Source organism: Homo sapiens, chromosome X (genome assembly GCF_000001405.40).
Source record: "Homo sapiens chromosome X, GRCh38.p14 Primary Assembly".
Lineage (NCBI taxonomy): Eukaryota > Metazoa > Chordata > Mammalia > Primates > Hominidae > Homo > Homo sapiens.
The window spans coordinates 19,343,384-20,496,816 of NC_000023.11; the positions used below are offsets into that span (position 1 = coordinate 19,343,384).

At 42.1% G+C, this 1,153,433-nt stretch overlaps 7 protein-coding genes, 4 long non-coding RNA genes, 2 other non-coding genes and 2 pseudogenes across 123 annotated transcripts, besides 42 other annotated features; 4 read left to right on the forward strand and 11 right to left on the reverse strand.

Annotated features, from left to right (window-relative positions):
* On the forward strand, positions 544-18,335 carry PDHA1 (pyruvate dehydrogenase E1 subunit alpha 1). 5 transcript variants are annotated; one of them, NM_001173454.2, is made up of 12 exons: positions 544-711; positions 3,127-3,240; positions 5,929-5,988; positions 6,554-6,727; positions 7,898-8,024; positions 9,699-9,790; positions 11,108-11,200; positions 11,966-12,121; positions 12,303-12,374; positions 14,269-14,336; positions 15,533-15,641; positions 16,106-18,302. In NM_001173454.2, exons 1-12 carry the CDS (start codon positions 655-657, stop codon positions 16,268-16,270), a joined length of 1,287 nt encoding a protein of 428 aa, NP_001166925.1. In that variant the 5' UTR covers positions 544-654; the 3' UTR covers positions 16,271-18,302. The 5 variants fall into 5 exon arrangements, with proteins under 5 accessions (NP_001166925.1, XP_016885063.1, NP_000275.1 ...); XM_017029574.3 differs by lacking the exon at positions 11,108-11,200 and having other exon boundaries at positions 16,106-18,335; NM_000284.4 differs by lacking the exon at positions 3,127-3,240 and having other exon boundaries at positions 16,106-18,335.
* MAP3K15 (mitogen-activated protein kinase kinase kinase 15) lies at positions 16,676-172,125 on the reverse strand. Of its 7 annotated transcripts, none has more exons than XM_011545508.4 (30): positions 171,518-172,125; positions 145,445-145,584; positions 143,099-143,122; positions 123,283-123,315; positions 120,830-121,023; positions 116,602-116,770; positions 113,530-113,636; positions 88,055-88,225; positions 82,848-82,960; positions 82,148-82,307; positions 71,724-71,874; positions 69,974-70,081; positions 66,541-66,590; positions 63,805-63,900; positions 57,193-57,280; positions 54,843-54,976; positions 51,698-51,825; positions 48,960-49,090; positions 48,619-48,724; positions 36,737-36,894; positions 31,094-31,277; positions 30,153-30,225; positions 29,270-29,444; positions 27,962-28,147; positions 27,576-27,681; positions 25,671-25,836; positions 19,355-19,467; positions 18,110-18,210; positions 17,956-18,032; positions 16,676-17,450 (listed from the first exon to the last, which is right to left on the reverse strand). In XM_011545508.4, exons 1-30 carry the CDS (start codon positions 171,876-171,878, stop codon positions 17,366-17,368), a joined length of 3,888 nt encoding a protein of 1,295 aa, XP_011543810.4. In that variant the 5' UTR covers positions 171,879-172,125; the 3' UTR covers positions 16,676-17,365. The 7 variants fall into 7 exon arrangements, 6 of the variants coding, with proteins under 6 accessions (XP_011543810.4, XP_011543809.4, NP_001001671.3 ...); XM_011545507.4 differs by having other exon boundaries at positions 30,153-30,312; NM_001001671.4 differs by lacking the exon at positions 123,283-123,315 and having other exon boundaries at positions 30,153-30,312.
* Positions 29,788-30,728: an enhancer, noted in NCBI's record as "H3K4me1 hESC enhancer chrX:19391289-19392229 (GRCh37/hg19 assembly coordinates)". NCBI's record gives its function as "activates a minimal SCP1, AML or CMV promoter by ChIP-STARR-seq in naive H9 embryonic stem cells {active_cell/tissue: H9 hESC(naive)}" and the evidence as "EXISTENCE:reporter gene assay evidence [ECO:0000049][PMID:30033119]".
* Positions 39,635-39,694: an enhancer, noted in NCBI's record as "active region_29463". NCBI's record gives its function as "activates an Ori minimal core promoter by ATAC-STARR-seq in GM12878 lymphoblastoid cells {active_cell/tissue: GM12878}" and the evidence as "EXISTENCE:reporter gene assay evidence [ECO:0000049][PMID:35858748]".
* EIF5P2 (eukaryotic translation initiation factor 5 pseudogene 2) lies at positions 152,983-153,787 on the reverse strand (annotated as a pseudogene).
* SH3KBP1 (SH3 domain containing kinase binding protein 1) lies at positions 190,594-544,217 on the reverse strand. Of its 32 annotated transcripts, NM_001410756.1 has the most exons (20): positions 543,924-544,217; positions 492,742-492,899; positions 402,935-403,058; positions 363,498-363,601; positions 352,229-352,358; positions 351,612-351,668; positions 344,234-344,308; positions 340,440-340,645; positions 302,017-302,092; positions 288,481-288,575; positions 264,555-264,662; positions 251,566-251,617; positions 248,684-248,764; positions 245,260-245,419; positions 225,720-225,805; positions 206,591-206,700; positions 202,539-202,667; positions 198,542-198,810; positions 194,334-194,397; positions 190,594-193,075 (listed from the first exon to the last, which is right to left on the reverse strand). In NM_001410756.1, exons 1-20 carry the CDS (start codon positions 543,925-543,927, stop codon positions 193,034-193,036), a joined length of 2,130 nt encoding a protein of 709 aa, NP_001397685.1. In that variant the 5' UTR covers positions 543,928-544,217; the 3' UTR covers positions 190,594-193,033. The 32 variants fall into 32 exon arrangements, with proteins under 32 accessions (NP_001397685.1, NP_001340820.1, NP_001397686.1 ...); NM_001353891.2 differs by lacking the exon at positions 351,612-351,668; NM_001410757.1 differs by lacking the exon at positions 202,539-202,667.
* Positions 281,773-282,972: an enhancer, noted in NCBI's record as "MED14-independent group 3 enhancer chrX:19643274-19644473 (GRCh37/hg19 assembly coordinates)". NCBI's record gives its function as "activates an origin of replication core promoter dependent on BRD2, BRD4, P300/CBP and CDK7 cofactors, and independent of MED14, by STARR-seq in HCT116 cells {active_cell/tissue: HCT116}" and the evidence as "EXISTENCE:reporter gene assay evidence [ECO:0000049][PMID:35650434]".
* LOC124905255 (uncharacterized) lies at positions 288,147-301,377 on the forward strand. The gene is made up of 2 exons (XR_007068406.1): positions 288,147-288,458; positions 297,742-301,377. It is a non-coding gene; the product is annotated as an uncharacterized LOC124905255 (long non-coding RNA).
* Positions 379,094-379,594: an enhancer, noted in NCBI's record as "H3K4me1 hESC enhancer chrX:19740595-19741095 (GRCh37/hg19 assembly coordinates)". NCBI's record gives its function as "activates a minimal SCP1, AML or CMV promoter by ChIP-STARR-seq in naive H9 embryonic stem cells {active_cell/tissue: H9 hESC(naive)}" and the evidence as "EXISTENCE:reporter gene assay evidence [ECO:0000049][PMID:30033119]".
* Positions 385,838-385,937: an enhancer, noted in NCBI's record as "active region_29464". NCBI's record gives its function as "activates an Ori minimal core promoter by ATAC-STARR-seq in GM12878 lymphoblastoid cells {active_cell/tissue: GM12878}" and the evidence as "EXISTENCE:reporter gene assay evidence [ECO:0000049][PMID:35858748]".
* Positions 392,986-393,075: an enhancer, noted in NCBI's record as "active region_29465". NCBI's record gives its function as "activates an Ori minimal core promoter by ATAC-STARR-seq in GM12878 lymphoblastoid cells {active_cell/tissue: GM12878}" and the evidence as "EXISTENCE:reporter gene assay evidence [ECO:0000049][PMID:35858748]".
* Positions 399,966-400,115: an enhancer, noted in NCBI's record as "active region_29466". NCBI's record gives its function as "activates an Ori minimal core promoter by ATAC-STARR-seq in GM12878 lymphoblastoid cells {active_cell/tissue: GM12878}" and the evidence as "EXISTENCE:reporter gene assay evidence [ECO:0000049][PMID:35858748]".
* Positions 404,679-404,728: an enhancer, noted in NCBI's record as "active region_29467". NCBI's record gives its function as "activates an Ori minimal core promoter by ATAC-STARR-seq in GM12878 lymphoblastoid cells {active_cell/tissue: GM12878}" and the evidence as "EXISTENCE:reporter gene assay evidence [ECO:0000049][PMID:35858748]".
* Positions 430,459-430,508: a silencer, noted in NCBI's record as "silent region_20687". NCBI's record gives its function as "represses an Ori minimal core promoter by ATAC-STARR-seq in GM12878 lymphoblastoid cells {active_cell/tissue: GM12878}" and the evidence as "EXISTENCE:reporter gene assay evidence [ECO:0000049][PMID:35858748]".
* Positions 433,580-433,629: a silencer, noted in NCBI's record as "silent region_20688". NCBI's record gives its function as "represses an Ori minimal core promoter by ATAC-STARR-seq in GM12878 lymphoblastoid cells {active_cell/tissue: GM12878}" and the evidence as "EXISTENCE:reporter gene assay evidence [ECO:0000049][PMID:35858748]".
* Positions 459,179-460,099: an enhancer, noted in NCBI's record as "H3K4me1 hESC enhancer chrX:19820680-19821600 (GRCh37/hg19 assembly coordinates)". NCBI's record gives its function as "activates a minimal SCP1, AML or CMV promoter by ChIP-STARR-seq in naive H9 embryonic stem cells {active_cell/tissue: H9 hESC(naive)}" and the evidence as "EXISTENCE:reporter gene assay evidence [ECO:0000049][PMID:30033119]".
* Positions 468,750-468,799: an enhancer, noted in NCBI's record as "active region_29468". NCBI's record gives its function as "activates an Ori minimal core promoter by ATAC-STARR-seq in GM12878 lymphoblastoid cells {active_cell/tissue: GM12878}" and the evidence as "EXISTENCE:reporter gene assay evidence [ECO:0000049][PMID:35858748]".
* Positions 493,137-493,196: a silencer, noted in NCBI's record as "silent region_20689". NCBI's record gives its function as "represses an Ori minimal core promoter by ATAC-STARR-seq in GM12878 lymphoblastoid cells {active_cell/tissue: GM12878}" and the evidence as "EXISTENCE:reporter gene assay evidence [ECO:0000049][PMID:35858748]".
* Positions 496,784-496,833: an enhancer, noted in NCBI's record as "active region_29469". NCBI's record gives its function as "activates an Ori minimal core promoter by ATAC-STARR-seq in GM12878 lymphoblastoid cells {active_cell/tissue: GM12878}" and the evidence as "EXISTENCE:reporter gene assay evidence [ECO:0000049][PMID:35858748]".
* Positions 513,040-513,219: an enhancer, noted in NCBI's record as "active region_29470". NCBI's record gives its function as "activates an Ori minimal core promoter by ATAC-STARR-seq in GM12878 lymphoblastoid cells {active_cell/tissue: GM12878}" and the evidence as "EXISTENCE:reporter gene assay evidence [ECO:0000049][PMID:35858748]".
* Positions 519,173-519,779: an enhancer, noted in NCBI's record as "OCT4-NANOG hESC enhancer chrX:19880674-19881280 (GRCh37/hg19 assembly coordinates)". NCBI's record gives its function as "activates a minimal SCP1, AML or CMV promoter by ChIP-STARR-seq in primed H9 embryonic stem cells {active_cell/tissue: H9 hESC(primed)}" and the evidence as "EXISTENCE:reporter gene assay evidence [ECO:0000049][PMID:30033119]".
* Positions 520,024-520,323: an enhancer, noted in NCBI's record as "active region_29471". NCBI's record gives its function as "activates an Ori minimal core promoter by ATAC-STARR-seq in GM12878 lymphoblastoid cells {active_cell/tissue: GM12878}" and the evidence as "EXISTENCE:reporter gene assay evidence [ECO:0000049][PMID:35858748]".
* Positions 520,694-520,743: an enhancer, noted in NCBI's record as "active region_29472". NCBI's record gives its function as "activates an Ori minimal core promoter by ATAC-STARR-seq in GM12878 lymphoblastoid cells {active_cell/tissue: GM12878}" and the evidence as "EXISTENCE:reporter gene assay evidence [ECO:0000049][PMID:35858748]".
* Positions 532,103-532,152: an enhancer, noted in NCBI's record as "active region_29473". NCBI's record gives its function as "activates an Ori minimal core promoter by ATAC-STARR-seq in GM12878 lymphoblastoid cells {active_cell/tissue: GM12878}" and the evidence as "EXISTENCE:reporter gene assay evidence [ECO:0000049][PMID:35858748]".
* Positions 536,368-536,417: an enhancer, noted in NCBI's record as "active region_29474". NCBI's record gives its function as "activates an Ori minimal core promoter by ATAC-STARR-seq in GM12878 lymphoblastoid cells {active_cell/tissue: GM12878}" and the evidence as "EXISTENCE:reporter gene assay evidence [ECO:0000049][PMID:35858748]".
* Positions 536,588-536,647: an enhancer, noted in NCBI's record as "active region_29475". NCBI's record gives its function as "activates an Ori minimal core promoter by ATAC-STARR-seq in GM12878 lymphoblastoid cells {active_cell/tissue: GM12878}" and the evidence as "EXISTENCE:reporter gene assay evidence [ECO:0000049][PMID:35858748]".
* Positions 543,619-543,758: a silencer, noted in NCBI's record as "silent region_20690". NCBI's record gives its function as "represses an Ori minimal core promoter by ATAC-STARR-seq in GM12878 lymphoblastoid cells {active_cell/tissue: GM12878}" and the evidence as "EXISTENCE:reporter gene assay evidence [ECO:0000049][PMID:35858748]".
* Positions 544,239-544,308: a silencer, noted in NCBI's record as "silent region_20691". NCBI's record gives its function as "represses an Ori minimal core promoter by ATAC-STARR-seq in GM12878 lymphoblastoid cells {active_cell/tissue: GM12878}" and the evidence as "EXISTENCE:reporter gene assay evidence [ECO:0000049][PMID:35858748]".
* Positions 544,369-544,668: a silencer, noted in NCBI's record as "silent region_20692". NCBI's record gives its function as "represses an Ori minimal core promoter by ATAC-STARR-seq in GM12878 lymphoblastoid cells {active_cell/tissue: GM12878}" and the evidence as "EXISTENCE:reporter gene assay evidence [ECO:0000049][PMID:35858748]".
* Positions 546,834-546,883: an enhancer, noted in NCBI's record as "active region_29476". NCBI's record gives its function as "activates an Ori minimal core promoter by ATAC-STARR-seq in GM12878 lymphoblastoid cells {active_cell/tissue: GM12878}" and the evidence as "EXISTENCE:reporter gene assay evidence [ECO:0000049][PMID:35858748]".
* BCLAF3 (BCLAF1 and THRAP3 family member 3) lies at positions 569,477-647,678 on the reverse strand. Of its 32 annotated transcripts, none has more exons than XM_047441970.1 (13): positions 647,067-647,444; positions 644,582-644,765; positions 626,841-626,915; positions 622,697-623,266; positions 621,661-622,323; positions 612,008-612,183; positions 610,395-610,509; positions 609,605-609,668; positions 607,370-607,485; positions 594,122-594,149; positions 592,426-592,515; positions 586,402-586,557; positions 569,477-573,951 (listed from the first exon to the last, which is right to left on the reverse strand). In XM_047441970.1, the coding sequence occupies exons 3-13, from the start codon at positions 626,879-626,881 to the stop codon at positions 573,922-573,924; spliced, it is 2,049 nt and encodes a 682-aa protein (XP_047297926.1). In that variant the 5' UTR covers positions 626,882-626,915; positions 644,582-644,765; positions 647,067-647,444; the 3' UTR covers positions 569,477-573,921. The 32 variants fall into 32 exon arrangements, with proteins under 32 accessions (XP_047297926.1, XP_047297929.1, XP_011543779.1 ...); XM_047441973.1 differs by having other exon boundaries at positions 612,008-612,123; positions 647,067-647,420; XM_011545477.3 differs by having other exon boundaries at positions 644,596-644,765; positions 646,873-647,420.
* Positions 580,402-583,611, reverse strand: LOC124905256 (uncharacterized). The gene is made up of 2 exons (XR_007068407.1): positions 582,603-583,611; positions 580,402-581,524 (listed from the first exon to the last, which is right to left on the reverse strand). It is a non-coding gene; the product is annotated as an uncharacterized LOC124905256 (long non-coding RNA).
* Positions 639,534-639,725: a silencer, noted in NCBI's record as "fragment chrX:20001035-20001226 (GRCh37/hg19 assembly coordinates)". NCBI's record gives its function as "represses an EF-1alpha promoter that drives an FKBP-Casp9 reporter gene in an ReSE screen in K562 erythroleukemia cells {active_cell/tissue: K562}" and the evidence as "EXISTENCE:reporter gene assay evidence [ECO:0000049][PMID:32094911]".
* LOC729609 (uncharacterized) lies at positions 643,434-646,396 on the reverse strand. Its single transcript, NR_024440.1, has 2 exons — positions 646,303-646,396; positions 643,434-643,967 (listed from the first exon to the last, which is right to left on the reverse strand). It is a non-coding gene; the product is annotated as an uncharacterized LOC729609 (long non-coding RNA).
* Positions 647,061-647,430: a silencer, noted in NCBI's record as "silent region_20693". NCBI's record gives its function as "represses an Ori minimal core promoter by ATAC-STARR-seq in GM12878 lymphoblastoid cells {active_cell/tissue: GM12878}" and the evidence as "EXISTENCE:reporter gene assay evidence [ECO:0000049][PMID:35858748]".
* Positions 647,501-647,550: a silencer, noted in NCBI's record as "silent region_20694". NCBI's record gives its function as "represses an Ori minimal core promoter by ATAC-STARR-seq in GM12878 lymphoblastoid cells {active_cell/tissue: GM12878}" and the evidence as "EXISTENCE:reporter gene assay evidence [ECO:0000049][PMID:35858748]".
* Positions 647,591-648,020: a silencer, noted in NCBI's record as "silent region_20695". NCBI's record gives its function as "represses an Ori minimal core promoter by ATAC-STARR-seq in GM12878 lymphoblastoid cells {active_cell/tissue: GM12878}" and the evidence as "EXISTENCE:reporter gene assay evidence [ECO:0000049][PMID:35858748]".
* Positions 663,330-773,524, reverse strand: MAP7D2 (MAP7 domain containing 2). 23 transcript variants are annotated; one of them, XM_011545483.2, is made up of 18 exons: positions 773,367-773,524; positions 721,345-721,422; positions 720,031-720,194; positions 713,297-713,408; positions 712,351-712,416; positions 709,495-709,605; positions 707,441-707,563; positions 700,981-701,141; positions 699,119-699,246; positions 682,298-682,569; positions 681,568-681,700; positions 672,711-672,942; positions 671,840-671,944; positions 670,186-670,242; positions 669,671-669,749; positions 668,966-669,152; positions 667,394-667,669; positions 663,330-665,015 (listed from the first exon to the last, which is right to left on the reverse strand). In XM_011545483.2, exons 1-17 carry the CDS (start codon positions 773,494-773,496, stop codon positions 667,420-667,422), a joined length of 2,388 nt encoding a protein of 795 aa, XP_011543785.1. In that variant the 5' UTR covers positions 773,497-773,524; the 3' UTR covers positions 663,330-665,015; positions 667,394-667,419. The 23 variants fall into 23 exon arrangements, with proteins under 23 accessions (XP_011543785.1, XP_006724544.1, XP_011543787.1 ...); XM_006724481.3 differs by having other exon boundaries at positions 712,351-712,449; XM_011545485.2 differs by lacking the exon at positions 773,367-773,524 and adding an exon at positions 773,148-773,257.
* MIR23C (microRNA 23c) lies at positions 673,705-673,804 on the reverse strand. The gene has a single exon (NR_037414.1). It is a non-coding gene; the product is annotated as a microRNA 23c (primary transcript).
* Positions 718,330-718,379: an enhancer, noted in NCBI's record as "active region_29477". NCBI's record gives its function as "activates an Ori minimal core promoter by ATAC-STARR-seq in GM12878 lymphoblastoid cells {active_cell/tissue: GM12878}" and the evidence as "EXISTENCE:reporter gene assay evidence [ECO:0000049][PMID:35858748]".
* EIF1AX (eukaryotic translation initiation factor 1A X-linked) lies at positions 781,142-798,455 on the reverse strand. The gene is made up of 7 exons (NM_001412.4): positions 798,242-798,455; positions 795,156-795,239; positions 792,355-792,458; positions 790,574-790,624; positions 788,799-788,880; positions 787,133-787,224; positions 781,142-784,928 (listed from the first exon to the last, which is right to left on the reverse strand). The coding sequence occupies exons 1-7, from the start codon at positions 798,255-798,257 to the stop codon at positions 784,923-784,925; spliced, it is 435 nt and encodes a 144-aa protein (NP_001403.1). The 5' UTR covers positions 798,258-798,455; the 3' UTR covers positions 781,142-784,922.
* Positions 792,683-793,030, reverse strand: SCARNA9L (small Cajal body-specific RNA 9 like). The gene has a single exon (NR_023358.1).
* Positions 796,585-797,061, forward strand: EIF1AX-AS1 (EIF1AX antisense RNA 1). The gene is made up of 2 exons (NR_046592.2): positions 796,585-796,852; positions 796,952-797,061. It is a non-coding gene; the product is annotated as an EIF1AX antisense RNA 1 (long non-coding RNA).
* Positions 797,697-797,856: an enhancer, noted in NCBI's record as "active region_29478". NCBI's record gives its function as "activates an Ori minimal core promoter by ATAC-STARR-seq in GM12878 lymphoblastoid cells {active_cell/tissue: GM12878}" and the evidence as "EXISTENCE:reporter gene assay evidence [ECO:0000049][PMID:35858748]".
* Positions 798,187-798,456: an enhancer, noted in NCBI's record as "active region_29479". NCBI's record gives its function as "activates an Ori minimal core promoter by ATAC-STARR-seq in GM12878 lymphoblastoid cells {active_cell/tissue: GM12878}" and the evidence as "EXISTENCE:reporter gene assay evidence [ECO:0000049][PMID:35858748]".
* Positions 798,517-798,566: an enhancer, noted in NCBI's record as "active region_29480". NCBI's record gives its function as "activates an Ori minimal core promoter by ATAC-STARR-seq in GM12878 lymphoblastoid cells {active_cell/tissue: GM12878}" and the evidence as "EXISTENCE:reporter gene assay evidence [ECO:0000049][PMID:35858748]".
* On the reverse strand, positions 806,528-923,714 carry RPS6KA3 (ribosomal protein S6 kinase A3). Of its 17 annotated transcripts, XM_011545557.3 has the most exons (24): positions 923,181-923,526; positions 898,210-898,303; positions 897,186-897,222; positions 891,375-891,431; positions 865,905-866,021; positions 860,639-860,720; positions 851,682-851,762; positions 850,806-850,885; positions 850,104-850,210; positions 845,114-845,151; positions 844,445-844,587; positions 842,913-842,983; positions 833,613-833,701; positions 833,051-833,133; positions 832,867-832,969; positions 831,781-831,905; positions 829,363-829,488; positions 826,019-826,108; positions 824,206-824,364; positions 821,516-821,677; positions 819,581-819,657; positions 818,261-818,378; positions 812,726-812,866; positions 806,528-812,137 (listed from the first exon to the last, which is right to left on the reverse strand). In XM_011545557.3, exons 4-24 carry the CDS (start codon positions 891,414-891,416, stop codon positions 812,015-812,017), a joined length of 2,157 nt encoding a protein of 718 aa, XP_011543859.1. In that variant the 5' UTR covers positions 891,417-891,431; positions 897,186-897,222; positions 898,210-898,303; positions 923,181-923,526; the 3' UTR covers positions 806,528-812,014. The 17 variants fall into 17 exon arrangements, with proteins under 17 accessions (XP_011543859.1, XP_047298291.1, XP_047298289.1 ...); XM_047442335.1 differs by lacking the exons at positions 897,186-897,222; positions 898,210-898,303; positions 923,181-923,526 and adding an exon at positions 923,656-923,711 and having other exon boundaries at positions 806,528-807,985; positions 812,047-812,137; positions 833,051-833,115; XM_047442333.1 differs by lacking the exons at positions 897,186-897,222; positions 898,210-898,303 and having other exon boundaries at positions 806,528-807,985; positions 812,047-812,137; positions 829,363-829,485; positions 833,051-833,115.
* Positions 909,568-909,862: an enhancer, noted in NCBI's record as "tiled region #15471; HepG2 Activating non-DNase unmatched - State 14:Gen5', and K562 Activating DNase unmatched - State 12:CtcfO". NCBI's record gives its function as "activates a minimal TATA promoter and a strong SV40 promoter by Sharpr-MPRA in HepG2 and K562 cells {active_cell/tissue: HepG2 | K562}" and the evidence as "EXISTENCE:reporter gene assay evidence [ECO:0000049][PMID:27701403]".
* Positions 921,757-921,806: an enhancer, noted in NCBI's record as "active region_29481". NCBI's record gives its function as "activates an Ori minimal core promoter by ATAC-STARR-seq in GM12878 lymphoblastoid cells {active_cell/tissue: GM12878}" and the evidence as "EXISTENCE:reporter gene assay evidence [ECO:0000049][PMID:35858748]".
* Positions 922,987-923,246: a silencer, noted in NCBI's record as "silent region_20696". NCBI's record gives its function as "represses an Ori minimal core promoter by ATAC-STARR-seq in GM12878 lymphoblastoid cells {active_cell/tissue: GM12878}" and the evidence as "EXISTENCE:reporter gene assay evidence [ECO:0000049][PMID:35858748]".
* Positions 923,367-923,586: a silencer, noted in NCBI's record as "silent region_20697". NCBI's record gives its function as "represses an Ori minimal core promoter by ATAC-STARR-seq in GM12878 lymphoblastoid cells {active_cell/tissue: GM12878}" and the evidence as "EXISTENCE:reporter gene assay evidence [ECO:0000049][PMID:35858748]".
* Positions 924,008-924,302: a silencer, noted in NCBI's record as "tiled region #100; K562 Repressive non-DNase unmatched - State 2:TssF". NCBI's record gives its function as "represses a minimal TATA promoter and a strong SV40 promoter by Sharpr-MPRA in K562 cells {active_cell/tissue: K562}" and the evidence as "EXISTENCE:reporter gene assay evidence [ECO:0000049][PMID:27701403]".
* Positions 1,034,987-1,035,156: an enhancer, noted in NCBI's record as "active region_29482". NCBI's record gives its function as "activates an Ori minimal core promoter by ATAC-STARR-seq in GM12878 lymphoblastoid cells {active_cell/tissue: GM12878}" and the evidence as "EXISTENCE:reporter gene assay evidence [ECO:0000049][PMID:35858748]".
* Positions 1,075,338-1,075,447: an enhancer, noted in NCBI's record as "active region_29483". NCBI's record gives its function as "activates an Ori minimal core promoter by ATAC-STARR-seq in GM12878 lymphoblastoid cells {active_cell/tissue: GM12878}" and the evidence as "EXISTENCE:reporter gene assay evidence [ECO:0000049][PMID:35858748]".
* Positions 1,075,478-1,075,667: an enhancer, noted in NCBI's record as "active region_29484". NCBI's record gives its function as "activates an Ori minimal core promoter by ATAC-STARR-seq in GM12878 lymphoblastoid cells {active_cell/tissue: GM12878}" and the evidence as "EXISTENCE:reporter gene assay evidence [ECO:0000049][PMID:35858748]".
* On the forward strand, positions 1,108,725-1,109,048 carry RN7SKP183 (RN7SK pseudogene 183; annotated as a pseudogene).
* Positions 1,143,064-1,144,263: an enhancer, noted in NCBI's record as "CDK7 strongly-dependent group 2 enhancer chrX:20504565-20505764 (GRCh37/hg19 assembly coordinates)". NCBI's record gives its function as "activates an origin of replication core promoter dependent on BRD2, BRD4, P300/CBP, MED14 and CDK7 cofactors, with strong dependence on CDK7, by STARR-seq in HCT116 cells {active_cell/tissue: HCT116}" and the evidence as "EXISTENCE:reporter gene assay evidence [ECO:0000049][PMID:35650434]".

Here is a 1,153,433-nt window from a genome sequence, read left to right on the forward strand (position 1 = left end):
CCCATTGTCCTCTCGACATATATTGGGAAACAAATTTTTTGATCCGCGTTCAAGTAGACAGGGCAGAACTGTCCAACTGCTACGTGATCTTTTAAAGACAAAGTTAGTGGCAGACCATTTACAGAAACCAGATGTTCTGTCTTTTGGCTCTGAGCATGCTGCTAATCTTCATCATCTAGTGTACTGAACGAGATGTACTGAACGAGGGCTGCAGAGCTGCAGCACCGGCAGGAGTAGGCGCTCGGTAGGACGGGGCCTGCACAACCTCCCCGGTAGTCAGCAGAGCGGAATCTAGGAAGGCTCCTTTCCCGCGGCGCCCTGGAGGCGGGGGCCCCACCTTCCCACGCAGGCGCTATCAAGCCCCGCCTCCTCACCCGCCCGCGGCGTGGCGTCGGAAAGAGCCCTCAGCCCCTCCCTCTCTGGCGCTGATACCCAATGGGCAGCCTCAGGCCTTTAGCGGGGGCGGGGCACCCCCTGGACGCCGTTCTGGTTGGCCCGCGGCCCGGCGCAGCGCATGACGTTATTACGACTCTGTCACGCCGCGGTGCGACTGAGGCGTGGCGTCTGCTGGGGCACCTGAAGGAGACTTGGGGGCACCCGCGTCGTGCCTCCTGGGTTGTGAGGAGTCGCCGCTGCCGCCACTGCCTGTGCTTCATGAGGAAGATGCTCGCCGCCGTCTCCCGCGTGCTGTCTGGCGCTTCTCAGAAGCCGGTGAGACCTCCCGGGCGGGCCGGGATGGGGCGCGAGTGGGGCTGAGGCGGGGCCGGAGGGCAGGGCGGGCCAGGCCGGGCCACCCAGAGCGGGGTGGAAGGCGCCAGGGGAGCCGGGGAGCCTTTACTTCGCCTCCGCGCCCTGCATTCCGTTCCTGGCCTCGGGAGAAGCGGCACGGACCGGGATCACGCCAAGGTCCGTGTGAACTTCCCCCTTCTCGACACCCACCTCCCGCCCCCGGGCCCAGCTGTGCGCCAGGCGAAGTCGGTGTGCTCAAGAGGTGCCTGTTGGGTTACAGGACACGGAAAGGGTGGCCTCGGCCTCCTTCGAGTCTCCAATTGACCCCACTCATTTCGGATCTTCTAACTTAATTTCTCTTGACCGAGAGGCTTTGTAATAGCGTAGAATCTGGAGACAGGGTGGCTTCGTTCAAACAGCACCCTCACCATTGACTAGCCCTGTGACCTTGAGCAAGTTTTTAAACGTCCCGGGGACCCGGTTTCCTAAAATGTTTGCTCGAAGTGGAGTTAATCTCTAAATGGAGATAAGAGTTATCTCTGAAATGTTATCAGTTAACTCTAAAATGGAGATAATAAGAGTCCCCACCTCTTGGGGTTGTCTTGAGGATTCAACGAGTGACACGTGTGGAAACGATTCCAAATAGCACCTGGCACATAATCGATAACATGTGTGTTGAATAGTGTTATTTATTGAGTCTCCAGTTCGGTATACATTTCTTGAACACCTGTGCTCAGTTCTGAGGCGGGTTCACAGAAGGTCAGCCTCTTCAGAAACAAACTTCCTCCTCTTCCCTCTCCCTCAACATCTGAGCTTTTCTTGGCAGTGAGTTCAGGAGCGCCGAAGCAGAACTCAGAGGACGCTGCCCTCCCCTCCCCTTACCTACACATTCTTAGGGTACAAGTAGCTAAAGCAAAGAGCAACGATGCTTGAGGGGTGGGGGGTAGAGTTTAGCACTATTTCATGGCCTCAGCATTTAGAGGTGCCTAACACCTGAGCTAGCATTCTGACCCCCCTAGGCACAGTGAGGTCGTGTTAATTGGTGTAACTGCAGGCCTCGGGATTCTGGTATTTCCCCCAGGACTTGATACCGCTCTACTTAGTACAGGCAGAGATTGTCAAAAGGTAAGAGGTATGCCCCTCTAGGAATCCTGTTGCCTAAAATAATGACAAAACTGCCGGGTGCGGTGGCTCAGGCCTGTAATCCCAGCATTTTGGGAGGCTGAGGCAGGTGGATCACCTGAGGTCAGAAGTTCGAGATCAGCCTGGCCAACATGGTGAAACCCCGTCTCTACTAAAAATACAAAATTAGCCGGTCGTGGTGGCGGGCTCCTGTAATCCCAGCTACTCGGGAGGCTGAGGCGGGAGAATAGCCTGAACCCGGGAGGCGGAGTTTGCAGTGAGCGGAGATCGTGCCATTGCACTACGGCCTGGGCGACAAGAGCAAGACTCCGTATTTTAAAAAAAAAAAAAAAAAAAAAAAAAAAAAAGCGTTCCCTTTAGGGATATCTGTGGGTAGAGGGCTGTACCGGTAGTTACGGGCTCAGAAACATCCTTCCTTTAGGCACCTGATGTAGGTTTTCTTCTTCTTCTGCAAGTCAGGTTCATTGTTTCCTGTATCAGTTTGCAGGGTCCCCCCCCCCCCGCCACCTTACAGTAGGAAGAAAATTGAGTTCCAGATATGAAGTCACCTTTGAAAGTGCCCAGGTATCTTTCCACTTGGTGGTGTAAACTCTTCAGATAATTAGAAGTTTTCTGTGTCACTCAACTTGTCATGGACTAATTAGGAACCATTCCTGAAGCTTTTAAGGATAGAACTAAAAGTTTCACTTTTATTTTTTTAAAGGGTGGAATAATAAACTAACGTGTTGACTCTTTGTATTTTGTAATTCTTCATACTTATGGATGTCTTTTTACTTAACTATAAGTAACAAAATAGATCAACGTTTTAGTTTTTTATATTATACATGTAAAAAGACATTTTGCATATAAGCCTTTCACAAAAATCTTGACAGTAAACAATAAGCAGTGGCTCACCCAAATTAGGCAGACTTACTGCACTAGACTCCTACCATCTGTGTGATACTCCATGAAGGGAGGGAGAAGGGGAGGGAGAAGGGTAGGCAGCTGGTCTGATGGCTGTGACACAAGATAATCCCCTTAACCTCCCAAGACGCTGTGTGTTTTTTCCTTTTTTATTCTCCCTGGTTTACTTTCGTTTTGTTTGAGACAGGGTCTCTGTGTCACCCAGGCTGGAGTGCAGTAGCAGGACAGCTCACTGCAGCCTTAGCCTGCTGGGCTCAAGCGATCCTCCTGCCTTAGCCTCCTGAGTAGCTGGGAACACAGGCATGTGCCACCACCACACCCAGCCAATTAAAAAAATTTTTTTTTTACTAGAGACATGGTCTTGCTACGTTGCCCAGTCTGGTCTCCATCTCCAGGCTCAAGCAGTCCTCCCACCTCGGCCTCCCAAAGTGCTGGGATTACTCTCACTCTCTTAAAACCAGGCAGGTAGGGAGATTTATCTCAGGCTTAAAGATTGCCATTGTCTCATCAAAGAGTGTTTGGTGTGAAACTTTGAAATGAATATCAAGATTGTGTTTTTATTTTTGAATAAGGTTTATAGTTTTCATAGTTCTTATTTCATGGAAGAAGATTGAATGCATTTAAAATGTTATTTTATTGTTTGCATTTCTGTATGGCTCCTTTTGTGAGATCTTTACTAGCAATGTTTTGGCTTTATAAGTGGTAGGTAAGAGTTTTAATTTACACTGTTAGAATCTGGAATTTTTGAAACGTTTTTCCTCTTTCACATGAATGGTTCCTATGTATTTAGGAAGTTAAAGTTTTACTTTTTTTTAATTAATTTTTTTTTTTAGGCTGGAATGCAGTGGCACAGTCATAGCTCACTGTAGCCTCAGGTGTGTGCCACCATACCTGACTAATTTTTTAATATTTATTTTTGTAGAGATGAGAGTCTCATGTTGCCCAGGCTGGCTTTGAACTCCTGGCTTCAAGTGGTCCTCCCACCCTGGCCTCCCAAAGTGCTGGGGATTATAGGTGTGAGCCATCATGCCCGGCCTAGTTTTTATTTTTTAAAATTTGAGTGGGTTGTTCGTGGTCTCTGTCAGAGAGGAATCCCATTTAACAGAGAATCTTTTTATGGCTCTCCAGAGAAAATGAATGGTAAACTTATCTTTTCAACAAGCTCTCACTCAGAAATGATACACACACACTTCTGATAGGACTTTTAGCTTCTTTAACTTTGTTCCTTTCACTCATATCAGTGGTTCTTATTTTTGAGATACACAGTAATGAAGCCATGGGAGAAAGTATCTAAGTAGCTTTCTGGCAGTCCTAATCTTTGCAGGCGCAAGATTACAGGCGCATGCCACAGCACTGGGCCCCTTCTTGCTCTTTATTGTATAGCATTATCCTGCCTCATTGTTTCAACTCTAGGATTGAGAAAGAAGTTACCTTTTCTCTGTTACTGTCGCCTGGCTGGTTTGGACTCCTGCCTTCCAAAAACTGCAGTTTCTGTAGTTGTATTTGGAAATTTATTTCACAATACAATAAATTTCTGGCCCCACAAAATATTTATTAACTGCCAAGAATAACACATCTGTTTGATTGCTAAATATAACCATTGATTTGCTGTTTCACCTTCTCTCAGCTTTACTTCTTCCCAAATTCCTAAATTTCCTTCACTTTTTCTGAGATACATTAGTGGACTGTCTCTGCCTGTAAGTTAACTGAAACACTGATTCCTAGTATTTCAGTTGTTTTCCTCCAGCACTGTCATTGTCTGTGTTTGTTGGCTTTGTCCAATAATGGTCTATTGAGGGGTGAAGATATACGTAATTAGCTTTCTGCCTATTGGCTTGTACACTCCAGGGTATACTTGGCAGATCAGTCTTAACTCTTCTCACCAAGATCAGTCCAGTGCTGGATTAGGTAAGGTATGAACACATCAGATGTGCTTTTTATGGAGAAATCATGTTGGTTTACACGTCAGTGTGTGAGAATGTGGCAGAAGGGAGCTAAAATAGTATGATAATACTACTGGATAAATTTTGTGGTCTAACCTAAACCTTAGCCATTACATAGAATACTTTTGCTGTGAGCAGGTTTGCTCAGTTGTAAAACTGGAAAGGAATCATTTCTCACCCCCCGCCTCCAAGCTTTTTACCTCCAAACAGTGACAGCCACCCAAACATCAAGAGAACAGTGTTTCAGAGAACATTTCTACTGGGGCTTCAGGAGGAGCCTGTCCAAGATTTAGGCTGTTCAAATTATAAATTATAAAACAGCTGGCTCAAGCCCATTGTGTTTAAGTCAGAGAGTGCTAAGTATCTTTTCTTTTGTCTTGTCTCCCTAAAGTATTTATCTCATACTTCAATCAATTTAAAATATTTTTTCTTACAGATCCAATTTGATAGAAGAGTCAAGTTTGCCTAGAGTGGAGATTAAATCATAGTTTTATTTGAAGTATAATTTTGGCTTGCTCAAAATGAACAGTATCTGGTTATGACTAAGAATGGCATGAAAAGGCCAGACGCAGTGGCTCATGCCTGCAATCCCAGTACTTTGGGAGGCCAAGGCAGGTGGATCACCTGAGGTCAGGAGTTGGAGACCAGCCTGGCCAACATGGTGAAACCCCATCTCTACTAAAAATATAAAAATTAGCCGGGCGTGGTGGTGGGCACCTGTAATCCCAGCTACTCGGGAGACTGAGACAGGAGAAATCACTTGAACCCGGGAAGCGGAGGTTGCAGTGAGCCGAGATCGCACCACTGCACTCCAGCCTGGGTGATAAAAGCAAAACTCCGTCTCAAAACAAACAAACAAAAGAATGGCATAAACAGACACAGCTCACAGATGATCTAGTCTCTTTAGCCACTAATTTCATTATATTCTCACTATAATTTCTTTGAAAACAAAGGATGGGTTTGTTTTTTGCCCCTCTTTGCGCTGCTTGCCTTCAGATGCGGGATAATCCTGTTTCATTGGCCAAAGCATGGATTCATTTTGGAGGCCAAGGAAGATGCAAACACAGTGCACAGGGTGGAAGAGAAGCCTATGAATATGTTGGGGCTTATTAAATTTCCATAACTTCATTCTGATAACTGATTATTATACTTTCCAAAATAGCTGACAATTAAAAAGTACTGATTTGTTTGTATATTTTTGTCTTTTAAGGCAAGCAGAGTGCTGGTAGCATCCCGTAATTTTGCAAATGATGCTACATTTGAAATTAAGGTAAGAGGTGTTTTACTTTGTTAATAATTTTTTCACAGGTACACTCTGATATACAGTTTTACCTTTAGAATAGAACATTTTGATGTTCATGCTTAGTCATCATTTTCTTCTAAATGTTCCAGGATCAGAAGTTCAGAGAAGCTTCACGAAAACTAGAATTTATTATTAGCAGCTTGCTGTTGTTCTGTGGGGGGAAGGGGGAGGAGCTAGAAAATGAAAATAAAAATAAAAGCTTATTCAAAAGTTTGGAATGTAATTCAGTGAAATATTTGAATAAGAAGAGTCTTAGTTGTTTCTTTGAAGGTTCTTTCAACCTATAACTCAGTTGGCTTCTAGGGGCTTTCAGTGAAAATCATCTTAGAAAGATTTCCTTCCCCCAAGCCCCATCTCATTGCACAGTGAGGTTTATGGATTTAAGGAACAGAGGCGATATGAAGCATTACTGATGTGCTCCTTTGCAGTTTTTCAAGTTCAATATTATTTGCAATGGAGTTAGATCTTAGAGTGGTCAACAGTGTTTGCAATGTAGTATGTGGAGGATAATAACTACCTTATTCCATTTCAGAAATGTGACCTTCACCGGCTGGAAGAAGGCCCTCCTGTCACAACAGTGCTCACCAGGGAGGATGGGCTCAAATACTACAGGATGATGCAGACTGTACGCCGAATGGAGTTGAAAGCAGATCAGCTGTATAAACAGAAAATTATTCGTGGTTTCTGTCACTTGTGTGATGGTCAGGTGAGTGGTAGGTTTGTGGTGGAACTGTGTTATTTAGGTACTGAAGTATGGCTTGTACTTATTGGGCTTTACCCTGCCATATGTATCAGAAGAGTTTGAGGCTGGTAATGTAATTTTCTTTTATTTATTTATTTTTTTGAGACAGTCTCTCTCTGTCGCCCAGGTTAGAGTACAGTGGTGATCTTGGCTCACTGCAGCCTCTGGTTAGAGTACAGTGTGATCTTGGCTCACTGCAGCCTCTGTCCACTGGGCTCAAGCAATCCTCCCACCTCAGCCTCCCGAGTATGTGGGACCACAGGTGCACACCAACACACCCAGCTAATTTTTGTATTTTTTGGAGATACGGGGTTTCACTATGTTGCCCAGGCTAGTCTCAAACTTCTGGGCTCAAGTGGTCCGCCCACCTTGGCCTCCCAAGGTGCTAGGATTACAGGCGTGAGCCACTGTGCCTGGCTGAAGCCAGTATTTTAGAATTAAAAAGTAGAATGCCAAAACCTGCTATGAAGCTTAGGCTAAAGAATTCATTCACACATAACATTGCCAGTTTTCTGTACCTGTTCTTAGAGTTTTACTATTTTAAAACTTTCTGGCACTATGATCGCCTGTACTGTATATAATTTGGAGAGAAAGGATTAGTTTGTTTTTTGTTTTGTGGGCTTAGGTCAAGGGTTAGAGTCAAATACCTACAAGGGCCAGCCAGGTAGAATAAATGAGTGAAGAAGGCTAGGTATACAAAACAGAAAATGGTGACAGGGACTCATGCTGAACTGGCACCAGCATGCCCTACCCAGAGGAATGCCATGACTTGGTTCCAGCCAGTTGGTGCCATGTGGAAATCAGGGGTAATGTTTCCTGTTTTCCATGTCTAAGAGAAGGCGGAAGTCTGGATTTTCATGTGAAATTCCCCAGTGTTTTAATGTTGACATCTGATGTAGGCTTTTCTTTTAGGTCATCATACAGGAGAAAGGAAGGAAGTGGCACATGTGTGGGTTGCCAGTTTATTGCTTCTGGTTTGGGCCTTCCACTCTGTATTTTGGTGGAAAATAGCTACTTTCTCTGGTTATTAATGACAGGTTCTACTAGCCCACATATTTCACTGTGGTCTAGGAAACGTTTTTATTTAGAAACATGTATCATATTGCCTCATAGTTTCTCCTTCCTCTAACACAGGAAGCTTGCTGTGTGGGCCTGGAGGCCGGCATCAACCCCACAGACCATCTCATCACAGCCTACCGGGCTCACGGCTTTACTTTCACCCGGGGCCTTTCCGTCCGAGAAATTCTCGCAGAGCTTACAGGTTTGCTGTTGATTTACAGAAAGGGGAAATGAGTGGATTAAGTTTTTAAATATCTGTCATTAAGATGCTATTATGAGTTAATATTTGTTAAAAATTTTAAGTTTCTTTTTTTAACCCTCTCTCCTTTGGTGCTCTGGTACTTCTGTTGTGCTCTTGAGTTAACTGACCATTTGTGAAGTTCTCTGGCCCCTCAGGTAAAAGTTTAAAACAGGTTGGTGCTATAAAATCACAGTAGGTTTGGTTATCATTCAAGCATGCCAGAAGAAGTCTAGCAGTCATAGAAAGTAAGTTCGGTTGAAGCACTCCATGGTATGCAATGTAAATTCTAGAAATCTTCTTAATATTCCCCTTTTCTTTGTCCCCCGTGACTATTTGTTTGTTTTGGTGGTTTTTTTTTTTTTTTTTTTTTGAGACTGTGTCTCACTCCGTTGTCCAGGCTGGTGTGCAGTGGTGTGATCACGGCTCACTGCAACCTCCACCTCCCGGGTTCAAGTGATTCTCATGCCTCCACCTCCTGAGTAGCTGGGACTACAGGCATGCACCACCACACCTGGCTAATTTTTGTATTTTTAGTAGAGATGGGGTTTCAACATGTTGGCCAGGCTGGTCTCCAACTCCTGACCTCAGGTGATCCACCTGCCTTGGCCTCCCAAAGTGTGCTGGGGTTACAGGCGTGAGCCACCGCACCTGGCCTGTTTTGTTTTTTTGAGACAGAGTCTCGCTTTGTTGCCCAGGCTGGAGTGCAGTGGCCTGCCTCAGCCTCCCAAAATGCTAGGATTACAGGCGTGAGCCACTGTGCCCGGTCCTCCTCCTCCTCCTTTTTTTTTTTTTTTTTTGAGACAGAGTTTCACTCTTTCACCCAGGCTGGAGTGGCTGGAGTGAAGTGGTATGATTTTGGCTCACTGCAGCCTCCGCCCCCCGGGTTCAAGCAATTCTCCTGCCTCAGCCTCCTGAGTAGCTAGGATTATAGGTGCCCAACCACCACACCTGGCTAATTTCTGTATTTTTAGTAGAGACCAGGTTTCACCATGTTGGCCAGGCTGGTCTTGAACTCTTGACCTCAGGTGATCCACCCTCTTCGGCCTCCCAAAATGTTAGGATTACAGGCGTGAGCCGCCGTGCCCGGCCCTCCTTGACTCTTGAACTATGGTTGTCCCTCTATATATCCAGGGGATTGGTTCTAGGACCCTCGAGTATACAAAAATCCTCAAATACTCAAGTCCCAAAGTCAGCCTTCCATATCTTCGGGTTTGCATCCTGAGAATATTCTATTTTCAATACATGTGTGGCTGAAAAAAAATCTGTGTATAAGTGTACCTGTGCAGTTCAAACCCTGTTCAAGGATTGAATATATTTAGTGTACTAGTATAGGAGAGGTCCTAAGATGTTTGTAACTGGCCAGAAAACCCAGAAAAGTCCAGGGTATCATCTGGATGGAACATCTGAAGGAAACTAAGTGACTAGAGAGTAGGAAAAGCTGGAAAGGTTGAAGCACATGGAACTAGTGAAAGGACAAGGAGAAACATGTGTTTGCCTGGAGGGACAGGTACTTAGACGACTGAACTGGCCTCTGTGTTCTAATGGTTGAGCCTCAGAGTACATATTTGGGGTGCGGTTTGGTTTGCTTTGTAGAGTTGGTTTGTTCTGCACATGTGTATGTTCTGCCATTTCCAGGACGAAAAGGAGGTTGTGCTAAAGGGAAAGGAGGATCGATGCACATGTATGCCAAGAACTTCTACGGGGGCAATGGCATCGTGGGAGCGCAGGTAGTCAAGGACGAGGATTGTGTGCTGCTTTAGATTTGGCCCTGGACTTTGTCTTCAAAAACTTTCACAGCCCCAGACAACTTTTCCTGAAGTAGTACAGCCATGTGCTGCACAGTGACGCTTTGGTCAATGTCGCATATATGATGTTGGACCCATAAGATTATAATGGAGCTGAAAAATTCCTGTCGCCTAGTGATGTTGTAGTGGCACAACACATTACCTTTTCTACGTTTAGGTACACAAATATTTTGCCTACAGGATTCAGTAGAGTCACATGCTGTGCAGGGTTGTAGCCTAGGAGCAGTAGGCTCTACTATACAGCCTAGGTGTGCAGTGGGCTGTACCATCTAGGTTCGTGCATTACAGTATGGTGTTCACATGACAAAATCGCCTAGTGATGCAATTCTGAGAATATATCCCTGTTGTTAAGTGACGCGTGACTATTTTGGGGGCTTGGTTTGCTTTTAAAGACCTAGTGCTTCATATCCTACCGTTTGAGAGATGAGTAGATTTGGATGGTGATTTATAATGTTTCCTTTTAGGTGTCTGCTGTTTTATAAGTAAGCAGGAACCTCTAGCAGTGGAGCCATACCTTCCCCTTCCTATTTATATTTCAGTACATTAATTGCTTTATCTTGTCAACTTCATTTTGGGGTCCTTGTTCTCATCAGTTAGTGAATGATGAAGAATTAACAGCACAAAATTATATCCGGACTGTTTCTTTTCCTTTCTAATATATTAAGATTCTATTATGTGTTGTTTTTTTTTAAACCTAGGTTTTATTTTTCCTTTTGAAATGGAGTCTTGCTCAGCCGCCCAGGCTGGAGCAGTGGTGTAATCTCAGCTCACTGCAACCTCCACCCCCGGGTTCAAGCAATTCTCCTGCCTCAGCCTCCCGAGTAGCTGGGAATATAGTTACGTGCCACCATGCCCAACCATTTTTTGTATTTTTAGTAGAGACGGGGTTTCACCATCTTGTCCAGGATGGTCTCGATCTGTGGACCTCGTGATCTGCCCAAAGTGCTGGGATTACAGGCGTGAGCCACCACGCCCGGCCAGGTTTTATTTTTTAACTCTTGAATGCAGAAATGTTAGTGCTTACTGGTTAAAATAGAACATAGTATTTATATATTACTTTAGTGCTTTATTGAAAATATCGGAGGTGGGATAAACAGAGAGATAGGGTTGGAAGGAGAGTTTGTAGCAGCAGTGTAATTTCTGTGTCAGATTCTGGCCAGGAGTGAAAATGCAGGGCATTAATTAGTATCTCCCCTCATGGATTTCTGTGGTTCCTTTCTCGGTTGTCCTTAATGTTAGGTGCCCCTGGGCGCTGGGATTGCTCTAGCCTGTAAGTATAATGGAAAAGATGAGGTCTGCCTGACTTTATATGGCGATGGTGCTGCTAACCAGGTAATTATGTCTCTTAACTTCCCAAAAACAGTCTTATTTTCAAAGTCTTTAATATTTACAGTTGAATTTCTAAAGAAGTAGCATATTGCTTATTAGGTGAAATAGCAAGTCCTATGGCTAGCTCAAATTTGGTTGACTTATGGCCAGATTAGAGATTGACCTCTTAGCGTTGTTTCACAAGAGACTTACGGGGGCACATTCCTGTGAAGGAGCTCACCTTTGCTCTACATCAGTGCTTGGCAAAGGCCCTGTGGTAAAGGACCTCCCCACAACCTATTGCAAAACAATACAGACCCATTCTCTTGGATGTCCGGGCTGGCAGTGTCAAATTCGGATAATAGCGTCTGAGTCCTAACTCAGTTTCTATGCTTCTCTTGTTACCGAGTAATCCCCAGTCTGTGGCCAGCACTCTGTGAAGCCCTGTTCTAGAGGCTGATTCTTAGGTGCTGGTTCACTCTGGCTATCCAGTGGGCCTGATAGATTTCATATTGATCTTTTTTCCAGTGTGTTCCTTACTGCTAGCATGGCCCCAAAGAAACAAGTAGTAGTTGGTTTGTCACCTTCCTTAGTTGCAAGAGTATGATGCCTGCTACTTCTCCTCCACCACCCACCCCGCTTTCCCTCACCACCCAAAGCTCGGTTTTAGAAGAGGAGGCTTTCTGTGCTTTATGAAAGCTTTCTGTGCCAGGCAGAGCAGCAGCTGTTAGAGATGATGAAGCCTGGAGAAAGAAGCCAAATGAAACCCCTTTTCGTAACTACTTCCAGGGCCAGATATTCGAAGCTTACAACATGGCAGCTTTGTGGAAATTACCTTGTATTTTCATCTGTGAGAATAATCGCTATGGAATGGGAACGTCTGTTGAGAGAGCGGCAGCCAGCACTGATTACTACAAGAGAGGCGATTTCATTCCTGGGCTGAGAGTAAGGACACCTGTGGTGGGGCCGGGGCCAAGGCCAAGGCCAAGGGTATGTCCTTGTGCAGACCCTTGACGATCTTAGAAACATTGGAGAGTTTCATTCTCATACAGGAGCAGGTCATGTGAAAGTAAAATGGTTTGGGGCAGTTGGATTCATGCTTCGCCCCTCCCCTGTTTATTACCAGGTGGATGGAATGGATATCCTGTGCGTCCGAGAGGCAACAAGGTTTGCTGCTGCCTATTGTAGATCTGGGAAGGTAAGGCTCTAAAGCCCTCTGGGCTAGTGACATTTATCTCTGGAAGTTCAAAGACTGCCTCCCATGTGCCTGCTGAAGCTGTTAGTGGGTACCTGCTAATTGAGGTGCATGAGATGGAAGCAGAGTGAAGGGAGCAGGGCTCCTTTGGGTAGCTTGGTCTTGGTAGCTCACCTGCTGGGAAGCCTACGTTTCTCTCATTTGGGGGAAGTCCGTTCTGGTGCTTCCTCTGCTTTGGCCTGTCTTCATGACAACTGATTTGCCTTTTCCTTAGGTTAATTCTGTCCCTCCTCCCCACCCCCCATTAATCATGAGTCCCTTGAAGGAACAGATTGGGGATCCCCACAGTGTCCAGCATAGAATGTCATGTATACAATAGGCATTTAATATGTGTGTCTTATACAAATTAAACAGTATGGTAGAAGCTCGTAATCTTAGTCTTGCTCAGTCCTAAGGATCTTTCCCTTTTCAGTGTATGGCAGTGAGGGAGATGGTAAGAGGGAGACTGGCCTAAAGAGGTTTCACTTCCTTTGGCACTAGTATAGGCTTAGGAGGTTTGGGTGTTCTCCCTAAATCAGTGTTCTACAGCCCAGAAACAAGGTTTCTGAAGTTGGCACTTCAGCGCCATACCATGTACGTTTAGGCAGTGATGTGAATCAGATGTGGCCAGCAATGATGGAAATGTCACAAAGTGGAGAGACAGGGAAGTGAGGGTGGGAATGTAGTAACATTAAATAAGAGCTAATGAGTAGAATGAACTAGAGCAGGACCAAGACTACAGCTTGGGTACAATGGGCTGAGCAGTCTATGTCAGGACCCTAAGGCTGGGAGTGCCAGGCCCTGAGTGATGGGTATTGACGCCACCTCTCCCAATTCCTGAAAAGAATACATGGGGGCCAGCCCTGGCTGGAGACAAGGGGAGTTGTAGAATGTAGTTGTAGAATGTGTGACTTTCCCAAACAGATAACCTTCACAATTCTGAGTTAGGTGTTATTGTTTTGCCCATTTTGCAGACAAGGAAACTGAGCCATAGAGCAGTTAAAGGTACACAGCTACTCTGTCTTGGAGCCAGCTCCCCACTCGCCCATTTTAACTGCTGCACCAAACCAACCAAGGATCCTCAATGTTTCTCCACCCCAGTGTTCAGAGCCGTCTCCTGGAAGTGGGCTAGTGTAGAATGAGCGAGCCCAACTGTCCAGACTCCCAGCAGAGCCTTGGGGTTTGGGTAGCAGAGGTTGTTGGTGCCTGCCAACTTTGTTACACACTAGCAAGGTCTGTGAAGTAGGAGTGGCTGCCAGCCCCACAACACACCATGAGAAAGGAGCATGAGATGGAAATCTGTCTAGCCAATAGCAGGAGGCTCTAGAACATGCTCAGAGCCTTTTTCTTTTTTCACAGGGTCTCGCGCAGTGGCACACTCACAGCTCACTGCACCCTTGACCTTCCAGAATCAGGTGATCCTCCCAAGTAGCTGGGACTACAGGCGCACGCCACCATGCCTGGCTAATTTTTGTATTTTTTGATAGAGATGGGGTTTTGCCATGTTGTCCAGGCTAGTCTCGAACTCCTGGGCGCAAGTGCTCTGCCCACCTCAGCTTCCCAAAGTGCTGGGATTACAGGCATGAGCCACCATGCCTGGCCTTCAAAGCCTTTTTGATTCAAAACAAGCTGTTGGCAGATTGCCTTATTAAAAATGAGAAAGATGAAATATGCAATCAATACTTGCTAGAAATGAGAACAGATCAGTCAACCAATAAGAAATTCGTGACAACTCAGAAGATCTGATAAGACTACACTGGACGCTTAATAAAGGGCCTGCGTTTGAGGCCGTGGATTGCCGGCCTGTTCTTCCAGTCATCGTTCCTAACTAACTAACTGCCTACCGGTTCTGTTTTAGGGGCCCATCCTGATGGAGCTGCAGACTTACCGTTACCACGGACACAGTATGAGTGACCCTGGAGTCAGGTACGCTCATGGGCAGTGTGGTTTCCATAGGGGTGGGCTTTGAATGGTGTTACATGGCAAAAGCAACACATTTCAGTATTTGCTTTTGGAGCTAGATACCAGTTCACTTCATGTACGCAGTTGTGTTGGGCATCAAGTTATCTGAAAGCAGTGCCTCCTAATAAGAAAGCTTTCTGAAAATGCCTACAGTGTATAGTGTGTGTGAGCACAAGCAGCAATTTTTAAAGAAAGAGTGTTATATACCTTAATTGTAGAGGGAAATTGTTACATAAAACAGGGCTGATGGTAGTGTAGTATCTTGGGGGCATTTAGCTTTTGTAGGCATTACCCCAAGTCTACACCTGGCATACTCTACCTGAAGAGGATCAGAATTTGGAGATGTTCCTCTGTCTGGTATAGAGCTAAGGGTAACTGGGTGTTCAATCCGTTGAAATACATCAATCAAAAAAGCTAGGTTCCACTAGGAAGGCATGAATTTTACTTTTTTGCTTAGTAGCTCTGGCCTGTGATTCTGGAATCCCAGTTTTGACACAGTTGAATAAATAAGCCTTTGTAGAGTGGACTTCTAAGGAAAAATCATGTAGAGAGCACAGTATATGGAAAAATGCACTTTGTGTAAATCTATTGTTGAAAATGGTAGAATCCTTTTAGTGTTACTTCAGATGATATAGGCATAAGATACATTGGTTTTGCTGGCTGTGCTTCTTTAGGGGGACTTAAGGGAGAAAGGCAAGGCACATGGATTTCCTGCTTGGCGCTCTGATGTCTCAAAGTCTAATTATCACCACACACACCATCTCTGCTGTCCCCACCCATGTAGTATACAGGAGCCCAAATGGGTGGGACAAGTGACACTTCTTTAGAACCTTACATCTAAATCAAAGCAGCAAGCAAAAACTTGGCCCCTGTTGTCGGAATGCCAGGGAAGCCATGTGACTCACCAGTGTACGGTTTTCTAGAAAAGACAGAAGCAGTTATTACAGAATGTTAGGCTGCGTTCTGGTATTTTGAAAGTATAACAACAACTCTGCCACGCCTATAGTGACATAAGCATTGGTATGCCCCTTTGTTTCAGAAACACACTTCTGTATTTCACCTCATTGGGACAATCCAACCCCATATCATGTTTCATCACGCCGTCCTTGCTCTACTGGAACTGCTCTTACTGATCGATTACTACTTTTCCCTCCCCATAGTTACCGTACACGAGAAGAAATTCAGGAAGTAAGAAGTAAGAGTGACCCTATTATGCTTCTCAAGGACAGGATGGTGAACAGCAATCTTGCCAGTGTGGAAGAACTAAAGGTACAGTCACTTGTTCATGGTGGTTTGAAGGTTGGCTTTAAAAGTTGCCACCCCTGGGTGGCCACAGAGTTTGTGTGGGTTCCTCCAAGCCCAGAAAGTGATGTCCTGGGACATAAATAGTTCCATAGTTCCAAAGTCCCTTGGGGTGGGGGCTTTTCCTTTAGTTTCCTCTATTCAAAATTGTATTACTCTTCAGATTTCAGATTTTGGTGGACTGTGAACCACCATCACAGTGGCAAAGCCCCCACAGTAGTATGGTTCTTTTTTCCTAAAAGTATACTGTGGATTTTTAATTCATAAAATAGATACACCCTAGAAATCTGTATTCCAAAATCTTCTGAATTAGCAACTGTTCGTACTTGTAGTTAAAGAGTTACACCAGCAACAGGTCCTCAGCAGAACTCTAGTTGGTACCTAAGCTGCTGTTCATTCTAAAACCTTTTACACTGTTACCTAATTTTTAGGAAATTGATGTGGAAGTGAGGAAGGAGATTGAGGATGCTGCCCAGTTTGCCACGGCCGATCCTGAGCCACCTTTGGAAGAGCTGGGCTACCACATCTACTCCAGCGACCCACCTTTTGAAGTTCGTGGTGCCAATCAGTGGATCAAGTTTAAGTCAGTCAGTTAAGGGGAGGAGAAGGAGAGGTTATACCTTCAGGGGGCTACCAGACAGTGTTCTCAACTTGGTTAAGGAGGAAGAAAACCCAGTCAATGAAATTCAATGAAATTCTTGGAAACTTCCATTAAGTGTGTAGATTGAGCAGGTAGTAATTGCATGCAGTTTGTACATTAGTGCATTAAAAGATGAATTATTGAGTGCTTAAAGATTATTTTTGACTTAAAATAGTATACTTTGAACAAATACTCTAATTATGAAAAGGAAGAACAATTCCTTGTATGCCTGTTTCCCCTGCCCCCAGCCACCTTTTTGGGAGGAGACCATTATGGCGGGGCCCCTCACAGCATTCTACCAACCATAGCACCCACCCCGAGCAGCGCTGGTGCTGCAGCCTGTTCGCGCTGACCATTTCTCTACAAGATACAATATTTATTATCAGGCAAGAGGACAGTTCCATTTTAAAATAAGACTTTTGTAATCATTCCAATTTTGTAATCATTTCAAAGGCCACATAACTTAGTTTTCTCTACTTACACATTCAGTATAAATATGAAGCTATTTTCTGTTCATATCAAACATTAACTACAAGGCACATTCGTATCAGTTTTGTGTTTCTCAAATTGAAGTACCATACCAGTTCTGAGGCAGTGTCCCAGCTTCCATGTTTGTTAAATACCCCTTGTTTGTTTCACCATTCCAGCAAGTGCTGAAGGGTGTACTTTTTTTGAGACAGGGTCGGGCTCTGTTGCCCAGGCTGGAGTGCAGTGGTGTGATCATGGCTCACTGCAGCCTCCACACCTCCTGGGCTCAAGCAATCCTCCCACCTCAGCCTCCTGCATAGCTGGGACTACAAGTGAATTTCCTAATATTCCGGGAGGTCAAAACCAAGGCTCACTGTTTTCACAATACACACAGTTCTATGTTTATAAATAACAGGTTTCAAAAGAAACTCAGGACAGTATTTAAAACAAGTTCTTAAACTATTAATTGAACAATGGCATTTTTAAATATGTAAACACAGCGGAATTCGTGTATACACTAACAGAAGCTTTAACAAAACATGTAGCGTGGTGGGACACTCTGCCACAGCTTAGCTGATTGGTATCAAGCCTTGTCTTTGGTTTCTGAGGCCTCCTGAGCCCTTCTGTACTGGGAGACCGCACTCCAGAGTCTGCAGAGGAGACCACCCCTGGGAAACAAACACAGCTGTCTTCAGAGTCAGTGCTTCAAGCCAACAGAGCTTAAAACTGCAGTCCCTAATTTAAAAACCTAATGAAAATAAAAACATTCTCCTCACATATGGAGGTGACGCTCGTGTCCCAGCAGTAGTAGGACATGGCCTTAGAGGTACGTACCTGCAGAGAGCTGGCTATTTCAAATGACTCGGGAACAAGAAGGCAGGCTGCAGTTTAAAGAAGGGGGTGGGTCCAGCGTGCAGGCACGCTTGCCATGTGCCTCCACCCACTCCCAGCCAGGCATTAATGGCAGGAGATTGGCCAGCTCTTCTCTGTCACATTCCTATTTCTGACTTCTGCCTGGCTTTCAGTTTCTGCCCCACCTTGGCTTTTTCCCAGCTTGAACCTAATAGAACTCCAGAGTTTGGGGGGAGGCCCAGCCCTTTGTTTTCTGCTCTTGAAGCATATTCACACATAAAAAGTTGTATTCTCTTATACAAACTGTTTTGAGGCTCTTACCGTAGTCGAAGGTATCTTAGATCTTCCTTAGTGATCTCATTAAGAATATCCGAAAGTGTATAACCCTCTTCAACAATCTGAAACAAAGATCAGATCCTTAAGAGCTGAGCAGCTGTGTAACAACAGCATAAGAATTTCTTTGTTGTAAATTTACCTTTTCAATTGTCTTTGCATCAGCTCCTTGCAGCCGCAACCAGTCTATAAGCTCTTTATCTGTTCTCTGCCCGTAGGGGCCTGCTGGGTTCTCTGTAATACCTGTAACGATTGGCAATTTGTTATATATTAGTCTAACCATAAAACTCTTCAAAAGTAACCAGTTGGATTAATAAATGATTCCAGAATGTAAATGTGATGTGAAAAAGAGATGAATTAACCCTGTATCACTGAACCACGCTAATACGTATTACACAATTCATAATTCTGAGATTCACTTTCTAGAAAGCCTCCTCATCTAGGATACCTTCAGTTAGTTTGGAATTTGACATGTTAGGTCTACCACTTTAAATGCTTATCCCCACATCTTTCAAATGCCTTTCCTTAGGAATCACATCCCTAACTGCACTGGAAATCCTACAAGGAAATAGGTTTTAGTGTTGAGGTCAGAGCTTATCTAGTCCACATTCCAAGAGGTAGCTCTGGAGCTCGTTTCTAAGTGGCCCAAAACGAATGTCAGGTTGATGGAGGCATATTTATTTACTTATGCAGTAAACTACCCTTTTTAGGTGTCCAATGTGCTATGAAGGTGGCAGCACAGATACAGAAATGACTGTCACTCCCAAAAGTCCTCATGTGCCCTTTACAATCAGTCCCGTCACCTCCCCATTCTGATTCTGTCCCTGTAGTTTTGCCTTTTCTGGAGGAAAAGGAATCATGGTATGTGGCCTTTTGAATCTTTTTTTTTTTTTTTTTTTTTGAGACAGGGTTTCACTGTCACTCAGGCCAGAGTGCAGTGGCATGACCTCGGCTCACTGCAGCCTCAACCTCCTGGGCTCAGGTGATCCTCCCATGTCAGCCTCCTAAGTAGCTAGGACTACAGGCATGCATCCACCAAGCCCAGCTGGTTTTTTTCTATTTTTTGTACGGATGGGGTTTTGCCATGTTGACCAGGCTGGTCCTGAACTCCTGGGTTCAATTGATCTGCTAGCCTCAGCCTCCCAGAGTGCTGGGATTACAGGCACGAGCTACGGTGCTGGCTGTGAATCTAGCTCTTTCACTTAGCATACTGCATTTACAATGCAGCCATGTTGTTGAATCTATCAGTAGTCCCTTTTTATGATTGAGAAGTAGTCTAGAATCTACTGGAGTCCTGGATTAACAGAAGATAACCTCAAATGTTTCTTCAAAGCTAACTAGAATATTAGCTAGATGTTAAAGTCTGTCTCATTGGAAAATGACTTACAATTCGATTTTAATTTTAACTGAAGGTGATACAATTCTTGAGTTTTCTGTTCTAGAGTTTGCCGCAGAAGATTCTGGTACTCTCTCTCTTTTTCAACTAGGTGTTCCAAAAGTCTGGTTTAAAAAAAAAAAAAAAAAGCCATTATCCAGAGAGCATTCAACACCATTCAATTTAACTCAAGCATCTGTTGTGCATACATTAGAGATGGAAAAAAAATGGAAAATGGGACAAGTCTAAGAGTCAGCCTAGAGAGGGAAGCACATGTGTTTCTTCAGGTTCTGTGACTCAGACTTCAGTCTGCAGAGGGGAACCTTCCTTGTGTTTTCCTCCCCTTGACAACAAAGGCCAGTGCTCACAGCTTGGATATATTTTTGCAATGGACTCAATGTGTGCCCCTCACCCGGCCCAAGTTCATATGTTGAAATCCTAACCCACAAGGTGATGGTGTTAGGAGACGGAGCTTTGAGAGGTGAGGTGAGAGGAGTGTCCTTGTGAAAGGAGACCCCAGAGGCTCCCTCATCCCTTCCACCATGTGAGGACACACCGCGAGAAGATGGCCATCTGTGAATGGGGAAGCAGGCCCTCACTGGCCACGGAATCTGCTGGCACCTCGATCTTGGACTTCGAGTCTCCAGAACTGTGAGAAACACATTTCTGTTGTTTATAAGCTGCCTGGTCTCTGGTTATTTTGTTACAGTAGCCTGAACGCACTCAGGCAGTTTTGTCTCAAAAACGTATCGTGAACCAAAAGATGCCGATGTTAATCAGAACTCAGCCAGAAGGACGATGTGATTATTTAAACCTGGCTCCCTAAGTCAGATAAGGCAGCTGAAACTAGAATAGAATGGTAAGTTTCTTTCCTCCTCACACAGGGACTAAACGAAGGGGACAGAAGCCCCTGCTTCTTATTTTGTTTTTGTTTTTTTTTTTTTGGAGACAGAGTCTCACTCTGTGGCCCAGGCTGGAGTGCAGTGGCACAATCTCGGCTCACTGCAACCTCCGCCTCCTGGGTTCAGGCAATTCTCCTGCCTCAGCCTCCCGAGTATCTGGGACTACAGGCATGCGCCACCATGCATGGGTAATTTTTGTATTTTTAGTAGAGACAGGGTTACACCATATTGGCCAGGCTGGTCTCGAACTCCTGACCTCAAGTGATCCACCTGCCTCGGCCTCCCAAAGTGCTGGGATTACAGGTGTGAGCCACCGCACCCAGCTGGAAGCCCCTGCTTGTAATGGGGCAGAGCAGGGACAGTGAGTGAGACATGCTGCTCTGCCGGTGGGGAGGATGGCTCCTGCCAACATCCACCAAGCACTTCCTACCCAGAATCCAGGACTGTGCCAAACACTGCATGAATTCAGTCACTGAAGCCCTGCGGCACTTCTAGGAAGCACTGGTTGTTCTAAACCCCTGTTTTGAAGCTGAGGTAACTGAGGCAGAGGAGTTAAGTAACGCCCAGAGTCCACAGGCTGGGCTCTTCCCAAGGGACCGCCTCCTGAAACCCAGTCTTGCTCATGGGCTCTCTGGGATCAGATATGACTTGGCACAACTGTGCCTCAAACTTCCCCCACATGCCAGCTCAGGCATAGCATGCCTTGGGGGAAAGGGCTGACAGATTGGAACCACGTCTAGCTTTTGTTGGGGCTCAGAAAACAGTGCCCCCAAATGGCCTCAGCAGCAGCCTCAGAAGAAAAAGTTTTCCTCTGACCTTCTCCTGCCTCCCTCTCTCAGTCCATTCTCCTGGAGGCACCATAGAATCCCTCTTCCCCAAAGCGGGGCACAGAAACCAGAACTCCTCCCCAAAGCCAGCCACAAAACCTAAAAATACGACTCTAACTTTCCCTCCGCCTTTCTGTGTAAAAATTGGTTATAAAGAAATTCTTGGCCGGGTGCGGCAGCTCAAGCCTGTAATCCCAGCACTTTGGGAGGCTGAGGTAGGCAGATCACCTGAGGTCAGAAGTTTGAGACCAGCCTAACATGGAGAAGCCTCTCTACTAAAAATACAAAATTAGCCAGGCGTGGTGGCACATGCCTGTAATCCGAGTTACTTGGGAGGCTGAGGCAGGAGAATCGCTTTAACCTGGGAGGCAGAGGTTGCGGTGAGCCAAGATGGCACCATTGTACTCCAGCCTGGGCAACAAGAGCGAAACTCTGTCTCAAAAAAAAAAAAAAAAAAAAATTCTTTGGGCTGGGCGCAGTGGCTCAAGCCTATAATCCCAGCACTTTGGGAGGTCAAGGCGGGAGGATCACCTGAGGTCAGGAGTTCAAGACCAGCCTGGCCAATATGGTGAAACCCCGTCTCTACTAAAAATACAAAAATCAGCCAGTTGTGGTGGCGTGCGCCTGTAATCCCAGCTACTCGGGAGGGGAGACTGAGGCAGAAGAATAGTTCGAACCCAGGAGGCAGAGGTTGCAGTGAGCAGAGATTGCACCACTGCACTCTAGCCTGGGCAACAGAGTCAAACTCCATCTCAAAAAAAAAAAAAAAAAGTTCTTCGACCTACTTTGTTTGACTGTAGTTCATAAGACCCCCGATTCCAGAGGGTCCTGCCCCACACCCAGGAGAAAGGAATGCTACTCAGAGAGGCCAAGAAGGATCTAGACAGACAGGCCTTGCTGGGTTTCCCCACTCAGTCTATCAGCATTCGATCAGGCCCTTTTTATCCCTGTTTCTCCACAGCTCTCCATACTTTGTTAAGCCTAAGCATAAAAATGGACAATTTCCCCTGGATCTTTGGGTCTTCATGCTGAAGTTAAATACATGTTAAATACATTTGCATGCCTTTTCTCTCATTAATCAGCCTCATGCAGGTGATTTTCAGCAAACCTCCAGGGGCCAAGGGCCTTGGCCCCCACACTTTTATTGTTTGCTTACATACCTAGTACATGGGATTTGTTTCTTAACTGTGTGTTCCTTTAATTCATTTATATGATCCATGCTGGTGAACTTGGGAATACAGAACTAAGCTTTATTGAAATTACTGAAGGCTGCTGGGGGTGGTGGCTCACACCTGTCATCCCAGAACTTTGGGAGGCCAAGGCAGGTGGATCACCTGAGGTCAGGAGTTTGAGACCGGCCTGGCCAATATGGTGAAACCCCATCTCTACTAAAAATACAAAAATTAGCTGGGTGTGGTGGTGTGCACCTGTGGTCCCAGGTACTCGGGAGGCTGAGGCAGGAGAATCGCTTGAACCCGGGAGGTGAAGGTTGCAGTGAGCCAAGAATGTGCCACTGCACTCCAGCCTGGATGATAGAGCGAGCCTCCATCTCAAAAAAAAAAAAAAAAAAAAAAAAAGACTGAAGGTAATTATTGAAGTTGCCATGAGAAGTCACTGCAACAGTAGAGAGATGAGAACACAGGAACTCCTGGATTATTTGGTGGCAAAGTGGGGTGGGGAGAGGAGAACACTTCTGCCCCAGCACAACAGCAGAGGAAATATTGGCACTCAGCAAATTAGAAGTCCTCTCCCAGCCCTGCCCAACTGCCTGCCTTCATCCTGGTCTCTCTAGTAGTCCTCCTTTTACGTTAGTGAAGGAGACAACTCAAGCTTGTGCCTGTATCCAGTGGGAAGGACTCTCAGGACTTCATCAGGACAGACACATCATCCTGTCTAAGAGGTGTCATCTTCCTTTGGCTCTGCCCAACTGCCACATAGCCAAGGCACTTCATACTACAGTGATATGGTTTGGCTGTGTCCCCACCCAAATCTCATCTTGAACTGTAGCTCCCATAATTCCCTTGTGTTGTGGGAGGGACCCAGTGGGAGATAATTGAATCATGGGGGTGGTTTCCCCCATACTGTTCTCATGGTACTGAATAAGTCTCATGAGATCTGATGGCTTTATAAGGGAAAACCCCTTCCGCCTGGTTCTTTCATTCTTTCTTGTCTGCTGCCATGTAAGACGTGCCTTTTACCTTCTGCCATGATTGTGAGGCCTCCCCAGCCTCGTGGAACTGTAAGTCCATTAAACCTCTTACTCTTATAAATTGCCCAGTTTCTGGTATGTATCAGCAGCGTGAAAATGGACTAATACACACAAGGACAAGCACCTTATGCAGGAATGTACAGTTTACGTCAATGCCATTCACAGACTGGCTGCTGCCTAACCAATTCCTCATTCCACTGAGACTGGAAAATAACACAATGACTATCGACAGTGGAGAGAAATAACCTTCAAACCCATATATAATCATTTTATGAATTTGGTGATTATAAATCTTATTGGGTGACCCAGCAACCTCATTACTGGGTATATGCCCAGAGGAATATAAATGGTTCTATTATAAAGATACATGCACATATATGTTCATTGCAGCACTATTCACAATAGCAAAGACATGGAATCATCCTAAATGTCCATTGATGATAGACTAAAGAAAATGTGGTACATATACACCATGGAATATTATGCAGCCATAAAAAAAGAACGAGATCATGTCCTTTGCAGGGACATGAATGGAGCCGGAGGCCATTATCCTTAGCAAACAAATGCAGGAACAAAAAACCAAATACCACGTGCCGTGGGAGCTAAATGATGAGAACATATGGACACATAGAGGGGAACAACACACACTGGGGCCTACCAGAGGGTGGAGGCTGGGAGGAGGATCAGGAAAAGCAACTAATGGATACTAGGCTTAATGCCTGGGTGATGAAACAATCTGTACAATAAACCCCCATGACACAAGTTTACCTGTGTAAAAAACCTGCACTTGTACTCTTGAACTTAAAAAAAAAAAAAAACTTTCAAAATGTTGCCACCACTACCATTTAACTAAAGCTCTGGGTCTTTTAAAAAAAGAAATGATTAGATGATCTAAGATTGAACTTGAGAGATCCCTGACAGCATACACAACCTTTCATCCAAAATACGTAACTGGCCCCTTGTCTCCCGGTTAAATAGTCATTAGCATTCCTCAGCAATGATCCCACAGCAACAAAGTGTCATTTGGAATGAGTACCAACTCATTTGCTATAACTATGGATTTTTTTTTTTTTTTTTTTTTTTTTTTTTTTTTTTTTTTTTTTGAGACAGAGTCTCATGCTGTCGCCCAGGCTGGAGTGCAGTGGCACGATCTCGGCTCACTGCAACCTCCGCCTCCCGGGTTCAAGCAATTCTTCTGCCTCAGCCTCCTGAGTAGCTGGGATTACAGGCAAGTTCCACCACGCCCAGCTAATTTTTGTATTTTTAGTAGAGACGGGGTTTCACCATATTGGCCAGGCTGGTCTCGAACCCCTAACCTTATGATCCACCCATCTTGGCCTCCCAAAGTGCTGGGATTACAGGTGTGAGCCACTGTGCCCGGTCAACTATGGATTACTTTTAAAAACCAAATCACGCAGCTGATAATGTGACTTCCCAGAGCAAACAGGAATAATTTTATTCATTTCACAAATATTTCTTCCCCTTTTTTTCTTTTTTTCAGATGGAGTTTCTCTCATTGCCCAGGCTAGAGTGCAATGGCACGATCTCAGCTCACTGCAACCCCCACCTCCCGGATTCAATCGATTCTCCTGCCTCAGCTTCCCAAGCAGCTAAGATTACAGGCGTGCGCCACCATACCTGGCTAATTTTGTAGTTTTAGAAGAGATGGGGTTTCACCATGTTGGCCAGGCTGTCTCAAACTCTTGACCTTAAGTGATCCACTCACCTCGGCCTCTCAAAGTGTTGGGATTACAGGCGTGAGCCACCACGCCCATCCACTTCACAAATATTAAGCACCTACTATGTGCCAGGAAGTGAACAAAACAGACCAGTGCATTGGAGGAATATGATGGTGATGCCAGGGTTCCCTGGTTGGGAAGCTAGTCCACTAATGCCCGTCTAGGGATCATGACAAATCACATGGAAGAAATGACAACAGGACAAACTTCCTCGGGGTCGGGATTATGGGATGTACATCCACTGATGAAGTGCTAACCAACCCCCAAACCCTGCTACTTCTGCAGGGGCAGGCTGCTGAGCCTGCGAGACCCACACACCATGCCAGGGGCCCCGTCTTGGTGAAAAGAGAGAAAGAATTCACAGATGCTGCTGCCTTTAGTATGAGTAATTTCTGTGTGGTCTGGGGCAAGGTACTATATATACCTCTCTGATTCTGAGTTTTTTTTTTTTTTTTTTTAAAGGAAGGCATTCCTCTAGTCCCTCAATTGAGGCTGAGAATATGCGCCCTTGCCTAGTTCGTGGATGATGAAGCTGCTTTTTCCTAAGACCTGGGTGAGATGGTCAACAATAAAGCCAATTAATCAGCATCTTGGTGGCTCAGGCCACTGTCCCAGCGCCTGCTCCCAGAGGAGGGCCCAGAAGCTCCTCACCTGTTGGTCTCCTGTCTGAGCTCACCCAGCTGGAGGCTCAGGTGCTGCTGGTGGGGCTGGGCCTCCTGGCCAGGTCCGGTGGCTGGGGGATAGCCCTCTTCCGCTTCATCCATGTCCTTATCTACCCCTTCAGTCTCACAGGTAGGCTCAAAGTGGGCTCGGAGCTCTGCAAATCACACAAGACATGACAATGGTGAGCAAACCAGGCCAGTGGGGCCTGGGGTCGCAGACACCCAGGTCAGCAAACCGGGCTGTTCAGAAGCTGGCCCAGCCCGTGCCATGCTCCATTAGGGGACTGCTGACTTTACAAATGGAGAAGAGACTGTTCCATTTGGTTCTCTGCAGCGTAAAGTTGATCACGCCAGTTTCCACAGGAAGAAATTGAGGCTTAAGGATATGAAGTGAACCAAGGCCAGCGTTCAAAAGGTACAACCAGGCCAGGAGCAATGGCTTACACCTGTAATCCAAGCACTTTGGGAGGCTGAGGCAGGCAGATCACTTGAGGTCAGGAGTTTGAAACCAGCCCGGCCAACATGGTGAAACCCCATCTCTACTAAAAAATATATACAAAAATTAGCCAGGTCCAGGCGCAGTGGCTCACGCCTGTAATCCCATCACTTTGGGAGGCTGAGGCGGGCAGATCACAAGGTCAAGAGATCAAGACCATCCTGGCCAACATGGTGAAACCCCGTCTCTACTAAAAAAAATTAGCTGGGTGTGGTGGCGCGCACCTGTAGCCCCAGCTACTCCGGAGGCTGAGGCAGGAGAATTGCTTGAACCTGGGAGATGGAGGTTGCAGTGAGGCGAGATCGCATCATTGCACTCCAGCCTGGGTGACAGAGCAAGACTCTGTCTCAGAAAAAAAAAAAAAGAAAAGAAAGAAATAAGTAGAGCCAGGCTGCCACCCAAGCCTGTGCCGTTTTACTACAGAAGGTGTCTGCTTGGAGTGGGAGAGGAATTAAGCACTGGGGTTTCCCAAGCCTCTCCTGCAGCTGAGCCTGGGCTACACAGTGCATTCGGGAGGGTGGGCTGGAGCCAAACAGCAAGGAGCTGAAGGAAAGGGGGAAACCATGATGGCGACAGAATGGGCTGTAAAGCCTCCCTTAGCAGGAAGAAGTCACCAGAGAAGGAGAATCAACTTTGGTAACATTTCAAAAAGGAAATTGACAAAAACCAAAAACTTCTGTAACTACTACATGATGATTCAGAGAGAGGAATCTGAGCCACTGTATTGTCAGTTACCCAAGAAACATTCCTGAGTGCACGATGAAGGGGATACCAGAGGACTGGAGGATCCTTCCCCTCTGGCCCCATGCTCCCTTTTAATTTAATATTATTTATGTATTTGTTTATTTTTATTGAGACGGAATCTCACTCTGTTGCCCAGGCTGGAGTGCAGTGGCGTGATCTCGGCTCACTGCAACCTCCACCACCCGGGTTCAAGCGATTTTCCTGCCTCAGCCTCCCGAGTAGCTGGGATTACAGGCACGTGCCACCAAGCCTGGCTAATTTTTTGTATTTTTAGTAGAGACGGGGTTTCACTATGTTGGCCAGCCTGGTCTTGAACTCCTGACCTCAGCTGATCTGCCCACCTCGTCCTCCCAAAGTGCTGGGATTACAGGCATGAGCCACCGCGTCCGGCCCCATGCTCCCTTTTGAGATTGTGAGTTATAGTTTATGTGTAGTCACCTTCATCATGCTTCAGGGACACGTAAATACAGCACCACGAGATGCTCTCAGAACTACAGAATCAGCCCCGGAAGAAGTCTATGACAACATGCATTTAATTCCAAGGAAGTAGATAACCAAGATGGAAAAGAGAAAAGCAACAACTGTTGAATGAAGAGGATATTTCTTATCTTTTCACGGCCTAAAGCTGACCTTGACCACAAAGGGGGCGCTCACCTGGGATGAGAATGGTGACCGCGGCCTGCACCGCTCGGCGGATGATGTTGTCCATCGCGAACATCCAGTGGGGCCTAATTAAGTGGTTCCTCAAAATTTTATTTACCTAAAAAAAAAAAAAATAATAAAATAAACTAAAATCACAAAAATCCAGATTTCCAGTGCATTGCACGGAGAATCACGGCAACCTACACTCATCCTCTTGGGGGCCGCATGCAATCAGCCAGTTCACCCAGATGCCATTTCCTGGACTTCATTGTTTAGGAGGAGCTGCTGAAGCTTGGGATTCAGGTGTATACAGTTAAGAAGAGATGGGGGCTATGGGAGGAGGTGGTAACTGAATTCCAAGATCTGGTGTGTTCCCTAGGGCCAGATGGAGCACTTACGGCATCCTGAAATCCGAACAGCACCAGGTGAATCTGACTGATGGACGAGCTGTCAAAGTCCAGGTCCACCTTGAGCTTTGATATTGTGGTCGCCATCACCCGGTGCTCTGGGGAGCGGATGAAGTCCCTCAGGATCCCAATGATTTGCTTGATGTGTCCAACTGAGAGATGCAACTCTTCGGAACTCTGAAAACACACACAAATCATTTTCATTGAGTCAGATTGAGAGAGCGAGAGTTCAGAACACACTGGGGGAAACAAGATGGTCCATTTGCTAAGAAACTTGTGGAACTCCCAGGTGAGAAGGGGTCTCTGTTTGTTCCCTCCATAACCTTCCTGTCAGGGTCCTGGCCCCTTCTCCCTGGTGGGTGTACAGCTAAGCCCCTCTGTGAATGGCTTCCTGTTTAACCCCTTGTAAGAGCCCCCATCAAGGCCATAGACATAGTTCAGAGCGGAGCAGCGGCCTCTTCCTAAAAGGCCCTTTTCCATCTGAAATAAGGGAGGGGGGCCGGGCACGGTGGCTCACACCTGTAATCCCAGCACTTTGGGAAGCCTAGGCAGGCAGATCACCTGAGGTCAGGAGTTCAAGACCAGCCTGGCCAACAAGGCGAAACCCCATCTCTACTAAAAATACAGAAATTAGCTGGGTGTGGTGGCAGGCGCTGTGTAATCCCAGCTACTGGAAAGGCTGAGGCGGGAGAATCACTTGAACCTAGGAGGCGGAGGTTGCAGTGAGCCAAGATCACACCGCTGCACTCCAGCCTGGGCGACAGAGTGAGACTGTCTAAAAAAAAAAAAAAAAAAGATTAAAAAACAATAATAAATAAACTGAAATAATGGAGGGGAATCGGTTTGCCAGTCCTGTGCCCTAGTTCAAAATCAGTTATTTTCACCCATAACCACCCTCCCCAAGGTGGCTGTTCTCCCAGCTTCTGAGGGCAGCTCTAGCGTGTCCTACAGCTGGGGATTAACTCCAGGACTCAAAACCGGATCATGAGAGGCCAGAGAAGGTGCTTCGGGCTTTCTGCTACAATCTGGCTGGTTTTCACCAGGGGGCAGCACCGCCCCACCAGTGCCTGGAATCACTGCGGTATCTGCAAATTCATGTTTCGGCAGAGCTTTTTTTCTTTGTATTTTCTTTTGTTTTGTTGGGGAAGGGAAGGACGTTAGGGAAACATTTACAGTGATCACCGTAACTATGCAGATGTTCCAGGGCGGCAGGAACTGAGGTCCTGATTGGACCTGTCTGGGGACTGGGACCTGGGCAGAGGGAGCGGGAAGAGTCGGTGCCCTCCCTCGGGCAAATACCTGGGCCACACACTCCTGCAGGTTGGAAGCCACCTGGTTCTGCTCCTCCCAGAGGATTTTGTACAGGATGGCACGGCGCTCACTGTCCTTGCGTAGCAGGAAGAGGCCCTGGTCCCTGTCCTCCGGGGACGAGGCCAAGCCCCGGTCTTCCAAGGCTGAGCTCTCGTCTGGAACACTGTGGACAAACACGTGTGACAATCTCTGTGCGTGCCGGGGCACTGTCCCTGGGAGTGTGTCATGTTAGGACGCCCTGGAGAAGGGCTGAGAGGTAACTGCGATGCAGTCCCTGTGCTCAAGAAGATGAAATTGCCGGAGGAAGGACAGACATGCAGTGTTCTGTCAACCCCCACAGCAGGAGGGAGAGCAGAAGGAGGGGGAGGCGGGGTAAAGGAGCCTCCCAGGAGACAGGGAGGAGGGAGGGAGGGAGGGAAGGGGGCAAGCACAGAAGGAGAGGTGAGGGAGGGAAGGTGAGGGGGACAGGGGAAGGAGGAAGAGAGAGGAAGGAAAAGGAGGAAGGGAGGAGGAGGGGCCAGGAGGAGGAGGGGGCCGGAAGATGCAGGGACAGAGGGGGCAAGGGTGAGGGGGAGAGAGAGGGGGAAGAGGAGAGAGGGGAAGTGTCGAAGGAGAGGGGAGAGAGAAGGGAAGAGGAGAGGTGGGGGAGGGCACATGTGGGGAATGAAAGGACAGGGAGGGAGGGGAAGGGACAGCAAGTGAACGAAGCACCCTCCTTGCCGGGATGGGGCGGCTCAGCTGCCCTACTGCCCTGCAGAAGGGAAGTAAAACCCCTCAGTGGCCATCTGGTTGGGACCAGGGAGGTGCCCTGTGGCGGAGGACTACCAGCACCCTTTCGGGCCCGCGGCAGACAGACAGAATACGGGTGTACCTGAGGAGGTGGCCAAGGTGGTGCCTGGGCGCCCGGGTCCTCTCAAAGAGTGCGTCAGGCTGGGCGTCGGAGTCTGGGGAGACAGAGCCGTGCTCGCTGCTGCTGGTGGCCATGGGCTCTCCCTGTGTGGGCAGGGCCAGGACGACACCGCGGGGACCTTCTGTAGGGGGACAGCCAGACACCGAATGGGGAGACTCAGAGAGGGACGGGGTGGAGCTGAGTCCCTGGCAGCCCCTCAAGCCCAGGTGAACCGCCCAGGCACCCAGGATCCTGTAGAAATGTGGGTTGGGCGGGGGACGGGCCACAGGTGCTGTATTTCTACTCAGATGCATGCAGTTGGGGGTCCCTCATGGAGCAAGTTGCTGAGCCACTCACTCTGGCAGCTTCTGACCCCGATCGGTACCAGGGAAAAGAGGACAAACTGCTTCCTTTTCAGGGGCCACTCTTACATCATTGCCAGTTAGGACTTACTGCCCCAGAAGGTGTCACTGGACTTCGGTGGCCTGCAGGACAGCCACATCAGGCAAACCTCCCTGACAAATCCTTTAATCAAGGTCAGGGTTGGCACACGATGACAAGCCAGGCTCCAAAACTGAAGCCCCAGGCTCTGGCACATGGTGAAGACGCAGAACCCCAGCTGGGGTACCTCTTGCCTCCCCACTCTCTTCCCAATCCCGAAGGAACAACTTCCAGCAGACGGCAGCCCAGTCACCCAGAGACTCCCTGGGCCTCTGTCAGGAGATCGAGGTGCATGTATTAGTTGGATTTTGACAACCTCCAAACCTACTGCACAGGCCCCGTCACTCTTCACAAAAATGGGAATGACGTGAGCAGCCCAGGGCTCTGGATAGCCAGAACTCTCCCTCCTGAGCAGCAGAGAAGCCCAGCGCCCAGCATTCTTGTGGCCAGGGTGCTGCCCCAGCTGTCCAGGGAGGCCTCACCTGAGGGCTTGAAGGCAATTCGGTTCTTCTTGCCCTTGTTCACCTGCCTTAAGAAACCCTCTCTCAGTAGCTCAGCAGTGGTGGCACGTTTGTGGGGGTCAGGCTCGAAACAGGATAAAATGAAGGCTCGGGCTTCAGCTGAAAGGGCTTCTGGAATCTCAGGGTGGATCTTAAACATGCCCACCTGCATTTAAGGGAGAGGTAACCGATGTGTCAGTGAGGCCTTGGGTGAATTCAGGTATCCATGTCTCAGTCCAAAGCTCCTGTACACCTGACATCCCAGGACAGGCATAATCCATGCCCCCTTGCAACGTCACGTTCTTGTTCCTCCCACCCCAAGGTGGAGTCCATTTCCCCCTCACTGGCATCTTGTGACTTGACTTTGACCAACAGATAGTGACAGAAGTGACATGGTGAGAGTTTCAGGGCCCGGGCCTTAAGAGGTCTTGTGGCTCCGCTAGTCACCCTTAAAGCCCCGAGACCACCATGCAGAGAGGAAGCCCAGGAGGTACGACCCCGTGGAGAGGACGCCCCAGCCATCCCAGCTGGAACTGCCATGAGGGAGGGGCCTCTCAGGCCACCCTGCTCCCCCAAACCACCACTTGGCTGCAACCATGTGAGTGAGCCCAGGCAAAACCCACAGAAGAGCCAACAGTCAGCTCAAAGAGGCATGAGAAAAAGTCATCGTTTTAAGCTTCTGAAATTTTGGGGTGGTTTGGTACATAGCAGTAGAGAACTGAGATGGGACTTGGGCCACAGCCTAGGGCGGCATGTCCTCTAAGGATACTCAAAGGCATCTGTTACCTGTTCCCTGACGCACAGGGTCCCCAAGAGATGCCTTTAACACCTCTCAATCCCTCTGCATCCACAGCCCAGATTCCCAGCCTCCAGCTCAAAACCACAAGCAGACAAAACCTTGAGGCTGCCAATGTATAGACAGGTAACTAATGGCTCTCTGTCCCTGTGACCTGTAGGGAAGTAAGAGTTGGTTCTGAGCTGCCACATCTCGCTGTGACACGGACATGCTTCCGTGACATGTTATATAGCCCCCTCCTTCATAACTGTTCCCAGTAGGGTGGCCCTCTCATCTTTTTAGGAGTTGTCACCTTCAGTTTCACAGTCCACCCTGTGTCTTTTCCAAGCCCACCCAACAATCCAGGCGTGGAAGCTGTTCTGTCCTCCAGACCCATGCCCATTCCCAGCTCCTCAGAGCTCCTGGGGGCTGGCTCAGCCTCCACAATCCCCGCCGAGTGAGCTCAGGGTGCTGCAGAGTGTAGAGGGCCAGGCCTCCCCACTTCCTGTCCCCAAGGCCCTTGACCTGGCAGTCACGGCCATGTGCTGTTTCCAACACAGCGCTCCTCCTGGCCAGGCTGCCCAGCTCAGGAGTTACGGATTCGAAGAACACTAAATGCTGGGTGAAATCCCACCCACCGCCAGGTCTGCAATGCAGGGTGCCTCACAGGTGGCTCCTCTCACCTGAGCGGTAGGGAGGTTAAGCTGGCACTGTTCACAGGCACTAGGGGTACAAAGACCAACATTCAGGCAAGAACATGAAAAGGAAAGGGTGGCCTCTGCCCGGCTCTCTGAAAACAGCAAATGTGGGCAGCACAATGACACCCGGCTGGGATGTCCTCTTTAAGGGTGCTTTGCCGTGACCCAAAAGCTCCTTGTATTGGTCTCCTAGGGCCACTGTAACAAAATACCACAAACTGGGTGGCTGAAACAACAGGTGCTTATTGTCTCACAGTCCTGGAGGCTGGAAGTCCAAGATCCAAGCGTTGGTAGGGCCAGGGACTCCTGAAACATGCAGGGAATCCCCGCCTTTGCCTCTTCTAGCTTCTCGTGGTCTGCGGGCGGTCTCTGGCGCTCCTTGGCTCCTAGATGCACCCCCCTCTCTCCTCTGCCTCCCCGAGGCATTCCCCTGGGAATCGTACTTTGTCTTCTGAGCATGTGTGTCCAAATCTCCACCCCCACCCCCCAACTTTTTGAGACAGGGTCTCACTTGGTCACCCAGGCTGGAATACAGTAGCATGATCATAGCTCACTGCAGCCTCCAACTCCTGGGCCCAAGGGATCCTCCTGCTTCAGGTTCCTGAGTAGCTGGGACCACAGGTGTGCACCACCACATGGGCTAATTTTTTCATCTTTTGTAGACACGGGGTCTTGCTATGTTGCCCCGGGGGATCTTGAACTCCTGGCCTCAAGTGATCCTCCTGCGTCGGCCTCCCAAAGTGCTGGGATTATAGGGGTGAGCCAATGCACCTGGCTCAAATATCCCCCCTTTTTAAAAGACACCAGGCTGGTCCGAGTGCAGTGGTGTTTGCAGCTAGTTGATGACAACCAGTTAGAGATTTCTTTGTTCCTTCCCCACTCCCACTGTTTCACTTGACTAGTTAAAAAAAATAAAAAGAAAGATTTAAAAAAGAAAAAAAAAAAGTCCAAAACACCAGTCATACTGGATTAGGGCCCACATTCCAGAACCCATTTTCATTTGATTTTCTTTGTAAAGACCCTATTTCCAAAGAAGGTCACATTCTGAGGTACTGGGGGTTAGGACTTCCATATATCATTTTTGGGTGACACAGTTAAATCTGTAACAGTCCCTTCAGGGGAAAGAGAGTGTCCTTTGTTTCAGACACTGCCCAGAAGTTTCTTGAAAGTTTTCTAAAGGAATGAAGGATCCCAGAAATAACACAGGGGCCATTACTTATTTAATAATAACTTTCTCATTGGCAATGAAAAGTGACTTCATATGCCATCCAAAAAAGTCAGTACATTTTCAAACCCTTCATACAGGCGGGGCACGGTGGCTCTCGCCTGTTATCCCAGCACTTTGGGACGCGGAGGCAGGTGGATCACTGGAGTTTGAGACCAGTCTGGCCAACATGGTGAAACCCCATCTCTACTAAAAATACAAAATAGCCAGGCATGGTGGCCCATGCCTACAATCCCAGCTACTTGGGAGGCTGAGGCAGGAGAATCGCTTGAACCCGGGAGGCAGAGGCTGCAGTGAGCCAAGATTGTGCCACTGTACTCCAGTCTGGGCGACAGAGTGAGACTCTGTCAAAAAAAAAAAGAGAGACTTTGTACAGTGAATTCGCTAAACAAAAACAAGAGGAGGCGGGGAGCCAGGCATGCCCTGCGGAGGAATCGAGCCAGTCACAGCCTTCAGCTCTCTCCCTGGTTTCCCGGAAGTCAGCAGCAGGTCAAAAAGCAGCCAGCCATGGCTCTCAGGTGGGCCTCATGTTTTCCTCGTCACCAGCTGCTGTTTATTCCAACGCTGCCATGGAAGCTGCAGGTTAGATCTACAACGGCCCCAACAGGGTCCACCGCACACGGTCAAAGTGCTGAGGACGGTCATTGCTGTCTTCCAGCCCAGGAGCTGAGGGTCCTCTTGGGATTGCAGGTATCAGAAGACTCTTGTCGACTTGAGGTCTTGGCCTGGGCTCTGAACCCAAGCAGCTGATAGGAGGTGAGAAGCTCTGAGACCCTTCTGCAGGGGCCTCGCCGGGCTGGAGAGAGCAGCCAAGGCACCCAAGCAGGCAGCACTCGGGACCCATTGAACATGCTGCCCTCACCTCAACCGGCAGAAACCTGCACTCACACCTCCAAGTTCCTTCTGCCCAAGAGGGAAGCAGAGAGCCTGGCACAGACACAGGCCATGAAGGCACCGTGTTTGGCAGAGAAGCCAGGAAGACGCCTCTGGAATCGCGTTCTATCAGGGCCGTGTCCACACACTGCGGCCTCATCATCCATAAGCAATGGCCATTTGGCCTTTTGTGACCCTGCTGTCTCAAGGCAGTGCCCCATGGAAGGTCAGTGCTGGTAATGGCATCCTAGGGCTAGAGCTCTGCATTAGTCTGTTCTCATGCTGCTATGAAGAAATACCTGAGACTGGGTAATTTATAAAGAGGTTTAATTGATTCACAGTTCCACGCGGCTGGGGAGGCCTCAGGACATTTACATCCATGGCAGAAGGCACCTCTTCACAGGGCGGCAGGAGAGAGAATGAGAACCAGCAAAGGCGGAAGCCCCTTATAAAACCATCAGATCTCGTGAGAACTCACTATCAGAAGAACTGGATGGGGGAAATCACCCCCATGATTCAATTATCCCCACCGGGTCCCTCCCACAACACGTGGGGATTATGGGAACTACAATTCAAGATGAGATTTGGGTGGGGACATGGCCAAACCACATCAAGCCCCTTACATGTTTCTAAGCATACATGAGGCCAGAAGCTGCACACCCAACCTTGGGTACACCGGGGTGTCCTGGCATCAGCTTCCCGTGAGGTCACAAGGAAGGACATCCCTTTCCACAATCTTGGCTGCTCGGCGGTAAAACCCCCACCCGCAATGCTCAATCTGCACTATGTTGGCCCCAGTACATGGGCTGCCCTTCCTGTTAGCTCGGGGAGGGTTGTTGGAATGATAAGGGATATATTTACCTGATAGCCCAACTCCCACCTCTCCAGAAGCCAGTCAGAAACCTGTCCCCCAAAGGCACAGATCCCACATGGCCTTTGAGCCTTACCCACTGTAAGAGCAAACATGAAGGGAAACTAAGGGGCTGGATTCTCCCTGTTGAAAATAAAGGGAAAGGACCCTCCCCCACCCTGCCCAGCTTTCTTAGAGCCTTGACTTGAGAGAACTTATAACTTTAAGGTTCTTTCTCTGTCTCTGAGATATACGTGAATCTTTTAAACGGCTAAATAAGACTCTTGCCAGAAATGTCTTTTGCAAGGACCTGGAAGCCATCTCTCTGAAATGTAATCATCAAAGAAGATAGGGCCTCTATCTCCTAGTTTCCTTTTTCTTTTTTTTTTTTAAACCTGTCATCTTTTATTAATGTTTTCATAACTCTGCTCTCCCAGAAATAGGAAGGTAGGTTTCTAACTTTGATGGTGGCTTCACTCCAAAACTACCTACTGTCTTAAAGATATGAGAAGTTTAGTGTTTTTCCTTTTTTTTTTTTTTTTTTTTTTTTTTGAGGTAGTGTCTTGCTGTCACCCAGGCGGGACTGCAGTGGTGCAATCTCGGCTCACTGCAACCTCTGCCTCCTGGATTCAAGCGATTCTCCTGTTTCAGTCTCCCGAGTAGCTGGGATTACAGGCATGCGCCACCACGTCCAGCTGATTTTTGTATCAGAGACGAGGTTTTGCCATGTTGCCCAGGATGGTGTCTAACTCCTGACCTCAGGTGATCCACCCATCTCGGCCTCCCAAATTGCTGGGATTACAGGCGTGAGCCACCGCGCCCGGCCTATATTTTCCTTTGGATGAAGCCAAACAGTGAACACCAATGGTCCCCCCAATCACCAGGTGAATCTAAGATGAGCTCCTTGTGACAAATGGCACCACCAAGTTGTCTTACTTGAGGACTAGTTACGGTTTCTCTTGAGAACACAGATGTCACGGGTTGTGTCTGCTCGGCTCTATGAAACAGTGAGATTGCTTTCCATCTTTGCAGTCTCAGTGGATTGCCTGTGATGCACCTCGCATTCTGGTTTAATGCTTATCCAATAATAAAACTGTTTCCTTCTCTCCTACCTTTGTGGAGAGGTTTTCTGGATTGGGAGGAGACTTTGTTTTTAATTCTACTTCCCAACCACGCCCAACCTCAATCACGAAGCATGACTTACTTTGAACATGGCTGCCTGCGGCTCACCAAGCTCATGGAACGGAGGCTTGCTGGTGGCCATCTCAATGATGGTGCAGCCCAGGGACCAGATATCGGCTGGGGCACCATATCCGCGAGGCCCTTGGTCAATTATCTCAGGTGCCATGTACTGCAGGGTGCCTATTTGGAAAACAAACAAACAGGCTGTGGGTACCATATTGCTCAGAAACTAAGTGGCCTGTAGTCCCAGCTACTCGGGAGGCTGAGGCAGGAGGATCACCTGAGCCCAGGTGTTGGAGACCAGCCTGGACAATGTAACAAGACCTTGTCTCAAAAACAAAACAAAACAAAAAACCCACCACTAACTGTGAAATGAATGGCTTCACAAATGGCAGATGGAGTCTTGTCCCATGCATAAATAATATGGTTGCTTCTTTTTTTTTTTTGAGACAGAGTCTTGCTCTGTCGCCCAGGCTGGAGTGCAGTGGCGTGATCTCGGCTCACCGCGAACTCCGCCTCCCGGGTTCAAGCGATTCTCACGCCATAGCCACCCAAGTAGTTGGGATTAGAGGCACACACCACCATGCCCGGCTAATTTTTGTATTTTTAGTAGAGACGAGGTTTTACCATGTGGGCCAGGCTGGTCTCTCTGACCTCAGGTGATGTGCCTGCCTCAGCTTCCCAAAGTGCTGGGATTATAGGCGTGAGCCACTGCTCCTGGCCTGACTGCATATTTCTTTGAGCAGAGGCATGCAACATGCCTTCCTTTAATACTAACCACGTGGAGAGAGGACTGCCTGGCCCATCAAAGGACAAATGGCGCAATTCAGTCAGCACATATTAGTACATGCCAAATACAGGGAAGCCAGAACGTGAGAAACACAGCCTGATGGTAGGGAGGTGCCTAGTGGAGGAGACAAAGACAGAATGCTGGCAGCGGTGGCAGTAATGGCAAAATGTGGTAGGTGCTAGGACAGAGAAATACACAGAAGGCTGCAAGAGCATTAATAAAATAGGGTTTGACTCTCTGCCTGGTTCGGGTCAGGAAACACTATGGCTGTGTCCATTTGGGCCTCTGAGGAGTAAAATGCCAAGACGAGATGAGACATATGAGAGATTTATTGGGGAGAAGGTCTCTGAAGGACAAAGCGGGAGGGAGCAGGGTGGGCAGGGCCGGCTGCGGACCACATGGCAGGTGCAACACCTGGGAGCGGAGAGGAAGGCAGAATCAGGAAGAATCTGGGATGGGAGAGCAGCCCGGAGAGGGCTTCAGCCAGGCTGCTGGGGAGTCTGCAGCCCCAAGTCATCCACTGGAGGAGTCCCACCTGGGTTCTAGCACCCCTGCCAGGCTCAGGCCTTGGTGGGGAGCAGCCTGGGTAAAGTGTAACTTTGCTGGGTTGGTAGCCGGGGCTGTCAGGGAAGCAGGGTCCTGCTGCGAAGGCTGGAGGGCTGGACAAAGGGGATCATGGGTGTGAGATAGACAGCGGTCCGGGGAACAAGCGATGTCTGACACGGGGCAGGGTGTGGGAATAGTTAAGGAGGCAATGGCAAGGGCACAGGCCCAGTGGCAAGCAGGGTGGGCCCAGGGCTCTGGCTTTGGACGTGCTCTTGTGGGAGACAGCACACGGGGAGGTCAGTCAAGGGCTCTGCGAATAACATCCTTCGTTTTCCTTGAAACTCAGCCTGTGCAAAGGGGACGTGTGTGAAAGTGACAGCAGCTCCTGGGGGCTGGCAAAGAAATTTAGAAAAAGACAGCAAAGTCAGAGCTCTGACCTTGGCCACGCATGAATAGAACACTGAAACCCAGAGAAATTCAAAGGCCTATCTGAGGATTACACAACTAAAGGTTTAATCAATGAAAGCAGGGCCGGGCATGGTGGCTAACGCCTGTAATCCCAGCACTTTGGGAGGCCGAGGCAGGCGGATCACCTGAGGTCAGAAGTTCGAGACCAGCCTGGCCAACATGGCGAAACCCCGTCTCTACTAAAAATATAAAAATGCAAAAATTAGCCAGACATGGTGGTGGGTGCCTGTAATCCCAGCTACTCGGGAGGCTGAGGCAGGAGAATCCCTTGAACCTGGCTCGCAGTGAGCTGAGATCGCATTACTGCACTCCAGCCTTGGCGACAGAGCGAGACTCAGTCTCCAAAAAAAAAAAAAAAAAAAAAAAGGAAAGCAAAGGGCGCACTGGCTATAAAGAAAGTTTGGAGAAACTACCTCCTGTGTCCCCCTCTGGAAGATCCTATGTCTTATTAGCATTCTTTAAATACTCTAGGGGCAGCTGTGACGGATGGAATGTCCTGCGCTGATGGCAACGTTCTATCCTGTGTGGTTAAATATGGTAGTCACTAGCCTCATATATTTGACTGTTGGGCCCTTGAAATGTAGCTAGTGAGACTGAAGAAATGCATTTTTAAGTTTTAATTGTATTCAATTACAAGTGACTTAAATATAAACTTAAATATGAATTGGGTTGTATCAGTGAGCACAACAGATCGATGAGGAACAAATGATGGCTTTGGTCTCCAGAGCTGATGCCCTGGCGGGGAAATGTTCAGTGAGTTGCAGAGTTGGGCAACATGGCAGCGCATTACACTTGATGCCCTGTTAGGAAATCCCAGAGCCCCAAGAAGGGAACATCCGATGACACAATATCCCCTATGGGCTCTTGCTGCTGTAACAGAGGGAGAGGTCTTGGCAGGGAATGTGCCTTCTAACGAATCCCTAATTGAGGAAGGATCCGATACTGTGCTGCTTATGAAGCTACCCTCTCTCAGCTCTGCTCTGTGATGCTGAGTCTGGGACTCTGCTTCGCCTGCAGCTCCCCATTAGGCTCCGCAACCAGGTGGCGCTAAAGAGAGACCCTGGAAGGATGCGGGAGGAAGCGGAGACCTGCTGTGTGCTTGCTGTGGCCCTAAGCTTGGCGTTGGACCCTCAGTCGGCCCCAGTCTCCCGCTGTGTGTCACCCCGTACTTCCAGAACCAGCCTCATCTTGCCCCTCAGAGGTACCTGCTCCAGCCTGGTGACACTCCCTCCGAACAAGTTCTAATCTCACCCTCCCATTTGACCCCCAAGCCCCAGGGGTACAGGCTTCCTGATACCTCAGGGCCTCCCTTTCTGCCTTTCTGGTTTTTGGTAACCAGCAAACAGTTATTTCTATTAAATTCTCTCCATGGAAATAACTGGGGTTATTTTTGTTTTTCTGCCTGGACCCTGACTAATATAATCACTAAATTTATTTCTTCAAAGAGCAAGAGAATACATTTATAGATGTATCCAGCAGTAGAAAAGAAACGCTAAACCAAACATCAATGGCTAATTGGCTCTGGTCAAATAACTGTCCATCCTGGTACAATTATTTCCTAATTGAAGCCTATTTAGTCTGCTTAATTCTAAATTTGGAGATTTTGCACAGCAAAGGCAACAGTCAGCAAAGTGAAGAGACAACCCACAGAATGGGAGAAAATATTTGCAAAATACCCCTCTGCCAGGAGATTAGTCACCAGAATATATAAGGAGCTCACACAACTCTATAAGAAAACATCTAATAATTAGATTTTTAAAAATGGGCAAAACATCTGAATAGACATTTCTCAAAAGAAGACATTTGTAAATGGCCAACAGGCATATGAAAGGGTGCTCAACATCCCTAATCATCAGAAAAATGCAAATCAAAACCACAGTGAGATAGCATCTCACTGCAGTTAAAATGGCTGATATCCAAAAGACAGGCAATAACAAATGCGGGCGAGGATGTGGAGAAAAGGGAACCCTCATACACTGTTGGTGGGAGTGTAAATTAGTACAACCACTATGGAGAACAGTTTGGAGGTTCCTCAAAAACCTAAAAATAGAGTTATCATAGGATCCGGCAACCCCATTCCTAGGTATATACCCAAAAGAAAGGAAATCAGTATATCAAAGAGATATCTGCACCCGCATGTTTGTTGAAGCACAGTTCACAATAGCCAAGATTTGGAGGCAACCTAAGTGTCCATCAACAGATGAATGGATAAAGAAAATGTGGTACATATACACAATGGAGTACCATTCAGCCATTAAAAGAATGAGATCCTGTCATCTGCAACAACATGGATGGAACTGGAGATCATTATATAAAGCGAAATAAGTCAGGCATAGAAAGAGAAACATTGCATGCTCTCACTTATTTGTGAGAGCTAAAAATCAAAACAATTGAACTCAGGGACATGGAGAGTAGAAGGATGGTTACCAGAGGCTGGGAAGGGCAGTGGGGACTGGGGGAAGGTGGGGATGGTTAGTGGGTACAAAAAAAAATAGAAAGAATGAATAAGATCTAGTATTTGATAGCACAACAGGGTGACCATAGTCAATACATTTTGGCTGGGCATGGTGGCTCATGCCTGCAATCCCAGCACTTTGGGAGGCCGAGGTGGGTGGATCACTTGAGCCCAGGAGTTTGAGACCAGCCTGGGCAACACAGCGAAACCCCATCTCTACTAAAAAAGTACAAAAAATTAGTCAGGGTTGGTGGTGTGCACATGTAGTCTCAGCTACTTGGAAGGCTGAGGTGGGAGGATCACCTGAGCCCATGAAGTTGGGGCTGCAGTGAACTGAGATCACGCCACTGCCCTCCAGCCTGGGCAGATGGGAGTGAGACCTTGTCTCAGGGGAAAAAAAAAAAAAAAAAAAAAAAAAAAAAAACTGTACATTTTAAAAAACTGAAAAGAGCATAACTGGATTGTTTGTAACACAAAGGATAAATGCCTGAGGTAATAAATACCTTATTTACCCTGATGTGATTATTACACATTGTGTGCCTGTATCAAAATAGTCTATATACCCCATAAATATATATACCTGCTATATACCCACAAAAGTTAAAAATAAATTTGCAGATTTTTAAAAATATGGAGCCATGGTGAACAGCACTCTTTCTAAAGGCAAGGATTTAATAATGACATTCATATTAGTTATTTACTGCTGTTTAAGAAATGATCCCCCAAATCTATCAACTCAAACAACAAATAGTTAGGTCTTACAGCGTTTCTAAGGGTTGAAATCCAGCAGCAACTAACTAGCTGGGTGGACCTGGCTCAGGGTCTCCCAGGAAGTTGCAGTCCAGATGTCAGCTGGGGCTACAGTCATCTGAAGGCTGGACTGGGGCTGGAGGATCAGTTTCCAAGCTCACTAAGGATAGAGCTAGTGGGGGGCTTCAGTTTTTCATTACATGGGATCCTCCATAGGACTGGTTTGAGACATGGCTTCCCTCAGAGAGACTGATCCGAGAGAAAGAGGAATGGCACACTGCCTTTTATGACCTAGTGTCCAGGTCACACACCATCACTCCCACTTCTTCCTATTCATCAGAAGCAAGTTGCTAAGTCCAGTCCACATTCAACGGGAGGGAACTACGCAAGGGTGTGACTATCAGGAGGTAGGGATCATTGGGGGTCATTTTGGAGGCTGCCTGCCACAAATCTGACTCCTGGTGAGCACTTGATGGCTTACCAATTGTCTCCACATAGCCTTGTCCATCTGACTCAAACGACTCTGGAAGGTTAGGCAGAGGAAGCACTATCTACCATTATTCCTACTTTACACAGGAGGCAACTGAGGTTCAGAGAGGCTAAAGGATTCGCTTAGGCTAGAACCCATATCTTCTACCTTCAAGTTCAGAACTACACACCATGACATCACTCATCCATACACTACATCAAGAAGAAGCGCTGCTGGAAAAAAAAAGCTGCCTGAATAAGAGTAGCACGTGTAAGGATTTCCAAAGCCATATTGGAGCATCTTTCCATGTAACTGGAAGGTACAGGGCACTAATGGAAAACTGGGTGCTCCATTTTATTCACTACTGTATTCACAAGGTAACCATCCACTCTCAGAACAGCTAACAGAGAGAGATAAATGCACACAACTATTTCAGATACTCAAGGGAACACTCCCTGGCAGGATGCATGTTGGGTGTGTACATCAGCTAACCCAAAGGCTGGATTCTGTCAAGAAAACCAAGTGAAGATGGCATTGTGGGGCATCTGAATCACGCACAAATCCTGGAAAATTGGGTTTCCTTCAATCTGGCTCTCATAGGCCAGGCACGGTGGCTCACACCTGAATCTCAGCACTTTGGGAGGCCGAAGCAGGTGGATGGCTTGAGGTCAGGAGTTCAAGACCAGCCTGGCCAACATGGTGAAACCCCGTCTCTACTAAAAATACAAAAATTAGCCGGGCATGGTGGCGTGTGCCTGTGGTCCCAGCTACTTGGGAGGCTGAGGCAGGAGAATCGTTTGAACCCGGGTGGTGGAGGTTGTACTGAGCCATGAACGCGCCACTGCACTCCAGCCTGGGCGACAGAGTAAGACTCCATTTCAACAAAACAAACAAACAAACAAAAATCTGGCTCTCTTGGGGCCCCATATGCTCCCTAACCTATATTTCCTCCAAGGTATGCCCTACCACACTGGTCACTGGTCACAGCCCACTACGGCTCTTAGGTACCTACACCAGTGCAGTGGTGCAGAGTTCAGAACAAGGTGACCAAGAGACCCACAGGCACTGACTCAGCCCCCCTAGGGCACAAAATCCACTGGGGACTCCTGGAGAATTGTCCAATAGGATTTTCAGATTACCAGCAAAGAAGACACACAGCAGAAGACACAAGTTTATAACCGAGGCCCAGGGACCTTCTAATCTGATCAAGGGGCTGAGAGAGTTGACAGAGTAGTTTAGGGGGGTGGTGCTGAGACAGCTTCTTTAGAGAGAGCTATGCTGGGCTGCCTACCCTCTCCCAAGTTACAGGATTTGGGGCAGGACTGTCCCCAAAAGGGCGTGGGCCCAGGGCAACTCAAGCCACTCAATACCAACTTATGATCATCACATCTTCCACAGGCCCTTGGAGATACCGTTAGAGCCTAAATTTCAAGATTTCATATTAATCAAGTACAGAAAAGAAAAGTAAGGTACGATTTTCCCATAGTCCAGGGGACTACCCTAGTTGACCTGACCAAGGGATAAGCCTGGTGGAAAGGTGGCGCCACTTGTTCCTAACCCAAAGCCTTTGAAGGGGGCTTCACTGAGCGACTCAGCTCCATGTGTATGTGTTCCTGTAGGTAAATTACACAGTGGACTGGCACCCAAGTGAGCAAAGGTTAACTTCCAGCAGCAGACAGGGGGCTGTAAGGTGTGGGGATACTGCCACACCCTCTCAACAGTGGGCTGAAGCTGCTTGAACTCTGGACACCAGATGGGGGACCCTATTACAGAAATACTGCCTTAGGGTTTATCTTTTATTTGTATTATTTATTTGATTGATTGACTGATTGACAGGGTCTCATTCTGTCGCCCAGGCTGGAGTGCAGTGGCACAATTATGACTCACTGCAGCCTCATTCTCCTGGGCTCAAGTGATTCTCTCACCTCAGCCTCCCGAGTAGCTGAGACTACAAGTGCGCACCACCACACCCAGCTGATTTTTATATTTTTGGTAAAGACGGGGCCTCACTATGTTGGCCAGGCTGGTCTCAAACTCCTGGGCTCAAGCGATCCTCCCACCTCAGCCTCCCAGAGAGCTGGGATTACAGGCGTGCCCAGCATATGGTCTTCTTAAAAGGAATCCTGGGAGTCTCTCTCAGAACCTATTCTGGTTCCAGGGGCTGCCCAATAAAAAAATAAAGAAAAAAGAAAAGGAATTCCTGCTCAAACGCAGTCCTCCACGATCTGAATCCCTCAACAGAAAGAGATGGAAGGAGGAGGTGATGTAAGGGGTAAATAACTGGGAGGAGGGGGCTGTCAGCCAAAGGACAGGCCCCTGCCCACGACACAGGAGTTACATCCAGAGGGAGCCAGCGAGGGAAGATAACTAAACATCAGCCAGGCCCACAGCACGCAAAGCCAGCTTCCAACAGTGCTAGTCAAGTAACAACTTTCCCTGCCCCTGTCCTCTCCTTCCTGCAGCTGGTGATTAGGGAGAAAAAGACAACACCCAGCTCCTGACCACAGGTCGCTGCCTGCAGGGAGACGGGAGAGGGGTCTGACTTTTGAATGAGGACCAGAGCGTTGATCAGTATCAGCCTGAATCTTTTTTTTTGAGACAGGGTCTTGCTCTGTCACCCAGGCTGGAGTGCAGTGGCACAATCGGCTCATGCAACCTCCGCCTCCCGGCTTCAAGCGATGAGTCCTTTTTAATTCCTGAATTCAGACTGTGTGCGCTCCTTCAAGTGTCATTATGACTTTCTCTGTTATGTAAGGGTGGCTGGAAAAGTCAAAGGAAAGAACTCCCGCCCCAGGCAGGATGAAAAGTGGGAGAGAAAAATCCAGTGGCTTTTGTGATTACACCCTTTGAGTCCAATGGGTTCAACACGTTAGTTACACACACAAACTCAGTTCTCTCAAAGGCTCCTTCCAGCTCTAATAACCCATGACTTCTAAGTACAAGCGAGTATTTAATTAGCAAACACTTCAATTGCACTTGCTATGTGCCAGGGACCAGTCAAAGCACTTCATCAGTAACTCACTTTACCCTCATAAAAACCCTATGAGTAGGTACAACGAGCATTTCTATTTTACTTACGAAGAAACTGAGGCACATGGAGGTTAAGTAATATGCCCAAGGTCACACAGCTAGCAAGTGGTTGGGCCAGGATTTGAACCAACGATGTTTGCAGCCAGACGAGAACAGACTTCCTGTCCCGAGTTCTCCCTCTAGGTATCTACCCAAGAAGGCTGAAAACACATGTTCACACACGCTTTGTATGTGAATGTTCACAGCATCATTATTCGCAGTGGCCAAAAAGTAGAAACAATCCCAAATGACTGTTAACTGGTAAACGGATGAACAAAATGTGGTTCTCCACACAATGGAATGCCATTCAGCCATGAACAACAACGAAGTACCCATACACACCACTGCATGGAGGAACTGCAAAAACAGGACTCAACGTGCAAGAAGCTACATGCAAAACCCCACATATTGTATTCATTCCAAGCATATGAATATCCACAACGGGCAAAGCCACACAAACACAACAAAGCAGATGAGTGATGAGCTGGGGCTGGAGTGGGAATGGGGATGAGTACCAAGGGGCACGGGGTCTGCTAGGTCCAGACACTGGATCGTGGTGATGGCTGAGCAACTCAGTAAATTTACTGAAAACCAAAGAATTGAGTACTTCTAATGGGTGCTTTGATGATATGTCAGCTATACCTCGATAAGGCTGCTAAAAAAAAAAAAAAAAAAAAGGCAGGGCTGACCCTGGCTATAACAGCCCTTCCTCCTGTTCTCGCAGGTTCCTATGTGTGGGGCAAACCCTTCAGAGGAACACAGGGAGGGAGGGCTCCAGGCCAGGAAGTTGACTGAAACCCTCTGGCTCTCCTGCCAGGCTGAGCAACCACAGACCCAGAGTTCTGCACCAACCAGCTGAGATTTCCTTACAGAACTGCTCTGTTTTGCAAAGAGCAATTATATGCGGGGGAATTTCCTAACCAAAATGAGACCCCTTCCTTATTATCCCCCAAACACCCCTGCATTCTTTTGCAATGCAAAATCCGTGCCTCCCCAAGCCAATTACTTGGGAAGTGTGATATGCAAGGATGAATTATACATGTGTTTCTTTGTGAGTTTGTTTCCTCCTCAGGGAAGCTAATTATGAGATAAATTGTTGGGGGTTTTATGTCTTCAAATAACTCCTTGTCATATCAGAGCCCCTCTTGCTATGTATTGCCAAGCTAATTGGTGGCTTCCAAAGAGGAGGATACAAGTCATTTTCAATTAGGGTAGTAAAATGCTAAAAGAAAATGAAGTGCTAGTCATACACACATATTCATATACACACATTGACAGATGTATACGTATATTTATACCAGAAACAATGAATGAAAATTCAATGCACTCTTTCTTTGGGAGATTCTGATAGTGTCCCTGGTATAGTATTTTCCCATTTTCAGGCACATGTACCTCCCCTTGTGTTACAAGTGAGAAGTCATTTTGTGATGTATTAAAATTCTCTTTAGATGGTGAATGTGTCTCCACTGTGGGTGTCCAGTGGCTGACACGCGACAACTCTCTCATTGACAAAAAGTCTTTCAAAGCTGACACATTATTTACCAAAAATAAGACCCAAGCTGTCCACCCTACAGCTTTGGTGACTGCAGAGATAGAGAACAGTCACCTGTCTTTTATAGCTTATTTCAGAGCTATATTATTTTAAGAGCTAATTTTTTCTTTTTTTTTTTTTTTTTTTTTTGAGACAGAGTCTCACTCTGCCACCCAGGCTGGAGTGCAGTGGCACAATCACAGCTCACTGCAGCCTCAACCTCCTGGGCTCAAGCGATCCTCCCACCTCAGCCTCACTAGTAGCTGGGACCATAGGCGCACACCACCACACCCAGCTAATAATTACTATATAATATATGTTATATACATATATTATATATAATCATTATGTATTATATTATATATAACATATAATATATAAATATAATATGTAATAATAATAATTATTTATTTTTTGTAGAGATGGGGTTCTCCCTATGTTGCGCAGGCTGGTCTTGAACTCCTGAGCTCAAGTGAGATCCTCCTGCCTCAATCTCCCAAAGTGCCCAGCCTATGAAAGCTGTTTTTTTTTTTTTCTTTTAAGAAATGGGGTCTCACTATGTTGACCACGCTGGTCTTGCACTGCTGGCCTCAAGTGATCCTCCCATCTTGGCCTTTTAAAGTGCTGGGATTACAGGTGTCAGCCACTATACCAGGCCCCAGCTGTTTCATAATTCCATCAAGCAAGATCTTTGTGATCTTTACGTTACTCCTTGGGGGACTATAAACCTTTACTTATTCAAAAATCAGTACTTCTTTCCAAGGATCAAAGTTCTTGTTATTAGTCAGGTTTAAGCAGGAATTTCCAATAGCCACAAGTAGCTTTTGACCATCATTCTACTTATTGATCTTACAACTGTGAAACTAGCTGGTAATTGTATACCACCCTTTGAACCCAGTCCCTCTCAATGCTCAAGTTATTCCATTACTGACACATGGACAAGAAAATCCAATTCCTCAAAATCACTTAGAATACCATATTCCCCAGGAAGAATTAGCCTCTCTTGGAAACACAATCATATCAAAACACAAGGTACCAGAATTCACTACAGTAACAGGCTATTTTTATGACAGACCAATAAAATGTCTTAATCAGTTGTCTGAGGAATACTGTTATTCAGCATTACCCACGATTTCAGATAATGTGCTATTAACTTTAAAGAGATGTGCTGCCATCTTGCTGATTGGTTGAGTGACCTTCAGAAAGCCTCAGCAGAGGCCAGGCGCGGTGGCTCACATCTGTAATCTATCCCAGCACTTTGGGAGGCTGAGGTGGGCGAATCACTTGAGGTCAGGAGTTCGAGACCAGCCTGGTCAACATGGTGAAACCTCGTCTCTACTGAAAATAGAAAATTAGGTGTGGTAGGGGGCGCGCCTATAATCCAAGCTACTTGGGAGGCTGAGAGACGAGAATCATTTGAACCCAGGAGGTGGAGGTAGCAGTGAGCCGAGATCGTGCCACTGCACTCCAGCCTAGGCGACAGAGTGAGACCCCGTCTCAAAAAAAAAAAAAAAAAAAAAAGAAAGAAAAAAAGAAAAAAAAGAAAAGAAAACCTCAGAACCTCAGCAGAGCACTCCATCTACCCAACTTTTGGATGACAAAGAAGAAAGTAGGGCAATCTTGTTGCCACAAGTAGCTGGCTAGGTGCATCACTATGACAAAGTTAAAACAATTTGAAGTTGGGGACAATCCACTGTCTACTTCAAGTATCAATTGCTCACTCTGCTCAGAAAAGGTGCTCACTAAGTAACGGCTGAACAACCGCAGCTTGTGCAGAAAGCGTAACTCTGGGATGGGCACCCTGTGCCAAGCTTTGGTCCACTTACCAGTAAAAGTCTCTGTGCAGGGGTTCACACCCGCAAGACGTTTCGAGGTTCCAAAATCGGAGATTTTCACCACTCCGCTGTAGGTGTTCACCAGAACATTATCGCCCTTCGGAAAATAACATCATCAAGTGCTTAAAAGACAGGCTGAAACGAACTCATATGAAACAGATCTGGACCTTGGGAAACCGTCACAAGTCTCTAGGAAAACTAGACTTTGCATTTTGGGGACGGTTGTGCTAAATCATACCCCTCTGTCAGCCAGTCACTCAGCAGACACCATCGACAGCTCTCATGATCTGATACGAGCAAAGGCAACCTCGTCAGCTTAAAAAAGCAAGTACCTTTATGTCTCTGTGCACGATCTGGTTTTCATGAAGATACTTAAGGCCCTCCAGGATCTGTTTGGTGTAAAACTTGATTGTCGGTTCCTTCATCGGCCCCCATTTGGATCGCAGAAGAGCAGAAAGGCTTCCTAGAGACAGTCACAGCAAAAAACTTATCAGGAAGAGAAAGTTTCAATAAAAGTTCAGGGAAATAAAGTGAGGTGAGGTTTCTAACCTAACCTAAGTGCTTACACCAACACCATCGGATCTGGGCTAAATGCAACATGTTTCCTCCCCTCTGTAGCTACAGCCAGGGAATGGACTGGAAGCAATTGAGCACATGAACCTAACCAGAGGCACAGGGTGAACATGAACCCCTTGTGCCCCCTGAAATTCAGTGGGGCCAATTGTGGGTTTAGCTCTGTTCAGCTACATGAAGTTAGGAGGAGAGCGAAATAATGCTCTCTCAACTTGAGGGGCATGGCCTGCTGGCGTAGATAACTCAGGTCCCATGACACTTGTTTACAGCAGGTCTGTCTCAGTCATTCTGCTTGGGTTAAAGCCACGTTTTATACCTTGTCTGTAATCAGAGGTGGACAGGTCCACAGTGAGGGGCCCTTTAGGGTGACAAGGACTAGGACTGGAGGAAGTTGGGTCTCTCTGTCCTCAATGTGAGAAAGCCACAGTGGCAAGTCTCAGGGCAGGACTGTCTTGATCAACAACCACTTCCCCCAATTACGCTATTAAACACTGAACATTTGGGCCAAAAGAAAAGCTCCCTTAAGGACACTGTGACCACGTCTCGAAGGACATCATGTGAACTGCGGGATGTCCTGTCCATTGGCAGGAACGGGCCCTCAGACATCGGCTGGTCTCAGATTCCCACTTACACAGTGTTATGGGACCTTGATCTACCTTGGTTTCCCCATCTATAAAAGGGGATGAACACATCTGTCTCTATTTCTGTTGATACCCTTAAACCTAACGCCGGGGATGGGGTTATCAACTAACGTGAAGAGTAAGGGGCCGGGCACGGTGGCTCACGCCTGTAATCCCAGCACTTTGGGAGGCCGAGGCGGGCAGATCACCTGAGGTCAGGAGTTCAAGACCAGCCTGGTCAACGTGGCAAAACCCCATCTCTACTAAAAATACAAAAATTAGCCAGGCGTGGTGGCACGCACTTGTAATCCTAGCTACTTGAGAGGCTGAGGCAGAGAGAATTGCTTGAACCCAGGAGGCAGAGGTTGCCATCAGTGAGCCAATATCGTACCACTGCACTCCAGCCTGGGCAACAGACAGAGAGACTCCATCTCAAAAAAAAAAAGAAAAAGCAGCAATGGACGAGTTTTCTGATAGACTATGACCAACTTAAGGGAAAGACAAACTACTTTATTTATTCTAACATAACCCTGAAAATCTAGCCCACTGCCTGGCTCTTTTTTTTTTTTTTTTTTTTTTTTTTTTTGAAGACGGAGTCTCACTGTGTAACCTAGAATGGAGTGGAGTGGTATGATCTTGGCTCACTGCAACCTCCTCCTCCTGGTTTTAAGCGATTCTTGTGCCTCAGCCTCCGGAGTAGCTGGGACTACAGGCGCACGCCACCACACCTGGCTAATTTTTTGTATTTTTAGTAGAGAGGGGGTTTCTCCATGTTGGCCAGGCTGGTCTCGAATTCCTGGCCTCAAGTGATCCACCTGCCTTGGCCTCCCAAAGTGCTGGGATTACAGGCGTGACCACTGTGCCTGGCTGACTGCCTGGCTCTTAATAAATATACTTAAGACTCTTCCTGTAATAGCAGACTCTTAATAACTGTCAGTTGAATGAATGAATGAAGATTTCTAACTGAAGTTTTAACATCTGTATTCAGATAACTATTATTTAATTAAAGAGTTTGATTCATTATTTCAATGAGCACTTACTGAGCTCTTGTTCTCTGCCAGACAGAATCCACCCAACAGCCCACTGAGACAGCGTTAATTGTTACTCCAATAATTATTACTCCAATTATCAGAGTCATTATTACTCCAATTTTACAGTTCATTTATTCAATCAGAAAACTGAGGGCACAGAGAGGTATAACAATTTGCCTGAAGTCACACAGCTTGTGGATGGAGGAACGGACTCAGACTAGATGGTCTGGGTCCAGATCCCAGGAACTCCCCTCCTGTGCCCTATCTCTTGCATTCAGGGATTTTTGTGGATAAAACACTGATGCTTGATTTCATTATCAAAATGCTATTTTGCACTGTCACTTTTAACATCTATGTTCCCTCTTCTGCACCCTTGTCCAAACCCACCTTTAAACTCCTAGACTGTGAAGGCCTCAAGGCCAAAGACTATGTTTTCTCCATAGACAGTCAATGAATATTTGTGGGTTGAACAAACTGCATCAACAAACCAGAAATAGACTGCTTATATGACATTTGGAAAGTATCCAACTTTCCAACATCTAAAGGGTCTGTTGCTTTTTTTTTTTTTTTTTTTTTTTTTTTTTTTTTTTTTTTTTTTTTTAAAAAGAGTGATGGGTTTTGCTCTGTCGCCCAGGCTGGAGTGCAGTGCTGTGATCATGGCTCACTGCAGCCTTGACCTCATGGGCTCAAGTGATCTTCCCATCTCGGCCTCCCAAGTAACTGGGACTACAGGCGCCCTACAGGCCTGGCTTAGGGGTCTGTCATTTTGTAAATGGCAGGACAACAAATGACATCCACGTCGTAGTGATTTTCAGAATGTGAGACCAGAAGACAGCGACTACTCACCTCCAGGCACCTGCTCCATAAATATCTTAATGTAGCCGTTCTCTGAAACAGAGCCCAGGTACTGAACGATATTGCGGTGCTTAAGGTACTTGTGCAGGGCTATCTCCTCGTGCAGAGGCTGAGAATACCTATTGGGAAAAACAGAGCCAGGGTCACCTGCCAAATCCCAGGGACTCTAGAACCACATCTCACCTCACCAGGACCTGCCCCACTGCTGCCCATCCCTTCTTTCTGGAAACTTTCTTTTCTCTGGCTTCCATGAAACTATTCAACTTCCCATCTGTACAATAGAGGATAAGCCTACAGCCATGCAGGGCTGCCAGGGGCCAAGGCATGTCCATTTCATTAAGCACTTAGTGGAGTAGCTGGTGTGTGGTGAGTATTCAATGAATGACTGCTATTGTTACTACTGTTATTTTTCGGGCCTGAACCCACCAACCATTCTTTACCTCTCTCAACAGCCCCTCTTCCTCTGCCTCCCATGAAGAGTGGTGTTCTGGAAGGTTCTGCCCTCAGCTGCCCTCTCGTCTTATTCTACAGAGTCGCCCCAGACCACAACAGCAGCCACCTAATGGGCCACCCAGCCCCAGCCTCTGGCCTTTTTAATCCATTCCCCAACCTTGGCCATTATACTACCTCTTCTTAAAACACACACTTCACCACATCCCTTCCCCACATAAATTCCACATAGAGACCATGCTATTTAATGTCACATACAAGGACTTTCAAAGATCAGTTCAGGCTAAGCCTTAAAAAATTTTTTTTTGGCCTCATTTCAAGAGCATCTCACTGCCCTGCATCCTACATTCAAGTCATATCAGACAATCTGTTGTTCTCTGAATATACTTTGTGTTTTAACAGCTCTGTTTTTCCATCAGCATAGGCCTCCTTTTCCGCTAAACAAATTCTTACTCATCCCTCAAAGTGCAGCTCAAAGTTGATCTATTTTTTCAAACTTGCCACAACTCACTAAGGAGAGTAATTCATTCCTCTTCTGCGTTCTAAAAACACTCTGTGTACTCCTCTATCATGGCACTTGGCACTTTCACTCAGAGGCAAAGCATCTGCATTTGCCACCGAACCAGCAGAACCCTGGGAAAAGGACACTATCCTAATCACCTTTCGGTCCCCAGTGCCAGCCCAGAGTCTGACACAGAGAAAGTACCTATCATCATAAGTTCAGCCTATAAATTTAGGGAGTTGAACAAAACAGTCTCTAAAGGTCCCTTCTAGCTCTTAAAATCCCAGGAACTACTGATCAGCAACAAAAAGCTAGAACAGCTATTGCTACCAAATGAAGGAGATGGGACATGCCAGAAATTTCCCCAAATAGATACAACTGCAACACCTTATCCATCATGAGAAAAGAGACTGGATGCTGGATGAGGAACTCAAGAGACTCGGATCCTAGTCTTGTTTCTAAGCATCCTTGGGAAAGTCATTTAATCTTCCTCAGTCTTGATTTTCTTATTGGTGAAATGAAGAAATGGAAATAGTTCATTTCAGGTCCTGTCTCATAATTCACGTATCATAACATGCTATCCCACTGAAAATCAACAAATACATGAATGGATGAATGAAGGGTCTTACAGCTGGCAGAAATCCCTTAAAACTCATCCCCAATATATCAGCAATCACCCAGATACATGGGTGTTTACACATTATTCTTCAGCACTCGACACTGAAGGCAATCCTACAGCTGTGGTCTGACACACCTGTGGATCCCGGAATGATTAATTCCAACTGTGTATGTAGCTTCTCTACAGAAACACTTTGCAGTCAACATTGCAATGCTCATTTTGTTGGGGTATAAATTTAAACTTTTTTTTTTTTTTTTGAGACAGGGTCTCACTCTGTCACCCAGGCTGGAGTGCAGTGGCACAGTCTCGGCTCACTGTAGCCTCTGCCTCCGGGGTTCAAGCGATTCTCGTGCCTCAGCCTCCAGAGTAGCTGGGACTACAGGTGTGCGCCACCATGCCCACCCACCTAAGTTTTGTATTTTTAACAGAGACGAGGTTTCACCATGTTCCCCAGGCTGGTCTTGAACTCTTGACCTCAAGTGAGCTGCCCGCCTCAGCCTCCCAAAGTGCTGGGATTACAGGCTTGAGCTACAATGCCCGGCTAGAAACAAACATTTCTTAAAATTAAAAAAAGTCAAAGAAATGAATAAGCAGTACTCATGGTAGAAAAACAGTCCAAAATCCATGTGTGAGGGTGAAGGGTAGGATGTTAAAAAAAATTCTGTACTGCAAAAATCTGATTTTTTTTATCTGCATGTAATTTTCCACAATGATGCATCTGAACAAATCATAGCCATTTTCAACTGCTACAATGTAAATTTAAAATAACCCAGTAATATTTAAAAATTATATTTGCACTCAAAAATTAGACAGGCATGGTGACGTGTGTCTGTAGTCCCAGCTCCTCAGGCGGCTGAAGTGGGAAGATCACTTGAGCCCAGGAGGTGGAGACTGCAGTGAGCCGAGATCTGCCACTGCACTCCTGCCTGAGTGACAGAGTGAGACTTCATCTCAAAAATGTATATATATTTGCAAACAACTACGCAAAAAATGTAAAACTTTAGACCTAGCCAATGGGTGGAAACACAACAAAAGTTTTCTTTTAAAATATGATCCTCTGCAATCCACGTGCCTCTGAAGTGTAGTTCTTCCATTTTCTCAATCTATAATACACAAAACAAAAGCACATCACCCTGGCCGGGCGCGGTGGCTCATGCCTGTAATCCCAGCACTTTGGGAGGCCAAGGCGGGCAGATCACTTGAGGTCAGGAGTTCGAGACCAACCTGACCAACATGGTGAAACCCCGTCTCTACTAAAAATACAAAAAAATCAGCTGGGCATGGTGTAATCCCAGCTACAGGTTGAGCCATGAGAATTGCTTGAACCTGGGAGGCAGAGGTTGCAGTGAGCCAAGATCATGCCACTGCACTCCAGCCTGGGCAATAGAGCGAGACTCCGTTTCAAAAAAAAAAAAAAAAAAAAGATCACCCCTATTACAAGAGAATGACAGGTTTTGTGGTAACACAATGCTTTTGCCCTTAACTCCTCCACACCATGAGCGGTGGGTATGGGATCTGGGGTGTGGAGACGGCACCCGAAATGCGGAAGGCCCGCCTGGACTTGCCTGCTATCTCTCTCCGGGATTTCTTTGATGGCTATTCGCACTTGATTGCTCAGATCTCGGCCAGCATACACAATCCCATACGTGCCTTTCCCCAAGACAACTCTCTCACCATTTGCATCATGGTCATACTCATACTGAAGAAGGAAAAACAAAAGGACAAAAAAGCATACAACTTGTAGCGGAGAAGCCCTCTAAGGCCCCCAGAGTTGTCTAGCAACTAAAAAAAATATAAATAACATTATTTGACTGTCAGGCAAGTCACAGTGCTTAGCTTAGGCCCTTTTCATTAAATGACTTTAAAGGGGCAGAATTCTCCATTGTTCACCTGTTCATAGTATGACTTTATGAAATGGAATCCAAGAAAATTAAAAATATGGTTTGCATATAATTGGCTCACCTTTTGGAAATTCTTCCCCATTTTAACGCTGCAATTTAAAACTGCTTCTAAGCATGTTGAATAACCCAACTAGGTGTCTTCCTGCATAATCCCTTATCAAGTTGTCAGGAAACAAATATCTTTCAATAACCCAGAAAGGAATTGAAGGTCAATATAATTAACATTATCTTAATACAAAAAGTAAATATGCTGGGGCTTCCCCACTCTTTCAGGCATACGGATCTAGTAGTAAACACCTAGTACAAAAACTTGATTTACAATTAGCATTACTATTTTGTTCCCCCATCTTCCCATCAAAAGCTGTCACATACAGATGCATTTGATTCTTCTCGATGATTAAAACAAATGTGACTGTACGCTGAGCAACACTTATTTAAAGCAGAGAGGCAGCAATCAATTTTTTCTGTTATTTTGCATGCTCCACTGCTTCTACTTACAGAAGTGCAGCTTATACACGGAATAGTCGGCGGGTATGTGGGTGTCCTTTCCCATCTACTTCTAGGGATGTTCATGACAATTAAGATTACTAAAGGGTTGGCTGGACACTGTGGCTCATGCTTGTAATCCTAGCACTTTGGGAGGCCCAGGCAGGAGGACCACCTGAGACCAGCATGGCCAACATAGCGAAACCCCATCTCTACTAAAAATACAAAAATTAGGCCAGGCGTGGTGGCTCATGCCTGTAATCCCAGCACTTTGGGAGGCCGAGGCGAGTAGACCACCTGAGGTCAGGAATTCGAGACCAGCCTGGCCAACATGGTGAAATCCCGTTTCTACTAAAAATACAAAAAATTAGCCAGGCGTGGTGGCACGTGCCTGTGGTCCCAGCTACTCAGGATGCTGAGGCAGGAGAATCGCTTAAACCTGGTAGGTGGAGGTTGCAGTGAGCCAAGATCACGCCACTGCACTCCAGCCTGGGTAACAGAGGAAGACTCCATCTCTAAATAAATAAAATACAAAAATTAGCCAGGCGTGGTGGCGGGTGCCTGTAGTCCCAGCTACATGGGAGGCTGAGGCAGGAGAATCGCTTGAACCCAGGAGGCAGAGGTTGCAGTAAGGCGAGATTGCGCCACTGCACTCCACTCCAGCCTCAGCAACAGCGTGAGACTCTGTTTCCAAAAAAAAAAAAAAAAAAAAAAAAAAACATGGTTAGTAAAGGATCTCCATCAGTGTCTGATGTAACTGGCAATCAGCCTGCTCCATAGAAGACTTTTACCTCACACCTCCCTCCGATTCCCACACCTGCTGCCCTCAAAGCACCATTGCTCAGTTCATTTCTACAACAAACTCTGGTCCTGACCTAAGAATTCTAGTAGTTAACTCAATTATTAAAATGAATCCCTTTGATATTTTCTGAAAGAAACATTAAGGAATTCCTTTCAGTCTAACCTGAAAGTACAGTAAAATCTCATTAAATTGTAATCACTGGAAGAACCTGAGTGAGTGGCAAATCTGAATAACTGGGCAAGATTTAAACACCTGTACAATGGTTTAGCAACTGTGGACTATAACTGTGCTGTTAAAAAGAGCTGATGAGCCTACTTTTTAAAATGATTTTAAAGTTGTTATATTTCATATAGTATATGCACATAGCTATAACTAAAGTCATTTTAAGCATAAAACGTCTGCTCTCAGTTGGCCAACTAATTCTCTTGTAGTCTCACAGACATTACTAATTAGCCTAGAGAAAACTTTCATAGGTTGTTCACAAAAGGAAATTTTAGTCTAGTCCATGGCCAAATTTTTCTTAAGCATTCTAACTGAGAGAATCCCAAAGAAATGAGATTCTTCTCTGGAGACACATTCAACATTATCTCTGGGAACCATGCAGTGATGGCTGGCAGGTTCATAAAACATACTCAACAGAGGATTTTTATAGAAAGATGGGACATTTTCTTGAAGCATCGAACACACAATCAATGTTTTCCATATTCTAGATCGTCCATGACTCACCTCCAAGGTGTCTCCATCGGTCTCTCCCTCCAGCTCCACCGTACTGCCTGCTGTATTGGTTATCATCTCTTTGACCAAAGAGAAAAATCTAGAACAGCAAGTGTCACAAATACGTTGCCAACTCAGAACTGCTCTCATTCCTTGTTTTTAACTTAGCTTTATTAAACTGTACTTAAATATAAACCAAACTTTTACAAGTCATGGAACAATCGATCCCCTCCTTGATTTGACGTGGTACTTTAGTGGTTATCAAATCTAGGGCAACTACCAATGTGATACCTGAATCCCCTCTGTATAGTATCTCCACCAACTGGTTGACCAATTGATGCTTGAGTACCTCCAGCAACAGAGAACTCATTACCTCCCAAAGACAGCTCATTCTTGGAAGATCTTAATGAGAAATATTTCCCTTTTACTGAACCAAAGACTTCTTTCATGTGGGTTCCATCCACAGTTTGCTTAGAATTAACCATTTTTCTACTTAACACCCCATTAGAAGTGCACATAATTTTACCATGTCCCTATAAGTCTTTCCTTTCTGTCCCATCACTGTTTTCCCCAGGACGTGTGAGTTACTCTACTAGCAGGTAATTCTTCAGATGACGTCCCTGTGTTACTCTTTTTCTTTTTTTTTTTAAAGACAGGGTCTCGCTCTGTCGCCCAGGCTGGAGTGCAGTGATGTGATCACAGCTCAATGCAGCCTCAGCCAGCCTCCTGAGCTCAAGCAATCCTCCCACCTCAGCCTCTCAAGCAGCTGAGACTACAGGCACCCATCACCAAGCCCGGCTAATTTTTGTATTTTTTGTAGACGGGGTCTCACTATGTTGCCCAGCTTGGTCTCAAACTCCTGGACTCAAATGATTCTCCCACCACGGCCTCCGAAAGTGTTGGGAGGCATGAGCCCCCGCACCCAGCCTCTTGTATTATTCTTGAAGTCTGGCCCCAAGACCAGTGTTCAGAGGGGATCTAATCAATGCTAAGGATAGGGGGACTATTGCCTCTCAAAGTACAGACAATCTAGTTCTCAGTAAGATACAGGGTGTTGTATAAGGGGAATGGTGAGGAGGAAACGCATAAGGTGGCCACATCATTCTGCTGACACAGAACAAGCTTAATATTGACCCATAAATCTTTCTCACAAATTCTACTGGGCCACGTGGGCCACTTCCTAGACTTGTGCAGTTTTTATTTGGATACAAGTCATCTTGACTCATTAGAACATTTTTACTCACAATTCTCTCTTAAGATGTCAAGGAGGAATACTGTACATTTCAGGATAATTTCCATAAACCATTAAAATGCTCTTTTTTCTAACTAACCCATCTTACCTTTTCTTCTAATCTTTGAAAGCTGGATAACCCAATCGTCAGGCTTCTTAAGAGACATATGGTATGCACTCACAGAACAACTAAGATTTAAAAGACGGTATCAGCCAGGTGTAGTGGCTCATGCCTGTAATCTTAGCACTTTGGGAGACTGAAGCGGGAAGACTGCTTGAGGCCAGGAGTTCGAGACCAACCTGGGCAACGTGGCCGAAACCCCGTTTCTACAATTTTTTTTTTTTTTTAAATTAGCCAGGTGTGGTGGCACACACCTGTAGTCCCAGCTACTCAGGAGACTGAGGTAGGAAGATTGCTTGAGACCGGGAGGCAGAGGTTGCAGTGAGCCAAGACTGCGCCACTGCACTCCAGCTGGGCAAAAGAGCAAGACTCTGTCTCAACAGAAAAAAAATAAAAGATGATATCAACTGTTCTTAAGAATACGGAACAACTGGGACTCTCATACATTGCTAGTGGGAGTGTAAATTGACATGACCACTTTGGAAAACTCTTGGCAGTATCAACAACCAAAGCTGAAGATAAACCTACCCTATAATCCAGTAATCCACTCCTAGATATATACTCAATAGAAATCAATATATATGTTCACCAAAAGGCATATATAAGAATGTTCATAGTCATTTTCTTCATAATAACCCCCAAACAGAAACAATCCAAGTCTTCATTAATAGAAGAACAGATAAATTGGAACACAACGGAATGCTACACAGAGAAAGAATGAACTGATATATACTTCACAGTTGGATTTCATTTTGTTTCTTGTTTTTGAGATGGGGTATCACTCTGTCACCTAGCCTGGAGTGCAGTGGCGTGATCATGGTTCACTGCAGTCTCGACCTCACAGGCTCAAGCAATCCTCCCACCTCATCCTCCCAAGTAGCTGGGACTGGAGGCGCACACCACCACGCCCAGCTAATTTTTTTATTTTTTGTAGAGACGAGGGTCTCCCTGTGTTGCCCAGGCTGGTCTTGAACTCCTGGGATCAACCGATCCTCCTGCCTTGGCCTCCCAAAGTGCTGGGATTACAGGTGTGGGCCACCGTGCCCAGCTATGAATATTATTTTAAGGGAAAGAGGTGAGAAACAAGGGTACAAACTACATGATTCTGTTTATTTGTAGGTCAAGAACAGGTGAAACTAACCATTGGTGGTAAAAATCAAAACAGTTATCACTGGAGGGAGTTTAATGACTGTGAAGGGGCACAAAGCAACTTCTGGGGTGCTGATCTGGGAGGCAGGTACAAGAATGTATATATGTATCAAAATTTATCAAGCTGTACACTTAAGTGCACATTACAAACTTGTTTATACGTTACACATCAATAAAAAAATTATTAAAATGTATTTTTAAAAAAAGGCACTGAGTACTGAATGAGGGTCAAAAGGGCACATTTTGTAGTAGTAAAAGGATGTTCTGCTTAATATTAGGTTTTTAATGGCAAAAACTGCAATTACTTTTACACCAATTTATATTTGGCAGCATTTTTTCTACTGTAAATTGAAGGTTATGATCCAATGATTCCCTAGTCTGCTATTTATTCTATTCTTTTTTTTTTTTTTTTTTGACAGGATCTTGCTCTGTCGCCCAGGCTGGAGTGCAGTGGCATGATCACCACTCACCACAGCCTCAACCTCCCAGGCTCAGGTGATCCTCCCACTTCTGCCTCCTGAGTAGCTGGGACTACAGGTGTATGTCACCATGCTGAGCTAATTTTTTTTTTTTTTGTACTTTTTGCAGAGACGGGGTTTTACCATGTCGCCCAGGCTGGTCTCGAACTGCCCACTCAAGCAATCCTCCTTCCTCAGCCTCCCAAAGTGCTAGGATTACAGGCATCAGCCACCACACCCAGCCTAGCCTAATCTTTAAATATGTTGTGACAATGATTGTCTGAGACACAATGAATTAAGACTTTCTCAAATTACATGATACAAATGAACTATGAATAAAGGGAACTTCCTCAATCTGATAAAGGTTATCTATGAAAAATCTGCTGCTAACATCATACTTAATGATGAAAGACTAACTTCTTTCTTCTTAAAAACAGGAACAAAATAAAGATGTCTACTCTCCCTATTTCTATTCCACATTGTGCTGGAGAGTCTAGCTAGGATAATTAGGCAAGGAAAATAAAGGCATCTAGGTTGGAAAGGAAAAACTAAAACTGTATCTGCAGATGACATGATATTGCACATAGAAAACCCTAAGGAATTCAATAAAACCCATTAGAGCTAATACATGAGTTCAGCAAGGTTGTAAGTTACAAAATCAACATTTACAACTCAAGTGTATTTCTAATACATTATCAGTGAACATCCAAAAGTGAAATTAAAAAAACTCCAGTATCAAAATAATAAAATCCTTAGGTATGTACTTAATAAAAGAAGTACAAAATTTGTACACTGAAACTACAAAACTATCATTGAAAGAAATTCAAGAAAACCTAAGTAAATAGAAATCCATCTTGTGTTCATGGATTGGAAGCCAGGATGGTTAATATGGCAATGCTCTCCAAATTGATCTAGATATCCAACGTATTCCCTGTCAAAGTCCTAGCTGCCATTTTTCTACAGAAATTGATAAGCTGATCCTAATATTTACGTGGAAATGCAAGCATCCACAATAACCAAAACAATCTTGAAAAACAAGAACGAAGTTGGAGGGCTCACATTTCCTGATTTTACAACTTACTACAAAGCTACAGTAATAGAGAAAGCATGGTGCTTGCATTAAGAATAGACATACAAAACAATGGAACGGAATTGAGAGTCCAGAAATAAACTCCTACATTTGTGGTCAACTGATTTCCAAAAAGAGTACCAAGACCACTCAATCAGGGAAAGAATAGTCTTTTCAAGAATAGTCTTTTCAACAAATGGTGCTAGGACAACCACATATCCACGTTAAAGAATAAAGTTGGAACCCCTACCTTACACCACATCCAAAAATGAATTCAAAATGGGTCAAAAACCTAAACATATAAAAGTTAAAACTATAAAACTCTTGGAAGAAAACATAAAAACCATAGAACACCTCAGGCTAGACAAAGCTTCTAAGACAAGAGCCAAAGGCACAAATGACAAAAGAAATAAATAGGTAAGTTGTACTTCATCCAAATTAAAAACTTTCGTGCTGCAAGTGATACCATCGAGAGAGTGAAAAGACAACCTACAGGATGGGAAAAAGCATTTGCAAATCATATCTGATAAAGAACTTACATAGAGAAAAAATATATCACATATATATGTATATATCACTCTTAAAATCAATAATAAAATGATAAATAACCCAATTATAAGTGGGCAAAGTTTGGAGATAGCTGGCAAACACCACTTTCACCAGATGATCCACGTTAACATCACCAATGATGACACAGAAATATTGTGTCCCTTGTTATGAGGCACTGAGAAGGACACAACATCATTTCTGTGATATTCCTGCCAAATACATAACATCAGTGTACTCATGAGGAAACGATAAACAAATCCAAGTCAAAGGACTACCCAAAATAAACTGTCTGTACTCTTGGAAAGTATTAAGTCAAAAAAGACAAAGACTGATGATGAACTCTTTCAGGTGAAAGGAGACTATGCAGACGTGACAACTCAATGCAACATGTGATCCTGGATTGGAACGTGGACCAGAGGAAAAACCTTTTGTTTTGCTATAAAAGACATCATTGGGACACTAAGTAAAATTTGGATAAATGTTGTAGATTATAGTACTATATCTATCTTAATTTCCTCATTAGATAACTGTACTGTAATTACACAAGTCAGTATCCTTGTTTTTACGAAATACACTCAAGTATTTACAGGTAATGGAGCATTGTCTACAACTTACTTTTAAACAGTTCAGAAAAAATAACCATATGCATAGAGCGAGAATGTAAAACCAATGTGGTAAGGGGTAAACCCTGAGAAATTCTGTGTGAAACGTATATGGAAATTCTTTGTATTGTATTTTGAAACTTTCCTATGGCTGTAAATATTTTCAAAAATAAAAAGTTTAATTTTTTTAATTGGACTAAGAATTTGAATAGACATTTCTCCAGAGGTATATAAATGGCCAATAAGCACATGAAATGATGCTCAGTATCATTAGTCGTCAGGAAAATGCGAATCAAAACCACAATGAGATCCCACCTCACATCCACTAGGATTACAATACTCAAAAGACAGATAATAACTAGTGTTGGCAAGGACGTGGAGAAATTGGAAGCCACATACATTGCTAATGGGAATATAAAATGGGAAAATGGTCTGGCAGTTCCTCAAAAGGTTAAACGTAGAGTTACCATAAGACCCAGCAATTTGACTCCAAGAGAAATAAAAACATGTCCTCACAAATACTTGCACGTGAATGTTCAGGGAAGTACAATTCATAATTGTCAAAAAGTGCAAACAATCCAAATGCCTATTGGCTGAAAAACAGATAAACTGTGGTATAGCCATACAAAAGAATATCATTCAGCCACAAAAAGAAATGAAGTACTGATACGTGTTACACATGGATAAACCTTAAAAAAATTACGCTAAGTGAAAGAAGCCAGTCACAAGAGACCACATACTGTATGATTCCACTTATATGAAATGGCCAGAATAGGCAGAGCCATAGAGACACAAAGATTAATGGTTACCTAGGGCTGGGGCCAAGATGGGGCGAGGTTGAGGGAATGAGGAATGACTCTATGGATAGTGTGTTTCTTGTGGGGGTGACGAAAATATTCTAAAACTAGATTATGGTGTTGGTTGGAAAACTATGACTATACTAAAAAATGCTGAATGTTATGTTATTTATTTTTTTGAAGTGGAGTTTCGCTCTTGTTCCCCAGGCTGGGGTGCAATGGCACAATCTCAGCTCACTGCAACCTCCACTTCCCGGGTTCAAGTGATTCTCCTGCCTCAGCCTCTCAAGTAGCTGGGATTACAGGCATGCGCCACCACACCCGGCTAATTTTGTATTTTTAGTAGAGGCAGGGTTTCTCCATGTTGGTCAGGCTGGTCTCAAACTCCTAACCTCAGGTGATCCACCCTCCTCAGCCTCCCAAAGTGCTGAGATTACAGGCGTGAGCTACTGCACCTGGCCAAGTTGTGTATTTTAAATGGCTGAATTACCTGCTATGTGAATTACAGAAATTTTAGAGCTTTTTTGAGATGTAAGTTAACATTTCAAGAAAGACAGTAATAGCAAGTAAATATCTTTCAGAACAAAGGCCCTTTAAAAATGATTCGCCATAATTACATTGCAAATACCTGAATTGGCTGTAACTCACCTACTGCACTGCTCTTCGGTGGAAAAGTAGATTTGAAAGTCATCAGAATTATCATGGACATAAAGAAAACAACACCTTTCATCAAACTTTGATAGGCTGTAAAATTTCAAAGCATAATGTTTATACATAAGTTATGATACCCACTCTAAATCTGCAAGACAATCTTTTCTTCTATTTTATCAATTCCTGAAAGATTCATTAATGTTTTAAACAAACACCCCCCGAGTCTGCCTTTTATTTCTCTATGAAATTTAAATACCAGAGACATTTATCTTGCTTATATTTGAGTTTGTATTTATCAACTGACCTTAATATGAACTTACTCTTAATATAATTCAGTGCTAAGCAAAGCATACGGGCAACAGAAAGGGGAATAAAATATGGTTCTCTGTCCTCAAGGGGCTTATAATCTCATGAAAAAGAAAGGCAAGGTATTTGTGAAATAATTTATTGTGGTATTAAGGGAATTTCTAGATTCGGAAAGTATCAGGACACAGTATTTGTGGCCACACAAGGGAAATGGAAATAAACATGGCACTGTAGCTCAAGAAAGGCCTTTAAATGTTTGTTATCTGGTCCATCTCCACCCAGGGTCTGTACCTGATTCTACAGCTCATCCAACAAGCAATATTCAGCTTGCCTGGACATAGCCAGTGACAGGAAATCTGCTAGTAGATTGTATGTCAGAGAGCAGTGGCCCTCATGCCAGGAGGTATTATGGAGAGGAAGGCTAGATTCTCTTCTATCATTGTCCCTTCAAACAACTGAAGCCACTTTATCTCATCCTTTCTAAGTTATCTCTTGCTGAGATCCAAACTGTCCTAGACCATTCTTTATGTTATAGATTGCATGACAAACACTGGGTTGGAACACCAAGAGTACAGAGGAGATTCAAAAAGAATTAGAACTAGATTATAAGTGAGCAGGTTTTGAAAATCAATCTGTAAAGCAACCACCACAGTTAGTTGGAGAGCCTCTGGAACGCTCAAAGTATACTCTTCAGGTCACATGGGTCCCGGGGAGGGGTGGGGCGAGGATGATACGCCCTCAGGCCCTTTGTAAATCCCCACTGATGGCTGAAATGGCACCTAGAGGTATCTCTATGAGGAGGCACAAACAGAAGGATCTTGACTACCTGCTCTAACACAACTTAATTACTAAGTAACACATTTTTGAAAATCTTCACAAGGCACAGTGGCTCATGCCTGTAATCCTAGCATTTTGGGAGGCTGACGCGGGCGGATCACTTGAGGTCAGGAGTTCGAGACCAGCCTGACCAACATGGCAAAACCCTGACTCTACAAAAAATACAAAAATCAGCCAGGCATTGTGCCACACACCTGTAGTCCCAGCTACTCTGGAGGCTGAGGCAGGAGAATCGCTTGAACCTGGGAGGCAGAGGTTGCAGTGAGCCGAGATCGTGCCACTGTACTCCAGCCTGGGTGACAGAGCAAGACAAAAAAATAAAATAAAATAAAATAATTTAAAAAATAAAAATACATATTTTACTAGCAGATTTTCTGTCACTAGCTATGCTCAGGCAAGCTGAATATTGCTTGCTGGATGAGCTGTAGAGTCAGGTACACACACTGGGTGGAGATGGACCAGATAACATTTAAAGAAAGGCCTTTCTTGAGCTACAGTGCCGTGTTTATTTCCATTTCCCTCGTGTGGCCACAAATACTGTGTCCTGATATTTTCCGAGTCTAGAAATTCTTGTAATACCACAATAAATTATTTCTCAAATACCTTACCTTTCCTTTTCATGAGACTATAAACTCCTTGAGGACAGAGACCATATTTTATTCCCTTTTCTGCTGCTTTGTGTATGCTTTGCTGAGTGTATTTCAAATTGCCTTGTATTTCCTGGGCAGTATCATCCCAATGCACTACTTTGTACTTAAATTATTTCCCTCCTTTTAAGTGATGTTGATGGTATCCTAATTTCAATACTGATGTTTCCAGGACAGGATCACACTATGTCTAGAAGTAACTGGGGATTCATTCAGTGGCTGAGGTAGCCTCAGAGTCAGAGAAAGGAATGTTCTAGTACAAGCCCTTTATTTGAAGAAAATAGGGAAGAAACTGAGACTTAGAGAAGCTGAGTGACTTTCCTAACATCACCCAGCAAAGAGAGATTAGAACTCACATCTACTTCACAGCCAGTCTCACCCTCGAATGAGCTGCCAGGGTGACAAGTGCAGCTGAGATGTTTAGCCCTGCTTGGGTAAGGCCACACAGCTCAGGCTCAAACTGTCATCACTCCTGAACCAAAATGCAAGAGCTACTCCTCTCCCGAGAATACACCACCTCATGCCCTCCCTGAAAAAAATCTCCCAGCTCCATTACTCTGTTCACAAGACCCCAACCCGAGTGTTGCCACTAATCATCTCCTGGCTTCAGTTCTCAGAGTCACTGAGCACTTGAACATCTTTGGCTCAAAAAAGATACATCTTCTCTTCCTACCGATCACTTCTTTAAAAAAAATGGCACAAGTGAGTTTAGTCTGCTGAATATGAGCAAAGCTACTCTATTATAATAACCCAAGAAGTTCTCACTAGGAGTACACTAGTATTAATAACTAGCTCAGGAAGGACAACATAATAGAGAGTCCACTTTGGATTCCATTAAAAATAAGAACATTCCATATTATGAGTAAGTGGAAACATTAAAGTGCATAAAACATTATCATCATTTGCATTAAAATAGTAACTCCATTTTCTCCTATGTTCTTACCTTATTCCCTTTATGGAAGAGGCTGTAAAATTCCATTCGTGCATCTGTTTCTGCAAGTTATCAAAGACAGAAGTCAATAGTTTGAGTTTTTTAAAGCAAATGATTTTTTTTGTTTCATTCTATGGTCAATCATTTCTGCTATTTTACCTGCAGTGGTGATTTTTTTACGGGTTACAGCAATACACCTTGTATAACATGGAACACCAGAAACATTTTCTTATGTATTATAAAAATTCATTTGTATCTCTAATCCAGTTTAAATGATGTAAATTTGAAATAATCTAAGTTTCAGATAGAAATAATAAGCATAGAATAAACACACAGTGAGTGGCTTTTCATCTTCTGTCAACATAGTAGGCAAACTCTAAAACAAGCATGGGACTAGCCCACCTAAGTTGAGTGACTTGCAAAAATGTTGGGAGAGGCAAGACTGCGACAGACACCTTTCAGCATTCATCAGTCTTCCTTTTCTCCCTGAACATAGAGCTGAACTACAATTCCCAGCCTCCCTTGCAGCTAGAGAGATATACAGTGGAGTTTTGGCCAATGGGATGTGAGCAGGAATGCTGTGCATCACCTGCAGGCCTGACTCAAAAACTCCACAGCAACCCTCTATTTCCTCTTTCCCCATCCACTGCAAGATGGAATGCCCCCCACCGCCACCCTCTGCAACCTGGATATGACATGAGGCATAGATAAACTTTTATCATGTTAAGATATTGAGATTTGGGGGCTGTTTGTTTTAGAAGCTAGCCTACCATGACTAATAAAAAAACTAACTGGGATTTCAAACAGCACCCAAGTTGCACTTACAAACAAAAACTAACTCGGTCCCCTCCCTTCACTACCACTACACTTTGCACAAAGCTAAGCCTGAGAAGGAACATCTGAAACTCCAGTTTTGGAAAATCCATAGGCAATAACATCAATACATCACAATTGCAGAAAATAATTTTAAGTAGGAAAATCCATTTGGGCCAGGCGTGGTGGCTTACACCTGTAATCCCAGCGCTCTGGGAGGCCGAGGTGTGGGGGCGATCACTTGAGGTCAGGAGTTCGAGATCAGCCTGGCCAACATGCTGAAACCCCGTCTCTACTAAAAATACAAAAATGAGCTGAGCATGGTAGCACACGCCTGTAGTCCCAGCAACTCAGGAGGCTGAGATGGGACAATCAGTTGAACCTGGGAGGCAGAGGTTCCAGTGAGCCAAAATCACTCCACTGCACTCCAGCCTAGGTGACAGAATGAGACCCTGCCTCAAAAAAAAAAAAAAATTCCATTTGGTTGGCCTGAGGAATGTCACAAGTGACCAACTAAGCCACCCAGGGAAGAAAAGTATGAGAACCATGTGACTGAGCATTTGGCTCAAGAGAACTGCCATGAATAGGCACATGACTAGTTTCTTGCCATCCTGGAGCAATGACAACAGGAACAGACTGGGAAGATGGTTTCCGATGGGAGAAGTTTTAGTCATACGTGTTGATCAAGCACCTACTATGTATGTGCTAGGCAAAGTACTAATACTGAAGACACAGCAGAGAACCACAAAGTTCCTGCCCTCATGGGCCTTGCATGTGAGTGAAGAGAGATGGACAATAGATTAAATAGTAAAATCATACCATGGGGGGCGGTGAAAAGTGTTATGAAGACAAATAAAGTAGGGAAGGGCATTAAGATAGGGCAGGGGGTCACGTTGTTCAACAGGATGTTCAGGGTAGGCGTCGCTGATGACTTCTGAACAGAAAGCTAAAGTGGGGGAAGAAGGAAGCCACGTGGATGCCTGGGGGAAGAGTTCCAGGCAGAGGGAACAGCAAGTGCAAAGGCCCTGAGGAGGGGTGTGCCTGGCACGTTCGGGGACCAACAAAGAGGCAAATATGGCTACAGTGGAGTGAGCGGGATGGGAGTAGAAGAGGAGGTTGGAGAGCTCATGGGCAAATCATGCAGGACTTCTAGGCCACCCTCGGGATGTCAGCTTTGACTCTGCGTGAGACAGGAAGCCACTGGAGGCTTCTCATAAGAGGGTAGGAGAATATGAAAGCCAGCAAATCACATCCAACTGCATAGAAAGGCTAAGTGTACTTCAGAGGAGACATGAGTCCAAAGTCATGCAGAGAGGATAGTGGCAGACAGCAGGAGTCGGCCTTTGGATTCAGGCACAGAAATGGGAGCCAGGGCAGACTCAAGAGTCTTGTCTAACCCACAGCCACCTGCAGGAGGCTGCACATATACAGAAAGCTTAGCCACATGAGTTTCCAAAGACTTCCCCAATGGCAGGTCTATTCCACGGTGGCTTTAGAGAACTTCTTGATTTGGGAGGAACATTTACTAGTTAAGTAAACAACACATTTTATGTAATAATCAACAGGCATTTGTTCAGGAGTGGGTAACTGTTCCATAGCTCCTACAGCTACAAACATACAAGTCATGTATGGGCATTCTTAGGATGTTCTTCTGTGCATGATACAGGCAATTGGTAGCCTACAGACACTCAGCGGAAGGAATGAAGGAGTGGTTAAAGATGACTTTGCAAAAGCTAGGACTTGGATAATCGGAAGAAGGAAATCCCAAAAGGAACAAGGATGGAAATGAAAGGGTAGACAGGAGCTCCCGCAGGGACAGCTCAGGGGCGAGTAAGAGGACAGCCTGACTGGCACTGAGGGCTGAAGAGAAAGAGGAAGGGAGGGGGCAGGATTATATAGGGAGGGACTTGAACACTTAGTAAAAGAGTCTGAGTTTTATCTGGAAAGCCACAGGATCCAGTAATAGTTGAGGAATATCAAGAAAGCCAGTATAAGTGCTTCTAAAAATATATTACTATTTTATTTTTCTAGAGACAGGGTCTCACTGTTGCCCAGGCTCGAGTGCAGTGGTGCAATGATAGCTCACTGTGGCCTCGACCTCCCAGGTTCAAGCGATCCTCCCACTTCAGCCTCCCAAGTAGTTGGGACTACAGGTGTGCACCACCACACCCGGCTAATTTTTTAAATTTATTTTTTATAGAGACGGGGTTTTGATGTGTCACCCAGGCTGGTCTTGAACTCCTGGGCTCAAGCAACCCGCCTGCCTTGGCCTCCAAAAGTGTTGGGACTACAGCTGTGAAACAACACACCAGCCTGTATCCTCTACCCACTTCCCTAAGGTTTAACTATAAAAAAACAAACCAACCTGTATTTGTTTTAATGTTTTTATACACACACACACACACACACACACACACACTCCCCCACCCCCACACCTCACCACATGCCCACACACACACATGCCCACACACACACAAAATGGAAAAACCTACTGTCTCTCATCTGTGATGATACTCTCTCATATATTCTCATAATTCAGAAGTTAAACATGGGTGCCTTTTCCTTCAAATACTACCATCTAGACTCTCCTATTTGAAAACTGATTAAATTGCTTGTGATTTTTCCTCCTTACCATTTCTGTGGGTGAGACATGCCATAAAGAAACTGTTCTCTCCTCGGCTTCATTGTTTATGGAAACATAAGAAGGCTGGTACACTTTGGTTGGCTCTATGACCAGAACCTGAAACAAGAACAGATGCCTGTTAACGTACATGGGTAGAAAACATAGCGCACCCTGCCCAGCGAGGAGGCGGGGAGGTCCGTACTCAATATATCCTCACTGAGGGCCAGGCACAGTGGCTCACGCCTGTAATCCCAGCACTTTGGGAGGTTGAGGTCGGAGGATCACTTGAGCCCAGGAGTTCAAGGACAACATATTGAGATGCCATCTCTTGGGGGGGGGGGTGGGGAAGATGAAAGGAGATAAAAAAAGAGGTGATAGCCCATCAGTAAGGTGTTACTTTGTTAAAAGAGAGGAGGGGAGGGGAGAGAGGGAGAAGAGGGTGAGGAGGAGGAGAGTGGGGAGAGAAAAGGTGGGGAGAAAGAACAGAAGGGGACGAAAAAGAGAAAAGGGGAAAAGGAGAGAAGAAGGAGGCCAAAGGAAGAAAATCGGGAGAGAAGGAGGAGGGCACTTTGGGAGGCCAAAGCAGGCGGATCACTTGAGGTCAGGAGTTCGAGACCAGCCTGGCCAACGTGGTGAAGCCCTGTCTCTACTAAAAATACAAAAATTAGATGGGTGTGGTGGTATACACCTGTAATCCCAGCTACTCAGGAGGCTGAGGCAGGAGAATCACTTGAACCCAGGAGGCGGAGGTTGCAGTGAGCCGAGGTTGCACCACTGCACGAGACTCCGTCTCAAAAAAAGAAAAAAAAAAAAAAAAGAGGAGGGGAAGAGAAAGAGGAGGGGTGAGATGAGGAGGGAGAGAGGGAATAAATCTCCAAAACAAATAAAACAACATGTTTAAGATCACTAAACCTGGTTAGAGATTACGCGGTTGTCTGCTCCATTATTTTTTTGTACCTTTCAGTAGGTTTGAAATATTTCATAACTAAAAAAAGATTTTAAAATGTATTATTAACCGGCAACAAAATAATTATCATAATCATTTCAAACAATATTTTATTAGATGCTTAATGAAATTCTTGGAAATGGCATGTTCACAAATTCTCAACGCATAAATATGGAACACAATTATCTGAAGTTCAATTTCCAAGACATTCACATATTTCACTCATGACTCTAAGACGGTCATAACATTAAAACAAAAACTCAAGGAAAAGCTAAAAGCAATTTTGCCTTTTTGGTAACTTTTAAATATCAATTAGTGGCCTTAGAGGCAAACCAAAGCTTAACAGGAAACCACGCTGAATTCCAAGTTTCCACTCGTGGTGCTACATTGTTTTAGAGGAAAGTTTGTCCACTTTGGCACTAGTGACATTTTGGGCTGGATAATTCTTTATTGGAGGGGGCTGTCCTGTGCATTGTGGGATGTTCAACAGCATCCCTGGTCTCTATCCAGCAGATGCCAGTAGTGCCACCTTCTCCCCAAGTCATGACCACCAAAAATGTCTCCGGACATTACCAGATGTACCTTAGGGGGACAAAGTTGCTTCCAATTGAGAATGACTACTATAGAGGATATGGCCAATGATCTATGAGTGAGCTGATCTATCACTTACTGATTTCACATAAGATTGATGTTTATCCCAACATTTAAAATTACTCTACAGTTTTCTTCAGTTCAGAGTATTCAATAGTTAAATAGCACCAATCCCTAGTTTTTTTCCTAATCTTAAAAAAAAATGGATTTAGCATATCTTACTGGAAATCTGAGTCCATTAGTGACTTCATTTGTTGCCTCAAAAATTATATCTAACCAGAAGTTCAGCCGCTCTTGCCTGGGCGAGTGTTCAATAATGGTTTTCTTGAAGCGCCGAATTAGTAACAAGTTCTGAACTAATGATCGCAGGTACCTGGAAAAATCACAAACAGCAATATATTGGATTCCTAAAGAAACTGAATTCAATTCAAGTCCCTTTAAAAGAAGCTTTCCAAAAGCTTTTATTCACTTAAATTCATATTATGTCATGAGTGCTTCATAAACGACTGCTCAGCAGCCACAAAACTAATTAAGAAAACACGAGCAGTAGGCAAAGTAAGTCCATCCAACAAAATAACACAACGTGGCTTTTTACCAACATTGTGCTAACCCCAATTTTAGTACCTACTGCCTAAAATGTGGAGATTGGAAAGCATGTGGTAACTGTTTTAAATAACAAGGGCAGGCACAGCTGACTCTTGAACAACACAGGTATGAACTGCGCAGCTCCACTTATACATGGATTTTTTTTCCCAATAGATACATTGGAAAATGTTCTGGAGACGTGCGACAATTTGAAAAACTTTGCAGATAAACTGTGAAGCCTAGAAATATAAAAAAAAAAATTAGAAAAAGCTAGGTATGCCATGAACACATAAAATATATGTAGGTACTGGTCCATTTTATCATTTACTACCCAACATATATACAAATCTCTTACAAAAAGTTAAAATGTACCAAAACTTACACACACACTTACAGACTGTATATGGCACCATTCCCAGTCAAGAAAAATATAAACAAATGTAAAGATGTGGTATTATATCAAAACTGCATAAAATTAACTGTAGTGCATACTGCACTACTGTAAGAATTTCATAGCCACCTCCTGTTGCTATTGTGGTGAGCTCCTGTTGTAAGTATCTGCTTAAAACTCCACCATGTGGCCAGGTGCGGTGGCTCACACCTGTAATCCCAGCACTTTGGGAGGCCTAGGTGGGCAGATGACCTGAGGTCAGGAGTCCAAGACCAGCCTGGCCAACATGGTGAAATCCTGTCTCTACTAAAAATACAAAAATTAGCAGGATGCGGTGGCAGGCGTCTATAGTCCCAACTACTTGGGAGGCTGAGGCAGAAGGAATGCTTGAAGCTGAGAGACGGAGGTTGCAGTGAGCTGAGATTGTGCCACTGCACTCCAGCCTGGGCAACAGAGCGAGACTCTGTCTCAAAAACAAACAACCAAAAAAAAAAAACTTCCACCGTGTGAGACTGATCATTTTTGCATGAGAAGTTCGTCTCTCCAGTAAATTGCAGATCATAGTAAAAAGTGATCACTCACGGTTCTCGTGCATTCTTCATTGTATTTAGTGTGACACCATAAACAATGAATAACACCATGGGACCCATAGAGAGTGCCACTAGTGATACTGGAAATGCTCCCAAGAAGCCGAGAAAAGTCATGACATTACCAGAAAAAGTTGAATTGCTTGATATGTATTGCAGATTGAGTTCTGCAGTTACGGCTGCTGCCATTTCAAGATAAATGAAGCCAGCCTAAAAATCGTAGGAGAAACAGAAAAGGAAATTCATGAAGCCGTCACTGCAGTTGTCAGTGGTTGCGAAAATCCTGCACTTTTTGCAAAATATAAAATACAAAATATTGTTTATGTTATTGGTAAGGCTTCCAGTCAACAGTAGGCTATTCGTAGTTAAGTTTTTGGTGAATTTTCAACTGAGCCCCTAACTCCCACATTGTTCAAGGGTCAGCTGTAGTTCAAAGTTCAAAGCAATTACAAAATGACAAAATTTCAAACTCATTTTCTTTTTAATTAAACATGTTATTTTGAGGTAATTTTAGATTTACATGAAGTGCTAAGAACCAATACAGAGAGAACCCATATATCTTTGACCAGGTTTACTCCAATGGTAGCATCTTACAAAACTATAGTACAGTTTTTGGTAGAGCCAAGATGGCTGAATACGAACAACTCCAGTCGACAGCCCCCAGCATGAGCGATGCAGAAGACGGGTGATTTCTGCATTTCCAACTGAGGTACCAGGTACATCTCACTGGGGAGTGTTGGAAAGTGGGTGCAGGACAGGGGGTGCAGCGCACCAAGCGTGAGCTAAAGCAGGGCGAGGCACTGCCTCACCCGGGAAGCACAAGGGGTCAGGGAATTCCCTTTCCTAGTCAAAGCAAGGGGTGACAGACGGCACCTGGAAAATCGGGTCGCTCCCACCCTAATACTGCGCTTTTCCAATGGTCTTAGCAAATGGCACACCAGGAGATTATATCCCGCGCCTGGCTCAGAGGGTCCTACGCCCAGAGCCTCACTCATTGCTAGCACAGCAGTCTGAGATCAAACTGCAAGGCGGCAGTGAGGCTGGGGGAGGGGCGCCCACCACTGCCGAGGCTTGAGTAGGTAAACAAAGCCTCCGGGAAGCTCGAACTGGGTGGAGCCCACCTCAGCTCAAGGAGGCCTGCCTGCCTCTCTAGACTCCACCTCTGGGGGCAGGGCACAGCCAGACAAAAGGCATCAGAATCCTCTGCAGACTTAAATGTCCCGGTCTGACAGCTTTGAAGAGAGTAGTGGTTCTCCCAGCACGCAGCTCGAGATCTGAGAATGGACAGACTGCCTCCTCAAGTGGGTCCCTGACCCCCAAGTAGCCTAACTGGGAGGCACCCCCCAGTAGGGGCAGACTGACACCTCACACGGCTGGGTACTCCTCTGAGACAAAACTTCCAGAGGAATGATCAGGCAACAACATCTGCTGTTCACCAATATCCGCTGTTCTGCAGCCTCTGCTGCTGATACCCAGGCAAACAGGGTCTGGAGTGGACCTCCAGCAAACTCCAACAGACCTGCAGCTGAGGGTCCTGAGTGTTAGAAGGAAAACTAACAAACAGAAAGGACATCCACACCAAAACCCCATCTGTACGTCACCTTCATCAAAGACCAAAGGTAGATAAAACCACAAAGATGGGGAAGAAACAGAGCAGAAAAACTGGAAACTCTAAAAATCAGAGCACCTCTCCTCCTCCAAAGGAACGCAGCTCCTCACCAGCAATGGAACAAAGCTGGACGGAGAATGACTTTGACGAGTTAAGAGAAGAAGACTTCAGACAATCAAACTACTCCGAGCTAAAGGAGGAAGTTCGAACCCATGGCAAAGAAGTTAAAAACCTTGAAAAAAAATTAGACAAACGGCTAACTAGAATAACCAATGCAGAGAAGTCCTTAAAGGACCTGATGGAGCTGAAAACCAAGGCACAAGAACTATGTGATGAATGCACAAGCCTCGGTAGCCGATTCGATCAACTGGAAGAAAGGGTATCAGTGATGGAAGATCAAATGAATGAAATGAAGTGAGAAGTTTAGAGAAAAAAAGAATAAAAATAAACGAACAAAGCCACCAAGAAATATGGGACTATGTGAAAAGACCAAATCTACATCTGATTGGTGTACCTGAAAGTGACAGAGAGAATGGAACCAAGCTGGAAAACACTCTGCAGGACAGTATCTAGGAGAACTTCCCCAAACTAGCAAGGCAGGCCAACATTCAAATTCAGGAAATACAGAGAACACCACAAAGATACTCCTCGAGAAGAGCAACTCCAAGACACATAATTGTCAGATTCACCAAAGTTGAAATGAAGGAAAAAATGTTAAGGGAAGCCAGAGAGAGAGGTCAGGTTACCCACAAAGGGAAGCCCATCAGACTAACAGCTGATCTCTCTGCAGAAACTCTACAAGCCAGAAGAGAGTGGGGGCCAATATTCAACATTCTTAAAGAAAAGAATTTTCAACCCAGAATTTCATATCCAGCCAAACTAAGCTTCATAAGTGAAGGAGAAATAAAATCCTTTACAGACAAGCAAATGCTGAGACATTTTCTCACCACCAGGCCTGCCCTAAAAGAGCTCCTGAAGGAAGCACTAAACATGGAAAGGAACAACCAGTACCAGCCACTGCAAAAACATGCCAAATTGTAAAGACCATCAAGGCTAGGAAGAAACTGCATCAACTAATGAGCAAAATAACCAGCTAACATCATAATGACAGAATCAAATTCACACATAACAATTTTAACCTTAAATATAAATGGGCTAAATGCCCCAATTAAAAGACACAGACTGGCAAATTGGATAAAGAGTCAAGACCCATCAGTGTGCTGTATTCAGGAAACCCATCTCACGTGCAGAGACACACATAGGCTCAAAATAAACGGATGGAGGAAGATCTACCAAGCAAATGGAAAACAAAAAAAGGCAGGGGTTGCAATCCTAGTCTCTGATAAAACAGACTTTAAACCAACAAAGATCAAAAGAGACAAAGAAGGCCATTACATAATGGTAAAGGGATCAATTCAACAAGAAGAGCTAACTATCCTAAATATATATGCACCCAATACAGGAACACCCACATTCATAAAGCAAGTCCTTAGAGACCTACAAAGAGACTTAGACTCCCACACAATAATAATGGGAGACTTTAACACCCCACTGTCAACATTAGACAGATCCACGAGACAGAAAGTTAACAAGGATATCCAGGAATTGAACTCAGCTCTGCACCAAGCAGACCTAATAGACATCTACAGAACTCTCCACCCCAAATCAACAGAATATACATTCTTCTCAGCACCACACTGCACTTATTTCAAAATTGACCACATAGTTGGAAGTAAAGCACTCCTTAGCAAATGTGAAAGAACAGAAATTATAACAAACTCTCTCTCAGACCACAGTGCAATCAAACTAGTACTCATGATTAAGAAACTCACTCAAAACCGCTCAACTACATGGAAACTGAACAACCTACTCCTGAATGACTACTGGGTACATAACGAAATGAAGGCAGAAATAAAGATGTTCTTTGAAACCAATGAGAAAAAAGACACAACATACCAGAATCTCTGGGACACATTCAAAGTAGTGTGTAGAGGGAAATTTATAGCACTAAATGCCCACAAGAGAAAGCAGGAAGATCCAAAATTGACACCCTAACATCACAATTACAAGAACTAGAGAAGCAAGAGCAAACACATTCAAAAGCTAGCAGAAGGCAAGAAATAACTAAGATCAGAGCAGAACTGAAGGAAATAGAGACACAAAAAACCCTTCAAAAAAATCAATGAATCCAGGAGCTGGTTTTTTGAAAAGATCAACAAAATTGATAGACTGCTAGCAAGACTAATAAAGAAAAGAGAGAAGAATCAAACAGATGCAATAAAAAATGATAAAGGGGATATCACCACTGATCCCACAGAAATACAAACTACCATCAGAGAATACTACAAACACCTCTACGCAAATAAACTAGAAAATCTAGAAGAAATGGATAAATTCCTCGACACATACACCCTCCCAAGACTAAACCAGGAAGAAGTTGAATCTCTGAATAGACCAATAACAGGCTCTGAAATTGAGGCAATAATAGCTTACCAACCAAAAAAAGTCCAGGACCAGATGAATTCACAGCCGAATTCTACCAGAGGTACAATGAGGAGCTGGTACCATTCCTTCTGAAACTATTCCAATCAATAGAAAAAGAGGGAATCCTCCCTAACTCATTTTATGAGGCCAGCATCATCCTGATACCAAAGCCTGGCAGAGACACAACCAAAAAAGAGAATTTTAGACCAATATCCTTGATGAACATCAATGCAAAAATCCTCAATAAAGTACTGGCAAACGGAATCCAGCAGCATATCAAAAGCTTATCCACCATGATCAAGTGGGCTTCATCCCTGGGATGCAAGGCTGGTTCAACACATGCAAATCAATAAATGTAATCCAGCATATAAACAGAACCAAAGAGAAAAACCACATGATTATCTCAATAGATGCAGAAAAGGCCTTTGACAAAATTCAACAACGCTTCATGCTAAAAACTCTCAATACATTAGGTATTGATGGGACGTATCTCAAAATAATAAGAGGTATCTATGACAAACCCACAGCCAATATCATACTGAATGGGCAAAAACTGGAAGCATTCCCTTTGAAAACTGGCACAAGACAGGGATGCCCTCTCTCACCGCTCCTATTCAACATAGTGTTGGAAGTTCTGGCCAGGGTAATCAGGCAGGAGAAGGAAATAAAGGGTATTCAATTAGGAAAAGAGGAAGTCAAATTGTCCCTGTTTGCAGATGACATGATTGGATATCTAGAAAACCCCATCGTCTCGCCCAAAATCTCAAGCTGATAAGCAACTTCAGCAAAGTCTCAGGATACAAAATCAATGTGCAAAAATCACAAGCATTCTTATACACCACTAACAGACAAACAGAGAGCCAAATCATGAGTGAACTCCCATTCACAATTGCTTCAAAGAGAATAAAATACCTAGGAATCCAACTTACAAGGGATGTGAAGGACCTCTTCAAGGAGAACTACAAACCACTGCTCAACGAAATAAAAGAGGATACAAGGAAACGGAAGAACTTTCCATGCTCCTGGGTAGGAAGAATCAATATCGTGAAAATGGCCATACTGCCCAAGGTAATTTATAGATTCAATGCCATCCCCATCAAGCTACCAATGACTTTCTTCATGGAATTGGAAAAAACTACTTTAAAGTTCATATGGAACCAAAAAAGAGCCTGCATTGCCAAGACAATCCTAAGCCAAAAGAACAAAGCTGGAGGCATCACACTACCTGACTTCAAACTATACTACAAGGCTACGGTAACCAAAACAGCATGCTACTGGTACCAAAACAGAGATATAGACCAATGGAACAGAACAGAGCCCTCAGAAATAATGCCGCATAGCTACAACTATCTGATCTGTGACAAACCTGACAAAAACAAGCAATGGGGAAAGGAGTCCCTATTTAATAAATGGTGCTGGGAAAACTGGCTAGCCATATGGAGAAAGCTGAAACTGGATCCCTTCCTTACACCTTATGCAAAAATTAATTCAAGATGGATTAAAGACTTACATGTTAGACCTAAAACCATAAAAACCCTAGAAGAAAACCTAGGCAATACCATTCAGGACATAGGCATGGGCAAGGACTTCATGTCTAAAACACCAAAAGCAATGGCAACAAAAGCCAAAATTGACAAATGGGATCTAATTAAACTAAAGAGCTTCTGCACAGCAAAAGAAACTACCATCAGAGTGAACATGCAACCTACAGAATGGGAGAAAATTTTTGCAATCTACTCATCTGACAAATGGCTAATATCCAGAATCTACAATAAACTCCAACAAATTTACAAGAAAAAAACAAACAATCCCATCAAAAAGTGGGCAAAGAATATGAACAGACACTTCTCAAAAAAAGACATTTATGCAGCCAAAAGACACATGAAAAAATGATCATCACTGGCCATCAGAAAAATGCAAACCAAAACTACAATGAGATACCATCTCACACCAGTTAGAATGGCGATCATTAAAAAGTCAGGAAACAACAGGTGCTGGAGAGGATGTGGAGAAATAGGAACACTTTTACACTGTTGGTGGGACTGTAAACTAATTCAACCATTGTAGAAGTCAGTGTGGCAATTCCTCAGACATCTAGAACTAGTAATACCATTTGACCCAGCCATCCCATTACTGGGTATATACCCAAAGGATTATAAATCATGCTGCTATAAAGACTCATGCACAGGTATGTTTATAGTGGCACTATTCACAATAGCAAACACTTGGAACCAAGCCAAATGTCCAACAACGATAGACTGAATTAAGAAAATGTGGCACATATACACCATGGAATACTATACAGCCATAAAAAAGGACGAGTTCATGTCCTTTGTAGGGACATGGATGAAGCTGGAAACCATCATTCTCAGCAAACTATCACAAGGACAAAAAACCAAACACCACATGTTCTCACTCATAGGTGGGAATTGAACAATGAGAACACATGGACACAGGAAGGGGAACACCACACACCGGGGCCTGTTATGGGGTGGGGGCGGGGGAGGGTTAGCATTAGGAGATATATCTAATGTTAAATGATGAGTTAATGGGTGCAGCACACCAACATGGCACATGTATAGATATGTAAGTAACCTGCACGTTGTGCACATGTACCCTAAAACTTAAAGTATAATAAGAAAAAAAGAAAAAAAAGAAAAAAAAAGAACTATAGTACTGTATCACAACCGGGATGTTGTCACTGATACAAGGCAAGTTAGAGAAATTTCCATCCCCACAGGGACCCCTTGTGTTGCCTTCCCACCATCACGCCTACCTCCCTCCCATCCCACCCCCTCCCTTACTTCTGGCAATCACTAGTCAAACTCACTGTCTTTTATTTTTTGAAATATTAGAATCTGACTAGGTAGATTTTGATGTTATGACATCTTGACTCTGACCACACCTTTGCTCTTTTCAGGCAAACTGAACTTTTTGGAATATAGTTGCCAGGCAGTGGTGGTCACAACCTCTTTGGTACTAAACGGAATGGTTCAACTGAAAGCATCATAGTATTATTTTGCTCTTTAAGGATAAAAGCTGGAGCTATCCTGGGAAGATAGGCCAGCTAGACTCCAACCGACTTGCTTGGGCACTCAGCAGGCCTGTGTTGTCCCAACTCCACACATTCAAAAGAAAGATCTGGCCCTGGACTGGCTATTGGGAGATCACCTCTAAGCCCTTGGGATATACTGCCAGCTAAGAGCATCTCTGTTTATCTGGGACCTTGGGCCATCCCAGATAGTCTATGCTAACGATATGATTCATCTTCGGGGCCCTGGGCCACACTGTATCAGTTCGACCTCTAGAGAGGTTGGAGCTGAGGTATTAATATCAGCTGCATGAAGACTCCATGCCCACATGACCCATCCCCAATAAAAACCCTGGACATTAAGGCTCAATGAGCTTTACTGGTTGGCAAGATTTCATGCATGTTGTCACACATTTTTGCTGGGAGAATTAAGCACTATTCACATGACTCCACTGGGAAAGGACAACTGGAAGCTTGCACGTGGTCTCTCCTGGACTCTACCCTATGTACCTTTCTGCCTTTGCTGATTTTAATCTGTATCCTTTCATTGTAATAAACCATAACTAAGAGTGTAACAGCTTTTCTGAGTTCTGTGAGTCCTTCCAGCAAATCATGTATATATACACACACACACACACATATATACACACATATATGTACACACATATATATACATATATATACACATATATATACACACATATATACACACATATATATACACATATATATACACACATATATATACATATATATATATATTTTTTTATGCTTTAAGTTCTAGGGTAAATGTGTGCAACATGCAGGTTTGTTACCACAATTCTAACGGAGCTTCATGTCTATGGGGAAATCCAATACTGTCCACCCCTCCTGGGCCTTTCCCTACAAGTCACATGCCAAACACATATTTTTAATTAAAACAAGATCATATAGAACAGTGGTTCTCAAAGTGTGGTCACCAGAGCAGCAGCAGCAGCTTGTAATTTGTAAGTGCAAATTCTCAGGCGTCCACCCCAGACCTACTGGGCCAGAAATTCTGAGAGTGGGCCCAGCAATCTGTGTTTTCTTTCTTTATTTTACCTATTTATTTTTGAGACAGGGTCTCACTCTGTCACCCAGGCTGGATTGCAGTTGTGCAATCACAGCTCGCTGCAGCCTTGACCTCCCAGGCTCAAGCGATCCTTCTACCTCTGCCTTCCCGAGTAGCTGGGACCACAGGCGTGCACCACCATGCCTGGCTATTTTTTTTTTTTTTTGTAGACACTGGGTCTCACTCTATTACCCAGTCTGGTCTCAAGCTACTGGGCTCAAGCAATCCTCCCACCTCGGCCTCCGAGAGTGCCAGGATTACAGGTATAAGTCACTACACCCAGTCTGTGTTTTAATCAACATAGGTTGATTCTGACACACAACAGAATTTGAGAACCACTGATACAGAAAAACTTACCCGGGGACTGGCTTTTCTTACTCTACAACAAACCACGAACACACTTCCACATCTCCAAACATTCTTTCCTGCACATTTAAATGGCCGTGTAAGGCTGTTGCTGTGCCACCGTTTTATTTACCATACCCTATTATTGTTCTTTTAGTTCCAGTTTTCATTTGTGATAAACATTTTCTTGGTGTGCTTTTTTCATTTTATTATATGCTTTCTCACAAATGCATAATACATACTAGTAGCCAAGAGTGTTTTTCTCTTGAGGACCTAGACAACCTGCAGAAATTAATAGAATAGAAGGCCTAATCTCAGGGGTGGAGCAGGCAGGGATATATTCTGTGTGGATCTGTCTTTCCCTCCCTTCACATAAAAGCAAGGGAATTCTCAGAGCAGTTGTGTCTGTGCTAACTTTGCTTTAATGAAAAGTCAGAAGGAGAAACATAGTGATTATAAGGAAGACATTTCAGAACAAGATCATGTATTGAGATGGGTGATGACAACACACAGACACAACTCACCAGACTGGAGGTTTCAGTTTGAACAACCTCTCTGCTGCCTGGACGGCTTTCCCGACATCATGGGCCAGCATGCTGACGCTGAAGAACTGACCCACATCCCAGTAATTGTTCATTTTCTCCAAGCTCCCTTTTCTTCCCAACAAACTGTTCAGCCGGACACCTTAAGAATTTGAATTTTTGATAGTCAGAATAATCTTTTTTAGTTTCTGTCATACTGAGGATAAGCAGGTATTTTATTTTGGCTGCTGTCTCAGGTGTGCTATAGGAAAAGTAACTGATTGTTCCTTTTGAAATATAATTCTAGTAGTACGGGCACGGTGGCTCACGCCTGTAATCCCAGCACTTTGGGAGGCTGAGGTAGGCGGATCACTTGAGGTCAAGAGTTCGAGACCAGCCTGTCCACCATGGTGAAACCCCATCTCTACTAAAAATACAAAAAAAATTAGCTGGGCGTGGTGGTGGGCACCTGTAATCCCAGCTACTCAGGAGGCTGAGGCAGGAGAATTGCTTGAACTCGGGAGGCGGAGGTTGCAGTGAGCCAAGATCACACCACTACACTCCAGCCTGGGCAACCGAGCAAGACTCTGTCTCAAAAAAAGAATAGAAATATAATGATATAATGCTAGTTATTTCAACATAACTTTTAATGCCAAACTTGTATAATCAAAGCAACAACATCTGCAATAATAAGCAGCTTTACCTATTTTCCTTAGTTCCAAGGAAGTTTCAAATTGTTGTCCAGCAACAATCAGCAAAACTGCAAGATTAATTCCCGAATAGAGGGATGACTGGAGTTCAAACCCTTTGCGATACCTATAATTACAGAACCACCAAAGTATTATTATATTACAACAAAAAATGTTTAAATAATGGTATAAACCAACTTTCTCATGAAAAGTTTTCTTTCTCTAAATTTGTTGTTGCCCATTCCCCTCGCCTCCCACCACCACCTTTACCAACAGCCACATGCAGCTCTCTAGTAACTTTAAAAATGTCTTAATAGGCCAGGCACCGTGGCTCATGCCTGTAATCCCAGCACTTTGGGAGGCCGAGGCACGTGGACCACTTGAGGCCAGGAGTTTAAGGCCAGCCTGGCCAAAACGGTGAAACCCCATCTCTGCAAAAAAACTACAAAAATTAGCTGGGTGTGGTGGTGTGTGCCTGTAATCCCAGCTACTCGGGAGGCTGAGGCAGGAGAATTAGCTTGAACCCGGGAGGTGGAACCTGCAGTGAGCCAAGATCGTGCCACTGCACTCCAGCCTGGGTGACAGAGCGAGAATCTGTCTCCAAAAAAAAAAAAAAAAAAAAAAAAAGTCATAATAGCAACACAGTAACTTACACTAGGGAGTTTTAATTTTTTTTTGCTCATAGGATTTTTATTATAAAAGCCTCAGGGACTATATAAAATAGGGAAATCATCATGAAGTACACAAAAGAAATTTAAAATCAATTCTAATCCTACTCCCAAAAGATCACCACGATTTGATGTCTGGAGTACAGTGGTGTAATCATAGTTCACTGCAGCCTGAAACTCCTGCATCTAAGCAATCCTTCCACCTCAGCCTCCCAAGCAGCTAGGACCACAGGTTTGTGCCATCATGCACACACCTATGCATTTTTTTTTTCATTTTTTAAAACACAGGGTCTCACTCTGTCACCCAGGCTGGAGTGCAATGGCACAATCATAGCTGCAGCCTTGAACCCCTGGGCTCAAGCGATCCTCCCACCTCAGCCTCCCAAGTAGCTGGGATTACAGACATGAGCCACCCTGCCCACCTAAACCTTGTTTCTAAAGTTGGATTCCAATTATGCATTGAGTATTTTTTATTACATCGAAATGGCATCAATGGTAGGCCATTTCTCTGCAAGCTGTTTGTTTGCTTTTAACAATATGGAGTTGTTTTTTCATGCAGGAAGCCGTATTGCCAAAATCCTGGATCCCAAATAACTATAGGAGCAGTGGCAAAGTGAGGCCAGGGACAGGGATCTACTATATCAGGATAAGCAACAGGATACAAAATTGGGAATCCTATTTTTACACCAAAGGTTAACAGTGACATTTTCACTCTCATCTTTTTCTATACATGAAAAGTTCATTTCTGTTCTATGAACGAGTATGAAAATTATAGGCAGGAAAAAAAGAACTCAATGAAGTAATGACACAAATGTCTTTAAGTGGCACCATTTATACCAAAGACTTGCTAGTAGTAATTTTGTCACTTATGTGATGGCAAGAGAATTCAACAACAAAATATTAATTCTTGAAAGGAGAAGTTATCATTGAAGTCAGTTAAAATATGGCATTATCAATTCTGAGGCATAATACAAATACCCTCAGATCAGAGGACACCGAGAAAGTCCTTCCTACCTTAGTCAACAAAATTCAACCCTTTTTTTCCTGTGTGTTTTGGGAATTTTAAATTCTACATCCTTCTAGATGTGACTGTTTTATTTTCTTCTACTATGAAAAGTCATACTGAGAAGAGGGCAGAAAGGGTTGCTCCTCCAGAAGTCAAGCAGGCCCAACTTAGGGGCAGAGAAGATCTGAACTCCAGGCAGGACCATAGTTCCAGATTCACCACTAACCAGCCCTGTGGTCTTGGACCAGCTCCCTACCTCCCTGAGCCATATGCTCCGTGTCTGCACTGGAGAGTGTGGGTTAGATGATATCCAAGATAGATCTTATCCACAGCCACCACGCCCTGAGCAGAAGACGAAGCTTCATTTGCTTCTGCACCTACCGCCACCACCTTCTGAAGCCGCTGGAGAAAAACTCCTAGGACTTTCTTGAAGGAACCAAAGGCAGTGATTTTCTGACCTGGGGACTGAATTCCCCACCACCATAGTGGGAACACAGTTTTCTGTTTTGGCTTTACCAAACATTAACTTCCCTTCGATACCCTGAGTGACTCCTCTCCACCACATGGTGCATTAGGAACTACTGGAAATTTAAAAAAAGAAAATGAGGTCATTATGTTCCAAGGACTTACACTATGGTGGAAGGGAATAAGATCTACACATAATTAGTGACAATGTAAGCAAGAATATGGTATCTTAAAATCACACAAATTCAAGTCTGGAGGAACTCACAGAAGACATATAGGGCTATCTCACCTAGATACTTGAGATATGGCATAAAAATAAAGAGAAATGAGGCCGGGTGTGGTGGCTCACGCCTGTAATACCAGCACTTCGAGAGGCCGAGGTAGGTGGATTGCCTGAGGTCAGGAGTTTGAGACCAGTCTGGCCAACATGGTGAAACCCCATCTCTATTAAAAATACAAAAAAATTAGCCGGGCATGGTGGCATGTGCCTGTAATCCCAGCTATTCAGGAGGCTGAGGCAGGGGAATTGCTTGAACCAGGGAGGTGGAGGTTGCAGTGAGCCGAGATCACACCACTGCACTCCAGCCTGGGTGACAGAGTGAGACTCAGTCTCAAAAAAAGAAAAAAAAAGGGCAAGAGAAATGAAACAGCAGTGATTTGGAAAGGGAGCCCTCAGCATAGAAAACAGGAACAGAGACAGGAGTTTGGAAAACTCCTTAGGAACTACAGTTTAGTTGGACACACACCAGGTAGTGGGAAACAAGGCTAGAGGTAGGTTGGAGAAAGTGTTCAGGACACCTAGAATGGTGATCTGAGAGTCTGAATTTTTATATAGCAGGGAGCAGGGAGCCATGGTGGGTTCTTGAGCTTTAGGAAGAATAAGCTATAAATCTGTGAAGGATAGACTGAGCAGACAGCAAGCAGGGAGTCTACTTGGGTACTGTTAGAACATTCCTGGCAAGAAAGTTAAAAAGAAAATGGCAGTGACTGGGGGCAGTGGTGATGGGAAAGGACTGGCAAGCAGTGAAAGAAGGCTCGCAGAAGGGCTGCAAATGGGGCCTGACTGGACGGGGAGGTAAGTGAGCAAAATGAATCCAACACTGACTGAAAGTTTAGACCTAGGAGGGTAGAGAATAGTAGTAAGAAAGTAAGACATTGGAAGCCATACCTTGTGGAGAAGAGTAAATGACTTCAGCCTTCAAAATGTTGAGTCTGAAATATCAACATCATCTTGAGGTAGAACAGGTGGACAAAGGGGGGGAGGTGTAAGGCCATCACTTAGGATGTTGGGTTGGAGAGCTCCAGCTAAGGGTCCCTAGGTGTGAGAGTGGCTGGGATTGTCAGAGAAGTAAGTGTGGATGGAGAGAAGGTGGGGAGGACAGAGCCTCCTGTGTGTATGAAAGGAAGAGAGAGAGAGAGAGAGAGAGAGAGAGAGAGAGAGAGAGAGAGAGAGAGAGAGAGAGAGAGGAAGCAGTTAGAATTGAATGAAAGCAGAACAGCAATGTCAAGAGCTCTTATGATGGAAATGAATGATGTGGGCCTGTTGGTTCCACCTTCGGAATATATCCTGCATCCAACTTTCTCAACATTTTTGTCCCCACCACCCTGGCTCAAGCCACCACCAGCTCTCCCCTGAATTACTGCTATATTCTCCTGTTCCCTGCTTCTGTCCTTGTCCCTGTGATAGACTGTTTAATGGCCACAAATTCCTCCCATCGCAATATGCATGCACCTTTGCAATGCAACTTTGCTATTCCTCCTAGCCAGAGGTGGAGCACATTCCTCCACCCTTTTGAATGTGGGCGGACCTTGTGATTTGCTTTGACCAATAGCATGTGGCAGAAGTAACCACGTGTGAGTTCCCGAACCTAAGCCTCTAGAGGCTTTGCTGCTCCCTTGTTCACTCTCTTAGAGTTCTGCATACCAGGTAAGAAAGCTGGTCTACCAGGATTAGAACCACATGGTGGAGAGCTAAGGTACAGTATCAGTAGCCAACACCAGCTGCCAAATGTGTACGGGGTCATTTGGATCTTCCAGCCACACCTGACCCTACAGCTGACTTCAGTTTTAGAAGCCAGCCCAGGTGAAGCCAGCAGAAGAAGTGCCTGGCAAAGCCACAGAATCATGAAAAATCATAATCATTGCTGTTCGAAGCTGCTAAGTTTTGGGGTTGTTACGCAGCAAGTGATAGCTGATACACTCCCTAAAATATATTCTTTGCATAACAGTGAGTACTCTTGTTAAAATGCATGTCCAATCTTGTCACTCCTCTGCTCAAACCCTCCATTTGATGTTCCTTCTCACTCAGAGCAAGAAGGTCTTACCCTCTTCCTGTTTCATGTTGCTCTCCACTCACCCCTTGCTTAGTGCTGACCATCCTGGAGTGTGCCTGCCATGCTTCATCCTCAGAGTCTCTGCCCTTGCTGTTTCCTCCACCAAGAACACTTTCTCCAGTTATCTGTGAAGTTCACTCCCTTATCACTTTTCTATCTTTAGGCACCTTCACTGACTACCCTATTTAAAATTGCAGACCACCCCTCCGAGCCCTCCTTTATCCCCTTCCCTGCTTAACCTTTCCCCATAGCCCTCAGATGACATCCTAATGTGTCACTTTCTTTAACTTCCCTCACCAGCAATGCAAGGCCCCCAAGGGCAGGATTCACGTCCGTTGTGTCTGTATCCCCACCACCTAGAAAAGTTTCTGGCACACAGTAAGCCATCACTGAACATTGTTAAATAAATGAATGAATAAGTGAATGAATGAACAGATCACTGGGAAGATGATGCCCTGGTGGTGGTGGACAAGGCTCTGGAAGTGGGAGCTCGGAAGGAGTGTGCTGGGCCTCCTTCTTGGCCCATAAACAAGTGTACCTGTGGGAAGAGTGTGACCAGTAGAAAACCCTGTTTCTCATGGTTTTCTCTCAAAAAGGGAATCTGAAAATTCCCAGACCACATTTACTACAAATGTTTGCTCCCTGCCAACAGACAGACATATACATAAGGAAGAGATGCACATCCTTAGCCTATGCGATTCTGTTCCTTGAAGAGATGCAAGTGCTCATAACTCGGGCTGAGGGTTTACCACTCAATGGCGCTGTCGCGGCTGGTGTCATCTTTGCAGTCTGAATCCAAGAAGATGTCCTTGTAGATCCTCCCACACAGGCAGAACATGTCGGGGCCCGGGTGATCACAGCTCTGCAGAACCTGGAGCATGATCTGCAGAGCCTTCTCACGGTCACCTGTGCTGTTTCTCCTGAAAGATAGATGTTATAAGGTCACAAATGAATCAATCAAGACAATGGAGTAGAGGCCAGGTGCAGTGGCTCCCACCTGTAATCCCAGCACTTTGGGAGGCCGAAGCGGGTAGATCATTTGAGGTCAGGAGTTCAACACCAGCCTGGCCAACATGGTGAAAACCTGTCTCTACTAAAAATACAAGTAGCCGGGTGGTAGTGGCCCACGCCTGTAATCCCAGCTACTTGGGAGTATGAGGCAGGAGAATCACTTGAAACTGGGAGGCAGAGGTTGCAGTGAACCAAGATCATGCCACTGTACTCCAGTCTGGGCGACAGAGTGAGACCCTGCTTTTTTTTTTTTTTTTTTTTTTAAAAAGACAGTGAAATACATATACGCATTCATCATGCTGAAAGACAGGTGCAAGGATGCTGTACTTTAACAGAAAAATTATTTCTAAATAATAGTTTTCATTTTCCAATGTAGCCACTGCTTAAGATCCACACCAGTAAACCTTATACAATTACACTCAGTCCCTACTTGATTCTATCTCAACAAGTAAATCATAAGGAAATGAAAAAATAAGTGAAGAGGAAACCTATATAATAAAAAAGACTTAAGAGTCATATCAACTAAATGCAACATACATAGTCTGGACTGTGATTCAAACAAATCCACTATAAAACATATGAGGCTGGGTACAGTGGCTCACACCTGTAATCCCAGCACTTTGGGAGGCCAAGGCGGGTGGATCACTTAAGGTCAGGAATTCGAGACCAGCCTGGCTAACATGGTGAAACCCTGCCTCTACAAAAATTAGCCAGGTGTGGTGGCAGGCACCTGTAGTCCCAGCTACTTGGGAGGCTGAGGCAGGAGAATCACTTGAACCCAGGAGGCAGAGGTGGCAGTGAGCCGAGATTGTGCCACTGCACTCCAGCCTGGGTGACAGAGTGAGACTCTGTCTCAACAAAAAAAAAAAAAAGAAAGAAAAGAAAAGGAAAGACAATTGGGAAAATTTGAGCACTGACAGAAAAACTGTTAATTTTTAGGTATGATAATATAAAACCTAAAAACTGTTCATTTTTAGGTATGATAATGTAATCATGACTATGTTTTGTAAGTGCCCTTAACCTTTTTTTTTTTTTTGAGACAGTCTCGCTTTGTCGCCCAGGCTGGAGTGCAGTGGCATGATCTCAACTCATTGCAACCTCCACCTCCTGAGTTCAAGCAATTCTTGTGCCTCAGCCTTCCAACGTAGCTGGGATTACAGGCATGCACCACCACGCCCAACTAATTTTTGTAATGTTAATAGAGGTTTCACCATGTTGGCCAGGCTAGTCTTGAACTCCTGACTTCAGGTGATCCACCCGCCTTGGCCTCCCAAAGTTCTGGGATTACAGGCGTGAGACACCGTGCCCAGCCAAGTGTCCTTAGCTTTTAAAGATACACACTTAAATATCTGGGGATAAAATGGTATGTCTTTGCTTTGTAATAAATCCAGCATTGGGGTATAAAAGAGTGGGTGGGGGCAAAGGGGAACAAAATTGGCCATGCAATGATAATTATCAAAGTGGATATGGGGTAGATGGGGGTTTATTATTGTGATGGTTAATTTTATGTGTCAGCTTGACTGGGCTAAGGAAGACCAGAAAGCTAGTAAAACGTTATTTCTGGGTATGTCTATGAGGGTGTTTCTGGATAAGATTAGCATCTGAATCAAGAGTCTGAGTAAAGAAGACCACCCTCACCAATGCAGGTGGCATCACGCAATCCATTGAGGGTACCAAGAGAACAAAAAGGCCAAGGAAGAGTGAATTTTCTTTTTTTGAACTGGGAAATTCATCATCTCCTGCCCTTAGACATCAGAGTTCCTGGATCTTGGACCTTCTGGCTTCAGGACTTACCCCAACAGCATCCCTGGTTCTCAGGCCTTTGGACTCAGACCAAATCACACCACAAGCATTCCTGGTTCTCCAGCTTGCATGGGACTTGCCAGCCTCTAGAATCACCTGAGGCAATTCTCATAATCCATCTCTTCCTCTAGATCTCTATACATCCTATTGGTTTGTTCCTCTGGAGAACCCTGCCTAAGATAATTACACTATTCCCTACTTTTAAATATATTTGTGATTTTACATGATAAAAACAAAAACAAAAACAAAACAGGTACCCATCCTGACCCAACGATTCCACTTCTAGAATCTGTAATATGTACATCTTTTTTCAAGAATTTTTTGAACAAAGATGTTTGTTATGGCACTGCTTGTAATAGTAATGAACTGGAGATGACTCAGATGTCCATTAACGGAAGAACAGCAAAATATATTTTGCAACAACCAGACTACAGAATAACGTAATCATTATAAAGGGACAGATCCACGTGTAATTACCCAGAGGAACATCCGTAACAGTAACATCTCATGGAAAAAACCTGAACTAAATGAAAAGCATGACCCCATTCTTTGAAATAAACACATTCACATGTTAATGTACATAGACAAAAGTCTGTAAGGATACATATTAAAATGTTCAGAAAATCATTGCTGGGATTTATACAAGGTGGTCCTGGGTATATTTTATTAATAACCATTCTAATAAGTGAATAAATTATTCTTTTTAATTTCTTGGTAATAGGTTTTTTTTGTTTTTTTTTTGAGATGGAGTCTCACTCTGTCACCCAGCCTGGAGTGTGGTGGCACAATCTCAGCTCACTGCAACTCTGCCTCTCAGGTTCAAGCGATTCTTCCACCTCAGCCTCCCAAGTAGCTAGGATTACAGGTGTGCACCACCACACCCAGCTAATTTTTTAATTTTTTTTTTTTTTTTTAAGGAGAAATGGGGTTTAACCATGTTGGCCAGGCTGGTCTTGAACTCATGATCTCAGGTGATCCACCCGCCTCGGCCTCCCAAAGTGCTGGGATTACAGGCGTGAGCCACTGCGCCCGGCCACAATAGGCTCTTTTATGTTTTCTTTCCTGAGGACATGCACCTCAAAAACTACTGCATCATCCCAGATGTCAAATTAGTATCTAAAATGGCCAGACTTTCTCAACCGGGGTTCCATGACAGAATTAATCCCTGGAAAAAATTATTTGATTATTTGAGTGACTATTTTTTCAGTGCTCCCAAGGATGGTACGTAGCCAGCCTCATTCCGGATGCAGAAGAGAAATTCAATCACTTCATACAATAGATGCCAGCGGGCATTAGGACTTAATTCTCTTGTGGAACCCAACCTGGGTTGGAAAGGGCTAATCTAGACACTTGGCGACCTTCTGGAAACCTGTAATAATTAAGCCTGTATTTTGACTCGGACTTTTTCCATTTTCTACCTTGATCCTGTTCTAACATATTTTATCTTTCCTCTTTTTGTCATATAGAATCTAATTGAACTAACCTGCAAACTGGATCTCTTGTTGCACAGCCATTGTATAATATTCTTTAATTTTTAAGAGCCAACAGATACCAACTCAAATTTACTAGAGCATTTAAATAATTTCTAATGTCTGTGGCAAGAATATGAAAAAGATTGAAACTTTTATGAGGCACAACATTTCTACATCTGTAATTAGCCAACTTTTGAGGTGTGAAATATTCATGATTCTGAAAAGAATGTACTAAACTCAATAAACTCACTTGAATGCTTTTTTTTTTTTTTTCTCTTTGAGACAGGGTCGCCCAGGCTGGAGTGCAGTGGTACGATCTCGGTTCACTACAGCCTCAACCTCCCAGGCTCAAGCGATCCACCCACCCCAGCCTCCCAAGTAGCTGTGACTACAGGCACGTACTACCACACCTGGCTAATTTGTGTAGTTTTTGTAGAGACGGGGTTTCACCATGTTGCCCAAGCTAATGCCTAATTAGTGATATGAGCTCAGGTTTGTTTGGATTTTAGTTTTTTGGACCAGTTACATCAAGATTTCCCTTGAATTTTCTCATTAACTTGAAATTTACCCTTGTTACTCAAAACAAAAAGTCTTTTGAGTATAAACAAAACAAAAATCAAACATTTGAAAAAATTAAAAGCAAAGAGATTTTCAGCTTAAAAGCCACTTTAAGACAGGTGTTAAATAGCTAATCCCTTTAGTGGTTAATAATCAGCTTTTGGATCTGCTTATCATTTCCAGATCCCAAGGTATCCAAGAACAAGCCTACAGATAAAAACTCCTATGTTGAATCAGCCAGCAACATCTGTTTCTGGCAATTAAGGCCATTTCACAATTAAGAGAAGGAAACTTTGACAGTGGGTCTGAATCTTGGCTGCATATTAGAATCACCTGGGAGGCTGGGCGTGGTGGCTCACGCCTGTAATCCCAGCACTTTGGGAGGCCAAGGCGGGCAGATTACCTGAGGTCAGGAGTTCGAGACCAGCCTGGCCAACATGGTGAAACCCTGTCTCCACTAAAAATACAAAAATTAGCAGGGCATGGTGGCAGGTGCCTGCAGTCCCAGCTACTCGGGAGGCTGAGATAGGAGAATCACTTGAACCCAGGAGGCGGAGGTTGCAGTGAACCGAGATCGCACCATTGTCCTCCAGTCTGGGCAACAAGAGGGAAACGCCATGTCAAAAAAAAAAAAAAGAAAGAAAGAAAAAAAAAATTCAATCACCTAGGAGCTTAAATCTGAATCTCTGGAGACCCAGACATCAGTGCTTCTCATGCTGGACTTTCTGCGTCAGTGGGTTGGCATCATTGCTGAATCCACCACTCCCTTCTCACTCCTTGTCCTATTTCACATACATGTGCATTTGACAACCGTGCACCCCTTCCTCCTTGGACTACTTTTATCATCTGATTTGCAGGACACCACACTCGCCCGATTTTCTCCTACTTTAGTCCATCTCTCTGATCTTTTCACATTGGAGTGTCCCTTGGCAGTACCCTTGGACATTTCATCTTTCTTGGTAACTACCCTAGATCCCTTGATCATCCATTGCCATGACTTTTCAAACCATCCATATTTTGATGACTTCCAAATTTCTATCTCCAGCCTAGGCCTCTCCCCTAAAATCCAGACTCACATATCCAACTGCCCTCTCAGCAACTCATTTGCATGTTGATACCTCAAACTTAACGTGTCCCAAATCAAACTTTTTTTTGTCCCCCTCAGACAGAGTCTCAACTCTGTCATCCAGGCTGGAATGGTGTGATGCATTCTCAGCTCACTGCAACCTCTAACTCACAGGCTGAAGCGACTCTCATGCCTCAGCCTCCCAAGTAGCTGGGATTACAGGCGTGCACCACCAGGCCCAGCTAATTTTTGCATTTTTAGTAGAAACAGCGTTTAGCCATGATGACCAGGGTGGTCTTGAACTCCTGGCCTCAAGTGATCTGCCCACCTTGGCCTCCTCAAGTGCTGGGATTACAAGTGTGCACCACCATGGCTGGCCCCAAATCAAACTCTTGATTGTCCCATCAAACCTGTTCTTCTACAGTCTTCCTCTTCTTGTTAAATGGCCAATCCATTCTTCCTCTTACTCAGGCCAAAAACTTTGCAGTCATGTTTGGTTCCTCTAACACCATTTATTGGACCAGGAGATTCCACTGGCTTTTATTTCAAACTACATCTGAAATTGACCCACTCCTCATAAAGCCCACCCTTACCACTCTGGTCCAAGCCATGTCATTTCCTGCTTCCACACTTACCTCTCTACTATCTAGTCTCAACACAGAAGTCATAGTGATCCTCTGCGCTGTAAGGCAGGTCATGTCATCCTTCGACTCAAAACTCACCAGTGGCTCCCATCTTAGAGCAAACACCAATTTTCTTCCAATGGCCTGTAAGGATCTACAAGATGTGGTCCTAGTTATTTCTCCAACCTCATCTCTTACCACTCCTGTGCCCCGATCACCTACTATGCTCCAGCTACACAAGCTTCCTTGCTGTTCCACATGCTGATCCCTCTACCTGAAATGATCTTCCCCCACATACCACATGGTATGTTCCCTTGCCTCTTTCTGATCTTTGCTCCATGTCACTTTCTAATAGGTGTGGTCTTCTCTGAGCACTCAACTTAAAATTACAATCTTCCCATCCTACTTACTGGCTACCCTATCACCCTAAACTGTTTTAATACATTTAGGTTTTTTTTATTCTATCTCCCCATTTTAGAATGCAAGCTCCGAGAGGGTGGAGACTTTTTGGGTCTGATTTGTTAACTACTGTACTTAGAACTGGATCTGGCACAAAGTAGGTGATCAATAAGTGTCTGTTAAATGAATGACTAACTGAGCAGTTATTGTAGTGACATGGAGAGATCTCTAAGCATCGATTACTATGTGAAAAAAACAACAGTATACCTCCTGTGTGGTCCTATAGTTTAAAAACTCTGCAGTATGACATATTTTCACAGTATGTAAAGTACATAGAAAATTGTCTCCAAGGATATTACACCAAACTGACAAGACAGGTTACTTCCGGAATATGGACGGGACAAGAGATTAGAGTTTAGAGGGATAACTGCTTTAAATGGATTGTTTTTCAGTTTTTCACAGTAATATACAAACATATTCATCTATTATCACTTTTGTTTTTTTGAGGCAGGGTCTTGCTCTGTTGCCCAAGTGGAATGCACTGAGTGGTGTGATCACGGCTCACTGTAGGCTCAAGCTCCTGGGCTCAAGTGAAACTCCTGCCTCAGAGTGCTGGGAATACAGGCACGCATGACCACACCTAGCTTTTATTTTTATTTATTTATTTGGTAGAGATGGGGTCTCACTATGTGGCCCAGGCTGATCTCAAACTCCTAGGCTCAAGTGATCCTCTCGCCTTGGCCTCCCAAAGTGCTGAGACTGCAGGCATGAGCCAACACATCTATTACTTATGTAAAAAATGCACAGAATAAAAACACAACACTGGATTGGGAATCATATAGAGCTAGATCCTGGCTATTTTCACACCATTTATTACCCAATTGAATTTTGAGGAGGGCACTTAGCCCTTCTGTGCCTCAGTCCTTCACCTGAAGTGTCTGACTTTGCTTACCTCAAAGCATTGCCATGAGCTATGGGTGTGCCAGAGCACTGACTTGCCATCAACCATCCTGTCTCCCTGGCCCTCTTTTCTATACTGTGTGTCTGTAAGAGGAAATTCATAGGGCAAGAGACAAATAGAATCCCAATAAATCCTCCTTCTAAGCCAGCCCTGAGCTTTAACACACAAAAGGTCTCATTAGACCAGTGTCCTTTCTAGAATAAACTTTGTGTTGGGTCACCTGTCAAAAACCTTACAAGAGACTTCTGCTTCCAATTAAGATGTAGAAGAATGTGAAAGGTCTTCACTCCTGTAGTGACAATAAAAACCCCAACAAATGTAAAAATCACACTGAGTCCGGGCACAGTGGCTCATGCCTGTAATCCCAGCACTTTGGGAGGCCGAGACGGGCAGATCACTTGAGGTCAGGAGTTTGAGACCAGTCTGGCCAACATGGTGAAACCCTGTCTCTACAAAAATACAAAAATTAGCCAGGTGTGGTGGTAGGTGCCTGTAATCCTAGCCAGTCGGGAGTCTGAGGCAGGAGAATTGCTCAAACCCAGAAGGTGAAGGTTGCAGTGAGTAGAGGTCGTGCCACCGGCCCTCACTCTCCCTCTCACCATATGAGCTGCCTGCTCCGCCTTCACCTTCTGCCATGAATAAAACCTGCCTGAGACCTCCCCAGAAGCTGAGCAGACACCAATGCCATGCTTGTACAGTCTGCAGAACTGTGAGCCAATTAAACCTGTTTTCTTTATAAATCACCCAGTCTCTGGTATTTCTTTATAGCAATATGAGAACGGCCTAACACAGGGATATAATATTCTATATCTTGATTGTGGTGGTAGTTTCATGGGTGTGTTTATTTGGCCAAACTCATCAAATCGTGCACTTAAAATTTTAGTTTATTGTATGGTGGTTTTTTGAGACAGGATCTCACTGTCACCCAGGTTGGAATACTGTGGCATGGTCATAGCTCAACCACAGCCTTCAACTCCCAGCCTCAAGCAATCCTCCCATCTCAGCCTCCTGAGTAGCTGGGACTATAGGCGTACACCACCAAGGCAAGATAATTTTTTCATTTTTATTTTATAGACAGAGTCTCACTGTGTTGTCCAGGCTGGTCTCAAACTCCTGGCCTCAAGTGATCCTCCCACCTCGGCCTGCCAAAGTACTAGGATTACAGGCATGAGTCACAGTGCCCGGCCTATGGTATGTAAGTTACACCTTATTAAAGCTGACTTTAAAAATACTAGAAACTGAGCAGTAATTCTGAATAGTGTCCTACTGGGGCAATCACTGGGGTCTGCCCTCAAATGCATTCTTGGCCTTTCTGCAGCCCTGCTTTGTGTTACAGGGGAGCTGACTCCTCTAGGCTGCTGTGCTCAGCTGACAGCAACCGGTGGGAGGCACTGGGGGCAGAGGGTGAGGCCCTGGAGGATGGGATGGAAGAAGCCAGCGCAGTTTCTTCTCCCACTTTTTCTTGGTGTGCATGGCCACTCCAGCAATAGCCACATCTCTTTGTTAGACCCAGCTCCCACCAGGCTGGCTCACGATTGTTCCAGGTGATCCTGGCACCTGGGCTCTGGTAACATCACCTCTTCCCTGGGTCCCTCCAGCCAAGCGGGTGACAGCAGCTTCCTGCTGATGCTAACTTCAGGGCTGCCTCATCATTTCCGATTGGTTTGTCAGCTCTTCTATCACCTGTGTAACCAATTTCCTACATTAAGTTTCTTCTATTTTAAATACTTAGAGTGGTCTTTGTTTCCCGATTGGACCCTGACAAATACACACCTACCACAAGAAAGCAGGTGCCCTGCTCTGGCCAGATGCCTCGTATTTACATACATGGAAGGGAACAACTAGAAGCGACCTGTGTCTTAGTGTGAACAATGTTCAGAGTCAAATAAACGTACAGATCCGAATAGTTGTTTTTCTACTCTACAAATAGGACCCAGTTATGTATCAGGCACAATCACCATGAAATCATCCACCCTAGCTGCCATCATCCCAACCTTTCCCAGTCTCCTGGGATGGCAAAGCACCACCTGTGAAGGCCAGGGTCTACAGTGGGCTGATAGGCCCTCTGATGGGGCTGGGCATTTCCCAGGCTGGCTTTCCCATTCACACAAAGGCAGCAGGAGCTGAAGAGTGGCCTTGCCTGAACTCTCTGTCCTGCTCTGTGACATGTCACCAGGAATCTCCACGCTGATAGATCCAGTTAAACTCTACTCCTTATTTGCAAGTTGTAGCAGCATCACCAAGCCCCATTTCTTTTTTTCCTGGGCACTCAGCCAGACCACATTTCCCAAGTTCCCTTGAAGTGAGATTAGGACACGAGACTGACTTGTGGCCGATGAAACATGGAAAGAAGTAATGAACATCACTTCCTGAGCAGGCTCCTACAACCCTCTCTAGTACAGTCAAAAGTGCAAACAACTCAAATGCCCATCAACTGATGAATTAATAAAGTGTGGCCTATCTGTACAATGGAATATTAAGCCAAAAAAAGGAATGAAGTCCTGACACATGATACCACATGGATGAACCTTGAAGACAGTATGCTAAGGAAGCCAGACACACACAAAACACATATTGTATGATTCCATTTATATGAAATGGCCAGAACAGGCAAAGCCATAGAGACAGAAAAGAGACTAGTGTTTTCCTCAGGCTAGAGAGTGAGGCGGAAGAAGAGGGGGTACCCATTAACAGGTTGCCAAAATGGATCAGTGATTGCTTAGGAATAGGGGGGGAAGAATTGAGGGAAGCTGGGAAGTGGGGTTAAGTGGTAATGGGTATGGGCTTTTGGTGGCGGGGGGAGGATGATGAAAACATTCTAAAACTGATCGTAGTGATGGTTGTACAACTCCGAATATGCTAAAAAAACCCACCGACTTGTACACTTTAAATGGGTTGTTTTTTGGGTCTTTGAGACAGGGTTTGGGTCCGTCGTCCAGGCTGGAGTGCAGTGGCACGATCTCACTGCATCCTCCGACTCCAGGGCTCAAGCCATCCCGAGTAGCTGGGAATATAGGCATGCACCATAATGCCTGGTTAATTTTTTTGTATTTTTTTGTAAAGACAGGGTTTTGCCATGTTGCCCAAGCTAGTCTCGAACTCCTGAACTCAAGCCATCCGCCTGCCTTGGCCCCGCAAAGTGCTGGGATTACAGGTGTGAGCCAATGCATCCAGCCAAAATGGGTTAATTGTATGGTATGAGAATTACATCTCAGCAAAGCTGTTCCAAACACAGATACAAAACCTCTCTAACAAGTCACCATGCTCTTTTCCTATCATCTGGCTGAAAGGAGATCTGAGGATCCAGGAGAGGGCAGAGCCTCAAGATGTAAGGAGACTGAGTTCACCAAGAAATCACCTGAAGAAGAGACTGCCCAGCCAGGATACATCCACATTGGAATAGTGCATGAGTGAAAAGAAACTTCCATCATGTGAAGTCACTGAAATTGTGGGGCTGTCTGTTACAACAGTTACACTAGCCTAATACACAAGTCAACACCACCGAGGCGGCAGGGGTTCCCTCGGTCAGGAAGATCTGTTCCCCTCTGAGTTTTTATCAAATCCCTTTTTTAGCAGACACCAGGGATTCTCACGCTAGGAAGACTTCCATCACCACTGACCCTGACCTAGCCCATGTGGACTCCTCTACTTTTCTGCATTCCCTGCTTTGGGCCACACCCTACTTCAATGGTTATCTTTGGGTAGTGGTATCAACGGTAATTATGTTTTTATATTTTTCTGTATACAATGAGTATGTCTGACTTGGATGTTTTTGTTTTTAAGCACAGACTCACATATAAATAAAGAAAATACAATACGTTTACTTTCTACTACCAAACTTTAAATTAACTGTAGCACCCAGACACTCATTATGTGGCTCTCTTCTAATACTATACCACAGTTGATCATTAGTCACTTCTTCATTCACTTACCCATTCAACAATTTTTTTTTTTTTTTTTGAGGCAGAGTCTCACTCTGTCGCCCAGATTGGAGTACAGTGGTGCGATCTCGACTCACTGCAACCTCTGCCTCCTGGGTTCAAGTGATTCTCCTGCCTCAGCCTCCCAAGTAGCTGGGACTACAGGCATGTATTACCATGCCTGGCTTTTATTTTATTATTATTATTATTATTATCATTATTATTATTATTATTATTTTGAGATGGACTCTGACTCTGTTGCCCAGGCTGGAGTGCAGTGACACAATCTCGGCTCACTGCAATCTCCACTTCCCGGGTTCAGTTGATTCTCCTGCCTCAGCCTCCCGAGTACCTGGGATTACAGGTGCGCACCACCACACCTGGGTAATTTTTTATATTTTTAGTAGAGACGGGGTTTCACCATGTTGGCCAGGCTGGTCTCAAACTCCTGACCTCAAGTGATCCACCTGCCTCGACCTCCCAAAGTGCTGGGATGACAGGCATGAGCCACCATGCCCGGCTTTTTTTTTTTTTTTTTTTTTTTTTTTTGAGATGGAGTCTCGCTCTGTCGCCCAGACTGGACTGCAGTGGCACAATCTCAGCTCACTGCAACTTCCGCCTCCCGGGTTCAAGTGATTCTCATGCCTCAGCCTTCTGAGTAGCTGGGATTACAGGTATGTGCCACCATGCCTGGCTCATTTTTGTATTTTTAGTAGAAACGGGGTTTTACCATGTAGACCAGGCTGGTCTCAAACTCCTGACCTCAAGTGATCTGCCTGCCTCGACCTCCCAAAGTGCTGGGATGACAGGCATGAGCCACTGCGCCCAACCCCATTCAACAAATCTTTACTGAGTGCCTACTCTGTGGGTGGCACAATGTTACTAGGCACTGGCTATATCACGGCCTAGTATACACCATGGCCCCTGCCCCCTCAGGCTTATAGTACAGCAGGAGGGATGATAGGTATTAAGCAAGTAAACACAGAAATGGAGTGCTATAAAGGGAAATAGCAAGCGCTATGAGAATGAGTAACAATAGGAACATCCTTTCCAGACTTGGTATTCTTTGCAACATCAGCTTTTCTCAGAAAGAGACACTGAAACTAGACCCTGAAGGATCATCAGCTTCAGTCAGGTAAGCAATGAGGGAACGAGTATTCTGGGCGGGGGCACAGCATATGCTAACATCCACAGCTGAGAACAGCCTGCTGCCCTAAGACTGAAGGCGGATGAGGGCAGCTAGAGAGGAGCAAACCGGGAGGGACGGGCCAGGCCACATGGAGTCATTTCTATTCCTCTTATGCCAAGTTTCTCAAAGGCTCTGCCTAATCAAGGAACTTCCTACTCCAAAGGACTCAGGAGCTATTCTCCAGGTTTCATATGTCACTCCAAATGGCTTTCCAGATTCTAGCTCCTCCCAAGAAGCCTTCCCCCAAATACCCAAGTAATAGCCATTTTTCCATAAATGTGCTCCACTTACCGGGCCATCCTCACACCCCCAGCTGCACAGGAAAACTAGCACATGGATAGTTCCTTCATGTCTCCTGAATCCTTTTCTGCACATTCCTGCCATCCATGAATAATCCCCCAAGGGCTGGCTGCTGGTGAGAACTTCCTTTCATCTGACTTGCTGAGCAACTATTCTTTAAAACCTCAAGAAAAGTGGCATTGTTGTTAAAATAATATTTAGTGCATGTCACCTAAGATCACCACGAGACCTATTCTAGTGTGCTGCTAAGAGTAAGCGTCTAGGTCATTTTTCATAGGAATTTTCTCATCTCATACAGGTCCTCTGATGGTTATCACTGATGTTTCCTTTGGCTTGATGGCAGAGCCAAGATCGCCATCTGTTCTTAAAGGGAGGGATCACAGGAGAGTTTTCTCTCTACAGTGATTCTCCTGAGCTGCTGTGAGGAGAAGCCAAATCTACGTGTGCAAAATCCAGAGATACGCCACTAAAACTTTTCTACCTGCTCAGAACGATATTCGTTGGCCGCTCAATCACGCATTAAAAAAATAGAACCACTTTTGAATAAAGAAATATCTCAAGGAAAAATCTTCAATACAGTAGCCAGGCAACTATGGCATCAATACCTCTGGTAACAGATCTCGAAGTGTACATATTTTAGATCATTCCTGGCATCTTCTGCAGAGCAGAACAAACTACAAGAAACTAAAATTAAATTCTCCCCAGAATTCTGTACAAAACAGAACACAGGAAGACTCAGAAGCTCCTCAGAAATTGATATTTCAAGAAAAACAGTTGATCAGAAAAAGAAGGCATTAGAGATTTAAAACAACATCAACTCCCACAAGGGCAGTAGGTGCGAAAGACACACAATGGCCTGATAGCATCCCACTGCCACTCACCTGTAGGCTTGATGGGTCCCAGTGCCACTGCCATTCTCCCTCTCCCCACTACCCCTGGGAGTGTCCCACCCCCAGGGCAGCCCTCAACCAGTGATGGCTGAGAGTTAGTGGATAGGTCCCCAGCTTCCTCGTCCACTGGATGAGACAACTCTATATGTTGTTCTATAGAGAATGTTCTATAAAGCCTCCCCAAACTCCTCAACACTATACAGCCTCAGTTTCCCACACAGTGGTCATCTGCTCATTAATATACCCTCTACTGCCTTTCTTCTTTTCCCTATCTCATTTCCCTGTCTCCCTTCTGAAACTTCCTAGGCTCATCTCCCAAATAAACTATCTGCCCCCAAATTCGTATCTCAGGGGCTGTTTTGGGGTGGGGGGAGACCTAGATTATGACTCTAGACATGTATTAAAAGTTTTTATTAAGAAAAATTAGGGGCCAGGCATGGTGGCTCATGCCTGTAATCCCAGCACTTTGGGAGGCTGAGGTGGGTGGATCACTTGAAGCCAGGAGTTCAAGACCAGCCTGGCCAACATAGTGAAACCTCGTCACTACTAAAAGTAGAAAAATTAGCCAGTGTGGTGACGGACGTCTGTAATTTCAGCTACTCGGGGGGCTGAGGCAGGAGAATCGCTTGAACCGAGGAGGCAGAGGTTGCAGTGAGCTGAGATCACACCACTGCACTCCAACCTGGGCGACAGAGTGAGACTCTGTCTCAAAAAAAAAAAAAAAAAAAATTAGTGATGGAAATATCAAACTAAAATTGCTTTTAAAATTAATCAGCCAAAGGCCAGGTGTAGCGGCTCACGCCTGTAATCCAAGCACTTTGGGAGGCTGAGGCGGGTGGATCACCCTCATGAGGTCAGGAGTTCGAGACCAGCCCGGCCAACATAGCGAAAGCCAATATCTACTAAAAATACAAAAATTAGCCAGGCGTGGTGTCAGGTGCCTGTAGTCCCAGCTACTCGGGAGGCTGAAGCAGGAGAACTGCTCGAACCCGGGAGGCAGAGATTGCAGTGAGCTGAGATCATGCCATTGTACTGCAGCCTGGGCGACAAGAGCGAAACTCCATCTCAAAAATCAATAAATAAATAAATAAATAAATAAATAAATATTAATCAGCCAGCAACAGCAACAAAACTAGACAGAGACTAGCTGAGGTAGTGGGCAAATAATTTGAGGAAAATTTGGCATTTGGCCGTGAAATAAACTGTATGTGTGCCTTTTAGTTCACTTAACCTGCGTTCTAACAAAATCTTTTATTGTTTAAGGAAAAACTCCGTTATTATAACGTGTTACTAGGAAGCAAAGTGAGAAAGCACACAGAGTAGGTTTTCCTCTCCCTGGGAACGGTGACGTAATTGAGTTTACAACAACAAATAGGACTGAGATAGATCGCTGATAGGATAAAGAATCCATCATAAAGCAAGGTCTTAAAGGATCTGTCTCTAATCATTCAACTAATAAAATGATGCTTCAAGTTATAGACTCAGAACTTTTGAAAGGAGAGCAATATTCAAAATCATCTGGTCCAAATCACTCTCTCTCTCTCTCTTTAAAAAAGATGACTATAAGGTCTAGGTCTAGGAAAGTTTGGTGACCTGCCTAAGGCCATGCAGATAGTGGTGGAGTCGTAACCTGGCTCATGTCAGTCCAGTTTACAAAACCTTCAGTAATTACTCCCTAGGGACTACAGAACAAAATTCAAATTCCTTAGCTTATCAGTCAAGGTCCTTAACCCCTGGGGCCAACCTCCCTCCTCAGCCATCTATTTCTCCCTATCACCTAAATAAACCCTTCAGTCAGGCTAAACTGGACTGTTCACTGTAGTCAGAGCCCATCTTAACCTCCGGTCTTATCAAACATCAACCACTGAAATACACGGGGTGGCATCGGGTGAACTTGTAATCTGGCACCTGGAGTACAACTAAAGAGACAACCTCAACTGGAACTGGTACCCAGCCTACAGCCTTCCCTTCCTTTTTTTAAAAAAATTATTTATTTATATATTTTAAAAATTAATTAGGTAATTTATTTTTTAAACTTAATGATTTATTGATTGAGACAGGGCCTGGCTCTGTGGCCCAGGCTGGAACGCAGTGGTACAATCATAGCTCACTGCAGCCTTGACCTCCTGGGCTCATGCGCTACTCCTGCCTCAGTCTCCTGAGTAGCTGGGACTATAGTTGTACACCACCACACCGGCTAATTTTTAAATTTTGTTTTGTAGAGACGGGGTCTTGCTATGTTGCTCAGGCTGGTCTCAGACTCCTGACCTCAGGAGTTGCTGGGATTACAGGTGCAAGCCACTGTGCTTGGCCCTTTTTATTTCTTGTCTTCTGTATGTCCACTTCTACTAATTCCTGGGAAGTAAAGTGACTTGCCCACAGATACCCAGCTAGTTAGGAGGAGAACTGGGATAGAATACAGGCTGCCTAAATCTCAAACCAACACTTTTCCTACAACACAAAGTCCTTTCTTTACAAGTCCTTCAACACAGGCATAAACGTATCCTCCCTACATTGCTGAAATAAGAGCTGTGATATACTACAAAGTGTTCAAACACACTGAAACACAACTGTTCTGAATCTTAAGTGAAGCATTATCCAAACTCACTTACTGATAATATTTCATCTAAAGTAAAATGTGAATTGCCATCCTGAATTTAGAAGGGGGTTATACAGGGTTGATTTAGTGGCCCTTCTGTCTCTTTAGAAACTCACCCACGAGGCCGGGCGCGGTGGCTCACGCCTGTAATCCCAGCACTTTGGGAGGCCGAGGCAGGCAGATCACGAGGTCAGGAGATGGAGACCATCCCGGCTAAAAGCGGTGAAACCCCGTCTCTACTAAAAATACAAAAAATTAGCCGGGCGTAGTGGCGGGCGCCTGTAGTCCCAGCTACTTGGGAGGCTGAGGCAGGAGAATGGCGTGAACCCGGGAGGCGGAGCTTGCAGTGAGCCGAGATCCCGCCACTGCACTCCAGCCTGGGCGACAGAGCGAGACTCCGTCTCAAAAAAAAAAAAAAAAAAAAAAGAAACCCACGAAAATCTGAAAGGATGTCTCCCACCTTCTCTTTATCAATGTCCTTATCTCAAGGACAACAGCGACAGGGATGAACGCATGTGAAGTCTCTCAACACCCGCTCTAAGGTGTAGGAGGCTGAATCTACAGGAAAGTCAATGTTTCCTAAGTGGAACTGTGGCTTTTCTCATTTGTTTGAAATCCTCAGGCAGCGGGCGAGAAGGCAGCTTTTCCAGGGTTAGTGTCTCCTGAACTTCCAGTTTGGTCTTCCTGACTCAACGTGGCAACGAGGACTTCACAATGCAGCTAACAGGGAATGTCCACATGCGATTGATTCAGAGTGCCAAGCGGAGGCCCTGGTAGCAACTTACATGGGTCAGGATTTTCCTCAGGAATGGTTAATAATTAACGGTTTACCCTGCATGTCAAAATGTATTACAAATAAATTCCCAGTCCTTATGTCCTCAACTGATATCTGAGGCTGGTAACTGCAATACATGCTACCATGAGCCTCAAAACAATCAAGTGAGCAATTGGCAGGGCTGTTAACAGTGTTAACCAATTTTCTGGATGCCCAGTCACAAAGATATGTTAAAACAATGTCTCCTGTATTTGACTTTACTGTTATGGGGGAAAAAATACCTTAAACCACTGGAGGAAGGTCCCCCCCTGTCCCCGAAAAAAAATTATACATGAGAAAAACATAAGGAACTGTGTTCTTAAATCTCATTGATGAAAAAATTTGATGTCAGGTATGGAAAAATTTTATTTTAAAGTCCTTTACGCATTGTATTCATTAGTCTTAGCTCTCTCAGTGTTGCATTTTCTTAGGCTGATAGAAAACTTGGTCATAACATTGTTTTCAGTTCAGACTATCATTGGAGATGACCTAACACTGGTGGTTGGAATTCTCTGGTGGGAAATAGAAGGGCAATTAACATTCATCCAACATTATCTAGGCACCAGACACTATGCTAATATTTTACTTATGATATTATTTAATTTTTAAAGCCTCAAATTAATTCCCACCATTCTACTTTTTTTTCCCAGCAGTCCAGTCCACAGTTTTGTGGGTTGTAAACAGTAGAGCAGTTTTGGAGTATTTCTCAAACCATTCCCCAAGTTGAATGCTCTCTGGGTGACCAACAGCCAGTTAAGAGCTCTGGGCCACTTTTTGGCCACATTACAAGCAGTTTTTCTTGTCTACTTTAAGCAACCATAATTCCTACAGACTAAGCCACTTGGCACTCGCCCTGTTGACTCTGTAATCTTTTTATGTAACACTAGGTTATCTCCCGATTAGAATTAAGAAGTGTAAATGAGGGATAAATGGAGGAGCTATCAAACTTTTATGAACTGCCTTCTAGCTGCCAGGGGCCGTGCAGTCATTTGCATATGGCATATCTTATTTAGGCATCACCATCCTGGTTTACAGATGAACAAATTCAGGCTGAAGGAGTTTAATTAGCTTGACAACATCATATTGTTGGTGATGCAAATGTCAAAGCGTGCACTTTTTCTATACCTCAAATGCCTCCCTGTAAATCAGTGGTCTCAACCAGAAGGGATTTTTGTCCCCTATGGGACATTTATCAATGTCTAGAGACATTTTTGGTTGTTACATTGGGTGAGGTGCGGGGGGAGTGGTATTGGCATCTAGTGGGTAAAGACGAGGGATGTTGCTAAACATCTTACTATACATAGGACAGCCCCCATGACAGAGAGTTATCCAGCTCCAAATATCAATAGTGCCAAGGTGAAGAAACCCACTCTAAATCAATAAACTTTGAATTTACCAAACGATCGCTTTTTTCTGCAAATACCTATATTCAGATCAACCCTGTCCCACGCAAAATAGTCATCTCAGAGGGCCAGAGACTTATTAGAACGATGTTCTGGTGCTAAAAGCACTTCTATAAATTTCTCTTAAGAATTTTTTTTCAGAGCCAAAGGTATGTTATTTTAAATATTGTCTGTGGTGGCAATCTCTGTATTTTGCTAGTAGTTTTGGTATTTGGAAATGGTCAAAAGTTATCCCTCAAACCTGGTAGAAAAAATATGGGTGATCAAGCTACACAGTAATAGTAAGAGCAATAGCCAAGCACCTGCTTCGTGCCAGGAGTACTCCAAGTGATACTACATGGTAGATGTCAGTATCACATTTTATAAATGGGGACACCAACGTTTGAGGAGGTTAAATTACTTGACCACGGCCATAACAATAAAGTACAGAAGCAGGAACTGGAACCCAAATCTGTCTTCAGAACCCATTGGAATGATATTGATTTCCTATGTGCCTTGAAAGCTAGCAATTCCAAATTAGCTGGGCATGGTGGCATGTGCCTACTTAGGAGGCTGAGGTGGGAGGATCACTTGAGCCCAGAAAGTCAAGGTTGCAATGAGCCATCATCACACCACTGCACTCTAGCCTGGACAACAGAGGAGAGGAGGAGAAGAGGACAGGAGAAAAGGGAGAGGAGACGAAAAAAATAAAGAAAGCTGGCAATTCCAAAGAAAAAAATTCCTCTCTGACTGATGCCATAATATTCTGAATAAAGGCAGCATTGCCAAAATCAATGCAGAACACTGCAGTGAAATTCATTTGAATCAAACAAATTCACTTGTTTGTATAAGTTCAGGTGTGTGTGAGAGAGAAATATACACGTGTAATTTTTTATTTTTATTTTACCTTTAAGCTCTGTTGGACTTGAAAACGTGATTTTTTAAAAAATCACCTGTTAACTTCAGTCACCCCTCATGAACCCTCTTCCTTTACACACAGCCCTTCTACTGACACATAAATAAGTTAGTAAATAAAGGAGGAAGGACAAAAAGGAGGGAACTGAAGAAGGAAACAGAAAAGGAAGATATCACGGGCTCAAGGAGGCCAGTGAGGAGCAATGAAGACAGAGCCCTTTAAGCAAATATTTTTTTAAAAGATAACATGTATTATTGGCAAGGCCACTGCTCAGAAGATAAGATGGTTCATTTATCAAAAAAAAAAAATACAACTGGCTTTTTGTTATAAAAAGTATACATGTGGCAAGGATTTCATGGGTATGACATTGAAAGCACAGGCAACAAAGCAGGATTAGATAAATGAGACATCCGGCCGGGTGCAGTGGCTCACGCCTGTAACCCTGGCACTTTGGGAAGCCGAGGCAGGTGGATTACTTGAGGTCAGGAGTTCGAGACCAGCCTTGCCAACAGGGCGAAACCCCATCTCTACTAAAAATACAAAAATTAGCTGGCGTGGTGGTGGGTGCCGGTAATCCCAGCTACTCGGGAGGCTGAGGCAGGAGAATTGCTTGAACCCGGGAGGTGGAGGCTGCCTTGAGCGGAAGTCACACCACTGCACTCCAGCCTGGGCAACAGAGTCAGTTTCCAAAAAAAAAAAAAAAAGAAGAAGATCAGATAAATGAGACATCAAACTTAAAAACTTTTGGGCATCAAAGGATACAATCAACAGAGTGAAAAGTCAACCTATACAATATAGGAAAACAGTTACAAATTGTATATTTGATCGGGAGTCAATAGCCAGAATATATATATATAAAAAAAAAAACCCTCCTACAACTCAACAACAACAAAAATCAAATAACCTTTTAAAAAATTGGGCAAAGAACTTGAATAGACATTTCTCCAAAGATAATATACAAATGGCCAACAAGCAGATGAAAAGATGCTCAGTGTCACTAATCAGAGAAACGTCCATTGAAACTACAATAGGCTATCATCTTATACGCATTAGGGCAGCTAATAAAAAAAAAAAGGAAAACAGAAAATAAGTGTTGGCAAGGATTGGAGAAACTGTACACCGCTGGTGAGATGTAAATGGGGCAGGCACGATGGAAAACAATTTACAGATTCCTCAAAAAATTAAAAATATGCCAGGCATGGTGGTTCATGCCTGTAATCTCAGCACTTTGGGAGGTTGAGATAGGTGGATCACTTGAGGTCAGGGGTTCTAGACCAGCCTAGGAAACATGGCAAAATCCCATCTCTACCAAAAAACATTCGCCAGGTGTGGTGGTGTGCACCTGTAGTCCCAGCTACTCAGGTGGCTGAAGCAGGAGAATCACTTGAACCTGGGAGGTGGAGGTTGCAGTGAGCCAAGATCATGCCACTGCACTCCAGCCTGGGTGACAGAGCAGGATTCTGTCAGAGAAGAGAAGAGAAGAGAAGAGAAGAGAAGAGAAGAGAAGAGAAGAGAAGAGAAGAGAAGAGAAGAGAAGAGAAGAGAAGAGAAGAGAAGAGAAGAGAAGAGAAGAGAAGAGAAGAGAAGAGAAGAGAAGAGAAGAGAAGAGAAGAGAAGAGAAGAGAAGAGAAGAGAAGAGAAGAGAAGAGAAGAGAAGAGAAGAGAAGAGAAGAGAAGAGAAGAGAAGAGAAGAGAAGAGAAGAGAAGAGAAGAGAAGAGAAGAGAAGAGAAGAGAAGAGAAGAGAAGAGAAGAGAAGAGAAAGAGAAGAGAAGAGAAGAGAAGAGAGAAAAGAAAAGAGAAAAGAAAAGAAAAGAAAAGAAAAGAAAAGAAGAAAGAAAAAGAAAAAGAAAAAAATTAAAAATAGGACTACCATATGATCCAACAATTTTACTTCTGGGCATATATCCAAAAGAATTGGAAGCAGGGTCTAGAAGAAATATTTGCACACTATGTTAATAGTAGCACTATCCACAATACTCAAGAGGTAACCTAAATGTCCATCGACAGATGAATGGATAAACAAAATGTGGTCTGTACATACAATGGATTATTCACCCTTGAAAAGGAAGTTCTGACACATGCTACAACCATGAATGAACCTTGAGGACATTACACTAAGTGAAATAAAGCAGTCAGAGAAAGACAAACCCTGTACAAGGTTGTTCAACCAGCGGCCCATATGGTCCATGATGGCTTTGAATGCAGCCCAATACCAATGCGTAAACTTTCTTAAAACATTATGAGGTTTTCTTGCAATTTTTTTTTTTTTAGCTCATCAGCAATGGTTAGTGTATTTTATGTATGGTCCAAGACAATTCTTCTTCCAATGTGGCCCAGGGAAGCCAAAAGATTGGACAGTAGTGCTGTACGATTTCACTTATATGAGGTACCTGGGATAGTCACAGTCACAGAAACAGAAGAATGGTGGTTGCTAGGGACTGGGGAAGGGAGCAACGGGCAGCTGTTTAATGAATGTGTGCATAGTTTCAGATTTACAAAATGAAAACTTCTAGAGCCCCGTTTCACCATATGTGAACATATTTAACAGTACTGAACTATATGCTTAAAAGTGGTTAAGATGGTAAATTTTATATGTATTTTTTTGCTACAATAAACACCAAACCAAGGCCGGGCACAGTGGCTCATGTCTGTAATCCCAGCACTTTGGGAGGCTGAGGCGGGTGGATTACTTGAGGTCAGGAGTTTGAGACCAGCCTGGCCAACACGGTGAAACCTCGTCTCTACTAAAATACAAATATTAGCCAGGCGTGGTGATGCGCACCTGTAATCCCAGCTACTCAGGGGGCTAAGGCAGCAGAATCGCTTGAACCCGGGAGGCGAAGGTTGCAGTGAGCCAAGATTACGCCATTGCACTCCAGCCTGGGCGACAGAGTGAGCGTCTCAGGCCAAAAAAAAAAAAAAAAGTAGTATATGCAGTGTGCTGTGGTAACATTAGGGAGGGAGTTCTGGTTCCAGATCTCTTATTGACCAAGTGTTACATTTTGGGCCCTTGCCTTTTTCTTTGTTTGTTTCTTTCTCCTCTCCAAAACAAAGGATTTGGACTAAATGATTCCTTTTAAGTTGGCAGATTTTGTGGTTCTCTTCACTAGAAAAGCAACAAGTATGTATCCTTCTTTCACAAGATGCTTTTAGGAGCCTGGAGACAATGCATTAGAAAAGTGGGAAGATGTCATCATTTTTCTACATTTGACAAACATGTCATAAAGAATGCTACTTATATCCACATGGAAATTAAGACAGCGAAATCAAACAGCGAACATCAACAGAAGAGACAAAAGGAGGCTCGTGGCTACTGTAGAGATGACGAGCTCACTCTGCCCTCTCGGCTGGGAAGCTCAGAGACTAAGGCTCAGGTGAATACAGTAGGTTCTGGAACAAGCATGCAGCCCCTCTGGTGTGGGCTGGATTCAGTCACGTTCATCTCATGTCCCCTGCACACATTTCTAGGGTCTGCAGAGCATTCTCATCTAGCACTCCCCTTATTTACAGAACGACATATTAGACATTCCAGTCAGTGCGTCACACATCCAACTGCCCTGCCACTTGCTGAGTAATTCAAAGAGGTAAATTTTGCCAGAGTTGGTAGTCTCGATCCAAAGATGCTGGAAGTAGAATATGAGCACATGCCTTCTATTTTGCGACTGGCAAGTTCTATTTTGTTTTGAACCTGGGACTTTGATTCTGATTTTCTTCTTCTAGACCATCCAGCTCACTGGCTGGATCCCTGGTCAGAATATTCTGACTACATTCATATATCTAATAAAGCCCCATTTGTAAAAGCAACAGCAAATACAAATCACTCATAAAATATTCCATGCCATCAAGCAGCAAGCAGTTTAACTGCTCAGTGGAAACTTGAAGTAGCTTTGAATGGGCTTCTGAACGCAGTGGAGTGGAAGGTATCAGGGAAAGCTGACCGGCTCGAGCCAGCTTTCCCACTAACAGGGAGCCCTTGACATCTGAGGGTCGAAAGTCATCCATTACTGCCAACCTTCAGTAACTCATTTCTGGCCATGATTTGCTCCACTTCCTGAGAGCTAAAGGTCAACCTTCATGCAGGAAAACTCATTTCTTGTCCATCACTATTTTCCCCTTTACAGATACAAAGTAATGCCATAAACTCGCTCAAAACTATATATACCAGTTAGGTATCTCTTATCCAAAATGCTCGGGACCAGAAGTGCTTTGGATTTGCAGTATTTCAGATTTTGGAATGTTTACATTATACTTACGAGTTAAGCATCCCTAATTTGAAATACAAAATGCTCCAATGAGCATTTCCTTTGAGCATCATGTTGGCGCTCAAAAAGTTTTGGATTTAGGAGCACTTTTCAATTCAGATTTTCAGATTAGAGATGCTCAATGTGTAATGCAAACTCCTACTATGTTGACGGCTGGCCAACTTAAGCCTAAAGCAAAAATGTGAAATTCAGGATCAGATTACATGTGTAAATGAAGCAAGTATTGCAATCCCATAGAAAATCCTTAGTTTGTTGGAGAAAATGAGGTTCTCAGTGTTGGAGACCCCGTCTGGCCCTATTAAACAGAGCCACTGTCTAACAGGAGATAATCAGACTAGAAGGAAAAGACCCATCAAAGAGAAAGGTGGCTATCTGGTGTGCAATCCCAGCCATTCTGCTTCCAAACGGGAAACGTATTCATCTCAGGATCACCTCATCCTGCTATACCTGTTTCTCCTAAATACCAATTTTCTATGTCTTTTTTTCTTTTTTCTTTTTTTTTTTTTTGAAACAGGGTCTCCATTCTGCCACCCAGGCTGGAGTGCAATGGTGCAATCATGGCTCACTACAGCATCAACTTCCCAGGATCAAGCAAGCCGCCTACCTTAGCCTCCTGAGTAGCTGAGAGACTACAAGCACAAGCCATCATGCCTGGCTAATTTTTTTTTTTTTTTTTTTTTTTTTTTGTAGAGACGGGGTTTTGCCATGTTGCCCAGGCTGGTCTTGAACTCCTGAGCTCAAGTGATCTGCCCGCCTCGGCCTCCCAAAGTGCTGGGATTACAAGCATGAGCCACTGCGGCCGGCCCCAATTTTCCATTTCAAATCTTGTTTTACTCTTTTGTTATTTTGAGAAAATGGCAATCTATTATTTCATTCTCTGTCTGACAACGGTTACCTCTACTATGTCTGGGAAAAAGACTTAGTGATGAGTAACTTAAAAGGCCCTTATAGTTTTTATTTAACAAACCAATTTTTTACAGCACTTACAGTGTGCCAGGCACTCTCCCAAGAACCTCAGGCGTGATGGCTCATTTAATGGTTATTAATCAAGCACAGGTAAATATAAATAAGAATGGAGCTTACTATGTCGGGGGAACAAAGTTACAAGACTTTATCAGGCTTAATGAAGACTGGCCGTCATTCACAACAATGCATCCTTGGGATGCTGGGTTTAAAGGCTGCTGGGGAGAGAGCAGGTGCATTTCCACAGAGACCATGAAGCTTTCTCCCAAAAAGGAATCAGAATCCTACCACTGTTTGCCGATGTCTACTACAAGCACATGCTATATACCCGAGAAATGTATCCATATGTGTAGAAAAAGCATGTACAGCAATGTCCATAGCAGCGCTGTTCTCAGTATCCCCAAACCGCAAACAACCTAGAGGCCCATCAGCAGTAAAACAGATGATTGTGGCATACCTATACCAAGGACTACGCGACGGCAATGAGAACGAACAAACCACTAATACACACAACCGCATAGATGAATCTCGCGAACACGACGATGAATGACACAAAAGAGTACACACTGTGTGATTCCGTTTATGTGAAGTCAAGGACAAGCCAAACTCATCTATGGAGACAGAGGCTGTAACAGTGGTCACCTATGGAGGGGTTAAGGATTGCCTGCAAAGGAGCACAAGGGAACTTCTGGGGTGATGGAAATGTTTTCTTTTTTGATGGGAGTGTTGTTTCCATGTGTATAGCCAATTATCAAACACAAATCATATACTTAAGATCTGTGCATTTCACTGACTGCAAATTTTACCGATTTAAAAAAGAGATGTGACCTCGTATGTGTTACAAGATATGTGAAGCCGGGGGTGCCTGTTTTGATGCCGTCATAAGCTATTAGGATGGATTGATGTGTTCAATCTCACAGCTAGAATGTGTATGCCAAATACAAAGTCCCTGAGGACAAAGACTGGACCTTGTCCATCTTCATAACCTTGGCATTTAGCACGTGACCTGGCTCATACCCGATGTTGAATGAAAGAAGGAAGCACAATTCAATGGGTGGCATGTTTCAAAACCTGTACGTACATTATCGTTCTTACCTATTCAGTGCAAACGCATAGTGGAATTTAATGTTATGCTGATCGGCCAAATCACACGTAGGCAGCATCTCCAGTGTTTCCACCAGCTTCACCATCGCATCATAGTCCTGTTGGCAAGAGGTCCCAAAGTGAGCAAGAGAGGAAACACAGCTCTTCACTGATTTTTCTGAATTGTTATAAACAGGAGACAGCCTCCGCACTTAAAGACAGGCCCTTCCTTACAAAGGGCATTTAGTGAAGTTACTTGTAGCCTTTAATAGGAGGGAAAAAGACCAGAAAATAAGATGGATGAGAGAGAGAAGAACAGAGAAGGAATCCCTGCTATCAAAGGGCATGAAGCATCCAAAGGCAACAAAAGTAAATGAGGCCAGCAGCCAGGAAACAGCTGAGTGTAGGAGAGTTAACAACATCAGCAGAGGCTGGGCGTGGTGGCTCACACCTGTAATCTCAGCACTTTGAGAGGCGGAGGTGGGTGGATCACTTGAAGTCAGGAGTTCGAGACTAGCCTGGCCAACATGGTGAAACCCTGTCTCTACTAAAAATACAAAATATAGCTGGGCATGGTGGCGGGCGCCTGGAATCCCAGCTACTCGAGAGGCTGAGGCAGGAGAATTGATTGAACCTGAGAGGCGGAGGTTGCAGTGAGCCAAGATTGTGCCACTGCATTCCAGGCTGGGCAACAGAGCAAGACTCCGTCTGTCTCAAAATCAAAAACAAAATAAAAAAACAGTATCAGCAGAGATGTGTGTTAAAGTGAGCTGGACAAATACACACAAGCAAACTTCCAGTCAAAGCACATAGATTCCAGTCTTTCCTATTTTGCCAGAATCAAATACATTAATCTAAACTAGTGTTTCTCAACCTTGGGACTAGTGACGTTTCTGGACCATAATTCTCTGTTGTGGGAGCTGTCCTGGGCACTGTAGGATGCTGGCCTTGACCCACTGGAAGCCACAGCACACCACCCACCTCATGCCCCACACACGCACTTAGTTTTTACAACTGAAAATGTCTCCAGACACTGCCAAAAAAGTCCTTGGGTTGAGAACCACTGCTCTAAACTCTGCATAATTACCTGGAGAAAAATTGCGACCATGCTTGTCTCAGCCAAGTCCCCTCTTAGCAGTGCCGCCTGTTACTCTTTCAGCCAGGCTTAGAATCGTTGGAACTGGCCAACTTGCTGACAGCCAGCCATGGTCAGCAGAACAGGGCTTCCCACTGAAATGCCATGCCTGTCCTGTGGCTCTGCGCCTTGATGCTGCTGCCCCAGGAGGGAGAAGGCAGGGTATTCCAAGAACCTCTTGGCCCACCTTTGAGCATGAATGGAAGGTTATGAAAAGAAGGGATACATGAAGGGAAGGACAAAAAGCAGCAGCTCGAGGGAAGAAAGGCTTCAAGAAAAGTCATTCCCATGTTCTTGTCCTGGGAGACAAGACCTAATCATTATCATCCCTAGTAGCAACTGCTATTAAAATCAGCTAGCTGGCCAGGCACGGTGGCTCACGCCTGTAATCCCAGCACTCTGGGAGGCCAAGGCAGATGGATCACCTGAGGTCAGGAGTTTGAGATCAGCCTGCCCAACATGGTGAAACCCCATCCCTACTAAAAATTAAAAAAGTTAGCCAGGCAAGGTGGCAGGCACCTGTAATTCCAGCTACTGGGAAGGCTGAGGCAGGAGAACTGCTTGAACCTGGGAGTCGGAGGTTGCAGTGAGCTGAGATCACACCACTGCACTCCAGCCTGGGTAACAGAGCAAGACTGTGTCTCAATAAATAAATAAATAAATAAAAATTTGAAAAACAGAAATAAAATCAGCTAGCTGCATCTGTTTATCACCAGGGGCAGGAGTTCCTTACTGGTTGACTCTGTTTTGGTCCAGGTCATAAGTGGACGCCTCCATCACTTCAATTTAAAGACTTCTAGCCAACAACTCTCAACATGGCTTTGTGGAATTCTATGAGTAAGGTACGTGATCCTGTGTTCCTCCAAAGGAAAGGAAGCCAAGACATCCTTAGAGATGGCTCAATGGCATTCAACTTGGAGAGAGGAAACGCTCAATTTCCTTCACGGAACCACAGACCAAAAGACCAGTCTCAGAACTCTCCAGTAGCTTCTGATGCTTGTCTCAGAATAAACATCTACATTCCCTGGGTCCTGAATGTGTTTCTGCTACTCCTGTTCTCCCTGTCACTGATGTATGGTGGTAAACAAAGGAGGAAGTGACAAAAGCCTAAAGGAAGTTGCACAGCAGAGGGGTTAGGAACAAGGACAACGGAGCATCAGTCTCAGTCTGAATCCTGACCTAACCAACTGCTGTGTGACCTCGGGCAAGTTACTTAACCGCTCTGTGCCTCAGTTTCCTCATGTGTAAAATGTGGATAATCAGAGTACACATATCCCACATAGGGTTGTTAAGAGGATTAAATGAATTCAGGTTTGTCAAAGGGCTTGGTACAATGCCTAGTGTAAAGTTCATATAAACTTAAATTCTTGGCTCCTTCTGCCAAACAGTCCTGTTTATGACATCTCTTCTTGTCGGAGTGGTCACACCAGCCCCGATGTGACAAAACCTTCTCCAAAATTTCCACCACAACAGATAAGCTGGATGACCTATGACCTAGCCACATACCATTTGTCTATAAAACGGCCACCTCTGGCCGGGCACAGTGGCTCATGCCTGCAATCCCAGCACTTTGGGAGGCCGAGGCGGGTGGATCACCTGAGGTCAGGAGTTTAAGACCAGCCTGACCAACATGGTGAAAACCCTGTCTCTACTAAAAATATAAAGTTATCTGGGCATGGTGGCGCATGCCTGTAATCACAGCTACTCAGGAGGCTGAGGCAGGAGAACAGCTTGAACCCGGGAGGCTGAGGTTGCAGTGAGCCGAGATCGCACCATTGCACTCCAGCCTGGGCAACAAGAGCAAAACTCCATCTCAAAAAAGAAAACAAAAAAGAAGAACAAAACCCAGCCACTTCACCACATACTGAGTATACAAATACTTCACAAGACGTTCCTCAAGCCAAGGAAGAACGTAGCATACGTGAGCCTCGGCTAGGTGGATTTCATACCTGGATATCACGGTAGGACAGGAGTAAGTTAATGATGATGTCTGAGGTCAGAACCTCAGTATTATCCATGCGGAGCTTGATCCGAGCTAGCTCCTTCGCCAGTTCCTCACCTTGGTATTTCTCTCTGGCTTTCCGGATGTCATTTAACAAGGTTTCTTTGTAATAAACACTATAGAAAGAAAAACACAAAATCCTCCAGTCACATCTGCACGCACCCAGGACTGTCTTGCGCCCAAAATGGTTCTCATTGACCTGACTTAGGCTAACACATAGGGACCTCGGCCCAGACCTGAGCCTCCCTGCACCAGCAAACAGAAGATGCTTTCTACTTATTCACATTTTATAGACCAATGAATGACAAGTAAAAATCAGTTCATTCAACCTTGAAGATACTTTCAAAGGTGACTCCCATCTGTACTTGGACAACACACAGAACTTGCAGCCAACCAAACCCACTGTCTCCGGCATTTTCAAACATATAGAGGGTGAGAAGTTACCTTCCTTGTGTATTTATTTTCGCCACTAGTAACAAAGCCAAACGGAGCTCCAAAACCCATGAAACATACATGAGAATGACTTGAAAATGAATTTCTCTATCAGGTGTCTCTCATTAGTAGTCATGAAGCTTTCCCCAATTGAGGTGAGGGCTGGAAACTGGTGTTGAGTCCCTGAGCAATACAAGATGGGACACACAGAGGTCATGCCTGGAAACTTACAGACAGCCTTGCTCTCCTCACCATATTGAATGGCCAGATGTTCTGTTTTTTTGTTTTTTTGTTTTTTTTTTTTTATTTTTATTTATTTTTTTGAGACGGAGTCTCCCTCTGTTGCCCAGGCTGGAGTGCAGTGGTGCAATCTCAGCTCACTGCAACCTCCGCCTCCCTGGTTCAAGCGATTCTCCTGCCTCAGCCTCCCAAGTAGCTGGGACTATAGGCATGTGCCACTACACCTGGCTAATTTTTGTATTGCTATTAGAGACAGGGTTTCTTTCCTTTTTTTTTTTTCTTTTTCTTAAGACAGAGTCTCGCACTTTCGCCCAGGCTGGAGTGCAGTGGCACAATCTCGGCTCACTGCAAGCTCCGCCTCCTGGGTTCATGCCATTCTCTTGCCTCAGCCTCCTGAGTAGCTGGGACCATAGGCGCCCGCCACCATGCCCAGTTAAATTTTTGTATTTTTAGTAGAGATGAGGTTTCACCATGTTAGCCAGGATGGTCTCGATCTCCTGACCTCGTGATCCACCCGCCTCGGCCTCCCAAAGTGCTGGGATTACAGGCGTGAGCCACTGCACCCAGCCAGAACGGGGTTTCACCATGTTGGCCAGGCTGGTCTCAAACTCCTGGACTCAAGTGATCCACCTGCCTCAGCCTTCCAAAGTGCTGGGATTACAGGCGTGAGCCACCATGCCTGGACCCAAGAATAGTTTTCTAATGGAAAACACAAAACTTCCCTCAGGTGAGCAGCTAGATAAGCACGAGGAAGCTTAAAAACACTTAAAGCAGTTAAATTCACGCTGGAATATCACCATAGTCTCTTGAAGAGCCAATGCTATTATCTGGTATTTGGTTTAAAACCTTGAAAAATGACCTAACTTGGTATACATAAGTTGAGTTACAACAACCATAGATTGATTTAAAATATCTTGTCTATTTTCCATAGGAATTTTTAAGTGGAGGTAGGACACTGCCAAGCAGTAATACTGTCGTCCCATTAAGAAGCTGAAATGGGGCCAGGCATAGTGGCTCAGGCCTATAATCTCAGCACTTTTGGAGGCCAAGGCAAGAGGATCACCCGAGCTTAGGAGTTCAAGACCAGCCTGGCCAACGTGGTGAAACCCCGTCTCTACTAAAAATACAAAAACTAACTGGGCTTGGTGGTGGGTGCCTGTAATCCCAGCTACTTCGGAGGTCGAGGCAGGAGAATCGCTCGAACCCGGGAGGCAGAGGTTGCAGTGAACTGAGATCGCACGACTGCACTCCAGCCTGGGCGACAGAGTGAGACTTGGTCTAAAACACACACACACACACACACACACACACACACACACACACACACACAAAACAAAGCTGAAATGGACTAACTGCAGAGTGTAAAATTAGGCTGTTCATTAAAAAGAGAGTAAGCTAAATTTAATAATAGTCTTCAAAGAGAGAAAAACAACATGAGATACGATAAGAACAAATGGTGCCTACTTTCAATAATTACAAAACAATGCCAAATATGTGTACATACAGTACATAACCTGGTCCAATGCTCACAAGAGGACCTCCATTAACATTTAAAGAATGAAGTGACGCACACAGCAGGGGTTCTGATAGAAAAATATCAATGCATTGCTTTAGTTTTCTATTTCCTTTTTTGTTAATTGCCATCATCCCAATAATGAACAAAATTAGCAGATTCTGCCAGTGTTTAAAATTCTGTCACTAATTGAATGAGTCATTAAGTTGGATGCCAGCCATTGCACATTTGGTGGACTATAAAGGCACTGAAGCTATTAAAGTGTTATTAGGTTAGCCCGATAAGTAAAAAGTTATACTTCAGCCTTATTTTTCAAGGGTAATTCTGAAAAATAATTTTAATAAACTAAGAAACCTAAGAAGAACAGTACCTTTTAGGTAAATTAAACACTGGTTTGAGTATGGCTTGGGGACATCAGATATGTAATAAGCATGCAGCCATTTCTGCCCCTGTAACCAAGGAAGATGTTGCTGATCAATGAGCACTTGGAAATGGCTTCCAAGCCATTCCAGCACAGGACTCAAAATAGACTTTATAAATCTATCAGAGCTGGCGCTTGAGCTCAAAACTTCCTTTCCATCTGTGTTATAGATGTTTTAAACTATAAGCACCACTTCCCCTCCTACTAACTGTTGTCAGACACTGCCAGTTCAGAGGGTGGAATCCACCAATAGGTATTTCAAGCCCTTTGAAACTAAATGAAATCACAAGAGTTGTTTGCCTACTGATACATACACACACTGAGTGAGAAACAAACTTGAATCCATGTCTTGCAAAGACCTAAATCATCTGGCAGATCTAGCCAGTCTACCTCCTTGTCAGACTTGAAAATATGGTATTGGGAGAGCTTTCTATAAAACTTCACTCAAGTGTTTGTTTTGCAATCAGACAACAGTTAGCAAGGCATGACTGCATGAGGTTTTCCAGGAATGTGCCACAAAATGTCCCCCATTTGCTCTCTGTGTTGGCATGTGGTCACACATGTTTAGGTTTCTAATCTCCTTTTCCATTAAAGTCTGTAGAAGAAGGTCTGTATCCAGGGAAGAGGTGACGGGATAGAAAAGGAGACCATTAATAAGTGTCTCCCTTGTACCAACACTACAATAGAACACTCCGCAGTTCAGGGTGCCACTATTTGAGCCACAGTGTGACAGGAGGTCCTCTACATTTCATTTCAGGTCAGCTCTGCCAGTGTTTGGGATTTTCATTTGTTTTGGAAGGACAAATCCTTCTCCTTGTGACACAACTTACAGGAATAAATCCTTTAAATTGGCTGCAAGCAAAATAACTGGATCCTTTGGTTAAGAAGAATAATTTTTCTTTTACTTTCACAATAATAACATCTGAAGGTATGGTTTCTTGAGCACTGAGGCTCCAATAGGTGAGCTGACTATTTCAGTGCTACACAGGTAGGAATCATCTAAGCCAAGATTCCAATCTAAACCTATTCACTTCTGCATATTTCACCTCACCTAACCTAAATCTAAAGAGAACACAGCACAGTACATCCTGAGGATAGCTGCAGCTCCACTCAACGCACGAAGGCTTTTAAAGCACGAGAGCGTAAGGTCAGAATGACCTTGCTGAGATATATGAAGAGCCCCAACAGCCACGCGAGTGTAAAGCCATGCTCAGAAATCATCTTGAAACACAGGATCTCAGAGCTGAAAGAGATCGTTAAAAAAAAAAAAATCACTGACAACTTCCTATAAGTTGTCTTATCTAGAAGAGACAGAACAATCAGAGAGAAGAGAAGTTACATGTCAAGATCAAACAGGGAGTCAGGGCCAGACACGGGCTCAATCCCGACTTCTTAACTCCAGTTCTATTCTCTTTTGGTTTCATTTCAGTGGCCCAGCTAAGTGAGCCAGTAAGGGACAATAGTGGGTTCTCCAGCAACTCTGTTCATTTGAAGGTGTACCGCTTCCCTGAAAGAAATGGGGACATCTTGGTGAGTCTCCAGGGGTTACTGGTGGCAGATGGGAATTACCATGAGGTCACGTGGATGTCCTTAAGGAGGCTAATGAACCTGTCCACCAAAGGCATGCACAGCGGGCCCAGGATGTTGTCCCAGTTGGGCTGCATGTACTCGGAGGCTCGTCTCTGGGCATCACTCTCGCAGCAAAAATAATCAGCGCACGGTGTCACGATGTATGGGATGAAATAATAATTTCCACTGGATGCCTGGAAAAAAGAAACAAAGATGTTCCAGAAAGTAACTTATGTGGAAGTGTAGGCTCTGGGCAGGTGGCGCCTGGTGGGACAGGCATGGAGAAAATACTTGAGGATGAAAACAATTCGTTCAATACGACTATGGATCTATTAGGCACAAAACAGGAAACCGCTCGATTTCAAAAGCTCTACCACGTAGATATATGACAAAAATTTGGTTTCAAATACTGAACTGATCTGTATGTATCTCTGAACTTCACTGGCAGAAATTTTAGGGTTTTAAATCTCAGAAATCACATTGTTTCATTATATGTGCCCAAAACCAGAGGGAACATGAACCTCCTGATAAGCAAGGATTGCAACATGGCATATTGTTTTTTCTTTCAGCATAGATGAAAAAGGCATATTATTTGATCATTTAACTATAGGTGAGCTATTATAAACTTTGTGGAATAAAAATTGTTTTGTAGGAAGCATATATTAATATAATGAGTCTCAGATCTCTTCTGCTTTTTGAGACAGGGTCTTGCTCTGTCACCTAGACTGAAGTGCAGTGGCGCGAACATGGCTCACTGCAGCCTCAACCTCCCAGGCTCAAACAACCCTCCCACCTCAGCCTCCCTAGTAGCTGGGACTAAAGGTGCGTGCCACCATGCTCAGCTAATATTTCTATTATTTTGTAGAGATTGGGGTTTTGCCATGTTGCCCAGGCTGGTCTCAAACTTCAGGGCTCAAACAATCCGCCCACCTCAACCTCCCAAAGTGCTGGGACTACAGGCTTGAGCCACCATATCTGGCCTAAATTTCGTATTTTTACGTGTCCTGAAATCATCATCTTACTTTGTTATTTTCCAACCATTAATAAGTGTAAGAACCATTCTTAGCTCCCAGGACATACAGAAACAGGTGACGAGTCAATGTTGTCTTAGACAAAGCTTCTGATATTCTATTATCCCTGAAAATAGGGTTGGTTTTCTGAGAATACTTACATCCTGCTGCAAAGCAGCAGCTGGAGACCATCCTTGTGGGTACCAGCTATTGGTATTAAGTCTGTCAAAACACAAATACTGGCCAGGCGCGGTGGCTCACGCCTGTAATCCCAGCACTTTGGAAGGCAGAGGCGAGTGGATTATTTGAGGTCAGGAGTTTGAGACCAGCCTGGCCAACATGGTGAAACCCCATCTCTACTTAAAAAAAAAAAAAAAAAAAATTAACCGGGTGTGGTAGCACATGCCTGTAGTCCCAGCTACTCAGGAGGCTGAGGCAGGAGAATCACTTGAACCCAGGAGGCGGAGGTTGCATTGAGCCTAGATCGCACCACTGCCCTCCAGCCTGGGCAACAGAGCGAGACTACATCAAAAACAAAACAAAACAAAACCAAAACCCACAAATACCAGTGTTGTAAGTAGAAAGGGTAAAAATTCAGGTGTGTAGGGGTGTGTGTGTGTGTGTGTGTGTGTGTGTGTGTGTGATAAGTGGGGTAGCAGGCTCCTATCTACTTCTTCACAGCCACTAGGAATTGCCTACCCCACAGGAACAAAGACTCTCTGTTCCCTGTGGCACTTTTTTCTTTTTTTGAGACAAGGTCTTGCTCTGTCACCCAGGCTGCAGTGCGGTGGCACAATCACAGCTTACTGCAGTCTCAAACTCCTGGGCTCAAGCGATCCTCCTGCCTTGGCCTCCCAAAGGGTTGGGATTACAGGTGTGAGCCACTGCACCTGGCCTTGTAATACTTTCAAGTTCTTAAAGAGACTCAAATCATTCAGCATTAAGGTTTTGGTAAGTTAGAGGTAAATTTCTCCCTCATCCATGCCAAGAAAGCCATGTTCCTAGACTAAATTAAATGCCATTTACATATTCAAAAGTTAAACTTTCTTTCTTCCACCTTGATATGGTTAGGCTTTGTGTCCCTACCCAAATCTCATCTTGAATTGTAATCCCCGTAATCCCCATGTGTCAAGGTAGAGACCAGGTGGAGGTAACTTGATCATCAGGGGCGGTTTCTCCCATGCTGTTCTCCTGATAGTGAGTGAGTTCTCATGAGACCCGATGGTTTTATAAGGGGCTCTTCCCCCTTCGCTAGGCACTTCTCCTTCCTGCCGCCTTGTGAAGAAGGTATCTTGCCTGCGGCTCCCCCTTCCACCATGATTGTAAGTTTCCTGAGGCCTCCCCAGCCATGCTGAACTGTGAGTGAATTAAACCTGTTTCCTTTACAAATTACCCAGTCTTGGACAGTTCTTTATAGCAGTATGAAAATGGACTAATACACACCTGAAATTGGTTGATGTTATGGTCAAAGACTTCCTAGTTCAGACAGAGGGAGAAAAGGACTGTGTAGATCAGTGAGGTCTAGAAGGAAAAATACCTTTGAAGAAACATCATTTGTTATTTTCAAAAAGTTAAAGTTGGACTGGAAGTGTAAGGAGCTTCCCAGATCCTATCCCCAGAAAGACAACCATAACTGATGAAAATTCTTTTTAAACAGCCATTTAAAGCAAGCTTGTCCAACCGGGGCCCATGGACCACATATGGCCCAGGATGGCTTTGAATGTGGCCCAACACAAATTTGTAAACTTTCTTAAAACATTATGAGATTTACACACAAACTTTTTTTTTAATAGCTCATCAGCTATTGTTAGTGTATTTTACATGTGGCCCAAACAATTCTTCTTCCTCCAATGTGGCCCAGCAAAGCCAAAAGACTGAACACCCCTGATTTAAAGTCTCTATAAGTTGTCCTGAGGGCATGTAGCAAATGGAAAAACATTTTATTCAAGAAAATCTAAATCTTGTTAGTAAGATTCTGCAGCATTTGGGCCATAAACTGCTCCCCCGCCCCCACACCCAGCCCAGACTGACTGAAGTTCTACTCTAAGTAGGTGTGGCCAAGACAAAAGGGCTCCCTCTTGTCCCTGGTCCAGAGTCACTGTTTCTCCTTAGAAGACCAGGCCACCAACATTCTTATTCCTCGCAGCCTGATATTGTAGAAGCTCTATTCCAGGCAAGTGTGGTCAAGATGACCAGGGCTCCCTTGCTCTACCCAGCCTACACCTGTAGGGTAGAAGCTCTACCCTAGGCAAAACAGGCTAAGAGACTGGGCGCAGTGGCTCACACCTGTAATCCCAGCACTTTGGGAGGCCGAGGTGGATGGATCACAAGGACAGGAGTTAGAGACCAGCCTGGCCAACATGGTGAAACCCCCTCTCTACTAAAAATACAAAAATTAGCCAGGTGTGGTGGCAGGCGCCTGTAATCCCAGCTACTTGGGAGGCTGAGGCAGGAGAATTGCTTAAACCCGGGAGGCAGAGGTTGCAGTGAAACCTACGTGGGAGGTTGAGGCAGGAGAATTGCTTAAACCCGGAAGGCAGAGGTTGCAGTGAACCGAGATCGTACCACTGCACTCCAACATGGGCAACAGAGCAAGACTCCGTCTCAAAACAAAACAAAAACAAAGAAACAAACAAAAAACAGGCCAAGAATGCTGAAACTTGATTGTCCCTGCCCCAGCTCCCTCACAGAATGAAGGTTCTATGCCAAGAGAGGCAAGCTGAGAAGACTAGAGGCTGTTGCCCCCAGCCAGCACCCCACTCACAGAGCAGAGTGTCACCCCAAGAGAAACAGACTGCTGTTTCCACTGCCATCTCCACAGCAGTGGTACAGAGCTCTGACCAGGAGAAAGGCAGGCTGTAAGAACTGCAGCTCTTCACAAGGAGAGTGACTTCATGCAGAATGTGCCATGGGGAAGTTTAAGCTCATGAGTGCTGTACAAAACATTATGGAGATTTTGGTGGCTGGCAATTAAGAGAAGGCTGGTAGCTCTGTGATAGGAATATGTAAAGGGTAGACCAGCTAGAAGTTTAACAGAGAGAAATGGGAAAGAGACAGCTAGGAGGAACCTTCCTGAGGTCAGACCAAGCCTTAGGGATTAGTTTTAAGGACTATTCCTGCAAAACTTTAATTGTATCAAACTGTGGAACAATTATGCCTCAAGGTATTGTCAAAAGCAATAGAACAATCAGCTAAGGAGGGAGACTAACAACTCAGTGTAGTACCAGTTGTGTAAGACCAATACAGAAGATTAGTCAGAAACTTAACAGGGAGATCAGGGAAACAGACAGTCAAAGAGAGCCTAGCTGCAACTACTGTCATTCCTGGGTGAGGATACAAGAGTCAGAATAACTGTGCGCATGCCCAAGAGTGTGCCCTTTAAGAAGTGACATCATATGAACTTTAAAGTAGTTTTTTCCAATTCTGTGAAGAAAGTCATTGGTAGCTTGATGGGGATGGCATTGAATCTATAAATTACCTTGGGCAGTATGGCCATTTTCACGATATTGATTCTTCCTACCCATGAGCATGGAATGTTCTTCCATTTGTTTGTATCCTCTTTTATTTCACTGAGCAGTGGTTTGTAGATCTCCTTGAAGAGGCCTTTCACATCCCTTGTAAGTTGGATTCCTAGGTATTTTATTCTCTTTGAAGCAATTGTGAATGGGAGTTCACTCATGATTTGGCTCTCTGTCTGTTATTGGCGTATAAGAATGCTTGTGATTTTTGCACAATGATTTTGTATCCTGAGACTTTGCTGAAGTTGCTTATCAGCTTAAGGAGATTTTGGGCTGAGATGATGGGGTTTTGTAGATATACAATCATGTCATCTGCAAACAGGGATAATTTGACTTCCTTTTTTCCTAATTGAATGCCCTAAGCCAAAAGAACAAAGCTGGAGGCATCACGCTACCTGACTTCAAACTATACTACAAGGCTACGGTAACCAAAACAGCATGGTACTGGTACCAAAACAGAGATATAGACCAATGGAACAGAACAGAGCCCTCAGAAATAATGCCGCATAGCTACAACTATCTGATCTTTGACAAACCTGACAAAAACAAGCAATGGGGAAAGGAGTCCCTATTTAATAAATGGTGCTGGGAAAACTGGCTAGCCATATGGAGAAAGCTGAAACTGGATCCCTTCCTTACACCTTATACACAAATTAATTCAAGATGGATTAGAGACTTACATGTTAGACCTAAAACCATAAAAACCCTAGAAGAAAACCTAGGCAATACCTTTCAGGACATAGGCATGGGCAAGGACTTCATGTCTAAAACACCAAAAGCAATGGCAACAAAAGCCAAAATTGACAAATGGGATCTAATTAAACTAAAGAGCTTCTGCACAGCAAAAGAAACTACCATCAGAGTGAACAGGCAACCTACAGAATGGGAGAAAATTTTTGCAATCTACTCATCTGACAAATGGCTAATATCCAGAATCTACAATGAACTCAAACAAATTTACAAGAAAAAAACAAACAACCCCATCAACAAGTGGGCGAAGGATATGAACAGACACTTCTCAAAAGAAGACATTTATGCAGCCAAAAGACACATGAAAAAACGCTCATCATCACTGGCCATCAGAGAAATGCAAATCAAAACCACAATGAGATACCATCTCACACCAGTTAGAATGGCAATCATTAAAAAGTCAGGAAACAACAGGTGCTGGAGAGGATGTGGAGAAATAGGAACACTTTTACACTGGTGGTGGGACTGTAAACTAGTTCAACCATTGTGGAAGTCAGTGTGGCGATTCCTCAGGGATCTAGAACTAGAAATACCATTTGACCCAGCCATCCCATTACTGGGTATATACCTAAAGGATTATAAACCATGCTGCTATAAAGACACATGCACATGTATGTTTATTGCGGCACTATTCACAATAGCAAAGACTTGGAACCAAGCCAAATGTCCAACAACGATAGACTGGACTAAGAAAATGTGGCACATATACACCATGGAATACTATGCAGCCATAAAAAAGGATGAGTTCATGTCCTTTGTAGGGACATGGATGAAGCTGGAAACCATCATTCTCAGCAAACTATCACAAGGACAAAAAATCAAACACCACATGTTCTCACTCTTAGGTGGGAAATGAACAATGAGAACACATGGACACAGGAAGGGGAACATCACACACCGGAGAATGTTGTGGGGTGGGGGGAGCAGGGAGGGATAGCATTAGGTGCTATACCTAATGCTAAATGACGAGTTAATAGGTGCAGCACACCAACATGGCAAATGTATACATATGTAACAAACCTGCACGTTGTGCACATGTACCCTAAAACTTAAATTAAAAAAAAAAAAAGAAGTGACATCAGAGGCTGCCCATTGCAGAAAAATAGACTTCACTGAACTAGTCAAGTCATGAAACAAATAAACAAGTAAACAACAAAAACAACATGCCCCGGAGGCAGAAGGGAGAAAGATCAGTATCTGGAGTTTCTACAATATATTATCTGAAATGTCCAGTTGTCAACAAAAAATACAAAACATGCAAATACAGGACAGTGTGATCCACATATGGGAAAAACAGTAGGCAATGCTAACTGCCTTTGAAAGGACCCAGATATTAAATGTAGCAGACAATGACTTGAAAGCAGATATTACAAATACGTTCAAAGAACTAAGGGAAACCATACTTAAAGAATTAAAGGAAGGTATTATAACAGTATCTCAAACACAGAAGATAAAGAAAAATTACCAAAAAAAAGGAGGGGGGGTAGGAATTCTGAAGTTGAAAAGTACAACAGCCAAAATGAAAAATTCACTCAGGAGGCTCAACAGGCAATTTGAGTGGCAGAAGAAATAATCAGCAAACTTGAAGATAGAAAAATAGAGATATGCAATCTGAAGAACAAGACAGAAAAAGAAAAAATGAACAAAGTCTTAAAGGAACATGGGACAGCATTAAGTGCACCAACATATGTGACACCTAATATGAGTCCCAGAAGAAGAGGAGAGAAAGGAGCAGAAAAATACTCAAAGAAATAATTGCTGAAAACTTCCTAAATATGATTTTTTTTTTTTGAGATGGAGTTTCACTCTTGTTGCCCAGGTTGGAGTGCAATGGCACGATCTTGGATCACCACAACCTCCGTCTACCAGGTTAAAGTAATTCTCCTGCCTCAGCCTCCTGTGTAGCTGGGATTAAGGCATGCACCACCACACCAGCTAATTTTGTATTTTTAGTAGAGACAGGGTTTCTCCATGTTGGTCAGGCTGGTCTTGAACTCCCAACCTCAGGTGATCCACCCACCTCGGTCTCCCAAAGTGCTGGGATTACAGGCATGAGCCACCGTGCCCGGCCCCAGATATCATTTTTTAAAAAATTAAATCTACATATCCAAGAAGCCAAATGAACTCCAAGTGGGATAAAGGCAAAGAGGTCCACACCCAGATGTGTCAGTTAACTTTGAAAGATAAAGAGTGAAAATCCTGAAAGCAGCAAGAGAAAAATGTTTTGTCATATACAAGAGAATTCCAGTAAGATTAATGTCTGACTTTTCATTAGAAACAACGAAGGCCACGGGATGACATATTCAAAGTGCTGAAAGAAAAAAAAAGTCAGCCAAGAATTTTATATCCACTAAAACTATCTTTCAAAAATGAAGATGAAATATGAACACTTTCAGATCAACAAAAGCTGAGATAATGCTAGCAGACCCATCTTACAAAAATACTAAAGGGGCCGGGCGCGGTGGCTCACGCCTGTAATCCCAGCACTTTGGGAGGCCAAGGTGGGTGGATCACGAGGCCAGGAGATTGAGACCATCCTGGCTAACACAGTGAAACCCCATCTCTACTAAAAAAATACAAAACATTAGCCGGGCGTAGTGGCAGGCTCCTGTAGTCCCAGCTACTCCGGAGGCTGAGGGAGAAGAATGGCATGAACCTGGGAGGTGGAGCTTGCAGTGAGCTGAGATCGCGCCACAGCACTCCAGCCTGGGCCATAGAGCGAGACTCTGTCTCAAAAATAATAATAATAATAATAATAATAATAATAATAATAATAATAAAGAAATTTCTTCAGGCTGAAAGCAAATGACACCAGATAGTAATTTGAATTCACGTGATAAAAAACAAAGAATACCAGTAAAGGTAGTTATGCATGCAATTATAAAAGATAGTATAATTGCAAATTTCCTCTTTTCTTCTCTTAACTGGTTTAAAAAGCAGTTGCAGAAAATGATGTTTATAATCATGTGTTGCGGCTTATACAGAAATGTAATACATTTGAAAATAACAGCAAAAGGATATTGGTAGGAACAAGGCTATATTGGAATAAGGAAATGACACCAAATGGTAACTTGAATCCACAGGAACAAATGAAAAGTATCAGAAATGGTAAATAAAAAGGTTAATATAACTCTCTCTCTCCCCCTACCTACATTCTCTTTTATTCTGTTTCTTTAAAAGACATAATACAAAAATACTTATTACAATTAAATAACCCTGAGCTTCTGTAACAGGTAGGTAAATTGAAGATACAAGAATCTAACCTATTTGTAAAGAATTGTTATATGTCTTACAACTGTCTCCAAAACAAACATTTCTGCTGAAATTTTGACGTTATTCCTTTAGCAAACCTAGTCCTCCCAAATATTACAAGAGTCAACTTTGCCCCAGAGTTCTGATCAAATCCTAAATAATGAGGTGTGAAAAACTGGATTTTGACAAACATGGTAAATGCCATCACAAGTTCTTTGGTGAAAAAGAAATACTGTTCAAGAAGGCAGAGCACTAGCAGCAGAAACTGATGAAGTCTACCCCCCAGTCAGCAGAGGATCTGATCCACGGAGCAAACGTTTAGCCATAGTTAGAGAAAAATAAGGAGAAAGAAAAGAAATGCATGAACTCTGAAACCAGTTGAGTGAGTTTAATGAACAGGACTGAGGAGACAGCAGGAATCCGGAGACTTTGGGAAGGTAAAAATACTTCCTTTGGGAAAGTCTTCCAGAAAGTTTAAGAAATTTGGCAGAAATTGGGACTAACAACTACATTTTAAAAAGGAATTAATAGACTTCCAAGTGAAAGCACAAGCTCTTAAGTACAGTACTTTTGTTCTTACAAAGAGGAAGAATAAACCTAAACATCTTCAAGTGATGGAACACATTCAGACTCTTGTTGGTCAAGAGACCAGAAATTAAAAATAAAAACAATGATTACCATAACACATGTTCAATAGCAAACTAGGATCAGCTATTTGTAGTTGTTACATTTATAAGTGGAAACATCTCAAGAATCCAGCTCATTAAAACAAATTTAACAAACGCAGTTTAGTTTCCTACATAAAGAGGTATTTGAACCAGTATGCTAACCACATTAAAATGTAAAGTCCTATTCTAAACACTCTCCAAATATTTCCAAAACGGTGATTCTGATATAGTAAGTGAAGTCAGAGGCCCAAGGAAAAGCCACTAGTCTCTGACAGCGTGGGGATAGGAAGCGGAGGAATTTTTCCTCTAAAGGTTTTAGTTCCTGACCTAGCAATTGCCATTTCCAGAACTACTACCATCTACAAATATCACCACCATGAAAAGACTGTCCTATGTCATCACTCAATTAAATAATAGGTGCTTTTAATAAGGACTCATTACAAAAGCTTAATTATATAGTCTTAAGTGCCATAATTTTAAATGCCTGCCTAATACACCATCTGGTAAATATATATAGGATACTTAACCATTCTTCTATTGCCTAACTTTGTTTGTTTTGAAATTTCCTTACTGTAAGTGTCACTGAGATGAACATCTTTGCATATGGCATCTTTGTACTGTGATCTTTTCCTAAGGATATCTTCCCAGGAGTAAAATTACTAGAACAAATTTAAGGTTCTTAATATATGTTGACCAAACTGCTGTCATAAAGGATGGAGCAATTTACACTCCCACCCACAGTGTATAAGGGCATGCTAATTTATTCGTCCTCTCAGCTGAACTGGATAGTATTGTTTTTCACATTTGTGAAGTGTGGTGAACAAGAAATACTTTATCAATATAGAAACAAAGTATCATCTCAACTCAAGCATAGCAATGTAGTAAAGAATTCAGAGGGCCAAGGATTGAATTCCAGCTCCATCCCATCCTAAATGGATGACCCTGAAAAATGTACTCATCTATCTAAACCTCAGTTTTCTCATCTTTAAGAGGGAGATGATAATAGTGTCAGCCTCATTAGATGATAGAGGCTTAATCATGGCCATTTTTTTTTGCACAAATATTCTCTATGTGCAATAGTTCTAGAAGGGACTAGGAGTTCTAAACCTGAGATCCAGTCATTCTTGGAGGTTGGGGGGGGGGGTCTGTGAACTTGAAAGAGAAAAAAATTACATCATTGCCATCATTTGCCCTCAACTGAAACATAACATTTCCCTCACTTAGGGAATGTAGGTAACATACCCTAGTAGTAGACTTGAGACTTGAGACTTTGTTGGTAACAGGAGTCACAGACTTTTTCATATCACATTACAGTTCCTGCGGAGATCTCAGAATAACTTTTATGCCCATCACTACTCCAAATATTATGACAGTTTTTAAGATCTGCTGTTTGATCTCATTATTTAAGACATTAGTAAAGAAGCACATAATTATATATAACTTTAAAATATTTTGATAACTGTATTTTGATATGAAGGGTCTCCTTTGTAATTCTTTGTATTTAAACACTTTAAAACAGTGGTCCCCAACCTTTTTGGCACCAGGGACTGGTTTCATGGAAAAAAATTTTTCCACGGACCAGGTGGGCAGGGGCAGGGAGGATGGTTTCAGGATGATTCAAGTGCATTACATTTATTGTGCACTTTATTTCTATTATTATTACATTATAATATATAATGAAATAATTATACAACTCACTGTGATGTAGAATCAACAGGACCCCTGAGATTGTTTTCCTACAACTAGACGGTCCCATCTGGGAATGATGGGACACAGTGAGAGATCATCAGGCATGAGTTTCTCATAAGGAGCACACAAACTAGATCCCTCACATGCATAGTTCACAATAGGGTTTATGCTCCTATGAGAATCTAATGCCGCTGCTGATCTGACAGGAGGCAGCGTTCGGGCGGTAATGCGAGCAATGGGGGAGCAGCTATAAATACAGATGAAGCTTTCCTCGCTCGCTGCTCACCTCCTGCTGTGCGGCCCGGTCGGGTGGCCCAGGGGTTGAGGACCCTTGCTTTAAAACATATTCTGGGAAGGGCCCATAGGCTCCTCCAGACTGGCAAAGGGGTCCCGTGACCCCTAAAAGGCTAAAAACCCCCAATCGTGACTCTTAGATGCTTCACGTAGAACATCCTAACTGCAGGCCTAAAATGTCGGACTTCCTTCAGTGGGCTGCACATATAAAGCTCTCCACGAATAAACAGTGCAAGGCCCATCTGCAAACAGCTTCCTAGATTCTTCAGGACAGCCCAGGAGCAGAGCATGTCAGAGCCTCCACTCAATTGTCCATTGGCTTCAATCATGGCCACTAACTAAGGACACCTAGGATTTGCTCCTCAGCTGGCTCCTCCACAGCTGGAATATTAAAACAAATGAAGCTACGCAATACCTGTGGACTATGTACGCTAATGGCAAACTACTAAAAAATTCCAAGGTTTAATAGATAAAGTAGCCTTGGGGTTGGCTATATTTTCCTTCTTTTCCGCAGGCACCCCATGCAAGGCATCCAAAGGTCCAAGAAGGCCAAGAAAGATATACAAGCCAAGGTCCCTCATTACACCAGCACTTATTTTTATTTATGGCTCACAGCAGGTGGCAAAGCTGGTCAACAGCAGCACAGGGTTTATAAATTAATTCTTTGCAGCAAATATGATATGTCTGAGTTTGTACCAGCGAACTTCATAATGAGACTTGTGGCTTGGCCTTCCAGAAAACATCTTTTATAATGATACAAACATTTAATCAGTCAACAAATGGCCAAGTGAGAAGAGGGAAATAAAGTATCTAAGGCAGATAGAAAGCCACTTAACACTACTCAAGATGAACTGATTTCTGAGCACTTTCAGAAGAATGCACATCTCAACTGGTGGCACAATGTGATACTTTGGAGCTTATATCTTTTAACACAAGTGGGTCACAAATACTTAGTGAAAACCGCAACTGAAAAAACACAGAAGATTGTTCCCAGGAAAATTTAGGGAGCAAATGAACAAATACGGGGCAATGGATTTTTTATATTATTTCATGTGACCAGGTATGACAAAGTTAATTTATTGTAGAAGAAAATCCAAGTTGACACAACTCCAAAAAAGATAAGCTTTAGGCTCAACAGATATAATTATTTGTCTAGCCAGCTAGATACATACATATATACATTGTCCAGAAAAATGCAGTGGTTTTCTTTTTAGAGCAACGCAAATAGCATTCTACACTACTCCTTTTCTCTAATTATCTGGTCATAGGAGGAAAAAAATATTCAGAAACTGTATAACAATTTCAACAGGATAATCAGGATACGGTGCCACTTAAAAGTAAACGAAGATATCCCTGCTGGAAACGTGCCATGGAGTGCTAATTAACCTGTTGTGACAGTTGATTTACTTTGTTTACACAACTGAATGGCCATCACAAAGTCACAGGATTATTTCAGAGCTGGCACAAATCTCAAAAGTCACCTCATTAAAATCATCTCATTTAACAGAGGAAGAAACCAAGACCCAGCAGGTTAACCAACTGGCCTACAGATGACCACGGAGCCAGATAATCTCAGGCCCTACCCCTGTCCTCCCAGGATTCTAGTCATTAACTGCCACTTCTGCTTAATTCTGAAATATCCTTAAATAAAGCTGTACAAAGAACTCAACATAAGCAGATGAGTGAATGGCAAATTCTATGGTCTGTGAATTATGTCTCGATTTAAAGAAAATAGATGGGTGCCATGGATATGAAAGACATATCCAGTTGGCAGGTAGAATTAAATATGAATAATTTGGTTCTGACATTGGCCCTGTGAAATCTGACATTACCCCTCTGATATTCAAGAGGTGCAGAGAAAAGTTTTATGGTTCACAGACCCAGAGTACTCCAATTGAAGAGAACACACAGGACCAAGACCACAGGCAGGAACAACAACAACAACAACAACAAAAAGACAAAAAGACTAACAACCTAAGATGAGGCAGAAATAACAGAACATACAAAAATAAAATAAATATGCAAAGGGGCTGGGCATGGTGGCTCATGCCTGTAACCCCGGCACTTTGGGAGGCCAAGGCCAAGGCAGGCAGATCATCTGAGCTCAGGAGTTCAAGACCAGCCTGGCCAACAGGGTTAAACCCCATCTCTACTAAAAACACAAAAATTAGCCGGGCATGGTGGTGGGCACCTATAATCCCAGCTACTCAGGAGGCTGAGGCAGGAGAATCGCTTGAACCTGGGAGGTGGAGGTTGCAATGAGCCAAGATCATGCCACTGCACTCCTGCCTGGGCAACAGAGCAAGAGTGTTAGAAAAAAAAAAAAAAAGAAGAAAAGAAGGGGAAAAGAAAAGAGAAAAGAAAAGAAAAAGGAATGAAGGAAGAAAAGAAGGAGAGGGAGAAGAAAGAGGGAGGGAGGGACGGGGGGAGAGAGGGAGAGGGAGGGAGGGATGGGGAGAGAGGGAGAGAGAGAGAGGGAAGGACAGGGAGAGAGAGAGAGAGAGAGAGAGGGAAGGACAGGGAGACAGAGAGAGAGAGGGAAGGACAGGGAGAGAGAGAGAGGGAAGGACAGGGAGAGAGAGGGGAGAGGGGGGAGAGAGGGGGGAGAGGGGGGGGAGAGGGGGGAGAGAGGGGGAGAGGGGGGAGAGGGGGGAGAGAGGGGGAGAGGGGGGAGAGAGGGGGAGAGGGGGGAGAGAGGGGGGAGAGAGGGGGAGAGGGGGGAGAGGGGGAGAGGGGGAGAGAGGGGGAGAGAGGGGGGAAGGGGGGGAGGGTAAGGGGGAGAGAGAGAGAGAGGGAAGGAGGGGGAGAGAGAAAGAGGGAGGGAGAGAGAAAGAACCAACTGAGATTTTTACATAATTCATGTTCTGTGAGTAAAATAAAATTCTCCCTATTATGAGATGTAGCTTTCTTGTTTGAAATTGAGTCTTTGCTAATAAAAGTACTAGAAATCTTTTGAACTCAGAAAATCCAAAGGATACAGAAAAGAGAAAAGAAACTTAATTGTCTTTCTACCAAAGCGTCCCTAAGCAATCCATATCATCTTTGATCATTTTGAGTCCTAAGCCATAGGAAACTGAAGGCCTGAGAATGGCAAGAGGAAAAAAACAGGAGAAATTGTTACCCTGACCGAGACCTACACATGTTCCTAAGCCAGAGGAGAGACTTCGAGTATTGAAGACACTGTCTCCAATATTGCCAGTGTCTGTTTTTCAAAGAATTTCTAATTTATTTGGATTATAAAGATAACCATTTTAATGGCAACAATGAGTTTCTCTTAAATCTCACTGGCTTTCCAGAAAAAAAAAATCACCTAAACCAGAGGTCAAGAACCAGATTAGTTTTTTAATAACGTGTTTTTTAATAAGGTTTTTTTTTTTTTTAATAATGTGATCTTAGCTTGGAAATTTAACTCTGCTTTTTAAAAAAACAACTGTGAACTCTGGCTTTAGGACATGACAAATGAAAATAAAGTCCAATGTACTTTTAACAATTCCTTCTGCAAGTGTTGGGTAGAACACCTTGTTTTCTCCCAGTAATTCTCCTGGGGGACAGAGAAGGTGCTTGTCTCCATGGTGCCTCTCTAGCAAGGCTATGCACAGCTTTCAGGTAATTTACCCACCAATTCAGTGGAAAAAAATTATAGCAGTACCTCTAAGCCTTGGAAATGTATTTCTTAGTCTTGGGGTATATATGACACACATACATACACACATTTCTCAAATGAAATAATTATAATGTGGTGGATATGCAGGTATACTACCCAGAACCCCCCAACCCAACCTCAAGGAAGGATGTGTTGCCCCAGTTTCTGGGAGCTCGTTAGGAAGCAGCCCCTTACTGTTAGTCCCTTCTGAACTGTGTCAGTTCCAGAGAGTATCTCATCCAAGCTACATTCCTAGTGATGAAGGACAAATGGAGGAACATAGAGGCCTGGCCATTTCATCCCAACCCAAGACAACTCAGAAAGGCCATTTCAGCTCCAGACCTCCCTCCCAATGTGGTCAGCCAAAGCTGTCATTGAGCCTGCATCTCAGCTGCATGTCTCCCTCTGGCCAGTCCCGCTTCATTTACTCCCCTTCCCCAGCAGCCATCCCAAAGGCATCCCTTAATAAACCTCCTGTACCCTAAACTCAGCCTCAGAGTCTGAGTCTAGAGGAAATCAACCTGCAAAATAAGCTGTAAGTATAAAGGTATGATTATCCTTGCTAAGGAAAATTAAAACAAATGAAGCTACGCAATGCCTATGGACTATGTACACTAGTGGCAAAGTACTAGGAAGTTCCAAGGTTAAACAGATAAAGTAGCCTTGGGGTTGGCTGTATTTTCACTCTTTTACTTTCATAAAGACAGCCTTGATCTGTCACCATATAAACATGTTTTCTCTAAAGTGATAAACTGCAGAAAGTGGCTATCTCTGTCATCTCCAAAGCAGTATAAAATAGTGTAAGAATTAAAATGGATGAAAATACAGGAAAAACCAGAAGCCATTTGTATAGAACTCTGACCAAAAAGTCAATTACATTTTCAACTCAATCAAATACTGAAATATGAAGTGAAATGTAGTGTTGAAGATTTTTGTGACAGGTGTTTTTTTAAAGTCAACCTTGAAAAAGAAATTAAGAAAACAATTCCATTCGCAAGAGTATCCAAAAGAATAAAATACACAGGAGTAAGTGTAACCAAGAAAGTGAAAGACCTGTACATGGAAAACTACAAAATATTGCTGAAATAAATTAAAGAAGACCTAAATAAATGGAAAGACATCCCACATTCACAGATTAGTAGACTTAAAACTATTAAGATGTCAATACCAGCCAAGCAATCTACAGATACGATGCAATCCTTATCAATATTCAATGGCTTTTTTTTTCTCCAGAAATGGAAAAGCTGATCCTCAAATTCATATGGAACTTTGAGAGGCCCCAAATGGCCAAAACAATGTTGAAAAAGAACAAAGTTAGAGGATTCGCACTTCCAAATTTCAAAAATTACTACAAAGCTATAGTAATCAAAATAGTGCAGACTGCAGTGAGCTGTGATTGCACTACTGCACCACAGCTGCGGTGACAGAGTAAGACCCTGTCTCAAAACAAAACAAAAAACAAAGAAAAATAAATTTTTTAAAAAGGGCCGGGTGCGGGCCAGGCACGGTGGCTTGTGCCTGTAATTCCAGCACTTTTGGAGGCCAAGGCAGGTGGATCACCTGAGGTCAGGAGTTCGAGATCAGCCTGGCCAACACTGCAAAACCCGGTCTCTACTTAAAAAAAAAAAAAAAAAAAAAAATTAGCCGTGCGTGGTAGCGGGCACCTGTGATCCCAGCTACTCAGGAGGCTGAGGCAGGAGAATTGCTTGAACCCGGGAGGCAGAGGTTGCAGTGAGCGGAGCCTGTGCACTCCAGCCTGGGCTGGAGTGAAACTCTGTCTCAAAAAAAAAAAAAAGGGCTGGGTATGGTGGCTCATGCCTGTAATCCCAGCACTTTGGGAGGCTGAGGTGGGCAGACTGCTCGAGCCCAGGAGTTTGAGACCAGCCTGGGCAACATGGCAAAACCCCATCTCTACAAAAAATAAAAAAATTAGCTGGGCGTGGTGGTGCACACCTATAATTCCAGGCACTCGGGAGGTTGAGGTGGAAGGAGTACCTGAACCAGGGGAAGTCAAGGCTGTAGTGAGCCATGATCGCACCACTGCACTCCAGCCTGGGTGACAGAGCGAGAACTTGTCTCAAAAAAAAAAAAAAAAAAAAGTTTTAAACCAGTGTGGTATTAGCATAAGAGTAGACACATATGTCAATGGAGTATAATTGAGAGTCCAAAAATAAACCCTTACGTATACAGTCAATTGATTTTGACGAGGGTGGAAAGATGATTCAAAGATGACAAGACAGTTTTTTTTTTTCTTTTTTTTAAGAAACAGTGCTGGGACAACTAGGGATCCAAATGAGAAAGAATGAAGTTGGACATCTACCTCACACCAGACAAAAAAATTAACTCAAAATGGATCAGAGACCTAAATGTAAGAGCTAAAACTATAAAACTTCTAAAAGAAAACATAGGAGTCATACTTCATGACCTTGGTTTGGGCTAAGAGTTCACAGATATACCAAAAGCACGATCCATAAAAGAAATAATTGATAAAACCTCTAATAAGGGCCTTGCTTCCAAAATGTATAGAGAACTCTTACACAGCTTCGTAATAAGAACACAGCCCAATTTTAAACGGGCAAAAGATTTGAACAGACATTTCACCAAAGAAGACTATGAATGACCAATCAGCACATGAAAAGATGCTCAACATTATTAGCCACTAGGGAAATGCAAACTAAAAGTACACTCAGGTATCAGTTCATACTCACTAGAATGGCTATAATAAAAAGACAGATGATATCAAGTATTGGCAAGGATGTGAAGATACTGGACCTCTCACTGCTGGTGGAAATGTAAAATGGTACAGCCACTTTGGAATTGTTTTGACAGTTTCTTAAGAAATTAAAGGTATATTTACCAGCCAGGCACGGTGGCTCACACCTGTAATCCCAGCACTTTGGGAGGCTGAGGCAGGTGGATCACTTGAGGTCAGGAGTTCGAGATCAGCCTGTCCAATATGATGAAATCGCATCTCTACTAAAAATACAAAAAAAATTAGCCAGGCGTGGTGGTGGGCGCCTATAATCCCAGCTACTCAGGAGGCTGAGGCAGGAGAATCACTTGAACCCGGGAGACAGAAGTTGCCGTGAGCCGAAATCGCGCCATTGCACTCCAGCCTGGGCGACAGAGTGAGATTCCAGCTCAAAAAAAAAAAAAAAAAGCCTATATTTACCATATGACTTGGCAATTCCATTCCTAGGTATGTATCCAAGAGGAAAAAAAAAATGTGCCCACACAAAGATTTGCACTCGAATATTCACAGTGGTATTATTCATAATAGCCAGAAAGTAGAAACGATCCAAAAATCCATCTACTAGGGAATGGATAAAATGTGGAATATCTATACAGTAGAATACCATTCAGTAATAAAAAGGAAAGAACTACTGATCCATGCATCCATGATCCTAGTGCATTAAGGATGATCTTCGAAAACATCATCCTAAGTGATAGAAGCCAGATGCAAAAGATCACATATTGTATGGTTCCTTTCACATGAGAAGTCTTGAAAAGGCAAGTCTATAAGACAAAAAGCAGATTAGTTCTTGCCTGGGGCTGGGTGTGGGAAGAGAGATTGTCTGCAAATAAGCATTTTGGGGTCAGGGAAATGCTCTAAAACTAGACTGTGGTACACAACCCACAACTGGCTGCACAATTATGTCATTTATTAAAAATCATTGAATTGTGTGTGCTTAAACTAGGTACATTTTGTGGTATGTAAATTATACCTACATAAAGCATTTCAAAAAAACAAAACAAAACCAGAACACAAGAATATGAGCATCATCTGAAAAAGAGGTGAACACAAAAGGTGATACCATGTTTCCAAAGAGCAAAGAAACCCAGAAGAGCTGCAGGTGGTCCACCCTGAAGTCTGGAGTTTGGCTTCCTGGCCTCGGCATCCCTGCAAAGCAACTGCTCCTAGAAATGGAGACAAATGGCCAGGCAACGTGATCTGTAATCCCAGCTCTTTGGGAGGCCAACGCGGGCGGATCATCTGAGGCCAGGAGTTTGAGACCAGCCTGGCCAACATGGTGAAACCCTGTCTCTACTAAAAAAAAAAAAAATACAAAAATTAGCCGGTCATGGTGGCACATGCCTGTATTCCCAGGTACTCGGGAGGCTGAGGCAGAAGAATCACTCAAACCTGGGAGGCAGAGGTTGCAGTGAGCCAAGATCATGCCACTGCACTCCAGCCTGGGCTACAGGGCAAGACTCCATCTCAAAAAAAAAAAAAAAAAAGAAATGGAGATAAATGTGCCCACTTCGCTGCCACATAAAGCTGAATTCAATACATCATCAAGCACAATTTTATCTTTGTTATTATTATTTTATTACTTTTTATTTTTCCATCTCCCTTTCTGGGTAAAAGTACAATTTTAGAAATATCAAATGACTCCTTGAAAAGAGATCTCAATGCATCTTGGTTTTCACATATTCAGAAATCATTTCAAACACCTGGCTACATGTTCAGGGTGTGGCATCTAATTCGTACCCCTTATTTATAAGACTTCACTGTTCACTAACTATGAGTGTGTGTGTGTGTGTGTGTGTTAATCAAAATCTTTCCAAAATGATCATAAACCCACAATTCCATCAGATTCTGTCTTGGAATCTCTGGGGTCGTATGATCCAGGTGTCTGATTCCAGGGTCACCCCAATCCACATGGAGGGGACAATTGAGCAAATTCTCCTTAGAAGCCACCCAAGTTACTTTGACATTCTATTTTAATGTTTAACCACCATTAGTTGCAAGATGTCCATTCTGCTGATCCAAACCATTTTTCTGTTTACCCTACTTCCATCCCATCTGGAGTGGAAAAAGTAAACGTCTCTTTTCTTTCAGAAAGAGGATAGCATTTGAAGATGACTACTAATGGTACCCCTCAAGGCTTAGTTCCCTTTAGCTTTTCCTCTTAGTGCAATTTTCCACTCATCCCATCACCTGGGATCCTTTTAGTCTTCTGAGTGCTCTAAATTTTCACATCTTGCCAAGCATGACAACCAATACTGGGCACCAAATTCTAACATAATGCCAAATATAGCAAAGAGATTAGCTGCCAAATCCTTTAGAGCAGGGGTCCCCAACCCCCGGGGCCATGGACCAGTACCGGTCAGTGGCCTGTTAGGAACCAGGCCACATAGCAGGAGGTGAGTGGTGGGTGAGCAAGCATTATTGTCTGAACTCCACCTCCTGTCAGATCATTGGTGACATTAGATTCTTACAGGAGTGCAAACCCTATTGTGAACTGCACATGTGAGCGATCTAGGCTGCGTGCTCCTTACGAGAATCTAATGCCTGATAATCTGAGGTCAAGCAGTTTCATCCTGAAACCATCCCCCACCTCTGGTCTGTGGAAAAATTGTCTTCCATGAAACCAGTCCCTGGTGATGAAAAGGTTGGGGACCGCTGCTTTAGAGTAAGTTTATTCCTAAAAAGCAAACAGATACCTAGGAAGAATAGTGCCAAGGTATACTTGGAATTACTAAGAATGTTAAGGAATTCCTGGATGTTTTGGAAGAGGGAGAATGCACCAGGAGGGAGGTATGTAGTGGAATTGTAACAGCGTGACACCAAGTCTCCGGGACGAGAGACTATTTCTGAGTACTGATGCATCCAACAGTGAGGAATGGAGAAAGAAAACGAGTTGTCTTCCTTGCTCCTTGCCTCAACGTAACTCTTGCTGTTTTAAGGAATCAGCATTTCATAGCCATTTCTTGCATTAAATCCAGGTTACATCTTTTTGCTTGTATAACAAATATGGAACTACAGATGTTGAGGGCTAGAAGGTATCAATGAGCAAAACAGCACAGTTCAACATTTCTCATTTTATTGCTGAGGATCCTGAGGCCTAGGCAGGGGTGGAACAACTGACTGCCCAGTGTTACTTAGAGACAGGGCTGCGGCTACAACTGCACCTCCTGGGCCTCAGGCCCAATCTCCTTCGACTTCTTCCCCATTTCTCCACAAATTAGGTAATTTTAAAAATCAAGGCTGGGTGAGGTGGCTCACGCCTGTAATCTCAGCACTTTAGGAGGCCAAGGCAGGCAGATCACTTGAGGTCAGGAGTTCAAGACCAGCCTGGCCAACATTGGGAAACCATGTCTCTACTAAAAGTACAAAAATTAGCCAGGCGTGGTGGTAGGCGCCTATAATCCCAGCTACTCAGGAGGCTGAGACAGGAGAATCGCTTGAACCCTGGAGGCAGAGGTTGCAGTGAGCCAAGATCACACCACTGCACTTCAGCCTGGCTGACAGAGCGAGACTCTGTCTCAAAAAAAAAAAAAAAAAAAAAAAAAAAAAAAGTCAAGCTCTAGGAAGAACAGGAAAGACTCTTACAAGTGGACAACATCAGCATGTAAATGGGACCAAAAAAAGTCACACCTGATCCCATTTCTTTTCCAAAAGGAATCTAAAACCACCGGATGCCTTATCTTACAGGCCTGCTTGTAAAATTCATGCTCCAATAGTAATCACGTGCACTATACCACGTGCTCTGTTTCTGAAACTTATGTCTCAGGTGGGGAGCTCTGTCAGGGTCCTGGGGAAGCCTGGGCCCCCAAGCTGCAGGTTGGGGACTTCTGCAGAGGGCGCCCAGGGGAAAGCTTTGCCTCCTGGGCCCTTTTCTCCCTCTCCTAGGAACTCCAACTGGAATAGGAAGAGAGTCTGTAGGCCTGTTCCTTCTAGAAGAGCTAGCAGGAAGGAGACTAAGGCTGTAAGGTGGGGGACCAAGGGCCTGTCCTGAGTCTAGGTCACGGTTTCTCAAACCACAATGCCATAGGTCTGGAGGGATGGGCAGCTTGGAGTGCACTCAAGGGTACAGGATAACCTTGGCAACATTTCCAAGGCCAAGATCCTTTTAAAACATTTTTAGGGTGGTGATTTCATTATACTATTCAAACCAACGTGGCAATAAAACTATGTAATTTCAGGAACTTTTAAGCCAAATCAGGAGACTTCAGTACATAAATGGGACAGAAGGAAGTAGAATTCCATCCCACTTCTTTTCCGTTTGTGGCAAGAAACTTTTGCCCCATATTAACTGGCATACAACTTCACGTTCCTCCATCATTAGGGAAACTCTGCTTGGGAAGTATGGGAGGTATTGACTCCAGCAAAACGATTACTGGTGGTCCATGGAACATCGACCCAGATCAGAAGGAGTCACCCAGAAGGTTACAGCTCAAAGTCCCAGCAGGTAATGAAGAACATACACTTTCTTGCCTGGCCTTGCCTTGCCTTCTGGCCCACTGCCTCAATGGCTGAGTGGGGCCTGGGGCCGGCCGGTTGAGGCATAGGGAGATTTCTAGCTGTCCTCCTTAGAAACACAACCCACAGGCGTGATTAGAAGTCATCTTGCTACCTGGGCGATTTTCAGGCAAGCATTTTACAAATTGACATTTACATTTAATTTCAGAATTAAAATTCTGAAAATGTTAATACTTACTGTGTTTTTTTGAGTTACCATGTCCTGAAAAGAAAAAGAAAAGATGAATATAGCTTTTTGTAAAACAGCTAATTTCCATAAGCATTAGCCAGCACTCCCCTCTATAAAAGAAATTAATCATGTAAGAATTAATCACATAAAAGCACCCACCTTAGAGCAAGAATTAATCATGTGAAACCTCCCTCTCCAAAAGCTTCAAACACAATGAACCTCTGAATTGCAACATTGATATTCCAAAGAAAATTGATCACCACTGGTTAGTCTCTGGAACTATTAGGGGGCATTTATAAGGATTTCCCCAGAACAGGGCCAATGCTTTTGCCCAAAAGATATTTTGAGCTTCAAGTTTGGGGTGCTGAGTGCCCTGCATCTTGCCTTCCCAGAAAAGAATGTCGGCGATAGCAAGAAAGGGCCCAGAAGGCACCGTGCTATCCCCGGATCTGGAACCACTTCCTGAATCAATCAATGTGAAGGCCACACCACAGTCAGCCTTCCTACAGAAGGGGTGTTGGTAGTAGAATTCCTGACACCCTGCTACAACTGTCTAGGAATGTTCAAATTCAATGACAACAATTCTAGTCAGTAAATTTAGTATGATAATTAGGCAGCCTTTGACTGTCTCATTTACGCACCAACATTTCTGGGGGTGGGGGGGGGGAAGGGCGGAGAAAACACCATAACTAAACAGCTGCCCTGTAAAACATGTTTTATATATTCTCAGATTTTTATTTCCTGATAACAAGTGCAAACTGCTTCTTCTGGTGTTAAATATAACTGACTACCCATTTCCATTTTAGGAAATATTTTTCTGTATTATTAAAAATTAAAACATCTAGTCCATTGAACTTTCCAGAGGGCTTTGCTAAGGCACAGTTGAAGAAACTGTCCTAAATTGAAAAAAAAATTCTAATTTCATGTTTTTCATCAAAATATAGGTTAATAATCTATATCTTTCATACTTGCTAAGTTCTAAATATTCCTAAGCATAGCTACCTTGGTGAAAATCAGTAAAAGAAAAGGTCAATATCTAACTATCTAATGTAATTCACATTGGTTTATAGCCCTGGGGAAACTATTCTACAATGTAAAGTACACTAATAAAAGTTTCTTCTTTCACTGTCATACAAATGACTTATTAAAATACAGTATTTTGCCATAATTACTGAGTACATATCTATGTAAAGTATATATGATGTTTAGCACATACAAGTTACACATCTCAAGCAGGTGGTATTTCTACCAGGAAATAATCTCAAATCCTTACACAACCCAGAAAATCTAGTTAATATTAAATCTCAAGAAACACAATGAAAATGTCCAACTTTGGCATAAAATTGTACTACTATCTACCAGTGATTTTTAATACTGAGGGAACTGAACCTTTAGAAATGATGTCTGTGAAGGCTGACTCTCCAAACCATTGGTTCTCACCCATGGTTGCACATTTGGGAGGTTAAAAAAATCTCCGTGCCTTGGTCCCAACCCCCATCCCCGAGACTGTGATGTAATTGGTCTGGGGTGGGGCCTAGGCATGGGGATATTTACAAGCTCTCCCAGTAATTCTGAAGTGCACTCAAGGCCGAGAAGCACTGCTATAAACAAACTAATTCATTATTCCTAAAATGATTTAACATAGGCCAGGATTTTCTGACTAAAATATTCAACAATATCAATATCCACTGAATTTTGGAATAACTCATGTTAAACATTTCCACTATACAAATGCAAGCATTTTTTAAAAAAATACTATGTTACCCAAAAAAGCTTGTCTCAAACTTGCAAAAATACATTTTAGAAATTCTCAACCATGATTGAGTTGTGCAGGAACACACACGTTTTCAGTTTTGCTTTGCTTTCAGACTGGGGGAAAATAACATCAAAGACTAATTGTGTCTATACTAAAATATTCTGTCCATTTCGGTAACTGTTCAATGTCTTCATATTATTATCCAAGTTGAGAACTGATTTTTATGTGTAGGTTTGGATCCAATTGCTCATGAAGGAATTCAGAACTGATTTTTATGTGTAGGTTTGGATCCAATTGCTCATGAAGGAATTCGGGACAGTGTGTTTGCTTCAATGGAAACTAATAGGAGTGTTTGCCTCCACTTCCCTAACGAGCCCGGAAATGCCCAAGTTGCCTGCAAACGTACGACTGTAGCACAGATGCTCACGAAGTAGCCAGGAAGTCATCTGTGTGAACTAGAATCTGTGGTGGGAAGGAAAGAATTGCACAAGCAAGTCTTTGTTTTTCTCCAACTTCCTGTGCTACTGTGGCATTTCAGCTAGACATATAATTCTGCTTTCCCAAAACAAAGTACTCAGGAGAAGGTGAATACACTGTACCTTCAAAGAGAGAGCAGTGTCGGCATCGGTGTCATGGTACAAGATCACATTATTGGCCATGTCAAAGCTTTCTCGGACTCCAAGATGGTAGAAGAGGGAAGGCTGTCTGGAGACATCGCTCATGTCTACCACAGCAACATCTGCAATGAACAAGGAGAGGACAGGATTAGGGGAGATGATCTGTCTACTTCATCTACTCACTGGTGATCACCAGTGAGGAGCTATAGCAATGTGTATTTCTGTCATCAGCCTGTTAGGTAAAGTAAGGAATGATTTGATTAAAATTACCCTATGAACTGTGGAAGAAATGCAGTAAGAATTTTTTTTAATCCTCTTTCTTCTTCAAAGTGCTGGGAATGTAACCTCACTTAGAACTTGCTGATGGATTTTTAATGTTATTTTTGTTATGACATATCACACATCTGAAGAATATATTTAGCTTATATATGAGGCATAAAGTATAATGCAACGAAAAACCATGTACCTTCTGTGCAGCCCAAGTCAGAGGGTTACCTGCACTCAGGGTCCCATGTGCCCCTCCCTGATCACATCTCCTCCCTCCTGCCCAGAGAGCATTTCTGTCCGGATCTATGTATTTGTCAGTTCCACGCACGTGTGTGTGCGCTATAGAATGAACGTTTGTGTCCCCTCAAGGTTCATGTGTTGAAACCTATCCCCCAATATGATGGTACCTGAAGATGAGGCCTTTGGGAGGTGATTAGGTCATGAGGATGGAGGCCTCATAAATTGGATTAGTGCACTTATAAAAGAGACTCCGGGGAGCTGCTTTCCCCCTTTCATCATTCCAGGACACAGGGAGAAGGTCCTGTCTGTGAACTAGAAAGCAGGTCCTCACCAGACAATGAGTCTGCCGCCACCTTGATGTTGGACTTCCTAGTCTCCATAATTATGAGAAATAAATTTCTGGCTGGGTGCAGTGGCTCATGCCTGTAGTCCTAGCACCTTGGGAGGCCAAGGCAGGTGGACCACCTGAGGTCAGGAGTTCGAGACCAGCCTGTCCAACATAGTGAAACCCCGTCTCTACTAAAAATACAAAAATTAGTTGGGCGTGGTGGCAGGTGCCTGTAATCCCAGCTACTCGGGAGGCTAAGGCAGGAGAATCGCTTGTACCTGGGAGGCAGAGGTTGCAGTGAACTCAGATCGTGCCACTGCACTCCAGCCTGGGCAACAGAGTGAGACTCTGTCTCTAAATAAATAAATAAATTTCTGTTGTTTAGAAGCCATGCCCAGGCATTATGTTACAGCAGTCCAAACAGACTAAGACAATACGTACAGGCATGTATAGGCATTATACACACACACACACACACACACACACACACACACACACACACACATACATACAAAAATTCCTTAACAGTATATTGCTCAGTTTTGCATGTCTTTGAACTTCATATAAATGGTATTGCATTGTATGTATTCTTCAGCTTGCTATTTTTTGGTGGCATTCAACCAATTTGTGCGTTTAGCTCCAGTTCATACGTTTTCGCTTCTGTATAGAATTCTGTTGTGACAGATTTTTATTCATTTCCTATTTCACACTGCTGCAATAAACAGTCCTGTCATAGCTCCTGGCTCACATGTCTACCATCAACTTAACAACATATAACGTGCCCTGGCTGGGCGCAGTGGCTCATGCCTGTAATCCCAACACTTTAGTTGGCCGAGGTGGGCAGAATGCTTGAGCTCAGCAGTTCAAGACCAGCCTGGACAACATGGCGAAACCCCATCTCTATAAAAAATACAAAAAATTAGCCGGGTGTGGTGGTGCGTGCCTGTAGTCCCAGTTATTCAGGAGGCTAAGGTGGGTGGATGGCTGGAGACTGGGAGGTCGAGGTTGCAGTGAGCTGTGATCATGCCACTGCTCTCCAGCCTAAGTGACAGAGTAAGACCTTGTCTCATAAACTAAAAAAAAAAAAAAAATAAAATGCACCCTGGAGTTGCACCCTGTAATAGAGACCTATTCAAAACAGAGGAGCAACTTATTACATGAATAATGAGCATGTTTAAATTACGCTTAGTAGTATGGGGCACCGTTTTAAAACTCAAAACATTCTAGAGGATGTAAGAGTTCCAAGTTTGATGGGAGCTTCCTTACCATGTGCAGTGGAGATATAGGAATGTAGTGTCCAAACTCATGCTCGCACTGCTGTGACTTCTAGAAAGTCACTCAAAATCCCGATGGGACACAACAGAGGCCAGTTGAACAAGGGCGTGAAGAAACATGAAGGCAGGCAGGCAGCATATCAGCACCAGACACCGCTAGCTCTGTAGAGAGGCGCTGGGAACCTGAGGCCAAGTGCCACTAAGCCCCAGAGTGGGCCCTTTATTCTCTTATTTATGGATTGCCTGCTGTATGGCAGGATTCTGATGGGTGCCAGGGATAGAAGTGTCAACAGGGCATAATCACTTTCCTCAAAAGAAAAAACCAACTACAATACAATGTGGGTAACCAGAAGGAAGGGGATGGTTAGGATCACCATGAGGGCAGCCAAAATAAGGGAAACAGTGAACAGAGCACCCCCAGGAGGGCACATAATCCACACCTGAGCGGAGGGCAATCACAGAATGCCTGGAGGAAGGGATACTGTCCATGACCTGAGGCTCTGTAAGAGTCAGGCAGGCAAATGGGATGAGGATATGGGGGATCAAAGGGAAGGAAAGAGCGGTGCATTAACAGAAGCCAGCTAGTGCAAGGGGCCAGCAGCAAGCCAGGGTGTAAGTGTGAAGGCCACCCACATATCACTTCCTGGGGCCACAATACCCCAGAAAACGAGCCTGGAGGTGGAGGGCTGGACCTTCCTTGAGGCAATGGGAAACCTATGGTTGGGTTTTTTAACTTTTTATTTTTACTTACTTATTTATTTTTGAGACAGAGTCTCAAAAATGCATGGGTACGATCTCGGCTCACTGCAACCTCCACCTCCCAGGCTCAAGCTATTCTTGTGCCTTGGCCTCCAGAGTAGCTGGGACTACAGGCATGTGCCACCATGCCCGGCTAATTTTGTCGTATTTTTAGCAGAGATGGGGTTTCACCACGTTGGCCAGGCTGGTCTCAAACTCCTGACCTCAAGCGATCCGCCCACCTCAGCCTCCCAAAGTGCTGGGATTACAGGCGTTAGCCACTGCACCTGGCTACTTTTTTTTTTTTTTTTAAACAGAGATGGGGTCTCACTCTGTTGCCCAGGGTGGTCTTGAACTCCTGGGCTCAGGCAATCCTCCCACCTCGGCCTCTTAGAGTGCTAGGATTACAGCTGTGAGCCACTGCTCCTGGCCTCTTTAAAACTTTTTATTATGCAGAACTACAAATATACATAAAAAGTAGACAGAATAGTATAATGAAATCTCCATACCTCCCACCTCAACAACGATCAACTCAAGGCCGGCTTTGTTTCATCTTTACTACCATCCGCAACATCCACCCCTCCCTCCCTGTGTTATTTTAAAATAAATCCCACCAGACACCACGTTGTTTTATCCCCCAATATTTCAGGATATATCACTAAAAGATGAGAACTCAAAGAAAAAAATAACCATAGTATCAATGTCTCACCTAAAAATATTTTTAAATAATCAAGAGAGTTTTTTAGCAGGAGACTCTCAGAGTCAAATTTACCCTTTAGAGGTCATCTACTAATGAAAGGATGCACGTCTATACTGAGGAAACACTCTACAACCCAGCCTCATCAATTTCTCTCAAATGGGTAATTCCACTCCCCAAAGACATTTGCTTAGAGTCAAGATAATGCGCCACTGCAGCTGAGTAAATTAGACATTCTGCCTATAGGATTGCTTCCTGGACTCTTACTTATCTACATTAAAAATTATATGTTTCAGGCCGGGCGCGGTGGCTCACGCCTGTAATCCCAGCACTTTGGGAGGCGGAGGTGGGTGGATCACCTCAGGTCAGTAGTTTGAGACCAGCCTACCCAACGTGGTGAAATCCCGTCTCTACTAAAAATACAAAAAATTAGCTGGGTGTGGGGTGGGCGCCTGTAATCCCAGCTACTCGGGAGGCTGAGGCAGGAGAATCACTTGAACCTGGGAGGAGGCGGTTGCAGTGAGCCAAGGTTGCACCACTGTACCCCAGCCTGGATGACAAGAGCGAAACTCTGTCTCAAAAGATTTTTTTTAAAATTACATGTTTCATAGTGATGTTATGAAAAAGTAGCAACATAGATATTAATTCCAAGGCCATGGTGACTGTTATAATTAGTTAATAAAGGCAAGGAAGCAAATAGAAACAGACAAAGGGGAATAGCGGAACGGGGCAGAAGGGAGGATAGGGACAGTAGTCCCGAAGTCACACAGCCCATTTTCACAGGCAACCTTGAACGTGGCAGAGGAACTTGTTGCCAAGATTCCATTTTGATCAAGTGACATGAAGTCCTCCCTTCTTTGCCTTCTCAACATTCTGTGCTGGGACCCACCGGCCTACCAAGGATTGGGAGAGACTTTTCACTGTCAATGAAAACAGGACATATTAATACTGCTACTCAAAAAAAAAAAAAAAAAAAATTCTGAGCAATTCATGTTCAATAGGAAAACTGCCTCGAATCTAAAGTTGGAATTTTTGCCTGACATTTGTCACTCAGGCCAGTAGACTAAGTTCACTTTGAGGATTTATACCAAAATAGTATGCAACTGGCTTATTTTCAGAATTCCTAAAACACGAATTTAGCATCTGATTTATAAATTGTTAATTGTAATAAAACACCAGATTGGAACTTTTATTCTATACAAAGAAAAAAGGGCTTTATCCCTAAAGAGAGCACCAGTTACCTAAAACCTTTCATCATCACCGTGGTCACATGCTTTGCCATTTACAAAACACTTCCACAGACTTCTCAGTTGAATTTCAGAACCCCAGCAGGCAGGCAGGGCAAGCACTGGCTTCACTAAGCAGGTAGAAAAATGAAGTGCAAAGAGGTTAACAGACTCGCCCAAGGTCGCTCAAGTACAGCATGAACAAGTCAGGGCTCAAAATCAGCTTTTCCAACCCCAAGTCCTGTGTTCCCCGATGCCCTCATGAGGCTTAGTACATTCCTGACACACTGTGTAAAACTGAGCTACCTGGGGGCAAAACAAATTTATATATCAGGCTAAATCTTAAGCAAAAAGATCACAGATAAAAAGGAAGAGATAAAATTCAGATTTTCATTCCCAAATACACCCTGTGCTCCTAGCAACCATTACCTTTCAGTTCCTACTGACGCAGGCCAGCTTCAGGGAAAAAAAAAACACATATCATATAAACCATCTTTTCTGACCCTGAGGCAGGCACACACACCCACCCTACCTATCTTGGTTTAGCAAACTTTAAGAAGTGATACCAGGCATGGTGGCGTGTGCCTGAAGTCCCAGCTACTCTGGAGGCTGAGGCAAGAGGAGCACTTGAACCTAGAAGTTCAAGTCCAGTCTGGGCAACATAATGAGACTCTGTCTTTTTAAGAGAGAGAGAGAGGAGGAGGGAGAGAGATACTACATCAAGGATTTGCAAAAAGCCAAGGTTCCAGTTGAAATCTATGCTTAGCAGGAAAGTGTAATTTAAAAACCAGTTACAATGACCTCAAGCAGGAGGTCAATTACAAGGACCTTGAAACACGCTAGTGTTAAATAAGAAAGATGATGCATAGGACTTTAGTTCGTTGAAAACTTTTGAACACTATCTTGAATACTATTTTTGCTAAATGTTTTATGGGTAATACATAAAACTATAATTTTCTAGTGTGGTTTAAAAGTATCTGATTTCTGAAGCAAAGCATTAGTCAACAAAGTGATATGATGGCAAATGATTTACCATATAGTAATTCTGTGACTGTACTGGCTCATACCAGTCTTTAAATATATACCAGGTTATCCTTAAGTCTATCTAACTCCCTGCAGAAAAAAAAGAAATTATGAAAGTAAGTAAGACTGGCTTTGTCAAAATGAAAAGCGCTAGACTTCAGAATAAGTTTTTGGCCAAAGACTTCAAAACAAAAATTGGATTGGACATATGACAACACTAGCTACCTAAAAGCTACCTTTAAAAAAAAAAAAAGCCCAGATATACTGGACAGAAGGCACCTCTCCTAACTCCTACCATAATTTAGATCTTACTTATCCACTGCTGCTTATTTCCAACATACTCAGGTCAAGTCAGTGAAGAAAGTTGTGAAGTGTTTTGTTTGTTTGTTTTGAGATGGAGTCTTGCTCTGTCGCCCAGGCTGGAGTGCAGTGGTGCAATCTTGGCTCACTGCAACCTCCACCTCCTGGGTTCAAGTGATTCTCCTGCCTCAGCCTCCTGAGTAGCTGGGATTATAGGCATGCACCACCATGCCTGGCTAATTTTTGTATTTTTAGTAGACACGGGGTTTCCCCATGTTGGCCAGGCTGGTCTTCAGCTCCTGACCTCAAGTGATCTGCCCACCTCGGCCTCCCAAAGTGCTGGGATTACAGGCATGAGCCACCGCACCCAGCTTGAAGTGTCACTTAAATCTTATTTTCCAATCTCATAAGAAGGAGCCAATATACCAATTCAGTGTTAGGACATCAGCAAGTCCTTACCAAGTGTCATAGTGAGTGGTACTCGTTGCCTGGGGGATCGAGTTTTAACTAGGAGGAAGGAGGGGAGGCGTGAGGACATCAGGAAACTACCTGGCCTATCTTTTGCTTCCCAGTATCAAATTTTTTTGTAAGAATGACTGAAAGTAAATCTTTTGTTTTTTTTTCAACTATGTAAGTGTGATTGAGATGTGTCTACTACCAGTTTTTCCAAAAGAAATGCAGCACATATATGCCAACTACGTTTTACTCACTGAGGTGAATGGGCTCAATGGGCTTAATTTGAGACCACTCAAAGTGAAATATTTGCAATATACATTATAGCATGAGTTAAGCCACTTCATCTTTTGCAAATACATATTGTTCTTCCATCTGACAATACAGAAAAATATGCAGCATGATACTGCAAGCTAGACTGCATTCATCACTTTAAATGCTATCAATATTGTTACTTAGGAGGCTGAGGCAAGAGGATCGCTTGAGCCCAGGACTTTGAAACTGCAGTGAGCTATGATTGTGCCACTGCACTCCAGCTTAGGTGACAGAGTGAGACCCCATCTCTAAAAAAATAAAAATACATGGGTATTGATATCATTGTCATCATCCTTGCTGTCACACCCTTCACAGCTCCAACTCTGGGTTCCCTGGCAGCCAGTGAACACATCACCCCAATTTTTTTTTTTTTTTTTTGAGATGGAGTCTTGCTCTGTTGCCCAGGCTGGAGTGCAGTGGCATGATCTCAGCTCACTGCAACCTCCATCTCCCAGGTTCAAGCGATTCTTGTGCCTTAGCTTCCTGAGTAGCTGGGACTACAGGTGTGCACCACCACGCCAGGCTAATTTTTGTATTTTTAGTAGAGACAGGGTTTCGCCATGTTGGCCAGACTGGTCTTGAACTCCTGACCTCAAGTGATCCACCTGCCTCGGCCCCCCAAAGTGCTGGGATTACAGGCTTGAGCCACCACGCCTGGCCACCATCCCATTATTTTCATCTTCGTCATCTGAAGATTCCTCTTCAGCTTTCCTCAACCCTTTTCTAAAGGGAACGCTTTAACATGACTCTCTGTAGCAAAATTTTTGGAGACACATTCTGAGAAGCCTTTTCTGACCAGCAGATAGCAACCTCTTCTTTCAAAAGGTCTGTGTCACACATCACCTTCAAACTGTGCGCAATTCTAGAGTGGTGCAGAGTTTGATGTACTCCAGCCACACGCTGCAGACCCTGACAAGGGCACCGCTGAGCTTTCCTGTTACTGTGACAAAAATCACAGTAAGTAGCCCCTGCATTTCTTAATTAGGTCTTGTTAAAATGAATGTCAGCCGGCTCGAGGGAACCATCGCTTTTACATATACTCCTCCCACAATAATACACTCTTTCCTTAACAAAATCAACAGCTCCTTAAAGATCATCACTAAGCATCCGGACTTCTGCCTGGCTGCTGATTTCACCCATTCTGTGCTCTACGTTTCCTCAGCAGTATCTGTCCCCTACGCTTCCTCAGCAGTATCTGTCCCCATAGCCTGTGGGAGTGGTGACTCATTGCTAGATACAGGGGCCATGTTGCTTGGAACTTGCCCCTTCTAATTTCCTTTTTTTCATGTACCAATTTCCTTTTTCGTAGGTGGTCCTTTGAGAAGGGATGTGCAGAGTTTATGATCTGCATCAAGCACTCCATAGCCAGACAGTGCTTTACAAAAACTTATCTATTTGCTTCTTAGCAATGATAAGCACATTGGATGCAGTATTCTCATTCTCAGGATAGATAATACTTTTTTTTTTTTTTTTGAGATGGAATCTCACTCTGTTGCCCAGGCTGGAGTGCAGTGGCATGATCTCGGCTCACTGCAACCTCTGCCTCCCACGTTCAAGCGATTCTCCTGCCTCAGCCTCCCGAGCAGCTGGTATCACAGGCATGCGCCACCACGCCTGGCTAATTTTTGTATTTTTAGTAGAGATGGGGTTTCATCATGGCGGTTAGGCTGGTCTCAAACTCATGACCTCAAGTGATCCGCCTGCCTCAGCCTCCCAAAGGGCTGGGATTACAGGCATGAGCCACCACACCTGGCCCAGATAACACATTTTTAAAATAAACTCATCTAACAAGTCTTAAAACTTTAGCCTTGTGAGAGCCAATGACAATCATTGTGAACATCAAAATGGTCTTTGCTTCCAGCTCAACCAAAATATTTGGTGGGATTTACTGGAGACCAATGAAGCACTTTTACAATATCAACAATTTTCATTTCCTTTTTGTCCCATTTATTCTACATTTCTTTTACTCTCAATATTAATGGCCATACAAGGTATCTTGTATGGCTAGAACTGGGCTGATGCAACATGGCTGGCATTAGGATATCCTGGTGCATTAGTAAGCATTGTCGATAAGATGCAGAGATATTTTATTATATTCTGATTACTACTACTACATGACAAAACACCTCAAAATCAAGTGGCACAAGTTTGCGTTCCTCTGCACAGGACAAGGAATGGGGTTAGGATGCAATCTTCAACCTCAGAATTTTGAAAACTTTCCTTACAACCTGCAGGCATATAAAGCAACCCCACTACATGATAACTGCCCAAGGGATCTGAGCCCTGCATTTTTTATTTAACTAAATAACTTTGCTGCTTTTAAATAATGTATAAAAAGAATATATACTAACAAGTGAAATGTGATAAATGGAAATGTATACTGATCGATACCATTAATTTAAACATAAAAGCAAGCTTTGGCATGTATCATATATTTCCTAATGTAGTTATTCCAATAAACTAGTTTAAATTATGGAAACATTAACTTAATACTTTGTGAAAAAGTTCACACACCGGGTTTCAGCAATTTATTATTTCACAAAGCACATTTCATTCTACACTGGGGTTCTGGTATGTTTATTGATGGGGGTCAAGGGGAGTGGTGCAGGTGGGGGAGGGTGCTGACATTTACTGAACACTTACTAAGTTCAAGGCACAGACTTTGAATCTCTACACAGGGGTCTTTTTAAATGAGGCTCAGAGATATTAAGTAAGTTATCCAGGCTCACACAGCCAATAAACGAGAAGATAGAAATCCAAACTCAGACCTATAAAGCAAATGGTCTTTCTCCGTCACCACCTGTATCACCAGGGCCAGTGTGACACAATGATAGAAGACATGTTTAGAAGGTTTCATTATAGGTCTCTGGTGGGAGTTTTTGCTCCGGAAGGCAGAAAGGCCACTGCATCAAGGATAACCTGCACTTCCTGTACTTTCCTGGATAATGAGACGAAAAGGAGGCAGTAGTGGTCCTGCCTTCTGGACTCAAAGTGCCTGGGGGCACTCATCGTGGGGCAAGACTGGCATCCCACGTGTTCAAGGCATCAGGCTCGGTTTGTCAAGAGGAACTGTGTCAAACTTCATTTGAGATGAATCACAGATCTAAATGTAAAAGCCGAAACAAAGTTTTTGGAAGAACACATAAAAGAGTTCCTGCACAACTGCAACCTGGAAGGTTCCTTAGGCAAGATAGAGCAGGCAACCATAAAAGAATAATATTCTAGATTAGACTTCTTCAAAACGAAGAGCTTCTGCTCATCAAAAGCCACCATTATGTACATGGAGAAGCTAGCCACAGTCTGGGAGCAAATATTCACAAAATATATGACAAAGCACTTAAATCCAAAACATAAAAACCTCTCATAATTCAATAATAAGATGACAGACAACCCAATTAAATGGGTCAATGGCTAGAATGGACACCTCACAAAGGAAGATATCTGCATGTCCAAAAAGCACATGGAGAAGTACTCAACATCATTAATCATGAGGGAAAGGCAAATTAAAACCATGAGGAGAAACCACCACAACCCTTATGAGAAGAACCACAATTGACACGATTGGTAATACAGTGTTGGTGACGATGTGAAGCCACTGAAACTGTCACACATTGGTGCTAAGAATATAAAATGGTACAACCACTTCAGAAAAAGGGTTGGAAGTTTCTGATATACTTCAACACACACTTAACCCTTTGATCCAGCCATTCTACTCATAGGTATTTACTCAAGAGGAATAAAAACACTGGTCGACAAAAAGTCACAAAGACTTGCAAATTGCAAATGTTCAGAGCTGCTTTGGTTGTTAACAACTCCAAACTAGAAGCAACCCAAACGTTCATCAATAGGAGAATGCCTAAACTAACCGGTATATTCTTACAATAAAATTGTATAATATTAGAAAGGAACAAACTACAAATACATATAACTGTATGGACGAATCTCAAAATCATCATGCTGAGTGAACAAAGCCAGACACCAAAGAATACATATTGTATGAGACCATTTAGATGAAGCTCTAGGAAAGGCAGATCTAATCTACAGAGATGACAGCAGATCAGTCATAGCCTTATAGGGGTAAAGGTAGGATTGAGGGAGAGGGGACATGATGGAACTTTCTGGAAAAACAGAAATGTTCTCTATATTGCGATGGGGGTTGCATTAGACAGGTTTAGTCATTTTTTAAAGTTGTACAGCTGAGATTTGTATATCACAATGCCTATACATTTTACATTTAATATGTTTAAAAAGAATAATTGGCCGGGTGCAGTGGCCCACGCCTGAAATCCAAGCACTTTGGGAGGCCAAGGCGGGTGGATCACCTGAGGTCAGGAGTTCGAGACCATCCTGGCCAACATGGCGAAACCCAATCTCTACTAAAAATACAAAAATTAGCTGGGTGTGGTGGCGTATGCCTGTAATCCCAGCTACTCAGGAAGCTGAGGGAAGAGAATCGCTTGAACTTGGGAGATGGAGGTTTCAGTGAGCCGAGATCGCGCCACTGCACTCCAGCCTGGGTGACAGAGTGAGACTCCATCTCTAAATAAATATAAAAATAATGAAATAAAAAGAATAATCAAGTATGAGGTAGGGAATGGATAGAGGTAAAGAAGAAATGAGAACAGCAGGATGTTAATAATTGTCAGAGCTGGGTAATGTACATGCTTGAAATTTTCCATGATAAAATAATTTAAGAGGGAAAGTTATCTACATCGAATGCTCCTGTCTCTCTCTACCTTCTCTTTCCCCTCCCTATCTGTGTCCAGTTCTGCCTGGCCCCTGGGATGGCCTGCCACAAACCCCAATTCCTGAATGAGCTCTACTTCCTGCCAGGACTCACCCACTACTCAACTCCCTTCTGCTCCCCAACCACTCTCCCTCCCCAAACCAAGCCCCAACAACCGCCAGGCATTTCTGCCAGTCCCATCACATGCAATTGCCAAAACCTGTGCAAGTTACTGGGAAACAAGAATTTTGCCAGCCTGCTTTACAGAAAGTTCAGTCCTATTCCAACCATGTTATTTGGCCGGGATTGAAACAGCACCTATTTCAAAGCCAGATACATAGAAGACTTTTAAAACAGTTTATGGCTCGTATTCCAAAACTACGTTTGGAAGTTCACTGCAGGGAACTGAAAATACATTTTGTCCTAGTAACAGATAATAACACAGCCAGTAAGGTAGCAGACCAGCCCACGGATATCTACTCTAAAATGCACTCAAGGCTCAAACAGCAATGTCTCCATTAAATGCTGCAGGTGAAATGCTTCTTTCAAAGTTGGCCCACATAACTAACGTGAGGAAAGTTCCAGGCTCAATTCTGAGTCAGTAGCACTAACAGCAGCATGGAAACGAAGGAAGCTCAGGGAAGGGCCCCTATGGACAAGCCAACAGCCAAATCCAACAGAAGACAGCTGAGGTCCAGCCATGGACTTCTGCAGCCGGGGGTCCCTGGGAGCACTCATGGTTGTCTAGCCTGAGCACGCCTGGCCACTCTCTCCAGCAGGGAGGGAGAAAGGGAGAAGGCTTCTGAGTTACAACGCCATCTTTAATCGCCTACTGTACTTAAAGTAAAAATCGTACTTATATTCTAGAAAATAACATACAGTATAGAAAATATGGACAAACCAGAAGAAAAAGAACCGGTATTCCATTCCCAGCAATAACTGAAACCACTACTTCCATCCCAGCATGTCCAGTTTGAGTTCTTCTAGTCTCTTCTGTCAGATATGCACCACTGAAGAGAAAGGTTCAGACCTAGAAATCTGTCATTAGGATGGATGTTACTTCTTAATAAAATCGTAAGTGCACTCTATCTATGGCCTGACTACCATTTTCAACATGCCACTGGAAACTGCATTCTAAATTTCTTTTGAGGGCACCACATAAGATCTGCTTTATCTCAACAGGAGAAGCCAGCTGTCATCTGTGCCCACTGATGATTATTTTTAACAGGAGCTGGGTAGATATTCGTAGCAATCACTCAAACAGTGGCAAAGAAAACTATACCTGGCTCCCGGCCATTGAAGAGTTCGCTGTCTGGCAGAAGATCAATCATTAAATCAATAATTATTTAAGGGCTGGGTGCGGTGCCTTATGCCTGCAATCCTAGCACTTTGGGAGGCTGAGGCAAGCAGATCACCTGAGGTCAGGAGTTCTAGACCAGCCTGGCCAACATGGTGAAACCCCATCTCTACTAAAAATACAAAAATTAGCCGGGCAAGGTGGCATATGCCTGTAATCCCAACTACTTGGGAGGCTGAGGCAGGTGAATCGTTTGAACCTGGGAGGTGGAGGTTTCAGTGAGCCAAGACCGTGCCACTGCACTCTAGCCTGGGCGACAGAGACTCAGTCTCAAAAAGTAATAATTATTATTTAATCACAATTGTTTTGCCTGTGAGGAAAGAAAACCTCAGCATACAAAAGCCAACAGGGAGAAGGAGGGGAGTCCATGCAGGCTCCCTTGAAGAACTTGGATATGAAAGCTGAACAGGTATTGATCAGAGGAAGACTACAGGTGGGGGTGGGGACTGATATGGTTTGGCTGTGTCCCCCACACCTCATCTCGAGTTATAATCCCTACGTGTGGAGGGAGGGACTTGGTGGGAGGTGACTGGATTATGGGGGCGGTTCCCCCATGCTGTTCTCATGACAGTGAGGAAGTTCTCATGAGATCTGATGGTTTAAAAGTGGCAGTTTCCCCTGTGCTCTCTCTCTCTCCTGCCACCATGTAAGACGTGCCTTGCCTCCCCTTCCCCTTCTGCCATAATTTTAAGTTTCCTAAGCCCTCCCCAGCCATGCTAAACTGTGATTCAATTAAACCTCTTTTGGGGCCAGGCACAGTGGCTCACACCTGTAATCCCAACACTTTGGGGGGCCATGGCAGGTGGATCACTTGAGCTCAGGAGTTCAAGACCAACCTGGCCAACATGGCAAAAGCCCATCTCTACAAAAAAATACAAAAATTAGCCAGACATTGGTGGCTCATGCCTGTAATGCCAGCTACTCTGGAGGCTGTGACTGGAGAATCACTTGAGCCCGGGAAAGTGGAGGTTGCGGCGAGCCAAGGTTGTGCCACTGCACTCCAGCCTGGACAACAGGGTGAGACCCTGTCTCAAAACAAAACAAAATTACCACTTTTGTATATAAATTACCCAGTCTCAGTTACTATCTTGTAGCACTGTGAAAATAGACTAATATGGGGACGGAAACCAGGATACAGTAGCCTCTAGGCAGATACATAAATTTGAACGCAGCAAGACCGGCCCAACTTTGAGAGACCAGTTACAAAGCTACTGACAGTAACCTGGATGAGACAAGATGGTGCTTAGACCAAGACAGTAGCAGGGCATATAGAGAGAAGCGGGCAAATCTGAGAAACATTTTGGAAGTAACTACCTGGATTTGACAATGAGGGAGAGAGTGGGATCACTGACTCCTAGCTTTCTGACATGAACTGCTAGGTGGGGGATTTTACTCATCCATGTTTACTTACCCTTATAGATGGCAATGTCTAAATTAACTATCGCTCCTATGCTCTGCTAGAAATAAATGTGGCCAGTCTCCTGACCATGTGTAGATGGCATGCAAAACGTATGTGCTGTATCAGAGGGCTGCCTGTTTCATCACTGCACAGCCATCAAACCAACATCTCCCACAGGTCCATCTTCCTCTGAACTTTAAGCATTCTCCAGAATGATGAGGAAGGAATATTCAGCAAGTTATCTTCTTGTTCTTTGAGACAGAGTCTCACTCTGTTGCTCAGGCTGGAATGCAGTGGCGCAATCTCAGCTCACTGCAACCTCCACCTCCTGGGTTCAAGTGATTCTCCTACCTCAGCCTCCCAAGAAGCTGGGACTATAGGCATGGGCCACCATGCCTGGCTAATTTTTGTATTTTTTGGGAAAGACAGGGTTTCACCGTGTTGGCCAGGATGGTCTCAAACTCCTGGCCTCAGGTGATCTGCCTGCCTCGGCCTCCCAAAGTGCTGGGATTACAGGTGTGAGCCATCACACCCGGCCATAGGATATAAGAAGTCTTAAGGCATTTTTCAGGCTCCTTCTTGCAGGAGCAAATGCACATGTGGGCTGAGCCCACTAAAATAAGTTGAAACAAGACGTACATTTAGGCCAGGCATGGTGGGTCACACCTGTAATCCCGGCACTTTGGAAGGCTGAGGCAGGAGGATCACTTGAGCCCAGGAGTTCGAGACCAGCCTGGGCAATATAGTGAGATCCCCATCTCTACAAAAAAAAGTAAAAATAGCTGGACATAGTGGCGTGCACCTGTAGTCCCAGCTACACAAACAGGAGGCTGAGGTAGGAAGATTGCTTGAGTCCAGGAAGGTGAGGTTACAGTGAGCCCTGTTTGTGTCACTGCACTCCAGCTAGGTGACAGAGCAAGACCCTGTGGGAGGGGAGGTGAGGGGAGGGGAGGGGGAAAGAAAGAGAAAAGAGATGTATTTAGGTATTTTTAGCAGAATGCATGACAAGCTCTATTAGTCAGGATAAGCTAGGCTATGCTGCCACAACAGACGAATCCCCAAGGCTTCAGTGGCTTAATTGCTATCTTTAATCCCCGATCTTCAAGTCTGCCACAACAGAGGCAGAGAGATGGAGGAGTGCGTCACCTAACTGCTTTAAGCCCAAAGTGATGCTTGCTGCTGCTGCTCACATCGCACTGGCCAGTACTAGTCACGAGGGCCCAAGGGATATGAAGAAATGTGGAAGAACATATGGATGTTTGGCGAACACTGTCTTTGCCACACAATGCATCAAGCTAATAAAGAATCCAGAGATACCACCACAGAGGGAGAAGCCAGACATAACTCACGTGAAAGGTGGCAAGGAAAACTAAAGCTAGCCTTATTTTAAACCATTTCATATCTTTTGTTTAAAAAAAAGCCCAATATCACTGTCAGATAAAAACTAACAATCACTACAGTATCATTTAATGCCAAAGGAAAAAGTTACCTAAGGCTGGGCACGGTGGGTCATGCCTGTAATCCCAGCACTTTGGGAGGCCAAGGTAGGTGGATCGCTTGAGCCCAGGAGTTCAAGACCAGCCTGGGCAACAAGGCAAAACCTTGTCTGTACAAAAAACTAGCCAGATGTGGTGGCATGTGCCTGTAGTCCCAGCTACCTGGGAGGCTGAGGTGGGAGGATCACCTGAGCTAGGGAGGTAGAGTCTGCAGTGAGCTGTGATCGTGCCACTGCACTCTAGCCTGAGCAACAGAGCGAGACCTCCTCTCAAAAAAAAAAAAAAAAAAGCCCAGAAACAAAAGCTTGCCAAACAGGTATAGGGTTCCTACAGCACCAAACCTCTTATTTTTTGAAAGATTTTATGTAAAAAATAATAATAAAAATAAAACATTTGAAAAAGTTACCTAGCCTCCAAAACTGATGAAACCATGAAGGAAGATAAAATGTCTCCACCCACCCCCACGCCAAGCCAGTATTAACCTGATGGCTGATGGTCCAAGCATCTCATTTCTATTTTCTTAGCCCACAGCAGCATAGAGGGGGGCTCCATGATTGGCATGTACTATGAACAGTAATGATTCGTGACATGAGATGACCCACAGCCTGACTCTTTCTTGGTAAGGCCTACCCCAGGAGATAATTTTCTAGCAGTTGGACTAGATTTTCAAAACCTAAGTTGCAACTCTCTTATTACTATAACAAACGATGCCAAAATCTCAGTAACCAGACCAAATAAAAGCTTCTCTCTTGCACATGCAAAATCCAAAGTGGATATTCCTCCTCTGCCAGCTGTCCTCCAAACAGTAACTCAGGGAGTCAGGTACCTTCCATCAAGTGCCACCATCATCGTCTATATGGGGACTCCAAGGTTCCCATGGGGACCATGGAAAGGGATGAGAAGGTATGGGAAGGCCTAGTGGATTCACCAAAAACTTGGCCCAGAAGTGGCAGACATCACTCTCACCTATATGGTAGTAAGGATGAGTCTACATAGACTCAAAGGATGCTGGGAAATGCAGTCCTTGGTTCTCAGCAATAACTACGAGCATAAATCTCTTTTCTTTTTTTTTTTTTTTTGAGATGGAGTCTCACTCTTGTCACCCGGGCTTGAGTGCACTGGCATGATCTTGGCTCACTGCAATCTCTGCCTCCTGGGTTCAAGCAATTCTCCTGCCTCAGCCTCCCAGGTAGCTGGGATTACAAGTGCACGCCACCACGCAAGGCTAATTTTTGGGGTTTTTTGTTTGTTTTGTTTTTAATTTTGAGACGGAGTTTCACTCTCGTTGCTCAGGCTGTAGTGCAATGGCACAATCTCGGCTCACTGCAACTTCCACCTCCCGAGTTCAAGCGATTCTCCTGCCTCAGTCTCCCGAGTAGCTGGGATTACAGGTGCCTGCCACAACGCCCAGCTAATTTTTTATATTTTTAGTAGAGACAGGGTTTCACCATGTTAGCCAAGCTGGTCTCCAACTCCTGACCTCAGGTGATCCACCCACCTTGGCCTCCCAAAGTGCTGGAGTTACAGGCATGAACCACGGCGTCCGGCCTGATTTTTGTATTATTAGTAGAGACGGGGTTTTGCTATGTTGACCAGGCTGCTCTCGAACTCCTGACCTCAAGTGATCCACCCACCTTGGCCTCCCAAAGAGCTGGGATTAGAGGCGTGAGCCACCACACCTGGCAACAGCACAAATCTTTAGCAGCCACCTCACTATCTCCACCACACTTTATACCCCACAATGACTCTTGTATAAGCCAGCCAGAAAAGGAGTATCATCAGACTAGAGCAAAACCAAATAACGAATCTGGAGACTGAAGCCCTAGTCTTAGTTTTTATTTATTTATTTTTCTTGAGACGGAGTCTTGCTCTGCCGCCCAGGCTGGAGTGCAGTAGCGCGATCTTGGCCCACTGCAAAACCTCCACCTCACGGGTTCAAGCGATTCTCCTGCCTCAGCCTCCCAAGTAGCTGGGATTACAGGTGTGTGCCATCATGCCCAGCTAATTTTTTGTATTTTTAGTAGAGACAGGGTTTCACTATGTTGGCCAGGCTGCTCTCTAACTCCTGACCTCCAATGATCCGCCTGCCTTGGCCTCCCAAAGCCCTGGTATTACAGACGTGAGCCACCGCACCCGGCCTAGTCTTATAGTTTTCCTATCGATGTTCAGGAAATATGAAAACATCCTAGTATGGGTTGCAATACTTCACAACTTTTAAGATCACTGTGCACGTAACAGAAGGAAAAAACAAAAATCAGAAGCAGGACCCCTGGGTCAGGAAAGTAACATTTAAATGAGGTTCAGAGAAGAGTGAAGTTATGCAAAGCCAGACACAACAGGTATGGGAAGATCACTTGTGCCTCAGAAGCTGTTCTTGCCATTTAAGCAGTTAATAGCTAACTCAAGAATGCTGCTAATTAGCATCTAGGTAGAGGCTCTCACTTACACAACTAACCACCTAACTATTCTAAGAGTAAACAAAACGGTGTACTCCATGAAGACAAAAGCATTGTATTCTATCAGTCCCAATGTCATTTTAAGACTTCCTACTACAATAAGTGTATTCAATTACAGCATCCCAGGAGGATAGTTTCCACAGTCAAAACATTTGAGAAAGTATGAGACGAAGTCACACAGGTCTCTTTGCTTCCTGCAACTTGCCTCAAGTCTTTAAGATGTTCACAAACACTGAGAACCTCTAGGAGGGAGACACAGGATGCAGCTGACAAAAGCCTACCAAAATTAGCCGGGCACTGTGGTGCATGCCTGTAAGTCCCAGCGACTCGGGAGGCTGAGGTGGAAGGATCACTTGAGCCCAGGGAGGTCAAGGCTGCGGTGAGCCGTGATCGCGCTACTGCACTCCAGCCTGGGTGAGAGTGACACCTTGTCTCAAAAAAAAAAAAAAAAAAAAAAAAAAAAAAAAAAAGAACAACTAATATAAACTCAACCCTAATGTAAACTAAAGATTTCAAGTGAGTATGATGTGTCAACATATGTGTAAGTTCATCAATTGTCACAAGTGCCGTAGTCTGGTGGAAGAAGCTCATGATAGGGGAGTTTGTGGGAGAGGGCAGAGGGGTTGATGGGAACACTCTGCACTTTTCTTCTCAAGTTTGCTGTGAACCTACAACTGCTCTAAAAAACTATTTTAAAAAAAGTTCTGGAGATGCATATTGGTTTCTAGGGTTTTGTTTTGTTTGAGATGGGGTCTCGCTGTTGTCTGCCTGGGCTGGAGTGCAATGGCACGATCTCAGCTCACTGCAACCTCTGCCTTCTGGGTTCCAGCAATTCTCCTGGCTCAGCCTCCCGAGTAGCTGAGATTACAGGTGCCCGCCACCATGCCTGGCTAATTTTTGTATTTTTAGTAGAGACAGGGTTTCACCATGTGGGCCAGGCTGGTCTCAAATTCCTGACCTCAGGTGATCCACCCGCCTCGGCCTCCCAAAGTGCTGGGATCACAGGCATGAGCCGCCACGCCCAGCCAGGATATTGGTTTTTGTTTTTCGAAATGGAGTCTTGCTCTGTTGGCCAGCCTGGAGTGCAGTGGTGCAATCTTGGCTCACTGCAACCTCTGCCTCCTGGGCTCAAGCGATTCTCCTGCCTCAGTCTCCTGAGTAGCTGAGACTACAGGTACACGCCACCACGCCTGGCTAATTTTTATATTTTTAGTAGAACCAGGGTTTCGCCATGTTGGCCAGGCTGGTCTCAAACTCTTGAGCTCAGGTGATCCACCTACCTCAGTCTCCCGAAGTGCTGGTATTACAGGCGTGAGCCACCGTGCCCGGCCTGGAGATGGATATTGTTGATGGTCACGTAACAGTGTGAATATATGTAATGACACTGAAATGAACACTAAAAATGGCCAAAATAGTAAATTTTGTTATACATATTTTATCACAATTTTAAAAACCACAAGGACCGGGGGTGGTGGTTCACGCCTGTAATCCTAGTAATTTGGGAGGCTGAGGTGGGAGGATCACTTGAGCCCAGGAATTCGAGTCCATAAGATCTCACAGAGTGAGAGTTCACCTCTACACAAAATAAACAAAATGCGCCAGGGGTGGTGACTCACACCTGTAATCCCAGAATTTTGGGAGGCTGAGGCAGGAGGATTGCTCAAGTGTGGGAGGTTGAGGCTGCAGTGTGCCAAGATCGTGCCACTGCACTCTAGACTGGGCAACAGAGTGAGACCCTGTCTCAAAAAAAAATCTATATATATGTACAAAAATTTAAAAATAAATATTTAAAAATAATTTAGAAAACACAAATGGGACATGCCCTGCCCCTCTCAGCCCACGGTACTTTCCTTTTCCAACAGCATCCACTTGCTCTTGCTTACGTCCAAGGCCTGCCTGCCATTTTCCTGCAGCTCATCCAATCCACTATATGTGCTAGTGACACAGCCCCAAGATTTAGACCCACACAGGACCCCATGAAACACTACAAGGAGATGGAAAACCACAGTCAAACCTGACTTTGACTTGCTGTGAGAACAGGACACAGGAAGTGCTTAAATTTCCCATAGATGATGGCCCCTAAAACATACTTGGGCCGAAGCAGACCTGATAGATATCTACAGAACTCTCCACCCCAAGTCAACAGAATACACATTCTTCTTAGCGCCACATAGCACTTATTCTAAAATCGACCACATAAATGGAAGTAACACACTCCTCAGCAAATGCAAAAGAACAGAAATCATAACAGCCTCTCAGACCACAGTGCAATTAAATTAGAACTCAGGATTAAGAAACTCACTCAAAACCGCACAACTACGTGGAAACTGAACAATCTGCTCCTGAATGACTACTGGGTAAATAACGAAATTAAAGCAGAAATAATGATGTTCTTTGAAATCAATGAGAACAAAGATACAATGTACCAGAATCTCTGGGACACAGCTAAAGTAGTGTTTAGAGGGAAATGTATAGCACTAAATGCCCACAAGAGAAAGCAGGAAAGATCTAAAATCGACACCCTAACATCACAATTAAAAGGACTAGAGAAGCAAGAGCAAACACATTCAAAAGCTAGCAGAAGACAAGAAATAACTAAGATTGGAGCAGAACTGAAGGAAATAGAGACATGAAAAAACCTTCAAAAAAATCAATGAATTCAGGGGCTGGTTTTTTGAAAAGATCAACAAAATTGATAGACCACTACCTAGACTAATAAAGAAGAAAAGAGAGAAGAATCAAATAGACACAATAGAAAATGATAAAGGGGCAATCACCACTGATCCCATGGAAATACAAACTACCATCAGAGAACACTATAAACACATCTACACAAATAAACTAGAAAATCTAGAAGAAATGGATAAATTTCTGGACACATACACCCTCCCAAGACAAAACCAGGAAGAAGTCAAATCCCTGAAAAGACCAATAACAAGTTCTGAAATTGAGGCAGTAATAGCCTACCAACTAAAAAAATCCTAGACGGACTCACAGCCGAATTCTACCAGAGGTACAAAGAGGAGCTGGTACCATTCCTTCTGAAACTATTCCAAACAACAGAAAAGGAGGCCAGCATTATCCTGATTCCAAAACCTGGCAGAGACACAACAAAAAAAGAAAATTTCAGGATGAACATCGATGTGAAAATCCTCAATAAAATACTGGCAAACCGAATCCAGCAGCACATCAAAAAGCTTATCCACCATGATCAAGTCGGCTTCATCCCTGAATGCAAGGCTGGTTCAACATACGCAAATCAACAAACATAATCGATCACATAAACAGAACCAATGACAAAAACCACAATTATCTCAATAGATGCAGAAAAGGCCTTCGATAAAATTCAACACCGCTTCATGCTAAAAACTCTCAACAAACTAGGTATTGATGGAACATATCTCAAAATAATAAGAGCTATTTAAAATAAACCCATAGCCAATATCATACTGAATGGGCAAAAGCTGGAAGCATTCCCTTTGAAAACTGGCACAAGCCAGGGATGCCCTCTCTCACCACTCCTATTCAACATAGTGTTGGAAGTTCTGGCCAGGGCAATCAGGCAGGAGAAGGAAATAAAGGGTATTCAATTAGGAAGAGAGGAAGTCAAATCGTCTGTTTGTAGACAACATGATTGTATATTTAGAAAACCCCACGGTCTCAGCCCAAAAACTCCTTAAGCTGATAAACAACTTCAGCAAAGTCTCAGGATACAAAATCAATGTGCAAAAATCACAAGCATTCCTATGCACCAATAAAAGACAAACACAGAGCCAAATCATGAGTGAACTCCCATTCACAATTGCCACTAAGAGAATAAAATACCAAGGAATATAGACCAGTGGAACAGAACAGAGGCCTCAGAAATAACGCCACACATCTACAACCATCTGATCTTTGACAAACCTGACAAAAACAAGCAATGGGGAAAGGATTCCCTATTTAATAAATGGTGCTGGGAAAACTGGCTAGCCATATGCAGAAAACTGAAACTGGACCCCTTTCTTACACCTTATACAAAAATTAACTCAAGATGGATTAAAGACTTAAACGTAAGACCTAAAACCATAAAAACCCTAGAAGAAAACCTAGGCAATACCATTCAGGACATAGGCATGGGCAAGGACTTCATGGCTTAAACACCAAAAGCAACGGCAACAAAAGCCAAAATAGACAAAGGAAATCTAATTAAACTAAAGAGCTTCTGCACAGCAGAAGAAACTATCATCAGAGTGAACAGGCAACCTACAGAATGGGAGAACGTTTTTGGAATCTATCAATCTGACAAAGGTCTAATATCCAGAATCTACAAGGAACTTAAACAAATGTACAAGAAAAAAACAACCCCATCAAAAAGTGAGCAAAGGATATGAACAGACACTTTTCAAAAGAAGACATTTATGTGGCAAACAAACATATGAAAAAAAAACCCATCAATACTAGTCATTAGAGAAATGCAAATCAAAATCACAATGAGATACCATCTCACGCCAGTTAGAATGGCGATCATTAAAAAGTCAGGAAACAACAGATGCTGGAGAGGATGTGGAGAAATAGGAATGCTTTTACACTGTTGGTGGGAGTGTGAATTAGTTCAACCATTGTGAAAGACAGTGTGGCAATTCCTCAAGGATCTAGAACCAGAAATACCATTTGACCCAGCAATCCCATTGCTGGGTATATACCCAAAGGATTATAAATCATTCTACTCTAAAGACACAGGCAAATGTATGTTTACTGCAGCACTATTTACAATAGCAAAGACTTGGAACCAACCCAAATGCCCATCAATGATAGACTGGATAAAGAAAATGTTGCACATATACACAATGGAATACTATGCAGCCATGAAAAAGGATGAGTTCATGTCCTTTGCAGGGACATGGATGAAGCTGGAAACCATCATCCTCAGCAAACTAACACAGGAACAGAAAACCAAACACTACATGTTCTCACTCATAAGTGGGAGTTGAACAATGAGAACCCATGGACACAGGGAGGGGAACATCACACACACACCCCAGGGCCTGTGGGGAGTGGGAGGGGAGGGAGAGCATTAGGACAAATACCTAATGCATGCTTAAAACCTAGATGACAGGTTGATTGGTGCAGCAAACCACCATGGCACATGTATACCTATGTAACAAACCTGCACGTTCAGCACATGTATCCCAGAACTTAAAGTTAAAAATAAATACTTGGGCCGTTCAACAGTTCCCCTCCCCCACAAGCCTTTTTCCAGAACAGCATTGTTCAATAGGACCTTCTGAGATGAGGAAAGAGTTCTGTAACTTCACTGTCCCACCTGGGAGTTACTTGTGCCTACGGAGCATGCATTTATTCGTTTATTTAGAGACAGGGTCTCGATCTGTCACCCAGGCTGGAGTGCAGTGGCATAAACACAGGTCACCGCAGCATCGACCTCCCGGGCTTAAGTGATCCTCCTGCCTCCACCTCCCAGGTAGCTGGGACCACAGGCACATGGGTGCCACCACATCCTGCTTTTTTTTTTTTTTTTTTTTTGCTCAGGTTGGTCTTGAACTCCTGTACTCAAGCAATCCTCCCGCCTTGGCCTTCCAAAGGGCTGGGATTACAGGCGTGAGCCACTGCACCTGGCCTATCAAGCGCCTTAAATGCCACTAGTGCAACTAAGGATCTTACCATTTTTACCGTATTCTAATCAGTTTAACTGTCAAGAGCCACCTGTGGCTAGTGGCTACCAAATTGGACAGAGTGGTTTTAGAATTTTTACAAAGAAGCCAAAGTGAGAGCTCTGTATCTTTTTTGGTGGAAACATCAAAAAGCAGTGAGTGATGGAGGACGAATCCAGGAGACAGTGGAGGTGCTCATCTGTTTAGCCCAGGAACCCACTTACTGTGTATGTACTTTCTCAAACCTCTGAAAGCAATTCTAATGCACTGAGAAATGATTTACTCAAGACCAGGACAAGGTTAACCAAAGGGAGCTCGTGGTACAGCCCAACATTCTAGGCCACCCAGGCCAGAGTGAGCCAAGGTGACGTGTCTGTTGTGTGGCTCCAGAATTGAAAGCCTGAGATTTGACGTCTGCATCTTCACAGTCGACCTGTTAGAAGGGCCCCCCGTACACACACACTCCGCCCCAGGGAAAGCAAAAGCCACCGCACACAAATCTTTCAGAGGTGGCACCAGCAGGAAGGAGAGTGTTGTGCCTCATGGCAAAAGGAACATTTAACCGTTCAGAGAAGAGTCTGTTCAAACTCCAATTTTGGAGCAGAATGAATACAAGTTGAGAAAACGGAGTGGTTCTAGGTGAAGTGGACTCCTGAACGACTTTTCTAAAAAGATGTTGTGCTGAAGAGTATACTCAGTGTGGTCAGAAATGTCAGGAGAGTGCTTTCAATGGGTCCAGCTGCCACTTGTTTAAACAAGCCTGACTCCCCCCCTACCCCGCCCTTCCAGCTGGGGAGAATTTGCTCTGCAAGAAAAACAGATCTGCGCTGCCTCCAGCAGAGGCTGAATCCTAATCATCCTAGCTTACTATTACAGCAAAGCAACTTCCCATATCCTATCTCATCAGCTTTTAGGTTTAGGGTAGGCACTGTTAACTCCCTTTGACCAGAAACTGAGGCACAAGGACTCCCAGGTAATTACTGTCTCACATATAATGCTTCTGAACGTCACCCAGGTGACAGAGGTTTGTCACCAAAGGTGCTGTAAGGGAAAAAACGTCAAGCAACAATTCATTCCACACCGAGAGAAACTCTTGCCAATCCAAAGTACGCTTCTTAAGGCTGGATTCTCAGGCACATTTATTATAGTGAGTTTAGAGACCTAGAGTCCCACTCCAGCAAAGGTGCCCCCTAACCCGTGAATGCTGTGCATTATGGGATAAAATATACGTCACAGGGTGGTGGCTCACACTCCACCGTCAGTGTTTTGGGGACGAGAATTGAAGTGTGCAAAAGAACACTGGGTATTTCTAAGTAGAGGCAACACACACACACGTAAGACACCGATTTCCACTCCTGGCTGCAAAATGGAATCGCCTGGGAAGCATGACACTTCTAAGGCCTCGGGTGCTTATGTCATTGGTCTGGGGTCCGATCTGGGCACCCAGAGTTTTAAAAGCTCCCCAGGTGATTCTAATATGTAGCCTGCGTTGGGACCCACGGCCGTAAGAGACCTTCCAGGAATGAGAAAGCAAAAGTTGGATAACTTGGGAGAAGGGGGGCTTGGTAGGGTCTGGGTTACAGGCTGTTTCTTGGGTTATCTGATGTTTAAGATGCCTGAAGAATCAAAGAGTCTAAATGCCCGTGGCCTCTATTTTCTTATCTGTAAAAGGGCACAATGTTAAAGACTCTACCCTCCCCCAAAGGCAGGACGGTCCTGTTGGACGGATCAGGGGGTGAGAGGATAGGAGGGGGGCTAAGGGGAGGGGGATGAGAGGAAGGGGACTAGGGGAAGGGGAGGTGGACTAAGGGGAGGGAGACTAAGGGGAGAGGGGACTAAGGGGAGGGGGGCCTGCGGGAGGGGGGACTGGGGGAGGGGGATAAGGGGAGGGGGATAAGGGGAGGGGGACTAGAGACGAGGGGGACTGGGGGAGGGGAGGGGGACTAGGGGGAGGGGAGGGGGACGAGGGGGAGGGGAGGGGGACGAGGGGGAGGGGAGGGGGACGAGGGGGAGGGGGACGGGGGAGAAGGGCGAGGGGGCGGGGCGGGTGCCCTGGCTCGTGTGAGGGTAGGTGAACTGGGACTGAGGTGGGGACGAAGCCGCTCTCACCTGCGTCGTAGAAGGCGTCGAGCACGGCCGTCTCCCCGAAGTCCAGCTCCCCGAAGGGCACGGAGGTGAGGTGAGCGCCCTCGGCCTCGCAGGCCCGCAGCAGGCACTGCCGCGCCCCAGCCTCCGGGCCGCCGGCCGCGCCGCCCTGGGAGCTCTCACTGCGCACGTATACTGCCCGCAGAGCCCGCCGCGGCCCGCCCCCACTCTCGCCCTCGCCGCTGCCGCCTGCCGCGCCCTCCGCCGCCCCGTCGGGCTCCGCCGGCCCGGCCGCGCCCTCCACCCCCGGCGGCGGCGGGCACTGAGGGGACTCGCTCGCCGCCCCGAGGGCCCCGGCCGGAGCATTCCCACCGCCGCTCTCCATGTGCCCGCCTGCGCGCCCTTCCCCTGGGCGAGTGGCCAGCGGCTGCGATCCGCTAGGAGGCACAAGTTACAGCAGCCGCGCAGGCGGTCCCGGCACCTGCTCCTGAAGCGCGGGACGCTACGGGAATCGAGGGAACGGAGCGCACCGGGGACCCCGCGGCGGGCCGAAGACGGCAGTACCCCTAGGCTGCAGCCTGACGCTCAGGCCCCAAGGCCCCCAGCGCCCTTTGAAGGCCGGAGAGAAAGAGGCGGGGGCTGGGGACGTCAGGGCGAGCGAGGGGCGGGGAGGGGGCCGGGGAGGGCGGCGGGGCAGGAGCGGGGAGGGTGCCCCCTGCTGCCCCCTCCAGGCAGCGCCCGCCCGCAGCCGGGAGACGCCGAACACGGGAACAGGAATTGGGGTTGTTTTTTTTTTTGTTTTGTTTTTTGTTTTTTGTTTTGGCCATCCCTCTAGCCTGACCACCATTAGGAGCTCCAATTTCTTTTTTCTCAAAACAACTTGAAGCATTCGAGCAGGGTAAAAACTCTTTCAAAGCATCGGTTGGATGGAAATGTTCTATTCCCAACTCAATACAGACGTATTAATAGTTTTCACCCGGCATTGGGATGAACGGATGCTTCATCCCTGGTTGCCAAGCGCACGGCCCCCCGTGAGCCCTGTGCCGGAGGCGAGCTCGTCCTGGCTTTCGCCGTGACCTTGACAAGGCACAGGGAGGCACCAGCAACAAATTTTGTCTGGAAGATAGACTCCAAGTACGCTGCCTGCCTGACCTTTGAAAATGCCGTGAACTCAAAGGGGCCCTCACTCGGATCTTAGGCACTTCACGAATTTGGACACAAATATTAAAAGAAAATAGTGTTACCACTGAGGGTAATACCATTATTCTTATTTTTTATCTTTTTTGAGACAAAGTCTGTCGCTATCGCCCAGGCTGGAGTGCAGTGGCGCGATCTCTGCTCTAGGCTCACTACAACCTCTGCTTCTCGGGGCTCAAGCGATCCTCCCACCTCAGCCTTCAGAGTAGCTGGGATTACAGGCACGCACCTCACCATGTCCGGCTAATTTTTTTTTTTTTTTTTTTTTTTTTGTATTTTTAGTAGAGACGGGGTTTCACTATGTTGGCCAGGCTGCTGTCGAATTCCCGAGTTCAAGCGACCCGCCCGCCTCAGCCTCTCCAAGTGCTAGGATTACAGGCGTGAGCCACCGCACCTGGGTCATTGTTTTCTAAAAGATAGAATGCACCGGACGCTGTCACAGACTTGGAGGTTTTTCTTTTTTCAATTGCAATATTATTTTTAAACTTTATTTTTAATTGACAAATAATTGTATATATTTATGGAATACAATCTGTTGTTTTTCATTTAAGTTCAGGGGTATATGTGCAGGTTTGTTACACAGGTAAACTTGTGTCATTGGGGTGTGTTGTATAGATTATTTCATCACCCAGGCATTAAGGCTAGTACCCATTAGTTATTTTTCCTGATCCTCTCCTTCCTCCCACCCTTCACCCTCTGATAGGCCACAGTGTGTGTTGTTCCCCTCCATGTGTCCATGTGTTCTCATCATTTAGCTCCCACTTATGAGTAAGAACATGGGGCATTTGGTTTTCTGTTTCTGCATTTGTTTGCTAAGAATAATGGCCTCCAGCTCCATCCATGTTCCTGCAAAGGACATGATCTCATTCTTTTTTATGGCTGCATAGTATTCCATGGTGTGTATGTACCACATTTTCTTTATTCAATCTACCATTGATGAGCATTTAGATTGATTTCATGTCTTGGCTATTGTGAATAGTGCTGCAATGAACATACACATGTATGTGTCAACAGAGTGAACAAACAACCTACAGAATGGGAGAAAATTTTTGCAAACTATGCATCTGACAAAGGTCTAATATCCAGCATCTATAAATAACTTAAATTTACAAGAAAACAACAAACAGCCCCATTAAAAAGTGGGCAAAGGACATGAACAGACACTCTTCAAAAGAAGACATACATGTGGCCAACAATCATATGAAAGAAAAGCCTCAACATCACTGATCATTAGAGAAATGCAAATCAAAACCACAACTAGATACCATCTCACACCAGTCAGAATGGCTATTATTAAAAAGTCAAAAAATAACAGATGGTGGCGAGGCTGTGGAGGAAAAGAAACATTTATACACTGTTAGTGGGAGTGGAAATTAGTTCAACCATTGTGGAAGACAGTGTGGCAATTCCTCAAAGACCTTATAATGGAAATAACATTCCACCCAGCAATCCCGTTACTGGGCTTATACCCAAAGGTTTTCTCTTTTTTAATAACAGCTTTATTGAGCTATCATTCACATACCATACAATTCACCCATTTAGAGGGTACGATTCAATGAAAGTTTTTAGTATATCCACAGCGTTGTGCAGCTATGGCCATAATGAGTTATACAACATTTTCATCACCCCACGCCCCAGTGCAAAAATCAATCAGTACCCATTAGAAACCACTCTCCCTCCTTCCCAACATCCCCAGCTCTAGGTAACCATAAGTCTACCATCTCTGTAGATTTGCCTATTCTGGACATTTCATACAAATGGAATCATGCAATGTGTGGACATAGGTTTTTGAGCATATACCGGAGCAGGATTTCTGGGTCACATGCTAACTCTACAGTTTTTTTTAGAAAACGTTTTTATAGAGATGGGGTCTCACTATCTTGTTCAAGCTGGTCTCGAACTCCTGGCTCCTACCTCGGCCTCCCAAAGCACTGGGATTACAAGTGTGAGCCACCACACCAGGCTTACCTCTGTGTTTAACCTTTGGAGAAATTTCCACGGTTTTCCAAAGTGGCTGCACCGTTTTCCATTCTCACCAACCAGCAGTGTTCCAATTTCCCTGCATCTTCACCAACACTTGTTATTGTTTTTGGATTATGACCATCCTAGCAGGTGTGAAATTGTACTTCATGATGGTTTTGATTTCTATTTCCCTGATGGATAATGACACTGGGCATCTTGTCATGTGTTAATTATTGGCCATTTGTATAACAACTTCTGAGTGATGTCTATTCAAATCCTTTGCCCATTTTTTAATTGAGTATTTGTCTTTTTATTATTGAGTTGTAAGAATCCTCTACATATTGTGGATAGAAGTTCCTTATCAGATATGTGATTTGCAAATATCTTCTTCCATTCTGTGAGCTGTCTTTTTACTTTCTTGAGGGTGTCCTTGGCAGCACATCACAAGCCATTTTGACACGTGCAGGATAGGACTTATAAAACATTTCAGCTTCTTTGCATGCTTCAGTACTAATACAGTCCACCTCCCACCCCCAAAGAAAGCAGAAACTATCTGTATAAATCCATGAAGAAATCCTGCCCTCGTTCCAGCCCTGGCGGAAATCACAAGCAGCTTCCATGTGCATCCTCGTCTGTGGTCAACGAATGGAAAATGGGTTCTGAGGAAATCTGTGAGAACACACAGACCAGGCTGGGAAGCAGGAAAGCTCAGAAAAACTCTCCACACCTTGTTCTAAGACATTTTTTGTATGATGCTATAAAAGGACACATGTATTCTTTGTAACGTTGTAATGCATAATAATAGTAATTTTCCTAATATGCCTGTTCATCTGGAATTATTCCAGGGACTGCCACAGCCTTCAGAAGGGCAAAGATGCCCACTTAAAATCCCTTGCCAGCATCTTGCTGTTGTCCCCATCACAATCTTCCCGAATTCCTCTCAGCTCTCACTGGGGCCCTGCTGATGGAGTGAGACCCACGGGAGCTGTGAATTCTGGCTTGAATAAGAGCTTCCTCTAAATACAAACCCTGCTGAGTAAATGCTGAGAGCGCAGCATTTACCCAGCTAACGAGCACCTTCCCTGAAGTTGGGACACACAGCCCACCTTCTCATTGTGTGTAGCAATTTGCACACCTGAAGCATGCCCTGGCCCCTTCCCCCAATGTCCTTCCTACCTCCCCCCAGCCCCACTGAGAAGAAAATTGCAAAATGCTGGATTCGTTTCTTCTGTTTAATTGAACAACTGTCTTGTTCTTACCTTTGCCTTGCCCCTTATTAAGTACATGCCCTGGAAACAACTTTGTCCTAATGTAGAGGTATCATGGAAAGTTCTTCCATATATTTAATTTTTTTTTTTTTTTTTTTTTTTTGAGGCAGGGTCTTGCTTTGTCACCCAGGCAGGAGTGCAGTGGCGCGATCACAGCTCATTGCAGCCTCAACCTCCTGTGCTCAAACAATCCTCCTACCACATTTTTTTATTTTTTTTGTAGAGATGATGTCTCACTATGTTGCACAGACTGGTCTCCAAATCCTGGGCTCAAGCAATCCTCCTGCCTTGGCCTCTCAAAGTGTTGGGATTACAGACATGAGCCACCATGCCTGACCTCTTCCATATATTTAGAGGAAATCCCTTTGTGAGTGCTACCCACTATTTTTTTTTTTTTTTTCAGACAGGGCCTTGCTCTGTTGCCCAGGCTGGAGTGCAGTGGTGTGATCATGGCTTACTGCAGCCTTGACCTTCTGGTCTGGGCTCAAGCAATCCTCCCGCCTCAGCCTCCCAAGTACCTGGGGTCACAGGTGTATGCCACCATACCTGGCTAATTGTTTCTGTAGAGATGGGTTCTTGCCATGTTGGCCAGGCTGGTCTCAAACTCTCGGGCTCAAGCAATCCTCCCACCTCCGCCTCCCATAGTGCCGGGATTACAGTTGTGAGGTACTGTGCCTGGCCACACCCACTGGTTCCAATTTAATTATTCTTCCACATGGCAACTGTCCAAGAATTCTCCTTAAGTCTTCTCTTTTGCAGGTGATACCCCACCTCCCAGGCCCTTCGATCATTTCTCCATGGCATCATTTCCAGACTACTCTCCACCCTGATGACCCTCTCCTAGAGGATTCCATATTTGTCTCTATTGTTGTTTTGTGTATGTAAAAAACTTTTTTAATTAAAATGTTTTCTTTTGAGATAATTGTAGATTCACATGCAATTATAAGAAATAAAACAGAGACATCTAGTGTACCCTTGATCCAGTTTGTCCCAATGTTAACATCTTGTTGTATACTACCATAACCGAGACATTGACCTTGATACAATCAAAATACAAAAGAGGGCCGGGCACAGTGGCTCACACCTGTAATCCTAGCACTTTGGGAGGCTGAGATGGGCGCATCACCTGAGGTCAGGAGTTCAAGACCAGCCCGGCCAACATGGTGAAACCCCATCTCTACTAAAAGTATAAAAATTAGCCAGGCGTGGTGGCACGTGCCTGTAGTCCCAGCTACTCAAGGGGCTGAGGCATGAGAATTGCTTGAACCCGGAAGACAGAGGTTGCAGTGAGCTGAGATCATGCCACTGCACTCCAGTCTGGGTGATGGAGTGAGACTGTGTCTCAAAAAAAAAAATATATATATATATATATGTGTGTGTGTGTGTGTGTGTGTGTGTGTGTGTGTGTACACACAAGGATTGGTTCTGTCACCCTTTGATAGCCACACCCATCACCCTTCTCAACCCCCATCCCTAACTGCTGGCAAGCACTCATCTCTTCTTCCCCACTTGCCCCCTGCGACGGAGTCTTGCTCTGTCGCCCAGGCTGGAGTGTACTGGCGCGATCTCGGCTCACTGCAAGCTCCACCTCCCGGGTTCTAGCAATTCTCCTGCCTCAGCCTCCCGAGTAGCTAGGATTACAGGTGCCTGCTACCACATCTGGCTAATTTTTGTATTTTTAGTAGAGATGGAGTTTCACCATGTTGGCCAGGCTGGTCTCAAACTCCTGATCTCAAGTGATCCGCCCGCCTTGACCTCCCAAAGTGCTGGGATTACAGGCGCCCAGCCACATAACATTTTTGAAGTGACAAAATTATAGAAATGAAAAAAAGGGCCGGGGGCATTGGCTCATGCCTGTAAGCCCAGCACTTTGGGAGGCCGAGGTGGGCGAATCACTAGGTCAGGAGTTCAAGACCAGCCTGGCCAACATGGTGAAACCCTGTCTCTACTAAAAATACAAAAATTAGCTGGGTGTGGTGGCACACACCTGTAGTCCCAGCTACTTGGGGGGCTGAGGCAGAAGAATTGCTTGAACCCGGGAGGTGGAGGTTGCAGTGAGCTGAGATCGTGCCACTGCACTCCAGCCTGGGCAACAGAGCAAGACTCCATCTCAAACAAACAAAAAGTTATGTAAATGGAATCATACAATATGTAACATTTTGAAATTCTTTTTTCATTCAGCATCATTCCTTGGGATTCATCCAAGTTGTTGCATGTATCCATAGTCCATTCCATTTATCGCTGAGTACTATTCCATGGCATGGATATACCACAGTTTCTTTAACCATTCACCATTTGAAGGACATCTTGGTTGTTTCCAGTTTTTGCCTATTATAAATAAAGCTGCTATAAACTTTCATGTACCAGTTTTTGTTGTTGTTGTTGTTTCTTTGAAATGGAGTCTCACTCTGTCACCCAGCCTGGAGTGCAGTGGTGCAATCTCAGCTCACTGCAACCTCCACCTCCCAGGTTCAAGCAATTCTCCTGCCTCAGCCTCCCGAGTAGCTGGGACTACAGGCACGTGCCACCACACCTGGCTAATTTTTGTATTTTTAGTAGACATGGGGTTTCACCATGTTGGCCAGGCTGGTCTCAAACTCCTGGCCTCAAGTGACCTGCCCACGTGGCCTCCCAAAGTGCTGGGATTACAGGCGTGAGCCACCATGCCTGCCCCCACTCGTTTTTGTTTTTTTTTTTTTTTTTTTTTTTTTTTTTTTACAGAGTCTCACTCTGTCACCCAGGCTGGAGTACAATCTCAGTTCACTGCAACCTCCACCTCCCAGGTTCAAGTGATTCTCATGCCTCAGCCACTGTGTAGCTGGGACTACAGGCGCCCACCACCACACCCTGCTAATTTTTGTATTTTTAGTAGAGACCGGGTTTCGCCATGTTGCCAGGCTGGTCTTGAACTCCTGGCCTCAAGTGATCTGCCAGCCTCAACCTCCCAAAGTGTTGAGATTGCAGGTGTGAGCCACTGTGCCCAGCCATTTTCTAGTTGGATTTTTTTTTTTAACTCTTTAGTTTGTGTGTTCTTTGTGTACTCTAGATACCAATCCTTTGGTGGATATGTGGTTTGCAAATATTTTCTCCCAGTCTGTAGCTTGTCTTCTCATCCTCTTAACAAGAACTGTCACAGACAGAACAAAAGTTTTTAATCTTGATGAGGTTCAATTTATCAATTTTTTTCCATTTATGGATTGCGCTTTTGGTTCCAAATTTAAAAACTTTTTGTGTAGCACTAGGGCCTGAAGATTTTTGCCTATGTTTTGTTCTAAAAAATTTTATAGTTTCACTTTTACATGCAAGTCCATGATCCATTTTGGGGTAATTTTTGTATAAGATGTGAGATATAGGTTGAGGTTTACGTTTTTGCCTGTGGATGTTCAAGTGCTTCAGCACCATTTGATGAAAAGCTTGTCCTTCCTTCACTGAATTGCCTCTTTGTCAAAAATCAGTTGTGCATGTGTATGAGTCTATTTCTGGGTTCTATATTGCATTGACCTGTCTATCCCACCACCATTAACCACACTCTCTTCATTAGTGAAGCTATATAGTAGCTCTTAATACTGGGTAGAAGGATTCCTCCTTTACTTTTTTTCCAGGATTGTTTTAGCTATACTTGCATCCAGGTTCATGAGAAATATCGATCTGTAATTTTGTTTTAATTTTTTTGGTACTGCCTTTGCCTTGTTTGGATATCAGGGTAACACTAGCCTCATAAAATAGCTTGGAAACTATTCTGTTATCTTCTATCTTCTGGAAAAGATTGTGTAAAATTGGTGTCACTTCTTCCAATGTTTGGTAGAATTCTCCAGTGAGGTCATTGAGACTTGGAGATTTGCTTTTCAGGGTGTTTTAGTTACAAGTTCAATTTTTTCTAATGGTTATATAACTATTCAGATTGTCTATTCTATCTTGGTTGAGTTTTGGCCTATATTTTTCCATATACATTTCAGAATAGGCTTGCCTATGTCTACAAAAGAAGTTTCTAGGATTTTGATAGGAAGTATATCAAACCCAATAGATCAGTTCAGAGAGAATAAACATCTTTATTATGTTGAATCTTCCAAATTATGAGCATTGTATGACTCTCCATTTAGATGTTATTCGATTTCTTTCATTAGAATTTTTTAATTTTCAGCATACAGATCCTATACACATTTTGTCAAATTTATACCCAAGAATTAAATTTTCTTTAGCGTGATTGTAGATGGTATGATGTTTAATTTCAGGCTTCACATGTTCATTGTTAGTATGTGGAAATGCAACTTTTTGTGTGAATTTGTATTACACAACCTTGCTGAGCTCACTTATTAGTTCAAGAGATTTTTGTTTTCTTGAAATTTACTATGTAGACAATCATGTAATCTGCAAGGGAGAGTTTTCTCTCTCTCTCTCTTTTTTTCTTTTTTTGTTGCCTTATTACTGTGGCTAGAACTTGCAGTACTATGTTGAAAAAGAGCAGTGAGAGTGGGCATCCTTGCCTGATCTTAGGGGAAAAACATTCAGGTCTTTCACCCTAAGGATGATGTTAGCTGTAAGTTTTTTGTAGGTGCTGTTCCCTCTGTTCCTAATTTGCTGAGAGTCTTTATTGTGCATGGGTATTGCATTTTTTTGCAAATGCTTTTTATGTATCAATTGATAGGACCATATGATTTTTTCTCTTTAGCCTGTTGATATGGTGGATTACACTGACTTTCAAACGTTGAGCCAACCTTGCATTCTTGGAATAAATCCCACTTCGTTGTGGCATGTCATTTTTGTTACGCATTGCTGAAGGTGATATGCTAATATTTTATTGAAGATATTTGCATCCAGGTTCATGAGAAATATTGATCTGTAGTTTTGTTTTCATTTTTTTTCGTATTGCCTTTGCCTTGTTTGTATATCGGGGTAATACTAGCCTCATAAAATAGCTTGGGAACTATTCTGTTGTCTTCTCTCTTCTGGAATAGACTGGGTAAAATTGGTGTCACTTCTTCAAATGTTTGGTAGAATTCTCCAGTGAAGTCATTGAGACTTGGAGATTTCTTTTTCAGGGTGTGTTAATTACAAGTTCAATTTTTTCTAATGGTTATATAACTATTCAGATTGTCCATTCTATCTTGGTTAAGTTTTGATAATTTGTGGTTTTCAAGGAATTGGTCCATTTGTTCTAAGATGTTGATGTCATAAAGATGCCCAAGATGTCATAAAGTTGTTCTTATTTACTATACTTTTAATGGCTGCCTTCTCTCTTTTTATCTTTTTCAGTTTTGCTATCTATCCAAGTAAATGTAAATATTCAAGTCTACTGATGAGCCCATCAATGATAGTCTTCATTTCAGTTGCTGTGTTTTTTATTTCTAGCCATTTGATTCTTATAGTTCCCATCTCTGCTGAAATTACCTATCCGATTTTGCATGATGTCTACTTAGGTTGTGAGAGACTTTAACATAGTAATCGGGCTGGTCACGGTGACTCACACCTGTAATCACAGCACTTTGGGAGGCTGAGGCAGGCAGATCGCTTGAGCTCAGGAGTTCGAGACCAGCCTGGGCAGCATGGGAAAACCCCATCTCTACAAAAAAATACAAAAAATTAGCTGGCTGTGGTGATGCATGCCTGTAGTCCCAGCTACTTGGGAGGCTGAGGCAGGAGGATCACTTGAGTCCAGGAGGTTGAGGCTGCAGTCAGCCGTGATCACACCACTGCACTCCAGCATGGGCTACAGAGTGAGACTATATCAAAAAAAAAAAAAAAAAAACTAAAACTAAAACCATAGTGATCATAATTATTTAAAATTCCTGCCTGTAATCCCAGCACTTTGAGAGGCTGAGGCAGGCAAATCACCTGCAGTCAGCAGTTCGAGACTAGCCTGGCCAAAATGGTGAAACCCTGTCTGTACTAAAAATACAAACGAAAAATTAGCCAGGCATGATGGCATGCACCTTTAGTCCCAGCTACTCGGGTGGCTGAGGCAGGAGAATTGCTTGAACCTGGGAGGCAGAGATTGCAGTGAGCCGAGATCACATCATTGCACTCCAGCCTGGGTGACACAGCAAGACTTCATCTAAAATAAATAAAATAAAATAAAATTCTCTCTCTGATACTTTAATAGCAATGCCATATCTAAGTCTGAATCTGATCACTTGTCTCTTCAGAATGCTTTTTCTTTTCTTTTGGCATGCCTTGTAATTTTTTGTTGAAAGGTGGACATTGTATATAGGGCAGCAGATACTAAGATAATAAACCTTTAGTGTGGGACTTTATGTTGATCCAGCCAGGAGTTGGGCTGTGTTGAGATTTGTTTTCCTATGAACATTACAAACTTCAGATTCCTCTAGTGATCTTTTTTTGTCCCCCACCTCTCTTGGCTTTGGGGCTTCCCTTTGTGCTGCTCCCCAACGTCTGTCTCTTGCAGTCTTCCCTGCTATTGTTATTCCTGGAGGCTTGTTAGCATGCTGTTGGGAGATGGATTCTCTAATATTCTAAACTTCAGTCTTTGGAGTGCACAGTGGGCTTGTGTCTCGGGTGTAACTTTCACAGTTGTTTCTGTTTCTCCTCCAGGGACAGAGCTCCCTCCCATTCCCTTCTCCCAGCTGCAGTGGGTATCTACAAGTGTTTTCAGTCTATAGACTTGAAGCCCTTTTCTCTGAAGGTTGAATTGTTTTTAGTTGAGATGAAGAGCTAGAGTTGAGTGCAGTTCCCTCCCCTAGTTGCAATGGTAATTCACCAGGGCCCTCGGACCATGTCTTTCCCCATGCAGAATAGCCTTTTGTTCCTTAAGGGAGAAGGGTCTGAGTAGATTTCTCAGTGGTTCCTGAGCCAGCACCATGAGTTTTCTCTGGATTTCCCCTGATCTTCCCTGTGAGAACCAGGTGGGGTTCCTGGAGGAAAAGCCTGCAGAAGGATGACAGTCTTTCTTAGGAGCTGCACACTCTCAAGCTAGCCCACAGTTGGCTTCCAGAAATTGGTCAAATTTTCTAGCCTGACCTTTCTACCTAGTTCTATGGCATCTGGTGGTTTCTGCCCTTGGTAACCAAATGCTCAGATCCTGTGTCTTGCAGGAAGTGCCTAGCCTCTTTTTTTTTTTTTTTTTTTTTTTTTTTTTGAGACAGGGTCATGCTCTGTCACCCAGGCTGAAATGCAGTGGTGTGATCACGGCTCACTGCAGCCTCAAGGCTCAAGTGATCCTCCTGCATCAGTCTCTCAAGTAGCTGGGACCACAGGCAGGCGACACTACACCTGGCTATTTTTTGTCCCTTTTGTAGAGACGGGGCCTTGACATGTTGCCTAGGCTGATCTTGAACTCATGGGCTGAAGCAATCCTCCCGCCTCGGCCTCCCAAACTGCTGGGATTACAGGTGTGAGCCACCACACCTGGCCCAGATTTTCAAATGGCCATTTGCTCTTTGAACTTAGTTCTCTATTAATTTCCAGTCTGTCCAGACTTTTTCTTGTTGTTAGCACAGGAAGGGATTTCATGCAGCTCTTCCATATCTCTGAGCTGAAACTGGAAGTCCTATCTATTCAACCATATTTGATCTAAAAAAAATGTTAGTTTCACATGTTTCAACCAAATAGACTACGGCATTATTTCTGAGTAGTGCACCTTGTTTTGCTTCAGCCAAGGACAACTAGAGATTTCTGGAAAAGATTGCTGTCAGCTACTCTACACACAACTCACTGGGAATGAGTTGATCCCCCCATGATGGTGGTCTTCAAACTTATGCGTGCATCAGAATTACTGAGAGGACTTGTTAAAACACAGATTGTTGGGTTGCTTTCCAGAATTTCTGATTCAGGAAGTCTGGGACAGGGCGCAAGAATTTTCATTTCTACCAGGTTCCCCAGTGGTGATACTAATGCTGTTCTTTTGGGGATCACATTCTAAGAACCACTGCTCTATGGCTCTTCCTAGAAGCTCAGCGCTTATCTACCTTTCCCACTTACTCATCACTTTGAGGGCAGATGGTTTGCCCTGAGAGGGAGCAATTAGGTTCTCAGCTGACCTCAGAGAAGAATCAAGAGTCAGCAAAGAATTCCCTTTTTTTTTTTGAGACAGAGTCTTGCCGTCACCCAGGCTGGAGTGCAGCCTGCAAGTCACCCAGGCTGGAGTGCGGTGGCATGATCTCAGCTCACTGCAACATCCACCTCCCAAGTTCAGGTGATTCTCATGCCTCAGCCTCCTGAGTAGCTGGAATTACAGGTGTGTGCCACCATGCTGGGCTAATTTTTGTATTTTTTAGTAGAGACAGGACTTGTTGGCCAGGCTGGTCTCAAACTCCTGTCCTCAAGCAATCCACTCGCCTCAGCCTCTCAAAGAGCTGGGATTACAGGCATGTGCCACCATGCCCAGCTAATTTTTCTATTTTTAGGAAAGATGGGGTTTCACCACATTGGCCAGGCTGGTCTCGAACTCCTAGCCTCAAGTGATCCACCTGCCTCGGCCTCCCAAATTGCTGTGATTACAGGCTTGAGCCACCATTTTCAGCCCAGAATTCATTTCTTTTTTTTCCTCCAGAATGAGTATAGGAAAAAAAAAAAAAAAACTTTACTTTCTAAAACAGAGGTAGCCACAGGTTTCTAAGTAGTGACTGGACGTCTTAGAGAAAATGGTGTTCAGATGACATGAACTTGGTTTTGAGAACCATCGTAATGCAAGAAGCACTCTCCTTAGGGTCCGGGTGTTGGCTGAGACTCATATAGAAGTAAAGTGCTCTGAAGGCTTTCTTTGTATCTGTTTCTTTTGCTGTGGAGCTTCCCTACTGCCCCAGTTTTGTACTAAAGTTTTAGTAAAGGTCAAACCGGGCTGCTCAAATGTATAGAATAAATTGCATTTGACATCAGTCACAATTACCAATTCATCTATTCAGTCAACTACATATCAAGTGATTACTATTAATATATATCTGTCAATGTTTTAGGTGCTGGGGATAGAGCAGTGACAGAAAAGTCACTATCCTCAGAGTGGTTTCATTCTAAGGGAGGGGAGATTGAAAACAGAAACAAAGCAAGCAAGGGAAAACAAATGAAGGAGGTGTTGATATGGGGACTCTGGGGGTGGGTCAAGGCTAAAGTTGCTCTTTTATTTAGAGGGGTAGGGAGGGCCTCTCTGATGAGGTGACATTGGAGCAGTGACCAATCAGGGAAAAAGAGATCCAGACCTGACCCCCATCAGGATTTAGGCAAATGCAACTTTAAGGAAAGATGGGTGGTTAGTCACTTGTATATGCTAATGTTAATAATTAACTAAGTTTATAATTGGCCAAAAATGATTTTTGCTAAAAATATCAGGCAACTTATACTCACGTTCCACATTTTGGAATTATCTTAAGGATAGGTCAGAAATGTGGACATAGGCCAGGCATGGTGGCCCACGCCTGTAATCCCAGCACTTTGGGAGGCCAAGGTGGGTGGATTGCTTGAGCTCAGGAGTTCAAGAGCAGCCTGGGCAACACGGTGAAACCCTGTCTCTACCAAAAATACACACACACACACACACACACAAATGTAGCCAGGTGTGGTGGCGTGCATCTGTGGTCTCAGCTACTTAGGACGCTGAGGAGAGAGGATCCCTTGAGCTCGGGGGATGGAGGTTGCAGTGAGCCGAGATGGCACCACTGCATGCACTCCAGCCTGGGTGACAGAGTGAGACCCCATCTCAAAAATAAATAAATAAATAAAAAGAAAAGAAAAAAGAAAAAAGAAATGTGGACATAGATTGATGCGTAAAGATGTCCATGACAACTTTATTTTAAAAAGAAAAAAATTAAGTTCGTGAGAAATGTGCTTCTTTCCCTGACCTTCCCTCCCCTCAAGGCTCCAGTGGGCGTGTCTCCTCTGTCACGCCAAAGCTCTGGGGGCTTTTCTATGTGGTTGTGTTTTGTATTGAGGAAGACTTGCCTGTTTACCTGCCTACTTCTGCCCATTTGACACCGAGCTCCTTCAGGGCAGGGACTCTGTCGCATTCAGCGCCTCTCATGGCATCTGGCACATCACCATAAGCACCCTATATATGTTAGATAAGATATTGGTCAAATGCTTTCTGGAATATTTACAGATGGAATACTATGCAGCCATTACAAATTGTTTTCACAAAAAAAAGACAAAAAATGATATTAAGTATAAAAAGCAGGCTATAAAACTATAAATACAGAATGACCTTCTTATCAGAGACCAAAATTAAAGGCTGTTTCTGAGAATGTCTGTCTTCTCTTTATATTTTGTATTTTCTACTTTGGGCATAAATATTCGCTTCATATTCAGAAAAAAAGTTATCTAAAAATTCTCAAGGTGACTTTGTTCTACATTTGAGCCTACAGTCACCACTCTGGTGCTCTAAACATTTGTTTTTTTTGGCGGCGGTGGGGACACGGTCTCAACTCTCTCACCTACGCTGGAGTGCAGTGATGCAAACACAGCTCACTGCAGCCTCAACCTCCTGGGCTTAAGTGATCCTCCCGCTTCAGCCTCCTGAGTAGCTGGGACTTCAGGCACGCACCACCAAGCCTGGCAAATTTTTGTATTTTTTTTTGTTTGTTTTTGTAGAGATGGGGTCTCCGTATGTTGCCCAGACTGGTACTGAACTCCTGAGCTCAAGCAATCCACCTCCCTTGGCCTCCCAAAATTCTAGGATTACAGGTGTGAGCCACCGTGCCCGGCCTAAACTTTTTTTTTTTTTTTTTTTTTTGAGAGAGAGTCCCACTCTGTTGCCCAGGCTGGAGTGCAGTGGCACTATCTCAGCTCACCGCAACCTCTGCCTCCCACGTTCAAGCGATTCTCCTGACTCAGCCTCCCAAGTAGCTGGGATTACAGGCACCCACCACCACGCCTGGCTAATTTTTGTATTTTTAGTAGAGACAGAGTTTCACCATGTTGACCAGGCTGGTCTCGAACTCCTGACCTCAGGTAATCTGCCCGCCTCGGCCTCCCAAAGTGCTGGGATTACAGGCGTGAGCCACCGTACCCAGCTTGGCCTAAACATTTTTAAGACATGGAAGATTCATTGGTGACACTTTCATCGACAGGCCCATCCTCAGCATGTGAAGTGTCCTCAATTACCCTGAAAGTTGTCACCCTCAGCTGTACCGTTTTGTCTTCCTCATCACCCCTCCCAGATTCTCAGCACCACATGCGTCCCTATCAAAGCAGATTAGTTCTACCTTCAGGCCTGAAGCTTCCTCTGATAATTCCTCTTTCAATTCATGTCCTTCTCCTCTTTCCAGATTCACTTCCTCCAAGAAGACTGCCCTGATTGAGAACAAAGAACATTTTCTGAGAGCTGCCTTGGGATGACAGCAGGGAAATGAGCAGGCATTTCATACAGGCATCCGTTTACTCCCTATTCATCTATTTCCCTTCGGCATTCAAGGGCAGAGCTTCAGCCCCAGCCAAATTCTTGGTTTTCTCAGATTGACTCTAAGAAATATTCATGAAGCTTGAAAAGAATCTGCTGTATGTCTCCTAAGACATCGCTGTTTGTTTTTTTTTTTTTTTTTTTTTTGAGACAGGGTTTCACTCCAGTCACCCAGGCTGAGGTGCATTGGCACAATCTCGGCTCACCGCAACCTCCACCTCCCAGATTCAAGCAATTCTCGTGCTTCAGCCTCCCACATAGCTGGGATTATAGGCGTGCACCACCATATCCGGCTAATTTTTTGTATTTTAGTAGAGACAGGGTTTTACCATGTTGGCCAGGCTGGTTTCGAACTCCTGAGCTCAGGCAATCCACCCACCTTGGCCTCCCAAAGTGCTGAGATTATAGGCATGAGTCACCTCGCCTGGCCAGACATCTCTGTTTTTCTTTGGGGGAAATAACCTTGGAAATGTTATTGATTTCTTCATGTTTTTTCGTTTGGTTTCAGGATGGCTTTTACCAGCTGGGTTAGTTTAAAATTTGGTTTGTAAATCCCTTAAAACTTTCGTTTTTATTTGTTTTTTTGAGACAGAGTATCAGTCTGTCACCAGGCTGCAGTGCAGTGGCGTGATCTTGGCTCACTGCAACCTCCCCCTCCCAAGTTTAAGTGATTCTCCTGCCTCAGCCTCCCGAGTAGCTGGGACTACAGGCGTGTGCCACCATGCCCAGCTAATTTTTTTTTTTTTTTTTGTATTTTTAGTAGAGACATAGAGTTTCACCATGTTGGTCAGGATGGTCTCGATCTCTTTGACCTCATGATCCGCCCACCTCAGTCTCCCAAAGTGCTGGGATTACAGGCGTCAGCCACCATGCCCGGCCCTTTTTTTTTTTTTTTTTTTTTTTTTTTTGAGATGGAGCTTCGCTCTTGTTGCTCAGGCTGGAGTGCAATGGCGTGATCTTGGCTCACTGCAACCTCTGCCTCCTGGGTTCGAGCGATTCTCCTGTCTCAGCCTCCTGAGTAGCTACGATTACAGGCGCCCGCCACCACACCCAGCTAATTTTTGGTATTTTTAGTAGAGACTGGGTTTCACTATGTTGGCCAGGCTGGACTTGAACTCCTGACCTCAGGTGATCCGCCCTCCTCGGCCTCCCAAAGTGCTGGGATTACAGGCGTGAACCACCGCGCCTGGCCTTTTTTTTTTTTTTTTTTTTTTAATAGAAGCTATAATGAAAATTTGCATTTCCAGGGCACCTTCCCATCAAAGAGCTCAAAGCTTGCAAACAAATCTTAGCTTTCTGGAGAACTGGTAATATTCTATGGGGTGGGTGGGAACAGGGAGCATTCAAGACTAAAATGACATTGTTACATAATTATCTGCATAATTTAATTAAACTTGTTGCCACTTAAAGAGAACAGCTCCATGAAGCTGGTTTGCCAGGAATTCAGTTTTTTTATTTTTGTTTTTGTTTTCTTTTTCCTCAGAAAATTCTAGCTACAACCTACTACATCACCTTGTTCTGTTGTTTGGTTGAAATAAGTTATCACCTATTGCTCCAACAAGAAAAAAGGAAGAGCCCATTTTATTGTGAATTCCAAATTCACAAACACAATGAGCACCCCGTCATTTGTGGGAAGGGGCTGCCCCCACAGCCACTTCAATTTGGGATCAATTCAAAAGACATGAAATAGGCCGGGTGCGGTGGCTCACGCCTGTAATCCCAGCACTTTGGGAGGTCGAGGCGGGCGGATTACCTGAGGTCAGGAGTTCGAGACCAGCCTGGCCAACATGGTGAAACCCCATCTCTACTAAAAATACAAAAATTAGCTGGGCATGGTGGTGGGCGCCTGTAGTCCCAGCTACTCAGGAGGCTGAGGTGGGAGAATCACTTGAACCCGGGAGGTGGAGATTGCAGTGAGCCAAGATTGCACCACTGTACTCCAGCCTGGGTGACAGAGTGAGACTCCACTTCAAAAAAGAAAAAGGGCATAAAGTAAAACCACCATGTGGGAACCTGTACTGACTTCATGGATTCTTGTCAGTTGCACAGGCTGCCTCTGCTCCACATGTTGGGAACCAAGCCTTGGTGACCCTAGGAATAGGACTAGGAGTGACAGGAAAAGTTCATCCCCTTAAGAGACCTGGTCCCTGCCTGTCCTTACACCACTGATATTTATTTCTGGCTTGGCCATTGTGCTCCTTCACTCGTGCTAATTTTGGGCACAGCATCTTCTTCCCTGGGCTTAGGTCCTAAGTGCCAAGGCTTCCCTCTGTCGGATGCCACAATCAGTCACGCTGAATGCCGGTCACCCACGCATGCGTGCTTTGTTACGGTTCTTGTTTGTACAAAATCAAAGAGGGAAGCTTTCACCAAGCCCCCTTGGTGCCAAAACATCTCGATGTTAATTTGTGCTAAAATAACTAGAGGACTAAAACCTAATCTCATACCACAAAAAGGAGACCAGGATGACCTCGCGTTACAATACAAAGGCCTTTGTGGGACCTGGGGATTATTTTTATACAGACAGTGGCAAATTTGAGCAATAAATTATACATCCTGCAGTTTTCCCATCAAGGAGCGGGTTATGAAAGGAAAGAAAACCCTGCCACTAATAAGCAAAGACACGTGTGAGGATACATACAGGATGTCCTTATGGAAGAAAACAAATCATGTACTTGAGTGTGCCACCTAGAGGACTGTGTGTGAATAAAAGTGGCTTGGCCAGGTGCGGTGGCTCATGCCTGTAATCCCAGCACTTTGGGAGGCCGAGGTGGGCAGATCACCTGAGGTCAGGAGTTCGAGACCAGCCTGGCCAACATGGCGAAACCTTGTCTCTCCTAAAAATACAAAAATTAGTTAGGCGCGGTGGCGGGCACCTGTAATCCCAGCTACTGGGGAGGCTGAGGCAGGAGAATCACTTGAGCCCGGGAGGCGGAGGTTGCAGTGAGCAGAGATCACATCATCACACTCCAGCCTGGGTGACAGAGTGAGACTCTGTCTCCAAAAAAAAAAAAAAAAAAAGTGGCTTTACACAGTTATTTGAATAATGATGACTTAAAATTTTTTACACTAAAAAAGAATTTATACCTAACTGGCATTTTCTGATTAGATATGAGTATAAAACTGAACAATTTAAAAAACAGAATTCACAGGCACAGATTTCACAGATTATTTCTGTTCACTTGGGAAAGATGGGGGAGAGGCACTATATTCCATGTCTTCTAAAGATATTTCTATAAGAGAAATCAAATTGTATAAAGTGGAGAAAAATGGTATTCCAAAAAAAAAAAAAAATCATTCCTCTTGGACCATGACAACTTTGAACAAAACTATTCTCACAAAATTTCATTTTAATCATCTTCTTTACAAAGCACAATACTTAAGACTTTTCTAAATACAACTTTATAAAATGAAGCAAAAAAATAATCTCCATAGATGCCTGGTCGAGTCCATGCTGAATGCAAAATAATTTTTTTTTTTTTCAAAAGTGATACTTCCAAGCTTTTCAACATTCTCGATGGGTCCATTTTGTAAAGAGTAAAGATGGTGGCAGTTTGGGTAGCGGCTCGTCCAGTTCCTTGATGCAGAATCCTCTTGCTGGGTAGCCCGAGGGGCCGCAATGAAGCTAGACATACCAACTTCTCCTTCCAGAATCACTTCTCCCTCTCCTTATACAAAGGAAGCCAATGGCCTCTATGAGGGGGAAGACATCAGCTCTCTACATTCCATGTTGCCAGTGTTCCATGAGGGTGTTCCAACCGCTCAATTTCATCAACAATCCTACTCTGTATACACATTATATAAAACTATATAATTAGGGATTTTCATAAGTAAATGAGAAATTTGAACATCAAAGAATCCAATCTGCATTCTTAGATCATTAGGTCGTGGGGAATCTCTGGAATCTTCAAGTTTAACGCAGAAATGCTTATAACTGTCAAGGGGTACAGGGATGTTTTACGCTGCTCTTGGGAACCTGGCACTCCTGACCCCAAGCACACTGAACCCGAGGCTGCTGAAAAGGCAATATATCCAGGGATGGGAATGGAGGGTATGAGGTTTCCTTCCTTATACACTCCCTTCCCTTAATTATGCCCCCACCCAGGAAGACCAAGGTGTTTGGGCTCCTTAAATACTCGGAGGGAAATAACAGCCTCAAGTAGCAAGGATGAGCACATAGGTTAAGAGGAAGGCAGGGGGAGGAAGGGAGGAAGAGAAAGGAAGAGACATTTATTTGTAATACTATCAATGATCAGTAATGTGATTTTTTGTTTTTGCATCACTTCTTCGGTATTATCAACTCTCATTCTTTGTGGCTGTGCAAATCTATTAATGTTTAGTAGTTTCACTATTAAACTCAGGAAAGAGACAAAGCAGCTTTTGAGAAACACATCCAACATCTTCAGGGGCCATTAAGGGACCACCCCCTCCACCCCTACCCCTGAACAGTCTCGCAATACAGTAGGCCCCTCATTTTCAGCTAAGGATGAGAAAACAGTTACATAGTCTAAGGCTGAACTGTTCATGTACTACAAAGATAAAGCGGACAGGCAAACATCAGTTTCCTTGGGAAAGAAAAAGCAACTCCATAAATGCAAGAAAGTTCCAGTGGCTACACTTCAACATGACCCTCCTCCCATTCTCTTGGACCTGAGGAAGGGGTTACAAGTGAGCAAGGCAAATGACATTATGTGAATACAGTTTAAACGATAACACACACGGGTAACCCAGTGCAGGAAATAATACAACTTTCCCTCCCTTGTTTTCATTTGCATTTTACTTTTATTTATTTTTGCTTTAATAATGCATATTCTGTTCACGCAAAAGGTGCAAAGGACAGAAAGCAGGGGTTTAACTTGGCTGATGAAAAATCAAGCAGGATGACATTTCTAGTTTCATGAACAACCTAAAACTAGGAGAAATAGAAAAGTCACAGCTGGTACCACAGAGCACGCCCAACTTCACAGCTGTCTCCTCTTAGGACCTTTGGCTAGGGTGAGAGAAGCTTTGAAGACAGTGGCCTCTAGTGGACTTGGATAAGTGGCAGATTTTTTTTTTTTAATTTTTAATTTTTTTGAATCATGGTAGCTGCATCACAAAAGCTCCAATCAAGAGGGTGGTAAAAAGAAGGCACAGATCATTGCAAATACCAGATTTTCTCTTTCTCTTTTTGTAAATATACCGTCATATATAAGCTAAAATTTCTCTTAGGGTGGTGGGGTTTGCTGGCAGGGAAAGGGACAGGTTGAACCTACAATTGCATATGTAATAGAATCCTAATGGGGGGACAAAGAGCGAGGCAGCTCTTAGCCTGAAGCAAAAGAAAAGGACACTCGCTTCTGACTACGTGTAGTACAAACACTAGGGAAGTCTGTGACAAAACACGATTAAAAAATCATAAAATTATAAAGCTTGTAAACGAATAATCTGAAATTACATTTTATTAATGGAAAATATCATCAAAATAGTACCACTATGGACTAAACTGCCTGAGTTTTCATTTCGCATTGAGATCTCAGAGTAGAAAAGCCTTTAGCACAATTTTGCTCTGTGTAAGTCACAACGAGTGCCAGCCCCAGGACTAAACCCTGGGGAAGATTCTCCTCTTGGATGGAATTTGTGTTGTGCTATCAAGACTTTTGTGCTAATCTTTCAAACAGGGACATTTTGAGGCAAACCTTTAATCTTTTGGCACAAGATTATTTTGGCTGGGGCAGAAAATTTGAGTCTCGGACTCAGGATGAATAATGTGACATTTCATTGATCAAGTATTCATTTTGATTGTAGAGCTTTCTTTATGTCGTTCACTTCCATCTAGAAAGAGAAAAATAAGAATGGAACAAAGTCATAATGAATCGGCTGGTTTTATAGAAGCTGAAAGATTATCAACCCGGTCGACTGAAAGAAAACAATCAATCTGACAATTTTAAAGGTGACATGACATCTGAATAGACAATCAACAGCAATGCCAGAAGTGACATCAACACAGAACAGGCACACAGACACGAGGCACTAGGAAATGGTGCACATTTTGATTCTCAGGCTGCCAGGCTGCAAAGTTTGTCAAAAGCAGCAATAATTCCAGTTTCTTAGCCAGAGGGTAGAGCAGGCGGTCCTAACAGGCGGGGCCATCTGGCAGTGTTGGAAGGCAGCTGTGGTTGGCTCAAGGGGGTGTCTGTCAGCACCCCCAAAATGATGGCAAGCAGCTACCTATCCTTTGTTAAGCAGCATGGGTCCCCATCACCACAAGGGCGCCAACTGGATGAAAGCTGAAAGTCTACCTTCGGTCAATCAGAACTCCCACGCATTCTCTGCCATTTGGTAACAGCAGTGTTGAATCAGAGGCTACAGGGGACAGAGCTCTAACGCCCTGGCAGGACAGAAATGGCCATCACTGAGAAATCAAGAGCAAATGCCCCCGAACATGGACAGCTGTGGCCCCTGGAGCCATAGTGACCACATATAATGAGGCCTCTTGGAAATGGAGGTGGGAGAGGGGCTTTTCGCAGAGATGTTTAAGATAAATTCCAGGCTGGGTGCCGTGGCTCACACCTGTAATCCCAGCACTTTGGGAGGCTGAGGCAGGAGGATCACCTGAGGTCAGGAGATCGAGACCATCCTGGCTAACACAGTGAAACCCCGTCTCTACTAAAAATACAAAAAATTAGCCAGGTGTGGTGGCACATGCCTGTAGTCCCAGCTAATCGGGAGTCTGAGGCAGGAGAATCGCTTGAACCCGGGAGGCGGAGGTTGCAGTGAGCCAAGATGGCGCCAGTGCACTCCAGCCTGGGTCACAGAGCGAGACTCCGTCTCAAAAAGAAAAAAAAAAAAAAAAAGATAAATTCCAAATGAGAAACCCAATTTGGGGCACATTTCCTAATGTTTCCCTTCCCCAAGACTTCCTGGGGAAACGATATGTAGTAAGCCCATACGATTCTAAGAAGATGGTCACAGGAAATGTATCCAGATCTGCAGAGAGGTGACAATCATTTATTTTTGAAATAAAAGCCCTCACAATGTCCTGCCCCACTGAGCCTAGGACTCACGGGCAGCAGAACCCAAAGGGACGCACCTGCAACCGAAGCCGGATTTTCTTCTCTTCATCCAACTCAGACAATAACTGTTTAATCTCTCGTCTGAAAAGCAAATGGCAATGAAATTAACCAAAATCCCAGACTTCCTTCATCAGAGATCAGAAATCTCTTATTATGACTACAAAATCCATCTGATCCTTTTTTACAAAGAAACTGTGGACAACACATCATTATTTTCTTTGCATTGTTACTGCTTAAAATTTGTTTCAGACAGTAAGGCTCACCATTATTCTGGGGCCCCTAAAATATGTAGCCAGCAACTGGTGGGTGCGGAAGTGACCTCTGAAATCCCTTAGTCCAAACTTCTCTCAAAAGGATAAGATGGGGAAACAGAGGCCCAGCGTGGTGGCCTGACTTGCCCAATTACTAGACTTCACGTAACCTGTCAGAATATGACAGGTTCATATTCTGTCATCTTCCCCATAACCATTCCTTTATTACAAAATCACTGGGCTTTAAATGTACTTATTACAATTTTCTTTTTGAGACAAGGGCTTGCTCTATTGTTCAGGCTGAAGTGCAGTGGCACGATCATGGGTCACTGCAGCCTCAACCTCCCAAACTCAAGCGATCCTCCTGCCTCAGCCTCCTGAGTAGCTAGGACTACAAGCGCACACCACCATGCCAGGCCAATTTTTAAAATTATTTTTGTAGAGATGGGGGTCTCACTATGTTGCCCAGGCTGGTCTTGAACTCCTGGGCTCTAGCAATCCTCCTGCCTTGGCCTCCCAAAGTGCTAGGATTACAGACATGAACCACTAAGCCTGGCTCTTCTTGTAATTTTTATTGCAGATGTTTTTACCACTCCATATATATTTCCTTTATTTTATTTATTTATTTATTTATTTTTATTATTATTATTTTTTGAGATGGAGTCCCACTCTGTTGCCCAGGCTGGAGTTCAGTGGGGTGATCTCGGTTCACTGCAACCTCCGCCTCCTGGGTTCAAGCGATTCTCCTGCCTCAGCCTCCCGAGGAGCTGGGATTACAGGCACACACCACCATGCCTGGCTAATTTTTGTATTTTTAGTAGAGACGGGGTTTCACCATGTTGGCCAGGCTGGTCCCGAACCCCTCACCTCAGGTGATCAGCCCACCTCAGCCTCCCAAAGTGCTAGGATTACAGGCGTAAGCCACCGCACCTGGCCTATTTCCTTTATTTTCAATAGGGTTTTTAATTGCTGAAAGGTTACTGGTACGTTTTCATGGATTCTCATAAAATCCTACACAGTAAGTCCCAAAAACTTGGGGGTAAAATAATTGGAGTAATGGTATGGCAATCATGTCTTAGAGAAACTGGCATGACTTAGGATCCACGGCCTAATGCCCTTTCCAACATTAAAAATAATGAAGTGCACAGCACTAACCATCCCACAAAGTTAGGGCTCTATACTTAGGACACTGCAAGCATCCAAACACTGGGCAGAGAGCTGTCCTCCATTTTCAGGTATCCAACACTCCATTTTACATGCATATTTTTACAGACTGGATTGGAAAATCAAGAAACAAAGATGCCTGAGACACCACAGTAAAATAAGGTGGAAGTTATATTGCATTTTCTCACTTCGGATGAGCACGATGATGGTCCCTATTCTCTGGGGCAGTGTCCCAGCTCTGCTGTCAACATACTGGGTTTATATCACAACGAATATGAACCAGTTGTGATTCATTACTGTATTTATTTAAGCGCACATCATGCACCCATATCTCAGTGGGTACTACTTAGGGATTAGGAAGGAAGAAGGTGAGACTCCAAGCAAATGCTCCAACCCCAGGAGACTGGCAGGCAAAGCCTCAAGCAGTCCAGCTGTGGGGAGTTAATTGGGGAAAGCAGTCCAAAGAAAGTCACTAAGTCTTGAACTAGTGAAATGAAAATGAGCGTAAGTCTATGAGGAGGAAGAAACACAGGGGAATTGACAGAGAAAAGCCAGAGAAAAGCAGGGAGGTGAGAACCAGCTTATTTGGGGATAAGGAGAGCTGGTGTGGACTTGAGTTGAAGGCTAACAGGAAACTGACATGAAGGACTAATACAAGAGACTAGTAGGGACCCACTGACCCTGGGCACGAAGGCCAGACTGACGTAGGCAGCAAAAGGCAGGCCTTGGAAGAGAGGCCACTGTGGGGTGTTGACTCAAGAGATGTTGGCCGGGGAAAGACAATTCCCACCAACTATTTGCAGGCTTCACAGTGGGGGAGAAACATGGTGTGGCAGCCCGGAAGCACAGGGCATTTCAGATGTTGCAGGCACCTCTCATAGGGTCCAAACAGCTAAAGCCCTGAATTCAAGCCAGTCTGATGCCATGATGGTCCTGTTCAGAAGGCAAGAACCAATGCTCTGGGGTATCCTGGGGCCTCTGTGATGTCCTGTCTAGGAAAGGGACACAGGTCACCTGGACGTGGATGGGGCCTTTGGGTACCTAAATGAGTAACCTCCAGAGCCAGATAGGAGCTGGGGACTTTAAGGGGTTAGAGGTAGCCTGGCTGGCCCCAGGATTCCTTCTCAAGTACCATCTGTCAGTCCTGTATATTAATCTGATGGATCTCTTCCAGGCTGGGGTAAGTCCAAGAGGCTTCAATTCCCTCCCAGCCTGAGTGGAACAGAACCCGCTTAGAGCCACATTACTCAAAGCGAATTCCATGGAACCCTCATCCTAGGATGCTCTGGAAAAAAAAGGTTCTGTGATTAAGCAGGTGTGGGACACCTTGCATATGCTATCCTCTCCATCCTCCCAATGCAAAGCGAAGGCTCTGAAGAGCCCTTCAGAAAAGAACTTAAGTTTGCTTAACCGAGTTATCCCCCAAAAGTGACCACAAAACACATTAGGGCCCTCAAGCCACGTAGAGGGAGGCAGGTGACAGGGCTTCTGCTGACCCCAGACTGGCAGAGGGCTTCATCGCTGTAAGTCTCTGGCTGCATCTCCTGTCACCACCCCAGGCACCTCCAATCCAAGGAGGCCAGTCACCTGGGGATGTGTTGACCTCACCAGGCTGCCCCGTGTGGCCAGGAATCAACATGATGTTTTCGCTGCTGGAGTAGTGTGCTCTTGGCAATCCTAAATCATCGTTCAAAATCCTACCCGGGAAATAACTCTTTGAGATGCCTCCCTTGATTCTCTCAAGAAACAGCTAACTGATCCCTAAACTCCTCGAGCCTCAGTTTACTCAGAGCAGTGCCTCCCTACTTTTTTTTTTTTTAGACGGAGTCTCGCTCTGTCACTCATGCTGGAGTGCAGTGGCACAATCTTGGCTCACTGCAACCTCCTCCTCCTGGGTTCAAGCAATTCTCCTGCCTCAGCCTCCCAAGTGGCTGGGATTACAGGTGCACGCCACCACGCCCAACTAATTTTTTTGTATTTTTAGTAGAGACAGGGTTTCGCCATGTTGGCCAGGCTAGTCTCAAACTCCTGACCTCAGGTGATTCACCTGCCTTGGCCTCCCAAAGTGCTGAGATTACAGGCATGAGCCACCATGCCCATTCTCTACTTCTAATCCTCCTATGGGCTTTGTCATTGCAAACCACATCCTGGATGATAATGATGTATGATACTTATTTTTGTGTCCAGGTCTTTCTCCTCAACAAAGTGCTCCCTGAGGATTAGAGATGTGGCGAGAGTGTGTGTGCAGCCATGCAGGAAGAAAGACCCCCACTGCCCCGCCCCGCCCACTGCAGTCTCATGGTGAGAACATCTTACTGAGTGTAAAATCTTGGGCTTCAAGATTCCCTACATCTTCTTCATACATTACTGGTACCTCAATGCAGGCCAACTGCTTCATCTGGCAGCTAAGTGAAGAAATTGCCATTTTTCTGTTGCAAGAGGAAAAGCTAGCTGTTGAGCTTATTTAAGAAGTGGTTCATGTACATACTGTATTTTATGGGGGATTTAAATGCTTTTCTTCTTAGCAGCCTGCTGAGAGCATCAGTCCCTGCAATGGACTCATCCCTCTATGCCCCATGGCCAGCCTGTGCCCTTCCTGCACACAGTAAGTCCAGCAAAAACATGCAGCATAATTTAGGTATAAATTAAGACTCTCGGGGTCTACACGCACTCCCACCATTGCTGCCACCATCAACGGGGAGACCAGGCCCGCCCTCCAAGGCAGGCTGGGATCCATGCTTTCAGAACTAGGTGCTGGCCTGGCAGAGAGCAACCTGGGTGACGGCCCCCAAGAGTCCCCAGGCACTCACTTCTGCTGGTCCTTCATGGTCTCGATGATGCTCCTCAGCTCGCGGACCTGTGTCCTTAGCTCCTCCACGGCCGCCTGGCTGCTGGCCGCAGGCTCCATCTTTGGTTTTCCTTCCGTGCCGAACAGAGACGGGGAGTTGGCTCTGTGTCCAGCTGTTCCCAAAGAGGATGACAGGGGGGAGGGCGCCGCTGAGGACAGAGGGGCTGGCCCACCGCCACCTGCTGCCATGGTCCCCGGCTTGGGCGGCAGGGATGCTTTGTTGTCAGACACCTGTGACGAGGGAAGGCAGGGAGGGTTCAGGGCCGGGGATTTGTGTGCTGCGTCTTTGTCCTGGTTAGTCAAACTCTCCGTTAACACCACTGTCCCCGCCTCTCTCCACACACTCCATTCACTTGTTCCTTCATCCACAAGCCACCAAGGGCCTGCTTGGTACAGGCATTTCCCCCTTACTCACACGCCGCCTTCTATGTATTTTAAATGTGACCTTCTTTCTGGACAGAGAGTTTCCGACTGGTTCAATATACACATTGAGATGCCCAACTACTTGCCAGGCACCACAAACTCTGAAGTGAACAAGACATGCCTTAATAGGCATTCTCCTGGTCTCCAGGGAGCTCAGAACCCAGTGGGGCGCAGACAGACAGACAGACCAACGCACTGAGATGGGGGGACAACTGCACAGAGGGAGGTGAGCATACAGAGCCCCAGAAACACAGAAAAGGGGCCAGCCATCCAGACGGGCAGGCATCGCAAGCAGGTGCTGACAGTCCCGTCTTGGAGGAGGACCAAGAAGTAGCCAGAGGAAAGGAGGGGCACTTAGAGAAAGAAGCTGCAGCGGGAGGGAACACGCCAGGCAAAGGTCTAGAGACCGCAGAGCAAAATGCATTGGTGGGAAGTACTGCTAGACCGTCAGAGGGGGCAAGAGAGGGCCTTGGGGGCAGAGCTAAGGCTGGGAAGTACAAGCGGCTAGGCGAAAGGGTGAGAGGAGGGCACACGGTGCTGAGGACCATGCTGGCTGCAGAAAGGCTAAAGGGTTGGCAGATCTGGAGCTGGAGAGAACTGCTGGGAGAGTCTTACACAACGTAAGCTAGAAGCGGTCAGGGTTGGACCCAGGCAGTGGCTAGGAGGATAGACACAAGACAACTTTGAGTGATGTGGCGAAGGCAAGCACAGCCGACATAGAGCACCAGGCATTGTTCCCAGTGCTGGGGGCAGGAGTGGGCCAGGAGGATGGAGACCCTGCCCTCATGGAACAGACGCCTTGTGAGCAGGGAGATGTGGTCCTGGACAGGATGCAGAGGGTGGAGGAGGAAGGACAGATCAGGGACCACGGGTGTGGTGCACACACCAGGCATCGAGATTGTACCTTTCATGGGAGAAACAGCAGACTGAAGAATCAGATAATGATTTCCGTTTTTGACACATTGGATTTTAGGAGCCCTTAGTGACTGGGAAAGAGGGGAGGAAGAGGGGATGAAGCAGAAGACAGGCCTGGAGGAGAGTCCAGAAGGAACGAAGTGGTTGCATGCGTGGGTGAAGGGTGCTGAGAGGAAAACTGGGTGGAGTCCACTTGGTGGAGCCAGGGAGACAGAAAGCTGCTCCTGGCAGATGACCACCTGGATGGGAGGTGAAGGTGTGGCCTGAAAGTTTAGGACTCTCTTTCCAGAAACTTGGTTGAGGCAGGAAGACAGGAGAGAGGGAGCATGCTCATGCGGAAGCCTCAGGGGGAGGTGGGATCAGGGAAGGGTTCTGTTCACTTTCCAGGACTGGGGAGACCCTAAGCTGCATGATACGCTGAGAGAAAGAGCCAGTGAAGGGCCAGGCTGAAGGTGGAGGAGACTGGCGGGGGAGGCCTGATGGAGAAGTGTCCTGAGGAGGCCAGGAGGGCCGAGGAAGAAGGACAGTCATGGGCGAGAGAGAAGAGGGGTGCCCAGTAGGCCCCTGGGGGAGAAGGCACCAACAAGGGAGCTGGGAGGCAGGTGGCGAGGAGGGAAAAGAGTGGGACAGGATGTTGGGAGGCGGGGGCGATGAGCAGCAGGGCAGAAGTAGAGGCTGGTGGTGAAGCTTGGCAACGCGGCCGTGAGGCTCCCTCCAGCAGCAGGTACCCAGCAGGCTACCCCAGCGCAGGAGCCAAAAGGGGCTTGGCTGGCATGGCGAGGAGGCAGAGTCTGGATTCAGGCTGTGCTAGAGGGAGAGACTGGGCAGAGAAAGCCAAAAGCAGATGGGCCATCATTCCCAGCCTCTCTGCTCGCCTTTTTTCTGCCAAGTTACCATTGAGGAAAAGTGCTCTCTGCTGCCAGGAATAGCGCTCCGCCAGCCTGTGCTTTATCATTAGTAGGAGTCAGAGTAAGAGGGAAGAGGAACTGACATTTCTGGAGCAATGATCACATGCCGGACACCGGCTAGACAATTTGAGCAACGATCGGTTGGCACAAGCATTTTACCAAGCAGAAAACTGAGGCTTAGAGAAGTGGCTGAGTAGTTCCCCAAGACTCATAGGTAATAACTGGCAGAACAGGGGATCAATTCCCTATCAACTGGATCCCTCAAGTCCAGCACTGTGACTGTGGCTGCCTGAGTCTGAAGATTCGCACTCTCCTGTCCTCTCCTTTGCTTGTCATCTATTCCTGGGCTTATGCCTTTTCCTGTTGCCCATCCTGCATCCTTGCGGACCTCCCATACTCCTGTGACCCACCAGTGCCTTTGCACTGACTGACTTCCAGACACTTCTTGAATCAATGCTTCTCTTGGCATTTCCTATATGACACGCTCTCCCGGCCCATTTCGGCTACTGAGCAATTTTAAAGCCCTCACAGAGTATAGGCCACCACCCTCCCTGATCAAATTAGTTCAAGTGGAATTTCTAGAAGCACTGAAGAGCACAACATGACAACTCCGGGGAAGAGAAATAGGCTAATGGGATACAACTGTGTACATCAGAACCACGAAAACCCACTGTCCACCAGTAGATGTCACTGTAGAGACACCCCAGGGATGTCAAATGAAACTATACCTATGGTCACCAGAAAAAACGGGTCTAAATCCAACTTCTGCAGATGGAATCCTTTTATAAAGAAAGAATGCTTTGGTTTTGTGAATAATTACAACTGATCTGTTGTATAGGATCACGTTTTGCTTACTGTATCAGATTTTTAAGAAAATCTATACATGTAAATTCTTAAATCTATGGAGAAGGAAAATTCCACGGTAACCTTTGATTTCTTTGTGCTATTCCTGCTTCAAGTGACTATAGTTTTCTGCTTTTAGACAGAAAGAAGTTGCTAATATTCAGAGAAAATAATTCCAATTGACTTGGTTTTCTTAGTGGGAGAAAATGGAATTTTAAAATCTTGGTTCGTATTCACAGGGAGAGAATTTGTACAAGATGCTCCTCAAAAGTTACATGCAGTAGCTAAAAGTTAAATGTCTTCCTTGTTTCTCATAAACTAATAAAGTATCTATACTACTCTCTGGGCATGGAATAAAATTAAAGTGTTTTTAGACTATAAATTTATCATAGAATGTGACTCCAAATCAATTTTCTTTAAGAGACCACATTAGTTATTTATATTTATGATCTTCCAACTATAATTTGTGACCAGCTTTGAACATAAAAGACAAGATCTGTGGGCAGAGGGCACAGCATTTAATATATTTAATGTCTTCTCTCTAGACGTCTCACGGCTTTTTAAATTGTTCTGGTTGTGGTGATGGTGGTAGTGTGTGAAGGTATTTGTGAACGTGTGTGTGATGGTATGAAGAGGAGATCAAACCACAAGAGAACAACATGGGAAATAAACAACTGAACTTGTATCTCAGGGATTCTGCCTAGTTTCGGAGACTGCAACATGCCTTGGGGATTTTGATGAGTAACAGAATCGCTGTCACTGAAGAATGACAAACACCTGCACTGTTTGTGTATCTTTGTTTGGTTTATAACCCATCATTAGCACATGCATGAAATGACAGGGACACCCTCGCCATGGCTGGTGACTCACTTGGGATATGGTAACAGTCTTGGAAGTTTTCTTTGACGCGTCCACTCCTCTGTGCGCAAGTGAAATGTGTTCCTCCTTATCCTCTTCGGGACTTGGGGAGTCGAAGATATCAGGGCTTGAAAGGGATGACTGATAAAGCCAAAAGAAAATGCTTTTGTCAGAATTACACCTTAGCTGACACCACTTTCGTTAATATAATGCTGTATGCTTTAAAAGCACTCGACACTGCTATTTTGTCTTCTCACGATAACCCTGTGAGGCAAAAAAGTGTGCTGTTATGCACGCGCTCAAGTCACATAGCTGATTAGTGGCAGAACTGCGACTAAGAAGCAAGGTTTCCTAAACCAGGGATCTTGCCACTGATGTCCATCAATCACTTCATCCTTGCAAGCATCCATCGTCCATCCTTTCCTGCTCCTTCCTCTAAACATTTGCTACCATGTGCAAAAGCTGCAGTGAGCTTGTACTGCAGACTTAGTGACATGCCACACAGGATGCCTGCCCTCACAGGGCTGACAGTCTACCAGGGAAGAACACACAGGTCAACAAGAGGCTGCTCTAATCTGCCTCTCCTCCATTCCCTCCTCTTCCTTTTCCTTGACCTTTTCCATGATCACTAAATCTGCTGCATACGGAAGTGCCCTAAAGGATGTGTCTGAGAGAAAACCATTTCCAGGGATAAGGGCTCACCAGGCTTGTGGTCCAGTGACCAGTGTTTCCTCAGCTTGAGAGCACAGCCCTGCTCGCTAGTGCAACAAGCTCATATCTCCTTTGGTACCTGCTGCTAAATCTCTGCCCTCATTATTGCTGACAGTCAACATTCATTTTGGAGTCTGTATGGCTATAGTATATTTACAGAATGGCAGCATCTTTTGGTAAAATATAGGACGACACCCCTGTTCTTTCTGCCTCACTGTGAAGATCACTATAAAGATAAAAAAGCCAGATGAGGCCAGACACAGTGGCTCACGACCGTAATCCCAACACGGGGATTATGAGGCGGGAGGATCTCTTGAGCCCAGGAATTTGGGACCAGCCTGGGCAACATGGCGAAACTCTATCTCTACGAAAAATACAAAAATTGGCCAGGCATGGTGGTGTGCACCTGGAGTCCCAGCTACTCGGGAGGCTGAGGTGGAAGGATCACTTGAGCCCCGGAGGTCGAGGGTGCAGTGAGCCATTGACATTGCACCACTGCACTCCAGCCTGGACAAAAGAGTGGGACCCTGTCTGGAAAAAAAAAAAAAATTCTGGACCAATTCACTGGAATTCACTTGGTCATAGATGATCACTGGGCTAGAATTTCCCTATTTTAGAACAAAGCAAATTAAAATAAGAGTTCCTATAGCAAGGAATCCTTTATAATGAAGAATCTTCCACAGATCTCTTTGAGCAAGCTCATCTTCAGCTTCATCTCTATGCTTTCTACCCTGGTGGTAGAAAAACAGTCCCATTTAAAATCACCACTTGGCGTCATTATAGAAAAATTATACCCAAAAATATCGTATGTTTTCTTCTGTTTACTTAAGGCAGAAACCTAATGCATTTTAGGGAATTTTTAAGCAAATTTTTCAATTTAACAGGTTTTATTTGTTAATCTTCATTTAATCTGAAAATCCAATTACCTAGAATAACGTTTCCCCCACCACCAAGCCTTCTTATTAATCTAGGCTTAACGCTTAGCCACCATACCATGCCTGAATCCTTTCATTTTGAGATTTTATTCAAAAAGCCAGTTCCCTCCATTACAACCTAGGGTTCATGAGCTGCCAATCAAAGCTTGCTCTTTGAGTCCTATAAACATAAAGAACTTCAGCTAGGGTCAGAGGCCCCAGGCTGGGGAATCATGACTGGTGCATTTCCTCCATCATTTCCCCCAGTGGCCTTTGAGGAATACGCCCATATCCACTAAGCCTCCACTTGCCTATGAAAAATCCACAGGTGCTAACTGAAGAAGAGTAAATAGGAATTCAATGTACACATCCAAGTAGGGATGAATGGGAATGAAGAGAATATAATATTTATACTTTAAAGCACAAATATATCCTTTTGTTTTAAGTCTGCAAATGAAATCACTTCATATAAAATGCCAAACTTCAAGTCATTGTGCCGTAAGCTTCCTGCAGGCAGTGACCATGTGCTTTTCATTCCAGTTGTATCTTTGGTACCTGGCACAGTGCCGAGCCCATAGGGGATAGATGTCTATAAAGAGTTGTTGAATGAATGAACAACTGTGTAGTCTGAAGGCAGTGAAGATGATATATCCTCACCACATCCCCCAAATACATACGAACTCTCAGGCATGGGATGTATGGACCAAAGGTGGGACAAGAGATGGTAATTTAAACCTTTCTGTAATTCTGGAAGTCACAAGGCTCTCTAGACCTTGAAAAGTTGGGAAGAATTTGGAAGGAAGACAAAAATGATGAAGGATTTACAGAGAAGATAGAGGAGGTAGGATTGAAAAACAAAATATAGAGATACTAAGAGCCAACTAAACAGGTCGTGGGTATAAGAGGGGTGTTGGGGTGGGGTGTGAAGAGGTGAGAGGGAGAAGGGAAAGAAGGTGGTGTTGACAGAGACGTCTGTATAACAATAAAAAAAGTCAGCTACTTTTAAAAGTGTTTCACCCAAAAAGGTGTCAATGCAGTTAGGTTTTTCATACTAAGAGGAAAAATAGGATGACTCAAACCATACTTCCAGACTCTAGATATGAGAGAAGAGGTTCCAAGGAAGTGACATTCTTTTTCTTCTAAATGATGACACCTTAGGTGGGATCAGTGATGACATGAAAATAGGAAGTGTCCTGGGAAACCTGCAAAAGGTTAATTCCTTGGTTTATCTGGGTAGAGGTTATAAGGACTTAGACTCACTGGAACAAGGCAATGTGCTATATGGAAATAAAGAGAGAGAGAGAGAGAGAGAAATCGAACTTATACACAAACACAACTTGTGGAAGGTGAGCTTGGAGGGGACAGAACAACCTGTGGCAAAAGCAAACCATACATTTCCTTTTGACCCACTTCCAGAAAATTTTTACCCAAGTCAATAATTTTAGAGCAGCATCAAGATTTTTCTGCAGTGGCATTCATTTGAGTGTTGTTTATAATGAGGAACTGGAAACAACATAAATGCCCAATAACGATACATTGGCTAAACGCTCACATACTCATAGGTTAGAAAAATGGGCAGCCATGAAATGTGATGTCAGGGAAGAATGTGTCATGACTGGGGAGAAAGGCACACAACAGAAGAGGAGAAAAGCAAGTTTCACAACGATGCGTACTACGTAATCCTATTGGTGAAGAAATAATTTTATATATACAAATAATTTTTTTTTAAAAAGCTAAGGCTGTATAACAAAAAGTTAACGGTTCTTTGCACTGGGGAGCAGGATTACAGATAACTTTCTTCTTTATACATTTTGTAGTTCAAATTTGGTACAATAAACGTGTAATAGGTTTGCAATAAAAAGTCATTCAAAACAACCCAAACAAAAATCTTCTATGGGTTATCCTGAGTGTTCCAATCAGTCTCTCCTTCATCACCAGGTGCCTCATATGTTTGAAAACAATCTCCTGAAGGTCTGCGTGGTATTCTGTGGAGGGGTACAGGCAACGGGGATTTGAGAGAGAAAGGTTCGGCTGCTGCCTGGCGCTATATAGGAGCAGATCTTTATTTAGTAAAGTTTTGTTTTGTTTACACACCAAACCAGCCTCATTCTCCTCTCCCCACCCATAAAACGTGATTTTTTTTCTTACCCATTTCATTTCAGGTTAAAATAAGAATCAGTCTGGAAGGAAAGAAAAGGAAAGTGGGAATACAGAGCACCTACCTTGCTGGCAGAAACACAAAGAACAAATAGAAAGAAATGCCGCTCAAGTCAAGAAGACTGAAATCACTTTTGGTTGGCAGTGTATCTCATGGCCTCCCTCTCCCAGGGTGTCCTCAAATCGGCTGCTTGCAGAAGAGTCCTTAGCTAGAGTTTCTAATCTGTCCTGCTTTTCCGCTGTAGAGAAGTAAGGGAACATACAGTTTGAGGAGACACTTACAGATGTGAGGGACTGGGACGGAGGCCGCCTCCCTGTAGCTTTTGGTCTGCTTGTGGTCGGATGACTGAGTTTCTCAGTAGATGATACCACGGAGTCAAAACCTTCTAAGTCTAAAACAAAAGTAAAACAGTTTTAAGAGCCAAAATAGGAGCAAAGACTCTTATGATATGTCATAAGCACCTCTCTTCCTCAATAATAATCCTTTCTGTCTGGATTACACTTCATCTTTTACAAAGGCTGTTTACGTCCTTTGGTCATTCAATAAACAGGATTCAAACTGAATAGAATAATCATGTCCTTCTTAGTTTAACAAGCTATTGCATGGAAGAGAGAGAAACAGGATTTTTCTTTTTCCCTTCTACAGCTATATCCATAAATCTTTAAAAAGCTACATAAAGAGGATTAGAGGAAGAATCCTCTTTTTTCCACAAATCCAAGTCCATTTTAGTAGACAGAACACTCTGGCAGTCTCGACACAAAAGGCAGTTATTACAAGGTACAACAGCCACAAGCGAGTGGATGCCGGTCATTGATTCCAAAAGACAAGAAGAGATGGCAGTCCTGCTCCTCTGCACTTGTGACTGGTCTAGAGGCAGCTATGTAGTCCAATTTGAGTTACTGAGCAATATAGGGCAGTATACTGACAGCCTGTGGGAAACACATATCTCTCTCTGTCCAGAGAGAGGCAAGTGAGAAGGCCTTTTGTGTTGCTGTTCCTCTTCTTTCCTGCTTGGGATGCTACTGTGTAAGGACAGGATGACTGGAGCTGTGGCAGCCATCTGGTGACCATGTGGCCATCTAGTCACAGGATGGCAAGGCAGAAAAATGGAAAATGTTAACTGACAACCCCGATGGGCTGCAACCCTGGGATGATCTAGTGCCCAGACTTCTTGCCATGTGAAATTAACAAACCCCTGTTATTTCAGCCAGTTTTAATCAGATATTCTTTATTTGCAGCTAAAAACATCCTAACTGCCATAACTGCAGCTATACTGGTCCAGGACAGAGAAGTTAAAAAAAATGATGTGCATTTCCCCTCACTTTATTTTGGGGAGAATTCTTTTGCTGATGGTTATAATAAGTGGTCTGGCTGTATGACAGCTTTATTCTATTAATGAACAGGCAGGTGTTATCTGCAAACTATTTTCTTTAGTAGAATATGCAAAATCAAGCACAAGTCACTGGTCAGGAGAAGCCATTAAATTACACCTGGGATTACATTAAGTGACATTATCCTAGCACCTGATGATAACTCCTCTTATCAGGGCAAGGCAGGTATAACGAAAGGTTAACCATCCGCAGAGATGGCACAAAGGAAAACATCAGTGGCGCTCTGAAGCCAAGAGGGAGCCCATCAGCATCCAGTACCTGAATGAGGCTCATAAAGGCACCCATCTCTCTAGCTGGGCTCAGCAGGGTGCCAGGAGGACCCTGGCCAGGGGGAGGGCAAAGATTCCCCCTGCTAGAATGTGCTTCTCCAGTCCTGGCTCACTAAGCTGACCCCTCTCAGGGGCCTTCCCTTTAAGAGAACCTTATTATTATTATTATTTTCTTTCTTTTCTTTCCCTCCCTCCCTCTTTTTTTTTTTTTTGACAGGGTCTTGCTCTGTCTCCCAGGCTGGAGGGCAGTGGCACAATCTTGGCTCACTGTAGCCTCAACCTCCTGGACTCAGGTGATTCTTCCATCTCAGCCTCCCTACAGGCACGCAACACCACACCTGGCTAATTTTTGTAGAAACGGGGTTTTGACATGTTGCCCAGGCTGGAGAAACTTATTTTCTTAAAAGGTTCTCCTCCAGACTCTACCCTGGGACTCTCCTCTACTGAGTCCATGTTGTCTAAAATGAAAATTCCCCATTACACACTTGGATGGATGCAAAAAGCCACCATCTGACATGAACACCCCCCCAATTCATCTTTTTAAATCACTTTCCCCTGATGATAAATGTAATACATGATCAGCGTATAATTTTTAAAAAACAAAACACGAAATTGTAACAACGAAAAGAAAGTCAGCTATAATCTTACCACATCAAGACAAGCACTGTTAGTATTTTGGTACATTCTCCTCCAGGCTTCTTTTCCTGTAGATAGTATAGCTCATACTATATGTAATACTGCATTCTGCTTATTTCCCTTAACCGGATATGCCATGTCTCTAACAATTCTTTGTAAATATTTTAATTGTTGTTGCACTGCAATTAATCAATCCCATTTGTTGGATAGCTAGTTTCCAAATCATTTCCCCCTCCTATGTTTTACTGTTTTGGAAGAGCGCCGCACAAATATCCTTGCATGTACTCTACATATAATGAGTTCAGCAGCTTATCCGTGCAGATCTCCAACTGTTCTGGAAGAAGGAAATAAGGCCCAGGACAGGGAGGTTTGTTGGGGGCCGGGCGGGGTGCTGGTTGGGGAGGACAGAGGCATAACGAGGGGCAGAGGAAGGCTCGGGAAGAGGAGAGAGGACAAAAACCCAAGGAGCAGATGCTGACTGGCAGCCAGTGAAGGAGATGGAAGAGGGGGCTGTTAAAGTTTCCAGCAAACAGACAGCTGCCAACGGCCTTGGCTGGTAGCTACCAGGGGCAGAGCTGGACAAACCTATATTATGGCTCTGTCCAGGAAACTAAAACAAGCTCAGGAGCAAAAACTGAACAGGATGAAGTGACTAAAGAACAACGAAAGGCTAATTAACACTGCTTCTCCAACTCAGCTGCACGGAGGAATCACCTGGACAATTTAAAAAAACAAAACACCACTGCATCCCAGGAACTGACTCACCCCATCTAGGGTGCATCCTGGGCACAAGCAGATGTCAATCTCCCCAGGGGATGTGAACATGCGGCAAAAGCTGAGAAGCACTGCTCTAGAGGAGGCTGGGGGCTGAGGGGAGGGAAGGGAGTGAGGATTTGGCCAAGCGGAGGAGTGGAGAGGCCACCAAGTGACTGAAGGGTGTTCCAGGGCCCAGTGAATAGAGAGCCTGCCTGGGCTCTCTAACAGTGGGTCCTCCCATGCTGGGCTGAGGAGTGCTGGCCCGATTTGGAGGGCCACAGAGGTGCTGGAGCACTTGACGAAAATGGTGGCCAAAGGCTCGAATGATTGGTGACAGGTCAGACACACTGCAGCTGGAGCCAGGAAGAGGCCCGAGATGTGACCCAGCATAACAGTGGGGTGGGAGAGGAATGCAGAGAGCCAGGGGAGGGGATGGGACAGCTTTGGGCCCCTCTTAGGATGGACTTGGTAAGTCCACTTGTGTGCAGGGGTGGACAAGTTAACACCAGGAAACTTCTGCCAGGACTCCAGGGAGGATTCCATCTTTGCCATCCCCCGACCCTCCTGGGCCCACTGAATTAAGTCCACCTGGCAGTTTAGGATTTCAGAATGTGTGAGGTGGCAGTCTGTAATGAGTTATACTTTTAAAACAACCCAGAAGTGTGATGTCTGTCTCCCGCACTTAGGCTGTGAGCCCCAGGAGGGCAGGAACTCATCCTTGTGTTCTCAAAGTCTAGAATGTTCCTAGGGAAAACATGCTGGTTCCTCTGTCAATAAAGGAACAAGCGAACAAATGAACAAACTATCTCAAGAAAAAAACCAGGAATGTAGCTTATAGAAGTGGCTCCTAGCGGGATGTGAGTAGCTTCGAGGCTGAAGAAGCATTCTCTGCTATGGATGCAGAGAAGGCAGAATGGCCCATTCTGTTTTACTGGTTGAGGTTTGCACTAAGAAGACCTATGCACAGTGAAGCCTGGCCACGCTTAGCAAGAGTCTCCAGGACATATGGCAGAGAAGACTGCTCTATTTCTGTCACTCATGAGTAAGAGGAAGGTCCGAATACCTCAGGGGAAGCCACTCTTAACCTCTTAATGCATATATATATATTATATATATTAAAATATATGTTAATATATAATATATATTATATATTATATATATAAAATATTATATATAATATTAAAATATATAATATATAATATATATTAAAATATAATATATAATATATATTAAAATATAATATATAATATATATTAAAATATAATATATAATATATATTAAAATATAATATATAATATATATTAAAATATATTATATATATTAAAATACATTATATATATTAAAATATAATATTATATATCATATTAAAATATAATATTATATATCATATTAAAATATATTATATATCATATTAAAATATAATATATATCATATTAAAATATAATATTATATATCATATTAAAATATAATATTATATATCATATTAAAATATATTATATATATTAAAATATATTATATATATTAAAATATATATCATATTAAAATATATTATATATCATATTAAAATATACATCATATTAAAATATAATATTATATATCATATTAATATATTATATATCATATTAAAATATAATATATATCATATTAAAATATGATATATATTATATATTTTTTTGAGACAGAGTCTTGCTCTGTCCCTCAGTCTGCAGTGCAGTGGTACAATCGCGGCTCACTGCAACCTCTGCCTCCCGGGTTCAAGCAATTCTCCTGCCTCAGCCTCCCGAGGAGCTTGGATTACAGGCACGCGCCACCACACCTGGCTAATTTTTGTATTTTTAGTAGAGACGGGGTTTCACCATGTTGGCCGGGCTGGTCTCGAACTCCTGACCTCAGGTGATCCACCCACCTCGGCCTCCCAAAGTGCTGGGATTACAGGCGTGAGCCACTACACCCAGCTTAATGCACATTTCTGCTAAGTTTAACTTTCCATAGTTTTAGTTTGGAAAGAGCACTTTTTGGAAACAGCTACCAAACCAAACTGCCATACAGAAAAAAAATGTATCAAATATGAGATTGCTTGCTGAAAAGGGAACCTCAGGTTACCCTGGCATTTTTCCATAGACCATGAACTGTAATGCATTTCTGCTTTCTGACAGTGAAGGGGAGAAATTCTCCAATACTGTCACATCACTTTTCAGAGGCACAGAGCGCATGCTTCATGGCTGTGGCCATGGTAGCTGCGATTAAGGCAGAATTTCCATGACTAACCCATTGTGGTGTGGAGAAAATGTCCCAGTTTTCATGGTGGTTTTGAAATGAATCAAGCTGAAACTTGATATGAGCTTTCTCGGCCTGGCTGGGAATTTTTCCTCTTAAGAGAAAAAGGTTTTAATGCCCATAAGTCAGTCCAAAACTATTGAACTGGCAAATGCTGGGGTATTTTTAAGAAGTTAGTTTCATAAGGACGAGAGGCCCTTTGCTTTTGTGATACTTGGACAACAAACTCTCTGCAGACATACGGGGATAATTCATGTTGGGCACGATGGAGTTGGCTTGGAAAGGGCCTTTGACTCTTCATGGCACATGAAGTTGCTCATTTTCCATGAACTTCAGTCACACTCTATTTGGTTCAATTAGAAAATGTAGCCTCATTTTCCATGGATAGGAGCAATGGTACCAGTGACCGCAGGTGACGTAAAGCACATCCACTGAAAGCACAGAGGAGAAACAGTCAAAAGGCTAAGTCAGGCTAGCTGTCACCAGCAGAGTTCTTTGGGAGCTCCTAAATTGTTCTCTGCATTCATTATAGCATGTTGCTGTGCACTTTAAACAGAGCTTTAGGATATAAGTTTGCTTACAGCTAAAACCTGGCAATGTCGCTACCTCCCAATATCTCTGGAAGCCATCTCTTCTCCTCCACACCCTGTCTCAGATTATTAAGGCCGCTGAATTTCTTGCCTGGAACCACTGTTAATAGATTTCTCACTTCAAGCCCCTTACCACTCACATGCTGCCACCAGAGAGGTGTACAGCCCCCATCTGAGTATGTCCCTTCAGGGCTTCCTCTCCTGACTAATTCCTTCAGTGCCACAACTGAGGCGTCTTCCAAGAAGCCAGACTGCACCCTAAGACCTGGGTTGGGTGCATCCCTACTCACCCATCATCGTGATCTCGGCATTTAGTGCCCTGTACTGACATTTCCTGTTGACTTCTCTGCCTCCCCCACCAGCCAGGGAAGAAGCTATGGCTTTTCTCTCTGTTTCCCTGGACTTAAGATCACTCCTGGCTTGCAGCGAGTGTTCAAAAAATGATTATTAAATACATTAACAAACAACCTTTCTAGGCTTCAGATTTTCCAGCAGGAAAAAAATGAGAGAATTATCTGAGCCATCAGCTTCATAAGATTATTCTTTCGTAAATGAGAGACTATGTGAAAACCCTTTCAAATCATGCAGATAGAATTCTGTTTTCATACACCATTAACGGAGCTGTGGGATTTGGAAACAAGAATCTAAGAGCAAGGCTAGAAATCCCCCCTCCCCTACCTTTTTTTTTTTTTCCAAGGTCTAAGATGAGAAAACTCTAAACCCACAGGGCCGCAGGTACTTTCTCCGCATTGCAGAAACACCATGAGGTAGTCTGAATGGGAGGAGGAAGTCTCGCTCCATGCCTCAGTCATTTGACTAGTGTGGAAAATCTGTGCAGACTATCAAGATGGGCCCAATATTAGGGAGGGGTCAAATGAGCACCTGTGTTAGCTGACTCACTAACTGAAATGATTAGCAATGATTAGATTCTGCAGGAAAATAAGCCCTCCAAAATGTGTAAGGATATAGGAGATCAGCTGTTGTGTTTTCATTTATAATCCAGGTGTGAAGTTTGCAGGACGCAAGCTGCTGAGAATAAATAAGTTTTAGGGGGTTTTGGTTTTTCTTTTTTTTAGAGACAGGGTCTCGTTCTGTCACCCAGTCTGGAGTGCATGCAGTGGTGTGATCATAGCTCATGGTATTATAGCTTCAAGCTCCTGGGCTCAAGCAACCCTCCTGCCTCAGCCTCCCAATTAGCTAGCTACCACACCCAGTTATTTTTTGTTTTGTCTTATTTTTTGGTAGAGATGAGATCTTGCTATGTTGCCCAGGCTGATCTCATACTCCTGGCCTCAAGCAATCCTCCTGCCTCAGCTTCCCAAAGTGCTAGGACTACAGACATGAGCCACCATGCCTTGCTATAAACAAGTTTTGAGCTACTGTTTTGAACTCCATGTGCCAGCCATGCCATTACTAGATGCTTCGCATGCACACACCCTCATTTCATGTACACAAAACCCCATGCTGTGTGGGCATTACTATAATCCACAAAGAAAGAGATGGAGGGCCAGAGGTTAGAAAACATGCCCAAGGTCACTGCCAACAAGTAACAGGGCCCACACACAGATTCACATCCAAGGGATTCTTTCCACTACAGAACGTTGCTTGTTTTTTTTCTATTTTATTCAAATGTGTTTTCAAATGGGCAGGAAAAGGGGCTGGCTTCTTCAAGGCACTCTGTGGCAAGAAATGTAATGTGTTAGGCAAGTTAAGAGAATGTTTGGCTATTTGGTACAAGCAACTTCTACATCAAAACGTGTAGCTCAAGAATAAGAGAGGGAGATACAGTGTTTATTTGCTCATTAATTCAATCAAACATTTCTTAAGTATTTACTTTGTGCCAAGCATAGGGATAGTTTTGAAAATGAATGTACAATCATCCTATATCAGCACTGTCCAGTAGAACTTGCTGTGATGATCTTCTATAATCTATACTATTCAAATCGTAGCCACCAGCCCCACGTGGCTACAGAGTGCATAGATTATGGGTAAGTATAGCTATTTAATTAAATTTTAATAGTCACACATGGCTAGTGGCAATGAAGATTGTGTATTATGATCCTGCATCTTGATATTTCCCCTCACTTAAACGCTCAGCCCATTCATTCAGTGGCTATTTTTCTGAGCATACACTATGAGCTAGGCACTGGGCTAGGCAAAGGGGGATACAGGGGTGGAAAATAGCCACATTCCCTGCCCACATGGAGCTAAGAACCCACTGAGGGAGACAGGCTTTTGTATGGATAATTACAAATTCTCTTAGTTACTATGAAAGAATGATAAAAGGTGAAATTAGCAATGATAGCATGGGGACCCAATTTAGATCAGAGAAAGGGGGGACACGTCTTACTGTAGTCTTGCTTCGAGGAGAGGTAGTGATTCACTTGGATTGATGACAAGCAATGCTAAGTGGGGAAAAGTAGCTCTCCACATTTGCATTCCTTTAAAAATTGCTCACTACAGGCCCAAATTTGCTATGCAAAGTGATCTGATAAATAATGTAATTCTCTATTGGAAACAGTAGTTACACTATTATCCACAGGAACATAAATTGGCACAACCTTTCTGTATGCCATTTGGCAATACCTATTACAAAATGTAAATGTGTACACCTTCAGATATATCAGTGTCACTTCTAGAAATTAATCCATAGAAATGTTTGTGTAAGTATAAAATGATATATTTATGAAGCCAGTGTACTTGCTAAAATAATTTTGGAAACCCTTGTATATCCTCCTCACACATATCAAGTTGAAATCTAAACTTTTATGTAAGTTTTACTCACAAAGGATGTAATTTCTGTTATATTCTAAACATTGAGATTTTAAAATATAACTTACATAGATTTCTTAAATATATCCAATATATATTTGAATACTGCAGCAATTTAACCACCACCATCATCCATTTTAAAATATCATAAGATTTTAACAGTTGGAAATTTTACATCCTTCCTTTTCCTCCTTAAATTCATATTTCCAACCCCTACTGCTGAATTTTATCCTAATCCATTTTCAAGTCTGTTGTTAACTATTTTATCATCTTTCTATTGTAAAAACATGTATAGAAATTGAAGTTTAAGATTTTTTCTTTCCTGAAATCTTAAGACTCTAAGTGTAAAAATTATTTTTCTTTTGGATTGAGTTCTCATTACATTATTATTAGTATACAAATGATCAGAACACATTTTGATAAATAATTTTTAAGCATGACAAAACAGAATTTTATTGGGCTTTTCCCTCAAACACTTCATGTGTGTATGATTATCACTCAATACCAGGAAGAGATGGTTTGGTATCAACTCTCTATTTTTCATTTTAGAGACGTAAGTGCCAAGAAAATTTGTTCACTTAAATAGAAGTAGATGGAATGGAGGCTGGGTGTGGTGGCTCATGCCTGTAATCCCAGCACATTGGGAGGTCGAGGCGGGTGGATCACTTGAGGTCAGGAGCTCAAGATCAGCCTGGCCAACATGGTGAAACCCCGTCTCTACTAAAAATACAAAAAACATTTAGCTGGGTGTGGTGGCCCATGCCTGTAATCCCAGCTACTCTGGAGGCTGAGACAGGAGAATCGCTTGAACCCGGGAGGTGGAGGTTGCAGTGAGCTGAGATGGCGTCACTGCACTCCAGTCTGGGTGACAGAGTGAGACTCTGTCTCACCAAAAAAAAAAAAAAAAAAAAAAAAAGTAGATTAAATGGAAACAATTTTTTTTTTTCTTTTTGAGATGGAGTCTCACTCTTTCACCCAGGCTGGAGTGCAGTGGCACCAGTGGCACGATCTTGGCTCACTGCAACCTCCGCCTCCCGGGTTCAAGCGATTCTCCTGTCTCAGCCTCCAGAGTAGCTGGGATTACAGGCATGGGCCACCACACCCACCTAAAAGTTTTTTGTATCTTTAGTAGAGACGGGATTTCACCATATTGGCCAGGCTAGTCTCAAACTCCTGACCTCGTGATCCACCTGCCTCGGCCTCCCAAAATGCTGGGATTACAGGTGTGAGCCACTGCGCCCGGCCAGAACGGAAATAATTTTGTTATCAATGTCACTCAATTCTCTGAACTCCTTGCAAATTATATACCAAAAACCAGACCGTAGTCTAGCATCACCAGGAATTATTATTTTTAATGGTCTACCACCAAACAACTTAGTGGGTACCTCCTTCAATGTCACTGGAAGCAAAGAATTACTAACCAACTGATTTGAAAATAGAACTTGCAACCTGGAACTTGCATCTATGTCAGGGTTTTCTCTAGGATCTCAAACTTATTTAGGAGGGCAAACATCCTACTCTTTTACATTTCCCCGTAATAACTTGGGTTAAAAAAATCAAAATAATTCTTTTAAAAGATGAATGAGTACTTTTTAAAACTTTACAAAAAGGTATGCTCATGAGCCAGGTGCAGTAGCATGCCTATAAGTCGCAGCTACTCAGGAGGCTAAGGTGGGAGAATCACTTGAGCCCAGGAGTTCAAGTCTAGCCTGGGCAACATAGCAACACCCCATCACTAAAAATAAAAAAAAAAATAGTTATGTTCATAACCCCTTAACAATTTCTTAAATCTCCATATAGCCAGCAAATCATTTAAAAGCAAAAAATCATTAAGCCAAAAAAAAAACCCCTAGATTAGATCTTATAAAGGGCCAAATTATCAATTCTAGATTAAAAGAACTGACAGAACTAAAGAAAATGAAGTAAAGAGACAAAGGAAAGAATAAGCTGCTTCATTTCAAAGAGGATTCAGAGGCTACCAAAACAGCAGTTTTCTCAATGTCTAGAAAACTCAGCTAAAAGAAATGGACAGGGTTAGAGAAACATAGACTGTGACACTGCGCTGGGTCCTTTCTTTTTAATATTTTTTGTAGAGACAGAGTATTTCCCTATATTGCCCAGGCTGGTCTCGAACTGCTGGCCTCAAGTGATCCCTCCTGCCTCCCAAAGTGCTGGGATTACAGGAATGAGACCCCATGCACTGCCTGAATTGGGTTATTTATGATCATGTCATCCAAGCCCCTGGATTAATGATGAAAAACCAAGATCCAAGGAGGTACAATGGTGTGCTTGATGGTCAGCTTCAGTGGGATGAGCAGCCAGAGCAGAGTGCACATTTCTTTTTGGAGAGCAAGATGTATGGGTCATTTCATCTTCTTTAACAGCACTTTATTTAGATATAAGAGGAGCAGGGCCAGGTGCAATGACTCATGCCTGTAATCCCAGCACTTTGGGAAGCGAGGTGGGAGGATTGCTTGAGCCTAGCAGTTTGTGACCAGCCTGTGCAACACAGTGAGATGCATTTTTACAAAAAATAAAAAATTAGCTGGGCATGGTGGTGCACACCTGTGGTCCCTGCTACTTGGGAGGCTGAGGTAGGAGGACTGCTTGAGCCTGGGAGGTTGAGCATGCAGTGAGCTGTGACTGTGCCACTGCACTCCAGCCTGGGCAACAGAGCAAGACCCTGTCTAAAAAAAAAAAAAAAAAAAAAAGAGCAGTCTGATACTCATAATATAGAATTTTAATGCATATGTGAGACAATAATATTCTAATGTCCAGAATTACATGGAAGCCAAAATTACACTTACTACAAAATTTGAGGAGGAAAAACCTTCTGTCTCAAAGCCTAGTATGCTTTTTACTACCCTAGGAGAGACAAGAGTCCCCCAAAACTGCTAGAAAGGGCTGGCAGGCTCTCATTCACCAGCCTGGGTAACTTGATGAGCTATTTCTCATTTGTAAACATCAGGAGAAGGTAAAAAGGATTTAAAGTGCTCTGAAAAATCTGACACTCCATGACTTTTTCTTAGGAAAAAAATTACAAGTAATCCTATCTCTATCAAAAAAAAAAGTTAATCTGCTAATTGTACATTTCTGGACACTTAAGTTTTTACCTGAGCCACTGCTTCAACGCCTGACTCTCTCTAGGGCCTTTTCCTTGCCCCCAACATTTCTCTTTCCCGCCACCTTCCATCTTTGCAGATGTGAGCTGGACCTATGGTTTTCAAAAGAACTGGCACGTGTCTGCGCCAAGGTTATCACCAGTCATAATGCACTGAGAAAAAGGTCAACATTGTGAGTTTCCCATTAAGCTAAATTTGTTCAATTTTACACTTGGAGATTATACCCTTTCCAGTAGGAGATGGCATTTGTTTATTTTGAATGTGCATCATTAATAAAAGAAAAATCAAGCCGTCTCCCAAATTGAAAGCCTTTTTTTTTTTTTTTTGATAAATGAGCCTGTGAAATTCCAAACAGTATGAACCTCAGGGAGACATGGCTAAGGCGTGGGGAGATGAAGAGAGTGTCACTATAGGTTATGCAAAGGTAAGCTTGGTTCTAAATCAGGGCATCCTGCTGACCTCCAACTCCAACCTTCGCTTGCCACCACCACATCCAATGACCTTTTAATGGGGCCCATCAATGTCACTCTCCAACTGCTAATCACTTTTCTCTTGCAATGAATCAAACTTTACAGGCTCCTAACCTTGGCCAAGGTTTCCAGAACATGCTTTAATGAGAGTCCATGGCTAAATAAGGATTTTGATAATTTACTTAATAAAGTGATACCAGAACAAAATACTTAATAAAATGTCGTGTGTCCATAATGCTTTTAATGTGACAAAGGGATGCCTGAGCACAATTTTCTGGTAGACTGTACATTCCTCTGGATATTTGCAAGTAAAACGGAAGCCATAACTGGGCTCTGCCAATCCATGAGCCCACAGCCAGGGGACAGGGGGAGGGGGGCACCTCAAGCCAAATAAATGCCATGTGAGATCTGAGAGCTGAACATCACCTGTTCCCTTGCTTCCACATTCATTTTCAGTTCAGAGACCTCTGTGGTGTATACTGTGGATGCAGCAAAGGTCACTATATAAGTCTCTTTGTTCTATGAGACTACTTTGAATCCACTGGGTGTACCTCCAGATTTGCATTCTTAAATCTGTAGGTACACCCAGTACCTCCAGAATACGGCACTAGAATACGGTCTCAGCATGTAGCAAACATAGAGGCACTCAAGCCATCAGACTGAATGATGAACGAGAGCGCTGGCCACAGAGATGCAGGCGACCACATTACCAGGGGAGGCAGGACATGCTGACTCTGCACATAGGTGAGCATTTGGGGCTGCCTGCAAGTCCACACAGCTACTAGCCTCTGTGACCCTCTCCAAGCCAACAGCCATCTGAATTGATGCTCCCTAAATGTCCCTCCACCTCTCTCAGGTCAGCTATTTTGCAGGCTGGTGGGTATAGAGCACTTGGGTAGGACAGTACTAATTTGCTCTCTGTATATTGGAATAATTCATACCACCAAATGCACTGCTGCAGTGAGGTTCTGCAACATTTGCCATCATGTCCCCACTTTGACGTAATCTCCCCCTGTTTCTATAGCATTTGTGAGGCTTTTCCTACAGGCACTTTCAATGTTTACTGAGTTTGCGCTTATGGGATGTTATGGGGTAAAAGATGTTCGTGAAGACCCTCATAACTAAGCACAAACCCAGCCACCGTGATGGACCACCAAAGGCCAGCAGGACCGCCCTGTGCAAGGTGCACAGGCAGAGGTGAGCACCTCGGTTCTGGTGAGGATCAACATCTTTGACTGAGAAAGTCTAAGTGGAGATGCTCATTTTACACCCAAGATCAGGCCCTTCAAAGGGCCCTGAAGGACCATCTCCTGTAGGACTGGAGGATGCCTTTCGAAATGAGTGCTGGTTGCCAACTTGACCTTGTTTCCTCAGCAGCACACCTCCACTGTGAGCCTGAGAGGCTGGGAACCAGGGGAGGGCTCAAGGGCGATGCAGGGAGAAGGCCATCCACAGAAGCTGTTCTGAATTAGCTACGCCTCTGTAAGTTCGAGGAAGGAACCCAAAATGCTCAGAGGATTGCCTGGGTTAAAAACCCATCAATCAGAAGCGCAACCTGTTTCACTTCCTTTGTATAAAGCGTTTGACCCTCAGCACAATCTCTTTTGCTTTCTGTCATCACACTTGAGAAATGTATAGTGCTTTTCAGCTACTCCTGACAAAAATTTAAGTTTGATCACGATTTGTGTCCCTAGATAGGGACCGGAGCTGCACACGTCCACACATGGGCACCGCAGCCCGTCATATGCAGACTTGACTGTAGACCAGTAGCAACCGTATCTCCTGTTCTTCAGCACAGGTAACATCAACCATGTCCTTGGTCCCAAAGGCTGTGTCTGAAGGTTGCCAGTAAGGAGACAGTGTCTGTAGGAGCCAGCCGTGGCTCTTCAGTGAAAGTTCTCATGTCTGAGCAACTAATCCCGAGAGAGCTGGAAGGCGCGGCTGTTGTTCACACACACGCTCAGCCAGTAGTCAATCTGGAACACTCCAAGTGTCATTCATGGGTTTTTGTTTTTTTTTAATGGCAGGCAGGACACAGTATATCTTGTTTTATTGAACCTGAGCAATTGCTCAATGATCTGACATGCTGCAAGGACCAATAACTGGCTCTCTGGCTCCAAAAGGGGAAGTTTAAAATATGTATTTTAAAAACAGGACAGAAAAACCAATAGCCCCAAGTCAGGAGATCTGAATTTTTCCTCAAAATTTGTATGAGAAACCCTTAGAAGTGATTTATTATCATGAAAGGTAGAAATTGCAAAATAAGGTAAGAATGTAATCACTTGTTTGTAGACATTTGGTGTCACATTCACAAAAATGTTGTGTTAATGGTCGCTATTACAATTGCTCTCTCTTGCTCTCCTGTATAACTTTACCATACAGAGTACAGATTTAGAACTTAGTATTGATCAAATTTGTTATTGTCCTTTTATGTAATACCCGTTTAAACACTGGGTAGTTGATCTTTGGCAAATATCTAATCACAAATCCAATACTCTTTCTATTTGAAATCAGACTCAAATGGTATCATTTCACTTGCTGCAAGCCTTAAGATGGCCCCTCTCCCCTCTCTTCTCTCGCCTCTCTCTCTCTCTCCCCCCCCTTCCTCTTTCTCTCTCACAAAGGTCACAGTCATGTCCTTGGTTGATGTTTAATTACTTCAAATATAATTACTTTTTTGTATATGAAATATTTTCAAACTAGGTTTTATAGAGATTCTCAGGAAATGAGACAGGCCACTCCAGGGAACACAAGTTGCACTTGCAGGGGAAGCCTGTCCTCTTCCTGTTCCTAACACAGACTGGGCTCTCTGGGCCTCGGTGCTATTGACATTTGGGGCTGGGTCATTCTTTGTTGTCTGTGGGGGCTATCCTACACACTGGTGGATGGTTAGCAGCATCCTTGGCCTCTATCCACTAGATGCCAGTAGCATCTCCACCCCCACCCCTATGATGTGACAGTCAAAAATGTCTCCAGACATTGCCAAATGTCCCCTTGGGGAGAGCAGTTGAGAAATGCTGATGTGGACCTAGAAGGTTTGGGCTCATGGGTCAGAGAGACCTGGCTTCAACTCCAATTTTTTTTTTTTTTTTTTTTTTTTTTTGAGGCGAAGTCTCGCTCTTGTCCCCCAGGCTGGAGTGCAGTGGTGCAATCTTGGCTCACTGCAACCTCCGCCTCCCGGGTTCAAGCGATTCTCCTGCCTCAGCCTCCCAAGTAGCTGGGATTACAGGCGCCTACCACCACACCCAGCTAATTTCTGTATTTTTAGTAGAGACAGGGTTTCACCATGTTGGCCAGGCTGGTCTCGAACTCCTGACCTCAGGTGATCTGCCCGCCTTGGCCTCCCAAAGCGCTGGGATTACAGGTGTAAGCCACCGCGCCTGGCCTTCAACTCCAATTTCTTACTAGCCAGATAATCTTGCTCAGTTTCCCCAGCTTGCTTTCTTCCCTGTTCCTTCACTGTAAAAACATGAGTCATTACACATCCTTCATAGGGCTATGGACGGTGAGAAAAAAATAGACAAAACATTTAGTGGGCACCCAGTGAATATTAGTTCTTTCTTTCCTTACTCTTGCTTGCTCTCACTGCTCTTATTTCAACACTAGAACCTCAGGACGATGGAAGAGGGGAGATGAAGGGGGAGGGTTTGTTCTCCACTATATTAGCAGAATGATTCTAACACAAGGATATTCCACACACAGCTCCTGTACTCACACTGTACCTCAACGAGGATTAAAAGTTATAAAGGCATGTTCTACCCCAAACATGCTTACAAAACACTCTTAATCCTTTCTAACGCTTTGGGATTATTGTTTCACCAGGGTTGTAATCAGCTACAGATCAAAGTCCAGGTGGACCTTGATTTTTTAAAATGGTGTACAACAATACACACATTTAACACCCTAAGGGGACGTTTTACATTACAAAATGATTACTAGGTTTTGGAGACCTTTTTTTTTTTTTTTAAGATGGAGTTTTGCTCTTGTTCCCCAGGCTGGAGTACAGTGGTGTGATCTCGGCTCACTGCAACCTTTGTCTCCCGGGTTCAAGCGATTCTCCTGGGCTGAGGTGGGAGGATTGCATGAGCCCAGGAGTTAGAGGCTGCAGTGAGCAATGATTGCACTGTTGCACTCCAGCCTGGGTGACAGAGCAAGACTATCTCAAAACAAAAATACCATTAACTTGAGAAGATATAGCCTTCTAGGATTAATGTCTCTGTGGCAAAGAGAGAGAGAAAACCAAACCTCAGTACTCTATTTCTGGGCTCCCAAATATATGCAACTGTGCTTAGTTTCCACAGCATGAAAAGCTTCTATAGGTGAACCCGCCCCCCCATCAATACCCCCAATATTTCCACACTAGCTCATCAGACTGAAAAACATGTGATTCATATTTTCATGATAGCGATCATAGACATCTCCAGACCCAAAGAATGCAAAGGTCAAAGGTGAATGCTCTTAGCAAGCAAGACAGATTATCCTGTATATTCTGGAGGAGGGAGAATACCTCCCTTCCTATTGACATGAGGGAGGTGACAAGACAGCCTCCTGAGGTCGCACATGACCTTCACCAACCAGCCACCCTGGCTTAAAACAGGGCCCAAATACGAAACTGCGGTGGTAGAACCGGAACTTAGGCTCATTCTGACAATCCCCTTTCATTCACAGCCAATTACTGCTCTGCTCTGCTCTGCCTGCACTTTAAGCAGAACAAAAGCTACAGCAGGCCAGAGTTTCTGTTATTGCATCAGCCCAAGCTATCAGGTTATGCTTCCTGACTGGGCTTCTCAAGGGCTGAGGATGTAAACGAGCTTGTGGAAACAGGGGAAGTACTTTTGGCATTAACAGTCACAGTCACACATCCTAGCCCCAAGCCTGCATGAGATCAGACCAGAGACTGCAGGTCAGCAGTTGCAAAGATGCAACTCTATCAGCAGATTCAGAGGAAAACAGCACCCAAACAGAGGGACAGCAGCAGGAGAGCAGAATGCTCATGTTGAGAGCTCTAGTGCTCTTACAAGGCCTGCCAACCATCGCACATCTGTTTCTAAAGTGAGTGGCCCAAGCAGATGATGCTGGAAAGCTATCTTCCATGTCAAATCAATCCCTGATAGTGCTTGCCAGAGGTTAGGGAAGGGGGTGGGCTGGAGAAAGGTGGGTGTGGCTTAACAAGAGTAACACAAGGGATCTAGTGGTGATGGAAATGTTCTATGTCTTGACTGGTGGTAGATACACAAACCTACATGTATGATAAAATTGCAGGCTGGGTGCGGTAGCTCACAGCTGTAATCCCGGAACTTTGGGAGGCTAAGGTGGGAGGATCGCTTGAGCCTAGGAGTTCGAGACTAGCCTGGGCAACATAGTGCAACCCCACCTTTACAAAAAATACAAAAATTAGTCAGGCATGGTGGCATGTACCTGTGGTCCCAGCTACTCAGGACGCTGGGGTGGGAGGATCGCTTGAACCTGGGAGGCAGAGGTTGCAGTGAGCCGAGATCGTACCACTGCACTCCAGCCTGGGTGACAGAGCAAGACTCCATCTCAAAAAAAAAAAAAAAAAAAAAAAAAAAAAAAAAAAAAAAATATATATATATATATTGCATAGAGCGAAATACACACAGAAGTACTAGTAAAACTGTGAAAATCTGAGTAAGATTGGTGGATCATATCAATGTCAATATCTTAGTCATGACAGTGTACTATAGTTCTGTAAGATGTTACTATTGGGGAGAAACTGAGTAAAGGGTACACAGATTTCTATTACTTCTTACGACTGCATGTGAATCTACAATGACTTCAAAATAAAAAGTTCAATTAAAACAAAGTAAATTTTAAAATTCAGCCTTCTATATTATGTAGAATACGAGAGAATGCTAACTTATGACCTTGATAGGTACAAACAGAAGATGTAAAGCTAAAAAAAATTTATACTATTTGGCCATAAAAACGAGATCCTATCATTTGCAACAACATGGATGGAACTGAAGATCATTATGTTAAGTGAAATAAACCAGGTGCAGAAAGAGAAACATTGCATGTTCTCACTTATTTGTGGGATCTAAAAATCAAAGCAATTGAACTCATGGCGGTAGAGAGCAGAAGGATGATTACCAGAGGCTGGGAAGGGTAGTACAGGGCTGGGGTGGGGAGGCGGTGGGGATGGTTAATAGGTACAAAAAATATAGTTAGAAAGAATGAATAAGACCTACTATTTGATAGCACAATAGCATCTCTATAGTCAATAATAATTTAATTGTATATTTTAAAATAGTGTAATTGGACTGTTTATAACTCAAAGGATAAATGCTTAAGTGGATGGGGAAAAATATGTTGAAATGAAGACTTGCACATGGTTGCAAGTTTTTCTTAAAGCAGGTCATTTTCCTCTTCCCAAGAAATGTGATAGCCTGTTGCTAAACAATATGATTATTTTTATATATTTCTATCATTAAATGGCCTTTATGTCAAAAAATAAAATAAAATAATAAGAAAAAATTAGTCCCTGAATCTGGACTTCTTAAAAGGGTTGTCACCCAGGTCAGACCACTAGTGGCCTTAACAGCACACCGGTGGCCTCACACCCACTCACGTACACCTCCAAAAGGACCTCTGACTTTTATTTACCCAGAGAGACTGTAGCTCCCTCCCATTTATCACATGGTGGTATCCTGACCTTGGGAAAACTCACTCATGTTCTGAACTAAGTGGCAATTACCATACCAAAGCTCATTTGAAACTCAGTCAAAAGTGCTGTATCAACAATGAACCCTGCCATCTCACATTTGCATCCATCCACCTTTTTACACAAAATACACAAATCACTGGAAACTGTGAACATAAGGGCTAATGCCCACTTTTTACAAAAAGGCTTATTCATCATTTCTTTTCATTAGATCTTGTAAGGAATTTCTCCTAGGGAGGGGAAAGGTCCCAGGCATTGTGTTTTAATGTGGAAAGCACCATCATTTCCCTTCTTTACAAAACTGTAACACCTAAAGCCAAGCAAGGGTGCCAGCCTGGCATTTCAATGGCTTTATTACTTCTCATCATGCTGGTTGAAGGCAAGCCAGGCTCTGAGGTTCTTTACTAACTCTGCAAAGAGAAGCGAGAACACTGTCCTTACTCACCAATGTCATTGCTGCGGTCCGAGAGATCTTTGTCCAGGATGCCAGATAGCGAACTGCCGGCCAAGTCAATCTTTGGACTGTCACCCCTACATTAAAAACACAAGCCCAGACATTTAATAATTGGTGTGTGTCCTTGTCATTCTGTCAGTTTTCTTGCTGCACACGTTAAGGAGTGTGCTGGTGTGGAGTGGATGGCACTGTTGCCTGTGAGGGAGCCAGAGAACCAACGAGCTGTCTAGCCACATGAGATGGGGTGCAGACCAGCTGACAGGCTGGATGCGTCCCTCTCCAGCACACGTTTTCAAAAATGGCTATTTTAATAATGACTGTTCGCCCATGTACTTCCAGCCACAAACCCTCCTGCTGGGTACACAGGGTGCAGTATAGGGCCTGCTCCTGCCCTGCGGCCAAATAAACACTGGCTAATGATAACTGGGAGCTTTCCTTTTAAGGAACAAGGAATTTAGCCAATGCTGCTTGTCAAAGGTCAGCTACTTTCAACCTTGAGAAAAAGGTTTTCTGGCCTGGGGTTGTGGCATCAGCCAGGCTGTTGAAAGGCACAAGGTGTCGAGTTGAGATCTGGCGGCCTGAATGCTGGTGCTGGGGCTCAGGCCTGTAACATTAGACGGCTCCTGGATGGGTGCCCCATGCTCATCAGGACACGAATGACTTCCCTCTGTATCTGGGCTAGGAGCAGCTCTATGGGATGGGAACAGGCCTCCAAGATGACGAGAGAAACCTAGCCTTCTCATGCACAAACAGAAGGTTCCTCCAAATTACTCCACAAGACAGCTCTTTGCACCCTTTTGGGGGGATGAGTCACAAACGAGTTTATCCAAGGGCTATGAGAGCGGTGAAATAGGAAAAGATCCTTGCCCATAAAATGAGAGAGAGAAGCTGAGCAGTTGTTCCCAGCAAAGTAACAGAAATAGTCCATCTCACCGCCCCGAAGGCCACCATGGCCTGAAGTTACACCTCACAATGAGTAGTACCAGATTTAGTCAACAAGCACTTGTCATGTGCCACTTGTGCTGTGGGTATTCAGAGGTGTGCCTACTCTGGAATGGCTTGTGGTCTAAATGGGAGAGACAGCCAGCCAGCCACAGGTACACATGGCCTAGGCTATAAGACGCAGGTGTCACAGTCCTATTAGAAGAAAGGAGTGGGTCAGTGCAGGAGATCTGTGAGGCAGAGGGTAGTGGGCAAGGAGGTGGTGTTACACTTGAGCCTTGGAGGAAAAGGGAGAGAGGACATATTCCTAAGAGGTGTGACTGAGCAATGACTCCAGTGTAGGTGAGAGTGCCAGTGTGGCCAAGTCCCCCGGGACCAAAGCCTGAAGTCCTCAGAGAGAAGTGACAGGACAAAGGCTGGCAAGGTTGGTGAACACCTGACTGCTGGGCCGGATACTACAGGGCTTGTTTTGTCTGGGAGGCAATGAGGGGCCGAGGGACGGTTGTAGCAGGAGACCTGTATACCTGGAGGTCAGGTCAGGGCAGGTGCTGTGGGTAAACTCCAAACCAGGGAGCTGACAGGACAGACTGCTGCGTTTTTCACTCAAAGAATGGGTGGTGAGCAGGGCACGGTGGCTCACATCTATAATCCCAACACTTTGGGAGGCAGAGATGGGAGCATTACTTGGGCCCAGGAGTTTGGGACCAGCCTGGGCAATGTGGTGAAAACCCATCTCTACAAAAAATACTAAAATTAGCCAGGTGTGGTGGTGCACGCCTGTGGTCCCAGCTACTTGGGAGGCTGAGGCAGGAAGATCACCTGAGCCCAGGGAAGTTGAGGCTTCAGTGAGCCGTGATCGTGCCACTGCACTCCAGCCTGTGTGACAGAGTGAGATCCTGTTTCAAAAAAGGGAGTGTTTGTGGGCGCATTTGGCACAACATGCATATTTTTGTGATGGGAGAAAAGGACCAATGGAAGGAGGTGAGTCCTCCTCAACTCCCAAGCAAAAAACACTGCCTCTTAACCTCAAGCATCCTCCACCGCAGGAGGGGCAGGGGTAAGAATACCAGGGACCAGGCCTAGGCCTAATGGCTTGGCCTCCACTAAGAGAAAATACAGCTCCAAGACTGTCCTGGGAGTGTGTGCTATGATGCTGGCTGGGCCCTTCCAAGCTAGGCTGAAATAGAAGTTCAGGTAGAGCATGAACTCCTGTACTTGGAAAGGAGAAGCAGCTTAGGCTTCAGAGAAGGACCTTTATTTCCTGCCTCACCCTAACTTCCTAAGGCTGTGGGCTCCCCTAGGCTAGGTTTCCACAGCAGACTCCCTCTCCGTCCCCTGGCTACCCAAGCTTGGGCCCCACCAGGGCCATTGCCTCAGACTGATCCCGAGCCAACAGAAAGGGCAGGATGGAGGACATTTATTTCAAAACATTTCACTGTCAGGGCCCCAGCACCCACTAATTTGAAGGTAACCTGAATGAAATGTTTCAGAAATGCAGAATTATTAGCAGAAATGCATTTTCATTTTTAAGAGTTTTCCCCAGATATAAAGAAATACATTCCTGGGGACCCTTAAACATCATTACCTGGGATCCACAGATCCCAGAAGGATTGGGTGCTGCCATCCTTCAAAATAACAGACTAAACACAAATTATACTCACAACCAGACAGCTCTGTCCTTTTTGAAACACACCAAAGATCAAAACTTATAAGACCACATGTCCTGCCCAGGAGAAAGAGAGCACTCAGGCAGTGAGTTTAGTGAACTCTACTTGGCTTTTTTTTTTTTTTCCAGTCAAGAGGGAAAGATGGTTTGAGGTGATACCCTGTGGGCAGCTGGGGTTAAGTCAGAGGGGCTGCTGGCAGAAAGATGAAGTTTTGCTCATGAGTTAATCACATGTATCTCAGAACAGCTCAGCAGTTTCTGAACATGTGGCTTATTTGTGTATTATGGTAACTGTCAATCTGGGAGCTGCTGTTTCCCTCTGCGATTTGACAGCTGGAAGCTTCCAATCAAATGTGAGCCCGTCTCCAGAAACTTTAGAGGACCCTATTGTGCATTACTATGCTTTATTACTTTACTGCTCTTATTTTCCTTTTATTGTCATTCTCAACTATTCTTTTATATATATAAAGTACATATATATGTTATATATAGTACATATGTTATATATAGTACATATATATGTTATATAGAGTACATATATGTTATATAGAGTATATGTTATATATAGTCATATATGTTATATATAGTACATATGTTATATAGTACATATATATGTTATATATAGTACATATATATGTATATATAGTACATATATGTTATATATAGTACATACATATGTTATATATAGTACATACATGTTATATAGTACATATATGTTATATAGTACATGTTATATATAGTACATATATACTATATATAGTACATATATGTTATATATAGTACATATATATGTCACATATATGTACTCTCTCTCTCTCTCTGTCTATATATAAAAGAGTAAAATGTTTTTGTTTTTTTAAGACATGGTCTCATTCTGTCGCCCAGGCTGGAGTGCAGTGGCGTGATCTCGGCTCACTGCAACCTCCACCTCCCAAATGGATTTTATGCATCAGTGTGTTTTTCACAGTGTTATTTGTAATGAAGAAAAACTGAAAAGAACTAGAATCTTTCATAAATAGGAAAACACTTGAATAAACTATGATATTTGATGGACTTTTATATAGCCATCTGAACGATGTTTATAAATGGCTTATACTAACAAGAATGAATGCTTACGTTGCAATGTTAAGGGACAAAGGCAGGTTAAAAACAACACACACAGCAGCACACATATACCCACGTGCCCTCCTGACATATTAGGAAGAGCGATTTTAAGACTGGAAGAAAATTTACAGTGGTTATTCCTGGGTAGTCTGATGGGTGATTTCCACCACCCAGTTCAGTAGCTGGAACATGGCAGGGACTCAAAAAACATCTGTGGAACTAGTGAACATTTGCCAGATTTTCTGAAATGAGAATGCATTATGTATTTGTACAATAAATGCACTTTTCCCTCAATATCTGAAGTTGTATGCTGTTCAGTATGATCACATCTACGGAAAACTGGTGAAAAACAAACAAAATCATATATATAGGAAAAAGACAAGAAAGAAATAGTCCAAAATGTTAATAGTAGTAATCTCTGGGATAAGATTATAGGTAGATTTTTCCTTCCTTTTAAAGTTTACTTTTATTTTATTTTCTTGAGATGGAGTCTCACTCTGTCACCCAGGCTGGAGTGCAGTGGCGTAATCTTGGCTCACTGCAACCTCTGCCTCCTGGGTTTCAGCAACTCTCCTGTCTCAGCCTCCTGAGTAAGTGGGATTACAGGTGCGTGCCACCACATCAGGCTAATTTTTGTATTTTTAGTAGAGACAGGGTTTCACCATGTTGGCCAGGATGGTCTTGAATTCCTGACCGCAAGTGATCTGGCCACCTTGGCCTCCCAAAGTGCTAGGATTACAGGCGTGAGCCACCATGCCCGGCCTAAAGTTTACTCTTAATAATAGCAACTAGAGGCTTATCTAATTCAGGCAGCTCATGTTCTCTCTCCTTTCTCTCCAATAGTATTACCAAGGTAAAAGCTGAGATTGCCTGGATCCTGCCTCACAAACTCTCCTTTAAGAACCACCCAGGCAGTAGGTGGCCCACGAGGTCATCTCTCCCGGGAACTGGTTTGCAGGCCAGGGGTGGAGTTATGAACCCTAGACTTAAAAATCCAGGCCAGGTGTGCTACATCTAAACCTGCTGTTCATCACCCGTGTGACCTTGGCCGGGTTACTTAACCTCTCTGGAACTTGAGTGCTTCATCAACAAAATGACTGGTGGGCTAGCTTCAACAGGATCACCTCCGAGAGGCGTTCTATCTAGAGCTCCTGTTCCATAATTTCAACATCAGAGAAATGTTGGAGTCTGGGGTGGGCTTGGAGTGGAGATGGTCCTGTGAGTTGTGGCAAATTCTGGGACATTTCATCATCTCCTTTGACTCCAAATTTCATGTCTCTGGCCAATGTTGTGAATTCCTTCCCTTCCCACTTGACTTGAGCAAATGTAACTCACCCTTTTAGCACTCAGAGATCCATCTCTCTTCCTCGTGTTTCCTGCAACACACCCCTGTATCGCAACCCTTATCACAGCACTTCATATTTATATATGTACCCAGTAATCTTCCCCACTTATTCTTCAGAATGGGATTTTGTCACTTTTGTTTCCTCCTAGTACAATGCTTTATACATTTATGTATGCCAAAAAGTGTTTAACTAAATGAATAAGCAAACATTGTGATTTTTCTGGGCCTTGTACACGTTAGGAAATAACCTGTGGATAAGTTATATTCTTGATATAGTGTGGATGACTTATAAACAACAGAAATTTATTTCTTACAGTTCTGGAGGCTGGGAAGTCCAAGGTCAAGATGTCAGCAGATTCTGTCTGGTGAGGACCCAGCTTCCTTCTCGCTGTGCCCTCACGTGGTGGAAGGGAGAGGGGTTTCTTTTATAAAGGCATTAATCCCATTCATGAGGGCTTTGCCCCAATGACCTAATCACTTCTCAAAGGCCCCACCTCTTATTCTGTCACCTTGGGAGTGAGGATTTCGACACATCAATTTGTGGGAGGGGGAGGTATAAACATTCAGACCACAGACTTGAGTATAGTGTCAACGCTTTTTAAACAAAAAAATTCTTGCAGATCCCCATGTATATGTCTGTTATGGACTAAATTGTGTCCTCTCAAAATTTATATGTTGAAGTTGAAACCCCTCAATACCTCAAAATGTGACTGTATTTAGAGATGGGCCTTTTAAAGAGGTGATTAAGTTAAAATGAGGCTGTTAGAAGAGGCCTCAGAAGAAACAAACCCTGCAGCTACCTTGATCTTAGACTTCTAACCTCTACAACTGTGAGGAAATAAATTCTGTTGGTTAAGCCACTCAGACTAATACAACATCCCTGTTTGAGAAACCATAAGAAACAAAAAACAGCCAACGACAACGGCTATCAGTGGAAAACTGTTGCCACAAGGGCATTTTGTCTTTGCAACTGTTAAAATTATAAAGAATACCACACAAATGAAAAACAAAGGTGCAAATTGCTTGTAGCTACTAGACGCTCTATCCCCAGTTTTAGGAGCATTGTTCTAATGGCACTGGATAAAAGGAAAAAACTATTATGCTCCAAAGTTGGCCAAGGTAGCTGTCCCTCAAGTGGCATTTAGTGTGACCTGGGGTGAACCCTTGTCAGGGAGGGGCTTCTGACTCAGGAGAGTGTTTTACATCTCTGGGATTTGCCTGCAGGCCCCTTACAGATGGTCGGATAGCCTGAACCACAAGGGACCATCCTGAAGAAATAGGAACTAATCATCCCTGAGCCACTCCTCCCCAGATTCTAAAGCACCAGCCACATGTTGATAGGAAGGAGAGTGGGATCTCTCCAGTCTCTCCAACTGAGCCCTGATCCCTCATGCCAAGCACCAGACACAGGCTTAAGTTGAAATGATCTTCGACACAGGACCAGAAGCAAACCTATTTTGAAAACACAGTAGGTGAAGTTTAAAAAAGGTTCTGATCCTTCCAAGTAGGGAAGCTGCAGCTGGTGTTTTGACAGTGTTCAGACTGTGGGTGTGCAAGCATTTTACAATGTCTATTTGGAAATGCCTTTCACTGTATTTATAGACTCTTAGAACAATGCTAATGAATTTCAGTTCTGAAAAATACCAAAATTTCTGAAATTCTGTGAAGCATGTGTCTGGAGTGGCTGACACCCAATGAGGATGCAGCCCCTCAGTGGTCCCTGTTCTCCCCAGTCTGCCCAGCATGTGGGTACCATTTGGCAAAAGGGATGTTATTAAATTCAGAGAAAAAGGAAAAAGCCCATCCTTTTGTAATTTGCAAGCTCCTGCAAGTGTTTCTGTCTGGTGAGTTTCTATGCCTACAGCTGTTAACTAAAAGGAGAACATAAGAGAAGTCAGGAGATACTACCATATATCCAAAGACATCAGAAGAAAGTTGCCCTTACTTGTTTCTGATTTTTAAATCAAAGTAATGCAATGTTCTTATATTTTACCTAGCAGTTTTCGTTATGGACACTTAGGACACATGACTTGGATAGGCAAGTACTGGCTAAAAGTCTCCTTGTTTTACTAAAGCAGGAACCTAAATCACAGAGAAGAGACTGACGAGCCCAAGCACCACACCAGGTATAAGTAGAACCTATGATCCCATAGAAATAACAGCAGCTCACCCCCTTTGAGAATGAAAAAAGAAAAAGAAAAAAGAAACAACAGCAACAGCTACTGTTTACTGAATGCCTACCATGTGCCAGGCACTAGAATAAGCACTTAAAAAAAAAAGAAAAGAAAAGAAAGAAAGTCTCACTCTGTTGCCCAGGCTGGAGTGCAGTGGCATGATCACAGCTCACTGTAGCCTCGAATTCCTGGACTCGAGTGATCCTCCTGCCTCAGTCTCCTGTGTAGCTGGGATTACAGGTACATGCTACCATGCATGGCTAATTTAAAAAAAATTTTTGTAGAGATGGGGCTCTCACTATATTGCCCAGACTGGTTTTAAACTCCTGGCCTCCAGCAGTCCTCCAGCCTCAGCCTCCCAAGTCACTGGGATTACAGGCATGCTTTAAATACTCAATCCTCACAACCACCCCTTGAGGTACCTACTATGCGCAGCCCCTTGAGTGAAGGGCTCATTGCCCCTACTGCCTGCTGGGAGTGCTGTCAGCAGGCAGCTGCCAGTTGTCAGCTATTCCAGGGACCATCTCAGCTGCAGAGAGCCTCCTCAGCCAAGGCACTCCCTCCCCTCCAGGGCAGCCCACACCCCATGGTATCAAAGTCTCAGCCATCTCAGCCCAACATGGGATGACTCAGATGGGCCATTTTGGCTCCAAAACTTTCCACGAATTTGGCCAAGGCTTTTTGAGCCAGTATCACATCATGACTTCTCCCTCTGCCCAATCCTTCTTCCTTTTTGCTTCATAGGTATTGAACTCTAAAACATATCTTCATGTTAAATGCTGGCTCAGGGTATGCCTTCTAGAGAACCCCACCTGTGACAACCTTGTTTTCATTACGTAGATAAGGAAACTGGGGCTCAGTGAAATTAAGTCACTTGCTGATTAAGGGTCATAAAAGCAGTAAAGTGGCAGGGTCTAGAATTGGGCCTATTAAGTCCAACTCCAGAGCCCAAGCTCTTGACTCCTTCTCGAAGCTGCTTTAGTCAGCCTTCTGGTCTTCCAGGCTGGGGATCTGGCCTTGGAGACAGTGAGTTATCAAGGACGCCAGGCAGCCTGTGTCACCCCGGCTCACTGCCAGCTAAGTAAATTACCTTTGCCTCTCTCAGTTTAAAAGTACTACTAATAAACAAAAATCATGCACTCGACCTATCCAGAGGGGCCTGTTCTTCCCACTCAGACTCAAGATATAAGATGGGGCTCGTGCACAGACGGCAATGTGGAAGATGCACCATGTGCATCTCTCGAGACCATGAACTCAGCCAGTGGCATGGCCCAATTTAGCCTGCGTTGGGACAGTTAAGCCAAGACATGTGGTACAGACAAGGTGTTGAAGTGCACAGGAAGCCAAGGCAAGCAAACAAACAAGTAAATTAGCAGTAGCACTAACAGCAGCCACAAAAAAAAAAATACCAAAAAGAACCCACAAACCTTTTGGAGGTGAGCAAGGATGAAAGAAGAAAGAGCAAATCTACCGATTGCTACTGAACCAGAGTCCAAGTCCATATGGTGACTCTTTTTGGCAGCAACACACCCCTCTCCGCCGCCACCCCGTGCCCCAGAAAGGAGGTACGAGTGTTTGGGCTTCAACTGCCTACAAAATTTGACAAGGAGGAAAGAAAGCTGGGAAGAAAAGGAAAGGAAAAGAAATAGAAACGCCCCATTGCCTGTGCTTAGGAAACCACTGAGGCACACACCACACATCCTCTATTGTTCATCACTTTTCATTGCATTGGGAACAGATGATAATGGATGTCAAATGTGCAGATCCTAGAGAAACCACTCGAATTATCCTATCTTCTTTTTTTATGACAACTTTTTACTTTATTTCAATAGCTTTTGGGGTACACGTGATTTTTGGTTACGTGGATGAATTGTACAGCAGTGAAGTCTGGGATTTTGGAGCACCTGTCACCTGAGAACCTATCTTCTTTCTTTCTCCAACTCTGCAACCTTGCTTATCACTCCCTCCTAGTGTAAAACTACTGCATCTCATTGTTTACCTCTGTGGCCCTGTCCAGTCGGGTGCCTGAGGATACAAGGCCAACGCAAGTAAGCGCTCCCTTCCTGCTCTCCTGGCTGCCTACTTATAACATCTCAGACTTCAGCTCTGATTGTTAAAGGTGAGTAGAGACTACCCAGCTGAAGCCCCCATTTTATTACAGACAGAGGTCCTGTGCTCTGAGAGTGGGGAGTGATATACCCAAGGCCACCTAGTTGATTGGTGGCAGAGCTGGAACCAGATGGAAAGTTCCTCATGCCAAGCCAGTCCAATCTTTTCCTACCACATTTGGGATGGCAATAATGTAAGTGAGCATCCGTGTGCACAGGTTTTATGCTCCAAGAGATGTTTTTCTCTCAAATGAACAGCAACAAGAGGGCCCTGCCCATCTGTGAAGATAGCAGATGCAAAGCCAGTCCTTCAGAAGCATTCTGCCCCAGGAGGGATGTTACTGCTCATGGAACTTGGATCCTTCCATCAGGAAAGGACAAAATGGGAGTATCAGTAATCCCAGTTTCCTTTGCTCCTCAGATGGAGGGCAGGAGGAGCCTCCCTCCCTTTCCCAGAAATCCAAATCCAAAGGTTCTGCTGTTATCTGCTATGAGTCCCCACATACTCACCTGGTAGCCAAAAATGTCCCAGGAATCACAGGAACTTTTGGACTGAAAAAGTGGTACCATTTAAATGTGGGACAAGCAGAGGGAGGCCAGGGGCACAAGAAGCAGAAACCAGAGTGGTTTTCCTGGCAGCTCTCCCTTTGCATCGTGCGTCCTTGTCTGGATAAGCACAAACAAGCTGGGCTATTTATAGATGGTGAAGACACGCTGGAAGGTGATGGGAAAGTGCTCACTCAATTCCCCTCCAAATTCCTGTTCATTGTGCAGACTCTGCAAATATATCTGGAAGCAGGCCTCTCTCCAGAGCCCATCCAGGGCCTGACAAGCCCTGCAATCCACTATGGCACAAGGATGATGACATCCATAGACGTCGCCTGCAAACCCACAGCTTGACATCTCAAAGAGGCGCAAGGGGCTTTAAGGATGCTGAGCCCCCATCTTGGGCAGTGTCTGGAGGAACGAGAATTCATCATCATGTGACTGTGAGAAAAGTTTGCAGGGTGCCGTGTGGAGGAACCGTACTACTCAAAGACATAGCCCATGGAAAACACATTCTAGAAACCAATTAGTACAAAGCATGCGTGAGGTGTTAACATTTCCTACTGTTTCACTGCCTGATTCTGGCCATCAGTGGCAGGAAAATCCATGTGACTCAGCCTGGGCTGAGGCTAAATCCCATCACTATGGTTGATTCACTTTATGTGTGGGAGGAAGGAAAGAGAGTGAGAGAAGATAATATGTACAAGTGGAATGAGGTCAGCAAATCATGCAGATGTCCCTAAAGTATGACAAGGTACTTCCCCCCATGCCTGTGACCTATGGGACTACCTTCCATCAGTTGCTGGCCTTCCCTGGGTCCTGGCTCTTGCTGCAGCTGGGGGAGGCCACTCATGCTTCCACCCGGAGGATGTTCACTTTTCCACTCCCTTGGGGCCCCAGAGCCTGATGCAGGAACCCCTCCCCCATGGAGGTCACAGATTTAGTAAGTGCCTCTCAAGTTGCCAGGCAATGAGCTAGGCCCCTGAGGTGGAGCAGTTTGTTTAAACTCTCCACACCTGAGCAAGGTAGGCCTTGTGGTGTCATTTTGCAGGGGAGGGAACTGAGTGAGACTCAAGGTGGTGAGCACCTTGCACGAAGTCACAGGGTATCTAAGAAGAGGGTTGGGGTTTCAACCCCAGTGTGCCTGGCCCCAAAGCCCAAGCAAGCAGTGGGTGGGCCTGGTTACCATAGTTAACTACTACCTAGAAGAGGGCCAGGGCAAAGGTAGGCACTTAACGAGTATTTGAAACAAACAAATGAATCATACATACACATACACACATATACACACACACAAATTTTCTTTCCTTCCTGAATCTATATCTAGCACCCATTCTCCATCTTTTTTCCATAGCCAATTTCTCACAAGACAAGTCTACCCACGCTTGGCCGCTTGCCCATTCTCTCTTCAACTCACCCCAAATCTGTCTCCTGCCCACAACTGTTGCATGGAAATTGCTCGACTGGGATCACCAAGGGCCAACTAATGAGCAAAGCCTGGGTGTCCCTGGCTCTCGAGATGGCAGTGGTTCTCACAATGTGGTCCCCTGACCAGTAGCAGCAGCAGCAGCAGCACTGGGAGCTTGGGAGAAATGCAAATTCTCAGGCCTTAATTCAGACCTACTGAGTTAGAAACCTGGGGTGCCAGCAATCTGTGTTTCAACAAGCACCCCTAAACACCCGTGATTCGGATGCACGCCCAGGTGTGAGCACTGCTGATCAGTAGTTGCTCCACACTTCCTCCTTCTAGCTTCCATGACATCACACTCCTCCTACCCTTTTGGATGGCTCCTAGGCCTTCCTCCACCCTGTACGCAGTGATTTTCCCTGCTGCTGTCTCTACTCTTTCCTCCTCCTGTTCTCCGTAATCTCCTGCAGTGGTCATATCTATTCCATGCTTGTAACTACCATCTATAAGCCAATGGCATCCACCTCTGTAATTGCTTTTTTTTCTCTTTTTAATTATTTAGAGACAGGGCTTCACTCTGTCACCCAGGATGGACGGTGTGTAGTGGTGCAATCATTGCTCACTATGGCCTTGAACTCCCAGGCTCAAGTGATCCTCCCACCTCAACCTCTCAAGTAGCTGGGACTACAGACATGCAACACCATGCATGGCTAATTTTAAAACTTTGTAGAGATCTCTATGTTGCCTAGGCTAGTCTAGAACTCCTGGCCTTAAGTGATCCTCCTGCCTCTGCCTCTCAAAGCACCGGGATTACACATGTGAGCCACTGCACCAAGCCAACCTCTGTAATTTCTAGCCAAGACTTCTCTCCTGAATTCTCCAAAGATAAGTCTTCATCCTGATTTGTATTAAAGGAGGGAAACACACAAAAATCACACAAGGAATCACTAGGAATCTTTAGAAAGAAATTCACAACACCTGAGTAATCCCAATTCAAAATGATGGGCTAAGCATCCAAGTATTCAGTTTACCTGCTGACTTAGGGAACATTGCACACACTCACTAGCTTTCTCGTCCTCTTTTTTGATTAATGGATTGATTAGTTTATGCCTAATAAAAGCAAAGAGGTCTTTTCTAATGCTTTCTTTTGGTGGGCATGGGAGTTGGACACCTCACGGAGTGATCAGTACCTGGAAGCTTATTTCCTGCTACATCATAACCCCAAGGTCTTAAGCCAAGATGCCTTGGTAAATTTAAAGAAAAAATTAACTTCCATGCTCTTAAGTTGGTCCCAAGAGAGACATCTGCCCTTCCCTATGCACTTAGTTGATGTTTGGCATATAAATGTTTACTTAATCTTTGCCTCAAGCTAAAATGCTTCAGAACTCATCAGTCACTTAACTCCCAGTGTTTCTCTGAAATCCAGTGCTCCAGCATCACTACAGGTTTAAAAAAAAAAAAAAAAAAAAGCGATTCCACTGCGTGCTGCCCCTCCCCTTATCCTATGCTCCAATTCTCTCAGTATAGCCTCCAGCTCTTCACAAGAAGTCCACATGGTATGTTTAACATTTAAAGCAATAGGTCATCTCCAAGTGGCATAGGTCTGGAAAGTCACTGGGCCTCCTACCCACATCCTGGTGTCCATCATCCAACTGCCTATCTTCGAAAGCAATTCCTGGGCACATGTTTCCACATGTAAAGTCAATGGACAGTGACCTCTGGGATGTCTGATTCATAGCAACCAACTCCCCCATATCTGGACCCTTCTCATTGAATGGTCCGCTTCCATCCTGACATTCTCAGCCACCGGCCAAAGCAAAAGCTGTTAATTCTGCTCTGCCCGACAGAGGATAGAGCCAGCAGGCTCACACCACCTGCTACCACACTGTCAAACCCTCTTGTCACTATCATCAACTCCCAGAACACACCAGCACCCATGGGAGGACACTGGCTTGTAGAACACTGGCCTCCCTGACTCCAGCTCTTGCCATCTTCCTGAGCCTATGGTGGCCGCGTGGGTGATCCATCCCCAACTCCGGCCCCTCCTTCCTCGGTATCTTCAGTTCTATGACCTTCATTCATTCATCTTCAGTCACCCACATTTGTGGCCACAACCATTGCGAATGTTTTCATCTTCCAAACAAACCCACCTCCAAGGTTGTAAGCACCAACCTCCCCTTTCTGATCACCATCTCCTGTGCTTCCTTCCAGCCATCAACTTTGCCCTGCTCCCACTCCATCCTTGCTGGCCTCACTTCCTCTCCTTCATCCCAGACCTTCTCCCCACATCTCTAACTCAAGGCTCCCTGACACCTGCCCCTGGCCACTCAGAGAGCATGTGCTACAGCGGGAGACAGGCAAAGCTCCCCAACTCACAGTGAAGGTCCTGCTCTAGCTTCTCTATTCTTTGGGAAGAAAATGACTAATCCTTATGCCTTGGGATGTCTGAGTTTGGGAGGATTAACAAGCCTGCTTTGGACTGGTCAGGCTGCTTCTATCTCTTGCCCTATCAGAATTATTTCCTTTTGAGGGTACACACCTGCCCTGCCCCTCAGGTTTCTTGCTTGCTGCCTTCCACTGCATGCAATTACTAGAGCTAAGGGCAGCCTGCCTCTCTCCAGCATTTCCTTGGGTTTTTCTTTTTCTTCTTTTGGACTCTTCTCCCAAGTCTCAGGAACTCTTTTCACAGAGGAACCCATTTTTATTCAATTGCTAATACACATTATTATTATTATTATTATTATTATTATTATTATTATTATTTTTGAGACGCAGTTTCACTCTTGTTGCCCAGGCTGGAGAGCAATGGTGCAATCTTGGCTCGCTGCAACCTCTGCCTCCCGGGTTCAAGCGATTCTCCCGCCTCAGCCTCCTGAGTAGCTGGGATTACAGGCACCCGCCACCAAGCCTGGCTAATTTTTTGTATTTTTAGTAGAGACAGGGTTTCACCATGTTGGCCAGGCTGGTCTCAAACTCCTGACCTCAGGTGATCCACTTGCCTAGGCCTCCCAAAGTGCTGGGATTACAGGCATGAGCCAGCGTGCCCAGCCCACCATTGAATTTTTAAATCAATGCTGGTATTACATTTTTGAAAGTCTTTTCTTCCTGTTGAAATTCCACATGAACTTACTTTCTAGAAGTGGGGAGAACATTCTTACTAAAGGTCAAGTATATTACTATCTGAGGAAGGGAGCGATCACTGTAAGAGCCTTCATGTGCGTTTCCACTTGCTCAGGCTGAACACAGACTGCTGACTGATGTCACTGTGGTTTTCCTAGATATAATTCCTAAAAACTGTGAACTGGAACACCTGGGTCTGACCAGGACTAATATAATTACTAATTATAGTATTATTATAATTATTAATAATTATGGTGCTATTAATAATATATATTATTTATGTATACTTATAACTATATTAATATACTAATATATTTATTAACACATATGTATATATTTGTTAACATATATTTATATATCAATGGTATATGTTTATATATTTCTAAATATATAAATATATATCATTTATATTTATATTTATAAATATATATTGTTAATATATATTAATGATATATTTCTAAATATTTATATTAACAATATATAAAATATATATTACAAATATATGAATATATATTTGTAATATTCTTTTCTATATTTCAAAATAGATAAATATATATTAATTGTATATACAAAATATACAATGTCCAACTGATTTTATGTTACCATATTAATAATATATATTTATATATAATATATTTATATATATTTATATATAATATATTTATATTTATAAATATATGTCAATATATATTTATATTTATAAATATATATAAATATATGTATATAAATATACAAAATACATATTTATATATATATAAATATATTTATATTTATATTTATAAATATGTATTTATAAATATAAATACACATATATATATTTATGGAGGAAAGGTCTCACTCTGTTGCCCAGGCTGGAGTGCAGTGGCACCATCACAGTTCACTGCAGACTCAACCTCCTGGGTTTAAGCAATCCTCCCACTTTAGCATCCTGAGTAGCTGAGACTACAGATGTGTACCACCATGCCTGCATAATTTTTAAAAATTTTTTTGTAGAGATGTGGTCTCACTATATTGCCCAGGTTGGTCTCGAGCTCCTGGCCTCAAGTTATCCTTCCACCTTGGTCTCCTAAAGTGCTGGGATTACAGACAGGAGCCACTGTACCTGGCCCTGTAATACGTTTTTTGTTAAGTGAATATATCTGAAAGTGATGATGCTTTTCCTAAACTTATGTACAGTATTCCTTTTTTCTGAAAGATGTTAGCTCCTGTTTAAAGAGAAAGAAATTACTCTCCTCTGAAAGCCGCACTTGGCAGCAAGATTACTGGCTGGTGAGAAGCAGCGTGAGCCCGGACGCTGCAGCTGGAGTGGCAATGCCTGGCTTCCAATGAGAGCTGCTTACAGTGACTACATGTCCATGCATGCAATCGTCCATCTATCCATCCATTCACCTGGTCAGGTAAATCCTGGCGAAGATCTGGGTTCACACAGAACACAATACCCTTTCTCCAGAGGACCACTGACACAAGACTATTTGAATTAACATTCCTACCTCCACTAACTTGGCAGAAGAAAACAAGTGCATAAACCAATATACAGGTTGGTTGTTCAATGTAATCGCTTAGCAAAAAAATATAAAGTGCATTAAGTACCAAGGAACAATAAGCCTTTCTCTGACTTTTAAAAGTGTTTTTGTGTGGCAATCCATGGCATAATAGGTTACTTAGAATGTAAGACACGCATACTAAATGTACTAAATGTACTAAATGTACTAAATGTACGGAGGCTGGGAAGGACGACAGGAGAGGCAAAATTGAACAAAATATAAGCACTGGCACCTCCCCCTCTTTTAAGGAACCATGGCATTCAACAAGTGTTTGTTAAATGAGCCACTACCATATGCTCGACACCGTAAGGCATGTGGAGATGACAAAACACACTCTTGATCTGCTTTAAATCTGGTAAAGAAGTCCGGGGGTGTTTGCATCCCAAGTAGCACAGCATGGGGCCCAGCACTAGGCTAAACACGGGTGGCAGGCATTTGGAGGAGAGAGCAATCATGAGATCTAAGGGAAGGCTTCCAGAGGAGGGCATGCTAACAGGGGCTCTCAAATCTGAAGCACGAGCAGGCGCTTGAGAGGCAGCCAGGCAAGGAGGGGCGAGCACCGTCAACAACTTGGAAGAATCTAGAGCAATGGGTGTCACGGTGTGGATTCCACCACCACTACCAGCAGCAGCAGCAGCAGCAGCAGCAGCAGCTTTTAAAAATGTAAATTCTCAGGCCCACCCAAGACCTACTGAGTCAGCAACTGTGGGGATAGCACCCAGCCATCTGCTTTGAACAAGTTCTCCAGGTGATTCGGAGGCATGCTGAAGTTTGAGAACCACTGAGTTAGAGCAGGCACTGCCCTCCCTTAAACCGGCTAAGCAGGAATCTCAGGGCTTTCCTCCCCCACACCCTCCTGCAAACCAGTGTCTAGGGAGCTAGGCAGCCATGGAGTGTGTGGAGGGCTGGGGGCTGACCACCCTCTCCCAGGCTGCTCAGATGGCACGCACTGTTAAGAACAATTACATCTTCCACTGGCTTCACGAACCTCTCTCATGCATCTCCCTTCATGGCCTGGACTTCTAACTAACCACTGGATACTGGGAGACGCAGAGGCAGAGAAGAGATAAGCAGAGGAAGGAGGCAAATGGGACCTCTGTGAGCCCAGAAGTTTGGTGGTGATGCCACATTTCCCCCAGGCTTGCAAAGCCTGTACCTATCCTATAACCAGAGAGTTGCAAGCAACTCTAGAAGGCAAAGCAGCAGTTGGAATTCCACTTCTCTTCAATCAGATTGTTAGAAAGAGCAGCAGGAATATTTTGGAAATTGTTATAGAGCTAACGGAAATGTTTGTAGCCCCTGGAGACTAATAGAATTTGCCAGGGTGTGGCTTCAGTGATGTGCAACCTTTGCTGCTCCACATCTTCCCCATTTGTATAGCTCGTATTCTTTTCGGAAGCACTTTGGTTTAAATAAGTTTTTTCTTCTGATATACTAGCTTCTGGGCTGACCACACCACTGAAATGATCCTTGCTAAGGTCATCAAGGCTGTCAAGTGGCCCCAATATGTGCATGTGCAAAGAACCTTCTATTGCCAGTTCATAGTAGAGGGTGGAACATGGAGAGGCCTCACCAACTCAACAGGGGGTGTCACATGGAGGCAATTGTTGGACTGGACCTTGGGAGATGCCTGTAGAATGACACAGGTGAACCAGCTGCTACTTGAATGGGCTCACACGCACCTGAGATGACCACAGCTCTGTATCGACTGGGCAGCCAGCCCACGTTGCGACTTGCCTCTACATTTGAGCCTGGGAGTTGTGTTTTTGTTGTTGTCATTGTTATGAAAAGCAAATGAGCCATACTACAATACAGATGAATGTTGAAGACATCATGCTAAGTGAAATAAGCCAGTCATAAAAGGATGAATCCACCGGGCACGGTGGCTCACACCTGTAATCCCAGCACTTTGGGAGGCCCGAGGCGGGTGAATCACCCGAGGTCGGGAGTTTGAGACCAGCCTGACCAACATGGAGAAACCCAGTCTCTACTAAAAATACAAAATTAGCCAGGCGTGGTGGCACATGCCTGTAGTCCCAGCTACTCGGGAGGCTGGGGCAGGTGAATCCCTTGAACCCAGGAGGAGGAGGTTGCGGTGAGCCGAGATTGCGCCATTGCACTCCAGCCAGGGCAACAAGAGCGAAACTCTGCCTCAAAAAAAAAAAAAAAAAAAAGATGAATCCTGTATGATTCCACTTACTGAGGTACCTGGAGTAGTCAAATCCATAGAGACAGAAAGTAGAATGGCGGCTGCCAGGGGCTGGGAGAGGGGGTAAATGGGGAGTCACTGTTTAAAGGGTGCAGAATTTCAGATTTACAAGATGAAAAGAGTTCTGGAAATGGTTGTACAACAATGTGAACGTACTTAATGCCACTGAACAGTGCACTTAAAATGGTTAGGATGGTAAATTTTTACATTGTGTGTATTTTACCACTAATTAAAACTTGTCTTTAAGAGAGTAAATGAGCTCTTTTTGTCTTACTGCAGCGTGCCCAATTCAATAGGCAATAATCAAAATAACAATGAAAATAATGTTGATTTGCATACTTGGGAATTATTTAGGTGCATTCCATTATCATCCTCTATTTACAGATGAAAAAAGTGAGGTGAGAGGATAGAGTAGCCAAGCTCCTACTCCTCCCATGAATGAGGTGGGCTGAGATTCCAGCCCTGAGGTCTGTCTGACTCCAACGCAAGAGCTGTGAAGCCCATGCAACTTTCACCAGGCCAACTTAGCTCATAAGAACAAAAATTCAGTGACTGTGTGTTGACATGTATACCTAAAGACCTCTGAGTCACTGACCTGCCCTGGTGTGTTACACCAACACATATAATACATATATATTTTCATATTATGGTAGAAAGTTCTGGCAATGAACTTATGGAGAGAATTCAACAGTTCCTTGCTCTGTGGTAGGTATCTCAGGTCTGGAACACACAATGTCCAACTCTGATTTCATGGAACACATGCATCCAGCCAGCTGGCGAATGAATTTGCATTCTGTCAAGCACATCTCAGAACACATGCCTGCATAAAGCATGTCCCCAGCCGTTGAGGGTCTTAGAGTTAGAGACGTTCCTGGCTCGGGGTTCCATAACAGGCTGTACAGTGAAGAGCAGAGGGAGCCTGGGCTATGGAAAGAAGCCCTGCAGAGCAGTGAGGGTCAGGGGTCGTAGCCACACATGAGATATACATACTTGAGGCCGGCACAACATCCAGGGGGACAAAGAGGGACACGCCACCTGCATTTCCAGGCTGAAGGGCAGTTGGCCTTGCTTCTAATAAGGCCCAGGAAAAACCCCTGTGTGTGAGCAGGGCCTAAATGCTGGGTACCCAGTCCTCATGAAACCCACACCGCACCCCTCAACCTCACACTCACTCCTGCCTGAGTGCAGGAGCAAGGACAGAAGTGGCCGGTGTCTTCAGATAATTTTGCTGGAGGATGTAAGAGGGAAGCTTGAGCACCCCCTTCTCCTCTCCCTTCCTCCCAAGGTCTGTGGCAGTCAGTTCCCCTCCTGTGTTCCTTCCATAGCCACCCCACACCCGCCCCGGAGGTGAGAGCACAGCAGTACCTGGTGTGTGTCAGCGGACCCACCGGTCTCTCCGGCCTTCTCGGGGGCAGTGCGCCAGGTCTGCTGAGAGAATTGGTCTTAGGTGGCCGAGGCTTTTTTGGCGGTATGGCAGGAACGGAGGGCTTCTGTAAATCCAGTTTTGGCTCTCTCTCTGGTCTTTCTTTAAATCATTGTTTAAAGAAAACAGATAGATCGAGTGTAAGTGACAGTACTTAGATGCAGATCACTCATTTCCTGCTAAAAAAAAAAAAAATTACTGATGCTATTTCTGAAGGTGATCATGGAAGGCCAAGAGCACCACTTATTCTTTGTCAGGTTAGAAGAAGTCCCACAGAGCTCACTGTTCCCTCCCTTGCACACCTTCACTCATGCTGGTCCTTCTGCCTGAAGCGCCCTTCTGGCCACCGCCCACCTTCAGCATACTCCAGCTCTTCCTTCGAAGCCTGGCTGAAACGTGACACTGCCATGTTCCCTTCCCAACAGCTCAAAGGCAGACTTCCTTCCTTCCTCACCTGAGCATTACAGGGCAGCGCTTTACAAACACGCTCAGACACTTTCTGGGTGTTTGCATGTTTGGCACAGCCTGTAGGCCGACAGCCCCTGAGGGCAGGGCCCAAGTCTGGTCATCTCCTCAGAGCTGTATGTGGTGCTGGCATGGAGTCAGGGCTCAGCAGAGGGCTGAGGGGTTTGGTCAATGGCCCACGGGACCTGCTGGGTATGGGAAGGAAAGAGGCCTGACACGTCTCAGGCTGGCCTCTGAAAAGGGCCATGAGCAAATAAAAGGGAGAGCATTTCAGGGAACAATGAGTTCTGGATTCTTCTTGCGCACAAGAAGTTTGAACTTGGAAGGCAAACTAGGACTTCACAGGTATAAGGTTTCCAAGGCTTTTTGGAGTCACAGATATTAGAATGAAGTTGAAGCCAGATCTGTTGGCCGAACGGGGGCAGTGTTCAGTGACAACCTCATATTTTCTGTTCCCAACTAGCCTTGCTCCGTGTGTGGCATAAAAAGCATACATCCACATTCTTCTTGATAAAGATGGAACTTGAGAGAGTTGCCCAACGGACTATAGGCAGGCTCCCTATGCTTACTTGTAAGATGGTACTCAGGACACCTTCTACTTGCAAACACAGACTCATGTTGTTTGGGTGCCCAGATGGTTGGCAAAAGGTTAAAAAAAAAAAAACCCATCAGGGCTGGGCGCGGTGGCTCACATCTGTAATCTCAGAGCTTTGGGAGGGCAAGGCGGAAGGATCACTTGAGGCCAGGAGTTCAAGACCAGCCTGGGCAACACAGTAAAACCCCGTCTCTACAAAAACTAGCCGGGCATGGTGGCATACACCTGTAGTCCCAGCTATTCGGGAGGCTGAGGCGGGAGGATCTTGAACCCAGGAGTTCGAGTCTGCAGTGAGCTACAATCGCACCACTGCACCCCAGGCTGGGTGACAGAGCAAGACCCTGTCTCTAAAAAAATAAAATAAAAATAAACCCATCAGGTACTATTATGCTCATCCCCACAATGTGGGGAAATATGCTCCAATCAGGAATGCTGGCAACTCATTTTATGGCACACAGGGGCCAGAGGAGGAAGGGCTCTGTTGAAATGCAAAGCAGGGGACATTTCTCCTATTGCAGCAGGACAGGGACAGGAACTCCAGCAGCCTGCTGGATGAATGGAAAAGGGAGTTTGTGCTGACCCAACAGGGAAACCAAGTATCCGGGTAGGGCTGATTCCCTGGCTTCCCTATTGCATCTGACCAGGGATTCTACGTCCCTCACCCGCTGTGGCATATAACAAGGGATCATGGGAGAGGAAGGAACCAGAGATGTGGGGCCACTTGGTCAGCCAACTAGGGTGGTTGTTCACATGTAAGCCTAGTCCATATGTCAGCATGGACTAGTGCAGGAAGTGTCCCCATCACGGAGCCTGGCTATTACCCAGAAACTAGCCATGTGTCCTCCATGAGGACAGAGGGTGGTGTCTGGTTATTTCACATCACACACTTTTTTTTTTTTTTTAGACAGGGTCTCACTCTGTTGCTCAGGCTGGAGTACAGTGGCATGGTCACAGCTCACAGCAGTCTTGATTTCCAGACTCAAGCGATCCTTCCACCTCAGCCTCCCAAAGTAGCTGGGACTATGGACACAGGCCACCAGGCCTGGCTATTTTTTTTTTTTTTTTTTTTTTTTTTTTTTTTGGTAGAGACAGGGTCTTGTTATGTTGCCCAGGCTGGTCTTGAACTCCTGGGCTCAAGTGATCCTCCCGCCTCAGCCTCCCAAAGTACTGGGATTACAGGTGTGAGCCACTGTGCCTGGCCATACCAATGCTTTTATACAAAGAGTTATTCATATAGTATATACTCAATGGCTGGTTTTTTTCTTCAATCCGTGACACAGACCTGGCCTTCACAATGAGGTTCCACAAGTCAAGTTCTAACTGCTCACTGTGAAAGAAAGAGGTATAGCTTCTTAAGAGCTGGCAATGTTGGTAAAATTTTTGGCAGGCTGATATCAAATATCAAATTTCACAATAAAATTTCATGAGGCCACCAAGGAGCACCTCCAAATAATTACATTCATTAATTCAGCATTTCTCTTGTGACTTAAAAATAACTGCTTTTTAAAATGGGATTTGCTCAGCCTCCTGTTCGTAATAACATAGCACTTTTCCCATAAAAATGTGTGATCAATCAAATCCTAGACACCTAATAAAATGAGTCCTTCTACAGTATGCAGAATTCTTTGGGAGAGACTCTCAAAATGGTAGGAGTCAAACGCGTTCATAAACCTGATTGCAGGACACACATTAACCTACTTTCCTGCCAATGACACTCCTGACCACCTTCAGGAGACGCTGGGGACCAAGCTGCTTTCCCAGTATTACCATGCCACCCTCCCCTCCTCCAACATCCTTGACCAAGGACTTCTGTCTGTAATAACGTTACCCAGAGTCAAGGGTCCATGAGTGACCAAAGAAAAGAGCTTTCATTTGTTTATTTATCTGGACGTGAATTTCACTATGCCAAATCCATCCATCAACAGTGAATGAGCACCTTGGGACACTAGGCATGAAGGACAGGCTAAGTGGAAACTGACAGATATATACCAGGCCCTAAAGGAACTTACATCCGACTTCAGGGTGCAGAGAGGGTGGCCATGGTAGAGACATCAGGAAACAGCAGCAATGTGTTAATTGACTAGACTGGTTATTTTTCATCTGATGAGAAATTGTGGTCCCACGAAGTACCACATAACCCTCTCCTACTTCCTTAGCAATAGGATTTGTAAAAGCAATCAAAACAAAACCATGATCACCATATTCCAAAGGAAAAGCAAATTCTGTGGGTATTCTGGACTAGCCGTGTAACAGACAGCTTCAGCTCCTGCTGTTCTGGAAGTGCCAATGAAGAATTGATTTCATACCTTTTTCTTCTGTTCTGTTTGGAAGCATTTCTGGTCTTTCAGGAGGTATCTTTTTAATTTCATGTTTTCTCTCAGTGGTGCCTAGGAGGGAAAGGGTAATAGTGATCACAAAATGTTTTCTGTACTCAATTATTACACCCACCAGCATTTAAATCTTTATCAGGTAGAGCAAAGTCAGTAAGATTTTTTCCCCTGAGTTGGGCGTTAGCATTATCTGGCAAGCACGAGCTGTTTAGAAACAGAGCAGAAGACATTTCTGGCCTATGTCATTAAGTTCACCTGCCTATGTATCCTTAATTTACAAGAATACCACTAATAATATTTTCTGATATTTAAGCCTGATTTCCTTAGGCATCAATATAGTCACAGGAAATCACCGGGTGGGGGTGGAGAATGTGTATAAATAAATGTCAATTATCAAACTTTACAAATAAGGGGCCACTGAATGTTGTGTTCTACCAAAAAAAGGGGGTTTCATAGGAATCTGGATCCCATTTTGTAGCCATTTTAAAACAGGGCCTGGAATTACCTGATACTCCTCCCAGTAAGAGGTGAGGTCTACATCCCCTTGCCAGGAATGTGGGTGGGCCTGTGACTGCTTCAATCAGTGGCAGGAATGATACCACATAACTTCCAAAGCTGAGTCATAAAAGTCCCTGTAGTTTATGCTTTATTTGCTGGAATACTGAACTTCCATGTAAGAAGTCAACTACCCTGGAGAGGCCACATACAGATGCTCCAGCCTATAGCCCCAGCTGAGCCCAGCCTTCCAGGCACCCTTGCCAAGGGGAGCCAGACACGTGAGGGAAACATTCATCTTCAAAGTGGATCCTCCAGCTTCAGCTAGTTCAGTATTCCCAGCTGAGGTCCCAGATATGACGGAGCAGAGACAAGCCAGCCCAGCCATGGTCTGTTCTTGACCCACAGAATCCATGAACATAAGAAGGCTGTTGTTTTATGCCACCAAATTTGGGGTCCTTCAAGTATTACATTTTTTCAAATGTACCACTTAGCACTTAGCCTTTACCCACATGGACTGCAGCTGCTCCCTTACCTGGGGTTTCCTCATTGGTGCCAGTGGCCTCAGGCATGTAAGAGCACTTGAGAAATAGCTAAAGCACAAACCAGTCAAAAGTACTCCTCTTATGTATGGACTGGGCTGAGTTCTTAACAAACTCTTTACATGACCAGTTCCAAAGATGGGTGCTTGGTACTAGAAATCTCAATTACACAACCTCAGAGAACAAAAGAAGTTAAAAAAAATATCCACCAAACACATCCTTTACTTAATTCCTCTTAATGACTCACTACAAATTAATCACCACATCTCATTTCTGTCAATTTCATATCTGATTTTTTTTTGGTAAAATAATCAAACGCAAGGAAAGTTGACGAGGGAGAAAATATGAATATCTATCTCCCCATTACAAAGCAGTTCCCACGATCATTCAGGCAGGATAAATGAGCAGTAATCTATAAACATTAAATGCCATCCTGCTTTGCCCCACAGAGACCCATCATAAACTTTGGTAAAATTGTTTTAAAAGGGTAAGAATTTGCCTACCATGCTACAATCTACTCACCTAACAATAATGAAGTCGGTATCATTCCTAGAGACACAGAAAGAACTGACAATCCTATTATACTGAAGAATCCAATCTTAGCTACATTCTAGACTGCCTGAGCCTTGGACTCCTCAACTAATCTCCACGGTCTCTGATCAATTACCAAGGCCTACAGGGAAAGGGGTCTTCAGAGAAAAGTAAATAAATAGCTTGCTTCAATTTCAGCACAATAAAATATATGGGCAGAACCACTAGGTGGCAAAATGAAACTGCTCAATGCAAACAAGGATGGGGGCGGAGCAAAAGATGTAATTAACATCCCATTTCAGGACTTAATCTCTAATAATTCTCAACTATGCCAAAGGGAATGGGAAAGGAATTTGGGGTCAAGTTTTTCCTCTTAACTTGGTGGGCCAAAAGAACTTAAAAATCACTTCTTAATAAGTTTATAAATAAACCAATCTTGAAATTTATTCATAATTTAACTGTTATAGAAATATAATTGTGAATGTGTAGAACTAAAAATACCCTTTCTCTTCTATTTTAGTTGTTAATTTTTTAAAATGCTACTTAACTAATAACTCATGGAGGAATTTTTCCCTATAATTAATTTTAACTATTATAAAGAGGAGTTCTACCGGGAAATATGAAATATCTTTTTATATATGAGAATCCAGTGTGAAACAAGCTACCAAATGTTCAACATCAATTCTTCCTATATTATTCAACCTGAATATCTGAACTACACAGAAAAAAAGTGAATTAGACTCTTCAAAATTAAACAAGAATCATAAGGAAAAGTATTTATTGCTAGAAAAACATCTTTTTGTTGAGGGGTAAGTGAAGTCAGTACAAATTTTGGTTAACCACATGGGACAGATATCGAAAATTCAGCAACACTATATACGCACAACAATGCTATGACCTGTGGGAAACAATCTTCCCTAAGCTGACCTTCAACTGGGCACATGAGAAACAGGGCAATTCAGTTCTTTTCTCCTCAAAAGCTGTTTACTTAAAAAAACCCAAACTTGTTTTTTTTGTTTGTTTGTTTGTTTGTTTTAATTCTTTCTGATCATTCTCATTGGGAGCCTAGATTTTTACACTATATCAGGGTCACATTTTAATGGTATGTTTATCTTTTAGGAAAAACAGAAGTATCTTTAAAACCTGCCTGCTGAGACCAAATCGTAACTTCCCAAGTAGTCAATCTATGGCACTTGAACCAGGAATCCCGAACTCTACACTGAGGATGATTTGAATATATGCAAAAAGAAAGACGCATATTTTATTTGATGGAACTGAAAGGTACATTACCTGCCCCTTGTTTGATGACAGGAGCGGATGGAGGCGGTGGCTTCTTGGGTCTCTGAAAAATTAATAAAAATTATACCACATGAGATTGTTGGCAAGCCTGTCCTCTCACAGAAGGACCACAGACATTGTTTTCTATGTGCAGTTTGGACAATTTAGAGAACCTCTCCAAAAAAATTGAGCAATTCTCTCTCCAGGGACGTCAGTTTTTGGCACCTCTAAACAAACACTAAAATAAATCCAGTCGGCAAAACAAAACTCCAATCGACAAATGAAACGCCATTTCCCCCTTTCTAAATTTGTAACAGCCTTCTGGAAAAGCACGGCTCAGCAAAAATGGCCTGAAACCAGCAAGCACAATGGTACTCCTACGCTGAAGCTGCATTTGCAATTAAGATTTAATCTGCTGAATAACCATGCATTCGAAAAGAGTCACTGTAAAGATTCAAAATTGAATCTGCTCTGGATGTAGGACTCTCAACAAAATGCAGGCTGAGGGCCCACTGCAGCCACATCAGGTTGCAAGCCTTCTGCCCCTTTCTACACCGAGGCTGGCAGGCCATTTGTTAGACACCCCACAGACTCATTGTACATGTGATAAACTGGAACAGAGAGGGATTTTTTTTGTTGTTGTTTTTTGGTTTGTTTTTTTTTTTTTTGCATATCAGCCGTGATTTGTTTTTCTCACATGCTGTCACTCTGTAGGTGATGGAGGTAGCAGTGCAATCAATGGCATTCATCCCTGAACTGGTTCCAGAGTAGCCAGCATTTTCTTGCCACCTAGGATTGACTGTGGGAGAGAGATGATCAGGCTGGACTTGGAAAATTATTCCATGGCCAAAAAATCCAGCCAGGGCACTGTTCTCAGACAGCTGTGTTAGGGGGAAGCAGTGATCTCTGATTCTGGGTGCATATGTGTGCGCACACGTGTGTGTGTCATTCTTAATGTTTTTCTGTATTGTCTCTATGAGTGCAGAGAAATATACTTTATTAAAATAAAGAAAGCTGCTCTAAGGGCCACCTGCCCTTACACACAGGTCCTCCATGGGATGGATGTGTTTCTGCCTCATGATCTCACATTATTCTTTCCCCTTTTGCCAGCCCCTTCTAGCTCTCTACTAACTCTTTTTCTTCCTCCCTTCTCTGTCGTTGTGTTAATTATCCTGGGGACAGATGTGTGTTTACCTAACAAAAGTATCAGTGAAGTTCTGCCAGTTAACCTTCCTTTACCTCGGAATCAGAGTACAGGCATACCTCAGAGATAACGCAAACTCGGTTTTAGACCACTGCAATAAAGCGAGTCACAGGAATTTTTTTGGTTTCCTGGTGCACATAAAAGTTATGTTTATGCTCTACTGTAGCTTATTCAGTGTGTGATAGCATGTCTAAAAAAGCAATGTACGTACCTTAATTTAAAAATACTTCACTGCTAGAAAAAACTAATGATATCTGAGCCTTCAGCGAGTTGTAAACTTTTTGCTGGGGGAGGGTCTTGCCTCAATGTTGACAGCAGCTGACTGATCAGGGTGGTGGTGGCTGAAGGTTGGGGTGACTGTAGCAATTCCTTAAAATAGGACAACAATGAAGTTTGCCATATTGATTGACTTTCTTTCGTGAAAAATTTTTCTGTATCATGCGATGCTGTTTGATAGCATTTTACCCAGAGTAGAACATCTTTCAATACTGGAGTCAATCCTCTCAAATCCCGCCACTGCTTTATCACTAAGCATATGTAATACTCTAAACCCGTTGTTGTCATTTCAACAATGTTCACAGCATCTTCACCAGGAGTAGATTCCATCTCAAGAAATCACTGTCTTCGCTCATCCATAAGAAGTAACTCTTCATTCATTCAAGGTTGATCATGAGATTGCAGCAATTCAGTCATATCTTCAGGCTCCACTTCAAATTCTAGTCCTCTTGCTATTTCCGCCACATCTGCAGTTACTTCCTCCACTGAAGTCTTGAACCCCTGAAAGTCATCCCTGAGGGTTGGAATCAACTTCTTCCAAACCCCTGTTAATGTTGATATTTTGACCTCCTCCCATGAATCAAAAATATTCTTACTGGTATCTAGAATGGTGAGCCCTTTCCAGAATTATTTCAATTGACTTTCCCCAGATCCATCAGAGGAATCACTATCTACGGCAGCTATAGACTTATAAAATGTATTTCTTAAATAACAAGACTTGAAAGTTGAAACGACTCTGATCCATGGGCTGCAGAACGGATGTTGTAGTAGCAGGCATGAAAACGGCATTCATCTTCTTATACATCTCCATCTGGGCTCTTGGGTGACCAGATGCATTGTCAATAAGCAGTAATATTTTGAAAGGAATCTTTTTTTCTAAGCAGTAGGTCTCAACAGTGGGCTTAAAATATTTAGTAAACCATGCTGTAAACAGATGTGCTATCATCTAGGCCTTGTTTTTCCATCTATAGAACAGAGGCAGAGTAGATTTAGCATAATTCTTTTTTTGTTGTTTTTGTTTTTGAGACAGGATCTCACTCTGTCGCCCAGGCTGGAGTGCAATGGTGCGATCATGGCTCACTGCAGCCTTGACCTCCCAGGCTCAAGAGATCCTCTCACTTCAGCTTCCCAAATAGCTGAGGCCACAGGTGCACACCACCACAACTGGCCAGTTTTATTATTTGTAGAGATGGAGTCTTGCTATGTTGCCCAGGCTGGTCTCAAACTCCTAGGCTCAAGTGATCCTCCTGCCTTGGCCTCCCAAAGTGCTGGGATTATAGGCATGAGCTGCCGTGTCTGGCAGCATAATTCTTAAGTGCCCCAGGATTTTCAGAATGGTAAATGAGCACCAGCTTCAACTTAAAGTCACCAGATGCATTAGCCCCTACTAAGAGAGTCAGCCTGCCCTTTGAAGCTTTGAGGCCAGATATCAACTTCTCTAGCTATGAAAGTCCTAGATTATCTCTTCTTTCAATCAAAGGCTGTTTCATCAATGGAAAATCTGTTGTTTAGTGTAGCCACCTTCATCAAAGCTAGATCTTCTGGATAACTTGCTGCAGCTTCTCCATCAGCACTTGCTGCTTCACCTTGTACTTTTATGTTATAGAGATGGTGTCTTTCCTTAAACCTCAATAACCAACCTCTGCTGGCTTCCAACTTTTCTTGTGCAGCTTCTTCACTTCTCTCAGCCTTCATAGACTTGAATAGTTAGGGCCTTGCTCTGAATTAGACCTTGGCTTAAAGAAGTGTTGTGGCTGGTTTGATCTTCTATTCAGACCACTCAAACTTTCTCCATATCATCAGCAAGTCTGTTTTTATTTATTTATTTATTTATTTATTTATTTATTTATTTATTTATAGAGATGGAGTCTCACTATGTTGCCCAGGCTGGTCTCGAGCTCCTGGGCTCAAGTGATCCTCCCATCTTGGCCTTCCAAAGTGCTGAGATAACAGGCGTGAGCCACCATGCCTGGCAATAAGGCTGTTTTACTTTCTTATCATTCATGTGTTTACTGGAGCAGCACTTTTAATTTCCTTCACAAATTTTTCCTTTGCATTCACAGCTTGTCTAACTGTTTAGTGCAAGAGGCCTAGCTTTTGGCCTGTCTCAGCTTTCAACATGCCTTCTTCACTAAGCTCGATCATTTCTAGCTTTTGATTTAAAGTGACAGATATGTGGCTTTTCCTTTCACTTGAACACTTACAGGCTATCACAGGGCTGTTAGTTTGCCTCATTTCAACATTGTTACATACCAGGAAATAGTGAAGCCCAAGGAGAGGGAGAGATGGGGAATCGTAGGTCAATGGAGTAGTCAGAACACACACAACATCGATCAATTAAGTTTGCCATCTTATATGGGCACAGTTTATGGTGCCTCAAAACAATTACAATAGTAATGTCAAAGATCACTGATCACAGATTACCCATAACAGGTATAATAATAATAAAAAAGTTTGAAATGTTGTGAGAATTACCAAAATGTAACACAAAGACATGAAGTGAGCACATGCTATTGGGAAAATAGCGCCAGTAGGTTTGCTCCACATAGGGTTACCACAACCATTGAATTTGTAAAAAACGCAATATCTGAAACACAATGAAGGAATGCACAGAAGAATGAAGTATGCCTGTCATTCCTTATTTACAAAACTGCCAACACCCCGTGGCCTTATTCTTCCCAGCCAAGTCCCAAGGACACCTACCCCTGGACATCTTCCTCACTCCTTGCTGGTCTGAATTTTTCTATAGCCAATTTCACATGAGCCTCCTTTCGCTGAGGCCATTACCCCAGCGACCTTGCCTCAAACCACAGGGCCCCAAATTTAAAAACGACAATTACAAGTCATCATATTTTCCAAGATTACTGGTCAAAGAAAAAAAAAATCCCTTTAATGTTGTGTCACATTTAGCATGTAGCAGACACATGAAATGTGACAGAGCAGAGCAGAGGGGCACCAGGGGAGGGAGAGAGGAAAATGTTGCACTAACAGACAGTGTATGAAGAGTGTGGTCACAGCAAGCATGTGTGTGAATGTGGCAAAGGACAGAGACAGAAGTGTGAAGTTTTGTTCGGAAACCCGGCAGTTGCAGAGGCAGTTGGGAGCACAGTTTTGAAAGGAAGGAACAGTTTGTGAGCTGTCTGTCTTGCATCTACCACTCTTGATCAATGCTGGCCAGGTGCCTGCTTTGCTTACTAGCAGAGGGGGTTCACAAGTTTTCCTCTTTTTTAATCCTTTACTGACTTCACTTTCTCTGGTTCCATCAAACTTAGCCTTCATGCTTTTTCAAAGGAGAAAAGATGCCATATTTTCAAACAGGATGTCTTTAAGGTAATTCTAAATAAAAATCAGGACCAGGGTTCTATGCGGCTGTAGACTGTCCCCCTCCCCAAAATGATTCATAAAGTATTGCACATGGGCCTACAATGTTTTTTAAAAAATGCAACAGGCGCCAGGCGCGGTGGCTCACGCCTGTAATCCCAGCACTTTGGGAGGCAGAGGCGGGCAGATCACGAGGTCAGGAGATCGAAACCACGGTGAAACGCCGTCTCTACTAAAAATACAAAAAATTAGCCGGGCGCGGTGGCAGACACCTGTAGTCCCAGCTACTCAGGAGGCTGAGGCAGGAGAATGGCGTGAACCCGGGAGGCGGAGCTTGCAGTGGGCGAGACTCCGTCTCAAAAAAAAAAAAAAAAAAAAAAAAATGCAACAGGCCCAGCACTTTGGGAGACCAAGGCAGGGAGATTGCCTGCACTCAGGAGTTTGAGAGCAGCCTGGGCAACACAGTGAAAACCCATCTCTACAAAAAATGCAAAAAGTCAGTCCGGCGTGGTGGCGCATGCCTGTGGTCCCATCTACTCGGGAGGCTGAGGCAGGAGGGTTGCTTGAGCCCGGGAGGCAGAGGCTGCAGTGAGCTGAGATCGTGCCACTGCACTCTAGCCTGGGCAACAGAGGGAAACCCTGTCTCAGTAAAAAAAAAAATGAAACAAATTAAAAATTTCTTTTTAAATGCAACAGGAAGACAAGGCAGTGTGAACTGAGAAGGCAAAACAGGTGATTCTCCAGCAAAATGTGACAGTAGAAAATTCATCACAGGAGTTCACTATTCTCAAATAAAAAGACATGAAGAGATCATTTAGTTGATTTCCCTCCAAACATCCCATTGTGACTGGATAAAGAAAATGGGGCTGGGGTCCTCCGGGCTAAGTAGTAGGTCAAGGTTTCCTGTGTGGAGTTTAACAGTAATAAGATATTAACCAGCTCCTATAGGTGCACACCCAAAAACATCCTTTCAACTCAGGCAAGTATTTAAGTCCTGAGTTTCTAGAGGCACTTGTTCTGTTTATTCTCTTTATCCCTCCCTCCATGGTGAAGGTAAAATGCTCCAGCTCCAACCTCAGGTGGCTTCAGCCTGCTCAATTTGCAGGTAAGTGCTAAAAAAAAACAGTGGATATTAAGAGCTGCAAGTCATCACAGGAGTCCCCCCTGCAGCTGAGATCACTGAGGCCCAGAAAGGCTGTTTCAACAGCTAGTTGGTAGCCAGAGGGCCCAGAACTCTACGTTTCTCAATGTCCAGACTACGGGAATTCATTTCACAAGAACCAACATGAATATAATGGTAACAAAGTCAATGAACCCACATTTTCTGATTTCTGGGAGAGCCGAATGCCTTCCATAGTCTTCATATATGGAGGGAGCACAGGCCTAAGTGCACATGCGTCTGTGTCTGCTTGTGTGCGGGGTTGTTGGCTGGCACCAAGACATGCAGACACCATCCTTCAAAGGATATATTAGCTAGATTTGATTTTTACCTTTACATTACCAGGAAGGAAATAGATATAAACGTTCTGGAATGAGAATGGCAGGAAGACAAGCTTTGTTTCCTGTGAAGGATTTCAGAACTGACTCTGCCCTTTGCTTGGCAAGACTGGCCCTTCCCAAGCAAAAGGCTCATTGGCTGGCTCAACTGTTCCCCTGGCAGGAATCTGGTTTGCTACTTTGCCTCTTGAGCTGGTTTGCCTTCAGAGCTCTGGCCCCAGAGATGTGATTTGGTAAAAACAAACAAACACAAACAGAAGTGTACCCTGATGGCTGGGTAACCTTTAAAGGGCTTCGTTAGAGGAATATGGTGAGGTTCTGGAAGTAAGTCTCAGCTTGATTTTCAGCAATTCTGGACTTTGGGAGACCTCCTCCACACATCCCACTAAGTTCTCTGGCGGTGTCTGTGGGTGAGGCTGGAGAGGGGACACAAATGGACAGCTCCTGATTAGGGCACCCCTTTGCAGCTCTAGAAACACATGGGGATCTCCACTCTGCCCTTTTCTCCCCTGCCCCTAGAGGAACAGCCACACCTTTGAAATGTGCAGCTAAAGCTATGCTCTAGGTGATGACAGTGTCTTAAACTGCACCTCTGTACCCTATAGAGTCCCCAGCAACTGCCTGCCCTGTCACCCGCACTGGAGATCCCCAGGGACCTAGGGAATCTGCTCTTGGAAGAGTCTTTCTCTAGTTTCCTTCCTCAGCCTCTGGCCTAGTGGTCTACATCCATCATCTCCCATTCAGACTGATGGCCTATTGGGTGGTCAGCCAGGCCTTGGCATTTGGTTTCTCCCTAAGATGCTCTCACAGTTCACCCCTTGGCTCACCCCTTCATTCCATCTGCCCCACCCTGAAAGTGATGCCTTGATTCCATGCCCAGACCCCATGATCAGATGGAAGGATCTGGGCCTCTCTTGGTCTAGGAAGGACAATCTGACAGGAGGCCAGCTTCCCCCTGCCCCTCCCTTCCACTCTTCCTCCTCTTTTGTACAAGAGAAAGCAGCAAGCAGGAGAGGAGAGGCAGGAGGAAGAGAAGATACACTCTGGCACCAACCAACTAAAGGACCATGGGTTCTTCACCAGCAACCATGTACCATGCATGCTGTAAGGCCCCATGAAGGAGAAGCTTGGGACATGGGCTCTGCCTTCAAAGACTACAGGCTGTAAGTACAGCTGGAGAAGGGAGAGGGAATACCATCTGGGTGGCTTTGAGAAAGTCCACTGGGGCTGAGTCAATAGGCCATACTCAGATGACATTAACTCCTTGACAAACCCCATTTCTTTGCATGTGAAACCACCCATGAAACTAAATGTTCAAGACAGATAATGTTTAGGTAAATTTTTTTCATAAGGCTGCTTATTAGAAGCACATATTTCTTTCTTTTGGAAGGCTAAAAAATAGGGAAATTATCGGGCATCTTCAGAAACTAGAAAAACAACAGTTCTTGTTATAGATGCCACGTTTTCAAACAAGATGTCTTTTAAGATGATTCTAAATAAAAATTAGGGCCAGGGCTAAAGGCTAAAGGACATGATGAATAATAAAGAAAATGTTGACTAAGAACAGATTTTACGGACTGAGTTGTCAGAAGATGGAGGCTAAGTAAGGTGAGGGGCCTCCTACGAATTTGGTATAGGGAAGGTAGAGTTAAACCAGCAAAATTCGGCCATTGTGGGAATCGAGCAAGAGACTTCCTTTCTTGCAAAAGTTTGGAACCTGCAAAACTTGTGCTAAAAAAAATCGTAAGAGGGTGGGTTGGCACATGATTATAATGGAGAAAGTGGGAAATCTAACTGATTGCATCACAATGTGTCTGGAGATTGATGTGAACAGGAAGGGTCCAGTCAGTCATGAAAACAAAGACAAATGGAGGCCGAAGGCAGTGGTGCAGTGCTCTTAGAAGTATCATCAAGGCTTAGTTGACTTCAACACATGGTTCCCTTGGCAGATCTTTCCCTTTGGTGCATGAAGGAGCCTCAAGTGATACCTGCCAGACCCTTGGTAAGAACAACAAACTCCTCTTGTTTTGATTCCTTGCCCTCCCGGAAAGCACCGGATAAACGTGGCTTCTGGTGGAACCCGGCTTCTAAGGAATCAGACCCATAGGGGACAAAATGACCGGGGCAGGCAGACCTCTGCGTTCCAGACTGGCTGACATCTGAGTTCTTGTTGTGATGAGTAAGCTGGCTGCCTGCTACCTGATTAAGTCTCTGTGACTCAGCAAAGGCGAGCCTGCATCATACTCACAGGGACATCTTCGAGGGCAGGTTTCTGAGTCCCTGAGGCTGAGCTCCCACTGGGGAGCATTCATTAGGGAAACGCCTATGGGAATCTTAGCAATGCCATCATTCTTGACTTGCACTAACACTGAAGAGCCCTCCAAATAAATGCATGGTAGATCAGTAATATCTTCTGGTGATTTGAACAGTTTCTCTTAAAAGAACTGGAGCCTGAGATTTACTTTTTTTTTGAGACAGGGTCTCGCTCTGTTGCCCAGGCTGGAGTGCACTGGCATGATCACAGCACACTGCAGCCTCAAACTTCTGGGCCCAAGCGATCCCCCAAACTCAGCCTCCTGAATAGCTGGGACTCCAGGCATGTACCACCATGTCCAGCTAATTTTTCTTATTTTTGTAGAGATTGGGTCTTGCTATGTTGCCCAGGTTGGTCTCAAACTCCTAGGCTCAAGCAATCCTCCCACCTTGGCCTCCTAAAGCGCTGGGATTACAGGCATGAACCACCACACTGGCCACTTTCTTAAATAACACTATCTTTCAAAATACCTATTCTAATTTTGTTCTTTTTTTAATGACAGTGAGCAGTTGTTTCTGCTGTTTTTGAGAGTCTAAGTTCCCCGTTAGCCTTCTGTAACAATGACACAGCACACACACTGCTTCATTAGAGTTCTCAGAATATTTAATCTTTCCGTTCTGGTATTCAATTTTACTGTCAAGGCCAAAAATAAACAGACAGCCATTGAATCTAGGTTCTCTTATAAATAGCTTACATAATTGCTCTAAAATATGCACCAAGAGATCAACGGATGCTCTTCTGGAATATCTTGAGGAAAAACCCCAAAGCATTTGTTACCCTGGTGAGGGAGAATCCACTAAGCACTCTCCGAAAGAAAGATGGCCAGGAATTCCAAAAGGCCTTGTAGTAACTACCTGAATTCACACCCCAGCAGAAAATATGTCAGCCTTATCAGAATGCTCTGCGGATGCCTACGGAGTCAAGAGGCCTGCTGTTGAATAAATGCCGTTTGCTTCTGTCTACCCTAATCATCACAGATCGTCCTCTTTTCTGGGTGAATGATTGTAACCCCAGTCACTGGCAAGACAAGATGACATCTGCTGACACCAGTGGCAGAACGTTTCAGACTCTAGCATTCACATAGTGCCTTCGTGTTAATGATTCTAATCATCTTCACACCCTCAGCGCAGCAAATGACAGCCCTATCTCCAGTCGCATTGTCACCAACTCACCAATACTCTGGGTGCAGCAATAAAGGCTGGTATAACAACCAATGTGAAGATGGTTGGCTGGTTTTTATAGACCAGAGGAGATGGAATGGGATGTTATACTTTGAATTTTCTGGAAGTTAAATGTTAGGTTATACAATCACTTTTCAGCTATAGGTATTACTTTGTCTGACGGGTATGACTATTGTTTCCCTTAAATTGGGTTTTCTGCTTCATAAGGACAAGGTTAAAAGACTTATCAAAGAGATGGCGGCTGCTTGTGGGGGATTAGAGAGATGCCCATGGGGCCCCAGAGAGCGTGCATGTCCCAAAGAGCGTGCCATGCCCAGTCCACTCATCACTGACAACTTCACTCTCCTGGTGGAAGTGCTTCCCTTAATAGCTTATGTAACACAGAGCTTCTAGAAAAGTACTGTATGGAGTAGCTCTCACCTGAGTGAATTTACTGCCCCCCCCCAAGACATGACTGGGAATTAGAAGGCATGCTTTACCCATTTGTTAAAAGAATGATCTAGATTTTACCCTAGTCTTCAAAACCCTACTGCCCATCACCACACAAATAACGACGTGAGGTAATGCATATGGTAATTAGCTAGATTCAGTCATTCCACAATGTATATATACTTAAAAGCATCACGTTGTAAACATTAAATACAATTTTATCTGTCAATTAAAAAAACATACTGCCTCAATCAGAACCAATAAGGTGGCAAATGTCTAGTAAGATGGTATGCTTGCTAAGATTCCTTGGTCGAAGGGAGAGGAGTCACCATGAAGGTCTTGGCGCCCAAATGCTTCAGGATGTGCCTAGCTTTTACCAGCCTCACAAAGATAGGGGAGAAGCGGGGTATGGGCAGACTGAACAGCCCCCTTGCCTCCACTCACTTGGAGAGGCCTATATCAAGTGTCCTTTCAGAAGAGTCTGGCAGGTCTCCATGGCCCTAAACGCCAGACCTAACTGCCTAACTCTAAGCTCACAAGGACAGTACCCATGTGCACGCTTCACTTTCAATCAACCAGCACAGTGGCCAGCCCAGAGAAAGGACTCAATAAATACTGAATGAGTGAATGAAAATAAAACATTTATCAGGCAGCAGATCCAGAAAAAAAAACCATGACAAATAACATAAAGATTATGCCATTCTGTGCTCACGTGTCTCTACCAATACATTTTCTAAGTTGCTAGATTTATTTCTAATGGCTATTTATCAAAGTTTTTAGATGCATTTGGATTCCTAGGGAAGCTCGCCAAGATACCAAGATAACTGTGTTGATTTGATGAGCTGGAGCAAAAAGAACTAGAGTCAGCCTTCTATCATTACTTCACAGTTTTAGCTAGAGTCTTCCTACCCTCGTGGTAAATAGTAATTATAAAGACTGGAATAGTTAATCTGTGTGAGGCATTTACCAACTACTAGGCACCATGTTTAAGAATTTATGTGCATCATCCCAGTAAATCTTCTCTCAACACTTCGACAAGGTAGGTACAATTATTCTCATGATTTTATGGATGAGAATGCAGAGGCTTAGAGACATTCAGTGACTCGGGTTTGGCTATAGAACAAGTAAGTGACAGAACCAGGATTCAAACCCAGATCTATCTGATGCCACAGCCTAGGGTCACAACCACTGTACTCTTTGTAATGTTTGCCATCCTTACTCCTGCGTCCTACTATTTCAAAACATTTCCTATGCAGTCACTACTAAGTGTTTAGTATCTTTTCTTCTCAGTGACTGATTTTGTCAAATGACAATCCACTATTGCTACAGTCATCAGTAAAAACATTTCAAGTGATTTTGCTTGGTGGAAAATTTCCTTATTGAATGATGAGCTCTTCTCTGTTGTGTGAATTTATTTCCCTCCTAAAATATGGGGGATGGGGGAGGAAACCAGAAGGTGGGTTGTCATCACTTAGATACCTGCTTCTACACTAGTGCTTCCTATACTGTAATATGCAAGCAAATCACCAGAGAACGCTGTTAAAATGCAGATTCTGATGCACCATGTCTGGGGTGGGGTCTGAGCATTTCTAACAAGCTCTCAGGTGATGCTGCTATTGCCGGTCCATGGATCTCACTTTAAGCATCAAGAATCTAGGAAACATTAAGAACCAGAATCCAGATTCTCTAGAACCCAAACTCAGACTCCAAGAGAGAACAACAGGTGTGGAACAGAACATCCTTCACCTAAACAATACAAGAAAGCAAGCAATCAAAAAGCTTACAAAGTGTGGCTAACTTAGCCTTTAAACCAACCTAATGGTCTATGGGCCGTAATCTTGGCAGGCGCCAACACCATCTAGCTTCTTAAACAATTACATCCATTCATCAAAGCAGCACAAATTCCATTAAATGCTACTTTAGTATCCTTGGCAACGAAGCCACCAGCACTGTAGCTATCCTTCCCACACCTCAGCCCTACTGGAATCGTGCCATGGCAAGATCTGGCTCAGCACCGTCCAGTAACAGAGTCCCCATGGACATGAAGTGGGTTGAGGCTGGGAAAGGTGGGCAGAGGCCACGCAAAAGCCTGGGCAAAGAACCTAAATATGGGATTGCTCCTCCCTTATACTGGAAAGTGCTTCTAACTTCCCAATATTTCTTATTACATCGTCAGCAGGGAAAGAATACACCTGGAGTGAGGCAAACACAGATGGAGTGGCTGATTTAAACAGTGGCATGGTCAAATGGGCTCCCACAACAAAAGAGAAACCGTGGATGAGAGATGTGTATATACTAATATACGGATATGTGCGGGTGTACTCACACATGTAAGCATATAGTGTAGAAAGATTAACAGGCCTCGCCCTGCATCCTCAGCCTTACAATGTGCTTTTCAACCACTTCCACAACACTGGCTACTTTCCCACCCCCAAGGACCATGCTATGTGGGATGCTGGCAGTCCACTTACCAAAAAGAGCACCCAAGGTTCTCACAGTTTATTTGGGTGCTGAAATGTGCCAGTGCTGCACCGAGTGCTTTACACACACTATCTTGTTTATGTATGCAACAACCGCAGAGTAGAGATCACTGTTGCCAGCTAACAGATGCATCCTATGATGAAACTTGTTACAGAGTATATGGCAGCCGAGGGCTCAGAATCTGGGTCTGTTGAATGTTCAAATGCCAGTGCTCTTCAACATTACACCAAACTTCCCCCATCCCAAGTCCCAACATGGGAGCCACAACTCCGCTGAAATCAAAGTGAAGGAGACTTACATTCCCTTCCTTTTCAAAGTCCGGTGGAAGTAACTTCACGAAGTTATCGGGGAACACGCCTCGTCTGCCGTTCAGCTCTCCTTCCCACCAGCCTACGTCGATGCAGTCCTAGAAAACAGGAGAACAGAGAGTGAGAGATGGGGGCAAGCAGCCTCCAGAGGGGTGTAACCCCCCTCTTCAAGAGAATGGAGGCCCTTTCCTGGAGGTCCGTGTTAATGAGGCAATGGTTACCAAGTCAGCACAAACCCCAATGTCAGAGGGGAAAACAAAAGCTTAAGTCCGCTTAACAATGTCGGCTGGTACTCAAAACCCAGTGCTGCTTTTAGATGCCCTGAATCAATAAGGTCTTCTTTTACCTTTCTTTCTTTCTTTTTTTTTTTTTTTTTTTTGAGACAGGGTCTCACTCTGTCGCCCAGGCTGGAGTGCAGTGGTGCAATCTCGGCTCACTGCAACCTCCGCCTCCTGGGTTGAAGCGATTCCTCCATCTCAGCCTCCCAGCAGCTGGGATTACAGGCACGTGCCACAATGCCTGGCTAATTTTTGTATTTTTTAGTAGAGACGGGGTTTCACCATGTTGGCCGGACTGGTCTCAAACTCCTGACCTCAGGTGATCCGCCCGCCTTGGCCTCCCAAAGTGCTGAGATTACAGGCATGGGCCACTGCGCCCAGCCTTTCTTTTTTCTTTAAGGATGGGAGAATATGTGTTTTCTTCATTTTAATTTTACTGAAATAAAAGTATTTCATTAACTGCAAATATGGCTTAGAAAATATCACATGCACAAATGTGATTAGCCTGTCACAAAGCTTGTCAATATTGAAAAAAGGTTTTGTGACAGTCAGCCAACCAGAAGAAAAATCATACTTTACACAAGCTCATTAATGCACTGCTCTCCTTCACCTTCTCCTTTAGATGTTGATGGCGCACAGTTGCCATCATGAAAATCCCTTCCTCCACTTTACAGGATGCAATGTTGGCATCCTAAATGAATGAATAAGGCTCTCCATTCTTCCAGAGTGAACTTGCTTCCCTTTGGATAATCTCTATTTTGTTCATTCATTCATCAAACATTTATCAAGCATCTACTTTGTTCTGGACACTGAGCCAGGTGCTAGAGAAAGGACAACGAGCAAAAATGGCAAGAGCCTGGCCTTTCTCATGAGCCTAATGGCCTCGTGGTTCTCCTGGGCACATAATCTCATGCCACAAAACCACTTCTAGTTTTTCCCATTTTCAACTGGTTGGAAGTCCCATTTGCTGGAGTTTTATCATATGTCTCACATTTGTCCTCCGAGTCCAATTCCACTTCTACCGCCTGACCCAGGGCTCATCCAGCCTACTGTAAACCTCCTCACTTGGGCAACGCTTCCTGCCCAGTATATATATAATATACACACCACTGTCAAATATAAAATTCCTTGAATAAAATCCCTGTAATCAGTTAATCTCCATCCCACTTCAGGCATCCTGACCCTGAGCCTGCTTTTTGTCCTATAGCAGACTCCCAAGTCTCGTGATCAACAACTTCCAGCTGAAGCCCAAAATGAGAAAAGGCTTTCCAAAAAACAAACAAACAAAAAAACCTGCTGATAACACATAAGGGAAAGCAAGAAGGTGACAGAGAAAGAGAGGAGATCATGTTCAGGGCCCATGGAGAACCCATGGTCTCCACGACACCAGTGGGATTAGAAAAGGGCTCAAGTACCAGATGTGCAGCTGGCCTAAGGCCTTGCTGTAGGGCCCTGGGAGAGCCATGGCTTGTATGGCTCATTTGTACCTTGTTAGATCATACATTCCAGCAAGGTGAGGAGCACATCTGACTTTTCACCATTATACCCCCAGCCATGTACACAATGCCTCATATAATAAGTATTTGTAGAATCAATGCAGACTCTTTCTAGCCCTGAGAGTTCTGCGATCTCCTCCAGTCCAATACTTGAATTACTGTAGAACAGGATGGCCTCTATCTGCCTAAACTCGTGGGAATTCTCTATAAGTTAGCATAAGGCCCACCTCAGGTAGCAAGTAATTCATCACCACCTTCCACTGCCCCAGTGGTATCTGTTACAAAGATAAGCTGACCCCTTAGGGTCTTCCTTAGGGAAGAGAGTGCAGATTTTGGAAATCAGTCCTTAGTCACAGACTATAAATTCTAGCCCCAACTAACAACAAAAAAAACCAAAGACCCTTGAAGTATCAAGTTCAGATTTACCCAGAACAAAACAAGGGTCCAAAAGTCTTTCAACATGAAAGGATGCTTATCTTTCTGGAAAAATGACATTGAGAAGTCCAAGTAGATAGTCTGGTCCTGCCCATGTCACATCACCCCCTGAATACTAGCATCAGTCTTCAAAGAAGGGATTTATGAACAGGAGTGGTGGCAGGATTTGGTGGCTCCTGAGGTTCTTCTGACCCTAGGATGTTACAAACATTATCAATGATAACAGAAAAACTTATGAAGGAAGCTGGGAGTAGAATTTCTTTGACCCTAACTCTTGGAATTAGGTTTCTTCAAAACTCAACTTGAAACTCACCTTTAAGAAACTGACTATGATGAATGCCTTATCTTTTCTCTAATGCTCAGTACAGTGTTAATTTGCAATTAATGATATTCAATTCAATAAACATCTATTAAATGCAAAATATATTTAAGCTCTGTAAGCACCAAACCTTAAACATGCAGATGCAGAGAACATGATCTCTAACCCCAGGGAGCTTAGAGATGTATGGGAAAGACAGACATACAATATTACGCAAGGTCCTTTGGGTAACAGGGATCAAATGAGTGCTCTAGTACCAAAAGAGGAGAGAACCATTAACAGTTTTTGCAATAATCTGAAATCTTTACATGTGTGAATGGTTTGCTTAGCTGAGGACTGGTCTTCCTTCCACATTCATTTCAGGTCATCTGATACAGAACTATGCCCACAAAAGGCATTCAAAAAAAAACTATCTTTTTTTGCAGGGAGACAGAGTCACACTCTCATTGTCTAGGCTGGAGTGCAGTGGCATGATCTCGGCTCACTGCAGCCTTGACTTCTTGGGTTCAAGAGATCCTCCCACATCAGCCTCCTGAGTAGCTTGGACTACAGGCACATGCCACCATGCCTGGCTAATTTTTCATATTTTTAGTAGAGATGGGGTTTCGCCGTGCTGCCCAGGCTGGTCTTGAACTCCTGGGCTCAAGGGATCCATCTGCCTCGGCCTCCCAAAGTGCTGGGATTACAGGTGCGAGCTACCACACCTGGGCTCAAACTTTCTAAACAGTGTAAATCCATGCTTCATCTTAGTCTTATGCAAATAATAACCCAAGAACCTTTTTTGCTTCACATGTGAGAAAAACAATATAGAAAATGTTAATGAGCAAAAGCCCATCCAGAATAACTTTGGTTTTTTTTGTGGTTTTTTTGTTTGTTTTTGTTTTTGCTTTTGTTTTGAGACGCAGTCTCACTCTGTCGCCCAGGCTGGAGTGCAGTGGCGTGATCTCGGCTCACTGCAACCTCCGCCTCCCTGGTTCAAGCAATTCTCCTGCCTCAGCCTCCCAAGTAGCTGGGATTACAGGCATGTACTGCCACACCCGGCTAATTTTTATATTTTTAGTAGAGACAGGGTTTCACCATGTTGGCCAGGCTGGTCTCGAATTCCTGGACTCAGGTGATTCGCCCACCTTGGCCTCCCAAAGTGCTGGGATTATAGGTGTGAGCCACCGAGCCCGGCCCAGAATAACTTTAGATCCCATACACCCCTACGGGAGAAAATGGTACATAATGACATTGTATGTCTCATATTTCCCCTTGGTGATGACTGGCTTGGATGGCCCATCTATATTCTGCTTCTTAAGGAAAACACTAACAGTGCTACTCATTGCATAATTCAAAGAAGAGAAGGGAAGCATGAAGGGAGAACACAATATGTCTAATTGTTCTGATTGGTACAAGAATAAACACAAGGTCCATGGATGAGATAAGTACAGTCAAAAGAGAAAACTGCCAGTGTGATTTAGTGCTACTAGCAGAAGTAGAAAAAAAAAAAAAAAAAAAAAACAAGAAAAATAGCCAAAGAAAAGAGTCTGCTATAAGACAGAAAGTGGGCACAGGGTCAGGATGCCTGGAGTGGGATAGAGATTTACAGAGAAGCAAGGCATTTTTTTCCCCCAGCAATACAAGCTAATTTAAGGGAAATAGGAATAATTTTAACAGCAAAATGAGAAGTGAAAATAAGTCCTCTTCAACAAACCAGACAAAAGAACTAGTCTTTTGATGGCAGAGATGAAGAGACTTGTATGAGGGCTGTGCTTTCGAAAGTATAAAATAGCAGCAAATTCTATTTATTTGTTTGTTTATTTGAGACAGAGGCTGGCTCTGTTGCCCAGGCTGGAGTGCAATGGCATGATCTCGGCTCACTGCAACCTCTGTCTCCCAGGTTCAAGCGATTCTCCTGCGCCAGCCTCCCCAAGTAGCTGGGATTACAGGCACCTGCCACCACGCCTGGTTAATTTTTTTGTATTTTTAGTAGAGATGAGGTTTCATCATGTTGGCCAGGCTGGTCTTGAACTCCTGAACTCAGGTGATCTGCCTGCCTCGGCCTCCCAAAGTGCTGGAATTACAGGCGTGAGCCACAGCGCCTGGCCTCAGTTTATTTACTGAGAACCTAAAATGGCTCTCAAACCTGGCTGCACACTTAGAATCACCTGGGAATTTTAAAAAAAAATGCCAATGGCTGGGCTAGACTTCTAAAATGTGCAGGACAGGAGATGAATCCAGGGGAGAAAAGAAAACCATCATGTCCTTGTGGGGCTCCCAAGCTCAGAGTCTAGTGGGAGAGGCAGACACAGTGAATCAGAATGGCACAGAAACACTGGCAGAAGTGCTAGAATGGATTTACAAACAAGTGGGACCAAGACAAGCTGGGCAGCCTGGAAGCAGAGAACAAGGACAAGAACTGAGGCAATGAGAATGGTCAAGGGCAGACTTGCTGAGCGTAAAGGAAGAGAAGAGGGAGAGAGGAAAGCTGTGCTCATGGAAGAGAATATACAGGAATTAGAGCTTGGAACAAACCCTGCCCCTCCAACATCTACTGAACAGTGATATGAGGTGTGAGGCAAGACAGCACCCACTGAGTGACAGGGGCAGAAAGGAGGGGCAGGTGATCAACCGCTTGTGAGGCCCGACTGCCATCAGGGCGGAAGTGGATGTCCCCAAGGAAGACGGTAGAAGTTGAGTGAAGGCAGGATGGTGAGGCAGTAGCTGACCACTGAGGAGAGAGGTAACGTGGCCCAAGTACTACAATTTGTTTCCAAATCTGGGGCGCTATTAATAAATTACACCAGGACCCCAGGCATAACTCCAGACGACAGTCACCTTCATGGAGTTTTAGACTCTAATACAAATGAGAAAGAGCATTGTAGGCAGGTGAGGGGATGAACTCTGAATGAGGTGGGAGGTAGAAATGAGAAAAGGAGCAGCATGTAGATGACGCTTCCAGAAAGCTGCTGTTTAGACATAAGCTCTATTGGCATGAACTCAGGGGAAAGTAGACCTAAACCCTTAGCAAGAATATGGAAAGAAATCATATTTCTGACATATCATTTTTACTCTTTCAAACTCAAGTCCTTAAAATGGCCAAAATGGTTTCTCTATGCCTCAACACCAGGGAGATATTAGGGTAACATATACTTTTCCCTATAAAATGCAAATGATGTTTTTCCTTTTAAGGAATGAATGAATTGAGCATTAGGCGTTGTGTAGTCCAGCCTCTGCGTTCTGCTACATCTCAGGTTATCTACTCCCTCCTAGCATACTGCTTATAACAGGGAACTCACTTTGTCACAAGGGAGCCATTCCTTATTTTGCCTGACATGTTCAAGTGGAACTCAGAGAGAGGTGGAACAGAGCAAGCATGGGCCATGTGACACTTAAGCTGTTCCCTAGTGACGAAAGCTCCCTGGATCTCGGTTTCCTGACACATGTGAAAATCTTTGCAAAGTATAAAGAGTGACACAAGAGCTGGTTGTTGTTATTGTCATCATCGTGATTATATGGCCTGGTCCGAATCCCTGAGGGACAATGTGACCAGGAGAGCTGCTTAATTACACTCATGTGCATTTGTCATGCGACCCAGCGCCATCCTCGAGTGCCAAGGAGCCACTCCTAGTCCCTGCTGCCTCAGGTGAAACCCCCTGGCAGCAGCTCACACACTTGGAGGGGGTCCAAGGGGAGGGATGCCAAGGCCCCGGGGTGTGTCTGAGGAAGGAGGCCTTGCCCAGACTTCAGTATCGGGCCTCAGTCTGTTCAATCTTGCCAGCATGGCCCCGTGTAACCTGGCCGAAGTGCTCCACACAGCTGAGAGCGACTCCCTGACATACAACCTGTGGGCACAGAGAGGGCACGTGAGACCTGGTGTGCCTACCTCTAGTCTAGGCACTTCAAATCTGTAGAAAAGACAAACTTGCCACCTAGCTTGTACATTGGTTAACAGAATGAGCTACAATCTCATCTTGGGCTGTTTTGTCAAGAGTACAAAGCCATGTACTAGATGAGTGGCTCTCACACCTGTCTGCACATTTAGAATCACCTGGGAATTTAAAAGAAAATGCCGATGTCTGGGCCAGACTCCATACCCATTAAATCACAATTTGGGGGTGGGGAATGGGCACAGGAAATCAGTGCTTTTACAATGTCCCTAGGTTTTTCCAGTGTGTAGGCTGAGAATCAGTGATTTAAGAGGAACGCTTCTCAAGCTTTAATGTGCATGCTTCTCACTTAGGGATTTTGTGAAAATGCCAATTCAAATTCAGTAGGTCTGGGGCAAGTCTGAGATTCTACACTTCTAAGAGGTTCCCAGGTGATGCCAATGCCGCTACTCCGTGGACCATACTTTGAGTCACAAGGTTCCTGAAAACGATAAGCTCCTTGAAAATGAGGATTCTTATCTTCACACCTCTGTCTCCATCTAATTCCTGCCGTAGTGCCCGGAACATGTCAATTCTGAATAAATGTTGACTGAATAGATGAATGACCCAATCTTCCTCCAGACTGTTGTTCCACTTCTCTCCACTTTCAAACATCAGAAGTGAGGTCAAACTGAACAAGGGGGAAGCAGGTATAGAATTCCTACACAAAGGAAGCTTCATCTATATGATCAGGCTTTACCTGCTGATCTGTTCTGAATTTATTATTTATTCAAAATTGTGGCAAAAACTTTAAAATTACCCCAAAAAGGAAGGCTACATTTTCTCAGGCATTGTAAGTGTCTTCTTTGAGTTCAAATGGGAACATGCAGCTTAGAAACAGACATTTCAAACCAAAAACTGAAAACATAAAAATGGGTACACCACTTGATGCAAACGAAAAAGAAATGTATTCTGCTCAGTCACTTCTGGTGGTCAGCTGCCCCCAGGCTCCCCAGTCCCAATTTCCCAGAAGTTATCCAGCATGGCTGTTCTTCATGACCTTCCCTGATATCATTTGAGGAGAAAATGAGTGTTGGACAATTTGGGTGAGGCTGTTAAGTGAGCCTCAGCATGCCCCCAGAGGGCCTCACACCCTCAGCATCCACCAGCAGTATGGAAACAGGCATTTAATATTTGCTAATGAACGCCTTCTGCATAGAGCTTAGGGGTGGGGGCTATTGAGCGAAAGTTCCATGGAAGCCGGGGCCCAGAAGCACTCATCTCTGCCTCTGCTTGTTAACACCTCCCCAAGAGATGCAATTATTCTGCATGGCTGGGATTTCTCTCAGAATTTTCTACATCCCCATAAATCAGTTACTAAAGGAGGCTCAGCCACATATCATGGTTTATAAGGTAAGAAGAAAAAACGAGGACTACACTGACTACTATTCAGTGTCAGAAGCAATGCCTGGCAGGCCAAAAGTAAAGAAAGAAGCCTGAGGAGACAGTCCTAGGGACGAGCTTACTCAAGAAAACACTACATTCCAAATGCCAACATCACAGGATAACTAAGGCTTAGGCAGTCATTCACTTTTTTTTTTTTTTTTTAGACGGGGCCTCACTCTGTTGCCCAGGCTGGAGTGCAGTGGCATTCCAAAGTAGAGCCATTGTTGAACGTCTTTATACAGAAGGATAAATACATCATGGCTCACTGCAGCCTTGACCTCTCAGGCTCAAGCAATCCTTCCACTCAGTCTCTCGAGCAGCCAAGACTACAGGCATACTCCATCATGCATGGCTAATTTTTTAATTTTTTGTAGAGTCAGGGTCTTGCCATGTTACCCAGGCTAGTCTCAAATTCCTAAACTCAAGTGATCTGCCCGCCTCGGCCCTCCAAAGTGCTGGGATTACAGGTGTGAGCCACCACGCCTGACTGGCAGTCACTCACTCTTTTGTAATACAACGAAGTCATGACCCAGAGTGGAACTACTTACAAAAAATCCTGGCTTCTTAGCAGGCAACAATTTACAGGCTTTGCTATACTAACTTTTGCTTTTTTCTTTTTACATACTATATAACTAGCAACAAGAAACTGGGTGGATAACACACAAAAAAACAGTAAACACATTTCCTCTTGGGGATGCCAATATTAACTGAAGCAGGTATCAATGCCTGAAAACTGTACTCAGAAACACCCCTATGTCTTCTTCAAGCCACCTCACATTTTCCTGCTTCTTCACAGATCTAGTCATTTGCGATTATATTATCTCAACAGTTGCTGAGCAACTGTGCATGCTGTTGTTCAAAGACTGGATTTTGTTGTCTTCCCTGAAAGAGTGTTGAGTTCTGCTATGGTAGGCAGGTTACTTGCAGGTCAGCTTGACTGGTCAAGGCTTGGGTTTTTAGGCTTTGTTACAATGGGTCTAGGGTAGTGCTGTTCCTGTGGCTGGCTTTTCTGGGTTCTCAACTGGATGCCAGAAGTTCTCAACACGAGGATAGCACCTCGTGTTTTTCTACTCTGCTTAGCTAGAACTCTAACATCTCCCATTACTGGTGATCTCTGGGATATCCACTCAGCTCACAGCCCCTCCAAGTTCTTATTTTCTGCCAGGCCTCGTAGAGTCTTGCCCTACTGATGCCTGGCTTAGTATTTGGCCAAATCATCTAGATCTATACATTTCTGACACTCTTTCCTTGTGTAGCTCATTCTTTTGCAGTTCCCTGCCCTGAAAATTTGAGCCACCCCAGCAGTCCTGAATTACAGCTTGTTTCCTCTATCCAATAAATGAGTCTGCTACTCTTTGTTTGGGCTCCACTGCCCTGTGCTGCAATTTAGAAAGTGCCTCTAGGCAAAAAGCCAGGGTTGATGTAAAACTCACTTTTATGCTTCCCTTGTCTCCAGGATCACATTCTTGTGATATGTATTGTCCAATGCCTAAAAACAGCCACTTTGTATGTTTTGGCCAATGTTAGAGTTGTCTATGACAGGAAGGCAAGTCTAATTACCCTTTACTCTATAATAGCCGCAACCCCAAGTTATATATTCCCTCAAAAAGATTGTTTCTTCATTTAGACTGGACTTTTTCATTCTAGATATAATAGAACTTTCAGCTCTATCTTTAAAAGTCTGAGCTATTTCAAGGTCTAATTCCCAAAAGAAGTCCTAGAGAAAGAATGTGTGAAATGAAGACACATACAAGGGTTTTTAATTATCCTGGAGTTTCCTTTGCCAGTCATATGTTCCTTTCTCTAACAAGGAAGGTGAAGTATTCCCTAAAGTAGAGCCATTGTTGAACATCTTTATACAGAAGGATAAATACATGCAGTAAGTTAGTGCCACCTAGCTTTTTTCAGATAATGGCGCACACATAAAATAGTAGTTATTTTTATGACATACTGCTGGAGGCCAAAGGTTGTTGAAGGCCATCAGCCCAGAGGGGTGATTCCGGCCAGCTAAGGCCCTTCCCATCCACCCTGGAGAGCTGAAGAAATCACCACCCTACCCTCACAGCACATAGGTGAGGAAATGCTACAGAAGTAACCTTTGAGTTCAGATGTCATTAAGAAATGAGGGGAAAAAACAAAAACAAAAACAAAAAAACCTTAAACCAAATCTCAGTCCCTAGTAAGAGAACAGGACTTCCACAGGTGTTCAGTGTCACGAAGGCAGGAATCAGGAAGGCCCATGGGGATTTTCATAGAAGACAACCAAGGGCAGAAGCCCTAAAGGCCTCTGTGTGCTCAGCCTGTTTTCCTCTTAGAAAAAGATGTTTCTAGGGCTAGGCGCAGTGGCTCACGTCTGTAATCTAAGCACTTTGGGAGGCCAAGGTGGGTGGATCACAAGGTCAGGAGTTCATGACCAGCCTGACCAACATGGTGAATCCCCGTCTCTACTAAAAATACAAAAATTAGCCGGGCGTGGTGGCACACACATGTAATCCCAGCTACTCAGAAGGCTGAGGTAGGAGAATCGCTTGAACCCAGGAGGTGGAGGTTGCAGTGAGCCGAGATTTTGCCACTGTACTCCAGCCTGGGTGACAGACTGCGAGACTCTGTCTCAAAAAAAAAAAAAAAAAAAAAAAAACAGTTTCTATCTGGAGCCTCTTCAGAGAACAGCACCCAACAGATGCTGCCATGCTGGCCCAACTCCAGGGTGACCATTCATATTTGGTACTTCCTAGAGTTGTGGAACATGGCTATATAGTTTGTATACAAAAAAATACCAGAATTATTTATTGATTTCATAATTTCCTTTGCAACATATGCAATCTAAAGTCTTCTAAAAAATGTTTATGCTTTAGCCTTTTTTCTAATTGTGGAATGAAAGAATTTCTACTCCCATAAGTCCACTTCAAGGGTCAGTAATTGGCCGGGTGCAGTGGTTCACGCCTGTAATCCCAGCACTTTGGGAGGCTGAGGTGAGCGGATCACTTGAGTCTAGGAGTTTGAGACCAACCTGGACAACATGGCAAAACCCCATCTCTACAAAAAATTAGCCAGATGTGGTGGTATGCCTGTAGTCCCACCTACTTGGGAAGCTGAGGTAGGAGGATCACCTGAGCCCAGAAGGTCAAGGCTGCAGTGAGCTGCGATCACACCACCACACTCCAGCCTGGGTGACAAGAGTGAGACCCTGTCTTAAAAAACGAACAAAAAAAAAAAAAATCGGGCAGGAGCGGTGACTCACGCCTGTAATCCCAGCACTTTGGGAGGCCGAGGAGGGCAGATCACCTGAGGTCAGGAGTTTGAGACCAGCCTGGCCAACATGGCAAAACCCCATCCCTACTAAAAATACAAAAATTATCTGGATGTGGTAGCGGGCACCTGTAATCCCAGCTACTCGGGAGGCCGAGGCAGGAGAATTGCTTGAACCCAGGAGGCGGAGATTGCAGTAAGCCAAGATCGTGCCACTGCACTCCAGCCTGGGCAACAGAGCCAGACTCTGTCTCAAAACAAAACAAAACGAAACAAAACAAAAACCAAAAAACAGTAATCATGTGAAAAGGAGATCCTTATATAGACAGGACCTTCCCAATGTCCTCGTAAGATGGCTTTAAGTATTCCAAGAGACGTTAACTATATATAAGGGCATGTGAACAAGTCATACACAAAATCCAAATTATTAAGCTAGCACTTTTACATTTTTTTCCTGTCCATTTAAATATAATCAAGTATGTGGTTGGGTGCAGTGGCTCACACCTGAAATCCCAACACCTTGGGAGGCCAAGGTGGGCAGATCACTTGAGCTCAGGAGTTTGAGACTAGCCTGGCCAACATAAACCCCAGCTCCACTAAAAATACAAAAATTAGCCGGGTGTGGTGGCGCATGCCTATAATCCCAGCTATTTGAAAAGCTGAGGCATGAGAATCACTTGAACCCAGGAGGCAGAAGTTGCAGTGAGCCGAGATGGTGCCACTGTACTCCAGCCTGGGCGACAGAGTGAGACTTTGTCTCAAAAAAAATAAATAAATACAATTAAAAAAATATAAATAGATATAATCAAGAATGTAAACTTATGTAACAACATTTTCACAGAAACTTCTCATTTTGTGGGAAAGTTGCTAGGGACCTTGCTAGGTCATTTACATTGAGATGACCGCTTAATCGGAAATCTTAAAAGCTGTTTCTAATGGCACCTTCAGCTCATCCATAGCACATTGCTGAATATATAGTCTACTCCTCCAGGATGAGCATCCTATAGCTGAGTTTTTACCTTCATTTATGGTTTAGAGAACTGCATTGACTCTGCATCCAAATACATGCTTTTCTTCCATTAAAAGGATGGTAGCTATGAGAGAAAATCATTTTGCTTCACAGGTAGACAGTAGCGTTCATAAAGCATTTTTTATTATTATGTTTTAAGAGATTTTCTTAGCTCCTGCACCAATTCTAAGAGATACAAAGAAAGCTTTAAAAAAGGAGAAGGTGGTATTCTTCATTCCACAGATAAGGACTGGGAAGGAACAGGAGGTGAAGGGCATAGACATGATCATTTTGAAGGTCAAGAACATTGAAGCCAGCTGCAGCGACTATTAGTAAATTCCTATCTTCCACTTCCATTCTTCACCAGACAAATCCACACTTCTTTTAAGAAATTCTTCTACTAGGAAAACATATTTCTTAGCCTGAAAACTTGTTTGGTGGCTTTTAATCTATACTTAGCTGATTTAGCTTCTAGGCCTGTGCAGCGAGTAAAAAATACAATTCCAAAGTCAAATCCAGGCCCTCGGGCTGCTCAGCTGAGTCCAGAACAGACCACTGGAGTATGGCTCTGTCTGTCTGCCACCACAGGGGAGAAAGGGCACGGGGCAAGGAAAGGCTCCAATGTGAAAGATCCATGAATTACAAGAGGTATTCCCAGGAAGACTCAGAATGAAACCAAGGTCCTTCAAATCCACGCAATTACGTAGCAGGCAATTACTTACTGAACACTGGGGCTTAGATGGCCTTGTAGGAAAAATAGACTAGCCAATAACATTCTCTCAAGAGTGTCTTTGCAGAGCAAAAGTTTTTAATTTTGCTGAAGTTCAATTTGGCAAGTTTTTTCTTTTATGGATTGTGTTTTTGGTATCATGTCTAACAACTCTTTTCTCCAGTGTTTCATACATAACTTTTGATGTTTTATGTTTTACATGTAGATCTATGGTCCATTTTGAGTTAAATTTGTATAATAGGTTCAGGTTGGTTTTTTTTTTTTTTTTCTGCCTATGGGTGTCCAATTGTGCCAATACCATTTCTTTTCTTTCTTTTTTTTTTTTTTTTTTTGAGACGGAATCTTGCTCTGTTGCCCAGGCTGGAGTGCAGTGGCGCGATCTTGGCTCACTGCAAGCTCCGCCTTCTGGGTTCACGCCATTCTCCTGCCTCAGCCTTCCTAGTAGCTGGGACTACAGGTGCCCGCCACCACACCTGGCTAATTTTTTTTTTTTTTTTTTTTTGTATTTTTAGTGGAGACGGGGTTTCACCATGTTAGCCAGGATGGTCTCGATCTCCTGACCTCGTGATCCGCCCGTCTTGGCTTCCCAAAGTGCTGGGATTACAGGCGTGAGCCACCATGCCCGGTCGCCAACACCATTTCTTGAAAAGATTATCCTCTCTTAAACTGTCTTTGTATCTTTGTTGAAAATTAATCGGCTGGATTTTTTTATGAGTCTATTTCCAGATATTCTATTTCAAGGGCCAGCAAACTACAGCCCATGGGCCAGGTCTAGCCTGCCACCTATTTCTCTATGGTCCACAAACTAAGAATAGTTTTTACATTTTTGAATGGTTTTTAAAAATCAAAAGAAGAAGAATATTTCAAGAAATGTGAAAATTATATGACATTCAAATCTAAGTATCCATAAATAAAGTTTCATTGGAACTCTGCTACACCCATTCATTTACCTCTATGGCTGCTTTTGCTCTAAAATGGCAGAGTTGAGTAATTGTGACACAGACTGCATGACCCACAAAGCCTGAAATATTTACTCCCTGGCCCTCTGCAGAAGTTTGCCAAACCCTGTTCTAGGATATGAGGATCCTTATACGCATCCATGCAGAACCTCAGGGACTCTCTCAATGCCACTATAAAAAAAATACTGTAAAGACAGAAGCTTTAAATAAAAACACTGAAAGCCCTGAGGAAGGCAGAAAAAGAATGCATTTAATAGTTGGCTACCATTTCCAGCTAGAAATAAAATATAAAAACCTTAATCAAAACTATTTTTAAAAGGACACATTTTACTGCACTATACAGTTAACTATAAAATGAGGAAATTTTAAGCCTAAAAGGCACTTATTTTAATGACTTTTTTTCTTAAAGATCTCCATGAGTCATAAACTAAGAAAAAATATTTGTAATATGAAGATGACAGGTTAATGTCATGAATATAAGGTATTTTTATAAAAATCAATTGGAAATGATGCATAAAATGTTCAAGCTCGGTAATCATTTTTTAAAATGCAGAATTAGCAGAGCCCAAATCACATTAGCAGAGATTAAAAAGAATGATAATATCCAGGGATGACAAGAATAGGGAAATATATTTGCATGCACTCCTGTGAGGAGACTAAATTGGCACAATCTTTCAGGATGTATCCTCAATATGCCCTCAAAATGCATCAATACAGTATTACACTGAGCAATTTATCATCAGGAAATAGTAACTGCTAACATTTATGTAGCAGCTATTAGGACCCAGGCTTTCTAAATGCTTTACCTACTTCATCTCATTTAATCTTCACAACACCAGGATGTAGGTACTATTATTACTCTCATTTCACAGATGTGAAAACTGATGCACACAGAGATGAGTAACCTGCCAAGGTATCACAGCTAGAAGGAAGTGGCAGAAATGCACACAAAGACTGTTGAACAGGGTGACGACTATGTGCAACATGGTCTAACACAAAGAAAAACTGGAAACAAGCTAAGCATAAAAGAGGATTGTCGAGGGCCAGGCCGAGTGGCTCACGCCTGTAATCCCAGCACTTTGGGAGGCCAAGGCAGGCGGATCACTTGAGGTCAGGAGTTCAAGACCAGCCTGGCCAACATGGCGAAACCCCATCTCTACTAAAAATACAAAAATTAGCTGGGTGTGGTGGCACAGGCCTGTAGTCCCAGCTCATCAGTAGGCTGAGGCACGAGAATCGCTTGAACCCAGGAGGCAGAGGTGGCAGTGAGCCGAGATCATGCCACTGCACTCAAGCCTGGGCAAAAGAGTGACACTCTGACTCAAAAAAAAAAAAAAAAAAAAAAAAAGAGGATTTTGGTACTCTCTCCATACATTAGGATTCAGGATGCTAAGGAATCATTTACCCATGCTGCCAAGGATAATCATGATGTATTTTGGACAAAGAGGGTTATTATAAAATAGTGTATGTAATATGATCCTATTTTTATTTTAAACTGTAATTATGTGCACATATGGAAAAAGTCTGAAAGAATAATTGCGAAAATATTAAGAGGTATGTGAAGGTGGTAAGGTCACCGGTAATTTTGATTTTTCTTTGTATTTATTTGTCTGTTTTTCTCATTTTTTTTCCAAGAGTAAGTGTTATTTATACAATTTTAAAGTATGACTTAAAAGTGTATCCCCGCCAGGCGTGGTGGCTGATGCCTGTAATCCCAGCACTTTGGGAGGCCCAGGCGGGCGGATCACCCGAGGTCAGGAGTTCAAGACCAGCCTGGCCAACATGGTGAAACCCCGTCTCTACAAAAATACAAAAATTAGCCAGGCATGATGGCAGTTGCCTGTAATCCCAGCTACTCGGAGGCTGAGGCGGGAGAATCACTTGAACCCGGCAGGCGGAGGTTGCAGTGAGCCAAGATCACGCCATTGCACTCCAGCCTGGGTGACAGAGCGAGACTCCATCTCAAAAAACAAACAAACAAAAAAGTATATCCCATGCCACTTTCATCTCAGAAACCGTGTATTTTAATAAAATGCAAATATGAATGCAAAGCACTCTGAGATACTGAACAAGACAGGTTACACAACTGTAATACATTACTTTCATCCTAAGAAAAGCTAAAATAAATAATGAAAAGGAACTTCAGGGGAAGTACTGACCTTAATTTCAGGACAGTTCAATATACCAGGAAAGAACATTCAGTTACCAGGCATTTGTCTTTTCATCTTCTTCTAATAACTTATCATAGCAATAACTATGATTTAACCTTTAAAGAAAATATTGTGTGTGTAAAGACAGAGTCTCTCGCTATGTTGCCCAAGCTGGTCTCAAACTCCTTGGCTCAAGCAATCCTTCTACCTCAGCCTCCCCAAAGTGTTGGGATTACAGGTGTGAGCCACTACACCCAGCCCTGTGATTTAACCTTTATGTTTCCAAAGCACTTTTGAATACAACATGTCATTTAAGCCTCAGAACACCCCTAACAGAGTAATACAAATAGAAAGGGTGGAGATAGAAACAGAAAAAAAAGGGGAGTTTCTCTAATTCCTTAAGATACCTACAGATTTTTTTTTTCTGTGTGTTGCAGAGGGGAAAAAAAAGTATTCCAAGATGGGGGATTACTGATGTCCTGCCACTTTAGCACAACATTCTGCAGAGATATGACAATTAGGTTGAACAAACACAGGATCTCTTTAGACAGTTTTATATAATTTGTGTAGGCATATGCACCTGGGAATTTACATCAGCTGCAAGCTCATCTGTCCATGATACAAAGGAAAAATCTATAATAACGACCATCAAAATGTTGGGGTGGCCTTTCAACAACTGTCTACTGGTGAACTAAAACGATATTTTCTCCCACCCCAAGCCCTATGTTTACCATCCTCATGTAATTTAAAACTATGTCTGTGTGATGGTAATGATTCTTCTCACTGGTCCCAGTGTCCTGGCTACTTATAAAAGGAAGACAAAACAGCAACAAATTATACTCCTTTGGGTTTTAAATGCTCTGAGGAGGAGATATATTGTGACTTTTGTCTAGAATAAGGACATAAGCAGTCTAACAAGATAGGCCATGCTGCAAGAAATACATTCTATGACATCAATGACTCATTTGCTCAACACTGACATTTTCCAAATGTCTGTAAACCCAGATGATCCCAGACCTATGCTTAACTTCTTCATTCACTCATAAAACATGTCTGTCTAATGGGTCTGTCAGCATGTCATCATCTTCAGGGTGACACGTGCTAATTTACTCCTCACCCTTGGAACCACATTTAATCCTACCATTTGAGCTCTGCTAAAAGCTTCAGCAGTTCAGAGAGAAAGGGTCAGGGCCAGCAATCGATTTAGCTGATCGGCTTTCTTCCTGCCAAGCTAAGGATCTTGCTTGAGATTCCTGAGGCTGCTTCTCTTTGTGAAGGCAACCTTATTTTCCTGTGGGGTGGGAAGCAAGGAAGTCTGAAAACATTTTTCTCATGAATACATGTTTTAGTTCATTAATGAATTAATGGGAGGGAGGCAGGAAGGGGAAATAAACATTAGAACAAAAAAAATAACAGAGTTGATCACAGAATGTCTTAGGAAGGGCCTCAGGACTCCCGCCTGCATTTTTTTTTGCCCCCCGACAGCGAGTGGAAAGCTAAGTGGCAACCAGGCTAGGAAGAAAAGAGGAAGGCAAAATACTCTGGGCATGGGAAGAAACTGGAAGAAAGCAGTTGGGGAGGCAGGCCTCAGGCACAAAAAGAACCAATGTCAACCCTGAGCTGAACTCATCATTCCCTCTGCATGGACCATCATTTCACTCTTTTAGAGGTGGCAGTGGACTCCTACAGTCATGGATGATCCAGAAACCACCACAGTGATGTCCTGACCCTAACAGATCGGAAACATAGATTTCAAAACGCGAGCATCAGCAACAAAGGATGGGGTGATGGCATGGTAATACTGTTTTTCTGCTAAGTAACAATGATAATGTCATTACCTTACAAAGGAAACTCCACAGACACTTGCCCTGGATATCCAGTAACAATGAGGACTCTCAATGAGTAGACAAGAGTCACCTCTGGAAGTGACTCAGCCCCACAGGAAACACGAACTCCACCCGCAGTTACCACCTTGCCCAGCCCCCAAGTTCCAAGAGCACTTGGCCCAGGGTCAGCAGATGCCTCTGACCTGGCTCTGCCACTGACTTGCTGGGAGTCCCTCGGGAAAGCTGCTTCAGCACTCTGGGCCTCTGCTCCTCCTTTGTAATCTGCAGAGAACACGCATGGTCCCACCTAATTCCCGGGGTTGCTGTGAAGATGAGGGGAAATGCTGAGCTCCGGGGAGACTCCTGAGGAAAGGGGAATGGTGATGATGGTCCCGGGCTCTTGCTGCCAGTGGTTCAGAATCCTGTGCTGGGAAGCTGTGGTCCTGGAGAAAGATCTAGCTATCATTAAGTTAATTAAATGTTCAACTGTTGTCTGGGACAGGAGGGAGGAAAACATATTGAGGTAGAGATGAAAAGGAGCGGTTCTAACTGTGCCCTCACAGCATGTCTAGCTCCAAATACTTGGGGTCCCTACAAAGAAGCAAAATTCCTGGTTTGAATTTTTGGCTTACCATTGTATTCCAGCATTTTGCACAGCTCCTGGCACACCATAAATATTCTTCGATGTATGAATGAATGAATGAATGAATGAATGAATGAGTGAACGAACATTGTGAGGGGAAGAGGACAGGGTGCAAATTAAAATTGTTGTCAATAATCTTCAGTGGATAATCCTCATGGTCCAAGGAAAGATGACTGTACTACTGTGTTGGGGATGCCACTAACCGTCTTTAGCTAATATTCTGGGTCCCCTCTTTTTTGTGGTTTGGGGGACAGGGTCTCACTCTGTCCCCTAGGCCTGAGTGCAGTGGCACAATTATGGCTCACTGCAGCCTCAACCTCCTGGGCTCAGGCAACCCTCCCGCCTCAGCCTCCCAAGTAGCTGGAACTATAGGAACACAACACCACACCTGGCTAATTTTTGTATTTTTTGGTGAAGATGGGGTTTCACCATGTTGTTCAGGCTGGTCTCAAACTCCCAGGCTCAAGTGATCCTCCCGTCTCAGCCACTCAAACTGCTAGGATTAGAGACGGGAGCCACTGAGCCCGGCCTGGGTCCCCTCTTTCTCTAGGGTGTGTCTATCAGTTTCCTTCCATGAACATTAATGCTAGCTAATATTGCTTCCGTTCCCTTCCCTCCATCTCTACGACTCCACGATTTTGACCAATAACGTTAGCTTTCTAAGCGTTCATCTTGATGTCATCAAATAGGCTTAAAACAATGAAGACAGGGAGGTTGGGTATGCTTAAGGGTCAAAGACACAACTACCCAAGGAAGCCTGTTTGATAAGAAACACCTAAAGGTCCTTGTTTACAATAGGGTCACAGAGGAAGCCTTTCCTCCTAGGTTAGTGGGAGCTGTGAGGAATGGCTGTTGCTCTGAGGCCAGGAGGCTGTTGGCCAAGAGTGGGAACATGGCCACTCTCCACAGCTGGGCTCATTCTGCCCCAAGCGGCAGCGGCCACAGCGTGGGACACCTTCCAATGGCCATCTCACCCTTGCAGCTGAGCCCTGGCATAGCTCCTGCCAAGCTGCCCTCAGCCCTTCTCCAGGAAGCTTCTCCAGTTGGGATGAGACCCAGAAGCTTCGGAACCTTTTCAAACACACTCTGAGCACAAATCAGGAAGGCAGGGATGGGGGTGGCAGGAACACAGACACGGGAGTTATTTTTGAGTGACTGGAAATAAAAGCTAAACACAGGTGTGTTCTGCACGAGTGGAAATGTTCCTAAATTCACAAGAATTCTTTATAAATAAACTAGAAAACAAACCATTCAGGTTGCCACATTTCCTCCTGGCTTCCAGGGACATACAGAAATAGTTTGGGTCTTTGCACATTATTTCAGGAACTGCAGAGGGCTTATACACACCCACTAAAGGTGTCTGACTCATTTTCTAGAAAGCCACATGAACTGACAATCTGGGGCTAAAAATGAGGGCAAAGCCTGCTCTGTGACTCCTGCTACAGCACAGAAAAGCAGGGCAAAGGGAAACCACCTTCAATGATACCAAAGTAAATGTCAGAGGAATTCGGGGTCTATCAGGAACCTCTACGGCGAACACAGAATTTAGAGAACAGCAGTTCAGGTCTTTCACCTCAACTCCTACATCCAATAAATATGCGTATCAGAATGCATATTAAACAGATCATGGTGAAACCATTCATTTTATAATAGCAATAGTATACAATCATCTCAATGAACTTCTGGGCGATTCCTAACTTAGAGGAAGAGTAACAATCTTCTATAATGTCAGCAGGGTTTTACAGGCTCCGACTCCATTCTTCCCACTTTCAGCAAGCAAAATATTTATGGCATGTTTTCTTTCCAAATTCTTGCTAAAATCTCCTCCACTGTGAACACTTAACTATTTTAGGTGGATTTTTCACCATTTTAACCTACTTAACGTCATGGCATTCCAGCCTCAGCAGCAAACTGGGCTCAGACACAACAGCCCTTCCATTCCCACTTCCAGGGCCCAAGAAAGAGCAGCCAGGGTTGGGTGACAATTCCTAGAATTATGGGTGCCACTGACAGACTCCTCCCTGCCAGAGTAAATCCTCGCAGCAGCCCTGTGAGGTCAGCTTTATGGCCCTTGCTTTATGGCTGAGGAAACTCAGACTCAGAGGGGGTAAGCAACATGCCCGAAAAGACACAGCCAGGAACAGTGGAGCTGGGATTCAAACCCTGGTTCTGGGAGCTGGTAGCCTACATGGCACTTGTCATCTGAACACACCGCTTCCGGCAAACTGGAATGCTAGGTTAAGGCTGGCAGGCATTTTATGGAAATAAAAGTAAAAATCTGCACAAGCACAGGATAGCAAGAGATTTGATTTCCCAGCAGGTTGTATAAAAAAATAATAAAAGCAAAATGATAGAGCACAAAGGATTTTCTTAAGCAGCAAGCTCTAAAATGGGCCCAAGCAGCATGAGTTAAGACTGGCTGTGTGATTAGCTATCCAAAAAAACCCAGCAAACTGGAAGCCGGGTGCAGTGGCTAGGCCGGCTGCAGTGGCTCACGCCTGTAATCACAGCACTTTGGGAGGCTGAGGCGCGTGGATCACTTGAGGTCAGGAGTTCAAGACCAGCCTGAGCAACATGGTAAAACCCCGTCTCTACTAGAAATACAAAAATTAGCCAGGCATGATTTACTGTACAGGCACACACCTGTAATCCCAGCTACTCAGGAGGCTGAGGTGGGAGAATCGCACGAACCTGGGAGGTGGAAGTTGCAGTGAGCCGAGATCACACGATTGCACTCCAGCCTGGGCGACAGAGTGAGACCCTGTCTCAAAAACAAAATAAAGCAAAACAAACAAAAAATAGCAATGTGGGTAGGCAGAGGGCATCTCGGGCATCAGGAACATGGTCTGAGTCAAGTTAGTGAGGACACATAAGCAGGAGGGGGATATACGGGGGGTACCTGCAGAACAGCCACATGGACCAAGGCCACCAAGACAGACTGAGGTCAGGACGGGTGAAGGAGTGCTAGGATCATCTATCTGGATTTTACAATAAAGAAAAAGAAAGTTACTAAAGATTTTGATTGGTGCAGAAGGGTAAGTGAGCACAGCAGTGTTAGAGAATGACAAAAAGAAGGGGCTGAGGTGCTAGGGATGAAGTGGGTAGGGGACACTGGAGTGGGGGGAAACATCCCTCCATCCTTCACTACCCCAGGGCTCTCCTCCAGACCGGGTGCTATGGTGGGTGATAGAGAAAGAAGGATGGAGGAAGCCTGGTCCTTGCTCACCTGGCCTGGACAGATACAGAACAACTCAAGCCTGTGCTTAGCTCTGCAGGGCAGGAAGTGGCAGGGATAGAGAAAGGCTTGTGGGTGGGAGCAGGGTGGGACTAGGAGGACCAAGTGTCAAAATGGTGATATGAGAACTCTAGGCCTGAGGAGTTGGATCAATGTGAAAGTCAGGTCAACAGACCAAGTGTACAGCAGAGATGACAACGTCATGTTTTGCAAATATAATATTAATAGCAGTGCGCTGCTTCAGTTTCTAAATTGCTTTCAAATACGTTAATCTATGAAACCAGAGAAATGGGATGTAACCTTCACAACACTCTTGAAAGCAGCTTGCCACATCTACCTGTTCATTTATCTGTACCATGTGGATGGGACCGATAGATACTCCCTTTCTGACTAAGGTCATTAGAAAAATCACATTAATTTTTATCAGACTGGATCTCAGGCTGGGAGGTTAGGAACAAAATCATCAAGATGAATGTGTTCTCATTATGATATGTATTCAAATGGAAGGACTGGAGTATAATATGTCAAAATAGAAACAGATGTGTGTCTTTTCTCAGACCTCATTAAATATTATTGACATACCAGGTTTTCAACTAAAAAGAGGCTCCCTCTCTTCCAAAGACAAAACAAAAACAGGCTAGTGAGTCCCCCGCTCCCTCCCACTGCAAAGAATAGCAGTTATTTAATTCTCTGGTTGCTTTATCATCAAGGGGGAAAAAAGCACTCTAGCCCTTTCCCAGTATTTCTAAAACCAAATTATCTGTGCTAATTATTACAGCATTCGTATTGTGCTTCACACCCATTTAACAACTTCCTTATTCCGCTTGTTTGGTTACAGGTCTGATTAAAAATAGGAAATGCACTGTGTGTCAGAAAGCAATCTGAAAGAGACAGAAAAGAATCACTTCTGCCTCATTTGCAGAAAACAACAAGGGAAGCATTCTTCCCCTCATTTCCTCCTGCCATGTTCAACACCTACAGAGACATACTGAAATAACTTCAGGGGAGAATACTTTACAGGTAAAAAGATGGACGAGTTCTTGGGTGATCTGCAAAACAGGGAATGATTTGCTGTTCCAGAAAGCATTATATACTCCATACCACTGTTATATGGAGTCCATGAGAGGACCAGCTTTCTCCCTAAAACTCCTGACCTGTGGCAAGCTAGTTAACTTCTTGGGTCATTAGTTCCCTGACATGTTTGGATTTGGCTCTTAAAACACACAATCTCTAAAGCCATGTCTTAGAGGTAACCTCTTGATAACAAAGGCAAATCTTACTGATCACCTTATGGACAAGCCCTGGGGGAGGGGTAGGGCCAGGTGACACCACAGTCTCCACCCTCTCAGTAATGGCCACAGTCGGCGGGACCCTGGGCCTACTCCCACTCTATGCACCTGCAATCTCTTCCCCTTCCCTGCATCCTCCACCCTGCCAAGGCTTCCCAGCCCTGCGAGAGCGAGCGCAGGCAGCCACGATGATCTCCCAAGTCACACTTGTGCTAAGGGAACTGTGCTAAGTTCCCTGTCACTCCCCTGAATACAAGAATAAAACCACCATACACATCTTCAAGACCATTCAGCTTCTTACCATATTTGACCATCACAAAAATGCTGTTCTTCAGAGAAAAAGTCATATATTCTGGGTATTGCTTAAATAATATATCTTTCAACCACCTACTTGGTGAGTACCATTGTGTGAAAGCACACAAAGTACACAGCCAAGGCCCTTGTTCAATTGCATCACTTCACACAGATTTTATAGCTCTCTGTTTATTTACAGGGCTCTGGCTCTAATAATAATAAAATCATTCAATCTTCTTAGCCCAAACGAGACAGGAAAAATTCTCTCAGGCACTCTACCTGTCTTTGATCTGAACAGCAAACATTCTTTAAGCGTTTTCTGCCTGTGAGGCATGACCAGCGTTTTAAAAAAAAACTCCTCCTCGGATACCTCAGGACACAGAGCTCTGCAGCCTGGCTGCTGTGGAGGGCAGGATCTCCAGCCGAGCAGGCTGCCTTTTGGGTTATTCCTTCTGGAACAGACTTTTCTGAAGGACCATGCAAATCTGCAGCTGGTCCTAAGGCAAACAAATCTATTCTCGTCTCAACGAATGCATTCACTTGGATGCTGGGCTTAGCTTGATCAAAAGGAAAGATACAAGATTCTTCCTCACAAGTTCAGGACTGAGAAAACCAAGCTTTCAAGCGCTGAAGCAAAAGCTTATACTGTCCAGTCAACACCCCAAAGCAGTTCGCGATTTAGAAGGTAGGAGACAACCTTTGTTTACCTTATTGATGAGAGTGACTATATCTCCTTCTTTGATTGTCAATTCATCATCATTCTGTGCCTCATATGGAAATATTACTTTGCAGTAATCCTTGCCTATAAGAAAAACAGAAAACATAACCTTTAAAATGCTTTATCTAATGAGCTGGCCCAGGAGAAAATGATCTCTATCACATTAAGTTCAGGGAAAGGCACACTTAACAGGTAGCATATTACTGCTGCATGAAGAAAGGGTGACCCTCAGAAAATGACCCGAGAGTGCTCATTTTTGGCTCATGTATATTTATTGGCTTCCACTTTTTTTCCCCTTACAAATCATGTGACATCATGAGATGCCCCTGACTGCTTTGCTTTTCTCTGGCAGAAAGGTAAAAAGGTTTCCTTACTCAGGAAAACAGACATATACCATTTTATATACTCTTCAGGTGCATGCATAAACATATATAGTCTACAGAGGGCAAAAAAACCTTAAGTTTTGCCTCACTGCCTTTTCCCACACATTACTAAATTAGAAACAAGGTATTTATACATGTTACAAAGCTACCCAGGATACATAAAACAATGAAAAGTTACCCCATTATGGTACGTCTTAAGAGACAAATGTCAATGTATTTCTATGTAAGCACATGCCAACCATAAACAGCCAACAAGTATTGACTGAACATTCTTTACACACATATGTGTGGGGGTAAGCTTGTTCAAATATGTCCCATGGCCTTTCTGTGGGAACCTCCCTATGCATAGATGGCTGTTCCTCAGCAAAGAGATGCAATAGCCCTCACCAAAGAGGGAAAAATACTAAGGCCACTAAAAATCGATTTAAGTATGTCCTGAATTACATGCTTTTGAAAGTCCATGTGCTGTTAAATCATCTCTATTTATCTGAAAGCACAAGTTACGAAGATAGTGAAAACATTTGTATTTCGGAAATGGAGACTTGGAAAACTAGGCCTTGATGATTCAGGACAGAAGGTGGACAGAAAAATTCAAGAGAATTAGTATCTACTGGGACAGGCATCGATTATTCTGCATCAAAGTCAACAAACCTAATGGCTGTGAATGGCCTTAGATATTTCCCAAGCATCAGGCCCGTTCCTGCAGACGGATCACAACCTAGAGCTATGTCTTAGAGGTAACCTCTTGATGACAATTATACTGTCCCTAGTGTAATTTATATTACTGAAATGTGTTTATTTATTTTGGTTAACATCCCAACAACCAGAGATTGTGACATATAAAATAAAAGCAATTAAGAAATCCATAATACAGATACACTATGGTCTAGGGTTGGGATAGGACAGAGAAGAGAGGGAGGAAGGGGAAGGGGAAGGAGTGAAGGGAGGAGAGGCGGTATTCACTTTGCTTTTGTGCAGATGTTTTCATATTCTGTTACAATAGCTTGAAAATATTAGTTACATTCCCTGTCCTAGTGTTGGAAATCTTCCATCTTGGGTATTCTGGGCCTCTGATGGCTTTTGCCCCTTAACCTGTGCTGAGGGGCAATAGTTCTAAATTCCATCAATACCATATTCCTAAACCCATATAGTTACCAACGTTCTATCTCTCTTTACTTAGTAATAGCAAACCTCCCCAAATCTGAATTGGTCAAATGTTCTACAGAGACAGAAAAAGTTAAAACATGTTTAAATTGGATAATGACAGCTCCTCACCAATTTTCCTATTGACTGTGCTAGTGAAATATGACTGCCAATCTCAAAACTTACAACAACACAAACACAGTATCACTGAAGAACTGCACTACAGAGTCCTGGCTTTAAGAATAATTATTTGGATGGAAATCATGAAACAATTTTTACAAAGAATACAGAAACCCACAGCCAACAAAGAAAGAACAGGTCATGTTTCTGTTCCCTTCAGTCAAAAAAAGTTAATTAAGTGTAATAGAGACTGTTGGTTAACATCCCAGCAGACATTCCCCACCCTCTTCCTAGTTCACAGAATCCTAATTTGTTCAGGCATTACATTCAGGAACATGGAACCCTCTCACAGCCCTGGGGATAAAGCAAAATATGTCCAGGCAAATAATGTTAATCTCACTCTCTTTTGTTGGTGACTGGTTTAGGGATGGGCAGGTGCTCTATTTGCAGCCAATGAGATGTGAGAGGAAATCTGCTGGGGGTGGGAGAGGCTGTTAGATTTTGTTCCCTGGTGTGTGTGTGTGTGTGTGTGTGTGTGTGTGTGTGTGTGTGTGTGTGTGTGTGTGTGTGTGTGTGACAGAGGGAAAGAAAGAGAGAGAGACGGAGAGACCGAGAGACACAGAGAGACACAGAGAGAGAGAGACATGGAGAGACAGAGAGAGAGAGACAGACAGACACAGAGAGACAGACAGGCAGACTTGAGGAAGACAGTTGCCCCTGCCATTCTCCTTTTAACAGTTTTATCTTTGTTGGACGTCAGTACAGTGTTTGGTGCTCTTGAAATCATATTTCAACTGCAAGAGGAATGCCAAGAAAATCAGTGATAATTTGATGAGTTTTAATAAATTTATACAGTTGTGTAACCATCACCATAATCCAGCTTTAGAACACTTCGACTGTGCAGCTATGCTGTTTTATGTGTAAGGCATTAGACACAGAATTATCTGGAAAGCACCACTGTTAGAGAAAAAGAGGAGATCCTGGTGCCAGGGCTTGCTGCAGCATATCTCAGCCCTCTTTGCACCCCCCAAAACCGGACACAGAGCTCCCACTCAATGTTTCTTGATGATCTCCAAGTGACCCCTATAAAGTGGAGGAACACTTGGAGGGGCCACAAGGAGGAGGAGGAGAGGACGGTGGGCCAGAAGGCAGGATACTTGGGACTAGGTTGGGTTCCCAGCTGGGCTTTCGCAAGCACATGACCTGAGACAATCACACTACAACTCTGGATGACCTCAGTGTCCTCAGGTGTAAAATCAGGGACCAGCTAAGGAGGGGAGAGAGGAGAGTCTGGTTAACTTCAGCAGGACACTTAGCAAATTTCAAGGTATTCCAGAGCTCAAATATAAAGGAACTGAAAAAGAGCTGTTCTGGTTGGGGAGTAGGGCTGTCCCATCTCCCACCCAGGTCCCCAAAGACATGTCAGTGAAGCTCTGAGGGCTCCAAGGGGCACACTGGGCTAGACCTGAGTTCCTGGGAGCTCTGACTTTGAGCTGTGACTTTTCATGACTCTAGTCACAGGCACTATCACCCAGAACTCCTGACCAAACCCGGCAACCATTAGCTTCACACACTTTAATTTATTATGACATATTTTAAAACAGGAATGTATTTTTATTGATGAGGCATTTGAGCCTGAATTCAGTAGTATTAGAAAATAAAAATATTTCTGGATAAAGAAAATGTGGTACATATACACCATGGAATACTATGCAGCCATAAAAAGGAATGAGATCATGTCCTTTGCAGGGACATGGATGAAGCTGGAAGCCATCATCCTCAGCAGACTGACACAGGGACAGAAAACCAAGCACCGCATGTTCTCACTCATAAGTGGGAGTTGAACATTGAGAATACATGGACACAGAGAGGGGAACAACACATACCAGGGCCTGTTGGGGGGTGGGGGATGAGGGGAGGGAACTTAGAGGATGGGTCAACAGGTGCAGCAAACCACCATGGCACACATATACCTGTGTAACAAACCTGCACATTCTGCACGTGTATCCCGTTTTTTTTTTTTTAGAAGAAAGAAAAAAAATACTACGTTGCATTGGATGTATCAGTGGCTTTAAGACACTCAAAATTGTTATCTGCAAAAAAATTATTAACTCTGAGTTTGTGGTTTTAATGTTAAAGTATATGGAACAAAGATGTTCCTGACTTCCACTTAAATATTTATTGGACCACCACCATGAAAAAGACATTGCCAATTTGGGGGACTGTAATATACAAGTAAGCCCAACCACCCCCTCCTGTCCCTGCATGGAAGTGACAGTCTAATTCTTGGAGAAAAGCAAGGGGAGGAGAATGGCAGAAAGAAAAGACAAAGCCATGCATACACATAAACTCACTATGATGGAATATTGTTGTGTTTCAGAGAAAGGCAAGATTACATTCAGGAGAAAGTTCTCAAAAGAGGAGGCATTTGATATGTCTTAAAAGAAGGGTATAATTCCACATCCTTTGGATGTGGGAAGATTATAAATTTTAAATGAGTATCGGACAGAGTTGGAGAAGAAGGGAATTAAATTAATTTTGAGAGGCAGGCATTTTCCATCTATTCATCAATTGGATGGATTTAATTAGAGATCAAATAGGAATGAATAGACACACACACATAGAGAGAGAGAGAGAGAGAAAAAATAAAGCATAATTTATCCAGCAATTTGAGATGATTTTGTCTTTTTTCTTTAGAAAGGTTAAAAATGACTAATGAATTAGCATAAGACTGAAATCCTAAATCAGTTCATAAGCCTTTTTTTGTCTTAGAGTCCTTTAAGAATCTGATAAAAAGCAATGACTCTTTCCAGAAAAAAAAAAACACAACACAACAAACCATACACACACACACTCAAATGTGCAGAGAAAATGTATACAATATCAGAAGGTTTGAGGACCCCAAAGCTGTTAGTTACCTAGTTCCCACATCAAGAGCCCCAGTACTAATTATTGGCTTTCAAATTTTAAGAAGCTTGCTCTATTAAAATCACCAAAATGTCCAGTCATGATTTACACCCTCCCCAAAAAACATTATTTCAATCTCTAAACTTTTAGAAATTTACATAATATTAAAAACAGACTGTTAAAGGAATTGAACTCACATGCCCACATCACATGACTGCCTGCAGCTAGTTTTATAATCTATTCAATAAAAACAAACCAACTTCAAACAAACAAGCAAAAACCCTCTCAGCTTAAAAAAAAATAAAAGCAGAACCAACAGAATAAATATATCAGCAAGCTGAACATATACACAGAAGGAAATAACATTAAATCCAGGACAACTCTCTGAGTTCAGTTTTAGGGTATAAAGATCAAAACCCCATGTGTCATAGGCAGATTCTGCTAGGAAGACTTTCAGAGCTTTAAGCAGCATTTGGAAAGTACCAGGTCACACCTAAAACTGGAGTTTTCCTTTCCCTTGGGACAGTACAACAAAAGTATCAAGCTCAGGGATAATCTAGTTTCACGCACATCATAATCAGAAATTCTCTCGTTCAACTGACAAATATTATCTCAGACACTACTGGTTGGTAATCCCTCACTCAGAAGCCCTGGGGACAGGATTATTCAGATTTTAGAAAGGAAATATACTGCATATACCATATAATACGTAACATCCTCAGCTGGGGGCTGGGGCTGCACCCAACCATTAAAATTCTGCAGTAAATGGATGACTGGTCACTCCAAGTGGGAAAAATAAAGACTATGAGTAGGCATATGTCAGTCCAGAACAAGTTTTATCACCCAATGAGTAATAAAACATTTTAGTTTTCAGAGCTTTTTGTATTTTAGAATGGCACATAAGGGTGTGGACTTCTATCATGTTCTAGGAAAGAGAAATTAAGGTAAATAAGACACTATCTGCTCGAGGAGCTCAAGTAGCAGAAAAGGGTTTGCAAACATACAGTGTTGACCAGACAACAGTGAAGATAGGATGAGAGCCATGCATTCGGCTTAAAGTGTCAGAGTATCTGAAACGGGACAATCACTTCCCAAACAAGAGACTCAGGATCTTGTCAGAGAGGAAGAAAATGACAGTGGGCTTTGTACAATGTTCTAGGACACTGACCAGAGGAGTAGGATTGGGGTATGTTTCCCAATCAATCATCCCTGATAAGAATTTTGTGGGGCACCTGTTCATTCTATTATCTTCCCAGACCTCTTCCCTGCAGATGTGAATCTTCAGATCTGAGGTGGGACCGGGAATCCATTTACTAAACACATACTCTGGTGATTCTCATCATCAGAGAAGCTTTAAAAACCTTAGTCTGGCCGGGCGCGGTGGCTCACGTCTGTAATCCCAGCACTTTGGGAGGCCGAGGCAGGCAGATCACGAGGTCAGGAGCTCGAGACCAGCTTGGTCAACATAGTGAAACCCCATCTCTACTAAAAATACAAAAATTAGCCAGGCTTGGTGGTGAGTGCCTATAGTCCCAGCTACTCTGGAGGCTAAGGCAGGAGAATTGCTTAAACCAGGGAGGCAGAGGTTGCAATGAGCCGAGATTGCACCACTGCACTCCAGCCTAGGCGACACAGCAAAATTCCATCTCCAAAACAAAACAAAACAAAAAAAAACAAACAAACAAACAAAAAAAAACAAAAGGCCGGGTGCGGTGGCTCACACCTGTAATCCCAGCACTTTGGGAGGCCGAGGCAGGCGGATCATGAGGTCAGGAGATCGAGACCATCCTGGCTAACACGGTGAAACCCCGTCTCCACTAAAAATACAAAAAATTAGCCGGGCACGGTGGCGGGCGTCTGTAGTCCCAGCTACTAGGGAGGCTGAGGCAGGAGAATGGTGTGAACCCAGGAGGCGGAGCTTGCAGTGAGCCAAGATCGCGCCACTGCAGTCCAGCCTGGGCGAAAGAGCAGACTCCGTCTCAAAAAAAAAAAAAAAAAAAAGGCCTTAGTCTAGGTCAGTGGTTCTCAGGCTTGAGTGGGCATTGGCATCAGGTGGAGAGCTTGTAAAAATAGATCAACTGGGCCCCACCCCCAGGGGTTCTGATTCTGTAGGGCTGGTATTTGCATTTCTAACAAGTTCCTAGGTGATGCTCCTGCTGCTGCTAGTTCTGGGACCACGCTGTGAGAACCACTGGTCTAGTAATGGGTATTAGCAAATGTTTAATTCCAGGAAGGAGCAAAACAGTTGTGGGGACCTGGAGGGTGGACAAGTATGGTGGTAGCACTGGGGGTGGGTGTGCCATATGCTAGATTTAGACAGGAACTCCAGTTCTGGGTCAGATTCTGAGGATCTGGGGCTAGTGAGGAGTAGTGAAATACATACTAGGCTTGTCATCTATTCAGTAAATAATAACTGAGCGTCCACTGCATGCCAGGCAGCAGGGATGCCACAATGCCCTCGTGGGGCTTACTACAGTCTATACCAGCAGTTTGAAACTAGGGCTTCCCAGGAAATACTGGCAATACCTGGAGACAATTCTACTTATTAGAACTTGGCAGGGAATGGGGGTTGAGTGCTACTGGCATCTAGTGGGCAGAGGCCAGGGATGCTGCCAAACATTCTACAATGCACACAGAGGACAACGCCCACCAACAGACAATGATCCAGCCCAAATGTCAATACTGCTGAGGTGAAGAAGCCATGGTCTACATTTAAATTGAGACGGAGAAATGAAACACGATGTGTCCGTCAGTATGTCTGTCAACGCCAACCCAGTGTCTTCCTTTATGAAGAAGCTGACCATAACTCCAAACAACCACCTTCGGTCTCGGATGCTGTTGGGAATTTGACTTTCAAATTATTTCACAAGTATGAATTATGACACCATTTAACCTCCTCTAAAAAGAGAAGTATATTTTAAAAAGAAGAAATGAAAATCTGACAAGCAAAGCCCTTCTTGTCTCTACAATGCAGCAGAGGCTGGATCACTGCTCCTCTCGATGGTACTTTCAGATGAGAAGCTCAGATGAGAAGCTCCTTGGAGAGTCTTTGGGAGAAAGAAAACCTACCAGGAAAACACAAAGGGAGTTAACCTTTTTCTCAAGAGGACTGTATTTGAAATGCAGATCTTAAGCCACACGGGTAGGCTGGGCACCCTCCTGGGAAGGCTCCCACTCTGAATCCAGACAGCAATGTCTGTATTGGGGAGCAAGTGATGAAAGGTGCTTCTTAGGAAGAGGTGGGTACCCCTGGGACATCAAGCATGAGGGGCTTCAGTACATGACAGGCATGGGAGGCACTAAAGGGGTGAATATGAGACATGCTGCAGCAAATTGGATGTGCCCAAATCCCCAGGCCCAAGAATGAGTGAGTTTGGGGGAGGATATGTGAGCAAAACCACTGAGTCTGAAAAAATAGGATCAGAGTTCCTGGGTATATATTATGAAGCTGAGGAAAACCCAACACAAGAGAGTTGACTCTTTTTTTTTTTTTTTTTTTTCCTATTTAAACATGTGGTGAGAAAGCAAAAATGAGCTGCACTGAGTAAGTAGCAATCTGCCCAGCCATTCTTGAGGCTGGGGCAACAGACACAGATAAGGCCACCTGCAAAGTGATCAGGAAACAGTGTTTCTCTCCCAAGCATATGCAGTAGTTGCAAAGTGTCCTTAACAACCCTCTTCTTGGAGTGCTCCTACTTTCTCACTCCCTGACAAAGTATGTGATTTTAGAGACAAACTACCAGAAACTTGGTTTTTAAAAAAATTATATCAGGAAGAATGAAACAGTCCACTCTGGCCTGAAGGCGCTAAGCCACTTGACCCAGAGAAGCAGTCTTCATTTCCAGCCCAAGTGCAGCGCCTCATGTAACGGGTTTCTGGACACAGCACTACACATCTATCTTCACTTGGTAGCTGCCAAAGAAACAGGACCTGAGTCCACCTCACAGTCAAGACCTGATGCTGACCCCTTGCCGTGCAGCCCTGCTTTGCCTTGAGCCTATCAAAACATAATTTCATTTACATTTCACTAAATTCCACCCCTTCTCAAAATCTGCAACGACTTTTTTTTTTTTTTTAATTTTGCTTTTGCTTGGTGTAACATCCACACGTCCCCCGGTGTGCAGTCTCCCTGGTCACAACGAGCCAATAAACCTGAATTCGTCAGACTACAGCCTTGTCCCTGGTGGTCTTGAGGCAGAATAGGGTCTGGAGGCAGAGAACCTAAGGCCGATTCACGCTGACTTCCTAGAACTAAATCAAAAGGAAAATCCCAACTTTCCACACCTAAGTAACAAAAGGACCATAGGCTACTCCCTTTGCAAATCCCGCTCCTTTTCTGCGGGGCAGATGGAAAATTGAAAGTATCTCTGATTAGTTGCTTTCTGCAACCAATCAGATGTTTGCATAGAAGTGTAACTTTGTAGCTTCACTTCAGCCTCTGATTGGTTGCTTTCCACAACCAATCAGACTGACTGTGGGCCACCATATTATTTACATAGGGTGTGTACCAAGTAACCAATGGGAAACCTCTAGAGGGTATTTAAACCCCAGAAAATTCTGTAATTTGGCTGTTGAGCCCCTATGCTGCTGTCCGCTCTGACCCTGTGGAGTGTACTTTCATTTTCAATAATCTCTGCTTTTGTTGCTTTACTCTTTCCTTGCTTTGTTTGTGCGTTTTGTCCAATTATTTGTTCAAGACGCCAAGAACCTGGACACCCTCCACTGGTAACAGTCTTAGGCCGATTGGGAGAGCAGTGGCTGGTAAGAAGAGAGGGTCTGGCAAGCCCCAAGGAACACCGGCAAGCCAAGGAACACCAGCAACCACTGCTAACCACTCAGACTCCAGAACATGCTCAAGTGTCTTACAGGAACAAATGTATTTTGTTTTGATTTTTTGTTTTGTTTTGTTTTTTCCCCTAGCAGAGAGCTCTGTAAGCTGGTGTTCTGAACATACTTTTGAAGGATGTTCCTTACCATTGTATTTCAAGTTTCATTATATGTGGTTTCCATATACAACTTTAAAAGCTAAATCTACTTGCTTCTGTAGAGATGCATTATGTGCTGTTTTCATATAGCGAATGGAACTGTTTTCCAAGCATAAAATTTCGTAAGCAAGTGTTTCAAACATGTTTTTGGGAGATGTTTCTAGCATTGCATCTCATCGTGCATGAGGGCTTTATACATAAATGTTTTAGAGCTAAATCTAAGCATACTTTTTAAGAGATACATTATGTGCTGTTTTCCTACAGTGAATGGAACTGTTTTCCATGCAGAGGGCTCTTAAAGTAGGTGTTTGGAACATACTTTCGAAAGATGTTTCTTACCATTGTGTTTAAGGTCTCATTGTGAGGGGCTTACATATACAGGTATATGTACACTTGGCAAAGGGGACCAATGGCTAATAGCTTTTTAATTTTTATATATATTTTTGAGATAAGGTCTCACTCTGTCACCCAGACTGGAGTGCAGTGGCACGGTCGTGGCTCACCACAGCCTTGGACCTCCTGGGCTCAAGTGATCCTCCTGCCTCAGCCTCCCAAGGAGCTGGGACCACAGGCATGTGCCACCATGCACAACTAATTTTTTCTATTTTTTGTAGAGACAGGGTCTCACTGTGTTGTCCAGGCTGGCCTCAAGCTCCTGGGCTCAAGAGATCCTCCCGCCTCGGCCCCCACGAAGTGCTAGGATTACAGGCATGAGCCACCGTGCATGGTGCTAACGGCTTTTAAAAAACTGTGCAATCTACAGCCTGATAAATCATAAATCATTTATACTTCTCCATTTGCTCAACCACCACTTTTTATGTGCCCACTGAATCCATGGCACTTTTCTAGGCTGCATGGTGGGGATATCAAGTAGAAGATACAGCCTCAACCTAGAGGGACCAATGATCTAATGATAGCAACAAGGTTCCATTTGTTGCCATCACAGATGAGAACTCCTAAGAAGCAAGTCAATGAACAAAGGGATTGCAAAGGCGGTATGAGTGTCCAGTTAGGAAGTGAGATGAGGTTCAGCAGGGAAAACAGCCTTTGTCCTGCAGTCATAATTTATGCAGAAGCCTGATCTGCCCTTGTACAAATTCTGTCAAGGATTTTTCCCCCCAACCCACCTGTTCAGCTGGTCTTCTGAATCTGTAAGACTGAACTATTTTTCAGAAAAATATTCAATAGCCCTTTGGGCTATTTTTCTATCCCACAGAGGCCACAAATCTGTATCAATTATAATAAGAAAGAGGGAAACTCCAGATGTGGTGAGCTGGAGGAACCTCAGGGCACTTCATTATGAATATTTAGACAGTTTTCCTCTTGTTATGAAAATTATGTCAATCTGTTCCCCAGCATGAGTTTCTGATGAATTTCAATATCATAAAAGCTTTTTTTTTTGAGAGGGTGGGGATGATAATGTTGTTTAACTAAATCCTGATCAGCTGAGTTTCACTTTCACTCAGAAAATACCAACTCATATCAACATTTTTAAAATCATCACAACTCTTAACCCTGATGTGAGCTAGTATTTTAGCATGCTAAGGAGACAGACATCTACGCAGGAAGGAGCTGCCCTCTTCTGCACTGCTGGGCAATTTTTGTTATAGTTTGTCTTCTGGCCAGAAGGAAGAGGGAAGGAGGTTGCTCAGATCCCAAGCTCAGGGTCATTTCTAATATGTAGTTGTTCAGTTACTCTGTGGCCTGTTACCTAAACATAGGTGTCGTATCAAAATCCCGAAGCAGGGAAATGGTCCAAATGAAAGGGGCTTTTTAGGGGGCTTCTTAGGGGTCTGGGGTGGCACTAAATGGAAATCATGGAAGAACAATTACCCCAGAATTTGCTCTTGACAACTGGAGACAGTGTGTGTGGGCTGAAACTGAAGAATTTTTTATTTTTTTTTTTTTTATTTTTTTTTTTTTTTGAGACAGGGTCTCACTCTGCCACCCTGCTGGAGTGCAATGGTATGACCTTGGCTCAATCACTGCTGCTTCAACCTCCTGGGGTAATCCTCCCATGTCAGCCTTCCAAGAAGCTGGTCTCAAACTCCTGGGCTCAAGTGATCCACTTGCCTCACTCAGCCTCCTAAAGTGCTAGGACGACAGCTGTGAACCACTGTGCCCAGCCCAACTGTAGAAATTCTTATCCTGGTGTCTATGAAAAATGTCTGTCAATAAACATCCCTCAAGCCTTTGATGACAGTAATAATTCCCTTTCCTGACCTGCTACCATTTACAGGCATATTAACATCTATACCCAAAGACACCTTTCTCATATTCCTACTGAATTGTTCACATCTTCCTTTTGGCTCTTCCATCAGCTGTTTAATTTTTGAATGCAGAAACCTTCCCCTCTGAATTGTAAAGCTTTTAGAACTGAATGAGAGGATGAAGATGCTGGGATAAACCCTGGGGTTTATCTCTAGTATAACCCTCTGACTTCACAGACAATGCAGATGATGAAGAGGAAGGCCAAAGGAATAAAATGACTTGCCCAAGTTCACATGGCTAGCTAATAACAGAGCTGGTCCTAGAATATGGGCTTCCTATAAACCCACTCTTTTGAGTAACCCATCCCCCACCATGCTGTTCCTAGAGGGCCAGGTATGTGGATGTAGTTAATAGACGCTTTTAGGACTGAACAAGGCTTGGGCTGGAGCCAGGATTCTCCCACATGCTTAGGCAAGCTGAGCATTTGGAACTGTGTTCATTTTCAAGCCCAGGAAGCCCCTCTTGGACCCCAGAATTACTCTAAAACTATACTGTCCACAGGGAGTAGGCAGACAGTTACCAGAGGCTGGGAAGGGTAGTTGGGGGCTGGGGGGTAGGAGGGATGGTTAATGGGTACAAAAAATAGTAAGAATGAATGAGACCTAGTATTTGATAGCACAAGAGAGTGACTATGGTCAATAATAACTTAATTGTACATTTTAAAATAAAGAGTGTAACTGGATTGTTTGTAACTCAATGGATAAATGCTTGAGGGGATAGATACCCCATTCTCCATGATGTGCTTATTTCACATTGCATGCCTGTATCAAAACATCTCATGTACCCCATAAATATATACACTTACTATGTACCCACAACATTGTTTTAAAAAGAAAATATTTTAAAAAATAAAACTACACTTTCCAATATGGTTGCCACTAGGCACACATGACTATTGAGTGCTTGAAATGTAGCTACTCCAAATTGAGGTATACTATGCCTATGAAATACATATGGGATTGTGAAGACTTCACATGAAGAGAGCAATGAAAGTATCTCATTTAATAATTTTACGTAGATAACATGTGGCGATAATATTTGGATATATTGAGTTAAATAAAAATACATTAAAATTAAGTCCAATTGTTTTTCCTTTTTTTTTAAACATGGCTACTAGAAAATTTAGAATTACATATGTGGCTCACACATGATATTTCTATTGGCTAGCACTGTTCTAAAACACAGTTAACCCCTCCCATTCATTAGCCTAATCCTTCCAAAAAGACTTGAGCCTCCTGCCTGCAGACATGCAGTGGTATCTGGAGATATTCAAGCAGAGATGTGTTGAAGATACCAGTGGGAAGTCAAGGGTAAGTAAAATTGGTCAAGTTCAAGTGGTTAGGCCTCTCCGACCTGAGGGCTCGTGAATCCCTAAAGCGCTTAATTTGCCACTCTCTAAAATCTTTCAGCCACCTTAACTGTGCAAAGTGCTTGTTATATATGGATAAACCCTAGCTCTTCATACGAGTGAGATACATATAGCAGGAGAGAACCACGTTCTGTAATAAGGGGAAAGAAAAAAACAAAAACAGGAGTTCTGAATCTAACCTGTGCCCACCCTAATGGTGGGGAATTGAATGAAATACAATTGTGTACATTTTTCTGATGCGTTTGCAAAAGCTATCAAGGTTATATAGGGATTTCTAAAAAACATTTCTGTTATTGGGAAATCCTTAAATGCTTTTAAATGTGAAACAGATAACTAAGGAAACTCACTCTTTGTCCTGCTGTCCATTTCTGTTTTTGATGAGTCTGGAGTTGCTGTAGTTGCAGGTAACTTCTTCCCAATAGTCTGAGGGGAAAAACAGATGATTTTACTTATCAAGATGATTGTCTCCATTAAGCAAAGGAATAAGATCCAGATCATAATGACAAAATGCTCGAAATTGGTTTAAAAAGCCACATTCTTTGGTTTATGCCCTGCTCTGTATACTGGCTGCCCCCCTTTAATAGGTTTCATCCTCAATGACAAACAAGGGAGAAAAATAGGTAAAAAGGGCTTTATCCTTGTAGGCACTTAGTAGCGTTTATTCTCTTTCTTCCTTTATACTCTTATAAAAGGTTGACTATTTTTAGCAAAGAAAACAGGCATAGTTCCCCTCAGTTTATGAGAAGCTGACTCAGTCTATGGAGGTACAATAGCTGGCCCAACGGAGATGCTCAAAAGTCACTGCAGGCTGGAAAAATGGAAGTAGGAGGGAAGAAATCAAAAGGAAGGGATACAGGAATGGAGGCCCAGGAGGGCAGGACGGGCAGGCAGGTGGATGGGCAGGCAGAAGTCAGGATGTCCAGGACAGTGTACCCTATTGCATCTCTGTCTAGCCATCTAGAATTCCACCTGCCTCCCAGAGAAAGGGGAGATACTCTCATGTCCTCTAAACAGATCTACCTGCCTGCCACAAAGGCAAAAATGAGTCCACCAAGCAGCTCTTTTCCTTATAGTCTTTTAAGCCTCCAAGGGCTTAGAAAAAATCCAGCGCCTCAGACCCTATGCTTCCACTGACTAGTTCAAAAAAAGAAAGATTATGAGTTTGTTTTGAGTTCATTTCCTTTCCTTCATTTGCGGCTAATTCTATTAACATTATTTATGAACTGTCCATAGAGAAGACTGGATCTTATCTCTGCCTAAAGATGTTCCTAAAAACACAGGCAACTCAGCAGCTCAAAAATAGAAAGAAATATACAGATCCATTGGTTCCCAAGGCGAGGTCTGTTCCCACTCTTCCCCTTTGCTACCACACGTGTGTGATCATGATTGATGCCTGAGGGAAAATGTCTATTGATACCAGGGCAACAGCTGTCACGACCACGTAGCTGGGGAAATCAACCTCTCCTGCAACAATGAAGGGTTTTGCCAGTGAGAATTCCAGCCACTGGGAAAATCAAACATCTCTGGCCCTTGAACACATGAAGAGGAATGAACTGCATAATTCAAAAACTGGCATGGTAGAATTTTTCTTCAAAAAAAACTGATTCACCACAGTTTTTAATTTGAAAAAGTTATTCATGCTTCAAACGTTGAACCCAACATTAAATATGAATAAATCACAGAAAGAGGATAAGATAAATCAAATCCTCAGCCCTTCATGAATTTTTAAAAACATTTGTGACAGAAAGCCTTTACGTCTTACACGGTGACATTTTTATTTAGTGCCGCAGGGCCTTCTGTATTGGATAAAAAATGGAAACCAAAATAATATGCCACCTCTAAACTGCCGCTAAGTACTCAAACTAATAACATTTGATGATTCCAGGGGAACATCAGGGATGAAAAAAGCTTGATGTTATTCTGGCATCAGGTCAAATTTGATGAAAAACTGTTCTTAGAATTATTTTGAAAAATCAGGTACCGATAGTAAAAATAGCAGCTCTCAAAGTGTTCATTTCATTCACATTCCTGTTCACACTTCTAGCAGCATCCCTGCCAACATATTTGTTTTTCCCTTTGTGGGGCTGGAATAAAGCATCACCATTGTTAACACATTAGGAAGAGGAAAACAAAAACAACCAGTGCTTCTGGTATCACTGAACAAAGAATTCAGGAAAGGCAATAGTAAACACTGTCCCTACTCCTGACTTTGTTTGCTTCCCTGAAAAAAAAAAAAAAGGACACATGTAACGGTTTGGGCATTAAACCAACAGGTTTAGAGAGACCTTCAACAGGTTGCACATTTTTACAACTTCCCCTTCTTTAGTAACAGAAGAAAGTATTGCCCATCATCTTTGATATCCTGGCTTACCAAAACTTCCAAGCTACCAGACATCAAGCAAGGCCACCAATTCAATGCACTTACTTTGGTACAGAAGGACACAAAAAAGTAAGGCTCACTGTGGTTTGTTTCCTTCCTATTTCAGAAAACACAGCACACTGGCCTCTGCATGGATCCCAGCGACAGGGGTGATGGTGAAGCTGGTATTATCCTCATCTTCTGGGAAGTGCTGGCCTTAAATCTTCCCTTCTCCTTCATGGGCCATAGTTAAAAGTCTAGAATATGGCAAAGTTTCTCCCCATCTCAGCCTGTTCCTGCCAGTGCTCCGGAGATGGGAATTGGCCTAGTGTTTCTCTTGTCTCTAGGACCCAGACCTAGAGAAGTGTGGTCCCTGCACCAGCAGCACCTGAGAACTTGTTAGTAAAGCAAATTCCCAGGCCCCACCCCAGGCTTTCTCAATCAGAAACTCTGGGGATGGTTCCCAGCAGTCTCTAGGAACACACCCTCCGTGGGATTCTGATGCATGCTCACATTTGAGAACCACTGACCTAGATGTGGGAGGGAGTCCATTAGTATTAATCAAATGCCTTTTCTTGGATTAAAACTTCAGGGGCCTATTCTCATACCTAGATAAATTATGAAACATCTTTTTAACTCTTCTCCCTCTCTTCTCTCTCTCCTTTCCCACCAAACACATCTGCCTTCTCTATTCTCACTGGCCTAAGAACTTGTCATTGCTACTAAATGACTCAGTTCAGAGAGGAACTTGAGTACAGTAGATCAGACAATGTGACAACATTGCTGAGGGAAACATGGGGGAGGATAGTTGGCCACTGAAGGGATGGGTAGGTGGAAGGAAGGAGGAGGACAGAAAGAAAGAGAAAGAGGGAAGGAAAGAAGGAGAAGGAGGGAAGGAAGGAGAAGAAGAAAGGAAGGGAAGAAGAAAAGAGAAGGAGGGAAGGAAGGAAGGAAGGAGGGAAGGAGGGCAAGAGGGAGGAGGGAAGGAAGAAAGTTAGAAAGATGAAGGAAGGAAGGAGGGAAGGAAGGAAGGAGGGAAGGAGGGAGGGAAGGAGGGAGGGAAGGAAGGAAAGAAAGGAAGAAAGAAAGGTGGCTTTGAACCAAAACTGGAAGGCTGTATCTAGCCTCTCTGGGGACAGACTGCCCAGAAGGCTAAGCAGGCAGACTCTCATGACTGTATGAGCCTTCATAGAGGCCCAAATCCTGTTTCTCCTTCTCAGTGTTACCCTTTACTGGCATTTTAGGTGAGGTGTTTCTTCAGGTAGAAGACTGGCTCACACATTAAAGGACATTTAGCAACCCTTGCCACTACCCACTCAAAGTCTATAGTGTCCCCCAGTCATTGCATGTACCCTGAACACCACACACCTTTCCAAACATCCCTAGTTGAGAACCTCTAGCCCCCGCCCTTCCCTACATACAGGAGCAAAGAAAAACGGTGGTGAATTATTGCTTTCCCGTCAGCCTTCCAGCTTCCCTCTACCTCTGAAAACATCTTTGGCTAATTGGGCTTAAAATGAATAGAATCCCAAATTTCAAAGGGCATGCCTCATGAACGCAATGTCTAGCTCCAGTACACAGATATCTCATGGATAACTGAAGGTCAGCTACACTGCAGGGCTAAGTGGACAGAACAATCAGGAATCGCATCCATACATCTCTCCTCCAACTAGAAGGCAACAAAGAGGGATGTTAGGCTTGCAGTGGCTGGGGAAGAGGATACAGGATCTCCCCTTTGGCTTCCTCCACAGTGTTCTTGCTCCCCTGAGTGCCTTAAGGAAGGTGGCTTATCCACGACAAACACCAGCCATGCACTAAGGGGCTGTGTTGACATGCTCAGGACACAGCCCATTCACCTCCCGGGGGATCTGGAAACAGACCCATTTTGCCATATGACTTTATAGAACAGACTCTCAGGTTCTTCTCCCTAACTTGGCCCATTATTTCCTCTTCCTTCTGTGAGGCAGCTGAAGACTTCCCAGTACACACACCCACATTAGTCAGATCTGCTTGGTCTGGGAAAGGATGTGCATGTGGTTGGATGGATAGAGCTGTATCTGTATCACTGTGGATCTTCTTCTACACATGGTAATTACCAGGCTGCTGTCAACTTTTGTCTTTCTTGCCACATACCTATCTCCATTTAAAACCTGACTTTTAAAAATCAATAATTCAGAAAGTTCATTCCTTTGAACATTTAATAATGTAACTACCTCTCCAATTTGCTGTCTTGCCAAAAGCACTAAATAAACGTTTCAGGATTTTCGTGTACAGTGGGAGTATCATATGTACTCCTAGCGCTACAAGATCCAGTGGTACAGCATCAAGACAGATAACCACCATATGATTTCAGTTAGTGGAGCAACTAATTTGTTTTCTCTGCCAAAATGAAGAAACTAATGCTTACGGGAAAGGCAATCGCTGGATTGGAGTCCAGGGGAATCTAGTTCCCAAATGACTAATGTATTTGTTTCTTTGTGACTGCAGAACGTGAGACCAAGATCCTGCTCAAATCAAGAGTATAAAATTCCTTCTCCTACTTTATTCCAATTCACATGCAAACTCCAAGCTTCCAATTATAGGACAATGCTAAGGAGAAGAAAATCTCTGAAAATCTCCTCTCCAAGAATACCACATACAACTCTCATATCACAAAGGCAGCCAGGTTCAATGGGTAGTGGGAGCAGAGAGAGAGAGAGCTCCTTGCATTCTAGCAGCTGATAAAGCTCCCCTGTCCAGAGGCCTGGCTTTCTGGCAGCTATTATAAGAAGAAGATGGTGGTCTGAGAAGCTATCCATAGATAGTACTCAAACACTCACCTTATTAGTCCTTTCTCACGCTGCTAGTAAAGTTATGCCTGAGACTGGGTAATTAATAAAGGAAAGAGGTTTAATTGACTCACAGTTCAGCATGGCTGGGGAGGCCTCAGCAAACTTACAATCATGGCAGAAAGGGAAGCAAATATGTCCTTCTTCACATGGCCACAGGAAGGAGAAGAAAGAGTGACGTGGGGAAAAGCCCCTAATAAAACCATCAGATCTCATGAGAACTCACTCACTATCACGAGAACAGCATGGGGGGACCGCCCCCATAATCTAATCACCTCCCACAAGGTCCCTCCCCCAACACATGGGGATTACAATTCAAGATGAGATTTGGGTGGGGACACAGAGCCAGACCATATCACTCACACAAAGTCAAACACAAGAGATCACTTTTCAAACAGCTGCTAAGACACAAGATAAAGATGACTCTTTGATGGCATTCCTTTTACAACACTGGTATCTGAGAGGATTCCTTCCCTTTCTGTTCAGTACAGATTTATCAAGTGCCCATTCAGTGTGAGGCAGGAAAGTGGGGAAAAAAGGCAGGAGGATGGTGAACATCAAAGCAAACACTGAAACTGCAGTTGTGGGGTTGGTTCTCCAGAATGGTGTGCTGAGGGGTGCCCAACCATTCCACACAGTTATCCTGAATCCTGCTCATATATGGGATACAGAGAGCTACAGGACACAGTGACAGGAGGAGGGTCAAAACAGTTATCTATATATGACCATATCTGTAACTTTTCAGTTTTTGTTTACCATAATTCAGAAAGATCCCTAAACTGCTATTAAAACTCACTGTAAACTTTTTATATTTATTTTTACATGTCCCCTTCATGAACACCTATGACAGATGGCATTATGAAAAGTCTTCTTGGCTCTCGGTGAGGAGTGGTAGGCACAGAGCAGAAGCCCTGTGAGCCAGCTCAAGTCAAAGCCAGAAAAGAACTAGCACAAAGGAGTGTCCTTACAATGGGGTGCCTTGTGTGCTTCCCCGGAAGCTTTTCTGCTCCCTTAGAAATTTACATTAGAAACTGTCATCTCATCTACATTTGGTGGGCCCAGCTTAAACTATTTGATATCAATAGAAGATACACCAGAGTAAAATACAACGCAAAATTCTAAAAATAAAGCGTATGGTCCGGTAAAAGAAAAAAAACTACACTTGTAATTCCATTCCAGGACCAGGGTTTACCTTTGTAACACCTCACATACTGTTAGGCCAATTCCAACTTCTCCAAAGGGGTGTGCTTCCCAGTCTATTTTTAAACTTGGTTATAAGGAAAAATAAAATTTAAAAAGTAATTTTCTGATTACGAAATTGGGCTTAAGACTTAGAGCTATTCATATGATGTTTATTTCCTTGGTTGCCTCAAAAAGTTAGAGAATTCAAATATATTAAACCTCTTTGCCCACAGTTAAAGACCTTGTCAGATTCACAGCTGCTGTAGAAGCAGTTGTCAAGTATATCACACTTGCTGGGGGCATTGGCTCACACCTGTAATCCCAACACTTTGGGAAACTGAGGTGAGAGGATCACTTGAGCCAGGAAGTTCAAGACCAGCGTGGGCAACATAGCAAGACCTCATCTCTACAGTCAGTCAGTCAGTCAGTCAGTCAATCAATCAATCCATCAAATATGTCACAGTTAGCAGTTTAACTACCTTTCTTGCCCTTTTCCTTCAGAAATAGTGCCCACCTCGAGAGTAGGACCTAAATGCTCATTATTCTCTTATCCTTACAAAATGAGAGGTCGGTGAAGTGTCTGTTGAGTGGAGCAGGGAGTAGTGGGATACCATTCACTCACCCTTTGCCCTAGCATTAGCACCTACCACAACAGGCAGAAAGAGAGGAGACGTCCTCCTTGACAAACCAGAGAGCCTCTACGCCTCTTAGATTAGAGCCCTACTGTTTCAATCACTGCCATGTACCAGCTCTTTCCAACCTGGTTACTGGTGACAGCACATTTGTCTGGGATGTCTTCCGGGGCCTCGGTTGCCCTTGCCTTGCTTCCTCTTGTCCACCCCACCTCAACCCCCAACACACATCACCTATCCTCCTATTAATTATTGGTTGCTATAGAGAAGAATCTAATCTCAGCTATGTTTCCAGTGAACATCTCTCTGCCTGACTTCCAAATACTCCTCATATTAGCCTGCTCTCTCACATTCTCTCAAGTTCCATATCTATTATGATCAAAAGACTCTCACTTTGATGGGTGATTATCACCCACGTATGCGTACACACACACACGCCCCATTCTCTTGTTCTGAAATCATTTTCCAAAGTGTACCCTCCCTCCCTGACACAATCTCCAAAACACTTAACCCCATAATCTGATAAATTTGGCAAAGACTGAATACTCGGTCTAATCAATTCATCACAGCATATTAAAGGCTATGAAAAGTCCTTCAGTTACTGTTTAACTTTATCCTTAACTTTATCTCAGTATATTCCAAACTTACCTGACTACAGAATTCCTACTTCTTGTGACACCCATGAACACATCACAAGAATGAGTAGTCTATGGAATAGTTGAGTGAACATCATCACCTCCTCTTCCTAAAATTCTCTTGCCTATCCTGTCACCTAGGCTCATGACTTGAAATTCACCTCTTATTGCACCTTCTCATATCCAACCCATCACCAAGGCTGTGCTTTCAGATTTATCTCCTTCCTCTTTGATGCCAGTCTAGAGCCTTGTTACCATCATGGGGACTACTTCAATAATTTTCTTTTTGTTGTTGTTGGTTTTTTTTTGTTTGTTTTTGAGACAGGGTCTTGCTCTGATTCAGGCTGGAGTGCAGTGGCACAATCACTGCTCACTATAGTAGCCTTGGACTCTTGGACTCAAGCGATCCTCCCACCTCAGCCTCCCAAGTGGCTGGGACCACAGGTGTGTACCACCCTGCCTGGCTAATTTTATTTTTCAGTAGAGACAAAGTCACTATGTTGCCCAGGCTGGTCTCAAATTCCTGGGCTCAAGCGATCCTCCTGCCTTGGCCTCCCAAAGTGCCGGGATTACAGGCATGAGCCATCACACCAGCCTTTTCAATAATTTTATAGACAAAGATCCTATCCCCAGATTCCATCTTCTTCATTTGATCTCCCACAAGACTCAATTTTTAATCATCTTCTGCCATCATCTCTTACACACCCCTACACCAATGCACTCAGAATATATAATGCTTCTTGGCCAGGCACGGTGGCTTACGCCTGTAATCCCAGCACTTTGGGAGGCCGAGGCAGGCGGATCATGAGGTCAGGAGGTCGAGACTGGCCTGACCAACATGGTGAAACCCCGTCTCTACTAAAAATACAAAAATTAGCTGGGCGTGGTGTTGTGCACCTGTAATCCGAGCTACTCAGGAGGCTGAGGCAGGAGAATCACTTCAACCCGGGAGGCGGAGGTTGCAGTGAGCCAAGATCACACCACTGCACTCCAGCCTGGGTGACAGAGTAAGACTACGTCTGAATATATATATACACACACATATATATACATACACATATATATATGTCTAAATACACACACACACACACACACACACACACACACACACACACACACACACACAGCTTCTTAACAGCTGTTCATATAAATTCCCAAAGTTCAGAAGAAACTCCAGGGTTTACTTCTGATTGCTGCTGCAACTTGCCATGTCTCCTAACAGCTATCTTTCTCTTCAACTCTCAAGACTAATGGGAAACTTTCTCTGAATACAAAACACCTGGTCCCATCTTAGATTCTTCAATATTTATTTGTCTTTTAGGGTTTACTCTTTCAATCTGTCCAATAAAAACTTTAGTATCTATCATTCTACTGAACATATAGAGATGAAGTCTGTTTTATATTTGTATATTAGACATACACACACAGAGGGACATGTGTGTCTGTGTGTATACCAGTAGAATTTGAGCCAAATTCTATCATTTATCATGTAGTTTAACTTCTGCCAAAATCTGATCATTTGCTTCATTTGCTTGCTTTTTGAACACCTCTAGAGACCATGTTCTAAAAAACTGGAAAGAAGCATATGACAGTAACAGGAGGGGTGAGACTGTCTCTTCGTTGAAGCAAAATGACTTTCTAAGATTTAGTAGGGCCTTCTCATGATGGGGAAATGCAGTGTCGAAGATGGGATCAAAACCTACTCATGTGCTAAATGAAGTGGAGAAGGTACAGTCAGACAATATTAAAATCATGGAAGGCAGCCCTCTAAACGTCTGACAGTATATGAAAACACTGTTTATATTTTACCCCCACTGTTCCCGAGAGAGGAGCCTGCATGCTATTTTGTTGTAGGATCATCTTATTCACAGAGGATGAACGAGCCAGAGTAAATTTCCATTTCATATACCACATTGGCAAAACATAATTTGCCATCATGCTTTAAAATGTTTAAAATGCTATTTTCTGTTGTTATGACAGATAAAAGGAAATCATAAACATTCCTCCTACTAGAGGATTAGTTTTTTATCTTTTGATTAACAATGCCTTCCTTTTAGATATATTTTGAAAGTTTAAGATGGTGGGTAAGGGAGAGAGAAAGATGATATGGCTGGAATGAGTATCACGGGGCCAGTTGGGGTTTTATTTGTCCAGTGCTTTATCATGAAACATGCTGTACACATGTGGACTAAATCTTAATTTTCCCATGAAGTAGCTGTATGAATTCAACTAGCATACAAAGATCTTTTCAGATCCAAAATATTTTACGTATTCAATCATGACATAATCCAGGCCTTTACCTGGAGATGGCACCTCCTCCCCCAATATATTTGAATCCCATCTCACCTTTAAGAGTCAACTAAGGTCCAGTTGGCTAAAAGTAGCAGCTTTCAGGAATGTGTGGGACACACAGACTGACATGTATCCCACACTTGCTCATGACATTTCTATGTGTAAGAGATACCTGAGGTCAAAGCCATATTTTCTTCAGTTTTTCTTTATACCTCTAAAATGAAGGTTGGATTCAATTACCTTAATTCATTCATTCCTCATTCATTCATTCATTCATTCATTCATTCAGCATTCTTTTCTAGAACTACCATGAGCCTCAATCTAAGCCAGATGCTGTATCTACAAAGGTGAGATGGGCAGAGTCCTAGATCTTTAAAGGGTTCAAAATTTGGCAGCAGAAGCACTATTCACAATAGCAAAGTCATGGAATCAACCCAAGTGCTTATCAACAGTGGATTGGATAAAGAAAGGAGGTGCATATAGATCGTGAAATACTACACAGCCATAAAAAAGAATGAAATCATGTCCTTTGCAGCAACATGGATGCAGCTGGAGGCCATGATCCTAAGCAAATTAACATGGAAACAGAAAACCAAGTACTACATATTCTTATTTATTAGAGGGAGCTAAACAGTGGGTGCAGATGGACATAAAAATGGAAACAATAGACACTTGGGACTCCAAAAGTGGGGAGGAAGGGAGGGGGGCAAGGATTGAAAAACTATCTATTGGGTACTATGTTCACTATTTGGGCGATGGGTTCGATAGAAGCCCAAACTCCAGTATTATGCAATATACCCATGTAACAAACCTGCACATGTACCCCCGACCCTAAAATTAAAAAGAGAATATAGCAGCAGAGACAAAATCATTAACAGAGCATCACAATACAAAGGGATAAGCACTACGATAAAGGCACCTATAGAACAAGAAAACAAAGAGCTATTAACAAACGTTCATGGGAAAATATGCCTCACAGCAATGATGCAACTTGCATTAAATTCTAAAGGATGGGTAAAATTTTGCCAAGTAGAGACTGGTGGGAAGGGTATTCTAGCTGAAGAAAAGCAGGAGGCAAGGCAGGTATGTGTGCAGGGAATGGGGACTTCCCAGCACAGGATCGAGGGTGGCAGGGATTCGCAGTGGGAGTTGAAGGGAGGTGACTGGAGAGCTGCTTGGGCTCAAAAGGCCAGCAAGGTAAGTTAGGGCCAATGTTACAGTTTTTGCTTTTGCTTTGTCTTAAAAGCAACCAGTAGTGATGAAAAATAAGTAGAGGCATGGCCCAATCAAATTTGTGAATTTAAGACAGATGATCTGGTGGTATTGGGAGGAATGAAGAAGAAAAGCAAGGACATGCAAAAGCCAAGAAGACAATGGGGAGGTTGACACAATAATCCACCTAAGGCAGTAAAATTAAAGATGAAATTAAGGTTTGAGAGATACTTAGGCTGCCTATCTAAAGGCAGTTCATAGTTTACAGTCACTACAGGGATAAATCAGTTTTGGTGAATTGGTTTGACTATGATGGAAAAATTTCCAATTCTATTATGCCCTTAAGTCCACATATATGCATGCCACATAGTTACTGGGTGTCAATCAAGTGCAAACAACAATACTAAGTTCAGACTCCGATTTAGAGAGTTAGAGAGTCAGAGAGACAGATATGGTGGCTCAAGGAGGCATCGTGGAGAATATACCCTAATGGGAAGCATCACAGTGCAGGTGTCTCTCAGTGCTCTGATGCTAGTGTCGAAACGTTTAGTGGAAAAATAATGGGCCTGTAATCATTTTGAACAGTTAGCTTCCTGTTAAAACACCAATCAATCTACCATTTGAAAACTAAAACATTTTAAAAAACATAGACATGTGAGAAACTCCTGACACATATGAAAAAGCATCTTTCTAATCTGACAAATTTAAAGTAAACAGTTTAGTCAAATGTCTCCAAAAATGTCTTGAGCTGAAGACAAAAATGGGAAATTTCTTTCCCCAGCAGAAATTTCCAGAGCTTTTCTGTCTTTCAGAGTAGAGAAGGGAAACAAAATAGTTTCAATCAGAAAAGAGGTAAATGCCTGCAACAGTGTTTTGTTGTTTTGTTTTCAACCAAAAAACTGCTACTTAAAAGGCTTATTATGCCTGTAATCCCAACACTTTGGGAGGCTGAGGCAGGAGGATTGCTTAAGCTCAGGAGTTGGAGGCCAGCCTGGGCAACACAGTAAGACCTTATCTCTACTAAAAAATTCCAAAAAATTTAGCTGGATGTGGTGGTGCACACCTGTAGTCCCAGCTACTTGGAGGGCTGAGGCGGGAAGATCGCTTGAGCCAGGAAGTTGAGGTTGCAGTGAGCCCCGATCGTGCCACTGCACTCCAGCCTGGGTGACAGAGCAAGATCCTGCCTCGAAAAAAAAAAAAAAAAGACTTAGGGCATACAATCGAATATTATTCAGCCTTAAAAAGGAAGGAAATTGGCCGGGCATGGTGGCTCACGCCTGTAATCCCAGCACTTTGGGAGGCCGAGGTGGGTGGATCATGAGGTCAAGAGATCAAGACCAACCTGGCCAACATGGTGAAACCCTGTCTCTACAAAAAATACAAAATTTAGCTGGGCATGGTGGCATGCACCTGTAATCCCATCTACGCGGGAGGCTGAGGCAGGAGAATCGCTTGAACCCGGGAGGCGGAGGTTGCAGTGAGTCGACATCACACCACTGCACTCCAGCCTGGCAACAGAGCGAGACTCCATCTAAAATAATAATAATAATAATAATAATAATAGAAATTCTGACACATGCTGCAACATGAACCTAGAAGACATTAAAGTAAAAATAAGCCACTTACAAAAAAGACAAATACTGTATGATTTCACTTTTATATAAGGTACCTAGAGTAGTCAAAATTAGAGGCAGAAAGTAGACTGGTGGTTGCCAGGGGCTGGGGGTGGGGGCGGGTAGCTCAATGGGTATAGAGTTTCAATTTTGCAAGATAAAAAAAGTTCTGGAGATGGATGGTGGTGATGGTTGCACAGCAGTGTGAATGTCCTTAAAGCCACTGAACTACACACTTAAAAACGGCTAAGCTGCTTATGTTATGTATATTTTACCACATATTCTTCTTTTCCTGTAAGCCTCTCTCTGGCCAGGAATGTCGATTAGAATGGGTGGAAAAAAAAGTTGCTCATGAGGCTGTGATATCCTGATACTTAAGATTCGACCACAAAATAATCAGGGGTGTAGTCAGTATCTAATGAGGTGAGTCAGAGAACAAACCCATCTTTTTCCAGAAGCTTTCCATCTCAGGGATGCCTGCTGTGTTCATTCACCTCGGTCTTATCTGAAACACTCCTTCTACGGCTCTGAAAGATAACCTACTGCTTCCATAAAGACTACCTCTAAATCTCGCTAACACTAAATAGCTCTGACTTTAGTATCTTAGGACTCATTCTTTACTTTCATCATCTGCTCCACAGATTCCCAAAGAATAACATTTATTCCTTTTTTTCCCCATTTTCTGGGCTCCTCTATTTTATAGAAAAAAGGCAGAGAACATTACATCAGGTTACTTAAAAAGGCTCAATGATATCTTTCTTTCTTTCTTTCTTTTTTGAGATGGTGTCTTGCATTGTCACCCGGGATGGAGTGCAGTGGCGCGATCTCAGCTCACTGCAACCTCTGCCTCCTGGGTTCAAGTGATTCCCGTACCTCAGCCTCCCGAGTAGCTGCAGGCATCCACCACCACGCCCGGCTAATTTTTGTATTTTTAGTAGAGATGGGGTTTCACCATAATGGTCAGGCTGCTCTCGAACTCCTGACCTCGTGATCCACCTGCCTCGGCCTCCTAAAGCGCTGGGATTACAGGCGTGAGCCACCACACCCGGCCAATGATATCATTTTTATATTTTGTTTTTATTAGAAATAATGAGTTCAAGCCACATACTTATTCAAAAAAGGAGCTTCCTAAATACAGCCAGAGGTAAGGTACACTTTTTTTTTTTAGGAGACAGGATCTTGCTCTGTCACCCAGGCTGGAGTGCGGTGGTGCCATCATAGCTCACCGCAGCCTTGACCTCCTGGGCTCAAGCGAGCCTCTCAAGTAGCTGAGACTACAGATACACACCATCATGCCCAGCTAATTTTTTTTTTTTTTTTTTTTTTGAGACGGAGTTTCACTCTCATCGCCCAGGCTGGAGTGCAATGGCACAATCTCAGCTCACTGCAACCTCTGCCTCTCGGGTTCAGGTGATTCTCCTGTCACAGCCTCCTGAGTAGCTGGGAATACAGGTGCCCGCCACCACGCCTGGCTAATTTCTGTATTTTTAGTAGAGACAGGGTTTCACCGTGTTGGTCAGGCTGGTCTCGAACTCCTGACCTCAGGTGATCCGCCCGCCTTGGTCTCCCAAAGTGCTAGGATTACAAGCATGAGCCACTGTGCCCGGCCACATGCCCAGCTAATTTTTAATTTTTTTTTCTAGAGACAGGGTCTCACTATGTTGCCCAGGCTGGTCACCAACTCCTGGGCTTAAACAAGAGACCTTCCCACCTCGGCCTCCCAAAGTGCTGGGATTACAGGCATGAGCCGCTGCACCCAGCCAAGGTCCACATTTGATACGTCTTCTAGATGTATAGCAAAACATTTAGAAAGATGATTCAAAGGTGCTTCAAGAATGGAGATCCCAAAACAGATTAAATTAAACTCAGGACACTCCAGTTACCACTTAGTAAGACATATTCAACAATGAGGGGTAAACCCATATTGTATGCCTTTCACGAAAATATCCTAGATGTCAACTGTTGGAATTCTCTCTCACCTCCCCCATGTTCCTACTGAACTCACTTTGAATCTCTAAAACAGCATTCACTGTCCTCTGTCTTATATTTACGGCTGCTTCTCTATGTGCCTGTTGAATCAACTGGACTATAAATGCTGGAGGAGGAGGACTGGGTTCTGGTAATCTTTGTATCTACCCATGTGCCTTGCACAGGAGATGCTAAATATTCTTAATTTACTTCAGTCAACAGGAAACTCAACATCTATCACAAAATATTTAGATTTATGGAGCAAGGCCTGAGTGCAATGAGTTATCTAGGCACTAGGGACCTAAGAATGGAATGAATAAACCCGTGCCACTTTCAGCACCTAGTGGTAAGACTGAATTAGTATTAAGAAGACTTACAGTTATGCAATCTTGTGGAAGCTACTTAACCTCTCTGTGCCTCAGTTTTCACTTCTGAAATGGACATAACAATATACATCTCATAGGTTTTCTAGGTAGGTAACGTGCTTAGCTATTATTACTGTTATTGAATTTTACTGAATTAAAAACTCCATCTTCATAATGCTTCTTTATGAATTCTAGTTACAGAGAATGATGGTTTCGATTACAACTTTTTGAAACAGCAGGTTAACTGCTCCATTCCTCCGCTTGGGGACTTATGAGCAAGAAGCAACTTTTACAAGAGAATTACACAGCACAGACATGCTGGGAGGAAAGCGATAACTGAAAAATGGAAAGAGAAGGAAAGCAACAGCCATCACCACAGAAGTCATTGCTGAGGAGGAAAAAGCTAATGGAACAAAGAGCTTTCAGGTCAAGAAGGCATCAGTTAAGGTGGTGCCTACAGTGAGTGGCTGGAAGACCATCCCAGGAGCCCCTCAAGTGCGGGTCCATGCCAACCGCTTTTGGCTGCATCCAAACTTATCTACTGTCAATGATGGAAAAACAACAAGGCATGTGTCTGGGAAAAATGGGCTGTTGTCAGAGAACAGAAAGCCTTTTATTGAAACTTTTGATACTCAGGAGCAAACACACCACCATAGAAAATTACCCCAAGCCATCTTTTACAAAGCTTGGCATCCATTCAATAAGGGATGAAGAAATCCTAAATTGCCAGGCCAGATACTCCTCCCGATGCAGTTAAGAAACAGGGGCCAGATGAGACCATCAACTCATGTAGTACAGATTTCTAAAGCCACTAGTGGAAATAGCTGCCAGAATCTTAGACATGAAAAGTTGAATTCATAGTCCTTTACCTGGAATTGGCCAGGCCTCCTGCCAAAGGCTTCTCTTAAAGGCTTCTTTCAAGATTAGTAAGGAAGGGAGAACTGGAATCCTGTTCAGATCCTATAGGGAGTACATTAATTCAACAAGCCTTTGCAGAATGCAGCCCACAAGCCCAAACTGCTTTCCCACGGTATTTTTATGTTTATATTGTAAAGAAAATGTTGCGTTCTCAGCTATAACATGGTAGATTTAAACATAATATTGATGGGAATCTACACAACCACCAAATTCCAGTTCTCCCAGATCTGGTCCTCTATGTATCTAGAGCCTTAAAACTGAGCATTACACACAGCCTTTCAAAGAGATGTTTACAAAAAGTTTGTAATGACATGGGAAATTCTATATAATGCGAAGTGGAAAAGATACAAAGTTATGTGTGTGGAAAAAATTATGTGTGTGGTATGATCTCAACCAGTTAAAAATGTATGGCAAAAGGACTGAAAGTAAATATTTTAAAAAGTTAACAGTGATTGCCCCAGGGTGATTAAATTATCAGTTCTTTTTAGCTTTTTACTTTTTTTTTTTTTTTTTACTTTTAATGTTTCTACAAACTAGTTATTACTTTTAAAATCAGAAAAAATAAAGGTTGTTTTTTTTTTTTTTTTTGAGATGGAGTTTCGCTCTGTTGCCCAGGCTGGAGTGCAGTGGCGCAATCTCGGCTCACTGCAACCTCCGCCTCCCGGGTTCAAACAATTCTCCTGCCTCAGCCTCCTGAGTAGCTGGGATTACAGGCATGCGCCACCACGCCCAGCTAATTTTTGTATTTTTAGTAGAGACAGGGTTTCACCATGTTGGCCAGGCTGGTCTTGAGCTCCTGACCTCAGGTGATCGACCTGCCTTGGCCTCCCAAAGTGCTGGGATTACAGGTGTGAGCCACTGCGCCTGGCCAGAAAAAATAAAGTTCTAAGAAAATAGCATACACTGAGGTAGCGAAAAATGATGTTCTACCCCTCCACGTTATTGATGTCTTTCCATAAGGTCTGATTTGGTTTGCAACATCTCCCAACTAGAAATCATATGCAACTTTCGCTTGTGTGTCATTATATTTCCTTCTCCAAGTTATTAGTAAGGATGTTAAGAACATCAGATGTAAAATGAGTCATGACGGTAATTCGAAAGACACCACCCATATAGAATATTCCCTGCCATTTATCATCACCCTTTACTACTTATAGTTTTTCACAGTTAATATCTTCAGTGACTAGTAGATGACGTAATTTCCAATTCATGCTGTTCCAAATAAAGTATTGAGACATTGTATCAAAGGTTTTCAACCTCAAAAACATATTTCCTGCTCTTCTAATTAAACCCATGGATTCCTTATTCATACATCTGTAAGGGACTGAAAAAAAGAGTTAACTTCACTTTGTAACGTTTTTCATATATGCTCAAGGATAATGCTTATAGATTCCTTATCTCCCAGTATTTGAAGAAGTATTGATTTAAAGGCTGTGATCTATTTGCAGAGGATCCATAGCTTAATTGTTCAGTTTTCTAGCAGTTCTCTAGTTCTTCATGAGTAAAAATTCTTTTGAAACACAAATCAAAGTAATTACAGTTTCTCAAATGGGAGAAAAAACAAGTGTGATAAAAACCAGGCTCCCCAACTTTTGAGGTTCCACTTTTTTTCTCTATTACTCTTAGAACTATTTACTTCAGTATATCATAATTTTAAAATTATACAGATTTCACAGATACTTTCATTTCTCAGCTATTTGACAAGCATCTCCACTTAACATGAACATACTTTGATTTTGCTGACTTCAAAAACCAGGACTGACTTTTTTTTTTTTTTTTTAATGGGATTCAAGTTTGAGGTGGGGACAGATTCAGTAAATGTAGTTAAGATGAACCTTTTTGTAGAGTAAATTCTGGTCTGGTGAAGCAAAAGGTCAATAAAGTCTATACTTGGCTGTCATTCATATTCATTCATTCTTCCATTCATTTTAACTTCAGTTTAACAGCAAGTCTTGGGAGGAACAGGAGTCTTAAGGTTGTAAGTTATCTTTTAAGATGCCTGAGTTTTAGGCAAATTAAATCCTCATTATCTGAATAAATGGTAAGTCTTTCATTATTCATTTTGCATGTTCTCATCTTCCTGTACTAAAATATTTCCCCATTATTTTCTGCTTTCTCTGTAACACACACAAAGGCACCAAGCCACACAAAATGCAAAAGAAAACCCTCATTTAAAAAAACAAAACATGAAATCACCTATTTTAATCACGTGCTTCTTAAATGGTGCTTTTCGTGGTTGTTATTTTTTAAGAGGGATATTTTGTTTTTTCAGGAAGAGTAGGGGAGACAATGTGCACAGTAAAATATCCCAATTGATACATTTTTCTGGTCTTGAGAAATTCCTTGTCCTTTTCTATTACAATGGAGAATGTTCATTTCAATGTTCTCCACTTATAAGTTCCGGAGAGCAGCAGTCCTTCTTTGTGCCTTCCACAAAGACCTGCTATAGGCTCCGCACAGAGAAAACACAATAGAGATTCACGGAACATGGTGACAAAGGAAGATAAAGACCAGGAATGGTACTGTTGGAACTGACAACACATTCCCTACTCCTGAGATATTACATTTTATCTATTTCAGACATATAGGTTTCGGTTGGTTATCTACCCAAATTTATAGGGACTTTCAGTAAAAGATTTCCACATACTCCCCCCATAGGACAACGAAGAGTTTATCGACTCTCATTATTGGCTACTTCTCCATTATTTGCAATCTGATCACTATGCTTCAAGTTAAATGGGGCTCCCTGCTGGGCACAGTGGCTCACGCCTGTAATCCTAGCATTTTGGGAAGCCAAGGCAAGAGGACCACCTGACGCCAGGAGTTCAAGACCAGCTTGAACAATGTGGCAAAAACTCATCTCCACAAAAAATTTAAAAATTAGCTGGGCATGGTGGTGCACACACACCTGTAGTCCCAGCTATACAGGAGGCTGAGGCAGAAGATGGCTTAAGCCTGGGAGGTCGAGGAGGCTGCAATGAGCCATGATCATGTCAGTGCCCTCTAACCTGGGCAACAAAGCAAGACCCTCTCTCAATCAATCAATCAATGGGACGCCTCTTTCTCAGTCACCAGAGAGACCACAGAACAGTCAACTGTCAAATCCTACATAATATATCTCCTCATGGACTCCGTTTACTTGTCTCTCTCTACTGCAACGACCACTGTTTCTCTACCACTCCTGATTTCTAATTTCTTAACCATCTTCACTGCCTTATATCATCATGCCCTAGGATACCCTTACTTCTTTCTAGCCACTCAATTTCATGCCAAGATGATCAACTGCCAGTCTTCAACTGATATGGAAAAGTCAGGGTTGGGCTACACACAAACACACTGCTGCTCTATGGCCCCATAGAATGAATTTTATTACTTGGAAACTTAGTGATCACTCCCTGACCCAGCTGTATCTCTTTCAGCCTCTCATTAATTTTCTCAAGACCCCTTTTCATCTCTTATCCAGACCACTTTTCTCTTCTCCTGCCAGATGACCTATGACTAAAGGTCATAGAAACCTAGAGTTGTTTGAAATTTTGGGCACTGCGTACGAAAATAATACCAAAATGTCACAGATCCTATAACCCTTCACTGGAAAGTACAGCAAGGTTGTCCATGAATTACATTCTGCTCACCTCTACTGCATGTTGATATTGTGACAGGTATTGCTCAGGCAGATTACTTCCATGTGTGGGCATAGAGTTACCAGCTTCATAATGTTTTAGCCTCTTCTGAATTGAAAAAACAACAGTATTGTATGTCTACTTTCTCAGCTTCTAACAATGCCTGAATGTAAAGGGAGTAAAGGGGTTTGAGGCAAGATGAATATATGATTAGACACGTAAAATATACAAGGCATCTTGTTCTTCCAATGTAGTAACTAGACAATGCTAAGCACTGCATCAAGAGGACAGTTTTGCACGACTCTAGGATCTAAAAATATTGACACTTTTTACATCACTACTCCTCTTGTTATCGACTTTGTGAATAATCTAGAAAAGTTACCCAAGAAGTTCCAGAAAAGCTGCTTCTAATAGAGAGAGACAATGAGAACCCAACTAAGAATTCAAAATAAAAAGAACAGACTGAGCAGACGTTACCAAAACAAATGGAGCAAAACATATTAAAGTCACTGGTGGGTGAAAATTCTTAGCAAGTAAAAGAAGAAAAAGAAAATGAGGCAGTAAATCCATCTTTAGCATTTCTACCTTCCTCATTTTAAATGACAAAACAGAAATACAACTTCTGAGTGATACAGACCTCAACTTTCTGCCTTCACTTTGCCAAACCATGCCTATTTGATTCCTAAGAGTTCAAGGATAACTTTAATTGAGGTGACACTTCTGAGTCACAGGGCATTCGTAAAATGGCTTGAGGATGGCCTTTTGATAAAGAAGTGTCTTTTAGAGGCAATTCCAGCACACTTTTATTTTGTGAATTGCTCATTTTATAGCCCGGGTTTAGAGAGAGAGAAAAATATCTATTAGAGGTGTAAGTATAGCTTATTGTGATGTTTCCATTTGTTTCTAGAGCATTTATGGCTATACATTTATTTGGGATCTAGCCTCCAACATTAAGAGCCTGAGCTGGGAATAAGGCTGTCATCCTGTAGCTTTTAAATGGCCTCCAATGCCACAGAGAAGTACAAAACAGGCTGCTGACTGACTGATCTCTGTGATCTAAATGCTTTAAGTGTAAGAAAAGACACACCACCATGCAGTCAAAGTAAGCTGGATAGCTTCTTTTAAAGTTGCCAGTTTTTACATAGCATTAAACTCATTCCATCCCACTGAAAGCCAGTTGGCTAGAATATCATTTTACAACTAGTGAGAATATCAGAGAGAAAAAGACAGCTACGTACAAAGACATGATAGTTTTAATGGCCAAATTTTTAAAACTGGATTTCAGGAACCAAATGCATCTGCATACTTCAGGATATAAATATTATGAAAACAATTATTAATACAAGTAAAGAACAAAAGAGGGTCACAATTAAATACTTAGACTTTAGTACACTCCACTAAAGGCTACCAACTGAATCATTAAATAAACGATTCAGCAAATAATTTGTAAAAAAAAAAAAAAGGACTTTCATTTTCTACCCCTAAGGAATTCCAGAGTAGAAGGTGAAGAGGAAAAAAAAAATCAATCACAAAACTAGCTTTATCCACTACGTAAGATGAATAAGATACCATCGCTTAGAATTATTAATAACAGTTGCACAAAAGATAAATTCATCTTTTTTCGAGAGAACTGTTTTAAATCTACTCTCCAACAAACCTTTGACTATAGATTCAGGTAAGCGGATGGGGCAACATGAAAAGCCAGTCCTGGTCACCATTAAACCTCTGAAACCAAGTAACTACCTGGGCACTCCACTCATTTTTTTCTTTGGGGCTATGGGAACAGTGGGGCTGTGTTCTTCCTTTAAGCGATTTGTAGTCTCTTCAGATTACATGACTGATCAGCTAGTTAATGGTGATTCTAAGACTATTTCCCAACTCATCATTTCAAGATGAGAATAATAATAATTTCCTTCCCCCTCAGTGACAGGCAACATGAACACCAACTCTAATTGCAATGAGATACCACTTCACACCCATTAGGATGGCTACAAGAAGAAAAAAAAGCAAACAGAAAATAACAAGTGAGGACATGGAGAAATTGGAACTCTCATGCATTGCTGAGACTTCCACCGAGTGAAACAATGCAGCCACTGTAGAAAACAGTAGGGCAGTTCCCCCAAAAATTTAAATCGGAGTTGCCCTATGATCCAGCAATTCTACTTCTGGAGATATATCTAAAAAATTGAAAGCAAGGACTCAAACAAGTATTGGTATGCCAATGTACATTGTAGCATTATTCACAACAGCCAAAAGATAGAAAAAACCCAAATGTCCATCAACAGATGAATAGATAAACAAAATGCATTATATCCATAGAATGAAATAATACTCAGCCTTAAAAACGAAAGAAATTCTGATATGTGCCACAACATGAAGGAACTTTGAAGACATCATGGTAAGTGAAATAAGTCAGTCATAAGAGGACAATAAATATCCCCACGAATCCACATATGTGAAGTACCTAGTCAAATTCATAGAGACAGAAAGTAGAACAGTAGCTGCCGGGGTCAGGGGTAGGAGGCATGGGAGGTTATTGTTTAATGGGTATGGAGTTTCATTTTTGCAAGATGAAAAAGTTCTGGAGATGGATAGTGATGACGGTTGCACAAATATATGAATGTACTTAATATCACTGAACTACACACTTAAAAATGGTTAAGGTGGCTAGGCACAGTGGCTCATGCCTGTAATCCCAGCACTTTGGAAGGCTGAGGTGAGAGAATTCTTTGAGGCTAGGAGTTCAAAACCTGTCTGGGGGCAACATAGTAAGACCCTGTCTCTACAAAAGGAATAAAAAAAGTCAGCTAGGCATGGTGGCTCATGTCTGCACTCCCAGCTACTTGGGAGGCTGAGGCAGGAGGATCACTTGAGCCCAGGAGGTCAAGACTGCAGTGAGCTGTGATCACACCACTGCACTCCAGCCTGGGTGACAGAGTGAGACTCTGTCTCAAAAAACAAAGCAAAGCATAAAATGGCAAAGGCAGTAAAATTTATGATGTTAAATATATTTTACAACAATAAAAAACCAATTCCACATATCTGCAAGAGTGCATATAACTTTTATGGTGATTTCCACCAGGAAGTAAAGTTAAGTGTATAGGATTCAGAAAGTCTTACTTTTGTTCTGTTGGGATTTTTTTTTTTTTTTTTTTTTTTTTTTACCGTATACTTGAATTATTTTCATTAAAAACAAAACTAGCCAGAATTAAGTCGACCTTTAACCTAGAAATTCCTCTTTTAAAAATTCAGCCTAAGGAAATAATCAGGGAAGAAACAACGATGGATTTACAAGAATGTTGTTTGTAATGTTAAAAATGGGGGAGCAACTTAAATAGTTATCCTTGGGAGATTGTTTCAACAAATGGTGCTGCATCTCTACAACGGACAGAGACCCTAGGGATATCATGAGGCTATCTGACAGAAGAAGGGGTCCCATAGTACATTAAGTTTTTAAAAACAGGCAACATTTGATATAACTTCATCATTTAATGAAGAGTGATGTGTGTACTGCATGCATATTCAGGCTCAAAAAAAAGTCTGGAAGAGGCTGGGTGCGGTGGCTCATGCCTGTAATCCCAGCACTTTGGGAGGCCAAGGCGGGTGGATCAACTGAGGTCAGGAGTTCGAGACCAGCCTGGCCAACATGGTGAAATCCCATCCCTACTAAAAATACAAAAATTAGCCAGGTGTGGTGGCGGGCGCCTATAGTCCCAGCTACTCAGGAGGCTGAGGCAGGAGAATCGAGGGAAATCATGAGGCTACCTGATAGAAAAAGGGGTCTCATAGAAAGTTTTTAAAAACAGGCAACATTTGATATGACTTCATTATTTAGTGAAGAGTGATGTGTGTACTGCATGCATATTCAGGCTCAAAAAAAAGTCTGGAAGAGGTCAGGTGTGGTGGCTTATGCCTGTAATCCCAGCACTTTGGGAGGCCAAGGTAGGTGGATCATCTGAGGTCACGAGTTTGAGACCAGCCTGGCCAACATGGTGAAACCCCATCCCTACTAAAAATACAAAAATTAGCCGGGCATGGTGGTGGGCGCCTGTAGTCCCAGCTACTCAGGAGGCTGAGGCAGGAGAATCGCTTGAACCTGGGAGGCAGAGGTTGCAGTGAGCCAAGATTACGTCACTGCACTCCAGCCAGCCTGGGCGACAGGGTGAGACTGTGTCTCAAAAAAAAAAAAAAAAAAAAGTCTGGAAGGATACATATAAAATGTTAACTATGGTTGTTCCTGAATGATAGGATTGAGGGTAATATATATATATATATATATATATATATATATATATATATTTTTTGAGACAGGCTGTCACTCTGTCACCCAGGCTGGAGTGCAGTGACACGATCTCAGCTCACTGCAGCCTCAACCTCCCGGGCTCAGGCGATCCTCCCACCTCAGCCTCCCGAGTAGCTGGGGACTACAGGTGTGCATGCCACCACACCCAGCTAATTTTTGTATTTTTCGTAGAGTTGGGGTTTTGCCATGTTGCCGAGGCTAGTCTCAAACTCCTGACCTCAAGTGATCCAACTGCCTCAGCCTCCCAAAGTGCTGGGATTACAAGCATTAGCCACTGCACTCAGCTGAGGATGATTTCTATTTATTTCTTTGTATTCTTCAACTTTGAATAATAATAATAATAATAATTATTATTATTATTACAAAGAGCTCTTGTAATGAGAGAAGTAACAGAGCTACCTCCATTTTGAGAAACAAACAAGCAAAGGGTTCAGGGAGCACTTACCAGTGCAACAAGTAGCTCAGACATCACAGGACCAAGGCAAAACCTGTCAGGCCCCCCAGGGGCTACCATTCCTCTCCCATCTCCAGGCCCTAGCTGCTGAGACTTTCCCACGTTTTTCACACCTTACAATCAATCATGCTTTCACTCATTTCCCCAAGGAAGAAGATTCACCATCTTTATTTTGCATATAAATACCTCATTCAGATTTCTACTCATCAGAACTCAGAACAAAGACATCCAGCATAAGATCAGCAAACATAAGCTATCTTTCCCTAGGAAAATCCTCTCAAGCCATTGCCGATGAATATATTTTTATCCTAGCCAACCCCTAACGGCACTCTCCTCATATATCTGCCTCTGTCCTCCTTTCTAGGCAAGCAACAGATGCCATTTAAAAACCTTTCAAGAAGTTCCCCTACTCTTAAAATGATATGTTAAAACAATGTGTTTCCTTTTGGCCACGCTATTTTTTTTTTTTTGTAATTTTGAAAATAGTATAAGTTAAAGCCAACAGAAAAAGACATAAAGGGACATATTTTACAGACCTCATCAATTCTCCCCTTAAAATTTTTTTTTCAATGAGAGACAGGGATATGGAAGACATATGACACACTGTAAGCCTTACTTATCCTGTGGTTTATTTAGGGAATTTTGTGTTTGGAAAATGACAGACTTCTGCTTTTAGGTAGACAAATATGAACAACTCACAGAGAAAAACAAGACCACTTATTTCTAGCAAACTTTTATAAAATCAAAATAATTTAGTGTCTTAATTTTTCTCCATACATGAGTACATACCTATAAATGCCCCGCACTACAAAACTAGCCAAATATCTTTACCCCATCATAAAAAAAGCAGTTCAATAGCACCCAGAAGTCACTACTCACAGCTGCTCCACTCACAAAGAAAACTCCAAATGTCGGTGACCCTCAAGAGTGAAACGCCCCACAGCTGGCTTGCTCTGCATGGACATACCCTTCTCTCTAAGCTAACCTGAAAAGCAAGCTGGATTTGTTTACTGCACAAACATCTGTAATTGCTAAACATCTCTGTGACATGGTGTAACAGTTACCGCTTGTGCAAACTGCCCATCTAAATTTCTCTCTGCAATATGAGCACATGAAAACCCAAGACACAGAGAGATTGGAAACATCTGTAAAAATTAATGGCCAAATTGACCAAAGTGGGAGGGATTAAAACGGCTAAATAGCTCCAGAGTGACATTCAGCTTTAGCAAATAATCCGTATACTTGATAGGTTCCTCCTCAGCTTATCCATAGCTCCCCTCTGTGGGATCCTAGCTGGCACACACATTGTTTCAACCCACTAATGCAAACCCATTACCCAGTCTTGCTACAAAATGTTATATACAGATAAGATACAGGTTAACTGGATTTATTACAACTCTAAAAGCAAAAAAAAAAAAAAAGAAATACCTCTTCTCCCATGATGCAGCCAGCCTCCTCTCTTCAGTTTGAAAAGGTCCCAGAACTCCCCTGGAATCCTCCCACTTCCTTCCAACAGCACGGAGCCTGAGGACCCAGCCTAACCCTGAGTCATACTTGGGACCAAATGAGGAATGGGGAGAACAAAGCTCGCATTTGTTTATGGTTCAGGAAGCCAGGGCCAATTCATGGCTTGGGTGGCTTCGAGAGAAGTCCTCCTCCCTCGCCTATGTTGCTGCTGCAATCTGGGCTCCCTCCTGGGGCCCCCAGGTGTGACCATTCGGACAAGGAACACACTGAGGGAGTGTTTATTTGGCAAGACCTAGTGATCACGTCTGTTTAAAAATGCCAGAGAAGAAATAAAAAGCCCACTATCTTTCAACAGATCACATGGCTAGAGAGTGAGGGATATCTAGAATATAGTCTGTATATGACATATCAATCATGAACATGCCTGTATTTTAAATGCAATTAGTTGCACTACACAAAAATTACTCATAAACACACACACACACACACACACACATACACACACACACACACAGAAGAAGGAAAAACAGCCGTGGCTTTATGGAAATACTCCCCCTAGGAAAAATACAGCAACATTGCTGCCATGTCATCAGGAGCATCCTAACAGGTTGAAATGAAATATTTAAATCACAATTTTGTTCTTTCCCCCAAAAGAGATACCATTTTAATCACCACTTCAATGAATCTAGAGCGCAGTGGTTAAGTGTTCAAAACTCTGGAGCCGGAGTGTTTGAGATCAAAATCCCAGTTGAGCTACTTCCTGGCTTTGTGATCCTGAACAACTTATTCAACCTTTGTTCATCTCAGTTTCCTTATCTATAAAATGGGGATAATGGCACCAACCTACAGGGCTGTCTGGAAAATTAAATAATATATGTAAAGTACTTACAAAAGTGCTTGGCACACAGTAAATATCATATTAGCCACAATTACAAGTTCAGGACAATTTCACAAATCAGGATGCCAAGTAAACAGTATCCTTATCTTACCACATTTCTCATATGCTTAGACTTTGATGACCTGTTTCAGTTAACTATGGTTAATATTTAAATTTTTAATTAAACTAATTTAAAAACCATTTGCTTACTATTTATTAACTGCCTGCACTGTATCTAACTCTGTAAGGGGCTTTAAATAAGATGCTGTCCCAGTCCTCAAGAAATTTACAATCTCCTTGGGTAAATAAGACATAAATCTGTTTACTTATCACACACACACACAAATGTAGGTGATGTCACTAGGTAGTAAATGACAAATATAATACAAGTGCTACAGAATTAGCATTTGGAATTCAGAGAACAGATAAAAAAAATTCCCTTATCAAAACCCAACTAGGACGGAGGAGAATAAACAAATCTCCTGTGTAGAAGGATTCCAAATCATTTCTTTAGATACTCCTCCCTCAAGGAGGTAGAATGAAACTCCCCACTCTTTAAGTGGGAGGGGCACAGAGTACCCTTTTTCCAAAGAGTCAAGTATGGAAAGAGGGAAAAAACCAGAACTTTCGAGCGGAGAAACCTGACTAACACCTACGTCAGCCAAGGTGACTAAGGTTAACATCTATAGCGATAAGTATGGAATTAATATGATGTAATGAGAGCACTTCACCTCTGTGGCCTTCCTCCCAAAAACCCACGACTCCAATCTACTCATGAGAATAACTTCAGACAAATGCTTATTTAAGGACATTCTACAAAACTGAAAATTGCCATGGTCATCAAAAATAAAGAAAGTCTGGGAAACTGTTAAAGCCTAACAAGATGAGAAAACTAAATGTGGTATTCTGGATGGGATCCTGCAACAGAAAAAGGACACTGGATAAAAACTGAGGACATCTGAATAAAGCATGGATGTTAGTCAATAATGATAATATGGGCCAGGCATGGTGGCTCACGCCTGTAATCCTAGCACTTTGGGAGGCCAAGGTGTGCGGATTACTTGAGGTCAGGAGTTCAAGACCAGCCTGGCCAACATGGTGAAACCTCGTCTCTACTAAAAATACAAAAATTAGCCAGGCCTGGTGGCAGGTGCCTGTAATCCCAGCTACTCAGGAGGCTGAGGCAGAAGAATTGCTTGAATCGGGTGGGGGTGGGGGGCGGAGGTTGCAGTGAGCCGAGATGGCGCCACTGCACTCCAGCCTGGGCAACAGAGCAAGATTCTGTCTCAAAAAAAAAAAAAAAAAAAAAGATAATATGAAACGTACCACGTTAATGCAAGACGTTAACAAGAGAGGAAGCCGGGTGTGAGGTATGTGGGAACTCTATTATCTTCACAACTTTTCCATAAATCTAAAACTACTCTAAAATTAAAAGTTGATTAAAAAACTAATTAGAAAGATAAACCTGCTGAATGCAAAGGTATATATAAATAAACACATATCTGTGATTTATAGCTATACATGTTTATGCCCATGTGTATATCTATGTAAATCTATTTAACAAGGCCCTCTCAACTTCAAATTTAAAAATTGTCTCTATCTTCTTAGCCTATCTATTAATGAAGATAGTAGAATGCTGACTCCTGGCTTTTTCATTCCCAAAATACACAAAAGAATTTTCTTTGAAAGGAAACTTGGCTCTTTTGTCAGTGTTGCTGCCAACCCAGGCAACGGCGATCCAGCTTAAAGAGTGTGCATGAGGTGGGCCCATCTGCCCCTTTCCAAGAGCTACTAGAAGTTCCTGGTGCCTGGCCAATTAGTCATCGACCATGGAGCCCCGGGGCTGGCAAGTCTCCCAGCTACTTCCTCTCCCATCTCCAGTCCACATTCCTCAGCACCTCCCCAGTTATCTCTCTAAAGTATAAATCTGATCATGCTGCTGCCCAACTGAACTCCTTCACCAACTTGCCCACCCACCCAGAAGAAGGGCAGCTTGTGAGTGGGCTGGCAGAGCCCTGCAGGAAGAGGCACCACCTCCCCTTCAGCTGCCCACTTCCTCCACTACCACCACCACAGCCCCTGCACCCCAGCCCAACCCACCTCTTCCTTCAACATACTCATGCTCACTCCTTGTCCACATGCACACTGCTAGTACCATGAATTCCCAACGTCTTTTAACACCTTGCTCAAATACCACATTCCTTAAAAAGAGACCAAGGATATCCCATCCCTTCCTTCTTGACCTGGAGGAAAGTTAGTAGTTTCTTCCTTTCTATTCTCATTGATGCTTTGGACATGCGTCTGCTAGTCTTTCCCCTTACATTATAATGACTTTTATACATACCCCCTTTCTCTCCAATGTAGGGACAATCCAAAGCATTAAATGAGAAACCTGTATATGACAGCTGATCCAAGGTGTGACTTAGGGTAGGAGGTGTTAACTCCATTCCGATGAACCACACCAGATCTGCTCCACCCCAAATAAATAACCTGTCAGGTTAAAAAAAAACCGCACTTACTATGCAAATACAACATCTAGACATGCCATTTAGCCAATCCCTTTCCAAATGGATTGCCACCCCTTTGTTCATTTACATACAAATCCCAGAGATACCACTGCTAATCCATAAAAGGCATTCAATAAAGCTTCACACTGCTGATCCATAAAAGGCATTCAATAAAGCTTCAGTGAATGAATGAATGAGTGAATTAATGAACAAATGGAAGAGTGAATCTTAGCTAGACCACAAGCAGATCCCAACCAGAATTGGATTAGCACAAAACAGTATCTTCATTCATCCAGTCCACAAATATTTACTGAGGGCCAACTATCATTTGACAACTATTTTCATAAACTGTAAATGGTGACTAACACAGACAAGGTCCCAAATTATGGCACTTACTTTCTAGTGGCTGACATTTAAGACTTGGTGATATGAAACAAACAGCTAACACAGATATAGCAAAATTCAATTGTACTTCTTGCAGTTTGAAATTTGCCATAATAAAAAATTAAAGAGGCCAGGCATGGTGGCTCATGCCTGTAATCCCAGCACTTTGGAAGGCTGAGGGAGGTGGATCACCGGAGGTCAGGAGTTCAAGACCAGCCTGGCCAACATGGTGAAACCCCGTCTCTACTAAAAATACAAAAATCAGCCGGGCGTGGTGGCCCACACCTATAATCCCAGCTACTCGGGAGGCTGAGGCAGAAGAATTGCTTGAACCCGGGAGGCAGAGGTTGCAGTGAGCCAAGATCATGCCACTGCACTCCAGCCTGGGTGACAGAGCAAGACCCTGCCTCAAATAAATAAATAAATAAATAAATAAATAAATAGAAATAACCCTGGAAAATGTACTGTCATTTATAGGTACTCTTTCTACTCTAATAACAATAAGGACAACAATAATAATAACTAACGTTAATCAAGTGATTACTATGTGCCAGGCACTTCTCTAACCATTACATGTTACTTAATCCTCACAACAACCCTCTGGGGTAGATTCTCTTGTTACTCTAATTTTACAGATGAGGAATCAAAAGCACTGAGTGGTTAAGTAACTTGTCCCAGGAAGAGGCAGAGTTGAAGTCTGAACCTGGGCTATCTGTCCTCCATGTTTAATAACCACTATACTTTTTTTTTTTTTTTTCCAGAGTCTCGCTCTGTCGCCCAGGCTGGAGTACAGTGGCGCAATCTCAGCTCATTGCAACCTCCACCTCCCGGGTTCAAGCGATTCTCCTGCCTCAGGCTTCCAAGTAGCTGGGACTACAGGCGCATGCTACCATGCCCAGCTAATTTTTTGAATTTTTAGTAGAGACTGGGTTTCACAGTGTTAGCCAGGATGGTCTCCATTTCCTGAACTCATGATCCACCTGCCTTGGCTGGGATTATAGGCGTGAGCCACCACACCCGGCCAACCACTATACTCTTAACACAATTTGAAAACCTTCTGGGAATATGATTCTTGGTGACAATCTGGCTGCAACTAAATATTTCTTAGAAAATACGCTAGGCTGAGTGTTTTAGAAAGTTCACATCAAACATATATAAAACAGAAAGCAGCACCCAACATGACAAAGAATAATCCTGTAATACTGGTTCACTGTTTCTGTTTCCCTTTCCCTACCAACTCCCCTCCTCCTTCCTTACTTTTTCCAGATCAGGAAACAAAACTGAGACACTCTGAGGAGAGAGAAGCCAAAGTCTGAAAATCCCAAACACTTCATTCAACCCAGGCAACCAGTGGGCATCTTAATACCATCTGCTCATTAAAAACCACAGGTTTTCCAACAACTCAAGAGACACAATCTTATTTTTCAACCAAAACGAGGGACAGCCAATACTCTAGGTCTCAGATAATCACAACAAGGTTTTGACCCTTGTGTTTAATTAGTCAAAGAGTATATATCTCATTAGCTTCTGGAGTTCTCTAGAGCTTATTTCTAGTCTTCAAAGGATTAGGACATAGATCTCTCATTTTTAAGGAACTAAGATCATCACCTTATTGACATGTTTTAATTTTATATGATTATGCAGCTTAATAAATTTTTACTAGAATGGATAAAAAGACTACCTGGGTGGGGGCTGGGTGGGAGGCGGGGATGGTTAATGCGTACATAAAAAATAGAAAGAATGAATAAGACCTACTGTTTGGTAGCACAACAGGATTACTATAGTCAATAATAATTGCACATTTTAAAATAACTTAAAGAGTATAATTTTATTGTTTATAACTCAACGGATAAATGCTTGAGGGGATGGATACCCCATTCTCCATGATGTGCTTATTTCACAGTGCATGCCTGTATCAAAACATCTCATGTGCCACATAAATACACCTATTATGTACCCACAAAAATTAAATACAAAAAAAAAGACTACCTGAGATACGTATGAAAATACTTAAATTCTCTTACTGTAATTTGGCTAATTAAAAACTTGATTAGTCACTCTCATTTATACACAATTTTAATTCTAATTATCTGTCCCAAGTAAAAGCTACAATGTGGATACCATAAAGGCATTAATTTGGGTGACTATAATTCTATAAATGAGATTCAAGATGACAAGAGTTGAAAAAGAGGCTGTTACAAACACAACGCCTTGTAGAAAGTGTAGACAGAATTCAAGAGAGAGATGTCAGAAGTCACTAACGGAAATCAGCTAAGACAGGAAGACCATGGGAAAGAAGCTTCTTGAAAGATTTCTCCGCAGGGAATCCAGTAAACAACCAACCTGGCAAACCATTCAGTTTAGAAATCTTTCCAGTAAGGCAAAAAAGACTACTTTTTCCAATAATTAAGTGGGCCAAGACTGGTAGTGCCTAAAGAGCTAGGACACGGAATGAGCTGGCACCAAAAACCCAGCATTATTCTATATAAAGCCATGTCAGGTTAGGTCCTGAGACTCACTCGAGTATCTGTAACTTACCTATCCATGTGTAATACCTGACACTCCTTTCCCTAAGTGGTTGGTCAGAAGTGATCATCTAAGTGACTCATAAAAAGGGAAGGAGTTTAGAAACAGAGAGTAGGGCCAGACTGGGGTCACAGGAAAATAGCCTGATGAAGAAATTCCCTCTCAGGTCCACAGGTGGGAGACAGAGGTACCACCTGTATTCATGAGAATACAGTCTCGTCTGGGCTTGCCTTCTTGCTCAGAGTCTTCCAGCCCAATCTCTAGGCTGATGACTCTGAAACCTACATTTACAGTTCTCTCCCAATCACCAGACTTATGTATCCATCTGCCTGCTGGATGTCTCTACTTGATACAGTCCCACAAGAACTTCCAAATCCAGCTAGTCTAACCCATGTCCTTCCTCCCCAAATATCTTCTCTCTCCACTGTTTTCTAATCAGAAAATAGTACTCAGCTGCTTAAGCCAGTTGCCGAAGGCACAATCTTCAAGTCCTCCCTCTTCTTTATCCCCCACATACTATCAAACTTGATTCTATCTTCAAAATATTTCCCCAAACCATCCATTTCTCTCCATGACAATAGTTCAAGCTGTTAATACATCCCTTACCTTGATGTCCCCTTCTATGTAAAGAAATTCAAATGGACACTCTCTGGACACAATTAGACACTCCTGCCGTTCTCTTCCCCTTTATGTTTCCTTCCCTGGGAGAGTGAAATTACTTATCTGATAGGTGAATTTAAGAAAAATATACTGGGCGTGCTCAGCTTAGCTCTTCTCTTTCCTCCTCTTGGAAGTCAGCCTTCTCTGCTGTTCCTCAAGGGGCAGGTCTTTCTATCTCACATTGGCCTGAGTTAGTCCAATGTTGCTGAGATTGTGTGGGCAAATCTGTCTAATTCTGGGAATCAGCTGGCAGGCCCATTTGCCTCTCACACTAATCTATACCTTCCAACTTTGCCTTCATCAGTAATGACACTGAAATAAAACGTATGCACAGAGAGATCACAAATCATAAGTGTTCAGCTTGAGAACATTTCACAAAATAAAACATAATCTATACAAATAGAGGGATATACCATGTTCATGAATTAGAAAGGTACCAATTGTCATCAAAAGTGTCTATAGATTCAATGCAATCTCAATCAAAATTCCAGGAGGTTTTTTTTTTTTTTTATGATGATGGGGGATTGACAAACTGATTCTAAAATTTAAATTAAAATGCAAAGGGCCAAGAACAGCTTAGGTAATCTTGAAGAGGAATACATAGGCAGCATAGAATGGGCACAAGGAAAAAAAGACCAACAGAACAGAGTCCAGAAATAGGCCCACTTATATATAGCCACTTAGGTTATGACTAAGGTGATAGGGCTGTGCAGTGTAGAAAGGATAATCTTTTCAATAAACAGTGCTGGGTCAACTGGATATCTATAATGAAAAAAAAATCAGCAAAATATTTTGATTATCCATTCACTCACTCATCTAATTAATTAACTGGTTTAGAACCTAGATTTGGAGTGGGGGGCTATTTATCAGGAAAGCCAGTATGTTTCTGTTACCTCTCTTCTGAATTTTACTCACCCTGTCTTCTGTAATCCACTCCCCACACTGCAGTTGGAATACTTTCGCTAAACCACCTATCTGATCGTGTCACTCTCTTGCTTAAAACACTTTGATAGTTTCCCATTGCTCTCAAGATCAAGTCCAACTCCCTAACGAGTCTCACAAGACTCTTCATGATCTGGGCCCTGCTTCTTTCCCCGCTTCCTGCTGGAGCCTCTACACATCATCTGTGCTATCTCTTTCCCTCTTCAGGGCATTTATAGATATTGCTCTCCCTACCTTAATAACTCTACGCCTACTGGACCCATGGTTTTCAGCCTAAACATCACTTCCTGTAGGAAGCTGGTACACACACACATGAACGGACACACACCTTCCAGCCTCCCTAACAACTTACCACTTCCTGCCATGCCTGAGGGCTCCTACAGCACAACACTGTGTTCTCAGCCTGATTATGGCATTTCCTATACTCTATTATTATTGTTTATTTACTTTTCTGTAGCTCCCTGAGGGCAGTGACCTGGTCTCCCTCACGACTGTATCCTCAGTACTGAGCATATTTAGTGAGCACTCAATACATGCTAGTTGAAATGAGTCATATTTAGAAAGTATTTTCAGGTATATATTTTTTAAGTCCTGTGAGGTAAGATAGGTAAAAAAAAGTATTCCCATTTTACAGATGGCCCAGCTGAGGCCAACTTCATCGAGGTCAATCAGCTAGGATGAAGGTACTATGGCCCTATGATTTTCTAAGGTGTAACCTGGTTCATCTATAGCCATATAGCATTTTCCATTATTTTGATACAGCACATACTTACATCTGAGCTTGGTTTAAATGGTACATGTTTCTCCAAGGTTCTTCCCCACCCCCCTTTAACCTTTTATCAAGGGAAATTTCCAACATACACAAAAATAGAGTGTGATGAACCCCCATGTATACACCATCCAGTTTCAACAAATACCAACTCATGATCAATGTCTCCTCTATGCCCCACTCTTTCATCTTCTGGACTATAGGAAGCAAGTCCCAGACATTAAATCAACTCAGCTGTAAATATTTCAGTTAAATGGTACATTCAGCAAATCATTCGGAGACATATCCACTTGGTGGTATTTAAAAGATTCATAAACGGAATCCTTCCTTATAGCCTGATAAGAGAAACAAGAATACCTACATGAACTATTTATCTATTCACAGTTGGTGGAGGGATGTTATACAATATCTCTCCTGGTGTATAATCTAATCATTAACTCTGGGTAGGGTAATATAGATTAAAATATAAGATAAGCACAAGATTATCTACTGACTCAGACAAGTGGATCTTAATATTTCACAAACTTGGCCAGGTATGGTGGCTCAAACCTGTAATCCCAGCACTTTGGGAGGCCAAGGTGGGCGGATCACTTGAGGTCAGGAGTTCAAGACCAGCCTGGTCAACGTGGTGAAACCCCGTCTCTACTAAAAATACAAAAAAAAATTAAGCTGGGTGTGGTGGTGTGCACCTGTAATCCCAGCTACTTAGGAGACTGAGGCATGAGAATCACTTGAACCTGGGAGGCAGAGGTTGCTGTGAGCCAAGATTGTGCCACTGCACTCCAGCCTAGGCAACAGAGCAAGACTCTTGTTTCAAAAAAAAAAAAAAAAAAAAAACTTCACAAACCTGAACGAAAAGTATAATATGATGCTCACAGCTGTTAATAATGGTCAGATTCCCTTTTTCCCTCATCCAAGTTATCAAGCCAGACATTTCAGAAGGCCAACTGTCGCAGCCTGAGCAGACCTACTTGAGCCTCACCTACTGAATGCTATCACGCAAGATCCAATTTACACTTCTAAAAATGAAAACAGTGAGCTCAATTCTCAAAGGAAGCTTTCTTCCTTAGACATAAATCTTAGACACATAACCATCTCAAAAGTGATGAAAACCAGGTTGTATGCTAATAAAACAGAATCACACTTATCGGCTTTTGTGCCAGGTTGTACAATAACATGATAGATCCATAAATCTATGCAACTATCCATGGCGCCAACAACATGGGGTGGAGATAGTTTCAAATCCTCTTAGATGTTGTAAAAATTGTCCACACCCAGAAAGCAGGCTAGGAAGTTTATGTTTTCCCCAGAGGCTCCACATGAGAAATGGGTTTAGGGAGCTTCCAGCACATGGTTTCATTCTGCAGACAAATCAGGAATCAAGATGCATACACGAATGCGTACACACACACAAATGTCAAATATCCCTATCTGAAATGCTTGGGACCAGAAGTGTTTTGGATTTCAGATTTTTTTTTTTCTTTTTGCATTGTGGAGTATCAGCAGAATGCATCCAGGTTGAGCATCCCTAATCCAAAAATCCGAAATCCAAAATGCTCCGATGAACATTTACTTTGAGAATCATATTGGTGCCCAATAAGTTTCGATTTTGTAGCATTTTGGATTTTGGATTAGGGATGTTCAACGCACTTGCGCACACACATATATGTGTCTGATGAAGTTAACACTTCATGGCACCAATATCAATGCAATAAATGAACTATCTGCTTCACAGAGGTGCAGTGAACTATACAATTGATATATTTTCAACTACACAAGTGCTATATTATCTCACCCAATACTCTCATTCTAGAGATGTCTGTAATCTCTAAAGTGCAGCATTTATATTTTAATATTATTCATTCAACAATATTTATTGAGCACCTACAATGTGCCATGCACTGTTCTAAGCACATAGAATAGATTAGCAAACAAAATAAGTGACATATATAACAAAAATAAATCTGTTAGAAGATGGTATGTGCCACAGAGAACAAAATATTTAGTACCAGGAAGGGGGATGGGGTGAGGTTTCTGCTAAGATAGCAGGGAGGAAAGGGAGGCAGCCAAGTGGGCAGGTAGATGCAGAGTGGCCCAGGCTGAGGAGACCATTGCAGCAAATGCCCCCTGTAGGAGTGTGCATGGCATGTCTGAGGAAGAGCAAGGACCCAGAACGAAGAAAGTGAAGGGAGAGCAGTGGGGGAGGAAGTCCCAGCAGTAACGAGGGTCGGGTCTCACTTTTTTTCTCAGGAAAGCCTTGGTAGGGGTGTGAGCAGATGAGTAGCATGATGTGACTTGGGTTTTCAAAGGTTCTCCCTGGCTTCGCTCTTAAGACTAAACTCCAGGGGGATGGGGAGAGGCAGAAATCCCTATTAAGGAGCAGTGGAAGTGATGAGACCTAGGTGGATGATGGACATATTTAGGAGGCAGAGCTGAGAGAAAGAGCCAGGGACAACCTGAGGGTTTCTGTCCTGAGCGATAGGAGTGGGAGATGGCGCTGCCTTCAACTGAGATGGGGAAAGCTGTGGGTAGAGCAGTTGGAGGAGGACGATGAGTTCAGGTTTAGGCAAACGGATATGAATTTAAGATCTTCAAGTGGAGATACTGAAGTAAGCAGGCAGTTGGACATACAGCTCTGAGGTTCAGGAAAGAAATGTGCTGAGATAAAAACTTTCAAGTATTATATTTGACATTGACATTGCTATCAACAGTAACTCAATTTATTATTGGCAGCTAAAACTAATATTAATAGCAATAATAAGAGTCATACACACACACACACACACACACACACACACACACACACACACACAGTCCTCCTACACAAAGAAGATAAAGGCCAGGAATCATAAAACAAACAAAAGGAATGAACTGTTTGCTGACTGAGTCAATGGTCGTTTTCACTTCAACCACTTGAATAAAAGAAGAAAAACTGCATCCAGTGTTCCTTTCCAAGATGGGGACTTGCTCTTTTGTAAATGTTCACAGGAATCTGAATGTGACCATATGCAACAGAAGTGAGCTCAAGAGCTGGGACACTAGTTTTCAGATCTTGAAAAATATCATATATTGATTGCTGAAAGGAACAATGCTGACTCAAAGAAACTTCAACATTGAAAAAAAAAGTTTAAATGAAACGGTTTTTAATTTCTAGGTATCTGCCCTTTCTGCCTGACTCATCTCTAGAGGGATTCAGTGTTCGAAAAGTTTCCTTTTCAGATTCTGCTTCTAATGCATGATGACACTGGGCAAGGTTGCTGAGGGCGGGTGGAGGGGTGGATGTCCTACAGCTGCAGAAGATGATGCAACCTTTAAAATGTTATCCCACCAAAAAAAAAAAAAAAGAAAGAAAAAAAAACAACAACACTTAAAAGCCACCCATAAACCTGAATTAGAGAGGTTGCCAATACCCCGTCCCCCAAATCTGCTGGCACAAATGTCAAAGCAAAAATTTCAGCACTAAATCGAATTAACAAACATGCCTTAAGCACAGCACGAGAGTAGCTTATTATAATTTGGAAAATTCCACAGTATTTATCAACTCCTAAGCAAGGCTACAATGCTCAGAAGTATACCACAGTAGACGTCATCGGCAGCCACAAGCGCGAGGGCTCTGGGTGTGTTGCTGTGGTAACCGCGTACTCAGCAGCAACATGCTGCCTGCCTCTCACTAGCCCAGAACCAGAGGCAGAAGGAAACAGCCAGCTTCCTGAAGGGAACAACCCAGGGAGTCACAGCACAGGCCATCTCCATCATTCACACCTGCGGGAGACTTCCTTTCAACAGTCTGAAATTATCTCCAACTAACTCTTAGAGAAAAGGTGCACAATTCCTTCACTCTAGTGCAGAACCACAGTCAGCACACCCAAGCACAAAGCACTAGAGAAATGTACAAGGAGCGGAGAGAGATTGGCCAGTGTCTGAAAAGTGTCAGGGTCATGCACTTAGGCGGGTCCAGGAATGAGGGGTTTTTCTGGGAAGCAGATAGAGAAGTACTGGTCCATTTCCAAAGTCATCCTGAGAAGCATTCCCTAGAGAGATCAGCAAGAAAGAAAGCAGCAAACTAGAGCATGAGCCTTTTGAGGGAAGTCGTTCCCACACAGAGGGAGAGCTAAAAAAGAAGACAGGACAAACAACTAGTACATGAGGACATGGAAACCCTAAAAGAGGAATTGGAAGCCTCCAGCACCAAACCCCACAACGTACTTTTGGATATTCCACATTAAGTTGAAATCAAATAGAAACTGTCGAACATACCTTTTCTACCGGCAGAAAGTCATTTTCTACTTCAATTGACCTTGGTCTTAGTTTGATTGGCTTGTCTTTGAAAATGTCTCCAAAGCCCACTCCCTTAACTTTCTTGGGCTGGATTGCTGCAGTTGCCACTGTCCCGTTGGCACCTTCAGACTTGGTGCTGCTTGAGTCACCCCCATCACTCTCGGAGCCTGTGGTTTCCCTTAAACCTGTCAAGAGTGGGGATGGGGAGAGAAAGAGCTCAGAAATCAGCCAGAGCCCTGAAGAAGAACTTCACAACCAGCCAGGAACCACCTCTAAAAGTGTGACTGGGCACAGGATAACTTGCACTAGGCTTTTGTATTCAGTATGTTGAGTAGTTTGACTGGCTCTGAGTTTTGTTTGATCTCCCCACCCCTTACTTTTAATTTTAAGATGTGAATCAAAACAACTTTTCAGAAAATCTAATTCCAAAGCAGATATCTTTGTACATGTGAAATTCACCCCTCTTTAGCCGGGAGCCTGGTTTTGATCCAAATTTGTTTTCCCATAGCCTGTGCAATAGCAACCCTTCCCACCCACCTTGTTGCCTCCCCACCCAGTCAGTACCACATACTGTACCTCCAATCTCTATGACTCATGTCAATTAGCAATTAGCAATGAAAGTAACATTTCCTAAAGGGAAACTGTAAAGCTAAAAGCCATTTAAACAAATGAGCAATTAAAGAAACCACACAAAATTATAACTGCCAAAGAATTCAATCTTTTTGGATGGCTTCACAAGGAATAAATGCATGCAGACATGTTTCTCTAGGAAAGCATTAAACCAAACTTGACATTAAGACGGTTTCACTAGCAAGACGATCATGTTTGTTAAAGAGGGAAAGGAAGCCGTCCTCCCAGAGGCCAGAATCCCCCAAACCTACAGCCCTTCTTCTCTCCTTTAAACACCAGTGTTTTCCCAAAGCTGAATCCCTTTCCAAAGAAGAACACTGGGGACATGACACTCTTCCTTTGATCTTCTGTGGCATGTGTTTGGAAGTCATAAAATAGTTATTAGCAAGACAACATGGACACTTACCTCCCCAGATTCTTTTTTCCCAAGGCTCTGCCCACAATCATGTTCCTAAAAGGAAGAGCCTATTTGTGTCTAGTTAATTTCTGGGTGTATTCTTCCTTTGATGGTCAGTATATCAATTATGCCATCAAAGGGCAGGATTCAAAGAATATTTTATGGAATACTAAACTCTGTCATTAACCTGTCTCTGAAAGCCTCTAGATGTGTAGAATAGCTCCTGAACATTTACTACATAACTCCTGATCATAACCATGCCCTTGAAATGAAAGTACGCCATCAAATGTTGTTCTCTATTAGCCAATTGTGCATTATCTTCCTACAGGTAAGGTGGCCTCCTAGTCCATAAGAATGATACACCAAATACTTGCTCACATAAAATCTCATAAAATGTGGAAGTCATTCAAATAAGGAAGTCTCAGTGCAGGAAGAAACTGTTAAATGAAAACAGACAAAATATAGAAAGGTCATTATAAACTGCTAACACGTTTCAGAATCAAATCCTTAAAACAATGGTTTTGTTTGTTGTTGTTGTCATTTTCCATAAAATGGTATTTTTAAGCCAAAAGGGTGGGGGAGGAGGAAGGTCCCCAGTGTACATTTTAATTAACTGAAAACCAGCATTTGTGAGCAAAAACACAGGACCGAATGGGGAACAGCCCACAACAAGGGGGTCGGCTGCAATTCACAGGAAGGATTAGAGTGTGTAAACATCAAGAACCCTCCCCCATTAGCTATCCATCTATCCATTTGTGTGTTTATCTGTTCATTGTTTTTGCAAATATCCCTGCTGGAGATATAATTTTGGAGTCTAAATATTGTGTCATTTCCCCCTTAACATGTTCTCATTTTGCCGTATGGATTCTTTCTATGTGATAAATGACTTGTATATTCCTTTCTGGCTTGGAAAGAGCCATTCAAGGGTGAAATAAAGAAACCATTAGTGGAAAGAAACCATCACCACTCCCCTCCCTCAGCACGCTCCCCTCATCACCACCAGAAGGCAGCAGGGCAAACAGATTAGGGCAAGTCTATTTTAGTTTTTCAAAGAGAAGAATTTCAAGGGTTCTTCTATCATTCACCATTAGCTAGAACCATAATATTTTCAGCCACTGCCATCCTCATTTCACTGAGCTTCTGGTTTTTGGGATTTACTGTCTTCTGGGCTCATCTTAATATGTTTATACTAATCACCGTGAGAAATACTCTACGTTACACAGAGAGAGGTTGCACAGTCATTCAACCACACAAGCATGGCCCGGGAAGGAAACACACAGCAGATTTTTCTTCCAGAACTTCTGGCAGGCTGGTTCTATCACTTTTAAGTGTATAAATTAAATATCTAACTATCTGTGTTGGTAAAATAATTCAAAATCTAGTTCCTTCCCTTTAGAGGGAAAGAAAGGTGACTTTTCATTTTCATGTTCATTTAGTGATATATCTTTTAGTGACTCGTGCCCATCATGCACATTATCCCATAAAATGTCCCCATGTCAGGCCCAGAATGCCAGGTTACACTCTTGGGTGGTGCAACCCAGAGTGTGGACTGTGGACGGGGGCTGGTTCATGAAGGGCTCATTACAGGTAGGCAGTGGTGAGAGAACTACAGAAAGTGTGGTGTCTGGGGCGATGCTTTAGTGTTTTAACAGTGTGCACTGGTGTAACTTCCAGACATGTGGCTGGTGGTGGAGTCATCTAAATGACCAGGGCACAGAGCAATCTAGGTGCTGTCAAAACTCCCACGGTGAGGCACAGGCGGCACCCTGCATGTGTAGTGAGGTCATGTGCAGTAGGGCCATGCATCTTCCCATGGTGGAGTGGCAAGGAAAAAAAACTTGACCCCAGTTTGTGAAGCATGGCTCTGGTGTTCATGTTTCAACGTTCTCTCTCATCATATCCATACACGTAGGTATGTATGCATATGTGTATATGCACACAAAGGTGGATGCTTTTCCTTCAAGGTGAAAAAAAAGAACAAAGCCTCCTCAGTTTTGTTTCTGAGAGTCCTTTAACTGTCCAATTTTGTGGAATGTACCCAGTCTTCCAGCATTGATCAGTTGAGATCCATGAGATATTTTTATCTATTTTTAATTTAACACTCACATGGATGGAGCTCACTGTGTGGCAAGAACTGTTCTAAGGGCATCTCATTCATCTCCTTCCCCTCAACTTTTGGCAGCCTTATTTCACAACACAAAAGGCTACACATTGGTCCTGCCAAAAAAAGTCTGCCATGTGGTGATTGGCTGAGTGAGCAAAGCAAAATGCCATTTCTGGCATGGACTTTCATGCCAAATTCTTACTTCTTTGAACCACACAATGACAAAATGGTTTATTGGTTTCCAGTGACCCACTCAGAGAAAGCAATAACCATGAGAGGTTGACATCTCTGCAGGAAGCCATCTTACACCACCCCAGAAGCCCAGAGAAACTGGTACAAATACATATGCCACGACAAATGCTACTGCTCCTTTGTTTGCACGTATGGCTCATGCACGCATATCACATACATGATAGAGGCAGAAAGCAAACAAAAGCGCCAGGGGCTGGTGCTGGGAATGCTTCTTAGCACACACCAAGGAGATGGCACTTACTTAGACAAATAAGTCCATGTCCTTGGATCAGAAATTCACACAGACACTTGGCATAAGCATGAGCAGCTCAGGAAAGGGCAGCTGCATCAAAAAACACAAGTACCCAGATCTTATCTTTACAATTGCCTTCTGCTGTTAAGGTCACTCACTGTAATAGCGTCTGTGGCCCTCCGTCTTTCCCGGTGCAGCTCGGTACAGAATTGTCCCTTCAAAGGTAGTCTTTCCTGACAGTGAATGAGAGAAGAGAAGGGGAGAGAAAAACAAGAGAGGGGGGAGGAGGGAGCAAATGATGGCAAAAGAAGGAAGAGGAAGAGTCTTTAACTGAACTTGCCTTCAATGAATCTGCTGCAAGAGCTTCATCCACAAAATTAAGTAGAGACCATTAGGCAGGATTTAAGAATGTTACAGAATGAGCCCAAAGTCCCCATGCAACCAGTATGGCATAAGCACCCAGAAATTGGGGCTTGCCTCTGCAAATGACTGGCATGTACATTATGCCCAGTTTAAACCTGGAAGCCCTTTCAACATTGTAACTTAAAGAATAGGAAAACTTCAATTAACCAGAGGGAATCCAATCAATTGGACTCCTTAATTAACTCAATTGTACAGCACAAGCTTCTCTTTGGAGAATACGACCTATGCATAATACAGATTTAGACACATTATCCTTTATCTTCTACCCCTAGAGACCTACATGATAAAAACGAATATTCATGTCCCCAAGATTCTAAACAAGACACAGAATTCTCTTTAAAAGATCTGTCACCCTCAGTACCTTTAAGCAAGAAAATGTATTAATATACTGGTGAGGGGGGTTTCACCACTGAGGTTTGAAACCAACAGTGGCATCCACATAAACATACGGGGTTTTCTGCTTAGAACCAAGGACACCAGAAAACCCTATTTCTCAAAACATCTTAATTGGGATTCTGCTGTGTCAGTCATGAAACTGTACTTAAGCATGAGGACACAGGACTCACCCAGTGTCAAATGTCAAATTATCTTTTTTTGCTGTTACAGGTAGAGATTGTCAATAGCATAAGGCTGAACACTTGGCTAAAGCCCAAATATCTCTGGAACCATGAGCAACTATACAGAATACACACATACTGCCCTGGTTTGAGTGTACTCCAACCCATCCTCCCACCCTCCCACACCCACCCACACACACACCCACATACACGCACACACACAAATGCCCTACAGAGAGTACCACCGACAGGCAAAATGATTTGCTAAAGGCAAACTCAATTAATAAACATATTACTTTAAATTATCTGAGAAATAAATTTTATTATGGCTTGTTAATTAAATATTCAAACTGGAGGCCAGTCATACAGCTTCCTAATAAGTCTGGAGGATGAAAAAGCTAGGCTACATTTACAGAGAAGCAGGGAGTAGAACTAAGTGAAGGGAGAGAGCAACTTGTCTCACTTCTTAGAAACACTCCATGTTAAAATGGGAAACCCAAGAGAAACCACACTGTCAGCTTCTGGGCCTTGGCACTCCCCATATAGGAAAGGAATTGTGAATCATCAGAAGACCAACAACTTAAATGGGATCAGGTATTTCCAATTTCCGTGTCCTACAGCCATGGTGGTATACCCTCCTTTTGAAATGTGCCCTTTTTGACCGATGCATTCTATCCAATTAAAGCAAAAACTTAGGCATTCAAATCACTGGCTGTGTAAGAATAATCTGAAGACTAACAAAGTTTCAAATGTTCTTGCTAGATTTGAAGCTCTTGAGGACTTTGATGACAAAAGTGCAGCAAGTAATAGTGGCTAGTTTTTATTCGGGCAATTCTGCTTAACTTCAGTCATTAAGTCACCATTACTCCTCAGAACACAGCTGTTTTGTGAGCTAGGCCCTCCAAAAGTTAACAACAGCAGTCCTCTCAAGTGTCAGAAAAAAAGGAAGTGTAAGATTTTTTTTAAAGGCAGTATTTCGATAATGTTCCTTTAAGTACACTAAAACTTCCATGTGTTCTTCCCTAACACCAAGCCTGAGAGTCACTGAGGTAGACCATGGCTCTGATGTCTCTGAATGGTTAAGCCTTCCTGCAAAGTCTCTCTGTGCATTGGCAGCAAGGCAATTTGAGATGTAGTCTGGGCTGGGGCTGGGTGAGGACACATAGGTGTCCTGTGTGAAGAGCAAAAGAGGCAGCCAACTGGAAAGGTTATGAATATGAGTGACGTTGATCTTACTGGGGGAAATAGTATACTGTCACTGTTAAATATTAGTACTTGAAGGCAGCAAACACTATAAAAGGGAAGAGTTTTAAAATTTACACACAAAACTATACACTTATGCTAGCATCTAATTTTGCCTGAAACTATCACATCAATTTGCTCATCGTTCTTCATTGCTAATAGACCATCATACTCCAAACAAATATCATCTAATATTAAAAAGAAAAAAAGTCTAATGATGCCACAGAGTGGGATTTGTCAGACTGGCTCTCATTTTTATATGCAAGGGACGCTGAGCAATCCATTTCTTACAGCTAATGAAACACAATTATTTCTGCATCATGGCAGTGGTTTGCTATACATTTTTAAAAACCATCTTTCTCTCTCTCTCTCTCTCTCTCTTTTTTTTTTTTTTTTTGAGACAGGGTCTTGCTCTGTCGCCCAGGCTCGAGTGCAATGGCACAATCATAGTTCACTGCAGCCTCGACCTCCTGGGTTCAAGCAATCCTCCTTCCTCAGCCTCCTGAGTATCTGGGACCACAGGCAGATGCCACCATAGCTAGCTAATTTCTATTTTTTGTAGAGATGGGGTTTCACCATGTTGCCTAGGCCGGTCTCAAACTCCTGGGTTCAAGTGATCCTCCCACCTCAGCCTCCCAAAGTGCTGGGGTTACAGGTGTGAGCCACCACACCTGGCCTCCATCTTCATCTTTGTCTTAGCCTGACAAGTCACTAAATTATCAGAACCTCAACTTTTTAAATAAGGAATTAGGAAAATGAGAAATTCAATAACAACAGAAAACTCATGGTTATTAATGGTTACAGAAAGAAAATGCAAACTTTCTCCCTCTGAAGATTGTGAGAAATAACTGAAAATGTTTCTGTAGCTATAGAATTAAAAAACAGGGACACTTTTAGTTTTACAACTATTATTTGAAAGCAAATAATATCAAAGGATGTGAAAGAAAAGACATATTTATGTCTTAAATGTAAGGCAAAATATGTATGAAATTGAAATTGGACAACAGTCGTATCTGGATTTCTTTGCCACTGCACATTATTTAGTCAACAGTAGCATGTGCAAAACTGTAACTGAAAAGGCAATTAACTAATCATGATCCGTGACAATAAGAAGAAATAAGCTAAACTGTACTCAGGCTTGAAATTTGTCAGATGACCTGTGGAAAGGTAAACTATTTGTGTAATGGAGGCAGCACCAGAATGTGTATGGAAGGCTTGCATGTCATTTTCTCCCCATCACTCAGAAGCCTGGGAGTTAATTTCACTGGGCTTCAGTGTTCTCATCTGACACTGAGTTAAACAATATCTAAATTCCTTTCCACCTTAACATCATAAGATTCTGCCTACACTATTAGCACAACCACTTGGCTGTTTTGATTTTTAAAAACCTAATTTACTAAACACTTTTTTGGACTATTGATCTGTTACATGGGAGCCCATTTTATTATTATTTTTAAATTTCTGGTTGAAACCTCTTTGCAAGTCCTAATGAGTAACTAGGTTTGGGAGACAATTATCAATGGCTGCTAACATTCAAAAAGTAGGACGGCCAGACATTATGAGCCTCCAAGTGGATTATCCATCACCACCTAGGTGGCAGGTTTACTCTCGCACGCACGCACGCATGCGCACTCAATCTCTGTCGCTCTCTCTCTCTCTCTCTCTCTCTCTCTCTCTATATATATATATATCTTTTGAGATTATATATATATATATATATTTTCAGGTTTTATATATATATTCAGGTTTATATATATATATATATATTTTCAGGCTTTATATTTATATCTAATCTAATCAAGACCCCAGATCTAATGATCAATTTATAGGAATACAGATTTAATGACACAGCAGAGATGAAATCGGCAAAAGCCACGCTGTGAGAAATTAATAGACAAAGGGGCTCAGTTGCTTTAGCAAAAAAATTACAAGAAAAAAAGGAGATATGAAGGAGAAATCTATAGATTCAAACAGATTTGAGACATACTGACTAACTGCAACGTATGTACTTTATTTGGATACAGACTCAAATGAATTGCAATAAAGAAGACTTTAGGGGAAAGTGAACAGTGACCATGTGTTTAATTATTCTAAGGACTTGCCATAATTTTATGTGTGTGAGATAAATGGTATTTAAAGACACTCTTTTACTGATGCATGTTAAAATATTTATGAATGAAATTATATAATATCTGGGGTTTGCCTTCAAGATAATATGGACAAAGCGTGCAGAGGGCTATAATTTTAACAAATTGGCCAAAGGTTGATAATTGCTGAAGCTGAGTGATAGGTACACAGAGGTTCATTATACTATTATTATTTTTGTTGATGTTAGAAATTTTCAATAATAAAAAAGTTTATAAGAATCTTTTTTGAAAAACTACCTTTAAGGTTTCATAAGTTCTGAAAATGGTAAAGATGTTTTCAAATTTAAATATGCAGTGAAAAGTTTCTGCTACTACATAACTATAAATTTTCCTCTCTGAGATAAAATGGATAAAATATCCACCAATACAATCGTTGCAATTCTTTCCTTGATAGACTAGATTACCCTAAACAAAGATCTAAGAAAGTTTAGAGACTTTCATAACCAACCACGATATGGAAAAATACATCAGAATAAGAGAAAAGCAAGTTCAAAAGATTTTCACCTGTCATTCAAAAATAAAAATGCCTCCTTATAGTAAAAGGGGATTCAACAAGCATTTATTAAACACCTACCATGTGTCAAGCAGTCTTGGCATACTCCCTTATAAATATAATGCCAATGTTTCTTCTATCATATTCATCCATTGGTACACAAAATTCAACTCAGTAACTACTTCAAATACTTTCTGGAAGCAGAAATGTGAAGAATGCAAATACCAAATAAACATATATATACACATATATATACACACACATATATATACACACACATATACATATACACATATATACATACGTGTGTGTGTGTGTGTGTGTGTGTGTGTGTGTGTGTGTGTGTGTGTATGTATATATATATATATATTTTTTTTTTTTTTTAATAGTCTCTTTCTGTAGCCCAGGCTGGAATGCAGTCATGTGATCATGGCTCACTGCAACATCTGCCTCCCGGGTTCAAGCACTTCTCATGCCTCAGCCTCCTGTGTAGCTGGGATTACAGGTATGTGCCAGCACGCCCAGCTAATTTTTGTTTTTTTGTTTTTAGTAGAGACAGGGTTTCACCATGATGGCCAGGCTGGTCTCGAACTCCTGGGCTCAAGCTATCCACCTGTCTTGGCCTCCCAAAGTGCTGGGATTATAGGCATAAGCCACCATGCCTGGCCTGCTACTGGAAATTCTGTCAGAACACTGAGAGATACTATTTCTCTCTTTCAGGGAATTACTTCAATTTAGCAAGCTATTCATTATTCTCACATCTGCTCTTCTATGAAGCCCCACATCCCCATGGGACTGGCCTCTTTGTGCCCCACTCTTCTTCAGATGCTTACTTTGCAGAGCACCTGGACACTTTGCTGAACTCGGGTTTGCATGTCCCCTTTCTGCAGTGTGAGCTTACTGAAAGCAGGGACCCTGTCTGATTTGTCTCTGTATATCGTCAGTGCCTTGGACAGTGTTTTAGTAACAATGGGGTGCCAATAAAGACAGAATGAATGAAGAATAGAAGGAAGAAAGAAGGAAGGAGAGAAAGAAGGATGGATAGATAGATGGATATGAACCAACCGATGGAGAGATGGGCCCTCTTTTCCTTAACTGTACATGCAGGAAGATTACAAAAGCCATGTATCCTTTATCAGAAGCAGCCATCCTTGTTAGGGGACCATGCCTCTCCAGGGGATTCAAAATCCCCTCAAAAATGGCAACTAAACATGGCTGCTGAAACCACTGGGCTCTCCTGGTCTTGAAATGGAAGGCTTTTAATTCAGTAAGTGTGTTGGGGGGAACAGTCTCCAGAAGAGAAAATGCCCCTTCTGAGCAGGTGATGACATAATGCTAAATGGGAAGACCATTCCGCCCAACCTCCTAATCCTCTGTACCAGGAATTGCAGCACCATATGCCTTTAGCTGAGGGGTCAGACAGGGTGAACTGTCCATATTACTGACTTGGAATGAGAGAAGTCAATTTGTTTCAATAGTTCTAAAGATACAAGAGGCATTACTCCTCTGATCTTCCAGCTCTGAGAGCATAGCTAAAATGGCAGGACACCAATATGTCAAGACTTTTCCAAAGAGGTTGTCTAATACTTCCCCAGATCTCCTCCTCTGCATCAGTAGAGGAACTCCAAAGTAATTTCCAAATGCAGTCACAATGCCTCAGCCAACATGCTATCGCTCAGTATGCAAGCAACCTCCAAGCAACTGATACTAACTGGTTATGTCTCAACAGTTATCTTGACTAACAGTGAGAGCTACCATTTATTATGGGTCTGCTATGGAGCAAGGTGGTTTATGCACATTATTGCTACTGGAACTTGTAATGAATTTATTCATGGAAATAATGTTATAATGACCCAATTTGGTCCTCTCTCCAAAAAATCCCATTTAATCCACAATGTCCCTGACATAGAGTATTGTTATTATGGGATCTAATTACCAGGTACAATAGTTATTCCAGAGTACAGGAGAAGACACCAGGGCAGCTAGAATTCTAACACGGATTTTGAAAGCAATAGTAATTTCCACTAATGGGAGATCAAGGACACCTTCTCCCCTCCCAGTAGTACTCATCAGCTGGGCCATGTTAATAGAGAATCCCCCTGCCCTGAGCCAGAGAAGGCAACAGGAGCTCCAAGACACCTCGTTTCCCCCCCCAACCCCTTCCAGTGCTTCCTACCATAGACTCTAGGATGGAATGGGGTTCAGGGGTAGTAGGGTCCCAGGCTTTGGCACTGGAGGGAAGGAGCACTGCTGAAGCCACTGGATAACCAGCAAGTGCTGCTGTTTCTCGGTATGTCAGGCTACATCATCCAGAGCTGCTGAGACACCAAGTGAAGGAAGTCGCTTGAGCACTTCTCTGCAAATGGCGTTACCTCCAAATCAGACACTTGTCTAATCATACTACTGGTTAAATAAATGAGACACAAACTAACACGAGAACACCACTCAAGTCAGGTTTTTCCAAATGAAAAAGGAAGACATTTAAGAATGATTTGGGCAGGACTAAGCTGCCCTCCTCTTGTCAGAAAGGAAATTCTGCAACCCCAGGTAGTGCTGCACAGTCGAGCCTCCTACAACATTCATGCCCATGACCTTGGCTCAAGACAGCACAAGAGATACACAGACGCCCACAGTTGGGTTAGTGACTGGGAGAACGAAGTTTCCCGGTCCTGACCTTTTGCTCCGTGAGCTGGAAAGGGCAGCAGAGAAGCTGGAGGGAGACCTTCAGGCCCTGGAGAAAGAAAGACCTGAAGTTCGTTGTCACCATCGTAGAAGGACACACATGCTCACCACCCAAGGTGGGACCTGGACTCTCAGTTGTCTTGACCTACTTTTAAGGGGATTGGCATGCACTCATCTTGTCATAGCACTTCACTTCTCACCACCAGTAATTTTTTTTTCTTTGGTAATTTTTCTCCAAGTCCCTCAAGGGATGCTGAGAAATACTGACAATCCCATTTGGTTCATTTTTTAAATAATTATGAACTTACAGTAAGCAACACTCTAGAAGTATATGGAGGCACAGCAACATGGGCCACCCATGAGACAGTATTACCAGGGCATGAAGGCTGGCAGTTACCTATCCAGAGACATACAGAATGTGTGGCTACGGGTCACACCTTTATAGGGATCAACTTCCTAAACCACAGTGGGTTAAGGCAGTATAACCAAAAAAATACTCGTAAGCGTTTACTATAGCCTCTCGGCATAGGATACAGAACAGAAGGGAGGCTGGAGCACAGCCTGCCGGTCCCCCGCCCCTCTCCTGCTTGGTAGGGTAGACTTCCTTACTTGACTTGGATAGCTGCTCATCCTGGGAAATGCCAAGCTCATCCGACTCCCCTGACAGCTCCTTGATGAAGTTGGAAGGAAACATTCCAGTCTTCCCGTTGAGAACACCTTCCCACCATCCTTCCTCTACCTGCAGAGATACAAACAAAAGAGCAGAGATACATGGGTCAGGTTAGACATGGTGGTTTCCAATTTTGCCTCCCATATGTATAGTGTAGCATGCAGAGCCCACACAGGGAGACTGAATGGCTTTAAAGTTAACAGGGAACAAGAAAAAAAGACCACATAGAGCCTTGAGATTCAGGCTAAAGAAGGGGGTGTTTACCTGGGATCCACAAATGCAAACAGACAAAATTAATACTTCATTTTCATTAGCCTCTAACTGAAATTTGGCATCTGCTTTGGTTATGAACGTAGGGTAGGTAACACACCAATATTAGAAGGACCTGTGACTCATCACCAAACAAACCACAGATATTTTCATATCACATCATAGATGCTATGGGTATCTCAAAATATCGTATGTGCTCATTGCTGCTTTGAAATGGTGATAGTTATTACACCTACTGGGAGACCTTTGCTATTTAGTCTATTAATAAGGATACCCATAGATTACTATATCAAAATTTGGTCTTAAAATAATTTGATAACTAGTTCAATATAAATCATTCCCTTTATAATCTTATGCGTTTTATTTTATGCATTTAAAAGCATTATCTAAAAACTGAGAATGGTTTCCCCAGACTACCAAACTAACTAAACAGCCTAAAAAAATATAGTTAAGAATTTATCTGTAGGCTAAGAACTCAATCAGAAAGTGTAAGAGCTTCCTGTACATTTCTGAAGGGTTCTAAGTTACCCTAAGATGAACCGAAAGGGGGTAGGTAGGTAGGAAGGGCAGCGAGACTATGATATCTGGATAAGGAGGGAAGGCTGAGTCGGGGGAGCAGTGAGAATGGATGAGGCAGATTTGGATTCGAGGCCCTTTGAGGTCTGAGCTGGCCTTGAGTGATCAACTAGCAGGGATGGGTGACAGAAGCGTAAAAAAATTGGCCCTGGATTTTGTAATAGAGCCACTAGTAGTACAGCAGAAGTCAGAATAGCAAACTGGCTTCTTGGAGGAAAATAAGGGCAGTTTGAAAACAAGCAAGTATTAAGTTACAAGCTGTATGGTGTGGTATAATACAACCTTTGGAATTGTTTTACCATGTGCACGTACAGACAGTCTCCAATTTACAATAGGTCGACTTAGGATTTTTGACTTTATGATGATGCAAAAGTGATATGCATTCAGTAGGAACCATACGTCAAATTTTGAATTTTGATCTTTTTCTGGACTAGCAATAGGTAGTATGATACTTCTATAATGCTGGGCAGCAGAAGTAAACCTCAGCTCCCAGTCAGCCATGTGATCATGAGGGTAAACAACCGACACTCTTCAGTATACTGTTTTGCCAAATGACTTTGCCCAACTATAGGCTAATGGAAGTGTTGTCAACACATTTAAGGTAGGCTAGGCTGAGCTATGCTGTTTGGTAGGTTAGGTGTATTAAATACATTTTCAACTTATGATATTTTCAACTTATGATGGGTTTATTGGGACATAATCCCATTTTAAGTTGAGGAAAGTCTGTATTACCAATCCAAATTAATAAATACAATGTAAAAGCTAAAATAATTTAAACAAAAAAGAAAAAGAAAATTTGAGTCAAAAGTCCAGTTCGAATTTTTTCTATCCTGAAACTTAGTAGTTGTGTGACGTTATGCAAATTTGTCCTACCAAAATGAACCCCGTTTTATTCCTATCTGCATGATGGGAATAATTAACACACTTCACAGTTGTCGTCTTTAGGGCAGCATCTCAATCTGTGTTAGAAGTATATATGCATTACAAATCTTCACTAGGGGCTGCGGGACATAGAACTGTATAGGACAAGTCCTTAGTTCTCCTCAAGAAGTGAATACTCTACCAAGATAGAAAGGTATGACTAAACATTAGCAATGCAATGTAAACAGATGAGAAAAGACCATGACTTAGCACACATCAAACTTGTTACACAAAGTTGAGCTCACTGAGATCTGGGGTGCTAAAGGAAGGCTTTGAGAAAAAAGAAATCAAAATTAAGGTAGGCTTTTAGAAGAAGAAATGGCAGCCATACTTAGGGGACAGGTGTGTATGAGAAAGGGGGTTGCTGATGGAGCCTGTGGAATGGAGATAACCAGAACGATAAGTTTAGAGCATTTATAAGGAAACTTGTAGGATACAGACTTACAGAGTGGCAATTACATTTGCACAATCACAAAATCTTCGGGAGAGAATCCAGATGACGGCATTCATGCACAACTGTCCCAACGACTATTTGATACCAAATCGTGGCATTTCGCAGCATTTCCACTGAAATCATTCCATGTTTCTATGCCAACTCAACTGACACATATTATTTTTTCAAGGAGCTTTTTATAGGCTTAGATGGTTAGGAAGATTCACCATGAGTCTCAGTATCAATAGTCACAGGATTTGTGGAGTGGAGTCCTTTGTGCTGGTACTGAATAAGAAACCAGAAAATGTCCTTCTCTCTCCCAGGAGTCACATAGCAGGAGGAGAAAATCAAGGGCATGAACCACAAATGAGCAGTCCCTGGCATAATCCCCAACAGCACGGGGCAGCTGGGCCAATTCCAACCCACTTAGTTTGAAGATGTCTGGAACATTCCTATTCCTAGTAATAAGTGGCTCCTGCCCAAGATCCCTGAGGGAAGCCTTCCTGATGTGTAGGAAAAGCAGGCTGTCTGCTGGGAAAACAGACGTATCTTCACCTCACCACACCCTCAGATGCCAGTATCACTGTCACAGCACAGTCTGAGAAGAGTGGCCTATGGGAAAATGGCAGAGGCCTATCATTAACCACGCAGTAAGTGGAGGGGCAGACAATAAAACCACTGCTCATCGCCTGGGGACACACTTCCCATCACAGGTGCACCATGGGCACGATGCTCATTTTTCTGTGAGCTGGAGCCCTTCATGGGGGTGGTGGGGGTGGCCCCAGTACCAGTGAGAGTCGTTCAGTACTATTTCCTTCTATAGCCAGGCCAGCTGTTTTGGTCTCGAGACTGAGGCTGGAGATAAGAGAAAAATGATACCTCACACTATCCCTCTTCAGAGATATTCTAGTTCAACTTCCTGTGTAAAGACGAGGACACGGACACTGCCATGTGATTTCATTCATTCATTCATTCACTCATTCTAAGAGTAAAGCACAGTGCCTCACACATTGAATGAATGAATGAATGAATGAATGAATGAATGGCAGAGACATTATTGGGAAAAATCCTCCATGGGGGCCTAAAGAGCCCTGATTTCCCCCACAGAAAAAGGTTTCCTTCCTGTGAGGAGCAAAAGGAACTGAGAGATCCTAACTATATTTGCCACTGTTCTTAACTAGGTACTGCCACACCCAGGACTGTGTGGTCCTCCCAATTCCACCAATATTTAGTAAGCACCTATCTTGCACTGCCCCAGTACCTGGGGACAGATTCACTGCTGAACAAAACAGATAAAGACTCCATCCTTGAGAAGTTTCCAACAAGAGAGAGGCAGTTACAGAGCCTGAACAGCCCCTGCTTGGAAATCAAGCTTGCTTATGTTTGCATTTCTATAGTTAAGAAAAGAAAGAAATGCGTCTCTTTGTAACAAAGTAGGGATTACGAATACCACACCAAGGGCTTATAACTTCCACCCCAAGGAAAGGACAATAATAAAAGGGGGCAGATGCCGTTCCCCACTCATAAACAGTCTTCTGCAGGCCTTGGCTCTAGGCTGAGAACAAATCCCACCTGTGTCCCTCTACGACCAACCCAGTCAGCTCTGGAGCCCTTTGATTAGTTTTGCCTCTTCTAGAACTTCACATAAATGTGCTAAGATACAATTTCACCGTGCCCCAAGAGTGAATCTCACCTTTGGCCCAGAGCTGGGAGCAGAGCAGCTTACACCTGGTAGCGTTTGAGAACGATGGAATAAAACCACTTCAACAGTTTCTATCTGAGGGCCTTGCAATTTTCATGTCTTTACAATCAACAGCATCTAAGTGGGTTCAGGGTCCAAGGAAGTAGTTTTTAAATCTTAACCCTGTTGGAGATTGGGCAAACACCTGGGTGAACTTCAATACTCCCATCCCCACCCCTTCTTGCACCCCATTTGTAAGGCACTAAAGAGGAAGTCTGTGACTGAAAAGATGGCGTGCTCCCTGTGAGTGCTTGGCTATTCAGGCCAGTTCCTATTTATCACCCCTGAAGTTTTACCTGTCAACTGGACTGAGAAGGGGTATGGAGGCTTTATCAGGTCTACAGTCTACCCAAGGGCACAAGTAGCAAGACAGAAAAAGTTCATCTAAGGATGACTATAGCTTTTTTTCATCCAGTGAATACTTTGATACCCAAACCCCAGTCAGAAGCACACTGGAGGGGTGGGTTTGAGGGAAGCCTGGGGTTAGGGGGATGCACCCAGACAAACGAAGTCAGCTTCATTGTTTCAAGAGTTGTTTTACCATTCTTCCCATAAAAGAAAAGTGACACATCAAAGTCTAAGGAAAGGCCCACACCTTAAAGCTGCTAAAATTTTCCTCAAATTTTTTTTTCAGGAGTAACTAAATGAAAATTGTAATACTGTTCCTTTCTCTTACTTGGGAAAGGTGTTTTGAGAATTTTTAAAACGCTAAAAAAATGTTAAGACAGCTTTTAAAGCTTTTTTAAAATTGAAGTATAATTTACATAAATGCAGAACTTAACAATACAAGCTGATTAGTTTTGACAAACGCCCATTGTAGCCAACACCTCTATTAACATAAAAAGCATTTCCATCACTCCAGAAAGTTCCCTGTGCCCCTTCCTAGTCAATCCACCTCCAAGCAATCATTAATCTGATTTCTATCACCTTTGATTCATTTTACTTCTTCTAGAACTTCATATAAATGTGCTGAGACATAATTTAACTTTTTAAATATCGCTGAAAATAATACAAATTATTTCTGGTAAACATGTTTTTCTATCAGTAGAACTGGTGAAAAAAAAATATATCTTTAAGGGGGGCATTTCCTGAAGGCATAAACACCTACACTATTTTCAATCTCAGAGGATGTGGGAAAGCTGGCTATGCCAAATATAAACAAGCATTATCTAGGTCCTAAATGGCTGGACCAATATTTTCCCCTAATTCTTGTGTAGTTCATTGTATGATTACCTCTTTCTGGCTGGGCCAGAACATTCCATTCACATAGGGAAGCTGATTTTCATTCCCTCCCCTCACTCTTCTGAGAACAAGGCTATTCTACATGAGAGGCGGCCCTCGAAGAGAAATCTGTAGAGTAATTGGAAGGGAAGTCATTTAAGAAAACATATACAATTTCTATTTAAGACTTAGGCCAACTGCCCAACAAGACAGAGCAACATCCATGATTTTTCATCAGAGTGGAAAGGGTTTCTGGTAGAGCTTTCGGAAACTTCCTTCAGCAGTGCTTGATAATCCTGTCCTTCAAAAACAGCCACAGGTCCCCAAATTCCTAAGTGAGTCCAATACTAAGGTCTTTCTATCATTCCAATTAAAAAATATGAACAAATGGTAACACAAGCCAGCAAGATAACCTTTCTGATGAATCAAGATCCTCAAGTTTTCTCCCATTGCTATTTCCAGGTGAGAAAATGGTTATGGGGATATGTTCACCTGGGAAACCTCCAGATTAGGAATCTTTAAACAGGCGCTCCTTTGAAAGTTCAGTGTGGCCAGCACTATAACTTTGATCTCAACCCCATTTCATTGCATCCACCAGCACCTGCTTTCTATACTCTACACCTAAAGTATTAGGGGAGGTCTGCATTAGGGGAGGTCCCAAAGTTTCACAGGTCCTCCCCTAATGCAGAGCAAGGCTCTACTAACACCATGTCCTCCTTCCTCCAGCACCTAACACAAATACCACTCACCATCTGCATCTTCAGTTGAAACCTCACCTATTCTACAAAGCATCTTCTTCACCCTCTGTGACTACTCCTATTTTTAAATTCCTCTCTCGTTCGTCAATGCCATCATTTGCCACTCTGGTAACATCTTGGGTTGATAGTTACCTTAGCTGTGTATATCTTGCCCTCCCTCACTAGACTGAGCATGTTTCAAGGGACAGGTTCTGTTCAATCAATCCCCAAATCTCAATAAACACAGTTTCTCTCAGAGTGTAAGCACTGAAATATTTGATAAATCCCACAGCTATGCAAATCTATTATAAATACCTTTAAACTTGCAAATATGCTACTTTTATATGATTGCAGCCTGTTTTGCATGCTGATGATTCAAATCTAATCAACTTTCTCTTCTAAACACGGCTTCCTTCTCCTTAATATGAATGTTTTACCATCTCTGCACATTAGGAAATCAGAGGTTTTCACCTCAAAGTTATTTGGAGAAATAATTGTAGAACAGCCCAAGCTCTTTGGATTATCAAATTCCAATAAGCAGATATTTTATATTAATGTTATCTTCTTTTTGCAAAGAGATACACACCCTTCTAAAGCAAGGCGATTATCTTAACAGGTCAGAACTTCAGTATGCTTCGATCACCTATTAACTGATCAGCCTTTGAATAAACTTGACTTCTCATGGGCAAAAAATGACATGAGGATGTGGGCCTATCCACACCCACAAAAGTTGTCTGACTGATTTAAAGTTTTGATGACGTTCAAGGGCCTATTTAACTCTAGCTGAGTGGACCAAATATTCCATGGGCACAAGAAGGAAGATGCAAAAGTACTTTGAAAGTGGAAGTTATCATCTTTGCAAGCCACAAAACCAGGTTAGGCTTTAAGCCAGCCTGACTGGGGGCCACTGAGAAACACCCCAAAAAGTAACCATAAAGAACACATAAAAGCAAGAATCTTTGAACATCCCTTGGGCCACGACTGAGAGACTGGCTAAGACCAAGCTAATCCAACACAAGAGGAAAAGTGGCTCCTTTCCCAGGCTCTAGATAACATAGAAAAACAAAGTGGCTTCAATGCACTTTAAAAAAAAAACAAAAAACAAAACGAAACAACAACAATGACAAAAACACATCATAAGCCAAAAAGCCTGCATAAAAATTCCAGGGGCCTTCAAATGCCATTTCTCCTGTAAATCTCATTCACACGCCATCTCTGTTCTTCCTATAATTAGAACTTTGCCTGTATTTATTTGTCTTCTCCACTCAGGATAAAAATGACCCAGTGTGTATTCACAATGATTTCTTTAAAAATATCAATCCAGGAATTCACAGCCTGCTACTTTCCTTTTGAATTGGCAGTCTGGTTCCTTTAGGTTCACAATGATGATTTCTTTTCACAGCACAACCACCACTCTCCAGCCAGGAGCCAGAAGCATGGCAGGTGCTTTCTTGGCAGGTGCTTTGCTTTGCCAACTCCACTATGCCCACACTGCCCTGAGCACTCCCTTCCTTCCCTAAACCACGCTTTGGAGGCTGGCTCAGGCTGAGCATTCAGGGCTGGTAGACTCGCTCCTGCCAGGTGAGCAAGCTGTTCACCCGACTAAGGGTCAAGGTTGTTTCTACCTAAACCTGCTTAAGCCTTTTGCTCATTAATGGTAGCACACATTTGGTTAAATTGCACAAAAATATACAGGTGTGAAGAGAAAGAGTTGGTGGTGAGGAGGGATAAAGGTAATGATCTGAATGTTTAAAAAAAAAAAACTGTTGCCAAATTTGGTGTGAAGGCAACAACTAAAGAAGATAAGGGGTTGGAGGCGGGTGGGGGGCTGTAGAACTTGAGAAGGAAACCAATGGGAATCATAGAGGATGCACTATGGATGCAGAGATAGATGGAACTCAAACCAGCAAACCCATATTTAGGGAAGTGGCCTTGGCCCCATGTCATAAGATTGTATTGATAAATGATGAATGAATATTCATTTTGATATTTTAAGCTAAAATTAGATATTAAGGCAGATGTTTTAGGACTTTAGGATTCTCTACTTGATTCAACTCTTTCAAAAAAACTAGTCCATACATTCAAAATCCTCCTAAGGCTTATCTGTCAGGGCAAAAAGAGAAACTGTGTGTGTGTGTGTGTGTGTGTGTGTGTGTGTGTGTGTGTGTGTGTGTGTGTGTGTGTGTGTACAGCTTTGCAAAATTAGAGAAATCCATCTATTAATCAATAAAAATATAATATATACATACACAATACATGTTATATTTTATTAATAGATTAATCCTACAGTATTGCAAAACTATTATGTTCTTGCTTTGATCTCTCTGTGATTTAGGGGTTTTTGTTTATTGCTTTTTTCTGTTTATTTTTAATCATCAGTGGAATTAGAGAGGAGCTACATTTAGCATTTATATAACATTCACTATAAGAGAAAAGGACAGATTTTATATTATACAGTGACAAGGGCCCAGTCTCTGCAATATAACAAGTAAACTGGAACAATGGGGAGTTTTTGATCGTATTTTAAAACTTTGGATTAAAAGGCCAGCCTTTACGTTTTGTTTTATGTAAATATCATAGACTATATGGTTATTTTTTCCTTTTTCCTATTTGAAGCAAGTCCAGAATGACGAACAGGATTTAGCTGGCAGCGAATAATAGAAAGGAGGCTGGTATTGTAGATGATGGCAAAGGCCTATCAGCCTCTAGGCAAATCCAGTAACAGCTCTGCGAGTGCTCCTCTTTCTCCTTTAAGCAATCAACGTTCAGTTTCTCTGCAGCCAATAGGCAGGCAAAAGTGGGCAATATTTCTGAGAAATGTATTAATCATTTTCCTTGTCTTGACTTGTGGTTTTTCTTAATGCATTATTACAATATTAAAAGAAAAGTTATCTTCTATGACAGAAGCATTTTCAATTCTTGTTCCCTTTCAGTCTTTGATCACAAGCATATAGATATATTTTACATGGTTTTATCCTAGTGTATGCAATTTTGTGTTCTGATTTGTTCAATTTGCAAAAAACTCTTTTTGTATTTCCATTGATTCATTTACTTATTCAGCAAGCATTTATTAAAGTGCAGATTAGGTTTCAGGCACTATTCTAGGTACCACAAATATAAAAATAGATAAAAATCAGGTCCCTGCCATTGAAAAGCTCTCAGCTTAGAATATAACAGATCATTACAATGCAAAGTATCATAACAAATACATATCTAAAAACCTCTGTGTTTACCATCTTAATGGCTTCACAACGTTCTACTTGGAAAATACAACTTAATTCTCCTTCTTATTTTTCATTATCACAAATACTGCTGTAATTAACACGTTTCACATGTTTCTTCTTTCATTAATCAGTTTCTGTGGATAAATTCTCAGGAATGAGATCACTGAGTCAAAAAGTGTTATTCAGATATTGATAGCTTTTGACATACCTTGCCAAATAGCTTCATAATACAGACATACAAATTCACCAGTTCTTCTATGCCTTGCCAACAGCTTAACCACTAAATATTTTCTTAGGATTTTCATAAGTAAAAACCCATTATTGTCTTAATTTGTATTTATTTAATTAACAGTCGAGTGGAACATTTTCTTGTGGTTAAGACTTTTTTCTCCGTCTGGGATCTGTGTTTATGGCAAATTTATCTACTATTTATCATTGTTATAATAGCTTCCTAATATTTTCACATACTACATATATAATAACTTCTGTCATAATTTATTGCAAATGTTTTCCTATTTATTGTTCTCTTTCCTTAGCTGGACTAGCTTCAAATCGTACCAAAATCTTAACCATTTTTCTTATTAGTCACATCTGTTTATTTTTTCTTCTGGAATTTCTTTCCATGGTTACAGCCTTAAGAAATTTGTCATTCTACCACCGAAATAAATGTTCTCTGTTGTCCATTCATTTTTTCACTCATTCAACTTTCAATAAATGTCTCCTATGTGCCCTGCTTGCCACCAGGGGTAAAAAAGGATGAATGACATGTTAATTATCCAAAATTCGGAAGTAGGTAAAAGGGGTTCCTGCATGCCCTCCCAGTGCCACACTGGGGACCCCATTAATTGCTTCTGGAGGGACATGTATCTCTGCTTGGCACACTATGTACTATTTATGAGGCTAGTTTACAACTCTGTTACTGTGGATGTCAACTGGTGAAAACTGAGAGCACTGCAAATGATTCTTGCCAGGTAGTAACAAAAATAAATTTTGACGAGCAGAAATGCAAAGGATTTGTCCCCTAGAAAAGATAACCTCAAAGGTTACAGTTTTATTGCACTGTAGGGCACTATGTAGTTTTGCATGTAACTTAGCAATCTTAAATTTTTTCAGTCATTATCTTTGCTCTTTCACAATTCTCTTCAGGCCAGCCTTACCATCTTACAGATCCCTTCATTAATGAGTTAAATAAAACTCTGACACATGTTCACATTAGGTTATGTATGAGAGCTAGGAAATCTGGCTTCTAGCATCACCCCTGCCACTTCCACTCACATGACAGCTCCCTTAAAGTCATCCTCAACTTCTAGCTTCCTTTTCTATGAATTGTGGGTTTCTGTAAGGTCAGAGGGTATCAGCAAGCAATAAGCAAATGGAAAACTGTGTTTCTAGATATAGATACAACTGTTGAATCAGAATGAATGATAAGGTTCTAAGCCTGAAACCCAGGATCCCCTAGGCCTGAGGGAATCTGGAGGGACATTTCACTAGCAGGAATAAGAGAATGTGGTACAGCAGGAAGAGTGAGGGTCTCCAGTCACAGGGACCAGGCTTGGCCATCAGCCCTGCGTCTTCTAGGGTCTCTTGATCCTCCTTCCTCATCCCGCACAATAAACCGTGTGGGCTGAGGAAATGGGCTAATGCTTAAAGAATCTTGTCACATCTGCCACATACTAGGTCTTCTAAGAAATGTCACTCCTTTTTTTGCCCTCTAAATCCACAGCGTCCCCCACAATGAATACTAAATCCATGCTCTAAAGATGGATCTGGGTCACTCTGGATGCCCAGAGTCTATGCTCAATTCAAGTAGAAGAGAAACTTGGTGGCACTGCGTTGGAAATTCGGAGGTATTTAGTAAGCTGTGTTAGAGACAATGCTTTCCAATGGCCCCAGGTATGAACTCAGCTGGCTTGGGGGCATTCCTCTGGGGAAAGCCATTTTCTCAGACAGGAGACTCAACTAGAGGATCCCTAACTTCAAGGCCAAACAGCCTGTGAGTCTGTAGCAAGGCGTCTTCATGGGTGGGTAAGCAGTGACTATGACAGCCCATTCGAGGCCATTGCACTGCCCGGCCAGGTCGCTTACCTCTCCTACCACCTCTATGATGTCGCCAACTTTCAGCTCAAGTTCATCGTCATTCTGGGGCAGGTAGCTGAATGCCACCTGGCACCGGCGCCTCCGTCGCTCGCCTGGATGGGAAAAGCAAAATATTTAGAGACAGCTCTTCTCCCCAAATCAGATTTTAAAGAGAGGCTTCCTAGGCATGCAGGCAAATTAAGCTGACTTGTCTCAAATATGCTCTCTGGGACATGGCTTGAGGCACGGCAGCCCTGGTCTCTTAGAGAGAGGCAGTAGAAAGCAGAGCAATGCTTCTTGGTCTTTTAAAAGCTGCTGGGTCAGAAAGGCATGGATATGAGAAACCGATCCATTGGTGCAGAAGGCAAATACCCCACCCCTGAAGCACTGGAGCACAGTGTTGCCTTAAACGGTTTTCCATAGATGGGGCTTTGTATTTGCTGCTGTTGATTTTTAATGGAAGCTGATGTGATGTGGTAGAGAAAAAAGAATGGTCTGCTTCTAATGCTAGCAAGGCAGAGGGGATTTTTCTAAATGTGCAAAGGAAAGATAAAGTATCCTGGCCTTTTTCTTACTAATCGTCACCCTTTCAACATACGGGAACTCAAGCCTGATAAGTGAAGGCTGATTAGATTTCAGCCTGCTCTTGGTACCATTTCAAACACCCCCACAGGATTCAACAAATCTACTTCTGTCCTCTTCCCTCTGTCCCAGGGGATCCATTAACAGGATCCCCAGCTACTTACGCAGAACCAAGCCAGACAAATCAAGATAAGAGCCAGGGCCACACTTCACTCAACCAGAGGACACTCAGGGTTACAACATCTCACTCACCCAGCATGTCCTATCTGGGAGACCCTGGCTTAGAGCTGGTTCAAGTACAGACACAACTGTCCACAGCATATCCACACCACAGATGTGCACTATGTGGAGAAAGAACGTGTATGGGGGTGAGGGTGAGACAGACAGACAGACAGACAGACAGACAGACAGACAGACAGCAGTGGAGGCCCAAGCCAGGGAGGTGGATGGGAGGTAGGAAGTGAGACCGACATTGCTCAGAAGTTTGTCGTTCATGGCTGACCGCCTCACACCATTCCTTCATGCCACTGCATGGCCTAGAAAACCAAAGGGATCAATGACTTCAAAGAAACACATTTAGAAATGCTTAAATTATTTTTTAGCACTGCCTACAGGGATTCTTTTTCTTCTCTAATCTTTTCTCTGAGAAAGGAAGTCCATGCAGAGGTGATCACAGGGCACATTAAGGCCCCAATGCAGGATGACATCATATAAAGGGGAAGGTCTCTGTGCTACATCGGATGTGTGCCCTGATCAATATGTTTCAAAAGCCGGCAGCCTAGTTCTCTCTGTTCCATTTTTCTTGCCTGTACCTCACTAAGCAAGAACAGAGTTGAATAGAAGGAAGAGGGCAGAAGTTCAGAATCGATATCTTGTCTAATCACATCTTTGGTGACTCCACAAATACTCTCCACCCCTTTGTGCAAAATTACAAGCCTCTGGGTCTTAGGAACAAACACAGCATTTCCAGGGCAATTCCTAGATGCTGATGGCACTGTCAGCAGGCTGAGTAGTGCAACCCCAAGGAGGGCTTGGCTCTCCCTAGGACAGAGGGCCCACTCCAACTTGCTTTTCCAAGGAGGAAAGTCAGGAGGAATGGGTATTCCGATGCAAAGAACGCCACCACTATACCATGGCTTCCCATACAATGGAAGGCAAATCAAGTACCCTGTACCATAAAGGATATGGATTTCTCATTCTAGCAAAGAAAGTCTAGATTACAAGGCAATCTTGGCATCCCACTCCTGACCCCTGCGACTCCACTGGCCCCATAGATGCTTCTTAAAATGAAGTTCTACTACCAATCTTTAAAGGGCTTTCATTTGCTGGATGTTATGTTAAAAGCAAACTCTGCAGACACAAATCTGAACATGAAACAAGTGAAATGACAAACGTCTGAAAACCAACACTCACAACCACAGAAGTCAAAGTCCTGACCAAAGTGACTTAAAATAACACCATCTGAAGATCTAGTGTTAGCTGAAGCCATAAAACTTACAGTTGTATGTAAGTTCATATGTTCAAAAAACCCTCTGTAAAAAGTAGCATCTAATCCAACACTGCACAAATGGCAAAGGAGAGAGTGATCTATTCTTAGAGAAAAGACTAACCCAATGGATGTAGGACCTGAAACAGAATAATGAGACTGCTCTTAAACCAAATCCCCGCATCGGACTTCCATAAAGGCCTGCCTGGTGTCAGAAGAATGATGTCTTCGCTACTTTCTCTCTGCCAGGCTAGTCCAGCCTCATGACTGTTACTGTTTTGGTAGCATAAAGTCCTACAAAGCTCACTGCCAACATGCCAAAGAGTAAGCCCTACAGAGGGCACAGGGGAGGGACCCAGAGGTGGCTGGTGGTAAAGATCACGTGACCTGATGCCAAGCACAATCATTCGCCCTCGCACTGGGATAGCTCACAAACCCTTCTGATATCCATCACCCTCTCCTCCTGCCAACCACATGAGTTAAAAAATAAAAGCCAGAATGGGCAATCATTTTGCAAATGAGGAATCCAGGACTCAATGACTTACCCCAGGTCACCAAGCTAGTAAGTGGCAGCATTTCCTTAGCCTAAGTTCATAGTTCTCTCTCTAGTGCTGGATAAACTAATTCAATTCACATTTTGTGCCAAACTCTCTGCAATCTGTACTCAACTTCTTCCTGCAACACTGTACCACGTCACTTAGGTCTCTGCCATGGACCTCTCATTACAGAGAACACCAAACTCCTGGAATGCTGCTTTTCGAGGCCTCAACTATAGCCTGTCACTGATTTGAATTTGTTTGCCAGTACCACCTGACCTACAACCCAGTTCAAGGGGGATGCTTGAAGTTGGGAGAAATTGTATTTCAGTTGCATCCATCCATCTTAAACTTAAGGAAGTCTAAGAAAGTCATTTGTCATTTTTTTCCTCTCCTGGAATTTCACTGGTGTTTACTAGTGAGTCTTGACCTTCCTTAAAGAGGTAAGGAGATGACAATGCCACCTCATTTCAATAGCTCACATAAACTAAAGGAAAAAAACTTATGACTTGCCTATGCCTGAGGTTTGGAATTCCTTAGTTTGAGCCACCACCTTCATGTCCAAATGAACTGGGAGTGGAATTTTTACAGTAGTCCCCCCTTATCAACAGTTCCACTTTCTGCAGTTTCAGTTACCTGTGGCCACCTAAGGTCCAAAAATATTAAATGGAATATTCCAGAAATAAACAATTCATAACTTTTCAATTGCATGTCATTCTCAGTAGTGTGATGAAACCTCATGCCATCCTGCTCCATCCTGTCCGGGATGTGAATCATCCATTTGTCCAGCGTCTCCACGCTACGGATGTTCCCTGCCCCTGAGTCACTGACACTGTCTGCTCCTCACATCTAACCACAGACAGCGTTGTGACTCCACGATCCAGGATCACTCAAAACAGATGATCCTCATTCTCATAGATCATCAGAAGGTCAATAGTAGCCAAACGCTACGTCACAATGCCCACATCATTCACCTCGCTGCATTACATCATGTAGGCATTTTATCATCTCACACCATCATAAGAAGGCTAAGTACAGTACAATAAGATATTTTGAGAAAGAGAAAGAGAACACATTCCCATAACTTTTATTATAGTATATTGTTAGTGTTGTATTTTATTATTAGTGTTTTATTATTATTTATTGGTGTTAATCTCTTCCTGCGCTTAATTTATAAATTAATCTTTCTCATAGATATGTACGTATAGGGAAAGACATAGTATATATAGGACTTGGCACTATTCATGGTTTCAGGCATCCACTAGGGGTCTTGAAATGTAGCACCCACGGGTAAGGGGGAACAACTGTATTAAGTGAAATAAGGGTTCGTTGATCACAAGCACTATGATACCACAATAGCCGATCTAATGATAACTGAGACAGCACACCCTCAACTCTCTCACTAGACCCCACGGCCCCCTTCCATTTGTGACCATTTACTGTTTAATAAAATAGTAACATTTATTGAGCACCTACTATGTGCCATAGACTGCTAAGCACTTTACATATGCCACCCCATTTAATCCTCACACTGAACCTCTGGGGTAGATTACTAACCCCCTTTTTACAGACAAGAAGACCTCGGAGGCACATAGAGATCATGTATTTTACCAGAGGATTTCAAACCAGGCAACGCAACTCCAGAAGCACTATCTCCCTCCCACATCTGACTGTTCTTAAGCATTCTCAGTCCTGGGTCTTGAGATCACAGAAGGGACTAGCTGCACTAACATGGTATTTGTTTGAAAGGTGGAACCAGGAAGGGAAAAACCACAAATCAGGAGCTTTTCCTTACAGCTGCTGGGCACTTGGGCCCTACAGGCCCCAGATTTAATAAAATAAAGCTGGTTGGATGGGGAGGCAATGCAATTAATTGCCTTCTCAGAAAAGGAAATAGCAGAAACTGACTACGGTGTCATGACCCAGTCCCCAAAACAGCACACACAACTATATTTTAGAGCCTACATCCTAGGATCTTACAGCATGTGAAAACTTTACTAGGCCAATTCATTCAGTGTCCGTGAAAATAAACTAATAACAACAAATAATGTATTGGATGAAAAAAGTCTTTGGGTCAACTGAAAACTTCCAACACTTATAAAGCTTCCCACCCCACCCCCACCCCACCACCTCTTTTTTTCACATCCCCAATTCCCCATGATGGAACAAGAGTAAAGCTACAAGGGTTTAAATCATCTGATATTTTCAAAGAATCCATCAAATTAATCAATTAGATCCTTACCACATACCTGGGGAACGTGGCAGTATTCTGAAATCATATTGCAAGGTAGAAACCACTGATAAAAAGCAAAAGAGGAAAATCAAAAGAAACCCCTAATTCCCAGTTTCCAGGGTTACTTCTGGCATTTTCTACAGGTATGGCCTGGGGACCACCTGCACCAGACTGTTAAAATGCAAGGCAGAACTACTGAACTCACTCTTTGGGGTTGGGGCCAGGGACCTGCATTTAAAGCTATCTCTTGAGTAACACACATGAAAATCTAAATCTCAGCAACAAATCAGCACCACAAATAACAGGTGATTAAAAGAAAAGAAACACCTTGTGGGAACAGGTGGTCTCCCCTTGGAAGACTCTAATCTATGTCTCTTATTCTTTGCTGCATATTGAAATCGACTAGGGAGCTTTCACAAAACTACTGATGCCTTCCTAAATAGCAGCTCCAGAGGAACTAGGTCTCCATAGAAAAATGGCTTCTTCTAAGCCTACGGCAAAGAAGATACAAAGTGAGACTAAAATATCTGGTTGTGCTAAAATTCATGAAGTACTCAAACATTTAAGGGATAATTTCAAAAGGACACAGGAGTCAGCTAGACAGGGCTTCCACTGACCAAAGTTGGGACAATACGGTATGTACTGAGGGAATTTATTACAATACATTCATTAAAAAATTCATGAGTCCATATTAATATGTTTAACAGGTAGCTAGACAGCTAGCTAAAGAAGATCAGATAGATAGTTATGGGGTGAGAAGTGAAAGCTCCTTTTTTCTCTTTTTTTTAACAAAAGAACATTGACAAATACAGAAATGATAGAAATATCCAGACAATAGCCATTTTATAACCATCATAGTAATAATTGATTCTGGGAAGAATCAACGGTTGCTAAAACCACTGGGCGAAAGCTTGTTGGGGATTAAGATATTTACCAAATCTCAAAGTATCTCCCCACAGTTACAAAAGGAAAATGGTCCCCTTGGAATGAAGAGAGCTGGCAGATACAGCCTTACCCAAGTGATCCAAGTTAACATTGCTAATCATAGGACAAATTGACATCACGTGCCTCCTGATAGGCTGCACTGAGAAGGACCTATAGAATATCGTCACCTATAGAATACTTCTATAACATCACCTATAGAATACTTCTGCCACAACATTTACCTAAATCCAACCACGAGGAAACAATCATGCAAATTTAAAATGAGGAGCCGTTTACAAAAACTGATCTGGTCAGGCATGGTCGCTCAAGCCTGTAATCCCAGCACTTTGGGAGGCTGAGGCAGGAGGATCACCTGAGGCCAGGAGTTTGAGACCATCTGGCCAATGTGGTGAAACCCTGTCTCTACTAAAAATACAAAAATTAGCCAGGCATGGTGGCGCACTCCTGTAGTCTCAGCTACTCGGGAGGCTGAGGCAGGAGAAACACTTGAACCCAGGAGACTGCAGTGAGCCAAGATTGTCCCACTGCACTCCAATCTGGATAACAGAGCGAGACTCTGTCTCAAAAAAAACAAAACAAACAAACAAAAAACTCATCTGATTTTTTTCTTAAAAACTTTTTTTTTTTGAGACAGGGTCTCACTCTGTTGCCCAGGCTGGAGTACAGTGGTGTGATCTTGGCTCACTGCAGCCTTGACCTCCCAGGCTCAAGTGATCCTCCCACCTCAGCCTCCTGGGTAGCTGGGACTACCGATGTGAGCTACCACACTGGCTAATTTTTGTATTTTTTGTAAAGATGGGGTCTCGCTATGTTGCTTAGGCTGGTCTCGAACTCCTGGGCTCAAGTGATCCTCCTGCCTCAGCCTCCCAAAGTGCTGGGATTACAAGAGTGAGTCATCACACCTAGCCAAAAAAAAAAAATTCTTATTCATATATAATAGTTGTACATTTTTAGGGGGTACATGTGATATTTTGTTCCATGCATAGAATGTGTAGTGAACAAGGCAGGGTATTTGAGTGTCCATCACCTTGAGCATTTATCATTTCTGTGTATTTGGAGCATTTCAATTCCTCTTTTCTAGCTATTTTGAAATATACGACACATTGTTGTCAACTATAGTCACCCTACTCTGCTACTGAATACTAGAACTTATTCTTTCAATCTAACTGTATGTTTGTATCCAGTAACCAACCTCTCTACTCTCTACCTCCACGAGATCAACCTTTTTAGCTCTTCATGTTTACCTCAGCACTATTCACAGTAGCAAAGATATGCAATCAACTTAAGTGTCCATCAACAGAAAAGTGGATAAGGAAACTGTGGTACATATACCCAATGGAATGCTACTCAGCCATAGAAAGAATGAGATCCTGTCATCTGCAACAACATGGATGGAACTGGAGATCATTATGTTAAGTGAAATAAGCCAGGCACCGAAAGACAAACATCGCACGTTCTCACTTTGTAAGATCTAAAACTCCAAACAATTGAACCCAATGGACATAGAGAATAGAAGGATGGTTATCAGAGGCTAGGAAGGGTAGTGGGAGCAGGTCGGGGGTGAGATGGGGATGGTTAATGGGTACAAAAAACATAGTTAGAAAGAATGAATAAGACCTACTATTTGATAGCACAACAGGATGATATAGTCAATAACAACTTAATCATACATTTTCAAATTACTAAAAGACTATAATTGGATTGTTAGTAACACAAAGGATAAATGCTTGAGGGGATGGATACCCCATTCTCCATGATGTGATTATTACACACTGCATTCCCGTATCAAAATATCTCATGTATCCCATAAATATATACACCTATGTACCTACAAAAATTAAAAATAAAATTTATTTAAAAAAAAGAAAATAAAATGTGGTATAGATACCTAATAGACTACTACTCAGCCATAAAAAAGAACGAGATCCTGTCTTTGGCAGCAACATGGATGGAACTGGAGGTCATTATGTTAAGTGAAATAAGCTAGGCACAGAAATATTTTTTTCTTAAGTCAATATCACAAAAGATATTTAAAAGGCTAGAGAATTATTCTAGATTTAAAAAGAGTAAAGACATATGACAACTAAATATAATGTATGATCTCTAATTGAATTCTGCATTTTTAAAAGGCTATAAAAACATTGAGAAAACTGGGGAAATTTGAATATGAACTAATTCTAGATAATAGCATGTTAATGTTACATTTCCGGAGTTGTTAATTCTATCGCAGTTACCTAGCAGAATGTCCTCATACTTAGGAGATACATTCTGAAGTATTTAGGGATGAAGTGTCCTGATGTTTGTAATTTATTTTCAAACCGTTTAAGGAAAAAAATCAGGCCAGGCTCAGTGACTCACACCTGTAATCCCAGCACTTTGGGAGGCCAAGGCAGGAAGATCACTTGAGCCCAGGAGTTCAAGACCAGCCTGGGCAACATGGCAAAACTTCGTCTCTATAAAAAATGAAAAATTAGCTTGGCATGGCAGCATGTGCTTGTGGTCCCAGCTAGTACAGAGGCCAAGGTGGGAGGATTGTCCGAGCTTGGGGAGGTCAAGTCTGCAGTGAGCTGTGATCACACCACTGCACTCCAGCCTGGGCGACAGAGTGAGACCTTGTCTCCAAAAAAAAAAAAAAAACGCCAAAAATCCCAATGATTAAAAAAAGTAATCAAAAAGAGTATGTGTGGAGATTGGATAGAGGATAGAGATAGAAAGCAAATGTGACAAAATGCTAATAATTGGTAAATCTAGGTGGGTGTTCACTGTACTATTGTTTCAAATTTTCTGTGCATTAAAATATTTTCTGATTAAAAATTTTAAGGGGAAATACCAATGCCTGGACCCACCTCTAGAGATTCAAATGTCAATATTGGTCTGAGGTGCAGCCTGGGCATCTGGATTTTAAAAGATCCCCATGTGATTCTAATGTGCAGCCAAGGTCCAGAGACACCTAGTCAGATCTGTTGCCCAAAGAAGAGCATCAGGCCAAAAACGAATGGGACTCTTCCAGGATCAGGTTATTTTAGGTCCTACATTCGGTGTCTTTTCCCACAAGGGAGAGAACTCAGACTTCTAAATATCTGACAATAGTATTTAATACATAGCACAGGTGAATGCTGCTGTGCTGTGATGTTTATTTCACAGACCTTTGGAACAGTTGCAGTAAGTAGTTTCTAGCTCTGGAAATGTGTTCCTGGGTTGGGGCAGGAGAGTGGAGAAGATGGACGTCTCTGCTATGATTCATTAACAAACACTGCTAGGTGCCAGGGGCTCAGGGGGTGGGGGGAAGGCAGCAACTCCCCAGTTACTGAGCAGCATGCCAGCTTCTTTAAAGGCTGTTCTTGAGTTGGAAACTTCAATTTATGCAAGAAGCCATGTTTTCTATCTCAGGATGGAGAAAACAATACAAACTTAACTAAATGTATAGATTCACACATTTTTTACTTGGGACGTCCAGTAGATTCCGAGTACAAGGGAAGAGAAGGTAGATTTACCGATCTTGCAGAACCCCTGCATCATACTCTTTACTGGAAACATTTCCACTCGTCATCCTGTTTCAACATAATGCAACTCACAGGAAGAGGAGGACACTTCAGAAGCCAATGGCACTCCAAATAAAAGGACCCTGTGGGTGTTTCTTTACAAACCCCTCTTGGCTGTACCTGGACTGTTGCAGTGGAAATGTATAATATTTAATTAACCAGCATTGTGTGGTCCCTGGAGATGAGCCTGCTTGATTTTCACAGGGATGTGTATAATCAACATCTCTGCACCGCAGAACACAGGAAATCCATTTGCCTGCTACTTCAAAGGCAGAGGGCATCTGACAAGTGGGTATAGCTATGCCAGTGCTCATTTTCTCCCAAGTCTTGGCAGGATATAAGAGAAAATGTAGAACTAGTAGGGAACCATTTATTAGAGCCTTTGAGCCATGGAGGGTAGGAAGGGAGGCAGATAACATCAAAAGTCACAGAAGAAAAATCACCTTCATCTTGGAAAAGAAAGAAATGAACATTGAGTGCCTGCTACATGCCAGGAACCACGCTTGGCATGTAACTGGCCTTCCCTCATGTCCTGAGGCCAACTCTAGGAGGTTCAGCATGCTGGCCCCATCTTTATGATGAGCACAGGAAGCCTCAATAACTTGTCCAGGGTACATGGGTTAAATAAGTTGTGGTCTTCAGCCCTCTTCTTCCACCAACGCAAGATGATACCAGGAAGGCAGATTGGGAGTGAGTTTCTAGTGGACTCTGGATGCCAAGCTAAAGATGAGGACTTTATTTTGTGGGCAATAAGAAACCAGAGGAGGCTTCTGGATAGAGAAGCGTAGAACAAGATGTGATGAGGACAGGGATCCAGGGAGAAGGGCTCGGTGTCAGGGATATGCAGAATGGCAATGGGGAGGGGTCCCAGAAGCAGGAGATGGCCCAGCAGAAGAATGAAAGACACAGCTGGAAAAACACAGTGGAAAGAATTACACACCCAGAGAAGGAGAGGCCACAAAGCAGACATGGACACAGACATACGCCAAACAATTGTCAGCTGACATGCCTGTTGCCTCCTTTGGGGGCCAATGACCTTCTCTTACTTGTCCTTCATACCTGCACCTAGCTCAGTGTCTGTTTGAGTAGACACTCAATCCATTCTCGACAAATGAATGAACTAATGAATTCCACATCCTGAAAGGTGGAGGGAAAGGGAGTTAAAGCTTCAACATGGTATTAAACAGGGCAGCAAGACCCAGTCTCTACACAAAATTAAAAAATTAGCCAGGCATGGTGGCACACACCTGCAGTGCCAGTTACTTGAAAGGTTGAGGCAGGAAGACTGCTTGAGCCCAGGAGGTCAAGGCTGCAGTGAGCCATGATTGTGCCACTGCACTTCAGCCTGGGCAACGGAGTGAGACTCTGTCTCAAAACAAAAATATATATATACCAAACAAACAAAAGTCAATGCCATCTGGAATTGTTGATGCTATAGGGATGGAAAGATGGTAGACCCTGCAGTCTTGTTGGTGTGTCGAAGTTGGTCAATTAATTGACCAACTCATTCTCCATCAACTTTGTAGTCTGAAGCATCTGTAATACTAAATAATGCTAATCTATGCCTCTAACTGCTTTCCTCTTACAAACGTATGGCCCCCTGTGAATTAACTTTACTAAACCGTAGAGCAGGGCTATATATGAACAAGAAATGACGTATGTTTGATTTTATATTCGGTCCCCTTAAAAGACAGAAAACATTTGGTTTAAGTAGGCAAAGATATATGTATAAGAAGGTTCAGGGCAGCATTGTTTCTAATAGCAAATGCATATATGCACAGAGATCTACATGTGAAACCTGGATGTCTACTGGGAGGGGAAGGTATATCCAGCAGCCATTAAATATAACAAGTAGCTCTACGTGTATCAGTGTGAAAAGGTGTCCATAGTACACTAAAAGACTAAATCACGTAATATGTATACTATGATCCCAATTTTATAAATACACACACACACACACACACACACACACACACACACACACTCATAACTCTAAGCAGCATGTAGCATTTTAGTTACTCCTGATAACTCGGAACCTAGCACAGAGTATACATTCAACAAATGTTCATTAATAAATAAATGAATCCATTCAACATTCAACTAATTTATGAAGGTCTAATACAATTAAATGAATGAGGGCAACAGAGTAAGAGACTGTCTCAAAAAAAGATACAAATGAATGAGAGAAAGGGGGTATATGTACACGGACACACTTGTGTAAGCACAGAAAATGGTATGGAAGGCTATACCCCAAAGTAACAGTGATACTTCAGGGGAGGCAGATTGGGGGAAGGGTAGAAACTCATTTAAATGCTTCTACAATATCAATTTGTCTTCACAAAGAGCACGTAATATACTGTAATCACTTTTTAAAAACATCACAGTCACCTATTAAAATAATTACCTTGCATTATGAAACTTACCTTTCTGATCACACTTTGATTACATTAATGGTAAAGTGAGTTGGTGTTTTGAAAGAAATAAATATCAATTCAATCAGCAAGAAAGGTGCTTTTCATGGGGCTGAATGACAAGGGGCCTCGGACCTCCCAATGACAACTGGTTGTGGCTGGTCTACGAACACAGCAGGAGGTGTGAGCTCAGAGACAGGGCTCCACATCTGTAGCCCACATTAGTCATTATTCTGATCAGATGCTGTTACAGAACCCTGAGGAGGCCCATACTATTCCATCAGTGACCAAGCCAAGGTTATCTTCCCTGGCCAGACACCACCAGCCTACACAGCCCAGACAGCCATCTCTCACTAGGTGGAGGGGCCCTGTGGTGTCCATCTTCCGAGCTCGCCCCTCACTCATGGGAACACATACATACACACACACATACATACTCATTCATTCAGCCGTGGGGGCCCCTTCTCTGGGTTCTCCTAACAACCATTGCTTTTCTCTAGCACTGTCCTCCTTCCATTGTGTTTTTGTTATCTGTGAGTGTCGGTTGCTGTCTGTCTCCATCTTTTCAACCCTGACACCTCTCAGCTCTTTCACGCACATCTGTATCAACCAATTCGACTCACTCACATCTGCCTCATGATGGTTAGGGCGATGCCACTGCACCACTCTAGATCCCTATGTGGACCCCAGGTGCCATATATCTAGAAAATCCCCGATCCAGGCCCTCCTCAGCCCTATGAACTTCAGAGTCTAATGCCTCATTTAAAGAAGTCACTGAAAACTGTCTTAAATTTGGGCAATTAACATCTGACCCCCCCAAATCAAGTTTCTACTTCCAACGTAATAGTCAAAGGGGCCATCCATTGAATAAACTGAGTTTCTGCAAAGAGGAGCTGTATATGTATATTTTAACATTAACATTGTCATCTGATATTTCTTTAGAAGCCACATCTGTAATTTTGGTGCCATGAGCATGAAGAACTCAACATCCTCCACCTCAACTATATCTTATAAAAATGATATGTGAATTAGCCATGTGAAAGGGTGCAGGGGCTCTGATTTCACTGCTCATGGATACGTGGTCTTCACTTAAAGCATTAAAGCACATAAAAGAGAACCCTGGGGCCAGGCATGGTGGCTCACACCTGTAATCCTAGCACTTTGGGAGGCTGAGGCAGGAGGATCACTTGAGCCCAGGAGTTCAAGACCAGCTTGGGCAACATAGTGAGACCCCACCTCTAACTAATAATAATAATAATAATAATAATAATAACAATAATAATAATAATAATAGAGAACCCTGAGTTAACAATACAGAAGAGACAAACGGCCCAACTCACCCAGCATTGCAACCCCTGCGTGGCTCTCTGCCTCGGTTTTCTCACGTATAAAATTGGGATGATGGAGACAGACCTACTTTCCAAGGGGCTTACTTCCACCTGACTCTCTCCCTTTTTTCCATTTGGCTTTACATTCAGGAATCTGTTAAAAGACAGCTCTGTTAATGTTTTTTTCACCAGCCTTCCCTTCCAATCAGAGTGAGATAAAGGAATCACGTCATAACATAAAATCAGTGACGTCTCTAAACGTCCCTCTGCTTTTCATCTTTCTTCAGGCTGGTCCCAGGCATTGGTTTTGGCCTTTCAGCACAACCCTCAATCCAAATAACCCAACCTCAGCAGGCCATACCAGGGACACTTCCCTAATGTGTCCCTGGCTTGACTTTCCCCCAGCCCTGGCAGCTAGCTCTCCAGAGGAGAGGGAGTCTGGATTTTCAGAGGAGAAAATCCAATACGTAAAGCACACTGCTTTTCCCTGCAAGGCTAATTTTGGCAAAATGCCCAAAAGAACTCAACATATTTATAGGGTTTTGTTTGATCTACTTTTAAACGCTCCATGCAGAGTCATTCAAGTGAAATGAGAATACAGAATTTCAAAGGAAAAATTGAAGGAAGGTTCTAAATGTAAGTTATTTATTGAGCATAAACAAGATTTCTCCTTTCTATCCAACATACTCCCTCTAACATATCTATTTTTAAAGGCATTCTCAAACTTTGCTGCTGACAAATGAATATATCAGACACCTAACTTTTACAGTTAAAGGTAGAATGGGCAGGGAGGGGGAAAAGATGAGGGAATGAGGGGTAGGAGAGGAGAAAAAAAGACACAAACATTTGAAGAACTGTAACAAAGGTCTAGAAAATCCTAAAGACCTTCATCTGGGATACTTCTGTCTTGCCTAATCTTAGAGAATTACTGGGAGGTATGTGTGTGTGGGTTGTGGGGGTGGGAGATACACACCATAAACAAATCTAGGGTTTCCCAGTTTTTAAAATCAGTACCAAAAATGGCCACTGTGCTCGGAGATTTAGAAAGTGTCAAAGAATTCCACATGTACCCTCTCTTTTGGGGGTAGGGGGAGATCTTCATTGCAGGTAGTCATAATATTTTTAAATTTTGACTCATTTTTAATATAGTTTCCCTTCTCATCCCCATCAGAATAAAGAGGGGAGGAAGCCTAGGTATTTCTGAATTTTCTTGATGCAAATGGGAGTTTATATCCCTGCAATTCATTCCTCATAATCTGAAAGGCTAAACCCCTTAAGCAGAGGTCCTTAACTGGGGTGTGTGGATAGAATTCAGGGGGTCTAAACTTACATGGGAAGAAAAATACATCTTTTACTATCTTCTGAAATTTGGCCTTTATTCTCACCGTGAATCTAAGCAACAAACCACAATGGTACTAGCAGCATCTATGAAATTTATTTATTTCCCACTACATGAATAGATATTTTCATTTCATTTCACAGTTGCAGTTATCTTGAACTATCATTTACACTCACCCCTGCTTCAAAATTATGATCACCTCCTGACCCACTGCTGGATGTTGCTATAATAAAGCATATGTCTTGCTTGTATTTTTGTACTATTTTGACAACTATTTTAACATAATTGGTTTCCTTTGTAATTCTTTGGTTCCCTTTTTATTCATTTACCAACATTATTCTGAAAAGGGGTCCACAGGCTTCACCAGACTGGCAAACAGGTTCCATGGAAATTTTTTAAATAAAAAGAACCCCCAATCCCTGCTTTCAAGATTGTAATTTCCAGGCTGGGTGCAGCGGCTCACACCTATAATTCCAGCACTATGGGAGGTCAAGGTGGAAGGATCCCTTGAGGGCAGAATTTCAAGGCCTGAGCAACGTGGCGAGAACCTGTCTCTACAAAAAATAAAAATAAAAAAATTTAACAGAGCATGGTGATGTGTGCCTGTAGTCTCAGCTACCCGGGAAGCTGAGATGGGAGGACCACTTGAGCCCATGAGTTCTAGGTTGCAGTGAGCCATGACTGCACCACTGCACTCCAGCCTGGGCAACAGAGCAAGAACCTATCTTTAAAAAAATTACAGTTTCCAAGGAAACCCAAAGGTACAAGGGTAAACTATTTATATTTAACAAAGCAGTAAACATAACATTTGGACTCTGTTCATTGGAATGCTTCATAAGCTTTGGAGTAACACATCATAACAAAAGAGCCACTTTGGGCAACTTCGCAAGTCCTGAACCACAAATGGCCACGTGGCACGGTGCTCATGAAGCTGCTTGCCAAGTGCCCTCTTATTACTTGGGTCAGTGGCTGGCGAGAGCCCCACTCTGTCATCTGGTGCCCTGGCTTGGCTGAGCTCAATGCCCATGATTTCTTCCAGGGAGGCCAGCACAGCTAATTTGCAGGCTGACACCTGCCACAGCCTCATTACCCTCCCCCAACTCAGCCCTACTTTTCTCTCCCTTTTCTGACTACTTAAATTCTGGAAAGCACTACAAGTTTCCCCCTATCCTTCGGGTATAAAGAGGTCACTAGGGCTTCCATGTACCCACACGGCTTCATACACACCCCTTGCTCCCAGCCCTACTCAGCTGCACTGGTGTGTGTGTGTGTGTGTGTGTGTGCGCGTGCGCACTGGTGTGTGTGTGTGTGTGTGTGTGTGTGTGTGTGTGTGTGTGTGTGTCCGTCCCCAGTGCCTGCCGGGCTGCAAGCACAGAAATATTCCATAGAAGGAGGGAAGTTGATGCTAATGTTTATAATTGCACAGGATCTGCCTGGAGGGATTGCCTGACTTCCACTGAGGTCCATTTCTGTGGTATCACTAGAGGATGAAGGACCCTATGGTCAGCATGGCCAGCTGGGACCAGAGGCATCTGACCAGTTCTTCAAAAAAAAAAAAGAAGTCTAAAAAAAATGTCTCAACCAGGCATGCTGGCTCATGCCTGTAATCCCAGCACTTTGGGAGGCCAAGGCAGGCAGATCTCTTGAGCTCAGGAGTTCGAGACTAGCCTGGGCAACATGGCAAAACCCCATCTCCACAAAAAACAAAACAAAACAAAACAAAATTAGCCAGGCGTAGTGACACACGCCTGTAATCCCAGTTACCTGGGAGGCTGAGGTGGATTACCTGAGCTTGGGAAGTTGAGGCTGCAGTGAGCCAAGATCACGCCACTGCACTTCAGCCTGAGTGACAGAATGAGACTCCGTCTCAAAAAAAAAAAAAAAAAAAAAAGTGTTAAAAGTAAAAGAGTCAAGAAAACACCAATTCCACTTTCAGGAAGTTATACTCCAGATAACTCACATGAAATGTACAAAGATATATGCATAATGTCCACTGCTACATTAGTCAGAATAGTGAAAAACCAGAATTATCCTAAACGTCCTTCAATCAGGGAACTGGTTAATTAAGCCATAGGTGTATCTCCACACAAACTAGCAAAGAGAAGCATAGCTCTAAATGAACTGATACGGCAAGATTTCCAAGATTCTCGTCAACTTAATACAAAAATTGCAATATAGCCTGAACAGTATGATCCCATCTGTGTTTTTAAAAAATGCCAAGATGTATGTACCACTATGTGTTTGAAATTGACATCTTTATGATCAAATGACTATCTGCATCTGCTTATGGTTCCTCCTAATATCTACACAGAGATCTGTAGGGATGACCATGAACCAAGTCTCTTCCAGGAAGTATGACTCAGGGAAGGGATTTGATGTGACTCTTTACACCATGACTTGACTCTGTTAATTTTTTACACTAAACATGTATTATTTTTATAGTAAGTCTAAGAAAAGTTAGGATGAGTCTAAAAGAAAAGGTCAAACTAGAAAATGTTTTAAAAGAGCAGAGAGGTGTAAACAACCCAATAGCACAAAAGCTGCCCTACTGAGCAGATGATTGTGTGGGGATCAGAAAAACAACAAATCAGTCCCCTCTTGGTGGGGTGGGGAATAAGCATCATCCAGAAAAGGGCAGATTATTAAGCAGATGTCCCCCGCCGACCCCACCAAACAAACAGGTTAGTAATGCACGTCCTATCTATTTATTCGAAGCAGATAAAGACTTTTCTCTTTATTTAAACAAATCCCACTTTCCTTGTAAATACAGGAAAGGTGCAAAGGTGTATTTTTTTAAAAGAGGGGGTTATATCTCACCCAGACTTCATTTTCCAAACTGATCCATACCTTTCCTCCCCCTCTCAGAGGGCAGAAAGTGAGTGTCATGAAAAGTGTAAACTTAGAAGTTATAAATCTAGAAAGTGTCAGTCTAAAAATCCTGAGGCGAAAAAAAATGAATGAAGATTCATTTGCAGAATAGAGAAAGAGCAGAGAAAAATAGAGAAAGTAGGGAAAAATAAATCCACATTAATCTCCCCAACAATAATTTTTGTCAGCATTTAAATATTGTATTCAGCACTTAATTGTCTTTACCTCAAAGGGCTTTATTATAAAATTTTCTATATATTACGTATATCTCTTTTTGCAAGACGAAACTTCCCGGCAGGCAGGAATTCGGTTTTTCTAATGGTCTGCCGCAGAGATCAGCAAACTATTACTGTAAAGGGCCAGAGAGTCAATGTTTCAGGCTTTGTGAGCCATATGGCCTCTGTAGCAACTACTCAACTCTGCCATTGTAGTGGTGAAAACAACCATAGACCACACATAAATGAATGGGTGTGCCTGTGTGCCAATAAAACTTGACTTACAAAAACAGCCAGTGCCAGGTTTGGCCCATGGGCCATCGTTTGCTGACTTCTGGTTTATAGGAAGAAGTGTTAAGAGTCCAAATCAGAAACCAGGGAATATTTTTTTAAAAAGGAAGAACAAGAGACATGGCTAAGGTTGAATCATCAGCTTACATGTGACCCCCTCCCAGACACCTTCCCTGACTGCTTTTGAGGCAGGGTTATGGTCCCCTGCAACCACCACCACCAATAACAACCATGAGAGAGCACAGCACCCAGTGTATAATGTTCTCTTTACCCTGCCCACGCTGCCTGGGGATTGTTTGATTCTCAAATCCTAGACTCTGTGAACAGGAACTCAGCTGGCCTCCTTGGGGATTACTACAGGCTAGCCCAGAACAGACCTTTAACAACCATCTCATAAACAAAGTTAGAACAAAACATGTAAGTAAATAAGGGGATGAAGAAGAAAGAAGAATTAAAAATGACCCCAAAGTGTCGATGGGAGGAAGTGAAGGTTGGTAATGCCACCAACTAAAATGCAGAACACAGCTGAGCACGGTGGCTTACACCTGTAATCCCAGCACTTTGGGAGGTTGAGGCAGGCAGATTGCTTGAGACCAGGAGTTTGAACCCAGCCTGGGCAACATAGCAAGACCCTGTCTCTACTCTAAAAAAAAAAAAAAAAAAAATAGATAAATTAGCCAGGTATGGTGGCACACACCTGTAGTCCCAGCTACTCGGGTAGGCTGAGGTAGAAGGATTGCTTGAGCCCTGGAGGTGGAGGCTGCAGTGAGCCATGATTCCGCTACTGCACTCCAACCTCAGTGACAGAGTGAGACCCTGTCTCAAAAAAATAAATAAAAACAAATAAAATGCAGAATACAGAAGCAACAGGAGTCTGACAGGAGAGAGAATCTGCTGCTCAACCACATAGGGACAGTTGGGGACACAGTGACTGTCTCCCATCTGCCACTCCACCACAGACCACCAGACGTGGGTCAGCTCCCACCAGAAATAGGTTCAGGGATGGGCAGGCAGTCCTAGGTCAGGGTGGTACAGTGAGAGACAAAGGTGGGTCTGCCCAGAGCATCTAAATGAAGAGAGGTCCCCTGCACTTCCCCACTGGATGTAAACTGGGAAGTCCACTGTTGCTCCACTTGCTGGTCACAGCACAAAGCCAACTCCAGGAGAGGCAGGGCACAGAAAAGAAACCTGGGCCCTGACAAGCCTGCCCTGTGTGTGTACAACTTCCTGTTACACAAGACAGGTATTTCCTCATGACCTACGCCAGATGGAACCACGTTGCCTATGACTTGCAGCCCAGAAACCAGTAGCCAGCACAGAGTGTCTGAGAGTGGACATGAAGGCAGCAAGGAGGGAGGGCCAGCCTAGAGGTTGGGCTTAGGGAATCGTATGCTTCATGGCATTAGCTGAACCCAGGAAGATGCCAAAGACAGGACTATAGAAACAGCTTACACTTCAGAAGTTGGAGAAGAGGACTCAATCAAATATAATAGAGAAAGGAGTAGAGCGGGAGTGGGAGGGGCAAATAGAAGCACAAAAGGCAAAACAGAATGTTTCCATAGGTGGTAATCCAAGGTGCTGCATGGAGTTTGGCAGAGGCGGCATGGAGGAAGGCGTCTGACAGACCCAGGTTCAAACCCAAACTACACCACTCACTAACAGTGTGGCCTTGGATAGGTCTTATAACCTCTCTGAGCCTTGCTTTTTCCAACTGCAAAATGAGGCCAATGCCACCTACTTCTCAGGGTTGTTTAAAGGACTGCATAGATGTCTCCACTACAACATTTGCATAGGTAACTAGGGCGTACTGATTGCATTAAGGTCCTAATTCTTTTTTTTTTTAACTTTTATTTTAGGTTCAGGGGTACATTGTGCAGGTTATATAGGTAAACTCATGTCATAGGGGTTTGTTGTACACATAATGCAAGCAAGATACACAGAGCAGCTTAATGTTGTATGCTGCTGGGGTTTTGTAGTAATTTGTTATGCAGCAATATTGTAGCAATAGATAACTGATACGACAACACTTGACACAGCGCAAGTCCTCAAAAAAACGTTTAACACAACATTCAGGGAGGAAGGAGGTTGCAAATATTTTATCTTATTCTTCCATCCTGGTGAGTTAAGTGTTCTCTCTCTTTTCTCCACATTCATCAGAGCCCAAAGGGTAAACAGAAGTTTCTAGAAACATTGCTTTTTAGAGTTAGGAACACTAATTTTAAAGGACAGAGAAAGGTTATTAATTTTTTACTTATTGTACTATGTTTATCTTTAACTAACAAATAAAAATGAAAAGAAAACAGGAGAAGGAATGCTCTCTTGACCCAGAATTCTCTTACCCAAGTCATCCATCACGCTTCTCAAGAAACACACACAATGCAACTGAGACAAGGTAACATACATGACAGATCAACTGTAATTGCTAATTGATAGAATTTCTTAGCTGGTAGTGGGTAGAAGGGTGTTGGGTATTTGTCATGTTATTCTTGATCCTTTTTTATTGTGGTAAAGCATTCATAACATAAAATTTACCATCTTAACCATTTTAAGTGTACAGTTCAGTGGCATTAAGTACACTCACATTGTTGTGCAACTATCGCCAACATCCATCTCCAGAAGTCTTTTCATTTTGCAAAACTGAAATTATATACCTATGAAACAATAACTGCCCATTATCCCTCCCTCAGCCCCTGCAAACCACCATCCTACTTTCTGTCTCTATACATTTGACTACTCTAGGTACCTCACATAAGTGGAATCATATAGTATTTGTCTGTTTGTGTCTGGTTTATTTCACTTAGCATAATGTCCTCAAAGTTCATCCATGTTACAGCATGTGTCATAATTTCTTTCCTTTTTAAGGCTGGATAATATTTGTTTATCAATTCATCCTCAATGAACACTTGGGTTGCTTCCACCTTTTGCCTATTGCGAATAATGCTGCTCTGAATGTGGGTGTGCAAATATTTGTTCAAGTCCCTTGTTGATCCCTTTCTATGTGTCTCTGTTAAAACCTCATTTTGAAATATTAAACATGCTTTAAAAAATATCACTTAGGCCGGGCGTGGTGGCTCATGCCTGTAATCCCAGCATTTTGGGAGGCCGAGGCAGGCAGATCACAAGGTCAAGAGATTGAGACTATCTTGGCCAACATGGTGAAACCCAGTATCTACTAAAAATACAAAAACGTGCTGGGCGCGGTGGAACGTGACTGTAAGTCCCAGCTACTCAGGAGGCTGAAGCAGGAGAATCACTTGAACCCGGTTGCAGTGAGCCGAGATCACACCACTGCACTCCAGCCTGGAAACAGAGCGAGACACCATCTCAAATAAAAAAGTATCACTTAGCTAGCAATCTTTAGCTATCATCTAACAGGTTGAGGAGAAGGAACTGGCAGCTAGAATTTGTGATTCTATCCCACACCCACTGAAATAAATATGGAGATGATATGCAAAAGCCTTTGGAAGAGGCAGTTCAGGTTGAATATCCCTCATCAGAAAAGCTTGGGACCAGAAGTGTCTTGGATTTCAGATTTTTTTTTCATGTTTTGGAATATTTGCATTATACTTGCCAGTTGAGTATCTGTAATCTGATATCCAAAATGCTCCAATGAGCATTTTCTTTAAACGTCACGTCAGCACATAAAAAGTTTCAGATTTTGGAGCATTTCAGATTTTGGATTTTCACATTTGGGATGCTAAACCTGTATTCTGAAGCATGCTGAGCTGAAGGCAAAGTGAATACACATCTCACCACCTGCCCAACCTTGTGCAATCAAGCTGAGTAAAGACTGGCAGAAACCCATGCTGCCATGCAGTAGGTGAGAATGGGTGGTTTACCAAAGACAGAAACATTATTTTAACTTCATTACTCAACAAAATCACCATGGGGCATTCTCAGCAAAGAATTCTTTGAAGCTCTCCAGAGGCTTCTGACTGGTCATGTGGGAACTTGATTTGTTCAACAAATGTTTGTCAGCTGTAGGAGCTAGAATGGGCTGATGGTACACAGACTGGACCCCAATATTTCTTCCTGGGAACGTTGGGGAGGGTTTGCAAAGAGAGAAGTGGGATGCTTAAGCTTTTCAACATTTCCAAAAGCTTAATAACCAAATGAGGGCTCACAGGTTAAAATGCTTTGAGGACTCTATATAAACAGTACCATGACCCTGAACTGGAGAACTAGTTATGTTCTGATGAAGATAGGAACAAAAGCTTTTAGAAACCATGCCCAGCTGAAGACATACTAGAAACTTCTCAACCTTTCAACTTGCAGATGAAGAAATCGATGCTTAAAAAGGTGAAATAACCTTCCCAACATTGATAATGGCTGATAGAGCTGAGAATTATTCAGATGAAGATAATTCCAGTGAGGGTGTCTGAATCATCCTGGGCAGAAGTCATGGGGAGATAAAGGCACAGAAATGCTTTTCCAGCCTCAAGGAGATAACAGTCTGATTCCAAGCCACTGAAAACAGGCAGGATATTTGTAAACTGTTACTAAGTCTTGCTGGTTACCCCCAGGCCCACTTGCCTCTGGCCACAGAATCTTAGGGTTGAAGGGGAGGCCGTCCAGGCCTGTGTGGTTTCGTTTTCTTTGTTTCAGTACAAAGCTGACACTCATCAGCTCTAATAAATGATCACTTTCCATTTTCCACTTCAACTTGGGCTTTTGGCAGAATGAGTTCATACATCAATGTGAATGGATCGATACAGTTCATAATTTATGAACATGTGGAAGGAGAGAGACTGATCCTACAAAATCCCCAGCTGATGCTTACCTCTCTTCCTTCTTGCTGCCTAGGTTTGGTCATTTTTAAATTTATGATCACCTCCACCTGAGAGGATCAGCAGGAAGTGAGAAAAGTGAAATCACATCCTATATAAGCCTTTCTAATAAAAAGGTTTAGAGTTAAACTGCAAAAGCATTTCTGTGGGTCATTCCTGGATTTCAATGGTCCATTTTATTCCCATCAACTCTGTGAAAAGGTAACTAAGAGCTAATGACACACACTTAAATATACCCACACCCTAAGGGCCCACTCCAGAATGGGATGGTCCTTAGAAAGTATGGAAGAGAAGGATGGAGAGAGAGTCAGAGGAAGAAAGGAACAGAGGAAAGAAGGAAGAAGGGAGAGAAGGAGGGAGGAAAGGAGTCTCTTCAACATTAATGTGAATTGCACATGAGTTCTGTGCAAGAAGGGCAAGAGCTACAGGGCCAAAGCTTAGGAGGGAACATGTAAAGTTTTTAAAGTATATGTATACGTATGAAATAGAAACAGGATTTTCATTTCTAGTGTATGCTGGTTTTCCCATCCCTAACCACACAGTGCCAGACCCATCAGTAACTGAGCGATTTTTTTTTTCCTTTTTGTACATAGTTTCAACTGCCTTACCTTTTATCTCAATGATGTAGTCAAAAGTAAATTACAAAGGAAGCTAATTTCTTCAAAAAGAAATAAACTACTTCTAGTGATATTATCAAAGAGCTGCTTTAAAGCTTTTTTTTAAAAAAGGTCAAATATAAAACAACTGGTATCATTTTTTCCCTAAACAATATTTAAAAAAAATAACTATTAAGCACTTTGAGCAGCCAAGTTGGGAGAATCACTAGAGGCTAGGAGTTTAAGACCAGCCTGGGCAACATAGCAGAACTCTATTTCCATAAAAGAAATAACTATTAAGCAGCACGCTGTGTTCATTTGTTTGCTTTAATCTCTCAAATAATGTGGGCTAGCAAAGGGGTAAAATAATTAAAGGGAAAACTCAGTGGCAAACTATCTGGGAATTTTTATTTTCCTTTGTAAGGAATGACAATACCAAAGAATCCATCCAAGTGGGCCCTAGGGAGAAAAGAAGGGGGCAGAGAGGAAAAAGAAGCAAGAAGAGACTAAGGGTGGGAGGGGAGAAAAGAGCTTCTCAGGCCACCCCCACAGGGATTGTCACCTCCCTGCTCTAGTGTTACAGAATCTTCAACAAGCAAGCTGCAGGTGGTTAGAGAGATAAATTTTACCTAAATTGAAATCTTAGAACAATACTAATCATTAATCATTCATAATACTAGGTTCCTGACAGGCAAAACTGATGCATAATCACATAGTCCAAAATTAACTTTCCCTCCCTGGTCCTGATGAAAGTGATGAGGAATCAAATATCAGAGAAGGAAAAGCCCAGAAATGAAGGAAAAGCTAGGTCTGGCCCATGTACTCCAACAAAAAGGGAAGAGTACACATCTATATAGAAAATAAACTGAACTCTATACACTTTCATTTATTTTATTTTATTTTATTTATTTGTTTATTTTTTTGGTGAGACGGAGATTTACTCTGGTTGCCCAGGCTGGAGTGCAATGGCGCAATCTCAGCTCACTGCACCCTCCGCCTCCCAGGTTCAAGCGATTCTCCTGCCTCAGCCTCCCGAGTAGCTGGGATTACAGGCATGTGTCACCACGCCCGGCTAATTTTGTATTTCTAGTAGAGACGGGGTTTCACCATGTTGCCCAGGCTGATCTCGAACTCCTGACCTCAGGTAATCCGCCCGCCTCGGCCTCCCAAAGTGCTGGGATTACAGGCGTGAGCCACTGCGCCCGGCCTACACTTTCATTTATAAAACCTTGGGCAAAAGGGTAAAATCAAATATAGATTAAAATGTTCACATGAAATTGAAACCTTCCCTTGTCTTGTATACATTCTCGCACTCGCCATCGCATGTTACACAAGTGAATGTGAAAATTTTAGGACCCTTCTCTTTGAGCACAGTGTTACCCTTCTAACTTAGCTCCACCTTCAATCTCATTACTCAAGATCTAGTTGCAATTTCCTCCTCTGAAACTATTTCACCTTCTCTCTCTCTAGTAAACTGCCTGTGGTCAGGCCAAGACCTAGGTTTAGTACTTATTCTAGGATCCACTCTTAAAACAGATGTTTAATAAGTCTCCTCTCTCCCTCGGTACTCAGAAACCAAAGACAATTTCTCTGAATCACAGAATTTCAACAGCTTCCCCTTAACCATGTAACTTAATAAGTTAGTTCTCCCTCTGGTAGTTTGCCTTGAAGTAACTTGTTTTTCAAAAGGATTAGGGTATATGAGTACAAGCATATACTTCATTCAACAATTAAAGTGAGCTCCAAGATGAATAAGATGTGGTTTCTTTCCTTCAAGCGCCTTATAATCTAGTAAAGAAAATAAAAACCTAAACATGCACAACACTTGCGGAAGAATAAAAATGCATTAATAGAATGAAATGCAGCCCCAAATATATAAAAAAATTCATTTAAGATCAGATCACTAAGATCAGATTACAAATCATTAAGATCAGATGACTAAGGTTTTCCTTTTTTCATTTAATATACTGTCATAGTTGAAAAACCAAACAAAAACAGTTGTTTTCATAATATGAACTAATGAAAGTTAGCTTTTGATTTTTTTTGAGGTTTGCACATGTCCACTTTTTTAAGTTTTCTTTTCAATTGACGCATAATAATTGTACATATTTATGGGGTAGAGTGTGATGTTATGATCCATGTATACATTGTATAATGATCATGTAAGGGTATTTAGCTTATCCATCGCCTCAAATATTTATCATTTCTTTGTAGTGAAAACTTCAAAATCTTCTGTTTATTTTGAAATATACAATATAACACTGTTAACAGCTGCATATATATACATATATAATCATCCCTCAGTATTCCCGGCAGATTGGTTCCAGGACCCTTAGCGCATCCCAAAATCCACACATCCTTAAGTCTCGCAATTGGCTCTGTGGAACTCAAGCACGGGAAAAATCGGCCCTCTGTATACACAGGTTTGGCATCCCACAAATGCTGTATTATCTATCTGCATTTGGCTGAAAAAAATCTACATATAAGTGGACCTGTGCAGTTCAAAGCTGTGTTGTTCAAGGGTCAACTGTATATATAAAATTCCTTAATTTGGATAAAAATCCCTACACACACACACACACACACACACACACACACACACACACAGCGTTCTATCCAAGCCAAGGAATTTTTGTTTCTAAAATATCATTTGTTCAAATACAGCATTTTATAATTTCCACTTATCCACCTTCTGAAAACTAGTGACTGATAGGTACTAATAATTTTCTAAATATAAAAGAGGAACTTTTTTTAATTAGCAAGAGTGTTCCACAAGGGCTATTGTAAAGAAATCTTCAAAAGTTAAATTCCTCTACGTACCAGCAATACAAAAAATATGAGGGGAAAGATCCTATTTACAAAAGCCAACAATAACCACTATCTATCTGGGAATAACGTCATCAACAAGCAAGACTGCACAAATAAAACTGTAACACTTGACTCAACAGAGTGACATCCCATGTCACTGGCTGACTAGAATAAGCTGTTTAGAATTCAGAAGGGGATAGATGTTTTAATTTACAAGAATTAGCCTACTGTGATGTTTGGGGAGGAGAGGTGGGGGAGAAAAGGTTTTCACTTATATACTTGTATATAAAGTTGGTTTATGCAACAATGCAAAGCTTTAAACAAAAATGTTAGAAAAATGTTAATTCTTCTAAAAGTGACTTATAATTTGAATGAAATTAAAATTTTAACTTGATGACATGATTTTAAAATAAATGAGAGTAACTAAATCCTTTTTGAAAATGAAGGGTGATAGGAAGGCTGAAAGCTTGCCATACAATATATTAAAATATATTATAAAGCCATAATAGTTAACCATATTAAGAATGGTAAAACAAATTAATGGTATAGAATTGAAAGCCCAAAGACTTTCATATATATAATAATATTATATGATAAATGAGGTATCATACAATCACTGGAAAGGGCTATTCAATAAATGGTCCTGGAAAAGTGGCTATTTCAAAATAAAAATCAATTTGTATACTAACCTCATACTACACATCAAAATTCTATACAGATTAAAATTTTGAAGTAAAAAATGAAGCCAGTATAAAAAAAGGAGATAAGCTAGGTGATAATTTATTCAGAGAAATCACAAAAGAAAGCATCAATATACCAATCTACATAAAAATTTACTATTTCTGTGCATCAAAATCAATCGTAAACAAAATGAAAAGCAAACAAATTGGGAAGCAAAATTTGCCATGAATGACAAAGGAATAGTACACCAACCAGTAAAAAAAAAAATAAGGACCTCAATATAAAGTGCAAAGATTATTAACAAATGACGGAAGAAAAAATGTTCAAGCACTCGATTAATCTGAGAAATTCAAGCTTAGAACACTAAGCAGCACTCTCCCCACTTCAGTAGTGAGACAGATCAGTGCAAGCTTTCAGGAAGTCAATTTGATAATGAATCCAAGTACCATAAAATATACACACACTTTTGTCCAGTAATTCCACATCTGAGAAATCTTTCCTAAAGAAATCATCAGAGCTGTGGATAAAGATTTATGAGCAAAAATAGCCAACGCAGTTACTGACAACGGCAAGAAAAACTGGAAACATAAATGGATTCTTTCCTTTCTAGCAGAGGCTCTTTCTACGAAGCACAGAATTTAGAATATAAGAGGTTTGGCTTTTGATTTACAGAGAATCTCATTTTTTTCTCAAGAAATGAACAATAGGATGCCACAGCCAGTTCTCTACCCTTCTCAAATCGATTATCTAATATTTGGGTCACCCTTAGCAAAACAGTGTCTTTTTGATCCCTCAGACCTACTATCTCCTAGGCAACTGATTGAATAAAGAAAAATATAAAGCTTTGCTGAGAAATATATAATTTTAAAGACTTGAATAAATGGAATGACACATCTTGTCCCTCAGCTGTGGGAAGGAGGTTAGTGGTAGGGGACATAAAAGAGAAAGAGGCAGACAGACAGACATAGCATTTTAACCCCAATTTGTGTTGTATTTTTTAATAGCTTTATTGAGATATAATTTACATACCATAAAATTTACCCATTTCAAGTGTACAATTAAATGGATTTATGTATCTGCAGGATTGTACAGCCATGACAGCAGTGTAATTTTAGAACATTTCTATCACCCCAAAAAGAAACTTCACGCCCACCAAAAATCACTTTCCATTCCCACCTTCAGCTTTAGGCAAACACTAATCTACTTTCTATCTCTAGGGATTTGCTTATTCCGCACGTTCATATCAATGGAATCATACAATATGCGGTCTTTTGTGACTGGCTTCTTTCACTTAGCATAATGTTTTCAAGGTTCATCCATATATGAGGACTTCATTCCTTCTTACGATACTCCATTTTGTGTATAGACCACATTTTGTTCAGCCATTCATCCACTGGTGGACATTTGGGTTGTTGCCACTGTTTGGCTATTATGAATAATGCTGCTATGAACATTCATGTACAGTTATGTGTGGACATATATGTTTTCATTTTTCTAGAGTCTGGAATACTGGGTCATATGGGTGACTGTTCTCCAAAGTGGCTGTACCATTTTACATTTCCACCAGCAGTGGGTGAGTTGTTCATACTATTCCCTTACAATCCTTTTAATTTCTCTTAAGATTGGTAGTGATGTTCGCGCTTTAACTCCTCATATAGTAACTGAAATCTTCTCTCCTTTTTTCTTGATCAGTGTAGATAAGGTTTATCAAGTTTGTTGATCATTTCTAAGGATCAACTATTTGTTTCATTGATTTTCTATAGTTTTTCGATTCTCTATTTCATTTATTTCCACTGTAACCTTTATCATTTCCTTCTTTCTGCTTGCTTTGAGTTTAGCTTGCTTTTCTTTTCTAGTTTCTTAAAGTAGAAAGTAGAAAGGCTATTAATTTGAGATCTGTCTTCTTTTTGTACATAGGCATTTGCAGCTGTCAGTTTCACTTGAAACACTGCTTTAGCCACAGGCAGTACATTTTTGTATGTCATGTTTTCATTTTCATTAATTTCAAAGTATTTTAAAATTTCCCTTGTGAATTCTTCTTTGGCTCATTGGTTATTTAGGAGCATACTGCTTAATTTCTATGTAATTGTGAATTTCCCCAATTTCCTTCTATTGTTGATTTCTAATTTAATTCCATTGTGATTGGAGAATATACTTCGTATGATTTTAATCCTTCTAAATTTACTGAGACTCCTTTTTTTTGGCGGGGGGGGGGGGTGGGGGGGACGGATTCTTGCTCAGTTGCCCAGGCTGGAGTGCAGCGGCGCGATCTCGGCTCACTGCAAGCTCCGCCTCCCGGGTTCACGCCATTCTCCTGCCTCAGACTTTCAAGTAGCTGGGACTACGGGAGCCCGCCACCATGACCGGCTAATTTTTTTGTGTTTTTAATAAAGACGGGGTTTCACTGTGTTAGCCAGGATGGTCTCAATCTCCTGACCTTGTGATCCACCCGCCTCGGCCTCCCAAAGTGCTGGAATTATAGGCGTGAGCCACCGCACCTGGCCACTGAGACTTCTTTTACAGCCTAGCATATGGTCCATCCTGGAGAAGGTGCCATGTGCATGTGATCACAGGTTGTTTCATGAAAACACGTTTTATTATTTTCCATAAATCTCTAATTCCTTCCCAATGCTCTGGGGTCTTACTAGCAGTTTACTACTTTTAATAGCAATTACTACTGTATTCAGTGAGTGACACCCTACCCCACTTCACTCTATTGCCTCCCTATCCCAAAACCTATTTTCTTTACTCATTTTTAATCTTCACAATTGCCCTGAAGGAATTAACAAGAGCATTTCCTTGTTTTACAAATGGGAAACCTGGAAACACAGGGGGAATCTGCAACTTGTCTAAAGTGCTGCAGAAGCTGTGGAGGTGCAGCAGGAGTGGTCTGGGTCCTCCCAACAGCCATCCTCCCTGCAATAAGGTCCTGCTGCCACTGAACCTATTCAGGTCTCCAGAGAAACACAAATGCGACAAGCAGGCTAGTCCTCCTCAAATGCTCTTTTTCATGCACAGGCACATGCAGAGGAAGCTTCTGGCTGGTCTCTCTTTCCCTTCCTGGTTGAAACAATGAGGGCAGCCCACCTGGCACTGCAGCTGGGCCCGCTGTTGGCCTAATCATGAGTTAGGGAGGTGGGCCATGAAATGTCCTCATTGTTTGGGTACAACAGTCTTAAGGCTTCAGAAGCACAAAAAGCCAAGAATCCAAAGACTAAGCTGAGGCTGCACATGGCATCAGAGAGACCAGGCTGTGATGACAGATCAACAGATATAATTAGAAGAAAATGCCCCTTTTCCAGAGCTTACTGCAAGTGAATATAGCTGCTGTCCCCATATAATGCAACAAATGCAACCAGCACCTAAATATCATCTACCTCTAATTACTTTTTTTTTTTTTTTTTTGAGACGGGTTCTCGCTCTGTCACCCAGGCTGGAGTGCAGTGGTGCGATTTCAGCTCACTGCAACCTTCACTTCCGAGGCTCAGACAATCCTCCCACCTCAGCCTCCCAAGTGGCTGGGACTACATGCACACGCTGCCATGCCCGGCTAATTTTTGTATTTTTTATAGAGACTATAAAACATCTCACCATGTTGCCCCGGCTGGTCTTGAACTCCTGGGCTTAAGAGATCCTCCAGCTTTGCCCTCCCAAAGTGTTGGGATTACAGGTGTAAGTCATCACACCTGGCCTGATTACCTTTCATTAATCTAGCAGTTCCCTACCCAGAAAAACTTCCCTTTGGAAAGGAGGCTCCCACGTGGGGCTTAGCCAAGGCCAGAGCCAAGGAGTGTCCTTTTCAATTCCCTGGGCAGAGGCTCCATGTTCGTTCGCCTGGGATGTCAATAAGTGGGTCCCTCTGTAACCTCTGTAACTCTGTGATTCCAGAATTCTAAAAAGGCAGGCTATGTGGTTTTTCCTCACAACCCCACATGTGGATTTATTACTTGAACTCAAATGCCAGCCTGTTTCACTAGTAGGGAGAGAAGAAGGCTCTTCTTTATAAACGTTCAGTGTTTTAATGGCATCGGGAAAAGCTAAGACTTCTGTCTTTCAGTCAAAGCAAGTAGAGAAGGCAATGAGACTATGTTGACTATGTAGAGACTGTCATCATAATAAAAACCACCTCTGGAATCGCAGGTTCCATCGTGATCCAAGTCCCAGGTAGACCTGAACACCCTGGCCTCACCAGTTGCTAGGTTGGGTCCCCTCAGCCTGCTTTTCATGCCAAAGCCCAGACTAGGACTTCCACTCATGTGTCTAAGCCTCATTCTTAGATACAAGGACCCAAGAAATGATCAGAGGGAAAATTCCCTTTCAGCTTGTCACTTGAAAAACTACCAAGAGGACTGGCTTTCAAGTTTCAGATTCAAAGAATGTTCTCCTAGCATCATCTAACTCATGTTTTTTGACAGCGCAGGCTTAAGAAGCCTCGCCAGTCATTTCTCTGAGTGCCAGCACCACCATCTCCACTCACTTACTCAAACATTTCCCATGAGAGGTGGAACCTGAAGATTATCTTGGGGATGCTTACAGAGCTCCTTGTCCTGTATCTTAAAGCCCAACATATCCCAAAGTGGAGTCTTAACTAGTATCCAATAACATGCAGTTCCATGATCAAAGATAAGCAGGTCTCCTTACCATAGGCCATCTGAGAGCCTGTACTATGCTAATGTGCTTGTCAGTCTCCAAGATGGTGTTAGTGCTGCAGCTGAAATTTGACGAGAGAGGCAATTTTCTCTCCCCGCTTGTCTGCCTGTCTCTCCCCGCATCCCTCCTTTGTGGAATAGTCAGAAGGGCTATAATTCCATACAACACACACTGAGAAATGCTGGGCTGGTTTCTATCTGAGCATGTCACGCTTGGTGCAAGGTCTCGTCACTAGTAGATGGAAATATACAATAGGACCCACTTTCACGACATGCCTCATACAAACGTGGGCACACTAAGATCCAACTCAGGCCTTGTGAAAATAAGCACCATATACAATGGTGCAATGTGATTGAACCCAAAGCTATCCTCAGAGCCTAGTGTACTGTGTGGAGCTTGCACAGTTCCAGCATTCTATACTGTGTGAATTATAAACTCCTCTGCAACATGAGCAAACTTCAGTGGGCACCGATTATACGGACTCTGACTTTTACAAAGGTACTTAAGGATTCATGTCAGCAATGCAAAAAAAAAAAAAAAAAAAAAAGAAGTCAGACTTGGCCAGGCACAGTGGCTCACGCCTGTAATCCCAGCACTTTGGGAGGCCGAGGCTGGGGGATGACTTGAGGTCAGGAGTTCAAGACCAGCCTGACCAACATGGCGAAATCCCGTCTCTACTAAAAATACAAAAATTGGCCGGGCATGGTGGCAGGTGCCTGTAGTCCCAGCTACTCAGGAGGCTGAGGCAGGAGAATGGCTTGAACCCGGGAGGCGAAAGTTGCAGTGAGCCGAGATCATGCCACTGTACTCCAGCCTAGGGGATAGAGCGAGACTCTGCCTCCAAGAAAAAAAAAAAAAAAAAAAAAAAAAGACTTATATGTGCCTTATGCAGAGAGTTTGGAACTCTGAATGCATTATTCCCATAGAAGCAAAGTTATAAATGGTGATTAAGTTCCCAGACTGACCCACAATGCAGCTAAAATAAGTCATATCTGCAATATTATCAACAACTAAAAACTGAAAAATAATGAGAATAAAAGACATTTTTATTTATCAAAAATACTTATGCTCAGTGACATACCAAGCGGGGGCAGTCTGTGCCCAGGCAAGAAGGGGGCTGCCTGTAGAGAATTCACAAACAATAATGAAACAACAATGAAGCCAAAAAGTTAGTTGGCTTTTTACTTTCGCCACCTGCTGACAATTGAAAACAACATTGGTAATAAAATATTGCTCCTTTGAGGAAAAATGGGTTCAACAAAAAGTGAAGAAGAAGTAGATAAGGGTACTTGGAGCTATTAGGCAGGAGATTTTGGCATACATACCTACAGGGATTTCAGTGTGATTCTTTATTTTGTCCAAATTAATATCTATATCTAGAGTCATGCCTATGGGAGTCCTTTTTTTTTTTTAATCCTCATTAACAATAATCCTGGTCCATAGGGGTATCACAGATAGAACAAGGATCAGGACACAGATTATATGAGTTCAAAGAGCAATTCTTAGGCGAAAAAGCAAAAGGGCTAAAAAAATCCATAAGTAATGTGAGAAGCCGTGGGTCTGGGATGGAACTGCACAAATAGTGAACACTGAGTCAGAGGAATCAAAGGCATCCTCCATCAAGATTCTCCCAAGGAGAAGGAAAAGGTGGGCAGAAAGAGGAGTTTCCTAGGAGAGCCACCAGGTGGAGCCACCACCACAAACCCACTTCATGGCTTGTCCTCTGGGTGGATTTGGGCGGACACCAGCAGGAGTATGGCGGGAGTCTTAAACCCATGACTAACCCATGGGAGACTCATTAGTGTTAATGCCTTGAAATCAGAAGACACAGAGATAGAAAGGAGATTAAACATAACAGAAAAAAAAATCTAAAAACCGATTTTATCAATGACCCACACATAATCGCAACATGATGGCTATACCCTCCTATGTAGTTCTTACCATGCATTTCACCACCCCTCACTCTAGGCTCAATAGGTTCAGAAAATAACATGAAAAAGGGTAACACACACTCCAACATCAATTGCTGGTGCTAACAACGCAGTGTCCCAATAAAACTTGCCAGAAATGCAGTCAGGGATCAGTTAGTTTAAAAGACTTCTTTAAAGGCTCTTGACTCCAGAGCTTTTGAGAATGAAGGCCCACTGGAAAATAAGACTATAGATGCGTATACAGATACATTCACACAGACGTATATATTACTGAATGACTATGTATCATATCTATCCCCATTCACTGCCAGATCGCCAGATTTTCATTTCCCCTGGGAAAGACCAGCTCAGGTGATAGCCAAGAGCTTCTACACAACAGTAATGTCTTCTGTTAACTCTTATTCTATCTGTCCATAAACACCAGCTCCTTAAGTCAAATAAACAGGCAATCTTGAAACTCAAAGAAAAGTCTGACCCCAAATGGCACATTTTCAGATTCCCAGTTAACTGGCAAGAATTCACATTTATTTCTCCAATAGAAAATTTGAAAGAAACAAAGTCTCATCTCTACAAACAAACCCCCAGATCTCACATTTACCTTAAACAACAAACCACTGGCAAACCAAAGAGGTTGACATTTTCTTTACTAAGGACATACTTCTTTCCATCCTTTGTTAACAGTTTCATTTCTGCCAAAGAGCTCACGGCCTATCAAGATCCACGCCACCGCCTTGGCGCCATGAGAAGCATTCCAGGCCCTCACACTAAAAGCTAGAAAAAACGTTTCCCCTTCAGGGGAAGTGGGGAAAGGACGGGCAGTCACTTAGATCTGTTTAGGGCTTGGAATGACCAGTGCTGAAACTATGAGAAGAAAGGTAAACATTAAGCAACATTCTTCTGACAGCTACAGGTAGCAGACCAAACTGGAGAGCCCTTCCATGTGGCAAACACGAGGTCCATATTAATGTGGAAGAACTTCTGCACTAACTTTTAAAGCAACAGTGTGTCACCAGAGGAAGAGCAGCCGTTGATCCCTCTGTTAAGGAAAACTTTTGAATGGAACCCGTCTGAAGGATTAAACACACCAGAAATGAACCCACAGAGCAATGTTCTACAATCAGTCATACCCACATATCAATTCAGAGAGCAACCCTCCCCCATCTTAACTTGAATCTCATGAGACAGACGATCTCACCTCGTAGCATCAGAGCTAGACCTGTTACAAATAACATCTTTTAAACCGTCAGATCTTTCAGCATTAATCTCTGGAAGGGGCAGTAAAATGCAAATGCATAAAAAACCTTAAATAAAGATGGTAAAAGCAGTTTATCTTTGGGAAGGCAGATGCCAAAGTAGCAGAGCGACTTAAAAAGGTAACTATAAAATACATTTTGTATCAGGAGAGCATAATAATATAGCAAAAAATAGTAAATGTGCAAAATACAATAGAGACTTACCAAACACTGAATTCATGATAAACTGGAAATAGAAACAAGGACATATAAAGCCAACCAGAAACCCACGGAGTGGCTTCACATTCAGAATGACAGAAGTAAATACAAGACACATCCCCACCTTGCCATCAAAATGATATAAGAAACGTGCAGCACTTTCTCAACGTTTCCCAAGGGATACAACAGACTGAGTTACTTGCAGGCAGGACTGGCTGGTGTTTTTCCAGTCTTTATCTGCCCCATCACCAAGCACAAGGGCAGATGCATAGTGGGCATGCACTAAACATGTACTATTGAATGTTCATGGGTGTCTACCAAAAAGTGAGGAAGGAACAATGTCCAAAATTCCAGGCAACAGGAGAGGTTCAGAGAGAGGCAGAGATACATCTTCTCTGCATGCACTGTTAACAGTGCAAACGAGAACCCTGAGATGGAACCTGGTCCTCACACGGGCCAGCAGGGTATTGATGACAGCCTGGATACTTAACTGATCACATGAATAAAGTTAGCCAGGAAATCCTTCTAAGGATCAAATAATTTTTTCTTTTTTTTGTTTTTTGTTTTGAGATAGGGTCTCACTCTGGCACCCAGGCTGGAGTGCAGTGGCGCTATCACAGCTCACTGCAGCCCCGACCTTCTGGGCTTAAGTGATTCTCCCACCTCAGCCTCTTGAGTAGCTAAGACTACAGGTGCATGCCACCACACCCAGCTAATTGTTTTATTTTTTTTAGAGATGGGGTCTTGCTATGTTGCCCAGGCTGGTCTTGAGCTCCTGGACTCAAGCAATCCTCTCACCTCAGCCTTCCAGAGTGCTGGGATTACAGGAATGAGTCACTGTGTCCAGCTTGATTTTTTTATTTCATTTTTAATTCAAGTAGGTAAGAGTCTATATTCAAATGGACAAAAATCCACTGTTCATTTTCAAGAACCTATTTAGGATATATGCTAACTGTTCAAACTTCCGTTTTATTCAATTTTTCTTCTAAACTCAACATTTGAATGCGTTTTTTTTGTTTGTTTGTTTGTTTGTTTTTTGAGATGGAGTTTCACTCTTGTTGCCCAGGCTGGAGTGGCACAATCTCGGCATTTGAATGCTTTTTTAAAAAAGTCTCTATATATCAATGCTCCAATTTAGGAGGGCCCATCATTCTCTTTTATGGGTTTAATGATAGAAGAAACAAAAGAATCAATCATTCTTTGAAGAAAACATACAACTCTTTTCTGTCTGGTTCATCAAGAGAATGACATTTGGCTCCAAGTAAAGTTTTCACATTTTCTGGCTTAACTCATCGATATACTGGAGTCTGGGATAACTTCAGAACATACAACATCCATGCTGCAAGTTTAAATGAAAAACGACTTCTTATTCCTCAGGAAAGGCTTGTTTTAAACAGGAAGCTCTTTCACTGTGACTCAGGTAAGGACCACAGAAATGGCCAGAAGTGAGTGCAGACACAAGTGCCCCTAAGGTTCTAATGCCAGAATGTGTAGCCAGTGGCTGCCAAGTCAGCTGGGAGGATGTACTTTCTCTCTCTCAATTCCAGTCACATCATCTTCTCAAATGAAAAGCCAGCCAGTCACAGTGGCTTATACCTGTAATCCCAGTGCTCTGGGAGGCTGGGGTAGGAGGCTTGCTTGAGCCCAGGCGTTCAAGACTAGCTAGGCAACATGGCAAAACCCCAGCTCTACGAAAAATCAGTAAATTAGCCAGGTGTGGTAGCTCGTACCTTGTAGTCCCAGCTACTCAGGAGGCTGAGGTGGGAGGATCACCTGAGCCTGGGGAGGTCGAGGCTGCAGTGAGCCATGATCGCGCCACTGCACTCCAGCCTGGATGTCAGAGTGAGAGCCTGGGTGTCAGAGTGAGACCCTGTTTCCAAAAAATAAAAAAGAAAGAAAGAAAGAAAGAAAAAAAAAGCCCATGGAGTCATTCCAGTACCCCCTAAATCAACTCTGCAGACGTTTACAAACGTTAAAGCTGAAAAGTGAAACTAATCAGTCCCCAAACTAAGGTTTCCATAGCCCTGGCTTTTTCTCAAGGCTATGAATAGCTTCCTTCAAACCCAAGATGTCTTCTGACCTTATGCAGGTGTCTGGGGAGGGTGAGCTCATCCCACAACGTGAGGGACTACTACCTGTTTGCAGTTGCTGCAAAGTGAGGCATGTCACAAGACGCAAAAACAGCTGGACACAATTGGGCAAACTTCTTCAGCTAGGACTATCTCAAGTTCAGGACCCAATGAAGTGGTTCAGTTTCAGACTCATGATAGAAATAGATGTCAATCTTTCATTATTAATCCAACTTCAAGCATGTATCAAATGATAAGGTCCATATACAGAAAACAGTCATCTCATCTTTGATCAAGTTCAAGGAAGAGAACTTGTGTTCATTCTATTAAATTCTTACAAGGGTCCAAGACTGAATCACAAGGTGGACTCAACTCATATCCTCTAAGATCCCATGTTAGCCAATCAAAGCAGGCTGTTAATAAATCCTGAAAGCAACTTCCTTCCCTAATAGCCACAACAACAGTAATAGACCAAAACATCCGAAAGGTTGCTGGAGACAAAGCTCGATGATGGAAACAAAGGGGAAGGAGGCCCCTTCAGTCACTTATGGTAACTCATAAAACTTTAAAAATTAGTTGGACCGAAGTGTTTACAAGTAACTAGAATCATCCCACAGATTTAGCCTCTGATCCTTGTTTTAAGGGGGGAAAAAAGTGTTTTTTTCATTGATTTTGGGTGGGAAAAAAATGTAGCTTTTGAGCTCAGTACAATGAACTATTTATCTGGCCTGACAAGGCCAATCAATCTACCCCCGCTGTTTATTATAAGGGGTAGCAGAATACTGGTAGTCTTGACTGGTGGGGGAGGGCCAGAGGCAGCCCTGGGCCTGGTACACAATGCTTCCCTTCAGCTGGAAATTTATGTTACGCCCAGGTGACCCAGGAGGTCAGGGTGAAGCCTCGGACAGAATGAAGATGATTTGTTATAGACTTCATATTTACAGAATGCCTCCATGTACTCAGGTCCCACAACCACCGGCAGATTCCACATATAAAATGCCTCAGAATGAAAGGTTGGCCATAACCAGGCTGCAGGTCCAAGGCAGAAAGCTTTCAAAATGGAATGTAAGGCAGTAAGCCATCCCTCTGCATTCCAATTTTTGGTGAATGAAAAATTCCATAGGGGAACTCAGAGGCCAGATTTTCAGTGGTGAAGAGATAATCATCTGAAAAATTCTATTCCTTCGTTGATTTAAAGTTCTCAGGTAATTTTACTAAACTCATCCAAATAGTTACCTCAATTCCTTACCTTAATTAATTCCTTATCTTGTTAAATTAATTAATTACTTTAAATCTCTTACTGACTTGACAAAAACCATGGCTGGCCAAAGAGGCCTTGCCGCTGGTCAACATGCGTGCAATTGCCGTGCCCGCGGACCCAAGAGGCAGGTGGAGGAATGGGAGGGCTCCTTCTCATTGGTTTGAAAGTGCAGAAAGAACACACACTGAACTCTACCTCACCAAATCCAATGAATGCAGGTCTCAGGAGTTTGAGAGCTTACTTGCAAGAATGCAGGAGGCACTTTTGGGCAAGACTGTAGTTTTACAGCAAAGGGCACTTAATTCTTAAAATGGGAAATCCCCTGCTTTGGTAGGATGAATTTAACAAAACGAGAAAAGAAAGAAAATCCTATAGCTGCTAACCAACATGGGCCTCCAGCCAATATTTGATCTGAATAATTCAAAAAGGGAAATGTAACCCAGGGCAGCTGGAGGCAGTAGAGGAAGAGACAGAAAGGAAGAGAGGCACAAAGCTATGATCAATGGGCAGTTTACTGGACAAATTCTTATCCTGTCTAAATTTTATGAAAGATTAGCTGTTCTTCCTCCCCATGGTTATATAAACTTGCCTTCTTTTTTTCTGGTTAATGGAACCCTTTGCTAATCTAGTTCCTGTGCCTGCTTTCAAACAGCTCTCTATTTCTCTTTAAGGAAGTAATAAGCCCACTAAAAGCTGGCAGCCAAGCGCTAACCTACAGGCATGCTCAGCATGTGCCCTGGCTGGTCCAAGGTCAGGAAAAACGGAGGGACCCTAGTGTGCTCACAGTATAAAATTGAGTGGGGTCGTCTCTGCAGTCTTCTATTCTCTCTCACATTATTTCAAACAATTATCACCAAGAGGGGATGGGAGAAAAAACAAAACTCCAACAAGCTGATACCTGAAAATCTGCCTTGAGGTCTCAAAAGAGAGAAAACAAGATTGTTAAAGGTCTTCTGGTCAGACAGATGTGTTAGCTATATCTTTGCACATTCTGCCTCACAAACTCAGAGAGGCAGGGTCTGCGCTAGGGAGCCTAGCAGTTGGAGAGAGAAATAACTTGATAAGGTTTGCCTTAAATTAAAGGGAGAGTGCGGTCAGACACACGGCTCAGGCCTGCACCACAGCATTCTCTAAATTCACCTTTCATCCATAAAAATAGATATGAAAGTGAAATCTACAGCTCCAGAAAAATCATCATTTACAAATGTAGTCTACTTTCCCACTGTCAAAAAATATTTTTATTAGTTCCCTTTATTACAGTTACTATACATATAGTCACTTGCCAAGTATGTATGTGTGTATCCAAAATATATACCAAAAACCAAAAGGACAAACTCTATTCAATTTTTCAGCAATATAAAGTTTGACACAGTTCACCAGAAGTTTCCAGCTTTTGTTTGTGTGCAGGGAGGGAACCTCTTTTTCCTTTTCCATACCTCTCTTATTGGTTCTTAAAATCGTTTCAGAAGACAGCAAAGAGTTTCCACTGGGCACTTCGTGCAGGGGCTTTTCTGGAGCTTTGTTGGTGAGAGGGTCTTTCTTCATCTCTTTCTTTATTTCCTGTGAGGACAGATAAAAGGAAAACAAGATTATAGTTTGAAACTTTAGAATGCCTCTTGGACTATCTTAAGCTCCATCTTTCTGGAAATGAACTATAGCAATGCCAACTTAGCATAACATCATGTTTTAAAAACACCATTTTCTGTATCTTTGTAGTTTTCTTACATTTATTAGAAAAGCACCTGGTCCTATAAAGTGGAATAAGCCCCAGTATGGTGAGGCGACCTTATGTAACTATGGCCATTCCATGTGACTATAAAGAGAATGAGTGAAACATAAAAGCCACCATACAGCTCTAAGTGACAGCCTGTTCTTGTTAAACAATGACAAGCTTTGGCCAAGCAGACTCACCCCCTTAAAAAGCCTTCTGATTTATCTTCTTCTCAACAGAGATTTAAAGAAGCATATTCCCAAATTACCATTGTGCTCACAAGGATACTAAACCCAAAAGAAGATGATTCTAATGCATTTACAGTCATCAAGTTCCTCTGGCTTTTCAACTCTTGACAAAGAAAAAAAATAAGGATGGCTTATCACTCTAGATCAGGGGTCAGCAAATGAAAGCTCACCACTCACTTTTGTAAAGAAAGTCTCATTAGAACACAACTATACTCATGCATTTAAGTATTTTGTACAGCTGCTTTCATGCTACACCAGCGGAACTGAGTAGCTGCAACAGAGATCAAAGTCTAAAATATCTGGCCCTTTACAGAAAAAGTTCGCTGACCCCTGCTCTAGGTAGACTCTTAATCAAAGCTCCATTAAGATCTAGATTTCTGAAATCTGATGGCTAATATAATTATTTCAAATTGCTTTAATAATTTACATAATTGTTTTAAAAAGCATTATTAGACCAAGATAATAGTGACTCACAAAGTATAAGTCTGTATACAGGAATTCCCCCCAAAGGAGTAAGGATTTTCTAGGCTTGTCTGAATCCATAATCACAGTAACTTGGGGAAAAGTGAAAGCTTAGGGGCTGACCCAAAGCATGGCTGAATGGCAGGAAGAGCTCAAAGATGAGGAATGCGCTCCTTAAAAAGAGCCCATGAGGTAAGAAATGGGGATGGGCTCCCCGCTGGAAGGAACAGAGATGCTAAATTGGGTAGAGGGCCATGACTAGGCCCGAGCAGAGGGCAGAGGCAGAAAGAAAGCAACAAAAGTTTGTCAAAACAATGCCACTCCCCGCAGCTTCCTGCACACTCAAGAGTGTGTTAGTTACCATATCCAATTCCCCAGTTGCTGCCTCTGTTCACAGCAGCCTCACCCTCTCTTCCTCCCTCACCAGGGCCCCACCGGAAACCAACAACTGGGGCTGGCGCTTTGCTAGGTTGAGTGTTTCAACTGGCGTCCCAGAGGCCTAACTAGGCGAAGCTCAGCCCTAGCCCAACACCGGTACCTCTGCACACCACACAAAGCTGTGTGTGCTTGAATATATGTACACGGACACCTACCTCAGCAGCCCCAGCACCTGCTAGAGCAGCAGTTGCTGGGGGTTCCTGTAGCCTCACAGGCAGATGGCATCAGGGGACAATCTGCAAACATTGCCCGCCTGAGCCACATGACAGGATGCTAACTTGGTGATGGCTGCCAGCCTGCTCTGGCTCTGAAAGTAAAGACAACAAGCCACCAAGTGGGCTCATTTCCTCACCGGTTGCTTCTTTGGGGGAAGAACAGTTGCTCAAACCTCATTTTCCATCGCAGTGTGGGTATGACTGTGCACGTGCAAATTCCCCACCTAGACACAACGTGATGCAGTAACACAACAGAGCACAACACCCAACTTTGCCAAGGAGTAACTCAGAGAAAGTCAGTGGGTTGAGGACGACATAGCAAGTGTCTACTTAGCAATAACTGCTAATGGCATGCAGCCGGGGAAGGGTGGGAGAAGCAGCGCCAGCATTGTGAGGCTGGGGTGGTCCCTGGAGAAAGCCTCAGAAGCCATGGTTCTCAAGAAGGCTCACCCCTACTCCCCAATGCTTCAGAGCAGCACGTGGGGAGCAGCTGGCTAGGAAGGACTGGGTCTGATCAAGAGCAGGTGCTGAAGGGCTGAGAAACTGGCACCAGGAGAGAGGCTGGCCCATAAATTCCAGACTCCATTGTTCCCCCAGTAATTGTTCACATTTGCCAAATAGAGAAGCTGAATGATGAGTGAATTGCTTAAGTTGCTTCTTTAGGTGGAAGCAGGGAGGAGACAAAACCTAAAATATGTCTTGCATTTTTTTCAGAGAAACCAATCGGACACATGGCCGTGGCAGTTAATTCTATAGGCTCCCCACCTGGATAACACCCAAGCTCAATGCAGCCCCACCCAAAGCCAATACCTTTTCTCCAACCTGCCCCTTCTCCCAGGAAAGGGCAGCCTGTCTTCTTTGGTACCCCATCATCCACCCAATTACCCAGAGTAGAAAATTCAGTATTATCCCCCTATCTAAGCAGTCGCCCAGTCTGGCTGCATCTACTTTCTCAATCTGTTTCTTTTTTGTCCTCCTGTAGTATCTTAAAAACATAAAGGGAAAAAAATATAAATGCCAAGCAAAGGACTTGAATAGACGTTTCTCCAAAGAAAACATACAAGTGGCTAATGAGCATGTGACACGATGTTCAACATCATTAGTCATTAGGGAAATGCAAATGAAAACCACAATGAAATACCCTTTCGTACCTACTAGGATGGCTAGAATTTTAAAAGAAAACAAGTGTTGATGAGGATGTGGAGAAACTGGAATCTTTGTATATTGCTAATGGGAATGTAAAATAGGGCAGCTCCTGTGGAAAACAGTATGGCAGCTCCTTAGAAAGTTAAATATAGAATTACCATCTGATCCAGCAATTCCACTTCTAGGTATATACTCAAAAGCATTGAAAGCAGGGACCCCAGCAGAATTGAAAGCTTTGCCCCCAAGGCAAACTTGTATGCCAGTGTTTACTGCAACTTTATACATAATAGCCAAAAGAAGGAAATAACCCAAGTGTCCATTAAGAGATGAATGGATAAACAAGATATGGTATATCCACAAAATGGAATATTATACAGCCTCGAAAAGGAATAAAGTTCTGATACATGCTACAACATGGATGAACCTGGAAAACATTATGCTAAGTGAAATAAAACACACAAAGGGATAAACATTGTATGAGTCCACCTATGTGAAATATCTAGAATAGGCAAATTCATAGAGATAGAAAGTAGATTAGAGGTTACCTGAAAGGTTGGGAGAGGCAGAATGGGAAGTTACTGTTTGATAGTTAAAGGGTTCTCTCAGGAGTAGTGAAAATGTTTTGGACATAGATAGTACGGATAGTTGCACAACATTCTAATGTAATTAATGCTACTGACTGTACACTTAAAATAACTAAAATGGTAAATTTTATGTTACATATATTACCACAATAAAATGAATAGAAGACTCCCACATGAATAGCAGCTAACATCTGAGTGCTTACCATGTGCCAAACCCCGCTCTAAGAGCTTCACCTGGACTGCAACTTTTAATCTACACTATGGCCCTACTCAGACACCCACACAAGACCCAGGGGGCTAAGCAAACTTGCTCAAGGTCAGACAAGTAGGAGCCAGGATTGGAACTCAACCTGTCTAGCTTCAGAGCTCATCTCTCTCATTTTTTTTTTCTTTTGAGACAGTCTCACTCTGTTGCCCAGGCTGGAGTACAATGGCGTGATCTCAGTTCACTGCAACCTCCACTTCCGGGTTCAGGCAATGGTCATGTCTCAGCCTCCCGAATAGCTGGGATTACAGGCACGTGCCACCTCACCCGGCTAATTTTTGTGTTTTTTAGTAGAGGCAGAGTTTCGCCATGTTGGCCAGACTGGTCTCAAGCTCCTGACCTCAAGTAATCCGCCCACCTTGGCCTCCCAAAATGCTGGGATTACAGGCGAGAGCTCATCTCTTAACCACTGTTTCCTGGAGTACTGCCTGGATTATAATCATGTCTTCCTGCCTACAATCTCTCCCCTCCCAGTTTAGCCTCTGCAAAATGGACACTCAAACGTCTGTTGTTCTTGTCAGTCCCTACAGAAATCTCCAGTTACTTCCAAAAGACCACAGGACAAGCTTTCATTCAAACACTTTTCAAATTGAACAGCAAACCACAAGTCTCTGTGTACTTGCTTCTGACTAAAAATATGTGACATGCATGCTGACCCCACAGAACCAATTACCATGCAAATATAAGTTGGGGGATGGTGCACTGCTTGGACAACACCTTATGTTCACAGAATCCTGACGTCATGGATTCCTATCCACAGGCTCTAAAAATAGGTGATGATGCTAGCAATGATACAACTGTACACTGGCAAAGGCTTATAAATTAAAGTGCTTTAGCAGCTATTTTTTCACTTGTTCCTAACAACAACACTGTCAGGAAAAAAAAAAACAACTGATTTTGCCAAACATATATTTTTATACATAAGAATAGTGAGACCCAGTCAGAGAAGATGCAAGATCAGATGAAGGCCACAAAGCTAGCAAGGGGCAGAGCTGGCCATGAAACCAAACTCTGAGCCTTCTAGGCAGAGCTCTCCTAGTACATCTCACCTCCTAAGAAGAACCAGTGGCATGACTATAGGAGGGAGACTCAAAACCACTCAGCCTGTGGCTCCAGTGGAAACCTTAGCTTCCCTCCACAGTTAAGTGATGTAACAGATCACCTTACCTATAAAGCCCAAGACTATTGAGGCCCAAATCTTTGAAGTCCCTTATTATCCATCCACATAGAAGAGCTCCTTCCTGCAGAGGAGGGTTGGCTTGGAACTAGAGCAACTCCTGCCTCTGTATATCTGCCAACAGCCAAGTACCTGGAGCTCTCCGAGGTTCTGATCCAGGTCATGGGACTCTGGATTTCCTGGGACTGGGGGTTCCTAGACCCCCGTCTTTAATTGCAACTTTCTGACCATCAGGCCCGTGTTTTTTTGCCATTTGTTAAGAACCTGGGTCCTATAATCTCAGTAGTAGAGGCCACACCCTGGACCAGAATTACAGGCCATGAGGGCTCATGGAAATGCATACATAACTGCCCACATATATAAATCAGCAATGATTTTGCTTGCTTAAAGACAATATAGAACAGACAGGGTATCAGCAAACCTCTTCAGAAAGCAAAGGAAACCCAGCTTCTCTTTATCTCAGATCTGATCTCTTTACAATGGAAACTCAGCATGTACAATAAAACCGAGGCCATCAATAAGGTATCAATGCTGCAAAGGACGCTTCAGCTGTGTCACAAGGACCACTTGAGAAAAGGAAGAGAACTCACACCATTCCCTTCCCAAAAGCACTGTACCAAACAGAGCCTGGGATGGCTCACCCACATTCAGAGACCAAAAAGCCAGAATAATGCCACTCTGGCAAAAATTCACGACACATTCAGCGGCCTGCAAACAGCAGCCTCACCGGGCAAACAGATGATGTGCATGCAACTGCGAGCTATGCTAGGATGGTCTGCTTTCTGATAAGCTGCGTTGCCTGGATCTGGCTGGCTGCTGAGCCAAGTTGGCTACCTCTTTTCTCTTCTCCCTCACCATCCGTTTCATACTTTACAGGTACTGGTGAGTTGGCTGGGTTCAGTGTTAACTCCTTTAAATTAACTGGTCAGTCTGTAACCAAAATACTACACAGTAAAATACCAAAATATGATCAGTTTGGGGGCCCCTCCCTCCTTTCATCCTTTACTTCTTTCACCATTCATAACACAGTTTAAGGCACAGGCTTCACGATGAATGGAGAATGATGCTGTGCATCAGAAAACCAGAACTAGTACTGACGTCATCATTTATCTGAGGTGTGACCTTGGGGGCAACACTTAAAGTCTCTATGCAGCCCTTCTGTCATCTGTAAAAGAGGTCTAACAACAAACACACCATCCGAGAGGTGTCTTCAGGATCAAAGAGTGAATTAGAGAGTAGTATACAAATTGATTATCTACTCTCATTATTAAATAGCAAATACTATTTTAAAAAGAACTATACATAACACAGATGAAATTCACAGTCATAATGTTGAATGACAGAAGCCAGACATAAAAGATGATGTACTGTATGATTCCAATTATGTGAAACCCAACAACAGGCAAAATTAATCATTGGTGAGAGATCTCAGAACAGCAGTTACACTTGGGGAGGTGTACCAGGGAGTCTCCTGGGAGGATGAAAATGTCCTATAACGAGGTCTGGGTGGTGGTTACACAGGTGTACATAGACCAAAATATTCATTGAACTGTACTTCTAAGACCTCTGCACTTCACTGCATGCAATTTCAATTTAAAAGAACAGCACAAATGCTTAAACTGAAAGAAGACAGATTCTTTTAAATTGAAATGTGCTGATATTTTCTCCTAGGAGGTCAGACATACACAAAGCTAGTGCTTGGGTATTTTAATGTTCATCTCAGGTGGTGAGATGTTTTCTGGGATCAACATCAATGGGGCAGGTGGTCGGAATGTGCCAGATGCACCCTATGGAGTAGGTGAGCCATGCGTGTCTCATCTCACCTACCCAATCAGATGAATGGATCTGTTCCCAAGAGGGCATCCTTGTTCTCCACCTCAGCTGTTTTCCCCCTATCTTGCCAGATTTCTCTCTCTCCTGTCACCAACAGTATTGGCACACAGAGCAGGCTGGTGCCACGGACACCAGGGAAAGCTGGGCACCACCCTGATCTGCCCAGAATGCTGGTCCTGGTACTTCTCTCTGCATTTGAAGAGCTGAGTGAGGTTGGGCAGAGCCCCCTTGGCTTAGGGTGGAAGCAGGGCAGGGGAAACAGACATCATTCATCAGCCTGCCCTCAGTCCTGCTCTATTGCTTTCTGCAGGAAAGGCTTCCTTTAGACCCAGACGTGGCTGCAGGATCACAGCTGTGCCCCCTGCACTAGTTCATAGAAAACCATTTTGCAAAATTACCACTGGCAGGAGATTTTTAAAAATCACTAAAAACAAACACTTTTACCAAGTCTACTGATCAAGACAGCTTTGAATAGACACAGAAACCTAGAATAGCACATTGTTCCCCAACATGCATATCTCTCCCCTGACCCCACCCCACCCCACGCAAAAGGCAAGTCTGAGGAACAGCTGCCCCGTGAGTATGTTCCCTTCGTGCAGAGACTGTGCCTTCCCAGTATTTGGCTCTCTTCACAAAAGGCTGGTCTGTCTCAGAACACCTGGGAAGACACAGCAAGTATTCTGAGAATATGGCAGACTACCAAGGGGAGCTTCAGCTGTAGCTTTAAGATTCTGTTTCTTTAAAAAATATATCTGATTACCACAATAAAAGAAAATACCCATGCTATCAAACCACCAAGTGCACCAACTTCATTAGAACTGTAAAGAAGAAAAAAAACATAAAGTAAATATGGCAAAATATGAGGATTTAATAAAGCAAGGGTGATGGGCACATAGGTATTTGTTATATGCTTTACATATTTCATAATTTGCCCTAAAATTACATAGCAGAACCACGTTGATGTCTCACACCACAATGGCTTTCTCATACTTACAAAATATGCTGATGCTCAGAAAAGTGCTTTGATATATACTCATAAATATTCTGATGGTATTTTCAGCTCAAAGCTAACAAGGAAATTTCAAGAAATGTAACAGGTCTATTACCATGTTCTATGTCAATCTTTAACTGCATATTTGCAATATCATATACTTGCAGTATTATCTCCCAAGAATCACTCATAACACGAATAAGAAAATAACAAGAACATGAGAACAAGGGCAAGAAGCTCTTGACCTTCAGGAAAGGGATGAACACTATAAAGACCACAACAAGTAACAGATACTGGACAAAAATGAGAACGACTACCTTTGTGTCCCAAAGAGATAATGTTGCTTCCCGATGTACAGTGTAATTACTTGCATGACAGTTGGTGCCTTTATGTTTGCCCACACCCCGCTAAACATCTAGATTATTACCACTGGATCAAAGGGTGTCAATATCAACCAGTTGTTTGGATACTTAAAAATATCTATCAGATGAATGACCAATTTAGTAGAGTGTTATGGGCAAGATGGCTGTCTACAGATGAAGTAGAGTATTTTCTTTCTTTTGGTGGGGCGTAGGGAGGAGTCTTGCTCTGTCATAACCTCTGCCTCTTGGGTTCAAGCGATTCTCCTGTCTCAGTCTGCCTAGTAGCTGGGATTACAGGCACCCACCACCAACATCCAGCTAATTTTTGTATTTTTAGTAAAGACCCAGTTTCACCATGTTGACCAGGCTGGTCTCGAATTCCTGACCTCAAGTGATCAGAGGCAGAATATTCTCAATTGAGCCCAAAGCTGCAACAACATGGAGATCTGTATCATCCCTATAAAGATACGGCTGGATCACCATCAACTTCTCACCTTAAAAGATGCAGATCAGGCTTAGGAGCAGAGGGGAGAAGATGATACAGTAAGAAAATTCATGTAGTCCCTAACTTTTTTAAAAAAACAAGTAATACTTATTTCTTTATTTAACTGGGAATATTAGACATTCAAAATGAATTTACTCATTTAAAAACTAAACCTTTAAAGCACTAGAAGAAAATAAAGAATGTTTCTACAATCTCAGAAAGGCAAAGATAATTTAACACTCTGACACAGAATTTAGAAGCTAGAAAAGAAAGGGTCAATAAATTACAGAATGGCAGGCACGGTGGCTCACGTCTGTAATCCCAGCACTTTGGGAGGCCAGGCAGGCGGATCACGAGGTCAGGAGTTTGAGACCAGCCTGGCCAACATGGTGAAACCCTGCCTCTACTAAAGATACAAAAAATTATCAGGGTGTGGTGGCGTGTGCCTGTAATCCCAGCTACTTAGGAGGCAGAGGCAGGAGCATCGCTTGAACCCAGGAGGCGGAGGTTGCAATGAGCCAAGATTGCGCCATCGGACTCCAGCCTGGGCGACAGGGCGAGACTCTGTCTCAAAATAAATAAATAAATAAAAATAAATTACAGAAAACTAAGAATATAACATAGCAAACAACAACAACGACAAAATTCATCAACGAAGACAAAAGACAAACTGGGGGAATGTTGCCTCTTCTATAAAGAGAGCTCCTTCTACAAAGTATCAGCAAAAGATCAATAACCCAACAAAAAAATAGCAAAGGACAGGTCACATAAAAAAGAAAAAAATGACTCAAACATGCAACAAGATGCTTAACTGCATTCACGATGAGAGAAGAGAGACAGAACGTCTCATATTGTTTTATACTGTTTTATACTCAGAAAAAGAAAGAGAAGCGAAACTAAAGGCAGGTAGCCTGGCGCCTAGGAACCAGACCTGAAACTAGGCCTGGGCCTGCCTGACCTAAGCCTGGTAGTTAAAGATCAACCCCTGACCTAACCGGTTATGTTATCTATAGATTCCAGACATTGTATAAAAAGGCATTGTAAAAATCCCTGTCCTGTTCTGTTTCGTTCTGATTACCGCTGCATGCAGTCCCCAGTCACGTACCCCCTGCTTGCTCAAATCGATCATGACCCTCTCACGCAGACCCCCTTAGAGTTGTGAGCCCTTAAAAGGGACAGAAATTGCTCACTCAGGGAGCTCGGCTCTTGAGACAGGAGTCTTGCCGATGCTCCTGGCCGAATAAACCACTTCCTTCTTTAACTCGGTGTCTGAGGAGTTTTGTCTGCGGCTTGTCCTGGTACAACAAGAGAAATGAAAATTACAGTGGTATTCCTGTACAACAGTGCCTGACAGTGCTCAGTACACAGAAGGACCCTGTATCATTCCGGCTATTTTCTCATACCTAGAATTGTAGCATTTACATACTATATTATACTATAGTATATATTACATACTATATTATAATAATGTTTACATGTGTCCTCGCACTAGAATCTGGCTCTCTCAGAATACTGTTTGTTTTCACAGCATGTGACGTAGTGCCTGGCACACAGCTGGTCCTCTCAAAGAATGGGGGCTATGAGGACCCCAAGAACAAATCTCTCCAGAATTTGACAGTTTAGGGAGGGATGTACCTAATTTTTAAATTACAATGAGATATTTTTATCTGTCAGATTGTCAACAATTAAAAAAATTGATAATGTCAGCAAGGGTGTAGGGAAAGAGAGCCTCACATACTTTCTAAGTAGAGTATAAATTGATAAATAAATTTGTACAGCCTCTGTGGGAAGCAACTTGACAACTGTCTATCAAAAATTTAAATGTCTGTGCCTTTTGACTCAGTATTTCTACTCCTAGGAATTTAAACTACAAATATACACGTGCAAAACAGCATATGTACAAGATTAATCGTTATGCCATTGCTTAAATTAGCAAAAGACTGAAAGAACATAAATGTGTATCAGTAGAGAGCAGCTGATGAATGGCCATAAATCAATCCCATGCAACTCTCTCCAAGACTGAAGTCAGTCTGTATGTACCAAGAAAGACAATCACCAAGACATGTTGCTAGGTTAAAAAAAAAAAAAAAAAGCCTAACGTATGCTAGCATTTGTGTACATTTGTATGTACGCCTCTGTGTGTAATACAGAAGCCACACACAATAAACTGATAACTGAGGCTGCCTCCAGGGAGGGGAACCAGGTGGCCGAGGGACAGAGAAAGCATATATTTTGTCCCTTTTAGCTGGCACCATATGCCTGTGTTAGCTATTCAAAATTTTAATTAACTTAAACATTGAGTAATTGAAATATGTTTACTATTTCCTGATCGTTAAATTATTGACTGCTTTTTTTTTTTTTTTTTTTTGCAAACAAGTGTGAACGGAAAATAAATCCTGGGGTCCCAAAATCACTAAGCTAAAGGAAAAAGTCAAGCTGGGAACTGGGTCACGCAAACCTGCCTCCCCTTTTGGTTCCTGAATACAATGGCTACAAGATGAAAAACTACATGCCTACCCCATATTTTACCCACAAGGAAATTCCTAGTGAGCTCCAAGGTCTTTACCCTAAGGTGTTTCTCTTAAGATTTCACCATGGCAATGTAAATTGATAGCTTATCTTTACAGGTGCAGTTGTCCCCTGCTCACCAGACACAAATGCATATCTGACTGTTCTCCTGCCCCATTTTGTCTATGTTATCTTATGTAAAAACACAGATTCCCTGCATTTTTCCTCTGCCCCATTTGTCTATATTATCTTATGTCAAAAAAAAAAAAAAAAGCAGATTCACCGAGCCAGACAAAGACATGAATAACTATTTTTCCCTACCCGCCTCTTATGTGAAAATTGTATACTTCTCAATATCCCACCCTTTCGCCTTTAAATTTGGAGCCCTCAAAATCATCTTCAGAGAAAGGCATAGCACCTGTCTCCCGGGCGTGCGTCCTTAACTTTGGCAAATAAACTTCCTAAAATGATTGAGACTTGTCTCATCATTTTTCTTGATTGACACAAGGAAGAAGTTGACACTGCCCCCCAATAAGAGTTTAGCTATATAATTTCCACTACTGATTTTAAAGATCCAACAGTGTATGCTAACATACACAAAAGATTTACAGAAAGCTCTCCAGTCCATACGTTTCATTAAGCAGGGGAGACAGGAAAGCTAAGATGTGGGGAAAATCAGGCAAAACCCAATAATCAATGTTTTTTTTTCAGTCATGTGATATAAAGTTCAAGATTCAAGGCCGGGGGCAGTGGCTCACACCTGTAATCCCAGCACTCTGAGAGGCCAAGGTGGGCGGATCACCTGAGGGCAGGAGTTCGAGACCAGCCTGGCCAACATGGTGAAACTCCGCCTCTACTAAAAATACAAAAAAAGTAGCCAGGTGTGGTGGCACGTGCCTGTAATCCCAGCTACTCGGGAGGCTGAGGCAGGAGAATCGCTTGAACCCTGGAAGCGGAGGTTGCAGTGAACTGATATCGCACCACTGAACTCCGGCCTGGGCCACAGAGTGAGACTTCGTTTCAAAAAAAAAAAAAAAAAAAAAAAAAGATTCTTGAAATGCAAGAATAACTAAGGGCATGACAATCAAGAAAAATAAAATGCATATAAAGAGGCAACATTAAATCTTATTGATGATAGTTTTATCATGGGTAGGATCCAGCTTTCTTTGGTGCCCAGAGTACAAGTAAAAAGAGCTAAACAGTTTGGCTAATTATGCTCCAAAAGGTTAATTACACGATCTCAAATTGAGTCCCCTGAGGGATGGGCATTTTTCCCATCAAAGTCTCCTCTGGAAAAATTTTAAAATGTTTCTCACTACATCATACCTAGTCCATGAAACAGTACCCCCAACACAGGAACTGTTAAATCACGTGCTAGATAAAAAGCTTGCTCTTGGAGGAGAAAAAAAGAGGAAGCAACATCCAAGGTCCAAGGGCCGTTTCTGCTGTCTTTTTAACAGCTTTGATGATGAGTAAGAGCCTGTCACACACCCCTGGGCTATAAGCATGGGTCCTTATGTCTAGCCCCAAGAGTCAGGAATAGGCCTCATTCAGTCTTTCACTCCCAGGCATTCAATGAATGTTAGCCATTATCATTAGTTCTATCATTCTTTTAACGGTGTGCCAACATAAATGAAAGCATTTATAGTCACAATTGCTTCCAAGACTAATAGTCTAACAGAAAAAAATTTAAGTGCACTAGGATATTTTAAATAGAAAAAGAAACAGAATTGCATCTTCATTTCCCTATGTCTTATGGAATTAGCTCGCCATTATGAAGAATATACCATGAACAAGGTACTTTTCTAAGGCTTTACATGGGATAACACATTTAATGCTCACAACCACATTAAGAGATAGGGGCCATTATTATTTGTATTTGACAGATAGGGGAAAGTAGGTCCCAAGAGGGGATGAAAACACAGGCAAGAAGGGGCTGGGTGAGGAATGACCCCGTGTGGTCCTATGGCCATGTCCCCATTCCTTCACTCCCTAAGACCGTTCTTGCTCTGAAAGGCCAGCCTCCAGAAACTGCCATTTAAAACAGGAGGGACAAGGAAAATGACTTTAGTATAAACTTTTGGCAGTGACCAGCACGAGGGCCAACGATTTCAAAGCCAAGCCCAAGTCAAGAAAATCTTGACTTTTTAACGAACAAAAAAGCACCTGTTTACTGGTTGTTGAAAGAATGTTTATACACATTTATATCCAGGATAACTCGATTGTCAAGAATAAATTATTCCAAGCCCGTGACAAAACAATGCCATTTCATGCTCATTTCCTGATTAAAGCTTTTAGACAGCTGGGCATTTTCATTTCTTAGAGCTGTAGGGAGCTATGCAAATTTCCACGCAGCAACTCCAAGATCATTAATCTACGGAAGGCATGTGCTAATAGAATATTGGATTTTACATTGTTTCAGTGGAGAAGAGGAGGGGTGGGTTAATCTAATTACCCTATGTGTGGTCACCTGACTGTGGTTAACAAAAAGATCAAATGCTAAACTGTACAATCAGCAGCAAATTCCTAAGTAATGAAGCATTTCACATCACAAAAGGAATGGGAGGAGGGGGGTGACATTCTTACATTGCTTAAAACCAAATACTGTAGCAATAAAAATAATCACACCAAGTTTACACAAATCATAGGCAGGGCATTTTAATTACCATAAGGAGCTAGGACCATAACTATAAATCAGTCTCGGTCTCTCTCTCTCTCCTCTCTCTCTCTCTCTCCCTCTCTCTCTCTCTCTCTCTCTCTCTCTCTCTCTCTCTCTCTCGACACACACACACACACACTTGGCTGGGCGCGGTGGCTCACATCTGTAATCCCAGCACTTTGGGAGGCCGAGGCAGGTGGATCACAAGGTCAGGAGATTGAGACTATCCTGGCTAACACAGTGAAACCTTGTCTCTACTAAAAATACAAAAAATAAGCCAGGCGCGGTGGCAGGCGCCTGTAGTTCCAGCTACTCGGGAGGCTGAGGCAGAAGAATGGCATGAACACGGGAGACAGAGCTTGCAGTGAGCTGAGATCGCACCACTGCACTCCAGCCTGGGCAACAGAGTGAGATTCTGTCTCAAAATAAATAAATACATACATACATACATACATACATACATACATACATACATACATACATACTGGAAGGTACTTCTAGAGAGAAGGATGGCTATCTAGAGCTGAAGTTGTCAGGAACCAGACACAAGTGGGCACCGAGAATTGGACTCACCCTGTAACCATGGTTACATGCATCTGGCATGTGTCACTTGGGGCATGGTACTGTTATTCCTTCTTCCAGTAAGGAGCAGCTAGATTAGGAAAGGCATCAGCCTGGCCCAAGCAGCTGACACTTCAATTCCTGGTTCTGATACCACTGAGAGCGTAACCTTGGTGCCTCAGTTTTGTTAGTTTATCAAACCATTCTGAAGATTAAATAAGATCTTGTGAATAATGGCACAGCCTCTGGGTCCCAGGATTCTCTGGCTCCATCAGTAGGAGGGAGAACCCCACCTGCCAACAGACATGGGCCAGGGGCTAAGAAGGGATGGTTGAATGCTAAAAGGAAAAACTTTTTAGTATGCAACTCCTAGTGTGGTTGGTTTTGAAGAAGTTTCAAAAAATTTACTTGAAGCCGTGCACTGGCTCCCTCAGAAGGCTACTGGAGGGTGCATTCCATCAAGTCAAATGAGTAAAACAAGAAAGAGAAGGACGCAAGATCCAGGACAGTCAATGAGAGAGAGGAGGCGGCGGAGGTGTGATGGGAATTTCCTGGCTGACAGCTGGGCAGCAGAGTGGAACAGGAGGTTGGAAGGCTCTGGTGTTTTTCCAGGAGAGGGAGAAGGAGAGAGGTAGAGAGGGGGGAGGGGAGGGGGGAGAAGAAAACAAGGAGGAGGGAGGGGGGGAAGAGAGAGAGGGAGGGAGAGGGAGATGGTGGTGAGAGAGGGAGGGAGAGAGAGAGAGAAGAGAGGAAGTAGGGGAGAGAGAAAGAGAGAGAGGGAGGGACGAAGAGGAAGGAAGGACAGAGAGAGAGAGGGATAGAGAGAGAAGGGAGAGAGTGGGGAGGGAGGGGGGAGAGAGAGGGAGAGAGGGAGATGGGGAGAGAGGGAGGAAAGGAGGGAGAGAGAGAAATAAAGCTATATACGTAAGTTAATTATAGTATATTCTTGCTTCAATATTCAATATCAACATTGCTACATTAATGAAAACATTAAGTATAGATTAAAGCAAAACCTGAGATATGTGCATATAGAGAAAAGCTGAAGTCCTCAACTACCATGATAGTTAAGAGATCATATCTAGAATCGACAAACCAAGAGAGCAGCAATGAATATTATTCAGAAGCACAGCAGCAAATAGTAGAAGCAACAGCTAGAACTGAAGAACGACTGCCTCCTAGAATATAAGGACACAAAGAGAAGGGACAAGAGGCTGCTGGGTACTCACACATCTTTTAGCAGCATATGACTTTCAAAACTGTGTGTGGGTAACCACTCAAAAATTAATAATTAAAGGTATACATGTTCATTCCAAAAAATACATAACAAGAGGACACAAATGGACTCTTACTATGTGTGCTATACTGCAACTTGCTTTCTTCAACTTAACAATGCATCTTAGACAACTTCTCCATCAGAGCTTTGCCCCTCTTCCTCATAGCTGCACAGAATCCAACTGTAGGATAGACCAGTATCAAAAGGGACAGTCTGGTTGTGTCTGAAAGTAGATTTTGGAACACGGAAGTGAAACTGCCTTTGCGAAAATTAAAACTGAGGAAATTATGACAATGAAAGAGATCAGACCTAACCGACTCCATCTTGCTTCTAACCTTTAAGCTGTCCCTGTTCGTTCCTGGGCGTAGGCCGAACTAACCTTGGAAAAGAATTTAGTTTACGGTTTGACTGTAAAACAAAATTGATAATAGCCCTTTCCAGAAAAGACCCTCTTCTTGCCTGGGGACCAGTATGCCTTTGGAGGGCTAAGAAATTAGCTGCAAGATTAGAAATTACAGTTTAGGGGTCATGCAGCTCCTGGCAAGAGTCTGAACCTCCCCAAATTGCTCCTGGGGATAACATCACTACTGTAAAACCTAAGATCAGTGCTTGAGGTATTTTGCAGACCCTCTACTAGATCAGCTGACACCATCCAGACTGGTAAACTGGCTCAACCAGTTGTGCGATCCCACCCAGGAACATAAGATAGCAAGGAAACCTAACTTTGACCCCCACTATGATTCCATCTCCAACCTGACCTGAATCAGCACTACCCACTTCCCAAGCCCTACCTGCCAAATTATCTTTAAAAATTCCAATTCCTTGAGTAATAATAAAACTCTGGTCTCCCACACAGCCAGCTCTGCAGGAATTACTCTTTCTCCACTGCAATTCCCCTGTCTTGATAAATCGGCTCTGTCTAGGCAGCAGGCAAGGTGAATCAGGTGAGCTGCGTTATTTGTCACCATACCACAGATGAAGGCACAACAGTTGTCCTCATTGGCTCTTCTGAAATGCTCATGGAAAAAAGATTTGTGGCACAGCAAACTTTGGCTGTTTCTGAGATCTGGCAAAATCTCCCTTGCCATTTAGACCACTGGAAACCTGCGAGTGGAGATTGGTATCTGGGATATACCTTTTATATATACCTCATACGCTCCTGCCTGAGGCAATCTCCTTTCTAAATTTCTGTATCCTTGGCTGGTTAAACGGGTAACTTATTTGAATCTTGCTGGGTAGGAGATAGTTCTCTTCTCACAGAACTATAACCCACATGAAACCACCCAGTTGTCTCAAGTCCTCTGCGATTACAAACAACACTACATTGAGCATCACTGTGCCCATAACTCTGCACATATACCACAAAGGCAACTGAGGGACAAATTCCCTAGAGTGAAATTTCTGGGTCAACAACTTGGTGCATCCTTACTTTTAGCAGATAATAAAAAACTGGCCTCCAAAAAATTTATCAATTACACTCCCACCAATAGCATGGAAGAGAGCTGATTTCCCCATACTATTTTTAAATGTCTTCATTTTTGCCAATCTGATAACAGGAGATGATATTTAATTTGCATTTCTTTAATTAGTAAAAAATAAGGTTGAACAGCTTTCCATATGCTTACCGTTATCCACTTGTCTTTTTCTGTGATGAGCTTACTCATGTCTTTTGTCAATTCTCCTACATAGCATCCTGCTTTTCCCTCTCATTTCTAATAGCTCTCTGTATATAAAAGAAGTGCCCCTGGGGCTGTCATATGTGTTGCAGAATTTACCTGTTTGTCATTTGTCTGTTTATTCTATTAATTCTATCTCTGTCCATACAGAAGTCTCTAATTTCTATGTAGTAAAATCAATCAATCTTTTCCCTTAGGTCTTTCAGATTTGTGACATGATTGCAAAGGCCTTCCCACTCAAAGATTATTTTAAAAGTACAAAGTAGGCCGGGCACGGTGGCTCATGCCTGTAATCCCAGCACTTTGGGAGGCCAAGGTGGGCAGATCTCTTGAGGTACGGAGTTCGAGACCAGCCTGGGTAACATGGTGAAACCCCGTCTACACAAAAAACACAAAAACTAGCTGGACACAGTGGCATGCACCTGTAGTCCTAGCTACTCAGGAGGCAGGAGGACCACCTGAGCCCAGGAGGTGGAGGTTGCAGTGAACTACAATTGCCCACTGCATTCCAGCCTGGGTGACAGAGCAAGACTCTGTCTCAAAAAAAAAAAAAAAAAAAAAGTACAAAATACCCATTTTTTCTAATAATTTTATGGCAAAAGTTAATGCACATTATTAGAAGGCCTCTCATTTCCCACCTGCTCCCCACTTCAAAAAAAGAAACACCCAGAAGCCCAATTTAGAATAACTCACATGGGGAATTACAAGGCCCTGATTTTAGGAGCCTGGTTTCCAAAGCTTAGGTTTGGGGGTGAGGAAGCATTTCAGAGTGGGAAATGCCCACTGATCAGAGCTAACACAGAAATTTCTTCATTTGTGCTTAGAAATATCTGCGTTTATTTAGCTTAAAGAGAAATAATGTTAATAAACAGGTTAACAGGTCATGACTAAATTTGGTCATTTCTTCTCAAAACAGACTGCCCATCTACCAAGAACAGGATCCAAATTTCCCCTGACTCTGACCCCTGTCTGGATTCTATAAGCACTCCTGACTCTACTCCATCATGGGACCTGGCAACAAATACCCAGAGGCCCCCAGAAGTGACACTAAAACCTTGAGGACACTATTCCTTAGCAGCCCCACAATGACAGGGAAGGGAAACGTTTTCTAAAAAGCCTTTTCCTAGGTTTAACCCTATGGCTTCTAGGACACAGCATCAGGGGAACAGAATAAAAGGCGATGGTGCATTATCATTAAATCTTTTAGCCACAATTACTAAGTGCCTTAATATATATCAAGTCCTATGTCGGGGGTAGTGTTAAAGATGGCCACTGCTACCTAGGGTCTCACCATCTAGGAAGGCTGGAACTCTGAGTGGAGTGGACATGCGCTCCAACTCTTTTTTTTTTTTTTAGACTGAGTCTTGCTCTGTTGCCAGGCTGGAGTGCAGTGGTGCGATCTTGGCTCACAGCAACCTCTGCCTCCCGGGTTCAAGCGATTCTTCTGCCTCAGCCTCCTGAATAGCTGGAACTACAGGCTGTGCCACCATGCCCAGCTAATTTTTGCAGTTCTTTTTTTTTTTTTTTTTTTTTTTTTTTTAAGTAGAGACGGGGTTTCACCATGTTGGCCAGGCTGGTCTCCAACTCCTGACCTCAAGTGATCCGCCCACCTTGGCCTTCCAAAGTGCTGGGATTACAGGTGTGAGCCATCCTGCCTGGCCAGCTCCAGCTCTTAATCAGAGTTCCAGTCACTTCGTGACCATGCACAAGGTCCTAACCTCTCTGAACTGAATAGTCCTTAGTAATAGTTTCTTACCACTGCTCTAACAGATTACCAAAAACTTGGCGACTTAACCCAAAGTTAGTATCTCACAGTTCTGGAGGTTAGAAATCCAGAAACTGTCTTACTGGGCTAAAATGGAGGTGTTGGCAGGCTGCATTCATTCAGGGGCTGTAGGAGAGGAGGTTCTCCCACCCTTTCCAGCCTCTAGGGGTTACCTGCATTCCTTAGCTTGTATTCCCTTCCTCCATCTTCGAGGCCAGCAGTATAGCATCTTCAATGCTCGCTCTCTCTCTGACCTCTGCTTCTATCATCACTAACTCTGATCTTACTGCCTCCCTTTTTAAAAAAAATTTTTTTTAATTGTGGTAAATACACGTTACATAAAATTTAACATCTTAACAGGTTTAAACTACACAGTTCAGTAGTGTTAAGTACAGTCACATTGTGCAAAAGATCATCAGATTTCTTTTCCTCTTGCAAAACTGAAAAAGAAGCTCTGTACCCATTAAACAACTCCTTTCTCCCCTCCCACCAGCTCCTGGCAACCAGCAGTCCATTTTCTGTCTCTGTAAAGTTGACTTTAGATACCTCATATAGGTTAAGTCATACAGTATTTGTCCTTTTGTGACTGGCTTCTGTCACTTAGCATAATGTATCAAGGTTCAACCGCATTGTAGCATGTGTCAGAATTTCCTTCTTTTGAGGCAGAATGATATTCTGTTGTATAGACACTTGGGTTGCTTCCACCTTTTGCCTTCTGTGAATACTACTGTGCACATGGGTGTATAATATCTCTGAGACCCTGCTTTCAATTCTTTTGGATATATACCCAGAAGTAAAATTGCTAGATCATATGGTAATTCTATTTTTAATTGTTCAAGGAACTGCCACATTGTTTTTTATGGTAGCTACACCATTTTACATCCCCACCGACAGTATATAAAGGTTTCAATTGTTCCACATCCTCACCAACACTTGTTGTTTTTTCTTTTTTTATAGCAGCCATCCTAATGGGTATGAGGTGCAATCTCACTGTGATTTTGATTTGCATTTCCCTGATGGTCAGTGATGTTGAGCATCTTTTCATCTGCTTGTTGGTCATTGGTATGTCTTCTTTGGAAAACTGTCTATTCAAGTCCCTTGCCCATTTTGAATTGGGTTATTTGTTTTGTTGTTGAGTTGTAGGAGTTCTTTATAGATTCTGGATATTAACCCCTTATCAGATATATGATTTGAAAATATTTTCTCCATTGTTCAGATTGCACTTTGAGTCTGTTGATTGCATCTTTTTTTTTTTTTTTTTTTTTTTTTTTTTTTTTTTTTTTGAGACAGAGTCTTGCTCCGTCGCCCAGGCTGGAGTGCAGTGGCACAATCTCGGCTCACCGCAAGCTCCGCCTCCCAGTTTACACCATTCTCCTGCCTCAGCCTCCCGAGTAGCTGGGACTACAGGTGCCCGCCACCAGGCCTGGCTAATTTTTTGTATTTTTAGTAGAGATGGGGTTTCACCATGGTCTCGACCTCCTTACCTCGTGATCCACCCGCCTCGGCCTCCCAAAGTGCTGGGATTACAGGCATGAGCCACCACGCCTGGTCCGATTGTATCTTTTGATGTACGGAAGTTTTACATTTTGATGTTGTCTAATTTATGTATTTTTGCTTTTGTTGCCCATGTGCTTCCCTCTTATAAGGACCCTTGTGATTCTAATCCAAAATCCTTAACCATATCTGCATCGTAAGGTAAACACTCACAGGTTCTGAAGATTAGAACGTGGACACCTTTGAGGGGCCATTATTCTGCCTACCATAGTCCTTATCCTTAAAATGAGAATAGTAGTATCTAATTCAAAGAGTTATGACAACAAAATAAAATAGCACATGAACTGAGCTTAGAACAGTGCCTGGCATACAGTAAATATTAGCAATTGTCATTAACATAAAACAAAGTGTTATAGGAAAAGAGACAGGTGTGGCTAAGGGTACTGGTAAGAACAGAAGCTAAGGCCATTCATTCTGCCTGGGAAAACTCTTTCCAAAAGGGACAAGACACCAACTTGATCATAAGAAATGAGTAGAATTTAGAAGGTCTGAAAAGAGCAAGCCAGGAGGGAAAATTCCAAATTTTCTCCCACATTCTGACATTGGCATTAACATCCCAGAAATCTTGTTTCTTTCCTAAGAAGCCACATCTGCTTTTTGACAGTAGCTGTGAGGTGATTTTCTTTATTTATAAGGAAACATGCTCAGCTGAATTTCTGAGTCTTAATAAACAATTCACAAACTTTTTCCCAGCAAACTATTTTTAGAGTAGAAAGGGATTTTTTTTTAAAGAAGCAGCTCGTATTTATAAAATTTGTCCTGAAAGCTTAAAAATAGATCCAAAAGTTTAGCACCAGCCCTGTCCCACCCTCATCACTCAGTACCAGAAAGGCAGACACAGCATGCCTTTGTGAGTCCTCTGGGACTCTGATTTTTTAAAGTTAACCCCTGCTAATCTCCCTTCCCCTGGAACGTGCACAGTAAATGGCAGGTGAACAGAATAATGAAAGAAAATAATCACTTATTGATGTTCTTCTCATTTCTCCTTGCAGACATGCTGGGAAGCTGCGATAATTAACTGGCTGAAATATAGAACAATTTCTCAACTTGCCCTTGTCCTCTAATGATCAACATCCTCCCTCCCCCCACACCAGTAGAGTAGCTTAGCTTTAGTTCAAGCAGAACTTCGGTGGTTCTGTTGACTTGGAAGTTAATTTGCTCTGAACCCAGAGCACACGGGAAAACCTGACAAATGAAAATGCAGAATGGTTTTAGGTCACACACAGGAAACCTGTCAATACCAAGGCACCACATGGGTATCAGTTTTCTAATGGACTGCAAACACAATGCACAGACACACAAAATACACACACTGGCTGCAACTTAATGAGAATTTTACCCAGACACAAACGCAGATGAACAGAATGGCAGGATCTATTACCCTCCTCAGCTATCTTGTTGCTGTCTGTCCATTTAAGCCAGTCAGCTATTACCACCCTGGCTCAGCAATAAGACAGCACCTCCAAAAGGTTAAATATGGAAAGGGCGTGTGGGTGACTGTTTTAAGCCTCCATGACATGTTGAAGGGGGAAAAAAAGCACACAGCAATATCTGGGGTTCAGCCCAAGTTAATCGGATCATTCTACAATTCACACCTCGCCTTATAAATGAGAGATTTGAATTCAATACATTCCATCCACAACCCTAATAACCACTCAGGGGGAGGCTAAACTCCACCTAACGCCACTGACTCAGCCACACAACCAAATGGCACATACCATGGGCATCCTAGATACACCAAACAATTTCAGCTGGCATTTAATTTATCTTGGAGCTAGATAATACAGGCAAAGAACTGTGATCTTTTTGAAGGAAAAGAAATAGATACAAACTATTTATTGTGGTGTCTATGTTTAGGAGAAACAGGAAATGCTGAGTTTTCAACATGAAATAGATGTTCACAATAGGAAGATTAAAATTCAGTCAAAATTTTCCAAGACTGACCCCCAAGTTTGCATCCTTTCATCAGTAATCCCATGGTCTGATTTATGGGTGAACATATGAGTACACATTAATTATTTCAGAAATTTCTAAAATGTAGCTGTTGGAGGCATTCAGGTTGAAAAGACAGAACTGACATTTTAATCTTGTTTTCCTGTCTGGCCAAATTCAGTGTACACACACACACACATTTGGGTTTTTTTTTTTAAATTAGTAAGATCTTTGTTCTTATTCCATGTAAAGTGTCCTGTCCTGAAATAGAGACACCTCCTGTTAAGCAGAAGGAGGTTTTCACTTTATAATAGCATATTGAGCAATATTATTATACAGCTGCGTTATAATTTTTTTTTTTTTTTTTTTTTTGAGACAGGGTCTAGCTCTGTCACTCAGGCTAGAGTACAGAGCAGTGGCTCGATCTCAGCTCACTGCAACCTCCACCTCCCAGGCTCAAGCAGTCCTCCCATCTCAGCCTTCTGAGTAGCTGGGACTACAGGCATGCACCACCATGCCCGGCTAATTTTTGTCTTTTTCTTCTTTTTCTTTTTTTTTCGTAGAGACAGGGTCTCGCCAAGTTGCCCAGGCTGGTCTTGAACTCCTGGACTCAAGCAATCCACCCAGTTTGGCCTCCCAAAGTGCTGGGATTACAGGTGTGAGCCACCACACCAGGCCTTATAATTTATTTTCATTGCAAATAGTCATGGCATAATTTTGCTCCTTTTCAAAGCAATATTATTGTTGATTTAGCATCACTTGCCAAACAAACAAAAAGAAATTCTGTCTTAACTACCTTCCAGCCATGACTTTACTCATGATATAACATACTCAAAATGCACATGGGGCACTTCATGTTTTTCTCAAGTAGAAGATGTTTAATACAATGTGTGGTTGTAATAAGCCACAAGATTGAACTCTCACGTTGCAGTTTGAGTACTGGAGCAGTAAAGATTAATCAGACTGCTAAAAAAAATCTAACTTAATGCAGCCATTGGTTTTAACTCCGGATTTTCTCTCTAGTCAATATGACAGAACCTTCCTAAATGGCAGATAAGTCATCTAGTATCACAGAATCATAAAATCAGAGATCAAAGTCCAGAAGTTTATTCTTTCCAAGTTCTCATGCTAAACTCTGACTGTAAGACTTTTGGCCCACAATCCCCCACTCCTTTTGTGTCACAGCTGATTCTTGAAAATATCGCTTAAAATGTCTACACACAGTATAACCAAGGGTTCTCACTCTCGGATTCATGGACAAACATCTGAATCTAAAAATGGGCAAAGGTTATGAATAAATAGTTCAAAGAAGAACCATATATGGCCAACAGACATACGAAAATAATGTCACTAAGTGCAGGTTTGTTATATAGGTAAACTAGTGTCATGAGGGTTTGTTGTACAGATTATTTCGTCATCCAGGTACCAAGCCTAGTACTCAATAGTTATTTTTTCTGCTCTTCTCCCTCCTTCCACCCTCTACCCTTAAGTAGGCCCCCATGTCTGTTCCCTTGTGTCCATGTGTTCTCATCCTTTAGCTCCCACTTATAAGTGAGAACATGCGGTATTTGGTTTTCTGTTCCTGTGTTAGTCTGCTAAGGATAATGGCCTCCAGCTCCATCCGTGTTCCCACAAAAGACATGATCTCATTCTTTTTTATGGCTGCATAGTATTCCATGGTGTATATATACCATATTTTCTTTATCCAATCTATCACTAATGGGCATTTAGGCTGATTTCATGTTTTTGCTATTGTGAAGAGTGTGGCAATGAACATACTTGTGCGTGTGTCTTTATGGTAGAATGACTTATATTCCTTCGGGTATATACCCAGTAATGGGACTGCTGGGTCGAATGGTAGTTCTGTTTTTAGCTCTTTGAGGAATTGCCACACTGCTTTCCACAGTGGTTGAACTAATTTACATTCCCACCAAGAGTGTATAAGTGTTCCCTTTTCTCTGTAACCTTACCAGCATGTTATTTTTTTTTTTTTTACTTTTTAATAATAGCCATTCTGACTGGTGTGAGATGGTACCTCACTGTGGTTTTGATATGCATTTCCCTAATGATCAACGATATTGAGCTTTTTTTCATATTCTTGTTGGTCACATGCAGGTCTTCTTTTAAAAAGTGTCTGTTCATGTCCTTTGCCCACTTTTTAATGGCTTTTCTTGTAAATTTAAGTTCCTTACACGTGCTGAATATTAGACCTTTGTCAGGTGAATAGTTTGCAAATATTTTCTCTCATTCTGTAGGTTGTCTGTTTACCCTGTTGATAATTTCTTTTGCTAACATACTGAATTTTTAAGGTTTATTTTACCCAGGGAATGGGGGGTTGAGCCTTCTCCTACATTACTGTGAGAGTCTGATGTGGCACACTTTGGTGAAGACCAGTTGGCAATATGGATTATAGGCCAAAAAGAAAAAAACAACAACACCGCTCATATTCTAAACCCAGTAACTCTACTTATAAGGACTTATCTAGGGAAGTAATCACAGATGTGCTTCAAAGAGGATTTAAAGTATGTCCAAAATTTTTTCTTTATAAGAAAATTAGAGCAATCTAAGCTATTAACAATTGGGGCAGTATAAGGTAGGTCTATGTGCTTTCAAAGTTGGCTACTGAGTGTGACCAGGATCCCTAGGAGGCCTCAAAGCTATGGGGAGGGTAACCGTAAACTGCAACATTGACAAGATATAGCCTGGGCTCCCCACTCCTGCCTCAATGGTGGTGCAGCTCTGCTTGAAGCTCTCTGGTCTTTGAGGAAAGGGTTCTGCAACTTTAAAAAACTTGAAAAACATTACTGATGTTGTAGAAAATTAAGTAACTTAGTATTACACTTAAAAATTGGTTACAGCTGGGCACGGTGGCTCATGCCTGTAATTCCAGCACTTTGGGGGGCCAAAGCGGGCAGATCGCCTGAGGCCAGGAGTTCAAGATCAGCCTGGCCAACATGGTGAAATCCCATCTCTACTAAAACTACAGAAATTAGCCAGGCATGGTGGTGCGCACCAGTAATCCCAGCTACTCAGGAGGCTGAGGCAGGAGAATTGCTTGAACCCAGGAGGCAAAGGTTGCAGTGAGCTGAGATTCTGCCATGGCACTCCTGCCTGGGCGACAAAAGCGAAACTCCGTCTCAAAAAAAAAAAAAAAAAATTGGTTACAATTTTCTGTTGTGTATTTCACCACAATTAAAACAAAAAAAAAAACTTCTTATAAAACACCACCTACCATATGATTCCATTTTTGTAGAAAAATAACAAACACATATCAGGCTTACAACAAACGACTGGCTAGAAAATGAATTATCTTTCTGGTTCCTGCCTGCATTTTACAAATTTTAAGTATACACATTATTTAAGAAAAAAAATACTTGTGTTGGTGGTTTAAAAAAAAGGAAATTCATGACATTTGCTCAAGTGGAAGAGGAAAAAGAGAAAAACAGTTGGGAAAATACCTTAGAAAAGTCATTTAAATTATTGCCAATGATGGTGTCCTCTTTAAAAACTCAGTTATTACCAACAATAAGAGAGTCTGTTCATCTTCTGGGAGCGCTGTTAGGGGAAATCCACTGGTACAGCTGAAGAGTAATCTTTCAGTAAAGGGAGTTAGCACCACCTTTAACAGCTTTGGGAAGCTTTGTGACCTTCAAAGCAGAACCAAAGAGAGAAAGAAATGGAAGGAGGGAGGTCAAATGAAAGCTAGCAATCAGAAAAAAATAAGGCCCAAACAGCCTGGGGCCAGTTTTTGTTTTTTGTTTTTTTTTAGAAGAAAATTCGAGGCCTAATAAGGGCGATTTCCTCAGCTTCCTGAGTCACCACCCATGCTCCCCCCATTTCCTCTCCGTTCCAACATTGAACATGAAAATTAACTGGAGCTGTAAAAATCATTCCCAGGGAGAAGAGTTTCTGCAGTAGAGAAAGTCAAAGGAAGCATTCAGAATTCTAGGAATATCCCATGGAGATGGGCGAGGACAAATGTAATGCAAAGTGAAAAGTGTGTGGGTGGTTTGTCAGGGAAAAGGGTCGGGAGGAGGATGTAAACCACAAATTAAACACGATTCTAAAACTTCCAGCTGGCTCTTCCTCCTCATCTTCCCCCACTCTTGTGACAGGTGTGACAAGATCATGAGAAAACCTGTTCACTGTGTGGGGCTTTGGGGCACACCCATTTTTGCTAAGTGTAACCTTTCTGCAACTTGTAAGAAACCATATGTGGCATTGACCCAGGCCAGTGTGCTCCATCTGGCAAGTGTTTCTGGGGTAGCCCGTTTACAGCGAGTGGGAGAGGCAGACCCATAGACACAGAAAAACAGAACCCCCATACACAGAGACACTGATGCACAAGCATAGAGACTCACATAGAGAATACAGATAGGCACACAGACACAAATAGGAGAGAAACCCATAAGAAGAGATCTCCCAGCCTCCAGGGTGGCCCATGACACAGGTAGCCTTAGTAGCTGTGTTTCATTCCTCCTTCCACCTCTGGCTCTCCGAGCTGTCACTCATCCCAGAGGTTCCTTTGTCCTAGATCACAACTTGCTCTTTGGAATTGTACCTCACTTCAAATTATTCAAATTTAGCACAATGTATATTTGTATTTTCTAAAACCGTAAATCCACAGGTTTGTGTGCATATCTGAGTCATCTGCATTCACTAGTCTCTTACCTACTGCTTTCACAGATGTGGGCTCATACTTCTGAACTCAAATGCAAATTTTCTCAAGCAATTCAGTCTCTGTCTCTCTCTCTCTCTCACACACACAAACACACACACACACACACACACACACACGTGCATGCACACACAGACACACACACACCCCCCTATAAGAATCATCATTTTCAGCCAGGCGCAGCGGCTCACGCCTGTCATCCCAACACTTTGGGAGGCTGAGACAGGCGGATCACAAGGTCAGGAGACTGAGATCATCCTGGCTAACACAGTGAAACCCCATCTCTACTAAAAATACAAAAAATTAGCCAGGCGTGATGGTGGGCGCCTGTAGTCCCAGCTACTTGGGAGGCTGAGGCAGGAGAATGGCGTGAACCCGGGAGGCGGAGCTTGCAGTGAGCCAAGATCTCACCACTGCACCCCAGCCTGGGCGACAGAGCGAGACTCCGGCTCGAAAAAAAAAAAAAAAAAAAAAAAAAAAAAAGAATCATCATTTTTCTGGACTGGTGTCTCCTTCCCAGGTCCTCACTGATGGTGCCACTGTCACTGTGTGAAAGGCATGTGGCTCTGGGGAGAAGAAGCTCATGTCCTGAGAACACCCTGTCACCCTTTCATAGAAAACGGAATTAGCAGCTGTTTGTCAGCATTTGCAAATGTTACATGGCTTGAAAAGGCAGAATTCTGGGAACTCAGTAGCTGCCCTGTCACCAAGGTCAAATGGTCCTCATGGCTCAAAAACTCTCCCAGCCCTCCTATAGGGTCTTTTTTGACTGTCTTTTTTTTAGGGCTTCACCCTGATTTTATCCTTTTCCTCCTATTTCTGGTATGAAATAAAAGTACTTGATTTCCTACTCTGTAATGTGTGCTTTGGTTTTCATCTTACCTTTTATAAACAACTGTTTGAGCAAAATAAAAATACATCTTTGCATAGATCCTTTGGTTAATCTTCAGTGATGCTCACTTGGTTAACTTTTAAGAAACCTAAGCCGCCGGGCGCGGTGGCTCACACCTTTAATCCCAGCACTTTGGGAGGCTGAGGCGGGCGGATCACGAGGTCAGGAGATCGAGACCATCCTGGCTAACACGGTGAAACCCCGTCTCTACTAAAAATACAAAAAATTAGCCAGGCGTGGTGGCAGGCGCCAGGAGTCCCAGCTACTCAGGAGGCTGAGGCAGGAGAATGGCGTGAACCCAGGAGGCGGAGCTTACAGTGAGCCGAGTTCACGCCACTGCACTCCCCTGTCTCAAAAAAAAAGAAAGAAAGAAAGAAAGAAAGAAAGAAAGAAAGAAAGAAAGAAAGAAAGAAAGAAGAAACCTAAGGAAATTCTAGTTTATACTGCCTTCCCCAATAAATATGGGGGGTTTATTAACTTTATTAACACATAGAAAAATGAATCCTCAGCTTTACATTTTAAAAATTATATTCTTTAAATTACAGAGAAATCCAAAAAGGTTTAACTAGACAAAAAAAGTAATCATCAAAGGGGTCTTCCTACTTTACAAAGCTAGACCCCCACACCTGGCCAGACCTTCTATGAGAGCATCAAGGCTTCTGAGGGGAGCGCATTGGTCCCCTCATTCTCCTCCCCCAAGCCCTCTCTGTTTAGTAGTGTCACACAGACTTTTCACAAAGGATTTGTCACCAGTCCACAGATCACAGTCTCTGGAAATTCCACCTGTGGTTTGACATCAGGGGACTTTATCAGACTGGAGGGCAGAAACCATCCAAACTGACTTGAGGCAAAATCTCTCCACAGGTCTTCACGAGTACACAACAAGAATTCTGAAATTGAGGCCCTGTAACATCCACTCTGTTCCATCAGCCTCACTGAGGTAAAGTACCACACCAATGTCAAAAGCTCCAAACACACCAGGAAAGCCGACGACATCACAGAACTAGAGAAATGTTTCTCATCTCAAATGTTCACTTGGTTTCTAAACAAATCTAAATATTGGGTGGGCTTGGTTTGCTTTCAATTAACTGCTCTTATTTAGCCTGTAAGCCTTTTCTGGAAAGTCTTCCCCCACATTTTCAACTATTGATTTAAACATCAAGCCTCGTTCAATGTTTCTCACAAAATATTAGCACTGTATCTTACACTCACGTGCCTGCTTACTCTAACTCACTCATTACCAGGGAAAATTGAGTGCCAACATTAACTCTAAATGGAAGAATTAGTTGTATTAGTCCAGGATTGACTCCAGTCCATTAATAAACCACACAACTAATTAGTCCTTGGTCTATTTGGAGTACGCAGGCCCTGGACACCATCATCCTGCATCATGGACACCACCGCTCCTCTGCTCTGTGTCTAATTCATCTTTTTCAGAGACTTACCCCTATTCATGCTTCTTAATGAGCCAAAGGCACTAAAGATCTGCTTTAAATGGCCTTTCAGGAAAATTACCTTCTCGATTACAGCTAGGAAAGTATCTTAGCAGCTGTGTTTTCACTGAAACAGCCATAATATCAGAAGATTTGCAAGCTACTTCACATTTATTATCCCCCATTGATATTTAATAATTCTACTTGCAAGTACCACAGCCTAATTTGTCCCTTGCAAATTGCCAAGAATAAGATGTTGTCCTCATCCCATGGTGTCCGCAGGGAGCTCGCCTGATATTTAGCACAAATGTGACTAGCCCAAAGGACAACAGAGTGTGCCAAGAATTCATTCCCCCATCCCCCAAAAGGAATTGGCTACTACAGCTAGCTTACAGGAAAGAAAGACCTCAGAAGATACTTTCCTCAAAATGCTCTAAAGTCAGAAGTCTCAAAATAACATGTCAATGTCCACGCTTCCACATGTGAGCCATAAGCGCCCTGTGCTGTTGGAGGAAATCTGATGTGGAAATGTTTTATGGCCTGAGATTCTTGCTCAAGTGGCCTAGCAGGGCCTAAGAGAAGATGCTGGGGGAGAAATGAAAGCAGGAGGGAAAGACTGCCTCACAGATTCAACTCCCTGGAGAAAACCCTCAAAAAGAGTGGGAGTGGATGAGGTATCCACTGGGCAGTGATGTCCCTGGGCCAACAGACAACAGAATTAAGTCTATATCAAGCAGAATCCCATGGAAAAAATAAAAGAATTTTTTTTAAAAAAAGAATTCTAAATCTAGCTTGACAACCTGGTTTTTTTTTTTTTTTTTTTTTTTTTTTTAGAGAGAGACAGGGTCTCACTCTGTCACCAAAGCTGGAATTCAGTGGCATGATCATAACTCATTGTAATCTCAAACTCCTGGGCTCAAGTGATCCTCCCACCTCAGCCTACTGAGTAACTGGGACCACAAGCGCACACCACCATGTCCAGCTAATTTTTTCTTTTTAATTTTTTGTAGAGACAAGGTCTTGCTACGTTTCCCAGGATGGTCTCAAACTCCTGGCCTCAAGTGATCCTCCTGCCTCAGCCTCCCAAAGCACCAGGATGACAGGTGTGAGCCACTGCACCCAGCTGACAGCCTAGCTCTTTAAGCCACTTCCTCTCTTAGTTTTCACAGACACCCTCACCATCCTGAATATTTTAACATACCTCTGATTTAAACCAAACCACCAACCGCCTGCCACCTGAATCTGTACTGAAAGACCACACAACCACCCCAAGACTGGAAAGACACATTAAAAGATCACTGAGCAAGACAAACTTGAATGAAGATTTCCTCCATCTCCCTTAACCCTCTCCAGCTGCCATCAGTTGTCTTTAAGCCTTTGAGGATAAAAAAGGTATGCCCTTGAGCCTCCAAATGACAATGCAATTTGAGGAACCACAGTCCACTCCCCATTTCACTAAGGACTGCAGCTTCCACCAGCAACTGGCCAGGGCTGTGTGCTACAGGGTCAAGTGGGAGGGTTAGACACAGAGCCTGGAGCCAAAGGGATCCTTCCAGAAGAAACTGCCCTGCCCTAAATACAGGGGAAAATCCCACCAAGAGGAGAGGAGAGGAAGTCAACAGAAAGGGCCAGGGCTGAAAGGTTATAATGTTCAGTACAGCCTTGGGCCAGCTGAAACACAAAGGCATGTGGCAGGCTGAGGCCCCAGCCTGCCCATACCTGCTGGCTTTCTGGATGAGTTCCTGTGAAGCCTTAAGGACCTGGGGCTCTGTTTTTAACCCCCTAGTTCTCACCCCCACTACTTGAAGGAATTTGAATGAGCCACTGCTTCTTATACTCTGAAGGGCCTGTCTAAAGCTGCATTCATTGGTGGAACAGGCACACACCACTGCTAGGCGCTACCCCTAGAAGTCTGGACGGGCTCCCTAGATGCAAGGGTCTCAAACACACCAGTCCTCCAGCGCCTTATTCTGCCTACTTGGAAGCAATTGCAGGGGAAGAGGGGCAATGAGGGGTGGGCCAGAGCAGTAGTTCTCAAAGTGGAGTTCCACACCAGCAGCATCACCAGAGAACCTGTTAGAAATGCAGACTCTCTGGCCCCAGCCCAGACTATTGAACTAGAAGGCATGGGGTGGGGTCCAGCAGTCGGTGTTTGAGCAAGCCCTCCAGGAGGTTCTAACGTATGCTCTGGTGTGAGAGTCACCACCCAGAGAAACAAAAAAGGTTGAGGCTACAGGAGGGGCCGAGATCCTCTGGAGCAGCTGGCTGGATCCCACCCCGTGTGGGGGCAGGGATTCCTTCATATCCTACTCCTCCAGGAAGAAAAAAAAGCTGGAGGAAACACTTCCTTCTCATCAGGAAACACTATAGCAGTGGAAAGCTCAGAGAACACAGCAGTGCAGAAAATGAAAGGGGAAAATTCGGCCGGGTGCGGTGGCTCACACCTGTAATCCCAGCACTTTGGGAGGCCAAGGCGGGTGGATCACGAGGTCAGGAGTTCGAGACCAGCCTGGCCAAGATGGTGAAACCCTGTCTCTACTAAAAATACAAAAATTAGCTGGACACGATGGCGGGCGCCTGTAATCCCAGCTACTTGGGAGGCTGAGGCAGGAGAATTGCTTGAACCCAGGAGGCTGAGGTTACAGTGAGCCGAAATTGTGCAACTGCACTCTAGCCTGGGAGACAGAGCAAGACTCCATCTCAAAAAAAAAAAAAAAAAGAAAAGAAAAAAAGGGGAAAATTCAGACTTACCCTCTCCTTGGAACTCACTCAATTCCTCCTTGACCTAAGGAGCCTGGCAATCGGGCAGATACGAAGTGAATACACAAGTCCCGACCTCTTCACATACTTCCCAAGGATCTGAGAACTAGGAAGGCCAGTAAATATTCAAGAGACTACAATCCTTGTGAAAAGTGGGAAAACGGAATCGAAAGGCCAGTAGGTGTGATCTGAGGAAGGTATCGTCACTCCCATGACTGACTTTCCACCTATGAGGAGTAGTGTGCTACAGATAGTTGAAGCAGCAGGGGCTTCCAGGAGTGACACATTGGGCTGCTTTACAAGGGCAGAACCGACTAGTGGAGGTTGGAAATTGAGTAAGGATAAAATTACAACAGATAAGAAAGTGATTACATGTGGGTCCAGCATTTTGTTCCTTTCTATTTCACCGCTGCTCAGTAACAACCTACACTTCACTTTTTGATGCCATTGTCATTCACTCATTCATTCATTATTTGCTCATTCATTTTGTTCAACAATGAAACCAATGCTCAAGCAGATGGAGGTGGCTGGGTGCAGTGGCTCACACCTGTAATCCCAACCTTTTGGGAGGGCGAGGTGGGCAGATCACTTGAGCCCAGGAGTTTGAGACCAGACTGGACAATATGACAAAACCCTGTCTCTATAAAGAAAAGAAATTAAGGTAGCCAGGTGTGATAGTGTGCACCTGTAGTCCCAGCTACTTGGGAAGCTGAGGTGGGAGGATTGCTTGACCCCAGGAGGTCAAGGCTGCAGTGAGCCATGATTATACCTCTGCACTCCAGCCTGGGTGAGACAGCAAGACCCTGTCTCAAAAAAAAAAAAAAAAGGAGGAGGAGAAGGAGGTGAGAGTTAGCAAGATGTGCTAACATCATGTATTGGGGGTTCACATTTCCTATTATCTGCTTGGCTTTAGGTCTAGTTTCCAGGAAAACAGCACTTTATTTTTTTTTTATTATACTTTAAGTTTTAGGGTACATGTGCACATTGTGCAGGCTAGTTACATATGTATACATGTGCCATGCTGGTGCGCTGCACCCACTAACTCGTCATCTAGCATTAGGTATATCTCCCAATGCTATCCCTCCCCCCTCCCCCCACCCCACAACAGGCCCCAGAGTGTGATATTCCCCTTCCTGTGTCCATGTGATCTCATTGTTCAATTCCCACCTATGAGTGAGAATATGCAGTGTTTGGTTTTTTGTTCTTACAATAGTTGACTGAGAATGATGATTTCCAATTTCATCCATGTCCCTACAAAGGACATGAACTCATCATTTTTTATGGCTGCATAGTATTCCATGGTGTATATGTGCCACATTTTCTTAATCCAGTCTATCATTGTTGGACATTTGGGTTGGTTCCAAGTCTTTGCTATTGTGAATAATGCCGCAATAAACATACGTGTGCATGTGTCTTTATAGCAGCATGATTTATAGTCCTTTGGGTATATACCCAGTAATGGGATGGCTGGGTATATACCCAGTAATGGGATGGTATTTCCAGTTCTAGATCCCTGAGGAATCGCCACACTGACTTCCACAATAGTTGAACTAGTTTACAGTCCCACCAACAGTGTAAAAGTGTTCCTATTTCTCCACATCTTCTCCAGCACCTGTTGTTTCCTGACTTTTTAATGATTGCCATTCTAACTGGTGTGAGATGGTATCTCATTGTGGTTTTGATTTGCATTTCTCTGATGGCCAGTAATGATGAGCATTTTTTCATGTGTCTTTTGGCTGCATAAATGTCTTCTTTTGAGAAGTGTCTGTTCATGTCCTTCGCCCACTTTTTGATGGGGTTGTTTGTTTTTTTCTTGTAAATTTGTTTGAGTTCATTGTAGATTCTGGATATTAGCCCTTTGTCAGATGAGTAGGTTGCGAAAATTTTCTCCCATTTTGTAGGTTGCCTGTTCACTCTGATGGTAGTTTCTTTTGCTGTGCAGAAGCTCTTTAGTTTAATTAGATCCCATTTGTCAATTTTGGCTTTTGTTGCCATTGCTTTTGGTGTTTTAGACATGAAGTCCTTGCCCATGCCTATGTCCTGAATGGTATTGCCTAGGTTTTCTTCTAGGGTTTTTATGGTTTTAGGTCTAACGTTTTAAGTCTTTAATCCATCTTGAATTGATTTTTGTATAAGGTGTAAGGAAGGGATCCGGTTTCAGCTTTCCACATATGGCTAGCCAGTTTTCCCAGCACCATTTATTAAATAGGGAATCCTTTCCCCATTGCTTGTTTTTCTCAGGTTTGTCAAAGATCAGATAGTTGTAGACATGCGGCGTTATTTCTGAGGGCTCTGTTCTGTTCCATTGATCTATATCTCTGTTTTGGTACCAGTACCATGCTGGAAAACAGCACTTTAAATGACTGACTCCACTGATCAGTATTTACATATGCACTTTCTAAATTTTAGCAGTCTGTCTATAATTATTGTCTTATAATCAATTCCTAGAAATGGAATTACTGATACAGTAGATATAAAACTATACACAAATATTTCTATACAAAGATAATTATTGCAGCTTTATTTTCAAGGGCAAAAAAAGATGGGAAACAATGTCTGCCATGAAGTGGCTAGTTAAATAGATTGTGGTATATTCTTACAATGAGATTTAAAATGTTCTCAGAAGAGATATAATACTTTTGGGGAAGTGCTCATAATATATTAAGTGGACAAGGGATCAATATAGCAGATACAATGTACCAGTATGTCTAAGTCTAATATAGAGAATGCCTTGGGGATCTTGCTAAACTGCAGATTCTGCATTTCTAACAGGCTCCAGGTGATGGGATTGTCCTTCTCCATATTTTACAATCAGAAATGTTTTCTTAAGTTTTAAATAAAACTTTAGGCCAAGCATGGTGGCTCATGTCTGCAATCTCAGCACTTTGGGAGGCCAAGGTGGGAGGATCGCTTAAGTACAAGAGTTCTAGACCAGCCTAGGCAACATAGTGAAACCCGTCTAAACAACAACAACAACAAATTAGCCAAGCATAGTGGCATGCACCTGTGGTCCCAGCTGCTCAGAAGGCTGAGGTGGGAGGATCACTTGAGCCCAGGAGGTCGAGACTGCAGTGAGCCATGATTGTACCACTGTACTCTAGTCTGGGTGACAGAGTGGGACTCGGTCACAAAAAAAAAAAAACAACTCATATGAAACATCCAGAAAAGGCAGATCTAGAGAGACAGCAGACAGCAGGCAGTGAAGCTGGGAGTGGGAATGGGAATTAACAATAAATGGGCATGAAGGATGTGGATGTTATTGGGGTGATGAAAATGTTCTAAAGCATTTTATGATGATGGTTGCATAACTGGGTATGTTTACTAAAAACCATTGAGCTATATTCTTGAAATGGGTGAATTACATGATATTTAAAATGTGCCTCAATAAAGTTACTTTCTGAAGGATTTTTTTAAATGACCAGGCAGATTTTTTAAACTATCACATTATGAAGGCTTCTGTTTCTTCTGCTTCCTTTTCAAGGCCCCATCCTGAATTGCTACTCCTACTGTGGTAAATTGAATGGCAACCCCCTAAAAAGATATGTCAACATTCTAATTCCCAGAATCAGGATCTTATTTGGGGAAAGGGTCCTTGCTGATGTAGTTAAGGATCCTGAGATGAAGAGATCATTCTGGATTATCCTGGGGGTCCCTAAATCCAATGACAAGTGTTGTCCTCATATGAGACACACAGAGGAGAAGATGGACAGAGGAGAAGGCAATGTGAAGAGGAAGGCAGAGAGAGGAGTGATGCGGCTGGAAGCAAAGGAAAGCCAGGAGCCACCAGAAGCTGGGAGAGGCAAGAAATGGCTTCTCCCCTAGAACACCGTTGGAGGGCACATTGATTCTGGACTTCTGGCTTCCAGAAATCAGAGAGAATAAATTTCTGTTGTTTTAAGCCACCCAGTTTGTGGTCATTTGTTGTGGTAGCCAAGGAAAACTAACCTGTCCACCAATGAGGCCTCTGGGTCTGGTTCCACCAGGAGCTCCACTCAGATCCCAAGACAGCCAGAGACTGGCTAGCCATGGTGGCGTGAGCAGAGGAGAGGAAAGGAAGGCTTTGTACGCACACACCAAAACAGAGAGCCCAGGACAGACACGTTTCGCAAGATGGGATTCTGCTGGAAACACCTAGTGACATTCTGAGAATACCAACTAAAAGAGCACTTGAAAGGAGTACCTCTCCATAGCACAGCTGCTCTGTCACCGCTCTGACAGTTCATGAGGCTTTTCAGACAGACCTCAGCTCTCTCTTTCACTGTTTCCAGCAATACAACCTGCGGCTCACTAGCACCCCCAAAACAGTTGCTGATGCCTTTCTCCAGTTCAAATAACAGGTCAGGTGCGGTGGCTCATGCCTGTAATCCCAGCACTTCGAGAGGACAAGGTGGGAGGATCTCTTGAGCCCAGAGTGCAAGACCAGCCTGGGCAACATGGCGAAACCCTGTCTACCAAGAGAAAAAAAACAACAACAAAAATCAGCCAGCGTGGTGGCGCGTGCACAGGCACTGTGCAGCTACTCAGGTGGTTGGGGTGGGAGAATCACTTGAGCCCAAGAGGTCGAGGTTGCAGTGACCTGTGATCATGCCACTGCACTCTCCAGCCTAGGTGACAGAGCGAGACCCTGTCTCAAAAACAATAACAAAATGACCATTGAGTCTCACTGACTCTGGAGGCAGCTCACAACCCTTTTTCTCGTTGCAAACCACACTTTAAGGAGTTTTTCTTTCTTTGAAAAGCATTTAGTAAGACTTTAGAATAGCAAACCCCAGTGTTTTGTTTAATTGACACATAATAATTGTACATATTTATGGGGTACATGTGCTATTTCAATACATATATACAATGTATAATGATCAAATCAGAATTAGCATATCCATCACCTCAAACACTGAGCATTTGTTCGTGCTTGAAACATTTGAAATCCTCTCTTCTAGCTGTTTGAAAATATACAATAAACTGTTGTTTATAGTCAGCCTATGATGCCACAGAATACTAGAACTTATTCCTCCCATCTAGCTGTAATTCTGTATCCCTTAATCAACCTCTCCCTACCCTCCTCTCTCTGTACCCTTCCCAACCTCTTATAACCATAATTCTACTCTGTTTCTGAGCTCAGACTTTTTAGCTCCCAGATGTAAGTAAAAACGTGCACAGACCCTAGAGTTTGAACGGATCTCTGAAAATGGGAAATATCAGATTAGTGTATTCGAAATGTCTATTCATATTCATTAACTCAAGCCTCAGAAAACAAATAAAAAAAAACTTAAACACACACACAAAAATCCTCACCTAATTTTACAAATTTAACCACTTCTAAGGGTGGACGTTTTAGCCAAAATAAACCATATCCTTAACTTTTTATTCCAAGTACATCATGCAATCAATTCACTGGTTCCTATTTTCCAAGAGTTACTTCCAAGACATTAGGGAACTCAATTTCCAAAAAACCCTGTTGGCATTCAAAGACCAGCAGAATTACTAAACCCTGCTACTGGAAAATTCAGGCCATTATGTTCCTCAAATGGGCTTAAAATGAACCCGTATCAATTATTTGACGACCATCTGGTTGCTAACAAGAGACTTTTGGAAACCAGGCTTAAAATAAAAATGTACAAATGAGCATAAAGTTCAGAAAATCAACAAGATTCAGTACTCAGATCACATCTGTCCTTTCTTATCAGCATTTTTTTCTCTAATTCCAGAATTTTCATTTTCCTCAGTTGCTCATTGCTTTGACTTCTTCTCATGGTAAGATTACCATTAAGACTTCCGATGAGATTCATTATAAAGATGATTATGTCAAGAGGAGGTTTGTTTTCTATCCGTGTATATCTAGGAAATGTGGTACACGATTAAGCTAAACTTAAAATCACTTTTTAGATGGTAGCTTTTTTATTATTCAAAGAATGGCACCCACTGCACAAAGAGGAAGTCCCAAATCCAGAATGTTATTTTAAGAAACACTATATCCTGACATGGGTTTACTTGTAGGTGACCACCTCTGGGTATCATTTGAGGGGCAGTGAAAATATGTCTATCCAAAAATTTCACTACCTCCCCCAAATCTCCAGTATTCCAGAGAGTCTGAAATTTTCATCATCAGATTTATTTTTTATTTTATTTTATTTTACTTTTTTAGACAGAGTCTCACTCTGTCGCCCAGGCTGCAGTGCAGTGGCGCGATCTCAGCTCACTGCAACCTCTACCTCCTGGGTTCAAGTGATTCTCCTGCCTCAGCCTCCCAAGTAGCTGGGATTACAGGCATACCACACCTGACTAATTTTTATATTTTTAGTAGAGATGGATGGGGTTTCACCACGTGGGCCAGGCTGGTCTCAAACTCCTGACCTCAAGCGATCTGCTCACCTCGGCCTCCCAAAGTGCTGGGATTACAGGTGTGAGCCACCGCGCCCAGCCTGGGATTTTCAGGTTTAATGATGGACCCAAACAATGTTAGAACCAAAAGGGGTCTTAGAATTCATCTGGTTCAACTTCCTAATTATAAAGGTATAGGTACATGCCTTGCCCAAAGTAACACTCCTCCTCCAACAAATACATACACAGTATCCACCCAGTGCCAAGCACAGTGCCAGGTACTGGGCAAATGAAGATATCACCCCACCCCCTGCCCTAGTCTCTCTAAATTCATAATCTAGTCTGGTGAGAGACAAAATTCAATGTAAGAGCTTTGAGAGAAAATGCTGCCCTTGGTCACAAAAGCAGAAAGGAAAATTTGCTGGTTTTTCAAGTCAAAGTATTTGGTATAAGAATTCTCAAGCACTTTTGGAGGATGAGGTGAGCGGACTGCTTGAGCCCAGGAGTTGGAGACCAACCTAGGCAACATGGTGAAACCCGGTCTCTACAAAAAATACAAAAAAAAAAAAAAATTAGCTAGGCGTGGTGGTACGTACCTGTGGTCCCAGCTACTTGGGAGGCTGAGGTGGGAGCATCACTTGAGCCAGAGAGGCGGAGATTGCAGTGAGCCAAGATTGCGCCACTGCACTCCAACCTGGGCTACAGAGTGAGACCCTGTCTCAAAAATACATATATTCTCAAACTGCTCAGAATTATTCTCTTAACTGGAGGGTAATAGTGTGCTGAGGCATTCTGATGTGCTACAGCATGAAATTATTATGAGCCATAAAACCTTATATTCTAAGAGGGGGCAAAAAGTAAAGTTAGCCCAAGTATCTATCAATGACTGAATGGAAAAACAAAATGTGGTATATCCATACAAGAGGATATGATTCAGCCTTACAAAGGAAGGAAATCCTGTCACATGCTACCACACGGATGAACCTTGAGGACATTATGCTAAGTAGAATAAGCCAGTCACAAAAAGACAAATCATATATGATTCCACTTACATGAACTACTTGGAGGAGTCAAATTCAGACACAGAACACAGAATGGTGGTTGCCAGGGGCTGGGGGGAAGGGGAAATGGGGAGCTGGTGTGTCATGGGTGCAGAGTTTCAGTTTTGCAAGATAAAAAAGTTCTGAAGATTAGTGGCACAACAATGTGCATGTACTTAGTGCTATTTGAACCATACACTTCAAATGACTAAGATGGTACATTTTATGTTACCTGTATTGCACAATAATTTTTTACATTTTTTTAAGTAAAATCAAATGAGTTTAATGTGATGAGCCAAATTCCATTAAAGACAGCTTTTCCCACCTAAGCATCTAATGTACTCTGCATGTCTGGGGCCATGGTGGGACTCAGGAGGTCAGAGTAATAATTCTAAATTATTCCATCAGAATGGCATTGCCTTCAAAATAATCAAGGCCAGGGAAGAAGGGAAGAATGAGGAGGAGAGAGAACAAACAAAGCAGCATTGGCCAGCAGATGATAACGCTGAAGCTAGACGATGGGTAAAAAGGGGTTCATTAGACCAGCCCCTCTATTGAGTGCTATGCTTCAAACCTTTCTTGTGGCGGCCAACAAAAGTGAAAGCTGGTCAAGGGAATTTCATTCTCTGGGCAAATGCAAAAGTTTATCTCTAAGATATCTGGTGTCACTAATTATCTTCGTTTATTATGTCCCAGCAAGGCAAAGCACTAAGTCAATTTAAGGGTAGCAACAGTGTGACCAAATACTATTGTCTTCACACCTAACTTTTTGAATAGGATACATTTACATCATTCAAATCACACACATACACACAAACATCCCCACACAGAATCTAGCTCCCATTCTCCCAGTCTACCACTACCACACATAGGTTATTAGTTTCTTAGGCAACTTCTAGTTTCTTTAAGAAAATATCATACATTAGCATATCATACCCACTGTCCTGCACCTTGCTTTTCTCACTGAACAATAATATATTTGGAAGGTCCACAGCGGTAAAAAGCATCCTCATTCTTTTTTCTGACTGTAGAGTATTCTACTATATGGATGTACTATAACTTATATATCCCAAGTTGATGGACATTTAGGATGTATACAATATTTTTCTGTTACAAATCATTTCATATCTATCTTGTGAAGAAAATTTTTATTAAAACCTGGTAGTTCAATATATACTGTGACTATTATACAGCTTAATGATATTATGTTAATATTGTCTTGAGCTGGTATTCTCCCTCCTCTCCTGGGATCTCTAACTCTTTAAGGCACAGCCCAAGCCTAACTAAGTTCCTCAGCAAAGCCTGCCTTGATCTTTCTGGTCCACAACAAGCACTTCTTCTTAATTTCTGTACTACACCTTCTCACACCACTTTGCATGTATTATCTATTTTTTGGCTGTTTGATGTGAATTGTGTGTTCCTGGAGGCCACAGCTATTGCCTATTCTATTTCGGTATTCTGCACAGCCCCTAGCAGTTTCAGCAAGGAGAACATATTTAACAAACACTGATAATTAACTAGCATTAGTAAATGTTTCCCTTATTCATGATTCACAGGTTTTCTGGACCCAAGATGTCCTTCAGAGAAGGGGTCTAGCCAGTTTGATTCTGTGAATTGTTGTAAAATCATAATCAAATAGTGACTCATTGCAAAAAAAGATCCAAATTCAACAAATTGAATCCTCTTGGCATGCTCTGCACACAGAATAGGAAACATCATGACATTCAGAAGGTGCCCGACATCTCAATTCACAGGCACAAAATGATATTTAAATAGCATCTGTGATGGGGACACAGCCAACATATACAAAAAAGTTACAAGTAACATTGATGTGGGGTGGAGAGGAGTTCTCTCACACTTTTAAGGGTAAATTATGCTCAGCATAATTCTCAATCACATTTTAATTTTACTCTGCAATCTATTTCACTCATTCAATCACTCTATATTGAGGGTGGCCAGGGAAGGCCTCTCCAGCAGGTGACTTCTTCGCTGAAATCTGCATGGCAAACAAGAATGGCAGACCAGGCAGAGGGACTTCTCCTGAGAAGCTGCCGGACGCAGGCAGAGGTGCACAGATGGCAAATAGGGTTCCAATATAATTGGTGTTATGAGTTGAATTGTATCTCCCCAAAAGATATGGAAGTCCTTATCCCCAGTATCCATGAATATGACGTTATTTAGACATAGGGTCTTTGCAGATGATCAAGTTAAAATTAGGTCATTTGAGTGGCGCTAATCCAATATGAGTGGTATCCTTATAAAAAGGAGAACTTTGGGATGGGAGCTGTGGCTCACGCCTGTAATCTCAGCGCTTTGGGAGGCCAAGGTGGGAGGATCACTTGAGCCCAGAAGATGGAGGCTGCAGTGAGCCATAATCGTGCCAGTGCACTCCAGCCTGAGCAACAGAGCAAGATTCTATCTCCAAAAAAAAAAAAAAAACAAAAAAAAAAAACACAAAAATGAAGAACTTTGGACACAGAGATATGCACACAGGGAGAATGCCATGTGAAGATGAAGACAGAGACTGGGGTGATGTGTCTACAACCCAAAGATCGCCAGCAAACCACCAGAAGCAAGGGGAGGAGCAGACTCTCCCTCACGACCCTCAGAAGGAACCAACCCTGCCCACACCTTGATCTCTGAATTCCAGCCTCCAGAACTGCCAGACAATAAATTTCCACTGGTTAAGCCACTCACAGCATGTGGTACTTTGTCACAGCAGCACAAGCAAACTAATACAATGGGTGTCAGGTACAGTAAATATTCACACCACGCTGAAAGTCACTTTGAATCTATTTTGGCAGCAGAATCCTTGTCCTAAATACAATTTTACCTGGACCTCCAATATGTTAACAGATGAAAAGGATGAAAAGGGTTACTCAAAAGAAAATACTTCACTCAACCTATAAAGTACCAATCTCTGATCACATGAGTTCTTTGCAACCCTCTTTGAAAAGGACTTAAAAGGAAAGTTAAAAAAATAAAAAAATAAAAAGAGGCCAGGCACGGTGGCTCACGCCTGTAATCCCAGCACTTTGGGAGGCCTAGGCGGGCGGATCACGAGGTCAGGAGTTTGAGGCCATCCTGGCCAACATGGCAAAATCAGGTCTCTACTGAAAGTACAAAAATTAGCCGGGCATGGTGGCGCATGCCTGTAGTCCCAGCTACTCAGGAGGCTGAGGCAGGAGAATTGCTTGAACCTGAGAGGCAGAGGTTGTGGTGAGCTGAGATTGCGCCACTGCACTCTAGCCTGGGTGATACAGCAAGGCTCCATCTCAAAAAAATATATAAAAATAAAAATAAAGAAAGAAAAAGAAAAACCTCAAACCAGACGGGGTCAGAAAACTTGGGTGAGGGAAGGGGGTGGTGATTTCTATTATCATATTATTAAATGATTATGGTGACCACCACCACTGCCATTTGAAAGTACCTCCTAGAAGCCAGGCACTGTGTCCACTCTTCTTGTCAACTCAGGGTGTTGTGGTCCCTCTTTAGGAAAGCAAAATCAGGGGACCTGACTTGCTAAAAGCCCCCATCTTAGTCAGCCTAGGTTGCCATAACAAAATACCACAGACTAGGGGGGCTTAAATAATAGAAATTCATTACCTCACAGCTCTGAAGGCTGGAATCAAGGTACATTGGGTTTCTCCTGGGGCCCCTCTCCTTGGCTTGCAGATAGCCACCTGCTTGCTGTGTCCTCACATGGTCTTTCCTCTGTGCGTCTGCGTCCCTGGTATCTCTCGGTGAGCCCTAATCTCCTCTTCTTATGAGGACACCAGTCAGATTGGATTAAGGCCTACCCTAATGGCCTCATTTTAACTTAATCACCTCTTTAAAGGACCTATCTCCAAAGACAGTCACATTATGAGGTACAGGGGGGTTAGGGACAAAATTTGGCCCATAATAGCCCCTTAGGGAAAAAGCCACAGAGCCCACATTCCAACCCAGAACTATTTGACCCCAGAGGCCATTTTCCTCAGATCACACTGCCTGCCCCCTAAAAGCCCTCTTCATTTGCTATAAAGGAAAATATATTATCTGAACAATAAGAAAAATAAATAACAGCTTTTTGGTTTGTTCCCTTTTTAAGACTCTCTCGAGGTCATCCCCTGGGAAAGGCCAGGGAGAGTCCCCAGGGCACAGTGTCAGCCCTCGGGGCTCAAGGAGAAAGGAAATGAAAGCTGCCCCACCTCCTCTAAGAGGCCCAGCCTGAGGCCAAACCTACATGGATTTTAGCTTCCACCTTCCAGGACACTTCAGGCCGACTCAAAAAAAAAAAAAAAAATCCTGGCCAAGAATACCCTAAAAAGTGCCCATCAGAAAGCCCTGACTTTTCAGAAAATATGAGCCCTTCACATGGTTACCTGGGCTCTGGCAGCTGCCGTACCCACCAGGGTTCACAGAATCATCTTCAAACATCTACCATCCTCTGCTCCTTCAGATACCAAATCATATAAAAGATGGCACCCTGCTGTGCCCTTCCCTAGGCAGGAAAGCAGTGCTCTGAAGACTGAGATGACAGAGTCCTTTATGAGCACCGTTCTGGGGGCCTACAAGGGGGAGATGTCCAGGAGAGAGCCCTCCTTTACCAAGCACAGGGACCCCATGAAATCAGAAGAATTCTAGAGTGGACAACCAATCAAAATACTTACGTTCCAAACACCCAGCCAGAGTGAAGAGGACCAGAAACCAAGTGTTGGTTAAAATTTGATTAGGGATACATATCTGATCCAAGATAATAAAACAATTTAAAGCCCTAAATGCAGTACCAGCTATATTTTTTTTAAGGACAGTGTGAAAAAAAGTCATCTTGGAGTGGGAGAAGATGGGGAATGAAGAAACATCAGAAAAGACGTCATGGAAGAGATAAGAGGGGTAGTAATGACTGTAACATGATTATAACATGTTACATTTACATTTATTATATTATGTTCCATTTGATACAGTGTACCAAATGCCAAATGACCTATGCTTCTATTTCAGAGACCCACTGATATTTACATGTCACAACCTCTTTAGTAATAAGGGTCCATTTCTAACCACCTCAATTCTAATTGAGGCATGTCATCGAATACTCCCAGAAAGTTGTCTATCTGGGTATTGTCTCCCAACTTTATATGCATATTCTAACTCTGTGGTTGAAAAAAGTAAAAGCCAGTTTCAGGCCAACCCCAGGAGGAAACCAGTAAATACACATCCCCCTGAGTATGCTCAAGGCTGAAAACCAATACTCATAATGGTCATTAGGGAAGACATGGTCTCCTAACCAACTATGCTCCTTCCTATAGATGAGATTCTACCTTTGTGTTCCCAGCTTATTAATCAATAATTTATGCCAGGCATGAAAAAAATGCCTGATAGAAACAAGTCAAGCTATATATTGCTGGTAGAAGGGCAATTTAGCAATATCTATCAAAACCATAAGGACATAAACTCTTAACCCAACAACTCCACTGCTAAGCATGTATCCTATGGATAGACTCATAATAGAAGGTGACTTGTTGCAGGAGAAGCTGAAAACAACCCCAAATAGGGCACCAATTAAACAGAATAAGGTGCTGATATAGAAAGATGCATTAAGTAGAAAAAAGCTACTTGGCTCACACATTGCATTCTGTTGCCCAATTTGTGGGTTTTAAATTTTTTTGTATTTCAATATTTGTACAAGCATACAAAAATCCTAGAGAATGAAAAAAAAAAAAAAACCAAGAGGGAGGGGAGTAAAGTAGGAAACTTTATGCTCTTCTCTACCATCTGAATGTCTTTTCCGTGAGTTTATAATTTAAAACACATAGAAGAAAAATCCATGAGCAATGAGAATTCACGAGCATATAGCCTTGAATTTCTTTCAGTAGTGAACAGAATCTTAAAGGACGGTTAAGCAACCTTCACTGGGCTGATTCCTACTCAGGAAGTAGCCTGACACAGTTAAGACTGGGCTTCATGAACAAGGCACGAAACCCAAATGGTTTCTTATTAGTCATCGTTCAATCAGAAAACCAAAGAACTTTCCACACCCCATTCTGCAAGTCTAGCACATAAACACATTTTTAATCAATACATTTCCGTAATTTTGAGGGGTAAAGGTATGTGACATAATTAAAATACAATCCAGAACACTATGAATTCAATATCTTACTCAATGGATACTAAAAATTACAGTGATGGTAACTTCTAGAAGGAAAAAAAATAAGCTGGAAAGGGTGTAAGTATGCACATGGATACTCACCACGGTTTTGCATGTTAACAGCAAAAACAAAATTAGAAGCAAACCAAACGTACACAACAGGAGACTAAGTGAATAAACTATATGCTAGCCATACAACAAAATACTACAAACCTTAGTAACTCTGTATCATAGATATGGAAAGGTATTTGTGGCACATTTAAATTAAAAAGCTGTTTATAACAGCTTTTGGTATGGCTCTATTTGGAAAATTATTTTTTTAATATATACTTGTATACGCATGCTGGAAAAGGTTAGAAGGAAATAGACCAAAATATGAACCATGGTTATCTCGGCAGTAGGATTACAGGAGATTCTGCATATGTATATTTTGGCTGATCTCTATTCTAACTTTTCTATCAAAACATTTTTAACTGTGTGATTTTTAACTTAAAAAAATGTTGGCTATCTTATCCTTTGGCAGACACAATGCTCTTCCACGGAAGAGAATTCAACATGAAACATGTTGCTTGTTCTCTATTTTGCCCCTTTGCAGGTCTTTCAACAGTTTTTCTGATGCTTTAGAAACTAGAGAAAGGGGAAGAAGACAGGTCTAACATTTTCAAGGTCGTCTTTCCCTCTTTTAAATGTGGCTATTATGTTAGGCCAGTGGTTCCTAACCAGAGGCAATTGTGCCCCAGCAAGGGACATTTGGTAATGTCTGGAGACGCTTTCCTTTGTTGTCACGACTTGGAGGGATCTGGCGGGGGCGGGGGGTGGGGGCAGGGGCGGGACGGGCGATTGTGCTATTGGCATCTAGCGAGTAGACCCCAGAGATGCTCCTAAACATCCTACAACACACAGGACAGCCCCCACAACAGGCTTAACTGGCTCAAAATATCAACAGTGCCAAGGCTAAGAAACTCTGGGTAAATGAGTCTTCAAGTGACTCCCTAACCCTTCATAAACAGCACCCTCAAATGGCTATATAAGAGCATCTGGGCCAGGCATGGGTGGCTCACACCTGTAATCTCAGCACTTTGGGAGGCCGAGGTGGGAGGATTACTTTAGCCCAGGAATTCCAGACCAGCCTGAGCAATATAGTGGGACCCCATCTCTTAAAAAAATTTTAAAATTAGTCAGGCATGGTGGTTGCACACCTGTAATCCCAGCTATTTGGGAGGCTGAGGTGGGAGGATTGTTTGAGCCTGGGAGGTTGAGGCTACAGTGAGTTGTGATCACACCACTGCACTCTGGCCTAGGTGACAGAGCAAGCAAGACATTGTCTCAAGGAAAAAAAAATATATATATATATATATATATATCTGGCTAAGAGGCACCCGTGCTAAAGTGGGAATGCACTGATCGCTGAGGCGGAATACCTGGGTTGAATCCTGGATCTGCCTCTTTTCTAGCCGTGAAGCCTCAGGCAGGCAACTGTACTATCCTGCTGATTACCCCATCCTCCTCTATAAACTGGAAATCCCACCACTGGCCATCCACCTCCCACCTCTGAGTGCACAAGAAGCTTCAACACAATAATATGGGAGAAGAGGTTTTGTAAACTATAAAGCACCATGCACATGTGAATGCTATTATCATTCTAGGGTAGTAGTTGGCCAAGTTTACTAATGAACACACACTTAGGGTTTCAATGAGTCTTTACCTAGCACATTCCCACTGCCCTGAGTCACATTAACCTACTTCAGATGCTAACTTGGCAGTGATTTTTACTAAATACTGAAGCTGAAAAACATAAAGAGTGGTTTTCCTATATTATCTCTCCCTTGGCTTAAACTGTGAAGCACCAGAACTTAGTGATCAGACAACATGACCTGGAATCAGACTCCCAGGAAAGAATCCCACCTTTACATCTTACTAGCTTGGTGACCATGGAAAGTGATGTGGCTTCTCTGTGTCTCAGTTTCCTCATCTGTCTATCCAAACCAGAACATTTCAGAGTGAAATGGTTTATCATCTGACCAGGACATCTGAGAATGAAAGCAGGTGATGTCAATGTTAATGCGAGGACAACAGGCATACACCAGAACGGTCCCCAGGCAAGTAGAGGAAATAAGGTGGCTCTAAAAGAAGGGATAATGCTGGGCATGGTGGCTCACACCTATAATCCCAACACTTTGGGAGGCCCAGGCAGGCAGATCACTGAGCCCAGGAGTTCAAGACCAGCCTGGGCAACATGGTGAAACCCTGTCTCTACAAAAAAAAAAAAAAAAAAAAAATCAGCCAGGCATGGTGGTGTGCAACTATAGTCCCAGCTACTCAGGAGGCTGAGAGGTGGGAGGCTCACTTGAGCCCAGGAGGTCGAGGCTGCAGTGAGCTGTGATTGCACCATTGCACTCCAGCCTGGGTGAGAGTGAGATCCCGTCTCAATAAATAGATAAATAAATAGGCCGGACATGGTGGCTCACGCCTGTAATCCCAGCACTTTGGGAGGCTGAGGCGGGCGGATCACGAGGTCAGGAGATCGAGACCATCCTGGCTAACATGGTGAAACCCCGTCTCTACTAAAAATACAAAGAATTAGCTGGGCTTGGTGGCAGGCGCCTGGAGTCCCAGCATCTCGGGAGGCTGAGGCAGGAGAATGGCATGAACTCGGGAGGCAGAGCTTGCAGTGAGCCGAGATAGCGCCACTGCACTCCAGCCTGGGCGACAGAGCAAGACTCTATCTCAAAAAATAAATAAAATAAAATAAAATAAAGAAGAAAATGATAACAGTGCCTGCCTCACAGCCTTGTAGTGATGACTAAATCAGATAAAAGAGGCAAAGCACACAGTACACACTCATTAAATGCTAGCTACGATTTTTTTTGTCCTTACTCCTTCCATTCATTCAGCAAATCCTTAGTGCCCAGGCATGACTCTGGGTGCCAAGAAAGTAACAGGAAGTCAGTGAATAAGAGCTTATCTGATCAACAAAGACAAAAGGATTTATTATTATCCCAAAGTCCCTGATTCAGGAAAGCTATTTCAGTTTGACTAAAAGTGAGCTATAAATGAATCCCATTAAGTTGTATTAATTAATGCCCTTTGTAACTTAGCACTCAATGCTTCAAGGCATGTTACGATATTCGCTCCCTTTCATTTCTATGCACACCCCATTATGATGAATTACATATGGCATGTCCACCAAGACAGCTTTACAGAACCCATACATTATGAAAGCAAAGTTGCTTTAGCTTGCTTTTGCATGGAGATGCATCTGTATCTTTTGCCAAGAATTAAGCATTTTAGTTCAGTATACTAGAACAATTTTCTCTAAAAGTCAACACTCACCATGAGAGGTAGATATTCCTTATTTTACAGAGACGTTCTTTAACCTCTAGGGGCTTGGTGCTGTAATCACAAATTCCTTTTCCTTCCTCCTTTTGCCGCCCTCCATTTCAGTAAAATTGGTCTCAATTACTATGACCACAAATTCTCACACCCTAATGTTTCTGTACTCAACTACGGGGCCTTGCCCTTTCCTCCTCCTCCTCCTCCATGTTCACATTTTACGAGGCACATTCTCAGTCAGCCCTCCTTTTGTGCTAATTTCTGAGGCCATTACAGAGGCCATATTCCACTCCTTCGGCAATTCTTAGATCTCAAACAAATACCAGCCAGACCCCATCACTGGAAAGGCAAGCTACGGACCTCCAAAAAGAGTCTGCCTATGGAGTAAGCTGTTTGTGCGTAATTCACAACAAACTGAGGGGCTATCAGTTTCTGTTGTACTTCATGCCTCTGTCTTGATTCAAAGAAGCTTAAATCAATGGTGTGTGTTTTGATCTCGTGCTAATTATGCAGATGTGTTTAGTTTGTAAAAATTCAACAGCCGTACCCTCATGCGCATTTTATGTATGTCTATTATATTGCCATAAAAATTCTTTTTAATAGCTTACACCATGTAAACCTCTATATAAACTAAGCATAGTTTACACCTCACCTACACTAATGTCCCTCAAACTGTTTTCAAATGGACTGCCACCAATCGGTGGGCCACGTAATCAGTTTAGAAGGTCCTGACAAGCATCTGTTGAATGGAATGGAGAATACAAGAGGGCATCACACACAGTGAAGGCAGCTACTGTTTCAGGAAACTTACCTCAGTTACATGGGATGTGTACCGTAGACCAGGTTGCCAGATGTTTTTTTAACTGCAGAACTTGGTTGATATAGCCCTGGGAGACACTGAGTACATCAACAAATAAAAGATGAATTTGGGAGTCAGACAAGCCTGGTTTCTGATCTTGGCTGGTTGCAACCTATGTGCTTAGGAACAAGTCACCTAACCTCAGTGAGCCTCCATTTTGCTATCTCTAAAATGGTGGTAAAAACTGTCAACTCCCTGGAATTGGTGTAAGGTGTCAGTGAGCTGGCAAACAGTCTGCCACAGAGTGCTACTTAGACATGGTCCCTACCCCCACTGCCATTTAGGTGGTGCCTTGGGCTAGCTTCTTTACCTGTAGGAAGGAAGTTTCAAGGAAATATACAAAGAAAGGAAGTGCCAAGGTCGAGACCTCACTAACATCTGAGAGCATCAGGGCAGGGGAAAGCTATTATCCCAGCACATTTGGTGGTAAGTCATCTGGCTTTGTATTCCAACCAGAGGGAAAACCACTTTCCAAGATAATGGGGTTTTTCACATTATTCTTGGCAGGAGGTGGAGAAAGGCAGAAAGGGAAGAAGGTCTCAGTAAAGAAATAAAGCATTTATTTTAAGCAAATCACGTTGAAGACAGGTGGTTTTCATTTTGAGAACAAAAATGATGCTTAAAACAGAGGGTTATCCCAGACACCAGCCAGGGGCTGGCCAAGACAGAGAAATAGTGCCCTGGGGTCTGAAATGCTCCCAAAGTGCCAGAGCAGTGATGGATGCAGATGGGGAGGGGGCCAGCCACATAAAACATGGGACTGGCTCTATCAGCTTGCAGTCACAAACTACTTAAAAGTAATTCACCGTGTTAATTATCCAAAGCAACTATTCATTCAACAAATATCTGTTGAGCATTTACTATGCATCTAGAATTGAGTTAAGAGCTGGGGATATGGTAGGGATAAGACAGACAAGGCCCCTGCCCTCATGGAGCTAAAATTCTGGTGGGAGAGACATCAAATACCAAGTCCATCAATGAGTTAACAAAATATTTACAGGCTGTGATATAAGGACTGCAAAGGAAATAAATGTGGTGATGTGATGGGAATGGAGAAAGGAAACTCAAGATGGAGGCTGGCCCTTGAGACAAGATGGCCCTGGAGGGCTGCTCAGAGTGGTACCTGAAAGAAGAGAAAGGGCCAGCCAAGCAAGGAGCCAAAAAGAAAAAAAGGGGCATTCCCAGCAGTGAGAATTGCAAGTGACCAGACGCAGAGACAGTGCTGGGACAGGCGAGAACTCAATATGGCAGAAGGCAGTGGCCGAGTGGGAAGATGACCCCGATGAGGCTGAAAAGGTAGGCAAAGCCAGACCATACGAGGCCCAGTAGACCATAGAAAAGAAAGTGGATTTCAATGAAAAGCAAAAGAAAAGTACCGAAGGTTGGCACTCTGATATATTACTTTGATGTTGGTTAAGAGGTGCTCTTAAATCATCATACGCAAAACAAACTGTCCTGATGATTTATACAATGTCTCTCCGTAATCAGTGATAAAAGTTAGCACTGTGTCAGAGATCACTGATACACGATTATTGAGGAGTCTTGCCAGTCAAAGACAAACAACTTGAGCCTATGGATGAGATGAAATATGAGGAATTCAATGGGGGAAAGGGGTGAGAGAACTTGTGACTGGCAAGGGAACACTATCATCGGTAATTAACTCACAGCAAATATAAAGCACATAGTACAGTTAATTAACAAAGCAGGCTCTAGAAAGTGCCCTAAACACACACACACACACACACACACACACACACACGAAAGGCAACTGGGGCTTGACCGACGTGCATGGTGGCTGCCTAAATTCATAAACACATTAAATGAAACAACACAATGGAAAAGTACCATGACGGTGTCCTACATGTACTTCTGAATCAGAATTCAGATGACTGCTCGGCAGTTTTCAATCAAGGTTTATTTTTATTTTTATTTTTTTGACACAGGGTCTCACTCCTATCACCCAGGCTGGAGTGCAGTAGCGTGATCATGGCTCACTGCAGCCTCGACCTCCCAGGCTCAGTCAATCCTCCAGCCTCAGCCTCCTGAGTAGCTGGGACTACAGGCGTGTGTCACCATTCCTGGCTAATTTTTTTTTATTTTTGGTAGAGACAGGGTCTCACCATGTTGCCCAGGCTGGTCTCGAACTCCTGGGCTCAAGCGATCCTCCTGCCTCGGCCTCCCAAAGTGCTGGAATTACAGGCATAAACCATTGTGCCTGGCCGAGGTTTACCTTTTGTTTTCCTTCTCCCTCCCTCTGGCTGAATATAGGTTTTAATAAGTTGGAAACTCAAAGCTGGACGGGAAAGGGGTCTTTTGAATTATCACTCTCCCCAAGGACCTGTAACACAGCCTCCTAACTTGGGTCCTCAGTTCCCATCATCTTTAACTTAAACGTTAGCTATGAGACATAACCATGACTCACTCATACCCTTTCCCCAGGACCTTGTTTTGGGAGGCGGGTCACCTGGCCATGACTAAAAGGGCAACCTGGGGCTACATACTTAAGCAAGGCCAACTGGCCAACCCCAAGATCAAACCTATGACACTGACCATGAGAACTTGGTGGCCACAAAAGATGGCCTGAAACAAGCCAGGACAGCAACACTGGTGGCATCTCACAGAGCCCAGCACACTGCTTGCATTTATGGCATAGAGTGCCATGGAAAAGGAGAAGGATGGCAACCAAGCACCAGGTGCCTTCACATTCATTACTTTAAACAATCCAGTAGTCCTGCGAGGTGGTAGGATGCAGATTTTCAGATGAGAAAAGTAAGACTTGGAGAGATCTTGGTTAGCAGCCCATGGCTGCACAGTTAGCTGAGTGGGGAACTGAACCTCTCCCGACACCTCAGTTGGCATCTGGCAACAGGACAGTGCTCTTGACAGACCCCAAGCTGACTTTCTCTCCTGTCTCCCATCTCATTCTTACCCCCACCCCCTTTATTTCTTCACACTACAGGAAAGCTAAATTCCACACCTGGCTTCCCCCCTAGATTCCCAGATCTGCCAGCTGCATCAGAAATGTTACCTGCTCCCAACCCCTGAGAGGGGTACCTCACTGCAGAAATGGATGCCTGCAGGGGGTTTGGTTGAATGCAGCTATCTGTGTGCCGTGTCCCCTGGAGAAAACTCACCTGGCTGTCGATAGTGATCAGAGAGGGAAAGAGCCACCAAACCAGATGACAGAGCTATTCAAAATCTTTATAAATGCCACTACAAAAGGAACTCAGCCAAAGAATCCACTTCTATCACAGACAAGGGCTTAGTGAAAGAAATACCCTTCGGCTATAAACCAGAAAACTGAGACCTGGGGCCAAGTGGAAAACAGTGTTGGTCACCATCTTGGAAGGACTGGCCTGAGACCAAATTCCCCATCATGCCTCCCTCCTGGCCTACAAAGTAGTCGGGCAACAGGCTACAAAAGATGCAGACATCGCAACAATCAAAACAGATGTATGGCCTACTTACAATCTCAGACAAGTCTGCGGCACTTGGGGCTTTGGCTGCTGAAACCTCCATTCTGTGAAGTATGAAATGGTAATTTCTGGCTGTGTCTGAACTCTGGGCAGGAATAAGTTCCGTGCTCTCCGAGAACTGCAAGTCTCTCTGATTCACTTGGCAGCAAAATTATTCTAAGCATCCTGTCCCGTACCCAACCCGCCTGCCCCTCCCACTACACACTCACACTGGTGGTTTTTTTGTAATTCTTTGCACTTATTTCTGTCGCAAATCAAGTGAAAAGTAATCCAATCTCTGGCACTTGAGAGTGTGGAACCTGTATGACTGAGGAGGAGGAAGAGCCACCTAATTAGGAAGAAGTTATAATTAACATCAGAGAGGAGAGAGCTGGAGAACCGCAGAGTCTGCAGTAACAGCAAAATGGAGATTATTTGAGACAGCTGAAACACTCCACCCAGGCCTCCAGAAGAGGACATGCACGGGAAACAAAGGGCATATGGTGTTTGCTTTCTTCAACATCCGTTCTCACCATTACGAGCTGCACCAGCAAACGTTCATTACTTACATGTGGACAAACCTCGCCCTGAAATGCACTCTAAAATACAGCTCCTAATCAAATAAATGACTTCGCAAAGCAGAGGCTTACCTTGATTTTTTATTACATATAAGTAATAAAGTAAAATTTAATAAAGTCCAAATAACTGGCAGAATGTCTATTTGGCTCAGTGAAGCATGAATTATACTTGAAAGTCCATTTTTGTTAATTTCAGGTTCATACAGTAATTCAAATACTGACATAGTCAGAGCAGGATTTTATTTTTTCCCCAAGGAGAGATTCCAAGGGACTAAGTTAATAACTAGATAGGAATGATTTTCTACTATTTACTTCTAGTCGTATATTTAGATATTTCTATCCTAAAGCAAACAGGTTTTTCGAATGTTACTCAAATCATTTATTTCCCACATATGTTAGTGTTACCACCATCACCAATATTACCCTCACTATAAAACTGTTCAAAGGTAAACTTCAGCGAACTTCTTGACCAAATTATCAGAACCTCCTGAATTAGTGAGATCTGAATTGATACTTTTCAGAGATGTAAAGTTAGGGTCAGCTTCAAAAATACTCACATATTATTACTCTCAAGCCTATTGAGATCAACGATCAAATCCGCTGTCACTCAGCCAGGATGAACTGGGATTGGTCTGCCTTCCCCCAGATAACAAGTTCAAAATCAGAGGATCACCTTGCTTGCATTTAACATAAAAAAGGCCCCCAAGTGAAAGGAAACAAACAATCCAATGCAGTTGGTCAGGAACCCTCAGTGAGCACTGCTGGTTGCCTACCCAGTAGAGCTGGCTCCCTTCCTCCTTCCCCAGCAGAGCCCACTCCTGGTCACAGGTGCCATCCATTCCCCCATGGAGCCCATTTCCAGCTCTAGGAAGGACAGCCTAATTAATTCTAAGCCAATCATTGCTTCAGGGTGGGCAGGGGGAACAAAGCTCACCCAATCAGACTGCAAGAAATAACTCCTCCTACATACGGGCTGTGAGCAAGGAAGCAAAGGGCCCCACTGCAGATGGACACCATTCTACAACCATCTGATGACCACAGGGAAGCCAGCCCTTGGGTGAAGCTACTGCCAGAACAACACGGTGGGGGAAGAGACAGCAAGAACACAGGTTTCTGATGTCACACTGAGCAGCTGATCACACTGCCCCTGGGGTCCACCCTACCTCTAGCCTCCCAATTATGCAAAATAACAAATGTCTGTGTTTAAGGCAGTCCCAGACAGGTTTCTGTTCCATGCAATCTCAAGTGTGCTGGGAGGAACAGGCTAAGCAGTAACTAACCGGGTAGCCAAGAGTAAGAGTTTATAATTTGGGAGACTCCTTAAAGTAAATAATACATTTGCAGAAAACATTCTCCTTAAAGAAAAAGGAGAAATTACAAAGGTGAGTGGTTGCCTAGGGCTGAGCGTGGAAATGGAGAGTGACTGCAAATGGGCACAGGTTTCTTTTGGGGGTGATGGAAATGTTCAAGAATTAGATTGTGAAGATGGTCACACAACTCTGTAAATATATTAAAAAGCACTGACTGGGATACTCATTAGGTCAATATCATGGCATGTAAATTAGACCTCAAAGCTGTTTCTAAAACCTTGCCTGGGCCAGGTGCAGTGTCTCACGCCTGTAATTCTAACACTTTGGGAGGCTGAGGTGGGCGGATCCCTTGAGGTCAGGAGTTTGAAACCAGCCTGGCCAACATGGAGAAACCCTGTCTCTACTAAGAATACAGAAAAATTAGCTGGGCATGATGGCAGGTGCCTGTAATCCCAGCTACTTGGGAGACTGAGACAGAAGGATCACTTGAACCCAGGAGGCAGAGGTTGCAGTGATCCAAGATCACACCACTGCACTCCAGCCTGAGCGACAGAGCAAGGCTCTGTCTCGGGGAGGGGTGGCCAGTGGGGAACATGCCTGGAGGCTCAGTGCGGTGGCTCATGCCTGTAATCCCAGCACTTTGGGAGACCCAGGTGGGCGGATCACTTGAGGCCAGGAGTTCGAGACCAGCCTGGCCAACACAAGGAAACCCGGTCTCTACCAAGAAAACACAAAAATTAGCCAGTTGTGGTGGCGCATGTCTGTAGTCCCAGCTACTCGAGAGGCTGAGGCACAAGAATCACTGGAACCTGGGAGGCGCAGGTTGCAGTGAGCCAAGATTGCACCACTGCACTCCAAAATATTAAAATAAAATAAAAATAAATAAAAACCTTGCCTGGGAGCAGGTGCTCATTCAGGAGAGGTCACAGATTGAAGGAACTTTCCTCCATCCACATGTGACGGTGCGGCATACCCCTGCTTAGAATCCTGCCTCAGTGGTTCCCAATTACCCCAAAAGTCCAAGTTCCTTTCAAGGGCGTGCAAGATCCCTCTCACCTTCTGGCCTTGCTTCCCATTTTACTCTGGCAAGGCTTATTTCTAGGTACTCATCAAGCTGTAGGCCTCTGTTCACACTCACACTATACCCTCATTCTCACTCGCTCTGGGCTCTGGCCCGTCCTCTTCACCTGATCAAATTCCTTCCTCTTCTGCCCCAGGCTCTTAGGTCCCCCTCCCTTTGTGCTCCCTTAGCGTACTGGGCACGCACCACAACGGGTTGGAAAAGTGTGCTTCCAGGTCAGTCTCTCCCCTCATGCTCTCCCCCGGGGCCCAGAACAGCTCTCAAGACATAGCAGACACTCAACAGATGCCCACTGGACTGGGCTAATCTTTCTCTTTCGGGAAGGGCACCAATCTCTCCCACAGGGCACTGTGTCATTGAGGTTGGGGGCGTGAGAGCCAGAGGCAGGTTCCAGGAGTCCTTGCTCTCATCCACACCCACCTTCCTCCAGCGACTTCAGACTCAGTACAGGACACAGGGGGCAGCTTGCACTGGCAGCTTCCACAACGTGCAGGAAATCCCTTATCCAGATCACACTTAGCGCTCTGCTTCTCGGCTCCAACCCTCCCTGACACAGAAGTTCATGGTGACAATGCACAACATCTCTCACCGTAGAAGCTTCAGAAAAGGAAGACAGGGAATGTCCAACTTTTTTTATTTTTCTGATTGTGAGGTTTCCCTTATTTATTTTAGAGACATTGTCTCACTATGTTGTCCAGGCTGGTCTCTAACTCCTGGGCTCAGGCAATCCTCCCACACCCCAGCCTCCCAAGTGCCAAGCCAGGCACACACCACCATGCCTGGCTAATTTTTAAATTTAGTGTAGAGACAAGGTCTCGCTATGTTGGCCAGGTTGGTCTCAAACCCCTGGTCTCAAGTGATCCTCCTGCCTTGACCTCCCAAAGCACTGGAATTACAGGCATAGGCCACCACACCCAGCCCCTTATTTTTTTAATCCTTAGATAATGTAAGGAGTTAAGAAAAGTCACACACGCAACACTGGGAAACACTTGGTTTTAAAGAAAGACTCCAAGTTAAAAGAGAGACACAATAGCTTGAGGAGGGCGAAAGCTAAGTCTCTACCTGGTGTCTTATCTTCCTGCTTGACCTCAGGGGAAAAGATTAATAGTAAGATTTACGAAATGTTAAGAAGACACTTGCTGGGGTGTCTCAGTTATCAAAAAAAATAAAATAAAATAAAATCATACCGTGAAAGTGGCAAAACTCCATGGTGGTATCTGCTTTATCACAACAAAGACATCCCCTGGCCCTTCTTTCTAACCTGTCCTGGCTCCCCACACACTGCTAGAAATGAAACCCCAGGCTGGGCACAGTGGCTCACGCCTGTAATCCCAACACTTTGGGAGGCCGAGGCAGGCGGATCACGAGGTCAGGAGATCGAGACCATCCTGACTAACACGGTGAAACCTCATCTCTACTAAAAATACAAAAAATTAGCCAGGCATGGTGGCGGGTGCCTGTAATCCCAGTTACTCGGGAGGCTGAGGCAGGAGAATCAGTTGAACTCGGGAGGCAGAGGTTGCAGTAGGCTAAGATCGCGCCACCGCACTCCAGCCTGGGCGACAGAGTGAGAATCCATATTAAAAAAAAAGGAAAAAGAAATGAAACCCCAAACCCAGGAGCGTAGGAAAGAGCTGAAATAACACTTTAAATATTCACGATGGTAATTGCAACTCCTACCTCATAATCATGACTTCTCTTTTCCATATTTGGGCCCCGGCTTCCCTGGAGGCACTCCAGGGGCCTTCACAGACATTATCTAATGCTAGGCAGGTCAGCAAGCTAACCATTAAGTACTCTTTTTTTCCTCCACTCTCTCTGATCTAAGCCAGTTTGGACATACTCATAAAGAACTAGTGAGTTCCCTTCCAAGATGGGTGGCTGCTAAGATAGCTCATGTAGTTTTGGAGTGGAAGCCCTTAGGATGTCAAAAAGCTTAACTTTAAACATCTCAATCTGATTCCAACAGTGAAGTTTTCAAAGCTGTCATTACTCCCCCATCCCCAATAAACAAAGCTGGCAGATGTATTATCAAATGATTTCTATAGCTTTTTTTTTTTTCCCCAAATACCTGCTGGTTTCACCCCTGCAGAGATCTGATTCAATAGGTCTGGTGTGGCTGTGAGAAACTGTGTTGTTTAAACTCCCCCAGGTGATCCACACAGCCAGAAGATAGAGAGCTAGGTCTAAAGTGTCAGAAATTATTGCTACTAAAAGGAGGATCGACTGGGAGCTTCTTAGAACTGCAGAATCTCAGCTTCCCCAAACCTACCCGCCCCCAGCCCAAACCCTACCCCCCCCCCCCCACCCGCTGCCATCACAATCTGCCTTTTAACAAGATCCTAGGAAGAAGGGCACATCTGAGTTTAGGCAGCCTAAGGCTACACTGTCGTCTGGCCTCAGAATCTTCTAGGGTTTTTGTTTTTTGTTTGTTTCCCCTTTACAAATGGGAGGGCACAATCAAAATTCACATTCCAGTTTTTTCCAGGATCTTTATTGATGAACAACAGAGTCAAATCCTGCTCTCACCCTCACCATCCTCCTAGAAAACATGACTAGTCAGATTAAATGTAAAGGGAGTCAAAAATGAGACAAAGCCTGTTTTTTAAATTAAAGCAATACATTGTTCCATTTGTGCTGGCAGCATCGGCACTTGCATTACTGCGCATGTTTAAAGCTGCCAGTCGAAATCAGCTCTAGATAGTCAAAGCAGCAGAACCTGCAAAATCTTTTAGCGTTAAAGGGCTTTATGTGGAACCAAAGCATTCCACGGTAAATAATTTGTGGAGCTAATGAGAACTACTAATTGCATCCATTCTTAAAAATCAACATACTTGAAACTTTTTAAAGATTCATGTGCTTATTTCCCTTGTTCAAATAACATCATAAGGCATCCACAGGAAGTTGTGGTTTCAATTAAGACATGGCTGCATATTAAAAAAAAAAAAAAAAAAACACCTCACAGTACCCTATCACAGAGCTCAGCCAAGACTCCCAGAAGTTCTCCGAACCTGACAGATTTGGGTGCCCCTCATGCTAATTACCGTCTGGTTTGAGGTTTGTGAACATAGCCAAGGCCACCCAGACAATGCTATACCATAGTACAATTAGGGGTGAGAGAACACAGACTCTGGAGTTAAGCCACCCACCAGCCCACGTCGAGACCTGCCATTTACAATCTGTGCTCCCTTGGGCAACTTACTTAATGTCTCTGGTCCCTGGGAAGTGCTATATAAAAATTTGCTGTTTGCTGTTTTCCTCATCTAACATGCAGTCCCATGAATGGTACAGATAAAGGAACTATGCACACAGTGGGTGCTCAGTTATTGCTAATGGTTGAAGAACTCTCCATTCACCTGGTATTTCCCTCAATGAATATATCATTACCAAATACCAGCAACCTTTTGGTGTATCAAGAAAGGTACTCTTGGGAAGGTGTTTTTCTTCCCCTAATGGTGAAAAACAAAAACCAATGGATACAAGCATCTTCTTAATCCAATGTAACAGTCTCCCTCTCCAGTCATGTACTTAATATGGTTCATTTATTTTATGTCTCATATCTTCTCAAAAAATAAACACTACTATAGAAAAAGTATGAAAAGCATTTGAGCAGGTGAAAAATGCAGTCTACAAAACAGTAGACTGGGCCAGGCACAGTAGTTTATGCCCGTAATCCCAGCACTTTGGGAGGCTGAGGCAGGTGGATCACTTGAGGTCAGGAGTTCGAGACCAGCCTGGCCAACATGGTGAAACCCTGTCTCTACTAAAATACAAAAATTAGCTGGGCATGGTGGTGTGCACCTGTAATCCCAGCTACTTGGGAGGCTGAGGCAGGAGAATCGCTTGAACCAGGGAAGCGGAGGTTGCACTGAGCCGAGTTCGCGCCACTGCACTCCAGCCTGGGCGACACAGCGAGACTCCATCTCAAAAACAAAACAACCCACTAGACTGGTACCAATTACTTAACAGTTATTGAGATCACAAAAAGTGATTTCCAGAATGTTCCAGGTAGGGAAGTGTCAGACAACATTGCCCTCACGGTATTAATACTATACAATAACACTGTATAGTATTCTGCTGTGTAGTAAGACACAGCAGAAATTGGGACGTTGCAACTATTTACCCATTTTCATCTATTTTAAGCACTCATGACAAATGAACAAGTGATAGATAGTTCAACATGCATTTACTAAATCCATTTCCTTAGGCAGTTTCAGCAGCCAATGTTTTCACATAAACTTAGTACGTGAATTTTACAACTATGTTTGGTTTTCGGTTTTCTTTTTCATCAGAGGCTCCACTTTTAAGAATACCTGTCCTTCTAATTAGTTCTCACAACACAATCCTGGGAAGTCAGGCTGCCAGAGTTCAAATAACTGGGTTGACCCTTAATAGATCTGCAATCTTCAAGTCAGGCAACCTCTCTGAGCTTCAGTTTTCCCATCTATAACATAGGAATAATCACTACTTGGGGCAAGGGATGGAGGGTAAGGAGTAGCTGAGTTAATACAAAGAACAATACAGTTGCACTGGATAAATGATGCAGTATCTACTCACAATTGCAAATTCACATTCCTTTTCACCCTGTACCAGGTCCTGAAGTGGTTACAAACAAGATCTAACAGATTCTCCTTGTCCCTCAAAATGGAGGAAGACAGGTAATTCTTACACATGTTTAAAGAAAACTCACCCACCACTTTATCCCTAGAGGTTGGCCATGACAGCAACACAATTGTAAAGCTTGCTGTAATCAGCACCATGCCCATAGCGTTTTTACCTTCCAAGGCAACAGTGCAGACCGAGGGAGGATCCAACCTTGTTCACGCCTCTGGGCAATTATGCTTCTTGTTCTCTGCTTGGATGGCTCTTAGCAATGGCAGGAGCCTCTTCCTCATCATTCACGTGTGGGCTCCAACTTCTCCTCACCTGAAACAGCCCACACACTCCACCAGCCACTCTAGCCACTCTAGCCTTTTCCTCTCCTGTGTTTCTTCATGGCTGCATGTTTCACTATCTATAATTATCTTTTCACTTGTCTGTGGTTAAGCTCTCTGTACTCTGTTGGAGTGTAAGCTCTCTAAAAGCTCAGACCTTGTTAAGCTCATTCTGAAATGGCTCCTAAAATGGCACCTGTCACAGAAAGGGCACTCAGTGGACAGAGCTAGGTAAGATACATGTGTGTTTTGATCGTTGCAGCAGCTATATCGCATTTGCATCTGGTTCTACTGAGTGTTTTGTCTCTTCAGACTGCTTTTACCTGCCTTTTGGCATGCCTTGTAATTTTTGGTTGAAAGCCAGACATTTCATAGAAGGTAGCAGATACTAAGGTAAATGAGCCCTTAGTGTGGAACTGATATTAATCTAGTCAGGAGTTGAGCTGCGTTGAGGTTTGTTGTTCCTATGAACATCAAAAACTTCAAATTCCTCTAGTGACCTTTTTTGTCCCCTCTCTTGGCTTTGGGGCTTTCCTTTATGCTGTTCCCAGTGTGAGCCTGTCTCTTGCAGCTCTCCCTGCTGTAACCCACTGTTATTCCTGGGGGCTTGCTAGCCTGCAGGTGGGGTGAGGGAAGAAGGGCAGTTCTCTAATATTTCAAGTCTCAGTCTCTAAAATATACACAGCGGGCCTGTGTCTTGAAGGTGTAGGCTTCACAACGTATTTGCCCTAGGGATACAGCTCCTCCCACCCCAAACCCCCAGCTGTAGCAGGTATCACCAATGTTCTCAGTCTACCACCCGCTTAAAGACCTTTTTTTTTAGGTGAGATGGAGTGGGGAAGGGGCTGAAGGGGAGCTCCATCCCCCATCTGCAATGGTTAATTCACCAGGGCCCTCAGACCATAGCCTTCCTCTGCAGAATAAGCCTTTTGCTCCTTAAAGGAGAAGGGTCTAAGTAGATTGCTCAGTGGTTCCTGAGCCAGCACCATGAGTTTTCTCTGAATTTTCCCTCACCCTCCCAGTTAGAGCCAAATGGGGTTCCTGGAAGAAAAGCCTGCAAAGGGATAGGACCCCCTCCCCCACAACTGCTGCCCTCAAGACTTCACACTCTCAAGTTAGCCCACACTCAGCCTCCAGCAATTTGTCAAATTTTCTAGCTTAATCTTCCTACCTACTTCTATGGGGTCTGGTGGCTTCTGCTCCTGTAAACAAATGCTCAGGTCCTGTCCTGTGTCTCAGAAGGCACCTCTTTCCAGATTTTGAAATGGTCGTTTGCTCTGCAAACTCAGTTCTCTGTTAATTTCCAATCTGTCCAGATTTTTTCTTGGAAGCGTGGGAGGGACATCTTTGCAGCTCTCTACATCTCTGAGCTGAAATCAGAAGTCTACTTATTTATTTTTTTAAGGATCAGAAGTAAGTATGACAAAATGGCAACATTTGATAGAACTAGGTAGTGGGTAGCTAGATGTTGGTTATATGCTCTTTTATATTTTCATGGTTCAGTAACATTTCAAATTATAAAATTAAGTTGTAGGTGGCCATGGTAGAAAAGAGTACTATAATATAAATAGACTGAGGTATGTGTACAGCACTTGGTTCTTGTTCAATAACTTACAGAAATCACCTGAATTTTAAAATACAACCAGCATTTTTGGCAACGCTTCAGAAATTGTCCTGAAAAAATATAAATCACTCCAATACACCATTAAATGTCAGTATCAGCCAGGCACGGTAGCTCACGCCTGTAATCCCCACACTTTGGGAGGCCGAGGCAGGCAGATCACGAGGTCAGGAGATCAAGACCATCCTGGCCAACATGGTGAAACCCTGTCTCTACTAAAATACAAAAAATTAGCTGGGTGTGGTGGCGTGCACCTGTAATCCCAGCTACTCGGGAGGCTGAGGCAGGAGAATCACTTGAACCCGGGAGGCGGAGGTTGCAGTGAGCCGAGATCGCACCACTGCACTCCAGCCTGGCGACAGAGCAAGACTTGTCTCAAAAAAAGAAAGAAAGAAAAAAAAAGTCAGTATCAAGGGAAAGGAGAAACTGAAATGGAAAAATTAATGTTCTAAAAGAAAACAAATGTATCTTAAAATGTGCATGTTTATAAATCAAAGTATATGAAAATTACATGTTAATTGATTCACTATTCTTTAAACTGATATCCAACCATCATTAATATTCATGGAAAACGATAATTAATAATGCATGTGCCAGCAGACCATAGGTCAACCAGCAAGTGCCAGATCCCAGATTGCAGTACATTATGCAACACCTAGTAACCAAACATCTTAAACCTTCAGACGGCCATGCTTCCTTTTACCCACATTCCTAATTTAATATAATTGGTAATCGCCTGTAAATGAAAGCAGCAGCAGCTTGGTAAGATCCACCTCATGGAAAGAACATTCCCTTTTTACTTAAATAATTCACTATCTCAGATAATAGCAAATAAATGATATGCTACTAAAAAGTGAGCCATTTAATAACTCCAGAAGTGCAGATTAATCTTAAGGATTGTGTATTAAATTCAATTAAACCAGATGAATATTTAACATGTCCTTCTATGTCCGTAAGACCATTCTAGCCACTCTGGGAAGAGATGGGCCAACATAAGTTATCTACCAATCCCTGCCATCAGGACAGACACAGGGATGGGTCACAGGGCTGAGTCCAGGAAAGGCAAACATGCACCACATTTGCATACATTCTCATTAGCAAAGCGAGTGACTTGCAAGTACTTTTATACTTTAACATTCACTTGTACGTTCCATTTAAAAGGGAAAAAGAATATAGTTTATAGTAAAGTGAATCTTCGTGTGACTTTCATTATAATGAATGAAGACAGGACTAAATTTGTCTGTAATGAGACTAAAATGGGCTGAATCTACCAATGATGAATCTGTGGCTTTAATTATCCTGTGTGGCTCTGTGAGATGAACCCCAGGTGGAACTGCAATCAGGGTGATCACTCAGACAGCTAGATAACACACTTCACCCTGCCTGAGAACCATCACTTGTCAACTGTATTACGTTGTCACAAGGGCTGTTTACAAATCAGCTACATCTCTGCATTGCAACATGCCCTAAATTAGATCTCACATCCAGCTTGAGGGCTAGGGACTGTGTTCAGCTTCAAGCTGGCAGCGCCCTAGACTTGATTGTCACCTTAAAATATCTGTTAATGGAACCCATTCAAATTCAAGTTTTAAAATAAAAGGATGAGTTAAATTGAATTAAAAAAAATCAGAGGCTAAAAAAGGAGTGAGGTATATGGATTTTTAACCACCACTGACAGCAGAAGCTCACACTATAATTGCATGGATTATATGCACCAAAGAGATCAGCTGTCATGTGACATTTTAAGCCAAATAACAGAGCAGTCCTTGGAAAAATGTCAATAAGCACAAAGAAGTGATTTCTCAACATCTGAAACCACACTAACCTCCATATTCAAGCGTTTCAGCATTAGTATTACGTGCCACCAGAGCCCAATGTCATAATCACTCATTTAACACAGAGTAGCTGAAACTACTTTCATAGGGCAGATGTATTTTTTTAATAAGCAGATTGGCAATTATTCCAGTTTCAAGACCGGGGGAGAAAAAAACTTGTGCGCACACTCACGATTTTGCAGCTTACAGAAATAAGGATTGAATTGTGGAAGCAAGAAAAAAACAAAAAAAGATTGAATCATGAATATAAGCCAGGCTGTTAAACAGCAATTACAGAACGACAGCTACCATCCTGATTCCTTTCATATCTGTGCCCATGAGGGTCCCGATATTACAATATGACTACAGGCTTAGCAGTTAGAACTTGATAGCGTTTATGGTTTTAAACAGCTGTAATGTATCTTTTACCAATAATCTGTCAGCCTATTGATTTTGGATGTTGTCTCTTAGATAAAATCTTATCTGGTCAGAAAGCAAATCCCACTGGACCGAAGCCTTCGGCAGCAGGCATCACACTCTTGACAAGGTACTCTCCAAACATGTCCAGCTTTGCTAAGAATATGTTCACATGTTAATACTTCATCAATTCCAATTATGTTGTAGTATAATCACAACTAAAATGTACATCTAATAAATATTTTAAACATGGTTTTAATGTTAATTTACTTTTTCTTCCATGATACGCAAAAACAGTCCCTCTTTGGTTTTGACTTGGCCCCCACTGCGCCGATACTACCTACCTGCACTAGCTATCTCAGACCTTGACCATGGCTTCGTTTGACAGCCAGGAAAAGTACAACCCCAAGAGCTTCAGCATGGCCACCAGTGGCACAGCTGGTTCACAGCACAGCCACAACTGGAACTGGAACCAACTTCACAACCTTTACTGGCAACCAGTGAGTTGTGGCCTCCCTAGAAGAAAACTTCAGTGTAAAGAGGACATAGTCACCAGGGCCTCCCCCACACCTCCTGGGAACTGAGCATGGCTCTTAGGAAAGCATTGGCACAGTTCCTCCCGCTCTGGGTCTCCATCTGGGACCACCTGCCTCTAGAAACCCAGGGCAGGATGTGGTTTGACTCGGACAACTTCTCAGCTTACAAACTCAGGCAAGCCCACTTTGTTTTTCACCCTGACTCCCAGACACATGATATCATCTCTTTGTTAGTCTTCATGAGAAAATCCTGGTGGTCCCAGAGGAAGTATGACAATAATGAAAAGCTCTCCTTCATGACGAGCAAAATAGACAGCTAAGAGCAAAAACGGGCTGACTTCATACACCTCATTCCACAAATAACTGTGTGTTTGTGTGACTTTTGTGCTAGTACATGTTGTGACTACACATTAAAGAGACTTTCACATCTTCACCTTCACTCTCCCTGAACTCTCCTCAAGAATTTATCTCATCTCCCTCAGTGGCATAAAGATGATGAAATTTACCCCTTAGCCTGCGAGTGGGGCAATATACTATTTCATATCCCTTTGTGAGTTAAGAAGCTAAAGTGAAACAAAATGTCTTCTGGGTAGCCCTAAAGATGTACTGCCCATATGTTCCTTCAAGAAAGAACTTGGCCAGCATAGTGGCTCACACCTGTAATCCCAGCACATTGGGAGGCTGAGGCAGGAGGATTGCTTGAGCCCAGGAGTTTGAGACCAGCCTGGGCAACATAGTGAGACCCCGTCTCTACAAAAAAAAAAAAAAAAAAAATAGCTGGGGCTGGGCATGGTGGCTCATACCTGTAATCCCAGCACATTGGGAAGACAAGGTGGGCGGATCACCTGAGCTCAGGAATTCAAGACCAGCTTGGGCAACATGGTGAAACCTTGTCTCTACAAACAATACAAAAATTAGCCAGGTGTGTTAGTGCACGCCTGTAGTCCCAGATACTCAGGAGGCTGAGGAAGGAGAATCGCTTGAGCCCGGGAGGCGGAGGTTGCTGTGAGCCAAAATCGCACCACTGCACTCCAGCCTGGGTGAAAGAGAGAGACTCTGTCTCAAAAGACAACAACAAAAAATTAGCTAGATGTGGTGGTACGCGCCTGTAGTCCCAACTACTCAGGAGGCTGAGGTGGGAGGATCACTTGAGCCTTGGAGGTCGAGGCTGCAGTGAGCCATGATCGCGCCACTGCACTCCAGCCTGGGCAACAGAGTGAGACCCTGTCTCCAAAAACAAACAAAAAAAAAGAAGAAGAAGAAGAAGAAGAAGAAGAAGGAAAGAACTAACTTGCACCTTTGGAATCTGCCTCAGCTTTCTTTCTAGCAGAGGCCATGCTCTCGCTGAGGAGCCAACAGCTGGTCACTAATCTGGGGAGTGCAGTCCTAGAGCCTGGCCATTTCTGCCCATTTCTTTTTTTTTTTTTCCAGCCTTACTGAGGTATGATTGACAAAGAAAAATTGTATTAATATAAGGTGTACAACATGATGATCTGACATATATATACACCGTGAAATGACGATCACAATCAAGCTAATTAAGAGACTCATCACCTCACAGAGTTCCCTTTTTGTAATAAGAACACGCAAGAGTTACTCTCAAATTTTAAGTATGTAATGCATGATTATTAACTCTAGTTACCGTGCTGCACAGCAGGTCTCCAGAACTCGTCTTGTAATTGCAAGTTTGTGCCCTTTGGCTAGCATCTCCCCTTTGCTTTCATGGAGCAATTTTTGTCCAGAAGCCCCCTGTTAGGCTGGCCAGGACAGACTGGCATCACCACCTGAGGCTCTCCCTGCCCTGCTCCTCTGCTCTCTCATCCTTCAAGGGTGTTATCCCCCCAGCCCCCAAACAAACCTCCTCTACTCCTAACTCCATCTCAGCATCCGAATCCTACAGTACCAAACTGCTAAACACCATCTAAGTATTTCTCCAGTGTCTTGGAGTGGCTTAATACTGATATTAATAGCTAATATTTGTTGACAAATTAATATTTACCAAGTTGCTCTAAATGCATGATTTCACATCACAGGGTGACAGGTAAGAAAAGCAGCCATCCTTGCATCAAACAGGAATTGTAGTGCCAGAGGTGGTTCTGTGGTGGGCCTGGGCTGACAGCCGGGCAGCTGTGCAAATTCCTATCTCTAGCCTGGACCTGGCCCCCACACTCCAGACCCACATCCCTACCATGCTTCCCAATGCACAGGACAAAAACCTTAGAGTCATCTCTCCCTCCTTCCTCTCCTGCCACACCCCCAGTCTTACCAGCAAATCCCGTTGGCTGTACTTACAGAAATATCCAGAATCTGACCACTTCTCACCCTCCCACTGCCACCCCCTGGTCTCCCCTGTATTCCTGCAAAGGGCCTCCAAACTGCTCTCCTCGCTTCCACCCTTCCCCCTTGCAGTCTTTTCTCAACACGGCAGCCAGAGGGAACCTGTTAAAACATCTCTGGTCGCATCAGCCTCCCCAGTTACTTCCCATCTCACTCAGAGTCACAAGTCACAAGGCCCTCCCTGATCTGGAGCCCTGTAACCTATGTCCTCTAACCCCTTCTCCTATTGCTCTCCCCTGCCCTCTTCCCTCCGGCAGTGGTGGTGCACTGGTCTCTCTGTTGTTCCTCCAACAAGCCAGGGACACCCTCCTCCATAGGGCCTTTGCACGTGCCGTTCCCACTGCCCGAAGGGCTCTTTCCCCCAGATCCCCACAAAGTTCTTCCTCACATCCTCAAGTCTTGACTTAAATCACCTTTTTCATGAGGCCTTTCCTGGCCTCCCTATCATAAATTGCAATCCCATCCCCAACATTCATCTTCCCCTCCCCTTCTTTCTCCTCCTCAAACATGCTTGCTCCAAGAGACTAGGCCCAGGGTGAGGCTCAACAGGGTCTCTGAGGCCCACATCCTCTCACACTCCACCCCCACTTCTCTCTTCCTCCATCCTTCTTTTCTCCTCCCAACTCTACTTCTGTCATTGGCCCTCCAGTCTCCAGGCCAACCACAGACAGGCCAAGTGATAATGCCTCCTTGGACCTGCTCAAAGCTGGGGGTGGGGCTTCCCCAAATCCCAGCCTCAGACATGACAACAGGATGACAGAGTCTGACCTCCTGAGAAAGAACTGAAACACCTGTAATCTGTCACCCATCACCCATCACCCACAAAGAGCTGGAGAACTGCAGTGTATGGGAAAGTGGTATGGTCCTGGTGGTGGTTATTATTTTTTTAATTTAATGGAAAACAACAAGGACAAGAGTTAGAAATCCTAAAAAATACTAATGCTGAGACTCACAATCAGAGATAAAGATGAGACTAAGATGCAGCCTGGGCATCGGGATTTTTAAAGCTCCTTGGGCGATACTTGTGTGCTGCCAAGGTTGAGACCCATTGGAGATTTTTTTTAATTTTTATTTTGAAGTAATTATCTACTCACAAGAACTTACAAAAACGGTGCATGGAGTCCCATAAACCCTTCACTTAGCTTCCCTCAGTGATGATATATGACTATAGTACAATATCAAAACAAAAAAATTGACATTGGTACAATACTGTTCACTACAGACCTTATTCCGTTTTCATCAGTCATTCCATACACTGATTTGTGTGTAACTCTTTGCAACTTGATCCAATGTGTAGATTTGCACAAATCTACACACTGGATCACAATCAATATACAGTCAAGATACAGAACTATTCCATCTTCAAAAGGAACTCCCTCATGCTACCCCTTTATTGTGGTACCAGTCTTCCCCACACCCTGTCATTGTCCCTTGGCATCCAGTAATCTGCTCTCCAAGTCTATAGCTTTGTCATTTTGAGAATGTAATATAAATGAAATCATACAGTGTGTAACATCTTAGGTTGGCTTTGTTCACACAGCACGATGCCCCTGAGATCTATCTAAGTTGTTGTGTGTATCCGAGTTCATTCTGTTTTATTGCTGAGTAGTATTCCATGGTATGGTTGGACCGGAACTTGTTTAACCATTCATCCACTCAAAGACAATTCAAGATATTTCCAATTTGCAATTATTACAAATAAAGCTGCTATGAACATCTGTGTACAGGTTTTTCTGTGAACTTAAGTTTTTATTTCTCTGGGATGAGTGTCCAAAAGTATAACTGCTGCATCCTATGGGAAGCACATAGTTCTATAACAAACTGCCAAACTATTTTCCAAACTGACTGAACCACTTTTCATTCCCACCATCAATATATGAGAGAACCAGTTTCTCTGCAACCTTGCCAGCATTTGGTGTTATCACCATTTTTAATTTAGCCATCCTAATGGCCATTCTAATAGATACATAGTAATTTCTTGTTGTGGTTTTAATTTGCATTCCTCTAATGACTAATGATGTTGGACATCTTTTCATGTGCTTATTTTACATCTGCATACTCTCTTCAGTGAATGTCTGTTCGTGTATTTCACCCATTTTCATTAGATTGTTTTGGTTTCTTACTGTTGCATTTTGAGAGCTCTACACATTCTAGATACAAGTCCTTTGTCAGACATGTGGTTTGCAAATATTTCCTCCCAGTCTGTAACCTATCTTTTCATCCTCTTCACATTTTGATGAAGTCTAATTGATCTTTTTTTATTTAATAGATTGTGTTGGCCAGGTGTGGTGGCTCACACTTGTAATCCCAGTACTTTGGGAGGCCAAGGCAGTGGATTACTTGAGTCTAGGAGTTTGAGACCAGCCTGGGCAACATAGGGAGACTCCATCTCTACAAAAAATACAAAAAATTAGCCAGGCGTGGTGGCTCACACCTGTAGTTCCAGCTACTTGGGAGGCTGAGGCACAAGGAGCACTTGAGCCTGGGAGGTCGAGGCTGCAGTGAGCTGAGACTGTGCCACTGCACTCTAGCCTGGGCAACGGAGCAAAAACAAAAAAGATTTTGTTTTTGGTATGATATCTAAGAACTCTTCACCTAGGCCTAGGTCCCCAAAATGTTTGCCTATGTTTAATTCTAACACTTTTATAGTTTTATGTTTTACATTTAAATCCATGATCCGTTTTGAGTTAATTTTTTAATAAGATGTTAGATTTAGGCCGAGTTTCACTTTTTTTGTCTATGGATGTCCAAATACTCCAGTATCATTTGTTGAAAAGGCTATCCTTCCTCCATTGAATTGCTTTTGCCCTTTTGTCAAAAAGTCACTTGGGCATATTTGTGTAGGTTTATTTCTGGGTTCTCTAGTCCGTTCCTTTATCTATATGTGTATTCCTGTGTCAATACTAGACTGTCTTGATTACTATAACTATTAAAGTTAACTCATAAAATTGGGTAGATTCCTATTTTGCTCTTCTTTTTCAAAATTGTTTTCAAAATGTTTTGACTATTGTAGTTCTCCTGATTTCTTTTATAAATCTTAAAATAAACTAGTCTATAGCTACAAAAAAAAATCTTGCTGGAATTTTGATAGAAATTGCATTAGATCTACAGGTTAATTTGGGGGAATCAACATCTTAACCACACTGACTCCAGTCCATGAATATGGTATGTCTCTCCATTTATTTAGATCTTCTTTGAATACTATTAACAACATTTTGTTGTTTTCAGCATGCACATCCTGTACATGTTAAGTTTATACCTAAGTATAGTCATATGCTACATAACATTGTTTTTGTCAATAATAGACAACATATACGTCAATGGTCCCCATAAGATTATAATACCATACTTCTATTGTATTAAGTACATTTTTTATATTTATATATGGTTTTGTTTTTGTTTTTTTGAGACAGTATTGCTCTGTTGCCCAGGCTGGAGTACAGTGGTGAGATCTCAGCTCACTGCAACCTCCGTCTCCCAGGTTCAAGCGATTATCGTGCCTCAGCCTCCTGAGTTGCTGGGATTACAGGCACAGGCAACCATGCCCAGCTCATTTTTGTATTTTTAGTAGAGACAGGGTTTCACCATGTTGGCCAGGCTGGTCTCGAACTCCTCACCTCAAGTGATCCACCCACCTTGGCCTCCCAAAATGCTGGGATTACAGGTGTGAGCCACAGTGCCCAGCCAATATTTAGATATGTTTAGATATGCAACTACTTACCATTGTGTCGTAACTGCCTACAGTAACATGCTGTGCAGGTTTGTAGCCTAGGAGTGATAGGCCATACAATATGGCTAGGTGTGTAGTAGGCTATATCACCTACGTTTGTATAAGTATACTACTCTATGATGTTCACACAACAACAAAATCACCTTACAATGCATTTCTGAGAACATATCCCTGTTGTTCAGCAATGCATAACTGTATTTCAATTCTTTTGGGAGAGACTGTACATGGCATTGTGTTTTTAATTTCAGTTTCCATATGTTCATTGCTAGTATCTAGAAATATTAAATTGTGTGTTTGATCTTATATCCTGTGACCTTACTGCACTCACTTATTCTAGGAGTTACTTGGTAAATTCTTGGGATGTTCTACTGGAGAATCACGTCATCTGCAAATAAGATGTTATTCTTCCTTTCCAATTCATATGTCTTTTATTTTTTTCTCAACTAGTTGCTCTAGCTAGGACTTCCAGTATTACGTTGAATGAGACTGGTAAGAGCAGACATTCTTACCTTATTTCCCCATTCTCAGGGGGAGAGTATACAGTCTTTCACCATTAAATATGGTGCTAACTGCAGCATTTTTGTAGATGCTCTTTATCAAGTTGGGGGAATTCCTCTCTATTCCTAGTTTGCTGAGAGTTTTTATCATGAATGGCGTTGAATTTTGTCAATTTTTTTCATCAATTGATCTGATTATGCGATTTGATTTTTTCTCCCATAGCGTGTTGATATCATGGATTACACTGATTGATTTCCAAACACTGAAGTGGCCTTGCACATCTGGAATAAACCCCACTTGGTCATAGTATATAATTTTTTTTATAAGTTGCTGGATTGTTTTGCTAATACTTTGCTGAGGACTTTTGTGTCTATGTTCTTGAGGGACACTGGCCTGCAGTTTTCTTTGTTGCACTATCTGGTTTTGGTATTAAGGTAATACTGGCCTCATAAAATGAATTGGGACACATTCCCTCCTCTTCTATTTTCTCGAAAAGATTATGCAGAATTGGTGCTAATTCTTTAAATGTTTGGTGGAAATTATGACGAAAAACCTCTAGGCCTGGAGATTTCTTTTTTGGAAGCTTTTACATGACAAATTCAATTTCTTTAACAGTTAGTTATAGGACTATTGACATTATTTCACTTTGGGTAAGTTTTGGTAGTTTGTAGTTTTCAGGGAATTGGTTCATTTCATCTAAGTTGTCAAATGTATGTACATATAATTTAGTATTCGCTTATTGTCCCTTTAATAGCTGCAGAATCTGTAATGATATCACCTGTTTTATTCCTACTATGCTAATTTGTGTCTTTTTCATCTTTGCCTGTCTTCTTAGAGGTTTACCCATTTTATTGATCTTTTTATTTATTTATTTTGAAATAGGATCATATTCTGTCACCCAGGCTGGAGTGCAGTGGCACAATCACAGCTCACTGCAGCCTCAACCTCCCAGGCTTAAGTAATCCTCCCACCTCAGCCTTTTGAGTAGCTGGGACCACAGGCATGCACCACCACGTCCAGCTAATTTTTTGATTATTATTATTATTTTTTGATTGGCGAGATAGTGTCTTGCTATGCTGCCCAGGCTGGTCTCAAAGTCCTGGGCTCAAGTGATCCTCCCACTCCCGCTTCCCAAAATGCTGGGATTTCAAACATGAGCCACTGTACCCAGCCTATTGGTCTTTAAAGAACTGGCTTTTTCATTGATATTCTCTGTTGTTTTTCTGTTTTCACCTTCAATGATTACTGCTCTTATCTTCATTATTTCCTTCTTCTGGTTGTTTTCGGTTTATTTCACTTTTTCTAGTTTCTTGAGGTAGGACCTTAGATTATTGATCTGAGAACATTCCTCCATTCTAATGTAAACTTTAGTGCTATAAATTTTCCTCTCAGTACTGCTTTAGCTGGGTCCCACACATTTTAATATGTTGTATGTTCATTTTCATTCAGTTCTATGTGTTTGTTTAATCTTTTTGAGACTTCTTCTTTGACCTGTGGATTATTTAGAAGTGTGTGATTTGATTTCCAAGTGTTTGGAGATTTTCTGATCTTTCCATTACTGACTTCTAGCTTAATTACTTATGGTCAAAGAACACCTTTTTTATTATCTCAATTCCCTTAAATATATTGAGGTTAGTTTTATGACCCAGGATATGGTTTAACTTGGCAGATATTTCATGGGTACTTGAAAAAAATGTGTTTTGTGCTGTTTCTGTGTAGGATATTCTGTAAACATCAATTACAACTTCTTGGTTGATTATGTTGTTCAGGCCTTCTATACCCTTGCTGATTTTCTGTTTAGTAATTCTGTCAAGTGCTGAGAAAGAGATGCTAAGTTGCCAACTATAACTGTGTACTTGTCTATTTTCTAGTTCTATCAGTTTTTGCTCCATATATGTTGCAGCTCTGTTGCTTGGCCCATACACATTTAGGACTGCTACGTCTTCTTGGTGGAATGACACTTTTATCATTGTGTAATGTCCTTCTTTGTCCCTGGTAATTTTCTTTGCTCTCTGGTCTACCCTATCTGATATTATATGTAGCCACTCCTGCTTTTTTAAAATTAATACTTGCATAGTATGTATTTTCCAACTTTTACTTCCAACGTGCCTATATCAATATATTTGAAGTGAGTTTCTTACAAACAGCATATAGTTGAGTCAAGTTTTTTTTTTTATCTATCATCTCTGTTTTTTAATTGGTATATTTAAAACACATATTGACATGTTAGGACTTACACCTGCCATTGTATTATTTGTTTTCTGTTTGTTCACTCTGTTTTTCATTGTTTCCTTTTTCTTGTCTTCCTGTGGGTTACTTGTACATTCTTTAGAATTTCCTTTTATATATAGGCAGTTTTAGTATATCTCTTTGTACAGTTATACTTTTAGTGATTTTTAGAGTATTTTAGTTATTACAATATACATATGTAACTTGTCACAGACTACTTCGATCAACATTTTCCTATTTCAGTGAAGTGTAAAAACCTTACTTCCAGTTAGGTTCTTTTACATCCTCCCCACCTCTTAAATATAATTTTCTTGCATATTACCTCAATATATATTGGATACCACACCAGATGATCTAATTTTTGCTTCAACCATCAAACATGTTTTTAAAAATTAATGATACAAGCCGGGCACAGTGGCTCACACCTGTAATCCCAGCACTTTGGGAGGCCAAGGCGGGTGGATTACCTGATGCCAGGAGTTTGACACCAGCCTGGCCATCATGGTGAAACCCCGTCTCTACTAAAAATACAAAAATTAGCCAGGCATGGTGGTGCACATCTGTAATCCCAGCTACTCAGGAGACTGAGGCAAGATAATCACTTGAACCTGAGAGGCAGAGATTGCAGTGAGCCAAGAATGTGCCACTACACTCCAGCCTGGACAACAGAGCAAGATTCCGTCTCAACAACAACAACAGAAAAAAATTAATGACACATACCCTATACTTGGCCTACTATACATACTCCCTATTTTTACCCATTTGCTATTTTCTCCTTTCTGAAATTCCAAAGTTTCTTCTGTTACCATTTCTTTTATGTTTAAAAAACTTTTTTTTTTCTGAGATGGAGTCTCACTCTGTCGCCCAGGCTGGAGTGCAGTGGCATGATCTCGGATCACTGCAAGCTCCCCCTCCCAGGTTCACGCCATTCTCCTGCCTCAGCCTCCCGAGTAGCTGGGACTACAGGCGGCCGCCACTATGCCTGGCTAATTTTTTTGTATTTTTAGTAGAGATGGGGTTTCACCGTGTTAGCCAGGATGGTCTCCATCTCCTGACCTTGTGATCCGCCCATCTCAACCTCCCAAAGTGCTGGGATTACCGGCGTGAGCCACCGTGCCCAGCCTAAAAAACTTTCTTTAGGCATTATTTAAGGATAGGTCTGCTATTGATAAATTCTCTTAGTGTTCCTTCATCTGAGAATGTTTTCATTTTCTCTTCATTCCTTAAGGATATTTTCACCAGACAAAGAATTCAGAGTTAATCTTTCTTTTCTTTCAGCCCATGAAAATGTTGTACACTTCCTTCTGGACTCCATTATTTTACAGGAGAAATTCATTGTCATTCAAATCATTCTTCCTTGTAAGTATATGTCATGTCTCTCTTGCTGCATTTTCTTTGCCTTTCATTTTTAGAAGCTTGATTAGTATGTATCTTGGCATAGATTTCTCTAGGTTTATCCTGTTTAGGTTTTGCTCAGCTTCTGAATTCTGAAGATTTATGCTTTTTGCCAAATGTGGTGAGTTTTCAGTCATCATTTCGTTCAATATTGTTTATTATCATAACCTTCTTTTCTCCTTCTGGAATTCTGATGACCCAAATGTTAGATCTGATGTTATTATCCCATAGGCCTCTAAGGCTCTGTTCATTTTTTACAGACTATTTTCTATCTGTTGTTCAGACTAAGTAAGTTTCATTGATCTATTTTCAAGTTCACTGATTCTTTCCTCTGTCATCTATTATTGAGCTCATCTGGTGAGCTTTTTAACTTGTTTATTTTTTGGTTCAATAACTTCCATTTTTAAAAAACCTATTGATTTGCTGAGATTTTCTAATTTTTCATTTGTTTCAAGAGTGTTTGGAATTGCTTATTAAGGCAATTTTATGACAGATGCTTTAAAACCTTTGTCAGATAATTCCAACATCTGAGTCTTCTCAGTATTAATATCTGTTGATTGGCTTTTCTCATTCGAGTTGTGATTTTCCTGGTTCTTGGTATGACAAGTGATTGTTTAAATTGTACCTTGGGCACTTGGGTTATTATCTTACAAGACTCTAGATACTATTTAAATTTTAGCTGGCATTAACCCTATTGAGGCTAAGTACGCACATCCTGGGCTATTTTCGTTGGCTGCAGTTTTAACGATAGTTTGATTTCAGAGCCCTTGCAGTACTATTCTGGTCTGCTTCATCTCTGTTACTTAGAGGTCATTCTGAAAACCTGGGTGATATTCTGTGTTAAAGTTTCTATTGCTAAACTTTTTGGCATGTTTGTTCTAGTCAGATTCACATGCAGGTGGGTTAGGAGTTGTTTGCCCAGGACTTCCAATGCAGGCAGGGAATATTCCTTTAATTAATTCCTTTCTTCAGCTCCCTCCTCTCCAAGATTTTCCCCATTCTCTAGTGGGGAGGGGGAGCTGCCTACCACTGCTGAGTGGGAGGATGGGGATGGAAGTCCAGAATCCCCAGTCAGTCTCCACTGACGACATTCCAGCAGAGGAGGGAATGCTGCCATGGGTTATCTAAAACGACACCCATTTTTTATCTCACAGTTCTGTAGGTCAAAAGTCCCGATAGGCTCAACTGGATTCTTTGTTCACTCAAGGTCTCACAGGCCAATATCAAGATGTGAATAGGCTAGACTTTTATCTGGCGGCTTGGAAGAATAACCCACTTCCAAATTCACTCAGGTTGTTGGCACAATCCAGCACCTTGCGGCCGTAGGTCTGAGGTCTCCATTTCTTTCCTGGCTGCCAGCCAAGGTCTACTCTCTGCTCCTATAGGCTGCCCATTTCCTTCTTACATGACCCCTCCCTCTTCAAAGCAGCAAGTCCTCCTCTGACTTTCTCTTCTGCCACTAGACAGGAGAAAGTTCTCTGCTCTTAAGGACTCATGTTAGGCCCACCTGGATCACCTCCCTGTTTAAAGATCAATTGTGCCATATAACATAACAAAATCACTGGAGTGATAGCTCATCACATGTAGAAGTTGTGGGGACTTAAGAGTAGAATCTTGAGGACCATTGCTAGAAATTGTGCCTATCTCACTACCACCAGGTATAGAGTGGGATGGAGAATCACTGAGTACAGAAGTTCCGCAATTAGAATGTATTAATTCTCTTTGGTTTTTTTTGTTTTTTGAGATAGTCTCACTCTGTTGCCCAGGCTGGAGTGCAGTGCCACAATCTCGGCTCACTGCAACCTCTGCCTCCCAGGTTCAAGCGATTTTTGTGCCTCAGCCTCTGAGTAGCTGGGACTACAGGCATGGACCACCACGCCTGGCTACTTTTTGTATTTTTAGTAGAGACAGGTTTCATCATGTTGGCCAGTCTGGTCTCGAACTTCTGACCTCAAGTGATTCGCCCGCCTTGGCCTCCCAAAGTCCTGGGATTACAGGTGTTAGCCACCACACCCAGCCAGAATGTATTAATTCTAATGGACTTAAATCAAGCACTGTTTACATAGCACTATGTTCTTTGTGTATTTGTAGTAAACTTTTACAATAATTTCCAGCATGATTGTGTTTACTTACATATTCACTAATATAGCTATTAATACTTTATCCATAAAGCTACTTTAGAAATAAGATGAAAATATTTTCTAATTGAAGTCACCAGCTACCAATTCATGTTCTTGAGAAAAGAAACTAGAATTAAAAACATGGTACTGCCCTATCGGTACCATTGTGCAAAATGAATGCCCAAGCTTTAGATCAAGCAGCAGAATCACCTGAACTTTTTAAAAGATTCTAAGGCTTCTATCCCTACTCCTGCCCCCAAAACAAAATTCTGATGACGTAGTGCACCTGGAGCAGGACCAGGTTAGAGACACACTGACATGGAGTCGCTGTGGGAGCCCCAAGCTTAACAAGTTTAAATATCCAGTAATGATCACGGTGATATCTCAGATGGTTTAGATTTTGATCTGGTAGAAAGCTAAGGGTTAAAACACATGATCTTAAAGTCCCTTTCCAAGCTAAGATTCGATAATCTTGCCATTAAGAAAATAAGATTCCATTATGCATAATCACCACGATCAACTCAGTCAGGCGATTAAAACTCACTGAGGTCACAGCTCTCCCTGAGTCACAAGACCGCCCCCCTCCACCACATTTTCTGCACTACAACAGTTACAAAGCCTGAAGAAACCACCAAATGATGTGGGTTCTTATTGGTAACACACTTGTACTTAATTACTCCAGACCCTACTTGGAATAACATTTCTCACAACAGAATCTAACAGGTTCCAGTTGTTAGTTTTAGAAATTGTTTTTCTGAAAGAAAACTGTATGTTTAAAGTTTCAAGAATAATTTGAGCTGGAATTGGTTGGTTTTGAGGGCCCCGTGGATGGGGAACAATTGGATAGTCACACATCTTGATTATTTACCACTGATAGAAAAGACAGTCAAACTCCTAGAAAGCATAGCCTGCTGAACACTGCAAAACAACGTGTGCTTACAAATTAATAATAACGAAATATTTTCCCTAATTGCCTTAATTTCAGAATTTGTAGGAAAAAACAACACAAGCCCATAAATCCAGGCAAAGGTTGTTCTTTTGAGTTGAAAGGGCCAACTTTTGAAGAGAATTATTTAAAATGCAGACAGAAATAAGTTAAATACCATGATTCCACCTGAATGGACACTTGGGGAAGGCATAATACAGCAGACAATAATGGTGAGGAGCACAGTCCTGTCAGGACAATTCAGACACCCAGATAATGCTGCCCGCTTGAGCTCAGGTTGCAGAGCTGGTTGGCCTAGATTCTAATGCTCTCTTTGCTCCTCACTAGTTTGTGTGACTGTGAGTATGGCTTTTAACACTGATATGCCTCAGTTACCTGTCATAGAGTGGTAGAAGAATTTGATGAGATAAAAAAGCATGGAAAGGGGCTGGGCACGGTGGTTCATGCCTGTAGTCCCGGCACTTTGGGAGGCTGAGGCAGGTGGATTGCTTGAGACCAGGAATTTGAGACCAGACTGGCCAAGATGGCAAAACCCTATCTCTACTAAAAATACAAATATCAGCCAGGCGTGGTGGTGCACGCCTGTAATCCCAGCTACTCCAGAGGCTGAGGCACGAGAGCTGTTTGAACCTGGGAGGTGGAGGTTGCAATGAGCCCAGATTGCACCACTGCATTCCAGCCTGGGTGACAGAGTGAGACTCAATCTCAAAAAACAAACAAACAAAAAAACATGGAAAGGGCTTGGCCTCCTTCCTACCTGGCATACAGTAAGGGCTCAACAAATTTTAGTCACTGTACACAGACAGACATGGGTAGATTATACATACAATGCCAGGCAGCCAGTAAGCCTTGAATAGAATGCAGCCATTATTACTCCATAAAGTAACACAGCCATCAGGGCCAAAAAGCTAACTGTAGGTTCATTTAGCACATTCTAACAGTTGCTGGATGAATTCAGCCAGAAACTTCTCAAGTGGCATTTTAATCCAGAACATCTTTACAGAATATCTTTGTAGAACAATGTTTAAAGCACAGAATTCCCAAAGGCAGGTCATAGGAGCTAAAACTATCATCCTCTAGAAGTTACATTTGTGACAATATTCCATTCAGTCCATCTCATTTGAGTTTATATCCTCTGGTGCCTAACACACAGCAGATGCCCACATGCCCAAGGACACCAGGACTAAATGTTGTGAGCAAGATGAGGCTCTGCACATTATAATACATACCTGGACAGGGCACGGTGGCTCCTGCCTATAACCCTGGCATTTTGGGAGGCCAAAGCGAAAGGATCACTTGAGCCCAGGAGGGCAACCAGCGTGGGCAACATAGTGATACCCCCATCTCTACAAAAAATTTAAAAAAAAAAAACAGGTTAGGTGGTTACATGTGTATAGTCCCAGTTACTCGGGAGGCTGAGGTGGTAGAATCACCTGAGCCTGGGAGGTTGAGGCTGCAGTGAGCCATGATCATACCACTACACTCCAGCCTAGGCTATGGAAGGAGACACTGTCTCTAAATAACATAACATAACATAACATAACATAACATAACATAACATAACATAACATAACATAACATAACACACCCAGAAAAATTACTGCTACCTTGTGAAGAGAGACAAACATCTTGAAAACAATCATCCATATAATTCACAAAATTAATGGCCCTTGAGTTTAAAGTTTAAAGAAAAGTGAAATATGATTAAAGAGGTCCATGTCAGGGTCTTTGAATGTAGAACAGTAACCTGAAAATCTCTACTTTATGACACTTGTTGAAGTAGATTTGTGATCCCTTCATAAATCAAGAAGAACAAAGTAACTGTGAGCTTTATCTTGGAGTGGTACAATTAGGCAAAATACTGGCCTTTCGCCTCATGGATCAAAAAAGAACAGCCACATTCACCAACCACTTTAAACAAATATCAAAATGGGCTCTAAATGTGCCAAAGAGAGATCTAAAACACCTAGCAAATGAAAGCTGAGGCCACGGCAAGTGAGCTGAGAATGGTTATGCTCAGCACACATAGGACATGCAAGCTGCAAGTGTACACACTTCACCCATCAACAATTGGGCAGGCAGAGGGGAAAATGTACTTTTGCCGAACACATACAAAAACAGGCAGAGAAAACAGCTTACTTCCTCACAGACAGAGTCAGATAAATTTAAAGATCAACAAGCATATTCTTTTAACCCCTATCATAGCTTCCTGCCTTCCACATGTCTATCTGTGAGCTACAAAATGTTGAGGGCCTGTGTCCTGTTGAACTTTATCAAATGTCCCCTAACAGACAAATGTCCCCTAAAAGAGCAGGCAGACACATGCACATCAGCCCGAGCTATAGTTTCAAGGCTTTTTTTCTTTTAAAATTCATTTGAAAATGAATAGCTGTGGGTCCCTTCCAGGAGAACTCAGAAGAAAAGGCTGCTTATACATGCTTTGCTTGACTAAAGAACAATGTTGTCTGGATCTGAGGGTAAGGTTTTAAAAGGAAGATACTGGTAGTTAAATCCAACATGGGAAAATTAACCCCTGTGAAAGAGTCCACATCTACCTGAAATAGGTGACTGGCTTTCTGTTTTAGGTAGCAGTCTGAGGTCCCAGAAGTGCAGTCTTTTTTTTTTTTTTTTTTTTTTTTTTCATTAAATGACTTTAAGATATCATCCTAGTTTTTCCTATTATTGTACCCCATATTATGGTCTGTCATGGTCTGTTAAACAAAAAAACAAACAAACAAACAAACAAACAAACAAACAAAAAACCCAAAACTTAGAAACTAGGCAAAAAAGATGATCATGTGACCTTTTAATGTCATGCTATTGCATTTTTAATAAACACTCCCCCCCATCCCCCGCCAGGAGGGTCACCTGACTCTGAAAATGTAACTTGATTTAACTAACACTACTAGGATATTTTACAATCCTATAAAAGTCAGAAGATAATGTAGAAAAATGATAAGGTATGCTGTTTTCTCTTTTTTCTTTTCTGGTAGAGATGATAACCCCAAAGGTAAAGATTTTATTGTTCTCTAAGACATGAACCAGTTTTGAACCTAACTTAGCAATCTTATTTGAACATTCCTTTTTCCACTGAGGTTTTTTTTTTTTCCACTGAGTTCCTCATATCCTCACTGAGCTTGTTTTGTTATTCTGCTAGTTCCCTCATTAAATAAGTTCAACGAAACTTTGACACATGTTCTTTGTATGTTTTTAACAATATAATAGGCCTGGCATAGTGGCTCATACTTGTAATCCCAACACTTGGGCAGGCCAAGGCGGGAGGATCACTTGAGCCCAGGAGTTCAAGACCAGCTGAACAACATAGCAAGACCCGCCCAGGCACGGTGGCCCACGCCTGTAATCCCAGCACTTTGGGAGGCTGAGGCGGGCGGATCACTTGAGCGCAGGAGTTGGAGACCAGCCTGGGCAATATGGTGAAACCCCGTCTATACAAAAAATACAAAATAATTACCCAGGTGAGGTGGCATATACCTGTGGTCCTAGCTACTTGGGAGGCTGTGGCAAGAGGATCACTTGAGCCCAGGAGTTTGAAGCTACAGTGAGCTATGATCCCACCCCTGCACTCCAGCCTGGGTGGCAGAGCAAGACTGTCTAAAAAAAATAAAAAAATAAATTAAAAATCAGTCTTTGTCAGTTCCTGGGGCCCAATAATCAAATCATCACTGGGAGATTGGGTTCTGTGCATCAGGACGCCTCACCAGTTATATTCATAGGTGGCTACATTATGACAAGATTCAGGCTGATTAGCTAAATTGACTAGTGTGGCGCAAATGAGGCTTCAGGCACAGGTATGGCACCTCCTCCCCTCACCCAATGGAAGCCACAACTTTACACAGAGAAAAATCTACAGGTTGAAAGTCAGTGACAGCAGCAATTCCACTCTTACATGTGTGCATATGCAAGAGCAATTAGTGCTAATGTCCATAAGACAACATACAAGAATGTTCAGAGCCTCTATCAATAAAATCCTCAAACTGGAAACAACCCAAATATCCATCAACAAAATATTAAACAAATTATGGGATATTCATCATAATGGGATACTACACAGCAAGAACAAAGTACCGATGTACGCAAAAACATTTTGTTGTGCACCAGTCATATATAAAAGAACATATATTGTATGACTCCATTTATACAAAATTCTAGTACAGGCAAAACTAATGTATGATGATCAATTTCCTAGGGGGAGAGGAATCATTGGGAAAAGGCTTGGTGGAACTGTCTGTTCTTTTTTTTTTTTTCTTTAATGAAAGCAAATTTATTAAGAAAGTAAAGGGGCTGGGCGCAGTGGCTCATGCCTGTAATCCCAGCAATTTGGGAGGCCGAGGCAGGCGGATCACAAGGTCAAGAGATTGAGATCGTCCTGGCCAACATGTGAAACCCTGTCTCTACTAAAAATACAAAAATTAGCTGGGCATGGTGGCACGCACCTGTAGTCCCAGCTACTCGGGAGGCTGAAGCAAGAGAATCCCTTGAACCCGGGAGGCAGAGGTCGTAGTGAGCCGAGATCTCCCCACTGCACTCCGTCTCAAAAAAAAAAAAAAAAGAAGAAGAAGAAAGTAAAGGAATAAAAGAATGGCTACTCCACAGGCAGAGCAGCCCCGAGAGCTGCCTGGAGCTGCTGGTTGCCCATTTTTATGGTTATTTCTGGATTATATGCCAAACAAGGGGTGGATTATTCATGAGCTTTCCAAGAAAGGGGTGGGCAATTCCCGGAACTGCGAGTTCCTCCCCTTTTTAGACAGTATAGGGTAACTTCCTGTCATTACCATGGCATCTGTCAACTGTCATGGCACCGTTGGGAGTGTAGCAGTGAGGATGACCAGAGGTCACTCTCATCACCATCTTGTTTTTGGTGGGTTTTAGCCGGCTTCTTTACTGCAACCTGTTTTATCAGCAAGGTCTTTATGATCTGTATCTCGTGCTGACCTCCTATCTCGTCCTGTGACTTAGAATGCCTAACTGTCTAGGAATGCAGCCCAGTAGGTCTCAGCCTTATTTTACCTAACCCCTATTCAAGATGCAGTTGCTCTGGTTCCAACGACTCTGACATTTCCCCCTTCCTTTTTATAGGCATGCTGGAACTTTCTAGAGGGATAGAAATAGCATTGATCTGGGTGGTGGTTATAGAGGTACGCACTTACGTAGAAACAAAAAAAAAAAAATCATCAAGCCATAGACATATGACTTATGCATTTTACTCTACATAAATTTCACCTTAAAAATGAATACTTTTGTAAAGGGGAGGGATAAAGAAAAATGTATTCCAAAATAAGTGGGTGGGGGCCAGGCATAGTGGCTCATGCCTATAATCCCAACACTTTAGGAGGCCAAAGTGAGAGGACTGCTTGAGCCCAGGAGTTCAAGACCAGCCTAGGCAACATAGTGAGACCCTGTCTCTACATAATTTTTTTTTTTTTAATTAGCCAGGTGTGGTGGCTCACACCTGTGGTCTCAACTACTCAGGAGGCTGAGGTGGGAGAATTGCTTGAGCCCAGGAGTTTGAGGCTACAGTAAGCCGTGATCACGCCACTGCACTCCAGCCTACGTGACAGAATGAGACCCTGTCTCAAAAAAAGACATGGGTGGGGAGAGAGAGAAAGAAAAGAAAGAGAAGGGAGATTTTAAAAGATTCTTCTTCCATATTTACAATAAATAAATAAGGACAAACTAAATAAAAGAGAGACAAACCTAAAAAGGCATGTGGCCTAGCTGGGTACATTTCTGCATAATGAAAAATAGCCCAAGAGCTGACAAAGCACAGGTATCTTCTTAACAATGGGATGGCCTGCTACTCAGTATACCAGGGGAATGGCTGGTATTTTTCTCTTGAGAGACTGAGACAGCACTGAGATGAAGGTGGATACGAATCCCAACACTCTGGAGGACCACGCTCAAATGGGATACTGAATAAGGATCTGCTAAATGAATCAAGAAAATGTTTGGCAGGGCATGGTGGCTCACGCCTGTAATCCCAGTATTCTGGGAGGCCGAGGCGGGAGGATCACTTGAGGCCAGAAGTTCAAGACCAGCCTGGGCAATATAGCAAAACCCCATCTCCACTAAAAATACAAAAATTAGCCATGTGTGGTGGTGTGCACCTATAGTCCCAGCTAGTCAGGAGGCTGAGGTGGGAGGATCACTTGAGCCTAGATCGACACTACAGTAAGCTGTGAACATGCCACTGCACTCCAGCCTGGGCAACAGAGTGCAACCCATCTCAAAAAAAAAAAAAAAAAGAAAAGAAAATGCTTAAGGTAGGCTCTCTGACAGTGGTAACATGGACAGAAAGGCATGTGGGTATAAAAATGGGATTCCTGACCGGGTGTGGTGGCTCACACCTGTAATCCCAGCACTTTGGGAGGCCGAGGCAGACGGATCACCTGAGGTAGGGAGTTCGAGACCAGCCTGACCAACATGGAGAAACCCCGTCTCTACTAAAAATACAAAATCAGCCAGGCGTGGTGGCACATGCCTGTAATCACAGCTACTCGGGAGGCTGAGGCAGGAAAATCACTTGAACCCAGGAGGTGGAGGTTGCGGTGAGCCGAGATCACACCATTGCACTCCAGCCTCAACAACAAGGGTAAAACTCCATCCCAAAAAAAAAAAAAGAAAGACATTCCACAAAACTACCCAATTCCATCTGGGGACACATTATTCTTACACTACATAGGACATGCATAAAGCCACTTTCAAAAGTGCACACCTATGCCAATATGATTACTATTACTTAAAGATGCATTTTCAGCTTTTAGAATTCTCTACAGAGTCCTGGTTATTGTTTAACTCCACTGCAACCACCTACTGAATTTTCAATAATAGGCCTAAAACATTTCCAGTGGGTGAAGACTTGAAAATAGACTCAGCCATCTGAAAGAATAGAAGTTTCTTTTTCTGCCAAATGTGACAGCTACAAGTAGCGCAGCCCCAGCCACTCCTGCTACATCCTTTCTGCCCTAGGTAGAGCAAGCATCTCTCAAGAGCATGTCTTCCCCTCCCTGGAAGTGCTCCGGCTGAAACTAGAGGACACCTGAGCAGGTGAGCGCAGGGCAATTCAGGCCCAGAGGAGAGGACCCATTCCCTCACCCAGTGACCAGCACTGTGGCACACTCACTGAGGGGCTGGCCACTGTGCTAAACAATTTCCAGCATTCTCTGGTTTAATCCTCTGAACAGGCCGATGAGGTAGTCGGGTTCTCAAAAGGAAACAGATGGCCCACTCGAATTAGGGTAATCTCAAGTGGGATTAATACTCTTTCACAGGGTGGGTGAGGTATAAAGAAAGCCCAAGGTGGTAGCCAGGGACTCGAAACAAGGAAGCCCCCAGACCTGAAGGAATGAGGAGAGAGGGGTAAGGAGGAAGGTGAGCCTGACTGGAGCAGCCACCCATCCCATGAGAGACACGGCCAGCCCAAAATCCACATGAGCAGGGAGTTGGTGGGATAACCGCCTCCCCCCGCCCCCCAATCTCACTCGCATCCCTCCCTGCCATCTCCCACCAGGGCTTCCCTTGAGCCAAAGCCCATGGGAAGCCACAGGACAGGAGCCTGCTGCCATGCCCACACTGGCCTAGCCCAAAGCAGAGCAGGTGGGGCAATGCGGAGACCTTCTGGTCAAGACATCACCTCCATTTCACAGCAAGGAGTCCTCTCCGAGCAGGGGGAGGGTCAGGTTCCAGCTCTCGCGTGGGCAGTTCCTACACTGCATTTCCCTGCCCTGGTTCCCTCCACAGTCACTGACAGCGCGCCAGCCCTATGCTATGAGCAAATTCCATAGGCTTTCTCAGTGCCTTCCAACTCAGTTCTCTGAATCTGTAGATTTGTGGTTTAAAATCAGGTGACACTAGGCCAACAAGACACATTAAAGGTGTTCAAAATACGACCTACCCTCAAAACTGGAGCTGATGCTGCAGTCCCTTCTCCTTCCCAGGCTCCTCCTCTCTCTTTCCCATGGTCCTCCTCTCCTTCCCACGGTCCTCCTCTCCTTCCCACAGTCCTCCCTCCTTCCCAGGGCCCTCCTCCCTCTTTCCCACAGTCCTTCTTGCCTTCCCACATTCTTCCTTCCTTCCCAGGGTCCCCCTACCTCTTTCCCATGGTCTTTCTCCCCTTCCCACAGTCCTCCTTGCCTTCCCACATTCTTCCTTCCTTCCCAGGGTCCCCCTACCTCTTTCCCATGGTCTTTCTCCCCTTCCCACAGTCCTCCTTCCTTCCCAGGGTCCTCCTCTGTCTTTCCCACAGTCTTCCGCCCCTTCCCACAGTCCTCCTTCCTTCCCAGGGTCCTCCTCCCTCTTTCCCACAGTCCTCCTCACCTTCCCAAAGTACTCCTTCCTTCCCAGGGTCCTCCTCTCTCTTTCCCATGATCCTTCTCCCCTTCCCACAGTCCTCCTTCCTAGGGTCCTCCTCCCTCTTTCCCACCATCCACCTCGCCTTTCCACAGTCCTCCTTCCTTCCCAGGGCCCTCCTCTCTCTTCCCCACAGTCCTGCTCACTTTCCCACAATCTTGCTATCCTTCCCCACAGTCTTCCCTCCTTCCCAGGGTCTTCTCTCTTTCCCACAGTCCCCTTCTGTCATTCCTTCTTCCTTCATCTTCACTCTAACCACTGCCCCTTTTATCTGGAAAAACCCTCTTTCCACACTAGAATGCAGCTCAACTTCAGGGATGCTCCTTTCCTAAAACTGGGGTCTTTGTTGGGATATGCAAAAGAACTCCCATTCACACCTCAACAGAGTCTGTGGTGGCCCAGATGCAGCACTTTCCCACTCTTAAAATGGGAGCGAGCGGCTGGATTCAAGTGTAGTACAGTGGGGGGAAAGCCTATATTCCTACAACTCCAGAAAGCAATGTTTAGCAGCATGTTCCCTACAAAACTCTCCCCAGCCTTCTCACACCAAAGAGAAAAGAAAACAGAAATGCTAGCAGGATCACCCTGAGACAAGATCCTAAAGAAAGATTTAAATAGGTTCCTATTCATTTTCGACTCTGAAAGGGTAGTGACTGGAAGTCCAGTGTCCATCACACATTTTTCATCAACAACTCCTTGTCATAAAAAACCCCTCCCACCCAGCCCTCAGGGCTCCTTTGGCGGGGGTCACCTGCTTCTCTGGGCCCAAGGTTCCCCATACTACCTGCCTCCCTGTATCCAAGGCACAGTCCTCTTAAGTATTATCTGGTAACACGGAGACTACAGCAGGGGACCTGGGGACTTCTGCATGCAGGTCTTCCCACTGAGGACAACCCATTCTTCTGAGAACAATCCATTCTTCTCCAGTATGAGATAGAAAGTTTATGGCAAGGGGACTTCTAGACCTAGTTAATATTTCCCATGAGGAATAGCCTCCAGGTGATCTTTTTCTACCCAACAATTCAAAGTACTACTTACAACTGTGTGGTAATTTATTAATATGAATGAGTTACATTTTTATAATTAACCTGTAGATGACTTCTCCAAAAGGCATAATTTTCAAAACATTACTGAAGAAGTAAGTCTTGTTTAATGCTTCATGGACATAAAGGGGTAAAGGAAAATAATATTGCTCCTATCAAAAAGGCAATATGAGCTGGGCATGGTGGCTCACACCTGTAATCCCAGCACTTTGGGAGGCTGAGGTGGGCGGATCACTTGAGGTCAGGAGTTTGAGACCAGCCTGGCCAATATGGTGAAACCCCATCTCTACTTAAAAAAAAATACAAAAATTAGTCGGGCGTGGTGGCACATGCCTGTAATCCCAGCTACTCGGGAGGCTGAGGCATGAGAATCATTTGAACCTGGGAGGTGGAGGTTGCAGTGAGCTGAGAACAAGATCATGCCACTGCACTCCAACCTGGGCAACAGAGCAAGACTGTCTCAAAAAAAAAAAAAAAAAGGCAATATGAATACAAAGGTGGAAAACATTGCATAATTTGAATTCTATATTCATTCATTCGTTCAAAGCATTCCATAATTTGGATTCTACCTTTACTTATTTGTTTGTTTATTTATTTAGAGACAGGGAGTGCTCTGGCATGATCACGGCTCATTGCAGTCTCAACCTCCTGGGCTCAAGTGATCTTCCCACCACAGCCTCCCAAGTAGCTGAGAATACAGGTGCACACCACCATGCCTGGCTAATTATTTTATTTTATTTTTGTAGAGACAGGGATCTCCCTATATTGCCCAGGCTGGTCTCAAACTCCTGGGCTCAAGTGACTCTCCTGCCTCAACCTCCCAAAGTGCTGGGATTATAGGCATGAGCCACCATGTCTGGCTGAATTCTACATTTAATTTAATTGTTATTTAAGTGGTCAAAACTGAGTTTTACCTCCATTTTGCAAGGAATAGAAAAAAATAAAATTCTTTTAAACTTCCAAAGCAAATAAACAAGTACATACAACAATTTAACAGCCTTTACTATTTTTTTTTTTTTTTTGAGACAGTCTCGCTCTCTTGCCCAGGCTGGAGTGCAGTGGCGCAATCTCAGCTCACTGCAACCTCTGCCTCCCAAGTTCAAACGATTCTCCTGCCTCAGCCTCCCGAGTAGCTGGGACTACAGGCACATGCCACCACACCTGGCTAATTTTTGTATTTTTTTTTTAGTAGAGATGGGGTTTCACCATATTGGCCAGGCTGGTCTCAAACTTCCGACCTCAAGTGATCCGCCCACCTCAGTCTCCCAGAATGCTGGGATTTACAGGCATGAGCCACTGCACCCAGCCTTAGCATATCCTAAGAAGTGATACACAGTGGAAAGAGATCATCCTGAGCCTCAAAAAAGCAATTTCAAAACAAGTATCCCAGATACCAAGGGCAAAACTATACATGCTTCTCTTGATATCACAGAGGAGGGCAAGCCATTCCCTAAGAGAGTTCATGCAATTCATCCTCAAGCGCCCCCATAGACTTTGGTCAGCAGAGCCCACACAGGAGACAGGAAAAGGGTTTTGCTTTGTACTCACTCTTACAAAGTTGTCAGGGAACAAACCTCTCCTGCCGTTGATCTGTCCCTCCCACCAGCCTCCATCCTCCTTCCTGATGTTGGTGATGATTTCACCCACGCTGATCGTCAGCTCATCATCGTGCTGGGCCTGGTAGTCAAACTCCACTATGGCCTCCACTGGAAGGAACAGGGAAAACAGAGTAATTTAGGTCAGATGTTGGAGAAGGCTGAGGTCCAGTATCCCTTGAAGGCCAGTAAAGTAACATTAAAGGGACTTCCCCTCTACAAATATTCAAAATAACAGGGCCACACACAGTAACCCAATTTTGGTTAACCTGAAGCCTATAGCACAGAAACCACAAAGTGCTGGTCCGTGGTCAGGCACAGGCAGGGTGGCCTACAGGTCTTGGGGCCAGCAGGCGCTTCAGAGGGGAAGCTGCATGATGACAGCCAGATAACAACATTTGCCCCACCCAGAGGGTGTCCAGCATTGTCTCCCCGAGCTCAGAGTACAGACAACAGATGTCGGTTTGACTTCTGGGTCTCCCATCCCCCGCCAATACTATGTGATGCTAACCTCTCTGGGTCTCAGTTGTACAAAATGTCAAAGCTAATAATCCCCATCTGATATGGTTTGGCTGTGTCCCCACCCAAATCTCACCTTGAATTGTAGTTCCCATAATCCCCAAGTGTTGTAGGAGGGACCCAGTGGGAGGTAATTGAACTATGAGGGCAGTTACTCTCATGCTTTTCTTGTGATAGTGAGTGAGTTCTCATGAGATCTGATGGTTTTATAAGGGACTTTTCCCCCTTTTGTTTGGCATTTCTCCTTCCTGCCACCATGTGAAGAAGGATGTGTTTGCTTTCCCTTCTGTCATGATTGTTAAGTTTCCTGAGGCCTCCCCAGCCATACTGAACTGAGTCAATTAAACCTCTTTCCTTTATAAATTACCCAATCTTGGGTATGTCTTTATTAGCAGCACAAGAACAGACTAATACACCATCCGACAGAGGTAACACCCATCTTGCAGCAACAACACGTGTAAAGACAGGTGGCATAGAGGGCCTGGCTGGCCAAGCCAATGTCTCAGACCGCCTACATCAGAACCACAACTGCCCTCTCAACAGATGAGCTCTTACGCATCAATTCCATGTTACATTGTTTTCCTGATCTATGAAAATCTCTCATACTTGGTAATGAGCAAAGGCAACAGGTAAGAAAGGTGGGTCTTCTCACTGACAAAGTGCCAATGCAAATTAGCAGCATTAACCAATCCAAAAATTAGTTAACTTATGCAATTCATTTAGACTGGACTTCTCCTCATGACCACCTCAATATGAACCAATTTCATAACACTTTTTTTTTTTTTTTTTTTTTTTTGAGATGGAGTCTCACTCTGTCACCCAGGCTGGACTGCAGTGGCGCAATCTCAGCTTACTGCAACCTCCACCTCCCACGTTCAAGCGATTCTCCTTGAATGCATGCCACCCCACCCAGCTAATTTTTGTATTTTTAGTAGAGACGGGGTTTCACCATGTTGGCCAGGCTGGTCTTGAACTCCTGACCTCAGATGATCTGCCCGCCTCGGCTTCCCAAAGTGCTGGAATTACAGGCATGAGCCACCGTGCCCAGCCACCTTTTCCTTTTTTATTTGCAGATCCGTATGAATGAATGAATGAATGGCAAATGAATGAATACAAGGATAGCAAAAATTAGATAAATCCCCAGTGGTAAATTAGCAATTCAGAAATTATGATAAAATAATGGAAGAGGAAAAGTTAAATGAGCTCTGTAAAGCATGCATATGCTAAAATTAACTCAAAATAGTTCACAGACCTAAGTGTAAGAGCTAAAATTGTAAAACTTTTTATAAGAATGGATAGGAGAAAATCTTAATGACCTTAGGTTTGGCAAAGATTTCTTAAATAGGAGACAAAAAGCACAAATGAGTAAAACAACAACAACAACAACAACAACAACAACAACAACAACAAACCAACTTCAATACACTGAGATAGGTTTTAAGCATCCATTGAGATGATGGGAGAAAAAAATTACAATGTCTATTCATTTTGTTTTAACTTTAAAAAAGTAATAATTCAACTTCTCTATTGTTCCATTGACAGAATGACACAGGTTCCTTCACCCAGTCTCCAGGACACACAGTCAGGGATCCTTTAAGGGGCAGGAAGCAGCCAGAGGGACAGTGGAATCAAGGAGTACCACCAGAGCAAGCACCAGCATTCCATGTGATGCTAACTTCTCTAGGTCTCAGTTGTATGTCAAAGCTAATAATTCCCATCTGATATGGTTTGACTGTGTCCCCACCATGGGGTGCCCTGCAGTTCTCTGGTGCCTCCTGGTACAGCCTCCTTATGGCTATGACCCCTTCTTGCTGAAATCACCCTCACAAAGTGGGTCAGCTGCTTGAAAAGATCTGTGTAAAGAAAGTAGGAGCTGTAGACAACACGAGGCCAAGTGCCAAGAAAATGGGAGAGCTGGCCGGGCACGGTGGCTCATGCCTGTAATCCCAGCACTTTGGGAGGCCAAGGCCGGCGGATCACAAGGTCAGGAGTTTGAGACCTACCTAGCCAACATGATGAAGCCCTGTCTCTACTAAAAATACAAAAATTAGCTGGGCTTGGTGGTGGGTGCTTGTAATCCCAGCTACTCTGGAGGCTGAGGCAGGAGAATCGCTTGAAACCGGAAGGCGGAGGTTGCGGTGAGCCAAGATCATGCCGCTGTACTCCAGCCTGGGGAAAAGAGCGAAACTTTGTCTCAAAAAAAAAAAAAAAAAAAAGAAAAAAAGAAAAGGAAAAAAAGAAAGAAAGAAAATGATAGAGTTGCCACTTCAGCTTCTGCTGGGAGCTCTTTGCCCACCACATGGGGAAGACACATCAGATCTTACGGGGAGATGGCCCCCAAACACTCAGTTATCAAGATCATTCATAATATGGGTTTCTTTCCACCCCTGACATTGGTGTAAGTGTGGAACCATCAGGATTAGCAAGATATTTTAAAACTATGTACCTGAACCATGAAGAAAATGTCTTCATTTTTCCACCAATGTCTAAAGTCATACAATACTCAATTTTATGTGTTTCAAAAGTTTGTTAAGCCTAATAATAACAGCGTAGGAGCTTCTCTGGGGTTTTCTTGATCTTCAATTAGTACAGGAATATATGTACACAATCTATACATAATTAAGAAGATACTAAAAAAAAAAAACAAAATTTTTTTTTTTTTTTTAGACAGGGTCTGGCTCTGTTGCCCAGGCTGGAGTGCAGTGGCACCATCTCAGCTCACTGCAACCTCTGTCTCCCAGGCTCAAGTGTTCCTCCCACCTCAGCCTCCCAAGTAGCTGGGACTACAGGTGCACACCACCATGCCCAGCTAATTTTTGTATTGTTTGTAGAGACAGGATTTCACCGTGTTGGTCAGGCTGACTTCAAATGTTCTGCCTGCCTTGGCCTCCCAAAGTGCTGGGATTACAGGCGTGAGCGACCACCCTGGCCATTGCCCTTTCTTTAAACTTAAGTAATCATGCACAGCCTCCTTGCCTTCTGGCCACAGCTAGGTCCTGACTGCCTCCACATCACCTTCCAAGCTCTTCTAGACCCAAGGCCTCTCTGGCCCCTGCCACTGAGGCAATCCCAAGCTGTGTCTTGTCTTCCCTGTGAGCCCCTGAATGCCTTCTGGGTATGGATCACCCTTAGTTCTGCTGGGGCCCCTATAAGCATCCATGACATGCAGTAGGTGCTCAATAAAGACTTGATCAACTGACCACTCAGCTTGCATTTTATGATGATAGACCGTTCCCAGCCCAACAAAGGTGCTACTAAAATGTCAAGTGTCAATCACATTTTGCAAATTGAGTCATATTCTTCCGTGCACTAAGGGAGCTTGCTATTTAAAAGATCCTGTGGTTAATTCTTTTGTAACATGAATAATTACTTCCTGCTTTACCTTTCCTGTCAAGATGAATTTTTTTTACATATCAGGTTTCTCTAAGAAGAGGAAACCTGTGGCTTTGTTAAGAGCTCATAAATCATGAGGATATGTCTCTCCTACCCACTCTAAGGGCTCTTTCCAGTGCCCTCTGCAAGCCTTTGAAAGGTTTAGAACTTTGATGTCCAATACAGTGTCACTGCAAATGTGGCTAATGACTACTTGGAATGTGGCTAGTCTGAACTGACGTGTGCCATAAGATACATCCCAAGTTCCAAAGACTTGTTTAGAAAAAAATAATGTGAAATAGCTCATTATTTTCACATCAATTGCATGTTGAAGTGATGTTTTAGATCTGTTGGGTTAAATAAATATATTATACAAATTAATTTTACCTTTTTAAAATTTTATTAATGTGACTACTAGAACATTTAAAATGACATGTGGCTTGTATCACGTCTCTATAGAACAGAATGGTTTAGGATAATACTTGGCAAACAGGTGGTGAAGATCTTGGATGATACAAACACAGCCAAAATTATATCACAAGAGCCCAGAAGAAAGTCTATGCCCCCAAAACCCATTTCCTTGCCTTCGAGAGGCTGCAGGTAACTGCAGGAAGGATGAAACATTACCTATGATTTTTTTAAAGTGGTACCCTTTGAGAAATTACCTCTGGGTATGAGCAGAAAATTAAAACATTAAGCTAAATAAAATACATCAGAGGTGTAATTAGGATAACAGTAAACAAAATCCCATATTTAAAGACACCATAAATTACAAAACTTAAGAACATCTCCCTGTCAGAAAAATACCACCCTCCAGCTGTGTGCTGTGCCAAAAGGCCAGCCTCCACAAGTTTGCTACATCTACAGTCACTGCAAAAACCAATGCTACAGTTAACCCCATGTTACAAAAAGATAGAGCCAGGGGAGATAAGAGATCTGCTTAGAAATGCAAAACACTTCACCCTCCCCTATCTCTACCTTCAAACTTGCTGGAATGTCTCCTCCCCCAAAGACGAAATGGGTGGTTTTTAACTGTGGGTTGGCTAAGCCAGCTGCCTAGCAGCTTCTCAGGGCCAGCTTCTCACTATGGCGGTGGTGGTGGCGGTGGTATATCCGTGGCCCTGCTCTGTGACCCAGTCCTTCCCTACCTCCCTCTGCTCACTGTCCTTCCTGTCTCCTAGGACCAGTTCACCTCACTATAATTTCACACTGACTTACCCCAACTAGACTGCAACCTTCATCTGGGAAAAGCCCTTATCTTTGCCAGGATTCTAAATCCTTCACCTAGCATCCTGTCTGCTTCAATAAATATTTGAATAAACCAGAAAGCATGAAGGAGAATGAAAGTTTCCAATTAATTTCCTCCGCTGTATACACATATACACAATGTCACAGAGGTCTCAGTGCAGTAAGCTTTAATCATTTCAGAAGTAGAAATGTTACACACTTACTGCTTTTGCACTTATTGTGTTCTGTGAATTCTGAAGAATAAATTTTTAATTTTAGTGTTTTGTTTCAGTCCTCTGAAGGGCATAGAAAATCAAGAAGTAATTTTTTGCCAAAACAGACTTCACCAAAAAAGATCATGAGTACTGATCATTAGAGATGGAAAGAACATCAGATATCATCTAGTCTATTTTTTTTTCCTGAATTTTACAAATGAGGAACTGAGGCCTAGAAGGTTCCATGACTTAGGCTTAGAGACATTGAGAGGTAAATAATGGCAGCATCAAGCCCAGGGCTACGTTCTCCTAAATTATGGTCCACTGGAGAGAAGGAAGGATTTAAAAGAGAAAGCAGAGAAACCTGAGACCAGCGAGATACAGACTTTCACACCATTGATGCGGGCGGGGGGGTGGGGGGGGGCTCTTTTTTTCTTTCATGTATAACATAGTTTCCAGAATACCCAGAAAAAGTTACACCAGTCAGGAACATATTTAAAAAAAAACTATGTTCAAATCTAAAAAGACAGAAAACCAATCAGTGGCTGCCTAGGGCCGGGGATGGGAATGGGGATGGACTGCAGATGGGTATGAAGAATCTTTTTGGGGTGACGGAAATATTCTCAAATTAAATTGTGGTGAGAGTTACAGGATGCTGTAAATTTACTTGAAAAGTATTAAACTGTACACTTAAAATGGGTGAAATTTTATACCTCAGTACAGCTTTTACAAATAAAAATTGGCCGGGCGCAGTGGCTCACGCCTGTAATCCCAACACTTTGGGAGGCCGAGGCGGGCAGATCACAAGGTCAGGAGTTCAAGACCAGTCTGACCAACATGGTGAAACCCTGTCTCTACTAAAAATACAAAAATTAGCTGGGTGTGGTGGCACGTGCCTGTAATCCCAGCTACTCAGGAGGCTGAGGCAGGAGAATAGCTTGAACCCCAGAGGCAGAGGTTGCAGTGAGCTGAGATCATGCCACTGCACTCCAGCCTGGGTGACAGAGCAAGAATCCATCTCAAAAAAATAATAATATTAAAATTAAAAGTCTAAACAATATATATTTAAGAATTTATTATTGTAGATTGTCGGTCATTGAGGTGGTAGACTGTGTTTGTGCCCTAGCAGGAGAACACTCCCCATGCAGGGAGGGGAACTGTTTGGGGGAACTTCCCCTCCACCATGAGATAGTTTGATGGGACTGTCCATCAACATGCCCTGCCCTCTGCCAGCCAATGTATGACATAGGACCCAACTGTGATCAAAGCAATGTGACAAACACTGGAGACGGCTGGAGCAGATTCCCCCACCAGGGCTCTCAGAAGTGAGATCCCTGAAGCTGCCCAGTTGCCATCTTTCTCAGACCTGATCCTCTAGCTTCTCCTTCCACCCTATAAACTACCCCAATGCCTTCTGATAAATCCTTTTTGCTACCTTAGTTAAGGAAGAGTTGGTTTCTTTTACTTAAAACCAGAGAACCGTAACAGATACTCGTGCATCAACTTTTTTTTTTTTTTTTTTTTTTTTTTTGAGACGGAGTCTTGCTCTTGTCCCCTGGGCTGGAGTGCAATGGCGTGATCTCGGCTCACTGCAACCTCCACCTCCCAGGTTCAAGCAATTCTCTTGCCTCAGCCTCCCGAGTAGCTGGGATTACAGGCACCTGCCACAACGCCCAGCTAATTTTTGTATTTTTTAGTAGAGAAGGGGTTTCACCATGTTGGTCAGGCTGGTCTCGAACTCCTGACCTCAGGTGATCTACCCACCTCGGCCTCCCAAAGTGCTGGGATTGCAAGCGTGAGCCACCATGCCTGGCCATACATCAACTTTACATACACACAGACTCTTCTCTATGCAAGTCTGCACAAGGCCAAGTTCTTACCATCCAGTGCCCTCCCATTAGTGTCAGGGCTGAAGGGTTTGGGGGTCTGAATTTCCCAGGTCAAGGCCACAGATACTGTGGGGATCTCCGCGTACAATAAAGCTGACCTACATACCAGCCACGTTTTCCTTTTGGTGTCTTCACAAACACACCACTAAGGGACATCAACCCAACAAGCAGGTAATTCCCAAGACCTGCATCTTAAAAACTGAACATCAGCTTCCCCAACAAAGACAGGCTCAGAACACGGACCCCAGTGACAGACAGTCCCTGGGCCTGAACTCTCTCCCTGGGCAGGAGGCAGCACACCTGTGGCTGGATGGCCTCTGGCAGGATTCAACAATGTCTGTAGCAGGCCCAGTAGCAGCTCAAAGAATTGGGGAGCAGCAGGGAAAGCAGAAAAGAGATGAATCAAGAAAGAAGAGAAAAAACAAACCCGGCTGTGTGAGAGGAAAGAAAGGCCCACCATTGCCTGCCTCAGACACCATTAAGGATACTCTTGTCACTTGCTGCTTTCCACGAAGGCCCAAGGAACCTGAGCCTCCCAGCCCATCTCTCCTCTCTTGTCACCTCTAAGCATGAGGTGTAGGAGAAAGCCCAGCAGGCCTGGGAGCAAATTCCAGCTTAGACATTCACTGGCTGTGTGACATGGGGTGAGATTCCTAGCTCGAGCCCACTTTCTTTGTGTTTAAAATCAGAAGGTGATCTGTGGCAAGGGTGAGACGTGATATCTGTAAACTGTATACAGAAGCTGCTCCATTAATGCCAGATGCTAGTCTTGCAGGTCATTATCATGCTATGCTGTGAGGGCTTCCCCGACATGCCCTCCCTACACACACCCTGGAATGGGAGCTCTTAAAGGGCAGATCTGAGCACCCTCTCCTCCTCGTCTGGTGTCTGGCACAAAGTAGGTGCTCAATAAATGTTGGTGACTGAGTGCACCATACGACACCAGGAGTGTCCTTACAAAGTACTGACCTCGAACTATACCTTACCATTCAACTCAAAGAAATGCAGTTACAAATGTGAGCCTTGTTATTTAACTTGAAGGCTAGAGAAAGCTGATGATCAACATGACCAGTTGGCCACAAAACAAGTATACGCCACTAGTCCAGGCCTCTCAAGTTACTGTGATCAGTCTTGATTTCACTCTTACCTTCACCACAACCAATGCCTATATAGCAGAGGGGCATTCAATCAAAGATCAGAATGAAATGCAGGGCCTGGATGGGAAAGCATTCACAAGACCTGTGGGCCTTGAGTCCCCTACCACTTGCCTTCTGAAGCCTCTGCCTCACCAGGGGCTGTCCCTGGAACAAAACCTCAAGGAGCAAAAACAAAGGGTTATCAAACGCTTCCTGAAATTAACCCCTGCAAACCTAACACACAGCTCTTTTAAGAATATGCATTAGAGGCCGGGCGCAGTGGCTCATGCCTGTAATCCCAGCACTTTGGGAGGCCAAGATGGGCAGATCACAAGGTCAGCAGTTCAAGACCAGCCTGGCCAAGATGGTGAAACGCCGTCTCTACTAAAAATACAAAAAAATTAGCCGGGCGTGGTGGCGGGAGCCTGTAATCCCAGCTACTCGGGAGGCTAAGGCAGAGAATTGCTTCAACCCGGGAGGCAGAGGTTGCAGTGAGCCAAGACGGCACCACTGCACTCCAGCCTGGGCAACAGAGTGAGACTCCGTCTCAAAAAATAGAATATCCATTAGATAGACTGGATAAAAATAACTTGACCAGAAGAAGGCTTTTTAAGTGAAAAAGAAAGAATGGAGAAAGTGGGCAGGTGACTTTGCAGGTTAAAAAACAGGCCGGGCACGGTGGCTCAAGCCTGTAATCCCAGCACCTTGGGAGGCCGAGGTGGGCAGATCACGAGGTCAGGAGATTGAGACCATCCTGGCTAACACGGTGAATCCCTGTCTCTACTAAAAATACAAAAAAATAGCCGGGCGTGGTGGTGGGCACCTGTAGTCCCCGCTACTCGGGAGGCTGAGGCAGGAGAATGGCGTGAACCCAGGAGGCAGAGCTTGCAGTGAGCCGAGATCATGCCACTGCACTCCAGCCTGGGCGACACAGCAAGACTCCATCTCAAAAACAAACAGGCAGACAACAACAACAAAACCTAGTAAAAAATAAAGACAACAGGTTAAAGCTGGATAAGCCTGTGTAGAGAATGGTTCTATACAACAATCACGGAGGGGAAAAATCAGTGGAATCTTAGAAAACCATTTTTTTTTTCTTGAGATGGAGTCTTGCTCTGTTGCCCAGGCTGGAGTGCAGCGGTGCCATCTCAGCTCACTGCAACCTCCGCCTCCCAAGTTCAAGTGATTCTCCTACCTTGGCCTCCTGAGTAGCTGGGATTACAGGCATGTGCCACCATGCCCAGCTAATTTTTGTATTTTTAGTAGAACGGGGTTTCGCCATGTTGGCCAGGCTGGTCTAGAACTCCTGGCATCAAGTAATCCACCCACTTCAGCCTCCTAAAGTGCTGGAATTACAGGGGTGAGTCACCATGCCTGGCCCGATATTCTTATTTAGTTTTTAGAGCCTCCAATTAATTCCCATCATTCTACTTTTTTTCAGGTAGTGTTACATGGAATCTCAGAAAAACACATTTTTTAAATGGACTTAATTGTAGTCTCCTGAGCTACTAGGCACAACTGTTTATGAAGCAATATTCTTTTCTTGTTTTGAGTCAGTGTCTTGCTCTGTCGCCCAGGCTGGAGTGCAGTGGCACGATCTAGGCTCCCTGCAACCTCCACCTCCTGGGTTCAAACAATTCTCCTGCCTTGGCCTCCAGAGTACAGGCATGCACCACCACACCCAGCTAAATTTTTTTTTAAGTAGAGATGGGGTTTCATCATGTTGGCCAGGCTGGTCTCAAACTCCTAACCTCAAGTGATTGGCCAGCCTCAGCTTCCCAAAGTGCTGGGATTACGGGCATGAGCCACCACATCTGGCCAGAAAACCAATTTAATAAAAAGTCTGTTTAGTCAAAAAAGTTTAGCCACTTAAAGACATAACCTTTTTTTGTGCATGGAGAAGAAAGTATGCTGCTTTATATAAATATTTGACAGTGTTACATAATAAAATGGCTTGAGGATGAGTAGAGATTTTCCTGACTTTATAATGATAGCCTAGTTCTCAGATTCAAAAAAGACCCAAAGACAAGTGCCTGATTAGAAAGAGATCCCCTGTTTTTCTCAGTGAGAAGATCCAAAAGGTTGTGGGCTAACCTGAATATGTAAACCTCAAAACAGAAGAAGAAACAGTCAAGTGTCTGCTTATACTATGTATTAATGTAATTACAGATTATGTGAAATAAAATAATTAGAAAACATCGCTCCCCACCCCCCAACACCCTCTCATTTCATGAAACAATTTTATTATGGATAAGGTATCTGAAGGATTTGCTCCAACTATTTTATTCAAAATAAATTCATAGAGCCTTTATGGTACAGGATACTTTGTAAGGACTATCATGGAAAGCAACTCTTGCTTGTCTTGAGGATAGGATAGTAAGGGGGCAGGTTGGCTTTATATTTGGACATGTTGTATGAAAGAAGAAAAGCAAAAGCCTTCCTGTTGATTTCAGTGTGGCTAAGCTGAATCAGCTGTAAGAGGCAGGGACCAAGTCAAAAGGAGGGAAGAACGATTCCACAGAAAAATGTGGTTGGTCAGCATGGTTGGGGGTGGGCAAGGGCTGAGTCACTCACTGCATGGCCTTCTGTTAAGAAACATACTTTCTCATAAGAGAGATAGCAGACAGTGAGGTAACGTGAGAGGAAACCACAGTGAATCCTCACTGCTTTCTCCCCGGCAGATTTAATGTCCCATCTCAGGCTTCATTTATACTCCCAGGTGTAGTAATCCTGCTACCGCGAGCCCCTAGAAGGCAAAAGGGACATGTAAAACAGAAGCTGATGGGCCTCCTGAAAGAAAAGTCATATTGCCCAATGCATCTTCCTCCCTCAAGTGCTTGGCTGAGTGCTTGGCCCCGTCAGGCACTCAAGAAATGCTTGTTGTCGAGGGGCAAGAAACTTGCAAGGATGATTTTGACAAGAAGCTGAGAATCTGAGATGAGATCTGAGACAAATGTACAGGGATAAAAGCAGAAGATAACAGCAAAATAACAGCTCTTCAAAGCAGTCTAGAATTTCAAACTGTCATAAGTATAACTACTTTAGGCTCCCAGACATCTAATCTGGAGATACCATCTAGCATATCTGCAACACCATAATGTGCAGGTTATTAGGGAGGGTGCATTTCACGGTTTCATCCTAAGTTTCACCAATGATGTCACATAGTAATTGGGAGTCTATCAAGACAGTAACTACCAACGTTTGTAAGTCATTTGAGTTGGTACTTTTTAATATTGAACAATAATTTGAACTAAAAAGTTGCTAGTCAAGTATCTACTTCACAAATGTTTTCTTAATCAACTACATTGTAAATACTTTATTGCAGCATCAGGAAGCCACTGAGTAAGTATGTGTCTATATAGAGTAACACAAAAAAGAAGTGAAGTTAAAACCCAACATTTGCTTTCCTTTGAAGGTTATAGCTTAAAGTTCGAAAAAGAGAATAAAACCTAAATAAACTGGATTGGGTTTAAAATTTTTGAAACCTTTCCCAAAATTGAAATATGAGTTAGTGAAAATAAGTAAATAAAATTAAAAAGATCAACAGCCTCACACCAAAAGACTCCTAAGAATAATGATCTATGAAGAGCAATGTATACATTTTTTTCTGAAATAATCACATTCAGTCTCCAAATACCGTTTTTCACAAAAAGAAAGCCAGCTACCCTTAGATAAATGGCTGATTTCATTTCTGGGGCAGGAAAGGTGATAAGCCTGGGCCATCTTGTCACACCAAGAAAGCAAGGAGGCCAGCAAACACTACTAGGGTCATGTCAAAACAACTCAGAAGTGAACCTGAAGAGGCTCCCACTGGCCACAAATGGGGCAACATGAGCATGATTAACAATAACTGCCTTGAAACAGCATTGAAAGTGCACTGAAATAATAACTGCATTAGTAACAATAACTGGATTGAAAGACATCAAATTAATTTGATGTCTCATATGTTATGTGATATATCTTTCACAGTGATACTTTTAAAACATCATTGGCCACCTTTGGAAGATGCTAGGGAGCCAACTCATTGTTTTGAAACTGGTAAATTTAAAAAAAGAATCAAACATTTGTCCTGCCTTTCCTATATGAATTCAAGATAACCAAATGGTTGATGAGAAATTTCTCTGTATAGGAATATTCTGGCTAATAAAATGAAGAAGGAATGAGAGAATTGGACAATCAACGTTTTGCAACCTCTAATGCAATCAAGAACCTGAGCAATGGTCACTAGCAGCTGTGGATATTGATTGATTGATTGATTGATTGAGACAGGGTCTCACTCTGTCACCTGGGCTGGAGTGCAGTGCCATTGTCATGGCTCACTAGAGCCTGGAACTCCTGGGCTCAAATGATCCTCCTGCCTCATCCTCTCAAATAGATGGGATTACAGGTGCGAGCCACTGTATCCAGCTTTTTTTTTTAATTTCTTTTAAATTTCATGGCTTATTTTTTAAAGTTTTTGTTCAGAGATGAGAGTCTCACTATGTTGCTCAGGCTGGTCTCGAACTCTTGGGCTCAAATGATCCTCTGGCATCAGTGTCCCAAACTGGTGGGATTACAGGCATGAGCCACCGTGCCTGGCCAGCTGTGGACATTACAAAAAGAGAGACAACCAGGCATCTGGAGCCTCATGATGGAAGTGTGTGTCACCGCTGGCAAAATATTCTTGCCAACAAACGGAACCTGAATCAGATCAAGCCTCTGGATTTACCACCAGTTTACAGGGGATACAGAACGTCCGAAAATATGTTAAATGGCACTCTAAGGAGGCAATCTGCAAAATCCAGGCTGTAGGACTGTAGGCAAATGACTTAGTTTCTTCAACAACAACAAAAGCAAGGAAAAAGAGATGGCAGAACCTAGATTACAACAGACTCAGAGGCCAGGTGCGGTAGCTCACACCTGTAATCCCAGCACTTCGGGAGGCTGAGGTGGACGGATCACTTGAGGTCAGGAGTTCAAGACCAGCCTGGCCAACATGGTAAAACCCCGTCTCCGCAAAAAATACAAAAATTAGCTAGGCGTGGTGGCACGTGCCTGTAATCCCAGCTACTTAGGCGGCTGAGGCAGGAGAGTCACTTGAACCCAGAAAGTGGAAGTTGCAGCAGTTGCAGTGAGCTGAGACTGCCACTGCACTCCAGCCTGGGTAGCAGAGTGAAAAAAAAAAAAAAAAAAACAGACTCAGAGACAACCAACCAGTTAGAAAGTACAGACCTTCCAAATCGTGATTCAAACAAACACCTTTTAAAATATTTAAACTACATGTAAAAATTGGATATTTGAACTTAAATGTCTGATGATAAGGAAACACTGTTAGTTGCTGTATGTGTAAAAATGATTGTGATTATGGTTTTGAAAAGAGTCCTTATCTTTACAAAATATATGCTGAAACACTTCCGGATTGTTAAAATGCTCTACATGTGCAAGTAGAAGAATAATGTCCTACACTGAACTGAAAACATGCAAATCTTTATGCTGGCGTAACTCTAGCTGGTGTAATCACTATTTCACAAATGATTCAGCTGACCATGCTGGGCATAGCAATGCACCTGGAAAGGAAGATGGGGGTTTTAAAGGCAACAAAATATTAAATGTGTGTATTGTATACATATGTATGTTTCAATATTTGAATTTGTTATAAAGGGTACTGGGCATCTATAATTTTTTTTTCTTTTAGAGACAGAGTCTTGCTCTGTCTCCCAGGCTGGAGTGCAGAGGTGCGATCTCAGCTCACTGCAACCTCTGCCCCTGGGTTCAAGTGATTCTCATGTCTCAGCCTACTGCATAGCTAGGATTACAGGCACGCGCCACCATGCCTGGCTAATTTTTGTATTTTTAGTAGAGACGGGGTTTTACCATGTTGGCCAGGCTGGTCCCGAACTCCTGAACTCAAGTGATCTGCCCGCCTCGACCTCCCAAAGTGCTGGGATATATAAGCTACTTAAAAAATACATATAAGCTACTTAAAAATGAGTAAGTAGCACAATCAAAAGTGTGTTCTACACCAGATCTATGAGTGTGGACAAGGCCACCTCTGCCAACATTCTGAATTTGAGTTTCTTGAGATGTGTTTTACATAAGGAAGGCTGTTGTTTGCGTTGTTTAGGTGTAAAAGTGATATTGTGATTATGGTTTTTAGCAGAGTAATTATCTGTAAGAATTGCGTGCTGAAACATGACAGAAATCTGGTAGCTCACCTGGCTAGCCCTCAGCACCCTAACTCTCTGAGAACTGGCCCTTTCGTCAGGGTGCAGCAAACTTCCACAGGCATCTCTATCTGTACCCGCCTGGTACTCCACATACCCTCACTACTCAGAGGCATCCCCCAGCCTCCCCGAGACCTACTGAATCTGAGGCTGCATCATAAGATCCCCAGGACACTCACATGCATGGGATGGTTTGGGAAGCGCTGGCCCATCTCACACTGGGTTCCTCACCCAGAGATGTTAGAATCCCCTGTGAAACTTTCTCATGCCTGTCTCCTCCACACCCTGGTTCCCATCAGAATGGGGCGGGGGGCAGGGTGGGTCATGTCTAGGCTGAAGATGATCTCCCAGGTGACTCTATGTACCCCTACTACTCTCCTAAATCCCTTTTGCAGAAAGAGAAACATAAGTCTGAAGCTGAACAAAAGGGTCAGGGGGTGCTTGCAGACCTCAAGCCTGACAAGGCACCTTTCAGTGCTATGAGCCTCCAGATCTGTAGAAGTATCAAAACAAAACAAACAGCAGCAAGAGGTTCCACATTAACAATGGGCAGATCCCCTTCCTCATCATTCACTGGGGAAAAAAAAGAAAAACACTTAAAATGCAACACACGAATCCAGATGTTTCACCAGCCCCTGTCCAGAAAAGGAGGAGGAATTTCCAGATCTAATTACATGTGATTACTGCCTGTGTCCGCCACTAGACTGAAAGCTACAGGAGGACAGACAGCATGTCTGCTTTGTTTGCCTCTGTAGACCCAGGACCGGCCTGATATATAGTAGGAACTTCATAAATGTTTACCAAATGAAAATATACTCTTTTGAGACAGGGTCTCACTCTGTCACCGAGGATGGAGTGCAGTGGCACGATCATGGCTCACTACAGCCTCAACCTCCTGGCCTCAAGAGATCCTCCCACCTCAGCCTCCTGAGTAGCTGGGACTACTGGCACCTGCCACCATGCCCAGATAATTATTTTATTTTTTGTAGAGAAGGGGTCTCACTATGTTGCCCAGGCTGATCTAGAGCTCCTGGCCTCTACTGATCCTCCTGCCTCGACGCCCTGAGTAGCTGGGATTACAGGCATGAGCCACCATGCCCGGCAGAAAATATACTCTTAAAATCTTGTGTCAGGTGCCTTTATCCTCCTCACTGTATCATTTAACTGTAACGATCACTCTGTGGCCAATTGTGTTTTCCAAGATGGCTACAGCAACATCTCCTGTCCCTTGAGCTCTTCTAGAATGTGATCCAGCTGTCAACAGGAGAAATCTAATCTTCCTCCCCGGGCTTTGGAACCTGGGCAGGCTGGTGACCACTTTGACCAACAGAGTGGAGGAAAGTGATGCTGTGTGACTTCTAGGCCATATTATGCAGTTTCCAACTCACTTGCTGGAATACCCCAAGACAGCCATGCTGTAAGGAAGCCAATTTGCACTGAGACACACCAGCTGGCATGCCTAGTTACTGAGTCATCCCAGCCTGGCCCAACATGTGAGGGACCCAGCCTTCAGATCGTTCCAGCCCCCAGCTGTCATGTCCACTCCAAACCTCAGGCCTTTCCAGCCGAGGCCCCAGACACTGTAGAGCTGAAACAAGCCCTCCCTACCACGCCCTGTACAAATGCTTGACCCACAAAACTGGTAAGCATAAAATGGCTTTTTGAAGGTGCTAAATTTTGGAGTAATTTGTCACACAGCAACAGGAACTGGAATACGCTCTACAAGGTGCCTATTATTGTTCCTGGTTTAGGAAAGAATCCAACTCCCAGAGAGATCAGATAATATTCCAGCCGCCAGCCAGTCTGGACTCAAAGTCCGTCTTCTTGCCCCTGTTCCTGCTCATATTTTTTTCAATCAATAAAGATTTTCTGAGACATATGTTCCAGATACTGTAGCTGCACAGAAAAAAAAAAAAAAAAAAAAATCCACGAACATACCCAATTGCACACATGAATATAGGCAGTAGGTTCAAATATGAAACCAGGCCAAATTAGGCCTGCTGCCCTTCTACATTCTTAGCTGACATTTTCTCAGACAGAATGGCTCTTTGATCCAGTAAGTACTTACTGACGGTCTGCGGGGACAGGGTCACCATGCTGGACAACAGGCAGATGAGTCAGGAATGCATGATCGGAGAGAAGTCAGAGAACAATAAAAAAAAGAAGGAAGGGTATCTTTCTCTGGCATTGGATAAAAGTGGATCAACATTACAACAGTGATATAAAGCCATGAAGATGAGAGTACACAAGCGAGTTGACGCCTTCTCTTAAACAGGAATCAAGGTCATCTCTTGGTTAGGGTCAGGTGAGAAGAGAATTTGAGGAGCTTGAGGAGAGAAAGTCTGGAATAAACTCACTGCAAAATGCACTACAGAATTTTCTTTTATCTCTGTCTCTGTGTATGTGTGTGTATGTGCGTGTGCACGTGTGTGTGTGTGTTTTAATTTACAAAAGAAAAAAGAGTGAGAGAGAAGTAAATGGAAGCATTAATGGGTGACAATGAGGACCACTGCAGGGCCAGAGACAAGCAGGGCCCAGGTGCCCCAGGGCTGTGTCCAGGTAGGAGAGAAAGGATTTTGAGGTGAGCTCAGTGGCCTGTGGCAGGACTGATCTAGGGAAAGTGGGGAAGCTCAGTGCCTAACAGATGCCAAGACAGCAGGATACAGGCTTGGAGGGGGTGGTCAGGGAGTAGGGGAGATGGTGGCATGTGGAAACATTATGATGTCTCACCAACTGCATAGGGCTGGGTACCTAAAGGGTGGAAGCACACCCTGCGAGGATATGTGCAGGGAGCTTTGCAGACCCAGAAAAAAAATGGTAGACAGCACAGAAGCCCTAAAAGGAAGGAAGGACAATACAGTGTCTAAGGATGGGTGGGGGTTCTCCTCCTCCCTTCCCCCTGGCACATCTCTCACCTACACAACATTCCTTTTCAGAAGTCCCTTCTCGCCCAGATGCAGTGGCTCACGCCTGTAATCCCAGCACTTTGGGAGGCCAAGGCGGGCAGCTCACCTGAGGTCAGGAGTTCGAGACCAGCCTGGCCAACATAGTGAAATCCCATCTTTACTAAAAATACAAAATTAGCCGGGCGTGGTGGTGGGCGCCTGTAGTCCCAGCTACTTGGGAGGCTGAGGCAGAAGAATCGCTTGAATCCGGGAGGCAGACGTTGCAGTGAGCCAAGATCGCACCACTGCACTCCAGCCTGGGCAAGAGAGAACGAAACTCCATCTAAAAAAAAAAACAACAGCCAGAAGTCCCTTCTCAAAGACTCTCTCTAGAACACTGTCCTCACAGAATGGGAGACTACCTGTCCATACAAGTCTCCTGGTATTAGCAGCCTTTGGAGGGTCTTGAGGTTAAACCTCTCTTCTAAATGACAATTTTTCTTTCTTTCTTTTTTTGAGATGGAGTCTTGCTCTATTGCCCAGGCTGGAGTGCAGTGGTATGATCTCGGCTCACTGCAACCTCTGCCTCCTGGGTTCAAGCAATTCTCCTGCCTCAGCCTCCTGAGTAGCTGGGACTACAGGCATGTGCCATCACGCCCGGTTAATTTTTAGTATTTTTAGTAGAGACGGAGTTTCACCATGTTGGCCAATCTAGTCTCAAACTCCTGACCTCCAGCAATCTGCCCGCCTCACCTCCCAAAGTGCTGGGATTACTGGTGTGAGCCACCACGCCCAGCCGGCAGCTATTTCTTTAAACATACCTAGAACTAGCACTGAGTCAAACAAGCTGGACTCACCAGTCTACGAGAGCGATGTGCCTACATGTATGTTAACATCCCCTTGGAGTCAACCACATAATAGGTCTGGAATGAATATTGATTGTGTAAATGAGTGTTGCCTTTGAAAGATATTATGGGTTTGAGGAAGTTCCCAGTCTTGATCCTGGAACTCAAAGGCCGCTTCAATATGGTACAGGTTTGACATTAACAACGTCACCTGCATTTATACCTGGCTCTAAGTCCAGCTGGATAGTCCTGGTCCCCATCTCCCCACACGATCTTCCCCCAAGAGCCCCATGGATGCTCCCATCCATGAAATCTCCTTCCCAACTCTTTACATCACAAAGTGCCCTCCAATCTCTTGGTCTGAGGTCACCTTCAAAACCCTTTTTCAAGCCACCTGTCATTCCATCATTCTCAGACTTACTAACTATAGCGTTCACTAAATCACTTTTACTCCTCATACACTGCTTTGTAACATCTTTTGAATTATTATCCCAGACAAGGAGTTGGTAAGCTTTTTCTTTTTCTTTTTTTCAGATGAAATGTCACTCTGTCACCCAGGCTGGAGTGCAGTGGTGCGATGTCGGCTCACTGCAACCTCTGCCTCCTGGGTTCAAGCAATTAGCGATTCTTCTGCCTCGGCCTCCTGAGTAGCTGGGATTACAGGTGCGCACCACCATGCCCAGCTAACTTTTTGTATTTTTAGTAGAGAGGGGGTTTCACCATGTTGGCCAGGCTGGTCTCGAACTCCTGACCTCAGGTGATCCACCCACCTCAGCCTCCCAAAGTGCTGGGATTACAGGCATAAGCTACCATGCCCCGCCGGTAAGCTTTTTCTTAAAGAGTCAGATAGTAAGTATTTCAGCTTTGGTGGGACCAATGTTCCACTCTAACACCTCAAATCTGCCTTTACAGCACTAAAGCAGCCACAGACAACAAACATAAATGAGTGAGGCTGTGTTCCATAAAGCTTTATTTACAAAAATAATCAGAAGGCCAGATTTTAGCTGTAGGCTATAGTTTGCTGATCCCTGTCTCAGACTGTTATTTTAACCCTTTCATTATCTTTTACATTCTATGTCTTGCTACCTCCAAACAGATTTAAGCTCCTTAAGAGAAAGGACCAGGTATTATATATTTTCATTTACTCTTAGCCTCTACCTGGCTCAGTGCTACACATAGCCTCTACCTGGCTCAGTGCTACACATAGCCTCTACCTGGCTCAGTGCTACACATACAAGAAATACAGATCTATACTTTTTAAATAAACATCTGAGTATATGTTTAATGATGTGCCACATACTGCAACTGAGTTTCTTTTTTGTCGTTTAAGTGTGCTCACTGACACCGCAAACATTAATTTCTAACAACTCATACTAATCTAATTGAACTGCGTGCCAGAAAGGATTTTTTTTTTAAACTTTCCTGGTCTGCTCCTTTGCCAGATTTTTTTCTTCTAATTGTTTCCACAGATGACCTAATACATTCATTCCACTGGCTACTTAACAGACTAACACATTCCACAAGCTATTTAACACCAGTAGAAGGAACTTAGGGTTTCTGCAGATAGAAATGCCCATTTGGGTGTTCAGTGTCTCCCCCATCGCATCATGGGAGCATGGGGAGACTGAGAGGTTTGCACAGGTAAAAGGAAAGCTTTTAAAAAAAAAAAGGAGAGGAAATCTATCACTGCTGTTCCCCACAGAAGTAGACATGAAACTATTACCTGTAACCAAAACAAAATTAACTTCAGAGTGGGTTACTGACAGTTTCTGTCATATGCTCCTAGCTTGCTTCTAAATCAATAACTGCAACAGAGAGAAGAAAGTAGATATCTTCTGAAGAATTACAAAAATGCAATAAACTACACTACCCTCCCCCAAAAAGCCCTGCTTTGGAGTATCTTAAAGTAGATCTCATATAAGGAGCTAAAAAGTAACTATTGGGTTATTTTAGAATGAAATGATAAACGGGCCTCAGAAAGCCCAAGACTTCACTTCTTGTCAGTAGCGACCTTTAAGGCCGATAACATCCCCACTTCCTTTTCTCACCTCGAATGAAGGCAAGAGCAGCTCGGTGCAGGCGGCACAGGCTATGCTGACCCAGGTCACCCAAGTCACCCTCACACTCAGTTAAAGTTTCAAATAGCTGTAAAGGTCTCTTATGGAAAAAAAGCATTCTTCATTCTCCCCAACTTCCCCTCCCCAGAGGCAACTACAGCCTTCGAAAGGAACCTCATGGCCCTCAAAAGGAACCAACCCCACCAACACCTTGATCACAGACTTCCAGCCTCCCGGACCGTGAGACAACACATTTCTGTTGTTGAAGGTGCCCAATCCATGGTACTTTGTTCTGGCAGCCCTACAAAACTAACACAAGTATTTACATCCTTATGACTACACAAACATTACTAAAAGCCTAGCCACATGGTACACTAAGATTATGTTTCTTTCCTATCACTAGTTTCTTTTCCCCTAGAGCTAATACTAGTCTTTTTTTTTTTTTTTTTTTTTTTTTTTTTTTTTTTGCTTAGTGGAGAGTTCACTTAAAAATGGATTCAACTCCAAACTCATCCTCCCTGGTCTAAATCATCTCTCAAGAGGTCCATATGCATCAGATGGTCTGTCCATTTCATCCTCTCTCAGAGCTTTCCAACCTAAGGACTGGAGGCGGGGAGGGCAGGGTGAAAGCTGGGGTGCTCTAATCAATTGGCAAGATGGGCTCTGTCCTTGATACAAGCTCAAAAGACTGCATTATCCGCAAGTCTGGGGAGTAACTGGAGGTTTGGGAGCAGAGAGGAAGTATAACTATAAATATGTGTTCTCTGATGACACCTGCGGCAGAAGGACTCATGGGCAGAGGCTGCAGGTGGCAGGAACACACTAGTTAGACAGCAAACATGGTAAATCAAGTAGGGGAATGGGAACTTGAGATGAGGCAGGGGAATAGAAGCAAGGAGCTTGATTAAGAGACATTCCTGTGGCTGGGCCCAGTGGCTCACACCTGTAATCTCAGCACTTTGGGAGGCCAAGATGGGTGGATCGCTTGAGGTCAGGAGTTTGAGACCAGCGTGGCCAAGATGGTGAAACCCCATCTCTTTAAAAATACACAAATTAGCCAGGTATGGTGGCATGCGCCTATAATCCCAGATACTCGGGAGGCTGAAGCAGGAGAATCGCTTGAACCTGGGAGGCGGAGGTTGCAGTGAACTGAGATTGTGTCACTGCATTCCAGCCTGGACGACAGAGCAAGATTCTGTTAAAAAAACAAACAAACAAACAAAAACACCTGCGTAAACAGAATTCTATGCAATGTGAGTACAAGTAAAAACGGCCTTAATTAAAGATGAAATGACACCTTCCCTCCACACTAATTCCAAACTTCCTTGAATTCTACCTTTGCCACTATGATAAATTCCTTTTTTTAAAAAGGAAAGGGGCTGGGCACAGTGGCTCACACCTGTAATCCTACCATTTCAGGAGGCCGAGGCGGGTGGATCACTTGAGGTCAGGAGTTCGAGACCAGCCTGGCCAACATGGCGAAACCCTGTCTCTACTAAAAACACAAAAATTAGCTGGGTGTGGTGGTGCACGCCTGTAATCCCAGCTACTCAGGAAACTGAGACAGGAGAATCACTTGAACCCAGGAGGCAGAGGTTGCAGTGAGCCAAGATTGTGCCGCTACACTCCAGGATAGTTGACAGAGCAAGACTCCATCTTAAAAAATAAAATAAAAATAAAATAAATAAAATTAAATTAAAAAGGAAGAGGTTGCTTTCTAGGTAATCTGAAACAAAAGCCAGAAAAGTAAACCGGAGAATCATAAAGCTAAAAGAAAATCATATCGCCCAGACCGTGCTTCACAAAAAAAATAAAATCTCACCAGGTGCAGTGGCTTACACCTGTAATACCAGCACTTTGGGAGGACAAGGCAGGAGGATCACTTGAGGTCAGGAGTTCAAGACCAGCCTGGCCAACATAGTGAGATCCCATCTCTACAAAAAGAAAAACTGTTTTTAATTGGCTAGGTGTGGTGGTACACACCTGTAGTCCCAACTACTCCAAAGGCTGAGGCAGGAGGATGGCTTGAACCCAGGAGTTCGAGGCTGCAGTGAGCCATGATCATGCCACTATACTCCGGCCTGGGCAACACAGCAAAGCCCTGTCTCAAAAACAAAATCTCTAAAGATGCAGACTTTACTCAACAATTTATCTCAGTCAAGATCAAAAGTTCTCCATGATTTGTTATATATTCCATCATCACACTCCATATAGATTTGTGGCAGCTCCCAAGAATTCAACAAAACAAAAATATATGACCAATTAGAATCAGGAAAAATATAGCTAGAAGGTCAAGAGCTAGGAAAAGTTAAGGCATCAGTATGTACAGTATATGACCGCCATATAGAAACCTATCGCTTGGTCAAGCCAAGGTTTGTGTTGCCTCATAGCCAAAACAAAAAGAGAAACGTGATCAATTACATGGTTTACATTTTCCAACTGGAAAGGGACAAAAACTTGATAGAGAAAGAAAAGTAACTGGCAGAAAGAACTTCGCATATGAGGCTTTGTGTAGTACAGTGTTTTCAAGATGAAGGCAACCCAGGAACCCAGGTCACAAGAAGCATTTTTTAATGAAACAGAACTGCATAGAAAATATGAGAGCACATCAAATGTTTGTTGTGAAATTACTATTTTTTTTTTTTTTGAGACAGAGTCTTGCTCTGTTGCCCAGGCTGGAGTACAATGGTGCAATCTCGGCTCACTGCAACCTCTGCCTCCTGGGTTCAAGCTATTCTCCTGCCTCAGCCTCCTGAGTAGCTGGGATTACAGGCACCTGCCATCATGCCCAGCTAATTTTTGTATTTTTGTAGCAACGGGGTTTCACCATGTTGGCCAGACTGGTCTTGAACTCCTGACCTCAGGTGATCCACCCGCCTCAGCCTCCCAAAGTTCTGGGACTACAGGCATGAGCCACCATGCCCAGCCTGAAATTACTATTTCAATCATAACTAAAGACAGGTGTGTTTACAAGGCTGCAAGGTAAGATATATTTCTTACTGGAAGATAGTCCCCCAAATTTGAAAAACATCAAGAAGAAATATTAAGTGGACTTAATTTTCAACCCAACCCATGCCTATACCATCCTGCCTGGCTCTGGGTGGTGTGGAGCAAACTGTGCTTTCTGCAGCAAATCGTGGTCTTAACCCATTCTCCTACTGGTTCCTAGGCCTTTGACCCTGTCCAGTGGGCTTGTTTGCACCTTCTGGGCATTCCCCTAGTGGCAGCACCTTTGGACAAGTATAATAGGTTGGGCTCCCTGTCCCCTCCTGGCCTCTCAACCATCTGGCACCTGTCTCTGAGTCCACTTGCCATCTCCCTGCCCCACTGCATCTCAATCTCCCTTGCTTCTGTGAAAGCCTCAGTCAGGGATGGGAAACACAAAATAGTGCCTTTTTCTGCCTGCTCCAAACTGTCTCTTCTCCAGTTTCTCCAAGTTCCTTTTAAAATGTGAACCAAGTATTCATACATCCATTTTCATGGCAGCATAAATGACACTAGCCAAAAGGTAGAAACAACCCAAGTGTCCAAGAGATGAATGGCTAAACAAAATGTACTCTATCCATACTATGGAATATTATTCCCAGCCTTAAAAAGGAACAGGCCAGGCACAGTGGCACACACCTGTAGCCCCGGCAACTCGGGAAGCTGGGGCAGGAGGATCACTTGAGCCCAGGAGTTCAAGACTGTAATGCACTATGATCCCACCTGTGAACAGTGACTGCACTCCAGCCTAGGCAACACAGTGAGATCCCACCTCTAAAAAAAAAAAAAAAAAAAAAAAGAAGTACTGATACATGCTACAACATGGATGAGCCTCAAAAGCTAAGTCAAAGAAGCCAGACACAAAAGGATAAATATTGTATAATTCTACTTATATGAGGTACCCATAACAGCAAAATCATAGAGACAGAAAGTACAAGTGTGATTACCAGGGACTGGGGGGAGGGGGAATGAAAAGTAACTGCTTCATGGGTACAGAGTTTCTGTTTAAGATGATGAAAAAGTTCTGGAAACAGATAATGGTTACACAACCTTGAGAATGTACGTGATGCCACTGAATTGTACACTTAAAACGGTTAAAATCGTACATTTTATGTTATGTATATTTTACCATGATTTTTAAAAGGCATAACCCCAGTCCAATCCAATTTGAGGGATACTCAACAAAATAACTCTTCAAAAGCATCAAGGTCATGAAAATCAAGAAAGACTGGGGAACTGTTACAGACTGCAGGAGACTAGGAGAAATAACTAAATGCAACACGGATTCTGAAGAGGAACCTAGAACAACCACAAAAAAAGGACCTTAGTGGAAACCCTGATGAAATTAAGCAAGATCTATAGTACAGTATTAGATATAGTATAGCATAGTATAGTATTTAGCATATAGCATTTAGATATATAGTATGATAGCAATGTTGATTTCCTGATTCTAATAATAGTACTATGATTATATAATATGTTAACATTATGGGACGCTGGGAAAGGGATATATGGAAACTATACCATTTTTGCATCTTTTCCATAAGTCTAAAGTTTGTTCAAAATAAAAAGTTAAAAATAAAAACAGCAGGCCAGGCGCGGTGGCTCACGCCTGTAATCCCAGCACTTTGAGAGGCCAAGGCGGGTAGATCACGAGGTCAGGAGATCGAGACCATCCTGGTTAACACGGTGAAACCCCGTCTCTACTAAAAAATACAAAAAATTAGCCAGGCGTGGTGGCAGGCACCTGTAGTCCCAGCTACTCGGGAGGCTGAGGCAGAAGAATGGCATGAACCCAGGAGGCAGAACTTGCAGTGAGCCGAGATCCCGCCACTGCACTCCAGCCTGGGCGACAGAGCAAGACTCTGTCTCAAAAAAATAAATAAAAAATAAATAAAAATAAATAATAAAAAAAATAGCAATCCACACTAAAAAAGAAACAGTGTACTATATGAGGACTTCAAAAAGTTCATGGAAAATAGAATTAAAAGATAAAATTATAAATTTTATTTCTCAACATAATCTCCATCAAGGTTAAGGCACTTTTGCAAGTGATGACACCAGCCACTTAGTTCATCCCTAAAGAACTGAGGGTCTTGGGAATTTAACCATGTCAATGCAGTCTTTTTCACATTATTAACTGAAGGAAAATAGGTGATCTTTACAGATTTTTTTTAAAGATTAGGACAAAAAAGGAGTCAGAGCCAAATACAGACTGTGAAGTGGATGCCTAATGATTTCCCCTCAAAATTCTCACAAGATTGCCCTTGTTTGATACGAGGAATGAGAATGAGCAGGAGCATTGTCATGGTGAAGAACTCTCTGGTGAACTGTTCCTGGATGTTCTTCTGCTCATGCTCTGACTTTCTCAAAACACTGTCATAATAAACAGATTTTATTGTTCTTTGGCCCTCCAAGAAGTCAACAAGCAACATGCCTGGAGCATCCCCAAAAACTGTTGCCCTGACCTTTGCTCTTGACCGCTTTTGCTTTGACTGGACCACTTCCGCCTCTTGGTAGCCACTGCTCTGATTGTGCTTTGTCTTCAGGATGGCACTGGGAAAGCCGTGTTTCATCTCCTGTTACAGTTCTTCCAATAAATTCTTCATGATCTTGATCTCACCTGTTTAGAATTTCCACTGGAAGCTCCGCTCTTGTTTGCACCTGATCTGGGAGCAATGGTTTTGCCACCCATTGAATTTGCTCGGTTTTAATTTTTCAGTCAGAATTGTGTGAGCTGAACCAATTGAGATGTCTGTGGTGTTGGCTATTGTTTCTGTTGTTAATTGTCAGTCCTCTTCTATTAGGGCATAAACAAGATAAATTTTTTCCTCGAAAATTGATATGGATAGTCTGCCGCTGCAGACCTTATCTTCAACATTGTTTTGTCCTTTCTTAAAATGAGCTATCTATTTGTAAACTGCTAATTTCTTTGGAATATTGTCCCCATAAATTTTGTGTAAAGCATCAGTTATTTCACCATTCTTCCACTCAAGCTTCACTATAAGTTTGGTGTTTGTTCTTGCTTCAATTTTAGCAGAATTCATGTTGCTCTGATAGGGGCTCTTTCCAAACTGGTGTCTTATCTTTCTTAGTGCCTCAAACTAGATACTATTCAGACATGTTACAGCCAAGTTAGTGTGAGTTTATTTTGGTGCAAAAAAAAAAAAATTTAAATCCATGAATAGTTTTTTCATAATACCCATTTTCCATGAACTTGTTGAAGTCTCCTCATATAGCTCTGTATTACTTGGCTTTGATCCTTATCCTAAAAGAGGTCAGCTCACAATTGAAGTATCCAAATGAAAAACAAGCACTCCAGGGATGGTGGATCAGCATTTGAAAGACTAATCAGAGTCCATTTGCACCAGAGTTGGTTAATTAGCATGATGAAAACAAGCAGTGGCCCTCTGCTCTAGGAATTGGGTGAAAATATTGTGCCACCATCTCCATCCTCAGAAGAACCGCACAAAAGAATCTAGAAATAACAGCAGTCTGCCCCCTTCAGAGAAGAGGCCCAGGACTGTCAGGGGCCATTGTCAACCACTAAAGGAGGACCCTGTCCCCTCCCTGGGGGTTAGCTGAATCCCGGCACTGGAATACAGTGGCATCTGCCTTGAATGTCTCTTTCCCAAAAGGGGCCCGGCCAGAGGGCTCAAGCTTTGCTGAGCTTACAAAACAGACTGCAGTGTGCTCTCTTTTTTTTTTAAAGAGACAGGGTCTTGCTCTGTTGCCCAGGCTGGAGTACAGTGACAGGATCATAGCTCACTACAGCCTTGAACTCCTGAGCTCAAGTAATCCTTCCACCTCAGCCTCCCAAGTAACAGGGACTATAGGTATGTGCCACCACGCCCAGCTAAAGCAGGGCTCTCTTCATGCCTGCTTACTAACAAGTGTCTGAATGAGTGGCCAAAACGTGTCTGAGACTTGCTTTCACTGTAACATACCTCCCAGTCATGGGACCGTGGGAAAGGATGCACAAAGCTCCCACGTACTATTTCTCAAAAGAACTTGTCAGTTCTTCAAAGTCCAAACCAGTTTAAGTTCACAACAGATTATTTGTTAGAATTCTTGAGAACACATTTAAGGCTCTGTGAGCCTGTACCAGACCGGTTTACATTCTCCAGAGCAGAGCCCTCCTGGGACGGGGTCCCCAGCTGGGCTGCTGCTCTCTCCAGAGAGAGTTGTTTGGACAGTGACACCCAACACCCCCCAACCTCCCTCGGGACACCAAGTGGCCACAATGAACCCCTGAGGCTTTTAGTGGCAAGAGTGCACTGGATGTCCAAAAAGTAAGCAAATAAATTTGTTTAGCCCAGCGTCTAAGTTGACTCAACAGTAGAATCAATCACAAAGCCTACAAACAAAAAAGCCCATGCTTTTATTTTCTTTGGGGCCAGATGTAATCAACCCCATCTTCTATTTTCTCTCTCCCAAGGGGCAGACTCGTCTATCATTTCCTGTCCTCATCCCCCTGCTTCCTCATTCCTCGCTCGCTGGCCAGCCCAGCTGCTACCAGTCATCCTAACTCCCTGCTCCCCTTCACAGCCATCCATCCCCAGGCTCTAGCAGCCCCTGGTAAGAGTCTCAGCTGGGATCATCAAAACTCCAGGACCACCCTACAGAGAAACAAGGTATCTGACAAACTTCACAGTCTAGTGGTCTAAGAGAAACCCTCTCAACTTCCTGAAACTCTGCAAATATAGAAGCCATCTTCCACGTAGGCTGCCACCAAAATGATTGCCCCTTTGGCCCTACCCGACATGGAGATTTAGGAAAACAAAGTCCCTGGTGTGGATTGGCAGAACAACACCCCCCCACCCCCTGCAAAGATTTCCACATCCCAATCCCAAGCAAAAGGGAATGAAAGTTGCAGATGGAATTAAGGTTGCTCATCAGCTGGCCTTACAAAAGGAAGAGTCGCCTGGATTATCCAGGTGGACCCAATGTACCCACAAGGGTTCTTAAAAAGAGAGCGGGGGCACAGGAGAGAAGATCAAGTGACACAACCTGAAAAGGACCTGGGTCACTGTTGGTGGCTTTGAAGATGGAGGAAGGGGTCATGAGCCAAGGAATACGGGCTGCCTCTAGAAGATGGGAAATGGAAGGGAACGGGATTTTCCTTAGAGTTTCCAAAAAGGAATGCAGCCCAGTCAGCACTTTGATTTTAGCCCAGTGAGACCCACATCAAACTTCTGACCACAGAACTGTAAGACAGTAAAATCTGTGTTGTTTTAAGCCACTCATTTTATGGTAATTTGTTAGGGCAACAATAGGAAACGAATATACCTGGTTACCAGTACCACCGCTGCGTCTTTTGGACCTGACGGATAAGCGACTGTTAATGAAGTAAAACTCTCTATGCGGAGCCCACAGCACTTTCAAGTCACTTCCCCCGGAAGGCCGGCACCATGCCCCTAGCACTTATGTCCAAAGAAACCAGTGCCCAAGGACTGAAAACACACTGTGGTTTTGTGTCACAGGGCAACTTCTAAATAGAACACTTTGCCTGTGCCATTTTTGTGAGATATCTGCTTGACACAGATCTTTAAAAAGCAAACCCACTCAGAGTTATTTCTGTAACTGAAGGTGGGCAAGAATGGGGATAGTAAAATGAGACTATTACTTATGAAATGAGCAATGGAAGTTAGGCCTATTCTTATTTATCATTTAATGCATTAATCTGCACCTAAGTATGGTGATGACAATTTCCATTTCAGACCACCCAAAACCCACAGTGCATGGGTCTCGGCCTTGGTGGTGTTCTTTAATGGCCTCAAAGCTGTTTTATGCCAGTCTGTTCTTCTGGTTGTTTGGCTGGTGCCATAAACTCACAGCCAGAATTCATTCTTTGCAACGTATTTTTCTTGTGGTAAGTACCCTAAACCCACAGTGAAACAGAATCCTGCTTAATAGAGGGTGGAGGTGGAGGAGGGGAGCCATGTGAAGGTCAGCACTCCCTATTTCAATAGATTTGGATTCTCCTTCCAACTAGCTGGGAGTGGAGGTTCAAACCTTAACAGTGTTCAACTGACAAAGGTCTTGCTCAGTGATTCTTATTGCCCAAGCTTGAAAGTAGCTACGGATCACACAAGCTGGCCTAAAAATAAAAAGCAACGATTTCCAATGCCAGAACAGTGGGGCCATTTAAGCTCTATTTTTAGCAAGTCTCGGTTACCTGGGAAGCAGCATATGGCTCCTATAATTCTTCAAAGAGTGAGAGCATTAAAAGATTGAAGTGCCTGCGATGAATGGGCTGGTCCCCAAATGACTGTACACACACTGACCAAAGGAGACAGCCAACACCCCAGTTGACCCAACAGGCTTCCAAAGGGACCCACCTTCATGCTGCAATCTCTTAGCCATTAGCAACAGTTCAAATATTAAGCCAGATGACGGAGGAGTTTCCACTACCAATTTATGACATTGAAGACTTTGTGTTTTTGACAGGAGGGCATTTTCTAAGCAATTACTCCCTAGGGAGGAAGAAAAGAATCCTGAAGCAAAACACCAGGGACTGGTTCAAGCTAACATAAAGCAAGAGGAAAAAAGAAGAAAAACATCCCGCATTGCAGGGGGCCAGAGACACTTCCCTAAAATGCAGGATGAGAGCCCTGCTGCAGAAATGAGCACTCTGGCTCCCTTACCTCAAATCTACTGTGCCCAACCCAGGGCACCCAAATGTGCCTCTTTACTCACCCAGGAGGAAGTGTGGCAAGCCTGAAAGCTGACCACAACTAAGGAAGATAAAGGAGAAGATTTCTTCTATGGTAGAACCATGGCAGGGAAACTTTGGAGGGGACAGTAAAACAAGCTAGCCCCTCAGCTACCCTGAAGACAGGGCACGCGCTTTACAAGGGGCTGATCATATAAATGGGTCTTTTCTTGGCAAGTTCAATGCAAAAGAAACTTCTGAGGGCTGGATGCGGTGGCTCATGCCTGTAATTGCAGCACTTTGGGAGGCCGAGATGCCAGGAGTTTGAGACCAGCCTGGGCAACATAACGAGACCTCCATCCCTACAAAAAAATTAAAATATTAGGCAGGTATGGTGGTGCACACCTGTGGTCCCAGCTACTCGGGAGGCTGAGGCAGGAAGATCGCTTGAGCCCAGGAGTTTGAGGGTACAATGAGCCATGATCACACCACTGCACTCTAGCCTGCGCAACAGAGCGAGACCCTGTCTCTTTAAAAAAAAAAAAAGAAAAGAAAAAAAAGAAATTTCTGTTAACGGCTAATCAAAGGCCACAGGAAGATTCTCATACATACAGCAGAAGTGGTCTAGGCACAAATGCTGTTGTGTTGCCAAAATTCTCCCATGGATGGCGTCACTGATGATTTTACCTATATTTTAGGCCTCTTGAGAGAAATACTATCCAAACGTAAACAGACCTTACAACACGACAAGGCCAAGAGCAGGGAAAACTGAGTAGTGCTGGCTTTCTCGGTCGCCTCAACCATAGCCAACATGCACTCGAGCAGAAGTCAATATGCGATCCCATTAAATTTCTGAACTGGTTGGGGAAAATGAGGCTCTGGCTTTAAAGTCACATGTTGTTTTCACTCTTTCAACAAAATTTTTCTTTCGCTGCCTGTTGGTGAGACACTGTGCCAGGCATAGTGATACCGGCATAGACAAGAAGACCTGAGAAGGCTGTGGTCTTGGCCTGGGCGCCAGGGAAACTAGTGCTCACAGAGCATAATTTTTGGAGTCCTTGCAGGAACCCACTGGGGCTTCCTGAACCAGCATGTGCCTTCTCCTCAAGTGGTGACCCTTCTCCTGTGCTTCAGGAAGCAGCCAAGTTAGGGGTGGGGAGGGAGGAAAGGGAAGAGGGAATTATGTCTGGCTACAACAAATCGGATTTCCTTGCATTTTCCAGCAGACCAAGTAAAACAAAGATAAATAAGATGTCTCACGAACCCCCCTCAAAAATAAATAACTCATCCCCAATTGGTGGTGTCTTCCTGTTTATAAACCCCAGGAAAGTGAAATTGCAACTGCAGTGTGTATGAATTATTTTAGTCAGACATGCGATTCTCTTCCACCTCCTAAGCAAGAATTTGTCAGCTCCAGGCTAAGAGCCAAGATTTCTCAAGACAGGGCCTAGGACAACATGGAGGGAAGGAAGGAAGGGTCCAAGCACAGTCTTAGTGAAGCCCAGGGAGGCAATGAAAAGGGGCCGAGGATGGTGCTGCTGGATCCAGGAAAGGACAAATGAGTCTTGCTGGCCCCTGCAGACTCCTAAGTTATCACCACAGAAAGTTTGTCCTATCTTATATACAAAAATGAGTGCACATAAATTTGACAAATTAGCGACTTAACCTCCCCCATTATCAGAAGAAAGTGACTGATGAAAGAAAAAAAAATTGATGAAAGAAAAAAGAAAAAGACTTCTAAATCGAGCTGCCTAAAGGAGTAGGGACCTGTAATGACTTCCCAAAGACCCCATCTCCAAATAACACAACATGAGGGATTAGGGCTGCAACACAGGAATGAATAGGAGGGGGATGCAAACGTCCAGTCCACAGCAAGCTGGAGGGCCAGAGGGTATTAGGAAAGGAGGGTTTGATTTGTCTACCTACTATGTGCATGCAATGTATGATGAGGTGATTATTGCACACAAGGCGGCTCTGGCCACGATGTGCTAGTGTGGGCTTTTGTTATTGTTTATTTGTAACACATCTGGGCCCCTACTGTGCGCCGGGATCTTAATACGCACCTTGTCATTTAATCCTAGGGATGCTAGCTGCTCTGTTAGCTTCGCTGAGGAAGCTACAAGTACAACAGTGGATGGGAATGCCCTCCGCAAAAGGACTGTGGCAAACAGAAGACTGATGGATGAAATTGTCACTCATGAGAAAGACCTCAAAAATATGCTTTGTTTTTTAGGATTACTTCAACATTTGAATCCCGACAATCACAAAGTATCAGAAAACAAAGTCCTCTCTTCAGCAAATTCACCAGTTCTGACAACTTAACACTTAAAATATATCCACAGCCATGTGATTGGCAAAAATGCGATGGTATGATATGGCAGAAACTGATCATTCTCTCTAGTACCCATTATCCCCTTCCTCTTTTAAAAAATACAGATGCTTCTCAACTAACCACAGGGCTACATCTGCATAAACCCATCGTGAGTTGAAAATATCCTAAGTTGTAAATGCACTTTTGACTTAGGATATTTTCAACTCACGATGGGTTTATGGGGACATGATGAGGAATGTGCTGAATGCATGTCATTTTTCCACCACTGTAAAATCAGAAAACCATTCAATCAACCCATTATAAGTCAGGGACTGTCTGTAGAACCCATCCCTTCCCCTACGGTAGACAGAATAATGCTCCCCAATCCCCACAAAGTATGTCCATGCCCTAATTCCCCGAACCTGTGAATATGCCACCTAAAGTGGCTAAAGGGACTTCACAGATTTGATTAAGGATCTTGACATGAGGACAGTATCCTGGATTAACTGGCTGATCCCAGTGTAATCACACGGATCTTTAAAAGATGGAAGAGCCGGAAAAGGAAATGAGATGAAGGGAGGAGGGGTCAGGGTGATGTGAGGAAGAGGCCAGAAGCCAAGGCATGCAGTTGACCTCTAGAAGCTGCAAAAGGTAAGGAAAGGAATCCTCCCCTAGAGCCTCCAGAAGGCACTCAGCCCTGCCCACCCATTCTGGACTTCTGATTTCACAAACTAGAATACAATAAATTATGCTGTTTGCAGCCATTACATTTGTGGTAATTTATTACAGCAGGAATAGGAAATTAATACTCCTCTGCCTTCAGATTTTGCTGGGCACATGGTTACACAGCTGGAGCCTGTTTCCTCAGACTCACCTGCAGCTGGGTGTGAGACTGTAGCTAAGTTCTTTGCAATGGGGTGTGGGTGGAAGTGATGTAAGCAGTTTCCATGTCATGTCCTTAACGAAGAGAAGCTACTCCCCGTCTACTTCCCTCTGCCATGGGCTGAAAGGTGGACACAGTGCTGGTGAGCCAGCTCCGACCATGTCCACAAGAGAGAAGGAATCTGAGCAAAGCAATTCACTCACCCTGACCAGTCCAGTGGTCAGGAGGCAGTAGCCTGAGAAGGAAACAGCTATGCTGTCTTGGGGTCTCTGTGATGGCAGTTTAGCCTATATCCCAATATATCTGGGATACCAAATATTGGCGAGAACAGGGAGTAGCAGAGATGTTTACACTCTAGGAACACATATTTTGAAAATCAATTAGGCATTCTCTTCTAAAGCTGAATATTCATATACTCTCTCCTTCCATGAATATGTTATCTTCTTCATTCATTAGTTTGTTCATTCACTCAGTTCTTGAGAACATATACTGGCACAACACTTTGGAAATCCAGCAACTTAAAACCCAGCAAAACCACTCCTTGCTATGCACATTTAAAAAAATACACTTCACACATACACCAGAGACATTCATTCAAATGGTGATGGGAAGTCTGTACATAGCAGCAAAAAACTGGAAGCAAAGCAAAAGTCCATCGGGGAGAAAGGGTAAGTATACAGTGGCATGTTCAAACAATGGAATACCAGACAGGAAAAACACATGAACTGCAAAATCAGAGACAACAAGCAAATCACAAGTCTCTGCAGTTTCGGTCCCAGTTTTATAAAACTAAAAACAAGCAAAACCAGACAATATGTTTGTTTTTAAGAGATACATATGGAAATGATAAAATTATTTCTTAAAAAAGAAGAAAGATGATTTTAAAAAGACTTAGGGTGGTTGCTTCCTCTAGGGAAAGAGGAGGGAGGGGACAGAGCTGGAGCAGTGTTTTAGTTCTTACATCAAGAGATGAGTCCACAACTACACATTTCTTTTTTTTTTTTTCTGAGCTGGGGTCTCACTCTGTTGCCCAGGCTGGAGTGCAGTGGCACGATCATGGCTCACTGCAGCCTCAACCTGCCAGGCTCAGGTGATCCTCCCACCTCAGTGTCCTGGGTGGCTAGGACTACAGGCATATGCCGCCATGCCTGGCTAATTTTCTGTATTTTTTAAATAGAGACAGGGTATCGCCATGTTGCCCAGGCTGGTCTCGAACTCCTGGGCTCACGTGATCCGCTGACCTTGTCCTACCAAAGTGCTGGGATTAGAAGCGTGAGCCACCATGCCCAGCCCACTACTATACATTTTATAATGATGTTTGATGTCATAGACATGACATCAACTATCATATCAGCTTCCAGAACTGATTTTATTGTGTAGCACCACATGAGAAGGCCTCAGAGAGAACTGTGTGAAGGGATTCTCACAGTGGTTTGAAGAGAGAAAAGAGATGGGATAAGCAAGTGAACACAAAAGACCGCACCAGAGCAAGCAGTATGTGCCTGTCACATCACCAAGCAACAACCTCACGGCCGAAGCACACCGCCGTGTCTCCTGTTACTGCTGATCTTCATGGTAGTGGGTTTAAGGCAAAGCAGGAATTATTGGGAAATGTTTTCCTTGTGAGGGGAACTTTAGCACTCATTTGAGAAACCCCATTCTGTTTTGTTTCTCTCTAAACTACCAGTGAGGAGGGAGTTTCAGAGACTGACTAGACATTTTTCTATCTCACAAAGCTGTCTTCTAATTTGATGTGTTTTGCTAAAATTTATATCTTTCCTTCTTTCTGGATAAATAGAACTTTCTCAAACAAACACCCTTTGGTTTAACTGCTTATTTTGTTGGGCGATTCATAAAATGACCACATCACAATCTTCACCCAATTAGGGAAATGAAAGTTAAGAAAAATGAACAATTGAGGGAAACTCTAGATATGTTTGAGGAGTTCCCCTGGTTATCAGATCTTATGCTTAACAGGCACTCAATAAACACTTCTAGAATTTAATTGAATTCCAATACACAGCAGTATTGAGTCAACTGTTTTGTTTGTCCTACAAATTCAAGTCAGGTTATGTTCACAATTTGAAAAGGTAACAAAGGGATAAAGTATATGGTACATATTAGCACCAATGCTTTCTAACATTTATTATCATGAACTTTAGAACTTTCACTGAAACTTGCCCCTGAGATGGCATCATAAATATTCAACTTATTTTTTTAACAGGTACATGAGCTGACATTTGACGTACACTTGGTGGCTGAAGAATGAATACTTTCCACAATCCTGTCCATTACTGAAAGTGATGAATTAAAAAGGCCAAGGCGTTGAGATGGTTCATCCAGCCTGGCTCCTGGGGGTTCTAGCCACCCTTACGTGGTGCCCTTTAAAGCTAAGAGCACAATTTTTTCAGAGGAGTGCATGATGACACAAAGCTAAGCTAGAAACCACAAGGGGATTATTACAGCCACGACCTTTCCCTTGCCAGCAAGGGACTTGGACCCCTATCTCAGCCAAACATGAAGTCACATGGATGGCTCAGGGCCTTCAGGACACAGTTTTCCCTATGGTTCTGGGAAACAAAATTCCCTTAAATATCAGTCAGGTAAAAGAATGGTGGCCGGGCACGGTGGCTCACGCCTGTAATCCCAGCACTTTGGGAGGCTGAGGTGGGTGGATCCCCTGAGGTCAGGAGTTCGAGACCATCCTGGCCAATATGGTGAAACCCTGTCTCTACTAAAAATACAATAATTAGCCGGGCATGGTGACGCATGGCTGTAATCCCAGCTACTTAGGAGGCTGAGGCGGGAGAATCGCTTGAACCCAGGAGGTGGAGGTTGCAGTGAGCTGAGATCGCGCCATTGCACTCCAGCCTGGACAACAAGAGTGAAACTTCATCTCAAAAAAAAAAAAAAAAAAAAAGAAAGAAAGAAAGAAAGAAAGAAAAAGAATGGCAAAAAGCGGGAGAGAAAACAAAGGAACCAAACCCCCAAGGATTTCACCTTTCACTGTGTATCCTCTAATCTTACACCTGAACTCGAGACCAGGATTAATTGCCCCACAGTGGTGCAGTGAAATAGGGACAGTGCTGTGGAACATAAAAGCCCACATGCAGTTGCTTTTAGAAGTATCAGTTGGGGCCGGGTGCGGTAGCTCACGCCTGTAATCCCAGTACTTTGGGAGGCCGAGGCGGGCGGATCACGAGGTCAGGAGATAGAGACCATCCTGGCTAACACGGTGAAACCTCATCTCTGCTAAAAAAAAAATACAAAAAATTAGCTGGACATGGTGGCGGGCGCCTGTAGTCCCAGCTACTCGGGAGGCTGAGGCAGGAGAATGGCGTGAACCCGGGAGGCGGAGCTTGCAGTGAGCCGAGATCGCACCACTGCACTCCAGCCTGGGCGACAGAGCAAGACTGTCTCAAAAAAAAGAAGTATCAGTTGATCTGTCTCCATCTCTCTTCTCTCTCTCTCTCTCTCTCTCACACACACACACACACACACACACACACACAGAGCACATATAAAAGGGATGATAAGCCATATGAACACAGAGTTTCTAGAACTAAAACTGAAAGCAAACACATGGAGGACAAGTACCCTGCCAATTCCCATGTGCCAATTCCCTTGGACTGAACTCTTCTTCCTTCTCATCATCAGGGGCCAGTCCAGTCATTTGGGCATCTATGGAGATAAAGAATGGATATAAAATGCCACACTGCCTACAGTGTGATTTCCTTACAGGATAGAAAGGGGACATATGTCCATCACATCCTCGTCTATATAATATCAAGATCATAGAAGCTACCTAAATGCTCAAATGACAGGGAAATAGTTACATAAATTAAGATGCATGAACTCAAATATTCAGCTACTAAAAACACTGGCTTCAAAGATGACTATGAAGTGGAAAAAACAAGGACATATATATATATATATGTATATATATATATATATATATACATATACATATATATACATGTATATATAAAATACATGTACATATAGCAACAAGTATATATTAATAGTAAAAACCCTGGCTGGGCATGGTAGCTCACACCTGTAATCTCAGCACTTTGGGAGGCCAAGGTGGGTGGATCACCCGAGGTCAGGAGTTTGAGACCAGCCTGGCTAACATGGTGAGACCCTGTCTCTACTAAAAATGCAAAAAATTAGCCGGGCGAGGTGGCAGGCACCTGTAATCCCAGCTACTCGAGAGGCTAAGGCAGGAGAATCGTTTGAACCCAGGAGGCAGAGGTTGCAGTGAGCCGAGATCATGCCACTGCACTCCAGCCTGGGGGATAGAGCAAGACTCTATCAAAAAAAATAAAAATAAAAATAAAGAAAACCTAAAAAGAAATACACCAAAATATTTGGGAATGATAGTAAGAGGAGTTCATAAGAAAAAAGAAATAGTGCCAGGCACAGTGGCTCACACCTGTAATCCCAGCACTTTGGGAGGCTGAGGTGGGTGGATCACTTGAGGCCAGGAGTTCGAGACCAGCCTGGATAACACAATGAAACCCTGTCCCTGCTAAAAATACAAAAATTAGCCAGGCATGGTGGTGTGCGCCTGTAATCCCAGCTACTCGGGAGGCTGAGGCGGGGGGATCCCTTGAACTGGGGAGGTAGAGGTTGCAGTGAGCCAAGATCATGCCATTGCACTCCAGCCGGGGCAACAGAGTGAGAGTCCATCTCAAAAAAAAAAAAAAAAAAAAATATATATATATATATATAAAACTCTAAAAGAAGTACACTAAAATAAAAATCACAGTTATTCTAGAGTAGGGACCCATGGCTGGCTGTGGGATGGAGAAGGCCAGTAACCCTGTCCCTGGCTCTTCCTGCCCTGTGGGATTGAAAATCTGAGGCACGCAGCAATACTGGGTTTGAAGGAAGAAATGGGAGAATGTGGGAAGGAGGAGGAAGTGCAAGAGAGAAGAGGGGTTGAGGGAGAGTGGGCACTGGGGCCAGAGTGGGGTTCCGGGGAGAGAACTGGGGTCGGGGGAGAAAGAAGTGGGCAGAGAGACAGAAAAGGGGGCTTGGGGGCAGATGAGAGGATGGGAGAGAGGAGAGGAAGAGTTGGGGGGGCAAAGTGGGGGGGTGTGGAGGTGTTGAGGGGTGAGAGAAGAGAGGCAGGAGGGGGAAGAAGAAAGGAAGAAGGGCTTAGTAAGAACAGGAGAGGAAGTGTGGAGAAGGGGGCAGTGGAGAAGGGATGTGGGCAATGAGAAGGGTAAGACACAGGGGCCAGGAGAGGAGGGGTGAGGAAGAGAGAAAATAAGAGGAACGGGCTGGGAAGAAAGGGGCAAAACACAGAGGGGCTGAGAGGAAGGGAGAGCAGAAGTGGGGAGGGTCAGGAGGCTGGGGGTGGACAGTGAGGATGCGGGGAGAGAGACTAAGAGGGAAAGAGAAGGTGTGGGGAGAAGGGGTGTGGAAAAGAGGGTGGAAGGGGAGAGGGGGTGCAGGGGAATGGGAGAGAGATGCGGGGACAAAGAGCGTAGGGGAGATGGATCTGGATGAGAGAAAGTGAGGGAGACAGGGTGAAGAGGAGTGAGGGATGAGAGAAAGGGTGAGGGGATGAAGAAAGAGCAGAGAGAGAAAAGGTAGGGGGAGAGAGAGGAGAAAAAGAGGGGGAGAAGGCAGGAGGGAGGAGATAGGCATTAGGGCGAGAGCCCCCTGCCCGCTTTCTGGAGCGCATCTCTACCTCAGGGGTTAACTCGTCAGGCGGTGGCTGTTTTTTACAATGTCTACATCTCTTCCTCCATTTAAAAACCCACAGGTTCCCTAAAAGCGCCAGACGATGTCACAACTGTACCCTTCCCCCATGGCATGCTATCACCAACCCATCCAAGGGCCCCCAGAGGCACAGACACACTTTTTAACGGCCGCCAACTCAATAGGTGACATGGAGCTTAGTCACACAGTTCAGGAGCTCAAAGGATTAAAATAGCCCCATTACTCTGAAGCACAACTGTTCTCGGCTCCGACAAGGGCCCTTCCTCAGGGAGCCTCATAGAAGGGACTCTGTGAGGATGGAATGAACATCCTGGATGGCTAGAGCACAGAAGAGGCCACACGGCCTCACATCAGTCACTCCTTTGTCAAGAGGAGGGCAGGGAAAATGAATGCCAACACTGGCAGGCGGTCTAGCATCCTCACTGAGAGTGCCTGGCCCGAGGGCAGCCCCGTAGCACCCACTCCTCCACAGGGCAGGGCTTCATTTGGGTCCTCCATGCGCCCTCCTTCAACATTTACACCAGGACTGGAACTGAGCACCTCCCGCCCACCATGGATGTGGGCATGGAGCAGCCACCTGTGTATATGGAGGGTGGAGGTGGGAGGAGACAGAAGCTCCGGTGGGCTCAGTCTCACTAACAAAAATGTGGAACTGGGACCAAATCAAGTCACACTTAACAGGCATTTGGAACTGTGGCATGTGCCCCATGAACAAGTCACACAGAAGAAAGGGGACAGGGAGGAAGCATGGCCAGAGGGCACACTGGGCAGCTGGCCCACACCTAGCTCCAGCTGCTGCTTCTTGGGGTCCGGCTCCTCCAGCAGGCACCCTTGGGTTGCATGAGAGGTCCCTGTGGCCCCAGAATAAGCATCCCTTTTGCTCAGGTTAGCGGGCCCTGCTTGGCTTCTATCATTTGAAGAAAGTCCTTACTATATATACAACATGAAAGTGGGAAGACTGTTCCTGAGTTCAAAACCCAGATGGGTTAAGGCCGGGCGTGGTGGCTCACGCCTGTAATCCTAGCGCTTTGGGAGGCTGAGGTAGACAGATCACCTGAGGTCGGGAGTTCCAGACCAGCCTGGCCAACATGGTGAAACCCCATCTCCACTAAAAATACAAAAAAATTAGCTGGGCATAGTGGCAGATGCCTGTAATCCCAGCTACTCGGGAGGCCGAGGCAGGAGAATCGCTTGAACCCGGGAGACACAGGTTGCAGTGAGCGGAGATCACACCACTGCACTCCAGGCTGGGCAACAGAGTGAGACTCTGTCAAGAAAACAAAAACAAACAAACAAAAAAAACACCTAGATGGGTTAAGATCCAGGACAAAGTTTCTGTCAATTAATAACCCAGATCAGCTGAGCCTCAGGACAATAGAGCAGTCTCCTGGAGAACTTTTCCGAAGTCCACCTATCCCTCCATCAAAACTAGATGGAAGGACTAGGCATAGCGTTCCAATGCACATCTCCGGGGGGGAGAAAATCCCCAGCTAGACAGAAGTTCACCCATCATCAATTAATCAGGACGTTAAAAAAGGAGGGGAAAATAACAGAAATGCCTCTGTGTTGGTATACATATGAAAGCTCCCTGGAAGAAAACTTGAGAAACAAAATAGCAGCAGCCTATGGGGAGGGTCACTGCATAGCTGAAGGACAGAGATGGGAGGGAGACTTTTTCCCGTAAACACTTTTTCACCTTTTGAATTTCGAATCCTGGGGATATATAACCTATTCCAAAAACTAACTTTAAAAATGTCTCAAGCAAGCAGCTGTAGTCATTATGCCCCAGAAAACAGATGAAGACAGTGTGAACTGCTTCCCCCTTTCCAATTTTTTCTTCAATTGGTGAAATCTTCCACCTCACTTTTCCCCCCACAATCCACCCTCCGCAAGCCAATTACTTTCATTTGTTTCCTGACAGCCAAAAGCAGCAATTAAGCTTTAAAAAAATCACCATCAATTAACAAACACTTACTCTGTCCATCCTGCTTCATGGATCACAGATGAGCTCATTGACCTACTGTATTTGAGTTGACACCTCTCTTTGCCATCTAATAGTTTGTTGAGAACAAAGGGGTAATTAGAAATCACTGGCTAAGTGGTTTAAAACTGTCCCATTTCGGTCAAGTTGTGAAGAGATGTTTTTGCTGGTTTTGTTTTGATGATCAAAACAGGAGAAAGGCAAAGTTCATTTACGAAGTCACTTCTGTCAAGTGAATTTGAGAAGCTATTATGTAAAATGCTCATCAAAAGACAGCACCCAGAACACCCTGGTGAAGAAAATTGAGGTCCATGAAGATGCTGGCTAAGAGGAGGGGGCAGCAGAGCAAGAATGGCCTTTCCCAGTCTTCATCCAAAATGAGGGCCAAGCGTCTCCGTCTAGCTCCAGGCACAAACCTAAGAACTAGCTGGAATAATTAGACAGGACACTAAGCTAATTAAAGACTTTTCACATGGGGAGGTAACATGTGATGGCTAAAACTGGTGCAGCCCCAGAGGACCAGACCTAGAACATGGCCCCAAGTCTTCTAAGTCTAGAACAGTCCAGAAAAATCTGGCAAAAACACAAGGGCTGGTGTTTGCATACTGGCTGGTAAGAAGCTCAAGTGTAAGGAGATGGTTGTTTAAACTGTCTATACATGCTGTACTTGGGTGCTCAAGGACTTAAATTTATTATGCCAAATGAGTCATTAATAAGCATTGAAATGTTTATAGTATTTTATCCAAGATAGAAATAACAGTATGAACTGAACTGCACTTCATCTTGCCACTCTGTCACCCACACCTGGAGATGGACCAGCCTCCAGCAGTGCCCCCACCACTTCCGTGGCCACAGAAAGGAAGTAAGCAGAGGCCTTTTCTGGTCTTTTCTTGCCAACTGGATAGTATTCCGTTAGGACAAGTATCACAGGATTTTTGTTATTAGTGTTTTTTCTTTGTAAGGCTAAATATAAGCACAGTTGACCACAGAGTTAAGACCCATGAGCTACCTTTTGCCTTAAGCATCCCCTAATGAAAACTACAGAACTGCCTGCAAGATATTTATCCATAAGATAATGATCAAGTTGAAAACCAAGTGCTCATGATCACAGGTTGCTGGTGGACCTTTGCCAGCTGAAGGAATTTAAGTGAAGAAACGTGGAATGATATCAACCATGTGTGTGAATTCGAGGGATCTGTTTGGCACTGCAGTGTTTTCTCCCATGATGTAGACCTTTTTTTTTTTTTTTTCCTTGAGACACGGTCTCACTCTGTTGCCCAGACTGGAGTGCAGTGGTGCGATGTCGGCTCACTGTAGCCTCCTGCTCCCAGGTTCAAGTGATTCTCCTGCCCCAGCCTCCTGAGTAGCTAGGACTACAGGTATGTGCCACCACGCCTGGCTAATTTGTGTGTGTGTGTGTGTGTGTGTGTGTGTGTGTGAGAGAGAGAGAGAGAGAGAGAGAGAGAAAATAAAGGGCCTCCCAAGGAAATATCAACCAAAAACACACACACACACAAAAAGCCACGCTTTCCCTTTTCCTATCTTCCTTTGGAATCTCAACTGGGATCCTTGGGCTTCCAAGTGTTCTCCAAATTGGCTGGCTGGTCCAGGAACCCCCAGGGGACATGGATTCTGACCTTCAAGTTAGAAACTTACTAGGGAGGGGTGATTTTAAAAAAAGAAAGTTTTGGAACTAGATAGTGGTGATGGTTGCAAAGCATTGTGAATATACCCAGTATAACTATACACTTAAAAGTGGTGAAAATTGCAAATTTTGTTACATGTTTTAGCATAAAATTAATAATGTACCAAAACCCATTGAATTGCACACCTTAAATGGATAAATTGTATGGTATGCAAATTATACATCAATAAATCTGTTTAAAAAAAACTTACACCCTGGTGTGATGGCTCATGCCTAATCCCAATGCTTTGGGAAGCCAAGGCAGGTGGATCACTTGAGCCCAGGAGTTCGAGACCAGCCTGGGCAACATGGCGAAGCCCCATCTCTACAAAAAAATACAAAAATTAGCTGGGCGTGGTGGCACGCACATGTAGTCCCACCTACTTGGGTGGCTGAGGTGGGAGGATCGCTTGAGCCTGGGAGGTCGAGGCTGCAGTGAGCCTTGATTGCGCCACTGCACTCCAGCCTGAGCAACAGAGTGAGACCCTGTCTCAAAAAATAAAAAATAAAAAACTTACTACGGAAAGAGACTGTAGCAAGAGCCTCACGAGGGGAAGCAGGAGCCTGACATTTTCTGAGCACCTACAGAAATTGGGCGGGGCTGGTTCTTCCATACTGGAAGGCAGTTGGGTTCTACCACTAGGGGACCATTGTCACTCTGCCTCTCTGAGGCTCAGTCTCATCATCTGATGTCATGGGCCATGACTGCCAAGGCTCCTTCCAGCACTTCAATGCCAGGGACCAATATGTGAGTAGCAGAGGACCCATCGCCTGTCCCCCCACATAAAAGCACATCCCAATAGAAAGACAAAACATTACAGGGGCCAAACACTACCAGAAGCAAGTTTAACAACTTCGTGCCCCAAAGCCCTTGCCTCTCCCCAGCTTAACTACCTAGGTATCAACGGAAGAGAGGCAAGAGTTGTGTTAAGACACTCTCCATTCAAAGAACAAAATGGTGAAAGTCCCAAAGAGTCCTGTTCTCTAGTGACTTGTAGGTTCGTGCATAAAACGAAGACTGTGGTTACATACAAAGCCTTATGTTCCAGAAGGACTGATAATGAAGTAAGGAAATGGTGCTCCAGCCATCTGTGTTAATAAGCCCCCGGGGTTCCCCCAGAGCAGGCTTCCTTAACCTCAGCATGACTGACATTTGGGGTCAGATAACTCTTTGTTGTGGTGGTGCGGGGGGCGGCTGGCCTGTGCATCGTAGGATGTTTAGCAGCACCCCTGACCTCCACCTAGTAGATGCCAGTAGAATGACTCTCCACTCCCCTGACCCCCGCCACCAGCTGTGACAACCAAAAGTGTCTCCAGATAGTGCTGTGTCCCCCTGGTGGGGAGAATTGCCCCCAGTTCAGAACCACTGCCAGAGAGAATTTTCTATCTTAAAATGTGCAGTTCTTTGTTAAAGCCATGTAATACATGTGGCATCACCCTTCTCACCCACTACAGTGTGGGCCACCAGGAACTGTCAGCAAACAGACCTTGTCAACATGCTCTGCCCAGGGGACTTTACAGAATTGCACACTCACTCCTGGTGGTCCATAGTCGTGGAGAATTGCAAGTTGTAACCGTATTTGGGTGAAAGGGTTACATGTTCATTCATTAACATATGGCACTTACTGTATGCCAGGCAATGTGCCAGGGCAATGGAGCTGAGCAGATCCAGTTGGAGATGGAGACTTAATACAAGAGGAAATGTTGTATCACTTTACATTGCATGCCTGTATCAAAACATCTCATGTACCCCACAACTTTATACACCTGCTATGGACCCACAAAAATTAAAAATAAAAAATGTTTTAAACAAAGTATGGTACAGCACACCTTTGGAGCAGGCTCCCACAGATGCACAAGCGGTGTGGGAGGCTGAACAATGACTTCCCAAAGATGGCCATATCCTAATCCCCAGAACCTGTGACTATGTTCCCTTCCATGGCAACAGGAACTTTGCAGGTGTGATTCACCAGGCATCCTGAGAAGGGGAGGGGATCCTGGATTATCCAGGTGGGCCCAGTGTCAAACAATGGTCCTCATAAAAGGCAGGCAGGTGGCTCGGTGAAAGATAGGAGATGCCAGGACTGAAGCAGAGGTTGGAGGGCTGGGGTACGAGTGAAGGAGGTAAAGGCACTGCAGGCAGCCTCTAGAAGCCGGGCAAGGCAGGGAAATGAATTCCTCCAGAAAGAACGCAACCCTGCTGACACCTTGATATCGACCCGGTAAGATCCATTTTGAACTTCCGACCTCTAGAACTATAAGATTACACATTTGTGCTGTTTCAAGCCACTAGGTTCACAGTGATTTGTTACTGCAGCAATAGGAAACTGATACAGGGAGTCTACAAGGCAGAGGAGAGAGTGACATCTGTTCCCCATGAAGGGAAATACGTGGGCAAAGTCTCAGAGACCTGAATGAGCTTAGAATAAGCGAAAGCATTGGTGGCTGCCGAGCTTCACGAAGGCTTCACTAAGGCATTCAGGATCTAAAGCATTTGCAGAAGGGTAGACACATAGGGTCAATTCCAGAGCCACTTAGGGCTTGACTGTACATCAGAAGGGGCAGGGAAAGGGGAAGGAACAAGAGGCAAGGAACAATAGCAGCGTCCCTGTGGAAGTGACAGGAAAGATGGTGATACCCTCAATGAAATGGGAAGTAAAAAGAGGCAGGGCAGGCATTACAGAGGAGAAATGCTGTGCTTAGTTTGCAACATGCTCAGTCTGAGGCGTCTAAGACACACCTGGGTGAAGTTAGCTAGGAGAGGATACCAATGATAATCAGCTCAACCAATGTTAATCTTAGGCTTACAGTGTACCAGGCACAGGAACACAATGACCAAACTGACGAGGTTCCTGCCCTTGTGGTGCTTATAGTGGGTGGGTCCTGAGCTCAGAACAGAGACCAAGACTGGGGACAGATGTGGGCATCGTCAATAGGCGACACCTGAATTGGCAAAGTGGCTGCAATCACTCAAGGACACACTAAACATAAGGGGACCAGAGATGACAGCATTCCACAGGTGGACAGGGGTGGAAGAAAAGAAGGGAGGACTGTAGGAGAAATCAGGAAAAAATAGGGTGTTCTAGAAGACAAAGACTTCCAGTCTTCAATCTCAAGCTTCAGTGAAGTCAAACATGGTGAGGCCTGAGACCATGTACTTCGTGATTGGAGAAGGATCATTCAGGATAACCTCAGCATGATCAGTTTCTAGAACACAATCAAGGCAGTGCCAGAGTCCTGGTAGGTGTAGGGCAGGCTATGTGAGGAAAGGGGAAGAGTGGGACAAGCTGTCTCAAAAAAACAGCAGTGAAGAGGAAAGGTGAATGCAAGATGTAACTTTAAGGCGGCTTTATTAATAAACTGTAAAAATCTAAATAGAACCAAAGATGGAATCTTCCCAAGGAGGGACAGGGCAGTTGACTATGAACACACAGTTATCCAAGAGAAACCAGGAAACGTCAGGTCCACCACAGGGCAGTGTAGTGGTCAGAATAACATTCCCTCCCCGCCCCCAGATGCCCACATCCTAAAGCCCAGGATGTGTGAATATTAGGTTACAAGGCAAAGGGGAGTTAAACTTACTGATCAGCTGACCTGGAGATGAGGAGATGAGCCTGGAATATCCAGGTGGACCCAATGTCATCACAGGAGTCCATACACATGGAAAAGAGGGGCAGAAGAGTCAGTAACAATGATGTGATGGGAGAGAGAGCTGCCCAGCCGTTGCTGGCTTTGGAGAGAGGAAGAGGCCACAAGCAAAGGAATGCCAATTCTGGAAGCTGGAAAAGGCAAGGAAAGGGATTCCCTCCTACAGCCTCCAGAAGGAATGCAGCTCTGCTGACTTCGTGATTGTCGCCCAGTGACGGATGATAAACATGTGATGTCTCCAGGCACTAAGTCTGTGGTAGGTACAGCAGCAATCAGAAACGAATACAGGTACCAGGTATAGAAAATCATGAACAAATATTACACCCTGGAATAATGCAAACAGTGTAACTTAAAGTCCCCTTTAAAGAGGATGGAGGGTAAAGGATGCTGGGAAGTGCCTGTGTGATACTCTGGTAAAAGTCTCAGAGACTAACACTGAGATCGGCTGCCTAGTGTCACTAATGCCTAGGTGTTGGAGGTCTGGGTTGGACTGGATTCGTGGAAGAATCCACACTGTACTGTCTTAACACAAGAAGTGTGTTTTGAAGTAGGAGTATGTCTTTCTCCTCTAAGGTAATGAGTCACTTATAACAGTACTTATAACATAAGACTTATAATAGTCTTATGAACAGAGTGCCTTGTGTACCCCAGTGAACCACGAGCTCCGGATGTCAGCTTTCTCAACTGTAAGGCAAGGAGGGGTTCTACACTGGACTATGATCAGAACCACCTGGAGGACTCATGAAAATGCAGATTGCTGGGCCCCATCCCCAGCATTCCTGATTCAGGAGGTCTGCTGGAATGAAGCCAGAGAATCTGTATCTCTAACGGGTTGCAGGGGAGGCTGTGCTACTGGCCTGGGGCCACCCTCTGAGAAGCGCTGCATTAGAGGCTCTCCTTCTCTAACACTAAGTATTTGGGCTATTTTCCTGTTCTGCGTCTTTCCCATTAGCACTGACTTCATGGTTCTCAGCAGCTTGCTCTTTCTCTGTCACTCTCTCTTCCCTTAGTATAGCATTTCAGATGTCCATCGTGCTTAGCATTGAACAACAGTCCAGGCTATACCTGGTTGATATGAAGTAGCCACAGATATACCTAGAAAGCCATTTTCCTCCCCCACTGCCTCCGATTCCCTGCCCCTGCCTGTCACATAGTTAACTCGGAGAAAGAGCAGTTCTTCTGGCTGGGAGCTGGCCAGGCACCCACAGCTGGGCCAGGGTGTCCTGTTGAACAGAAACAATTCCCTAGAAAACCAACATCAGACAAGGCCACTCTGCGACCAGGATGGAATAAGATGAAAACAAGACCACACATTAATCATGTCTGAACACGGACAAAACATGCACCTTGTCCAAACCACACACATGACCAAATATCCCCCAATCCTGGATAATGCAAATGACTGCTGCTGCTTTACCAACCATAGCTGTGGCCTGCCTCCAATGTTCCCTGCTCCTAGAGAACATTTGTTAAAATACCCAATCACAAATTCCCCCTGGTAGCATCCAATCCAAAGTAATGCCCAGCTTCCTTAAACACGCCCTCAAGCCACCTGACACAGGTGCAAGCCCTCTAAGTCATCCTTCCTTGTACCATCTTACTGAGATGCCCCGCGGTTCCCACGGTGCTCGTTTTCAGTCTCTGCCACAAGAACCAGGTGTGGCTGGAGGGCAGTGATGACTCATACTCAACCAGATTTCTGCTCAAACACAATCTCCTCTAAGACACTGTCCTGGGCACTCTCCAGGCTAAGTCAGATTGGCCTTCTCCACTCATCTTTCATGCGCTCTACTATGGCTTTCAGCTACATACTGCCATGAGAATTGCATTCAAGTCAGCCTTCATTAGACTGAGAAGCCCAAAGTGTCATGTCTCTGTTCTGCACCTGTTCTTAGCACAGTGCCTATGCAAAGAAGATCAACAAACATTGGATGGATGGATGGATGGATAGATGAACAAATACTGCTGTATGCAAAATACATTAAAAACAACTACAAACTCAAGAGTTGATGAGAGAATGTCAGTAACGCCAAAAGAACTGAAGTAGTAAGAGAAGAAACCACCAAGGTTTGTGTAACCAGAGCCACAGCAAGCTTTTGCTCGTGCCAAGATGGATAGAAGTGGGTAAAGCTTATGTACAATTAAGGTGGGAGCCTTTTCTTCCATTTCTAACTCAAGACATTTGTACAGACCAACACATTATGTTCATTTTAGCTTTAGTTTAGCATACAGCAGTCTACCGCCAATACAATAAATACATTGCCAAAGGCTATCCAAACTTTGTTGTTACTCTGGAATTAAACAGAAATCATTTGTGGGCTTGCAAACCCTTCACTACTCACAGATTTGGGTCACCATAATATCTGTTTAATTGTAATTATAAGAGGCTTTCTCTGTGTCTGGCACTGTAGGCATGCATCTCCTAGCAAGTTCAGAGGGCACATTCTGATGGGCTTTTATAAGAGGCCATGTTGCAACTAACCAGCTTCACTTCAGGGTTAGGGATTTGGTTCTTTTCTGTTATTTTTCAGAAAACGAAATATAAGATACAGTTTTACTATGTTATCCATCAAGAGAAAACTCATTATCAGGCCAGGTAAGAATATAAGTGTATCAGAATCAGGCACAGTGGTGTGAGCGTGCAGTCCCAGCTACTTGGGAAGATCTGGAGTCCAGGAGTTCAAATCCATCCTGGGCAACACAGCGAGACCCTCCCTCTTAAAAAAGAATAAAATTGCATCAAATTGATAAACTGGATAAATCTGAAAACCAGAGACTTGGGGGAAAGGGTGGGCCTCTGTCTGCATACACACAACCTCAGCCCATTAGATCACTCCATTGGAAGACATACAGAATGAACCGTTAAATAACTGCACTTCATTACAAATATACTGCTGGAGATGCTTTCAAAAGAGCAGGTGATTTTTAGCCACAAACTACTATAAGCACCTTAAATCCCACTATAAACATGAATTAAATTACATTCGTTTTGACATTATCACCTCTAAGTATTAACTCCTGAAATAAATGAAAATCGATGCCCCCTCCCCCTGCAATAATGGTTGCAGTAAAGATTAAGTACAAAAGGACTAAAAACTACAGGAGCACTCTATTTTTCGTAGGAAGTTCTGAAGAATGAAAACAGTTCAAATCTGAAAAATAGGTCTGATTCTTCTTAAATGAGACTCAGTCCCCTTCTCATTGAGATACAGAAAGCACAGTCTGGCCATGGGAGAAGACATTTGGATTAACTTCTTTTTGTGCATAACCCTCTCGGTGACCCACCCAAAATGAAAGGTGATCAAAACAGAATTTTTGGTTACCTCGGGAGAAATTAACCCATTACTAAAGTGGCCTGTAAGGTTTAAAGTATATACTTCTGCCAATGAACTAAATCATCTTATGGGCCAAAGCAAAACAAGAGTGAGCTAAGTGTTCTGTCCCCAGCAGAGGAGGAGGATTTCATGCCCCTCATTCATTCATTCAACAAATATTTAGGTCCTGCTCTGTGCCACACACCAAAAGTGCTGAGCAAACTATGCAACACTGTGCTGTCCCTATGGTCACAGAGCTTACAGTAGAGGAGATAACTGTTACGCACAAATATGTAATACTGCTACGAAAAAAAAAGGTGTTGTATGAGAAAATGGAACAGGAACCAATTTAGACTACAGGTGGGAGAGAAGGGCACTGTGAAAAAAGTGACATTTAAGCCAAGGGGACAACAGATCACCACTACTTAGAAAAGGAAAACCTTTTTTGGCAAATGACCACAAATGGGATTTTAACTTTGCCTGTCAACAACGGACTGGGTTAAACCTCCTCTTTTCCAATCCTTCAGGCTTTCTGAACATCCTGACTAGTGTACTGGAATCCTATTACCTGAACACAGAAAGGTCTCACTTTATTATGATTTATTATTATCTGCAGCCTTCCTATGCCTGGCCTAGGAACATCCAAAAATAATCTGCCAGAGGCTGAAAAACAGAAGCTGGCTGTCAGCAAGAACATTACCTGGGTAGACCAAACATTTAATAGCCCAAGTAATCATAAGTGCCTTGCCAATAAAGTGGCAGCTTCTCTGGGCAGCAAGGTGGTTCCAATGCTCCGGGGTCTAAATCAAATGGGACCCAGGGGGTTCAAAGGTTAGTTGGCTACTTCGAACTGATGTTTACTCAGTAAATCAAAGACCGGATCACCATTTCCAGGTCCCAGACCCTGAAGACTTAAAGGACAGTATGGGAAGTGGCCTTTTAGCATCACGGAGCAGAGAGCTCGCCAGGCTGGAGGAAGGCAGCAGCGAAAGGGTCGGGGCCGGGAGGAAGGGGGGCGCAAGGAGAGGAGCGTCAGGTGCTCTGGACCCCGGGACTGCGAGCCAGACCAGGAACTGGGGCGTTTCCCGCCCCACCCCCCAACCCCTGTCAACCCCCAGCAAAGGCAACCCAGCCCCCTCCAAGACCCCGAGGTTCCAGCTTCCCCCGAGACAGGACCAGGAAGACACCAGCAGCCCCGCGCAGGGCCGGAGCCCACCAGGTCCGGGTGCCCGTGTCCGCAGCGCAGAGGAGGGCGCGCTCGGGTGCAAAAATGGCCAAGACAAAACTCTCCCCGCCCACCCGAAAAACCAACCACACCCCCTGCATCCCTCAGCCCGAGCCGCCCGGGGCCAGCCCCCGTGATCGTCTGCTCAGGCCCCCGCGGGTTCCCGTCGGCGCCGCGCGCGGGCTCGGCGGGCACACGGGCGCAAGTGGGAGTGAATGGGGGTGCGCGAGGCAGGCGAGGGCGCCCACCGCGGTGTCCCCCGTCCGGACCCTGCCCCCGGGGCGCCCTCCCGGGCTCCGCGGTTCTGGGACTGGCGCGCCGCCCTCAAGGCTGAAGTGGACGCCCGGACGCGGGCGGCCCCCACTCACCCATTGGCGTCGAGCCGGGCCGGGCCGCCGAGGCAGCGTGAAAGTTGGCGGAGGCGGGCGTGGGGGTTGGGGCGCCGGGATCGGGGCGCTGGGATCCAGGCGCGAGGGTCCGGACGCGGCGGCGGCTGGGCCGGCTTCTTCCTCAGTGGCGGCGGCGGCGGCTCAGCGCCGCCCGCTGCTGCCTCTGCTGCTGCTGCCGCTGCTGCCCCGGGGCGACTCCTGCTGCTGCTGTTGCATCGCGGCCCAATGCGCCCGGCTGCGCCGGGTTTCCTGCTCCCCGCGAGTGGAAATTGCGAAAAAAAAAAAAAAAAAAAAAAAAAAAAAAAAAAAAAAAAAAAAAAAAACAGCGCCGCCCAGCCCAGCGCCCGGCAGCCGCGGCCGCGCCGCCCGCTCTCCCCTCCTCCTCAGCGCTGCCGCGAGGCTCCTGCAGCTCCGCCTGCCGGGGACGCGCGGCCGCCGGGCGGGGGCGGGGCCGGAGAGGGGCGGGGCCGGGGCCGGGGCCGCGTCGGGGCAGGCGCCGGGGGCGTCCCTGCGGCTGAGGGGCTTGGGCGCCCTCCTCACCGCCCGCGCCAGAGGCACCCCTCTCCGCGCGGCTGCCACCCACCCGCAGCGGCTGGGCTGACGCCCCGGGAAGTGCCGCGAGACTCCTCGAGACCGGAGGAGAGGGGCTTCTTGGGGGAGGGGCGTGGGAGTGCAGGGGCACGTGGAGAAGGAGGAGAAGGGGGCTGAGCGGGAGGGGGCGACAAGAGGTGGAGGACGGGCTGGGGATGGAGACCAGGGCAGGCCCGGGGCCAAACGCCTGACCAGGGTGATGGCAGGTGGCCCTGGGGCATCGAGGCAATCTGGAATGAGTTTTCCCGGGGGGCTGTTGGAGGGGAAGGAAAAGGGTCCCTTGGAAGGGAGAGAAACGCGGCGTCCCTTCGGTGGGGCGTGGGAACGCAGGCAGGCCAGGTGCGAGTTCCGCACAGAGGAGGCGGTGGCACTGACGTGGGGAAAAACGGGCGAAGGACGCAGCGGGGCCGAGGGGACGCATCGCCTCGCTGGGACCCGCCTAAGCCCCGCCCCAGTGCCTGGGCCAGGTGCGGTTCGGGTGTTCAGGAATGTTCCCGAGCTCTGACGTTCCCAGGAATCCGCTGAGATGAGGGCTGGCTCCCTCCCTAGCAGGCATTATTGTGCCTTACTGACTCCCAGACCTGGACGGCCGACCCTTGAGTGGGCGCTAAAATGTTAACAGGGAATCCGTGGGCATTCGTGGGCAATTCAGAAGCTCCGTTTTGGGTCCATTCACCACCACACCTTTCGCCATAGATACTCTGCCTGCCACCACATTCCTCTACCGGCCCGTTATTTCCTTTTCCCTTTCCACCATCTGGTGGTAGGAAGCGATAGTGAACTACATGGGAGACATTTAGGCAAAGAGCACGTAAGACAATAGAGAAATTACATCAGTGGCCCCTGGAAATGGAGGAGGCTGAGGGCTAGTGGACTCAAAAGGGACAAATGAAAGCCGACCCCCTACCCAAGAGAGGGGCTGTCTCCATACCTCACCTGTGTTGGCGGGGCAACTCTTGTAAATTGGTTACCGTCCTGGGATTTCTGTAGAAAATTGTTCTTATAACTGTTTCATGAGTTTTTCAAAAAACCTCAAAGTCAGGGTCTTACAAACAAGAGATCAGTAGCATCATCTTTCTAAATACCGTTCATGTGTGTCAAACCGATCGAAATAGGAGACTAATCAAGGGACAAGAGGCCCATCCACACAGAGGCTGCAATTGAAGTCCTAGTGTCATCAATATCAGACTCCTAAAAAAGGGATCAGAGAACACGGAGATTAAGAATGTGAAGGCCGGGCGCGGTGGCTCACGCCTGTAATCCCAGCACTTTGGGAGGCCGAGGCGGGCGGATCACGAGGTCAGGAGATCGAGACCATCCTGGCTAACATGGTGAAACCCGGTCTCTACTAAAAAATACAAAAAATTAGCTGGGTGTTGTGACGGGCGCCTGTAGTCCCAGCTACTCCGGAGGCTGAGGCAAGAGAATGGTGTGAACCCGGGAGGTGGAGCTTGCAGTGAGCCAAGATCGTGCCACTGCACTCCAGACTGGGCGACAGAGCGAGACTCCGTCTCAGAAAAAAAGAAAAGAAAAGAATGTGAAGTGGGCCAGGCACGGTGGCTCACGCCTGTAAACCCAGCACCTTGAGAGGCCGAGGTGGGCGGATCACCTGAGGTCAGGAGTTCAAGACCAGGCTGACCAACATGGCGAGCCCCTCTCTCTACTAAAAATACAAAAATTAGCCAGGCGTGGTGGTGCATGCCTTAGTCCTAACTCCGTGGGAGGCTGAGGCACAAGAATTGTTTGAACCTGGGAGGTGGAGGTTGCAGTGAGCCTAGATGGCGCCACTATACTCCAGCCTGGACGACAGAGCGAAAAACTCCGTCTCAAAAAAAAAAAAAAAAAAAAAGAATGTGAAATGTTGAAGGCAGGGATGATGAATACTCAAATATTCCTCCTCCAGGCACCCTGGTGCCTCACTCATTACATGTCTTGTTATATCATGTTCTAATCAGGGCAATCAAGCCTTCTGATACCATCTTAGAGTTGACAAACACTGAAACTCACAGAGCCTGGATAAACCCTCTGCTACTGGGACATTTTTTTTCCCCCAACCCCAGAAGAACTGGTATGGGGGTCTGCTCAATTCCAGAGGTGGTTCTCTTTGGTAAGGCCGTATCAGTGGGTCATCCTAACCCTCTCTCAAAGAGCCTCAGACCCCTGAAAGTGATGGGGTACATTTCAACATGGCAACAGTTGTGCTGGCCTTGCAGTGGACTGTTATCTGGAGTGCTGAAGATTCTTGGCTGGTTGCCCAGTGCATTCTCACAATGATGAGTCAAAAGTCTTTGAACATTGTTGATGATACCTTCCCATAGCTAAACTTACCCAGGCATCACAGAGGCCACTACACCTAAACCAGCAGATGGGGTGCGGGAACCCTGTCGGCTCAAAGAAAAAGAAAAAATCAGCAGTTTGTCTTATGTCCTGCTTGGTCTCTCTGTCCTATGTGGAGAAGACAGTCTTCTCATGGAATTTTATTTCCAACTTCACACAGGTGAACACAGATCACTTGAAATTTGGGGGGTTTGTTTCGTTTTGTTGTCTTTTTTTTTTTTTTTTCTGAGACAGGGTCTCACGGTCACTCAGGCTGGAGGGTAGTGGCGTGATCATGGCTCACTGCAGCCTCAACCTCCTGGGCTCAAGTGATCCTCCCACCTCAGCCTCCCAAATAGCTGGGACTACAGGCACGTGCCATCTCACCCGGCTAATTTTTGTAGTTTTTGTAGAGATGAGGTCTCACTATGTTGCCCACGCTGGTCTTAAACTCCTGGGCTCAAATGATCCTCCCCCGCCTCGGTGTCCCAAAGTGTTGGGATTACAGGCTGAGCCACTGCGCCCGACTTGCTTGAAGTTTTGAGTCTTGTTTATTCTCTGGTCTATTTCAAGGCATATCTTTTCCTTCTTGGACAGGAATGCGGTGTCGCTCCTCCTTGATCTGCTTCCTGCGTGGTCAAATTTGCGTTACCACAAAAGAAAGACTGATGGCAAGACAATATTTTTGAAAATCCCTGAGCTATGTCCTAATTTTATTTTTTATTTTTTTGTTTTTGAGATGGACTTTCACTCTTGTTGCCCAGGCTGGAGTGCAATGGTGGGATCTTGGCTCACTGCAACCTCCACCTCCCGGGTTTAAGCGATTCTCCTGCCTCAGACTCCCGCGTATCTGGGATTACAGGCATGCGCTACCACGCCCAGCTAATTTTGTATTTTTAGTAGAGATGGGGTTTCACCTTGTTGGCCAGGCTGGTCTTGAACTCCTGACCTCAGGTGATCCACCCGCCTTGGCCTCCCAAAGTGCTGGGATTACAGACGTGAGCCATCGCACCGGGACATGTGCCCTAATTTTAATGCCTTAACTAAACAAAGTTGTGGTGATTCTATCCAAAACACTATAGTTTATTTTTCATTTTAAGTTTCTCTGACTTATGAAAATGAACCTTCCATTTTTTCACTTATTGTTTAGTTCTTCTGAATTGTTCCTATTGTCCTTTCATTTTTCCTTGGAGAAACTTTTGCTGACCAGCACAAGGGAAGTTAATATCAAGATTCAGATCCAGCTGCTGACATGAATAGATGCATAATTTCTCATCCTGCCTCCCTCTTACAAGAGTATCTTTTAACAAAATGGTTATTGCAATATTTCAAATGATGTAAATTCATCTCATGAATATTTCTAGAGAAATAGGATTTTATTTAATACATCTTTGTCCCACTGAACTCCCATTTCCACCAGAGGAGATTATGCAGTTTGGAAATAGAAAGTATCGGAGCTGTTACACTTAAAATGATATCGTATGACTTAAAAGGCACCGCTATGTTGCTCAGTAGTAGTAACATATTTTTGGATAGAAACTGAAGGTGTGGCCGGCCATGGTGGCTCATGCCTGTAATCTCAGCACTTTGGGAGGCCGACGTGGGTAGATCACTTGAACCCAGGAGTTTCAGACCAGCCTGGACAACATAGTGAGATCCTGTCTCTACAAAAAATACAAAAATTAGTCGGATGAGGTGGCGCACACCTGTAGTCCCAGCTACTCAGAAGGTTGAAATGGGAGGATCACTTGAGCCTGGGAGGTTGAGGCTGCAGTGAGCCGTGACTGCACCACTGCATTCCAGCCTGGGTGACAGAGCAAGACCCTGTCTCAAAAAAAAAGAAAAAATTGAAGGTGGGTGAGCTTCTGTCTTTCATACTTGCTATCTCTGAGTACTCGGACTTAACATCTGTAATTTGCCTTTAATGAACAATACTTTGATAACCTTTAATATTGTCTTTACATTAATATAAATTACGTGCTGAGTGCTGTACAAAAGACACTCATTGTATAGTGCTTCTGATGAACTTTATGGAGAAATGTAAAAATCTCACAGTGCCAGAAAGTAAAGATGTACTCAACAAAGGTGACAGGGCACAGCAGAAGGGCACAGGAGCCAACCCCAAAGGGCTCCCAAAGGCCAAAGCTGGAGCAATTCAAGCAACAAAATAATTAATGATTGTATTGGAAGAAAATTAATATCTTTGAGTCTATAGAAATACAACTAAATAACTGACTAGGGGAAAATATCAAGGAGAAGGGACAAGTCTTCCTTACAGAGGAATTCCAATTAAAGTGTAGGAGAAATGAGAGAAAGGGAAAAGCATCATTAGAACATCACAGTAACTGCTAATATAGGCATGATCCAACTACCGTTCACAAATGAGTGGGTGAAACTTTAAGGAGAAACAGAATATTTGCATAGCCTCAAAGTATTTTCCCTGAAATAAATATGTCTTCATATTTAAAATGGGGGAAATAGTAACTTTACTTGGAGAACTCTGGCAAACAGCACTTTTTTTTTTCTTTCTTTCTCTTTTATTATACTTTAAGTTGTGGGATACATGTGCAAAATGTGCAGGTTTGTTACATAGGTATACACGTGCCATGGTGGTTTGCTGCACCCATCAACCCGTCATCTATATTAGGTATTTCTCCTAAGGCTATCCCTCCCCTAGCGCCCCACTACCCAAGAGGCCCTGGTGTGTGATGTTCCCCTCCCTGTGTCCATGTGTTCTCATTGTTCAGCTCCCACTTGTGAGTGAGAACATGCAATGTTTGGTTTTCTGTTCCTATGTTAGTTTGCTGAGAATGATGGTTTCCAGCTTCATCCATGTCCCTGCAAAGACATGAACTCATCCTTTTTATGGCTGCATAGTATTCCATGGTGTATATGTGCCACATTTTCTTTATTCTATCATTGATGGGCATTTGGGTTGGTTCCAAGTCTCTGCTATTGTGAATAGTGCTTCTTTTGAGGAGTGTCTGTTCACTTTAAGCAAGCAGTCATGGCTCTGTGCTGATGGCTTTTTTTTTTTCTTTTTTTAGACAGGGTCTGACTCTGTCGCCCAAGCTGGAGTGAAATGATGTGATCTCCGCTCACTGTAACCTCTGCCTCCTGAGCTCAAGCTCAAGAGATTCATGTACCTCAGGTGTGCACCACCACACCCAGCTGATTTTTGTATTTTTAATAGAGATGGGGTTTTGCCATGTTGACCAGGCTGGTCTCGAACCCCTAGCTGAAGTGATCCACTTGCCTCAGCCTCCCAAAGTGCTGGGATTACAGGTGTGAGCCTGATGGTTTTGAGGCAGGCTTTTCCATTCCTCCTTTGCTTCATGCACACCAGGTTAAAGGTAACTGATGTCTAGATCAAAAGCCACAGAAATATTAATGACAAATGTCTTGCTCTATTATGTTTACCTGGCTTGATAGCCTCTCTTAGAATGACCCACTCCCTTCCCTCTTTTTCCTTTTCAGTAAATCTTTTTCAGCAAATCTAACAGGACTGGGTTCACCTGCTCTATAAAGATGAACAAACGAATCAAATCAGAGAAGTAGATCACTTATGAAACAGCTAAACCATGACCTTCTTTACAAGGTTTGTGGGAACGCCTCGCTTTGTAAACAAAGGAAAACACAAAGGAAGCAACTAGAAGGTGAGACGTGCATGTCCACAATGCTACAAAAATAGGATGTCCTCGTTTAAAAATCCAAAGAATGCCTGAGTAATCAACTCCCAAGCTGACTGGTCACACAAGCTTGTATCCAAAGTGCGCAAAAAGAGCCCTGGTGCACAGATGAACTTGCCAAGAACATTTTTCCATCCTTTTCCACAGCACTGCTTTGTCTAAGAAAATAGTAAATTGGGAGAATGGTCCCAGGAGATTAACAAAAAACATGGTTTCTACTGTTTTCTACCCATCCTGCTGGTTTCCTCCCCCACCAAAATCACAAGGGGTCATGTGTAAGGAACTACATTTTCACAATTAAAAGGCAAATCAAATGATAATCAAAAAAGTTCCCAAAGCACCAGACATTAAGATCATATGTGTGATATATATATTGTAATAAATGTTAACATTAAGCCAGGCATGGTGGCTCACGCCTGGAATCTCAGCACTTTGGGAGGCCTACCCAGGCAGATCACTTGAGGCCAGGAGTTCAAGACCAGCCTGGCCAACATGGTGAAACCCCGTCTTTACTAAAAATATGAAAATTAGCCGGATGTGGTGGTGCACGCACGTTAATTCCAGCTGCTGGGGAGGCTGAGGCAGAAGACTCGTTTGAACCCGGGAGGTACAGGTTGCAGTGAGCCGAGATTGTGCCACTGCACTCCAACCTGGGCAACAGAGCAAGACTCCGTCTAAATAAATAAATGTTAACATTAAATAGAACAATGGCATTTAACATAGGAATAAACTGTATCAACAGGCCAATTTTTAAAAATGGAAACTGATAAATTACTATGGGAGGCTTTTGATCTCATCGGTAATGAAAATTTAAAAGTAGGAATTGACTTGCAAACATAGTTTCTCTTTTTGTCCCAGAACCTTCGGGAGAAGCTAAGCTCAGGGGCTCCTTCACAGGCTGGGTTCCTTTGGAGCTCAGCCTCCAGGCTGCACAGACATTGGCCCGTGTTCCTGACAGAGGGAAGAACAAGTGAGGATGTGCAGAGTCTGCAGAACAGATGGCATTTTCAAGGGGTCTCCTGTGGAAGGGGCAGGAGTGTAGTGAAATGTCTGATTCTAAATGGTTTCTATGTCAGGGCCAGATCAAACAAGACCCTGCAGGCAATGGGTAGGAGCACAGGTTTCTTTTTTCTTTTCTTTTCTTTTCTTTTTTTTTTTTTTTTTGAGACAGAGTCTCACTCTGTTGTCCAGGCTGGAGTGAAGTGGCACAATCTCGGTTCACTGCAACCTCTGCCTCCTGGGTTGAAGCAATTCTCCTGCCTCAACCTCCCGAGTAGCTGGGATTACAGGTGTGCACCACCACACCTGGCTAATTTTCGTATTTTTAGTAGAGATGGGGTTTCACCATGTTGGCCAAGTTGGTCTCAAACTCCTGGCCTCAAGTGATCCACACACCTCGGCCTCACAAATGCTGGGATTACCAGTATGAGCCGCCGTGCCTGGCCTGGAGCACAGATTTCTAAGCAGGCTGTTTTTAGGGAGGTAACTGGTGAGCTCTGTGGAGAAAGGACTGGAGGAAGAGCTTGCAGGTGGGAGGCCAGCAACAGGCCAGAGGTGGTAAAGGCAAGAAATATGATGGCAATGATACTAACAAAGAGGAGAGGTTACATTCTAGAGCCATTTTTGAAATACATTTGACAGGCTCTGATGAGGCAGTGGATTTGACGAGAGGATAGGGAGCAAAGATGGAGGATTCAATAGAGATATTTTGTTAGTTGGCTTGGAAGTTGGATAGATAATGGAGTTTCAACTAAGTGGAGAAATCCACTAAGTGGAGAAGGAAGTTTTTGTTGGGGTAGGGATGTGGAGGAGATAATGAATTCAAATTTGAATGTTATTAAGAGCGAATACAGCCAGGCTCGGTAGCTCATGCCTGTAATCTCAACACTTTGGGAGGGCAAGGTGGGTGGATCGCTTGAGTCCAGGAATTCAAGACCAGCCTGGGCAACACAGCGAAACCCTGTCTCTACAAAAACAAAAACAAAAAAATGCAAAAATTAGCCAGGCATGCTGGCGTGTGCCTGTAGTCCCAGCTACATGGGAGGCTGAGGTGGGAGGATCACTTGAGCCTGGGAGTTTGAGGCTGCAGTGAGCCAAGATTGCACCACTGCACTCCAGCCTGGGTGACCGAGCAAGACTTTGTCTCAAAAAAAAAAAAAAAAATGAATACAAAAGGGAATGAAGTACTGATTTATGCCACAACATGGTTGACCCTTGAAAATATGATGCTAAGTGACAGAAGCCAGTTGTCGAAAGCCACCTATTATATGGTTCCATGTATATGAGATTTCTGGAACAGGCAAATCCATAGAGACAGAAAGTAGGCTAGTGGTTGTCAGGGGCTGGGGGAATTGAGGAGTGACAGCTAATGGGTACAGGGTTTCATTTTGCGGTGACAAAACGTTCTAAAATTGATTGTGTTGATGGTTCCACAACTCTGTGAATATACTAAAAACTGTTGAATTATACATTTTAAAATGGGTGAATTGCCAGGCACAGTGGCTCACACCTATAATCCTAGCACTTTGGGAGGCCGAGACGGGTGGATTGCCTGAGGTCAGGAGTTTGAGACCAGTCTGGCCAACATGGTGAAACCCTGTCTCTACCAAAAATACAAAAATTAGCTGGGCATGGTGGTGTGCGCCTGTAGTCCCAGCTACTCGGGAGGCTGAGGCAGAAGAATCACTTGAACCCAGGAGGCAGAGGTTGCAGCAAGCCGAGATTGCACCACTGCACTCCAGCCAGGCAAAAGAGCGAGACTCCGTCTCAAAAAAAAAAAAAAAAAAAGTTAATTATGTGATATGCAAATTATATCTCAATAAAAGCTGTTAAAGATTTTAAAAGAGTGATCATGGTTACAGCATTTCAGTATGGGAAGATGCAAATGTTCTGGAGATGGATGGTTGTGATGGTCGCACAACAATGTGAATGTATTTAATGCCACTGAACTGTACATTAATAAATGGTTAAAATGGCAAATTTTGTTATGTATATTTTAGTACCAAAAGAGAATGAATACATATGTGATTGGTGGGTTATATGGGGCTGGGTGGGGACGATATTCCCTGTGTTTTAACTCCTCCAATAATACCCCCACACTGCTTCCCAAACAGGAAATCAGAATTACAATAACCACCACCCCATCACCTCGGGGTTCAGAGAAACCAAGACCAGTGGCCTGAGCTGACGGTGAAACGCCACAGCCATCCCCTAGATTGTGAAGGCCCCAAAGCAGACAGCCAACCTCAGATGCATCCTCAAGCCCGAGGCTATGGGACTTAATTGAAAAGTCTCTGAACCAGGCGGTCACTTAATAAGAGATGGCACAACCCTTTTCTAGCACGACTTCTTATTAAATAGAGTCAGTCAAATCAAGTTCCTCTTCTCAAAAATAATTACAGACCAGCCAGAGGCAAAAGTGGGAAGTAAGTCAAGTTCATCTTCTTTGTTTTGCTTGCCAGCCCTGGGTTAAGGATTCTATTCCCCAGCTGAAGTTTTCTTTTCTGGACCACAGAAGCTCTCAAAGTGTGGTCCCCAGCCCAGCAGCAGCAGCATGTGGGAACCTGTTAGAGATGCACGCTGGGGACCCCGCCCCAGGCCTTCCGGGTCAGGAACTCTGGGGCTGGGACCCAGTAACCTGTGTTTTGATCAGCAGCTCAAGTGTGAGAATCCCCGCTGTACCTCAACTCCTCAGAGCCAAGGTGAACGCTCTGTCATCTGATGAACTGCTTGGTCCTTGGCAATGAAAACGGGCTCAAGGGAGCTACCAGTGAGGCATAGCCCTGAACTGGTAAAACTGACTTGATGTTTTGCGATATATATTCATATCATTATCATTAGAAAAGTAATCTCTGCTCAGTATTTTAAAAAATAAAACAGGCCAGGCACAGTGGCTCATGCCTGCAATCCAAGCACTTTGGGAGACTGAGGCAGGAGGATTGCTTAAGCCTAGGAGTTTAAGACCAGCCAGGACAACATAGTGAGATCCCATCTCTACAAAAATAAAATAATAAAAAATCAGCCAAGCATGGTGGCACGCACCTGCAGTCCCAGCTACTCGGGAGGCTGAGGTGGGAGGACTGCTTGCGCCTAGGAGGTCGAGGCTGCAGTGAACCATGATCACATCACTGTCCTCCAGCTTGAGTGACAGAACAAGACCCTGTCCCAAAAATAAACTAAACTAAAATAAAATATTAAGGATACAGTGTATAAGGTGAAAATCTTCCATCATCTCACAATTACCAATTACTGCAGAGATAATTGATAATCACTGTTAACTCTTGAAGGAATATTCTTCCAGACATTTTTTAAAGTGTGTAATGATACTAAGATATATGATGATTTCCACCTATTATCACTGTAATTTTTTGGAGCTAGTAATTCCTCTTTAGTGCTCTAATGATGGAAATTGAGAACACTGAAGAGGGGGTACTATTTTCCCTGGAGGACTCTCAAATCACCTTTTTCTTTTTTCCTAAATTTGAATGCATTTCATAATCTTCTTCTGGGAAGAAATTAGAATTCCTGAAAAAATGCTAAAGCAATTCTCTGATACTCTTTAATGAGATTAAGCCCTTGTCGGGGAGACTGCTCCCTCCACCCCCTGCCCCCGTCTCAGCTGACCTAAGGTCAGAAGTCTAGTGATGTTTAGCCAGACATTCTTTCACCTTGTGTCCAGTCTGACAATGATCATCTAACCATTCACTTCCCAGAAAATGTCCCAACCAAGGGGGAATAAGAGGGAATCTTGGGGCTGGGTGCGGTAGCTCATGCCTGTAACCTCAGCACTTTGGGAGGCCAAGGCGGGTAGATCCCCTGAGGTCAGGGGTTCAAGACCAACCTGGCCAACACGGCGAATCCCTGTATCTACTAAAAATACAAAAAAACTAGCCAGGCATGGTGGTGGGCACCTGTAATCCCAGCTACTTGGGAGGCTGAGGCAGGAGAATTGCTTGAACCCGGGAGGCGGAGGTTGCAGTGAGCTGAGATCGTGCTACTGCACTCCAGCCTGGGCGATAGAGACTCTGTCTCAAGAAAAGAAAAAAAAAAAAAGGGGGGGAATCTTGAAACAAAACTTTGACTTTGACATGTGTTCATAATTAAATTTTCTGAAAAGTTTTATATACGCCTCAGTCTTTCATAACTATAAACAACACACACAAAAACTATCAGATATGGACTAGACCTTTTCTCAGTGCCTGAATAAAGGAATGAAAAGGTTTGACCTGCCACAAAATAGTGTTATGGGTCTTTTGAAAGTCTCTCTGGGCAAAAAGGATAATCTTAAGATAACAATCGCTACCATTTATGGAGGAGGGGGCTGCGATACTCTTATCTGCTTTTAAATTCTCACAACAGTGTCAGTTATATGTTAGTATTAACATTGTACAAGGGAAGGAACTCAGGTTCCGAGAGGCTAAATGTCATGCCCAATCAATGTTCTTTAGCAGGAGAGAGCAGGCTTGGGAATGTAAAGTCAGCTGTGTCTGATTCCATTAGAAATGATGACATCGTCTGAAATTGGACAAAACAGCTCATTTGTTTTCATGGTTTAGAACTCTATTCAATGGTCTTAATATAAAATGTCAATGGATCTTCGTGAGTGTTTTGCTTGGTATGAAATCTGTATACACATAAAATGCTCATGGTATAACACTAAGTGATAAAACGGCTACACACACATCCCCAGTTGCTTTTTTTTGTTTGTTTGTTTGAGACAAGGTCTCACTCTGTCACCCAGACTGGAGTACAGTGGTATGATCTTGGCTCACTGCAACCTCTGCCTCCCGATTTCAAGCAATTCTCCCGCCTCAGCCTGCCAAGTAGCTGGGATTATAGGCGCATGCCACTACCGCCCGGCTAATTTTTGTGTTTTTAGTAGAGACAGGGTTTCACCATGTTGGCCAGGTTGGTCTTGAACTCCTGACCTCAAATGATCCACCTGCCTTAGCCGCCCAAAGTGCTGGGATTACAGGCATGAGCCGCCCGCCCCCCAGTTGCCTTTTTTTTTTTTTTTTGAGACGGAGTCTCACTCTGTCGCCCAGGTTGGAGTGCAATGGCGTGATCTCGGCTCACTACAACCTCCTCCTCTCAGGTTCACGCCATTCTCCTGCCTCAGCCTCCCCAGTAGCTGGGACTACAGGTGCCCGCCACCAGGCCTGGCTAATTTTTTTATTTTTACTTTTAGTAGAGACGGGGTTTCACTGTGTTACCCAGAATGGTCTCGATCTCCTGACCTCATAATCGGCCCACCTCAGCCTCCCACAATGCTGGGATGACAGGTGTGAGCCACCGCGCCCAGCTCCCAGTTGCCTTTTAACTTAAAAAATACATTAAAAGCTTTGCAAGCAAATACTCCAAAAGGTTAAAAGGTCATCCTAAAGCCATGCGGCTGTTGTTGATCCGTTTTCCTTCTATTTTCTGAGCCAGCAGAGCATAGAGGTGTCTATGCCACCAGCCTGGGCATGATGAGTTTAGGCTTCACCTGGTACTAGCTGCTGTGCAACCTTGGTAGGTTTCTTTTTTTTATTGCTGTTGTTGTTATTGAGATAGGGCCTCACTCTGTCACCCAGGCTGGAGTGCAGTGGTGCAATCATGGCTCACTGCAGCCTCCACCTCCTGGGCTTAAGCAATCCTCCCACTTCAGCCTCCCAAGTAGCTGGGACTACAGGCACCCGCCACCATGCCTGGCTAATTTTCATATTTCTTTGTAGAGACGGAGATCTTACTATGTTGCCCAGGCTGGTCTCGAACTCCTAGGCTCAAGCGATCCTCCTACCTGGACCTCCCAAAGTGTTGGGATTACAGGTGTGAGCCACTGCATCTGGCCAGGAGGTTTCTTAACCTGTGACTCAGGTTCCCCATCTGTAAAATGGGGAGAATAGTGCCTACTTCATAGGGTTGTCTTGAGGCAATAATGTGCTAATGCTTGTAAAGTGCCCAGGATAGTGACCGGCACTGTTCCAGGTTTTCTTTAAAGAGCATAATTTTAATAATGGGAAAGGTTGCTTTCAAAGGTTATTGTACCTTTACTAATTTATGACTTTCCTTTTTTGAATACCTTAGAATAAGTAATGAATATAATTGAACAAATAAACACTTAAAAATTATCGCAGGACTTTGAAGTGAGCATCTAATTTGACAATTCATAGCAAAGTCTTAAAAAATACACACTTCTGCTCAATCCTAGCACATTGATCACTTGTGTTTATCATCTCTTCCTCTCAAATCCTGGTAAAGTGATAGTAAATAAAAGGGAGGCCAGGCACGGTGGCTCACGCTTATAATCCTAGCACTTTTGGGAGGCCGAGGCAGGCAGATCACTTGAGGTCAGGAGTTTGAGACCAGTCCGGACAACATGGTGAAACCCCATGTCTACTAAAATAAAACTACAGAAGTTAGCCAGGCGTGGTGGTGGGCGCCTGTAATTCCAGCTACTGGGGAGGCTGAGGCAGCAGAATCGCTGGAACCTGGGAGGCGGAGGTTGCAGTGAGCCAAGATTGCACCACTGCACTCCAGCCTGGCGACAGAGCAAGACTCCGTCTCCAAAAATAATAATAATAATAAATTAATTAATTAAAGGGAAATCCTCCAACCAGGACAAGGAGAACAGGAGAGGAAGCATCAAAGTGCTCGGCATCTCAAGGTACTGTTGGGGTTCAAACGGCAGCCCGGGAGGGTAACAGGCTTAGTAGGAAACCACCAAAGTGGGCTCTTCAACCTAGAAGTCTATACTCAGCCAAACCATCAATCAAATATAAACATGGAATAATGACATTTTCAGACATGTAAGGACTCCAAATACATACCTCCCATGTCCTCGTTTTACAGAACGTCAGAAGTATGTGCTCCAGCCAAAAAAAAAAAAAAAAAAGGAGTATGTTAAGACAGCAGAAACATGAGACTTACGAAACGAGGGATCCCATACACAAATGCAGTGAGAGAGAAATCCCTGGATGGCACTGTCTGGCAGGTCAGTTCAGCTTGAACTGAATGGAGTCTCTAGGAGGGAAGTCTGGTTTAACTGAGTGTTTGGAACATGCTATTGATAAGCCTCGGGCAGATTTAATGGAGGATCTAGATGTTGGGTGGAATAATGGGCCTCCCAAACATGTTCACACCCTAATCTGTGGAGCCTGTGAATATGTTGTTACATGAAAAAAACTAAGGTTGCAATTGAAATTAAGGTTGCCAATTAGCTGCTCTTGGGATGGGAAATTTATCCTGGGTTGCGCAGGTAGACTCAATGTAATCACAAGGACCTTTCAATATAGAACAGGGAAGAAGAGAGTGTGGGAGTCATGACGCAGCATGAGGAAGACTTGACTGGCCATGGCCGGCTTTGAAGATGGAAGGTGGCCACCAGCCAAGGAATGCAGAAGCCTCTCGAAGCTGGAAAAAGCAAGAGATTGAATTCTCCTCTAGAGCTTCCAGAAGGAATGCAGCCCTGTCAACACTTTGATTTTAGCCCAGTCAGACCCACTTTGAACTTCTGGCCTAGTTATAGCAGCCATAGGGAACTAACACAGAGGATTTGAATGAGTGTCCAAAACCAAGCAAGTAAGAAAATGCAAGGCAGTTATTGACATTGGGAAAAACTAAGTTGTAAAAAAGGAAACAATCTGTATAATCCACCTGGTTCAGCAAAATAAATAAAAAGAAAGAAAGAAAGAAAAAAAAACACAGCAAAAAAAAAAGAGAGAGAGAAACCAATATTTATGTGGCTGTATAATGTCAAGCAATTAATATTAACCAAAAAATATGATAATAATAAATTGGCAGACTTTGGGGTTGGAAGGCAGGGGAGTAAGAAAGCAAAATCCTTATCTATTACTGGAGAAACTCAATAGATAGTGCCTAAAATTCATAAATCAAGACAGCAGGCCAGGCATGGTGGCTCACGCCTGTAATCCCAGCACTTTGGGAGGCCAAGGTGGGCAGATCACTTGAGGTCAGGAGTTTGAGACCAGCCTGGCCAACATGGCAAAACCCCGTCTCTACTAAAAATACAAAAATTAGCCGGGCATGGTGGCACACACCTGTAATCCCAGCTACTTGGGAGGCTGAGGCAGGAGAATCGGTTGAACCTGGGAGGCGGAGGTTGCAGTAAGCTGAAATCGCACCACTGCACTCCAGCCTGGGTGACAGAGCGAGACTCTGTCTCAAAATAAATAAATAAGTAAATAAAATAACAAAATAAAATAAAAGATTACTATGTAACAAACGTTTTGCTATAGAGCTTTTCTTGAGACAGGGTCTGGCTCTGTCATCCAGGCTGGAGTGCAGTGGTGTGATCTCGGCTCACTGCAGCCTCAGCCTCCCAGGTTCAAGCAATTCTCATGCTTCAGCCTCCCGAGTAGCTGGAATTACAGGCGTGAGCCACTACACCCGGATAATTTTTAAATTTTTATTAGAGATGCGGTTTTGCCATATTGGCCAGGCTGGTCTCCAAATCCTGGCCTCAAGTGATCCTCCCCACTCGGCCTCCCAAAGTGATGGGATTACAGGTGCGAGTTACTGTGCATGGCCATAGGGCTTTTTAATGAATGGAAAAAGTGACAACAGCAAATTACAAAATGGTATGTTAACAACCATTCAATTTTTTTTTTTTTTTGACAGGGTCTGGCTCTGTCACCAGGCTGGAGTGCAGTGGCGCAATCTTGGCTCACTGCAAGCTCCACCTCCCAGGCTCAAGCGATTCTCCCACCTCAGCCTCCCAAGTAGCTGGGACTACAGGCGCACATCACCACATCCAACTAATTTTTTTGTATTTTTGGTAGAGACAGGGTTTTGCCATGTCACCCAGGCTGGTCTCAAACTCCTGGGCTCAAGTGATCCACCTGCCTCAGCCTCCCAAAGTGCTGGGATTAGAGGCATGGGCCACTGCACCTGGCCAACAACTATTCAATTTTTGTTTACAAAGTGTGCATGTATAATGTGTAGGAAAATGAGTTTTTTGTTTTTTGTTTCTGAGACAGGGTCTTGCTCTGTCGCCCAGGCTGGAGTGCAGTGGCATGATCATGGTTCACTGCAACCTCAACCTCCTTACCAGGCTCAAGCAATCCTCCCATCTCAGGCTCCAGAGTAGGTGGGACTACAGGTGTGCCACCACACCCGGATGAAAAATGAGCATTTTTGTATATGTAGGTATGTACACCTATATGTGTATATATACATATATAGAGACAGAAACAGAGTAGAAAAGTGTATGTGTGTGCATGCAAAGTGGGTATATATGTGCCAAAAGTACACAAGGATTTTTTTCTCCAGAGACAGGGTCTCACTGTGTCGCCCAAGCTGGAGTGGTATGATCACGGTTCACTGCAGCCTTGACCTCCTGGGTTCAAGTGATCCTCCCACCTCAGCCTTCTGAATAGCTGGGACCACAGGTGCGCACCACCATGCCCAGCTAATTTTTTTTTCTAATGTTTTGTAGAGACAGGGTCTCACTATGTTGCCCAGGCTGGTCTCAAACTCCTGGACTCAAATGATCCTCCCCCTCCTCAGCCTCCCAAAGTGCTGGGATTACAGGCGTGAGCCACTGTGCCTGAACACAAGGACTAAGACCAAACTGTTAACCATGCTTACCACTGAGTAGTAGGCATACAGGTCATTTTAATGTTCTTCTTTATACTTTCCCATATTTTCTAGGATTTCTTTCCCGTATCAAGCATGCATTACTCATAACCAGAAAATAATTACTTCCATTTCGTGTAAAGAAGTAACTTTTTAAAATGAGCATCTGAGACCTTAGGGGCTAACTGCAGCAAGCAGCTGTCACCAAAATTTACACATGTAGGAGTTAGAACGGCTAAGAAAAAATATGTCAACTATCTTTATTAACTAACGCTCTCCAGAATGTGGTTTAGGTATACATGTTCTAGAAGTATGTTGGAGCCATTGCTATAAATCTACATATCGTGTTCTCTTTAGATTCTTGTTTTGAACTAAGGTCTATGAGGCCAGAACATCTTGGCGGGCGCTGCATGTCATCTGGTTTCTAGGCAGTATTTTAGAAAGGCAGCTCAATTCCCCTTCTTGCCCAATAGGTGGGGCAAGAAAGCTTTAGAAGAGTCCCCACCTGCTAAAACATGAACAGGAAGAGACCAAATTGCAGAAAAACCAGTTAGAGCGGTTCAGAAGTCATCCCCATCCAGTTGGGTGGGATGTATGCTAAAATTTTCCTAGGGTGAAAACTGTTTCCAGAGAGTTTTCTAGAGAATACCAAGTTGAGAGTCTATAAAATCTGTTTCAATACCTGACAATCACACTGTAACCAGGACTTTTTTCTAGCGTTTGAAATTAAAATAGCTCAGGTTGAAATGCTGAGATATCATTTTTCATGGGTCAGATTGGCAAAATTCAAAAGCTTGTCAATACACTGCTGGCCAGACTGTGGGGTAAGTGGCACTCTCATCCACTGCTGGGGGAAATGCACCCTGGTCCAACTCCCATGGAGAAGGGCTGGCAATATCTAACAACATTCCATATACATTTTACCCTTCGGCCCAGCAATCTCACTTTTTTTTTTTTTTTTTTGGAATTTACTCTGAAGATTCACTTCCAACAATATGAAAATAAATATGCACAAGGTTATTGATTACAGCATGATTTGTAATTGCAAAATGTCAAACTACCTAAATGTCCAAATATAAGAGTGTGGTTGAATAAGTTATGATAACAGCTACACAGTGGAGTACTATGCAGCTATAAGGAAGAATGAGGCCAGGCATGGTGGCTCACGCCCATAATCCCAGCACTTTGGAAGGCCAAGGCAGGCAGATCACCTGAGGTCAAGAGTTTGAGACCAGCCTGGCTAACATGGTGAAACCCTCTCTCTACTAAAAATACAAAATTAGCTGGGTGTGGTGGCAGGCGCCTGTAATCCTAGCTACTTGGGAGGCCCAGGCAGGAGAATCGCTTGAACCCAGGAGGTGGAGGTTGCAGTGAGCCAAGATTGTGCCACTGCACTCCAGCCTGGGCGACAGAGCAAGACTCCGTGTCAAAAAAAAAAGACAATCGCACAAACTGGTATGGAACAATTTCCAAGATTTCTTAAGTGAAAAAAGCAAAGTGCAAAAGAGAATATAGAAGATGCTGCTTTCTGTATATGGAAAAAAACGGGGAGGGGGGGCGGAATAAGAAAACATACATATATCTGCTTGTCTATACCAAAAAATACACAGGAATGAGAAACCCGAAGTTGGTCACCTACAAGGAGTGGGAAGGAATAGTATTGAAGGAATACAGGAGGAAGTGACACTTCCCTGAGCATACCTTTTGGTATAGTTTGATTTGAGGAAGTATGTTAATGTTCTACATATTGAAAAAAATCAAATCAAATAAACATGGATGGTGGGGAGAGCTACCACTGAAAACAAGTTGGAAAAAACAACTGTATTTCTAATGAAGAACATGACCATATCACAGGGGTAGGAGTGGAGGAGACTAATGCAAGTAATTTATGTACACAGTATTTGTCCATATACCTTCTGTCTTTGGGGCATGGCACTGAAGAACCGCAAACAAATCCTGAACTATTTTTAGTAGGTTTGTTTCCTGCTGTGGTATAAGTGAAGCAATTCCGAAACTACTTTAGATGTATTATGGGATTGAGCAAATGATTAAATCGTTTGATGTTGGGAGCCAGGGTTCTCACTGTGGAGGAAGGGACATACAAATATCAAACAGGAGAAGGCAAGGAAGAATCCTATGGAGATGGATGGTAGGTGCCAGTGTGACCTCATCATTTCTAAAATATGTATATATATGCATGTATGTGTGTGTGTGTGTTTCCTAGATATGGCTGCTGAAAATGCTTATAAGCAAAGACACTCCAGTAGCAATGGGCACTAGGGCCCAAGTCTTGGACTCTAATACCATCCCCCACTAAAAGGAACCAGGACTCCTTAGAAAAATGAATGATTTCAAGCCTGGGGCAGGGAATGTCCAAGATAAAGACCAAAACATTTTGTTATGCATCAGAGCAAAGAAGTGCTAAAAAGAAATGATAGGTGCATATCACAATTTGCAATTGCAAAAATATGGAACCAGCTCAAATGCCCATCAGTCAACGAGTGGATGAAGAAAATGTGGTACACACACACACACACACACACACACACACACACACACAATGGAATACTACTGAGTCATAAAAAGGAATGAAATAACGAAAAAGGAATGAAATAATGGCATTCGTAGCAACCTGGATGGAATTGGAGACTTTTTTTTTTTGAGACAGAGTCTCACTCTGTCACCCAGGCTGGAGTGCAGTGGTGTGATCTCACCTCACTGCAACCTCCACCTTCTGGGTTCCAGTGATCCTCCTGCCTCAGCTTCCCAAGTAGCTGGGATTACAGGCATGAGCCACCACGCCCAGCTAATTTTTTTTTTTTTTTTTTGTATTTTTAGTAGAGACGGTGTTTCTCCATGTTGTCCAGGATGGTCTCGAACTCCTGGCCTCAGGTGATCCACCCACCTCAGCCTCCCAAAGTGCTGGGATTACAGGCATGAGCCACTGCACCTGGCTGGAGACTATTACTCTAAGTGAAGTAACTCAGGAATGGAAAACCAATATTGTATGTTCTTACTCATGCGTGGGAGCTAAGCTATGAGGATGCAAAGGCATAAGAATGATACAATGGACTTTGGGGACTTGAGGCAAAGGGTGGGGGGTGGCAAGGGATACTGTAGATTGGTTACAGTGTACACTGCTTGGTGATGGGTGCGCCAAAATCTCAGAAATCACCACTAAAGAACTTATTCACGTAACCAAACACCACCTGTTTCCCAAAAACCTACTGAAATAAAAAAGATAAAGTCAAAAAAGGAATGATAGGTCCATATCAAGAGGACACAGCAATCAGCTTAAAGGGGCTCCCACTGGCCAAAGCTAGGATCATTTGAGCTCCCAAATAATCAAGGACAATAATGAATTATAAGCCACTGAAAAAGTAGAAATGAATCCATATCAATAATAAATAGACAAATAAGCAGGGAAGAAGGGAGGAGTCTTGCTTACAGCAGAATGCCAATGCCAGCTGGTAAGTGTAGAGGGAGCACTGGAGTTAGAAAATCATCATTTTGCCACCATAGCCATGAAGATTGGTTTGGACCAAAATCATCAACATGCCTGGGCATGATGGCTCGCACCTGTAATCTCAGCACTTTGGGAGGCCAAGGTAGGAGGATTGCTTGAGGTCAGGAGTTCAAGACCAGCCTGGACAACATAAGGAGACCCCCCCACCGCCCCCCACCATCTCTTAAAAAAAAAAAAAGCCAGGTGCAGTGGCATGCACCTGTGGTCCCAACTACTCGGGAGGCTGATGTGGGAAGATCGTTTGAGCCCAGGAGGTTGAGATTGCAGTCAGCCATGATTGTGCCACTGCACTCCAGCCTGGGCAACAGACGGAGACTCTGTCTCAAAAAAAAAAAAAAAAAAGAAAAGAAAAGAAAAGAAAAGAAAGAAAGAATGGAGGCCCTCTTTAAAAACCAGAATGGTCTTCATTTTGGGTTTGTCTGATGATTCTTTATGATTATATTCAAGTGCTGCATTCCCAGCCAACATACCATATTAGTGATGCTGTGTTATCTATTGTTAGCAGTGGAGAATCCATATCCGTGTCACACGGCACCAAAATATCTTCCGGCAATGAACCTGTACGGGTCTGCAGCAACCTCAATTACTGCCTCCTCAGAAGAAAAAATTGGACTGAGAGGCATAAGGCAGAAGGAGAGATGGAGGCAAGTTTTAGAGCAGGAATGAAAGTTTATTTAAAAAGTTTAGAGCAGGAATGAAATGAAGTATACTTGGAAGAAAGCCAAGCAGTCGACCTGAAAAGCAAGTGCACGGTTTGACCTTTTGACTTGGGGTTTTATAGGTTGGCATACTTCTGGGGTCTTGCGTTACTCCTCCCAACTCCTGAGATCTTATCGGGAAGCTGCTGATCACCATTATTTTAGAGAGACAGTTAACCACCGCCTGACTATCACCTGATGGTTGCCTGACACTCCTGGTATGTGGGTCGGGGGAGCCCTCTCCTGCCCTGCTCATACCAGACTAGCTACCCACTGTAACAGTATCACACTGATGTCCATCTGCTCCTCCTTGGTGATGTTAATTTCCATCCCCTAGTCAAGGAGTTGTCTGTTCTTTCCACTGTATAATTGCTGTTTTTCCTTCCTGCCTTGCAATAAATAAGCGATCTGTGAGAAGACACTTTTACACATTGAAATGTCCTGCTCATCAAAATTGCCTCATATATTTAGTATCTATTGATGACTCTATTTTTTTTTTTTTTTTTTTGCCTTAAGTGATCTTCCTGCCTCAGCTTTCCTAAGTGCTGGGATTACAGGCATGAGCCACCATGCCTGGCCAAAATATATATATATTTAATTATCATGGATACATAATAGTTGTATATATTTGTAGGCAACATGTGATATTTTGATATAAGCATACAATGTGTAATGATCACATCAGGGTAATTGGGATATGCATCACCTTAAGCATTTATTATTTGTGTTAGAAACATTCCAGTTCCAGCTGGGTGCCGTGGCTCACGCCTGTAATCCCAGCACTTTGGGAGGCCAAGGCGGGTGGATCACTTGAGGTCAGGAGTTTGAGACCAGCCTGGCTAATATGGTGAAACTCCATCTCTACTAAAAATACAAAAATTAGCTGGGCATGGTGGTGCATGCCTGTAATCCCAGCTACTCCAACAGCTGAGGCAGGAGAATCACTGGAACCTGGAAGGCGGAGGTTGCAGTGAGCCAAGATTGCCACTGCACTCTAGCCTGGGCGACAAGGGGAGACTCCGTCTCAAAAAAAAAAAGAAAAGAAAAAAAAAAGAAACATTCCAGTTCCACTCTTTCCTTTTGAATGGATAAAGGAAACATGGTGCATATACACAATGGACTATTATTCAGCCATAAAAATAATGAAATCCTGTCATTTGCAACAACATGGATAGAAACTGGAGGACTTATGTGAAGTCAAATAAGCCAGGCACAGAAAGACAAATATCACATGGTCTCACTCATATGTGAGAGCTAAAAAAAAAACACACACACACAAAACCTGAATTCATGGAGCTAGAGTAGCATGGTTACGAGGCTGGGAAGGGTGGTGGGGAGGGGCGGGTAAGGAGGAGATGATTAATGGGTACAAAAATAGGTTGATACATGGAGTAAGACCTAGTGTTCCATAGCATAATAGGGTGACTATAATTCACCTCCAAGCCTCTTAGTGAAAAGGAAAATTACAAGACCTCTGTTCTCGAAATGCTAAGAATTTGAAGTGGAAAAAGGTGAACTAAAGTATTGGTAGAAATGCCCATACGGAAAAATAGGTAGAATGTGGATCAATGGCAGGGAGGGAAGAGGCTGGGGAGGTGAATGAATACGCCAAGGCTTGGGGTCAGAAGGAAGCCCACCGAGGGTGGCCAATGACACGTCTTCTCACATAGCACCTGGCCCAGAGCAGATGCACAGAGCCTGATGGTTCATCCCTGCATCTTCAGGAAACCATGAAACAAAGGTCTCCTGGGAGAGCTGCTGGGAGACAAGGTTGGGTAGTAGAAAACCTGAAGGGCAGCCCACCTCCCCACCTTTCTCTTCAAGCAGTTCATAAGCCAGGTGCTAGAATTTGAACTTTTTTTTTTTTTTTTTCTGTGGGTACCAGGAAGCCACTATAAGATTTTGCTTAAGAAGGTGGCTTTTGGTAGCCACAGTGGCTCAGGCCGGTTGTCTTGGCGCACACGGAGGTGAGGCTACACATTCGAGGCCAACCTGGTCAACGTTGACCAAAAAAAAAAAAAAAAAAAAAAAAAAAAGAAGCTGGCCCTTTAGCCATTCAGCAAGTATCTTTCTTTCTTAGTTCTGAGTCAGGCACTGATCTAGATAGAGGGGGAGAGATAGACAGGTCCTTATTTGACGTGCTTAATCTTAAGCAGGGGTGTGTTTGGGTATTCTGGGAACCCAGAGGAGGGGCAGCTAACTCAGCGAGGCTAGGTTGGGAAGGCCACCAATCTGAGTCTTGTTTATCCAGATGGTCACCTGAGTTGTTGACACCTTTTGGCTATTGTGAATAATGCTGCAATTAAAGTTGCCATACAAGTGTCTGAGTCCCTGTCTTCGATTCTTTGGGGGAACACACCCATGAGAGGAATCGCTGGGCCACATGGTAATCCTATGTTTAGCTTTTTGAACATTATTTTGGGAACTTTTTTTCACCATAGTTGTTAAGAGACTATTAAGTTAGTGGCATTGTGTTCCCTGCAATCACTTGCAGAAACTGTCATCAGGGAGAACTCAACATTAAAGTCTATTTCTTCTTTACTAAATATTATAATGAGTATCATTAGAAGGGATTAGAATTTGGGATGAGAATTTACATTAGAAAATTATTTGTAAAGTTCTATCTACTTTTTAACATCTTAAATGATGTGTACATCAAAACAAACAAAACCCTTAAATTTTATTTATTTATTTGAGACAGAGTCTCACTCTGTTGTCTAGGCTGGAGTGCAGTGGTGCGATCTGGGCTCACTGCAACCTCCACCTCCCTGGTTGAAGCAATTCTCCTGCCTCAGCCTCCTGAGTGGCTGGGATTACAGGCACGCACCACCACACCCAGCTAATTTTTGTATTTTTAGTAGAGACGGGGTTTCACCATGTTGGCCAGCCTGGTCTCAAACTCCTGACCTCAGGTGATCCGCCCACCTCTGCCTCCCAAAGTGCTGGGATTATAGGCATGAGCCACTGTGCCCAGCCAAAACCCCTAAATTTTAATATAATTCAGGATTTCATAAAACATTTTTAAGGCCGGACAAGGTGGCCTTAAAAATGTAATAAAGTATAATCTCAACTACCAAAACAATAAAGCCCAGAAAAAAGACTAATGAGAAAATACCAAAATGTTAGTCTGCACTAAATATTTATGAGCAGTGGGATTATAGACAAATTTTTCTCCCTTTTACATACTATTCTATCTACTTTGTCAAGGACAAAAATTCAACAAACTGAGTTTCAAAGATCTGATTGGCTTTTATTAGTGATTCATGAACCAGGCAGCATCCAATCTACAAATTAGAAAGGAGCTCCAATGAGCTAAACAAAGTGGGTGAGTTTTATAGGCAGAAAAAAGTGGAGGAAAGCAGGAACAAGGAACAAATAGAGAACTGGCCATTTCAAGGTTACTTTCCTCACAGGGATATAAGTGAAATCTTGCTGGCTTAATGGAATTTGGCTACTGTCTCTTCTGATTTGTTGGAAGGTCACATCTTCCAAATAAACAACTTAGGTTTCTGTTTGGTGATATGGAACCTTAGCATGAGTGACACCATTTTGGGCCTGTTGTCTTTTAACAACTTTTGATCAGGAAAAAAAAGTTGTTTTTCTTTTTAAAAAGAAAAGCAGTAAGATGAATTTTTTTTTTTTTTTTTGAGATAGGGTCTCACTCTGTCACCCAGGCTGTCACAGCTCACTGCAGCCTTGATCTCCCAGGCTCAAGAGATCCTCCCACCTCAGCCTCCCAAATAGGTGGGACTACAGGTGCACGCCCCTACACCCAGCTAATATTTGTATTTTTTGTAGAGATGGAGTTTCACCATGTTGCCCAGGCTGGTCTCAAACTCCTGAGCTCAAACAATCTACCCACCTCAGCCTCCTTAAGTGTTGGCATTACACCGTGCCTGGCCAAATTTAATTTTTTATATATTATTGTTAAATATTACAAATCAATAATTTGTACTTAAAACTCAACACAATACATACTTAAAATAAGCCTACCTACTTTTTATGATGTGGGAGGAATGGCCGGGAATAAAACCCCAATGGACTATAGTGAAGTAGCCAGCCTATAACGTAAAAGCTTGTTTACCTGGATTTTGGTAGCAGATATATAATGGATAGGATGAAATGTTCTTACCACTGTTTTAAAAAAGAAAGACTTTATTTTATAAAAATGATACAACATTCATTATATTTGATAGATACAGAAGAGTACAGTCACTCATAATCCCACCATTTAAAAAAATCAACAGTGTTAACAGTGGGTGGGTATGTTTCCAGACCTCTCAATTCACTCATATGTACAGACAGGATTGACGGGGGGAATCCCTAAACTTTTTATTCTAACAAGTTTTATTTATTTATTTTCTTTTTTGACATGGAGTCTCGCTCTGTCGCCCAGGCTGGAGTGCAATGGCGTGGCCTCGGTTCACTGCAACCTTCGCCTCCCGGGTTTAAGCAATTCTCCTGCCTCAGCCTCCCAGGTAGCTGGGATTACAGGTGCATGCTACTGCGCCCGGCTAATTTATGTATTTTTATTAGAGATGGGGTTTCACCATATTGGCCAGGCTGGTCTCAAACTCCTGACCTCAAGTGATCCACTCGCCTCGGCCTCCCAAAGTGCTGGGATTACAGGCGTGACTCACTGTGCCCGGCCAGCAAACAAGTTTTAGATTTAACTTTATTTGAATGCAATAGAAAAAAAATTAGGCATTAAATTGAAGGGGCTGCTGAACTTCAGATAAATGTTTCTTCATTGGTTCCTAAAAGGGATAAATAAGCCAGTTATTCTCAAACTCAAGTATGTGCCAGAATCCCCTGGAGGACTTGTTAAATCACAGATTGCTTGGCCCCACCCCCAGGGTTTCTGATTCAGGAGGTCTGGGGTGGGGCCAAGAATCTGCATTTTTAACAAGTTCTCAGGTGATGCTGATGTTGCTGGTCTGGGACCACACTTTGAGAACCACTGTATTAAGGTCAAGGAAAAAAAAGATTGTGGAAAAACTTAAGGTTGGTCACTAGCGTTTTTCCCCATATTATAATTTTAAGACATGACGTGACATGACACCTGGCCATGAATGATGAGACGGTTAGTTCTTAAGTCTTTATCCCACTTTACCTCCTCCATGTCTGAATTTGTCAATGTACATTAATTTTTCTTTGTCAAGATTTATAACATTTACATACTATTCTACATCTATGATTCCTCAGTTCTTAAATGTTCATTCTGTATTTTAATGGACTCAGAGCTCATAATCATCCTATTTGACGGAACTTTGTTGGGGAACCTGGTATCCCCTCTCTTCTAGGTTCCCATTAAATGTCCAGAACCAGAACTCACTAGACACAGTCAAAGGTGTCTCTGACTTCTGCAGGATTTGGCTTTCCCAGGCTGCTCTGAGACCTGGGAAATGCCTAGTCCTGGTGAATCTTACCCCTTCTGCTGAGGTCCTGAGATGGAAGCAAAGACTTCGTTGTCCCAAGAGTTTTCCTTGACTCTCCTCCACGTGGCCTGGTCACCTCGTCAGTGCCTTTGTCCATACTGGGGCCCACTGTTACCAATATTTTTGTCATCTCCATTGTTTTACTCAGTGCTACTTCTGGGGATGGGCGAGGGATGAAGTCATACCACACCTTGTTGCATCAGCTTCTTCTTCCTTCCTTGCTTGGTTGTTCCTGGTGAATTTGTGCCTGGTGGTTACTGAATTTGCTGGGTAATAAAGACAATAAGAGTTTCTCATCCAGCTTTACTTTTCTTGCTTCTGCCTGGAAGTATCCCCGTCTTTTTTTTAAAAAAAAAACTATTCAAAAATGTAGGATTTATTAGGTAAAATGTGGTACATAGTATACATCTACATAAATTGTTACACATAAATGTAGCGAGTTTTTTTCCAATAGAAAAAAATGAAAATGTATCATCTAAAATATTTATAATAGTGTTCTCTGTGATAAGACTATGGGCAATTCTTCAAATTGAAATTTATGTTGAAGTAACTCTAGATTCACATGCAGCTATAAAAGAAATAATACAGAGAGATCCCGCGTACAATTTACCCAGTTTCCCCCAATGCATCAATTTTTAAAACCAGTAAAACCACCAACAGAATAGTGCCTTCTGAGGTTGGTGAAACCAATAGGAAAGAAACATGACGAGGGGATGCTGAATCAGAAATGTCAACTTTCCTCTCAACCTTTTGTATATATGTCCACTAAAGTACTTACTCTACATTGTGATTCTTTGTTTTTGTGAATCTCTTCTTCAGCAGTGCATGAGCTTCCTCACAGCAGGGACTGTGTCTTATTATCTTTGTCTTCCCAGTACCAGCGAAGGGCCTAGCACGTAGTGGAGGAAGGTGAGGAGGCAATGGTAGGGGACTTATCAAAAAAAAGAAAAAAAAAAAAAACTTCTCTTCTCAAGTCTTATGCATTCAAGAAGTCAAATTCTTTCCAGTCAATAAAAAATGCTATGGATAACCTTTTGTTCAATCTCCATATGAAAATTACACATGTAGTTCCTAATAAACATATTCTATTATTCCCTATTTATTCATTCATTATTCAACTAATATTTAATGAACTCTTACCACACGTCAAATAGGAAGCTGGGTGCTGGGGATACTATGGTGGACAAGACAGACACGGTCCCTGTCCTTATTTTATACTCTAAATTATAAAGTTGGTTTTTCCTTTTAGGCTTTAGATCTTATACACACAATGTTTTCTGCACAGGTATTTTGCAGATAACACGCTTTGCATATTGAGACAGTGCCAAAAGAATATCCAAATAGGGAATCAGTTGTGGAATGAATAATAGTAAATCAGCCATCTTACCTTTATGTGTTACAATAAATAAAAAGCGAGCTATAAAGGCGATTTACCAAGTTATATTTCTGTTTAATGTCCATTTTTCCTATTAGACTCTTCGTACCATAAAGGCAGGGTCCATGTGTCTTGTCTTCTTGTTCATTGCTGTAATTTTAGTACAGTATCTGTGCAATACATAGTTGTCAATCAAATGATTAAATATTCAAAGCTCATTACTGTCCCCTAGAATATGGGAGTAAATGAAATCAATTATTTTAAAATTTAAGACAGATTTTATAAGTACCTAACACAATATAAAGTTGCCATACTACCTGTGTGCATGCATTTCTTTCTTACCATAAGTGGAATGCTAAATATGTTTGGAAAACCTGACCTATAGAGATTGTACACAGTACAAGACAGGCCATCTACCCAAATTTATTACCTGCTTAGCAATGAATCAAGTGCACTTGCCCCCCTTATCATGAACTCACTTAAGGAAAAGGCTGCCCTCTCTTTTAAAGATATGGACAAGAAAACTGAATGTACTAAGATTTTTCACATCCAGTCATGAAAAACCAAGTTCTTATCAACCTTCACATTTTAATTTTGAAAGCTCTGTCTTTGTAAGCACAGAACAGTGCTTTAAACACTGTTTAAACAGAGGTGCTATCCAAGGCTATAAGTCTCAAACAAAATTAAAATAATGCTCTCACAAACTGGCAAGTAACTTATTTAAGCAGAAAGAGCAACAACATTTTATTTTATTACAAATAAACATTTCACAAAAATGTAATTGGGAATGTATATGTACTGTTAAGCAGAACACAGAAAACATAAAGAAATAAGGTATTGGGGCCTAAAAATTTCATTTAAAAATCCCATCCATTTGCTCTTACACATAGTAGGTATGCAATACATATCAACTGAACTAAAAGTAAACACTCTATAAGATGTGCTTGCAAAATGTGTAATGCTGTAGTAGTAAAGTACAATTTTCAAATATGAGATTTTGTTTGTCAGATTTTTAAAAAGCCTTTAAAAATATGATATGCACAAGCTTGCCCTGAGGGAAAAATAAGATGGACTATAGATTACAAAATCTTTACATATTTTCCACAATAGCATTTTGAAATTGGAAAAGAGCAAATAGTTGTGGAAAAAAACTGAATGAACATATTACTAAAAATTCAGTGCACTCACAACTACCTGATGGAATATTTGAAGCACCTTGTCTCTTGCCTTCTTATAATATGAAATGTATGAATTATATAGGCCTTGATCTTCAGAAACTTAAGAAAACTTCGAGTTATAAGCCAAAATGTCATCAGAAAAAGAAAAATCTGGTATAAAATTTTCTACCATAAGGCCACTGTTTAAAGTTCTTTCATGTAAAGACACTATACAATTCAGACACTTGTTTTTGTTTTTATTATGTAAGCAAAACTTTCAACATATAAACGTCTGAATATTACTTGGTGAAGTTCTCTCTATGAAACCATGCTCAGAGAAAAATGCATCAACAAATAATGCCCTTCAAGTGATTCTTTTGAGACTTTTTGCAAAGGAAACTGTAGTTAATACAACTTTTAAATTGAATACTGTAATTTAAAAGCAATTGTTAGGTGTAAAAAAGTTGCAGCATTCCACTACTAAAAAATAAAGTTATTTTATCAAGAAGTTACAGTATTAGTGCCTTAGTGTCACTTCTAACTCCTGACAAAAAGAGAGAGATGCTCCCAAACATCCTCCTGTAGCGTCATTTCCATTTGTACGATTTCAGATTAGATTCCTGTGGCAACATCTGTATATTCCTATTGAGAGAAAACAAGAGAAATAAAGACTTCAAACAAAGTGTCAAACATCTGAGCTAGTTTTGTTTACACTGCAATTTTCAAAGTATTTTCGTTTATACAGTGTTACTTGCACCCCGAGATTCCCACGAAGGCATGTGGAACCCCAAAGGCGCAAAGTAACAACAGAACACATCAAAGCAATATCGCATGATAAATCAATAGGACAAAGAAAACATGTGGTGCTAGATAACATTGATATTAGTAAATTGATGAAAACAGTCTTCTGCTATTTGGGTGAGTTTCAGTGAAGGCATCCCTGGCATAAAATCAAGACTCTTAAACCTTTGGCTCTCAAGTACGGAGCCTGACACTACACACGCACACCTCAAATTAGTATTTTATCTTTTCCACCCTATATCTCTAATTCTAAAACTACATGGGCTCTTTTAACTGACTGATAACTGCAGAGAAAGTTATTAGAGGGGGAAATGCCTTCTTACTTTTGGATGGTTGACTACAGTATAAAAAGGTGTAAGGCTTCAATAAATACAGGAAGAAGAATTTACAAGAACAATGAGACTATGATTAGAGAATAATGAACGTGGATTCTATACTGTGATACTATGCACAATATTCAATTACTAACCACAAACTGGACATAAGACCATGCAAGTAATAACGGAGCAAACATGGTAAAATGGCACATTTTTTAGGGACATTAAAAAATAAAAATTTATTAATATACATATCCTTACCTTTCACTAGGATCTTACACTATTAAAACTGAAAGAAATGTAAAAGTTGATTTATTTTTTGGCATTTATATTAGTATGGAAATGTTTAATTCCAAACAAAAACAGTGCTGATAGAAAATTCTTATTCTTCTATTTTGGTTAATGAAATCTTCAAAATACATGCACGTATATATTTGTCAACATCATTCCTTTAAATAGAGGTAGACTTCATTGTATCCTAGTTCTTTACTCATTATACAATATAAAAATCATATAAATTTATCTTCAAATAAAATGTTACCTACTTACAACTTTAAAAGGAAATTCTAACTACAATAATTCTAAAATAAGATTCAGTTGAAGTATCTTGTTAAATGTGTGATTATTTTGAGTTACATTCACCCTTGACATAGCTTCTTTCATAACCTATCTCCACTTGATCCCTCCACCCTTCCAATGATTTAAAAGCCCCCCCAACCCGGCCTTTTTTTTTTTTTTTTTTTTTTTTTTTTGAGATGGAGTCTCCGTTGCCCAGGCTGGAGTGCAGTGGTGCGATCTTGGCTCACTGCAACCTCTGCCTCCTGGGTTCAAGCAATTCTCCTGCCTCAGCCTTCTGAGTAGCTGGGACTACAGGCACATGCTACCACGCTCAGCTGATTTTTGTATTTTTTGTAGAGACAAGGTTTTACCATGTTGCCCAGGCTGGTCTTGAATCCTGGCCTCAAGTGATCCACCCACCACAGCCTCCCAAAATGCTGGGATTACAGGTGTGAGCCACTGCACCTGGCCATAAAAGCCCATTTTAAGCAGAATGCTGAACTAGATATATGAGCACTTCTTATCTAGGTTTTCATAACATGTCATCTGGGTCACCACACGTTCCCTTGTTGGTCTTCCTGCACCTCATTTCTTCTCCCCAGAACCTCCCCACCCACTGCTAACTACATAGCCATCCTAAAGTACCACTTTCTCCTCAGTCTAGGAAGATGTTCTAGTGCCACCACATCAAACCCTAAATATCCTCCTGCCCAGCTTTTGGGGCCATCTATAATTTGCACACCTCCATTTCTCCCCAACCTCACATCCTCCTGCCAAACATGGGTCTTTGGCTTTAGCCCTTTCTATGTCTTGCTCTTCTCCAGGCCTCAGCTTATAATCTACCTCCTGTAAGAAGAGTGTATCAATGGAAGTACTTAGCATGTATCTCCTGACCATTCCTACCATATTGATTTTCTCTTCCCTTTAGGCATTAACCATCTGTGAAGTTAAGCTCTTAAAAAATATGATTGTTTGCAACCAGCCTGGCCAACATGGTGAAACCCCGCCTCTACTAAAAATACAAAAAAATTAGCTGAGCGTCATAGTGGGTGTCTGTAATCCCAGCTACTTGGGAGGCTGAGGCAGGAGAATCACTTGAACCTGGGAGGCGGAGGTTGCAGTGAGCTGAGATCGTGCCATTGCACTCCAGCCTGGGCAATAACAGTGAAACTCCATTCAAAAACAAAACAAAAATATGGTTGCGTTGGCCAGGTGTGGTGGCTCACACCTGTAATCCCAGCACTTTGGGAGGCTGAGGTGGGCGGATCACTTGAGGCCAGGAGTTTGAGACCAGCCCGGACAACATGGTGAAACCGTATTTCTACCAAAAATACAAAAATTAGCTGGGTGTAGTGGTGCATACCTGTAATCCCAGCTACTCAGGAGGCTAAGACAGGAGAATCGCTTGAGCCTGGGAGGCGGAGGTTGCAGTGAGCTGAGATGGCGCCACTGCACTCCAGCCTGGATGACAGAGTGAGACTTCGTCTCAAAAAAAAAAAAAAAAAAAAAAAGGTTGTACAGAAAAGGGTTAACACAGCAGATCTGACTGCTGTCCTTGGAAAGGCCTGCTTACAAAATGGCCCTTGGCCAGCATCTGGGAACTTAGATTTCAAGAGGGTCCCCACCATTAACTGATGGGTGCTGAAACTGTTTGTGTAAATAAGATGGTTTACGCTGAGCACTCCCTTTCCTCCTGGCAGTCTGGAATTTGGGTATGTGCTTGGCAGGGGACGCCTACATGATCAGCCCCCAGTAGAAACTCTTGGTACTGAGACTCTAGCAAACTTCCCAGGGTGGTAATGTATCGCATGTGTTGTCACAACTCATTGATGAGGAAATTAAGTATGTTCTGTGAGACTCCACTGGGAGAGAACCCTTGGAAACTTGCACCTGGTTTCCTCTGGACTTCGCCCTATATGCCTTTTCCTTTTGCTGATTTTGCTCTCTATTCTTTTATGAGAAAGACTATATGCTAAGTCGTCTGAGTCCTAGCAAAACCTGGGGATGGTCTTAGGGACCCCTGACACAATGGCTTTTGTTCACTAACATTTTAGAGCATATGGATGGATGTGTGTGTGTGTGTGCATGAATAAATTCAACTCCATTCAATAAGCATTTTCTGAAGACTGACTATATGAAAGGTAATAAGGTAAGATAAAAGACTAACGAGGCCAGGTGCAGTGGCTCACACCTGTAGTCCCAGCACTTTGGGAGGCCGAGGTGGGTGGATCGCTTGAGCCCAGGAGTTCGAGACCAGCCTGGCCAACATGGCGAGACCCCGTACCTACAAGAAAATACAAAAATTAGCCGGATGTGGTGGCACACATCTGTAGTCCCAGCTACTTGGGAGGCTGAGGTGGGAGGATCACTTAAGCCCGGGAGGTGGAGGCTGCAGTGAGCTGTGATCACACCATTGCATTCCAGCCTGGGCGACAGAGTGAGACCCTGTCTAAAAAAAAAAAAAAAAAATGCTTAGCGAGGCACCCTCAAGAATTTGATAATCTATTTGGGGAAATACAAAGGCAAATGACAATAATTAGAGACTAAATGAAACACAAGTTATAGTGGGGGCTTTGATATGATTTACAGTGGGTCCTAAAAGGAAAGTAGGGTTTAATAAGAAAAGAATGGGGCTCAGGAGGCTATTTCTAGCTAAGAGAACAGTAGGAACAAAGGTACAAATACATGAAAATACAGTATGCTCCAAAAAGCAGAGAGTCTATGGGGAAATGCAGCTAGTAAGATAGCTTAGGGTTAGACCTGGCTAACAAGTTTGGTCTCTTTTCTTGTAGGCAATAAAATACTTGGAAGGTGTTTGTGCAAGAGGGGTATGATATGATCTGTGTTTCAGGACAATGACTGTGATCAAAGAGACTAAATTAGAATATCACAAGAAGCAATGAAACAAGCGAGAAGACTCCAAAGCTTCCAAAAACAGATCAGGGATACATAAGAATGCAGAATATAGTAAAAGCAGCATTTTCAATTAGCAGGGAAAGGACAAATTTTCAATAAACAGTGTTAAAAAACTATTTATTGGGGAAAAAAGTTAGATCCTGACTTTACACTATATCATAAAAATAAAATAAATTCTAGAGGCCAAGGCAGGCAGATCACTTGATGTCAGGAGTTCAAGACCAGCCTGGCCAACATGGTGAAACCCTGTCTCCACCAAAAATACAAAAATTAGCCAGGAGGGTGGCGCATGCCTGTAGTCCCAGCTACTCGGGAGGCTGAGATAGGAGGATCGCTTGAACTCGGGAGGCGGAGGCTGCAGTGAGCTGAGGTCATGCCACTGCACTCCAGCCTGGACGCCAGAGTGAGACTCCACCTCAAAAAAATAAAAAATTGGCCAGGCGTGGTAGCTCATGCCTAATAAATCCCAGAACTTTGGGAGGTCAAGACAGGCAGATCACCTGAGGTCAGGAGTTCGAGACCAGCCTGGCCAACATGGTGAAATCCCACCTCTACTAAAAACAAAAAAATTAGCTGGGCATGGTAGTGGGTGCCTGTAATCCCAGCTACTCAGGAGGCTGAAGCAGGAGAATCACTTGAATCTGGGAGGTGGAGGTTGCAGTGAGCCGAGATCATGCCATTACACTCCAGCCTGGGCAACAGAGCAAAACTCCGTCTCAGAATAAATAAATAAATAATAAAAATAATAAAATGAATAATAAAATAAATTCTAAATGGATTAAATATTAATATGTTTAAAAGTTAACCATAGGCCGGGAATGGTGGCTCACACCTGTAATCCTAGCCCTTTGGAGGCTGAGGTGGGCGAATCACCTGAGGTCAGGAGTTCGAGACCTGGACAAAATCAAGCTATCAGTGATAGAACATTCAAAATACTTTTTGATAATAGATTAGTACATGATTTGTTTGGCCTAAAATTCAGAGTGAGTCCAGAGAACTGAGTGGCATTCCTATAAATAGAAGTCCCTTCATTCCCATCTATGTAATCATATAAATAGGGTTTCTCAGCACTTATATCTATAAAAAGAAAAAAAATAGAATACTTGAATACTATATTATTCTACTAGCAACAGTATATATGAATACATAAACTAATTAAAAAAATGCATTTGCAGTAAGACTTCTTTTGTTTCATCAATACTTCAACTGTAATATTAACTCAATCCAGAGGAAATATTTAACACTTAATAGTCACAGAAATCTAATAACATTATGCACCAAATAGATTTGGTGATCAACAAAATACTTTTAAAGATAAAATTCTATGGAGGGGCCAGGTGCAGTGGCTCATGCCTGTAATCCCAGCACTTTGGGAGGCTGAGGTGGGCAGATCACTTGAGGTCAGGGGTTCAAGACCAGCCTGGCCAACATGGTGAAACCCCATCTCTACCAAAAAATATAAAAACTTAGCCGGGCATTGTGGCATGCGCCTGTTGTACCAGCTACTTGGGAGGCTGAAGCAGGAGAATTGCTTGAACCCAGGAGGTGGAGGTTGCAGTAAGCCGAGATCGCGCCACTGCACTCCAGCCTGGGTGACAGAGACTCCATCTCAAAAAAAAAAAATTATATGGAGAAAGTGGAATGAAGTCCAAATTCAAGGCAAAAAAAGGAACAATGCAAAATTTCTCACTGTTAAAAGAATTTGTGTATTAAAAAAAATTGATGGTATTAGTTATCGAGTTCCTGTGGTATGTAGGTTCCTCCAAAGAGATTTAAAAATATAATGCAACAGTTTTAAGACTGTCAGTGTTTATAATATGCCAGAAATTGTATCCTATACAATAATTTACGATAAAAATATTAGATAACCTACCAATGTGCAAGAAGGTAGATAACTTTTCAAAACTTTACAGTATGGAGCAAAAAGGTTGAAGACCACTGAAATAATTCATATATCCACAGAGTGGAATAATATGCAGCCATTAAAATGGATGAAACAAATGTAGTAATGAATGAGTGATGGAAATGAGAAGACTTGAAACCATTAAAGTTGGAAAGAGAACTGGGAGAATTAGTAGGACACGTTTCCAGCTTGGCTTGTCTAGCTTTGAGAGCTAGGGGACCTGAGGGAAAACAAGTGGTTGGGGGAGGACAGCAAGTCTGACATAATTTTTAACAGCTTTACTGAGATGTAATCCATAGACTATACAGTTCACCCATTTCAAGTGTATAATTCAGTAGCTTTTTAGTATATTCACAGAGTTGTGCAACCATCAATCACCACAATCAGCTTTAGAATATTTTTCTTCCCCTAAAAAGAAATCCCATACCCATTAGCAATAACCCATACCTGCTCTCAATTTTCCCCTCATCCCCGAGTCACTGGCAACCACTAATTTACTTTATGTCCCTACAGATTTGCCCATTTTGGACGTTTCATATAAACTGAATCATACAATATGTGGTCTTTTGTGTCTGGCTTCTGTCACTTAGCATCATATTTTTAAGGGTCTTTCATGCTGTAGCATGTTTCAATGCAAGTTTGATTATTTATTTATTTATTTTTTTTTTTTTTGAGACAGAATCTCACTCTGTCACCCAGGCTGGAGTCCTGTGATGTGATCTCGTCTCACTGCTACCTCCACCTCCTGGGTTCAAGCAAATCTCATGCCTCAGCCTCCTGAGAAGCTGGGATTGTAGAGATAGGGTTTCACCATGTTGGCCAGGCTGGTCTCGAACTCCTGAGCTCAGGTGATCCGCCTGCCTCGGCCTCCCAAAGCGCTGGGATTACAGGCGTGAGCCACCGCACCCAGCTGCAAGTTTGATTTTAAACATGCTAAATTTGAGGTGCTTTTAGGACATCCATGTGAGGGCATCTGGGAGGCAGCTGACAATCTGGAGGTCTGGAGAGTAGTCAGGGTTGAAGACATCAACAGAGGTGATGGCTGAAATCTTGGGAGGAGGTAAGGGCAATCAAGACAAGAAGGAGGACTGAAAAAAGAGAATAATATCACATCACACTAGGAAATGCTTACATTTTAAAAGAATGCATGGAGGAAGAGAAAACCAAATAAGACAGAGAAGGCAGAGAGGTAGGTAGTGAAACTGGAGCCTCCAGATCCTAAGTGCTTGAAAGTGATGATGCCCTTATGCAACACTTCCTTTGCACCCTGGCACACTTCAGCTCAAGGGACCTGGCAAGTGTATACTAGATTTCTGTTGATTCAGCTAATCTTGGTTCCTGTTCTATTTTCGTACTCCATGACTTTCAAGGTTTCTTTCAACCCCCAAAACCACGAATCCCAGTCTCTAACTTCCTTTCTGCACTGTCATTATGCCCTCTTCTCTCTTCCTTTCCTATCCCTGGACAGAGCTCTGGTAAGCACCACAGCACCTGAGGACTGCTGGAGAATGCTCCTCAGATCTCCGCTGCCTTGGAATTCCTTGCCTTCCTGGCCAAATGCGCAATTACTTACAGTTTTTCAGAGGCAATGTTCCCAGAGGTGACTTCATTAATTCTTACTAGCTTCTTTGTTCCAATCTAGTATATAATCAGACTCTCAGGAGTTTCTGAAAACTTTCTATGGTGAGCAGAGGATGCTTCCTGGGGGTACTTCTGAATGCTAGTGGATTAAAGACAAGCCTTATTCCAGGTAGTAACAGACATTCCTCCCACCCCTTTATCTTCCAGCCCAAGCACAGAATCCAAGAGAAAATAAACACAGTAAAAGGGACTTAGGGTGCCACAATGGAATATGACAAGTACATGATGAATGAGGAAGAATTTCCGTTCTGTACTTTTCTACTACTGCTTGGGAATCTGACTACTTTGTAGGCAGCTGGAGAGCCAATGCAGTTTTAGGGAAGCCACTATCATTCTGGTAAGTGGAAGCAGAGGATGTATTAGGAGCACATCTAGGATCCCCACCACCGCCACCACTCCCCAAAGCTGTTTTTTGTTGGAGGCAGGAAGTGCATGGCATAGGATAGCATAATCACCAGACTGTACTACAGATGAGGAAATGCAAGACCTCCCAGCCATGAGTGATCACTCCAGCATTTCAATATGGCAGGGGAGTGAGGAGTCCAGATAAGATCTGTCTAAATATTCTTGGTGGACTTTAAGGCATATGGGAATAAATAGGTTCATATTCAATTTCAGGCTCAAGAAGGTTCCAGGGCATTTAGATTAATGATGCATCCTTAATGAGTCTAGGTGGTGGTCTAATAACTGCCAAAAGAACGAATTCTCCAGGAGGGCAAAAAGCCAAAGCAGTGCAGGGATGCTGTTCAGACTAAGATTTCTCTCTAAGGAAGAACCTTCAAAGTTCCCTCTGATGCTAAAGCTTGGGATGAAGAGTCATATAAATGGTACCTCACCCAGGAACCCTACTTGAGCAAAAATGTCCCTCATTTAAGGGAAACGGAAAGCAACACTGGAAGAAACCAGAGTCTCCAGGCCTTCACTCTTTTTTTGAAGGCACGAAGGCCTGAGATAAAATGGACTAATAGGTCTAAGCCATCAGTTTATACACATGGAATGGGATTTGTTATGACTGGGACAGCTGAAAGGCCAAGTTAGTCTCAGGTATCTTACTTCAGACCCTGGCACAAACAGAACAGCTTCAATGCCTCATTCCTTTCTCTAAAGGTTAGGAGAGTGGAGCCCAGCTGTTCAGTAGGGTGCTAGTAGTAAGGTACCTGAGTTGATGCTGTACTTGTAGAGCTGGGCTTTGTTCAAACACAAATCTATAAAAATTGTGGCTCTGGCTTGCTTGCAGGCACTGACAGTAGCCAGATTGGAAAACTCCATGTCAAAGTGGCTGCAATAGAAAGATATATGAAGCAGCATCCAGAAGGGTGGGCCTAAGAAAAACAGGTAGTAGACACTGCAAGAATAGTAGACACTAATTTAAAAAAAAATCCAGTGTGTTGAGACACTGCTAATGCAGCCAGATGGCAGTGAAGGGCAACAGGAAGGTGAGGTGGTGACCAGCACTGAAACCTAACTATAACTGCTACACTTTAGATGATGCAAAAAGCCTAGGCCTAAAGATTGGAGACCCGTAGCAGGCTGTAGCTTCTTCTAGGATATACTTCTTATGTCCTATGATGAAGGCCTGATTTCTGATTTCTATTTGCTGTGAAGCGGGGCTGGTGAGCAATGTAGTCTGGAAGAATAGGGTGGTCAGCAGGAATTGGGCAAACTGAGGCAAACAAAAGAATAAAAAAATGGAGCAAGATCCAAGATATATAGAAACTATAAGCTGAAGCAGACAGTCAGGTAAGCATTCAGCAGCCCCAAGTCACTGGAAAAGATGGAGCAAAAATAGAGTTAAGCTAAAACTCCAAGTTTAGCACAGAGCTAACAGAAGACAAACAGAAGACACCATGTACCAGAAACCCAACCTTGCGAATGAAGAGAAGGCCTGCCTCAGCCATTTTCCTTGAGTGAAAATCAATGACTAGCTTCCCTGAAAACAGTCAGGCTGCCATCTGTGACTGGGAACAAATATCTGAAAGGTCTGCTGCAAAGAAACTTGCCACACAAGGCAGGAAGAGAAGCAGCATCTCTACCTAAGTCCTGGCACAGCCTGATGGTGGGGAGATATACGAGACGGGAAAATGATTCCATTGACACTTTTTAAAAAAAGAGATGCGGCCGGGTGCGGTGGCTTACACCTGTAATGCCAGCACTTTGGGAGGCCGAGGCAGGTGGATCACATGAGGTCAGGAGTTCGAGACCAACCTGGCCAACATGGTGAAACCTCACCTCTACTAAAAATACAAAAATTAGCTGGGCGTGGTGGCAGGTGCCTATAATCCCAGCTACTCAGGAGACTGAGGCAGGAGAATCACTGGAACCCGGGAGGCGGAGGTTGCAGTGAGCCGAGATGGTGCCATTGTACTCCAGCCTGGGCAACAAGAATGAAACTCCATCTCAAAAATAAATAAATAAATAAAGAGATGGCTTTCCTAAAACCATGAGTGACACACATGGTGAAATTAGAAATCTTCTAAGGTACTCAGTTAAAACTGGGGTTGTATGTGTGACATAAGATATTCTATTTAACTCTAAAACATAAAAAAAATAAGTTGCCAACTTCATTCTACTCATCCGTCTTTTGAAAAGTGTTAAGATTTACTAAAATCATTAAGCAAGCTCAGTGTAAAGGCTTCATAAGTGTAAGTATTTAAGAAAACATTTATGATTATAAAAGTTATAAAACCACAGTTGGGCTATTCAATAGCAATACCAGAGATACACACATTTCTCAGAAGAAAATATTAGCCTAAAATCATGAACTAAAATGAGCCTACGAATTGACAAACATGCCTCACTTACTGATATAATGCTACTGTTCTCATTTCGTTTTTTTCTCTTCCTGTTCTTTTTTTTTTTAATAGTTGGGGGTCTTGCTATGTTGCCCAGGCTGGCATTGAACTCCTGGGCTCAAGCAATCCTCCCATCTCAGCCTCCCAAGTAGCTGGGACTACAGGCATGTACCACTATGCCCAGCAATTCTCATTTAAAATATAATTATTTTGTAGAAGTTAATTTTATGGCATATTTATGCTGCATTTTCTCTTTCTTTCTTTCTTTTTTTTTTTAATAGGTCTCACTCTGTCACCCAGGCTGGAGTGCAGTTGCATGATCATGGCTCACTGCAGCCCTGACCTCCTAGGCTCAAGTGGTCCTTCCACCTCAGCCTTCCAAGTAGCTGGGACTACAGGCACATACCACCATGCCCAGTTTATTATTTTTAAAAAACTTTTTTGTAGAGGTGGGGTCTTGCTATGTTGCCCAGGCTGGTCTCGAACTCCTGGGCTCAAGCGATCCTCTCTCCTCAGCCTCCCAAAGTGCTGGGACTACAGGCATGAGCCACCACTCCTGGCCTTATGCTGAATTTTCAAATACTAACATGGTTAATTCAAACAAAATCAATCTACAACTAAAAGAGTATGCAATTCCAATTACCAAGTAAAGAAACTTTTTATTAACATTAAGAGTTATCGGCCAGGCGTGGTAGCTCACGCCTGTATTCCCAGCACTTTGGGAGGCCGAGGAGGGTGGATCATCTGAGGTCAGGAGCTCGAGACCAGCCTGGCCTACATGGACAAACCCCGTCTCTACTAAAAATACAAAAATTAGCCAGGCGTAGTGGCAGGCGCCTGTAATACCAGCTACTTGGCAGGCTGAGGCAGGAGAATCACTTGAACCCAGGAGGCGGAGGTTGCACTGAGCTGAGATCGTGCCATTGTACTCCAGCCTGGGGAATAAGAGCAAAACTCTGTCTCAAAAAATTAAAAACTTAAAAAATTTAAAAAAGAGTTATTAACAAGTTTGGGGAGTTAGGAATAAAAACATTAAGCATTAGCATAATGGAATCAACCTCAGTATCAACGGCTGAATGGATAAAGAAAATGCATATATATACAATGGAATACCATTCAGCCTTAAAAAGAAGGAAATCCTGTCATTTATGACAACATGGATTAATCTGAAGGATATTATGTTAAGTGAAATAAGCCAGGTACACAAAGACAAATACCACATAATCTCACCTACACGTGGCATCTAAAAAAAAAGTCAAACTTACAGAAACAGAGTAAAATGGTGGTTACCAGAGGCTGGAGGGATTGAGAAGAAGTTGGTCAAAGCATCAACACAAAATTTCAGTCACACAGGAGGAATACGTTCAAAAGATGTATTATACATCATGGTGACTACAGTTAATTACAATATATTGTACACCTGAAAATTGCTAACAGAGTAGATTTTAAGTGTTCTCAATACAAAAAAATAAGTATGTGAGGTAATGGGTATTTTAAATAGCTTGATTTAGCCATTCCACAATGTATACATACATCAAAACATCATGTTGAACACCATAAATATATATAATTTTTACTTGTCAATTAAAAACATAAATTGCAAAAGAACATATAATGGTGATGATTGCATAGCACTGTGAATGAAATTAGTGTCGCTGAACTGTATGTACTTGATGCTACTTAAAAATGGTTAAAATGGCAAATTTTATATTATACATATTTTACCACAACAAAAAAATATATGAATGGGGAAAAGAGTTAGTGTATTTTGCAATTATGCACCCTTTGTATATATTCAATATATTTTTGGCATTCAGATAATTCACTTTGTATAAGATTAAAATACATCAATTAAAAGCCTTTACCTGAGTTTCCATTTCAAAGATTAACCATACAACAGAAATTCTAAAGTCAAAAGTTCAAACAGCTAACATATGCAAAGTATTCAAGGCATAATGCCTAAAAGCATTTTAAGGTTACACAGCCTCACAACTGTATTACCATTACTCCCTGAAGATCTTATTCAACTATCATGCAACAAGAACATTTAAAAACCCAGGTTGTTTCTTAAAATTAAATGAGAAACCAATTTATCTAATGAACATAGATAATCTAGGAGTTTAAAAGTCACTAAACATTTTTAAATCATTTTAATTCAACTAACCTTCTTTTTTCTCATTAATCTTTCTCTGAACTTATGAGTGATAAATCCCCTTGGGCCAGTGAACCGTAAACGCTGATACTTAGCCTGAATGTACAAGCTCTTCTGTACCAGGCCTGATTTATAATTGGGCTGGCATCTGCCACCTCTAAAGTTGCTCTGTGAAGGAAAAAAAAGGAATTAAATGCTAAAACTACACCTTCCAAGTCTACTTTATTAGTAAACAGATGAGTGGGTGGTTGGGTGCAGTAGCTCACGCCTGTAATCCCAGCACTTTGGGAGACTGAGGCAGAACTCCTCAAGCTGATCGCTTGAGGTCAGGAGTTCGAGACCAGCCTGGCCAACATGGTGAAACCCCGTCTCTACTAAAAATACAAAAATTAGCCAGGCGTGGTGGCAGGCGCCTGTAATCCCAGCTACTCAGGAGGCTAAGGCAGGAGAATTGCTTGAACCTGGGAGGCGGACGTTGCAGCGAGTCACTGTTCTCTATGCTTGAAAAGTACAAAAGAGTGCCACTGCGCTCCAGCCTGGGTGACAGAGTGAGACCCTGTCTCAAACAAAACAAAACAAAAAAACAGATGAAAAACTGTCTGGTACTTGGAGCTGTCCTGGATTCTAGGCCTTATAGATGTTAAAACAGAAAGAGTCAATGATGGTGAGAAAGTAGGTTTCTCTCAAGCTGGCTTCCTAGCTCATTTTATATATCAATATATATATTTTTAATTTTTATTCTTAGCTGGGCATGGTGGCTCATGCCTGTAGTCCCAGCTACTCAGGAGGCTGAGGTGGGAGATAGCTTGAGTCTTGGAGGTAGAGGCTGCAGTAAGCTGTGATTGTGACACCACACTCCAGTCTGGGTGACAGAGCGAGACCCTGTCTCAAAAAAACAAAACAAAACTACATCAAACCAAATTTTTAAAACTGTTAAGTTAAAAGAATTTGAGGGCGGGCACAGTGGCTCACACCTAAATCCCAGCACTTTGGGAGACTGAGGTGGGAGGACTGCTTGAGGCCAGGAGTTCAAGACCAGCCTGGGCAACAGAGTGAGACCCTGTCTCTACAAAAAATAAAAAAAGAAAAGAATTTGAAATTAATTATTGAAATTCATCATGCTAACAAAATAAAATGTTCAGAACCTCTAATGAACTAAAATTATTCTTCTGATTCATAGTGAAATGTATCAAACCCCAATGAGGGGGAAAGATATTAAGTATCAATATCTATTTAAGAATCAAAAACTCTTTTAACTTTATTCCTGTTAATACCTTCAAACAAATCTTTCTTTACCACAAAAGATCCATTACTTAAAAAGAACACTTCCTAGGCTGCATATACTGTCCAGCATTACATTAGACATAAGAGGACAACGAATATTTGTGTGTTTCCCATGTGGTTGATAAGAGAAATGGTCCCTTGTTAATCTACTGCTGGAGGTGGAAGAGGAAAACAGTCCTCAGTTTTGTCAGTCGTGAACCAATCCTCTCCAAATCTTCCCAAACAATTCTCCAAGTCTCCCTCCCTCACTCCCCCATATCACACACTGCTTGTGTCTGCCTGCATTTCCAAGCATCCTCCTAGAATAATCTAAAACAGATGGGAGCAGTGGTGCAAAGGTTCATAGATGGAGTCTATCTCTGCCCTGATAAATCTTAAAAACTTAGCTACTTGCCAACTTACTGGAAGAAGCTGCATTAAGCTCTTGACTATGAAAAGGATTTCTCCCCCAAAATCATTCAATTAAATTCTCCTATAGAAAATAAACATGAAGCCATATGAAGAAAAACCCTGGGCTGAACGAAACTTTTAACAAGACCAGTTCAGCATAACTTGAATATTGGAAGATCTAATTCCAAGAAGTAGAGAGAGATATGGTAGAGAAGGAAAGACTTTGGTGACCCAGCGTCCTCTCTCAGGCATAGTAAACTATAAAACTGTTCTGAACTTATTTAACAAAATTCATACCTAACATTATATGCAAGGTACAAAGACTAAACAGATCCACCTCTTTTCCTTTAGGGGCTGACAATTAGTAGAGATGCTGCGTCTGAGCACTGGAGACATAGCTACTCCTGATTTTGCCAATAGGAGTCTACCAAGATCCAGGAAAAAGGCTCTCCACGCTTGAAAAGCACAAAAGAGCATTTAGTTTGAATGGCACAAGCAGGAAGTCTTATTCTTCCATTTGCCTTACCACTCAAGAGCTAAGAACTCAACCAGTGTTCATTTATCAGGCAGGTACAAGGGTCAGAATGAAAGCTATGAATTCTATACCTTTAAAATAGCAGCCAGTGCATACTAAATTTATTCCCAAATGTGTGTTCTTTTTTTTAATAAAATGAGAATTTTACTCAGAAGATTGATATATAAACTTTATTATCTGCAAATTTGTTCTCATCTTCTCAATTTTCTCAAGTAAAAAGGAAAAGACAACCTAGTTACATGTAAATGTTTCATCACAAAGTTACATGGGAAGAGTTTTGTCTTTAAATCAAATTCTTTCTTTGCTTTTCATAAAAAACATCCCTGAGTCACATTCCAACTACTACATGACCGGGGTCCAATCAAATGGGATGAAACTAATAGTGGCCCCTTTTAGAATGTTTCAGGGAAAGAGTTTACTATTTGTAAATGATTAAGGCTGAAAACAGAAGCTAAAATTACAAAAGCAAACAAAAGCACATTTCGTTTATAGAAAGTTAGGATCTGAATAAATATTTATACATCTTTACAGATACAAGTCAAGATTTTTTTTTTTTTTTTTTTTTTTTGAGATAGAGTTCCACTCTGTCACCCAGGCTGAAGTACAGTAGTGCAATCTGGGCTCACTGCAATCTCCGCCTCCTGAGTTCAAGCGATTCTCCTGCCTCAGCCTCCAGAGTAGCTGGGACTACAGGTACATGCCATCACGCCCAGCTAATTTTTGTATTTTTAGTAGAGACAGGGTTTCACTATGTTGGCCAGGCTGGTCTCGAACTCCTGACCTCAAGTGATCTGCCCGCCTCAGCCTCCCAAAGTGTTGGGATTACAGGCGTGAGCCACCATGCCTGGCCGGATATGAGTCAAGATTTTCTCAACATGAAGAGCTAAACAATAATAACTCCTAAATAAACTATTATAAGGTTGAATACACTATTAACCTCTAAAGAAGTCAATAAAATTGTTTACAAACACTACAATGGCTGCATTAAATAACAACCCTCTTTAAACACTATTTGTTTCCTCTTTGATAATAAAGTTCAGATTAACCAGCAACTAAAGCAATGCCAGGAGGAAAAGAGATTGAGTCTTAGACAGGTAGGGTGTTGCTGGAGCTGCTGTTGCTTTTTAACAAGAAGACAGTTATGAAGTTGTGAAAGGGAAGAACTGGCTGTAGCAAGACCCATAACATCAAAAATATTAAGCTACTAATTTAGTGAAAGCCGAAATGTATGCTAGACAGAACTATGGCTTTAAAAGTATGTCCTAATATATAGACATCTAAATAGAACAAGTACAATGTTTAGGTTCTGTAATAATTGTCAAAGACTTGCCCACAGAAATAGATTTTATTCTTTTTGAAATTTAGTGTTTGGTTGACTTAAGTTCCATCCTCAGAGTACTTAATAACAGGAAACAGATCATGAGCCATATTGGGAAAACAAATGCGCAAATGATGTATTACAACGGAATAGTTAACAAAACTAAGCAGATTCTTCTTTTCACAATTATTTCAGAAGTGGATATGTCAGACATAATGAAGCACATAATTTTACAAAAAAAATTTATGCCAGGCCTATTTTTCAATTATTTTCTTAAGGCTACAGAAAATTTCAGGTAAAACAGAATTATAATGAGACACTAATGTTAAGACTATCTGCACAAACTTGATACATCAGAGCTAATCTTGAGACTGATGTGTTCCATTTCTACATGTCCTCTAAGGTTATTACTATGTCGCTTTGAACTAGTCCAATTCATGTAAAAAGTAAATTTTAGCAAAATATTTCCTTTTTTTTTCTTCTTTTGGGACAGGGTCTCTTCACTGTGTCGCCCAGGCTTGAGGGCCGTGGCACAATCTTGGCTCACTGCAACCTCTGCCTCCCAGGCTGAAGCGATCTTCCCACCTCAGCCTCCTGAGTAGCTGGGACTACAGTACAGGTGCACGCCACCATGCCCAGCTAATTTTTGTATTTTTTGTAGAGACGGGGTTTTGCCATGTTGCCCAGGCTCTTCTCGAACTCCTGACCTCAAGTGATCCACCCGTCTCAGCAACCCAAAGTGTTAGGATTACAGGCGTGAGCTACAGTACCCAGCCAAAAGATTTCCTTTTCTTAGGAAGGATTATTTCTGCCCACTATTTTACTACAAAGAATTGTACACTTCTAAGCATTCATGTAATATTATATAACTTTAAATGATTGGTCAAGAGGTAAAGTTATTACATATATCTTGAAAACATTTTTCTATGAATTTATGTTAAAGTATCTTCCCTTAAGGAAAAAAGGTAACAGAAAATAAATCTTATGATGCTGTTAGAAAAATACTATAATCAACTATATCTGACCAATGAGAACAACATGTAGGAAGCACTTAAATCTGAAAGCCCATCTATGTTGTCTGTAAGTTATGCAGACATCACATTTTCAGTTGATGTGATGCCCCATTACTCAAGAGATCAAAAGATGGTATAAAACATGTATATATTCTACGGCCGTAATTATTTTTAAAAACTTCGTGTCACACATGTAATTTTAGGTACATAAACCATTGGCTAAAAATGTAATCTATTCAATGCCTACAAATTATGTTACTCTCATTGAATAAAATCTTTCGACATCTATAAATTCTGACTCTCAAGAAGCCAATATTAATAGATCACTCAATTAACCTTCTAGTCCATAATTTTAGATAGTTTCTACTACTTTTCTGTTCATACTAACTTCCTCCTAATGAGCTAACTACTCTAACAAGCCTGCCTGCCACTTTTACACAAAAAGCTCACATTCTTTCCTTTATTTAGGGGAGGGAGACAATATGAGTGAAAAATATTAATAAAGTATCTATTACAGGCAAGAAACTGTCAAAATTGATTTTAAAAACACCTCAACTTTTGTGAGCAAGGAGACAGAAATATAATACCTTGGGCCAGGTGCAGTGGCTCAAGCCTGTAATCCCAGCACTTTGGAAGGCCAACGTGGGTGATCCTTGAGGTCAGGCATTTGAGACCAGCCTGGCCAACATGATGAAACCCTGTCTCTACTAAAAATACAAAAATTAGCTGGGCATGGTGGCACACGCCTGTAATCCCAGCTACTTGGGAGGCTGAGGCAGGAGAATAGCTTGAACCTGGGAGGCGGAGGTTACAGTGAGCCAGGATGGCACCACTGCACTCCAGCCTGGGCGACAGAGGGAGACTCCATCTCAAAAAAAAAAAAAAATGAAATATAATACCTTGTACTATAATTCTTACTCCATATATTTGGGGGATGAGGTGTTCTGGATAATCAAACATATTGGTTGATTAAAAATTATCATTCATATCAGATATAGATGTACCAATAATTAGAGTGTGATAAAATATGCTTTAACAAAGCTACCTGGACCAGAATCTTCCTGTGATGATCCAGAACGCCTCTAAGGGTTGTGTGTCCATGGCAGGGTTTTTCAATCTGTGAATCTTGGAGAAAGCTCTACAGCTCTGCACGTGTATCTTAGAGGTAAAGGTGCTGGCTTAAAGGGAGGGTCTGCAGCCTTGCCTGTCTCCCCACCTAGAGTCACTCCACCTGCATCTGTTTTATGTATTTGTGTTTCCATGTAATATTTGGAAAAGGAATCTACTGGTAAAAAAAAAAAAATTGAAAATCAAGTCCTAAGGAAAGGGGTCATCAACAAATTGGTTACAGTTAACTATAAATGTCCAGAAATACTAGTTTATAGCTACCATTTGAAAGCATATTACAAAACAGCTCTTGATTTACTAACACTTAAAACATTGTGTCCAAAGCATAAAACCAAAGCTGGAATTAAATGGAAAACAACACTCAATACCTTAAAAGGTCTTACTCTTGTGTTTCGGTGGTTTCCCTCAACCTCAAATGGTTTGTGAGTAATTATGTCTTTTCTCTGCGTAGTATAATTCTGCACGAAAAAAAGTAGTAGTGTGGGTTAACAGACTTTAAAGTTTACTTTAAAAGCTTGTTTTACCATTAGAAAACACATTTTAAATGTACAGGATTAAGAACACAAAGCAGGGAGCAGGGAGCTTAGCTGTAGAGCACATACACATCTCCTCCTTGACCCATGCTAACTTGACCCTCGACTTTGACTAACATGATCCATGCTAGTTTGTGAGGAGCCAGGATCATTTACGCCTGTAACAAGTATAAAACATACTCGTGTATAACATAATGGGTGAATCTGAGAAAATGGATGATACATCTAGCATTTATTCAGGCAGCTAGGAGAGAAATAAACCCATTACTATCAGGAGTTGCTGAAGGGTTCCTACTGCCTAAGAAGAATACAAATCCTCAACATTGCAGGAGGCAGGTTTTCCTGACTCAGGTAACTGATCTGAGGTGATGCTCTTGCCATGGCTAGAAAAGTACCAGAAATAAAAGAAAGAACTACATTAGTAAGTCTGTAACTATGAAGAACCTAAATCCTCTGGTGGAGACAGAAAAGATGGGGCCCATTCTCAAGATGGTTTCCTTTTTCTAAAATCAACAGTCTTATCACCTTCTATTATTTCCACTTTCTGCAGAGTCTGGCCAGAGGGAGGACTGTACTAGGCAACTGCTGACATGGCTCCCAGTGATCCGACCAATTATTCCTCCCTTCGAGTGTCGGCAGGGCCTAGGAACTTGCTTCTTGCAAAAAGAATATGGTAAAGGATGAGATTTTACTTGTGAAATTAGGTTACCGACTCTGGCTTCCATCTTTCTCGCCATTACTTGCCTGTTCTTATGGAACTAGCTGCCATTTTGTGAGCTGCCCTATAAAAAGGCAAATCTTTAAGACAGAAAGTAGATTAGTGTTGGTTGGGGGTGGCAAAGGGGAGTAACGAAACAGGCATGAGGGTTCATATTGGGTAATGAAAATATTCTAAAACTGGACTGTGGTGATGGTTGCACACTTTGGTTAATTTACTAAAAATCATTAAATTGTACACCTAAAATGGGTGAATTTTATGGTATGTGAATTATGCCTTAATAAATATGTTCCAAGAGATCTTAAGTGTTGTTCCCAAAAAATCTTTTTTGAATTTTTTTCTTTTATTATTATTATATTTTTTTGTAGAGATGAGGTCTAGCCACGTTGCCCAGGCAGGTCTTGAACTCCTGGGCTCAAGCAATCCTCCTGCCTTGGCCTCCCAAAGTGCTAGGATTACAAGCATGAGCCACTGCACCTGGCCCCCCAAAAAATCTTAAGAAAGCTAGATTTATTAGCTTTATTTAATGAATCCAATAAAATCCTACTAAATCAAGTAAGAAATGACCATTTCTTCTGTCATAATAACTTTAAGCATCAACGGAATCTTATAACATATACTTAATGAACAATTACAAACGTGAAAAATATTGGTGATCCCTGCACATTTTGATGTATTGGAGAAGAAGAAATTATAAAAATGCAAATTTTGGAACTGCAATCTTACCATGTAAGGTTTTTCAATACATTTTCTAAAATTTGATTTTATAAAATGTGTGGGTTTTTGGAATCCATCAGTATGAACATTCTTTACCTTTGAAAAACTGGAATTCTGATCATCCCTAATAAGGAAACAGAGAAAATAAGAATATTTTATTAGTATACCTTTTTTTCCAAGAAATAAACAAGAATAATTTTAAAAAGCCCCTTCAGAAACAATTAAAGTAGCACACAAGTGAAATCTCAATGATCTATCACTACTAAAATTACAAATGATAGTCATTAGGGCTAAACCCCTCATTTTCCAACAAATGTTATTTATCTAAGTTGGAGGTTAGCAATGCGGAAAAACACTCCTTGAACCAGGTTCTCAATCTGGGGTCTAAGGACAGGCTTTCTGGGGGCTGTAACCCCCTGAAACCATATGTGAAATGTGTGTTTTGAGGAAAGATAATTACTGCTCTAGAACCTTTGGCAGCACTGCCCCCCTCCCCTTCTTGCTGACAGCTCTTACTGGTGGAAGCACCAATGGCTCATGACCCAGCCCATTCAACAGAGGCAAGGTGTATGACTGGCTCAGGGTCCCCTCACTGGCAGAGCTGAGGCCTCTGATACTGTAGGACCACAGCAGCGAAGGACAGCCTCCTCTCTCCCGTCATCATGAGGTACTGAGGCCACAAAGGGCTCTTCTCAGGCAGCCCTATCTGGGAGGGAGGTCCTTCCCTGGGATCTTCCTCTGATCTCCAAAGCCTCATTTCCACAGCCCTTGGGGATTCCTCTCCGTGTCACATCCTGCATCTCTCTACAATGCTTCTCAGCCCCTTCCTGTGTCTTCTGCAGGCCCACCTTCACTCTTTCCCATGGATTCCCCACTGGCAACAAGATAACTTCCACACTCCTCATCGTGACCCCCCAAAGCCCTTTCTGCTCTGGCCCTTGCTACCTCGCTCCAATCTCCCCAACAGGCACACTGAGCTTCAGGATTTTTTGTTTGCTTGTTTTTGAGACAGAGTCTTGCTGTGTTGCCCAGGCTGGAGTGCAGTGGCACAATCTCGGCTCATTGCAACCTGCACCTCCTGAGTTCAACTGATTCTCCTGCCTCAGCCTTCCGAGTAGCTGGGATTACAGGTGCACGCCATCACACCCCGCTAATTTTTTCTATTTTTAGTAGACACGGGGTTTCACCATGTTGGCCAGCCTGGTCTTGAACTCCTGACCTCAAGTAATCCATCCACCTTGGCCTCCCAAAGTGCTGGGATTATAGGCGTGAGCCACCGTGCCCAGCCAGGAATATTGAAGTACATGTGGTTCCTGGCACAAAGCAATCTCTCCTGCTTCTACACCTTTGCATGTGCAGTTCCTTCTGTGACCATTTCCTTCTACTTAGATTAACTTAAAGATTTAGATCCATTTGTACCTCTTCAAGGAAGAGTTTCCTAAACCCTTCTGAGGTGAACTAGGTACTCCCTGCTATGTGCCCATGTAGCATTTTTAGGTCTTAACACCTATCATTCCGTATTTGTAACTACTGGTGTACCTGTCTGTTTAACGGAACAAGTTGCTATTCCTTCAGAGGAAGCAATGTGGATGATTCGTTTTGTGGCCCCAGCTCTGATCCCAGAATCTGACATGAAATAGACACTCGGGGTTTTTTAAATGTTAAAAAGGCCTATGCTTTGTCAAAATGCTCACGACAGTAGATCAAAAGAGTAAAGTGCAAAGTTGTATATTGAGGATAATTTCAATTATTTAAAATATACACATATGTGCCCAGAAAAAATAAATGACAAGAAATGTACTAAATATTAACAGTGGTCATCTCTGACTGGTAAAATTAGGAATGCCTTATATTTTTGATTTTATACTTTATTATATTTTTCCAAATGATTACCATTAGTGTGTATGACTACTTCTACAAACAAAGCAATGGATTTTTTAAAATTCTCTTTGCAAAGCATATATCTGATGAGGGAGCTGTATCCAGAATATATAAAGAACTCCTACACCTCAACAACAAAAATACTTTGATTTTAAAATGGGCAAAGGATTTGAATAGAAATTTCTCCAAAGACATACCAATGGCCAATAAGCACATAGAAAGATGCTCAACATCATTAGTCATTAGAGAAATGCAAATCAAAACCACAATGAGACACCACTTTACACTAACTAGGATGGCTATAACCAAAAAGATGACAATACCAATATGCATAACATCACTATTTACAATAGCCAAAGGGTGAAAGCAATACAAATGTCCACAGAAAAACAGATAAACAAAATGTAGTACAGCCATACAATGGAATATTATTCAGCCTTAAAAGAGAATGAATTTTTTAAAAAAGGAATGAAATTCTGACACATGATACAACATGAATTGACCCTGAAAACACTATGCTAAGTGAAATAAGCCAGAGACAAAACGACAAATATTGTCTGATTCTACTTATATCAGATACCCACAATAGGCAAATTCATATAGACAGAAAGAATAGAGGTTACCAGGGGCTGCAGAGAGGAGAGCATGAGGAGTTACTGTTCAATGGAAACAGACTTTCTGTTTGTGAAGATGAAAAAGTTCTGGAAGTAGATAGTGGTGGTGATTGTACAACACTGTGAATATACTCAATGTCAATGAATTTTACACTTAAAAATGGTTAAAATGGTAAATTTAGGATATGTATATTTTGCCACAATACAAAAATTAAATCCTTTGATATTTGATTTTTGACCAGGCAAATGAATGCTCAGATTAAAGAATCTATTTCCCAGCTGCCCTGCAGCTAGGCATGGCCATGGGACTAAATTTTGGCCAAGTTATCATGTGTAAATTTCAAGAAGTCTTTATTTTTTATTTATTTATTTATTTTTTTTTTTTTATTATACTTTAAGTTTTAGGGTACATGTGCACATTGTGCAGGTTAGTTACATATGTATACATGTGCCATGCTGGTGCGCTGCACCCACTAACTCATCATCTAGCATTAGGTATATCTCCCAATGCTATCCCTCCCCTAACCCCACCACAGACCCCAGAGTGTGATATTCCCCTTCATGTGTCCATGTGATCTCATTGTTCAATTCCCACCTATGAGTGAGAATATGCGGTGTTTGGTTTTTTGTTCTTGCGATAATTTACTGAGAATGATGATTTCCAATTTCATCCATGTCCCTACAAAGAACATGAACTCATCATTTTTTATGGCTGCATAGTATTCCATGGTGTATATGTGCCACATTTTCTTAATCCAGTCTATCATTGTTGGACATTTGGGTTGGTTCCAAGTCTTTGCTATTGTGAATAATGCCGCAATAAACATACGTGTGCATGTGTCTTTATAGCAGCATGATTTATAGTCCTTTGGGTATATACCCAGTAATGGGTTGGCTGGGTCAAATGGTATTTCTAGTTCTAGATCCCTGAGGAATTGCCACACTGACTTCCACTATGGTTGAACTAGTTTACAGTCCCACCAACAGTGTAAAAGTGTTCCTATTTCTCCACATCCTCTCCAGCACCTGTTGTTTCCTGACTTTTTAATGATTGCCATTCTAACTGGTGTGATATGATATCTCATAGTGGTTTTGATTTGCATTTCTCTGATGGCCAGTGATGATGAGCATTTTTTCATGTGTTTTTTGGCTGCATAAATGTCTTCTTTTGAGAAGTGTCTATTCATGTCCTTTGCCCACTTTTTGATGGGGTTGTTTGTTTTTTTCTTGTAAATTTGTTTGAGTTCATTGTAGATTCTGGATATTAGCCCTTTGTCAGATGAGTAGGTTGCGAAAACTTTCTCCCATGTTGTAGGTTGCCTGTTCACTCTGATGGTAGTTTCTTTTGCTGTGCAGAAGCTCTTTAGTTTAATTAGATCCCATTTGTCAATTTTGGCTTTTGTTGCCATTGCTTTTGGTGTTTTGGACATAAAGTCCTTGCCCATGCCTATGTCCTGAATGGTAATGCCTAGGTTATCTTCTAGGGTTTTTATGGTTTTAGGTCTAACGTTTAAATCTTTAATCCATCTTGAATTGATTTTTGTATAAGGTATAAGGAAGGGATCCAGTTTCAGCTTTCTCCATATGGCTAGCCAGTTTTCCCAGCACCATTTATTAAATAGGGAATCCTTTCCCCATTGCTTGTTTTTCTCGGGTTTGTCAAAGATCAGATAGTTGTAGATATGTGGCGTTATTTCTGAGGGCTCTGTTCTGTTCCATTGATCTGTATCTCTGTTTTGGTACCAGTACCATGCTGTTTTGGTTACTGTAGCCTTGTAGTATAGTTTGAAGTCAGGTAGTGTGATGCCTCCAGCTTTGTTCTTTTAGCTTAGGATTGACTTGGCCATGCGGGCTCTTTTTTGGTTCCATATGAACTTTAAAGTAGTTTTTTCCAATTCTGTGAAGAAAGTCATTGGTAGCTTGATGGGGATGGCATTGAATCTGTAAATTACCTTGGGCAGTATGGCCATTTTCACGATATTGATTCTTCCTACCCATGAGCATGGAATGTTCTTCCATTTGTTTGTATCCTCTTTTATTTCCTTGAGCAGTGGTTTGTAGTTCTCCTTGAAGAGGTCCTTCACATCCCTTGTAAGTTGGATTCCTAGGTATTTTATTCTCTTTGAAGCAATTGTGAATGGGAGTTCACTCATGATTTGGCTCTCTGTTTGTATGTTGCTGGTGTATAAGAATGCTTGTGATTTTTGTACATTGATTTTGTATCCTGAGACTTTGCTGAAGTTGCTTATCAGCTTAAGGAGATTTTGGGCTGAGACAATGGGGTTTTCTAGATATACAATCATGTCGTCTGCAAACAGGGACAATTTGACTTCCTCTTTTCCTAATTGAATACCCTTTATTTCCTTCTCCTGCCTGATTGCCCTGGCCAGAACTTCCAACACTATGTTGAATAGGAGTGGTGAGAGAGGGCATCCCTGTCTTGTGCCAGTTTTCAAAGGGAATGCTTCCAGTTTTTGCCCATTCAGTATGATATTGGCTGTGGGTTTGTCATAGATAGCTCTTATTATTTTGAAATACGTCCCATCAATACCCAATTTATTGAGAGTTTTTAGCATGAAGGGTTGTTGAATTTTGTCAAAGGCTTTTTCTGCATCTATTGAGATAATCATGTGGTTTTTGTCTTTGGCTCTGTTTATATGCTGGATTACATTTATTGATTTGCGTATATTGAACCAGCCTTGCATCCCAGGGATGAAGCCCACTTGATCATGGTGGATAAGCTTTTTGATGTGCTGCTGGATTCGGTTTGCCAGTATTTTATTGAGGATTTTTGCATCAATGTTCATCAAGGATATTGGTCTAAAATTCTCTTTTTTGGTTGTGTCTCTGCCCGGCTTTGGTATCAGAATGATGCTGGCCTCATAAAATGAGTTAGGGAGGATTCCCTCTTTTTCTATTGATTGGAATAGTTTCAGAAGGAATGGTACCAGTTCCTCCTTGTACCTCTGGTAGAATTCGGCTGTGAATCCATCTGGTCCTGGACTCTTTTTGGTTGGTAAACTATTGATTATTGCCACAATTTCAGCTCCTGTTATTGGTCTATTCAGAGATTCAACTTCTTCCTGGTTTAGTCTTGGGAGAGTGTATGTGTCGAGGAATGTATCCATTTCTTCTAGATTTTCTAGTTTATTTGTGTAGAGGTGTTTGTAGTATTCTCTGATGGTAGTTTGTATTTCTGTGGGATCGGTGGTGATATCCCCTTTATCATTTTTTATTGTGTCTATTTGATTCTTCTCTCTTTTTTTCTTTATTAGTCTTGCTAGCGGTCTATCAATTTTGTTGATCCTTTCAAAAAACCAGCTCCTGGATTCATTGATTTTTTGAAGGGTTTTTTGTGTCTCTATTTCCTTCAGTTCTGCTCTGATTTTAGTTATTTCTTGCCTTCTGCTAGCTTTTGAATGTGTTTGCTCTTGCTTTTCTAGTTCTTTTAATTGTGGTGTTAGGGTGTCAATTTTGGATCTTTCCTGCTTTCTCTTGTGGGCATTTAGTGCTATAAATTTCCCTCTACACACTGCTTTGAATGCGTCCCAGAGATTCTGGTATGTGGTGTCTTTGTTCTCGTTGGTTTCAAAGAACATCTTTATTTCTGCCTTCATTTCGTTATGTACCCAGTAGTCATTCAGGAGCAGGTTGTTCAGTTTCCACGTAGTTGAGCGGCTTTGAGTGAGATTCTTAATCCTGAGTTCTAGTTTGATTGCACTGTGGTCTGAGAGAGAGTTTGTTATAATTTCTGTTCTTTTACATTTGCTGAGGAGAGCTTTACTTCCAACTATGTGGTCAATTTTGGAATAGGTGTGGTGTGGTGCTGAAAAAAATGTATATTCTGTTGATTTGGGGTGGAGAGTTCTGTAGATGTCTATTAGGTCTGCTTGGTGCAGAGCTGAGTTCAATTCCTGGGTATCCTTGTTGACTTTCTGTCTCGTTGATCTGTCTAATGTTGACAGTGGGGTGTTAAAGTCTCCCATTATTAATGTGTGGGAGTCTAAGTCTCTTTGTAGGTCACTCAGGACTTGCTTTATGAATCTGGGTGCTCCTGTATTGGGTGCATATATATTTAGGATAGTTAGCGCCTCTTGTTGAATTGATCCCTTTACCATTATGTAATGGCCTTCTTTGTCTCTTTTGATCTTTGTTGGTTTAAAGTCTGTTTTATCAGAGACTAGGATTGCAACCCCTGCCTTTTTTTGTTTTCCATTTGCTTGGTAGATCTTCCTCCATCCTTTTATTTTGAGCCTGTGTGTGTCTCTGCACGTGAGATGGGTTTCCTGAATACAGCACACTGATGGGTCTTGACTCTTTATCCAATTTGCCAGTCTGTGTCTTTTAATTGGAGCATTTAGTCCATTTACATTTAAAGTTAATATTGTTATGTGTGAATTTGATCCTGTCATTATGATGTTAGCTGGTGATTTTGCTCGTTAGTTGATGCAGTTTCTTCCTAGTCTCGATGGTCTTTACATTTTGGCATGATTTTGCAGCGGCTGGTACCGGTTGTTCCTTTCCATGTTTAGCGCTTCCTTCAGGAGCTCTTTTAGGGCAGGCCTGGTGGTGACAAAATCTCTCAGCATTTGCTTGTCTGTAAAGGATTTTATTTCTCCTTCACTTATGAAGCTTAGTTTGGCTGGATATGAAATTCTGGGTGGAAAATTCTTTTCTTTAAGAATGTTGAATATTGGCCCCCACTCTCTTCTGGTTTGTAGGGTTTCTGCTGAGAGATCCGCTGTTAGTCTGATGGGCTTCCCTTTGTGGGTAACCCGACCTTTCTCTCTGGCTGCCCTTAACATTTTTTCCTTCATTTCAACTTTGGTGAATCTGACAATTATGTGTCTTGGAGTTGCTCTTCTCGAGGAGTATCTTTGTGGCGTTCTCTGTATTTCCTGAATCTGAACATTGGCCTGCCTTGCTAGATTGGGGAAGTTCTCCTGGATAATATCCTGCAGAGTGTTTTCCAACTTGGTTCCATTCTCCGCATCACTTTCAGGTACACCAATCAGACGTAGATTTGGTCTTTTCACATAGTCCCATATTTCTTGGAGGCTTTGCTCATTTCTTTTTATTCTTTTTTCTCTAAACTTCCCTTCACGCTTCATTTCATTCATTTCATCTTCCATTGCTGATACCCTTTCTTCCAGTTGATCGCATCGGCTCCTGAGGCTTCTGCATTCTTCACGTAGTTCTCAAGCCTTGGTTTTCAGCTCCATCAGCTCCTTTAAGCAGTTCTCTGTATTGGTTATTCTAGTTATACATCTTCTAATTTTTTTTCAAAGTTTTCAATTTCTTTGCCTTTGGTTTGAATGTCCTCCCGTAGCTCAGAGTAATTTGATCGTCTGAAGCCTTCTTCTCTCAGCTCGTCAAAGTCATTCTCCATCCAGCTTTGTTCCGTTGCTGGTGAGGAACTGCGTTCCTTTGGAGGAGGAGAGGCGCTCTGTGTTTTAGAGTTTCCAGTTTTTCTGTTCTGTTTTTTCCCCATCTTTGTGGTTTTATCTACTTTTGGTCTTTGATGATGGTGATGTACAGGTGGGTTTTCGGTGTGGATGTCCTTTCTGTTTGTTAGTTTTCCTTCTAACAGACAGCACCCTCAGCTGCAGGTCTGTTGGAATACCCTGCCGTGTGAGGTGTCAGTGTGCCCCTGCTGGGGGGTGCCTCTCAGTTAGGCTGCTCGGGGGTCAGGGGTCAGGGACCCACTTGAGGAGGCAGTCTGCCTGTTCTCAGATCTCCAGCTGCGTGCTGGGAGAACCACTGCTCTCTTCAAAGCTGTCAGACAGGGACATTTAAGTCTGCAGAGGTTACTGCTGTCTTTTTGTTTGTCTGTGCCCTGCCCCCAGAGGTGGAGCCTACAGAGGCAGGCAGGCCTCCTTGAGCTGTGGTGGGCTCCACCCAGTTCGAGCTTCCTGGCTGCTTTGTTTACCTAAGCAAGCCTGGGCAATGGTGGGCGCCCCTCCCCCAGCCTCGCTGCCGCCTTGCAGTTTGATCTCAGACTGCTGTGCTAGCAATCAGCGAGATTCCGTGGGCGTAGGACCCTCCGAGCCAGGTGTGGGATATAGTCTCGTGATGCGCCGTTTTTTAAGCCGGTCTGAAAAGCGCAATATTCGGGTGGGAGTGACCCGATTTTCCAGGTGCGTCCGTCACCCCTTTCTTTGACTCGGAAAGGGAACTCCCTGACCCCTTGCGCTTCCCAGGTGAGGCAATGCCTCGCCCTGCTTCGGCTCGCGCCCGGTGCGCGCACCCACTGGCCTGCGCCCACTGTCTGGCACTCCCTAGTGAGATGAACCCGGTACCTCAGATGGAAATGCAGAAATCACCCGTCTTCTGCGTCGCTCACGCTGGGAGCTGTAGACCGGGGCTGTTCCCATTCGGCCATCTTGGCTCCTCAAGAAGTCTTTAAAGGAAAGGCTAGTATGAGGACATGATGGCTAGGGCACAAATACCCATCTTGGATCATGAGACAGATGCTACATACAGAGGATATGGGAGGAAGAAGATCTAAGCAGCCTGGTTCCCTGATGTGTCCACTCTACCGTGTTGACCCTATCATGTAGATTTCCTACCTCTAATCTTTTTTTTTCACTTGAGAAGGAAATACTTTTTTTCTCTAGCTCTTACAGTCCACTCTCCACCCAGCAACCACAGTGATCCTTTTAAAATTTAAGTGAGATTATGTCTCTTCTCTGGTTAGAACCCAAAATGTTTTCTAACTTCATCCAGAATAAAATACAAAGTCTTCACGTCCTTCAGTTCTTCAAAGCCCTTCGTGATTGGCCTCATCTACTCTCTCCCTTTACCACCCTGTCACAACCCCACTGTCCCCCTTTCTATTCCTTAAACAAAAGCAGGCATGCTGAAGGTCTTTGCTTTTGCTGTTCCCTCTCTTGAAATACTATCCCCTCAGATAACCCTATGGCTAACACCCTCACTTAATTCACAACCCAGCTACATTTTTTAAAAGTCATAAGTGTACTCCATGATCACCCTAAATAAAACCATATCACACATGTCACTCTTTGCTATTAAATTTCCTCTTCTGCCTTATTTTCACCTATCACTCCACTGACATGTATTTATTTTCTTTCTTCTGCTATTAAATTATAAGTAACACGAAGACAAAGGTTTGTATATAGTTTTTCACTATATCCCCAGTCCTTAGAACAGTAACTAGAACAAAGAAATCAATACATAAATATCTGTTGACTATATGAATATATCTTTATAAAGTTCACTCTACTTCAGTATAGATTATGACTACTGCAATAGCAAGAACAAAAACTGATGTTTTCCCGTAACCTGCCCAGCTAAAACGACAGTCTGTCGTTCCAACTCCTTGTTAAAAAATAAAAATAAAAAATAAAAGAAATTCTTGGCAGTTTGATGTCCTCTTCAAGTCCACTGATACTATTTTTAAGCTACTTTATCAAACACACTCCATACCTCTATAACAAAACAACTCATTTACATTGTAGGAAACTTAGTAACTCCAGTTAGAAAAGGCAGAAATAGTGTGTCAGGAGAAAACATGGAGACATCAGAGTAAGAAACGGGTAAGAAGTGGAAGTAAATCCAGACCGTCCCCAACTTACAATGGTTTAACTTACAGTTTTTTTTTTTTACTTTACAATGGGTTATTGGGATGTTGCCCTATCATAAGTTAAGGAGCACCTGTAGAGAACAGATGGGTCCTAGAGGCTAGACAGAACCCCCAAGTGTTAGGTGTGCTTGTGAAAGATCCTAAGGCATCAGGGAATAGTAACCCAAATCTAAATGTATTACAAGTTAGGTATCCTCTGTCTTGTCTACTCCTTTGGGAACTCTTCATTCATTCAACAAATATGAACTGAGCTCAGGGCAGTGGGGATACAACAGTGAGCAAACACAGACAGAAAGGCTGCATACAACTTTTTGAAGGAAAGCCACACAGGTGAGAAATCACTACATCCTATGACTTATGATTGCATCATGTTTCATTTCTTTCGTATTTCTGTGGAAACTACCCTGACTTGATTTTAAAAGTTTATATAAAAACATATAATGAGGTCAATTTTTATAAACTGAATTTCTAAGATAAAAGGATAATATATTTTTCTTATTTAAATAAGGAAACTGAATTAGGATAAAGTGAGAGATTAATAAGAAGAGTTGGCAACGATGTGGAGCAACTGGACCCTTCAGATGCTGCTGGTGGAAATGTAAAATAGCACAGCCGCTTTGGAAAACAGTCTGGCAGTTCCTCAAAAAGTTAATCATAGAGTAACCATCAAACTCATCAATTCCACTCCTAGCTATATACTGAAGAGAAACGAAAACAGGTATCTGCACAAAAACTTGCACACAAATGTTCACAGCACAGTTATTCACAAACAGACAAAAAGTGGAAACAACCCAAATGTCCATCAACTGGTGAATGGATAAAGAGAATACGATATAGCCATACAATGGAATATTATTCAGCCATACATAAGAATTCTCATGCTACAACATGGATGAGCGTTAAAAGCATTATGCTATAGGAAAGAAGTCAGTTACGAGAGGCCACATATTATATTATTGAATTTATATGAAATGTCAGGCCAGTTGTGGTGGCTCATGCCTGTACTCCCAGCACTTTGGGAGACTGAGTCGGGTAGATCCCTTGAGCACAAGAGTTTGAGACCAGCCTGGGCAACATGGTGAAACCCCGTCTCTACAAAAAAAAAATACGAAAAATTAGCCGGGTGTGGTGGCAGGAGCCTGTGGTCCCAGCTGCTCGGGAGGCCGAGGTGGGAGAATCACCTGAGCCTCACGGAAGGTTGAGGCTGCAGTGAGCTGTGATTGTGCCTCTGTACTCCATCCTGGGTGACAGAGAGAGATCCTGTCTCAAAAAAAAAAAAAGAAAAGAAAAATGATTATATGAAATGTCAGGATTAGACAAATCCATAGATACAGAAAATAGAACAGTAGTTGCCAGGGACTAAGGGGGAAGGAGAAATGGGGCAGGGAGTGGCAGCTAATGGGTAGAGGGTTTACTTCTGGGGTGATGAAATGTTTCGGAATTAGATAGTAATGATGGTTGCATAAGTTTGTTAATATACTAAAAACTACTGAATTGTTTATTTTTGCAGGATGAATGTTAAGTAATGTCTCATTTTTAAAAACTCCTCATGGCTCCACTATGCCTCACCACCTATCCAATACAAATAAAATAATCCAACAGACCCAGCAAAAGACAGCTTGTAGGAACACATCCTTGCACACTACCACACTGTCCTCAAAGCTAGCATTCATAATACTTAATGCTGACCAGCTACTCTACCTTACACTCATCACTTTACTTAATCTTAACCACCACTGTGAGGTAAGTACAACTCTTATCCCTATTTTACAGATGAGGAAACAGAGACAAAATAATTTTCCCAAAGTCAGTCACATAGCTAGGAATCCAAGAGCCAGCCACTGAACTCAGGTCCAACTCCAGTGCTCAAGTTCTTAATCACGTCAAGGGGTAAAGATACATCCTAAAGCATCTTATGATCTTTAAAATATGCTGATTGTCTTAAATCTGTTTTTAAAATCCTGTTTCTTGGTACTGGGTTTCTTACACTTGTTGAGTCAAGAAAAGCATGATAGAGAGCTTGTGTCATTAAGGAGCACAGTCATGTCATGCATTAACCATATCATATTAGGAGACTGGAGACTTTCACCCAGCAAGGGACAACATTTTTACTCTTTCATTTTCAATTGTTTTATATACCTCAACACATCGTTTCACTATGTTTTAATTAGTTCTGAATTTATTGTCAGCATCAAGTCCATATATTCTGACCTAGTTAGCTACAGACTTGACTTAAAAGTCTTGTCAAATACATTATCTTAGCAATTTGATAGAAAAGATTATGGAAAAACAATTAGCACTGTCTCTTTGTATTCATACAGTCTCACTTTTTGGGAGATCCAAGTAGTATAAGAACTCAAGTGAACTGGAAATGTTGTCCTGTTCAATTATACCTCATAATCATATGGGGCCCCAGAGTTGCCGTGAGTTCCATCCACATGGTGTTCAGAACTAGAGATAAACTGGGGTTGATCTAGACTACTAAGAGCCCCTAAACAGAAGTATGAGGTTAAGAAAGAAAAATCTACTGAGGATCTATTTGCCATATATGACATAAGTACTTCACATGTGCCAACTCGTTTAATACTCATAACTGCCCCATAGCATAAATTGATTTTATCATCATTTTACAGATGAAGAGGCTCCAGAGACTAAGCAAATTTGTCCAAGATCGGTCAGCTTGTAAACTGAGAGAGATGAGATTCAAACTTAGGTCTCCTCTGCATTTTCTACTACACCTGCCTCAATTTCATGGACGACATCCAAAAATGTGGATTTTTTTCACTTTTTGTCAGTACAGTGATCCACAATTATCCAGTATAGACATCCACAAAGAGTCGCAAAAGATAACTGTACTGACTTCAGGAAATTTTCTACTATTCAAAGACTAACCCAGAATCTAAAGGGCAGAATGTATCAGAGTTTCAATCAGCTCAAGCTAAATAGTCTGTAAACTTGCTGGTCCTGCCTCCTGCTAATATTCTAAAAGTGGTAACACTCCTCATCAGAATTACGAAGACCTCAAATATTCACCTACCCCATAGTTTTTGTTGTTTAAATCAAACCGCATATGAGAATCACTGAATAACCTGGAAACATTTTAATAGATTTCACTTAAACATATAAGATGGATTTGAAGGAGCAAATCCCTATATTAAAATGAAAATTATCATCACACAAAAAATGTAAAAATATGGTAAAACCCAAAGCTCCCTGATAACAGGATGTTTGTCATCTACTGATTACCTCTCTGCAGCACTAGCTATGTGAAAAATGTGCTCATCTTCATTCTGTAACCGTTCTTTTCGCCTTCTTTCAATGTCATGTCGTAGGTCATTTGGATCTATTATTTTGATCAGAGTCTGAGGAATTTTGACAGAAGACAAACCATTCACATTACTTTTAGTTGCACAAAGACCATATCTAACAAGAACGTTAATTACAAGTCCTAGATAAGTTACCTTGTACTCATCCTGCTAATGGTATTGTAAACTAATACAAATATTTTGAGACACAATTGACAATAAACAGTCAGAAAAGTTCCTAATATTGAACCAGGATTCCCACTTGTGGGACTCTAACCCAAATAAAAGGTTATCTACCTAAATAGATTCAAAACATTATATTTAAAATAACAAAAAATAGAAGCAACTTAAATGTAAAAAAAAAAAATTAAGAGGAAGGGAAGAATGAGTAAATAAATCATGGTAAACTTAAGTCAAAAGAATAATGTACAATCATTTAATTTATGGTAATAAAGACTATGTGGAAGTCAACATAGAAAAGTGCTTATTGAAAAAAGTTAATTAGGCCGGGCGCAGTGGCTCATGCCTGTAATACCAGCACTTTGGGAGGCCAAGGTGGGCAGATCATTTGAACAGGAGTTCAAGACCAGCCTGGCCAACATAGTAAAACCCCATCTCCACCAAAAATACAAAAATTAGCCGGGCATGGTGATGGGCGCCTGTAATCCCAGCTACTTGGGAGGCTGAGGCAGGAGAATGGCTTGAACCTGGGAGGTGGAGGTTGCAGTGAGCTGAGATCGCACCACTGCACTCCAGCCAGGGTGACAGAGTGAGACTCTGTCGCAAAAAAAAAAAAAAAGAAACAAACAAAAAAGTTAATTAAAACTTAACAAGGGCCAGGTGCAGTGGCTCATGCCTATAATCCCAGCACTTTGGGAGGCCGAGGTGGGTGGATCCCTTGAGTCCAGAAGTTCAAGACCAGCCTGGGCAACATGGAAAAACCCTGTCTCCACAAAAAATACAAAAATTAGCCGGGCATGGTAGTGCATGTCTATAGTCCTAGCTACTCAGGAGGCTGAGGTGGGAGGATCACTTGAGCCCAGGAGGTCGAGGCTGCAGTGAGCCATAATTGCACCACTGTACTCCAGCCTGGGTGAGACCAGGACTCTGTCTCAAAACAAAACTTAAAAAGCCTCAGTCATAAAAGGTCATAGCGAATTCAGAGATTTTACATAAAAGGAATGTTATTATGGATCACGTGAAAAGAAAAAAGCATACAAAACTACATATACTATGATAGTGACTACGTTAAAATGCAAGCTATAAGACTGCCAGAAAAGACGATTAAATAATAGTTTGTGCTAAATGACTAAATTATAGGTGATTTTTTAAAAAACCACAGATTTCCTGTAAGTTGAGTATAGGACTTTGATGATTAGAAATTGTCTGAAAATATCATTTGTTCAACAAATTAACCTATCTCCATAAGTTCAGCAAAAATTATAATCATTTCACAAGTGAAAAAATTATTTATATATTCTATCAGAAATGTATTAAAATATCTCCTCTACAAAGACTCTTTATCCTCAATGAATAAATTAGCAGTTCTTTTAGAACTTGATATAATTCTTCTAAAACAAGAGCCAGTTTTCTTCCCTCCTGGCTAGTCAAGACAGTCTTTCTAATTAGCAAAGAAATGGGGGGTGGGAGGGGAGGTGTCGGGTGGGAACGACACACATGAATAAAGAAATTTAGTCCCTTATTTCCCTTATTTTGCTAGTTCATATTCCACAGAATGTTTCGTACATTCTGCAGTAAACAGAAGGGCAATATCAAATGAAATTTTTCGTTCCTGTGCATTCATTCCACGTACAATTTAAAAATATATTCCACGTGATTGCTTTGAAAAAAATAGGTACCTAACATACTTTCCATAAGCTTTACAGTGCGGATTTTGGGGATGAATATCAAATGCTGTAATTGCGTGTCAATTTTACAAAGCTGTTATCCTTAGGGATTGTCCCTCTTAGGGAATATTTTTGTCTTTTGTCAGTATTCTCACTCCAACCTGGCTGATAGTCAGAATCACCTGAAGACTTTTTTAATTTCAGATTCCTGGGTTTCAATCCTCCTTCTTCATGTACTTTAACTCCCTTTTCTCTCCCAACCACCAAGCCCCTTGCCGTTAATATACAAACAATAAGATAATTTCTCATCAAAAATTGTATTCACTAACCTGTTCCGATTCATAGATCACAGCTTGTTTACTCTGAAGCTCGGCCAAAGACATATCTATTCTCCTAAAATAATAAAGGCATAGTACAACTAAATAATTATGTTATACACTGATACCCTGATTCTACTATTACAGAACAGAATTTGAAATAAAGCTAGTATGTTTTGGAGCTAGCAAAAGAAACTTGCTACCAGATAGTTTTTCACCTATATGGCAGTCTCCCAGGATATACATATCCTGTGGAACACACTATAGGGAAGCTTTAGTGGTTCTCAAATCAGTAGTCTGTGTAATCTCAAACTTTGCTCTGGTGATATACTGCATTCTCACATGTATTCAAATCAGCTCACAAGACAGGGTACACCACCTGCTCCAACAAGTGCCAGCAGAAGACACGTGGTTTCATCTGGCTGCCCTCAGAACACCTATTTGTGACCACACGAAGCAACATATGATTTCGATGGCTTGAAAACTGTCTTTCATTCTTCTACTGAGGACCTCAGGAAGCAATTACTATTGACAGCAGAAGTGAAGTTAGGTATGTAAGCATCTTCAAAGTCCTACACATTTAAACAACGCTAGTCAATGTTTTCAGCGCATCCTATTCATTCCATCAAAGTGCAGTGGCCAGATAATGCTTGGATTATCCTATTATTTTTGTGCAGGAAATGCAATCCTACAGTCTACAGCAAGCCCAAGTGAGCAGGTTCGGAAAGCAGCCCCTTCCCAAATCTTTTCTGAGGTATATCCCCATTAGTTAAATGGGTATAATATGGTAATCAATCATTACCTGTGTATTTCTGGATCTGAATTCAATGGAATTTCATTTACATCTGCCTTGTGTATATCTTGCATTGTTGAGAAACGCTCATGTAAAGTAATGCCAGGTGATGGAAAATAATTTGCTGAAAAAGGAAATGAAGAGTTTTATCTCAATGTTAAGCTGATTTCACTTAAAAGATTACATATAAGCACAGAAAGAAGGGATTATTTTTTAAAATTCAACCTGTTTTCTCTTAAAAATATGTGGGACCCAAACTTATTTCACAGACTAATTTGTAGCGCTCACGTGCCTTCCCAAGCCCAAACAAGAGTAAAAACACCTGATTTATTAATCGAAGAATTTTCTTTCTATCTGACACGCCTGCTTACTTGTCCAGGGGAAAAGACAATGGCTCTCTCAAAGCAAGGACCTTTCTTCTCCAAGGTAAGACTTACTATATCTGGAAAGTAAAGATGGCATAGAGCTTCACAGTTGAATGAAAATAAAAAGTAACTTCAAAAACAAGCCTGAAACATCAAAACAATTTCAAACAAATACTAAATGTTATGTTTGCATATCACAGAAGGCCTTCTAATGCCACTTTACTTTAATTCACATTAAAGTTCATGAAAACATTTAGAAATCAGCTATGCTACACACTTTTAATAGGATACAGAGAAAGAGAATACACTTGGTCCATCAGAATGCTACTTAAGCAATCCTCTTCCCTAATTTACTGTTTCTGTTCTGGGACAATCTCCTGGATTTTTCTGCAAATCAGCTCCATTTCTGCCAAGAATCACATTTCCTTTGGGTGACAGGGACTGGAGCTGAGAGGATGAACTGTTTCAGACAAACTATGTGCTTTAAAGTAAATACATGCCTTAGTTTGAGGGACACAGAGGAAAAAAACTCATTTTCAAAACATATTTTATGAAGGTAAGAAAGATTAATGCAATTGTCTAGTAGGAAGCACAAAATAAAAAATTTTAAATTCTTGAAGGCCTCCAGTTTGTAATACCTACAACTGCCTTATTTGTGTAGCATCACTGGGGAAAGTTGTTCTATATCACTGAATTTTCCAATTAATGGAAACTCGCCAGAAGCAAAAACAAAACAATTTAATGCAAACCATTAAAAGTATTTATTACGCAACTCCCAGTTATAAAGAATGCCAAAGCAAACTAGAATCTTTCACTGATCACTCAGCATCATCCTTAAGATACAAAGTCCTAGTAATGCCCTCAGGGGGCTTTAAGAATCATAAAATGACCTAGGCTTCCTGATTTCTTGAGTTTCCTATCTGTTTTTTGTTGCTTTTTCCTCCCTGTTAGGTTACCAGTTATTGTTTCTTACTGCTCTCAGTATGCCTTTTCTTTCGCAGCAGCCAGCCTCTCCCTTTCTAACTTGAAAGTTCCAATCTACTAACAGTTGAAGCACAAGGTTATTGGAACTAGATATAAAGAACAACTAGGCTCGAATGAATGCCTGATACTCTCTTCAAAAGATTTCCTAATTCACAGTCTAGCTTACAATGAAATATTAATTACTATTAAACTATACTGCAGGTGTTTACCTGTATCTCGTGAATAGTATATTACTTTTGTGTTATCCCTAACGTATGTGCAAAATATACCAACCTTTAACTTGATGGATTATTGTTATGATTTCCTGAGCAAATTCTCCTGTAGGTTTGTTTTCAGTATTCTGAGTTGAGTCAAGATGTTCAAACACTGGATGAAAGTTCTCACTTTTCCTGCCAACAGCAACCAAATCATGTGACATCTGTCTCTCTGTGGAATAGCTAGAAGCAACCCTAGAATAATTTGCAAATGTTTAACTAAATTTGAAACTATTTTGTGGAGAAAAGAATTTATCAAAAATTAAGATAGCTACAAAACTAGAAAGATGTATATCTTTTCTTATAATTAAGGCACTAAATTCCATGCCATAAAACATGTACAATAACAAGTAGGAGAAAATAACTACAGATACATGGCTCTGAGTTCTTTCAAATCAGAGGTCATTAAATATTTGCCACTTTAATAATAAAATCCTTCAAATTCTAAGTGAAACAATTTTTACTTGAAAAATACAAGGTATTAAAGACACTTACTATGCAAAAAGTAATCGATTAGATTATTTTCTACTTCCAAATGGCCAAAACATTGTTAGTCCAGCAAAATTATTTTATCTTGAAATACTACCACACTTTAAAAGCTGATATCAAACATAAGAACCTCTCTAACTTAATAAAAATCCTTATATCTTTGTATCAATAATAAGAAGCTTAGAATAGTATTTTGAAATAAAATTCTGTTAAGAGATTAACTTAATTACAAAGTCTCACTAAATTCTCAGGAAATAGTCTTAGTTGTTAGGCAAAGTTATGATTGTTAACACCAGTTACAGTGTTCACCCTCAATGTACCCTTAAAGAAATACTACCATTTATTATATAACCCCGGCTATCTTACCACTTTAATGCCTTCTGAATCTTATAACTTTTGTTAAGAGCTCTCCTGACCTCTAAGTACTTTTACAAACTAATGGTTATGATACAGAGCTAACAATTATTCAGGGCTTACCACATGCCCTCATGTGGGGGGCTTAGAGCTTACCAACATGATCTCATTTCATCTTTACAATAACCCTATGGGGAAAGGTGCCACCACCCTGAGACAATGGATGTCTTGGTTGCTTTGTTTCACATCCCAGAGATTGAGCATTCAAATGAACATGTCTTCCAAGTGTTGTAATGGAAAACTATACCTTATTCCAAGAATGCTGCACTTGCTTAAAACTACTCAGAAATGCTTTGTCTGCAGGCACCTCATGCATCAATGAAAAAATTTTCTCATTATTTTATATTTATATCTCATTTTGGACCCAAAATGGCACTAATCAGCTTGTACCTATCTCATTCCTCTGTACTTAACTCTAAATTGCTTTTGGCTCTTCTCAAAAATCAAGTTCACTGTCTAAAGAATTGACATTTGCAACTGCTGGGGTTCTTAATGGCTACATTACAGGCTCAGAAGATAAATCTGAAAGAGAGCCCTGAAGTATGTTTTAAATAACAGGACACCACTGGAATAAATAGCTCATCATAAAGCAGAAAGCAAACAGACAGATGTGTCTGGGGGTATGAGTGCACGCATGCACATATGTACTTATTTATTTAAGTCATGTAACAGCCATATATCCAAACTGCTGCAGGGTTATGAGGGGCTTACAGATATTCTTTAAAAATTTTAGCTCCTCTAATAAAATGGTTTTGAGTGTCTATTTATAACTTATCAGAGGAAAGGCTTCCATCTAACTTTCCGTGCTCCCTGCTCTCAGACCAGCGTTGCCAGGGTCAACTCCCTGCCAAGGCAGAAACACAGAAAAGTAATCATGCAGCAGGTTGACCGCACTGCTGTGGTTTCGTTGATTCATTAGAAGGACTTTCATTAGAAAGAAGGCCCATTTCCCTTCTTTCCTCCTAATTTGCTCCAAGCTTCCCACTGTGTATGTGATAACTAGCTAAGAGACATTTGCTGGCAAATGTTAGAACACCCCGTAACGACCTCCACTAACAAAGAATTACAAATGCTCTCTGTTTAAGGGGGTCTAAAGTTACAAAATTCCTGTGCCATAGCAAAAGAAAAAATAGCCTTTAAAAACATTTTATAGTAGGAAAATAGTATATTTAAATAGAACTATACAAATGGTCCATCCACAAGAGGAAATCAGTTGATAAGGTTTTTTTCTGGCAGCCTCAGTTTATCCCAAGAGGAAATAAGCTGATAAAGATGTTCAGTTTTCCAATGAGTAATTATTAACATTTACTTATAATTTCTTACAAATTACTGCTGAAACTCTTGTCCCCACTCCATGCTCAATCCTCAATCCATAGGAGTTACATACTTTGAAGCTATTATATATTTAATTCCTAAAATCTTAGTGTTTAAACTTGTTATCCATTAAAATTTATCCTAGAGTTCCTCTACTACAAGATCTTTAATAAAAAATTTAAATTATCATTTTCTAGAAAATATACATTTAACATAGTATAACCTCCAAATTTTAGTCTTTTAAAAACAATTATGATACTTTTGGTACAAGAAAAACCCTCTTTAGACTTGAGAATGCAAAATGTTCTAAATATTTATATTTGTAAATGTAATCATCTTTTGGTTCACATTTTACTTTTTACTATTTCCTGTGGCATGGATTGATTAACAAGTTAATAATTTCAGGAAATACCCCCAAAGCAAGTAGTTAAGCTAAAAAGATCAAATGTTCTCATTTGAGATGCATTTTAGACAATTTAAAAAATTAAAATACAGCCAAAAACCTCTATTCTAATACTATTTCTGGTATCAGTTTCATTAAATCTTCCAAGATCCTTTGTTCCCTCGACTGCACTTTCCCCGTTTATTTTTCTGTTTAAGGATATTTCCACTGATGTTCTCCCTGAGCGTTGTGGGTAATAACCAAGAAAATGTAAAAAGCTACATTAAACCTTAATTTCCTGTTGCACACACTTAGGACTCATCAAAGAAATGAACTGCATGGCAAAACGGCAACAAAAAACCCAACAACAACCAAAACCAACAGATTCCCCTGCCCTCTGGAAGCTTCTATCAAAATCCGTACGACACATATAAAGTTTTCCTTTCTGTCTTCTTCCAACTAATAACTAACATTTCATACAGCATCCTACAGTTCATATAAAGCACTTTCCCAATTACAGTCACATGCAGCATAACGGCGTTTCCATTAATGACCACTTAAACGATGGTGGTACTGTATTTCTAGTGTACCTTTTCTATGTTTAGATATGTTTAGATACACGAATAGTTACTGATGTGTTACAATTGCCTACAGTATTCAGTACAGTAACATGCTGTGCAGGTTTGTAGCCTAGAAGCAATAGGCTCTACCATATAGCCTAGGTGTGTAGTAGGTTACATCATCTAGGTTTGTGTAAATACACTCTATGATCTTCAGACAGTGGCAAAACTGCCTAACAAGACATTTCTCAGAACGTATCCCCATCATTGCACAATGCATGACTGTATATAATTTGCTCCTGTCTTCCCAAGAACCAATTTAGAAACTGTGGAGTTGATGGAAAAAGTTCAGGGAGATTGCTCCTCCCCTAATTCCTCACTTTTTGCACAAAAGTCCTCTAGTGGGCCTCACCAGCCCCAACATGCATTCAGTCTACTTCATAGACAGCAATCCTCTGGCGGCCAGAACTGGGCTGCCAGCCCTCTCCTATCAGCTGATAATGTCAAATCAGGCTGGCAGTCGCAGCATTCTTACCTTTCAGTCTCCTTTCCCTCTATTCCTTTTCACTGACTGCTCAAAACCACACAGGTCAAAGTTCATGTGTATGTTTTTCTGCCATTGTTAACCTGTAAATATAAAATTTCTTTTGCCTCCATGTGTCTGCATACACCAGCCTTTGAAGCCTAGCTCACATGTCAACTACATGATGCCTCTCTTCAATCTCCCAGCTTGGTACCACCCATCTTCTGCTGAGTCACACATGCACTCCAATAAACCAAAGGAGGAGGAACCTAATCGTATGCAGCTCTACAGTCCCAGGGCACCCTAACAGACTGTCTCACACAGGGTAGGCCCTCAAAAAATACCCACTGAATGAATAAATAATGAATCAAAAATGACTTGGTCAATTTGAAATGAGTGTTTCAGCTAGAGAGATGATAAGGTCAAGTGCGGTGGCTCACGCCTGTAATCCCAGCTACTCAAGAGGCTGAACACTTTCGGAGGCAGAGGCAGGAGGATTGCTTGAGCTCAGGAGTTCAAGACCAGCCTGGGTAACACAGCAAGACCTCATCTCGACTAAAAATAAAAAAAAAAAAATAGCCAGGCATGGTGGCGTGTGCCTATAGTCCCAGCTACTCGAGAGGCTAAGGTGGGAGGATCGCTAGAGCCCAGGACGTCAAGGCTGCAGTGAGCCGTGATCACACCACTGCATCCAGCTTGGGTGACAGAGCAAGACTCTGCCGAGAGAGAGAAAAGACTTCAACATTTTATTTTTATTTTCTTTTTGAGACAGGGTCTGGCTCTGTCACCCAGGCTGGAGGGCAGTGGCGTGATCTCGGCTCACTGCAACCTCTGCCTCCTGAAGCCAACCTCCCACTTCGGCCTCCTGATTAGTTGGGACTATAAGTGTGCACCACTACACCTGGCTAATTTTTGTATTTTTTGTAAAGATGGAGTTTCACTATGTTTCCCAGGCTAGTCTCAAACTCCTGAGCTCAAGGGATCTGCCTGCCTCAGCCTCCCAAAGTGCTGGGATTACAGGCGTGGGCCACCATGCCCAGCCAGACTTCAACATTTTAATTGAGGCCAATTTAATTTTTTTTAACTTTCTTGGCTTTTATTTTTATTTTTTGCTTAACTTAGACCAATTTGAATTTAATATTTTAGTATAAAATTTCTAATATATACTAAAGTTCAGAGATGAACATTATGAGCCTCCATGTGTCTGTCAACTCAGCTTCAATGGTCACCAACACATGGCCAATCCAAGCAGACTCAAAGAGCCAGGAGGAACTGCAGGTTAATTTGGTCCCAAAAGGTTACAGCCAAGTGACCTGCCCAATGTCACAAAGCTGATCAGTGGTCCATAGGAAGACAAAAACATATGCACTCTAACTGCCAACAGAATCCCTACACAAGGCCCCCTAAGAGACACCAAGAGAAGCTAGGGTCAAAAATAGGAATGAAAGGGAACCTTCTCTCAATTAATTTTTGATTTTAAAATGCATATGAGAAATTAAAGTAGGGGAGAACTTTAGTTTTCTATGCTATATAACAGCAAGGTGGCAGGTTTGGGTATAAAAAATATCCCCACCTGCATCTTATTTTGCCTCCAGCGGAACAGTGTCCATCATAGGTACACTTATGTGACTAGGTTCCCTTCCTTCAATCTCAGTTATGGCTTTTCACATTGTTCCCTGCCTGCGTGATACCCATTTCCTCAGAGTGTCAGGGTCCCAATGTCCTCTGGGGCCCATCCCCCACCTCATCCCCTTTCAAACTAGGAAAAGAGCTGATAGGGGTAGAGACACCCCTCTATGTCTCTTCAGTGGGAAATAAAGGATTAGACACAAATGTGGCCAATGTACTCAGTCCACCATCAACTCTGATAGCCATGAATGCTGATGGACAACCTTCCCCATGTCCCAGGTGTCTCGTATCAGCTTCCCAGGAGATCAAAGGAGTCTCTGATCCATCAGCAGCAGCTTATTCTGCTCCAGATATTAGTACCACCTCCTCCCTCCTCCTCTTCCTTCCTGGCCTAGCCAAGGGTCAAGCCCTCACTCACTCAAGCCCAACATTAAACTAACACCTGCATTTGTCTGCCCCAAAACATCCAGATGCATATATACAACAGTTCATGTTTTGCATATGTAACAACCTTAGTAGAAATTTTCATACTGTGATTCCCTAACTTACATTCTGAAACATATAATTATGACTCAGATGTAATTTCTGATAATGAAGTTTCTGACAGAGTGGATCATTAGAATACAGTCTTTCTTAACAGAAGCATTAACTATGCAGTGAACATTCAAGCAAGTGTTTACCTACTGCTGTTCTAGATACAAACTAGAATCTAAAAAAATCACAGTGATAACCTTATGTTTTCAACCATACTGACAATTGGAAGAACAAATATCAATTCTCAACCAAAGCTAAGTAAATAAATGCACAAAATTAGCCATCTTAGCATTTCCAAAAAAAAGCAGATAAACTCTCTAGATGTTAACCAATAAATAAACTTCTCTCTGCACTCTATGATTATTTTACTCTTTTCTAGAAAAAAAAATCTAATTTATTTTAATAGTTGAAAACATAATTCTACTGAGGGCATTATCTTTGTTTTATGGATCAGTCCACATATAATTAAATCCAAACCACAAAATTCATCCACAACCCATTCACCAGGAAATAAAGATTTTGTTGACTATGACGCTTTATCATACTGCAAAGATGCATATATTTGCTCAGTTATTTATTTTTCAGGTCTTTGAACAGAGAGGATTTGCAGTGGAGGCTATTACACAAGCCATCCTGCAGGCCCTGGGCAGGTATTCAAATGGCCCTGGTATGCCACCAGATCCCATTGACAGATTATGAGATTTCACAAAATCATAGTTTATAAATTCAAAAGATGCAGCAGTCTCCATTTTAAGCCCATTTTTGTGACACATGATAAAGATCAAGCTTCCATTTCTCATATCAAATTATAAAATTAACTGTTCAGTATCTCTAATGAGGTCTATTAAAATAAAACTCTTCAAAACTGGTATTTCTAGCATTCTTTAAAAGTGTTACAATTTTTTAATTCTCTTTTAACTATAACACACTTCATTATTAAATATGGGGGTATCATTACTTTTATTTTTTTAGTTTTTATTTTTGAGACAGGGTCTCGCTTTGTCACCCAGGCTGGAGTGCAGTGGCACAAACATGGCTCACTGCAGTCTCGATCTCCCAGGCTCAAGCAATCCTCCCACCCCAGCCTCCCAAGTAGCTGGGACTATAGGCACATGTCAACACACCCAGCTAATTTTTGTATTTTTTGTAGAGATGGGGTTTCATCATGTTGCCTAGGCTGGTCTCGAACTGTTGAGCTCAAGCAATTAGCCTGCCCCGGCCTCCCACAAATGCTGGGATTACAGGCATGAGCCATTGCACCTGGCCACATCATTACTTTTATTAAAAAGTTAAAGATTTTTATGCATTTGATTGTATATAATTTTACCTCAAAAGAAAAAAGAGGAACTGTAAACAAAAATGTATAAGGTATCTAAATGGGAGTGTACTGACATCTGCAACTTACTCTGAAAAATATCCAAAAAATAAGGTGGAACAATAGATGAATAGATGTGTAATTATGAAAGTAAACTGTTAATTGTAGACTTTAGGTGGTGAGTATATAGGCGTTCACTGTAGAATTCTTTCAGCTTTTCTGTATGTTTGAACATTTTCAAAGTAGAATGTTGGATAGAAAAAAAGCTTAAGGCTGGGTATGGTGGCTCATGCCTGTAATCCTAGTGCTCTGGGAGGCCAAGGAGGGAGGATCACATGAGGTCATGAGTTTGAGACCAGCCTGGGCAACATAGCAAGATTTCTATCTCTACAAAATAATTTTTATTAGCTGGGTGTGGTGGTGCAGGCCTGTAGTCCCAGCTACTCAGGAGGCTGATGCAGGAGAATCACTTGAGCCCAGGAGTTCAAGGCTGCAGTGAGCCATAATCGCGCCACTGCACTCCAGCCTGGGTGACAGAGCGTGACCCTGTCTCAAAAAGAAAAAAAAGAAAGAAAGAAAAGTATGTATGTTATATGTTATATATGTATATCTTATAGCCATCAGAATGTAATCCAATAATCCAAGCTCCCTTTTTTTTTTTTTTTTGAGACAGAGTCTCACTCTATTGCCCAGGCTGGGGTGCAGTGGCATGATGATGGCTCACTGCAGCCTCAAACTCCTGAGCTCAAGCGATCCTTCCACCTCAGCCTCCCAAAGTGCTGGGATTACAGGCATGAGCTACTGTGCCCAGCCCTTAAGGTAACATTCTTAAACTTGGTACTTACAGAAGCTTTTATGCTTTTAAGATGAAGAACTAGTAGGAGATATAATAGCACAAAATTATTTAAGACATATGTAAAAAGATGCAAAATTATTAATATGATACCACAGCAGTCATGTGTAAATATACATAGAAAAATAACTAGACTAAAATGCAAATAAAATTGTTGTAGAGTAGTAGAACTATGGGTGATTCCCCCCCTTTATTTCTTGAACTTTCTGTAATATAATCATAAATGCTTTCTGAGCACATATATAAATGCACATATGTATATTTAAAAATATTTTCTACAAGTGCAATGAATGTAAAAGAACTATGAGGTGGGGTGTTGCCATGTCTAAATTTAAGAAAAGGAACAGGGCCAGGTACAGTGGCTCAGGCTGATAATGCCACTGCTCTGGGAGGCCGAGGCGAGAGGATCATTTGAGGCCAGGAGTTTGAGACCAGCCTGGGCAACAGAGCAAGATTCTGTCTCTACAAAAAAAGAAAAAAATTAGCTGGGCATGGTGGCATGCACCTATAGTCCTAGATACTCAGGAGGCCAACACAGGAGAGGCAGGAGGATCATCTGAGCCCAAGAGTTTGAGGTTACAGTGAGCTGTGATCATGCCACTGCACTCCAGCCTGGGCAGCAGAGCAAGACCTTGTCTCAAAAGAAAAGAAAAAGGAACAAAAAATATTTTGTTTTACAAAAAAGGACTTGTGGGTTTACCTCCCTCCCCATTCTACCATTTGGATTTTGTTTTCTCTCATTTTTGGTTCAAATACAAATGAGTCAAGCATGAATATAAACATACCAAATCAACATGGCCCCCCCCTTTTTCATTCACATACTGGTAGTGTATTAAGGTCATGAACAGTTTTAGCTGTTTAGTTTTAGGCCAACTGCAGTGCTTTATTATTCTCAGAATCCATAAATGGAAGTAATATTCGTTAAGGAACAAAGCACGTGAGTCTGCTTTTAAGAGAATATAACCTACAACAACAACAGTCTATTTTTTTAAAGAATCATTAAGGGCTAAAGTAAATGTCTTATAAATAGGTATCTTCCCAGATTATGGTATAATCTCCTCTACCTGGGAGAATCTAGTTGGTTGAGCCCCAGTCATTATGAGACGGCAGCAAAAACCACATTAAGTCACCTGCCTCGTTGAGTCATAAGGGAACACGTGGATTTGAGCCCGAGCCACTCTGACTTAGACAAGTCACTTCATCTCTCAGGGTCGCGCTTTCCTCCCGTATAAAACTAGGGCCTGCTAAGGTCCCTTTCAGCTCAAAAATTCTCTGAATTTCAGGCAACAGAGAGCACAGGCTCTGAGAAACTGAGCAAGGACTAGGTTTTCTTGAACTCTACCCAGCTAATCCTTGGATAAGGAAAACCTGGCAGCATAAAAACACGTGAATTCATGAAGAGGAACAACTCCACAGAATGCCCCGCATCCAAGAAGCATCTGGAGATAGGATGTGGAAACAAGGAGACATGAAATTGCTCCCATGTAACTAATCACAGGAAACAGCCTCACTACAGGGCTTTTTTTTTGGGGGGGAAAATTCTTGGCAATCCCTCCCACTTGATGGACTCTAAACACACTATTAATTCCATTTTTGAAGCTGCAAATAAAGATTGTAGAAACATTATTAAATATCATAAAGAAAAAACAAAGATAATACCTGAATGTATCTACTGTTTTCTTCACATCTACTTTAACTGTAAGTGATTTCTTCCTAAGATTGATAGGCGAGGGTTTCACATCAGGAAGTTTTTGACTTTTATCAAGTTGGTTACTGGAAGAATTGCTCTCTTTTCTACAATCCCCTTCTTTCTTTATTTTTTCCTTCCATTTGTCATTACTAGATCGCAAATCAACATCATTTTTATTTGAATAAGTACAGGCAATGCTGTCTTTCTTAGACGGTTTAAAAGGTTCTTTGACTTGTCCATCTTGAGTCTCTCTCCCTCTTCCAGTATTAAAACAATCTAACTCTCTATTTAGAGGGCCTTTTTGAAAACTATATTTTCTATCTTCTTCCTTACAGTACTTCTGAGTTCTCCCATCAGAAAAGTCCTGGTCCCCATCCAAGAGCTTAGGACGTTTGTGACGATAGTCATAGGATACTTTGGTTGCTGAACTGGTCTCTGGGTGTTCCCTCTCAGCATGTCGATAAGTTTGGGGCCCAAGGTTCCACTGGTCTGTGTCCTCTTGGTAAGGTGGGAGGGAATGCTCAGGCTTCCACTTTGGGTTCCTGGCAGGCTCTCTGCTTTCATACCTCTCCACGTCTTTAGGTCTTTTTGATGTGTGTCCATATTTTCTGAAATCACGATCCTCAGGATACCTGTGTTGACATAAAGCAGTTTACACTTGCAATAGAGAGAAGAAAGGGAGAATTTATATGTGTAGAATGTCGGGCAGCATGGCTTTAAATGCAGAATGCAGTGGCAAGTTAATCTATAACCCTTTAAGCCAATTCTATAGGCACAAGGCAGTTAAAGAGGAAAATACCATCTTTTAAAAGTATTCTAGCCATCAACATGATTTACTCTAAAAAGAAATACTTCACTACTACCAGTACCCCATAATTAAATTACAATGCTTTTTGTCTTTTTAGACAAAAGCTTTTCAAGGTGGTTATCTTCAACCATAAAGTAAACAGATCTTTTCACTTGAGGCTTTATACCAAATTACCCAGGTTTAATGTTTTCCTATACCTCTTCTGAAATGAGCTCCTTGTCTCAAAGTCTTCAGAGCCTCTTCTAGTTGACTGGGAGTATTTTTCTTCTTGTATCCTCTGGTGCCTCAACTCATCTTCATGCCACTTTCCTTCAAATCTAAAAGAATCTGCTATTGACCTCTGAGGTGGTTTCCCTCCTTTTCCACTTCCTCTAACTCTGTGGTCATCAGGACTATGCCCTCCTTGCACTTTCTGGGGATAAGAATTCCTTTCATGCTCTTTGTAGGGTATACCCTCTGAGTATTTGGGCATATACTGAGCTCTCCTGTTACTGTCCCCTCTTCCAGGCGAATATCCTCTGTGAGGCTTATACATATAAACATTTTCTAAAGAGTTTCTTATGTTAGGGGAAGGTGATCTATGTTCATAAGACTGGTAATATATATTTCCACGAGAGGGAATCCTTGGTTTACTCTGTCCATGTTTCTCACTGTCCATTCTCCACGCGACGGGTCTTTTTGGATCCTTCCTATATTCACAGCCATAATGCCCGTGTGAATGTCTTTGCTTGTAGTGTTCAGCATTTCTAGGTACTGGTGATAAAGACCTATGTAAACAAACACAGAAAAGTGTAAACCATTTAATCAACTAAGCGTGTCTCAATATGACCTACCAAAAACAGTTGCTTTTCCTAGGATCCCTCGGCTTCTTCCACTCAAACTAAATTCATCAATTTGCTACATCTGCATTCTAAATTGTACATCTGGGGGTCTGATTATGGTACTGCCCAACCAACAAGCATACTCTTTCCATCTGAACTAAGGTATTCCACGTGCTTATCCAAATGAGCTGAGCACACCTGTCCCATTGGAGGAGGGCCAGCTTAGGTGCACAGCAGGATCCATTTTGGAAGACTGCTGACAGCAAAGTTCTGGCAAAAGAAGATGCAGTGACTTCAAAGGGCCAGTCAACAAAAGCTTACATCCAGTTCAAAGGCCAGGTAAGAAACAAGCAGGAAGGCAAGACTCACACAAATCAATGTGTAGGAGGGTCTCCAGCAAACTGAACATTACCTCTGACAATAAATTAGAGTCTAAGATTTAATGATGCTACAATTCAAACTCAGACCCAAGCCAGGCCCAGAGTTTCTCCAGCTGATTGTCTACTTTCTCTACTAAGGCTGTATCAAGGAACAAAACATATGTACTTAACCGGGGGAAAAGGGGGAACAAGAGGCTCTTAAGACTTGAATCTCATGCTTAGTTCCTCCAGAAATACCTCTAACATAGGTAAGTTGCTTTTCTTTCCCAGATCTGTTCCTTTGCATATCTATGGAAAGATGTGCTGTTCGAACAGAGCTTGTAACTTCGGTGAAGTTATACTTTAAAGCAGCTACAATGCTCTCCAGGGACAGCACATCCTTTATGGAACTACCTTCTCCATACCTCAGCATTGCCAACATTGAGGCTTGTGTTTCCACTAAGGCGGAAGGCTTCTGTATCCAGGGAAACCAGTCTGGGTTGCCTAGACGTAAAGAGAGGTGTGCCACTATCTGGGACACAATAAAGTTCCATTTTGCACCTGGGGACCTTTCCACCATCTGAGCTGCCCAATTTCTCCATCTCCTCCCTGAGGGTTTAATGTCTTCTAATCAATGAGGAAGCGATCCTTGCAGCTTCTGTTATGGCTCTCTCTTAGAAGCTGCCATGGAGTTGGCGCAACCATGAGTGAAACCCTTTCCTTTCGATGATAAGTCTGTGCCCTCCCTACAAGAAAGGAGGCAGATCTACCTTCCTCATGTACCTACTAGGAGTTATATACTGAACTTGGCAATATTGCCCTCTGGAGTCACCAAGCTAGACATACTGGCAAGTGTTATTTAGCTAAAGCAGAAACTCTGCCATCCAGCTGGCTACACCTCATCACAGGAGGAAGCAAGTGGAGCCTCTGAGGACTTCCTGGAAGATTTCATCTCTTTCACAGCCAAGGAGAAAAGCTGGCAGCCAGAGTCAAAGGTCTTGCAGTCTGGATGGAATTCCCAATAACTTACTTTTAATCCTTACTTCACATTCAATATCGGTTTGATATGCTATTTTATATGTTTCATAGCACAGTGTCCCTTTCTTCCGAAGAAGTTTGCTGGAACAGTTGCTATTGTTTTTGGTTTTCCTAAAGGAACAAAAAAGACTCAAGGAGTCTGTTGGGAGATAATTCTCCACAGTCTCTTGAGTTCTGCACGCCTTGCGAGCGCCCTGTGAGCAGAGGCACTGACAACCTTTGTTCTAAGGCAGTGTTGCAAGATAGAGATAGGGTCTCACTCAGGGAAAAGGGCTGATGTGTTTGCTGTCCAGGATAATAAAATAAATGTCTCCTCCAAGGCAAAGGCTGCATGATGGGTTTATCTGCAGCCCCTGATAAGGGACTCATGTTCCTCAGTTGTACTATAACCCCACTGCCTGTATGGAAAGCTCGCTGCCTCACGGCATCCATCCAGTCAGTGGCTCTGCAGTCCCAGCCCTCACGGGACCCAGAGGGTGGGGGGAATGACAGGAACATGAAGCTCAAGCTGCTTGCTGTATTCTGAGTAATAAAGGCCTTTGTCTCTGACCCAAGAGTGCCCTGTGGCAGGCTAATAATGTGTTAGTTTGCAAGTAAGGTAAAATATCAGATCCTTTATAGTTCTTAACAAAGAAACCTGAGAAGGAACCTGGAACTCAGGCACTAAGCTTGGCAGGGTCTCTTGTGCCCCTCATCAGCGCCTTTTGTCTTATCAAGAAATGACCTCTGTGGGCCGGGCGCAGTGGCTCACGCCTGTAATCCCAGCACTTTGGGAGGCCGAGGCGGGCGGATCACGAGGACAGGAGATGGAGACCATCCTGGCTAACAGAGTGAAACCCTGTCTCTACTAAAAATACAAAAAATTAGCCGGGCGTGGTGGCGGGCACCTGTAGTCCCAGCTACTCAGGAGGCTGAGGCAGGAGAATGGCGTGAACCCGGGAGACGGAGCTTGCAGTGAGCTGAGATCACGCCATTGCACTCCAGCCTGGGCGACAGAGCGAGATTCCATCTCAAAACAAAATAAAAATAAAAAAAATAAAAATAAATGACCTCTGTGATACCCTGTTAAAATCATTCACTTCTATACATTCCCTTTTCTTTCTCAAGTTCCTTGCCATTGCAAGTGGCTCCTGTGAATTACAAAATGAAAACTGTTGACAAAATGATTGATTAGTTACTGCATAACTGAAATGCACAAGCAAAATGGGCAAGTTATCTTAACATGAAAAATCTTGGTCTGCCTTTTTTGTGTGAAATGATGGTCCTTTTTAAGTCCTAGAAAATACTAGTCACATTTACAGCTCGGTGCCTTTGCTCCTGCTCTCCCCCTTAACTAGAATATTTCTCTTCACTCTTTCTGCCTTTAGAAGTTCTACACATCCTGAAACGCCCAGATAAAATTGTTTTCATCTCTTCTTTGAAGACTTTCTTAGTACCCTCTTTTTCCTCCACAAAAACAGAATTATTTCCTCCCTAGAAATCCAGAATCCTTTGTCCCAATAAGTAGCACAGCATTTTCCCCACTGTATCATAGTTGGCCATGGTGTCAATCTCCCAGCCCAACCACGTGCTTGCTGAGGCCAAAGAAGATGGCATATTTGCCTTTGTAGCCCAAGAACCTGCCTGTAGCAGGTGTACAATAAAGACTGGTTAAATTGTTCCAATCTAATGATACATAATTTTGATACTACCAAGAAGGAAGGAGAAATGGACTATAATCGAACTATTCAAAACTCTATTATTCTGCCATGAAGAAGAAAGAGGAAACTCCCTATTTTCTAACTCGAAATTTCTTTAAACATATTAATTATGAAAAAATAAAATGAAATCCATACTGAGGAGTTCTAAACTGCTCACTAATTCAAAAAATGTAATACTCTCAAAGATATTTCTCACTCTCTCTTGCTGTGGCCACTGCACTGCTTTTCATTATTTAACTCTAGCCACCTGCTATGATTAAACAAAGCTGTCAGCTACTAGAATGTAGAAATACAACCTCCACTATGATAAAGTACCTACTGTGAATAACCAGGTCCCATGAGCTTAAGTGTTTACTAGTACTGGTGAAATTGAAAGTCACAGCACATCCCAAATCCAAGCTTACTCTGCTAAGAACTGCTCACCTGTGTTTCCACCTGGGGGATCTAGATCGTGACCGTGCCATCCTTTGACACGTGAGCCACTATCCACTTTTTACACTGCAAAGAAACACAGGATTAGCAGGTTTGTAGAAAGACCCTACAATTTGATCTAAAACATAGCGAATGCTGCCAATTGACTTAAACCCTTTGTGCCTCAGCTTCCTCATCTCTAACATGGAAATGATAATAATAGCACCCCTTCTTATTGGAATGTTGTCAGGATAAAATGAATTAAATCAGGGGTCAGTAAACTGTCTGCAAAGTGCCAAGTGGTAACTATTTTAGGCTTTGCAGGCCATGTAAGGTCTCTGTCACATCTGTTTCTTCTTTTTTTTAAAGCAACTCTTTAAAAATGTAAAAATGTGACAACATTGAGATGTGTCGTAAGTGTAAAATCCACATCAGATTTCAAAGAGTTCATATAAAAAATGTAAAATATTTTATTGATGTATTTCTAATATTAACTACATGTTGAAATATTTTGAATATACTAGGTTAAAGGCACTATGTTGGTCAAATTAAAAAAATAAAAGTACAAAAACTATTTAGCTCAAGTGGGTCATACAAAAATAGGCCCGGCAAGTCAAATGCATTGTAGTTTAATGACCCCTAAATTAAATCATAAAAAGAGCTTATTGGTGTCTGGCAACAGCAACTGCTAAATAAGTATTCCAAAAAGAGGAAAAATTACCCAGAATTCCTCTATCTGAATACAAGCACTACTACTTTCCTGTCTTTCACCATGTACAGAAACACTTCATATAATCACAGTTTAAATGTTTAGGAATACGTGATGGTATACTCTGCTTTTTAAATTGTTAGATTCTAAGAATTATAATTTCTTCTTTTAAAATTTCTTTTCTTTTGAGACAGGGTTTTGCTCTTTCTCCCAGGCTGGAGTGCAGTGGTGCGATCACAGTTCACTGCAGCCTCAACTTCCCAGGCTCCAGCGATGCTCGACCTCCCAGGTAGCTGGGACCACAAGCGTGCACATCCGCACCTGGCTAATTTTTGTATTTTTGGTAGACACGGGGTTTTGCCATGTTGCCCAGGTTGGTCTGGATCTCCTGAGTTCAAGCAATCCTCCGACCTTGGCCTCCCAAAGTGCTGGGATTACAGGCGTGAGCTACCACATCCGGTCAGAATTACAATTTCTAATACTCAACTGCTGCCTAACTTTCCACCAGACAAATATGCCCAAAATATAATTGAACATTATTAGACATTTAGTTTGCTTCTGGTTTTTTGCTAAAACAAATAATGTCAAATAAGTAAATTTTAAAAGGCACTTCTAAACTTGATTTTTCAAATATTCTTCAGTCTTTAAAAGAAACTGATAGCTTCGGAAACTGAATTTTAAAAACACATAAGTAGGTATAATCTCCTATACTAGCTATTATTTACAACTCAGTAGTCCTCCTCAGTTCTGATACGAATATTAAGTAGTTCCTAACTTAGTGGTCCCAAACCCCTGGTGGCTTCTAGAACGACTGCCATGGGCTCATGAATTATCATATAGCTACCGTGCACAGACCACAGAATAAATAAGTGTATGTCTCATATATTATGCACCTCGATTTTGCAAATTTCTGAAGACACTATGGTGAAACTAAAATATAAAGGCTTCTTGTCACTATGCAGTTTTTCCACCCACAGATACAAAAAGTACAATTATTATGTAGACATCAGTTTAAAAGGCGGTCCTCATACTCAAACATTTGCAAACTACTGTTATCCTGAATTTCAAAAGAAAGTAAAAGCATATCAAGTCAAAGAACTTGAACTAGATCACTCATTAAAGGAAGTACAATCAATTCAATTCATTTAGTTATACACAGCCTCTTTCTAAAAAGATTTTGAGGCTAAGAACAATTAGCTCACAAAGTATTATGAAATTAAAACACTAAAGGAAAAAATGTTTACTTAGTAACTAAAAGTATCAAAATGTATTCATTTAACAAATTTTGCTGTGTACCAATTATTTGCCAGACACTGTTCTAGGGCTACAGCAGTGAACAAAAACAGACAAAACTTCCTGCTCTGATAGAGATTACATTCAATAGGGAAGCTTATAATTTCACTAGATAAACTCTGGGTATCAGTTCATACCTATTAAATTTAATGAAAATAATAAACCCAAAGGTGGTAATTTTTTTGGGGGCGGGTGGGAACAAAAATATTGCTGATGATAATGAGAAAGGAAAATTTTTCTGGAGCATAATCTTTTTTCCATTTTTAAAAACAAAACATATTTATTGATATTGAATTCACATGCCATATAATTTACCCATTTAAAGTATACAATTCAATGTTTTTTAGTATATTCACAGTGATATACAACCATTATCACTGTCTAGTTGTAGAACATTTTCATCCTCCCAAAAGAGACCCCATTAGCAGTGAATCCCCACTTCTCCCCTCCCCTGCTTAGCCCGTTTCTATGGATCTGCCTATTTGAGACATCTCATACAAATGGAATCAAACAGTATGTAGTTTTTTTGTGACTGGCTTCTTTCACTTAGCATGTTTTCAAGGTTCACCTGTGTTGTAGTATGTATCAGTACGTCATCCCTTTTTATGGTAGAATAATAGACATTTCATTGTATGGGTACATTACATTTTGTTCATTCATTCACCTCTCCATGCACATTTGGGTTGTTTCTACCTTTCAGCTATTATAAATAACGCTCTTACGAACATTTGTGTACAAGTTTTTATGTGGACATATGTTTTCATTTCCTTGGGTATATACCTAGAAGTGGAATTACTGGGTCACTTGGTAACTCTATGTTTAACTTTTTGAGGATCTGCCAAACTTTTCCAAAGTAGCTGCACCATTTTACATTCCCACCAGCAGTGTATGAGGGTTCTAATTTTTCTACATCCTCACCAACACTTACTATATTTTTGACTATAGCCATCCTAGTGGGTATGAAGTGGTATCTCATTGTGTTTTTGATTTGCATTTCCCTAATGACTAATGGAGAGTAATCTTGAAACATACATGTTTCTTACAAGAAACTATGAAACTAATCATACCTCCTTTCCTTTAATCTAGTAATTTCAGTTTAAACTTGTTTTAAAAAATAATTCAAAAGAAAAAAATCAGCTGTGTACACTAAGATGTTTGTATCAGTTTTATTTATAATAGGAAAGAAAAAAAGCTCAAGAAAACTAATAACCCAAATGCTCAACAAAAAAGATTAAACAAATGTAAGATAGATACATCTAGTTGCTTCCTACCTTTCTCCCAGCCTTATGTGTGTCTTTTCCCCCACACACCCTACTAGTCCCCTACACCACACTACTTGCTTTCCCTGATCAGGCCATGCTCGTCCAGCACATGGATGGCCTTCCCTCGGTCAGCTTGACAAATCCCTATTCTTTCCCGATTGTGTAACTATCACATCCCCTAGGACTCTTTCCTGGACTTTCTGTTTTTTCCCTCTGGGCTTCTTTCTCCTTGGGAATTCTGGGTTTATTTTGCAATTATTTCAACACATCGTATTTATTTACATAACTGTATTTATTTCAATAGGCAAAAGACTCCATTATCACAGAACACAAAACTCAAATGACCTATGAACGTATGAGATGTTCAACTTAATTAGCAATTGGGAAAATACAAATTAAGATCATAGCCATTTGATATGCCAAAGGGCTATGATCACCCATCAGATAGGCCAAAAATGTTTAAGTTGCATATTCCAAAGTGTTGGCAAAGATGTGTGAAAATGGGAACTCTCAGTTACTGCTAGGTGAACTGTACATGGTACAGTATAACCAGTTTGAAAATACCATTGCCCCTTGGTACACTCAGGGGATTGGTTCCAGAATCCCCACATACGCCAAAATCCGTGCATATCCAAGTCCCTCTGTATAGGCAGCTTTCACATATCTCAAATGCCGTATTTTCTATACCCGTTTCATTGGGAAAAACTTCACATATAAGTGGACCCACACAGTTCAAACCCATGTTGTTCAAGTGTCACCTGTAGTTTGGAAATACCCAATAAAGTCGAACATGCCCATATCCCACAGCCCAGCAATTCCATGCAGGAATATACACTGGAGTAGTTCTCAAACTTTAGTGTGCATTAGAATCGCCTGGAGGGCTGGTTAAAATACAGATTGCTGGGCCCTACCCCTGGGGTGGGCCCCACTCTAGCAGGTTCCCAGGTGATGTGGATGCTGCTGGTCCAGGGGCTACAGAACCACTAGTTTTAAAGGAAAAGTGGACATCACTTGGGAGAAAATATTTACAAGCGACATTTATTGCATGTGATAAAAGAAGTATTATTAAGAACACTTTCCTTCACCCAATATTAAAATTAGTTTTATTAAAATTCAAATGGGCCAGGCACGGCAGCTCATTCACCCCTGTAATCCCAGCACTTTGGGAGGCTGAGGTGGGTGGATCACGAGGTCAGGAGATCGAGACCATCCTGGCTAAAATGGTGAAACCCCATCTCTACTAAAAATACAAAAAAATTAGCCAGGCATGGTGGCGCGTGGCTGTAGTCCCAGCTACTCGGGAGGTTGAGGCAGGAGAATCGCTTGAACCCGGGGGGCGGAGGTTACAGTGAGCCGAGATCGCACCACTGGACTCCAGCCTAGGTGACAGAGTGAGACTGCATCTCAAAAAAATAAATAAATAAATAAATTTCAAACTATTCATTCAAAGATGGTGAATTTTATTGCATATAAATTATACCTCAAAGCTGTAAAAACATTAGCTTTGGGGTGATGAAAATATTCTAAAATTAGATCAGATATTATGGAGATGGTTGCATAACTCTGCAAGCATACTAAAAACCACTGAAATGCACACTTTAAACCAGTAAACTATAAAGCTATTTTTTAAAGTTAACTTTGTTTGCAATTGCTTAGTGGGCATCAGCTGATAACGAGAAGTACTAGTTCAGCTGCTTGATAGATAAGAGAGGAGGTTTAAACATACAGCCTGAGCTGAGAATGCTTTTTACATTTTAAAGTGTTGTTAAAAAAAAAAAAAGAAGAAGAATATGTGACAGAGACTGTACGTGGCCCACAAAGCCTAAAATATTTACTATATGGTTCTTTTTTCTTTTTTTTTTCCCTTCCTTTTTTTTTCTTTTTTTGAGATGGAGTCTCACTCTGTCACCCAGGGTGGAGTGCAGTGCTGCGATCTCGGCTCACTGCAACCTCCACCTCCCGGGTTCAAGTGATTCTCATGCCTCAGCCTCCCAAGTAGCTGGGACTACAGGTGTGCGCCACCACACCCGACTAATCTTTGTACTTTCAGTAGAGACAGGGTTTCACCACGTTGGCCAGGCTGGTCCTGAACTTCTGGCCTCAAATGATCTGCCCGCCTCAGCCTCCCAAAGGGCTAGGATTACAGGCGTGAGCCACTGCGCCCGGCCCATGCCCAGCTAATTTTTAAAATTTTTTGTACAGATGGGACTCAATATGTTGCCAGGCTGGTCTCAAACTCTTAGGCTCAAGCGATCCTCCTGCCTCGGCCTTTCAAAGCATTGGGATTACAGGCGTGAACCACCACACATGGCTGCCAGGAGCATTTCACACACCTTCCTCCTGGAAACATTTTCTTCACTTGGATTCCAGAATACTACACTTTCTTGGTTTTCCTCCTACCTCTATAACAATTCCTTCTGTCTCTTTTGCCATTTCTCCTCATCTTCCCTGTCATCACCCTGACCCTTAAGAGTGAACCCAGTCTTCCTCTAAATAGTGACTTTGGTCTTTGGACTTGTGTCCATACTCTCATTCAGTCTCATGCCTTTAAATATCCTCTATAAACTAACAACCTCAAATTTATAACTCCAGCTCACACCCATCCCATGCACTCTAGCCTTGCATATCCAACAGCCCACTGGATTCTGTAAACATGTCCATGAGCAAACTCCTCATCTCCCTCCAACATTTTCTCCTCTTACAGTCTGTCCCATCTCAGTAAATGGCAGCTCCACCCTTCCAGTTTTCAACAAAGAGGAAATACAAATGTCCAATAAACACATGAAAAGATACTCCACCCTGCTAAGAATCCAGGAAATAACATGAAAATAATGAGATATTATTTCACACTCATGAGATTTGCAAAAATTTTAAAGTCTGATGGCACCCATGTGTTGACAAGAGAGTGGGAAAACAGAATTTCTTTTTTTTTTGAGATGGAGTCTCGCTCTGTCACCCAGGCTGGAGTGCAGTGGTGCAATCTCGGCTCCCTGCAGCCTCCGCCTCTCGGGTTCCAGCGATTCTCCTGCCTCAGCCTCCCAAGTAGCTGGGATTACAGGCATGCGCCACCACTCCTGGCTAATTTTTGTATTTTTAGTAGAGACGAGGTTTCACCACGTTGGCCAGGCTGGTCTCGAACTCCTGACCTCAGGTGATCCACCTGCCTCAGTCTCCCAAAGTGCTGAGATTACAGGCAAGAGCCACCATGCCCAGCCAGAAAACAGAATTTCCTACCTGCGAAAATTTTCTCCCCAAAAAACCATGAAGCAAAAGGAAACAGTAAGTCTGTAGAGGCACATCTCATTTTATTGTGCTCTGCCTTACTGCGCTTCACAGATACTGCATTTTTTACAAATGCAGAATTTTTTACTATGCAGGGTTTGTGGCAAACCTGCATTGAACGAGTCTATCAGTGCCATTTTTCCAACCTCATGTGTTTACTTCTTGTCTCTGTGTCATATCACATTTTGGGAATTATCAAAGTATTTCAAACTTCTTCCCTATTATTATATCTGTTATGGTGATCTGTGATCTTTGATGCTACTATTGTAATTGGGGGCACCATGAACCATGCCCTTATAAGATGCGAACATAATCAATAAATGTAGTATGTGTTCTGATGGGGCATTCTTCCTTCTCTCTCCCTTTCTTCAGGCCTCCCTACTCCCTGAGACACAATAATATTGAAATGAGGTCAACTAATAATCCTAAAATGGCCTCTAAATGTTCAAGTGAAAGGAAGAGTCACACATCTCACGTTAAATCAAAAGCTAGAAATGATTAAGCTTAGTGAGGAAGGCTCATCGAAAGCTGAGAAAGGCCAAAAACTAGGCTTCTTGGGTCAAACAGCCAAGTTGTGGATGCAAAGGGAAAGTTCTTGAAGGAAATTAAATGTGTTACTTCAATGAACACATGAATAAGAAAGTGAAACAGTCTTATTGCTGATATGGAGAAAGTTTGAGTGGTCCGGATAGAAGCTCAAACCAGCCACAACGTTCCCTTAAGCCAAAGCCCAATCCAGAGCAAGACTCTAACTCCATTCAATTCTGTGAAGCCTGAGAGAGGTAAGGAAGCTGCAGAAGCAAAGTTGGAAGTTAGCAGAGGTTGGCTTGTGACGTTTAAGGAAAGAAGCCATCGCCATAACATAAAAGGGCAAAGTGAGGCAGCAAGTGCTGACGGAGAAGCTGCAGCAAGTTATCCAGAAGATCGCTGATGAAGGTGGTTACATTAAACAACACGTTTTCAGTGTAGATGAAACAGCCTTCTCTTGGAAGATGGGACTTTCACAATTAGAGAGGTAAATGCCTGGCCTCAATGCTTTAAAGGACAGCCTGACTCTCTTGTTAGGGGCTAATGCAGCTATGACTTTCAGTTGAAGCCAATGTTCACTGACCATCCTAAAATTCCTGGGGCCCTTAAGAATTATACTAAATCTACTCTGCCTGTGCTCCATAAATGGGACAACAAAGCCTGAGTGACAGCACATCTGTTTACAGCATGGTTTACTGAATATTTTAAGCCCAATGTTGAGACCTACTGCTCAAAAAAAAAAAAGATTCCTTTCAAAATATTAATGCTCATTGACAATGCACCTGGTCACCCAAGAGCTCTGATGGAGATATACAAGGAGATTAATGCTGTTTTTGTGCCTGCTAACACAGCATTCATTCTGTAGCCCATAGATCAAGGAGTAATTTTGACTTTCAAGTCTTGTTATTTAAGAAATACGTTTTGTAAGACTATAGCTGCCATTGATAGTGATTCCTCTGATGGATCTGGGGAAAGTCAATTGAAAACCTTCTGGAAAGGATTCACCATTCTAGATGCCATTAAGAACATTCATGACTCATGGGAGGAGGTCAAAATATCAGTATTAACAGGGGTTTGGAAGAAGTTGATTCCAACTCTCACGGATGATTTTGAGGGGTTCAAGACTTCAGTGGAGGAAGTCAATGCAGATGTGGTAGAAACACCAAGAGAGCTAGAAGAGGAAGTAAAGCCTGAAGATGTGACTAAATTGCTGCAATCTCATGATCAAACTTGGATGTATGCAGAGTTGCTTCTTACAGATGAGCAAAGAAAGTGGTTTCTTGATTGGAATCTCCTCCTGGTGAAGATGCTATGAACATCGTTGAAATTATAAAAAAGGATTTAGAATATTACATATGTTTAGTTGATAAAGCAGTAGCAGGGTTTGACAGGTTTACTTTAATTTTGATGGAAGTGCTACTGTGAGTAAAATGCTATCAAACAGCATCTATGCTACAGAGAAATCTCTTATTTATTTTTTTTTTGTCTTATATTTTTTCAGAGATGGGGTTTCACTTTGTTGCCCAGGCTGGTCTTGATCTCCTATCCTCAAGAGATACTCCTGCCTTAGCCTCCCAAAGTGCTGGGATTACAGGGGTGAGCCACAGCATCCAGCCAGAGAAATCTTTTGTAAAGGAAGAGTTGATCGATGCAACAAACCTTATTGTTGCCTTATTTTAAGAAATTGCCCTAGGCTGGGCGTGGTAGCTCATGCCTGTAATCTCAGCCCTTTGGAAGGCCAATGCAGGTGAATCAGTTGAGGCCAGGAGTTCGAGACCAGCCTGGCCAACATGGTGAAACCCCGTCTCTACTAAAAATACAAAAATTAGCCAGGTGTGGTGGCATACACCTATAATCCCAGCTACTTGGAAGGCTGAGGCAGGAGAATCACTTGAACCCCCAGAAGGTGGAGGTTCCAGTGAGCCACGATTGTGCCACTGCACTCCAGCCTGGGTGACAGAGCAAGACTCCACCCCCTCCCAAAAAAAATTGCCTTAGCTACCCCAACCTTCAACAACCAACCCCTGATCAGTCACCAGCCCATAAAACTAAGGCAAGACCCTTCATCAGTAGAAAGATGATGCGTCACTGAAGGCTTAGAGGACCATCAGCATTTTTTTTTTAGCAATAATATATTTTTAAATTAAGGTATGTATTGTTTTAGACATAATGCTTTTGCACACCTAACAAACTGCAGTATAGCATAAACATAACTTTTATGTGCATCAGGAAACAAAAAAATTGTGTGACTCACTTTATTACAATATTCACTTTATTGTGGTGGTCTGGAACCAAACCCGCAATATCTCTGAGGTATGCCTGTACTACAAATAGAATTAAATATATTCAAAATCATTTGAGGATATTAAAAAACCTACCTTGAATCAGAAATTCACAAACTAAGAACAGAAATAGATGAAAAACAAATAAAAAATGAAAAAATGAAAGAATAAAAGTTAACTGAACTCAAGAAAAAAAAATGAGAGAAAAAGACTCAACTATCTCAAAAGTGAGGAATAAATTACAATGTGCCCAAGAGAGAATAAACTCAAATTAAAATTTAATAAGGAACATTGAAGGCTGGCATGAAAACAACCAAGAAAATAAAAATGACATTGAGGGAGAGGGAAAGGGAGAGAGAGAGAGAATAGTGGGGAGAGGGAAAGAAAGGGTCAGAGACAAAGTAGTGGAAATAGCAAATAGGTAGAGAAAAAAACTAATATTCATATAATTGCAGTCCCTGAAGAAGAAAAAACAAACAATAGAACTAAACTAATATTTAAAACTATAATTTGCTCAGAATGCAAGAAAACATTCCAGAAATTTTAAAATACCTAAAATACCTGAATCTATACATTTAAGGTCTCACAGGTACCTTGGAAAATTAATCTAGAACAAGTAAGTCTGAAATATAGCCTAATAAAAACTATGTGATTTCAAACATAAAGATAAAATTCTCAAGGCTCCCAGGCAAAAAGAATAAATAACTTAAAAGTCCAAAAGAACTGGATCAGTATCAGATTATGAGATTTTTCAAAAACAAAATACAAAGCAAGGTGAGAAACAGCAGCACTAAAAAATAAAACTCAATGAAAGTAATGTGAGCTGAGGATTTTACATCAGTCACGAAGTTCCTTAAACATCAAGGCAACAAGAAAAACAGTTTTCAACTTACAAGGGTATAGGGAATTCTGCACTCACTAACCCTTTCTGAGGAATATACTGGAGGATGAGCTTTATTCAACTAAATGGGGGAAATGTCAGCAAAAGGACTGATTGTGAGCATTTAAAAATATGTAAATGTACATATAAGACACTAAAAGAAAGATAAGGATGAAGGCGGAAGATTAGTGTAAAATTGCTACACATTGGCTGGGCGTGGTGGCTCACACCTGTAATCCCAGCACTTTGGGAGGCTGAGGTGGGCAGATCACCTGAGACCAGGAGTTGGAGACCAGCCTGGCCAACATGGTGAAACCCCATCTCTACTAAAAATACAAAAAATTAGACAGGCGTGGTGTTGCACACCTGTAGTCCCAGGTACTCGGGAGGCTGAGACACGAGAATCGCTTGAACCCAGGAGGCAGAGGTTGCAGTGAGCCAAGATTGCACCACTGCACTCCAGCCTGGGCGACAGAGTAAGACTCCGTCTCAAAAAAAAAAAAAAAAATTGCTACACATTGTGATAGAGTTAAAAAAAGAAAGTACAACTAGAAAACGGGAGAAGAAGAGAAAGCAAGAGAGAACAGTAGAAGCAGTTCCACTGCTATGTACACAATAGGTGGGTTTAAGGGATACTGGCAGGAAAAAATAGATACACCAGATATTAAGAGGTTAAACAAATCAACACCGGGTGCTGAGACAACTGGATATCGACAAGCAAAAGGTTAAAGTTTGACCCTACCTCATACCATATACAAAAATTAACTCAAAATGGATTAAGGACCTAAATATAAGAGTTAAATCTATAAAACTTAGAAGAAAACATAAAAATAATCTGTATGATCTTGGATCAGGAAATGATTTTTAAGTTAGGATATCAAAAACAAAGCAACGTTATTTCCAATTGCTGCTACAAAAAAAATCAAAACAAAACAAAAAACAAAGCAACAAAAGAAAAAATGGATAAATTGGGCATCATCAAAATAACAAGCATTTCAGGGATGTAGAAATATTGGAACCCTCACACATTCCTGGTAGAAATGTAAAATAGAGTAGCCACTTGGAAAAGTTTGGCAGTTCCCCCACAAGTTAAACATAGAGTTACTGTATGACCCAACTATTCCACTCCTAGATAGATACCCAGGAGAAATGAAAACATATGTCTACACAAAACTTGTATACAAATATCCATAGGAGCATATTAATACTACACTATACAATGGAATATGTATCATTTGACCATAAAAGGGAATGAAGTACCAATACATGCTACAACACAGACAAACCTGGAAAACATCATGCTAAGCGAAAGAAGCCAGTCACAAAAGACCACTATTATATGATTCCCTTTATATGAAATGTCCAGAATAAGCAAATCCATAGAAATAAAAAGTAGACTGGTGGTTGCCTGGGTGGGAGAAGGGGTGGGGGGATGAGAAATGATGGCTAATGGGCACAGAGTTTCTTTTTGGGGGTGAAGAAAATGTTCTAAAATTAGACTGTGGTGATGGTTGCACAACTCTATGAATATACTAAAAAACACTGAATTGTACACTTTAAATGGGTAAATTGTGTTATGTTAATTCTATCTCAACAAAGCTGTTACAGAAAAAAAATCAACTGACAGAGATTCCACACTAAATGTGAATTCAGCATTTACAAATGCAAAGAATAAAAATTCCCCAGGAAAGCCTTTGCAACAAAGAAGCCTCAGGCTGGGCGTGGTGGCTCATGCCTGTAATCCCAACACTTTGGAAGGCAGAGGCAGGCAGATCCTTTGAGCCCAGAAGTTAGAGACCAGCCTGGGCAACACAGTGAAACCCCCTCTCTCCAACAACAACAACAAACAAACAAACAAACAAAAAAGCCACACTCCCATCACAGAAACGCACCAAGTCAGAGCCCACAGAAAAAGAGCACAATCAGTAGAATAGTGAGAAGGGGAAGGTAGACCTGAAGAGACCATCATGGATTATTATCTTGGCCACGGTGGGTAGCTGTTATCTGTTATTGCCAGTTCTTCAGTAAGGAGGAGCACGAAGTAGATACAGAATTCCACAGTTGTCTATCATTATCCTACTTTGATTACATAGATGCAATTTCACACACACACACACACACACACACACACACACACGCACACACACACACATGCACAGAAAAATAAGCAAACAAAGGAGTGAGGGTATTTTAAAAGGTGTAAGTACAAAGGTAAACGATTAGAACAAAAATGCAAACCTTCCTAAATACACCCCCACACACACCCTAATTTTTGTAATAAAAGAGCAAAATATCTACCTCGCATAGAGAAATGGCAAAGATAACAAATACACATAATTATAAAATATTATGATGGATTTGAGGTCAAATTTTTCAGTCCTAACAATAAATGTGGGTGGGCTTAATCCACCTATTACAATAAAAATTTTCAATTTGACTAACAGAAGAAACCTCAACAACTTTTACAATACAAAAGACATATCTAAACCAAAGTGATTCCTTTTTTTTTTCTTTTTTTTTTTTTTTTTTGAGACGGAGGCTCTGTTGCCCAGGCTGGACTGCAGCGGCACCATCTCCACTCACTGCAACCTCCACCTCCCAAGTTCAAGCGATTCCCGTGCTTCAGCCTCCCAAGTAGCTGGTACTATAGGTGTGCAGCACCACGCCCAGCTAAATTTTTTTGTATTTTTAGTGGAGATGGGGTTTCGCCATGTTGGCCAAGCTGGTCTCAAACTCCTGACCTCAGGTGATCCACCTGCCTTGGCCTCCCAAAGTGCCGGGATTACAGGCGTGAGCCACAACACCCAGCCCCAAAGTGATTCTGAATGGTTAAAAATAAAAGGTTAGGCCGGGCATAGTGGCTCACACCTGTAACCCCAGCACTTTGGGAGGCCGAGGCAGGCGGGCAGATCACCAGAAGTCAGGAGTTCGAGACCAGCTTGGCCAACATGGCGAAACCCCGTCTCTACTAAAAATACAAAAAAATTAGCTGGGCATGGTGGCTCATGCCTGTAATCCCAGCACTTTGGGAGGCCAAGGCGGGTGGATCACCTGAGGTCAGAAGACAAGGCCGGCAAACACGGCAAAACCCCGTCTCCACTAAAAATATAAAAAAAATGTAGCTGGGCATGGTGGCATGCGCCTACGGTCCCAGCTACTCAGGAGGCTGAGGCAGGAGAATCACTTGAACCCGGGAGGCGGAGCTTACAGTAAGCCAAGATCACACCACTGCACTCCAGCCTGGGAAAGAGAGTGAGACACAGTCTCTAAATAAATAAGTAAATACATAAATAGCTGGAAAAGGTATACGAGGCAAATGGAAACAAAAGGAGAGTAGGCAGCTGGGCAAGGTGGCTTATGCTTGTAATCCCAGCACTTTGGGAGGCTAAGGCGGGTGGATCACCTCAGGTCAGGAGTTCGAGACCAGCCTGGCAAACACCGTGAAACCCCGTCTCCGCTAAAAATATAAAAAAATGTAGCTGGGCGTGGCGGCACGCGCCTATAGTCCCAGCTACTCAGGAGGCTGAGGCAGGAGAATCGCTTGAACCCGGGAGGCGGAAGTTGCAGTGAGCCGAGATCGTGCTACTGCACTCCAGCCTGGGCAACAAGAGCAAGACTCCATCTCAAAAAAAAAAAAAAAAAAAAAAAAAGACTAGGAATGGCAACCCTGGTCTCAGGCAAAGCAGAATCCATGTCCTAAAGCATTAACTGTGACACAAAAAGACACTTTTTAATCCCAAAAGCCACACCCCACAATGAAGATATAACATATAAATATATGTATTTATATAAACATAACACAGCAATCACCTTCATGAGACAAAAACTACAAGAGATGCGAGGAGACACTGGAAACACACTAATAATAGGAGACTTTAATACATCATTCTTTGTACAAGACATATTAGGTGAACCAAAAATAAGGAGACCTAAAATCTAAACAACATACTCAATAGAGTAACTCTTACTAATGTTTATCAAACTCTACACTCTGATACTAATGAATACAGTTTCTTCTCAACTGCTCACACCACATTCATCAAAATAATCATATATTAGGTCACAAAGAAAAAATATTTCCACTTCAATAAAGTGGAAATATTACAAACAATATGTCTGATTATAATGCAATGAAACTAGAATTTATTAACAATAATTTAAAAAACAGAAAGCCTCTTCCATGTAGAAATTTAATAGCCTACTATTAAGCAACTCCTGGGTATTTTAGAACTAAAATTATACTTTTTTTTTTTTTGAGACGGAGTTTCACTCTTGTTGCCCAGGCTGGAGTGCAATGGCACAATCTCGGCTCACTGCAACCTCCGCCTCCCAGGTTCAAGTGATTCTCCTGCCTCAGCCTCCCGAGTAGCTGGGATTATAGGCATGCACCACCACGCCCGGCTAATTTTGTATTTTTTTAGTAGAGACGGGGTTTCTCCATGTTGGTCAGGCTGGTCTTAAACTCCCGACCTCAGGTGATCTGCCTGCATCGGCCTCCCAAAGTGCTGGGATTACAGGCGTGAGCCCGGCCAAAATTATACATTTTTAAAGAAATAACGACACTGAAAACATTACATATCAGATTCTTTTTTATTTACTTTTTTATGTTTTTAAGGCTAGTCAAGTGAAGTAGCGGGAGTGAAGAAGGAACAAAGAAATCTGTAACTGGTTGCCATCGATTAGTTGTAAATACCACTGCACTCGAACCAGCCTACAAATCCAATTTTATAGCATGCATTTAAAGCAGTAATCAGAGGAAAATTCATTGCACTAAACACAATTATTAGTAAAAATGAAAGAATAAAAATAAGTAAATTTTATTCCAAGGTCAAAAAACACTTAAAAATAGGCTAGGCACCGTGCACTCACACCTGTAATCCCACTGCTTTGGGAGGCTAAGGTGGGAGTACCACTTGATGCCAGGAGTTTGGGAATAGCCTGGGAAACATAACAAGACCCTGTCTCTACAAAAAAATAATTAAAAAAAAATTAGCTAGGCGTGGTGGCACACGCCTGTAGTCCTAGCTTCTCGGGAGGTTGAGGCAGGGGGATTGCTAAAGCCCAGGAATTCAAGGCTACAGTGAGCTATGATAGACCACTGCACCCCAGCCTGGGTGACAGAGTGAGACCCTGCCTCAAAAAAAAAGAAACTTAAAAAATAACAAAATAAACCAAAAGAAAGGACATGGAAGTAAATAATAAAGATTAAAGTAGGCCAGGCACAGTGGCTCATGCCTGTAATTCCGGCACTTTGGGAGACTGAGGCAGGAGGATTATTTGAGGCCAAGAGTTCAAGGCCAGCCCGGGCAACATGGGCAGACCTTGTCTCTACAAAAAAAAATTATCAAAATTAGCCAAGTGTGGTGGTGCACCACTGTAGTCCCAGCTACTTGGGAGGCTGAGGTGGGAGGATTGCTTGAGCCCAGGAGGTAGAGGCTACAGTGAGCTGAGACAATGCCACTGACTGCACGTCAGTCTGAGTGACAGAGAGAGACCTTGTCTCAGGAAAAAACAAGCAAAAAAAGATGAAAGTAGAAGAAAAGAATGAGGGGAAAAAAACAGAAAAACAGATCTAATTAATAATTCAAAATTCTGTAGTTTTTGAAAAAAATAACAAAATAAAATAGATAAACCATTAGATAACTTAAGGAAAAAAGGGGAAAAGCACAGAAACACAAAATGAGGGCATGGAGGAAATAAGATGAAAAAATTTAAAAATAATAAAGGATGTCTTTGTAGACCTCTACCAAATAAATTTGAAAACCCAGATGAAAGGGATAATTTGCTAGAAAAGTACAGATCACTAAAATTTTCTCCATTAGAGTTAGAAAGCTTAAATAGACCAATTTCCACAGAAAAAAAAATTGAGAAAGTTATAAAGGAAATATCACATGAAAAAGCGTCAGGCCCAGATGGTTTCACAGGGAATTCTACCAAATCTTCAAACACGAGATAGCCTCAATGCTCTATAAATTGTTCCAGAGACAGTACGGCACAAGAAGGATCAAGCCTGCGGAAAATCAACCTTTGGAGGAAGATGAACCAGCAAAGGAGAAACTGAGAAGGAACTTCCCAGGAGGAAGAAGGGAACCTTGGAACACAGAATCTCAGAAACAAAAGAAGGATGTTTCAAAAAGGGAGACTTTCATGGTAAATACTGCAGAGAGATCAAATAAAAGGAATGAAAACTGTTAACACATGTCTTGAGGGCTAAACTGAGAAAGCCAATTATTAACAACTCTTTCAAACAGTCCAGCTGGGAAGGGAAGGGGGAAGAGAGAAACTAGGTAGCAGCAGGGTGATTAGAGGTCTAGGAATGAGGTTTTAAAATGGGAGAAACTTGAGTCGGTTTTTTTTTTTTTTTTTTTCCCCTTGAGTCCAGGTCTCACCCCCTCACCCAGGCTGGTGTGCGGTAGTGCAATCATAGCTCACTGCAGCCTTGAACTCCTGGGCTCAAGTGATCCTCTCGCTTCAGTCTTTGAGTAGCTGGGACTATAGGTGCATACCCCATACCCAGCTAATTTTTTAAAAATTTTTTTGTAGAGACAGGGTCTTGCTATGTTGCCAGGGCTAGTCTCAAACTCCTGGCCTCAGGTGATCCTCCCAGTTCAGCCTCCCAAAGTGCTGGGATTATAAGTATGAACCACCATGCCCAGCCAGTACATTTATTCTTAATAAGGAGGGACTATTTGCCTGGCATTAGGGATCTAAAGTAGAATGATAGTCATAGCAGAGATGAGTCTAAGTCCAATTAGTTCAATGTTTCCTTTGATTCCTTAACATTAACTCCAAATAACGTGGTCAATTTTTCCCAATATTCCATATTTACATATTACCTTCTTCATTGGTCCAAACTGAATTTACTTATTTATTTAGAGACAGAGTCTTGCTCTGTCACCCAGGCTGGAGTGCAGTGGCACGATCTCGACTCACTGCAACCTCCGCCTCCTGGGTTCAAGCAATTCTCATGCCTCAACCTCCTGAGTAGCTGGGATTACAGGCATGCACCACCACGCCTGGCTACTTTTTGTATTTTTAGCAGAGATGGGGTTTCACCATGTTGGCCAGGCTGGTCTCAAACTCCTGACCTCAGGTGATCCGTCCACCTTGGCTTCCCAAAGTGCTGGGATTACAGGCGTGAGCCACTGTGCCCGGCACCCCCAAACTGAATTTTTATCAGTGGTCACATTCTATGTTAATTTATCAAACGTGACTAAGTACCAGTGACTGCTAGGGGGTAGGAATACAAAGTTAGAAGAGACCTACTTTCTTTCCTGGGGAAGCTAAGTCTCTAGTGGGTAAGAATGATGACATGAGTACCAGCAGTTCCTGGTTTACTAAGTGTTGTACACGTACTATGTCATGTAATCCTCACAACAAACACATGAGGAAGCTGGAATTACCTCCATTTCACGAGTGAATAAAGCCAGCCTCAAAAAAGTTAACTGATCTGCCCCAGGTGGAGGACCTGAAAGTAGAACCCAGGTTCTTGGACTATAATACTACCACTTCCTCACCTTGCGAATCCTACCTTCAGAAAGATGACCCTGTGGAGGCTGCCCGGTCACTTGCTCAGGTGCTTGGTCAGCAGAAATGGGCTTTAGCATACTTGAGAATAGTTGACATCAGGCATCACATCTAAAATTGCCATCTAAATTTGGAAAGCAGCTTTTATGCCCTCTGCTGCCTGGATAATGTAGCCTGCAGGGCACAAAGACCATGTTTTATTTATCATGAGCCCAAGTACTGTGTTTTATTTAGCGTTATACCTGTCCCTCTCAGCTTTATATAGCGCTTTTAAATATTTGCTCCTTCAACATTTGTGCAGATTCATTCACTCATCTAATTTCATAACCCTGATAAAGTTTTGAATATAATCTAGGGCAGCAGTAAAACAAAAAACTTCAAATTTAAGGAGTGAAAGAGTATGGGGGCAAAGGGTATCAGAGAATAGCCTTTTGAATTAAGGTATTTACTTTAAAAAATGTATGAACCTCAAGATGCTTCTGTGCTCTGAAATTTCTACCAGATGGTAATAACATGGCCGGGTGCAGTGGCTCATGCCTGTAATCCCAGCACTCTGCAAGGCCAAGGCAGGAGAATCGCTCGAGCTCAGGAGTTTGAGACCAGCCTAGGCAACATAGTGAGACACTGTCTCTATTTAAAAATAATAAATTAAAAATAATTTTTAAAAATACCAACAAGACAAAGTGTGTCTAAATGTACTTTCCAGGAATGTTTCAACTGACCCTTAAAATAATCCTTAAGAAAAGTAAGGCAACTGTATTATAACCCCTAATGCATCACTGAGGAAAGAGTACCTTAGAAAAGTTAAGTGACTTGTTCAAGATAATCAGATATACTGGATTTCAAGGGGATCCTAACTTTAAATCTCTTGTTTGTTCTATTACGCCTTTGCCTCACCTAGATAAGCTTTCTTTACCAAAATAGTAAAGGCGCAATAAAAGATGAGAAGCTGAAGTGCTATCAACAAATAAGAAAAAAGTGATGACTAGAGAGGGGTAGTTGTACTTGGTTGGAGAGTACAAGTATGGCTCAAAAGTATTCCTATAGAAATCCCTTTAAATGTTGCCTTTTGCTAGGGTGTGGGTAAGGACACTCACAGATTGTTGGTAGGAGTGCAAAACAGCATATCCTTTCCAGAGGGAAATTGAGCAATTCACATTAAAAAAAAAAAAACCCTTATGTGCATACTCTGCCCAATAATTCTATCATCTAGGAATGTACACTTAGAAAGTAATCATGGGCCGGGCGCGGTGGCTCACACCTGTAATCCCAGCACTTTGCGAGGCCGAGGCGGGCAGATCGCTGGAGGTCAGGAGTTTGAGACCAGCCTGGCAAATATGGTGAAACCCCATCTCTACTAAAAATACAAAAATTAGCCGGGCATGGTGGCACACGCCTGTAGTCCCAGCTACTCGGGAGGCTGACACAGGGGAATCACTTGAACCCAGGAGGTGGAGGTTGCAGTGAGCCGAGATCGTGCCACTACACTCCAGCCTGGGCGACAGAGTGAGATTCGAAAGTAATCATAGATATGCGGACTTTTACATTTACCCAACAATGTATTTTAATAGGGAAGAACTGAGAATGACCAATGAAATAAATTATAATATTACAGCCATATAATGGCATGCTATCTAGTCAGAAAAAGATAATTACAAAAGAGAATTCACTTTAGAAAAACTCATGTATTAAGCTCTGCATAGAAAAAGACTGGAGGTGTATAACCACATTCACAATGGTTACTTGGAATGGGGAAACCATATTCACCATGGTTACTTGGAACTTGGAATAGTGAAACAACGTATCTTCATTGTGATTTCTATCTTAGAAATGTGTATAAATGGCTAAATGTTCCTATATATAAAAATGTTTCTAATAAGACGTTTTAAAGGTTTCTTGGGGGTGACTGAAACAGCTGTGATTTCAAAATAAAATTTTAGTAGCCATTTAAAAAAAACATTAAAAATAAAACATTGCTATACCATTACCATTAAAATACCAATGAAAAATAAAGTCCTCGTTATGAATCTGCAGCAAAACCTTTCTTTTCAAATTCTGCTCTGTCGTTTGGACCTGTTCACATTCAGAAAAATGCTAAAAAGGCTGCCTGGCGAGGAGCCTAAAGAGGCCTTCCTGATTTCTACCTGCAGTTTGTAATTTGTTCCAGGAAAAAAAAAAAAAAAAAAAAAGGCAATCACCTAATAGGTAGTTCGAAAAGCACCTGAGTAGGAAAATATTTACGGGGTAGGTTTCTCTCCCATTTCTTTCCCTCGAGACCTACCAACAGGACAGTCCTGACAGCGACTGGCCCAGTTTCCCAATACAACCCAGAGAAGCACAGGAGATGCGCCAATTTTCAGGAGACGCTTCTAAAAAGACAAGTTTTACTTTACAATGCAGGATAATGAGCAGCCTTCACTACTCATTCTCGACGTTAACAGAGGAAGATGCCGCTGCGCGGCAGGAGCGCCTCACCAGGACAAAGCGGGGTACGGGGGGGTCCTCGGTTCAGGCCCCGCAGGCGACGCGTCCAGGGCCGCCTCGAGGACAAGGGCACCGTCCCCGGACACCGCCTTCCCGGCCCCCGCCCTCTTAACAGATGCAGGGAACCGCGGGGACCGCAACCTGCCCGACGACGGCGGAGGATCAGGGTCGCGGCAGCAGGTGCCCGGGTCGCCGTGCCTGTCGAGGGACCTCAGGGGCGCCGGGCAGCTGTCCCCTGGAAACCCGCGCCGGGTCGCCGCGCCCAAGGGAAGGCGCTGACCGAGGGACCTACGGGGCGCAGAGGAGCTGTCCCAACAGAACCCGAGTCGGACCGCCGCATCCTCCCCGCTGCCCCATCCGCCACCCCGAGAACCGCCCCTCCTGGGTGGCGGACACGCCCTCCCTGCGGGCCCAGGCCTCCTCGCCCCGCCTCCCCCCGAGCCGCTCACCCGGCCGGGAAGCCCCCGCCGCCGCCGCCGCCGCCGCCGCCGCCGCCGCCGCCGCCGCCGCCGCCGGCCCCTCGGGCCTCGCCCCTCACTCTGCCGCCGCCTCCCACAGCAGCGACACCCCAGCCACCTCTGCCGGGCCGCGGGACCCGGAACCACTTCCTTCCGGAACCGCCTCGCCCCGCCCCCACCCCGGCCCCGCCCACTGCTCGCGGCCTCGCACTGGGCCCGTTCTCCAGCCGACCCCTATCCTCTACTCTCCCGGCGAGGGTGCCCCGCCCGGGCTTCTCGGACCAGAGCGCTGCGCCCCCTGCCGGCCGTTCCCACTGCGGCCGCTCTGTCCAGGGCGCCTGCGCCCTCTGCCACCCGCCCGCCGGGTCCGGCTAGAGCGCCTGCGCCCTCTGCCGCCCTCTCGCCGGAAAGGAGGGGACCTAATGGGCGTTCCAGGTCCAGGGATCCTGGGGGTTAAGGCCCAGGGATTGGAGGTCACCCCTCAGTCATGGGCAGAACTTGATCCCGTGGGCCTTCCAGCTTTGTGCAGATCTCTAACCATTCACCTACCCTCTATCCATTTCCCACTCCTCAAATTAAGCATATTCCCGGAAAACAAAGCCTCCCCTCTGGACTTCCCAAATGGTCGGATGGTACCAACATCTATCCGTCATCCAATTCAAAAGATTGCCTCATCTCTGTCTACTCGCTTGGTTTCTCCCCTCCCACACTCCATGCACCAGCCTCAAAGGTAGTGTGTCTTCTTCACTCTTGAAGCTTTCCGCTTGACACTGATATTCTTTCTTCCCCTTGTGAAATAGCTCTTTCAGGCTCTGTGCCATCTGGTAGTAACACCTTTTGCCCTCCCTTGTCACTGTCACCTACTGACTGTCTGGCATTAGTTTTCCTCTCCATCTGATTTACTGCCATCCTCCCAATGAATCCAACATCCACAACCCAGCCTGGTTTCCTTCAGTTCCTCAATCCGAATGACCTTTACTTCTACTTTGTTCACCCGTAGTCTAGAAAATCTAGATATTCATCACTTGATACTGCTCCATCTCTAAAACCTTAAATGTTGAAATCCCACTACCCAACTTAAACCCATAGCCTTTGACTACAACCACTTTTTTATTTTTACTTATTTATTTATTTTGAGACAGAATCTCTGTCACCCATGCTGGAGTGCAGTGGTGTGATCTCGGTTCACTGCAACCTCTGCCTCCCGGGTTCAAGTGATTCTCCTGCCTCAGCCTCCTGAGTAGCTGGGATTACAGGCTGCGCCACCATGCCCGGCTAATTTTTTTTTTTTTTTTAGTAGAGACAGGGTTTCCCCATGTCGGCCAGGCTGGTCTCGAACTCCTGACCTCAGGTGATCCTCCCGCCTCAGCCTCCCAGAGTGCTGAGATTACAGGCGTGAGCCACAGCGCACGGCCTATTTATTTATTTAGAGATAGAGTCTGGCTCTTGTCACCCAGGCTGGAGTGCAGTGGTGCGATCTCGGCTCACTGCAACCTCTGCCTCCCAGGTTCAAGTGATCCTCCTGCCTCAGCCTCCTGAGTAGCTGGGATTACAGGTGTGCGCCACCATGCCCGGCTAATTTTTGTATTTTTAGTAGAGACGGGGTTTCACCATGTTGGCCAGGCTGGTCTCAAACTCCTGATCTCAAGTGATCCGCCTGTCTCAGCCTCTCAAAGTGCTGGGATGACAGGCATGAGCCACCGCGTCCCGGCCTTTTTTTGTTGTTTTTTTTTTTAAGAGTCAGGGGTCTCACTTGGTCGTGGTCCTGGCTGGAGTACAGTGGCATAATCATAGCTCACTGTAACCTCAAACTCCTGGGCTCAAGTGACACTCCTGCCTCAGCCTCTAGAGTAGCTGTTGCAACAGACGTGCACCACCATGCCCAGCTAATTAAAAAAAAAATTTTTTTTTGTAGAGACAGGGTTTCGCCATGTTGCCCAGGCTGTTCTGGAACTTCTAGGCTCAAGTGATCCTGCTGCCTCGGCCTCCCTAAGTGTTGGGATTACAGGCAGGAGCCACTGTGCCCAGCCTTCAACCACTCTTGTAAGCAGAGCCCCCTGCTTTGCCCTTTGACTTGTCCTAACATTAAACTACCACTTAAAACTCCAGTCTGCATTTTCCATTCCTACGTCTACATTTCCAAACACTGCTTGGGCGGGGAGAAAGCCACACAACTATCAAAGAATGATGCCACTACAAATGTGTGGATGCCCACCACAGTGGAGAGCCTGATAGCACTTTGTAATCATTTTATGTGACCCTTTTATGTGATCTTTTTTCCAATAATTGCTGTTACAAACCCTTTTACCACTCTTTTTAAGCCTTATGCAAATGATCATTTTCCTTTCTTCATATATGACTTTGCTTCCTGTTTGGCAGGGAACATGCTTTCAAACAGCATACAAACTCTAGCCTCTCTTCCCCTTGTACACAATGCTCTGGTCATACTAAAGTTTTTGTAATGTAAGAATAAATAATGCTTTTTCTTTCTGGTTAAGAGGTGTGAGTCCTTTTTCACCTGCATATATATGGCCTCAATTCAGAAACATTTTCTTCCATTCTATCTTCAAGAATTGTTTCTGCTCCATTAGCTCTAATCTCTCTTTTAGGAAGAGCAATTAGCTGTATTAGTTCTCTGTTTTATTTTTTTATTTTTATTTATTTATTTATTTTTTTGAGACGGAGTCTCTCTCTTGTCACCCAGGCTGGAGTGCAATGATGCAATCTTGGCTCACTGCAACCTCCGCCTCCCAGGTTCAAGCAATTCTTCTGCCTCAGCCACCTGAGTAGCTGGGATTACAGGCACCCACCACCATGCCCGGCTACTTTTTGTATTTTTAGTGAAGACGTGGTTTCACCATGTTGGCCAGGCTGGTCTCGAACTTGTGACCTCAAGTGATCTACCCGCCTTGGCCTCCCAAAGTGTTGGGGTTACAGGCAGGAGCCACCGCACCGGCCTGTTTTATCATTTTCGTCTTTCATCCATTTCCAGCATTTCCAGTAGACCTCAAGTTTGCTTTATTGATACTGATATGGCTTTCTAAAGCATTATTTCTGTCTCTATTTTGACTCAAACTTTATTATTGAGATTTTTGTTTCTTTGTATTCTCTCCCGCCCGGTTCTCTCCCGTTACTGTAGTAATCTCCATCTCACCCTTTCATTTCCTTACGAATTTCTGTTCTGATTTTATAGAAAGCCTATCATATTCCAAAAGGATGCTAAACCGGTTGTGAAATTTTTCTTTCAGATTCTGCAGATAATCCTTTTCAGAAGTATGCTCCTTTGGGACAGGTGCAGTGGCTCACGCCTGTAATCCCAGCACTTTGGGAGGTCAAGGAGGGTGGATCACTTGAAGTCAGGAGTTCGAGACCAGCCTGGCCAACATGGGGAAACCCCCGTCTCTACTAAAAGTACAAAAATTAACTGGGCGTGGTGGCGCACGTCTGTAGTCCCAGCTACTCAGGAGGCTGAGGCAGGAGAATCGCTTGAACCCAGGAGGTGGAGGTTGCAGTCAGCCAAGATTGCGCCACTGCACTCCAGCCTGGGTGACAGAGCGATGCTCCATCTCAAAAAAAAAAAAAAGAAATGTGCTGTTTTTTTCTCTTCCATTCCCATGGTTTCTGTGTCTTCATTATATGTAAATATAAATATATGTACACACAAATATAAATTTATATACACACATATTTATATTTATAAATAAAAAATATATACACACATATATACATACATATACATATATGCACACAGATATATATGTATATGTGTATATATATTTGTGTATGTGTATATATATGTGTGTGTGTATGTATGTATGTATATATATATATATATATATATATATATATTTCTTTTGACTCCTCTTTGAACAAGGTGGTCTTTTTCCAGACTCACAATTGTCAACAGACAGCACAAGTAGATGGTCCTTGGCCCTATTTGCTGTCTACTTGTGTGGAAAGAGAGGTTAAACAGTTTGCACATAGTCCTTGGTGTCTATATGAATAGCATACATGCACATGTACGCAGAGCAAGCCTAAGAGAAACGGAGTATCATCTCCCTTGCCTTTCCTTTCCTTTGGGTTTCATGTGAAGCCAAATCTGCTGCAGAATGCCAGCTCTGCTTCAAACAAGGAATTTGTATTGGTAAGAATAAGCTATGCTACAATAACAATCCCAAAACCTCAGTGGCTTGGAGAAAGAAAGAACAGCAAATGTTTATTTCTCACTTACATTTCACATCCATCGTGGGGCAACTTTGACTCTTCTGTCTGGGATCCAGACTGAAAGAATAGACCCTGCCGGAGAGCTTACCACTGTCATATCAGAAGAAAACAAGCAAGGGTGGGACCATACACTACATAGTGAAGCTCCTGCTTCAAGCCACCAAATCAGAAACTCTAGGGCTGGGCATGGTGGCTCACTGTAATCCAAGCACTTTGGGAGGCTGAGGTGGGTGGATCTTCCGAGGTCAGGAGTTCAAGACCAGCCTGGCCAACATGGGGAAACCCTGTCTCTACTAAAAACACAAAAATTAGCCAGGCGTGGTGGTTCACACCTATAATCCCAGCTACTCGGGAGGCTGAGGCAGGAGAATTACTTGAACCTGGGGGGCAGAGGTTGCAGTGAGCCGAGATTGCACCATTGCACTCCAGCCTGTGTGACAGAGCAAGACTCTGAAAGAAAGAAAGAAAGAAAGAAAGAAAGAAAGAAAGAAAGAAAGAAAGAAAGAAAGAAAGAAAGAAAGAAAGGAGGGAGGGAGGGAGGGAGGGAGGGAGGGAGGGAGGGAGGGAGGGAAGGAAGGAAGGAAGGAAGGAGGGAGGGAAGGAGGGAGGGAAGGAGGGAGGGAAGGAGGGAGGGAAGGAAGGAAGGAGGAAGGAAGGAAGGAAGGAAAGAAAGAAAGAGAAAGAAAGAAAGAAAGAAAAAGAAAGAAACTAACTCTAGGAGTAGGGCCCAGCAAACTTCATTTCAGCAAGTCTCCAGGTGACTCTGACGCACCCTCAAACGAGAACCACTGCTGCATCGCTTGTACTCCCTGCAAACCAGAACATGGACATAGAGGCTTGCTGTAATTCAGGGTAGTTTTAAAATCCTTAAACCAGAGAAAAATGTAAACAGTTTTAAAAGGAGCAATTCAGGCTGCAATGCAGACTTAGACAAAGTACATACTGCCATCGTCATTTTTTGGAGAGCATCAGCTTCTGGGGAGACCTATCAGCTGCCTTGGCACGTTCTCCCGCCACCCTTCTGTGTGGCTTTCTTTTTTAAATGCTGACGTGAGAAAAAGAAAATTGTGAAGCAGTAGGACAAATAGCTTTCTCAACCCTTGAAAACACTGTTGTCCAGATTGACCCTAGTTTGTATGGTGATGGTGTGACTTCAGCATCTCCATTAGCGCTTAGAACCCAGGACTGGCAGAACCAGGTGCATTTTCCCTTGCCTTAACGATCTGACTTTGGTTGTGTGGCTTAACGCTATTAATGAAATTTAATGTATAATGCTTAGCTGGCCCTGTTCCCTCCTCCTTGTCTTCCATCCCATGATATAGGCATTTTTTTGTGGACGCTGTCCTTTCTTTACCTTTGCTTTTTAAATGGCTTTGTCAACAGCAGAGTGCAGACAGAACTGATTTATATTGTTTGGATGAAAATGTTTTTAGACAGGCTTATGCTGCAGGTTTCTTTTTGCTCATTCTAGTCACTGCCTGTATGTCTGTTTTCCTACTGAGATGGAGGACAAATTCCTAAACAAAATTTGGTAGTTGCTACCAGTCAGTCCTCTGGTCCTATAAATTATTTCTGATGAACTCTTTTGTAATGTAATAGGTGTAGTGGCTTGGCTCTGGTTCTGAAAGACATATAATATCTGTGGTTTTAAAGCAGTGTCTTACAACTCAGCAATTATTTTGAAAAACATTTTGAGATAGTCTACCTACATTAACGCAAGGCAAAAAGGAGGAGTTTGAGACCAGCCCACACAACATGGCAAAACACCGTCTCTACAAAAAAACACAAAGAATTAGCCAGGCATGGTGGTAGGAACCTGTTGTCCCAGCTACTTGGGAGACTGAGATGGGAGAATCATCTGAGCCCGGGAGGCAGAACTTGTAGTGATCTGAGATTGCGCCACTGCACTCCGGCCTGGGCAACAGAGCAAGACCCTGTCTCAAAGAAATAAACAAATAAGAGCAGCCTGGCTAACATGGTGAAATCCCGTCCGTAACAAAAATACAAAAATTAGCCGAGTGTGGTGGCGCATGTCTGTAATCCCAGCTACTCTGGAGGCTGAGGCAGGAGAATCGCTTGAACCCGGGAGGGTGAGGTTACAGTGAGCCGAGATTATGCCACTGCACTCCAGCCTGGGCAACAGAGTGAGGCTCTGACTCAGAAAAAAAGAAAAGAAAAGAAAAGAAAAAGTCCAGTGCCTTCCCACTGTAGAAACTCTATACCCAAATCCCTTCCTACCATAAATGGTCTCTTTTGTGTCCACGCACAACCCCAAAACCAATTCAAAAGTCATTCATCTCTCCAAAACTTCATTTGCCTGACGAATTTACTTTGTTCAACCCCATATTTATTAGGTACCCCACAGTCTCGTCTTAACTTTTCACTCCAATTCCCACTCTCCCTTGGACTGGTAGGGAAAGAGAACATAATGGACTCTGTGGTAGATTTTACAATAATATATTCAAAACATTTACCACCCTTCCCTCCCCAGGCCCCTTACTAGAAAATGGAAAAATGACACAAGTGACTCACATGATACTCCTACTGAACAGCTCTGGTCTAAGTCAATCATGGCATGGCAGAGACGACTAACTATCCACCAAATTATGTGTGTTCTCTCTTCCATAGAATAGCAATATCTCTGGTAAGAAGCAAACTAGCCAGGGAATATACTTCCCAGCATCCCTTGCATCTAAGTAGGGCCACATGACTAGTTGTACTAACGGAATGTGAGAGGAAGTAGTACATGTCCCTTAGGGGCCCAGGTGGTTAAGAAGTCATGTGTCTTCTCCATACTCTTTCCCTGTTCTGTCAGCTTGATGCAGAAAAACGTGATACAATTGGAAGATGAGGGGGCCACAAGATGGAGAGAGTCTGGTCTCTGACTTAGGACTCAGAGGAGCGTTGTAATCAGGCACATCTGTTTGGGACTTCACATAAGGAAGAAAAAAACTTGTATTTGAGCCATTCTGCATTTTAGGTGTGCTGTGGTTGTTACAGAAGCGAGCATTACCTCAACTAATAACATGGGATAATCTCACTCCCTTTGGCAGGTGATGAGCTGAGGGGTAGGTGGAAGACCTAGTACTGGCCAATGAGAAGTAGAAATCTGCTGCTGGGGGCTTCTGGGAGAGGGTTTCCTCCCTGGCTAAAGGAAGGTGCAGTAACAAGGAGCAGCCTGCCACTGACTTCTTGCCTTTGACCATGATGGTGTGCAGTTGGGATGCTGGTGCTGCAGCGACCTTCTTCAGAGCCAAGACACTCAAAGAGATGCTGCCTTAGAATCCTGACGCCATTGAGCTGCCTTTGGAGCTTGTTATATATTAGGTGTGATAAATACCCTTAATATTGAAATCGCTTTCTGCTATATGTACTGGGACCATTCAAACTGGTATATTTATTCTCAATAGAGAAATCATTCATTCAACAAAGATTTATCGTGTGTCCACTGTGTGGCAGGTGCTGTTCTCGGTGCTGGGGATTCAATAGCAAATATGAAAAGTAGGGTCCCTGGGACCTTTATCTTTATCAGACTGTGGGTCTGGCAGAAACACATGCAGATCCAAGGCCACAATTTTATTATATTATATTTTTATGAATATATTAGAGATAAGGCCTCTGTTACCCAGGCTGGAGTACATTGGCACCATCACAGCTCACTGCAGCCTTCAACTAACTTCCTGCCTTAGCCTCCCAAGTATCTTGGGCTCAAGCTATCCTCCCACCTTAGCTTCCCAAGTATCTGGGACTATAGGCATGCACCATCATGCCTGGCTGTTATTTTAATTTTTGTAGAGAAAAGGTCCCACTATGCTGCCCAGGCTGGTCTTGAACTCCTGGGCTTAAGTGATCCACCTGCCTTGGCTTCCCAAAGTCCTGGGGTTACAGGTGTGAGCCACTGTGCCTGGCAGAGGCCATAATTTTAATTCAAAGAGTTTCTCAGTAACAACTGTGTTTATTCACTCACAAATATTTACTCAATATCTATGTTGGGTGATAGGAATATGACAGTCTTGCTGTCATGACACTTACAGTGAGGGAGATAGACCTTAATCAAAGAATCTCACAAATCAATGTATCATCACAAACTGTAATGATATGAAAATGTGGGCTGGGCGTGGTGACTCACTCCTGTAATCCCAGCACTTTGGGAGGCCAAGGCAGGTGGATCACCTGAGATCAGGAGTTTGAGACCAGCCTGGCCAACATGGTAAAACCCGTCTCTACTAAAAATACAAAAATTAGCTGGATGTGGTGGCGCACGCCTGTAATCCCAGCTACTCGGGAGGCTGAGGCTGGAGAATTGCTTGAACCTCGGGGGCAGAGGCTGCAGTGAGCTGAGATTGTGCCACTGCACTCCAGCCTGGGCAGCAGAGCACGACTCCATCTCAAAAAAAAAAAAAAAAAAAGAAATAAAAGAAAAAGAATATGTATAACAGCAGGCTTGACCTTCACATCCATCACAATTGCAAATAATGACTTTTAAAATTGTCTACTGTCTCTCTTCACTGCTAGACTACAAGCTCCAGGAGGATGGGGACACTTTCTAGTCTTGTTCTCTGCTCCATCCCCATCCCTAGCAAAATGCTTAGAATGGAGTAGATATTCATTCGTAGTTGCTTCATAAATGAGCAGTTATGAAATGGGTTGCCTTCTGGATGAGGGAAAAAAAATCTCATAGCAACTGTGCTCCCAGGTGGAAGGTGCACATATTCTGCTTGCGTGAGCGATACAAAGATGGATGAAACGCCCTCAGCAGAAGATTCTCAAGGATTTTCAAAGTCAGCAACAATTTCTGGTGAGGGAAGCTGGTTGAGGAGATTGATTGGGAAAATGAAGCTAGAAGGTGTGTAGACTAGCAAGAGCCTCTAGGGGCTGGGTCAGTCTGATTTGTCTGGGCAGGCACTTTGGGCTGTGGTGAACTAGGCCAAGTGCAGGCTCCAAAACACACCTTGGGGTTGGAAGCCCAGCTCTGTACTTCCTGGTTGCATGTGACCTCGGACCAGTGGCTTAGCCTGAGTCTCGGGTCCCTCATGGTGAAAAGAGCATGGTAACATCCATGCCTCTCTCGGAATGTTGTCTGGAAGGTTAGGAGAGCTAGCACATGAAAAGCCTTAGCACAACGCCCAGCTGGCTCTGGATGGGTTCTTTGGGAAACTCTCAGACCAACTGGCATGCGGGGCATGTATGCAGAGTGGCTGGGGTGGGGAGGCGTGAAGGAAGCAGGAGGGAGAACTTAGACTGCAATGCAGTCTCTGCAGAGCCCTCAGGTGACCCCACAGGGAGCTCTGAAGCTAGGATGGCTAACTCAGAGTTGTCCTACCTCCAGGCAAGGGGCTTTGTACACTGAACTGATCCAGTCATCAGATACAGGCTGCCCCAGGAGGAGGTTTAACCTTGGCGAGGCAACCTCCTTCAGCCAAGGGCAATTCCCAGACAGGAAGTCCACCGACAGGCTTCAGGGGCTGTACCTCCAGCATCTGGAAGGAGACACCTGGAAGGACGAACACCTCAGCCCTAAAAGGGAGGTCCATCTGGGTGGCGCACCATGACGTCCACTCCACTAGCATTTAATATGAACCTTTGAAGCCATTAGTATAGCTATTTCAGATTTCCCAAATCCTGCTGAGGATATAAGGACCCTCACTTGTCAAAGTATAACTTCCCAAAGGTTAAAAACATGATTCTGATGTTAATATACAGCGAGCGTGTGTCAAAAAATGTATTGAACTCTTTAAGGAGCAGGATGAGAAAGCAAGTCAAAGGCGGAGATGAGGACTATTATGCACACATGTATGTACGTAACATACACACACACGTGTATTTAGTAGGAAAAAAAGAATGCTGGAATAAGATGGCACAGTTAGAGACAAAGTTTTTTAGTGTCTTACAGGAACAAACAGACATAACCTCTAACTCCAGAGGCTGAGTCCTAACCCATAGCACATGGTGAGCCGCTCGAACTAACATCTTCCGAGACCCAGCTGGCCCAGAGGCTGCCTTGTGAAGACAACGCTCTATCAGGGCTTGGAAAGGGTACACGGTTATCTTTTTGCCTTTCACATTCTGAATAATTTCTTACCATTATGAACCTTGTACCAGCTACCAGGGCTGTGACCCACAGAGTAGGCCCCTGAGAATCCTTTAGAAGGCCAGGTCCACTGAACAAATGGAATTTATTCTGTCCTCCCAGTGGGCCTAGGAAGATTCGGTTTGTCCTAGAATAACCTACAGGTCCCACAGTGATGACTGAATTCAATCCAACAAGCTTTACGCACGTCTACTGTGTGTGGCACAGCCCTGTCCTAGTTGTTAGTTCTGCGTGGATGACTTTCCTGTTGTTTCAAGATGACCCTACACACGCTATTAGGAAAATTTAACTAAAATATAAGTACAGCCAACAAATTGCTGCTAGCTCTAATTCTAAAAAGAAGTTACTTTCCGCAAAGGTTCAATTGCTTGGAACTCTATTCCTTGCATTTCCTGAGATGAGGTGAGATGGGGAAAGCCTGCCTTCACCATTTCTTGGAAGTCCCGAAGGCTGGCAGCTTTCGACACTCCCCAGGCCCCAGTCCCTTGTTGCCAGTTGAATGGCTGCATTATTTCACTGCAGCATAGAAGCCTCGGCAGGAGGTTCTTGTTGATTTACTGCAGAGCATGGAGGGAGGGGAAGGGGGTGAATTCTCCACGGGCAACACCTGCAGCATTTTAGCTCCCTCTGCCTTTTGCAAGGGGACCCTCAGGCTCTGGGCAGTAGGTGATTTCTTTCCACAGTGCCATGAGTGCCCATTGCCATGGACCCTGGCTTGGACCTTAGAGGGGAAAAAGAGGGCACTGAAACACTCCCTCCCTGGTGGTTAACGTGGGGGATCGGTCCCAGAAACATAAGGGCAAGTAGAGTCACAGTGTAAGTCACCCCATGCCCGAATCCGTGGTCATTGTTAAAGGCATGCCTCCAAAGGTTCAGAATTTTCAAAGTGTCTTAAATTACAGCTTCCCCCAATCCATGTCTCTCATCAACCTAGGAGCCCATGCTGGGCATCTGAGAGGTGAGCCTGTGTTTGGCATTTGATCCCATGTTTATGAAGTGAATGTGGAACAACACAAAACAGCCCACACTCATTGTGACATAAACATTGTCCTAGTTTGTCCTATTGAAGGGGTAAGATGGGGAAGTGACTGCTTCAAAGAAGAATGCTATCTTCGAACCCCATGTTCTTGCTTTTAGGTACAATGAGAACTTGAACTAATGGCTGATAAAGCCAAGCTTTGCTGCTTTGAGTAGATGAATGGATGACAAACCCTTGAAAAAGCACTCCGGTAAAAATGTTCTAGAATTAGTAGTGATGGTTGCACAACTCTGTGACTAAAGACCACTGTATTCTATACTTAAGATAAATTTTAATAATGTCACTATATTTAATAATATATCTATATCTATCTATCTAATCTATATCTAATTTTGAGACGGAGTCTCATCCAGCCTGGAGTGCTGGAGTGCAGTGGCACGATCTTGACTCACTGCAACCTCCACCTCCCAGGTTCAAGCAATTCTCCTGTCTTAGCCTCCCGAGTAGCTGGGACTACAGGCGCCCACCACCACGCCCAGCTAATTTTTGTCTTTTTAGTAGAGATGGGCTTTCACCATATTGGTCAGGCTGGTCTTGAACTCCTGACCTCAGATGATCCACCCGCCTCGGCCTCCCAAAGTGCTGGGATTACAGGCGTGAGCCACCGCGCCCGGCCTCAATATGTATTTTAAAGCACCTTCAGAACTAGGAGTTTCCATGAGGGTCCTGGTCCTTTGCTACTCCTTTTATAAGTGCTTGCTCTAGCAAGACTTTTTTTTTTTTTTTTTTTTGCCCTGCTTACCCCCTAGCAAAACAGTGTTGCTGCTCTGTGGGGCAGAAAAGCCTGTCAACTTCCCCTGGGGGTACTAAAGCTGGGGTCCTGGAAGTCGGGCGCAGTGGTTTGTGCCTGTAACCCCAGCACTTTGGGAGGCCAAGGCGGGAGAATCACCTGAGCTCAGGAGTTCGAGACTAGTCTGGGCAACATAGGGAGAATGTGTCTCTATTAAAAAATACGTATCTTTAAATACATATAAAAAATAAAGCTGGGGCCCTAGAGTCACAGCCAGCTTTGCCAAGTTCCAGCTGTGTGTGTCCTTGGGGAAGTAACCGTCCCATACCTACCTCAAAGCATGAAATTTTTTTTTTTTTTTTTTTTTTTTTTTTTTTTTTTTGAGACGGAGTCTCGTTCTGTCGCCCAGGCTGGAGTGCAGTGGCCCGATCTCGGCTCACTGCAAGCTCCGCCTCCCTGGTTCACGCCATTCTCCTGCCTCAGCCTCCCGAGTAGCTGGGACTACAGGCACCCGCCACCGCGCCCGGCTAATTTTTTGTATTTTTAGTAGAGACGGGGTTTCACCGTGTTAGCCGGGATGGTCTCGATCTCCTGACCTCGTGATCCGCCCGCCTCGGCCTCCCAAAGTGCTGGGATTACAGGCGTGAGCCACTGCGCCCGGCCAAAGCATGAAATTTTTGAAGCAACTCAGTACATGCTGTCTGTCATGGCCCACTGCCGCAGAAGCCTAAAGCAAGGTAAGCAGAGGCCTGCTGCTCCCCACTTCCTGAGAGCCTGGCACATCGCGGGGGTGCCTGGCAGCTCAGGATCTTTACAGGATGCTCCCAAGCCTTGCATCTAAATTTCATCCCTGACTTAAACATTGATCCATGAGTGGTACCCTCACCTTGGATACCTTGGATCTCTTTGCTGTCTTTATCATTTCCTCACTGTGACTTCTGGGCCCCTGTCCCTACCACATCAGAGATTCTAAACTCAATTGACAGCCAAGCGCAGTGGTTCACGCCTGTAATCCCAGCACTTTGGGAGGCCAAGGCGGGCAGATCACTTGAGGTCAGGGGTTCGAGACCAGCCTGGCCAACATGGTGAAACCCCCATCTCTAGTAAAAATACAAAAATTAGCCGGGCATGGTGGTGGGCGCCTGTAATCCCAGCTACCTGGGAGGCTGAAGCAGGAGAATCGCTTGAACCTGTGGAGGAGGTTGCATTGAGCTAAGAGCATGCCACTGCACCCCAGCCTCAGGGACAGAGTGAGACACTCAGAAAAAAAACCCCAAAAAACAAAAAACCCTCAAAGTTGACACTCAGGATACCTGCTACCTCTCTACAAGTACAATGGCCCACGCCCAGCCCCACCATGCATTCAATTCTTACCGATCTTGGGTATTTCTGATCTCTATAGCTATTCCAAATTCTATTTCTCTATCAGAATACCATTTCAGTTATGGAAGTTTTATCATGTATTTTACTATTTGTTGGGGGAAATTCTTCTTTAAAAATTCCTAGGTTTCTTAGCTTTGTGTTCAGCTTTTAAAATGAACTGTACAATTCTATTATTATTTTTGAGATGGAGTCTCGCTCTGTCACCCCGGCTGGAGGGCAGTGGCGCTATCTCGGTTCACTGCCAGCTCCGCCTCCCGGGTTCATGCCATTCTCCTGCCTCGGCTGCCTGAGTAGCTGGGACTACAGGCGCCCGCCACCACGCCCAGCTAATTTTTTGTATTTTTAGTAGAGACGGGTTTTCACCATGTTAGCCAGTATGGGCTTGATCTCCTGACTTCGTGATCCACCTGCCTCGGCCTCCCAAAGTGCTGGGATTACAGGCGTGAGCCACCGCGCCCGGTCCCTGCAATTCTCTTTTCAAGTTGCTGAAATGAAATCTCATTGACTGGAACCAATGTGAGTGCTGCCTATAGGATGAGCCTTCTTCATATGCATAGGATTTCCCATTCAGGGGCATGGCGTGTCTTTCCATTCACTTCAATTCTAACATTCCTCTCGTTTTAGCTGGTTTTTATTTCTATGAAATTTATGGTTTTTGTTGGAACCTATTTCCAGTTTATTGCTGATATGTAAGAAAAAGACTCGTCTGGCCAGGCATAGTGGTGCACACCTGTAATCTCAGCACTTCGGGAGGCCAAGGTGGGAGGATTGCTTGAGCCTGGTTGAAGACCAGCCTGGGCAACATAGTGAGACCTCGTCTCTACATAAAAATTTAAAAGAAATTAACTGGGCATGGTGGTGCACGCCTATATTCCTAGTTACTCAGGAGGCTGGTGCAGGAGAATCACTTGAGCCCAGGAGTTCAAGGCTGCAGTGAGCTATAATCGTGCCACTGTGCTCCAGCCTGGTCCTGTGCCCCTATGCGCCCCCAAAAAAACTATTAATTTTTCTTTGATAGTTGGCCTCCTTGTGAAATCATTCTAAGAGATTTTCATGGGTTTCCAGAAAAAAGACCATTTGTGAAGCTTCTCGTTTCTGAGAGTTCTTGCTTCATTTTCTTACATAATTGTGCTTTTTAAAAAGAGACAGGGTCTTGCTCCATTGTCCAGGCTGGAGTGCAGTGGTGTGATCATAGCTCACTGCAACCTTGAGCTCCTAGGCTCAAGTGATCCTCCTGCCTTCGACTCTCAAGTAGCTGGGATTACAGGTGTGTGCCACCATGCCCAGCTGAGTTTTTGAAATTTATTTTGTAGAGAACAGAGGTCTTGCTTTGTTGCCCAGGCTGGTCTCGAACTCCTGGCCTCAAGTGATCCTCCTGCCTCGGCCTCCCAAAGCACTGGTAGTACAGGTGTGAGCCACTGCACCCGGCCCATAATTGTGCTTTCTGAACAATGCTGAGGAATGGGTATGGAGGTCACCCTGTGCTGTGCCCCATTGTAATGGGTATACTTCTTGAGATGAATTAGTTCTTTACATTTGCTTTCTAAATTAACAAAAGCATCTAATAGGAAACCTGTACACACTAAGAAAAAATTTGCGATGTTCACAAACAAGAAACTGTTCTTAGGAATGACTGGCCACCAATGTAGGCCCTATGGCCAGAGCTCATGATGACATAAGCTACTTCTAATGCCCCTCCCAGAGGTCTGCATATGGAAATAGTGTCTGCTCCTGTGCCCTGACCAGAGGCTTTGTCAACAGAACTGGGGAAGGCAGCAATGACCGGGCCCTCAGCTTCAGAGATGGCAGCCCAGAAGTTACCACAGGGGTCTCTAATTCCAGTCCTGCCCACCTGGCTTCTGGTCTGGCCTGGTACTGTCTCCAGGCAGTGGAAAGCCTGTGAGTTAGACATTAAAAAACAAACAAGCAAACAAAAAAAACTGGTCTGGGTTTCAACTTACCTGAAAATAAGGGTCAACATTCCCATTATAACTTTATTTAAATGCCAAATTGCTATGTGCAATGTTATCATAGATTATGGTAAGGTTAACTGTATCTTAGCTAGAAAGCCCTCACACCAGTGGTATGAAAGTACAGGAACTTGGCTGGGCGTCGTGGCTCATGCCTATAATTCCAGAACTTTGGGAGGCTGAGGCAGGAGGATTGATCACTTGAGCCTAGGAGACCAGCTTCAGCAACATGGTGAGACCTTGTCTCTCCAAAAAAAAAAAAAAAGGAAAGAACAGCAACTTTTTTTTTACTATACTCAGAAGTCCATTGTGTTCTAGTGACAGTCATCACTTAAGAAGCTTTATGCAGTTGACTCCACTTGGCACTGGCAACAAAGGAATTTTTAATGAGTTTGACAGGGAAAGGACACCCACACAGGATTTTTTGGTTTTCTTCTACACAGGTTTTTAAAAGCCTGGTTTGGTTTCAGCACATTGAGCTTACAGAAAAAATAAAACGCTAGCAAGTCATCAGACTCTTCAATGAAAATGTATTTCACATTAAACACAAGGTACATATCATGCAAATGAGGCATCACCATGGTCACAATGGTGCTGTGAGGTACAACAAATCACAAGAAAACAGACATTTAGCAAAATAAGGTTCCAGGAAAGATGAGAGGCATTTTCTGAAAGCCAGACCATGCTATGGTTTCTGTGTGCCTGTCATAAAGGGACTTGGCCAGTATTTGCCGAGATGGACAGCACCGCATTATGTGGAGGCATGTACTTTATTGAGTAGAGACACATACACAGACATATAATTTCTGTAACTAATACATTCTTAAATGTAGCTGGCTGTAAAAGCACATGAACAAGATTACTACTGAGACTTCTTTGTATCTCCTGGTTGCAAACCTCTCTCAGAATTATGAATCTTTCCAAACCCTTAATTATACAAGTCAAAACAAAAAGTTTCAAAGAAGAAAAGGTCATTTTAATTTGAAAGCCACATTTCGCCACAAGAAACAAAATTAAGAAAACACACCATTATATGGCATAAAATGTGTGGAGTATACATTCTAGTGTCATTTTTCCCATTCAGATTTTTTCTTGAAGTCCATTAAAGTGACATACTGGGTCCAATGTGGGCCCCCTATTGTTTCAGAATGCTATGGTTTTTGTTTGCGCCTGGTTTTATTAAAGCTGGGCAAACACAGGAGCAAACAAAGAAAACTCCCAAGATCCAATAGAAAAAAAATTAGCAAGAACATTGAAAACCAACCACCTGCACGCGAGACATAGGATTCATTCAGCTGGAAAGCCACTCCATGGTCTGGAGTGACTACAGCATGAAGATTTTAAGGTGTGACACGAAAGAGTCCTTGCTAGATTCAGTTGCCCATGTATACACGAATATGCATAAGAGAACAGAAATCATTACTGACTGTTTTGACTTCCTTCCTCAACCAAACTTACTACTTTAACCCCAGAAGAATAATGTGGGGCAATGCATTTCTGCAGGTGGCAAAGCTTAACAACAATTTTTTAAAGGCTTCTTGATACTGCTTTCCAACAGAGAAACTCTGGAGATGGGGAACCTCCTGAATTTCTTCTCTGTCTCAAAAAAGACAGGGAGATATACAGTGCAAGTTGAGTATATGTTGAACTAGAGTTTGGGTAAATGTCTAGAATATTTTACAGGAAAAGACATCTAAATGTTTATGTGCTCCAACTTTGGGAATAAGAATGGTTATAAAGCGAATTGCCGAGCCAGTCACTCAGGTTATTCAGAGGGTCACTATGATAATAGAGAAGTTCAGGAAGTGCTTTATCAGTAGCTGAAGCTCATAAACAGAACTGTAAAAGGAAACTTTGCTAAAGCCCAGCAAGGTGAAAGTTTCAAGGTTTCTACCAAGAGTGGCCAGTGTTTGACATACTACCTAGGAATACAGTTACATTCCGAGCTAATAATTTGGGATCCAGCGGTAAGGGTGACAGAAGCTTCTTCAAGCAGCTAGTAGCTCGGATTTGACTATCAGCAGCTTTACGGGTTCTCCAAACACCTGTGTCAATTCAGAAACAAAACCAGATGAGATCAAAGGGAAAACCAAGTATTGTGCAGTTTGTAGCACTATTCTCTCACTAAAACGATCACAACACACTGTGGCACTTTCTACCTTCTTGGCAATTATATTTTCCTCCTGGGCTTATACAGTATTTCTCAACAGAAGTGATAGAGTATTTTACATAGGACTATTCTTTTAGATGGGTCAAATTTTCCTTGTATGGAACTTTTCTAAAACCTGCAGATATTTAATGTCTCAAGCTTTGTCTTTCAAATGCCCCCAGCCACTCTGGCAACAAAAACCATCAACGTATGTCCAAACGTCTCCTGGTGGGGGTGGTACCACTTTTGGTAGAGAAGAATTTGAGAACTAGACCCAATCATAATTAAAAATATACAAGCAGTGTGAATAAAATAATTTGAGATTTTTCTTTTTGGACAGGGGTTTTGCATTTCTTTTAGAGATGTAAGAAATAAATTTGAGGACCTATGAATACTCTAATAAATTTTGTGGATTCTCTGTTCCTTACTGTATAGTGAGGTAAGTGAACTGAAGGGAAACTAATTTTAAAGTCAAAGTATGTTAAAAACACAAAAAACCTCTTAATAAATATTAAGCCACGTAACTGTCAGGGAAATAGAATGCTCAGGTGATTTAGTGTTTTAAGTGTCCAAGAAGGCAGCTGCTTTTCCAAACCAGTGATACAGTTTACTCTAAAAGTGACCCACCACACACCAAGAACCAAGAGAAATGGGCTCTCAAACTTGTCTTATAGGCAAGAGCTGAGGTCAGGTAGAAACAAGTATACAAAAAACACAGTGACCTCAGCTCTGTAGCCTCTCCCACCTGTTTCCTCATTTGAAAAATAAAAACACTGGACTGTTATTTTGGCCAGTGAATTTGTTATGGGAGTGAAGTATAAAAAATAAAGTGACTGAGAAAATGCCGAGAATATAAAAATGCTTTTAAGAATCTAAAATGGCCGGGCGCGGTGGCTCACGCCTGTAATCCTAGCACTTTGGGAAGCCAAGGCAGGCAGATTACCTGAGCTCAGGAGTTCGAGACCAGCTTGGGCAACACAGTGAAACCCTGTCTCTACTAAAATACAAAAAATTAGCCAGGCATGGCGGCGTGCACCTGTAGTCCCAGCTACTCGGGAGGCTGAGGCAGGAGAATGGCTTGAACCTGGGAGGTAGAAGTGGCTGTGAGTGGAGATCATGCCACTGCACTCCAGCCTGGGTGACAGAGTGAGATTCCATCTCAAAAAAAAAAAAAAAAAAAAAAAAAGAATCTAAAATGGATAAATGGATGCAAGGCATGGTAGCTCATGGCTGTAATCCCAGTAAGTACTTGGGAGGCCAAGGAGAGAGGATCACTTGAGGCCAGGGGTTCAAGACCAGCCGGGCAACATAGCAAGACCCAACCTCTACAAAAACTAAAAAAAATTAGCTGGGCCTGGTGGCATGTGCCTATGATCCAACTACTCAGGAGGCTGAGGCAAGGGGATCTCCTGAGCCCAGGAGTTTGAAGTCTCAGTGAGCTGTGATTGCGCCACTGCACACCAGCCTGGACAACAGAGTGAGATCACTTCTCTTGAAAACAAAAACAGAATCTGAAGTGGGAGGAGCAATTGGAATTATTAAATTATTAAAGGATTTGGTGACAGACTCTAATTATGTTTTCCTTATTCAAAAACAAGCCCCAAACTGAAGTAAATAAAATGTGAGGTATATGTAACTAAGTATACCTTACTACAGAGTGTATATAACTCATAGACATTCTTGCTCAAATGAGAATAGCTTCTGGAAGCACTTTGGCAAAAATAAAAAAAGGCCAAAGGTGGGGAAAAAACCTTCAAGACACAAAAACTGCAGTTCTCTCTCCCTCAGGTATGATCCAAGAATAGCTGTCTGCTTTGGAAGAATCCAGAATGGGTCAAGAGAATAGCAAATCCTGTGGCCCTGTATATGAATGATTCTAGATAGAATGTGGGATGTCACTGAGCAAAACTAGAGGTGGGGAAATTCATCTTATTCATATCACCTTGCAACACTACTAGAGTATTCTTTCCTTGCCCCCTAAAAAAGCTACTCAGGCTGGACTGGTAGTCAAACCTTTAGCCAGTGTTCTCAACTTTCCCATCTACACACCCTAAATAGCAGGGTTAGGACAAGGCGGCTCGGCGCTGAAGGCTCGCAGATGAATTAATTGAAATCTGTCTCAATTCTTGTGTGTGTTGTAGTATACCATAATATATTCATGTTTGCGTTTTTCAAATAAAATTTGACCATCCAAGAGGCTGAGTGATATACATCCTATCTTCACAAACCCCAGTTAAAGGGTTATGAAGTTAGAATATAATCAAAAGACTGTACCTTTTATTAAAGGGATGCTGTATTTGTCAACAGAAGGTGTTGAGAGGAGTTTCTTGGCCAGGACTGTTAAATCCTTCGATAAGGTTTTTGTTACAGTCGTCCAGGCTGAGATTTTCACTGGATCTCTTGGGGAATGTCGGGGGACCAGTGAAATCTAAGAGATCTTGAAGTGCTCGGGCATTACCAGTTCCATTTTGGTCCAGAGACACCCCAGGAATCATTTCACTCACTGGTGAAAATTCCGGGATAGAGATAAGCTCTTCTTTTGAAACAGGACTAGAAGAGATGAACGAGAGGGAGAGAGGCAGAAAGAGACAGACAGACAACATGGCACAATATATTAATTCTATTTGCAATATTTTGTTTTACTACTCTTCTAAAGAAGAAGGATTTAGAGTCAGAGTTTTTGTGTAACACACTGTAAAAAATACAAGTGGGCTCAAATCTGAGGAGGACAGATGGTGGACACGAGGCCCCATGTATGAGAACAGGGAAGCAGATTGAGCAGGGCTGTGATGGCCAAGGTCACATTGCCCAAAGGGTGAAAGGACAAAAACCCACAGGCACCAGCATTCTACCACAAAGAAGCAAGGCATTCCAGAACTTTCTAAATGGGACATTCAGACAGAAAGCCAATGCCAAAAGTTCAAAGCAAGTTGAAGAAGAACCCTAATTAACAGTGGGGCTCCCAGTGCTGCCTTTCTAGTAGTGCCACCTTGGGCGAATTGCTTTTCCTTCCTGCAGCCTCAGTTTCTTCGCCAGTAAAATGGGAACAATTGTTTCTCTCTGCCAGGGCTCCTGTGAGTGTGAATCTGATCGTGCTGAGAAGAGTTCATGTGGAAACGCCTGAAGTGCTCAGTTAAGGTTGGGGGGCCCATAATGAAAGGATCCCACCACAGCCCACGTCATCACTGGCAAAGCCAATCTCACGCTCTGCTTCCTCTCTAAAGTGAGGCTTCCAATCCACTCTGACTTATCCAGCTCCAGCCCAGCCAAGGCTGGTTTTCTTTCTCTCTCTCTCTTCCTCTCCCTAGAGATGGAAGGAGGAGTTTCATAATTGCGCCAGCTGTAAGGCCTAGCAAAGGAACAAATCCAGGCTCTGAAGAGTGGTGGGCTGAGGGCCTGTCACCAGGAATCTCTTAACAGCCAGAGTAAAGCTGCTGCCAGGTTCTTCTTTTTCTTCCTTGTGAGATCTTAGAGAAGAATCTAGAAAAACCAGAACTGCAGAAGCTCAGAGGAACTGTCTCTGGTGGAAATTCATCCTCCAGAGCTCCCATGGGGTCAGCTGAGAAGGCATCCTTGCTTAGCGAATTCCCTCCTTCCCCTTTCTCCTGAAAAACTCCCAAGAGCTTTCCTCTAACAAATCACATGCCCTAGAAACTCTGTTCCAGGCTCTGCTTCTAGGGAACCTGACGCAAGACACTAGAATGTTATACCACTGAGAGCTTTCCTGTAATGTCAATCAAACCTGCTTTAGGTGATTTGGTTGTATAAAAGACGAAGAAACCAACTAAAAGAAAGGGTAGTGTTTCGAGAAGTGATGAGGCTTAAATGCAAAAGAAATGAATATACCTCACATCCATAGACTGAACTTCTTCAGTTGAATCATCCAGGCTATTTGATTTCCCATCAAGGGCATCCAGATGAATGAGTCCCCCAGCTGGCTTAAGCCCATTAGAGAAAATGTCTTGGGGATAAGTTTCTGGGGCAGCGTGATCCACACCATTAACTTCCTGGCAGGTGTTCAATCCATTGATTTCTGATCGAGAACACAAAGTCCCTTGTGTTAATCATAAAATGTCTAAATAAAGTAACAGAGAAATATAGATCAAGGCAATTAATTTAATGCTCTGCTTCACTGATACTGCAGCATCTTTTGTGGAAAGAGCCACAAATAAACCCATATAATCACCTTCACACAGGAGAAGAGAAGACAAATCACATTATCAGTGTCTGTGCAGAACCTCTGGAGAAGAGCAGAGTCAGGTCCTAACAGTAATAAAACCTGACCAGCAGTTAAGCTCCCTGGAAAGCACTGTGAGCCAGCAGCCAGAGTGCCTCCTATGCTGGGATTATGGGAGTAACCAAGGAACCCAGTGGGTTCCCAAGTGGAGCTGACAGTCCCTGTGCTGGAGACACATTCCCAGGGAAGGGAAACTGCACAGGCCCCTGCCAGCAGTCACCCTCTTGGGATCCATGGGTCTGTTTACCCTACACCAAGTCTTACGAGCTTTTGCTACTAAAAGGAAGAACCCAAGAACCAGATGTCACACTCACCCATTTTGTTGGGGACAACCAGTTTTGTCTTCTTTTCCACACACACAGCAGGCTGGACCCCCACTTTGGGGTCTTCTTTCTGAAAACAAATGGAAGGTGAATGAAATGAGGGAAGGCTGACATCACACAGAAAAAAAGTACTTTTTAAAAGCATCCGATGATATTTTGAGCCTGGACCATCTGCCTGTTCTGTGGTAATTCTTTAAATCTTCAGCTGTGTTTCCCTTATTCTTACGTATTTTTATGTCAGGATTCTCTTTTTTATTCATGGACTACTATGCCTCTCTCTTCATCCCACCTCCCATGACTCTAAGGAAATCTCTTACCCATCCCACCTCTGAAGCCCCTCTTTCTTTTCAGGTACCTAACCCTCCTTAACCTAGCCAGGAACAAAGCAGGAAAACTGCATTTTTTTCTGGCTAATCGTCGCCAAGACCTACAATTTCACTGAGTGTATTCTGCTGTTCTTTTCTACTTAGTACATAAACTATTAAAATGGTCATTTGAATTCCTACCTTCACTTGTGGAGACACATCACTTTTCCTTGTTCTCTTCATGATTTCATCTATTCTCTAAAAACAAAAAACAAAAAACAAAATCAAGTAAGAGGACAATAAGACCAAAAACATAAAAGTAGCTTGGTTTACATGCAATGTCACATTTCTCAGAAAACTTGTAAAAGGCAAAAGTCAGAAGAGGATAACAAGTATAGAAAGGTTTTCCACTAGTTTTGGAGATGTACACCTCCGGCCCCATGGACAAGGTCAAATGCTTGAGAAGTTAACTAGTACGTATCTAGAATCAATATTCGATTTATATCCCATATTTCTCCTTCTTCTCCTTAGGCTCTGTATAAATCAACAAATTACCACCTGCCATTAAAGAGCACCACCCTACAGAAAGTGAGGCTGAGGCTGAGGTGCATCTCAGGAGAGAAGGCCACAGGCTGGTCTCCTGGATCCCAGGCCTACAGCAATACAAAGCCCAGGTTGGGCCTAGGACACCATGAGAATACTCCTTTATAATCAGTCTGCTTAAACCCAATTTTACCCATAAGTATAGTTAGTGTAAATGGACTAAACACTCCAATTAAAAGACAAAGACTGTCAAACAGAATTAAAATAACAATTCCTGGCTATATGCTCTTTACTTATAAAAACACACAGAAGAAGTTTTAAGTAGAAGGGTGAAAAAGATTTGACATACAGACACTAATCATAAAAGGGCTGTCAGGCCAAGCACAGTGGCTCACGTCTATAATCCCAGCACTTTGGAAGGCCGAGGCAGGAGGATCCCTTGAGTCCAGGAGTTCGAGACCAGCCTGGCCAACATGGTGAAATCCCATCTCTACTAAAAATACAAAAATTAGCCAGGTGTGGTGGTGTGCGCCTGTAATCCCAGCTAGTTGGGAGGCTGAGGCAGGAGAATCGCTTGAACCTGGGAGGTGGAGGTTGTGGTGAGCCGAGATCACACCACTGCACTCCAGCATGGGCAATAGAGTGAGACTGTCTCAAAAAAATAAAAGGCAGGGGGCTGTCAAAGTAGACTTTAAGACAAGAAATATCACTAGAGACAAAGGCATATCACGATAAATATATATAAAACAAAACCTGACAGAACTGAAAGGAAAAATGGACAAATCCATAATCACAGATGGAGTTATTCTTTTTTCTATTATTTGGGACAGGGTCTCACTCCTGTTCCCCAGGCTGGACTGCAGTGGCATGATCTCGGCTCACTGCAGGCTTAACTTCCCGAGTTCAGGTCATCTTCCCACCTCAACCTCCTACGTAGCTGGGACTACAGACACATGCCATCACACCCAGCTATTTTTTGTATTTTTAGTAGAGACAGGGTTTCACTGTATTACTCAAGCTGGTCTGGAACTTCTGGGCTCAAGTGATCCTCCCGCCTCTGCCTCCCTAAATGCTGGGATTACAGGTGTGAGCCACCATGCCTCGCTACAGATGGAGTTTTTAACAATCTTTCTCAATCACTGATGGAACGAGATGGCAAAAAACTAATAAAGACATAAAAGATTTGAACAGTGGTATCAATGAACTTGACCTAACTGACAATCCTAGGATCATTCTATCCAATCACTGCAGAAGAGAACTGGATTTACTTCCTGTTCACTTACCCTAGGTCTTCCTGACCCTCAGCCCTTACCTTCTTTCTCTCCAGTCTCTCCTGCTCAATCTGCAGCATAATCTGTTCTCTCTCGAGACGCATCTGTTCAGCTACCTCCCGGGCCTTTGTTTCTGCTGCTTCTTTCTAACAGAAACAGGTAAATCAAGGCAAAGCTTTAATAAGCTAAGAAAACAGTGTGGTAATTCCCTGGCTTTGCACATGTTCCTTCATCTCATCATCTGCCCTAAAGTGGATGCTGCTCCAATATTCAATGTGGATTTATACAAACCACTGCATGACACAGCAAACATGGTTGGACCTCATTCATATACCCCTGGCTCACCATGCAAATCACCTGCAGACAGTTCTCACACATGGCCAAGGCTTTTCTGTGTCTGTGGGCAGGCTTGGGCCATGAAGTGTGCATGTGGCCAGATCAGAGAGTTAATTCCCCAGGGAGTGACCTTCTACTACCGTGAAGGGCAGGATGTGGTAGATAAGTAGTTCAGTTTCCTCATCCCTCAGCTGGACAATTCTAAAGCATGATCCACAGTCTGTCAGAGGTTCCCAATGGGACTGTGTTCCAGTCACCCACAGTAACACATGCATCAATGCACTTACATTGGCTTTTCTCCTATTCCTCTACCAGCTTCCTGGGATTCGCTTGCAAAAAAAACTGCTGGCACTCAAATTCTTAGCCCAGGGTTTGCCTTTGGGGAAACCCTAACTCACAGATGGCAAACATTACCAACTTCACTGCAACTGCCCCAACTTATATTTAATAACCAGCCCAGACAGTTTAAGAAGAAACTTCAAGTAAACATTATGAGTCATTGAAATTTAACTAATTGTACCTACTATCAAGGTCCTTAAAAAACAAGTAAAGTCCATCTGAGGACTCATACAGTACCTGCTTTTCAATCATGGCTTTCTCTTGTTTTTCTTGTTCTTGCTTTTCTTTCAACAACAGCTCCTCCTCAGCCTTCCGCTTGGCCTCCTCGCCTGCCTTTCTTTTCTCTTCCCCTTCCTGTTTTTTCTTTTCCTCTTCCTGCCGCTTCCTTTCTTCTTCCTGCTTTCGGGCTTCCTCTTCTAGGCGAAGCCTTTCCTCCTCTGCCTTTCTTTTCAATTCCTCTCTCTCCAGCCTTTTGAGAATACAACTGTTGTTAGAAGATGACATGCTCGAAAAGCAAACTGCCAGAGAACTGTGTGCTGACAGCCGAGAATAATGCTCCACATGGTAACACACACACATACCTTTCAACGAGCATTCATTTAATAACATGATTCATCCTTCCTGGAAATCCACTCTGGTCCATATATTTACCAAAAAGTATTAACCAGGCTTGACTTTAAATTCTGTAATACAGCAATGAATGATGTGTTGATGTGTAACGCATACTGTATTGAAAACAGATGCTCCTCAGTCAATGAACAAATGACCACGGTGACAGAAAGCCAAGCCATCATTCTTATTGAATGACAATTCTTTTAAAACCTAAGCAGAATATTTAAAACCAATGAAAGCTAGGAAAAATGGGAAGTGTCTCAATGGCCACAAATGTGCCAGTCAGCAATTTAAGAGCAGTGACTACGAACTCAAAAAGTCATACCAATTTGGTTCTAATTGGTATGTGACTTATGAAGCAGCAAATGGAAGAAAATGCTCAACAGAAACTTGACATTTAATAAATTAAAACCTCTATTTCCATTTATTTTGGCAATCTTTAGAAATCTATTTTAGCTTTCTTTGCTATATGAAAATTAAGTGGCATTTAGACATTTTCATCCACAGTCAGATGAATGGTTCATGGTGTAATGGTAAAGAGCTCGAAGCAGTAAGGGAAAATCCTGTAAAGTCCAAGAGCTTGTTTTAACCTTTCTAATGTTCCTCCTCCTCACATGTACGTCACTTTCCTTGGGTAATCACTGGCAATGTGATGTATGGGCATGACTCAAATTGTACTCTGATTATGCCACTCACTGTGTGACACCTGGAAAGTCACTCAATGTTCTTGATGCCCATTTAAAAAATGGGAAAAGCTATACTATTGTTCTATGGCTTTACTGTGAGAATGAAAATGCCTGGCCCTAGAAGGTTCTCAAACGTTAGTTTGTTTTACAATTTAAAATGAATCCTCTCTCCAAGCCCCAATGTCCTTTAAAGTGCACCTATAAATCTGTATGTCCTTTAGAAATTACCTTCATTTGGAAGCATGTGCCAATGACTTACTGGGATGCTGTTGTTATAAAAAGGTCAAGACTTAAAAAGAGCATCCATCCATCCTAATGGTCAGCTTCAGAACTTGTGCAGGCTAACAGCCTATGTATGACCAAAGGAAATATTTTGTTTATTCATTCAAAGAAATATTTTAAAAGAAAGATAAACAAATACTTAAATATATTAGCCTGAGACTGTAACAATACGTGATAACACTAAATTAGGTCACAATGCCTATAAACCATTGTGAAACAACTCAAATTATTAACAGATATTCTGGAGAGGAGCATTATAGAACCTATCAGAAAGAAGCTCCCATTTTCTTAGATTCCTCAATGAAATACTATGTCCAACACAGGATTATCCAAAATGGATGTGTTAATAACAAGATGTATCTAAAGGTTAACTGAAGTACCATTTCATTTCTTACCCTTTATTAACGAGCCAATTATGATTGTCCCAGAGAAGTTAACACACAAAGGATACATTGTGTATTAATTAATGTATAAGCTACTTCATAAAGGACCTGCCGTCTTCATCTCCAGGACCTGAAAATCCATTCTCTTTTTTTTTTTTTTTTTTTTGATGGCGTTTCACTGTTGTTGCCCAGGTTGGAGTGCAATGGTGCAACCTTGGCTCACCACAACCTCTGCCTCCCAGGTGCAAGTGATTCTCCTGCCTCAGCCTCCCAACTAGCTGGGATTACAGGTATGCGCCACCATGTCTGGCTAATTTTGTATTTTTAGTAGAGACGGGGTTTCACCATGTTGGTCAGGCTGGTCTCAAACTCCTGACCTCAGGTGATCTGCCTGCCTCGGCCTCCCAAAGTGCTAGGATTATAGGCATGAGCCGCTGCACTTGGCCTCTGTTTCTTGTTTTTTACCATCAGGACTTCAGAAGTGCCCAGATGCACACATGTAAGAACATCCTTATGGCCCCTGAACCTCCATAATCCTCATTATCACCCAAAATATAAATCCCCACAAGCCCATGAGACCCCGCTTGTCCTTTCCATAGCACCTCCAGGGAAATCTTGTCCTTTTTTTTTTTTTTTTTTTTGAGATGGAGTCTCACTCTGTTGCCCAGGCTGGAGTACAGTGGTGTGATCTTGGCTCACTACAACCTCTGCCTCCTGGGTTCAAGTGATTCTTGTGCCTCAGCCTCCCAAGTAGCCGGGACTACAGGCATGCGCCGCTATGCCCAGCTAATTTTTGTAGTTTTAGTAGAGATGGGGTTTCACCATGTTGGCCAGGCTGGTCTCGAACTCCTGACCTCAAGTGATCTGCCTGCCTTGGCCTCCCAAAGTGCTGGGATTACAGGTTTGAGCCACTGTGCCCAGCCCCTTCATCCTCTTATATACCAAGTTCTCTCCCTTAACCACACTTTGCTTCCCTAAAGTAGGTAAAATTCAACAAAACAAACAACCCTGGCTTCCCCTGTGTGAAACCAGGTCCCTCACAATCCTCTCCGAGGATGAGCATTCCTTCTGTCTCTGCTCAAAGAACCAGACAGCACATTAGATTTCATCATTTTCCCCACCGCCCTCTGCCGTGGGCTACCCCGAGCCTACCGCCCTTGCCGTCATTACTAAACCTCCAAAGTTCATCAGCTCTGTGTGTAGTCCTTTTTTTTTTTTCTTTGTAGAGGCAGGGTTTCGTGCTGTTGCCCAAGTTGGAGTGCAGTGCTGCCATCACAGCTTACTGCAGCCCCAACCTCTCAGGCTCAAGCGATCCTCCCACCTCAGCTCCCAAGTAGCCAGGACCACGGGTGAGTGCCACCATGCCTGGATCATTTTTGAATTTTTTTTTAATAGAGACAGGTCTCATTTTGTTGCCCAGGCTGGTCTCAAACTCCTGGGCTCAAGTGATCCGCCCACCCCATTCTCCCAAAGCACTGGGATTACAGGTGTGAGCCAGTGCCTGGCCCTGTGTGTAGTCCTGTCACCCTCTCCATCCTTGTTCTTGTCATTCACCCAAGTCCCTCTCCCTTTCCTCACTATGTACAAAGTACCAGAAAACTGTGCATTACTGTCATCATTTGGCATTCAGTGGATGCATCATCCCTTGTCCCTGTCACTGGCCATTTGAGGAGGATCTTCATATATTGGCTCCTGTCTGTTGGAAACTCCAGCACCTCGCCCCCTTTTCTGTCGCTCCCTGTTAACCTTCCTCATGTCACTGACACAAACTTAAACTTGAATTGTTCAATCTGAGGGACGAGTATGTGGGTTTCACTGGTCTCTATTCTTACGTGCTTAAAAGTTTTCATTTTAAAACAAGCCTAACCTTCAACATTAATCTTCTTTGATCTGATCACACCCCATCCTTCTGCCTTTTTCTCTCCTGACCTGCCCTGGTTAGCGCTGTGCAGTCTACTTGCGTCTGCTTCCCTCTCTCTCAGTGTTCCCCAGGCCTTAGGTACCCTTGTGAGCATTTCAGAGATGGCATGGAGGTCACTCTGCTGCCCAACTCCAGGCTTGGGTGGTTTCCAGGACCACTCCTGGGCTGCCAATCACTGGTTAGAGAGAGGTGTAAACGAGGCTGGCTGGTTATCTGCCTGCTGGCAATTGCATTCCGGCCTTTTAATCCTCATCCCCTGGATCCCTTATGGACACAGTCCCAATTACCACTTTTCTCAATCTTCGTCATCTTCCTTAGTTGATGCTTATCACCAACTGCTATACAGAGAAGACTGAGGCCACCTGATCTGAGCTTCTTAAACTCTCCTCTATGACATTACTGCTCAGAAATGTCCCCATTTGTTCCTCTGCTTAGATGGAAATGCCACCACTTGTGCTGTGAATTCCACATCCTCCACAGCTATGTGTCCCTCCCACTAGCCCCTCTTCCCTTCATTTGTCAGTTTCAACCTTCTGCATGCATGTTTTCCATGCCCTGGAAAAATGCTCATGTCTCGGGAATCACAAGCAACCCTCCTCAGTCCTCTCTCAGCTGCTTCTCATTCATGACTGCTTAACAGCCAGCTTATATTCTGGGCCTGTATCCACTCATCTCTTCAGGCTGCTTTGTCTCTATCCTACTTCTCAACAATTTCCCTCCAAAATCTCTTTTCATCTCCTAAATCCCAAGACCAACAGCCTTCGTCTTTGATAAGCCTATGTCTTATCAAAAGTCCTGCCCATGTGGCTCTCCCTACAGCCCTGTGCTACATAAGGCTGCATGACCCTGGCTCTCTCCTACCTCTCTTGGCTTTCCCTTCCTGCCTCAGCTGCTGCTACATCCTGCTGCCCCACATCGCATGTGCCCCCACCTGCCCTAGCTCTCACCAAAACCACCTGCCACCTGTAGGCTCAGCAGCAAAAAGCCAGGTCTGAGCAGCCTCGAAGACCTCTGCCTGTGGTTCCTGGCCTGGGCTAACTCTTGCTTCGACAAGAAACTTTAGCCTGCCTACGTGACCTTGCTCGTAGGGAGCTGTCTAACTGGAATATTCTCTTTCCTTCAATTTTTTAAAAAGATGGGGTCTCTCTACGTTGCCCAGGCTCAACTCGAACTCCTGGCCTCTAGTGATCCTCCCACCTCAGCCTTTCAAGTAGCTGGGACTACAGGTACAAGCCATTGCGTCTGGCTGGAATATTCTTTCATGTGAACCCCTAGTAGCTATTTTAGCTTTTTAACATGACTTAAAGTGATCCGTCTAGGAATCCCATTAAGATCTCCTGCTTACTAGTTCCTGCCAGTGCCTTCCCCAGGGTGGACCCGGCGTCTAAGGTTTCCTGCCCCACCTCTAAGAATCTCACTTTATATCTTGGGCCATCCACAGCCTGGGGGCTGGGCCCTGTTGTGTTTGGGAATGGACCAACTTTTGTTCTTCTGCTTAGGGCCTGCTTGTCTGGACTCCTGGTTGGCCCTTCTGTTCTGGTTCCCCCATCCTTGACTTGGATGGTGTTTCCCTTACCAGTTTGTGACAATAATTGGGCTTTCCACGGTTTGACTCAAGTAACTTTATTTTTCTCTAAATTATTTTATCTGGCAACATTTCTGTGGCTTTAACTATTAACTGTAAACATAAAACAGATGTGAGGATGATCTTATTCCAAGAGGTGGCCGCTGTGTTCCAGCCCCAGGTTGTCTGGTACTTTCCTTCCTCACTCCTCACCTCCCACGTGGCACTATGCAAAGCTTCACATTCTGGCAAGAGAGAGGAAAACTCATTTGGGGTCGAGTGTATTGCTCTAATTTTTACCTACACCCCCAACCTTCAATTCCATCTCCAATCATCTGGACGTACTGTAGACACCATAACCTCACCTAAAATCAAATGAATAATTTTTATCTTTTAAAACCAATTCCTTATGTCCTTTCTTTACCTGTTATTGGGTGTACCATTCTCCTAAGACCTTAGAATCAAACCTCAGCATCAACTTCAAATCTGCCCATTTCTTTGGCATTGTGTAAGTCCACAGAGACTGGCTTTTGCATGTCTGCCTTCACCATACTACTTTAGCCCTTCTGTTCTCTTAACCTACTACTACGATGGTTTCTTAGTCAGGATTCTTCCTCCTTCTGTTCCTTTCTTGTACATTTACTGAGCGCCAGGCACCAGTGATCCAAAGACTATGTCCCAGCCTTTTAAGGTGCTAACTGGGGAAAGGAGGCCTGTAAACAAATGAAGCTATGTTAGTCAACTGAACAGCTGGGCTCAGTATGGGTGAAGAGTGGGGGGTGGTCAGTTCTGTCCCAGGCACAGGGCCAGAAAAGGTACAGGGAGGGAGCAAGACTTGACCTGCATTTTGAGAAATGAAGAGGTGTCTGGCAGGAAGGAGCACAAGTCCACGTGGGGGCAAAGTAAAAGCACAGCTTTGGAGGTGTGGAGCCGTGTGATGGGTGAATGTCAGGGAGCTTTGCACACTGGTGTCTGGAGGAAAGCAAGGAGTAAGAGGCAGGTAGTGGTCAGTTCACGGCAGGCCTTGAAGGCCTGTTGACAGGTTCGGGTGGATCCAGTGGGCAGGGGAGTCACTGGCTTGTTAAAGGACAGGAGAACAATCACATTTATTTGAGAAAGGTCAGTGTGGGCCCAGCGTGGACAGGGGACAAACTCTAGGAGACCTAGAGCAGGGAGCTCAGTTGGGATATAACAGATACAGTCCAGGTGAGAAGCGATGGGGGCTGGAGCTGAGGAAGGAGAGGAGGGACGGGAAGGGAAGGGAGAGAACAGAGATGCCAATGTGACAGCTGATGAAGACTGGACCTGACAACCATTGGGAAGAAGAAGGAAAGGAAAGAGCTGAGAGTAGCACTGAGACTTTTCACTTGGGTGTCTGAGGAGATGGGAACACAGAGCTCATGAAAGAGAAGGGAAGTTTGGGGAAAAAATACTAAGTTCTGCTTTGGAAATGCTGGATTTGAGATGTATATGGGACACACTCAAACGAAAACTTATTGCAGCTGGAAATACAGTCTCTAGGTTCTAGACCAGTGCTATCCAATAGAACCTTCTGTTGAGTAGGAAAACAATCTATAGATTTGTGCTGCCCAATGTGGTGTGGATCCACATCTACTCAGATGCAGCTCTTGAGCACGGAAATGTGGCGGGTGTGGCTGGGGAAATGAATTTTACTGAATGTATATTTTGGTGGCCACATGTGCCTAGAGGGTCTGATAGTGGACAATGCAGCCCTAGACAGAGCTTGGGCCACAGGCATAGTTTTAGGAGTCATCAGTACACATGTGTTATTAGTGCCTCCCTTGTTCCAGAAAGTATGGAAGGTTTAGAAAGCAAGCTGCAGTTAGCTTCAGAAACGGACAATAAAACAAGACAAAGGGAAAATGAAGGTGGGAAGTGAGATGAGAGCAGAGCTGGTTTAGCACAACAAAGGCTCAACAGAAAGCTGTTGTGTAAAATGTGGGCCCTAAATCTTTTGACGCCATAGGAAACTGGCAGGATGGCAGGGACACTGGCAGAACAGGCGGGAGCAGTGCTGTTCGGGAGAGCTTGTTGGGAGAGAAGCTGGTCCAGGACTAAGGGCTGAAAGCCCAGGCAACATTTAAGGGGATGAGGGGCAGACAGAGGAGGCTATGAAGGAGAGGCCAGAGAAGCAAGGGCAAGCTTGACAAGGCCAAAGCCAACCAAGAAACTGATTAGTAGTTAGGCAACGAGGAGGAGTGGTAGGTGTGAGGTTTGAAGACTGAATGTGAGTTGAGAAAATAAAGACAGAATGTTCAATCAAGTCTTTCAGGAGCTGGGCTGTGAAGAAAATGGGAGATACAGACGGTGGTAGCTGGAAAGTAAAGAACATCACCTTCTTTAGCACACGACTACGATCATGTTACTCACCAGCTCAGAGCCTACATGGTATCTCCATGGCCTGCAATTATCAAGGCCTGTCATCTGAGGTCCTGTGATTCATCTTTATCTCTTGTGACCTCCCTTCACACACCTTAAGGCCCACCCAAACCAGCCCAAACATGCCACTCGACAAAACAAACAAACAAACAAACAAAACACGTCTGTATTGACCAAAATGTTGGAAACAGGAAAACAATCAAAGAAGTCCCAAATTTCAAGAAGGGACTGTCGAGACCTACCCCACTGTCCCTTTTAAAAAATAGATCAGCAAACCTGTAATCAGAGACCACAAAGACTTACCAAGGTCACTAAAGGATCAATAATATTCTATTATTTATTACTCTAAATTCGGTGCTGGCCTTGAAGTGCTACAGCATTGCCTGCTTCCTGTCATGATAATTCTCTAAACAGTATTGGATTGTACTCTGTGATGAGCCTAACGGCTTCCTTTATCAATTTAATGATAAAATCGACCTTGTCCTTCAACATGCTTTCCTCTCTAAATAAAAAGATCAGAAAAGGAAGGTCTGTCTGTATTGTGACAAAGTACCCTGGTACTAACATCACAGTGGTTCTCAAACCCTGGCAAGCTACTAAAACAGAACAGGGCTGAGTCCATGTGTTTTTACTGCATTCCCCGGATGATTCTGATGCTCTTCAAGGTGTAGGGACCACTGCAATGATGTCTTTTGTCTTGCTCCCAGATGGGACTCCCCATACCTCACTGTTCTTAGACTATGCGGTTGCCCCTACACACAACCCTATGCCTAGGGGACACTGCTCAACCCTCCCCTCTGTCTCTCACTTTGGGGTGTGAGTTAGGATAATTTGACGGAGGAAACAATTTGGAAATCAGAATCAAGACCAAAACCAGAATCTTGAACCTCTTGTTTTCCCAGGGAGAATCTCATTTTTTAAACAAAGTTCAGACTTCCCTGATAGCTCTAGGAGGCCTGCCTGGCCCCAAAGTCCAAGAGGAGAATGGGAAGATGCCTGTGCCATTTAGATCCAAGAGCTATGAGTTTCCAGGTCCTCCGAAAAGAACAAAGTTCCATTGTTATTAATAATTACATCTAATATAAGACTCAGTCTCCTGAACACCTTCCATGTAGTTCAGACATTCTAGGTTCCCATACTTCTGTTCAAGTTTTATCAATACCAACGCTGTAAAAAGAAAGGCAAGCTGCTCTTTCCAACACAACAGTTACATGAGATCACACCGAAATTCTGAGCACTAGCATACCTATCTTGTTCTTCCTTCTCCAGTCGTTCTTGCTCCTCCTGTTCCTTCTGCAGCCGGGCCTGTCTTCTCTTTTCAGCCAAGATCTTCGCAGCCTCTCCTGCATCAGTGGTGCCTGCTGTGGGCTTCCCCAAGGCTGCACCAGAGGAGAGGCATCAAGAGGAAAAGATCAAGGGAAACGAATATAATGATTCCACTCACACAGCAGCTGCCAGTTGGAAGTGAAAAAAAATCCAACCCAGTGTGGTGATGGGAAATGCCGTCCAGACTAGCACAATCGACCACCAAGCAAGAGAAGCTGTCATGGGCTGGCTGGAACCCTGGACGCATTTTACAGTGGAAGACAATAGAAACATGAGGAGGAAAGACAAGGTCACTAGCAAGTGCCACAGCAGCCACCATCTGGGTGAACTCACTGCATCATAGAAGCCTGAAAGTCTAAAGGAAGATCTTCTTTTGCGTGAGGTGCAGATGCAGGCCTGTTTTACTCAGCATCCCCGTGAGCTTCCACAGCCATGAGTGGAGTCAGCCTCTAGATTTCCTCCAGGGGACCCTCAGAAGACTGAAGGAAAGAACTCAGGAGCAACGTGCAAACCCAAGAAAGCTGCACGAGGGGATGCACTTGTCCCCAGAGAAAAATCCCTTTCCCTCCCCAAAACATGAGAGAATGGCACGTGGATTGGGTCTGAGGAGAACCGTCTTGGGAAAGCCAAGGCACGGTGGCAGCATCTACCTGCGCTGTTTTCGGCTTTCCCTCCTGCGGCAGCAGCATGCTTCTCGCTGGCATGCTTGTCCACTACATGCTTCTCTAGGGCTTCCTCTCCTTGCGGGCCAGCAGCCTGCTGAGCCAAGGTACCTTCCCTTTCCTTGTTGCTCTTCTCTTTCTCCGCTTTCCTCTTGGGCATGTCTTGGCCAGAAAGGGCAGGTAAGCGGTACTTCACAGGAGACCCTGGGTAGGGAGGTTTCGTTGTCTTTGGAGACTGTGGATAAGCTTTAGTAGCTGTCCTGGAAAACAAAAAATATGCCAGAGGATGATTACTGGGCCTGAACACAGAGCTCTCTGTTCCTAAGACACCTAGTTCCAACAAGCTGAACAATTTCATCCTTCCAGAGGAAGGAAAATAGGGCTTAGCACACACTCAAAAGTCACTAAAGTGCTCTCAGCCCAACAGGAATATACGGTCTCTCTAAGACGGCCCTGGTGGAAAGGGAAACATTTTAAGAAGCCCAGCTGATGATGCCATGTCCTAATCTCACTTAGGTTTCATGACAATGTAAAGATGGAGTATTAGGCACTTCCCTACTCCCTCTTTTTAGGTGAACATCAGGGTTGAATCTGGTTTCAGCATATGGCAATGAACATGCTGGCTCCTTTTAAAAAAATTGTGACAAAACATATATAACACCAAATTTACCATTTTAACCATTTTTAAGTGTACAGTTCAGTGGCGTTCAACTCTCCATTCCCCTCCCCTCAGCCCCTGGCAATCACCCTTCTACTTCCTGTCTCTGTGAATGTGCCTCTTCCAGGTGACTCGTATAAATGGAATGACACAGTATTTGTCCTTTTATGTCTGGCTTATTTTACTTAGCAAGTCTTCAAGGTTCCCCATTTCTTTTTAAATGCCAAGGAACACAGCCAAGAGATGGGGATGGGGGGTGTTTTTTGGAGGGTCTCAGGTTTAAAAGAATCTCTCTTCTCCCAACTGGGCAGATGCAAAAGGTGAGGACAAGCCACTTGGTTAAAACACAGGAGCTCGTCTTATGTCTGCTGGGAAAGGGTCCGTTACAGGTACGCCAGCCTAGGCTGGGCTCCTGGTGAGTGCTGCTTGTTCAGGACAGGGGTAACAGCTTAGCTTGAGATGCCCAGTTTCCCTAGAGGTTTGAACAGGGATGTGGGCATTTGTACAGAGTTCCTCTAGGAAGGATATAAAGTAATGTATACAGAAATTACAAGTCATCACCCTCAATCCTCAGCAGGTTGAACCATGAATTGCTAATATCTGACTTTTTTGATCTATAAAAACAGCAATAAAAATGGCAAATCACCCTGATATTCAAAGACGATTTTTCACCAGAGGCTTAGAGTTACCAAATCAGATCCTGCTAATAAGGGGAAATATGATCAGATCAATATTAAACTTGGTCTTGAAGGAGAAAAGAATCCTCAAGTGGCATGTGGACTTTCATATTGGCCAAGTGGCTTCCCTGTGTCCTCATGCCATTAGGCCTGGAGCAACTCAGAACTCCCAAGACACCTTGTCTTTGTGGATGGTGCTTCGACTCTCTGCAGACTATTCTCCCCTCTGGCCTTGGGCTCAGGCCCCACACTCGGGTTCTCCTAAGGGATGTGGTTTTTCAGAGTGCTTAGCAATCAGGTGGTTTTTTCCAGGTACACTATATAACGCTGATCTTCTATTTTTTCCTAGACTTTTACCAAATAAAAGCCATGCAGAGAATCCCCCTGCCCCGCCATACATATACGCCCGCAGAGCAGGCTTCCTCAACCTGGCATCACTGACATTTGGGGCTGGATAGTGCTTTGTTGTGGGGTTGTCCTGGGCACTGTGGGATGTTTAGCAGCATCCCTGGCCTCCATTCACTAGATGCCAGCAGCAGTCCGCTCCCCACGCAGGTTATGACAACCAAAAATGCCTTCAGACATTGCTAAACGTCCCCTTAGGGACAAGATCTCCCTCAACTGAGAATCCCTGAGACATGGGGTAGGGCGGGGAGGGAGAGAGGGAGAGAGAAAGAGAGGGAGAGAGGGAGAGAGAAAGAGAGGGAGAGAGGGAGAGAGAAGGCGGGGGGAGAGAGAGAGAGAGAGAGAGAGAGAGAGAGAGACAGAGACAGACAGAGACAGAGACAGATGCACACACACTCTGTCTGTACCCAGTAGGTAAGAGTGGAGCTGTTCTGCTTGGAGGGGTAGTGTCCAATCCCCATGGTGACCTTGAGGCTCCTGAGAGCCTTGGCTTGAGAGGTAATGTGTGAGTGCCTCTACGATTCAGCACGTTGAGTCCTCATGTGTTCTGACACAGTCAGACCAGGTCCTTACCCTGGCCATTTGGAGCTCAGACCTCCATTCACACTCTCTGCAGTTGTGTCCATGTTTACTGAGTGCTGTCTACACACCAGCCACTAGGCTGCTAAATGTCTACAGACACATATTTGTGTACATATGTGTGTAAATGGTATGACACAGGTACTATTATCATGGCCTCTTTACAGATGAGAAAACTAGGCTTAGAGAGGTGAAATGGCTTCCCACAGTGAACTAAGCCACAGAGCCTTCTTACAGCTCTGCTCTACTTCCTGTGTTGCCAGCGCAGCTAAGTCTGAGTTTGGGGTCACCAAGACCCCAAGATGTTCTTTATAGAACTGGCATAGAGTAGGCACTCAATAGCTGTTAGGTATTGGTGTTGATCAATTAGATGATAAACTAAAAATCCAAATAATCCTCACAGACAAGAATGAACCAAAACCAGGAAGATGAACTGTAATAACAGGGGAGCCCATGTCCTGCTTGCTCACACTGACAGTGCTCCATTGAGCATGGTTTTCCAATGAGTTACACAATGTGTACTAACTGTACACATTAGCTGAGCCTGCATTTAGTCTCAGTTAATATGTATAAAGATACAGCTGGTGGTCTTTTGCTTGGCCACGTCTTCCTTTCACGCTGTTATCTAAGGTGAGTGGCGCCCACAGTAGAGCTGTATACCCGCCACCCAACCACCACGAGGGTGTCTCAAAAGACTTGGTCTAGTGCCTTGCCAAGATCAAAGCACATTATCTCTCCACTGGATTGTCACGTGAATGATATGTGTCCTTTGATCCAACAACAGTACAAGGGCAGGGAGTGGATTTGAAACTTGGCGATAGAGGCTGTAGGAAAGACTATCTCGTGGTAGATGATAACAGATGGAAACACTTTCTCATCCCATAAGCATTCCTACCTTGACCTGTTGAGGAGGACTTTCTGGCATTGGAAGGCCTGGCAAATCTCACCTGATCTTCTTGCTTGCCCTCACCCTCCTCCCCGTGGAATGAGGTACGATTTCTCTGATTGGTGAGAATGAGCAAAGCTGCTGGGTGTGCACAACCCTGCCTGTTCTTGTTCTCTCCCTGGAACTGGCCTGCGAGCCCACACTCTGGGCTTCTCTAAGCAGTATAGAAAGAGTTGGGCTCTGCTTCGGGGGTCCCTGAAGTGTGCTGGCACTTCTGCCCATGAATGGGTAGGCAGACAAGAAGCCTTCCTGCAGACATGACTCCGACCACAAGGGTCTCCAGGGCTGGACTGGGGGGAGTGGGTGGGAGGCCTGAACTGGCTGCAGCCTCAGCAGCCATAGCCAGCATCTGAGTTCCAGCACAACCTCTGTGTCTGCTTAAATGGCTCACACACTCAGTCAGTGTGGCAGGAGCCTGTTGGCTATGTCAGACCCATCTAAGTAAATGGAAATGCAGGACAAGATCCTAATCCTAGGGAGAAAAGGCCAGGGTGGCCTAGGTGGGGGAGGTTCTGACAGCCTCAAGTTGGCATAGCCCTGAACAGCCTTGCTTGTTTTAAGAGAATGGTCACATGTAGGTTCAGTTCACGCCACAGACTGCGAGGTTCCATTCTAAATAAAACTGGACCAATTACCCATGAGCACACATTTAAAAATAACTTCTACCTGAGAAGTAAGGGTGGATTCTTTGGGATAAAGCTCATTAAGAAGTCTGTTTACAGTCCCCGACCCCAGCCCCTGCCCAATAAACAGAGTAAGTTAGAAAACACACACACTTGTATGCACACACAAACATGACCTTCAAATTAGAAAAGTGTGGGCAAGTCATAGATTTTTTTTTTTTTTACAGTGAGTGAACAAAATACAGAATTAAAAAAAAGAAGTTCCCAATGTTATCTACAATCTGTCAAGTTTCCTGCTCATCCTGCTTTGCCACTTGCTTACATGGACTTTGTACCCTGTCAGCTGCCCTGCAAAAGTGCTAAGCACAGGTATCCGGAAGAAACTAAACCACAAGGCTGGTATGTCAGACTGCACGGCTCTCTGGCCAGCCCTGCTCACATTGCTGAAAGCCAAAGAAAGTCTGGCAAGCTATTTTTCAATTTCCTGGAAATAGGTATTTTGGCTGATTTAAGAAATATGAATTAATTAGGGGAACTCACTGTGCTTGTATGGAGGTTTATTCTGAAGTACCTTCTCATCTATTTAACAAGGGTCTATTTGATTGCCACAGTAATCCAGTGAGGTACGTAGGAAATTGCTATTAACCATATTTTACAGAAGAAAACCAAAGTCCTAAGAGTTTAAACAACCTTTCCCAAAGAAATGCAAACAGACAAGAGTACCAGGGCTGGCACTCAAGGCATTTGTTCATTGTCTCACTTTTTTAGCTCTTCCACTTTAATTTTTTAAGGTCCAATAAAAATATAACAAAGGGGATTCACAAGGTGTGTTTAGGATGGTAAACTAGACCTTCTAGGAACATAAGGCAGTATGATATAACCTTTTAGGTTCCATGACTGGCAGAAAATACGAACAAACACCTCTGTAAACACAGTGGCAAGAATAACTCTCTGGAGAGGGTTGTCATGCCTCTGAATGTGAGTTGACTGCAAAGTGGAACCCCCAAAAGACTTTTTTCCTCCAATCTTGGAATCTAGTTCCATGTTCTCCAAAACCACTTGACTCCATGCACAGTGAGTGAACACGGCCCACTCACTGCATGGGAGGGGTCTTGGCTTCATCAGCACAGCTCAGCCAACATTCAGAAAAGTTTGTTACTTCCTAGATAAGAAAGAGCAGCAGTTTTATACCGGAGAAACCTGGGAACACCACCTTAATCCAGTAATCAAAGTTAATATCACCAGTAATTAAACAAACTGACATCATAGCCTCCTGATAAGAGGTACTGAGAAGGACCCAACACCTCTGCCACGAGATTCCTGCCCAAAGAACACAACCTGAATGCAATCAGAGGAAACGTCAGGCCTATCCAAACTGAAGGCAGTCCTCAAGACGACTAGCCTATATTCTTTAAAAATGTCAAGGTCAGCCGGGTGCAGTGGCTCACGCCTGTAATCCCAGCACTTTGGGAGGCTGAGGCGGGTGGATCACGAGGTCAGGAGATCGAGACCATCCTGGCTAACATGGTGAAACCCCGTCTCTACTAAAAATACAAAAAATTAGCCGGGTGTGGTGGCATGTGCCTGTAGTCCCAGCTACTCGGGAGGCTGAGGCAGGAGAATCACTTGAACCCGGGAGGCGGAGGTTGCAGTGAGCCGAGATTGCACCACTGCACTCCAGCCTCAGTGACAGAGGGAGTCACCATCTCGAAAAATAAAATAAAATAAAATAAAATAAAATAAAATAAAATAAAATAAAATAATGTCAAGGTCAGGAAAAAGAATGGCTGAGGAACTGTTTCAGTTGAAAGAAGACTAAGAAGGTGAGACAATTAAATGCAATGTGGGACCCTGGGTTGGACCCTGGACCATGAAAAAAAAAATGATATAAAAAATCTTATTGGGCCAGACCTGGTGGCTCATGCCTGTACTCCCAGTACAAAGGAGAGGGCGAGGCAGGCAGATCACTTGAGGTCAGGAGTTTGAGACCAGCCTGGCCAACATGGTGAAACCCCATCTCTAATAAAAACACAAAAATTAGCCAGGTATGGTGGTGTGCCCCTGTAATCCCAGCTACTCGGGAGGCTGAGGCAGGAGAATCACTTGAACCTGGGAGGCGGAGGTTGCAGTAAGCCGAGATCACAGCACGGCACTCCAGCATGGGCCACAGAGCAAGAGTCTGTCTCAAAAAAACCCAGAATCTTACTGGGACACCTGGCAAAAGTTGCACATACATTAGAAATTAAGTAACAGTACCAAGTTAAACTTTCTGATTTCCATAACAATGGAAAATAATGTCTTCGTTCTTAGGGGCAAAGGGGTATGATGTCTGCAAGTTACTCTCAAACGGTTCTGGGAGAAATCTGGGTATGTATGTCTGTGTGTGCATCTATGGAGGATGAATGTGAGAGACTGTGCAAGACTGAGTGAGGGTGATAGGGGATGGGAAGGATGACAGAAATGTGGCTACACATTAATACAGGATAAAAGGTGGGGAAGAAAGAGTTCTGTGTTCTAGTCTTGTGATTCTTTTGCAAGGTTGAAATGATTTCGAAATTTAAAAGCTGAAAAAATTGGTCTAAATTCAAATGATCCTCTGATAAGACTCAAAAATACAGGACTGAGTGAGTATATAGATATGGCTGCAAGGAGGGGACATCACTTGACATTTTCAATTACCCTCTTCAGGAAGAATTTCAGGTAAGAATGTAAAAGCCTACTAGAGAATGATGTGGTGGCAAAAACAGCAGTTAAGTCGCCCTTGTGGGAGCCTAGTGTGCTGTAGATGCTTATCTGTGGGAGAGGATAACCAAGCCACACATCTCCCAGAGAAGCTTATGGGAAGGGCACTTGGCCAGGATCCATTAAATGTCCTCAGCCACCAAAGGGATAGCCTGGGTCTGGGAGGGAGCCTTCCACGGGCCTGTGATTTGGAGTAAAGTGGGAGGTACTTGTTTTGGGCCATCCAGACACCTTTATCCTAATTTTTTCCCTCATATGGAATATGTTTTGTTTTCAACACATGATAAAGTGAAATTAAACTAGGTCCCTGAAACAAAACTGATCTCAGCTATGATCTACCTCTGGAAGTGATTATCTTTGGCACACTGAATTTTCCAAAGTTGGCCACAATAATATCTCCCATCCCACAAGATCTTATCTTTTGAGTTTATCTCTCCATCCCATTGAATCTAGGTTGGCCCGACTGCTTTGACCTATAAAATACAGCAGACAAGTAAGGCTGTGCCAATTGAGAGCATAGTCCTTCACTGGCCTGACAGCTTCCGCTTCCTGACCCAAAAGATGCTCAATCTTGGGGCCATTTCTTGTTGGAACCCAGTCACTGTGAGAAGCCTAAGCCATACAGAGAAGCCATAGTAGGCACTCTGGTTTGACAGACTCAGCTGAGCTCCCAGCCAATAGCCATCATCAACTGCCAGGTAGGAAAATGGCCCATCTTGAACCTTCAGCTCATCTGAGCTCTAGGTAACTGCAGCTCCAGTCAACACTGGACTGCAATGGCATGGAAGACCCTGAGTAACCCAAGTCAACCCACAGAGCAACTGCACAAAAGATCCAAAGAGAGAACCTCCCAGTAAGCCCAAGTCACAGAACTGTGAAAATGAATAATAAATTACTGTTTAAGCAACTCAATTTTGGGGGCTTTGTAACAGCAGTAATAGATAGCTGAAATATTACCTATCGTAATGACCAAACTGACTTAGAATATATTTCTAAGAATATAAAACCATTAGAGAATATTTCACACTGAAGACCTGGAAGTACAGGCAGCATCAACACTCAAGAGGTAGAGATGGGCTGGACAAATCCACTTGGCCACACTGGATTTCTTTTCTCTAGGTTATGGGAACAAAGCTATGCTCCATCTATGTCTTTCAGAGTGTTGTTGAATCTAGTTTTCTAAAACCCATGCAAGTACCCAATGATGAAAACAATAAAAATAAACTTGAACGCTTAAAAGAGCAATGCTATTAACATGCACAGCCACCCAACAGTGGCTTAGTTTATCTGACATCAGGCAGGAGAACAATGCACTGTCAGAGCTTAGGAGGTCACAGGAAAAGGTATCATTAATCACATGACCTGCCTGGGATTCTGGATGGGTGAGTTCATAGGGCTAATTAAGCCCCTTTTCAAAGCCACATCATTTCCAGTGCGTTTTAAAAATCACACACTTGGTCTGCACAGAAGGAATGTCAAAAATACCAGTTTTGGTGGGGGTTTGTTTTGTGTGTGGCATCATTCTAAAAATCAAGTAAGTCTTTTTTATTATGTTTTTCCAACAATGAGTATGCAAGAGAATATTTACAAAACTTGTAAGGTATAAAGAATGATATAAATGGCCGGGCGCGGTGGCTCACACCTGTAATCACAGCACTTTGGGAGGCCAAGGCGGGTGGATCACTTGAGGTCAGGAGTTCAAAACCGGCCTGGCCAATATAGTGAAACCCTGTCTCTACTAAATATACAAAAATTAGCCAGACGTGGTGGTGCATGCCTGTAATCCCAGCTATTTGGGAGGCTGAGGCAGGAAAATTGCTTGAACCTGCCAGGCAAAGGTTGCTGTGAGCAGAGACTGAGCCACTGCACTCCAGACTGGGCGACAGAGTGAGACCCTGTCTCCAAAAAAAAAAAAAAAAAAAAAAAAAAACAGAATGATATAACTGGCCAGGTGCAGTGGCTCGCACCTGTAACCTGAGCACTTTGGGAGGCAGGGGCAGGTGGGTCATTTGAGCTCAGGAGTGAACAAAGGGCAAAGTCCTTGAGCAGGTTTGGTCTCAACATTTTCCCTATCTGCCAGGTGACCCTGCCCTTGCCCCCCAGCTTCTCCTTCCCTTCTTAGTTGCATCCCATACCACTGCTATGTCTGAATGTTTCTGTCTCCTCAAAACATGTGAGTTGAAACCCTAACCCCATGGTGGTGGTATTAGGAGGTGGGGCCTTTGGGAGGTGATTAGGTCATGAAGGTGGAATCCTCCTGAATGGCATCAGTGCCCTTATAAAAGAGACCCCAGAGAGCTCCCTTGCGCCCCTTCCATCATGTGAGGACACACTGAGAAGATGGTTGTTCATGAATCAAGAAATGGGCCCTCAATTGACACTGACTCTGGCCATACCTTGATCATGGACTTCCCAGCCTCCGGAACTGTGAGAAATACATCTCTGTTGTTTATAAGCCAGTCAGTTTAGCAGCCAAACAGACTAACACACACACATACTGAGCACCTACTGTGCAACAATAAATCAAGACAGTTCCCAACCTCATAGCAGTCTAGCAGGAGATTGCTAAGTATAAAATACTAACACCAAGCAATGAGGCATAGACCAACCCCGCCTATGCCCTAGTTTCCTGCATGGCTCTGCTATAATGTCACCTTCTCAGAGAATCCTTTCCTGACCACCTTATCCAGCTACTCCCTTCCACCCCTCTGTCATCTGAACCGGTTTAATTTTTTTTCCATAGTGCTTATCGCCACCTGATCTTATCCATGCTGTTCACTGTCACATAAGCTCCAGGAGGGTAGGGACTTTTGCATCCTCAGCCCTTAGAAGAGGGCTGGATGTTAAGTGAGTGAATGAAAGAGGGCTGCACATGATGCTCTGTCAACACAGAGAAGGGGGTGAATTCAGCTTTGGCTGGCTATGGAGAGGATGATGGCTGAGCAGAGTCCTGAGCAGATGGGCGGCTCTTTGGATTAGGGCCTGTACTGTGCTCAACTGTGTACAAGGCTCCCCGCACCTTGCTGGAGGTTCCTTGAAATAGGGACTGTTCTCACTCATTTGGGGATTCTCTGAGGCACTGGGCATAGTGACCTGCATTCATTCATTCCACAAATATTTATAGCACCTACTATGTGCCTACTAGTGTTCTAGACAGAGTGGAAATTAAATTTTTTTTCTCTAAATTAAACTGCATAAAAAAGTCTGGAATTTTAACCAAGTCCCTTTGATCAGGGACAGCTTTTACAAAACTCAGATGATGTGTCCTTTAAAATATAAAATAGTTGGCCAGGCGTGGTTGCTCACACCTGTAATCTCAGCACTTTGGGAGGCTGAGGCAGGCATATCACAAGGTCAGGAGATTGAGACCATCCTGGCTAACATGGTGAAACCCCATCTCTACTAAAAACAAAAACAAAAACAAAAAAACCCCACAAAAAATTAGGTGGGTGTGGTGGCGCGCACCAGTAGTCCCAGCTATTTGGGAGGCTGAGGCAGGAGAATCGCTTGAACCTGGGAGGCAGAGGTTGCAGTGGGCCGAGATTGCACCGTTGCACTCCAGCCTGGGCGACAGAGCAAGACTCCGTCTCAAAAAAAATATATATGTGTGTGTGTGTGTGTGTGTGTGTGTGTGTGTATAAAATAGTTCTAGAAACACAATCTTCTTCAACATTTTCGACTTCACATTATTCTAAGTGAACTAATGCAGAAACAGAAAACCAGACACTGTATATTCTCACTTATTAATGGGAGCTAAACAATGAGTACACTTGCACGTGAAGAAGGGAACAACAGATATTGGGGCCTACTTGAGGGTGGAGCGTGGGAGGAGGGTGAGAATCAAAAAACTACCCACTGGGTACTATGCTTATTACCTGGGTGGCAAAATAATATGTACACCAAACCCCTGTGACAGGCAATTTATTTTATTTTTTATTTTTTGAGACGGAGTCTTGCACTGTTGCCTGGGCTGGAAGTGGCGCGATCTCAGCTCACTGCAACCTCCGCCTCCCGGGTTCAAGCGATTCTCCTGCCTCAGCCTCCCGAGTAGCTGGGATTACAGGTGCGTGCCACCACGCCTGGCTAATTTTTTGTATTTTTTGTAGAGACGGGGTTTCACTATGTTGGCCAGGCTGGTCTCAAACACCTGACCTTGTGATCCACCCACCTTGGCCTCTCAAAGTGCTGGGACTATAGGTGTGAGCCACCGCGCCTGGCCTGTGACACACAATTCATCTATAGAACAAACCTGCACATGTGCCCCTGAAACTAAAATAAAAGTTTTTTAAAAAAAGATTTTCGGCCAGGCGCGGTGGCTCATGCCTGTAATCCCAGCACTTTGGGAGGCCAAGGTGGGCGGATCACGAGGTCAGGAATTCGAGACCAGCCTGGCCAACATGGTGAAACCCCATCTCTACGAAACATACAAAAATTAGCCGGGCGTGGTGGCGCACCCCTGTAATCCCAGCTACTTGGGAGGCTGAGGCAGGAGAATCACTTGAACCCTGGAGGCAGAGGTTGCAGTGAGCTGAGATCGCACCACTGCACTCCAGCCTGGGTGACAGTGTGAGACTCCATCTCAAAAAAAAAAAAAAAAAAAAAAGGATTTTCAACTTCAAAGAAGCAGCACAGAGCCAGTGAGCCAGTTGTGACCTTGCTTCTGAGAAGCCAACTCCAGAAACCCCAAAACCAACGAAAGAACTCCATCCTTAATATTCTGTTCCTCTAGAACTACTCCTGGTACCAAAATACTTCTAGAGGGACAGAAGTAATAGGATAGATGTATATATAAAGGGGAGTTTATTAAGGAGTACTGACTCACAACCACAAGGTGAAGTCCCACAATAGGCCATCTGCAAGCTGAGGAGCAAGGAAGCCATTCCTTGTGATCTGAACTGCCTATCATGAACTGGGTGCTTTCTGACCTATCTAGCCATAAAGTGGGGTGTGCACAGCAGCATTCTATCATCAAGTGGAAATGGTATATACATGATCGGGCTCGAGCAGGTCCTGAGGGCACAAGCAAATTACATGAGGAAGTGGCTCAAATGCCCTGTCACCCTGCCTTCTCTCCCCCAGCCCGCACCGATGGCCTCATGGGTGGTGGTGGGCGGTTCCCTATGATCAGTTGACAGAGGAAGAGAAGACTAGGGCCTGATTTACAGATGGCTGTGGATGATATGCAGGCACCACCTGAAAGTGGACAGCTACGGCACTACAGCCCCTTTCTGGGACATTCCTGAAGGACAGTGGTGAAGGGAAATCTTCCCAGTGGGCACAACTCCGAGCACTGCACCTGGTTATGCGCTTTACTTGGAAGGAGAAATGGTCAGATATGTGATTATATACTGATTCATGGGCTGTAGCCAATGGTTTGGCTGGACGGTTAGGGACTTGGAAGAAGCATGATTGGAAAATTGGTGACAAAGAAATTTGGGGAAGAGATATGTGGATGGACCTCTCTGAGTGGTCAAAAACTGAGGACATTTGTATCCCATGTGAATGCTCACCAACGGGTGACCTCAGTAGAGGAGGATTTTAATAATCAAGTGGATAGGATGACTCGTTCTGTGGACACCACTCAGCCTCTTTCCCCAGCCACCTCTGTCATTGCACAATGGGTCCATGAACAAAGTGGCCACGGTGGCAGGGATAGAGGTTACACATGGGCTCAGCAACACAGATTTCCACTCACCAAGGCTGACCTAGCTACGGCCACTGCTGAGTGCCCAATCTGCCAGCAGCAGAGACCAACTCTGAGCCCTCGATATGCACCATTCCTCAAGGTGATCAGCCAACTACTTGGTGGCAGGTTGATTATACTGGACCTCTTCCATCATGAAAAGGGCAGCAGTTTGTACTCGCTGGAATAGATACTTACTCTGGATATAGGTTTGTCTATCCTGCACGCAATGCTTCTGCCAAGACTACTGTCTGTAGACCCATGGAATGCCTTATCCACCTTCATGGTATTCCACATAGCATTGCCTCTGAACAAGGCACTCACTTTACGGCTAAAGAAGTGCAGCAGTGGGCTCATGCTCATGGAATTCACTGGTCTTAACATATTCCCCATTATCTTGAAGCAGCTGGATTGATAGAACAGTGGAATGGCCTTTTGAAGTCACAATTACAATGCCAATTAGGTAACAATACTTTGCAAGGCTGGGGCAAAGTTCTTCACAAGGCTGTGTATGTTCTGAATCAACGTCCTATACATGGTACTGTTTCTCCCACAGCCAGGATTCACGGGTCCAGGAATCAAGGGGTGGAAATGGAAGTGGCACCACTCACCATCACCCCTAGTGACCCATTAGCAAAATTTTTGCTTCCTGTTCCCGCAACATTACGTTCTGCTGGCCTAGAGGTCTTAGTTCCAGAGGGAGGAATGCTGCCACCAGGAGATACAACAAAGATTGCCCCCTGGACACTTTAAGCTCCTCCTACCTCTAACTCAACAGGCTAAGAAGACAGTTAGTGTTGACTGGGGTGATTGACCCAGACTATCAAGATGAAATCAGTTTACTACTCCACAATGGAGGTAAGAAAGAGTATGCGTGGAATACAGGAGATCCCTTAGGGCATCTCTTAGTTTTACCATGCCCTGTGATTAAGGTCAATGGAAAACTACAAGAGCCCAATCCTGGCAGGACTACAAATGGCCCAGACCCTTCAGGAGTGAAACTTTGGGTCACTCCACCAGGTAAAAGACAACGACCTGCTGAGGTGTTTGCTGAAGGCAAAGAGAATACAGAATGGGTAGTAGAAGAAGGGAGTCATCAGTACCAGCTACGATCACAGGACCAGTTGCAGAAACGAGGACTGTAATTGCATGAGTATTTCTTCCTTATTTTGTTAAGAACATGTTTGTGCATGTATACCCTTACTCTGGATATAGGTTTGTCTATCCTGCATGCAATGCTTCTGCCAAGACTACCATCTGTGGACCCATGGAATGCCTTATCCACCTTCATGGTGGATGAAGAAACTATTGTCATTTCCTTTCTCTTTCCTTTATCATGTGACATAAGATTTATTGATGTCATATCAGCATTTAAGTGTTAACTTTATGTAATAGCATTTGGGTTGGGGATTGGTATGCTTCCAGTTGTAGGAAGGATAGGCGTAATTACGACCTTATTATTTGTCTTTATTTGAAGATTATGTATGATCTCAGGAGATGTGTATGGGTTCAAGTCGACAAGAGGTGGACTTGTGATGGTTAATATTGAGTTTCAACTGGATTGGATTGAAGGATGCAAAGTATTGTTCCTGGGTGTGTCTGTGAGGGTGTTGCCAAGAAGATTAACATTTGAGTCAGTGGACTGGAAGAGGCAGACCCACCCTCAATCTGGGTGGGTACCATCTAATCAGCTGCCAGCATGGCTAGGATAAAAGCAGGTGAAGGTGGCTCACACCTGTAATCCCAGCACTTTGGGAGGCCAAGGTGGGCGGATCACAAGGTCAGGAGATGGAGACCATCCTGGCCAATGTGGTGAAACCCCGTCTCTACTAAAATATAAAAAATTAGCTGGGCATGGTAGTGCATGCCTGTAATCCCAGCTACTCGGGAGGCTGAGGCAGGGGAATCGCTTGAACCTGGGAGGCAGAGGTTGCAGTGAGCCGAGATTGCGCCACTGCACTCCAGCCTGGTGACAGAGCAAGACTCCATCTCAAAAAAAAAAAAAAAAAAAAAAAGCAGGTGGAAGAGTGTGGAAGGACGACTAGACTGGCTTAGTCTTCTGGCCTACTTCTCCCATGCTGGGTGCTTCCTGCCCTCAAACACTGGACTCTAAGTTCTTCAGCTTTTGGACTCTTGGACCTTCGACCACAGACTAAAGGCTGCACTGTCGGCTTCCCTACTTTTGAGGTTTTGGGACTCGGACTGGCTTCCTTGCTCCTCAGCTTGCAGATGGTCTATTGTGGGACTTTACCTTGTGATCGTGTGAGTTAATACTCCTTAATAAACTCCCCTTTATATATACATCTATCCTATTAGTTCTGTCCCTCTGGAGAACCCTGACTAACACAGGCTGTTTCCCTTTCTTATGGTTTGTGTGTTCACTGGAGTAGCACTTTTAATTTCCTTCAATAACTTTTCCTTTGCATTCATGACTTGGCTAACTGGTGCCAGAGGCCTAGCCTTCAGCCCATGTCAGATTTGATGTGCCTTCCTCACTGAGCTCAATCATTTCTAGCTTTTGATTTAAAGGGAGAGATCTGTGGCACTTCCTTTTACTTGGACACTAAGAGGCCATTGTTGGGTTATCAATTGGCCTCATTTCAATATTACTCTGTCTCAGGGTGTAGACAGATCCAAGGAGAGGGAGATGGGGGAATGGCCTGTCAGTGGAGCTGTCAGAACACACACATTAAGTTTGTCATCTTATATGGGTGCAATTCATGGCACCCCAAAACAATTATAACAGTAACATCAAAGATCATTGATCACAGATCACCATAATGGATATAATAATAATAATGAAGTTTGGATATTTTGAGAATTGCCAAAATGTGACACAGAGACAAGAAGTGAGCACACACTATTGGAAAAATGGCATCGACAGACATGCTCAATGCAGGGTTGCCACAAACCTTCAATTTGTAAAACAAACAACAACAACAACAAAAAAAACCAGTATTTGCGAAGTGCAAAGTACAACAAAACTAGGTATACCTATAATTCTCATTTCTATAGAAGATACTACCATTTACAATAATAATGATGAAACTTGCAAGCTAGTATCCCTGCAGGGACCATGAGTCCAAATTCCAGCAAGACAGAGAGAGGGTGGAGCCTGTAAAAGTCTCAGCGTAAACTAGGCTTTTCTTTCTGTTAATGCAAATGTCCAAAATTAACACCAGAGTAATGATGCATGGGTGGAAGCTGAAAAAGGCTCAGATATAAGACAGAGGGAAACGGATCGTAGAGTCCACATAATAAATTTAAAGAGGTGGTAGGATAACAACACCATAACCAAAGATGGGCAATACTAGCACAGAAAGGTTGCAATGAACTAAAAATAAAGAAAGAAAGAAAAGTAGGCTTTTAATTCAGTGATGTGCTATGGAAAGATTTTCCTTATGGAGGACAAACACATCAATGGCAGGTATTAGTAGTGTATCAAAACCATAGTGATCTCTAAAAAAAATTATTAATAGTAGTGAAAAAGTCTCTATTAGAAAGCAACACATTGGAAATTTAAGAGCTGATGTCATCTTTAAATATTTTTGACAAATTCGCAAGTTTTCATTAAACTTGTGTTTATCCAACATTCTCTGAACTAAACTGATACACTGAATAAGGTTTATATGATTCTCTCCATATAAAAACTTTCCTATATTCCCAAATTAAATCATATTTCTCTTTCTTTCTCTGTCCTACTAAAGATGGTTTCCACTGTCCTACTGGACTGAGTTATTTACTGAGTCTTTTGTCAGTTACTGTCAGTAAAATATTTTAATGACTTAAGACCTTGGTGGTCACAAAGTTATTGTAAATTTTTCAGTTACATGGTTTCCTTGGTGAGTTTACCTAGTTCCTAACAAAAATTAGGCATGGTGGTGTTATGGTGCATGGGCATAGTGGTCCCAGCTACTTGGGAGTCTGAGGCGGGGGGATCACTTGAGCCCAGGAGTTGGAGGCTATAGCGTGCTGTGATTATGCCTGTGAACAGTCACTGTACTCCAGGCCTGGGCAACCCAACAAGACCCCATTTCTTAAAAACACACACACATATATATTTGCTTCATTAAAATACTGTTGATCATGGCTGACAAGTTATTATTGTCTCTCTATTAAAGAGAGAGACAACAAGGTGGGGGAGAATGTCAGGAGGAGCCCAAGCCCAATGCAATCACTTAAATCCAAATGCAACTGGAAAAAGAATACCAGAAAAGCAGAATGGAATTCATGGACCTAAAGAGAAAATGCTGAATGCATCATCTTGGTAAATAAAAGCCCTGTTACGCACTGGGGTCCCTTAGCAAAGGATCTTTCACCCAGAAGATACACAGAGAGTCAAGCCACGTAACTCCAAGGCCAGCATTTCTCCCACTTACCACTTCTGGCTGGCCACGCCTCACGGGGGAGCAGGAGCTGCAACACTGGATGGCACAAAGCCCTAGCAAACTGACTCATGACAGTCAGACTGTCTGGCAAAGGGGAGAGATGCTTACTTGGATATCACAGGAGAAGATGGTCTCTTAGGAATGCCTCCAGAAAACTCACATCTTCTCAGAGGGGACCCGAAGTTCACAACAGGAAGAGAAGTTGCTGTTCGTTGCCCCCGCTTCACCTTCTCCACCTGTAGGGGACACAGGATAGCCACAGTCCATGACTGGCACTACTTCCACAATTTATAAGACTAATACCCCAGATGGAACAATGCACAGCTTTCTTTCAGAGGGATCGATATGAAGCTATAACGCTTCACATGACAGGCATCTTTGCGGGGAGGCAGGATGAGGTCATCACATTTGCATTATCCAGTTAAAAAAAATCAGCCTCAAAATGCAAAGATTTCCTTCTCCTTGTTGTCTTTCAAAGAGTTAACAACTGAACCATATTACGGTCTTAGACATATAGGAACTGAAAAGAGTATAAAAATGTAAAATCACTACAAAAAAATTACAGGTGGGTGAAAATGTGGTTACAACATCCAAGACAGTGAGCTGTGGCCCCTGATGGTATACATGGTATAATGGGTCTGCAACCCCATCTAGTCCTGTAGGTCTTCCCATTACCTCCTTTGGCAGAAGGGAACAGACATCAGTGCCCAGCCTGCAGAAAGTGCTCCACAAGGGTTAGCTCCCTTCTCTCCCTATCACACTTTTCTGCAGCAAGTCCTCAATTGGCCCCCACACTCACATCCATCAATCCCTTTCAACACTAATCCACTGTATAGTAAAATCCGAGAGTCTAAAACATGCACTTCTAAGAGCCACAACAGATTTGAAAAGAAAATATGGCATTATAAAATGAAGTAGTTTTGAAATAAGTCCTGACATTATTTGATATTCCTCCCTTCGACAGGTGAGGCTTAATTCCTCTCCTCTTGAGTGTGGGTTGATCTTAGTGACTTACTTAAAGGACACTGCAGCTTCCCGATAGCTTGCTTGGAGGGAAGCCAGCTGTGGCATCATTTGGATACTCAAGCAGCTTTATGGACAGGCCCATGCAGTGAGGAACCGAGGCCTCCTGCCAACAGCCATGAATGAGCCGTCTCAGATGAGGCCCAGCCATGCTTTCAGATGATGCAGCCCTGGCCAACATCTTGACCACACCTCATGAAAGACCTTGTACCAGAACCACTAAGTCACTCTGAATTTCTGACCCAAAGAACCCATGAATTAATAGATATTTGTTATTTTAAGCTGCCAAGGTTTGAGGTGATTTGTTAAGTAGCAATCAATAACTAACAAAAGTAGTATGGCACTGTGTAATTTCTAAATAAATAGACACAATTGGGGGTGCCTTCTCAACATTTAATTTACTGATAGTGCCAGTATGCCATCAAAAATGTTTAAGCTTGGCATAGTAACATGTGCCTGTAGTCCCAGCTACTCAGGAGGCTGAGGCAGGAGGATTACTTGAGCCTAGGAATTCAAGGTCAGCCTGGGCAACATAAAAAGACTTCATCTCAAAAGAATATTTAATGATTACTTTTGTAGGTAAAAGTTGACGTAGATCCTCAGTTCCACTTAGATGCACGGGCAAGACTGACCCAGAATCAGATATCCGTAACGAGGAAGACAGAGGATATTTAGAACATTCCTTCTGACTCCTGTCCTCTGGAGGGCAGGCTGTGACAAGGACATCATTAAGAATTTGCTCCAAGGTACTAAGACTTAAGAGGGTGCAAAAAGTTAAATGATTTTCAAAGGTTGGGTAAAATTTTGAACTAAATCTACCCTTTCCTGCTTTGAGCAGTCCCAGGAGATTGATGGAAACAGACAGCCCAGGTCAAGCACAGAAGTAATCACACCATCAGACAGAACACAGTCTAGAGGAGTGAGTGGGTGGGTGGTTTTAAACCTACCAGAGAGGCCTCTCCTCCTGAAAGGGCTTCTTTCCCAACATCTCCTGCACCAGATGTAGACGTAGATGTAGCTTTCTTCTTCTCAATGTTTCGAGTGGGTGAAGACTTGTAAGAAGGGTTAAGAGGGCCAAGAGGAGCTAAACGAGGACAGACATGGAATACTAGAAAGTTACAGTATAACAGCCAGAAGGACAGAGAGTACAGATGGAAAAAGTAGAGCAGAGAGTTGGGAAGAACACATTTCTGTTAAAATATGACCTGGGCAATCAATATCATACTTTTCTATTGTACACAGGATGGATCTTACCCTAAAAAGGCTCCCATACTCAAGAGTCAAGTTTATTCAAGTTTATTTCAGGGGTTAAAAGTCTGTACTTTGGAGCCACAGAGACCTAGCACTGCCACCTAATAGCTGGATCACCTTGGGCAGGTTACTTAACCTCTCTAAACATCGATTTCCTTGTGCACAAAAGGGTTAACATAGCAGATCTGACTGCTGTGCTTGGAAAGGCCTGCTTATAAGGGTGGCCCTTGGCTGGCATCTGAGAACTTAGATTTCAGGAGGGTTCCCACCATTAACTGATGGGTGTCTAAACTGTTTATACAAACAGTATGGTTTATGCTAAGCATCTGCTTTTCTTGTGGGAGTGTGGAATCTGGGTATGTGCCTGGGAGGGGATGCCTACATATCTAGCCCCCAGTAAAAACCCTGGGCACTGAGTTTCTAGCCAACTTCCCAGCCTGGCAACATTTCATACATGTTGTCACAATGTGTTGGTAGAGGAATTAAGCTCGTCCCATGTGACTCCACTGGAAGAAGACTCTTGGAAATCCACACCTGGTTACTTCTGAACTTAGTCCCATGCACCTCCTCCATTTGCTAGTTTTTTCATGTTTCCTCCTGCTATAATAAATCATAGCCATGGGCCGGGCATGGTGGCTCACCTGAGCTTAGGAGGTTGAGACCAGCCTTGGCAACATGGTGAAACCACAGCCCTTCAAAAAATACAAAAATTAGCTTGGCATGGGGGCACACTCCTGTAGTCCCAACTACTCTGGAGGCTGAGGCAGGAGGATCGCTTGAGCCTGGAAAGTTGAGGCTGCAGTGAGTCAAGATCGCGCCACTACACTCCAACCTGGGTGACAGAGAAAGACCCCATCTCGAAAAAAAAAAAAAAAAAAAAAAAAAGCTAAGAAAGAAAAAATAAGTCACAGCCATGCGTGGAACTATGCTGATTCTTCCAAGTTCTCCTAGCCAATCATCAAACCTGGGGTGGTCTTGGGGAACTCTGGCACAACTAGTGTCAGAAATGGGAATTGCTGGAATGACCCTGATTTGCTGAAACGTGGTAAAATCACATTTTGGGAAAAGGACAAAAGGGTGGAGAACAAACTTGTGATGCCTGGGTGGCTATGAAGTTATCCATGGTATAAAACAGCAGCTGAGCTGTTTTGAGAGGTAAAAGTGACCTACGGAATTTAAAGATGACCAATACAGCTCCAAGAGAGTTGGCTTGATGGATCCCCCTGGCTGCTTTTGACTGTAGCATGCTAGCTAAAGTGAGGGAAAAAGCACAGCCCAAGTGATGCCTTTGGTTTTTGTTTTCTCCTCCAAGTGAGAGTTAGACACAACCTCCTTGCTTTTTGCCAGCAGTGGGTAGGCTGGAATTTAAACTCCAAATATTAGAACCAGAACAAGTCTCTGTAGTAGATTTTTCTGCTATGACTTTTGTCTAATGGAGCCTCTTGAAAAGGGGAGATATGAAAAGACAGGCAATTTCTAGGAAAAGACATGCTTCTGGAGTTTTAAAAATCGAGTAGGGACCACTACAAATATAGAATGCCCTTCATGGGGCCCAAAACTGTAAAAAGATTCTGGATGCTGCTAGACTGGGTCACATACAAGTGCCCACAAGACAGGGCTTGTTCTCTGATGGGACCATCCACAATCAAGCTGCTCATTGGCTCTATTATTTCTGATGCAGAGTCTGATTATATTCCCAACACATGATTCCTACAAAAGCTCCAAGTCACACCACAGGCAATGTGACTCTTTCAGCCATCCCTGACAGACTGAACTCCATTCCCTCTGGGGAAAGTGTCACTGCTGTTGATGCTTTGTGTTTAATTTTCTGGAGTAGCTGCAGTTTGTAATAGACTGAGATCCTGACTATATTTCCTCTACCTTTCTCTCACTACACACGTCAGTAAAGCAATTTGTTAAATGCAGCTGTCACTGGAAAGGGATTGATCTTTTCTAGGCTGCTCACTGGATAAAATGATCAAGATGAAAGGGCTCAGAGGTGATACAAACCTACTTTAAAATGTTTCGAAAACTTAGGATTTTAGCCTAATACCTGAACACAATATATCTTTCTGGTTAAGTTGGATAAAAATGGGTTTTAAGAAATGCTTTTGTCCTTTCTTTGAAAGGTCTGGGTGAGAGTAGGGGATGATTAAGAAAATGTAAAGTTTTGATTATTGAATAGGACATGGAGAAAAACAACATAATCCAACACCTGGGGTAAAAATGATACAGGGATACGGAAGGACATTTGTGTTCTGTTTTCCATAACTGCTCCTGGAAGCGCTCTCCTTCCTGAAGGAAAACTCCTTGTGCTGAAAGCACCTTGGACTCAGACCCATGGCTGAGCCTAGATGGCATGTGACAGCATGACTATGAGCCGGCAGGAGTGGGGCCAGTTCCTACATGTCCCCACAGAACAGCTCCAGATGCCATCTGCACTTGCCAGGAAGATGAAGTAGGGTCACTGGTAGAACTGTTTGGGACTGATGGCCTCAGGCAGCCGCCATAAAACCTGGGACTGAGCTGAATTACCTGCACTGGACTGAGCACCCTGAGGCACCAGTCACCACAGTGGGAGGCCACACTGGGAACTGACTGACCAATGATACCCTGCTAGTGTGCCCTAACATCTTCAACTCTTTTTTTCCAGGGAACCACATGAGCCCTTGGGGATCATAGTTCCTATGTGCGTGCCACGATTATCATGACACGGCGTCAGGCCTGGAAGGCATTCAGATCAGTTTCAACTTACTGGCCAGAGCTGTTCTGGGCCTGAGCTGATGCCACAGGCCAGGTAAAAAGATTCATACAGCAACTGATGGAGGAGGCCACCTGGCTGCCTCAAACAGACCTTTCTAAGGCCAGGTGCAGTGGCTTAAGCCTGTAATCCCAGCACTTTGGGAGGCCGAGGTGGGAGGATCGCTTGAGTCCCAGAGTTTGAGACCAACTTGGGCAACATAGGAAGACCCTATCTCTACAAAAAAAAAAAAAAAAAATTAGCTAAGTGTGGTAGCACACACCTATAGTCCTAGCTACTCAGGAGACTTAGGTGGGATGATCACTTAAGCCTAGGAGGTTGAGGCCACAGTGAGCCATGATCATGCCACTGCACTCCAGCGTGGCTAAGAGCAACAGAGCAAGACCTTGTCTCCAAAATAAATAAATAAATAAATAAATAAGAAAAAGAAAAAGAAAAGAAAGAGAGAAAAAAAAGACAGACCTTCTGGTTAATGAGATTTGCTTTAACTGCTAAGTCCCAGAACCCCTAAAGGACATAACTGAGATCAATACTGCAGGATGGTCTCACCCCCTGCTATGTGGGGCCCTACTGAAAAATTTTCTGTAAAGACACCTTGGCCAAGGGTCAAGTGGGTGAGCTGTGCAAAAATGAGTTAACATAGCAAGCCTGACTGCTGTCCCTACTAAGGCCTGCTTACAAGGTTAGCCTTTAGCCAGCACCTGGGAACGTACATTTTAGGACGATCCCCCTTTAACTGTTGAGTGGCTCACAGGGCATAAACAAACAACATGGTGTATGTTGAATACCTGCTTTCCTTCTGGGAACCTGGAATTTGGGTATGTGCTGGGCATGGAGTACATGTGACCAGCCCTCTGTAAAAACCGTTGGCACTGAGTCTCTAAAAAGCTTCCCTGGTTGGCAACATTTCATACATGTTGTCGTAACTCATTGCTGGGGTGAAAGGCGTCCTGAGTGACTCCACCAGAGAGGACTCTGCAAGCTTGTGCCTGGTCTTCCCAGGACTTTGTCCCATGTGTCTTTCTCCTTTGCTGACTTTGCTTGCATCCTTTCACTGGGGATCCTGTGAGTCTTCCTAGCAAATCACTGATCCTGGAGTTGCTCTTAGGGAACCCCAACATATTCCTTATTCTCAAAATGGGGTACTTCCTACTTGCTAGGGTTTTTTGATACATAATTCATATACCATAAAATTCACCCTTTAAAAAGTATACAGGACAGGCATGGTGGCTCATACCTGTAATCCTAGAACTTTGGGAGGCCAAAGTAGATGGGTCGCGCTTGAGCCCAAGAGTTTGAGACCAGCCTGAGCAACATAGTGAGACCTTGTCCCTCCAAAGAACCCAAAAAATTAGCCAGGCATGGTGGTGTGTGCCTGTAGTCCCAGCTACTTGGGAAGCTGAGGTGAGAGGAGGGCTTGGAGTTCGAGGCTGCAGTGAGCTATGATCACATCACTGCATTCTAGCCAGGGTAAAAGAGCAAGACCCTGTCTTTAAATACATATACATATATATACATATATGTATACGTATATGTATACGTATACATATACACATACAATTTGGAGGTTTTGCTACATTTGCAAGGTTGTGGAACCATAACCACAGTCTACTTCTAAAAACATTTTCAAGATTCCCCAAAGAAACTTCGTCCGTTAAGCAGTCACTCCCCTTCCTTCCCTCCTCCAGTCTCTGATAACCACCATCTATTGTCCATCTCCATGGATTTTCCTATTTCAGACATTTCACATAAATAGAAGCACACAATATGTGGCCTTTTGCAACTGGTTTCTTTCACTTAGCACATTTTCAAGGTTCATCCATCTTGTGGCATGTATCTGTATTTTTTTTTTTTTTTTTTTGAGATGGAGTCTCGCTGTGTCACCCAAGCTGGAGTACAGTGGTGCAATCTCGGCTCACTACAGTCTCCACCTCCTGGGCTCAAGTGATTCTCCTGTCTTAGCCTCCCGAGTAGCTGGGATTACAGGTGTGCACCACCACACCCAGCTAATTTTTGTATTTTTAGTAGAGATGGGGTTTCACTATGTTGGCCATGCTGGTCTCGAACTCCCTACCTCAAGTGAACTGCCCACCTTGGCCTCCCATAGTGCTGAGATTACAGGTGTGAGCCACCATGCCTGGCCTGTATTTCTTTTTATAGCTGAATAATATTCTACTTTATGGGTATATCATATTTTCTTTCCACTTTGTGGCTATTGTGAATAAGTTTTTGTGCAAACATATGTTTTTAATTTCCTTGGCTGTATACCTAGGAGTGGAATTGCTGGGTCGTATGGGAACTCTATGCTTAAGTTTTTGAGCAACGGTCAGACTGTGTTCTACAGTAGCTGCATCATTTTACATTCCCACCAGCAGTGTGTGAGGGAAGAGTGTCTCCACACCTCCACCAACACGTGGTTATTTCCCCTTTTAAAAAAATTCTAGTCATCCTAGTGGGTGTAAAGTGGCATCCCACTATGGTTTTGATTTGCATTTCCCTAATGATTAATGATGTTGAGCATCTTATGAACCTATTAGCTATCTGTACAACTTATTTGCAGAAACAGTATAACTGTTTGGAAGCAGCTACAACTAGGCAGAAGTTTTATCTCATTTATGTATCATCACAACTGAGTACACTATCTGGAGAACAGAGAGTAGACCTGACCTTAGGTGGACACAGTGCTGCTCATCTGGAAACAAAGAGAATGCCAGCCGCCACAAATCCTGACATGACGACTTGATCTGCTTTGATAAAGGCAGGGCTTTGATGGTCTGGTCCAGTGTTTCTCAGACTTCAGTGTGCAGGCTAGGTGGGGCCTTCCAACCAAGCTCCTAGATGCTGCTGCCATTGCTGGTCCATGGACCACCTTTTGAGTAGTGAGGCTAGAAACTTCTCAAAGTTTCTAGCTTTCATTCTGTGCTAATCATTGTGCTATCTCATTTGCATGCACTCTCTCATTTAATCTTCAAAATAATTTAAAATAGCTCCATCTTATAGATGAGAAAACTGAGGCTTAAAGAAGTTAATTAACTTACCCCCAATGGTGAGAGCTAGTGAGTGGTAGAGCTGGCTATGGGACACCCCAGACTGGTCTACAGGCTGTTTTGCCACACCGTCTCTTAAGAAAAGTCTACTAACCTCCAGAGTTCATCAAGTGGGGTTTTCTTCCCCTAAAGAACATGCTCTCACTCATAAGATAATTTACTCACCTCTGTGACACTCAAAAGAAACATAAAACAGCAAAACACTGGTATAAGACGTTATTAACCAATGAAGACTTTTCACAAAGCCAGCAAATAGGAAGCAAAATCCAAAAATTCAGGAGTAAATCCTAGGCTGACCAACACCTCTTCGGGCATTTTCCTTGGTGTTACCAGCTTAGCCTCTTTTACCTGAATCATTGGCCTGCCCAGAGAGCATGACTGAAGCTCTGCTTCTGGCTAAAGAAGACTGTGTGGGTGTCAACAGTCGCGAAACAAGAATGGCTTCCATTGGACTAAGGTGCATGTGATGAGCTGAGGGATGGAATCAAATGAAAATTTTAAAAAGCAAAATTAAAACAAAACAAAATAAAACATTTAAACAACACAATGCATGGTGCAAATTAACTTTTGGGTGGCAGAACATGGAAAATAAAAATATTTGAACAAAGGATGGATTTGGAATTTGTCATCGTAAAATAAAACAAATAATGTGTCCTTTAGAGTTTGGGAGAGTGCATTAATTGTCACTAGGTACCAAAATCCATTCAATATGCTATTGCAGTACAGTAACCTGTATCACTCAGAGAATTAGCCCACCTCCCAGATGTAATATGGACTCAGGAAATCATTTATGGCCAGGCATGGTGGCTCATGCTTGTTATCCCAGCACTTTGGGAGGCCAAGGCAGTCGGGTCACTTGAACTCAAGAATTTGAGACCACCCTGGGCAACGTGGCGAAACCTCGTCTCTACAAAAAATACAAAAAAATTAGCTGGGCATGGTGACATGCGCCTGTAGTCCCAGCTACTTGAGGCTGAAGTGAGAGGATGGCTTGAGCCCGGGAGGCAGAGTTTGCAGTGAGCCAAGACTGTATCACTGCACTCTAGCCTGTGCAACAGAGAGCCTGTCTCAAAAAAAAAACAAACAAAAAAAAAACAAAAAAAACAACAACAAAAAAACCTTTACTCCAAGTAGAAAACAAATTATGCCTATAAAACACTTGTTTTAGGTCCTGCGCTAAGAAGCATTTCATAACACACTGATTTTTAAATAAAATGTCATCTTGTAATAGTATAAAAATATATCTTTTCATACTTTTTACATGTCAATAAGGGTAAAAATTAAGTGAGAGGCACAAAAATACAAACAGCCAACTGATTATCAGCTTTAATGAAAGACAAATAGTAGTATTCATAATCTGGAAGTCAATGACCAAAATATTTAGATCAGTTTTGAATGTATTATATATGGCAATGAATTAACTTTTCCCTCACTCTGTATTCAGCTCTTCATCACTTCCAGGTTCCTGGTGCTTACCATGAACTGCATCACAGATCAGTAGCATTATGAACCTTATAGGGTCTCTGACACACATAATATGCCTCTGGGATAGAGGTACAAGGTCAATGTCAGTGGAAACAACCAGGAAGGCACACCAGCCTCTGCCAAGTCGCAACCAGCCTTTTGCTCTGCCCTTGGTGATAACTTGTGCTAAACACTCCACTGGCACCTGATACTTCTTCAATGTTGCTTTAGAATAAACATTTAGTGCATGGAGAGCTTCCGTCATTTCCTTAACCTGTATACTCTGAAAGGTATAAACAGACTTTCAGTGACTTATCTGAGCCTTTGTGAGAATGCAGACCCTGTTAAATCTACTCAGGTTCTGGAACTGGCACACGTCCCATACACATCATCTCCTAACTCAAAACAGAGCGCCACCCAACCTTTTCCTCTTTTAGAGGCCTCATTAGTTCTGTGCTTCTCTTTTCATCTACAAAATGGGCAGGCCTATAAACCACAGATGACTGCAGAACCCCATTTTTTCACATATCTAAGCCTCCCATATAACTATAACTTATCAATTCTGCTCTTTCTGGCTAATCAACTGTATTCCATCATTGACCAGGCAGTTACTTTAATGGTCACATCTGCCCACTGGTTAATTAATTCCTGGGCAGGATAACTCCTACATGCAATGTGGAAAACAGAACAGTCTCTTTCAGACTGGGAGACTGCATTAATTCCTACCTCTATTCAACAACGACCTGGCTCTAAAGAGCCGTGCCACGTTCCAAAGTCCCACTGACAAGGCCCTAGAGCTCCCACATTCAGACCACAAGACTAGGACAATGACGGTATCTGCAGAAGGCTCAAGAGGAGACTCTCACAAAGACAAACGTTAAGATGCTCACACCAGAAAAGAAACAAACTAGAGAGACCAAGTCTACATGTTCACTTGCCTCGGTCTGGGGAATAGGATATTGCCACGGTGGATGAAGACAGGCGTTTATTCATGGGAGGCTCCGTTGGCTTTGGCAAACTCATAGTTGATGTTGAAAGTTTGTCACATGCTGCAGAGAAATGCATTAAAGACATTGGTATTCATCACACTACTGTAGAACCAAGAAACACATATCCCGAAGTGTCCTTCCTGTCCTCATCCACGCACCTCCTAAATGCTGTGGCACAGCATGCTCTGCTTTCATCATCCTGGCATCTCATTATCCTACTCTAGAAATGACCAGGCTACAGCAGCCCTTGGTCTGCAGCAAAATCTCTGCAACTTCTTCACTGTGTTGTCATCTTCAATTTCAAATGTTCAACCTCACTCAACTGTTCAACTGAAGCCGTGTTAATCCCACCAACAAATCATTTTCTTTTGTCTAGGGATTTTTGAGCATGCTCACATCACACAAAAACAAAACCAACTTGGACCCAGAGACAAATCACCACTGGAAAACGCCCTATGGTCTGACTGTCACCGCTTGCTGAAACCGACTCTTTTATGAAGGTTATCTGTAGCTCAGGTTGGAGAGAGATGAAATCCGTCCTCTCAGAGTTGTATTTAAAGCAGAACGGCCTCTTTAGCAGTTGGTTTTCCTTTTCTTACTTAGTAAGAGACAGATCAAAATGGTCCTTTTGCAAATGCTTTAACTGTTTGAGGTTAGCATTTTAACAGGCGACCCTGAGTTTGGTGTTCTTACGTTCCAGTCATTATTTCAGACGGCAAACAAAGAGATGCTGACAGTGCCCTGCCAAGCTAAGTTAGAGCCTGAGGCCAAAAGAAAAATGTGTGCTCTTGGTTGTAAAAAAGCAAACTCATCAATAATATTTTCAAAATCTACTCCTCTGCTCATCGTGTTTTCCCATGAGAACTGCCATAAGAACTGCGATGTTCTATAATTTCTGCTGACCAAATGACAATCTTAAATAATTTTTTTTTTGAGACAGAGTCTTGCTCTGTCTCCCAGGCTAGAGTGCAGTGGCACGATCTCGGCTCACTGCAACCTCCGCCTCCCGGGTTCAAGTGATTCTCCTGCCTCAACCTCCTGAGTAGCTGGGACTACAGGTGCATGCCACCACGCCCAGCTAATTTTTGTATTTTTAGTAGAGACAGTGTTTCACCATGTTGGCCAGGATGGTCTCGATCTCTTGACCTCGTGATCTGCCTCAGCCTCCCAAAGTGCTGGGATTACAGGCGTGAGCCACTGCACCTGGCCCGGTAATTTTTAATTAACTAAAGCTGAAGTAAAAGTACAATAAATTTGATTTGTGTAGAAATAAAACTATTTAAAGTTGAAATTATATGAGTTTTAATACTCTTTTCAATTTTTCCATATTTTAAACTACTTTAATGTTTTGATAAAACTAAACATTAGAAATTACATAAAACCACGTATATAGGAGTACACATTTTCCCTTTTGCTTCAGGCTCTGATGTGCTCAGCATGGCACCAGTCTTTAGAAATTTGTTGTTTATTATGGATTGTTTTGCATTAATTTGGATTTTAAAAAATATCACATTAAGATATTATTTTATCTTTATTACTGAGATTTTTGGCACTCCCTTAAATTGTATGCTCTAGTCAAGTACTGCACTCATTTCACCCTGGCCCGGGCCCTGGGTGCTGATTCCCAGTGGGTGATTACTCCACCTCTCTGCACCTTTCTTTTTTCTTTTTTTTTCAAGACAGAGTCTTGCTCCGTTGCCCAGGCTGGAGGGCACTGGTACGATCTCACTGCAACCTCTGCCTCCCGGGTTCAAGCAATTCTCTTGCCTCAGCCTCCTGAGTAGCTGGGGCTCCAGGCACCCGCCACCACACTTGACTAATTTTTGTATTTTTAGTAGAGGCGGGGTTTTACCATGTTGGCCAGGCTGGTCTCGAACTACTGACATCAAGCAATCCGCCTGCCTCAGCCTCCCAAAGTGCTGGGATTACAGGCACAAGCCACCACGCCCAGCCCCCCTGCACCTTTCTTAGGGGGAAAGCCAGTGCCCACACTAGAGGTAACTCTGCTTGTGCAGCAAAACTGCTGTTACGAAGCACCCCCAGTAAGGATTATTCATTGTCAAAGGAATGTCAGAAACCAAGGATATTGATTCCTACTGCTAATATGACCTTCCGCATTGTTGGTAAATATTGCATCCCTTTTACAGCTTTTTTTTTTTTTCTTTGCCAGTTGAAGATGGATTGAATTTCTAAAGTCATTATTAAATGGAAACAAAGTTTGGCTAGTTCTGTTCTTGATCTAGACCAGAGGAGTTTCCCAGGCCTGTATACAAAACAGACAGCCTATTAAATAAAATCAAGCACAAAGCCAAATTATCTAATTATTTGGATTACCAGTGTTAGCACTGATAAAATTCCTACCACTCCCTCTCAAACACCTCTCCAGGAATCTATCACTTTAACACTAAGCCCAAGTTCTCCATTCAGAACTCCGGGTGATTACAGGTTTTGGTAACCAGAAGTAATCAGAAATGCCCTGCTTCTTAATGTCTACAACAGATGATGAAGAGATTGTTAAAGATCTGAGTGTGCAAAAATCCAACACTGACAAGATTTTCAAGGCAGACGTTAGTGAGTTGAGGATGAAATGTCTCCGGGGCACTAAGATGTAAGGCATGCACCGCTCTATAATGACAGAGGAACAAAGAAATATGGGCATGTCATTCACATTGCTAGGAAAAAAAAATTGTGACAGGCCAGACTAAGAAACCAATTGTAAAAGTGCTTGACGCAGACATGGTGATGGGGGAGGATGATCAGAACAGTTATCACAAAATGCTATGGCACAGTGATGCTCGGATATACCGTTGGTGGACTCGGCAGCTGCGGCAGTGGTCCCTGCATCCGGAGGGAGGGTGCTGGCTGCTAAACCTAGAGGAGGGGGTGGGGTATTTTCTGATTCACCTACACAGCAAAAAATCAGAGCAAAGAGAGGTAAAAGAAAAAAGTCCCAATTTCTTGTTGCTTCTTAGTTTCTAATTAGGAAATTAGAAAAAGTAACTGAAATGGGTTGTTGACTTTTCAAAAAAGAAAAAATAAAGTATATTTACTGCCCAAAGGTGAAAAGCACAATACAGCAAAGTCAAGAACTGTCCTGTAAACACAAATCCATTTGCTCTCAGATAGAGCTAGTACACACCTCCTGCATAATAGAATGCTAAGATCGCTGAAATGTAGTGAGACACTGAAAAGAAGGAAAAGCCATCCAGAGACTAGTAACAATCCATATATTAAATTACACATTTGAAAATTTAAAGATGAGTTTGAACTGGTAATGAAATAAGTCACCTTGAAACAAAGTCGAAAAAGCAACAAAAATTTAAAATGCAGCAGGAAATAGTCCAGCCCTTTTTGGAGGATAACTGCCACTGTGCTTTTCCTGATCGCATCTGGACCAGTGACAGAGCCTCCTGCCGTTTCCCTCCCCTGAAGTCAGAACAACCCTGGGCTTGCCAGCTGGGCCCAGCTCACTGGGCTCTGCGTTCAAAGTCTTCTCTTTTGCTCTCCCTCAAAACCCAGTTTTTGTGTCAACTGCTGTTTGCTATCAAGAAGAATGCACAGATCCCCTTCATAACAAATGCATGCGTAGGAATCTTGGCAGTTTTAAACATCACATCTGAAAGTGGTGCCTCTGAAAAGCTGTGCAAAGCATCCCCCAGATCCTGGAGACACCCAGTGGTGCCCATAATCCCCTGCCTGCTCCATTATTTCCCACCCAGGACCTGAAATACAGGGGCAACCCTACACTCACCATCATGTCCTCCGGGTCCAATGGCCAGTGGTGCTCCCCACGAATACTTCTTTTTCAGCTCCAGCTGCTGTGTGCGCTCCAGGGACCGGCGCATCATCGCCTCCAGCCGTTCCTACACAGTTCGTGTAAGGCAAGTGTTAACAAGATTAACTACCCAGCCCCACCACACTACCTGCTGCCTCAGTGCACAGTGTGAGTCACCAAATGGGGCTTTCTGTGCTCAGCATCCAAAACCCAGGCATACGTGCTCTCTCTGCCACACCAGCGTGTTCTGAGTAGGTGGAGAGTAAACAATGCGGCTAGGCTAGCACTGGCTCTCAACCTAAACACCGTGTGTCCTGTCCCCTCCCCTCCCTGGGGAGAAGCTGCCCTAGGAATAATGCCCAATAAGCATTAACTCCTTGAGGCCTATCTCAAGGCATTTTGCCCTAACCAGGAGAGCTGGAATTCTGCTCCAGAACCAAGAGCATCCTTTCTAGTTAAAAGCATAAAACATTTTGCTTTGAGAAAATTTTAATGCAAATATAATTTGAGTTTTTGGGGTGATACATGACACTGAGATCTATTTTGCAAAGCTGCATTTTCATCTTAGAACTTCTTAAAGGGGAACCAACTGTTTTACATAGTGTGACGCTTTTCTGCTATATAGTAATCTGGGATAATATTGCATATTTCAAAATTTTCAAGAGGCAAGAGTAAAGAACCTTCTGGCCACAAAAAAAAAAGCATCCATGCGTTCCCAGAGTTACTTAGGTGGAGGAGGCAGGGAGGCAGAACCCAGTAATTTTTAACCAGAAGAGAAAAACAACCATTAGGCTTCGGCTTCTCTCGTAACAGTATTTATCAAAAACACTCTCCTGTATTACCCAAATTGTTACTTTCATAAAGTTGTCCTTGCTGCTGCAGTGAAGGTGCTCTAATTCTGCACTCCCCACCACCTCCGTGACACTGCAAATACCAACTCCTCTCCCTATCTCCACTGGAGAAGGCCTGAGCTAGCAGTTATAATGACACCCTTTTGCCCTCATAAAACCCAACCCCGAGGTGCTCCAGGAACTGGGCTAATCATAGCCCATTCTAAAACAAAAAGATACAATTGTCATGGCTTAAAAAAATACACACAGAAGCAAAATTAATTTAGGACATCATCAACTGAGTAACCATGACTTAAAGATCAGGAAAGGCTCCTTTATGTCACACTTACTAGAAACATATAAAGGTCACTTAATAGGTATCTGGATTTATCCCTTCTGTCTATACCAGAGGGATGAGATGAGGATCTGGCTTCTCCACATCTCAGCCTCCTCTACATAATTTTTCTCTGAATAGCACTTTGCTAAGAGACTGCCTCTCCAGGGACCTGTAAGCAGAAAGGGGGATTTTTACCTCCTGTAACTCTTAGATTTGTATTAGCTATTAACTGTGCTCTTGTATTTGGCCTGAGACTCTACAATCGTGAGTATGCATGCCTTGGCAGAGTCCAGTCCTCACGACCCTGGCCCATTAAACGATGATGGCCAACTCTGGCAGTCTGCCTGATAAAAGCTGGGGCTTGGAAGGAAGAGAACTTCTCTGCCATGTGATGCCTGAAGTACAGCCACTCGAGATTGGGGCTGAATAGTATTTCATTATACGGTTTAACGTAAAGTATTTAACCAATGACCTAACTGAAGTGTTGAAACCTTTCATCCTAGAGTGAATTAAGTATTGGGTGGGTTACGGTAGATTTCCTACATGCCAGAAGGACCTCACAAAGTGGTCCCTTCTCTACTAGGGGACCAATGAAAAGAAAGAATAGTGAGCTTCACTGAACCAGCCTGACCACTGATCAGCTATCTGGGGGGCACCCTTGTAAGGGAATGAGTGCTCACTGAAAGCCAGACCTGCCCCTGGACTTTTCAATGGCCTCTAGAAAAACTACCCCTGCCATCCATCCCCAGTCCACTGAGCTGCTCCAAATCCCACCACTGGAGATTCATTCCTTCAGACCTTGAGGAGGCCGATGAAAACACAGTTGTCCCTGAGAGAAAGACACACTCACTTTGTATCACCCACTTTTGGAGAGATGATGAGAAATAGATGATAAGCAAGTTCTAAGAGAAGAGGATTTATGGAACCCCAAAAAGTCAGAATGGGGTGATTCATACATATAGAAAACAAAACTTGTCCAGTGCACAAGTCTTATTTAAGGTTAGTCCTGAATAGGTCAGTATTGCCTCGTGTTTGTGTGTACCTTTTTGTTCCTTCATATGACGAAACAGAAAGGATCTCAGATTTGGAATCAGGAGGTAAGGATTCAAATCCCACCTCTGCCTGACACTTTTTATCCCTGTGACCTTGAGCTAACATTGCAGTCCTGGGCTTCAGTTTCCTTGCCTATAAAATGGGGATGAGCTTACCTACATCACCAGATCACTCTAAGTCTATTTGATAATGACTAGTATGCAGTAAGTCCTTAACCAAAGCTAAGTGAATCTGAATTTAAAGAGGAAGATTCTTATCAGGACCATTTAGAGCAATAGTTCTCAAATCTGAGAGATCAGGTAGGAGAATCCCCTGGAGGAATTATTAAAATCCTGGGGTTTATCCCCAGAGTTTCTGAGTCAATAGGTCTGGGGTGGAGCCTGCTGAGAATCTGCATTTCTAACAAGTTCCCAGGTGCTGCTGGTCATGGGACCCCCAAGCAAGAGCCACTGGTTAGAGGAAAGGCTGAGCAACAGAAAGTGAGCATGAGAAAGTTCCATCACATTAGAAAAACAGTATTAATAAATATCAGAACTGCATACTGCAATTCCTGCCAAGTTCTGGTTCTCCTGAGTATCATCTGATGATCAACAGAGGATGGGGAAAGGGCAAGGCAAATCCTCGTCCCTAGAATCTCCTCTATTAGGTAGGGCTTAGTGGAAGGGTGGAAGGAAGGAAGGAAGGAAGGAAGGAAGGAAGGAAGGGTGGAAGGAAGGAAGGAAGGAAGGAAGGAAGGAAAGATAGGAAGGAAGAAAGACAGGAAGGAAGAAAGGATAGATAGGAAGGAAGGAAGGAAAGAAGGAAGGAAAAAAAGAAGGAAGGAAAGAGAGGAAGGAAGGAAAGATAGAAAGGAAGGAAAGGGAGATAAGGAAGGAAAGAAGGAAGGAGCGAGCCTCACACTTGATGCCTTGAGGTCTGGCTTTAGATCTGTCTGGATGAACTTGGAGAATCACGACCAAGGTGACCCCGCTGAACTGGCTGAACAGTATTAAAGGTTGCCAGCAGGGCACATTCCAGACACTGTTACTCAGACAGCAGTCTCTGGCAGGAATGGGTGGTAGGGGGTGGCTGTGCCTTTTCAACTGCCATTATATGTGTTCTTTTTTTTTTTTTTGAGACAGAGTCTTGCTTTGTCACCTAGGCTGGAGTGCAGTGGTGCGATCTCTGCTCACTGCAACCTCCACCTCCTAGGTTCAAGTGATTCTCTCACCTCAGCCTCCTAAGTAACTGGGATTACAGGTGAGCACCACCAAGTCTGTCTAATTTTTGTATTTTTAGTAGAGATGGGTTTTCACCATGTTGGCCAGGCTGGTCTTGAACTCCTGACCTCAGGTGATCCACCTGCCTTGGCTCCCCAAAGTGCTGGGATTACAGGCATAAGCCACCATGCCCGGCCCATTACATGTGTTCTGGGGATGACACTGCAGGGACACACCCCCAGCGGTCCTCAGCAGGGATGTGTGCAGAAAAGAAAGAAAAGAAAAGAAAAGAAAAGAGAGAGAGAGAGAGAGAAAGAAAGAAAGAAAGAAAGAAAGAAAGAAAGAAAGAAAGAAAGAAAGAAAGAAAGAGAAAGAGGCCTTTCTCTTTTCTGTTTAGCATAAGGAACATGAAGTTGGCTTTTCCAAATCCAATTTTCCAGGGCCACTGGTCAGGAAGCTATACTGCCCTGAGAATGGGCTGGCATACTGTGTTGTCAGCCCTAACACAGGTGACAGGAACTTGTTCTGGTAGCTTGGTTCCTGGGAGCTGTGTGGCACGTGAAGGTTCTAAGAACTTAAGGAGTAGGTGGCCTCCAGCAAGAGAATGAGTTTAAGGTCAGGGTGTCAAGTGGACAGTAGAACCACCCCACCCCTCCCTGGGACCCCTCCCTGGGACAGGCCTGACTACTCTTAAGACCTCTGCCAACTCTTAAGACCTCTGAGAGACAGGCCATTGGTGGTACCCACTTCTGCCCTGGCACAGACATGAGGGGTTATCAAGAGTGACATCATGGCAACCATAGGGGTACAGAGCCAGGGCAGGGCTGGGGTGGGGTCAACAGGCCTCTCATGAGCTCCTAAGTATCAGACCCAGAGAGGCAGGATTTGGTGGGCAACAAACACTTTCCAACAGGCTAGAGAAGTAAAATGGCCTGCATAGGATGAATGATCTTCCTGCAGAGGCTTTTCTCTGGCTGACAGAGACAGAACATGACCAAAAAAAAAAAAAAAAAAAAAAAGACTTCAATCTGACACTGAGAAGAGAATGGAGAACATCCACAGCCAGGCACTGAGCAGGCTGCAGCCCTCCCAGAGCTCCCCTTGAATCATAGGGGCCAGTGCAGAGGGTTTCCTTTGAAGAGGGGCTTCCGTAATGCAGGCTGATCCCTTCTCCCTAAATGTCACCCACGAGAATGCCAAAAAGGCCTCTGTGCCAGCAGAGCACCGACCCAATGTAGCTAACAAGCCAGCCTGTGTGTGGCAAGTCCCTAAGCTACACCTGGGTCCCCTGGGACCCTGAGGGCAGGAGCAGGTGGCAGAAGGAGGCTGCTGTTTCCTTGGGTTGCTACACAACCACAGGAGGCCCAGCCCTCAGCCCTGCCCTGCTGTGCCCAGGGAGAAGAGGGAACCAAGCTCAGCTTGGGCTGACAAGGGTCGGTCGGGCAGCCTCCTGCTTCCCTCCACCACATTAGGGGTGCAAGGAAGCACACAAATAGAAAATTACCCAGAAGGGAAACCACAAAAGATTCAGCTGCATCAGGACCAACCATATGGCATAAAACTCCCTCACCTCCAAGAAGGGGGAGCTGTTCTACTTAATTTAACATGCCTCCAGCACTAATGTTCTGTAGAGAAAAATTATAAACAGAAATTGCCTCAAAAGCAGCCCCCAGTGACAATGCATATGTCAGAGCATGGGAAGTGTCTTATGTGACTTCACAGTACCCCTTCCTGGAAGCAGCAGTGACAAGCTTTCAAAATGGAGAGATCATGGAAGAAGAGGACAAGCTCTAAGTCATCAAGGAATGGAGGATGGGAAGAAAATGGGTGAGTCCAGCAACTCTTAACACAGAAGTTAGGAAAGGAGAAATCTGTCCCAAGTTACCAAAACAGCCTATTATACTGTGGCTTTTTCCCATCTACTGACTCTGTTTCATAAGCTTTTGTGGGTAGCACCCTCTTGACCTTGCTTTAGCCAAGCTCAGCTGAAGTAACTAAACAGAATGTAACATTCCTGAACGATTACTCTGTGCTAGGTGCTTTGCTGGGCACTTTTACAAAAGTCACCTCTTTTAATTCCTGTAACTACCTCTGTTTTGGGCTAAGGAGACAGAGTTAGAGGGGCATGTGACTTGCCCCTGGCCACCAGCTGCTCAGTGGTAGAGCTGGCATTGGAGCTGACATTTGAACTGGGAGCAGATGAAGGCACAGCAATCAGACTGCAGCCAATAACGGTGAACCATAGCTAAGACACTGGCTTAGACCTCATTTTCTAAGAGGAGGAAAGAAATCACCATGAAAGGGTGCTTCTTGGGCAAAGATGGGTCTGACTATGTGTGTGTTTTCGTATGTGTTCTTTAAAAAAAAAAGAAGGAAGGGGTAAATATATATAGTGATAAGCAACTGTTCAGAGATTTTAAAAAATACTGAATTTGTACAAACATCTTCATATCCTATAGGGTTGGAGATTACCAAACCTCTATATTGTTCATACTAAAAGATGAATCATTATACCTTATGAATAAAAAATTATCATCAACTGACATAAGGTTTTTATTACCTCCTAAAAATATAATCGTGAAGAAAATCTATAATCCAAATATGCTTTCTAAATATATTTTCAAAATTTAGTAATAAAGAACTCTGTAGGGGTAATTATGTGCCATTTCTTTTTTAAAAGGTAACTGGAAAGAGCAATTAAAGCGAAGAACTACATTAAACTTTAAATATATTAGCATCTTGGTATTTGAGGGTAGACTAATTTGCCAGTAGCAACTGACAGGATCACATTGTTCTCAACCTCACAAGCTCTTGTTCTGGCCTTGTGCCTGCCCTGGAGGCATGAACTCCCATCTGTAATCCTCAGATTCACCTCACCCAGCCGCTACCCACAATCTCCTCTGAGTCTTTTTTTTTTTCCCCTATCTACTAGACCACCAGGGACCCTTTGAGTCTTAGAGTCAGAAAAGGTTATGACTAAAAGAGGCATTGGAGACTGCCAAATCCAACCCTCACTTCACAGACACACAAATCAAGGCCCAGAGAAGCCAACCAGTTTGCCCAAGATCACACAGCAAATTAACACCTGAGTTGAATGGATAAGTCTCTGCGGTTCTATGTCAGTGCTGCTTCGAGTTTCATGTCATGTTGCTGAAAGAAGGCATGGGAGCCACCAAGGAGAAGGTGCACGGCAGGTCTCTCTCCTACCCCAGAGCTGGGCAGGATGCCCAGGCACTCTGAGCAGCCTGCTGAGGGGGCTGGAAGGTGGCGGAGGGTGCACCTGGGCCTTACCTCCTCCTCCCGGAGCTTCTGTTTCCTTTTCTCTTCCACAGCAGCTCTCTTTTGGTCCTCCCGCTGCCGCTGCTCTTCCAGTTTTCGCCATCGCTCCTCCATTTGCTTTTCGTACTGCAGCCTGGCTCTTTTCTGTTTCTCCAGGATCTGTTGCTCCCGAGCAGCTGGGGAAGGAAAGTAGAAGAGAGGTGTCATTACCAGAGCATCCCATGCAGTTTGGATTAAGACCAAAAACAAGGAAGCAAGAGCAGAGCCCTAAAAAGAGCCTGGTAGGATCCTAGCATGCAGTGATTGAGATAAAGGGTTCTGGTACCTCTGCCACTAGCTGGGTAACCCTAAGCATGTTAGCTAGATCATCTCTCTGCCTCGGTTTCCTCCTCTACGATGTGGGGACAGTCATGTTTGCCACATCACAGTGTTGTTAAGATTGAACAAGATGATGACCGTGAAGTTCACAGTAAGTGCCTCCCCACGTGGGAGCTATGACTATGACGGCTGTCATTAAGTCAAACTTGTGCATAATGGCTAAACTATATGCTAGGTTGAGCAATGATGCTTATAAGGCTATGTTCATTCAAAAGCAGTTTAACTGTGTGTGCACCAAGCACCAGACACTGAGCTAAGTCAGGGGGTAAAACACACGAACAAAATTTGCCTTACCCTCAAGGCATTTACTAAGGGGCCCTTAATTCCACCTAGCCAAGGCAGGGAAGGGTTCCCTGGAGGAGGCAATGCTTGTACCGACCAGCAGGAGGCAGTGAAGAAGAGAAGAACCTGAAAGCTCCTCATTTGTCTCAATGCAATGGGGAAACGCTATCTCCCTCAGCATCCTGTGAAGAACACTCTGCACTAATCTGTCTACAGCCTGCAAGAGGCAAGACGGCCTTTCTCAACCAGGGCTCTCTGTCCTAAAATATAAAATGACTCAAGTGCTGATTTTCTCAGTTCTCCTGAGGATGGCCCTTTTAGATTCCCAAGAGAGAACCTGAGGGAGTGTACACAGTTGACACTTGAAGGTGTTAGGACTTCCTTAGATCAGGGGCAGCGACTGTTTCTCTTTCTTCAATATCGTAACTGCAGACCCTAACACAGTGGCTAGAACACAGCAGAGGTTCAATGTTTGCCGAGTGAACTATTCTGAAAATTACCTATTTGTGAACATGCCAGTTGCAGTGTAGGTTCACGCCTGATTCTTCATGTTCATCTAGCAACTGTCCTAGTTCCCATTCATTCACAAATTTCTAAGAATCTTCAGAAAAGACACCACCATATCTCCACTCCCTTGGACCAAAATAGCCAAAGTGCATAACTTACCCAGACATTTTTCTCTTTCTTCTCGTCTTTCTTTGGCCAATCTCTGCCTCTCATCTGATTTCAAAAATCCCTCCATGCCTACAAAGGAGAAAACTAGATTATGTTTCAGTTCTTCACTCTTTCCCTATCTGCTAAGTACTATAGGCAACTGGGCATGGCACCCGAGTCTGACTGCACGTGCACATCATCCATCTCCATCACTTCAACCAAAGGAAGTCCAATCTGTCACTCTCCATGACACACACAGCTGAGGGGCAGCAGCTACCACTTTCGCATGCACCTGCCAAGCTGTCCTGTAGTTGGGCCAACATCAGCCCCAGAGGACAAAGCCCCTTCCTTAATCCTTTGCCCCCAGGCAGACAAGGGGTCAGAAAGTACAGTAAGTGACAGACGGGCCTGGCAGTGTGCAGAGAAGCCCACTAGGCCTCGTCTAGTCAGGCTCCCAAGCCTGAAGCAGGACCACCTGGGGGAGAGGAGAAGCACAAAAATGGACAAAATTTTGAATACTGCTCATTACACAGACACTGAACATTTTACTTTTTTTTTTTTTTTTTTTTGAGACAGAGTCTCACTCTGTCGCCTGGGCTGGAATGCGGTGGCGCGACCTTGGCTCACTGCAACCTCTGCCTCCCAGGTTCAAGCGATTCTCCTGCCTCAGCCTCTCGAGTAGCTGGGATTACAGGTGCGTGCAACCACGCATGGCTAATTTTTGTATTTTTAGTAGAGATGGGGTTTCATCATGTTGGCCAGGCTAGTCTCAAACTCCTGACCTCAGATGATTCGCCCACCTTGGCCTCCCAAAGTGCTGGGATTACAGGTGTGAGCCACCATGCCCGGCCTACTTTCTGAAAGGAGCCAACGTATGAGCTCCTTGGGTGAGCACTATGAAAGACAACACTCAAGTTCAATTTTGGTTCTGCCAAGTTTGTGCCAATGTCAATCTTAGTATCTTAGAATCATCCAAATATCTACAACAAATAAGATGGAACAAATGACAACTTCCCCGAAAATGTCTGAGAAATATCCCTGGAGCTTTTCATCTCCAACCAACCCCTGCAGAACCCTAAAGGGCTTTCTAAACAAAAGATTAAATGGATCTTCATGATCATTTTAGGATTACAAATAATTTACTGCACTCTGTTACAACTGGACCCAGTATATTATGTATATAATATTTAAGCACACCATTCTTTTTTTTTTTTTTTTGAGACGGAGTCTCGCTCTGTCGCCCAGGCCGGACTGCGGACTGCAGTGGTGCAATCTCGGCTCACTGCAAGCTCCGCTTCCCGGGTTCACGCCATTCTCCTGCCTCAGCCTCCCGAGTAGCTGGGACTACAGGCGCCCGCCACCGCGCCCGGCTAATTTTTTGTATTTTTAGTAGAGACGGGGTTTCACCTTGTTAGCCAGGATGGTCTCGATCTCCTGACCTCATGATCCACCCGCCTCGGCCTCCCAAAGAAGCACACCATTCTTTAGAAGTCAGCTTTCATGTTAATATAACCAGGTTCACTTCCCCAGCATCTGTGCCTTCCTCTCTGGGAGCATCACAAGTTGGCATCATAGTGTGCCTTGCTGCCACAGCAACCTGTGCTTCTTCTAAGGAGGTTCCTGCTGCTGTCCAGGAGGGAGGCCTGAAGGCCTGGCCCACAGTGTAGGCAGTGGGAATGAGGAAGGGGGATGGCGTGACAAACACTGGATTGTCATGATTCCCCACATACATCTGGTTTTGCAGCCTAGATTAAATATCAGGGATATTAAAATGAGATAAGTACTAGAAAAATCCAAGTGCCATTCTTCATTTTGTTTTTGGTCATCTCTTAATCATTATGACACTATCAACAATATGAACGTCATCAAAAATTTAAAGGCCAACTCCTCAGCTCATTCCAGCCACCCCGCAATCTGACTCCAAACTCTTTTCCCAACTTTACCTCAGCACTGCCCTTTCTCCCATGCACCTTCTAGCTCATGCCATCCTTTATTCTACCCTGCTCCATCTGTTTAAACCCTGCCCATCTTCAAGACCCCCACTGTCCCCCAGCCCTATGATGCTCTGTGCTCCCACATGGTTTGAGGACTCTTATTCTGCTCTCTCTGTAACTCAGTCTCCCCTGGTGTGTTCCAGAGCCATGTGTGGCTGATGCAACTCTGGGTCTATACAGCTCCGGCCACTGTCCCCTTACATGGTGGCACCAATGCATGCACACAATGCTCAGAGGCAGGTGTGAAGTTAGTGGAAGGGGAACAAGCATAGAAAATCAAGTTTCTTTTTTCTCTAAACACAGTCAGGTTCTAGTGTCTACCTCAAGAGTCTGATTAATAAGAATTAGTTCTGTGTGAAAAGTTACAAAGAAAAGCCTAGGACGCCTAGACAGACGCTCTCATTGGCACCTACACAAACTCACCCACCCAGGCAGGGCCTGAACCTAGCTCTGTACTGCCCATGCTGCCCTCTAGGTGTTCATGGGCCTGCTCCGTATCTAAAGTAAGCCTGAAAATGGCTGAAAGCGCTCTTCAAACAGAGGGAAAAAAGAAAAACAGAGAAGAAAAAGGGCCAAACACACTTGAAACTGCCCACATTACCTTGAGGCTTTACAGAGGCTGCTTGTTCCACAGACATGCATGATTTTAGGCTGCCCTCTCATGGACACACATGAGAGTCACACCTTCAAATCATCTTTCCAGAAAATCTTTATTATCATGCTCACAGTCATCATCACCAGCATCATCATAATAAGAGGTAATAACTGAGCAGTTCCCAAGGACAAAGTGCACTGCTCAGACTTTCTCAGCCCAACCACCCTATGATGACAGAGGTGCTGTGATGATCCTTGTCTTACAGGTGTAGAAACAGAGGCACTTGAAGCCAGATTCCAATGCAAGAAACTGGCTTCAGGACCCACTTTAAAAACCATTAAATTTTTTTTTCCTAATCTCTCACATCTGGCGGAAAGGACCCACATTCTCAGTTACCGCTTTTCTGTGCTGCTTCCCTGGCACGGGAAGAAATGTAACACCTTAGTCTTAGTGCTGTAACGAAGTGATGCATGCAGGGAACAAATCTTAACCTGGCCCCAAGAATGAGCTTGCAAATCTAAAGAGAAGTCAAGTGTGACTCATTAGAGCAGTATGAAGTAAGCAGTACTGTGAGCCAAGCGCTGGCCCAGCTGGACACAGATGTGGCTCCTGTCCAGGCAGGCTAATTAGCAGCTTCCTCCTCACACTAGTGGTTTGAAAATGTTTGCTCAGCAATGTTTTAGGGCTGATGCTGGGTGGGGAAGGGGTTACAGAGGACCCTGGGGGAAGCTGTAAGGCCTCTCCTTGCTCATGCCACAATGCATGGCCGTCTCTTTCTTTTTTAAATTCAGTTTTATCCCACTGAAAGGGGTGGAGTGACTCAAACAGCCCAACATGGGCAATGTGGAATCTCTGTGTTCATTTGGTAGCCATGAGCTATACATGGCTATTTAAATTTCATATCAAAATTAAGTACAGTTACAGTTCAGTTCTTTAGTCACACTGGGCACACTTTAGGCGCTTAATAGCCACATGTGGCTGGCGGTTACCACCCTGCAGTGAGAAGCCTGGCAGCTCCCTCCTGTGATTCTCTCTCTGCACGTCTAGCTGCTCTGGGGCACATGTGGATAAGGAAGTCTGAGTTCAGTCGGGATTGAGATTTACTGGATGAGTAAAGCTTCTTCCACACAGCATCTGCTTCTTCTGCTTAATTGTTGAGCAAACATTTTGAGAATATCCATTCCAAGAGAAGCCAAATTAACTCATCTCCAGCTTCCACCTTCTGACTCTACATGTTTCTCCCAAAGGCTGTCAAAAAGCCCTTGAGCTCATTCCGAGGTAAGGAGGGCTGGAGCACAAACCATGGCCTCTAACAAATAAACCAGTTATTACCAAAACACAGCCAGATTTAAACCAGAGGAATTGAGGTAGATTACTGTGAACACTAACACCAGGAGATGCCCTCTAAAGACACAGTGTATCCAAGAAGTAATGCTTGATATGGTTTGGCTCTGTGTCCCCACCCAAATCTCATCTTGAATTGTACTCCCATAATTCCCAGGTGTTGTGGGAGGGAACTGGTGGGAGATAATTTCAATCATGGGGGCAGTATTCCCCATACTGTTCTCATGGTAGTGAATAAGTCTCACGAGATCTGATGATTTTATTTCTGCGTTTGCATCTTCCTCATTTTCTCTTGCCGCTGCCATGTAAGAAATGCCTTTCGCCTCCCTCCATGATTCTGAGGCCTCCCCAGCCATTTGGAACTCTAAGTCCAATTAAACCTCCTTTTCTTCCCAGTCTTGGATATGTCTTTATCAGCAGTGTGAAAATAGACTAATACAGTGCTGAATTCAGTTCCAAAAGAAAGTCTTTATGTATGGCCTGAAATCCTAAAATGTCTAACTTTCCTACCCAATCATCCTTTGTCCATGTGCCCTATTTGTGTGCATTTATCATCTTTTTTTTATCTTTTTGAGACAGGATATCACTCTGTTGGTTGCCCAAACTGGAGTACAGTGGCACGATCATTGCTCACTGCAGCCTCCAACTCTTGGGCTTAAGTGATCCTCCCACCTCAGCCTCCCACGTAGCTGGAACCACAGGTATGTGCCACCATGCCTGGCTAATTTTTTTATTTTTCAGTAGAGACAAGGTCTCCCTATGTTGCCCAGGCTGATGTTGGAACTCCTAGGCTAAAGCAATCTTCCTGCCTCAGCCTCCTAAAGTGCTGAGATTACAGGCATGAGCCACAGTCTATGGCCATCTCTTTCTTTTTTTAAAACCAGGGACCCAGTTTTACCTTTGAACTCCATAAGAACTTATGGAGAACAGATCCATGCCTACATGCTTGCCAGGGGTTGAGAGGGTAGGGGTGGGAGGGAAGTGGATGTCTATAAAAGGCATCATGAAATGTACTCTGTCTTGATTGTATCAGTGGTAACATTTTAGTTGTGATACTGTTCTATAGTTTTGTAGGATACTACCACTGGGGGAAACCAGGTAAAGGGTACATGGGCTCTCTCTGTAATTTTTTTTTTTTTTTTTTTGAGACAGGGTTTCACTCTGTCACCCAGGCTGGAGTGCAGTGGCACAATCAGCTCACTGCAGCCTCGAACTCCTGGGCCCAAGCAATCCTCTCACCTCAGCCTCCCATGTAGCTGGGACTACAGGCATGTGTCACCATGCTTGGCTTTTTCTTTTCTTTCTCTTTTTTCTTTTTGAGACGGAGTCTCGCTCTGTTGCCCAGGCTGGAGTGCAGTGGTGCGATCTTGGCTCACTGCAACCTCCGCCTCCCGGGCTCAAGCGATTGTCCTGCCTCAGCCTCCTGAGGAGCTGGGATTATAGGCATGCGCCACCACGCCTGGTTAACTTTTGTATTTTTAGTAGAGACGGGGTTTCACCATGTTGGTCAAGCTAGTCTCAAACTCCTGACCTCGTAATCTGCCCACCTCGGCCTCCCAAAGTGCTGGGATTAAAGGCATGAGCCACCGCGCCTGGCCTCGGCAATTTTTTTCTTATTTATTTATTTATTTATTTATTTATTTATTTATTTATTTGTAGAGATGCAGTCTCACTATGTTGCCCAGGCTGATCTTGAACTCCTGGCCTCAAGTGGTCCTCCTGCCTCAGCCTCCCAAAATGTTGGGATTACAGGCATTAGCCACTGCACCCAGCCTATAATATTTCTTATAGCTGCGTGTGGATTGACAATGACCTCAAAATACAAAAGTTTAATTATTTTTTAAAAAAATCTGGCCCAAATGTGAAGCCCTGGGAAGGACCTAAAGGGGATACCCTCTCAGAGATGCCCTACCCAGGAGAAGGACAAAGAGCACCCATGTCAGAGCCACCCCTTCCCCACTGTTGATGCAATAATGTTTCCCAGGGCAACAGCATCCAGGCAAACTTGCAACTCTGAAACAGAGGTCTTTTCCTGGGCAATTAATTCCTACAAAAAAATTGGAATAAAACAGGGATACTGAGCAGTCAAACAACTATCTTATGTTAACAGAAAAGCATAAAATCTCATACTTGACTGAGATCCTACTATCCCTGGGCTGCAGGAACACATTTTTAAAAACTAATTTTAAAATGAATTTTATTAGCTTGAAGTACTCTCCTATAGAATATTAATGACCTGATATTAGTCAATTATTCATGGTAAGAACCACTATCAAAATACAAAGTTTTAAAGGGAAGCCAGCTGTGTTCAACTTTGAAAAATTAATCACATTAAATGAATTTTAAAATAACCTTTCCGATCACACTCAGATTTGTGCAACTGCAATGTCCAGAAAAAAAGGGAAGGAGGAATGAAGAGCTCATCCAATAGGAAATACAATGAAGGGTCCTCACCTCCTCTGGGGAGCCATCCTGATCCCTTCAAGGGGTTGCCAGGCATCCTCTGCTCTGTGGACTCACAGGCACTGTTTCCCACCTTAATGGTCACTCTTGGTTGCACTGTGATGATCTGTTTAAGCATGTGGAGACCACCGCTTCTCAACTTTGGCTATACAATGGAATCACCTGGAGAGCTTTCAAAAATATAGATGCCTGGGTCTCCCTTCAGATTCTGATCTAGTCAGTCTTAGGTGTGGTTTAGGCACTGTTGCTTTAAAAGCCCCGCGTGTGATTCTAATGTGCATCCAGACCTGACAACTGTCCTAGCCCACTGCTCACCACACTTGAGCATGCATCAGAACCACCTGGAGGGCTTGTGAAAATGACTGCTGGACATCACCTCCAGAACTTCTGATGGAGTAAGTCTGGGGTGAGCCAGAGAATCTGCCTTTCTAACAAGCTTCCAGGTGAGGCTGACACTACTGGTCCAGGGCCCACACCTTGAGAACCAGTGTTCTAGATTATGGTGATTCTACAGGGCAGGGCCCTCCCTGTGGCTACTCTCTGTATGACAGAGCTCAGCAGAGTGAGCCCCAAAACAGTCTGCAGAAGGAATGACTGATCACCTGCCACATTCCTCCACAGTGTTTACCTTTGCCAAGGTTGTTACTGTCCTACATGCTACTGTCTAGGTCTGTTTGTTTTGTTTTGTTTTGTTTTGTTTTCCGTGGAGGTGGAAGGCAGGGGCAGGGGGACTGGGTCTTACTATGCTGCCCCTGGTTGATCTTTAACTCCTGGCCTCAAGCAATCCTCCTGCCTCAGCCTCTCCAGTCGCTGTGATTACAGGTGTGCACCACCCTGCCAGGCTTTGGGTCTTTTCATTTGACCCTTGTCCTCTAAACTCTTGTCTTATCTCTGAATCTCTGGCACCCTAAAGACTGGGAGGGACTCAAAAAGTTGCTGAATCAAAGGGCCACGAATATTATGTCCCATTGATGGAAACCTCCCAATTTGCAGAATATTTTAACCTCATACCAGAAGTGTCTATAAAAACAACCAACATTTTAAGGCATCTTTGTACCCATTTTTCTGCTAGAGTTGTGGGAGGAATACAAGGGTAAAGAAAGGAAGGCACTCCATGAGCTGCTCCCCATAGCCCCACCCCCAACACACACACAGATTAATCTTTCCATTGAATTCCATCAGTGCTCTGATTCTCACAGACCTTTTTCCTCTTTACTTCACATTCGGGTCCTTCCCTCTCTCATTCACCACCCTCAGGCACAGGAAACTCTACCCTCCCGATGCCCTCTCTCGCCAACCCTCCCTTTCCAGTCCATCCATCAGGATACAAGCTTCTTAAGGGCAGGGCTATGTTCCATTTCTTCTTGTAGCCCCCAAAGGGCCTAGCACAGTGTTTTGTGCACAGTAAGCACTCAAGAAATGTCAAGTTCATGAAGGGGAAGCAGTAACATATACTGAGCACCTCAGTTTTTGTTCTGTCTTGGCCTCCAGGGGATTGGAGGATCCCACCCACGTTGAGGGTGGATCTTCCCCCACCTAGTCCACTCAGACTCACACACCAATTTCCTCTGAAAACACTCTCACAGACACACACAAAAATAATGCTTTACCAGCTCTCTAGGTATTCCCCAATCCAGTCAAGTTGACACTAAAAATTAACCATCACACTGGATAAATATAATATGGCGTTATACATCCATACAATGAAATAATGTTCAGCCATAAAAAAGGAATGAAGGGGATGGGAGACATTGTGAAACACTACTAATGGGTTCAAGATTTCTTTTGGGAGTGATGAAAATGTGATGGTATTTTAGGCAGTGGTGACAGTTTCACAACATTGCGAATGTACAAAATGCCACCAGATTACACTTCAAAATGATTAATGTTATTATTAGTAAATTATATTGCAATAAAAGAATTTGTAGTGCTCCCCCCCACCCCAAAAAAAGCAAAATACCAAAAACCACATCAGGGAGTGTTCCACAACAAGGCTTAAAATCCAGAGCCTAGTTGATCTTATCTGCGGCCTTCTCCCAAATCTTCTAGGTTGCCTGTTTTTCCTTTTCATCCCAAATATCTAGATGATATATCTGGTTCCAAAGGCAAACCTATGTGGTACATGTGAGTATGTAAAAATCATATATATTTCTATAAAGTATCTTTGTCACACAATCCCAACAGCTTTGTTATTAATTATACTTTGTAAAACTGGGGAGCAAAAATAAATGTTAGCAAGTTGGAAGAAAAATGAGTGTTTATTTTTAAAAGGGGATGAAAAAAACTGCCAATAAATGATAAATGTGTTGTGATAAACAGCTGCTGTGATGGTTACATGAAATGTGTGGGAAGAACTTCCCGTATAATAAATGCTCATTAAATGTTGCTGGCCATTATTTTTAGAGGGGTTCTTTTCTTTTCTTTTTTTTTTTTTTTGAGATGGAGTCTCGCTCTGTCACCCAGGCTGGAGTGCAGTGGCACAATCTTGGCTTACTGCAAGCTCCACCTCCCAGGTTCACACCATTCTCCTGCCTCAGCCTCCTGAGTAGCTGGGACTACAGATGCCCGCCACCACGCCTGGCTAATTTTTTGTTTTAGTAGAGATGGGGTTTCACCGTGTTAGCCAGGATAGTCTCGATCTCCTGACCTCGTGATCCGCCTGCCTCAGCCTCCTAAAGTGCTGGGATTACAGGCGTGAGCCACTGCACCCGGCCCATTTCTTTAATCTAGAAAATAACCCACCGGCCGGGCGCGGTGGCTCACGCCTGTAATCCCAGCACTTTGAGAGGCCGAGGCGGGCGGATCACCTGAGGTCTGGAGTTCGAGACCAACCTGACCAACATGGAGAAACCCCATCTACTAAAAATAGAAAAATTAGCCGGGCATGGTGGCACATGCCTGTAATCCCAGCTACTTGGGAGGCTGAGGCAGGAGAATCACTTGAATCTGGGAGGCGGAGGCTGCGGTGAGCCATGACTGCGCCATTGCACTCCAGCCTGGGCAACGAGAGTGAAACTCCGTCTCAAAAAAAAAAAAAAAAGAAAGAAATGGAGACTTTAAAACATCAAGTGACCCACCCATCCAATGTCCTATTAAGTGGGAGGAGTCTAATTATCTCTCTGACTTTTAATCCAGTGTGATTTCTTCTGGACTCTGCTGCTCTCCTGGGAGAGAGGAGGTGGGGTCAGATTCAGATCAGTGAAAGGCAGGAGTTGGAAATTCCAGGCAAGGGTAATGATTTATGCAAAAATATGCTAGAAAATAATAAAGCCTGAAATCCAATTGAACTTTTCAATCTTGCAAGTGGAAACTGAAAATCAACTGACAGAATCTAGAACCTTTTTCATTATTGCATGAGGGTATATTGTTTTTGTTCGGAAAGCATCACATACTCCCGCCTCATATTTTTCATTTAAAACCTCAAAACCAATTACAATCCCATAAGGTCACTAAACTTCCCATTTAAATTTCTTTCAGTGTAGGGCTAAATCTCAATTCTCTCCATAACTCAGGATGAGTGCTTTAATACAATGGACTTTTGATGAAAACCAACAGCGAAATTGTGTAGCAACCTAATTTTTCTTCAAAATGAAATTCATAACCATTAAAGGCACTCTGAGAACATCAACAAAACAACCCTTAACAGTGTTAAAATGAGGCCAGGCGCGGTGGTTTACTCCTGTAATCCCGGCACTTTGGGAGGCTGAGACAGGTGAATCACCTGAGGTCAGGAGTTCAAGACAAGCCTGGCCAACATGGTGAAACCCCGTCACTACAAAAAAATACAAAAAATTAGCTGGGTGTGGTGGTGTGTGCCTGTAGTCCCTGCTACTCAGGAGGCTGAGGCAGGAGAATCACTTGAACCTGGGAGGTGGAGGTTACAGTGAGCCAAGATCGTGCCACTGCACTCTAGCCTGGGTGACAGAATGAGACTCCATCTCAAAACAAACAAACAAACAAACAAAAACAGTGTTAAAATGAAGGTTTAATCATACCAGCATACAATGTGCAAAAAAAGAAAACCCTAAAAAGTCAATTTAATGTATGATTGGCACTTTCAAAATCCCAAATCATGAAATTTCAGGTGGAACAGCTCTGAGGCCCCATTCAACCAGAGATGAGACTGCTCCATCTCTCTCTCCACCAGAAAGAGAACTCTGTCTTTATGTTCTTGGCTTTTTCCATTCTACCCATCCAATATGAATCAGTTATTGGGCTTTCATTACACAGATGGAGAATGTATGTGGGTAGATTTCCAGGACTGTGAGAAATGAATCAGTTTTCATTAATCGACACTGGAAAGGGGAAAAATATGCTGCATGGGGGTGGGGGATGGGGGGAATAAAAGAGAGAAGGAAGTGAAAGAGAGATGAGGGACTAGGAAGCCATGAGCCATGTTGGACTGTTTCTGGGGAGAGTTCTGACTAGGAATTGAGTGAGGGAAGGGTTTTGTGTGACTCTTGGAAGGTACAGTGTGTGGGTGTGTCAGTGTGTGTGTGCACAAATAATACTGGGAGCCAGAGGACGAGGCAAAAAGCTGCATATTAGGAATTCATCTTTTGACACTTTTCTAGTCTCCAGTAAATGTACAAATTGCTTTTAATCCCTTTTGACTACTGAATTCTATTTCTTCGACTATTACATGAAGTTCTGGTATTTATTTGGGATACTTATTTTGGAAACAAATACCTAGGCAGGAACTAACCTCAGGGGAATCATATGGTTACAAAGACCTATCAGTGGCCATTTATTCCATTTTCTATCTCTGACAAGAGCAGAACCAGGTGGTTTCAACTTAAATTTGTCTCTCAGGAAGATGCCATTTCTTGCAATAGCTTAATAACTCTTCCGAGCATTTTTTTGGGTGGGGGAGGGTTCTAATCCAATGATTCTCAAGCTTTCGTGTGCATCAGAATCCATTAGAGGGCTTATTAAAAACTGATTGCTGGGCTCTACCCCTAGAATTTCTGAGTTAGTAGGTCTGGGGTGGGGCCTGAGAATTTGTATTTCTAATAAATTCCCAGATGATGCTGATGCTGCTAGTCTAGGGACCACGCTCTGACAATGAATGATCTAATCCATTTCCTACCTGCTATAATTTTCTGAACTGGCTTAAATTTTCTCTTAAATGGTGATAATAAGTCACTATTATCACCCAATTCATTCCTTGCAACGTGCCCCTTTCAAAGATGTCATGATTCATACTTTTGAATGAGGCAAGTCTAGAACTAGGAATTAAGTTCAATAACTACTGACTACTAGGATGAAGGTATAGACATCCAAAAGGTATAGACAATTAAAAAATGTATACAGGCCGGGCGCAGTGGCTCATGCCTGTAATCCCAGCACTTTGGGAGGCTGAGGCGGGTGGATCACTTGAGGTCAGGAGTTCGAGACCAGCCCGGCCAACATGACAAAACCCCGTCTCTACTAAAAATACAAAAATTAGGCGTGGTGGCGTGCACCGTAATCCCAGCTACTTGGGAGGCTGAGGCAGGAGAATCTCTTGAACCCAGGAGGTGGAGGTTGCAGTGAGCCAAGATCACGCCACTGCACTCTAGCCTGGGCAACAAGAGCAAAACTTAGTCTCAAAAAAAAAAAAAAATTGTATACAGATGCCAAAAAGTCCTTGAAAAGAAAGAAGTGGAGAAATAGGGAACTACTTTAAGACTATATACAAATCTACGCCGTTAATAGATTTTTATAAAATATGCCCACTAAATTCCCATAGGTTTCCTTTTAAAACAGCTAACTGAATTACATTTTCCAGAAAAATGCAGACATGTAAGATTATTACTAAACAATTCAAATGATTCCTAAATGATTTTCTTAAATCACAATTGCACAGCTAAGAGAAGGGCCATTTTCCCCACCAAATGTAGAATTGGGCGAAGCCCAAACAATACAAAGTGCATAGTACTTTGACATCAAGGTCAAATAATAATAATGAGAATGGATCCCTCCCCTGACCCCCGACTCCAAAACTTGGCATGTAATCATCACCATTCTGCCACAAAATCCTCTACACACGGTTATCAGAAGAAGGTACAACAGGAGTTCTAGCCGCGCACAGTGACTCACGCCTGTAATCCCAGCACTTTGGGAGGCCGAGGTGGGCAGATCACCTGAGGTCAGGAGTTTGAGACCAGCCTGGCTAACATGGCAAAACCCCGTCTCTACTAAAAATATAAAAATTAGCCAGGTGTGGTGGCATAAACATAGTACCAGCTACTCGAGAGGCTGAGGCACGAGAATTGCTTGAACCTGGGAGGTGGAGGTTGCCGTGAGCCAAAGTTGCACCATTGCACTCCACCCTGGGCATCAGAATAAGACTCTGTCTAAAAAAACAACAACGACAACAACAAAAAAAACAGGAAAGTTCCGCAGGACCTGCTCTAAGCTTCCTCTTCTATAAAATGGAGATAAGAGTAGAACCTATCATAGAGTGAGAATTAAATGAGATATAGGCACTGCTTAACTGTATCCAGCACACAATAGGAGCTCAACAAATCCAGCTATTCTGCGTTGGCTATTCTAATGCACATGCTCCTATTTATTGTTCTCCACCTTCCACTATGGAGGGCCTCTGCACACACACCTGGAAACCTCAATCAGGCTACCTTTCCTAATGGGGGTGATAAGATAGAGTACATTACAACACTGCCAGTGTAAAACTAGGGCAAGGATTCTTTTCCAACAAAAATTATACTAGAAACATGTATATGTCCTCTTCATTTCTCATCTTCTGCAAAGAGTATATCAGTTACCAATCACTGTTTGTTTGCTTGTTTTTGTCTACACATGTAGACACACGCCCTTTATGGTAGAAATGAGAGATCCTGTCTTCAGCAAAATAAGTAATTTCTTATTTAAAAAGTACGTAGAGATGACATCTCACAAACACTAATTATGAAGGTGGTATATGATGATGTTATTCTATATTCATACACATGTACTCAGCCACCCCAGGAACTCCTGCGCCAGTAACTCAATCTGGTAAATAAGCTCCCCAGAACCAAAAGACAACATGCCAAGTTATAAAATTCAACAGTGCCTAGTTTTGAGGACTGTACACGTATTTGTGGGCTAGATTGTCTTTTTCTAAAAATATGAGTTCCTAAGCACCTACTTCTGGCCAGGCATTATTCTCTACAAATATTATTTAATGCTCACAATACTCCTAGGAGGTGGGAGGCACCCCCATTTTATAGATGAGGAAATTGAGACTCAGAGAGGTTAAGAAATCTGTCCAAAGTCACACAGCTATTAAGTAGCAAAGCATGAATTTGAGGCCAGTCTGGTTGACTCTCAATAATGAGAGGGCCTAAAGGGAAGGAGCACTGACAGAGAGACCTAGATATCTAGAAAATGGTAGCTATTCCTACTGGGAAGCACGAAGGATGATGCTAAGAAAGAGGAGTGGGCTCTGCCCAGCTCAGTTAAATCCCTGCTCAGCACACACTAAGTGTGACTTCTGGGGAAGCTTCTCAGCCTCACTTTTCTCAGCTGTTAAACAGCACCTGTGTTACAGAGTAATGTGGAGCTTAAGGAACAATATATGCAAAGCTCTTAGAACATATTAAATGCCTAATAAATATTAGCTAACAGTATTATCATCATTATTACTGGTTTAGATATGGCCCTGAAATGAGATATGTCCTGAGTATCCAGAAAGCATGAGTATTCCTTAATCTCATTACCTGACCACCACCATGTCTACTACCACAGTCTAGAACCAGCCCCTGACCCTCCCTGATCTTTAATCCTTGTTTTCACATCAGCAATGTCTTCAGCTTGCCCCAAGCCTCCAGTGGGGGACCCATTGGGTAGGCTAGGCCCCGAGAGTGTACATATTTGCCAAAACTCATCAAACAGTAGACTTAAAATTTGTGCATTGTAGTGTATGTAATTTATACCTATTTTCAAAGCTGTAACAACTACAGCAACAAACAGAAAAGGCAAAATTCAGTGCTGACCACCTGCCATATGTTGTTAGTGCCCAAAGCTATGAAGAATAACCCGGCAACTCCCAGGTAACCACATCTTCACTGTGGCCCTGTGAAGAAGTGGGGTGTATTTGGACTCCAAGGGCAGCATGGGAAATAGGAGGTATGCCTTCTGCCAGGGCCAGCATGGGAACTGAAGTCACCTGCAAAGGCCCAGGCAGTGGCTGAAGAGAAAGAGCATGGCAAAAAGGCCTAACCTTGCTGGTTACCAGAAGATAAGGAAATCTAAGAAGCTGGTTCGTTGGTCCTGAACTCTTCCTTGACAGCTGTTATCTTCCAGGGTAACTGTTAACCTGACTTTCTCATGCTTTTAACTGTCTCCAGTCTACATCAGATCCCAGCTACAAATGCCCCAAAGGCCTGGTTCTTTCTACAGCTACAGTAAAACTGCCTCAATTGGATTTTCTCCCCATTCATAGATAAAGCTCAGCCCCCTCGGCCCTGAGAGCTTCTTCTTGGCTCCATCCATGTGGCCTGCCCAACTGTATCCTAGTCAAGAGACTGGGTAAATTCCTTAACATCTCAGAGGTTTAAATTCCTCTTCTATAAAATAGGAACATTACTACCTACATCCCAAGGTTATGGGGTAGAGGCAAGACCTTTTGAAAATGCTTGGCATGCAGGAGTATTCACAGTTGGCTCCTTTCCCCTGATGATAGAAGAGAACACAGACAAAACAAGTTGGGGCAGATGACCACTGGGCCCCAAATCCTGGAATCATTTCAGTCTTCCCAAGAACCCCATAAAACTACTCCAGGAAACCCCCCACAACTTCCTAAGAGGTCACAGTTTTCATTCTAAGGCTTTCTCTGCCAAGCTGATAGTTTGCTTAGAAGCTAAGATGAGCAAACTCAAAGGTAGCGAAGGAAGACATAGTCTAGAAAAATTAAACTCAACTGATTATCTACCGGGCACCATGATATGAAAGCTTAGCTCCCACCCTGGATCCTCATCTGGGAGGCAGGAATTACCTAGCTTCCTGTGTTTCTACAATTATATGTAATTTCAAAATAAGCCAATATGCACAGCATATTCTATTCACAGCATGATTTGCTAGTTAAAAGAAACCTATACAGCTAAGCTCAGGGCTCCCTAAGGTAATACGGGTGACTCTATGCTGAGGTCTGTCCTCCCAGCCTTCTTCCCTGTGCGGTGGTTGCAAGATCATCTCTCCTCCACCTTCATGCTCTCCTTTCTGTGTAATTCTGTTCATCACAGTTTTTTGTGCATGCCTGTTCTTCAACAACAAGAATGTGGATTCTACCCACCCTATACAAGGTGATCCCAAAAAACCAACAAGCAAATGGGGCTAGAATGAGATAAGGCAGTAAACATGGACAGGGCAGCAAGGGTAGAGTTTTCTACCATGGACAGGGCATGTAGGTCTGGGCATCTGAACTTGGCCTCAGGTCCTTTAGAGATGGAGAGGCTCTGACATGCAGGGCTTTTGCGTGAGCTTCTGGAGTCTCACCTGATAAAGGGCTCCAATCATGCAGACAAAATGACCCTTGAAGAGCACCCCCACATCCCCCAGCAAGTACAGAGAGGGCAGCTGAGTACAGTGCCCTGGGAGCAGGGGCTCCAGAGCCAGGTAGCCTGGGTTCTAACCCCATGGAGATCGCGCCCACTCACTGGATCACTAGGAGCATTAATTGAGAGGGAAAGGATGCAAACAGGAGGAGGGAAAAGAGGGAACTGCTCAGTACACTATGCGCTACACAAGCACTGCTCAATAAATGTCAGGCATCATTATTCCTCAGCCTAACCCAGCCAGTATTTTCCTGTAATGGTGGGGCAGAGGCTGGCTTTCAGGTTACATATCAGGAGAAGCGGTTGCTCAATGAGGGTTGTGTCATGTGAAAATACAAGCTCCCAACTCACCAATCCAAGACAAGACTCAGAAAGGCTTTGAGCTTCTGGAAAGAGGGCCAAGACACGGGGATAAATGACTCTTGCTTAGAAGCTTGTTGCTTTTTCTCAGCAACAAAGCACAAGAAATGTACAAATATCTCTTTTAAACTGTGGACAGAACCCAGCAGGTAATGACTGGTAAAGAGAAATTACCTGTGGAGTTTCCAGTATTAGCAATGTCATTTGATTTCTATTCATGGTGATGTGTATGTGTGTTTAATAACATGAAAGTAAAAGATGTAAAAGAGTCTCATCCTTCCTATAGGGAGATAGCTAAAAAGAAAAAGAAAGAAAAAAGGATCCCAAAGGCTCACCAGAGACCTTTCCAGCCAATCTCCATGGCACTCCTGGCCCAGATGCCCATAAGGCCCCAGGTCCCTACCATAGGACAAGCTGCACTCTTGAGTATGAGCAAGCCAACTGCAAGCTCTTTGTCTCAAGCTGATTATATTGTCCTCATTCCTTGTTTCTGTTTCTGCACAATTACATGTATGTGGTTGTTTGGGGTCCCTCCAACCTCACTGTTACAGGGTTAACAGGACCCTTCAGACCCCTTCCCTGAGGACAGCCCCTTCTTCCTAGGCTGACAACTCTTCCTTGGCCATCTCACTGGGCATCAGATCTGATTTTTTTTTTTTTTTTGAGACAGAGTCTCACTCGGTCGCCTAGGCTGGAATGCAGTGGCACGATCCTAGCTCACTGTAACCTCTGCCTCCTGGGATCAAGGGATTCTTGTGCTTCAGCCTCCTGAGTAGCTGGGATTACAGGTGTGCACCACCACGCTCAGCTTTTTGTATTTTTAGTAGAGGCGAAGTTTCACCATGTTGGCCAGGCTGGTCTCAAACTTCTGACCTTAGGTGATCAGCCCGCCTCAGACTCCCAAAGTACTGGGATTACAGGCATAACCCACCGCGCCCGGCCCAGATCTGAGCTTTAATCACTGCTGAGCACAAACTACCCAATGTGAACTGCTTGCTCTCCTAGCCCTGCTATTCCAACTTAGCTCATGGCAATTCCAGCCCACAGAAGAGATGGTCCCAGTTACACCACTGAGTCCAGAGGCCACTGACAAGGCTACTGAAGAGCAATGCAAGTCATCAGGGTAGTGCTTAGGCCTGCTCCTACCACCAGCTGGCTTCCGTTTCAAGAAGATTCCTTAGTTTTAAAACAAAATGCAAAGGATAAATAAAGGGGCTAGGAAAAAAAATCACTCTTTTGGGCTGGGAGCAGTGGCTCATGCCTGTATTCCCAGTGCTTAGGAAGAAAGTGGGAGCATCGTTTGAGGCCAGGAGTTCAAGACCAGCCTGGGCAACATACCAAGACCCTGTCTCTACAAAAAATATTTTTTTAATTAGAGAGTAAAACTCTTGGTATTACAACAATTGGGAGACAGGTTAAAAATGATTTTGAAAGTTAGAACCCCTGTTCCATTTCCATTTGTCTCTGAAAAACATGCCCAGCAGAGTTACCCCCATCCTAGGCCTACAGATCTGTGCGTCTGGCATCCTCAGTCCAGCCACAACATAATTCTTAAACAAGGACAATCTTCAAGGGCACTTTGAGGCCTTGAGGAAACAGCTTCATGGCACAAATAGATTATTATTTTTGTATTTTTTTTGAGACGGAGTCTCGCACTGTTGTCGGGGCTGCAGTGCAATGGCGCGATCTCGGCTCACTGCAACCTCCGCCTCCTGGGTTCATGCCATTCTCCTGCCTCAGCCTCCCAAGTAGCTGGGATTACAGGTGCACACCACCACACCCGGCTAATGTTTTGTATTTTTAGTAGAGACGGGGTTTCATTATATTGACCAGACTGGTCTCGAACTCCTGACCTTGTGATCTGCCCACCTTGGCCTCCCAAAGTGCTGGGATTACAGGCGTGAGCCACTGCGCCCGGCCACAGATAGATTATTTTTAAACCACAAAAGCAGAGTACAATGTGTAACCGCATTCAACATTGTTCAGGGCAGTCTGGTTGGCCTTTTAAACAGCCTCGCAGTTATCTCTAGCTTGTCAATTAAATTTACCTCTATCTAACCCACCTCCAGCCTCTAACCGCATCCCTGCTAAAACCCTCTTTGGAAAACAAAAGAACCATGAATCTTAAAGTTCAATTTATTGCTGCCAGTAGTTAAAAGTTGATTTTGAAAATAGTAAAACTACAGATTATGATACAAAAGAAAAGGTAAACCGTGGAACTGAATATTTGGTTCTGGGAAAGATTTGTGAAAAGTAAAACAACGAGGCCTTCAGGGGAGAATTCCCAAGGTTTATGGACATGTACAAGCTTCTCTTTTGGCCATTCCACAGAAAAGGCCACTGCCATTCCAAAATAACACATAGGAAAAGTGCTTTTCCCATGTGCACTACAGGTATGCCTGAGTATGGATGGTACCTGGGCTGTTGTGGCTGTCACTATTTCTTTCCTTTTCATTTCAGGAACATAAAAATAAATGATATATGCATTTTCAAATCCTGTGTGTTGCCATTCATCTGTAAAAACGATCATCAAAGAACAGCAATATGCTGTTGCTATTTAAGCATGCTAGCACATCACAGCAATCGGGTTTTGGATTTACCACATTATTTTAAGTTAGCCAAACTGTCATACTTAAAGGTCAATACATACATTTCTATTATAGCTGACCGAAAACTAGTGCTTCAGATGACCACTGCCTTTAAAAATAGCAAGCTACACAATCCTTACATTCTAATACTGTGGTTCTCAACCAGGGGAGACTGTGTACCCCAGTGCTTGGCAAAGTCTGGAGATATTTTGAGACTCCAAAATATCTCCTGGGGAGGTGCTACTGGCATCTAGTGGGTACAGGTCAGGGATGCTGCTAAACATTCTACAGTGCACAGGACAACCCTCAGCCTCAAACAAGAATCATCCAGCCCTTGGCTCAGGCCTGTAATCCCAACACTTTGGGAGGCTGAGACGAGTGGATCACTTGAGGTCAGGGGTACGAGACCAGCCTGGCCAACATGGTGAAACTCTGTCTCTACCAAAAATACAAAAATTAGCCAGGTGTGGTGACACGCGCCTGTAATCCCAGCTACTCGGGAGTGTGAGGCAGGAGAATCACTTGAACCCGGGAGGCGGAGGTTCCAGTGAGCTGAGACCGCATCGCTGCACCCCCGCCTGGTCAACAGAGCAAGACTCACAAAAAAAAAAAAAAAAAGAATCATCCAGCCCCAAAAGTGAGTAGTGCCAAGGGTAAGGAAGCCTGCTGTAGTAAGCTACACTGCATGTGACGAATAAAAAAACCTTCTTCACAGTGTATACACCTTGGTTCATGCCACATCAATATACGGTAGTAATATAAAACCTCAGAAAACGATAAAGAAAATAAACACGATTCCCATTTGGGTGGCTTTGTTAAAAATGGTAGCAATAATAAAATAATTCTTCAATCGCAGAGAATTAGTAAACTTCTGATAGGTGTTTGACAGCATCAATGGGCATAATTTGTTCCCCTAGGTAGGACTGTACCCTCCCTCCCTTCCTTCCTGTTCCCTCCCTCCCTCCCTCTCTCTCTCTCTTTCTTTCTTTTTGAGACAGAGTCTCACTCTACTGCCCAGGCTGGAGTGCACTGGCACAATCTCGGCTCACTGCAACCTCCGCCTCCCTGGTTCAAGCAATTCTCCTGCCTCAGCCTATCGAGTAGCTGGGATTACAGGTGCGCACCACCACGCCCAGCTAATTTTTGAATTTTTAATAGAGATGGGGTTTTGACATGTTGGCCAGGCTGGTCTCGAACTCCTGACCTCAAGTGATCTATCTACCTGCCTCAGCCTCTCAAAGTGCTGGGATTACAGGTGTAAGCTACCACACCCGGCCAGTAGGGCTGTATCTAAACGCCTTATTAGTAGTGGTAAGGCTTTTAATTATTATGGAATAAACTGCACCAACCTTCCTTTCCCAGATGGCAGTACAGTGAAACCATGGTAGGAACCTGCAAGCGAGGCAAACACATTGAGCTGCCTCACAATCTGGAGTGGGAAGGCTTACTTGGCCAGGCAACCCTGCTCAACAGGCCACCCTGAGGAGGTCAAACACACGCCATCTGCCTTCATATGACCTATACAGGCCCTACCAGGCAAATAAGTCCCCTCCTAAGGACATTAGTATAAATTATACTCTTAGTCATAATCCCTGTTGGTGAAAACAATTCATATTGAGTCTTACAACAAATATCCTGCCTACTTACTGTGGGCACAGGAAAGAGGAGAAGAAGGATGGATGGAAACAGCTTTGATACTTGTAAAAACCCGTAAGTACTGAAAACTGGGTTTACCTGATTTGATCAGCACTAAAAGGAAGTCTGATGTATCTGATCAAAGTTCTTAAAAAAATACAGCATTTCCCTACAGGCACGTTTTTACCATAAAGAATCAGTAAAATGTAGGTTGCCTTACAACCACAGCCACTGTGGCCCTTTTTATAGTAACAAGGAAGGACGTCTGTGTTCCCAAGGTAACCCAACATTCCGCTCATCAATATGGCACTGAGTACTTTCATCGAGCACAGTATCCACCTTCTGAGGTTTCAAAATTGGAGTTCTCTGCTAAGGACAGGGCGTGATGGTTGTATGCACACAATACATAGCCAATATGGTCACTAAATGTAAGAAACAAAGATAAAGAGAAGGAACAGGGTAAAATGTTTTCTCAAGTTTTTTTCTTTTTTCTTTTTTTGTGACAAAGCCTCACTCTGCTGCCCAGGATGGAGTGCAGTGGTGCAATCTTGGCTCACTGCAACCTCCACCTCCCAGGTTCAAGTGATTCTCCTGCCTCAGCCTCCCAAGTAGCTGGGATTACAGGCATCCGCCAACATGCCCAGCTAATTTTTCTATTTTTAGTAGACATGGGGTTTCACCATGTTGGCCAGGCTGGTCTCGAACTCCTGACCTCAAGTGATCCACCTGCCTCAGCCTCCCAAAGTGCTGGGATTACAGGTGTGAGCCACCGTGCAGGCCTGCGCAGTTTTTTTCTAAGTGATCATTCAAGCTGGTAACAAGCCATTTCATCCAATTCACCCAAAGACCTTCATTGTATGCAAAGAGATGTCTGTGAGGAATATGCAAAAGCTAATAAAGGCATTTCAAATACAGGCAGGCCCTAAGGTGTGGCCGGTCCTTCTCAGAGCCGCCTTCTCACTGTCCTTTCCTTATCCTGTCCCTCACACTGCTGATGTCCATGTCCCGCACCCAATCCTGTCTTCCCAGCTGCTCCTGTCCCCTATCCCACACAGGTGGGTCCAGGGCTGGGCCCACGGGAACCCTGTCCTCCCATTTCAGCTACACGGTCCCATTTCAGCTACACGGTCCCATTTCAGCTACACGATAAATGAATAATCCAGATGAGAGGTGATTAGAATCTGAATGGAAAGGAAAGGATAATTCTAGTATGAAAAGGTAGACACTACACATATAGGCAACTGAATGGAGGTGGGGAGGAGAGAGTCAAAGGAGATCTGAAGTTTTCGGCCCAGGAAGCCAGGAGAACAGTGGTTGGCATCGTATGCGGAAATGTGCAGAAATAGGAAGCAGCCTCAGGAGACTTGGGGGAAAAGCCATAAGTTTAGTTGTTAAAGAATTTGGGAGGCATGGAAAATAGCTTAATAAGAGATTTCGACAACAGCCAGTTTAGAGAAATAATGATAATGAGGATAGCAATAATAATGATGATGATAATAATCAACATTGATCATGTCGGGCACAGTCCTAAATGCTGTTTTTTTGTTTTGTTTTGTTTTGTTTTTTTCTGAGACAGTCTCGCTCTGTTGCCCAGGCTGGAGTGCAGTGGCGCTATCTCAGCTCACTGCAACCTCCGCCTCCTGGGTTCAAGCAATTCTCCTGCCTCAGCCTCCCTAAATACTTTACATGTCTACACTTATTTGATTATCCTAACAAATCTATGCAGTAAGTACTATTATTGTACCCATTTTCCAGGTGGGGAAACTGAGACATTAAGACACTTTCCTGAGGTCACAGAACTGGTTAAGTGGCAGAGGTGCATTGCAAACTCAGGCAGTCTGACTCCAGAATAACACATTGGTGGGGGGAGTGACAGTTGCCTAGAGGTGAAAGGCAAGGCCTTGTCTTAAAGGCATGATTTACAAAGGAAAATATATTTCACTTCACAACAGAAACCTGTAACACATATGCTATAGTCTGGATAACTGACGTTGACATTTCATCCCCAAGATTGGTGGTAAAGCCAGGTGGGAGGAGTTTGGGTCATGAGGGTTTGGTGCTATGCTCGTGGTAATGAGAGTTCTTGCTCTGTTAGTTCCCATGAGAGTCCCTCCAGAGCTGGATGTAAAAAAGAGCCCAGCACATGCCTTTCCTCCCTCTCTCTTCCTCTATCTCTGCATGTGGTCTGTGCACATGCTAACTCCCCTTCCCCTTCCACCATGAGTGGAAGTAGCCTGAGGCCCTCACTAGAAGCAGATGCTTCTTGCAGTCTGCAGAATCATGAGCCAAATAAACCTCTTCTCTTTATAAATTACCCAGCCTCGGGCATTATTTTATAGCAACACAAACAGACTAAAACAACATATTCAACTCTGGGCTTCTAATTCATTTAAGGAAAGATTTTCAGAGCCTGTCTTGGCAATAAAACTTCACAAATCTAGCCTTATTTTCAGAAATTACAGTATTTCAGACACATGTGACTATTACTTAGTAAAATATTTAAAATCATTTTACCTCTCTGCTAACCATCATGGTCTAACACACAAGCAAATAGCAGGTCCAGGCTTAAAAACATGTCACAAGTCAACTGGGGAGTTTAAGAAGGTCAAAATTCTTTTAACTTATGGATCCAGCAACTAATTTCTTTTCTTTTTTTTTTTTTTTTTTTTTTTTTTTTTGAGACGGAGTCTCACACTGTCACTGGACTGGAGTGCAATGGCGCTATCTCGGGTCACTGCAACCTCTGCCTCCCAGGTTCACGCAATTCTCCTGCCTCAGCCTCCTGAATAGTTGGGATTACAGGTGCATACCATCACGTCCGGCTAATTTTTTTTTTTTTTTGTATTTTTTTGTAGAGACAGGGTTTTACCATGTTGGCCAGGCTGGCCTCGAACTTCTGACCTCAAGTGATCTGCCTGCATTGGCCTCCCAAAGTGCTGGGATTACAGGTGTGAGCTGTGCCCAGCCTCTGTTCACATCTGCACATTTTTGGGGTTACTTGCTGAGCTGCAAGATGTTTTTATTTGCTTATATTTTATTCACAAGAAGGTTGGTCAATAGTTTTCTTTTTTTTTTTTTTTGAGACGGAGTCTCGCTCTGTGTCCCAGGCTGGAGTGTGCCATGACATCATCATAGCTCACTGTCACCTGAAATTCCTGGGCTCAAGGGATCCTACTGGCTCAGCCTCCCTGGTAACTGGGACTACAGGTGTACCCCACCACACCCAGCTAATTTTCAGTTTTTTTTTTTTTTTTTTTTTTTTTTTTTTTTTTTTTGCAGAGACAGGGTCCTACCATCTTGCCCTGGCTGGTCTCAAACTCCCGGGCTCAAGCAATCCTCCCACCTCAGCCTCCCAAAGTGTTGGGATTACAGGTGTGAGTTACCACACCCAGCCTGGACACAGTTCTTTGTCTGACATTTTTATTGTGAATATTTTCTCCTCATCTTATTTGCCTTTTAATTTTAATGGTGTCTTTTGAAGAAAAGAAGATTTAATTTTTGATGGTTTGATTTATCAATTTTTTTCTTTTATAATTTGAGCTTCTTGTGTTCTAAGAAGTCCTTGCCTATCCCAAGGTGATGAAGGTTTTCTCCTGTGTTCTCTTTTCTTTCTTTTTTTTTGAGGCAGAGTCTCGCTCTGTTGCCCAGGCTGGAGTGCAGTGGCACGATCTCGGCTCACTGCAACCTCCACCTCTCGGGTTCAAGCAATTTCTGGCTAATTTTTGTATTTTCAGTAGAGACAGGGTTTCACCATGTTGGCCAGGCTGGTCTCGAACTCCTGACCTCAAGTGATTTGCCCGCCTTGGTCTCCCAGTGCTAGGGTTACAGGTGTGAGCCACCGTGCTCGGCCTCTCCTGTATTTTCTTCTAGAAGTTTTATGGCTTTAGGTTTAGCTCTATTTTGGAGTTAATTTTTATATATGATGCAAGGTATCAATCACGGGTCATTTTTTGCATATGGATATTCAGTTGTTCCAGCACCATTTGCTGAAAAGACTGTTCTTTTTCCATTAAATTATCTTGATACCTTTGTCAAATATTCAATTACTCATATATGGACTCTGCAGTCTCTTCTATTGATATGTTTGTCTATCCTTATGCCAGTATCACACTGTCTTGATTATAGGAATCTGTGTTTTTAATAAGTACCCCTAGAAGGTTCTCATGATGATGTCCATTTGGGAAATATTGTACTAGATTTTTCTAAAGACCCTTCCAACAATGACAGTATTAAGTTTGTGTATTCTCAATAGCTCAGCCTCAATTTATGCCCTAGTCCTTGCTACTCAGAAGTGAGGTCCACAGACCAGCAATGTCAGCATGAGCTGAAACTTGTTCAAAATGTGGACTCTGAGTCCCTGCCCCAGACCTATTGAATATGAAATGCATTATAAGAAGATCCCCAGGGGATTCCCATCAAGTTTGCAAAGCACTGCCCTAGATGTCATTCCCTTGGAGCAGGAGCTTTCCAACGTTTTAGATCATTAATAACTCCACAATTAGAAATACATATTTACAATGTACATATTTCTGTAGCTGAAATGGGTTTTTACAAAACAATGCCCTCCTATATTTGTGCTTGCTTTTCTATTCCTTTTCCTTTCCTCTCCTCCCTCGTTCCCCCTTCTCCCTTTCTTCCTACTATAGTTTTCTTGAGGTGTAACTTACATACTGTAAAGTTCACCCATTTTAAGTGACCACTGTGAATTTATATAGCCTTGCAGCTACCCCCATAATCAAGTTTTAGAACACTTCCATCATCCCAAAACATTCCCTTTTGCCTCTTTACAGTCAATTCTATGCTATTTACAATGCTGGCTTTTAGCTCTAGTTAAAAGTGGCTCCCTGCTGGGCCAAGAGCCCTGTGACACGACTTCCAGAACTATTTTTGCACAGAAAGTTATTTTTAGTCTATTTCTGCCATATAATAATGTGTCATAAACTTGTAGGAGCTTTAAGATGTACAAATTAGTTGCCGAATCCGGCCGGGCATGGTGGCTCACGCATGTAATTCCAGAACTTTTGGGAGGCCAAGGCAAGCAAATCACGAGGTCAGGAGTTCGAGACCAGCCTGGCCAACATAGCGAAACCCTGTCTGCACTCCAGCCTGGGCGACAGAGTGAGACTCTGTCTCAAAAAAAAAAAAAAAAAAAAAAATGTGAACAAACACTTCACATGGTAATCAACACATGAAAAAATATTGAACATCTTTAATCATCAGGGAAATGCAAGGTAAAACCAATGAGAAACCCATACCATTATACACATACTGGAATGGCAAAAAAAATTTAAATCCCACAAAAAAATTGACTATAGCAAGTACTGGCAAAGGTGCAAAGCAGTTAGAACTTTCATACACTTCAGGTGAGGGTGTAAAAGAATACAACCACTTGGGAAAAGATTTGGCAGTTCTTTCCACAGTTAAAACATACATATGACCCAGCAATCCCGCCCTGAGGGATTTACCCAAGAGAAATAAAGCAAACACAGGACCACAAGGTGGTTTGCACATGCATGTTCACAGCATCTTTATCCATTATTGCTCAAAGCCGGAAATAGTCCAACTATCCATCAGCAAGAGAATGGATAAAACTTAGCCAGGCATGGTGGCACGTGACTATGGTCCCAGCTACTCAGAAGGCTGAGGTGGGACTGCTTGAGCCTGGGAGGCGAAGATTACAATGAGCCCAGGTAGAGCCACGGCACTCCAGTCTGGGTGACAGAGTGAGACCTCATCTTAGACAAAAAAAAAAGAAAGAAAGAATGGATAAAACAGCAATGGAGCAAAAACACTGTGGTATATTCACTGTGAGTGGAACACTCTTTTTTTTTTTTTTTTGGAAATGGAGTCTTGCTCTTGTTGCCCAGGCTGGAGTGCAGTGGCGCGATCTCAGCTCACTACAACCTCCACCTCCCAGGTTCAAGCGATTCTCCTGCCTCAGCCTCCAGAGTAGCTGGGATTACAGGCGGCCACCACCATGCCCAGCTAATTTTTGTATTTTTACTAGAGATGGGGTTTCACCATGTTGGCCAGGCTGGTCTCAAACTCCTGACTTCAGGTGATCCACCTGTCTCTGCCTCCCAAAGTGCTGGGATTGTAGGAGTGAGCCACCGTGCCCGGCCCAGAACACTCTTTAGCAATAAAAAAAACTAGTATTGGCTGGGTGTGGTGGCTCACGCCTGTAATCCCAGCACTTTGGGAGGCCGAGATGGGTGGATCACCTGAGGTCATAAGTTCAAGACCAGCCTGGCCAACATGGTGAAATCTCTTCTCAACTAAAAATACAAAAATTAGCCAGGCATGGTGGTAGCATTTCTTAAACTCCTTCAAAATAAATCAAAAGCCCAAACTTCTTCCCCAAACAGCAGCTTACTCTATTTCTCCCCAAGTGTACTCCAGAATACAAAAAAAGGCAGGACAGATCTTGTTCTAAAAGTACACTGTGCTTCTCTCTGACCTCGCTCAGAAAATTCCACAGCAAGGGCCTGCTGGTACTCGTTTCATTCCCAGCAATACGGAGATGTAATGAAACAGGAGATACATATATGGCATGGAACAAACACTGATGTCTTTTTAACCAAAAACAATCTGTAGATAGACTAAATAGGATCCTGGCTACCTTTTTGGTCAAGGTTATTTGTTTTGAGCAAGATGGTTTGCCTTGAATAAAGCTACCAGTGGCCAATAGTAAATGATAAATTTTTTAAATTATCCACAAGAAATTATAATATCTACAATTCCCAGCAAGAATCTAAGCTTAACCAAACCTTTCCTGTGTTGAGGGTATCTACAGTTAACACATTGTTTTATAAAAATTTATTTAATAAAATATATGGTTCTAAAGAAACAAGCAAAATGTGGATGCTACCAAGTCTCTGCTTCCCCAGTGTTAACCTGCTAAACTCCTGCACATTATAACATAAATAGGGCTTGAATTCCATTCAAGAAGCTTTGGCTTATTTTTCACAAAACCTAACCTGTGCCTTGTATACAGTAGGCTTACAATAAAATATGGCCTCTTAATAACAGTGTTGGGGCTCAGAAGCAGATATCCCAAAATATGGCACTTTGACGTACTGAACTGAAGAAGCCTCAAGGTCTCTCTGACCTTCCCCCTCCTCCCCCTACCAATGTCTCTCCCAAAGCAGGACGAAGTTGAAGTTCCTTTATGTGCCTAAAGTCCAGACCCACCAAAAGGAACATTTATTTTTTTCTTCCCCTCCTTGTAAGACCAGGAATGTAACCACACCTGAAAGACCCGTTCACAAGATAGTATACAAGTTATCTTGTCCACTTATTCTCCCTAGTGATCCTCTCAACAGAATTCCTCTTCTTCCCCCGTCTTATAACTTATTTTGCCAGGATGGTATATAAAGCCTCTGAACCCTGTTGGAGGTAGGTAGTCACTCATGGTTCTCCCTGTATAAACGTGAATAAAATGTGTATGCCTTTTCTCTAATTAATCTGTCTTTTGTGAGTTCACTTTTCAGCAAAACTTCAGAGGGCAAAGGGGAAGTTTCACTGAGTTCTGACTCTGTACCAGGTACGAGTAACAGTGCTTCTCAAGTTAAATACTGATATTTTCAGACTGTAATTTGTAAACTGATTTTGAAACTGTAATTTGACTATTAAATGTTTCTGTTGATAGGAGGATCCAGTGGCTGAATTTATACATCTGGACACTACATTTGTAAGGCAAGCATTTGATTTCTGTCCCAGTACTCACTCACATGGGCCACACACTGAAATCTCAGTTCATTGCTCCCCAGGCTGTGTGACTGATCAATCTGAGACCAGCTTCCACCCAGTTCTCTCTTGCTGGCCTAGCTCGCAGTTCCCACAGCCTCCCAGCCAGTGAAAAGAAGGCTGGCCTCATAGTGACAGAATGAAGGCAGATGACTTGGAAGGGTGTTCGAGGGCTCAAACACACTATTTGTCCATCCCTGGTTTGTTGGATGAATTCCTGCAGTTGTGCCACATCCACCAATTCATCCGGTTTGGGAGCTAATTAAGGAGAATTTAGAGCTAACCTGCTAATATCAGAAGAGGGGAGGGAGGGAAGGGGAAAAGACAAAAATGGAACAGAGACGGAAAAAAGGGTGGTGGCTTATATTATAATTTAGAGAGGAAGAAAGTCACCATTAGCCTGGGCGCGGTGGCTCACGCCTGTAATCCCAGCACTTTGGGAGGCTGAGGCAGAAGGACTACCTGAGGTCAGGAGTCCAAGACAAGCCTGGTCAACATGGTGAAACCCCGTCTCTACTAAAAATACAAAAATTAGTTTGGCGTGGTGGCACGCACCTGTAGTCGGAGCTACTCAGGAGGCTGAGGCAGGAGAATCGCTTGAACCCGGGAGGCAGAGGTTGTAGCGAGCCATGATCGCGCCACTGCACTCCAGCCTGGGTGACAGAGTGAGACTCCATCTCAAAAAAAAATAAAAATAAAAATAAAAAATAACCATTAAACAAGAATGCAAGAACGCTGGTCAAAAATCTATAGAGACTGAGATTAGTAGTTGGGTGGCCTAGGGCAGGGGGTTGGGGTAAAACAAGTAAGGGATTTCTTTTTGTGGTGATGAAAATATTCTGGAATTGATTGTGGTGATGGTTGCATGACTTAATATGCTAAATCCACTGAACTGAACGCTTTAAAGGGGTGAATTGTATGACGTATTAAAAAAAGAAAGAAAAGAAAACTGGCCATGTATCTGAAAACCACAATAAAACCATGTCCAAAGCACAAAATATTAAAACCACAACTAAAGGATGAGAACAAGTGAAAACCAGAGCACCCTGGTATATGTATAAATGGCTTGTAATAACAAAAGCAGAGGAGTTGTATTCCTTGTTCCAAAGCAGAGCAATATGAATCTGAAAATCAAATATTTAAGGCATTTATTATAAACAACTTGCTTTATGTTTGGAAATGCAAGTAGCTTCAGAATTTAGGACCAGAACCAGAGAAGGAACAGAAGTAGTTCCCTGCTAGGGAAGGGCATGTGACAAAGCTTATAGCACATGAACACCTGTCTGCTCCTATAGAAGCAGGCTTCCAGAGCATTGCTGGGGAGTCTGACCCATTTGTGAGGTTCTTCAACATCCCGTTCCATAAAACAAGGCCTCACGAGTAGCTGAAAATATGTCAGGTAGCAGGGGAGCCTTTCTAAACTTCAGGTCAGAAAGCCTCGCAGTGGGCAGAGGATTGTTGCTAAAGATTATGAGACGTTTCAAGGAATTGGTAATAAAAAAAATACATACATATATATATATATATATATATATATATGTATATATATATATATATATATATATGTATATATATATATATATATATATATACATATATATGTATATATATATATATTTTTTGACAGTCTTGCTCTGTCGCCCAGGATGGAGTGCAGTGGCACGATCTTGGCTCACTGCAACCTCTGCCTCCTGGGTTCAAGCAATTCTCCTGCCTCAACCTCCCAAGTAGCTGAGATTACAGGCATGTGCCACCACACCCAGCTAATTTTTCTATCTTTAGTAGAGATGGGATTTCACCATGTTGGCCAGGCTGGTCTCAAACTCCTGACCTCAACTGATCTGCTTGCCTCGGCCTCGCAAAGTGCTAGGATTAACAAATATCCTGTTTTAAGAGTATTATACATAATCCTGAAAGCTCCCTTCCTTGCACCCAAGCCACTTTCTAGATTCTCCCTCTCCCTTTAGTCCTAAGAGGCTATAAAAATCAGTGACTAGGCCGGGCACAGTAGCTCACGCCTGTTTTCCCAGGCAGTGCAGTGAGCCAAGATCATACCACTGCATTCCAGCCTGGGCAACAGAGTGAGACTCTGTCTAAAAAAAAAAAAAATCAGTGACTAGTGGAGATGATCGCATGACCTCGTGAATATATTTAAAACGACTGGGCTGTATGTACACTTTACAAGAATGAAATTTATGTTATTGTGAGTTATATCTCAACAATGATTTTAAGGTTTTGTTTGTTTGTTTGTTTGTTTGTTTGTTTTTCAATCAGGGCCAAGGCCACACACAGTGGCTCATGTCTGTAATCACGGCACTTTGGGAGGTGGAGGCAGGAAGATCATTTGAGGCCAGGAATTCGAGACCAACCTTGGCAACATAGTGAGACCACATCTCTACAAAAAATTTAAAAATTAGCTGAGTATGGTGACAAGTGACTGTTTTTCCAGCTACTTTGGAGGCTGAGGTGGGAGGATAACTTAAGCCCAGGAATGTGAGGCTACAGTGAGCTACGACTGCACCAGTTCACTTCAGCCTGGGGAACAGAGCAAGACCCACCCTGTCTCCCCACTTCTCCCCTGGCACAAAACAGGGTCAAACATAGCATTTCTATATGATCCAGTAATTCCACTTTTGGGTATATATCCAAAAGAATTGAAGCAGGGACTCAAATAGATGTATGCACACCTATGTTCACAGCAGCATTATTCACAATAGCCAAAAGGGGGAAGCAACCCCAATGTCTACTAACAAAAGAATGGATAAACAAAATGTGGTATATCTATGCAAAGAAATATTATTTGGCCTTAAAAAGAAAAGAAGTCTGGGTGCAGAGGCTCACGCCTGTAATCTCAGCACTTTGGGAGGCTGAGGCAGGTGGATCACCTGAGGTCAGGAGTCCAAGACCAGCCTGACCAACATGGCAAAGCCCCATCTCTACTAAAAATACAAAAAAATTAGCCAGGCATGGTGGTGGGCACCTGTAATCCCAGCTACTTGGGAGGCCGAGGCAGGAGAATCACTTGATACCGGGAGACGGAGGTTGCTGTAAGCCAAGATTGTGCCACTGCACTCCAGCCTGGGCAACAGAGCAAGACTCTTCCTCAAAAAAAAAAAAAAAAAAAAAAAAAGGAAAAAAGAAAAAAAGAAAAGAAAAGAAAAGAAATTCTGGCTGGGTGCAGTGGCTCATACCTGTAATCCCAACAATTTGGGAGGCTAAGACAAGAGGATTGCTTAAGGTCAGGAGTTAAGATCAGCCTGGGCAACATAGGGAGACCCTGTCCTTTTTTTTTTTTTTTTTTTAATTAGCCAGGCACAGTGGTGCACGCCAATAGTCCTAGCTACTGGGGAGGCTGAGGTGGGAGGATCACTTGAGCTCAGGAGTTCGAGGTTGCAGTGAACTATGATCACATCACTGCACTCCAGTCTCCGAGACAGAGCAAGACCTTGTCTCAAAAAAAAAAAAAAAAAAAGAAAAAAAAGAAATTCTGACACATACTACTTATACATACAACACGAATGAACCTTGAGGATATTATGCTAAGTGAAATGAGTCAGTACATTGGATAAATTTTTTATGATTCCACTTATATGAGGTACCTAGAATAGGCAAATGCAGGGAGACAGAAAGTAGACTGGGGGGAGGTGGAAAGGGAAGTTATTATTTAGTGGGTATATGTTGTATTTGGGATGATGGAGAAAGTTCTGAAAACAGATAGTGATAATGGTTACACAACATTGTGAATGTATTTAATGCCACTAAATTGTACACTTAAAATGGTTAAAGTGGTGAATTTTATGTTATGTATATTCTACCACAATAAAAAACAAATTAAGGTCCTCACCTGTAAGAATCCACACTTGCTATCTACTTCAGGGTAATTCGGCAGCACAAAAAAGACTTCAGAAAATGAATACCCTTTTTGTATTCAAATTTAAGAAGGTTAAAATATTTTAATTGCATTAGTTGATGAGATTTAAAGCTTAGACATTCAACTTGGGTCATTCAGGAGGAAAATCTAAACCACTGAAGCCTGAATGAACATCTATCTTTCCTATTAGTAGCCTACAACTATAAGGCAACCCCCTAGACCGGCACTGTCCCATGGAATTTTTTGCAATGACAGAAGTGTTCTATATCTGTGCCATCCAACTGGGCTATGGAGCACTTGAAATGTGGCTTAGTGCAATCAAGAAACTGAATTGTTACTTTTATTTAATTTTAATTAAGTAGCCACACATGGAATTAGTTACCATATTATCCAGTGCAGAGTGTAAACTCTTAAACTTAAAAACTTATAGCACACCACAAGATTCTCTTGCCAAAAGCCATGTGCAGTTTCCACAGCTCCAGACAGTCAGATGACCTTCTCTTAAGCTCTGGGCCAATGTGTGGGGTGAAGCACCTAAGTAGTGTGTGCCAAAGAGGGGTGGGGCCAAAAAACAAGAGTGCTCTTTTCTTCTTCTATGTCTGTGGAAAAATACTAACTGCACAAAGTGGGAAGAGAAAGCTCACCTAGGACAGTGAGAACTAGGACCTAGGATAAGAGACTTTGACATACTTATAGGAAGAGAAAAATGAACGCTACTGTCAGTGTTGCATTAGGCAACGAATAAAAAGGAATGCTACTGGCTGGACAGCCTCCTGAATAGGGCATCACTGGATACTTCAAGAATTTCAATCATAAATTAAGCACTAGGTGGGAGAAAAAGAAATGTCATTTCTATGCAGAAACTGAAGAACGTGGCCAAAGATAGAGGCCACTTCCAGGTGGGAAGTGCTGTCCTGCTAACCATGGGCCACCAAAGTATAAGTGACTGTCCCTCCCAAAAAAATCACTTGCCTTTGGGACTCATAAATGCACAAAAACTGACCCCAGCTCTCAGCCAGAATGAACTGTTCATCTATAGCCTTATGGTCCATTTTTCTATTTTCATTTATGGTACTTATCAATGCTCAACTTGGATTACAGTAAGTTAGAGACAACCTATCTCACTAGGTTACTAGTTCCCTGGAAGGCAAAGACCATACATAAATATATCAATATGACTATATTGATATAAGTGTACACTATAACAAAAAATCTTTTTTATGTCCACAGACATCCAGCCTAGGTCCTCGTACTGGCTACACGGATGATAAGCTCCCCTCCTACTTAACAGAGTACTACCTCTGTGCAAGACACTGCACTACAAACACTTTCCATGCAACACTTCACAATCCTCCTGTCAACCCCATGAAGTATTTCAGATATGTTCCCATTTCACAGGTAAAGAAGAGGCCAAGAAACTAACCTGTGGCCAGGTCCTATAGCTAGTTAGTGGCCAAGCCAGTAGGTGATCAGATTAAGTGGGAAATTCTTAACTGAGATGAAAGGGCTCACTATGGACAATTTGTGCAAACAGTTAGAGAAGAGAGACACCAATGTCACAGGAGTAAACTCCAAATAAAAAGTTACACCAGGAGGGTTTAAACAACTGGAAGTGGTGTAGGCCACAGAAAGGCTCTTGGTCCCCACATTTATGGAGACTTAGAAGTTCTGTGAAAAGGATGCCAAGGGGTTGTCCGCTCTCTACACGGTGGGGGGGGGAGCGGGTAGCAAGAGGAGACATGTTTCTATCAACATAAAGAGCTTCCTGACCCAGGAGGTGAAGGGTACCCCTCCAGCCCCAGAGAATGTTGAGCGGAGATCCAGTGCCTGTCCTGGAAAAAGTGAACACCCATCTGATTACAGAGGACAGCTCACCCCATATTCTTTCTCGAGATCACCTCCAGACCTGGATGGCAGCGAGTAAAGAGGGAGTCCAAATCCCAGGGGGACAGTTCTCAGCATGAATGCTGCCACCTGACATTTTCCACATCTCAAACACAGCAGGCAGAGATAAGTGGATGTCTAAGAAGTCAGCAGCACTCCATAAACACACGGCCACAGTTTGGTTCAGGCTGTCCCAACCCTCATGGTGTGTGTGCCATCCACACTACTCAAGGTCCAGGTGTGACCCACTCTGGCACAGCCAGCTTGTTTCAGATCAGCCTGTGAACCACACATGTACTTATTAAATTACTAAAGCTGTGACACTGTCAGTACATTTTTAAACAGGGACCAATAACTCTGGCACAGGCCTGTCACAGTACCTCCTATCCTGAGATAATGCTTTTCTTCAAAGACCGACTCCCTTTTGATCCAAATACCAACCAGCCAGGTTTTGGTTGACCTTGTGAGGGCCAAGGAAGTCCTCTGCCACACTGCAAGTTTATACTCTCTCTCTCTCTCTCTCTCTCTCTCTCTCTCTCTCAGGTCACAGCAATGCCAAGCTGCAGGAATGCTGCTAACACCTCGGCAGCCTAGAAAGGTAAGAATGAAGCCTAGAAACCTTACAGCCCTCATGAAACCAGGTGTGTGCCCAGCAAAGTAAACTAGGGAATGAAACAGAACCCAGAAAGTGCTTATTTGCATCAGGATGCTCCCGAAAGAAGCCATCATCCTGTCTGCCTTTTATCTAATACTAATCCCACCTTCCGAGATTCTTTTCTAGTACGAAGACATCTGTGCCCACCATCCTGTGTCCAGGGGCATTGGAAATTCATCTCTACTCTGGCTTCACTTTCTGCAGACATTCCAACCTCAAGTTTCCAAGGTGGGTTTAAGTCTACACACATGACAGACATTCCCTGAGATCAAGAAAGCATTACTTACCTTGGAGTCTTTCCTTCTGTAAGTAAGAAGCTGCAGTATGTTGCTACATGAGCAGAGTCCAAGGAAAAGGAAAACCTGAGTCCCTGCAAAGGGTCCAAGATCAGACTCCCCAGTAGCCAGCTGGAACTGTATTTTCCTCTCATTTACATATACAGTGAAGTCATTTCCAACCAACACCCATAGGAGTCAAGGCCCAAATTTCCTTCTAGGGCATTACTCACTTATAGATTAACTATCTTGGGAAAGACAACAGTGTGCAGAAGGTGGAAGCCAGGTTCTTTGCTCTACTCCTATTTTTATTTGAGGGAAATCCTACTTCCCTCAGATCCTGGGGGCTGAGCAGAGTTGAGACTGGAAGCATGGGCTTTCATTTATATCTTCAGCTCTGCTTCCCTGCTCTGCTGAAAACTGCCCTCAGTCAGTTCTTCGCATCCAAGGACCTTTTATTAAATCAACTACTATATAGCCTGCTCATGAAGTGGTGCTTAGTTTGGCTAAGACAGAGGAATGTAAATACATATTCATAATATAATGCTTATAAGTTGCAATAAAGCTATCACTGGAGCAAAGGAGGATGCACTGCCTGGGGTGGCAGCCTTGGACTTGCCCCTACATCTCCACCAGTATAGCTACAATTCAAAAGACTGACCATACCAAGTACTGACAAAGATGGAGAGGAACTAGAACTCTCATGCACTGTGGTGGGAATACAAAATGGTACAGCCATGTGGCTGGCAAAATATTGGCCCCAAGCTGTCGATGTTCTAGCTCCCAGAACCTGTGAATATGCTATCCCATATAACAAAAAGACCTTTCTAGATGTGATCAAGTTAAGGCTCTTGAGATGGGGAGATTATCCAGGATTTTCCAAGTAGGCCCAAGGTAATCACAACAGAGGTAGGTGAGTTAGAGAGAAGAGATGTAACAGTGGAAGTAGAGCTGGGGGGGAGGGAGGGGAAGGAGCAAGAGAGAAAGAGATTGGAAGATGCTATGATGCTGGCCTTGAAGACGGAGGAAGGGGCCATGAGCCAAGGAATGCAGGCAGCCTCTAGAAGCTGGAAAAGACAACCGGGCGTGGTGGCTCAAGTCTGTAATCCCAGCACTTTGGGAGGCTGAGACAGGCAGATCACCTGAGGTCGGGAGTTCGAGACCAGCCTGACCAACATGGAGAAACCCTGTCTCTACTAAAAATATAAAATTAGCTGGGTGTGGTGGTGAATGCCTGTAATTCCAACCACTCAGGAGGCTGAGGCAGGAGAATCGCTTGATCCCGGGAGGCGGAGGTTGCGGTGAGCCGAGATCGCACCACTGCACTCCAGCCTGGGCAACAAGAGTAAAACTCCGTCTCAAAAAAAAAAAAAAACAAACAAACAAAAAAAGAAGTTGGAAAGGACAAGGAAACAGATTCTCCCTTAGCACATCCTGAAAGGCTCTGCTGACACCTTGATTTTAAGACTTCTGACGTCTGGAATTGAGATAATACATTTATTTTGCTTTAAGCCACTAAAGTTTGTGATAATCTGTTATAGCAGCAATAAGAAATGAATACAAGCCACTTTGGAAAATGGTTTGGCAATATCCGCTAATGCTGAAGACATGCCTATCCTATCACAGAATGGAACCTGTGTTTTGATTTACCATGTTGGAAACACTCTTTTTGTAGAATCTACGAGGTGACATTTCTGAGCCCATTGAGGCCTATAAGAAAAAATCGAATATCAAGCGATAAAAACTAGAAACAAGCTAACTGTGAAAATGCTTTGTGATGTATCATTTTATCTCGCAGAATGGAACTTGTGTTTTGATTCAGGAGGTTACAAACACTCTTTATATAGAATCTATGAAGTGACATTTCAGATCCCATTCCACTTCTAGGTATGTACCCAACAGAAATGTATGGGCATCAAGGTATCTGCACAAGCATAACGCTCATAAAAGTTTTAGTCAAAAGAATAAAAAGCTGGAAAAAAACAATGTCCATCCAGCAAGAGAATTGATAAAACAAATTGTGATACAGTCACACAAAGTACTACTACTCAGAAATAAAAAGAAATGAACCACTGGTACCTGTGACAACATAGGTGAATCTTGCAGACATAATGTCAAGTGAAAAGAAAACAAAAAGAGACACAAAGAAGGATATACTTGATGAAAAAGTTCTGGAGATGGATTGTGGTGGTGGCTGCACAACAACATGAATGTACTTAATGCCACTGAACTGTACACTTCAAAATTGCTAAAACAGTAAATTTTATGTTACATATATTTTATCACAATAAAAAAGTATCTCCTAAATGAATCTATTTTAATACAATTTAAAAATAAGCAAAGCAAATCTATAGTGAAAAGAGGTGAGAACAGTGGTTACCTTTGAGAGAAGTATTGACTAGGAGGAGGCATGAAGGAGCCTTCTGGGTACTGAAAGTATTTAACATCTTGATCTGGGTGTGGGTTACATGGTTGTATACATAATCAGACTGTGCACTTAAGATTTGTGTACTTTAGTTTCCAAGTGCCAGTCCCAGTTTTATTTGCACATGGTTTATCTGCATTTTCATAATCAATGCTGTAATGGAAAATGAATAAGAAGGGAAAAAACCATCAAAAGTGTGTGTGGTTGGGGAAGGCTTCAGAGAGGAGGTGAGGTGTGAGCCAAGTACTGAAAGATGAACAGGGTAGACAGGAATGAAGATGGCAGACACAGAGAGGAAAAGAATTCCAGGTGAAGAGAACAGCATGTACACAAGCAGTCACGTGCAAAGTGTGCTGAACATTCTGAGCGGGAGTGGTTACAGGCCAGAGAGATGGGGGTGGAGGGGTAAATTGGAGCCCCATTCCAACATGCCTGAAAACTCCAACAGCAGTTTAGAATATACTCTTTAAGAAGTGCTAGGCAAGTGTCAGAGGAGATTAAAGCAAGAGAATGACATGAAGGATCCATGACAGGGACGGTGACCTGGACGGACGGACAGAGATCCCTAAGGTTCTTCTGATACTGGTGAGGCTCTAGATGACAGAGTCTGACCCAAAGCACTGGCCATGGGGATGCGGTCATGAGAGATAAAGAAGGCAGAACCCTCGGGTTTGGCTGTAATGGGCGGGGTGGGGGGGAGTCGTTCTAAGCTATGTGGCTGGTGATCCCACTAATGAGAAGGGTAGATAGCAGCCATATGCTTCCCTCTGCTTCCTAGGCCAGCTGTGGAGGATCACAGCATCACAGAGTTGGAACGCACCAGTAAGATCACCTTGTGTACAATCTCATTGTACAGACAAGCAACTGAGTTCTAGGGGCCAATGTCTGAGGCCGCAGTTTGTAAGGAGCAAGCTAGAATGAAAGAGCTGAGACTTATCCATTTTACTGAGTACTTGCTAGAGAACAGGGAACACGATTAACTCAGCAAAGGCATCCAATGCCCCCACCAACCTCACTTCCTGCCACGGGGTTCTCTGGCCTAGGGTGTGGTTGAGGTCCCTGCCAACCTTTTGCTGGAAAAGCTCTGCCCACAGCTCACCCAAATCCTGCATAGCTAGCTACTGGTTTTATCTAATGGTTTGGTAATGGCTTGTAAGTCAATCTGGTTTCTCCAACCAAGTTGTGAAACTAAAGACCCTGGCTCCAGTTTTTACTCTTCAGTTGTGCCAAGTTGAAAAGCTGAGACAGGACAGAGAGGATTGGCTGACTGTGGGCACTCCAGGGCCACCACGGAGCCAGGAACAAGTCTTGTCTACCAGTTCGATCACTGTCCTACAGACCTGATACAGTGTCAAGGAGCTAACTGCTGGTTCTGTTCTTGGTGGCCTACCAGCATCTGAGAGTGGTTGAATGACAAGTGCCAAATATCAAAGCCTGTACAGGAGAAACCAAGAGTAGGTGGGTTTGAAGTAACTTTGTTTGAGATCTGAAACTCCTTCCTCATTCCTGATCCTAATCTGTCGAGGTTAGTCAACAGCTAGTTAATTGTACAGTCCAATACAGAAGCTACTACTATATGTGCTGATATAAATTCAATTTTTTTAAATTTAGAAACAATTAAAAACTCAGGTCTTCAATGCTCAACAGCCACATGTGGCTAGTGGCCATCATATGGAACAGTTCAGACCTAGAACATTTCCAACATCACAGAAAGTTCTACTGGACAGTGTTGTACCTTGCATGTCTTATCTCTGCTTGAATTAAGAGCCATTTGCTCTGATATAATCTTTACATGCCAAAGTGTAAATAATCCTTTTGATTTTTAAGCAGTAAAGATAAAACTATGTACCACAAAGGACATTCAACACTCCCCAGTAGAAAGGCACTGAGAACCCTTGGGCCTCTTGGTTGAAACAGAGAAACTAAAACACAACTAAGAGAAATTAAAGTTGAACAGGGTATAGTGAAACAGTCCATTTTCCTCACTTAATTGTTCTTCTATAAAAAGGGTTAATCTCATCCCAGAAGATTAGGGATATGTGGAGCTCAATGGACTATTAATAAGAAGCAATTATTCTTCAGAAAAAAATTTGTGACTGGCAAAAGTAAAATCAAGTGAAGTGGAAATTTAGGTGGGTGAGGAGAGGAAAAAGGGAGAGCAGGAACATGTTTTGCAGTAAGAAAATGGCAATTAAAATGCATAATTTTTAATGTTTAGTTTATGATGTTTTTGAGACAGAGTCTCGCTATGTAGCCCAGGCTGGAGTACAGTGGCACAATCTCAGCTCACTGCAACCTCTGCCTCCCAGGTTCAAGCAATTCTCCTGCCTCAGCCTCCCGAGTAGATGGGGTTACAGGCGTGCGCCACCACACCCGGCTAATTTTTGTATTTTTAGTAGAGAGGGGGTTTCGCCATGTTGGCCAGGCTGGTCTCGAACTCCTGACCTCAGGTGATCCACCCCTCTCGGCCTCCCAAAGTGCTGGGATTACAGGCATGAGCCACCACGCCTGGCCTAGAATTAGTGATTTTTTTAAAAGAGCTTTTGGTCTGTAGACATAACTACAACTGCTTAAAAATATTGATTATCTAGCTAATGAAAATGATCAATGCTAAATTTTATTCATAACACGTATCTCCACCAGGGGAAAAATTACCCAGGTACAAGGAAAGCTTCCACTGAAGGCTGTCACAGTATTTCACCACCCACTGTCACCCCTGACTGGTGATCAAGAAAACTAAACAAATACAATTAATAGGGTAGAAAAGAGCAACACCTGCTAAGAGGTGATGCTATCCCCATGAACAATACACTTTCCCTCTGGTAAATGTAGTGCTGAAAACGCGCTAGGTATTGAAGGAAGAGAACATACAGGAATCCCATGGGGGGCTGTTTTTAAGAATAAGCACATCAGCAGAATTCGGTTTTGCCCAGTTTACGATTCAGACGGTTACTTCAAGTTAATAGCACATATTAAGGTGTTGTTCTGAAACAGGGACATAGAGCACTGCTTAATAAAGGGCTGCAGGTGCCTGGTGAGACTCCAGCTGCGAGGTCATTTCCTGCCCTCCCTCCCTCCTTCCAGAAAAGATTAAGATTGCTTATATAAAATACAGTAGAAATAAATACAGAAAGTAGGAGAGAAAGAGAAAAACAAGGGTAGGGATAAAAAATGGAGCTGAAAAGGACGTTAATCCCATACATCTACCACAGCAACCAGAGTACCACACTGGTTGAGTTGCTAAACCAAGAGTCAACTCTGAAGGAATCAGTGACCAACGGTGAAGACAGACCAACTGCTCAGGAAGGAGACAAGCTGGTCTGGGAAGGGGTTCATCCTGCAGGCCCTGAAGCAGGTGCTGGGTAATCAGTCCACTAAGGCCATCTGTAACTAATGGCAGCTCTTTCACATCAAACCTAGAAAGATGGAGGCAGAACCAGCCCAGATACACTGGAACTTCCCTGTTTAATGGTGTAGTTCCCAGAGTTAGGGCATCTGTCCTAACAGTCAATCAGTACCTATTGGTCAGAATCAGCAAGTGGCTTCTGTGGACAAGGCACTAGGAAGACATGACACCAGCTGGGGAAGATGACCAGATCGAATCTCACAGAGCCCATTGAATCCCGACTCAGCAGACCCTACCCAGCAGCAGGGATTCCTGACCCCGACCCCAACACCAAACCCAGGAGATCCTAAGCTGGCTAATACAGCTCTCTCCTCCCACAGTTATGGTTCCATGTTTTTTCAATACCATGCTTTCTGTCTTAGTCTGTTTTCAGTGGCTATAACAGAATACCACAGACTGGGTAACTTATAACAAACAAATTTACTTGGCTCACAATTCTGGATGCTGGTGGTGTCAGCATCTGCTTGGCATCTGGTGAGGGCCTTCTTCTTGCATCAAAACATGGCAAAAGGGCAAGCAAGCCCATGATACAGAGAGAGCAAATGGGGGCCAAACCGAATCCACTATCAACAATAATCCACTCATGAGGGCAGAGCCCCATGGCCTACTCACTTCTTAAAGGTCCCATCTCTTAATGCCATCACAATGGCAATTTTGACATGAGTTTTGGAATGGACATTCAAACCTTAGCACTTTTCCTCGATGACAGCTTAATAATTCCCACAAAGCCAAGTCCATCCCCTTTCCACAGTCTATCAGGTCCCCAAGACAATAATCTGTGTGAGGACCCACTAGTCACAGCCTTGGTGCACTCCCTTCACCCAGGCTGGGGAAAGCAAAATCAGGATATCCCTTCAAAAGCCTGGGGAATCCGGGCCTGCTTTGCCTGATATGGGGGAGCCCATTCCATCAAAGTGTGTTTCCATTTCCTCTACATTCATGAAGAAGAGATCCAAGCTGGACTCACTACCACAGCACACATACTGTGCTTCACGCCATACTTGACAGCACAGTCATCACACTGAATACTTAGTCACCATGAGACTCAATGTAGACCACAAAACTCCCTGCGTGATGGAAATGCTCTAGGTCAGTGCCGTACAATACAGTAGCCACTAGCCGCAGTTGGCTATTGAGCACGTGAAACGCAAACAGTCCAAATGGAGACACACTAGAAGTGTAAAATAGACATGGAATTTCAAAGACTTGCTGCAAAGAAAAGAATGTCAGATATCTCATTAATAACGTTTAATATTAATTACATGCTGAGGCTAGGTGAGGTGGCTCATGCCTGTAATCCCAGCATGAGACCTGTCTCTATTTAAAAAAAAAATTCAAAAATGATCCAGGCATGGTGGCACTCACCTGTGGTCCTGGCTACTTGGGAGCTGAGGTGGGAGGATCGCTTGAGCCTGAGAGGTTGGGGCTGCAGTGAGCTGTGATGGCAGCACTGCACTCCAACCTGGGCAACAGCGCGAAACCCTGCCTCTACAAAGAAAAAAAAAAAAAGGACTACACACAGAGCTGATGAACTTTGGAGGTTTAGTAATGACGGCAAGGGCGGTAGGCTCGGGGTAGCCCACAGCAGAGGGCGGTGGGGAAAATGATGAAATCTAATGTGCTGTCTGGTTCTTTCAGCAGAGACAGAAGGAATGCTCATCCTTGGAGAGGATTGTGAGGGACCTGGTTTCACACAGGGGAAGCCAGGATTGGTTGGTTGTTTTGCCAAATTTTACCTACTTTAGGGAAGGAAAGTGTGGTTAAGGGAGAGAACTTGGTACATAAGAGGATGAAGGGGCTGGGCGCGGTGGCTCAAACCTGTAATCCCAGCACTTTGGGAGGCCAAGGCAGGCAGATCACTTGAGGTCAGGAGTTCAAGACCAGCCTAGACAACATGGTGAAACCCTGTCTCTACTAAAAATACAAAAATTAGCTAGGCGTGGTGGCATGTGCCTATAATCCCAGCTACTTGGGAGGCTAAGGCATAAGAACCGTTTGAACCGGGGAGGTAGAGGTTGCAGTGAGCCAAGATCACGCCACCGCACTCCAGCCTGGGGGATAGAGAGAGACTCTGTTTCCCGCCCCCCCCAAAATTAATTAATTAATTACATGCTGAAAGATAATATTTTGGAACATACTTGACTAAGTAAGTTGTATTATATTAATTTCACCGTTTCTTTTTCTTAATGTGTCTACTAGAAAAATTAAGATTACATATGTGGCTAGCATTCTGTTTGTATTAGCCAGCACTGACTTCTATTATTTGGTCTTTTTATTTTTAAAATTTTTTTCCTAGACGCCAGGCCCAGTGGATAGTCTTTTTCTTTAAATTGACTTATTTTCGCTTAGTTTTTGTAGTTTTTTCACTTTTTACTCATTCTGAAAATATTCAGAAACTGTAGCATGATGTACTAGTTGTAGTTTTAAAATAAATTGAAGAATCAACAGAACTATTAATCTAAAGTTAAAAAGATAAGTCTGTCCACATGCAATCTAAAACCCTCTTATGTACCATACCCTTTGGGAAATACTGGCCCAGGGCAGAGCTATTCAAAGTGTGTCCTGTGGACAGGTGCCAGTCTCTCTTTTTTACGTTTTTTTTGTTTGTTTGTTTTTTTCTTCAGGAAACCCTGAGCAGCCTAACCCTGATGGGCTGTGGGGAGGGAGCACAATCTCTTTATTATTCATTATCAATCTGCAATAAAGAATAAAGGCATAAATTGAGAGCATGCTTCTTTTTTATTTTATTTTTTTTTTTTTGAGACAGAGTCTCACTCTGTCACCTAGGCTGGAGTGCAGTGGCGCCATTTCAGCTCACTGCAACCTCCACCTCCCTGGTTCAAGCGATTCTCGTGCCGCCGCTTCCCGAGTAACTGGGACTACAGGTATGCGCCACCACATCTGGCTAATTTTTGTATTTTTAGTAGAGGCGGGGTTTCGCCATATTGCCCAGGCTGGTCTTGAACTCCTGACCTCAAGTCATCTGCCTGCCTTAGCCTCCCAAAGTGCTGGGATTACAGGTGTGAGCCACTGCACCCCACCGAGGGCATGCATTTAGAACATTTACAGCAACTGGACAGAGTATTCTGTTACTTAATGAGCTCTTTAAATCTAATATTAATCTAACCTGATATTTAAAAATTGGGACTTGTATTTTCCATGTCTTTCATATATTTTTCTTTACTGTGTTTTACCAAGATACTGGTCAACAGCAGATTGGAAATTTACAAAAAAAAAAAAACAAAAAAACTAAAAACTGCTCCTTTACCAGAGTTAGTTTGAGACACACTAGCCTAGAGTATCAGAGAATCTTCCAGGGTCCTTCTAGAGCAATGACCACAGTTAACAGCAAGAACCTCAATCATACCCAACACAGTGTCCTAAGGCAGGAAGCCGATTAAGGGTATCTTCAGATCCTTAACAATAATTGTGGGCACAGAGAGGATGGGGGGTTCATTCCTGGTAAACTAGGAAATTCCATTAAATGGAACTTATCTTCCTCTAAGCATTTTAATAACATTTTTGCTGTAATTCTAAGAAATGAGATCCCCATCGCCTTTGGGGAGAAAAACAACTGTGTACTAAGTAAAAGGCATACAAGATCTTTGTAAGATGTGGCTAGATAGTACTGAGCTAGATCCTCAGAGGGGTATAGCAGATGTGGGAGACACAGCTCATGCGCGAAAGGAGTTTATTATCCATCCGTGGAGGCACAGTGGCACGGGGGGTTAAAAATTCTCAGCTCTGGGTCAGTCATGGTGGCTCACGCCTATAATCCCAGCACTTTGGGAGGCCAAGGCAGGTGGATCATAAGGTCAGGAGTTCGAGACCAGCCCGGACAACATGGTAAAACCCCATCTTTACTAAAAGTACAAAAATTAGCCGGGCATGGTGGTGCACGCCTGTAGTCCCAGCTACTCGGGAGGCTGAGGCAGGAGAATCGCTTGAACCCAGGAGGCGGAGGTTGCAGTGAGCCAAGATCATGCCACTGCACTCCAGCCTGGGCAACAGAGCAAGACTCCGTCTCAAAAAAAAAAAAAAAAAAAAAAAAGTTTCTCAGCTCCGAAGTCAAACACACTTGGGTGTGAAGCCTGGTTTGCCACTTACTGTGTGCCCTTGGGCAAATAACTTAACCTTTCTTCTTTTTTTAATCTCTCACCTCTCGCTGAATACATAACCTTTCTTAATTAAAACATATAATCAGCCCACTGTATTCAAGGGTTGCATATCCAAGGATTCAACCAACCACAGACTAAAAATATTCAGATTAAGGCTGGGCGTGGTGGCTCATGCCTGTAATCCCAGCACTTTGGGAGGCGGATCACCTGAGGTCAGGAGTTCGAGACCAGCCTGGCCAACATGGTGAAACCCCGACTCTACTAAAAATACAAAAATTAGCCGGTTGTGGTGGCAGAGGCCTGTAATCTCAGCTACTTGGGAGGCTAAGGCAGGAGAATCACTTGAACCCAGGAGGCAGTGGTTGCAGTGAGCCGAGATTGCACCACTGCACTCCAGCCTGGGCAAGAGGGTGAGACTCCATCTTAAAAAAAAAGAAAAGATTCAGATATTCAGATAAAATAAAGTGGATGGTTGCACAGACTTTTTTTTTTTTTTTGGTCATTATTCCCAAAACAACGACACAGTATAGCAACTATTTGCATAGCATTTACATTTATTATCAGTAACCCAGAGATGATTTAAAGTGTAAGGGAGGGAGGGGCACGGTGGTTCACGCCTGTAATCCCAGCACTTTGGGAGGCTGAGGTGGGCAGATCACTTGAGGTCAGGAGTTCAAGACCAGCCTGGCCAACGTGGTGAAACCCGATCTCTACTAAAAATACAAAAAATTAGCCGAGCGTGCTAGTGCATGCCTGTAGTCCCAGCTACTTGGGAGGATGAGGCAGGAGAATCACTTGAACCCAGGAAGCGAGGTTGCAGAGAGCAGAGATCGCACCACTGCACTCCAGCCTGGGTGACAGAGCAAGACTCTGTCTCAAAAAAACCAAAACAAAAACAAAAATGAGCCAGACATAGAGGTATATGCCTATAGTCCCAGCTCCTTGGAGGGGTTGAGGTGGGAGGATTGCTTGAACCTGGGAGGTCAAGGCTGCAGTGAGCTGAGATCGTGCCACTGTACTCCAGCCTGGGTGACAAAGTGAGACTCTGTCTCAAAAAAAAAAAAAAAAAAAAAGTATAAGGGAGGATGTGCATAGGTTACACGCAAATACTATACCATTTTATATCAGGGACTTGGGCATCCTTGATTTTTGGTGTTCTTGAGAGGTGCTGGAACAAATCCCCCATGGATACCAAGGAACGACTGTACTTGCCTATTACAGTAGATATTCTCCAAAAGGGCCACTAACAATTTCTCATTTCCCAGTAGGTGCATGCTGCCCTCACATCAACAGGTGGAGTCTATTTCCTCTCCCCTTGAATCTAGGCTGGCCTTGGGACTTGCTTTGACCACTGAACACAGCAAAAATGACATTCTGGGACTTCTATGTGCAGGCCTTAAGAGAACTGGCAACTTCTGCTTCCTTATTCAAAGCACAGCAGCCACGCTGTTAGAAAGTCCAGGACAGACTCTCTGTGATTAGGTACCTGGACAATGAGAGACCATCTTGGACATTTCGAGCCCAACTGAGCTCCCAGCAGACCAGCAGACTGTACCAGCATGAGGGACTCCAGGTGACCCCAAATGGAGCAGCAGAACTTCTCCAATAAGCCCAGGCAACCCCCAGAACTATGAGGGTTGGCACATAAGTGCTCAACAATTAGCGGCCATTACTGTCTGGGAAGCTAAAATGAACATGTGCAGTATATAACTGCAGACCGCTGTGTACATTACATTCAGGTTCTGAGCGCTTTGCAGGCCCTGTGGAGTGGGAATGTACAGGAGGTGAAAAGGCAAGGCTTCAGGGTAAAAGCGCGTCTTAGACCTGAAGGACAGAGTATGCAGAATATTGGTTTCTAAACCTCTAATGCATGAAGACCCACCCACAGACTTCTAGGCAATTGCAACGCGTGTCTGCACCAAAGGCTGAAGACTGTCCCGGCAGAAGTCTCGTGGTCTCTATATAGACAGATGGGTAGTTGTGAGGCCGGGGGAATGAAGAATGTCAGTGAGTATGGGGATTCTTTGTGGGGTGGTGAACATGTTCTAAAATTGATTGTGGTGATGGCTGCACAACTCTGTGAATATACTAAAAACCATCGAATTGTGCATTTTAAATGGGTGGACTATATGGCATATGAATTTTATACAGATGATAAAGCTGTTTATTTTTATTTTTGAGTCAGGCTCTCACTTTGTCACCCAGGCTGGAGTGCAGTGGCACAATCTCAGTTCACTGCAGCCTCGACCTCATGGGCTTAAGCAATCTTCCCGCCTCAGCCCCTAAAGTAGCTGGGACTACAGGTACGTGCCATCACGCCCAGCTAATTTTTCGTATTTTTTGTGGAGACAGGGTTTTGCCATGTTGCCCAGGCTGGTCTTGAACTCCTGAGTGCAAGCGATCTGTGGGCCTCAGCCTCCTGAAGTGCTAGGATTACAGGTGTGAACCACCACGACCAGCCATAAAGCTGTTATTACAGAAACACAGAGGGTGGGACGGATGAAGCGGGTGAGATGACAAAGGAGCAAGGAACATTCCAAAGGGTTGCCTGGGGGCTACAAGGCACCAACCTATTTGGCACTGAGAGGAAAAGCCAAGTCTTTTTAGGTGGTGAACGAACCCAGCACTGGTCAGAAGCTAGGAGCCCTGGGGACAGACCCTGTCATTCCAAGGATCTCAGGCATTTGGCATCACTGCTGTTGCCTCAAATGCTTTGCATGCATGCGGCTCACTCATACCTGTTTTCCTTTCGCTTAAATGACAACCCAAACTCTGCTAGTCACAAGGCTTTTAAAAACAGAAAAAGTTCCTAGGCAAGAGGAAAACAAATGCTTCCCAACAGAAAAGCAGATGGGGGCTTGCATTCAGACTGACCTCAGAGGCAGACGAGGCGGGATCCCAAGGCCTAGTCAGACCCAGAGCCTCAGATGCCAAGACGGTAAACTCCATATTTAAATGCGGCCGACTCAGATGTGAGGTGGACAGTGGACACTCCCTCCCTAAGGGCGGCTGCCCTCTACTACCCCCTCTTCCTTCTTCTGGTGAAATTCCTTTCAAAAGGGACCGGAGGGCAGGGCCATGGGAAGTTTTCAAATCTTGGAACTGCCGCCTGAGCCAACTTAGCACATGAACAGCCCCCTAAAACCAGGCAGTATCATTGTATCACCAGCCAATATATCTCATCAAATCCTCTCAACAAGACCCACCAGGATATTTACCAACAGCCCCCAGAAATCTCCATCTCTCGCCTGCCCAAATCAACCTTGTGAATCCTTCTGTTTTGTAAGGCAATCAATGTAATTACAAGAAGACAAAGTGTTCTTTTAAAACACTAGCCACTGCAGAAGATGGGGCACCTGAGAGGAAAACATCCTTTCATGTTGGAGAGGAAGCAGGTTAGAAATGACAGACTTTGAGCAGCTATGTCACCATGGCTAGGATATGAGAAGAGAAATCACAAAGACTTTCAGCAGTTTGTCCTGAAGGTCCTGCTAAGTCTAAGTCCTATGCTGCCATCAGTAAAAAAAGCCAGGAGCCACAAACCAAATACAACTTTGTAGGAAGTTTGTGGTCCTTCCTACTACCAAAGAGACTCTAGAGGCACAAACTCAACTTGTTCTCTTGTTCTTCTTGATCTGAACACTTTTTTTTTTAAGATCGGAGTCTCACTCTGTCGCCCGGGGTGGAGTGCAGTGGCTCAATCTCTGCTCACTGCAACCTCCGCCTCCCGGGTTCAAGCAATTCCCTGCCTCAGCCTCCCGAGTAGCTGGGATTACAGGTGCCTGCCACCATACCTGGCTAATTTTTGTATTTTTAGTAGAGACAGGGTTTCACCATCTTGGCCGGCCTGGTCTTGAACTCCTGACCTCGTGATCCGCCCGCCTCGGCCTCCCAAAGTGCTGGGATTACAGGCGTGAGCCACCACGCCCAGCGATCTGAACAGTTTTAGGATTAAAGCGTTCAAGAATGGTTTTAAACACAACTTTGAAAAAGGATGAAGAACTCCGATTTCTTGGGGACCCAATGCCTTTGCTACTCGGGCCCACTCTACTTTTTTTTTTATTTTACAATTTTTAATTTTTGTGGCTACATAGTAGGTAGTAGGTGCATATATTTCTGGGGTACATGAGATGTTTTGGTACAGGCATGCAATATGAAATAATCATATCATGCAAAACAGGTTAGCCATCCCCCTCAAGCATTTATCCTTTGTGTTACAAACAATCCAGTCATACTAGTAGTTATTTTTAAATGAACAATTAAATTATTATTGACTATAATTACCCTGTTGTGCTATCAAATACCAGGCCTTATTAATTCATTCTATTTTTTTATACCCATTAACCATTCCTACCTCCTTCCCACCCCCCAGTACCCTTCGCAGTCTCCAATAACCACCTACTCTCTATCTCCAGGCCCCACCCTATTTTGTTTTTCTTTCGAGACGGAGTCTCGCTCTGTCACCCAGGCTGGAGTACAGTGGCGCGAGGTCAGCTCACTGCAACCTCCGCTTCCTGGGTTCAAGCGATCCTATGCCTCAGCCTCCCAAGTAGCTACGATTACAAGCATGCGCCACCAGGCCCGGCTAATGTTCGTATTTTTAGTAGAGATAGGGTTTCACCATGTTAGCCAGACTGGTCTCAAACTCCTGACCTCAAGTGATCCACCTGCCTCGGCCTCCCAAAGTGCTGGGATCCTGGGCATGGTGGCGCAGAAGTTGCAGTGAGCTAAGATTGTGCCACTGCACTCCAGCATGGACAACAGAGTGAGACTTCATCTAAAAAGAAAGAAAGGAAATATGGTTGAGATCTGGTGATTCTATCTGCTGGTTAAAGGTTGTTAAGCAGATTGAAACAAGCACTTGCTCATTTGTTATACTATGTGTATCAGACAAGCACTAAAATGGACAGTAGATCTGGTAATTTCTATTCAGAGGTAATTAAAAGGAAAGAAAGAAGGCATCACTAGGGGGTAATGGGAACATGCACAGGATTTCAATATCGGAAGAACCTGTTGCTAGAGGAAACCACCAGCGGTATTTCCTTTCCGTCTTTTACACAGCTCCCAGGAAAACCACTTGCCAACTCATATCCCCTAAGTGTGCAACACAAAATTGTTGGACAGCCTAAACATCTCAGGTCTTTCTGTATTTTGCAGCCTTGACAGCACCCAGCCCAAGCTTAGGAACAATGGTTGACTCTCTAGAAAAGCAGGTTAAGTCTCATTAGGAATGGGTCCCAAATGCTAAGGGCCTGGGTAACCAAGAATGATCAGTATCCAGGACAGATAATTATAAAACCTCAAAATCATAATTTTTCTAAGGAGACTTTACTTAAGTACCTGGCCTTGCTAACTCCCCCAAACAACAAATGGTGGTATCACCTGGCACCTAAATTAAACATTCCAATTTTACCATACCAACCTTAATGCACATAGGTGCTTATTTCACATTTTAAACCTTCACACATATTTTTCTATATTTCCAATTTCAAATGAAGGAAGATATCCTTAAGCTAATCTTAATATCAGAAGAGTGCATTAAATGATTCTACAATAGTTTCCAAACAGAACTTATTAAGAATCTCCCCCGCAAAAGTACCTCCTCCCCTTCCCCAATTTTGTTTCCATTAAAAAAAAAAAAAAAAAAACCCCTTAAGTTCCTTCAAATAAAATCCAAGATACACTGAAAACCCAATCATACCGCCCCTCCCCACCTCTCATGAGTACAACAGAACATCGAAACAAACTATTATTTAAGCTCTCAACCAAATAAAAATGCAAACTGAAACAACCTCTCCTTTTCAGTGTTTTATTATACAAGGTCGCCTCTGCCACGGAGGGTCGTTCTGGTGGGTAGTTTCCAGGTTCTTCCCTAGCAGATGCAGCTTGAGTGTTTCAAGCAAAAAGGATAAAAACAAAAGCACACATTTCAAAGGTAGTTATAACGTTATCCTGTGACAGTTAATGAATTCTGCCTTTAAAATAGCATAATGAAAAATACAAACTGGAAATGATTTAAGCTATCTCCTCCTCCTAAGAATGATGCAACTGAAGGCCCAGTCAGAAAATACTACCTCGCCCCCTCAACCCCAGTGAAAAAGCGTGTTTTAAGAAGATTTCTCTTGATTTCTTTCCTTTTCTTGGCCCATCGTATATAAAATACTCCCATCTTCACTATGTGATAATTCATCGAATTATAGTTTTGTGTGGTTTTTTAAATGCATATTAGACTGCAATAAAAAATGTTTTAAAAATAGCCTGCCTTATTAACTAAAAATAAAAAAGTTGTTGTCAGGAAAAACAGCATGAAATCGGTTTCCATGCTGCTTACACCCCCGCACTACCTGCAACCACTTTACAGAACGTTAGCATCAGACCTGCTTATCTAAAATCCTGCCAAATGTCCTCACAGTCTCCTCCGCTGCCTCGCTGGCTTCTGGGCAGCCAGGGACCAGCCCTCCATGGCTCCCAGCATCGGCAGCCTCGAGGGCTGAGAGCCTTGTTTGCCCCGCTGCCTCGATTGAGGGCCGCGGCCCGGCCACCTGAGCAGCGTTCCCAAGACAGGGAGCGCATCCGGGCGGGAGGAGCACCCGGTCCGGGGCAGACGCCTGGCCGCCCGGGCGAATCTGCCTCTGCCAATGGGTGACACGCCGATTTTGCCCCCTGGAAACGCCAAGAGGCGCGAAGCTGGGCCACCTTCGCCGCGGGCTGCAGCGGCGCTCGCGCGCGTTTCCCAGAACGCAGAGAGAGCGCGCGCGGAGGCCGGGGCAACCCCAGAACCCCGCTCGGTTTATCCTAACGACCCCCATGCCGGCTGCTCCTCGAGGACGGGGACTGGACCCGCAGCACCCCCTCAGGCACCTCCATCCCAAACACACCTGCCGCCCACCCTAAGCCACCCCCCATGTGTACCCACTCACCCAGGTCGCCCCAAGAAAGAACCCCGCCACTCGCACAGAGAGGGGTGCGGCCCTTGGATGCACGTCCGGACGATCCTGGGCCAGGGAAAGGGCGTTTATCTCAGCTCTGCGCCGTGCCCCTTCCCCCCACGCTCGAGGACCTTTGCCCTGGGCCGCCGGGCCCGCCCCCCCACAGGAACCCGAAGCCCTCGGGCGCCCGCCACACTCTGGGGATAATACCTTGAGGCCGGTAGTTGGGCTGAGAGGTCCGCACCGCGCCCGGTTCTGCGATCTTCCCTGGGAGAGAGGTTCCCCGCGCAGTCCCCTCAGGCCGGGATCCCGTCCCGGAGCCGCCGCCGCCGCGCTCCATCGGGATGCGCCGGCCGCACAGGCGCACTGCCAAGCCCGCCGCGCCGCACCGAACCCGCGCGCGTCCGCATGCGCACGCGTCCTCACGCAGCACGCGCGCAGGGCGTGCACGTGCGATAAGCGCACCGGTTACCACGCACAGCGCACGCAAGGCGTGCACGTGCGATAGGCGCACCGCTTCCACGCACAGCGCACGCAGGGCGTGCACGTGCGATAGGCGCACCGGTTCTCACGCGGCGCGCGCTTGTAGCGTGTGCATGCAATGTGCACAACAGTCCTCACACAGCGCGTACGGGCGTGCACGCGTCCTTACACGCTGCTGTACACAGTGCACACACAGAAGGCGTGCGTACGCACACAGTTCTTCATACGATGCTTACATGCAACATGCACACACAACGTGCACACCCAGCGTAAATGCATCTTCTCACAGTAGCAGATACACACTCAAAGCGTGTGTAGATGTAGGGTGCAGTTTCTCAGACACCGTGCACACACATCCTCACTCAATGTGTGAACACAGAGCACATAACGCGCACACACGTGCTCACTCAGCACGCACACGCTTACACTCACTGGGTGTCTGCATGCAAACTCAGCAATGCAGCCTTGGGAACAATTTCTGGCTAGGCCCCCAGGTGGGTGCCAGTTGGGCCAGTGACATCTGTGCAGACGCCAGAGGACCCGCCCTCCATGCATAGTTAGGTTCCAGTTTTCGAGGCGCACGGGTAATCAGTGTTTAGTGACGCCCCACCCTCAGCGTGCGGTCACCCAGAGAGGGACAGCAGCAAGCTATTGGGGTCGATCTTCAACTAAGAGGCAGCGGCACGCGCCGTAGGCCGACCTAGGCCTTTCAACGACACCCTACTCCGCAGCCAATTTGGTTCCTCTTCTCCTGAGGCGTAAATAATGCTGACTGAAACCTCCGCGATGCCGGGTGTGGTGGCTCCCGCCTGTAATCCCAACACTTCGGGAGGCTGACGCGGGCGGATTGATTGAGCTAAGGAGTTCGAGACCCCCGTCTCTACAAAAAAATTTTAAAAATTAGCTGGGCATGGCGACTCATCTGTGGTCCCAGCTACTTGGGAGGCTGAGGCGGGAAGATCGCTTGAGCCCGGGAGGTCGAGACTGCAGTGATCACGCCACTGCACTCCAGCCTGGGCGACAGAGACCTTGTCTCAAAAGCAAAATAAAACAAAAAACCTCTGAGGAGGATCTCTCCGAGAAGACACACAAGAAACTGCTAAACGGGTTGCCTCCTAAGTAGGCACTTTTACCACTGCCATGCACATTTATTATCTTTTCAAAAACATTGAAAAAGACATCTTGGCAGGGCCGGCTCAAGCCTTTTGTTTACCCAGGCCTGCCAAGTGATAACCCGTTCCCATGGAGCCCCAGGCTGCATGTTTTTTCTCGTTGGAAGGTGACCAGCCTGAAAGTTTTATTACCACTCCTGGGGGGAGATATACACGATTAAAAATGAAGCTGAATAATGGGTACAGGTTTTCTTTTTTGGATGAAAATATTCTAGGATTATGATGAGTGCACAACTAAGTATACTAAAAACTATTGAATTGTACATTTTAAGCGGGTGAATTTTATGGTCCCTTAATTATGTCTCATTTTTTTTTTTTTAATGTGAAGCTGAAACTCTCAGGAATGGGCACCTGTACTCTTGGCCAAAGCTGGGAAAGTCCCTTTGTGGCACAAAAAATGTTTGTGATGAACGTGTTCCTGACACGCCCAAAGGTGTGCCGGGAGTAGGGTTCAAGTGTGGTGAGAAAGCCAGGAAGTTTAAACATAAATGAGTAGGAAAGTGAGCAGGTGGGGGCTGGTACCCTGAGCTGTAATGAAAACTCGAACACATTGAGATTAAGCCAAATTAAGAGCGTGGGAGCTGTCACTTTCTCCTCCCTTATCTTAGGGACCTTTGGTGAGTTCAATTCATCCAACTCTTGAGCTCATGGACATGTGTGTGTAGCATCCCTCTCTACTTTTATTCTATTTTTGGGGTCCTTTTACTTTCCATTCCTCTCCCTAATTATAAACACCTCCTCTGATATCTTTGCAGCTGCAATTTTGAAATACTGTTTTGAAGATACGCATGTATTTTAATTGTATATAAATGACACTGCATAAAAGCTATCATTCTATTTGTTTTTCCTCTCTTGGCATTGTTCTCAATCTACACAAAATGATTAGCCATTCTATCTGGTTTACCCTTCTGTAAATTCCCTGTTCAATCCTTGCCCACCTTTCCACTGGGCTACTCTGGTTGATTTCCAGGAGTTTCTTGTATTCTAGATAATTTCTGGTTTAAATGTTGCAAATATTTTATCCTAGCCAACTAAGCTTTTTAAGATTGGTAAAATTTTCCTTAATTTTTATGACAAAATCCTATTAACATGTTTACTCCATTTACAATATTGCCCTATTTTTTATCAACTGTTTTTGAAAGTTACATTACAAATACTTCCATGTGTATTTCCTAAGATTATGAATGTTCTGTTACACATACTAGAGTTGACTACCAACTTAAGTTTCACATGGATACAGTAATTTTCTCTCCATTGGCTGTTCCTCCACCTTAGAGGTAGTTTTCCTCTTGCAAAATGCACTGTGGTGAGGCACCTTAAGGCTATGCAGGTACTTACTCTTCGTCAAAAATTCTCTCTAGATTTAGCATCCATTGATGGTTCTTGCTTGATCTGATCTCATAATGATTACGAAGTGATAAAATCCATAAATTTTTCACCTTATGGTTTGCATTTTAAGAAGTCTTAATACGAACTTCCCTAGTCCCAAGATACTCCCCATTGCCCTCATGCTTATAGTAAAAAACGTAAAAAAAAAAAAAAAAAAAAAAAAAAGTAAAAAATGCTTTACTCTTAAGCAATTTTTCTGTATAGGGTGAGGTAAAGAGCCAAATCCACTTTTCTCTCCGAAGTGTAGTTTGGTCAGCACTACCTGCTTACCTATCCTTTCCCCAGTAATTTTTGAAGCCACTTTTTAAAAAATCAAGTACCTAATTTCCATAGTAGGTGAGATAGCTTCTGAGCTATCTATTCTGATCTTCCTGTTACTGCATCTATTATTCACTACTATGGCTTAGGGTGCAATTTATTTGTTGAATTCCCTCTTAGCAGTGTTTCTAGAATTCTTTGAAATTCAGTATTTCCACATGAATATATTTTAGGATGTTTTTGCAATCTCCCACCAAGGCCTGCTGTAATACTAAATGTAATTATATTGAAGTCAGAGGTTAATTTGGAGAAAATTGACATTTTCGACATTATGACAGAATATCCAATAGTGTAATTTCTATTTAAGCTTTTAAAAAAAATGACTTTCGAGTTTTCCGTGCTTTTCCCACTACACTAACTTCCTATAAAAATCTATAGCATGGCCGGGCGCAGTGGCTCACCCCTGTAGTCCCAGCACTTTGAGAGGCTGAGGCGGCCAGATCACCTGTGGTCGGGAGTTGAGACCAGCCTGACCAATATGGGGAAACCCCATCTCTACTAAAGATACAAAATTAGCCGGGTGTGCTGGCGCATGCCTGTAATCACAGCTACTCAGGAGGCTGAGGCAGGAGAATCACTTGAACCCAGGAGGCCGAGGTTGCGGTGAGCCAAGATCGCGCCATTGCACCCCAGCCTGGGCAACAAGAGCAAAACCCTGTCTCAAAAAAGAGGTTTTTGGCCGGGCATAGTGTCTTACACCTGTAATATCAGCACTTTGGGAAGCCAAGGTGGGAGAAGCACTTGCATCCAGGTGTTAGAGACCAGCCTGGACAAAACTGTGGGACCCCCATCTCTAAAAAATAAAAACAAAACATTCGGGCTTGGTGGTGCACCTGTAGTCCCCACTACTTGGGAGGCTGAGGTAGGAGGATCACTTGAGCCAGGGAGGTTGATGCTGTAGTGAGCTGTGATATGGCGTCACTGCACTCACCCTGGGCAACAGAGCAAGATCCTGTCTCTAAATAAATAAATAAATGAATGAATAAATAAATGGCTGAGTGCAGTAGCTTACATCTGTAATCCCAACACTTTGGGAGGTGGAGGCGAGTAGATCACTTGAGGTCAGGAGTTCCAGACCGGCCTAGCCAACATGGTGAAACCATACTAAAAATATAAAAATTGGCCAGGTGTGGTGGCGCATGCCTGTAATCCCAGCTACTTGGGAAGCTGAGACATGAGAATCGCTTGAACCCGGGAGGCAGAGGTCAGTGAGCTGAGATTGCACTATTGCACTCCAGCCTGGGCAACGGAGACTCCATCTCAAAAAAAAAGTTAGTGTCTCTGACAATGCAATAAAAATTTATTAACCTGAAGAGATTAATCTCATACACTGGTACATCCTAACCTTTGAGTACACATCTTTTCAATATTTCATGTGACAAAGTGGGGAATACTACACAAACCTCTTCTGCATACCAATGTACAGCAGTTGTCTCAAGGAAAAGCATTTGTGATAATTTGTATTCCAAACAACTGGACACTTTCATGAAATATCATTTTTACTTGAAAGAAAAGCTGATAAGCTGGTAATTCAAACTTGGATTTGTGTTCAACATTTTTGCAAAAACGAATAAAATTAGCCTGACACTTCAAGGGAAACAAGTGACCATATTTGTTGGTGGTGATAAAATTTGGGCTTTCCAGCATGAAAAAAGTTTTACAAAACTAGTATCTGCTACCATTAGCTTGACAACTTCACTAAAGTAAGAACTTTTCTGAAGAGACAGTGACATTAATGAAATGTGGCATCTTAATACTGTAGAATGAAAAGGGTCAACATATGGAAGATCATACCTCTGTCAGTTTTTTCCAAGTTTTCCAGGTGTGTGAAGTTACAAAGTCCATTCATAGTTCAAAATAGACCAATGAATTATAATGTAACAGTATGAAACGTTTGTTGATTTGGTGTTAGATTCCACAGTGCAACTTAAGAAATCACCTCTTGTCAAGATTGTGTGTAGTATCAAAGAACATACAAGTATCTGAAAAGACTATTAAAATCTTCCTTTTCCAACTACATACCTCTGAGGCCAGATTTTCTTCATATGCTTTAACCAAAACTTACTAGGACACATTGAATACAAAAGCAGATATGAGACTGTCTTCTATCAAGCTGGTCAAGATTTGCAAAAATGTGCAACAATGCCATCTCAAATTTTTGTTTCTGTTACTCCTTATTGTTTATGCTAGGCCGGGCGCGGTGGCTCATGCCTGTAGTCCCAGCACTTTGGGAGGCTGAGGCGGGCGGATCATGAGTTCAAGAGATCGAGACCATCCTGGCCAACATGGTGAAGCCCCGTCTCTACTAAAAATACAAAAATTAGCTAGGTGTGGTGGCGTGCATCTATAGTCCCAGCTACTTGGGAGGCTGAGGCAGGAGAATCACTTGAACCCGGGAGGCAGAGGTTGCAGTGAGCTGAGATCGCACCACTGCACTCCAGCCTGGTGAAAGAGTGAGACTTCGTCTCAAAAAAAAAAAAAAAAAAAAAAAAAAAATTTATGCTAATGCATTGGGTTTATTCTTGAATTACCATTTTTACAAAATCTATTAATACAGTCAACATTGACAGACAACTCACAAGCAATGTTGCCATTTCAAGGAAAATTGACAGTATTTATTGCCAGTGCTACATTTATACTTTCAAGTAAAAATTAGTTTTAGAAATTTGATCTACCAACATTAGCCAGATAAAAGAGCTCTGTGATTCTTCATTTTTAAGTATAAAGTAGGAGTTGGCAAACCCCTTTCTACAAAGGACCAGATAGTAAATACCTTGGGTCTTTGCAGGCCATCTGATCTGTTAGAACAACTCAGTTCTGCCACCGTAGTGCAAAAATAGCCGCCACAGACAACACACACAAATGAGTGTGGCTATATTCCAATAAAACCTATTAACAGAAATAGGTAGTGGGACGTACTTGACCTATCTACTGTAGTTTGTTGCCCCTTGATATAAAGGGCTTGAGACCAGATAATTTGAGACCTGCACAACAACTAAGTGGTATAGTAGATTTTAAGGTACTATTCACCCATACTAGAGCTTTTTTTTTTTTCTTTTTTAGACGGAGTTTCGCTCTTGTTGTCCCGGCTGGAGTGCAATGGTGCAATCTCGGCTCACTGCAACCTCCGCCTCCCAAGTACAAGCTCTTTTCCTGTCTCAGCCTCCCAAGCAGCTCAGATTACAGGCATGTGCCACCACGCCTGGCTAATTTTTTTGTATTTAGTAGCAACGGGGTTTCACCATGTTAGTCAGGCTGACCTTGAACTCCTGACCTCAGGTGATCCACCTGCCACCTGCCTTGGCCTCCCAAAGTGCTGGGATTACAGGAGTGTGCCACCACGCCTGTCCAATGTTTTTTTTTTTTTTTTTTTTTTTGAGACAGAGTCTCGCTCTGTTGCCCAGGCTAGAGTGCACTGGCACGACGTCAACTCACTGCAACCTCCACCTCCCAGGTTCAAGTGATCTCCTGCCTCAGTCTCCCAAATAGCTGGAATTACAGGCACCCGCCACCACGCTTGGCTAATTTTTGTATTTTTAGTAGAGACAGGGTTTCACTATGTTGGCCAGGCTGGTCATGAACTCCCGACCTCAGGTGATCCGCCCACCTTGGCCTCCCAAAGTGATGGGATTACAGGTGTGAGCCACTGCGCCCTGGCCCCAAAAACCTTTTTTTAATTGCAAGTTTATTTCTATGTTTGCCTTTGGTAGATAACCTAAGAAAATTCCCAACCGGGCATGGTAGCTCACGCCTGTAATCTCAGCACTTTGAAGGCTGAGGCGGGCGGATCACTTGAGGTCAGGAATTCGAGACCAGCCTGGCCAACATGGTGAAACCCCATCTCTACTAAAAATCCAAAAATCAGCTGGGCGTGGTGATGCGCGCCTGTAATCCCAGTTACTCGGGAGGCTGAGGCAGGAGGATTGCTTGAACCTGGTAGGCAGAGGCTGCAGTGAGCTGAGACTGCACCACTGCACTCCAGCCTGGGCGACAGAGTGAGACTCTGTCTCAAGAAAAAAACAACAAAAAAAAATCCCATTGTTAGATTCCTAAGACAGGTTTAAAATTGTAAATATGTATTAAACGTTATCAAATCTGCGAAGTCCAACTAATTTTGTATCTGACAGCACAGAAATCAGCAATGGGACTTGACTCGGACTTTGTCCCTACTTTCTGATCTACCAACATCAAGTTGTGAACTGAACAAAACAATGGACTGGAATGGCAGTACAGACTGGGCTTTTAAAAGGGGGCAAGTTGGCCAGAAGTGTAAGTATTTACTTCACCTATAGGTCTCTGCATCGTATAAAGTAAAGGTCTGTTGAATGTGACTTTGCAATCTGAAGTCACTCTGCTGAAGTGACTTACCATTAGAAAATGCCTTCTTCAGCACAGATTTGTGACAAATTCACTTGCTGAGAAAATGCAACCCCATATCTGGAATATGGCTAAATGGATTCATTCAGATCAAACAACCAAAAACAGACAAAAATAAAAACAAGGTATACCTTTTCCTTATATATCACAATTAAGTTTTAAAAACAGCAAATTTTTGGAAAAGAGTCATATGAATAAATAGTTTAAAATGTTATAAAGTTAGAAAAGAATCAATTGTATACATTGTTGAAAGTTGTTCATATTTTATTTTCTAATTGCAGTAGTTTGTATCTGATTTCTTTACATCATTCCATATGATGGGAAAGGAAACCTCTAAATCAGTTAGTACTAATTAGCTGTCATGAATCTATAGTAAAAGGAATCACTGAAGATTTAAGAATAAAATATTATCAGAGGTATCAATATTAATAACTATAATCTTTTTCTAAAGAAATATAGAACAGTTGGTATTTTGTAAAATATCTTCAAGCAAATGAGAGACTTCATCTGTTAGTCTTATGCCAAATTAAATGAGTTTGGTAGCAATTTCAAATACTATGTTGACATGAATGTACAAATATACATTCTACGTGTTCCTTCTATTGTACGAATCAAAGACTGCACGCAAAAGAAATGGGAAATACAGAATACAGAAGACATGCACCTTCTATCTTACATAGTACTGGATATCAAGTGAAAAGAGCAGACACTGATCTAAGTACATTACATGTATAAACATCTAAATTATCAATCCTCCCAACAATTCTGCATGACAGGTACTGTTTTCATCATCCCCATCTTAGAGGTGAAGAACCTGAAGCTGAGACAAGCAGGAGAATGTGCCAGTGGTCACCTGCAGGTAGAGGGCCAAGTAAGGGTGGGGGCAAAGGCCCTTTGACCCCAGGATCCATGCTCTCCCCTCTCCAGTACACTGCCTCACAAGTACCTAGCAACTTGCAGGGCTAGGAGGGGGGAATAAGAGAGGACAAAGTCCAATACATTCTCCAAATTGCTCAGTTCATTCTATACCTGAGAGTCTTGTGTCTTTTCACATTTTGCTCTTTTCTGAATAGGAAGAAAAAAAGCAAAGATAAAAAGGATGGTAGTTTAGGGTAAACCAAAAACACAAAGCAGTGTGCAAAAGTTCATGGGAGTCCAAAGAGTATAAATAAAACTTACCCTTACGAAGTAGAATAAAGATAAGCATTTCATACCAATACAAATCATTTTCATCTTTATGACAGTCAGGTAACATCAAAAAAACCTTGCTTTCATTCTGATACTTTAGCTGTCAATCCAGTCAATACCGGTTGTTGTTAAGTCTGTATACAAGTAAAGTATAAATCTAGCTATTTTACTCAAAACATGCTTTTACCTATTTGATTACTCAGAGTTACTCTGAAATCAATAATGACAGCAGTTTATACCTATGGAAGATGTTACTGAACATCATAATCTAATATTTACATTAGATGAGATTAAGTTAAATTACAAGTCACAAAGAGTTTGTAAGCAAACATTTATAGCCATGATTCCACAGATGTGGTGAGTAAACCAACAGCCATTCCTAAATAAAATACAAGAATTTCCATCATGCATAGTTTACAGGCTTGGTAAGAAGCGGTCTCTTTAGGGGCCAGATGCTTAAGAAATATTCAACAAACAATGAAATCTTGGCTTTTTTTTTTTTTTACACAAATGTTTGGTTATTTAGCCACACTAGTGATAAAACATATTCATATTCTAACTGCAAGTGGAATAAACATTGCAACAAAAATGCAACCCAATCAAAATCATTAGTAATAACTATTACTCCCTCTTAGCAGTAAGAACCATTATTCTTGGATTTCAAACATTTTATTTTCTGTGCATAGCTTATAGCACTGTATTATAGGAATCAGAGTGTATAAGCAAAAAAATGAAAAATAAAACTTCTTGGAGACCATTTCCATTATTTATGATTAAATCAATGAAACTATACAATTTCCACATTAAATACAAATTAGTAGAAGAATTCCTCCAAGTAGTATTGCATATAAGCTACAACTTTACCCCAACTATTTTAATCACTATGATTCGAGATTTCCTAGGATTTAACAGCCCAAGATTGGGCTGTTACTACCTCAGCAAGAACAATCACCAGTAAATACATGAACTGGGGTTATAGCTGAATTTTTAGAAACTCTCCAGACAAACCACGTGTTAGAGGAGGTAAGTAGAAAAACTAATGTTTGAGCTGTGCTATTCCTACCAGGAACTATATCAAATATGCAAAGTTCAAACATTCTTAGTAAAATAATATGAAAGGATCTATATATACTGTAAATTTAGCAAAAACACTTTTATGTACAGAAGCCTAAATATCTTAGGAGGTTTAGAATACCAATGAAGAGAATTGTTAATTCTTCAAGGCTGGTTTCTTATGAGGATTAAAAACCAGCCCTTAGTCTCAGATGCATTCCACCTAGATGTGTTCACGAACTCCATAGAATAAGAAATATAAACCATGAATACGTACTCTTAATTTCCATTCTTCAACTTAATGTTCTATAGTACTTCAGATTTTTAAATCCAGAGTTTGGTGTACACTTAGGAAATTATAGTAAGAGTAGATTAGAGAAGATTTGCTTGTTTTCCTTTTGAAGCCATGTGAAGGTTTATTACCCTGTGTATTTTCATCACTGAAAAGTTCCCCGGTGACTAATAAAATAAAAGTGTCACAAGCTACATGATGGATCTCTTCTTTTAATGTTGCATAGAGTTTCAGTTTGGCTAGTGAGGGCTAACTAGCTCAGCCCTAGTTTCATTTTATTAGAGTTGACCACTAAAAACTAAATAAGGAAGTTACCAGTAAAGCTAATTCCCAATACAAGCAAAAAACAAAAACAAAAAACAAAAACAAAACCATTCACATAATAAAATATATCCTTAACACAAAATAAGGGTATAACATATTCTGCAGCATGACATTTTATTTTATTTCTCAGCTGTAGCTTTTTCATTCAGAAACTGGAGACCATCTTTTCACTGAGTTGTTATTCCTTCCTCTTCCCTTAGCTTAGGGATATGTTGAAAAAGGCTTTTCAACAAGTATTTTATTTTTTACAAGTTGCTATGAAATTAAAATTTATATATATATCTTAAGTGTTTATAAAGCACTCAAAATTGTAGCTTACATGTATATGACTTCTGAAAATAAAAATCACACTTCTAACATAATCTTTCTGCTCTGCAAAAATATTCTACATACATGCATATGATCAAAACAATCTTTTCATGTTTGGGGTATTTCTTACACATAGTAAAAGAAAAGTCAACAATTGTATCAGTACTTCCCCTGTTAAGATAACTGAGTGCCACCTAGTGTTCAATTTCTGCAACTACTAAGCTTACAAATTCAATACTGCTATTAAAACCCAGGTTCTGAAAACGGCATTTTGGAAATCTTTTTTTTTTTTTTTATGTTTACGGTGGCAAAATACGACTATGAAAAGAACATGATATCAAAATCAGTATAAAAATAGCCACAGGCTACTTAAATATGACAAACAGACTTATTTTTTTTCTTCAACTGCAGACTTCTGCCTCCCTCAAATTGTATCAAAATCTCAAGGGAATATCTAGGTAACTGGAATATACACAATGACTCTATACAATCAAGAGGCCAGGGCTTAATCAGATTCCGTGAGGACAAGGCAAATGATTTCTTCAAAACACCCATTTTCTTACTGGAAGTGGTAGGAAAAGCAGCAATGCATGGTTTTTTTTTTTTTTTGTAATTAGTAGACATGGTCTTCTACCCATAAGCTCCATTACATTAAAAGAACAAAGTGGGCTTAACATCTCACTTAAGATAATTCAGCATTATTATCAGTTTTAAAAAAACCAAAAATATCTTAGAAACAAATCAGTCTGCTTTAACAAATTGCATTCATGCTAATGAAATTTTAATCTTCTTTGTCATGATCAAAATCCAAATTGTAGGACAATCTTCAGAAAAGATGGAATGTAAAATGTTGAGTTCAATTTAGATCTGGAAGGGAAAAGAACATCAGATGAAAGGAAAAAGAATTCTTATATTCCAACAGTCTACTCCATATATAAGGGAGACTTTCACCTCCTTAGGCTATGTGAGAAACAAATCCAGTTTGAAGAAGAAATTCCTATAATTCTGGCCTGCTATAAGTAAATCGTGATGATCTCCTTTGTAATGTTACATGTTATGCAAAATATTCTTAATAAAATTTACTGTCTCCTTCCTTTAATGCTTGTAATTTGAGATTTTTGTATCTCATGGATGGGAGCAGACACAGGAAGCATGATATGATTGATCCCGTTCAGTGTGATACTGACCTAATTCTCCTGAGTCAATCTGGTTATAGTTAAAACATCTATAAACCACCTGGAGAAATGTCTCAAAGAGTAGGGTTCTCAGGTGACAGAGCCAACTTTTACAAAATGTTCAAGAGAACTCCTTTAATAATCACTCTTTACCATCCCTTTTCCAGCCAGCCAGCTGGGTCCAGTTCTGAGGAGGCGTTGGCCCAGATCCAGAAATTTTTACTGAGAAAATCTTGACCACGCCTAGATTCTCAACCCATTATCTTGGTGCATGCGGCTTCATATCCATGCATGTTCTCTGGTTAGGTTCCTTAATTTTTTTTTTTTTTTAAAGAGGCCTTCTACCCCTGCTCAGATGTCAAAATGTTTGGGTTGGCGCTTAATCCACATGTCAGCTGCAAGCTCTTATTTACCAAAGAATAGAATTGTTAATTCTATTGTCAAAATATTAGTAACAGTTTAGTCGTAAGACTCCTCTTGGCTCAGGGTCTCCAAAATTAAGAAAATAACAGAACAACATGTTTATTTCTCACTTCCTATTTTTGTGTACATGTTAAAATGTCTATAATATTAGTAATTTAACTCACAGTGTGAGTATTCTTGGTCAGGAACAACTGCTCTAGGTATTCCGAAATTCCATCTTTGCATCAAATTTAACGTTATTATGTTATTTATGTAGAGACAAAGTCTGGCTATGTTACCCAGGCTGGTCTTGAACTCCTGGGCTCAGGTGATCCTCCCCTATCAGTCTCCTGAGTAGCTGGGACTATGGGTGCATACCACCACATCTGACTTATTATTGTTTTTGGGTTGAAATACACAGGTGGTTTCTGAACTACATTTTAGTTAAAAGAGGTTTGAAAAGAAGAGCCCAAAACAGATTTAAGAGTAACACCCTAATCACTAAATAAATTTATACTGCCAAAAGATTAAGTTTGAATTTCATTCAATTACAGTAACAGCAGAAGTGCAGTAAAGCATTTACACTTATGGGCATTACTACTTTATTATTAGGAAAGACAATCCATTTTCCTCAAAATAAACATACCAACTGCAAACCAAGAGTTTGCCAACAGTACACACCCAACAGCTAAAAATACCATAATTGGCAATAGGCTTCCATTTTGACAAGGCTTTCAGTGTATGTTGTAATTCCAATGCTTCATATCAAGCTGGTTCAAACAAGATTCTTTCAACACACTAATATTTCAATTAAAAAGGCATGTTCCTTTGATAAGATCTATTTTTCAACTGTCCACTAAATTTCTTAATGGCTATCTCTTTAGAGACTCTTAATTAAACAAGTTATGATTAGAGTGGCTGGCGTTAATATTGCCAATGCAAACACTGACCTTTTCAGGAAGAGAAATTGAAGAGGGTTATAAGAATTCTCAAAATAGGGCCGGGCATGGTGGCTCACGCCTGCAACCCCAGCACTTTGGGAGGCCGAGGAGGGCAGATCACCGGAGGTCAGGAGTTCGAGACCAGCCTGGCCAACGTGGTGAAACCTCGTCTCTACTAAAAATACAAAAAATTAGCCAGGCGTGGTGGCACGCGCCTGTAGTCCCAGCTATTCAGGAGGCTGAGGCAGGAGAATCGCTTGAACCCAGGAGGCAGAGATTGCAGTGAGCTGAGATTGTACCACTGCACTCCAGCCTGGGTGACAGAACAAAACTCCATCACAAAAAAAAAAAAAAAAAAAAAAAAAAAAAGAATTCTCAAAATATAAACAGTTTGACCAGGTGTCTTCTAAATAATATTATTTAATTCAGACAATTCTCAAAATACAACCTTATTTAAGTGTCCCATGTTCTTAAAATTAATGGATGTTAGGGGAAAGTTGGTTTCTCCATGGATAATAACAAAAATTGGAAAACACAAGGTACATCTACTTACGTCATCAATATCTTCATCATCATCTCCAATGTCATCAAACTGAATTTCATCATCATCTCCAGGACCAAATGTATCAGTTTCATTGATTTTAGCTAAGGACACAGTAAGAAATACTCATAAGTCAGCACTGTAATTTACTCAAAGTTTCATCATAAGAGCATTCCTTTTATATAAGACAATAACTATAAAGAATATTTTATGAAAAAAAATTCCTGCAGTGTCACTGCTAAGTCAAGATGGGAGTATCTGTGTTACCATTTTCTTTTGTTTGCAAAGGTATTTTTAGTAAGGAAGGCCCTAATTACACTAATTCTGAAGCTATTATAACTTTCAGGTATACTTCTCAACATACAAGGAAATATGGTAACAACGTATTTCCTTAAGAATAGCTGGTTCACTAATCATCAGATAGACTCATCAATCAGAAAGATCTGGTCAAATCATGATTACCCCTAAGCAATGAAAATGAACCAGGAAGCGCTAGTCCTATTCCTATATACATTAACATTTCTTAGATCAGAAATGCTAAGTAATTTCAGCAGGACTTTCATGCTTAAGTAAAATATAACAAAATTATGTTTTTTCTTAAGATACAACAGAGCCAAAAATAATAACTGCCAAGTGAAAATGCAGGCCTACAGAACAGTATGTCAAGTACATTTCCCCTTTGATGAGGTTATAAGGGACTTATTTTTAGGTTTTCTGCGTTAAGAATTCATTACTTTTGTATTTGGAAGGGTGAAAACCAAGAAATGTTGCTTTTAAAAAATCCTATGGGATACTATTATACAACGATAAAATGGAAATATAACTTTTTAATAAAAATCAGTAATGAGGCCGGGCATGGTGGTTCACGCCTGAAATCCGAGCACTTTGGTAGGCAGAGGTGGGTGGATCATCTGAGGTCAGGAGTTTGAGACTAGCCTGACCAACATGGTGAAACCCCGTCTCTACTAAAACTACAAAATTAGCCGGGCATGGTGGTGCATGCCTGTAATCTCAGCTGCTTTGGAGGCTGAGAATCGCTTGAACCTGGGAGGCAGAGGTTGCAGTGAGCCAAGACTGCACCACTGCACTCCAGCCTGGGCAAAAGAGTGAGACTCCATTTCAAAACAAACAAACAAAATCAGTAACTGTACCTAATTACTTGCCCTTGCTTCATGGTTTTTTTTTTTTTTTTTTTTTAATTTTTTTTGAGACAAGGTCTCACTTTGTCACTCAGGCTCGAGTATAGTGGCATGATCATAGGTCACTGCATCCTTGAACTCTTGGACTCAAGCAATCCTCCCGTCTTGGCCTCCCAAGTAGCTGAGACTACAGGCATGTGCCACCATGCCCGGCTGACTTGCACTTCGTGTTTAACCCATATGCGCACTGACAGTCTCTCGAGGAAGGAATTTTAATAGATACTATAACAAAATTATTCCTTTAGTTAGCATTATGTGGAAGTCCAAAGCTTACAGAACTCCTCACCATATTTATTAGGAACAGAATTCCAGTAATTTCTTTCTTATAGTATCTAGTATTATGAAGCATAGGCAGGCATACTTAAAACTAAAAATGTGAGCACTAAAGTAAATAAGCAAAATCCATAGTTCCTTCACCTAACCAGCAACACATAACCTAAATACCATATGACAAGTTAATACAGTAACTCAGACATTACCATGCTCTGGAAGCTCGCCGTATGCCTTCAGACTTCTAGCTTCGTCTGCATTGTATTTTAAAATTACATCAGCTTTGTTATCCTTAAATAGAGACAAATAACTTTAAAAAACTGATCATAACAAAATATTATCAGTTATTTCATAAATTCTCATATTGAATAAACAATCAAATCTCACCGTTTTACTATAAATCTTTCTCCTTTTAAATTTTAAAGCTTTCTCATACCCTCTGAAAAAGATCCTTAGGTTTAACCCAAGAGGAAGCTTATGTACATGCCTGAATGATTAACAAGCTTGGGAAATATAGAGATCTCACTTTAATAAGAGCAGAACTGTGCATACCCCATATTTTAGATTATTTAATATTACCCTTTGATCAGAAGTCTTTTGAAGTACAAAAGTTCCCTGGGACAATAATTTGCAGGGTGATCAAACACTGCAATTCCAAAACTGAGACTGAACTGAGACTGGTATAATGACCTAAGGAAATTATACCTTTCTGTATTATCTGTGCTTCTTTGCCTAGGTATCAATCACAATCTCCTGTGGAGCTTTTATATCTTCTGAAGACAGATTAGTAGATGTGAAGAGAAGCCCAAGAATTAGTATTGTGAGAAGTTCTTTAGGTATTTCTGATGCAAAAGTCCCATTGAGAAATACTGCCTTAGAATGTTTCTACTTCCCTATTTGAAAATAATTTAACTCAGTTAAGGGAGAAAATTGATTGCTTCAACTTCAAGGACAGTGTGATTCAGACCAGTACTTCTTAAAATGTAAAGTGTATAGAAGCCTATGGAGATCTTATTAAAATGCATGTTCTGACTGAAGAGTCAAAGAACCTGTATTTCTAACAAGCTTCCAGAAGATGCTATCGAGCCATTGACCACCCTGTAAGTAGGAGGGGCACGGAAAGATCATGAATAATTTCAAATCAGAAGTTGGTCCTGGCTGTCACTTTACAGTCAAAATGTTACTCATTTTGGACCCTTGGTTTCCTTATCTATCGAACAGGAAATTACTTATTCTTCCTATTTCTGGGGTTATTGTTAGATCATAAGAAAAAAATGGACATTAAAATGGTATGAATTTAAAGCAAGCTTTCTCACCTCAGCGCTATGGATTATTGTGAGGCGGACCATTCTCTATTATGGGATGCTGTCCTGTGCCCACCCCAGCCTCTATCTACTACATGCTAGCAGCACTGCACCCATCCCCCAGTTGTGACAACCAGAAAAGTCTCCAGACACTGCCAATGTCCCTCGGAGGGCAAAACTGCCCACAGTTGAGAAACAATGGCTTAAAGTGAAGATTTAAATTATTTATTCTGGGTTTTTTTTTTTTTTAAATCAAAGTATGATCGAGGCTATACAAATAGAGATAGTATCATACAGGGATGATTTCCAATAGGTGGATGTCAAATGGATCTCACAGACCCACAATGAGTCTACAGAGTCAAGGGTTACCATCACGAAAGGCAACCACCACTTTCTTTCTTTCCCAAGTGCTCCTTTAGATTTATAGCACATACCTATGTTGTGATGTGTATTGTAATTACTTGTGTGCTTAACTCTCTCCACTACCAGGCTATGAGCCTTTTGTGGGATGGGCACTTAACTCATTCAGCTGTATCCCCTAGAATAATGGCTCCCAGATTTTGATTTAAACATAAATCCCTGGGATACCTAGCACAATGCCTGAAACAAAACTGGCTCTTAAGAAATGGCTCATCAAATTCAAGCCAGTAAAATAGGAAAAATTTACATGTAAATTTTACCTGGTAGTCTCGGAGACCAACCAAAATAATGTCCGAGGTATTTATCCAAACCTACAAAAGAAAAGTCACTGCCCGTCACATTTAAAATAACGAAGAATCAAGAAATTCCAGAGTAACAATCAATTAGTTTAGAAATTAAGAGATTTTAGGCCAGGAGCGGTGGCTCATGCCTGTAATCCCAGCACTCTGGGAGGCCAAGGTGGGCGGATCACCTGAGGTCAGGAGTTCGAGACCATCCTGGCCAACATGGCAAAAACCCGTCTCTACTAAAAAATACAAAAATTAGCTGGGCGTGGTGGCATGCCCTTGTAGTCCCAGCTACTCGGGAGGCTGAGGCTGGAGAATCACTTGAACCTGGGAGACGGAGGTTGCAGTGAGCCAAGACTGCGCTACTGCACTCCAGCCTGGGCAACAGAGTGAGACTCCGTCTCAAAAAAACAAATAAATAAACTTCTTTAAAAGAAAAAAAAAAAGAAAAGAAATTAAGAGATTTTAGTTTGGGCTGGCATTGTGGCTCACGCCTATAATCCCAGCACTTTGGGAGGCCGAGGCCGGCGGGTCACTTGAGGTCAGGAGTTCAAGACCAGCCTGGCCAAAATGGTAAAACCTTGTCTTTACTAAAAATACAAAAATTAGCGAGGCGTGGTGGCGCATGCCTATAATCCCAGCTACTCAGGAGGCTGAGGCTGGAGAAACACTTGAATCTGGGAGGCGGAGATTGCACTGAGCCAAGATTGTGCCACTGCACTCCAGCCTGGATGACAGAGTGAGACTCTGTCTCAAAAAAAAAAGAAAGAAAAAGAAAAAAAGATTTTAGTTTGGGAATAGAAGGATTAACATACCAAATTAAAAAAAATAAATACAAAATCAGAGTTGGGACTTTTAGTCAACCTGATTAATAAATCTGCCTGAATAACTACTGTGATGGTGAATTAATCATTACTTTCCAAGGCAGTCCATTCACGATGACATTCAAGAGATGCAACATTAATACAATGCTTATATAACTCATATTCAAATTTTCTGAATGTACACTTTACAGCTATATGTCCAATTCCTAAATCAGAATCCAAACAAGGGCAACCTACTCCATTTAACTGTCAGGTCTCTTTAAGTCTCCTTGCAACTAGAATAGTACCCCAGCTTTTTTTTTTTTTTTTTTTTGAAACTTTCATGACAGTAACATTGCATTAAGAGCTGGGCCATCTGGCTGGGTACAGTGGCTCATGCCTATAATCCCAGCATTTTGGGAGGCCAAGGTGGGCTGATTGCTTGAGCTGAGGATTCGAAACCAGCCTAAGCAACATGAAGAAACCCCATCTCTACAAAAAATACAGAAATTAGCCAGGCATGGTGGCACAGGCCTGTAGCCCCTGCTACACGGGAGGCTGAAGTGGGAGGATCACTTGAACCAATGAGGGTGAGGTTACAGTGAGCCCAGATCATGCCACTACTCTACAGGCTGGGTGATAAGAGTGAGACCCTGTATCAAAAAAAAGACAAGGAAAAAAAAAACTGGGCCGTTTGTTTTTGCAGAATGTCTCTCAATTTGGACTTTTTGGGCAGGAATACAATACAAGTGATACAAATGCTTCTTTAACATTAGAACCTGTATAAAATTACCATTACAGACCTTGCTATTTTACTTATAGGTAAATCACTGTTTACCAAGGTAAGTCTTTTGGGAATTTCCAAAAATGAAGTCCATGGACAGTTAAAAACTGTAGAGGGATTTTCCCCCTTAACCAATTTTATATTAAAGTAAAACAAATCACACCTACCTTTTTTCTCAATTTTCCTCTGATGTGACATAACCTCTTTACACCATCGAAACACATTGCTTCTAGCCGTCCATTTCCCAACATTTTGATTACCTGAGCATACTCTAGCGGGGAGAAAGGAAAAGGGTATGGAATATTGTTCAACTTTTGATAACAGCAACTTAAAGTCCACATAAAACTGTCAAGAGAATAAAGTTGCACCAGTTGGGAATAAATACATATAGTAAAACTATAAACAAACATAAGGGAGTGATAAACATCAAGTTAGTTAACGGCAGAGCTAGAACTAAGACTCTATGATGACATTTCTTTCTTTCTTTCTTTTTTCTGAGCTCAGGTCAAGTGTAGAAAACTTCATAGTTACAAAGGTCAGTCGTAAAACCTTTACATCATTGCCCAGAAATGATTAGGCTTTCATAGACATACATATGCACCCCCTCACCCCCAATCTCATTCATTCCTACAACTGCTACCTTTATAAACACGTGTGCGTGCACACACACACACACCCCCCACACACACACCAGACATATGCCCTTATTGTTTTACATTGTTTTATAGTTCTGCTTCTCAGAACTGTAGAGATCATGCATCAGGTAGACCGGAAAGCCTTCTGATGCTCAGATTTGGCTAGTTTCATCATTGATCCACTTCAGTAAAAGCAGATCTCAGAGAATGTAATGCCATTTCTATAATATACTGTCTCTGCTATTAGACATGTTTAAATTATCGACTCATTCTGAATAAGTAGATTGACTACCCCACTTTTGGCTCTCCTTTACCTCAGTACCTTTAGGTGCAAATCTCATAATTTTTAGTTCATTTAGCAAACAAAAACAAACTTCAAACAATGTCTTTGTTGAATTAGAATATGACTAATCCCCAGAGAGGATGTCCATTAATTTGTAAATATACTGAGACTTCATTTTGAAAGGCTCAACAGTGGGGATGACTTGTGGAAGTCAATTACTCAGACTACAGTGAGTTTAGCACCCATCTACCACCTCAACATGGTTGGTCAACTCAAAGGCAGCCTTTCTTCTGAAGTGAGGGAAAAAGTAATAATAAAACAGTGTATGCCCAAGTCAAGTCAGCTGCTATTTTAGAGGCAAGGATGACCAAGGCTAAGAAACCAAAGGACTTTTAGCCAGAAAACGTATCTCATGTTTACTGGTTTATATGTATGGCGTAATAAATCCACCCAAAGTTCTATTAAAAGCTAAAGTACTGGAAATAATTGGAATACCTGAGGAAATATGGAGTATATACTAGATATTATATCAATGTCAAATTACCTGAGTGTGATAATTCTCTTCTAGTTATATAAGAAAATATACTTGCACTTAGAAGATACATGATCAAGTAAGGGAAAAGTAACATGATGTCTCTAAATTTCAAATGGTCCTGAAGAAATCCTACATATGGGGCTAGGTGCGGTGGCTCACGCCTGTAATCCCAGCACTTTCGGAGGCCGAGACGGGTGGATCACGAGGTTAGGAGATCGAGACCCATCCTGGCTAACACAGTGAAACCCCGTCTCTACTAAAAATACAAAAAAAATACCCAGGCATGGTGGCGGGTGCCTGTAGTCCCAGCTACTTGGGAGGCTGAGGCAGGAGAATGGCGTGAACCCGGGAGGTGGAGCTTGTAGTGAGCCGAGATCGCGCCACTGCACTCCAGCCTGGGCGACAGAGCGAGACTCCATCTCAAAAAAAAAATTAAAAAATCCCACATATATATTTCTTTATATGTGTGTGTACAGATGAAGGATTTAAGGGAGTTTGTTGCACTAATACTGCAACTTTCTGTAGGTTTGAAATGACTCGAAATAAAAGTAACAGGAAAGGGCAAACGATCCAGTTAGGATTTATTTGACTAGTGCTATGTATCTTGGTCTGGCACTTACAATATTCTTCAGTCTAATAAAATCAGTTAACTGTTCAGTTTCATTTTATTGTAGTTTACGAAGTTATATGCTAATGGCACTGGAGAATGGAGAGGTCTATAAGGGCCTCAGGCTCATCCTTCAAATGTCCATGGTCTACTCAACATATTATATGTACCATTCACTACCAGAAATGCTAATCATAGAACTGCCAACTAAATCACAGAACTGTCAACCATAGCTCAATTCCCTCTGAACTATACGACACATTCTTAGTTCCCAGTACTTTGGGAGGTCATGGTGGGAGAATCACTTGAGCCCAGGAGTTCGAGAATAGCCAGGGCAACATATGAAGACCTCATCTCTATACAGTTTTTTTTTTTTTTTTTTTTTTTTTTTTGAGACAGAGTCTCCCTCTGTCACCCAGGCTGGAGTGCAGTGGTGTGATCTCGGCTCACTGCAACCTCCGCCTCCCAGGTTCAAACAATTCTCCTGCCTCAGCCTCCTGAGTAGCTGGGATTACAGGCACGTGCCACCACACCCAGCTAATTTTTGTAATTTTAGTAGAGACGGGGTTTCATCATGTTGGTCAGGCTGGTCTCGAACTCCTGACCTCGTGATCCGCCCGCCTTGGCCTCCCAAAGTGCTGGGATTACAGACGTGAGCCACTGCGCCCAGCCTAAAAAAATTTTTAAAATTAGCCAGACGTGGTGGTGTGTGCCTGTAGTCCCAAATACTCGGGAGGCTGAAGTGGAAGGACTGCTTCAGCCCAGGAGGTCATGGCTGCAGTGGGCTGTAATCGTGCCACCACACTTCACCCTGGGCGATGGGCAAGACGCTGTCTCAAAAAAATAAAGTCCCCAGCTAAAAAAGAAAGGATGTTATTTTAAAAAGCGTAATTTATGAAAACACTTACCCTGACCATCCTCTTTGAATACCAGTTCTCTTTTTTCAGATTCATTCTCATTCTTACCCCTGCGTCTGTTTTTACCTCCTTTACCTGATGGTTTAAAAAAAAGAAAAGGAGGTAAATGACATTAATTATCTGTAAAACAGTATGAAATAAAATGAAATTAAGGCTTATAAAACCATTTTTTAAAAGATCACTTAAATTAAAAAATTCATCTATTTTAGCTACACAATCATATTAAATTTACAATCTCCAATCCCAACATTAACACATTATCACCTCCCTACCCTTCTTGGAATTTCCTTTGGGGATTTTTCTGACATAAAATACACATAAATAGCAGATATTATGTTAAAAAATATAGAAAAACATTTCACTTTAGCACCCATCCTTTTGAAATAAAAATGCAATTCTATACATATTCTTCTAAGCGGAAATCTTGGGTGTCTTCTAAAGCCAGGCCCTATGCAAGGAACCCGATACTTTCAAAATTAAGTGAAGACAGTGTCTGGACAGAGAACTGTGGTTTTCAAACTTTTGGTAGCAGAGTACCATAAATATTGAAATCTCACTGGGTGCAGTGGTGTGCGCCTAGGGTCTCAGCTACTCAGGAGGCTCAGGTGGGAGGATCACTTGAGCAAGCCCAGGAGGTTCCAGGCTAGCCTGGGCAACATAGCGAGACACTGTCTCTTAAAAAATAAAGAAGATCTGTTCGGTACCCAATTTACTTTCTTTTATAATGCTGGTCCCTACTCAACATCCCTGTTTCTATTATATGACCCCAGTGACCATGCTCTTAACCACTATGCAATAATTCTGCCCATTTACTTGTCACAATCACCCCATGAGGTCATAACATTCATTTATTCCCAGTTTACCCATGAGTTCCCTGAAGCTCAGAGAAGTTAAGTAAGTCGCTTAGCTTCAGTGAGTAAATCAGTTCACTGATTACAGTCAGTAAGCTGGGGTGACCAAAGTCACAATGTTTTTTTTGCCCCTAGCCCCCACATAAGCTTACCTCTCCACAGCATTTTGCTCCCATTCCAGAAAGGAAACCACATTGGCAGCCATTTCCAAAAGGCAGGAAAAAGGCTGTAAGTGGTAATGACCCTAAGAGACTCATGGGAAGAGCTTGGAAGCAGCAAAAAAAAATGGAGGACACTTAAATTAGGTCATGAAAAGTACCATTCCTCTAAGTAAGATAACTAAGAACTGATTGGTTTCAGACAGTACAGGAATGATAAACACCAAACTCAGCCTGGTGATTACCTCCAAAAAGAGAGTAAAAGGTGATTAGGGCTTTACCTCAATCTGCGCTGTAATTCTTAAATTCAGAGTAATGGGTTCCCAGGTATATCATGTTAGCTGTATTTTTTGTATGCCTCAAATGTTATTTAAGAAAAGACTAATTACTTGTCAATTTACCAGAATTAACCATACCCGGATCACTCCCCTTTGTATTTTATTGCCATGTAATGGGATGTTCTTTAAATTCTCTGTTGAATGAATGAGACTAGGTCTGAGTGTACAACAATTAAAGTGACATCAACATTCTTTAAACCAGAGTTGTTTTGGAGAAATTCCCAGAGAGGCTCTTTCTTAAGACATGAGGCTAGGGAACTAGATGTGATTTAGTGTAGAAGTCCTATCCCCTTGGAACCAAAGCAGAACCTATTATTCACTAAGGGTGGAGTCGACAGGAGGTAGGTGACTTAAACCAACAAATATTTATTAAGCATCTACTAATTGTCAAGTGCTGGCAATCCAATGAGATTAAGACAGATACTATTCCTGCCTTGTAGAGCTTACAGCCTGGTGGAAGAATTGGAAATCTTATTACTAGAAATAAAGGTGAGAATAAGATGGAAGTGATCCCCTTACCACCTCAGAGAGAATAAAGGATTATACAGAAGAAAACTGTAAGACTTTAAAATTTTTTGTTTATAACTCCATCTTTTCCAAAATAATGAGCAGTGACTGCACCAACTTGTGCACAGAACACCTCGACCAAGTACCCTAAGGGATAAAGTAATAAGTGACAGCTACAAAGAGGAAATGTGGTAGAATCCCTGGAGCCAGCTGTCAAGTAGAAAAGAGAGCAGAAGTAGGCCTGTGTCAGGGGAGGGTTTCCTCTAGAATGAATAATCAAAGGAGACTACTTACGGACTATGAAGTATGCTCCTCTCCTGTAGGAAAATACAGTATTTTCCCTATATTTACTTGCACAATTTTCTTCAAGTTATACGGCTATTAAAAATGACAGGAACACTGTAAATCTATAAAAGTAATTTCTTTAGGAGTGTTCTGTTTTTTGTTTTTGTTTTTTTTTTTTTAAGATTAGGCCTTCCGTTTTGGAAATCCCAAATAAAGTTATCCTCAAGTCTGATCATTTGTGAACGCTTAGCCTCAGAATGGAGGACACTTAAATTAGGTCTTTATTCTCACAACATATGCATCATCTGAAGCAAAAGTAGAAAACTTGGCTCAATATGGAATAAGTCTTCAGCAAACAAACATAAGCTATATCCTGTAAAGGGATGGAGAGAGTAAATCTCTAGAGGTGAGCCTTAGAAATGTATCAAGGTTTCACCCACTGTTCACAAGGGACAGCGAGTAGCCTCAACAATACTGAACTGTCCATAAAGAAACCCATGCAGGAGTACCTGGTGCTCACGAATGCAGACAGCACTCTGAAAGTTCAGAACGGCTTCCAGGGATTATAACCCCTCATGCCCGGGAAGGCCAAAGGGGCCTATCTACTAAACCTAGGCCGCCCCGGGGAAGGTTCCCGCCACCGTCCCCACCGAGCAGCGGTCAGTCTGGCGCGAATCAGGAGCAAAAGCCCACATTCTCCCGCAGGAGGCCCTACAAAAATGGCGCCGGCTCCACCCCAATGTGACCAAACTGGGCAACAGGAGTTAACTTCCCAGCTCCTCTCCCGAGCTCAGAGTCGCGTGTGGGGCGCCCAGCCGCGGGCAGGCAGGGCGGGAAGGAAAAAGGGTCACTGCGGCCTGGGTGACCTGCAATCTACGGGCAGGACCTGGGAGACCCGGCCGAGCAGAGCCGTGGTCCGGGGGTCCGGGCGGCATTACCTTTATTCTTGGGCATGGCGGTGGCGGCGACCTCGCGGCGTCTCTGACTTCTTTCCGGGTAGCGGCGACCGCGGCGGCTGCTGCTCCGAGGGGCGACACGAGGGAGCGCGCGGGACCAAGTAGGTGCTGGAGGCCAGGCAACGTGCGCGGGAGAGGCTGGCGACCCAGCTCTTCAGAGATCCGCCTGCGTCCACGCTCGGCGGCAGCAAATGGCGCCGCGACTCTTTGCGTCGCTTTTCCCCGCCTCCCGTCGCCGGCTGGGCCCGCCCCCAGGCTTTATGACGCAGGCGTGGCCGACTGACTCCTATTGTTAGAGCCGAGGGAGACGCGTTGTGGGAGGGTGCGCAGCAAGCCAGAGAGGACGCGAGGGGCAGGGCCTCAAGCAGGGAAAAGGCGGAGTCAGGGAGGGAGGGGGAGAGACTCTGCGTCATAGAAAAGGGCGGGTTGAGGTGGCGCTTGCTGCTGGTTAAGACCAGACCTCTGCTGCTTTGTAGCAAACGCGCGTCTCCCGGTTTCACAAGTGGCTGACTCGTTAACCTCGTGGTTAGCTCAGTTTTTAAAAAATATGTATATTTTTATTTTTATTTTATTTTTTGAGACGGAGTCTTGCTCTAGAGTCGCCCAGGCTGGAGTGCAGTGGCGCGATCTCGGCTCACTGCAACCTCTGCCGCCCGGGTTCAAGCGATTCTCCTGCCTCGGCCTCCGGAGTAGCCGGGATTACAGGCACGTGCCGCCACGCCCGTCTAATTTTTGTGTTTTTAGTAGAGACGGGGTTTCAGCATCTTGGCTAGGCTGGTCTTGAACTCCTGACCACGTGATCCATCCGTCTCGGCCTCCCAAAGTGCTGGGATTACAGGCGTGAGCCACCGCGCCCGGCCAATATTTTAATTTTTTTATTAAGATGGAGTCTTGCTCTATCGCCCAGGCTGGAGTGCAGTGGCGCGATCACGGCTCACTACAACCTCCGCCTCCCGGGCTCAAGCGATTCTCCTGCCTCAGCCTCCCGAGTAGCTGGGATTACAGGCATGTGCCACCATGCCCAGGTAATTTTAGTACTTTTAGTTGAGACGGGGTTTCACCATGTTGGCCAGGCTGGTCTCGAACTCGTGACCTCAACTCGCGCCCACCTCGGCCTCCCAAAGTGCTGGGATTACAGGCGTCAGCCACCGTGCCCAGCCGGTTAGCTCATAACGCAGTCCTTTCACTCGCCCAGCCGGGTTGGGAGCCTGATGGGAAGGGCAAGGCTTTCCTGGCATCCATTACCAAAGCATAATATTTGCATGGCACTTGTTATTACTCTTTAAGTCTGTCTGTCCTACCTCACTGTAAACCTTACCGGGCAGAGACCATGTTTGTTGCTTACCATTACCCCCACTTAGCTGAATGTCTGGCACATAATAGGTGTTCAATACACACAGAAAGGAAGGGAGGGAGGGGAGAAAAGACTTAAGCTCAATGTTAATGGGCTGAATTGTGTCCCCCCCAAAATTCGTATGTTCACGTTCTAATCCCCAGTAACTCAATGTGACTGTATTTGGACATAAGTTCTTCAAAGACGTGATTAAATTGAAATGAGGTCATTAGTGTGGACCCTTATCTGACTGGTGTCCTTACAAGAAGATATTATTAGGCCACAGGCATAGAGGGAGAACACCACGTGAACAAGAAGGTAGCCATCTATAAGCCCAGGAGAGAGGCCAACCCTGTTGACGCTTGATTTTAGACTTTCAGTCTCCAGAACAATGAGAAAATAAATTTCTGTTGTTTAAGCCACTCAGTACGTGGTACTTTGTTATGACAGTCCTAGCAAACTAATACAGCTGGCTAATGCTGGGCTGTACTCTACAAGATTTATTTCTAAGTAAACTTATTTTGACTAAACCAAGTAAACTTATTTTAAATAAATCACCTTTCCACAAACACCAGGGTTTGCACATACTTAGAAGACAGAAATAAAGTATCATCATCTAATATAGTGGTTCTTTTCTGTGAACATTTGGCAGCGTCAACCAGAAATGTTTCTGGTTGTCATAACTTGAGGAGGGGGGCAGTGATGCTGGCATCTAGTGGGCAGAGGCCAGGGATGCGGCTAAACATCCTACAGTGCACAGTACAATCTCCCCTCCCCCATACAAGCAAACAATTATCCAGCCCAAAACATCAGCAGAGCTGATATTGAGAAACCCAATGACAGATGCACTTCTTAGAGTGAAATTGAAAGATAATGGGGGACTCAAAGTTCTGGGTTTCTCTTTCTATCTGCAATATTTTTCAATTTACATAATTGAGGATGAAAGGATTTTTTATGAAATTTATTTAAATTTTGCTCCAAGGTCAAATAATTATGAACTTGAGCTTTGGAGTTAGAGAGGCCTGGGTTCAAATTCAAGCTCTGCAGTAACTTATTACTCTATTTTCTTGGGCAAGTTTTAATCTCTTTACAAGCTTCCGTTTTCTCATCTGTAAATTGGATGTAGGAATAGTACTAACCGGCCAGGCGCAGTGGCTCACACCTATAATCCCAGCACTTTGGGAGGCCGAAGTGGGCGAATCACCTGAGGTCAGGAGTTCGAGACCAGCCTGGCCAAAATGGTGAAACCCCATCTCTACTCAAAAATTCAAAAATTAGCCGGGTATGGTGGCAGGCGCCTATAGTCCCAGCCACTTGGGAGACTGAGGCAGGAGAATCACTTGAACCCAGGAGGCGGAGGTTGCAGTGAGCCAAGATCGCGCCACTGCACTCCAGCCTGGGCAACAAGAGTGAAACTCCATCTCCAACAAACAAACGAACAAAAAAAAAGAAAAAAAAAAGAATAGTACTTACATTAGGTTGTTGCAGGAATTAAATTGATATAATGCATTCAATTAGCAATTGTGCCTAGTACATGGTAAGTAGTTAGACTCTAAGAGTCCGGAACTCTAAATGTTTAAAAATAAAAAGTTTCTGTCAATTACCCAGTATAAAACCTCAAAGAGGAAAAAAAAATATCAGGCTTCATTTCTCTACTGTAGGATGGTTCCCCCATCTGACTGATCATCTTAATCACTTGGAAGGAAGTGAGTCAGGTGGACATCTGGGGGAAATGTGTTCTAGGCAGAGAGAACAGCAAGGGCAAAGGCCCTGAGTGGAAGCATGCTTGGTATATTCAGGAAACAGCAAGAAGCCAGGTGCAGTGGCTTCCACCTGTAATCCCAGTGACTCAGGAGGCTGAGATGGGAAGATCGAGCTTGAGGCCAGTAGTTCGAGACCAGCCCAGGCAACATAGCGAGACCCACCCCCCCATCTCTAAAATAATAAACACACGACAGTAAAAAAAGCCAGGCATGGTAGTTCACATCTGTAGTCCCAGCTACTTGGGAGGCTGAGGCAGGAGGATCCTTAGAGCCCAGGAGTTTGAGGATGCAATGAGCTATGATCGTGCCACTGCATTTCAGCCTGGGCAACAGAGTGAGACCCCATGAAAGAAAGAAGGAAAGGAGGAAGGAGGGAAGGACATAAATGAAGGAAAGGAAAGAAGGAAGGAAGGAAGAAAAGAAAGGTCAGTGTGGCTAGAATGCATTGAGCCAAGGGAAGAATTTGAAGAGATGAGATTGGAGAAGTAAGGAGGCCAGATCACTTGAATCTTCAGTAGGTTTTTTTTTTTTTTTTTTTTTTTTTTTTTGAGACAGAGTCTCGCTCTGTTGCCCAGGCTGGAGTGCAGTGGCGCGATCTTGGCTCACTGCAACCTCCGCCCCCTAGGTTCAAGTGATTCACCTGCCTCAGCCTCCCTTAGTAGCTGGGACTACAGGTGTGCGCTACCGTGCCTGGCTAATTTTTGTATTTTTAGTAGAGACGGGGTTTCGCCATGTTGGCCAGGCTGTTCTCGAACTGCTGACCTCAAGTGATCCACCCGCTTTGGCCTCCCAAAGGGCTGGGATTACAGGCATGAGCCACTGCGCCCGGCCTTTCAGTAGGTTTTTAAATAGATCATTTTGGTTTCTGTGTTAAGAACAGACTGTAGGGGGCAAGGGTGGAAATGGAAACCACACGGGAGGCTACTGTAACAGTCCGAACGAAAGACAGTTGTGGCTTGGACTAGGGTATAAAGTTTCTTTTTAGGATGGTGAGAATGTTCTAAAATTACATTATAATAATGGTTGCACAACTCTGTAAGTACTATACTAAAAGACATTAAATTGCTGGGTGCGGTGGCTCACACCTGTAATCCCAGCACTCTGGGAGGCCGAGGCGGGTGGATCACAAGGTCAGGAGTTCGAGACCAGCCTGGCCAATATGGTGAAACCCCGTCTCTACTAAAAAATACAAAAATTAGCCGTACGTGGTGGTGTGCACCTGTAGTCCCAGCTACTTGGGAGGCTGAGGAGGGAGAATCACTGGAACCCATGAGCTGAGATCGTGCCACTGCATTCCAGGCTGGGCAAGAGTGAGACACTGTCTCAAAAAAAATAAAAACAAAACAAAACAGTAAATTGTACACTTTTTTTTTTGAGACAGAGTTTCATTCTTGTCTCCTAGGCTAGAGTGCAATGGCGTAATCTCAGCTCACTGCAACCTCTGCCTCCCAGATTCAAGTGATTCTCCTGCGTCAGCCTCATGAGTAGGTGGGATTATAGGCTCCTGCCACCATGCCCGGCTAATTTTTGTATTTTTAGTAGAGACGGGGTTTCGCCATGTTGGCCGGGCTGGTCTTGAACTCCTGACCTCAGGTGATCCACCTGCCTCGGCCTCCCAAAGTGCTGGGATTACAGGCATGAGCCACCATGCCCGGCCTAGATTGTACACTTTAAATGGTGAACTGTATGGCGTGTAAACTATATCTCAATAAAACTATTAAAGAAATAGGAGACGGATCAAATGACAAATGGTACTGAGGGTTTAGCTGAGGTTAGAAAATATAAATTTGCAGTGGTATCAGTTTGCATAATTATATGGTTTTCGAAACCACCATTGCAAAATTGTAACTGAGACAATGAGATCTGACCTAACCAACTCCAACTCCATCTTGTTTCTTTTTTTTTTTTTTTGAGACGGAGTCTCACTCTGTCGCCCAGGCTGGAGCGCAGTGGTGAGATCTCGGCTCACTGCAAGCTCCGCCTCCCGGGTTCACGCCATTCTCCTGCCTCAGCCTCCTGAGTAGCTGGGACTACAGGTGCCCGCCACCATGCCCGGCTAATTTTTTGTATTTTTAGTGGAGACGAGGTTTCACCATGTTAGCCAGGATGGTCTATGATTTCCTGACCTCGTGATCCGCCCACCTCGGCCTCCCAAAGTGCTGGGATTACAGGCGTGAGCCACCGTGCCTGGCCAACTCCATCTTGTTTCTAACCTCCAAGCTGTCCTTGTTCATTCCTGGGTGTAGGCTGGACTAACTTTAGGAGAAATTTAGTTTACAGTTTAAAACAAAAATGATAACAGCCCTTTCCCAAAATGAATCCCCTTCTTGCCTGGGGACTAGACTGCCTTTGTGGGACTAACAAATTAGCCAAAAGATTAGAAATTATGGTTTAGGAGTCATGCAGCTGGAGGCTACAAGATTCTGACTCTCTCCAAATTGCTCCTGGGGATAACATCGCTATCATAAAGCCTAAGATCAGTGCTTGATATATTTTGCAGACCCTGCACTTGATGGATCAGTTGGCACCACCCAGATCAATAAACTGGCTAATATGAGCTTGTGGCCCCCACCCAGGAACTGACTCATTGCAAGAGGACAGCTTCAATCCCCTATGATTTCATCTCTGACCTGGCCAATCAGCATTCTTGACTCACCGCCCCCCGACCCCCCACCAAATTATCCTTTAAAACTCTGATTCCTGAATGCTTAGGGAGACTGATTTGAGTAATAATAAAACTCCAGTCTCCTATACAGCTGGCTCTGCATGAATTACTCTTTCTCTACTGCAATTCTCCTGTCTTGATAAATTGGCTCTGTCTCCACAGAGCAAGGTGAATCCACTGGGTGGTTACATTTCTTCCATACAATAGCTGACTGCATACAATCATTAACCAAAATGATCCAGGATTGGAGTTTTTTTTTTTTTTTTTTTTTTTTGCTCAGTGGGTGCAGAATAAGGGAAAAATATAAGGAAGTTGCGGGTGCTTCTAAGAGAGAAGTTCAGATTATCAACTATGGGGCCATGAGGTTCAGTCTGGATAAAAAAGGAAATAAAGACTGGGGACTGTGGGGGAAAACCCCAGAGGTATAAAATTCAAATTCCTTAATATGATTTATTATGCCTTTGATGATCTGGCTCCTGCTTATCTCTTGAGCCTCACATTATTTCTTCTTCTCTTACTTTTTAAGTTCTAGTCATACAGAACTTTTGAGTGCCTCTAATTCCGAATTTCTATACATTCTATTCTACCCTTCTCCCTTGCCCTTTTAGGTCTCAGATTAATAATTGTTTCCTTAGAAGGTCTGCTCTAATCCCTAGGCAACCCTGCTACATATTCCTACAGCATCCTGCACTTCCTTTACCTAGCTTTTTTTTAGTGTGTCAATTTTATGAATTCAGGGTACATTAATATAAAGCTGCAGAAGCCTGACCATGGCCAATACTGCTACTCTGTGTCAGTCTGTCTGAGAAGCCAGGTGTTTCTATAATCATGGTAGGCAGACTAATGAACTTCAAAGATGTCCATGTCCAAATCCCTGGAATCCGTGAATTATGTTATCTCACATGGCAACAGGGAATAAAAGTTGCAGATGCAATTAATGTTGCTAATCTGTTGACCTTGAGATGGAGAGATTATCCTAGATTACGTGCGTAGGTGAAATCTAATCACACGAGTCCTTAAAAGTGGAAGAGGCAGAAGAGGAGGGGCAAAAAGATGCATATGGAGAGGACTTGACCCACTGTTGCTGGTTTTGAAGATGAAGGAATGGGCCATAAGTCAAGGAATGGAGGCAGCCTTTAGAAACTGGAAGAGGCAAGGAAACAATTCTTCCCTAGGGCCTCTGGAAAGGAACGTAGCAGCCTTGCTGACACCTTGATTTTAGCTCAGTGAGACCTGTATTGGACTTCTGATCTCCAGAAGTGTAAGATAACAAATTTGTGTTGTTTTAAGCCACTAAATTGTAGTAATTTGTTACAAAAATGGTAGAAAGCAAATACAGTTAACATTCCTACCTTGCCTCAGCATAATGCCAAGTAGACCTTGAAGGTCGCCATCTTATCTCGAGTACCTAAATCCAAGTGGATAGCCCCTGAACCAGCTGTTATGGGCTGAATTGTTACCTTCCCCAAATCCTTATGTTGAAGTCCCAACCCCCAGTACCTGAGAATGTAACAGTATTTGAAGATAAAGTCTTTAAAGAGGTGATTGAATTAAAATGAGGCTGTTAGAGTGGGGCTCTAATGCAACATGACTGGTGTCCTTATAAAAAAAGGAACACCAAGGCTGCACACGCACAGAGGACCAACCATGTGAAGAGGCAGCAAGAGGGCGGCCAACTATAAGCCAAAGAGAGAGGTCTCTGAAGAACCCAACCCTACAAGCACCCTGGTCTTGGACTTCCAGCCTCCAGAACTGTGAGAAAATAAATTCTGATTAAGTCACTCAATGTGTGGTATTTCATAATATGGAACTACTAAGAAATGTCAGCTGGGCAAGAAAAGGCTAACTTCAGGCCTATATAACCCATTCCCTCTCTACTAGGAATCAATGAACTCAATCAAATTTCCTCTAAAATGTGCTGATATTACCAGAGAGAAAATGTAAAGTCCTTATCTCTAAAATGCTTTTAGCAAGATATACTTGGTCTTTATAGATGGTTTATTGTAAAACTTGGGATTTGTGGATTCATGAGGCATGACTGGCTGGAGAATGAGGGCTCATTTAAACTGCATAATGAAGTATAAAAAGGAGATGTTGCAAAATCAAATGACTCCCTTTGTTTGAACAAGGTCTCCACATACAACGCTCAGAAAGAAACTTGTCCTTTTTGAATCCAAAGTGCACCGAGAGAGAAAAGGGCCATTTTTGGAGCTGGACTCTCTAACATTTTGGACTTCTCTAAAAAAAGAATATTTCTTCTGTGTCTGGTGATCATCCCATATCCTTTGATTCATTAAAAGTTTGGTATTGGGTAAGATCTATGATTTATGTGTTTGACTTGACAAACCCTTTGAATGAAACAAGATTATGCATGGAAAAATTATTTTGCACTTCTTAAATATTCCTGTTTTATGTTCTATCAATCTAGTTTCAAAAATATACTTTGGATAGAATTTTACATTATAAAGGATTACATGATGAAAATAATCTGATAAAAGGGACAAACATGCATTGATTTGAAACTTTATTATATAAATTTTCATTTCTTTTAAAGATTACAAAACCTGTTCTATGACAGGAATACAAGCAATATTGTTCCAGGATTATTCATGGATACATCTGAAGAGCTTAGATTACACATTAATAGTATGATTTGAAAACTTCCCAGATTAGACTCTTAAGTAAAACAATTTAAAGTATTTAGTGATATTTGATCCTTTACAAGCATTTTATAATTATGGCAGCAATGCCAAGCATCTGATGCGATTTAACCACCAACAAAAGGTACAATATGTAAGAATTCATGATATGGTATCTTGGGCTTCTGGCATGCCTTACTAGAGAGAAACTAGTATAAAGGAAGATCATATATAACAGTAGAAAAATATTTGTGATTTTTTTCTTTTTTAAAAACTATTTAAGTAGGCACCCACCCCATTCCCACCCATGACCAAAAATGCAAAATAAGTACATCCCTTAGGTGTATACCTTCCCTTTTGCTTAGGGCAACAGTTAAGATAAACTAATACACGTATATGATTTTAAGAGTTAAAAACTCATCACCCATAATCAATAAGGATGCTAAGGAATGGCAATACCTTGAAGCTTTTTTTAAAATTAAAAACCAAAGCTTTAGATGGTAAACTACACTTACAGAAACACAAACCAAAATCTTTATGCCCTTGCTTTGTACGTGAAAGTTCTATTTTAAATACTTGTTTGAAAAACTCATTATACAGTTCATTCAGTACTATGGTGATAACAGGAGTAAAGATGTTCACTTCCATTAGACAATGAACTAATCTACTTAGAGAGGACTATTATAGCGACTCTCTTCTCATATACGTTTACATATACTCTACTCATGGTATGTGCTCTAAGGAGGTTTTATTGAGGTTTGTACCTCTGAACTTAAATCTCTACATTTTCCTTTCCACTAATCTCTATTCAAAATGTCATATACTTTGCTAGTTGCTCTGGGAGAAGTCATGGACATTTAAACAGCTTATCATGCAGTTCAAGATTATATGGCAAAATAATGAGGAAAGTGCCTTAAGAGGTAGGAAGTAGGCTCTCATCCCAACCCTCGGTATGCCCTGTTATGAACAGTTAAAAAACTAGAATCAAAGTGGTAAATGTGAGGCTGATAGTAATACCAGGCTTAAGAAAATTAAGTTGACTTAGTTACTAGAAATCTTTGAGAACACTCAGTCACATTGGAACCAGCTGCAAATCACTTGATCACACAGAATACAGCAGTGTCAAAAACACATAAAGCACACCGTAGATACAAATTCTTCTTGGCCATCCATATTTGGGCATTATCATTCTGGAGATTCTTCATTGGAAAAAGTGGTTAAGTGTGGCTCTGTTGAATACCACAGTCCCAATAAAGTGAATTTCATTCCTTCATTAATTGGTCTCCACCAATGGTCACTTGGGGAGACCAGCAAAATGTAAGCAACCTGGGGTTGAAAAGAGGACTGTTTTCATTAATTGAAATAAAAATACTGAGTTAAGTCAACTTATCTGTGAATTAAGTAAGGCTCAAAGTATATATCCAGTTTAAAGTTAGTTACATGGCATTGGGCCTTTCAGAGGGACACAACTCTAGGACTAGATTGAAACCTCCTGGTTTAAGCACCAAGGTCAGCCATGGAATCCATCATATTTGTTAATCTGAGAAAACAGACCTTTTCTGAACCTTTACATTCCTGAGCTATCTATCCTAATGCCTTCATAAGTCTCAATGCTCAATCAACCATAAGATAGAATTTTCTTTATAAAATATAGTAAAGCAAACTGAAAAATTATAGGTCATTTTTAAAGGCCAGGAAGTAGAGAATATCAAAGCCATGCTGAGATGGGTATTGCTGGCCTCCATGGTGATTAAGCGCATCCATAGCAAGGCCTGCAAATCTTGAATGCTTTTCTGCTCTCATCCCAGGCTGGGCTTACCTGAGTCCCTTTTCTGCCGAATACATTCTGCCCTCTCTTGAAGCCTTTGCTCTGTTCAAATCTTTCCTGGGCTGAAGGTGCAGGGCACAGCTAACTGGACAGCCCCACCTCCCATGATGTCCCCTGGCCCCAACAGCAGTCACTTCTTAAAAAGAGATGGGAAATGGTTGACCCAAACCCGCTTTTTGGAGTACACTGCATGTGAAATGTGGAAACTCTACAGCATACACACCACAGCTTCTCTCCAGACAATCATAACTGACTTTTCACACACACAAGCTTCATAGCATCTCAACTTTGGGCCTTGTCAAAATTATTACATTTTTGGACTTTTGGGGTTGCTTGTGAATAAATGCATCCATATCAAATCTGTTAAAGTTGGGGGTCTGTTGCATTAGAAATAAGACACCTCTATAAACCAGAAAAAGCTGAAATGATTTATAAAAAACAAAAATTAAAAAAGGATGAAAAACTTACCTTCATTTAACATCATCACTTGAAAGGGAAGATACAAAACACATGGTAGTGTAATTCATACCTTCCAGTACGTGCTTGACAAGCTTAAATTCAATCTCTCATTTTGTAAAAGAGGCCTGATAGTTTAGTTTCTTCTTTCACAATGAAATATCTTTAAGACTGGACTGATACCTTTTGGGAGAAGCCTCAGTAACTGGCAGCACTAATTGGTGAAAGGCAGAAGCCTTTAGGGGCCTCAATACCACAACTGTAGGGGCCTGAATAATTGATGTTGAGAAATTAATGGAAAAGTTAACCCAACACAAGCACTATATTTAGAGCACATCGTTGGCCAAGTTTTTCCACTGTATGTCAAAAGCAATGGAAGAGAATAAGAGGACCACAGATGAAATAAATTTAGGTAGAAAGCCTTCCATTTTGTGAACATATAACTTGCTTTTCTCCAATAAAATTGGCTGCTTGGCTAGGCAAAGAAGGCAATTATCTTCGAAAGAAATAAAAGTTGGCATCACATACCAGTAGAGGACTGCCCAAGAAATATGTAGTTTTTGAACTCAGCTACTGGTTGGTGATCATATGAGGGAAAGGCAGCATGGTGTGATGAGGCGGAAAAAAACAAAATGGGGAGAAGTTAAGGATTCTAGACTTTGATATGTGTCTCAGGTTCTCTACATGCAATATGAGAAAGTTGGATTGGGTAATTTATAAGGATTTATGTGTTTACTTCTAGTTCTAAAATACTATGATGGACAATACTCCTAAGCAATTACGGAGTAGCATCAGTGTAAAAAAATCTGAAAATATATCTATTTCTGCTCAGAATGACATTAACATTTTAAAAGTGACAATAATTTGAGATGACCAAAGTTTGAAACACTGAATAGAGGAGGGAAAAAAGCTCTCTTTCCAGGCAATGGAAAGCAGCTTTTAATAGCATCCATATATTCAAGAATTTGAAAATACTTTCTCTATCTAGACATTCTGATATCCCTCCTATATATTATTTCATTTAGAAGCTAAACTTACATTTGATTTCTATGCAGTAATCATTTTTGTGTCACTTGGGCAAAAGAAATGTTATAGATTTCCCCTTTCTCTTTAATTGCATAGAGGAGAAATTAAGGAATGACAAGTGGATTTCAGGACATTTAGATAAACCACACTCTCTTGGCTTTGTACTCTTAGGGGAAAATTTAAAGCTTCTGTGGCAGGAAAAAAGGTTTCTGATATAAATGGCTTATTACATGATGACTAACAAAAATCTGTATGAGTACATTCTTTTTTTTTTTTTTCCTTCTTGAGACAGAGTCTCACTCTGTCACCCAGGCTGGAGTGCAATGGTGTGATCTTGGCTCACTGCAACCACCACCTCCCAGGTTCAAGCGATTCTCCTGCCTCAGCCTCCTGAGTAGCTAGGATTACAGGTGCACGCCACCATGCCCAGCTAATTTTTGTATTTTTTAGTAGAGACGGGGTTTCACCATGTTGGCCAGGCTGGTCTCAAACTCCTGACCTCAGGTGATCCACCTGCCTCGGCCTCCCAAAATGCTGGGATTACAGGCGTGAGCCACTGCGCCCGGCCTGTAGGGGCACATTCTTGATGAGGTAAGTTAAATCACTTTTTTCTTGCTCATATGTCTTTTACATTACATACTGATGTATGCTAGGCAGCTTGGCAAAGACACAGGTAATAATGGGGACTGAAGTTTCTTTCATCAAATACGATTGTGGAAACTACCAAATTAGATGCAGATAATGAATACTGCAATCTAAGCAGGCCCAGTGGCCATTATGAAAACTGATCATTCCTGAAGTCAAAGGAAGCAGTATGTGGCTATAAATTATCATGAGGGATTCAGAAAATACTCAATGCTGTTCACTTAGCCTGCCCTACCTATAATTTTAGGTTAGAACAGATACTGTTTGATCAATAATGTTTTATTCCCTAAAATAAGAAAGTTTAAATCCAATTTCATACAGAGGCCTTTGGCCTTTATTACATTTAAATTAGTGTTTAATATAGAATATCTATTTAAACATGAAATATCCAATAGGACTTCAATTACCTGTTGCTAAATTTTCCTTCACCCATCTCCTTACCATGACTCTTAAAGGGCTTTGACGTATATTGGCAAAATCCCAGATGATATGCCAAATTCTAAGTATGGATGCTATGTAAGATTAGAAGTGCAAGGACTACTTCCTTAATTAAGGAAAAAAGTACTCTAAGGAGTTGCAAAGTATATGGACTAACTTCATAGGTGTATTCTTGATTTCATGCCACACACATATGATAACTTTCTCTACCATAACAGCTCTCTAGGTTAGTCTGACAGAGCACCTGACTTTAAGAAACAAACAAATGAACGAACCAGTGAAACAGACGTGGGGAAAGATATGTACATTTTGGAAGTATTACATTCAACAGCTGTTCCACAATCTGGCCATTTTTAGGACTGTCCAACAATACTGTTAATCCAGGTGAACTATTTAACCAGATTTAATAGTCAATTGATTAATAATAATAGATTCCAAGTTAAACAAGGCATGTATACATTAAAGAAAGCAGTACAGAAATGTACTGTATATGAACTGTTTACAAAAACATACAAAATGTTGGATGGCACAAGGGATACAGTGCTAATATAAACGGATTGTTTAAGCTAAGTGCTTAACATAAACTGTCCATCCCTATAACTAACAAAGAATATTTAAGGGACATGAAATATTTCCTATAAAAATAATGCTATATGGTGTACTTTATTCAGTGTATTTTTAGGTGGTATTCATATGTTCATTATTTTTCTCATTGATTCAGTGACTATATCTTCATCATGTTTCCATTTTCATTTCTTCCGAAGCTCCAGGAAAATCTAACTTGCTAACAATCATTTAAAGCGAGAAGAGAGGAAAGCAGGAGCAGCAGCAGGAACAGCAGCATTATGGGTACCAGCTGGGACAGTGTGTGCTTGCAGGTGTCTCTCAGATACGTGCTACCTGTCGCCAGAACTTGTGCTATCAGCTTACACCATGGTACCAAATATCTCACTGAGGTCACTTCACAGGGCTGTTGAGGTGATTTTTTTAATACCTCTCCGCTGAGCAAGAGTAGAGCGGCCTACTGGTTCCAAAACTGGTGACTGATTACGGTTCAAAGCAGAATATGTAGCTGCCATGGCACCCTGAACAAAGGAAATAAAGGTAGTAACAAAAGTGACAATGGATAGTCACACGTACACAAATACAAAATGAAGAGTTTTTTCATATGCAAATGTACATAGATTTTATTTGGTTCATAATGAAAATAACCACACTGGTCAAATCCACTGACTTAACCAAAACTGTAGAGGCCAACATGGAGGTTAAAATTATGTATGAGAGAGAACAAAGATAGGCTCATAACAGGCAGTCCTCACTTTTCTCAGGACTATTCAACATTTTTTCCCTTTGCATTCCTTTAATGCATAAAGGCACTAAAGAGACAGGAAGGCATGCTCTTTAAGTTGGGAAATCCATAAGCTTAATCTGTCCTTATTGATAGTGAATACCTACTCATGTAGACTGAGAGGAATTCAAAAGTCGCTCTTAAACTAGTTTTATTACTAATATATTGATATGCCTTGAGCTTTTCGAAGTCACCCACTGTAAGAGAATCCCACAACAGAACTGGATGCAGGATGAAAGAGAAAGGTGCTGGGGGCATGGACAGGGCTTCTTGAAGTCTCTCCTGGAGGACCTGTGGAAAACAGTGACTGTATGGGGCTGCTCACCTTTACTAGATGTGGTGCATCCTGTCTGTTTAGTTGGTATTGTGGCAGTTGGTCCCAGTGGACGATCCAAGGATGTCTGAGCACAAGAGCAGCAGTCAGTCTCTGATGAGGGTCTACATGAAGCATCTTTGACACCAGGTCCTGTAATGGGAATAATAAAACAAGCTTAAACCTTTTGTTTTGCTTCTTTTTCTATGGCTCTTGATACTAATGAACATTCTTCCTTAGCTTCTGTGATACTGCTTTTTCTGGTAGCAGCCCTTTGGTCAACATGGTAATTTGGGGGAAAAAAAATCAGTCTCCGCTTTTTCCCTGCTAAATAACTGTAATTTGGTGCATCACAAGGGGTCAATTTAGCACATTTTATATATCTTTAAGTACTCTGGCTCTTTTTTCCTTCAGATTTTCTGAGTTTCCTACATTTTTGTAGGTTTATTTATTTATTGAAACAGGGTCTCATTCTGTCGCCCAGGCTGGAGTGCAGTGGCATGATCTTGGCTCACTGCAACCTCTGTCTCCTGGCCTCAAGTGATCCTCCCACCTCAGCCTCCCAAAGAGCTGGGACTACAGGTGTGCGCCACCATGCCTGGCTAACTTTTATGTTTTTAGTAGAGATGGGGTTTCATCATGTTGCCCAGGCTGGTCTCCACCTCCTGGATGCAAGTGTTACTCCCGCTTCAGCCTCTCAAGGTGCTAGGATTACAGATGTGAACCACTGTGCTTGGCCAGTTTATTTTTAAGTAATATTCAGTTACTTAAGACTTTTTTTGTGCTGCTGGTAATACTGAAAAAAAAAAACATGAATGTCCAATAACAGGAATTTAATTGGAGGGCTCTAAATGCCCCCTGAAAAGACTATAGTATTTTTTTTCCTACTTCAAAAGCAACCCATGGGCATTAGAGAATAATCAGAAAATACTGGAATGTGAAAGCACATGAGGAACAGTTCCATAATCCCACTCTTCCAGAGACAGTCACTGTTAGCACTGCATATCTATCTAAATGCCATTCCTATGCATGCAATGTAGATGCATATAATCACTACATGGTTTTACACTCTTCAAAATAACACCACTGTCATTTATAAAAGCCACCATTTTTTAAATTTTTCATTCAAAATACATTTGTTAAGTATCCAGTAAAGGCCAGGCATTCTGCTAGGCACTGGGTAGTTAGCAATGAACAACACAGAAATGAAGTCTAGGCAACATTGTGAGGTCCTGTATCTACAATTTTTTTTTTTTTTAAAGCTGAGTGTGGTGGCATATGCCTGAGGTCCCAGCTATTTGGGAGGCTGAGGCAGAGATCATTTGAGCCCAGGAAGTCAAGGCTGCAGTGAGCCGTGATTGAACCACTGTACTCTAGTCTGGGCAACAGAGCGAGACCCTGTCTCAAAAAAAAAAAAAAAAAAGACAAAATGAACTCTGACTTCATGAAGTTTTCAGTTCAGTGAAGGAGAGATAAAGAATCAATAATCACAAAGCAAGTAAGTTCTTTGACAGGATGAACAAACACCAGGTGCAGCTGGAGGGACACAGAGATACCTGACTGTACTGTGTGAGGTGGCTTAAAAGGGACTTTTTAAGAGGAAGATAAGACCTGTAGGATAAGCAGGAGCTAGATTAGAGAAAGGAAGGGGGAAACACTGCCTCAGGTAGAGTAGAGAGAATGGAGAGTGAGTTTGGAGGAACGCTCTTAGGTGGGAGAGAAGACGACACAGTTAAGGAACTGGCAGCAGTACAATGCGGCTACAGCATAAATTTACCGTGAAGGAGAATGTGGCAGTGGATAAAGTGGGAGAGATGAGAAGGGACCAGATCAGGAAAGTCCCTGTAAGCCATATTTGCAAACGTGGACTTATTTGATGGTAATAAAGTGTTTAAAGTTAGGGAGTGATGCGGTTAAGTAAAAAGATCACATTCACTGAGTGTGGAGGAAAATGGACTGGTGAAAGATGACAGCTTCAGGGAGGTGTATGTAATGGAGAAAATTGGGCTGGGCGTGGGAGAAATTTGGGAGGCCAAAGTGGGAGGCTCACTTGACCCCAGGAGTTCGAGACCAGCCTGGGCAACGTAGTGGGACTCCATCTCTACAAAAAATTTAAAAATTAGCTGGGAGTGGTGGTGCATGCCTGTAGTCCCGGCTGTTCAGGAGGCTGAGGTGGGAGGATAGCTAGAGTCCAGAAGTTGGAGGTTGCAGTGAGCTGTGATTGTACCACTGCAACTCTAGCCTGGGCAACACACTAAGACTCTATCTCAAAAAAAAAAAAAAAAAAAAAAAGAGAGAGAGAGAGAGAGAAATGGAGGTATTTAGGATAAAGAACTGACAGAATCTGGTGGTTAACTAGATCTTGGGAATTAGCGTGATGTTGTTCCAGGTACTCCTCTGCTATGAGACATTTATGGTTTCTTACTTTTAGTTATTAACAGCTAAGAACAGGGATACGCAATTGAACAGAGCTGGAAATAAAAATAAAAAAAATTAGGAACCTCCCTTTTGCAATTCTGAAAGTAGGCAAAAGTGCTTAAAATTGCATAAAAGGTTGCAAAACTGTCCAGGGGTACAACAAAACTCAATTATAATTTTAATCAAATCTATACGTTAATGAGCTTTTGGTGAACTCACTTCAAACTACTTCTCTTACTACAGCCCCTTTAATGGCTACTCCTCCCCTAAGCTTTCTCTTTAAGTGGTGCTCTCCAGAATTCTTTCCTTGGCTCTCTTACACTCTGCTCAGATAATCTCATTCAAATTCATGGCTTTAGCTACTATGGATGATGACAACTCTTAAGTGTCACCCCAGACTTCTCTTTTAAGACCTATAACCATATAGACAGTTGCCTGATGGACATACATCTCTTAATTTATAATGTCCAAATCTGCAACCACCACTCCTCTCAAAACTACTTCTTTTGTATTCTACAAATCAGTGAAGGATACCACCCCTCATCCATCTGCCCAAGGTAGAAATGGGGACTACATACATTATAACTGCTTTTCTCTCATTTCTTATGTATAATAAACCATCAAGTCTATTATGCCTCCTCAATTTCTCTTCCATTTGGCTCAAATTCCATCACAACTGCTCTAATATAGGTCCTCATCATTCATGACCTGAAATATTGCAAAACCTTACAAGTACTGTCCCTAATATTAGGTCAGTGAGGACTAAATGAAACAACATAGGTAAAAGTGTTAGCACAGTCCTTGGTACATAAATGCTCAGTAAATGCCAGCTCTAGTCTTCTTGCTCTGAAAGCCACATATGGCCCACATGACTGACAACATTCACATATGCAACTTGCTCTTGAGGGGATACACCCAGATTGATAGAGCCCTCCCTTCTATCTTGTGGCTAATCATGGAATTATATCATGCTTGTAATCACAAGTCTTAACTGTACATATTAGCAACAGTTACTAGTGATAACATGGAATCTATAAGATAGGCTGTGAGTTGGATGTAATTTTTTATGCTCTGTGTCTCCATTCTTACCTGCCCTTCCTCTCTCACCAAAAAAGCATACCAGGATGTAAGTGAATGAAGAAAATCACAGTGATAACCTCAACTTGCTTTAACTTATTAAAAAATCAATTAATGTGTAAGCCCTGATATTTTATTATTGGTAACATATACTTAATATACCTCACAACCTATCATGACAAAGTTTGTGGTGGACTCCATAGCTAAGAATTACTGCTCCACAGAATGCACTTTAAAAAGGAAAATCTGATCACTGCACTCCTTAATATGTGTTTTAACAGCTCCACAATACCCAGAGTTAAGCCCACAATCCTCAGCACGAGCCACAAAGCCTTTCACAATCTGGGTTCATCAGCTATCCTCTCCCATGCAACCCTGCACTAGTCACATGGAATGACCAGCCTGGAGGCATTCTGCTATTCTCATGCTATCATCACCACCTATCTGCATGTGCTGATCCCTCAGTTTAGGACTACATCTTTCAGCTCCCCAAATCTGCCTGGCAAACTCCTTCACCGCTTCTGGAAAGCTTTCCTTAAAATCCTTCTGACTAAGCATCGTCTGTGTACTTCTTTAGCACAGAAACTGTACCACTGTTACAGCACATGTGACACTGCACCGTATATTTTTGGCTGTCTCCCAACTAGACTGTGAGCAACCTGGGATTGGGAATTCTATCTTTGTCACATCTTTTATCTCTAAGGCCTTCATTTATTAAGCACATTGTAGGCACTCAATAAGGGAACTACAAAGGAAACAAGTACCCAGAGAAATGAATTATCTGGTTTAAGACATTGTTAGAAAAAGGTAAAGGCTAACATTTCATTTTATTTATTTATTTTTATTTATTTTTTTGAGACAGTCTTGCTCTGTCACCCAGGCTGGAGTGCAGGGGTGCACTCTTGGGTCACTGCAACCTCCGCCTCCCTAGCTCAAGCAATTTTCCTGCCTCAGCCTCCCGAGTAGCTGGGATTACAGGCACCTGCTACCACACCTGGCTAATTTTTTTGTATTTTCAGTAGAGTTGGGGTTTCACCATGTCAGCCAGGCTGGTTCTGAACTTCTGACCTCAAGTGATCCGCCCACCTCGGCCTCCCAAAGTGTTAGGATTACAGGTGTGAGCCACCACGCCCGGCCAACATTTCATTTTAAATGCAGTTATAAAACCAAATATTATCTATACAGACATTAAATTGGTCAACTGAGGCTTCAGGCCCTAGGCCAACAGAATCTATATACACTTTTGATGTGTTCTATTTACTTATACGATCACCTCAACTCAAGCTTTCACCCCTAAGAAAAAAGAATATGCACTTTCACCAATATGTATCCTCTTTATCTACTCTGTTTTTATTTTGAAGTAAAAAACTTCATTTTTTTTTTAAAGAATTCTCTATGAAAAAAGTGAAAATAGAACAGAGTTGGAGAGCAAGTCAGTGCTATTCAGGGGATGGCAGATCTTCCAGTGAGAAGGGCTCTTCAAACGATTTCATGCAGATGCTATGAAACTATACATCTGTTTATCGTGAAAAAACCGAAACCCCTTTCTTCATAATCTGAATTAAAAATAGAACATGGTATAATTATTCTAGGGAATGAGGGCTGTGGAATCATATTTAGTTTGAAGCACCCATGTTTACCTGGTATGTAACATAGACAAGTTCAAACTAACATTCCGGGCTCTGGTTTCCTTCTGTGAAATGGGGATACTGCCACCTATTTCACAGGGTGTTATGAGGATTACATGACATAATTTAGGTAAAGTGGCATGTGAGGCACACAATAGACAGACAAATCATGAAGACTACCACGGTTATTATTTATCACGTTCTTCAGTGAGAAACAGTTTTAAAAGTATAAATAATAAGGCCAAACCAATGTCAGCTGGGGAAGAAACAAAATAATGGGTCCATTTTCGAGTTCAAATTATTTGTTAACATCAGTTTAACATACTAATTTATAAACAAAGGTTTCTAACTGGTAGTATTTCTTCTCACTATGGATCATAAAAAGTTATTTTCTCAAAATCTTATAATAGGAAGTGATACTTACCTTTGCTGTGTCTGAAACAGAATTCCAGTAACCACCACTGAGTGAGAATTTTCCGCTACCTATTCGTGCCAATATTTCCTCTGGTGTATCATCAGGACCATTTGCAAATGGAGTGTAACTAATTTATAATAAAATTAAAATATTAATGAATAAAATTTATTACTTGGTTGGTAATCTCAAAAGTACTCTAATTCAGTTAATGTAATATTTTATTAAAATCTACCAAAGTGAAAAAAATCAACAAAATGAAGCTCCATAAGGCACCAGGTAAAGTATAGGTTATAAAATATTAATTATATTTAATATACAAATTATTGTATATTTACAATAATTACAAATATACAAAATATTTATATTAATAAATATTTTAAGACCTGACACATTATAGAATAAAACATTAAGAAATAGTGTAGGCCAGGCACGGTGGCTCATGCCTGTAATCCCAGCACTTTGGGAGGCCGAGGTGGGCGGATCACGAGGTCAGGAGTTTGAGACCAGCCTGGCCAACATGATGAAACATTGTCTCAACTAAAAATACAAAAATTAGCCGGGAGTGATAGTGCGTGCCTGTAGTCCCAGCTATTCGGGAGGCTGAGGCAGGAGAATTGCTTGAACCTGGGAGGTGGAGGTTGCAGTGAGCCGAGATCGTGCTACTGCACTCCAGTCTGGGTGATAGAGCAAGACTCCGTCTCAAAAAAAAAAAAAAAAGGTCTATGTTTCTAACATGACAAGAGTACAAAAAAGTATGGAAAAAATCAATTTAGGACCTCGAGACATTAATAAATAGCACATTATAAAAAATCAGTAATGATATAGCCATAAATGTGGAATTGTTACAGAATTGTATATATTAGATAACACGAGAAAACATGGAAAGATATGACAACATCTGAATTAAAAAAAAAAAAAACCTACATAGGCCAGGTACAGTGGCTCATGCCTGTAATCTCAGCACTTTGGGAGGCCAAGACAGGAGGATCACTTGAGCCCAGGAGTTTGAAACCAGCCTGGGCAGCACAGCAAGACCCTGTTTCTACAAATTAAGAAATCAGGCAGGTGTGGTGGTGCACTCCTGTAGTCCTAGCTACTCCTATTCAGGAGGCTGAGGTGAGAGGATTGCTTGAGCCCAGGAGTTTGGGGCTATAGTGAACTATGGCTGTGTCACTGTACTCCAGCCTGGGCAACAGAGTGAGACCCTGTCTCTAAAGAAAAAGCAAACAAACAAACAAAAAACCCCAAACAAAACAAAAACCTAGATAACTTAAGCAAAACATTGATGAACAAATGCTTAGGTGCTTAGAACATATGGTATACACTCACCCGGTAAGCATTGTATAGAGTAGGACACCAAGACTCCATATATCACAAGCAGCATCATAGCCTTGTCTTTTTAAAACCTAGAAAAAGTGCAAAATTAGTATTACTATACCACCATTTTGTATATATATTTGTAAGGCTATGAGTTGAATTATATATTCCAAATCAACACCTATAAGGAAAATTTCAACAGAACATGGTTACCAAATAAGGCAATACGTTAATCCGATTCTAGAACATTCTACTACTAATAATTCATAAATTTAATTTTGGTATTCAAATTAATATTTATTGAGTGCTGTAGGTACACAGGAATATAAAACAAACTGAAGATAACTTTCTTATTTTAATGAATTTATATTTTGTTTGGGGCTACAGAAATATTTACAAAAAACAATGCTTTTAAGAACACATACACACACGCACACAAAGAACACACAGAACCTAGCACAAAAATCACCAACTTTTATCAGGTACGAACTATGAGAAATACAAAAAACCCCTGATTTCCCCCCCAAAAAAAAATCTGATGGGAAATAAACATATAAATAGTTAACGACTCAACCTGATAAATATTATAATAAAATCAAGTCTGGGTAGGGTATGGTGGCTCACGCCTGCAGTCCAGCACTTTGGGAGGCCAAGGTGGGAGGATCACTTGAAGCCAGGAGTTTGAGACCAACCTGGGCAACACAGCAAGACCTCTTTATTATTATTATTATTATTGAGACAGGGTCTCACTCTGTCGCCCAGGCTGGAGTGCAGTGGCGCGATCTTGGCTCACTGCAGCCTCCGCCTCCCGGGTTCAAGCAATTCTCCTGCCTCAGGCTCCCGAGCAGCTGGGATTACAGGCATGTGCCATCACGCTTGGCTTATTTTTATATTTTTAGTAGAGACAGGGTTTCGCCATGTTGCCCAGGCTAATCTCAAACCCCTGAGTTCAAGCAATCTGCCTGCCTTGGCCTCCCAAAGTGCTAGGATTACAGGCGTGAACCATGGCATCTGGCCAAGATCTCATCTTTAAAAAATAAAAATAAAAAATAAGCCAGGCACGGTGGTGTTCTCCTGTAGTCCCAGCTACCTGGAAGGCTGAGGCAGGAGGATTGCTTGAGCTGAGGAGTTCAAGGCTGCAGTGAGCTATGATTGCACCACTGTATTCTGGCCTAGGCAACAGAGGGAGACCCTGTCCCTAAACAAACAAACAAAAACCCCAAATTATGTCTTAAATGTTATAGGTATGAAGATGAGGAAGCAATTTATTCCTGACATGGGGAGAGAAGGAAGGCTAGAGGGTGGCCTGCTTATATTGGACCTATAAGTAAGAGAGCAGAGCAGGCTTAGTGATAGGCCAGAAGTCCAGTGTGTCTAGAACTTCAGGTAGGGAATACCGGAGCAGGTAGGGAATACCAGAGAGACTGAAGGGTTGTTTTTTTTTTTTTTTTTTGAGAGGGGTTCTTGCTTTGTGACCCAGGCTGGAGTGCAGTGGTGTGATCTTGGGTCACTGCAACCTCAAACTCTTGGGGTCAAGTGATCCTCCTACCTCAGCCTCCTGAGTAGCTGAGACTACAGGCACGCCACCATGCCCAGCTAATTTTAAAATTTTTTGTAGAGATGGGGTCTCACTATGTTGCCCAGGCTGGTCTGAAACTCCTGGCGTCAAACAGTCCTCCTGCCTTGGCCTCCCAAAGTGCTCGGATTACAGGCATGAGCCACCATGCCCTGCCTCAAGGGCTTTTATAATATGTTAAGAAATTTAGATTCTTCTGTAGGCAATCAGATGTCACTGAAACATTAAACAGGGAAATGAAAGGCTGGCATTTTATCCTAATTATTTCTTCAGTAAGTCTTCAATTAAATTATTATTAATAATTCGGTATTAAACATAGTGAATGAGTTTTAAAACATACTAATACTGCAAGCAAACTCTCTCACAATTACCTCTGGTGCAACAAAATTTGCAGTGTAACAAGGAGTCATGAGAAGACCATTTTCCGCTCTCAGCTGTTTTGCAAAGCCAAAATCACAAATTCGAATAGATTCCGGATTACCAGATTCATCCACATAAAGAATGTTGCTAGGTTTCAAGTCTCTATGAACCACCTAATTGAAATACAAATTAAAGAGTTATGTTAACAATATATTTCCATTACTGAAAGTTCTTTATTCACAAACTGTCAAGCAATGCACTTAACAAGATGATGAGTGCTGACCTTTAAATTAGCCTAACATTATAAAATACTGATAATGTAAAGCATAACTCTCTAACATAGACCGGGGGCAAGGAGGAGGAGGAAGAAAGAATAGTACTTACCTCCCTCCTCTTTGTCCAACTGAGTAATTGGGTTAAGGAAAATTGCAAACAGCAATAATATATCTACCTCCAGGTTGATCACTCATTTAATATTGAGTGTCTATCATGTACCAGGGTATTATATAAGCTGCTGTAGATACCGTGGTGAACAAGACCCATGAGATCCTGGCCTTTCCATGCTAGGAGCTTACACAGTTCTGGGGGAAGCAGAGAATAGGTTGAGAGATGGGACATAACTAGGGAGGTCACTTTAAATAGGGCAGTCAGGAAGGGTCTCTAGATTAGGTAACATCTGATCCAATAGCTGAAGAACAGAATGAATGAGCCATAAGAACAGTAAGGGAGAGTCATTCTAACTAGAAGGAACAGCACGTACAAGATACATACACAACAAATATATTCTGATAGACTAAATGGAATAGACAGGGCATTGAGGAGTAAAAAGGAAAAAACCAAAACAAATCTGGACTTTATTTTTGGTACTGCCTATTTGATATACAAGGTGTTACACATGCAAGAAACCTCTTCTTTAGAGTTCTGTATTATTTTCCTCTTTTAATGATCTACCTGAGTACAGTAGTCCCCCCTTATCCGTGGCGTATATGTTTCAAGACCCCCAGTGGATTCCTGAAATTGAGGATAATACCGAAGTCTCTCTATATTTTTTCCTAGATATATATACCTATGATATAGTTTAATTTATAAATTAGGCACAGTAAGAGATTAACAATGACTAATAATAAATTAGAACACTTGTAACAATATACTGTAATAAAAGTTATATGAATGTGGTCTCTCAAAATACTGTAATATTTTTGACAATGGTTGACTGTGGTAACTGAAACCACAGAAAGCAAACTTGCAGATTAGTGGGGGACTACTGTACTTTTTTATCATAAGCTTCTCTGACATTCCTTTTTAGACTTAAGTGTGCCTTCTGTCACCAAATTCTGAGTCTGTGTTCCAATCAATCAAATTAGATTTAGTTCCTCACATCCAGGACATCACTTCTCCAGACTATTTTAATAACGAATTACTGATGAGGCATTGGGAAAAGAACACAGAAGACTTTGATGACTGCAAGGTCATAAGTTCCTCAGTGACTACTGAGTTCTACTAATTTCAAGTTACAATACTAGGCAAATCTTGATAAGTTAGAAGTCAGGAAGCTCCAGAATTAACACATTCTACTTGGCTTTCAGGGGCAAAGACAAAACAAAAAGAATGTATTGAAACTGAACTCCTTAAGAAGTAATCTTTTATATATGCATGTATCAAAACATCATGTTGTATACCATGAATATACATAATTTGTCAACTAAAAAATTTTTAAAAAATTGTTTATTTTCCCCTTGCTTTCTGCTCCTCTGCTTCACTCCTCTGCTGTTCTCCTTTCCTCCCTCCCTCCCCTCATTTTCTCCTTTCCTCCCAGACTTCCCTTCTTTTTTTTTTTTTTTTTTTTTTGAGATGGAGTCTCACTCTGTTGCCCAGGCTGGAGTGCAGTGGTGCAATTTCAACTCACTGCAACCTCCGCCTCTCGGGTTCAAGCAATTCTCCTGCCTCAGCCTTCTGAGTAGCTGGGATTACAGGCATGAGCCATGACGCCCGGCTAATTTTTGTACTTTTAACAGAGACAGGGTTTCGCCATGTTGGCCAGGCTGGTCTCAAACTCCTGACCTCAGGTGATCCACCCACCTTGGCCTCCCAAAGTGCTGGGATTACAGGCGTGAGTCACTGCACCCGGCCGCCTTGTTTTAAAAATACGATTTTCTCGAACTCCTGACCTCAAGTGATCTGCCTGCCTCGGCCTCCCAAAATGCTGGGATTACAGGCATAAGCTACCGTGCCCAGCCTAGAAATACAATTTTCTTTTGCTGTTTACTAAAAATCTGCATACAAGAAGAACGAAGAGCATATCCACCAGCCGAAGCATGTGACTCCTTGGCCTCATTGTTTTAAGGATTTCCTTTTATACATGAATACAAACCAGGATTCCTTGGTTCTGCTTCTAACCTGAAGTGGGCCTGGTTTTCATGAGTACAGAGTGACCTAGCAGAAACAATGCTATGTTTTCCAGGTCGGAAGAGATCACTTACTTTTTCTTGGAAGCACAAGAGTTTAACATAAACAAGCTAGGATATCAAAGGTACACTTCAATCTCAATAATAAAAGTTTATATAGAGGAAGGTCAGTAGGATAATTCAGCTAATAGCAGTTATTTTCCATTTCAGGCATAAAGTAATTTCTATCTAATTCTAGCTCAAACATAAAGGAAAAAAGTGTGTGTATGTACATATAGAGTGGTAAAAAGACTTACCCCTTGTGCGTGAAGATATTCAACGGTTTTAGTTATAGTGAACAGGACAGCACTGGCCTCTCGTTCAGAGAAAAATTTTTGTCTAAGAATTTTATCCAGCAATTCACCTCCTTTCATAAGTTCTGTTACTACATACACATACTTTCCATCATCATATACCTATAAATTTCAACATCAAAATGTAAATATTATTTGAAACTATATGTGCCCAAAACGAAGTTTAAAATATAAAGGAAAAATTAAACTCACTTCATATTCAAGACAAATTTTATTTATTTATTTATTTTGAGACAGACTCTGTCGCCCAGGAGTGCACTGGCACAATCTTGGCTCACTGCAATATCCACTTCCTGGGCTCCAGCGATCCTCCCACTTCAGCCTCTCAAGTAGCTGGGACTATAGGCGCATGCCACCACACCTGGCTAATTTTTGCATTTTTTGTAGAGACGAGCTTTTGCTGTGTCTCCATGAGCAGGGATAATCTGAGGAAATTTGAGTTTTGACAACCCCCAGATAAGGCCTTTGGGCCTATTGAGCATCATTAGCAAGAGAAGACTTAACACTACCTGGGGAGTTCACACTGTTTGCCAACACTTTGTTATAATAAAAGTCAAGAGAGACATAGGCAACAGGGTTATCATGACAGTCCAGGGAAAGATACTTTACTTGTCCTGGGGGTGGCAATGGGCAGGGCAGGCTTCCTGGAAGAAGCAGTGCCTTAGCAAAATCTTATATGTGTGGTAGTTAGCCAGGTAAAGAAAATAGATGGTGTTGGCAACTGAGGGAACTATAAATTCAGACATAACAGCATGGAAAATGAGGCATGCGCAAGAAATTTACATACTAGAACACAGAGCATCAGGTGTATGAGAAAGGGTGTGTGAGAAGTCTGAAAACTACAGAGGAAGGCAGGGTCTTAAGCGGCTGGGGACTTTAGACTGTAGGCAGGGAAGTTAAATGGGTAGTTATGAGTGTTAGATCTCTTTTCTAGTAATGTGGAAGATACTTTGGGGTAGTCTGGAGAGTGAGACTAGTCAATATTGAATATGAACTAATAGTAATATTAACACTGAACATTTAGGTAAGTGTTCAAGTAAGTGCAGATATTAAAAGCAATAATATCGTAAGTACTTTTCTTCTTAAAGCAAAAGTAGAAAAAAATAACTGTACAAACATATCTTTATTGATAAATGAAATTATGCCATATACACATATAAATTGTTTTCAAATCTACTTTTTAAACTTACCATGTTGAATTTTGTTTTGTTTTGTTTTTGTTTTTGAGACAGGGTCTTGCTCTGCTGCGCTGGCTGGAGTGCAGTGGTGCGATAACTGCTCACTGAGGTCTTGACCTGCCGGGCTGAAGCAATCCTCCCACCTCAGCCTCCAGAGTAGCTGCGACTATAGGCATGAGCCACCATGTCAGGCTAATTTTTAAATATTCTTTAGAGACAGGGTCTCCCTATGTTGCCCAGGCTGGTCTTGAACTCCTGGGCTCAAGCAATCCTCCTGCCTCAGCCTCCCAAAGTACTGGGATTACAGGTGTGAGCCACTGTGCTCGGCCTGGCTAATTAAAAAAAAATTTTTTTTTGTAGAGATGGAGATCTCACTGTGTTGACCTGGCTGGTCTTGAACTCCTGGCCTCAAGTGATCCTCCTGCCTTGGCCTCCCAAACTGCTGGGATTACAGGCGTGGGCCACTGTGCCCAGCCTATGATGAGTTCTTTGTCTACCACATGATTTTTGAAAATACACTACTTTCAATGTGAGTTAGACAACTGATTCAAATGATCCATATTAAAGAATCTACTTACATCCTTTAGAGTGATAATGTTTGGATGCTGTCCATAACGAAGAAGAATTTCAATTTCTTCTGTTGGGTCTCTCTTGCTTTTATCAATAATCTAAAAGGCAAATGTTTATCACAAAACCTCATCAACTATACAGTTATAAACATTAATTGTTTATAGCTACAGACCTTGGGTATTACCTCATGTAAATAGTGTATAAATAAGCCATTTATCAGTCAGTTTTATTCAACTACCTGGCCAGATTGTTTAATCAGAAAGCCAGTCTTGATATAGATGGCAAGGCTGTAAATTCTAACTCATGAGTCGCATTCCCACCATGCCTCTCCAATCTAAGTTTGTAAGTTTGTAGTAAGTTTAGGACTTAACCAAAAACTCAAAAAGCCTCGAGAAAAGGTACCAAGAACACAGTTAACATATCTTTTCTTCTATCCTTGAGGCCTTAAACATTTGGGAACTCAGTCAACTTCTAACCCCCCATCAATACAGATAATTAAGAGCTAGATATAACACCACCACTAGCATCTGCTTATTGAATTAAGTTTACTTCCTTTAATAAAATGCTTCAATTGAATATCCTGTTAGCTGTAAGCTACTTATAAAAGCTAATTATCTGCTAAGTAGAACAATCTTGTTTTTGAAGTTAGGCAGAAAGCTACATAGAAAATCATACCTAGCATTTTATTTGGTTAGAATTTGGTTTAATTATTATAATAAAGCCCTTTAAAATAGTAATGTAGCTTTCTAACCCTTTTATATTGGCTGCTCCTTAAAAATATTTTTCTTAATGTTTTAATCTGCTCAACTAATATTATATAAAAAAGACAAATTTTGCTTTCTATTCATTCAAAGGGTAGTCTGAAACAAATTAGGTGGCCTTTGTATGTTCAATTTTAAACAGCTTAGTAATTAAGTATGCACTAAATACCCAGACACTCCAGCAACCTAGGAAAGAGGTTACAACTCTCAAGCATGGGTCCAGTCTTCTATCTGAAATGGATTTATAGTTGACCCTTGAACAACACAGGTTTGAACTATGAGGGACCAATTACACGTGGATTTTCTTCTGCTTCTGCCACCCCTGAGACACCAAGACCAACTCCTTCTCTTCTTCCTCCCTCCTCAGCCTACTTAAGGTGAAAATGATGAGGAAAAAGACCTTTATTATGATCCACTTCCATTTAATGAACAGTAAATGTATTTTCTCTTCCTTATATATATTTTTTCTTTTTTTGAGACAGGGTCTTGCTCTGTTGCCCAGGGTGGAGTGTAGTGGCGCAATCACGGCTCACTGCAACCTCAAACCCCTGGGCCCAAGTGATCCTCCCACCTCTACCTCCTGAGTAGCTGGGACCACAGGCACATACCACTACACTCAGAAAATTTTAAAAATTATTTGTAGAGATGAGGTCTGGCTATGTTGCCAAGGCTAGAGTACAGTGGCACATAGCTCACTGCAGCCTGAACCTCCTGAGCTCAAGCAATCCTTCCGTCTCAGCCTCCTGAGTAGCTGGGACTACAGGCACATGTAGCCACGCCTGGCTAATTTTTAAACAATTTTTCTGTAGAGATAGGGTCTTGCTCTGTTGCCCAGGCTTGTCTCAAACTCCTGGCCTCAAGCAATCCTCCCACCTCGGCCTCCCAAAGTGCTAGGATTACAAACGTGAGACACTATGTCTGGCATGATTTTCTTAATAACACTTTCTTTTCTCTAGCTTACTTTATTGTAAGAATACAGTATATAATACATATAACATACAAAATAATCGACTATATATGCTATCAGTGAGGCTTCTGGTCAACAGTAGGCTATGAGCAGTTAAGTTTTGGAGAGTCAAGTTATACGTGGATTTTCAACTGCTTGGGGATCAGCACTCCCAAGTCCTGTGTTATTCAAGGGTAGACTGTACTTGTATAACAGTTCTGTATTTGGAGAACAGGGAAGGTAAACATACAGGTGCCCACTGTAATCAACTGCAAATGATAGTGTGGAATTAGGCAAATGGGTGATTAAGAGGAGAGGTATATGGAATAGACATGCTAATTTAAGAGATGACCTGGGACTAGTCTTTTGAAAACCAGAACACACTGGGAGGGGTCGTTTTTGGCATGGATCTGCTAATCTGAGCCCAGTTTGCATTAGATCTATACTTGTGCTTGTGGACCTCAAATATGTGGTAATTTCAGTAGAATCCAGTTGTGTTGGGATTGGTTTTATGAATCATTTAAGTTACAAAAATCCACAAATAGCTTGGAGATATTTTTGAGGTTTTAGGCATAGTCCTCAAGGTTTCTGTAATTCAAAGGGGCCTCAGGACATTTCTGCTTTTTATGATGTATTTATGGAGGCAAGACACATCCTTAAACTGCCTACCAAATACATTATTAGTCTTTTCTCCTTTCATGTAAGCAATTTGAAAACTTCTATGTATCTTAGATTTCAGTAAGAGCAATGAATAGGAAAATAGAAAATTAAATGTATTTCTTTTAAGAATTTCCTTCTTTAAAATTAGCTTTATTGTCCTTCCAATGAAGCAAATTAAATGTATTTTTATGGTTCATCCTTCTATCTGACAGAAAGCCCTATAGACACTGACGACTTTAAAGCAGTTACATCTAAGTTTAGAAGAGTGATAACAACTAATGTCACTATCTCTCTAAACATGAGCTATGTATATTTATAAACCAGTCCTAAGGTTCAAACAAGTTGAAAGCTTTAGACATTGTTTGAATTGCTTGAGATTGGAGAGCAGAGGTTACTATTCCAAGAAGTGAAAAGAGACTTGAACATAGTGCTTGTTCACTTACGACTAAAGGTTTGAAATTCAAACTTTATCGTAGAGCTAGGTTCCTTGGTTTTTGGCTTAGAAAATTCTGTCTTAGGATACTTGATGAAATTAAAACAGCCAATGATAACGAATTTTATGATAGTGGTTTTTATTCATTAGTTCCCAGATCCTTTTAGATGCAAAGAAAGGTATGAACTTTTTGCCAGAGAAGATGTAAACATACAAAATTTTGCACACAATTTTGAGGAATTTGCTGACACCCTGAGCATAAAATGGGGACTTCTCAGAGTAAAAAGATACTTTAAAAATCACTTGAGGTAAAAAAAGAAAAAAAATCACTTGAGGTGTAAACTGCTACTGCTCTGGGAAAACTAGATATATAACCACCTTACCTTTAGCTCACAGGGTTCTAGATTAAGATCTCTGAAGATCACTAGCCAGATATTTAACTTTTTTATAACAAAAGGCACTTTTAACAACAAGGGGAGTGTAATTTTTAACTGGTACTGACATGCATGAACAAGAACTGTATGAATTGCATTTTAAATAAAAAAAATTTACCTTCACTGCAAACTCCATGTTTGTAGCTTTATGTATACATCTCTTGCAAACAGAGTAGGAGCCAACTCCAATATCTTCTTTTACTTCATATCCATCAGTAAACTGAATACTGTTCCTGTGTAACTGCTACAAAAAATTATAAATTGGTGAAGAGTCCCATAATGCCTTTAGTGCATTTTATAATAGGGAAGTATGTTACTCAGCATGCATTGTTGATGCCCTACATATAAATGAATAAGAATAAAAATACATCTTTATAGTACTTATTATTCTACAAACAAGTGATTTTGAAAGTGTTTACAATGAAGTGTACAGCAAGAAATATGACTTAAAAAAGCTTATGTTACAAACAAAAATTGAATTTGCACAACAGAAAAAGCAGAGCTACTTGATATGGGGCCTACATCTTTGTCTGTGATTCAGCCTTATTCCAGTCCCCAGTCGGCTATAGGTTTTCAAGTACCTTTGCAAATGAGAAGTTTGAAACCTATGGTATAGAAGGAAAGGATTTAGGAGGATTCAGAATTAGAATATCTGAATTCTTGTCTCAGGTACACCACTTACAGGCTATGTAACTTTGAGCCTGTATTTTCTCAGAGGGTAATGGTGAAGATTAAATAAAAATAATGTATTTGCAAGCAATACCTGTTATCGCCATTTTGGACTTTCAGTAGCCACTCCCTCCTTTCTTCACCCTGAAGTCATAGCCTTACACAACTTATGCTAAAGAAGCTCGTCATGGGTTAGGGACTAATAACACACAGTAGATGATGAACAGCAACTTACTGATTCCATAAACAGGCTGAGGAAAGTTGTGCTGCCCTTGGCTATACTGATATGAGACATCCATGCCTATGAGCTTTGTATATGTTAAAACTTGAATTTTGTAGGATATACAAGTTTGTGGTTTCTATGTTAGGTACAGAATTTGTAATTTAAAAACTTGCCATACATTCATGTGCTTGCATAGTAAATGGCACAGACTATTTCAACATGAGCTCTGCTTAAAAACCAGTGTTTTAATTGTTTTTCTACAAAATGGAAAACAGGATAACTGACTCATGAAAAAACTTTAGAGCAAAAGCAACTTAATCATCAAGCAAATCCAAGTACAAATGATATCCTAAAAAGAATCCAATGCTTCAAAAGATATATCGAGTTCCCTTTGATTAGAAAGATGACTTAAGATTTGAGTTCATTTTTATTTCTTGTATCTTTTCTAAGGCAAAGGTTGACAAACTATGGCCAGTGAGCCAAATCTGATTCATTGCCTGTGTGTGTAAATAAAGTTTTATTGGTGCACAGCCATGCCCACTTGTTTATGTATTGTCTGTGGTTGTTTTGTGCTACATAGCAGAGTTGAGTAGTTGTGACACAGCCCATATAGCCCACAAAGCCTCAAGTATTATCTGACCCTTCACAGAGAAAGTCTGCCGACTCCTGTTCTAAGGCATCAAAGAACCAGAAGACCTCAATTCATCATAGCTGACCTGAAGGAGGCAGAGGGTGAAACAAACTCGGCATGAAAAACATTTTGAGGCACAGGAGAGGATATAGACAACATCGTCATGTTTATCTCAACTCTTTTAAAATTCTACTTTCTTTTTTTTTTTTTTTTTTCTGAGACAGAGTCTAGCTCTGTCGCCCAGGCTGGAGTACAGTGGCGGATCTCGGCTCACTGCAAACTCTGCCTCCCGGGTTCAAGTGATTCTCTTGCCTCGGCCTCCTAAGTAGCTGGGATTACAGGCATGCGCCACCACGCCCAGCTAATTTTTGTATTTTTAGTAGAGACGGGGTTTCACTGTGTTGGACAGGCTGGTCTCGAACTCCTGACCTTGTGATCTGCCCGCCTCGGCCTCCCAAAGTGCTGGGATTACAAGCATGAGCCACCGCACCTGGCCTAAAACTCTACTTTCAAGTCACATAGGTATCTAGGATTTTGGTTCTTGCAACCTTTTCGATGACATATGAAAAAAATTCCTAAGAGTAAAGTTAATGATATAAAATGTATTTTATTTTATTTTTTGAGACAGAGTTTCAACTCTGTCACCCAGGCTGGAGTGCAGTGGTGCGATCTCCGCTCACTGCAACCTCTGCCTCAGAATCAAGTGATTCTTGTGCCTCAGCCTCCTGAGTACCTGGAATTACAGGCACGTGCCACTATGCCCAACTCATTTTTGTATTTTTAGTAGAGATAGGGGTTTCACCATGTTGGCCAGGCTGGTCTTGAACTTCTGACCTCAAGTGATCCAACTGCCTTGGCCTCCCAAAGTGCTGGGATTACGGGTGTGAGCCACTATGCCCAGTCTAAAATGTATTTTAAATTGCTCACTTGAAGTCAGTAGAAAAAGATCTATTCACAGAATGAACTATATCTTACAACATTCCAAATCTAAAATTATTTAGACATCCACTCACCTGAACAATTGAATGTACACCAACTGTCTGCATAGCTTGGCTTTCATCATCTGAGGTAATAGCAACAAAACTAAACCCCCGAAAAAGCTGATGTGCATTAGCACTAGGTGGAATGCCAGGTGAATCTGAAAAGAGTAAGAAGTGACAAAGAAGATTCATTTGAAAGGAAATTAAGGGAAAAACTGTTGACACTATGACCTTTTTCACTTATTCTGGAATTCTATTTCTCAGGTACACAGTATATACCTCTTGCTTTCCAGGATACCTGTGAGGCACTGTATCAGATCTGTTCTGATTGTGTATTGCCATTACAACACCAACATCCTAGTCCCTCGGAGCCTAGAAAATAGCTAATTCATTTGAAGACTATAATACATCGATGAATTATAGGGTTAATGGTATTCAAAATTAATGCTGTCCCATGGAATTTCCTGAAATGATGGAAATTTTCTTTAACTTTACAGTCTGATAGCCACTAGCTACATGCAGCTTTTCGACATTTGAAACGTGCCTAGCGTGACTGAGAAACTACACTTTAAATTTTAATTAATTTAAATTTAATTAGCCACATGTGGCTACTGGCTACCATATTAGAAACTGCAGCCCTCAATAATAACCTAGTTGGGGTGGAACAGGGGAGATACAAGGTTGATCTACAGCAAATTTAGGAGATGTGAAGATAGCTTAGAGAGTTATCCAGGAAAAGATTTTCTTTTTTTCTTTTTGAGACAGAGTGTCGCTCTGTCACCCAGGCTGGAGTGCAGTGGTGCAATTTTGATGCACTGCAACCTCCACCTCCCAGGTTCAAGCGATTCTCGTGCCTCAGCCACCCAAGTAGCTGGGATTACAGGCACATGCCACCAAACCTGGCTAATTTTGGTATTTTTAGTAGAGACAGCGTTTCACTATGTTGGCCAAGCTGGTCTCCAACTCCTGGCCTCAAGCGATCTGCTCGCCTCAGCCTCCCAAAGTGCTGGGATTACAAGTGTGAGCCACCGCGCCCAGAGTCTGGAAAAGATTTTCTGATGAAACAAGAAAAAAACATATTTGTTGTCTTATATTTGGATTTTCACATTTTCTCCTTACCTTTGGGAGTTTTTGCAGTAAACTCAGGATCAAAATAGAATGTATCTTCAGGCCTGCCCGTTGCAGGTTTAAATGGCGGATGAATTTCTCTTCTATACAGTTTCTGGAGGGGAAAAAAAAAAGAGACTTAGACATATTTTAATTATAAAGAAATATTTCAAGCAAGTTTTCATTCTATACTTACATTCCAGTCTATCGTTGAGAAAAATGAATGTCTTTTAATTTCTTCAACTCCATCTGGTCCTGCACCTATCAAAAATGGATTCACTGATAATTTTATTTCAAGGAGAAATATACATATTGCTCAGCCTTTGTTTTCAATACTTGTCTAATTAATTAATTAATTAATTAATTAATTTTGAGACAAGGGCTTGCTCTGTCACCCAGGCTGGAGCGCAGTGGTGTGATCTCAGTTCACTGCAGCCTCAACCTCTCAGGCTCAAGTGATCCTCCTACCTCAACTTCCTGAGTAGCTGGGACTACAGGCACGCACCACCATGCCTGGCTAATTTTTGTATTTTTTGTAAAGATGAGGTTTTGCCATTTTTCCCAGGCTGGTCTTGAACTCCTGGACTCAAGTAATTCTCCCGCCTTGGTCTCCCAAAGTGCTGGGATTACAGGCGTGAGCCACCAGGCCTAGCCTTGTCTAAATAGTTAATAATTCCACCACAAAACAAATATCTACTCCCCGCTAAAAACAAACACCAACAAACATACAACATAAACAAATTAGTTAAAATTTTTACCTAATCTGTTTGCAGGATTTCGCTTGAAAAGCATTCGTAAAAGACTCTGCGCTTCAGGACTCAAAAACTGTGGCATTCCAAGTTTGGCTCTAAATAATAAATCCACATAATATTTTATTTTTTGGAGGCATCTGTATTTTTATTTTTAAAAATTCTTAAATTAAACTTTTTGAGATACTTGTAGATTCACACTCAGTTGTAAGAAATAATACAGAGAGATCCCCTGTGCCCTTTACCCAGTTTCCCCCAATGGTAACATCTTACAAAACTACAGTACAATATCACATCCAGGATATTGACATGGAGACAATCCAATGATCTCATTCACATGGCACTGGTTTTATTTGCACTTATTTGTGTGTGTGTTTAGTTCTATGCCATTTTATTACATGTATGGCTTCTGTATGAATATGTCACAGTTTATTTATCCATTATCTGTTGAAGGACATTTGGGTTGTGCCCAGTTTGGGGCTAATATGAATAAAGCTACAGTGAACATTTATGTACAGGTTTTCATGTGAACACATAACTGAATTTTAGTTCATAATCTAATAAGCTTTTTCATTTTTCAAAATTTTGCAAAGAGCACTGTGAAAGTAAGATCATTTGAATCCTAGTTCTGGCTCTGTTACTAAGAACTTTGTGACAGTGGGAAAGCCAATTATTCTGGGCCTGTTATCATTTCTTCATAAGCAAAGGGATTGGTCTCTAGACCAATAGCTCCCAAAGTATAGCCTCGGAACTCCTCCTCAAAGGGAATTTAAGAAACCTAACATTTAAAGCTGCTAAGAGAACATGTGTTTCATATGCCACTTTTTCCTTTCTATTCCCTTTAACAGCCCCTGAAGGGAAGGGGAACTGTGGGAAAGAGGATTGTGAAATATTGAAGATACACAGTCTAAAAACTGCTGGCCTAGATGAACTTGAAGGTCTGTTTCAGCTCTAATTTTAATTCTTTTTCCAAACCTACAAATTAAAGAAACCAATGATCCTGTAAGTATGACAATAATAATAGAGCTGGGGAAAATTCCTATTTCAGAAACAGATCCATTTATTATTCAGTGGGTTGTTATTGAGCTATTACATGCCAGACACTGTTTAGTGCTGAGGATACAGAGATAAAGAGAGCCCATGAAACTCATGGTCCATGGTGAAGATGGATACAGATAATGCTAGTACATTAAGAGACAAATGCAGAAGAACATATGCAAAGAGTGACAAGGGAACAGTAGGGGATATTTAATTTAACATGGGAGATTATGAAAGGTCTTCAATGCAATCTAAAGGCTAACAATTTATTCATTTGGCTAGTGTTTCCCCAAATTTTACTGAATAACATTAATCCCTCTAGATAGTTAGCAACAATAAAAAAATTCATGACCCAATGAGCTTGTAGAATGCTATTTATTATATCCCCCTATTAGACACACAGAATTAAAATACACTGCATATAAAAAGGCTGAGAAATCTAGAGCAAACAAATCAGTTTTTTTTTTTTTTTTTTTTAAGACAGAGTATCCAGGCTGGACTGCAGTGGCACAATCTCGGCTCACTGCAATCTCTGCCTTCTGGGTTCAAGGGATTCTCGTGTCTCAGCCTCCCAAGTAGTTGGGATTACAGGTGTGTGCTACCACACCTGGCTTTTTTTTTTTTTTTTTTTTTTTTTGTAGAGATGGAGTTTTGCCATGTTGACTAGGCTGGTTTTGAACTCCTAGCCTCAAGTGATCCTCCCACTTCAGCCTCTCAAAGTGCTGGGATTATGGGTGAAATCAGTATTTTCTAAGTATTTATTTCCAGCACCTCTTTTTCAAAGAATACCTATTAATATCTTGTAGAATTAATATTCTCTTGGACAAATCTGGGGAAACACTATTGTATTAGGTAACAAGGATGCAGCAGAGGTCCTGAAACTGGACTAACATGACTAGACTTATTTTCAAGAAGGTAACTCCAAGGGTAATAGAGAACAATTTGGAGTGGGAAGAGGTCATAAGTGGTAGGCAATCAACTTAGGAATGTGGTCAGATAGTATGGGTAAGAGGTCACTGTTTTCTGAATACTTTAAGCAGTTTAATTCAGAGGAAAGGCTGGAACAGTGAAATAATTCTGAGATCGAATTTGGAGAATACCTAATTATGCAAAAGAGAGAAGGAATAAAAAATGATTTCCTGGTTTCTGGCTTGGAAGAGGGTGCATGAAAATGCTGATAACTGGGAGTATAAGAAAAGAACAGCAAATAAAGATACATTTAGTTCAAAGATGTGAAGTCATGCATGTAATATGTTTTGGGAGGGCCAGGCAGGTGAGTAAATAGAAACACAGGTCTAATGCCTGGTAAATTCATGTAAGAAAGAGTGATTTGAGAGTAATTAAAATGTGGAGGGTAGTTATAGGAAAGACTGAAGTCAGTCAGGAAAGAGTGCAGAGGGGGAAGAAAAGCATATCATAGACGGATCCTGGGGGATAAGACCATTTAAAAGGTAGTCAGAAAAAGAACAATTAGGGCATTAAAAATAATGACTGCAATTGGCTGAATCACACTGATTATTAAATCCCATGAGTTTATTATGTAAAGTAAGAAAAAGCAAAGTCAAAATACAAAAACTCGACTCACTGGATACTACCCCCACTAGGAAGTAACTAGGGCTCTGACATTAGAAACAATTTAAGAAAAGAATTAAGTATTTATTCTCTTTTTCTTGGATGAGCGTTATTTCAAGTAATTAAATCATCATAGTTGATGAGGGAAAGTTTGTTGAGAAAATACCAGCTAATAAATGAGGAAGGAATAATAATAATAATAGAAAATCATGGCTGGTGCATAGTGGCTCATGCCTGTAATCCCAACACTTTGGGAGGCGGAGGTGGGAGGATCACTTGAGCCCAGGAGTTTGAGACCTGCCTGGCAACATAGCAAGATACCATCTGTACAAAAGATTAAAGAACTTGGCTGGGCATGGTGGTGCACCTGTAGTCCTAGCTACTCCAGATGCTGAGGCAGGAGGATCGTTTGAGCCCAGGAGTTTGATGTTGCAGTGAGCTGTAATCATGCCACTGCATTCGAGTCTGGGCAACAGAGCAAGACCTCATCTCCAAAATTTAAACTTTTTTTTTTTTTTTTAAAAGAAAAGCAATTCATCACTTTTGAATTCCTTATAAAATAACTGTTTCAAGTAATGATTATTAATGGATAGAACCATTAGTTAAAAGCATGCCAGGGAACTTTACAACGGAGGAATCAGCTGCAACCACTGGAGCCCATCACTTAAAGTGGGGGCAACCAGGTATTGTAAGCCTCCTGATGTAATAGGGACCACACGGTATTAGCTGTGAAATAATCTTGCTAAAACAGTTTAACCAAAAACAGAATAGAGGATCAAGCTAATAACACTAAGGGAATAAAAAAAAATTTCCATACTCCTAGGAAAAGACTAATTGTTATGTAACCATGGTAACAAGAGAACCACCAGAACTGGTTTTAAATCCTTTCAGTTGGTTTAAAATCCATTGAATTGATCAATGACAACTTGCCTGGTGAACACCTGCAAAGATGAGTAACTGCTCTTTGTCTCTGAAAATTAGCCAAACAGGAATGGACTCACTCCAATAAACACACCTGAATGCCCACTGATCAACAACAGTCCCACCCAAATAATCACATTCTTACAGATAATGTCAACCCACTTATAGACATGAAACTCTGCCACTTCTTGAGCTCCACCCTTCCTCAAAACCCTATATAAGATTAGTGGTCTACTATATTTGGGGAGACTCTAGCCTTACCATAGCAAAGAATAAAATAAACTTTATGCTTTTTGTTTCAGATATTGAGAGGGGGTCTCATTCTTTGACAAGATAAATCCAGAAAGCAGAGTTCTATAAAACAACTGACTAGGTTTCTATGAATAAACAGCAGGGGAAAAACAGGGATAGATAACAGAAGTTTAAGAAGTACAACCAAATGGAATGTGCAGACTTGATTTGGATCCAACTGTAAAGACACAGTTTTGAAGAAAATCTGAAAAACTTAGTTAAGGACTGATGATACCTAAGCATTATTGCTAGTTTTATGTGGATGTGTAAGAAAACACCCATATTTTTAGCAAGGCAAACTGAATTAAGTAGATATGTCTGGAATGCTTATAATACTTCAGTAAAGAAAAGAAAAAAAGAATAGATAAAGCAAAATGGCCAAATCTTGATAAATGTCGAATCTGGGTAACAGGTATATGTGTTCACTGAATTATTCTATTTTTGATAGTTCATATTTGAAAATTTTTATAATTAAAAAAGGAAAAACAGGAAGAGAAGAAATCATGTAAAAGAGACCAAAAGGGGAACGGTTAGAGAGGTGGAAGAAGTAGATCAAAGTAGGAAAAACTATGGAGGGAGGGAGTGGCCACCAGTGTCAAATACTCAGAGATGCCTTTCTTGAGTGTCCCATCTAATATGGCTCCTGCTTTCTGCTCCTTCCCTCACACAGTAAGGAGTCACTATTATGAGTACAGAATTCCGATTTATTATCCTTATATCTCCTATTACTATCTGAAATTGTTTAGATATTAATTCCTTGTCTCCCCCACTAAAATATAAGCTCTGAAGACCACCAAAGACCTTTTCAGTCTTGTTAATACTACATCTCAAGTATGAGTAGCAAGAACTGAAACATCTGTTAAATGAATTGTGTGAATGAATGGTAGAGTCATCCTTTTGACAACCTGCCACTGGTTTTAGCAACCAGAAGATCACTGATAGCCACAGAGAGAGCAGTTTCAGTAGAGTGGTGGGGATGAATGACAAATAGGCTGTGGAATAAAAGAAGCCAAAAAAGTAGTAACAGAAAGCATAGACTACTTTTTAAAGAGGCTTTGTGTTGAAAGGATGCAGGAAGATGGTACAGTAACTTGAAAGGAAGGCCAAGTCAAAGAAGGATTTAGTTTCTTCAACACGAGAGTGTTTGTTCGCTGAAAGGGAGGGATCAAAGTAGATGAAGTGATAAAGGTTCAGTGATGAAAGTTCAGTGAACATTCATTTATGTAGCACATCTTTTTAGACCTTTTATATTGTGTAGAATAATATAAAATGCCCCAAAAAACCCCGAACAAAAACACCCAAAGTACACAGCTCAATTATTTACCACAAACTGAATAGTTATCTGGCCAAGACACATAACATTGCCAGAACCCCTCATCCAGTGTAACCACTTCCCTTATTTTGCCTCAGGCTTTTAACCATCTAAATATGAACCCTAAAAACTATGCTTTAGTTTTGCCTGCTTTGTAAACTTTACAAATAGAATCATATAGTACTTTTTCTTTTGTGTCTGTACTTCCTTAGCTCCACATTCTTGTGAGATTTATCTAAGTTGTTGCATGTAACTGTGGTTTGTTCATTTTCTTTGTTGTATGGCATACTACACCCATGCGCCAAGGCTTCAGCCTGTTTTTGAATGGCTCTCAAGAATTGTTTTATATTTTTACAGGGTTGGAAAAAAAATACAAAGAATATGTGACAGAGACTGTGTGTGGCCCACAGAGCGTAAATACAACAACTTCTATTGTATTCGACTGTACGAATATACCATCATTTATTAATTGATTCTTCTGTTAATAATCAGGTTTCCACTTTTTGGCTATTACAAATAATGTTGCTATGAACGGCTTTGTACTTGTTTTTTGATGTGTGAGTAACTAGATTCTTTTAACATGGGTGCATGTCTAGGAGTGGGAATTACTGGATGAGGGTATACATATATTTGTCTTTAGAAGATAAGGACAAAAACTGCTTTCCAAAGTGGTTATATGAGTATTGATATTCCTTCCAGCTATGTATAAAAGTTGCCACTGCTTCACATCCCACCATTTTGTACTGTCAGTCTTTTTATTTTTATTTATTAAAATTTTTGTATAGGGCAGCAGTCTGGGCCAAAAATGGTTCAGAATGCTCCTGTCAATCTTTTTAATTTTAGCCATTCTGGTGAGTATGCAGTGATATTTCCTTGTGATTTTAATTTGCATTTTCTGATTAACGAGGTTGAGTATCTTTTCATAAGTTTTTTGGCCATTGAATATCCTCTTCTGTCAGATCCCTAAGTCTCTTGCCCATGTTTTTATTGGGTTGGCTTTTTCTTATTGATTGGGGTTCTAGATAGATTGGTAATGATTTTTATGTATGGTGGAAGGTAGGAATTTTAAAAAAAATTTTTAATTCTTTTAAAGCAAATTTTTTTTGAGACACGATCTTGCTCTATTACCCAGGCTGGAGTGCAGTGGCATGATCATGGCTCACTGCATCCTTGACCTCCTGGGCTCAAGCGATTCTCCCACCTCAGCCTCCCAAGTAGCTAGGACTACAGGTGTGCACTACCACACCTGGATAATTTTTATATTCTTTAACTCATGGCCTCAAGTGATCCTCCCACCTCAGCCTCCCAAAGTGTTTGGATTACAGGTGTGAGCCACCACTCCCTGCCTATTTTTTATACGAATATTTAACTTTTCCAGCATGATTTATTAAGAAAAGGCTATTCTTTCCCTACTGCTCTGAAATTCCCAATGGTCGCAAATTAAGTGTCCACATATATAGATCTGTTTCTGGGTTCTTTATTCTTTTGCATAGATCTACTTTCCACACTTGTTTCAATGCTGTATTATCTTAGTTACTGTTATAATAAGACTTAATACCTGGTAAAGCAAGTCTTCCTATCTTGGTCTTCGAGAGTATTTTAGCTACTCTTTGTCCTTTGTATTATCATATTAGAATCAGTTTATCAAGATTCACATTAAAAAGTTGTTAGGATTTTAATTTTATTTGCATTGAAACTATAGTTTTGTCATCCATTATAGTAGCCACTAGCTACATATGGCTACTGAGCACCTGAAATGTGCCAATCCACATTGTAAGTGTAAAATACACATTGAATTTCAAATGAGTATGAAAAAAATTAGTTTACAACAAATACCTCAATCAATTTTTAACATTGGTTACATGCTGAAATAACATCTTGGGTACACTGGGTTAAATAAAATATTACAATTAACTTTCCTTTTACTTTTTTATTTTTTTTATTTTTTGAGATGAATTTCATTCATCACCCAGGCTGGAGTGCAGCGGCATGATCTTAGCTCACTGCAACCTCCGCCTCCCGGGTTCAAGTGATTCTCCTGCCTCAGCTTCCCAAGTAGCTGGGATTACAGGTGTGTGCCACCACGCCCAGCTAATTTTTGTATTTTTAGTAGAGACAGGGTTTTGCCATGTTGGCCAGGCTGGTCTCGAACTCCTGACCTCAGGTGATCCACCCGCTTTGGCCTCCCAAAGTGCTGGGATTACCTGCCTCTTTTTACTTTTTTAAATGTAGGTACTAGAAAACTTAAAATTACGTATGTGGTTCGCATTACTTTTCTTTTTTTTTTTTTTTTTTTGAGACAGGGTCTCGCTCTTCACTCTGTTGCTCAGGTTGGAGTGTAGTGGTGTGATCAGGGCTCACTGCAGTCTTGACCTCCCAGGCTCAAGTGATCCTCTCACCTCAGCCTCCCAAGTGGCTGGGACTACTGGCACGTGCCACCACATCTGGCTAATTTTTTTATCTTTTATTTTTGTAGAGATGGGGTTTTGCCATGTTGCCCAAGCTGGTCTCAAACTCCTGGGCTCAAGCAATCTGCCCACTTCGGCCTCCCAAAGTGGTGGGATTATAGGCATGAGCCACCATGCCTGGCTGGTTCACATTATATTTCTAGTGGATAACACTGATCTATAAAAATGTTATCTTTACAACACTGGGTCTGTCATAACATGAACATGGTATATTCTTTCAAGTTATTTTGGTCTTTTAAAATTTCTTTAAATAAAATTTTCTGGTTTTTTTGCACAGAGGTCTTACACAACTTCTGCTAGATTTATCACTAGGTATCTGAGAATTTTTACATTGTTGTAAACACTGTCCTCTTTGAAAATTCCATTTTTTTTTTGAGATGAAATTTCACTCTTATTGCCCAGGCTGGAGTGCAGTGGCATGATCTTGGCGCACTGCAACCTCTGCCTCCCGGGTTCAAGTGATTCTCCTGCCTCAGCCTACCGAGTAGTTGGGATTACAGGCACCTGCTACCATGCCCGAATAATTTTTTCTATTTTTAGTAGAGACAGGGTTTCGCCATGTTGGCCAGGCTGGTCTCGAACTCTGGACCTCAGGTGATCTGCCTGCCTCGGCCTGCCAAAGTGCTGGGATTACAGGTGTGAGCCACTGTGCCCGGATAAAAATTCCATTTTCTATTCCTAGTATAGAGACATGGAATAGATTTTTGTTTATTGACCTTGTATCCAGTAACTTTGCTAAACTCTTATTAATTCTAAGAATTTATATGATCACTGGATTTTCTTTTCTTTTCTTTTCTTTTTTGAGACAGGGTTTTGCTCTGTCACCCAGGCTGGGGTGCAGTAGAACCATCTCAGCTCACTGTAGCCTCAAGCTCCTGGGCTCAAATGATTCTCCTGTCTTAGCCCCCATCTGCCACCCCACAAAGTAGCTGGGACTACAGGTGCTTACCAACATGCCTGGCTAATTTTTGCATTTTTTTGTAGAGATGGGGTTTTGCTATGTTGTGCAGGCTGATGACTGGATCTTCTATGGATACAGTCATGTTATCTAAATAATGATAATTTTATTTCTTCTTTTTAAACCTTATACTTTACTTTTTTGCTTGACTTACCATATTGGCTAGGACTTCCAGGACAATGTGGACAGAAGTGAAATAATGGGCATCCTTGCCATATTACAAATCCCAAAAGTAAAGCTTTCAGTATTTCACTATTAACATGAAGATAATATGAGTACTCTAAATCTACGCAGTCTGTTCATATTCAAACCACGTAATATTGATGAATTTCTTAGTTATTTCTTATACTACAGCCAACACTCTAAAATCTCATTTTTTAGTGTGAAACATTTATTTTATTTTACTTTTTTGAGATAGAGTCTCGCTCTGTTGCCCAGGATGGAGTGCAGTGGTGTGATATCAGCTCACTGCAACCTCCACCTCCCGGGTTCAAGGGATTCTCCCACCTCAGCCTCCTGAGTACTGCTGAGACTACAGGTGTGTACCACCATGCCCGGCTAAGTTTTGTATTTTTAGTAGAGATGGGGTTTCACCATGTTGGCCAGGCTGGTCTCAAACTCCTGATCTCAAGTGATCCGTCTTCCTTGCCCTCCCAAAGTGCTGGGATTACAGGCATGAGCCACAGCGCCCAGCCTGAAGCATTTATTTTAAAATCTCATCAAAACATCTATATTAAGGGAGTACTTACTTAAGAATCATAGTCATTGTTTCTTTTCGATCTTTTCCTTGGAAAGGGAGTGTACCAGTAAGCATTTCAAACTACAGAAAGGCAAAATAATCAGAAGTGTTAGTCAATAAATATAAAATCTGAAGGCCAGAAGGTAAAAAAAAAAAAAAGCATCATTTTAATTATAACCAAATATTCTAAAATTGCTACATAACAAGTGTTTTCTATTTCTACCATATTCGTTACTGAAGTTCTTGATAATTCCTAAAACAACTGAGCTATACAGTTTTTTTTTTTTTGTAGAAATCAATCACATTTTTATTTTATTTTTTTTTTGAGACAGGGCCTGGCTCTGTTGCCCAGGCTGGAGCCCAGTGGTGCAATCTCAGCTCACTGAAGCTTCCATCTCCTGGGCTCAAGCAATTCTCCCACCTCAGCCTCTCAAAGTGCTGGGATTAGAGGCATGGGCCACCATGCTCAGCTTCATCAATCACATTTCAAATGGCAATTTTAAAGTGTAGATATGTGAACAATTTGATAGATATGCCAATTTCATATGAACTTATTTATTTTTTTTGAGACGGAGTCTTACTCTGTCACCCAGGCTGGAGTGCAGTGGCACGATCTTCACTCACTGCAATCTCCGTCTCCTGGGTTCAAGTGATTCTCCTGCCTTAGCCTCCCAAGTAGCTGGGATTACAGGTGTGTGCCACCATGCCTGGCTAATTTTTTGTAGTTGTAGTAGAGACAGGGTTTCACCATGTTGTCCAGGCTGGTCTTACAGGCATGAGCCACCACGCCCAGCCTGATTTTTGTATTTTTAGTAGAAACGGGGTTTCACCATGTTGGCCAGGCTGGTTTCGAACTCCTGACTTTAAGTGATCCACCTGCCTCGGCCTCCCAAAGTGCTGGGATTACAGGCGTGAGCCACCGCGCCCGGCAGAACTTACTATATATTTTTTGAGACAGAGTCTCGCTCTGTTGCCCAGGCTGGAGTGCAATGGCATGATCTTGGCTCACTGCAACCTCTGCCTCCCAGGTTCTAGCGATTCTCCAGCCTCAGCCTCCTGAGGTGTGTGCCATCCTGCTCAGCTACTTTTTGTATTTTTAGTGGAGATGGGGTTTTGCCATGTTGGCCATGCCGGTCTTGAACTCCTGACGTCAGGTGATCTACCCGCCTCAGCCTCCCAAAGTGCTAGGATTACAGGTGTGAGCCACTGCACTCGGCCAAACGAACTTATTTTAAGGGTCACTTACTAACAGATTTCTGGACCAGTTTCTCCAAAAGACCAAACACCATTAATGCTTTAGATTGTTACTATTAGCAGGAAATCTATGGTAATATTTTTTTTTGCCCTTTCAAATTAGGATGAGATAGACGCAGCTAACAGATTTCATAGTCCTTCTATACTGCATGCAATAATGTTTCTTGGTTATTTATTACATATGGCATAAAATAAAGAAAATAAAAACACCAGTTTCTTTAACATTCACTGCTGATCCTCACTTAACAATCTCCTTCCCCTCTAAAAAATCCCAAATTCAAACCTTACCATTAACACACCAAAAGACCACCAGTCAGCACTCTGAGTATGACCTCGACGATTAACTACTTCTGGAGCCATATACTCCACAGTTCCACAAAAAGAATATGCCTTCTTTTCATGGTCAATAGACTCTTTACTTAGGCCGAAATCTGCCAAAACAAATATCATAAATATCCTACATAAATTTGCACATGTAAATTTTAAACTTTGAGTTCTGACATTAATCATTTAAAATTTCTAATACAAGTTTTTTTTGTTTGTTTGTTTTTTGAGACAGAGTCTCGCTCTGTCACCCAGGCTGGAGTACAGTGACGCCATCTTGGCTCACTGTATCCTCTGCCTCCCGGGTTCAAGTGATTCTCCTGCCTCAGCCTCCCAAGTAACTGGGATTACAGGCGTGCACCACCATGCCCAGCTCATTTTTTTGTATTTTAAGTAGAAACAGGGTTTCACCATGTTAGCCAGGCTAGTCTTGAATTCCCGACCTCAAGTGATCCACCTGCCTCAGCCTCCCAGAATGCTGGGATTACAGGGGTGAGCCACTACGCCTGGCCCTAATACAAGTTTTTAATTTTAATACAGTGTATTACTCAATATTTGTACCACAATCAACCTTAAAGGAAAGTATATATTGTAGGAGAAAATATTTTAATAAAACGAGGATTTTTTTTTTACCTGTTAACTTGATGTGACCTTCTTCATCAAGAAGTATACTGAAAAAAACAAAGAAAATCTTTTAAGAACACTAAATAGAGATTTATAGAAGCTAAGACTGAAATTACATCCTTAAGCATCAGATCACCACATTTACTCTAAAACATTGCTTTAGACTGTGAATAAGATGGCAAAGGCAAAGGAGGAACAAATTATTTTTTGGACACACATTTATAACAAAGCCCAAAGGCAATGCCATAAACTTGTATTAATATGCCAGGGGCACTTGAAAATTATTAGGAAAAGAATCAAATCACCTGTACTCTTCCCAGCTGCTCTTTCTAATGCCTTTCTGCAGACGTAGTTTGACTAAACCCCCTAGTGCCTGCATTAATAGACAGAGGGTCCACACATTTAATTCAAAAACATCAGACATGTCATTCTCTTGGTTATTTTATTTTGCCTTTTTTTCCTTTTTGTGGAGAATAGGGTATCACTATGTTGCCCAGGCAGGTCTTGAACTGCTGGGCTCAAGCTATCTTCTTGCTTCTGCCTCCCTGAGTGCTGGGATTACTCCCTAAGGTGTGAGCCACTGCGTGCCCAGCTCTCTTGGTCATTTTAAAGGTATCTGACTCAATCATTGTTTCCTTATTTTTTTTTTCCTGACACAACCTACACAATCCTCTTCTCCTTCCCCATACTCCTTGTTTTTCATTGACCCCTCCCTTCACTATACATATTCTCCAGGGTTTTCTCTCTTCCCCAATAAACTGTGAGCTCCTAGAAGGTTTGACCTTATTCATCTTTATAGCTCAGTGTCTGGCAGTGTACAGTACAAACAAGAAATGTTGAATGAATAAGGCCTGTTTGCAAAGGGCCTACAGGGCATTCCAAATAGTTTGGGCTTCTTGTCAAGGACAAGGGAGACCATAAATGGTGTACATTCATGGAGGGTAGAGAAATTTACAGAGAAAATAAAGGGCATTTAGTGAGCTCACTGGGTCATGATAAAGAACAACTGGAGAATGACACTCAGGTTTCTGGCTTGAGCAGATACTTGAGTGGAGAGTAATGCTATTAATCAAGGAGCTACAGAAAGGAGAGAGTACTAAGCTGTAAGCCAATAATTGTGTTAAGTTGGTGCAGAAGTAATTAAAAGTAATGGCAAAAACTGCAATTGCTTTTGCACCAACCTAATATTTCTGGATAGGTATGGGATCAAGCAATAAACTGTTTCACTTATATTTAAAGCTATCCCACAATATAGGCATTTCCTTACTTTTATTTTAACTAAAAATGTGCAAGTCAAACTTTGTTATAAAATTTTACTATAACAAAAATATTACCAATCTTTCTATTTCATAAATGCAAACATAATTACAACAAAGTTTACCACTGAAGGTAATTCAGTAGGGACATGTTTTTCAAGTTTCTTTTATCATAAGCACCTGTTATGAAAAATATTAATATTGATTCTGCTTGATTATGAAGAGATCAACACATTTAGAGAGTATAAAGGGCATTATTAGGTACTGTAGAAATCATCCTCCCTTCTAGTGAATACATGAAAAACAGTTCTAAAAACAAAACTTCAAGTCATTCTCGGTAATTCTGAAAGAAAAAAGGATAATATGGCTGAAAGGGCATTAGTTACGCCTTCTGTAGCAAATGCATTCTTCTAAGATAACCATGCTTATACTGTATCTTTGAAAGAAAAAGTCAACTGTATCACTCTCAATAAACAACATTCCTTTTCAATGGTTACTAATTTTTAGTCATATTTATTACAACAGAGTTCTAGTTTAAAAGAATCTGAAAAACCCTTAACAGTTCATAAAATATTTGGCCTAAAAATTTAAATTTCTCCCAAGTTCTGTATGATGGTATTTACTTGTATAATTCACCAAGTAAGTGTTATTTCTAATTAATAGCATCATCTAGACATGTATGTTTAAGATCTTAATATAAGCAATCTTATTTACATCTGATCTTATTAAAGCCTTGAGACAGGGCTCATACTTTAATGTAACTTTATGACCAATGCCAATACAATGGTCTATGGTAAATATATTCAATTAAATAGTATAAAACACACATTTTTATGAATGTTTAATCTTATGTTTATAGTAATTTTTCTAAGGACTATATGCTTGAATATTCATTCTCACCAATAATTATATTTTGTGTCACAATAGTTATAAGTTGGGAAAATAATCAGGAAAACTCAGCAGTTATTTGGGGAATAAAAACAAAACCATATGAAACTTATCCAAAAACAATAAAAAAAACATAAAATATAAAAGCATAACAATTTCTAAATGATCACTTAGAAGAGTTCCAGATGAGCATTTCCTCTCTTCCTGTGTTAATACAGAATTTAAATTTTGTACTAACTTTTTTTTTTTTTTATTATGCTTTAGGTTCTAGGATACATGTGCAGAACGTGCAGGTTTGTTACATAGGTATACACATGCCATGGTGGTTTGCTGCGCCCATTAACCCGTCATTTACATTAGGCATTTCTCCTAATGCTATCCCTCCCCTAGCCCCCTAACTCCTGACAGGCCCCGGTGTGTGGTGTTCCCCTCCCTGTGTCCATGTGTTCTCATTGTTCAACTCCCACTTATGAGTGAGAACATGCAGTGTTTGATTTTCTGTTCCTGTGTTAGTTCGCTGAGAATGATGGTTTCCAGCTTCATCCATGTCCCTGCAAAGGACATGAACTCAGCATTTTTTATAGCTGCACAGTATTCCATGGTGTATATGTGCCACATTTTCTTTATCCAGTCTATCATTGATGGGCATTTGGGTTGGTTCCAAGTCTTTGCTATTGTGAATAGTGCTGCAATAAACATACGTGTGCATGTGTCTTTATAGTAGAATGATTTATAATCGTTTGGGTATATACATGGTAATGGGATTGCTGGGTCAAACGGTATTTCTGGTTCTAGATCCTTGAGGAATCGCCACACTGTCTTCCACAATGGTTGAACTAATTAACACTCCCACCAACAGTGTAAAAGCGGTACTATTTCTCCACATCCTCTCCAGCATCTGTTGTTTCCTGACTTTTTAATGATCGCCATTCTAACTGGCGTGAGATGGTATCTCATTGTGGTTTTGATTTGCATTTCTCTAATGACCAGGGATGATGAGCTTTTCTTTCATATGTTTGTTTGCCACATAAATGTCTTCTTTTGAGAAGTGTCTGTTCATATCCGAGAGAAATATTCAAAATTCTTAATATGATGGTTGTACAACTCTGTGAATATACTAAAAATCAATGAATTATACACTTCTTTTTTTTTGAGACTGAGTTTCGCTCTTGTCACCCAGGCTGGAGTGCAATGGCGCGATCTCAGCTCACTGCAACCTCCACCTCCCGGATTCAAGCGATTCTCCTGCCTCAGTCTCCCAGTAGCTGGGATTACAGGTGTGCCCCTCCACACCTGGCCAAGTTTTGTATTTTTAATAGAGACGGGGTTTCACCATGTTGGCCGGGCTGGTCTCAAACTCCTGACCTCAAGTGATCTGCCTGCCTTGGTCTCCCGAAGTGCTGGGATTACAGGTGTGATCCACTGCACCCAGGCAATGACTTGTATAATATATGAATTACAACTCAATAAAGCTGTTTAAAAATATTCCTGGTAGAGCAAGGCTCGTGCTTATATGCTTATAAAAGGAAAAAAAAAACTTTCTTACTCAGTGGTAGATAAACATCAACAAATTAAAACGGAAGTGTGTACAATTTAAATAATATCCGATTCTTGATGACTGTTACTATCAAACCTGTGGGAAATTTGCTCAGTTCACACTTAAAATTTGAAATTACATGGAGAAGAAAATTTTCAATAAATGGTATTTGGGGGAAAGAAAGGATTAGCTTTATACCATCCCTCCTGCCAAAAAATTTCTAAACAATGGAGCTAAAAGAAAAAAAAAAAGAAACTATAAAATTAGAAGGAAAATATCTGATCATAGAACTGGGGAAAGCCTAAGAATGAGAGTCAGAATAAATCACAAAAGAAGATTGGTAGATCTGCCTGAAGAAAAAAACGTGCATAAATTAAACAACATAAAGTTAAAATTGAAAGACTGGAAAAAAATGTAAATTTTCTTTTTTTTTTTTTTTTTTTTTTTTTGAGACAGGGTCTCACTCTGTTGCCCAGGCTGGAGATGCAACAGAGCGATCTTGGCTCACTGCAGCCTCGATGCCCCAAGCTCAAGCAATCCTCCTGCCTCAGCCTCCTGAGTAGTCGGGACTACAGGCATGTGCCACCATGCCCAGCTAATTTTTTGTAGAGATGGGGTTTTGCCATGTTGCCCACACTGGTCTACAACTCCTGGGCTCATGCAATTCAGCCTCCCAAAGTGCTCGGGTTACATGTGTGAGCCACCATGCCAGACCAAAAATAACATTCTGAAAGAAAAATGAACAAAGGCCATGAGCAGAAAATTCACACAAAAATACAAATTGCCAATGAATGCAGATTTCAACCTCATTAAAAAATCAAAGAATGGGATGGCTGTGGTGGCTCACGCCTGTAATCCCAATACTTTGGGAGGCTGAGGCAGGTGGATCACCTGAGGTCAGGAGTTCGAGACCAGCCTGGCCAACATGGTGAAACCCTGTTTCTACTAAAAATACAAAAATTAGCTGGGTGTGTTGGCAGGCGCCCGTAATCCCAGCTACTCGGGAGGCTAAGGCAGGAGAATTGCTTGAATCTGGGAGGTGGAGATTGCAGTGAGCTGAGATTGCGCCACTGCACTCCAGCCTGGGCAACAAGAGCAAAACTCCATCTTTAAAAAAAAAAAATCAAAGAATGCACACAAAAACAGTATTTTTTGATTAACTGAGATTTTTAAAGTATGAAACTACAGTGTTAGCAGAGATGTGAAGCACAGGCACGCTAGTGCAATACTGTGGGAGTTTCATGAAGCCACTTGATTTTTTATAATCTCCTAAACAATCATATTACATTGTATTCAACTTAGTAGCATGATTCCTTACTTTTCTGGTTTTAAGTCTCTATAAATTATTCCCAGGCTATGTAGATGGTCTAAAGCAAGTGCAAGTTCAGCCAAGTAGAATTTGACATCTTCTTCTGTGAACATCACCTAAAATAAAACAATAATTTTTCTAAATTTATTTTCTTTTTGTGTCTGTAATTTTTAAAGTTCCACTCTAGAGTTTAAATATCCTAAAAATTTTATAAATATGATAATTATACATAGCTTTGTTTACAATTTATTCGTGAAAGGAATAGCAAAATTATCTAATCAGTCAACCAATCACTTACTAAATACTAACTATGCACTATGGGAGAAATAATTTTACATTTTATTGTTAAGTATATTCAGGGTGTGCCACTGTTGTCCCATGACAGTAACATTTTAGAAATGAAAAGTGATCTTTAAAATGCATGCTTAATTTCTAGTACTAATTGTTTAAGGATATCTTGTTGATACATTATTGCTTCTGGAAAAAACTATAAAAGAAGCAGGGTTAAGACAAAGACTGTTTATTTGTCAATTTAAAGTCCTGCTTTCAGAATAAATTCAAAAGGTAGGAAAAGAACTCTTTTTGGGTCTGATTCTTCCAGAATCTTGTGCCACTAGAGAAAATACAGTAAGCATAATACTGAAACATAACAAAGCTTTAGTTCAAACAGGATGCATGTAAATAGACTAAAAATAGAGATTAATTATATACCTCTTTGGATAAGCGTGTAAACAAATCTCCTCCCCTGAGAAAATCCAAAATAAGATACAACTTCCCTTCAGTTTGAAAAGCTGAATGAAGAAATGAAAATTTTCATTTAGTCCACCATAATTTTTTTAGGTTTACATTAGGTCATTCATAAATGAATATTTTAACAAATTAATTATATCAAATGTCCAAACTTACTTTTACTTAGAAGAAAACCACTGATTTATCTTAGTTTCCATGTGGAAATGTTAAATACAGTGTTTCTTATTATGGAATCACTAGATTTTCAACAGGCAAGTCACTCAGGAATACAATAGTTCTAAACCCATGATACATAAGAAAACCTCCTAAAAAAAAAGACTTACTTAACTACGAAATAACATACAAAAACCATGCCACTAGCTACAGAAAAAAATATGGGTTGGTTAGGTTTAATTACACATAGTAAGAATCACCACACCTTTACCCACTGAGAAAAAGCATATGGCTTCGGGGAAAAGAACAGCAGTGACAATGGTTTTAGGATGTTGACATTAGGGATCTCTTTGGCCTTTAGGGTTGGCTAACACATATAGGCTACAAAAGGCTAGCATATTATTACTCATTATTATTATAATAAAAAAGCAATAATTATCATTACCTGTTCCTATGGCTACCACTCAGAAACTAACTTTATAATATTTAAAAAAAACATAAACTAAACAATAAAAGCTTCTAAAGTTTGTCTAAGAAATAATGGCTTAATTTTCATGACTTATTACTATATAGATCTGCTAACCACATACAAATATATATTTATTTATATTAGTTTATCTGAATGTCCTCAGGGATTTTGAGGGATGAGGTCAAGGGATGATGTGGGAGACGGCTCATACTTACCATAATGCAACTTGACAATAAAAGGATGATTAACCTCTACCAAGATATCACGTTCCATTTTTGTCCGAACTCGGTCTCGAACTATAAAAGATTGTATGTATGCTACATTGTAATATCTTTCAAAGATAATCTTCAAAACAAATTCTTTTTGGTGCCCATGTTAAATAAAATTTTGCTTATGTGTATTAAAATGTGAATGTTTTATCATTCTTGAATTTACAAAATCAATAATGATGTCTTTTACTACATTACATAACCAAAGGAAGTTGCATATATTTATAAAATCCATGCTTTTAAGTTGGAAAAAATATAGAGAAAATATTAGGTATTGGCTTTAACATCAAATGCACAAGTATTTTAATCACAGCTGTGGAAAATGGCAAAAAAGCATGCAACTTTTAAAAAACAAGGCATCCTAATGAAACAGTAAAACATAAAAAATGAATAGGTTTCAACATTCCATCAGTCCTATCAATTAAACTCAACAAACATTCATTAAGCATACCTAAAATGAGGCAGACATGGGGTAAAGGACAGTTATATCCAAAGAGGTCTATTTTGAGGGAAGAAGAAAGGAAGCAAGAGGGAGAGAGAGAACATACTGTGGTATAGCTGAAAGAGCAAATGTTTTCTGGAGTTTAGACAGAAAGATATGAATTCAGATCTGTGTAATCTTTTTTTTGAAAAAAACTTAAGCATCACAAGATCTGTACAATCACGAGCAAGATACTTATTTAAATTCTTTGAGACTCAGTTACCTTTCGGCTACACAATGGGGATAACACTACTGTAGCTTTGAGGAGCATATGACCATTTGAGATAAGGTATGTACCTAGAGCCTGGTATGTATGAGATATTCAATTAAATAGTAGCTATTGTTATTATATGCAAAGTAGCACCATGAATATGATTAAGGGATAAAACAATTTACTACCAGCAATGAGTACTGCAGGATTCAGAGAAGGGCAAGATCAGTCTTACTTGCATAGGAAGGCTAGAAGAAAGATGTAGGGTCAGGGAGCAAGCTTTAAGACTTTTGGAGTGGCATTTAGATGGGTAGGAAGGATAGGCCCTAGAAAACAAGAGTCCAAGCATGGAGTACCCAGTGTAAGCAAAGATGTGAAGGCATGAATGACAAACAGGAAGGAACCAAATGAGATTTACTACTGCGCCAAGGCGAAATGGGGAGGATCCAGATTCTTGAGAAGTTGGAATGCCAAGATGAATTTATATTTGACCCTGTGAGCAAAGCTCTTTTTCAGCAACCAAATATTTCCTGAGCAAAGTGTATGTGCAATGCACTAGGGATATACATACAAATAAGATAATCTTCAAGAAGCTCATGATCTAGTGGGAAGGACAGACAGGTAAATAAATGATTATAATACATTCTAAGTACTCTGAATGGTTATATGAAACATGAAAATGGAAAGAATAGGACAATCTTTGGAGGAGGGAGAAAGTTGAGTTGGTTTTATTTTCAGTTTAGGGTGACTGCAGATATTTAAAATATAGAAATAAGACCTCTGGGGAAAATAAACAAAGCAGCTAAAAAATGCCCTATTTTTTCCATTCTACCAGTTTTCTATCCCCAACTGGGAGATTTTCATACCACTGACTGAAAATGGGCAAATCAGAAATAGGAATCAATTGCTCTTGATGTCTACGCAGCTCTTTTAACTGACCTGTCCAGTTAGTATATCAAATTCAATAGCAATCTCTGATTTCATTACCTTGCCCGATCGCTACAACTCTGGTATTTTCCTTGTTATATCTGATATGCCCCCTTTTTTTTGAGATAGGATATCGCTGTCGCCCTGGCTGGAGTGCAGTGGTGTGACCTCGGCTCGCTGCAACCTCCCTCTCCAGGGTTCAAGTTATTCTTCTGCCTCAGCTTCCCGAGCAGCTGGGATTACAGGCTTGTGCTACCATACCTGGCTAATTTTTGTATTTGTGGTAGAGACGGGGTTTCACCATGTTGGCCAGGCTGGTCTCTAACTCCTGACCTCAGGTGATCCGCCTGCCTTGGCCTCCCCAAGTGCTGGGATTACAGGCACGGGCCACCACGCCCAGCCTGATATGCCCTTTGTACTTTTTATGTGAGTGAAGTTCATCACCAATACCTGCTGATATTTCTATTCTAGTCTAGCCTAAATCTGTCCTTTTCTCATTATTACCATACAATTTTGGATTAGTTCCTATCACCTTAAAGGTGGATTCCAAAGTCCTACCTCTTTCAATAAGTATACAAGGCTTATCACTTAAAAATACCTCGTCTGCTCAGTAAGCATCAAAAATATCCACTAATAAATGCACTGTATATCCCTCTTGTCTTATTTTACCACAATGAAAAGAACAATTATTTGGGAGTCAAGAACTACAGTTTAGTGGCTATACTAATAACTAGATGAACTCATAACTACCTTGGTCAAATCATTTCATTGCTCAGGGATTTCCTGTTTCCTCCTCTATAAAATGAAGGATTAGAACCAAGATGATTTTTTTGTGAGACAGTTTTCTCTTCAACATTTCCTTATATGTAACATTGATGAGACCTTGTTTAACTGAAAATGAGCAGTGAGAGTCCTTCTCTAAAGAATTCCTTCATTTTGTCTGAGGTAGGCCTGTGTCATAATTCTAATCTCGTTTCTTTTGCTTATGTAAAGACCTAGTGACAATTCTAAATCATCCTACCATGAGGAATTTTAATTAGTATATACTAATTCAGAAGAAGGCATGTTTTATATAGGCCAACTTCTAATCCCAACATAGAATTGGTTAATACTGACTCATGCTGGCAAAGCAACTAGATTCCTCTGAAATATTTTTTCTTCTAGAGTAGTTATTAGATTTAAGCCCTACTTGACTGAACCTGAGAATGAAGAAATGTTGTTTATGTTCCTAGGACTATGCATTAAGAAACCTTTTTAAGCAGTTTACAGAACCTTTTAGACAAACAGACCACTTTAATAGGACAGAAGTCCCCATTAACTTTATCTAATGTTATTGACTTGTATTTGACCCCATTTATCGTATTAACAGGAACTTTAAAATGGGAAGAGACTTCTGGTTAAACATGGATATTTTACTCTCTACATTCTTCCAAAACCCCATGGAAATGACAATAATGGAAAAACTGCATAAACTCACAAGGACAGGAAGCAATAGTAGAAGATGTGCAAGTGGTAACTAACAAAGCAGACCAGAGAAAGCTAAAAATCTAAGCCTAAGGAAAAGAAGCCAATGAAAAATAAGCAAATTCTTGTCATTGAAATCTTTCCAATCAGCTTTCTAGCACCCGACTCTTAAAGAAAAGATAGCAAAAGACCCCCAGGCATTTGGAGAAAGGCTCTAAACATGAAAAACATCAAAATAAACAGAAAAATGGAATAAAGGGAAACAGAGACAATGTGAGGAACAGAAGATAACTTAAACACCACACAACACAACTCAATCTTGTAATTTATGTCCACTGAGGGAGCAAAGATAATATGGCACCTCACCCTTTTTAAAGCTTCTTGTTCTTGTTTAAAAAGGGTGGTGGGGTGGAGGAAGGAACAAGTATCCGCAACAAATAAACTACAAGGAAAAGATAAGAAATGAAGAAAGAGTTCATAGATGAAAAGACTTAAAAACATTATCAACCAATTGCAAAGTTGAGACCTTATATGTATGGATCCTAATTTAAACAGACTGCATAAAGAAACATAAATTTTAATAGTAGGGACAACTAGCAATTTGAACAAAGACTGGATATCTTTATGCTCATTTTTAAGGTATGATAATACAGTTGAATTATCTCTTTTAGGAGTCTATCTTTTTTTTGAGATGGAGTCTTGCCCCGTCGCCCAGGCTGGAGTGCACTGATGTAATCTCGACTCACTGCAACCTCCGCCTCCTGGGTTCAAACGATTCTCCTGTCTCAGGCTCCTGAGTAGCTGAGATTACAGGTGCCCGCCACCACACCCAGCTAATTTTTGTATTTTTAGTAGAGACGGGGTTTCACCATGTTGGCCAGGCTGGTCTCAAACTCCTGACCTCATGATCCACCCGCCTCGGCCTCCCAAAGTGCTGGGATTACAGGCGTGAGCCACCGTACCCAGCCAGGAGTCTATCTTTTAGAGATATATACTAAAATATTTATGAAAGAAATTCTATAGTGTCTGGGATTTCATTCAAAATATCAAGAGAAGAAGAAGGAGAACACTGATGAAAAAAGGTTGGCCATGAGTTGATAAATGTTGAAGCAGGGAGAAGGGTACAGGGGGTTCACTATATTCTTCTGTCTCTTTCTTAAATGTTTGACACTTTCCATAATTGAAAAATGTTTTAATGAAATAATCAGAGAACAAGAAAATCTAGGAAATGAAAAGCGATGGCAGAAACAAAAAGGTCAATAGAAGAGTTGGAAGATGGTTGAAGAAATTTCACAGAAAATAGAAAAAATGGAAAATAAAAGATGGAAAAATAAAGAAAATTAAGGAACAATTCAGGAGGTTTAACTAACATATTCCAAAGAGCAGCACTTACAAATGTAGAATAAATGACAAAAACTTTCCCAAGACTGAAGAAAGGAGTTTTTAGGTTGAAAGAGACCACACCTCATATATCATATGATATAGTTTTAGAAACCCACACTCAAGAATACCACTATATAAATTTCAGAACACCAGGAATAAAGAGTAGATTCTAAAGACTCCCAAAGAGGAAAAGCAGCTTACACACAAAGGACTGGGAGTGAGACCAGCAATTAACTTCATCACTGTAACACAGGAAACTAGAAGACAATGGAAGCAATACCTTCAAATATCTGGTAGAAAATTCTTTCTGACCTAGAATTTTATACTCAGCCAAATTATAAACTAAGTGACAGGCGGTAGAATAAAGCCATTTCCAGACATGGAGGGTCACAAAAAATTTAGTATCCATTTACTCATTCTGAGGTAGCTATGAGAAGATGAGTTCCATCAAAACTAAAAAGTAAACTGAGAAAAAGGTAGGCACAGAATTTATGAAAAGAGACTGAATACAGAAAAGAAGTGAAGGAAATGTGACTGTAGTATACTATTTCGTTCAGCTAGGAACAATTCTTATAAAGCTGTAACAATGAAAACATTATTGGGAAGATGTGAAAAGGGAAACTGTGAGTGGGTGGCAGCATGAGAGAACTGAATCTTAGTCTTCCATGTTAGAAAGGCAATAGATTATGTCTCCAAATGAAAACAAACAATTGCAATATAAAAGTGTTGAATATAAATGTAAATGGCAGCAGCTAAAGAGATGAAAGTCATTGTCTCTGGGGTTCAAGAATTAGGATAGGCAGAAGAGTGGGCAAAGCATAGCTATGTTATATGATAAGACTCTACAGATATTCTTTTGATAAACATAAAAATTTAAGAACACATTCACAATTATTCAGCAGTTTAAAATTCCAATAAGTCAAATATTTTCACTTTTCTATCATCTCTTTTATAGCTAATATCTATACAATTTTACATACTTGTAGCTCAATTTGTTCTAATTTTCACTACATTCATTTTTGTAATTTTATTTAAGATACTTTATTTTAATAATATCCTATTAAGTGGTAAACCATAATTTTATAACGTTTCTCTATTTTTCCTTATTAAAAAAAATTTTTTTTAGGGACAGATCTCCCTCTACCCAGGGTGGAGTACAGTGGTGCAATCAAAGCTCACTGTAACCTTGAAGACTCAAGCGTTCCTCCCGCTTTAGCCCCCCCAGTCAGCTGGGACGACAGGCACACGCCACCAGGCCTGGCTAATTATTCTATTTTTTGTAGAGATGAGGTCTCACTATGCTGCCCAGGCTGGTCTTGAACTCCTGGGCTCAGGCAATCCTCCCACCTCAGCCTCCCAAAGTGCTGAAATTATAGGAATGAGCCACTATGCCTGGTCACAATTCCTCTAGTTTTCCAGTGTGTATGTGATTTCTAACTTCTTGCTATTATAAATAATGTTGCAACAAGAATTTTCAAGCCTATGAATCCTTTTTTTGAAGCTATTTCCGCAGGTTAATGTAGCAGCAATAATGGCTTTCCAATTTATGCTGCCATCATATGAAATAACATGCATTCATCTCACTCTGTCACCCAGGCTGGAGTACAGTGGTGTGATCACAGCTCACTGCAACCTCAAACTCCTGGGCTCAAGAGATACTCTTGCCTCAGCCTCCAGAGTAGCTAGAATCACAGGCTTGCACCACTACAACCATCTGATTTTATTTTTATTTTTTGTAGAGACAGGGTCTTGCTATATTGCCCTAGCTAGTCTTGAACTCCTGTCCTTAAGCCATCCTCCCGCCTCAGCCTCCCAAAGTGCTAGGATTACAAGTGCGAGCCACTGTGCCCAGCAAACTTTATTATTTTAATATGCATCTTTGACTTTCACCAAAACTGAACATTTCCCCAAAGATTATTTATCTCCTTGTGTAAACTTTATTCAAAATCCTCCAGATGGAGGATATAATGGTATTTCTTATCAATTCCTAACTCCTTCATTCTTTTTAAGTTTATTAGTTGGAATTATATTGCAAGAAAGAGTTTTCCCTTTTCCCCCATTAATTAACTTATGAATTAACCTATGGCTTCTTATTTTATTCAACTGGCTTGTAATCTATCACTAACATTTATTATTGCAATGTTTAAGTTGCCCCAGATTTGGCCAGTAGAAGCCCCTTAGCCAACTCCTTATATTAATATATTTTCCTGTCTTCCTATTTATACTATTTTTCATTGTATGAAATGTTAACAATTTTTGTATTACTAATTTGTTTGTAATTTGCTCAATATTTCCTCACAAGTTTCCTAGATGTGTTAAGTTGTAAAATTCAGTTAGGGTGGAGTTTGTTATGGTGTTATTTTCCAGCTTGCTCAGGGGTATTTCTTTTTTCTTTTTTTTTTTTTTTTTTTTGAGACGGAGTTTTGCTCTTGTCGCCTAGGCTGGAGTACAGTGGTGCGATCCCGGCTCACTGCAACCTCCGCCCCCCGTGTTTAAGCGATATTCCTGCCTCAGCCTCATGAGCAGCTGGGATTACAGACACCCAACACCATGCCCGGCTAATTTTTTTTGTATTTTTAGTAGAGACGGGGTTTTGCCATGTTGGGCATGCTGGTCTCGAACTCCTGACCTCAGGTGATCTGCCTGCCTCGGCCTCCCAAAGTGCTGGGATTACAGGTGCGAGCCACTGTGCCCGGCTGAGCTCAGGGGTATCATTACTTAATTTCCCATTGTTCTGTATGCCTGTTTTGTCATACAGCATGGCAGGTACTCAATATTTTTGTAACAAATACACTAAAATTTGATATATATATGTTGTACTATTTTGTTCCACTGATTCTATGCCTGTATTACTCCCCCCAATAACACACTAAGTTAGTGCTACTTGAAGCATTAGGATCTGAGAGAGCTTGTTCCCTTATTATTCTTCTTTTCCAAAATATTCTGGATTCGGAAATAAAATTCTGAATTATCTTGTTAAGTTTTAAGGAAAATGCAGCTGGAATCTTAATGATATTGAGGTAACTGAATGGCTAGAGGAGTAGTGAGATTCTTAACAGTTGGCCTTCTCTAATAGGGATTGGGCATTTATTTCCTTTCCTGGTAACTTTTAGGTTTCTTAGAGTTTTGTAGTTTCCTTTACATACACTATGCACAATACAAATCCTGTTAAATACATAAAATCAAACTACTTTTGTTGCTTTTGTGAATGAACTCTGAGTCTCATCTATGCAGCTTTGTAACATGGGATTCATGAGTATAAAGTCACAAATGCAGTGACAGAAAGGCAGGGGATTGAGGATATAATTTAATTCCCTGGTCCTAGCAGGAATCAAGTAAGTGGTAATGCCATGGGGTAGGACTGAATAGGAAAGAAAATATGTTCAGGAAGGGAGTTAACAGAATGGAAGCAAACGACAGTGTTTACAGAGAGAAGTGAAATTTCTTGGGATGTCCATGGTGGGTAACTAATTGGGAATAACAGAAATAATAAATGATCATTGCAAATATTAGAGAATATTTTCAAAGCTTTATAAATTACATGTAAATTGAAGAGGAAAAAATGGACTTTTAGTAATCAATACACAAAACATCTAGAGGTTATGAGGTTAAAATAAGTGATACCACTAAATTAAAGGAAGAGTTAAGTATTTTTAAATCTATATTTCTTCTTAACTACTTTTTTTTTTTTTTTTGAGACGGAGTTTCACTCTTGTTGCCCAGGCTGGAGTGCAATGCCACGATCTCGGCTCACAGCAACCTCCGCCTCCCGGGTTCAAGCGATTCTCTTGCCTCAGCCTCTGAGTAGCTGGAATTATAGGTATGTGCCACCACGCCCAGCTAATTTTTTGTATTTTTAGTAGAGATGGGGTTTCTCCATGTTGGTCAGGCTGATCTCGAACTTCTAACCTCAGGTGATCCGCCTGCCTCGGCCTCCCAAAGTGCTGGGATTACAGGTGTGAGCCACCACGCCCGGCCTCTTCTTAACTACTTTTTACCTATGAGAGCCAAATCCTGCATTAGGGTTTTCAAATCATAGGCTCAGAATAAAAACTTACTTGGAGACCAGAAGTCATAAAGTCCTTTAGAATAAAAGCTATTTTGCAGCCAGTAAATCAGTACGTTTTTAAAAACATTAAAATAAATATATAAATTTGAAGATGAATCAAACCCAGTTTTAATCTTCTAAATGTTTACTTGTATAAAACTCAATATGAATTTATAATACGTCTTTTATAACGTGGCAACTCTGGTTCTCACTAGTTATATGATTCCTAGCCTAGCAGGAAAAATTCACTAAAAGTCAGCCTAAATTTAAAGCTGGTAACAGGAACCTATTCAGAATGTAAATAACATGCCAAGGAGTCCCATGAGCTCTATTGAGACCTTTCAGTTTGTTTAGACTACATGAACATTACAAATAGCAGCAACACTTACCTTTCAGTGTGGCCTTCTTCAATACCTTCATGGCATAAAGCTGCCTAGCATCAGAGCCTGAGATTTTTTTAACTAAGAAAACCTGCATTTAAGTAAGAGAAAATAAATATTACAAAGTAGTATAAACTATATCCTTGTTAAAATAAGACCCTGCTATAATACAGTTTATTATTATAATATAGATTCAGATATACTGTAGATTATTTCCCCTAAAATGTATCAATTATAAATACTAGTTATAAACATTTGTTATAACTTGGGGTGTCAATATAAGGGAATACATTTTTTTCATTTTGTTGTTTGCCAGTTCCCAAAGAGCATGTAACACATTAAGACAGAAAAAAACCCTTTAAACTACATATGTATGAATTAGATGGAAAAAATCCCAAAATGTTTAAAGTATAACACAGGTGGTATGATGTCCTGCTTTTAACAAAACAGAATTCTACTGAGCCCGTCAAAATTGTTATACGGCGGTTCCTTCTTGACCACAATTTCCTGTTGATACAAGTATTCACTGATGGAGGGTCTTTTCTGTATACAAAAGCTGCATATAAATCTCACTGCTCAGCGGAACAATTTAAAACACTTACATTGGGCTGGGAGTGGTGGCACACCCCTATAATCCCAGCACTTTGGGAGGCCAAGGCGGGTGGATCACCTGAGGTCAGGAGTTCGAGACCAGCCTGACCAACATGGTGAAATCCCATGTCTACTAAAAATATAAAATTAGCCAGATGTGGTAGCTGGCACCTGTAATCCCAGCTACTTGGGAGGCTGAGGCAGGAGAATCACTTGAACCCGGGAGGTGGAGGTTGCAGTGAGCCGAGATCGTACCATTGCACTCCAGCCTGGGCAACAAGAGCCAGACTCCGTTTCAAAACAACAACAACAACAAAATGAAAAGCAAAAACAAACAAACAAACAAACAAAACTTACACTGAAGAATCCTGTGCACAAATATTTAATGTGACTTAAGTTAGAACCCACCTCCCCACCTTTTTATGGTCAAATTATCACATACACCTAAATATGAAGAACACAATTCTCAGGTATGTTATTGGGCATCCTGACTTTGCAAATATTTGCGCAAAATGAATAAAGCCTGTTCTAAATAACTCATGGTCATTCTATAACATGGCTAATACAAGACTACCAATACATCTCTTCTACTCACTTTGACCATTAGGTTCATGATCATTTCCATTGAACCTTTAAATAGATATGCCAAATAGATTTGAATTTCAACTCCTCTTCCCTATCCATTCTTTTGTAGCAGTGTTCTTATGCTTCCACAGGTGGGAAGAAGAGAAGCAACCACAATCAAGAATTAAGTTTAGGATCAGCTTTCATTCATCTGAATTAGCACATCAGGCTATTAGCACAAAATTAAAAAATGATTCATTCAACTGATTCTAGGACAAGGCAGAGTTTCTCACTTTGAGAAATTGTGCCAAGTCAATGGGCAAGATCCCAAATCAAGTGAAGAGCACCACAACTCGCGGAGAAACCCTGATACAGGGTGTGTTGCTCTCCAATAATCACCACCCCCTTTCACCATGCCCCACGCTTTAGCTCCTTTCAGCCAGTTAGTGGGGAGCCAACCTAGGGAGAGAAAAGCATCCTTAATCAGGGTGGATGTAAGCTCTGGAATGATGTTTAAGTATTAAAGGTAATCAGAGATTATTAATATTTTTGACGGAAATAAAATCTGATTAGGTAGAGATAATTAGGATTTATTTGATATTTAATCTTCCTTAAGATTCCCTAACCATTCTGCAAGAAAAATTCTCCTGGTGAATTCCAAACTTTCAACTGTTCTTTGAATGCATCTTCTTAACACTCCAGCACTTCTTAGTTTGCAAAATACTTTCACAACCATTTGTAATAAATCATCGTGTCAATTTTGGGAGGCAGACCTACTAGGCAATGCCTATTTTATAGCTGTCCAAACTAGGGCTTAGGGGGTTAAGTAATTTGCCCAGTGTCACAGTGGAGGTACTGGGACAGAGTCCGTGTCAGTCACCCAGTATTCTGCTTCTGCTCAGGGTGCTGTTTATCTGTTCCCTTTGGCCAGTAACCAGGCAAGCCCAGCAGGAGCAGCAGCGGTCCCAGCTGCCATCTCTTCCTCCACCAGAGCATTTCTGACCTTTTCTCACTCCCCCATGAAGCTATTCTAGTCTCTGACAGGTCATCCCTGTTTCCTTGGCTTACTGTGGCCTTTCAGAATGAGTAAGAAAGGAGACAACCTATTTTGAATGTTTGGTATTTATAGTATGATATTTAAATTACTTTTAAAGACGTAAAGGGAGAAGCATGCTAATTCCAACAACTTAAATATTGTGTTCCCTGAAAATCTAATGTATAAAAATTACCCATCTATTTGGGTTTGAGTGGTGTGATAATTTAATTTAATACCAGATATTATATGCTTGGCCTTTTATCATTTAATTCTCACTACTCTCCTATGGAGTCAGAACTATTACACACTCATTAATTCTTTCCAGAATTATATGCCAGGCACTGTGCTACTGGTTCAATGCTGAGACTTGATACAAGGCATGACCCTTCCTTCACTCATGGAACATTTAGTCTAGTGGGGGAGACAGCCACTTAACAAATAATTAAACAAATGAAAAACTGCAATTGTGGCAAGTGCCATGAAGATGACGTATGTAATGTTCTGAGAGGGTATAACCAGGGAACATAACCTAGGAAGGATGCAGGGAAAGCTTCCTTGACATCACAGGTGCAAGAGGAGCTAACAAGCTGAGGAAGAGGCAGGGGTAGAGCAGAGTGTTTCAGGCAGAAGGAATAAAATATGGAAAGGCTTTCTAGCAGGATGGAGCTTAAGGACTTGGTCCTGCTTAAGGACCAACAAAGGCAGCCAATGTGACCAGAACACAGAGAGTGAAAAGTATGTAAACTGATGCTGGAGAGGTAGCTAGAGACCAGACTGAGAGGCTCCTCAGCCATCTTAAGAATTCATCTTTATCGTAAAAGCAAAGAGAGGACGCTGAAAGGTTATGGAGGGGTAGAGTAAAAGATTAGTTCATGCTGGCTATCATGTAAATAATGGATCAAGGCAAGAATACATTTGGAAAGACCCAGTTAGGAGACTCCTTCAATAGACCAGGAAGAAAGGTGGTAGCATATTCTCAAGGGGTGGCAGGCAGGCTTTGAGAAATCTTTACTGAATCTACAGTACTTGGTGACAGATAAGACTGGCCAGGTCAGAGTGGGATAGGGGAGGTAGGGACTAGAAATATACATCAAGAACGCTTCCCAAGTTTCTAAATTGCTTAATGAGAGAAAAATGAAATAGAACAGTTTGAGGCTTAGGGAAAGATCATGAGTTTGGTCTCAGACATGTTGACTTTAAAGTGCTTTTAAGACATAGAAAAAGAGTAAGCAGCTGTGCATAAGAATTCAGAGCTTGGAGAAGCAATCTAGATTGGAGATATAAATGTGTTATGTCAGCTGTATGTGAGTTACAATTAAGATAGCAGGCACAGAGAAAATCAATTAGGAGAGTATTAGTAACAGAGAAGAAGGCAGCCTAGAATCGAACCTTGAAGAACTTCAATATTTAATGACTGGCTAGAGGAAGGAAATGGGGATCCAAGAGGTTAAGTAACTTGCTCAAGCACACACAGTGAATAAATAGAAGAAAAAAAATTGAATTGAAGTCCGGCTGACCTAGAGCCCAAACTTACAACCATTACGCTCTGATGGCTACTTACTCTTTATTTGGATTAAAAGCATCCTTTTGGGTTCAAAAGAGGTTAACAACTGTAACAAATTACCTATGTTAGCCAAGAATTGCTAAATACCCCCACTAAAATACACAAGAGAGCTAAACTGGTGCTGTTCTGAAACTTGCAAAGCATGATATATTCAAATATTTCCTTACAGAGAAGTGGTAAGGAATCACTGCATCGTCAAAGTTGAATACAATCTCCAAATTTTCCTCTTGCCAAGAAACAATCTAGACCAGTGATCCCCAACCTTTTTTAGCACCAGGGACTGGTTTCATGAAGATAGTTTTTTCACAGACTGGCGCGGTGGGAGGGGGAGATGATTTTGGGATGAAACTGTTCCACCTCAGATCATCAGGCATTGGATTCTCATAAGGAGTGCACAACCTAGATCCCTCCCATGTGCAGTTCACATCAGGGTTCGTGCTCCTATGAGAATTGAATGCTGCCACTGATCTGACAGGAGGTGGTGCTCAAACGGCAATGCTCACCCGGGGGTTGGGGACCCCTGGTCTAAACAGATCAAGCAGTAGTAATTATGATGCTGTACTTCTCAAAATGGAGTACAGAAGTGCCCCTGAGGTGTGCAGTGTGTATGTATGTGGTGGGAGACAAGCGCTACATGAAAAACACTGATAAAGATGTTGCATCTTCGGCCGGGCGTGGTTGCTCACGCCTGTAATCCCAGCATTTTGGGAGGCCGAGGCAAGTGGATCGCTTTGAGCTCAAGAGTTTGAGACCAGCCTGAGAAACATGGCGAAACCCCATCTCTACAAAAAAAACACAAAAATTAGCTGGGCGTGGTGGTGTGTGCCTTGGTCCCAGCTACTCAGGAGGCTGAGGCTGGAGAATTGCTTGAACCTGGGAGGCAGAGGTTGTAGTGAGCCGAGATCATGCCACTGTACTCCAGCCTGGGTGACAGAGGAGGCAGACCCTGCCTTCTGGAGGAATTTTCCTTGGTGGCTTTGGGAAACATTTTTTGATATTAAAAACAAACACGATGTTACTGGATAAAATGCAAACTTTGCATTCATTTTAAAGACAAGCCAGGAGTCAAGAAAACTTCAAAATTGTAGCGGTAGCCCCCAACCCTACTTCTTTGGGAGCGTCACTCACTTTATGCTGGTATTAGAGTACGCTGGAAGGGAGGCTGAGATGCGCTGTATTGCAAGATCACCTTCCAACCCTACCCAAGGACTCAAAAAGAGGCCAGTGTATCAAGGGAATATCTTGTGATTTTTAACAATTTAAGAATCACAACTGGAGAGGTCATGTGCTCTTGAAGATAAAGTAGGAAGCAAATAGTACCAATTTACTGAAGTCTCCAACGTACTTTTGAACAACTTTATTCACTTTCCCACTTACTGATAGTGAGAAATGTAAAAAAACAGAAAACATTGCTGGTAGGAAGACTGGTAGCATTTCATAAAATATTTGTTTCCTCATGTATATGAAATACATATGAATTGAAAAGACAACTCTTAAAAAAGCACACACTCATGACTTACCTTTCCAAATGATCCCTGCCCTAATACTTTTAAAAGTTCAAACTGGGAAGGATCTGCCTTTTCATGTCCTTCCTTTACATGATGTGTGATTGCAATTTCTTTGATACTGACTTCTTCCTGTTGAGATAAACGTAAGAGGAGCAAACAGGGTTAGCCAGAGCTATTTTCTCCCGCTAAAAATCAAACAATATTAATTTAATCTTACTAGAAATTAATTAGAAATCAATCTAATTTCTAAACATATTAGAAATCCCAAATTAACATACAAAAACCACCTTTTACCAACCCATCAAGTGAATATGCCACACACATATACTTTCAGGTTAAATGTCAGAGACAGTTATTATACCAGCCTACTACATAGGCCAATTTAACCTCTACATGACATTTAGTACTAAGTATTTCCAAGTCTTCATTCTCTCTACTGGAGATAATTAGAATAGTTTTATTGGGTGGGGGCAGAGGGTGTAAAGAAGTCTGAAAATAACAGATTGGAATAATCTGCTGTGCTCTGGTGTATGGTTATGCTACGCAGAACTAATGCTATTTAAAAAAAGTGTTTATTGAGGAGAGGGGTTGAAAAATATTCCAGGGTAAACATGGAGATTTCTAACCTCAATGTGGCTGTTTAAGTACACTGAAGTTTTATTCCTTTGAAATGTCTAAGTTACTTTCTGTTTCTAGAATAATCTGGGATCTGAGAGGGGAGAAAGGAGTAACTCTAAAACACAAAAGGAGAAAAGATTTAACATTTGGATGGATAATCAGACATGGAAAAAAATGACTATTCAGCATGATGGAACAGTGAGAAGTATCTGGGTTAAGAGAAGGATTTTAAAAGACAGTGAACATTTTAATATATTTGAGGAAAAGTGTCAGAACAAAGAGAAAATGTATGAAATACACACAGGATTTCAATTACTTATGTGAGATCAGCAGATTAGGTTATCTTATTTAATCAAGACACATACGGTATGTTATAGTCAAAAATTACAACAAAACAAAACCTGACAAAATTAGAAACATAAGCCTGTCAAATAAAGACTAGCATTTCTATTTTGTTGACTATAATGTTATTTTTTTCTAGGTGCGTAAGTACTGTTAGTAGAATCTCAATGTGTTATGTAAACATAACTAATCCATTGTTTTTGTTATTATCATATCCCATACAAACATTTGCATTCAATTAACATTTTCTGAGATGTCCTTAGAATGCTGGCAATATAAGGAATTACAAAGATTTCTCAAAAGGACATACCAGAATACCCTAACATGGTAGCTTTTGAAAATGAGTAGTAAAAGGAAAAAAGCTCCCAGAAGAGGAGAAAAAGGAATCCAGGCCCACTACTTTATTTTGAAGACAGAGGCTGTAATTTGTAGGTTATCCTACTACTTAGGCAGTTCAATCATATTGGACTCCCCTGGGACTTCGGAAACAATAATCAAATCATTTCCTAACATCAGTTTAGCTCTTTATTTCACAATTTCCCATGCATTATCTCCTTTAATTCTCACAACGATCCTGTGCAGTAGGTATTAGCGTAGAACCAAGCATTAGCTGACTCTTAAAACGCTACCTCTTTCCTCTAAATAAGACCAAGGTACAAGGGTTTCAGACACCCTTTTCTCCAAATGAGACCAAGGGCTTCAGAGTGATAGCTGTTAGTAGCCATTAGTACAACAGGAAAGGCAGGAAGCAAATTACCAAATTTAAAAAAAAAAAAAAAACCTTTCAAAGAACAAAGTATATGTGGGATTAAGATTTAGATAGAAATCCAGGAAATACTATTATTGAGCACCTACTACATATCAACCCTGTGTTAGGTGTTTTTTCATGTTTTATATTCATGCTTCACAACAAATCTGACCACGTATTTAATGTTAGAGAGGGCTGATACAACATAAACGAGTAAACCTTAGAACAAGCATAAACATTTCAGAGTTTTCTATGTACTCTCCCATTTACCACTAGAAATTTGACACATACTCTAAAAACAAACTGGTCTGAATATTCTATAGTCTGAAATTTAAAGAGATTAATTGAAGGCTTAAGATCACAAGCCAGTAAGTGGTAGACTTAGGGCTCAATTCTAGGTCTCCTGACTTTGAAAACAAGGCCCTTACCATTACACCACACTGAGATCAATGACAGGAAACCTATAGGCTTATGACCCTGGTCTTTGTAACCGGTCTGTTAGCTCAGTTGATTAGAGCAGTGTTCTTTGAACTTTTTGGTAGCACATCCTTAGCAGGAAAAAAAAACAAAAAAAAAAAACCAAAACAACAAACAAAACAAAACAAAACAAAACCTACACACACAATATTTGTATCCTTAAAATTATATACACGTAAAGAAGTTCTCTTCTTTTCTTTTTCTATACCCCAAAGTGCTGTCACGTCACACTCTGAAGACTAACCAAGTTAATGGGCTGGATTCCAGCATGTGTCAGTTAGCCTCGTATTAAAAAACAAAAAAAACCAAACCAAAACAACAACAACAACAACAAAACAAAAAAACTATCTGTTCAAGAGCCTAATTGGAATCTAGCAGCCATTTATGCCTTTAAATCATGAGGTCATGAAGAACTCTATTTTGTAATGTTATATATTTTTTACATTTTTCTTTTTTAGGTAAGTGGGATGTGATTTATCAGGTTACAGTATTTTTTCACCTTATATTTCATAGCAAATCCTACAAAAACTGATGGTCACAAATAAAGATGCAACACAAGCAGGGAAGAATAATCACTGAATTATAAACACATTCCATTTTGTAGCAGGCATACAGGATCAACCCTTACCCTTAAATAGTGTGAGCTACAATCAGGCCATGAATTTCAAAATAAACAACAATTACTACTCTCATCTTTGATGACTACCCTTCCTTTCATCTCATGTCAAATAAGTTACTAAAAAAATGCAGAGTCTGGCTGGACACGGTGGCTCATGCCTGTAATCCCAGCACTTTGGGAGGCTGAGGTGGGTGGATCACTTGAGGTCAGGAGTTCGAGACCAGCCTGGCCAACAGGGTGAAATGCTGTCTCTAGTAAAAATACAAAAATTAGCTGGGCGTGGTGGTGGGTGCCTGTAATCCCAGCTACTTGGGAGGTTGAGGCAGGAGAATCACTTGAACCCAGGAGGCAGAGGTTGCAGTGAGCCAAGATCACGCCACTGCACTCCAGCCTCCTGGGTGATGAGAGAGAGACACCATCTCAAAACAACAACAACAACAACAAAAAGTAGAGTCTAGCCTGGGCAATATAGTGAGACTTTGTCTCTACCAAAAAAATTTACAAAATTAGCCAGGTGTGGTGGTTGGTGCGAGCCTGTAGTCCCAGCTACTCAGGAAGCTGAGATGTGAGGATCGCTTGAGCCCAGGAGGTCGAGGCTACAGTGAGCCATGATCATGCCACTGTACTCCAGCCTGGGCAGCAGAGCAAGACCCTGTCTCAAAAGAAAAAAAAAAGTAGTGTCTCCCTTTGGTCCCTTCAGTATAACAACCACATACCGAAACACTTACTATGTATCAAGCACAGTGTTGAGAACACTTTTCATTCTTTCTTTTTCTATTTCCAGTGGTATCATCAAGGTATAAGCCTTCATTACCTTTCAGCTAGAAAACTGAAACTAGATTGGTTACTCATAATATCCCTTTCTGCCTGCGTCCACTCCAATTCATCTTTTTGACAAATTCATTTTCTGAAATTATACAGCTCCAGTCATATGACCAGGCTGTTAAAAAACTCCAAGTTTTCTCAAATTAAATGCACTGCTTCACCTTGGCATTCGAGGTCCTCTACAATATGGCCTCAACCTACTTTTGTGATATTATCTCCCAACATTCTCTTACACATAGCCTTTTGTCAACCCAGGTTATTTCTTATTCCCTAAACTTTTTGTTTTTAAAATCAAAGTAATACATGCACATTGGTAATAAACAGTGGCAGAATAGCTTATGGTGAAAAGCAAGTCTCTTCTCACCCTCACGCCTAGACTTGAAAAAAAATTAGTTCTGCATCTACTTTGATAATTTCTTAATTTATTAACCTTAAGACAATGTCTACTGACTTAAGAAAGGTGAGGGACTTACTTACATTATGCCCCTTCACTTCATCATCTTCCTCTCTATTGTTTGGTAATTATATTACCTTTACATACACTTCTTATCTTTTCTCTGCTTTGGACAGAATCCTAACTCTTCCCTTTGCAAAAGGAGGCTAATAGTGCCCATATATTCTTCCTCTTAAACTTCTTCCCATTTGCTGCTAGCTGTATGTAATTTTATTAATATTAAAGCTATTAATTTTAAGAAAATTAACATTTCCTGAGTTAATGGGCGCAGCACACCAACATGGCACATGTATACATATGTAACAAACCTGCACATTGTGCACACGTACCCTGAAACTTAAAGTATAATAATAGAATAAAATAAAATAAAATAAAGAAAAAAAAAAGAAAATTAACATTTCCTCCTGCAGCCACAACCAAATCCTTCATGCTCTCTCTATAGCCTGATTCTAAAGTTGAAAGCCTATAGACAACAGCATCCACATTATCATGACAATATATGGTTCAAATGAAGGCTAGGTAATATACTAAATTTCCTTTTATATGGGCCCATAACAACGACTCCCAGGCCAATCTGAGGGGACTTAAAAAAAAAACAAAACTTCATTAAATGTTTAAATTCATGATAAATTTTACTTTGATTCCCATTTGGATCATGAATTTATCATGCACTTTTCTATTTTTTCCTATTTTTAACAGCCTTCCACCATTCTTGGGGAAAGGGAAAAGTAATTTGACCACTATTCTTAATGTTTTCTTAGCCCTTAGCAATATTTTCCTTTCTTCTGAGAGCTCCTTTCTATCCTGGAGACCTCTCTTACCCTCCCATCGGGATTGGTGGTTCTGTAGGCCCGCTGCACAGCTATCATCTTGGGATAGGTCTTCAGTGATTTTCTGGTTGAATTCACTGTTTTCAGTTTTCTATGTCTCTTTCTTAGATTACCCCCTTGTAACTTCCAAAGAAAGGTGATGTGGAAGAAAACTTTCTGAACCTCACACATCTGTAAATGTTGTTATTTTGTCTTCCCATTTGTATAGTTTGGCTTAGTACCAAATTCCAGAAGAAAAATAATCTTGGCTCAGAACTTTGACACCATAGATCCATTGCCTTCTAGCATCCAGTTCTGCTGATGAGATGGGTGATGCTAGTCTAGTCACACTTTTTGGTAGGTCTGGTTTTTCCTTCTGGAAGCTTTAAAGATTTTCTCTGTCCTTGTGTTTCTGAAATTCCCCAATAGTGAGATAAATAGGGTCTTCTTTCCTTCAGAATGCCAGATGCTTGGTGAACCTTTATAATCTAAAGACCTGAATTCTTTAACTTTGTGGGGAATTCTAACATATCTTTGATAATTTCCTTCCACCCATTTTTCAGGGCTTCTCTTTTTGTGACTCTTCTACTAGTTGAATATTGTACGTCTGAAATGGAATCCTTTATGTCATTTTTTTCTCCTATTTTCTGTTTCCACTTTTTTTTCTTTTTTTCTTTTTTTTTTTTTTTGAGACAGGGTCTCACTCTGTCACCCACGCTGGAGTGCAATGGTGCGATCTCAGCTCACTGCAGCCTCAACCTCCTGGGCTCCAGTGATCCTCCCACCTCAGCCTCCCCAGTAGCTGGAACTACGGGCATGTGCCACAACACCTGGCTAATTTTTTGATTTGTTTGTAGAGACAGGGTCTCAACATGTTGCCCGCCTGCCTTGGCCTCCCAAAGTGCTGGGATTACGGGAATGAGCCATCATGTCCAGCACTGTCTCTACTTTCTAAGAGACTTTCTTGACTTTATCTTCCCACTTTCATACTAAATTTTTTATCCTGGCAAATCTTAAAGTACATTTTCAAGTGTTCCTTTTCTTAGTGTGTGTGTGTGTGTGTGTATGTGTGTTTTAAAAAGCATCTTCCTCCACTCCCTACTCTCTTCCCCCCAAAACAGATGCAATCATTTCAAACCTCTTTAGGGATACAAACAGGGATTTATAAAATATTTTTCTAAATCAGGACTCAGAGAGTACGGAAAATACTCTTGAGGGTAGAGAGAAAAGATCAATTCCTGTGGCAAGTTTGGCATTGGCTCAAGTTTCAAAAACCTGCCACTGTTTTATCCTGAACACGCTTTTCTGTTCCTTCTAAGTTTAAATTTCATAAGACTTAAATTTTTACTAATCACACCAGCAAACTATTTTCTATCTACTTTATATATATGGAAAATTACAGTAGTATAATAGGCAAAATATCCTGGGTTGAGATCTCAATGCCCAGATTGTACTTAATGTCACCAGGTCATGGGACCATGACTATTTTAGAAATGAATCTAAGGTTCAACCAGGACATAATACTAATGCTTGGGCAATCTTGGACAACAGGTAGGAAAGCAACAATGTACTTTTCTAGCTCATACTTGGAATCTAATGAGATGGATGCAGAAAGGAATATCAGATTTCCAAGGGCAGTGATAAGCCAAGAACAGACTGACATGTGCATGTGACAAACATATCTTATGTCACTAAATCACCTGTTACTGAAATAAATCTGTCACATGAAAACATAAAATTATAGTTTGACTTGACATTTTGTAAAACTGTATTTTTGCCTATAAGTACATGGTAAAGCAGCTATATTAATAGTTTTATGGAAAAATATTATGTTAATAAACTGGAACACAGATATAAATTATATACATTCTAATTATTCTGTGAGGCTCACATATTTTTACATTCTCTGGCACAACTGTTTTTTAAATGATAAATGGATATCTGTCCATTCATTACCACAAAAAACTTACTTTGTGCATTTAAAAACAGTAATAATAAATTCCATGCTATTATTTTTACAAAGACTGTTGATTTGATAAGCAAAAGTCTGACTGTGGGCAAAATTTTCAGGATGGCAGCAGATCTACATCACGTCTTCTTTCATTCTTCCTACATTTCCACCCCTTTCAGACATTTGCCACCTCCCTCAGCCTAGGTGTTCAATACCCTTAAGCTATGTACGGGAATTCACTAATTCATTCATCCATCCATTTAAACATTTATTTTTGAGTACCTGATACATGCTAGGTACTCTTCTAGGCGCTGGGATATACAATAAGTCAAATGGACCAAAAACTTTGCCGTTTTGACAACAGACCAAATAATAATAATAGGTAAATAAAGGTTAGAACATGATAAATACTATGAAGAAAAGATATTGAGTTGAGTAAAGAGATGAGAATAGCAGATATGGAAAGGGGGGGGTTGTAATTTTCAATAAAGAAGTCAGGGCAGGCTTTATTAAGAAGATGCTATTTGAGAAAGACCTGAGGGAGGTGAGAAAGTCAAGCACCTGGGGGAAAAGCATTCCTGGGAGAGGGACAAGCCAGTACAAAGGCCACAGCAGGAGCACACCTGGACACTAGAGTTTAAATCAGAGAGTATGAAAGAGAGGTAGAGAAGAATGAGGTCAAGAGAGAACTAAAATTCAGGCGGCTCTCCTGCTTTTGCTTTTTCCTGAATGCCTGGTCCCAGTGAAAATGTTTCTGATCTATGACATACTCTGTTAGGACCATTCCTTTTTGTTGGAAGGCCATTCAAATTATGGGCCAGGTATTGTACTAGGTGTTAGAGATACTAAGACAATTTACCTGGATCTCAAAGATTTATTATTAGATAAATATCTGTTGAGATATGACCCCTGATGGATAAAACAAAGTCAGTTCAGTTGAAACATATACTTTTACAATTCTGTAAAGAGTGTCATTTTGGACATCATGGAAAAATGAAGAGAAAATTTATGGGCAGGTGGATCTTTTGGTGTCCCTCAGTCACACAAAAAGCCACCCAGTTTATTTCCCAGGACCAACAAAACGTCCTTAGGTTTATACCTCAATGGTCTTTAAGGTCCACTCTTTAGTGGGGAAAAAATAATCTAATGTTTCCTTTTCAAGTTGTGAGAGAAAAATATCATTTTGATCTTAAAATGTAAAAAGGATTAAAGAAAAGAAACTGAAATTAATATTGTCTATTTGAATTATCGAAAACCTAATATTGTAACATGCTAACTAAGAAAACAAACTGAGAGATATTAACTGATTTCAAAGAATGATTCAACATTTGGCATTATGCCCTGCCTTGTATACATAATTTCCTTTTTCCTCCCCTCCCCTGAGTCAGGAAGTGTGTTCTTGAGGCATTTGTATTTTCTAAATTGTTTTGAATGCCAGAAAATATTACTGAAGCTTGAAGTAAAATATTTAAATGTTCCTTGGTAAAAGTCAATAAGTACTTTCTAACTATGGATGTGTAACCATTTTTTGTTGTACCATAAAAAAGACCTTACAAATGAAAAATGCATACTTTATTTGCCCCTTAAATGTCATTCTAAATTAAACTATCACCCTTTATATAGATACCTATAGTTCTATAACATGTAGTTTTATTTTAAAAAGATATGTTAACCTCTTTGTAGATGATCAAGATACATAAAAATTATTTTGCTGTGACACAAAATTAGGCTGGTTATTCAAGCCATGGTGTGAAACTATGTATTAATATATTCTAGATTACAATCTGACTGAATTCAATTTACTTCATTTGCTGATGGAATGATAAATAAGCTCAACATTTTTCATTTAACCAAATTCTTTAAGAGAGCTTTAAGCTCTTATAAGTCAGCTCCTTTTATCTATGTTTGAGAAAACAGCAAGCTGGTTCTCCAGATTAACATTTCTAATCACCGCCACAAAGAGCAGAGTTTTCTCCCAATCTGGAATCCCGATCAGCAAATTTAATTCTCTTTAAAGAGCTGCTGGATAGCACAATTCTCATGGCAAAATATCAAGTTGATTTTGGCAGGATTGTAGATTAAATATATTGCAAATTAACATCCACTAAGCCCATTTTAACAGAATAATTCTTTGAAAATTGTTCCTACTCTAAGTCAGATAAAATTACTTGCTTAAAGTTACTTAAATATGGAGTTGCTTAAAAACTTCCAAGTTTTTACAGGAACCAATTTCCACCAAAATGTGATTTTAAGTTATTGACTGCTTAAAATAACATACTCTCCTACCCACTAAAGTTGTTTTCATTATAGTAATCTCCTAAATATTAGCAATTTTGCAATTCTGTTTATGCCTGGTTTAATTTTGAGAGTTACAGTCATTTGTTTTACTATACAAAATTACAAACACTAGCAAGATAAAAATTACTCTAGCACTAAAAAAAACAAAAACAAAAAAACAACGTAAAAGTCAGTTGACAAAATATACAGAGTTGAAATGTATAATACACATAACTGGCTTTTAGTAAACAGAGCTATTATCCTTTAAAAGTTCTATCAAAACAGGTTTTGAATTTTGAAAAGCTGCTTTAAAGAACATATAAAACGAAATAACTAATTACTGTAATTATAGTTAGCTCCAACTAAAACATTTTATTCTATAAAAGAAGCTGAACAGAGCTTACCTGTATAGAGCGAACACGAAAAGACAAAAATTTAAACATGGCTACGAAACCATGATGGTGATAAAAGAATTTCTGACGGTAAAACTTAAGTTAGAAAGGGAAGGCCAAGCCCCTGCAAAGTTTTCTCCTACCAGCTGTTCCGGCAATTAGAAAATTTCCTGTCAGGCGGGTCCTGAAAATGCTAGAAAAAGAGGCCGGACAATTTTCCTGTGGTAAAAGAAAGAAGAAACCTGCCGGCAGGGGCACTAATGTAGCTGGATAGGTAGGGAGGCCAGAATAGGAAACCAAAACAGATTTGCTGATAGCCAAATCCTGTTGAAATATTCTTTTCTCCTAGTTCCCAGCAATCCGGACAATTTTCACAACCAGTGAAACAAACGTTATTATTTTAGAATCCTGAGAAATGCCAGAATTTCTTAACTATATGACCCTTTAAAACAACTGAAACTAGTTGCCACTACTAAAAGTTGCTAAACTGATGCACAAGTGGAATTTGACCCTTTGCAGTGTGTTTATACACACACTCAAGCCGTGGTCTCAAGATAATTTTAAGGTTATACACAGGCATGTCATGGGTGTTCCCTGTCAATGAGGAAGAGTTTCATAACTATAGGTAGAAAATGAAGACCACAGGCAAGAAACTTTTAAAATTGTGATGTAAGGACAAATGCTACCTGTCTTAAATGAAAGTAAATTACTTTTGAATTTATGTTAGTCATAAGCATTAATTATCAACCAGGTTAAAGACTTAAAGGCCCATAGTTAAAAACTCACATTCCTAGTTGATAAAATATAAGTTAAAAAAAAGAAGTCCAATCCTTGGGTTATTAGCAAAATGAAACACTTAAGAAGCCATGTTGGAAAAGAAGGAGGGGTCAAGCTACCATATAATCCCTTACTCCATTTCATTTCATCCTCTAATACGTTATAGAAGTTTTTCTAAGGTATTTTTACTTTGGAAAATGACAGGTATGCCAATATTCAGAACATAATCACTGTAATAGTGGTATTTAAAACAACCGAAGGACAACAGCTTCAAGAGTTGTGGGATAATGCTCTGCTTAATGAACATTTAATCTATGTGGAACCAACAAAAACCTCAAGTGTTAATCTGCACAGCCTGTAAGAATTTAATAAAAGCACGGAATTTTCAAAATCTAAAGACACTCTAGAAAATACCAAGAATAATCAGCTCACTTTCTGGATGAAGAAACTGTGGTCAAGGTAGGCCCATATTTGGTGATAGAGCTATCTATAATGGGAGTTCAGTTTAGTACCCATTTATTGAGCAAACATTAGAGAGACCATTTTGTGCTACAGATTCTACATGAAAAGCCAGGGCTCTTCCTCCTCTATCAAATTTTTATGAAAATGTTCTATAAATGACCTAATGGAAGTTGAAGAGTAACTAAAAAAAAAACCTTGCTCAATTTAAAAAATTATCTTATACAATCAAATACATTAGCAGCAACAGGGACCCAAATAAATATCTAAGATAGAACTTTGAATTCCGCCCGGAAAACTGTGCACTCCTCTTGTTTAAAAACGCATGCTTCAGTTTTTCAGCAAGGCAGACACTTAGGAACTCTCCCATCTCCCAAAAGGAATTACTTAAGACTCCTTACAATGGAGCTCCAAAAGGGCAGCAAGGCTAGGACAACCGCCTAACACAGAATGGCAGTCTGAACATGAGGTGGCTCTTGAGACTATGTCAGGAAAAAGCATCATCTTTACTGCACAACTCATGAAGTAGGATATCTCTGTTAAGTAGCAGTCATTGACTTTATTCAAGTAATATTTTTAAACATGAGCAACCAAATACCCTTTTTTAAACTTAAAGGATTAGTGAAAATTGGCTTTAATTACTACCAGTGCTCAGGTTAATAATTCACATTTTGCGTGTGTTATGGTTTTTAATAATCAGCACTAAAATGAAGCAATATTTCAGACACCAAAATCTGAAATAAGTCTCCAAGTTGAAATGATACCTTAATTAAAACAGTGTGGTACTGCTGTAAAACACAAATAGAGTGACTGAAAAGAATGTGGCACTGTACATCAGAGGGAGATGTTAGGATATATGGCTACCTGTTTGGAGAATGCAGACACCATAAGGGAAAGTATTAATACAGATTTGATTATAAAATTTTAAAAGGTCTTTACATCAAAAGGCACCAAAGTTAAAAGACTAGCTCATGTGATTGGAATTCCTTATAATCACATTACAACTCATCAATGAGCAATTGCTTTATTCAGGTGTTATCTATCTCCTAACCAGAATGTGAGCTCTTGAAGTCCTTTGGTACATCTCTTATGGTATTTATTACTGTTTAAGCACATCCCATTGCCAGATTAATCTTGAGATTAATACCAAATATCACACATAAGACCTCAAATAAATGGCTGCCTTAATAAATATCATATGCTGAAATCTGAAATGGATGCTACTTGTGTGGTTGTGCACATGAAACTAGATACTGTTCTTTTTTTCCATCTCTAAAATTTCTTAAACTTTATCTCACTAAAGTTTTGTTTTAAACATTTTATTGATTTAATCATTTACCTTATTATTTAAAAAGTAACTACTATTATAAAAATAATGGATGCCCATTGTAGAAAACTTAGATAATAAACAAAAAGGGAAAAAATTTAAAAAAATCACTATTTTGGTGATTTTCTTTCCAGTCTTTTCTATGCACATATATGGACCATACTACACATAGTATCACTTTTTCTGTAAAGGGACAGATAGTAAATATTTTCAGCTTTGCAGGACATACGGTTTCTGTCAACTCTGCCAGTGCAGTGAGAAAACGAATGGGTAAGGCTGCGTTCCAATAAAACATCTTTTACAGAAACAGGTGACAGGCCCATGAGTGTAGTTTGCTGACCCCTGTTCTCTAATCTTCAATGCATTATTAAGAACTGTTGAAAATTCTATTATACAAATCTCCTATTGTTGGGTCTTTGCTCTACACGATGGTCTGTCCCATCCTTTGTACACATTCACATTTAGAAATAATTTCTAGAAGTAGAACTGTACATTCAAGAGTATGCAGCATTAAGGTTTTGGATCCTAACTTATTTGGCACGTTGTCCTCCAGGAAGAACCTGAATAATAAGGAAGGAACCACATCAAGACCTTGGGCAGGGGTAAACTACAGCCAGGCCTGGCCAGCCTAAGGGCCAAATCTGCCCATGTCCATCTCTGTTTAAATATTATCTTCAACTGTGTTTGCCCACAATGGCTACCGCCGAGTTGAGTATTTGCAAGAGAGATCATATGGCCTACAAAGTCTAAGATATTTATTTACTATCTGGCCCGTTATAGACAAAGTTTGCTGACTCATGGGGTAGAGTCCTCAAACAGAATGAACAGCAAATGCCAAAGCACAGAGATAGGAATTAGCTTAATGAATTCAAGACACAAAGGAAAGGCCACAGTGGCTAAAATGCAATGAACATCAAGGAAAGAGGAAGGAAATGAAGAGGTTTAGGGCCATATTAAGTGAGGCCTTAGACCCAAGAAATTTGGGTTTGGATTTTATTTCAAGTGTAATGGGAAGCTAATCTTGCTCATTTTAGGCAATGACATTATTACCTATCTCAAAAACCTATGAGTCCTTTCTGGTCTTTCCTTTCTTATCTAATTTCCTTCCTTTCATATTTAACCCCTCAATAAATTCTACTAATTTTATCTCAAAAATAAACCTAAAATCTGTCTATTTCTATTTCCTCTGCCATTCCCAGTACAAACTATCATCTATTGCCATAAGACTGGTTTCTCTGCTTCTAAATTTTCCCTGTGAAATCCTTTATCTTCACAGCAGCCAGAATAATCTTTTTTTTGTCAGAAATTTTTATTTATTTAAAGAAATAACATTGGTTATTGACTAGACATATATCATTATGGTTTAGGGTATGAGATATAGTGTCCAATGCGGTATCATTAGTTTAATAACAGCAGCCAGAATAATCTTAAAACAGAAAGCAGACTAATTTATGCCCCTACCTCAAATTCTTCAATGGCTTCCCATCACAGAACAAACTCCAAACTTCCCATCGTCTACAGAGCTTAAAGTAAGCAGTAGTAAATGCTATCTTGATCCTGACTTGGAGATACACTCACTAATTCATTCAGACATAATGTGAATATTTGGTTTTAGATATATAGTGTTAAAGTCTATTTCCTCTTTACTAAAAGAGGAATGAGTGCTAAGTTTTGTGTAATGTCTTTTTATCTATTAATATTGTCACTTAATTTTTCTTCCTTTGATCTACTGATAACTTAGACAAATAAATTTCTTAATATTGACCTATGCTTGTATTTCCGGGAAAAATCCATTGTTTTAGTATAATTCTATACGTAATTTGTAAATATTTTATTTAGGATTTTTGCATTTATATTCATAAATTAAACTGGCACATGGTTTCCTTTTCTATGCTAACTCATTTTCGGGACTATGCTAATTCTATAAAACAAGAAGGCAAGGCAGATTTTTTCCTATGTTTTGGGACAACTTAAAGACCACAGAGTGATCTATTTCTTGAAAGTTTAGAAGATTTTTCTCTTAAGAAATCACTGAACTTGGCATTATAAGGGTGGACGGAAAGTGTGGTAGTGCTAATTTTTTAAGATTTCAACTTCTCCCAAGGCTATTGGTATACTGTTTCTCTCTCCCTTCCCAAATTTAGATTTTCCTAAAAAAGCATACATTTCACCAACTTTCATATTGGTATACTGTTACACTTAGTATTCTATTAAGTTTTTGAAATTAAACCTAAGGAAAATTCCAACCATATGCAAAAGTAGACAGAATAGTATAACCTTCATGTGCTCATCACCTAAGTTTAATAATCTTCAACTCACAGCCAATCTTGTTTCATATGCTCACTTCCCCAACTCCTGTAGTTGATTATTTTGAAGCAAATCTCAGACGTTATATCATTTTATCTGTAAATATTTGGGTTGTTATGATGTTTTAATCTCCTTCCTATCTGTGCTTATATCCTGTTTTGCTTTCCTAATGTTGTGGATTTGCTTTTGTGTGTTTTCCCTTGTTTTCTAATTCGCTGATTTTTGAAATTATATTTAATTCCTTCCTCTTGCTTTTTATAGGTTTACTTTGTAGTTCTTTTTTTCTAGTTTCCTTCACTGAGTCCTTAGTTGCTTTGAGTTCTCTTATTTATTAATAAAGTTTTCTTTCAAGTATAACAATAACATTTAAGATACTACTATATTCTAGGCACTGTGCTTTACATGAAATTATCTCAGCTGATTCTCACCAATGAGGTAGGAACTATTATCCACACTGGATGAAACAGACTAAGGCTTAAAGAGAAGTTAAATAATCTGCTGCCCAAGTTCTTATAGTTTGGATGTGGAAGTGGTCATGATGTTGGTGGACGCATAACCAGGTAATTTGGTTTGGGGAAGGAGAGTGCACATGAATGGTCGGTGACTGACTTAGGTAAAAAAACAGGAGGTGCTGAACCTTTTCATCAGACCCCAAAGGAAGAGGGCTGAGTATGGGGACTGTGACAGAGTTCCTGAAAACTTTTCTACACCATACATAACACCTGTCTGGCAAAACCCCAACCATGATAAAACCCAATTATTAACCATCCTCATGACCCCATGATGACTGAACCCTGTTGAAAAAAAAATCGACCCATACGACAAAAACTTAAAATTAACATGTTCTTAATTGATTCCACTGGATACTTTTTTGTGTGTGGATCATTCCTTTTTTCAGACACTAAAAGATTTAATTTATAAGGATTTCCATCTAAGTGCAGGACAGTTAATTTTTTTAAGCACACATCCATCAATAGACAGTGTTATAAAGTGGTAAAAGCCTAAGGTTTTAAACCAGAAATGGGAAATAAGTTTCATGAAGATGATCAACTTGAAACAAATGGTAGTGTCTTCCTAGAGCACTGAGCGGGATTTCCTAGAGCACTTTCAAAGTCCTGTCTAAATGGAAAGCATGCTATGTTTCACTCACAGAATCTCCCGTCGGCATGAAGAGAGGGTGAGAGGCAGCAGCACCATAGCCCCAGGTCTGAATTTTGCAGTAAGTTACAATATACCCTAGGTGGTATCACTTCTCTTCCTGTCCACACATTTTTTTTCTTGCTTAGCCTGAAGTTCTTTTTACTTAGTCATGCTTGTCTAAAATAGTTAAATTAAAATACTCATTTAGGTAAAGGGGTTACAACTTTCCATATGCCAGTATTTCAGGTTGACTCAACCAACCAACCATTCATACTTGAACATAATTAAGTCACTTTGCTTTCTTTCAAAATATGGATGAGATCACTGAAACTGAAGGAATGGGTATTGTGATGAATATACTAGAACAGAAGAGAAGCAATTTTGGGTCAGAGGCACCATAGGAGGGAAGGTAAGCCATGATAAAAAGGGGAGGTTTTTTTTTTTTGTTTTTTTTTTTGTTTTTTTTTTTTTTAAGCTCTTAGGGGTGGAGGAACAGGACACTAGGAAGTGAAAAAATAGCCCTGAAAGACAGCCAAAAATGTAGCAAAGGGAAACCTTTGCCTGTGCTTGGAAATTTTCCTGGTGTATACACCCTATTTAATTCCACCATGCAGTACTAATTATACTGCTATTTATCTCAGAAATATTTTCCTAAGTGGTATATACTTAAATCTACTAGGGTATTTTCCCCCAAGCTCTGAGTACTCAAATACACTCTCAACCAATGAGAGTTAGAACGGCAGACAATAAACAATCAGTCAATAAGTGTTATTAATATACCATGGTACAAATTTTCCCTGCCAATGAGCACTCTATTGTATTTTCCTGTGTTGAGTGAGTAATTCACTGCCTATTGTCTACTCTGCTAGGGCTTCTCTTTCCACAGTTTGTGTTTGAACCATGATGGCTGTAATAGGTGTGCAATGGTATGCTGTTAACATGGCTGTTAAGGATCATTTTGGATGCTCAAATGCAAGTTTTAAGGCAACTTTGTGTGAAGTAAAAGTTTTTACTTCAGTTAAGTAAAGACAGGAAAAGGCTGAACCTTTAGAAAGCCAGAAGAAAGGATAACAGCATTAAAATGCCAGAAGATGGAAAAGAAGTGGGGCCGAGTATGGTGGTTCATGCTTGTAATCCCAGCACTTTGGGAGGCTGAGGCAGGTGGATTACTTGAGGTCAGGAGTTTGAGACCAGCCTGACCAACACAGTAAAACCCCATCTCTAAAATACAAAAATTAGCTGAGTGTGGTGGCATGTGCCTGTGATCCCAGCTACTTGGGAGGCTGAGGCAGGAGAACTGCTTGAACCTGGGAGGCGGAGGTTGCAGTGAGCCACTGCACTCCAGCCTGGGTGACAGAGTGAGACCCTGTTTCCAAAATAAATAAATAAATAAATACATAAATAAGAAGTAGATCTAAGATACGGGAGACAGGCAGATAGCAGGGCAAATAACAAAGGGCAAAAGAAGAGATTAAGTGTGTGAAGAACAGAAAAATCCAGCCAGAACAGAATGGCTCTATCACAAATAGAAACCAAGGGGATATGTTCAAGAGACATCACAGGATTAACTCCATACACTAAGAAGGTCTGAGTGACGGTATTTAATGTTCAGGAGAAATCGGGCTCTCCTTTATGACTATCCTTTTAGTCAAACTGATTTAGCTATCTCCAACACATCTCACTTTTCCTCCCTTTGACTTTTGTTTACACCATTTTCCCATAAAAGTGCATTTACCCAAATGTTGACATTTACTTCTCAAAAATCCTGTACCTATTTTTTAAGAATCAGGTTAAATTTCATGCCTTCTGTGAATTTTTGCCTGATCACACCAGTTACAACTACTTTTTAAATTTCACTTGAATTTTTATCAAAGGCTTTATAAAGGGTCAAAAAGCATTTCAAGGCTTGTAATGAGAAAGCAGCAATATATATGCTCTTGGTACCCTTTCAGTTCTTTTCATTGTTCCCTCTGGTATTTGCCTTTATGTGATAAATAATAACCTTATAATACTTTCTCTTGATTCATCAATTTCAGATATTACCTTTAGACACCCTATTACAGATGACTTGGCACTCATATCACAGATTTTGGTTAAATCAATATTTAGTCTTTACAATTATTATGACTATGTAAACACTGCTCACTGCCGAGGTAAAGAATATACTTTAGTTACATCTCTTGTGTACAATTTTTGTTTTTCCTTAAGTTTACAGTTGCTTTGTTTTTTAATTTGCTTTTATTTTCTTTGTACCTATTTCAAATTCTTCCTACTCTGCAACAGCCTCTCAAGTGAATTTTCAATACCCAAGTCTATTTAGATTCATCACTTCTATTCCCCCACCTCTTCCCCCAATCCTGTTCCTGGAGGCAGCATTCTTGAAATTATCTGTCTTCTTCAATCTGGACTGAGTACTCTCTAAGCTTACTGAATGAACTAGTCTTCTGAAGCTTCCTTTAATCATCATAATGGGAATAAACTTTCATCATGCTTGTAGTACTGGATCTTTTGTTGCCAAATCCCATGTCTCTCTTACTTAGTTAATAACCCTCTAGTGTTGGCAGAGCCCATTTTCCAGCGACTTCCCAAAATAGGTCCATATCTGAAAATATCTTGGCTGAAAATCATTTTCACTAAGCATTTTAAAGGCGTTGCTCCTTGTTTTCTAACTTTTGATGCTGAAAAGTCTAATATTCTTCTATCCAATCTTTTATATAGGATTAAAAAAATCTCTAAAAGCTTTTAGGGTCTTCCCTTTATCACTAGTGTTTTGATATTTCAGAGATGAGCCTTCTTGAGAGTAGGGCTTTTTAAAATTTCTCTCATTAATAGGCTTTCAGAGGGACGTTGTAATCTGGAGACTCATGGTCCTCATTTTGGAAAATTGCTTTTTTTTTTAAAATTTGGTATTTTAGTATTCCACTTAATCTAAAAGCATGATTATCACTATACCATTATGAAAGAAAAGATGCTGTCAATTAATATATGTCATACTATGGATTATAATAACCATTCTGATTTCAGAGATATTACAACGTAAAAAAAAATGTTTCTTATGGTATTTCTTTCCTGCTTTCTTCCCCTTCATTTCCTCTATTGTCTCTTTCTGGAATTCCTATTAGTTAGATGTTAGATTGCTCTTCTTTCTTTTTCTCTCCTACTTTCTACCTCTTATTGTTCTACTTTTTGAGAGCTTTCCTCAATTTTAGTTTGTAAATGTTCTACTAAAATACAAAACATTCCTATTATATTTTTAACTTCTAAGAGTTTCTTCTTTTATGATTTCTTTTTTATGGCAAGTTACTTTTTCTTGGGGAATCAATTTTGTCTCAACACTCAGAGGACACTAATTAAACTTGCTTTTTCCCTGCATTGTTTGTTCCTCCAAGATCTCATTCTTTTATACTGGAAGACTTCCTCAAATAACTGGTGATATTTGGCTTTCCATAAATATTTGCGTGAGGCATTAGGAAGTGGCCTGGAAGTTATTGGCTTGTCAACTGGGAGGCTTTCTTATAGGTTAACTAGCCAACCAGGCAGCTTTTACACTAAAGGTCTCCCAAAGGACAGTATCTGACATTTCTTCAGTCACAACGCTCATCCTCCTTCCTGGAGGATATGGTCCCTAGTGGTTGGAATGGGACCAGGTCACCATTCAGTAATAGGTTTTCACTTGACCTCCCTGTTTCCAGCCCAGTGCCTTACCCTACTTCTTCCTGTGTCCAAGGTGCCCAAGTATACAGCTTCTCTGGTTTTCTCTGTGAAATATCTTCTGTCTCCAGAGGAGAGAGGATCTAGAAACTCTTTATATCAATATTCAACCAATCTCTGTTTTCAGCCCCATGCCATACGTCCATGTTCCACAGTACCTGGCGACCCCATTTTTGAGCTCTTCTGAGGCTCTGGGGGCCTTGAATAAGACTTGCTCACCATTAGGATATTCCTCTAAAATCACTTATGTTCTATTAATTTCATCTTGTTACCACTCTTCTATCTGCTTTTCATATTTATATCTTGTGGTTCAAGTTACAGATATCTTCTGATTTCAAAGACCAAAGTTCTGATTTCTTATTCTCCTTGTTGTTTTGGGCGGTAATTTCCCAGAGAAGAAGAGGACAAAAACAACTTTATTTTGCCATTTTTAAAGCTGCAAGTTTCCCTTATATGCTTCTGTAACAACGAATGTAGCAGAGTACTTGGCACCTAATAGACATTCATTAACTACTTTGTTAGTGAATGACTAGATGTAGTTAGAATATGGACTAAGCTACTATAAGAAAAAGATCCCCAAATGCGACAACTCAAACAAAGTAAGTGCCTTTTTTTTTTTCCCCTCACAGAGCAGTCCATAGGTTAAGAGCATACTTTTGGGTGAAGAGGTGTCACTAGACCATTAGGTCATTAAGGGACCCAGATTTCTTATTATCCACCTTCTCTACTGTCTTGTCCTAGTCGAAAGTGGCTTATCATTACATTCTGCATTGTAGCCCATGGAAAAGGGGCCAATGAACCTGCAAGAAAGCCTACCAGCTGACGACCTCCATACATAAATTTATTATCTCACAGTTTTGGTGGACCAGGAATCTGGGCCAGCAACCATGTGAGCTTAGAAGCAGATCCTTCCCTAGTCAAGTTTCAGATGAAACTCTACCCCTGGTCCACACCTTAATTTCAAGTCTGAGAGAGCCTCTGAACCAAAAGATGCGGCTAAGCTCTGCCCAAATTGCTGGTCCACAGAAACTGGGAGATAATAAATGTGTGTAGTTCTAAGCCACTAAGTTTGGAGTAATTTGTAACACATCAAATAGATAATACAACATCTCAACGTTCCCTATGTAAATTATTAGTAGTTGACAAAAGGAAAACTTTTAATTATATATAAAAAGCAAATACAATTTTAAATTATAAGGTTAATAAATATTTTGACAATCTTTTGTATTTAATATCATTAAATAAATATTAAATACCAGGCTTTTATCTGACACCTAAGCCTAATTTGTATAATCTGGAATGATCTGCTCAACAGTCTCATCCACATTGCTGGTAGTATCTTAGTCCTGCATCTTTCTGACCTGTCTCTAGAATGCAGGTTCTTGCAGATGTAAATGCTACTAAAGCCATGAGTAGGAGAAAGTACAAACCATTTAACATCACAATGGAAAATGCTTTTAGACTACAGAGAATAAAAAATTTGGAGGTTTTCCTTCTGATTGTTTTTACATTAGCTTACATGTAAATATATATACTACAGACTAATGAAGTAAACTGCCTCAAATGGTTTTGGAGAGGGTAGGAATCTGAAGGTAGCTCAGGGCACTAGGCCCCATGCCTGGGTCCCTATGCTAGCTAAAACTTAATCCATTCATTCATTTAATTAACAAATACTTATTGAACACCAACTGGGTACTGGGCACAGACATAAAACAAGGAATAAGTCAGACTTGGTCACTGCCTCATTCAATTCACAGTTTAGTAGGGAATATAGACCAAGTAAATAAGCAATGGAATCTGGTATGGTGTTGCCATTTAAGGTATGCATAGGCTCCCGTGGCAGCAAAAAGGAAAAACACTTAACTCAAGGTCAAAGTGGAAGTGGTAGTTGTAAAGGGAAGACATCTCAGTTGAAATGACATCTAAACAGATCTGAAAGATGACCAGGAATTAAGTAGTGGGGATGGCGGTAAGGGAAAAGAATTCTGGGAGAAGGAACATTGCCTTTGAAAGCCCATAAGCAAAAGAGAAGCTGATACATTTGAGTGACTGGACTTTCAGTAGAGGGTAGAGGTGTGCGGCTAGAGAGGATGTGGAGAGAAGTATGCAAAACCTTATTATGCAGGGCCTGGTAGGTCATGTTATGGAGGTTGGGTTTTTATTTAAAGGAACCATAAAACTATGGAGGTGTTTTAAGCAGAAGGTTAAACTGATCTTATTCTTCCACAACTGACATAACGTTCATGACAATTTGTTTGATTTCTGAAAAGTTAACACTCCTAAGATGCTAAAAAACAGATAGAAACACCTAACATTTTAAATATACATACGCAATAACCAGATGGAAAACATAGCAGAAAAAAAATCCCACTTATGACATAACAAAGACTATACAACTATAAAATACCCATAATTTGTCTTAACAAATGCACAAGAACTGTATGTAAAAAACTATAACTTTTTTTTTTTCAGACAGGGTCTCACTCTGTTGCCCAGGCTGGAGTGCAGTGGCATGATCATAGCTCACTGCAGCCTCAAACTTCTGGGTTCAAGTGATTCTCTGCTTCAGCCTCCCAAGTAGCTGGGACCACAGCATATGCCACCATGCTTGGCTTATTTTTAAACCTGTAGTAGAGACAGGGACTTACTATGCTGCCCAGGGTGGTCTCGAACTCCTGGGTTCAAGCGAACCTCTTGCCTCAGCCTCCCAAAGTGCTGGGATTACAGGCATAAGCCAACACACCCAGCCAAGAAACCATAAAATTTTGATAAAGAATGTAAAAGAAAATCAGAAAGAATGAATGTTCCTGAATGTGAAGACTCAATATTGTTAAAATAATTTTTCATGTTAATCTGTAAATTTAAGGCAATTCTCATAAAAATCCCAATAAATTTTTCAGAAGTACTTGATGAACTGATTGTAAAGTTTATCTGGAAGATTAAATGTGTAGGACTACATTTATAAGACTACATATAAGACTTTTTACAAAAGTAAAAAGGTGGGAAGGCTTGCTTTACCACATTTAAAAAAACATATAATAAAATGACAGTAATTGAAAAAGTATGTAAAGTCAAAATATTCAGGGGGATTGTGGGTTGAATTGTGCCCTCCAAAAAGGTATGTTCAAGTAATCCCCGGTAACGGTGAATGTGACCTTATTTGAAACCAGTGTCTTTGCAGATGTAATTAAGATGAAGTCATATTGGAGTGGGATGGTCCCAATCCAATGACTAGTGCTCTCATGAGAAGAGGGAAATTTAGACACAGACACAAACAGAGAGATCATCTGATGCCCGAGGCAGAGAGTGGAATGATGTATCTACAAGCCATGGAATGCCAAGGATTGCTGGCAAACACCAGAAGCTGGAATAGGCAACAAAGGAACCTCCCCGAGAGCCATCTGTTGTTTTAAACCACCCAGTTTGTGGTAATTTGTTATGGCAAAGCAGGAAACTGATACAAGGGGTATAAGGCAATTTTATACATGATAAAAGAGGTATCTCAAATGAGTAGGGAAATAATAGATTTTATTTATTCAATAAATAGAGGTTAGGATAACAGGCTATCTATTTGGAAAGAAAAGTTAGATTTCTACCTCATACCAGGTACTAAATTCCAAGTGGATCACAGATCTAAATGTAAAACAAAACAAAAAACACCAAAAAACTATAAAAGATCAAAATGTAAAAGGATTATTTTTGTAACCTTAGTGTAGGGAAGGATTTTCTAACCAAAGCATGAAACCCAGAAGCCAGATGTGACCATTTAAAAATGAAAACTTCTGGCCAGGCACAGTGGCTCTCGCCTGTAATCCCAGCACTTTGGGAGGCCGAGGCGAGCAGATCACAAGATCAGGAGTTTGCGACCAGCCTGACCAATATGGTGAAACCCCGTCTCTACCACAAATACAAAAATTAGCCAGGCGTGGTGGCGCGTGCCTGTATCCCAGCTACTCAGGAGGCTGAGGCAGGAGAATCGCTTGAACCCGGGAGGCAGAGGCTGCAGTGAGCCGAGGTAGTGCCACTGCACTCCAGCCTGGATGACAGAGCAAGACTCCGTCTCAAAAAACAAACAAACAAACAAACAAAAAACAAACAAACAAAAAACTTCCGTACATACTACAATGAAAGGCACATAATTAATGTTTAAAAAAACATATTACAAGATACATAATAGACATGGAGTTAATATCCAGAATATATACAGAGATTGTACAGACCAATAAGGAGACAACAAGTAACCCCAGAGAAAACTGAGCAAAACATAAAATAACAAATGCCAATAATGATGGATACTCAACTTCACTAGTAAGCAAATGAGATGCAAATTAAAATGGGAAAGTCAGCCAGGCATGGTGGCTCACGCCTGTAATCCCAGAACTTTGGGAGGCGAAGATGGGTGGATCACTTGAGGTCAGGAGTTCGAGGCCAGCTTGGCCAACATTGTGCAACCCCATCTCTACTAAAATTGCAAAAAATCAGTCAGGCGTGGTGACGGTTGCCTGTAATCCCAGCTACTCGGGAGGCTGAGGCAGGAGAATGGCTTGAACCTGGGAGTCGGAAGTTGCAGTGAGCTGAGATCACACCACTGCACTCCAGCCTGAGCAGCAGAGCGAGACTCTGTCTCAAAAAAGAAAAAAAGAAAAAGACAAAAAGGGAAAGTATTATTTATCTAGAGTCACTCAAATTAAAAATATTTTCTGATAATACCTAGTGTTGAGTAGGCAATACTCAAACAAGTATTCTCATATACTGAAATTTTGACAGGAAATTTGACAAATGTCTATTGATTTAAATGTTTATGCCCTTGGTTTCAGTACATCCTTTTCTAAGACTATAGCCTACTGAAACACAAATTCACAAAAACAGGGGAAAATTACATTAAATATAGGATATTCATAAAATAGAATACTGTAACTGTGTAACCACTTAAAAAAGAGGTAGATCTGGCTGGGCATGGCGGCTAACACCTGTAATCCCAATGCTTTGGGAGGATGAGGCAGGAGGATTGCCTGAGGCCAGGAGTTCAAGACCAGCCTGGGCAACATAGCAAGACCCCATCTGTACAAAAAACACAAACATTAAAAAAAAAATTAGCTGGGTGTCGTGGCATGTGCCTGTAGTACTAGCTACCAAGAAGGCTGAGGTGGGAGGGTTGCTTGAGCCCAGGAGTTTGATGTTACAGTGAGTCATGACTCTACCACTGCACTCTAGCCTGGGTGACAGGGAGAGAGACCGTGTCTCAAAAACCCCCCAAAACAAAAAAACAAAACAAAGAAGAGGTAGTTCTATATGTACTGTCATACAAAGATGTTCAAGACATGTTAAGTAAAAAGAACAAGTTGCAGAATATGTATTTTGTAAACGTAAATAATAATTATCTTACGTACAAAATATCAAGATGACTATAACTTAGCTGCTGACAATGGTTATTCTGTGTGTGGTGGTAGGGAACAATTTATTAATTCATTTATGTAATATTTAATGAGTATCCATTATGTGCCAGGCACATTGGTTTAGTTACTGGGGATTCAGGAGTGAACAACAACAAAAAAACCAGATGAGGAAATGGTGAATGTCCACTTTCTATGTTAAACGTATCTGTAAAGTATGACCTTTATATTTTTGTCTTTAACAAATTTACGTTCAATTTGGTTATTTAAAAACATAAGCTTCAGGCTAGGCACATGGCTCACGCCTGTAATCACAGCACTCTGGGAGGCTGAGGTGGGCAGATCACCTGAGGTCAGGAGTTTGAGACCAGCCTGGCCAACTTGGTGAAACCCCATCTCTACTAAAATTACAAAAATTCAAAAATTAGCCAGGTGTGGTGGTGAGCGCCTGTAATCCCAGCTACTCAGGAGGCTGAGGCAGGAGAATCCTGTGAACCCAGGAGGCTGAGGTTGCAGTGAGCCAAGATCGCGCCATTGCACTCCAGCCTGGGCGACAAGAACAAAACTCCATCTCAAAAAAATCCCCAAGAAACAAAAAAACATAAGCTTTAGGCACTAATGAAAAACTTTCAACAATATAAAGCAATTTGTTTTATCATTCTCTTAAAATCACTCTTATCAAACAGTTTTTAGAAAGGTCCCTGGCATACTCAATAATGTAGTCTGGTAAAGTTAATGTGAAAGGATCGACAAGTTTCTAACACTGTAAAATGATTACTCTGCTCAGCTGAAAAATAATAATAACTTTACAGTATTTCATTTATCTATACCCTTTGTGATAAAATATTTTACTTACAGTTTGTGGGTTAATCTCCTCCTCTCCCATAGGTTCATCCATAATTTGCTGTCCATTCTGTGAAAAGCACAGCAAGCAGGAAGTTACCAAAACAGACCTCACATCAGTTAAAGTTAAATGAAGGCAGACAAAAAAAAAAAAAATTGAGGAAGATTTTCACCCCTAAAGGGCTCTAATGAAGTAGAACCACCATATGAGTATGCAGTTGCTAAATTTGCAACAGGATGTGCTTCAAAAGTTAATTATTTGAAACTATAAAAACATTTTTTCATGGAAATCATATAATAAATGATTATTACCTTTCCACGTGAACCCTTGAGTTTAATAGTTAAATGCATTACAAATGGTCTCATTTAAGCCTCACCAAACATCATTACAACAGTGTATGGCAAAACACACTCTAAATTCCAACTCCATTCATAATTAATCAAGGGAACTGATTAATTATTTCAGAGAAAATTAAGCCCAATCTCTACATCAAAATAAATTCCAGATGGATTAAACATTTAGATGTGAAAAAATAAAATTGTACAAGTATTAGAATACAGGTGAACAATACTCATGGGGTAAGGAGGGTTGAAATCATAAAGAAAAAAATGACATTTGAATCTATAAAAGTTTAAAACTTCTGCCAGACACAAAAAAAGATAAAAGACAAACTGATTACAAAAAAAAAAGGCAACATATAACAAAGGGTTGGTATCCTCAATACATAAAGAGCTTTGTTTTACAAACCTGTAAGAAAAAACGATGAACCTCAACAGAAATGAGCAATAAGGGAAAAAAGAGTTCAGCCTTAGTACTCATCAAAGAAATGCATTTAACCCAAAGACACCTTTTGCCTTTCAAATTGGTAATGATTTACAAAACAAAAACAAAAACAAAAACAAAAACAAAAAACCATTCAGTATTAACGAGGGTACGGGGGAGAGAGCACTCTGGACATACTGCTGGAGAAAGTGTGAATCAGCACAAACTTTCAGGAAGGCAATCCGAGTCCATATTTTAAAAAAACCAAAATACCACACATAAAATTTTGAAATGTCTCATCAATTCTACTTCTTTTTTAAAAAAAGTAGACAAGTGTACAAAGATGTACATACAAGAATGCTCACCATAACTTTTATTCCAAAAAGAACTTCAAATTGGAAACCTAAATTCCTAACAATAGAGAACTAGTTAAATATATTATGGTACATCCTTATAATGGAATACTATGCAGTCATTAAAATGATGATAAAGGTGTAAATTCATTGACATAGAAAGACAGTCACATGTAAGAAGTGAAAAAGCAGTCTACAAAACAATATGGATTGTAATGATCCCATTCTAAATAAATATATACATATTCCAATGTATATATTTTTATGGGAAAAACTCTGGAAGGATATACACCAAAATGTTAACAGTGGTTATCTCTGGGTGGTAGAATTTTAGACAATTTAAATTGTTTATTTTTGCTTATTTGAATATTCTAATGTGTCTACAATGTCTACAATGAATACGTATTATTTGTGTAATTTTTAAAAACCACAAAAACGGAAGTCAGGAACACGTAGCTTCTTCTCTCATTCCCTTACTGGAAAAAGGAGTAGTCCCGACTATTAATTCAACAAGTATACAAGGATCTAAGCTAACCATCTTTGGAACATTATCACCTGGGAAATAAAAGGCAGCCCACCTATCACCTCATACTTCACATGAGGCAGCTGCTCTAAATATGAACTCCCCTCTTTGTTTTTCTCATCCCTATTTACCATCCATCCATTCATTCATTTCATTCAAGCTATGTTCTAGGCACTGAGCTGGAGACAGAAGTTAATAAAACATAGCCCCTATCTTAGAAGGTCTACTGACCTTATACAAAGGGCACCTTTCATTTTCACCACTCATAGAAGATGTTCCTAGATGAGGGAATGCCTATATAATACTATGAAGCACAGAAACAGTGCCAAAATTCAGGAAAAGGTAGGGAGGCAAGTATAAAATCTTTATTTTCCTAAGGTATGTTCAAAGGCTATAACACTGCCCATTTCTTTGGTATAAAGATACTCATGTATCTCCAGAATATTTCTTTTTCCTCAAAGTGACAACCATTTATTCAACTGACTGACTACTGGTTGTTCTTATCCAAATGTCCCAAAGAACTAGCTCCTAACAACTGCGGCTCTGTCGTCCGACATAGAGATTCAAATTCCTGTCTCACCCTATTAATTATGAAGTCTTGGACAGGTTCTTTCAACAATCTAAGCTTTTCAGTTTCTTCATATGGAAAATGAAGATTGAAAAGTCTTATCTTCAGAGGGTTGTAGTAAAGACTAAATGAGTTAAATGATATAAAACCCTAACCATAGTGTCTGGCACTTAGTAAACAATCAATGTCAGTTAGTTTTCTTACGTCCAAAATTCAATTACCTCACCTCTGGCCCACCAATCTGCTCCCTCTCCTATATTTGTCATCTTAATGAATGGCACCATCATTCATCTAGCAGCCCAAACCAGATTTTTTCATTAATTGTAAACAGTTATCTTTCTGTAACACAGACTTGCCCCCATGACTCCCCATTGTTTGGCGTTTAGAACCCTCAGTCTAACTTGAGCTACACGTACGTTTTTCATAGGAATAAAATTTAAGAACCATCTGTTCCCTGCAATTTTTAATGTATGCAAAGCAAGTGTCACAACTTATAACTTACTTTTAAAGAAAACTGGTACAGGAGAAACAGCACTAAACTTGGAATTCGCAGACCAAGGATAGAGCCCTAGGCTGCTGCTTATAAGCTTTATGATTTGAGGCAATTCAGATTTTCTCTTAGCCTATTACTTTACCTGTTCAAAATAAGGATACTTGTCCTATCTACCCAAAGGATTATTACCAGGCTCAAAAATGAGATAATTCAGAAGAAAGAACTTTATAAATGTTAAAGAGCTGTACCAATGCACATTATTACTAAGGTGAGGTAGCTTCATGAGGATAAAATACTCTGTAAAGTCCTTTTGATCTTGGAATTTAAAAAATCTTTGAATTGATAAGGCATCTCAACAGTCTTCTGTTCCTACTACACATAATATGTTTCAACTCTTTCTACTCCATTCTTACTTACGCTTCAATACTACCAGGACAAGAATGTACTACCTCACTAGGCACTATAATATCTCTGAGAAAGTACTGCCTGCTACATGAAATTTTTCATTATATAGCAACTTTCCTCAGCTGTGAATTCTCTTTAAGAGGATTACTAATAAATGATGACTAACTTGCCTGTACTCTATCTGCAAAGTCACAGGAAGTAAATCTACATCTATGACTCTAATCCACCCTGAAACTTATCTTTTCTAGATAACTTAAGTTCCTTCAAACATTTCTTTAAGACAGATAAGACTCATCACCATCTTCTTCTCTGAACACACTCCAAATCATCTTAAAGGGTGGTATATGGAATTGCATGTAATTAACATTTCAACCCTCAAACGACCAATGCAGAGTAAAGGTCATATTATCTCCCTTGTCCTAGAAAATAAACTTATGTTAATGCAGTTCACATATGCATTATTTTTGGAATGCCCTCAACACAATGCTGACATATCAAGTTTTCTGATTAAATCCTTGTCTTGCACTGCAACCACACCCTGCATACCTGTTGTTACTCTTAGTTCCATGAATAAAACTTTATTTAAAATTTTTGATTCATCTTTTTCCAGCTCTCATCCATTGCTACAGTCTCTATATATTAGATTCCAAATCTGTCAATCAGCCTCTTCACTATTTTCAGCTTCACGTCATCTCAAATTTTACAATAAACTTTCTTTTCTCAAATACTCACCCAGCTAATAGTATAGTATATACTAACAAAGCAACCTAAGAAAAAAATTGAGTGAAACATAATCTGAAGGGTATTTTATGCTCTACTTTTTGTAAAAATAGCTACCTCCTGAGTTTGGCAATAATTTAAAATGTTGAACAATTTAATTTTTAAAGCAGCGAGCCAACATTATCCTACATACCAGTGCAGCTTTACAAAGCTTTTTCTACCAAAAAAAGCACCTTTATTTAAATGAAACTTTTCTATCACTTCATCAAAACAAGGATTCAAATGTTATCTATTAGAAATGAGCACAGAGTTACTTCTACAGTTAAGTTTCCCATTTGGAAAATGACGGTTGGTTTTATTAGAGATTAGGTTACATGGATTATGAGTCTTACTCAGTATTTTACTTTCTATTGTTTCCTAAGTTTAAGGAATAGTACTTGTTAAACAAGAAAATATATTTCTCTAATTTTAAAAAACAAGTGGGAAAAAATGTGTTCTAAAGCTGGTCAGTACCACATTTAAACCCCAATTCTGTCACTTACTGGTGTAGTTACCTGAACTTGGGTAAGTTATTTAACATTTTGAGCCTCAGTTTCTTCACTCACAAGATGCACATAATATCTACCTCACAGGGATGTTGTAACTAAAAAGATCCACCAAGAGACAGTCTATGTTCAGTAAATGTTACTTCTTCTCCTCTCTTTTGCCTCAATTGACTGTGTAACATTACATTTCTATAGGTAACTTCTAAAGATGTAATGCAATGAAGAAGTATCGGAGAGTGTTGAAACACCTGTTCCATCATTCACTACAGTCAATTTTCCACTAAGCAGGGTGGAAGAGATCATTTATGTATGTGCTATATTTTTATACAATGTAGCTAGAGAATGAGTATGGACAAAAAATAGTTTAAAAGTGAGGCAAATGTATTTATCCTCTCTCATCCCACCATAATGCCTTCCAGCCAAAAAATTTCAGAGCCTGGCAGATTGTATATATGCAAATGTGATGTGAAATACTGGAAAAGGTTAGGAAATGCTAATCATGCTTTACTTTGTTAGCCTGAAATGTGTATAAAGTCACACATTAGATAACCTACAATATGGGTCTCATCAGAACAAATCAGATAAAGGAGACTGTTCCCTTGACTTTCAGCAGGAATTGTTTTCAATGTTGTAAAAAATTATCACCTAAGATCATCTTCCAGGCTTAAAGAGGAAGAACAACTCCAATCAGTATTTCTGAATCAAGGTTTCAGGAACTCTAGAGTATTCCTAACTATTTTATGGAAAATTCTGAGGTTAAAAATATTTTGTTAATTTAAAAACTTTCATTTTAAGCAACTTTATTAAGCAGATTGCTTTGTTGTAATGGCATGATACAACAATGTACTTTTCCAGGCTGCTGTTTGATACCTCTGAAAATATATAATTAGTTAAAAAATACTTTGATTTCAGCAGGAGATCATCATGTATAAGTATGCTAGGACCAAAAGATGATCTGTGACTGATAAAATGCTACCTTGAACTCAGCAGGGTATATCATCTACTGACATTCTCCTACCTAGAAATGAAATGGACGTACGGACATTAAGAGAAGAATCTTCAGAGAGAGTAACAATCTGAAATAACAGGAAGGGAAGAGGAAAAGAAAAGATCCAGAGCCCTAGTATATTAATATGGAGACCCAGGCTGTAGGAATGAACAAGGACCATACTTTTTTTTTTTTTTTTTTTTTTTTTTTTACCACCCTCAGGTTTCCACAAGTATATCTACTTTCCAAACTCCCTGATATCAGCAGTGGTTTTCCTGTCCAAAAGCTTACACAATAGGAATTCCATCATGAAGGTGCTGAGCATGAGGCATTAGAAACCTCTCTCAAACTTTGGTTAAGATACCACCAAATTGTTCAGAATCCAAAGAATCTTCTATGCAATCACAATGAAACAATAAGAAACAAGCACTTTATATTCTTAATAAGGAATGTATATAATCCTTACCAATGTGACAGGATTAAGAATCAGCTCCTCATTTATCCTAAGGAAATATCAGAGATGTGCATAAAGACTTATGTACAGTGATATTCATCATACTCATTATACTGAAAAATAGAAAACAATCTAAATGACCAACAAGGGACTGGTTAAATAAATCATAATACATCTATTCATATGTAGGAATACTATGCAATGGTTAAAATCAGGGCCTCAAAGAAAATTTAATGATGCAAAAAATATGCTTGCAATATATTACATTAAAAAGGATACAAAACTATATAGTATGACCCAATTTTGCATCCCCTCCTCCCAACATGTGTGCATGTAGCTGGCAAAACATATATAAAATCTTATCAGTCGTTACCTGGGTCACAGGCTTTTCTTCTTTGTAATGTATTTTCAAAGTTATATGCACTTATTATGTATTAATTTTATAAAGAGAAAAACAATACATGTAATTAGAAAAATCAGTTTATTTCTAGTTAAGGTGCCCTTATGCCTGCTTTACTATTCCTCTAGCTACTTAAGGTCTGTTAGTACCCAACATTGTTCTATTTTCTAGATGAGGGTAGGAATGACCTCTGGTTATATTTACATTTTTATGTTTAAGAGGACCCTTTCAGAAACTTTTTTTTTTCCTGGTCCTGTGGTTGTGGCCAAGTTTCAGGCTGGGATCCACCTCATGTTTTTTGAAGTGTTACCGTCTAAGGGGGATTCTGCTTATGAAACAAGAGTATGTTGAGATAAGAATAAAGAAATGAAAACATAGTAGCCAAAATTAAATCTGCACTGTGAATAGCAAGTATTAGAATTGACACTACAGAAAACGGAATCCATGCCACAGAGGACAAACTTGAGTAAATGAAAAAAAAAAGAAAGAAAGAAAGAAAGAAAAGATTTAAAGAAACTATGGAAGACAGACATAGAAATAATCTATGAATAACAGATGTTCCTAAAGAAAAAAAAAAACAGGCAGTTTAATCAATCAAAAGTATAAGAAAACTTTCCAGTTCTGAAAAAAAAATACCTGAGACTGGAGACTGAGAAGGTTCAACAGAGATCATCAACACCAAGACATGTCCTGGCAAATGTTTTTAAATTTCAAGGATAAAGATATAATCCTACAAGCATACAAGCAGAAAAAAATAGGTTATTTCAAAGGAACTGAAATCAGACTGACCTCAGATTTCTCCTCTGCAACAATAAAATGCCAGAAGACATTGAAGTAATCACTTACAGAGAATTGAAAAGGAAAAGTTATGATCTAAGAATTTTATACCTCATTCTAGTTTTTCGTGTTCAAAGCTCACAGGAAATTATTCTTAGATCTGCAAAGTCAAATTTTCACCATCCTGGTAGTTTTTTAAAAAAATAAATTGTTCAAAGGTACATCCTAGACCATCAAAAGAGAATAAGAGATAAAGAATATTGAGGTAGGAAAGAACTGGTGAAGTATACTGACACCAACCTAATATCTAGAAATAACTGAGTAAAACAGTTAATCCCACTAAAAGAAAAGGGTTCAATAGTGAAGAATAATTGATATAAGTATATAAACAATATAAAAGAAAAAACACTTCAGAAAGTTCAAAGTAGGATTTGTAACATCAGGTTAAATTAATGTGAACTCAAAATAAAAGAGGTAGTGGGAGAAGCCAAGATTCTAAATTCTCTTTCCTAGAAGGATATTTTAAAACCATTAGTTTTAGTAGTTATCCAGTAAATACAAATTTTGGAATGTTTTGAAAAACCATACAGTAACCAAGAATAGATATTACAGTTCGAATCACTAAAGATAATAACTGGCAGAGACTATTAACAATACTTTATGCAGGCATCACATTCAACCCTAAGAACATGAGTCAGGTATAATTATTCCTATTTTATAGTTGAGGAAACCAAGGCTCAGCAAAGTTAATTACTGAATGGCAGAAGCAGGATTCAAACCCAGATCTTTTTAGCTCCGTAATTCATTCTTCTATATTTCATAAGCTCCTCAAACAAAACAATTTATATGGAAGAAGAAAAAAACCTCACAAGAATAAAAAATGTAAAATAATATGACGGAAACCATTCCAAAAGTAATAATGTAAGAAATGTAAAGTTTAAAGTGTTTAATTATACAAGGAAGTGGCTTGCTGGATATTAGATGTCATTAAAGAATTACTGATGTTTTATGAGTGATGATAGTAAGGTCCTTATGAATTTTAAAAGTCTATCTTTTAAGAAGTATAAATGCAAATGTTTATCGGAGGGTGGTTAGGGGAATGAGAAGAGGAAACAGAAATGGAACAAGATTGGCCATGAGTTTGATAATCCTTGAGGCTGGGTTATGGGAATATGTTGGTTCATTACACTACTCTCTCCAGTCTGGTATGTGTTTGAAATGTTTGATAATCATAACTTTAATAATCAGGTTATATTTTTTAAAAAGTAAACCAACAACTATTTACTACTTTAAAGAGAAACCCAAACCAAACAGATAAGTATAAAAAAAAAATAAAACAAGCGTTTATAACATTAATACCAAAAATAAAATGTAAGGCAAAAACCTTAAGCTGAGTTAAAAAAGTCATTTTATTTGGATTAAAGATATAATCAATATTGAGTACACACAGTAAAAATGATTGCTATCATTTACTGAGCTCCACATACCAGGCAAATGCTAAGGACTGTTATCTTTGATGCTTCTTAACCACTCTGTGAGGTATTATCACCAGTTTACAAATGAGGAAATTAAGCCAAGATAGGTATGTCAAACTTTCTAAGCACTGGATCCCCAGTCCCCTAGCAAAATGCCTGGCACACACAGTAGGTGTTCAATAAATATTTGTTGAATACATGAGAAAGTCTAATATACTGCCTAAGGCTAATAAGTAGAGCCGAAATTCAAACCCAAATCTAATTCTAAAACCCCTACTCTTTTGTTTTTTGTTTTGAGATGGAATCTGGATCTGTCACCCAGGTTGGAGTGCAGTGGCACAATCTTGGCTCACTGCAACCTCTGCCTCCCGGGTTCAAGGGATTCTCCTGTCTCAGTCTCCTGAGTAACTGGGACTACTGGTGCGTGCCACCACATCCAGCTAATTTTTGTATTTTTTTTTTTTTAGTAGAGACTGGGTTTCACCATGTTGGTCAGGCTGGTCTCGAACTCCTGACCTCAAGTGATCCACCCGTCTCGGCCTCCCAAAGCGTTGGGATTACAAGCGTGAGCCACCACGGCTGGCCCTAAAACCCCTACTCTTAATCACATAAAAGTCTTTTAATAATATTCCATAGTAAGAGTGCAGAGGTTTATTTCCTTCTCTGTATTTTCTACAATTAGCATGTATCACTTTTTAAGCAAAAAAGTCATTAAAAACAGTAAATGCATAATAGTATTGAACATTTAACCATGACTAAACCAACCACAAAACACAAGAACAGATGCCTTGGAGAATATAACATAAACTAAATGGAAAGAAAATGGATGGGAAAATTTTAGTGCACTAATATCAACTAGCATAATAAATAAGGACAAAGCATTTGAAATAATTTATATTAGAACAGGTAGATACTGAATTTTATAATGTAAAAAGAATATGGGTTGTTTTCAACTTATAAGTTTCTATGAAAAGTTATAAAAACTGACCATGTCACCTAGGATGGAGTGCAGTGGTGCAATCTTGGCTCACTGCAGCTTCAAACTCCTGGCCTCACGCAATCCTCCCACCTCAGCCTCCGAAAGTGCTAGGATTACAGGCCAGTTTAAAATTCTTAAAGGCAGGAATTACACAGGTCACATTTTCTGATTACAATAAAATATTGAATAAGGAAATAAAGCACTCACTCAGAAATTAATATTCTTCTAAATAACTACTGGGTCAAGGAAATAAGTAACAGCTATCATTTATTCATTGCCTATTTTGTTCAAACTACAGTGCTACCTGTGTTACACATATTCTCTCACTGAATCCCAATTAATAATTAAAAATCATCCATGAGGTGAGTTATTACGCAGAGAAGAAAAAAAGTTAGGTTGAGATTTTAATAACTTGTACAAGATCATAGAGCTATTAAATTTGCAGATAAGATAATTAAATTCAAGTTCAAATACAAAGCTCCTACTACTTACATAGAAATGCTGTTATACTGCTGTTAGAGTTCACGTACAAGCATCTAGCTATGCTCATTTTTCTCCATTCATAAAATAGTTTTGTAATAAAAGTGGAGAAAACTAGAGTTCTTCAGCACATGTTCTGAAAGTATTTATTTGTTAAATACACTATTCTAGGAAGGTTATGGTTCATTTTTCTATCATTGATCAGATAAAATACTTCAAATTACATAATCTCCTAAAAGGGATTTCTTTAAATATACTCATTTTTATTAGGACAATGAAAAATGAAAGAAAACATAAAAATTAGGTAAACAAAATAGGGAATATAAGGAAAACATGACTTGCCACTACATTTATTTCTAAAAACTGGTGTATCCTTGGAAAAGTTGCTTTTTTCTGGTATTTATCTGTAATCCATGAGTTCTATGGAATCTTGGCCAGCATGGATTTGAAAGTCTGCCACTAACTGTGGGCAAGCCCCCAAGCCTCTCTAAGTTGTGGTTGCTTCATCCATAAATATGTGACTATCCAGGAGCTCTCCCAGCTTGAAAGTTTTACGATCTTCTATAAAACTTTAAGGATTAAAGTTTTAGATTAAGGTTATTTAAAATTTTGGGGGGTTTTCGTACCCAAGGAAGTTACTGATTCTATGTTTAAAGCTGTTTTTAACGTTACTTCTAAGTATAACTTTTTCTTCCACTTCTGCATTTAGAATAGTTTTATCTATACCTGTCAATGGTGCTTTTGTTCCCCAATGTAAACATAGATAATGCCAAAGAACTCACTGTACGAATGTTGTCAAATAAAAGAAAAAAATACAATATTGGTTTTTGTGCAGATTAAGGGAACTTAAAGCAATTTTATAATTTCCACAATCTGATCTATTATTTTACTAGAGAAAATTAGTAAAGTATCAATTAAAAAAATTGGGATCTACTCCTAATCCTATTCCTGCTTCTCCAATACCTTCAAACCCTCTTAGTACACAATGGCATTGGTAATATTTTCCAATCTGCCTGATGATCAAAATTACCTATGGTTCCTGTTAAAGATATATTACCTGGACCTATCTCAGCCCAACACTGAATCAGAATTCCCAGAAGCCCCATTGTTAAGTATATTATTTTTTAAACAGGCACCTTAGAGGATGCCTGTGATTACACAAGACTGGGAGGCCAGGCGCGGTGGCTCACACCTGTAATCCTAGCACCTTGGGAGGCCGAGGCAGGAGGATCATGAGGTCAGGAGTTCGAGACCAGCCTGGCCAACATGGTGAAACCCCGTCTCTACTAAAAACACAAAAATTAGCCAGGCGTGCTGGTGCATGCTTGTAATCCCAGCTACTCAGGAGGCTGAGGCAGAAGAATCACTTTAACCTGGGAGGCGGAGGCTGCAGTGAGCCGAGATCGCGTCATTGCACTCCAGCATGGGCAATGGCATGACTCCATCTCGGAAAAGAAAAAAAAAAAAAAAAAAAAAGGGAAATCCCAGTGTAAAGATCATGAGCTCTGGAGCCTGATACATCAAGTTTCAAAGCCTGGCTTTGTTCTTTATTATAGGTGTGACTTTGGGTAAGTGACTTAACATGAATCTCAGTTTTCTAATCCATAAAATTTGGATCCTAATTATGCTGGAGGTTGTGGTACAGTTCAGTATGCCCAGCCACACTGGGTGTTTAGGAGGTGTCAGCTTCTCTTTCCTCCTGCTCATCTTGTCAGGGGAAACGACAATTACTGTTATTTGAGGGGATTTTGAAGAGCCCTTTGCCCTAATGGGTCCACTTCCATTTCTAGGGCTAAAAATCTGAGTTCTGGATAACCCTTTAATATATTACTTGGGTTGGCTAATTCAGGGGTCCTACAAACAAGTTAAATGATTTATTCTGGTTTCCAGAGGTTTAATGAAGCCCTCCTACCCAAAATAGATACACCATTATGCTGGGCTTCAAAGTCCAAGCTTTTATTTGCTGTGACTGTGGCAAAAATCATTTAAACCTCTGTTTCCCCATCTGTAAGACAAGTGATGCTAAATGTCTACTGAACTAATAAACATTATTGATAACATAACTATTAATTAACACTTAAACATATATATTCTTACAAACATCTTTATGTACAAAAAGATAGCATTAATAAGTTACAAGGAAAACGATACAATGGTACTTGCTCAAATACACAATAAATCAGAACCTGTTTAACACAATTCTTGTTTGTGTAATATCAACTGTATCTCAATACAAAGTGTCTTAGGCATGTTTTTAGGTGAACTGACTTAGGAAGAAACAATCCAAATGATCCACTCTAATTAAAATATGTATATATATATTTAAAACTCACCCTAGGTTTAAACATAACCTAGTAACAAAGCCATCAAAACTAATTTCTGAAAAGATAACCACAAATGTAGTTTCTAATTAGAGTTCCATGATTAATTCTACATGCATATTTATTAAGCATAAATAAAGAGTATTAATAGGAATGCTTTACTAGGCTGGGCGCAGTGGCTCATGCCTGAAATCCCAGCACTTTGGATAGGTGGATTGCTTGAGGCCAGGAGTTCAAGACCAGCCTGGCCAACATGGTGAAACTCTGTCTCTACCAAAAAATACAAAAATTAGCTGGGCGTGGTGGCACATGTACTCGAGTAGTCCCAGGTACTCAAAGGATTAGGCAGGAAAATCACTTGAGCCCGGGAGGCAGAGGTTACAGTGAGCTGAGATCGTGCCTCTATCTCAAAAAAAACAAAATAGAACACTTTACTAAACATTGTTAAGTTTTAACTGCTCACATAAGCTATAACTTAGAGAAACCTAAGGAAATTTTTAAAAACGAAAAATCTGAGGCCGGGCGCGGTGGCTCATGCCTGTAATCCCAGCACTTTGGGAGGCTGAGGCGGGTGGATCACGAGGTCAGGAGATCGAGACCATCCTGGCTAACACGGTGAAACCCCGTCTCTACTAAAAACACAAAAAAATTAGCCAGGCGTGGCAGTGGGTGCCTGTAGTCCCAGCTACTTGGGAGGCTGAGGTAGGAGAATGGCATGAACCCGGGAGGTGGAGCTTGCAGTGAGCCGAGATTGCGCCACTGCACTCCAGCCTGGGCGACAGAGCGAGACTCCGTCTCAAAAGAAAAAAAAAAAAAAAAGAAAAATCTGAGAATACTTATTCAAAACAAAGGAAAAGTTACCCTCAAATCTTAAAAAAATAAAAAACAAAAAAAACCTTCAAATCCTATTGAAAGTAATTTAAATTACATTAAAGAACCATAGCTTTTTTTCTCATTTTTTCAAATTGTTCTTTAATGCAATTCAGTGATTTTCTTCATTTAGGTCTTGTCCTTTGCTTGTTATATTTCTAGGCATTCAACATTTTTGTCGCTATTATGAATGAGATCTTTTTTCCATTACAGTTTCTGTTTATGGCTCCTAAACAGGAAAGCTGTTTGTTGATTTCTGAATACATTTTGTGTAATATCACCTTAGTAGGCTATCATTTGTTTTAATAAACCTTTTTAGTGGATTTTCTTAGGTTATCTAAGAGGATAATTATATCATATATGAATAATCTTTTATCTTTTTGAATACTCTTTGATTTTCTTATTTAATTGCATTAGCAAGCTCTTCTAGAAGGTAAAATAGAAGTGAAAATAGCAGGCATAGTTTTAATGAGAATGCCTACAATATGTCCCCATGAAGCATGATGCTGGTTATTGGTTTGAGATGATTTTTTTAAGTATTAAGGACATACCCTTTTATTCCTATTAGTAAAATTACTGGGAATAAGTTTTTAATTGAGAATAGACACTTTAATGCTTTTTAATTTTTTTTTATTTTTTGAGACAGAGTCTCGCTCTGTCGCCCAGGCTGGAGTGCAGTGGCGTGATCTCTGCTCACTGCAAGCTCCGCCTCCCGGGTTCATGCCATTCTCCTGCCTCAGCCTCCTTCCAAGTAGCTGGGACTACAGGCGCCCTCCACCATGCCCAGCTAATTTTTTGTATAAACTTTTTTTCTTACATTTTATTTAGACATGATCAAATGATCATAAAGTCACAGGAAGTTGCAAAAATAATACAGAGAGGTCCCATACACTTTTAACCTACTTCACCCCAGTGGTAACATCTTATATCACTTCCTGTCAAAGCCAGGATATTGCAACTGGTACAATGCACAGATCCTACTCAGATTTCACTGGCTTTACAGGTATGTAGCTGTGTTTTCTAGGCCATTTGATCACGTGTGGGTCTCTATATCCACCACTACAGTAAAGATACCGAACAGTTTATTGCCACCAGGATCCCTCATGTGGCCCCTTTACGACCACACTTCCCTCCCCTTTTCCTAATTCCTGACAATCAGTAATCTCTTCTCCATTGCGATAATTCTGTCATTTTAAGAATGTCATATAAATCATATAGCATGTGACCTTTTTTTCACTCAGCATAAATCCCTTGAGATTCATCCAAGCTGTTGTGTGTATCGACAATTCATTCCTTTTTAGTTAGCGAGTAGTATTATTCCATGATGTGGATGTGCTAGACTATTTGACCATTTACCCATTCAAGGACATTTGGTTTCTAATTTTTGGATAGTACAAATAAAGCTGCTAGGAACATCTGTGCACAGACTTTTATGTGGACATAAGTTTTCATTTCTCTGCGGTGAATGTCCAGGAGTACAACTGCTGGATCATATAGCAAGTATATGTTTATTAATAAATGGCCAAACTATTTTCCTGAGGGGCTGTATCATTTTATGCCCTCACCAGCAATATATGAGTGATCTAGTTTGTTTGCATCCTCGCCATTTATTATTGTCACTATTTTTTATGTTGGCTGTTCTAATAGGTATGTAGTGATACCTCATCATGTTTTTTCACTTCCCTGATAGTTAACCATGCTGAACATCTTTTCATATGCTTATCTGCTATTCATCTTTGGTGAAGTGTCTGTTCACTTCTTTTGTCTATTTTTTGCCTGGATTGCTTGTCTTTGTTATTGCTGAGTTTTGAGAGTTCTTTGAATATTGTAAATACAAGTCCGGTCTCAGTTACAGGTTCATACCCTTCGCAGAGTCTTTTTCATAGATAAAAGGTCTTGAATTTTTCAGAAGTTCAATTTATTGTTTTCTTCTTTTATAGAATTTGCTTTTGGTCTCAGGTTTAAATGCTTCATTTAGCCCACAGTCCTGAAGATCTTCTCCTATGTCTAAATTCTAAAAGTTTTCTAGTTTTACATTCAAATCCATGATCCATTTTAAATTAACTTTTACACAGTACGAGATTTGGGTTGAGACTTATTGTTTTACCTATAGGTGTGCAATAGCTCCAGACACCATTGTTGAAAAGGCTATTTATCCTTCCTCTATCAAACTGCTTTTGTAACTTTGACAAAAATCAGTTGGCTGTACTTACGTGGGTCTATTTCTTGTTCTCCATCTTATTCCACTGATCTATGTGTGTATCCCCTTGCCAATACTACAGTATTTTGAGTACTGGATATAGTAAGTCTTAAAATCATTTGGAAGGGTTCCTCCCATTTTGTTTTTAGAGACAGGGTCTTGCTCTGTCACCCAGGCTGGAGTGCAGTGGTGTGATCATAGCTAACTGCAGCCTTGAACTCCTGGGCTCAAGGGCTCCTCCTGCCTCAGTCTCCCAAGTACCTAGGACTATAAGTGCATGCCACTATTCCTTGCTAATTTTTTAAAAAATTGTTTTCCTAGACATAGGGCCTTGCTATATTGCCCAGGCTGGACTTGAACTCCTGGCCTCAAGTGATCCTCCCACCTCAGCCTCCCAAGGTGCTGGGACTACACCATTAAGTTTTATGTTAGCTGTAGGTTCATTATCAAGTTGAGCAAGTCCTCCTCTATTAGGTGGCTGAGTTTTTATTATGAATGAATGTTTAACTTAGCTAAATTTTTCTCTTTCCCATAAGCCATTTTATGATCAAGAAAAAATACGTTTTCTCCATTAGTATCATGTGACTTGTCTTCTTTAACCTTTTAATATGGTAGGCTACCTTGAATGATTTTTGAATACTGTGTCTGATGTGGAATAAAACCCACTTGGTCATGGCATGCAATTCTTATATGTTGTTAGATTTGTTTTGCTAGTTTTTGTTGAGGATTCTGTGTCTATGTGCTTCAGGGATATTGACCTGCAGTTTTCTATACTATCTTTAGGTTTTGCTATCAGGATAATACTGGCCTCATAAAATGAGTTGTAAACTGTTCTCTATTTTCTGGAAGAGACTATGTAGAATTTATGTGATTTCTTTATTCCTGACAGTCCAAGTTTCCTTCTTTTATCATTCTCTTTCAGGGTCTGCTACTCACAAATTCTCTTAGTTTTCCTGCATCCAAGACCACTCTGATTTTACCTTCATTCCTGAAGGATATTGTCACTTGGTATAGAAATCTGGGTTGACAGTATCTTCTTTCAGCACTTGAAAAATGGTGTGCCATATCCTTCTGGCATCCATAGATGTTTTGAGATGAGGTCTCACTGTGTCGCCCAGGCTGGAGTGCAGTGGTGTGAAGATGGCTCACTGGGGCCTTGACTGTCTGGGCTCAAGTGATCCTCCAGCTTCAGCCTCCCCAGTAGCTGGAATTACAGGCACGTGCCACCATGCCTGGCTATTTATTTTTATTATTGTTATTATTTGTAGAAATGGGGTCTTGCCATGTTGCCCAAGCCGATCTCGAACTCCTGGGCTCAAGCAATCCTCTTGCCTTGGCCTCCCAAAGTGCTGGGATTATAGGCGTAAGCCCCTCAAAGTGCTGGGATTACAGGCGTAAGTCTCCCAAAGTGCTGGGATTATAGGCGTAAGCCACTGTGCCTGGCAGACGTCCATAGATTCTGATGGAAAATCTGCTGTCGCATGAGTTGTTCCCTATAGGTAACAGTTCATTTCTCTCTAACTGCTTTAAAGATTCTTTAATTTTCAAAAGTTTGATATTTTACTTTTTCAATTGTCATAAAACATAACATAAAATTCACTATCTCAACTATTTTAAGTGTATGGTTTAGTAGTATTAAGTATATTCACATTATGCAACTAATCTTCAGAACTATCTTGCAAAATTGAAACTCTGTATCTATTAGACAATAACTACTCATTTTCAAAAGTTTGATTTTGATTTTGTCTAGGAGTGGATTACTTTGCATTTATCTTATTTGGGATTCAGTCAGCTTCCTGAATCTGTAAGATTATGTCTTTTGCAAAATTTGGGGAAATTTCAGCCATTATTTCTTCAGGTCCAGTTTCTTTTTTCCCTTTCTGGGACTCTGATGACATAAATGTTAAATCTTTTGTTAATGTTCACCAGGCTCTTGAGGCTCTGTTCATTTTCCAGTTTATTTTTTCTCTATTGTTCATTTCTATTGCTTTATCTCCAATGTTATTCTTTCCTATCATCTCCATTCTTCTATCTAGCCCATGTAGTAAGTTTATTTGTTACTGTATTTTTCAGTTCTAAAATTTCTATTTGGTTCTTCCTTATGGCTTCCATTTCTTTTCTGAGACTAATTTTTCATTTGTTTCAAGAGTGTTTGTGATTGCTCACTGAGGCATTTTTGTGATGGCTGCTTTAAAATTCTGGTCTGATAATTACAACATCTGAATTATCACAGTGATGATGTGTGTTGACTGTCTTTTCTCACTCATGTTGCGATTTTCCTGGTTTTTGGTATAAGTGATTTTTTACTGTCTAATGGATATTTGGAGATTATAGGACTCTTTCCTATTTAATCTTTTTTTTTTTTTCCCCGAAGCAGGCAGTCCTCCTGTTGAGGTGGAGTGTGTATGTTCAACTTCCCTCTGGGCCGCACCAACATCACCCAGGCAAAAGTGGAGCAATGACTCACACTGTTTTGTTGCAGATGGGTGGGACGGAAGTTCAGCTCCACTCTTAGTCCCAATGAAAGTAGGGCACCAACCTGTATCACCTCACTGCCTCTGAGTAGGGGTGTAAGCTCACCTCCCTGCTGGGCCCCACTGATGACAGGGAGGAGGAAAGCAGAGGGCTGACTCAAACTTCTTTGTTGCTGCACTATAAAGCCAAAAGCTCAGCTCCCCAAAGGACCCAGCTAACAACAGGGGAGGGTAGAGAAGGAAGCAGAATGCCAACTAGCCCTGCCACCCATCACTTGCCAGATGGGAGTGAAGGCTCAGTTCTCCACTGGGCCCCACTGACATTAGTGGAGGTAAGATGTGTTGAGAATCCTACCTCCAACCATCTTGTTCTGCCTCGTTGATGTAAGGTGAGGGTAGAGTATGGATTAGCCCTGGCTCACGTCACCTTGTTAAGTGTCATTGCTTCTGGGTTGGGGTGGAGGCTCAATCTGCTACTAGACCCCACTGCTGCTAGACACCACCCTGGCAAGAGCATAACTTCCTTCAGCTTGAAGTGGAATGAGGGAAAACGCTTCCTGCCTGGTCTGCCAAAACCACCCAGCAGGGGGAACCAAAGTGCTGTCTGCTTTTGCTGGGCAAAGAAATGGGTGCTTAGGTCTCTGATCTCCCCAGCCCACACCACTGGGTTGGGGAGTGAGAGCACTGTTATTTGCTTCTTTGGGGTGGGGTGGGGTGGGGTTTTTCTGATGGTATTTGGCCAGGGTAGGGTGAGTATTGTCAAAAAGGTTTAGACTTACTTGGCTACCTTTCCCCCAGTTGTTTGTCTAAAGGAAACAGGCTTTTTCTCAGAGCTCTTTTTGTCTGTGACTGTTGGCAGTTCTAGTTTGGAGGCTTTCATAGCACCCTGTCTAGGATATATGGGAGGTGACAGGAAGAACACAAATAGTGAATTCCCTGGGTTTTCTTGAGTCTCGAGGTCTGCAGGCTGTTTGCCTTCTTTTTCCACCTTTAGAGTGTTCCTGTGCTTGTTTGTTATGTCTACAGTGTTTTCGCTGTAAGGGAGATCAAGGAGGAATAGGGGTCCTCTATCTTGGCAGAACCAGATGTATCCTCCAAGTGATTAATTTTTATGTTGAAAATAACATTTATTTTCTAATTTTCCACATTATGGTTGAAAATGTACTACAGAAAACTGCTGTAACATTATAGGTCATAATTTCCTCCTAAAGATCCAATTACATCTGCTTATATTATTCTTTACTAATTTACCTTGTTTCATGCTATTAAACTTCCTGCCCACCCTAGTACTTCTAGACTTTAATGTTCCAAAAGAAAATAAATCCATTTAATTCATTTTCACCTAGTAGTATACTATACATACTCAGAAGAGCTGGCGGGGGAGGGGAGGTGGTGGGCAGGAGATAGCTTTAAAACTCATTTATGAGCTCTTCTTTTTATTAATCCAAGGCAAAACTTATTTTTAATTTGCCTATGACATTTCTCTAAGGATTACTTAATATGAACATCCATTTTGATAGCTATTACTCTTGAATTATACCAACAGCCAGCAGGAACTTGAAGGAAAAGAGGCAAATAAGGTTTTGTTTTATTTGCATTTTTACTTCTTCAAATAACATACCTGTATACGTTACTTCACTTGAGATGGATTCCTGAATTCATTTATCTGTTGACTTATATTTAATTTCAGAGATTCTAGGCATATTATCTTCCTATTAAGATTAATAATTAATCTTCAATTAACTCTTGCACTTTTGCTTTAAATAAGAAACTATAGACTAGTTTAGGCCGAGGAGACTCTAAGGAAAAATATCACTGCCCCAATCTTTGTTTTCTTTCTGTAACTTTCTTTTTTAAGTTCTATAACCAATATTTAATTCTTTGTTGTGTTCCTCTAGGAATTCCACTCTGGCTGAGAGAAAGGGTGCCCTAGGTGAGAGGTATCCTAAGGCACTTTCATAGAACCTAGAGCTCTATTAACCCATTTGGAAAACCACTATTTTAGGAAAAGCCTTGTATTTATCAAATCTAAAAAGAAAGAAAATATCTTAAAAGCACGTATTGAAACTAAGTTTTCTGAGAAGAAATACATATACAAGGAACTTCCCTATCAGCATTAGAACAAAAGCCAACTTAAGTCCCTAAAACGGTAACAAAATAAGCACGTGAATTATGTATACGAATGGACAAGAAGCACATGAAAAGATCCTTAACATCATCAGTCATTAGAGAAATGCAAATCAAAACCACAATGAGATACCATTTCACACCCAGTAGGATGGTTATAGTAAAAAAGACAATAATAAGTGATGGCAAGGATACGGAAAAGCTGGAACTCTCATACACTGCTGATGGGAATGTAAAATGGTACAGGCCAGCTGGAAAAGTTTGGCAGTACCTCAAAAAGCTAAACATAGATTTACCATATGACTCAGCAATTCTACTCCTAGGTATATATCCAAGAAAACTGGAAACATGTGTTCACATAAAAACTTAATACGAATGTTCACAGCAGCATTATTCATAATAGCCAAAAGGTAGAAACAATTTCCAACGTCCATCAACTGATAAATGGATAAACAAACTGTGGTATATCCATAAAATAGATTATTCAGCCACATAAAAGAATGAAGTCTTCCTACATGCTACAACATGTATGAACCTTGAAACATGCAAGAACCTTGAAAACAGACACAAAGGCCACATACTGTAGGATTCCATTAATATGAAATGTCCAGAATAGGTGAATCTAGAGACAGAAAATAGATTAGTGATTGCCAGGGACTGGGGGAATGGAGGAAATGGGGAGTGACCGCTAACATGTATGAAATTTCTTTTTGGGGGTGATGAAAATGTTCTAGGAAATAGATAGTGGTGATGGCTGCACAACCTTGGGAATATAGTAAAAGCCACGAATCATATACAAGGGTGAATTTTATAGTATGTAAATATCTCAATTAAAAAAGGAATTAGGCTGGGTAAGGTGGCTCATGCCTGTAATCCCAGCATTTTGGGAGGCCAAGGCGGGCGGATCACCTGAGGCCAGAAGTTCGAGACCAACCTGGCCAACATGGCAAAACCCTGTCTCTACTAAAAATACAAAAAATTAGCCAGGCGTGGTGGTGGGCACCTGTAATCCCAGGTACCTGGGAGGCAGAGGCAGGAGAATCACTTGAACCCGGGAGGCAGAGGCTGCAGTGAGCTGAGACTGCACCACTGCATACTCCAGCCTGGGCAATAGAGCAAAATTTCGTCTCAAAAAAAAAAAAAAAAAAAAAAAAAAAAAAGGAATTAGGCCGGATGCAGTGGCTCATGCCTGTAATCTCATCACTTTGGGAGGCAAAGGCAGATGGATCACCCTGAGGTCAGGAGTTTGAGACCAGCCTGGCCAACATGGAGAAACCCCATTTCTACCAAAAATACAAAAATTAGCCAGGCGTGGTGGTGGGCACCTGTAGTTCCAGCTACTCGGGAGGCTGAGGCAGGAGAATAACTTGAACCCAGGAGGCAGAGGTTGCAGTGAGCCAAGATTGAGCCACTGAACTCCAGCCTGGGTGACAGAGAAGAAATACATATACAAGGACCTTCCATATCAGCATTAGAGCAAAAAGCTCTGGGTGACAGAGTGAGACACCGTCTCAAAAAAAAAAAAAAAAAAAAAAAAAAAGAAAAAAAAAAGGAATTAATTAGGGCTATTTGACCTGACAGTCTAAGAAAAAAAAAAATGATTGCATAACTTTCCTTTTAAATTTCCTTTTCTTATACGATAGCAAGATAATTGTTAACATTTTTGGGTTGAGCCAAATTCTGTTTTCTGGCACTTTGAGGGAACATCAAGTAGATTTTTCTGAAAAGAGGATGCAAAGATAGAGAGGTAACGATTTAATAAGCTGCAATCAAAGAACAGAGCACATTTACTCATGCATACACCTAGAGGCTTCTGTAAAGAGAGCTGTTAAGTAATGTCTAGGCAGGCCCCCCTTTTTCCAAGTACTGTAATTTTTGTTTCAAACGTTAGACATTTTGTTTTATTTGTAAGACAGCTGGTTAGAAATCTCAAATAATCTTCCCATACAATGCCATAAATGCTGTTTTTCAGGCCAACTCACAAAAGCCTATTTAACCCACTGTATTTGGAAACTAACATCAACTTCACTCAGTTTTACTAACTTTTTAAACTTTACTTATTGACTACTTAAGCACTGTCTCTATTGTGAACAGCATTCCTAGTTCATGCCAGGATCACATCATCTCTACAGGCCTCCTTGGTGAGAAGAGGGCTTCATGCTACATACATACATATATTTATATATGTGAGAAGTCACCTATCTCTCTAGGTTATTCTCTACATCTCCACAATAGCTACCCATGTAAACTACCTGGAACCTTTTTCCCCTGTAGCAGATTTCATTTAGACTGAGTCACTCACCTGGATGTTCTCAACTCAAACAGGGCTGTGTAGTGAAAAGTCATTAGAATTTGCAATCTGTGAGACTTGGGTTTGAATTCTGGCTCCTTCAGTTACTAGCTGGGCAACCATGAGCACGTTATTTAACCCTTCTAGGCTTCAGTTTCCTCATCTGTAAGTTGAGGATAATTCTGTATACTTCATTCAAGTTGATATACACAAAGTGACTTGTCAAGGGGGGCACTCAATAGACGTGAGCTTCCTTCCATCTTCACTTGGGAAAGAAAGAGCAGTGATCTTAACGTACCCCTCACCCTTGGTTTGTAGGTAGGAACATTCTGAAGTTGTTTTTGTAAACTAAGGACTGTATTTTCCAGACTTACGAGTTAAAATTAGCAGAGAGTAGAGAAAAAGTAATATTTGAACTTTTGTGCATTGTGGCTCTTTCAGAATTTGTATTTAAGATAGTTTACATAAAATTAAAGAGTTGTATTGATATGATGTGGATGACAAAATGAATTTTAGTGAAATAAATGTGCTGCACACGCCAACTCTGACTTTGTTAACATATCACCTGCAGCAGGTCTGCCTGAACAGGTCTCAATTTTCTTACATAAATAGGGTAGGGCTAAGTTGTTCTCTAAAATTATATGCTAAAAAAATTTAAATGCTTTCATATTTCAAAATGCACCAATCCACTTTTTCCGTTTTAACTAGCACAGTACAGTGAATGCAACACAATATTTAAACAAATTACCATACAGTAATTTATTTATCCAATAATATAGAAGATAATTGTATATTTTTCTCCCCAGAGACATTAGTCTTACTGTTTATGTCTCGGTCTGTAAGCTCGGTGCACAAGAGGAAACTTGTAATTACAACATTTTTTGATATTTAAATTTGCCCCAATGCTTTAGTGTTATCACTTGAATGAGATGTCACAGTAAAACTATTAAAGCTGTAGGAAGAGTAGAATGGTGATTTGTGGGGTATGTACCACCCTAGAGGGTTTATCAGAATCTTCAGGGTAGAAAAGGACAAAACTAACCTGATTAAACATAATTTGAAAAAGCATGTTAAATATTTGTTTTTAGAAAAGGTTTAGCCTATTAATTTCAAGATACAAATCATACAAGGTAGAAATGAAAAAACACTGGTGTAAAAAATGCATTCAATTTGTACTAATCCTGTAATCTGGAATTGTACTGTTCAACATGGTAGCCAATAGCCACTGGTGACTATTAGATAAAATTTAAAAGTTCACTTCCACACTAGCCACATTTCAAGTGCTCAACAGCCACATATAGATAGCAGCTACTGTACTAAACAGTGCTGATCCAGAAATTTTTTGTGATTTTAAGTAAATCTTTATTATTTTACATTATTTTCAGATAGATGCCTCTGTTCCTAAATGTGAAGAAATGAAGTAACATTCTAGGTAGCTGAGATTTTTGCCACAGGTTTTACAAGATTTCTGGAGTGAAGATTTATCCCAAACCACTGCACTTGAGATGCATTTCAATCTATTAATGTCAAAATGATCTTTTGCTTCAGGCTATCATTTGACATCTGCTTCTAACACATATCAAATGACTGAACCAAGTTTCCTAGGACAAGCTTTGTGGCCCAAAGAATTAGAGACAAGCTCACAGAAATCTAAATGACCAGGTCAGATTTGAAGATGAGATTATCACCATATGTAAGATTATAAAAATCAATTTATATGGTGGACAAAACAAGTTTTTAAGTTATATAAGAGACCATGGATATATTAGTTAAGATGGGAAAATTCGATTTAACTTATGGTTGTAATTCTACTATGACAAGAAATCTAAAAGTGCTTTTAGATTTACACCTACGTGTAGAGTAACAAATATTTAGGAAACTAGCACTACTTTATGAGAACAACAGAAAAGGACTCACAATGTGGAGATGTGACTCCAGGCAGGGCAGTAGGCTAGCTTTCAATTTAAAGCTGCCTGTTTTTTAGTTCATTCATGTTCTACTTTCTAGCTGACATCTTCAAGAGAGGAAGGTAAATATGCAGGGCAGGTAATGTCAGCAATTGAGCCATTCTGTTATGGTATGTAAAACATAAAATCACTATTTATTATTTGGTAATATGCCCAGCAAATACCCCTGACCCCAGAGGTATTTGTACATGATGAGCAGAGACCAGAAAAAGAGTGAGGATGCTATTTTACATTATTTGGAAACTGTAACTTTTTTATATTACTAATCCTAGCTATCTATTCTCTAGTAAGTGAAAACAAGAAGCAATTAATTTAAACAGGAAAATGGGAGAGAAAAGCAGATTAACAGTGGCATAAAGTGGCATATAAGAGAATTTTTAAACTACAAATATTAGACATAAGTTACAGAAACAGTCAAGGTACAGGCCATTTAGTAGGGGCAATTAGCTTGATATTAAGTAGAATATGACCATTAATTTTCAGAACAGTGAATCAAAAGTGTAAATTATTTTTAACTTTTATTTAAATTATTATTAAATTTATATTCACTATTAAGACGGAACATTTTTATACAATTTAATTTAGAAAGATTTCAATTCAAAATGAAACAAAACTCTTGACAGTTAAAGAAAACACTTCAATATAGTCAATTAAACATAACAGCTCATTTCCAGGCAATACTGGATCGCGTTACTGTAGTTATCAGACTTTCCAAAACTGTGTTCTGCAAAGCACTTTGTGTCCACTGAGACTTCAATAGATGGTTTACAAAAAAGGGGTTCTGACATCAAGTCTCAAATGCCGTGGGCCATATCCATTTTGCAGATTCATTGTATACAACATCTTAAAAGTTCTAAATTATACAGTAAAGACAGGTTAAATCTTATTTAATGCCACATTTCCCCAACTTACTTGATTATGCCACACTACCTTATTTTTTGGAGGGGGGTGATTCTTGAGGCATGGATACACCTTTTAACATCATATCTCCAGAGACTTTTCGGCTTGAAAAATACTATATATACTATTTAGAGTTCTGTAAGAACCAACACCACATTACAGACAAAATCTAAAGGATTACATTTCTAGACAGGAAAACCCAGTTACCCTATGGCATTTCGAAATAACTAAAACAAATGTATTTATAGTAATGGGGAAGGAGGTGTGACATATTAATTTCCTTCCCTAAAAATTAACAGAACGGATTCATCCTAAAATATAAAAAGGTGTGCACATTTTGTGTTGGTATGTTTTAGAAAGAAAGTTAAAATTCTACCTATTGATGCTATAAACTGACTTTAACCATTTCTTCAGGGACACATTATCTTCAAGAGGTAGACATACAGAATACACTATATTTCATTGATTAAAAGATACAATCAAGTGTAAGATACACTATTATTTTATATATTGTTAAGGAAAAACATGCTGCTAATTAAACTATGACATCCCATGGACTGTGAGACATCTTCCAATTTGAGCAATGTTAAAAATGTGAACAAACTTTCCTTTCTTCCTTCTTCCACATATATTCTTCACAATGTTGTTTTTTCCCTTTAAAGACAATACTGAGGAAGGGATCAATGCAAAAAGGGTAAGATTAAAGAGATTTCTGTTCCCCTTGCCCTTTCAATTACGTTCAGATATTACCATGACTATTTAAACTGATCAATCAAATAAATCACTTTTAATTGCTTTGCTGGATTCTAAAAAATTACCCCAGAGGAAAAACAAAGAACTGAGACAGTTCTTTAAGAGGGATGATTCATTGTAACTATTGTTTATTAAAAACTTAAACCATGTACTGAACCAAGTACTTTACATATATTATCATTTCATTTAATTCTCACCAAAACTCTATGAGGTAGACATTATTTTCATCCCTATTTTACAAATTAGGATGTTGAAGTATAGAGATATTAAATATAACTTGCATAGGGTTACAAAGTTATTAAGTGGCAGAGCCAGGACTCAAACACAGGTCTTTATGGCTCCAGAGCTTATGTTCTTTAACACTTTGCTATTAATCCAAATAACCCCACAAAGTCCCTTCTAAGTTTTAAGAATGAGCAAAAACCAAATTACTTAATTACTAGTAACTAATGTATTTGCTTAAAATAGGTCACATGACAAAAAGACAAATACTGCATGTTCTTACTCACACGTGGGACTCATAGGTAGGGAGTTTCTACTCAGAATGAGAGTTACTAGAGGATAGGACGAGTGTGGGGGTTACAGAGGGGGTGGGGGTGAAGAAAGGTTGGTTAATGGGCACAGTACATACAATTGGATAGAAGGAATAAGTTCTAACAATGGATAGCAGAGTAGAGTAGGGTGACTATAGTTAATAACAATGTTTTATATATTTCAGAATAGTTAAAAGAGAGGATTTGAAATGTTCCCAACACACAGAAATGATTAATGGATATCCCAAATACCCTGATGTGATCATTACACATTCTATGCATGGAACAAAATATCACATGACCCCATAAAAATGTACAAATATTATTTATCAATTGAAAAGTAAACATTTTGGTGTGCCAAAGTTTATCTTTCAACAGTTTGTTTAACCAAAGAGACAACTTCCTCCTATGTTTCTGTACATTAGGGATTAATAAATATTGGCTTTTAAATTGTACAACTTGATAAACTGTCAAAAAATAAATAGGCCAAATGTATTAAAATAATCATAATGTGCTATATGGATACATTTTATCCTGAACCTGTTTTATAAAACACATACACACACAGACACACACACATTTGCGTTTGTTTTGCTAAATCATGACAAAACTTAATGATTAAATATGGTAGTTTTTACTGAACGATTAAATAGGGTAGTTTTTCTTTGTTTTAATGCTTTTTGGTGTTTAACTGATAAACTAGAATATCTGAGATCTGATATCTCCAGGTTAATGATACAGGTCACTGTATTAATTCCAAAAGAACACACTGATGGGAGTGGGGTGGAAGGAAGACATTGAATGCTAGGTATTACAATTTAGATACTTGTTTTTTTCTATTTATGTGAATTGGGGAACGGGATGTATAATATATGTACTTGCACAGCTGCATTTCAATGCTTTAAAATGTGTTATCCACCAAAGCACATAAACAACTGAGCACTATCACACGCAGGCATTACCAGTGAGACCACCACCATGTCAGTGTGTCATTCATTATAATCTGAACCGTTGGGTCTAAAGCACCCATTCTGCACTGGGTCAACCAGGCAAGTGTGACCTTACCCATCATTCACAGCCTGGCAGATCACATGTCCCTGAGCATTGAACTGTAGAGCAAATCTTGTTAATTATCACAATGGTATGAATTTCTTAGTAATAAAAATTTTTAAAAACTTTAGGACAATTGTTCTGCAACTCAGACTTCTAGATAAGTGATCTGTATTTTTGGTCATTCTATAATTTAGCAAATGTCAAGTCCTTGGTCAGGAGTACACAGTCCAATTATGCCACCTGTCTTATTAAAAATAAGATATACTTATTGTGGTTTCCAGAAATGTATACTAAAGAGAAGACAAAGTCTGCCTATATTTGCTCCTGCAATTAGATAAAAGTTTTATTAATAAAATTTAAATGCATCCAGCAAGTTTCACATTTTGAATCTACCCCATTACTACAGGATCAAGCTGCCAAAATAAAGCAAAGTTTTCTAGATTTTACAAAACTGACATCCTCTATCATAATCACTGAAAACAATGAAGTGTTCAGTAATGGGTCACAGTTACTTGACAGTTGACATGTAACAATACCTGTCCTCTCCTCAGATCTTCACTTAGGGGAAAGAAAAAAACCTGAAAGGTGGTAAAAATAAAACAGGAAAAGGAAAAGAAACAATAAAACATTTTTTTTCAAAATCAATGATTATACTTTAATAGAGCATTTTCCCTATAGATAAAATAAGAAACCTATATAATATTGATATAGTAGAAATACTATAAAATCTATGTACTATACTATAGAATACTACATAATCTTTGAGGTTAAAAATGGCTGCACATTCACTAAACATGATCTCCCACACAAAGGCCTCATTTTCTATAATAAAATACTTATATAGTTGATTTTTTAAATATTTTTCAGTGCATCATGGGTACCTGTTATTTAAAGGAAGTCGAGGTAGCTATTTTCATACAACACATTGTTTAATACACATTGTATACAACACATTATATTGTGGCTATTTTATATAACACATTTCTATAAAACAAAAATAACCTCCATAATTTTATCATTTTGAAAACTTCATATTTAGATTTACTATCATTTATACCTACTCTATTGCAGTGGAGAAAAAAGTATCACTCTAGGTCAGGCTTATGATCCACTAAATGCTGTCTCTGACAGCACTGGCAAAGAATTTGTACAACAGAAGAGCCATAATTCCTACCTATCCATCCTCTAAACAGTCAAATATTCAAAAGCATATTAGCATCTTTAAGTAACTCACTAAAGAGTTCACCTAGACCAGTTAGGAAGCTAGTTTGTTTTTTATCTTGTACCAACCCTTACTTTGCTTACATAGTACTTCCTTTATTATCCTAAATTTGCTTCTTTAAACATTTGGCCTAGTTCTAGCCTATCATGTTCTGACCCACGTTTGAGTTTAACCACAAGGGTTTTTTTGTTTTGAACACCATGAGATTCGTGTGAGGTCTTAAAGCAGGAAGGCCAGTGTAAAGGAACTGAAGAAACTGCCTGTGTTTTTACTGAGGCACTGAGGTCTTTTTAAATTGTTCATATTTTAATGAGATTAAAATGATAAAAAACAGATAAGATTCATAATCATCCTATTCCTGACTTTCATGATTCATTCAGCAGATATTTATTAAGTCCACAATATGTCAGGGCCAGGCATTGTGCTGAATGCTGAGGATTCAGAGAGGGGGGGAAAAATGTCTGCTTTCAAGAATTCACAGTGTACTAGGGATGAGACCATAAATGTAAACTCCTACACAGACCAATCCTGAAATCTTTTAACCTGGAGAGAAATATTTTGATGTATTCACTCAAGTAAATGACTCTAAAAAAAACTATGTTACTCTGGTAAAATACAATTATCTGATAGGAACCTACTGGGGGAGGAAACGGTATAATAGTGAAAATATTAGACCTCTGAGTGGAACTTTTCAACCTTTCCCTCACTGTCTTCAATATTTCCAAATTGTATCAGAAGTAATTTACTTGAAATAGCTGAACAAGCAAAGGAAATTAAATATCTAAAGGCAATTTGTTAGAATTTAATTTTAATAAATCTTGGCAACACTGGCTCTGTTTGACATACTTTATGCCAGGATAGCAAGAAAATTCTTTGAAAACAGCAAATTGTGGAATCCTATCTGTCAAGTTCTGGAAAACATGATAGTAACTGAAATAACAAGGCTTTACCAAATGAGACCTCTTATAATACTCTATTTGTTTCTGGAAAATAGATGACCTCTAACTACTGGCTTATTTATACCCCGAATTTTTCCACAAAAGATTTGGAACAGCTACCCTGATATAAAACGAAGCACATGAATTGTATCCACCTGGCTTTGAATTATGGCTCTGCCATTTACTATTTATCATCTTTGTACCTTTTAAATTCTGAGATTTGGTTTCCTAATCTATAACAATGGGGACCATAATCCTACCCTGCTGGGTCACAGGAAGGATAAAATGAAATAGTAATGTAGCACAGTACCTGGCATACAGTTGGTGCTAAATAAATATGTTTTGTCCTTCCTTATCCAAATGCATTCCAGATAGAAAAAGGATAAGGTGGAATTCTAAACGATATTGTTTTCCTATCACACTGATACATGCCAAGCAGAAATGTGGACTGATCTTGAGTTGCAATTGTTAATGTTTGTATGTAAAAGTCAGGCTCAAAGCAAATTTAATTTCTTTCCACAAGTTCAGTACTTTGCGAACATTTTATTAACCTTTTAGCTATATTATTTAATGCAAAAAATTTTCTGGGGAAAAATATGACGAGCTCTTGCATACTGTTTTTCACACTACCCATCTAAAGGATTATTAAACATCATAAATTTGGCTTTTTAATAAAATATTTATAGTATTAGTCTGGTTAACAATTTTAAATAAAGTTCTTGTGATTCTGCCAGTCTTAAAAACATGATTTCCTTTCTTTCTTTCCTTTTCTTTCAACATATATCAATGTCTTTTCCATTGAAGAGCAGCATTTAGTTCAGGTTTTACAAGTATGATCCAAGTCGCAAAATACTAAGCACCAATCATAAGCACTATTACAACTCTGCGTGCGTTAAGGAGAACAAGCAAAATTGTTATACAGCAGCGGAGGTGACTGGGGGAAAAAGTGAAAAGCGATTTGAACTGATCCCCCGCCCTCTCCATTATACCGGAGAATGCAAGTGTCCCGCATCTCAAGATTAAACTGAGCCTCGGTTTTACTGACGTAACCAGTAACCCTATCTACTTCTCACACTGCGGAGGCCGGCAGGGCAGCGGCTGCCGCCAAGCACACCACTCATCAGAGCCTGCCCCGTTCCACCCCCGCGTTTCAGTCATGCTTTCCAGAAATGGGGTCACTCACTCAGTAACTATTACACACACGCAGCCTATCATCCTGTAATCCCCTAAAGTCCGCTGCGGGGAGAGAAGGCAGCAAAAAGTCAAGAAGGAAGAATCACAGACGCGCCACCATCAGGAATTGATTTTCCACTCCGGAGAGGAGCGGTGATACCTTGGAACGGGTCTTGTCTGGATTATTTTCGCAGACCCCGAGTTGTTCTGGGATAGGGGCGGTTCAGGAAAGCTCGGTGTAGTGATGCGCCCGGGGAAATTCTGTTTTGCCCTGTTTGGGTATATTGTTTGGGTTTTGGGCACTAGGATGGGTGACTCAGGGACGGTCACCAGATCCCGGGCGAGGAAAACCAGAAAGCCTTTTACGGCGGCCGCTGATCTCCTTGAATATCACCCTCTCACCTCCATGGACAGGAAACTCAAGTTAAACTCACAGGGACGGGGGTCTAGCTCTGCGACCTCAGAAACGGAGGGGGTAGGGGACCTTAGGCTTCCGCTTTCTTCTTTGCAGCAGCAGAAACCGCTGCGGCAGACGAGGGGGAGGCAAAACCCTGCACCCCCTACCCGAAACCCCCACAGGTCGCCGCCGCCCGTGCCCCGCGCGCCGGTCTCCCCGCAGCAGCCCCTCCCTCGGCTGGACTCGAGAGTCCCTGCTCCCCGGTGAACCCGATCCCTACCCCTCCCTCATCTCCCAAAGTCGCCAAGGTCCGGGAAAGCCCCCGACCCGGCTGGGCCAAACTTCCCAACTCCCCGCCGGCCCCCGCTCCGCCTCCCGCTTCCCCCACGCAAAGTTGATTAAAATTGGCTTCTTGCAAAGCCCCAGCGCCCACTCCAAACCCCACGCGCCACCACACTGGCAGCCCCCCGAGCGAGGGAAGGAGGTGAGGGTGAGGATGGAAGGAACAGACAGACCGGCCAATAGACCCACCCCAACAACCCAAACCAAAACCCTGAGCCCGGGGGAAAGACGCGAGCGGGATCAGAACGGGCCGAGTGGCCAGCTCCGGGGAGCGAAGCGAGCCGGCGGGGGCGCGAGGAGGAGATGCGCCGGCCCCGGCCGCCCTGCTGCACTCACCTCAGCGCTGTCGGACGGGCTCTCCACAGCCATCTTCTGCCACGGGTCCGCCAGCTGCGCCAGCGGCATCTTCCCCCCCGGCCCGCCGCCTTCACCGCCTCCTCCCTCCCCGCCCGCCCCACGGCCGGCCCCGCTCCGTCGCCGCCCGAGCCCCACGGCAGCGGCGGCGGCGGCGGCGGCGGCGGCAGCGGCAGCGGCAGCGGCAGCAGCAGCAGCAGCGGCGGCGGCCCCAGAGAGGGCTCGACGCCGACGCCGACCGCCCGAAAGCCGCGCGCCTGGCCAGAGACGCCCGCGCGCTGAGCGAGAGCCTCGCGCCTCCGCTGGGCACCGGGTCTCGCCCCTTTCTTCCTCTCCTCCTTCCGCCGCCGGGACTACGGCTCCGCCCCCCCCGCCGGTTCCCGCGCCCGCTCCCAGCAGAACAGCGACCGCCGCGCGCTCCCCCACTTCCGCTCACAACATGGCGCCTAAGCGATACCTGTCTCTCAAAGCGAGGCTCGGCCGCCGCCACCACCGCCGCGCGCACCCAGGGGCTGGGCTAGTGGAAGACACGCCCCCGGCCGCTGCGCTCCGCTCCTCCCTCTTCCCACCCCCCTCCTTCTGCGCCCCAACCTCAGCTTCTGGGCCTCGCCTACTTTCAGGAAGGGCGAGCCCAACAGATCTGGGGGCGTCGGCGGGAGGCGGGGGAAAGAAATGGGAAAGGCAGGAGGGGCGAAGGCTGGGAGCCTTTCACCGCCAAGGGTCCAAGGAGGTCGGAGGCTCCTTGGGAATGAGGGAGAACAGTGGTCCCCGCCCAGCTGGGGAGGGAGGTGGGCAAAGTACCGGGGGCGCAGTCCCGAGCCAAGGACCCGGGGAGGGGTGCGGAGTGTCTTTTCGGCTTGTCTCCTCCGGGGGTGCGTGCGTGCGGACGCGCCTAGTCTCTGGGCGCATCCCGTAATGGCCCAAGACCCTCCCTCTTCAGGGTCACATGCTGGGAAATCACCTGCCCCCCATCTCCCCCGACGGAGGCAAGGGAGGCTTCGTGCCTAGGAGCCTCCTGGGGGCTCGGCTCCCGGTTTGATTCAAGTCTTTTCAAGTTGACGCTCTTTTGTTAAATTGTGGCTATTTGGGATTAATTCCTCTTGTATTAGTCGCTTCCCCCGCACCGCCCCCAGCCCAAATTCTCCTCCCCAAGTGCGCAGAGCTCTCGGCCTTCAGCTGCGACCCTGGAACCGCTGCCCCCCGCCCCACGTCTGCTACCTAAATCTTCAAGAGGGGAAAACAGGGAGGTTCCTTAAGGCTGTCCCTCTCGGTAGAGGTTGGAGAATTATTTAAAAATATCTTGTAGGCAGGAGCGCGGGGTTCCTGCTCCTCTGTTGACTTTAAATAAGAGATTAGATTTAAAAATCAGGCTGGCCGTGGGCGGAGGAGGAGGAGGAGGGGGACAGAGGGAGGGGAGGGGTTCTGACTCCTCCTCCTGCCCAAGATGGGGAAGCCCTGGATTAAGGAAACCCAATGCCCCGACGGCGACGGAGCCCCACAGGACGGCGAGAGCTTTGGGGGGAAGGCCTGGGCGTCCGGGGTGCGTCCCAAGAGGACTCGACCCTGTGTTCACTGCGCCAGGAGCCGCTGCGCGCTAAGTGCGCCCGGGCAGAAATGTGTAAAAGTCGCAGGGCTGAGTGGAAAGCTACTGCAGCCCCTGGCTAGTCGCCCAGCGAGGGGAAGAGAAAAAGCAAAGGGAGATCTCCGAGCCGGCCTGTCCCTTCAAACCCTCAGGCCGTGGCCCAGGCATCCCGGTCTTCCCACGCCCAGCGACCACGGCGCGTCCGCTGCTGCGCTCCCAGCGCACGCCTATTAACAGCTTCCTTTCATCCTCCCGGGACCCAGACACCTGGAGAACCCTCGCCTGCCTCCCTAAGCAGGTGTGAGGATGAGATTAGAGCCCCAAACCCAGCCGGCCAGGTCTGCGCGGGCGGTGCGAGGTTTCTCGCTGGGCCTGCGAGAGGCAGGTGTTGGGCTCTTTCTGCTGCCTTCGCCAGCGCGCCCCTTGGCACAGGCTCGAGGCCGGGGAACCTCGTGGCCATTTAGGGAGGCTCCAACTGTTTAGGGAGCCTGAGAAGGCGGCAGGAAGTCCTCGTTGCGCGCCTTCTCCCGAAGCTTTGGACTCAGGGGGACCGCTCAGGTTGGACAACATCTGGGCAGACTCAACGTGGTCTGGGGAAGAAGGCGAATGGGGCCACTTGGCTCTTGCCTTTGTCACTTCCCTTCACATGCTATATTCAGGTGTTGCAAATCCAACCTGGGCCCAAACTCAGCTAATTTGGCAGCACCTTCTCTGTGTAATTCCCGACGGTAAAACGTGCTTGCAGAAGTTTGGAGGATAAGGAGTTGTGTACTATTTTGCATTTATGTACAAAATGCTTTATTCATTTACATTGCAGAGTCACATGACCACTCCTTATAGCGAAAAGAAGTTCGTTAATTCGGTTGGCTTAAAGTAAATTAGCTCCCCCTACCCTTTGATCAATTATTTCAGTTAACATTCTTGCATTAGTAAAAACATACATAGTTGAAGAGAGACCGTTATGTGGCTAACACTGTTCAGTGCTAATTACCCCCACGCAAAGAATGAATATTTTAAAATAAAGCAAATTGTATGCCATTTTCAGTATCAACTTTTATTCATCTCTGTTAACCTTGAGAACCAGAGGAATAACTTTTAAAACAGAGTTACCTGATCTGTAAAAGTAATGTGAGCGGTGGTCACGTTTCAGTGAATTAAGCATTACATGAACTGTTAATAATGGGTTAAAGTGGCCGGGTGCGGTGGCTCACCCCTGTAATCCCAGCACTTTGGGAGGCCCAGGTGGGCGGATTACCTGAGCTCAGGAGTTCCAGACTAGCCTGGCCGACATGGTGAAACCCGGTCTCTACTAAAAATACAAAATTAGCCGGGAGTGCACACCCGTAATGCCAGCTACTCGGAAGACTGAGGCAGGAGAATCGCTTGAACCCGGGAGACGGAGGTTGCAGTGAGCCGAGATCGTGCCATTGCACTCCAGCCTGGGCGACAAGATCAAAATTCTGTCTCAAAAACAAACAAACAAACAAACAAACAAACCAGTTAAAGTACCACTACCACAGATGTCTTGCACAGAGGATCAATTTGATAAGTATTTATGAATTGATTGAATTTATTTAGAAGAACATTATTCTTCCTTTTGCCCCAAAAGCAAAGAAAATGATTTTTTGTTGTTAACAATAAACTTTTTCTCTTTTATTTCTTCTATTAAATCCAAGAGCAGTGCAACCACTCTCTTTGGTTAGGAGAATTTGGAAAAATCAAATGAGGCTGGAGGATTTTTCTTGAAGGTGGTAGCAAAAAGAGTTACTTGAACATAGAAGCTGATATTGCCCTAAGCAGGATTACTTTTCCCCTCTGTTTAACAAAGGAAAACTCTAAGTGTAGCTGTTCAAAGAATAGCTGCCTCAGATCGCCAGACCTGCATGGGTTAATACGGTGGTTAGTAGCCACACATGGCTACTGAGCACTTCAAATGAGGTTGGCTGGTCAAAGTTGAGATGTGCTGTAAATGTGAAGTTCTTTCTAGATTTCAGACTTAGTAAAAAAAAAAAAAAAAGAATATAAAGTATCTCATTAATAATTTTTTATATTCACAACATGTTGAAATGATATTTTTGATATATTGGGTTAAATAAAATATTTCATTAAAATTAATTTCACCTTTTAAAAACTTTTTAATGTGGCTACTATAAATGTATACTTACATATGTGGCTTTCGAGACTTTTATGTATTCCTACAAGTCATATAATGTTAAGTGATATCTTCAGATTCCAATGTCTTTTTGGCTTCCTTAGTGCAGAATCAGCAGAAAGGGCTGATTCAGTTACCTACTGATCCCCACCCTCCCCAACAAATCTCCCAGTCAGAACCAAAATATTGGAAAGTTCTTACTTGAAACTACAGTAGAGCGAAACAGCAAACCTCAGTAGAAAATCTGAAGGAGGTTTCCAAGAAATCATTCCTAATGTATGACGGGACAACTAGATTTAACCTCCTCTGCCCCCAACAATTTCCTGCTATAATTATAACCTTTGTATACAAGTTTAAATGGGCATTTATTTAACAAAATAACATTTGTTCAAAAAATAGAGTTACATCAGTCTGGAAAAGTTGCAAGATGACTAACTATGGCTCATGGCACAATCTCTACCTCATATACATCCAAAGTTCACAGCTCTGTACATATAGATTTGTCACTACTGTAGAAAATCCCAAAAGTGTAATCATCATCACCTCTAGGAAAAAGTTTTTTCCTTTCATCTGGATTATCCAAATTATATTATCCAAAGCATATTTATTTCGATTCATATTTATCCAAAGCCTATTTATTTTTTCACAAAAAAAGGAAAGGTAATAGCCAGAGACTATTTAACTTTCTTTTCAGAGAGAAAGAAAGGTAAGATTTAGGCTCAAATCTTATCTCATATAAGACAATAGTTTAACAAAATACATGGTTACATATGTTTCATGTGTGTGAATTTTGTTTTTTCCTTGAAATGTCTCCAATAAAAATTATTAAGGCTATTTTCCTGATTGACACAGATCTTAAAGAACAGGCATTTCTACATCAATTTGAACATTTTATTTGAGAAAATTCAAATTTTGGAAAATGTAAGGTTCTAGGTTCCCTTCCAGATACAAAGTTCAAAGATTTTAGAGTTGCATATGATGAAAGACAGTAAAATCTATAAAGGTGAAGACAATCTATAATACAAATACATGAAATGTTTAACATTCTTTCCAGTTAGGCAGGATGGGGTCATGATAAGAGCAGAGACAGGCCTGTGTCCAAACTTCAGGATTCTTTATCTTAGCTTCAGCTTTGCTTAGACCGGCATGTAGTTGCTGTTCAACAAATATTTGCAGAATAAACTTTGTTTTTCTCATCTGAAAATAGGAATAATAATACTTGCCTTGTATGATTGGTGGGAAGATTAAATGGAGGTAATGTCTGTAAAGCATTAAGCATGGTGCCTGCCACATAGGAAACATTCAATAAATGGAGGTATTGTTATCAGCTGCAGAAAGGGAGTACTCCTGCATACATAATGTAATTCAAATATCTCACTCTTGAAAGTTACCTCGTTCCATTTGCTGTGTGAGCATTTTATTGTAGTGTGATCTATTTCTTTAGGGCACTCTTGTATCACAAAAAATGATACTGTAAGTAACCTGTGAAATGCAAATAAAAGAATGTAGAGCAACTTACTCTTCTGTTTTTTGAGCTACATATGTTGAAATGCAAATGATTACAGGTCAATTGCCTCATAGGCTATGATCAAAATCTAGTTTATGTAATGCTCAAAATAAACTAACAAATATATGATTCAAAGTGAACATTACCTGACTCATACTTATGTAGGGAGAATGAGAGGAAGAGGGAACTATGAAGGAGAGGCCTGTGTCAGACATGCTTTAATGTCTTCTTCTTTTATTGGTTTCCGAAATGTTTAATCCTTAGAGGTGTCATTTTCTTCCAAGAGTCATTTGAAGGGAAAGAATTATGGGGCTTTGATACTTGACAAGGAACTGAGAAGCCATTCTGGAAGCTTTAATAAGCTACTGTTTTACTTTAGTTTTCATTTTGCTAGAACTGAAAAGACCCTCTAAATTTTCTTGTTTATAAACACTAATTCATGAGGGAGATAATACATTAAAATTTCATTTCAAACTGATGTTGAAAACAGTTGCTTTGACATTAAGCAAAAATCTCAGTATAAAGTATTCCTTCAGAGAATAAACGTTCCCATTTTGTAACTATCAATTTACTTTGGTTGGTTAGAACAGTGGTTCTCACATTTTTTTTTTTTCAGTCCACAAACCATTTTGAAGCAAAAACCCAAGGACCACCAGTTCCTACTCATCGCCATGAAAAAAAATTTTCAAACTTTATTGAACTCTTGCTTTAAAACATGGCTGTTATTGTGGTTATGTTTTTTAAAACTTTATATTTGTGCTTTTGAATGCAAATTTGAGTCTGCAACTGGAAAAGATACTTTTTTTAAAAAATTCTTTTTTAGTGACTTGTATTTAAGACCAGCCCGTAGCCAGACCTCAACTGGAAGTGTCTTTGCAGAACACTATGGAATTAAATGGAACTCTATTCTTTGACCACCAGCTGAATCCCAAATCTCCATGTTTGGAAACTCTGCAGCTTTAATCACAAAAATTGTGTGAGTGAGGCACTATCAAATCAGGTCCATTGCTGGAAAAACTGCTCATGGATTAATAATGCCATATTTGTAAGTAAAGTACATTTTCATTAAGCAACAGATCAATTATATTTCAGTAGCTTATTTTCAAGTCATGTTCTTGGTAACTAATAAAATAAGAATAAAAACCTGGGAAGGGGTTAAACATTAAGGAATTCCTTTTTTAAATAAGAAAACTGAATTGAAATAACTTACAATTGCCTAGAAAATAAGAGATGAATTCTATAGATTAAATGGCTTTATTAAAAATTTTAAGACTAATAAGACTGTATGCAAATAGTGAGTTCACGTTTAAGCAAGAATAAGCCAATTCGAAGTAGTATTGGCAGTTTTGGACACTTTACCAAAAGTTTTGAACACTTTTTATAATGATGGTGATGATGATAATAATAGCTAGACACTTACTGAGTACTTACTGTGGGTCAGGCATTGATGTAAGTGTTTCACATGTAATTTAATCATCATTGCAATGCTAAGAGTACTAAATATATATTAATAGCAGCTAACAGGGCTGGGTGCAGTGGCTCACTCCTGTAATTCTAGCAGTTAGGGAGGCCGAGGCGGGAGGATCACCTGCGGTCAGGAGTTCGAGACCAGCCTGGCCAACATGGAGAAACCCTGTCTCTACTAAAAATACAAAAATTAGCCGGGTGTGGTGGCATGCGCCTGTAGTCCCAGCTACTCGGGAGGCTGAGGCAGGAGAATCAGTTGAACCCAGGAGGTGAATGTTGCAGTGAGCTGAGATTGTGCCACTGCACTCCAGCGTGGGCAACAGAATGAGACTCTGTCTCAAAAACAAAAAACAAAACAAAACAAAACAAAAAACAAACAAAAAAAAGTAGCTAACAGCTGTTGAGTACTTGCAAACTGTTAAATGATTTACATATGTTATCTCATTTTATTTAAACAATAGGTACTGTTAGCAAAGGTTAGTGTTTCATTCTGATAAAGAATGAGTATTTCTTACTATAATGAGTTCTCCCAAAGATTTCAGGAAAATGCTTAGGAAAATGTACCACAAAATACAATTAAATAAGTATTTAAACGACTATGTTTATTAAATATATTCATATGCTGTATTGCTCTGTTAGTCTTTATTTTATTTTGCCTTGGTGGACACTGTAAGATTCTATGAAATTTCATTTTGAAAAAAAAAGAAAATAAGTTTCAGCTTCTCCAAAGAGCAATATAAAGCTTTTGAAAGGGTGTTAAAATAGATAATTTTCAAATGAAAATTTTTGTTTTCATAGTTTACCATGGGTCTTTAGACCACTGTTATGGGTTGAATTATGATTCTCCCAAAAAAGATACGTTGAAGGTCTAATCCTCAGTACTTCAGAATGTGACCTTATTTGGAAATAGGAGTGTTGCAGATGTAATTAGTTAAAATGAGGTCATACTTGAGTAGGGTGGGCCCCTAATCCATTAGGACTGGTCTCCTTATAAGAAGATAGCCATGTGAAGACAGAGACACAGGGAGAATGCCAGGTAATGACAGAAGATTGGAATGATGCATCTACAAGCCAATGAATGCCACAGATTGCTGACAAACCACCAGAAGCTAGGAAGTGGCAAGGAGCTAGGAAGAGGCAAGGAAGGATTCCACACAGAGTCTCTGAGAGAACATGGCCCTGACAACATCTTGATTTTAGACTTCTAGCCTCTAGAACTCTGAGACAATAAATTTCTGTTGTTTTCAGCCACCCAGTTTATGGTACTTTGTTATGGCAGCCCTTGGAAACTAATACAACGACTGGGAAGATTTTTGCTTATACACTTGCAAAGCATTTTTCACTTCTGAAAACACTACATCCACTATTAAGGATTTCCTAAAATAGTAGGCATATCTCTGTAAGCAATAGGGAAAAAAATAACAACAGAGAGGAATTTGGAATGTGTTTACAAATGGATTAGGAATAGAGCCTAGAATTTAATTTCTTCAGGTTAAACATTTAATGCTAACAAAATAATCCCTGATTCTTCTTTATAGATCTCCAGAATCCAGACAACTCTATATATGAGTAATTTCCCCCTAATATGTACTCACTATTATTTATTAGACTGAAGTGAAAAAAATTATACTGTAGCTTCTTAAATCTTTCCTTCTGTCTGGGAAGTCCATGTTTGGGCAGACTTCGTTTTTCATTTAGGAGCTAACTCCTCTATACTTCTCTTCCTGTATTTCTCAAGGAGTTTTGTGGCATCACCATTTATTTAATTGACCATATCAGAAATATAGGGTTCATTATGTCATCCTACCCTCCTCCATCTCCCCTTCTTCTCGCACCTCCCACATTATTTTACTAGATTTTTGGATTCTCCTTTCTAATCTGGATTCTGTCAAACTCTCTCTCGCTCCACTACCCCCACCCCAGTTTGGGCCCTCCCCATCTTTGGCCTGAATTATGACAGCTCCCTTCAGAGCCTTCCTGACTTTCACCCATTCTCTACACAAGGGATAAAGGGTGCATCCTAAAATGAAAATGTTATCTTGTTCATCCTATGTGCTTAAAACCCACAGTGGCTTTCCATAGCTCAGGATAAAATCCTGGCACCTTTGCCTAGATGCAAGATGCCTACCTTTCTTTCTTTTTTGCCAGCCATTAATGGCAATATAAAAAAAATTAAGAATTTATCATGCTTTTTCTTATACAAACTGTATTTCAGGTGAACCGTATAGCATTAGTTGATGAAAGAATGGTCTTTACAGAAGAATTCTGGCTTATAAATGTAGAAGGAATGCTGGACTTAGAAAAGCACCACTTTGAGACCATCGACACTATGAAGAAACTGCATCAAGTAATGGGCAAAATAACCAGCTAGCATCATAATGTCAGGATCAAATTCACACATAACAATATTAACCTTAAATGTAAATGGGCCGAATGCCCCAATTAAAAGGCACAGACTGGCAAATTAGATAGAGTCAAGACCCACTGGTGTGCTGCATTCAGGAGACCCATCTCACGTGCAAAGACACACATAGGCTCAAAATAAAGGGATGGAGGAAGATTTACCAAGCAAATGGAAAGCAAAAAAAAAAAAAAAAAAAAAAGCAGGGGTTGCAATCCTAGTCTGTGATAAAATAGACTTCAAACCAACAAAGATCAAAAAAGACAAAGAAGGGCATTACATAATGGTAAAGGGATCAATTCAACAAGAAGAGCTAACTATCTTAAATATATATGCACTCAATATAGGAGAACCCAGATTCATAAAGCAAGTTCTTAGAGACGTACAAAGAGACTTAGACTCCCACACAATAATAGTGCAAGATTTTATCACCCCACTCTCAATATTAGACAGATCAATGAGACAGAAAATTAACAAGGATATTCAGGACTTGAACTCAGCTCTGAACCAAGCAGACCTAACAGACGTCTGCAGAACTCTCCACCCCAAATCAACAGAATAGACATTCTTCTGAGCACCACATAGAACTTATTCTAAAATCGACCACATAATTGGAAGTAAAACAGTCCTCAGCAAATGCAAAATAACGGAAGTCATGACAAACAGCCTCTCAGACCACAGTGCAATCAAATTAGAACTCAGGATTAAGAAACTCACTCAAAACTGCACAACTACATGGAAACTGAACAACCTGCTCCTGAATGACTACTGGGTACATAACAAAATTAAGGCAGAAATAAATAAGTTCTTTGAAACCAATGAGAACAAAGACACAACGTACCAGAATCTCTGGGACACAGCTAAAGGAGTATTTAGAGGGAAATTTGTAACACTAAATGCCCACAGGAGAAAGCAGGAAAGATCTAAAATTGACACCCTTACATCACAATTAAAAGAACTAGAGAAGCAAGAGCAAACACATTCAAAAGCTAGCAGAAGATAAGAAATAACTAAGATCAGAGCAGAACTGAAGGAGATACAGACATGAAAAACCCTTCAAAAAATCCATGAATCCAAGAGCTGGTTTTTTGAAAAGATTAACAAAACTGATAGACCACTAGCCAGATTAATAAAGAAGAAACAAGAGAAGATTCAAATAGACACAATAAAAAATGATAAATGGGAGATTATCACTGATCCCACAGAAATACAAACTACCATCAGAGAATAGTATAAACACCTCTATGCAAATAAACTAGAAAATCTAGAAGAAATGGATAAATTCCTGGACACATACACCCTCCCAAGACTAAACCAGGAATAAGTCAAATCCCTGAATAGACCAATAACAAGTTCTGAAATTGAGGCAGTAATTAATAGCCTACCAACCAAAGAAAGTCCAGGACCAGACGGATTCACAGCCGAATGCTACCAGAGGTACAAAGAGGAGCTGGTACCATTCCTTCTGAAACTATTCCAAACAACACAAAAAGAGGGACTCCTCCCTTTTATGAAGCCAGCATCATCCTGATACCAAAACTTGGCAGAGACACAACAAAAAAAGAAAATTTCAGGGCAATAACCCTGATGAACATTGATGTGAAAATCCTCAATAATATACTTGCAAACCAAATGCAGCAGCACATTAAAAAGCTTATCCACCATGATCAAGTCAGCTTTATCCCCGGGATGCAAGGCTGGTTCAACATACGCAAGTCAATAAACATAATCCATCACATAAACAGAACCAATGACAGAAAACACATGATTATCTCAATAGATGCAGAAAAGGCCTTCGACAAAATTCAACACCGCTTCATGCTAAAAACACTCAATAAATTAGGTATTGATTGAACATATCTCAAAATACTGAGAGCTATTTATGACAAACCCACAGCAAATATCATACTGAATGGGCAAAAGCTGTAAGCATTCCCTTTGAAAACTGGCACAAGACAAGGATGCCCTCTCTCACCACTCCTATTCAACATAGTATTGGAAGTTCTGGCCAGGGCAATGAGGCAAGAGACAGAAATAAAGCATATTCAAATAGGAAGAGAGGAAGTCAAATGATCTCTGTTTGCATGTATATTTAGAAAACCCCATCGTCTCAGCCCCAAAACTCCTTAAGCTGATAAGCAACTTCAGCAAAGTCTCAGGATACAAAATCAATGTGCAAAAATCACAAGCATTCCTATACACCAATAATAGACAAACAGAGAGCCAAATCATGAGCAAACTCCCATTCACAATTGCTACAAAGAGAATCAAATACCTAGGAATACAACTTACAATGGATGTGAAGGACCTCTTCAAGGAGAACTACAAACCACTGCTCAAGGAAATAAGAGAAGACACAAACAAATTAAAAATCATTCCATGCTCATGGATAGGAAGAATCAATATCATGAAAATAGCCATACTGCCCAAAGTAATTTATAGATTCAATGCTATTGCCATCAAGCTACCATTGACTTTCTTCACAGAACTAGAAAAAACTACTTTAAATTTCATATGGAACCAAAAAAGAGTCCATATAACCAAGACAATCCTAAGCAAAAAGAACAAACATGGAGGCATCACACTACTTGACTTCAGACTATACTACAAGGCTACAGTAACCAAAACAGCATGGTACTGGTACCAAAACAGATATATAGACCAATGGAACAGAATAGAGGCCTCAGAAATAACACCACACATCTACAGCCATCTCATCTTTGACAAACCTGACACAAACAAGCAATGGGGAAAGGATTCCCTATTTAATAAATGGTACTGGGAAAACTGGCTAGCCATATGCAGAAAACTGAAACTGGACCCCTTACTTACACCTTATACAAAAATTAACTCAAGATGTTTTAAAGATTTAAATGTAAGACCTAAATCCATGAAAAACCCTAGAAGAAAACCTAGGCAATACCATTCAGAACATAGGCATGGACAAAGACTTCATGGCTAAAACACCAAAAGCCATGGCAACAAAAGCCAAAATTGAACAATGTGATCTAATTAAACTAAAGAACTTATGCACAGCAAAAGAAACTATCATCAGAGTGAACAGGCAATCTACAGAATGGGAGAAAATTTTTGCAATCTATCCATGTGAGAAAGGGCTAATATCCAGAATCTACAAGGAACTTAAACAAATTTACAAGAAAAAAACAAACAACTCCATCAAAAAGTGGGCAAAGGATATGAACAGACACTTTTCAAAAGAAGACATTTATGCGACCAACAAACGTGAAAAAAAGCTTATCATCACTGGTCATTAGAGAAATGCAAATCAAAACCACAATGCGATACCATCTCACACCAGTTAGAATGGCGATCATTTAAAAAGTCAGGAAACAACACATACTGGAGAGGATGTGGAGAAATAGGAATGCTTTTACACTATTGGTTGGAGTGTAAATTAGAACCAACCCAAATGCCCATCAATGATAGACTGGATAAAGAAAATATGGCACATATACACCATGGAATACTATGCAGCCACAAAAAGGATTAGTTCATGTCCTTTGCAGGGACATGGATGAAGCTGGAAACCATCATTCTCCGCGAACTAACACAGGAACAGAAAGCTAAACACCACATGTTCTCACTCATAAGTGGAAGTTGAACAATGAGAACATATTGGCACAGGGAGGGGAGCATCACACACTGGGACCCGTCGGGGGGTGGGGGGCAAGGGGAGGGATAGCATTAGGAGAAATACCTAATGAAGATTATGGGTTGATGGGTGCAGCAAACCTCCATGGCACATGTATACCTATGTAACAAACCTGCATGTTCTGCACATGTATCTCAGAACTTAAAGTATAATAATAAAAAAAGAAAAGCACCACTTTGAAAACCATAATGGAATAATTGATTCAGGCAACAATCATAAATGAATAAAGCCATTAGATGAAAGGTGGATGGGGAACTTGAAATGGGAAGGATCAGGCTATCACCACCTGAACCCACTGATTAATCTCAGCATTGGTAAAGGTGAACAACCAGTCACTATAAGCCTCTTATGTCATGCAATAAGAAATACTTAGTACTACCTATGAAGTATTGTTTTCAAAAACCTGAAGCTGAATTCAGTTAAGCCTCTATAGCTTCACTGTCCAATACGGTAGCTATGACATGTGGATATTTAAATTCAAATTAATTAAAATAAAATAAATTTAAAAAATTCAGTTCCTTATTCACACCAGCCACATTTCACGTGTCAGTCTTCACCTGTGGCTATGGTATCAGACGGCGCACATTATAGAACATTCCCACCACGGCAGCGAGTTCTATTGGAAGGTACTGCTCTAGAGCTTTCATTTTTGCGGGGAGACAAAAGGACTAGAGAAATAAATTAAATGACACACAAGGAAGCAAATAGACAAATACGGAATGTGATATATTCTCTAGGTTTGGTTAACTTACTTTCTGCAGCAAGTCAATGGAATGAACGAAAAAGAGGAGGGGTAATTCTTTGCATTGAGAGAGGCAACCAGAGGTAATGTGTGGACCTTGTTTGGATCTTGATTTGAACAAACCAATTGTAACTACATTTTTGAGACCATCATGAAAATATGATTATGGACAGAATTTTGGTTGTTTTTAAATGTCGCTGCAAATTGGTATCCCATTTGGCTCTTGGAATCTGCCCATTTCCCCAACTTTAACATCTGTGGTAGCTTCAGGTGAGTTTTTCAGGTCTGATCACAAAACATCCTGGATATAATGAATGAGCAAGCAGGGAGCAAGGCTGAACCAGGCAAATGTGGGCATCTGGGATGGCAGAAGGGCTGTCCTTTCCCTGGCAGCAAAAGAACAGCCCACGGTAAACAAATCCCTGAGTGTGGCAGAACTTTAGGACCACTCTAGGCATGTATCACTCTTCTAGAGATGTCTGCTCTCTGGGAGCAAGACGGGGCTGTGGTTCTGTGAAGGCTTGGAGGCCGACCATATTATTAATAGCGGATAGTCATTCTGATGTGAAGCCAAGGCTAGATAGAACTGAGGTCCAGGATCAGGAGATGGGACTGGCAAAAATAAGAAAAGAAGGTAGGTCCAGGGCTGGAATTTCCACAAGGATATTATCAGCCTGGAAAATAGGATAAATCATGTGAACTCTAGAATCCTGGAGAGATGAGGGCCAGATAAGCAGATGGCTCTCTTCCTCCCTCCAGTGAGGAAAGGCTAAATTCTGGAGCCCCTTATCTGAAAGTGATAGAGAACAAAGATAAGAGAACCATTTTCAAACTCCACCTGGTAGATTGGTTTCCATTAGTTCCAGATTGGGCAACATTTGTTTCCTTTTGTTCCCTTTTTCCTGTTCACCCTAAATATGGATCATGTCTAAAGTTCTATTTTTATATTTTATTTTTAATTGTGGTAACAAATACATAACATAAAATTTGCCATCTTACCGATTTTGAAATGTATAGTTCATTAGTGCTCAGTACATTCATATTATTGTGCAACCAATCTCCAGAACATTTTCATCTTACAAAACTGAAACTCTGCACCCACTAAACAGCAACTCCCATTTTTTCCTCTATCCTCAGCCCCTGGCAACCACCATACTACTTTCCGTCTCTGTGAGTTTGACTATTCGAGATATATAAGTGAAATCATACAGTATTTGTCTTTTTGCGACTGGCTTATTTCACTTAGCATAATGTCCGCAAACTTCATTCATGTTGTAGCATGAGACAGGATTTCCTTCTTTTTGTTTTTTGTGACGAAGTCTTGCTCTGTTGCCTGGACTGGAGACTGGAGTGCAGCGGTGCAGTCATAGCTCACTGCAGCCTCAAACTCCTGGGCTCAAGCCATCCTCCCACCTCAACCTCTTGAGTAGCTGGGACTACAGGCGCATGCCACCACTCTTAGCTAATTTTTTATGTTTAGTAGAGATGGGGGGGGTTTCATTATGTTGCCTGGGCTGGTCTCGAACTCCTGGGCTCAAGCAATCCTTCTGCCTCAACCTCCCAAAGTGCTGGGCTTACAGGCATGAGCCACCGTGCCCGCACCCTCTTTAAGGCTGAAAAATATTAAATTGCATGTTGTGACATAATAAGAAATATGCATTAGGTCTCTTTCCCCAGTTCCTGACACAGAGCATCTAAAGCCATCATAATTTCCTGAATGATAGGAGTGCCTTTTGTTCTAATGAGGTGACTCTTGCTGGGCTTCTGGATGAGGGCTACTCACTAGAAAGACTGAGCATGATTAGAAACTTGGAACTTTCAAGCCCCCTACTCCACATCCTCCTGGGAAAAGAGAGAGACTTGAGATTGAGTTAATAATTGATCATGCCCAGGTGATGAAGCCTCCATAAAAAATCCCTAAACTATGGGGTTTGGAGAGCTTCCAGGCTGGCGAACACATCCATATGTTAGGAAAGTGGTGCATCCCAGCTCCATGAGGACAGAAGCACCTTTGCTTAGGACCCTTCTGGACTTCACTCTATATACCTGTTCCTCTGGCTGTTCATCCGTATCCTTTGTAATATCCTTTATAATAAACAGAATGTTTATGCCACATTTTGTTTATCCATTCATGGTCAATGGACACCTGGGTTGCTTCCACCTCTTGGATATTGTAAATAATTCTACTATGAATATGGGTGTGCAAATCCAAAGTTCTATCCTTGGCTATGTGGTAGATTGCAAAATGACCACAAAGTATTCCCCTTCCTGTATCCATGCTCCTTTGCAATGTGACTTTGCAGTCTCCCATCAAACTATAAAGTTTATTTTCCTACTATTTGAATCTAGGACAGCCTGATGACTAGCTTTGGCCAACAGAATGTAATGGAAGCAATGTGGTACTGGGTCCAAGTCTGAGCCTCAAGAAGCCTTGCACACTTCGGTTTTCTCTCTTGGAATTTGTGTGAACAAACCCAGGTTAGACTATTAAAGGATGAGAGGGCACATAGAGCAGAGATGAGCCATCTTAGATAAGGCTTGAAAGATGGGAGGGTTCCTGACCCAGATCAGCAAAGCTGACCTGATAGCTGACTGCAAATGCATGAGTGAACCCACAAGAGACAAGTACAAATGTCCAGCTGAACCCAGCCCAAATTGCCAGCCTGTGGAATTATAAACCAATCAATGGTTGTTGCCTTAAGCATTTGTGATTTGCTACGTGGCAATAGGTAACTAATACATATTATTTCTCTTTTAACTATGTACGTTTTTCTTTGGAAATCTAATATAATTTCATACTTCAATGATCACTTGAAAGACTCGAAATTATTCTCCCCAGCCTTGACCCTGCCTTTCTTACAGATCCATCTTGAATTTGCAACTCCTTGTTGAATACTACAACTGGATATCATGTTAACATTTCAAACTCAATATTTCCAAAATGGAATTTGTCATCCTATATCCAAGCCTTATGTTCTCCATTGATGTTTCTGTTTCTGCTGGTGGTACTACCATTGTTTCAACCACACTTGAAACCTCAGTGTCATCTGATTCCTCTTTCTTCTTTCCATAATTAAATGACATCTTTCAAAGTATCTTTTTGTCAACTTTACTCTCTTTGTGTCTATAGAACTACGGGCCTATCAATAGCTTCCCTACCTTTTTCCCACCTCTGGCCTCTGCATCCTCAATTTTTTTTTTTTTTTTTTTTTTTTTTGAGACAGAGTCTGGCTCTGTCGCCCAGGCTGGAGTGCAGTGGCGCCATCTCGGCTCACCGCAAGCCCCGCCTCCCGGGTTCACACCATTCTCCTGCCTCAGCCTCCCAAGTAGCTGGGACTATAGGCGCCTGCCACCACGCCTGGCTAATTTATTTTTTTTTGTATTTTTAGTAGAGACGGGGTTTCACCGTGTTAGTCAGGATGGTCTCGATCTCCTGACCTCGTGATCCACCCGCCTCGGCCTCCCAAAGTGCTGCGATTACAGGCGTGAGCCACCGCGCCCGCCCAAATTAATCTTATTTACCAGTTAAAGATTCTTCTGAGATACAGAATAATAAATTTATTCCTCAACTTTATTCACTACGGGCATATTTTCCTTTTGTCTGCTAATTCTAACATCTGGGTCATCTCCATTGATCCTCTCCATTGATTACCTTTTCTTCTGAGTATGGGTCTTGTTTTTCTATTTCTTCATATGTCTAACAATTTTGAATTATATCCTGGATATTGTAAATGACACATTTTAGGGATTCGGGATTCTGTTCTGTACCTTCAAAGGTCTTTTTGTTCGTTTTTGCAGGCAGCGAACTTGGTTGAGCTCAAATTCCAAACTCTCTCTCCCTTGTGGTAGGCAGCAGCTGAAATCTTAGTCCAATTTTTTTAGCCTTAGCTAGGCTTCTTGGAGTCTACCCTATACATGTGTACTTCCAGGATCAGCCAGAGATTTAGACAAAGTTTAAACTTAAGTACCCCCTTTCAAGCTCTCTCCTTTCAGAAATTTCCACCCCCTTTCCAAACTCTGTCCTCTGGTTCTTCAAGCCAATAAGACTGCTGGTTTTAGCTACCAGGCTCAGTGAAAACTGGGACGTGCTCTTCGGGCAAAAAGCTGTAAAATCAATATGGGAAACTCACAAAGATCTGGTGCTTTTCTTCAAGTATTGACCCCCTCTAGTATCTGCCTGCTTTTGTTTTTTCTCTGTGCCTTTAGGTAGGGTTTAAAAAATATTATTGTCCAATGTTTGTAGTTGTTATCTAGAGAAGGATGATCACATATAGGAACTACTCATATATTATCAGAAGCAGAACCACTTTGTTAAGTTTAAAACCTTCCATGATTCTCCATTGAAGTCTGTGGACCAAATCTAGGCCTTGGTATCTGTTATGAGCTCTCCCTAAATGGATTACCCATGCTTCCCCACTTATGCTAAGTACTTTCCTGTCTTTGAGTTTTTCCTTCCTGTTCAATGTCCTTTCCATCTCTGGCCATTAAAATAGTATCCATCTTTCAAGTGCCCCAGGGCTGGGTCCCGGGTCCCTGTCCTACTCTATTAACACTTTATCCCTGTTGATCTTGTCCAGGTCCATGGCTTTAAATACTGTCTATTTGCCAATGACTCACAATATATCTTCAGCCCTTATTCCTCTACTGAGTTCCAATTTTGTATATGTAATTGTCAACTTGATATCCCCACTTGGATGTCCAACAGGCATCTCAACTCAACATGGTCAAATTAGAATTCTTGTTCATCTCTCCCCTCAAATTCACTCTCTCTGTAGGCCTTCTCAATTCCAGTAAATGCCACCACCATTCACAAGCCAAAAGTCTGAGAGTCATCTACATTCTTGTACTTCCCTTGCACTCCACATACAGTCTGTCAGGAAGTCCTTTTGGCTCTGACTTCACAATAGATCCACTTTTCTCTAGCCCCTTGGCTACCATTAGAATTTAAGTCACCATGATCTTTCACTGGGACTCTTTCAGTAGCCTCCTGAGAGATGTTCCTGCTCCCGCTCTTACCTCCCTATAATGCATTCTTCACCCAGCAGCTACAGTGATCTTTAATGAAAACCAGATCATGTTATCCTCCTGCTCAGCCTGTCAGTGGTTTTCCAAAGCATTTAGACTAAAATCCAAATTCCTTTCTATGGCTTACATGGTCTTACATGATCTGAACCCTTTGACCTCATCTCTGATCACTCTCCCTTTTTCTCACTACACTCTGCCCACATTGGCCCTATTTCTGTTTCTTGATTTTACCAAGCTCTTTACATTTCCCTACAACACTCCACTCCTAAATCTTTATCTGCCCATTGTCTGTCTTCCCTATCAGGTTGCACTTTCTGTGAAAGTAGGGGCATTTCCAGTAAATTTTTCTTGAAAGAAGGAATGAATTCAACATCAATACACTTTCTCCATAAAGCCTTTCTTATACCTCTCTGATGGCAATACACTCTATGCTCCTTAAATTTTATGTCCGTGCCTCTTTTAGCATTTACTACCTCTTATATAATGTTATGGTGTTTTTTGTATGTGTTTTATCTTCCTTAAGTCATTAACTATGACATCAGAATGGGCAGAGTCCCTGCCTGATTCATCTGAGCATTCCCCATGTGGCATACTACAGGCCTTTGCACAGAGCAATGCTGATGAATGTTGAGTAAATGAGTGAATAACAAAGTCAATATTCATTTCTATTGAAAGGGAGTATTATTAATATTAAAAACAGTGCCAACAACGGTCTTAGGTTATTGCTAAATTTCTTTGGAATTAATGAAACATAATTTTTAGGTTATTGCTAAATTGCTTTGGAATTAATGAAACATAATTTACTCAATCAAGTCTATGTTATGAAGTTTTTTAAATATCATTAATGGTTTCATATCATTAATGGTTCTTAATGTTTTAGTGCTTCATTAGAAATAGTAGAGACTACTGAAGTATTCTGACTGAGGCACATTTGAACAACGCTCCCTGAAATGTTCATGCAACTAATATATCTAAATGTTATAAAAACATGCCAATGAGTCATGACTAATTTGGCCAGCAGAATTCCTTGGGTATATTCAATATAATGGATAGGTAGCAATTATAGAGTTTTACTCAAAAAGTTTGAATAGCGAGTTTTATCAAAATTCATTTAAACATAATTCCAGTCCCTAAAATGGAAAAGTTTTCACTTTAATTACACAAATATCAGACTTGAACCTTAAGTAGACTGCTTTTTATGATCTCATCTTCCTCCTTGGCTTCATTTTACTTATTCTTTCTAGTTTTCCATCCCTTGCTGCCGAACTATGCTTTTATTCTAGTACTATTTCAAGCTTCTACTCAGCATCTAAACTCGTTCACCAGACCCATTAATGTCATAAGAGCTTCACCTCAGAGAGACATACTTTTTTTTTTTTTTTTTTAGACAGAGTCTTGCTGTGTCGCCAGGCTGGAGTGCAATGGACTGATCTTGGCTCACTGCAACCTCCGCCTCCCAGGTTCAAGCGATTCTCCTGCGTCAGCCTCCCGAGTAGCTGGGATTACAGGCACCCACCACCAGGTCCAGCTAATTTTTGTATTTTTAGTAGAGACGGGGTTTCACCGTGTTGGACAGGATGGTCTCGATCTCTTGACCTCTTGATCTGCCCACCTCGGCCTCCCAAAGTGCTGGCATTACAGGCGTGAGCCACCGTGCCCAGCCAAGACATACTTTTTAATATTTTTTTAATCCAATAGAACTATTCACAAGTTTTATTGCCATAGTTTGCTGGTTATTTATAGTTCTTTTTACTTGCTGTGTTAACTGTTTGTATAACAAGATCAATGTTTTAGATTGTGAATTGTTTATTTGGGGTGATTGTTTACTTATTCCCATTTTCCCTGTTTTTGTATTTTGCACATATTCTGTTGTATTTTGCACAGGTTCAACCCAGAAGATTTCAATAAATTGAAAAGAGAAATTGAAGCATAGCCAATATGGAAAAATATATGATCGAAGACTATGTGACCAAGGTAAATTAAATGCAAAGTTAAGATGCTTCTAATCTTGAACTGCAAAAGACATTGCTCATAAGTGACAGTGTGGAACAAGGTATTAAATAATTCAAGACCATTGATGTCATTGTTATCTGTACAAACGTATTTGACTGAAGATGAAAAATCTTTTCTCCTTCAAGTTATTTTGTAGAAGAGATTTTCCCCTTTTCACACAAAATTTTTATTCTATTCATCTTTTTATCTCGGCGGTTAAGCTTTTAGAGTGGTGCACAAAAGCAAATGTAAAATGAAGTTGAAGTGTTGTACTTTGTATTTACACCAAGGAAGGTTTCTCATTTGAAATGTTTTTGACTGCAAAGAACTGAATACTTAAAGTAACTTAAGGAATAAGGGTATTCATTTCCTTATATAACAAGAGGACTAGTCGTTGGGTGATTGTGAGGTTAGTTAATTCAGTGGCTTGAAAATGCAGTTGGAGCCCAGGCTCTTTCCATATTTTTGGTCCTAGAATTCTCAGATAATTTGTTTGGTCCTCTGGCTCGTCCCATCATGGTTGCCAGATGTGCCCAACTGTTCTAGTTGTCATATGTAGACAATATAGTAGCCTAAGGAACAGTAGGTTCTCCTCATAGCTCTCTCTCTCTCTTTCTCTTTATTCAGAAGAAAATACCTTTTATAAACCCAACAACCTGCATATCTCCCCTCATGTCTCAGTGGCCAGGATTTGTTACATGCCCATACACTAGCTGCAAGGGAGGCTGGGAAAGCAGATATCTGTCAGTTGCAGCCTTCAATGCCTAGAGCTCCTTCAAGGCCCAATACAGTCCTCCTTCTATGTAGCTTTATCTCATACCACTCTCTCCCTTGCTGTCTCTGCTTCAGCCACACTTTCAGGCTTGTTGTTCTCTTAACAGGGCACGCATACATGAAGGCTTTGCACATACTATTCTCAGTGTTTAGACAGCTCTTCCTCCAGGTATCTGCATGACTTAATCCCTCATTTCCTTCAGGCAACATAAGAACAGAGACCACTCTACCTAAAATAGCAGCCTTCCCCTCCATTGTTCTCTATCCTTCTTCCCTGTTTAAATTTTTGATAGCTCTTAATGAGAGAGAGACAGAGTCTGAGTAAGCGAGAGAGAGAGATAGAAAGAATGTTTTTCTGGCTAGATTATAAGTTCTACTGGAACAAGGTGGTATGTTTTGTTCACCACTGTGCCTCCAGAGCATACAACAGTGACAGCTACATGGCAGGTACATCAAGAAATATTTGTTGATGAATGAATTAATGAAGTTGTATTCTCTGAGCAAGGAAGAAGGTAGGGACAGGCAATTCCTTGCTGGTGGACAATCAATAGTGTTAACCACAGGAGGAGATGCCAATAAGAGCACCTATGCTGAACACAGATCAGCTGGTAAGAGAAGGAAAATGGAGTGTTTGTGGGGTGAGTGGGGAAAACATAAAGCTACAGGGCCATGACCCAGCTCTACCAGGTGGCAACTTCCTGCAGGGGTTGGCAACCTCCCACAGTGTCTAGCACAATCTCAGGCACTAAGTAGATCATCATTGCACAGAATCAGTTATTGTATGTGGCTTTGTGAATGGTCCCCTCAGAAGCTCTAGAAAATGGCGACATCAGAATGTACTTCCTATTGACTACCCTATCTTGGAGACTATTCCATCCTTCAGATATATAGACTCAGCAATTCCTGATAATCCTTTCTACTTGCATGATGGTTGTATTAGTTTCCTAGGGTTGGCATAACAAAGTACCACAAACTGAGTGGCTTAAAACAATGGAAATGTATTCTCTTACGGTTCTGTTAACTAGAAGTCCAAAATCAGGTGTCAGCAGGGTGGTTTCTTCTGGAAGTTCTAAGGGAGAATTCCTTCCATACCCCTCTCCTAGCTTCTGGTGGTTGCTGGCAATCTGCGGCATTCCTTTGCTTATACCAAATAAGGTCACATTCTGAGGGTCTGGGTAGACATGAATTTTGGGGGACACTATTTAACCAAATATGGTAGTTAAATGCTTTCTAGGGGCCTTTGACCTTTGGCAACTTAATGGGAAAGAAATAATTGTCTTAAAGGAAAATCAGTTGCCTGTTTGAAGGCAAGTGAAGAACATTGTAATGAACTTCCTTCGTTATTAAAAAAATTATACTCCTATACATAAGTGTTTAACACATTCCTCTACATACAATTCTGTTAAACCTGTTTTATTTCTGAAGGGCTCCTTTTAAAATCTCTGAATACATTATAGGTATCGAGCAATTCTCTGTTTAATGCTCATGCACTATATGTATACATGTATGAAACTCTACATGAATACTGTAGATGGAAGACAACTTGCTTCACAGTGAATGATTAATGGCAAATAAGCATTTGAAAAGTTTCAAGAAAATTATATTAAAAGACAGCAAAAACAGCAACAGCAAATCCTTATTGAACAGTAATTAACAAAGAAGGATTCTTAATACAATTTCCCCAAGTGTGTCCAGTCAGTTATAAAGTTCTTCATTCAATCTCTCTCAGGGATTCTTCCTCCCATGAATATAAACTCAAGGAAACCCATTCATAAATTTCTCTGGTGCTTTTCTCCTACTACTTCTTGGATGTTCAGATGAACACAGATTTTAACATGCTGGACTCTCAGGATAAAAACTGACCAGTAATTTATCAGAGTTCTGTGGAAAATTGGTGAACTCACACCACTTCCTAGCATTGATAGAAAGAGGAAGAAAGGAAATAGGGGAGCAAGGAGCTAGTTAAAGTCCTAGAAAATTCCTTTTTGATCCTTGTGACAAAAGATGGGGAATGGATATCATGTTCTTTCCACATCTATAGAATATAGAGGAATTGGTAGATAAATTGATACAGATATAAAAGCACCATGTTCTTTCTCTTTTGTAATAATCATCACACTTATAATTACTTATTTATGATCTTACCCATTCTAATGTAAGTCCCATGAGAAATGGGAGTAAACATGTCTTACTTATTTTTTGTATCCCCAGAGCCTGGTCCACTGACTGGCAAAGGGAAATAATCAAATATTTGTTGAAGTGAATTGAAATAGAAAGGGTCTTAATTTCTTATGGATGTGAATAACTCCACTGATAAATACTGAATGAGATTTCCTGGCACCCTATTAGAAGCATCAATTCTTTTAGATCATGTATGTGTCTGACACTTCAAGGTGCTCCTAGTAACCATTCTCCCCACCTTTAGTTGGGAACATGGCCACCCAAAATGAACACTACATTTCCCAATTTCCCTGGCAACTCAGTGTGGCCAGTGGGATAGTGGCAGAAATGATGCTTGGCAGTTTCCAGGTGTGTCCCTTAAAAGACAGGTGGTGTGGCCGGGCGCCGTGGCTCACGCCTATAATCCCAGCACTTTGGGAGGCCAAGGCAGGCGGATCACAAGGTCAGGAGATTGAGACCATCCTGGCTAACACGGTGAAACCCCATCTCTACTAAAAATACAAAAAATTAGCCGGGTGTGGTGGTGGGCGCCTGTAGTCCCAGGTACTCGGGAGGCTGAGGCAGGAGAATGGCATGAACCCGGGAGGCGGAGCTTGCAGTGAGCCAAGAGCGCACCGCTGCACTCCAGCGTGCCTTTTGCTTCTCATCTTATTTTCCTTTTCTCCATCTAGCTGTTTAAAGCATGGATGTGATGGTAAGCTTTAGCCACCATTTTAGACAATGAGGATGAGGGCCACACCACAGGGTTGTAAAGAGCTTGGGTTCTTGAGGAATTGTGAAGCAGGGTTGCTATACTGGGTCCGAATTGAGTACTTTTCAATTTCTATGTGTGAGAGGAATAAATCTTTATCTCGTTTAAACCACAGTTATTTTAGGTCTTTGTTATTTGCTACCAAATCTAATCCTACTGATAGAAATAAGATTTTAGGGTGTTACAGCTGGAAGATCGCTCAATCAGAGCTTATGTAGTTCACTGCTCTCATTTGACTGCTGATGACCAGGGACATTAAATCATATACCAAGATCACAAAAGCAGAATGGGAATAAATCCAGGTCTAAAATCCAGTTCACTTCAGATCTTTCTTTCTTATTCCACGTTGCCTATTTAATGATATACATCTATCAAAGCAGTTTGTAACCTGATTCCTATTTTTTCCGTCGACTTAAGTTACATTACAGGTATCACCAGTCACAAGTAAATAACCTTTTAGTGAGTTGACTTGAGTATTTGATGGAAAAAGAGGTGCTCCTGCCATATCTGTTAATCCCTTAGCTGCGTGCTTGAAAATACCATAATTTTGTCTCTGTTTATGAGGGCATCAAATTGGGCTAATACAGCTGGATTATAAAATAATGCTTAACTAATTGGTATAGCCATATACAATATAATCTACTCTAACTTGAATGTTCTTTAGGCATAAGTTTAGGTTGATGCAAAAAATAGCTCCTTATTTTATTAAGTCTGTATGCCAAACTTATTAATAACTCATACTATTTTGTGGCTTACATAATAAAGGCTGAATAAAGAGGTCATGAGAGTTGATGCAGTTTCCAGAAGTTATTACCTTACAAAGAAGCTCAGGAGAAGGTATTGAGAGAAATCCTTAACTATCAAATACATTAATAGCATTCAAGGACAGAGGCAGGGACTTCTCTAGTGAGTTCTGGTTCTCATTCTGAAATTGCTTATGCTCCATTTCTTACTAGTATAAATCTTGGAACTATGATTGCTAGACATTAACCAAAGATCACACACATAATGATGATCCTTTTCCAATCGTAGACATGATTGGTGCCTGCCATCACAGAAACTGAATAGTAATGTATAGCAAGAAAAAAACAATTAAACACTGTCAAGAGGTTGACTATGGAATCTGTATGTCTGGGATGATAAAGTTGTTAGTTTGGATTCTAATAAGTTGGAATTTGTGGCAATTTTATTTGTATTAACCTTGTGCAAACCTTAAGAAAATTTAAGCAATAATTTAGTATAGAAATATTGAGGAGAATATATATTTATCTGATCTGGGGTGGCAGAATGTTTAAGAACATAAGCTGCACTCAGACAGCAGTTCATAAACATTTTGAGGTCAGGACCCTATGAGAATTTGATGGAATTTATGGGTTTATCTCTCCACAAACCCTACATACAATGGCAGACACATATTGGGATTATCTGCTTAGTACCTCTCTTCTGGGAACTGCTTTTCCATCTGCTTGATTGTCTATGAGCCCCAATCCTGGTACAACATGAACCCATCCATGTCTGCATTTGATTGGTTAGCAGATGACTACCTGACCCAAGGCAAGCCAATCAGAGTCTGAACCTAAGACTTTAGAACTGGAAAGGAGAAAGACAGCCAGTCTCTCTTCAAGATGCTTGAAAAAGTAAGACATAATGCTCAGAAGCACTTGTTAGTGTAGGGGATGAAAAATATCTTTTCCTCACACATCGCCAGGTTCATGGCTGAGGCCTCTGTAACAAAAGACAGATAAACAAGAAAAAAAGCATATAAATTTGTAAAATATAAGCTTTATGTGACATAGGAGCCTTCATAAGGAAATTAAAACACAAAGAAACAGGTAAAATTGTACACGTTTTCTGTTAGGTTTGATGGTGAAGTGGATAGTCTTAGAGAAGTATGATTGGATTAAAAAGTATGATCTAATGGTAATAAACTGGAGGGGAATTTAGCAATACCTGTTTGTTCAGATTCTTTATCTTCAGAAATAATGATTTTGGCTATGGTTTGAATGTGTCCCCCAAAGTTCCTGTGTTGGAAACTTAATCCCCAATGCAATCGTGTTGAGAGGTGGGGTCTTTAAGAGGTGATTAGGTCTGAGGGCTCTGCCACTATGAATGGATTAATGTTGCTATCATGAGAGCGGGTTTGTTATTTTGAGAGTGAGTTTGTTATAAAAACAAGCTTGGCCCTTTTTTGCTTTCTTTCTCTTGTGCTCTCTTGCCCTTCCACCTTCTGCCATGGGATGACACAGTAAGAAGACCCTTGTCAGATGCTGGCACCATGCTCTTGGACGTCACAGCCACCAGAACTGTGAGAAATAAATTTATTTTCTTTATACATTACCCAGTATGTGGCATTCTGTTATAGCAACACAAAACAGACTAAGACAACGTTCCTTTTTTTTTTTATGTTTTTGAGATGGAGTTTCACTCTGTCACCCAGGCTGGAGTGCAGTGGCCCAATCTTGGCTCACTGCAACCTCTGCCCCCCCGGGCTCAAGCGACTCTCCTGCCTCAGCCTCCCGGAGTAGCTGGGATTACAGGCACCCGCCACCATGCCTGGCTAATTTTTGTGTTTTTAGTGGAGACGGGGTTTCACCATGTTGGCCTGGCTGGTCTCAAACTCCTGACCTCAAGTGGCCCATCCCCACCTTGGCCTCTCAAAGTGCTGGGATTACAGGCATGAGCCACTGCACCCAGCCCGACAATGTTCCTTATAGATACAAGGAGGGCACCTCTTGAATGAGGATCTTATGACTTGCTTCAGGGGAAGGTTAGAGGATCCTTCCTAGGTTTTATGACCTGATTTAGGGGATAGGGGTGAGGGGAAGGTCAGAGAGTAAACTTCCTGCTTCTGTGGTTTTCTCAAATGCTAAGGCCCCATGTTTTGGGATAGTGTGTCCTGAACCCCATCATTAGCCATGTTTCCCATCACATGGAGGAAGTCAGTTTGCAAGGAAGAAGAATAAAGCCAAGGAGTATAAAGAAGTACGAGAGAATCCACTTCATAAGAGAATCTCGATGTATCTCTTATTCTAGTAGTTTCTAAGGCTCAGCAAATCACATATCTGATTTTAGATTTTATGAGAAATCTTTATCCTAACTTTCCTTTTTCTGCTCTAACAAGTTTGAGTATTTCTCACTTGCAACAGAAAGAGTACTCCTAATACACACAAGTGTACATGAAACTGTCCTTGCAATATCAGGGGATTCACTAGGAGCTAAGAAGTCCTCTGTGCATTAGTGTAATTACTCATGATCAAATGGATTTTGCTAATTAGACATGAATCTCCTATTAAATGAAGTAAGTTCTACATGTCTCCCATTTACAAAAAGTCTGTTAGCAGGTTAGATTATTGTATACGTGCATGTAACAAACTCTGTTTCATTAGCAGGGTCCTACAATTCAGACTTTCCCCTATTTCAGACTTCTCCATCTGTATTTACTAAGATTGTTTGAAAAAGTTTTAAGTGCTTTTAACATTAGTGTATTGATTTTCCTTTTGAATATAAAATGAGAAAGAAAAGAAACAATAGCACACCACTTTATTTCCTCCTGCTCTGGAAAGCAATCAGGTCCCAGCAAACCATAAAATAAAATTTATAGGTGTTCAGTTTGTGAACCAGAATGAAACTTTTATTAATTTACAGAAGGGTGTAGACTTTTCTAGTGACTTGAACCACAGAGTCTTTCCTCCAAGGTACTACCTTGCTGGTATACCTAGAAGCCATCTTATTTATCAGAAGGTCATGCTGCTGAGGATGGAATTACAGAGAGAGGAAATCAGATGATGATAAGCAATATAGTATCCAGGTTTTGCTAGATGCTAATGAACTACTCTTCTCAAAAACAAAATTGTAGTCGGTGGGAAAGTTATAAATATCCCTTTCATCACACTGACAATTTTTTCTTGGCAGCTGTTCTGCTGGATGGGTCCTGTATATCTTCTTGAATTTTATTAGTTTCCATCAGAGACATTGCCTTCTTTCTGACTTTTGCCTGATTGACCCAGTTCTTGGCTTCTGCCTTTACCTCCTGGGCCTGTAGTTCTTTATTACTTCTCAGGTTCAGCAAGTTTGATCAGGAGAAGGTCCACAGAAAGCTGGCTACTGAGAGCAACTCCACTTCCCATAATAAGAATAAATTTAATAAAATAACCAAAAAGATGGAACAATAACTTATGCAAAGTGTAGGGTCACAGCCTGAGAATAAGCTTGTAACCTAACTCTGAAAGAAGACACTTGGCTACTGGCGGATGGAGTAATTTTCTCCCGCCCAGTCTGCTCCCATTTCATTTATATGGGTCCTCCCCTTTTATAAATAGGTGGCTGTAATAGAGCCTCTGTGCTGAGAGATACTATGTTTGCAATAGAATAGGAGCTACATACAGTATGTTGTCAAATAAATTATCTTACAATGTGTAGGCTCCCCATACTTCCTGCTTTAAAATATTCATGCTTCCTTTCTTACTGTCCTCTTGATCTCATAAATTCTATTATGTTTCCAAAAGAGATTACTTATAGGCTTTAGAAATATACATGGGTCATGACATTTGTAGCCAGGATTTGACATTTAGATTAATTCTTATTCAAAACATGTCTTTCAAAATTAGCATAGAAGCCAAGGAAATATAGTCAAAGAAATGTGGTTATGCACACATTTCAGGGTTTTACTTCAGGCATTAAGTAGGAATTGGCTTTGGATGTGTAAAATCACAAATAACCACAGCAGAGTTCTTACAAGTAAGCCATCTTAGAATTGGATCCTCCAGCCCCGGTCAAACCTTCAGATGACGGCAGCTGTGGCTGACATTTTGACGTTAACCTTAAGAGAGACCAAGGGCCAGAAACTCCTAACTAAACTACTAAAAAGTTTCTGATCTGCAGCTACTGTGAGCTAGTAAATGTTTATTGTTGCTTTAAGTTGCTAAATGTGAGGTAGTTTGTTATGCAGTAATAGATAACTGATGAAGCCTGTAAGGTACTATGTAATCTTGTTCAAGGATATTTCTCTGATTCCACCTTCTACTACTGTTCCCACTGCCCCCTAACACCAGCCATGGTGATAGCTTTAATATTTAAAAAAAAATCCCATGAGATACATAACAGAAGGATATCAAGAAAGATTCAGAACTGCCATGAAAGGACTATAAATTTGAATTGAAGGTCATAAAACAAGACCTGACCAAATGGAAAGACACTTCAAATATTAGAGAAAGAGACAACATAAAAAACTTGATTCTCAGCTGGGCACAGTGGCTCATGCCTGTAATCTCAGCACTTTGGGAGGCCAAGGTAGGAGGATGGCTTGAGGCCAGGAGTTTAAGATCAGCTTGGGCAACATAGTGAGACCCTATCAGTAGAAAACTAAAAAAGTTAGCTAGGTGTGGTGGTGCACACCTGTAGTCTCAGGTACTCAGGAGGCTGAAGCAGGAGGATCGCTTGAGTCCAGGAGGTTGAGGCTGCAGTGAGCTATGATCACACCTTTGCACTCCAGCCTGGGTGACAGAGTTGAGACTCTGTCTCTAAAAAAACCAAAAACCTTGATTCTCTTCAAATTCTTATACAAATTCAATTAATTCAAGCTAGAACCCTAATAGGTGATTTTTTTTGTATGTCTTTTAAAAAACTGAATAAAATATTCTTTTTTCTTGAGTAGAAGAATGTCTGAGAAAAGTCAACGTTTTAGAAAATATCAGAATATAAAGGGCAATACGTTTTGCCAAATAAGTGAACATATTATAAGACCCAGTCAATATGGTAATTAAATAAGAATAGACAAATAGTTCAATGGAACAATATAGAGAGTCCAGAAAAAGATTTCAATACATACAAGAATTTAATACATGACAAGTAATCGTGGGAAGGACAGGGCATTGTGGGAAAGAATGGAGAATTGTTGGAGAGAGCAGAGAATTGGAGGAGCAACAAGGAATTATGTGAAAGACAGGGAATTTTAAGAAAGCAGAAGAGGGAGGGAATTCTGGGGGAAATAGGGAATTGAGGGAGATAACACAGAAATGTGGGAGAGACAAGAAATTGTAGGAGAAAACAAAAAATTGTGGAAGAGCATAGAGAATTGTGTGAGATAATGAGAACTGGGTGAAAGATATGGAATTGTGTAAGACTGGGAATTGTATGAGACACAGTTAATGAGAGAGAGAGAGAGAATTGTGTGAGACACAGGAAATTGTGATAGAAACAGAATTGTAATAGAGACCGTGAATTGTAGGAGGGAATGGAGAATTTGGCCACAACAGGAAATTGTGAGAGAGACAGAATTGTGTGAGACAAGGAGTCAAGAAAGAAATCAGAGAATAGTAGGAGAGACAAGGAACTGTGGGAGAAAACAGAATCGTGGCAGAGGATGGACAATTGTGGGGGAAATTGGATGATTGTGGGAGAGATAGTGAATTGTGGGAGAACTGTGGGAGAGACAAGGAATTGCATGAGTGACAAGAATTTGCGTGAATGACTGGGAATTGAACGAGAGTGGAGAATTGTGGGAGACAAATAATTGTGGGACAAAATGGAGAATTATAGAAGAAATAGGGAATTGTGGGAGAGAATGGAGAATTGTGGCAGAGAATAGGGAATTGTGAGAAAGATGGAATTGTGGGAGAAACAGGAATGAGGAAGAAAATGGAGAATTGTGGGAGAGATGGGGAACTGTGGGAGAGAATGGAAGAATTATAAAACAGAAGGGAGAAATGTGGGCGAAAGATGGACTTAATATTAAATACCTAGGGCATGCACAAGTGTCCTGTGCATCTGGAAGAAAATAAAATTGGACCTTATACATTGTAGTCAAAAATAAATAAATTTAAGCTGGATTAAATAAATAAAAAACAGAACATCCCATCAAAAAGTCTAGGAAACTACATGTAGAAGCTGGAGTGAGTTGGACCTTCTTAATCAGAACTGGGCTGCGGTATATTTGACTTTATAGAAATGTAAAAATGCCCACAAAGTTAATGGACAAACAATATATTTGGAAAAACATTGGCAATAGCAGACAAACACAATAATATCTTTAATAAAAGGAACTTTTTAACTCAATATAAAAATGGGCAAAGGATTTAAAGAGGCAGTTATTTCAAAAATCACTTTTGAAAGTAATTTATTAACTTAATTTTTTGAAGGGACACATGTTTTACTAAACAATTGAAAAACATTAAAAATCTAGATCAGCTTACTCTTTATAGGTTTCAACAATATCCTTTGTAGAATAGGCAATTTGAAGATAAATATAAAAATCATTGCTGTTACATGTCCTAAGCTTTCAACATTTCTATTTTATACATATAATTTCTCTGCAAATAGAAAAATGGGACAAAGAGCAAATCCAGATGGTCAACAACACAAAAAAAGATACTCTTAGCAAAGGGAAACACAAATTAAAGTAACAATACTATTTTGCCAATGAAACAGGTACAAAATTTGAAAGGATCTATAACAATTATTGTTGGTTGAATGCAGGGAAAAGGGCACTCTCATTTATTGCTAGAGGAAATTTGATCTGCTACAGTAAATTTGATCTGCTACAGCTTTTTGCAAGACAATCTGGCAACATCTATTAAAACTAAAAATACACATACCAGTGGACAGAGTCATCCCTTTTCAGGGTATCTAACTCTTAGAAATTAAAAACAACAATTGTGAACACACACACACACACACACACACACACACACACACACAACTTATAGTGGTAGAAGATGGTTACCAAAGTCAATGCCCATCAATAGGAAATGGTTGAATAAATTATTGTATATCCATCCAATGCAGTATTGTTCAGTCAGCTAAAAAATGAATGAGGGGTATACTAGTGTACTTGAAAACTTCCAAATGGTATTTTTGAGTGAGAAAAGCAAGATGCAGAAAACACGTATAATATAATCTTATCTTTCTAATGCAATGACCAAAATAACCCCTTATTTGTGTATGAGCATACAAGCATATGTGTGTGTTATGAATAAAATTATATGAGCTTCGAGAATATATGTATGGATAGACTAAATTGCTATCATGGATTATTTGGAAGGGAGATATGTGCAGGAGGTGGGGCAAGCTTCAGAAGGGGAGAGGGAAGCCAAGCTGAACAGGAAAAAGAAGGAAAAAAGACTGCACCGAAAATCCAAATGTGTATAATATGATCACATTTATGCATTTTTGTAAAATCATATTTGTGGGTAGAAATGTAAAAAGAAAAAAGTTTTAAATGTAAAGATTCACTTTTTAAAAATAGGAAATTAAGTGTTCTGATCTCAAGGCATAATTTGAAAACATTTTTATATGGTGAATTCCTGCCATGAAATTCTTTTCATTTTTTCTTCTTTCCTTTTTCTTCTTTTACTAAAAGCCAAAGAACCAGAAAAAGTGGTAATGCAGAAGTTCTGATTGAGCTCTGTTTACCATACATTTTCCCTAAGGAAAGAGAATGACATTTGCCAATGCACCCTGAAATTTTCCACGGAGATGCCCTTTATCAGAGAACAATAAATTCATATTTTGCATTCTACTCTTTTATATATCCATGTTTGTGTTTTAAATAATATAAAAATATTATATGTTTGTGATATCATAAAATATAACATATTTTATATTTTTATATTGAAATATAAATATATTTTTATATTGAAATATAAATATATTTTTATAGTAATATATATTTATATTAATATATATTTTTATAGTAATATATATTTATATTAATATATATTTATATTAAAATATAAATATATTTTTATATGAATATATATTTACATTAAAATATAAATATATTTTTATATGAATATATATTTACATTAAAATATAAATATATTTTTATATGAATATATATTTACATTAAAATATAAATATATTTTTATATGAATATATATTTACATTAAAATATAAATATATTTTTATATGAATATATATTTACATTAAAATATAAATATATTTTTATATGAATATATATTTACATTAAAATATAAATATATTTTTATATGAATATATATTTACATTAAAATATAAATATATTTTTATATGAATATATATTTACATTAAAATATAAATATATTTTTATATGAATATATATTTACATTAAAATATAAATATATTTTTATATGAATATATATTTACATTAAAATATAAATATATTTACATTAAAATATAAATATATTATATTAAAATATAAATATATATTATATTAAAATAGAAATATATATTATATTAAAATAGAAATATATTTTATATTAAAATAGAAATATATTTTATATTAAAATATAAATACATTTTATATTTATATATAGTTTATATTAATACATAGTTTATATTAATATATATATTTTATATTAAAATAGAAATATATTTTATATTAAAATAGAAATATATTTTTATATAAAATAGAAATATATTTTATATTAAAATAGAAATATATTTTTATATAAAATAGAAATATATTTTATATTAAAATAGAAATATATTTTATATTAAAATAGAAATATATTTTATATTAAAATAGAAATATATTTTATATTAAAATAGAAATATTTTTTATATTAAAATAGAAATATATTTTTATAATAAAATAGAAATATATTTTTATAATAAAATAGAAATATATTTTTATAATAAAATAGAAATATATTTTTATAATAAAATAGAAATATATTTTTATAATAAAATAGAAATATATTTTTATAATAAAATAGAAATATATTTTTATAATAAAATAGAAATATATTTTTATAATAAAATAGAAATATATTGTTAAAATAAAATAAAAATATATTGTTATAATAAAATAGAAATATATTGTTATAATAAAATAGAAATATATTGTTACAATAAAATAGAAATATATTGTTATAATAAAATAGAAATATATTTTTATAATAAAATAGAAATATGTTGTTATAATAAAATATAAATATATTTTTATAATAAAATATAAAAATATTTAAATTACTTAGTCAAATTATTTAATGTCCTATTTGACTCTATATTGGTTAGGGTCTTGCCTGGAAACAGATGGCCCATTCAAACTGGGTAACCGAGGAGGGTTTAATAGAGGGACTATTTACAAAAGTATCCTCAGGGATTAGGGAAACCAGGAAGGGCTAGTGCAGTACCCTGGGATAAGTAATGTTGAGGAGCTATTACCACCTCTAGGCCTGGAGGAGCAAAAGGAGAGATTGGCTATTGTGACTCAGCTATCTGTAGAGGGCTGTCTGACAGTAGCTGTGGCCTTCCACGGTGGGAGATGCAGCCAACCTGTAGAGATCCTGTGGAGACAGAACTGGAAGAATCAATACTTCTTGCGCCCTCTGATCTCCCATTGGTGCCCCTCGTTCTTCAAACCCAACTGGGAGCCAGAAGACGAGGGAGCCCATTGATGCATTGCATACAGGTCAGCCTCCAGGAGCACAGAATCACGTAGAGAGGGGTAGAGAGTGGATCTGGAGTGGGGCAAAGATATTCATCACTCTCTTCCACAATCAATTTCTTCAGAAAGTTTGATGGCTGATGAAGACGGACCATAATATTTTATCCATGGCTTAACTTAACCCACAGAAGTTGGTCTCATACTGATGGTAATCTATATTTGAAAAGCTTAGCATGAAGCCACATGACACTCAGTATTATATGACTTAATTACTTAAGTAATTAGATGCTACCCGAAACACAGAAGAAAAGGTCCTGAGTTTAGGACAAGTAAACCCTGCTAGCGGTTGGGAATGACAACAGGGAAAGAAAAGCTGAAGTTTTCTTGAGGAGGAAGGAAAAGCTCAGGGCATAGGGGATGAGATTCAGGATACAAATCTAATATAACAATTTTGCCTAAAGTTGGTAGGTTCAGATGTATGTACTGTACATGTAGGCCAAAGACCATTTGTCCAGGAGTTAGAACACCAGGGTTCTGTAGGTATATACATAAGAATGGAAGAATGAAATTATTAAAAAAACATTAAAAAAGAAAAAAAAAAGGAACACCTGGGTCCTAGATCCCTGTTACTCCTTAGTTCTGTGACTTTGGTAAATTATTTTTTCTCCCCGGGCTTGTTTCATTCTCCGTATAAGAAGAGGTTAGGTTTCCATTCAGTTATGCGTTATGTGATGTTATTATTTCACCCAATCAGAAATCTTAAAAATGACTTAATGAAAACCTTAAAGCTAAGTTAGAAAACAGTTCAGAATATTCTGAACAATAGTCAAATTAAAATGACCATTTCAAACAACTTCTAATTTTCCCTTTAGGGTACCTTCACCATGCAATTCAGCAGGCCACCACAGACAATAAATATCCCTGTTCAATAAACACCAAGTTGAAAGTATAATATCCTTAAAGAACACTATCATTGGGTAATGACAATGGAGCATTTTAGGAAGAGGCAATTAAAAGCAGAGGATAATCTGGTTTCAGTATATTGTATTAAAGCTGAAAACCACTGACTAATCTACATCTTCTTGTAGTTTCGCAGAGAAATCTCAGAAGAAAAAAACTGGTAAAAATGTAAAAGGAGTGGAAAAAATTCTGTCTCTCTCATGCTGTCACTCATTCATTCTCTCTCATTCTCATGATTGGAGAAAAAATACTGATACCTATAGAGATATTTTGGTGACTGTACTTGCTATCCATAGTATCTGTTATTTTTAGAGTTAGATTGATTTACGTCTACTTGATTAATTCACATCAACAATAAAAAGCAGGAGAGGGTCCCTCAAAACAGGAAGAGGTGGAAGAAACTTATAATTTGTCAAGATATGAGTATCTTTATTTTAGATATATAAAGCTTGGAATACAGAATAATACCTAGAATCCAAGAAAGCCAATATTTCATGATAGTCCATGTTGTATGGAGGAAGGCATTCTATGATAGAATATGGCATGGCCCATTACTCAGTCTTTCTTCTTCGCTAACTTGTCTCTCATCTGTGAGGTTCCACACACTCTTTTCAATAATCCAGTTAAACTCTGAAAAAGCACTTTAGCCTATTCTCCTTTTATGACTCCCCTCCCAACACAGAAACCTAAAAGTATCAAGAACCCAAAAGCAACCTATTGGCTTGCACTGAATGCCTGTGCCCCTGGGAACACACCACGGATAGTTGAGGAATCACCATCATTATTCCCCAGGACTAGTTTCCCTCCCTTGAGTACGATTTACATTTTATTTGGAAGTTATGTATATAAAAAAAGTCCTAGTGGATTCCCATGTTGTTAGAAATGATTCTTTTTCTTTGGCTCTCATTTAAAAATGAGAATTACAAGAGAATCTCTCAGGACTCTTTATTGTTGCTTAATAAAACACATTAGTGGTATAGCTGTCCCTTGACTGGAGCTCAACCGGAGCTCAAACAGCACAATGTGGGAAGCGTGAATTATTACATCATCCTTCACTCTGTTTGTGCTTTTTCACTTAATAATGCTCTTTTACATAAAGTGTAAGTGGGCCACCTAAGAAATGATTACAGTCTCATGCTTAATAGGTGGCACATTCGCTTGCTGCTGCCTCTGCAAAAGTTGTTCCGTGATCAAAGCATTTAATTTTTATTTCAATCCTCTTTCATTATTTCTGTTAACAAATTTTGGCACCAAATAAAGGAACACATACATAAATGAAGTAATAAACAGCTTGTTCCTGGAGAAAATTGAGTGTTAGCAGAGACATGCTACTATTGATAATTCAACTAAAGTGTTTATAACTTATCATTCCTTATTAGAAAGTACTGTGACATTTCACTGTACCAGTTTAGTCCTCCTACCCCCAAAGGATTCCTTAAGATAAACAAGCATATGTGTTTGAAAAATAAAATAAAATAAAAAAAAGAACAGTAGTAGATTTGCTGAGAAAAATACATCCAAAGTCAATCTATGGGGATGCTGGAATGTTCTCTATTTAGTTTTGTTTATTTTCTACTCATATTTCTATGCAAGAATGTGGAGTAATAATTAAGGCATTTCTAAGGAAATGAGCATAATTATTGATTTGCAGTGTTATTTATGGAGAAGCCACTAGCAAGATGCATTTATGCCTAGGGTTTATTTTTGTCTTGATTAGGAAGTAACCATATGAATTGAGCGCTATCACAAATGGATTATGTACCTCATTTGTTTACTGAAACTCTGGGTTCTTTGTGGGCATGGACCTGAAGGGGATGGTAAGGCCCCTCCTCATATTTTCTCTAAGTTCAGAGATTTAATACCAGTTTTAAGGAGTTTGTTTTCTCGTCTGCAAGAATTGAGCCTCTGGGCTCTTATGCTTTCATGTTTATCCTTGGAAAAGCAATACGTCTATATTATGAGGTACTTTTAGTAAGACATTTATTACTTATAATCTTTAAAATATTGTTGTATTTTCATTAAAGTTTATAGTGATTTTCTCTTGCAACTTGATCCAGACCCTGGAATTCATGCGAAATGGCTTAAATTTTCTGTATTTTTGAGATTAAAAACAAACGCACATACTAGTAAGACATTTGTAATAGGTGGAGTATGTGTGACATTAAAACTACAGGATTATAATGGCTCTACCGTGACCACTTTGACTTATTTAGGACATTTATTAAAGGTCAGAGAAATGCTGCTTTTAGGTGTCAATGGAACCAATGGTAATTTGAAATTCAAAAGGTTATCATACCCTCTCTGCAGCAAATTTGGCTTTCTCTCCCTCCTCCCTACCCTGTCCTCACTCTCAATTGTAAAAACAATATTATAACATCTAAGAGTGCTCAGAGAAAAAACTTCAAATTCCTAATATCACTACTATCATTTCTGTTTGTTGGTTTTACTCTTTGCCCATACACATTTATGTTTTTAAACATAGTAGCAATCATACAACACTGTATTCTTAAACATATTCAACCTGTATATTGTATTTAATACATGATATTGTATTCTTTTTAAATGTTTATTTTACTTTTTAAATCGACAAATAAAATTGTACATATTTGTCATGTACAACATGACATTTTGAAATCCATGTATTTGTGGAATGGTTAAATTGAGCTAATCAACATATGCATTATCTCACATAATTATCGTTTTTGTGGTGAGAATACTTAAAGTGTAAATTCGTAACATTTTTCAAGACTACAATATGTTGTTATTAACGACAGTCACCATGTTATACAATAGATCTCTTGAACTTATTCCTCCTATGTAACTGAAATTTGTATTTTGCTTGTTATTCTCAACTCTCTTTTGAAAAGAGACCTGGAATTTTCTTTCTTTCTTTCTTTTATTTTTTTATTTTTTGAGATGGAGTCTCGCTCTGTTGCCTAGGCTGGAGTGCAGTGGCGTGATCACTGCAACCTCCGCCTCCGGGGTTCATGCCATTCTCCTGTCTCAGCCTCCTGAGTAGCTGGGATTACAGGCACGTGCCATAACGCCTGGCTAATTTTTTGTATTTTCAGTAGAGACGGGGTTTCACCGTGTTAGCCAGGCTGGTCTCGATCTCCTGACCTCGTGATCCACCTGCCTCGGTCTCCCAAAGTGCTGAGATTACAGGCGTGAGCTACCGCGCCCGGCCGAGATCTGACATTTTCTGTAGGGATATTCTAGCTGGAAGAAGTCAGAGAGAAAGAGAGAGAGAGAGAGAGAGAGAGAGAAAATGTGTTGATTGTGTGAGTTTCAGGCTTTTCAAAAGTGATGTAACATTTACCTTAGATTTTCTTAACCAGAAATTTGAACCCAACCATCTTGGCTTGGAAAAGGGTACGGAATGTAATTAAACTAAAATTTGTGAATGAAAGTAGAGCAGCATTTTCTTTCTGCCAGATTGCTAATTAAATGCCACGGAAGACTTGCATATTTAATTTTAGCCATGTAAAGAATGTGCAATAGTTGGTAGGCAAGAGTTTTGGCCAGGAAAGAAATGATTATATTTTTAGATCATTTTGCTACCCCTGTTAATTTATTATTCTGTGATGTAGCTCCAGTTTAGAAATGGAAACGTTCCTTGATTTGATCCAGAGTTAGGGTTTTGCCAGGCGAAAGGGCAAAGTACTTGAGAATATCAGCAGAAGAATGATCGAAGTGATGGGCTGTGAGTTCTAGGCAGAAAGGGCAGGAGATGGAGGCAGATGAAGGTTGATAGATGAAGACAAAGTAGGGGATGTCAAGGGGCCGGAGTTCTCTGTAATAAGAACAGACGGTAGTGGTAAAAATAGAGCAAGAGAGCTGGAAGACTGGGGGTTGTGTTCAGCAGGTTTATTAAATTTGAAATAAAATCTGAAATGCAAGTGAGTTGGCCTATTTAAAAAGTTTTTTTTTTTTTTTTTGGCTTTTATGTTGTGAAACATTGGGACAAGAACAGAGAATAAGGCATGGGAATAGAAATCCATTCATTAAGTTATTCATGCATTAATGCAATAGTTACCTTGCTTAGCCCCTCCTATGTGCCAGATACTATGTTGAGTGAGGGAAATACAGTAGTGAACAAGGCAGAAAATTTTCAGTTGGTTTGACATTTATACTCTAATGGAGGAGTCAGGCACTTAACAAATAAAATATCAAGTTGTAATACGAAAAAGAAATTATAGGAAGGGCATAGAGGTATGAGGGCTGGGGAGCAAATATGATGGTCAGACAAGTGAAAGGGGGATAGAGGAAGGGGAACATGAAGGAAATGAGGGAGGAGGCTAAGTAGAGATCTGAAGAGAGGGCAAAAGAACCGCAAGTGCAAAGGTCCTGAGAGGGGAATATGCTGGGCAGGTCTATCCCTACCATGTGGCAAGCCCAGAGCAAGAGTACACACGGAAACCCACATACTCTATGCCTGATTGTGAAAAGTTATAAAATATTATAAAATGTATTCTATCATCTTCTTGACATATCAATATTGGCCTGGAAGGCCAGGTCCAGATTTAGAGTTCTTGGCCTCCTCAGAGTTCTGCACCAGAACCTGATGGTACAGGGTGAGCCAGCCCCTGGCTCCTGAGCCCAGCCAGAGGTCAAGCTCCCTTTCTCTTCCCACCCCAGAATCCTCCAAACACCACGAGGGGTCTTGCACAATGTGGATGGACACCCTGCCTACGTGTCCAAGCTCTGTTTACACAGCCCCAAACAACTGCCCTTTGATGGTTCCTTGGGACTAGAGATGTGCTCATTTGTAACACGGTCTGCTGTTGGGAAGATGGACCAGGGAAGGGGACCATGGTGGCTGTGGAAGCCAGCTCTTGGTCCCCTGGGCAGTGTATTCTGGGGTCCTGGTACCTGGATTGTGGTCTAGGTGGGGCACAGGCTCTGGATGGGCATAGCCTTTTGACCCTACTGACTCCTGCCCTATGGGGAAGAATGTGGCTATGGGGGGTATCAGAGCAGAACCCATTAAATCATGGGGCTCAGGGAAGTAGCCCCTTTTGCTGCTTGCTACCTTTGAGTGTGGCATTTTTGCTTGCTACCTTTGAGGAGGAACAAGGAAGCTATTCCTATATCCTCAGGATTTGAACTGTGATGATGGAGGAGATATGAAGCTTTCGTTCTGTAGAGGGTCTATAAAAAGTAAAGGAAGGAAGAAAAGGAAACCAGAATGTATGGAGCATCTGTGCTGAGCCTGGCTGTGTGAAATACACTTTTGCTTGTGTGATCTAATTTAATCTCCCGAATAACCCCGGGAAGTAGACTTTGCGTGCTCCTGCATAAGGTTAAGAAAATAAACTTAAGGAGGTCACTTCCGTGCCCAGAGTCACATAGCCAATGAGCCAGGGAGCACAGGCTCAAACCCAGGGCTCTGGCTATTTCTAAAGCCCATATTCTTTCCACTACAACACATTGCTTTGAAAGACCTCCTCAAAGAAAGACTTCCTCAAAGAAAGACTTCATTTGTAATGAGAGTAAAGAGCAATATAGAAAGTAAAATCTCACACTGTTCAGACATGAAAATCACGGCAGGAATCCTCATTCCAGGACTGATTCCTGTCTTGAGGTCCCCAGCTCTCCTGGGAGTCCTTGACAACAGTATGTGAGTTTATGAGCTTTAGGTATTTTTAAAAATTGAGGTAAAATTTATCTAGGGTGAAATGCACAGATCTCAGACATACAATTTGAAGAGGTGTTTTTATTTTTTTGCAAATGCAAACACTCATGTAACCACTACCCCAATCAAGACAACAGGGGGACTCTAGCCAATAATAATTTAATTGTACATTTAAAGAGAACTAAAAGAGTATAATTGGATTGTTTGTAACACAAAGGATAAATGCTTGAGGGTACGGATACTCAATTTTCATGAAGTGATTATTATGCATTGCATGCCTGTACCAAAATATCTCATGTACCCCATAAATATATACACCTACTATGTACCCACAGAAACTAAAAATACAGAAAAAATTTAAAAAGATATTTATTTCCTCAAGACACGTCCCTCGCTCCAGAAATTTCCCTGTGCCTCTTTCTAGGTAATCTCCCCACACAATAGGCAAACACTGCTCTGATTTCTATTACTATGGATTTGTTTGACCTGGTTTAGAACTTCATGTAAATAGAATCACACAGTATGTATTCTTTCTTTTGTATGTGACTTTTTGCTCAGCATGTTTTTCAAGATTTATCCATATTATTGGATAAAAGGTGTTCTCTCCTTTTTATAGCTAAGTAGTATTTCAGTGTATGAATATATCACAATTTGTTTATTCTTTCACCTATTGATAGGCACTTGGGCTCTTTTCTATTTTTGGCTTATAAATAAGGCTGGCATAAACATTCTTGTACATGTCTTTTTATGAATATGTGTATTCATTTATTTTGGGCATATATCTATGAAGGGAATTGCCTTGTTGTATGGTAGGGGTAGGTTTAATTTTTTAAGTAACTGCTAAAGTTTTCCAAAGTTGTTACAGCATTTTACACTCTTACCAGCAATGTATAAGAGTTTCAGTTGATAAGCTTCTGTAAATTTAAAATATTTAATTTTGAAATATTTTAATCATAAAAAGAAAGGATAATATTAATAACTGATAACCATGTATCTATCACTAAGATTTAACTTGTTAATGATTTCCTGTATTTGTGTCAGGTCTTAATAAGTGAAATATTACAGATATACTCAAAGGCCGTCTCCCCCATCTTCATCCTTTTCCTCCTCCCTGGAAGTTACAATCATCCTGAAGTTGCTGTGTATCCTTACCATGTCTATTTTTATTTTTATTTTTATTTGAGATGGGGGTCTTGCTCTGTTGCCCAGGCTGGAGTGCAGTGGTACAATTATAGCTCACTGCAGCCTCAACCTACTGGGCTCAAGTGATCCTGCTGCCTCAGCCTCTCAAGTAGCTAGGACTACAGGTTTGCACCAATGTACCTGGCTAATTTTTTTAATTATTTTTAATTTTTTTTTGTAGCGATCCGGGTCTTCTTTGTTGCCCAGGCTGGTCTTGAACTCCTGCCCTCAAGTGGTTCTCCTGCCTCAGCCTCCCAAAGTGCTGGGATTACAGGCGTGAGCCACTGTGCCCACCTATTTTTAGATATAGGACATAGTATATGAACCATTTTCAATATTTCAACAATTCTAAAAAAGATGATGTATTTTTCTATGACACATCTGGGCATAGTATTTGAAATAGCAGCCATCTTAATAAAAAAGTCAATTTAATACTTTAAACATTTTTATTTCCTGCTTATTGTTATTTATTGATTCTAATGTATATTAATTAGGTTGTTTACTCAAAATTTATAGAAAATGGGGAATATTAATTTTTATTTTAAAAGGTAGATTATGTGGCAGATGAAAATCTTTCAAAGCTTGGAATCCTTCAAGGGAAAGCAATGAAGAAGTTCTTGGCGGTTGTACTGGTGGGAACTGTAGAGCTAATACAACCCTCCTGTATTATGGATAAGAAAAAACCGAGTCACATACCAGTTGTGACTTGCTAGGTTTTTGCAGTTAAAGCATACCAGCTCAGGACCAGAACCAGGCCTTCTGATATCCATTCTAGAATTCTCTTGATCACCCCATGCAGCTTCCATGCCACTGAAGGCGATCAAAGATGGAGAAGGAAGAAAGGAGAGAAGAAAATGTGATGTGGAGGCGGGAGGAAGGAAAAACTTCATAAAAACACGACGGCAGAAATGTGGTATTTTAAGCAAGACGTTTGCCCTTCATATGAATGATTCTTGGATTTTTGGTGTATATTTTTGGTAGCAGTATGCGGTGAGTCACTAACAAAGAGCTTGAGACAGATGAGTTAACATAAATGGACCAAAATAAGCTGTGGTCTCTAGGCTGAGCAGCTGTTGGACAGACCTGCCAATATTTTATTTCCCAGAGACACTTGCAGTGGATTAAAGTGAGCACGCGGCAAATGCCTCATTAGAAAATTCCATACCTTTCAGAGTTTCCTGTGCCTGAGATGCGGCTTTCCAGGGGAAAGGCAAAAACTCCTAGCTATTTATTGAAGTTTCACTGTGTGGAAGAGGGTAGGCAAGAGGGGCTTGTTGGTGGAGGGATAACACAGAGAGGCAGAGGAATCAGAAAGTCTTAGGTTTTCAGCCCCAGTTGTGCCACTAAGCTGTGTAACTGAGGTGGGACTCCTTTAGCCTTCTCTGTGGTTGTTTTTCATCTTCTGAATGATGAGCTTTTATACAAAGATCTCCTAGGTCCCTTCCAGTTTAAAAATGTATAGTTCTCAGGCCAGGCGTGATGGCTCATGCCGGTAATCCCAGCGCTTTGGGAGGCCAAGGCGGGTAGATCGCTTGAGCTCAGGAGTTCGAGACCAGCCTGGGCAACATAGTGAGATCCTGCCTCTACAAAAAATACAAAAATTAGCTGGGTGTGGTGGCTCACACCTGTAGTCCCATCTACTCGAGAGGCTGAGGTGGGAGGATCACTTGAACCCAGGAGGTGGAGGTTGCAGGGAGCCAAGATTGAGTCACTGCACTCCAGCCTGGGCAATAGAGCGACACCCTGTCTCCAAAACAAAAATTATAGTTTTCATTAATTAAGTGCTAACTTTGTGCCAGGCACCTTGCAAAATGCTTTACATACTGATATTTCTCCTCCATGAAACCTTTGAGGTTGTTTCAACAGTAGTCTCATTTTCAGATAAAGAAACCGAGGCTTAAAGATAGTAAGAAACCTACCTGAAGTCACGTAGCGAGCAGTGGCAGAGCCTGGACTCAAGCCTGAGACTGTCACAGATATTTGGCTGCTTAATCACCGTTCTGCATTGCCCTTTCTTTCTAAGCAGGACATTAGGAACTCGTTGCCTTCACATCCCTCTTCCTCTCCACCATTTTATATGTTTCAAATCGTTATGCTTCAACTGGACTGTAGTGGATTTCCAGGTCCTAATTGGAGCACCTTGCTGCATCCACATATATATACTATGGACTGTGGATGAATGACATTAAAGATAGTAAATCAAATTCAGGACACACACCTCATGCAAGACAGAAATAGTGTTGAGTGGAGCACAGCAAGGCCATTTGATTCACTGGATCTTCGTCGGCTTGAGTATTTTGTACGTTCTCTCCACTGGACACTCTGTACCCAATGTTCCAACTGATTTCGCTGGCAGAGACGTCTTATGAGAAGATACCTTATTTGAAGAGCCGTTTCAATAACCTCCTCTATCCTGATTTAATATGATATGGCCATGGCAACGGCAGTAATAGTGGCAGCTCCTTTGTTCCCTTTTGTGAATGACATACAATTTAAGCACCTTTTTGCACAGCCTCTCTTCCAGTGAAGACATCAGATGTAGGGAGAACATCCTTATCTTTAATATAAAATAAAATAAATAAACTCTAAGATTGTGGGTGATGTTATCTAACTTCTGTTCAAGATGAGTCTTTAGTTGGTTACTTAAAATATTGTCTTTAAGTTCTACTGGGATATTTATGAGTGAAATCACACTTTCCATACTTCTGTCTTTGATGTCTGCCTCTATAGAAATGGAGAACTGAAACAATATCTAATAATTCAAACCAAAAAGCCAGCGCTGCTTATATTGTACTATTTGGATGTTTTAAAGTATAGAAACTTTGAGCTGAAAGGGAAGGAAATAAACATTCAATCTTCTTGTTTTAAAAACCGTTTTACTGAGGTGTGATTGACATACAAAACACACTCAACCTTCTAAGTCAAAAAGCAAGTGTTACAGTATGAAAGATTACATTAATGACCTTACTTCTTCACCTCTTCCTTTACCAGGTGACCTTGGAATTTCATCCACTGAAGAGCCAGAGTCTATTTTCCTTTCCTTTGAATCTGGGCTGGCCCTGTAACTTGTTTTGGGCAATAGAATGTGGTGGAAGTGATGGTGGGCCAGTTCCAGGTCCAGGTCTCAAAAGGCCTTGAGTGTTTTCACTTACTTCTGTGTTTGCCACGAGAACATATCCAGGTTATCCTGTTGGAAGATGGGACATGAGGAGCAGAGTTGAGTCATTCTAGTCATTGCAGCTGAGGTTATCCTAGATTAGCTGAGCTGCAGATGACTGTAAGATCCATGAGTGAGTCCAGTTGAAATCAGAAGCACTGTCCATCTGAGCCCAGCCTAAATTGCCAACCCACAGACTTGTGAACACAATAAATGGTTATTGTTTAAAGACACTGAGTCTTGGGGTGTTTTATTACACAGAATTATGTGGTCACTGATAACTGATACAGAAAGTGAGGCTTTAGTTGTCAGGAAAACATCCAGGAAGTACCTAAGGATTGGAAGGATTGCAGGAAGTAGCAAGAATCAAACTGCGATTTAACAGTAATTTGAAGTCTTTGCAAATCAGCATGGCTATGGATCCCCTGCCAATAGTTATGCTGCATGCATGTACTGAGTCTATTATTAGCAAGACTCTGTGCTAGGTAGAATACCTAGTGAATGGGAGTCCAGGAGAAGTAAAAGTAAATGGTGGACCTGATTAAGAGAGGCTGACCATGGGAATGAAAGTGGGCCACATGGCTGATGACATTTATAGTGGTAGAGAATAGTGAATTCAAGGAGCTGGGTGTGGGGCCAAGGGTCAAGGAAAGACCAGTGAAAACAAGACGAAGTTAAAGGCCCAGATAAAGAGAAAGATACTGAATCTCAGTCATGGAAGAAAATGCCTATATTAGATACAGATGTGCTGGGAAATTAACATCTCCAGCCCCAACCTGCCAGCAGCAATCCTCAACCAATGACCCCTGGTCTCTCGGCTCTTGGGTAGGATAATTCTCTTTTTTTAAAAAACATAATTTCTTTTTAAATATTTTTTTAATTCTTTTATTTTCCTTTCTTTAGAGGTAAAGTCTGAGATTTTAGTGCACCCATCACCCAAGTAGTGTACGTTGTACCCAATATGTAGTTCTTTTATCCCTCACACTCCTCCCACCCTCCCCTCTTCTGAGTTTCCAATGTCCATTATACCACTCTGCATCCCTTTGTATACCCATAGCTTAGCTTCCACTTCTAAGTGAGAACATGCGGTATTTGGTTTTCCATTCCTGAGTTACTTCACTTCTCATAATGGCCTCCAGCTCCATCCAAGTTGCTGCAAAAGACATTATTTCACTCTTTTTCTGTGGCTGAGTAGTGTTCCATGGTGTATGTATGCCACATTTTAAAAATCCATGCATTGGTTGATGGGCACTCAGGCTGGTTCCATATCTTTGCAATTGTGAATTGTGCTGCAATAAACATACATGTACAGGTGTCTTTCTGATGCAATGACTTGTTTTACTTTGAGTAAATACCCAGTAGTGGAATTGCTGGATCAAACGGAAGATCTACTTTTAGCTCTTTAAGAAATCTCATGTCTGCAATCCCAGCACTTTTAGGAGGCTGAGGCCTGTGGATCACCTGAGGTCAGGAGTTCAAGACCAGCCTGGCCAACATGGTGAAACCCCATCTCTACTATAAATAGAAAAAATTAGCCGGGCGTGGTGGCAGGCGCCTGTAATCCCAGCTACTCGGCAGGCTGAGGCAGGAGAATCACTTGAACTTGGGAGGCGGAGGTTGCAGTGAGCTGAGATCATGCCATTACACTCCAGCCTGGGCAACAAGAGCAAAACTCCGTCTCCAAAAAAAGAAAAAAAAAAGAAAGAAAGAAGAAAGAAAAAGAAATCTCCTACTGTTTTCCAGAGTTGTTCCTACTGTTTTCCAGGTTGTGCTAATTTACATTCCCACCAACAGCATATAAGCATTCCCTTTTCTTGGGTAATTCTGAAGCATGTATTTTATCCCTTCCTCATAATTTCCCCCACTGAATTAAGCTCCAGTCACCTACTGTGGCAGCTGGCTTAATAACACACCCTTTATCTGCTGTCTTCACTTCCCCACTTACTCCAAGGCCCCTAGATTCCTCTCTGTTCCTTAAACAAGCTCAGTTACTTCCTGCGCTAGGGCCTTTGTGGTTTTACCCTCTGCCTGAAATGCTCCTCTTCTGACATGTGCATGGCTGCCATCTTCTTGTTATTCAGGCTTAAAGTTCACCTTGTTAAAGAAGCCTTGCCTGGTCACCAAATCTAAAGTACCTTCATCATCTGATCTTAATTTTCCACATTGCTTTTTTCACTATCAGATGTTTTACTTATTTGTTTGCTTGTTTTCATATGTTGTTGGTAAGAGTGTAAATTAGCACAAAACCTCTGGGAAGGTTGTTGGGCAGTAACTACCAAAGCCACCTATGATCCAGCAATTTCATTCCTAAGTATATATTTAGGAGGAATGTATATTTATGTCCATCAAAAGCCATATTCAAGAATGTTTACTGCAGCTTTATTCATAACCGGGACCAAACCAAATGTTCATCAATAGGAAAATAGATAAATAAATTGTGAAATATTCAATGGAATATCCTCAATGGAATACTATACAGCAATGAAAAGAATGAGCTACTGCTATACACAACCACATGGATGAATATCACAGAAATGATGAAGAACAAAAGAAGCCTGGCACAAAAGAGAACATATTATATGATTCCACTTATATGGCATTCGAGAACAGGGAAAACTATAGAGGTAGGATTTGAAATAGTGGTTACCTCTGGACAGGAGGATATTGACTGGGAGGGAGCATGGGGTGTATATATTACATGGGTATATACATATTTAATAAGTCATTGAGGTATATACTTAAGATTTGTGCATAGTGTATGTATGTCATACATGAATAAAAATAAAAATTAAAAAATAGGTTTCATGAGAATGAGAACATTTTCAGACTTGGGGACTATTACCCGACACAGAGTGTGCCACCACTAAGAACTCGTTGACTGAGCAAATGTGTAAATATAGATTTGCTTTTTTTTCCCAAAGAATTTAAACTAAAAATTAAGTTTTATTGAATATCTACTCTATGTACTGTATATTGTAGAGGAATCAAATGTGAATCAGCCTAACAAGAAATACACGGCTGATTATATAAAATGGCAGCATGTAATAAATGCTGTCAAAGCAGATGCTAAACAAACTGTTAGCAGAGCTAGAGAGAGAGAGTCGTTTCAACTGCAGCTTTGGGGAAGTGAGAGTTGTTCTGAACCAGGAAATATTTCTGCAGGTAGGGCTGGATCAGAGTGGAGACAAAGAAAGGGGTGGCTGTGAGTGGCAGGGAAGAAAGCCTCAGAGGCAAGGAAGCCCAGGGCATGTTCAGGAAATGAAGAAATCTGAAGTAGCTGAAGTCAGGGGAGGAGAGTCTCAGGGGAGGAGAGTCACAGGAGAGTGAAAGATGAGTGTCTGTCAAAGCAGGTTGGGGCCTGCTCAGAAAAGGCCTGGACAACTTTGCAAGTAGTGTGGCCTTCACTCCATGCATAGGGATGAGGTTTTAAAGCAGAAAAGTGATTTTGAAGGGTGAATTTTTTTCCTTCCTAAATTAATATTAAAAAATACGTTATAAAAGTCTGAAAAGCCAGGGTACATAAAGGATAAAAACCTGATATTCACCACTATCACTTTCATATGTCAACTCTGAGATACTTTTTTTTTTTAAAAAAATTGAGATATAACTCAAATGCCATCAAATTAACCATTTCAGAGTATACAATTCCGTGGGTTTTAGTATATTCACAAGGTTATGGAACCATCGCCATTAATTCCAGAATATTTACATCACCTCAAAAAGAAACCTCATACCCATTAGCAGTCACTCCTCATTCTCCCTCCCCTGGCAACCACGAATCTACTTTATGTCCCATGGGTTTTTCCAGAAATACTTTCCTATGTGTATATTTATAAACACACACACACGTTTCTCTCCCCCTTCCCACATGCAAGTTGAATTGTCACATACTGCTTAATAAGCTGTGTTGACTCTGATATCAGGAATATATCAGATCCATTTGTGAAAAATTAGTCTGGGTGTCAGGGCCAAGGACGGATTGGAAAAAAAGAGGTTGGAGGCAGTGAGACTGTTTAGCAATGCCTGCAGTAGGGGAGGTTACGTGGGCCTGAACTAGGATGCCAGCAGGGTAGTGGATGCTGTGGTGAGCCTCTAAGATCCCCACTCCAGGAATGAGACACTCATTACCCCAGTGGCAGGAAATGTTGGTGACTGATGGCTTTCAGTGGAATTTCTTTCTGGGACTTGCTCTCAGCTGAAGAGACCTTACTAGCTCCAAATCACAGACTTTCTCTGGAGCAGCCCACATCTAATAATTCGTCAATGGTGCGAGGGGGTGTTACAAAGGCCCAGGCACTGTTCCCAATTTGGAAAATCAGCAAAGGTCCATCCTGGCTCCAGAGCTCCCCTTAGGGTCAACTGATACTTTTATTATGACTGTGTTGTAGCCCAACTCCTCCCTCTGCCTACTCCTGCTGCCCTTACTGCCCCATAGGTGCTGTTCCTGAGAGCATTCCTAATCAAATTCCTGTATTTAAATCTCTATCTCAGAGTCTGTTTTCCAGGGCACACAACCTGTGACAAGCAATGAGGATGGAAAAGAAGCTGGCGTATGTGGATGTCTTTCTGAAGCAATTGACTAGATGGAGCTTGGTGACTGATTAGCTATATAGGGTGGAAGGGGTGGAAGAGCTAAAGAGAAGAAACAAAACACACACACACACATGATTTACATATGTACTTATATATATGTAATATACACACACACATATACATCATATACATGTAAATATATCCTTAGGCACTTGCTCAGTGTCTACTTTGTGCCTGAAACAGTTCTGGCAGCTGAAGATGCAAGATGGATTAGATCCGGTTCTTTTATTTAGAGAATCCACAGTGTTTTAGGGCAGAGAGTAAACAAGTAATTCCAATACAATTCGTTGAGCATTATGTTAAACTATAGGGAAAGGTGATGAGAAAATATTAAGGGAGTGAAGGCATTGCCAAGGTTTTAAGCTGGGGTGTTTTGAAAGATGGTAAATCCATCATGTGACATGGAGAATGCAGATGAGAGAGAATGTAATTAGAAAATAAAAATCGAGGTTAATATGTTCCCTGAAAAGTTAGAAATATGGGTTTGGAACTCCTGAGAGAGGTCATGAATAGAAATATATATTTAGGTGGTGTCTATATAGAAATGATAGCTAGTGCCTCAGGAGTGGATGAGATTGTCCAGGGAGATCAAAGAAGATGAAAACTTGAGAAAGATCTACAGCAGAGCTGATGTCTGAAATCTGCCCACCCTATGCCAACACCCATGGCAGACGTAGCTAAATTACCACACAGCCTCAGAATCCTTCTCAATGCATGACTTCAGGCAGCTATTACCAATAGATCCACTTACCATTTCTGGTTTCTTCTCAAAGTCTAGGTGTAGTGACCAGGAACAATGGCGGGCCTCCAGGGAAAAGTGAGCTGCTTGGTTATTAGGAGTGCAGAGAGCACCCAGGAAGGTAGGAGAAGTACTAGGAGAGCAGAGGATCCCAGAAGGAAGAAAAGTGTTTCAAGAAGAAGGAAATAATAACATTAGTCAAATGACTAAGTTGAGGACTTGAGGAGACAATGGAATTTGAAGTGGAGGGCAGTAGTGACCTTACAGAGAACAGGTCCACTAAAGTGGTTTTGAGAGAAGTGAAATGACAAAAGTTTGAGAATGGGAAGTATTTCCAAGTGCTCATCTATAAATGGACTGCTTGAGCCCATGTTGGCAAGCTTGTTGAAAATGCATTTCCAGGACTCACCCCAGAGCCATGACCTCAGGCTGTTCTCTGCCCCCCAAGGAACACTTTGATCAGGGTTATCTGCTACCGGTGGGTGCTCACTGTAGCAGATGCTCTTAGTGTCCCTTTTACATGCATTCAGCACTCACTATTCAGTATATACTGCTTGCTTCACAAGGAAGCACATGTGATGTCTCTGCCCGAGGACTTTCCCTGGCCACTGGAGCATGCTTGACCTGCTGCCAGAAATGCCAGAGTTGATTTCCCAGGGATTAGCCCACAACCAGCGAAGGACATGAGTTGTTGGAGAAATCAATCAGCTTTTTCACGTCTCAGGTGGAACAACTTGGGGCTTGTTTTATACAGAAGTTTTATCCCAGAAGTCTCCAGTAGGATTGAGCCTGTGGCGCCCAGAGTAGGCTCATGAACACACTGTATTGGCTTCCTTCTTTTTTTTGACTTACTTCCCTATTCTCTTTGCATTTCCTGAGGTCACCTCTCACCTAAGCTATTAGTACCCATATCCCTGTCTCAGAGCTGGCTTTTGGGGGAACCCAAAACTATGATACTTACCGTCTTATTTCTTCTTCCTGGGCACACGGAACAACTACATATTCCAGTGGTAGTACGTATTGCTGTCGGTTGAGCCTATGTGACTGAAGTCATGGGCAGAGTGATCGATGTCACCTTCAGGCCTGGCCACAAAACTCCTGGTGTGATAATCCCTCTCAATCTTTCTTTCCTATGGTGATTTCAGAGGCCATGGGTTTAAGATGGCAGCCTCACAAGATAGCAGCTGATTTCTGAGTCACTAATTGGAAGACACCTACTAAGGAGAGCTGCCCCACCTGTACCAGATTTTGACATTAATGAATGAGAAATAAACCTTTACTATGTTAAATTGCTGAGACTTTTTTTTGTTACAGCAGCTACCATTAATTACCCTCATTAATACACCTGCCCTGTCAGCCTTCCTTCACCCAGTTCTCCAAAATTACTGCTCTTTATCCTCCTTTAAACGTTTCCATTCCCTCAGTGTGACTGACACAGTCATGGGTTTAACTGATTAAAGTGTACTTAATTGTAAACAATAACTACCAGATTTGCTTCTGAAAGATAGTTGTGTTTTCAAATGGATTCCTGATTGGTAGGATCTATGAAGGAGATGTTTCCAAATATTGGATCCTTCTTGGTGTCCTTCCACCATCATTGACACAGCCCACTCCCAGCTTGAACTGTGTTGTCTAGAAGCAGAAGAAAGAGGGGTCAGCACTTCTAAGCTGTTGCTGACCTCTGGCCTCTGCAATCAACTCCAGACTCCTTAACCTGGTATTTCCATGTGTCCGCAGTTGGCCCCAACTAACATTCCTACCCTGATCCTCCCCACCCCACTGCCAGTGAAACCTCTTAAATCATACTGCTCGCAACAGGGTGTGCTTTCCTACCTTGCCAGCTTGGGTCTCACTGTGCTCTCCACTTGGAGTGCTCTTTCTGCTCTTCTGCTCCTTTCCAAACCCAGTCCCTGCTCAAAGGCCTCACTCAACTTCCACCTCCTCCCTAAAGCCCTGAAATTCCATTTCGTCTTCCCTTTGCCGCTACTACTCATTTGGTCTTCAGCATTTGCTGCTTATCATGATTTCTGTCTATTTATGTGTTTGTGTCCTCTCTTCTAAAGTAGAAATGAACTACTTAAAGAAAAAATTATGCCTATTTCTCTCTTCAATCTCTACAGCATTTTAGCATAGTGCTGGAGACATGATTACTGAAGATAGATGGATGAATATGGATATAACAATTGAACTTGTTAAATATCACAAATGCAAAGTCTTGTGCAGACATCCTTTTTTTTTTTTTTTTTTTTTTTTTTTTTTCCTGAGACAGGGTCTCACTCTGTCACCCAGTCTGGGGTGCTGTGGTGTGATCATAGCTCACTGCAACCTCGAACTCCCGGGCTCAAGCAATCCTCCCACCTCAGTCTCCCAAGTAGCTGGGAATTCAGGTGCTCACTGTTACACCTGGCTAATTAAAAAAATTTTTAGTAGTGATGTGGTCTCTCTGTGTTGCCCAGGATGGTCTCGAACTCCTGGACTCAAGTGATACTCCTGCCTCAGCCTCTCAAAGCAGTGGGATTACTTTCAGTGGGTATAAGCCACCACACTTGGCCCAGACATGATTAAAAAAAACACTTTCATTCAGAAATAATTTTAAACTTACAGAGAAGTTGCAAGAATAAAAATGGTACAAATATCATCTACATATGTTTTACCTAGATTCACTTACTGTACACATTTTACCTCATTTACTTTAGATCTGCCTGTATATCTTCTCTACACACACACACACACACACACACACACACACACACACACACAAACACACACAATGCTTTTCTGATGCATTTGAGAGTAAGTTACATACATTATGGGTCTTTAATACTTCAGTGAGTATTTCCTAAGAATAATCTGTTACCTAATCACAATAGAGTTATCAACTTCCATTTGATTAATATTGATACAACACATTTATTTAATCTTTTGTTCTCATTCCAATTTTGTCAATTGACCCAATAATGTCCTTTATGGCATCTTTTCCCTCCAACATAAGATCCGGTAGGGTCAGGTGTTACATTTGGTTGTCATGTCTCTTTAGCCTCCTTTAATCTGGAACATTTCGACAGCCTTTCTTTGTCTTTTACGATATTATTTTTCCAAGTTAACTGTCATCCTCCTGCTTTTTAAAAGAATGTCAGAATTTAAAAAATCTCCTAGGTTTGGCAGCCTATTTTATTTACATATGTACATACGGACGGATGTGGAGTCTCTGAGTAGTGTCATAATCATTCCCAGTGCAAGACTCCAAACATGAACCTCCTTTTATTCTCATCCTGAACTTGTAATCAATAGCAATATTTTGTATGCAGTTGTACACGAACCTTTGTTTCATTTTATTTACAGTACCTTTCTTCTTCGTTAAGTAGAGTTGGGGTAAGAGGAAATCACAAATCTCTTTCTCTTCCAGCTTCTGCTGGGTTGCAGGCTGCATGAGAGGAAAAGTCAATAGAGGAAGTGAGAGAGTAAACTGAGAAGTTGAAATCAAAGTGGTGGGCTGCTGAGCCGCGGCTGTGGTGTATCTCTCTCTGAAGTCAAAGCATTTTTACAGACAGCATTCAACCGTAGTTAAATAAAATCCCTATGCTGTAGAAAGGGAAGGCATTAGTAATTTCCGTTGTCTATGAGTGAAAACAGAGACGCTGAGAGGCTCAATGGCTTTTCTGCTTTGAGTTTGAGAGGCAATGAGGAATCACGGAAAAAGAACTAATAAAGGAGTGAATCCATTCTGGAGATTTGAATCTATTTATTACCATTGCTGCCAAGGCATTATGTAGCTCAGCAAGTCACATCATCCCTGAACCTTGGTATCATTATCTGTAAAATTAGGCTTTGGAGTGGACTCAATTCACTTTAAGTTTCCTTCATATTCTAAAATGCAGTGGTGATCAATTCCAGCATACATTTCATGAACATTTATGGAGTGCCTACTAAGTGTTGACCACTGGGCTAGGTGCTGCACCTATAAAGATAGGTAGGACCTGGTCTTTGTTCTCAAGGATCTCCCAGTATGGTAGGCAGGAGGAGCAGGCATGTAAGCCAAGATTTGTGGTTCAAGGTGATAAGGGGCAAGTTCAAGGTACAATGTTGTTGCAAAGGAGACGGCAAGGAACTTTCCCTGGGGGATGGAATAAAAGAAGTGACAGTAGTTGTTGAACAGAGCCCTGAAATGGGGACAGGGCATTCTAGGCAGAAGGTACATGGCTGTTGGTGGACTGCATATACTTTGGGTTTGCTGGAACACAATGTGCCAGAGGTAAAGTGAGGGTAATGAGGCTGGCACAGTAGCTAGGCAGGGGCCAAATCTAAGAGGGTCACTTGGTCAGGCAGAGAGGAATTTGAGCCTGGGAGGGAGGGATGGGGCTGAGACTCATGGCAAGGAAATCAATGGGGACTCTATTGCCAATGATAAAGGACTGAGAGACACTGGGAGCGGAAGCAGAAGAACGATTGGAGACATGTTTAGGAGAAAGGCTTGAGAAGGCTCACTGATTGGCTGTGGGGTCGAAGAGGAAATGTCACAGGACTTCCATGTTTCTGATTTGCCCAGTGGACTAGATTATGGTGCTACTAACTAGGTAGGCCCTAGGTAGATGTCAGCAATTGGAAGACCTCAAGGAGGAGCTGGCTTGGGGGATGTATAATGAATTCAGGTTAGGATATGTTGGCCTTGAGATGTGTATGGGACACTTAAGAGGAGATTTCCACTAGGCAGTTGTACAAATAGATCTGGGACTCAGGAAAGAAGTCTAGGTTGGAGACAGATTTAATGGTTAACATGTTAGGTGTGAGCAATGTCACCCAGGGAGATTGTAACTTTAGGAAAAGACTGTGACAGAGGGAAGAACATGAGCTCTCTTGTCTTATTAGAGCTGGCTTCTTTGCTGAGATCTTTTGAGCCGTATGATATTGGGCAAGTAACTCTGAATCTGTTTCTTTATTTTTAACGATGACCCCAATTTATAGACTTGTGAGAGTTTGAGATTTAAAAAGATAGGTCCAATCAATGGAAATTATCAGGGGAGCAGGAAGGGCACCCTGGGAGACACCATTAAGCTAGAGTTTTATTCATCTGCTTCCTAAAGGTGTCAAGAGGAGCTGTCTGCTATGTTCCCTGCCCCCTTACTGTCTTTCTTGCCATACTAATTTATTACCAGTTGCTTCATTTCTCCAAGCCATGGCTTCTTCCTCTGTAAAACGAAGATGATAACAACTCTCTGATTATCTCAGAGAGTTCTTTTGAAAATCAGTGAGACAAGGTTTGTGTGAACACTGCAAACTGCAAAGTACGATGTGAATACTAGTTATTATCAATATGAGTAAACAAACAGTTGTGCCCAGTTTGTCAGCATTTTCTATGCTGTTACCACTCTGGAGTGTCTGTCAGCATGAACGCTAAAGAATGTTGTAACAAGTCAGTGGCGGAACTGAAATAAAACCAATGGTCTCTCACTCTAGGCCGTAGTTATGCTGATCACTGTATGAGGCTTGAACAGACCCGGGATTTACCTTCCGACAGATTAGTTCATTGTGGGCCAGGGGTAAGAATAGGTGAGCAGGAGGAAGGAGAGCTGTGGATTGGAGAACGTGTGAGATCACCAGGGGCTTGGGGTCTCCTGTGATCACTACTTGTCGACTCTGCTGTCCTCACAATGGGGAAGTGTAAAGACAGCTCTGCCCTTAATGGTGTGATCTCAACTTCTCATAGAACTTCAAATTATCATCTCCAGGTGGGGAAAGATAACCTCCACATAACACATAAAACCTGCTGGCACCCAGTAGGCCCATAGGTAGATGTCAGTTCCAGATTTTCAGAATGGAAGAAGATAGCAGAATTCACTGGGTGAGGCAGCCCCAGTGCCAAACTAGACCGTGATTACAGAGAGATTAGGCTAGATTCTGGCTTGAGGGCAAAGATGAGCCAGATTGACGACTTGAGCTCAAGTTTAGGTTGCTTTTACTTCTGTTTTCTCCCAAAGCAGCAAACAAGGCATGCAGATGTATAGAAAAGAACACAGGGATGTAGAGGCTACTCCTCATCACTTGTCTGGCTTTTCTTGGTGATCTTGGCAGCCTGAAAAGAGTGAGATGTCCTCTAGGCTAGAGGAGCCCAGAGTCCGTGGGCCCATTGCCTTTTCTTGCCCCCTTTTTTCTTTTTATTTCTTTCTTTTTTTTTTTTTTTTGAGATAGGTTCTCACTGTTGTTCAGGCTGGAGTGAAGTGGCACAATTATAGCTCACTATAACCTCAAACTTCTGGACTCAAGTGATCCTCCCATTTTAGCCTCCTGAGTAGCTGAGACTACAGGCATGTGTCACCATACCTGGCTAACTTTTAAAAGTCTTGTAAAGATAGGGTCTCCTAATTTGCCCAGGCTGGTCTTGAACTCCTGGCTTCAAGCATTGCTCCCACCTCAGCCTCCCAAGTAATTGTGATTACAGGTGTGAGCCACCACACCCACCTCCCATTGCCTTTTAAACTCCAGCATGTCACCATCCAGAAACAACTCGTACAGCCAAATAAGGCAGTGGTCTGGTACTCAACACACCTCCTCACTCAGGCCTAAAGCTCACATTTGATCCTTGGAATTCTTGCTGCGGCACCACGGGGCAATTGCCTCTGATCTGTGTTTGCCTGGTGGGTCCTAGGAGTTTTCCGTTTATATTTACTTACAGGTTTTCCAAAGCAGGTCTGGCCATAACCTACAGCACATGACCTGCACACATGTCCTTCTTTCTCCCCCTTCCTCCCTCCCTCCTTCTCTTCTCTCTCTTTTTAAATAGCCGTTATCTTTTAGAACAGTTTCATATTTACAGAAAAATTGAGCTGATAGTACAGATAGTTCCCATATACTTCCTGCCCCCCATCCAGCACATAGGTTCCCCTATTATTAATACTAATATTTTTTATTAGTGTAAAATTAGTATTAGTATATTTTTCACAATTAATAAACCAATTGTGATACATATTATTAACTAAAGCCCATATAGCTCATTCAGCTTTTCTTAGTTTCTCTAAAGTCCTTTTTCTGTTTCTGGATCCCATCCCGGATGCCACGTTACATTTAGTTGTCACATCTCCTTAGGCTCGTCTTAGCTGTGACCGTTTTTCAGATTTTTCTTGGTTCTGATGACCTTGTCAGGTTTGAGGAGCACCAGTCAGGTATTTGGTAGGTGGCCGTTCTGTTGGAATTTGTCAGGTGTTTTTCTCATGATTGGGCTGGGGTTTGTGAGTTTTTGGAAGGAAGGCCACAGAGGTAAAGTGTCATTTTCATCACATCATATCAAGGGTCCATACCATGAAGATGATTTATGACTTGATGTTTTTCTTCATCATTTTTCTGAAATACTGTTTGTCTGTTTTTTTTTCCACTGTAAAGTTACTCTTTTATTCCTCCTTTCCATTCTGTACACTTTGCTGGGAAGTCATTATGTGGAGCCCATGTTTAAGGAACGGGGAATTTTTCTTTACTTCGTTTAGGGTGGAGTATCTACAAAATTTATTTGAAATTCTTCTGCATGGGAGATTTGTTTCTTCTCCCCCATGTATTAATTTGTTCAATCATTTGCTTATATCAGTACGGACTCATGAATATTTTATACTTTGGATTATAATCTAATATTACTTTCTTTTTTTTTGTTCAAACTGTTCCAGCTTTGGCCATTGAAAGCTCTTTTAGTTGGCTCATGTTTCACTCTGACATATCCTCATTAATTTGTGCGTGTGTGTGTGTGTGTGTGTGTGTGTTGGGAGAGTTGGGCACTTCTCTACTTTCTGGCACTACAGGTCTGTTTTAAAAAATTGTTATTTATTTACTCAACCAAAATGCAGTATGAATTCACTGTATATCAGGCAGAGAGGATTCAAGAATGAACAGCACCTGGCACCTGCCTTCAAGGAACTCTCAGCAGGTGTAGCAGAAGAGAGGAGAAACAAGCAAGAAAAGAGATCAGGACAAGATAGCATATGGTGAGAACTTTGGCAGAGGGCAGAAGCTCAGGATGCCTGATTCAGTTCCACGTACTCTTCTTCCCTTCCTCTCCTGAGCATTTCTTACTGGTTCTCTTAGGAGAAGCTTCAGCTTCATACCCTGGGCTAGTTTCTCTTCCTTCCCTTGGTGTCTGTTATCAATCGTTGTGCTTTTCAAGCAGGGCAGTATTGTAGAAAGGGCATGGCACTCAGAACAGATAAGCAAGCATTCCTGAGAATCTACATTGATACTGAACATACACAAGATGGCTCCTAACTGTAGCAAAGGATGATGGCAGCCTTTTATCAGCCCTTTGCAGCTCCTGTGGGTATGGGGTAGGTGCCGGTTACGGAGAACAGGAAGGGAGAAGGAGTGAGGATGGCAATGGCAGGAATTTGATTTTATTTCCTCCCAAATTTCAGCCTCATTGAAGCTTGGGGTCCTAGGAACCTGCACTCTCAGCCCCTTGCCTCACATTTCCAAAGCCCAGCTCATGGCCAACCCTTGGTTAATCGACATCTGAGCAGTAATTATTTTTAGATTGCCCACTATATGTTCTGCTACTCAGTGTTATGCGATCATGTAATGAAATCCATGCCCTAGTGCATTAACTAACCTTTTGAAAAACCCTTTCAATAGCATCTCCCTCTTCCTCCCCCTTCACAAAGAGCTGGCAAAAAGCTCCCGGACTTGAGTGCTAAATGTCGAACCATTAAGAACCCTGGTGAAAGCTATGAAGTCATCAAGTATTGACCTGAGAGAACATTTAGCACCATCTGATTTCTCCATCCCGACATCAACATGAAACGAACCTTACATGCCAGTGAATCACTTTCCCTATTTAAGTTCACAGAGTTTGTCTAAAATAGCTCCCCAGGTACAAAATGAAAATTCAGCCCAGGGATCATAATGGTGAGTGGTAGACTCAAGTTTTATGCTTTCATCATAAGAAAAAGAGGGTTTACTAAAATTAGGGATTTTTTTTTTTGGTTGGGGAGGGATGATAGAGTGAAGGTGCCTTCTTATTCACAGAAGCCTTAGGAAATTAGGAATCCAATCCCACTTGTACTACATATTCTTAACACCCTATGTTCTCCAGCTGTAGTGTGAAGAGTTTGTTCAAAATGCAGATTCCAGCCCCATGTTCAGGCATGGTGATTTGGTTGGTATAGCAGATGACTTTGCCCGCCCCCCCATATTTCTTCAGCCCTTACTATTTCAGTGTACCCCAGCCTGATCCCCAACTCCCAGCACCTGCATCTTTTTCCAGAGGGCTGTGATTTTGCAGGCCAGAAGTGTCAGGGAATTAATGCGACCAAAGTGCAGCCTTGACCAATTATTGAAGGACTTGGTGTCCAATCGCCTCAACTCCCCCTCCTCTTCATAATTTTGAGATGCATGTACTATATTGTTTCCAAAGTTCCCAGTGGAATTAAGTTCCAGTCGCCCACAGTAGTAGCTGGCTTGAGAGTGCACCATTAATTGGCTGCCTTCTTTTCCCCGTCTCATTTCCCCACTCCCCTACCAATGTTTTCTGGGACCACCTCCCAAATCAACTTTCTGCAATAGAATCCTTGTCTTCTTCTCAGAGAACCCAAACTAAAAGAGTAGGTCTGGGGTGGAGTAATAATCTGCATTTTTTTTTTTTGCAAGCAGCCCACAGTGATTCAATGCACATGGCATGACATAGAACATTTTGGGAAGCTCTGCTCTGAGACTTTTATGATAGTTAAATGTAAGGTTATTAGCATTCTTTTTATTGGTCTATTTTCTAGAGCCTTGGCATTTCCCTCAAGTCTTATGACTATTTCCTCCAGGGTCCAAACTGAGGTGGGGTGGAAAGCTGGATCTTGCTCAGTTAAGTTTCCCCAGAAAGTCAGAGTGTACAAAGAGGACTTAGAGATGAATTGAAATGAACCATCCCTGAAAGAGCTGTTCCAAGGGAGCACCATGGTGGAGAAAGACAAGTGCAGGAATGAAACAGGACTGAAAAGTGTTGGAGCAGTAGGGTTATTGGGTCATAAACTGGAAGTGCTGAGCTAAAACAAAGTCAAAGAGGTAAAGGAACAGGCTGAGAGAGTAAGGAGAGGGGGTAATGAGATTGAAGACCCATTCGGGATTAATTGCATGGATGCCAGTGGTTCACTCTGTATGTCCTTGACGTTCTTTGCTGGGCTGGGGACAGACCAGTATAGATGACTCCTAAAACAACAGACTAAGCATGAGATCATGGTACACACAGACACTATAGAGTATATACATGCATGTGTGCATGCACACACACTCACACAAACATACACACACATAAAGTTAAAGGAGTGGGATATTGAGAGACAACTTTGAAGAAGACATTATGGGAAAAAGGAGAGATACTTTGGACTTCCTTATATTTATTTTCTGGTTTAGTGTTGTTTGTATTCTATATTACATGTCTTTTCAGGGTCTAGAGCTGCCTCTAATGGTCTTAAACTGGCCGTGGAGCACACCCGCACACGCCAGCAGGCAGCAGTCACATATCCAAATGACCCTTTGTCCTGAATCCAATCTGGAGTGTCTATTCTAGCCTATGTATTGATTTTTGTTTCTGCTACCAAAGTTCCCAAATGAGCACCAACTCATTTGACTAAGATCCTACCCCTGCTAAGCCTTCACCAGGCCTCCTTACTGGAAGGAGTTGGACTCTGATCCTTGTACCCCCAGCTATTGCCTGGGATTGGATGCCTCCTAGATCCCACTGTAATCAAGATGCTGCCATTCTTACTGATCTTGCCCACTAGATTATCAGATAACCGTGACTGTTGGGGCCAGCTGGACATGCCCCAGAACATTGCCATATAGATTGCTGGTCATGTTCCTTGGGACTAGCCTTATGGGCCACTCATAATATTTAGTTAAGCCCCACTGAACCCTGCTATGTTGCTCCAACACCCCAGCATGCTTTGCAGCTGAGGCTGCGTGGTTAATTGAAAACAAACAAAAAAAAGCTTTAGAGAGTAACAGTTACAAATGTAAACTCCACCAATGGATCTCTGTTTTTTCACTAGTGTTTCACAAGCCCTTTGAAGAGTGCCTGGCACAGTAGGCATTCAATCAAACTTTGTTGCATAGATGAATGATATGGTGTTGACAAGGAAGAAAAGGAATATGGCATGTCACATAGGGAGCTTTTCAATTAACTCAGATATCTATGTATTGTAAATGGAAGGGTGACTAGAAATAATTTTTTAGTGAAGAGTCTCAACTCAGTGGGGATAGAAACATGAAAGTGTTTTATTTAAACCGTGCTCTGTCTTATTGCCCTTCCCATTTCCTTAATAACATCTTGGGCAAATTCTATAACTTTCTGGTCATTTTTTATATTAGAAGTCCAGTCCCATTTTAAAATCTCAATCTCAATCTCATTTCCTCTCCTTGCCTGAGCCCAAATTGAGCTGGGTTGGAGTGGCCTCGTTTAGCTCCAAAATATCCCCAACCCCACTTCCAAGGCCTAGCTCGCCAAGCAAGTTGGCTGTGGCCAGGTGAGAGAAGAAAAGGGACAAAGGTCTTTTTACTTAATGGGCTACTGTCATTCTCTCTGTTGCTTGGTGTGTCTTCTTTGGTGCACACTGCCAGGCCTCTGTGCCCTCTGGTGGCAGGCTTCCAAACGCTGGCTTTCTTGGGGGGCACACGGTGAATTCCTTAGGGCTGTGGTTCTCAGAGACCTTTTCTTTGGTCTGTTAGATCATAACTATTTTCATGTGGATACTAAGATGTCATTTGTCTTTTTAACTGTGTTGGCATTGACAATGATGGTGCAAAAGCAGTGATGGATAAGACCGCCAGTGCCTTAGCAGGAATTAAGGCAGCAGCACCAAACTGTACCAGTAATTGTGGTATTCTTCATTGTTGTGTACTCCTGGTGACAAACCAAACCAAACCAAAACAGACTCCAGTTGCAATTAAGAATGTCCTTGATTAAACAGTAAAAATTACTAATTGTATCGAAGTTTGATGTTTGAGTACATGTCTTTTTACTATTCCGTGTAAGAAAATGCATAAAGAAGTAATGCATACAGCACTTATGTCTCATACTGAAGTATAATGGTTGTCTCAAGAAAGATTATGTGTATGATTGAGTTGTGAGCTGAACCGGCCACTTATTTTCATGGAACATCATTTTCACTGGAAGAAATGCCTGACTGGTAAATTGGTTATTTAGACTTGTGCATTTGCAGTCATTTTCTTGCAAGTGATTTAACTGAGGCCTGTCTCTTCAAGGAAAACAACTGACAGTATTTGTTGTCAATGATAAAATTTGAGCTTTCAAGCAAAAATGAAAATTTCAGAAGACCTGTCTTCACCACTGTGAGCTTGAAAGCTTCCTAGTAATTAAAAACGTTTCTGGTGAGATGACTGGTGAGATCAGTGGTGATATTAACAAATACAACTTTTTGACTTTTTGACATTGTCTAATGAAATGTACCAACATTTGGGACATCTGCATAACTCAGTGAACCAATATTTTCAAATTACCAATGCATGATGTTATAAAACCATGTAAAAGATCCATTCAAAGTGCAAGACGGACCAATGGATTTTAATGTAACACAGTATGAAAAATGTACTGTTATGGTTTAAGGTTCCATGTCGCAATTAACCTTTAAGAAACTATCTGTTATTAGGTTTTTGGTGTAGTATCAAATAATATTTATAATTACCTGAAAAGGCTATTAAAATGCTCCTTTTCCAACTACGTATTTGTGTGAGGTTTGATATTCATATTTTTCTGCAAAGCCAATATGTTGCAAAAGATTGAATATAGAAGCAGATATGATAATCCAGTTGTCTTCTGTTAAATCAGAGATTTGCAAAAATGTAAAACAATGCCACTCACTCGTTGGTTTGTTCTGGAAAATACAGTTATTTTTCCTAAAAATATGTTATTTATGTTAAGATGTAATGAGCTTTATTGTTATTTTTAAATGAATCAATTAATAAATATAAAAATTATCAGTTTTGCTTTCAAATACAGTAAATATTAGTAGCTATAACCCACATAAACAAAAAGTCTTTAGGATCCTTAATAATTTTTAAGAGTATGAAAGGATTCTGAGACCAGAGTTTTAGAACTACTGATTTAGAGCTCTGTTGTTCCAAATTGTTTGGACCAGCAGAACCCAAATCATTTGGGATCTTGTTAGAAATGCAGAGCCCCCTCCCAGACCCACTGAATCAGACCTGCATTTTAATAAGATCCCCAGGTGATCCATAGGCATAAGAAAGACTGAGATGTACTATCTTAGAGGGACCTGCAGGCCTCTAAGTGCACCTCTAGGTGTCTGATGGGGGAGATCGGGTTCAGCCTCTTTTCCTCCCTCTCCCTCAGCTACTACCATTGGGGTATGCTCCAAGCCTCTTGCTGCTGTGGGGAGCCCTTTGTCTGGTGGGTAGCCCTTTTGAGCGGAATGCCAGCACAGATGCTTAAGCATAGGTACCTTCTTCCTCAATGTCTCCTTGGCCTGTAGGAAATGTACTCATTTTTGCCTTGCCAAACTTTGGCACACAGGTATGTCCACTGCCACCCCTCTTCACTGTCATTTCGGGGTGGGCTGTTCCAGCATCCACCTTGTCCTACCTTGTTCTATATTTCCAGGCTGGAAGTAGGCACTAGTTTCTATGTTTGCATAAGTCTCCACACTGCCCAGCACTCCCTCATCATGCTCTGATGTTTGCACTAGGGTGAGCCTGCAGGTTCTGCCCCTCAACAAGCATCCAGCTGGAGAAGGGGGGCCAGTCCATGCTGCTGCTTTTTTTCACCTCCTTTCCCCTTTTCTCTTTCTCTTCTTTTGCAACAGCTATTGAGATATAATTAACATACCATACAGTTCACCCATTTAAAGTGTACAACTCAATGCCTTTGAATATATTCATGGATTTTTTTGCACCATCACCACAATCAATTTTAGAACAATTTCATCACCCTAAAAAGAAACCCTGTACCACTCAGCCATTATCCCCGACCTTCCCCTCTACCCAGCCTTAGGAAACCACTAATCTACTTCCTATATTAATGGATTTGCCTATTCTAAACATTTCATATAAATGGAATCCTATACTATGTGGTCATTCGTGCCTGGCTTCTGTCATTTAGCATAGTGCTTTCAAGGTTCATCCATGTTGTAGCATGTATCAGGACTTCATTCCTTTCTGCGGCTGAATAATACTCCATTATACGGATGGACCACATATTGTTCATCCATTCCTCAGGTGGTGGATGATTTGAGTTGTTTCCACTTTTGACTATTATGAATAGTGCTGCTGTTAACATTTGTGAACAAGTTTTTGTGTGGACATATGTTTTCAATTATCTTGAGTATATACCTAGGAATGGAATTGCTGGGTCATGTATTAACTCTTTGTTTAACCTTTTGATAAACTGCCAGACTCTTTTCCAAAGCAGCTGCCCCATTTTTCCATTCCCACCAGCAGCATATGAGGGTTCCAGTTTTTCCACATCCTCACCAACCCTTGTTATTGTCTGTCTTTTTGATTAAAGCCAGACCATGTGAAGTGATATCTCATTGTAGTTTTGCGGTCCACACTTTTTGTGGGCACCACTTGACCTTGCCTAAGGATGTGGAAGAGAAGGCACCCTCATTCCTTTTCCATGGGGAGAGGATGAAGTGCCCCACTCATCACACTGCGCTCCCATATGAGGGTTGATTACCCCATGACTCCAGCAACTTCTTCCCCACTGTTCAACTTATAGAGATTGGAGGAAATCGTGCCTCCCCTCCTCTCCTCTGCAAGGTGTGATGACTGACAGGAAGGGGGCCCACTCTGTGAAGTGCCTGGTCCTAATAGTTTGTGCCTGTCTTTAGAATGTGGAGCTACTCACTCCTTCTCTGTCCTCAGCGTTAGGCCCAAAGTCCCACTCAACATTCTTTCCCATAAAAGAACAAATACAAACCTGTAAAACTATTATCACAACTACTTTAACCCCAAACAAACTGTGCTTTGACCAAAAAGGCTAACTCTTTTTGGAGTAGGTTTTTCAATTTATCCTCTGCTCCCACCAAATATGGATGGGATTAGCCTGACTGCTTGGGTCTGATGGTGTCACATCAGTGGGCAGGAGAGAAAATGCAGAAAGGTCAGAACACGCTTGGCTAAGAGGAATTGAAGCCAGAGACAAGTGAGGTGATCATAAGAGAGCCGCAAGCTGCTATAAATGGATTTTCATCTTCTGACACAGAAAAAATGATAATCTGAGGGAATTTAGACAAATGCAGTTGAAATTGCTGAGCCACTGCTGGTAATTCTGAGGGACCGTGGGGAAGAGAAGAGCTCAAAGATTGGAAAGGGAAAGTGTCCCAATTTCCCAAAAACTCTAACCTCAAATTGGAAATGGAATTCACTCAAAATTCTAAAATGAATTATTAAATTGAGTGGTTTATGGGTACTTAGAAAGGGAAGAGGGGTTGGCTAGGAAATGGCTTGGAGCCACTGTGTCATGCTGGGTGAGTCCCATTTCCATGTGAATAGAGTTAGTGCCCTGGCAGACTAGGGGCGTGCTCTGGCATCGAGACTCCACAACTAGATTTTAGATAGGTTTGTCACAGTGTTTTTACAAAAATCCATTTCCTGCTAAGATGGAGAATTACAAATAGGATGAAAAACAGCGGGGGATGGTGTGTGTCTGGAGCTGGTTGAACAACCCTACCCAGAGAGTGCTGATTTAATGGTAACCCAGAAGAGTTCCGGTAGTAATAGTAATAATAATGATAATAGCAATGGCAATGATGACAGTAATAGTTGCAGTTACTTATTGAGCTCTTACTATCTTCCAGACATTGCCAGAAATGCTTTCCATGTATTAAGCTACTTCACCCTCACAATTATGTACTCCATGAGGTAGGAAAGATCCCGAAATATGCTCATTTGCAACCAAGTACCTCACAATTATGTACTTCATGATGTAGGAACTGTGATTATGGCTGGGTCTGTAGACGTGGAAAGTGAGCAATTAAGTTATTTGTCTAAGGCCACACAGCCTTAGACAAGAGGTTCTGAAGAGAAAAAAATCTGAAAAACCATACTTAGACCTCATATTGCAAAGATTTTTAGCTGAAAAGAAAGAGTGACAAAGAATCTTTGTCCAGAGCAGATGACTGTCTTGTTAAAATATTCTTTTTTTTTTAACTTTCCAAAAATGAAGCATTCTAAATAATGGAGCTGGGATTTGAACCCAGTCCTACAGAGGACATGTGTATATGTTGGAGCATACATTCAAGATCTGGCTATAGAAACCCAGGCTCCAGGAAGTAGTATTATGTTTCTTCCATAGTAGCTTGCCTTTTTGGGGTTTTTGATTCAATAGGGGTTGGGGTGTGGGTGGGTAGGTAGATGAGGCAGCCACTTCTGGCTGAGGCACCACAGTTTTTTTCCCATTTGCCCAGCATAGGTCGTTCTTGCCTTCAGTGGGAAGCCAAGCTGAGGTGGTGGGAAAAACCCAAGCTGTGGAGTCAGAGCAAGCAGGTTGATGTGTGAACTTTCAGTGTTCTTCCTCTTCCAGGAGCCTCTTTTCTTAAAACTTACTCTGATTGTGGAGTGAATGAAATGCTATGACCCCTATTTAAGGGATGTGAGGTGTTTGCCTGCAAATGGGCATATTTTGGGGTCTTTCTCTGAGTCCCCGAATTTCCTCCAGAAAGGTCCCATCACATTGGTGCCTGTGTGGGCACAGTTTTTCCTCAGTCCTTTGTATTGGTGCTTCTCAGACTTTAAAGTGCATTGGAATACCCTGGGGATCTTGTTAAAATGCAGATTCTAATCCAGTAGGTCTGGGAAGGGGCCTGAAAAATCTGCACTTCTAACAAGCTCCTAGGGGATGTTGACACCTTTGGTCCACGGACCCACTCCAAGTAGTGAGATTCCACATCACCCTTCAGAGTGCTGAACCTATCAGTAGCTCAAAAATGCTTAGTAACCTGTAAATTGATCCCGACATGTCTCTTCTTTAGGAACATCAGTTGTTACTTACGAGGCTATAGAAAGCACTGTAAAATATAAGGTGGACATGAATGGGTTTGGGGGAAAGGATACTTTATTTGCAACTCAAACCAAGATTTGATTGACCTTCTGACTTTAGTTATTTGAGGGTTCAAAGATGACTGAGCTCATTTGAAGAATCAAAACATCACTATTACCTAGATGGTCAGTATAGGGCTTAATTCTCATGATAAAAATGGAAAGATAAGCATGGCTGAAATTCACTACTTACATGATGAGTCAGTGGTAAGGAAAACCCACACAAATGATGGCATCAACTATTCTCAGTCTATATTTACTAAAAAATCTACAGCTCCCTTCTCCCCAATACCATCTTAATCAGCTTCATCTTGGGAAAGTTAAAAAAGAAAGAATCTTTTGTTAATCTTTTATCAAGACAGTCCTTTGCTCTGGACAAAGATTCTTTGTCATTCTTTCTTTTTAGCTAAAAATCTTTGCAATATGAGTTCTAAGTGTGGTTTTTCAGATTTTTTTCTTTGGAAAAGTTGTAATACTATCATTTTCTTCATTTTATATGACAGTCTTCTTATCCCTTCTAAAATGAACCAGTCTACCTCTCTGCCTCCCAAGAGCAAGAAAAACGGAATAGGCCCTGTAAACATTCTAAAGCCGGAGGAAACACACCGGAAATGAAGGTTTGCAAAGATTGATGGAGGAGAAAAGTGCACAGAGACAACACGAAGCACAAATTCATTCTCCATTTTGAGATTTTTTTTAAAGCAAAAGCATTTTATAGTGAGGGTAGGAGGGGGATTCACAGTGTTTAGCCAAAGATGAAGTTTGAAGCTCTCTCGTTGAGTTTTACTTTTTAAATTTATGAGTCGTGTGTCAAGATGCTTATTGACATATGTCACGGTTTTCATCCATCTCACTGAACTGGTACCATTCCTTCTGAAACTATTCCAATCAATAGAAAAAGAGGGAATCCTCCCTAACTCATTTTATGAGGCCAGCATCATTCTGATACCAAAGCCGGGCAGAGACACAACCAAAAAAGAGAATTTTAGACCAATATCCTTGATGAACGTTGATGCAAAAATCCTCAATAAAATACTGGCAAACCGAATCCAGCAGCACATCAAAAAGCTTATCCACCATGATCAAGTGGGCTTCATCCCTGGGATGCAAGGCTGGTTCAATATACGCAAATCAATAAATGTAATCCAGCATATAAACAGAGCCAAAGACAAAAACCACATGATTATCTCAATAGATGCAGAAAAGGCCTTTGACAAAATTCAACAACGCTTCATGCTAAAAACTCTCAATAAATTAGCTATTGATGGGACGTATTTCAAAATAATAAGAGCTATCTATGACAAACCCACAGCCAATATCATACTGAATGGGCAAAAACTGGAAGCATTCCCTTTGAAAACTGGCACAAGACAGGGATGCCCTCTCTCACCACTCCTATTCAACATAGTGTTGGAAGTTCTGGCCAGGGCAATCAGGCAGGAGAAGGAAATAAAGGGTATTCAATTAGGAAAAGAGGAAGTCAAATTGTCCCTGTTTGCAGACGACATGATTGTTTATCTAGAAAACCCCATCGTCTCAGCCCAAAATCTCCTTAAGCTGATAAGCAACTTCAGCAAAGTCTCAGGATACAAAATCAATGTACAAAAATCACAAGCATTCTTATACACCAACAACAGACAAACAGAGAGCCAAATCATGAGTGAACTCCCATTCACAATTGCTTCAAAGAGAATAGAATACCTAGGAATCCAACTTACAAGGGATGTGAAGGACCTCTTCAAGGAGAACTACAAACCACTGCTCAAGGAAATAAAAGAGGATACAAACAAATGGAAGAACATTCCATGCTCATGGGTAGGAAGAATCAATATTGTGAAAATGGCCATACTGCCCAAGGTAATTTACAGATTCAATGCCATCCCCATCAAGCTACCAATGACTTTCTTCACAGAATTGGAAAAAACTACTTTAAAGTTCACATGGAACCAAAAAAGAGCCCGCATCGCCAAGTCAATCCTAAGCCAAAAGAACAAAGCTGGAGGCATCACACTACCTGACTTCAAACTATACTACAAGGCTACAGTAACCAAAACAGCATGGTACTGGAACCAAAACAGAGATATAGATCAATGGAACAGAACAGAGCCCTCAGAAATAACGCCGCATACCTACAACTATCTGATCTTTGACAAACCCGAGAAAAACAAGCAATGGGGAAAGGATTCCCTATTTAATAAATGGTGCTGGGAAAACTGGCTAGCCATATGTAGAAAGCTGAAACTGGATCCCTTCCTTACACCTTATACAAAAATCAATTCAAGATGGATTAAAGATTTAAACGTTAGACCTAAAACCATAAAAACCCTAGAAGAAAACCTAGGCATTACCATTCAGGACATAGGCGTGGGCAAGGACTTCATGTCCAAAACACCAAAGGCAATGGCAACAAAAGACAAAATTGACAAATGGGATCTAATTAAACTAAAGAGCTTCTGCACAGCAAAAGAAACTACCATCAGAGTGAACAGGCAACCTACAACATGGGAGAAAATTTTCGCAACCTACTCATCTGACAAAGGGCTAATATCCAGAATCTACAATGAACTCAAACAAATTTACAAGAAAAAAACAAACAACCCCATCAAAAAGTGGGCGAAGGACATGAACAGACACTTCTCACTGACTTATGTTTACTATCAATGGCTTTGATTAGTTCACATTTGAATATTAACTATAACTGTAGGAAGTTAGCAACATACAAAAGCAGCAAAATGCTAGACCTGGATGCAATAGTACATCTCTGACAAGCTCTGTTATTTAATATCCCTTTTGTCTTATGAGACCAATTTCTGTTCTGGTGTCTCTACACCAGACCTTTCTGTAAAAGGTCAGTTCTGATGCTGGAAGGGAACATTTAATCAAAAATAGTATGTAAAAAGATAATGTAGCGATTACATCAAATAATAACCTTTATTCTCTCTGACATAAACCAACCATTACCAAGAATATTGAAATGCTAAGCTATTGTGTGTTGAGTCATATTTAGAGAATTAATGTTAGCTATAAAGCAGCTATTATGCAGAATATTACAATGCAAAAACATTATATTTAGAGAATTAGTATCATTCATAGAAAAACTTATTTTTTATATGATTAAAGTTAGCAAATGCTCTTGCTTCATTCAAGGCAATGCATCATTTAGTTATTATCCATACTGTTGGTAAAACTGTCAGTGAATTTTTAAATATATCCCATTTAGATTCAGTGGCATTATGTTTTATTATAGAAGAAAAAGAGAAACATCAGTGCTGTAAAAGTTTGTTTGTAATGAGGAAAACCTCTGCTGTTGTTAATATAAAACCATGCAAAATTATTTGTATAGTCTACTTTTCAACAATTCATTAGGGAATATAGGATTAATATTCTAGAAGGTACACTAAAATTAAAGGAATAATCATGATTTTAGTAAGAACTAATAGGCACCGGTGTTGTGTGTTGTCTTAGGAATTTTGGCATTTTGCAGGATGACAGTTGAGTAATTCATACTCTAATATGTTGTCAATTTCATGTAAAAGATAATCTGTGGCAATACATCACCTCATGCTTCCTCCCTGGAGGTGATTGCTCCAAGACCCCTCCTGTCTCATTTTTTCCAGTCAGCCATTCTTCCTTCATACATTCACATCTGATTCTTCCCCATCCAGCTCCAGTGGTCTGCTTGAATCTCACGTTAGCTGTAGTGGTTACCAGCATGCCCTTTCGAGGTGGACTATTCTGGGTTCAAATCTCAGCTCTGCTACTTCTCTGATGTGTGCTTTATACCTGAGATAATAGTATCACAGGTATGTTGACTGCTTGTGGGTGTGCAATATGCCTACATTCGGCCATACTATTTCCTCTCTTTTTCTTTACTTCGTTTCTTCTCACTTGTCAGAGTCAAGAATATTTTCTCCCCATCTTGTACTGGCCCCATCTTCCAATTCCTCTTGGTCTCACACCAGAGTTTCCATCAGTGTGTACAGTGTAATCAGAGCATTGGAATGCCTAGTTACAAACTCTTGTAATTAGGCCTATGGTAGGACATGTGTGTGGTTCCAGGGGCAGGGAGTTCCGGAAGCTGAATAGCAAGTTCTGCCAGGGAAGGGACTGATATTATTTATCCCCAACACAATCCTAGTGCCTGGAACATAGCAGGTACTGAGTAAATGGTGGAATAAATCCACTGCTGCCTCCTGCCATCAGGGGTCCCAGCCTGGGTTGGAGGAGGAACAGGGGAGGGCATTACATTGTATAAACAAAGACTTCGAGGGGAATTTACCCCAGAACTCAAGATATGTTACTTGTGAATCATCTTGTGCTTTCATACCCATTATTTGATTTAATACGAGATTTTACTCCAGTCTACCTGCCACAGAGCCTTCAGTGTAATTGTTCTTAATATGAATCTTATTTTGGAACTTTCCTGTATGAAATCTTGTAGAGCTGCCCACTGACTTCAGGATAAAATTTAAACTTCTTCACAGGGCATGCCTGGCCCTTCAAGATGTAATCTCTGCTCCCCTCTTCTTTGCCATCACCTGCCCTCTCTTCTTAGATATATCCAGACATAGAGAAACCCCTGCTAGTCTCACATTCACAAATGCATCCCTGCCTCTGTTCATGCTGCTGTCTCTGGCTAGAATACACCCTCATCTATCTACTTTATGGTTCCCATCCATCCTTAGGAATTCACTCAAGGATTACTTTCTCGTGAAACCAGTTGCTGGCTCTCTTAGACTGGAATTTCTCAGAAGCAAGCTCTCTGTGGGTAGATCATTAATAGTGGCCTCTGACAAATCACATCTCCCTGTGACCATGCCCCTTTGTAATATGACTTTAGCACTCTTCCCACCAAGAGGTGAAGTCTATTTCCCCAATCTTTGACTCTGGGCTGGCTGGCCTTGGGACTTCTTTGACCAGTGGAATGTGGTGCAAATGACATTCTGGCCCTCCCAAACCTAATCATTAAGAGTTCTTGTAGCTTCTGTTATTGCTCTCAGAATCCAAATGCCATGTAAAAAATCCAGGCTGTCTTGCTGGAGGGAGACGCCACGTAGAGAAAAGAGGATGTAGAAGAGCACAGAGGTTGTCCAGTCAACAGCTTAGAGCCAAGGCCTCAGACCATGAGTGAGTCTATCCTGAATCCTCCAGCCCCAGTTAGGACAACCCAGATGATACCACTTGGAGCAGTGACAATTATCTGTTCTGGATTAAATATCTGTGTCCTCCTAAAATTCATATGTTAAAGTCCTAATTTGGAGGTGGCATGCCTTTTGGAGGGAATTAGGTTATGAGGGTGGAGCCCTCATGAATGAGATTAGTGCCCTTATAAGAAGGGGTCAGAGAGCTGGTTAGCTCTCTTTCCACCATGTGAGGACACTGCAAGAATATGGCTGTCTGTAAACCAGAAAGAAGGCCCTCACCAGGAACCCGGCCCTGCCAGCATCCTGACCTCAGACTTTCAACTTCCAGAACTGCAAGAAATAAATGTTTGTTGTTTAAGCCATCCAGTCTGTGGTAATTTTTTATAGCAGTCTGAACTCGCCAAGATACCATCCTTGCTGAGACCTACCCAAATTCCTGACCCCTAGAACCATGAGCAATAAATTACTGTTTTGATTGAAAATATTTTTAATTCTGAAGAATTTCAAACATATGCAAAAGTAAAGTAGGATGAACCTCCATGTACCCCTCATCCAGCTTAACACTGACTAATTCATGGCCATTCTTATTTCATATATACCTCCACTCACTTCTGCCTCTCCTATAATATTTTGAATGGCTATTGTTTTGAGCCACTAGATTTGGGGTGATTTTTTACTCAGCAATAGATAACTACAACATGCTGAGACAGAGATTTGAGTGTGAGTGGCTTATTTAGGAGGGGATCCCAGGAAGTACTGGCTGGGGAGGGGGGAAATGAGACAATACAGGGTGTGTTTAATAAGCAGGCTGTTACTGTGGACAACTGGGGTTCAATCCTGCTGGGGACCTGTGGGAGATTACATATACCTGGCCTCAGAATTGTCACTCCCATGGGATGAGGAAGCTGGGTTATAAATCCACCAACTCCTACTTGTCTTGGTTGCAGGCTGTGGCTAGGGGCGTTAGCTCCCTGGCTTCTCTGGTGCATGTGCAGGCTCAGATAATGAATGAGGCGCTTGCAGTAAGAAATGGCCAAGAAGGTTGAAATCTGAGGGGATATGGGCAGATAATTAAATTTTCTGAAGGGATGGTGTCTACACTTGTTAACACCCAGTGAGGTGCCCTTCTTCTGGGCTCCTCCTTTGTTTGCTAATTATGACACCCCTGCTGACCTCTGTTATAGTATTTGTTATACCAACTGTATTCACTCAACTTCCCTACTGTGTTCTCCAGACTGTGAGATCTTCTGCAACAGGGGCTGTGTTTTATTAATTTCCGATCCATTAGAGCTCAGCATAATACATGGCACAAATCACATGGCAACCAATATTACTGAATGTATATCTATTTTTCCTCACAGCAACCTTGTGATATATGCAGGTAAAGCCAGCTGCAGGCCCATGATGCCTTATCCATAACTCCAAAACTAAAAATATTCCAAAGAACAAAATATTTTTCGTGAAATGTGTGCCCAAAGTCATTTGGTGACAAAACCTACCCCGGGCTGTTGTTAGGTTTATTTTTGGCTCACATAGTGTGAATATTCATGTTTGTGACAGAAACATTGGGGTGTTTGATTATTGGGTGCTGCCCAGACCCCACTGGGAGTATGGGAAGAACATGGCATTTATGCCATATTACCTTTCTAAAATCTAAGAAATTAAAAATTCTGAAGCAGGCCTTGTTGCAAGGCCCTCTTGCTATTTCCATTTTACAAGGGCAGAAACTTGTTCAAGATAATGGTTAGAACTACTTTAAGAACCCAGGTTTTTCTGACTCCTGGGACAATGCTCATTTCATTCTACTATCCTGGAAGTGGTAGGAAAATGGATGGATGGAGTAAGGTTTCCTCTCCATTGGCCATCAAATCAGTAGCAGAGGCCTAACTCTGAGTAGTTGGAAATGATACTTTAACATGGTAGCTAGCAAGAAGTCCAGGCTATAGCCCTGTCTCTGAGAACCATCCATTCTCTCCAACATCAATCCCTGCTGATGGGTGATTCTAGCCTTCATGTTAGTACTATGTGACCACCTCCTTGGCCACAGAACCAGGAACAGGTCAATCCAAGTGTCTCTTGGGGATCTGAATTCAGACACAGAGACTTTAGCTGGTCGGTGTTGGGCCTTGAAGCTGGGAGGTCATGTAAGCTGTATCTGGAGTGACCATTCTTATCACATGCTCCATAAGGCAGAGACAGCCAGCCCCTAGAGTGGGATTGGGAGCAGCATTAGCACAGAAAAAAGCAAAGTAAGAGCCCATGTGACCTCAGAGAGCAGCCCTGGAGAGAGCCGCCTTCGGACCTCTCAATTTCCTGTTTTAGGCCTCTCTGAGGCCTGGCTGTTCTTATTGCCATTCAGTTCTAACTCAAAGAGACATAACCTTGTGTCTCTTTTTCCTTGAGCTAATTTGAGTGTATTTCTGTTTTCTTACAACTAGAAATGCTAGAGCATTCTGGGCAGGCTAGAGGGAATTTGTTGGTAGTATGTCTTTTCCACCACAGGCTGATTCCCCTACTCTACTCCCAGTGGGTTGGGCCTAGACTTGGGGGATAGAAAAAGGCACGTGAACTCTAGTATGTTTCGGAGCGGGGAGGTTTGTGCAGTTGGAGCTCCTGTGTTTCCCTCTAAATTGTCTTTAAGATAGGAAGAGAGGAGAAAACTATCTTCCTAAAAAGATACCCGGACAGTAATTGATAGTCTAGTACTTGAACAAACAATAAGAGGTTTGTTTTAGGGCATTCTTTTTTTAATTTTTAATTTTTGTGGGCACAGAGTAGGTGTATATATTTATGAGGTACATGAGATACTTTGATACAGGCATGCGATAAGCAATAATCACATCATGAAAAATGGGTTATCCATCCCTTCAAGCATTCATCCCTTGTATTACAAACAATCCAATTATACTCTTTTAGTTATTTAAAAGTGTACAGTTAAATTATTATTGACTTTAGTCACCCTGTTATGTTATCAAATGCTAGGTCTTATTCATTCTTTCTATTTTTTTTGTACCCATTAACCATCCCCACTTCCCCCCCCATCCCCCACTACCCTTTAGGGGCATTCTTAAAATCCATTGTTCTAACAAAAACAGTCATACCCACATGTAAATAATGTAACAGGAAGGAGGATGCTTCTCTGGAATGTGGTTGTTTCTATACAATCGGCAGTCTAAGTTATTAAATTTTGCAAAATGAGCTCAAAAAGTTTACAATCTACAAAATGACCTAGAAAGTTACTGAATATATATTAGGTTATTTCTCCCTGAGAAAATCCTGTGTTCTGATCCAAAGGTAGAAGTTCATTCATAATTGATGTGAATGATAGACAAGAAATTAATTTTAAAAATGTGCCCACAACATTCATCTATACATTCAAATTCCAAGTAATTTATGGTGCTATGGTATTGGGGATGGAAGTGTGAGGCACTATTGGCTGAGAGTGCAGGGAAAAGAGATGTGCTTAGAGCACCTGCATGCAGGATATTAGGAAGGCATGGGAATGGCTGGAATTAGGATCATTCTGGAAGTTAGCAGCCAAGGTGGAAGCAGTTGTTTGAGGCCAAGGGAATACTTTTGAGTGGAACTGTTTCTTCATAGGAAGTCAAGTTGGGATAAGGGCATAACACATGTGTGTTGTCTTTATTTGGTTTTCCTCAGAAGCAGACCCAGAGATGAGGATTTGAGTGTAAACAGTTTACGCGGGAGGTGACCAGGAAGCATTGGTAAGGAAGTAGGAAGTGAGACAGGGAAGGAAAGGATGACAATTGATATGGTTTGGCTGTGTCCCCACCCAAATCTCAATTTGAATTTTATCTCCCAGAATTCCCAAATGTTGTGGGAGGGACCCAGTGGGAAGTAATTGAATCATGGGGGCCAGTCTTCCCTGTGCTATTCTTGTGATAGTGAATAAGTCTCACGAGATCTGATGTGTTTATCATGGGTTTATGCTTTTGCTTCTTCCTCATTTTCTCTTGCTGCCACCATGTAAGAAGTGCCTTTCACCTCTCGCTATGATTCTGAGGCCTCCCTAGTCAAGTGGAACTTTAAGTCTGATTAAACCTCTTTTTCTTCCCAGTCTCAGGTATGTCTTTATCAGCAGCATGAAAACAGACTAACACAATAAATTGGTACCAGTAGAGTGGGGTGTTGCTGAAAGATACCCGAAAATGTGGAAGTGACTTAGGAACTGGGTAACAGGCAGTGGTTGGAACAGTTTGGAGGGCTCAGAAAAAGACAGGAAAATGTGGGAAAGTTTGGAACTTCGTAGAGACTTGTTGAGTGGCTTTGACCAAAATGCTGACAGTGACATGGACAATAAGGTCCAGGCTGAGGTGGTCTCAGATGGAGATGAAGAACTTGTTGGGAATTGGAGTAAAGATGACTCTTGCTATGTTTTAGCAAAGAGACTGGTGGCATTTTGCCCCTGCCCTAGAGATTTGCGGAACTTTGAATTTGAGAAAGATGATTTAGGGTATCTGGCGGGAGAAAGTTTTAAGGAGCAAAGCATTCAAGAGATGACTTGGGTACTGTTAAAGACATTCAGTTTTATAAGGAAAGCAGAGCATAAAAGTTTGGAAAATTTGTAGCATGACTATGCAATAAAAAAGAAAAACCCATTTTCTGGGGAGAAATTCAAGCCAGCTGCAGAAATTTGCATAAGTAGCAAGGAGCCTAATGTTAATCCCCAAGACCATGAGGAAAATGTCTCCAGGCCATGTCAGAGACCTTAATCCCCAAGACCATAGGGGAAATGTCTCCAGGCCATGTCAGCTCCTCCCAACACAGGCCCGGAAGCCCAGGAGAAAAAGGTGGTTTTGTGAGCTGGGCCCAGGGTCCCTGTGCTGTGTGCAGCCTAGGGACTTGGTGCCCTGGTCCCAGCTGTTCCAGCCATGGCTGAAAAGGGGCCAACATACAGCTCGAGCTGTGGCTTCAGAGGATGGAAACCCCAAGTCTTGGCAGCTTCCATATGGTGTTGAGTCTGTGGGTGCACAGAAGTCAAGAATCGAGGTTCACGTCCCTCCACCTATATTTCAGAAGATGTATGGAAATGCCTGGATGCCCAGGCAAAAGTTTGCTGTAGGGGTGGAGCCCTCATGGAGAACCTCTGCTAGGGCAGTGTGGAAGATAAATGTGGTGTTGGAGCCCCCACACAGAGTCCCTACTGGGGCACTGCCTAGTGGAGCTGTGAGAAGAGGGCCACCATCTTCCAGACCCCAGAATGGTAGATCTACTGATAGTTTGCACCGTTCACCTGGAAAAGCCGCAGTCAGTCAACACCAGTCCATGCAAGCAGCTGGAAGGGAGGCTGCACCCTGCAAAGCCACAGAAGTGGAGGTGCCCAAGACCATGGGAACCCACATCTTGCATCAGTGTGACCTGGATGTGAGATATGGAGTCAAAGGAGATCATTTTGGAGTTTTAAAATTTGACTGCCCTGTTGGATTTTGGACCTGCATGGGTCCTGTAACCTCTTTGTTTTGGCCAATTTCTCTCATTTGGAATGGCTGTATGTACCCAATACCTGTACCTCCATTGTATCTAGGAAATACCGAGCTTGCTTTTGATTTTTACAGGCTCATTGGCAGAAAGGACTTGCCTTGTCTTGGATGAGGCTTTGGACTTTGGACTTTTGGGTTAATGCTGAAATGAGTTAAGACTTTCGGGACTGTTGGGAAGGCATGGTTGGTTTTGAAATGTGAAGGTATGAGATTTGGGAGGTGCCGGGGCGGAATTATATGATTTGGCTGTGTCCCCACCCAAATCTCAATTTAAATTGTATCTCCCAGAATTCCCATGTGTTGTGGGAGGGACCCAGTGGGAAGTAATTGAATCATGGGGGCCGATCTTTCCCATGCTATTCTTGTGATAGTGAATAAGTCTCACGAGATCTGATGGGTTTATCAGGGGTTTCTGCTTTTGCTTCTTCCTTATTTTCTCTTGCTGCCACCATGTAAGAAATACTTTTCACCTCCTGCCATGATTCTGAGGCCTTCCCAGTCATGTGGAACTGTAAGTCAAATTAAACCTCTTTTTCTTCCCAGTCTCAGATATGTCTTTATCAGCAGCAGGAAAATAGACTAATACACCAATATAGTGGGGATCATTGAGTATTAAACTGCTGTGAGCAATTGGGGTTCCTGGAGAACAGTAGGAGACAACGTAGAATATGCTTCATAGTCTACCAAAGAGGTAAGGGAGTTGGGGAATTTACCTACCAACTTCCATCAGCAATTGGTTGAGGGCCGTTTCTGGCTGTGTTAAGGGGAGGAGGTGTTAGTTACCTACACACAAGCTGAGAGGGCTCCAGTAGTCAGAGAAAGCCCCAGGCAGACAGTCACAGGTGCTTGTAGTTGAAAATTATTGAATCAGGATGTATATGAATGGCATATTCCAAGGAGGTATAGGCAAGGCTCTGATAGCCTCTGCTGTATACTTATACATAATGGTCAGAAATGAGACAAGTAGAACTAAGAGAATATCAATCTCAAAGACAGCAGAGACAAGACAGTTCAGGCAAATAATCAGGAACCACAAGGATGGTTCCTTATAGAAGATCACGGCCAAGCAAGCAGGGGAATAATTGTCAGAGCACTGGGTTAGGTGACAGGAGTTCTGGGCCTGAATCCCTTCTCTGTCACCTTCTATTTGCATGCCCCTGGCCAAATTACTGGGCCCCTCTATATCTCAGGTTCCTCACAAGTAAAGTGGAAATAACATCTGCTTTCCCTTCTTATAGATTGTAGAGAAGAACCGATGAAATAATTTATAGGAAGTTCTTGGCTCTTGTGTAACACCATAGAACTGTCAAAAAAGAATGAGATGATGAGGAACAAATTAGGAAGAAGTTTAACTCTAAAATAATTTTTCTGTGTCCAGCTTCAGATTACTCATGTGAAGGCAAATACCAATGTTAGGTGACCAACTGAGTTTGAACATTGCACATCTGACTAAGATAGAGAGTTTAGTTAGTAGACAAGATCTAGGAGCTGCTTCTGGCAGCAAAGTACTGATCTCTAGCACCAGCACTGAGACCAGCAAATCTCATTGCGTACAACACCATTTGACAGGTGACAATAGTCACCTGGAAGAAAGATGCTGGGCTGAAGTGAAAAATGAGGATTTTTGGATTTTAAAAAATGAGGACTTGAACTTTAAAAGGAGTGAATGTAATTCAAACACTAATTTTTTTCACTTAAATTCTCCAAATTAATTACCCTGGTTATATTTGTTAAACAAGCTGTTAGCTAGATATGCACTTTTCCATGAAGCATAGGTCAGACTTTTTGTTGTCAGAGGAGAGATGAAGGTAGGGCTAATCAGTCATGCTTCCACATAAAATAATCCTTGAAATGGCTCTTGCTGAGTGTAATTGCTCCTGGTGTGAGTGTGAACTCTCACAAAGGGAAAATAATAGACTTGTCTCTGCATCTTGAGGATGGCAGCCATTTTCATCAGGACATCTAATGTTCTTTGCCTTGTGGGATCTTGATAATGGTATAATTTTCAGCAAATACTATTTAATGGAAGGCCTTTTGTGAGAGTTTTGTAAAATGTAAAGGCTTGACTTGCTGGTTCAGCCCATACACTGAAATTTTCCAAATGTAGTGCACCGCAGTACTATTAAGAAAACCAGTGAATGAACTAATAAAGGAGAATGTTGCCTGCGATAACAGAGGGAATGCAATAACACAGTTTTATTAGAGTTAAGTAAGATAAAAATATCATACTGGGTCCTTCTGGGAAGCCCCTAATTCTGGGAACAAGAAGGACATAGCTAGTATTTTGCAAATAATCTCTTTAAACAGAATTTTCCCCACTTCAGCATATTTTTCTCTCACCTTATGCAAGTCTTTCATACCTCACTTTCTATTTGTCCGTTATTATTTTTTCCATTACTTGCTAATTTCCCCCATTAAATTGCTGATTGTCGAATAATCGTTGACATTTGGCGTACTTTCAAAGAGACAAGAAGAAGGTGCTGGAGTTTGCCAAATGATGATGCATGAACTCATTGTAATCAAAAGCCGGCATTCCAGGCATCTATGCTGAGTTTATGAGAGATATGGGCTTCCAAACAACATGATTTTATTTGGCTGGAAACCAGCTGTGTCTGTTCTTTAGCACTGCCTATACTCCCAGAGAACAGAGAAACAAATCTGTGTTGATTTATACAGATTTCCCAAGTTCCTGTCAAGCAAATCTAGCTTATTTTAAGCCCCTTCCTCCTCTGCTTTCACAGGTGGGTAGCTATAGGAATGCTCGGGTTTAGCAAGCCCACTTAGAGCCTCTCCTTATGGCCCTTCTATAAATATGTGGAAGGACCTCTATGACACCCCTTCATTTCTGCTAGCTTAGTCTTTGCCTCCCGTCACCAGAGTAGTTTTCTTGGAGTTTTTTCCCCCCTCTTCACATTAAATAACTTATCCTTCCTCCAAAGATCTTAGTTACCTGCTCCTTTTTATTTCTGGGGGGTCTCTCTGAAGATGCATCAACTTCTTCAGAACCCACTTATTAATTTATTTGGCTAGAAAATATAATCAGCAGTTTAGGAGAAAACAATGACTGTGGATACAATGAGAATATTGTGTGCCTCTCTGACTGCACTCTCTAGAGGTTTGACATTGTTGGAGTTTGCAGTTACTAAAACAAACTCCGCGAGGCCTTGTTCCTTCATCTGTCCTCTGCCTTTGTCTCTAGTCTGATCTATTGCTACAGTCCCCTTTGCTCTCTATTTGCCAGCTTACTGAACTATCTTTAGTGTCCTGAATTTGCCATAGTCTTTGTTTTAGTTCTGTTGTGAACAGTAGAACCCACTTGTACCAGTTAGGGTAACGTTAGCTGCCGTAACAGATAAATCCCAACATCTGCATGGCTTTAACACAATAGAAACCCTTATATCACTCCCATGAAGCCTGTCTTAGTTCATTTGTGCTGCTATAGCAGAATACCTGAGACTGGGTAGTTGATAAACAACACAAATTATTTTCTCACAGATCTGGAGGCTGAGATGTCCAAGATCAAGTTGCCAGCATCTGACGAGGACCTCCTCGCTGTGTCTTCACATGGCAGAAAGCAGAAGGACAAAAGGGGATTAATGTTGTGACCTCACATGGCAGAAGAGCAAAAGAGAGTGAACCCACTCCCGATATCCCTTTTTATAATGGCATTAATCTATTCACGAGGAAGACAGAGCCCTCGTGATTTAAACACCTCCCAAAAGGCCCCGCCTCCTAACAGTGTTGCATTGGGGATTAAGTTTCCAATACGTGAATTTTTGGGGACACATTCAGACCATAGCAAAGCTCAAAATGGGTGTTCTTGATTCATAGGTGGCCTTCCAAGTGGTCATTTAGGACCCAGGTTCCTTCTCTCTTATGGCTTTGTGCCTCAGCATTCTTTGCATTCAGCTGGAAAAGGTGAAAGAGGCTGTAGGATAATGCCTGAGAGGCTTTGATGGGCTGGACCTGGAAGTAGTGCATCACTTCCACTCATGTTCATTGCCCAAAATCAAATACGTGGCAACAGCCAACTGCAAGGGAGGCTGGGAAATGTAATTCTGCTTTCTGCCAGGAAGAAGAGATTTGGTGAGTCACTAGTCAGGCTCTATCCTACCACTCTAGCTAGTTTAGGCCCGTAATAATTTATTACAAAGCATTCGGGCTGGGTGTGGTGGCTCACACCTATAATCCCAGCACTTTGGGAGGCCGAGGCGGGCAGATCACCTGAGGTCAGGAATTCAAGACCAATCTAGCCAATGTGGTGAAACCCCATCTCTACTAAAAATACAAAAATTAGCTGGTCGTGGTGGCACACGCCTGTAGTCTCAGCTACTCAGGAGGCAGAAGCAGGAGAATCCGCTTGAACCCAGGAGGCAGAGGTTGCAGTGAGCCAAGATTGTGCCTCTGCACTCCAGCCTGGGTGACATAGCAAGACTCAAACAACAACAACAACAACCAAATAATTTACTGTTTCAGGAAACACTGGGAGGGTCAGAGAATCTGATTTGGAGGCTATACAGTCAGGAACAACACCTTAGTTATACCACTTGTATGCTCCAGTCGAGGTCTTGCTGGGTACTATCACCATATAGCCTCATATCATGGCCGAACTGCATGGAATGCTATGGCCAGCACTGCTCGATGCCTTTTTGTCACATCTGCCACACTCACGTGAACAATGATTCTATGTAATGCCTACTTTCTTACCCAGCTGTCTTCTGAATCAAAGTTGCAGGTGGGTGCATCTGATTGGCTGAGCTTAGGAAAAACACTTGTGCCCAAGCTGTGAGGGAGGCTGGGAAAGTATGTGGGTTTCCACCTCTGGGATGTGGGAACCTAACGTGGGAATTCCTCAAATATAAGAGAGTTAGTTGTTCAAAAGATGCTGGACAGAGCAAATGTCCACTATGGTCTTAGTTTGGGTTCCCTGAAACTTGAAACAATCCCTGAAACAAGGGCTTGGTAGCTTATTTGAGAGATGATCCCAGGAAGTAGGGATGAGGGAGTTGTGTGAGTGAGATAGGGAAGCAGGAATAAGCAATCAAATGTACTTTATTGAGCTAGTTGTCCTGGTGGTCAACTGGGGCTCAATGTGTAGAATACATCTTAGAAATGTCTCCCCATTGTTGGGGGACACAGGAGCATTTATATACTCTCATTATCCATTTGTTGAGAGTTTTCTCTGGGACAATAACTTCATCCCCCACCCCAAGTGTGCTTCTGGACTGTTCTGTATGAGAAAACAACCTTGAAAAAGCTTTAGCAAAAGTCCTGAGGCAAAAAAAGAAAAGCTGAGAGACATGGAAGATCATGAGGTGGGACAGTAGGATGATTCTAGTCTGCATGGTAACTGTCCACACAGCTGCAGTGAAAATCAGAGGTGGTGGAGGGGACCCATCTCCTTTCAGTTAATTCTATATATCATTAGCTGATGAAAGTGCTGCTGTAGTCATACTATCCTTCTGTTCATAAACTTGCAAAACTCATGCCTGACATTCAAAGTCCTCTTAGGCGTGGCCCCACAGACCTTTCTAGCCTTCTCTCCTGTGGCCAGTATATGAAAATATAGCATGGTGCTCCTAGAATTTGGTGATATTTCTGAAGCAACTCAGAAAAGCAGAAGTGTTGCTGAAATCTGATCAAAAGGCTGGTGTCAAATAAGGGTATCTGGCTTTTGGAGGGTGACATCCACGTCTGCAGATGCTGCCCCAGGAAAGGGAACTTTACTATTCCCTCTTCTTCTACTTCCTGTTGCAACCAATAATGGCTCTTCCTACCATTAAAAAAAAGGGTATCTGCCACGGATACATGAGTTTAGTACACTTCAGTGAGACCACCCAGAGGAGACCATCCCACACACTCTCTTTCTCTGGAAGAATAAACTGAACTCTGGATGACTTAAGTGGGAAAAGATTTCACAAAAAGATTTTGGGTGGCTCATAGTGTTGCCAGGATGGCTGGAACCTAGCTCAGATATTAGCTGATATGGCCAAAACTTTGCTAAAAATCACATCTCAATGTGACACTCCTGCTTTCAGTGAACACTGGAGGCCACAGCTTGTGTCACCAGACCAGTGGAGGTGGACAATGGATGCTATCCCCTCTGCCCTGGAATCCTGATGTGGCTCCCATTGCTGTCAGTGCTGTTGCCACCATCACCAAGATGGATTCTCCATTGTCCCTGCTTTTATATTTTGTTCAGCTCCCAACTTTAGTCTGGGAAGAGTGTGTGCAATTGTTGGAGTAATATCAGACTGGCAAGGAACGTGAAATAGTAAGTGTAGTAAGACATTATCCACCTTGAGGCATCTTTCTCCCGTGACCAAACTTCTTGCTTTCAAAAAAATAAATTGCACAACTTGGTCTGCATACTACCAGATGATCTCTAAGGTCCTTTTTGCCTCTGAGAGTCTGTGATTTGCTCATTTTCTATTGCTAACTACATTTTCAGTGTGGGATTTATTCTGCAGGGGCAAGGCTATTACAAAAAATATGGATATGTTTCTTGGCTCGTTTACTTCTCAATTTTATGCTACCAATTTTTGTTTCAAACTAGAATGGAAGGGCAGAATCCACATTTCTTGAGAGCAGCAGACTGCATTAACTTAATGTCTTTGTATTTTGAGACAGCCAAAGGGCTGTGTCAAAGCTATTTAGTTGTTTTTACTCCCATAATTATGCTGGTCTTAGAATGGTGGGTGTGATTTCTCAGGCATTCTATTACAGTTGGGAATACGAAGCTGCCTTTCAAAATTGCTAAAAGCACCTCAGTGCATCTGCAGTACGATAATACTAATCCTAGCCCTGGCATAAATGCTAGTTTTATGGCTGCACACGCAGTAAAAAGTATATTTTAGACTGAAGAAAATGCCAGTGTTCAGATAGTTTTGACTTTATTTTGTCTGTTGGTCTGTAATAATCATGTTTAATTTTGACACATTTAGTTAGACATATGAAACCTAAATGCTTTGTTACGGTAAAAGAACTTGGAGCTGAACTAAAATTTCAGTAATTTGTTGAAGAATTGTGTAATCTACTGGGGAAAATGTACTCCTGTACATATTGTCACTTAATTATATGAAAATGTAAAAATCATTGGTCATATTTCTATTAGGTCTTAAATGGAAGATAAAGTAATAGAATTGTGAAATCTTGGATTTGGTAAGAATCATTCATATTCATTTTGTCCTGTGTTTTATTGAATTATTTTTAGGTATTCTGTGAAAAAAAGGGTGGTTCTGAGGTCAAAGAAGTATAAGGAATGCTGCATTCTATGCCTCTTGTGTGGAGATTCCCAACATATGTTAATACTTTAACGGCACCTAGAAGTCCCACAGTAAAGAAACCTGTTTACTTTTGTAGCATGCTTCTTAAATTTGACCACAAAACTTGTCTTTTGTTTATTTATTTATTTTTTACAAAAACCTGTTGACATATGAGATAATCAAAGGTTCCATTCAGTTTGGAAAACACATCTCTCATAACCTCCTATCCCATTCATAACATCCTTGCCAGACATTTGGTCATCCAGACTTTGTTTGATGGTTACCTCGGCAAATTCAAAAACAGCATTAAAAAAATAGACCGTGGTACTGAGATGAGCAACACACCGACTCTCATTATTTCATCGGGACCTTCAAAGAGCGAACTCACCTAAACTATTAAGTTACAAAAGAATAACTTGAAGAGTTAAAACAAAGTTAGCAGTTAATCGATGTAACTTTCATCAAACTATCTTACAGTCAAACCTTAGACTGTCTAGAGGAATTCTTAATTATTGAGTGCTGTCCTCAAAATGTCATCTCATATTCTTTGGTTTTCATTTTACTTTCTTTTGGTATTACTACTGCATTGTACTTAGTTACAGTTGCCACATATCACCGATGTGCTATAATTTTGTGGTTCCAGTGCCAAAATAGAAACTTTCTATATGAATTGAAAGGTGTTTTCACAGATGTGTAGCCATAGCATGATGTTTGCCATCCCTTGTCAAATTCGAGAATGGAAGGTATGGGTGCTATTGTATTGTTTTTGCTTTGGAGCCAATTCCTCTCCCCAGTTCTGGGATATGGCTCTGGCCTGGCCAGTCAATGCAATCCTTTCCCTTGACCGCAATGATTGATTCAGGGGTGAGCATATGACCCAAGGTAAACCAATGAAACTCATTTCTGGAACTCTGCATTAGGAGCCAATTCTCCATTGGTCTCCAGCATTACTGCACGCCTTACAACTGAGGCATCAAATGCTCTTTTTTGAAGATTATCTTTTCGAGGAGGTTCATGTATCAACAACCTTGAAAGACTGTGATATTATCTCCCTCCAGGCCAAAAAGACAGGTATGCTTACTGTCCAGTGTAATGAAGATAATTTCTCTCTCTAGATCAAGGAGCAGGCATGCTTTCTGCCCACTATTAAAGTGTCAGGTTCATTGAACTTAAGGCTCCTCTCCTGTAATGCAATCTGTTGCATGTAGAGGTGTCACCTGGCTCTCTGTATATTGCCCTGTGGGAATTGGATCTTGGGGAACCAGCACAACACTGGTTAGCAGATAATCTAGCTACTGCTATTGTTGTAAGAAACTGTCCTTCATTTCTGACCTAGGAGTCTCATATCTTCATGTAGCATTCACGAAACATGGACAAATGTAAAATCCCAGATCCTTCACAGTTCTTGACACTTTGGTTGTAACGCTTAGTTGTTTTTCTGCTGAAGTTTGCGAGGAGATAGGGGTGTAAACTTGAACCTGCTCACAGCCATCTTGTCACCACAAGAGAAGAGCTTGTCTGCCTTGGAATGAAACCAATACCGAGGAAGGAAAAGGATAGACACAGGGAGAGGGAATGAGGTGGGGGTGGGAGAACCGCTGTCACAGCTGCCTCTTGTTAATTACCTAGTATGTACCAGGCAGTGTTAGGCACTGTTTGTACTTTTATCATCCAATTCTTCTGCAACCTTAACAAGTTGGTATTTTATCCCCATTTTACAGAAAAGGCAGCTGAGTATCAACAGTTAGGCTCTTCTTAAATGTGGGCAGTAAAGAGAAAGAAATACAAATACCATTCTCTTTCCCTTTTATTTAGCTCTTTCCTATTAAGGCCTAAATAGAAAATATTACACAATATAAACCTAAAATAATTTTACAGTATTAAAATTTATGAAGGCATAATTTATATATAATACAAAGCACAGATCTCTAGTGTAGTTTGATGAGTTTTGACAAGTGTGTGCACCGTTAGCCACCCCATCAACATCTGGAAGTTGTTAAAATACTAAAATATTAAACAGTGTCAACATGAAATAATTTTCCAATAATTATTTTTAAATACACTGAAGAGTAACTTCAAAAGAAAAAATGTAGGCTCAAATGGTACATTTTTTTCTTATAGTAAACTGCAAGTATCATACACCCCACTTAAACCTATGCTTTCCCCATCCCTTAGGCTTAGAAGTGCAAAGACCTTAGACAATTTCTTTACCTTTGTGGGCCTCACTTGCCTTGTCTATAAAATGAAGATTCATAAGAGTACCCACATCATAGGCTTGTGGTGATTAAATGAGTCGCTACATCTAAAGCGTTTAGAACAGTACTTTGCACACAGCAAGGCTTTGATACGTGAGAGGTATTACTGCTAACGCTGCTGCTGTTTTTATTTGAGGGTATGAGAGTGGGTGAAGTGAGGAAGGAGGGAAGAAGAAGCATAGCGAAGCCTTCAGAGACTATCTCCCCCTTTCCAGCTTCCTTTTGTCCCTTTTAAAATTCTCATTCCAAAGAGAAAAATGGACAGAAAAGAATATAATTTTTTCCAACCTTTTGATAATTTCCCTCAGATCAGCAGCCTAGGTTCTAGGTTCTAGATTTCACTTTATTGATATTCATAACTTTGGTATGCTCTTCAATTTTATTATCCTTTCAGATACCAACTTTTTTTTTTAAAAAAGGAGGCCTTACCTCTTCTCTGTTCCTGATTTCTGTACCACTGGAACTCTTTAGCAAAAAAGTCCATCTCACTAAGCTTAAACAACTTGAAACAGATACTTCTTCAGACCTGCTTTAAAAAAAACAAAAAACAATTGACCTCTAAAATATACAAGTGCATATTTTCTCACTTAATTGATTTTTAAATAGTTTGTTTTGATACCAATCTTATTAGCAGCCACTGATTCGAATGTGACCCTTGCTCACCCTCGTCTTGTCTTGGCATCACAGCCCTTGGGCTTGGCTTCTTTCCCTCCCTCGGCTTTGGACTTTTTTCAGTTCGCTAAGGTACAGAGGGCAGGGGCAGGTCTGGGGAGAGCTGGTAGAGGGACATTTCCGCTGTTCACTCTCATTGCCTGCTGTTCTGTTTCCTGAAAAGATGCTTATTTTTGCTTGTTCATAAGTGGGACAACAGAGCTCTTATTCTCCTATTGATGCCAGTTTCGTTCTACAAGGGATTTGAGATGACCGCTTCCTTAATGCTGCTGCAGACAAGCTGAGAACAATGGAACTCTGGGCTGGGACTAGTCTTTCTTATCTAGTGATGGGTATATGTCAAAAATAGGAATAAAACCAAAAATGGCCAATGGTATCATTAACACTAATAACATAGCTTGGCAGTGCTGACAGTTTTTCATCTCAGGCTCCCTTTTATACTCTAAAAAATAATTGAGGGTCCCAAAGAGCTATTGTTTTGTGTGTTATATAACTATGAAAATAGTTTTGACCTTGTGGACCCCCTGAAAGGGTTTTGGGGAGACTCATGGATCCCTGAACTCCACTTTGAGAACTGTGGACATAGATGAACTTATTTTTAAAATGAATTCAGGCAGTTAAAAGTCATGGAGGAACTAAGGGATGATAAAGACAAAGCCAGATTCTGTATAATTAAGGAGGAAATGAGTTTTTTTCTTTCTAGGTGACTCTGAGAAATAAGATTTTGAGTAAGTCAAGTATAGGGAAAACTAGGCCAGTCCTGTCCATTGCAGAACTTTCTGCAATGGTGGAGATGTTTATATTTGCTCTGTCCAATACTGTAGCCACTAGCCACATGTGGCTATTAAGCACTTGAAATGTGGAAAATGAGATTAAGGAATAAAATTTTTAATGTTATTATTTAACTGATTTAAATTTAAACTGAAATAGACACATGTGGCCAGTGGCTACCATATTGGGTGACAGAGTTCTAGACATGGGAACTGCCTGAAGGAAGCCACTCTATCAAAGGAGCAAGAAATCTTCCCATTGGTAGCCGGGCGCGGTGGCTCGCGTCTGTAATCCCAGCACTTTGAGAGGCCGAGGCGGGTGGATCACAAGGTCAGGAGATCGAGACCTTCCTCACTAACATGGTGAAACCCCGTCTCTACTAAAAAATAGAAAAAATTAGCCAGGCGTGGTGGCGGGCACCTGTAGTCCCAGCTACTTGGGAGGCTGAGGCAGGAGAATGGCATGAACCTGGGAGGCGGGGCTTGCAGTGAGCCGAGATGGCGCCACTGCACTCCAGCCTGGGCGACAGAGTGAGACTCCGTTTCAAAAAAAAAAAAAAAGAAGTCTTCCCATTGGAGACACCCCACCCTATGTAGAATGAAGCCTCCATTCCCACATGACCCCAAGGACAGAGTCTAGGAGATAAAATTGAGGTTACAGATGGCTTTTCTGGGTGGCTGCCACCAGTCTCTATTTTATAAAGGTGTTGGTAATTGTTGGAACCAAAAGGTCATTTCTTATTGACGATTGTTACACAGTACTGTAATTTCTCAAGGTGTGTAGTACTGCCATAATTGCATGCACAATGTCATTTATGATGATTTGGCTTTGTCAGGGATACCAGGATTAGGGCATCCAGAAGGTGGTTGTTCCCATTCTCAAGGTAGTGGCCCTGTTTCGTATTGGGATGAGGCATGTCTCCTGCCTCATCCTACTCCCAACATTGGTCTTGGTGAGATGTGTAAGGGAGAAAAAGAGGTAGTATATATGATAGCCCTGGTACAATTTCTTGAACAAACTAGGGGCTCAATAAATGTTAGTTTCATTGTTTCTTGGGGACAAGGAACCTGGAAAGCAGGAGGTGGAGATGAAGTTGGTGAACTGACTGCTGCGGAAGTTATTGGGCTGTGAAAGGCCCAAACCTGAGGTCCTCATTCTGGATACCGAGCAGGGGTGCTCCCAGGACAAGGAGTTATGCATTACTCCAGGGCATGTGCCTGTGACTGGGGCCTCAGTTTCCTCATCTATAAAGTAGAAGGCTTGCAGGAGATCAGTGACCCATCCTCACCCAGTTCTGAGAGCAGCTTCTCTGTACCACAGTGCTACTATGCCATGAGAACTATTGAACTAGGTGATCTGTATAACTTATTGTAGAAAAGAACAAAGGTAGTATGTGGACTGTTGGCTAGGAACTTCAGCAGCTCCTTCACTGTTTGAACACATGTCAAGCCCTCCATGTGGTCTTACAGACAATTAAAATGAGTTGGACAATTACCCTATGGTTTTAATTGGTATAGTCAGCCAATAAGGGTAATTCATAAAAAGTCTTGCTTTTTCTTTGTCTGTGTAATAATTGCCTCTAATCTAGGTCTGACAGAATAAGGACCTGCACTGGAGTGTCAGCAACAGGAACAGAGAGGAAGCAGTACACTGAGAAAGGAATTCGAAGGAAATTAAGAAGGTACTAAGATTGGCTACAGAGGTAAAGGAGAAGCAAGAGGCAAAGACGATGTAGGACGGTGGTTCTCAAAGTATGGTCGATCCCAGGACCAGCAGCATAGCATCATCTGGGAACTTGCTAGAAATGCAAATTATCAAGCCCCTCCATTTCTCTTCCCCTCCCCTCTTCCACTTACTGAATCAGAAACTCTGGGGCAGGTGCCCAGTGAATTGTCTTAAGAAGCTCTCCATGTGATTATGATATGCACCGAAGGTTGAGGACCCCTGGTGCAGTGGATGCTGCTGGTACCCTACCCAAATACCCCAGGCTGTGCATCCATTCCCTGGCTGCTGTGAATACTGGTTGGCTGTTAATATGGTTTGGCTGCATCCCTACCCAAATCTTATCTTGAATTGTAGCTCCCATAATTCCCACGTGTTATGGGAGGAAACTTGTGGGAGATAATTGAATCATGGGGGCAGTTTCCCCCATACTATTCTCGTGGTAGTGAATACGCCTCATGAGATCTGATCGCTTTGTAAGGGGAAACCCCTTCCTCTTGGCTCTCATTCTCTCTAGTCTGCTGCCATGTAAGATGTGCCTTTGGCCTTCCACCATGATTGTGAAGCCTCCCTAGCCACGTGGAACTGTGTGTCCATTAAACTTCTTTTTCCTTATAAATTACCCAGTCTTGAGTATGTCTTTATCAGCAGCATGAAAATGAACTGATACAGCTATATTAGTCAAGGTTCTTTAGAGAAATAGAAATTTATTATAAGGAATTGACTCATACAATTATGGGGGCTGAGAGGTCCCATGATCTGCCTTTTGTAGAGACCCAGGAAAGTCAGTGAGGTTTGAAGCCTTGACAGCCAGAGAGCCAATGGTGTAGACTTCAGTCTGAGTCTAACGGCCTAAGAACTGGGAGTGCTGAGGGCAGGAGAAGATTGATGTTTCAGTGCAAGCCAACAGGCAAAGAGTGAAATTAACCTTCCTCCACCCTTTTGTTCTATTCAGGCCCTCAGTGGATTGGGTGATGGCCACCCACATTGGGTAGGGCCATCTGCTTTACTTACTTTACTAGTCAAATACTAATTTCTTCTGGAAACACCCCCACAGACACACCCAGAAATAATGCTTAACCAGATATCTGGGCATCCCTGGCCCCATCAAGTTGACACATAAACTTAACCATCACGGTTGCTAACCGTTCATAGCTGCCCCCCGTCTCAGGATACTTCCCCCTAGCTGAACAGGAGCTACAGAATCTGAGAAGTTAAAGCCCACTTCCCCCTACTCTGGGGCCTAGAGTCTGACATTGGGGTATGTAAAGCTGGCCTTTTAGTCTTGAGGAGAGAGTTTGTGGTGATCCTAAGCCCCTGTGTGGTTCCGCCCAAGGCTGGACTTTATCTAAGACTGTATCCTTGCTTGACGCTTTCCCTGCTCTATTCTGCTTCCTCCACTCCATAACTCCAGAACAGGTTTCTCCTGAGCGCATTCGTTCAGTCAGTTACAAGCATCCAAATCCCAGTCTCAGGCTCTGCTTCTAGGCAAAGCGGATGGCTCTAATGTCGGGGAAGCTAAACATAGGCTCCCAAGGATGTAATGAGTATGTCGAAAATATATGACTCATGATGGCTTGATCTGACCTGGAGTTTTTATAAAATTATTATTTTTTTCAAATAGTAATACATTTACATGGTTCAAAAATCAAAAAGTAGAAAATAAGATGTGGTGGAAAATCTCTCTCCTAACCCATTCCTCTATCATCTCCCCATTTACTTCCCTGCATAGGTCACTGCAGTTGTTAATTGCTAATATATCGTTCCAGGGATTTCAAAAATGCATAGACAAATAGATACAGATTTATATTATTTTCCCCATCCCCTTTACACAAATGATAGATTTTTATACCCCGTGTTCTGCACCTTGCTTCCCCTTCCCCTTACATTATATTTTGGAGGACTTACCACATATATACATAGAGAGCACCCTCATGTATTTTTTTTTTTTTTTTTTTTTTTTTTTTTTTTTACAGCTGCACAGGATTCCAGTGTAGGGAAACACCATAGGTTTTGTAACTGGTTCCCCCATTCCTGGCCATTTAGGTTATTGTCAATCTTTTGTTTCAATCCTACTTTTGAAAACTACTGGACCACATAAAGTTGCCTATATAAGTGTGATTCTCCACAGTGTGGATGTTTTACATCATTACTAGTCAGGTGTTCAAGGGGGACATGAACTCTTTCATAGGGGGCCATGTTAAAGTCTAAAGGTTGTATTATTTGGGAATCTGCCATTTAGGAAAGCCTGATGTCTGAAATGATGTGTGAAAAAAAGCACATAAGTTAGGAGGTGATGATTTTATTTTTATGACACTTTATTTAATAAGCTTACCACAGTGTTCTTTTAGATGGAGAATTTCTTGGTCTTAAAAATATGATTTAATGGTACAAAAATCTAAATTACCTTCATCTTTGCAGGAATACATTATTGTATTTAAGCAAGCTGCTTCTGTATTGTTTTATACTTATCACCTACTGTATATGGACTTTGCGAGGCCTGTTTAAGCAGTACTATTATTGTTATTTTGAGACAGGGTCTCACTCTGTCACCTAGGCTGAAGTGCAGTGGTGTGATCATAGCTCACTGAAAGCATTAATATATTGTGTTAAAATTTTGTTATAGTGAATGGTCATTGGTTAGGGTTTGGCAATATTATTGTTGAATAAACTTTCTTGGTCAAAATTGTACTTATTTTTATGAAATCCAATCTGGAATGATCCTTTGGGGTCTTGAAAGATGTAATTCACGTCTTAGAACCTGGCTTTGGAAAAATATTTTGGCTTGGCATAGTAGATATTTTGTTTTTAATCTGACAAAGCTTTTCAACTCTCTTTACTAGTTTTCTTTTCAATTTGTTAGAATCCTTTAACTAAAAGAATAATGAATTTTTTTTTCCAAGAAGGCAGGAGGTACTCTGAATATTTTAAAAATCCATTTCCTAGAAACGAAAATTTTTGTTTTTCCTATTGCTGAGGATAGCGCAATTAAATTAGAGACACTCTTGTGGCATTATGAGTAGTTTTCTGAATTTTTCCTTCCCTTTTTGATATGTCAGACCTGTAAAGCATAAATTATAATTTGAGATTCAAATTTTGTTGTTTTAGTTCACTTCAAGTAACACCTTGCTGTTAATTTCTACCGATTTCTACTCAAACAGATTGCAAATTGTTTAGAATTGTTACCAGTACAAATTGTTTAGAATTGTTTCCACAGAGTAGGGAGGTTGTAAAATGTTAATTGAGCGGAAGAATTTGATCTTTGCAGATTAGTGGGTCTTTGTTATCTCGGAAAGCGGGATTTAAAAAAAATCCTCAACCTTACATATTATCCCCTGAAAATGCCAAACAAAAATAGTAGTTGTAGCTGCTTTAGTATATGCAAGTAAACATTTGTTCAGGTGAGAAAGGAATGTGTTATCTAAGGCAAGGGGGAGACCGCTATCACTTGACAGGGGAGGAATTTTAACTGAAAGGGCACTTTCTAAATTTCCAGATGAGCCCACAGAAATGACAGACATTGAAGACTCACAGACTTTTGTGAACAGAATTTTTGTGGCAAAACATGGAAAACAGAGAAAGCATGTCATGTTTTATCCATGTGCTCGGTTGTGCCAATATTGGCTGAATGTTGCACAACAGCCCGGTAGCTGCACTTACCGCAGCTGTCGTTTAAGGAATGTGGCAGATTTGCTAGACTTAAAAATTGTTCCAGCAAAAATTCCATTTTTACTTTAGGAATTTTACTTAGGAATTGGGGAGAAAGCTCAGAAAAATGCAGAGTTGGATGCTTGCTGCCATTTACTTGTCCAGTCTCATCTGTCTTCCCTGATATTTGGGCTAGGGGCAGGCACAGCTGGGGCGGAGTCTCAATGGGCTGGACAGGGTTGGGGAGAGGGAGAAACTGTCTTTTATCCAGGGTGGCAGTGTGTGAAGCTGCTGGGCAAATAACAAGAATCAACTTGGTTGGAGTTGGGGAGGAAGCTGCTCACCCCAAAACAAGGCAAAGTCCAGAAACAAGTGCCTTGCAAGGACTTCTGAAGCCAGGGGCAAAAAAAAAAAAAAAAAAAAAAAGCCTGCAAGGATTTTGAAGCCTGGTGCTTTCTCTATGCAGTTTCTCTGCAAGCTCTCATGGGCACTGCTGCATCTGAGTCTCCTTTCTCTCCCGTTCTTCCCAGCTCCCTTTCACCAGTTGACCCGGTGTGGAACTCTGAAAATCTAAGAGCTCACCCATCTGGAATGTTAAGAGGCAGCATCTAGATAAAAGGGACTTGGATTACGCAAGAGAAACAGGGCTGCTTTTTCCTTGTCATTTTTTCTTTCTATCTATTTGGGTTTTTAAAAATTGTTATAAAATATGCATAACATAAAATTTACCATTTACATGTTTGAGTGTTCAGTCCAGCGCACACTCAAATACAGTTAAATACATTCCCACTCATGTGCACCCACCACTGTGCATCTATCTCCAGAGAGAGCTTTGTCACCTTCCCAAACAGAAACTCTGTACCCATTAAACACCAACTCCCACTTCCCCGCTTCCCTGCTTCCCCCAGGTTCTGGCAACCACTCTTCTACTTTCTTCCCTTATGAATCTGATTGTCCTAGGTGCCTCATACGCGCAGTTTCATCATTGTTGTGTGGGCATAAAAATCCCTCCTAGCGCTGTTTGCTGTGCACTTGTTGACTGAGGGCTGGCCTCTAAATGCAGACAGGACCGATGGGGGCAGATACGAGGGTGAGGGTGTCTGTATAGCTGAGCAAATGCTGAGCAGGAACACACAGCACGTTAACAATATGTACACCCACACGCATGCTGCTGGGAATGAGTGAAGAGGAAGCTGCCATGTTAGAATGGAGTTTGGGCCGGAGAGTCTCTGCATTTGTTACTCACTGGTGGACGGAGGAAGCTGAATTCTAAAAGCCGTTTAATGAAGGAATGGTGAGGGCTGGGCAAACATGATTAGTCACAGAGCTCCAGGCCTAGGTTATTTATTCTCTAGAGAAGCCCAGGGCTTGTGAGTGGGATGAATTGCTGACTGGCAAGCTGAGTAAATTTGACCAAGAGGCCTAAACTGAGGGGGAAACTGGTCTCTTTATGAGCTCTATTGACACTGAATAGAAATATGGGCTCCATTCCAATTTGTTTCCTAGCAAAATAAATACATAAATATCAAGAGAACTTCCTTGTTTTCAGAAAGAGGAAAGAGTTGAAGTTATTGTAAGTATAAAAGGCAAATGAAAAGGAGATGAGTGGTTTTGAGGATACGATAAAAATATCTCGGTAGGCAGTTACACGTAAGTGTAAGAGGATACTCTGAAATCTTTCCTGGCTGCGAGAGCGAGAGGAGTGGATTACAGCACCCAGCAAGGTTGTGGGTGTGATTATATTCGCGGGTGTGCTGGACTTGGACACCGGACCAACTAACAGCATAAACCTTTGAAATAACGTGTTTGTTTTTGCCAAAATAACAACACGCTCATCTCCCTTAAAATGTCAACATTGCGTTAAAGTCTAGATCCAAATATGCATGGAAATATTTATTGAGTGAAAGAACGAACAATATATGTAATTTAGAACTATGAAGAGTTGCCGGTTTAAAGAAATCCTATGCATTTTAAGATACCTAGACAAACGCCCTGTTCCTGACACTGTTTAGCTCTCACATCTTACCACTGCATTTGCTTTAATCAGGGATCTTAAGACTATCTTGTGGGCTCCTTCTTGGTAGGAGCTAAATTGTTACAACCAACATTTCACACTTTTCAAGCAGATAATAGCCTGCCCACAGGTAGTGTGTATCTGTTATTACATATAATAAACCAAACATTGAAAAGTTAACTGATAGATCCTTTCACACTTTTAGTTTCTTACAGCAGTTTTGATCATTTATCTATTTAATATTTTCATGTCCTGATAATACATGGTTATTGTAAAAAATTTAGGAAATATAACCATAATGAAAATATGGAAATTACTGGTAGTCCACTGTCAGAGATGAATATGATTATATTATGATGTATTTTCTCTAATCTAATTATATATGCCTATAGATCCTTCTCATTTGATGTTTCTTCCTGCACATTTTCTCAGCCATTCAAAAATTTTCAGACATGGTTATTATGATGGCTAGATCATTTCATCACATGGCCTGTACCACACTTTCTTTAAGTGTTCGCCCGGTGTCAAACATTTAGATTCTGTCAAGTTTTTGTTATCAGAAATGACTCTTGGGTGAACATTCACTATGACAATCTTACATTTTTTTCCTCAGGCTGGAATCCCTAGGATTGGGCATAAACAGTTTTTAAAGTTCTTAGAACATTTTCTTACATTCCTTTTTCTCAAAGTTATACCAATTACACTCCTGCCAAGTGGACATTAAGATGCCTGCTACTATTATCCTTAAAACGAAGTCAGCACAAGAATTTAAAAACAGGCTAGACATGGTGGTGTGTGCCTGTAGTCCCAGCTACGCAGGAGGCTGAGGTGGGAGGATCTCTTGAGCCCAGGAAGTCGAGGCTACAGTGAGCCATGATCACATCACTGCATTCCAGATGGGGCAACAGAGTGAGACGCCCGTCTCAAAAATAAATAAATAAATAAATAAATAAATAAATAAATAAATAAATATAAAAAGAATTTAAAAACAAACTTTTTTACTTTGGCAGGTGTAAAATGATTATCTCAGAGCTGTTTGCATTTCTTTGATTGTTAATTAAGCTAAAAAATTCAATGTGTTAATTGGTTATTTTTGTTTCTCCTGAAAATTGTTTGTTCATGTCCTTTGACCACTATTTTTCTATTTGTTTGCCATTTTATACTTGATAAGGATTTTTTGATACTAAAAATATAGTTCTTTGTCATTAGTAGTAACCAATAAGAAACCCAATAGGAAAAAAGATGTTTGTAATAACAATATAAATTATAAAGTTCCTGAAAAGATTATAAGGAGAAAAGTTTCAAACTTTATTGAAGAACCTGATCAATGGAAAGCTGGTTCCGTCTACACTTGGGAGACTTAATACTTTCTAGATGTCAGTTCCCCCTAGGGTAAGTTAAATTAAGTGTAGTTAAAACACAATACATCTACAGGATTTTGGGGAAACTCAAAAGCAAATTGACCCTAAAGTTAATATGAAACAATGAAGTACACAAAAATCTTTTAACAATTTTGAAAGAGAGGAGCAAAACGTGGTGGGATAGTGGAGTGAGACCCCTTCTACTCGATATCAAGACATAGTGCAAGATTACAGCAATTTGAAAAGATGGCATTCACACAGAAATAGAAAAACTATTCTATGAACCAGAATAGAGAGTCCCCTTAAAAGAGAGCCATTGATATATAACATGACTTGTTTCACAATTCGATTGGGAAAAGAACGACTATATTCAAAGAGTGGTGTTGGGACAATTGGCTCTTCATATGGAAAAAAGTTAAAATGACATCATATCTCAAAATAAATTCTGCTAAAGTTCTAAAGGTTAAAACGACAACAACAACAACAGCAGCAGCAGCAGCAATAACAAAACAAACGATGTTCTAAAAGAGAAGAATATATAGACCTTGATGACCTAGTATATGCAGCTATTATGTCTTGCCTGGACACTGCAGTACCCTTCCAATGAATCTCCCTGCCTTCTTTCATGCTTCTCTTCATCTCTTCTCTGCCCTGCAGAACACAGTGACTCTTCTACCTTACAAGTAAGATAAGGTCTCTTTTCTGCCTCTTTACAGTGGCCCACAGATGTCCCTTGCCCTGTGTACCTCTCTCACTTCGTTTCCTACCACTTGGCCTGCTCACTGACTTCCAGCCCCAGCGGCCTTCTTGTTGACTGCTCCTCAAACACTTCAGACATCTTTGCCATCTCAGAGCCTCTTCTTTGGCTTTTCCCTCTGCCTGTAATGCTCTTGTCCCTGATATGTGCATGGCTTTTATTCTCTTACTCCATCCAGGTCTCTGCTCAGCATAGCATCCCCTGACCGCCCTAGGTAAAGTTCCTCCCTATCCACTTACTCTTATTTACTTCTCTTCATAGCCTCTTCCCTCCTAGACAGTCAATTATATATTTATGTAAGCTCCACAAGAGCAGGGGCTTTGTCTGTCTTACATATTATTGTAAGTAATAGTGTGTCCGGAATTGGTGGCTTCTTGGTCTCACTGACTTCAAGAATGAAGCCGCGGACCCTCACGGTGAGTGTTACAGCTCTTAAGGTGGCACGTCTGGAGTCTGTCCCTTCTGATGTTCAGATGTGTTCGGAGTTTCTTCCTTCTGGTGGGTTCGTGGTCTCGCTGGCTCAGGAGTGAAGCTGCAGACCCTCGCGGTGAGTGTTACAGCTCTTAAGGTAGCGCGTCTGGAGTTGTTCGTTCCTCCCGGTGGGCTCGTGGTCTTGCTGGGCTCAGGAGTGAAGCTGCAGATCTTCGCGGTGAGTGTTACTGCTCATAAAAGCATCGTGGACCCAAAGAGTGAGCAGTAGCAATATTTATTGCAAAGAACGAAAGAACAAAGCTTCCACAGTGTGGAACGGCACCCGAGCTGGTTGCCAATGCTGGCTCGGGCAACCTGCTTTTATTCTCTTATCTGGCCCCACCCACATCCTGCTGATTGGTAGAGCCGAGTGGCCTGTTTTGTCAGGGCGCTGATTGGTGCATTTACAATCCCTGAGCTAGACCCAAAGGTTCTCCACGTCCCCATCAGATTAGTTAGCTACAGAGTTTCGATTGGTGCACTCACAAACCTTGAGCTAAACACAGGGTGCTGATTGGTGTATTTACAATCCCTGAGCTAGACATAAAGGTTCTCCAAGGCCCCACCAGAGCAGCTAGATACAGAGTGTCGATTGGTGCACTCACAAACCCTGAGCTAAACACAGGGTGCTGATTGGTGTATTTACAATCCCTGAGCTAGATATAAAGACTCTCCACGTCCCCACCAGACTCAGGAGCCCAGCTGGCTTCACCTAGTGGATCCCGCACTGGGGCTGCAGGTGGAGCTGCCTGCCAGTCCTGTGCCGTGCGCTCGCATTCCTCAGCCCTTGGGCGGTCGATGGGACTGGGCGCCGTGGAGCAGGGGGTGGTGCTCGTCGGGGAGGCTTGGGCTGCACAGGAGCCCATGGAGGCGGTGGGAGGCTCAGGCATGGCGGGCTGCAGGTCCCGAGCCCTGCCCCGCGGGAAGGCAGCTAAGGCTCGGTGAGAAATCGAGCACAGCGCCGGTGGGCCGGCACTGCTGGGGGACGCAGTACACCTTCCGCAGCCACTGGCCCGGGTGCCAAGTCCCCCATTGCCCGGGGCCAGCAGGGCTGGCTGGCTGCTTCCAGTGCGGGGCCCACCAAGCCCACGCCCACCCGGAACTCCAGCTGGCCCGCAAGTGCCGCACACAGCCCTGGTTCCCGCTCGTGTCTCTCCCTCCACACCTCCCTGCAAGCTGAGGGAGTGGGTTCCGGCCTTGGCCAGCCCAGAAAGGGGCTCCCACAGTGCAGTGGGGGACTGAAGGGCTCCTCAAATGCCACCAAAGTGGGAGCCCAGGCAGGGGAGGTGCCGAGAGCAAGTGAGGGCTCTGAGGACTGCCAGCACGCTGTCACCTCTCAACAGTAGAACAAATAACAAAGTAGACACTCAGTAAACATTTTTTCAATAAATTAATGAGTGATCTTGGGTTAGCTTCCTTCCTTTCTTTATTCCTTCCTTTCCTCCCTCTCTCTCTTCCTGTCTCTCTCTCTCTACTCCTCTTCCCTTCTTTCTTTCAAGAAGACACAGAAAGTGCAAACATAAAAGAAAAAATGGTAAATTTGTGTATTAAAATATAAATAATTTGTTTGGCACATGAGATCACAAACATGTTAAAAGCCATATGATGAGCAGGAGAAGTATTCAAAATATATATAACTGACAAAGATTAGCATCTAGAACAGGGGTTCCCAACCCCTGGGCTATGGACTGCTATCAGTCCATGACCTGTTGGGAACTGGGCTGCAAAGCAGGAGGTGAGTGGTGGGTGAGCAAAGCTTCATCTGTATCTACAGCTGTTCCGCGTCGCTCGCATTACTGCCTGAGCTCTGCCTCCTGTCAGATAAGCTGCATTAGATTCTCATAGGAGCTTGAACCCTATTGTGAACTGCGCAGGCAAGGGATCTAGCTTGTGTGCTCCTTATGAGAATCTAATGCCTGATGACCTGTCACTGTCTCCCATCACCCTCACATGGGACCATCTGGTTGCAGCAAAACTGCAAGTTTTCCTGGAGTTCAGGGCTCCCACTGATTCTACATTATGATGAGTTGTATAATTATTTCATTATGTATTTCAATGTAATAATAATAGAAATAAAGTGCACAATAAATGTAATGCACTTGAATCAACCCGAAACCATCCTCGCTGCCCCCTCCCTTCCACCCCTGGTCTGTGGAAAAATTGTCCTCCATAAAACCAGTCCCTGGTGCCAACAAGGTTGGGGACCATTGATCAAGAATATGCCAAGAACTCTTATAAATCAATAAGCAAGAGACAAATAGTGCAATAGTAATGAATAAAATATATGGCTAGGCGATTCAACAGAGGAGGAATCTGAATGGCAGGCAGACATGTGAAAAGATGTTTAACCTCATTATCAGGAAAGTACAGCGTAAAACAACAATGAGATACTGTTTTCCATCTTTGTGAATGGCAAGAAAGAAGTTGAAACATATCAGGTGTTTGCAAGGACAAGGGGAAATGAAACTTCCATACATTGCTTTTGGAAGTATATGTGGTGTTTTGGTTACTTGGAGGCAAGTAACGGAGGATTCAGTCAAACTAGCTCACACAATAAGAAAATGTATTGTCTTACATTAGTCCTGAGGCAGGACAGGTTCCAGGACTGATTCATTTGGTGACTTGATAATAGCTAAAAAGAACTCAAGTTGTTTTTATCTTTCCTTTTTGCCATCTTTAATGTTGGTTTCAGTCTCAGCTGGTGTATTAGTTTGCTAGGGTTGCCATAACAAAGCACCATAGATCTGGTGGCTTAAACAACAGAAATCTATTTTCCCACACCTCTGGAGGCTGGAAGTCTGAGATCAAGGCGTGGGCATGGAGGTTGGTTTCCTCTGAGGCCTCTCTCCTTGTCTTGTGGATGGCCGCACTCTTTCTGCTTCTTCACATGGTGGCCCCTCTATGCAAGCACATCCCTGATGTCTCTCTTTGCATACTATCCTTCTCTTCTTATAAAGATACCAATGATATTGGATTAGAGCCCACCCTAAAAGCCTCATTTTTTTTTAAGAGACTGAGTCTCACTCTGTTGCCCAGGCTGGAATGCAGTGGCACAATCACAGCTTACTGCAGCCTTGAACTCCTGGGCTCAAACGATTCTCTCACCTCAGCTTCCCAAGTAGCTGGAACTATGGGCATGCACCACCACACCCAGCTAACTTTTAGTATTTTTTGTAGAGACAGGGTCTCACCATCTTGCCCAGGCTGGTCTCAAACTCCTGGGCTTAAGGGATCCTCCCACCTTGGCCTCCCAAAGTGCAGGGATTACAGACGTGAGCCACCACATCCAGCCAACGTTTGAACTTAATCACCCCTTTAAAGGTTCTGTCTCCAAGGACTCCACAAGTTGAAGAATTGAGGGTTAGGGCTTCAATATATAAATTTTGAGGGGACATAATTCCATTCATAATGATGGGTAACAGGGCCACGGAAGTTCTAGATGTGACATCTAGGCAGTTCAACATTCAGACTAATTTGCAATTTACATTCAGAAGCTAGGTCTCGCCCTTAGGATCTAAGAAACATTCTCCAAAAGGCCCCTAATTAACTTTTCATGTCTTAATGGCCAGAAATGAGTCAGACGCCCATTCCTGAAATAAGCACTGGCAAGGAGGATGGAATTTCCATGATGGGCTCAGGGCTCAGACTAATAATATGGGGAGGCACAGATGCTGGGTAATCAGACAAAATGTCCACTTTGGAGAACAATTTATAGCATGTACAAAATAGAAAATGCACATATCATATGAACCTTTAGTTAAATATCCTGTGGTTATTTTTTTCACAGGCATGGGAGGTGGGGAGACACGTACACCAATGTTCATTGCAGTATTTTTGAGGGATCTTTTGAACTATAATTTATAAACAATAAAATTCACCCATTTTAAGATGAGTTTTGACAAATTTGTATACTCACATAACTACCACTTCAATCAAGTCATAGAATGTTTCTATCACCCCAAAAGTTCACTTCTGCCCCATCCCAGTCAATCATCCTCTCTCCCAGCCCCCAACCCTACCCTCAGGGAACCACTGGTCTGCCCCATCACTATAGATTAGGTTTGTCTTTTTTTAGAGTTTCACAGAAATTGAATCATACATTATGCATCTGGTTTCTTTTGCTCAGCATAATGTGATTGAAATTCTTCATGTCTTTGCATGTATCAGTTAGTGATTCTTTTTTATTGATGAGTAGCATTCCACTGTATGGACATATCACAATTTATTTATTCATTCACCTGTTGATGGGCATTTAAGTTGTTTCCAAATTTTGGCTGTTATGAATAAAGTTGCTGTGAACATTGATGTACAAGTCTTTGTATGGACATCTGTATTTACTTTTCTTGGGAAATAGAAATACGCAGGAGTGAAATTGCTGGGTTGTGCCCTAACTGTATGTTCAACTTTTTTAAAAACTGCAAAACTGTTCTCCAAAGTGGTTGTACCATTTTTAATTCTCACCAGTAATATATAAAGGTTCCAGTTGTTCTGCATCATTGTCAACACTTGTTATAGTCTTTTTAATTTTGAATCTGTTCTAATGGATGTGTAATGGTATCTCCACGTGATTTTGATTTGCATCTTCCTAGTGACTAATGATGTGAAGCATCTTTTTGTGTGCTTATTGACCATTTGCATATATTCTTTTATAAAGTGTTCAACTCTTTTGGTGCATTTTAAATTTAGATTGTTCGTCTTATTTTTATTGAATTCTAAGAGTTCTCTATACAACCTGTATACAAGTCTTTTGATATGTATAAAATTTTCTACTAGCTATGGCTTATCTTTTCTTTTTCTTCATAGGCTCTTTTGAACAGTAGAAGTTTTAAATTTTGATGAAGTTCAACTTATCAATTTTTTTCTTTTATGGTTCACGTTTTTGTGCCCTAAGGAATCTTTGCCATCAAGGTCATGAAGATATTCTTCTATGTTTTCTTTTAGAAATTTTATAATTTTACCTTTTGCATTTAGGTCTATGATCCATGTTGAGTTAAGTTTTTTGAGTGATGTGAGGTAAGAGCTGAGGTTAATCATTTTCCAAGTGGATATCTTGTTCCAGCACTGTTGCTGAAAAGATTATTTCTCCATGTGATTACCTTGGTACTTTTATGGAAAATCAATTGGTCATATATGTGTAGATCTATTCCTGGACACTCTACTCTGTTCCATTGATCTATATGTCTATCACTTCACCAATACCGTTCCGTAGTACTGTTCTTGATTACTGTAGCTTTATAGTAAGTCTTGAATCAGGTAGTATAAGTCTTCTAATTTTGTTCATTTTTAAGTCTAATTTTGTTCATCATAAGTCCTTTGTATTTCCATATAAATTTTAGAATTGGTTTGTCAGTTTCTAAAAAAAAAGCTTTCTGGGATTTTGATTGTGATTGCATTGAATGTATAGATTAATGTGGAGAGAATTGCGTCTTAACAAGATTGAGTCTTCCAATCCACGAGTACGGTATATTTTCCCATTTATTTAGTTCATCTTTAATTTCAGGCATAAATGTTTTACAGTTTTCAGTGTGCATCTAAATTGCAAGTTTGTTAAATTTATACTTAAGAATTCCATATTTTTGTTGCTATTGTAAATGGTAATGTTTTTTAATTTAAATTGCTAATTGTTTATTGCTAGCATATAGAAATACAATTAAATTTTGTATATAGACCTTGTATCCTATGACCTTACTAAATTCATTTATCAGCTCTAATAGGTTTTTCTATAGATTCCTTAGGATTTTCTATACATGTCACCATGTCATCTGCAAATAAATATAGTTTTACTTTTTCCTTGTCGATCTGTTCTTTTATTCATTTTTCTTGCTTTATTTCACTGGCCAAGACCCTTAGTACGATGTTGAATACAAGCGGCAAGTAGATATTCTTGCTTTGGTCTGGACCTTGGGGGGAAGCATTCAGTCTTTCCCCATTAAGTATGATGAAAACCACAGGTTTTTCTTAGATATTCCTTATCAGGTTAAGGAAGTTCCCTTCTATTCCTAGATTGCTGAGAGATTTTATCATAAGTTGGTGTTGAATTTTGTCAAATGCATTTTTCTGCAGTCGTTTGAGATAAACATCGGTTTCCTCTTTTGTCTTAATTACAGCATTGGTTTTAATAGTGAAAAATTAGAAACAACATAAATGTACCTCAATAAATCATGTTCACGCCATGAAATAGTATATAATAGCTAAAAATGATAAACATTTCTGTCTATATCAACATGGATAGGACTTAAATACTCAATATATATAGTGAAGAAACAGGATAATACCTGTGGCAGACATTTGTGGTTATTTTTGGTGGGGAGTACTCAGCCTCTAAACACTCTTCCTCTTTTAGGGGAACCCCTTTTTTCAACCAGAGAAAGAAAGCACACCAGAAATTTTAACAGAGAGAATTTAATTTAAAGAATTGTCAATTAGGTATTGGACAACTGAAAGCAAAAAGGAGCCACTAAGGACTACCACCCCTAAGGATGGATGAACCAAGGGAAAAGGTTGGAATCTTCAAAACGTAGAGGCTTGGAGGAGGAGCCCCATGGGGCATAAACTTGGACCTCTGAGGAGGATGAGGGCTGAATGCCTGGTACTGGAGTCTTTGAGCTCAGAGTGGGCATGATGAGCTGGTTCTGGGAGTGTTGGAAATATTGCAATCAGGAATTTACTGCTACCACAGGCATGAATCACCACTGCTGGGGTGAAAAAGCATTACTAAAGTAATGCTGACAGGCATAGGAAGTAAATAGGATGGAACATTGACCTTTCTTTCTTCCCCAGACTTTTAGGGTCCTCTATTGGCAGAGTCAATATAGGGAGCAAGTGATGAAGGAGAAATGAAGTTTACAGAAAAAGAGAGTCTCAGCCCTGACATCACAAAGGGATATACAGGAGCCTGCGCTTGAAGCAGCGATAAAATAGCTTCATAACTAGCACTCTCCTATTTTGTGAGTATTTTTGGGAGACAGTGTCTTGCTTCTGTAAGGGGCTCAGATACGCCCTCTCCCCGGCCTTTGCAGCTAGAGTGCAACCTAGGCCACCTGAATGGACTTTGAATCTTGAGAGAGTGATGCTAAAATTCAGGAAGAGTTGAAAAATTACTCGTGGTTGAAACAGCACATTGAGAGGCCAGAAGCGGGGGTGTCTAATGTGCAGGGAAGGTAGGAGCGATGGTGACACCTAAAACTGTTCCTGTGCTGTAACCTGGCTGTGCTTCCTGTTGTCCAGCTGTCTTTGCACTTGCTCATCTTATGAAACCATCTCCAGACTTTCCTTCTATCTGCTACTGACTCAATAACCAGTAAATCCTTTTTCTGCTCTCTTGCATCCAAGCACTCAAACTGAGAAAATATCATGCGTGCAAATGTTAACAGATAAGCACAAGCAAATATTATAAAACCTTAATTTTGTTAATAATCAACTTGTTAATTCTGGGTGATGGGGCTAGAGGAGTTTATGTTTTTCTTTGTACTTTTATAACTTTCTAAGTTTCAAAAACAAATTAAAATTTTAACACCTGTGTGAAAATTACTTTTAAAATTTCATAAAAGGCAAAAATTGGCTAAATACCCACCTCTATTTTCTTTTCCTTTTCTTATATTTTAAAAAGATGCCTCTAACCGTCAAATGTATCTGAAAATTAATTGGTAGATATAGAAAGTGAGGCCTCTATCTATGGTTTTTTTTTTCTAAATAATCAATTTTCCCAGCATCAAATTTCCCAGTCCCATTTACCAAGTAGTACTAACCTGAGTAATTTTTTAAAGTTGTGCTGCATTTCTGGTGCTGCATAGGTCTTGTGGTAATAGGTTTGGACAAGTTTAGTAATACCAGCCAGAGCTACACACCATTTCAAACCCTAAATTCCAACTATTGATTTGTTTCCATATTCTCCTACTACAGGTTGAGTTCTCCAAGAAGCAGGCTCTGAGACAGAGTTTAGTGGGAAGGATGTTTATGAAGTGTGCCCTTGAGGCCAACACCTGTGGAAGGGAGGAGAGGAAAGGGGAGAGAGAAGTCGGCCTGTGAAGCGGGCCCAGCTCAGGGCCCAGCTCCCATGAGAGAGGTGGGCTACTAAAACGGCCCATCAAAGTTGCCCTGTGTCAAGCCTAAATGGTCAGGCCTTCATACTCCTGCCTTTCCAGGGTCAAGGCTGCCCTGGGAAGGGTGTGCCTTAGGGCCCAGGAGTCTCTCTGCAGCTGAGGCATCTCCAGAGGAGCCCGCAGCTGGAGGCTGCCTGCTGACAGCATTTTCAGCAGCAGGTATGAGGAGCCCTCCACTGAAGGGGGCTCCAGCGATGAAGCTCCCATATTCACTGCATGCCTTAACATTCCAGAAATGTGCTCTGTGTGTCAGGCCTATGCTGGGGCATGTTCACATTTGTTATATCATACAATTCTCACAACACTCTGAGGTATGTATTGTGTTTTGCATTTTACGCGAGGAAACTTGGCTTGTGTTTGTTTTTCCCAATGAAAACCTAGCATGGGGCAATATTTCACAGGTGGCCAACTACTTGGAGCAGTCTTCCTGCTTATGTAGAGGAAGAGAGCCAACTCTTTATCAGGGAGTGTAGGAAATTTGGACTCGATGTTCCGCTTTTAACTTCCTCTTGTATCTTAGGGCCATCACTCTTCTCTCCTTACTGTCATTCCTGCTTTCATTTTAGTTTATAATTTTAAAAAGAGGTATAAGTTGAAACAAGACTAGTGAGAGCTATAAGGAATTCTCATTTCTCTTTTCCTGTTAAGATTTTGGCAATGGGGTAGGTTATCTTGCCCTGATAAATATAAGTAGGATTGTACCAAGAGAATTGATATCTTACTTCTCTGCTTCCATGCCCCAGAGTTGCTTCCCTGCCTTTCATTGAATTTCTCATTAGTCAGCAACTGATGTCCCAGCCACATGGCACATAGAGGTGACTCAATTCATTATCTGATGATCTGGAAAGTCAACACCGGCAGGGCAGTGCTCAAGTATCATTAAGAGAAGCAAATGGGTACCTATTAGAACTTTGGAAGACATTTCTGCTAGGGAAGTGGTGAACACAGCTTTCTCTTTGAGCAGTTTGACAGGGAGACTGAAGAAAGCCAGATATCAAGAGAAAACAAGTGGGAATGAGGCCAGCCCAAGGTCGCATGAAACAAGAGGAAGATGACAGGAGCAAACTTCAGGACTGGCTCTCACATCAATTTATGAGACTGAAGCCAGCATTTTGGGCCACGGTTTCTTTCTCTGCAAAACTTCCTCAAAGCTCTGTGTTTCTACAGCGTCACTTGAAAAGAGAGGCAGAGCCAATTTTTTTTTTAAAAACTACATGCAATCATAAAAAGAGGAAGTAGAGGGATTGATGAAGTGTTCCTATTACTTCGGTTCTTCAAATCATGTGAATCTGCTAAGACAGTCAAATTTGTTTCATATTAAGATTTGATGACCATTTCTACTGATGAGGGGAGGGAGGATTGTTCAGTATTTCAGAAAATGAAGACCTCAAGTCAGTTTTCTTTTGGTGAGTTTTATAAAGCTTAGCCTTGTGGTGGCCATCTTTATACTTGGAAAGGGTGAAACTGACATTTTCACAATGAAACTTCTGAAGAAGTTGGCCCATTATAGGGAGAATTCTATATTCCTGGATATAGCAGATTATGGCTCACATTTAATAAAAATACTTTGTTGGCACAAATAAAAAGACGACAGTATAGTAATTCAGATGAGCAAAGGCACAAGAGGTGGAATTAATTTTTTAAAAATACAAAGATGTGGACCTCACAGAGACTCTCTGCTATGACGATTGAAAGGAAATGGAGGCTTCTACTTTTTATTTAGTAAAAGTAATGTCAATGAGCTTATGGACGTTAGTGTGGTGCCCTAGCTTCAGATTCACTAGCTCCCAATTTGCTAGCTATGTGTCTTTGGGAAATCTACTGAACCTCTTTGAGCCTTGGTTTCTGCAGCTTCAAAATGAAGATAATATTAGTACCTAGCCTTCTGAGGATTAAAAGGGCCTGAACAGTGCCTGACACAAAATAGCAGTTCAAAAATAGAAGAATATAAATCTGAAATGAATGCCTTCATTCTTACAAAGCCATTCTGAAAATGATAGCAATTACAGGGCAGATAGAGATGCAAAATGAGGATGTCTGACGAATGTAACTAATGTCATCCACAAATTGAACTGTGCAGATTTTAGCACAGAGAAGAGAAGCCAAGACTTGAAATTCCACATTCTACTCATGATGCCATTTTATGCCGGAACTCCAAAGCTTCATTACTACTTCCTGTCATTTTAAATATTGCACTAATTACGACGGCCTCTAGGAATGAATTAACAAAATTTCCTAGATTTGTGAGTGTAGAAATCACCTTATTTTTACAAAGATTTTAAATGGTTACATTGTTGGCAGATACACAGACAACAGGATATTCACGTAATTGCCTCTTTTATCTTAGAAAAAAAGGTTAATCAAATGCCCTGTCTGATGAAGAGATAAAAAAAACAACCCTTACTGTTTGTGTTTCTTTTAAAAATGCTTTCCTGGCATTATCAGTTGGTTGATTCAAATGAGACCTTATCCTGTGGGCAATGAACCATATTCTTTCTGTCTAACTGAAGAAATAAAAATATATTCTTTTTTACCCCTTAGGGCCATTTTTGCTATTAAACTGTAGTATTCTATGCTCTACCTATTCTGAATTATCCAGAATGGAGAGTTTCTTTTGGCGCTTTCCTTTCTGCTTGTTGCTTAAGCAGTGTTTTTTGTTGTTGTTGTTGTTTTGTTTTGTTTTGTTTTTTGATGTATAAATATGTATGTGTGACTGCGTGTATGAATAAAATAGTATAATAACACTTCTCCTCAAATGAGTGCAGTGATACAGCAAACTGACCTTTCAAGAACTTAGTCAAGAACTAACAAATAAGTAAAACAGACCTCTTAGTAGCTAAACCAGATAACACTCAACCCTTGCACAAAAGCTGATTCACTTTATTATAGACGCTTTCTAGACCTTTTTTTGACAGAGTTTTGCTTTGTCGCCCAGGCTGGAGTGCAGTGGTGCAATCTCGGCTCACTTTAGCCTCTGCCTCCTGGGCTCAAGGGATTCTCCCGCCTCAGCCTCCCAAATAGTTGGGATTATAGGCACCCGCCACCATGCCCAGCTAATTTTTGTATTTTTAGTAGAGACGAGGTTTCACCATATTGGCCAGGCTGGTCTCGAACCCCTGACCTCAAGTAATCCACCCACCTTGGCCTCCCAAAGTGCTGGGATTACAGGCGTGAGCCACCACACCTGGCCCTAGACTCCTATTCAGAGCTTATTTATTTGTACTCAACACACATACAGTTCTTATCAACATTGTTATCTGCTTTCACTCCTATCCCCAACAGTTCACAACAGATTAGAAGCAGCAGTTTAGAAATGTTGTTTTGGGAGAGTATATCCACGGGGGGAGTCACTGCTGAGAGCTTATAGGAGGAGGGAGAAAGAAAAATTATAAAGCAGTCATAGAGATTCCAAAAGCACAGTCATCTAGCACCATTTGGTGTAGGGGCAAATAAACTCTGAGGGTATCAGTTTTCTACAGAAGAGAATAATCATTAGAATTCATAATTCCGTTCAAATCCCAGATCAATAAAGGTAAGATTATGCTTAGCTACAGAAAATTCAAGATGGCGTGTAATAAAATTTCAAAAGATTTCAATCCAAACTGATGAAAAGAAATAGAAACAGGTTTATTGAGGCATAATTTACCAGGTGTGTATTTGTAGGACTTTTGTACACTTTTTGTTCTGTAACCATAGTATGTAGTCCTTTGTCTGGCTTCTTTCATTAAGCATAATGCTTGAGATTCATCCATGTGAGCTGGTTAAAATTAAAAGAAGAAGTTTTGTGCTTAAACCTGGAAGACACATCACCTAAGATTTTCTGATAACTGAGATTTGCTCTACAGGTAATATAAAAATAGTGAGTTCTCTTAAAATAAATCCACACCATGGGAAAACAGGCAGCAGCGTTCACCTTTCTTATAGTAGCCTAAGTTTTTCCTTCTCCCCTGTTCTCCTTGTCAAACAAACACAACAGAAAACATATAAGCTCCCAGCATATTGTCTGGCATTCAGTAGGTGTTCAATACATAGTCATTCCTTTCCTTTTCCTTTTTCTTCTGTTTATATCTTGCTTTCCCTTTTTTCCACACCCTTTGATACTCTCCCTTCAGGCTGCTTTATAGGTCAGCTAATATGAGTAATTATGATAAGAGTTGCTCATTATTGCCCCAGTTTCCTTGACTACTAAGAAGTGCTGGGCAAATGTTAGTTTTTTACCAAGCCTCAGCGACTTAGTCACCTGTTGATGAGTTATCCAAAGAGAAACAGAGCTGACGGTCTTGGCCTTTCATACTATATTTATTTACACATATGTGTCACACCCATTTTGGGGTGCCAACCGAATTTCCTCTCCTTTGCAATTGCCCTTGCTGAAGGGAAGGGCACAGACAGCCATGTTTGTACTGTGTAACCCTTGGCCTCAGCTGATTGGGCTATAGACACCTGATTCAGGGCAGCCAATCATAAGGTGGGCTGGCTTAATCTCTCTTGATCATCTCTTTTGAGAACTGAAACAGAAGAACCCAGGTAGAGACTCCATGGAGGACTCTTGAATTGAAAATTCATCTAGAGCTGGCTTTCAAAAGTGAAAGCTGAAAGAAACTGAGGTCTGAATCATTCTTGCTGAGAGACCTTTGGGACCCATGAGAGACTCCAGAATTAGTCTTTTTCTGACTTGCTGGTGGCTGCCTCCTCATGGCCTGATAAGACTATGCTCCCTCCTTGGATGTCTGCCTGCACTATTGCCTGTTATGTCCCTACTGTCATCCTTTCCCTTTTACTCATGCAAATGTGAATTGGTTCCAGTTTACTGCAACCAAGCAATGTCTATTAGGACAATGGCCTTGCAGTTCAGACTCTTCTTTGCCTTTTTTTTTTTTTTTTTTTTTTTTTTTTTTTTTTTGAGACAAAGTCTGTCTCTGTCGCCCAGGCAGGAGTGTAGTGGTGCAATCTCTGCTCACTGTAACCTCTGCCTCCTGGGTTCAAGTGATTCTCCTGCCTCGGCCTCCTGAGTAGCTGGGACTACAGGTGTGCACCACCATGCCCAGCTAATTTTTGTAGAGACGGGGCCTACAAAATGTTGGCCAGGCTGGTCTCGAACTCCTGACCCCAAGTGATCCACCTGCCTCGGCTTCCCAAAGTGCTGGGATTACAGGCATGAGCCACTGCCAAGCCTCTTTTTTTTTTTTTTTTAATCTCTGATAGAAATGTATTTATATATAAAAGTCTTTATGAGACGCATACCTATTTCAAAATTGCAATTTAATGAGTGTATTAGTTTCTTATTGCTGCTGTAACAAATTACCACAAATCTCGTAGCTTAAAACAACATTAATTTATTGTCCTACAGTTTCAGAGGGCAGAAATCAAGTATCAGTGTCACTGAGCTAAAGTCAAGGTGTTGGCAGGGTAGAATTCCTTCCGGAGGCTTCAGGGGTGAATTCATTTCCTCAGCTCTAGATCACCAGAAATCATCTGCTTTCCTTGACTCATGATCCTTTCCTCACATCACTCTTAATTTCTTCCCTTCATTCAAACCTCTTGCCTCTGTTATCACAGATTCTACTGTCTCCTTTAACCTTCTTGCCTTCCTTTTATAAGGACCCTTGTGACTGCATTTAGGGCCCACTCAGGTAGTCCAGGATAACCTCTCCATTTCAAGATGCTTTGTTTAATGACATCTGCAAAATTCCTTTTGCTATACTGTGTAGGGTAACATTCACAGGTCCTGGGGACTAATTTGTGGATATTTTTAGGGGTTATTATTCAGCCTATTCCAGTAAGTTTTTTTATTAAGTGTTACAGGGTCAAACTATATCAGGAGGAAAGATGTATTACTGGGGTAAGTAGAGCTGAGTGAAAAATGGAGGAGGAATTAAGGGACAAGCAGCCAGAGGGCAGATGTGGAGTCTTACAGATTCTGAGTGCCAAAGGCTAGCAGGGGGGAAATAGAAGTATACTGAAAAGTTCTTACGTGTAAAGTAGTCTATTACTTGAAGATAGACCGTGGTAAGTTAAAGAGGTGTACTATTAACCCTAAAGCAAACAATAGAATAACAAATAACTTCAGCTAATAAGCAAACAAAAAAGATAGAACAGCATCATAAAAAAACCTCAATCCCAAAGAAGGCAGAAAGAGAGGAAAAAGGGAACAGAGAACAGATGAGACAAATAGAGGACAAATAGCAAGACAGTAGATTTATATACAGCCATATCAATAATATGATTGAGTATAAATGGTCTAAGTAACCTCAATTGAACTGCAGAAATTGTTAGATTAAATTTTTAAAAACTCAGCTATATCAGAAATATGAAGATGGTATGTCACTTGCATTTATCTGATTTTTTATTATTGTTTATTTTCAAATATGGTTAAGCATTCTAGATATACCTTGAAGTACATTTTGTACTGAAAATTTACTCATCAGGTGTAGTGTAGGTGTATATTTATTATTACAAGTTTGTAAAATCCGTTAATTTTAAATAAAATAATTATTAAGAATTCTAAAATAGTTTGCTGAGAATGATGGTTTCCGCACATGTACCCTCGAACTTAAAGCATAATAAAAAATAGAAAAAAAGAATTCTAAAATGGATGAAGAAATAAGTGTACAGATGATAGGATATTAAGAAAATGTGTTAGCTCAAAACTTCAGGGACTTCGTGATATTCTTTTTTAGTCAACAAATGTTTATGAAAATATAAATAATAGTATAAGGAGAAAGTCTAAACTTATATATAACAGCATTTATGATATGTTGCCCTCAATCCCTACATAATGAAAAATACAAGGAGCATAAAAATATGAGGAAATTGTGCTAGAAAAAAATGAATGACACAAAAATATCTTGCTCTTCTATCAGCTTCAAGCTGAAGGTGAGCGTTTATTGAATATCCCAAATTATTGTTCCTATATTATAATGGTGACTTTAAAACTTCGACTGCTAAAACTTTTAATTATAAAATTATAATTATAGTTAAATTTTGGATAAAAGTTGATTTATTCTTGTATCCCTGAAGTTTATTCTGTGATAGTGAGATTCAGTTTCAGACAAGTATCAATTTTAATACTCAGCCATTTAACATTCATCTAAAACAGGTATTCAGTGTGACTTTATGTGTGTCTATGTCCATATTCTGTTTATAAAACTAAACATTATCATAAAAATATGAAGTTCCCTAAGTCTCTAATATTCTTTTATAATGTGATTTTAAGTAAAATCAAATCATTAGACTATATCATAGTTTAAATTATTTTATTGTTGGCCAGTTAGTTGCTTTCCAGATTTCTGAGTATTTATAAATGTGCTGAATATCTTGTTCATATATCTTTGATCTTATCTCTGAATTTTTTCCTCTCCAGAAACCCTGGGCTACTTTCCATGCCTCTGTCTAATGTATAAGAGTGAAATTCTTATTTCAGGCCATTTTTTCTAAACCCTTGCCAACGCTGACTATTATTAGTTTTATAATTTCTGACAATTTGATAGGCAAAACTGGCATCTCATTATTAATTTATTTTACAGTCTCTTCGGTTACTTGGTCCAATTTCTTCTTTTGTGAAGTTTCTATTTGTGGCCTCTTCCTATTGTCCAATTGGTGTTAGTGTTTTTCATGTTTATTTATAAGGGTTCTCTGTTTATATAGTAAGGATATTAACATTTATTCATTAAAAATGAAAAATATCAGCTTAGAAAAGCCTTCTGTATTCTCATATGCTAGCTACTTTGATAGGCTTGGATGGAGTGGGTGGAGAGAGAATGCGAGGGTGTTTACTGGGAACATTATTAGTGGGGAGCATGTTACAGTGAGCGGAAATTCAGTTCACCCTCTATACACCTCCAGACTGATTTTCCTAAAAATAATACTGTCAACATGCCTTCTGCTCAAAATCTCCCCATTGTCTTCATCAGCCATCTACCAAAGCATAATTTTATCAGCCAGGCACCAACATTTCTCCATATTTGGGCCTCAAGTATTTATTTTCAAATTGTGTCCAACCCAACCCAATCCAACCCAGCTCTGTCTAGACTAGTCTAATGTGTTAGGTGTTGAGGATACAGAGATGACAAGGTCTCTATCTTCAAAGTGCTTGCAGACAAGGAGGGAGGGACAAATAAATAGATTTCTGACATAAACCTCCTGTTAGGAATACATAAAAGGCATTATTGGGAAAGAGGGGACAGACAGCCTGGCTGGAAGAGACGGGTCAGGAAATCTTACCAGAAAAGAGGATGGCTAACATGCATCTTGATGAATGGACAGTTTGTCAATCAGTCAAAGACAGGTCATGGTGGAGGGGGAATAGTTTAAGAAGAGGGAAGATCAGGTGAGACTCAGTTCAGGTCAAGTGGAGGGATATGGGAGAAGTGGTCAAAGATGAGGTGGTGGGCAGGGTTCAGAGAGACTACTGCATCAAGGGGGTTGCGTTTTAACCTCAGAGTAGTGGAGAGTAATTGAAGAGTTATGAACAGAAGACTGTCTGATCAGGGTTATGCTTTAGACAAATCACCCTGGCTGCACTCTGGAGAATGAATCAGAGGGGAAATACTTAGAGGGACTATAGGTCTGGGTTGGCCTGAGGCAGTTTTGATTTACACCTGTTGTCCTGGGATTCTGCCCAGTTTAGCATTTGCTGTAGGTTTTTCATTTTTAAATCAAGTATTTTTATTAATAAGCATTAAAACAAGTTGGGGCAAATTTGGTAAACCTCCATTTAGTACTTTCGTTTTCTGTCATAGTCTTATCTAGTATTGAGATGAATATTCACTGAGCAGACGTCTTTATCATGCAGTTAAATCTGGAATAAAACCAATGAGCCTGCCTCTCTTCTCCCTGCCCTTTCCAGATGCAAGGTGGTTAATATCTGCCTCTCAATGAAGGGGAACATGCAGGTTGTTCCCTGATAAGACCAAGTGGTTCTGACATTAGCAGCAGGGGTGATCAAAGTCCTTCTGGTCTCTGGTGGTGATGGGAGAAATATTTGAAGCCACTGTTCCTGCCAGCCTCTTTGTCTACCAGCCAGTTGCTGTGACTCATGCTGCAGCCTGAGACATATGTGAATCTGCCTAGGCTACCTCTTGGCAGTGTCAGTGAGAAACATGGAACAACATAGGTTAGATGTATGTGAGGTATATGCAGGAAAGAAAGGCTGAGCAATTATGCTATGGAGGATAGAAAGAGTCATCTCAATGCTTTTCCCACAGGGGTTTTATCATTTATTGTACAACACGAACCTATATCTATTTACTTATTTATTGTATTGTTAGCTAATGCTTATTTTTTTGTTTTTGCAATAAATCCTTTTGGCAGCAATGAACTCAAGGCAATGTTAAGCAAAAAATGAAATACTGAATTCTCACCTCTCAAGAACGTTGATGTTGAGGGTGTAATCTGCACAAAGTGTTTGTGGACATTTATCACCTGTCATGGAGGCCATAGAAATGTCACTGACCTCATGGAAAACAGAAGGCACAAAGCTGCTGAAGAAGCATTATTATCTGCTTCAAAAGTAGTTGTCACCATGAGAAGACTGCCTGGAGATGGTGATTTACCACATGCAGCTGCAGATGGTGTGTTCTGGCTGCCCCTGGCATTTGTGGGCCTGGGGCAAGAGGACAAATGAAAGCCTACATTCCATTAGGTTTAAATATTTACAAGTTATAAATCAAGCAAGCAAGCTGTTAAATAAAATATGCTGTATACTCCTATCTTAACAAAAACACCTTCATTATGACAAAAATTTTTAAAAATATGTAAAGCTATGGTTTTTATATGCAGTTGGCAAAAACTGAAAGATGACTGAACTTAAATATTGAACACATCTGAGTGTTGTCTTGATGGCTTGGCAAAGTTTAGAAGAGTAATACAAGTAAACTAATATGTAATTCATAAATTAATATATATTTATCCCATAAAATTTAGTGTTCTTTCCTTCATTTCAGCAAAATCATTAATATTTTTATATTCAAGATTTTCATATAATTTGCATTCTATTGATAGTAAAAATCTAAAGGATTAAAAACTAAAATCTAATTACATTCAAAAGTATAAAATTTGAATTCATGTTCATCCAAATGTGTAAATTAAAGTTAATTTAAAATATTAAAAAAAGTGACTTTTCATGTTCTTAAAAATATTTTTCTTAGAAAATATTACAAATTATCAATTAAAATAAAAGGTAACATGCAAGTTATAATGCATATCATGAAATTTTAAAATCAAAATTAAATAAAGGTGAAATTTTTTATTCAATCTTTGAAATTGAAATTAAAATCCAACTATATTAAGGAATTTTATAAAAATAAAACCATTCAAAATTCTGAGGTTCAGTGTCTGTCTAGTTGTCAGTTTAAAGAACCTGAAGCATGCTTCATCCATGTTACAGCTGGATTTATATATACTTGTACATAAATATATAAAACTAAATAAATGTATGTATATGTGGACACATACATTTAAGAATAATATGAACTGTTTAATATTGGAAAATATTACAAAGAGGAACTAAATCATTAGTATCTCTGGAATCAAGAAGTGCAACGAAAAGAAAAGCAAGGTGCTCAGCAATAATGGAAAATGATGCTTGGTCGTGAGTAAATCCATGGCATTCTCTCTATCTGTGGGGAAACACATTTGACAAGTTAATTAATTTCCTTTTTCTCTTATATAAGTGTCTCCACTGCTCACCTCCTCCTTGCACTCTAAAACTGTTTCTGTCTCTGATTTCAGTAACAGCATTTGGACGCAGTTGCTTTTTCTTTCTAGAACACTGGGAAGGAGTTGTGGAAAAAAGATTTCCGAGCTTTGAAAAGTATGTCTTGAGTGTGGACGTTTAGGGTGTTGGTTCGCAGTCTACCAGCACTGAATTTGGGATCTTCAGTGACAGAACTGCCCATCAGTTTTTAAATGTACTTATTTTTTGATGTGTGTCTGTGATATGCAAGCCTCCCTAGAGTTCGGGACCCAGCAGGGGTCCTCCTTGTCCTTGTCTAAGGGTATGTACAAATCACTTCATGCAGCATATATTTTCATTGAGCTCTACTGGCTGAACTTTATTTCAGGTTTTTCTTGTGCACAAGAAAAAGCTCATCATCACTGGTCATTAGAGAAATGCAAATCAAAACCACAGTGAGCTACCATCTCACGCCAATTAGAATGGCAATCATTAAAAAGTCAGGAAACATGCTGGAGAGGTTGTAGAGAAATAGGAATGGTTTTACACTGTTGGTGGGAGTGTAAATTAGTTCAACCATTGTGGAATACAGTGTGGTGATTCCTCAAGGATCTAGAACTAGAAATACCATTTGACCCAGCAATCCTATTACTGGGTATATACCCAAAGGATTATAAATCATTCTATTATAAAGACACATGCACGTGTATGTTTATTGCAGCACTGTTTACAATAGCAAAGACTTGAAACCAACCCAAATGCCCATCAATGATAGACTGGATAAAGAAAATGTGGCACATATACACCATGGAATACTATGCAGCCATAAAAAAGGATGAGTTCATGTCCTTTGCAGGGACATGGATGAAGCTGGAAACCATCATTCTCAGCAAACTAACACAGGAACAGAAAACCAGACACCACATGTTCTCACTCATAAGTGGGAGTTGAACAATGAGAACACATGGACACAGAAAGGGGAACATCACACACTGGGGCCTGTCGGGGGGTGGGGGAAAAGGGGAGGGATAGCATTAGGAGAAATACCTAATGTAGATTATGGGTTGATGGGTGCAGCAAACCACCATGGCACATGTATACCTATGTAACAAACCTGCACGTTCTGCACATGTATCCCAGAACTTAAAGTATACAAAGACAAAAAAAAAAAAAAAAAAAAGCCAAGCAATAGCTGTCAATGTGTTAGCTCCATCTGAAGATGAAGTTTACAGATAAATGACACCAGTTTTCTATTCGTGTCTTCAGATGCTTCGAAGAAAAAAGAATCAGTTCATTCCAATTATAATTCGATATTTTCAGCCAACTCATGGATCTAAAACAAGCTTTTGGAGGTTCATTCTATCAAAGGTGAAACATCTGTTATTATTGTAAACGCTATAGTAAATTCATATTAAAAGTTCAACATTTGGGCCAGGCGTGGTGGCTCACACTTGTAATCCCAACACTCTGGGAGGCCAAGGTGGGCAGATCACCTGAGGTCAGGAGTTCAAGACCAGCCTGGCCAACATGGTGAAACCCTGTCTCTACTAAAAATACAAAATTAGCTGGGTGTGGTGGCACGCACCTGTAATCCCAGCTACTCTGGAGGCTGAGGCAGGAGAATCACTGGAACCTGGGAGGCGGAGGTTGCAGTGAGCCGAGTTTGTGCCATTGTACTCCAGCCTGGGCAAAAAGAGTGAAACTCTGTCTCCAAAAAAAAAAAAAAAAAAAAAAAAAAAAGAACTAAAAAACCAAAAACCAGAACAAAACAAAAAGTTCAACATTTGAAGATAAAATTATTTGTTTTGGGGATGACGGTTAAAACACAAATTTTGGTGCAGCACAACATCATGATGAAAACAATGTTCTTACTAAAATTTAAAAATCTATGGAAGTGAACTATACTTGGAATTAGTCATGGTGCATACATAATTCATAATTACGTACAAACAAGCTGCAATATTATACCAATCAAAATAGAAGCTGTAGTTGTCAAAATTTACAAATATTTCTATTTATACAATGTTAGAGTAACTGAAATACAAAAATTTTATGACAAAACTGATGTTGAATTAAAAATACTTAGCATGACAGTACGTGCGTCATCGAGCGGATTTTAGAAATGTTTTGCCTTTGAAGAACTACTTTGCAAATCAATCTAAGTGTCCTACATTGGCATTGAACAGTTTTATGAGTCCTCTAAATCTTATTTCATTGTTGTCTCAAAGCCATTTGGAAATGTTTAATCAAAGTATTCAAAGAAAGCTCACATTTGAAGATTTTAGAAAAGTAAAATCATTGAGAACAAAGCTTTCAAATGAAAGACATTGAGATTTATCCCTTCAAAACAAGAGGGAAACTAAATAAATTAAATAACGAGAGTTCAAATGATTTATAAGATTTAGTTTCACAATTCTGTAATTGAATGTTAGAATATCTTAACTCTGAAGTGGCTTTTGATGAAGCTGCTATTTTTAATTGGAAAAATTTATAGTTTGTACCAAAACAAATTGAAATTGAGCAGCCTCTGAGTTGGGCAAAGCAGTAAAAAGATCATAGGGATAATTTATTTAATCAGTTTTGTCTCATAAAAATACTTGTCAAAGAAAGGTATTCCAAATGGAGTAAAAAAGACACTACCTAAGAAAATATTTGGGCTTATATATTTATATATCAATAAAAAATAACTTGAGAATATCTTCCAGATATTCCACTTTATACCCACTAGGATGGCTATAATAAAAAACAAACGAGCAAACGAAAACTGAAAAGTAAGCGTTGGCAAGGATGTGTAGAAATTGGAACCCTCATACACTGGTGGTGGGAATGTAAAATGGTGCAGCCCCTATGAAAAGTAGTTTGGCAGCTCCTCAAAAAGTTAAACATAGAGTTACCATTTGACCTATCAGTTGCACTCCTAGGTATATACCCAAGAGAATTGAAAACATGTGTTCACGTAAAAACTTGTACATGAATGCTCATAGCAGCATTATTCATAATAGCCAAAATGTGAAACAACCCTTATGTCCATCAACTGATGAATGGATAACCAAATGTGGTCTTTCCACAGAATGAAATATTATTCAGAGATGTATATGGTGAAGAAACCAATTAAAGTATGTCAGTATGTATATGTCAATATGTACCGAGAACGATTTCTGCTTGTGTGTGTTTAATGGTCACAGAATAAATATAGCTTAAGAGTTTTTGGTTTAATATGCATAGATATACATAACTTTTATTATTAGAAATAATTTCACTTAAAAATAGTTTCTGAATAGAACTATTTTATAGTTTTATTCTATTGCAATATAATAATGCCAATTTATTGATCAAGTAAACATTTCTAAAATTACATATTTTTAATTCTTTTTGGTTATCCTTTTTACTGAACTGTCCCAATAAATTATCACACTATGGATGTTGGAAGTACTAAGACCAGTTAGGAGGTTACTGCCTCCAGGTAAGAAATGAGGATGGCTTGAACTAAGGCAGAAGCTGTGGGGATAGATAGAATTGGATAGGTCTGGAGATATTTAGGAGGTAGAAGTGACAGGATTTGGTGGCTGGTTGGAAACTGAAGTTGAAGGAAAGGAAAGTGTAGAATGATCCTCCAATTTTTGGTTTGGGTAGATGGTGGTATTATTTACTTTGGGAATACAAAAGGAGGAGCAGGTTTAGTGGGAGAATTCAGTTTTGGACATGTGGAATTTACGATACTTGCTTAAAACTCTTCAATGATTTCCTAATGACTTTCCATTATCCTTAGAATTAAGATAGAAATCCTTGAAATCCTAAAAAACTGGCATATAAACAGACTTGGAAGCAATTCGTTCTCAAGATGGGGAAAAGAGCTGGGAACAAGGCAGTATTTAGTGGTTAGGAGATAATAACACAAGGCTGAGATGTGGTCACAGAGGAGGCAAAAGATAAGAATGTGGTGCTGGGATTGGCTAGGAATGTAGGACCGGCAGAAAGGGTTCATTCAAGTTGGCAAGCAAGTGACTTAGTGTTACTTTAGGATGGTTTGTAGAGCAACCTTCGGAGCTAAGTGGAACAGGGAATCATGCTGAGTAGGGATTCCTGATACACGTGCACTCCCCCCACCCACGCCATGCTGAAAACCAGGGCTGGTACTAGGGTGAGGCAAGAGAGCTGCCAAGGCACAAAATTTAAAGTGGCACTCACTTTCAGGTGTGGACAAGTACACCTGAGACCCCGAGAGTGAGTGCCTCCTTAAATTTTGTACCCTAGGTGCTTATCTTGCCTCACTCTAGTCCAGGTTCTACTGAAAACACTTTTTCTATACCTTAACATGAATTATCAAATCTAGCCGAACGTCATGGTCCCCTAGGGAATTATTCTTAGTGTTTTTTTTTTTTAAATGCAGATTTCTATATCCCCACTTCAAATATACTGAATTAGAATCTCCGAGGGTAGAATTCATCAATCTGCATTTTTAAAAATGACTTAGGTGATTATTATACACGAGGTCTATAGGATCCACTGGTCTTTAGCACTTCCTTCATGCATCTGACCTCACATATTAACAGTAAGATCCTGGTGGGTAATTGGGTTGGGGATACTAATAGTACACACTCCTTGGTCATATGCATTGTGAACCAACTGAGAAATAGATGCAGGATCCATGTGGCAATTAAATAATAGCATCATTGGCCAAAGAAGAAACTGCAAGGGAAATTAGAAAATACTTGGAATTGAATGTATCAAAAATTGTGGGATGCTTGTAACACAGTGCCTAGAGGAAAATCTATAGCATTGAATGCTTACATTAGAAATTTTAAAAAGATTGTCAAATCAATGGGTCAAATTTCTACCTTAAGAAACTAGTAAAAGAAGAGCAAATTAAATCCAAAGCAAGGAGGATGAAGGAAATAATAAAAATAAGAGTGATTTCAGCATTTTGGGAGGCCAAAGTGGGAGGATTGCTTGAGGCCAGGAGTTTGAGACCAGCCTAGGCAGACCCCATCTCTACAAAAAAAAAAAAAAAAAAAAAAAATTAGCTGGGCATGGTGGCACACACCATGCTACTCAAGAGGCTGAGGAGGGAGAATCACTTGAGCTCAGGAGGTCGAGGCTATAGTGAGCTATGATCACACCACTGCACTCTAGCCTGGGCAACAGAGTGAGATCCTGTCTCAAAATAATAATAATAATAGCAGAAATCAATGAAATAGAAAACAGAAAAAAATAGAGAAAATCAATGAAACTAAAAGTTGGCTTGAAAAGATCAATAAAATTTATAAACTTCTAGCCAGACTGATCAAGAAAAACAGAGAAGATACAAATTACTAATATCAGGAATTAAAGAAAGGACATCACTAAAGATCACATAGACATTAAAGGGACAATAAAAGAATACAGTTGGCCCTCTGTATCCATGAATTCTGCATCCACAGACTCAACCAACTGTGGGTATAAAATATAGTAATCACCGAATGCAGAATTCGTGGACGCCAAAGTCAGACTTTTCATATGTAAGAGTTCCACAGGGCCAATTGGGGGACTTGAGCATCTGAGTATTTTCATATTGGGGGTGGGGGTCCTGGAACCAATCCAATTACAAGTGAGAATATGTAGTGTTTGGTTTTTTTTTCCTGTGTTGCTAAGGATAATGGCCTCCAGCTCCATCCATGTTCCCACAAAAGACATGATCTCATTGTTTTTAAATGACTGCATGGTATTCCATGGTGTATAGGTGCCACAAGACTGTTTTGCGGACAGCCTTAGGCCAATACATTTTATAAACTAGATAAAAAATTTTGAAAGGCACAAATTATCAAAAGCTCACTCAAGAAGAAATGAATATTAGGATCACCTTAAAGCTATTAAATAAATTGCTTTCACAGTGTAAAACCTCCCTCTCCCCCACCCAAAAAAACTTTATTGGTGACTTCTACTAAACACTTAAGGAAACAATAATACCATTGCTATACAACCTCTTCCATCAAATAGGAGTAAAATTTTCTCAATTTACTTTATGAGGTCAGCATTACCCTGTTACTGAAACCACACAAAGACATAAGAAGAAAAGAAATCTGTAGCCTAATATCCCTCATGAACACAGTTGCAAAAATTCTGAACAAAATGTTAGCATATCAGGCTGGGCATGGTGGCTCACACCTGTAATCCCAGCACTTTGGGAGGCCAAGGCAGGCAGATCACCTGAGTTTGAGACCAGCCTGGCTAACACGGTGAAACCCTGTCTCTACTAAAAATACAAAAAATTAGCCGGGCGTGGTGGCGGGCGCCTGTAGTCCCAGCTACTCGGGAGGCTGAGGCAGGAGAATGGCGTGAACCCGGGAGGCTGAGCTTGCAGTGAGCCGAGATCGCGCCACTGCACTCCAGCCTGGGCGACAGAACGAGACTCTGTCTCAAAACAAACAAACAAACAAACAAACAAACAAACAAGTAGCCGGGTGTGGCAGCAGGCACCTGTAATCCAAGCTACTCAGGAGGCTGAGGCAGGAGAATTGCTTGACCCGGGAGGCAGAGGTTGCAGTGAGCCAAGATAGTGCCACTGCACTCCAGCCTGGGCAACAGAGCGAGGGTCCGTCTCAAAACAAACAAACAAACAAATAAACAAAATGTTAGCATATCAAATCCAGCAACCTATGAAAATACTACACCTCAAAGAAGTGGGGTTTATTTCAGGAATGCAAGGTTGTTTCAATCAATAAAATTTGCCATATTAACAGATTAAGAAGAAAAATATTATTTTGATTGTTGCAAATTTTTTTTGACAAAATTCAACACTCATTTTTTGTAAAAACTCTCAGAGCACTAGGAATAGAAGGGAATTTCCTCAACCTGGTAAGGGGCATCTCTGACAAATCTACAGTTAAATTTAGTGGCGAAAGGCTATGCTTCCTCCCTTGGATCAAGAACGATACAAGTATATTGTGTCGGCCATTTCTATTCAACATTGTACTGAAGGTCCTAGCTAGTATAAGAAGGCAAGAAAAAAGAAATAAAGGCATACAGATTGGAAAGGAAGAAATAAAACTGTTTTTGTGAACAGACAAAATGATTGTCTAGGTAGAAAATTTAAAAGAATCTACCAAAAAGCTACTAAAACTCATAAGTGAGTTTAGCAAGATTGCATGATACAATATCAAAATACACTATCCTAGCAATGAATATATATATATATATTTTTTTGTTTGTTTTTTTTTTTTTTTTTTGAGACAGAGTTTCACTCTTGTTGCCCAGGCTGGAGTGCAATGGCGTGATCTCGGCTCACTGCAACCTCTGTCTCCTGGGTTCAAGTGATTCTCCTGCCTCAGCCTCCCGAGTAGCTGGGATTACAGGCATGTGCCACCATGCCTGGCTAATTTTGTATTTTCAGTAGAGACGGGGTTTCTCCATGTTGGTCAGCCTGGTCTCGAACTCCCAACCTCAGGTGATCCACCTGCCTCGGCCTCCTGAAGTGCTGGGATTACAAGCATGAGCCACTGCACCTGGCCAAATATTTTTTTAAAAAACGTTTATTTTAGGTTCAGGGCTACATGTGCAGGTTTGTTATATAGGTAAACTTGTGTCATGGGGGTTTGTTGCACAGAATATTTCATCAACCAGGTACTAAGCCTAGTAGCCATTCATTATTTTTTCTGCTCCTCTCCCTCCTCTTACCCTCTACCCTTCTTCGCCAAGTAGGCCCCAGTGTGCATTCTTCTCCTCTATGTGTCCATGTGTTCTCACAATTTAGCTCCCACTTACAAGTGAGAACGTGTGGTATTCGGTTTTCTGTTCCTGTGTTAGTTTGCTAAGGATGATGGCCTCCAGCTCCATCCATGTTCCCGCAGAAGACATGATCTCATTCTTTTTTAATGACTGTATAGTATTCCATGGTGTATAGGTACCATATTTTCTTTATCCAGTCTATTATTGATGGGCATTTAGGTTGATTCCATGTCTTTGCTATTGTGAATAGTGCCACAGTGAACATATGTGTGCATGTGTCTTTATGTAGAACAATTTATATTATTTTGGGTATACACCTGGTAATGGGGTTGCTGGGTCAAATGGTAGTTCTGTTTTTAGCCCTTTGAGGAATTGCCACACTGCTTTCCAGAATGGTTGAGCTAATTTACACTCCCACCAGCAGTGTATAAGTGATCCCTTTTCTCTGCAGCCTCACCAGCATCTGTTATCTTTTGACTTTTTAATAATAGTCTTTCTGACTGGTGTGAGATGGTATTTCATTGTGATTTTGATTTGCATTTTTCTTTTCTTTTTTTTTTTTTTTTTTGAGACGAAGTCTCGCTCTGTCACCCTGGCTGGAGTGCAGTGGCGCGATCTCAGCTCACTGCAAGCTCTGCCTCCCGGGTTCACGCCATTCTCCTGCCTCAGCCTCCAGAGTAGCTGGGACTACAGGCGCCCACCACTGCGTCCGGCTAATTTTTTGTATATATATATATTTTTTTAGTAGAGACGTGGTTTCACAGTGGTCTCGATCTCCTGACTTCGTGATCTGCCCGCCTCGGCCTCCCAAAGTGCTGGGATTACAGGCGTGAGCCACCGTGCCCAGCCTGATTTGCATTTTTCTAACGATCAGTGACGTTGAGCTTTTTTTTCATGTTTGTCGGCTGCATGTATGTCTTCTTTTGAGAAGTGTCTGTTTATGTCCTTTGCCTGCTTTTTAACGAGGTTGTGTGCTTTTTTCTTGTAAATTTGTTTAAGTTCCTTATAGATGCTGGATATTAGACTTTTGTCAGATGCATAATTTGCAAAAATTTTCTCCCATTCTGTAGGTTGTCTGTTTATTCTGTTGATAGTTTCCCTTGCCATGCAGAAGCTCTTTAGTTTAATTAGGTCCTAACAATAAAAAATTGGAAATTGAAATAAACAATATCATTTACAATATTGTCAAAAACGTGAAATATTTAGGTATAAATGTAACAAAATATGTGCAAGATTTTAATGCTGAACATTAGAAAACATTGCTGAGAAAAGCTAAAGACCTAAATAAATGGAGTGATATAGCACATTTATGGATTGGAAGACTCAATATTAAGATGCCAATTCCCTCTGATCTATAGATTTAATGCAATCCCAATAAAAATCCCTGCAGAGTGGTGGAAGTTTGGAAGTTTGGAAGTTGATTCAAAAATTTGTATTCATGTGCAAAAATACAGCATCAGCTTTGTTAGATAAAATAATGCCGGAAAACATTTATTGAATGTTTACTGTGTGCCAGGTATTGCTTCACATACTTTGAGTGTATTGAGAAATCTAGTTTTCACAACAATCCTCTGAGGAAAGAAAACAGTCTTATCCCAGTTTATTGATATACAAACAGAGCACACAGAGTGAGAGTAACTTGTTTGAGTTTATCAGCTTTTGGTTTGGAGAGTTTGCCATTGAACCCAGGCAATTGGAATCCAGAGTTCAGCCTTTTAATTACCTGTAATCACCAGTTTCTGTATCAACTAGCTATTGTTGCAACCAACCACAAAAATCTCAGTGGCAAATGATAATAAGCTTTAAGTTTCCACATGTCTGCAGGTTGGTGGGGGCAGCTTTACTGATTTCAGCTAGACTCAGCTGGGTAGCTCCAACTGTAGGGTGAGTTGAGGGTTTCTTCATATGTCTCTCATCCTTCTTGAATTATTGGCTTAATCATGGTCTGTTCTTCTCATGGCGATAAAAGAAGCAAGAAAGAGGGACTCCCATCAGAACTAAGGCCCACATCAATCTGTCTCCTATTTTGGGCTTTAATTGCCCAAGTCAAGGGAGGGAAAAGTAGAAAACGGAAGGTCTCTTTTGCAAGGCAAGGAAGTCCCGCCCTGATGTGCTCATAATGGGGAAAAGAATGCAAGGCCTAGGAGCTCCTTCCATAGGCCGGCTGGATCAAGAAAGTCAGATGAAGAGGGGGGGCATTTCTGCTCACTGACATTTTTGCCACCTGAGGAAAGATGAATGGATGTCAGACTTCTGTCTGTATTCATGAAATGTCTCATGGAGGAGGGGAGTGTGGGGTGAAAGCTTCTGTCTACCCCTTCTACCGCTTCTGAGGAAGTGTTAGGAGAAGTTACTATGTAAGGGCCAAGGAGGCACAGAAAGAGAATAACCTTTTCTCGTATAGAAGGCAAGGACTGGGTTCTTTACATCTTAGTATCCCTCTTCTGACATGGAAGTTTCCTAAGAAGTGTAGTCGAACAATAAGTGAAATTCGCATTTTCCATTCTTGAAGAAGAACCTCCAAAATTTCCCTCTCTGAAACCTTACTTCCTGGGGGTTCCACTTGGCCTGGCAACAGAAACCGTGTTTGCTTTCTGAAGAGTATTTTGGCCATCTGTTTTGGTTGCCCTGAGTTACTCCAATATAGCCGCGAAGAAGCTTGTCCTGCTGAGGTTTATCACTGATTGCAAAACTAACCCTGGCTAGCAAAACTGGCAAATTCTGCTTAGTGAGTGTGTGTTTTTGTTGTGTGTATGATGTGTGTGTGTGTGTGTGTGTGTGTGTGTGTGTGTGTGTGTGTGTTTTGAGCAGAGTTTCCATAGAAAAAAAGAAAGGCAAGATGTTGCCCAGCTGTATTGTCCTGGCAGGACTTCTTCACATAATTCTCCTGGAAGTTTCTGCAATGTTTCTTTCCCTTCCTGTCTCCCTGTTTCTATAGAACTGTGAAGATTTACTGAGTCTCTCCAGCTGTAGCCTAAATTCCTCACTGAGACAGTTTCAGACTGCCTATTCTGAGGTGGGAAGGTGTAGGATGGGAGGTGGGGAGGCTTGTGCCCTTATTATATAAACTGATCATTATTGGAAGAAAAAAAGCTGAATCCCTCAGAAATGTTAAGACGTCTGCTTTGACCACACCCTCAGAAGCTAGCACTATTGCTCTGGGTTAAGGGCAATAGCATTTCTTGTAAGCCAGTTTTTAACCTCTTTTGAACCCTCAGCGGCACAGAATTTCAGGGCTTGACTACAGTGGATTCTATCTGAAATGGCCTTCAAGAATTGTTCCACAGAAATACATGGACAGAAATAGGTGTTCTTTGGTCAAATTCAGTGTGGGGAATTTTCAGTCTATATGACTCTTCCAAAAAAATAGTCCAGAAATATGTAAAATGATTTGAATTGTTCCCATTTAGTTCAAATTCTACTACTCTGTGAGCTCCTTAAGATCAAGAAATGTGCCTTGTGGTAATTCAGCACTTAACAGACACCTGGCAGAGATAATAAATGTGAGTGAATGAATGCATGAAATAATGAAATATCACATCCTCAATAAAGTTTTTTCCTCCCTGAAATAACTAGCATTTCTGGGAATTTTGTCATTAAAAAAGTTCCGCTTCAATTGCCAACTACTATATCATTTATAAAATTATTACTGCACAGAAATTATCTATTTCTGTGTAACAAACTACCCCCAAATTTAGTAGCTTCAAAATAATAACCATTTATTATTTCTCATGATTTTCAGGGTTGACTGGACTCAGCTGAGTAATTCTTCTGCTTCATGTGATATTGACTGGGCTGTAATCAACTAGGGGCTTGACCGGGCTGGGCATCACAATGGCTCACTAACATGGCAGATGGCTTCCAAAAGGGAGTGTCTTAAGTGTGACTATTTGAAGAGAGAGGAAACAAAAGTGGAAGCTGCCCAGTCCTCTTACAGGGTAGGCAAAGAATTGGCTCAGTACTATTTCTGCTGCCTTCTGTTGGTAAGCAGCCACGGAGCCATCCCTGATTCAAGGGGAGGGGAAATAAACTCCACCTTTTGAGGGGAGAGTGACAAATAATTTCTAGCCATCTTTAATTCACCCTATTGTCTATGTAATAATTGACATGGAGAATAAAACAATGGTAAGAGGCGAGAGTAAAGTAGGATGAGTGAAAAGATTGCATCAGGGGAGCGAACTAGTTAATTAGATTGGATGTTGGTAAACAATTAATCTGAATTAATTGAAAGCCGAGCCTGACATGAATATTGTAAAAGAGATTGCTGAAAAATCAATAAACATCTTTGAAGAATTATGGAAAGCAGGGATGTCCCAGAAATCTGGAGACAGGTAAATGTCATTGCCATTTTCAAAAATGTAAAGAAAGTGGAATCACTGCAAAATTTGATTTTGATTCCAAGCAAGATGCTAAAAGATATTATTAGAATGACTAGGTTCAGCTGGATGTGTTAGAAATCAAAATAACAAAAACATAAAATATGGAAGATTATTTTTCTCTCTGTGTAAATAAAACATAGATCACAAGGCTGATATGGTGGCTTCACGAAGTCATTGAGGACTCATGTTCTTTTTAGCTCATTATTCCACCAGCCCTATTTCTCACGGTCCAAAGTGATGGCTAGAGTTCCAATGAATGCATCTACATTCCAGAATTTTTTTTAAAAGTGGAGAAGGGGAAATCATCCATCTAATCTTTTAAAGAGGTTTTCTGGATGCTGCCGTACAACCTCTGCTTATATCTCATTGACTAAACCTTAATTTTGGGTGGCCATGTGCTACCCTAAGAGTTGGAAGTTTTATTACAGAGAAGGGCAGGATGGATTTTAGGGTAGGCAACTAATAGTATCTGCTCCAGATGCTTTGTCCCTTCTGGTAGAATCCAGCATGCATTTTCTAAGAAATCATGGCAGAAATGCTAAGCTTTTAAGGCTGGAAATGTAGTTCCCCCTCCTCTCTGGGTTTTAGTAAATGGCATATGAAAGTGCATTGTGTATCAGACCATCTTATCCTCCTCTTCAGATTCTCTCAGCCTCATTTGTCTCCTGGACCCTCTGTTATTTGTGTTGCCATGGCAATCGTCTCTGTATAGGCCTAAGTGGTCTTTTTCTTGAGCCTGGAGCCCAGACTCTTGGCTCCTCTCACCATATCCCAACTCAAATACAACCCCAGGGTGTGGGATCTGGTATTCCCAGTGACTGTCAGAGAACTCAGGTGATGCAACAGGAAAGTGCAGGTGAGTTAAGTCCACATGGGGTGAACTTTGACCTATGGGAAACAGCAGACAGGGGTTAATCAGCAGATACATTCCCTCTCCCTACCTCCCTTCCATGGACTATTCTGAGACACCAAGGTTGTGTTGTTTTGTTTCCTTCCTTCTTCCTTTCCTTTCCTTTCCTTACCTTTCCTTTCTTTTTTTTTTTGCAGGTCGCCTGTCCAGAGGTATCTTGCATGGCTAAGTGACTGGCTGCGTCTCTTTGAGAAGCAGTGTTAGCTCAGGAATGCATCATCTTTACATTTGCTTTTCATCTTTCTCTGCCTGACTTCCCTGTTCCTTCACTGTCCTTGTCCTAGGATTGCACATCTTGATAGTCTTAGCACTTAAGCCTTGACTCAGGCTCTATTTTATTATATTTATTTATTTATTTATTTTGAGACAGAGTTTCGCACTTGTTGCCCAGACAGGAATGCAATGGTGTGATCTTTGCTCACTGCAACCTCTGCCTCCTGGGTTCAAGCGATTCTCCTGCCTTAGCCTCCCAACTAGCTGGGATTGCAGGCGTGAGCCACCACGTCTGGCTAATTTTATATTTTTATAGAGATAGGGTTTCACTATGTTGGTCAGGCTGGTCTCGAACTCCTGAAGCGGATCATTAGAGACTCTGCCCGCTTCCTGAAGACAAAAGGGTAAGGAGTGTTCCTCTAGGAAGAGATAATCTCATTTCTTACTTTGAAATGGTAACTACAATTTTAAAAATAATCAGAGATAGATGTTAGAAACAGTGTATTTAGAATTCAACGAGACAAGTGACAAGGCCTCTCACGATATCCTCAGACCAGGGTTTGTCATCCTTGGCACTATGGATACTTTGGGCAGGATAATTCTCTATGGTGGGAAGCCATCCTGTACACTGTAGAATGTTGAGCAGCAGTCCTGGCTTCTACCCTTTAGTTACTAGTAGCATTCCTCCCTAGATTGCGACAATCAGAAATGTCTTCAAACATTGTCTAATGTCCCCTGGGGGGCTAAATCGCCCCTGGTTAAGAACCAAGGCTTTAGACGTTGATCTGCCCACAATCTTATCTCTGATCATGTTTCTCTGTGAGTGCTCTTGGAGATTTAGTCACACTTTTGGCTTCAAAAACTATCCCTCTATGATGGTTCCTACATCTATCCTCTAGGCCAGCCTTTTCTTCTGAGCTCCAGACTCTGAAATCCAACTACTTATTGGGGGTAGATTCTTGGATATAAAACATACACCTCAAACTGTGTGCTTAAAATGAAATGTGTTGTTTCCCCCTTGTATCTATTCTTCCCACATCCCTTCTTGGTGATAGCATCACTATGTTACCAAATTGCCCAAGTGAGAAAAGAAATCATGTTGACCATTCCTTTCTTTCTCACCACCAGACTGAATTAGCCCCCCACACTGCCAATCCTGCCTTTTGAACAGCTCTTTGAGCATCTATTGTTTTTCAGCCCCAAGCTGACTGCCTTAGATCAGGCCTTCTTAATTTCTTGTCTGAATTAATCTTCCTGTCTCCAGTCTTACCTCCTTCCAATCAATTGTCTACAGAGTGGCAAGTCTTTTGAAAACCTAAATCTTTTTCTTAGGCTCCTTCACACTTCCTCATTGCCATCAGGATGTAATCCAAGTTCCTTACTTTTTTTTGTTTGTTTGTTTTTGAGACAGAGTCTAGCTCTGTGGCCCAGCCTGGAGGGCAGTGGCACGATCATAGATCACTGCAGCCTTGAACTCGTGGGCTCAAGTGATCCTTTTGCCTCAGCCTCCTCAGTAGCTGAGACTACAGGTGTGAGCCAGCTCATTGGGCCCTTGAAAATGAAGCCCCTAGTGCAGGAATAGAAGTAGGGTGAGGCCAGCAAGTTGCCTTGAGTACAAAACCCAAGGAGACACTCACTCTTAGGATTGTCAAAGACAGTGTTGGCATTTGAGAGTGAGTGCCACTTTAAATGGTAATCCCTAGATGTCTCACTTGTCCCATGCTAGTTGCTTTGCCTTTGCAAGGGCCCCTGCTCCCCTTTCTGGTCTCATCCCTCATCACATCCTCACTCAAGTCCTCATTTCTAACACATGAGCTGTTTGCAGACCCTGAACTGCTACCATAACACCTGCCTTAGCAGCAGACTCCTCCTGGAGTGTCAGGGCAATGACAGAGTGACAGAAATCCAGATAGCATTCATCTCATGATGAATCACAAACATCAAGAGAGCAGTAGATGGGGTTTTTTCTTCAAGTTTTTTTTATTGTGGTAAAATACTCATAACATAAAATTTATTATCTTAACCATTTTAAGTATATAGTTCAGTGATATTAAGTACATTCATGTTGTGCAACCATCATCACCATCCATTTTCAAACTCTTTTCATCTTGCAAGACGGAAACTGCATACCCATTAAACAACACTTTCCTATTCTCCCTCCCCTCAGCCTCTGACAACTACCCTTCTACTTTCTGTCTGTATAATTTTGACTATTCTAGGTACCTCATATAAGTGGAACCATATAGTAATTGTCCTTTTGTGACTGACTTGTTTCATTTAGCGTAAGGTCCTCAAGGTTCAACCATGTTGTAGCATGTCAGAGTTCCCTGCTTTTTAAAGGTTGAATAATATTCTTTTGCATGTACATAACACATTTTGCTTATCCATTTGTCTGCAGATGGACACTTGGGTTGATTCTGCATTTTAGCTACTGTGAATAATGCCTCTATGAACATAGGTGTGCAAATATCTCTTGGAGACACTGCTTTCATTTGTTTTTTGAGATATACCCTGAAGTGGAAATGCTGGATCATATGATAATTCTACCAAATGTCATGTTCTAAGCCTAGCTCAAAGGCATTCATTTTGACAAAAGCTTATACATTTAAACAAACAAAAATCATAAAACCCATCTTCTGTTATTGTCATAACAACATCACATCTCATAGCGTATGGTTGCTGTGGTATAATTTACTTTAAAATGCTTCAGCAAAGATAGCATGATATATATTTGTGCATTTAGTTTAATCTATGCCCTAGGGCCTGCTAGTTAACATTTGAAGTCCTCTAATTGAGGATATTCATTCCAGAGACTATTAGCTCTTGAGAGAGTCTAATCAGGAATCAACATTCCCAAAGCAACTACTATAAGCCTTCAAATATCAATCCTCAGCTCAATATCACAGACTTATTAATTAGCCTAATGGATGTTAGAAATGATTTTCACTGGTGAAATGAATGTTATTCAAGAAGTGTGTATTGTTAGAAATATTGTCCAGGACGTCTTGCCCCTTGCACAATAGGGGTATAAGAATTCAGTGAGACCAATAACCCACAGACCTTTAAAATGGCACTCTAGGCTTAGGATTCCAGACTGGTCCCTTGTTTAGCTATTTATTGGAGGACTTGATTGCCTGATTCTGACTAGAAGTTTTGGTAAATTCAACAGTTTCAATTAATATTGCACATTTATCTCATGTGAACCTTTCATGTAAGATATAGCAGCTAAAGGGTCACCAAGATAGAACATTGAACTTCCAGAACTGATTGGATGGCTGTCTAGATGTCTCTTTGCATGACTATTTGTATGAGTGTCAGAATTTGGTCTGATAGACTTGCTTTTATTATAGCACACTACCTGCTAGTGAGGTTGTTGGAGAGGAGACCTATTGTTCTCACCTATTTCTAACTCTTGAAGGCTACCCCTATGCATCCAAAAAATCCTAAAATGTGTGAATCACCAAGTTGCTTAGGTCATTTTGTAGCAGGTACCCTGTTGGAAGCAAATAGAAGGGTAAACCTGTGCATGCAATCTTTGTTTCAATTTGGAGACGCTTGCCTTCTTGTTGAGATCTCACCCAGTAATGCTATCATCCTTGGCCCTTAGCATCTTGTAATGTAGAGCCCCTGCCCAAAATAATTGGAAAAAAAGTCATTCTTATGCAGCTGGGTACTCCACCACCTTGATAACCGGGATTTCACTTTCTCCCATATACGGCTTTCCTAATGCCCAGTAATAAAGCTCAGGTAAATTAAAAAAATTATATAGATGAAAGGTAAAGGTGAAATGTTCTGCCACATTTTCCTTCTATGGCCCTGGTTCTAGGAAATACAAGATATTAGATGTGCCTAAGCATAAGTGAAGAGAAACACCGTATGTATTAGTGCATTTTCATACTGCCATGAAGAAATACCTGAGACTGGGTAATTTATAAATAAAAAGAAGTTTAATGGACTCATAGTTTCATGTGGCTGGGAAGGCCTCACAATCATGGCAGAAGGTGAAGGAACAGCAAAGGCATGTCCTACATGGCAGCAGGCAAGAGCACATATGCAGGGGAACTTCCCTTTATAAAACCATCAGATCTCATGAGACTTATTCACTGTCATGAGAACAGCATGAGAAAAACTTGCCCCCATGATTCAATTACCTCCCACTGGGTCCCTCCCATGACACGTGGGGATTATGGGAGCTACAATTCAAGATGAGATTTGGATGGGGACACAGACAAACCATATCACCATGTATTTAAAAGTGTGTCTGATAGAAAAAAAAAAGGTATTTCATGGTGCCACAGCCAAAGATCATTGATTATTTAAATAGAAAATCATAGAATTTTTGACAAATGATTAAATAGAGAAAAAACAATATTATAATTTGAGTAATAGCTAACATTTTCTTTAATTGTTTAAGCTGTGACTACAGTATATTTTATGAGCAGCAAATTACAGACGGAAACTTCATGATATAATTAATTATAAGGCGGAAAGATTGATTTTCATATATTGCTCATAGAGTCTCATGGATTACTGTCATAATCAACTATAACTTGAAACCATATCAACAGGACACATGTTAATGATATGTACATATTTGCTATTATGCTGAAAGGTGATTTAGCTTAAAAGGTAAACAGATCACTTAAATGATGTAATTAGTATTACATTTACAGAAGTGTATAATTTTTGTGCTTTTCTTGCTCTGATGCAGATGAGATTTTCCTCTCATCTTCAAATTGTCTCACATGCACACACAAAATGGCACCCACTTACAGCTGAGGCTGGGCTGAAACATAACAACATGTGGGCTTCCATTGTCCCTCATTCTTCACTCCTCTAGGGCCCAAGGTGGAGATCCTCAATGTTCCTCAAAAGGGTTCCTATGCTGCTGCTTTCCACCTTGAGGTTCTCGAATAGCTTTCAGCCTGAGTTGTATATGTCAAGGAGGTTTTAAGGCTGTAAGGCTCTGGGTCATAGACTGTGGGATTGAGAGTGGTGGCGTCATAGGAGGAGGTGTACCCTTGGGTACAGAGGTACTACTGAAATGTGAGGAACAGTGTGCCCAAGTGTGACTCAAGTGGGCCCTCTTTTCTCTCTGTTCTTTATCTTCCCAAACCATCTTGGTGCCCAGGGCAGGGAAAACAGGAACTGAAATTGAACATTCAGTGTACTGGCTTGGTACCAGACTGCTAGGAATAGCTGTTAAAGTCAATTTTTTATGTCAAAATGTTTTAAAGCTATTCGTGAATAGATTAAGCCTCTGGTAAGTTTTTGGGGATGTCAATTAATAATAATAACAAAAAACCCTTTCCTGGTGGCTTTCAGGACTCCTATACATGGATTGCTGCCTCTATATCCTGAGGTGCCCTCTCCTCCTTTGAGACTGCCAGTCTAGGCTTGTCACCTTCAGCTCAATGGCCCAGGGTCTACAGCCTCAAGACCTCCTTGATGCTACTACCTGGGCTGAAAGCTGATTCAAGGACCTCAGAGTGGGGAGTGGCATATCGTAGCACCTTTGAGGAGTATTGCGAGCCTTCACCTTGGGCAATGGAGGGCTGGGGAATCAGGGACAAGGGAAGCCCAGGTGTAGATGTGGTTGAGCTCAGTCTTAGCTGTTAAGTGGGTGCCATTTTGTATGTGGAAGCGAGTATCATTAATTTTGTGCCTAGAAAAAACTAGACGAGATTCCCTTTGAAATCTGAGTTGCTGGAAGTTCGGAAGCAGAGTATGCTGATATTGGGGTAGAGGATAAAGAGGTGAGAAGAAAAGATAAAAGGGCATTTATATTTTGCCCTTTTGCCTGGGAACACCAAACGGAAACGCCTGATGAAAACCTTCCCAGGAACTGAATTTAATTGCATATTCTGAAGCTAGTAAGACATCCTGTGGTTAGTGGATTGAGCACTGCCTTTGGATTCAAATCTAACTAGATGACTTTGGAATACTTTCTTAACCTTTGTAAGCCTCACTTTAATCATCTATAAAATGAGGATCCATCTGGATTTATTTAATGAAAGAATAGCCTAAAGCACGTAGGACTAGAGTATGAGGGAAGTTGTGGTAGTCTACTACATCCATAGCCTTGATGAATTATGTCTCCTTATATCCCTGCCCTTGCGTAGTTGCCGTCCCTTGAAGCTGGGTTGGCCTTGTGACTCACTTTAATTAGTAGAGTGTGTTCAAAGATTAAGCCTTAAGAAGACCTGCTACTTTCTGCTTTTGTGCTCTTGGGAGCTCTGAACCACCATATAAAAGTCTGACAGGCCGGGCGCGGTGGCTCATGCCTGTAATCCCAGCACTTTGGGAGGCCGAGGTGGGTGGATTGCCTGAGGTCAAGAGTTCGAGAACGGCCTGACCAACATGGTGAAACCTTGTCTCTACCAAAAATACAAAAATTAGCCGGGTGTGGTGGTGTGCGCCTGTAATCCCAGCTACTTGGGAGGCTGAGACAGGAGAATTGCTTGAACCTGGGAGGCAGAGGTTGCAGTGAGCCGAGACCGGGCCATTGCACTCCAGCCTGGGCAACAAGAGCAAAACTTTGTCTCAAAAAAAAAAAAAGTTTGACTGTCCTGTTGAAGAGAACATATGAAGAAGCCATGTGAGAGAGAGGGAGACCCAAGCATCCCAGTGTCCCAGCTGAGCCCAGGCCCCAACCAACCTGCCAGCTGAATGCAGGTACATGAGTGATTGCTGGCAAGACCAGCAGAACTGCTTAGCTGAGTCCAGGCCAGATTGCAGAACTGTGATTAAATAAGCTATTTGCTGCTTTAAGAAGCTAAGTTTTGGAATACTTTGCTATGCAAGCATAGGTAACTGAAACCTGGATCATGAGTGTTAGGCAGATATTGTTTATGTAGTAGGCCCGTGTCATTCATGAGTATGTTCTAGGCCCTTCTTGAATACATTATGACATTTAGACTCACTCATAATACGCAGTCAAGTAAAACTGAAATATTTGAGTGGCCCTTTCAGACTTACGATGATTTTAATATAGCGTAGTTGTAGTCTGTTTATAAAAGAACTTGCAGCTTCTTCACTTCCAGCGCAAACATTAATAGTTGCTGCCATCAGAGGGACGCTTTCACTAAGGAACAAAGTTTGCCTTTTGTCACCAGCTTTCCATGTAGATGCAGGAGAGAAGAACAAAGCCATTCTGAGATGTGGTTGACAGGTGGTCACTAGGCTCATTTATTAGCTAAGTACGTTTTCACTGCTTTCTGGCTTTATGGCATAGGCAGTGCAATTCCGTGCCTTTGCAAAATTAAAAAGTATGAATATCATGGGTATTCGAGGTGACTCAGGAATGGTCGGAACCACGAAAGTTAAATCCATAAATGGAAGTGCAGTAAACTGGGGCAGCTTTAGTTATTGTCCACCTAATATCCTGTCCTTCCCTCCCCAACCTTCTTCTCGTGGAAGAACTTACTTTGTTCACAGAAAATTCATTGCAGATGGATTAGATGCAGATGATCTCTCCTCCTTGCCACAGTGTTGGACACATGATTCCACCAGGCCTTTCAACAAACGTTGGCCTCTCTTGGCAGATGCTGGGAGCCTCTGGTGGCTAGCAGCAGGTGGAAGCCACGTGTCCTTTCCCCATAACCCCATTCCCAGATAGCATCCTACAGTGAAAGCAAGTCTTAGACCAAATGCATGAGTATTTATTAGCAAGCAGGCCCCAAACACACCATTCAGTATGTTTTGTAGTTCTGGGAAGTTTCATTCTTACCTGGATACTTGAAAGAACACCTCGCATGAGAGTCTCTTGTGGATGCCACAATATTCTGATGGTAGGACGAGGCAGCCCTGTAAGTGGGCCAGGTGACATGGTTCTCCTTGAAGTAGAGGGATGCAGGAAAGTGGGGCTCTGGCCTTTAAGTGCTGCCTGTGCCATTAGAATGCCGGGCTTGCCGGCTCCTCATGCAAAGTGGGGGAGAGTGGGCTTCTACATTTTTCCTTAATCATTTACTACTTTGAATATTACTCATTTCACCTATAACATTTTCCTAACATTCTTTATATTATCAATAATTAGGAAACACTCTAGGTGTAGATTTTGATAATATATTTTAAGTGCTACATCCTCACGTTTGCTACTGAATGTTTTCTGTTTGACTGTTTAGATGTAACTGCTTGTGTTTCTTCCCTTGCTCTCTGACCTGGGAGGCCCACGTGTCTAGACCGACTCCCTTACGTTCTGGCTCCCTTACCCTCTGGCTTCTACTTGCGTTTGGCTAATGGTGAGCCCAGCGGATGATTGGACAGGGGAGGAGAGTAGGGTTAGGGTAATTATTCCTTCAACCCCATCCCTGCAGGGCTGCCTCACTGGCACTGACCATCACGAAGGTCAAGGTTCTTGTCAAGGTGGCACTGTCTACGTGACTTTCTCCTGCCTGGTTCTGGTAACTGTTCCTTTCCCTCATCCCTTTGGGCCTATAAGTAGTAACAGCCCTGTTGTTACTAGTTTTTGGTACTTCACTATCCTTTGTGATTTCTGTATCCCTTATTCACACTCCTCTTTGAATTATCCTAATTTGAATGGGCTGCCTTTTTCCTGCTGGGACATTGGGAAGGTGCTGATTCCTGATAAAAGTACTTCCATGCTAATTATCACCCCTGGGGTGTTGATTCCTGATTAGAGGATTTTAGATGTTAATCCCACCTAGGGTGGAGATCAGACTTGATTTATATACATATTTTACATTGTTCATACTAAAACTTTTCTTTTTTGAGACAGAGTCTTGTTCTGTCACTCAGGCTGGAGTGCAGTGGCATGACCCCGGCTCACTGCAACCTCCGCCTCCCCAGGTTTAAGCAATTCTCCTGCTTCAGCCTCCTGAGTAGCTGGGATTAGAGGTGTGCACCACCACACCAGGCTAATTTTTGTATTTTTAGTAGGGGCAGGTTTCACTATGCTGGCCAGGCTGGTCTCAAACTCCTGGCCTCAAGTGATCCGCCTGCCTCAGCCTCCCAAAGTTCTGGGATTACAGGAGTGGGCCACTGCAGGCGGCTCATACTGAAACATTTTAAAAGTTATTGGCTATGTAGACAATTTAACACAAAGCTTCTTGGCAACAGTGATTGGCTCAAATATGGAGCTATAACCCTAGATGGAACTATAACCCTAGCTCTAACCCTAATTAGAGCTTCTCCAAGAATTTTTGCTGTAACAAATAGTAAAGAGGTAACCCCTTTTTGCTGTGATTGCTAGATATAAGGGTAACTGTTGAACTTCTAGTGGATATTCCTACTACCCAGAGAGGAAGGCTTAACAGAGACTAAAAGTCAACAAGAGAAAGACAGAACTGAGAGATGGACAGAAAGGGACAAATTCCTGGTTATATTATTGGACCCCTGGATCCAGCCATGCCTGAAGCTGAAGCCTTCTCTTTGAACCTCTCAGTTATGAAGGGAAATAAATTTCATTTTGGTTTGTGTATATAAGATAATTTGAGTTGGGGTTTATTTCACTTGCAGCTGAATGAGTCTCGACAAATACACTAAGGGCCTATTTTCTTAATGCTCTTTTTTATTTTTATTTTTTTCTCACTCTGTATTATGGTGTTAATCATAATATTCTTACATATATTGAGGAGAAAAGACGCACCAATACAAGTACCTGAAATGAGTTCAATCAATGCAGGCAACAGTTATATTTTGATGGAGGAGCTGGATATGTTATCAAGGAAGGATGGCTGGGTGCCCAGTCTGGGGTTTTAGTAGGCTGGTGTGTTAGGCCATCCTCACAATTCTATAAAGAAATATCAGAGACTGGGTAATTTATAAAGGAAAGAGGTTTAATTGGCTCACGGTTCTACAGGCAGAACAAGCATGGTGCTGGCATCTGCTTGGCTTCTGGGTAGCCCTCGGGGAGCTTTAACTCATGGCAGAAGGTGAAGCAGGAACAGGCATGCCACATAGTTAGAGCAGGAGCAGAGAGGGAGGGGCTTGGGGGAGGTGCCACACGCTTTTAAACAAGCGGATCTCTTGAGAACTCACTTACTATCATCAGCACAGCACCAAGAGGATGGTGCTAAACAATCCATGAGAAATCCAGCCCCATGATCCAAGAACCTCCCACTAGGTCCGACCTCCAACATTGGGGATTACGATACAACATGATATTTGAGGGGAACAAACATCCAAGCTACATAAGTTGGAGAGATCGTTATGAATTTGCATGTTGAGACTTCAACACTGCAGCTTCAGAAAATTGATTCTGTTAGTGTGACCGAGGCTACCCAAGTTTGAGGGGTTGGCTTCTTCTAGCCAGTCTCACGGACACTGATGCGTAAATCTAAAGTGAATTCACAATAGAAAACCTCACTGCTGTGCAGACCAAAAAGTTTGTGCCTTCTGGTACAAACTGGTGTAGTCTCTCTCTTTTGAATCTGCAAAAACAGCCAAATTATAATCCAGAAGACTAACAGGAGAGCAAGGAATCAGAGCTGGGACAGCAGAGCATGAAGGGCCAAGGGGGAGGGGTGAGAGGTCATTTGTTGAGTGTAATGGTTAGTGTCCTGAAGCTCTGACTGCCTGAGGAACTCATCCTGAGGTAGGGGGGTTGTATTAGTCCCCAGTAACCACTGCAACAAATTCCCACAAATTGAGTGGCTTAAAACAAGTAAAATGTATTCTCTCACAGATCTGGAGTTCAGAAGTCCTAAATCAGTATCACTGGGCCCAAATCAAGATGTTGCTACACTCCCTTTGGAGGCTCTAGGGGAGAACTTGTTTCTTGTCTCTTCCAGCTTCTAATGGCTACTCAACATTCCTTGGGTTGTGGCTGCATCACTCCAATCTCTTCTCCCATCTTCACATTGCTTTCTCTGTGTATGTCAAATCTCCTGCCTCTTTCTTATAAGGATACATATGATGGCATAATTTAGGACCCACCTGGATAATACAGGAAAATCCCCCATCTGAAGATCCTTAATTTAATCACATCTGCAAAGTCAATTTTGCCATGTAAGGTAACAGTCACAGGTTCCAGGGATTCGAATGTGGATATCATGTAGGGGGCCATTTTATAGCCTACCGCAGGGGTGGACCTGTTGAGTAGGGTGGGGTGTCCATTTTGGCTGTGCAGTGCCTTCACTCCTGGGTGGTTGCACTGATACCGGCTGATTCTTGCTTTCTGACTGAGCCTTCTTTTTTGACCCCAATATGAGCATCCTTTTTCTGCCATTAAGATCTTTTATAAACATAGAACAATCCAATCAGCTTTTTAAAAGTTCTAGTTATATTCAAAATTTTGTTGATGGGATGTGGGTGTCCTCAGATATTTTCAGCCACAGTTTACATGGACTATACAGGTTATATTGGTAAGTAACACATCTGTTACTTAAACTCATCCATTCCTGGATATGCCTAAATAATGTCACCCCTACCCCAATATATTGACAGCAACAGATGCTCTGGAATATCCACATGCCGAAATCTCTTCAAATCCATTCTGACCTCTCCTGCCTCCCCAACCCACCCTAACGCATGCACGCGAGTGCAGGCGCACATCCCTCCCCCTCGCCCCATGAAGTTTCTTATATTTTTGGAAGCTTCTGGATAATTGACCTACTTCTGTAATTCTTTTGGCTTGTTTAGATTTGGGCAGAATTGAATCTTCACCTCTTATTAAAATTTCAATACAAATAAGATTTAGTTTGCTTAGTGCTCTCAGCCACCTTTGAATTAGTTGAGACTACAAGTGTATAAAACAGACACACTTGTTACATTCTGATTTTCTCTTATTTAGTGTAGAACATTTAAGATACCTATGATGCCGGGCCACTTTCAGAAAAATACAAATCATTCCTTCAACTTCGGCAGGTATGACAGTCGTGAGTAAACTGTCAGCATCTATTTGAAAATGCGAAGGGTAGAGAATGGAACTCGTAAATTTGACAAGCTCTTTATGTTCCATTCATAAGGGCTAGCGATAAATGAATCTTGATTTAACACTTATTTGTACTGTTATTGGCTTTAAAAAAAAAAGGAAAACATTTTATTGCACTCTGATTGTAGATTATGCTTCTCGGGACTCATCCCTCTGTTTAGCAACATAGGGCAGATTTGATTCAATATTTACCATGTAAACACATGGTTCAGTCTCATGAGTGACCATTTCTGGTTACCCGGCCCCAGTTGAGTGCAGCATTTCCACTCCATCTCCAGAGATCTTTATGTTAGTTTAAGGCAGTTGAAGGCCTTGTGCAATGTTTTTTCTTTTTGCTACATATGATCTCCTCTATTAAGTAAATAGCTTAAATTGTATTCGGGTTACCTTGGAATACGTAGTATAGTAGCATTTTACCTGTCGACTGAAAACAATTTGCAGAGGAAAGCTGATCTAATGCTACCTCCTTGCTTAATTTGTGGCTTCTTACAGAATATAGGGTAAACTCATTTTCTTATATCCATGTCTCTCCACTACCTGTCCCCAGGAAACCTCTCCAATCCTATCATTACCAACCATTTGCTATTATGAAAATGATCTCTGAGTATGCTTTATTAATTTCTGCCTCCCTCTCTCCCTCTTCCTTCCTCCCTCCCTCCCTCATTCTCTCTTTCCTCCCCGTCCATCTCTTTCCTTTTTCCCTCCCTCCCTCTCTACTGGCCTCTTTCTAGTGCATACTCATTAAGCACCTACAGTATGGTGGACTTTACACTTAGCATGGTAGGAAAGATGAAATCGACAATGCAGCCCCCAGCACTGCAGGGGATGTGGACAGAAGCAACAGTACTTACAGTATCTATAATGGTGAATGAATTACCCAACTTTGCTTGAGGAGGTCAGAGAAGTTTTCAGAGAAATGATGACTTGTAAGCTGAGTTTTGAAGGATAATTGGGGCTCACCAGGTAGACAAAGCCAATACATTTATGGTTCACAGAAGCAATGGTACAAATGGAAGAGCAGAGGCAAGAAACACCACATCTGTGCTACCTCCCTTCTCCCTTCCCTCTCTGCCTTCCTTGCACACATATTTAGCGGGTGATCATGTGGCAAGCATCGCCCTAGGTCTCCAGAGACAACACTAGACAAGAAGGACAATATTCCTGTCCTGGGGAAACTTATCTGCTAGTTGTGAAATGACACATGATTTGCTGAGACTAACAGCTCCTATATCCCTAAACACTTCAAAAAATGTTTGGGACGTGTTGCATTCTGAATGCTGCCTCCTGGAGTTTCACGGTGCACAATTTCACAGTCGAGGCCCTGGGAAGTCCTTCATCAAGAAATCTGTTATCTTCATTTACTGTGGTTCTCAAGTGCATTTAACCAGGGGAACTTTGTTTTAAGTAGCAATTAATACCACACAAAGCCAGTTTTCTAAAGGAGTCACTGCAGGAAATGTTTGAGTGTTCGTTTCTTCCAATCTCATTGCCTATTGTATCAGTTGCGTGTTTTCATAATAATGCTGCATAAAAACAGCCACAGAACCTCCGTGGCATACAACGATAAGAACTCAGTGCTTGCACCCCTGGGGAGGTTGGTTAGGTGGCTCTGCTGACCTTGGCTGAGCTTGATCCTATGTCTGGGGTCTGGCTGGCTATTATAGCTGGGACAACTGGGATGAATTGGCTGCGCCCTGCTTGCCTGGGCATACACCTGGGCATATTTTCCTGGTGGTGACTGAGGCATAAAAAGGCTAGTGAAACTATGTAAGCAATTTTTCAGATCCCTGCTTTGTGAAGAATTTTAGCTTCCTAATGTCCAAAGCAAGCTACATGGCTGAGTCCAGAATTAAAGTGGCCGGGGATGGGGCACTGCAAAGTTTCATGGCAAAGAGTGAAGATACAGAGAACAGGGAGGAATTGGGGCCACTTTAGTACTTGACCGCATCTACCTAAGACCCCGACTCAGGTATCACCTCTTCCATGAAGCCTTTTCTGACTTTCTCAGACCCATATCCATTTCTTTATCTGAGACTTCCCACTGCACGTCCAGTACCTTACTGCCAAGTTAGGAGCTCTCTTAAACTCCCAGCTTGCTTCACATTGGCTCCCCTACATAGATGACAAATTCCTCGAGGGTAGAGACCATATTTTTTCTGTGTGTGTGTGGTATTTTTTTTTTTCCTTTTGAGACGGACTCTCACTCTGTTGCCCAGGCTGGAGTGCAGTGATGTGATCTTGGCTCACTGCAACCTCCACCTCCTGGCTCAAGCGATTCTCCTGCCTCAGCCTCCCGAGTAGCTGGGATTACAGGTGCCTGCCACCACACTGGGCCAATTTTTGTATTTTTAGTAGAGACAGGGTTTTGCCGTGTTGGCCAGGCTGGTCTCGAACTCCTGGCATCAAGTGATCTACCTGCCTCCCAAAGTGCTGGGATTACAGGCGTGAGCCATCGGGGGAAGACCATATTTCTTTTTTTTTTTCTTCTAAAAAAAGAAAAGGGATACACGTGCAGAACGTGCAGGTTTGTTACATAGGTATACATGTGTCATGGTGGTTTGCTGCATCTATTGACCCATTCTCTAAGCTCCCTCCCCTTACCCCAACCCCCAACAGGCCCTGGTGTGTATTGTTCCCCTCACTGTGTTCATGTGTCCTCAATGTTTAACTCCCACTTATGAGTGAGAACATGTGGTATTTGATTCTCTGTTCTTGTGTTAGTTTGCTGAGGATGATGGCCTCCAGCTTCATCCATGTCCCTGCAAAGGACATGATCTCATTCCTTTTTGTGGCTGCATAGTATTCCATGGTGTATATGTGCCACATTTTCCTTACCCAGTCTATCATTGATGGGGATTTGGGTTGGTTCCATGTAAATAGTGCTGTCTCCTGTGGGCTTCCCCTGAGGCTGGGCCCCTGTACTCCCGATGCCACTCAGATTTGTGCCTACAGGGCCAAGATCAGCTCGGCGAGGTTGGGGGTTGGTGGGGGGGGACTGGCACTTGTGTCAGAGAAATGCCAGAAAAGCTCTGCCCAAGAGCCGGAAGTTGCGTCTGTGTGTATGTACTTCTTTGCTTTTGTTGTGTTCTCAGCCCTCGCAGGGACTCTAACCACTTCCCCCTGAACTTCAGGCCGTACGGGAACCTCACCTCTCTTGCGGTAGTGGTCCTTCTAAATTCGGGCCACTCGACTCATTCCTTCCTGTCTCATTTTGTTCTTCCTGCCTCTTCTGTGCATGGGGGCTACATTACTGATGCTGCGGTTGCCCAGTTGGAGAGGAGAGCAGTAGTATAAGAAAAGCACCCTGGACCTGTGCCCCTCAAAGCGAGGTCCCTGGGCCAGCAGCATCGGCTTTACCTGAGAACTGCTTAGAAATGCAGACTCTCTGGTGCCACCCCAGACCTCCTGGATCTGCCTCTGTATTTTAACTGGACCCCCAGAGGTGTCGTCAAGCCTGAGAAACACCAGCATCTGGTTACAGCTCGCCAGCCCTTTAGCTCTGTAACCTGGCAAGTCTCTTCGCTTCTCTGTCGGACACACTGATTTCCCCTGTGTCAAATTAGATGCATTTAATTATGTGGTAATTCAGATTACTTTGTTGCTTCATCAGAGAAGTACAAAGGTGTGGGAAGTGGCAGAAAATCATATTGTGCACAAAATCAAGAACTTTTAGAGCTGGAAAGAACTTGATTGACCACCTCCTCCAGTTCCCTCTTGTTTTATAGCCACTTAAGGTCAAGCCTTGCTAAGGAGAATGTCAGTCTCCTCCATCCTTCCAGGAGAAACACAGCCCCTGCAGTCAGAAGAGACAGGAAGGCCACATGAGACAGGAGGGAATGAGCCGACTGGCCTGAATTTAGGAGGACCACTACCATAAGAGAGGTGATGTTCCCATATGGCTTGAAGTTTAGGGGGAAGTGGATCCCTGATATGAAAATTGTGGTCCCTGAACCAGTAGCATTACAGTCACCTGGTAAGAGAGGCAGTGGGTGGTGTGCGAGAAATGCGGATTCTCAGGCCAAGGCTCATACCTACTTGATAAATAGAGTCAAAATCTCTATATACCAAGAACCCCGGATGATCTGTAAGCACAGCCAAGTTTGGGGAGCGCTGGGCTAAATGACGCAGTCACTGGGAATGCTTGAAGACAAATGAAGCCCAGAATAGAAGCGTCATTTCCCAAGTAGTAAGAGTGCTGGCCCTGGAAGCAAAGAAATGTAGATTTGAATTTCAACTTGCCACTTCTAGACTGTGGTTTTGAGAAAGGTACTTAACCCTCTCTGAGCTTCAGATTCCTCATCTGTAAAAAGTGTGAAGCAATTAGCATGATGTTTGGCACTCAGGAAGTGCTTAGTAAATGTTAACACAACAGGGCTTCATGGCTGAAAGCACAGACTTTGCAGCCAGAGTGCCTGGGTTGATAATCCTGGCTCTGCCACTTCCTAGCTGGGTGACCTTCAGCAAGTCACTTAACCTCTCTGAGCTCCAGGTTACTCATCTGCAAAGTGGAACTCACAATAGGGTTGTGATGACAATTTCATGGGTTAATATCTGTAAAGCATTTAGATACAGTCTGGCACATAGCAAGAGCTAAGTGTCTATTAAAAATTATATTGCTATTTTAGAGACTTGATGAAAGGAAGAGAGCCAGGCATACATGTTTTTTTTTTTTTTTCAAGCTTCAATAAAAGAGGAGTCTATTTCTCCCTCATGTAAAGAGAGTCAGGAAGTGCGCAGCCCTGTGTTGGCTTTCAGGCATCCACAGGACCTAGATGCCTCCATTTGACTCTGCCATGCTCATCCTGTGGATTCTGTCCTTATGGTGGAGAGAGGCTTGTGCAGCTCTCACTCCTGTACCCAGGTACAAGGCCAGCAGCAGAATGAAACAGCTGAGGAGGGTCAAGGGGTTCTGGATTAGTGGTGTATTGCTGTGTAATAAATTACCTCAACACTTGAGGGCTGGATATGATAAACACTATCTCACAGTGTCTGTGGCTCATCATCGGGAGCGGCTTAGCTGTGTGGTCGTGGCTCATGCTCTTACAGGCTGCAATCAAGGTGTCGGCAGGGGCTGCAGTCATCTCTAGCTCAACTGGGGAGGATCCACTTCTGAGCTCACTTCTGCAGTTGTTGGCAGGCCTCACAAGGTCCCCTTTCAAGCTTACTTATGTAGGCCCCTCCAGAGGGCTGCCTTATGACATGGCAGCTGGCTTCTCCCATTAGAAATTTAGCCCACACTCAAGCGGAGGGGGTTGTACGAGGGCCTAAATCCCAGGAGGTGGCATCATAGGGGCTGCATAGCACAGGCCTCTTCCCAGTGACTCAGCTTCCCTCAAGCAGCCTTCCTGGAATTCCCACACAACACTTTTGTTTATAGCTCACAGGTTGGAACTTAGTCACGTGGCCATACCAAGTTGCAAGAGAGGCCGAGGAATAGAATCTTTTAGCTAGAGGCATTTTCACCCCGAATTAAAATCAGGGTCTCATTACTAAAGAAGAAAGGTAGGGATGGCTAGTTCATTTTCTATAGCCTTCCTATAGAGCTGTGGTTCTCAAAGTATGGTCTCTAGACCTGCAGCATCAGCATCACTGGGGAACTGGTTAGAAATACAAATGTTTGGGCTGCATCCCAGACCGGCTGACCCAGAAACTCTGGGGATGAGGTCCAGTGATCTGTTTTCACAAGCCCTCCAGGGGATTCTGATGCACGCTCAAGTGTGAGAACCACTGCTACAGAGGACAATTGACATTCATACGATTGGTATAATAAAACATGAAGTCTGTTTATAAGAACCGACAAAAAATAAGAACCAACAACTTGGTGGTGTCTTTAGACAGTATCATCATGAACGGAGAGGCTTTCAAAAATGAGGCGTGTGCTACCTAATGATTCAGTTACAATTCACTTTGCGGTTTCCATCCCGAGGTTGCACATAATTTTATCAGGCAATAAGCTCCATTGTACAGATAAAACTTGAGGGTATACTTGGCAAAGGAGATCATAAATGAAGATTTCTTTATGATGAGCAAGGAACTATAGATTCTCGGTGGCTAGAAATTCCATACTTAAATAGTAGAACCAAAGTCGGGTTATGTAAGAGACTACTTAAATAATCAAATCCAGCAAAGCTGAATGTTTTAATCAACATGCAGGAAACAATAAATCAGGGCAGGCTGTAAAAAAAGTGGAGGACTTCAATAACCCACAAGTAAATTGTTGGGAGGAGGCTGCCTGGTATGGAAGACAGCTTATGGAGTCTGCAGCCCAATTCCATTTGTCCATGCACCCAAATATCCAGTAAGCCTCAGGACCTCTGAGCTTCATTTTCCTCCTAAAGTGGGGATGGTAATAACAGTTTTATCTGGCAGATGACAGAAAATTCACTGATGTTAAAATTCAGCACTGTACGCCGCATATCTACAACTATCTGATCTTTGACAAACCCGAGAAAAACAAGCAATGGGGAAAGGATTCCCTATTTAATAAATGGTGCTGGGAAAACCGGCTAGCCATATGTAGAAAGCTGAAACTGGATCCCTTCCTTACACCTTATACAAAAATCAATTCAAGATGGATTAAAGATTTAAATGTTAGACCTAAAACCATAAAAACCCTAGAAGAAAACCTAGGCATTACCATTCAGGACATAGGCATGGGCAAGGACTTCATGTCCAAAACACCAAAAGCAATGGCAACAAAAGACAAAATTGACAAATGGGATCTAATTAAACTAAAGAGCTTCTGCACAGCAAAAGAAACTACCATCAGAGTGAACAGGCAACCTACAAAATGGGAGAAAATTTTCGCAACCTACTCATCTGACAAAGGGCTAATATCCAGAATCTACAATGAACTCAAACAAATTTACAAGAAAAAAACAAACAACCCCATCAAAAAGTGGGAGAAGGACATGAACAGACACTTCTCAAAAGAAGACATTTATGCAGCCAAAAAACACACAAAAAAATGCTCATCATCACTGGCCATCAGAGAAATGCAAATCAAAACCACAATGAGATACCATCTCACACCAGTTAGAATGGCAATCATTAAAAAGTCAGGAAACAACAGGTGCTGGAGAGGATGTGGAGAAATAGGAACACTTTTACACTATTGGTGGGACTGTCAACTAGTTCAACCATTGTGGAAGTCAGTGTGGCAATTCCTCAGGGATCTAGAACTAGAAATACCATTTGACCCAGCCATCCCATTACTGGGTAGATACCCAAAGGACTATAAATCATGCTGCTATAAAGACACATGCACACGTATGTTTATTGCGGCATTATTCACAATAGCAAAGACTTGGAACCAACCCAAATGTCCAACAATGATAGACTGGATTGGGAAAATGTGGCACATGTACACCATGGAATACTATGCAGCCATAAAAAATGATGAGTTCATGTCCTTTGTAGGGACATGGATGAAATTGGAAATCATCATTCTCAGTAAACTATCGCAAGAACAAAAAACCAAACACCGCATATTCTCACTCATAGGTGGGAATTGAACAATGAGATCACATGGATACAGGAAGGGGAATATCACACTCTGGGGACTGTGGTGGGGTTGGGGGAGGGGGGAGGGATAGCATTGGGAGATATACCTAATGCTAGATGACGAGTTGGTGGGTGCAGCGCACCAGCATGGCACATGTATACATATGTAACTAACCTGCACAATGTGCACATGTACCCTAAAACTTAAAGTATAATAAAAAAAGAAGGAAAAAAAAGAAGAAAAAAAAAATTCAGCACTGTAACCCAAATCCCTGGCACATAGTAGGGGTCACACATGTGAAGTGGTCTCTGTTCTCTCCTTTTATCTAAATAATGTATAGAGAGATGGTTCATAGCAATAATACTTTTAAGTAGTTTCAAAACTCACAAGGAAATTAAGAACTCTTAATTTGGTTCTGATTTCCTTGAAAATCTGTATTTTGTTTTATTCCATTTCTTTTCATTATGCTAGTTTCCATCAAATTACATAATTCTTGCTCCATTTGGTGTTTACTATCAATCTTTATTTTTTCTTTATTATTGTTAGGCCCTTTTTGTGCAAATGGGTTTTGCAATTTAAACACTCTGGTCATTTTTTGTTTTGGTGTTTTGGCTTTCCTTTTAATTGAATATTCCTGACAACTTCTTGCTTCTGAAGAGCTGAGGAGAGCAGGCAGAATCCATCATTTCCTAGGAGGGGACTGTTACTTCCTGGTGAGATGACACACCGCAGAGAACCACCCTGTGTCTTTCTACCCCTGTATGTCTCTGTGTTGGGAGTGGGGTGGGGGGCTTCTATGTGCTTAAATTCCAGCCCCTACTTTTTTTTCCCCACTCACCTCTGCTTTAGCAAAATGTGTAGCCTCTCTTTTCAACTCCTTGTTTGCATTGCCTGCTGCTGTGGGGGGAGGCTCCCCAGCACCCCCACTCCAACCCAAGAAAGGAGCTATTCCCTTTGCTGAACACCAGTCTCCTTCTCTCATAGTGGGACTACGTAGTGGCACAGAGGAGCTGGGGGAAGTTCGACAGTGCGAAGTAGCAGGGCTTCTGAGGGCTCTGAGCCACATGTGGGCCAGCAACCCAGGGGCCTCTTTCTCTGGCCCTCTTCTCTGCCCACGCTTCCTGTCTGGGTTTAGCTTTGGCCCTTAAGCACAGCTGGCACATCCTCTAGGGTAAGAGGGGCCTCTCCTTGGGGGCTGTGGGGTGTGTTATTCTTTTTAGGCTTTCTCTGTGGTGAGGAGGGTGCAATAGAAAGGCATCTGGTCGCCCCGTGGGAGCAGCCTGTCCCTGGACTAGTTCTGGTGGATTACCCTGGGGTCTAATCAGGAGACAGAAGGCATACCAGGTATTTGAATAGTGAGGTTTTCATAGAAAGACACTGTTAATGAAAACGAAGTATAAAGTTGTTGTTGACTAGGTAATTGAAAGGGCAAAAAGAGAACTCGAAGGTACTTCAGAGGTAGCAAGTGCAGGAACCCCACCCCTGAGGCTGAGGGAACAAAGGAAGAAGCTGGAAATACCAAAATCTAGAAACTTAGAGGAGGGGCCCCATACTGCTGAAACTCAGAGCTCTGAGGGTGGGCACCGCTCAGCTGGTGCTGAAGTCTCTGAGCTCAGAGGAGGGGCCTGTGGGGCTGGACTCCTGGGAGGTGGTATCTGGCTGGCAGAGCTGAAAAAGGTGCAGCTGGCAAAGCAGATATGCGCTTTATGGAGCCCCAGCGTCAGCGTCACAGAACAGAGCATAGGAGAGCAGGTTTGGAGCTGAGAGAATAAATTAGTTACTGGACAACAACTTAAAAACTGGCACAAGTCCTTTTTTACTATTGAGCCTGCCCTAGGGCAGCGCTTCTCAACTCTAATGCAAGTATGAATCACCTGGGGATCTCATTAAAGTACAGCTGGTCTGGGATAGGGCCTAAGATTCTACATCTTTGACAAGCTCCCAGGTGATGCACATGCCTTTAGCAGCAAGAGCTAGGAGTCTTTGAAGAACCCGGTGCTTGCACCTTCCTGCTAGATGTGGACAGCAGTCTTCTGCAGGAGTCCCTTGCTGGGTTAGCTGTGTCCTTGTGACACCCTTTATGCAGGCATGTGGTATGCCCTTCTCTCCCATGTTCCTTAGTCCCGGACTTTCTCATTTCTTTCCTCCACATCAAATTTGTCAGGACTTTGCTAGCTGATGGGAATTTGGAGTGGTCACAGGTTAAAGCCTGGACTCTTCTAAGTGACATTAACATTTTCACCTGAGTCTTTTCACGCCTTCAGTCAAATAGGGAACATAGGAAGGGAGCCCATTTGGGCTATTCTCAAATTGTTCCTCATTATAGACCTGAAGATGACGCCATATTGATGACTGCCATTTTGTGATATCTGTAGAGGGTGTTTATTCGCCAATATTCTGTTGAAGAGGTGAGAAACAATCCCAAACATGTATGTACATGATCTCCACAAAGGCTCTCAGTACCATATCCATGTTTTCACAAGGGGATCATTTTGCCAAGTAAGTTTGAGGAGAAACAATGTTGTCCTTAAACAGCTTGAATGACAACACCAGGCTTCATAAATTGAAGTATAACAAGCAGGGTGGCAGCCTCAGCCCAAAAGTGGCAACCTGGGAACATCTTGAGAAAACAGCAGCTAAAGAACAAACTTCAAGCAGCCATGGCCAGCACAAACTTCTGGCAGCTAGCTATGGGGTCTCATGTTGGTGCTGGGCCTAGTAGCTCCCTGGGTGGACTCAGCCACTGAATTCCTTCTGCAGGGAGTATGTGAAGCTGGCCTTATGCTTCTTTATCACAAGTGAACTCTCACACCTGGAAAGGGAGGGTATGAAGGTGAGTGAGCAATTAAAGACAAATATTGAGATTGGAATATCTCAATTGGAAGGCCTATTTGCTGCCCAGGTCATTTGTGGATGATGCCCGCTGGAAAACCGTGTTCCTGGGATCTGAAGTTACAGTGTTTCAATACCTTTCCCCATTCATATATTGAGAATGTAATTTTATGTGTGATTACTGTGACCTTCTGAAATAGGGGCAAAAATGACTTTCGGGGGTTCTGATTTTACAAATGAGAGAACTGGAGCACAGAGATGGTAAGTGACTTTCTAGGGTCACAAGGTAGCCAAATTGTGATCCAGGCCCCTGACCTAGAGACATATGTCCAAAGACCCCGGAAATCTGGCTGCTAGAGTCTGAGGGCTATACTTTGGTCAGCAAAGTTTTTCTGTATAGGTCCATATAGTAAATATTTCAGGCTTTGCAGGCCATAGGGTCTCAGTTGCAACTATTCAACTCTGCTCTTGTACCACGAAAAACAGCCATAGACAGTATGAAAACAAATACGTTAGCCTGTGTTCCAACAAAACTTTATAACAACAGGCAGAGGGCTATATTTGGTCAACAGGCTGTGGTTTGCCAACTCCTGCTATATACCAATGGCAAAAGTTGAAAACATGATACATGTACATGATTTAATTCTTTTCGGAATTGAGAAGGGTAAAGACTACCAGTTAGGAAGATAGGAGGTGAGAATAGGAGAGAAGGAGGAGTAGGAGATAAGATGGATAAGGTAGGTGGAGGGAGACAATAGATAAAAAGAAAAAGAAAAAAAGAAGGAATAGGCATTAAGACAACTTTGATTTGAGGGGGACTTACCAACAAGATAAAAGAAACATGAGTTTGGAATCTTACCTAGGGCTGTGTGAAAGACAGTATAATTTTATCATAGTTTTTCTGTGCAAGATGAATTTGCTTTTCTCAAATGATTTTATTTTCAAATGACAAACTTAGAGCAGGCACAGTGAAGTTTGTGATATTAAATCACTGTCAAGTTATGCCTCTGTAAAAATAATTGTCCAACTGACTCTATCAGCTGAGTAACAACAATTTAAAAATACATAATTTATGACCAGGAATGATGAAATCTAGAAAATATTTCCCAGGAAAGAAATATATTTTAGCTGCTCAATAGAAAAACAAGTCCTTTGTTATTAATGCACTGATGCTTATGACGTCTTCACTATCTCAGAGATTAAAGGGTTTCTTGGAGATGTCGAGTGCCTGGTATTGCTAAAGCTTTTGGAAAGTTTTGCAGACAGATCTTATTGTTTTGCAAACATTTCCCCCTTCTACATACTTTGAAAAATGATTTCAGATCTCTTTTGAGAAGCTTTCTTCTTCATAGTTTCCTTATTGGCTTTATTGCTTTCCTGTGCCAGCAAGAAAACCATCTGAGCCAGCAGCACAAAGACTTAAAAACATTTGAAGAAGCAATCATTGCTGCCACTTTAGGGAATGTATTTTTCTAAAAGCACGGGAACCTGGGGGCTGAGGAATTGTATGACTACAGATGGTGAGCTGGGTCAAGTGGGACTACTTCAGAATTTTGGAGTACGCCCTGTGTCTAGAAATCCTTGTGGGTGTTGAATGCCTCCCTTTGTGGGGCAGTGTGGTGTAGTGGTTATGGGCACTGGATTTGGACACAGACCACTTTGGCTTGACTCATATCTCTGCTGCTGATTGGGTGGCCAATCCTAGACCAGTTACTCATTCTGTCTGTGGCTCACCCTCTTCATCTGTGAAATGGACATGATAATATCAATATCTATCTTAAAGAATCTTTATAAAGATTGAAAGAATTAAAATACATGAGAGCACTTAGAATGCCTGGCATATAGAAAACACTCAATACATGTTACTATTACAATTAATGAGAGGAAGACAAGAATCACAACAAATCAGGTTTTTTTTTGTGTGTGTATGATTTGCGAATTATTTCTGTTATTGTTTTTTAATTTTTTTAACTTTTAAGTTCAGGGGTACACGGGCAGGATGTGCAGGTTTGTTACACAGGTGAACATGTGTCACGGGGGTTTATTGTACAGATTGTTTCATCACCCAGGTATTAAGCCTAGTATCCATTAGTTATTTTTCCTGATCCTCTTCCTCTTCCCACCCTCCACCCTCCACCCTCCACCCTCTGATAGGCCCCAGTGTGTGTTTTTCCCCTGTATTTGTCCATGTGTTCTCATCAACAAATCAGGTTTTCTTTTGAAATTTTGTTACCTATGGAATGGTGTATATGCATGTGTGTTTCCACCTAGGCTGTTAAATATTGGCAGTGGATAACCTTATAAGGTATACATGTAAATCCAAAATTGTCGTGACAATTTTTGTGCAGAAGTGATACTGCAGCTAATGAGATTTTAATCAAAGCACAATTCTTGCTGATTGAAAGTTGTCATCAGCTTAGGCAACATAGAAAGACCCTGTCTCTACAACAAAAATTAAAAAAAAAATTAGCTGGGTATAGTGGCCCAGGCTTGTAGTCCTAGCTACTTGGGAGGCTGAGGCAGGAAGACCACTTGAGCCCAGAAGTTCGAGGCTGCAGTGAGCTCTGAGTGCACCACTACACTCCAGCCCGGGTGACAGAGCGAGATTCCATCTCTAAACAAGATTAAAAAGGAAGAAAGAAAGTTGTCATGACTGTTAATATATTGTTAGGTGAGATTAATCATATTTTAATGCTAAACTTTAGCTCAGACATCTCCTCTTAGTTCTAGACCCCTTTGGATTAATGGTACCTCAAATTCAACATATCCCAAACTTATCTCAAACTTGTTCCAATTCCTGCATAACCTAAGTCAGTAAATATATCAGTATCTATCCAGTTTCACAAACCAGAAACTTGGAGTCACCTTTGACCCTTCAGTATCTTTCACCAGATCCAATTCACCAGCTTGCCAATTTTAACTCCTGCCATGGTCTGAATGTTTGTGTCCCCCCAAAAATTCATATGTTGAAACCTAATCTCCAATGTGATAGTATTAAAAGATGGGGCCTTGAAGAGGTGAGGAGGTCATGAGGGTGGAGCCCTCATGAATAGTGTCCCTGTAAAAGAGGACTGAGAGAGCCTCCTTCACCCCTTTCACCATGTGAGGATGCAGCAAGAAGGCGCCATGTACGAGAAAGTGCGCCATCAGCAGACACCGAATTTTCCAGAGCCTTGGACTCCTCAGCCTCCAGAACTGTAATAAATAAATGTTTGTTGTTTATGAGCTACCCAGTCTACAGTTGGTTGTCATAGCAGCCCGAATGAACCAAGACACCTCCTAAATATCTCTCAAATTGGGCATATCTTTCCATTACCATTATTCATAACCAACGTAATCCAAGCCATCTTATCTCACATAAACTATTAGGTTAGCCTCATTGGTCTATGATCATCCATTCTTTTCCACATTAAATCCATTCTCCCCAGTCTGGGCAACATAGTGAGAGCCCAACTCTACAAAAAATTTAAAATAAATTAGCTGGATGTGGTGGCCTGTGCCTATAGTCCCAGGTACTTGGGAGGCTGAGGCAAGAGAATCGCTGGAGCCCAAGAGTTTGAGATTACAGTGAGCTATGATTGTGCCACTGCATTCCAGCCTGGGTGACAGAATGAGACTCTGTCTCTGAAAATAATAATGGTAATAACAATGATACTACTACTACTATTACTACTAATCCCTTCTTGTTAAAACCCAGATTCAGCTTTATTCTTTTAACTGGCATCCTGCTGGATTTACTAGTGCTTTCCATTTATCCCCTCTGTAAAATATACAATCCATGCGCACTGCATAGTGACTGCTCATTGCTAGTAGATGACTCTTCGGGATGCTCACATATTTCTGTTCCTACCTGTGAAGCTGTGTGTTTACTAAGAATCCCTAACCTGTTTTTGTCCCTTTTTGAAATAATTACATAATTTAATGAACCGTTACATAAGTTGATGAAACATGAACACATTCATATTTCAGAGAGGGAGGTTTTTTTTTCCTATAAAAATTAGATTGAATGCTTTGGGAAGACTCAGTAAAGGCAGGTTGCTATAAAAATTGCTGTTTAATTAGGTATAAGTGATAAAGCTGCAAAATATATCAGAAAATAAAACTCTAGGAGGATTCTGCACTCAGAATGCTTGCAAATGTATTTTAGTTCTTTCTTTAAAAAATTGAAATGGAAAATTGTAGAAAACACCGTATAGATAAGAAACAGGCCAAGGAAAGACATTCGTCTAACCCACATTTAAATTATTAAGTTCAGCGTATGATATGATGATATGTAATCCATACAGATAATTAAACAGTTGGTTTGAAAAGCTCCATAAAATAAGAATCATTAAAAATTATACATGAAGACCTTTACCATTTTATTCAAAATGTGCATCCATTCACCAATCTTTCCATGCAGATCCCAGACTTTGTGGTTTGTTGTTGTTTGTTGTTCGTTTGTTTGTTTGTTTTGTTTTCGAGACACAGTCTCACTCTGTCACCCAGGTTGGAGTGCAGTGGCACAATCTGCACTCTCAGATCATTCCCTGATCTTCCTGAGTAGGTCAGATCTCTGTGGTGTTTGCTCTTGTCACATCACTTAACTCTCTATCATAGCTTTCAGCTCAATTGCAATTTTACGTTTATTTTGTATTTGACTCATATCTTCTGTACTAGTTTCCTAGGGCTGCCATAACAAATTATCACAAACTTGGTTTAGAACAACATAAATTTATTCTGTCACCATCCTGGAGGCCAGAGGTCTGAATCAAGGTGTCAGCAAGGCCATGCTCCCTCCAAGGGCTCTAGGGAAATGTCCTTCCTTGCCTCTTCCAGCTTCTGGTGGCTCCTTGTATTCCTTGGCTTGTGGCAGCATCACTGCATTCTCTGCCTTTGTCTTCACGTGGTCTTTTCCCCTGTGTCTCTTAGTCTTTTTCTTCTGTCTCCTATAAGGACACTTACTGGATTGAGGGCCCACCCTCATTCAGGATGATCTCATTTCAAGAAACTTACCTTAATTATATCTGCAAAGACCCTTTTCCAAATAAAGTTATATTCATAAGTTTTGAGTGTGCATATCTTTTGGGGGGCAACTATTCAACCCACTAGGTCTACCTACCCCAATAGACTCTCAGTTCCACAATGGCAAGAATTATATTAGTCTTTGCCTATTACACTGCCTGACACATAGTAGGTGCTCAACAAATATTTATTCCTTGAATGAATAAATGGATCATCTTTTGAAGTGTCTAAACTTACTAAAATTATTAATCAATTAAATGGAAGTATTGGACTACTGAAATGCTGATGTAGGTATGGTGATCACATTTTTAAAGCAAACAGAATTCATTAATTTTTATAAAATAAAAAATTCTCTTCCTCTACAAAGCAAGTACCTGCTATTTTTTAAGTGTACCAAGCCCTCCTTTCCCTCCTTCAATTGACCACTTATTTCACAATCCTTTAGAATAAAACTTGAAGGTCTAAGATCTAATTCCTTCTGGTTTATTATCATTTATCTAAAATTTAAAACATGGTCTACTGATACTAGCCCAGTGAACATTTAGTGATGAAGACATAACTATGGGCATAATAGGAGAGAAGGAATGACAGGAGACCATGCAAAGAGTTAGGACTCATACTCTCTGTCTCATAAATGTAAGCACTTCAAAGTAAGTGTCCTTTAAATATAGCATCTTGAAGTCATGCATTTCTTGACAGCGTTATTGCTGTTTATGACTATTACAGCTTCTAATAATAGTGAAGATTTCACCTAGAGACAAAGGACACAAATTCTCAACAAACCCAAAGCATATCCATCTCCCAAATGTTTGAAGCTCAGGCTGCCCATTTTATTTAAATTTTTGCCTGGAGTCAAATGTGGCACAGCCAGTGTGGTTTCAGCATCGGATGCACACATCCTACAATTATAGAAAAGTATATTTATATTATGAGCTACTGGGCAGAAGCTGTGCCTAGGTTTCCAGACATTATTTGGCATTCTGGAATGTAAGAAAACAATGAGAGGCAGCACAAATGATAATGGTTGTAGAGGTGTCACTATTGACCCCCTTCATGAAACAGTTCCCTGTTAGGAGAGATTAAGGCTGACTAAAAGTAAGTCACTGGATCAAGAGGTCCTGTCTTCTTCCTGATGAGAAACAATTATCAATTTCTATGAAGTCTTCTTTTAGCTGATGAATATGGGAGTGGGCTGTTAGCTTTATTTTCATTCCCAAGAGCTACAGAGAGGAGGAGTTTGAATGCCAACCAGGAAAGGCTGCCATGTGCATTGGCAGATAATTGCAATAGCAATTTATCATTTGTTAAGTGTCTAGAAGGTCCCAAGCATTTTTCCTATATTATAGCAAATCCTCACAACAACCTGGTATGGTAGAGATTCCTAGCTTCAATTTATAGACAAAGAAATCAAGGCTCAGAGAGGCTAAAAAAAATTGGCCTTTAGTCACACAGCTAATAAATATCTCCTAGAATTGGAACCCAGACTGTCTGGCTCCAGACCCCATATATTTTCCACTTTGCCAAGGTGCCTTCCAGAGTTTGCTCTCTAAAGAGAAGAGCCAGTCCTTTGGTGACTTATTGCTAAGAGGGTCTTAGATGGCACTTGGATTTTTTGCTTTTCAAACTGAGATATTCACACCAGCAGGTGTATGACAGGCCAGGGTAAGCAAAACCACAGAATAAACTTGATGCATCTTTCACGTGAAATCATCTATGAGGTCTATTTTATATGAAAATAAACTTTTTAAGATGAAACAAAAGATTGAAAATATATTTCCTGCTTTTGGAAACTGCTTTGGGCTAAACCATCAGATGCCAGATGTGGGGAAAATAGAAATCACATTCATCCTTCTCTACCTTGAGAAGGGCTTCTATAGGAAAGTTCGAGAAATAGTGCAATAACATGGGAAACTTCAGTTGTGTGAGTATATCAGTCAGTGCTCAGTTAGGAAAACAGAACTAGTCTAGGTATTTCAGAGGGAATTTGATATAGGAAATTGTTTACAAAAGAATTGGCAAAGTGCAAGGAGCAAAAAGGGGAAGTTAGGTACCACAGAGAGTAGCCACTGCAAGAAGCTACCCTAGGGACTGGAGGAACCATTACTAGGACTGGAGGAACAAAAGGTAAGAGGTGATGTTTTCAGAGCTCAGAAGCATATTCGTCACTGAAATTAACCACTGCTGCAGCTTTTGGAATCTTGTCACTCTTGAAAACACCAAAGGCCACTGGAGTCTGCAGCTGCCCATCATGTCAAGATCTGCTAATGTCACTGTAGCACCCAGTGGCTGGCAGCCACCAGCAATTGCCCATCACCACAGCTGCTGGAAAAATAGAAGGCCATCTGCTGAGTCAGAGATGCCACCAGAAGGAGGAGAAAAATGTCTTCTGCCTTCCTTCCACCTTCCTGTCTCCCCTCATTCCTTCCCATTGGCAGATCCTAACCCGAGGCCAACAGGCCAGGGAGTCTGGGAAATGTAGTTTGCAGGTTTCTAGTCCCCTCCAACAAACAGATGAGTAAAGAAGGATAGGAATGGTGCAGTCAGGCAATTGACTCACTGTAGCCTATTATGTGTTTAGTAACATATTTCCATAAAGGTTTACCTTATATTCCCCATCCCCCCAGGAAGTTAAGAAATGTGTATCTCATTTGAGAGAAGTATATACAAGTATTCTATGCTTTCCCAAATCTATTTGGTTCCTGAGTTCAGATAGCGAGAGTTTGTATAACAAGTTCAGATAGTGAAGAATACTTTTTTTCTTTTTCTAAAGCAACAAGCCTTTATTATGTGCACCAGTGTCAGGCCTCACATATAGAATCATGGAAGTGCTGAAGGCATCCAATGGATTCACTTCTTGATCCAGCAAGCAATCATATGATGACCTTACTGAGAATAACTTCCTCAGGGAAGGGTTCAGAGTAGTTGCACATTATGCTGCATGGTTAATACGTATTCTGCAAAATGTAAAGCTTTTATATGCCAATATTTTCTTTTTGGCAAACGATGTATACTACAGCCTCCTTTTTTATAGCTTTGCAATGCCTACATACATTGGAGGCTTTGAGCAGTTCTGTAGGTGACAACCCAATTTAATCTCATCTTATTTGATCTTGGAAGTCTCTTTTTACTGACTGCCTTCAGGGCCCTATGACCTGCTGCCACAGGGAACCACCATCAGGGCTGTCAGCCAACGTGTGAAACATGTCCAATTTTTTCTTTCAGGAAAGTGTAATGTAAACTCTGAACTTAATTCTTTGGCTCTAGCTTTCCTTGCTTTGTAACTTTGACAAATTGTTTTTCACCCTCCAAGCCTTCATTTCTTTATCTACAAAATGGGGTAGTAGGGGGGCAGGGGGGTGTGATGGCTCACGCCTCTAATCTCACCACTTTGGGAGGCTGAGGTGGGCAGATCACTTGAGCCCAGGAGTTTGAGACTAGCCTGGGCAACATGGTGAAACCCCATCTTTACAAAAAATACAAAAATTAGCCGAGTGTGGTGGTGTGTACTTGTGGTCCCAGCTACTCAGGAGGCTGAGGTGAGAGGATTGATTGCGCCTGGGAGGCAGAGGCTGCAGTAAGCAGTGATCACGCCACTGCCCTCCAGCCTGAGTGACAGAATGAGACCCTGTCTCAAAACAAAACCAAACAAACAAAAAATGAAAAACAAAATAGAGCAGGTGATATCTATTCCACAGGCTTCTTCTAAAGACAAAATGAGATTATATGCATGCTCTATGGCAAACTGTAAAGTATCTCACCAACCCAAGGATTCTAGGCTTCTCTAAGGTCTACTTGAGGTCCCCAACCCTTAGGGCTGGTCATGATGCCTCTCTGCAGTGTGTCCTCTTGAACAAAATCTCAGTTCTGGAGCCCTTTCTCCTCCTTCCTGCGATTCAATACTTATCTGGGGCTTGTCACAGTCTTCTGGCTCCAGCTCTCAGGTGAATCCTGGAAGTCATAACTGATAAATTTGGCCTTCTGTGTCCCCCTGTAAACCATCCTAGACTCTGTTTCCAGAGATATCATTCTGAAACAGATTTCTGATCTTTTTACTCTCATATTTAAAATAAAACAAAACAAAATTTTCATTAACTCCCCTTCGCTTACCATATCAAATTCAACCCTTCTTAGGTAGATAGTCCCTTTTCTAATCTTATCTGCCCCTCACCTGTAGCATCAAATTTCCTAGTCATCCAGTACACCCCTTGCTCTCTACTAAAACACTAAGAGAGCTGGGTGCCAATTCTGGCAGAGCTACTTATTAGCTGTGTGACCTTGGACATGTTACTTAAACTTTCTGTGCCTCAGTTTTCCTCCTTGGTAAACGGGGATAATAATAATACTTATTTTATGGGATTCCTTTTTAGGATTACATGAGGTAATGTGTATTAAGTTGTTAGTACTGTATGTGGCATTATTAAGTGGGCAAATAATGTCATTTTTTTTTTTACTATTCATACTCTTGTTACTATCAGACCCTCATAATTTCCTTTCTCTTCTCCAGCTCTTTCTTCATCCAGGGATGACTTTCATCTTAGCTTCATCACTTAAAATCTTACTCATTTGTTTTTAATGTAACTTGGACAAATTATTTTAGCGCTCTCAGCCTTTGTTTCTTCATCTATAAAATAGATAAAGTCATATATACCTCATAGGCCTTTTCTATGGGATAAATGAGATTATATGAAAGCTCTATGGCAAATTGCAAAGTATCTTGCAAGCTTTCTCTATAAGCATTCTTTGACTATTTTCTGACTACTTATCTTCACTTTGATATCCCCTGAAAATGATATCCTCATAGGATTTTTGTACTTTATTTTTGGTATTTGTCATATCACAGCCTTGCTATAATTTGCCTTGTTATTTATATACATATATAGATTGAATACTTCTTAAAGTTAAGATTGATGTCTACAGCTGATGCAGTACAAGGCAGCAAAGTAAGTTTGCTTAATTGAATTGAAACCCAAATTTATAATACAGCTTTAGTTGCTTTGGTCGATAACATGGGTTTGCAAATTTTATTTGCACATTTCTTTACCCCAGGAAAGGGATCTCCAAAGGTGGGATTTCAGCCTTCACTGAATAGGCTATTAGTATAGAACAGTGCTATTCCAAGGGTGGTTTCCAGACCAGCAGCAGTAGCATCAGCAACTGGGTGCCTGTTAGAGCTGCAGAACCTTGGGGTCCACACCAGTCCTACTGAATCATATTCTCCGGGGCTGGGTAGGAATCTGTGTTTTAACAACCTGCTAAATTCTTATGCATGCTAAAGTATCAGAAGCATTGGCATAGACAGTATGCATGAAGAAAATTTTAATTTTCTTCATTTGGCATTTTATAGAGGAGTGCCTATTTGTAACAGTCGTCTGTTTGATCAAAGGCAATTTATTTTAGCAAAATGTACCATGTTTTCAAATAAGCAAAATTTCTTAGAATTTAACAGAATTTCCTCTAGTTCCTCAACGTATGAGTAGTAATTTTTATTGGTTTATCATATCTATGGCAAATTTTAATTTCAAAAAGACAGAGAAAAAAGACTAAGAGGTAAAAGGGCACCGACTGGTACTTATTAATCAAGTCTATAAAATTGTGACTTGTTTTTGCAAGAATGTGAGACTGTTGATCGTATCCTTCTTAGAAGGGCTATCCCAGACTGTTAAATGGAAAAAAATAAAAACATCTTAAGTGCTCTCTTTTTACACTTTGAAGGCCTTATCCTTCCATACTGAAAAATGGGGATTCTATATTGCAAAGAGTAATGGGTCATGGCTGGAACCTGTTATAAATGTCGTCTTCCTGGCTGTGGGAATAAACACTTCAGAGCTTAGATAGTAATTATTGTCACATGAAAAGCAGGGAGGCATATTATAACTTCTCAACTGTCAGAAAGCCCTCTTCTTGCAAATGGCAGCACTTCACAGGGACTTTTACACTGTACCGTTTATAATTTTCATGGCTGACCTGTTATTTTAAAATACCAACAGGAAGATTAAGAATGTTGACAGGAAAGCAGTACCAACCAATGCCCTTTGGTCCTCCTAAACTTGAACCAGAAAGCTCCCTTGCCTTTTAAGGAAGATTATAATCTGCTAAAATAGAAAAAGGAATGACAAAAGGATTATGTCCTATAATAAGTTTAGGACAATCCAGAATTTTCCTTAAGTAATTGCAGACTGCAGTGTGATTGTTTACATGTGTTTGTTCTGACTGGGCAATTTGGGCATAGATTGTTTCTAGTACAAGAGTAGGACAAAGGATGGAAGAGATTTTTGCCTGAAAGTTTGATCCGTTCCTGAACTCTGGACTGTTTCAGGACCTCATCCTTTGGTAGATTGCCAATGAAATAAATCATACAAGACTTTTGTGAAACATGTATTACCTCAGGACATTGGGACTTCTAAGCAGATAGAACTAAATGGGATTAAGTAAATTAATACTTGTAAAGCACATTGCATAATGCCTGGCACAGGGCAACTGCTATATAAATGTTTGCTAAATGGGACATTCTACTCTGAACAAAGAGAAGTTCTATCTGTATTTCTAGGAATATTTTGGATTAGAAAATGAATGCATCTTGAAAGAAGGGTATCCTAGGGTTCAGGCTGTAGAACCCCACAATGCAGTTGGCACCAATTATCTTTTTAGCTGGTGACTGCCATATATGCCAAATTTCTACTTAGGATTCCTTGTGGCAATGCAGAGTTGCAGAAAGCACATTGCATTTGGGGTCTCATTCTAGACATAGCATGGCCACCTATTAGGTAAGAACCCTGGGCAAGTCCCTTCACTGCTCCCTGATCCTCATTTTCCTTAGATGTAGAGGCTCACATTAAATACGTCTAAGAACTTTATAACTTGAAAGCATTATTCACATGGATGGTTTTATCCTCAGATATTTACTTGTGGTATAACCGTGGAGTTGGGGCAGCTTACATATTTGGTGAGTCACCAGGGATGAATAGCTGAGTTGACATATTTTCCAGAGGAATGGCGGGATGCTACAGCAGGAATGTCAGGAAACTCCTTTTGAATGAAATGGCATGGTGGGGGAAGGAAGAGAATCCCTCAGTTGCTGCCACAAAAACTGTCAGAAATTAATGGAAAACATTTATTGTAATTGTCACAGCTTCTTGCCTATCTAGCATGCATTCTGCCTTATTTTCTAACAGAACTGTGCATTTTTTTTTTCAGCCATGTGTCCTGGGGGAAGCTAATCTCATCCACCTCTTCAGGGATGCCTGATTGACTTAAGTTTATTCCTATTGTCCTTAAATGGACACGTGATCAACTCTGGCCAATGAGACTGAAGAAAGCTGCTGAGGGGACTTCTGGGAAAAGTTTCTTCACCCCCAAGAGGGAGCCACAAAAAGAAATAGTCTCTCTTTTACTTGTGAGCTAAAACCAGCCATCCCAACTGACATGGGACTTCCCATAGATTATCTTATCAATCATCACAGCAGTCTTTGGGATAGGTGGTGTTGTCCCCACTACATGGAATGAGGAAACCAAGAGGTTAAGTTGCTCAGGGTCACCCAACATCTAGGTGGAAGATTTAGAACCCAAATTGATGTCTGTTCAACTTCAAAGGCTGTGCTCAAGTTGTTGTTGTGGTCTAAACTTTGCCTCAGATGAAAACTTGTCAAGAGGCAGTATATTTACTGTGCTGTGGCCATGAAGCTAGCAGAAACTGGGAGCTGGATGGTCTAAGGGTTTTTCTTTCTTTCTTCCTTTTTTTTTTTTTTTTTTTTGATGTTGGCTTTGCTGTCCAGCATTTGACCTTTCTGGACCTCCATTTCATCATGTGTAAGACAGTTGGACCAGATGTTTATTGAGGTTCTTTTTGGCTTTGAGATCTTTCGAAATGATGCTTGGTAAACAACAGGGAGGGATAAGAGAAAATGAAAAAACATACATTTGGTATCTTGAGAAAGGGCACCAGGCAGGATTTCCCCTTTCAGCCTGAGGTTCAGGGTTACAATGCATCAGTGATGTTGCTGAAGAACAGCAGAAAGTTCCGCATGGCATTCAATGGAACAAACCAAACCAGCTAAGATCCTTGCTACAATAAGAGGAACAGAGCTAAAAAGAGGCCAGATAAGGGATATTTTCTGTAGGATCCTCCTCATCAATCCAGCCAGCTTGATGGCTGAGTTCCTGAAGAGGGAGTTAGGCTCTGAGGAGCATTTGTGCTTTCACTTCCTTCCATTCCCAGAGTGCTTAAAACAGGGTGGGGCAGGGGTATATGAGGCATTTTTCAATACTTGACTTCTGTTTGCTTCCTATTGCTGGAAAAGTTTCTGTGATGTTATCACCAGAGATAGCAATAGTGCTTAGAGATTCTTCAGCCCTGAATCATGAAGGAAGGGCCCCTTGCAGGAGACACTGCAGCTCTCATTTGGGGCCAAGAAAGGAGTGGAGACTCTTCTAGATAGCATGAGTCCATTAAGCCCCTTTCTGATCGATGTTAGTTTTCTAGGGCTGCCATCGCAAAGTATCACAAACTGGGTGGCTGAAAACCACAGTTTATTGTCTCACAATTTTGAAGGCTACAAGTTAAAAATCAAGGTGTCAGCAAGGTCATGCTCCCTCTGAAACCTGTAGGGGAGAATCCTCCTTGGCTGCCTCCTAGCTTCTGGTGGTTGCTGGCAAACCTTGGCGTTCCTTGGCTTGTAGGTACATCACTCCAGTCTCCGCCTCCATCATCACATGGCCGTCTTCTCCCTGTGTATCTCTTCTCTTCTTATAAGGATACTAGTCATATTGAACTAAGTGTGCACATAAGGTTATATTCTGAGGAATTTGGGGCTAGGAATTCAATATATATTTTAGGGGGACATAATTCAACCATGCACCCTTCTAGGTAAACTTCTACCCATACCTAATTGAGTTCTTGCTATATGAGGCAGTGAGTTTGTCTATTTGGGGTTGCTTTTCAAAGCCAGTCTTTATGTTTGTTGAAAAATGATTCTATCTTCAAGAAATTGTATGGGATGAAGGAGGAGCTGGATGTTCCTGGAGCAGCAGCCAAAGGATGTGGTCCCCCAGATCAGAGCTTCTCAAATGTAGTAGGCACACAAATCCCTGAAGATCTTGTTAGAAAGCAGATTCTGATGCAGTAGGTCTAAGGTGAGACCTGAGATTCTGTCTTTCTGATGAGCTCCCAGGTGATGCTGATGCTGCTGGTTCCTGGAGTAGCAAGGGTCTAGATCTAGAATAGATGGTGGTCACATCTGTTTATGCAGAACAACTAAAATGTATCATTCTTGGGAAGTTTCAAAACTTCAGCTGTATACTAGCCAGAAAAATTCCCAGTAAACTAAGTCAAAATATCCCAAAATGGGAAAGAGCAATTCAATTATTTTTTTTCATGTGAGAATGAAGTCAGAAACATCTGTGTACATTCATCTGGATGGATACAGTGATTTCTAACTTCTGGACCACGCTGAATATTTGAGACGTGCATGTCAGAAAGATTGTTAGGAAGAGACCGACTTCAAGATTTAGGGCAACCAAGCAACTTTTACCTCGGTGTGCTAGGAAAACATCATTTGGAGAAGCTTCAGGCCAGTGTTGACAGGGACTGACTACCTCCTTCTTTGAGAAGTCAAACAGCCAGATTTCTTTGGGTTCAAATCCTGTTGGGGTCTCAGTCTCAGGGCCCACCCAGATGATCTCTGAAGACTGCAGCTGTGGCTTTGCTCCCACCCACACCCATAACCCTCCTTGCTTGCCACTTCCCTTAGCCCCTCAATGATTCCCAGATGCTCCCCATCCATGCTAGTCAGAGGCTGGACCAGCATGTAGAAGGACCAGGTGGCGGAGCCAGGGTGTATCCCTTGGAGGGTCCAGCCTCTGGATGAACTTCTGCAGAGCAGGTTCCAGAGAAGAGAAATCCTTTTGTGATGTCAGAGGCTGGCAATTTGGTTTTCCAAGTTCAAGAATGACCTGATTATTTCCAGCTCGAAAACACCCATGCACTATTGGATATCTTACAATACTTAGTTGGAAGTTTCTAGGAAGATAGTTGTCTGAGTGTTTGGCACGTTGCATCTTTTGGGTCAGAATGTTAGTTTGTTTCCATGGTCAGTACTGTGACTATAGGATTTGTAATGAAATCCAACTGTGTCAGACTACAAATCCCTGTAATGTCTTCTCATAGTTGAAAGAATGGGGAGAAAGAGAACAGCACAGAGAGTTTTGGTTACCTATTGCTGTGGAACAAACTACCCTAAAACTTAGTGGTTTAAAGCAACTACTATTTTAGCTGCTCATGATTTTGTAGGTCAAGTATCTGGAGAGGCACGGTGAGGGTGGCTTGCCTCTGCTTCACAATGTCTGGGTCCTTGGCTTCGGTGGCTTGAATGGTTGGGAATTGGTTGAGATGGCTCACTTGGGGTCATATGCTCGGGTCTCAGTTCTTTGCCATGTGACTTCTTTATGTGGCTAGCTGGGCCTTACCATGGTGGTCTCAGGATATTTAGGCTTCTTATAATCAGACAGTGGAAGCTTCCAGGTTTCTCTGAGGCTTGGCGCTCAAAGGCTTGGCTCAGAGCAAGCACATTGTCATTTCTGTCATATTCTATGGGTCAAAGCAAGTCACAGGGCATGCCCAGATTCAAGGGGAGGGAAAATAGACTCCAGCTTTTGATGGGAGGAGTGGCAAAGAATTGGTGGACACTTTTAAGCTACACAGAGACAGAAGTGGAAAGAAACATTTTTGTTCATGTTCTATCCAGGTTCTGATCAGATTAGTTCAGCTCAAGCAGTCAACAGAGTCCCCTGTGATTCCCGGCCTCAGATTTCTAGTGGCCAATTTTTAACTTTAGGGTAGAGTCAGCAAGTGGCCTTTGAACCTTCAGCTACACACACTCACTTGGTCTTTTCATTTTTATTTTTCAAAACTTCCCTTTTGCTTTTCTGCCTTCCAATAGCAAGTCCTTTCTAGATGAAGGCTTTGTTCAAAAAAATTCTTTTATTATGTATTTTTGTTGTTTTATAAAAATCATCTAAGCAATACATAAATACCTTTTCATTTGCAAAATTATGATGATGTGGCAGTACACATAGTAAAATGTAAAAGTGCCTCTTCACTTTGTCTGTCCATCTACTCACCTTCCCAGAAGCAACAACTGCAGTTTCTTGTCTCCCTTTATACCTTTCTCTATACATATATATTCAAGTACATGTACATATGCTCATACACAGCCTTTTTTCTTAAATAAGATCTACACTGAATTATTCTGCAAGTTACTTTTTCCATGTACTACTATGTCATGGTGATTGTTCTGTATTAATATAGCCATGCACTTCTTTCTTTTAAATGGCTTCATATTATTCTATTGAATTGATATGGTATAATTTATGTAATGACTCCCCTGAGAATGGACCTTTAATTGTAATTTTTTTAAAAAAATGGCAATCGAAGTATTTTTGCATCTCTATGTTTTTGTACATGTGCATATATTTCTATACTTCTATGCGATAGATGCCTGGAGGTGTAATAGCTGGGTCAGATAGCATGGGCATTTTCACTTTCAATAGATACAGACAATTGATCCTCAAAATCTGGAATACCAAATAATACTCCTCCAATCCATTCTCTCAACAGTGAGAAATGTCACCCTTGACAACAGTGAGTATTACTAATATTTTCAATTCTTCCAGGTTGATTGATGAGTAAATATATCTCACCATTGCACTTCTTTCCTGTAATTATTGGTTATTTATATTTTTACTCTGAAATATCCTCTGTCATTTGCGAAGTTAAATAGTATGCTCTTTTTATTTTTGCTAAATATTTATGGGAGCTTTTTATGTATTAATCCTTTGTTAATTCCTAAAATGAAATTCCCAGGTGTGAAATTGCTGGGCTAAGGGAAGGCTTTTGACATTTCCTAGTTGAGTTTTAGGGAACCTTCTCAAGTCTTCCTTCAGATTACACTCTTGAAAGGGGGTAATCCCATCTCATTGAAGAGTTGAGTCTCATTTCTTGACAGTATACAAGCTTTCTGTATCAAAGAAATAAAGCTGTGAACTGTACACTACTATATTCTAAGGCTGTTGAGGGCCAACTGTGATTAGCTACTTTGCAAATAATTGGCAAACTTCTTGAATGTAGCTGAGCTGATGGGGGCTCATTAGTCACTACCAGAGCCAAGGAAGATCTTTCATTCAACGGTAGTATAATTTTTCTTGTTCCTGAAGATTTATGAGGAGAATCTAGACTCTGGTTAGTTGCTGAGCTATTTTTTTTGAATACCTACTATGATCTAGGCACTGTTGTAGGCCCTGTTGCTTATTCTTATGATCTAGAATCTCCAAGGAAGAGGTCAATTTCTGAATATGGCAGTACAGTTTGAAAAGGCCATTTGCAGTTCCAGATTTTTCTTTTTCTTTTTTGGTGATTTGAATTTTATGTTTTGTGAGGCTGAGTTACAGAACTGTATCATTTAGCCACTAAATTTAGCTGACCACTTAGCCTCTGAACCTCAACATGGTTCCTGTGTTCTCTATTCACGTCAGGTACAAAGCAGTTAAAAATGTTTCTTTGTTAGACACAGCCATAAGTGAAAGAGAAAACACTGGTAGAAGTTGAAAAGGCAGATAACTTGTGGTGTGTGGACATGCACAGGAAATAAGCTACTCTTAAAGGAAATATGATTTAGGAGATAGCCAGGAGCTTGCACAAACATTTGTTATTTGAGAGTTTAGAAATTTGCAAAGGTTGCAGGCTATACCTTAGCAGTCTTCTGCACATAATACAGTTTAAACACATTTCATTAAAAAGTGGTGCTACAGAAACAATTGTGGTTAATTTGTGTTTCAGTTATTTGAAGACTTTAAAATCCAGAACACTAAATTGTGTGCCATGAGTGACTGAAGAGTTGTAACTCTGGGAGGTGATTTTCATTGTTGTTTGTTCGTTGGATAGACTAGTGACCAGTTGAAACCTTTGAAGCAAATGTGGGTACTTTGCACATGCATAGCATGGGTGTGTTGGCTGTCGGTGCTCTCATTAATTAGAGGATCACAGCTAATCGTAGTGTGATGCAGGCACATTGGATTTAAAGTATGAAGATTTTATTTGAGTCCTAGCTCTCTTCCTAATTGACTCTGTCAGCTTTGGGAAGTCACCTAATCTCAGTGCTCCATTTTCTTGTCTGCACAACTAAATATGCTGGTCACAGAATTTTGTAAAAACAACCTTTAGATGGGACCCCAACAACCTTTGGAAGGGAAGGTAGTTCACAAACATAAAAAGGCTCTTTCGGCTGGGTGCGGTGGCTCACGCCTGTAATCCTAACACTTTGGGAGGCCGAGACAGGTGGATCAGCTGAGGTCAGGAGTTCGAGACCAGCCTGGCCAACATGGTGAAACCCCATCTCTACTAAAAATACAAAAAATTAGCCAGGTGTGGTGGTGGGCACCTGTAATCCCAGCTACTTGGGAGGTTGAGGCAGGAGAATCGCTTGAACCCAGGAGGTGGAGGTTGCAGTGAGCCAAGACCGCGCCATTGCACTCCAGCCTGGGCAACAAGAGGGATACTCTGTCTCAAAAAAAAAAAAAAAAAAAAAAAAAAAGCTCTTTCAATGTGAGTTTATTATTTTGTCATAATAAAAAGAGGGGAATTGTATGCATGCATGCATTTATTCATCCATTTTTCCATTAACAGTTTCTGATTACCTGCCATGAGCCAGGCATTGTGCTAAGTGCTGGAATAACAAAATAAACAAGACCTGGTTTCTGCCTAGTAGGAGTTTACAGGCCAGTGGAGATGGTTGTCAAGATAATGTCTAGTCCAGTCAGTGCTGTGCTGGAGCTGGCTCATTCAGGCTTACAAGAGCTGACTGTTAAATTTTTAGAAATTCTGTCAGTGGGTTGTTAAACATGGCCATTACTAAAAATTAAGTTATACGGTAGTTGACTCCTATTATTTGTGGATTCCATATTTGTGAATTCACTTACTCACTAAAATTTATTCGTAACCCCCAAATCAATACTTGTGGTCATCTGTGGACATGTGCGTGTGCAGAGTTGCGAAAAATTTGAGTTGCCCGACGTGCACGTTCCCAGCTGAGGTTGAACAAGGGCTTCTTGTTTCAGCTTTCATACTATAAACAAGCGTCCTTTTCGTGGTATATTTAGTGCCAGGTTTTTCACATTTTTCTGCTTTTTGAGGGTGATTTCACTGTTTAAAATGGCCTCCAATTACAGTGCTGAAGTGCTGTCTAATGTTCCCAAGCACAAGAAGGCTGTGATGTGCTTTATGGGGAAAACATACGTGTTAGAGGAGCTTCATTCAGGCATAAGCTGCAGTGCTGTGGGCCATGATTTTGGTGTTAATGAATCGGCAATAAGACATCTTAAATAGAAACACATATAAAATATAGTTGGTTGACGAAAATGCTTTGACCAGAGGTTCACAGGAACCCAACTCTGTATGTCTTCTAGAAATGTTGATTTGATATTTGCTGATTTAGTGTTTGCAGCAACTTTGTAGAACAAAAGTACCATGAATAATGAGAATTGACTGTATAAACTTACAATAAAATAAATTATATTATACGAAAGGTAATAAATACTAAAAACTCTTCACTTCCTAATTATTTTGCTACATACTACTATTATCCATGATCTTGAGATTATTTCTATTTTATCTGTAGGGTAGAAATACTATATAATGGGGGGTGCTACTGTGCATTTCTTCCCAAACCCCCATGTTCAGTGACATCAAATCAGTAGTTTGACATTGGCCAAGGTGGGAGTATTTTACATCATGGAAATGGGTAATGGCTACAAATCAAGGCTTTTTCTCCCAGCTCCCACCCAGTTGTTAAACATTTACCAGTACACAACTGCCTTCAGTTTTTTTTTTTTTTTTTTTCAGACAACTGTCCTTTGGCTCTTGGAGCCAACTTTCACGCACTAGGAGAAAACCTAAAGTTATAGGGAGTTTATCTCCTTGTACGTCCACCTCAGGTCCATTAGCCAATGACTGACTGGTGTTCTCATGCCTCAGGGTGGGATTCACACTTCAGAGCATTCCTTGGGATCCAGATGAGTTGTGAGCCCCAAATGCTTGAGATCATACCCTTGTTTGGCTTCCTCCTCTTCCCTGCCTTGCTGTTTTCTTATTCTTACTGGTTTCTCCTGGGAGCTCTTCCTTGATAAATCACTTGCACGCAAATCCAAGTCTAGGGTCTGCTCTTGAAGCACCCCATCTAAGACAGTACTCTAGCAAACCTGGGAAGGAAGTCGTGGGGTCTGCAACCTGGGTGTGTGTGGCTCAGGTTGGCCCCAAAGATTGACTGATAGATCTCGATTTTCTGGTTCTAACTCTTCCTTAAGAAGCCTTTGCTTTCTGATTTTATCCTTCAATTTAAATGTTTAAATGACTTTTAACAGGCATGAATTCAAAGTTTTTCAACTTTTGTAGTTGCCACTTATGTGCTCAAGACATTCACATTTTGATAAAATATGAAAGATTACTGGGATATTCTTTACTCAGCTTAGCTTCTTGGTGGGTTTTCCTCTGCTGAGCTCAGCCAGTGGCCTTGAACTCTGACATGCAATAACAAATCAAGTTTTCATCAAATTCTTCTTAGCCTGTTCAGAAACAAAAACTCATAAGCAATGCTGCAATAACTTCCTTTGAAATTCTAATTGGCTCCACTTTGATAAAAATGTGATAAGCACTCAAGAAGCCCACTGTGCTGTTGTATACAACTGGAATATGATTCTCTTCATAGTTTTTTAAAAAAATTTTAAATTATTCTTGCTATAGAGTTAGCAAGTGCCAGTTTGGATGCATGGTCTTGGTAATTGTGCAGTAATTAAATGCTTGCCTGGGAAAACAATTTTAGAACACTGAATTGCTTTATTGCATTTTAAAAGGCTGAAAGGGGCATTCAATCAGGTGGAGACAATGTGTTTGTCTTCTAAACAAGACTTATCATAAATTATTCACATGGGCAAAGACTGAATTTGAAAAGGAAGAAACTTGGGGACATAGGGCAATTATTGCTCCAACAGTCATTGTAGAGTTTAGTAGGCCTCATAAAAGGAGGCCTGTCTCAAAGATTCCAGGCAAGGTTTTGAGGATGAGGAAGAAGTGCTTCCTTAACTAATCTGATTTTTTTAAACTGAGACTGCTGGGAGATTTTGCTTACTCTCCTGGATGCCCCTGTGGCTCAAACAGCTCTGTAGAAGAAAGAGTTACCGTCAACTTCTGTTCAATTATATAATTCAGAGGAAAGCATAAAAATATGACTTTGCAAAGTGTGACATGGGTGAGAGAAACATTAGTATAAACACTGGGCATCAGATGCTTCACAGGGGCTTTTAGCTATATTTATAATTTTGTATTTGCCCTGGAATTCTTTTTATTAAGGAATAATTTACCTACAGTAAAATGCATAAATCTTAAGTGTATAGTTTGATGAATTTTTATCTATACACTCATGTAACTACCACGCAAATAGATACAGAACAATTTCATCACCCCAGAACATTTCCTCATTCTCGTTCCCCAATAACATCCTCTCCCAGAGGTAACTACTATTCTGAATTTTAAGATACAGATTAGTCTCATCTGTTTTTGAAATTCATATAAATAGATGCACTCTATTTTTTGGTCTGGCTTCTTTCACTTATCATAATATATTTGAGATTCATCCATGTTGTAGTGTGCATCAATAGTTCATTTTTTTTTATTGCTAGGTAGTATCCAGTTGCATGGATGTACCATAGTTTGCTTATCCAATCTCTAATTGATGAATTTTTCCTCAGTTTTTACTTGCAATGAGTTAAACTGCTATGGAACACAGTTTTATACACAGTGTACACAACAGGGCTGTTTGGGTACTTCTTTTAGATATATACCCAAGAGTGGCATTACTGGGTCTGCCTTTGAAATTTACTATAAAGAAAAAGAAAAAAAAAGGATACCAATAGGAAGAGTGCAGAAAAAAATGATTGTCTTTCCAAAATCTGTTCTTAGCAAAGTGAGAAAGAAATCTTGTACTACCTGGTGGCATTGTTTCAGCATTTAGACTTGGACTATCTCAAGTTATTGCTTAGCCATGGGGGATTAGAGAAACAGAATTCAGGTTCTTTCTTGATGAGATACAGGCATTGTATGTCTGAATGGATGGAAGTGTTCAAGAGCCCGTGCAATGGAATGCTTGGTACCTTGGAGAATTGGATTAATTTGAGACTTGTCACCTGGAAACAGGACTGTCTGGTTCACCTTGGGATCACCTTTGGCCACGGATAATCAAACTGTTGAGGGGAAAGAGTGGATTACGAAACCTCAGTGCAGCCAAAGTGCCATGGGGCCACCAGAGGTGACCTAGTTGGTCCCCAGGTGATCACATTTGAGATTTATTCTTTACAGCAACCCTCATAATGGAACAGGGCTGCAGACCAGCCTAACCACACACAGAACAAAGGGCTGACAGACTTGTGAACAAAGGGCTGACAGACTTGTGAAGGGGTTATGGCGCCCCCTGGGGGACACTGAAATGTTCCTCTTGTAGACCTAACTTTCCGGTCTGGGGTCAAGTTCAACTTGTATTGATTGAGTAACCTGTAAGACATCACCACTTCAGTAATCCTCTTCAAAGGTTTCAGAATAAAGTATTTGCAATTTTATTGGGAGCAACTCAATTCAGGGGAAGCTGAAGAGGAATACATGTGATGTGTAAGTTCTCACAAGATGGGAGGGGGAATCTTTTCCGGTTTATTTTGTATTGTTTCTGGTAGAAAGGCTCTACATGATTGGGTAATTTCTAATATTTACTTTGTTAATGAAGGTGATAGGATAAGATGACAACTCCATCTGCAAAGTTCTGCAGGCAAAATGCCTCTCCAAAATGGTTGTGAGCCTTTTGTGTCTTGCTTGCTCAGGGTGTAAAATGAGCGATTCTCAACCCAAATCAGTACCACTCTCCCAGTGAGCAGTTGGAAGTGTGTGGGAGCATTTTTGATTGTCAGAGTGACTGGGGTACAGGGGGGTGGTGCACTACTTCCATTTGCTGAGATGGAGGAGGGAGAGAAAACTTCTAGTATGAAGGAGAGTTGTCCTATCCTAAATGCCAATAGGGTCCTTGTTGAGAAATACTTTACCCCCCGTCAGGTGATCTGGAGACAGTTATGTGCAATTCATATTCAGAAGGTTTAACTACACAAACAAAATATGTCAAGCAAGTGAAAGCAGATTTAAGGAGCGTATTCAGAAAGAAGTGTAGTTAAGCCTGTTTTTGGACATTTAGAGAGCATGATCACTTTGCCCAAAACCGAAAAGGAGCACTGGCCTTAAGTGGAATACGGAGGTGGAGGAATTTGTTTTCCAGGCTCCCCAGCATTTCTTTCTTCATCCTCTTCCAAACAATCACTGATCCTGCTCCCCTTCTCCCTTGCTTCTTGGGATGACGAAGCAGCTGACAAATCCATTAAGTCGTGAGAATTTTCTCTTACTCCTCCCAGCAGGATATCAGGAAGAGAAGACTCTCAAATGTTGAAATTTCAAATGTGGGCGAGGAAGGTAGGTGTCTTTTGGCTGTGGGATCTTTCTAGAACTTCTTAAATTATTCCTGGGCAAGTAATAACTCATTTTCTTGTTGGGCTGGCTTTAGATGTGGAAACCAAAGTGTTAGCGTTTGCTGTAACCATGGCAAGGAGAGGGAAGAAGGATTGGATACCTTTGTAAATTTATCGGCAAATGAATGAGCTGAACAAGAATCCTTTGGAGTATATAGTTTGGAATGTGCTGTGTGTGACATTGCTTTGTAAACTTTAAAGTACTATGCAATTTTGATGTATTTTCATCATGCCAACACTTCCTTGAATTTCTCAAAACACTAAACTCAGAATCTTACACAAAATATCCGTTCAGTAAATGTGTCCCAAATGAAACAAATATTAGGTATAAGGAGCGGCAGTGGAGGTTATGGAACAGGGTCTCATGTTGCCATATCTATCAAGGGCTAACATGCCTCTACTTGGATGGGGCTATTCACTGATAAGGAAATCTTGCTACAGTATTCTTTTTGCTTCCATTAAACATTTCATGGGAGGGAATTCTCACTATTCCTTTGTGAACAAGATTGATGATAGATCTCCCTCAGGCTTCTGAATAACATGAAATTATTCTGTATCTGTTTAATGTACAAAGGGAGGACCAGGGGGGACTACCCATAGTGTCATCATTATCCATGAGAATCCAATTATAGGAGCCCCTGGGATTGTTGAACTCAAGATTGCAGGATCCAAATGTTAGGGATATCCTGGTCACTTCCTTCCTCACTTGGGAGAGAATTAGAAATGACAAGATCTTAAACATCTTCCTACATTTATTGAGCAACCATTGTGCCAGCCACTATACTATGCACCAGGGACATGAAAGTGAGTATGACACAGTCACTGCCTTCATGGTGCTCACAGTCTGGGGAGGGTGCTGGCCAGGGAGTCTCAAACTTGGTTGGAGATTATAGTCTCCCTTAAAAATTCCCATACCCAAGTCACACTCCCAGTTCAATAAAATCAGAATCTCTGGGGGTAGAACCCAGACTTCAATATTTTTTAGCGCTCCCCAGGTGGTTACAAAGTGCAGTCAAGGTTGAGAAACATCGAGAAAGGAACAAATCTGTATTGGGAAATTTTAGATTAAAACATGACAAGTGCTTGGTGGAGATAAAAACAAAGTGCAGCTGGAGGAGCACAGAGAAGAAACTATTGCACCCAAGAAAAGCTCTCCGTGTATGTCATCAAGAGAATTAGAAGAGCACTAGAAAGTGGTGAATTCTGGACGTAAGAGTAAGGGTGGCATCCGAATCATTTTCTGGTGGAACAAATTCCCCTTTGCATATTAATCATTATTCATGGTGGTGGGGGGCTGTGTGAAAGCAAGGGTTGATAATTCATGCACTATACTTCCCACTCCTTTCTTCTTTCTGTCTCCCTGCCCTTTCTTTATTATAACCTGTGGCACATATGTGGTACACTGAATGCTAGGTAAAGGTTAGTGGTTGCTAATATATTAAAAGAAAAAGGGAAAATGAAAGCTTACTGTTTCTCTCTGCTTGTGAGAAAAGCACACGAATACACTATGTGGTGTAGTCATGTGGCTAAGCCTAGACCTCAAAATAATAATCAAAGGCCTTAACATATTAAATTGATAACTCTAAATATATTAACTGTGGTCTTCACAACACCCCTCTAAGAGAAGTATCTCTGGTTCATGGGTGATGAAACTGAGGCCCAGAGAGGTTGATTAACTTGCCAAAGCCCATGTCTATTTGGTGGCACACATGAGATTAAAATCCATGTCAGTCTGACTTGAAAGGGCTGCTTCTCAATTTGCATGTGAGCTTGTTATGGCATGTGGGCATGTTGATGGATTTGTGGGATATATCTTAATATCACAGTGAAATAATAGAGCTGGTGGCTAATTTAGTGTTTTTACCAATACCACTATCACCACCTCCATCACTGAGCGTGTGGATCTGTTGGATGAACTCTTGAATAAATCAAAATGGAAAGGGGAAATATCTAGGAGGGAAAAGTGATTTGAGGGTTCACTGGGGTGTAAGATTACAAAAATCATGAGAGTTATAGAGTATCTAATGGAGTTTTTAGTAAAAAGCATGGGACAGCATTTAATTGTGCATTTTAGAGGAACAAGCTTCTGAAATGTGAGACCAATTGGCTACAAAGTAGAGACTCAATGCCACAAGATCCTTAAAGTGATCTGAGTGTCTGAAAAATAAAAACAGAATGAAAAGCCAACTAGACTCTAAAAAACAAAAGACAGAAGCCTGGGGATTACCCCATTTCCCCCTGTCTCTTGAAGAAAACTAGAGAATGTAGTTTTGATAGTTTTGTTTTAAATTCTTGTAGGGGAGTAATATTTAGATGGTAACCCCTGCATGATCCATCCACAGGAATTCATTTACTTCTCTTTCTTGCACCATTCAGGCAGCAGTGAAACCTTTCTCTACAGATTGCTCCCAAGGTAGGGTAGTTATAGCAGGAAAATAGAAAGAAATGACTTTTCACAGCTTTTGAGCTTCTAAATAAATTTTTAAGGTTTTGAGCTTTACTGGCATAGTTTTAACACTATCAGAGCCAAAATTTCTGCTATAAACCAGTAGTTCTCAATCCTCTCCTTGCATTAGAATCACCTGAGGATGTTGTAAAGCCTAACAGTGTCTGGACTCCACCTGCAAAGACTCAGTTTTAATTGATTTTTGGTGGACATTCACATATATATATATATATACTTCCCAGAGGATGCATTGTGCAACTAGGGTGGAGAGCCAGTATCTTAAACACTTGTTTCCAAACTTTGTTGCACATTAGAATTGCCTGGCAGCTTTTAAAATCCCCAGTGGCAAGGCTACACCTGTACCAAATCCCCAATGCCAAGGTTGTTCCCAGACCAATTAAGTTAGAATGTGTGGGAGGTGAGAGCTAGGTGCCTTAAACAATATATTTGGGAAATATTTCTGATGAGAGTTGTACTTTGACATTTCCAGAGGCTGGCAAGTGAGAGGAAGGTAGAAAGGAGAGAGAGAGAGAGTAGCTTAGACATTGGTGTGTCCTTAAGAAGGGGCTCAGTGACCCCCGCACAACTCCCTGTCCCGGTCAAGTTAAGATGTTGGCACAGGCAGTGATGTGCTGGCAAATGTTTAAAAGATGGTTCTTCAAGGGGAAAAAAAATCCCCTAATTTGCAGTTCGTCAATTTTTGGTGTAAATACTCCCACTATGGCCAGTTTCAAGTTACCAGTGTGACATCATTGATTGTGAAGTTGGAAAGAGATGCACACAATTTGCTCTAGGAAGCCCGTATGAGCTGGCTCCAGCATGCTACTGGGTATGAGCATGATAAACCCCTCAGATAGGTTTGGGGATCTGAGGGTAGAGAGAATCTTGTGCTTTATTTTTGGGCATGGACAGAAAAGGGATGAAAAAGTCTAAGTTCTCCCCACAATGTATCATCTAGAGTGGAAGTGGGGGCACATCTAGGAGAGTCTAGGTAGGAAGGGCATGAGACCAACTCTCAAGTCTCTTGTTGCTTTCCAGTGGTATCAGAGAAGATCCAGATTTTTCTGTACCCCTGGGAGCATTATGGAAGTGGCTAGGCATAGGTTGGGAGAATTCAAGGGGCCTTGAGGTTAGAATGAGAAAGTCATGAAGAGTTGTGGACGATTGGCTACAGATGCAAATGTTGGAGGGTAACAACAAGGATAAAAGCCAATAGCAGCTGAGAATCAGATGCTGCCTCTTGATGGCATGATGCTACTAACCTCTATGACCCTTAGAGAAGTGACAGAAAGGTCTGAGGAAACAGAAGAGATGGTGGCTGTTATTCATTGCACTAATTAGAGGTTATTACAGGGACTGCAGCCAGAATCTCTCTCTCCCTCTCTCTTTTGTTATTCCTGGTAGAAGCCAAAATTTCGTCTTGTTAGAGCTATTGAAATAATGCAGTAGGATATTTTTCTTCTTTCTTGTTTCGGGAAGAAAGAACTGGCAATATTTTGCAAATTCACTTTGAAAAAGAACAGCATGTCCCAAGTTCACTGAGGCGACCTTCCTGAAGGTTAATATAAGTAGGACAAGATGGAACACCTTATAAAAGTGCACATGCAAACATACCGCTTAGGATAGGGGTGTCACAGGAGACTCTTTGTCCTCTCTTTGGGGTGTGCATTGCTGAACCTCTCTTCTACAATTTGTGGATGCCTAATGGGTAGTGCCCATTGGGAGCCTAGTGATGTTTACACTAGTTCTGGCCTTATGCACAGTGATTCTCACATACTCTCGGTGGTAGGGCCAATATTATTAGGAGAGACTGAACAGCAGAATGAACACCAGAGTGGGGATCAGGAGATCTAAATTCTCATCCTGGTTCTATACCAGTTATGTGATCATGAGCAAATCCTTAACCTGTCTGAGCCACTTATTATATTATCAATGATCCCTTACTGTGATGTGCTTATTGAAAGAGCACATAAACCTGCTACTTTATTTCCTATTTTCTAGGTTTTCTTTTGATCATTCATCTCATTCCAGGTACTTCCCCATTTCTGCACTCACCTTTGCTACAAAATTCCTTGAGAGAGTAATGTCTATAATTGGTGTCTTCACTTCCTCACTTGACAGTTTCTCTTGGGCTAGCCTTGTTCTCCTCTGCTCCACTGAAACCATCTCGTGGAGGTCATCAATAACTTTGATGTTGCCAAATCCATTGGTTAATAGGCCTCATCTTGTCATCTCAGCACCTTTGACTCAGGTGTTGACTCCTCCTTTCTTGAAACATCTTTTTGTCTGGTTTGTGTAACACCACACTCTCCTGGTTTTCTTTCTACCTCACTGGTGGTTTCCTCTTCTGTTGCTGGTTCTTCCTCCTCTTCCAAACCTTTTAGTGGCACACTGCTATAAAGATACTACCTGAGACTGGGTAATTTATAAACAAAGAAGCTTTAATCACAGTTCCTCATGGCTAAGGAAGCCTCAGGAAACTTACAATCATGATGGAAGGTGAAGGAGAAGCAGACACCTTCTTCACAAGGTGGCAGAGAGAGAGAGAGCGAGCAGGGGAAACTGCCACTTTGAAACCATCAGATCTTGTGAGGACTCCCTCACTATCATGAGAACAGCATGTAGAAAGCCGCCCCCATGATCCAATCACCTTCCACAAGGTCCCTCCCTTGACACGTGGGGATTGCAAGTTGAGATTAGATTTGGGTGGAAACACAGAGCCAAACCATATCAAGTGTCCTCAGAGCCCGGTCCTCAGACTTCATTTCTTTTCTAACTAATCTCCCACCCCAGGTGCTCTCAATCAGTCCCATGATTTTAAACACTATCTATGCTCATTATTGTCAAATGATATCTGCCTCCAGGCCTCTTTCCTGAACTCTGGATTCATATATCCAACCTCTTACCAATTACTTCTACTCAAACAGTCAAATTTGCACCTCAAATCTAACATCTCCAAAATGAACGCTCGATTTTCCCTCAGTTGCAGATGGTATTGTCGTTCCCAATTATTCACTGCTTTCCCTGTGAGAGAATTTGATACTCCTGCCCATTGCCATCTGACTTGCAGGCCGTCCCCATGGAATGAGTATATCTCCCTGTCTTGTTGTTGGCTGGTTTGCCTATGTGACTTTCTTTGCCTAAGGAAATGTGACATATACCATGTCTGAGTATCTCCTTTAAAACACATTGCATAGTTCTACAATTGCTCTTTTTCTTTTGCCACTAGACAGGAGTTGTTCCTTCAGCTGGGTTCTGGAATAAAAAAGACATGGAGCGTAACTGATGTTGTTCTGCAGCCAACATATACATGAGCAAGAAAGAAAAGTTTGTTGTTGTAAGCCACTCAGACTTTGGGTCATTTGTTATCACAGCATAACCTAATGAAAGCTTACTGACACACCTCACTTCAGCATCTATTGCTGAGTAAAAATCCGCCCCCCAAAACTTAGTGGTTTAACACAGCAACAATTATTTATTTGCTTACAATATTTAAAGTTGGGTAAGGCTTAAGCCAGGCGCTGTGGCTCATGCCTGTCATCCCAGCACTTTGGGAGGCCGAGGCCAGTGGATCACTTGAGGTCAGGAGTTTGAGACCAGCCTGGCCAACATGGCGAAACCCCATCTCTACCAAAAATACAAAACTTAGCCAAGCATGATGGTACATGCCTGTAGTCCCAGCTACTTGGAAGGCTGAGGCAGGAGAATCACTTGAACCCGGGAGGTGGAGGCTGCAGTGAGCTGAGATCACGCCACTGCATTCCAGCCTGGGGGACAGAGCCAAACTCCGTCCGTCTCTCTCTCTCTCTCTCTCTCTCTCTCTCCGTCCATCTCTCTCTGTCTCTCTCTCTCTCTATCTATCTATCTATCTATATATATATAATAAAGTTGGGTAGGGCTTTATGAAGACATCTCATCTTTGTTCTATATGGCATCAGCTAAGGTGGCTAATGCAGCTGGGGGTACTACTTCCAAGATGGCTCATTCATACACTGGCCACTTGATGCTGGCTATTGGCTGTGAGCTCAGCTAGGACTCTCGGCTAGAGTTCTCAATCATTCTCCTTGCAGCCCTCTTCGCTGGGTGCTTCAGCTTCCTTGCAGCATGATAACTAGGTTCTCAAGTATGAGCATTCTAGAGATAAAGGCAGAAGCTTCACGGCTTCTTATAACCTACTCTTGGAAGGCATACAGCCCTACTTCTGCCTCATTTCATGGGCCGAGTAAGTCAAAAGGCCAGCCTAGATTCAAAGGAAGGGCAAATAGACTCTACCTCTTCAATTGAAGAGGGCATGGCAAAGTCATATTACAAAAAAGCATGTAGTATATTGTTGTGGCCATCTTTGGAAACACAATCTGCCATAGGCCACCTACACCCCATCTTGAATATCCTGCAGGCTTTTTCATCTAAGCCAGGTGTAGGCAAACTACCTGTTTTTGTAAATAAAGTTTTATTCGAACACGGCCATGCCCATCCATTTGCTTTTTATCTGTGGCTGTTTTTGTACTACAATAGCAGAGTTGAGTAGTTACAGTAGAGATTGTGTGGGCTGTAAAGTCAAAGATACTTACCATCTGGCCTTTTACAGAAAAGTCGGCTGACGCCTGATCTAAGTTAATGGGACTATAATCCACTCAACTATTCAGGTCACAAACTGGAGTCACCCCTGATTACTCTCTTTCTCTCATACTTCTAAATCCAATTTTTCGGGAATCCTCTCAGCTCTCTCTTAGAAAAATATTTGAATTCTGATGTCTTCTCACCATAATCCACTGGTCCAAGCTACCATCATCTCTCTGCTTTTCATTATCTTCTCTTGCCTGGACCATTATCCCTGCTTTTACTTTTGCTTTGTTTACAGTCTTTTCTCAACACAGTAGGTGGGCTGATCCTTTACAAACAGTTCGATTATGTCACTGCCTTGTCTAAAATCTACAAAGGTTTCATGTAGTATTTTTTTTTTTTTTGAGACGGAGTCTCGCTCTGTCGCCCAGGCTGGAGTGCAGTGGTGCGATCTTGGCTCACTGCAAGCTCTGCCTCCCGGGTTCACACCATTCTCCTGCCTCAGCCTCCTGAGTAGCTGGGACTACAGGTGTCTGCCACCGCGCCGGGCTAATTTTTTGTATTTTTAGTAGAAACGGGGTTTCACCATGTTAACCAGGGTGGTCTCAATCTCCTGACCCTGTGATCCGCCCACCTCGGCCTCCCAAAGTGCTGGGATTACAGGTGTGAGCCACCGCACCCGGCCTGGTTTCACGTAGTATTTTAAATGAAATTGAGAACTCATATCATGGCCTCCAAGTCCCTATGTAATCTCCCCTGCCCGCAGCCTGCCCATCCCCACTATGTGACTGACTTCATCTCCTTCCACTCTTCCCTTCCTTCTCCCCGCCTCAGCCACACTGGCCTCCCTGCTGCTTAACTCTCCAAATATGTTCTTGCCTCAGAATCTTGGCACTTGCTGCTCCATCTACCCAGAATATTCTTGTCCTGAGTATCCATGGGCTGACTCCTTCATTGCATTCAGGTATCTGCTTGAGTGGCATCTTGGAGAAGACTCCCTTGACTGCTCTATCTAAAATAGCACCCCTGTCCCCCTCTTTGCTTACCCTGCTTTTTCTTCAGAGCAATTATCTATTGGTTATTGTCTAATTCCCTTGTAAGAATGCAACTCTAGATACAGTATCCCAAGTACAGTGTTCAATAAATGTTTGTCTAGTGAATTTGTTGAGTGAATGGGCCTCAGTTTCCTCATGTGTAAAATGAAGGAGAGGGCCATCTGGCTGGAGCATCTGTTACTGAACTGGTTGCCAGGATTGTTTCCACTGATCTGACTGGCTAAGTGGGTGTTCCTTTTCTCCTTATATCCATCCCTCCCTAAGCCTACGGGTGCAATGGAGTCTTCCTTTTCTTTGGGCAAGGTTATCTGAGTCCTGATGCTTGCTTGCTGGAACCTCAAAACAAGTTCTTTTCTCACGAGGGACCACCACAATAATGCCTTTTCTGCCTCTTTTGTAAGTATTGTGAAAATCAAATGGAATAATAGATTTGGAACTGTAAACCTCTATGTAAGTGAAAAGAAAGATAATGTAAAATGGATAAGGACTGATTCTAGCATCACCCACAATCCCCTCTTCTCCCTAGGGCCTGCCCACTCCCCTGACCTAGGGACCGATTTAACAGTGGATGTGAGACACAGAAAAGAAGCTGACAACAAAATAGAGCAGCCTTGGGAACTTCAGGTCAATAAGATATGTATTAAATTCGTAAAGAAAAAATTAAAGAAGGAAACCCAAATGTTTCTAGCTTCAGGATGTGACTAATCTCTCTACCTTACCGGGCTCTAGAACTGAAACAAAAAAAACCTCCCTCCCAGAACAAAACAAAACAAAAACAAAACCACTTTCATCAGTTTAGGATTCTTACAAAAGAAGTTTACTTGTAATTTACACACTTAAATAGTAGTAACTCAAAAGCCCAGAATTCTCACACGATATTTAGATTATTGGAACACCACATTCACATCTCAGTTGTTAATCACTCAAAGGTAACTTTGACTTGCTCCTTAGCTGTCTTTTTCCAGATGTACCTCATGGTAATGATGAAGGCTTGTCTCTGGGTTTTGCAGGTGAGCCAAAGAGGCAACTGAGTAAAAATATTGGTGCATTTTCAGCCGAGCTTTCTGGTTTTCAGCTGGTGCAGGCAGCTAATAATCATTTAACTCAGGCATTTTTCACCTAGGCAACAGTAATGTATGTTTTGGATCATATTTTTTGGCTTTATTTCTGTCCTAATGAGAATAAAAGACTGAGTATTTTCAGTATCTAATGGAATGGAGCTGACTGAAAGCTATTTTGGGTTCACTTCTGACGTGAGCTGTATTCAGAAACAATGAAGAGACACTAATAATTGGGAATGAAAATGCCACTTGTTTGATAGACAGGGTAACTGTGAAAAGATCAAGAGTTGTGGCCTTCCACAAGGTTTTGGGTCCTCAGTTTTTTGAGGTCTTGGTTTTTGTTGCTTTCTCTCTAGATACAAATCCATATGAGGAAGGATTGTGGGAAACACATCACTGAAAAATTCCGGTCACAATATGATTCTATCTTCATCTTGAACTTCATAGCATGGTGATGAAGCGCATGAGCTGTGGAATCAGACAGATGCATGAAATTCAGCTCTGCCACTTTATGAATTTATATAAGGCACTGAATTTCCCTAAGCTTCAGTTTTCTAATCTGTAGAATGGGGGACATTTAGAATTATCTAACTTATAGGATAATTTGCAGATTAAATTAGATCATTGCATGTAAAACACTTAGTCCAGTGCCTTGTACATAGTAATCACTTGATAAATGTGAACTAATACCTATCGTAATATTATTCATTTTAAATTTAGAATAAGAGGTTTGTCCAGTATATTAGTTTCCTGGGGCTGCTGTAACGAAGTGCCACAAACTTGGTGGCTTAAAGCAACAGAAATGTATTCCCACAGTTCTGGAGGCTAGAAGTCCCAAATCAAGATGTTAGCAGAGCTCTGAGGGCTCTAGGGGAGGATCCTTTCTTGCCTCTTCCTAGTTTCTGGCAGTTGCTGGCAATTCTTAAGTGTTCCTTGGCTTATAAAGGCATCATTTGAATCTCTGCCTCCATCATTCCATGGGGTTCTCTCTGTGTGTGTCTGTGTCTAAATTCCCCTCTTCCTCTAAGGACCCCAGTCACTGGATTAGGGCCCAACCTGCTCCACTACGACCTCATCTTAACTTGATTACATCTGTAATTACTCTATTTCCAAATAAGGTCACATTCTGAGGCTCTGGGTGAACATGAATTTTAGGACACTGTTTAAACCAGTACACCCCGTATGGAAGGTGTTAAGTGCTGGAAAAGATTAAGAGTGGACTTGTCGAGCTCACTACGAGCTAAGCAGAACTGGGCAGGAAGGGAAGGGATGTGACAGAAATGAGTCACAGAGGGCACTGTCTCCCTCACCCCCAGAAGAATTGTGCATATTTAATGGGTGACTGCTTTATTCCACTGAGTGCAATACCACCTCTTATGACCAGACTCCCCTGCTCAACTCTGGAACTGAAAATTGGGAGCAGCTAGAGGTTGAGTCCTGTGGGCTCAGAGGCTAGGTCCCAATCCATTTTGGGGTGGAATAAAGTATATCAGTGCACTGAGGGATGGGGGACAGAAGCAATTGACATTCCTGTCACATTCTTCAGTGGTTTCCCATATAGGAAGACACATGCTTAACAGCACTTCTCAAACTACAGTGTGCAGAAGAGTCACCTGGGTATCTTGTTTAAATGTAGATTCTGATTCAGTAGGTCTGGGGTGGGGGTTGAGACTTTGCATTTTTAACAAGCCCCTGATGATGCTGTTGTTGCTGGACCATGGACCACACTTAATTCTAGGCTTGGCTTATGCTGCACACCACTCTAAAGAAGCTACTAAGTATGCACCTTTTAAAAATATCTTGGGCAAAATAACATTATCCCTCTTAAAATTATACTCACTTAGTATTATTTAATATCCAGTCAATAATCAAATTTCCCCAATTGTTTCCAAAATGAATGAATGAATCATTATTGAATCAAAATCCACTCTAGGACCACCCATTGCATGTCATTATTTCCCTTACATCTCTTTTATTCCAAAACAGTCTCTTATTCATGACTTTGACTTACTGGTGGACAAGCTGCCCACAAAAATATTTCACCTTCTGGATTTGCATGGTTGCTTCCTTGTGGTGTCACTTTGGTGTATTTAGCTGTATTTCTTGTAAACCGGAAGTTGGCTCTAAAAGCTTGATGAGTACACGTTAAATATTTGTGGCCAGAATTCATCACAGAGGATGGGTACATTATAATGCATCATGTCAGGTGACACGTGATATCTGCTTGTCTTACCATTAGTGATGCAAAGATTGAGCCCTGAATTAGGGTGATGACAGCTTGATCCTTCAGTCATACACTTAAGTTTTACTCTTTGAGACCAGAGAGTAATCTTCTTTATTTTTCTTTGGCACTATATGAATGCCTTGATCCTCATGAATCATTCCCCTAATAGTTTTTTTTTATTTTGAAAAACAAAACATTCCCACCAGCAATATATAAACATTCTCTTTTCTTCAACCTTGCCAGCATCTGTTATTTTTGACTTTTTAGTAATAGCCATTCTGACTAGTGTGAGACAGTATCTCATTGTGGTTTTGATTTGCATTTCTCTAATGATCAGTGATGATGAGCATTTTTTCATATGCCTGTTGGCTGCGTGTAACATCTTCTTTTGAACAGTGTCTGTTCATGTCCTTTGCTTTTTAGGACATATCAATGCAGAACCAGAAAACATACACACATATGTATATGTGTGTGTCTAATGACTTCATATCGATATATTCAATTTGCTTTAACATTACAATTTTAAATTAATTTCTTTGACTTTATAATTCTTTTACTCTGAAAATCTTGATTCTTAACATAATTACTTGTTTTATTTATATTAAAAATAGTTTTTGAATAAGAATACCACTATTACATATAACAGTAACATTACTGAATAACTTAAAATTTCTTTATGACTCTCTGGCCTGAGATGAAATTACCCTCTTTCACCAATTTCCTTAAAGCTAAGAACTGAGTCTTGATTAGATATTAGAAACTCTGTAAATGTTACTTGAATGAATAGTTTGAGTTCTGGTTCCTAAATATTTCATGTGACAGAACAAAAATGTGTTGGGAACATAGGATGAGTTATGAAGTGAATTCTTTAAAGTTCATTTGGGAAGTAATCAGTAGCTATCTGAAATTCATAAGCCTGTTTTCCTAAAATTTTCATTTCTTATTTCGAATATATTGAACCAATTTAAGAAGATGGCTTATACAGAGTCCTGAGTTTGGACTGAATTCTCTTTAATAGTACTAGATTGGAACTTTTTCCTTCCTCTTCTCTATTCTTATTGAAAGACATGAAGAAAAGAGCAAGGAATCAAGGGAGGTTGTGAAAGACCTAGGCAAGTTTCATCCCCTCAAAGTATGAGGCATGGTGAATGATGTGCAGCCTGCATATTCTTCGGTTGTCCATTTCTAACTTCATGAATGAGTTAATTCTTGTCTTACTTCTACTATAAAATGATGCCAATATAGTTAGGATTTGTGTCCCCACCCAAACCTCATCTTGACTTGTAATCCCCAGGTGTTCAGGGAAAGACCAAGTGGAGGTACTTGAATCATGGAGCTGGTTTCCCCCATGCTGTTCTTGTGATAGTGAGTGAGTTCTCATGACATCTGTTGGTTTTATAAGGGGCTCTTCACTCTTCACTTGGTACTTCTCCTTCCTGCTGCCTTGTGAAGTTGGTGCCTTGCTTCCCCTTCACCTTCTGCCATGATTTTAAGTTTCGAGAGGCCTCCCCAGCCATGCAGAACTGTGAGCCAATTAAACCTCTTTCCTTTATAAATTACCCAGTCTCAGGTATGTCTTTATTAGTAGTGTGAGAATGGACTAATACAGAAGCTCAAGCATTTCAACATTGGTCTGATATAGAAATATTAGCTCTCATATGATAGAGGAGAAGAAAGGAGATAGCTCTTTCTTCTGGCCCATAAGGATCTCCAGGAGTCCTAATATTGTCGAGGTGTCAGATATTTTTCTTCCTGTATATAAGAGGTCAATACTCTAAAATTTGTTTTTTATTTTACTCTGCTCTGACTCAGGAAGGATTTTCATAGTCATATCATTCATGCTTCATTTAGCAATAAGGTTCAAGAAAGGAATGCCAGTTTAAACATGTAATTTACCTCTCTTTTCCTGACAATAACCAATGAGTGCAATTTATTCATCACACATCAATACTCCTAACTCATAACAACAGGAAGGTTACTGAAGACAGTCATTTGAGAATTAAAGGAGTCTATACATGCTGACAGAACAAGCAGCTTGAAGCATTTTCTGTCAATTTACCATTGACCCAATGGTTCTTTTGAAAATCCCCTACTCAGCAAGAGAAAATTGGAAGATGTGAAAAAGAAATTGTGGAGGCAATATAGAAGCCCTTTCACACTGAAAGGTTTTGAGTGGATTTACTGGGCTTGAGGCATCTATACCCCTTTCCAAATTTATATTTTCTTTGCTTCCTTTCATAAGTATAACCTGAAGTGGGTGGAGTCACGAGCTGTGCTGCTAATTAGAGTAAGAATTCATTTTATGTATCCCAGCATAAATGTTAGAGCCTGACCAGGATAAAAATATACTGCACTCCAAAAATTTTCTTTTTTTAAAAAATAAAAACAATGTTTTTATTGTGTCTTGGGTTGTTGCTGTTTAAGTACATTGCCTGAAAAAGGCAGGAACTCTGCCTGTTTCCCATGCTTTCAGAGTCCTTAGCATGATGATAGGTCATGTAGTCAATATTCAGGCACTGAAAGGTTCAAAAGTGAGAAGTATATCTTGAAATTTAAGGTCAGAAAGAGCAAGTGCTCCCTTTTCTTGAGACAAATGTCCATCCAAGTTGAGATTTCTTATTTCTAAAACTCCTTCCCTAGGAAACATTCCTACAGTGAGATTTGGAGATAGCTTACTGCTGGGAATCCAGCATTTCATTATAGGCATTGTGACTATATTTCCTAAGCTAAAAATCAGCACTGGGATCTGGCAAGATGATAAAATATTTGAAATCAGGACCATTATAGGGACCATCCACATATGGCTGCCATACCTTGATGTCTTGAGAAAACCCTCCCTTAATTTGTGTTTGATGGCATCTGGGTATCATATGATATCTTACTGTTTGAATCCCTCAAAAGGAAATTTGGCTTTAAAAAATTTGAGTGTTAACCACCATCATATAGAACTCACAAACTCACAATAAATAGAATATGTACATCTGTAGTGTCCTTAAATTATTTAATTTTAGTTTTTTTGGGTATATTTGTTTTACATATTCAATTATCTTAAACTTCTTTTGGACATGCTGTAGCAGAAAGGTAGACTTTACTGTTTGCTGACATAATACATATACTTCTCAGTACCTACCCTATATCCCCAAATGCTCAGTGACCAGAATTTCTAGCCAGAACTGTGTTTTAGGGCATCAACCCCTTCTGATATAACTTCACTATAACATAAATGCAAACAGCTTATAGAGCTTATTCTAATAAGGTGGCTTTTAAGAGCAGGCTGAAACATAGCTCCTTTTAGAGGAAAGAGTCTCTGCGTAGATTAGGCCTTTGGGGCAGCTCGTCTTTGAATAAATGTCCTTGTCACCCTAGCAAATGTATTGTGCTTATAATAATGCATAGATGGAAGAAATGGGATAGAGCTGTTAGTCATCCATTTGGTGCTTTAGGCAGTTAGCAGCAACTGTTGGTACAAGACTTTTCTATTAGGTGTTTTGAAATGTCAGACACAGATGGAAGGCAAGGTGTGGCACACCTGCCTCCATTTATGCTTGACAATATTCATTGCTTTCTTTCTTTACAAGAAACTGAACAAGAAGTGAAGACAGCGGCATAATGTGCCTTTGTGCTGATGTTTTGAGCCTGGATGGGACAGGAGATGAGAGGTGGGAGTCAAATGTTTGAAAAATCCAAGTGTCTGTGATGCAAGAAAGAAGCTTCAGCATGTGCAGGAAGAATTCATATGAGCCTGATGAATGGCAATTTAATGTTTTTATTAAACCTTCACTGAAAGAGATGTACTTGGGTTTAGTTTACCTCCTATTCCTTGTGTCTTGGATTATGCAGAGAATTTGCTAGTCTACATTCAGGTTAATGGGAATTCAGCATTGCCCAATTGAGGACAGCTGGAGCTTTGGGAGAGTGAACTGATGAGGATAAGAAAGGGGGTACAGAAGATGTTTGGGGGTGTCATTAGATTTGTTTGGGTTCTGTTCTACAGTGAAAAAAGAAAGTGAAAACTAATAGATTTTTTTCTGGCTATTATATTGAAAATTTAAAAATTCATGTTTTTTAAACTTTCAGGAGACATGAAAATACTCATCATCTCACTGCCCCTTCCCAGAGATGGACTCCTCAACCTCAACAGACAGGCACATTTTCTTTGCTTTTCCCTGAGTTGGGTGACATTTCAATGGAGAACACTGATTGATCTTTGTGTGATCTTGAGAAAGCAACGTGGGTTTTATTTGCCCCATAAAAAGTACCAAATGTGGAAAATGTACTTAGCATATGCGGATGAGCATGTAGTCCTGCAGCAACTTGGTTTTTCAGTCTGAGCAACTGTATTTAGCTGCTTCCTGTGGTTGATCAGTAGCTTCATCTGTGAAGTCAAGAAATCCAACCAGACCCCCAGCCACATCACACATGTGTTGGAAAAACCTTGAGTGATTAAAAGTTATTTCAGGGAAAGGTGGTATGTAAATGAGGTAATGGAAAAATTTCGAGTATTATTAGAACATGTAGAGCAGAGTTTCTCCACCTCAGTGCTATTGACATTTGGGGCTGGATCATTCTTTTTCATGGGGGCTGTCTTCTGCCTTGGGGGATGTTTAGCAGCACTGGAGACCTAACTGCTCCTGGTTGACAACCACTGATTTAGAATTAGATATGGAACAAATGGATGGTTTCAAAGGCAAGTGCCTCACCTGAGAGACTTAAAGTTTAGAAGGCTTGTTTAATTGATGATTACCATTTGGCTTTGCCAAAACCAGCCTCTTGCTAAGCATAAGTAAATAGATGGATAATTTTCTTTCAAAGGCTGAGAGTTGACAAGAGGATGTAGGATGCATTAATCAGGGGCAAAACATCATTTGGTTAGGCAGATGACCTTGACACTACCTTTGAGGGAGAGCAGACTCATCTCTGCCTTGTGCTTAAGGTGAGAGGCAATACTCACCGTGGCATTGCTTATGGAAACACATTCGTTTTTAGTTTGCTTATCCCTCTCACCTTTTAAGTCAGCTCTCTCTTCTTCCCGGCCTCTATTTCCTTTCTTTTCTTTTCAGTAGAGATGAGGTCTTGCTATGTTGCCCAGGCTGTTCTTGAACTCCTGGAGTCAAGTGATCCTTCTGCCTTGGCCTCTCAAAGTGCTGGCATTACAGGCATGAACCACCGTGCCTGGCCTCTAGCATCTATTTCTTGAACAAAAGTTGGGGCTATGTAATTTGCTTTAAAAGTGTCATTTCACCTGCTTAACTTTTGGAATTGCTGCTGTTAATGGTTCTGAGTCTCAGAGTTGTTCCTTGGGCAAAATTTGATGTCAGAAAACTCCATGTTTTCCCAGACTTCATTTTCTTTGCACTTTACCCTCCCCTCACTCATGCCTTTCTTTCACCACGTGTTACCTCCTCTGCAAATCCACCTCCAGGTGCCCAAAATGCCTTAATTTTTCTTCCGTCTTGCTTTATATAAATCACATTTTTTTTCTGGGGTGTCGGTGGGGGGGGATCTGATTGCCCTTCTACATTATAGCTAAATACACATCTCTTTTATTTTTGAAACTGGCATGCATTGTCTTTTTAAACATTTTAAATTGACATATCATAAAATTGTTTCTCTTGGTACCCAGTTCTATGAGTTTTAACACAGGCATGTTTGTGTAATCACTACCACAATTAGGATACAGAACAGTTCCATCACTAAAAAAACTAAAAAGCCAAAATAAACCTTTGGGCTGCCCCTTTGCAGAACTCTCCTCTCCACTTCCAAATGCTGGCAACTGCCCATCTGTTCTCCATCTCTACAGTTTTGCCTTTTCCAGGAAGCCATGTAAATGGAAGCAAACAGAATGTAACCTTTGGGAGTGTCTTCTTTCACTCAGCACAATGCCTTTGAGATTCATCCACGTTGTTGTTTGCATTGATATTTCATTCCTTTTCTTGCTGGGTAGTATTCTGTGGTATTGACAGCCACAGTGTGTTTATTCACCCATTGGAGGACATCTGGGTAGTTTTCAGTTCTTGGCAATTATAAGTAGAGCTGCTATTAAGCACTCCTGTACCAGTCTCTGTGGGAATGTAAATTTTCATTTCTCTAGGGGTGGAATTTCTGGATCATATGGTAAGTATGTCTTTTTGTTTTCCAGAGGAATTTTTACTTCAATTGGGCCCAGAAATGAATTCAACACTTAAACTGTAATGATTCCTTAAGTGTGGAATTTCAGACTGGGTTTTTGAGATTTGGAGTAAGGTTGTGTGTATGAGTGTTGTTGTGTGTGTGTGGTTGTGCTGGGAGTGTTAAGAGTTGGGAGCCCTGAAATCACTGCAGCTCAAATGGGTGGCCTATTTTTGCCCACCTCATGCTTGTGGGTCAACATGCCAATTTTTCTCTCACTTCTTTAATCCTGACCTATGGTGTCAGTACAGGAAGAGCCATTTAAAATGGGTGAATGTTTGACAAACAAACGTCTGTTCCTGATGAGTGGATTTCCTTCCATCTCTAAATCCCATGACTATGACTGTGACTCTTATGCTTGAATCATTCTCTAGCTACATCAATTTCATGGTTGTCAGCAATGCCTAATCCATCTTCCATAGTCTGGAACCACTCAGGCGGCAGACTCCCTTGAGGTGGGAGTGCTCCTTGTACTCACTTGTGTTCCTGCCATCCTCGGGGTGCCTACAGTTAGTATGTGTCCAGAATTATTTCATTTTAATTTTGGCTACCAGAAAAGCCTTTAGTGAAAGAAATATGAGCAGTGCATTAAACAATTCTATTGATATCACTTCCCTGTCTTTTAAAAAATGGCTGTTTTCATTGTCTGAGGTTTTGTTCTAAAGTTCCAAAATTCAGATTTTGCATATACAACTATACTTCCTCATATCAAATACCATTGTCATGCATGGCTTACAAACATTTCAGTAAATGTTTGTTGAACTGAATGAGTAAAGAAAATAATTTGGCGAGAAACAATAAGATCTATATAATTTTCTTCCTTTATCATTATTTATACTATATCAATCACTCTCTTTTTTCTGAGCAAGACTTAGCTTTAGATGCCAAAAATATTTATTACCTATGATTTTTGATTAGGTATTTTATATTGGAAGCTTCAGAGCTCACTTGCCTGGGAAAATAGTGACCCCTCTGAGTATGGAAAAATGGATCCATTGATTATTTTATAAATTTGAATATTGATTTAATAAATTAAATATAAATATCCCAGAGTTACCAGGCAATGCACACGCCTCTGCCTTTAAACTCCATATAAAATGCCATCTTCTCAATGAAATTTTCCCAAACCATCCTATGCAAAATTATTCTGTTTTCCATACACCACAGCTCTATTAAAATTTATTTGATTTCAGGTCCTTCTCTTCCAGGGGTCTGTGAGCAACTTGAGGGTGGGACACATGTCTCATTCTCCTTCGTGATCTTAGTGTTTAGCACAGTTTCTGGCCCATTTGTGCTAAATAAATTATTTGTCATACCAAATACAATTCCTGAGGTATGATGATAACCTTGCCCAATATTTTAGTTTTTGCACGTATTTATATATGTATATATGTATATGTGATACACACACACATATTTTTAGAAACTGATAGATGGTGGAACTGAATGAAAACAGCCCTTTTCTGGAGTTGTATAGACTGGGTGGGTGAATTTTTTAAAAAACGGAGCTGATAAATCAGCAATAAGAACAGTGAGTCTTAGAGCAGTTTGTTATTATAGAGGGTAAGTAGGTCTTCTTTGATCACTTTGGAAAGAGAAGGGCCACAGTTTATCCTGCCAATTCAATTTCAAAAACTCATTGAGCATATCTTGAGTCAAAATTTCTTCATGAAATGGCTTTTTAAATTGCAAAAATAATTCTGTGGCCCTAACTCAAAACCACTCTGAAAAATGATGAAAAAGTTAGCTACCCGGAAATCTTTGCACAAAAACTGTGGACCTCGGGTTAGCAGTGCAAATTGTCTTTCTCTCAGCTTTATTTTACAGCTTCAGTTCACAAAATTCCTTATGAGATAATAGGTCTAAGGGCTACATCAAATTATTTCAGCTGAAATGAAGTGGGAGCAGTAACAATTTAGTCCAACACCTGCATATTATTGCTTTTTATTCTAAATGGAGATTTAGCTTTTAGCACTAGCCTTTCCCAGGTGGCTTGCTATGATGCAGATGTCTGTCTGATATGACCTTGGACTGGCATTGAGGCTGACTGGGTACTTATGCCAGGCAGCTGGCCAAATCATCTTGGAAAGAAGTGGTCTGGTCAGATTCCTTCTGAAGGAGAAGACCACACACAAAAAAAGCATATTTATTTTTTCTTACTGGAGGATGACTTTTGGTAGCATGCTGTAGCAGGCTGTTGGTGCCCTTATTGGGCTGTGGCAGTATACTGTGAAAGTTGGCTGCTTATCAGCCCATAGTTGTACTCTTCTCTGGAGAATTATACTCAGCCAGTTGGAGCTCCTTGTGGGATCAAGCTGGGCTAGACTTCAGCTACACTACATCTCTACTGCTTTTGTCCTATTCTGCTCCCTCCCTTCCTTACTCCAGAGTGCTCCTGAGAGCACTTCTTCAATAAACTGCTTGTAGAGGAATCTTCGTTTCAGTTTCTATTGCTACAGAAACTGACACAAGTAAGACACATGCCTCTGCCTAAATGACCTGGCACAACAAGGTACTAGAAGGATCGTCTTCACAGATACTGAAACTTCCAAGAATCATGACAGGAGCACGTTGGAGAGAAAAACAGTGATATTGGTGTTAAAAATTATTGAGGATGAGGCAGAGACCTGGGGAAAAAGGACTCTGCCTACCCCACATTTGCACTGAGAAGCTTAATGTGGTTGGAGAAAAACCCATACCTATGCCAATGAGTTGTGCTTTGAGTTAGTGATTATAAAAGTCTTGCGAGTTCTAGATGCAGCCTGGTCATCATAGTATATTTCCCAGTCAAACTGCTGTCCAGATTGTCTGTAATCATTAATTAACATTATTCTAGTTACTGAAAAGATCAAGTTCAATATCAGTGACTTAGTACAGTAAAAGTTTCCTTCTTCTCTTGCAAATTCTCAAATAATGTTTCCAATTTTCAGGCTGTTATACTCCATGTGATTCAGAGATTCGAGGTTCTTACCCTTTTGTGGTTTTGCCATCTTTAGCTCATAGTTTCCAAGGTTCCATCTTGGAGAAGGAGCATGGAGAATCACACATAGAAGGATTTTATGGGTGTACATCATTCTCACATTTTGTTGGCTAGATAATGACTACATACCAGATCTTCCACTGACTGCATGATGGTATATAAGTCTCCCATATATTTGATGCAACTCTGGAGAAGGGATGGTGCAGAAGTGACTGGAATTAATTTTCCACCATTAAATAAATAGAGATGGGAAAAGGAAATTAAGTTTAGCCACGGAAAATAAATTAAATGGCTTGGCAACCTGGGTTTGTGGCCTGAGATTCATATGTGCTGCATGTGTTTAAAATGATATCTGGAAGGGCGAATTTGTAGTCAAGGGGGATAAATGAAGTAGAGAGCATGGAATTGAAGAACATGATAAAGTTTAAAATTGTATCTACTGGATGGACCATGACACAGTAGTAGCTTTTGAACCCTTTCCTGGTGAATCTTGAACAAGGTTCTACTAACCCATGTAATGCTTTTGTTAGAAAAAGGACACACTCCATGCCAGGGTGCATGGCTTTGGGGAGTGGAGTGTGGCTGTATTCCAGCTTCCACCCTCCCTTTCACCCGATGTTGTTGTGGAGGATACACCTGCACATCAATATGCGGTAATGCTGATCTCAAAGCAACTGCTTCTGCTCCTCTCTTGTTGTGGATTGACTTAACGACCCAAACTTTTTAAAAACTCCTTTCTATATCCATACCCCTTGCCATATGACTTTGTAGTTCCTCCCACTAAAGAGGTGGACTGTATTTCTCTGATGCTTGACTCTGGCCATGTGATGAGCTTTGTTAACAAGGGTGACATGAACAAAAGTAGAAGCATGTGCATGATTTGGCTTGCCCCCTTATACTTCTGCCAATGCCTTGAGATGCACACGCCCAGGCTAGCCTCTTGAGTCCAGAAAGAGCATGAGAGCTATGCAGAGCAGAGCCAAGTCACTCAAGCCAAGCCCAGACCAGATCCATTGATCTCCAGTCGACCCCACATCTACATGAATAAACCCAGCAGAGATCAGCAGTCACTCAGCCAAAGCCCAGTCTAGATCCCCTCAACCTCTGTTGACTTGTACACTCATGTGCCAAATAAATGCCTATTGTTGTTTGCCACTGAGATTTCGTGGTTGCTTGTTATACAGCATTTTTGCAGCCACAGTTAATAGGTACACCTCTTTCTCCTCAAAGCCCTAGGAGTATGGAACATACAGATTGTTGCTTCTACCATGACTGCTTTATGCCATTAGGAATTTGCATTCCTTTTCAGAATCAATCTCTTTTCACCTTTCCATCAGCATTGTTTAAAAGCACACGTTAGAAAAGATTTTGGGATGCTCCATTGAAATGGCTCTGATGAGAAATCATCAAAGCTAGCACTAGGTCCTAGGCCTGGAGGGAGATTATGGTTAGACAATTTAGATAAAATAAGTGTGGGTGGTGGAAAGTAGGTGGAGGGGAAATAGGTTAACCTCTTTCTTCTTGGTAATGAAGATTTCTCAGTGCAGTAGCATGTCAATTCATAGCTCTCCTTCTCCTCTTTATAATTCCATTCATATAGGATTTGGATAAACAGTATAAATTTCACAGGCCATAATTTTAAAAATATAGATAGGAGATGTCCTTTTTCACCTTGGTAGCGTATGGGAAATGAATATATCTAAAATCCCTATACATAATGAAGAAAAGTAAAGGAACCCAATAATTTTTGATGTGTGCTGCATTAAGATGTTTTTATTTTCTATTTTCTCTGCTTGCCTACACTTGCAAATAAAAGTTAATAACATTTTTTGTCACTGTTCACATTAAAATACATCTCTATCTTTCTATCTAGTGACACTGAATAATTTTATTAGCTAAATAAACATTTTAGTCATCAGGGAAACTGTTCCAGCAGCAGATAAGCTAGATTAAATTGTTAGGTCAAAAGAGTGCACACTGTAATAGCTGTCATCACTACAGAAAATTTCAAATAATGACTATTTTTTCTTTTTTTAATCTTGAATGCTTTGGGGACCAAGCAGCAAGTCCACCCACAGCTATTGTCAAGCATATTTCTTTCTTCATCAGTAATAAGGAGTGATCCTTCCCATGCCTAAATTTAGTCATCTTAGAAAAAGATCTAGAGATTCGTGTTGCAATGTTGAATTCCTGGTGTTTTATTTTCTCCTCTTTGAAGTCTCATATTCCTAATCTGGTCAGAACCTCTAATTCTAACATTAAATGGGAATGTTTAGACCTTCTAAATGTTTACTACATTGAATTTTTTTCAATGTTTACTACATTGAATTTCCTTTCCTATAAGATTTGCTTGTTGAGATATGTCTTAAAAATTCCCAGTTTTCCCAGCTTTCCTGCTTATCAGCCAGCATAGCTCATGAGAAGTGATGGTTATGTCCATAAAGAACAGTGTGCTCTTCTTGGCTAGCAGGTATCTTAGATTAAATCTCCCTGAGTCTAAAGTCTGACCACACTCAGATGGAATCATATTTAAGCTGAATGAGTGTAAATATTTTTATTTCCTTACGCTAAGTGATATAATGCATAGCAACGCCATTGCAAGTTGGGTTTCCTGGGAAGCATACAATGAGATGGAATTTAGTGGGTGAGATATTTATTAAGTAGTGCCCTTGGGATCATCACATTGCCACTCCATTTCCCTCTCTGTCTGATTTTGCTTCCTTCCCCTCCTTAGCATTCATATTTCATTAGCTTATATAATATTTAAAATTAAATAACATGCCTACCATTATAAATGGAATAAACAGATTTGAGAACAAAAACCCAATAGTTGGTTTTTTTAAAAGCATACACCTTAAAAGATGGGAACTGAGCTGTGGGGGTGGATTAGCAAGGACCCTGCCAGCTGTAGGCATTCTGAATGCCATGAACTGGGGTCACTTTGCTTTACAGAGTGAATGAAAGGGTCAGTCAAGTGGAAGACTTGTCAGGGGACTTCTACCTTACTGTCACTTCAGAGGCAGGCTGTGTCATGGTCTTCAGCCATACTTATGCTTGGGTACAATACAAGGCACTCATAACACAATCTTACCAGTTTCAAAAATTAATTTTTGTAACTGTTGAATTGAAATTCTTGAGTCAAGGAGGATTGTAGCATCTGACGGGGCCATAGACTGGAAATAAAAGGGAAGGAGCAAGACCTTTCATGGAAAAAAGCAGAATGGGGTAGCTTGGTGAATTGGCTATGCCCAAACGTTCAGGTGGAGTTGAGTAGCAAGGCGGAGACATGTAGGATCTTAGAGCTGGAAGAATCTTGATGAGGATGTAGGCGAGTGTTGTGTTTATAGGTGTGTGAGTGGAGAGGTGGGTTGTAGGGGGAGAGAATTTAATTTTTTAATTTCATTCACGTCTAAATTGTTTGAGACTTGTAGGAATGATCTGCATTAATTTTCTAATTAAAGCTAATTAAACAGTCCCCATGTTTAATTAAACTGAGTAAAAAATATGCATTGACTGTGAGCTCACCAAACCAAGAGTGTGGGATAGAATCATTGCATTGACAATGTCAGCTTAGGCATGACAGTGTCAGCTTAGGCAATTGACAAGAAAGCACAAATGGTGGCCATAACGGCATTCTGAATACATGTGATTTAATTTGTTAAGTGCATTCTCTCAAACATGCATTTAAATTAAATGATTATGAATACAATCATTTTAGTACTGAACTATTATCTTCGAGATTGGTTTTCACAAGAAGCAAAAGCCTGAGAAAACATAAAATTCCCTTAAAGGGATTTCCTGATATCAAGGAAATCTTCATATTTCATAGACAAGCAAATACTTTTCCAATTAAGAATTAGAAATAACACAGAGGTCAAATGCTCTCTCTCCTGAAACTGCAGCAATGATGCTTGTCAGCGAGATGGGGAGGGAAAAGCTGTATTGTATTTGTATTCTGAGAGAGCTGCTTTCAACAGCTCTTTCCCTTAGAGCTTTCCTACTCACTTAGTGCCCTTTGAGTCACCTTTTTTTCCAGGTGGCAAAGCTGCGAGTATTAGCATAGCCTTTCCTCTCTACTTAGTAAAGGTGTGTTTTTGATGAGTTTATTTATCCTCCTCTTCAGCAGAGAGAAGCAGTAAAGTCACCGGAGGCAAAATGTAAAGGGTGCGGAGAGCAGCAGAGGGCCTGGGATAGGGGAAATAGGGCGTGGGGTAGGTAGACATGGAGGGGAAAAATAATACTCTGTGCTTAACTACTCACCCCAGGGACAGGCATTGCATTTACTTTGCCTCATTTAATCTGCCCAAGAATCTTGTGATCTAAGTATTATCTCCATTTTACAAATGAGGAAAATGAGCCTCAGAGTGTTTAAGCAACTTGTCTAGGTGCACAGGAAGCATCATCATAATCTGCTGCAGATCAAAAATTCTAAGCCAGATGGATCTGGTCTCCAGCACATCCTCTTACTACAGTGAGATGCTCTGGGGGAGAAATGAAGCGGGGCAGCCAGATAACACGTATATATGTGGGGCTGGGCATTTGACTAGGCCTCACCTAAAGTAATTTAAAGTCTAATGTTTTAAAAACACCATGAAGATTAAACTGAACACATCTGCAGAGCTGAATTCGCACCAAGAATTAGCATGCAACTTCTGCAAATAAGGCTTAAAAGAAAAATTATACAGTAAATGCTAAGTTCACTACTTCTTATCTTAAGCTATTTAAGGAACAGGATGGGGAAAGGGGTAAATAAATACTGGGAAAATGAGAGAAGGCAGCTTTCACATTATAGAAATTATTTAGGGCAGAATATCTTGTCATATTTTGAACACACATTCAGTGATATTATACAGGCTAATGGAAAAGGGGTGACAATTTCCAAGTCACTGTCAATGGCTCTCTTATTTCTGAGACCATTTGATATAACAAAGTTTAAGTAAAAAATGGTTTTGACCTATGGAACTTGTTGTAGTGAATGTGACTTATACCAACCAGGGTTACTCAAAGTGTGGTCCCTGGACCAGCCCAAGTCCACAAACGGTTACTGGTCTGTGATAAGTACAGGGATTGAGAATAAGCACGTGGAAACTTCTATAGCAATTTGACATTACTGCATTTTGTAATTGGGTTTGCATTTTGTAAGCTTTTTAATATTTTTCTTATAATTTATTTTCATTGTATTTTATAAAATTATCGATCTGTGAAAATAATAGTTTGAGAAGCACTGGCCTATGTGACATTTGAATGAAGAGGATATTAATTAATTTTTAATCCAGTGCATACGAAGCCACATGAAGATGCATGGCTTCTGTCTCTGATTTTTAAATTCTTTATTCTTTTATTTTTATTCTTTAAAGAAAAAATGAGTACTGTTAGGAACATCAACTCTTGGCCGGGCACTGTGGCTCATGCCTGTAATCCCAGCACTTTTGGAGGCCGAGGTGGGAGGATCACCTGGTTCGAGACCAGCCTGGCCCACATGGCGAAACCTGGTCTCTACTAAAAATACAAAAATTAGCCAGGCATGGTGGCACGTGTCTGTAATCCCAGCTACTTGGGAGACTGAGGCATGAGAATCACTTAAACCCAGGAGGCAGAGGTTGTGGTGAGCTGAGATCAGGCCACTGCACTCCAGCCTGGGTGACAGAGTGAGATTCTGTCTCAAAAAAAACCAAAAAATAAAAAGAAGTCTTTTTTCTATTGACTGATTCAGTCTCCAGTGTGATAATACAAAGTACAGCCATGATGGCACACCACCAGCAAATATGGCAGGTAAATTGGTTCAGTGTATTTCAGAATAGAGAAATGACAGCTATATGCATACCCTAACAACCATAATCGTGGTAGCCTGAATTTAAAAAATATGATAACAATGGAATAGTCTAACTCTTAAACAGTTTTTTGTTAAGTGCCTTGAATGGTTCTTGTGTTTCCCTTATGTTTTTAAAAGGAATTTTATTTTTATTTTGAGTCTGCCTGGAATAAATACTTTATATTTACTTCTCTAATTTCATATATATCAATGCATGATTTCAATATCCATAAATAAAGCCCTTTGCTGTTCAATTGTAACACAGAATTAGGTGATTTCAAATGATTATTTGAATTCATAGCTAAGTGGTCCCCAATTATGTTAAAAAGTGTATACCTTAAATATACACAATAAAATTTATTTTAAAGAAATCTCAGAAGTTGTTCTAAATTATGCCTGCACCATTGACGGGCCTAGCACCAACCATTTCTCGTCTCATAAAATTCTAGAACTATTGGCTAATGTGCTGTTCTGGCAGGAAGAGGGGTGATCCAGGGCTGGGGCAGAGGAAGATGGCTCACCCAGTGGTCACTGGGTCACAGCAACCTCTTTGGTGGCTCTTCTCCAGCTAGAAAGATGCCCAGAATGGTCATGGAGCAACCACTAGTCCTACCTCTGGGCCACTTCTAAGGGACACCATGTATTACTACTTTTATTTTATTTTTTCCCTGAAGCCTTTGTTTCATGTATAAAGCTAGCACATTCTTGAGAGGTCTCTACCAAACTGGTTAAGGGCTTAGGTGGGGTCTCCTCAGCTTCCCACCTTCTTGTTGTTCTTGAAAGTAAGTGGTCTGGTTCTTCACACTTTAAGGGTCTTACTTGTCCCAGGACTCATTGCAAAGCGTTACCCAGAAGCTGTAATGTCCCCCTGTTCATCCCCTAATTACCCCTTCTGGTCTTCTGGTCTGGGGGGACCTCTTCCTCTGTAAACCTCCTATTAGCGCCTTTGATTTGTATATTTTCTAACCAAAAATAATTTTGATGTTTGATTGATACTGAATCTGTCTGGATCAATGATAATAACATTATATATATAATATATATAATATATCTATATATACTGAAAGCAGTCTACTGTTTATTTTTTGTTTCTTATAAACAATAACAGTATATTTTAATTTTATTTTGCATGGTATCTGTTTTCATAGTAATTATGTCTAACCAGCTTTCTAGTCTCTATTAACTTTTTAATGCAATCATGATATATTTATAAGATAGGAACAGATGAACAAACACTGTGGTACTTGCAGTATTTTTTAAGTGGCTGTAACTGTTAAGAATCAATGGGTATATTTAAAAAAATTCTCTGGAAGGGAATTATATGATACCTGATTATACATTGAACTCTGTTGACCCATCAGAGTAAAGGACACAATTGTACCAAAGATATGTGTTAATCATGGGTTCTATCTTTAGAAGTCAGGGCACCCTGGTAAAACAGTTTCTGACCTTCAGATTGTCATGTTTTATTTACAAGATCAGAGTGTGGCATACTTAGCTGTTATTGCTTCAGGGACTTTGGGGCCTGAACACATGAAGACATAACACAAAGGACCTTTTCTTTTAACCAGTGATCTTTGTATCCTTAGTAAGCATGCCCAGTGCTCAAAGCCATTGCAATTTCTCTGGAATCTGTAAAACAAATCAATTCCATAATTTAATTCAGTGAAGAAGAAAAATGTGTGTTTAACATGTAGTGATTCAAGTCAGATTAGAACGTTAATCTTTGGGGAAGAGCTCAGAGTTATATCTTTTCCCCTCACATTGAAAGGCCCAGGATTTTAAAATCTAAATTCCTGAGTTTCCTTGAACAATTGTTATATATAGTATAAATAATGGATTTCAAGGATTTATACAGCTAGTTAGATGACATATTCTATGAGGTAAACCGATGTGCATTATTCAGGTATTTCAGAGGTCTTAAAGTAAATCCAACAGATGATATGAAAATACAGCTTTTTTTCAGAACAGAAAATATCAAAGTTGTTACTCAAGTATTTGTCAGCAGAAGTAATTGATAACAGGATTATTTTTTATCTTGGCCTTTTCAAGGAGCTGCATTTTGTGATCACTCTTAAAAGCTTCTGCCATGAGCATTGTTACTTTAAATGGTCTGCTTGCTATGTTTAGCTACAAGATGGCTGACAAAGAACAGTGCACATGCTTGATAAACTCTTCATAAATTTATTATGAAGCAACATCCATTTGTCAGCTCTTGAGTCATTACTTTTGACATCAAGCAAAGATACAAATGGAAGGCGAACATAAAGCCCCTTCAATTATTTTAAATGACTAATATATATCATAAGGAGGGGTTGTTAATGAGGGTAAATGAAATAACATTTGCTGGCAATATGATGATTCCTTTTATAAAACCAAGAAGGGGTGGTTAAAATGTGAAGTTGATTAGAGTCTGCTAAACTACAGGTGATGAAATTATGTCAAAATAAATCTAGATTAAAAACCATTTTCACTGTGATTTTTTTCTAAATATCATTATGTATCTTTTATATACAATTTAATCAAATTCCTCATTTGCAGCTTCTGCTAAAATTACACTCAAATAATATCCACTGACTAGGCTTGTGCTAGGCATTGCTAAGGATATGATCTAATGCTCAGCAAACAGAATTTGGAATATATGGTTGTGATCATATGTTTAGTGATCTAGGGAAGGACCTGAATTCCTATTAAAATTCAACTCCCATTAAGATCAGATTTTGTGGTTTCAATAAATCACTTTACAGATTATTGAGCTAATGTGGCCACATCATATATTATCCACGTCCATTGGTCTCTGCCCTCCAGGATCTTAAATGTAATTGGGAAGACAAGATATACAGATATGAAAACTTAAATAATCGTTCGAGACAGTGATATAAGAGCTATCACAAGGCAATACATGATTGAGTACCAAATGATGCCTTCTGTCTCTGAACCAGTGACATTTATTACCGCACACAGAAGAGAATGAGCCAAGAGGTGCTGCAGGAGTTCAGAGGCAAGAGAGAGGAATGTGGCCTGATATGCACAGAAGACTTCATGAAGGAGGTAGGGCTGGAGATGGTCCTTTAGGGTGGGTGAACTTTGCAAAAGGAGAGAAAGGCTAAGTGTGTCCAGTAGCTCTGTGGTTTGACCCCAGGATCTAATTTACATTTCTTCTTGATTTTGTTCTTATCCTGTTACTATTCTGTCTATTCCTGTAGAACAGTCTGCTGACTGCTTAGCAAAATCCACATTCTCCTCTTCTTTCTGGGCTAGACTACATTCCCCAGCCTCCTTTGAAATCATGTGAGACTGTGGCTGATTTCTATCCAATGAAATGGGTGGAAATCTGTGAATTATCTATTGCTGCATAACTGATTACCCTGAAACTTGGTGGTTTAAAGCAACAAACATCTATTATCTCATAGTTTGAGGGCCAGGCATTCAGGAGCATATTAATTAGGTCAGTCTGGCTCAGAGTCTCTTATAAAGCTGCAGTTGAGGTGTGGGCTGGAACTACAGTCATCTGCAGACTTGCTAAAGGCTGAAGGCCCCACTCCTAAGATGGCCCACTCACATGGTTGTTGGTGGGTGGGAGGCCTTATGGGTCTCTCCATGGGATTGCTTGAATGTCCTCATGATATGGCAACTGGCTTCCCTTAGAGCAAGTGATTCAAGAGACTAAGACTCAGCCTTGGAAGTCACACACTGTCATTTCTGCAATATCTTATCTGTTATACAGGTCAGCCCCATTTGCTGTGGGAGGGGGACTATATGTGATCATGAATACCAGGAGGCAGGATTCACTGGGGCCATCTTGAAAGCTGGCTACCATAGGATGTGCCATCTGCTATTTCATGCTTGGGCCATAAAAACCTCTCATGTGCTCCTTCAATCTCCTTTCCTGTTCTAGCTGGCTGAAATGCAATGATTCCCAGGGAAACTTGGAACCCATGTGTTGAAGGTGGTAGCACTTCCATCAGCCTGGGTCCTGAATGCCTGCAGGAGAATATCCTTTTGATCCATGTACCTGCCGAGGACTGGTAAGTGAGCAAGAGATAAGCTTCTACTGTTTTTGAGTCATTGTACAGTTTCAGGTCTATTTGGTTCAGTAGTTAGTCCACCCCGACCAGTATAACTTTGATGCAGGGAATCTTTACAATGTCCTCCACTGAAGCAAAGTCAAGTGCTCTAGAATGTTGAGGTAATGAGTGACTATCTGTATTGCCTCCATTTCTTCTTTTTCTTATGGTTTTCTTTTTCAACAAGTATCTATTGAGTGCTGATATAGTTTGGGTATTTGTCCGCACCCAAAGCTCAATTCAACATGATTTGAGATGAAAAGTAATGGCAAAACCAGCAATTACCTTTGCACCGACCTAATAATCCCCAGTGTTGGAGGTGGGGCTTGGTGGGAGGTGTTTGGATCATGGAGGTGGGTCCCTCATGAATGGTTTGCGCTATCCCCTTAGTGATGAGTGAGCTCTCACTCTGAGTTCACATAAGAATCCGGTATTTTAAAGCTTGTGGCACCCCACCTCCCCACTCTCTATCTTGTTCCTGCTTTTGCTTTATGATGTGCCTGTTCCTGCTTCACCTTCTGCCATGAGTAAAACTCTCTGAGGCCTCCCCAGAAGCTGAGCAGGTGCTGGTGTCATGGTGCTTGTACAGCCTGCAGAACCGTGAGCCAATTAAACCTCTTTTCTTCATAAACTACCCGGTCTCAGGTATTTCTTTATAGCAATGGCCTAACACACATGCCTACCATATATCAGGCCTTGTTCTAGTTGCAAGGGGCACAGCTGTAACAAGACAAAGTCCCTGCTTTATGGAGCTCACATGTGTAGTAGATGCCTCTTGATGAATGTACCCCAAATTTTAACTACCAAGTTACCCCTGAATATGAACACCAGCAAACTGGTTATTCAGCAACAAACTTATTACTTACTTACTTGTTACTGAATAACCAGTTTGCTGATGTTATTTTTCAGGGGTTCCAAAACCACAAAGGCATTAGCTGAATCTTCTGACTCCATGAGAGTCTAATAGATTTGTGTTTCCCTACTTGTGCTCTAAGCCAGCACCCACACTTCTAAAACTCTAATGTGCACACAAATCAACTGGAGATCTTGTTAAAATGGAAAATCTGATCAGCAGGACTGGGGTGTTGCTTGAGACTCTGCATTTCTAACAAGCTCCCAGGTGGGACTGATGCTGCTGGTCCATCACTTTGTGCAGCAAGGCTCTAAGGAACATTAGTTACTGGATGGTAAAGAAATCCTATGTGAAAGGGATTTCGAGTTCAAATAAATGAGAACATATAGCCAAAGGGAGAGGCCAGGTCCAGTTGCCCTGGTTCCTGATCACTCTCTAATTTCTGGTGGCAGTCCTACCAGAAGCCTAACATTACTTTTTTTTTTTTTTTTTTTTTTTTTTTTTTTTTGAGATGGAGTCTCACTCTTGTTGCCGAGGCTGCAGTGCAATGGCATGGTCTCGGCTCACTGCAAACTCTGCCTCCTGGGTTCAAGTGATTCTCCTGCCTCAGCCTCCCGAGTAGCTGGGATTATAGGCATGCACCACCACGCCCTGCTAATTTTGTATTTTTAGTAGAGATGGGGTTTCTCCATGTTGGTCAGGCTGGTCTTGAACTCCCAACCTTGGGTGATCCGCCTGCCTCGGCCTCCCAAAGTGCAGGGATTACAGGTGTGAGCCACTGCGCCTGGCCAACATTACTTTCTACCATGGGTTCTGTGAGATAACCCTCTTCCCTTATAATAAATTTACTTTTTAAAATTTAACGAATTTAAGAGGGCTTCTGTAATTTGTACCCCTCCCCACCCGTAAGAAAAAAGAACCTAGAGTAAAAAGAACCAGGCACAGGGAATGAAGGAGAAACATAGCTATGCTGCAGAGCTGAGGACAAGGTCAAGAACAATCAAGCTGTGAAGGTAACATGAGGCAGATGCCCCAGGAGCCCGGAATGCCTTACACACTTCTGCCCCTACTAAGCCTTAGTTTCTTCATTGATAACAAAGGATTTTCTGTGAGAATCAAATGGAATAATGTTCTTGGATTACATAGCAGTGGTACTTTATGAATGTGGCCATTATATTTTTCTTCTGTAAAATATTACCTGCATGCTAGGGGTTTGTGAGGATAAAGTGGGATAATGACCATAAAGCAATTAGCAATTGGTTGGACACTCAACAAATGTTATCTACTGGAAACCAAGGTGGAATTAAAGGAGAAGAATTAAATGTTTTTTTTTCCCCAGATAGAAGAGAGCTGTCATGTTTGAAAACAGAAGTGAAGATATCCCTGGAGAGTTAGTGAAGGTCATTGATGGAAGCTCCAGGAGAGAGTGGGGATAATGGAAGGAATAAAGTTATCCACATCTCATCTTAAAGCTAGCATCTTTAATACAGTATAACCAAGATGATTCCTGAAGGAATACTCCACCTGAACTCAAGAGTAGTTGCTTACCAAGAAGAAGCAGTTCAATTGTTCCTAAAACATATAATTTGTCTATCTGTATAGTTCGACTTTTAGATAAGGATTATAATTTTCAAATATTAACTATTTTCCATTTATGTATCTAGAAGGAACAGCTGAACTAATATAAAAGCATATGTTTTGTGGACATTGTCACATAATAGTTTGCCTATCCACTACAGCTCAAATTTCCAGGAAAAGATTGTTTCAGTTTTCAACCATTAACTTTATCTTCCATGCCTATGTATCTTAGCATCTCCAAATCTTAAGCAAAGAGAGAAAATTAAAAAGGATGTAAGTTGTTCTCAAGGACATAATCCTTAGGGTGATGGAAATGTTCTGTGTCTTGATTGTAGTGGGGGTTATACAACTATATGTGTATGTCAAAATTCATAGAGCTGTACAACTAAAAAGGGTGAAATTTACTGCCTGCAAAGGATGCCTCAATAAACCTGACGTAAATCAAAGCCAAAAAAACCCAAAATTCTTGAACACCTCCTCTGACATTGTGGTAGGGTACGTAAGCACATAAAAAAACAGATTTCAGTCTTAAAGACTGAAATATGAAAGTAAAGTTCCAGTGTTATCATCTAAATTACCATAGAAAAATTTTCCTAGGACACTTCGTTTCTGTTGTGCCTTATCAGTGACAGCTCTTTGAACCCTTCGACCTGACCAGTTAGGAAAAGTACAAAGGAAGGGCCCTATCTTTTAGCCATCTTGTTGACTGGATGCAGAAGGAATACTTCCTTTAACCACTGGGGCAACAGTTAAGTTTGCTCAGATACAATCTCATGCAGCATGATGTTTTTAAGATAGTCTCTGTGATTTTCCAGACTCTAGGTTGTGCTCGACAGAAACTCAGCTCCTGCCCAGACCCTTGCCTAGCTTGCATCCTTGCTTCATTCAGGTCTCTGCTCAAATGTCCCTTGGCAGAAAGGCCTCCTTATCAGCCCTATTGCAAATGACCATATTTGTGAATTGGCTGCCTCTCTCACTAGACTGGAAGTTCCATGAAGGCTTCATCTTTTCTCTTAAGTTCCATAGCCCCAGCACTAGAGCAGTGTTTGGCATACAGTAGGTGTTCGCGAACCATTTAAAGTGAAGAGGAGAATCGATTGGCCTCTGAATCTAAACCACAGTAAAAGGGAGGAATAATTAGAACTAGGGACTTGAATGCACGCAGAGTTCACTTTGGTCATTCACCTGCCATTCTCTCTGGTGTCTCCTTCCTACTCTCAATGATCCACATAGTGGCTGCCTTGGAACCTCCAGGCTTATCATATCACAACTCCACAATCAGAGGGGAAACAGTCTTTCTCGCTCAGCTCCAGGTTGCATAACCCCGGGAAATGTTCTGATTGGCCTGTCTCCCAGTGACATACAGAGGAGGCCAGGACTGAGCCACAGTGTATCTGCTCTTTTCCTCATTTCTCACTCTCCAATCCTGCCTGCTCCATCTATTTTGGTGATGTTGCCCCAGTTTTAATAATGATGCTTTACAGCCCATTGCAGATGCTGTTAGAACTCTGCCATTATCCCCCTGGATCCCTTTAGTATTTTTGCTCACACCTGCTTCCTGCATGACATGCATTCGCTCTCAACAGCAACACCTGCCGATCCTTGCTGGCGGGCTGCCCTAGGCTACTAGCACCTGCTTTGCCTGTGCAATAAGAGAGTTCGAAGTGCCTCTAGGGGTAGCCCTTGACTGATGACTGACAGCCTAGGAGTATAAACGCTGCAGTCCCTTTACTCATGATGGAAACAACTCTGAGATGTGACCTCCACATGTCCCCAGAACTCCCTCAGCATGGAGCCTAAGTTACCCTCCATGGGGATTTGCTGGATGCTGCACCCTTGCTTGGCCTCCTTCCCATCCCAGTCCCACTTCCCATTCTCTACTTGGGAATATCTACTAAATAAATAACTTTCACATGAATTTGCAGTCTTCATCCGGAGAACCCCACCTACAACAAGCTCCATCTTTGCCCCTAGCTCTCCACCTATTTGTCATAAGATTTTTTTTGAGGGCAGGTACCTTGGCATAGTTTCCTGCCTCCCCTCCACACATATGCACTACAGAAATGTTTACTTATTTGCTTTTAATATGTTCCTATCCTTAGAGTTCCTTCCTATTTTCCAGGTTTCCCTGTTTCAACTATCATTGCTTCTCAGATATGCTAATTTTCTTGCTTTGCTTATTACTGATGGCTTGTCTATCTGCCCTCTCTAATTCAACATGTTAAACATTCCTAAGTCATAAGTCAAATACCATATGTTCTCACCTATAGGTGGGAGCTAAGCTCTGGGTATGCATAGACATACAGAGTAGTATAATGGACATTGGAGACTCAGAAGGGAAGGGTGGGAGGGGGACGAGGGATAAAAACTATATATTGGGTACAATGTACACTATTCTGGTGACAGGTACAATCAAATCTCAGACTTCACCGCTATACAATGCATCTATGTAACCAAAACCCCCTTGCACCTCAAAAGCTATTGAAATTAAAACAAAAAAACTATTACTAACATGGAGACAAACTAATTTCTTTGAAAAATGTAAACCATTTAAAAGGCAAATATTACCAAATCTATTCACCATCTTCCTTATCTGGCCTTGAAGGACTATTTATGCACTATTTAACCCAGTTGACCTGACCAGTGGACCTGGTTTTCCACAGAAGTGGCTAGATTCTTTGAAGTTAATGTTGGACTTGATTTTTTAAAAGCAGGCCCTGAAAAATTTTAAAGGACTATATGTCCAGAATATTATAAAATCAACAAAAAGAAACATTCCTTGTATTTTCCTCTTATTTTCTATACCTTTCTTCTATGTTTTGCATTAGGTGCTTGCTCAAGATCTCAGTCATGCTTTGACTCAGTTTAACAGTCAAATCATTACTAATCGTACTACCTTTTCATAGTTCACACTTCTAAAATATTAACTTGTAAAAGAAGGAATGCGATAAAGCCATCAGAACACCAAGTGGTGTCTTTATTTCTTAATCATTTTCTAAAACATTACTTAATTCAGTTGAATTCAGAGAAACTTTTAGTAATTCTTATCAGATGAATTTATATACATACCATTGTGGAAAATAAAATAACTTGTGAGCATCTTTGATACAGCCTCAATCAACATTGATGTTGAAACCAGAGGCTGTAAGTTTCAAATAGCAGTTTATGAGAAAACATGGAGAGAAATTTTAAGATGTTGGCGTGAACACTTCTGACAATGTAAAACACTCGGCTAACCATTGCCCTTTGCTTCGACAGATAAGAAGTTTAGCAAATATTTACATACCAGTTTTCACAACATTTAAGCTAAATTTTTACTTCTATGTATTGTCATTATAAGGTTTAACTTCTAAGACTGTTTACTAAAAAGGGCAAAGAGCATTTTTATAATATTGCAAGGTCTGTCTTAATAACTCCAAAGACTGCTGACTTGTAACCCTGAGACTGAATGTTTATTACAGGAAGCTGCATGTTAGAATGTTTGAGGTAGAAAATTGTGCTTGTTTGCTTCAACTTGTAAACTACGTTTTTCATAAAAGGTTGATTTGACTCACCAACTCTTTGATAATTGTCCTACCATTTTTGACCTCACTGATCCAGCTCTAATTAACTCAACAAATAAAAGAGAATGTGCAGATTAGTTTGGAATTAAGGACATAGCTGAAGGCATTCCTTGGGAAAAGTGATTTTGCCAACAAAATAAATACTCTAACAAAAGAATGTTAAAACACCAATACAGATCACATCACTCTTCATAAAACCCCCAAACTGGAAGCTATCCAAATACTGCCTGACAATAGTAGGTTGGATAAATATACTGTGGTATATTTATAGAATGGAATATTATAAAGAAATGAGAATGCTCTGCAATCAGGCACAATGACATAGATGGCTCTCATAAACAAAATGTTGAGCGAAAGAAGCCAGACACAAATGAGAACATACCATATGCTTTCATTCATTAAAAGTTCAAAAACAGACAAAAGTAATTTATGGTATTGTGTTGGGATAATGCTTATCTTGGGGTAGTAAGGCCTGAAAGGAGGCATAATGGGGGATTCTGGAGAGCTGATATGGTTCTATTTCTTGAGTTACATATTTATTTGAGTATTTTTCTATATGTTATCCTTCAATAAATGCTATTAAAACCCCCATGCTATACAGAACCTTTATTTTCAATGGCGTTATCTACTTTCCAAAAGAATTTGAGTAGTCTTTCAGATCGAGGAAGGGTGCTAGATGCTGCTGTGAACGTTGATAAAAGCAGGCTCGGTCCTTAAAGACCTTGTGGTATGATGGGAGAGTGGCTTCAACATAAGGTGAATAAAGTAAGCAGAAGCTGCTCAGGTGGCGCAAAGGCGGTGCCTTACTTAGTCTGCGGATAGGAAGGGTCATGGAGGTCTTCCAGTAAGAGATGATGCTTGAGCCATGTCTTAAAGGTTATGTAGGCGTGAGCCAGGCAGAAAAGGAAGCAAAGGAGGAATTTCAGAGGGAGGAATTGTGAATGGGCGAATTATCGCAGGACATATCTACAACTGGATATGGCATGAGTGTTGCATACAAATAAAGAAGCAAAAAAGGTTAGCAAGGGCTTGGTCCAGAAGAAAACTGTGCTCATGAGCTAAGGGGGTTTGGACTTTACTCTGGGATCAATGGGAAATTATTGAAAGGTTTTAAGCAGAGGAATGCTGTGGTCCTACTGGCATTTTTGAATGATCCTTCTGGTTGTGAGGAACCTGGTGGGTTCTTCTAGGTGGGTGGGTGAACTTGAACAGATACAACAGCACTCAAACAAGAATAAAAACAGAAGATCTGAGATATAACATGTTATGTGGGGTGAGGCAGGGAAACATTGGAAACACTTATTGAGAGTCTTATGTGATTAAAAAAAAAAAAAAAAAACTACTCTAGGTCCCTGTGAAAGATATTAGCAGTCCAGGTAAGCCTACTGGTGGTCACTCAAAACAGCAGTGTTGCAATAGTCTTTTGTTCTAGTTTTGCCCTAAGCTTATATCATTTACTTAAATATATCCATGGAAGCCCTCATTGCACAATTGTCCCGTGAGTACATCCAAAAATTCTGACCAGCAGAGCTGTGAATAATTACAGTTGTCTCCAGTGTCTTCACTTGTTTCAGGTTCCCAGCCCATGACCCTGTGATTCAGTATAGAGATGCTTCAAGCACCTCAGGAAACAGCAGAAGCATGTCATCAAGTACTTTTCCACCCTCTAAATCAGTGGGTGAAATGTTAACCCACCAAGCTGGGGCCGTGAGTCCAGGAGGCTTGGTCTAATTATTTGTCCCAATAGTACTTAGCAAGTTATCTGTCAAAAAATAAATCTAGATGAAGATGATTCCTGTCTCAAATATGAGGGAGGGTGAAATACAGAACAACTTTTTACCCAAAGGCAATGTTAGAATTTACAGTTGGGTGCTCTCATCATCATATTTAGCAAAGGTTATTATTATTTTTTAACAGCAAAAGAAAGACTAATCCACAGGGTTTTAGCTAGGCATGATAAAGCAAAACAGAAATTGTGGTTTTGAAATCCAAGGCAAATAATGTGTTGATTTTAATGCTTTTGCTTACTTCTACAAACAAAAAAGTTTGCTGAGAAGTTAGTGATGAAAAACTTCCTTAGGTGTTAGGGTAGGAATAACATAGCTCTTCTCAGGTGCTTTGTTCCTCTCAAAACCAGGCACTCTATAGCCTATCTAGGCTAAGAAATTCTGCCCATTCTTATATACCAAAAAGCAAAATCTGCATGGAGAAGTGTGACATGAATCAATGTATTTTTGCTAAGGAGCATCTACCCCATGAAGTCATTTTTTAATTAAGCTTTGAATGTAGTCAGTGTTTAGTATGCAGAATGAGAAGGAATCAATGACTTACAAAAGTTGATTTGCAGCATGGCATTTTGACAATAGCTGTCAGTGGTTTAAAGATAATTGAGTCAACCTTCTCATTTCCTGATAAGAACACTGAGGCCCAGAGAGGTTATGTCACATGGGCCCAAGTTAACAGCAGTCATGGGGGAGCCTGGACCCTAGTGAAGTGGCTGCTGGACCCTGGGTTATTAGGTATGTAAGAGTGTTATAAATATTGAAGCAAGCAAGACAGAATTTCCCCTGCTTCCCTTTCCCTTCCCCTTCCCCTTCCCTTCCCTAACCGTTTCTAACCTAATCTTCCTAACCTTCTCTTCCCTAACCGTTTCTAACCTAATCTTCCTAACCTTCCCTAACTTCCCTCCCCTCCCCTCCCCTAACTTCCCTCTCCTCCCCTCCCCTCCCCTAACTTCCCTCTCCTCCCCTCCCCTCCCCTAACTTCCCTCGCCTTCTCTCCCCTTGCCTCCCATCCCTTCGCCTCCCCTCCTCTTTTTTCCATAACAGCTTTGTTGAGATATAATCCACATACCATACAATCAACTTATTTAAAGTGTACGATTCAATGGTGGTTAATATTTTCATACAGCTGTGCAGCCATTGCCACAATCAATTCCAGAACTTCTTCATCATTCAAAAGGAGACCCTGAACACATTGGCAGTCACTCTCCATTTTCCCCGCTCCCCAGCCCTTGGAAGCTATTAATTTCATTTCCATCTCTTTATAGATTTGCCTATTCTGGACATTTAATATAAATGGAATTATACACTATGTGGTCCTTTGTGATGGTCTTCTTTCACTTAGCATAATGTTTTCAAAGGTCATGCACATTGCAGTCTGTATCAGTACTTCATTGCTTTTAATGAATTAATAATATTCCATTGTATGGGCATACCACATTTTATGGACTCTTTTATCAGTTGATGGACATCTGGGCTTGTTTCCATTTTTTGGCTATTATGAATAATAATGCTACAAACATTTGTGTACAAGTTTTTTTCGTAAACATAGGCTTACAATTCTCTTGGGTATATCCTAGGTGTAGAATGTCTGGATTGTATGGTAACTCTATATTTAAACTTTTGAGGCATTGCCAGATTGTTTTCCAAGGTGGCTGCACCATTTTGCATTTCCAGTAGTACAGTATGAGGGTTCCAATTTCTCTACATCCTCTCCAACACTTATTATTATCTGTCTTTTTGGTAGGTGTGAAGTGGTATCTCATTGGAGTTTTGATTTGCATTTACCTGATGTGTAATGAGGTTGAGCATCTTTTTATATGCTTATCAGTCATTGGTATATCTTTTTAGGAGAAATGTTTATTCAGATCTTTTACCCATTTAAAAATTGTATTATTTGTCTTTTATTATTGAATTATAAGATTTCTTTATATATTCCAGATACAAGTTCATTATCAGATATATGATTTGCAAAAATTTCCTCCCATTTTATGGGTGGACTTTTCACTTTCTTGATGATATCCCTTGAAGCACAAAAATTTTTAGTTCTGATAAAGTCCAGTTTATCTATTTTTTCTTTTGTTTCTTGTGATTTTGTTGTCACAACTAAGAACCCATTGCTAAATCCAAGGTTATGAAGATTTGCCCCTAGATTTTCTTCTAAGAGTTCTATAATATTACCTCTTACATTTAGGTCTTTGATCCATTTTCAGTTAATTCTTATATGTAGTGTGAGGTAGAGGTCCAACTATTCTTTTGCATGTGCATATTCAGTCATCTCCGAACCACTTGTTGAAGACTCTTCTTTCTCCATTGAATTGTCTTGGTATTCTTCTTAATCCCCTGCATCTTGATTATGCCTTAGGGTCCTGGGAACTTGTGAACACCCTATGCAAAGTGATTCCCCAGGATCCTGTTAAGAGTCTAAGTCATTAAGTGATGGGGAGGGGGTTTGCTCCCAGCAGTATTGAGAGAAGACCCTTCCTGGTGTGATTACCCGGGATGGGTTAGAATGCAGCTTTTTGGGGTTCATCATTTATTGATAACCTGATGTTACTAGCATCTGGACTACCCCCAATGTGCCCCAGTACAGATAGTGCACTCATTGAATTAATAAGTGACTGTCTTCAGTATTTCCCAGTGGTCATCTTAGACTGCTCCCTTATCTCACCACCTGCATCTAATTAGTGACTAATTCAGGTGATTCTGTATACTAAATCTTTTTAAATTCCATTTTGCCTCTCTATCATAGCCACTATTTTGGTTTAGACATTCATAATTTATCCCTGAATTACTACAATCCTTTTAATATATCTTTCTATAAGAATTCTCTCCTCCATCCAATCCATTCTTCACACTTCAGCAAGAGCTTGCTTTCTATAATTCATACATTTAGTAATAAAATTATATCAAAATAGCTGTTATTTATTAGTTGCTTACTAGGTGCTAAGCCTTAATGCTAAGAACATTATGTACATTTTCTTGTATAATCCTCACTTCAACTCTTTGAGTTAGGTATTATCATTCCCATTTTACAGATAAGGAAACTGAAATAGCCCTACCTCTTTGATCACAATCAATCAGATACGCTGTATTCAGGACTAATTTTAAGAGCTAAGCTAAAAAAGAAGGAAACTGAAGGAGTAATAGTAAAGTGTAAAGAGTAAAGTGGTGACTGCTTTAAGTACATTTTCACAGAACTCATTTGAATAACTCTCTAAATTGGGCTTGAGACTAAGTGACCTCAGTGATTGGCTCAATGGTCTTCGTGGAGATAAGATTAGTTGTGAAAGTGACAGTGGAATCACCAGCCTCTGGGCTCCCCTCTAGGAGAGGCAAGCAGGAATGAAAGCCAGAACATTGGCACTACATAGGCCCTTGGTCAGCTCATCCCTGGCTCCAACAACCTCTAAAGCAGGAGGATCTTGTTAAAAATGCATATTCCTGGGCCTCACTCTAAATCTGTTGAACCTAGAGTTCCTGGGAGATGGGGACTAGGAATCTGCAATTTAACAAGCTGCTCAGATAATTATTTCCCCCATCAAAGTTTGAGAACTATGGCTCCAGAGTCTCTACAACCCTTACAGGATCAGTAGAACAGGTAGAAGCAGAAACTGACAGTCACAGGGCCAATGCCACTGCTTGTTATTAGGATGTCACCTTCTCCCACCCCCATCCCTGTGTGCCAAACCTCATTGTATCATGCCAAAATTGGGCTTATAACTTAAATACGTAATCCCATTTGGCAAAGTGTTAACTATGTAACTGGAATTTTAATGTCTGTGTAATTGTTTTGTCTCTCATGAACTCATCTTCTAAATTCATTTCTCCTTACAAAATGGAAATATTTGATGTTTCTAAACTCTTCAAAAGATGATGCTGAAGATTAAAAGTTGACATTTCGTACAATCCTTTCGTTGCAAGACATTTTCTTCTTCCTTTCTTTATTTACCTTTCATAGCCCTCTTGCACACATTTTCTTCTTGATCGTTGATCATTGAAAAATAAAAGCATCAATGAACCAATCTATCTGAGCAGAGTAATGTCCCCTATGGTGTGCACCGAGGCTGGAATGCAGGATTGTGGCACCTGGCACATTGTAGGCACAAAAACTGTAAAGTATTCCAGCCTCCTTCATACCCAAGTGAGCACAGTGATTCTTCATGAAATAGGTTCAGGGTCCTGGTTTCATAGATCCATGTGAGGATCTATGCATACAAGGATAAAAAGATAGCAATATCTTTTTTTGCTTGTTTTTGAGACAGTATCTCGCTGTGTTGCCCAGGCTGGAGTACAGTGGCATAATCTCAGCTCACTGCAACCTCTGCTTCCTAGGCTTAACTCAAGTGATTGTCCCCCTTCAGCCTCCCCAGTAGCTGTTACTACAGGCACATGCCATCATGCCCGGCTAATTTTTATACTTTTTGCAGAGACAGGGTTTCGCCACGTTGCTCAGGTTGGTCTCAAACTCTTGGGCCCAAGCGGGCCTCCAGCCTTGGCCTCTGAAATGCAGGGATTACAGGCATGAGCTACTGTGCCTGGCCTAGCAATATCTTTTGCTGGTTGGCCTGGCATGTACCTGTGTGTATGCTAGGGAATGGGTCTGCCTCAGTATGGGCAGAGAAGTTTTATTCTCTTCTTCCAGGAGCAAGCCACAGTTTATCACCCTGTCTTTAACAAATGGAGTTAAAAAATGGAAGCAATCCCAGTTTTATAAGTGACAGAGAGGATTTTTTTTCCCACCAAGATTAAAAGTGTGCAGAGGGCAACAAGCAGCTGAGGAAACTGCTACAGCTTAGGATCATAATCTTAGAGCCAAAAGATGGTGGTTCAAGGTAAGGGAAAACTGGAGGCAGAAAACCAAGGTGGGGGTGAGGGTGGGGAGTGCACTACAGTTGGGAAACTGTAGGAAGTGGAGGTATTTACAGGACGGGGTTTGTGGGGATCTGTTTCCTTAGACAACTTGCAGATTTAATGTTTATGATATTACTGTCTGTTAATTAAATCTCTCTCTCTAACTTTGAGCTGAAGAGGCATTTTCTAGGAGCTGGGTACCTGCCTGAAAAAAAGTGAAGCATAAGCTAGACTCCCTCTTCCACAAAAATAACCCAGACCTTTGGTGCCAGAGGATTGTTGAAGCCAAGGTTACCCTGGTAAACAGTCTCAGCCCTTGAGTTCTGAATTTTAATTCTTTTCTTAAACCAGATGCACTATTTCTAAAAGTCATTCCCAGCTTTACTATTTGACCTAAATCAATCTTTTGGTTTTTGGGGATCTCGGCCATTCTCTTCATCCATATGACAGACTCATGGCTCATTTTGAAGAGATTCAGACTGGATGAATAATTGCCTTGAAAAAAACCAGAAGTGGTGACTCATCATTCTAAAAATCCATACTGCTTGGCATTTACAGCACTCCTACTCTGTATCATAGGAGATGAAAAAAGAATTTGCTGTTCATGCCCTCTGAAGAATGAGTCTTCTTCCTATCTCTGGGAAAGTAGATGCATTATCAATGGAGCAGGTCATTTCAGAGAAAAGCTCTAGTCCTCTCAAGGACATTGGGAGCAGGAAGTGTTAATACATGGTACTACAGGCTTGAGGCCTTGAGCATCTCAAGACCTGCATTTGTGCCTTTGTGTATACGATGTTACGGACCCAGCAATGTCTCTGGAGGCAGTGCCATGATTCAGATCCACATCTTTTGCCTTCTGCTCCTTAACACTGGCCTGACTTCAGAATCTTCTCAGAAACTAGAGGGATTAGCAGAATTTTAAAAATCAAGAGAATAAAAATAGAGGTTAGAACCTGGAGTTCGCTGGGGAAACATTGCCCTAGCCAGAAGGGTCATAAGGGCTTCTCCATACCTCAGCTGTGGTAGAGAAAGGTCAGTAGGGAAGAAGAAAATAGATGGACCTCAAATGGCATTTGTGGCAGAAACTGACTAGCCCATTTCAAAAAACCCTTTTCTTTGCACCTGACTAGACTACATTTATTAGCCTCCTTTGCAGTTAGGTGATGTCACATGACTGAGTTCTGGCCAATGGAAAAAAAAATGTGGATAGAAAAGCCACATATGCCACTTCCAGGCTTGGCCCCTTTGAAATCTCCTATGCAAGCAGTTCCTCTTACTCTTTTTCTCTCTCCATTTCATCCCTCCCTGCCATCTGCTGACTGAATCCATGCTCAGAGTAATCTTGGAAGCCACATATTGAAGATTTTAGAGCTTCTTCAGCCTGTGGTCCTGAATAACTGTGGGAACAGAGGCCCCCAGCCCCAACTCCCTGTACCAACTGTACTTTTTATGATTGAGAAATAAACTACTTCGTTAAGCCAAGGTTATGGGGTTTATGTATTATAATAGCTTCCTTTACCTTCACTAATACAAGACGTAACATCATACAAGTGCTACAGTCTGAATGCTTATGTCTTCCCCAAATGTATATGTTGAAACCTAATCACCAATGTTATGGTATTAGGAGGTGGAGCCTTTGGAAGGTGATTAGATCATGAGGGTAGAGACCTCATAAAAAAGGCCCTAGAAAGCCTTGGCCCTTCCATCGTGTGAGGACACAGCAAGAAGACACCTTCTATGAACTAGGAAACAGGCATTCACCAGACACTGAATCTGCCAGTGCCTTGCTCTTGGACTTTCCAGCCTCCAGAACTCTGAGAAATAAATTTCTGTTCTTTAAAAGCCACCCAGTCTATGGCAATTTGTTATGGCAGCCCAAATGGACTAAGACAACATAAACACTTTTGTATTGTTGTTGAAATTATTGTTTGCACCTACTTAAACCTGTTTACATGTTTTTTAATATAGTTTTCTACTGTGATGACATAGTTCTAGATATGTATGACTCCCCAGGAGTAAGGGATTTCAGACCCAGGCTACATCCAAAGCCTTAGCACCTGGAGGATGGGCACATTTCTTTGAATATAGTCACATGCCACAAAGAAAGAAGATAGGAGGTCACCTCATTTCTCCTGATTACAGAGATGCAGGAAGAAAGGGTGGTAACCCCTTGAAATTTTTAAAAAGATTATTCCCAACTGAAACAGCCTATATTTAGAAAGTTTGAAAAGTATATATTTTAAATGAGGGTTTGAAAAAACTGACATAATTAGGAACATATGATTCTGACAGATTCTCCTCAAAAATTAAGCTGATATTCAGTATTGAGGTTTTGTATTGAATTTCCAGAGACTTGTGGGTATACAGTATGTTTCTCTCTCTCTCTCTTTTTTTTTTTTTTTTTTTTAGACAGAGTCTCACTCTGTCACCCAGGTTGGAGTGCAGTGGCGCGATCTCCGCTCACTGAAACCTCCGCCTCCCGGGTTCAAGCGATTCTTCTGCCTCAGCCTTCTGAGTAGCTGGGATTACAGGTGTCCACCACCACACCCGGCTAATGCATTTTTAGTAGAGATGGGGTTTCACCATCTTGGCCAGGCTGGTCTTGAACTCCTGACCTCGTGATCCACCTGCCTCAGCCTCCCAAAGTGCTGGGATTACAGGTGTGAGCCACCGTGCCCAGCCATGTTTCTCTCTTTCATGCCGTCAATTAGAAGCTGGGCTCTGCTGGTCCAAATTGTCAAAATCACACTCATTTGTCTATCTTGCTTCAAGGTGCCTGCATATCAAAGCCAGACCATAAGAACTACCTCAGAAGCTACCCAAGGCAGCCTGTTTGGGACTTCTTCAGGCCACCTAGAATGGTCTATCCATTCACATCACTTTTCCTGGTTTCTCGGCCACTTTTTAATTTAGTTTCTCAATTCTCCTTTCTGCCTAGCTTTCTTGGGTCAGTCATCTAATAGTGTACTTGCCTGGCCTCTGGAGTGAGCCTAAAACAAAGTTCAATTGTCAACCAATGTCCAATTGTCAAAGCCAGAACATGGGGTGGGCCAGTGGCGATATTTCCATGTGGTCATAGCAGGACATGTGGCAGCAGTGCTGGTTAAAATGAACTAGAAGACCACAGTCAGGTTGTGATACTCCAGGCATATCTCAGTGTAAAGAGCACTAGTCATTTACAGAGATGCCCAAGCCCCAACTCTGGCCATTAACTTTATCCAACAGCTATCACCAGCCTTTTAGCAATGCTATTACAGGGGAGTAGAGCCGCTACTTTAGTTTCTGGTGTTAAACCTTTCAGTCCTCACTGTAACAGATGCTATCAGTACCCTGCCCATATCTCCTTGGCATTACTGCTATTTACTGTGACCACATGTGATTCTCTGCCCGAGGATGTTTTTCATGGTTGCAAAGAAAACTTAGTCTGAAGCACTGAAGAGTAAATGCCTCCAGAAGTAGCCCTTAGCCAAGAACCAACGGGAAGTTGGTGCATAAGTATCCTAGCTTCCTCAACCCTCAGGTGGAATAACTTGGAGGTAAGTCTACATAGTTTCCTAGAGTAGGATTGAGCTCCAGTTGCCCATACTGATAATTGTCTTGCTAACATGCGGTTTGTTTTTTTTTATACTTTAAGTTCTAGGGTACATGTGCACAACGTGCAGGTTTGTTACATATGTATACATGTGCCATGTTGGTGTGCTGCACCCATTAACTCGTCATTTACATTAGGTATATCTCCTAATGCTATCCCTCCCCCTTCCCCCCACCCCACAACAGGCCCCGGTGTGTGATGTTCCCCATCCTGTCTCCAAGTGTTCTCATTGTTCAATTCCCACCTATGAGTGAGAACATGCGGTGTTTGGTTTTCTGTCCTTGCGATAGTTTGCTGAGAATGATGGTTTCCAGCTTCATCCATGTCCCTAGACCTAAAACCATAAAAACCCTAGAAGAAAACCTAGGCAATACCATTCAGGACATAGGCATGGGCAAGGACTTCATGACTAAAACACCAAAAGCAATGGCAACAAAAGCCAAAATTGACAAATGGGATCTAATTAAACTAAAGAGCTTCTGCACAGCAAAAGAAAATACCATCAGAGTGAACAGGCAACCTACAGAATGGGAGAAAATTTTTACAATCTACCCATCTGACAAAGGGCTAATATCCAGAATCTACAAAGAACTTAAATTTACAAGAAAAAATCAAACAACCCCATCAAAAAGTAGGCGAAGGATATGAACAGACACTTCTCAAAAGAAGACATTTATGCAGTTAACAGACACATGAAAAAAAGCTCATCATCACTGGCCATCAGAGAAATGCAAATCAAAACCACAATGAGATACCAGCTAACATGCTGTTAATTGGCTTTCTTCCCTTCTCTATCTCAGTTCCCCAACTCCCCTACTGATGCTTCTTGGGATCATCTTCCAAATAAACCACTTGCATCCAAATCCTTGTCTCAGGCTTTGCTTACAGAGGTACTCAAACTAAGAAACCTATTCTCTTCTGATTGTAAAATGAAGCAGAGAAATGACCCCTAAAAAGTTAGCAAAAGAAGGAGGAAGCAATGGCAGAGTTCTAAATATTCCTCAGAACAAAAAAAAAAATGGAGCCCCTTGATAGGGACTATTTGTTAGTCTAGATTTGTGCTGTCCAGTATGGTAGCCACTAGCCACAATGTGGCCATTGAGCACTTCAAATGTGGCTAGAACACATGAGGAAATAGATTTTTAATTTTATTTAATTTTAATTGGTTTAATTTTAAATAGCCATGTGTGGCTAGTGGCTACTGTATTGAACAACACAGAATATGGAACATGTCCATCATTGCAGAAATAATTTCTATTGGACAGCACTGGAAGAAGGGGAGGAAAATTTCTTCAACAAAGGGCCAGATAGTAAATATTTTAGGCTTTGTGGGCCATATGATCTCTATTGCAATGACTCAACTCCGCTGTTGTAGTGTGAAAGTAGCCATAGATAGTAGGTAGGTAAATGAATGAGTATGGCTATGTCCCAATGAAAGTACATGGACACTGAAATTTTAATTCATATAATTTTGATATGTCACCAAATGTCTTTTGTTTTTTAAATCCATCCAATTGAAAATGTACAGCCATTCTTAGCTCATGAGACTGTACAAAGACAAGTGGTGGGCCATTGTTTGCTGACCCCTGTTCTAGACTAACATCATCATGAATCATTACTAAGGGGATCATTATTAAGATGCCCTAGTGATCCAATGCAGATTGTGACACCAGTGACCAAAGTAGCAAGTGAGCTGTTTATTCAAAAGGAAATCAACTTTTGGAGACAGAAAGCTTTGTTTAGAGTGTGGATTACTCATTTTTTGTTTGTTTTTTAGATGGGGTCTTGTTCTGTCGCCCAGGCTGGAGTGTAGTGGCTCGACTGGCTCACTGCAACCTTCGTCTCCTGAGCTCAAGTGATCCTCCTACCTCAGCCTCTTGAGTAGCTGGGACTACAGGTAGGTGCCACCATGCCTGGCTATTTTTTTTTTTTTTTTTTTTTTGTGGTAGAGACGGGGTTTTGACATGTTGCCCAGGCTGATCAGAGTGTGGATTACTCTTAACCAAAGTTGGCAAGGGGAAATTTTTCTCTGATGTTTACAATGTTCCTTCCATGGCGGTCACTGAGAATCGTTAGGGCTGCTCTTGAGAAAATCATCGAAGCCTAGAATGTTCTGTTATCCCTACCCTGATCCATTTGGCACCTCACAACAGCATTCTCCTCGCATAGAGAAACCCAGGAGTGTCCTCTAACTTCTGGATTCCTATTTGTTTGCCCTGCCTGCTACATTTTTTTCTCCATCTCCTTCCCTTGCCACAAAGATCAATACTTAGGCCTGGCAGAGATTCACTCAAAGCTTTCAAATGGCTCCTAGCATGCTAAAAGGTTGGTTTTCAAAAAACACAGTGTTCTCAGAACATGAGGCCATCAAAATAGCTAATTTAATTTTGGGACACCAGGAATTAAAGAAGTGTTATCTATGTGACACAGAGAATTCTTTATTTTTGAGATCTGTTTCAGAGCCAGCTCAAAGCAAAATGGGGAGGGGCTGGAAGTAGGGCTGGGAATGTTTCCAGTTGGACAATTCAACATGACAGATCTCTACTGCAACTCAACAGAGAATTGGCCACATCAAGCTAAAGGATCAAAAATGAGGTACCTGGCAGGGATCAATAAAGCAGTAGGGGAGAGTCATTTCTGGAAAAGACTGAGCTATCAGCTCAGTTAGTTCTCAAGGGCTCCCCAAAGAAATGATGGGCACTGACGTTTTGTCAGCTTTGCCAACAGAACCCAGAGAACCAGCTGGTGTCTCTGATGCAAGCTCTTGCAGCAGTCAAAGGTCTTGAGGCAGTGGAGAAGCAGGCTTTTTTCCTTCCCTTTAAAAAAATGATGCATGGTGTTTCAGCAAAAAAAAATTGTAAAGGTAATATCCTCTTCAGCTGGGGTTTAAAACAGCCACTGAAAGCTCTTTGTAATCAATAATATAGATCTCATTATGGGCCCTACATTAAAGAGGTAGGAGCTATGTTAACTTCACAACTTCCTTGTGGGAAGAACAAGCAGAGATTGACCATGTGTGTTTTTATGTTTCTCAAACCAAATGCACATACTACAACAGAAGCAGCGCATTGCACCTGTGCTTTACCCTTTATTATGTTATCATTTGATTCTCACAACAACACCATGCTTATTTCTCTTAGAGGTAGGAAACAGAGCCTCGATGAGGTCGATTTGGCCAAGTCTCTCAATGAATGAATGAGGGAGTCAGGCTGCCATCCAAGTCTTGTATCTAATTCCAAAGCCAGTGCCTTGTTTTCTCTTTCATGCCGGCTGAGAGATTTTGTTGAGGGCAACAGTGAAGGCAGGGCCTAACTTAGGCGCAGGTGCTGGTGAAATGACACAGGCTTGCCTAGAGAGCCTGGCCTGGATGCTCCTCAGCTAAGCCCTCAGAGGGTTACAACGAATTCCATAAACAACTGAAAAAAAGTTTTTGAAGCCCATAGCAAGGCCAGATGTCCAGAGTGACCACTCTGTTCATTGCCGGCCAACTAGTTTAACCTCATAAATGTGTAACAAGAATCCCTATTCCCAGGCTAACTGCAGGTTTTCCCTCCCGCTGTCCCCGTCTCTTATAAATACCGTTTTGGCTTTGACTCAGTCCATCAACTGATTCCATCACACGCAAAGAAACAATTTGCATAAAAATTAAATATCTTTGAGTTGTTCTTCAACATAGCTAAACCACGTTGGGGCACCAGGATTATACACACTCTAAAATTAGGTACTGTTTAAATTTTTTTTCCCATTGAGCATGTGTTCCTTTTTTTAATTTTTTATTTATTTTTATTTTTATTATTATTATTATACTTTAGGTTTTAGGGTACATGTGCACAATGTGCAGGTTAGTTACATATGTATACATGTGCCATGCTGGTGTACTGCACCCATTAACTCGTCATTTAGCATTAGGTGTATCTCCTAATGCTATCCCTCCCCCCTCCCCCTCCCCCCACCCCACAACAGTCCCCAGAGTGTGATGTTCCCCTTCCTGTGTCCATGCGTTCTCATTGTTCAATTCCCAGCTATGAGTGAGAACATGCGGTGTTTGGTTTTTTGTTCTTGCAATAGTTTACTGAGAATGATGATTTCCAATTTCATCCATGTCCCTACAAAGGACATGAACTCATCATTTTTTATGGCTGCATAGTATTCCATGGTGTATATGTGCCACATTTTCTTAATCCAGTCTATCGTTGTTGGACATTTGGGTTGGTTCCAAGTCTTTGCTATTGTGAATAGTGCCGCAATAAACATATGTGTGCATATGTCTTCATAGCAGCATGATTTATAGTGGTATATATCCTTTTTTTTAAATGAAACTTTTATTTTGAGGTAATTGTAGACTCACTCACATACAGTTGTAAGAAATAATAAAGAGCTCCCTTGTGCCCTTTACCTAGTTTTCCCTGATGGTACCATCCTGCAAATGTAGAGTTCAATTGTATTTACTTTCATAATAAATGAAAAATTGTTGCATTGCTAAGGGGAGGAAATAAATAAGGAGGCAGCTGGAGATGAATGCGCAGTCAGGGGAATGGATCTGTTGATTAATTTAAAGGTAAGAGATAGTTGAGCAAATGTAAATGATGACAGGGAGTAAAGAGAGGTGAGAGAGGCAACTGAGTCCCCTAGGCCAGCTTGCTGGGCTCTGGTCAGACACTTTTCTGCCACTGTGTATATTCTGCACTTGCTCTGCTCAAATTGCAAAGAAAAGTAGGGTATTTTATTTCATTCCTTTTTGGGAAAAGAGAGATTTCCTGATTAGGAAGTCTGTAAAGAAATTCCCCTTTGGAGAGAAACATGGATGGGATACCACTTCCAGTGTGCTACTGTCCACATCTCTCTTTTCTGTCCTCCTCCCTTGACATTTCAGCTCATAGGTGAGTTTATTCACCCACATCATGCCCAAGTAGGTGACATATGGTGGACCAACTTTATACCACTGAGTTTCTAACTACTCCTAGTTGTCTTCTAAATTATATCTCAATAAAAAAAAGTAAAAGAACAGGCCAACTTTCTGAAATTTTCTTTTCTCCTTCACCTTCACACAGAATATTTCATTAACTCTTTTATTCTTGTGATATAAGAACATACAAGGGGACTACACCAATTTTCAGGAGAGACTTGATTATGTGTTTCATTTCTTCATCTTTAGTCCTAAAGCAAGACAGACCATAATGAACAACTTCTTACTTTCAGAGGCTACTTTAATGATTACTCATTTCTTACAGCATTTTCTTGTTTATAAAGCATGTAAATATCCCCTCTGGGTATATAAATATTCTGAATAAATACTCCCTCTCACAGGAGGGTCACACTGGATAAGAGTCACTCGGGAAACTTTATTCCGATCTATTTTTGTGGATTTCTTCTACATATTCTACACTCATTTTAATGTGACAATTCCCCTGTGGTTTAAAATAGGATATGCCTATTCTTCCTAGAATTGAAGGACACTAAAATAAATTTGACTTAAATAGTTCTACCTGAAAAAAATGCACCGAGATATCCAGGGATAGTTGTATAGGAACAAGATTTTGAAGCAAATCATAGTATATACCTTTTATTTCTTCCAAAATTCAATACAGATGAAATCTAGATGACATCCAGATCATTCCACCCCAGGCTCTGGAAACACCACCCTCTGCTCGATAACTATGAGTACAAGAACCCACTTCCCTCTCTTCACCCCTCATCTCATTTCGCCTTTCCTTAGCTCAGTCACATGGTCACCCATAGCACTGGGGTGGTGGGAGGCAAGATTGGATTTAGGGGTGAAGGGTAAAGGAGAAGCACAAGACCCAGGGCAAGTACCTTAATTTACAGTATACCACGAATTAGGGGTCCCCAACCCCTGGGCCTTGGACTGGTACTGGTCTGTGGCCTGTTAGGAACTGGGGTGCAAAGCAGGAGGTAAGCGGTGGGGTGAGCGAGCATTACCGTCTGAGCTCTGCTTTCCATCAGATCAGTGAGGGCATTAGATTCTTACAGGAGCATGAACCCTATTGTGAACTGCACATGCGAGATATATAGGTTGCAAGCTCCTTATGAAAATCCTTAAGAAACAAATGCCTGATGATTTGAGGTGAAACAGTTGCATCCCGAAACCACCTACCCTCTTACTGTCTACGGAAAAATTGTCTTCCATGTAACTGGTCCCTGTTGCCAAAAAGGTTGGGGACTGCTGCCATGAATAACTCTGTTGTGAATTCCCAAATGAAAGCTTCAAATCCACTCTTCTTAACCTTGGATTTGATAGACAGATTGAAGGGAAACAAGGGAAAAACAATTGTATCAGTTAGGATTTCATTGGCTTGCATGTAGT

Excerpts from the sequence above, each read along its gene's own strand:
- BCLAF3 (NM_001367774.2), bottom strand. The coding sequence starts at position 626,881 with ATGGCACGGTCACGATCTAGATCCCCCAGGTGGAAACACAG. Across the intron at positions 612,184-621,660 it reads AAAACAGTAGATACATTCAG|GGTTGCTTCTAGCTATTCCA; the intron begins GTATTATCTTTG and ends AAATTATTCTAG. Across the intron at positions 610,510-612,007 it reads AATAATCCATCAAGTTAAAG|CAAATTATTTTCCATCACCT; the intron begins GTTGGTATATTT and ends TTCCTTTTTCAG.
- RPS6KA3 (XM_011545555.2), bottom strand. The coding sequence starts at position 923,249 with ATGCCGCTGGCGCAGCTGGCGGACCCGTGGCAGAAGATGGCTGTGGAG. Across the intron at positions 821,678-824,205 it reads AATATCTTCACGCACAAGGG|GTGGTTCATAGAGACTTGAA; the intron begins GTAAGTCTTTTT and ends TATTTCAATTAG. Across the intron at positions 818,379-819,580 it reads CTCTATACAATGCTTACCGG|TTACACTCCATTTGCAAATG; the intron begins GTGAGTGTATAC and ends ATTATAAATTAG.
- MAP3K15 (XM_011545507.4), bottom strand. The coding sequence starts at position 171,878 with ATGGAGAGCGGCGGTGGGAATGCTCCGGCCGGGGCCCTCGGGGCGGCG. Across the intron at positions 71,875-82,147 it reads AAACTGAAACCTCCAGTCTG|GTACCTGCGATCATTAGTTC; the intron begins GTGAGTTGTGTC and ends TGATTTTTCCAG. Across the intron at positions 19,468-25,670 it reads CTCAGACAGGAGACCAACAG|ACTTTTGGAACACCTAGTTG; the intron begins GTGAGGAGCTTC and ends TTTTTAAACCAG.
- SH3KBP1 (NM_001410756.1), bottom strand. Across the intron at positions 264,663-288,480 it reads TAGTCACTCTCATCAATAAG|GACTGCATCGACGTAGGCTG; the intron begins GTAAACAAAGGT and ends CCTGTTTTCTAG. Across the intron at positions 248,765-251,565 it reads TGTCATCAAACAAGGGGCAG|GCACCACTGAGAGAAAACAT; the intron begins GTAATGTACCTT and ends TTTCCCTCCTAG.
- MAP7D2 (XM_006724481.3), bottom strand. The coding sequence starts at position 773,496 with ATGGAGCGCGGCGGCGGCGGCTCCGGGACGGGATCCCGGCCTGAGGGG. Across the intron at positions 721,423-773,366 it reads GCCCAACTACCGGCCTCAAG|GCATGGAGGGATTTTTGAAA; the intron begins GTATTATCCCCA and ends TCTCCTTTGTAG. Across the intron at positions 682,570-699,118 it reads TCTTCTCCTGTGATATCCAA|GACAGCTACTAAAGCTTATC; the intron begins GTAAGCATCTCT and ends TTTGTTTTCCAG.
- PDHA1 (NM_001173454.2), top strand. The coding sequence starts at position 655 with ATGAGGAAGATGCTCGCCGCCGTCTCCCGCGTGCTGTCTGGCGCTTCT. Across the intron at positions 5,989-6,553 it reads ATGCTACATTTGAAATTAAG|AAATGTGACCTTCACCGGCT; the intron begins GTAAGAGGTGTT and ends ATTCCATTTCAG. Across the intron at positions 8,025-9,698 it reads AATTCTCGCAGAGCTTACAG|GACGAAAAGGAGGTTGTGCT; the intron begins GTTTGCTGTTGA and ends TGCCATTTCCAG.
- EIF1AX (NM_001412.4), bottom strand. Across the intron at positions 792,459-795,155 it reads ATTCAAAGAGGATGGTCAGG|AGTATGCTCAGGTAATCAAA; the intron begins GTAAGTGTTTTC and ends TCTCCCCGCTAG. Across the intron at positions 788,881-790,573 it reads TTGGTCTCCGAGACTACCAG|GATAACAAAGCTGATGTAAT; the intron begins GTAAAATTTACA and ends TCTCTATTTAAG.